This window comes from Furipterus horrens, unplaced genomic scaffold (assembly GCF_987537825.1).
Source record: "Furipterus horrens unplaced genomic scaffold, mFurHor1.1.pri manual_scaffold_9, whole genome shotgun sequence".
NCBI lineage: Eukaryota > Metazoa > Chordata > Mammalia > Chiroptera > Furipteridae > Furipterus > Furipterus horrens.
The window spans coordinates 74,433,427-75,579,405 of record NW_028327179.1 but is presented as its reverse complement, the minus strand read 5'-3'; the positions used below and the strand labels follow the sequence as shown (position 1 = coordinate 75,579,405).

General features: G+C 37.7%; 6 protein-coding genes, 2 non-coding genes and 6 pseudogenes across 17 annotated transcripts; 7 read left to right on the top strand and 7 right to left on the bottom strand.

The window, feature by feature from the left end:
* The first annotated feature begins 35,544 nt into the window (after positions 1-35,544).
* On the top strand, positions 35,545-35,769 carry LOC150001961 (Nuclear RNase P). Its single transcript, XR_016513204.1, has one exon.
* A 30,466-nt stretch (positions 35,770-66,235) lies between these two features.
* LOC150001960 (receptor-type tyrosine-protein phosphatase zeta-like) lies at positions 66,236-128,370 on the top strand (annotated as a pseudogene).
* Positions 128,371-146,271: 17,901 nt separating this feature from the next.
* AASS (aminoadipate-semialdehyde synthase) lies at positions 146,272-227,189 on the bottom strand. The gene is made up of 24 exons (XM_090287426.1): positions 227,060-227,189; positions 218,591-218,815; positions 206,863-207,039; positions 204,046-204,130; positions 200,657-200,724; positions 200,410-200,556; positions 199,459-199,537; positions 199,206-199,333; positions 197,641-197,789; positions 196,303-196,425; positions 195,560-195,671; positions 181,160-181,219; positions 180,905-180,972; positions 178,150-178,271; positions 177,841-177,967; positions 174,365-174,475; positions 174,164-174,272; positions 172,717-172,857; positions 167,028-167,195; positions 159,615-159,710; positions 149,239-149,354; positions 148,500-148,588; positions 147,802-147,978; positions 146,272-146,390 (listed from the first exon to the last, which is right to left on the bottom strand). The coding sequence occupies exons 2-24, from the start codon at positions 218,798-218,800 to the stop codon at positions 146,272-146,274; spliced, it is 2,781 nt and encodes a 926-aa protein (XP_090143552.1). The 5' UTR covers positions 218,801-218,815; positions 227,060-227,189.
* Positions 227,190-287,693: 60,504 nt separating this feature from the next.
* Positions 287,694-288,725, bottom strand: LOC150001958 (FMR1-interacting protein NUFIP1 pseudogene; annotated as a pseudogene).
* Positions 288,726-363,057: 74,332 nt separating this feature from the next.
* FEZF1 (FEZ family zinc finger 1) lies at positions 363,058-365,324 on the bottom strand. The gene is made up of 4 exons (XM_090286894.1): positions 364,524-365,324; positions 364,240-364,374; positions 363,858-363,990; positions 363,058-363,419 (listed from the first exon to the last, which is right to left on the bottom strand). Exons 1-4 carry the CDS (start codon positions 365,322-365,324, stop codon positions 363,058-363,060), a joined length of 1,431 nt encoding a protein of 476 aa, XP_090143020.1.
* A 14,971-nt stretch (positions 365,325-380,295) lies between these two features.
* On the bottom strand, positions 380,296-1,069,689 carry CADPS2 (calcium dependent secretion activator 2). 10 transcript variants are annotated; one of them, XM_090287416.1, is made up of 30 exons: positions 1,069,155-1,069,687; positions 891,094-891,207; positions 825,805-826,137; positions 790,482-790,562; positions 781,359-781,595; positions 774,831-774,952; positions 717,333-717,444; positions 681,845-681,984; positions 631,608-631,674; positions 581,369-581,477; positions 579,843-580,043; positions 552,696-552,832; positions 550,355-550,542; positions 527,770-527,871; positions 516,326-516,389; positions 512,785-512,908; positions 510,688-510,708; positions 487,704-487,807; positions 466,176-466,332; positions 452,246-452,387; positions 452,001-452,120; positions 443,117-443,272; positions 441,595-441,742; positions 440,873-440,887; positions 435,265-435,339; positions 424,870-424,953; positions 424,734-424,766; positions 406,701-406,808; positions 386,176-386,280; positions 380,296-380,623 (listed from the first exon to the last, which is right to left on the bottom strand). In XM_090287416.1, the coding sequence occupies exons 1-30, from the start codon at positions 1,069,488-1,069,490 to the stop codon at positions 380,450-380,452; spliced, it is 3,909 nt and encodes a 1,302-aa protein (XP_090143542.1). In that variant the 5' UTR covers positions 1,069,491-1,069,687; the 3' UTR covers positions 380,296-380,449. The 10 variants fall into 10 exon arrangements, with proteins under 10 accessions (XP_090143542.1, XP_090143546.1, XP_090143545.1 ...); XM_090287420.1 differs by lacking the exon at positions 386,176-386,280 and having other exon boundaries at positions 1,069,155-1,069,689; XM_090287419.1 differs by lacking the exon at positions 424,734-424,766 and having other exon boundaries at positions 1,069,155-1,069,688.
* On the top strand, positions 394,774-394,905 carry LOC150001956 (thymosin beta-4-like). Its single transcript, XM_090286779.1, has one exon. It carries the CDS (start codon positions 394,774-394,776, stop codon positions 394,903-394,905), a length of 132 nt encoding a protein of 43 aa, XP_090142905.1.
* LOC150001955 (T-complex protein 1 subunit beta pseudogene) lies at positions 469,928-471,098 on the top strand (annotated as a pseudogene).
* On the bottom strand, positions 473,303-474,328 carry LOC150001954 (glutaredoxin-3 pseudogene; annotated as a pseudogene).
* On the top strand, positions 561,111-566,135 carry LOC150001953 (X-linked retinitis pigmentosa GTPase regulator pseudogene; annotated as a pseudogene).
* RNF133 (ring finger protein 133) lies at positions 849,415-850,530 on the bottom strand. The gene has a single exon (XM_090287758.1). It carries the CDS (start codon positions 850,528-850,530, stop codon positions 849,415-849,417), a length of 1,116 nt encoding a protein of 371 aa, XP_090143884.1.
* Positions 853,158-854,069, bottom strand: RNF148 (ring finger protein 148). Its single transcript, XM_090286778.1, has one exon. It carries the CDS (start codon positions 854,067-854,069, stop codon positions 853,158-853,160), a length of 912 nt encoding a protein of 303 aa, XP_090142904.1.
* LOC150001950 (U6 spliceosomal RNA) lies at positions 936,285-936,391 on the top strand. The gene has a single exon (XR_016513250.1). It is a non-coding gene; the product is annotated as a U6 spliceosomal RNA (small nuclear RNA).
* LOC150001949 (transcription factor BTF3 pseudogene) lies at positions 1,029,368-1,030,311 on the top strand (annotated as a pseudogene).
* Positions 1,069,690-1,145,979: the final 76,290 nt, after the last annotated feature.

Sequence of the window (1,145,979 nt, the reverse complement as noted above, 5' to 3'; positions counted from 1 at the left end):
GTGTACCAGCTGTCAGCCCACTTTCCTGCACCCCCTCCACCACCAGTACCTCCTCATCTCCTTATCCAGCTTTAATGTTCCAGGTTTCGTTTCCTGACATATTTCTTATTGGTTTATTGCCTGTCTCCTCTATTAGTATGTGAACTTCATGAAAAAATGACTTTTGATTCCTTTTCTAACATATATATTCCCACACGTAGAAAAGTACCTGGCACATTAAAGGCACTCAATGCATTTTAGGTGAATGAGTGATGAATGAATGAATTATGAATGGGTTGATTTTTAGCTAGAGCAAAAATACTCTCTTTAATAGTTCTGGGAAACCTGACACTCTAGGTAATGTGCCTCAACATAGAACAAATATCAATTTTGACAGAATATGTCTATTCTTAGTTTTTTTCTGTAACACCTTTTAAAATTAGCCCAGTTGAAAAAGAGGTGTTCTATACAGACTTTATCTCTAATTATCTCTAATTTTAAATCATAAAGAGCAGTTTTGCAACCTCATGAAAGTATTAAGGATGAATCTAGTCCATCTACTTACTTAAATGCCCTGGAACAATAAATTTTATTATTGTTCCACCATTATAGTCCTGAGAATTTATGGCAGCTGATTCATACAAAATGAATACACTTAATATATACATATAAGTCTTACTAAACTTTCATATTTCTGGTTTGAAAACCCCTAATTTCTCAGCATTTCAAATGACTTAGACCATTTATCTAATATATAAAAGTTGGAAAATAAGTTCTCTTTGTAAGCAGGTACATTTTTAAAGATTTCCTTAGAATTGAATTTCACTCACAAGTAGCACATAGAATCAGAAATGCTAAGCATATATTGAATTAATATTAATTTTTTGGAGAAAGTAGAAAAACTTACTCATTTGTCATAATAAGCAAAACACACTTGTTATAAAACTATGATTGAATATTAACTACTGACTTTCTAATTACAAGTTCTGGTGCATTGAAGGTCTCTCTCATTAGTACAATATTGGCAAGTGAGTAGGTGGTATTAAATGTTAAGACATGTAAATGAAACACATTATACCAGTCTTAAGAGTTTAGACATCCTTAGCATTAAATTAGAGTTAACATGTTTTTTAAAAAATAGGTCAACAAGTTTCTTTGAAGTTTAAAAAAATAAGATTTGGAAGTAGAGGTAAGAAAAACAGTGGGTTTGACATGAAAACTTATTATTATATACATGACAGTGACTTCTGCTCAGACTGTCAGCTGTGGTACATTCTAAGCAGGCCACAAGAGACACAGCCTGACCTTTGAAAATCTTCCCAGGTGTGCTAATTTGCAATACCTTCCTCTGCAACTTCAGGCCTGCTGATCACATGTCTTAGATTTCTTATTACCTTGCTTCAATCCTCAGAATGTTGCCTCAGTTTTAAATTATACCATAAAGAAATAAACTAACACAAGTAATTTTTCCTTTCTATTAACTTGTTGAATGAAGTGAGATATTGAAAACTGTAGTGTTAATGTTCCTATGAAAAATATTAAATAAGTCTTTTATAGTACTTTTAGTTCAAGTGTTTTAATGGACTCGGGAAGTTACAACCACACTTTGTGGGCTTTTTAGAGAGTAAATGAAAAATATCCCATATTTTGTCTATACAGTCTCTCCAATTCTAAGTTCATGATGATACACAAATGATTCAAAGAACCACTTAGAGAAAAAAATGAAATGCTTACAAAATAATTAAAGCCAATGAGGAAAAAAGAGAGAACTGGGCTCATCACTGTGTGTTCACAGAATCTACCGACATGCCTCTTAGGTGCCTTCCTGTAGCAGACTGTATTTTCCAAAAATAGCCCAACAACAAGTGACCCCCAGGTGACTCTAACACTCATCCCTTTGAGAAGTGGGACCATGTCCCTCCCCTTAAATCTGGGTGGACTTTTAACAACAGCGAAAGTGATGTTATGTGACTTCTGCGGCTAAATCATAAAAGGCAATAATGTTCAGCTTCTGCCTGATTCTCTTAGGAGAGTCACTCTTAAAACAGGGCCACCATGCTGCGACAAGACCCACACACAGGAAGACTCATGTAGAAAGAAACCAAAGCCCTTGTCCACTGCCCCCGTTGAGCTTCCAGTTGAGACATAGAACCAACTTGCCACCTATGTGAGCAAATCATCTTGATATGTATGAATGGATCCCTGAGCTGCTACCCAACACAGCCCAAGTGAGACTGTGCAGTAGAGATAAACTGTTCTCGCTGAGCCACGTCCAAAATGCACATTAATAAGAAAAAATGACTTGTTTTAAGCCACTACATTTTGTGGTACTTTGTTACACAGTAATAGCAACTAGGACACATACGTCAAAGCTTTGAAAACTGTATTTTCCAGAGATATGGATGTGAATTATGTGCTACAAAATACAGGGTGCCATAAAGTCTAGAAATATAGATGATATTATTTTAACATGAATTTTAATATTGTAATAAACCATAAGTATTTGCTTATACTTCCTGAATTGCTGGCCACTTTGTAGATACCCTCACAAAGGATTTAGAAGACAAGGCCAAATACATTTGTGGAATATGGGAGTGAGAGAAAAGGAAGCATCAAGTATTATGTAGAGAAATGTAGTGTTTGCCATTTCCTGAGATAGGCAATCAGGTGGAAGAACTAGATTGGAAAGAGGCCCTAGAGTGACCCTCTTGGGAAACACTAGTTTATACTATAAACTCTTAAATCTACATTGAGTTCAAGAAGTCTGGATGATATCCAGTGTCCAGAGGTAATTGCATAGACAATCTGAAGCTCACCTAAGAATGTTTGTGATTCATTAGATATAGACAATGTTTAAAGCTATTGGGTAGGATGTGTGCACCCAGAGAGAACATACACAGAGAGGGAAAATAGAAGCCAGGAAAGAACCCTGGAGAATATTGTCATTTAACATATGAACAGATAAATAAGAGGCTGAAACAGATTATCTTCCTTCATTAAGCATCTTACACACTGAACCATTTGCACAATTTCAGCTAATGTTAAATATCAAATTTTGTAGGCCAGAACTTAAATAGAACCACACTTTGTACCAGAAAAAATATTTACATTTTTAACATTATTAGAGTACTTGAACAATCCATGCTGCTGCAAGTTGCTCTGCCCTCATCTTTTCTTAAAAAAATAAAATTTATTATTGTTTTTCAATTACAGTTATCCCATTTTCCCCCATTGCTCTCCCCCCACCCAGCCCACCCCTTTTCCCACAGCCATATCCACCCCCGTTGTCCATGTCCATGAGTCATTTATACACGTTATTTGACTAATCCCTTCCCTTACTTATCCCCCTTCTCTCCCTCCCCCCTCTCCCCTGACAACTGTTATTCTGTTCCTTGTTCAATTTAGTTCATTTGTTTGTGTTGTTCGTTAGTCTCCTGTATTTGGTGATATCATATGGTATTTTTCTTTCTTTGCCTGGCTTATTTCACTAAGCATAATTCTCTTTAGTTCCATCCATGTTGTTGCAAATGGCAGGAGTTCCTTCTTTCTTTCTGCTGCATAGTATTCCATTGTGTAAATGTACCACAGTTTTTTGATCCACTCATCTACAGATGGGCATTTAGGCTGTTTCCAGCACTTAGCTATTGTAAACAGCGCTGCTATGAACATAGGGGTGCATAGGTTCTTTTGAATTGGGGTTTCAGGATTTTTCGGGTATAATCCTAGCAGTGGAATCGCTAGTTCAAAAAGCAGTTCCATTTTTAGTTTTTTGAGGGAATTCCATACTGTTTTCCATAGTGGCTGCCCCAGTCTGCATTCCCAACAGTGCAGTAGGGTTCCCGTTTCTCCACATCCTCTCCAGCACTTGTTTGTTGATTTGTTGATGATGGCCATTCTGACTGGTGTAAAGTGGTATCTCATTGTGGTTTTTATTTGCATCTCCCTGATGGTTAGTGATGTTGAGCATTCTTTCATGTGTCCATGGACCCTCTGTGTATCCTCCTTGGAGAAGTGTTTGTTCAGGTCTTTTGACCATTTTTTAACTGGGCTGTCTGTCTCCTGGATGTTGAGATATGTAAGTTCTTTATATGTTTTGGAGATCAATCCCTTGTCTGAGGTATCATTGTCAAATATATTTTCCCATATGGTTGGTTTCCTTTTCATCTTTCTAATGTTTTCTTTAGCTGAGTAGAAACTCTTTAGTTTGATGTAGTCCTAATTTGCTTAGTTTTTCCTTTATTTCCCTTGCCTTAAGAGATGTATCAGTGAAAATATTGCTACGTGGAATATCTGAAATTTTTCTGCCTATATTTTCCTCTAGGACTTTTATGGTGTCACAGCTTACATTTAAGTCTTTGATCCCTCTTGAGTTTATTCTGGTGTATGGTGTAAGTTGGTGGTCTAGTTTCATTTTTTTGCACATCGCTGTCCAGTTCTCCCAGCACCATTTGTTGAAGAGGCTCTTCTCACTCCATTTTATGCTCCTTCCCTCTTTGTCAAATATTAGTTGACCATATAGTCCTGGGTTTATTTCTGGGTTTTCTATTCTGTTCCATTGATCTATATGTCTGTTCTTATGCCAGTACCAGACTATTTTGATCACAGTGGCTTTGTGATATAGTTTGATGTCTGGTATTGTGATTCCTTCTGCTGTGTTCTTCTGTCTCAAGATTGCTTTTGCTATTTGGGGTCTTTTTTGATTCCATATAAGTTTGTGAAGTATTTGTTCTAGGTCTGTGAAATATGTCATTGGTATTTTAATAGGGATTGCATTGAATCTGTAAATTGCTTTGGATAGTATGGCCATTTTGATGATGTTGATTCTTCCCATCCAGGAACATGGTATTTGCTTCCATTTATTTGTATCTTCCTTAATTTCTTTCTTCAGTGTTACGTAGTTTTCCAAGTATAGGTCTTTTATCTCTTGAGTTAAGTTTATTCCTAAGTACTTTATTTTTCTTGTTGCTATAGTAAATGGGATAATTTTTTTAGTTTCTATCTCTGATATTTTATTGTTGGCATACAGAAATGCCTTAGATTTCTGTATATTTACTTTGTACCTGCTATTTTGCCAAAATCGCTTATTATGTCGAGCAGTTTTTTAGTGGAGTCTGTAGGGTTTTCTATCTATACTATCATGTCAACTGCAAATAATGACAGTTTTATTTCCTCTTTCCCAATTTGGATGCCTTTTATTTCTCTTTCTTGTCTGATTACTGTGGCTAGAACTTCCAACACCATGTTGAATAGGAGTGGAGATAGTGGATATCCTTGTCTTGTTCCTGATCTCAGGGGGAATGCTCTCAGTTTTTGTCCATTGAGGATGGTGTTGGCCTCAGGTTTCTTGTATATGGCCTTTATTATGTTGAGGTATGCTCCCTCTATTCCCATTTTGCTGAATGTTTTCATCATAAATGGGTATTATATTTTATCAGATGCTTTTTATGCATCTATTGATAGAATCATGTGATTTTTGTCTTTCATTTTGTTTAGATGGTGTAGTATATTTATTGATTTGTGAATATTAAACCATCCTTTCAACCATGGGATGAATCCCACTTGATCGTGGTGTATGATCTTTTTAAGGTGTTGCTGGATCTGATTTGCCAATATTTTGTTGAGGATTTTAGCATCTATGTTCATCAGTGATATTGGCCTGTAGTTTTCTTTCTTTGCTGTGTCTTGACCTGGTTTTTGAATTAGGGTAACACTGGCTTCATAGAAGGAGTTGGGATTTTTCCTTCTTCTTGGATTTTTTGGAATAGTTTGAGAAGGGTAGGAGTTAGTTCTTCCCTAAATATTTTGTAAAATTCGCCCATGAAGCCATCTGGTCCAGGGCTTTTGTGTCCTGGGAGATTTTTGATTACTGTTTCAAATTTATTCTTAGTATTGGTCTGTTCAGACTTTCTGCTTCTTCTTGATTTGGTTTTGGAAGATTATGTTTCTAGAAATTTCTTCATTTCAACTAGGTTGTCAAATTTCTTGCCATACTATGGTTTGTAGTAATTTCTTACAATCCTTTGTATTTCTGTGATATCAGTCGTGATTTCTCCTCTTTCATTTCTGATTTTGTTTATTTGGGTCCTCTCCCTTTTTTTCTTGATGAGCCTGGCTAAAGGCTTGTCAATTTTGTTTATTTTTCCATAGAATCAGCTCCTCCTTTTGTTGATCTTTTGAGTTGTTTATTTAGTCCCTATGTCATTGAATTATGCTCTGATCTTGATGATTTCCTTCCTTCTACTTGCCCTGGGCTTTGTTTGTTGTTGTTGTTCTAGTTCTTATAGCTATAGGTTAGCTTTTTTATTTGAGATTCTTCTATCTTTTTCAGGTAGGCCTGCATTGCTATGAACTTTCCTCTCAGGACTGCTTTCGCTGTGTCCCATAGGTTTTAAGCTGTTGTGTGTCATCATCATTAGTTTCTAGAAACTTCTTGATCTCTTCCTTGATGTCATTGTTAACCCATTCATTATTTAATATCATGTTATTCATTCTCCATGAGTTTGGATGTCTTTGGGTTTTTTCCTTGAGGTTAATTTCTAGTTTCAAGGCATTGTGGTCGAGTAGATGCTTGATATGATTTCAATTTTCTTGAATTCATTGAGGCTTGTTTTGTGTCCTATCATGTGGTCTATCTTTGAAAGTGTCCCATGTAAATTTGAAAAGAACGTATATTTTGCTTCTTTGGAGTGAAAAGTTCTATATATATATCGCTTAAGTCTATTTGGTTTAGTGTGTTGTTCAATGCCTCAATATCCTTGGTGTTTCTTTTCTTTGAAGATTTGTCTATTGTTGATAATGGAGTCTTAAAGTCCCCTACTCTGAGTGTGTTGCTGTTGATATCCTTCTTATAGTCTTTTAGTATTTTCCTTATGTATTTGGGTGCTCCTATGTTGGATGTATATATATTTACCAGGGTTACATCTTCTTGATGGATTGTTCCCTTAAGTATTATGAAATGTCCTTCTTTGTCTCTTTTTATGGCCCTTGTTATGAAATCCATTTTGTCTGATATGAGTATTGCTACTGCAGCTTTTTTTTTTCTTTTTTCGTGTCTGTTTGCTTGGAATACTTTTTTCCATCCTTTCACTTTCAGTCTGTGTAAATCTTTTATTTTGATGTGAGTTTCTTGTAGACAGCATATATGTGGGTCATGTTTTCATATCTATTCCACTACCCTATGTCTTTTAATTGGAGCACTTAATCCATTTACATTTAAGGTTATCATTGACAGGTATTTATTCATTTTTCTTTGTACCTGTGTTCCTCACCCTCTTTCTTTTTCTTCTTTTTCTTAAAGCATTCCCTTTAGCATCTCTTGTAATGCTGGTTTGGTGAAGATGTATTATTTTAGTCTTCCTTTGCCTGAGAAACTCCTTATTTCACTTTCCATTTTGAATGAGAGCCTTGCTGAGTAGAGTAGTCTTGGTTGTAGGCCTTTGTTTTTCATCGCTTGAAATATTTTTGACTATTCCCTTCTGGCTTGTAGTGTTTCTGTTGAGAAATCAGTTGGTAGCCTTCTTGGAGCTCCCTTGTATGTTATTTGCTGTTTTTCTCTTGCTGCTTTTAGGATTCTCATTTTGTCTTTGAATGTTGCCATTTTAATTATGATATGCATTGGAATGGGCCTATTTGGTTCACCTTCATTGGGACTCTCTGTGCTTCCTGGACTTGCATGACTTTTTCTCTCACCAGGTTGGTAAATTTTCTATCTTTACTTTTCCTATCAGGTTTTCTATCCCTTGCTCCTCCTCTTCTCCTTCTTGTATCCCTGCAATTCTAATGTTGTTTAGTCTCATGTTGTCCTGTAGTTCACTTAAACCCTCTTCATTGTTTTTATCTTTTTTCATTTTGTTGTATTGTCTGGAAACTTTTTTCTACATTGTCCTCTAACTCACTTCATTTAGCCTGCTTTTGATTGATTCTACTGTGTTCTTCAGCTCAGAAATTGTATTCTTCATTTCTTCCTGGTTCTTATTAATAGTTTCTATGTCTTTTTTTATGCTGGTGTAGTTCTCCATAAGTTCCTTGTAGCTTCCTAACAATTCTTTGTAGATTTGTTTAAGTTCCTTGTAATTTCCCTGGAGTTTGCTGTACTTTTCTTCGAGATTGTCAAGGTCATTGAGCTTCTTTATCACCATTCTTTTGAATTCCATGTCTGATAGTGGCTATGTCTATTCCATCTATCTCCTTTTCTGGGGATTCTTCTTTTCCTTTCATTGCGAGGTTGTTTCTCTGTGTCCCCGTGTTAGATGCTTCTTCTTTGTTTTTGTTTATTAGAATTGTCTGCTTTGATTTCCCACCTTTGTGATATGAGATTCTTTATAGGAGACCTAGGGGATTCAGTGGTGCAGTCTCTTTGATTTCCTGAGCCTAACGCTCTTGGGATGCCCTTTATGCTGTTTGTGTATGCTGTCTGGTTGTATTTCAGTTACTCTTTGGTGGATTCTTTTCTCTGGCTAGTTGATTGAGGGTCACTCTGCCCACCTTGTCTTGAGTTCTTTTGTGGAGATCCTGTTAAAACATAGGCACGCAAGCCAGACAAGAAACCCACACCCTCAAAAATATCCCCCAGTCACAATCCCACTATTGGCAGCAAATGAGCCAGTATTAATATAAGTGTAGAGAGGTTAAGACTATTATACTATAGGAGAAACAGATAAGGGTTGTTTTAAATGACAGAAAGATAATTTTTGAGAGGGAAGATGGCAGAATAATAATAGTAGCAAGTAAGGCCAAGGCGATGTGAGACAGTAAGTAATATTTACATTGTATGTTAAAAAAGAGAGGTAAGAATGCAGAATAAAGTAGGAAAGTGGAAGTGTATAGTATTAGATTTAAATAGCAGTTATATGCTATATGTTTAGTGTGAAAGGGAGGCTCAACAAAACAAACAAACAAACAAACATTAAAGAAGGATGGGAGTGAAAGAAGGTAGGAAACAGATTAAAGAAAGAGTTTTTTTAAAAGAAAGGAAGAAAAAAACAAAATGAAATAAAAAGGAAGAGAAAAAAAGAGAAGAAAACAAAAGGGAATGGAAAAAATGGGGAAGAAAAAAGGGGAAAAAGAAAAGAAAAAACAAAGAAAGAGTTTTTACTCAGTTCAACCTTGTATGCAATCTTCTTTTTCTGGATCCACACCTGGTCAAAATTCCATGAGTTTCAAATCTTTTCTGGCTGGCTGGCTGTGAGGAGATCTGACTGGTTTCTGTGGCTGCTCTTCTCTCTCTTGTGGGCCTGCTGCAACTTTCTGCTGTGAGCCTCACTGAGTTGGATCTCTCCCCACTTGTCCTGCAGCACCCTTCAGCAATCCTCAGGCTTCTGTAGCAACATTGTTCTGCTGCCAAGCCAGTGTGCATGTCCCTAGTCCCCGCCCAGCCTTGGGTCCTGCCTTCGCTCCTCCTCCCAAGAAGTCTCTGTGCTCCAAGCCGGAGGACCTGGCTGTGTCCGTCCCTGGCTGGCAGCATCTCACTGTTCACCTGTGTGCACTGCTCGCCTGCCTGAGGTCCCCACTGAGTCTGTGTTTCTGCCGCAGCTCTCCTGTATGGGCCCCTCTCCCCAGCTTAGTTCTGCTCCTTTTTGTTTAGTGGTGCCATGATGCATGCGCCCGGGGTGCAGGGTTGCCAGCCCAGATTTGCCATCCCCAGGGGGTCCCCACCTAGACTCACTTCATACAGCTTCCCACAGTCCAGGCCGCTTGCTGTCCTCCCCAACCTCTGGCTGTTTCAAGGAAACCTTCCTATTGTTTACCTCCAGGACTCTGCTGGTCCCGGCGCCTATGGCAAGCAGCAGTTTCCAAGCAGATCCTGGCCAATGAGCCTGTCCGAAGCTGCCCCTTTGGGGTGCAGTGCAGCAGTAGTGCTGAGCTGGGGGGCCCAGCAACTCCCCTTGAGAATGTGGATGAGCCTTCTGCCCTTTTCCACTCCACTCCCACACTCCCTTCCCTGCTCACACTATCTGAAATCTACACTCACTCACTCCTCTCCGTGTTTGTACTCCAAGCTCTTCCACAATGGGAGCAAGTCGACAACACTGCTGCCTACTCCGCTGCCATGTTCGGACTGCCCTCATCTTTCATTGATCTTCTTCATGTTTATAACACACATTTCACTATCCTTTCTCTACCAAACTCCTGTTTGATTTCTACTTCCTTTTATTTTCTAAACTTAAGAATAAATCTCCTTTATCAATAGTTTGCCACTAAGGCAGGCATGTATTTTCTTCACTGGGGCTATCAGGTTTCTGATCAGGTGTGGGGGCTTGTTTCACCCTGTGCCAGCTTCACTGAGATCCTGGCTCAAAGACATGACCCCAGGTTGTTGAAGCCAATGGCTGGGCTGCTGCTTTAGTTGTATCTGGCAACAGCCCACAATCATCATCAATCAAGCAAGGATGAGAGCACTGTTAGTGCAGTTTCATCAGGCTCTCAGGCTGGGGGCAAGATTTATGAATGAACTGCAGGGTTTATGATTTTTTTCCCCAGTGACATGGTACACATTACCAATAATCACAATACTGGAAAACACTAGAAACCTTCTATTTTCCTATACAAACAACTTAAACTGGTGGGACAGAATCTGTTAACCTTCCAAGTTAAGACTCTTAACCCTGTGTTTTGTAATTCTTGCTAATTAATGAAAATTAAAAAATGAGTGTTAGGGCTAAAAGAACATTGGAAATAAGAAGTTACAAGCTTAGCTGTCAGTGCCTAACAAGTATCACTCCAAAACAGGAAGTTTTTCTCATTGTATCCTTCCCAGTGGAACTTGGGTCTCATAAATATACTTCCAATGCAAACAATCAACAATTGTCAATCATTGTAAAGAAAGCTAATCTACACAATACATAAGAATAAGATTAGCTACTTTTCATCACTGTGCAAATTGTGCACTGTATCTAAGGTTGAGTTGAACACATCAAAAACACTGAATATTTATTATGACATATTAAATATAATTAATATTTATTATGTCAATTTTTCATCAGACGGTAGTAAAGTGTGCTGTTCTAAAAACACATATTTGATGAAAATTTTTGATAGATCAAAGTGTCCTGAGGTAAAAGTGCCTTTCTCTAATTCTATAAAAAACATCAAATGAGCTTGTGATGACCCTACTAAACCATGTAAGAAAGGTATTATAAATCAGAGTGCTTCCTAAATTTTATGAAGTATTTTGAGTCCTTAAATCGTGATCAAACCTCAATATTAACTTTTGTCTCCTTAGGCAAGTCATTTAACTTTCTAAGACACATTTTCTCTTCTGTAAGAAGAGACCTGGCTAAACTATTATTTTGCTTCTTTCTACTCTACGACCATTTTAAGATTCTTGTTGTGAAGCAGACACATCTATGGTTAATTTGAGCAGCATGAATGTCTGAGTCCTCCAAAGATATCTAAAATATTGGAAAGAATTATCAAAGCTAAAATATTACTAACTTTAACATAAACTTCAGGAAAAGGTGTAAAGATGGTATTACTAAAGAGAAAATGCTGACATTTTCAAACATCTACTAGGTATCAGGATTTTCTCTACATTATCTCATTATAACTATCCTGTGAGTTACCATTATTTTTGTTTTATGTATAAGAAAATGGCTAATATATTTCATAACCAATCAAAGTGTTTCTCAAAGGCCAAGGGTCAACTATCTCAAGGATCCAGGGCAAGAAAGGCTAGACAAAAGGAGCTATAAAGATCTGGACGGTGAGAACATTAGGTCTACCAAAACGGCTAAACCAAGGTTCACTAACTATGGCTCCAAAGCCAAGTCTGCCCATCACCTGTTTTTGTAAAAAAAAGTTTCAAGAGAACACAGTCATGTCCACTTATGTACCGTCTATGGCTGCTTTCACACTACAAAGGCAGAAATGAGCAGTTGTGACTACCTTTGTCCTTCAAAGCCTAAAATATGTATTTACTATCAAAGTTTCCTGACCGCTTAATAGGTTTCTATGTTTATAACTATAACTTATTCATTCAGTTCCAAATCCTACCACCACCATCTTTATTTTTGAAATTTCTGCTGGAAAACTTGTTACTGACAGCCAATGTAGAGTTTGATTATAACTGTCTTTACTCAAGCTTATTGATGTTTTCTTTTCTACTACTGACATTAGACCAGTTCTTTGATTGTATCCTCTTTACCATTGTTATCATAAGAACCAAACCAATTAGTTATATCAAGATCTCAACAGGTTCCTACCAGCACCCAAGGTACTAGTTTCCTGGTTCCCATTCCATCAAGGCACTCTTCAAGCTTGGGAGTGAAATCAAGTTCTACAAATGAAATAATGTACGTGGTCTTTTCTATCTGGTTTCTTTTACTTAGCATAATGTTTTCAAGGTTCATTCATGTAGCATGTAGCATTTTTCTTTTTTTATTGCCAAATAGTATTCCATTGTATAAATATGTACATTTTACTAATGCATTTATTAGTTGACTGACCTTTGAGTTGTTTTTATTTTTTGGCTATTATGAATAATGCTGCTACAAACACTTGTTTATAAGTTTTTGCATGGACATATGTTTTCATTTCTCTTGGGTATATACCTAAGAGTGGAGTTGCTGGGTCGATATGGTAACTATGTTTAGTCTTTTTGCTAAACTGTTTCCCCAAACAGCTGTACCATTTTACATTCCCACCAGCAGTTTATGAAGGTTCCAATTTTTCTACATTCTCACCAGCACTGTTATTATTTTTTAATTATAACTGTCCTGATAAGTATAAAGTGGTATCACATTGTAAGTTTGATTTGCATTTCTCTGACAACTAATGATGTTGAGCATAGTTTTGTGTGCTTACTGGACTTTTGTTTATCTTCTTTGGAGAACTGTCAATTCAGATCCTTTGTTCATTTCTTTACATTGGGATCTTTCCCTTTTTATTAGGTTATAGTAGTTCTTATGCATTCTAAATAAAAGTTTCTCCCTTACCTGATATTTAATTTACAAAATTTTGCTCTCATCCTGTGGATTGTCTTTTTTTCTTTTCTGATGGTATCCTTGAAAGCACAAAAGTTTTTAATTCTGATAATGTCCAATTTATCTATTTATTTTGGTTTGTTTTTTGTGCTTTTGGTGTCATTTATTGAAGAGACCATTGCCATAAAACCAAGGTCATAAAGATTTACACCTATAATTTTTCCTAAAATTTTTATGTTTGCTTTTATACTTAGGCTTTGGTTCACTTTGACTTAATATTTATATGTGCTGTATGGTAAGGGTCTAACTTCATTTCTTTCTATGCACATACTCAGTTGTTCCAGCACCATTTGGTGTAAAGACTATGTTCCTCTAGAAAACTGTCTTATCACCCTTTTCAAAAAAAAACTGACCATAAATGTGAGGGTTATTTCTGATCTCTCAATCTATTCCTACGAGTTTGGATGTGATCCTTCCTCTCTAATTACTTGGAATAATTTGAAAAAGATAGGTGTTAACTTTTAAATATTTGACAGAATTCACCTGGAGGAAGCCATCTGGTTCTGGACTTTGTTTTTGAAGAATTTTAAATTATTGATTCAATTTCATTACTTGTAATTGGTCTATTCAGATTTTCTATTTCTTCATGATTCAGTCTTGGAAGTGTGTATGTTTTTTAAAATGTATCTATTGCTTCTAGGTTTTCAATTTGTTGGCATATAATTGTTTGTAGTAATCTCATATGATTTTTTATATTTCAATGGTGTTGAGGAAACAGTTTCTATATAAAAAGATGAAACTCCATCTGCTGAATATAGAAAAATATATTCTTTTTAGGAAAACAGTTGGGCACTAAATTAACGAATAGCACAATAATTGCCTCTTTTATATACATGTAAAACATACATGATAGAATTATTAAAGTTCTCTGGTAATTAGTGGCATATTCTGTTCCAAGTAGAGATGTATATATTTCAAAAACACCATTATAGTGACTTAAAACATATGTTTTATATTTTAAAATAGCACTGTAGCAAACATGTTTGTTGCACAAACATTCATAGCTGTTTTGTCAAGGAAGATTAAAAATAAAAGGTAATTCTCAATGAAGTTTTGATTGTGCTCTGTGTTGTATAGATAATTCGCTCCTATATTGGTCTATAGCTCTCCTTTGAAAAGGGTCCCATCAGGCCTTTAGCTTGAATTTCATCTGAAAGAAAATAAATTTGTAGTTGCCATTTTAAAGGTGTTATTAAAGGTTAATCTCTACAGCAAGAATTGCCATACAGCAGTAAAATCGGTGTCAATGAAATGTGGTAGCCTGAACATTTTTTAAATAGCTGCTTAAATAACCCCTGCTAAATTCTTATTTAATCAATACTCTGCAAAGAAAAGGGGTTAATTTTAGATTAAAAACACAGCTGGCATTAGGGATAGGGTCAGAATTTTTACATGTAATTGCATTAACTCTCGCCAAGACAATCAGAGAATAAAGTATATTAAGAAAGTAAAATCCAACTGGTCTGCTTTGTTTGCTGATGTCATTTTATTTAAAGCCCATCTGGTGATTTGGGCACAGACATCTGCTAGGATGGCTGAAACAATAAGGCTGGACATGTCCCTTAAAGGCCATTATGATCTCATCACACATCACATTGCCACTCTGGTTCCTTAGGCACTAAGAATGTGATTTAACTTCATATTCATTGATGCGTAGACATGTTTTCTCATTACTTAACATAGATATGCTTTGATGTTTTCTACTCTCCTCACACTTTGACAAGGACGAAATGGGGTATTATACTCAGAGGTAATGCTTGTGTGCACATATATGTGATCTTAAAGGAAGAGCAGTTGAAATTTAAATTCACTTTGACCAAAATATTTATTTAGTACTGATAACATACTGAAACATGAAGATTAATAAAGCATGGTCTCAGAAAAGAATGTCTTGCAGCAAAAACAAAAATAAAATAAAACGTGATTTCTATTTCTGAAGATCTGGAAGTGAACGCCCTCTGCTATTTCGGTGCTACTGTGAATGAACGCAGGTCCAGCTCCCACCGCTTTGAAAGCCAGTACCCAAGAGGCAGGTGCTGATGTAAACGAAAGTGGTTTATTCAGATGCTGGCCACCTGGAAGATGAGGGACTCTTGTCCCAAAGTCCATCTCAGCACCTCAGGCATTCTGGCTGGTTTATATACAGGAACCATGGGGAGAGGAAACTAAGGAATTTCTGTCAATGTGCAGTTTCTCAGCTCTGCTCTTGGGTGGTTTCAACGTTATCCCCTGCACGCGTCATCAGGCCGTTTCATCGCTCCCTCGCAGTTTCACTGCTGATATCTAGGAACAGGATGTGCAGGCAGCATTTCTGCTGGTCCCGACCTGAATTGCTGATGCTTGACCAATTTCTTGTGATCAGGGTCATTCCTTGGTTAAGCAGGAGCTGCAACTGCTTGTTGATGTCTATAAAATACTTATAGGGAAGCTTTAAATACGTGAATCTTGCATGAGTTAGTACAAACTATTCTATAATTACCACCTGATTAGTATGTTATGTTTACTTCAAGCACTGTTATATTACTCTCAAAATATAAAAAAAAAAAACAAAGAAAGGAAGGGAGTTAAGAAGGCTCTTATGTTTTGGACATAATTCCTTTTACCTCTGAGCTTTCTGGTTGCCTGAAAAACAAATTGTCCTAACTTCACCTTGTGCTTTTTCTGCCCCACACCTGCCTTAAGCCCAGATTTCTTTTAGATCTGGTATTTTCTGTTAGGTGTGCTTATGTTACTGAGATATTGTTGCTCTTACCCCTTTTAGTGGACAGAGAAAAAAATACACAAACACAGACATAATTTAATCATAAGTTAATGCCAATATTTCCAATTAAAATTTAACATTGCAGATTTTTCTTAACTTTATTATTTTATATTTACATCTATTTTCTTCAGCAGTGAAAATTTTAATTTCTTATCAAATGAGTGCACATTGTTTACTTTATCCCAAAATATACATACAATAATTTTGGAATCACAATGCTAATGTTACAGTTAACAATAAACCTATTAGTAGGAAGAGGGTATAGTGATCATTTCACAATATATAAAAACATCAAGTAATTATATTGTACACTTAAAGTTACTATAATGTTGTATGTCAATGATATCTAAATTAAAAACTATTAAATAAAGTTTAATGTTTCTTTGACTTTCTTTTCTTTAGAAAGGATCTTATAAGGAATATTTAGAATGCTTTGTATAAAGGTTATTTGCATTACTTATTTGTGTGATTACATTGTCAATGTGATATCCAGTTGGATTCATTTTTTTTTGTTTCCATTACATTTTATTTTTGCTTTTAAATCCTTTTGATTTGCTTTAATTTTTCAACTAACTTAAACATTTATGAGTTTCAAAGATTAAAACTATGTGAAGGGAGTTGCAAGATGGTGGCAGAGTAGGAGGACCTTTCTCACATCTATTTTCAGAACCGAACTAGAAATGAAACTAAATAGGGGCACAGTCACCCAGGATTACTAATCAAAGACTACCTAAAGAGGGACTTTTAACCAAGGATGGGCAGAAACCACTTCAAGACTGATAAGAAGGGTGGGGTCATGAAAGGGGCTGGCTCTGCTCCCACAAGTGGCAGGCAGAGGTACAAAGGGATCACATGCCTCTGGGAGCTTCTCCTTGAAAGAAATGAAGCCTGAACCCCAGACTCAGCTCCCCACCATGGAGGCCAGGGCCAAACTCAGCCACCCATGTAGCATCCAGCAGTGAAAGGTAGCAAGATTTCTATTGGCCAGGGAGAGATGGAGCCCTCTGGAGACAAAGCTACTTTTTTTTAAAGAGCCATAGCACAAGTTTTTCATTTGCAGCAACTAACCTGAGGCTCCATTGAGGGGAGGGTGGTTCAAACTGGAGCCACCAGAGGAGAATCTGGAATGGGAAACACTGGAGAGAGACATGGTTGAGTAGCTGCCAAGATCCCTGTGCAGGCTCAACCCCTGATATCACAGAGGCCACTTTTCTTGAAAAGGTAAGCCCCTTCCAGGGAAAATCAGCCTGGGATAAAACAAATAGTGCTCACCTCGCCTCCTGAAAACCTGCTTGCCCTATCCTCTGAAATCCTGCTTGCTCCACCCTGCATCTTAAATCCTGCTGAGGAGACAGCAACATAGGCAGACTTGGGGGATGTCAGAAGCAGGCTTTGGTGTGTGAACATTCCCTAGTCTTTCCCAGAAACCAGACTGCCACTTCTGCTTGATTGGAGAGCCAACAGAAACACTGAATGTAGACACTCCCTCCTGCTTTCCAGCAGACCCAAACTCTGGGCTCTGGGGGCCCATGTCAGCTTATTAGGAGCTCCACACTGCTAAATTCAGAGAAATTATCTGGAACAGACCCAGATGTGTGGTTGGGGACAGGGAAACACACCCACCATCTTCCCTGAAGTCTGAACAGCATGTCACCCTCATGGAAGATCCAAGGGTTCCATTCTTTTAATTCCACCAGAAGCCATTCAGTGTCCAAGTCAGGCACCCAGCTGGCAAGCAGAGGCAGGTAGAGGTGGGCCTTGTGGTGTCTTGGGACATTTGCTGATCCAAACGTGGGCCCTGTACTAAAAAAGGCTTCCTTGGAGTGCAGCTTGGCCCCATCCATTTGCAGTCAAGCTTGGCAGAAGCAGGCACAAGCTGTGGATTACTTGTTGCTTCAAACAGGGTACAGAGGGACAGACATGGACAGCATCTGACATTGGTTTACAGCAGTTTCAGACAATGTTGGAGTAGAATCCAAAAGGAGATCACAAAAGTCAGGCACTAAATTCTGCAGAGGTGAATTCCACATTGTTCTCCATTATTTTTGTTATTTTTATTTCTTATAGTTTTCTTATTTTTCTTCTATTTTTATTTTTTGTTCTCTCTACTTTTTCATATTTTCTATTTTCCTTCTTACTTTTCTTACTCTATTTTTTCATCTTTCTTTTTATTTACTCTTTTATCCTTCATTTCTATTTCTTGCCTTATCATTTCTCTTCCTTCTTTACTCTCATAATACTTTTCCTTTTCTTTTGTATTCTTGTATTTTTTTTACTATTATTTTTCTCTTTGCTCTTTTCTTATTCTTTTTTCTCTTGCTGTTGTTCTTGCTAAGTTGTTGTTCAGAGCACAGAGAATCCAGATCAAGACAAACCCAAAGAGACCACATCAAGCAAGACACATCATAATTAAACTGGCAAAGCTTAAAAACAAAGAGAAAATCTTAAAGGCAGCAAGAGAGAAACACTTAGTTACCTACAAAAACAAAAATAAAAAAGCTTCCATAATGCTGTAAGCTGATTTTTCAACAGAAACACTTCAGGCCAGAAAAGATTGGCATAATGTATTCAAAGCAATGAAAAGAAGGGATCTGCAACCAAGACTGCTCTGATCAGAAAGGCAAAATAGTTTCACTTCCTAGTCTTTACTCTTAATGCACAGGCCAACGTGGCTAAGTTTCTTCTTCTCCTGATAGCCATTTGGGAGATGTGGAGGTGAAAAGAGAAACAACCTTATTTCTTAGTAGGGGAACCAGGACAAGAAATCATAGAAATATAAGGATGGATGGAATAGATTCCATTAAATGTTATAAAGAAATAGCTAGATGCCTGAAGAGGAAAAAAAAATCTGGTTTTGTTTATATCTTGGAAAGCTTCTTGAAAGATATAGCTGTTCAGACATTTTTTAAGGAGGGTATGAACTTGGTAGGGGTGGGAAGGTGGAGGGAGCATTCCAGCTGGAAGTCACGGGGATAGTAGAGCTACAGAGGTGGTAAAGTAAAGGCTGGGAGTGGAGAGTTATGATAGTTTTATGGTTCTCACATATGGTTAATGGAAGGTATCTAGGAAGAAAAATGGAAAGTTTAGGTGAAGGTCATATTGTGGAGTTTTAAATGTGATAATAAGATATACTTATTTTACAGTCATCAAGGAGTCATTGATCATCTCCAAGAGAATAAATTAATCAGAGTGATGTCTCAGCTGTAGTGCAATTCAAGGTACACTGGAAGGGAGGGTTGGACAAGAAACTTTCTAATTAACTCTGTTTTAAAGCTTGCTACCTGATGTATTGCATCCTCTTGTGGCCAAGGCATGCATCACAAGCAAAATTAACATGATCACAGCAAGCTATATCACACCAGTGCTAAAGGCAATTAAAGAGTTAAGTTTCAGTCATTTTCAACAAAGTAGCTCCATGGCATTATTTTTACTTTATATCCAACTTTCCTTTTCTACTCTTTTTAGCTTTTGGGTGTAGTGTAGAAGATGCTGGCATCATTGTCATTGGTGGACTGCGACTGGACCCTGGTCTTGATCATATGCTGGCAATGGACACAGTAGATAAAGCAAAAGAAGTGGGAGCCACAGTGAGCCCCACAAACACCCAAAGGTTCACTTAGGAAAACATTTGAAGATCCAGGTTTCTGTGTTCTGAAATACGCTTCCTATCGTTTTGATTAAAGGTGTTGTTTATTCTAGGTCATAACTTGAGCAGAAATTTCTGCATAGTAAAACCATGTCTAAGTCTTAGCAATGAAGTTTTAGAGAAATAAATGTTATTATAATATTTTGGTTGAATAAAATATTTTGACTGCTTTAATAATTCTATAACAAAGTTAAGACTTTTAAAAGTAGAAAAAATATTTACAATATCATTCATCTGTTGGTACATGAACTGTCTTTTATACATGAAAATAAACATTTGGAAAGGTAAATATGATAAATAAGATTAAGTATTTTAGGGTTTATGTTTGTATTATATTTAATGAAGTATAGATTCAAATGAATTGCAATTATATATTAATTATATGTCATATATTGACAAATATACACAAATTGCATATTATAATGTATGTAATCAAATTATAATCCAACATACAATTTGAATATAAAAGTCAGGAAGAAATGACCAATCAGAATTGAATTGATCCTTAGATTTTTTTTAAGTATATTTTATTGATTATGTTGTTACAGTAGTTCCAATTTTTTCCACTTTACTCCCCTCCACCCAGTATCTCCCTCTCCCAGCATCCCCCCCCAAGTCCATACCCATGGTTCATAAAAAATAACTATCCCTCCCTCTCAGATACTAAGACCCTTTGTAATCTTGTAAAGGACAATGGGCGAAGGTCTCAAGCTCCTCTAGCTGCTTCAAGCTGGACATGGTCGTCGTCCTACCTACCCTTGGGTCCAGAAATCCCTAATAATAGTGGGGGTATGGAGGGGAGGGTGGCCTTCCCACATGGGGAAGGATTGTGCAGACTCCAGGTCAGTTGGCTGTCTCCGGACAACGGCATGCTTGGTTTAGCAGGCTGGCATCCTTGTTGTGTTCTGGGGGCAACAGATTTGGCAAAAAGGGTTAAAAAGCATCTTTCAGTACATAACTACTAGGTGACAAAAGGCAGGGATTAATTTTTCAATGTTCCACATTAGGAGAAAAAAAAAAAAAAAAGGGCCTCTTTGGAGGAAGGTGTGCTAGGCACATCTCGCCTGTCCAAAACCCTTTTGCCCATTATATTTAGTTTGGGCTGAGGGAAATAGTTTATGTTTCCCCCCTCTCAGACCTCTGGACCCTTTCTGTCCAAGCCATTAGGATAGAAAAGAGAATTCAGTTTTAAAGTGAAGCCCACAGACCACCCCATTCTTCACCAACCCAGGCATTTAGTTCAGCCAAACTGTTGAGTGTCAGGAGGCAGCGCTGCAGAGAGGATTAAGTGAGGCTTATGCGTACAGACAATCACTCAGGTAATGCGGTCATAGGCTTATGCCCTTTGAAAACAGAAAACACATGTTAATTTATGTAACATAACCAACAAACAAGTCTCTAAATCTGTAAGACTGTCTTATTGGGAAGACATCCAGTTGCAAGGCACTTGACATTCTACTTGCCTGCAACTTGAATCTCTTTGGTGATATCACAGATATGGTTTAATTTTCAAGTGAAACCATTTTTTAAGTGAGAAGAAACTTTTAAGACGGTTAGCTGCCCTACTTTACAGTCTGCCACTGATCACTGTGATTTTCCTTGAATAATGATTTTTCTCCCTAAGATTACTCTCCTTGTCTTTAAAGGGACTACATTAAGTCCATTTTTAATTTATCCTGTTCGTTTGCATAAACATAACAAGAGCAGCAAATGATCACTTATGATCTTTAGTTCTGTTTTGCTGGAACTTACCCAAGGAACATTTAGGGTGGCCCTCAGTCTGCTCTTCAGGGCACAGAAGCTGGGCCACATACCTGGCATTCATCCTTGCCTGTACACACCTGTCCTTTCCAAGTCTTTCTGGTTTTCCATTGTGCCTTAAGGTCCCTTCTAGCCATCTTTCAGGAAAACAACCTTCGTTCCTTCCCTGGAGAGATTGCTGTGGACCGCACAACCAACCATGGCAGCAGGCCTTTTAGTTCGCGGGCTTTTATTACCTTTGAAAGTCATTCCCAGTTCCTTAGGGCTTTTTGGTAACAACCTGAGCCCAAGCATGTCTCCTTTAGGCTTGACATTCCAGTCAAAGGCTTGGTCAGAAAAAGGAACCTCTATTAACAACTGGTCTTATTAGTTCTATGCAAAGAAACTTAAGTCATTACTTACTTGTTTAGAATGCCAAACTCTGGAGAGATCAAATAGGGAGAAAAATATACAACGTGAAGGAAAATCTTTGTCCTAATATTCACTGAACTGGCATTTCCATTCTTCATATTTTCATTTTCCCCCACTAAAAAAAATTTTTTGTTTGTTTTTCCATTACAGTTGTCTCACTTTTTTTTTCCCCTCTTGCTTCCCTGTATCGTGTCCCTCCCTTCCCCCACATTCAGTCCCCACTCAGTTGCCCATGTCTGTGGGTCATTTATACATGTTCTTTGATTTGACACTTCCCCTTCTTACCCTCTTTTCTCCCTCCCACCTCCCCCCTTGTTACTGTTAGTCTACTCCTTGTTTACATACCTCTGGTTCAATTTTGCTCATTTGTTTGTGTTGTTCATTAGTTTCCTGTAATAGGTGACAGCATAACGTATTTTTCTTTCGTTGCCTGGCTTATTTCGCTAAGCATAATTCTCTCTAGTTCCATCCATGTTGTTGCAAATGGTAGAAGTTCCTTCTTTCTTTCTGCTACATAGAACTCCATTGTGTAAATGTACCACAGTTTTTTGATCCACTCATCTACAGATGGGCATTTAGGTTGTTTCCAGCACTTGGCTATTGTAAATAGTGCTGCTATGAACATTGGAGTGCATAGGTTCTTTTGAATTGGTGTTTCAGGATTTTTCGGATATAATCCCAGTAATGGAATTGCTGGTTCAAAAGGCAGTTCCATTTTTAGTTTTTTGAGGAAATTCCAAACTGTTTTCCATAGTGGCTGCAACAGTCTGCATTCCCACCAGCAATGCACCAGGGTTCCCGTTTCTCCGCATCCTCTCCAGCACAAGTTGTTTGTTGATTTGTTGATTATGGCCATTCTGACTGGTGTGAGGTGGTATCTCATTGTGGTTTTTATTTGCATCTCTCTGATGGCTAGTGATGTTGAGCATACTTTCATATGTCTATGGGCGCCCTCTGTATGTCTTCTTTGGATAAGCGTTTGTTCAGGTCCTTTGCCCATTTTTTAATTGGGTTGTCTGTCTTCTTGGTGTTGAGTCATATGAGTTCTTTATATATTTTGGAGATCAATCCCTTGTCTGAGATGTCATTGGCGAATATATTTTCCGATATGGTTGGTTTCCTTTTCATCTTGCTGATGTTTTCTTTAGCTGAGCAGAAACTTTTTAGTTTGATGTAGTCCCATTTGTTTATTCTTTCCTTTATTTCCCTTGCCTTAGGAGATATATCAGTGAAAATGTTGCTATGTGGGTTATCTGAAATTTTCCTGCCTATTTTTCCCTCTAGGACTTTTATGGTATCACGGCTTACATTTAAGTCTTTGATTCATTTTGAGTTTATTCTGGTGTATGGTGTAAGTTGGTGGTCTAGTTTCATTTTTTTGCATGTCCCTGTCCAGTTCTCCCAACACCATTTGTTAAAGAGGCTCTTTTCACTCCATTTGATGTTCTTTCCCCCTTTGTCAAATATTAGTTAACCATATGAACCTGGGTTTATTTCTGGGCTCTCTATTCTGTTCCATTGATCTATATGTCTGTTTTTATGCCAGTACCAGACTGTTTTGATTACCGTGGCCTTGTAGTATAATTTGATATCAGGTATTGTGATTCCTCCTACTGTGTTCTTCCTCAAAATTGCTGTGGCTATTCGGGCTCTTTTTTGGTTCCATATAAATTTTTGAAGTATTTGTTCTAGGTCTGTGAAATATGTTGCTGGTATTTTAATAGGGATTGCATTGAATCTATAAATTGCTTTGGGTAGTATGGACATTTTAATGATGTTGATTCTTCCATGAGCATGGTATATGCTTCCATTTATTTGTATCTTCTTTAATTTCTTTGTTCAGTGTTATGTAGTTTTCTGAGTACAGGTCTTTTACCTCCTTGGTTAAGTTTATTCCTAGGTATTTTATTTTTCTTGTTGCTATGGTAAATTGAATTTTTCTTTCAGTTTCTATCTCTGAGTTTTTATTGTTGGTGTATAAAAATGCCTTTGATTTCTTAATATTGACTTTGTATCCTGCTATTTTGCCGAATTCACTTATTATGTCGAGTAGTCTTTTTGTGGAGTCTATAGGGTTTTCTATGTACACTATCATGTCATCTGCAAATAATGATAGTTTTACTTCCTCTTTTCCAATTTGGATGCCTTTTATTTCATTTTCTTGTCTGATTGCTGTGGCTAGAACTTCCAAGACTATGTTGAATAGGAGTGGGGAGAGCAGACATCCTTGTCTTGTTCCTGATCTCAGGGGGAATGCTCTCAGTTTTTGCCCATTGAGTATGATGTTGGCTTCAGGTTTCTCATATATGGCCTTTATTATGTTGAGGTATGCTCCCTCTATTCCCATTTTGCTGAGAGTTTTTATCATAAATGGGTGTTGTACTTTATCAAATGCTTTTTCTGCATCTATTGATATTATCATGTGGTGTTTGTCTTTCATTTTGTTTATGTGGTGTATTACGTTTATTGATTTGCGAATGTTAAACCATCCTTGCATCCCTGGGATGAATCCTACTTGATCGTGGTGTATGATCTTTCTAATGTGTTGCTGGATCCGGTTTGCCAATATTTTGTTGAGGATTTTAGCATCTATGTTCATCAACGATATTGGCCTATAGTTTTCTTTCTTTGTTGTGTCTTGACCTGGTTTTGGAATTAGGGTTATACTGGCTTCATAGAATGAGTTTGGCAGTCTTCCCTCTTCTTGTATCTTTTGGAATAGTCTGAGAAGGATAGGAGTTAGTTCTTTCCTAAATGTTTTGTAGAATTCACTTGTGAAGCCATCTGGTCCAGGACTTTTGTGTGCTTGGAGTTTTTTTATTACTGCTTCAATTTCACTAGCTGTTATTGGTCTATTCAGACTTTCTGCTTCTTCTTGATTCAGTTTGGGAAGACTATAGGTTTCCAGGAATTTGTCCATTTCCTCTAGGTTGTCAAATTTCTTGCCATACAGTTATTGGTAATAATTTCTTATAATCCTTTGTATTTCTGTGGTATCAGTTGTGATTTCTCCTCTTTCGTTTCTGATTTTATTTATTTGGGTCCTCTCTCTTTTTTTCTTGATGAGCCTGGTTAAAGACTTGTCAATTTTATTTTTTCAAAACACCAGCTCCTACTTTTGTTGATCTTTTGAATTGTTAGTTTAGACTCTATGTCATTTAATTCTGCTCTGATCTTGATGATTTCCTTCCTTCTACTTGATCTGGGCTTTGCTTGTTGTTCTTCCTCTAGATCTTGTAGCTGTAGGGTTAAATTTTTTATTAGATATTCCTCTAGCTTTTTTAGGTAGGCCTGTATTGCTATGAACTTTCCTCTTAGGACTGCTTTCGCTGTATCCCATAGGTTTTGGGTTGTTGTGTGTTCATTATCATTAGTTTCCAGAAACTTTTTGATTTCTTCCTTGATGTCATTGTTAACCCATTCATTATTTAATAGCATGTTATTCATTCTCCATGAGTTTGAATGTTTTTGAGTTTTTTCCTTGAGGTTGATTTCCAATTTTAAGCCATTGTGATCTGAGAAGATGCTTGACATAATTTCAATTTTCTTGAATTTGTTAAGGCTTGTTTTGTGTACTACCATGTGGTCTATCTTTGAAAATGTTCCATGTGCACTTGAGAAGTATGTATATTTTGCTTCTTTGGGGTGAAAACTTCTATATATATTGACTAAGTCCATTTGATCTAGAGTGTTGTTCAGTGCCTCAATATCTTTGGTGTTTCTTTGCTTCAAAGATCTGTCCATTGTTGACAATGGGGTGTTAAAGTCCCCTACTATGAGTGTTTTGCTGTCTATATCTCTCTTGGAGTCTTTCAAAATTTTCCTTATATATTTGGGTGCTCCTAAGTTAGGTGCATATATATTTATAAGGGTTATATCTTCTTGATGGATTTTTCCCTTAAGTATTATGAAATGCCCTTCTTTGTCTCTTTTTATGGACTTTGCTGTGAAATCTGTTTTGTCTGGTATAAGTATGGCTACCCCGGCTTTTTTTTCATGCCCATTTGCTTGAAATACTTTTTTCCATCCCTTTACTTTCAGTCTGTGTAGATCTTTTGTTCTAAGGTGGGTCTCTTGTAGACAGCATATATGTGGGTCATTCTTTCTAATCCATTTAGCTACCCTATTTCTTTTAATTGGAGCGTTTAATCCATTTACATTTAAGGTTATTACCGATAAGTACTTATTCATTGTCATTTTTCCCCTTTGTACTCGTGTTCTTCTCTGTCTCTCTCTGTTTCTTTATCTTCTTAAAGCAGACCCTTTAGCATCTCTCGCATTGCTGGTTTGGTGGAGATGTATTCTTTTAGCCTTCTTTTGTCTTGGAACCTCCTTATTTCACCCTCCATTTTGAATGAGAGCTTTCCTGGGTATAGTATTCTAGGTTGTAGGCCTTTGTTTTTCATTGCTTGGAATATTTTTTGCCATTCCCTTCTGGCTTGTAGTGTTTCTGCTGAGAAATCTGATGATAGCCTTATTGGAGTACCCTTGTATGTTATTAGTTGTTTTTCTCTTGCTTCTTTTAGGATCCTCTCTTTGTCTTTGAATGTTGCCATTTTAATTATGATGTGTCTTGAGGTGGGCCTGTTGGGGTTCATCTTCATTGGGACCCTCTGTGCTTCCAGGACTTGCGTGACTCTTTCTCTCGTCATGTTAGGGAAGTTTTCTGTCATTAGTTTTTCAAAGAGGTTTTCTATCCCTTGCTCTTCTTCTTCTCCTTCTGGAATTCCTATGATACGGATATTATTACGTTTCATGTTGTCCTACAGCTGTCTTAGAACCTCTTCAGTCTTGTTCAGTCTTTTTTCATTTTGTTGCATTGTCTGGGAGTTTTCGTGTAGGTTGTCCTCCAGCTCGCTGATCCGATCTTCTGCTTCCTCTAGCCTGCTTTTAATTCCTTCTACTGTGTTCTTCAATTCAGAGATCGTATTCTTCATTTCCTCCTGGCTCTTATTGATAGCTTCTATGTCCTTTTTCATGCTCACGTAATTTTCTGTGAGTTCCTTGTAGTTTTTCTGGAGTTCTTTGTAGTTTCTGCTGAGCTCATTCAGCTTCTCCATAATCCATGTTTTGAATTCCATATCTGATAGTTCGCTCCCCTCTATTTCATTTAGCACTCTTTCTGGGGATTCTACCTTTCCTTTTGATGGGAGGTTGTTTCTCTGTCTCCCCATTTTTTTGACTCCTATTGTTTGTTGGTGCTTCTTAGAATGATCTGCACTTCCTGGATCCGCCTCTGGTGGTGTCCAATCCTGTACCAGTCTGGCCCTAGGCAGCCTGTTGGAGACTTCCAGGGATCTACTGCTGTTGTCTGTCTTCTTTGATTGTTAATCTACTCAATCTGTGATTAGCTGTCAGGCTTAAGGACTGTGGGTGTGGCAGCTTAATTCCTGTAGGCGGGGCTTTTGCTTCCCCTCAGGCTGCTGCCACTTGGAGAGGAATGGTCTACCCGCAGTAATGGGGATGAGTCAGCACTGGGACCCAGTCGGCTGCTCCTCCAGTTCTCCCCTCAAAACCACCATGCCAAACTCTCCCCAAGTGTCTCCAGTCCTCTCTGCCTTCCCTCTGCTTGAGCCCAGGGTAAGTGGTGGCCAAAATATTTTCGTATGTGATCCACTTAAGAGCTCTTTTTCTCCTGCTGTTTCTCTCCGGCTAGCAAGAAACCCTGTGGCTTTTCGCTTTTCACAGCTGATACTATTTTACTTTCCACTCTGTTGCTGTAGGCTGGGAAGCCCAGCTGGGGGTTTAGACCCTGCCCTTCTCAGGGGGAATCCCCAGCTGCTGAGCTGTTTCTCAGTCCCTTCGGCTGCCACCCATGTGAGCCCAGCCAGCCCTTCCGCGTCTCCGCACTCCCTACCGGTCAAGTTTTGATGTATCGGCCTTTTCTGTCTCTCCGTGGTTATAAGACTTCTTTCCAGCTAGTGTTCCGTTGGTTATTCCAGATGACTTCTCCAAAATTAAGTTGTAAATCCAGACTGGTCCTGGGAGGAGGTTAGTGTAGCTTCCATTTACTCCTTCGCCATCTTGGATCTCCGATCCTTAGATTTTTAACTGAACAAAATGGTAGCTGAAATCTCTAGGAGTTTATTTTTAAAATTAGTGTACATAAAATATAAATGTGATTTAATCAAATAGTGTTTGCCTTTAAGGACATATTTTTGGAAGCCTTAGAAAGGAAAAACTTTTGCAAGTTTACCCCATGCCTGTCATTATACTCAATTAATTACTTAGATACATTATTCTCCCTGACTTATTGTTCATTCTCCCTAATGTATTAATTATTTTACAGATTGAATCTTACATTTCCTACTGTGGTAGGCTTCCAGCCTCTGAACATTCAGATAGTCCTCTGAGATACAAGTTTATCTGGAGTCCAGTGGGAATTCTGATGAACATAATGCAGCCGGCCACCTACCTGCTCAATGGAAAGGTGAAGGATTCTCATCAAAGCTCTAAATACAAACCTGCAGTAACTGCCTGAGACTCTTTCTCCCTGATATGGAGGCCCTCTAATACTGGTTACATGGCTTGTGCTCCATCCTCATCTCTTTTGACATTTCCCAGTGTGTATTTTCTGTTCCACTTAGTCTCCTCACCTTTCCCAGCATGGCCTGTGCTCATTCTTCCTCTTCTTGCAAGTTGTTCCCACATTTGGAAAACTCACTTCTCAACTCCTCTGCATGGGTAAATACTGGCCTTCTTGTGGCAAGCAATTTCTGAGTCCCTACTGTGTGCTGGCCTTGGGGCAAGATTCCAAAGGTTGTCATCTGAAGGAAGTTCCTGACCTCAGAGAATTCATAGCCAGAAGGTGAGTGGCTCTTGGAGTGGAGAGTTTTGTGGGTCAGGAAAAGGATCTAACTTTTCCTCTGCTGTGGTGCACCAGAATGTAAGTGGTCCCTGAGTTTAGTATTATTTTCAGCATTTTAGAATAAGGAAACTGTGGCTTAAAGAGAATGTTAAGATCATCCAGATGGAGTTCAAACTAAGGTCTAACTAACTCCAGAGCCTTTCCTGCTCCTTTCACTGATTTGCCTCATGGCAGGAAAGACAGACCCTGGAATGGTAACTGCTATCCAGCAGGGCAGTTCCACAGTGCACTGAAGTACCACATGGTACAGATGAAAGGACAGGTGATGTGATCTTGGTGAGAGGGTGGAGAGAACAAAATTAGCAGAGAAAAGGAGATGTGATCGACCTTGAGAGAAAGAAGCTGCCAGCTGGGCAGCTGCGCTGCCACTCGTGACTGTGCTAAGCAGTGATTTTATTTGATTCTCACAATAACCCTATCAGGTTTGTAAGGCATAAAACAGGCATAAGCTTAGCTTATAGCCACAGTTAAAGAGATTGCAAAAGGCACAGCCAGTATTCAAGTCACATCAGACTGCCCTCATAACTAATTCTCTTAACCTAAGGAGAGTCTCATACTTGGGAACAAATGTAACTAGACTGAGGGCTTCTCTTTACATTTTGTGACCTAGGCTCCTCCTTTCCCTCCTCTGAGTCCTGGCCCTGCAAGGAGAGAGGAGTTATGTGATCAGATGTGTGTCTTAGAAAATTATTCTGGCAGGACTATTATAAATTCTCAGTGTATCTGTGAATCTAAATGTATTTTGTGTACAAAGGAGAAAGTGAATATTTCTTTAGAAATGAGGTGAATGTTACCAGCTGTGGTCTTCTGAGTCTGCAGTGGAGCATGGCTCACAGTCTTGCTGCACATTGGAATCACTGAGGCAATTTATGAAATCCTAATGCCTGGGCCCTGCTCACAGAGTCCTGATTCACCTGAGTCGTGGGATCTTAAAAACTCCTGAAGTGATTCTAATGTGCAGCTGATTTAGTGACCAGAAGACCACAGCTGCACTGAAGACTCTACTTAACACTTCTGGTCAAGAACGTGGCATAGGTATACACCCTGCTTCTCCCTCCACAGTTAAGAAGGAATACAACTACCTCAAAACCGGAGACAACCAGGAGTTCCAGAAAATTGAGCTGCATGGAAGTCCAACAAACAAAGATATAAAGAAGTACTCATCTATACAGGAATGAGGGGCAGAACTGGGCTGGAAAGGACATTGTGTGGTGGCAGCAGCAGGCCAGCAGAAAGTCCAGTCACATGTTTAAAAAAGTAGGGATTGACACCAGCACTAGACCAGACTGCACAGCTTACAGTTCCAATGCCAGGGAAAATAAAGCCTCATTGCTTCTGACTGTGAAAACCAGTACGGTTTGGGGTTAAGGAAGAAACTGCCAGTCTCTCAGCAGAGTCCACTTGTTTAGTGGCCTTCATGGTACTAGAACACCCACAGACCCACCCACTCTGGGACCACAATCAGGGCAACAGCTAGAGGGGTGCCAGTCCCATATGGAAGTGGGAGAAATGCCTAGAAAAGCAGTCTGAGCAAGTGGCATGGTACCCTCTCAGACCTCCCCCCTGCCACATACAGCACCACAACGTGGTGAAACAGGTCGCCCTGTACTGACAAATACCTAAGACTCCACTTCTTACAACGTAACAAGTAAGACAGCTCTACCTAAGACACAGAAGCAAACAAACACAGGAGCCTGTCAAGATGAGGAGACAGAGAAGTATAGCCCAAAATAAGAAACAGATCAATGTCCCAGTGACAAAACTAAGCGGCAAGGAGATAGCCAACCTAACAGATCAGGAGATAGACAACCTAACAGATGCAGAGTTCAAAACACTCATGATAAAGATGCTCACAGAGTTGACAGATATGCTTAAGTATGGCAAATGCATAAGGGGAGAAGTGAAGGCTATGCTAAATGAAACAAAGGAAAATCCACACAAAACCAGTGGGAAGGGAAGAAAACTGGGGTTCAAATCAATGATTTGGAACATAAGGAAGAAATAAACATTCAACCAGTACCGAAGGAGGAAACAAAAATTGAAAAAAACAAGGAAGGACTTAGAAACCTCTGGGGCAACTTTAAACATGCCAACATCTGAATCATAGCAGTGCCAGAAGGAGGAGAAGAAGAGCAAGAAATTGAAAGTTTATGTGAAAAAATAATGAAGGAAAACTTCCCAAATTTGGTGAAGGAAATAGACATACAAATGCAGGAAGCACGGAGAGTCCCAAACACATCATAATTAAAACCCCAAAGGTTCAAGATAAAGAGAGAACCTTAAAAGCAGCAAGAGAAAAGAAGAGGGTAACCTACAAAGGGATGCCTATAAGACTATCAGCTGATTTCTCAAAAGAAACTTTGCAGACACGAAGGGATTGGCAATGAGTATTCAAAATGATGAAAAGCAAGAACCTACAACCAAGACTACTCTAACCAACAAAGCTATCATTTAGAATGGAAGGGCAGATAAAGTGCTTCCCAGGCAAGGTAAAGCTGAAGGAGTTCATCAGCACCAAGCCATTATTATATGAAATGTTAAAGAAACTTATTTAAGAAAAAGAGGATCAAAACTATGAACATTAAAATGACAAAAAACTGAGTACTATCAACAGAATCTAAAAAATAAAATATTAAATAAAACAGAATAAGTATATAATCATGGGTGTGGGGATTATTTGGAGGGTTATTGGCTGGGATGGTGAAGGGGAACAAATGGTGTAGGGATTAAGAAGCATAATTGGTTGGTACAAAATAGAGAGGGGAGAGTTAAGACTTATAGAGGAAAGGGTGGAGCCAAATAACTTATCTGCACGACCCATGAACACGAACTAAGGAGGGATGGGATTGTTGGAGGGAAGCAGGGTACTGCACAGAAGGGAAAAGAAATCGGGACAACTGTAATAAAGTAATCGATAAAATATACTAAAAAACCCAACCCCACTTAACAAACAAGGCATTTAAATTTGATGCTGGAAAGATACACTCATATGTTTCAGGATATGAAACAGGACCCCTGAGTTCTGGCCCAAGTGGTGGCATCCTTCACAATGTCACCAAAAGCCTGGCAATTATAAAGGTCCCCTGGTGTCAGTCTCCTGATGCATAATGTGAGCACCAGTGTTGTTCCATCTGGTTCTCCAGTTCTATGGAGCATGAAGGTCTGGGCAGGAAGCTCAGTCTGATGTGCTACCAAGGACACAGCTTTATCTGCCACAGCCTGTCTCCTGGTGTCACTTTCGCTTCTGCAGTCCTAGAAAAAACACTGGCCTAACATGTAAATGCAGCAAAAATTGGTGCTTCATTTGGGCAAAATGCTTACATTCAGGGGGCCATAAAAATGACAAAAATGATAACAATGAAAGGGTCAGCAGAGAACAAGGATTTGATGTCCATTGGCCTGGCTTTGTGCTCTAGCTCTGCCCTCTCTGGCTGGGGACCACTAGAACATCCGTTTCATCTCTGAGCTTTGGGCTTTGTGTCTGAAAATAAACATAATGACACCAGATTGCGGGATTCATGCCATGGGGCTCCAAGAGGTCACACAGACTAGAGTCTGCCTAACAGCGGTTGTCAGGCATGTCATAAGTCCCTAAAAAAATTGATGGTGAAGAGAGCTCAGGAGAAGCAAGAGGTTCTTTTCAGGCAGCAGAGATTGTATTTGTTGAAGTTTTTCTCTTTCATCCTAAACTCCTTTTATAAAAAAGTGCTTCTTTGCATCACCCTGACTCTGTGGAGGACACCAAGTAAAACCTGCTTTTCTTTGCATTTTATGATCCTTTTTTTCAAGGTCCTGCTCAAGTTTCCTCTTGTCAGTGCATCTTTCCCTGACCACTCCTGCCCCCATTCACTAGTCTTTTGTCTGAACTCCCATACCTTGTCTGTGTCTATGAATTTTCTGGATGCTGTATTATTCACTCAGTAATCCAAGTGCATCAGTCTGTCTTTCAACACTGAAGTCTCTCTTGTGTTCTTGTCCCTCCATCCCCTCTGGGGCCCCAGAACAGGCCTTACATAATTCACAGAATCATAAAGAGGAAGCCAGTTGAATTTTTAAACTTTTCCAGTGACTTTGACTTAGGCAGTGGCCTATGAATTAGGCCCTGACTCCTTGTTCTACATCCTTGTAGTGATTTCCAGCCCCTGGTCCTATTTCTATCTTCTAATTCTGTTTCTAATGTCACTTGATTTCCTTCCACATCTCTGGAGACAGTGGTTGCGACTTCTCTTAGTTCTGTCCCCTTCGTGAGTGATGGGACACTTTACTATTATGGTGGCACCTGGGAATGATGTGGCAGGGCTTCATCATCACCTCTGTCAGCTTTTTCCTTTGAGGTACTGCCCACTAAACAAACATTCTGTGTCAGGACTGTGCTTACTCTGCCAACACAGCTTGAAGATAGGTTTTCTAGCCTCAAGTTTGCCTGAGACTCAAGTTTACCTTGATGACCACACCCAGCCCCTACTTTGTAGGAAGTATAATTTCTGTAGATGTTGTTCTAAAGTTGTTTGTGAACTAAAAGAAATGTTTTTGAAAAAAATAAACAAACAAAGAGCTGCCTCTGCTCTCCATTGCCTACAATCATGCTTAATATAATTTTCAGACATAAAACTGGCACAATCATGTATACTGTACCCTGTCAATTTTGACCTCTCTGAAAATATTGATCAGAAATAAACACAATTAAGAGCAGAGATATGGTATAAAAGAAAAACATGAATATTGAAGTCAGAGAGGCCTGGGTTAAAACGCGCATCTAGGTGACTCAGCCTCAGTTTTTATCTTGGAAAATGGGTTATCAAGTGGGTTAAAAGTAATGTTAATAAGGCACCTAGAGGCACAGAGTGGGCCCTGAGTGAGTGTCTACATATTTCCTGTGTTAGTTTCTTGTTAGTTAACAATCAAGCTTATCATCAGTTCTCATTGGTTGGGAGATGTGTGCATCTGTATGTGTGCGTGTGTGTAACAGAGTTGGACTTAGAGCATCGTGCAATAGCAATGAGTAATGAGATACTGTTTCTGCTGAGAATGGGTCTTGCATGTGAGCATTGCTGAGGCAGAAAAAATGACTATTCTCTGCCAAATTGATAAATTTGTCTTCATTCGAGTCATTAATAAAATATTAAATAAGACAAGGCTTATTAATGAACCCTATGATATGCCACTAGAAATAAAACACTGAGTTGATATCAAATGGTAATGATTACCCAGTAATTTTTCCTTCAAGGTGCTTCAGCAGCTTTCAGTCTTTAAAGGAATCATTACTGTTCAGCTTAAATTTCCATGTTTTTTTTACAAGGATCTCATGGTAGACTTAGGAACCAGTTGATTTATTTCTGAATAATAAATTGCTAGAGTATAGCAGTCTTTTTTGAATTTTATTTTTAAATTTTGCTAATTTTCAAAGTAAACAAAATTTAGAATCATCATAGGTTATAGAAATAAGTGTGGAGACACTTAAGGTTAACAGGCTTCTTAATAGATTTTTCTTAAAAATTAGAATGCTGATAGAAGAAATTTGTTTTACAGACAAAGTGCAGAAAAAATCCTTCTGGAAATGGTTACTGTGCAGTCCAGAGGAATTTAAAAGGAACATTAAATAAAAAACATTCCTCCCTCCCTTTAAATTCTCACTCTTGGCATTTCATATGGCACATGTCTATTTGCAAAGTGAACCTTTTTAATGGAAGTACTCCATGAGGCCTGACTCTATAATCAGAATAGGTTGTTTCTTTCTGGAGCTTCAGCCATAGAATGACACATAATTTTATTTTTTTTAGCCTTACTCATGGACATGCTTATTAATTTTAAAGAGAGGGGAAAGAAAGGAAAGGGTGAGGGAGAAGAACATTGATGCGAGAGGAAAGTATCTATTGGTTGCCTCTCATAAGTGCCACAACCATTGACCATTTTCATATGTGACCAGACTGGGGATGAACCTAAAACCTAGGCAGGTGCCCTGACCAGGAATCAAACATGCAACCTTTCAGCTGGTCGACTCTCCAACCAACTGAGCTACACCAACAAGGGCAAGACATACGTTTCCGTTTTGGCTCTAACAACAAGGTAAAAGCAGAACCTATCTACAAATAAACTCTGGGAATCATTAAGTTTTAGATGGGGGCTCCTTTGGGTGAATTTCTCAGACTCTACCTGTAGGTACATTGATGGTGTCCTCATGCAGGGTTGTTATGTGCAGCTTTACACGTGTAACCAAAAATTGTTTCCTGTGGTGTAAGCAGGACAAAATCCAATCCCACCAGCAACCACACCTCCTCCCCGGGAATCTCAGCCCTGACTTTATCATTCCAGGATGTTTTCCATTATCTCGAGGATGATCACAAATCTCACCAACTAAAAGAAAAACTTAGGCTTTAATCAAAATTAAAGAACAATTGCTGCACTGCATTTTGAGTCTGTGCTAAGAGTAGGGATGTGGGTAAGAAGATCATGGAGATACTAAAAGAGCTTGTTAGAAATATTGGACAAATATGTGCAAAAAATGAAACTAGACCACTTTATTACACCATATATAAGGATAAACTCAAAATGGATTAAATACTTAAATGTTAGGCTCAAAACCATAAAAATCCTAGAAGAAAACATAGGCAGTAAAATTTCAGGCATTATATTATAGCAATATTCTTCCTGATATCTCTCCCTGGGCAAAAGAAACAAATGAGACCACATCAAACTAAAAAGCTTCAGCACTACAAAGAAAATCATCAACAAAATGTAAAGACAACTCACTGAATGGGAGAACATATTCACCAGTACATATGATAGGGGTTAATATCCAAAATTTATAAAGAACTTGTAGAACTCAACACCAAAAAAAGCAAGTAATCTAATTAAAAATTGGGCAAAGGACCTGAATAGACCCTTCTCTAAAGATGACATACAGATGACCAATAGACATCTGAAAGACACTCAATGTCACTAATTATCAGAGAACTGCAAATTAAAACCACAATGAAATACCACCTCACACCTGTCAGAAAGCTACCATAAGTAAATCAAAAAACAACAAAATGTTGAAAAAGATGTGGAGAAGGGGAATCCTCATGCACTGTTGGGTGGGAGGGGATGCAGATTGGTGTAACCACTGTGGAAAGCAGCATGGAGTTACCTTGAAAAATTAAAAATAGAGCTCATCAATGGGGCTACAAGCTGAGTGCATCTTGTCATTCTACTACATGTCCCTCGGGAAGGTCTGAGAAAAGGGCCAACAGCGGCTCCCGTAGGGCTCTCCCTGAGCTGTGGAGAGGTGAGTTCCAAGAAAATATGAAAAATGGAACTCCCTAATGCCCCAGCAATTCCACCTCCAAGAATTTATCTGAAGAAACTCAAAACACTAATTCAAAAAAATATATGCACCCCTATGTTAATTTTAGTGGGGTTTTTTAATTTATTTTTTGGATTTTCAATTACAGTTGTCCCATTTTTCCCCATTTCTCTCCCTCACCCAGTCCACCTCTTCTCCCACAATCATATCCCCCCCCCATTGTCCATGTCCACGAGTCATTTACACACGTTCTTTGATTAAACCCTTCCCTTACTTATCCCCCTTCTCTCCTCCCCTCTCCCCCCTATTGACTGCTATTCTGCTCTTTGTCCTATTTAGATCATTTGTTTGTGTTGTTCTTTAGTTTCTTATATTAGGTGATATCATATGGTATTCTTCTTTCTTTGCCTGGCTTATTTCACTAAGCATAATTCTCTTTAGTTCCATCCATGTTGTCGAAAGTGGCAGGAGTTCCTTCCTTCTTTCTGCTACATAGTATTCCATTGTGTAAATGTACCACAGTTTTTTGATTCACTCATTTACAGATGGGCACTTAGGCTTTTTCCAGCACTTAGCTATTGTAAATAGTGCTGCTATGAACATAGGGGTGCAAAAGTTCTTTTGAATTAGTGTTTTAGGATTTTTCGGGTATAGTCCTAGCAGTGGAATCTGGTTCAAAAGGCAGTTCCATTTTTAGTTTTTTGAGGTAATTCCATACTCTTCTCCATAGTGGCTGCACCAGTCTGCATTCCCACCAACAGTGCAGTAGGGTTCCCATTTCTCCACATCCTCGCCAGCACTTGTTGTTTGTTGATTTGTTGATGATTGCCATTCTGACAGGTGTAAAGTGGTATTTCATTGTGGTTTTTATTTGCATCTCCCTGATGGCTAATGACGTTGAGAATTTTTTCATGTGTCTATGGACCTTCTGCATGTACTCTCCAGAGAAGTGTTTGCTCAGGTCCTTTGCCCATTTTTTAATTGAGTTGTTTGTTTTCTTGATGTTGAGTCATATAAGCTCTTTATATATTTTGGAGATCAGTACTCTGTTTGTGATACCATTGTCAAATATGTTTTCCCATATGGTTAGTTTCCTTTTCATCTTGCTGAGGTTTTCTTTTGCTGAGCAGAAACTCTTTAGTTTGATGTAGTCCCATTTGTTTATTTTTTCTTTTATTTCTCTTGCCTTAGGAGATGTATCCGTCAAGATACTGTTATGTGAGATATCTGAAATTTTCCTGCCTGTTTTCCTCTAGAACTTTTATGGTGTCACGGCTTACATTTAAGTCTTTGATCTATCTTGAGTTTATTCTCCTGTGTGGTGTAAGTTGGTGGTCTAGTTTCATTTTTTTGCAAGTCCCTGTCCAGTTCTTCCAGCACCATTTGTTGAAGAGCCTCTTTACACTCCATTTTATGTTCCTTCCTCCTTTATCAAATATTAGTTGACCATAGAGGTCTGGGTTTATTTTTGAACTCTCTATTCTGTTCCACTGATCTGTATGTTTGTCCGTATGCCGGAACCAGACTGTTTTGATCACAGTGGCTTTGTAGTATTGTTTGATATCTGGTGTTGTGATTCCTCCTGCTGTGTTCTTCTGTCTCAAGATTGCTTTGGCTATTCGGAGTCTTTTTTGATTCCGTATGAATTTTTGAAGTATTTGTTCTAGGTCTGTGAAATATGTCATTGGTATTTTAATAGGGATTGCATTGAATCTGTACATTGCTTTGGGTAGTATGGTCATTTTGATGATGTTGATTCTTCCCATCAAAGAACATGGTATTTGCTTCCATTTATTTGTATCTTTCTTAATTTGTTTCTTCAATGTTACATAATTTTCAGAGTACAGGTCTTTTATCTCTTTGGTTATGTTTACTCCTAGGTACTTTATTTTTCTTGTTGCTATAGTAAATGGTATTTTCTTTTTTGTCCCTGTCTTTGATATTTTATTGTTGGTATACAGCAATGCCTTAGATTTCTGTATATTTATTTTGTACCCTGCTATTTTGCCAAATTCATTTATTATATCGAGTAGTATTTTAGTGGAGTTTATAGGGTTTTCTAGGTATACTATCATGTCATCTGCTAATAATGATAGTTTTACTTCTTCGTTCCCAATTTGGATGCTTTTTATTTCTTTTTCTTGTCTGATTGCGGTGGCTAGGACTTTCAACACTATGTTGAATAGAAGTGGAGAGAATGGACAGCCTTGTCTAGTCCCTGATTTCAGGGGGAATGCTTTCAGTTTATGTCATTGGCTTCAGACTTCTCATATATAGCCTTAATTATGTTAAGGTATGCTCCCTTTATTCCCATTTTGCTGAGTGTTTTCATCATAAATGGGTGTTCTACTTTAGCAAATGCTTTTTCAACACCTGTTAATATGATCATGTGATTTTTGTCTTTCATTTTGTTTAGGTGATTTATTATATTTATTGATTTGTGAATATTAAACCATCCTTGCATCCCTGGGATGAATCCCACTTGATCGTGGTGTATGATCTTTTTGATGTATTGCTGGATCCTGTTTGACAATATTTTATTGAGGATTTTAGCATCTATGTTCATCAGTGATATTGGCCTGTAATTTTCTTTCTTTGTTGTGTCTTGACCTGGTTTTGAAATTAGGGTAATACTGGCTTCATTGAAAGAGTTTGAGATTTTTCCTTCCTTTTGGATTTTTTGGAATAGTTTGAGAAGGGTAGGAGTTAGTTCTTCCATAAATGTTTTGTAAAATTTGCCTGTGAAGCCATCCGGTCCAGGGCTTTTGTGTCCTGGGAGATTTTTTATTACTGTTTCAATTTCCTTCTTTGTTATTGGTCTGTTGAGACTTTCTACTTCTTCTTGATTCAGTTTTGGAAGGTTATATGTTTCTAGAAATTTGTCCATTTCTTCTAGGTTGTCAACTTTCTTGCCATACAGTTGTTTGTAGCAATTTCTTACTATCGTTTGTATTTCTGTGGTATCATTTGTGATTTCTCCTCTTTCATTTCTGATTTTGTTTATTTAGGTCTTCTCTCTATTTTTCTGGATGAGTCTGGCTAGAGGCTTGTCGATTTTTTTTTTTTTTTATGAAGAACCAGCTCCTAGTTTCATTGATCTTTTGGATTGTTTGTTTAGTCTCTATGTCATTTAATTCTGCTCTGATCTTGATGATTTTCTTCCTTCTTTTTGCCCTAGGTTTTGTTTTTTGTTGTTGTTCTAGTTCTTGTAGCTTTAGGGTTATATTTTTTATTTGAGATTTTTCTATTCTTTTCAGATATGCCTGTATTGTTATGAACTTCCCTCTTAGGACTGCTTTTGCTGTGTCCCATAGGTTTTGGGCTGTTGTGTGTTCATTGTCATTAGTTTCTAGAAATTTCTTGATTTCTTTTTTAATGTCATTGTTAACCCATTCATTATTTAATAGCATGTTATTCATTCTTCATGAGTTTGGGTGTCTTCAATTTTTTTTCTCCGAGGTTGATTTTTAGTTTCAAGGCATCGTAGTCTGAAAAGATGCTTGATATGATTTCAATTTTCTTGAATTTGTTGAGGCTTGTTTTGTGTCCTATCATGTGGTCTATCTTTGAAAATGTCCCATGTGCCTTTGAAAAGACTGTGTATTTTGCTTCTTTGGGGTAGAAATTTTTATATATATCAGTTAAGTCCATGTGGTTTAGTGTGTGGTTCAATGCTTGCATATCCTTGGTGTTTCTTTGCTTCGATGATCTGTTTATTGTTGGTAATGGAGTGTTGAAGTCCCCTACTATGAGTGTCTTGTTGTTAATGTCCTTCTTGTGGTCTTCTAGTATTTGCTTTATGTATTTGAGTGCTTCTATGTTGGGTGCATATATGTTTATCAGTGTTATATCTTCTTGATGGATTGTTCCTTTAAATATTATAAAATGTTTTTCTTTGTCTCTTTTTATTGCCCTTGCTTTGAAATCTGTTTTGTCTGATATGATGACTGCTATCCTGGATTTTTTCTCAGGTCCGTTTGCTTGGAATATTTTTTTATATCCCTTTACTTTCAGTCTATGTAAATCTTTTGTTTTGAGGTGTGTTTCTTGTAGACAGCAAATATGTGGGTCCTGTTTTCTTATTCATTCCGTTACCCTATGTCTTTTAATTGGAGCATTTAATGCATTTACATTTCAGGTTATTATTGATGTGTATGTATTTATTTTCCTTTGTACCTCTGTTCCTCTCCTCTTTTTTTTTTTTTTTTCTTATTTTTTCTTAGAACATTCCCTTTAGCATCTCTTGCAATGCTGGTTTGGTGAATATGTATTCTTTTAGTCTTCCTTTGTCTGAGAAACTCCTTATTTCCCCTTCTATTTTGAATGAGAGCCTTGCTGGGTAGAGTATTCCTGGTTGTAGGCCTTTTTTTTTCATTGCTTGAAATATTTGTGACCATTCCCTTCTGGCTTGTAGTGTTTGTATTGAGAAATTGGTCAATAGTCTTATCGGAACTCCCTTGTATGTTATTTGCTGTTTTTCTCTTGCTGCTTTTAGGAGTCTCTCCTTGTCTTGGAATGTTGCCGTTTTAATTATGATGTGCCTCGGAGTGGGATTTTTGGGGTTTCTCTTCATTGGAACTCTCTGTGCTTCCTGAACTTGTATAACTTTTTCTCTCATTAGGTTGGGAAAATTTTCTGTCACTATTTCTCCTATCAGCTTTTCTATTCCTTGTGCTTCTGATCCCTCTTTAATTTCCATTATTCTGATATTGTTTTCCCTTATGCTATCCTGTAATTCTCTTATTTCTTCTTTGTACTTTTTCAGTCTTTTTTTATTTTGCTGTATTGTCTGAGAATTTTTCTCTACATTATCTTCTAACTCACTAATCCGATCCTCTGCTTCATTTAGTCTGCTTTTGACCAATTCTACTGTGTTTTTCAGTTGAGAGATTGAATTCTTCATTTCTTCCTGGATCTTGTTAATAGTTTCTGTCTTATTTTTTATGCCGGTGTAGTTCTCTGTAAGTTCCCTTTAATTTTCTTGCAGCTGTTGGTAACTTCCTTGGAGGTTGTCATAGTTGTTTTTAAGGATGTCAAGTGTATTGAGCTTCTTCACCACCATTGTTTTGAATTCCGTGTCTGACATTTGGGCTATGTCTCTTCCATCTACCTCTCTTTCTGGGGCTTCCTCTTTTTTTTTTTCATTGAGAAGTTATTTCTGCATCTCACCATGTTGGATTCTTCTTGTTTGTTTTTATTTTTTGGGTTTGTCTGCTTTGACTTCCCACCTTTGTGGTATGAGATTCTTTATAGGAGATCTGGGGGTTTCAGTGGTGCAGTCTCTTTGATCTCCTGAGCCTGACGTTCCTGGGTTACCCTTTATGTCGTTTGTTTATGCTGTCTGGTTATATTTCAGATGCTCTTTGGTAGGATCTTCCTTCTGGCTAGTTGATTGAGAGCCACTCTATGCACTTTGTCTTGAGTTCTTTTGTGGAGATGCTGTTAAAGACATAAACACACAGCCCAGGCAGGAAACCCACACCCTCAAAAATATCCCCCACAATCTATTCCACTATATTCAGCCAATGAGCCAGTATTAATATAAATGTAGAGAGAGATTAGAGCTTTTATACTATAGGAATAATAGATAAGAGTTGTTTTTAGGGAGGAAAATATGGTTTTGAGAGAATGGATGATAGATTAATAATATTTGAGACTATGCAAGATAGTAGGTAATATTTACATTGTATGTTAATAACAATAGAAGAAAAGGAGGGAAGAATGCAGAATATAGTAAGAAAGTGGGATTGTATAGTATTGGATTTATGTAGTAGTTATATTCTATTTATTTAGAGTGAAAGGAAGGCTAAACTAAACAAACAAATAAACAACAATTAAAGAGAAAGGATGAGAGGGAGAGATTGTATGAAACAGATTAGAGATATAGTTGTTGTTGTTTTTCTTTCTCCTTCTTTCCCTTTAAGGAAGAAAAAAAAAGGAATGCTTTTACTCAGTTCAGCCTTTGTTTATCGTCTTCTTTTTCTACGTCCACAGCTGGTCTATTGAGGCGGGTCAGAGGTTCCTGTTTCTTGCAGCAGCGGTGTGCACCCGCGGTGGCCAGCACGACGCATTCCTTTGGCACCTGTTGGAGCTAGCCAAGGTGCCTTTGCGTGCACGCTCCTGCATGCACATGGTGGCCTGAGAGCTAGTCTCAATCCTGCCAAGCCACGTTCTGGGAGTTGGTCTCTCACCTCTTAGGGCGGGGCCCCAGACACTTGTGCACAGTGAAAGTGAGCATCTGTTAGTCGCCGTCGCCCTCTCCCACTGTTCCTGCACCCGCCTGGGCGGGCATGAGCAGAGCCTGAGCAAGTGGTCTGTGCTCCGGCCTGGTGCCCACTGGAGCTGGCCAGGGGTGTCTGCGCACAATCTTCTCTGTGTCCAGTGGGCTCTCCCTGCACCCATTGGGGCACTGATCTTATGTCTGTTGGGGTGTGTCTGAGGGGCACCTGGATTTGCTGCCCCACACACCTTGGCCAGTGAATGAGGGCACTTCCCTATGCGCACCCTAGTGACCCAAGGGGAGCGTTGGGAAGTGGACGAGTGCATCTCTGCGCCTGCGCTCCTCAAGAATGTCCTACCACCCCAAAACTTTCCACCCTTCTCCGCAGTCCTCAAGAGAAAAATATTTTAAAAAATTGTGTTCTCACTTGCACAGCAGTACGCTGTCTCCTGTCCTTCAGCGCCAATGCCACCTGGTCGAGTCCTGTCTCTGCCAGCGGGCAGAGATCCGCTCTCCTCCCAACTCCTCTCTGGGGAAGCCTGTGGTCGCCAAAAAGCCTTTTTGTACTTCCAGCCACGGCTCAGGCAGCCACCCCAGTCAGGGATCCTGTCTCATCCCTTTTTCTCCGCTATCCTCACTAAGCAGGTTGTTCCCAGATAGTTTTTCTCTAATCCAGCAGTGCCAAGGCTCGACTCCTGCCAGTGCCCAGCTGCTCACTGAGATGTTCTCTCTGCAATTAGCCCAAACTACAGACGGGTCTCGGGAGCCTGAAAGCGCAGCCTCCCCTCACTCCTCCGCCATCTTCCAGATCATTTCAGTGTTATTTACAATAACCAGGAGTTGGTAGCAGCCCAAGAGTCTATCAGCATATGAGTGGGTAAAACAGCTGTGGTACATTTTCACAATGGAATACTACTCAGCATAAAAAAGAAGGAATCTTACACTTTTGACAGCATTATGGTCCTGAAATGCATTATGCTAAGTAAAATAAGCCGGGCAAAGAAAGTCAAGTAATATATGATTTTACTCATATGTGGAATCTAATGAACAAAATCAAATAACAGTAAGATAGAGGCTGATGCATAGATACAGAGAACAGACTGACAAGCTGAAGTGAGGGTGAGCTGGGAGTGAAGACTGGAGAGAGTAAAAAAAAAGAGAGAGAGAAGGAAAGAACTTATGGACACAGATACCAGTATGGTATTTGCCAAGGGGAGAAGGTGGGGAAGGTGAAGGTGGGTAAGGGGAGATAAATGGTGATTGATAGAGACTTGACTTAGGTGATGAACACACAGTATAATGTACATAAAATGTGCTGTAGAGATGTGCACCTGAAACCTGTATAAGTTTGTTAACCAGTGTCTCCCCAACAAATTTAATTTAAAATAATTTTTAAATAAAAAATAAAATAAAGCATGGGGTTATAACAACCTTGTAAATTGTCATATTAGTGGAACAGCTTGAGTATAAAATATTGGTTATGGTAGTTTTGGTAAAAAAAAATTTCAAATCCTCTATTTCTTTCTTTTAAAACTTTGATTTCTTTATTATGCAAATAACACAGACAAACCTAAGGGGAAAACAGTGTTGTAGCCCCAGTGTGCCTTTTCAATGTTCCTCAGGCTGTGAACATTGTAGGGGGCATCTCCTCTCTTGATGTGGTTACTCCCATGGATTACTACCCTGGATTAAATTTGGAAGGCTATCCTAACAGAGACAGTACCAAATATGCTGAGGTTTATGGCCTTCAGTTTGCTTACACTTTGGTTCAGGAGACACTGAGGCAGATATAAGATAAATGGCTGTATTTTAGAAGAAGCATGTTACCTGTTTTGATATAAGTGAGGTATTCACATAATTTATATTAGTAATCAAAATAATTAAGATAATAGGCCAGGTTGGAGTCTATTTCCTCAGGAGCCTTGACTGGGAGACATTAGGAGATGACTCAGGATGGCTGGAGCAAAAGAGAATTTTGGACTCATTAGCAGTCAGGGGCAGGCAGAGGAAATAGCTACAAGTGTAATGAGTTTTTGAGGGGGTCAAGTGACCTCACTGGGACTTGGTGCTCCTTCATTTCCCAGCTCTTCCTTCAAATAGTGTCTGCAATCCCAGGCTCCCATGGTGGCAGGATGGTCATATCATCTCCAGCCACTTAGATTCCAATCCAGTGAGAATGAAAAAGTGCATCTTTTTCATAGCTAAAAATGTAGTTTTTATCTGCCTATCAGCTTTGCCCTTTGCTTCCTGTCTCTAATGCTGAAGATGTAGTCAGCATCACTTTCCCAAAAGCAAAATCTTTTTTACCACAAAATGAGTTGCAGATTCTAGAGGTATAAATACAAATGTCAACTACACATATATTAATCATGAAAGAGTAGTTACAAGTATAACCAGATCGAGGTAATCAGTGAAATAGTCTCCTAGGGTGTTTATAGCAAATTAATACAAACTGTGTGGCTTAAAATAACAGAAATTTATTTTTTCACCTCTCAGGAGGTCAGAAGACTGAAATCAAAGTGTGGACAGGGTTGGCTCCTTCTGAAGGCTTTCAGGGAGAAACTGTCCCACACCTGTGAGGCTTTCCCTGCCCTGTTATTTCAAAGACAAACTCTGTCATCCAGGGTATTTCTTTCCCCTTCCCCTTCCCTGCATGAGGTGCACACCAGGAATCAGGCAGCACATGGGGTATTGCACCTGTGTATAAGAGGAAATAACCTGAGGAGGTTAATGCAAGAGCAGGGGTTATTTCTGCAGTGCCAGCACATAAAGACTGGCTTCTGGTTTGCCACTTTCTCCATGCCAAACACCTGTTTATTCTTAAAGACATGACAGCCACTATGTTTCTTACTCTTGAGAGCTTCTGTTGCATTTGTTGGCACTTAGCATTCACTCACAGTATTTTTAGATAGATTTTATGTTTATATTTTTTGTTTCCTGAAATAGATTTTAAACCTCTGAAGGGCCTGTCCTTTCATGAATATGATGGCCACACTGCCCAGGATTTAACTGAGATACCTGTGATAATCAACTGAGGAACCATGGATGTTTCACAAGCTTGTAGGCACAACAGCAAATCTAGTTGAAGCCAAACAAGCCCCAATTCTGGCATATTTTTTAATTCTGTTTCTTCAATTTTTTTCTAAGAATATAAATAGTAACTTTCAGGGGCAGGCATGCAAGAATTAGCATGTTTTATTAGCTTTATGTATAGTCTTTGACAAACTTGTAGACCCAAAACAAAGGATTTTAAAAGATTTAAAAACTAAACCAAGTACTCAAGTGTATACCTGAGAGCCAGCCAATAGAACTCTGAGGAATGGAAGATGTCACAGTGTTTGTATCCTTGAGGGCTGTTGTCCTGAGCAAGGTCAGCAACCCTTTCATAACCTGACTATTCTTTCCAGTATTAGAGATGAGAAACTATCATCCAAGTGTGACAAGGATGCCTTGGCTACTCTCCTCTACTTGGCTGTCAAGCTGGTTGTTCTTGCAGACTCAGCTTGAGATCACCTTCCCATGGGGCCTTCTTAACTCCTTCTCCTTGACTCCCCTCCCCCACATCTATGTGTTTCCCATTCTTTGAGCTCCCATAGCTCTGTGTTTACCTCTGTCATCTTCTACTTCAGTGTAGTCAGCAATGGTCATGTAGCTTTGCTCACTATGTACTGGATAATTTTGTGGGTTTTTTTGTTTGACTTACCTGATTTTCTCCTGGTCTGCAGTTTCCTCATGGATGAGGACTACATTTTTCAACTACGTGCACAAGTCTGACACATGGCAGCAATTTTCTAAATGCTTAAAATGAATGACTACATACAATAAATTTATTTCTTGAGCTCACCATAAAAATATATTTCTGATATTAAGAAATAGCTTGGAGACTTATGGCCAAGATGGAGGTATAGGTAGACATGCTGCATCTTCCTCACAACTAACAAGGAATTTACAACTACTTCAAAACTAAAAAAAAAAACCCAGAAGATCCAGAAGATCAAACTACATAAAAGTTCAACAAACAAAAAAATAAAAAAGAAATATTCAGTCAGACCATAGGAGGGGCAGAGCTGGGACAGAGAGAATGAGGTGTGGGGCTGTGGCAGCAGCTGCGGGGGCGGTGATTGGAGGCAGCAGCAGGTGGTGTGGCTGGCATCAGCTGCACAGGGACTGTAGCTGCAGTGAAAAGCACAGTCATATATTTTAAACCTGAGAAGCAATCCCACCCACAAAACAAACTGTTTCCAGCCCCAGACCAAACTGCACAGCTCACGGTTCCAGCACTAGGGAAAATAGAACTGCATTGCTTCTGACTATGAAAACCAGTGGGCGGTTGGGGCGCAGGAAGAAACTGCTGGTCTCTCAATGGAGGCAGCTTCTTTAGTATGGGAAGGGGGAGAAGTGCCTGGAAAAGGCACAAGTGCGAAGCAAGCAGCACTGTTTCCTCTCAGACCCCTCCCCCACATACTGCACCACAATGTGGTGAAATGAGTCACCAGTACTAATGAATGCCTAAGGCTCCACCTATTACAATGTAACAGGTGCAACAGTTCTACCTAAGTCAGAAAGGCAAACACAGAAAGCTGTCAAGATGAGGAGACAGAGAAGTATAACCCAAGGGGGGGGTGCAGATCAAATTTCCAGTGGGAGAACTGAGTGATGAGGAGATACCCAGCTTAACAGATGCACAGTTTAAAGCACTGGTGATAACGATGCTCACACACTTGACAAAAAAGATTAAGCATGACAGGGAAAAAATGAAGGCTATACCAAGTGAAATGAAGGAAAATCCACATGAAGCTAGTGGTGAAGGAAAGGAAACCAAAATTAAAATCAATGAATTGGAATATAAGGAAGAAATAAACAATCAACCAATACAGAAGGAGGAAACAAGAATTGAAAACAATCAGGAGAGGCATAGGAACCTCTGGGACAACTTTAAAAATGCCAACATCCAAATCACTGGGGTGCCAGAAGAAGAAGAGGGAGAGCGAGAAATTGAAAAATAATGAAGGAAAACTTTCTTAATTTGGCAAAGGAAATAGAAATACAAGTCCAGGAAGCACAGAGTCCCAAACAAGCTAGACCCAAAAAGGACCACACCAAGACACATCACAATTAAATTGCCAAAAGTTAAAGATAAAGAGGGAATGTTAAAAGCAGCAAGAGAATAGCAGAGAATTACCTACAAAGGGGTTCCTATAAGGCTATCAGTTGATTTCTCAAAAGAAACTTTGCAGGCAAAAAGGGACTGGCAACAAGTATTCAATGTGATGAAAAGCAAGGACCCACAACCAAGATTACTCTGTTCAGCAAAGCTATCACTTACAATAGAAGGAAAGATTAAGTGCTTCCAAGACAAGGTAAAGCTAAAGGAGTTCATCATCACCAAGCCCTTATTATATAAAATGTCAAAAGGACTTACTTAAGAAAAAGAAAATCAAAATTATGAACATTAAAATGACAACAAACTCACAACTATCAAAACTGAATCTAAAAAATAAAAACAAAATTCAACTAAGCAAACCAGAATAGGAACAGAATCATAGGTATCGGGATCACTTGGAGGGTTATCAGCTGGGAGGGGGAGGCAGCAAAATGGGGAAATGGTGCAGGGATTAGAAAGCATAATCAGTTGGTACAAAATAGATGGGGGGAAGTTAAGAATAATGTAGGAAAGAACTTAATATTCACAAGCCATGGTCATGAACTATAGGGGGTGGGATTGCTGGAGGGAAAGGGGGTACTGAGTGAAGGAGAGCAAAGGAAAATAAAATTGGGACTACTGTAACAACGTAATCAATAAAATATACTTAAAAACAAAAAGGAAAAGAAAAGCAGGGACCTACAACCAAGACTATTCTATCCAGAAAAGCTACCATTTAGAATTGAAGGGCAGATAAAGTGCCTCCCAGACAAGGTAAAGCTGAAGGAGTACTTCATCACCAAACCATTATTATATGAAATATTAAAGGGTTTTTTTAAGAAAAAAAGATCAAAACTATGAACAATAAAATGACAACAAAATCATGACTATCAACAACAGAATCTAAAAATAAAAACAAAAACAAACTAAGCAGACAACCAGAGTGGGAATAGAATCATAGGTATGGGGAGTATGTGGAGGGGTGTCAACTGGAAGAGGGAAGGAGGGAGAGGAGGAAAAATGGTGTGGGAATTAGGAAGCATAGTAGGAGGGTACAGAATAGACAGGAGAATGTTAAGTATAGTACAAGAAAGGATAAAGTAAAAGAACTTATATGCATGACCCAAGGACATGGACTGAGGGGTGGGATTGCTGGAGGGAGGGGGGTGCTGGGTGGAGGGGAGCAAAGGGAAAAGACATTGGGACAACTGTAACACCATTATCAATAAAATACACAAAGAAAAAGAAATAGCTTGGAGATGTCTCAGTTTTTGATGTGTTGGAGGAAGGGATCTCTGGTTCTTATTAGATTCTAGAAGGAAACTGGGGTTATTCTCTTTTTGTTCTCCCTCTTTGAAGTAAACTCACATTGGATTAGAGCAAATAAATATGAATTTTTAATTTGTAGCCTTTTAACAATTTGAATAATACAACCTTTCAGAAATGTGAAAATCACTAGTTGACCCACACTGAATGGTGAGCTATCCAAAGGCTACAGAAATTTTTATGTGTTAATAACTTTAATGCTTCCTAAAATAATTTAACATTTCTCTTCTTCCTCCTGTTGCTTCTCCTCTTCTCTTTCCCTCTCTCTCTCTGTCCCTGTGTGTCTCTTGGTTTATCTCTCTCTGTAACTGCAGCAGATACACATCTTATTTTGGCATCCCCTCCCAGCGATTTGCTCACAGGAGAACACACCCTTTTGGTCTTCAATCTCTACATCATCATTCAGAATCTATTCACCCAGTTGCTTGTTCTCTTTCAGCTTACTGTAATGATGGGTAATTGGGTGAGGACATGGCGATAAAGGACACACACTCACTTTCTTTTCTTACAGTCCAGCAGCTGAACAAACAATTACAAATTGTGTCAAGTCCCATAATAGACACATGTACAAAATGCTACAGGAATACAGAGAAAATGGGAATGCTCATTCACATAGGGGGCTCTGTGGGTATGCTAGGCTGGATCTTACGGGAAAAGTAAACATTTCCTCAGTGAGGAATGATGGCTCTCACACTCTGGGCACAGGACAGAGTGCTCAGAGGCCCAGGTCTCTGGGAGAGCACAGCATGTTTGCGGAATGGTGAGTGGTGGAGATGACAATTAGTGAGTCAGGCTGGGGAACATTGGGAATATAATGGGCCAAGGACTTCAGACTTGTCCTATAGATAATGAAGAACACAGGAGTTTTATCAGAGTCATCAAATTTTAGAAAAATATGTCCAATCTACCTGTTTTCCCTGCTTTAAAATAGTGGTTCTTAGTCATTAGAATGGATTACATGCTTTGGGGGGCTTTTCTTACAAGCTCCTGATCCCATATGAGAAAGTGCAACTGTGCTCTTGAATGCTCTCTGCTGAACTGAAAACCTATGATGAAAAGAAAATTTCCCATTACGCTGCCAGAAAATACCAGTCAAACCCAGAAATCAAAGTAAAGACCCAAGTTTTTTATGTAAACTAGTGGAATTGTTGTGACACTATTAGTTTTGTTTTGAACTTGAAGGAGGTTTTATCCACACAAGAATGCAAATAAGTCTTTCAACCTGTTTTCTAAACAACTTATAAAGATAGATCTCTCTTTCAAAAAAAAAAGCAAAATTTTTTTCTTTGAAATGAAAATTTTAATATAGTGCTTAATAATTCTCCTTCCAGGGATATGCTGAAGCTTTAAATGGATTTGTGAAATTGGGTCTTATAAACAGAGATGTATTTCCTGCCCTTTGACCTGAGGCCAAGCCTCTAACCTGGGTGAGTGACTCCAGAATTATATGTTGTCTGCTGTTCTGCAGAAATGCCTTCTGACACGGTCAGGTTTGAATTTTGGTTTGGACCAGCAGAAGAACCCTTTCTGCGGCTTACACACAGGAAGACGTATTCTAGTCCCAATTCCCCTTTCCCTTTGCTGTGTGGGAGGATGGAGAGAATGCAGAATCTGGATACTCAGACCTATTTCCTCAGCAACTTCTACCATTCAATGGCTCCCTCAGCCCCAGGAATGGACTTGCTCTCTGCACTGAGCTCTGTGCTCTGCCACTGGCATAAGTGGTGACCCAGTGAGAGGAGTTAAGTCTGGGCCTCCTGAAACTAACACAGGAGGGCTGCTGGTGATATCACAGAACTGGATTCCTAGCCTGTAAATCCTATGAGTTCTTTCATTTGGCCATTTTTAACCGAGTAATTTGAGTTTTCAGTTTCAGAGTTTATCCCCATATCTGTGTTGTATTAATGTCCTAGAGGCTTAAGGTTGGAAGGGACTTTGGAGTCTTTGAGCTAAATGTAAAGTAGAGCTCCCATTATCTGCTTAGAAATTAAGTTGCTACTAGCTGGTCATCCAACTTAAATTAATGTGTCCACATTCCAACAGTAGTGCTGAAATATATCATCAGGAAAAAGGAATTAATATTGCTAATCTGACTAAGTCTCCCCAAAGAAACTTTGGTATTCTTGCTAGTCAGTTGCTTTTAAATTTAGTGTTTTGTGAATCTGGGAGCCTTTTCAATTAAGTTTTACCTTCCATAAATGTACTTGTTGGACAGAAGTGAATAAGTATCTAAAAAGTGAATCTGGGGGTGAGGCAGCTGTATTCGAAAGGTTAATAAATGTGTTCTTGGAGCTGGTCCCAGTAACTTGGTAGCTATATCTTAAATAAAGGTTGGAATATATTTTTTTATGATCAGATTGAAAATATATTAGGTTTTATAGGTCAGGCAGTGTCTGTTAGCCTACTCAAGTCATCTGTAGAAAATATATCAACAAATGAGCAAATGCAGAAGTTCTAATAAAATTTTTATTTGCAAAACTAGGTGGTAAGCTGAATATGACCTCTGAACCAGAGCATAACTTTTTCTTTGGAAGCCTGTTCTGTCTAGAAAGTAGAAAAAACTTATGACTACTGTTTAAGTTTCTTCCTTTGAGAATTTATTATCTCCAAGGTCTTTCTCATCTCTGGAACCTACAAAAGAACTCTGGTTGCTACTAGAACCACAGCAATCAGCCCCTTCCACTTTATCCTAGCCAAAGTGGACTGCTGGTGGGTGAGGGAGGATGGGTGAAGAAGTGGTGGAGAGTATACACATAAAGCTCCTACAACACAGAGGTGCCTTCAGGCATTGTTAAACCTCTCACAGCTGTGGTGAATGAACAAGTTCATTCTGTTTTCTTAAATTTCCAATTTTCTGGGACCAATTCTTTTATAATTTAAAAGATCCAGTCATACATCAATGAAGGGCAATCTTTTGGCAAAATCACAGACTACAAACAGAAGTACAGGATGATCTTCTCACTATATTCTAAAGTATATATCATCTTCCCATTATATCCTGTATTTCAGTATCTAAAATACAAGATTTAGCTACAGGTTTATAACCTATTATTAAGCTGTTGATTATCAATAAACAAAAGAAGTATTTTAAAAATATATTCATAATTAAAATATAAGCCAAAGCTCTCTTAAAAATTACCAATAGGAAGAAGAGCAAGGGATAGAAAACCTCTTTGAAAAACTAATGACAGAAAACTTCCCTAACATGACGAGAGAAAGAGTCACGCAAGTCCAAGAAGCACAGAGGGTTCCAATGAAGATGAATCCTAACAGGCCCATCTCAAGACACACCATAATTAAAATGGCAACATTCAAAGACAAAGAGAGAATCCTAAAAGCAGCAAGAGAGAAACAACTAATAACATACAAGGGAGCTCCAATAAGGCTATCATCAGATTTCTCAGCAGAAACACTACAAGCCAGAAGGGAATGACAAAAAATATTCCAAGCAATGAAAAATAAAGGCCTACAACCTAGAATACTCTACCCAGCAAAGCTCTCATTCAAAATGGAGGGTGAAATAAGGAGGTTCCAAGACAAAAGAAGGCTAAAAGAACACATCTCCACCAAACCAGCAATGCAAGAGATGCTAAGGGGTCTGCTTTAAGAAGATAAAGAAACAGAGAGAGACAGAGAAGAAAACGAGTACAGAGGGGGAAAATGACAATGAATAAGTACTTATTGGTAATAACCTTAAATGTAAATGGATTAAACGCTCCAATTAAAAGACATAGGGTAGTTGAATGGATTAGAAAGAATGACCCACATAAATGCTGTCTACAAGAGACCCACCTTAGAACAAAAGATTTATACAGACTGAAAGTAAAGAAATGGAAAAAAGTATTTCAAGCAAATGGATATAAAAAAAAGCTGGGGTAGCAATACTTATATCAGACAAAACTGATTTCACAGCAAAGTCCATAAAAAGAGACAAAGAAGGACATTTCATAATACTTAAGGGAAAAATCCATCAAGAAGATATAACCCTTATAAATATATCTGCACCCAACTTAGGAGCACCCAAATATATAAGGAAAATTTTGAAAGACTCCAAGAAAGATATAGACAGCAACACACTCATAATAGGGGACTTTAACACCCCATTGTCAACAGTGGACAGATCTTCGAAGCAAAGAAACACCAAAGATATTGAGGCACTGAACAACACTCTATATCAAATGGACTTAGTCAATATATATAGAAGTTTTCACCCCAAAGAAGCTAAATATACATTCTTCTCAAATGCACATGGAATATTTTCAAAGATAGACCACATGGTAGTACACAAAACAAGCCTTAACAAATTCAAGAAAATTGAAATTATATCAAGCATCTTCTCAGATCACAATGGCTTAAAATTGGAAATAAACCTCAAGGAAAAAACTCAAAAACATTCAAACTCATGGAGAATAAATAACATGCTATTAAATAATGAATGGCTTAATAATAACATCAAGGAAGAAATCAAAAAGTTTCTGGAAACTAATGATAATGAACACACAACAACCCAAAACCTATGGAGTACAGCATAAGCAGTCCTGAGAGGAAAGTTCATAGCAATACAGGCCTACCTAAAAAAGCTAGAAGAATCTCTAATAAAAAATTTAACCCTACAGCTACAGAACTAGAAGAATAACAACAAGCAAAGCCCAGATCAAGTAGAAGGAAGGAAATCATCAAGATCAGAGCAAAATTAAATGACATAGAGACTAAACTAACAATTCAAAAAATCAACAAAAGTAGGAGCTGGTTCTTTGAAAAGATAAAATTGACAAATCTTTAACCAGGCTCATCTAGAAAAAAAGAGAGAGGACCCAAATAAATAAAATCAGAAACGAAAGAGGAGAAATCACAACTGATACAACAGAAATACAAAGGATTGTAAGAAGTTATTACGAACAACTGTATGGCAAGAAATTTGACAACCTAGAGGAAATGAACAAATTCCTGGAAACCTATAGTCTTCCCAAACTGAATCAAGAAGAAGCAGAAAGTCTGAATAGACCAATAACAACTAATGAAATTGAAGCAGTAATCAAAAAACTCCCAGCACACAAAAGCCCTGGACCGGATGGCTTCACAAGTGAATTCTACAAAACATTTAGGAAAGAACTAACTCCTATCCTCCTCAGACTATTCCTAAAGATACAAGAAGAAGGAAGACTCCCAAACTCGTTCTAAGAAGCCAGTATAACCCTAATTCCAAAACCAGGTCAAGACACAACAAAGAAAGAAAACTACAGGCCAATATCACTGAGGAACATAGATGCTAAAATCCTCAACAAAATATTGGCAAACTGGATCCAGCAACACATTAGAAAGATCATACACCACGATCAAGTGGGATTCATCCCAGGGATGCAAGGATGGTTTAATATTCGCAAATCAATAAACATAATACACCACATAAACAAAATGAAAGACAAAAACCACATGATCATATCGATAGATGCAGAAAAAGCATTTGATAAAGTACAACACCAATTTATGATAAAAACTTTCAGCAAAATGGGAATAGAGGGAGCATACCTCAACATAATAAAGGCCATATACGAGAAACCTGAAGCCAACATCATACTCAATGGGCAAAGACTGAGAGCATTCCCCTTGAGATCGGAAACAAGACAAAGATGTCCACGCTCTCCACTCCTATTCAACATAGTCTTGGAAGTTCTAGCCACAGCAATCAGACAAGAAAGAGAAATAAAAGGCATCCAAATTGGAAAAGAGGAAGCAAAGCTGTCATTATTTGCAGATGACATGATAGTGTACATAGAAAACCCTATAGACTTCACAAAAAAACTACTCGACCTAATGAGTGAATTTGGCAAAATAGCAGGATACAAAGTAAATATACAGAAATCAAAGGCATTTTTATACACCAACAATAAAAACTCAGAGATAGAAACTGAAAGAAAAATTCAATTTACCATAGCAACAAGAAAAATAAAATACCTAGGAATAAACTTAACCAAGGAGGTAAAAGACCTGTACTCAGAAAACTACATAACACTGAACAAAGAAATTGAAGAAGATACAAATAAATGGAAGCATATACCATGCTCATGGATGGGAAGAATCAACAACATTAAAATGTCCATACTACCCAAAGCAATTTATAGATTCAATGCAATCCTTATTAAAATACCAGCAACATATTTCACAGACCTAGAACAAATACTTCAAAAATTTATATGGAAACAAAAAAGAGCCCGAATAGCCACAGCAATTTTGAGGAAGAACACAGTAGGAGGAATCACAACACCTGATATCAAATTATACTACAAGGCCACGGTAATCAAAACAGCCTAGTACTGGCATAAGAACAGACATATAGATCAATAGAACAAAATTGAGAGCCCAGAAATAAACCCAGGTTCATATGGTCAACTAATATTTGACAAAGGGGGAAAGAACATCAAATGGAGTGAAAAGAGCCTCTTCAACAAATGGTGTCGGGAGAACTGAACAGGGACATGCAAAAAAATGAAACTAGACCACCAACTTACACCATAAACCAGAATAAACGCAAAATGGATCAAATACTTAAATGTAAGCCATGATACCATAAAAGTCCTAGGGGGAAAAATAGGCAGGGAAATTTCAGATATCCCACGTAGCAACATTTTCACTGATATATCTCCTAAGGCAAGGGAAATAAAGGAAAGAATAAACAAATGGGACTACATCAAACTAAAAATTTCTGCTCAGCTAAAGAAAACATCAGCAAGATGAAAAGGAAACCAACCATATGGGAAAATATATTCGCCAATGACATCTCAGACAAGGGATTGATCTCCAAAATATATACAGAACTCATACGACTCAACACCAAGAAGACAGACAACCCAATTAAAAAATGGGCAAAGGACCTGAACAAACACTTCTCCAGAGAGGACATACAGAGGGCACATAGACCTATGAAAGAATGCTCAACATCACTAGCCATCAGAGAGATGCAAATAAAAACCACAATGAGATATCACCTCACACCAGTCAGAATGGCCATCATCAACAAATCAACAAACAACTTGTGCTGGAGAGGCTGCAGAGAAATGGGAACCCTGGTGCATTGCTGGTAGGAATGCAGACTGGTTCAGCCACTATGGAAAAGAGTTTGGAATTTCCTCAAAAAACTAAAAATGGAACTGCCTTTTAAACCACAATTCCATTGCTAGGATTATATCTGAAAAATCATGAAACACCAATTCAAAAGAAACTATGCACCCCTATGTTCATAGCAGCCCTATTTACAATAGCCAAGTGCTGGAAACAACATAAATGCCCATCTGTAGATAAGTGGATCAAAAAACTGTGGTACATTTACAAAATGGAGTACTATGTAGCAGAAAGAAAGAAGGAACTTCTACCATTTGCAACAACATGGATGGAACTAGAAAGAATTTTGCTTAGTGAAATAAGCCAGGCAATGGAAGAAAAATACCTTATGCTGTCACCTATTACAGGAAACTAATGAACAACACAAACAAATGAGCAAAATTGAACCAGAGCTATGTAAACAAGAAGTAGACTAACAGTAACAAGGGGGGAGGGGGGAGGGAAAGAAGGGGGTAAGAAGGGGAAGTGTCAGTCAAAGAACATGTATAAATGACCCACGGACATGGGCAACTGATTGGGGACTGTATGTGGGGGAAGAGAGGGGCAGTGTGCAGGGAAGCAAGATGGGGAAAAAAGTGAGACAAGAGTAATGGAAAAACAAACAAAAAAATTTTTTTTAGTGGGGGAAAAATGAAAATGTTAAGAATGGAAATGCCAGTTCAGTGAATACAAGGACAAAGATTTTCCTTCATGTTGTATATTTTTCTCCCTATCTGATCCCTCCAGAGTTTAGCATTCTAAACAAGTAAGTAATGACATAACTTTCTTTGCATAGAACTAATAAGACCAGTTGTTAATAGAGGTTCTTTTTTTTTCTTTTTTTTTTGACCAAGTCTTTGACTGGAATGTCAAGCCTAAAGGAGACATGCTTGGGCTCAGGTTGTTACCAAAAAGCCCTAAGGAACTGGGAATGACTTTCAAAGGTAATAAAAGCCTGCAAGATAAAAGGCCTGGTACCATGGTTGGTTGTGCGGTCCACAGCAATCTTTCCAGGGAAGGAACGAAGGTTGTTTTCCTTAAAGATGGCTAGAAGGAACCTTAAGGCACAATGAAAAACCAGAAAGACTTGGAAAGGACAGGTGTGTACAGGCAAGGATGAATGCCAGATATGCGGCCCAGCTTCTGTGCCCTGAAGAGCAGTCTGAGGGTCACCCTCAATGTTCCTTGGGTAACTTCCAGCAAAGCAGAACTAAAGATCATAAGTGATCATTTGCTGCTCTTGTTGTGTTTATGCAGATGAACAGGATAAATTAAAAATAGACTTAATGTAGTCCCTTCAAAGACAAGGAGGGTAATCTTAGGGAGAAAAATCATTATTCAAGGAAAATCACAATGATCAGTGGTAGACTATAAAGTAGTGCAGCTAACCACCTTAAAAGTTTCTTTTCATTTAAAATATGGTTTCACTTGAAAATTAAACCATGTCTGTGATATCATCAAAGATATTCAAGTTGCAGGCAAGTAGAATGTCAAGTGCCTTGCAACTAGATGTCTTCCCAATAAGAGTCTTACAGATTTAGAGATTTGTTCGTGGGTTATGTTACATAAATTAACATGTGTTTTCTGTTTTCAAAGGGCATAAGCCTATGACCGCATTACCTGAATGATTATCTGTATATATAAACCTCACTTAATCCTGTCTGCAGCGCTGCCTCCTGAGACTCAATGGTTTGGCTGAACTAAATGGCTGGGTTGGTGAAGTATGGGGTGGTCTGTGGGCTTCACTTTAAAACTGGTTTCTCTTTTCTATCCTAATGGCTTGGACAGAAAGGACCCAGAGGTCTGAGAGGGGGGAAACCTAAACTATTTCCCTCATCCCAAACTAAGTATAATTGGCAAAGGGGTTTTGGACAGGTGAGATGTGCCTAGCACACCTTCCTCCAAAGAAGCCCTTTTTTTCTATTTTTTTCCCCTAATGTGGAACATTGAAAAATTAATCCCTGCCTTTTGTCATCTAGTAGTTATGGATTGAATGATGTCTTTTAACCCTTTTTGCCAAATCTGTTGCCCCCAGAACACAACAAGGATGCCAGCCTGTTAAACCAAGCATGCCGTTGTCCGGAGATCATCAACTGACCTGGAGTCTGCACGATCCTTCCCCATTTGAGAAGCCCACCCTCCCCTCCACAACTGCACTATTATTAGGGATTTCTGGACCCCAGGGTAGGTAGGACAACACCTATGTCCAGCTTGAAGCAGCTAGAGGAGCTTGAGACCTTCGCCCATTGTCCTCTACAAGATTACAAAGGGTCTTAATATCTGAGAGGGAGGGATAGTTATCTTTTACAAACCATGGGTATGGACTTGGGGGGGGGATTGCTGGGGGAGGGAGATACTGGCTGGAGGGGAGTAAAGGGGAGAAAATTGGAACTATTGTAACAATATAATCAATAAAATACATTAAAAAATAAATAAATAAAATAAAACAGAAAAGAAATTACCAATAGGATCTTACAGACCTATAAGTAAGAAATCAAAGCAATAAAAACCTGATGACAAACATAGCTTTATTTTTAGACTCCTGCTTTATGTTAACGCTGATTCTTAAAATATGAAGCCATCTGTGATTTCTACTATTAAATTGAAATAAACATTTACATTGGGCCAAAGAAGTTTGTACAATTTAGTCAGTAGTGTTTGGAATATTTTTCAGCTAATAACTTTAAACTTTTTCTCAGACAATTTTTACTTGTGCATGCATAAAACTTGAATGTATTTTAAGATAGTTTCATTTTAGGGGAAGAGAACAGTTCACTTTAAATCATTTCCACAGTTTAAACTTGGGATTATCTTTTTGAGGACAAAATCTACTAATGATTTTGTTCAGAATCACAATTTTTTTGGTTTTTTAAAGTATATTTTATTGATTATGTTATTATATTAATCCCAATTTTCCCCTTTACCCCCTCTTCCTGATAGCCCCCTTCCCTCCAACAATCTCCCCCTTAGTTCATGTCCATGGGTGATAAGTATAAGTTCTTTGGCTTCTCCATTTCCTACACTATTTTTAACAGCACCCTGTGTATTTTCTACTTACAAATTATGCTTCTTAATCCCTGTACCTTTTCTCCCACTCTCACCATTCCCTTTCCCAAATGGTAACCATCCAAATGATCTCCATATCTATGATTCTTTCCCTGTCCTAGTTGTTTCCTTAGTTTGTTTTTGTTTTTGGTTTTTAGATTCAGTTATTCATAGTTGTCAGTTTGTTGTGATTTTAATGTTCATAGTTTTTAAGTATGTTTTATTGATTATGTTCTTAAAAGAGTCCCAATTTTTTAATCTTTGCTCCCCTTCACCCAGCACCTCCTTCCCTCCAGCAATCCCACCCCCTTTAGTTCATGTTCATAGGTTGTGCATATAAGTTCTTTGGCTTCATCCTTTCCTATAATATTCTTAACTTCCCCCTATTTTGTACAAATCAATTATGCTTCTTAATCCCTGCACCATATCCCAATTTCTCCCCCTCCCAGCTGTTAACCCTCCGAAGGATCCCCATACCTATGATCCTGTTCCTATTCTGGTGTTCTTAGTTAGATTTTGCTTTTATTTTTTAGATTCAATTCTTGATAGTCGTGTTTGTTGTCATTTTAGTGTTCATAGTTTTGATCTTCTTTTTCTTAAGTAAGTCCCTTTGACATTTTACATAATAATGGCTTGGTGATGATGAACTCCTTTAGCTTAACTTTGTCTGGGAAGTACTTTATCTGCCTTTCCAATCTAAATGATAGCTTTGCTGGATAGAGTAATCTTGGTTGTGGGTCCTTGTTTTTCATCACCTTGAATACTTCTTGCCACTCTCTTCTTAACTGCAAAGTTTCTTTTGAGAAGTCAGCTGATAGTCTTATAGGCATCCCTTTGTAGGTTACTCTCTGCTTTTCTCTTGCTGCTTTTAAGGTTCCCTCTTTATCTTGAACCTTTGGCAATTTAATTATGATGTGTCTTGGTGTGGTCCTTTTTGGGTCTAGCTTGTTTGGGACTCTCTGTGCTTCCTGGACTTGTATGTCTATTTCCTTCACCAAATTTGGGAAGTTTTCCTTCATTCTTTTTTCACATAAACTTTCAATTTCTTGCTCTTCCTCCTCTCCTTCTGGCACCCCCATGGTTTAGATTTTGGCACATTTAAAGTTGACGCAGAGGTTCCTGAGCATCTCCTCATTTTTTAAATTCTTGTTTCCTCATTCTGTATTGGTTGACTGTTTTTTTCTTCCTTATGTTCCAAAATCACTGATTTGAACTCTGGTTTCCTTCCCTTCACCATTGGTTTTTGTGTGGCTTTTCCTTTGTTTCAATTAGCATAGCCTTCATTCCTCCCTTATGTATTTTTCATACTCAAGCATATCTGTCAAGCCTGTGAGCATCTTTATCAAAGTGTTTTGAACTCAGCATCTGTTAGGTTGGCTATCTCCTCATTGCTTAGTTCTCCCACTGGAACCTTGATCCGTTCCCTCTTTTGGGCCATACTTCTCTGTCTCCTCATTTTGACAGGCTCCTGTGTATGTTGGCCTCTGTGTCTTAGGTAAGTTGTCACTCTGTTACATAGTAAGGGGTGGAGCCTTAGGGCTATCCCTAAGCCTTAGGGCTTGTCAGTACAGGGCTACCTGTTTCACCAGGCTGTGGCGCTGTGTGGGGGGAGGGGTCTGAGAGGGAACAATGCCACCTGCTCAGCACTAGCCCCTCTTCCAGGCACCTCTCCTACCTCTGTATGGAACTGGCACTCCTCTAGCTGTTGCCCTGGCCATCATTCCCAGAGTGGGTAGGTCTGCGGATATTCTAGGACCATGGGGGCCCTTCAAATAAGTGGACTTTGCTAAAAAACTGGCTGTTTCTTCCTCCGTCCCAACCCTAATTGGTTTGCACAGTTAGAAGCAATGAGGCTCTTATTTTCCCTGGTGCTGGGACCATGAGCTGTGCAGCCAGGTCTGGGGCTGGGAACGCTCCCCAGGTATCCCTCCTGACTTTACAAAAAGTGTGACTGTGTTTTCCACTGGCCTGCCACTGCTGTTGCCACCACACCCTGTCCTCTCCACCCCTGCTCCAGCTGTCCTACCTGTCTGGATGAGTATTTCTTATTTATATATTTGTTTGTTGGACTTCCATGCAGCTTGATTTTCTGGAACTTCTGGTTGTCTCTAGTTTTGAGGTAGTTGTATTCCTTCTTAGCTGTGGAGGAAGATGCAGCATGTCTGTCTATGCCACCATCTCGGCCGGAAGTCCCAGGATCACTTTTAAGTTTACAAGAGGGACTTGGAAATCATTACAAGCAAAATTGAAGAATCATGTTCCTACTTTCTGTGAGTAGCTCTCATATATTTTGAGATGATTTTATGGTCTTCTGACATCTAGTGGACATTAGTAGAAGTATCAATAAATACAGTAAAGATGTAGTCTGTACCTAAATTATTATTATTTTTTAATTATTTATTTATTTGTTTGTTTGTTTGTTTTATTTTTAGAGAGAGGGGAAAAGAGAAAGAGGGGGGAGAGAAAATCAGTGTGGTTGCCTCTCACTGGCGCCCCCAGCTGGGGACCTGATGTGCAACCTAGTAATGTGCCCTGACTGGTAATCGAACCAGCAACACTTGGCTCGCAGAACGACAGTCAATCCACTGAGCCACAGCAGCCAGGGCCTGTACCTAAATTATTATAGAATACATTTTCTTTCTCTGAATTCATAGGGGTTCTTTTTAACTATGAAAAAATCATCTACTTATTCTCAAAGGAATTCCCAAACTTAATTCCTTAATAAACAAAAAATAACATTGTAGATTTACAATGATAAATCCTGTCTCTCATTCATATGTTATATATGCTTTTATTTATGCAATGTATACATATTTATATGTGTATGACTCATTCATATACTACTGCTAGCATAGCATACATTTGCTAAAATCGCTAATACTAAATACTGTATGTAAAATTTATTTTAATTCATAAGCCAATTGTTAGTTTGGGGTGCCCTCGTGTGCTTATGAAATACTACAGTTTAGTGTAGAGATAAAGATTTTTGGTGATATCCTGATACTGTTGAGGCATATTTTTATTGGATCTTGAAATCGTTTTTGTAGCAGGGACAGTTGGGTGACCTATGAATGATCTTATTCAGTGGCTTTGTAACTTTGATATCCCCTGTAAAAAAAAAAAAAAAACCAGATTCTATGAGCATATTAATTAATCTTTGGTTTTAGTGACCTTTCTCTCCTTCTCTTTTGCAAACTTATCCAGCCTATGAAGAGATACACTTTTACTTTGCTTCATTTGCACAATATCATAAAATTTTACAATTTTATCTTAACAATTAGTCCAAACTATCACATTCTGAATGTATTTAAGTATCAAAGTACTTTCAGTTAGGACTAAGTTTTTGGCACCATCCCCAGCATAGTCTTGAATTCTATTTTAAGTCCCTGAAAGATTTTCAAAATATCACTTTTTTCAGATGAAACAAACCAATCTTCTAATTCTCTGAAATTAACCACTTAATCAATTTATTATGCTAAAGTGGGATTTTGGTCAGCATATCTGAAAACTACTGAAATGATAGTTCTACTTCTTCTCCTATGGTTTTCTCTGGTTGGTAATTTTAAATTATTTCAAGGAGTTTTCATAAACAGATGGTCCAGTAGTAGACCATCTTTTAGAATTAAAGTTCTCCTCATCCTGAGCTAAGTAAATTTTTCAGGTACCTAATAAGAGAGATAAAGGCACCAGAAACTTGTAGATGTCCTTTGTTCATTTATTTCTAAAAATAAATTAATGCCAAATATTAAAGACAGCGATCTAGTTAATCTAGAAATAAAAAGCTATGGTGGTTATGCTTATAATTTGTTAAGATCTATTCAGAGAAACAATAATATAAGAGAACATACAATTAATCCAATAGCAGTAGTAAAACAAAACAGACAACTGAAAATGGCACAGATTACTTCATCAGAGGTGAGACCAATTGACAGAGCCCTTTTCTGAATGGAAAGGTAGGACTTGAACTGATAAAGACAAGCAGGAAGGAGGAAGTATTTCACCTACAGGAAATGACATAAACAAAATCTCCACAGTTGGCAAGTGTAACCTTTTACATTCTATTGAAATAAAATACAGCAATTTTCATAGAATATATTTGAGGATGTTCTTTAGATCATCTTCAAAGAGAATTGCCTGACTTCGAAAGACAAAATATCTCTAGCATAATCAATGCTTTACAATTTTTTTTTAAATGAAAGTTGTGTTCCTGACCATTGTGGCTCTGTTGGTTGGGCATTGTACTGAAAACCAAAAGGTCACCAGTTCAATTCCTGGTCAGGGCACATGCCTGGGTTGCAGGTTTGGTCCCTAGTCAGAGTGTGTACAAAAGGCAATAGATTGATGTTTCTCTCTCACATCAATGTTTTCCTCCCTCTTTTTCTACCTCACTTTCCCTCTCTCTAAAATAATAAAATATTTAAATGGAAGTTGTGACGGATAACAGATGTGACACAGATCAAAACCACAGTGGAAGAAAGATTTAAAATAACTCCTTAGGAAATTATAGAAAAAAGTATCTATTGAAATATGTTTGATTTCAGATATGTATAGAATAATCATAGAGCATAAATGATATATTCTTCTTGAAATGTTGACAAAAGGCAATATTGACCTCATGGAGATTTGCAGGATTTGATGGGTAGGAATAATAAATAACCCATCACCTTCACCAGAATCTGAGAGGTATCTGAACTTCATAAAGTCTAAAATCTGCTAGAAAAGAAATAGAAGGTGTGTGTTTATTCACATGTATATAGTATTTTCCCAGATTTAACAAAAGAAAAGGTGTGTAGAGTTATGTTTTAAGAAAAGTTTAATAGAAATTATAAAATTTATCATACCTTATGGCAAAAGAATAATAAAATGACTTTGTGTGAAAATATAAGCAAAGAGAAAGGAAAGCAACATTGTTGTGGTATTTGTTAGAAATTGCTAGATCATATAGAGAATATAGATGATATATTTTGGGAACTTTAGTTGTAAAGGGAGGAGGGAGTGGAATAATAATTAGAAGCTAAATTAGAGATTTTTATTTATGTTCCTTTTAAATAGGAGAGATTTACTTCATTTAAGCTATAAATGATCTACTTGAGAAAACAAAATTGAAAACACAAAATAGAGGGAAATACTCAGTTGTATTCAATTCTGCAAAAGATAACAGAGAATGAATTTAAAGCAAAGGGTAGCAACTGGATGAGAAGGTGGAGTTGGTTGGTTTCTCTTTTTGAAGTTTTAATGTTAAGAAATGTTTTGTTTGTGTGTGTCTGTGTGTTTTGTTTCTTTGTTTGTTTGTTCAGTTTTTGGTCTGGTGGCTTCTCCTTTCTCTGTAAACAGTAAGGTCACCTGCTGAGAATTGGGGGAGAGGAGAGGAAAGTGAAGGTTTGAATAGGGCATTAAAAAGTTTGAAAGTTTCTTGGTAGAGGGTGAGAGTATGAAGTGATATCAGAAAACTAGGCACAAACCCAGATTAGCAAAGATTTGCAAAAATGAGGAAGAGTTCCTAAAGTCCATATTGCTAAGCTTAATATTGAGCCTCAGCAACATTTTCTATAGGATTATAAAACAAATTTATAAGAAATTCTTAGTATAAGAAGGATATCTGTCACCAACACATTTTCCTTGAGAGCAAGTCAAGGCAATCTATTTTTCTTTCTTTCTTTCTTTCTTTCTTTCTTTCTTTCTTTCTTTCTTTCTTTCTTTCTTTCTTTCTTTTTTTAAATAAGTTTTGGGGGCTCATTGGTTAAGTGAGCATATTATTCAGAAAATAATTTGGTGAAATCACTTGTGTTGTCCTTATGAACAAGGTATAAAAATGTGAATGTAAAATTTCATGAAGAAATATAGACCACTAGTGAGGAAATTTGTCTGGGCAAACTTTGAGAATATTCACTTTTAGCATCAGTACAATCTAGATCATTAAAGCAGACACACTTCTCAGAGTTGTTACATATGCTTTAAAAAATACTTAAAACTTAATAAAATTATTAATCTCTGGGTGATGATGCAGTCACTAAGCTTGAAAAATTGTTTCATACACAGCAGCTTTTTCCAGCGTAAGAGACATGATCATAAACACATATAGTTTGAGATTCAGATCATTCCTACTGATACTGGTCAAGGTGCACTGACTAATTTGTACTCAGCCACATTTTTCTTCTTTTTAGGGACATGGACTTAAAAGATATAAGAGATGACAATGCTGACAAACTGACAAATCACATCCCATATGGACTAAAAATATCATATCTTGAGACCGTTGGTCATTTAATTTTCTAAATAGGTGCTGAAATGTATTGCATAATCAACAGTTATAAAGAGGGGGGCAAAACAAAACAAGAGAGTATGGATCTTGGTTTACTACTGACCTGGGTATTCTTTGACCATTACAGTGGCTAAGTGTTCATGAAAGACTAGGTCACCTGAATATTATTTCTAAAATAAACAAATATTAAATAACTAGTAGTAGAAACATATTTTGACAAGTTGTCTGTAAAATGTCTGGGTAAGTCTTAAGTGGAAAATATTTAAAACAAAATTCAAAACAAAAATAAAAAACTCTTTCTCTCAGGATGGCTTAAAATTTGTGGTTTATTCCAAAGATACACTCATATACAGTGATATATGCTGGATATGCAAATACTTTGGTTTTTGAAATCGTTCCTTCATTGTCATTTTATATTATAAGAAGATAATTGCTACTTAGCTTGTTGCCAGATGAACTGAGCAGAGAAACATAAAAACAAGAAAACAAATACTATGTTAAATAACACACCAAGTAAATAAATACAACTACAATGTGTCTTCCTTTCAAAGCTGTGGTATCTCTTAATTCAATTACTTCATTTTATAGCATTAAAATAAAGGCAGGCATAAAATGGATGTATTCATTAAGTTTAATTACACTGTACAGGGTTGATGGTAAAGGTTATAGAATAGAGGCATGACTTCTATGGAATGATGCTTTATGAAGATTAACAGTATAATGCAGTATAAGATATTATCAAGATTTAGTTTTTCTCTTATTTTCTTATGTTCCATTAAATCTTATTTGCTTTTCAAAGGAGGAAGAAGAGGGAAAAGACATTGAAGAAGACACTATTGTGAATCCTGGTAGAGACAGTGCCACAAACCAAATAAGGAGAAAGTGTTACAGCAGATTCAGAGAGAATAAACCAGTCAGAGACAGTGGATAATGAAAGCAAAGGGTTTATTGCCAGCGGCCGGGCTGAGACCAAGTCTCCAAAATGGCACCAACCCTGAAGGGGGTTTAGGGCAGGGTTTATATAGGGTCTTTTCCTTTGGCAAGAAAACGACTCCAGCAGAAAGTAGGGGTGGGGAAGCTGCAGGTAGGTATGTATGTGACATCTGGCAGCAACAGGGACAAGGTTTATAGGGTTATCTTCAGTCATAGTTGGCTGCTTAGCCAGATTCTTTGCAGGACAGACAGCTCTGCAAAAAGGCCAGATTCTCTGCAAGAGAAAAGCCTCAAAGAGGCAATTACTTTAATGCTAGCAGCTGACACTGGCAAATTTTTACAGGCCTTAGGCAATGGGGCTCTTAGGGGATGACTGGAAATCCTTAAAAGGAGTGGCTGAAGTCCCTACATAATGAACCCCAGATTTTCACCACAACAAACTACAGTCACATAGGGACACAATACAACTAGGCAAAGACTAACCAATCCCCAGCAAGAGAAAGTTAATTTTACATATATGAGGGCACAGCCCAATATTGGATCAGGTCAAAAGGACTTTCTCCAGACTAGTCTCACCAAGATACACAGTGATGGACCTGAGAAGACAACTGAGTCCTCTTCTCCAGGGCCCACAGGTGTCACATGGTCACTCAGTCACAGATATGGAAAGGCCACCTTATACTTCCTCCCAACTGAAGTAACACCTCATGCTTTTACTCCATCCTCTGGACAGCGTTGTTCGGTCCTCACTGTGGATATGATACACTCACAGATGAATCAGCCAGTACACAGCAGTGAGCCACCTCTTCAAGCTTCCTCCAGTAGTGAAGTCTTTCCTCTAGTCACCCCTTTGTTACTTGACAGTCAGATCCTCAACACTTCCACTGCCACTTCAAGTAGTGATTCAGCCTTGCATGCTATGCCTGTACTTCCCAGTGTCGATGTGCCATTTGAATCCATCCTGTCTTCCTATGATGGCACAACTCTTCTTCCATTTTCCTCTGCATCCTTCAGTAGCAAATTTTTGACCATCTGTATACAGTTTCTCAAATCCTTCCACAAGTTACTTCTGCTGTGGAGAGTGATAAGGTATCCCTGCATGCTTCTCTGCCAGAGACTGGGGATGATTTACAGCAAGACCAGCCTTGCTCAATATCCTGATGTGGTGTCACATGAGACCACGACTCATGCTGCTTCAGAGACATTGGAATTTGGTGGTAGTGAAGCTGGTGTCTTTCATAAAGCGCTTATGTTTTCTCAAGTTGAGCCATCCGGCAGTGATGTCATGGTGCATGCTCATTCTTCAGGGTCTGCACCTTCTTATGCATTATCTAGTAATGCGGGCTCCCAACACTTTTTCACTGTTTCTTACAGTTCTGCAATATGTGTGCATGATTCTATCCATGTATCTCATCAGGGTTCCTTATTTAGCAGCACTGGCCACACACCGATGCCTCGGTCTTCCTTAATAACCTCAACCACCTCATTGCTGCAGCCAGACCTTGGGCCCTCGGGTGATGGGGAGTGGTCTGAAACCTCCTCCGATAGTGACTTTTTTTTACCTGACAGAGGTGGTCTGACAGCCCTTAATATTTCTTCACCTGTTTCTGTAGCTGAATTTACAAGTCCCACATCTGTGCTGGGTGATGATAATAGGCCGCTTTCCCAAAGTGACATAACAGATGGAAATCAGACTGAACTGCACATTTCTTCTTTCAGTGAGATGGGTTACCATTCTGAAAGCACAGCCGTGCCTGATCTGTACAATAATGTAAATGGGTTGAATCCATCTTTACAAGAATCCCATTTCCATTTCTAAGGCAAAGGATATTTCTCCAAGCTCTCTTGCTTATATTGCCACTAAGGTTTTTGATCATGAGATTAATGAAGTTCTAAAAAATAACTTTTCAGTTCAACCTACACATGCTCTAACTTGATCATCTGGTGATATTTCTCTTCCACCTGTGCTTAATGCAAACTCAGAGCCAGCATCCTCTGACGGTGCTTCTAGTGAAATATTGTTTCCAACTCAACTCTTATCTTACAAGAACTCAGCTTCTTTTAACACTGAACTATTATTGCTGCAACCTTCCTTTCAGACCTCTGATGTTGACACACTGCTTAAAACTGCTCTTCTGGCTGTGTCTAATGATTCAATATTGGTTGGAACCCCCAAGGTTGATCAAATCAGTCCTACAGTATTGCATCCTATGGTAGCAGATTCTTTTTTTTTTTTTAATGTGTTTTATTGATTATAATATTAGATTTGTGCCAATTTCCCTTCCCTCTGCTCCCCTCCACCCGGTGGCCCCCCTCCCTCCAGTTGTCCCCCCCTTTTAGATCATGTCTATTAGTTGTGCATACAGTTCTTCTCAACCTCTCTCTGTCTATTCCATTCCCTCCTACCATGATCCTTAATTCCTATATCATCTCCCTCCCTCTCCCCATTCCCCCTCCCTGTTGACCTCCCCCCAATATGTTCCCCGTATCTATAGTTCTTTTTCCAGTCTCGTTGCCTGTTTAGTTTGCCTTTGTTTCAATTCCCTAGCTTCTGTTGTTTCTTGTGATGCAGTTTTCATTTTAGATTTCATTGTCTTGATCCTCCTTTTTCTAAACCAGTCCCTTTAACATCTCATATAACAGTGGTTTGGATCTAATGAACTCTTTCAGTTTTATTTTGTCCTGGAAACACTTTCTCTGTCCTTCTATTCTGAATGACAATTTCGCTGGATAGAGTATTCGTGGTTGTAGGTTTTGGATTTTCATTACTTTGAATATTTCTTGCCAGTCCCTTCTTGCCTGCAGGGTCTCCCTTGAGACGTCAGCTGATAGTCTAATTGGGACCCCTTTGTACATGATTCTTTTCTTCTCTCTTACTGCTTTTAAGATTCTCTCTTTATCTTTAATTTTTGACATTTTGATTATAATGTGTCTTGGAGTGGTTCTCCCTGGGTCCAGTTTTTTTGGAACTCTCTGTGCTTCCTGGACCTGTAAGTCCACTTCCTTCCCCAAGTCTGGGAAGTTCTCCTTTATTATATTTTCACTCAATTTTTCAAGTTCTAGTTCATCTTCCTCGCTCTCTGGCAAACCAATGATTCTTATGTTGGGCCTTTTATAGCTGTCCCAGAGGTTTCTGGTCCTATCATCGTTGCTTCCCATTTCCTCTCGCTGCATTGTTTGACTGCTTGTTCCTTCTCCATATTCCGGTTTGTTGAAATGAACTCTGGATTTTATTTCCTCACCATCTGTCTCATATGTGGTTTTGTTCCTTTCGTTATGAGTGTTTTTCGCTTCTTTCTCATCTTTTTCCAAATCTTTTGTGAATTCTGTAAGCCACCTGATAACAATGGCCCAGAACTGATCATCTGACAGGTTTCTTATCTGTTCATCTGTCAGGTTCTCCATCTGTTGCCTGGTGAGCTGTGCCACCGGGATTTCTATAGTTGTCTGCCTCATTTTGACAGATGCGTTTTGTTTTCTTGGGCTGGCTGTAGGGGGCAGTGCCTGTGTACTCGTCACAACCCAGCGACCGGCGCCTGTCCGCGACCTATTTCGCAGCCCTGTGGCGCTTTCTTTGGGGGCGGGGGTCCAAGATGGATTCACACAGTTATTCCGCTAGGAGACCGGGATCCGTCCTCCTGCCCCCATGGGCCTCACTGTTCAAGGTGATGTGGTGGCTGCTTTCCCCAGCGTTGGGTTCGTGAGCTGCCGGGGGTTTGACTGCAGCCGGGGTTGTTCTCCCCGCCGCTGTCCCAGGTGCGACCGCAAACAGCTCCGCCCCCTTTCTCTCGTCCTACCTGCCCAAAGAGCGCCGCTGGTTTATAACTTCATATGTTGGGCTTCCGTGTAGTTTTATTTTCTGGAATTTCTAGTTATCCTTTGTTTTGAAGTAGTTGTATTCCTCTCTAGTTGTAGAGGGAGACCTAGCGCATCCGTCTAAGCCTCCATCTTGGCCGGAAGTCCTATGGTAGCAGATTCTGTTTCAAGTGAAAACATGCTGCACTCTACATCTGTGCCAGTTTTTTTAAGTATATTTTATTGATTATGTTGTTAGAGTAGTCCCAATTTTATTTCCCTTTGCTCCCCTCTACCCAGTACCCCTTTCCCTTCAGCAATCCCTTCCCCCTTAGTTCATGTTCATGGGTTGTGCATATTAAGTTCTTCGGCTTCACCTTTTCCTATATTATTCTTAATTTCCCCCTGTCTATTTTGTACCAACCAGTTATGCTTCTTAATCCCTGCACCATTGTCCCATTTCTCCCCCTTCCTCCTCCCAGCTGATAACCCTCAAATTATCTCTATACCTTTAATTCTGTTCCTATTCTGGCTTGTTTAGTTGGACTTTGTTTTTATTATTTTGATTCAGTTGTTGATAGTTGTGAGTTTGTTGTCACTTTAACATTCATAATTTTGATTTTCTTTTTCTTAAGTAAGTCCCTTGTACATTTTATATAATAATGGTTTGCTGATGATGAACTTCTTTAGCTTTACCTTGTCTGGGAAGCATTTTATCTGTCCTTCTATTTTAAATGATAGCTTTGCTGGATAGAGTAATCTTGGTTGTAGGCCCTTGCTTTTCATCACATTGAATACTTCTTGCCAGTCTCTTCTTGTCTGCAAAGATTCTTTTGAGAAACCATCTGATAGTCTTATAGGCACCTCTTTGTATGTAACTCTCTTTTCTCTTGCTGCTTTTAGGATTCTCTTTATCTTTCACCTTTGGCATTTTAGTTATGACGTGTCTTGGTGTGGTCTTCTTTGGGTCTAGCTTGTTTGGGACTCTCTGTCCTTCCTGGGTTTGTATGTCTATTTTATTCACCAAATTTGGGGAGTTTTTTCCTTCATTATTCTCTCACATAAACTTTCAATTTCTTGTTCTTCCTCTTTTCCTTCTGACACCCATATTATTTGGAGGTTGGCATCTTTAAAATTGTCTCAGAGGTTCCTATGCCTCTCCTCATTTTTTTAAATTCTCATTTCCTCATTCTGTACTGGTTGACTGTTTTTCTCTTCCTTATGTTCCAAATCATTTATTTGAATCCCAGTTTCCTTCCCTTCACCATTGGTTTTGTGTGGATTTTTCTTCGTTTCATTTAGCATAGTCTTCACTTCTTCCCTTATGCATTTGCCATACTTAAGCATATCATTCAAGCCTGTGAGCATCTTTAGCACCAGTGTTTTGAACTCTTTGTCTGTTAGGTTGGCTATCTTCTTGTCTGTGAGGTTGACTATCTCCTCATCACTTAGTTCTCCCAATGGAACCTTGATCTGTTCCTCCTTTTAGGCCATACTTCTCTCTCTCCTCATCTTAACAGGTTCCTGTGTTTACTTCCCTCTGTGTCTTAGGTAAACCTCTCACACCTGTTACATTGTAAGGGGTGGAGCCTTAAGTATTCATCAGTACAGGGTAACCAATTTTACCAGATTGTGGTACTGTATGCAGGGGAGTGGTCTGAGAGGGAACAATGCCACTTTCTGAGCACTTGTTCCTTTTCTAGGCACTTCTCCCACTTCTGTATGGGACTGGTACCCTTCTAGCTGTTGCTCTGGCTGTGGTTCCCAGAGTGGGTGGGTCTGTGGATATTCTAGGACTTTGGGGGCGCTTTAAACAAGTGGACTCTGCTGAGAGACCGGCAGTTTCTTCCTCCACCCCAACTGCCTCTGATTTACACAGTCGGAAGCAAGGAGGCTTTATTTCCCCCGGCGCTAGGACCATGAGCTGTGCAGTCTGGTCTGGTGCTGGGAGTGTTCCCCAGGTGTCCCTCCTGACTTTTTAAAATGTGTGACTGTGCTTCCCCCTGGCCTGCCACTGCCGCCACTGCTACCACTGCAACCACTACTGATGTCATTAACACTGGACTACATCTTCTCTACCGTAGCTCCACCCTTCCTCCATGTCTGGATGCGTATTTCTTCTTTAAGTCATTTTCCTTTTGGACTTCCATGCAGTATAATTTTCTGGAACTTCTGGTTGTCTTTAGTTTTGAGGTAGTTGTATTCCTTCTAAGGTGTGGAGGGAGACATAGCGTGTCTGTCTAGGCCTCCATTTGGCTGAAAGTCTTATACCAGTTTTTAATGTATCACCTGCTTCTAATATGCCTGCTACATTACTTCAAGGTTTAACTATATCTTATGCAAATAAGAAATATTTGTAACCAGTCTTGCTGAAAAGCAAAAGTTTCTACAATACTCTTGTCTGTGTCTATGAGTTTCAATTTTCTATCTGACATATGAATGAAATTATATGCTTCTTAGCTTTTTCTGACTGATTTTCCTTAGCACAGTGTTCTAAAGGTCCATTCATATTAGTACAAATGGCAGTATTTCATCTTTTTTTGTGACTGAGTAGTTGTATATAAGTTATATATATGTTGTGTGGTGAACACACAGTGCAATATACAGAATGTGTATTATGGGGATATATATTTGAAACCTATGTAACCTTATTAACCAATCTGACCCCAATAAACTTAAATAAAAAATTTAAAAATAGTTTACAGCAAGTGGTGACTTCATTGTGCAGCAATGGTACATTTTTCCAAACTGCCGGTTTGGAGGTTAACCATGCCTTTCCTCTGAAAGGAAGGCAGGCATTTTCTACTCCTGTTTACAGATGGACCTCCAAATACACCTATAAATGAGTTTGTGTGCTCTGATGAAGTTTTTACTTCCACCAAGCATTTCATTACTGAGGGGGTACTGGCTGGTATTTCAACAGTTGTTTCTGATACACTTGTAACTGCTGATCACTCTGTTCTTTCAGGAAATGTGTATGATTCCAATACAGCTATTCCTTCCAACAAAGATGGCTCTGTTACCACAACCAAACAACTTCTGAGCTGACTCATGTTGTCAGATCTGATGTTGAGTTAATGGGTGGTGGTGATGATGGTGATACTGATGATTATACTGATGAAGGTGACAGAGATATAGATGGCTTATCCATAAATAAGTGTATATCATGCTCCTCCTATAGAGAACCCTGGGAAAACAGTCTGTGGATGAGAATAACCCAATCTCATATTCACTATCTGAGAAATCTGAAGAAGAATATAAAGTCACAGGTGTGACCTCAGAAAGTCAGACTGATATGGAGAAAAGTCCTAATAAATCACCATTAACCAGTGTGCTCCCCCAAAAGCACAATGATGGAAACCAGGACAATGACATTCAGACTGGTGATGTCCTGCTTGCTTTCACCCCAGAATCTAAAGCATGGGCAGTTCTTACAAGTGATGAAGAGAGTGGATTAGGGCAAAGTACCTCAGATAGCCTTAATGATAATGAGACTTCCACAGATTTCAGTTTTCCAGATGTTAATGAAAGAGATGTTGATGGGGCCCTGGAAGCAGGTGACTCATAAATAACTCTTGGATCCCCGCAGTCCTCAACACCAACTGTCACTAGCAGGCACTCAGAAGTGTTCAGCATTTCAGAGGCAGGTTAGTTATGGATCAAAGAGATAGGCTGAGGTGTGCTGGTCTTCTCCCCCTGCCCCCCCAAAAAACAGGAAAATCATGGAAAGATAGGAATTTGGTAAAATGGCATATGAATTTTAAAATCAAAACATCAAAATTAATTTACAGCTTTTAAAGTATTATTTTACCCATTATTTCTAATAAATATGCAATATGCTTTTATTCTTTATTGAAGTATTGTTGGCATACCATATTATGTTAGTTTCATGTGCATTACATAGTGATTTGACATTAATATACCTTACAGTGTGATCACCACCACAAGTCTATTAACCATCTCTCACCATGCAAAGTTATTACAATATTACTGACTTTATTTCTTGTAAGTACACTGCATCCTGTATCTTATTTATTTTATAAATGGAGGGCTGTCCCTTGTACTCCCTTCATCTTTCTCACCCATCTCTCCAGTCTACACCCCTCTGAAAGCCATCAATTTGCTTTCTGAATTTATGAGTCTGTTTCTGTTTTGTTTGTTTCAGTTTTTAATTTTCTGCCAGAGACAAAGTGCTTTTTATTTATTGTCAATTTAGCATATGCTACAAGATGTCTATTATATGTAGGGGCAATTATGTGCACATAATATATATTTAATACATTGCTTTTTAAATGATAGATTGAAGTGTACTATTTTTAGATGATTTTAATTTTCATATTTATTCATGCTCTAAAAAAAGTTGTAAAGCAATTCTATTGACTCGTAAACTGAATTATACATTCTGAGAGTAATATGATATAAGTTTCTCTCTCTGTTTGCCCCAAGAAAAGGATTATACAATTTGCATACCCACATTAGTTTATGCAGCTTTAAAAAGTTCTATTGCTAAGTTTTTAGAATGAATGGTAAGATTAAAAAAAACAAACAAACTAGATTTTCAATTGTCATCGAATACAAGTTTATTTTTTACCTTAGGGGCAGGGCAAGGAGTAGGTTACCTGACCTAGTTTGAGGGTGTGGGTTTTTTTTGTTTATTTGATTTTTCATTTCATCACTTGTTACCTCAAAGACATTCAGAGTCAGTGATACTTTTATTCTGCTGCAGTCTTTAAGGAATTAAAACAAAAGACAAGAGCCTCCAAGATTTAAATCATGCTTAATTTCCTATTTTATTCTCTAATGGTTCATGTTTTAAAATCTATGTGTATCCTGTTTCTTGGATAAAACTTTACCAAGGGTAAAAAAAAAAAAAAAACCTAAAATTTAAATGGCAAGCTCTATACATCACAGTGGATTTATTCTCAAACTGACAATGTTTAGGTTTTAAGCAAATAAAATACCAGTTAATGTGACACTCAAAGAAAAAAAAAACCCAACTAGATTTTAACTTTTAAAATATTCTTTGAATATTTTAATTCTGCCTAAAGAGGGCAGTGTAAACTAACAAAACACAATGTACTTTGTGCTTGCTGTTATACACCTTCCTAAGGATGTTAAATAATGGGCATTAATATGCAGTGTATGTGTAGGTGTTTTCTGACAAGATGTAAAGCACTAGAACATTTTCCATAGAAATGCATTTCATTTATTAATATATTTTATGCAAATTAGTTTATTGGCCAGAAGTTTCTTAGAGCAGATTACTGACAGCATATATAATACAGATGTTTGCTTTAAGTGTCAACGAGAAGAAAAGGGGAATTCATTATCATTAAGCATATGAAATACAAACTAATTTAATTAAATTGATCATGATAGGTTTATAATTTGATTTATGAAACTTTAAGGCATTTTAACATTATCAATGAACATATGTAAATCATAACAGTAAGTTAAAAGACAAGCTAAAGTAACATCTTGCACTATTATTGCAGAAAAAGAGAAATTTGTAATCCAGAACATAGACATCAATCTCATTAGGATATTTTCTCTCTTTCATTATTTTTATCCCTTGAATTAATTGTGTATTTTCCTTTCAGTACAGCAGCAATTAAAAGTTTGTACATTTTGGTAGAGAAGTTGTCCTAAGTATTCTGACTTGATACTATTTAATATTGCATTTAGTTTAAAACTTAAAATATATGTGAGAATGAATAATAAACCTATAGGTTACCATATTCACTGGTATTGCCATATACATGAGGTCTGTCTAGACAGAATCCATCAATGTAATATGAAAAATAGAGACTTTTATTGAAAAAGATACAAGATATAGGAAACATTGTACAAATGACAATGATTCCTCAGTCCCCTTCAAAGTAGTCACCTTGGGACCTCACATAGTTCTCCCAATTTCCATGAACAAGATTGCCATATTTTTCTGAATCTCACCTGTGGTCTGAAATCTCTTCCCTTTTAAAGGTGGGGTGATTTTGGTTTTGGGACAAGCCAGAAGTCTCAGGACACTCAATCTGGGAGTAAACTGGGTGATTTTATGTTTTGCCAAAAAACTTCTACATGAGATGTGATGCATGAGCAGGCACATTGTCATGATGAAGTTGTCAAATACCAGTTGCCCATAGCTGTGGCCTTCTGAATCACCCAAATAGTTTCCATGGAGGAATGTTCAAGCTTAGCGCAAAATTTGATGGAGATTAGTTGTTCTATTCACTCAGTCATCTGAATGCGATGGCCACACAGTATACATGTTCACTCAGTGGCATATACCTCCCCCATTGACTAGTACAGTGAAGCTGTTATTGTTCACACATGTGCATTCCAGTCCACTCTTCTTGACTGCCAGGTTACATGGATGTCACACAAACCATTCATTATATTACCAATGGCTGGACTTTTCCCAGACAAACCTTGTATATTATTATGTGGCTTCAATTATGGTGCTTTTTAAATTTTTTTATTAAGTTTATTTTAAAGTAAAATATCAGGAATCCATCTATTTTTCTATCTTACAGGTAGTGATATTATTGAAATATTCTTGTTAAATTATGCTTTTATGGAAAGACTAAATATAGGAAAATGCCAAGCTTAGATTTATTGACTAAAATTTTGCAATTTCTCTTCAGTATATTGTATTAGATTAATTTCATAATTAAGAGTATGTCTTCCCACTGATGAGGAGGAAACAATAAGAATATAAGCTCCAACGTCATCAAGTAACTTAATTAATTAAGTAAATAAGGTAAAACAAGATTAGAGAAAATTCTGACCTGTTTTTAAATCTGTATTGGTTTTAAAAAAATATGTGATATGTCTTATTCAATAACTGAATATGTCTTTTATCAAATGCATATAGACTAATTCTGAAACTTATTTGATTATCTATTTTTAAATGTAGAATGACTTACAAGACATGTTCTCAAAATAATATAAGTAAGCCAAATATTAGTATCTGCAATTTATGGTGGTCTAAATTGAGACCCAAGATACTAGATTAGTTGGTCCAGGTCAATTAGGGAGCATATACAAAACTGAGACTGAAGGCATGGGTTATTGGTGTCTGTGTCTTAGGACTAGACTTTCAAGATTGTAGACATCAAAATATATATTATATTTTATAAATTCTTCATTCAAAATGCAGGAGTTATACTATTTTATTCTGAAAATGTACTTTAAAATATTAACCTTCTTTATTTTCTAATAGTCTATTCATAGATTCTTATTATTTAATACATGCATACTATTGAATCATATCAAAATAAATATTTTAGGACTTCCAGCCAAAATGGAGGCCTGGAGAGACACGTTGCATCTCTCTCCACAACTAAGAAGAAATACAACTACCTCAAAACTAGAAACAACCAGAATTTGCAGAAAACCAAACTACATGGAAGTCCAACAAACAAATATATAAAAAAGAAATACTCATCCAGACAGGTAGGAGGAGAGGAGCTAGGGAAGTGAGGATGTGGTGTGGTGGCAGCAGCAGTGGCAGCAGCAGGTCAGTGGAAAACGCAGTCAGACATTTTAAAAAGTTGAGAGGGATACCTGGGGAGCATTCCCAGCCCCAGACCAGACTGCAGCCCATAGTCCCAGTGCTGGGAAAAATAAAGCCTCATTGCTTCTAACTGTGCAAACCAGTGGGGTTGGGGCAGAGGAAGAAAATGCCAGTCTTTCAACAGAGTCCACTTGACTAAAGGGCCCTCAAGATCCGAGAATGTACTCAGACCCACCCACTCTGAGAACCATGGCCAGAGCAAAAGCTAGAGAGGAACCAGTCCCATACAGAAATGGGGGAAGTGCCTGGAAAGGGGGTGAGTGCTGAGTGAGCGGCATTGTACTCTCTCAGACCACTCCCCCACATACAGTGCCACAACGTGGTGAAACAGGTCACCCCGTAGTGATGAATAACTAAGGCTCCGCTCCTTACAACATAACAAGTGAGATAGTGCTACTGAAAACACAGAGGCAAACAAACACAGGAGCCTGTCAAGATAAGGAGAGAGAGAGCAGTATGGCCCAATAGCAGGAAAAGATCAAGGTTCCCGTGGGAGAACTAAACAACGAGGAGATAGCCAACCTAACAGATAAATAGTTCAAAACACTGGTGATAAAGATGCTCAAAGGCTTGACAGATTGCTTGAGTACGGCAAATGCATAAGGGAAGAAATGGAGGCTATGCTAAATAAAATGAAGAAAAATTCACACAAAACCAATGGTGAAGGGAAGGAAACCAGGATTCAAATCAATGATTTGGAACATAAGGAAGAAAAAACAGTCAATCAGTACAGAATAAGAAAAAAAGAATTTAATAAAATGTGGAGAAGCATAGGAACCTCTGGGACAACTTTAAACATGCCAACATCTAAATCATAGGGGTGCCAGAAAGAGAAGAGGAAGAGCAAGAAATTGAAAGGTTATGTGAAAAAAGAATGAAGGAAAACTTCCTAAATTTTGTGAAGGAAATAGACATACAAGTCCAGGAAGCACAGAGAATCCCAAACAAACTAGACCCAAAGAAAATCACACCAAGACACATCATCATTAAAATGCCAAAGGTGAAAGATAAAGAGAGAATTCTAGAAGCATCAAGAGAAAAGCAGAGATTAACCTATAAAGGGGTGCCTATAAGACTATCAGATGGTTTGTCAAAAGAAACTTTGCAGAAAAAAAGGGGCTGGCAAGAAGTATTCAAGGTGATGAAAAGCAAGGACCTACACCAAGACTACTTTATCCAACAAAGCTATCATTTAGAATGGAAGGACAGATGAAGTGCTTCCTAGACAAGGTAAAGATAAAAGAGTTCATCATTACCAAGCCATTATTATATGAAATGTTAAAGGGACTTATTTAAGAGTTTCAAAGATGGTGGTGAAGTAGGTATCATTGTTATCTGCTCGTTACCATCAAGGAAGGACTTCGGGTGCAAACACGGAGAGGAGTGAGTGAATGAGTTCGGATTTCAGACTGCATGAACAGGGAAGGGAGTGTAGGAGCAACGTGAAGGAGGGTAGAAAGTTCAGCCACTCACTCAAGGCTGAGTCGCTGGGCCTCCAGGACTGGCACATCTGTCATACTGCACCCAAGGGCGGTAGCTGCTGACCAGCCTGTTAGCCAGGAGCTGCTTGGAGGCTTCCCTCTGCCAAGTGTGCACCAACCAGCGAAGTCTCTCAGGGAGTCAGTGAGAGAGTTTGGCTGAAAAGGCCAGAAGCATGGGAGGACAGTGAACAACCTGGACTGGGAGAAACTGTATGAACTGGGTCTAGGTGGGGACCTCCTTGGCTGCAACTCAGGACTGAAAGCTCTGTGCTCTGGGCACATGCAGCACTGGTACCACAGCCCTACTAAACAAAGGGGCGGTTTTGAGGAAAGGAGAGGGGCCCACATAGGAAAGCTGCAGTGGAACTGCAGACTCCAAGGGGGCCTCTAGGGCAGCAGGTGAAGCATACCCCAGCGCTTTGAGCAACCGTGCCAGGGCCCTACCAAACAAAGGGGCAGTTTTGAGGCAAGGAGAGGGCCCATACGGGAAAGCTGTGGTGGATCTGCAGACTTGGTGGGAACCCCAGGCCGGCAGGTGGAGCACTCAGGTGTATAGGCAGGTACGTGAGCAGATGCTGTAACTCAGGAACAGAGACATGACTGGAAGCAGAGCAGAGATTACTGGCATGCGCATGCTGGCTCAACAGCAGAAAAACATTGCTAGACAAGCCTGAGGAGGGCTGAGGGTGCTGCAGGAGCAGACAACTAAACGCAGCTCACAGCAGAGCGGCGGCAGGCCCACGAGTAAGAGACTAGCAAACCCAGAATCCAGCTGGATCTCCCCACAGCCAGCCAACCAATCAGAAAAGATTTGAAACCCATTGAATTTTGACCAGGGTGGATCCAGAAAAAAGGAGACAGTGCCTAAAAGTTGAGCTGAGTAAAAGCTCTTTCTTTCTTTTTTTCCCCCTCTCTTTTCCCTCCCCTTCCTTTTTTTTTTAATTTTTCTTTCCTCCCTTCCCCTTCTTTTCTTTCTCTCTCTCTTTCATTTCTTTCTCTCTCTTTCTTTCTCTCTTTTTATTTTAATTTTTCCCCTCTTTTCCTTGCCTTTCCTTTCATTTTTTCTTCCCTTCCTCTTCTTTTCTTTCTCTCTCTCTGTCTTTATTTCCATTAAAAAATTATTTTTAACTCTTTCTTTAATCTGTTTCTTACCTCCTATCCCTCATATCCTTCTGCTTTAATTTTTGATTGTTTGTCTCTTCGTTTGTCGGTTTTGTTTATCTTCCCTCTCACACTAAACATACAGCATATAACTGCTATATAAACCTAATACTATACACTTCCACTTTCTCAGTTCATTCTGCATTCTTCCCTTCCTTTTTAAAAATACAATGTAAATATTACTTGCTGTCTCACATAGCCTTGACCCTACTTGTTACTATTATTATTCTATCACCTTCCCTCTCAAAAGTCATCTTTCTTTCATTTAAAACAACTCCTATCTGTTTCTCCTATAATATAGGAGTCTTAATCTCTCTACATTTATATTAATACTGGCTCTTTTGCTGCCGATAGTGGGATTGTGGTTGGGGGATATTTGGAGGGTGCGGGTTTCTTGCCTGGGTTGTGTGCTTATGTTTTAACAGCATCTCCACAAAAGAACTCAAGACATGGTGACTCTAAATTAACTAGCCAGAGGAAAGGATCCACCAAATAATAACTGAAATACAACCATAGAGCTTAAACAAAAGGCATAAAATACAACACAAGAGCATTGGGCTTAGAAGATCAAAGAGACTATGCCACTGAATCCCCGAGGTCTCCTATAAAGAATCTCAAATCACAAAAATGGAAAATCAAAGCAGACAAATCTAATAAACAAAAACAAACAAGAAGAATTCAACATGGGGAGACACAGAAACAACATCCTAATGAAAGGAAAACAGGAATGCCCAGAAAGAGAGATAGATGGAATAGAACATAAGCCAACTATCAGACATGGAATTCAAAAAAATGATTATAAAGAAGCTCAATGACCTTGACAACCTCAAAGAAAACTACAACAAACTAGGAAAATTACCAACAACTCCAAGGAAACTACAAAGAATTAGAGTGAAGCTACAAGGAACTTACAGAGAACTACACCAGCATAAAAAAGACATAGAAACTATTAATTAGAACCAGAAATAAATTAAGAATATAATCTCTGAATTAAAGAACACAGTAGAATCAATCAAAAGCAGGCTAAATGAAGCAGAAGATTGGATCAGTGAGTTAGAGGACAATGTAGAAAAAAACTCCAAGATAATACAACAAAATGAAAATATTGGAAAATAATGAAGAGAGTTTAAGAGAACTGCAGGACAACATGAGACTAAACAACATTACATCATAGGGATACAAGAAGAGGAGAAAAAAGGGATAGAAAACCTGATTGAAAAAGTAATGGCAGAAAATTTCCCAACCTGGTGAGAGAAAAAGTCGTGCAAATCCAGGAAACAGAGAGGGTCCCAATGAAGATGAACCCAAAAAGGCCCACTCCAAGTCACATCATACTTAAAATGGAAACATTCAAAGACAAAGCAAGAATCCTAAAAGAAACAAGAGAAAAACAGCAAATAACAAACAAGGGAGCTCCGATAAGGCTATCAAAGACTTCTCAGTAGAAACACTACAAGCCAGAAGGGAATGGCAAAAAGTATTTCAAACACTGAAAAACAAAGGCCTGCAACCAAGACTACTCTACCCAGCAAGGTTCTCATTCAAAATGGAAGGTGAAGAAAGGAGTTTCTCACACAAAGGAAGATTAAAAGAATACATCTCCACCAAACCAGCATTGCAAGAGATGCTACAGGGAATGCTTTAAGAAAAAGAAGAAAAAAAGAGGAGAGGAACACAGATACAAATGAAAATGAATAAATTCTTGTCAATAATAACCTTAAATGTAAATGGATTAAATACTCCAATTAAAAGACATAAGGTAGTGGAATGGATATGAAAACATGACCAACATATATGCTGCCTACAAGAAACACACCTCAAAACAAAAGATTTACAAAGACTGAAAGTTAAGGGATGAAAGAAGGTATATCAAGCAAATGGACATGAAAAAAAATTCTGGGTAGCAATACTTATATCAGACAACAGATTTCACAGAAAAGGCCATAAAAAGAGACAAAGAAGGACATTACATAATACTAAAGGGAAAAATCCACCAACAAGATATAACCCTTATAAAAATATATGCACCCAACATAGGAGCACCCAAATATGTAAGAACAATTTTGAAAGACTTCAGGAAGGATATAGACAACAACACACACAAACTTCTAGCCATCGTTCAGGAAAGCAACCTACATTCCTTCCCTGGAAAGATTGCCATAGACCACACATCCAACCTAGATACCAGGCCTTTTTTCTCGTGGGCTTTTATTACCTTCTAAGGTCATCTTTAGTTCCACAGGGCTTTTTGGTAACAACCAGAGCCCAAGCATGTCACCTTTAGGCATGACATTCCAATCTAAGTCTTGGTCAACAGAACCTCGATTAACAACTGGTCTCATTAGTTTCATGCAAAGAACCTTATGTCATTACTTACTTCAGGGTGCCAATTTCTGGAGGAATCAGGTAGGGAGAAAAATATACAGTATGAAGGAAAATCCTTGTCCTTCTAATATTCACTAGAATTGCATTTCCATTATTTATATTTTCTTTTTTCCCCCACTAAAAATTTTTTTTGTTTGTTTATTACTTTTGTCCCACATTTTTCTTTTTCTATTGTTTCCCCGCCCCCTGCCCACCCTTTCTCCCACAGTCAGTCCCCACCCAGTTATCCTTTTCCTGGGTCATTTATACATGTTCTTTGACTAGAAACTTCCCCTTCTTTTCCTCTTCTCTCCCTCCCCCTTTGTCACTGTTAGTCTACACCTTGTTTACATACCTCTGGTTCTATTTTGCTCATTTCTTTGTGTTGTTCATTAGTCTTCTGTAATAGGTGATAGCATAAGGTATTTTTCTTTCATTGCCTGGCTTATTTCGCTAAGCATAATTCTCTCTAGTTCCATCCATGTTGTTGCAAATGGTAGAAGTTCCTTCTTTCTTTCTGTTATGTAGTACTCAATTGTGTAAATGTACCACAGTTTTTCGATCCACTCATCTACAGATGGGCACTTAGGTTGTTTCCAGCACTTGGCTATTGTAAATAGTGCTGCTATGAACAAAGGGGTGCATAGGTTCTTTTGAATTGCTGTTTCAGGATACTTTGGATATAGTCCTAGCAATGGAATTGTTGGTTCAAAAGGCAGTTTCATTTTTAGTTTTTTGAGGAAATTCCAAACTCTTTTCCATAGTGGCTGAACCAGTCTGCATTCCCACCAGCAGTGCACCAGGGATCCCTTTTCTGCACATCCTCGCCAGCACAAGTTTTTTGTGATTTGTTGATGATGGCCATTCTGACTAGTGTGAGGTGGTATCTCATTGTGGTTTTTATTTGCATCTCTCTGATGGCTAGTGATGTTGAGCATCCTTTCATATGTCTACGGACCTTCTGTATGTCCTCTTTGGAGAAGTGTTTGTTCAGGTCCTTTGCCCACTTTTAAATTGGGTTGTCTGTCTTCTTGGTGTTGAGTTGTATAAGTTTTTTATATATCTTAGAGATCGATCCCTTGTCTGAGGTATCATTGGCAAATACGTTTTCCCAAATGGTTGGTTCCCTTTTCATCTTGCTGATGTTTTCTTTTGTGAGCAGAAACTCTTTAGTTTGATGTAATCCCATTTATTTATTCTTTACTTTATTTCCCTTGCTTTAGTAGATATCTCAGTGAAAACGTTGCTACGCGGGATATCTGAAATTTTTCTGCCTATGTTTTCCTCTAGGGCTTTTATGGTGCCGTGGCTTACATTTAAGTCTTTGCTCTATTGAGAGTTTATTCTGGTATACGGTGTAAGTTGGTGGTCTAGTTTCATTTTTTTGCATGTCCCTGTCCAGTTCTCGCAACACCATTTGTTGAAGAGGCTCTTTTCACTCCATTTTATGTTCCTTCCCCCTTTTTCAAATATTAGTTGACCATATGAACCTGGGTTTATTTCTGGGCTCTCTATTCTGTTCCATTGATCTATATGTCTGTTTTTATGCCAGTACCAGATTGTTTTGATTACCATGGCCTTGTAGTATAGTTTTATATCAGATATTATGATTCATCCTACTGTGTTCTTCCTCAAGATTGCTGTGACTATTCAGGCTCTTACATTCAGCTACCCTATGTCTTTTGATTGGAGCATTTAATCCATTTACATTTAATGTTATTACCGATTGGTACTTATTCATTGTCATTTCCCTCTTTGTACTTGTGTTCCTCTCTGTCTCTCTCTGTTTATTCATCTTCTTAAAGCAGACCCTTTAGCATCTCTTGCAATGCTGGTTTGGTGAAGATGTATTCTTTTAGCCTTCTTTTGTCTAGGAAACTCCTTACTTCACCTTCCATTTTGAATGAGAGCCTTGCTGGGCAGAGTATTCTTGGTTGTAGGCCTTTGTTTTTCATTGCTTGGAATATTTTTTGCCATTCCCTCTGGCTTGTAGTGTTTCTGCTGAGAAATCTGATGATAGCATTATTGGAGCTCCCTTGTATGTTATGAGTTGTTTCTCTCTTGCTGCTTTTAGGATTCTCTGTTTGTCTTTGAATGTTGTCATTTTAATTATGATGTGTCTTGAAGTGGGCCTTTTTTGGGTCATCTTCATTGGGACACTCTGTTCTTCCTGGACTTGCATGACTTTTTCTCTCATTAAGTTAGGAAAATTTTCTGTCATTAGTTTTTCAAACAGGTTTTCTATCCCTTGCTCTTCTTCTTCTCCTTCCGGAATTCCTATGATATGGATATTATTATGTTTCATGTTGTCCTGCAGCTGTCTTAAAACCTCTCCATTCTTGTTCAGTCTTTTTTCATTTTGTTGCACTGCCTGGGAATTTTTTCTATGTTGTCCTGTAACTCACTGATCCAATCCTCTGCTTCGTTTAGCCTCCTTTTGATCGATTCTACTGTGTTCTTCAGTTCAGAAATTGTATTCTTCACTTCTTGCTGGTTATTATTGATAGTTCCTATGTCCTTTTTCATGCTGGTATAATTCTCAGTAAGTTCCTTGTAGTTTCCCTGGAGTTCCTTGTAGTTTCCCTGGAGTTCTTTGTAGTTCTCTTTGAGCTTGCTGAGCTCGTTGATCTTCTCCATAATCCATGTTTTGAATGCTATATCTGATAGTTTGCTTTCCTCTGTTCCACTTAGCACTCTTTCTGTGGATTCTTTCTTTCTTTTTGATGGGGGGTTGTTTCTCTGTCATCCCATTATTGTGACTTATTGTTTGTTGCTGCTTCTTAGATTAGATTATGCTTTTTTATCCTACATAAGTTAGGTGTCTATTTTGTCCATAACACCATGCAAACAAAGACACTTTTATAAGTAATTTTCATAGTTGCTAAGGCTTTATACAGAAGATTTTGTGCTCAGCAGAGTCCAGAGAATGCAGTACAGAATTCATAAATATTTGCTCAACAGGAACTCAATTGCTTTTTTTCCCATTGGACTTGTTAGCCCACCTTCTTATAAAAACTGATATATTTACTTAGATGACTGGTTTATACCTAATCTGATTTTCCTTGCCAAACCAATTTTTGAAGTTATAAGAATGGGGGTTAAACAAATTTAAAATAAGATTGGAAACAGGACCAAATTTTACTTTATAGTATATAGTGTTAGAATAAATTTCCAGTAAAAATGTCAGATAGTTTATAGTTATACAATTGAAATAATTACAATGAGTCTTCTAATCTGTTACTTAATATTTTAAGTTCAATATGATTTGATGTTTCATGGAAAATTTACAACCCATGAATCCTATGCAGAGTAAATAGATAAAATTACAAGTTGGCTAATATTAATTTGAACATCACCTATAAGATGTTTCTTTTTTATTTTCACAAATAAAAGTGCATTAGCACTCTGATAGTTTCGTGTATATTTTATATATAACTATCAAATGTTCTGATAACATCTGTCACTCTTACTTAGCCATTTTAAAATTTATCATATCTGTCTCACTCACAGCCACTTGAAGTTAAATCACTTTGAAATGTGACTTTTTATATCAGTAATACAGTAGGGCTATCATTTGCTAAATCACCAAATGCCATTGTTAATGCATTCTTCAAGGTTTGTATGAAGTATCCAAATTTTGTAAACAAAATGCTTTCACTAGCCAATCTGGAAACATTTTAGGTCTTCCTGGAAACTGAAGCTTGTGGAAAGGTTTAAAGGTCATACTGACAAGAATTCTAATGGTAATATGGCACTTAAAAGTGTTTTCAAGTTTATATATTTAAACATTTTCTTATCCTGCTTTTTCAGGAGAAACTATAACCTCGGATATTATGATAAATTCTCTCATTTGTCTAATTTACCAAACTTATGGTGGTTTGCTATGTTTTGCACAAACCTTGAAAGAAAGTACATTGTAGCAGGAAGACAGAACAAATTAGAGGTGATAAAATCTGGGTCCCTTTCTCAGTTTAGCCTTGCATTTGTTATATGGTCTTGGCATGTCACTGATCCATCTAAGAATTTGTTTTCTCTTTTGATCATTTGGAGGGGAAGGATCACTATATCATCATAAATATTTCAGTCAGACCTTCTTTAGAGTTTTTATATGAATACATCATGATGAATATTAATTCATATGGGAATGTGTATTTTAAAAATTAAATAACAATTACACATTTCTGGCTTTCTATTCTAAATGCTTACTATGATTAAAAGGTGTAAATTAAATAATAAAATTAACATTGATTGATAGGACCTGTGTTTATAAGTTTAAAAGTCATCACATTTTTCCTTCATGGCTGAGTGATAATTAGCAGGTGACATAGTTATCAACACTTGACACATAGATGTGAAGACATTCATTGCTTATATAGAACAGATGAACTATAGATATTGAATCTTTTCCTACATTAAATAATATGCCTTGATATTATTTTCCAGATGAAAATGAGCCAGGTTGTAAGTTTTTAAGATGCAAAATTACTTTAATAAGGAAGCTTTTCAAAAGTTGTTTTTAAAAAAGACAAATATTTTAGAGCTTTTTTAGTAGTTATAATCTAAACAAGTACCAAAGGTATATTCAACAAAATAGCATTCCATCAAAAGCTTTAAAAAAAGAACTGTCCAGAGTCACATTGTTTTGGCTGGGGGTACTGCATGGGGAAGAAGAGCATTTCAAATTCTCTCTTTATCTTAAATTTAAATTTGTGGGCCATTGAGTGGAGCTACCAGCCCAGAATATCAGCCTTCCAGCAGATACCATGCTGCCTTTTAAGTAGAAAGTCACTTCCCAGGTGAGGCTGTTCTCTATAGCATACCTAAACAATATAGGGATGGCCTTTATCCAGAATTTGTCCTTTGATTTTTGGTATGATTTATCAGGTTCTTTTGTCACTAGTTAATGCAAGTAACATTATTGGACTACTCATTTTTTAAGCCAAAGACTATTTTATTATATAGCTGAAACAAGTAGATTTGGTATTTACCCAGATAATAAATACAGTGAACGTGTTAGACTTATAGTAATGTATTTTAGTTTACCTTTTTTATTTTCAGATGCTGCCTTCTTCCTATTCTCTTAGACACATCCTCTTTCTATTTATCCATCCACTCATCCATCCATACATTAATCTTTCTCTAGCTCTATATTCCACCTCTCCCTCCCAAATATATTGATTTTAAGTTATTTCATTTGAGACTCAGGTAGACAAGAGAGTCTAGAATGCAGCTGTGCAAAACTTTTGGTTGTTAGGTTTACTTGCTTCTGAAAATCCATCTCACCATTCAACATTTAACACCTATTATACTCCTGTTGGGTCTACATAAATCAAAAGACATGGTCCCATCTTCTCCAAAAAATGTAATAGGCACAAAACAAATATATTGCAAAATAATGACCCTAACCACTAATTAATAAAAATGTATAAAATAAAATACTGGAAAATAATATCCAGTAAAGTGAAGGTTACCTTGGATTGGTTAAGGATATTTTTCTTTCCTTAAAAAATTTTTTTTCTTTTCATTTATTAAAATTTTATTGTTGCTCAGTTACAGTTGCACCCATTTTTCCCCATTGCTTCCCCCTGTTCTGCCCAGACACCCTTGTTCCACAGTCAATCCCACCCTTTATTCATGTTCATGGGTCGTTTATGCTTGTTCTTTGACAAGAATCTTCCCCTTCTTTCTTCCATTATCCCCCACCCCTCCCCTCTAGTCATTGTCAGTTTGTTCCTTATTTCTATGCCTCTGGTTCTCTTTTGCTCATCTGTTTGTTTTGTTCATTAGTTTTCACTTATAGGTGAGATTGTATGGTATTTGTCTTTTTCTGCTTGGCATATTTCACTTAGTATAATACTTTACAGTTGCATCCATGCTGTCACAAAGGTAGAAATTCCTTCTTTCTTTCTGCTGCACAGTATTCCGTTGTGTAAATGTACCACAGTTTTTTGATTCATTCATCCACTGATGGGCACTTAGGCTGTTTCCAGCACTTGGCTATTGTAAATAACACTGCTATGAACATTGGGGTGCATAGGTTCTTTTGAACCAGTGTTTTGGGATTCTTAGGGTATAATCCCAGCACTGGGATCACTGGTTCAAAAGGCAGTTCCATTTTTAGGTTTTTGAGGAAATTCCATACCATTTTCCACAGTGGCTGTACCAGTCTTTATTCCCACCAACAGTGCGCTATGGTTCCCTTCACTCCACATCCACATAACACTTCTTGTTTGTTGACTCATTAATGGTGGCCATTCTGACCCGTGTGAGGTGGTACCTCATTGTGGTTTTAAGTTGCATCTCTTGATGGCTAGTGATGTTGAGTCCATACTACCCTAAGCAATCTATAGATTCAATGCAATCCCTATTAAAATACCAATGACATATTTCACTGATCTAGAAAAAATATTTCAAAAATTTATATGAAACAATAAATGACCCTTAATAGACAGCAATTATTAGAAAGAAGAACAAAGTAGGGGGATCACAATACTTGATATCAAGCTATATTACAAGGCAAATATAATCAAAACAGTCTGGTACTGGCATAAGAACAGACAGACAGATCAATGAAACAGAATAGAAAGCACAGAAATAAACCAAAGTCTCTCTGGTCCATTAATTTTTGACAAAAGGTTCAGGAGCATAAAATGGAGTAAAAATAGTCTCTTCAATAAAAAGCATTGGGAGATCTGGACAAATACATGCAAAAAAATGAAACTAGGCCACCAACTTATGCCATACACCAGAATAAACTGAAGATGGATAAAAGACTTAAATATATATCATGACACTATAAAAGTCCTAGAGGAAAACATAAGCAGTAAAATTTCAGATATCCCAAGCAGCAATATTTTCACTGATCTATCTCCTAGGGCAAGGAATATAAAGGAAAGAATGAACAAGTGAGACTGCATCAAATTAAAAAGGTTCTGCACAGTTAAGCATAGTTTCAAAACAGTCTTTATAAAGGCAATTGTTAGTGTAAGTTTGTGTTGGGTGCAGTGGAAACAGAAACTGGGTGCTAGAGTCACTTAGAAAATGAGAGGCTGATTCACAGGGAAGATTCTACTGAGCTATCTTCAGGGAGGACAACGTTTGCCTGGCATTTTGGTGAGTGCGGCATTTGGTCACAAGGAGAATAATGATTAAATCAGGGAGGGGAAATACTGAGTTAGGATAGAACAAGGCATGTTTAGAGATCAACAACTTGTTAATATTATTGGAGTACAAGTGTTAAAAAAAGGGGGGGGCATGGATCATAGGTAGGTAGGTCGTACACACTGGAAGATCTTTGGTACCATAATCTAAAAATCTGTATGTACATATCCAGAGCCAGTGTGTCAAAATAATATGGAAACAGATTTTTACCTTGATACAGAAATATTTCAACAGTAAGAGGCATAACAATGAAGCAGGAAGACCTCCCCTTTGGTACCATTTGGAGGTCCTTAGAAGGGAATGAGTTTTGAATTAGTATAAGAAAAAAGTAGCAACTAAAAATGATTCATAAAGAAGTGAGCTCTTTGTTACTGAAGATATTGAAGCTGGACCTTATTTATATGTCAAAGATGTTGTTGAAGGGATCTGTTATGAGTTGTGATATCACATTAAGTCTTTACATGCATTTTATAGCTTTAAGATTCGTTGGTAAATGAATAAGTCCCCTTTACTGGCTAATAAGCTGTATTTCAGAGGAAAGAAAGAGATTTTATTCTGTGATCTTAAAAACTTGTATCAAATCCAGTGTTTCCATATCAATGTGTCAGAATATACTAAATCTGTGATTGCACAGATAAGCCAAACTTTTCCTGTAGTATTTGCTCCAATCTGCTTTCAGTTGTACTCAAATGTGGACTTTCAATAGGATGGTTTCTTTGTCCTGAGACCTGTGGCCCTTATCCTTCCGTTCCTCAGCAGTATGTTATCTCTCCGTTTTCCAGGATGTGAACCTAGTTCTGAGTTCCTTTGACACTTGATTCTACATCGACTTACTTTCCTCCTTCACCACCTGTTCTTTTTAAAAGACATTCTTTTGTTCCCTTCATTATTTATATTCTCAGAGTTTTGATTACCAAAGACTCATAGCATCCTAGCAGAAGCTAGATTTGCTATGTACATTGTTAATTTTGGATTTTTTTCTTGTGACATGAAGGTTACAAGTAAACTATATAATGTTATACAACTCCTACTGAGAGCAGTGAATTCATTGAACAAATATTTGGAGGCACCTACAGCATGCCAGTTACTGTTCTTAGCACTGAGGATTAACACTGCCGTGATTACAACAAAGGACATTCTGATGAGGAAGTACCAGCTAAAAACATACATTACATATAAACAAATACAAAAATAAGGTGTTTCATACAGTGATAAATGCCCCAAAGCAAACAAAAAGGCAAAGAATAGTGGCTTGGTGGGCTGGGCTGGTGTTTTTAGCTAGCACTGTCAGAGAAGGACTCTCAGAGGAAGTGGCATTTGAGCCAGTGCAAAACTGATGGGAAGGAGGAAGGTGGCCAGAGGGAACAGCAAGAGCCAAGGCCTTGAGATGGTACTGACAGCCCTCCTCAAATGAAAAAGAGAGGAGCCATGAGGACCAGAGCCCAGCAGGTGAGGGAAGGAGTTGTGGGAGATGAGACTGCTGAAGCAGGCAGGGGCCAGGTCATGGAGAGTCTTAGAGTCTTTGCTGAAATAATTAAATCTCGATCTCATTCCAGTGGGAAGCCATTGAGGAATTCAAGCAGAGAACTGATAACTGAAAAAACATCACAATTTAGGTATGTCATATAAAAAGAAATGTTATGTTAAAGTTCATTAGAATAAATATCTTGTACCTTGAAGCTTTTAAATGAAAAATGAGATTGGCATTTTTATTCAAACAGATATTTCTATTTAAATGTAACCACTCATGAATAATACTTCAAATAAATTAAATAACTCATGTCAAAGAGTGTCATTACAATTTAAATTATCTAAATTTTTTAGTTAAGAATGGGTTGCATTAGTTTATAGCAGCAATTGGCTCTTCTCAGTAGTCAGCACTGTGCTCTTACCAGATGTTACTCTTACTATCAGAAATGAAAATAGATTCAGGTGACATTGTAGGTCATACTTGTCATTGATTCCAAATGTACTTCTCAAAACCCTCATCAACAAGGCTAGCATCTGGTGGAAAGAAAATCACCCCTGGTTTTGGTTATATGCTCATTATTTCCTCACTTTGTTCTGTCATTAGTATGTTATCATACAGTATAAAGCTGCCTGCATTTTCACTAAAATGTTACCACTGCGAAAATTTCACTGCTACATGGTCATAGCTTGCTGCCTTTCCTAGCAGCTGAATATGCTCAGAGGGGTCTGGTCTGGGAAATATTTAATGAAAATAGCTTTGGACATGCTTTTTTTCCCACTGCGGTCCTGTCCAAGGGGGCAGGATGCTGGTACACAGCAACAGTGGAAGAGTGACTAGGGCACTGAGTTGTTCTGTCTCAGCAAAGCACTGCTTGGCACCAACTACAACGTCAAATGCCATCTCTGTTTTCAGCATGTCTGATATCTGCTCACTCTTCTGCATCTGGTACAGGTAAAGCTGAGATAAATTTGGAGACCATACATTGCTTTAATACCTTGTGTTTTATAAAATAGATACAGATTTCAACTTATGTTTGTTTCTGAAGATTTCATAATTTTCAAGCACCTCCAAAACTGTTGTATTATCTGTGGCATCTAGTAATATAAATTGCTTTCTTTCATTTCCATGAAATGCTTCTAGATGGCACACTTTTATTTGGAGGACATTATTTCCCCTCCAATAATGTCCATACCTCCAGCACCTATCTTTCCAATTCCAGGTAATAGCTTAACATGTGACCATGAGTACATGGTAGATGTTGAATGAGAAGCAAAATGTTGGAAGGTTTGTCCTTATTGGAGTACTTTGCAAATGGCTATAATATACTTTAGTAAATATTTATTTTGCCTAAAATATGTATTACAGCATGTATCAGGCACTCAGGTATATAACTGATTCTCAGAAATTTTGAACATTCTTAACTATAGACATTATGTGGAAAAATAATTATTATTATTTAGTTGTATTATATCAAAGAATATAAAATTTCATAGCAATAACATAATAGTTAAGAATAATGCTGAATTTTGGTCCTTTCAGCTACTTTAATGGAAACCTAAACAATAGAAGTGAACTAAATCAATGCAGAAGGGTTGATAAGACAAGATAACAAAAATCAGGATGAAGTTTTGTTTTTATATCATCATTTGAGTTTATGTGAGAAAGGTGTCTTATCTGTATTAGAATAAACATCAACTACTTTTTTATCAGAACGAATCTGGTTAACAATATGCAAGAATTAGCCAGTGTCATTTTCATTAAGACATTCACTGACCCTATAGTTCACACTATGACTAAGTTCAGAACCATGTATTTAATTAACATTGTGTAACATTTCAGAATGAAAGTGGTAACAACAAAGGAATTGTCTAGAAATGGTGGCCTATGGAAGAAGCATGGATAGAGGATGATATAAGGACGCGGAGAGTCACCAAATCAGGGAAAATAAAAGGAAAAATTTATCCACAGGGACAATTTACAGAAGCCTTTTTAAAATTTTTTTAGTACTACCTGTACCAAGTTCTACCTGATATTATCTTCTGAAATTTCATGATTTAAAAAATAGAAGAAAAAATAGAGAAGCACTTTCTAATTTTCAAAAGGCATAGAAATCAGAAATGTTTGGCTATTTTGCCACTTTCATCAACTCTATTATTTTTTTCCAGTCCTCACTTTGGGATATGTTTATTGCTTTTAGAGAGAGAGGGAGAGAAACATCAATGTGAGAGAGAAACATTAATTGGTTGCTTCCTGAATGTGCTGCAACCGGGAATCAAATCCACAACTTAGGTATGTGCCATGACCCTGAATCAAACCTGTAACCTTTTGGTGTATGGGACAACACTCCAAAAAACTGAGCGATCTGGCCAGAGCACAAGGTCTATATCTTTAACTGCTACTGTCTTATTTATATTTTTCTAGTTTATATTAAACTTCTGTGTATTTATTTTGGTACAGCACAATCTCTCATTAACATATTAGGAATTTTGAGGCTGACGTCTCTGTTATCTATTGCATTTTAAGTCCCTTCACTTTCAAAGATACCTCTTCTACATAATCCATCAGCATTGGTGTGCAAATTAACCATAATATTATCCAAAGTCCAGCATAAGTTATTATTAACAATATATAACATAATCCAAAATCAGGACCTTCTTCAGGAAATTCAAAATCCCTGTTCTACTTTCCAGAACAGTGACCAAGGGTATCTACTCTTTTAGCTTGCAGCTCTCAAGAGTGTACTCCTGATTACCCAAGTATGTAAATTTGCATGTCAAATCAGAGAATACAAAGATATGTTGGTCTCACTCACTTGTAGACCATTTCATTAGAAATTACCCAAATAACATAATTGTAAATGAGAAGTCATCAATTTGTGCAAAGAAGTTACTTTTACAGCATAATATCAATGGGTTTGAAGAACATATAGTAGAAGATCCAATAATTTTAACATAACAAATTATTTCTATTTTCTTATCTGCTTATAAAAGCTACTTCCAGGCAATATTCTACTGTGGGTGGGAAAGTAGAATTACACCCTTTTCTAGCATTTCTTAAGCTTAACTGGCTACTTAAATGTTAGTATTCAGGTACAAACATCTAAGAGATAGAACAGATGGATTCTATTTTAAAAAAAAATCATCCTTTGTAACTGAAGCTTAAAAATATTAAATAGCCTAGATGCTGAACATCTGTTGATGTAAATAACTGTTTCTAGTGAAATGTGTTTGATGTTTCCTTGTCAGAGAAATCACTTGTGAAATTGCACAGTGTGAACAAGTAATATATTTAATCTCAAAAAGTCTTTACAAGAATAAAAATAGAGCCAGTTGAAATAATTTGGCCTCTTCACAATTAATTAACAGATCCAATGACCTTGTTTATATAGCATATTTTCAAGTTAAAATCCTTGAAATATTAATTATCCCAAGCCCCAAAGGTTTTTGACATTATTTTTGATGAATAGTCTGCATATAAATATTCTCTATTACTTATAAAGTGAAGGAAAAGATGTTTTCAGCTGTAAAAATCTGACTAGTTAACTGTAAGACATTAAACTATACAATTATTAAAATGGAAAGTATAATATTTCCACATTTTCCCTAGAATTTACATGTGACTCCTACTCACATTAGAGAAAGCTATCCATAAAGAGGTGTAGTTCACTGATAAGAAGTGAGACTTTGGTGGTATTTATAATTTAACATTGAGAATTAACTCTTTTATATTTAGAGTATGAATGGAAAAGAGATTCCTGATCAAATTAGAATTTTTAAAATGCATATGATTGATAGTAAATATAGAGAAAATTGGAAATTGTTGCTAAATGTTTCATTGGGATTATAAGAATAATGAAATTTGAAGTTGTTTTAGAAGAAGACACCTAATAAATCTTTAGAAAAAAGAGGCACATTCATGCAAGTTGAATTATTCTTTCCAACCTCATTTATTAAATTCACTTATATGATGTTGGAGAGATTCCAAAAAAGCATTTTCCAAAGCATTTTGCAGACTTACTAGCAAGTAGTGGGTTTACTGAAGAATTTGAAGTATGATTTTACTATACCTACTTTAAGTCATATGGAAAATAGCAAATTAAAATGATTCAGCAATAGACTTTTTTGACCTAATGACATTAAAAACAATTTTACTTCTAGTGAGAATATTAGTTCCATAATCACTTATGTATTTAGGAGATGTGTTATGGCTATCATATAATTTAGAAAATTGGTTTTCTATTTTAAAAAGCCTTGTACTAGTGGAAAATTTTGGAAACATTGTTAATGCTGGTCCATAAAATATAAAATTTCAGCAGTCTTTCTTAAAAAATAATCTGCATTAATAACACTGATTCCTTTTAAGTTTCTAAATTACATAAATTACACTAAACTACTAAATTTCATGATTTTCAGCCAAAGTACACAATTAATTGTAAGTATTAGACCAGTATAAATGCAGAAGCATTTTTATGCAGGTATATTAAATATTATACAACATAAAATCCCATCTTCTTCTCAAGAAGATATGTATTTCTAAAAAAAATTTAAACTTTACAATCATTAAAAAATTCTTAGTAATATCCCTTAAAATATTATTAGATAGAGCAAGTAAATTTGCTATGAATTTATCATTGCCCAGTGAGCTATCAGTTTAGCAGATTTTTCAACATAAGGTAACTTATTGTACCAGGTGATTCTAAGTTCAGCCTTCACCGAACCCTGGAACTTATTTTTTTAAACTTATATTCATAATACTGATGAAATCCACTTCCACAGAATGAATTAACAAGTAATAAGTAGTAGGGCTGGGATTCAAACCTAGATCTTTGATTTTAAAGCTCATACCCTTTCCATTCAAGCAAGCTAGGGATCTTCAGCCTCCTACCCTCAACCCCTCCTCTCTAAGAAGTATGATGGTACTTTTCTGTCTTCTCCTTGAGTTTCCAAGTACTCTTGAACCCCCTCTTTGAAGCACTTTGAACTCTGATCCTGATGAGAGAGGGTTCTACCTTTCCATTGCAGCAGCAACTGCTCCTCAGGAGTCACATCAACCAAGGTATGTTTAAGGAAGGAGTATGCCATATATTAGAAAGCTTTAAGAAATCACAAAAATAGAAGTGAAATGTAATATGGTTTTACTAAATTAAACATAATTAATTCATTTAATCTCAAAAGAAATCTAAGTCATAGCTACAGTGAATAAGAAACAGTGTGAGATAATGCCTAAGTAAAATAGAATGATAGAAAGAATTACATGTTTAAAACATCAAATTAATTTTTGGTACCTTAAAGGAGGTTACTGGGTGGTGTGATGTCAATTCTAGAAATTATCAAGCTCACATCAAACAAAATTGTAATTGAAAGAGGGAGAATGTGTCCAGGATAGGTCTAATTTCCAAAATGTTAAAAACCAAAAGGAAAAAATAGACAATTTATAATAAAGTTGCTAATAGCCTCTGTGCAAAAGCAGATTTATAGCTTTTACAACTATGAAATCATTTTGAATATTATCAAATTATTTGTAATTATGAAATTAATAAAACTCAAACTGTGTTTTCTTAATTCTATTGCTTTTAACTCACAGTCTGATTCAAGAAAACTTTTCATTAACTTAATAATTAAGTAGTTTGTATATTAAATTGTTTTTAAATTGGGAATCAAAATGACTTGCTTATATACAAAAGGTCTCAAAATATTATTTGGAGAGATGGGCCATTTGCTGATGAATCAGATTTATATTAGGGTTATATATTTCTCAAAAATTATAAGGTTTTCAGGTTATTACTTAATACTAAATAAATCTTAATTTCAAATTAAAATACTTAGAAAATATCTCTGAAAAAATATTAGTTCACGTCAAAAGAAAGTTGCCAGAATTAATTTTTCTATGCTCATTAAAGTTTAAATTAAAAAGAGGTCTACTGGACTTCTGGTCAAGATGGAGGCATAGGTAGACATGCTGTGTCTTCCTCACAACTCAGAAGGAATTTACAACCACTGCAAAACTAAAAAAAATAAACCAGAAGATCCAGAAAATAAAACTACATGGAAGTTCAACAAACAGAAAAATAAAGAAAAAATATTCAGCCAGACAGGTAGGAGAAGTGGAGCCAGGATGGAGAGAATTAGATGCAGCACTATAGTAGCATCTGTGGGGGCAGCGCTTGGAGGCAGCAATGGCACAGGGACTGTAGCTGTAGCGGTAAGTGCAGTCATACATTTTAAACCTGGGATGAAATCCCAGCCCCAGACCAGGCTGTGTAGCTCACAGTTCCAGCACCAGGGAAAATAGAGCCACCTTGCTTCTGACTCAGAAAACCAGTGGGGATTGGGATGGTGGGAGAAACTGCTGCTAACTCAATGGAGGCAGCTTATTTAGTATGGGAAGGGAGAGCAGTGCCTGGAAAAAGGGAGAGTGAGGGGCAAGTAGCACTGTTCCCTCCAGACCCCTCCCCCACATACCACACCACAATATGGTACAATGGGTCACCAGCACTAACGAATACCTAAAGCTCTGCCCCTTACAACGTAACAGGTACAACAGCTCTATCTAAGACACAGGCAAACACAGAAAGCTGTCAAGATGAAGAGACGGATAAATATGACCCAAAAGGGGGAGAGTGCAGATCGAGGTTGCAGTGGAGAACTGAGTGACAAAGAGATAGCCAACTTAACAGACACACAGCTCAAAGCACTGGTGATAAAGATACTCACAGAATTGACAGTAAAAATTAAGCATGACAGGAAAGAAATGAAGGCTATGCTAAGTGAGATGAAGGAAAACCCATATGAAACTAGTGGTGAAGGAAAGGAAACCAGGGTTCAAATAAACAAATTGGACTGTAAGGAAGAAATAAACAGTCAACCAGTACAGAATGAAGAAACAAGAATTGAAAAAAAATGAGGAGAGGCTAGGAACCTCTGTGATAATTTTAAACGTGCTAGCGTCTGAACCATAGGAGTGCCAGAAGGAAAAGAGGCAGAGCAAGAAATTGAAAAATTTTGTGAAAAAATAATGAAGAAAAATTTCCTTAATTTGGAGAAGGAAACAGACATACAGGTCCAGGAAACACAGAGTCCCAAACAAACTAGACCCAGAGGGAGCACACCAAGACGCATCATAATTAAAATGCCAAAGGTGAAAAATAAAGAGAGAATCTTAAAAACAGCAAGAGAAAAGCAGAGAGTTACCTACAAAGGGGTGCCTATAAGACTGTGAGATGATTTCGCAAAAGAAACTTTGCAGGTAATAAGAGACTTGCAGGAAATATTCAAACTGATGAGAGGCAAGGATCTACAACCAAGACTACTCTATCCAGCAAAGCTATCATTTAGAACAGAAGTGCAGATATAGTGCTTCCCAAACAAGGTAAAGCTAGAGGAGTACATCATCACCAAGACATTATTATATGAAATGTTAAAGGGACTTATTTAAGAAAAAGATTAAAACTAAAAACATTAAAATGACCAAAAAAATTACAATTATCAACAACAGAATCTAAAAAATAAAAACAAAAGCAAACTAAGCAGACAACCAGAGTGGGAACAGAATCATAGGTAGGGGGAGCATGTGTAATGATGTCAGCTGGCAGGGGGATAGGGGGAGAAGGAGGGAAATGGTGCAGGAATTAAGAAGTATAGTAGGATGGTGCAGAATAGACAGGGGGAGTTAAGAATAATATAGAAAAGGGTGAAGCCAAAGAACTTATATGCATGATTCATGGACATGAACTAAGTGGGATGGCTGGAGGGAGAGTGGTGCTGGGTGGAGGGGAGCAAAGGGAAGAGAATTGGGACAACTGTAACAGCATAATCAATAAAACATATAAAAAAAGAAGTCTATAAATCAAATATACAGAAAGTAGTGCCATCTGAATTTTTATTTCAAAATGAACTAGAGTATATAATTTCAAAGTTTTCATAATTTGACAGCTCTAAGTTGGTTAGAAACTACCAAACAGTAAGAAGTTTATTCTTAAAGTTACTCAAAATGAACAAAAATATGTATCACCAATTCAGAGTTTCAAATAATGCTACTGTGATCAAATTACATTATATTTGGATATTAACAAATCTGACTAGTATGACAATATGTGTCATTAAGATGTGGTTTTTCTCATCTGCATTTTTAAAAATTAATATTATCCTGTCTTTTTTTAATGTTGATTTTTCCTTTTACATAATTTTTAAGTTCCAAATTGTTAGAAAATTTGAGTTGCATGCATCTGTTGAAGCATTCTGTTCTGTTAGTATTTGACAAATGTATTTATTGCATGATCATAGTATTCCATTGGAAACCTAATTTAAACACTTTTTTCCTCATTTGTCATGTGCTGTGGAATTTGCTTTTTTATTTTTATTTTTTGCTTTCATTACCTCATTAGACACTGAAAGGGTTTTACCAGGAAAGGCATTATTTTACTGTACTTTCTTTTAGGCAAGAAATAATTGTTACATACAAAATAATTTGAGAGGTGTAACTTTTTTGTTTGTTTTGTCTTATTATATTTTAAGGCACTTTGTTTGAAAGGATACGTGTTAAATGTTGTACAAACAATTTCTTTGCAGGAAGTGCAGATCTGTACTGTTGACTTAAGTATTACAGCAGACAGCTCCAATCACCCAGACAACAAGCACAAGAACCGATACATAAATATCGTTGCCTGTAAGTGTGTCCTTAAGTCAGCCCTGACTTTGTTATCACTGTCATCGCTGTGCCTTTAAACAATGTCCTGAAGCCTGAGAGCAGGCTCACAGTAGCTGTCTCAGGACCTTTGTTTCAGGGAATAAGACTTGAGTTAGATAATACATCACATTATATATCACTCTAATTTATTTTACTTTTTTAACTTATATTTTTTTAATCCTCACCTGAGGATATGCTTGTTGGTTTTAGAGAGAGAGGAAGGAAGAGAGATAGAAAGAGAGAGAAACATCAATCTGTTGCCTCCACAATCAAAACTGCAACCTAGGTATGTGCCCTGACTGGGAATCAAACCCACAACCATTTGGTGTATGGGACAATGCTCCAGCCAATTGAACCACCGGACCAGGGCTGTCACTTCAATTTAAGTATATTCTGCACTTAATGACACCTGTTTCTTTTAAATAAAACAAAGTCAAATTTTAATCCAGTCTTTTCTTTAGGTCCCATGGACTGTAGATCTTTTATTTTCGTTTATGTCATTATTTATATTCCATGGTCCTATCCAGAAGCGGATTTAATGGCGGGCGCACTGGGCGCGTGCCCCAGGCCCGGACTTCTGAAGGGCCCCGCAAAACCCCAACTTTACACTTTTATGTTCAACTATTAGTTCAAAACTTTGTGATTATTATTATATTCAAATTTTATTGAAACTAAAACATTAATAGTACATAATAGCTTTTATTTATTTAAATATATGGTTAACATCTATTCTTATTTTCCCTGTCTCTTTTTTTTAAGGGGCCCAATATTTTCTTATGCGCCCGAGGCTTCAACCGACCTTAATCCACTTCTAGTCCTATTTTCACTTGAGATCTTTTCACCATTATGTGAATTTATTAACCAAGTAATATTTTCTTTAGATTTTATTGTTTCTTTCCATCCTTTTCTTCCTCTCTTACATTTCTTCCTGAGCTCTTATAAAGGGTTAGTTGGATTCCTTCTTTCCCTTTAGTTTCTTAGCTGTGTCTCTCTTTTTTTTTCTCAATGGGCAGCTATCAGCCTGTTTTCCTTAATGCAAGTTTACCTATTTTTCTTATGAAATTACCATCTTTCTTCCATCTTTTTAAAATTGAAGTATAACTGCCATATATTGTATTAGTTTGTCATGTGTATGATATAATGATTCAATATTTGCATATAATACCTCCTGTTTACACTTATTCACTTTTATTTTCTTTTACATTCCTTCCCTTCCATCTCTTGCAATCCATCTTCATTCCCCCTGAAACGTCTACTTACATTCTATATTCTGTGTGCTCCTCTAGATTCATATTATCATGGGATTATTACCAGCTTGGTTATTTAAATTCTGGCTCCATTCTAGTTTCTGCAAGCCAATAATGCTGCACTCTCCTCCCTTTTATTATCACATTTTTCTAAATATTTGCTTAGGTGCTGCCTTCCTTTCCATAGGCCTTATCCCAATTTTTATATTTTTAGCCTTCCATTTCATGTTTGTCTTCCTCAGTTGAAGCAACTCTTCTGGCTGCTTCTTAGAGAGGGTGAAGTTGTTGTTAAACTATTCCCTCTACAAAATGAATAGAAAATACTCACAGGTAGCTAAGAAGAGGATGGGGACGGCCATTTGTTGAACGCATCCTATGTGCCTGGCAGTGTAAAGACACTATTTTGTTTAATCCCTGAAAGAACCTGGCAAGAGAGGTAATAACAGTCCAATTTTAGAAATGAAGAAAACAACCCAGAAAACTTACCCAGTAACACAAATCAAATATATTAGAATCAAAATAGAAAAATGGGTGAGCCCAGCCTCACACCCCTTCTTCCTTTTCCATACATGGTTTCTGTATATATCCCTGAACGTTTGTGAGCTGCTATTGTCACAGAAGCATTAATATCCCTGCATATCTCTTTAACTTCTCATGGTTAAATCTGTAATCACTTCTCCATCCTTGAAGAGAACAAAGTCTTCCCTTTGAAACTACTGTGTCCTCCTAGTAACACTTTCCTTTTTTGTTTTGTAGATCATCCAAATAAAATTAGTTTTCCTGTAGAACTAAAGTTAGTCCCAAACTCCTCATTTAAACATATTTTAATTAGCACAATACCCAATGTGCAAGTCACCATAGTTTTCATCCCCTGTATAGACAGGGCAGGACCCATGTCTGTTGTTGGGCAACCTTCCTCATGTCCACCTTGACGCGGTTTCTCTCTGAGGTTCTTCCCTTGGAAGAGCTGTTTGCTGCAGCCATTCACAGAAACTTCCCAGGTCCCTTCTGCTTCCTTAGTTCCACCAGCTTCATCTTCAGAGCATATATCCCACCACCCCTCCTCAGCTCTCTGAGACCCCACCACTCCTCTCTCCTGTCAGTGCTCTCCCCCATTCTCAGCCTCAGCATCCACCTGTAGACACCCAGCTAAGATGCCAAGTTCAGCTTTCAATCTCAGCAAAAACATTTACAATAGTCCCTCTCTATATCGCAGTTCACTTATCGCGGCCTCACTGTATCGCGGGATTTTTTTAGATATTATATTTAATTATTTATCGTAGATTTTTCAATATATCGCAGGATTTTGTGGGACTGTACAGTAAATACTAAAATAAATATAAGGTTCGTACTTTGTGTATTTTCACCTATCATGGGGGGTCTAGAACATAGTACCTGTGATAAGTGAGGGATCACTGTATTATCATCCAAAACCAATACATATTCGTCCTTCATGCCCCTGCTACTTTGCACCTCTCTCTTGACATCTGAACATTCCTTTTGTGTATATGTGCATTTTCACTTTCTGTGTTAGAAAACCTCTTGAAGGCAGAAGCTCTTGTTATTTTTATCCTTATCTTTGTCATCTCTGTACCACAAAAAGCCTACTAAAGTAAATTATATTTGTATTGATTAATTGTACTTGATAAACCATTATGTAAATAATATAAAGCACCTTTATGCTGAAAAATAGTCTGTGCTTTAAACAAATATTTTTTATTAGTTATGATCGTGGTAACATTAAGCTTGTACAAGTTAGTGAAAAAGATGGCAAACTGACTGAGTACATCAATATCAACTGTGTTGATATAAGCATGATTTAACAGAGCATGATTTAACTGAAGTGTTTATGGAAATTATATTAAACTAAGAATTTATTATACCACTGTGCCAAATACATACTAATACTTAATTCATGTTATATAACAGATAATAAGAAATGCAAATAAGTGGTGAAAGATCCTATGATTAAAAGATTTCAGACTGAATAACAGTCATTCTCAGTATTTATAGTCCATCAGCAATTTTCAACCAGTGTGCCACAAGAATTTTTAAAACAGCCAACACAATTAACAGTGTGAATAAATTAAAATTACACCTAGTTTTGTCAGATCGGCAAAATATATATATTTTTTGGTGTTCTGCAGAATTTTAGTAATTAGTTTATGTGTGCCATGAGGTGAAAAAGGTTGATCCCCTGGCACAATGCTGTATAGGTAGCAGGTAATGGGTAAATCCTGACTGAAAAATTTCCAAGGTGGCACTGGCTAAAACTTATTACTATTCAACAGGTTACCAATGTTTATAAGCTCGGGCATCCTTGAAGATACCCAGTTTTGTAGAACTTATTAGAACTCTCCAAGGGCTGCTGGTTTTTCACTGTAGTCAACTGAATGTTAATGGAATTGTTATTTTCCTGACAGTGACCTCTCAGTCTTGATGCCTTCAGCTTTATTCCATATGGAATGCACCAAAAAGAAGTATATAATGGGTTTGTTGTCCCTGGCTGGTTTGGCTCAGTGGATTGAGCGTCGGCCTATGAGCTAAGTGTCGCTGGTTCGATCTTCCAGTCAGGGTACATCAGAGAAGGAAAACTCTGACTTCAAAAAACCTCCGCTGCCTTGTGGCATACCTCTTCAGGGGAAAGGCTAAGGGAGTAAACCCCGACAGAAAATCCGGAGCCTGAGTCCCTAAGGCGGTTTGACGTTGTAGTCAACACCGGCAACTCCTGTGGCGCACCTGAAGCCAAGCTGTATTGACTCCGTCTTTCCCTTGGACCCTTCAGCTGCAAAGAGAGGGGGGGTCTGCTGCATGGGCAACAGCAGACCCTCCATATCACCCTGCCCAGGCTCTGTAGCTTCAGCTTCACTGGAGAGGACACTCCAGCGTCATCGCAAGATGTCGACTCAACACGGGAGGAGACAGATACTGTGTCACTCCCGAGTTGGACTGCACAGCCATTCTCGGCGGTGCAGATAGACTCTTAAGAAGCTACACCATCGTCTCTCGAGACGGACGGCTGCCGACGAATGGGTTTGTTATAGGCAACCACTTCGTGCTTCCAGAGAAGACCATATGTATGCCATATAAAACATGGGCCAGGGAATCAGAACTGGCTTTGAATCCCAGCTCTGTCACTGGCCAGCTGTGGGAGCTTGGAAAGCCACCTGACTCCTCTGAGCATCAGTTTCCTCATCTCCAAATCAGGATGATGCTTCCATTTCACATAGCTTACAGATTAGGGTCAATGTGTGTAAAGCATCTTGGCCAGCAATGGATGCAACTGAAGGATAGCTCTTAATTGTTAGCGTTGCTTAGTTCCCCCAAGGAGAAAGTAAGGCAACAACACCAGAGGTTTCCTAACTGTTGTACATAAATGAGCCCCAATGCCTGAAACATGTTTCAAAGCAGCACAATTAGGGACCAGATATTAAGCATAGTGCATAGGCTTAGATTAAATGTACTTGGGCTAAATGTGAAAAGAATTGTGCACCTTTTTTCCTACAAAAACATAGAGTTAAAGAATACTTGCTGGATTTATTTAATATTATCAAGTCTCTCCAGTTTTGCAGATTTATTTTTTATGGTTTTATTTTATAGAAAAATTGTGATGACTGTAAACTTAAGACTCAGGTGAGAAAAGTAAACAGGGGTCATTGCAAAGAGGTGTAGAGTAAGATCGATTTTAATCCAGAAGAACTGTCTTCCAGTGCTGGCTCTATAGTGACTCAATACATCTGACCACATTTTCCTCATCTGAAAGGGGATAGTTTGGACCAGACCATTTCAAGTACTTTTCACTTCTGTGATTCTGTCCCTGGTGTCATCTACAGCCAATCTGCAACTATTTAGAAAGGAAAGAAATATTTAGAAAAGTCAGAGTTCATTCCTGTCACAGTTTCAGACCTTCCCAATTTCAGGGACTATTCTTATATAATGCATTTGAACACGGAAATAGCACTTTTACTTTCCTTTTTGCAGAGAAGATGTGACCAGCCTACCAATGGTAGTGAAGAGTATGGGAACTTTCTGGTCACTCAGAAGAGTATTCAAATCCTTGCCTATTATACTATGAGGAATTTTACTCTAAGAAACACGAAGATAAAAAAGCTGAGTCCACAAATGATGGACATCCTCATTTGAGTAACATCTGTTTTGTCTTATTTTTCTTTATTTAAAATATGCTTTATCGATTATGCTGTTACTGTTGTTCCAATTTCTTTTCCCTTTGTTCCCCTCCATCCAGAGACAACACTCCCTCCAGTTATCCCCTCCCTTAGTCCATGCCCATTGGTTGTACATATAGTTCTTCTCAACATCTTCCTGTCTACTCCACTCCCTCCTACTATGCTTCTTAGTTCCTGTACCATCTCCCTCCCTTTCCTCCTCCCTGCTGACCTGCCCCCCATAATGTTCCCTATACCTATAATTCTCTTCCCACTCTTGTTGCCTACTTAGTTCACCTTTGTTTCTGTTCCTTAGCTTCTGTAGTTGGTTGTTGTGATACAGTTCTCATTTTAATGTTCATAGTTTTGATCCTCTTTCTCCTAAACAAGTCCCTTTAACATTTCATATAACAGTGGTTTGGATCTGATGAACTCCTATCAGTTTTACTTTGTCCTGGAAGCACTTTCTCTGCCCTTCTTTTCTGAATCACAGCTTCGCTGGATAGAGTAATCGTGGTTGTAGGATTTTGCTTTTCATTACTTTGAATACTTCTTGCGAGTCCCTTCTTGCCTGCAGAGTTTCTTTTGAGAAATCAGCTGAGAGTCTCACTGGGACCCCTTTGTATGTAATTCTCTTCTTCTCTCTTTCTGCTCTTAAGATTCCCTTTTTATCCTTAATTTTTGAAATTTTGATTATAATGTGTCTTGGTGTAGTTCTCCCAGGGTCCAGTTTTTTTGGAACTCTCTGTGCTTCCTGGACCTGTAAGTCTATTTCTTTCCCCAAGTTAGGGAAGTTCTGCTTCATTATTTTTTCACATAATTTTTCAATTTCTAGTTATTCTTCTTTATCTTCTGGCAACCCTATGATTCAGATGTTGGCTTGCTTATAGCTGTCCGTTAAGTTTCTGAGCCTCTCCTCATTTTCCTCACTTCTTGTTTCCTCTTTCTGCACTGGTTGACTGTTTATTCCTTCCCTATGTTTCGATTTCTTGATTTGATCCCTGGTTGTTTTTTTTCCCCTCACCACTAGTTTTGTATTTGTTTTTGTTCATTTCAGCAGGACTAGCCTTCATTCCTCCCCTGTCTTGTTTAAGATCCACTGTTAGGTCTGTAAGCAATTTTATAACCAAAGCTCTGAACTGAGCCTCAGAAAGATTATCTATCTGCTGGTCCATTAGATTAGATATTTGCTGTCTGGTCAGCTGCATCACTGGTATCTCTATCATGATCTGTGCCATCCTGACAGTTTTGTGTTTAGCTTTGCTTCCTGGGCAGGGCTGTCACACCTCCTGTGCTATAGGGGACAGAGCCCCATGCACTCGTCACAACCAGGTGACCCTTCTCACCGCGCTGTGGTGTTTTCTGTGGGGGTGGGGGTCCAAGATGGGTTCCTGCCATTCACTCTCCCCTGAGAGACCAGGAGCCTCCTCCTCTGTCCCCACCCCCTCTGGGCCTCACAGTCCAAGGCAATGGAGGTCTGCCTTCCTCAGCTTTGGAATCGCAAGCTGATGGGTCTGGTCTGCAGCCAGGGGTGCTCCCCAGGCACCTCTTGCCTCCCCTTAAATACAGGTGTCTGTGTTTACCACCACCCTGCCACCATCGCCACTGTTGCTGCTGCCAACAGAGTTTCATCTGTCCACCCCGACTTTGCTCCTCCTACCCATCTGGACAAGCATCACTTCTGTATAATTTCATACGTTGGACTTCCATTTATTTTCTGAAACTTCTGGTTATTTCTGGTTTTGCGGTAGTTGTATTTCTTCTTAGTTTTAGGGGTGAGGGAGCGTATCAGTCTAGGCCTCCATCTTGGATAGAAGTCTCTTGTTTGTGTTTGCCTCTGTGTCTTAGGTAGAGCTGTTGCTCCTGTTACATTGTGAGGGGTGGAGCCTTAGGGATTCATCAGTACAGGGCGGCCTGTTTCACCACGTTGTGGCGCTGTATGTGGGGGAGGGGTTTGAGAAGGGACAAAAGACATTATGTCTTTTGACCAGTTTAACTTTAACTAGAGAAATGATATTGTAAATCATGATAACCTCTTTTAACTTAGTATGAAAAATTCAATTAGCAAGGTTGAAAATACCTAATGTATTATATTGTATATCTTTCTCTGGTTTCAGTTCTTTTATATGATTAACATGTTACTTAAGAGATAAAACTCTTTTACCTTTTAAAGACTTACACTGTAAATAAAGGTTACTTACAATAAATGGAGAATCAACTTTTTTAAAAAAAGGGCACTCGCCCCTTTTCTAGGCACTTCTCCCACTTTCGTATGGAACTGGTGCCTTTCTAGCTATTGCCCTGGCTGTTCTTCTCAGAGTAGGTGGGTCTGTGGACATTCTAGGACCATTGGGGCTCTTTAAACAAGCGGACTCTGCTGAGAGACCAGCAGTTTCTGCCTCCATCCCAACCCCAACTGGTTTGCACTGTAAGAAGTGATGAGGCTTGATTTTCCCCAGGGCTGGGAGCAGTTTGGTGAGGAGCTGGGAACACTCCCAGGTGTCCCTCCTAACTTTTTAAAACGTGTGACTGCACTTTCTGCAAGCCTGCTGCTGCCGCTGCTGCTTCCACCTCCACACTGCATCCTCATGGCCCTGGCTCTGCCCCTTCTATCTCTCTGGATGAGTATTTCTTCTTTATGTCTTTGTTTGCTGGACTTCCATGCAGTTTGATTTTCTGGAACTTCTGGTTGTTTCTAGTTTTGAGGTAGTTGTATTCCTTCTTAGTTGTGGAAGGAGATACAGAATGTATGTCTATGCCTCCATCTTGGCCAGAAGTCTTCCTCAGTCTGCTCTTAATGCCTTCTGTAACTGAATGAGACCCATTCATATTTAGAGCATAATCTGCTTTACTCAAAGTGTACTGAGTTAAATGTCAATCACATCTATAAATATCTTGAGAGGAACATCTGATATGACTGGTGTTTGACCAAATCACAGGCCACTAATGCCTGGTCAAGTTGACACATAAAATTAACCATTAAAGTGACTGTACTTTTTTGTTTTATTGTGGACTGCCAACATCAAGCTCTGAATCCTAACTTGCAGTTTAAGAGCTCCGTGTGTGTTTGTGTGTTTATTCCTGTTACTAGCTATCTTGTCTCTTTCTGGGCTCCCAGAAAGGAAGACCTAGTGGGCATATGGTCACGCAGTACCACTACATGCAATGGCCTGACATGGCTGTGCCAGAGTACCCACTGTCTGTGCTGACCTTCATGAAAAAGGCAGCCCATGCCAAGAGCTACACAGTGGGGCCTATTGTTGTCCACTGCAGGTGAATCTCACAGATGGGTTTCTAACCCATGAGCTCGCTTGTGCTAAGAACAAGGGAAGCAGTGGAACCAAGATTTTGCCGAAATGGGAATGATTTCATGAAGTGGTTTCATGAGGAGAATGAAATTACATGCCCATTTTAATGAGTACTGATCACTAGGAAATAAGTATGACAGACTCAGAATTTGCTGAATATTTCAAAGAACCTGGTATTTTTATGATGTTTATTATCCTATTTGATTATTGTATTGGGTTTCAACCTACTAACTATGTGAAACAGGCAGAACAATGTTTGTCATTAAACAAACCTTTATTACAATATAATGGCATGGGGTAAATGGGTTTGAGATGCAATCCTGGAAAAGAAAGAAGATGGCAGCAGAGTAGGTAGCAGTGTTGTCTGCTTGCTCCCACTGTGGAAGGACTTGGAGTACAAACACGGAGTGGAGTGAGTGAGTGCAGATTTCAGATATGACAAACATGGATGGGGGCTTGAGAGCAGCGTGAAAGAGGGCAGAAAGCTCAGCCCACACCCTCTAAAAGGAGTCATTGGGCTGCCCAGCCCAGCGCCCGTGCTGCACCACACCCAAAAGGGGGAGCTGCTGACTGGGATCTGCTTGGAAACTTCCCCCTGCCACAGGTGCCCTTACCAGCAAAGTCCTGGAGGGTGTCAGGAAGAAGGTTTGGTTGAAACAGCTGGAGGCATGGGAAGACAGAGAACAGACCAGAATGTGAGAAACTGTGTGAACTGAGTCTTGGTGAGGACCCCCTGGGCTGGAAACACTGCACCCGGGGGCACTGTCATCAAGGCTCTACCAAACAAAAACACAGAATGGAGCTACAGAGAGGGGCCCAAATGGGAAAGCTGTGGCAAAACCCCAGACGTGGTAGGGACCCCGGGAAGGCAACACTGCACCTGCATGCACACACGCAACAAGGCTCCACCAAACAAAAATGTAGAACTGAGCCATGAAGAGGGTCCCATATGGGAAAGCTGAAGCGAAACCCCAGACTCAGTAGGGACCCCAGGCAGGCAACTCTGTACATGCAGGCAAGAAACAAGGCTCTGTCAAGCAGGGACACGGGCCGGTGCTGCAGCTTGGAGGCAACACAGAGACTTTTGTAGAAGAGGAACACAAACAGGACCTAAGGCTAGGCAGGGACTATAGGCATGCGCACTGGCTCGCAAGCAGAGTAGCATTGCTAGACAAGCCTAAGGAGTGCTGGAGAGTTCCACAGGACCAGTGTGGGGGGACTCAACTCAGTGTGGCTCACAGCAGAGAGCTGTGGCAGGCCCACAAGTGAGAGTATAGCAGCCTCAAAATCCAGCTAGATTTCCTCACAGACAGCCATCCAGAAAAGAAGATTTGAAACCTACAAAATTTTGACCAGGGGTGGATCCAGAGAAGGAAGACAGAGCCCAAATGTTGTACTGGGGGAAAGCTTTTTCTTTAATCTGTTTCCTACCATCTTTCCCTCATATTCTTTTTCTTTAATTTTTTTGTTTGTCTGTTTTGTTTATCCTCCCTCTCACACTAAATATATAATATATAACTGCTATATAAATTTAATACTATACACTTCCACTTTCTCACTTCATTCTGCATTTTTCCCTCCCTTTTTCAACATACAATTTAAGTATTACTTACTGTCTTACATAGCCTTGATGCTACTTGCTATTATTATCCTACTATCTTCCCTCATCTTTCTTTCAGTTAGCCAAATATTATGTTTTTCCTATATCATAATAGTCTTAACATCTTTACATCTATATTAATACTGGCTCATTTGCTGCTGATAGTGTGATTGTGGGTGGGGGATATTTTTGAGGGTGTGGGTTTCTTGCTTGGGTTGTGTATTCATGTTTTAACAGCATCTCCACAAAAGAACTCAAGACATGGTGGGCAGAGTGACTCTCAATCAACTAGCCAGAGGGAAGCTTCTACCAAAGAGTAACTGAAATACAACCAGACAGCTTAAACAAATGATATAAAGGGCATACCAAGAGCATCAAGCTCAGGAGATCAAAGAGACTGCACCACTGAATTCCAAGGTCTCCTCTACAGAACCTCATACCATGAAAGTGGGAAATGAAAGCAGACAAATCTAAGAAACAAAAACAAACAAGAAGCACCCAACATGGGGAGACACAGAAACAACCTCCCAACGAAAGGAAACAGGAGTCCCCAGAAAGAGTGCTAGATGAAACAGAGGTAACCAAACTACCAGACACAGAATTAAAAGAATGGTTATAAGGAAGCTCAATGAACTTGACAAACTTAGAAAAAACTACAACAAACTCCAGGGGAACTACAAAGAATTCCAGGGAAACTACAAAAAAACTCCAGGGAAGCTACAAGGAACTTACTGAGAATTACACCAGCATGAAAAAGGACATAGGAACTATCAATAAGAACCAGCAAGAGATGAAGAATACAATTCCTGAACTGAAGAACACAGTAGAATCAATCAAAAGTAGGCTAAACGAAGCAGATGATCAGATCAGTGAGTTACAGGACAATGTAGAAAAAAAATTCCCAAATAATACAACAAAATGAAAAAAGACTGAAAAAGAATGAAGAACATTTAAGAAAACTGCAGGACAACATGAAATAAAAAAAATACCCATATCATAGAGATACAAGAAGGAGAAAAAGAGGAACATGGGATACAAAACCTGATTGAAGAAGTAATGACAGAAAATTTTCCTAACTTGATGAGGGAAAAAGTCATGCAAGTCCAGGAAGCACAGAGGGTCCCAATGAATATGAACCCAAAAAGGCCCACTCCAAGTCACATCATAATTAAAATGGCAACATTCAAAGAATCCTAAAAGCAGCAAGAGTAAAAAAGCAAATAACATAAAGGGAGCTCCACTAATACTATGAACTGATTTATCAAATGAAACACTACAAGCCAGAAGGGAATGGCAAAAAGTATTTCAAACAATGAAAAACAAAGGCCTGCAACCAAGACTACTCTACCCAGCAAGACTCTCATTCAAAATGGAAGGTGAAATAAGGAGTTTCTCAAAGGAAGACTAAAAGAATACATCTCTACCAAACCAGCATTGCAAGAGATGCTAAAGGTAGTGCTTTAAGAAAAAGAAGAAAAAGAGAGAGGGAGAGGAACACAGGTACAAAGGGAAATGAATAGATAATAATAATTGTCAATAATAACCTGAAATGTAAATGGATTAAATGCTCCAATCAAAAGACATAGGGTAGTGGAATGGATATGAAAACATGACCAACATATATGTTGTCTACAAGAGACACACCTCAAAACAAAAGATTTACACAGACTGAAAGTGAAAGGATGGAAAAAAGTATTCCAAGCAGATGGACATGAAAAAAAGGCTGGGGTAGCAACTTTTATATCAGACAAAATAGATTTCACAGCAAAGGTCATAAAAAGAAAGAGAGAAGGGCATTTCATAACACTTAAGGGAACAATCCACCAAGGAGATATATATCACTCTGGTAAACATAAATGCACCCAACATAAGAGCACCCAAATATATAAGGAAAATCTTGGAGGACATCAAGAAGGATATCAACAGCAACACACTCATAATAGGGGACTTTAACACCCCATTATCAACAATAGACAGATCTTTGAAGCAAGGAAACACCAAGGATATTAAGGCATTGAATAACGCACTAGATCAAATGGACTTAACTGATATATAGAACTTTACACCCCCAAAGAAGCAAAATATACATTCCTTTCAAATGCACATGGGACATTTTCAAAGATAGACCACCTGGTAGGACAAAAAACAAGCCTCAACAAATTCAATATAATTGACATTATATCAAGCATCTTCTCAAACCACAATGCCTTAAAACTAGAAAACCAACCTCAAGGAAAAAACTCAAAGACATTCTAACTCATGGAGAATGAATAACATGCTATTAAATAATGAATGGGTTAACAATGACATCAAGGAGGAAATCAAGAAGTTTTGGGAAACTAATGATAATGAACACAAGACAACCAAAAACCTATGGGATGCAGTGAAAACAGTCCTAGGAAAGTTCATAGAAATATAGGCCTACCTAAGAAGGATAGAAGATCTCAAATAAAAAATCTAACCCTACAGCTACAAGAACTCAAACAACAACAACAAACAAGGCCCAGAGTGAGTAGAAGGAAGGATATTGTCAAGATCAGAACAGAATTAAATGACATAGAGACCAAACAAACAATTCAAAAGATCAACAAAAGTAGGAGCTGGTTCCTTGTGAAGATAAACAAAATTGACAAGCCTTCAATGAGGCTCATCAAGAAAAAAAGAGAGAGGACCTAAGTAAATAAAATCAGAAATGAAAGAGGAGAAATCACAACCAATACCACAGAAATACAAAGGATTGTAAGAAATTACTTTGAACACCTGTATCACAAGAAATTTGACAACCTAGATGAAATGGAGTAATTTCTGGAAACATATAACCTGCCAAAATTGAATCAAGAAGAAGCAGAAAGCCTGAACAGACCAATAACAACTAGTGAAATTGAAGCAGTAATAAAAAAAGCTCCCGGCACTCAAAAGCCCTGGACCGGATGGCATCACAAGTGAATTTCATAAAACATTTAGGAAAGAACTAACTCCTATCCTCCTCAGACTATTCCAAAAAATCAAAGAAGAGGGAAAACTCCCAAACTCATTCTATGAAGCCAGTATTACCTTAATTCCAAAACCAGGTCATGACACAAGAAAGAAAAAAAACTACAGGCCAATATCACTGATAAATATAGATGCTAAAATCCTCAACTAAATATTGGGAAACTGGATCCACATTAGAACAATCATACACCACGATCAAGTGGGATTCACCCCAGGGATGCAAATCGATAATATTCGCAAATCGATAAACGTAATACACCACATAAACAAAATGAAAGACAAAAACCACATGATCATATCAATAGATGCAGAAAAAGCATTTGATAAAGTACAACACCCATTTATGATGAAAACACTCAGCAAAATGGGTATTGAAGGAGCATACCTCAACATAATAAAGGCCATATATAAGAAACCTCAAGCCAAGATCATACTCAATGGGCAAAAACTGAAAGCATTACCCCTGAGGTCAGAAACAAGACAAGGATGTCCACTCTTTCTACTCCTATTGCAATATAGTGTTGGAAGTTCTAGCCACAGCAATCAGACAAGAAAAAGAAATAAAAGGCATCCACACTGGAAAAGAGGAAGTAAAACTCTGATTATTTGCAGATGGCATGATAATGTACATGGAAAACCATATAGACTCCATGAAATTTGGCAAAATAGTAGGGTACAAAGTCAATAGTCAGAAATCGAAGGCACTTCTGTACACCAACAATAAAATATCAGAGATAAAAACTAGAAAAAAAAATCCCATTTACCAAAGCAACAAGAAAAACAAAGTACCTAGGAATAAACTTAACCAAAGAGATAAAAGGCCTGTACTTGGAAAACTACATAACCCTGAAGAAAGAAATTAAGGAAGATACCATTAAATGAAAACATGTACCATGTTCATGGATGGGAAGAATCAACATCATTAAAATGTCCATACTACCCAAAGCAATTTATAGATTCAATGCAATCCCTATTAAAATACCCGTGACATATTTCACAGACATAGAATGAATTCTTCAAAAATTTATATGGAACCAAAAAAGACCCCAAATAGTCACAGCAATCTTGAGGAAGAACACAGTAGGAGGAATCACAATACCTGATATCAAACTATACTACAAAGCCACTGTAATCAAAACAGTCTGGTACTGGCATAAGAACAGATGTATAGATCAATGGAACAGAATAGAGAGCTCAGAAATAAACCGTGGTTTATATGGTCAACTAATATTTGACAAAGGGGGAAGAAACATAAAATGAAGTGAGAAGAACCTCTTCAACAAATGGTACTGGGAGAACTGGATAGGGACATGCAAAAAAATGAAACTAGACCACCAACTTACACAACACACCATAATAAACTCAAGATGGATCAAAGACTTGAATGTAAGACATGACACCATAAAAGTCCTAGAGGAAAAGATAGGCTGGAAAATTTCAGATATTCCACGTAGCAATAGTTTCACCAATACATCTCCTAAGGCAAGGGAAATGAAGAAAAGAATAAACAAATGGGACTACATCAAACTAAAGAGCTTCTGCTCAGCAAAAGCAAACATCAGCAAGATTAAAAAGGAACCAACAATATGGGAAAACATATTTTCCAATAAAACCTCAGACAAGGGATTGATCTCCAAAATATATAAAGAACTTACACATCTCAACACCAAAAAGACAGACAGCTCAATTCATAAATGGGCAAAGGACCTGAACAAACACTTCTGCAAGGAGGATATCCAGAGTGTCCATAGGCATATGAAAGAATGCTCAACATCACTAGCCATCAGAGAGATGAAAATAAAAACCATAATGAGATACCACTTTACACCAGTCAGAATGGCCATCATCAACAAATCAACAAACAACATCTGCTGGTGAGGATGTGGAGAAATGGGAACCCTAGTGCACTGTTGATGGGAATTTCACTATGAAAAACAGTGGAATTTTCTCAAAAAACTAAAAATGGAACTGCCTTTTTAACCAGCAATTCCACTGCTAGGATTATACCCTAAGAATCTTGAAACCCCGAATTCAAAACAACTTATGGACATCTATGTTCATAGCTGCGCTGTTTACAATAACCAAGTGCTGGAAACAGCCCAAGTGCCCACTGTAGATGAGTGGATTAAAAACTGGTACATTTACACAATGGAATACTATTTAGCAGAAAGAAAGAAGAAACTCCTGCCATTTGTGACAACATGGATGAAACTAGAGAGAATTATGCTTTGCAAAATAAGCCACGTTATGAAAGAAAAATACCATATGATATCACCTGATACAGAAGACTAATGAACAACATAAACAAATGAACTAAATTGAGCAAGAAGCAGAATAATAGTTATCACGGGGGAGGGTGGGAGGGAGATAAGAGGGATAAGTCAGGGAAGGATTTAGTAAAGGAACTAGTATAAATAACCCATGGACAACGGGGTGGGGAATGACTGTGGAAGAGGGGGTGGGTTGGGGGGGAGCAATGGGGGAAAAATGAAACAACTGTAATAGAAAAACAATAAAAATAAATTTTAAAAAAAGAAGCAATCCCTGTTTCTAAGACTTAAATAATCTATTGTAGAGTCGTTATGCAAGGTTTACATTAGAGCTGCAATTTTCAATGTACCTCAAGAATTTTTAAAACATGCAATACCTGACTGGTTAGTCAGGAGACATTGACCTCTTTTCCCTTAGATTGTCAAATTTAAAAATGACAATAGCCAACATAGCCATCCAGTGTGAATGAATCAAAATTATTCCTTTATTTTGTTGGATCAACAAAAAATATACATTTCTGGTGTGTCACATAATTTTAGTAATTAATTTATATGCCATGAGTTGAAAAGGTTGAAAATCACTGCATTAGAGAAAAATTACACAGAGTGTGAGGAATTTGACAAGTTCTTTTCAAAGGTTTTAAAATACTTTGAAATTTAAAACCCTTTCTCATTTTTGAGTTCTTTTTGATATATCTTGCTGAATGTATTAACAATTCATCACTCTCAAGTATTTTAATTCCCAAGACTGGTTTGATAAAAAATAATGATAAATCAAAGAGAGAAGAAATGTTAGAGGTTTTAGGTAATATTTTTCACTTAAAATAGAAGTAACAGTGAACATTTACTGAGTGGGGACTCCATGCCAAGCTTTATGACCATAAAAATCAAATTCATTTTGGTGTGCAGTGTTATTGTAAAGCAGTGTCGGTATTTCTGTAGAAGCAGGTATTTTCCTTTGATATATAGCTTATCAGACATATTCTAATTACCTGTCTCCGGAGTTATCATCAGACAAAGTTTAAGAGACCTCTTAAGTTTTTCCATTTGTTAGCCTGAAGATAAGCTGAGGGAAGCGGAAAGATACAAGAAAACTAGTGCTGAAGGTCAGGAATTGTTTCTGAGCAAATGGAGAACGAGCAGGGTATTGTGCAGAGCAGGTGCTTATTTTCCACTCTTACACTTTCTACTTGTCAGAGCCTCTGAAAAGAATCCCTGTCTATGAATTCTGTCCCTTCATAGAGTCTCTGAAGAAGTCAGTAGATAATGGCCCTTTATACCTCACTATCTCGCTGAAATGATGTTTACTGCTGCAAACCTTATCAAATTCTTTTTACAGTGAATGCAGAAATCTTTACAAACACTTCTACCTGGCAACACAGATCCAGGGACATTTTCTTTTCAGAGTTTGGTGAAGCTGGTGCTTTGAGTTTTCTCAGATTATTGTCTATATGCTATGCTCCGATACATAATATTTTCATTGTATAATATAAAATGCGTAATAAATATAATGATTGAAAATAAAAATCTCCAACAGAAATAGATAGTTTTGCAGTTGGACATGTAGCAAAAAAGATTTTTTTTAAAAGAAAGGTTTTGTTATTTCAAGCATTATGCTTAACAACTAAAGTGCTTACAGTTTGGAATCACTAATTATTTGTTATGAGGCTTCATTTGCTCAAGGAAAAAGTCACTTTAATTTACAAGACAGCTAGTAGTGACCTATTTTTAAATGTATTCTATGCTTGACAATAAAATAGTTTTTCCTTTGTGTTTTCTTTAGTGCTGGAGTTGGAAGAACAGGCACATATTTGGGCTAAACAGTATGTTTAAGGCTTTAAAACACATTTGTTCACAAAGAAATTATTTAGTGCAAACTGAGGTATGATAAAAGGGATTATTTTACTTATCTAAGAGTTGGAAAAGTCATTAAAATACTAAAGCTGGATAAACAAGAGTTTGTATTACCAGATGAATTAGTCTCATAGGGCTGCCACAATAAAGCACTACAAACTGGGTGGTTTAAAACAAGTATGTATTGTCTCATAGTTCTGGGGGATAGAAGTCCTAAAGCAAGGTCTTGGCAGGGTTCTCCTGCCTCTGAAACTTCTAGAGAACGATCCCTTATTATCTATCAAGCTTCTAGTGCCCTTGCATTGCTGGGATGGAGCAGCATAATTTTAGTCTCCGCCTCTGTCTTCAAACAGCTGTCTTCCCTCTGTGTCTGTGTCACTACCTCATTCTAACTAATTATACATGCAATGACTCTATTTACTAGTAAGGTCACATTCTGAGGTAATGGGGGTTAGGGCTTCAATAGATCTTCTAGTGGACACAATTCAACCCATAACAGTAATCACATATAAATCATGGATGGGCCAGCTAAACTTTATTTTTTACCAAATGGAGAATATCTTTAATATAACACAAGTGACAGAGAAGATTCAGAAAATGGGTAAGTGAATCAATCAACACTTTTATCTGCTAGTCACTAAAATGCTAAAGCTGGATAGATGAGAGTTTGTGTTACCGGGTGACTTAGACTGGTCGTCGTCGTCGGCAGCCGTCCGTCTCGAGAGACGATGGTGTAGCTTCTTAAGAGTCTATCTGCACCGCCGAGAATGGTTGTGCAGTCCGACTTGGGAGTGACACGGTATCTGTCTCCTCCCGTGTTGAATCGACATCTTGCGATGACGCTGGAGTGTCCTCTCCAGTGAAGCTGAAGCTACAGAGCCTGGGCAGGGTGATATGGAGGGTCTGCTGTTGCCCATGCAGCAGACCCCCCCTCTCTTCGCAGCTGAAGGATCCAAGGGAAAGACGGAGTCAATACAGCTTGGCTTCAGGTGCGCCGCAGGAGTTGCCGGTGTTGACTACAACGTCAAACCGCCTTAGGGACTCCGGCTCCGGATTTTCTGTCGGGGTTTACTCCCTTAGCCTTTCCCCTGAAGAGGTATGCCGCAAGGCAGCGGAGGTTTTTTGGAGTCAGAGTTTTCCTTCTCTGACTTAGTCTGGTAGAGCTGCAATAATAAAGCACTACAAACTAGGTCGTTTAAAACAACAGGTATGTATTGTCTCATAGTTATGGGAGATAAAAATCCTAAATCAAGGTGTTGGCAGGGTCCTGCTGCTTCTGAAACTGTTTTAAACTGTTACCAAAAAGCAATTGGGGTCCTGCTGCCTGCTGCCACCCTCTAGGCAAAATCCCAGAGGCAATGGTTTGGTGATAAAAGAAAGAAGTCTTTATTCAAGACATTTACAATTTTGGAACCACAGATTTACAAGCATTAGTCACTTAAACCTATCAATTAAGGTTAAACTCTTAACACCTGAGTTCTATTATGTCCCCTTGTTAGTTTTTAGTTATCTTGTTTCTATGGGATTAGTTTACAAAATAAAACAACACCAGATACAAAATGTACACAATTTTGGAAGAATGGCAGTCTTCTGCCTCAGAGCTGGTCCCCTCTAGAACACCCAAAAAATAAACCTGCCACCCTCTACCAGGCCTGCCCAATCCTAGGCTGGACCTAGAGTTCCTGCCCATCCTAAATACCATCTGTTGGGTAATGCAGGCAGCTTCAGCGCAATCATCTAGACATCTTCGAGGAAAAAGACACTGAGAGCCAGAGAGAGCCCACTAAAGAGCCAGAGCCACCCACTTTTTATTTCCATTGGCTCTGGAGGCATTCAGCTTCTCAGCCAGTCCCATCCTAGATTGCTTTACATTGCCTGGGCAAACTCCTCTATGATCCCTCATACTTCTCCTCAGTGATCTGTTTAGATTTCTTTGTATTGAAACCTCTAGAGAAAGATTCTTTATTACCTCTCAAGCTTCTGGTGCCCCATTAATTGCTGGGATGGAGTAGCATAATTTTAGTCTTCACCTCTGTCTTCAAATGGCTGTCTTCCCTCTGTGTCTATGTAAATTTTCCTCTTAATAAGGACACTAGTCACCACTTCATCCTAACTAATTACATCTGCAATGACTCTATTTACAAATAAGGTCATATTCTGAGGTAATGGGGAGTTAGGGCTTCAACATGTCTTTCGTGGGGCTTCAACCCATAAGAGTTCATTGCATATATGATGTAAGTCATGGATGGGCTAGCTAAACTATCTATTTTGTGACCAAGTGTATATTTAAAGTAACACTGGTGACAAAGATTTAGAAAATGAGTAAATGGATCAATCATTACCCATTTCTGCTATCAAAATCCTCAAGTTTGTTCTGCACACAGTGAATGAATGGATTAATTTTCATACTTTAAAAATGTGAATTATTCTCAAATTCTATCCCTTTTAAGCCCACATCTTTTATCCATCTATGAAAAAGGACAATGTCTGCATGTCTGTATTTTTTCCTGTTTAAATAAAAATGAATGTAAATTAAAAATTATGGATGCAGCTTGAAAGCAATAGGAAACATATGACTGACTGAAACCAAACCAAATGTCATTCCATGTAGGAAATGACATTCTAGTCACATAAGACCAGAGAAGGCCCTATAGGTAAAAGAGGCAATAACTATTAAAAACTGTATAAATAATTGCACTAAATTTTACCTAACTGGCTAAAAGGAAAACTGGAATGAGGAGAGAGGAAGACCCATCAGAGGTGTAAGTGACTAGAAATCCTCATGCACAATGTGGAAGTGCACCTAAGTTTGAAGGATGGGCAGAAAGACATTGCTTCCCATAACCTTTCTGCTTCCCTCCCACAAAAGTCAGTCCACCAGAAATAAAGAGGTGAGGAATGAGAAGAGCTGCGTTCTGTCTATACTGCCTCCTTTACCCCACCTGACTTCTTGCCAAGCAATCTTTTGTGGGTTTCTCCTCACTCTTTTTAAAACTCTTTTTGTCTGTCAGTGGAAGATAATGATTATATGCCTAGATACAGAGAAGGAAAACCTGAAGCAATATTCTTTACTGTGGTTGTTTTGCCAGGAACAGTATGTCTTCGTTCATGATGCATTGGTTGAGGCCATACTTAGTAAGGAAACTGAGGTGCCAGACAGTCACATTCATGCCTATGTGAATGGGCTCCTCATTCCTGGACCCACAGGCAAAACAAAGCTTGAGAAACAATTCAAGGTGAGTCCTCTTGGAAGCCTCTTGGGTGTCACTGGAGAATTGAATGTGCCTGCATCTTCACATTTGAGTCGACAAGGCCGTGTGGATGGGTTGAGAGCGTTGTTGGCACAGTGGCTAGAATTGTTCTTTATAACAGGCAATGGGGCCAAGCCACATGGTAAATTTCAAGGACAACCTTAGTTTTGAGAGGCCAGAAGAAAAGTTCTCAGAAACCCTAGACTAACCGTTGTAAATTCAGACTTGGTCTGGGATAGGAGGGCACAGAGCCTAACAGAATGAACAGACAGAACTTATAATACTGACCGTACAAGTGCTCTTTTAACTTTGAAAAACCCAGACCACTCAAGCAGGAGTGCTGTGGCTAAGGCTGTTCATACTGCTCTTTAGAAAAAATCTACCTCACTTGAAGCCCCTGAACTAGATAGGCCACATCACAACAATAGCTTCTTCAACCCTGTTTATCCCACTCACCCTGGCACAAGGCAGTAAACTAGAGAGGAGAGTGTGTTTTGTTCCATAGCACTCCTCCTGCAATGCAGCTCTCTGACTTCTAGAAATCAGTCAGCAAAGAATTCAGAGCAAATGTGACCAGGCCTGCCAGCTGGGGAGCGTTGCTTACAGAGTCAAGGCTTCCAGTGGCTGTTATTTTGCTCCACTTTATACTTGTACTAGCCTCTTATTTTTCAGGATTCCTAGAGAAACAGGGCCAATGTCTGAGGAAGGAAAGGAATATCTGGGAAGAATTAGGAAGAACTTGGAAAAACCCAGGAGAGTTAATTAACAAACCTTGAAATTTCAGTCTCTTCTCTTTCTTTCCCCAGCCTACAACATAAATGTTAGTGCTATTAATTGGCCCTGATGTTTTGCCATCCTAATCAACACACTTTGTGCTTCAGAGGAGTAAGAGCAAGACCAGAGGAGAATGCTGAACTTAGAACCTGCTGTCAGAAAAACATAAATGTTTTAATCAGCCAAGTTTACATGAGTCATAAAGGAACACTTTAAGGAAAGAAAATGTGCACACTGTAGCTCACAGAAACATATAATAAGGAAATATAAAACATTAACATTAAGTTCTTAGGAATACTTTTCCCTAAATTAAAAAACATATGTGTATTACCCATTTCAACAGGATTCCCACTTAAATATGATTTACCCCCTATACAACTACATAAGAGTATTGATGTGGCTTACATTGAATAACTCAGGATCAAAATGGAAATATCAATTATGATGTCAAAATCCAATTTAAAAGACAGATTTGACCCTTTCCTGTTAACAGCATAACCAGGGAATTGTAGGTGTGTGTGTGTGTGTGTGTGTGTGTGTGTGTGTATACACTGCCATATAAGAAAAGGTATTTATTCAAGTTAACTCATAGAAAAATTTCTTTGAAATAAATTGCACGTCCATTTATTTAAAAAATATTTATCAGACACCTAGCACATTCCAGGCTTTTGTGTTTGTTACTGATTTTAAAATTAATTGATATACAAAGTTTTTTGTTTCATATAATCCCTTTTTTAATTTTTGCCTTAACATCTCTTGCCTTTGAGGTCAAATTTATAAAATGTTCTCTATGACCAAGGTCCATAAGTTTAGTACTATGTGATTTATTGTTTCAGATATTATATTTAGGTTGTTGATCTACTTTGAATTAATTTTTGTACGTGAGGACAAACTTAATCTAGTTTCATTCTTTAGTATATGGCTTTCCAAGTTTCCCAGCACCATTTATTGAAGAGGCTTTCCTTTCTCCTGAGTGTGTTTTTGGCACCTTTGTCAAAAATTACCTGCCCATAAAAGGTGACATAAAATGGTTTGATTCTGGGTTGTTGACATACAGTGCAATATACACTTGAAACCTATAAGATCTTATTAACCAATGTCATCCTAATAATTTAATTAAAAAATTGAAAAAAAATTATATAGAAAAGAACAAAAAAACTTTCAAAGCAATACTGAAAAATAAAGAATAGAATGTGTTGTAATATATATGGAAGACTTATGTAAATATTATAAATAATAATTAAAAACAGGAAAATAAATCAGAGAAACAATGCAAATGGGGAAATTGTTATGTGATTGATATGACATGACAAATTAGTTAAGAAAAGGATGACCTAATCAATATATAATATTGGGGCAATTTCTATATGGAAACCAGTAAAATTAAGTCCCTATTATACCTCAAACATTGAACTTATTCGGGACGGACTTTTAAGTACCTCAAAGTGAAAGCAAAGTTTTATTTTAGCCTTGGCCAGTGGGGCTCAGTTCGTTGGAGCATCATCCTGTAATGGAAGGGCTGCCAGTTTGATCCTTGGTCAGGGCACATGCCCAGGTTGCAGGTTTGATCCTCTGTTAAGGCGCATACCAGAGGCAATGTGTTGGTACTTCTCTCTTACATCGATATTCCTCTCTCTCCCTCCCCCTCTCTCCCTAGAAGCAATGAAAAAATGTCCTGGGGTGAGGAGTAAATAAATAAATAAATGCAAAGTTTCATAACTATTAATTGGATGTAAATGTCTGTGTGGTTAAAGAGAACAAAGATTTTTTTAAACTTTTTTAAGAGACTATAGATTTACATTCAAGATATCAAACACCCTTACAAAAATGAAAAGGTAGTTATCAAAGAAGAAATCTAAATGACTGATGAACACTAAAATTGCACATCTCACAATAATTAAGGAAATGCAAGTCAAAACCATGATATAGCATCTTTCATCTATCAGACTCAAAACTTAAACATGGATGACTCTGAATTCTCTATAAAAACCCTCACATGTGTGCACATTCAGAAATAGAGATAGAATATTCGTTGCTACAAAGACTGGCATAGAAAATATTGGAAATAATCTGAACATTCAATAATTGAATAGATAAATAGAAAGTAGATTACTCGTGTGCTTAGGTATACTGAAAGAATGAATACAATTCAGTATGTACACACACACACAGCACGTACTTTTCTCCCAACTGTGCAAGATCTAAATAGGAGAAATGGAGAGTGCACACCCATAGAGGGAGCCCTGAGGAAGATCTTCCCCAAGCTGGCAGTCAGACTAGAGAGCTAGTGTTATCTGTTCTTGCAGCTTTCCTGTTGTAAAAGATAGATATGCCAGGGAGTTCCCTAAAACAAGGTTTAGTTTAAGGAATTCTTGACAAAAAGCCAGACATATTTTTACTCAATCTCTTACCTTGGTTAGGTGGTGTGTGTATATAAGTATGAGTGTGTATGTGTGTATGTGTGTGTGTGTGTCTGTGTTTCAGTCACTTAAATGAAATAATTTGTATTTTTCTTTGACTCCCTTCCTCAGCTCCTGAGTCAATCAAATATACAGCAGAGCGACTATTCTACAGCCCTAAATCAATGCAACAGGGAAAAGAACGAAACTTCTTCCATCATTCCTGGCAAGTTATGTTGAATCTTGAAAAAAAGAGCTTTTTTATTTTATGATGGGAGTCTTGTAATTTGACAATATTTGTACATTTTAGGACAAAAGCAATATACTCATATATACCCATATTTTTCTAATTATGCCAGGTAATGAGTTTCAAAAAAACCTCTCAAACCCTAAAGTCTCATCTAAAACTGAAAAACATGTAGTAAAATTAGCCTAAAGGTCACAGACACTCAGCCTGAGAAGTGCAGCTGTGTTTTGCAATTTGAATGTGGAGGGAGGAGGTATATAGTGCTGTGAATGTGATTGTTTACCATGAAAGTTATGTGTTGCAGTGGAAAGGTCAAGCGTTGACATTTTGTCCCTGAGTGGAAAAAGCATAGACTACATCAATGCCTCCTATATCATAGTAAGTCGGAGAAGTTGTGGGGGCACACCCCAGCTTGTTAGAAACTCTCTGTCCTGCAGAGGTTTTGGGATCACAGATGAGGAGAAATGAGTTGACCCAGACACTAATTTCCATCTGGGAAGAAGAGAGGTGCCAGTTCTCTCTAAAGGAGAAAAGCCCTGAACTCCCTTTCCTCATGCCTTTTATTGAGAAGGATATGTATAGGGGTATATAGTCACCAATTAACCTCAAATGCTTCAGTTACTATTATCTTCTAGGGATTATGGATAATAATGAAAGAAGCACAGTGATCACTTCAGGTCAAAGTCTGCTGGGCACTCAGGCACCAGAGGATCAGCAGGTGAGAGCAGAGCAAGCTTCAAAGCATAATATACATCCTTAATGCCTGATTTCCCATGGGGACCCTTAGTGCAATGATCAGGTCATGACTGCCCCCAGCTTTCCCAGTTTTCCAGTTGAGACTTACAGGCCTTTTGCAAGGCCTAGCTCACAGCGAGGCTACAGTTCCCAATACTACACAAAGCAGTCCCCTACAAGAAGTCACTGGGAAGACGGCCTGCCAGCTTATGTCACCAGAACAAAAACCTGGGTGAGCTGCCTCACAGTAGCTGTGGACATGGGCAGTAACACTAGAGGACAAAAGTCAAAGCTGATGATGCCAGGGCCACCTCACACAGTAACCACAGATAACAGCATTCCTTGATGCTTTTCTGCATGCTGGGATTGGAAAAACCTACAAATAAGTACATGCAGGAACCAAACATCATTCAGGAAAGTTGAATAGATACAAAATACACACTCACCCATCAAAGAAAGAGTGTCTGAACACCAAAGGTGCCATGTTGCCAAAGGTGTGAAATTTGGTGCTCTGCCATTGGGACTCATGGAAAGTGAAAACTAGGACTCTCCTCTAGATTGCCACCCTGTCTAGTATAGGAAACAAGGTCCACACATCATTTTGATAAGTCTGCTCCTACAGCTGAAAGCTGTGTAAATTTGGCCACACTTACCTTCTTAATCACATTTTCTACTCCATGGTACTGCTTGGAGGAATAACTGACTTAGGGAAAGAAAATGCTTAGTGCTATAACTGGCATATAGAAAGTGCCCCCAAACATTGACTAGAGTAGTCATATTATTATTTATAACAGTGTGAAAGTAAAAAGACTGCCATAAACTTATAAATGTTTCCTGAATATTTAAAGTCATATGTTAGAGTTCTAGCTATCTTCTCTTTGATTTTGTAGGGTTGTTGTCAGAGAAATTAGTTTATCATCACCCAGTATCCCATTATCCACATCATTAAGGATTTCTGGAGGATGATCTGGGACCATAATGCCCAGCTAGTAGTTATGCTTCCTGATAGTCAAAATAGGGTAAGTCCCTCAGGTCATTTTTTAGTACTTTCCTTTCAGGGGCAATACCAAGTGACAACAGGCAGAAGTCCAGTAAAGAAACAAATAATGTTTTTCAACTAATAAACTAATGTCATTGGGATTGCATCTTGACTACTATTGGGCCTGGTTTGATCATGCAATCAGGCCTGAAATTGTTGAATGATAGTTTTAAATAAGAGTAGGTTAAAATTAATTTAAATTTAAGTACTTTGTAACACCACCTAAGAAAATTAGAATCACAATCATGAATAAAGTCTGTCTATATGCTTCTGTTTTTTTTCAAGAAAACTTGGTAAGATATTTGGAGTTTCTCAGTTTAAGAAGGAATAAATTGAACTCCTAACATACAAAGAACTCTTTAATATTAGAAAATTATGGGTGATTTTGGCTTGGGGTCCAGTCAAGATGGAGGCATGGGTAAACATGCCTTGCCTCCATGCACAATTACAGCAAAATATACAGCTATACTACAAAACAAATATCACCCAGAATTGTCAGGAAATTGAGCTGTGTGAAAGTCTGACAACCAAGGATTTAAAGAAGACTCGTTCATCAGATGGGTAGGAGGGGCAGAGACATGTGGAGACAGGAATGAGTGGTCCCACATCCATGTGTATGGTGGATAAAAATCAGGAGGCATATACTTCAGGAGTGAGGGATCCCAGTACCAGTCCAGACCACCCAGCCCCAGGGTTCCAGTACCAGGAAAGTAAGTTCCCATAAATTCTAGCTGTAAAAACAAGTGGGGTTGGGGCCGCAGAAGAAACTACATCCTCTTAAAGGGCCCACAATGGACTTAGGATTTAAGCAGACCCACTCCCTCTGGGATTCAGAACCAGGGCAACAGCTGGAAGGGCACCAGTGGCATATGAAGAGGAAGTGAAGTGTAAGTGGGGAGACAGTTTTCTTCTGCACAAAACTCCAGAGGACAGGTGGTGACAATGTCCCCTCTGTGAGCCCTCCTCCATACAAGGAAACAGAGCAGTGACATGAGTTGCCCTGCCCTGGCAATTATGTAAGGCTCTGCACCACACAACTTAACAGGTGGGCTAAGACAGAGAGTCAAAGCAGCTCTACCTAATACACAGAAACAAGCACAGGGAGGCTACCAAATTGAAGGGACAAGGAAAACTCTCCAAATTTGGTGAAGGAAATAGACATGTGGGGCCAGAAAGCAGAGAGTCTCAAACGAGATGGACCCAAAAAGGACCACACCAAGACACATCATAATTAAAATGCCAAAGGTTAAAGATAAAGAGAGAATCTTCAAAGCAGTAAAAGAAAAGCAGACAATAACCTATGAAGTTCCCATAAGACTGTCAGCTGATTTCTCAAAAGAAACTTTGCAGGCTAGAAGGGATTGGCAAAAAATATTCAAAGTGTTAAAAAGTGGGGACCTACAGACAATAATGCTCTACATAGCAAAGCTATCGTTTAGAATCAAAGGGCAGATTAAGAGCTTCCCAGATAAGAAAAAATTGAAGGAGTTCGTCATCACCAAACTATTATTATATGAAATGTTAAAGGGACTTATTTAAGAAAAAGGAGATCAAAACTATAAATAATCGTCGTCGGCAGCCGTCCGTCTCGAGAGACGATGGTGTAGCTTCCTAAGAGTCTATCTGCACCGCCGAGAATGGCTGTGCAGTCCGACTCGGGAGTGACATGGTATCTGTCTCCTCCCGTGTTGAATCGACATCTTGTGATGACGCTGAAGCTACAGAGCCTGGGCAGGGTGATATGGAGGGTCTGCTGTTGCCCATGCAGCAGACCCCCCCTCTCTTCGCAGCTGAAGGGTCCAAGGGAAAGACGGAGTCGATACAGCTTGGCTTCAGGTGCGCCGCAGGAGTTGCCGGTGTTGACTACAACGTCAAACCGCCTTAGGGACTCCGGCTCCGGATTTTCTGTCGGGGTTTACTCCCTTAGCCTTTCCCCTGAAGAGGTATGCCGCAAGGCAGCGGAGGTTTTTTGGAATCAGAGTTTTCCTTCTCTGATGTACCCTGACTGGAAGATCGAACCAGCGACACTTAGCTCGCAGGCCGACGCTCAATCCACTGAGCTAAACCAGCCAGGGCTTACTATAAATAATAAAATCACAATAAATACACATCTATCAACAACTGAATCTAAAAAGCAAACTAATCAAACAAGAACAAAGACAGAATTATGGCTACAGAGTATTTTGATGGTTGCCAGATGGGAGAAGCGTTTAGGGAAACGGGCAAAGAGGTGAGGGGATTAAGAAGGTCAATAGGTATAGCCATGGGGATGTAAATTACCGTATAGGAAGCAGAGTAGCTAAAGAACTTATATGCATGACATTGATATATGGCCTTTATTATGTTGACTTTCTTCTATTCCTATTTTATTGAGTATTTCAATCATAAATGGATGTTATATCTTATCAAATACTTTTTCTGTATCTATTGACATCATATGATTTTTATCTTTTGTTTTGTTAATGTGGTATATTACAATTAATCAATTTTTATATATTGAACTATCCTTGTGTCCCTGGAATGAACCCCACTTGATCACGATGTATTATTTTTTAATGTATTGTTGTATTCAATTTGCTAGTATTTTGTTTTGGATTCTTGCACCTGTATTAATCAGAGATATAGGTCTGTAGTTTTCTTTGTATTTCCTTGCCATGTTTTGGTATCAGGGTTATGTTGGCCTTGTGAAATATGTGAGGAAGTATTTCCCCCTCTTCAATTTTCTTGTAAGCTTTTGAGAATAGGTTTTAAATCTTCTTTGAATGTTTGGTAAAATTCACTTATAAAGCCATCTGGTCCTGGACTTTTATTTTTGCGAGGTTTTTGATGGTTGTTTTAATTTCCTCACTGCTGATCAGTTTATTTAAATTTTCCAATTCATCATGATTTAGTATAGGAAGGTTATATATTTTTAGGAACTTATCCATTTTTTCTAGGTTATTAAATTTAGTCACATATAATCTTTCATAGTATTCTAGTTTAATCCTTTCTATATCTGGTGTTTGTTGTAACTTCTCTTTCATTTATGATTTTGTTTATATGGGTCTTTTCTTTTTTTGCTTTAGTGTGTCTAGCCGGGGATTTGTCAATTTTATTAACCTTTTTAAAGAACCAGTTCTTTGTTGTATTAATTTGTTGCATAGTTTTTTGTTCTCTATTTTATTTAATTCTCCTCTAATTTTTCTTCTGATTTTGGGTTGCTATTGTTCTTTTTCCCTAGGTCTTTAAGATGTCAGATTAGGTTGTTTACTTTGAATTTCTATTGTTTCTTGAAATAGGTTAATAATGATATAATCATCCCTCTTATTATTGTTTCTGCTGCATCCCAGAAGTTTTGATGTGTTGTATTGTCATGCTCATTTGTCTCTATAAAGTTTAATCTCACCTTTTATTTCCTCTTTGATCCAGTCATTTCTTTTTTTTAGTAGTTATTGTTTAACCTCCACATATCTGTGGGTTTCTTTACTTCCTTTTTGCAGTTTACTTCCAGTTTCAAGGCATTGATATCAGAGAATATCCTTGGTATAATTTCGTTCTTCTTGAATTTGTTGAGATTAGTTTTCTGACCCAACATATAATCTATCCTTGAGACTGTTTCATGTGCACTGGAGAAGAATGTGTAATCTTATGTTCTGGGATGAAATGTTGTGTCAGTGTCAATTACGTTCATTTGGGCTAATGTGTCATTTAAGGCTGAAACTCCTTTATTAATTTTCTGTTTGGACGATTTATCTTGAGCTTTCAATGAAGTATTAAGGTTCCCAAATATGATCATAGTTTGTGTTTCTCTCTTTGGTTCTATAAGTAGTTGCTTTATATATTTCACTGCTCCCTTCATTTGAGTGCATATATATTAAGAAGTGTTATGTCCTCTTCATGTAGTGTCCTCTTTATCATTATAAAATGCTCATCTTTGTCTCTTGTTATCTTCATTATCTTGAAATCTGTTTTGTCAGATATAAGTATGTCTACACCTTCCTTTTCTGTATATATTATTTGTTTGGAGAACGATTTTTTATCTGTTTGCACTAAATCTACCTTTGCCTTTGCAGCTTAGATGTGTCTCTTGAAGGAAGCATATGGTTGTGTTTTGTTTTCTTATTTAATCTGCTATTCTGTGCTTGTTTATTGGTGAATTCAGTCCATTTACATTTAGGGTGATTTTTGTTGTATGAGGATTTCCTATAGTCATTTTATCCTTTGTTTTCTGGTAGCTCTGTGTTGCCATTGGCTCTTTTCCTTTGCATTTTTGTCTGTTGTTTTTGTTAAGTGGTACTCCATATTTTTTCCTCTGATTCCTCTTTTTTTAAGCTATGTGTCTTAGCTTTGGGTTTTTTATGTGTGGTTACCATTAGTATTATAAAAAAGAAAGTTGTATATATACAGGAATATTTTTATTTTGAGTGCATCTGAACTTCATCCTCCTTTGAAAATTGAGACCTTTACCTCTTCTTTTTATGTTTTTGTTGTCAAAAATTATTTCTGTTTATGCTCTGAGTTTGTTGGTGATCTTACAGTGTTGTAGCCTTTTTTCCTCTTTGTTTTGGGTAGAATAACTCCCTTGAGTATTTCCTGCAATTGAGGTTTTCAGGTGATAAATTTCCTCAGCTTCTGAAATGTCTTTATTTCTCCTTTATATTTAAAGGATAACTTAGCTGGATATATTATTCTTGGATAGTAATTTCTCCCTTTCAGTACTTCAAATATTTGGTTCCACTCTTTTCTAGCTGTTTCTTCTGAGAAGTCCAATGATAACCTGATGGGTTTTCCTAGGTAGGACACTTCCTTCTTTTCCCTGACTGCTTTGAGAATTTTTCTTTGTCATTATTTTTTGACAGTTTAATACAGAGTGCCTTGGAGAGGACCTCTTTGGATTAAGGCAACCAGGTGTTCTGTTTGCTTCTTGGATTTCAGAATCTAGTTCCTTTTAATAAGTTTGAAAGTTTCTCATTCACTATTTATTTGAATATGCTCTTCGCTCCTTCTCCTCTCTTCTTTTTTCTATATACCTGTTATTCTTATATTGTGTTTTTTGATAAAGTCAGATAGTTATTGCAGAGCTCTTTCATTGTTTTTATGCTCAGGTCTTTCTTTCCTTCCCTCTGCATCATTTCTAGATTCCTATTTTTGAAGTCACTAATTCTCTCCTTCATCTGGTTGACTATATTTTTTATGCTCAGTAGTTCATTCTAGATCTCCTTTATTGAATACTTCATCTCCAGGATTCGTTTTATTTTTTATGTTTGAATATCTTTGGTAAAAACTTGTTTTGTTCATTGATTTGTGTTTTGAGTGCATAAATTGCCTGTCTGTGTTTTCTTGCATCCCATTGAGTATTTTCAGAAATGCTATCTTGAATTCTCTGTCATTTATATCATATATCTCCATGTGTTCCAGTTTGCTTTCTAGAGGGTTTTTATTTTCTATCTGAGCTGTCTCACTACCTTGGTTATTTATTATATTTGATGGGCTCCCTCTCTGCCTAGGCGTCTATATATTGTCACTTCACTAGCATATTTCTATGAAGCAGTCTTTCTACAGTTTTCCAGCAGGTGGCACTAAATCATAAGTTTTTTTTAGCTCTGTGAAATCCAAAAGCTGACCTTTGCAGCTGCCCTCAGTACAGCTGTATAGCTGCGATCTTGGGGGTGGGGTTTGTTTTGCCCTCTCAGTAATGGTGACTTCAGATCTCCAGTTGGTCCCACACACACACCCCAAATGGGGGTCAGTCAGTCACAGAGGGAAATAGCAATTCAGCTGTAATAATTCTCGTGTTTGCAGCTAACGTGCTCTGAAACTGACACCAAGGACAATGGGAGGCTAGTTTTGGAGTCGGAGGAGCATCAAGATTCTGTGGCTTTGTTTCTTTGTTTAGAAACTGACTGCCTGACAGTGGACAATTGTGGCAGAGTCCCTGGGCTTTGTCCTTGCCCAGGTCTCTCAACTGGCTTAGCTACAGATTGCACCACTCACTCCTGCAGGTGTGCCCACTGAGATACTCTGCTCCTCCTGGCAGAAGGAAATCCCCACTACAGCCAGCTTCCTTTCCCTTTGAGCCAAGTCCACTACAATCTCTAGGCTGGTTAATGGCTCTTCTGAGCTCTCCTCCCTTCTTGTCTGCCCTGTTTGTTCCTGTTTGCCCACCTTTAGATGCTTTAATGCACAGATTGCTCAGGCATGCCTTTATGTTGAGCATGAAATTTTTTGTTGAGTTATAGCTGATCAATTTGTTTGAATTTCAGGGAGAGAGACCAAGGGGATCTCTCAAGCCACCCTTCTACTAAAGTCACTCTGCTTTTTTTTTTTTTTTTTTTTTTTTTTAGAGAGAGAGAAAAAATACATCAGTGTGTTGTTTCACTTATTTATGCACTCATTGATTGCTTCTTGTATGTGCTCTGACCATGGATCAATCCTGAAACATTGGCATATTGAGATGACACTCTAATAGTTGAATTATTTGTCCAGGGCCTATAGTTTTAACTTTTATGGAAAACAAAAATATATTTGTTTTGAAAGATGTTTTATGAAAATAACACCTTACCCAACATTGTTTAAGTGTTTGTCCAAGGTATTACAAAAGTAAATATAAATATTGCCATCAACTTACATTTGCTGGTAGAACATCGTGCAGGTGCACGGCACATTATGGACATGGGTCCCACAGGGATGACAGAAATAAAAGAGGTTGATGGGATTGGACAGTGTATGGAACTAAGAGTCCCAAACTATATTGAGCCATACAGGGATTTCACAAAATTTTACATTTTTGAGGCCAACACTGTAATATGTACTGACACTACAGAACTAATACTATTAAATTATTTGGATCTAATTACTTAATAAGCAGAACTATTATGTACTTCTTTTGGCTCAGTGGAGCTACGAGAATGTCTCTGAGAAGCTAAGGGCACCCACATACCAAGAAATGTTGGGAAATTTCAGTTGAGAACCAAACTGGGAATTAGAAGTGGGCAGATTTGCCATTCAAGGACAAGCTAAGCTGGTTTGGAAACCAGGTAAACAGATAAAAACCAGAAGGTCATAAATTCTAAGATGAAAAAAGGTAAGAAGTCCTATATTAAGGTAAATTGTCAGGATCCATAAGCTGTGTGGAGCCCAAGTTCAGACAACAGAGAATCATGGATAACCAGCCTATCTTGATACTGGAAAAAGTCCCTTGCCTCATCCAGGAGTGTTTTATAACATTGCCTGCTGAGGAGGGCAGTAATCCCCAAGAATACCCAGCTCAGGAGCTACAGCCCAGGAAGTTTTTTTTTTTTTTTTCTAAGTGATATTTCTTTTTTTATTTTTTATTTTATTTGTAGAGAGGGGGAGCAAGAGAGAAGAAGAGAAAGAGAAACATCAACGTGAGAGAAAAACATCGACTGGTTGCCTCTTACATGCTTCCAACCGGGAACCACACCTGTAGCCTAGTCATGTACCCTGACCCGGAATTGAACAGGCGAACTTTCACTTTGCAGGATGACGCCCAACCAATGAGCAACAGAAGTCAGGGCAAAAGTTTCCTTTAAATCAGTGGTTCTCAGAGTATGCTTCCCAGACCAGCGCAGCTTAAGCAAAACCTGGGAACTTGTTAAAAATGCAAATGCGGGATTCCCACCCCAGACCTACCATAGCAGAAACTCTGATGTTGGGATTCAGCAATCCCATGCTGCAGCTCTTTAGCAATTCAGGGAGCCTCCAGTTTCCTCAAGCATTATTATATCAGGAAATTTCCACTAAGTCCTTAAAATAAAACCAAAATTAATTCGTTTCTTTTGTGAAGCTTATTTTTAAAACAATAGCCATGAAGAGGTTTGAAGCAGGATAACAAAATGTGTTACAAATCACAAAATGGACTGCCCCCACTACAATCATCCAACACAAAAAGTCAGTCATACCGAGGAGAAGCCCTGTTCCTACAGATGTACACCATTGCTCTTGTGATCACTTCACAATGTGAGCTAGATTCTTTTAAAATTTTTTCTACTATATTATGTCAAGCATTTCTTTATGTAAGTAGTTTTTATTACATTTAGAATTATTCCTTAGAACTGATTTCTATAAGTGTCATTTGGCAAGCAGATTGTATGAACATTTTTACGTCTTAATACTCTCACTTTCCACGTAACATTCCCACAGGCAATATATTGTTCCTTTCATGGATTCGGGCCTCTTCTGAAATCTCCTCTGAGGATCAGCCTGTCTGAAATAGCAACCCTTCTTCCCAAGGAAGATATTCAAAGTATTCAGCACCGCACATCACAGAGATGTGGATTGTGTCTGTGCCCTGTGTGTACCAGCTGAGTGTCAGCCCACTTTCCTGCACACCCTCCACCTCCAGTACCTCCTCATCTCCTTATCCAGCTTTAATATTCTCAGCAGCAGGTTTTGTTTCCTGACATATTTTATATTGGTTTGTTGCCTGTCTCCTCTATTAGTATGTAAGCTCCATGAGGAGATCAAATTTTGATTCTTTTTTTAACATCTGTATTCCCACACATAGAATAGTACCTGGCACATTAAAAGTACTCAGTACATTTTAGGTGAATGAATGAAGAATTAATGAATGAGTTGATTTTTACCTAGAGCAAAAATAATCACTATAATAGTCCTGGGAAACTTGAAATTCTATGTGTCATATTTCTCAATTTTGACCAAGTATTTCTATTCTTTTTTTTTTTTTCTGTAGTAACTTTGTATATTAGCCCAATTGGAAAAGGTGTACTACACAGATTTTATCTCTAATTTTAAATGATCTAGAACAATTTTGCAATCTTGTGAAGTATTAAGGATGAACTTAATCCATCTATTTAGTTAAATGCACCAGAACCATAAGTTCCATCATTGTTCCAGTATTATACTCCCTGAGAATTTATGACAGCTGCTTTTTCATATAAAATTAATGCATTTAATATATACATATTCTACTTAATATTATACCATAAAAATCTTACTTAATTTTCATATTTATGATTTGAAACCCCCCTAATTTATTAGCTTTATAATGACCTAGATCATTTATCTAATATAAAAAGCTTGGAAAATAAGGTTTATTTATAAGCAGATACACTATTAAATATTTTCTTAGAACTGAGTTGCACTCACAAGTAGCACATAGAATCAGAAATACTAAGCATTTCTTAAATTATAATTAACATTTTAGGGAAAGTGAAAAAATCTACACATTTGTCAAAATAAATAAAACATACTTTTGTTATTATAAACTTATAAATAATTGAATATTATCCACTGACTTGCTAATTGCAAGTTCTGGTACATTAGAGGTCTCCCTCATTAGTACAATATTGGCATGTGAATAGGTGATATTAAATGTTAAGGCATGTAAATGAAACGCACTACACCAGTTTTAAGAATCTGGACATCTTTGGCATTAAATTATAGTCAACAAGTTTGATCAGGATAATTATTTTTAAAAACATAAAACAAGACAAAGTGGGAGTAAGAAAAGTCAGGGGTGTAAAATTAAAATTTTTTGTTACATACACAATAACTTCTACTCAATCTGTCAGCTGTGACACATTCTAATCAGGCCACAAGAGACACACACTGACCTTTTAAAAACTTCTCAAATATGCTAACTTGCAATATTTTCCTTTGCAAATTTAGGCATGTTGTTCACACTCTTAGATCCCTTATTACCTTGCTTCAATTCTTGAGGAGTTGCCTCCATCCTGAATTTTGAACACAGAGAAATAAACTGATGCAAGTAATTTTTTCCTTGTTGCTAACTTATTTAATGAAGCTATATATTGAAAACTATAGCGTTCTCAATGAAAAATACAAAATCTCTTATACCACCTTTAGTTCAAGTATTTGAATGAACTCAGGAAGTTAAAACAATACTTTATGGGCTTTTTAGAGAGTAAATAAAAACCATCTCATATTGTGTCTATATAGTCTGTACAGTGTGACGCTCATGATAATACATAAAAGATTCAAAGCACCACCTAGAGAAAAAATAGAAAATAATTAAGGCCAATGAGAACTGGGGTCATTACTGTGTGTTTACAGAATCCACCAACATGCCTCTCTTTCTAGGGTGCCTTCCTGTGGCAGACTGTATTTTCCAAAAATAGCCCAACAACATCTTTCATCTCCCAGGTGACTCTGACACTCATCCCTTTGAGAAGTGGGATGGATGATGGTCTCTCTCCTTAAATCTGGGTGGACTTTTAACTACAGGGAAAGTGATGTTATGTGACTTCTGACACTAAATCATAAAAGGCAATAATACTCAGCTCCTGCCTAGTTCACTTGGGAGGTTCACTCTCAAACTGGGCCACCATGCTGTGACAAGACCCACACTTGAGAAGGCTCATGTGGAAAAAAACCAAAGTCCTTAAAGCCCTTGTCCACTGCCCCAGCTGAGCTTCCAGCTGAGACATAGAACCAACTTGCCACCTATGTGAGCAAGTCGTCTTGATATGAATGGATCCCTGAGTTCCCACCCAACACAGCCCAAGTGAGACTGTGCAGCAGAGATAAACTGTTTCCACTGAGCCATGCCCAAAATGCACATTAATAAGAAAAAAATGACTTGTTTTAAGTCACTATATTTTCTAGTAGTTACACATAAAGTACTAGAAGTACAAGTCTTATACTTCAAAACTTAACAGACTATATTATCCAGAATCCTTTGCAGCTAGAGATCTGGATGTGAATTATGTCCTACCAAACACAGGTTCGTAAACATTTGCTAAATCATGATAATCTAACCCAGCATATTATTACCTTACAAACTAAAATTCATACTACTTTTGAAAAATATTTAGAACAATTATCCGATCAAAATATCTTTGAAGATGTTATCAATGGAATTGATAAAATAAATCCTCTTCCATATATTAATGGGTTCATTGGAACTCATGTTGGAACAATCTCTTTATTTCTTATTCTCATTTTAGTGTTTGTTATCATGTTTCTGCACTATGAGAAAAAACAGAAAGTTAAATCGACTATCTTCTCGGTCATGCTCCATAAGACGTCTGTAAAACAAAAAGGGGATGATGTTGCAGGAACACAGATCGCTGAGTAGGGGCATTCCCATGCCCCTCCGCCCAGGTGTCCTGTGATTCAGGAGATGATAAGCTAATCTTGTCTCCGCCTGGGGCTTTAGGCTCTTCAGGCTACTGGGTCATGGAATCCTGAGGACAAAGAGGTCTGTTGAGTACTCCATCTGCCTCCTTGAAGATAAAGTCTTAAATTGGGGCTGGCCTTGATGATTAGTAGATCTGCTTTGCATCCCTGATAGGTGTTATCTAAACCAGAAGTTACCCTGGCTGTATTTTACATATTAATGATACTTTGTAAGAATGCTTTCACTTGTAAAAATTCTTTTATTGTTGGCTGGAAAGTCACACCCCCTGTTCTAGTAACTTTTGAAATCCTAATAAAAGGACGGTGTGACCTCTCGCTCTTTCGCTGATGGTCTGAGCGAGCCACAGTCCTCTGTGTGTACTGGCCATTCATCCTGCTTGCTGGAATTATCTCAGCGTCCCCGACCATATTCAACATTTCAGTCTGGAAATATAGATTATATTACTTTAATATGTATTGTAATATTATAATAAATCATCTGTATTTGCTTATACTTCCTGAAGCTGGTCACTCTGTAAATACCCTCACACAAGTTAGAAGGCAGAGGCCATCTATACTTGTCAAACGTGGGGCTGAGAGAAAGGGAAGCATCAAGGATTATATGGAGAAATAGTGTTCGCTATTTCCTGAGATGGGCAATCAGGTGGAAGAACTAGATTGGAAGAAAATCCTAGAGTGGCCCTCTTGGGAAACTAGTTTATATTATAAACTCTTAAATTTACATTGAGTTTAAAAAGTCTGGGAGATATCCAGTGTCCAGAGGTAAATTGCATAGACAATCTGAAGCTCAGGTGAGAATGTTTGGGATTCATTAGAGATATAGACAATGTTAAAAGCCACTGGGTGGGATGAGTGCACCCAGAAAGAACATATACAGAGAAAGAAAATAGAGGCCAGGGAAGAACCCTGGAGAATATCATCATTTACCAATACGAGCAGATAAATAAGAGGCTGAAACAGATTATCTTCATTAAGCATCTTACATACTGAATCATTTGCACAATTTCAGCTAATGCCAAATCTCAGATTTCATAGACCAGAACTTAAATAGAACCACACTCTGTACCAGAAAAAAAATATTTACATTTTTAACATTATTAGAGTACTTGAATAATCCATGCTGCTGCAAGTTGCTCTGTCCTCATCTTTTCTTGGTCTTCTCAGTGTTTACAGCACATATTTCAGTATCTCTTCTCTACCAGACTCCTGTTTGATTTCTGCTTCCTCTTAACTACTTTCTAAACTTAAGAATAAATCTCCTTTATCAATAGTTTGCCACTAAGACAGGCATGTATTTTCTTCATTGGGGCTATCAGGTTTCTGACAAGGTGTGGGGGCTTGTTTCACCCTGTGCCAGCTTCACCGAGATCCTGGCTTAAAGACATGACCCCTGGTTGTTGAAGTCAATGGCTGGACTGCTGTTTTAGTTGTGTCTGACAACAGCCCACAATCATCATCAATCAAGCAAGGATGAGAGCACTGTCAGGGCAGTTTCATCAGGCTCTCAGGCTGGGGGCAAGATTTATGGATGAACTCCAGGGTTTATAACTTTTTATCCAGTGATGTGGTACACATTGCCAATAAACACAATACAGGAAGATAGCAGAAATCTTTCACTTTCCTACACCAACAACTTAACTGGAGAAACAGAACCTTTAAATTTCCAAATTGGTGCTCTTAACCTTGTTTTTTTGTAATTCTTGCTCATTAACAAATATTAAAAAATGAGTATTAGAACAAGAAAATTGGAATTAGGAATTTATAAGATTAGCTGTTGGTGACTAATAAGTATTGCTCCAAAGCAGGCAGTTTTTTCTCACTGGATTCTTCCCAGTGGAATTTGGATCACAAAAATATACTTTCAACTTCCAGCCAGGATGGCAGCCTAGACTGGTGTGCTGCATCTCCCTCCATGGCTGAGAGGGAATACAGATACCTTGGGGCTGGAGACAACCAGTTCTGGAGGGTTGAGTTGCATGGGGGTCCAACAAAAAGGGATATGGAGAGGAGGTGCTCACCTGGACTGGTGGTGGGGGCAGACCTGGTGCAGGGAGGATGCAGTGTCATGGCAGCAGTGGTGGGCTGCCAGAGAGCACAGTCACACATTTTTAGGGGTCAGGAGGGACACCTGGGGAGCGCTCCCAGCACCAGACCACATCGTGCAGCTCATGGTCCCAGTGCCTGGGAAGGTGAAGCCTTGTTACTTCTGACTGTGCAGGCTGGTGGGGGCTGGGGCAGAGGCGGGGGGTGGCCGGTCTCTCAGTGGAGTCCACTTGCATGATGGGCCCCCATGGTTCTGGAATGTCAGTGGGCCCACCCACTCGGGAGGAAATGGATGGGGCAACAACTGGGGAAGTGCTAATCCCATACAGAGTGGGATGGGTGCCTGGAAAAGGGACAAGTGCTGAGCGGGTAGCATTGTTCCCTCTCAGACCCCTTCCCCACATATAGCACTGCATGTGCTGAAGTGGGTCATTACTGTACTGACAGTGCCTGGGGCTCCACACCTTGCAGTATGGCAGAAGTGACGGCTCTGCCTAGGACACAGAGGCAAACAAACACAAGAGCTTGTCAAGATGAGAAGACAGAGAAGTATGGCTCAAAAGGGGGGACAGATCAAGGTTCCAGTGGGAGAACTAAGCGATGAGGAGATAGCCAACCTAACAGACATAGAGTTCAAAACACTGATGATAAAGATGCTCACAGGCTTGACAGATATGCTTAAATATGGCAAACGCATAAGGGAAGAAGTGAAGGCTATGCTAAATTAAATGAAGGAAAATCCACACAAAACCAATGGTGAAGGTAAGGAGACTGGGGTTCAAATCAATGATTTGAAACATAAGGAGGAAAACAACAGTCAACCAGTACAGAATGAGGAAACAAGAATTGAAAAAAATGAGGAGAGGCTTAGCTCTGGAACAACATTAAACATGCCGACATCCAAACCATAGGGGTGCCAGAAGGAGAAGAGGAAGAGCAAGAAATTGAAAACTTATGTGAGAAAATAATGAAGGAAAACTCACCATATGTGGCGAATGAAATAGACATACAAGTTCAAAAAGCACAGAGAGTCCCAAAAAAGCTAGACCCAAAAAGGACCACACCAAGACACATCATAATTAAAATGCGAAAGGTTGAAGATAAAGAGAGAATCTTAAAAGTCAGCAAGAGAAAATCAGAGAGTTACCTACAAAGGGGTGTCTATAAGACTATCAGCTGACTTCTCAAAAGAAACTTTGCAGGCTAGAAGGGACGGGCAAGAGGTATTCAAAGTGGTAAAAAGCAAGGACTTACAACCAAGTTTAATCTATCCAGCAAAATTATCATTTAGAATGGAAGGGCAGAAAAAGTGCTTCCCAGACAAGGTAAAGCTAAAGGAGTTCATCATCACCAAGCCATTATTATATGAAACGTCAAAGGGACTTACTTAAGATCAAAATTATGAACATTAAAATGACAACAAACTCACAACTATCAACAACTGAATCTAAAAAAGAAGAACAAAATTCAACTAAGCAAACCAGAATAGGAACAGACTCATAAGTATGGGGATCATTTGGAGGGTTATCAGCTGAGAGAGGGAAGGGGAAGAAATGAGGAAATGGTGCAGGGATTAAGAAGCATAACTGGTAAATACAAAATAGACAGGGGAAAGTTAAGAATAATGTAAGAAAGGATGAAGCCAAAGTACGTATATGCATGACCCATGGACATGAACTAAGGAGGGTAGAATTGCTGGAGGGAGCAAAAGTGGGAAAAAAACTGAACTACTCTAACAACATAATCAATAAAACACTTAAAAAAAGAAAAAATGTACTTCCAATGCGAACAATCAACAAATATCAATCACTGTAAAGAAAGTTAATCTATAAAACATAACTTTCTAAGACACAATTTTCTCTTTTGTGGTATCAGAGTCATGGTCAAATTATTATTTTGGTCCTTTCTACTCTACGACCACTTTAAGCTTATTCTTGTGGAACAAATACATCTATGGCTCATTTGAGGAATATGGAGGTCTGAGGAGTCCTCCAAAGGTAAGCAAAATATTGAAATAAAATCTGAAATCTAAGATCTCATTAACTTTAACATAAACTTCAGAGAAAAGTGTTATTGCTGTAGTGTTTTCAAACATCTACTACATATTAGGCTTTTCTCTATATTATCTCATTAAGCTTTAAAACCATCCTGTTAGTTATCCTCATTTTATGTAGAAAAAAACAATACACTGCATAACCAATCACAGTACTTCTCATAGACCAAGGCCTACTATCTCAAGGGTCTAGGACAAATAAAACTAGGCAATAGAAGATTGCTATTATCTGAAAGAAGCCAAAAGAGATGCAAAGATCTGGAAGATGTGGACATTAAGTCTACCATAATGGTTAGATCAGGATTTACAAATTAGGACTCAAGGACCAAGTCTGCCCATCACCTATTTTTGTAAATAAGTTTTAAGGGAACACAGCCATACTCACTCAGTTATGTACTGTCATTGGCTGCTTTCATACTACAAAGGTAGAAATAAGCAGTTGACCCTTCAAAGGGCCTTTTGGCCTTTAAAGCTTAAATTACTTACTATCTAAGTTTCCTGACCCCTGATAGAGTTCTATGTTTATAATCAAAACCTATCCATTTATCCCAAGATTCTGTCAACACCATCTTTATTATTGAAATTTCTTCTGGAAAACTTGTTACTGAAAGCCAATATAGTGTTTGATTATATCTGTCTTTACTAAAGCTTACTGACATTTCCTTTCCTAGCCCTGCCTATAAACCAGCTCTTAAATCACTGTTATCATAAATCCCAACGCAGTTAATTATATCAAGATCTCAACAGGCTCCCACTTCCACCCAAGGCGATAGGTTCCTAGTTTCCATTCCATCAGGACTGTCTTCAAGAATGAGGGTGGAATCAAGTTGTATTTTCAAATTGATTATGTTAAACACAATGTTGTAGTAAATAACTGTTATAAAAGAAATGCTTTCAGTTATTAATAGATTAATGATCTCTATATATTATATGTGACTGGTAGATCTAGGCCTTAATCAACTTTGTTCCTTTCCAAAAAGCATAGATGTCTTCTCAAACGCCATGTACTCCATATATAATACTAACTTATTACAAAGTAGAATTAGTTTCACCAGCACCGATTTGTGAAAACACTCTTAGCAAAGTGGTAATAGAGAGAACATACCTCAACATACTAAAGGCCATACATGACAAACCCACAGCCAGCATCATTCTCAATGGGCAAAAACTAAGTGTTCCCTTTAAATCAGGAACAAGACAGGGATGTCCACTTTCACCACTCTTATTCTATGTAGTACTGAAGTCCTAGCCAGAGTGATCAGACAAGAAGAAGAAATTAAAGGCATCCAAATTGGAAAGGAGGAAGTAAAATGTCATTACTTGCAGATTACATGATACTGTACATAGGAAACCCTAAAGACTCCAGCAAAAAACTACTAGAACTGATCATTGCATTCACTAAAGTAGCAGGATACAAAATTAATATTCAGAAATTGGTAGCATTTTATACATCAATAGTGAACCATCATAAAGAGAAATTAAGAAAACAATCCCACTAACTATTGCAAAAAATAAATAAGGTACCTAGAAATAAATATAATCAAGAAAGTAAAAGACCTATACTCCAAAAATCATAGGCTACTGAAGAAAGAAACTGAGGAACAAATAAGTGGAAGCATATACTATATTCACGGATGGGAAGAATTAACATCATTAAAATGTTGATACTGCCCAAAGTAATTTACAGATTCAAAGCAATTCTTATTAAAATACCAATGGCACATTTCACAGAACTAAAATTGCCTCAGCAATCTTGAGAAAAAAGAACAAAATTGGAGGTATCACACTAATTGATATCAAACTATACTACAATGCCATAGTAATCAAAATTGCATGGTAATTGCATAAGAATAGGCATATAAATCAATGGAATAGAATAGAGAGCCCAGAAATAAACCCAAACCTTTACAGTCAATTAATATTTGATAAATGAGCCAAGAACATAAAATGGGGTAAAAACAGTCTATTCAATAAATGTTGTTGGGAAAATTAGACAGATGTATGCAAAAGATTAAAACTAGACCACCAACTTACACCATACATCAAAATAAACTCAAGATGGATAAAAGACTTAAATATTAGTCAGGACACCATAAAAATCCTAGAGGAAAACACAGGCAATAAAATCTGACATTTCTCATAGCAATATTTTTTGTGATAGGTCTCTTCAGGCAAAGTAAACAAAAGAAAAATAAAAAGGACTACATCAAACTAAAATTTTTGCACAACAAAAGAAACCATCAGCAAAATGAGAAGACAACCTACTGAACGGGAGAATATGCTTGCCAATGATACATCTGATAAGGGGTTAATTTCCAAAATATATAAAGAACTTATACAACTCGACATCAAGAAGACAAACAATCCAATTTAAAAATGGGCAAAGGACCTGGATAGACCTGTCTCCAAAAAGGGTATACAGATGAATAGACATATGAAAAGATGCTCAATGTCACTAATCGTCAGAGATGCAAATTAGAAACATAATGAGATATCACCTCACAACTGTCATAATGGCTATCATCAATAAATCCACAAACAAGTGCTGGTGAGGATGTGGAGAAAAGGGAACCCTTGTGCACTGTTGGTGTGGACACAGATTGGGGAAGCCACCGTGGAAAAGTGTGGAGTTTCCTCAAAAAATTAAAAATAAAACTGCCTTAAGACCCAGTGGTTCTAATTCTGGGAATATATCCAAAGAAAACTGAAACACTAATTTAAAGGAATATATACACCCCTATGTTCATTGCAGTGTTATTTATAATAGCCAAGATTTGGAAGCTGCCCAAATGTTCATCAGTGGATGAGTAGATTAAAAAAGCTGTGGTACACTTACACTGTGAAATACTACTCAGCCATAAAAAAGAAAATCTTACCTTGTATGTCAGCATCGATGGACCTGGAGAATATTATGCTAAGTAAAATAAGCCAGTCAGAGAAAGACAAATAACTTATGATTTCACTTACATGTGGAATCCAGTGAACAAAATACTCTAACAAACAAAATCAAAAAAGAAGCATAGATACATAGAAAAGACTGATAGCTGTCAGAGGGAAAGGGGGTTGTGAGGTTGGGTGAAAAAGTTGAAGGGATTAAGCAAAAATAATAATAATAACATATAGACACAGGCAACAGTATGATAATTGCAAGAGGAATAAGAGGTGGGGGGAAGTGGAACAGGGCATAGGAGGAATAAATGGGGGCTATAAGAGACTTTAATTTGGGCGGTGAGTGCAGGATTCAGTATGCAGATGATGTGTTACTGAGTTGCACACTTAAAATCAATGTCACTTCAATAAATTCAATAAGAAAAAAGAATTAGTTTCATTTATGAGGGTATGAGCACAGTCCATGAAAGTCAAATAGGTGTTTAGTTTATATACATAACTTTTTAAATTTTTATAATTAATTATATGTAATTTTTCTTCCCAAGGAGCCAAAAAAAATTTATTTGTAATTGATTCTTTTATAACAATTTAAGATTTAATTTGTATCCATACAATTCACACATTCAAAGCATACAACTCAGTGATTTTTTAGTATATACAGACATACTGCCATTATCACAATCAACTGTACACTATTTCCATAACTGCAAAAAAGGAGCCTGAACCCATAGACAGTGACTTCCGTTCACTCCCCTCATGCTTCTAGCTGTAACCGCTAATCTAGTTTCTCTGTATATATATTTGACTATTCTAGACATTTTATATAAATGAAATCATATATGTGGCCTTTTCTGTCTGGCTTGTTTCACTTAGCATAATGTTTTCAAGGTTCATCCATGTTGTAGCCTGTATTATTACCTCATTATATTTTACTGTCAAATGATATTCCATTGTTTGAATATGCCAGATTTTGTTTATGTATTTATTAGTTGACCAACATTGGGATTGTTGTCATTATTGGCTAGTACAAATATGCTATAAACATTTGTTTATAAGTTTTTGCATAAACATATGTTTTCATTTCTCTTGGGTATATACCTAAGAGTGGAGTTGCTGGGTCGATATGGTAACTATGTTTAGTCTTTTTGCTAAACTGTTTTCCCAAACAGCTGTACCATTTTATGAAGCATAAACAGCAGTTTATGAAGCTTCCAATTTTTCTACATCCTCACCGGCACTGTTATATCTTTTTTTATTATAACTATCCTGGTGAGTATGAAGTGATATCTCATGGTAAGTTTGATTCTTATTTCTCTGACAGCTAATGATGTTGATGATTTTATGTGCTTATTGGACTTTTGTTTATTTTCTTTGGAGAACTATCAATTCAGATCCTTTGTTATTTCTTCACATTGAGGTCTTTGACTTTTTATTGGGTTATAGTAGTTCTTTATACCATATGATCTCACCTATAACAGGAACCTAATGGACAAAACAAACAAATGAGCAAAATAGAGCCAGAGGCATGAAAACAAGGAATAGACTGACAGTGACCAGAGTGGTGAGGGAGAAGATGAGAAAGAAGGGGAAGGGTGTAGTATAAATGACTAGTATAAATGACCCATGAACATGGACAAGAGGTTGAGGATTGACTGTGTGTGGAGGGGGAGGCAGTGGAGTGCAATGGGGGAAAAAATTGAGATAAATGTAATAGAATAATAATTTTAAAAGACATTAATTTTAAAACTATATTTTTTAACACAAATTCCTCCCTTACCTGATACATAATTTGCAAAATTTATTTCTTATTCTGTGGATTGTCTTTTTGCTTATTTGATGGTATTCTTGGAAGCACAAAATCTTTTAATTCTGTTGATGTCCAACTTATCTATTTTTTTCCTTTTGTTGCTTGTGTTTTTGCTGTCATTTATTTAAGAAACTATTGCCATAAAACCAAGGTCATAAAGTTTTACACAATTGTTCCTAAAAGTTTATAGTGTTTGCTCGCATATTTAAGCCTTTGGTTCACTTTAATTTTTATATGTGCTGTGAGATAAAGACCCACCTTCATTCCTTCACATGTGAATATTCGTTTGTTTCAGCACCGTTTCATGAAAAGGCTATTTTCATCTAGTAAATTGAATTAGCACCCTTTTCAAAAGTCAACTGACTGTAAATCTGAGGGTTATTTCAGGAATCTCAATCTATTCCTGTGAGTTCGGAAGTGTTCCTTCCTCTCTAATTTCTTGGAATAATTTGAGAAAAATAGGTGTTAACTCTTCTTAAATTTTTAGCAGAATTCACCTGGAAAGCCAGCTGCTCCTGGACTGTATCTTCAGGAAGCTTTTAAATTACTGATTCAATTTTATTACTTGAAATCAGTCTATCAGATCTCATATTTCTTTATTATTCAGTCTTGGGTATATGGTTCTAAAAATTTAATCCAATTATTCTAGGTTTTTCAATTTGTTGGTATATAATTATAGCAGTCTCTTATGATCCTTTGTATTTCTGTGGTGTTACGGAAATATTTTCTGTCTAAAGAGATGAAACATCATCTGCTGAGTATAGGAAAATATATTCTTGTAGGAAAAAAGTTGCACAATAAATTAACGAATAGCATAATCATTATCACTTTTACATACGCATGAAAAAATACATGATAGAATTATAAAGTTCCCTGGTAATTACTGGCATAGTCTATTCCAAATATTTTCATATGAAAAAGAGATTTATCTTTCAAAACACCATTGTAGTGACTTAATCAAAACATATGCTTTATATTTTAAAATAGCACTGTAGCAAATATGTTTGTGACACAAATGTTCACAACTGTGTTGTGTAGGAAGACAAAAATAAAATATAATTCTCAAGGCTTGATTGTGCTCTGTGTTGTATAGATAATGCCTTCTGCTTTAATTCGCTCCAATATTGGTCCATAGATATTTTTTGTAAAAGGTCCCATCAGGCCTTTACCTTGAATTTCACCTGAAAGAAAATAAATTTGTAGTTGCCATTTTAAAGGTGATATTAAAGGTTAATTTCTACAGCAAGTCTTCATATAGCATTAAACTTGAGTCAATAAATTGTTGGAGGCCAAACTATTTTTACAATAGCTGTTAATGTCCCTTGCTAAATTATTAATCAATATCTGCAAAAAGTGGGTGGGGCAGTTAACTTTATATTGCAAACAAAGCTTGCCTTAGGGACAGGGTCAGAACTTTTATACTTCTCTAACTTCTATTAAGATAATTAGAGAATAAAGTATATTAAGAAAGTAAAGTAAGTCTAACTGGTCTGCTTTGTTTGCTGATGTCATTTTATTTAAAGCCCACCTGGTGTGTGGGGCACAGATATCTCCTAGGATGGCTGAAACATTAAGTCTTGACATGTCCCTTAAAGGTCATTATGACCTCATCACACATCACTTCAATAACTAAGGTACCTCAATAACTAAGGATGTGGTTTAACTTGATATTTGCTGAGGTGTAGATATCTTTTCTCATTATTTGATATTGATCTGCTTTGATGTTTTCTACTCTCCTCACACTTTCACAAGGGCCAAATGGGGTATTCTACTCAGAGGTAATGCTTATTTAAACACATATGTGATCATAAGATAAGAGTGGAGAGTTAAACTCTAAATTCATTCTGTTCAAAATATTTATTGAGTACTGATAATATACTGAGATATAAAAATTGATAAAATATGGTCTAAAAAAAACAAAGAATTTGTTCCAGGAAAAATCAAAAATAAAATAAAACATCTTCTCCATTTTTGAAGGTCTGGAAGTGAATACCCTCTGCTACTTCAGTGTTACCACCCCCAAAATATGAATAAACAAGGAAAGAAAGGGAGTTAAGATCTCTGTGGTAGGAGTTTTATGTATTATTTCATTCATTGTCACAATAACCCTATGAGTTAGAGATGACAATTCCCACTTTAAAGATGAGGGAACTCTGGCTCAGAGATGTTGAGTAGCTTTCACCTCATCACTCAGTCATCTTGTGACTGACCTGGGACACAAAGCATGTCTAATTCCAAAGCCCATGATTTTTTTTCATGATAGTGTGAGCTCCCAGACAGCCAGCACCTGGACATTCTGAGATGGTTCACTTGTATTTATATTTTTTCTTTTTTATTAAATTTATTGGGATAGCATTGGTTAATAAAATTACATAGGTTTCACGTGTACAATTCTATAAACATCATCTGTATATTGTATAGTGTGTTCAAGTCTCCTTTAATCACCATTTATCCCCGCTATTCCCTCTTCTACTTTCCCCACTCCAACAAAGATGGCTCACTTTTAGTGAATGCCAGTGTCATACTCAAGAATTGTTTTTGATGTCCAGGCACTGAATGCCTTGGAAATAACATAGAGACAAAATAACTTACCATCAAGCAACATTTTGGCTGCCATAGCAGTGGGTAACCCCACAGTTTTAGCCATGGCTGAAAAGCCATTCACATCTCCATAAACCACAAGATCAATAGTCTTATTTTCTAAATGTCCAGAAGGATGTCTGATTCCAAAGCTGTCTCTCATCACAATCATATCTTTCTCTCCAGGACCTTAAAATAAATAAAAAGATGTTTTAAAATGTCATCATTATTACATCTCCAGCATCATATTTCATCTCCTGCTGCTTCCTTTCCACTCCCACAAGTTTCTCTCCCATTTTATATGGTCCTTAGACAATGATCTATACTGCTTTTTAGTCCCTCAACAACTCAAGGAATTATAACTCTAATCATGTTCTTCAGTCCAGGTTGCTATCATGACAGCCTGGCCACAGACACGAGGCATTGCTATGAAGGCATCCACTTTTCTCTCAAAAATCCTCCTTCAGCTTTTCCTAATGAGCAAAAACTTAAGACTAAAATAATGATATTTTCCTTTCCCATATCCCAAGTTTGTTCTTACTTAATAGTTCTCTCATTCTTCCCTCTGGAAAATAAACAAGTGTTCTTTCCCTGATAGTATACTTCCCTATTCCTACTGCTTGGCTCTAGCCCTACATTCTAATTTGCTAGTTGTACTGACATCTTATGTTTTTTCCTCTGGGATGTTTCATTAATAGCTCATGACCTACCATAGGAGAGTTTCATGGCCAAATACTTGGAAAGGGCATCCACCACAGACTCTGCCTGAGGAACTTGCTCATCCCCAAGTAAGCCCAACCTGAGAAGCAAAAGAGATGGCTGCATTAGTTCAAGTCTTGTACATGTTCTCACCTGGGAAGCAGAAGGGAGCTCCTTGAATTTACTCTTGAAGGGCACAATAACAAAGTGACAGTTCAAGTTATAGGACTCTCCTCAACTGTAAAATAATAATAGCAATACTAATGTTTTAACCTGTAGAATCTTCCCCAGACTATCTGAGAAAGTACTCTCTGGAGCAAAACTGATCCAGAGCTGGATCCATACTATTGCAAAGCTTTTTATGATATTAAGTTGCACATTAGTTCTCCTACATTAAGGGCACCAGCAAAATGTGCCATAGTCATGTGAATGAGTATTTTTAAAAAGTTGGAAAAAGACTGGGTGAATGTCCCACAAGAGAAAAAATATTCCACCTTTCTTGGGAGCTGAGTAGTAAAGTGTCTTAACTATTTCCCAAGTTACAGTTGTCATTGAATTTCTCTATTTACCTGTTTCATCCCCACATGAACACGGTGCATGGTAATCTCTCTACAACATACCAACACTAGAGCAGCAATTAATCAAATACATTGTAAAGTGTTTGGTTCTATTTTGACCTCTCTTTGATGGAAAGATACTAAATAATCATTGGTCCAATATTTTGTTCTAAGTTGATTGGTGGGTGCCTACCTTTCAGCAGCCTCCAGTTGGGTACCATCCCCTCCTAGTTTCTTAAGTACAGCTTCCTTAAGCACATCATGCTTCGAGGATGGTGAAATTCCAACTAGATCACAAAGGAGTTCTTTCTGGTTAGAAAAATAAAAATAAAAATTCTATATTTCTAATAAGTTGAGAAAGTATTTTACTCAGACATTGGACTTCATATACACTTTGAATTAAATTAGAAAATTATAAATTGTAACACATACATATGCACACACATGTGTCTGCCACTTACACATCAATAAATACATGATATTCCAGAATAATATTTCAGCAATAGAAATGGGCCATAACATTAAATCAATACTAAACAGCTGGTATCATATTAACATCACATTTTCTGCCTTTGCTCTCTATCACTTTTCCACCCATTGTCCCTCACTCTCCAGCAGTCCATTTTGGCCCAGAAAAAGTGGAAGGGACTGATTTGCTGTGGTTTCTAGTAGCAACCAGAGGTACTTTTGTAGGTTCTAGAGATGAGAAAGACCTTGTAGATAATAAAATCTCAAAGGGAAAACTTAGGAGTCACATCAGAGGAATAGCAGTGTGAGAGATCCCCTCAGTCTCTCCTCTTGAAGTTTCAACAATCTGAACAGCTATAGTTCAACAAAGGATTCTCTGCTCAAGCCATAAACACATATGAGATGTCTGGTCATTAAAACATCTAAAGGTAAGCAAGTGAGAACAAAAGGGGGAGGCGAGTAGGGCAAAGGGCTAAGATATATAGACACAGTCCTGTAGTCAGGGAAGAAATCTGGTTGTGGCTAGCACTCCCTTAAGCTGGGAGAAGCAAAGAGATCTTGTTGGCACTCCCACAGCTGCAAGCAGCACAGACTGCAGCTGAGCCCAGAGACTTAGGCAAGGACACAGAATAGAAGTGCATTTGTCAGGTGGTTGGCATTCCGGACAAAGAAACAAAGCCACTAAGCCCTTCTATCCCTGTAGCCTCTCAGAGCTCGCCTTCCTTCCCCCTTAGTGTCAGGTTTTGAGCATATTATCTATAAACCTGAGAAATGGTACTATTGAATCATATTTTTTCTGTGAGCAAAGGGTGTAATCTGTGACCATTTTCAGGGTTGGGGCACAGGGGGGAACCCACAGAGGTTCAAGGTTACTATTACAAGGAGGGCAAAACAACAAGGAAGCTGACCAATTTCTCCATCCCAACCCACACACATGCATCGCAGCTACACCAGTGGCAGCATCTGGCTACAAGAATGCACTGGGATTTCACAGAGCTAAATATCTTGTGATTCAGCACCACCTACTAAAAAAGTATAGAAAGATGTTTTTGTATTAATCTGCTAGAGAAGTCCCACTTATACATAGATGCCTAGACAGAGAAGGAACCCATCGAATACCAAGAATAGCCAAGGTAATGAGGCAGCTATGAAAGATAATCTGCAGAAAACATACCTAAAAACATAGAAATATGCAATATAGATGACAGAGAATTCAATATTGCAGTTCTGAAAATACTCAACAAGATGCAAAAAAATAGAGACAGGAAATTTAATGCACTTAGTAAGCAAATTAATGAACAAAATAAGTACTTTACCAAGGAGATAGAAACTTTTAAAATAAACCAAAGGAAATTCTGAAGATGAAAAACTCAATAAAAGAGATCAAGAATGAACTAGCAAGCCCAGGAAATAGGTGGAGGAAATAATCAGTGACATCAAAGACAGAAATCTAGAAATGATGCAGAGGAAACAAGAGAAAGACCTGAGCATTAAAATAATGACAGAGCTCTACAATAACTATCTGACTCCATCAGAAAACACAATATAAGAATAATAGGCATACCAGAAAATGAAGAGAGGGAGAAGGAACAAAGAGCCTATTCAATCAAATAGATGATGAGAAATTCCAAATTTATGGAGGTAAATCTTCGAATCCAAGAAGCAAATAGAACACGTAGTTACCTAAATCGAAAGAGGCCCTCTCCAAGATACATTGTATTAAAACTGTAAAATAATTTAATGATAAAGAAAGAATTCTCAGGCAGCCAGGGAAAAGAAGAAAGTAACCTATAAAAGAAAGCTCATTATGCTATCATCTGACTTCTCGGTAGAAACTCTACAAGCCAGAGGGGAGTAGAACAAAGTATTCAAACTACTGAAAGAAAGAAATTACTATCCAAGATTAACATATTCAGCAAAATTATTCTTTAGATATGAAGGAGAAATAAAGACTTTACAAGACATACAGTAGCTGAGGGAATTTATCACCAGAAGAACTCCCCTGTGGGAAATACTTAGGCTATTCTACCTAAAACAAAGAACAAAAGGAAACGAAAATATAAGTAAGATCAACAACAAACAGCACAAAAAGGGATAATGTGTGACAACAAAAACATAAAAGAAGATGGGGTAAAAGTCTGAACTGGCAAATGAGAATGGAAATCAGATGCACTCAAAATACAAAAATACTCCCGTGTATATGCAAGTTTCTTTTTCATAAACCTAATGGCAACCACACACGAAAACCCAAAAGTGAGACACAAAGCTTTAAAAAAGAAGAAGTATGCAATACCACACCAAACAAAAACAACAGAGAGAAACACAAAGGGAAAGAATCAACTGAGGGACAGAGTTATTAGAAAACAAAATATAAAATGGCTATAGAAAATCCTCACATATCAATAATTACTCAAAATGTTAGTGGGATGAATTCACCAATAAAGAGGAACAGAGTAGCAAAATAGATCAGAAGAAAACCAAACATAATCTGCCTTCTGGAGATACATCTTAGCTGCAAAGATAAAGTTAGACTCAAAGAGAATGGGTGCAAAGTGATTCTCTAAGCATATTACATCCACAGAAAAGCAGGGGTAGCCATACTTATATCTGACAAAATAGATTTCAAGATAAAGGTAACAAGAGACAAAGATGAGCATTTTATAATAATAAAAAGGACACTACATCAAGAAGATATAACACTTCTTAATATATATGCACCCAATCAGGAAGTACCAAAATATATAAAATTACTACTAACAGAACCAAAGTGAGATAAAGATAAAGACACAATGACAGTTGGAGATCTTAATTCTCCACTGACAGGTCTAGATAGATCATCTAAGCAAAAAAATAAATAAATAAATATCAGCCTTAAATCACACATTAGACCAGATGGACCTAATTGATATTGACAGAACATTATATCCCAGAACATCACATTATACACTCTTCTTCAGTGAAAGTGAAACATTCTCAAAGATAAACCATGTGTTGGGTCACAAAAGTAGCTTCAATAAATTCAAGAAAACTGAAAACATACCATGCATATTCTTTGACCACATGCTTTGATATAAAAATCAACTGCAAAAAGAATATAAATGAGCCCACAAATATGTAGAAATTAAACAACATACTACTAAAAAATAATGGGTTAAAAAGAAATAAAAAGTGAATTCAAAAGATTTGTACAGACAAATGAGAATGACAATACAACATATGTAAACTTCTTAAATGCACAAAAGTAGTAATAAGAAGGAAGTTTATATCTTTATAAGCCTATCTCAAGAAACAAGAGAAATCCTAAGTAAACAACCCAACATTATATCTTAAAAAACTGAAAAAAAGAACAAAAGCCACCCAAAGTCAGCAGAATAAAGGAATTAATAAGATCCACTTCCAGCCAAGATGGAGGCCTAGAAAGACACGCTGCATCTCCCTCCACAACTAAGAACTACCTCAAAACAAGAAACAACCAGAAGTTCCAGAACATCAAACTGCATGGAAGTCCAGCAAACAAAGATATAAAGAAAAAATACTCATCTGGACAGGTAGGAGGGGCGGAGTCAGGGCGGAGAGGACTTGGTGTGGTGGTGGCAGCAGCAGCGGTGGCAGCAGCAGGCCAGCAGAAAGAGCAGTCACATGTTTTAAAAGTCAGGAGGGACACCTGGGGACCATTCCCAGCTCCTCACTGGCCCTCATAGCTCACGGTCCCAGCACAGGGGAAAATCAAGCCTCATTGCTTCTGACTGTGCAGACCAGTGGGTGTTGGGGTGGAGGCAGATACTGCTGGTCTCAGCAGAGTCCGCTTGTTTAAAGGGCCCCCATGGTCCCAGAATGTCCGCAGATGCACCCACTCTGGGAACGATGGCCAGGGCAGCAGCTAGAGGGACGCCAGTCTGGTGCAGAAGTGGGAGAGGTGCCTGGAAAGGGGGCGAGTGCTGGGCAGGTGGCATTGTTCCCTCTTGGACCCCTCCCCCACATACAGTGCCACAACATGGTGAAAAGATTGCTCTGTACTGATAAATCCCTAAGGCTCCGCCCCTTACAACATAACAGGAGCAACAGCTCTACCTGGGATGCAGAGGCTAACAAACATCGGAGCCTGTCAGAATGAGGAGACACAGAAGTATGGCCCAAAAGGAGAAATGGATCAAGGTTCCAGTGGGAGAACTAAGCGATGAAAAGATAGCAAACCTAACAGATGAGGAGACAGACAACCTAACAGATGCAAAATTCAAAACACTGGTGATAAAGATGCCCACAGGCTTGACAGATATGCTTGAGTACAGCAAGCGCATAAGGGAAGTGAAGGTTATGCTAAGTGAAATGAAGGAAAATCCACACAAAACCAATGGTGAAGGGAAGGAAATTTGGGTTCAAATCAATGAGTTGGAGCATAAGGAAGAAAAAAAACAGTCAACCAGTGCAGAATAAGGAAGCAAGAATTGAAAAAAAATAAGGGAAACTTCCCAAATTTTGCGAAGAAAATGGACATACAGGTCCGGGAAGCACAAAGGGTCCTGGGCCAGCTGGACCCAGAGGGGACCACACCAGGACGCATCATGACTGAGATGCCAAAGGTGAATGATAAAGACAGTCCTGGAGGCAGCAAGAGAGAGGTGGAGGGTTGCCTACAGGGGGGTGCCTATAGGACTATCAGCTGATTTCTCAGAGGACACTTTGCAGGCATGAAGGGACTGGCAAGCAGTATTCAATGTGATGAAAAGCAGCTTACAACCAAGATTACTCTATCCAGCAAAGCTATCATTTAGAATGGAAGGGCAGATGAAGTGCTTCCCAGACAAGGTGAAGCTAAAGGAGTTCATCATCAGCAAGCCATTATTATATGAAATGTCAAAGGGACTTACTTAAGAAAAAGAAGATCAAAACTATGAACACTAAAATGACAACAAACTCACAACTATCAACAACCGAATCTACAAAATAAAAACAAAATCCAACTAAGCAATCCAGAATAGGAACAGAATCATTGTTATGGGGATCATTTGGGGGGTTATAGGCTGGGAGAGGGGAGGGAGAGAAATGGGGATATCGTGCAGGGATTAAGAAGCATAATCGGTTGGTACAAAATAAACAGGGGAATGTTAAGAATAATATAGTAAAGGGTGAAGCTAAAGAACTTATATGCACGACCCATCGACATGAACTAAAGGAAATGGGATTGCTGGAGGGAAGGGGGTACTGGGCAGAGAGGAGCAAAGGGGAAAAAAATTGGAACTACAGTAACAACATTATCAATAAAATATACTTTAAAAAAGGAATTAATAAAAATTAGTGCAGAACTGAATAAACTAGAGAACAAAAAGACTATACAAAAAATTAATACAATAGTCCCTCTCTATATCGCGGTTTACTTATCATGGCCTCACTGTATTGTGGGATTTTTAAAAATATATTTAATTATTTATCGTGGATTTTTTGCTATATCACGGGATTTTGTGGTACTGTATACGTATATTGTTAAGGTTATGTAGGTTTAAGAGTGTCGAATATGTTTAAGAACATAAGTAGTGTTTATAAAAGTGTGGAAAAGGTTAATAGGGGAGTGTTAAAGATTAATAAGGGACTGGGAATGGTTTATAAGTGTGTGGGAAGGGTTTATAAAGCCTTAAAATATATGTAAATACTAATATAAATGTAAGGTTCCTACTTCGCAGATTTTCACCTATCGCGGGGGGGCTAGAACGTAATACCAGCGATAAGTGAGGGAATACTGTACAACAAAGAGCTGATTCTTTGAAAAGATTAATAAAATTTACAAACTCCTGGTTAGACTCACTAAAAAAAGGAAAGAAAGAAATATACTTATAAACAAAAACAGAAATGAAGGAGGATGTTACCACAGACATCACAAATATACAAAGGATTAAAGTAAAACACTATGAAAGACTATATGCCACTAAGTTCAATTACCTAGAAAAATTGAATAAGTTCCTAAAAATGTATAAACTCCCTAGACTGAATCATGAAGAATTGGAAAATCTAAGTAGACTAATAAACAGTGAGAAAAATGAAACCACCATCAAAAACCTCCCGAAAATAAAAGCCCAAGACCACATGCCTTCACCAGTGAATTCTACCAAATATTCAAAGAATATTTAAAACCTATCCTTCTCAAAATCTTCCAAAAAATTGAAGAAGAGGCAATACTTTCTAACACATTTTATGAGGTCAACATAACCTTAATACTAAAACTTCTCAAAGAGAGAAAGCGAGAAACTAAGAGAGAGAGAGAATGAAAGAAAAAGAAAGAAAAGAAAGGAAGGAAGGAAGGAAGGAGGGAAGAGAGAGAAAGAAAGAAAGAAAGACAGAAGGAAAGAAAGAAAGAAAGAAAGAAAGAAAGAAAGAAAGAAAGAAAGAAAGAAAGAAAGAAAGAAAGAAAGAAAGAAAGAGGAAGGAAGAAAGGAAGAAATGAAGGAAAGAAGAAAGAAAAGAAAGGAAGAAAGAAAAGAAAGAGAAAGTATGGAGGGAGGGAGGAAGGAAAAGAAAAGGAATGGAAAGAAAACTATAGTTCAATATCTCTTTTGAATATAGATGCAAAAATCCTGAAGAAAATACTAGCAAATCAAATACAATAATACATTTAAAAAATAATATACCATGATCAAGTGGGGTTCATTCCAGGGGCACAAGATGGTTCAACATACATAAACCAATCAATGTAATACACCACACTAACAAAACGAAAATTAAAATCATATGATCTTATCAATAAATACAGAAGAAGCATTTGATACATACAACATTTATTTATGATTAAAACATCCAATAAAATGGGTATAGAAGGAAAGGACCTCAACATAATAAAGGCTATATATGACTAACATTCAGCCAATATCATACTTAATGATAAAAAACTGAAAGCTTTTCTTCTAAAATCAGGAACAAGACAAGGATAACCATTCTCACCATTCTTATTCAACATAGTTCTTGGAAGTCCTAGCCAGACCAATAAAGCAAGAAAAACAAATAAAAAGCATCCAAATTGAGAAGGAAGAAGTAAAAGAGTTACTTTTAGCAGACTACATGATTCTGTATATAGAAAACCCTAAACACTCCACCAGAAAACTATTAGAAACAAACAAATAAAGTTGCAGTTTACAAAATCAATATACAAAAATCCACTGCTTTCCTATATACTAACAATGAAACTTCTGAAAAAAAATTAATTAATTTTCAACTGCAACAATAAGAATAAAATACCTAGCAATAAATTTAACAAAGGATGTGAAGGACCTATATACTATAAACTACAAAATATTATTAAAAGAGATTTAAAAAGATACAGTGACATGGGAAGATATTTTGTGTTCATGATTTGGAAGAATCAACATAGTTAAAATGGCTATATTACCCAAAACAATACACAGACTTAATGCAATCACCATCAAAATTTCAATGTCATTTTTTAAAAGAAATAGAACAGAAAAACCATCAGATTTATATGGACCCATAAATGACCCCAAAAAACCAAAGCAATCCTGAGAAAAAAATGAATGAACCTGGAAGTATTACACCACCTGACTTCAAGTTATACTACAGAGGTATGATAATCAAAACAGCATGGAACTGGCAGAAAAACAGACACACTGACCAATGGAACAAAATTGAGAGCCAAGAATAAAAGTATAGATATATGGGCAAATAATTTTTGACAAAGGAGCCAAAAACTCACAATGGAGATAAGGAAGCCTCTTCAATAAACAGTGCTGGGGAAATTGGAAAGCCACATGCAAAAGAATGAAACAAAATTACAGTTTGTCCCTGTGTATAAAAGTTAATTCAAAATGGATCCAATACCTAAATATAAGATCTGAAATAATAAATTACATAGAAAAAATAGGTACTAAACATATAGACTTTAGTTGTAGATAACATTTTATGAATTTGACCTCAGAGGCAAGGAAAGTAATGGCAAAAATAAATGAATGGGACTATATTAAACAAAAGCTTCTGTACAGCAAAAGAAATCACCAACAAAACAAAAATACAACCAACCAAATGGGAGATGATATTTGCAAACAATAGCTCCAACAAGGGGTTAATATCCAAAATAAAGAACTCATAAAACTTGACACCAAACCAATTAAAAGTGGGCAGAGGAACTGAATGAGATACCTCTCCCAAGAGGACATACAAAGAGCCAACAAATATATGAAAAAAATGTTCAACTTAGCTAGCTATTAGGGAAATGCAAATCAAAACTACAATGAGATACCACTTCACACATATTAGAATGGCTATCATCAATACAGATAATAACAAGTGTTGGAGGGGTCGTGGAGAAAAAAGGATCCTCATTCACTGCTGGTGGGAATGTAAATTGGTACAGCCAACATGGAAAGTATATGGCAGTTCCTGAAAAAATTATGAATAGAGTATCATAGAACCCAGCAATCCTTCTAAAAATCTACACAAAAAACTCAAAGACATGTATTTGCGAAGATATATGTACCCTTATGTTCATTGAAGCATTATTCACGTTGGCCAAGGCATGGAAACAACCAAAGTGTCCTCAATAGAGGATTGGATAAATAAGATATGGTACTTATATACAATGAATACTACTCAGTCATAAAAAAAATAAATAAAAGATGAATACTGCCATTTGTGACAGCATGGACAGATCTTGAAGTTATTATGCTAAGCAAAATAAGTCAGTTAGAAAAAAGCTAAGAACCATATGATTTCACTCATATGTGGGATACAAAACTGAAACTCAGGCACAAACAACAGTATGGTGTTATCAGAGGGAACAGGATAGGGGAGAGTATATGGTAAAAGGAACCAAATATATGGTGACTGAAGATGATTTGACTCTGGGTGGTGGGCACACAATGCAATATTCAAATTATGTATCGTAGAAATGTACACTTGACACATACACTTGAAACCTATATGACCCTACTTTTTTTTTTTTAATCTCAAAGGAAGAAAACAAACAGTGGTCATAGCTTTTTCTACTTTCTAAACAAGACTTTTTCCAGATTCCCCAGGAAAATGTCATGCTTGATTAAAGACAATCAAGCTGGTTCACAGGTCAAGTTCAATTTACCACCTGTCTTTGCAAATAAAAATGTTTTATTGGACCTTGTTCATTTGCTTATGTATTGTCTTTGACAGACACCAAATGGCCAATAAAGTCTAATGTGTTTTCAATCTGGCCTTTAAAAAAACAAAAGGGGTTTGCCAACCGCTATTCTAGATGGTAACTACTAAGATACTGGGACCAGCCATAAGAAGACTTATACCAACCTTCCTAATGCAGCTACCTAACCCCAAGATTCACCCTATAGATATTCACTTCTGTCTAACAAGTACATTTATGGAAGGTAAAACATGGATTGCAAAGTCTTTCAGAAAACAAAAAAACTGAATTATAAAGCAATTGACTAGCAAGTTACCAAAGTTTCTCTGGGAGACTAATTTGGATTAGCAATATTGATTTTTTTTTCCCTGTGATAAATTTCTGACAAATTATTGGGTTGTGGGCACATTAAATTAAGTTGGATGACCAGCTAGTAGCAAGTCAATTTCTAGCAGATAGTGGGAGCTCCAAGGTTCCAAAGTCCCTTTCAACCCTGAGCCTCTAGGATATTAATACAACACAGATATGGGGATAAACCCAGAAACTGAAAACTCAAATTGCTCATGGTAACAAATGGCCAAAGGAAAGAATTGATGGGATTTACATGTTAGGAATCCAGTTCTGTGATATCACCAACAGCCTTCCTATGTTATCAGCTTCAAGAGGCCCAAACTTAAGTCCTCTCGCTGGGTCACCACTTAGGACAGTGGCAGAGCCCAGAGCTCAGCATAGAGAGCAAGTCCATTCCTGGGGCTGAGGGAGCCATTAAGGGGTAGAAGTTGCTAAGAAAATAGGTCTGGGGACACAGCCTCCACATTTTCTCCACCCTCCCACACAGCAAAGGGAAAGGGGAATTGAGACTAGAATTTATCTTCCCACGCATAAGCCGCAGAATGGGTTCTTTTGCTGGTTCAAAGCAAAATTCAAACCTGACTGTGTCAGAAGACATATCTGCAGAGCAACAGACAACACATAATTCCGAAGTCACTTACCCAGGTGAGAGGCTTGGCCTCAGGTCGAAGGGCAGGAAATGCATCTCTGTTTATAAGACCCAATTTCACAAATCCATTCAAGGCCTTGGCATATCCCTGGAATGAGAATTATTAGGCAGTATATTAAAACTTTCATTTCAAAGAAAAAAAATTTTTAAGTTTTTTTTTTTGAAAGAGAGATCTATCTTTACAAGTTGTTTTGAAAACAGGCTGAAAGATTTATTTGCATTGCTTGTGTGGATAAAACCTCCTTCAAGTTCAAAACAAAATCAATAGTGTCACAAGAATTCCACTGGTTTACATCAAAGACGTTGTGAAATTTGGGTCTTTACTTTGGTTTCTGAGTTTGACTGGTATTTTCTGGCAGTGTAATGGCAAATTTCCTTTTGCATCATAGGCTTTCAGTTCAGCAGAGAGTATTCAATAGCGCAGTTGCTCTTTTGCATAATGGAAGCAGCAGCTTGTAAGAATAGTTCCCAAAAGCACTTAATCCATTCTAATGACTAAGAGCCACCATTTTAATGCGTGTACAGAGCAGAGGGGGCAAAAAGGTAAATCAGAAAGTTTTTCTTGTACAAAGGGGTCCCAATTAGACTATCAGCTGACTTCTCAAGGGAGACCCTGCAGGCAAGAAGGGACTGGCAAGAAATATTCAAAGTAATGAAAATCAAAAACCTACAACCACGAATATTTTATCCAGCAAAGTTGTCATTCAGAATAGAAGGGCACAGAAAGTGCTTCCAGGACAAAATAAAACTGAAAGAGTTCATTAGATCCAAACCACTATTATATGAGATGTTAAAGGGGCTGGTTTAGAAAAAGGAGGATCAAAACTATGAACACTAAAATGAAAACTGCATCACAAGAAACAACAACAGAACTAGGGAATTGAAACAAAGGCAAACTAAATAGGCAATGAGAGTGGAAAAAGAACTACGGTTATGGGGAGCATACTGGGGGGAGGTCAGCAGGGAAGGGGAAGGGGGAGAGGGAGGGAGATGGTATAGGAATTAAGAAACATTGTAGGAGGGAATGGAATAGACAGAAAGAGGTTGAGAAGAACTATATGCACAACCAATGGACATGGACTAAAAGGGGGGGACAAGGGGAGGGAGGGGGGCCACCGGGTGGAGGGGAGCAGAGGGAAGGGAAATTGGAACAAATGTAACACTGTAATCAATAAAACACATTTTAAAAAAAAGTTTTTCTTTAAATTTCATAACTCTGATAAAAATTAGTCACTTGTTCTTCATTGTCTATAGGACAAGGCTGAAGTCCTTGGCCCATTATATTCCCAATGTCCCTCAGCCTGACTCACTAATTGTCATCTCCACCACTCACCATTTCGCAAACATGCTGTACTCTCCCAGAGACCTGGGCCTCTGAGCACTCTGTCCTGTGCCCAGAGTGTGGGAGCCATCATTCCTCACTGAGGAAATGTTTACTTTTCCCATAAGACCCAACCTAGCATACCCACAGAGCAGCCTATGTAAATGGGCATTCCCCTTTTCTCTGTATTCCTGTAGCATTTTGTACGTGTCTCTATTATGGGACTTGACACAAAATGTAATTGTCTGTTCAGCTGCTGGACTGTAGGTACAAAAGTTTGTGTGTGTGTGTGTGTCCTTTATTGCCATGCCCTCACAAAATTACCCATCATTCCAGTAAGCTGAAAGAGGACACGCAATCGGGTGAATAGATTCTGAATGATGATGTAGAGATTGAAGACCATAAGGGTATGATCTCCTGTGAGCAAATTGGGTGAGGGGGCCAAATAAGGGGCTTTGTATCTGCTGCAATGACGAGAGAGAGAGAGAGAGAGAGAGAAAGAGAGAGAGAGAGAGAGAGAGAAAAGATGCAGCAGAAGAGAGAGAGAGAGAGAGAGAGAGAGAGAGAGAGAGAGAGAGAGAGAGAAAAGATGCAGCAGAAAGAGAAAGAAAAAAGAATGTAAAATTATTTTAAGAAGTAATAAAGTTATTAACATGTGAGTTTTCTTCACCCATAAACATGCTTTAATTTAAGCATAGTACTTTGATTTTTAAAATACAAGCTTAACAGTTGGTATTTTTACTTTATTGTTGTTCAATTACAGTTGTCCCAATTTTTTCCCCATTGCTTTCCCCTCCCTTGCCCACCTTCCACTCCCACAGTCAATCCCCAACCTGTTGTCCATGTCCATGGGTCCTTTATACTTGTTCCTTGACTAGACCCTCTGCTTCTTTCCCCCATTAATCCCCTCCCTCCACACCTCTGGTCACTGTCAGTTTGTTCCTTATATCCATGTCTCTGGTTCTATTTTGCTCGTTTGTTTGTTTCTTCATTAGGTTCCTGTATTAGGTGATATCATACACTATTTGTGTTTCACCGACTGGCTTAGTTCACTTAGTATAATATTCTCCAGTTCCATCCATGCTGTCACAAATGATAGAAGTTCCTTCTCTCTTTCTGCTGCATACTATTCCATTGTCTAAATGTACCACAGTTTACTGATGGGCATTTAGGCTATTTCCAGCACTTGACTATTGTAAATAACACTGCTATAAACATAGGGGTGCAAAGGTTCTTTTGAATTGGTGTTTTAGGATTCTTAGGGTATATTCCCAGCAGTGGGATCACTGGATCAAAAGGCAGTTCAATTTTTAGTTCTTTGAGGGAATTCCACACCGTTTTCCACAGTGGCTGCACCAGTCTGCATTCCCACCAACAGTGCACTAGGGTTCCCTTTTCTCCACATCCTTGCCAGCACTTGTTGTTTGTTGACTTGTTAATGATGGCCATTCTGATTGGTGTAAAGTGGTGGTATCTCATTGTGGTTTTAATTTGCATCTCTCTGATGGCTAGTGATGTTGAGCATCCTTTCATATGACCATAGGCCTTCTGTATGTCCTCCTTGGAGAAGTGTCTCTTCAGGTCCTTGGCCCATTTTTAAACTGGATTGTTTATCTTCCTGGTGTTGAGTCATGGGAATTCTTTATATATTTTGGAGATCAAACCCTTGTCCGAGGTATCATAGGCAAATATGTTTTTCCATATTGTTCATTCCTTTTTCATTTTGCTGATGTTTTCCTTCGATTTCTCTATATTGACTTTGTATCCCACTATTTTGTCAAATCCACTTATTAAGTCTAGTAGATTTTTGGTGGAGTCTATGGGCTTTGCTATGTACACTATCATGTAATCTGCAAACAATGAGCTTTACTTCCTCCTCTACAATTTGGATGTCTTTTATTTCTTTTTCTTGTCTGATCACTGTGGCTAGAATTTCCAATACTATGTCCAATAAAAGTGGTAAAAGCAGACACTCTTGTCTTGTTTTTGATCTTAGGGGGAAAGTTTTTAGTTTTTGTCCGTCGAGTATGATGTTGGCTGTAGGTTTCTCATATATGGCCTTTATTATATAGAGGTATGCTCTCTCTATTCCCACTTTGCTGAGTGTTTTTATCATACAAGGGTGCTGTACTCTATCAAATGTTTTTTCAGCATCTATCGATATGATTATGTGACTTTTGTCTTTCATTTTGTTTATGTGATGTATTATATTTATTGATTTGCAAATATTGTACCATCCTTACATCCCTGGGATGAATCCCACTTGATCATGGTGTATGATCTTTTAAATGCATTGCTGGGCCATGTTTGCCAATATTTTGTTGAGAATTTTAGCATCTATGTTCATCAGTGATATTGGCCTGTAGTATTCTTTGTTTGTTGTGTCTTGACCTAGTTTTTGAATTAGGATAATACCGACTTCATAGAAAGTTTGGGGATCTTCCCTCCTCTTGAATTTTTTAGAATAGTTTGAGACTAGGAGTTGGTTCTTCCCTAAATGTTTGGTAAAATTCACTTGTGAAGCCATCTGGCCCAGGGCTTTGGTGTGCCAGAAGTTTTTTGATTACTGTTTCAATTTCACTAGCTGTTATCAGTCTATTCAGGATTTCTGTTTTCTTGATTCAGTTTTGGAAGATTGTATGTTTCTAGAAATATGTCCATTTTACCCAGGTTGTCAAAATTTCTTGGCATAAAGTTGTTCATAGTAATTTCTGACAATCCTTTGTATTTCTTTGATATCAGTTGTAATTTCTTCTCTTTTATTTCTGATTTTATTTATTTGGGTCCTCTCTCTTTTTTTCTTTATGAGTCTGGTTAAAGGCTTGTCAATTTTGTTTATCTTTTCAAAGAACCAGCTCCTGGATTTATTGATTCTTTCAATTGTTCTTTTAGTCTCTATGTCATTTAATTCTGTTCCTCTTTTTTATTTTCTTCTTTCAACTCCCTCTGGGCTTTGTTGTTGTTCCTCTAGTTCTTTTAGATGTAGAGTTAGGTTGTTTTTTGAAATCTTTCTGTCTTCTTTAGGTAGGCCTGTATTTCTATGAACTTCCTTCTTAGGACTGCCTTCTCTGTGTCCCATAGGTTTTGGGCTGTTGTGTGTTCATTTTCATTTGTTTCCAGAAACTTTTTTATTTCTTCCTTAATTTCATTGTTAACCCATGCATTTTATAATAGCATGTGATTCAGTCTCCATGAATTTGAAAGAGTTTGAGGGTTTTTTTTAAATGTTGGTTTCCAGTTTTAAGCTATTGTGATACAAGAGAATGCTTGATATGATTTCAACTTTCTTGAACTTGTTGAGGCTTGTTTTGTGTTCTATCATGTGGTCTAGTTTTGAGAATGTCTCATGTGCATTTGAAAAGAATGTATATTTTGCTTCTTTAAGTCCACTTGATCTAGAGTGTTGTTCAGTGCCACAATATCCTTGTTGATCCTCTGTTTGGAAGATCTGTCCATTATGGAAACAGATGAGTTTCTGTAGTCATCGGAGAGCTCACCATTTAATGCATGGCCAACTAGTAATTTTCACATTCTGAAAGGATGTATTATTCAAACTGTTCAAAAGTTACTAATTAAACAATTCACATTTAATCCAATGTAAAGATACTTCAAAGAGGAGAAACAAAAAAGCAATACCTGCAGTTTGCTTCTAGAATCTGATGTGCTAACAATTCCTTCATCCAACATATCATATACTGAGACTTTCCTGAGCTATTTCTTAACCTCAGAAATATATTTTTATTCTAACCTCTAGAAATGAATTTATTGTATATATTCATTCATTAATAAGCACTCATAAAATTGCTGCCATGTGTCAGACTTGTGCTAGGGGCTAAGGCCACAGAGATGAAAAATGCAGTCCCATCCACACCTATGAGGAAACTGTAGGCCAGTAGAAATATCAGGTAAGTCAAACACAAAAAAATGCTCAGCATGACCACTGCTGACTACACTGCAGTAGAATATTACAGGTGCTATGACAGAGGTAAACACAGAACTATGGGAGCTCAGAGGAGGGGACATTCACATAGATGTGGAGGAGGGAAGTCAAGGAGAAGTTAAGATCCCAAGCTGAGTCTGCAAGAAAAATCAGGTGACAGGCCAGTACAGGAGAGTAGCCAAGGTGTCCTTGTCACACTGAGATAATAGTATTTCATCTCTAATATTGGAAAGAACAGTCATGTTATGAAAAGGTTGTTAACATTGCCCAGAACAATGGCCCTCATGGGTATGAACACCATTACATCTTCCATCCCTCACGGTTCTGTCAGGTGGTTCTCAGGCATACACTCAAGCACTTGATTCAATTCTTAATTCTCTTAAAATCCTGGTTCTGGGTCTACATGATTGACAAGAGACTGTACCTAAAGCTAACAAAAAATCCTAGTTCTTAAACCACAACCCTCAAAAAAGTTACTACTTATAGTCTTAGAAAAAAATTAAAGAAACATAATTAAGAAATGTGCCAGAGCTGGGGTTAGTTTGTCTTCAATTCGGATTAGATTTGCTGTTGTGCCTAAAGGCTTGTGAAACATCCATGGTTCCTCAATTGATTATCACAGACATCTCAGTGGAATCCTGGACAATGTGGACATCACATTCACAACAGGACAGGTACCTGCCTTCCAGAAGTTTAACATCTATTTCAGGAGACAAGAAATATAAACATAAAATCTACCTAAAAATGCTGGGAGTGAATGCTAAGTGCCAAAAAATGTAACAGAAGAGTAAGAAACATAGGGTTTGTCATCTCTTTATGAATAAACAGGTGTTTGATATGGAGAAAGTGGCAAACCAGAAGTCAGTCTGCATGTGCCCGCACCGTGAAAATAACCCTGCCCTTACATTAACCTTCTCAGTTATTCCCTTTCACACACACACGCACAACACCACGTGCTGCCTGATTTCTGGTGCCCACCTCATGCAGGGAAGAGGAAGGTAATCTCCTGGATGATAGAGTCGGGCTTTGAAATAACAGGGCAGGGAAAGCCTCACAGGCGTGGGACCATTTCTCCCTGAAAGCCTCCAGAAGGAGCTAACCCTGTCCACACTTTGATTTCAACCTTCTGACCTCCTAAATGGTGAGAAAATAAATTTCTATTGTTTAAAGTCACCCAGTTTGTGTTAATTTGCTATAAATAGCTTAGGATACTATTTCACTGATTGTCTTGATCTGGTCACACATGTATTGATCTGTGATTAATACATGTATAGTTGACATTTGTATTTATACCTCTAGAACCTGTAACTCGTTTTGTGGTAAAAAAGAGTTTACTTTGGGTAGAGTGATGCTGACTACATCTTCTACTTTAGGGACAGAAAGCACAGGGCAAGGCTAGTAGGTACATTTTAACCCACTGACCTCAGGGGCTAATGAGATAAAAATTACCTTTTTAACTATAAAAAAGATGCACTTTTTCATTCTCACTGGATTGGAATCTAAGTGGCTGGAGATGATATGACCATCTTGCCACCATGGGAGCCTGGGACTGCAGACACTATTTGAAGGAAGAGCTGGGAAATGAAGAGGGACCAAGTCCCAGTGAGGTCACCTGACCTTCTCCAAAACTCTTTACACCTGAAGCTAGTCCTCTGCCTGCCCCCCACTGATCATGACTCAAAAAATCCCTTTGGCTCCAGCCATCTTGAGTCATCTCCTAATGTCTCCCAGTTAAAACTCCTGAGGAAACAGACTCCAACCTGATAACCTGATCTATCATATTAATTAATTAATTAATTAATTAATTAATTTTTAGGGAGAGAGGAAGAGAGAGGGGGGAGGAGAGAAAAGGGGGGGGGGGAGACATGGATCAACTGCCTACATATGCACCCTGACCAGGGATGGAACCCACAACCTAGGAATGTGCCCTGATCAGGAATCAAACCTACAACCTTCTAGAGCATTAAGGTCATGGGGGTGGCAGGTAGAGGGTGTGGGATTTGGGAGGGGGCAAGAAACAACAACATTCCAACCAACTGAGCCACCAGGCCATGGCCTAATTATTTTGATTGCTAAGAAAAATAAAGCGTATGCATCACTTATACCAAAACACGCCACATGCTTCATCTAATACAGCCACTTACCTTATATCTCAGTGTCCCTCGCAACAAAGTGTGAGCAGACTGAATGCCATAAACCTCAGCATATTTGGTACTGTCTCTGTTAGGGTAGCCTTCCAGGTTTAATCCAGGGTAATAATCCATGGGAGTAACCGCATCAAGAAAGGAGACGCCCCCTGCAATGTTCACAACCTGAGGAACATTGAAAAGGCACACTGGGGTTACAACACTATGTTCCCCTTAGATTTGTCTGTGTTATTTGCATAATAAAGATATTAAAGTTTTAAAAGAAAACAATGGAGGATTTGAAAAAAACTTTTTTACTGAAACTACCATATTCAATATTCCATACTCAAGCTTTTCCACTAGTATGATCATTCACAAGGCCATTATGCTTCCAGGCTTTATGTTATTTTTTAACTTTTAATTTTTTATTAAATTTATTGAGGTAACAATTGCTTAATAACAGTATATAAATTTCAGATTTACAGCATTATAGTTTAATATCCATATCCTCTACTGTGGACTTACCAACAAAAGTCTAGTTTTATTCCACTACCATATATTTCACCCCTTTTATCCAATTCATCTTCCCCCCCTACCACCTTCCCCTCTTCTCTCAAACTTGAAGATCTGACTTAAACATTTGGTTTTGTACTAAGATCTTGTTTTCTCTATTTTTTCTTGCCTCTGGATAAGATGGATCTGAATCATGTCCCAGTAGAGTTTGTTGAAAACAAACAATAATCTAAAAGCAACAAATACTCATTTAAATGGCTTCTATGCTCAAAGAGCAATGGCAATATCCTCACTGTTCTTTTTCTTACTCCTATCCTCCTTCTGAACCTACATCAGGCACCAACCTTGTACTTTGATTCACACAGCTAGCATTTACTGACCAGCTACTCTGTGTGTCTGGATCCCACTCATTGCAGAGGAAATAAGAAGATGGAATGATGAATTCCTGTCTGTATGGCCCCTTTATTCGTGGAACAAACATTGTGAAAGATGACCCCTGACAAGAAAGACCATGCAGTGAACATATAGTGAAACAAAAAAGTGCAACATCCAATCTTACTGCTGGTAAGAAAAGAAGTTAAATCCCTGATTCCCAAGCTCTTTTGACTTATCAGCAATCCTCTTACCCACACCTCTCCCCTCAGCACACACTGGAAATGCAGTGAAGCATTTTTTTTTTTTAATTAAAGGATTAAGTTTTTCTTTTAGCTGGTGAAGTATATGATCATCCTTGAGATAACAGAAAGTCAGGGTTGAGATTTCCAGGGAGAAGGTGTGGTTGCTGGTGGAACTGGGTTTTTTCCTACTTGCACCATGGGAAACAATTTCTGGTCCCGTGTGAACAGCAGAGCAGCACAAGGGCGAGCAAACAAATTGATGTACCCTCAGGTAAATTCTGACGAATTCACCCTGAGAAACCTCTGGCTAAACTTAATGTTTTCAGAGTTTATTTGCAGATAGGTTCTGCATGTGCCCGGGTATGAGAAGCAAAATGGAAATGTATGTCTTCCTAGACCTGAAGCCCCAGAAGGAAACACGCTACACGAACTATAGAGTCAGGCCTCAAAGAGTCTCTCCATATAAAGGGCCCATTCTGCAGGATGCCAAACACCATCTAAAGTTCCAGGAGTGAGAATTTAAAGGAAGGGGGGAATGCTTCTCATTTAATGTTCCTATGAAATTCTGGACTGCACCGTAACCATTACCACAGAGATTGTTTCTGTACTCTTTCTTTAAAACAAATTTCTTGTATCAGGATTCTAAATTTTAAAGAAAAATCAATTAAGAAGGCACTTGTACATCTTAAGGGCTTCCTCACTTACTCATTTCTGTAACCTATGGCAATTATAAAAAAATTAAATAAAGACCAATATATTCTAGCAATTAACTAGTCAGAAATAAATCAACTGGTTTCTAAGTCTACCATGTGGTCCTTGTGAACAAAATATAGAGAGATTGAAAGCTGCTGAAGCACCTTGACCCAAAAATTGCTGGGTAATCATTACCATTTGATATCAACTCAGGCTTTTATTTCTAGTGGCATAGCATGCACTCCATTAATAAGCCCTGTCTTGTTTAATATTTTATTAATGACTTGGATGAGGACAGAAAGACAGATTTAACTATTTGGCAGAGAATAGACATTTTTTTTGACTCGACGATGCTCACATGCCAGACCCATTCACAGAAGGAACAGTAGTTTATTACTTACTGCTCTTGCAGAATACTCTAAGTCCAACCAATGAGAATTGATAAGCTTGATTTAAAATATAACAAAAACTATAACACAGGAAATATATAGTCAATCACTTACTCAGGGCCCACTGTGTGTTAGGTGCCTTATAGGCATTACCTTTAACCCACACAATAACCCGTTTTTCAGAGGTGAAAACTGAGACTGAGTCACCCAGAGGCACAAATGAACCCAGGTCCACATGACTCCAATGTCCATGTGTTTTCCTTCTATAACATATTTATACCCTTAATTATGCTTATTTCTAGATCAGCATCTGTCAATCAGTGGTACTGACTGACCAAGTATAGCATTCTAGATTGTGCCAGGTTTAGGCCTAAGAATTCCAGTACACACGGTTGCAGGGAATGGAGAGCAGTGGCAGCTCTTGGTTTTTATTTTTCTTCTTTTTTTTCAAAAACATTTGTTTTATTTTACAATGAACTTTATGGCAACATTTATAGAAATTGAATTTCCTACCAAGTAGGAGCTGGATGTGGCCCTGAAGGTAAACTTGACTTTTAGGCAAACTCGAGGATAGAAAACCTATCTTCAAGCTGTGTTTGCAGAGCAAGCATGGTCCTGACTCACTGTATTTGTTTAGTGGGCAGTACCTCGAAGGAAAAGGATGACAGAGGTGATGGTGAAGCCCTGCCACCTCATTCCCAAGTGCCAACATAATAGAAAAGCATCCCATCACTCACAAAGGAGACAGAACTAAGAGAAGACACAATCACTGTCTTCAGAGATGTGGAAGGAAATCAAGTATTATTAGAAACAGAATTAGAAGATAGAAATAGTGTCAGGGGCTAGAAATTGCTACAAGGATGTAGGACAAGGAGACATGTCCCAATTCATAGGCCATTACCTACATCACTGGAAAAGTTTAAGGCTTTAACTTTAAGGAGAAGCCAGAGGTCATCTGGCTCCCCTTTATGATTCTGTGAATTATGTAAGGCCTGCTTTACAGTCATAGGGTGGGGTGGAGGGACATGAACACAAAGAGGCATCTGGGTTGTGAGAGACTGAGGAACTTGGATTACTGAGTGAATAACATAGCATCCAGAAAATTTGTAGACACAGACAAGGTGTGGGAGTTCAGACAAAAGGCTAGTGAATGGGGGCAGGAATGATCAGGGAAAGATACATTGACAACAGGAAACTTGAGTAGGACCTTGAAAAAAGGATCATTTTAACAAAGAAAAGCAGGTTTTACTTGGTGTCCTCCACAGAGTCAGGGCGATGCAATGAAGCACTTTTTTACAAAAGGAGTTTAGGATGAAAGGGAAAAACTTTAACAAATACAATCTCTGCTGCCTGAAAAGAACCTCTTGCTTCCCCTGAGCTCACCTGATCATCAATTTCTTTAGGAACTTATGACATGCCTGACAACTGCTGTTAGGCAGACTCTAGTCTGGGTGACCTCATGGAGCCCCATGGCACAAACCCCGCAAGACTGGTGTCATTATATTTATCTTCAGACACAAAGCCCAAAGCTCAGAGATGAAACGGATGTTCTAGTGGCCCCCAGCCAGAGAGGGCAGAGCTAGAGAACAAAGCCAGGCCAACAGACATCAAATCTTCATTCTCTGGGTTGCACCCTGCTGACCCTTTCATTGTTACTGTATTTGTCATTTATATGGCCTCCTGAAAGTAAGCATTTTGCCCAAATGAAGCACCAATTTTTGCTGCATTTACATGTTAGGCTAGCATCTTTTCCAGGACTGCAGAAGCGAAAGTGACACCAGGAGACAGGCTGTGGCAGATAAAGCTGTGTCCTTGGTAGCACATCAGACTGAGCTTCCTGCCCAGACCTTCATGCTCCATAGAACTGGAGAACCAGATGGAACAACACTGGTGCTCACATCATGCATCAGGAGACTGACACCAGGGGACCTTTACAATTGCCTGGCTTTTGGTGACATTGTGAAGGATGCCACCACTTGGGCCAGAACTCAGGGGTCCTGTTTCATATCCTGAAACATGTGAGTGTATCTTTCCGGCATCAAATTTAAATGTCGTTTGTTAAGTAGAGTGTTAAGTGCAACTGTGGTCCTCTGGTCACTAAATCAGCCGCACATTAGAATCACTAAGGGAGTTTTTAAGATCCCACAACTCAGGAGAATCAGCGCTCTGTGAGCAGCACCCAGGAATCAGGATTTTGTAAATTGCCCGGGTGATTCCAATGTGCAGCAAGGCTGTGAGCCACGCTCCACTGCAGGCTCAGAAGACCACGGCTGGTAACATTCACCTTGTTTCTAAAGAAATGTTCATTTTCTCCTTTGTACATAAAATATATTTAGATTTACAGATACACTGAGAATTTATAATACTTCTGCCAGAATAATGTTCTAAGACAGACATCTGATCACATAACTCCTCTCTCCCTGCAGCACCAGGACTCAAGGCAGGGGAGGGAGGAGCCTATGTCACAAAATGTAAAGAGAAGCCCTCAGTCTAGTCACATTTATTCCCAAGTATGAGACTCCCCTTAGGCGAAAAGAATAAGCTATGAAGGCAGCCCGATGTGAGTTGAATACTGGCTGTGCCATTTGCAATCTCTTTAACTGCGGCTGTAAGCTAAGCTTCTTATGTCTGTTTTCTGCCTTATAAACTTGATAGGGTTATTGTAAGAATCAAATGAAATCACTGCTTAGCACAGTCATGAGTGGCAGCACACCTGCCTGGCTGGCAGCTTCTTATCACTCAAGGTCGAGCACATCTTCTTTTCTCTGCTAATTTTGTTCTCCCACCCTCTCACCAAGGTCAGATCACCTGTCCTCTCTTCTGTACCATGTGGTACTTCAGCACACTGTGGAACTGCCCTGCTGGATAGCAGTTACCATTCCAGGGTCTGTCTTTCCTGCCATGAGGCAAATCAGTGAAAGGAGCAGGAAAGGCTCTGGAGTTAGTTAGACCTTAGTTTGAACTCCATCTGGATGATCTTAACATTCTCTTTAAGTCACAGTTTCCTTATTCTAAAATGCTGAAAATAATACTAAACTCAGGGAGCACTAACATTCTAGTGCATGACAGCAGAGGAAAAGTTAGATCCTTTTCCTGACCCAAAAAACCCTCCATTCCAAGAGCCAAATCTCCTTCTGGCTGTGAATTCTCTGAGGTCAGGAACTTCCTTCAGGTGACAATCTTTGGAGTCTTGCCCCAAGGCCAGCACACAGTAGGGACTCAGAAATTGCTTGCCACAAGAAGGCCAGTATTTACCCATGCAGAGGAGTTGAGAAGTGAGTTTTCCAAATGTGGGAACAACTTGCAAGAAGAGGAAGAATGAGCACAGGCCATGCTGGGAAAGGTGAGGAGACTAAATGGACTGGGAAATGTCAAAAGAGATGAGGATGGAGCACAAGCCATGTAGCCGGTATTAAAGGGCCTCCATATCAGGGAGAAAGAGTCTCAGGCAGTTACTGCAGGTTTGTATCTAGAGCTTTGATGAGAATCCTTCACCTTTCCATTGAGCAGGTAGGTGGCCGGCTGCATTATGTTCATCAGAACTCCCACTGGACTCCAGCTAAACTTGTATCTCAAAGGATTGTCTGAATGTTCAGGGGCTGGAAGCCCACCACAGTAGGAAATGTAAGATTCAATCTGTAAAATAATCAATACATTAGGGAGAATGAACAATAAGTTAGGGAGAATAATGTATCTAAGTAATTAATTGAGTATAATGACAGGTATGAGGTAAACTTGCAAAAGTTTTTCCTTTCTAAGGCTTCCAAAATATGTCCTTAAAGGCAAACACTATTTGATTAAATCACATTTATATTTTATGTACACTAATTTTTAAAATAAACTCCTAGAGATTTCAGCTACCATTTTGTTCAGTTAAAAATCTAAGTATTAATCCAATTCTGCCCTGGCTGGTTTAGCTCAGTGGATTGAGCGTCGGCCTGCGAGCTAAGTGTCGCTGGTTCGATCTTCCAGTCAGGGTACATCAGAGAAGGAAAACTCTGACTCCAAAAAACCTCCGCTGCCTTGCGGCATACCTCTTCAGGGGAAAGGCTAAGGGAGTAAACCCCGACAGAAAATCCGGAGCCGGAGTCCCTAAGGCGGTTTGACGTTGTAGTCAACACCGGCAACTCCTGCGGCGCACCTGAACCCAAGCTGTATCGACTCCGTCTTTCCCTTGGACCCTTCAGCTGCGAAGAGAGGGGGTGTCTGCTGCATGGGCAACAGCAGACCCTCCATATTACCCTGCCCAGGCTCTGTAGCTTCAGCGTCATCGCAAGATGTCGATTCAACACGGGAGGAGACAGATACCATGTCACTCCCGAGTCGGACTGCACAGCCATTCTTGGCGGTGCAGATAGACTCTTAAGAAGCTACACCATCGTCTCTCGAGACGGACGGCTGCCGACGACGAATCCAATTCTGATTGGTCATTTCCTCCTAACTTTTGTATTCAAATGGTATGTTGAATTATAATTTGATTACATACATTACAATATGTCATCAATATGACATATAGTTAATATATTATAATTCATTTGAATCTATATTTCATTATGTATATTACATACATAAAATCTAAAACATTTAATCTGATTCATCCCATTTACCTATCCAAAAGTTCCTTCTCATGTGTAAAAGACACTTCATGTACCAAACAGATGAATGATATTATAAATAATTTTTTCTACTTTTAAAAGTCTAACCTTATTATAGAATCATTAAGGCAGTCAAAAATGTTTTATTCAACCAAAATATTATAGCAACATTTATTTCTCTAAAAATTGATTGCTAAGACTTGGACATGGTTTTACCATGCAGAAATTTCTGCTCAAGTAATGAGCAACATGTTTAATCAAAATGATACAAAGTTTATTTCCAAACGCAGAAACCTGGATTTTCAAATGTTTTCCTAAGTGAACCTTTGGGTGTCCATGGGGCTCACCGTGGCTCCCACTTCTTTGGCTTTATCTATTGTGTCCATTGCCAGCATATGATCAAGACCAGGGTCCAGTCCCAATTCACCGATGACAGTGATGCCAGCATCTTCCACACTACAACAGGTGAAAAGAGGAGTAAAGGAAAGTTGGATATAAAATAAAAATAATGCCATGGAGCGTCCTTTTTAAAAATGACTGAAACTTACCTCTTTTCTAATTCCTTTAGTGCTGGTGTGATGTAGCTTGCCGTGACCATATTAACTTTGCTTGTGATGCATGCCTTGGCCACAAGAGGATGCAATACATAAGGCAGCAAGCTTTAAAACAGAGAGGAGCTAATCAGAAACTTTTTTGTCCATCCCTACCTTCCAGTATGCCTTGAACTGCACTAAAGTTGAGACATCGCTCTGATTAATTTATTCTCTCAGAGACGATCAATGACTCCTTGAGGACTATAGAATAAATGCATCCTGTTATCACATTTAAAACTCTCCATGGTATGGCTTTCACCTAACCTTGCCACTTTTCTTCTTTGATACCCTTCATTAACTATATGGGGGAACCAAAGAAGCTATTGTAACTCTCCACTCCCAGCCTTTACTTTACCACCTCTGTGCCTTTACTATCCCTGTGACTTCCACATGGAATGCTCCCTCTACTCTCCCACCCCTACCCAGGTCATACCCTCTTTAAAGAAAATGTCTGAACAGTTACCCCCTTTAAGAATCTTTCCCAGATTTACCCTAAGGCAGGCTTTCTTCCTCTTCAGGCATGCAGTTATTTCTTTATAACATTTAATGAAATCTATTCCATCCATCCTTATATTTCTATGACTTCCTGTCTCAGGTCCCCTACTAAAAGACAAAGTTGCTGTTCTTTTCACCTTCACATCTCCCAATAGCTATCAGGAAAAGGAGATATTTAGCCAAGGTGGCCTAAATGTTACATGAAAGAATACAGACTAGGAAGAGCCAGAGTAGGAGATAGACTTTAATGGTATTGACTGAAAGCCTGGCAAAATGGCTAAAAGTCTATATAGTGAGCAAAAAATGAAGCTGTACTTAAAACTCAACTTTAAGTGAGTTTTCTTTTAATCTGGTTTTAGTGTTTTAATCTGGTTCTGGGACTAAACTATCACACACACAAAAATAACTTCTATGAATGTTTATATAAATTAGTATATTCATATTCTAACCAAAAAATTATAAAATATACTGTCAATCACTTAACAGTTCTACTAGCTTATTAACTATTTGATAAAGTTTTACTAGCTTATTGCCTATTTGATAAATCATTCTACATAGTAGCAATGAAAATATAAATACAAACTTATAAACACTATCACACTATATCTGTATATGTCAAAGTCATCGTGCATACTTGAAATTTTCTCTGTTTCACATAAAACAAAATCTCTTAGGCTCTTACTCCTCTTCAGATCAATAGAATAAGTGTTGTTATATATTTATTATCATGTAGAATAAAATTGTATACATATTTTGCCAGTATCAATAAAAAAGCTCTTGACCTCTGCTTTCTGGTCTTTTTAATCTAAAAGAATTATTACTAAATATGGTAACTGTTTAAAAGCCAATGAACAAAATATTTGCAAAATTTTTTGTTAAAAAAGTATTAAGAGAAAATGTACAAATGACATTATCTTAAAGTTTAAGTAGAGCTTCTCTTCGTCACTTTCCCAACATTGAAAACTTAACTGCTAAAAATGTTATCTAGATCTAATATTTTTTAAATTTGGTATTAATTGCACTAACCTAATAAAATGCTGAAAACTAGAATGATAGGACTTTGATTAATGGTGTTTTTTTAAAACAAAGTGATTAGAGTTCATAACTCATTGTGCATGTGATATAGTAACTAACCAAGGGGCCATAACTCTTGAATTGAGTTGACAGAAACCCAATTAATCCAAATACTTACAAATGCCACTTGTGAAAACATACACAAAATACAAATGCATTTTTTAAATTCAGTTAATATTTACATTAAGTCATCAAAAACTAATATTAAAAACTCAAACCATGAGCATTTGAGATATTATATAATTTTTTTATAAAATATGTATCTTACTCATTTAATTTTGGTAGCCTTTATCACTGTGTTTACATCAAAACACTGTCTCCAACTTAAATAAATTATTTAAGGAGAAATACAGGATAACAATGCTTACCAGTGTTTTCACTATTCAGCAAAAAAATTCAATTGAGAAAAATTAAATATAAAAGAGATTTTGCTAATGCTAACTTATGAAAGACCCCCAGTTTGCTAAATTTCAAAATTTGAACTTATTAATAGATTGTCTCTATTATCTTATATATTTTGCTTCAGATTTAATTCCAAATGTATTTTTAATGTTGCCCTTTATAAAAAAGGTTACATTTAGGTACCTATGTATATGCAAATTTTGTTTTAGAACATTCAGTTTTGAATCATAGTTATATTCATAATTATATTATGATAAACAAGGTCTATTGGTCATTAGTAAATTTTTGCTGAATAAAAATTAGTGTACATTAAATTTGTGTAAATTGAATAATGTTTAAGTGCCCAAAATGAGATTATGTTTTAATAAATCCAGAGAATGCAAAAGTTCCCACTTAGAATTATGTTTCATTGTATCTGTTTTTCAAGCCTGTTTTTTTAAGACATCACAGAACTTCCTCCAAAGATACCATTTAAGTCTGATCTAACTTTTGTAAAGATATCACTTAAATCTTATCTAACTATGAATTGATACAACTATGAATGAGCTCATAACCTTTTTAAATTATATTTTAAGAATAAATTACTATTCTCATCACTTTATTTCAAAATAAAGTTTAATTATAGAGTGAACCTTATGTAGCTCTATACTTAGAAGTTATATCTAAGATTTTTGGCAGAAGATTGGTTTCTACTGAAAGAGTGAAAATGGTTATAAAGCTAAAGAATTTACACAATTTCATTTAAGCTTTATAAATCCAAAGGGTAATATAGCCACCAAAAAATATGAAACATGAATATCTTATGACACAGCAATTCTACTTTTAGGTAGATATCCAACAGAAATGTGTATATATTGTCATTAAAAGGCAAATAATAAAATGGTCACAGCAGCATGATTTATAATAGCCAAATATCTAACAAACCTAAACATTTATCAACAGTCAAATGGATAATAATGGTTTATTCACACATGGAATATTACACAGAGAATGAATAAACCACAATTACAGGCACCAACACAAACAACTCTCAAAATCACAACATGAAATGAAAGAAGGCAGCCATAAATGAGAACATACTGAATAATTCTAATGGAAAAAGTTGAAATCTAGCAAAAACTAATAAGTTAGAAGCCAGGATAGCCCTTATCCTTGTGGATGCAGCTAATAATGGGGAGCATAAGGAGAAATTCTGGGGTAGATAGTCCGTTTCTGGATGTGAATGATGGTCACACGGTATGTTCACTTTGCGAAAATTCATTGAACTATACATTTATGATTTGTGCACTTTTCTTGATACACAAGTAACATTAAAGTTTGCAAGAGAAGGAAAAAGAGAGGAGAGGAGGGGAGGGGAGGAGAGGGAAGGGGAGAGGAGAGGAGGGGAGGGGAGGAGAGAAGAAGAGAAGAAAAAGAAGGAAAGAGAAACATGCAGCCAGCCTTTCTTGCTAAATACTAACCTGATGACAAGATTCTGTGTTGCCACCAAGGAGCCCAACTTCTCTTCTTGTTTACTAATGTCCAGGACAACAGGATTAATATTGTATTTCATGCCTAACTGTTCAATTTGATTCTTTATGTCAGAGCCTATTTCAAGAATAAAGAAGTCCAAATTTTAGATTTTCTTCCACTAGTCAGAAAGCAAAACACTTTAACATCTCCAAAATAATTTTTCAAAGTTTAAAAACAAAATAGTCATTTTAATTTCACATGGAAAACATGTGAAATTAGTTTTTCTCCTTCTACTTCAAAAATTAGGGCTTATTTACCTACTGTTATTTCTATATTGCTATCTCGCGACAGGTATTCCAAAACAGGCTCTGATACATAACCAGTTCCAAGGACCAAGACCTTTCTCTTGGAGGCCATTGACAGTGATTGAGCACGTTCTCTATAAAAAAACAAAAAGGTAGGGTGGGGGGAATCATTTAACCAAAACAATTTAAATAACAGGATCTTGCTGTCTCCAAGCCAAATTAAAACTTCACACTATGAAGCAATAATTTTTCCCATATTATTTGTAATAAGAACCTCAATGGGAATTCCCTAATTATTTTAGATTTAATACAATGGACAATGGACCCTGACACCTCTGAGGGATATGTCCATAGACTCTAATGGATTTGACTAGTGAGGTACAGATGCTAAACCATTGATTATCTTATAGTTAAGTAACTTAGTCTCACACTTTCTCCTTCCAGGTGACATGATTCAAAATTCTACTAGGGGTTTTATCTCAAAAACTATTTATTCCCCACAACAATCTAAGACAACACTCTGAGATTATTATTACCCATATTAAAATTTGTTGGTCATTTATCTTTTAGATCACTTGAGGACAGCTGATACCATAACTTTGAAGTCACAAATGTCAGGGGTCAAACATAGAAACCTGAGACCAGTTACCAAGCAGGAACTTAATTATTGAAAAGTTTATCCCATTAAAAATTTGAACCTTTCTGACAGCTAACTCTTTGTCTTTCCAACTAACTATTACCTCCGAGACAGAGACTAAGTCTTACTCATCTTTATAAACCCATTAATGCTCATTGTATTTTGTATTTAATATAGAAAGTATTCATCATTTTGAATCAAATTCCCAGATATAAATGTAAAAGCATGGAAACAGCCTGGTGCCAGGGACTTAAGCAGCAGGCCCTGTTGTTAGGATCTATTAGGCCAGGATATTTCTCAAACTTTAATCTTTTAATCAATTATAAGTGAATAAAAATAACTATAAATATAAAATGTCCCTGTCCTAGCCCTGACTAGGTCGCTCCGTTGGTTAAATGTCATTCCATACACCAAAATGCTGTGAGTTTGATTCCTGGTCAAGGCACATACGTAAGTTGCAGGTTCTATCCCCAGTCTGGGTGCATGAGGCAGTGTTTTTCTCTCTCACATTGATGTTTCTCTCTCTCTCTCCCTCCCTTCCTCTCTCTAAACCAGTAATAAAAATATTCTTAGGTAAGGATTAAAAAAATAAATAAATAAAATGTCCCTGTCCCCCTTTATCCCCAACATTCATATTACTGATGAGGTGAGGTCTCCTTTAACTTTCACCCTCATTCCACTCCACCTAGCAAAACCAAAATTAAAAACCTCACTAGTATTTAGTTATTGTATATCCTTCCTAATAACAATTTCTACAGTTATATAATTAAACCATATTACTTTAATATTACTCAAAATATATAATTTAAAAAATTACAGCTAGATTTTAATACAGTCTATCTCATCAGCACCTCCAGACACTCCAGGTTAATAATCACTATGCTAAGGGAACATAAGAATAAGGCAGGGTGCAAGAAAACAAGTTTCCTCTGGAAATGCAATCTCTATATCACTGTCTTAGCACAAGGTTTAACTAGGGAAGAAAGGCAGAAAATTCTAGCAATTGGAGCCAGTAGACCTGCTGCTTCATAAAATAAGGTGTGTTGTTGAACTGGTCATGTTAGATATGCCATTAGGTGTCAGCAGGTGATGACATCAGAAGATACATGAAAAACAAATACATGTGACATTTTCCTAATAATTAACTCTTCTAAAAGGTTATAAAGCTAGCTGCTTTAGAGTGAGAGATAGAGAGAGAGAGAGAGAGGACAAATTCTATACTCTCACTGTTTTCTGCCAAAATGTTTTACCAATGCATAAAAAGTAACTATCAGCAAATTAATACATATGGGGAAAGCATAACAGTAGTATACTCAATCTCTGCAGATCTCTTCATTGACTTCTTGTAGGGACAACAACTAAGAATGAAGATAAGGCAGTTTGTTTGTTTGTTTGTTTGTTTATTAGCTCTCCCTCTCTGGTTTCTCCTGAGATATCAGTGCATGGGTTATTTTGTTAGATAGGAATATACCCACGGAGCAGATATAAACACAAATCAAGTGCAATCAGCTGAAGTGGACTAAAACATTCCAAAGAAATGTCAATGTTTTCAAACTTTGAATAGAAAAATCAATTAAGCAAACAAGGACCTTAGCTTAGTACCTTTCTGTGAGAACTATTCTTGGGTAGATTTGCTGTGATACGTTTTGGCACCTTCCTCCTACTAGGAACCTCCAGTGAAAAATACCCGCTGATCAATTTATTTCTTCACTTAATCTAACCAAGAGCCCACTTTCCTAAATATGACACTAAACAAAAGAGAGTTCAAATCCTCAACTAAACACCAGACTGAAAGAACCACAGAAAAGATTTGTGTTCATTTCCCTTTGAGAAAGTAACAGAGGTGTGAAACTATGCAAAGTGCTAGAAAGAAGGGCCACCCAAAGGACAGCCTTTTGGACTTTTGTTTGTTTACACACAAGCCTACATGGGATATTAGAAAGCCCAGATGATGTTGCCACACTGCCAAGGGGTAAATAATTCACACTGGTTTCAGCCAATCACTTACTTTGGATTTTCTATATTTACAGTTTTTTTCAAAGTTTACATTTTGTGTAAGCTTAGTCTCATGAACTCATATTGAAACATTTAAAAAGTACTCATCAGATCCAAGATAAGAACAAGGCTTACCTGCTCTCTCGAAGTTTCTGGATATATTTATACTTATCAGGCAATGTACCGTTGGATGTAATCACTGCCTAAATGTATATGACACAAGACATTTCTTTAATATCCACATTTTAGTCCCACAAACATGGGCTCATACTAACAGAGAAGAGACAAAGAGATAGAGAAAGATGGGGGGAGAGAAAGGAAAGGGAGAGAGGGGAGAGCGGGTGGTAGTGAAAAATACATTTATAGAAAAACAATATTTTTATAACTTACATCTCGCACCACAGGAGAAAAATTCTGACTTTCAAGAGGTTGTGTTGCATCTGATAATATCTGAAAAGAAAATAAGATTCGTGTAAGAGATAAATAGCATTGCAAAGAAGCCTTTTTGGTGTTTGTAGTCATATTAAAATATTAATCAAAAGAAAAAAAAAGAATTTAGAAAAGTTTCTGAAGATCCATAAATCATTGGAAATAAAGTCTTCTACAAGCAGTGAAATCTGCCCCCCAAGAACATGCTGTTTCAAAACAAGTTCCAATTTTAAAAGTAAAATTTTATTACAATCGTCTTTGCTTGCCAGAAACATAAAAAAGCATATTCTTCCCCATGAGTTAGATGTGTCATATCATGCATGCTGGCAAATATTACCACAAGCTTTATAGCTACAGTCCTCAACTCTAGGGCCTTTATCCCATTCCAAAGGTTCAGGCTATTCTATTGAAGTAGAGAATGGGTCTTCCAGACAACAAGTCCCCATGTGTGCAACAGGAAAACTCCTACAGGTCAGTATTAGTTCTGTATGTAGACACATCAGCATTTCGAAAGTGTCAAGGAAAATGACTTCCCCAAGTAGACCTCAAAAAGTCATTCACACTCTTCCCATTATCTCCCAAGAATGAGTCAAATGGCAAACAACAAAAACTACATCTTTCATACTAATATCCTTCTCATTCCCCTCTTTTTCTGCAAGGTATCCATCTCTTGACTAGACTGCCAAAGGGTAAAGGTCATATAAATCAGATTGTTGCTTCTGATGGTCAGGGCATTAGAGACAATCATTTCCCCCGTTATCCATAGGTTAAAATCTAGAGCACTCACCTTACCAGATGCTGGCAGGGGGGTATTTATTCACTGTATTAAAATAAATGAAATCTACTTTCATGTATCTAAAACACAAGACACCTAGGCTATCTTTCATTTAAATCACAAATCTGATTATTTCTCCTGTGCCTATTTAAAATAACTCAGTATCTTTCTCTTGCCTTCAAGATAAAGTCTCTAGCTCCTTAGGCAGCCTACAAGACTCTCCATGGGCTGGTTCTGTAATCATGATTTAATGCTACCGATCTGATGATCAAAATTATGTATTCTGTAACAAATCAAAGGGGAAAAGTGGGACAACTGTAATAGAAAAACAATAAATAAATAATTAAAAATAATAATACACAATAGAAATTAGTATAATATTAATAATTGAGTATTTCCATTAGGACGTCAAGACCTTCTTGACCCCTGAGTATTGTCTACTACACTAAATGTCTTATCAGATATCCCTTGAAGAATTTTCATTAAAGTTTTCAGTGACCAGGGAAAAAAAAGTATATAATCAATTCTGTATTTCCAGCTCTGGCCAAGTTCTCATTATAGTTGAACAACCAATTCTGGGAATAAGGAATATGGATGCTGGCAATAAAACTGCAGATGTCTGGTTGGCATACAGTGAAAGACAACATTGGAACAGAAAGAATAAGCCTAAGCAAGAACTGCACATCACTAGAAATTCCACAGTTCCCCTTTTTCCATGATTCCCCTATATAATCTGGCCGAAAAGTCTGAAATGTTAAAATGGTTTTGAAGGAAAGGTGTCTGCCATCTTCTCAGGTCACCAGCACCTGAATAAACCTCTTATTCACCATATCTGTCCCATGAGTATTGGTTTCTGTAGCAGCAGGCAGCCAGGACTGCGGGTCATTTCCCTGGTTTCAGCTCTGCCTCTCCAACCTCAGCTCTCCCTTGTGCCTCATACCCAACACTTTAACAGTGTGGAATTGCTTATCTGTGTCATGCTTTCACATGCCTCTGGGCTACACCAGGTAGATGCCTCACATGCTAGTCCTCTACCTGGAACTCCCACACTTTATGCTCCAAGGTACAGCCTAAGAATTGCCTCCTCTGTGAAGTCTTTATTAAAATCAACCCTCAAGCACACCCTGAAGGTAGAAACTACACTTGGAATCTTACCATATACATGCTACATTAAATGGTAAATATCCAATAAAATATATTAGTGACTACATGCAATAAGTATTTAAAATTTAATGGCTGTTTTTCCAAGAAAACTAAAAAATTGTCATGAGTTCACCTAAAGAAAGGCACACATAAAAGACAAAAGTCTGCTTGATTTCTACATTGACTATTTTATTTCCCTTGCTAGAATTCACCCAACACAGAAGTGCAAGCACAAGGGTCCTGAAGCATATGGTATGCCTTGTCACTTTTAAGTACAACAGCTTTGAGAGCTCATCATTCTTTCCTAAATTAATTTCAGGCTATCTCTTCTGGTGTTAAGAGCCTTTCCAATACAGAACTAATATACACTTTTGCTTCATCAGAATCCCTAGATTAAATTAACTCCCACCTTTGCTCTCCTGTCTCCATCACACAGTGTGCCTCCCACTCCCATGTAAATAATTGAACAAATCCTATATATCTACCAAGAACCAGCTCAGATGTCACCTCTTTCATAAAACCTTTCCTAATTTTACCCAACAGGACAGAGCCTCTCCCTCCACACTCCACCTTATGGCTGAGTTGCATACTTGTCTCATCCCCTTCCTAGACCTCATGCTTCTATAAGTCAAAAGCTGTGTTTTCATTTTCTCCACCCATGTGTATGTGTTGTTCCAATAGACAATAAATATCTATCAAATTCAACTAAAACAAATATTCTATGTTGGTATAAAATAATAGTGTGTGCCCTGCAATGCTACAGAAGCAATATGGGCCTTAAGTCAAAAGGAAAATCTGGGGAAACAGAACAGTGCATATACTTTAAATACAGTTTCCATACAGTTATCACAAGAGATCAGAGACAATATATGTAATTTGTTTAGTGGTAAGCAGACACCTATATATCAAGACTATAAAATACAGATAGTCATCAATCACAAATGTTCAGTGCTTAAAGATACTGCAGTGAGAAATGCCCCCCAAGGCAACCCACCAGGCTGTTTAGAGGGCTATAGCCATGTAAATATAAACAAAAATGGTATGACACTTTAGAGGAGTGGGCTTACTCATCAGACATCTAAGCAACACAACATGACTCAGTGCTGACCAAAATCTTCAACATTTCACTTTCTGACATTCTTAACCTTGCTACGCTTCATAAAAGTCTACTAACTACTGATCTATGTAGGCACAAACACATCACCTTTTTTAATGTATACTTTCCACCTAGCAATGGTAAATTTGTTATTTTGAGACCAATACTCCCAACAGGTGAAACAGGAAAAGACTGTTTTTAGGTTCAAAGGACAGTAAAGACTTGCTGCACCATAATGCTGGAGAAGGTTACCCAGAGAAATGAGTCCTCACTCTGAGGACATCGATCCCATCAGGCACCACTTTCTGCAGTGCAGTTGCCCATGTTGATGCTGCAACTGAGAGGGATGCTGAAAGGTTGAGCAGAGAGTGACAGAGAGACTGAAAAACTGAGGTGAGTTTGTCAATGAAACAAAAAAATAACAAAAATTGGAATTTAAATTCTGCTGAAGAGGATCATAATAAGTGCCAAATTTCCATTTTAGCTCCTGAAAGACTATATTCTAAAATAAATAATAAATTGAAAACTATCAGTTCTTCAAAGTACTAAAGCCCAGCTTTGAATCACTTCCATCCCTCAAGGAATTGAGGGACTTTTCCCGTAGGCTGTTGTTCAATTCCTGCCAGAAATAAAGGAAATCTCTGGAGAAAATTGCCACAACATCCAGAGCCTCAATTCACCTCTAAAATTTTATATACACAGTATCCAGCATTCAATCAAAAATAAACAGGAATATTAACTAATAAGAATTGACCGAAAACCAAGACAAGAGTAAAACAGAACATAGATCCAAGAAGTTTACTGGAATTATCAGAACTGAGTTTAAATTTTAATTAATCTGTTAAAAAAATAAAACTTTCTCCCCAAAGCAACACTAATCCATTGTTAGAAGTCAAGATAGTAAGTACCTATAGGAAGGAAAGTAGAGCTAGTGTTGAGGGAGACACAAGGGAGTTTCTGGGTTGTTAACATTATTCTGTTTTTTACTTAGGTAGTGTTCATTGGGTAATATTTGTGATAATTTATCAGACTGTACACTTATGGATCATTTATTTACCTGTGACCCTTTAATATTTTATAGTATTATGTAATGTGAAAAATTATATTTTGTTCTTTAATAACTATTGTATTTTTAAAATGCCCTAGAAAAATGGAAGATTGCAGAGGAGTGAGGGGTGGCTGCGTTTTCTGGCTCCCAAGACCTGCCTGTAGTTTAAACTAATTGCAGACAGAACATCTCAGTGAGCAGCTGGACACTGGCAGGAGTTGAGCCTTGGCACTGCTGGGTTAGAGAAAAACCATCTGGGAACAACCTGTTTAGTGAGGATAGCGGAGGAAAAAGGGATGAGATGGGATTCCTAACTAGGGTGACTGCCCGAGCTGCAGCTGGAAGTACACAAAGGCTTTTTGGCGACCACAGGCTTCCCCAGAGAGGAGTCGGGAGGAGAGCGGATCTCTGCCTGCTGACAGAGATAGGACTTGACCAGGTGGCATTGGCGCTGAAAGACAAGAAACAGGTACTGCTGGGCAAGTGAGAACATATTTTACCTTTATATTTTTCTATTGTGAACTGCGGAGAAGGGAGAAATTTTGGGGGGTGATAGGACATTCTTGAAGAGCGCAGGCGCAGAAGTGCGCTCGCCCACTCCCCAACCTTCCCCTTGGGTCGCACAGGCACGCATAGGGAAGTGCCCTCATTCACTGACCCAGGTGCATGGGTCCACGCATCCAGGTGCCCCTCAGACACACCCTAACAGACGACCATGCGTAGACACCCCTGGCCAGCTCCAGTGGGCGCCAGGCTGGAGCACAGACCACTTGCTCAGGCTCTGCTCGTGCCCGCCCAGGCAGGTGCGGGAACGGTGGGCAGCTGCAGCGGGAATGGAGGGCAGCAACGACTCACAGACAGACGCTCACTTCCACTGTGCACAAGTGTCCGGGGCCCTGCCCCAAGAGGCGAGAGACCAACTCCTGGAGCGCGGTTCAGCAGGCCTGAGGCTAGCACTCAGGCCACCTTGTGTGGGCACAGGTGCTCACGCAAAAGCACCCCGGCCAGCTCCAACAGGCACCCACTGCTGCTGCAAGGAATAGGAAACTCTGACCCGCCTCATTTAGACCAGTTGTGGACGCAGAAAAAGAAGACGACAAACAAAGGCTGAACTGAGTAAAAACATTCCTTTAATATACTTTTTAAATTTCTATTTTAGTTTTTTATTTGTATTTTATTTTACTTTATTTTTTAATTTCTTATTTTTAATTTTAATTTTTACTTTTCTTTAAAATTTATTTTCCTTAAAAAAACTATAACTCTAATTTGTTTCATACAATCTCTCCTTCTCATCCTTCCTCTTTAATTTTTGTTTATTTGTTTGTGTGTCTAGGTTAGCCTCCCTTTCACACTAAATAAATAGAATATAACTACTAAACAAATCTAATACTATACAATCCCACTTTCTTACTATATTCTGCATCCCTCCCTCTTCTTCTATTGTTATGAACATACAATGTAAATATTACCTACTGTCTTGCACAGTCTCAACTATTATTAATCTATCATCCCCTCTCTCAAAAATCATATTTTTCCTACCTAAAAACAACTCTTATCTATTCTTCCTATAGTATAAAAGCTCTACTCTCTCTACATTTATATTAATACTGGCTCGTTCACTGCTGATAGCAGGATAGAGGGTAGGGGATATTTTTGAGCATGTAGGTCTCCTGCCTGGGCTGTGTGTTTATGTTTTAAACAGCATCTCCACAAAAGAACTCAAGACAAAGTGGATAGAGTGAATCTCAATCAACGAGCCAGAAGGAAGATCCTACCAAAGAGCATCTGAAATATAACCACACAGAATAAACAAACGACATAAAGGGTACCCCAAGAACATCAGGCTCAGAAGATCAAAGAGACTGCACCACTGAAACCCCCAGATCTCCTATAAAGAATCTCATACCACAAAAGGGGGAAGTCAAAGCAGAAAAATAAAAAAAAAACAAAAACAAACTAAAAGAATCCAAGATGGTAAGATGCAGAAACAACCTCTCAATGAAAAAAAAAAAAAGAGGAATCCACAGAAAGAGAGGTAGATGGAACAGACATAGCCCAAATGTCAGACACGGAATTCAAAACAATGATGGTGAAGAAGCTCAATATATTTGACAGCCTCAAAAACAACTATGACAGCCCCCAAGGAAGTTACCGACAGCTCCAAGAAAATTACAGGGAAATTGCAGAGAACTACACCAGCATAAAAAAGGACATAGAAACTATTAACAAGAATCAGGAAGAAATGAAGAATTTAATCTCTGAGCTGAAAAACACAGTAGAAACAATCAAAAGCAGACTAAGTGAAGCAGAGGATCAGATTACTGAGCTAGAAGATAATGTAGAGAAAAATTCCCACACAATACAACAAAATAAAAAAAGATTGAAAAAGTATGAAGGAGATGTAAGGGAATTACAGAATAGCATGAGGAAAAACAACATCAGAGTCATTAAAATTAAAGAGGAAGAAGTGGAACAAGGAACAGAAAAACTGATAGGATTTTCCCAACCTGATGAGAGAAAAAGCTATGCAAATTCAGGAAGTACAGAGAGTTCCAATAAAGAGGAACACCAAAAAACCAACTCCAAGGCACATCATAATTAAAATGGCAACATTCAAAGACAAAGAGAGAATCCTGAAAGCAGCAAGAGAAAAACAGCAAATAACGTATAAGGGAGCTCTGATAAGGCTATCGACCGATATCTCAACAGAAACACTACAAGCCAGAAGGGAATGGTCAAAAATATTTCAAGCAATGAAAAACAAAGGCTTACAACCAAGAATACTCTACCCAGCAAGGCTCTAATTCAAAATGGAAGGTGAAATCAGAACTTTCCCAGACAAAGGAAGACTAAAAGACTACATCTCCACCAAAGCAGCATTGCAAGAGATGCTAAAGGGAATGTTCTAAGAAAAAAGAAGAAATAAAGAGGAGAGGAACACAGGTACTAAGGGAAATGAATAAATACATGTCATTAATAACCTTAAATGTAAATGGATTAAATGCTCCAATTAAAAGACATAGGGTAATGGAATGGATAAAAAAAAACAGGACCCACATATTTGCTGTCTACAAGAAACACACCTCAAAACAAAAGATTTACATAGATTGAAAGTAAAGGGATATAAAAAAATATTCCAAGCAAACAGACCTGAAAAAAAAGGTGGGGTAGCAGTTCTCAAATCAGACAAAACGGATTTCAAAGCAAGGGCAATAAAAAGAGACAAAGAAGGACATTTCATAATACTTAAAGAAACAATCCATCAAGAAGAAACAACACTGATAAACATATCTGCATCCAACATAGGAGCCCCCAAATACATAAAGCAAATACTAGAAGACCACAAGGAGGATATTAACAACAACACACTTATAGTAGGGGACTTCAACACTCCATTATCATCAATAGACAGATCATCGAAGCAAAGAAACACCAAGGATATACAGGCATTGAACAACACACTAAACCACATGGACTTAACTGATATATATAGAACTTTTCACCCCAAAGAAGCAAAATATACATTCTTTTCAAAGGCACATGGGACATTTTCAAAGATAGACCACATGCTAGGACACAAAACAAGCCTCAACAAATTCAAGAAAATTGAAATCATATCAACCATCTTCTCAGTCTGCAATGCCTTGAAACTAAAAATCAACCTCAGAGAAAAAAATCAAAGACATCCAAACTCATGGAGTATGAATAACATGCTATTAAATAATGAATGCGTTAACAATGACATCAAAGAAGAAATCAAGAAATTTCTAGAAACTAATGATAATGAACACACAACAGCCCAAAACCTATGGGACACAGCAAAAAGAGTCCTAAGAGGGAAGTTCATAACAATACAGGCATATCTGAAAAGGATAGAAGAATCTCAAATAAAAAATCTAACCCTAAAGCTACTAGAACTAGAACAACAACAACAAACAAAGCATAGGGTAATAAGAAGGAAGAAAATCATCAAGACCAGAGCAGAATTAAATGATATAGAGACTAAACAAACAATCCAAAAAATCGATGAAACTAGGAGCTGGTTCTTCGAAAAAATAAACAAAATCAACAAGACTCTAGCCAGGCTCATCAAGAAAAAAAGAGAAAAGACCCAAATAAACAAAATCAGAAATGAAAGAGGAGAAATCACAAATGATACCACAGAAATACAAATGATCATAAGAAATTACTACAAGCAACTGCATGGCAAGAAATTTGACAACATAGAAGAAATGGACAAATTTCTAGAAACATATAACCTTCCAAAACTGAATCAAGAAGAAATGGAAAGTCTTAACAGACCAATAACAAAGAAGGAAATTGAAACAGTAATCAAAAATCTCCCTGCACACAAAAGCCCTGGACCAGATGGCTTCACAGGCGAATTTTACAAAATATTTAGGGAAGAACTAACTCCTACCATCCTCAAACTATTCCGAAAGATCCAAGAAGAAGGAAAAATCCCAAACTTTTTCAATGAAGCCAGTATTACCCTAATCCCAAAACCAGGTCAAGACACAACAAAGAAAGAAAACTACAGGCCAATATCACTGATGAACATAGATGCTAAAGTCCTCAACAAAATATTGGCAAACAGGATCCAGCAACACATCAAAAAGATCATACACCACGATCAAGTGGGATTCATACCAGGGATGCAAGGATGGTTCAATATTTGCAAATCAATAAATATAATAATACATCACCTAAACAGAATGAAAGACAAAAATCACATGATCATATCAATAGATGCAGAAAAAGCATTTGATAAAGTACAACACCCATTTATGATGAAAACACTCAGCAAAATGGGAATAGAGGGAGCATACCTTAACATAATTAAGGCTATATATGAGAAGCCTGAAGCCAACATCATACTCAATGGACAAAAACTGAAAGCATTCCCCCTGAAACCAGGAATTAGACAAAGCTGTCTACTTTCTCCACTCCTATTCAACAGAGTGTTGGAAGTCCTAGCCACAGCAGTCAGACGAGAAAAAGAAATAAAAGGTATCCAAATTGGGAAAGAAGAAGTCGTCGTCGGCAGCCGTCCGTCTCGAGAGACGATGGTGTAGCTTCTTAAGAGTCTATCTGCACCGCCGAGAATGGTTGTGCAGTCCGACTCGGGAGTGACACGGTATCTGTCTCCTCCCGTGTTGAATCGACATCTTGCGATGACGCTGGAGTGTCCTCTCCAGTGAAGCTGAAGCTACAGAGCCTGGGCAGGGTGATATGGAGGGTCTGCTGTTGCCCATGCAGCAGACACCCCCTCTCTTTGCAGCTGAAGGGTCCAAGGGAAAGACAGAGTCAATACAGCTTGGTTTCAGGTGCGCCGCAGGAGTTGCCGGTGTTGACTACAATGTCAAACCGCCTTAGGAACTCCGGCTCCGGATTTTCTGTCGAGGTTTACTCCCTTAGCCTTTCCCCTGAAGAGGTATGCCGCAAGGCAGCGGAGGTTTTTTGGAGTCAGAGTTTTCCTTCTCTGATGTACCCTGACTGGAAGATCGAACCAGCGACACTTAGCTCGCAGGCCGACGCTCAATCCACTGAGCCAAACCAGCCAGGGCTGAAAGAAGAAGTAAAACTATCATTATATGCAGGGGACATGATAGTATACATAGAACACCCTATAAACCCCACTAAAAGACTACTCGATATAATAAGTGAATTTGGCAAAATAGCAGGGTACAAAATAAATATACAGAAATCTAAGGCATTTCTGTATACCAACAATAAAATATCAGAGACAGAGACAAAAAAGAAAATACTATTTACTACAGCAACAAGAAAAATAAAGTACCTAGGAATAAACTTAACCAAAGAGATAAAAGACCTGTAGTCTGAAAATTACATAACATTGAAGAGAGAAATTAAGGAAGATACAAATAAATGGAAGCAAATATCATGTTCTTGGATGGGAATAATCAATATCATCAAAATGGCCATATTACCCAAAGCAATTTTCAGATTCAATACAATCTCTATTAAAACACCAATGACATATTTCACAGACCTAGAACAAATACTCAAAAAATTCATATGGAACCAAAAAAGACCCCGAATAGCAAAAGCAATCTTGAGACAGAAGAACACAGCAGGAGGAATCACAATACCAGACATCAAACAATACTACAAAGCCATTGTGATCAAAACAGTCTGGTACAGGCATAAGAACAGACATATAGATCAGTGGAACAGAATAGAGAGTCCAGAAATAAACCCAGGCCTCTATGGTCAAATAGTATCTGATAAAGGAGGAAGAACATAACATAGAGTGAGAAGAGCCTCTTTAACAAATGGTGCTGGGAGAACTGGACAGGGACGTGCAAAAAAATGAAACTAGACCACCAAATTACACCACACACGAGAATAAACTCAAGATAGATCAAAGACTTAAGTGTAAGCCATGACACCATAAAAGTCCTAGAGGAAAACATAGGCAGGAAAATTTCAGATATCCCATGTAACAATATCTTCACAGATACATCTCCTAAGGCAAGAGAAATAAAGAAAAAAATAAACAAATGGGACTACATCAAACTAAAAAGTTTCTGCTCAGCAAAAGAAAACCTCAGCAAGATGAAAAGGAAACCAACCATATGGGAAAACATATTTGCCAATGATATCACAGACAGGGGACTGATCTCCAATATATATAAAGAGCTTATACCACTCAACATCAAGAAAACAAACAACCCAATTAAAAAATGGGCAAAGGACCTGAACAAATACTTCTCCAAAGAGGACATTCAGAAGGTCCATAGACACATGAAAAAATGCTCAACATCATTAGTCATCAGAGAGATGCAAATAAAAACCACAATGAGATACCACTTTACACCAGTCAGAATGGCAATCATCAATAAATCAACAAACAAGTGCTGGCGAGGATGTGGAGAAATGGGAACCCTACTGCACTGTTGGTGGGAATGCAGACTGGTGCAGCCACTATGGAGAACAGTATGGAATTACCTCAAAAAACTAAAAATGGAACTGCCTTTTGTACCAGCGATTCCACTGCTAGGATTATACCCGAAAAATCCTAAAACCCTAATTCAAAAGAACTTATGCACCCCTATGTTCATAGCAGCACTATTTACAATAGCTAAGTGCTGGAAACAACCTAAGTGCCATCTGTATATGAGCAGATCAAAAAACTGTGGTACATTTACACAATGGAATACTATGCAGCAGAGAGAAAGAAGGAACTCCTGCCATTTGCGACAACATGGATGGAAGTAGAGAGAATTATGCTTAGGAAATCAGCCAGGCAAAGAAAGTAAAATACCATATGATATCACCTAATACAGGAAACTAAAGAACAACATAAACAAATGAACTAAATAGGACAAGGAGCAGAATAGCAGTCAATAGGGGGGCGGGGTGGCGGGAGAGAAGGGGGATAAGTAAGGGAAGGGTTAGTCAAGGAACGTGTGTAAATGACTCATGGACATGGACAACAGGGAGGGATATGATTGTGGAAGAAGGGGTGGGCTGGGTGGGGGAGAGCAATGGGGGTAAAATGGGACAACTGTAATTAAAAAACCAAAAAATAAAAAAAAATTAAAAAAAAAGAACTACAAAAAAAAAAAAAAAAGAAATACCCTTATCCCTATTCAGTTATATAAGCTACCCTCAGTCACACCCTACAAGAAGTCACTGACCTAGCTTGCTTTTCTTCTGACAGCTACATGAGATCAACTGTATTGCATGAATGGCAATTTTGAGCAAGGATGAATGGGAATGAAAATCTGTGTTCTAAAGTCCAAAACAAATAAACTTACAATGGAAATCTTGAAAAATATATATTTTTTAATCTGAAAATTGCTTGTTAACTTCAGAGTGGCAAATGTCAGAGCAGCCAAACAAAAACCCATTTCAAGAAATTTACAGTCAAATCCATCCACAAGGCCAATTGGTAGTCATTATTTTCCATAACCTGGCCTAAATAGGTAAGAATTGCACTGAAAGACATAATCTTAACATTCAAAACAATGAATTAAAACCAAAGGCTAACCAAACCTCTACTGGAGTCAAGTTGATTGAATCAATGTATTATGAATGAGGTAGTCCATTTTAGGTATGGGCACTATGTTCTAACAGACCATCCTTTCTATAGGTACAACTATAAACTCTAGACAAACTACAAACAAAACTAACTACATGAGGGCTTAAGAGAATGAAGAAAAGCAGGCAATTATGGGAAAAGTGTCAACACTTAAAAGAAATAATTAGCACAATAGTTGAGCTTCCATTCTTTTTTTTTAAAGTATATTTTATTGATTATATTGTTACAATAGTTCCAACAGTCTCCCCTTTGCTCCCCTCTGCCATTCTTTTAGCATCGCCCTGAGGGCCAGGCCGTAGGAGGAGGAAACAAACATGTAGCACACTTAGACTTTCTGATCTAAGGAAACAGGAATGGAACACAGAGCAACCACAATCTCTGCAGTGTGAGGAAAGGACATATTCGAAAAAAAGAGAAGTCCAGCTTCCTTGTAAACTCTGTTCCAACTCTCTGTATGACCCCAGAACTGAGCATGTACAGGTCAGACTATACCAGCAGCGTAGATAAAGAGGAAAGAGCTAAACTTTTATTGGTGCAACCCCCAACTCAGGTGAGACAGTTTTCACTTTGAGTCTACCCAGTTAATTGCCTGCTAAAACCGAGAAAGCAATACTTTTCAGAGAAAAATAATAGCCCAGAATCTCCACAGCACAACTATTCACATCATCCAAAATCAATTCAAAAATCATTCAACTTAAGAAAACGATAACCCGATCCATTCTCAAAAGAAAAGACAATCAAAACTTCGACCCGAAGTTGACTCAGAATTTTGGAAATGTGAGGCAGAGTCTAAAGCAGCTTTTATAAATACACTCCCGGTGACAAAAGCAAGTACCTCAACATAAATTTCAATATAGAAATCCTGAGCAGAAAAAGAGAAAAAAAAGAACCAAATGGAAAATTTAGAACTGAAAGGAGACTGTCTGAAATGTTTAAATTCACTCACTGGGTTGAAGGAAGTTACTAAGTCTGCTGGAATGACGCTAGAGGGAAGTGAATGAGTATCATCAAAAATGGTAAACATCTGGGTAAACTATTTTTTTATATACATGCCTTTGAACCACTGAGACATCTACAATACAGAATGTTAGAACTGGAGGGACCATTAAGCTTTAAATTACAACCACATCTTTTACAGGTGAAGCATCTGAGGCTCAGAGAGTGCGTGCCCTGCTCAAGGCCATAAAGCAAGTTACATTTGTGGTCTGTTTCTCATGCTAACAACTCCAGACACATTATAGATCCAGCACAGCGGCAGCAATGATTCTCGCCATAACTTCTCCATACCTTAGTTTCCTCATCTGTAAAATGGGTTGAATCATGGTACCTACTAGATAGGAGTCTCATGAGTATTTAAAAATTAAAATATATTAAGTAACTTAAATGCTACACCTCGCACATAGTGGATGCAATACAATATCATGCCAACTATAATAGTGCCTGCTGCCTGCGTTTTCTCAATCCTGTTACATCTCCCTCCTGAGGAAAAACAAAGGTTCAAAATGAAGTAATGAAAGAAAAGAAAAGCACAGACAAAGCTTTATTTATTTATGTCCCTCATTGTAGTGTGAGAGCTCCACAGTGAAACAATGGACGGAGAGGACAGCAGCCACTGATTCGTACTTTGAGACTCATGGCCAGAGGCAGACAGCCATCAGCAATAGAAACAAACCAGGTTTAGTATGAAGGCTGAAGATAAATACTGGAAGAAAAAAACATATCTTTGGCAAAATAAATAAAATTTAAATAAAGCAGTATTTCAGTAGTCAATCACCAATCACAGTGAAAAATACATGACCTCAAGAAAAGCTGTCCTTAACTAAGCATTGGTGACTAAAATCTAATAAAATTTCCTATATTTCTAATTTTTCAAATCTGTTCACCAGAGCACACTAAGAATACCCCAATATGAATAGATCTAGAGAACAGAAAGAATTGAAAACAAAGAAAATAGTATCTTTCATGTCATGGACATTCTTACTAAAATATGCATAATGAGAAACAAATGCAAATTGTAATAAAGCATGAAGACGGTTATACAACCATATTCCCCATGAGACAAGGAAGAGGAATGTATAAAATAACAGTCATTAAGTGTTTCAGGGAAGGGCTGGCATTTCATTTTACAACAGATTTCTTAATTCCAAAGACCAGAACACTGATAAGATTATGATACAGTTCTATTTAAAGCCATGGAGATGTTGTGAGTGTGAGGCTCTGGGTTTGCTTACCATTTCTTCAACATAAGGATAAAGCATGTCCCCAAAGTATTCTGTAGCTTCGATTGGAAGCTGCGCTGGCAAATTGTCAATGGAACACATCAGAATCCCAGAGCCTTCAACGCTAGAAGAAGCAACATGCTTTATTTGGATGTACAAAATGTTACTTGTAAACTCTAACTTTTCCAGATGTCTGCTCCATTATATTTGTTTCATGTCATTTGTAATATTGTATCAAAGTATGTAACAAAATAAACAAGAGTTTTCAAACAAAACTTTTCCCTTCTTGGGTAACCCATCTCCCATTCTAATATAGAATATATGGATATAAGTGTTCAAATTTGCATGTGGGCCCTGACCGTTGTGGCTCAGTTGGTTGGACATTGTCCTGCAAAGTGAAAGGTCGCCATTTCGATTCCTGGTCAGGGCACAAGCCTGGGTTGCAGGTTTGGTCCCTAGCTGGGGCGCATGGGAGAGGCAACTGAAGGATGTTTCTCTCTGACATCGGTGTTTCTCTCCCTCTCTTTCTTCTTTCCTTCCCCTCTTTCTAAAAATAAATAAATAAAGTCTTTTTAAAAAAAAATTGTATGTGGGTTTTCTACCAAATTTTTAAATATGTTTCAGCATATCTCTGGAAATTTGTATAATCTTCATAATGATGTAAAATACTTAGTATTTTAAGAGTAGTTCATAAAATTAGGTAAGTAATGTATTTTTATGTATCTCCCACCATCTGACCACTTTAGCAAACTCACCTGTCATGAATGATATGCTGATCTGCATCATACATGCAAAAGGGATGTTCTATTGTTGTACACTCGGTCATAAACTCTATAGATCCTCCTGTGTCTGCTGAAATGTCACATATTGCTACAAGTCTGCAAATAACATCAATACTTAGATCAGAACATGAACTCTGAAGTCTCCAACAAGGTTAAAAATGAAAAATGCTTGGAACAATTTTCAAGGTGGCCACCTAGGCTCTTAGCTTTTTTTTTTTCCTACTGAGTTCCTTTGGGAAACCAGAATCTTTCCACTATGAGTTCCAGGTTTCACAAGGAAGAATAGAGGGAAGAGAAGGAGGAGAAGAAGGGGGAGGAAGAGCAGGAGGAAAAGGAGGAAGGAAATAAAAGTGAAAAATTCCTTCCCCGGAAATATCATTGACAACAACCTGAACTTAACACACTTAGCCAACTCCCTCCACCCTGCTTAGTACTACATAATTTTACATGTTATTATATGGGAATCTCCAGAATTATGAATCAATGTCTCAGCCCACCATTTGAAATCCTAAAGAGAATGACTCCAATTTCCCTCCCCCATCTCAAATTACCTCTTGCTTATATAAACCCTACACTAGAGCTATATTGTCCCACTTACTGTGTCTTAAACTGTGCTCTGGTGGCTCCATATCTGTCAAGTAGCATTCCAGTCACTTGCAATTCTCTTTCTCCTCACTCCTCCCTCTTAAGGCTTTGCTGAGCCTAAGGTTCCCACTTTCTCCTCAAGTCTGGTGATATGGGTTGCTCTTAGCACTCCCTTGGCACCGAGCTGATGCCAGCTACGTGCCTGAGGGTAGGAACCATACCTACACTCTTCTGTATCCTTCAGCTCAGCAGAATGCCAGACAGACTGGGTGTCTCATAGATATTTATGGACTAATTAATTGTACATTTGATAATTATTTGAGTGTATATTGTTTTCAGTTAATGTCCTAAGTATTTGTGGCCAAGAGAAAAAGAGCCCCTCTCCTTCAGAAGATTAAGTTCAAGTGAGAGGGAGAAAATAAATAATGGTGAGTTTTAGAAAAAAGAAACAGAGGAACAGACTAGAGAGGAATGGAAACGGAGATGCCGGGGAGGATCTCACTGAGGAGATTACTTCTGAGCTGCATATGGAGCCACAGAAGTTAAGAAAGATTTCAAGTAGGAGGGAAGGTTAACTGTCAAATTCTCTCAAAAGGTCAGCTAAGATAAGGCAGACAAGTCCTCATTGACAGTCAAGCTTTGTATACATGGACCCCCTATGTGTGATTCCCTCACAGTGGGCCCTGCGGCTACAAACTGCCATCATTGCGGAAGTAACATCCTTACTTGTGTGGCAATGCAGGGCAGCCTTCCACACCAACAACTGAAGCCTTGCCTGGACCCAGGAGACTCTGAACATCTTGGCGGGTTAGTAGACGAGGGGTGTTTTGTTCCCAGTATATTCCATTAATAAGACAAGTTGTATAGGGTGCAATCTGTAAAGCAAGTTCCAAGTTCAACAACTAGGAAACAGAGTAGTTCAATGCAGTGTGCTGAGAGCTTTCAGTAAATTCAATGAGAAATGATGTAATGTTATTTCAAATTGACTTTATTTGCCAGGTCGATGGCCATCTTTTGAGTAAAGGACAATAAATAGCCACCCAGATTCAATGTAAAATTCCTCGTGAAAGAGAAATACATGAACACAAATATACTAATATACCTGCCTTCTAATGTAGTGCATAGCCAAGAAAAAGGAAGAACAGAGAATCAGGTGACCTAGCACTTTATTTGCAGCTCAGCAACCAGTACAATCAAAGTCAGGCTACCTGAACTTCTCTGGGCTGTTTTTCTTACCTACCAGATGGGGATAATATGTACCCCATCCTCAAAGAAATACTGTGAAGATTAAGTCAGGTAACATCAGTAAGCTCCATGGACAAATATGCTACAAACATGCACACACAGTAACTAGGTCATTATTATAAGTTTTAGGATGCAGTCAATCACCAATAGTTCTGTGATTGGGAGGAAAAAGAGAAAGGTTGAAAATTTACTATATTCAAACTTCAATTCTGAGACTAGTTTCATAATATTTCTTTCTCAGTTATCTTAAGAATTTCCAAGTTGGAGGTATGAGTCCTTTTCTATAACATGCTTTACATGCTAAACACTAAATCTCATGAGAGAATCTAAAAATGCTATGTTGTTCAAACATATTCAAAATTATTTAAAATATTTCTTATCATCATACATGCTTGCATTTTTTTTTTTTTTTTGCTTATTGTGTCAGTTGTTTTAAGGACTCTTACATGACCAATGACTTCAGAACACACAAACATATTATTCTTCCTATTAGATGAGACCAGTGTGCCTTCCTCAGAAGGATTTTAATTGTAAGTAACTATTTTGTACAGTGGGTGTGGGTTTGTGCTTAGACAGCTTCACTATATCACCCTGGAGGCCTGTAATCAATGGTATGCATTTCAAGACAGCTGGCTGAGGTTATGACTGCAATTCATGGCCACAGAAGGCATAGCCCTATGTTGATATCAAACTTCAAAGACACTGTATTTTACCAACAGTACAAATTAGTCCAGGGTAAAGACAGAAAACAGTCATCCACAGGAAATGTTTCAGAGCTACTGGGTACATACAGACAGGAAGCAGAAACAGGGACAGTGAAAAAAAGGGCACAGCCACAGAAACCAGCAAAACCACTCAGTAAAGGCCACTCCAAAAATCAATAAAAACCAACAGCTCCTTAGGCAAACTCATAATATCCAAGGGACTCACAAGAGTCAATATGGGGAACTGAAAACCAATGTTCACATTCAGAATTTCTCCCCTGGAAAGAGACTGGCTATAGTGTATCATGAACAACCAATCCAAAAGCTGAGTACAATACTCACATCAATGTTAAAACGACTTATGTAGCGCTCAGGATATTTGTCATATTCTACAGGATCATATACACCATCTGTTTTCCTGACAAGATGATGATGGCGACTTAACACTGTTCCATACACTTTTCTCAGGTCTTGCAGATGAGAAAGAAATTAGTAAAGTGGGTGACAAATGATAAAGATTTATGTTGATTAAGTATTATAACACAGAAACTATAAAAACAGTAAAAAATACATACAGTCATCCTCCCCTTCTTACCTCCAGTTTGGGAAACTTCTTTTAATTCATGCGGTTCCACATATTCACAGGGTAATTCATTGAAGATCTCTTGGGCTCCCTGTAAATAACACATGAATAAAAATCTAAAAATCAATAGGAAAAGAGCCAACACGATTTCCTGCAAAGATTTTAATTAATTTTTCCCACAGTTATACAGCCTCACTTGTCCTGCCCGTGACCTGGATTGCAATATCAGAGTGCAGTTGAGGCTCTTGCTCACAGCTTACAATTGGAACACCATGATTGGAAGGGGCTTTAATTTTTTTTACTTAACTTACTCAGAACAGCAACAAAGTATTTAGAAATGAGGGCACAATAAAATATTTTTACTTACTTCTTACTCCATTGTGGAAATTACTTCAAGTGGGGAAACTATATTTCCTACAAAATAATTAGATACCTATCTCACAGCATAATACAAATAATGACATCCTCTTTGTAAAATATTTTCACTGAAGATCGATTTTGCAAATACAAGTTTCTCAGTGAGGGGTAGTGGTCACAATGTGTTCCCAAAACCACCCCATAAAGAAAAAAAGTATCAATTCCAGTCTTGAATTAAGCTTCCTAACATCTGTCTTAAAAATTTACATCCTGGGGTAACTTCCAAATTTTTTAATATCTCAGTGATGGAGATAAAACCAATCGCCTTAAGAACAGAGGTTTACACCATTAAAAATGAGTAATTCCTCTAAAAAAGAAAAAAAAATTTTAAGCATCGAAACCTCTCACAGCTTAGAATCAACTAAAAGTAAGTTTGGACCATGACCACTCTTTACTATGGGAAAGGTACACAGGTAATTAAAATACCCAAAATAGAATGCCCCTTCATGGAAAAGCAGGGGTCTGAAATGCCCACAAAATGCCCACATCCTTTGGATAGTTCAGAGTTCCAGGCTGCTTTACAGAAACAAGACAAGTGGGATTTACCTTCGATACATTACCAGTCCCTGTGAACACAAATGTTAAGGGCCCTATTGACTTGGGCATCAAACCCAGAGATATTTCATAGCCAGCATCGCGGACAGCTTGCACAGCCTGACTGCTGTTCCTATAGTTATGAGCCATGCCAATGTGCTGAAAGCAAGCACACAGTTCCAGTTAGTCTACTATCTGAGACGTTTGTCTATTCTTAAAGTGTGATATGTATTTTTAAAAAATAAAATAAAAATCTCACCATAAAAGGTGTGTGATGTCCCAAAGCAAGAAGCCTTAAACCCATTCCGTGTAAAATGTTGATCATCCCTATTGAAGAATCAGACCAATAGAAAGACCATTAGTTGAGGGGAGTTGAAGCTGTTCTCTCTGCCCATCCTTCAACCTGCTCAGAGCTCTGAAGAAATATAGACCATAGCATCTCAGATTTGGAGGAGGCCCCACCATGATTTGATCCATTCCCTCACTTTACTGCCATTAAAGCACTAAACTGAGCCCTGGCTGCTGTGGCTCTGTGGATTGAGTATCGGCCTGCGACCCAAGTGTCGCTGGTTCAATTCCCAGTCAGGGCACATTACTAGGTTGCACGTCAGGTCCCCAGTTGGGGAAGCGAGTGAGAGGCAACCACCCGGTGGTGTTTCTCTTTCTCTCTTTCTCCTTTCCCCTCTCTCTAAAAAGAAAATAAGCAAACAAATAAATAAATAATTTTTTTTTTAAAAAAAGCACTAAACCAGCTTCATCCTCACCTATTTCTACCATTTTCAATCCTGCTAGAATGGAATGAGTGGTCCTTCTTATTCTCTAAGAGTAAACTCTCCACATTTTCTCCAGATCCCATCCCTTCCTGCTTCTCTAACAAATCCACTCTTAAATTATTCCTTTCACTAATCCCCCATGTTGGCTTATTCTAATCAACATTTAAACACTCTTCCATTCCTCCCATACCAAAATAAAAATTAACAAACTAAAACAGTCACCACTGACCCTTGAACCCCACCAGCAAGTTTAGTGACCTAAATAGCTAAACTTGGCAGATACTTTTCAGACCTTGACTTACTTGTCAGAAGCATTTGGCAATGTAGAGCCCCTCTTTGTTGGAACAGTCTTCCCTCTGCATCCCTGATTTGAAATTTTTCATCCTACATTTCTATAGTCACCTCTTTTCATGTCCATTCCTTTTATATTAGTGTTCTCTGCCCTTTCCTTACACATTAGTCAGCTTCAGGATTCTGTCCCGGACCTTATTCTCTTCCATTTCTGCATTGTTTGTTTGTTTGTTTGTTTTAGCCAATCTCATCCAGTCTTAAATTTCAAGTATTCTCTGTACACAGATTGCCCTAAATCTGTATCTCTTAACACAGATGTTTTATTTCAAGACCTAACCACCCATCTTATGGATTTATCAATTTAAATGCCCTGTAAAAAGAAAAAACTCAGCATGCCTATTGCAAAGACTCAGCATCCATTCTCTTCTTTCTAGGAGTAGCACTTATTCTGTACAGAACCCTATCAAATTTTCTTTACTCTTTTTTCTGAAGTCAACTTTTGAAGGGATAATTTACACATAATAAACACACCAATTTAAAGTGCATAGTTTCATAACTGTTAACAAATATATACAACCATATTAACACCAATATAATCAAGATACAGAATATTTTTATCACCTCAGTCAATCCTCCCCAAGCCTTGGCCCGACAATTACTGATCTTATTTCTGTCTGTATAAATTAGTTTCTTTTATAGTTTCATATAATGACATTATAAGTATATACTCTTTTGTGTGCCTGCTTTCACCCAGCATAATATTTTTGAGATTGATATATACTTTGTATGTATGAGTAGTTTGCTTCTTTTTATTGCTGATTTTTCCATTTTATGGCTATACCACAATTTATTTATCCATTCTTCTGCTGATAGACATTTGGATTGTTTCTATACTATTATGAATGAAGATACTATAAATAAATTTGTCCAAAAATAATTCATTTATCTTGATAAATGTCTACATGTAGAATTTATTTTGTACATTGATATTCAAGTTTTTCATTTTTTCTTGTTTTTGGTAATTTGTGTCTTTCAAGGATTTGTCTACTTTATCAACATTGTCAAATTTATTGGCCTATTCATAATATCCTTTTATCTTTTTAATGTCTGTCAGATATATAGTGGACCTCCCTTGGGTTCCTAATATTAGTAAATAATGTCTTCTCTTTTGTTTTATGAGTCTAACTAGAAGTTTATCAATTTTACTGATTTTTTTTAAAAGAAACAACTTTTGATTTTATTGATGTTTTCTATTTTTTTTTTTTCTGTTTTTATTTCATTGTTTATCACTTTTACCTTTATTATGCCCTTCCTTCTATTTGTTTTGGGTTTAATTTCTTGTTCATTTTTCTACCTTCTTCAGATGGAAGTTTAGATCATTAATTTGAGAAATTTCTTTTTTCTAATAAAAGCATTAAGTGCTATGAATTTTTTTCTAAGCACCACTTTACCAACATCCCACAAATTTTGGTATGCTGCATTTTAAATTTTTATTCAACTAAAAATATTTTCTAATTTTTGCTATGATCTCTTGAATGGGTTATTCAAAAATACATTATCTTTCAAATATTTGGAAAATTTCTAGAGTCTTCCTATTATAAATTCAGTCAATTTTATTATAGTCAGAGCACATACTGTATGATTTCAAGCCTTTAAAATTTATTAATTGTTTTGTGACCCAGCATATGGAACATTTGGACTTGCAAAGAACATGTATTCTGTAGCTGTTGGGAGGAGTGCTCAATTATGTCAGGGTGGATGGTAGTGTTTTAGTGTCCTGTATCCATACAAATTCCTGTCTACTTGTTCTGACAATTATAGACCTTCACGTATTCTAATCTGATAGTTATGACATATAGCCTTTCTCCGTGAAACAGGTTCAAAGTACTAACTAGGACAAAAATCAGGTAGAGTTAGTTGCCCCAGCCAGGTGGCTCAGTTGGTTGAAGCATCATCCCAAACACCAAAAGGCTGCAGGCTCAGTCCTCAGTCAGGACACATACCTAGACTGTGGGATCAATCTGTGGTAGGGGTATGTATGGCAGGCAACCAATTAATATTTCTCTTTCACATAGATGTTGCTCACTCTCTTGCTCTCTCTCTACCTCTCTCTCCCTTTCTCTTTCTCTCTAAAATCAATAAATGTATCCTCAGTTGAGAAGTAAAAATACTTTTATATAGTAGGGATTTTCCCCATCTTCAGCTTCTATCCTTTCTAGATTGTTCCTCTATTGCTCTGTCCCTGTACCTTTTTTCTTTTCCCTTTTTTCGACTCCCCAGACTATCATCACCAAACAGACCTCTCCTTCTACTCTTCCAAACACAACTATCTAAAAAGTCAGGGCCTAACTATAGTTGTTATACTTCTCCCTGACTTCTTTTTCTTTTTTGTAATAAATATATTTTAATGATTTACCTCCTTTTTCTAGTCTCTGATATTCATTACCCTTAGTCACACCTACCTTTTTATTTTTATTGGTGGAAATGAACACTCCCATCACCTTGCCACAGAAAAGAGAAAACATGCAGTCACTCCAAAGGCAAGTGTAGAAAGTGGGTTACATAAAAGCCCCAGCGCACCTACCTGCCACACCTGCCCACTGTCCAAATGCCACGACCCGGGTTCCTCTATGATCCACCATTTTCTCATAATCAATCAGTCGGATTTCCTGAAAAAAGAATAAAATATTTTTCAGTTGGTCAGACCAAGCTTAATTTCAGTGAGTAAAGCACATATATGATCAGATTAACATGTCACATTTTTTCCTCTTATAAAATATATCTTGACTTGCCAACTTAAGTTACCATCAGCTACCTCCTGAAATATTTAGAAAAGTCAGGTCAGAGCCAATGATAGAGTTGTGATTAGAGATGAAAGAATGGTTCTACCAGGGTGTTAAATGTGCCTTGGTGGTAGCCAATCACATAATAAAGGCATGATTTCCTTTAAATTTTAGCCCAGCACCATCTACAAATATATCTACAGCCTTGTTTATCCTCGCATCCTTTCTTCTAGTCTCAAGGAAAACAAGTCCTTTCTGAGACAAAGCCCTGTAAGCTACATAGATCCCAGCTTTTTCCCATGTCATCTAGGACCAACCTTCTTCATCTTTTTCTCCTTCCTGCATTACCCTCTCTGCACTGCTCCTTCCCCTCAGCCACACTGTACATGACATTCACCCAAGTCTCTTCAACTTTAAAAATAATAGCACCTCTCCCTCCCAAGTCCATACACATGAATCTCTCATTCTCTCCCCGTTTCCCTCTTTCTGTCTCCATCTCCTCTCTCTTTCCTCTCCTTTTGTTCTCTCCATCCCTCCCAATTAGCTTCATTTAAAAAGAAGCACAGTCTGCCTGCTTTTCACTTCCTCATCTGCATGAAAACCACTCTTCCTATTTCCTTGGGAATCTTCTCTCTCTTGAAAATGTCTCACTAATTCATGGTTAAGAGCTACTGACATGTTGTAATTATGGAATGTTTGAAACATTCATTGCATTTCTTCAAAGATCATATGATTTAATCATATTTGTGACTTTAAGAATGTTTAATATTCATCCAACTCCAAGTAATTGGTTACAAACTGCTGCCAAGAAAAAAAAAAGAAAGAAAGAAAAGGTCTACTGAGTCTGTTTTTATTAATTTTCCTGTAGTAGATGAAAATTTATATAACAAAAGAAGTTTCTAAAGTGCTTTTCAAGGATTTTATCTGCTTAAGGTGAAGGATTCTTCTTATAATATCACTTCCATTAATCACTTTTTGAATTTGTTCTTCAGAAACAGTGCAAATTAAGTACAGCCCAAGTCTAACATATTTCAAATTACTAAAAATGTGTTTTATACACCTTATAAAACACTTCCATTGCTTTTACTGTTTGTGAATTCTCCTGTTCTCTGCCTCTTTTCAGATTCTAGTCTGGTTTTTACTGCTGTGAAATCCTTACCCCAGGACTTATACCTTGAATTTCTCTACACTCACTCTCTACCCACATCCTCTCTCAAGGCATTAGATACCATTGAGTTTCTGATAACCACAAAGTGTATATCAGGAACTGCCCTCCTGAGCTACAAACTCATATCCAACAACCCACACAGCATCTCCTCTTAAATGTCTAATAAACTAATTAAACTTGACAGGCCCTAAACTCAGCTCTCAATCCTCCATCCATTTAAATCTATGGCAAATCTTTTAAATTGCTCAGGACAAAATCTCAAAACCATCTCTCTCTCTCTCTCTCTCTCTCTCTCTCTCTCTCTCTCTCTCTCTCTCTCTCTCTCTCTCTCTCTCTCTCATATTCCACATTCATTTCATTGGGGAGTCTTGTAAAACAGGACCTCTAAAATACATTCAAGACTTTCCATGCATCACAAACTCCATCATCCTCATGCAAGTCACCACCATTTGTAGCCTAGTGTCTAGACTGGTCTAGATTTACAAACTTCTTATCAGCTTTGCTCTCCTCCTCACACCTCTCAATTACCCAGAGCAGGCAGAATAAGCATTTTAGAATAGGATTTACTCTCAGCTTCCACTCAAAAACACCCTTGGTCCTTTGCATTACTCTTTTCTCGCTCTCAAGACTTTCCCAGATGAATAAAGCTTGATCATTTACCTCCTTCAAATTTCTCCTCAATGCCAACTTCACAATGAGGCTCTCCCAGATTATCCTATTTAAACAAGCATTGTCACCTCTCCCAGATCCCAGCACTTTTCTCCTTCTATATCCTATTTATCTCCATTACACATATCACCAAATGACATATGAGGTGTCATTTATTTATCATCTGCCTCATCCCGCTAGAATGTAAGCTCCCCAAAACAGGGTTATTTTATTGTCATCGCAGTGAACATTATTCAACACATTGTAAGCACTCAGTAAATATCTGTTGAAAGAAAACTCTGTATTTTAAATAGCTAATATTTTTAAATAATATTCATATCTCAAAAAATTCTTTTGTCCCTTTACAATGTTAATAAAAGTAGAAATAGTCTCCACTCCAGTTCTGGCACTGCAGAGCTATGCATCCTCCATCAAGTCAGTTTACCTCTTGGGGCTCCATCTGAAAAATTAGGGTGGTAGATTATTTGGTCCCTGAGGTTCTTTTCAGCTCAAAAATTCTACTTGCTAATATCTAACCAATTGGCTTTATAAGTAATTAATCATTTGGGAGAACACTTCTATTATTCTTTCAATAAAAAAAATAAAATGTTTGGTTTCTCATAACAAACTCCAAACTTTGCAGCAGAGGATCCTTAAGAGCAGCAGAACCATTTAAGCACTAACTCATAGATTACTTTTCCTATTGAGGTGAATAACATGACAGATTTCCTAGATGCTGAAAGAAAACTAAAACTCCACTTGATAATGAAAAGTAAAAAGGTAAGTGTTAGTCACCAATTACCTGTCTTAGAATCTCATCCAATAAGCCCATATTGGCCTCCTGAGCTTTTATTGTATGGGAGAAGAATGCATAAGTCTTCTTGGACATTAATTTATCCTCTGGGGGTCTTTTAACTCCCAAAATTAGACAAGCTTCAGAAATATCCTCCTGAAGAATACCACCAGCCTTGACATATTCCTGGGAATATAATTGTGGTTAAAAGTTATTCCCCTGATTTGTTGTATTCATATTTTCTTTAATAAATAAAAAGGATAGAAATTAAAACCACAATTTTTTGAAGGAATAAAATCATTATGATTAAGTACAAATAATAGAATAACTACACATATTCTTTGCTGGCTAAATATTAATCTAACATATATTACTTTTATGGCAAAAAAATTAGAAAATTCAGCATGTACTCTTATTTAAGAACAGTTAATAGTTTGGTCATAACCACTGGCATGTATATGATTTAAATATAATTGTGAGATAAATATTTTATTTTATTTATTTTAATTTTTATTGTTGACACTATTACAGATGTCTGCCATTTCCCCCTTTTTGACCTCCCCACACAGTCCCCACCACCTCCACCCTCCACATTGGCCTTTACCACATTGTTTTCTGTGTCCACAAGCTATGCATATATGTTCTTTGGCTAATCTCTTCCAGCTCATTCACCACCCTCCCGTCTGAGATCTGTCAGTCTGTTCGATGTGCTCATGACTCTGGGCCTACCTATTTTGTTCATCAGTTTATTTTTGTTCATTAGATTTCACATATAAGTGAGATCACATGATATTTGCTGTTCTCTGACTGGCTTATTTTGCTTAACGTAACAATTTCCAAGTCCATCCATGTTGTCACAAAAGATAAATAGTTCCTTCTTTTTGACAGCCATGTATTATATCATTGTGTAAATGTGTCATATCTTTTTAATTCTCTCATCTACTGATGGGCACTTGGGCTGTTTCCAGATATTGGCTATTATAAATAATGTTGCTATAAACATAGGGATGCATATATTCTTTCTGGTTGATGTTTTGGGATTTTTAGAATATATTCTCAGAAGTGGAATCACTGGATCAAAAGGCAGTTTCATTATAATTTTTTGAAAAAAACATCATACCGTTTTCCACAATGGCTGCACCAGTCTGCATTCCCACCAACAATGCATTAGGGTTCCCTTTTCTCCACATCCGTGCCAGTACTTCCTGTTCATTGATTCATTGATGGTAGCCATTCTGGCAGGTGTGACATAATACTTCATTGTAGTTTTAATTTGCATTTTTCTGATGATTAGTGACCTTGAGCATCTTTTTATATGTCTATGGGCCATTTGTATGTACTCTTTGGAGAAGTGTCTATTTAGGTTTTGAGCTCATTTTTAAATTGAGTTGTTTGTCTTCCTAGTATTGAGTTGTATAAGTTCTTTATATATTTTGGAAATTAACCACTTATCAGTATATCATTGGTAAATATTTTCTTCCATACAGTGGATTTCTTTTTCTTTTTTTTTTTTTTTTGATCGTTTGTTTTGTTGTGCAGAAGCTTTTTAGTTTGATGTAGTCTTTTGTTAATTTTTTCCTTTGTTTTCCTTGCCCGGGAAATACATCAGCACATATATTTCTATACGAGATATCTGAGATTTTATTGTCTATATTTTCTTCTAGGATTTTTATGGCTTTGTGACTTACATTTAAGTCTTTTGTTCATTTTGAGTTTATTTGTGTGTATGGTGTAAGTTGGTGGTTTAGTTTTATTTTTTTACATGTACCTGACCAATTTTCCTAACATTATTAATTGAAAGGACTGTGCTTACTTTATTGTATACTCTTGTCTCATTGTCAAATATTAATTGACCATATAGGCATAGGCTGATTTCTGGGTTCTCCCTTGACTGATATGCTTGTTCTTGTGCCAGTGCCAGGCTGTCATGTTTATGATGGCTTTACATATAATAGTTTGATATTCAGTATTGTGATCCCTCCAACTTTGTTCTCCTTTCTCAAGATTGCTAAGGTTATTCAGGGCCTTTTTTGGTTTCATATACATTTTTGCAATATTTGTTCTAGATCTGTGAAATATGCTATTGGTATTTTAATAGAAATTGCATTGAATCTATAGCTTGCTTTGGGTAGTATGTACATTTTTAATGAAGTTGATTTTTCCAATCCATGAATATGATATATACTTCCACTTGTTTGTATCTTTCTCTATTTCTTTCTTCAATGTCCTATAGTTTGCTGAGTACAGTTCTTTTATCACCCTGATTGTGTTTACTCCTAGGTACCTTATTTTTGTTGTTGTTAAATGGTAAATGGGATTGTTTTCTTAGTTTCTCTGAGAGTTCATTATGGGTTTATATAAGTGCTACTGACTTCTGAATATTAATTTTGTATCCTGCTACTGTCCCAAATATATTCATTAAATCTAGTACTTTTTTTGGTGAAGTCTTATGGTTTTCTATGTACAATATTATGTCATCTGAGAATAATAACAGTTTTACTTTCTTCTTTCCAATTTTGATGCCTTTTATTTCTTCTTCTCTAATAATCACTCTGGCTAAAATTTCCAGTACTACATTGAATAAAAGTGGTGAAAGTGGAACTTCCGGCCAAGATGGAAGTATAGACCGACACGCTGAGTCTCCCTCCACAACTAAGAAGGAATACAACTACCTCAAAACTAGAAACAACTTGAAGTTCCAGAAGATCAAACTTCGTGGAAGTGCAGCAAACAAAGATATAAAAAAGAAATACTCATCCAGACAGGTAGGGGGGTGAAGCTGGGGCAGAAAGGATGCAGTATGGTGGTGGCAGCAGCAGTGGCACCGGCAGGCTGGTGGAAAGCACAGTCACACATTTTAAAAAGTCAGCAGGGACACCTGGAGACCGTTCCCAGCTCCGCACTGGACCTCACAGCTCACGGTCCCAGCACCAGCGAAAATCAAGCCTCATTGCTTCTGACTGTGCAGAACAGTAGGGGTTGGGGCAGAGGAAGAAACTGCCAGTCTCTCAGCAGAGTTCACTTATTTGAAGGGCCCCCACAGTCCTAGAATCCCCGCAGACCCACCCACTCTGGGAACAACGGCCAGAGCAGCAGCTAGAGGGGCGCCAGTCTGGTGCAGAAGTGGGAGAGGTGCCTGGAAAAGGGGCAAGTGCTGGGCAGGTGGCATTGTTCCCTCTCTTGGACCCCTCCCCCGCATACAGCGCCACAACGTGGTGAAACAGGTTGCCCTGTAGTGACGAATCCCTAAGGCTCCACCCCTTACAACGTAACAGGATCGACAGCTCTACCTGGGACGCGGAGGCAAACAAACACAAGAGCCTATAAGAATGAGGATACCGAGAAGTATGTCCCAAAAGGGGGAATGAACCAGGGTTCCAGTGGGAGAACTAGGCGACAAGGAGATAGACAATCTAACAGACACAGAATTCAAAACACTGGTGATAAAGATGCTCACAGGCTTGACAGATATGCTTGTGTATGGCAGATGCATAAGGGAAGAAGTGAAGGCTAAGCTAAGTGAAATGAAGGAAAATCCACAAAAAACCAATGGTGAAGGGAAGGAAACTTGGGTTCAAATCAATGATTTGGAACATAGGGGAGAAAAAAAACAGTCAACCAGTGCAGAATGAGGAAGCAAGAATTGAAAAAAATGAGGGAAACTTCCCAAATTTTGTGAAGGAGATGGACATACCGGTCCAGGAAGCACGGAGGGTCCCAGGTGAGTTGGACCCAGAGAGGACCACACCAGGACCATCATGATTGAGATGCCAAAGGTGAAAGATAAAGACAGAGTCCTGGGGGCAGCAAGAGAGAGGCAGAGAGTTGCCTACAGGGGGTTGTGTATAGGACTATCAGCTTATTTCTCAGAGGACACTTTGCAGGAAGGAAGAGACTGGCAAGCAGTATTCAATGTGATGAAAGGCAACCTGTAACCAGGATTACTCTAACGAGCAAAGCTATCATTTGGAATGGAAGGGCAGATGAAGTGCTTCCCAGACAAGGTGAAGCTAAAGGAGTTCATCATCACCAAACCATTATTATATGAAATGTCAAAGCGACTTACTTAAGAAAAAGATCAAAACTATGAACACTAAAATGACACCAAACTCACAACTATCAACAATTGAATCTAAAAAATAGAAAGAAAATCCAACTAAGCAAACCAGAATAGGAACAGAATCATAGGTATGGGAATTATTTGGAGGGTTATCAGCTGGGAGCAGGGAGGGGGAGAATTGGGGATATCATGCAGGGATTAAGAAGCATAATCGGTTGGTACAAAATAGACAGGGGGAAGTTAAGAATAATATAGGAAAGGGTGAAGCCAAAGAACTTACATACATGACCCATGGACATGAACTAAGGGGGGGGGGTGGAACTGCTGGAGGGAAGGGGGCTACTGAGTGGAGGGGAGCAAAGGGGAAAGAAATTGAAACTACTATAACAACATAATCAAAAATATATACTTAAAAAAAAAAGAGTGGTAAAAGTGGACATCACTGCGTTATTCCTGATCTTAAGGAAAACACTTTTAGTGTTTCCCTATTGAGTAAGGTGCTGGTTGTAGATTTTTCAAGTATGGCCTTTATTATCTTGAGGTATGATTCCTCAATTCCCACTTTGCTGGGCATTTTCCTCATAAATGGGTGCTGGATTTTATCAAATGCTTTTTCTGCATTTATTAGTGTGATCGTGTAATTTTTATCCTTTATTTTGTTCATGTGATGTATCACATTTATTGATTTCCAAATATTGTACGAACTTTGCATCCCCAGAATAAATGCCACTTGACCATGGTGTATGATCTTTTTAATGTATTGTTGGATCTGATTTGCTATTTTGTTAATGGTTTTAGCATCTCTCTTCATCAGAGATATTAGACTATAATTTTCTTTCTTTGTAATGTCTTATCTGATTTTGGAATTAGGATAATGCTGGCCTCGGGGAAAAAAAGAACAACTCAGAAGTCTTCCTTACACTTGAATTTTTTGGAATAGTTTGAGAAGGAGAGGTGTTAGTTCTTCTTTGAATATTTGGTAAAATTTCCCTGTGGAGCAATCCCAGCTTGTTTGCTGGGAGTTTTTATATTACTGCTTCAATTTTATTCATGTTATTATCTATTCCTGTTTTCTCATTCTTTCTGATTGAGTTTTAGAAGATTGCATGTTTCTAGAAGTTTGTCTATTTCACCCAGGTTGTCTAATTTGTTGGCATATAATTGGTCATACTATTTTCTAACCATCATTTGTATTTCTGTGATGTCAGTTGTTACTTTGCGTCTTTACTGATTTTACTGATTTGGGTTCTCTCTTTGTTTCTTGATTAATCTTGCTTAAGTTTATGAAATATGTATTTTATACCAACAATGCATTGAAACATTAAATGCTAAATAATAATGTATTACTCAGGTGCATTTTTTAAAGAAAGACATATCTGCAATATTTACTTTTGTTTAATTAGTATTGATTACTTCCCTACTCTGTACACTGGAGTGTGTTAGAAATGAGATGATAAGATACAAAGACAGATGAGATCCTCTTGTAAAGAAGCCCATAAAACACAGTAAAAGACTAGTCAGTAGCACAGTAAATAAGGCTGAATTTAAAAAAACATGATCTGCAGACTCCAGGTGATATTATTAGCTTAATGGATACTGAGATAATTTCCATGTAAGATGATAAAGGAAGTAAGGAAATTGAAATTAATCTAAATGGCTGGGTGGAATTTGGAGAGGTGGAATGAAAAGTACAAGCAAGTATTATCAGTAAAAAGATTTGAAGGAATATACACACAAATATGGAGGCAGGAAAGTAAAGATATTTAGGGCAAAATGGGTAAATCAACTTGTAAAAGTAGACTCAATGCTATCATGATGAATATGTGCTTTATTGGATAAAAATAATCATCATCAACATTTATTAATAAATTACTACGTGCTTTGCTAAGTTTGCTGCATAAATCATCTTATTTAATTTTCATGCAACTCCCATGAGGTAGGTACTATTATTATCCCCATTTTATCAATGGGAAGCCCGAAGCTTACATACTTAACTGAGGTTGCATAGCTAGTATATGGAGGCAACAGACAGTCATTTCAAATTTTTAAATAAAGGGGTTGCATGATCCAAGCAGAATTAAAAGAGCATCAAAGGTGGAAAGTGATTAAAATGAAGATAAATCTAGTTAGGATTATACTTCAAAAGAAAGGTAAAAATGGATAGGAGAAATAGTACAAGAATCAACATATGGTTCATACCTGGTTTCTTTGAAAACAGTCTACATGCCCACTTATAGTAGATGAGTTAAATAAATCATGATTAATGGTGGAGCAATTACAATGAAGTAATTACTATACAGAGCAGAGCTCTATGAACGGACAAGGAGCATTTTCCAGGATATGTTGTTAACTAAACAAAGCAAGCTACAAAAGAATGTATATAGTATACATTGTATATAAAACTGAAGAGGAAATAAGAATACACACACACACACACACACACTTGTTTTTGCAAAAAGAAATATAAGAATGACAAGTCAGAAAAAAATGAAAATAGTAGATTATGAGGTAGATGGGAATAGATGTAGGAAGGTTAAAATGACAGCAAGACTTCTCTGCATTAAAATTTCTTTTACATAGTTTTAAATTTTTAGACTCAAATGTTTAAGGATTTTTAAAAATAAAATTAAATCAAAAGGATTTAAAAGCAAACAAAATTTAATGGAAACAAAACAAATTAATCCAACTGGATACACATTTACAATGTAAACATGAAGAAAAAATAATTCAAATAACTTTTAAGTATAGCATTCCAAATATTCCTTGTGATATCTATTCTAAAGAAAAAAAAGTCAAAGAAATATTAAATTCCACTTAATAGGTTTTTTTTTAGATATAATTGACATAAAGCATTATGTTAGTTTTGAGTGTAAACCATAATGATTCAATATTTATATACTGTATATTGTGAAATGATGATAAAACTAAGTTCTAGTTAATATTTGTCCCCACACATAGTTACAGAATTTTTTCCTTGTGACGAGCACTATCCAGGTCTACTCTCTTAACATTAACAGGTTTATTGTTAATTGTAACATTAACATTGTGATTTCAAAATTATTTTATGTATATTTTGGAGTAGAGCAAACAACATGCACTCATGTTAGAACAAATTAGAATTTTCATTGCTGGAGAAAACAAATACAAATTTTAATAGGTAAGAAAAACCTGCAATGTTAAATTTTAATTGAAACTATTGGTATTAACTCATGATAAAATTATATATAATTACGCCCTGGCTAGTGTGGCTCAGTGGATTGAATACCAGCCTGCAAACCAAAGGGACACCAGTTCAATTCCCAGTCAGGGCACATGCCTGGGTTGCGGGCCAGGTCCCCAGTTAGGGGCACATGAAAAGCAACCACACACTCATGTTTCTCTCCCTCTCTTTCTCCCTTCCTTCCCTTCTTTCTAAAAATAAGTAAATAAAATCTTTTTAAAAAAATTATATATAATTACATATATATAATTTATATGTGTGTGTCTGTGTATTTCTTTGCTCTGTCCACTAAAATAACTAAGGGCAACAATATCTCAGTAACATAAGAACATCTAAAAGCAGATACGAGACCTTGGTTTTTATAAACTAAAAGAAACTAAGGTTTCTTAATGAAATGGCTGGTTCCAGGTGTGGGGTAGAAAAGGCACAAGGTGAAGCTAAGACAATTTGTTGTTTCAGGCAACCAGAGAATTCAGAGATAAAAGGATTCATGTCTAAAGGACATAGTAGCCCCCTTAAGGGGACTCTATCTCAAATTTGGAATAATTATGTACCCATAATAATACTCAAAAGAGCAAGGGAGAAGGTAGAAACTAAGGTAAATATCTTTTGTACAAAAAATAAAAATCAGGAAATAAAAGAGTTATTTATAACAGCCAAGATTTCGAAGCAGCCCAAGTGTTCATCAGAAGATGAGTGGATGAAACGGCTATGGTACATTTACACAGTGAAATACAACTCAGCCATAGAAGAAGAAGGAGAAGGAGAAGAAGAAGGTGAAGAAGAAGGAGAAGGAGAAAGAGGAGATGAAGGAGAAGGAAAAGGAGGGGGAGGAGAAGGAGGAGGAAGAAAAAAGAAGAAGGAGGAGGAGGGGAGAAGGAGAAAGATAAGGAAAGGAGGAGGAGAAAAAGGAAAAGTTCGAAGAAGGGAGAAGAATAAGAAGGAGGAGGAGGAGGAGGAGAAGAAAATTTTACCTTTTGCAACAGCATAGATGGACTTGGAGAACATTATACTAAGTGAAATAAGCCAGTCAGAGAAAGACAATTACCATATGATTTAAACACTCATATGTGAAATCTACTGCACAAAATGAACTAACAAGCAAAATAGAGACAGACTCATAGAGTGGGCTGACAGCTCAAGGCCAGGCATTGGGGAGGGAAGTTGTGTGGAGGGATCAAGGGAAAAAAAAGAGAAAGAACTCATGGACATTGACAACAGTGTGGTGGTTGTGGGGGGAAGAGAGTGAGGGGAGATACAAGAGGGTATAGAGGGGATAAATGGTAAATGGAAAAACAACAATAAAATATTTTTTTTAAGAAAAAGAAAATTATCACTACAGAAGCCTCCATGTAAAAATTAATTCAGATAAAAATTATCAATGAATGTTAACATCATTAGTTGAAAGATCTTGAGAAACAGGAAAATCACATATCTCAACACAGAATCCCACAGGTGACTCAGTAAATACAAAGAAAGAAAGGTATTTTTGCAAGGGAGAGGCCTGATAGTAACCACCTCAGCCAAGTGATCAAGCATTCTTCATCAGGTGATGACTGATTTTTTGTGTGTCTTTGATGTGATACAATGGAAAGAACATATGTAACTTGTGAAATATTTATGTCAAAAGTATATAACCTAAATTATCATGAGGCAAAAAACTGACTAGTTACACCCAGAAGTGGAATATGCTACAAGTCACCTGGCCTGCAAAGTTCAGAAAGAGTCAATGTCATTGAAACAAATAAAAATCAAAAGGGGAGGGTGCTGTTTTTCATTAAAAGAACTAAAAAGACATAAAAGTAAACTAAAGAAACCTAATTAAGTCTCAGTTAAAATAAAAGACCATAAAAGCCATTTGGAACAATGGGGAATTTGAAATGGGCTATGTGAGATGATATGATGAAATAATTTCTTAGGTGAGAAAATTATATGATGGCTATTCAGGAAAATGATAATGAAATGCATACTGAGCATTTTGTAGTAAAATATTATGTTGTCTGCCACATACTTTCAAACAGTTCAGGAAAAAAGTGTATGTATATCTTTAAAATAAAAATAAGAGTCAAACCTATAAGATTATCATGAAGAATAAAGGGAATGATGAATGTAAAGGGCTCCACACCATGGATGGCAAGGCAAACTCTCATGAACAAACTATTTAATGAAGTATTTCCTGGAGGAAAGTTTTATGAGACAAAGACAGTAGTGTCTTACTGGCTTTGTCCCTCCACTCCCATATAAGGGTCCACCATGAAGGAAAGGAGAGAAGACTGAAGAATATCACCTGAAGCAAATTCAACCAAAAAAGGAAAATACTCAGAAAATTATAAAACTCTGAAGAAAGAAAGTGAAGAAGATACAAATAAGTGGGAGCATGTACCATGTTCATGGATAGGAATAATTAACATCATTAAAATGCCCATGGTACTCAAAGCAATCAAGAGTTCAAGATACCAATGGCCTTATTTCACAGAACTAGAACAAATATTCCAAAAATGTTTATGGAGCCACAAAACACTCTGAATAGCCATAGCTATCTTGAGAAATAGAACAAAGTTGGAAGATTCACACAACCTGATATCAAACTATACTACAAGGACATAATAATCAAAACAGCATGGTAGTAGCATAAAAAACAGACATATAGATCAATGGAATAGAGAGCCCAGATATAAAACCATGTTTTCATGGTCAGTTAATATTCAACAAATGAGGCAAGAACACACAATGAGCTAAAGATAGGCTATTCAATAAACGGTGTTTAGAAAATTGGAGCGATAACATGCAAAAGAATGAAATTAGACCACTTTCTTTTACCACACAAGAATTAACTCAGAATGGATTAAAAACTTAAATGTAAGACTCAAAACCATAAATATTATAGAAGAAAACATAGGCAATAAAATCTCGAACATTTCTTATAGCAATATTTTTTCTGATATGTCTTCGCAGGCCAGGGAAATACAGAAAAAAATAAATGGGATCACATTAAGCTAAAACGTTTCACACAACAAAGGAATCCATCAACAAAATTAAAAGACAACCCACTCAATGGAGAACATACTCACCAATAATACATCTGATAAGGGGTTAATTTCCAAAATATATAAAGAACTTATACAACTCAACATGAAGAGAACAAACAATTCAATTTAAAAATGGGCAAAGGACCTGAATAGACACTTCTCCAAAGAGGATATACAAATGGCCAATAGACATATGAAAAATGCTCAACGTCACTAATGATTAGAGAAATGCAAATTAAAGCCACAATGATATATCAACTTATATGTGTCAGAATGACTATCATCAACAAATCAACATGATGGGGGAGAGGTGTTGATGGAGATGGAAAAGGATGTAAAGAAGATAAATGGTAATGAAAAAAATACAATAAAAAATAAATAAATAAACAAAGAGAAAGAGAGTGTTGGTAAGGATGTGGAGAAGAGAGAACCGTTCTGCACTGTTGGTCGGAATGCAGACTGGTACAGCCACTGTGGAAAACACTATGGAATTTCCTCAAAAAATTAAAAATGAAACCGCCTTATGACCCAGTGATTCCACTTCTGGGACTATATCTGAAGAAACCCAAAGCACTGATTTGAAAGAATATATGCACTGCTATGTTTGTTTCAGGGTTATTTACAATAGCCAAGATTTGGAAGCAGCCCGAGTGCTGATAAAAAGTGGATAAAAAAGCTGTGGTATGTTTGCACGATAGTCTACTACTAGGCCATAAGAAAGAAGAAAATCTTATTTTTGCAACAACATGATTGGACCTGGAAACTGTTAGGCTAAGTGAATAAGCCAGTCAGAGAAAGACACATTCATAATTTTACTTAAACGTGGAATCTAATGAGCAAAATAAACTAACAAAATAGAAACAGACTCATAGATACAAAGAAAAGAACAGACTGACAGTTGTTAAAGGGGAGGGGGTCAGGGGACTGGGTGAAAAAGGTGAAGGGATTAAAAATAAAAAACTAATAGACACAGAGAACAGTATGGTGAGTATTAAGAGGGAAAGGATGGTGGGGGGACATAGAAGAGGGTACAGGGGGATAAATGGTGATGGATGGAGACTTGACTTTGAGTGGTGAACACACAGTATAATATACAGATAATGTATTATAGAATTGTACACAATGAAACCTGTATAATTTTATTAACCAATGTCACACCAATAAATTCAAGAAAATTATTTTAAAAATAAAGAGCTCAAAAATTTTTTAATTAAAAGCAATCTGTCTATCCCCCATCTGGAGAAAGCAGGGAATGGAATGAAAATAATACTTACTGGTTGAGTTCTTGGACTCAAGGATTCTAACTAGCAATCTCATTATAACCAAGGTAAAGGAATATTGCCATGTGCTATTTATGTGACATTAGCAAACATTTTCATTTACAGGTTCATTTTATTACCATATACTTAAGAAATTGGAAATATTTACCTTGTCATGAATGGCCCGCCGATTGGAAGGCTGTATTAAGACCTTGTATCCCAGGCTGGTGATCCCTTTGATGTGCCGGGGAGCCAGAGGTGCCCTCCTCTCCCAGGCGTTCACATCCTCCCGCCTCAGGGCCATCACGGGTTTGTGGTGAAGCCCTCTGGAGAGGATGAGCCCCAGCCTACCCAGTTTGGTTCTATATATGCGCAGCATCTTGAAACCTGGTGACTGTAATGACATCATAAGAGCTCAGCACAACAAAAGGCAGGTAGGCTCACATATCAGTTCTGGTGTCCTAAGAAATCTGCTGTAAAATCCAACCATCCCAGTCGATGACAGATACAAGATAGAGAAAAGGGGAGAGGAAAGCTGGATGATAAAAAGTATTCCTTTATCCATACAAACCCAAATTTCTATAAAGGAGGTTATTTATTTCCAAAACAAAAAAGTACTGAACAACTTATGGGACACTAACCCATATCTGCGAGCCAGAATAGATTTTTAAATATATGTTTTATCAAACAACTTTTCAGCACAAATATTTTAAGCAAGTTAACCTGCAATGTAAATAACTTCAGTAAGATAATTTGTGCTAATTTTGAGAGCATAAAATTTAGAATTCTTTAAACATGTACAAGATTCTTGATACTCTAGCTCCAACCTCTTTCAAGTTTCATCTCTGACCATTCCTTACAAGTGCTACTCAGAGTGTTGGGCAGCCTGTAGTCCGTCAGTGAACTGCTTTTCACTGGTCCATGATGAGATATGCACAGAAATAGAAAGTTAGCACTTAAAGACCTTTGTATCACATGATCATTTCTCTAGTAATTCATTGTTATTGGATTTTATAAAAGTATTTGTCCTGGCAGATTAGAAATTTAAGAAAACAAAACAAACAAACATGTTCCTTCACCATAGGTGTTAGAGGTTTAAGAAGCCCAGTCTTAACCACACACACTCCATCTCGACCTGAGACCCCCCCCCAGCCTCAACGACTCTTTTGTTACTTTAAACATGCTATTCCCTTCCCCCAGGGTTTCCTTTCCATAACACAGCCTCCTATTATATTAAACTGGACCTGTCTCAATCAGCTTTCTAACTTCTATTGCAGATTGCAAAATTCCCTTATTTATTGAATCATGAAGTGTTTACAAGAGGCACCCTATAAATTGTATATAAACTTTTAAAACATAAATATCAAACAGTATTCTATCCCTCTTCATATCACTAAGTATACTTGGTAGCCAAATGTCATTTCAGATGATAATTTGCTGTCTCGTTTGGATGCTAAACCTTAGTTTTTTTATGTTTAAGGTTGACATCAAAATACAGGGACTAAATGATTTCACACCTTTCAGGAATGCTCTACCGATTACTGCTAGCGTTTAGTAAAATTTGTATGGAAGACATCCCTATTGTATGAGACTGCAACCTCTAAATCAGACCCACCACGTAGGTGGGGAAGATTTATTCAAACCTGGGGACACAGAGATACTTGCCACCCGAGACAGAACATGTACAGGGCAATTCACAACACAACAGACCAAAGCCAAACTGTAAGAACTCCCTCTATGAAGGCTTTAGGAAGGAGAGAGGCATGAAGAGAAAGAAGTGTACATAGCAATTGAACACACTGAGGGTTACGGCCAAATTGATGATCAACATTTCAGTAAAAGACTTATGCATTCTATCTAATTTTTTGGTTTATTTACATAGTTTTGTTTTTAAATAGACAACATTAGGCCCCAAACCCAAGCCAAAGAAAACACTGCAGCATCCCATAGAACTTGAATCCCTATATTCTCAAATAAAACCAATTCCAAAGACATGCAATTCTTTTGAACACATAGATAAGCCCAGAAATAGTCCCATCCTCCTAGCAGAAGCTGTATTTCATATACTATAGGTGACAGAGGGACACCACATCCTTTATTCTTTGTAGCAATTCTTGGTGCTAACATGAGGGAACATGTTCAGATAATACAGCCTCCCCTCTCAGCCCAACTTGATTTATAATCACAGCCTCCCCTCCCTCAGTGACCATCCCCCTCCTCTTCCTATCTTCACTGTCTGGGCTAGGGGATTAGCTGTGGGAGGAGAGACACAGACATGTAACACACACAGATATATTTGCAAAGGCAAGCTTTCCATGGGGACTCAGAAAAGAAACAGCACGTGACCCTCTAGTGTGTATTAGGGAAGCTGCTTTCACTTTCACTTTTTGTAGGAAATTCTCAAATCATAATTCCTGTAACTTTGTTTGTAAACAAATGTAACAATAGGTACTATTGATTTAACATAATATGTCAATCATAATAAAAACAGTTTACTATTCTGGTAGGCATAACCTTACAGATGCTATTCCACCTTCTCCTTGCAGAAATCTTATTAAGTAGGTATTATTATCCCCATTTTACAGGTGAAGAAACTGAACTGGAGTCCAAGTAGAGCTGTTGCTTTTTAACATAAGCAGGATTCCTAGGTTAATATTTAATACTCGGGATTTTCTCTTCTTTGCCAAAGCCTGTAGATCCACACCATGTAGATCTGACACATATTGTTACTGCTGCCAGCTTGTTTCAGAAATTGATCAGGTCCATATGGCATTGACTTTAAAAGTAATAGTAATGATTAGTTCCTCACCCCAATCCCCAAACCCCAACCCCCCACCCCCGCCCTGGCAGGGGCTGCCTCTAACCGCCTCTTTCCCACGTGCCAACAAAAATACTGAGTTTTTGCCAAGGTCAAATCTAAGTTTCTGGGAGCTTAGGAAAAAAGATTTGATTATAGCAGGTATTACTGTATTAGTAAGTGCTTCAACCTGAAACTTGTTCTCAGCATAGAACTTTCCAGGACCACCATTCATTTCATTCTAAGGTCATCAAAAAACATCTAACAGTGAGGATTTCTTAATTGCTTTTAGGTAGGGCACTTCAGGTGTCTGGTATTTCATAGAAATGCCCAGGTGGGCAGTTCTGGATTTCTCTGTCCTGGATTTTGTGGGTTTTTCCAAAAATATCATGAAGTAAAAACAATGGATATTTCTGGCAATGTATTTAGTGAAACAAAGCAGAAAGACCCCTGGCTTACCACTGGCTCTAGTGAGGTCACTTGACAGTGCCAGGTGCTGATAAGAGCCTGTAGTATAAGCGAAGAGGACATGGAAAAGCAAGAGGAGGAGAAGAAAAAGAAAGAGCTGGGGAGAATAAGAAGGATACAGATAAAAAGGAATAAGGAGGAGAAAAAGAAGTGTCCCCTAGTCAAGAGAGGAGATTAAGATCCTTCCTCTGACAGTTGCTAACTAAAGTCTTTCCTTCAACACAGGAAGGGCTACTGTTTCAAACAGCATAAAAATTAAATTTAAAAGATTCTTCCCTACATTTTGTAAAACAAGAAGAGCACTAAGGTACACATTTTACTGACCTAGGATTGATCAGGAATTTGAAATGACTCTGAAAGTCATGGGAGTATGACAGTAAACTAATTGCACAGACATGCACAGAGACAGGACAATCAGTGGGTGGACTCTAGCAATAGAACATAGTATATGATACCACCATACCCCTCTTTCCATTCTCTCAATGGGAGGAAGATTTACAAATTTCTTTTACTTTACAAATTATCCATCTTTGCAATGTACACATGAGAATTGAGCAAAGCAAGGAGAACATGCTTATATACTCTTGGTATTTTATATCCTTGTCCAGAGAAGTCAGAAGGAAAATGGTGATCAGGGATAGGAACAATGGATAGATAGGTAGATAAATGAGAGAGAGAGCGAGTGAGAGAGAGAGAGCAGTGATAGGTAGAACTTGGCACTCCACACATATCCCACCATTTTCTTTTAGTGGCCATAAATAAACCGTGGTGATTGAGTATATCATCACCCTAAATCACAAGAAATAAACAAAGAATATTTTGTGAGGTATACATATAAAAGATTCTATCTGAGGAAATGTCATGTTCACAGGCAGAGGACCTCAGTTGTATTTGGGAAGGTCCTTTCAAATGATGAGCAGATCAGTCTTTGTACAATTACACATATTAATATAGGAGTAGCTAGTTTCTAGTAGAAATATTTTTGAATATTTAAATAAAAATATAATAAAAGCACACAATTTTCCTGGTGTAGTTATCTTCTGCCCATTGATTATAGAAGGTATTTTTATTTCTCTCAATTCAAAAAAATGTGGGAGGTACTTAAGATATGCACAGCATGATGGTATGTAGTTGTAAAAACAGAAATCCAGTTTCTGCTCACTTTCATGAGATCTGACAGGAGCAGGATGGGAAAATTTCATCTAATTAAGTGGCCCCATCAAAATCTGATAGTGAGTTATCAATTACTGATTATAACTGAATATTAGAGTCAGAATGAGCCTGAGAGATGATAATCTAAAACCCGATGATACAAATGAAGGTAATGGGCATCAGAAATAAGGGATTTTCTATGCTTTATAACAATCATTTTCCAAACTGCTATGCATGAGTCATAATAAAAACAGTCTACTATTCTGGTAGGCATAACTTTTAAATATAACTGGATTAGGTTTACATTTATCTGTTATTGTTCAGGTAGTACTTATGCCATAAAACAATGTATTTGATTTGTGCTGGTTTTCATGAGTAAGAATGGTAGGTAGGTTAATAGAACTGAGATCTATATAGAGCTTTTTATCCTTTTACCTAATATTCAAAAACTCTTTAAATCTCTTCAATCCTTCCCATACCATTAACATAATCAGAAAACTTTAAGCTCAGAAACCACCTACCTAAACCAGAACAATTTTTAAGCAAATACAAGAAGTTATGTACAAAAAGGGCCTCCTAGTTTCTGTTGTTTCCAGTGGGACATATAAAAAGGATTACAAATTTCTTATAACAAATTAAATCCAAATTTTCTATCTCTAGCCCCCTTAGTCAGATATGTACTTTTCCCTTATATTTTAAATCTTTAAAATAAGGCCGCTAGAACATAATTCAGCAACTCAAACTAAAACTATTAAATCACATGTGGATATTTCTCAATGCCATCTATTTGTACTAATCAGGCACACATCTTGATTAAATATTGAGAGACAAAGGGTAGAGTAGCACTAAGTTGAACAGAATAAGGTAATGGATGAGAAATTCGGATGATTTATACCTACCTTTCCAGTTCATTCTAAAACTGCAAGTGTATTTTAAAAACCATGGTTTCCCAGGAAATCCTGGTACTGTAGATGAGAACAGCTCCATGGCCATGAGTTTTGGCCCACACACTACATGGCATTTGCTATCCAGATCATAACAATCCTGAGGAGGCCCCAAAAAGTTACAAATTAATAGAACACCTGATGATGGCCTAGAACTCATCCAAATACCTCCCAACCCCAGAGCTTACTGAAACTAGGCTTGGGCATGCAGTAACACTGTTCTCTGTACCTGTACTTCCTGTTGCTTGTATAGGTACATCCTTCAATGCTTCCACATTAAAACCCTTGTAGTTGGCCAGAAGTGTAAAAACAAAAACAAAAACCAAGTAGACTTGGGTGGGTGGACTCTATTAGTATTAACTAATTTGGTAAGAATATTCATATGTTCTCAAGCCCATCAGCTATGCAGAGTCATCCAAAGCAATGAGACCCATGATTCTCCTAGTCTCCAGCCCACAGATTGTGTTTCACTGGGATGGAATGGAAAGTTAGCTCTGACTTGGAGGCTTATTCAAAATGTTTATCTGCTTATTTGTCTGTCTCTTTGCTAAACTGTAAATGCTTTGAGGGAATAAACTGTGTTTTATTCATCATTGTGACTGAAGCATAGGAGAACTCAAAAGTTTCAAGAAGAGTGAATGAATAAATGAGCAATTTTAAATGAACATCATAAAGACGTATGCAGCAGAGAAAACGAAATAGATGCACCAAACAGGGCCTTATAGCTCCCCTCCTCACTCCCACCCCTGCCACAACATCCACCAAAAGTGTCTATTCCCGGCCAAGATCTCACAGATCAAAAAATGTTATGAAATGTAATATAACATGGTAGAAAAATTCAGACCTGGGAGCTGAAACTACTATGTAGTTGTGGGATTCCGTCCCTTGACCTCAGTTTCCTCATCCAGACTGAAATGTAATACTAAATTCCTTTTCAGTTCTAATATTCTATTAAGCATATTAGTGCCTAGGCATCATAGATTACAAAATTATTAAAATTTTAGAACCTAAATAGGCACTCTGACTCATGAAGATCCATCTGAAGTATACTAAACAAGGAAACAGAAACACTAAAAGGACTATGGGAGACAGGACATTCACCTAGCTTCCCTGCATCAACTCTGGTAACCAGGAGCCCAGAGCTTACAACAGGAGGGGAACCTCAAAGGAACATGACTTCTCACTTGCACAGATGGCCTGGGCTCCTCAACTTCACTTACTCTGTGACTTTGTGTAACCTGCCTGGATTTTATCTGCAAAATGGAGTCAGGTGTGTTGTGAAGTTTATTTGAGCTAATACACATTGAGTGCTGAGCACTGCTTTGCACGTCGTAAGTACTCGGTAAATGTTAAGAAACAAAAAGTCTCCAAGCCTGCCCACTCCACAAAGATGAGCATAGCCGCACTACAAACAGAAAACACTGTCTTCCTCTTTGCCACACTGTGTAAGGCCTTCACAATGGCTCCATATTAATTACTTCCCTGTCTTACATCAAAAAAATAAAGGGGAGCCAGTAAGCCCTCTCTCTGACTTCACTCATTAGGCATGGGCATTCAAGATAAATAGCTTACCATTTCAATACTGTATTTCATCAGATTTAAGACACTTTTTTTTTCCCTCACATTTTAGTATCCCTGAAATAGGGATGCATCTCAAATAATGGTGTATGAGATTAATATGGTAATAATGTGGTTGGTTATTTCCCATTCAAAATGTACAGTGTTTCTGTGATTACATGAATTTCAGAAATTTGTTGTGACCTCGCCAAGGAAACCTGCCCCTATTTATAGTATTATTTCTATGAAAAGATTAGTAACGAATACTTGCAAAAGTATTAAATGGACACTGTCTACTTATGGAAAGATCACTTCCAAAATCCTGAGTCAACATCTGTTAAGGCTTAAATAAAGGAATAGCTAGTTAAGGAAGAAATTTTCCATAGTAAATGATTCAAAGTAAAGTTCTGGTGATGCTGTCCCCAATAACACATGATATTGATAACAAATACAAATTTTAGAGAGTGGAAAAGTGACTAAGGAAAGTTGGTTTAAACTTTTATCCTCCTAACTTGCTTTGCAGAAAGGCCACCAGTCATGAAGCCCTAGGTTCACTAGTCTTTATGGGGAAAAGAGGAGAAGAAGGCTACAGTGACAAGATCAAAATAAGCACACACATATAAGCATAAACACATCTACACACAGTGCTATCAGTGATTTTTTTCAATAAAATATGTGAAAGCCACTGCCTGAGTCAGCCATCTCCTTCCTGTGTAACTAAGCTACATTTGCATAATCACAGCTACATCTCCACATTCTGAAAACTGATGATCCACCCTATCAAAAAATGCTCACCTTTGTTCAGGTTACTGAACTCTCTCCCTCCCTCTCTCCAAGCCCCCACTCCATGTCCACTCCCCTAAAATCAGCGTCTGAAAATCACATATCTTCTGAAATGTCTTCTTTTAGCCCTGTGCAGTCAAGCAGAGCAGGTAACAAGCTGATTCTACCCGCGGCCACTCGCCCAGCAGTCTCTCTCACTGGCCCACACAGACCCTGCAGCATCTCAGGAGTTCAGCGCTGCTGAGATCCAAGGTACCCAACTTGCTCCCACCTTGCCTCTGTTAGAGTGCAGACAACGAGCAGCAGCTTGCTGGGCCGGGGCGGGGCGCGAGGGCTGGGGGTCTTCATGCCCGAGAGAACGGCCAGACTGAGATTATCAGGGCGAAAAGTTTGTGATCAGATTTTGGCTAAGCAGGCCACAGCTGGGAATGCCAACCAGAAAACAACCGCGAGGAGAGAAAGCGGCAGGGTGGATGGTGCCCCCCGCAATCTCCACTACCCACCCCCGCAGCCAGCCAATCTAAATAGGCATACAGTCCAAGATGTAACAGGCTGTTAGCTCTGCAGCTTCAACACCAGTCCTTTACTCCTCCGTAAGCGCACCTCCTTCCCCGCCAAAAAAAAGAAAGAAAAAGAAAGGAGGAAATCCGAATTGCATCCCTCCCCCTTTCAATTCAGAAATTTTGGAGCTGGGCCGACTGCCCTCCCTTAGGAGGGCAGGCCTGAGAGGGAGATCCAAACGCTCACCACCCTTTCTCCCTAGCTCGTCCCGGCAGCTGCAGGGTCAGAAGAGCCAGAGGGTGGCCTGCCGCGCTGGGAGCTGGAGGCAGAGCTCTGCCTAGGCTCCCGGCCCACACCCAAGTCCAGGGGGCGATCTCTGAGCACATCTCGTCGGCTGCGCCGCTTCCGCTCAGCCTCTCCGGGCACCCCTCCTCACCTTGTCCTCTGTGGCGCCTACCGGTCCCCGGCGTCTCCCAGCTCTCGGGTCTCGGGAGTGTAGGCCCCTAAGTCCCAGCAGAAACTGAGGTGCCAGCCGGGAGGTGGAGGTGTTTGCTCAACTTCTGCGGACGTCAGGCCTCCTCCTCCCACAGCCAATCAGCGGCCGCCCTGAGGGAACAACCTTCTCCTCCACCAATCGGCGGTGCTGCCAGGTGCTAGGTCATGCCCAGCCCCTGCTCCTCCCCGAAAATCCTCTGCCTTTTACATCGCTGACCTGAGTCCTTAGCTGGGGGCATCACGTCCTCCCAGGACAGTTATTGACCAAGTTCCTAACTGTCCATAGCAGAGGACATGCAGAGTCAGAGAGGGACGAAAATAGTCTGGGTCTTACACGCTAAATAGATGTGTGTATTTCCTGAGGGAAAAAAAGAGTTGAGAGCTCCTGTAAATCGCATTTAGCGACATACACTTTTTAAAGCATTTTCATAGCCTCATAGCAAGCCTATGAAGGCAGACGGCACTTCTTAGAACAGTTTTAGAGACTAGCAAACTGAGACTGAAAAAGTCAGCATATCCACATCTAATGAATATTAACAATCCAAGTGTATCTGACAAATCCCAATGTTCTTTAAAAGTCCTGACAAAGTGGCCCCAGAGGGACAGGGGAAAATGCATTTCATGAAAACTAGCCTCAGCTCAAGAGGTTAAAGGAACGCCTAGAGCTCATCTTGGTCCTTTTAGGGAGTCAATGGCCAGAGGGTAATCTTCCCTCTCCTGTTTTTATAACTTTCCCCAATACACTTTTTTCATACCTGCCACAGAGGTGTTAAACTATTAAACTCTCATGCCAATGATCTAGAGCCTAGAACATTCTTATAAACTCTATTCCCACCTTTAATTGCAGAGAAAATTAGAATCTCCTCTGGAAGTTGGAATTTTTCACTGTACCTTTAGCTTCACATATTCAAAATATATTCTGAATCACTCCTCTGAAGTCTTCTCTTCTTGCTGTGTTTTCTAGCTCTGTTCTTGCTTTACCAGCTTCCTTAATCACTACCTAGCCAGGCCTGAAACACCAAGTTTGCTTCAGTTCTTCCTCTGGCCTCTCTGCCTTAACCATGGGGTTGACTCTGTCCTTTAAAATCTCTCTACTGTCACTTTTATTCAAACCCCTTTATACATTACCTAGACCATAGTCCCTTAAGCACACAACTCTGATCTTCTCATTGGCCTGAGCAAAAACTGTCTGGGGTACTCAGTATTCCTAGTATCTTGCCCAAAGTCCTTCACACGATGTTGCTTCATGGGGTCATTATGAGGATAAAATGAAATGATATCAAAAGTGTTCTGCCAAGTGTGTAGCTAAAGAAACCAGTGATTATTTATTTTTCTCATATTGCCCACTAACCTATAATTCTTATTTACATAAATGTCCACCTCTCTGAAACTAACCCATCTTTTCGGGTTCAGTTCAAATACCATTTCATAAATGAAGACTTTCCTTAATATTTCTACCACATATGATCTTTCCCTTCTCTCTTATGTATCTGCCTCTCTTGTACTTACTATAGTCTTCATTATATAATAGTGATTTGTATTTATCTTATCTCCATCCCTTGCCTGTCATCATCATAAAAACCTTAATAAAAGCAAGCATATATACTTGTCCTTGCTCTTTCCCCCCCCCCCCTACTTCTTCTAGCACAATACTATGCATGTGGCATGTCATAGGTAAGTCAGGGTCTCAGAAGGAAATAGATTGCACAGTACAACCAGAGACAGGAAGGACATAAGTATGTACAGGGACACATACATGGTGATGCACCCAGGGACTAGCAAGAGTGAGAATGACCTGTAGGCCTTAACAGTGCCAGGGGAAGGGATGGACACCAGAATTCAGAAAGAGCTCTAGCTATGGCATAGCAGAAACAATAGGGAGTGCCACCTGACAGAGGTGGCTTTTGAATCAATCAGAAATGGAGCTGCCTAAGGATTCAGTAACTCCATCCAGAGAAGGAGGTATATAAGGCAGGGGTCAACAAACTTTTTTCTATGAAGAGCCAGAAAAGAAATATTTTAGACTTTGCAGGCTTTAAGGTATTGTGAGAAACGCTCACAATAAAAACTGGGACACAGAACTTGAGCAGTAAAGCGAGGCCTTTATTCATGAGTATGCAGAGCCGGGTGCACCCTCACAGCCAGGAGAATGTGAGCGCCAAGTAGACAAAGGAAACTGGTTTTATAGTCTTAGCTTCCCCACCCTGAAATTGCCACCCTAAAGTGATTATCTTCTCCACCCTAAAATTGCCACCCTAAAGTGATTATCTTCCTCACCCTAAAGTGAGAGCGATTAGCTTCCCTGCCCTAACGCAATTAGCTCCCCCTCCCCTCTCCTTCTTCCTCGTTTCTCCATTACTGGTTACTCCAGAGTTACAATCTAACATGTTCATCTAAATGCCCCTTCTGTGGTTTGTAGATATGCCAGTGCTGTCAGCTCCCTTCTCAGAGATCCTCTAATTACATTTGCCCTTAAGACCCTTTAATTACATTTGCCCTTTGTTACTAATGACTTTTTACTGGTTTGGGAGTCACTGTGTCCTTATTTCTAACAGTTTCTATCACAATTACCCAACTCTGCTGTTCGGAGTGTAAAAGCAGCCATAGATAGGCATGGCTGTCCAATAAAACTATTTCTAAAAAAAAAACCTGCAGGCCTGATATGGAATAATGGCCATAGTTTGCAGACAGTTGGCCTAAGAAATGAATAACCCTACTTCACTCTTCTGCCCTCCCATCTCCTGTTGGTACCTTCTACAAATCAGACACAAGTGTAAGGGATAAACAAGCCAGTGGCACTCAAACCAGTAGGAGATATAACAGATGAATCATGAAAAAGGGGCAAGGAAATAACATTCCACGACTCCTCACACATATCTCTGGAATCAAAAGGAGGAAGATTGTCATTAGCAAACACAGAGAAATGGGAAGATGTAGCTAGATAACTCTGCAAATGTGTTGGAGATAGACCTATAACTAGATTACCCTTAATTAATCACACCCTTAGTTAAGTAGTTCAGAGAAGGAAAACTCTGATTCCAAAAAACCTCCGCTGCCTTGCGGCATACCTCTTCAGGGGAAAGGCTAAGGGAGTAAACCCCGACAGAAAATCCGGAGCCGGAGTCCCTAAGGCGGTTTGACGTTGTAGTCAATACCGGCAACTCCTGCGGCGCACCTGAAGCCAAGCTGTATTGACTCCGTCTTTCCCTTGGACCCTTCAGCTGCGAAGAGAGGGGGGGTCTGCTGCATGGGCAACAGCAGACCCTCCATATCACCCTGCCCAGGCTCTGTAGCTTCAGCTTCACTGGAGAGGACACTCCAGCGTCATCGCAAGATGTCGATTCAACACGGGAGGAGACAGATACCGTGTCACTCCCGAGTCGGACTGCACAGCCATTCTTGGCGGTGCAGATAGACTCTTAAGAAGCTACACCATCGTCTCTCGAGACGGACGGCTGCCGACAAGAGTTAAGTAGTTAATTGCATTAGATTGTGAACCCAGATTAACCAGTAATGGAGAAATGGGGGAGAAGGAGAGGGGAGGGGGAGCTAATCACATTAGTATAAAACCAATTTACTTTGTCTACTTTGCACGTGCATGCCCCTGCCTGGCTGTGCACCCAACTCTGCAGACTTGTGAATAAACGCCTCGCTTCACTGCTCAAGTCCTATGTCCCGGTGTTTTATTGTGACTGTTTCTCACAATTTGGGGGTTTGTCCAGGATCCTCCACCTGTGCGTGGGAAGAGGCTCTGAGCCAAGGCAGGGAGATGTGTCCTACCCGCTTTTGGGTGGCCCGCTCGACCCAGGGGTCACCCACCTCAGTGTCTGGAAATGGACCCAAGACTATTTGTTGGAACAGCAGTAGACCGACGCAGGGAGGCAACAAAAGCAGGCACCATGGTAACAAGGCAACCTCGTACGTGAGCCAAGGGAAGAAAATTGGGTTAATTACTGCCTTGTGGGTGGGCATCCTTGGAGATCGAATGTGTATGTGTGGCTGAGACATATCTCAAGATATGAAGTGAGTGTGGAGTCCTGATCTGTGGTTCCCTTCTCCCGCGAGGGGAAGAACTGGAGATGGACAAAGTAAATCTCGGGCTGTGTGCAAGAAATCTCCAGTACAAGGGGTTGAGTATACAGGGTCTGTATACAAGAAATTTCCAGTATGGGGAAATTGAGTATACAGGATGTGAACAAGAAACTTCCAATACGGGGGGTTGAACACACAAGGCGTGGACAAGAACCTCCAATAAGGGGGTTGAGTTCATGGGCTGTAGGCAAGAAACCTCCAATATAGGGGGTTGAGCTCATGGCATCTCCGTATACAGGAAATCTCCAGTAAGTGGGGTTGAGTATATTGTGTCTGTATACAAGAAACTTCCAGTATGGGGGTTGAGTTCACAGGTTCGTGTTAAAGAAATCTCCAGTAAGGGGGGTTGAGGATGCAACCATATTCAGCCACAGCCACAGGAATCAACTGAGGATGGGAAATAAAAATTCTAAGCCTAGGGAAATTAAAGAATTAGGGAAAATGTTAGAGCATTGGGTAGAAGATCCCCGGACCTAGAATAAGAAAAAGCATAAAATGGTACAATATTGCTATCTCTTTTGGCCAAAGAAACCAAATAAGGAGCAATCTGTTTTCTGACAATTTGGGTCTGATGAAACTTGGGTTTGTCAAGCCCTGATCTTATATTTGAGTGATCAGGCATCAACTTCTAAGGAAGAGAAGGAATCTGCTGTCTGCTGGTTACAACCTACTGGCAGGTCTACATGTCTCTTCCCTGTAAAAGTAAAAGAAGATAAAGCCTGGGACTCTCTGTCCTGTCTCCTGCCGCCTTACGGCCCTGGCCAGCCAGTGGCCAACTGGGCAGAGGCACCGCAGACATACAGTACAGACAAATCAGGCCAGGGACACCTAATAGGTGCCCAACGAGTAGCCATGCCCACAACACTCATGGCACCAGTGGGAACTTACTCTAGATTAAGAAAAGAATTAGAACAATGTAAGAAAGACCAGAAGAACTTTCCAATTCCCTTCAAGCAGCTGATGTTTCCCCTTAGGGAAGTCCCCATGGGCCCAGGACAAATTGGATATGTTAATGCTCCTTTAACAAGTGCTGAAGTTAGAAATTTCAAGCACAATATGAAGCACTTGGTAGAGGACCCATTTGGATTGGCAGAATAATTAGATCAGTTCCTTGGACCCAGCATATACACGTGGATAGAATTCATGTCTGTACTAGACATCCTCTTCAGTGGGGAAGAGAGGGGAATGATCAGACTGGCTGCTATGAGGGTATGGGAAAGGGAACATCTTCCTGATCAGCAAATTGTCCCAGCTGGACAAAAGTTTCCCAACATAGACCCTGAATGGGATAATAAGAAGCCAGAGGTTATGGCTCAGATGATAGCCCTTACGAACCTCATCATCAGGAGAATCAAGGAGTCCATTCCCCAAGCACAAAATGTCTCCAAGGCATTTGAAATACATCAAAAAAGAGATGAAACTCCATCAGCATTCCTACAGAAGCTCAGGGACCAGATGAGAGTGTATTCTGTCTAAATCCAGAGAATGCTAAAGGGCAGGGGCTCTTAAAAGTCACCATTGTAACAGAAGCTGGCCAATTATTTGTAAGAAATTGCAGAAGGTAGATGAATGGGCCAGATAGAACAATTGAAAAATTCCTCAGGAAAGCTCAGAAAGTGTATGTTAGAAGAGAGGAAGAGAAGCAGGAACTTCAAAAAGCTGCAGGATATCTCTGCAAATATAGGAACTTCTAGTTGCCAGATACTGAGTTTGAGTATAGTCCTTCACAGTGTGGAAAAGAACAAGGATTGGAAGCATGTTATGGTTAAATCTAAAGAACTAAAGGGTATTTATAAAGTTTGTGAATGTTGCAGAAGGTCTGTGGAAAGTTGTAATAATAAAAAGGAAACAGTTATGGAAGTTTTAAACCTGGGTAAAGAAAACCTCAGCTGTTTGTGTTCTGATTTTATAAAAGCATATTTTCGTGTGTTGTGTTGTGGAATTCTCTGTATCTGTTTTTTTTAACCAATGAGACCTAGGAAAGGTCGTCTGTAAACCGGTTGGCGAAAATTCCTTTTGCCATCCAGGAAGGGTCATTCAGGGCTGATGAGTGCTCCAGCCTGGGCAAGTGAACATGTCTCTGCCAATGGCACATCTCTCTAGGAGGTGAGTGGATATACTGGAGAGAGAGGGCCTAGTTATCTGTGTTTTGAATTATTGCTCTGCCTATGATCTGAAAGGAAAAATTGAGGTCTCCCAGGGAAAACTGAAACTTTACATGAAAGAGAGGGAACCAGGGAAAGTGTAAGGCATGAAAATGAAAAAGGTTTGTTAGAAGTTTATAAAGGTTTTGAAAAGAAATTGTATGGTTTTAGTAATGGAAGATATAATGCATGGAAATGCAATTTTGAAGGACAAGGATTTTCCTTGATGCCTTTATATTTTTCTCCCTACCTGAACCCTCCAGTATTTGATATTCTGAAGAAGTAAGAAGTGACATGATGTTCCTTTGCATAAAACTAATAAGACTGAGGCTTTGACTGGAATGCCTTGCCTAAAGGAGGCATGCCTAGGCTCTGGTTGTTACCAGAAAGCCCTGGGGAATGGGAGATGACTTTCTAGACTAATGAAAGCCAAGGAGAAAAAAGCCTGATAACCTGGCTGGTTGTGCAGTTCGTGGCAATATTTCTAGGGAAGAAATGAAGGTTGCTTTCCTGAAAGATGGCTAGGAGGAACCTTAAGGCATGACAGAAAACCTGAGGGTCTTGTAAAAGCATGGGTTTTACAGGCAAGACCAGATGGCAGGTATGTTGCTCAACTTCTGTGCCCAGAAGAGCAGACTGAAGGTCAACCTACAAGTTCTTTGTGTGAGTTCCAGCAAAGCAGACTTAAAAGATTAAATGTGATCAATTGCTGCTCTTGTTGTGTTTATGCAAATGAACAGGCTAAATTAAAACTGGACTTAGTGCAGTCCCTTTAATGACAAGGATGGTAGTCTTAAGGAGAAAAATCATGATTTGATGAAAACAACAATGCTCAATGTAGACTATAAACTAGTGCAGCTGTCTTTAAAAGTTTATTTCATTTAGAAGTTAAAACTAGACTTGTAACATCATCAAAAATGTTCAATCTATAGGCAAGGAGGATCTGTCAAATTGCCACTGTTAAATATCTTTCCAGCAAAGGCCCTGTGACTAGATGTCTCCACAGTCTTAGTGATTTAGAGGCTGGTTTGTGGGTTATGTTTTGTGAATTAACATGTTTATTCTTACTTCTGTTTTCATATGGCATAAGCCCATAATCTCATTACCTGAGTTATTGTCTGTACATACAGGCCTCACTTAAGAAGCCCATCTGCATCACTACCTCCTGAGACTCAATGGTTTGGCTGAATGAAGTGGTTGGGCTGGTAAAGTGTGGGGCAGTCTGTGGGCTTCACTTTAAAACTGGTTTCTCTTTTTCTGTCCCATAGCTTGGACAGAAAGGGCCCAGAGGTCTAAGAAGGTGGAAATCCTAAAATATTCCCCTCAGCCCAAACTAAGCTTAGTGGACAAAATGGCTTTGAATAGGCATGACATGCCTTGCACACCTTCTGCCAAAGAAGCCAATTTTTTTCCTAATGTGGGACATTAAACATTAATCCCTGCCTGTTGTTATCTAGTGGTTATAGTTTTAATTATGCCTTTTAACACTGTTGTCAAATCTGTTGTCCCCAGAATACAACAAGGTTGCCAGTTTGTTCAGCAGTGCCAGCTCTTGGAAACTGAGCATGCTGCTGCCTTGGGACAGCCAACTGACCTGGACTTTACAATATCCTTCCCCATATGGGAAGGCCACCCTCTTCTCTCACTCCCACTCTATTAGGTATTTCTAGACCCAAGGGTAGGTAGGATGATGGCCGTGTCCAGCTTGAAGCAGCTAGAGGAGCATGAGACCTTCGCCCATTGTCTTTTATAAGATTATAAAGGGTCTTAAGTCTGAGAGAGGGAATTGTTACAGAGTAAGGTCCCCCAAAATTTGCCAAAGCCTGTGGTTTGGCGATAGGGGAAGAGGACAGCTTTCAAGATGCCTTTGTATAGCTATGGCTGGTAGCTAGTATCTTAGTTATACAAATGGCTTTAGTTCTCCCAAGGCCCCAAGGAGATGGGAGGGATTTTGACTATAAAATGGTGATGAAAAAGAGATCAACAGCCCCTGGTGGATCATTCAATCCTCACATCTGTATCAATGCTCTTGGGGTCCCTAAAAGAGTTCCAGATGAGTTCAAGGCTAAGAATCTAATAGTGGCAGGGTTTGAGTCAGTCCTCTTCTGGTGGTCAAAAATTAATAAGAATGTTGATTGGATAAACTCTATTTATTATAATCAGAAGAGATTTATTAATTATACCAGTGACGATATAGAAGGAATAACACAACAGTTAGACACCACCAGTTGAATGACCTGGGAAAATGGGATGGCACTGGATATGATGCTAGCAGAAAAAAAGAGGGGTATGTGTAATGCTCAGGGGACAGTGTTGCACTTTAATCCCCAATAATACAGCTCCTGATGGGACTATCACTAAGGCTGTACAGGGACTGACCACCCTGGCAAATGAACTAGCAAAAACTCAGGCATCGACAATGCTAAAAGAGGATGGTTAGAAAACTGGTTTGGCAATTGGAAAGGAATGATCAGGTCAGCTCTTGTCTCCCCTCCCTCATTGTAGTAGCAGGCGTCCTTACTGCTTTAGGCTGATGCATTATTCCCTCCATCAGAGGTTTAGTTCAGAGATTAATTGAGACTACACTAACTAAACAGATGCCAGTAATTTACCAACAGAATAATCTCCTCCTCCTGGAGGCTGAAGGAAATTCTTGCTATGAGGCGAAGAATTTAAAAATCCTCATAAAGCTTGAAGAGACAAATTAGAGGTTTGAGCAGTCAATTTTCCAAAAGAGACAGGGGGAATTTTAAGGGATAAAGAAGCCAGTGAGTCTCAAACCAGTAGGAGATAATTAACAGATGAATCATGGAAAAGGGGCCAGTAAATGACACTCCACAGCTCCTCACACATATCTCTGGGATCAAAAGGAGGAAGATTGTCATTAGCAAACACAGAGAAAGGGAAGATGTAGCTAGATAACTTTGCAAATAAGTTGGAGGTAGACCTATAACTAGATTACCCTTAATTAATCACACCCTTAGTTAAGTAGTTAATTAAGTTAAGTAGATTGTGAACTGGATTAACCAGTAATGGAGAAATGGGGGAGAAAGAGAGGGGAGCAGGAGCTAATCACGTTAGTATAAAACCAGTTTACTTTGTCTACTTCACGCACATACCCCTGCTTGGCTGTGCGCCTGTCTCTACAGACTCGTGAATAAACACCTCCCTTTAATGCTCAAATCCTGTGTCCTGGTGTTATATTGTGAGCGTTTCTCACACAAGGAAAGCCAGAGGATTGGTGCAGTCCTAAAAGGGACAAAGCAGGTAGAGAAGGGGGCAGAAGTGCTAGAGGGTTCTCTTAGGTTCAGTAAGAGCCTCAAAAACCCCCACCCAATAAGTTGATTAGCAGGAAGTAAAAACCACAAACAATGACTATTGAGAAGTCCAGTGAAAAGTTCCTCAAATCTTGCAAAGCACCAGTAGGAGGTAGAAAATTTTTACTCCCCTATTCTATTCTTCTCCCCAGCAACATGCCCAATACATCACCAAGTACCTTCTCCCGAACAACATACCCAACAGAACACCAAGTGCCTCATTGTTCCCACCATTGTTCGCACCGTTACCCCCAGCCTCAACCCATTGTTCCTGCCGTTACCCCCAGACCAAACCAATCACTAGGCACCCCGATACCCTGTTCCAGTCATCCTCTATCCCTCCCTTTAAAACCTTGTCAGCCTGTACGCCAGCTGCTGTTCTCTCCTTTGAGACAGCCTAGCAGGTTCCTCTTAATAAATCTTGCATCTCAGCTTCCTTGGTTTCCATTTTTACTATTTCTAACAGGTTCAAAGGAGAAAATCCAGCACAAGGGTGTTGAGTAAATGCTTGTTGAGATGAATAAGTCATATGATGAGTCACTGTGAAGTACCCTGCAAGTGGCTGAAACTCATGGGAAAGTATCAAAATTTCATTCCTGAATGAACAAAGCTGGGAAAGAACCCTGGAGCTTGGTAATGCCACCATGGGCTCCTGAGACTCAGTTTCTCTCTTGCTTTACTTTGAAATTCCACACCCTCTGACATGCTGTCACCCTGATGAAACATTACCCTGGCCAAAAATCCCTCCTCTCTGAATTCCAACCTCCATCCATATGCTGTGGTGTTCAAAAATCTTGCAAAATATGCACACAAAAAACACTGTTCCTTAAGATGGGGGATTTAAGTGTTTTCAATCATAGCCATATTTGTTTTAAGTGTAACAGTGCTCAAATTTCTTCACAATGAGAAGAGACTACAGATAACACAAAGGACAAAAATTGTATACACCCCAGGTCAGCTCCCAGTCACAGTAACCTCACATACCTTCAATATGGGAGACCGCTTCTGTTACAGAAACAGGGGTGTCCAAAAACAAACCCCAGAGTTTGTGGCTGGGGGATGGTGAAAAGAAAGCAGCTTTTAAGATACTTTTGCATGCCTGGGGCTAGTTGCTAGTGTCTTTGTTATGCAAAATGGCTTTGATACTTCCAAGGCCCAAGAAGATGGGAGGAGTCTTGAACTGTGGGATGGCATGGAAGGAGCCTACAGAGTCTGCATAGTGTTCTGTGAATGGTCAGAATAGGTTGCAAAACCCACTGCATCAGGGGACGCAGTCAGGGATATATAAGCAGCTGCAGACATTTTAGCTCTCTTGCTTGCTTTCATGTCTCCCTCCATGTGGTTTGAAGGAGGGGGCTCTCCAGGTTGCTCTCTCTCACACGCTCCCTCCATGAGGTTTGGTGAAGGGACCTTCTCCATGCAGTTTTGACTAGTTTCTCCATGCGGATTAAAGAAGCTGAGTTCTCCATGAGGTTTTGAGAGGACTCTTCGGGCTGCTTTAAGAGGCTCTCACCATGTGGTTTTGAGAAGTAGAGATCCACGTGGTTTGCAGGAAGAAGGCAGTTTACAAGGAGGCTGAGATTCCATGCGGTTCTGCATTAAAATCTGGAGGGTACCACAGCACATAAAGGACCTCCCCAATCAGATTTGAGTGATTGGCGGCTTCTGGTAAAGCTGAACTGTGCCTAGGAAGTAGGGAAATGGTGTTTCCAACTTTTCTAAGGCTGGCCTGGTTTGGTAGGGGGAGGCAGAACTATGTGTTTGTGGGTATTTTAAAGAACATAAACAGCAGAAATTTGCAAATAATCTAAATCTATTTAATTGTTAAACAAACAGTTCTTTTTCTTTTCACTAAACTCTAACACTGAGAGTTGTAATTCTGGCAGCAAGCAATCGGGCCCCTAACTAAACAGCCTGTGGGTTCTGTTTCAGTCGGAGCAGCCCAGAGGTTCTGTTACACTTCCATCCAGATGAGGTGCTGGGTTAACACTCCTGAGATTGGAAAGTTGATTCTGGGCCACTCATGCTGCCTCTCTTTCTCCCACCTTCTCTGATTTTCTCTTTTCCCTAGTTGTTCCTTCTTTATGTATTGTTTTCCTGCAAGACTATGAAGCTAGTAGTTATGCACGTGGGCATTAGAGTGAAACACACCTAGACTTAATGCCTCCTTTGCCAGTCCACTAGCAAGTCATTTTTCCCTTTAAGCCTCATTTTCCCCACCAGGAAATTGGGAGACATGAAAAATTAAGTTCCCAAAAAGAGAACTTATTCTCAATACTTGTGAGCTATTATTGGGGCTTATTATTTTATTCTGTCTTATCCTACCCTTCCATGTCTTTGTATTCAGAAGTTTCTCTCATTCTTAAATGACCTTTTGAAACAGAAAAAGCTGGTGTTGGTGTTGCCTGTCACCTACCAGACCCAATAAGCAGAGACAGGGATTGAAATCTTTATGGGCACTTTATTTAGATGGTCCATGATCTGAGAAGACAACGAGTTCGTACCCTAACAGAGTGTCTTAAATTCCACTATAAACAGGTCTTTTTTATAAGGAGAAGATAAGTGTAGGTAAGGGTTTTGGAATTCAGGGGGAAAATTAATCAGATAAAAGATGCAGCATTCTTTCATCTGTGTCCTGGGTGGCGATCCTTGTGCCCTGGGCAGTGGTCTTCGTGTGGGCGGTGGTCATCTCACCTTGGAGTATAATAGCTCAGATACCATCTTGGTTGCTTGCAGTCCTCCTGAGGCACAAAGGTAGAACTGCTTATGGATTCTTGGGAGTCATGTGGATCATACCTCTAGTTCCTAAAACAAAAGCTTTTTACATACATTGATTACTAAGCTTATTAAATGTTACCTGAAATTAAAATTTTCCAACATTTGAGTACCCTATCATTTTGCCATAGAGAAATAGGTGGACATATGGGGAAGAGGAATGAATGTGGAGTGCTCCTAAATTTGTTCTATTAATTTCTCACATGAGCAGCAATTTTTGTGATATCACCTACAATCTGCCCACTCTAATAAAATTATTCTACTTATTCTTCTTATTATAAACAGAATTTTCTCATAGCCAAAAAGTTCAAAGTCAAATGTTGTATAAAATAAGAAATAGTTTGGAAAAGTAAAGTTTCTAAATGACAATTACTGCATTGCCTAAATCTCAAATTCACTTGGAAATGAAACGTATCTCCTTTACTGTCAAGGATTTTAAAAATCTGATAACGTAAGACAAGAACAGGAACCACCCACAGATAAATTGCAATTCCTAAAAGCAGGTTCTGAGTGGAGGTAATAATATCCTGGAGTGGGAGGTACCCCCGCCCTGCTCTTAGGTGAAAGAAACAGAAAACTAATTATTGCAATTACTGGTTCACCCCCTCTACCATTAGCAGTACTTAGGGAGCCTTCCTGAATAAATTCTAAGGCCCTTGGCCTCTCAAGTGGCAACCTTTGTTAGTTTTAAATATTTCACAAAGTCCCCAAGAGTTCATGGCACCCCTGGGGAGTTAGTCATATGTGCAAGGCCTAACTCATAGGGCATGCTAACTTCCCCTTACCTCCTGCTTAGTTACTGCTCTATGTCTTCCAGGACTTAGAAATTTTCAGTTACACATAACTGTAGTTTATAAATTGAGTGAAAGTTACATGCTATAATATAAGCAAATTTGGAGAATAACGTGAGCAGATTTGGGAAATGCCAATTTCATAATATATCTCACAGACACATGATCAATCTAATATATTTAAATAAAAGGAAGAAAATCCAGTTTAAGAGCACTGATTATATTTAGCATCCATATGGAGTGTAGAAATGGGAAAGTGGAGGTCTTGGGAAGGGGCACTTTGGGAAAGGAGAGAGATATTCTGCTTGTATGAGCAATCTAACACCAAGATAAGATCTTATTGAGTCTCAGCATTCTGGCTGAAGAGTCACCATTTCCACCTAAAAGGTTTTATTTTATTTGGAGTATTATAAATAGACTTTAATTAACCTCAAATATACTTCTCTAGATTCAGACATGATTGAGTACATGAAGTAGTATAATATTTGGAGGAAGACTGTGATAGGTTGAAGATGTATATGGTAAATTCTAGAGCACTAAAATACAAGAGAGATATAGCTGATAAGACAAAAGGAAGGGGAAGTTAATTGTAAAAGAATAGTCTATCAAAAAGTAGCATAAGTGAGATACCACTTTACACCTGTCAGAATTGCCATCATCAATAAATCAACAAGTGCTGGCAAGGATGTGGAGAAATGGGAAGCCTACTGCACTGTTGGTGGGAATGCAGACTGGTGCAGCCACTATAGAAAACAGTATGGAATTTCCTCAAAAAACTAAAAATGGAACTACCTTTTGAACCAGTGATTCCACTGCTAGGATTATACCCGAAAAATCCTAAGACCCTAATTCAAAAGAACTTATGCACCCCTATGTTCATAGTAGCACTGTTTACAATAGCTAAGTGCTGGAAACAGCCTAAGTGCCCACCTGTAGATGAGTGGATCAAAAAACTGTGGTACATTTACACAATGGAAAATTATGCAGCAGAGAGAAATAAGGAACTCCTGCCATTTGCAACAACATGGATGTAAGTAGAGAGAATTATGCTTAGTGAACTAATCCAGGTAAAGAAAGAAAAATACCATATGATATCACCTAATACAGGAAACTAAGGAACAACATAAACAAATGAACTAAATAGAACAAGGAGCAGAATAACAGTCAGTAGGGGGGAGGGGGGAGGGAGAGAAGGGGGATAAGTAAGGGAAAGGTTTAGTCAAGGAATGTGTATAAATGACTCAGGGACATGGACAATGGGGAGGGATATGATTGTGGGAGGAGGGGTGGGCTGGGTAGGAGGGAGCAATGGGGAAAAATGGGACAACTATAATTGAAAAAACAAAAAATAAAATTTAAAAAAAAGTAGCAGAAAAGGAAAAAATGGAACTAAGATCAGATGGGATAAATAAAAACAAATAACAAGGTAGTAGATTTTAATCCAAACATATTGCTAAATATATTAAATGTTAATGGTAAAGCATTCCAACAAAAAGGCAGAGATTATCACATTGGATAAAAGCAAAATCTTCCCTGGCTGGTGTGGCTTAGTGGATTGAGCGCTAGCCTTCAAATCAAATGGTTGCAGGTTTAATTCCCAGCCAGGGCACGTGCCTGGGTTGTGGGCCAGGTCTCCAGTTAGGGGGTTGTGAGAGGCAACGATACATTGATGTTCTCCTCCCTCTCTTCCTCCCTCCCTTACACTCTCTATAAAAATGAATAAATAAAACCTTTTTTTAAAAAAGCAAAATCTACCAATATGCTACCTAAAAAGAAACCCACTTTAAGTATAAAAATATTGACAAAGGGGGAAGGAACATAAAATGGAGTGAGAAGAGCCTCTTCAACAAATGGTGTTGAGAGAACTGGACAGGGACATGCAAAAAAATGAAACTAAACCACCAACTTACACCATATACCAGGATAAACTCAAGATGGATCAAAGACTTAGATGTAGGCCATGACACCATAAAAGTCCTAGAGGAAAACATAGGCAGAAAAATTTCAGATATTCCATGTAGCAATATTTTCACTGGTATATCTCCTAAGGCAAGGGAAATAAAGAAAAGAATAAACAAATCGGACTACATAAAACCAAAGAGTTTCTTCTCAGAAAAAGAAAACATCAGCAAGATTAAAAGGAAACCAACCATATGGGAAAATATATTTGCCAATGATACCTCAGAAAAGGATTGATCTCTAAAATATTTAAAGAACTTATACGACTCAACACCAAGAAGACAGACAACCCAATTAAAAAATGAGCAGAGGACCTGAACAAGCACTTCTCCAAAGAGGACATACAGAGGGCCCATAGGCATATGAAAGAATGCTCCACATCACTAGCCATCAGAGAGATGCAAATAAAAGCCACAATGAGATACCACCTCACACCAGTCAGAATGGCCATCATCAATAACTCAACAAACTTGTGCTGGCAAGGGTGTGCAGAAAAGGGATCCCTGGTGCACTGCTGGTGGGAATGCAGACTGGTGCAGCCACTATGAAAAACAGTATGGAATTACCTCGACAAACTAAAAATGGAACGGCGTTTTGAACCAGCAATTCCTTTGCTAGGATGATACCTGAAGAATATTGAAACACCGATTCAAAAGAACCTATGCATCCCTATGTTCATAGCTGTGTTATTTACAATAGACAAGTGCTGGAAACAGCCTAAGTGCTCATCTGTAGATGAGTGGACCAAAAAAACTGTGGTACATTTGCACAATGCAGTACTATGTAGCAGAAAGAAAGAAAGAACTTCTACCATTTGCGACAACATGGATGGAGCTAGAGAGAATTATGCTTAGTTAAATAGGCCAGGCAATGAAATAAAAATACCATGTGCTATCACCTAATACAGGAGACTAATGAACAACACAAAAAACGACAAAATTAAACCAGAGGCATGTAAACAAGGAGTAGAATAACAGTGACAAGGGGGGAGGAGGGGGAGAGGGGAGGGGGGAGAGTATTGACTGTGGGAGAAGGGGTGGGCAGGGTGTGGGGAAGCAATGGGGAAAAAAGTGGGACAACAAATTTAGTGGGGGTAAAACTGAAAGCAAAATAAATTAATAAATGAGCCAGCAAATCCCCTTCTGCCACCTCCCAAAGAAACCTCACATGTAAGAAAGTGAACAAAAGAAAATGTAAAGTATGGAAATGCAATTTTAGTAAATATTAAAAGGACAAAGATTTTCCCTCACACTCTATATTTTTCTCCCTACCTGGTCCCTCCAGAATTTGGCATTTTGAAAGAGTAAGTATTGACATAAGGGTCTTTGCATAAAACTAACAAGACCAGTTGTTAATAGAGGTTTTGTTAACCAAGACTTTGGAATGTCAGTCCTGAAGGAGGCATGCTTGGGCTCTGGTTGTTACCAAAAAGACCTGAGGAGCTGGGATTGACTTTCAAAGATAATAAAAGCCCACAAGAAAAAAGGCCTGGTACCTTGGTTGGTTGTGCGGTTCATGGCAATATTTCCAGGGAAGGAACAAAGATTGCTTTCCTGAAAGATGGCTATAAGGAACCTTAAAGCACAATGGAAAACCTGAAGGACTTGGAAAAAGCAGATGTTTACAGGCAAGGTTGAATGGCAGGTATGTGGCTCAGCTTCTGTGCCCTGAAGGGCAGACTAAAAGTCACCCTAAAGGTTCCTGTGTAAGTTCCAGCAAAGCAGACTTAAAGATCATATGTGATCATTTACTGCTTTTGTTGTTTTTATGCAAAGGAACAGTATAAATTAAAAATGGACTTAATGCAGTCCCTTTAATGACAAGGAGTGTAATCTTAAGGAGAAAAATCACAATTCAAGGAAAACCACAATGCTCAGTGATAGACTATAAACTAGTGCAGCTAACTGTCTTTAGAATTTATTTTCATTTAAAATTTGTTTTTATTTGAAAGTTAAACTAGGTCTGTGACATCTTCAAAAATGCTTAATTTACAGGAAGAAGAATGCCAAATGCCTTGCAACCGAATGTCTTCCCAATAATGCAGTCTTGCAGATTTAGAGGCTGGTTTGTGGGTTATGTTGTGTAAATTAACATGTGTGTTCTTTTTTCATAGGGCATAAGCCTATGATCTCATTACCTGAGTGATTGTATGTATAGGCCTCACTTAATCCTGTCTGCATCGCTGCCTCCTGAGACTGAACAGTTTGACTGAATTAAGTGGTTGGATTGGTGAAGTATCGGGTGGTCTGTGGGCTTCACTTTAAAAAGTAGTTTCTCTTTTCTATCCTAATGGCTGGACAGAAAGGGCCCAAAAGTCTGAGAGGGGGAAAACCTATAATATTCCCCTCAACCCAAACTAAGTATAGTGGCCAAAGGACTTTGGACAGGTGTGACATGCCTTGCACACCTTCCTCAAAGGAGAGATAGAGATAAAGAGTTTCCCAGACAAGAAGAGGCTAAAGGGGTTCATCACCACCAAACCAGTATTACAAGAAATGCTAAAGGGTTTTCTTTACAGAGAAGGAAAAAAATTAAAAAGTGAATAATAAAATGTCAATAACTACATGCTTATCAATAATTACTTTAAATGCTAATTTATTAAATGCTCCAATCAAAAGACAAAAGGTAACTGGATGGATCAGAAAACAAGATTTATACATATGCTGCCTATAACAGACCTAATTCCAATTGAAAGACATACACAGACTAAAAAAAATTTAATGGATAAAGATATTTCATGCAAATGGAAAAAAAAAAGCAGGGATAGCAACACTTTTATATCAGACAAAACAGACTTTAAAACAAGACAAAGAAAATTTTATAATGATAAAGGGATCAATCCATCAAGAGAACACAATTTTGTAAAATTTTATGCACCCAATGTAGGAGCACCTAAATATATAAAGCAAATATTGATGAACATAAAGGGAGAGACTGACAGTAATATAATAACAATAGAAAACTTTAACATCAGTGGGTAGACCATCCAGACAGAAAAATTAACAAGGAAACAATGGCCCTAAATGACACATTAACAAGATGGATTTAATTGATATTTTTAGAACATTGTACCCCAAAGCCACTGAATATACATTATTTTCAAGCACATATGAAACATTTTCCAGGATTGAACAAATTCTAGGCAACAAAACAAGATTCAACAAATTTAAGAAGATTGAAATCATATCAAGCGTCTTCAGAAATCACAATGTTATGAAAATAGAAATTATAAGAAGACTGAAAAATACACAAACACATGGAGGCTAAATAACATGCTATTAAACAATGAGTGGGTTAACAATGAGATTAAGGAAGAAATAAAATGATACCCAGAGAAAAATAAAAATGAAAACACAATGACCCCCAGAGAATACAGCAAGAAAAGAGCTATCTGCAAGCCAAGAGGACCCTCACCAGACACTGAATCTATGGGAACCTTGATCTTAGACTTACCAGCCTCCTGAACTGTCAGAAATAAATGTCTATTGTTAAAATTAAAAAACAAACAAACCACAATGACCCCCAAAATTTATGATACACAGCCAAAGCAGTTCTAATAGGGAAATTCATAGTGATATAGGCCTATCTCACAAAACAAGAAAAATCTTAAATAAAAAATATAATCTTACACCTAAAGGAACTAGAAAAAGAAAAACAAATTTTATCATTTCTCTTTTGTAAGAAGAGAGAACAAATCTTTTGAGGTGTTTTAAGGGTTCTTCTGTAATACTTTAGTTATTTCCAGGTTAAGACTCTGTTTATAGCTTAAATTTGGGGAAGTTTGTCAAAATATATTAAAAAGTTTAGACATTTGACTAATTAGAATTATAATTTATTATGAACCAATACTTAATCATCCATTTAACCAAAGTGACAATAGAAGATTTCAAAGATAATACCTAAGTACATAACTGTTAGCAAAATTAGTTCTTACTATTGAGGAAATTCAACATATTAATTAATCAATGGCCTTATTAAGACAATATAAAACAGATAATTATTTGATAAAATGCAGAATTATTGTTTTCTAAACAGAAAACTTTTCACATTATCAGTAGCAGATTAATTGTCCTTTTAAGAGAGAGAAGACTAAACTCTAATTTTGTATCACTTTTGATATTTAAATTAACTTACTTGATTATATTTATTTTAGTTTTATTTAGTTTGACCAGTCAAAAATTTTTCTCTAAAGATTTTTTTTCATAAACCTTCTATAACTTTCCTTTTTATATTCAAATAGTTCTTCCTGTTTTTACTCTTTCTTATTTTGATGCAACTAGTTTCACTTCAGCAAAAATTAATTTCCTTTTCCTCTCCATATTTCATACTCTTTTTCTTTCACAATTTATTAATGTTCTTTAAATTTATTATATTTATCTTATTCAAATTATTTTCAAATTTATCATAAATGTACTGAGACTTACTTATAGGCTGAATTTAAAAGTTTTAAATCCGACACTTCAACTCCTTTGAGTTTGTGAATACATACTCTATACACATGACCTATTATCTGTTAAGAAATACATAAGAAACCATTTCCTTGGTGATATATCTCCCCAATGTTCTTAGGCATAATCTCAGAAATTTTATCCTGGAAGAAAAATATGAAAACCTGCAAGTGTCTTTAAAATGAGAATTGAAAAAGAATGTTTTTCATATCCTTAAATATATCATTTTCTGCCATACATATCTCCTGAGCAGGATTAGTCTCTACACACATTGTTATGGAAATATTTCCCTTCCTTCACATCTTTTTTTTTAATTGTTAATACAATTCTATTTTTCTTGTGTACCATTGTTTCCCTATTGTGAATAATTTTGTAACTTTAGTTACATACATAAGAATTCTTAACTTTTAAAACCTTATTATCTAGTAAAAATTAAGAAGTAAGCAATTGTGAACTGTCTTGTTACACCAGTATTCTTTAGATTGATACACTTATGAACACATTTAATAATTTCTATAAATATATATATATTTCATCATAACATAAAAATTTTTAATGTTGCACAAGACATGTTTACTTACAGATCCAAATGTCTTTATAATAAGAAGTAAAAAAAGAAAAAAAAAGAAAAAAGGAAATAAATCTATGTTCTGTAGTTAATATTTTATACTTGTATCTTATTTGAAAATGCTCTAAGATGTTCAACAAATATGTATTATAAACTTTAATGTTTCATGTTACCAAAGAGATTTAGAAAATTACCTTTTAAAGACACATATAATTATTGCTAGAGTTAACAGAGAAGAAACTTTTTAATCCCATTTACATATATTTAATTGACTTGCTCTTAACAATTAAGTTTAGAATTAGTTATGAAAGTTTCATCACACCAAGTTAAGTTTTTTTGCTAATAAATTTTTGCAACAGAGATAACATGAACTTATTTGACAAATAAACCCAAGTAAAATAAAAGTATTATTCAACACTGATGATTCTAAAGATATGTTTATTTAATCCAGCCAAACTCAAACCAGCTTTAATACTATGTTTTCCCAAATTACATGCTTCTAAGAAAGCATTTAGATTAGTTTTGGTTATGTTTTTTGAGATTTCTCATATAAGCTCTCATTTAAGTCAATTTAATTGAGCTTTTTAAATAAGTTCTGAAGGTAGAAAATAACACACGACACACATGAAAACACAGACAGATATAAACATAAACTACCTAGCCTTCATTTTAAAATAACTGCCATTGAACAGGTAAGATCATGTAAAGGAACAGTTAGATCCAAACTGTGTTTCTAGCAGAATAAAGTTACCTGTATAGATGGCTAAAGCTTTTCGTATTAATATTTGTGGAGAAAGCACTTAAGATTTTTATTTATCCTTGCTAGGGATCCTTAGAGCCATAGAAGCAGTTTGTGCTTTCAAAAATACCCTAGTCCCCCCACCCTTTAACTCTTTAGTCTTAGGAAATGGGAACGACCAAGATAACTGGACTTTGTGCTGTTTCTAGAGCTATACTTCTGGTTTTACAAAAAGTTATAAGACAAGAGCAATTGATTTAAAAATTTGGGCTGTAATTTAAATGACATCATAGGTTAATTTACCTGTTTGAATACATAATCCCTAATTTATTTCTTTCCCTCTAGTGATATAGTTTTATTTTAACTTGGGGGATGGGAGATGCAAAATAAAATATTTCTGTCAGGCTCTAAGTCTTCAGCTTCCAATTTTTCTAAATTTCTGATCAAAAAGTTATTAATTATTTTAAATATGTCATATTTTAGCTGGGAGAGTGAATGTTTCTGGCAATATGGAACAATTCCATGGACCCAAGCAAGCACAAAGGTTACTACTTTCTAGAACGTTTTCCTCTATTAACCAAAAGAACAGACAGCTTTCATGTCCCAGATCCCCAATAAGACACACGTGTATTTTCACAATATAATCAGGCAAAAATATGCAATCAATTAAAGTTCACATAACTTTCTCTTTTAACGTAAAGTCTATTTAAACATTCCAATATTTATAATTTTGCCAATCCTTACATTTCTATATTTTTTTAATCTAAATTGTAACCTGAGCCAGGGCTTCACCAATGGATCTTGGTATATCCCATTTTGTTTATTTGATTTGGAAGCCATTGTTTTTTAAGTGCACTTTTAAATGATCAAATCTAATTGGAACATTTCTCATGATTGCCATTGTAATTTTAGGTAGAAGTTTTGTAGGACCCTAGCTGTATATGGAGTTAAACCCACGTCTTTGTCCAGCCATATTTTGGAACTTACAAACTGACAGTTACCAAGCCAAGTACTTAGGATACAACATCTTTAGGGTTTTTTTTTAGTAATATTTCATCATTATTTTTCTTTTATTATTCTTCTTAAGCACGGGATAATTTGAGTTACAAAATCCTGATTTTTTTTTTTTTACAATATCTGGCAATATCTGAAGGCAAATAGGAAGGAATTTGAGTGGACTTAGATTATCGTTCTAATTTCTGTCCTTATCTCTTATTAGAGAAATTTCAATGACTAGCTATTATAACAATGTGAGAGCTCTGTAAGAAGAAAATATATATATTTGTTTTTTAATTTAGAATATTTTCCAATTAAAAGTATCCATCATTGTCTGGCCTTGAGGAGCAGGATCACAAACCAATACTACAAATGCAGGGATTTCAAGGAAGTGCAAAAAGATGCAACCCTTCCAAGAAATTTGTCTAAGATGTATGTGAGGGCCTATCTTTAAACAGCTGTTACAAAACACAGAGAATCATGTGTTTTCCCACTTTGAACAGAATAAGGTTTAACATTCCCTAAGCTTGGATTCACAGCTTACTTGCCTGCCCGCCAGATGCATGTGCATCATCCAGTGATGGAGATGTAGCTCCGTGTCTGTTACTCTGGGAGAAGCAGGAGAGATACACAAAACTCCTTGTGAGCTTGTCATGGCTGGGTAGAAAGCAAGGCATACCTTGGCAAGTGCATCCTCTGGTTGGTAGAAGCCAGAGAGAAAATATTCTCACTAGTCATAAGGCCCAAGTTCTCAGGACAGATAGCACGACAAAAAAAAAAAAAGACAAATCAGACAGAATCAGAGAAAAATATATCTGGGTTTTCATAGCAAATAACCAAGAGTTGCTGTCATGAAAACCAAGGCAGATTCTTTTTGTCTGGCAATCAAAAGAATATGCAAGACAGGATTGGAATCTCTGACATTTCCTTTATTGCAGACATTACAGTATTCATGCATGCACAGTACTGTGGGTGTGCGCTGGACCACCAGCCAGTCACCAACCATGCTCCCACAGCTTGCCACACAACCCCTCGCTGCTCACTGCACTCTCCCATGGGGTTTACTGCCCCTTATATATCATGCATAGACAAAGCCGGCTACTAGCCAAAATATGATATCAATGCTTATATAACAGTGAGCATGCTGCGTATGCAAATCTAATTACTATCTTTAAGTAGCCATGCCCATCCAGAGTGAGGGAACCTGAGAGACTCTATTGCCTTCACAGTTGCTAACCCAAGAAACTAAATATTTCCTCAAGCCAAATGACATTTAGAAGCAAGAAAAAGATTCTCAATGCTTTCACTTTTATCAAGTCTTATAGACAGAGTTCTGGAGGTGTGCTGACATGGTAAGAACCCTTACCTTCTGCTCTGGTTCAGATGCCCCACAATCTCCTCATCTGCAATAACCCTGTAGGTGAACACAGAGTTCCAGCCAGTGGATTATCCTGGTCACAGCACCAGCTGAGGGGAAGAAAAAATTTTCTTCTACCCTCAAGAATCTTCTGGCTGGTCTAATAATAAAATAGATATGAGAAAGATTAACAATAGAAAATAACCAATACATATCTGGAAAAGTCAAAGATTTACATACACATGATAGAAATCAGGATCTAGGTATATAAGGCATTCTGAGCTAGAGATGAGGTAATGTACCATGTGAACTTCAAAGGTTCATTGTAGAATGAAAAGAAGAGAAGATGATTATAATATAGAAGTTTTCCCTGCCATATAGTTGGGTTGAAAAGATATAATTACTGGAAGTCTGGAGTCTGAAGAACTACAACTACCTCAAAACTAGAAACAACCAGAAGTTTCAGAAAATCAAAGAGCATGGAAGTCCAGCAAACAAAGATATAAAGAAGAAATACTCATCCAGACAGGTAGGAGGGGCGAAGCCGGGGCAGAGAGGATGCAGTGTGCTTGGTGGCAACAGCGACAACAGCAGCAGCAGCAGCCTGGTGGAAAGCACGGTTATACATTTTAAAAAGTCAGGAAGGACACCTGGGGAGCGTTCCCAGCTCCTCAATAGACCACGCAGTTCCCTGTCCCAGGACTGGGGAAAATCAAGTCTCATTGCTTTTGATTGTGCAAACCAGTGGGTGTTGGGACAGAGTCAGAAACAGCTGGTCTCTCAGCAGAGTCTGCTTGTTTAAAGGACCCCCATGGTCCTAGAACATCCACAGACGCACCCACTCTGGGAACAATGGCCAGGGCAGCAGCTAGAGGGGCACCAGTCTGGTGCAGAGGTGGGAGAAGTGCTTGGAAAAGGGGTGAGTGCTGAGCAGGTGGCATTGTTCCCTCGCAGACCCCTCCCCCACATACAGTGCCACAACGTGTTGAAACAGGTCGCCCATTACTGATGAATGCTTAAGGCTCTGCCCCTTACAATGTAATAGGAGCGACAACTCTCCCTGGGACATGAAGCAAACAAACACAGGAGACTTCCGGCCAAGATGGAGGTTTAGACTGACATGCTCTGTCTCCCTCCACAACTAAGAAGGAATACAACTACTGCAAAATCAGAAATAACCACAAGTTCCAGAAAATAAATGGAAGTCCAATGTATGAAGTTATAAACAAGTGGTGCTCATCCAGACAGATAGGAGGGGCAAAGCCAGGGAGATTCAAGCTGTGCTGTCCGCAGCAGCAGTAGCAATGGAGGCAGAACAGTGGTAAGCACAGACACCCGTATTTAGGGGGAGGTGAGAAGCACCTGGGGAGCACCCCTGGCTGCAGACCAGACCCATCAGCTTGCAATTCCAAAGCTGGGGAAGGCAGACCTCCATTGCCTTGAACTGTGAGTCCCAAAGGGGTGGGGATGAAGGAGGAGGCTCCTGATCTCTCAGCAGAGAATGAATGGCAGGAATCTATCTTAGACCCCCAGCCCCACAGAAGATGCCACAGCATGGGGAGACAGGTCGCTTGGTTGTGACAAGTGTGTGGGGCTCTGCCCCCTATAGCATAGGAGGTGTGACAGCCCTGCCAAGGAAGCAAAGCTAAACACAAAACTGTCAGGATGGCACAGATCATGATAGAGATCCTGGTAACAAAGCTGACCAGACAGCAAATATCTAATCTAACGGCTCAGCAGATAGAAAATCTTTCTGAGGCTCAGTTCAGAGCTTTGGTTATAAAAATGCTTACAGACCTAACAGCAGATCTTAAACAAGATGGGGAAGGAATGAAGGCTAGTCCTGCTGAAATGAACAAAAACACATATGAAACTAGTGGTGAGGGAAAGAAAACCAGTGATCAAATCAACAAATCAGAACATAGGGAAGGAACAAACAGTCAACCAGTGCAGAAAAAGGAAATAATAAGTGAGGAAAATGAGGAGAGGCTCAGAAACTTAACGGACAGCTATAAGCTGGCCAATATCTGAATCCTAGGGCTGCCAGAAGGTGAAGAAGAATAACTAGAAGTTGAAAAATTATGTGAAAAAATAATGAAGCAGAACTTCCCTAACTTGGGGGAGGAAATAGACTTACAGGTCCAGGAAGCACAGACAGTTCCAAAAACCTGGACCCAGGGAGAACCACACCAAGACACATTATAATCAAAATTTCAAAAATTAAGGATAAAGAGAGAATCTTAAAATCAACAAGAGAGAAGAGAATCACATACAAAGGGGTCCCAGTAAGACTCTCAGCTGATTTCTCAAAAGAAACTCTGCAGGCAAGAAGGGATGGGCAAGAAATATTCAAAGTAATGAAAAGCAAAAACCTACAGCCACGATTACTCTATCCAGCAAATCTGTCATTCAGAATAGAAGGTCAGAGAAAGTGCTTCCAGGACAAAGTAAAACTGTAGGAGTTCATCAGATCCAAACCACTGTTATATGAAATGTTAAAGGGACTTGTTTAGGAGAAGGAGGATCAAAACTACGAACATTAAAATGAAAACTGTATCACAACAACCAACAGAAGCTAAGGAATTGAAATAAAGGCAGACTAAGTAGGCAATGAAAGTGGGAAAAGAATTATAGGTATGGGGAACATTTTGGGGGGAGGTCTGTGGGAAGGGCGGAAAGGGAGGGAGATGGTATAAGAATTAAGAAGCATAATAGGAGGGAGTGGAGTAAATAGGAAGATATTGAGAAGAACTACATGCACAGCCAATGGGCATGGACTAAGAGGGGGGACAACTAGAGGGAGGGGGGTCACTGTGTGGAGGGGAACAAAGGGAAAAGAAATTGGGATAACTGTAATAGCATAAACAATAAAGCATATTTTAAAAAAAGATATAATTGCTGATATTCTCTAATTATTGGCAAAGCCCCTAACTTAAGTTCTTCTAAGTAATGAAAGAAAAAAGCAGAAGTTTCTCTTGAGCCTAAAGCTAAAATTTCCCTTAGTTCAAAGCAATCCACATATCACAGAAGCACAACTTAGGATGATTTGTTCTGAACTTCCACAAAGCCAAACACATAAAACTGCATACTGTAGGATTTCATCAATATGAAATTATAAAATAGGAAATACTATAGTGACAGAAAGCAGATCAGTGTTTTCCAGGATCCCAGGGGTCAGGGAAAGCAACTGATTTCAAAGGGCAACAGGAAGCTTTTTGAGCTGCTGCAAGGGTTTTATATCTTGATTTTGATAGTGGTTACATGATTGTATGCATGTGTAAAAACTCATTGAGATATAAACTTATAATCATAAAATTTTATCATTTGTAAATTAAACTTCAATAAAAAGTATTTCAAAAAAAGTAAGAAGGTTTCCAAATTGTGGTCCAAAGGACAGACACTGTTGTTATAAGCTGAATGGTGTGTCCCCTGAAATTAATATATAAAAGCCCCAGCCACCAATGCAATGATATTTTTGGATGGGCTTTTGAGAGTTAATTAGGTTTATATTAGTTAGGAGGGTGGGAGCTGAGATGTGTTCTTATAAGAAAGAAAAAGAGAGGTCTCTTTCTCTCCCCAGAAATACATACAAAGAAAACACCAAGTGAGTACACAGTGAAAAGGAGGCTGTCTACACTCTATGAAGAGGGATTTCACCATGAATTACATCTGCCAGCGCCTTGACCTTGGAATTCCCAGCCTTCAGGACTATGATGAATAGGTTTCTATTGCCACCAAGTCTATATTTTGTTATAGTAGCCTTAGCTGACTAAGACAACCGGTATCTCAGGAAGAGTTTAATCACTATTCCAAAAACAACAGGTCTTCTGGTTGTGGAAGCTTGGGTAATGTTGTGTCATAACTTATTCTCTTAGAACTTCACAATAAACAATAGCACATTAAAGAATGTAGGAAATGTCTTGTAGTAACAAAAAATAAAAAGATACTTGTTGACTGAGTTGGGAAAATTATTCGCATCAAAACTATTAATTCCTCTTGGAACAATTTCCCTGAACAAACCAGTGTGGGAAGTTCTGGTATCCAATATTCTTTTGAGAAGTTTGTCAGCAAGTGAAATAAGATCAATAGGTCTTTCACTTGACAAGGAAAAAAAATTTTAATGAAAACTTTTTACAACAATCATTTTGTTGTTTAAATAAACATACAATAAAATTTACCCTTTTTTGAGTTCAGTTCTGTGAATTTTAACACATGTATAGATTGGTATAGTCACCACCACAATCAAGATACAAAACAGTTACATCATTCGAAAACTCCCTCAAACTCAAAATATCCTTGGTAACATCCTGCTTCCATTCCTAACCTCTGGCTATGGTGGAGGTGCCACACACACCCTAGGCTCGGTTGGAAGTTGCTCTGTACAGCAGAAACTTTGTGACCATGGCGGAACAAATTTTACCCAGGAAAATTTGTTATGTCTGGGGGAAGGAAGGTGACTGCCTCTCTAGTGGAGACCAGCAGCCAAACCTTCATCCCTTGTGCCTTTTATTGAGGAGGATACATGCGAGAGATACAAGGCTAAAATTCATAAATCGTCAATAGCCATTAGGCATTTGACAGTAACAGGTTACACATACCAGTACAGGGGTCGCAGTGACTAGTCTGTGTCAGGGTCCATAAAACATCTTGACCAGATGCAAGGTTTTATATACTCCTTGCTAGATATTGTTTATGTTACATTACAGATAAGGAAAGCAGAGAAAGTTCTAAAGCATAATGAGCATCCTTTGACCCAATTCCCATGGCAACCCTCTGAGTGGTTATCAGTCATGTTCCACACACTGCCTTATGTTGAGACTTAGAGGCAAGCACAGCCAGAAAGCTGGCGGCTTGTCATGCTCAGGCTGGGCTACAGTTCTTTAAACCACAAGGAGTGGTTACCCACGTCTGGCAACCACTAATTTATTCTGTCACTATAGTTTTTATATTTTCAAGAATGACATACAACCCTGCCCTGTGTGACTTAGTTGGCTGGGCATCGCCCCACACAGTGAAAAGGTCACTGGCTCATTTCCTGCTGAGGGCACATGCTTGTGTTGTGGGGAGGTCTCCAGTTAGGGCATGTGCAAGAGGCAACCAACCGATGTTTCTCTTACACATCACTATTTCTCTCTCTCTCTTTCTCCCTTCCTTTCCCTTTCTATAAAAATAAATAAATAAAATCTTTTTAAAATGGCATGTAAATAGAATTATACACTATGTAATCCTGAGACTAGCTTCTTTCATTTGGCATAATGTCTTTGAGAGTCATCTGAGTTGTCATGTGCATCAATAGTTCATTCCTAATAATTGTGAAGGATTCTGTGGTGTGGTTGTGCACAGTGTGCTTATCCATTCACTCCCTAAAGCACATTTGGGTTGTTTCCAACTCTTGGCAATTACAAATAGAGTTGCTATAAATATTTGTGCACAGGTTGCTGTGATTTCTTTCTAACTACTAATGTGACTGCCAGGTTTTGGGAGAGTTTAACTTGGTAAGTAACTGCCAATCTATTTTCCAGAGTAGCTCTACCATGCTTTATTATAGCCAGGAGTCCAGAAGAGTCCCAGTTATTCTGCAGCCTCACCAGCACTGGTGTGTATGTTGACTCATCTTAATTTTAGATAATCTAATAAATATATAGAAGTGGTATTAAAATTGTAGTATTAATTTGTGTTTTCCTAATAGCTAATGATGTGGATTATCTTTTCATGTGATTATTTGCTTATTGCCTTGTATATAATCTCTAGAAAATTGACTTTTCAAGTTTTTTGCACATTTTAATGGAATTGTTTGTTTTCTTTCTCTTGACTTTTGAGAGGTCTTATATATTCTGTATAGAAGTCCTTGTAAAATATTCGGAGTGCAAATATTTTCTAACTTCTTTTATTTCAGGAAGAGTATCTTTCACAGAGAAAATGCTTGTAATTTTGGTGAAGTCTAAGTTATTAATATTTTCTCTTATGGACTGTGCTTTTGATGCCTTGTCTAAGAACTCTTTGTTCAACAGTAGGTCATGAATTTTTTTTTTTTAGGCTTACTTCTAAAACTTAGTATGGTTTTAAGTTTTATGTTTAGATTTATGATCCATTTTATTGCATAAGGTTTAAATTTATGTCAAGATACATTTTTGGACACTTTTTTTTTTGCTCTGGTTGCCCAATTGCTCTGACACGATTTGTTTAAAAGGCTACCCTTTCTCCATTGAATTGCCTCTGCATCCTTGTCAAAAACAAATTAGCTACATTTGTGTAGCTGTATTTATGGACTCTCCTGTCCTACTGATTTGCATGTCTGTCTCTTTGCTATCTATCACACAATCTTGATTGCTGTAGCTTTACAATAGGTTTCAAAATCAAGTATTGTGATCCCTATAACTTTATTCTTCCTTTTCAAAATTCCTTTGGCTATGCTAGTACTTTGATCTTCATATGTAAATGTTTATATCTCAAAAAATTTCCTGTTGTAGTTTTTATCAGAATTCTAGGAGGTGAAGAATGGGAAATGTATAAACTTCCAGTTATAAAATAAATAAGTTCTGGAAATGTCATGTATAGCATGGTGACTATAGATAATAAGAGAGTGAATGATAAATTCCTGGTAGACTAGGTCATATTTATTAATCCCTTTATTCCATTAAAATATAGCATGGTGGCTAATGCATAGTAAGTACTCAAGATATGTTTGTTGAATTCATTAGAGGAACCAAATGAAGCTGGATGTTGCAGACTCTGATTGTTAAGTATTTAGAAGTTTTTGAGAGCCAGTCATTGTTAGCTGGAACGTCATTATGATAATGAGCAAACACTATAAAATCAGGGCTTTTTCGATGAAATGGGCAGCTGGGTTACCAGCACATTACTGCCTATAGCTTCCACTTCCAACACTCTATCTTTTCACCTTGAGAGCATCTATCTTCCTGGTGATTTTAACCTGAGATTTAATAAACTCTTAGAGTTTGCAGAAGAGGAAAATAGTGAGACTTCTGGCCAACATGGAGGCCTAGACAGACATGCTACATCTCCCTCTACAACTAAGAAGAAATACTACTACCTCAAAACTAGAGACAACCAGAAATTCTAGAATATCAAACTGCATGGAAGTCCAGCAAAGATATAAAGAAGAAATACTCATCCAGACAGGTGGGAGCTGTGGAGCCAGGGCAGAGAGGATGCAGTATGGTAATGGCAGTGGTGGCAGCAGCAGCGGGCCAGCAGAAAGTGCAGTCACACTTTGTAAAAAGTAGGGAGAGACAACTGGGGAACATTCCCAGCACCAGACCAGACCAAACAGCTCTCGGTTCTAGCGCTGGGGAAAATCAAGCCTCATTGCTTCTGACTGTGAAAACCAGTGGGGGTTGGGGAAGAGGAAGAAACTGCCAGTCTCTCAGCAGAGTCTGCTTGTTTAAAGGCCCCCACAGTCCTAGAACATATGCAGACTCACCCACTCTGGGAATGACAGCCAGGGCAACAGCTAGAGAGGCACCAGTCCCATGTAGAAGTGGGAAAAGTGCCTGGAAGAGGAGTGAGTGACAAGCAAGTGGCATTGTTCCCTCTCAGACCCCTCCCCCCTACATAGCACCACAACATGGTGAAATGAGTCACCCATACTGATGAATACCTAAGGCTCCGCCCCTTACAATGTAACAGGTGTGACAGCTACCTCAGACACAAATACAGAAACCTGTCAAGATGAGGAGACATAGAAATATAACCCAAGAGAGGGAATGAAGCAAGGTTCCAGTGGGAGAATTAAGTGATGAGGAGATAGCCAACCTAACAGATGAGGAGCTAGCCAACCTAACAGATGTAGAGTTCAAAACACTGGTGATAAAGATGCTTACAGGTGACAGATATGCTTAAGTATTGAAAATGCATAAGGGAAGAAGTGAAGGCTATGCTAAGTGAAATGAAGGAAAATCCACACAAAACCAATGGTGAAGAGAAGGAGACTGGGGTTCAAATCAATGATTTGGAACATGAAGAAGAAAAAAACAGTCAACCAGTACAGAATGAGGGAACAAGAATTGAAAAAAAAAATGAGGAGAGGCTTAGGAACCTCTGGGACAACTTTAAACGTGCCAACATATATATTATAGGGGTGCCAGAAGGAGAAGAGGAAGAGCAAGAAATTGAAAACTTATGTGAGAAAATAATGAAGGAAAGCTCACCATATGTGGTGAAGGAAATAGACATACAAGTCCAGAAAGCACAGAGAGTCCCAAACAATCTCGACCCAAAGATGACCACACCAAGATACAGCATAACTAAAATGCCAAAGTTCAAGAGTGTGGGGGACAGACAAGCATGGGGAGATGTGGGAAGCAGTCAGGTTTGGTTTAAAAGACTCTGACCACTGTGCGGAGCTGCCTCCCACTGGGCCCTTAGCCAGCAGGTTGTCTTCCAGGCCTGCTCTGAATCCCACCCTCCTGGGGATTTTAAAGATAGAATAGAAATACAAAGTGGCTTTTAAGGAAAAGGGAACCTGCTCTGTTTTTCTCTGTAAAGCCTCAAATCCTTGTCAGTATAATGTGAAGAATAGAATGATTAAGTAAGAGGAAGTGCTTTTGACCTTGTGTAAAATACCTGGATGTTTCAACCCTGTATTGATCTGCATTTCCCTTTCACTCCCTACCATTTGGGGGAGGGCTGCATATTTTTCTTAAGTACTTCTGCATATAGAAAGTGGATAAAAACCCTGGCTAATAAAGAAATTGGGGTGATTTTCCACTAGAGAAAAACCCCCTCCCTTCATTCCTCAGATGGAAAGTGTCTGAGTAGTTTCTTCATCCACTCTGAGGGACCCAGAGTTTCTCTCACAAGATAGAGAATCTTAAAAGCAGCAAGAGAAAAGCAGAGAGTTACCTACAAAGGGGTGCCTAAAAGACTGTTAGCTTATTTCTTAAAAGAAAATTTGCAGGCAAGAAGGACTGGCAAGAAGTATTCAAAATGATGAAAAGCAAAGACCTACAACCAACATTACTCTATCCAGCAAAGCTATCATTTAGGATGGAAGGGCAGAGAAAGTGCTTCCCAGACAAGGTAAAGCTAAAGGAGTTCATTATCGCCAAGCTGTGATTAAATAAAATGTTAAAGGGATTTATTAAAGAAAAAGAAGATCAAAACTATGAACATTAAAATGAAAACAGTTTCACAACTATCAACAACAAAATCTAAAAAATAAAAACAAAATCCAACTAACCAAACCAGTATAGGAACAGAATCATAGGTATGGAGATCATTTGGGGGATTATCAGCTAGGAGGAGGAAGGGGGAGAAATGAAGAAATGGTGCAGGGATTAAGAAGCATAATTGGTTGGTACAAAATAGGCGGGGGGAAGTTAAGAATAATATAGGAAAGAGTGAAGCCAAAGAACTTATATGCACAACTCATGGACATGAACTAAGGGGGGTGGGATTGCTGGAGGGAAGGAGGGTACTGGGTGGAGGGAAGCAAAGGGAAAAAATAGGACTATTTTAACAATATAATCAATAAAATATACTTAAAAAAAGAAGAAGAGGCAAATAGTGCCTTCTCTGTCTATCTGGGGCATTTGGGTTGTCACAATGTAAGAAAGGGTTGGAATCTGTATGTCTTAAGATATCTTAAACTGAACTTAGAAATATGTGTGTATATATTTCTCCTCAAACAGTTTTAAGTACATACTCATACAGATTTAAGAAAAGTCTAATATTTAAAAGTCAGCACTGGTCAAGAAAACCCAAATGAAAAGCTAAATAACCTCTAACTAAAAAATTGATGATATTACAAATACCATCACGATGCTGGGATAAAGAGGGAGGGGCCATAAGAGTATGTTGCCTGAGTCAATGGTAAAAAAGTTAGCATGTCAGATGGATGTATGACAGATATCCCTAGATCTGGTGGAGATGTGGTAACGAGAGGTGCAGACCTATCAGTCTAGCCTGAAAAGGACAAGATTGGCTGGGAAGCTGTATGCTTCTGGAGCGTCCATGGAATTATGGACCAGAGGATTTAAGTGGAGGAAGGGCAGATATTCAGCTCTTTCTCTTTCTCTGGGATTTGCCTGGTTGATTGTGCTGCAGTTGTCTGCATTTTCCCAAAGGATGGTATTTTTAAGTGGGAGTAGGAACTCAGGACACAGCCTAGTACTGGTCTAGCCTGGCAGAAGGTGGCAGCGTTATTTTTCCTGTGGGTGTTTTAGAGGAGATGGGCTCTGAGGCAGAAGCCTGCCATCCTTCCAAAACTGTGTAGCTTTTGAATAAAAGACTCCTTTCCTTTTTCACCAAATCTCTGCCTCTGAAATTTATGGGCAGTGGGCAGCAGGACCCTACTTGCTGTTCCATAACACAAATGCACATAAACTTCACTGACATTCTGTACAAAACAATGAAGCTATTTTGTCTTATGCAATAACAGCCTTGGAGCCTGAACAAAAGGCACAAAAATTAATTCTTCAGACACTTCTACTAACATTTCAAAGCTGAAGTCCAAATATATTGAGCATTGACACTTATATGCATTCCTGTCACCCTTAAAAACATTCCTCTGACTAGACTCTACCAAAGGAAAAAGGAAAAAAAATTAAGTGCCCGCTGCTGCCATGTTCTAACATTTCCAGTGTTTGTAATAAAAAGAATGATGAGGTCCGATGTCATGGATGAAAGGCTTAGGGAAAAAGAACATCACAGTCATTCTGGCTACTTTCTGCTGATATAGAGGCATAGTTAGAGTGTATATTACCCTCCGTGTCTGTATCTCTGACGTTTCTTGTGCTGACAGGGGTTGGTACTGAGGAGTAGACAGGAGCAGGATGGTGTGAGCTCTCTGTACCATAGCTGTATTGACAGTTCTTTTGATGAAGCTGACAAAGAGTCACAGGAGGCAAGGTCCTAGAATGAGAGCTAAAAGTAGTGTTAGCAAAGAAGGGGTAGAAGGATGGACTTGAGAAGCACAGTTAAGTCAAACCATGAATCTGATGAGCTACTTATTTTATCCCTTAATTAGGCAGCTCAATCCGTTAGCCTCTTAACCGTGTCTTGTACTATTTCAGATTGGTTAACATAAAAACAACAGTCTTCCCCCTCAAAAAGCACAGGTACCTCCTTTATGGGCAGTAAGGTGGTCTGAAGCCCTTCTTTTCTGAAGGACAACTCTGGTTGGGGAGTTTACCTGATATTTAAGTTTGGAAATAGCCTGCATCATATCCTCTAAGCTTTGTTCAAACTCTAGGGATATTCCCGATGATATTTGAGGGAAGTTCCCAGCCCTGCCACTCCTGTTGCGACTCCAGTAGTAATGCCAAGGACTGATTAGTAGTAAGGCTCACTTTAAAGGGGAAGAGGAATATCCAAGCCAGGTGGCATCACCTTAAGGGGAGGTGCTAGAAAGGGAATTGTGCAGGTCCCTGTCCAATTGGTAGGTAGACAGAGATAGGCTTATGATCCACACAGAAAGAACCAGAATGTCGAAGACATACCTGAATATGAAGGTGGTAGGCAAGTCTGAGTGTTATTGGAGATATGCCTGTATCAAGTGCTTCATAGATGTTCCAGGTACCTCTTAAAGGTACTGCCTGGGTTTTTTTTTTCCCAGACAGAGATAGTCTTTGCCCAGGTCATTCCCTGGATGGAGTCAGGTACTGAGGAATTTGCTATAAAAGGACCTTGTAGGTTAAGAGTCAGATTAGACCACTGGTGACAGTTGGCACTCACAGGAAAGCCAGGATTGGAGGTGCCAAAGGGGAATAGCATGGGAGAGAAGCTTCTGGAACAAGAGATATGGTTGGAAGTGTTAGTGAGTTTTAGTAGGGGAGGGGTGGTGAACTGGAGAGGGTGTGTAAATTTTGATGCCAGGTTCAGACAAGAAGCTGGGTGATTCTTGTGTTGCTCCTGGCATGTTATATTGATTGTGAAGTTGCACAGGAGAGCTGATGGGTGACCTACCAAGCTAGAAGATTCCGAAATGCAAATGGGTACTTGCTGGCCTTGGGTGATGGTGACCCCAGTGAATACTGGTCTTGCAATAGATAAGGACATAGAAACATAAGTCAAGAGGTTTTTCAGATATTGGTTCACTAAGGCCTCTGATCTCTGAAGAGCAGGGGCCCAGAGTGTGTCAGGTTTCCATGACTCATTGGAGAAAAGAGATCTTCACATTGTGGCTGATATAGGAACAGCGGAGTGTGCCTGTGGATTCAAGGTCATACAAACCCAATACTGAGAGCCAGAATAATTGTTAGCCTGCAAATTTCAATAAGCTGAGAGTAGGATGGAGCATAGTCTTGAGAGATCAGGAGTGAAGGTTAGGTAGGTAGATGAGAGAATGGTGAGAAAGGGGAGGAATAAAAGGAAGGTATACACTATGACTCAAAAATAAGAGAGATTACCAGTCAAATTCCCTACAGGACTTGTACAACAGCAAACATTCAAAGGCAGATTTCATGAGGGGTTGGGGTAGTAACTTCATTGACTGCCCAAAGATTCTGGACTAGATGGAAATACCCATTGGGTTTCTTAATAGCTAGAATGGGAATGTTGGCAGGAGAGTTTGCTGGCCGTAGGAGTCTGGCTTTGAGCAGGTGGTGAATGACCGGCGGTAGACCCTGTATCACTTGTGCACTGAGAGGATACTGAGACTAACTGGAGAATGAAACCCCAGGCTTGAGGGTGACCCATCTGGCTACTGCTGGGTTCTCAGTTTCCCAAACAAGGGGCTTAACATTCACACTATAATGGCACAGCTGATGAGGGGTATCCCCTGGGAAAGCTTCTTGTGCTAAAGCCAGAAGGAAAATGGAGTCAGCCTTAGCCCCTTCATCTAGATTAAGAAACAGGGATGCCCCTAGTTTGGCCAGGATGTTTCTTCCCACGAGGGAAACTGGGCATTCAGGCATAACTAGGAAAGAGTGCATGAAGGTTAAAGAACCTAATATATATGTGAAAGATTTGACAGCTAGGGTTTTAGTATGGACCCCATTAACTTAAATAACAGAGATGGGGGATGGGTGTAAAATACCCGCATTTTCAATAAGGATCAAATAGGTCGCCCCCTGGTTAGAGGCCAGAGGACAGTTGACCCTCCAATGTTCCTTCTGTCCACAAAATGGACAGGGACCCAGCAGAGGCCGCGGTTGGGGGTATTGTCATGCCCAATGACCTGTCTGCTTACACTTGAAGCACATTCCTGGCAGAGACTTAGACAAACCTGTGTTCCCTTGACCTTTCATGGGCTGACCTTTACTGACGGTAGCTAACATAAGGTATTTCTGCTGGTCCCTTTTAAATTTTTGTTGTTTTTCTCCTCCTCTGTGTTATTGAAGACTCATACTCATAAGGCAGTCCGAATTAGGTCCCTTTGGGGAGTTTTGGGTCCATACTCCAGCTTCTATAATTTTCTTCTAATATCAGGGGCAGAGCATGTAATAAAATGGGTATTAAGATAGACCTGCCTTCTCCCAAGTTGGGGTCCAAGTTTGTGTACTTGAGAATGGCCTCTGTAAGGCAGTTCATGAATGAGGCTGAGTTCTCAGAGGCCTCCTGTGTAATTTCTAGGATTTTGTCATAATTGATAGCCTTAGGGGCAGCCTATGCATTCCATCAACTAGACATGTGAGAAAATGAGACATCTTAGCCAAATCCGGTGACCCTGACTGATAGTTCCAGTGAGTATCTGCAGCTGGGACTGCAGTGGGTCCAGCTGGATTCCTGTTGGGATCCCAGACATAAAGGGTGTCCACAAATGTGGAGACAGTGGACAGAACATGATCTTTTTCTTCTGAGGTGGAAGAGGAGGTTAGGATGACATAGGCATCTTGGCACCAAAATGTCAGGTAACCTTGCTCTGAGAAATCATCTGGAGACCATTCTAGGATTAAACAATGGGTTTATTGAGGGAAAAGGAGGGAGGAGGTGGAGAAAAGAAGAAAATCCTGGACCAACTCAAGGGCCCATAGGAGCAAGAAAAATAGGGAAAAGGTGACTCCCAGTCCACCTCACGGCCTGTAGAAGCAAATGGAAAAGGGAAAGGGGACGAAAGGGTGGAGAAGGGGGGAGTAGGGGGGAGTGGAGACTCCCGGTCACCCACGGGGGCCTGTAGGAATCACCTGCTTGTGCATATGCAGGCGCCATTTCCACATTTTGCCAAACCCATATTTCAGTTAGCGTGAGTTTACCCACCAACACATTTAGCAGGTTATTTACAGCTCCCTGCTTTTCCCCTACCAGGCCAGTCAATATATGGTGCTATACCTGTCAACATTTCTTCTGGGAATGAGCAAAGTCCATTTTTATTTCCTATGGGAGAGGCTAGGTCCAGGTTAATTTGCACACAGTTCATTTGCATACATCAAAAGTCCAGGTGGGCAATCTAGCTGCTGCCATGTTCTGACATTTAATAGATTATAATACTAAAAAGTCTAACCTGTTTGAGTATGATGGAATGGGATCTTTACACAATACTTTAGTAATCTCATTTAAAATAATATTTAGGCACTATTGTCTTGCTACTGAGGTTTATTCAAGGGAGTGGTTGATCTCAGTGTGGTACTATATGGATCATTGAATGGCTGCTCTGAGAAGAAAAGTGAAACCAGAGTAAGAGTAATAATCTTGTGAATAAGGAGGTGCAAGGCTCAAGATGAAGACCAAGAACAGGCCCAGGAGGAGAAAAAGGAAACGGTTAAGAAGGAAATTTTAAGAGGTTAAGATTGTGGAGGTAGATCTATCTCAGGTGTACCTGTCAACTGTTCCTATATACCAGCTGTGAGCAGGCAGTTGTACCAGACATATGGGAAATTTCAAAGGGAACAGAACCTGCCAAAAGTAAGTGAAATTTCATCACCTTCAAGCATAATTTACTAAACTGTAGCATGTGCATAGTTTGGGGACTGGCAGTATGCCAATGAATTTCAATACAGTTAACATCCAGCACTCAGGAAGTTAAAATCTAAATCAACATCATGATGCTTAGTTTTTCAGAATGAACATATCTCCCTCTTCTGAGTTTCCATAATCATTTGACTCTCTTATGATTTTTTTGTTATCTGCTATATGCTATAGTTGGGTCTATAGAAATCAACTTCCCTTTATAAAAAAACCAGATGATCTCTTTCACATTTCTTCACACGATGGCTTGTGCAGTACCTATGGCAGAGATGGGTAGGAAGTATACTTCCCAATTCCCCTGGCACCTACACGTGGCCATGTGGTTAGTTCTTACCAATGAAATGCAAGTGGAAGGGCCTCACCTGGGGGACAAAGGCCTATAAGAAGCACATGTGTCTTCTCTGTTCTTTTTTACTTCTGTCAGCTAAATTTGCATAAGTCCCTGGGATGGTGATGTCACAAGATGGAAGGAGCTTGGCTTCCTGATTCATTGCCAACTAGAAATGCCTTCCTCAAAGAATTATTATTGTGTTACTGAGAGATAAATGCTTATCCTGTGTAAAAAATAGGATTTATGGCTCTTCTTTTTCCACAGCCACACAATCTAATACAGTTTCCTACATAAACACACTTAATATAAATTTATTACATTAAAAGTGACAGACCAACACTGGCATTCAAGTCTTTGTATAAAATCCCATAGAATATCCTATTTTGTCCATTGCAGTTGTTTAGATGGAGGGAGAAAAATGATGGAATATATGACTCGTAAATTAAGACCAATTAGAAAATATAAGGTAGGAAAAGAATCAATGCCTAACTTTCAATTAGTCATATATTTTACCATCTAATACCCATTTCTCATGGCTACAGGAACATTACCTCAATTACATTTGGTGAGTCCAGCTTTTCCACCCCTTAGTCCTGGAATTTAAGATGGTGTTCCACTTCAAGCTCCAAGGGTTTCAATGTAATTCATATCAAACCTATCAGAGTAGGTTTGGAAGTCTTTGCCAGAGAAATTAGGCAAAAATAAATAAATAAAAGACATCTGCATTGGAAAAGAAGTAAAAATGTCACTATCTGCAGATGACATTATATTATATGAAGAAAACCCTAAAGATTCCATCAAAAACTGTTAGAACTACTAAAAGAATTCAATAAAGTTGCAGAATACAAACTCAATATATAAAATTTTGTTGTATTTCTATACAACAATGGACTATAAGAAAGAGAAATTTAAAAAACAATTCCATTTACAACTACCTCAAAACAGAATAGAATACCTAGGAATAATTTTAACTAAGGAAGTGAAAGACTTGTACACTAAAAACTATTACATAAAAAATTAATGAAAGAAATTGAATGCCTGGCTGCTGTGGCTCAGTGGATTGAGCGTCGGCCTGCAAGCCAAGTGTCACTGGTTCGATTCCCAGTCAGGGCACATAACTAGGTTGCACGTCAGGTTCCCAGTTAGGGGCGCAAGTGAGAAGCAAACACACAGTGATGTTTCTCTCCCTTTCTCCTTTCCTCTCTCTCTAAAAATAAAATAAAACAAACAAATAAATAAATTATTTTAAAAAATAAATTGAAGAATAACAAGTAAATGGAAAAGTGTTTCTTGCTCATTAATTAGAAGAATTAAATTTGTTAAAATTTTCATACTACCCAAAGCAATCTACAGATTCAGTGCACTCTCTATAAAAATTCCAGTAGCATTTTTCACAGAAATAAAACAACAATCCCAAAATTAGTGTGGAACCACAAAGGACCACAAAAGACTTCAAAGAGCCAAAACAATCTTAAGAAGAAACAAAGCTGGAGGCATCATGTACTCTGATTTCAAACTTTATTACAAAGATATAGTCATTAAAACAGTATGCTATTGACATACAAACATACACATAGGTCAATGGAACAGAATAAAGAGCATAGGAATAAACTCACACATATATAGTCAATTAAAGTCCAAAAAAAAGAGTATACAGTGGGAGAAATAATAGTCTCTTCAATAAAAGGTGCTAGGAAAACTGGAAAGACACATGCAAAAAATAAAAAAGAAACTGGATGACTACCTTAAATCATACACAAAAATTTACTCAAAATGAATTAAAGACTTGAATATAAAACTGAATTCATAAAACTCCTAGAGAAAACTGTAGGTGGTATGCTCCTTGACCTAGGTCTTGGTGATGATTTTTGAAATCTGACACCAAAAACAAATACAACAAAAGCAAAAGTGAACTAATGGGACTATATCAAATTTAAAAGCTTCTGTGCAGCAAAGGAAACTCAACAAAAAGAAAAGGCAACTTACTGAATGGGAGAAAATCTTGTCAAACCATAGATCTGATAAGAGGTTAATATCCAAAACATACAAAGAACTTATACAATTCAATAACCAAAAAGATTTATTTAAAAAATGGGCAGAGTACTTAAATAGACATTTTTCCAAAGAAGACATGCAAATATCTAACAGATAAATAAAAATATGTTCAAAATTACTAATTAACAGGAAAATGCAAATTAAAGTCACAAAGGGATATCATCTCACAGCTGTCAGAATGACTATAATCTAAAAGACAAGAAATAACAAGTGTTGATGAGAATGTGGAGAAACAGGAACCCTTGTGCACTGTTGGAGGAAATGTAAATTGGTGCAGTCATAATAAAAAACAATATGGAGGTTTCTCAAAAAATTAAAAATAAAACTACCATATCATCTAGAATTCCACTTCTGGGTACTTATCTAAAGAAAATAAAAAAACTAACCCCCAAAGATATCTACAACCCCATGTTCATTGCAGCATTGTTTATAATAGTCAAAATATGGAAATAAACTAAGGGTCCATTGATGGATGAATAAAACATTATATATATATATATGTGTGTGTGTGTGTGTGTGTGTGTATATATGAATATTATTCAGCCATAAAAAATGAAATTTTGTATGATCTCACATGCAGAATATAAAAACAAAACTAAGCTCATAGATACAAAGAAGAGATTGGTGGTCACTAGAGGTGGCAACAAGAAAGTGGAGGGGAGGGAAAAATGGCTGAAGGGCATCTAAAAACACAAACTTTCAGTTGTGAAATAAGTAAGTCATAAGAATGCAATGTACAACATGGTGGGTATAGCTAATAACACTATATTGCATATTTGTAAGTTGCTAAGAAAATAAATCTTAAAAGTCATCATCACAAGAAAAAAATTTTTTTAACTGTGTAAAGGGATAGAATAATTATGGTGATCATTTCATGTATATACAAATATCAAATAATTATGCTGCACACTTTAAACTAATACAATATTATATGTCAATTATACCTCAATTAAAAAAAAGATTTTTTAATGAAGAGAGAGAAAAAGCAATATAAGAATATTAACTCTTTTATCACAGTGACTGGTTCATGAATCCAATTATTACAATTTCATCTCAATAACTATGAAGTTTGGTTCAGCTATGATAAGCATGTGACCCAGGTTTGTCCATTCTTCACGAGTTCATGGATTTATACAGAAGTTACCAAGAATAGATGTCCCTGGCCTCTTCAGGGTGACAATGTGAAGTTGGAGCTGCTACAGTCATCTCCACTCAACAAGATGAGAGCCTGTCTGACAATGACGTCAACCTGTGGAATAGAACAATGTCCAGGGATAAAAGTAGATCACATTTATCCCCTGAAGCTTAATGGATCTGAAGCTAACTACCTATGCACATTTGTTATAGCAGACAAATTCCTCTTCACTGAAGTCAACTTGGGTGGGGGTTTTCTGTCACTGTGATTATAAAACTTCTGATAGACATATCATAGAAGCTTTTGTTGTACAGGCAATATGCCCTGCACATGGGGTTGCAGCTATTCGTTGTGACAAATGCCTCTGATGGGCAGTCAAGGGCACTAGGCTGTAGAACCAGTTACTGGAAGTAGTGGTGCTTGAAAACTAAGTTCTGAATACATCTATTAAATGGCAACAAACATGACCCAATTTTGAATATCTTTTAGGTTGAGATTAAGGGCAAGATTCCTGGAGACTCTTCAGGGTAAGGCATTAGTAGTGGATCTGAAATAAATATGAAAGGAAAGGGGATGAATAGTGGCAGATATTTGCCTTCCAGGGAGGCAGTTTAGGGGAGTGTCTGAGAGGAGAAATAGAATCTCAATAGGAGGAGGATCATTGAGCTTTCATACTCTAAGGACAAGTGTGGACTGAATTGTACAGAAATATACTCAGCTCTCTCAGGGACATTCATGGGAGCCCTGGGTGAGTTGTACAACCTGCCCTGGAATCCATATCCTGCCTTTATTGGCCTGTTACCTTCTCAGGACCTCAGTTTCCTCATATGCACTGCAAGCATGATAAAAATAGAATCTATCATACACTGTCATTATGAATATTACATTAGATTGAACCCATGATCTAAGACCATGCATGCTGGTGGAGCCTCAGAGCCACTGTGTATGTTTGTGTTCTTTCTTGTGCTTTGAGCTGTCCTTCTCACCCAACCCTCTTGCTTTTCTAAAGCTCTCCATTGCCTCTGCAAACTTCTAATATCCTCAGCTATGTGCTAACGAGAGGTTTTCTGGAGCAGAGTTTAATTAAAATGTGGTGGCATACCTTCATTTTGTGCCAGCATGTGTGTGACTAATAGCTGTGGCATTCAAGCCACAGATAAATAATTGGCCATTTAGCCGTCTTCCATATATTCAGAGACACACAAACATGATCTATCATAGCTGCAGAACTCTCAATGAGCATCGTCCTGCTTCATTTGTATGTGCTCAGGAACATAATCTACTATTAAACAGAGCCAAGATCAGCACCAAAGAAATTATTCTTTCCTTGAGTCAGACTCTTCCACTGCATGATATGCATGTTATGATGTTAAAATGTTAATTATATTGTAAACTAAAGATTTACTTTATGTATCATAATCTGGATGTCTCTTCTTTCTGTGTGCCCAATAAATATACTTCTCATCAAAAAAAGAAAGAAAGAAAATGAAGGCCTGGTCTCTGTTTGGACTTTATTTCCATTCCTAATCTAACCCCTTTAAAAGTCCTTCTCTAAGTCATCAGAGGTTACTAAAATTCCTTGATAAGGGTATTTTCTCAATTTTATCCTTAACGTATATTTAAAAAACTGCATTTTTATTGCTTTATAACAAAAAAGCTGAATCAAAAACACATGTGGGCCATGCATGTGCCACTTCTCTAGTCTCCCAGCCCCAGGCTCCCCACCCCCTTGCCACCCCTGTGCTTTTCTTGTGTAGAAATTCTAAAGCTACGCCAGCTAAACATTAAATTCTACAATTTTTCTCAATAGAGAGAACCAAAAGTGGGACCAAAATAGTTCTTCAGAATCTGGAGGTAAAACCTGACCTTTGTAGTGAGACGAGTTTGAGAGCCAAGGACCAGGGGTGGGTGAGATACTAAAAACATGGTTAGAAAGAGTGAACGGGATGCTGTCTCAATTGTTTTGGAGATGGGCACTAATGAGATCAATGAAGCTTTCATGAGATCTTTGTTATAGGCCTCATTTGTTGCCTCAATTGATTTAAAGGACCTAGGAAACGATCAAAACAAGGGCTTGGATCATTCACTTTAAGTTCCTAAACATGGGCCAGGTACTACTATTCATAGCGACATTGCCAAGCCAAACACCCAAACTTGTCACCTTTCTGTTTCCTTGTCTCCTCGCCGCTCGCAAGAATAAAACCGTATGTGAGAATTAACAGTCAGTATAGTCTTGGCTCAACTTCCCCAGACTTTGCTTAATGAAGTCCCTCCAACTACCATCTCGTATTCTCAGAGATCAGTTTAAGATGATTGAGAAAGGTAAGGACAGAGGCTTGCTCATTGCAGTGTAGGGGGACGCTAGTTCATATTCCATTTATGCCTCCAATAATTCTATTTGTTTCCTTTGCATTATTTTTCTGAGATAACAAATAATTCCATAGCAACAAAGTCTGACAATAATCTGTCACCTTGATTTTCACATTTTCAAAGAGATATCCTTCCATGGCAACGAAACTAGAAGTCTCAGCAATTAATATGCAATAATGGCTATAAGGTGAACAGTTTTTCTATTCCATTTTCTTAGCAACATCATTGATTTATTCTCCTGGAAAGAAATTTAGATTGGATTAGAAGATCTTTTTTTTCCCACTTGTATAGCATGTTATGAGCAATTAAAATATGCAGTTGCTTTTGAACAACACAGGTATTTAGTGGCTTTGTTAGAGATTTATTATATTCTGATACAAATGACTTATAAATAGAATTTTATTTTAAAATTCTGTCTTGGCCATGACTTGTTAGCTCCATTGGTTAGAGTGTCACTTCAATATGCCAAGGTTTTGGGTTTGATCCCCAATCAAGGCACATGCAAGAATCAACCAACAAAATGCATAAATAAGTAGAACAACAAATTGAAGTCTTTTTCTTTCTTCCTCTTTCTTCCTCTCTCTAAAAGCAAATAAAAAAATTATAAATAATAAATAAAATTGTCCCCCTAGTTACAATTTTCAAGGGATTCTGAAAGAAGGAAGTTTGTACATAACTGAAAAAAAAAGGTATAAAATATTTTAGATATAGTAAATATTTTAAAGGCTAAATTCAAAGGACTGCTGCTGCTGTACTTTTTTTTTAAACAATGACCTTTTTTTCTATGCCCACCACACTTCATGGACAATCTCCCTAATATTACATGAGACAAGAAAACATCCTGTAATGAATTAAAATTAAGGAAAGACTGTACCCATCAGCCATGAGGAAATTGAGTTGTAGCAACTTTGAGGGTTTAAGACTCCCAATGTTCAGCATCTATGTCTTCATAAGGGCTTCACTGGAACACAGGCAGGTGCAAGGGAATCTTTGAAGTTTCAGAGCTTCAGTGAGCTCAGTGTAAGTCCTGAAAGGACAGGTGTCTGAATGTCTATTCTAAACATTTCTAGACTGGTGTGGTTGAGTATAACTTTTAAAATGATATACTTAGAGTCTTCTTATACATGAGATCATATGGTATTTGTCTTTTACTGACTTATTTCACTCAGTAAAATAGCCTCCAGTTTCCCTCATGCTGTCGCAGAAGGTAGGAGTTCCTTCTTAAAAAAATGAGACAACTGTAATAGCATAGGCAATAAAACATTAAAAAGTACATACTTACATTAATTTCATTTTTCTGGACCTTGTGATTGTAGCTTTAAAGGGACAATAAATAGCAGCCCTCTCTTCCATACCCGAATACATGCAGGAATCTGATAGAGATCAAAACATGAACTATATTATTGATAAAAACTAGAAGGAAGATGTGGCTTTGATGTTTAACCTCAATATATTTTCTAACACTTTGTCACTGTATTAAAGCTACTCTTAAGGGATAAAACAGTGAAGCCATTGTGCAGGGAGCTGAGACTGGCACCTGCCCACTTTGAGATCCTCATGACATGAAATCAACAGGCTAAAGAGGGGATGACTGTACTGCTAGGGATTGCTTGATCTTGAGTGAAAAGGGGATAATTGAGGTTGCTAGCACCTAATGAGGGAAAAGGAAACATGTGAAAAACAGGAGTTTCTCTAGGACACCTCTGAGTGCTAAGATGTCCTGGAGAAAAGTCCATGGAAGATGACAACAATCCAATTTCAGCAAATTGCCAAAGGCTCAGATCCCTCTGGAAGAAAAGCTAGGGTCATCTCACTAGGAAAGGAATCATGATTCTTGAGGTAAATGTTCGGGGCGGAGGAAATATGGAAGCGGTGTTAGAAGAAGGTAGTTATAAACAGTAGCTACAACCATAAGATCTGTTGCAAAAATGAAGATTGTAATAGTTATGAGTGGCTTTACTTATTTTTATATGAATATTTTCTTACCTCTTTTACCCCTTATTCTCTAACATAAAATGCATTAATAGTAGTTAACTTAGTATGTAAGTTACCAGGATATCAAAGGGGAGTATGAATCAGCAAGGAGAAGAATGAACATCCAAATACAAAAAAGAGATTTGTAACCTCTCCTGCAGAAAGGGTTAGCATATTTTTTGATTTTATGTGATATAGTTGTAGCAAGTATGACTCTTTTATTATCATAATTTCAGATTAAGCATAGTTTAAACGGTGTACAGATGCCAAGTTAACAGGGATTGGATTGTGGTGGCTTGTCAATTTGGTTAAGTTGAACCCCATTTTTTAGAATTCCCTTTCATCTAAGTTTCTGATTAGGGTGGAACAGAAATATACAGATATAGATATATAATTTTATCTATAGATATAGATATGTTTATATCTACCTATACCTATCTGCGTCTCTATACCTATACCTATGAATATAGAATTATATAAATATATTCATAAATATTTAAATAGCTACATGTAGATATATTTATATCTGTCTCTCTTCCTGACTTACCTGGGCTGTGGATGTCAAAATACAGTATCAGATGTGATGACAACAGTTTTACAGAGACAGCTTAACCAGCTCCCACACTTGTTCTGTGAGATCTAATCCCTACAACTCTTTTTAGATAGAGATCTAGATCTGCATCTCTAATTGAGTCCAGGCACAATATATTCAAAGATGGAACCAACATAATTTGCTAACATATTGAACTTCGAGTACGAGAAAAAAAGTGGCAAGAATGACTACAAGGTTTCTGATCTGAGAAGCTGGAAGAATGGAGGTGAAATTTACTATGAAGGTGACTGCTGAGATTGAATCTAAGAGAGAAAGTTAAGAATGTGTTTATAGTGATGTTATATTTGTTTTTTTTTATTTTGGTTTTTCATTACAGTTGTCCCCTTTTCCCCTAATTTCTCTCCCCCACCCAGCCCACCCCCTCTCCCGCAATCATATCCCTCCCCGTTGTCCATGTCCATGAGTCTTTTATGCAGGTTCTTTGACTAAATCCTTCCCTTACTTATCCCCCTTCTCTCCCTCTCCCCTCCCCCCTATTGACTGCTATTCTGCTCTTTGTTCTATTTAGTTCCTTTGTTTGTGTTGTTCTTTAGTTTCCTGTATTAGGTGATATCATATGGTATTTTTCTTTCTTTGCCTGGCTTATTTCACTAAGCATCCATGTTGTTGCAAATGGCAGGAGTTCCTTCTTTCTTTCTGCTACATAGTATTCCATTGTGTAAATGTACCACAGTTTTTTGATCCACTCATCTACAGATGGGCACTTAGGTTGTTTCCAGCACTTAGCTATTGTAAACAGTGCTGCAATGAACATAGGAGTGCATAAGTTCTTTTGAATTGGTGTTTCAAGATTCTTTGGGTATAATCCTAGTAGTGGAGTCGCTGGTTCAAAAGGCAGTTCCATTTTTAGTTTTTTGAGGTAATTCCATACTGTTCTCCATAGTGGCTGCACCAGTCTGCATTCCCACCAACAGTGCAGTAGGGTTCCCGTTTCTCCACATCCTCGCCAGCACTTGTTCCTTGTTGATTTGTTGATGATGGCCATTCTGACTGGTGTAAAATGGCATCTCATTGTGGTTTTTATTTGCATCTCTCTGATGGCTAATGATGTTGAGCATTCTTCCATATATATGCCTATGGGCCCTTAGTATATCCTCCTTGGAGAAGTGTTTATTCAGGTCCTTTGCCGATTTTTTAATCGGGCTGTCTGTCTTTTTGGTGTTGAGATGTGTAAGTTCTTTATATATTTTGGAGATCGACCCCTTGTCTGAAATGTCATTGGCAAATATGTTTTCCCATACAGTTGGTTCCCTTTTCATCTTGCTGATGTTTTCTTTTCCTGAGCAGAAACTCTTTAGTTTGATGTAGTCCCATTTGTTTATTCTTTCCTTTATCTCCCTTGCCTTAGGAGATACACTGGTGAAAGTATTGCTGTGTAGGATACCTGAAATTTTCCTGCCTCTGTTTTTCTCTAGGGCATTTATGGTGTCACAGCTTACATTTAAGTCTTTGATCCATCTTGAGTTTATTCCGGTGTATGATGTGAGTTGGTGATCTAGTTTAATTTTATTGCATGTTCCTATCCAGTTCTCCTAGCACCATTTGTTGAAGAGGCTCTTTTCACTCCATTTTATGTTTCTTCTTCCTTTGTCAAATATTAGTTGACCATATAGACCTGGGTTTATTGCTGGGCTCTCTATTCTTTTCCATTGATCTATATGACTGTTTTTATGCCAGTACCAGACTGTATTGATTACAGTGGCTTTGTAGTATAATCTTATATCAAGTATTATGATTCCTGCTACTGTATTCTTCTTTCTCAAGATTGCTATGGCTATTCAAGGTCTTTTTTTGCTCCATATAAATATTTGAAGTATTTTTTCTATGTCTATGAAATATGTCACTGGTATTTTAATACAGATTGCATTGAATCTATAAATTGCTTTGGGTAGTATGAACATTTTAATGATGTTGATTCTTCCCATCCATGAACATGGTATATGCTTCCATTAATTTGTATTTTTCTTAATTTCTTTCTTCAGCGTTATGTAGTTTTCCGAGTATAGGTCTTTTTCCTCCTTAGCTAAGTTTATTCCTAAGTACTTTATTTTTCTTGTTGCTATAGTAAACGTTTTTTTTTCTAATTTTTATCTCTGATATGTTATTGTTGGTGTACAGAAATGCCTTAGATTTCTGAATATTGACTTTGTACCCTGTTATTTTGCCAACTTCACCTATTATGTTGAACAGTTTTTAGTGGAGTCTATAGGGTTTTCTGTGTACACTATCATGTTATCTACAAATAATGCCAATTTTACTTCCTCTTTTCAAATTTGGATGCCTTTTATTTCTTTTTCTTGTCTGATTGCTGTGGCTAGAACTTCCAAGACTATGTTCAATAGGGGTGGAGAGAGTGGACATCCTTGTCTTGTTCCTGATCTCAGAGGGAATGCTTTCAGTTTTTGCCCATTGAGTATGATGCTGGTTTCAGGTTTCTTGTATATGGCCTTTATAATGTTGAGGTACACTCCCTCTATTCCCATTTTGCTGAGTGTTTTCATCATAAATGGGTGTTATACTTTAGCAAATGCTTTTTCAGCACCTATCAATATGATAATGTGATTTTTGTCTTTCATTTTGTCTATGTGGTGTATTACGTTTATTGATTTGCAAATATTAAACCATCCTTGCATCCTTGCGATGAATCCCACTTGATTGTGGTGTATGATCTTCTTAATGTGCTGCTAAGTCCGGTTTGCCAATATTTTGTTGAGGATTTTAGCATCTATATTTATCAGGAATATTGGCCTGTTGTTTTGTTTCTTTGTTGTGTCTTGACCTGGCTTTGGAATTAGAGTAATACTGGCTTCATAGAAAGAGTTTAGAAGTCCTCCCTCTTCTCTGATTTTTTGGAATAGTTTGAGAAGGATTTTGTGTTTTGTTTTTAGATTCAGTTATTGATAGTTATGAGTTTGTTGTCATTTTAATGTTCATAGTTTGATCTATTTTTTTGTATAATAAGGGCTTGGTGATGATAAACTCCTTCAGCTTTACCTTGTCTGGGAAGCACTTCATCTGCCCTTCCATTCTAAATGATAGCTTTGCTGGATAGAGTAATCTTGATTGTAAGTCCTTGCTTTTCAACAGTTTGAATACTTCTTGCCAGCCCCTTCTTGTCCGCAAAGTTTCTTTTGAGAAATCACTTGATAGTCTTATATGCACCCCTTTGTAGGTAACTCTCTGCTTTTCTCTTGCTGCTTTTAAGATTCTCTCTTTATTCTGAACCTTTGGCATTTTAATTATGATGTGTCTTGGCATGGTCCTCTTTGGGTCCAGCTTGTTTGGGATTCTGTGCTTCTTGGACTTGTAGGTCTATTTCCTTTGCCAAATTTGGGGAGTTTTTCTTCATTATTTTTCCACATAAGCCTTCAATTTCTTGCTTTTCCTTTTCTCTTTCTGGCACCCCTATGATTCAAATGTTGGCACATTTAAAGTTGTCCCAGAGGTCTCTAAGCCTTGCCTCATTTTTTTAAATCCTTATTTCCTCATTTTGTACTTTTTTTCTTCCTTATGTTCCAAATCATTGATTTGAACCCCTGTTTCCTTCCCTTCATCATTGGTTTTGTGTGAATTTTCCTTCGTTTCATTTAGCATAGCCTTCACTTCTTCCCTTATGTGTTTGCCATACTCAAGCATATCTGTCAAGCCTTTGAGCATCTTTATCATTAGTCTTTTTAATTCTGTGTCTGTTAGGTTGGCTATCTCCTCATCTGTTAGGCTGGCTATGTCCTTGTCATTTAGTTTTCCCACTGGAACCTTGATCCATTCCTTCTTTTGGGCCACATTTCTCTGTCTCCTCATCTTGACAGGCTCCTGTGTTTGCCTCTGTGTCTTAGGTAGAGCTGTTGCACCTGTTATGTTGTAAGAGGCAGAACCTTAGGTATTCATCAGTACAGGGCAACCCGTTTCACCATGTTGTGACTCTGTATGTGAAGGAGGGGTCTGAGAAAGAAAAATGCCTCTTGCTCAGCTATTGCTCCTTTCCAGACACTTCTCCAGCTTCTTGTATGGGACTGGCACCCCTCTAGCTGTTGCCCTGGCCATTATTCCCAGAGTGGGTGGGTCTGCGGACATCCTAGGACCACAGGGGCCCTTTAAACAGTGGACTCTGCTGAGAGACCAACAGTCTTCCTCCATCCCAATGCCCACTGGTTTTCACCATCAGAAGCATTGAGGCTTTATTTTCTCGAGCACTGGAACTGTGAGTTGAGTGGTCTGGTGTTAGGAGTGCTCCCCAGATGTCCCGCCCTACTTTTTAAAATGTGTGACTGTGCTTTCCACTGGCCTGCCGCTGCCACCACCACTGCTGTCACACTGCATCCTCTCCACCCCGGCTCAACCCCTCCTATCCATCTGGATGAGTATTTCTTCTTTATATCTTTGTTTGTTGGACTTCCACGCAGCTCAGTTTTCTGGAACTTCCGGTTGTCTCTAGTTTTGAGATAGTTGTATTCCTTCTTTGTTGTGGAGGCAGATACAGTGTGTCTATCTAGGCCTCCATCTTGGCTGGAAGTCTCCAATACTTACTATTTTTAGTTATAATTATGTCAGTTATAATTAAAATTGCATTCACTGATATTTAAATATATTGTCATGTGTCAATACCCTCACAATTTTGAATTTTTAATAGTTCTAAACCTGATAAATGTAAAAAATGTGTTATGAGTTATTTCAACCTCATTTTAATACTAGGAAATAATTTTAAATCTTTCACAGGCAATGATTGGAGCTTTAATTTTCTTCACTCTCTATTTCTCAGCATGCTGGAAAGTGTATTATTCTATTGGCTATTAAGTTTTGGAATTTTGTTCACACTGTTCTCAATAAGTGTTGCCAAGGAGCACAGATGGAAATCAGAAGTATAAATGTTTCTTATCCAAATATCACTGCTAACTCCATCTCTGATGGCTGGTCATATTAAAGACTAAAGTAAATTGTTATAATGTGACCTTTAAGTAGCATAATTCTTTTTATTAAAAAAAAACATTATTTACTCAAATGGCAGCTGGAAAGCCAGAGCTCATTGCTACATATAACATGTTCTGATACAGGCAATTTTCAGACATAAAAAAATTAATAAAAATGGACTAGATATTAGAATGACCAATGAAAGGGTATGACTGAAACAGAAAATTAAATAAAGTATAAAGACATAATTAAATGTCACTGACAGTTACATTGTCATCATATCATCAGATTTTCTGAAAGCCTTGTTTTTACAATTAAGTGCTGAAAGCTGGTTGGATGAAGATGATCACCATTGACTGAAAGTGGATACAAGAAAAATTCAATAAGTTTAAAATTATTCTTCTAAGTCAACCAGTTTATTAGTCCAACCTGTGTTAAAACTAAAATTTTTAAAAATTAGAGTTAATGATTATCTTTTATTAAAACTTCAGATGGAAAATGCAAAAAATTAACAAGATTTAAAGTTAAGTAACACTCAAAAAATACATTCTAGTTACTGTGAGACAGAATTTTAAAAGCTCCTGTCAGGACTCGGACCAATGTGGCTCAGTTAGTTGAGCATTGTCCCACAAAGTGAAAGGTCACCAGTTCACATCCCAATCAGAGCACATGCCTGGGTTGCGGGTTTGGTCCCCTCATTCCATCCCCAGTCAGGGTGTCTCCAAGAGGCAATCAATTGATATTTCCCTCTTGCACCAATGTTTCTCTTTCTCTCTTTCTCCCTCTCTTCTCCTCTCTCTAAAAATAAATTAATACAATCTTCTTTAAAAGTCTCCTGTCAGGAACACCAGGGCATTATAATTAAAATAATGAATTTCATGAGGTGTCAAAAAGGAAAATTTATCATGAGACCTGTGTCCTACAGCAAGTATTCAAGAACATGGACTACACCTGTCAGTTCTAAATATTAATCAGGACTCCTGATTGTGACATAATTCTTACTGAAAGCAGCTTAAAGAATAAAACAAATCAAAATATATGGGCTTATATAACAATTATTTTCATTAGAAATTAATGTTTACTTAATCCCGGAGCAGCTTTTCCATTCTTTCCTCCTTTACCATGTAAAATATGATGTTACTTCATTATTATTTACCAGAATTTTCTATAAACATATGAACTGATTGCACATCACTATGGCATATTTTAAGTAAACTTAATAATAATAAAAGTTGTGTTAAGCAACTGCATTGGTTAAGGGGGACAAAAAAAATATCTAGAGTAATTGACCCAGCTAAGTCTCTTGCCCAACCTAAACTTATCACAGTGATGAGGTTAGGATATTCTGATTGGCTGTGTTAAAATCAAGTGCCAGAATCATGTGCCTGACCAGATGAAGGGGGAGGAAGGGTGCTAAACAGACCTAAAAACATGTTCAACTTTAAAAAATTAATATTTATTGGGTATTTAAAATGTGCCAGGCACTATAATGATAATGAATATAATTACTATATATAATTACATAAAATATAACAATATATAATAAAATATAGTATTTATATAAATTATTAAAATATAATATTTATGATTATGTTTTAGATTTAACCATAAGAGTTTAGGCAGCTTAACCATAAAAGCTGTTTGAGATCAAACTGAGGCCAGGTTTCGGTCCTTAATAAAACTATAACAAGCTGGTTAGTTTGGGCAGATCGGATTTTATTTGGGATTTTTAACAATTTTCACAAATCGGATTTGGCAAGTCTAAAATATAATTTTAAATATGTATAAACCTATAACATTATATATTATGATGCAAGATTAAAATATAGTAAAGAATTTAATAAGTATATAATTATTTACATATACTTATATTAAAGCTATAATTTTAATTAATATAGTTAGTAAGCATTGTAACTATAAGGTTGATTCTTATCTTTACAACACCCCTAAGAATTAGGTGTTATTCTTGTATCTAATAGACATAACACTGAGGACTCAAGATGTTAACATCCCAATGTCTCACTGCTAATGAGTGGAAATACAAGGATGTGAATCTAAGCAGTCCAAGTCTCTCTTGACTGTTAATACTCTTCTGCAAAGTCACAGCCTTCTTTATCTTCTGGTGTTTCCTTATTTAATAGACACTCCCAACAGTCTTAAAATATTTGTCTTTCACCTTTTCCTATGAAATATCTGAATAATTTTAATAGTCTGACCCTATTGGTTCAGGATATCGTGGAGAGGAAAGGTGCAATTTACATGAATGAAGAAACTAAAACACTAAGATGTCTAGTAAAAATTGGACTCTTCTTTCCTTCAAGCAGAGACCACCAGCATGGAGTTGAGAGCTCCCAAGGGCATGGAGGACAGGCTCAGAGGAGCCTCCCAAAAGCAAATCCCAGTTAGGCATGGGACAGTCACTGGCAAGATGGTGGACTCAGTTTTCACTTTCTGATACAATTACTTGCCCAGTACATTCATTCTGGAGCTAAGATGAGTAAGTACTTACACCCTTGTTTGCACTGACATCAGTACTTTTACTCAGGTTCTGCAAGGCATATAAGTGTAGTCTTTTTTTTAAGTTATCTGAGCTCCCGAAACTCATGACTACCACTGAAAATGAAGACAGATACTGATAACAGCTTGTATTTTGTGAATCAAAGAAGAAAAGCTGAGAGCTTCACAAATAGCACAAGGGAAGGATAAATACCACCAGATGTTCCTTTTTCTAGGTCTTGGATCAGCACACTGATAAAATAATAGTCTCTAAAATAATATATGAAGAAATTATACAAAATTCTTACCAAAAGTTTCCTTCATTTCCTTTATTAACTTATTTTGAATTGGAATTTCAGATAGAGTAGTATGTTTATTTTTTAAGAGCTTATATAGAAGTATAAATATTGTCTAAGGCATATGCCTTGTAAAATGACAAATGACTTCCCCAGAAGTGTTTGCAAATTAAATTAATATTGGAAGTGAAGTTCCTTATCAAAAGAGTCCCACACAATCTAGGTTTCCTTACCTGCTGAGAGTGCTAATTTATATTTTCTTAACTGAAAAACTATGAGAAGATCTTTCTTAAGACTGGGTTTCCTATTTATTAATTTCTTTCATTGATTCTAAAAATATTTTAACAACTGTGCATTATGGTTTTGGTATTTTCAAGATATTTAATGTAATATCAGACAATATGTTTCATGGTACAAAGAGAATCCCTTTTCAGAGTTAAGTTACTCCCTGTGTAAGGCATCAAAAGACAAAAGTAGCAAGTACTTATTGAAGCCTAAAAAGCCCAGTGATTGAATGGAATTCTTTGGTGGACAACAGATACAGAGAATTATTATTATTTTTCCAAGGATTTTATTTGTAAAGCAATTTGAGTGAACTTGTTCAAGTAAAATATTTAGTACTGATAGTGGTTGTTTATGACTCTTTCCTGATTTTACAAGAGCTCAGGAACTCAGGAAAAAAATATAACAGCTCTACACTGCTGTCAAATGTAATTTACATTATAAAGTAAAGACACTCAAATCAAATGACTTATCTGTGTATCCATGCCTTAGACTCCAAACTGCAAACTGCTTCTGTTCTAAAAATTAACTTGTAGCTTTAAGTATTGTTAGGGTAGGATAGCCTAGCTATACCACTAGTTGTGTGATCTAGAGCAAAAAAAGTTACTTTCTCTGAGTTCAATTCTTTGTATACAAAATGGAACTAATTTCTAATTTACAGGGTTATCATGAAGCCTTAATAAGATAATGAATACAAAATGTTTAGTATACTTTCTAGCAAAAAGTACATGTTGAATAGGATATAGCTCACAAAGGCCAATTTGAGTCATTAAAAAAATTGAAAACAAATTTTAAATGTGTTAATATCAAACTCTGGAATCAAGAATGTGCAGGTTATTTTTTCAAGTAAGATTACTGAAGTATGAATACATAGCAAAGTATACAAATAATAAGTGTATTGCTCAATAAATGTTTAAAATATAAATAGACCTAAGTAGACAAATTGAGAAATATAACATTAACAGTATTTAAAAAGCCCACTTCTCTATTCTTTCCCCCAGTCACTACTCCATTCTCAAAGGTAATCATTTATTCTGACTCCTAACACCATAGATTCATTTTACCTTTCTATAAATAAAATATGCCATATGTATTCTGTGCCTGGCTTCTTGCCCTACAAAATTATATCTTGAGATTAATGTGTTTATGTGTGTTGTCACAGTATCTCATTTTTATTGTTTTATGACAAAAATATATCACAATTTATTTTTCATTCTACTTTTGATGGGATTTTGGTACAGTTACAGGATAATGCTACTATAAAGATTTCTAACGAAGTGATGATACAGGATAATGCTCTCAGATTCTCTGCACATGCTTTTTAGTGCATATGTGTATACATTTTCATTGGGTGTAATTTCTGTTGTTAAGTGGAACCATTGGGTCATAGGGTAAACATGTTTATTGTCAGTTCCAGATCAGGAAAAAAATAAGCAAAGGACAACAAGGATAGGTATTTTAATATTAAAAAAATAGACATGAAGACAACAATAAACTTCATTTGTAATTTTTACAGTTGACTTTATTTTATAATTATATTTTATTGATTATGCTATTAGAGTTGTCCCAATTTTCTCCCTTTGCCTCCCTCACCCACCCACCTCCAATCCTCAGGCAATCCTCACACCATTTTTCATGATCATGGGTCATGTGTATATGTTTTTTGGATACTCCACTTCCTATACTGTACTTTACATCCCCATGACTATTTTGTAACTACCAATTCCTACTTCTAAATCCCCTCACCTCTTCACCCATTCCCCCACATCCCTATCCTATCTGGCAACCATCGAAATGGTATAACTATCCATGCTTAGACCATCTTCTTGTTTGCTTAGTTTGATTTAAGATTTAATCATTAATAGATATGTATTTATTGCTATATTATTGTTCATAATTTTGATCATGTTTTTCTTAAATAAGTCCCTTCAACATTTTATATAATAATGGTTTGGTGATAATGAACTCCTTTAATTTTTTCTTGTCTGGGAAGCACTTTATCTGCCCTTCAATTCTAAAACATAGCTTTGCTGGGTAGAGCAATCTTGCCTGTAGGTCCCTGTTTTTCCTAACTTTGAATATTTCTTGCCAATCACTTCTAGACTGCAAAATTTCTTTTAAGAAATCAGCTGACAGTCTTATGGGAACTCCCCTGTAGGTAACTAACTTCTTTTCTCTTGCTGCTCTTAAGATTCTCTCTTTATCTTTAACCTTTGGCATTTTAATTATGATGTCTATGCTTCCTGGACTTGTGTGTCTATTTCTTTCACCAAATTATGGAAATTTTCTTCCATTATTTTTTTCAAACAGATTTCCAACTTCTTGCTCTTTCCCTTCTCCTTCTGGCACACCTATGATGCCAGTGTTGAAATGCTTGACATGTCCTAGAGACTTCTTATAATATCCTCATTTTTTTGGATTCTGTTTTTTTTTCTTGTTGTTTTGATTGGTTGTTTTTTGCTTCCTTATGTCCCAAGTCATTGATTTGATTCTCAGCTTTATTCACTCTACTGTTGTTTCTCTGTAAATTGTTATTTATTTCAATTAGTGTATCCTTCATTTCTGACTGTATCTTTTTTTATGCTGTTGAGGTTCTCACTAAGTTCCTTGACCATTATTATACCCAGTGTTTTGAACTCTGCATTTGATAGATTAGCTATCTCTATTTTGCTTAGTTTTTAGTTATTTTTCTTGTGTTTTGATCTGTTCTTTCATTTGGGTCATGTTTTTTTTCTCCTCATTTTTCCAGCCTTCCTGTGTTTGTTTCTATGTATTGGGTAGGGCTGCTATGACTCCCTGTCTTGATAGGGTGGCCTAATGTAGTAGGTGTCCTGTAGGGTCCAATGGTACAGCCTTCCCTATCACCCAGGCTGGGTACTCAAAGTGCACACTCTGTGTGGGCTTATTATATCTTCCTCTTGCAGTTGAGATTTGATTGCTTTAGCAGGTCAATGAGAGAGATTTACCTGGGCAAGTCAGCTACAAGGACTGGCTGTGACCACTGACCACCAACCTCTGCCCTCTGTGGAAGATCAGTTGTGCAGGGGCAGGGTGGTAGTACTTTGATGTGGTCTATAGTTGTTCACTGGGTGCGCAGGCTCTGGAGTTTCCTGTGTGGATCAGGTTAATGTCAGCCCCCACCTGTATTCTGCCCAAGGCCACTCTGCATGAGCTATAAAGCAATCTGCCGGTAGCTGCTACTTGTACTGGGCTTGGAGGTTTCCAAGTGAAGCCAAGCTGTGAACCTAAGCTTGCTGCTGCTAGTGCTGCGCCTAGGGCCACTTTCCAAAAGGTACAGGGGCTGGGGGCTCATGGAGGCCAGCTGTTTCTTGTTTGAGAGGATTTAGGAAGTTGTGATCCATGAGCCAAGACTAGCCATTCATATGGAAAAGTCACTGTTAACAGCTTTGGTGGACCCATAAGTTAGGTGTGATGGAGCCTCAGGGGATCTCCAGGGAAGGGCAAACAGTGTTATCCAGGTTTATGGAGTCTCTGATATGACATGCAACTGCTGGCTTTATGGTTCTGTGGCTCTGTGAGGGGAGGGTTCAGAAAAGGGACAATGGCTTCTGTCTCCCTTTCTGTCTAGGAGAAAGCTGTCTCCCAGCTCTCACCTTAATGCCAGACCCTTGAGTTCCTCCCTCTGCCTCTGGTGCCTTTCAGACTGCTACCCCAGTGGTGGAGTTCAGAGGAAGTAAGTCTGAGTAAGTCTGTGTGTGGGTTCTTTAAGAGGAACTGCTTAGGACTCCAGAAGTTTCTTCCACCAACTCAATCCCCACTGGTTTTTGAGACAAAAGTTATAAAGACTTATCTTCCTGGCATTGGAACCCTGAGCTGAGGGGCCTGGTATTGGGCTGGGACTTCTCACTCCCAAGATACCCCTCACAAGTTTTTATACATCACAAGTGAGTCTGGTACCTGCCTGTTCCATGTCTCCACATATCTATGTCTTCGACCAGGATGGATGTGCTTTCTTTAGTTCTGTAGTTTTCAGACTTCCATCAACTTGATTTCTGATGGTTCTGAGTGATGGTTGTTCTATAGTTCAATTGTAATTTTGATATGGTTGTGCAAGGAGGTGACCCATTTTTACCAACATCTCTATCTTGACTGGAAGGCTCGTAATTTTTTAAAGATCACTATATAAAGGTAAAAGGTTCTGTTTAGTCAAAGTGGATTCAACTTTTAACTTTGTATGCAAATAAATAGATATTATGGGTTTATGCACTATAAAAATTATTATTATTAAAATGTTTATACTATCTGAAACAATCTGCAGAGTTACTGTAATTTCTTTCAAAATGTCACTGGTATTTTTCACAAGAATAGGAAAAAACAATCCAAAATTTCTGTGGTACCACAAAACAATTAAAATAGCTAAAGCAACCTTGAGAAATGAGAAAAAAAGCTAGAAGTATCACACTTTCTAATTTCAAACTGTATTGAAAGCTATAATAATCAAAACAGTATGGTACTGGCATAAAGAAAACATACAAGTGACCAACAGGTACATAAATAGGTTCTCAACATCACTAATGCAACTCAAAATCATAATAAGCTATCACCTCACACTTGCTAGAATACTCGTCGTCATCGGCAGCCGTCCGTCTCGAGAGACGATGGTGTAGCTTCTTAAGAGTCTATCTGCACCGCCGAGAATGGCTGTGCAGTCCGACTCGGGAGTGACACGGTATCTGTCTCTTCCCGTGTTGAATCGACATCTTGCGATGATGCTGGAGTGTCCTCTCCAGTGAAGCTGAAGCTACAGAGCCTGGGCAGGGTGATATGGAGGGTCTGCTGTTGCCCATGCAGCAGACCCCCCCTCTCTTCGCAGCTGAAGGATCCAAGGGAAAGACGGAGTCAATACAGCTTGGCTTCAGGTGCGCCGCAGGAGTTGCCGGTGTTGACTACAACGTCAAACCGCCTTAGGGACTCCGGCTCCGGATTTTCTGTTGGGGTTTACTCCCTTAGCCTTTCCCCTGAAGAGGTATGCCGCAAGGCAGCGGAGGTTTTTTGGAGTCAGAGTTTTCCTTCTCTGATGTGCCCTGACTGGAAGATCGAACCAGCGACACTTAGCTCGCAGGCCGACGCTCAATCCACTGAGCCAAACCAGCCAGGGTAGTATAATCGTCGGCAGCCGTCCGTCTCGAGAGACGATGGTGTAGCTTCTTAAGAGTCTATCTGCACCGCCAAGAATGGCTGTGCAGTCCGACTCGGGAGTGACACGGTATCTGTCTCTTCCCGTGTTGAATCGACATCTTGCGATGACGCTGGAGTGTCCTCTCCAGTGAAGCTGAAGCTACAGAGCCTGGGCAGGGTGATATGGAGGGTCTGCTGTTGCCCATGCAGCAGACACCCCCTCTCTTCGCAGCTGAAGGATCCAAGGGAAAGACGGAGTCAATACAGCTTGGCTTCAGGTGCGCCGCAGGAGTTGCCGGTGTTGACTACAACGTCAAACCGCCTTAGGGACTCCGGCTCCGGATTTTCTGTCGGGGTTTACTCCCTTAGCCTTTCCCCTGAAGAGGTATGCCGCAAGGCAGCGGAGGTTTTTTGGAACCAGAGTTTTCCTTCTCTGATGTGCCCTGACTGGAAGATCGAACCAGCGACACTTAGCTCGCAGGCCGACGCTCAATCCACTGAGCCAAACCAGCCAGGGTAGTATAATACTACTACCTAAATTATACACTGCATTGTAATTTTACCAGGTTTTCCATTAATGTCCTTTTTCTATTCCAGAATCCAATCCCTCATATCACATTGCATTCTGTCCTCATGACTCCTCATCCGTGTCTTCTCCAGTCTATGAAAATTTCTCAGTATTTATTGTAGAATATGCCTTAGCTTGGCTCTGTCTGGTGTTTTCTGATGATGAAGCTAAGACGATAGATTTTAGGTAGCACATCAGGGGGTCCATGATATCAACATGGCATTACTGGTGATGTTAACTTTGATCATGTGGTGATCTGCCTGGTTTCTCTACTGTTAAGTTACTATTTTTCTTTTATTATTCTATTTCTTGAAATGAGTCACTAAGTCCAGCCACCATTCAACGGGATGGGAATTAAGCTCCACCTCCAGAATCAGTATTTACCAAAACACTCAGAGGGTCTGCATTTGCCTTAGGTGGACACAAGTGATTGCCTGATCCAATAGCTGCTCTCTGTTCAGTTCGGTCATTTTTCCATTTGTGATGTTTGGCTGGACTTCTGATCTTTGCCACCTGTGAATGTCTGGACATTCCCCTCATCTTACCATATTGTGTTGTTGTTAATACTGCACCTCTCTTTTCCTTTTCAAGTTTTAACTTTTTCTTTCTTTCAATATTGGCCGGAGTTGGGTAGTTTTTTCTTCTTTCTTCCCTCCATCTTGCAATCTCCTCTGGAGTGTCTAACTTGATCTTCTTCATACCTGGAGCATGCATATTTCTCCAATGGAATTGGACAATCTTTTCATGTGCACTGAAAGAGCAATCCACTTCAGGACATTTCGTATGTTCAGACATGTGTTTATCATACTTTTCTTGATTTTTAAAACCACGATCACATGTATCACAAAAACAGCAAAAAACTGGTTCTTTTCTTTTCTTTTTTTTATGTTTTCTACTGGGAGGGAAGTTGAAGTCAGTATACTTTGCATCATATGTTTGTGGAAAATAAGAATGTTTAGCCGGAGCGTCGTGGGACTTCTGATGCCAAGGGAAACTACCGGGAGACGGTCTCCAGGGCCACGATGTCGAAGCCCGGAAATCCCAGGAAGGCTGGCCACTGACTTGAGGCTGAGAGCCAAGGCGGGACTGGGTGTCGAAGAGGGGCTGGGCCCCTGGAAGAATCTGGGTGTCGAAGTCGGGAGGCGCCTCGCGGAGCACCTGGGTCTCTACGGGGGGCTGTGCCTCGGGGGCAGGCTGTGACCCTCCAGCGGGCGGCGACGCCGAAGGCTTGGCACGCTGGGCTCCCTCCCCGGCGGGCGGCATGGCCAAGTCAGCTGGTGGTTTCGTGAGTCCCGCGGGGTGGTTTGAAGCTCCCGATCTGATCCCCACGTTGGGGCCTCTGAGCGACACAGCCGCGCTGCCGCGCAACTGGATGCTCTGGGCCATGTTGCCGCCGCCGCCGCCACTTGCTAGAATAACTATTGTAAAAAAGACAAAGAGATAACAAACGCTAGCAAAGGTGTCAATAACATGGAACCCTCATGCACTGTTTGTTGGTGGGAATGTAAACTTGTGCAGCCGCTATTGAAAAATGGTATGGAGGTTCTTCAAAAAAGTTTTAAAAGAACTAACTAGCTTATGATCCAGCAATTCCACCTCTTAGTATATATCCAAAAGACAGAAAACCATTTTCTCAAATAAATATCTGTATTCCCATGTTCATCGCAACATTTTTCACAACAGCCAAAGTATGGAAATAATTTAAGTATTCGTCAGTGGATGAATTGATCAAGAAATGTAATACAACCTTGACTGGTGTGGCTCAGTGGGTTGGGTATCATCCTGCAAACCCAAACCAAAAGGTCGCCAGTTCAATTCCCCATCAGGACATATGCCTGGGTTGCTGGCCAGGTCCACAGGTGCGAGAGGGGCAACCAATTGATGTTTCTCACACACATCAATGTTTCTCTCCCTCTCTTTCTCCCTCCCTTCCTCTCTTTCTAAAAATAAATACATTTCTGAAAAATATTTTTTAAAAAGAAAATGTGATATATGTATATATGTGTGTGTGCAAGTCTATATATATGTAATATGTGTATATTTTTATAATATATATGTTATATATTATATAAATATATATGATTTACATAATATATACACACATATATTATATAAATATATATGATATTGGGTTGGCTAATAAGTTCATTTGGTTTTTTTCTGTAAGATGGCTCTAGTCATCCTTAGTTGTCTTTAATTTCATTCAAAACAATTTTGGTAAATTGTTGTGACAGCTGTCATATCAGCATGCATTTTTTAAAAACTTATCAAAATTGGTGAATTTTTGTGTAGCCATTTTAATACTGAAGATGAAAGAAAATATGCAATATTTTCAGCATATTATGCTTTATTATTTCAAGAAAGGTAAAAATGCAACTGAAACAAAAAAGTTCTGTATAATGTGTATGTAGAAGTTGCTATGAATGATCAAACATGTCAAAAAAGGTTTGCAAAGTTTCATGCTAGAAATTTCTCATTGGATGATGCTCCACAATCAGGTAGACCAGTTGAAGTTGATAGTGATAAAACCGAGACATTAATTGAGAACAATTAACATTATACTCTGTGGGAGATAGCCAAAACGCTCAAAACATCCAAATCAATAAAGTTTTTGGTGAAAATGAAAAATATCTCTTATTTCATGGAAAAAACTAAATGGACTTTTTGGCCAACCAATATATATCATGGAATTTTATTCAATCTTAAATAGAAAGGAAGTCCTTTCATTTGTGACAACATGGATGAACCTGGAGGGCATTATGCTAAGTGCAGTAGCCAAAGAGAGACAAGTACTGCATGGTATCACTTGTACCTGGAGTTTTAGGGAAAAAAAGTCATACATGCAAAACAGAGAGTAGAAAAATAGTTACCAGGGAGTTGGGGGGATGAGAAGTAGATGAAGGAAATAAGAAGAGGTTGATAAAAGTATACAAACTTTCAGTTATAAGATGAATAAGGACTACGGATCTAATGTATAACATGGTGACTGTAGTTGATAACACTTTTATATAATTGAAATTGGCTGAAAGAGTAGAACTTCAATGTTCTCACACAGAAAAAGGTAATTATATGAGGTGATAAACATGTTAATTAACTCAATGAGAGAATCCTTTCACAGTGTGTATGTATATCAAATCATCAAGTTTTACACTTTAAATATCTTAAAATTTTATTTGTCAATTATATATCAATAAAGCTGAAAAATAGTCTATGTTTTGCATAAAAATAATTAGGCTCACATTTATTAAGTACTATATGCCCAGAGTGAGATTAACATAAACAACACATTTAATCCTAAAAATAATCTTCTGAGGTTGATTAACTCTGCTTTATAGATTAAATAGCTTATTCAAAGTCACATAACTGGTCATGGGAGGAGACAGGGTTTCAATCCAGGTTTCCTAGCTCTTGAACCTGATTGCCTAGCAACCCTATGCTGTCTTTTCAGTCCAATAAAAGGAATATTTAAAATATGTATTTTATATGCTGAGAACATTTTTCAGGAAAAATGCACTAGAAACAATCAAAATAGTAGATTAGATACCTTTAAGGAGAGTACCTAGGGATTAACAAGGTTTTCCCTTTTTATTTTATTCTCTCTATTTATGTTGTTGTTTATTTATTGGGGGGAGAGATAAAGATTGCCCTTCATGTAATATTAGGTGCAGACAAATAATATATGTAAGTTCCAAACATACAAGGTGGAGCAAAAGTAGGTTTACAGTTGTGAGTACATAAAATACAGAGTTTATTCTTGTCTCATTTATTAATCATTATATTATTTAACATAAGAAAAACTGTAAACCTACTTTTGCCTCACCCTATATTTTGAGGCATAACAATAAAATGAATCTCTGCGAGTCACTCATCTTAAAACATTACCAATACATGTAGAGCTCTATTGTAACTTTCTCTTCATGTCAATGTAGTATTTTAACTTTTAAGTAAAAAGTTCACCTGGAGGTATTGGGGTTGTATAACTATATCATTTTTTCTTCTTTACACATTTCTAAATAAATTTTAAGGAACCAAAAGATAAGGTGGGGAGGCAGATTAAATATTACATTCTCAAAAATGTAGTACTGTGAGTCCCAGTTACATGCAGAGACATGAGCACATTAAGGCTGTAATGCCCTTGGTTAAACCCACATGTACCTCACTTTAGGCAGTGTGAGTCACACTTGAAATATCTATTATAAGTTTATATAACAGGTTATTTTAAAATCTCTCAAAAGGTAAGTAAATTATATGGGGAAAAATTATTTTAGTCAAGTATTTTGCTTAAAAATAATAACTGAATGAAAAAAATTACCTATGGATACTTATTGCTATTAATAATAACATGAGACCTTATCTCTGCAGGTACTCTACTCTTTGACTTTGCCAACATCCCTTTTGGTAAATAAGTAAGTAAGTAAGTAAATAAATAAATAAATAAATAAATAAATAAATAAATAAAAAAAAAAGAAGAAGAAACAGAAAAAGAAAAGAAAAAAAGCACCTGAAAACCTTGGAAGTCAATGATTTTTCCTACATCATACTGGGATGAACAAACACATATTGTTCAACTGCTCCATAATAAAGTTAAGGACCTTTAATAATGTCAGTGCATTGACAACATTGTCAAAGATTCATTCTAATTATGAACACATAGGCATAAAATGCTGTGTCATTGGTGCTTTTAGATGTTCTTTTAAAGACCTTTAAAAACCTAGTACTGTGTGACATCTTCAGTGCTTAATGGAGAAGTTTCAATTCTTGAAAAAGTTATTTACATGAACTAATGTTTTTATTAGCAAATTGAGTCATGACAAAAATTTTTAAGTAAGTTCAAGTTTCTTAGAACTACATTTTATATAATACAATCTTTTCAAGTGATGATTTATTCCTTCCACTGCAAACTGTTGAAATGACAATTCAGGAAATAGGATGGGAATATGCTATTTGAAGCACTAAGGTCTGTCCAGAAAGTACCGAGCCATGGACTATGAAAATGAGACATTTATTGAAGAAAATATAAGAAACATTGTACATAGAACAATGATACCTCAGTTCCCTTCAAAGTATGCACCTTGACCTTACTAGTTCTCCCAGCATCTCTTCCACTGTTCAAAACACTCTGCAAAATCCTTTATTGGAGTCACCATCAGCTACCCCACTGTATTTTCCTGAATCTCATTGATGGTCTGAAATCTCTTCCCTTTCAAAGGTGATTTTAGTTTTGGGAAAAGCCAGAAGTTGCAGGGCACCAAGTCTGGGCTGTAGCAGGGCTGAGTCACCTGGGTAATTTGATGTTTCACAAAAAAACTCTGCACGAGATGTGATGCATGAGCCGGCACATTGTCCTGATGAAGCTGCCAATCACTAGTTGCCCATAGCTGTGCTCATTTTAATGATATTGCACTCTCAACCATTGAAGAACATTGAGGTAGTACTCCTTATTGCTTGGCCTGGAGGGGCTTAATTACGATGAACAACACCTTCCCAATCCAAAAACAGTTAACGTGGTCTTGATCTTGCTGCAACTTTGCTGCAACTTTGGGCATGGAGAACCAGGTGACTTCCATTGGGAAGACAGGGCCTTTGTTTCCAGATCATAGCTGTAGCCCCATGATTCAGCTCTAATTATCATCTTCTTGAGAAAATTTGGTTCATTGGTAGCAATTTGAATCAAGTCATGAGCAACTGCAGTACAATGTTTCTTCTCCTCTGGTAGCAGAAGCTGCAGAATGAATTTTGCCATGACACATTTCATGCCAAGATCCTGCATCAATATCTCAGACACTGTAGTTTTTGGAATCTTCAGATCAGCTTCTAGTTCTCACACTGTCAGTTGCTGATCTTTGTTGATTGCAGCCAGTTCACAGTCAACATTCTCAGGTGTTCTGCTTTTTGCAGGCTTTCCAGAATGTGGATCACTTTCAATAGGTACTTGACCATCTTTGAAGCATTTGTACCACACTTTTATTTGCACTGCACTCATTGCATCATCCCCAAAAGCCTTCTGAATCTGAATAGTTTCCATGGAGGAATGTTCAAGCTTAACACAAAACTTGTTGCAGATTCGTTGCTCTACTTGCTCAGTCATTTTGAATGCAATGGCCACACAGTACACATGCTTCCTCAATGGCATCTATCACCCTCACTGACTAGTACAGTGAAGTCATCATTGTTCACACATAAGCATTCCAGTCTACTCTCCTTGGCTGTCAGATTACATTAATGTCATGCATACCATTCTCATTATATTAACAATGGCTGGAAGTTTTCCTGACAGACCTCATATACACATACACAAAACTATAATCAAGCATAATCTTGGAACTGCTGACACAGAGATGACTTCAGCAAAAGAATCGTAAAAGAATGACCCAATACTAGCCATAGTTTCTAGAATAATCTCTAAGTTGTTACATTCATATTTTAGAAAACTACATTTTAAATACATATAGGAGCCACTTGACATAATTTATTCCTCCATTTCCAAATAAAGTAGCTATTGTTATTATTATTATTTGAATACAATTTATCAAGTGTACAGTATGAGCTAAGAATCCACTAGGTACATTTTCTTTAATCCATACAGTAGTCCTGCCATCCTCTGATGAGAAAATGAAAGGTCAGAGAAATTAAGTGACCTGCCCGAGGTCGCACTGCTGGAATGTGGTGGCACTGGCCTCCAAGCCTGAGTGAGCACCTTAAAGATCTCTGTGATGATCTATGCATCCTGCCAAATTTCTGATATGTAAACCTTAGTTTCTCCTCTGGGTTGAAAATCAGGCTAAATTCTACTTTTTATAACAATTTTTGGCATTTTTTCAAAATGGAGCAGCATTTTGATTTCTTACCATCATGCTCTTCAGCAGTCTTCTTTCCATCTCTTCATACAATATTTTTAATCCACTATTTACACACCTTTATGATAAAACCAAAATGCATTAGAAATGTCCAAGAAAATAGGATAAGAAACTGAGACATTCAGCAATTTGAAAAGTGGTAGAAAAAAACTCATCTGTGGCCTAGGCCAGTTTTATACCTATGTTCAGATAATGGCTCATGAACAAAATTTTTTGAAATTTTACTTTTCATAAATGCTACCTTGTGTCACAGATTGGAAGCTGACTCTGAGACTGTGATTGGCCTGCAGAAGTTTTATAAAAAAGCATTCTTAACATCTCCACTTGTGAAAAGAAGTTGGGCTGGGATGCAGTCTCAGTGCAGCCTCATCTGACCCCACGGGGAACTTTGGAGTTGGGATGGCCCTTCAGAGTGGTCCAAGTGAGGGCAAAGGGGCTGGGAAATTCCACCCCTGTGATGATCAGCCATTTGGGGCAAGCTGCCCTAGAAGGAGGCCAGATCCTGGGAGAAGCTGTTTTCCTCAGCTGAAGACACACCCAAGGAGGTTTGACAGCTACAGACCCTCTTCTGGCAGGGCTCCCAGCAGCTGAAAGGGGTCCATGCAGCACCTCATTATGTTCATCACATGTGATGGGTTGAATTGGATATGGCCCCCAAATTTATACATTGGAGTCCTAATCCCTAGCACCCGAGAATGGCTTTTTTTGACAATGGGGTCATTGTGGATATAATTAACTAAGATGAAGGCATACTGGAGTAGATGGGCCTGGTGTCCTTGTCCTCCTGTCAAGGGGGAATTAGGAGACAGAAGCGCACAGGGGAACCAGATTTCACCAAAGACCTGCCACCCATATACAGCTTTGTGATTCAACCCTGAGTCAAACCTGTACACAGAGATAGGCTGTGGAAGTCTCAGGGAGTTTTTCCAGACCCCTTCCAGTATCTTTTTAGCTAAAATTCAGGACAGCTGCTTATCTTGACTCTCAGAGTGGTTTATCGTTCAGGAGAGAGAAAAGCTGCCTGTGATGAATGTCTCCCAGGGCAGGAAGGCTCTGACCTGCCTCCCCGCCATTTGTTTCACTAATTCAGATAACATTAATGTTATGTTAGCCAAACCTTCAAGAAGACAGACCTTGGAGGGTTGTATACTTGTATGTGATGGAACCAATATCCAAACAAATATAAACAATGAGATAAACCCAAATGAGGAAATAAATCAAACACAAATGTAATGCCAATAAGCTTATTAACAGTAAGTTAGGTATAATGAGAAATACATAATTAAAAAATGACCCATGGGTTTTCGCTGACCATGAGCTCACTCTGACTCACCTGTAAAGAGACTGAGCAGGAGCGAATGAGATAGCAGGCTTGATTAATGAAGTCCAGATGCAAAGCAGAGGTCACAATCTTGCTCCACTTCATGCTGGTCAGACCACATCTAGGATGTCCAATTTAATTCAGATACCACTTCCTCAGGACCCGTGCCAAACTAGAGAATTCTCAGAAGAAAATTACCAGGATGATAATGACCTTACATCATTTCACATTGGAAAAATCTGAAGAAACTGTGAGAATTCACCAGAAGAAACAGAAAAGAAAGGTCAAAAGCCCACCCTGGGAAAGGGACTGGATGTGTTGTGAATGATCCTGAGACAGAGGGAAAACCAGTGCAGTTATTTACTTAAAATCCAAGAGGAACTTAGCAACTGTCACAGCTACGCAGAGAGACACAGGAACCCAGAGTAAGGAGGCCTCTCTGACATCACAGGTTTCAGCAGGCTCCTAACCCTCGCAGGGCATGCTAGTGAAAAGGTCCGCGCAGCACTGACCCGCATGGCTCAGTGGGTTGGGCATCATCTGCAAAGTGAAAGGTTGCTGGTTGGATTTCTGGTCAGGGCACACAACTGGGTTGCAGGTTCGTCCTGGTGGGGGCATGTATGAGAGACAACCAATTGATGTGTCTCTCCCTCTCTTTCTCCCTCCCTTTCCCTCTCTCTAAAAATAAATAAATAAATAAAATCTTTAAAGAGAGAAAAGATCTGTGCACTAGGTAGAGCAAGCATATATATGCCCTCTGTGAATCTAAATTCTGCGATTCACCCATTCCTGGCCAAAACCTCTGCTTGGCACCTCAGTGCACACTTGCTACCCATTCATCAGCCCCCTTTCACTTAATCTTTTGTTCTTTTATCTTCAAGGCCAACTATAAGGTCATAGAATCTTGGACTTTAAAGGCACCTCGGAGGCATTCTGAGGCCATTGTTTCCTTGGCAGAATATTCTGTATATTACAGTCCTGAGGGACAGGCGTTCATCGCCTGCTTTCTGAGTTCCCCTCTGACACATTCCCCACAGCCCTCCTCCTAGGATATTCCCATGGCCTTAGCCCTCTCGCCTCACACCTGCATGTGCTGCTTTGTAACAAGTTAGTGAAGTGACCAAGAACTTAGACTTCCTGGCATCTAATCCTGTCACTTATAAGTTGTGTGACTTTGAGCAAGTTGTAAGCCTCTGTTTTGTCATAGAGAAAACAGAGGTTATAATAACATGTAAATTATAGTGTTACTGTCTAATTTAAATATGTTAATATGTGTAAACACTTAGTGTAGCACTGGCAGATAAGTGTTTAGTAAACATTAGCAAGTATTATCTTTTTCTTTTTTTTTTTTTTTTTGGATTTTCAATTACAGTTGTCCCATTTTTCCCCCATTTCTCTCCCCCACCCAGCCCACCTCTTCTCCCACAATCATATCCCTCCCTGTTGTCTATGTCTATGAGTCATTTATACACATTCTTTGACTAAACCCTTCCCTTACTTATCCCCCTTCTCTCCCGCCCCCCTCCCCCCTATTGACTGCTATTCTGCTCTTTGTCCTATTTAGTTCGTTCGTTTGTGTTGTTCTTTAGTTTCCTGGATTAGGTGATATCATATGGTATTTTTCTTTCTTTTCTGGTTTGTTTCACTAAGCATAATTGTCTCTACTTACATCCATGTTGTTGCAAATGGCAAAAGTTCCTTCTTTCTTTCTGCTACATAGTATTTCATTGTATAAATGTACCACAGTTTTTTGATCCACCCATCTACAGATGGGCATTTAGGCTGTTTCCAGCACTTAGCCATTGTAAACAGTGCTGCTATGAACATAGGGGTGCATAAATTCGTTTGAATTAGTGTTTTAGAATTTTTTGGGTATAGTCCTAGCAGTAGAATCGCTGGTTCAAAAGGCAGTTCCATTTTTAGTTTTTTGAGATATTTCCATAGTGTTTTCCATAGTGGCTGCACCAGTCTGCATTCCACCAACAGTGCAGTAGGGTTCCCATTTCTCCACATCCTCACCAGCACTTGTTGTTTGTTGATTTGTTGATGATGGCCATTCTGACAGGTGTAAAGTGGTATCTCATTGTGGTTTTTATTTGCATCTCTCTGATGGCTAGTGATGTTGAGCATTTTTTCATGTGTCTATGGACCTTCTGTATGTCTTCTTCAGAGAAGTGTTTGTTCAGTTTCTTTGCCCACTTTTTAATTGGGTTCTTTGTTTTCTTGATGTTGAGTCATATAAGCTCTTCATATATTTTGAAAATCAGTCCCCCATCTGTGATGTCATTGGCAAATATGTTTTCCCATATGGTTGGTTTCCTTTTCATCTTGCTGAGGTTTTCTTTTGCTGAGTAGAAACTCTTCAGTTTGATGTAGTCCCATTTGTTTATTTTTTCCTTTATTTCTCTTGCCTTAGTAGATGTATCCCTGAAGATATCTGAAATTTTCCTGCCTATGTTTTCCTCTAGGACTTTTATGGTGTCATGGCTTACATTTAAGTCTTTGATCCATCTTGAGTTTATTCTCGTGTGTGGTGTAAATTGGTGGTCTAGTTTCATTTTTTTGCAAGTCCCTGTCCAGTTCTCTCAGCACCATTTGTTAAAGAGGCTCTTCTCACTCTATGTTATGTTCTTCCTCCTTTATCAGATACTATTTGACCATAGAGGCCTGGGTTTATTTGTGGACTCTCTATTCTGTTCCACTGAACTATGTCTGTTCTTATGCCAATACCAGACTGTTCTGTAGTATTGTTTGATATCTGGTGTTGTGATTTCTCCTGCTGTGTTCTTCTGTCTCAAGATTGCTTTTGCTATTTGGGGTCTTTTTTGGTTCCATATGAATATTTGGAGTATTTGTTCTAGGTCAGTGAAATATGTCATTGGTATTTTTTTTTTAATTTATTTTACTGGTTTATTTTATTTTATTTTTTTAATGTGTTTTATTGATTATAATGTTACATTTGTCCCAATTTCCCTTCCCTCTTCTCCCCTCCACCTAGTGGCCCCCCTCCCTCCAGTTGTCCCCCCCTTTTAGACCATGTCCATTAGTTGTGCATATAGTTCTTCTCAACCTCTGTCTATTCCATTCCCTCCTACCATGCTCCTTAATTCCTATATCATCTCCCTCCCTCTCCTTCTTCCCCCTCCCTGCTGACCTCCCCCCAATATGCTCCCCATACCTATAGTTCATTTTCCACTCTCGTTGCCTGTTTAGTTTGCCTTTGTTTCAATTCCCTAGCTTCTGTTATTGTTCCCTGTGATGCAGTTTTCATTTTAGTGTTCATAGTTTTGATCCTCCTTTTTCTAAACCAGTCCCTTTAACATCTCATATAACAGTGGTTTGGATCTAATGAACCCTTTCAGTTTTATTTTGTCCTGGAAACACTTTCTCTGCCCTTCTATTCTGAATGACAATTTTGCTGGATAGAGTATTCGTGGTTGTAGGTTTTTGATTTTCATTACTTTGAATATTTCTTGCCAGTCCCTTCTTGCCTGCAGGGTCTCCCTTGAGAAGTCAGCTGATAGTCTAATTGGGACCCCTTTGTACATGATTCTTTTCTTCTCTCTTGCTGCTCTTAAGATTCTCTCTTTATCTTTAACTTTTAATATTTTGATTATAATGTGTCTTGGAGTGGTTCTCCCTGGGTCCAGTTTTTTTGGAACTCTCTGTGCTTCCTGGACCTGTAAGTCTATTTCCTTCCCCAAGTTTGAGAAGTTCTGCTTTATTATATTTTCACTTAATTTTTCAATTTCTAGTTCATCATCTTCACCCTCTGGCAAACCAGTGATTCTTATGTTGGGCCTTTTATAGCTGTCCGAGAAGTTTCTGATCCTCTTATCATTTTCCTTGCTTCCCGTTTTTTCTCTCTGCACTGGTTGACTGTTCCTTCTCTGTGTTCTGGTTTGTTGATTTGAACTCTGGATTTTATTTCCTCACCATCTGTCTCGTATGTGGTTTTGTTCCTTTCAGTATGAGTGTTTTTCGATTCTTTCTCATCTTTTTCCAGATCTTTTGTTAATTCTGTAAGCCACCTGATAACGATCGCCCTGAACTGAACCTCTGACAGGTTTCTTATTTGTTCATCTGTCAGATTCTTCATCTGTTGCCTGGTGAGCTGCGCCACCGGGATTTCTATAGTTGTCTGCCTCATTTTGACAGATGCATTTTGTTTTCTTGGGCCGGCTATAGGGGGCAGTGCCTGTGTACTCGTCACAACCCAGCGACAGGCGCCGATCCGCAACCTTCCTCGCGGCGCTTTGTCATCACTGCCCAGCGACCAGTGGCAATCCGCAACCTATTTTGCAGCGCTGTGGTGCTTTGTGTGGGGGTGGGGGTCCAAGATGGATTCACACAGTTATTCCGCTAGGAAACCGGGATCTGTCCTCCTGCGCCCTGGGCCTCATTGTTCGAGGTGATGTGGTGGCTGCTTCTCCCAGTGCTGGGGTCGCGAGCCGCTGGGGTTTGACTGCAGCCAGGATTGTCCTCCCTGCCGCTGGGATTGTTCTCCCTGCTGCTGGGATTGTTCTCCCTGCCACTGTCCCTGGTGCGACCGCAAACAGCACCACCCACTTTCGCTCTTCCTACCTGCCCAAAGAGCACCACTGGTTTATAACTTCATATGTTGGGCTTCCGTGTAGTTTTATTTTCTGGAATTTCTAGTTATCTTTTGTTTTGAAGTAGTTGTATTCCTCTCTAGTTGTCGAGGGAGGCCGAGCATGTCCGTCTAAGCTTCCATTTTGGCCGGAAGTCTGTCATTGGCATTTTAATAGGGATTGCGTTGAATCTGTAAATCCCTTTGGGTAGTATGGCCATTTTGATGATGTTGATTCTTCCCATCCAAGAACATGATATTTGCTTCCATTTATTTGTATCTTCCTTAATTTCTTTCTTCAATGTTACATAATTTTCGGAGTACTGGTCTTTTATCTCTTTGGTTAAGTTCACTCCTAGGTACTTTATTTTTCTTGTTGCTATAGCAAATGGTATTTTCTTTTTTGTCTCTGTCTCTGATATTTTATTGTTAGTGTACAGAAATGCCTAAAATTTCTGTATATTTATTTTGTACTCTGCTATTATGCCAAATTCACTTATTATATCGAGTAGTCTTTTAGTGGAGTTTATAGGGTTTTCTAGGTATACTATCATGTCATCTGCATGTAATGATAGTTTTACTTCTTATTTTTCAATTTGGATACCTTTTACTTCTTTTTCTTGTCTGATTGCTGTGGCTAGGACTTCCAACACTCTGTTGAATAGGAGTGGAGAGACTGGACAGCCTTGTCTTGTTCCTGATTTCAGGGGGAATGCTTTCAGTTTTTGTCCATTGAGTATGATGTTGGCTTCAGGCTTCTCATATATAGCCTTAATTATGTTAAGGTATGCTCCCTCCATTCCCATTTTGCTGAGTGTTTTCATCATAAATGGGTGTTGTACTTTATCAAATGCTTTTTCTGCATCTATTGATATGATCATGTGATTTTTGTCTTTCATTTTGTTTAGGTGATGTATTATATTTATTGATTTGTGAATATTAAACCATCCTTGCATCCCTGGGATGAATCCGACTTGATCATGGTGTATGATCTTTTTGATGTATTGCTGGATCCTGTTTGCCAATATTTTGTTGAGGACTTTAGCATCTATGTTCATCAGTGATACTGGCCTGTAGTTTTCTTTCTTTGTTGTGTCTTGACCTGGTTTTGGAATTAGGGTAATACTGGCTTCATAGAAAGAGTTTGGGATTTTTCCCTCTTCTTGGATTTTTTGGAATAGTTTGAGGAGGGTAGGAGTTAGTTCTTCCCTAAATGTTTTGTAAAATTCACCTGTGTAACCATCCGGTCCAGGGCTTTTGTATGCAGGGAGATTTTTGATTATTTTTTCAATTTTCTTCTTTGTTATTGGTCTGTTGAGACTTTCTACTTCTTCTTGATTCAGTTTTGGAAGGTTATATGTTTCTAGAAATTTGCCCATTTCTTCTAGGTTGCCAAATTTCTTACCATACAGTTGTTTGTAGTAATTTCTTACTATGGTTTGTATTTCTGTGGTATCATTTGTGATTTCTCCTCTTTCATTTCTGATTTTGTTTATTTGGGTCTTCTCTCTTTCTTGATGAGCCGGGCTAGAGGCTTGTCGATTTTATTTTTTTGAAGAACCAGGTCCTAGTTTCATTGATCTTTTGGATTGTTTGTTTAGTCTCTATGTCATTTAATTCTGCTCTGATCTTGATGATTTCCTTCCTTCTTCTTGCCCTAGGCTTTATTTGTTGTTGTTGTTCAAGTTCTTGTAGCTTTAGGGTTAGATTTTTTATCTGAGATTCTTCTATCCTTTTCAGATATGCCTATATTGCTATGAACTTCCCTCTTAGGATTGCTTCTGCTGTGTCCCATAGGTTTTGGGCTGTTGTGTGGTCATTATCAATAGTTTCTAGAAATTTCTTGATTTTTTCTTTGACGTCATTGTTAACCCATTCATTATTTAATAGCATGTTATTCATTCTCCATGAGTTTGGCTGTATTTGATTTTTTTTCTCTGAGGTTGATTTTTAGTTTCAAGGCATTGTGGTCTGAAAAGACGCTTGATATGATTTCAATTTTCTTGAATTTGTTGAGGCTTGTTTTATGTCCTATCATGTGGTCTATCTTTGAAAATGTCCCATGTGCATTTGAAAAGAATGTATATTTTGCTTCTTTGGGGTGAAAAGTTCTATATATATCACTTAAGTCCATGTGGTTTAGTGTGTTGTTCAATGCCTATATATTCTTGGTGTTTCTTTGCTTCGATGATCTGTCTATTGATGATAATGGAGTGTTGAAGTTCCCTACTATAAGTGTGTTGTTGTTAATATCCTCCTTGTGGTCTTCTAGTATTTGCTTTATGTATTTGGGGGCTCCTATGTTGGATGCATATATGTTTATCAGTGTTATATCTTTTTGATGGATTGTCCCTTAAAGTATTACGAAATGTCCTTCTTTGTCTCTTTTTATTGCCCTTGCTTTGAAATCCATTTTGTCTGATATGAGGATTGCTACCCCAGATCTTTTTTCAGGTCAATTTGCTTGGAATACTTTTTTATAGCCCTTTACTTTCAGTCTATGTAAATCTTTTGTTTTGAGGTGTGTTTCTTGTAGACAGCAAATATGTGGGTCCTGTTTTCTTATCCATTCCGTTACCCTATGTCTTTTAATTGGAGCATTTAATCCATTTACATTTAAGGTTATTATTGATGTGTATTTATTCATTTCCATTTGTACCTCTGTTCCTCTCCTCTTTTTTTATTTATTTTTTTCTTCTTTTTTCTTAGAACATTCCCTTTAGCATCTCTTGCAATGCTGCTTTGGTGGAGATGTATTCTGTTAGTCTTCCTTTGTCTGGGAAAGTTCTTATTTCACCTTCCATTTTGAATGAGAGTCTTGCTGGGTAGAGTATTCTTGGTTGTAGGCCTTTGTTTTTCATTGCTTGAAATATTTTTGACCATTCCCTTCTGGCTTGTAGTGTTTCTGTTGAGAAATCAGTGGGTAGCCTTATTGGAGCTCCCTTGTATGTTATTTGCTGTTTTTCTCTTGCTGCTTTCAGGATTCTCTCTTTGTCTTTCAATGTTGCCATTTTAATTATGATATGCCTTGGAGTCGGTTTTTTGGGGTTCCTCTTCATTGGAACTCTCTGTACTTCCTGAATTTGCATAGCTTTTTCTCTCATCAGGCTGGGAAAATTTTCTGTCATTATTTCTCCTATCAGTTTTTCTATTCCTTGTTCCACTTCTGCCTCTTTAATTCCAATGACTCTGATGTTGTTTTCCTCATGCTATTCTGTAATTCCCTTACATCTTCTTAGTACTTTTTCAATCTTTTTTTATTTTGTTGTATTGTGTGGGAATTTTTCTCTACATTATCTTCTTGCTCAGTAATCTGATCCTCTGCTTCGCTTAGTCTGCTTTTGATTGTTTCTACTGTGTTTTTCAGCTCAGAGATTGAATACTTCATTTCTTCCTGATTCTTGTTAATAGTTTCTATGTCCTTTTTTATGCTGGTGTAGTTCTCTGCAAGTTCCCTGTAATTTTTTTGGAGCTGTTGGTAACTTCCTTGGAGGTTGTCATAGTTGTTTTTAAGGTTGTCGAGTATATCGAGCTTCTTCACCACCATTGTTTTAAATTCCGTGTCTGACTTTTGGGCTGTGTCTATTTCATCTACCTCTCTTTCTGGGGATTCCTCTTTTCTTTTCATTGAGAGGTTATTTCTGCATCTTACCATGTTGGATTCTTCTTGTTTGTTTTTATTTTTTGGGTTTGTCTGCTTTGACTTCCCACCTTTGTGGAATGAGATTCTTTATAAGAGATCTGGGGGTTTCAGTGGTGCAGTCTCTTTGATCTTCTGAGCCTGACATTCTTGGGTTACCCTTTATGTCATTTGTTTATGCTGTCTTGTTATATTTCAGGTTCTCTTTGGTAGGATCTTCCTTCTGGCTAGTTGATTGAGAATAACTCTATCCACTTTGTCTTGAGTTCTTTTGTGGAGATGCTGTTAACGACATAAACACACAGCCCAGGCAGGAGACCCACACCCTCAAAAATATCTCCCACCCTCTATCCCACTATATTCAGCCAACGAGCCAGTATTAATATAAATGTAGAGAGATTAGGGCTTTTATACTATAGAAATAATAGATAAGAGTTGTTTTTAGAGAGGAAAAATATGATTTTTGAGAGAGGGGATGATAGATTAATACTAGTCAAGACTATGCAAGGCAGTAGGTAATATTTACATTGTATGTTAATAACACACCCTGGCTGGTTTGGCTCAGTGGATTGAGCGTCGGCCTGCGAGCTAAGTGTCGCTGGTTCGATCTTCCAGTCAGGGCACATCAGAGAAGGAAAACTCTGACTCCAAAACACCTCCGCTGCCTTGCGGCATACCTCTCCAGGGGAAAGGCTAAGGGAGTAAACCCCGACAGAAAATCCGGAGCCGGAGTCCCTAAGGCGGTTTGACGTTGTAGTCAACACCGGCAACTCCTGCGGTGCACCTGAAGCCAAGCTGTATTGACTCCGTCTTTCCCTTGGACCCTTCAGCTGCGAAGAGAGGGGGGGTCTGCTGCATAGGCAACACCAGACCCTCCATATCACCCTGCCCAGGCTCTGTAGCTTCAGCTTCACTGGAGAGGACACTCCAGCGTCATCACAAGATGTCAATTCAACACGGGAGGAGACAGATACCGTGTCACTCCCGAGTCGGACTGCACGACCATTCTCGGTGGTGCAGATAGACTCTTAAGAAGCTACACCATCGTCTCTCGAGACGGACGGCTGCCGACGACGACGACGATGTTAATAACAATAGAAGAAAAAAGGGAAGAATGCAGAATATAGTAAGATAGTGAGATTGTATAGTATTGGATTTATATAGTAGTTATATTCTATTTATTTAGAGTGAAAGGGAGGCTAAAGTAGACACACAAACAAACAACAATTAAAGAGAAAGGATGAGAATGAGAGATTGTATGAAACAGATTAGATATATAGTTTTAGTTTTTTGTTTGTTTTTTTCTTCTTTCTCCTTCCCTCCCTTTAAGGAAGAAAAAAAAAAAAAAAAGGAATGTTTTTACTCAGTTCAGCCTTTGTGTGTTGTCTTCTTTTTCTATGTCCACAGCTGGTCTAATGAGGTGGGTCAGAGGTTCCTGTTCTTTGCAGCAGCGGTGTGCGCCCACGGTGGCCGGCATGGTGAGTTCCTTTGGCGCCTGTTGGAGCTAGCCAAGGTGTCTTTGCGCGTTTACAAGGTGGTCCGAGAGCCCGCCTCGGGCCTGCCAAGCCACGTCCCGGGAGTTGGTCTCTTGCCTCTTAGGGCAGGGTCCTGGAAACTTGTGCACAGTGGAAGTGAGCGTCTGTGAGTCGCCACCTGCTGTTCCCGCGCCACAGCCACCCGCTCTTCCCGCACCCCCTGGCTGAGTACGAGCAGAGCCTGAGCAAGTGGTCTGTGCTCCAGCCTGGGGCTCACTGGAGCTGGCCAGGGGTGTCTAAGTACAGTCCTGTGCATGTCCAGTGGGCCCTCCCTGCACTTGTTGGGGCACTGATCCCACGTCTGTTGGGGCGTGTCCGAGGGGCACCCAGCCCTGCGGCCCCATGCACCTGGGCCGGTGAATGAGGGCACTTCCCTATGCGCACGCTAGCGACCCAAGGGGAGCGTTGAGGAGTGGACGAGCGTGCCTCTGTGCCTGTGCTCCTCAACAATGTCCTACCACCCCAAACTTTCCACCCTTCTCCGCAGTCCTCAAGAGAAAAATATAAAGGTAAATTATGTTCTCATTTGTACAGCAGTACGCTGTCTCCTGTCCTTCAGCGCCAATGCCACCTGGTCGAGTCCTGTCTCTGTCAGCGGGCAGCGATCCGCTCTCCTCCCGACTCCTCTCTGGGGAAGCCTGTGGTCACCAAAAAGCCTTTGTATATTGCCAGCTGTAGCTCGGGCAGCCACCCCAGTCAGGGATCCCGTCTCATCCCTTTTCCCTCCGCTATCCTCACTAAACGGGTTATTCCCAGATAGTTTTTCTCTAATCCAGCAGTGCCAAGGCTCGACTCCTGCCAGTGTCCAGCTGCTCACTGAGATGTTCTGTCTGCAATTAGTCCAAACTACAGATGGGTCTCAGGAGCCTGAAAGCGCAGCCTCCACTCACTCCTCCGCCATCTTTCTCCCAGCAAGTATTATCTTACAGACGCTTTTTCTTCTCTATCCTGGGTCTCTAATCTCTATAACTTCTACCTGCTTTTAAACTTCGTTCTTTCTCTCAACAATATACACATTCAGAGTCTTAACAAGGTGCTGCTGTGAGTGGGTGTGAGGCTGGGAAGGAGACTCACAATATACAATTGCTCTGCTGTGTTTTAAATACAGTATTCCTCACTTATCTCAGGTATTATGTACTAGACCTCCCCACTGCAATAGGTGAAAATTTGCAAAGTATGAACCTTACATTTATTTTAGTATTTATATATATATTAAGGCTTTATAAACAATTCTCAGTCCCTTATCAACCTTTCCCACTCCCTTATTAACCTTTTCCACACTTTTATAAACACTACTTATGTTCTTAAACATATTCTACACTCTTAAACCTACATAACTTTAACAACATACATATACAGCACTGCAAAATCCGTCAATATAGCAAAAAATTCACAATAAATAATTAAATATAATATTTTTTAAAATCCTGCGATACAGTGAGGCTGCAATAAGTGAACTGCAATATAGAAAGGGACTACTGTAATACAAGTAAAGACAGTTACCAAAGGCCCACTTCTTGAACTAAATCATGTCATAATGCTGGTAAATAACATTCTATGAAAGAATTATGATGAGAAACAGGTACGGCCTCTCCCCCTGCCAGTGTCACCTTTCCACTCATGCTGCTGATGACAACATGCCTCCAGTGGTTTAATCTCTCCAAAACCTTAACAACCACATGCACGTGGCCCACAAACCCCCAAGTTAATTCACTAGCTTTGCGAGTCTTCACAATCTTTTTTTATCTCCACCATTATCCTGTCATCCCAGAAAGACCTAAAATGTGGGAGAGGAAGAGCTTGCCCTATTTTCCTGTTACCGTTCTGATCACAAGTTTACTAGGAATAAATAAGGTTTCTTAACAAGAAAATGGAGATAACAACAGTAACTATGTTATTGCCATCAGAAACTAAAAGTCCCCATGCTGCTAACACCTCCCTCTCCTGGAGGCCCTGCATAGCAGTCTTGGTGGCTGTGGTTCAGCTTCTCCAGCCCTTCTCTGGGCTCACCTCAACTTGCTCTAGGTGACTACTGTACCGTTTCCTTCAAGCCCCCATATGGGTGCTTGGTTCCTTGGATTACTAGAAACTCACCACTTCTCTCTGAGCCTTAATAAAGATTCTTTCTTTGCTGGGCTACCATAGGCCCTGTCCTATGCCCCCCATACTTTCCCATTCTAAGTATTTGGGCAGGGAGGGTAGATGGGGAAAAAAGAGTGTTGCTAGGCATCACCAGTAAACTTTGGCAATAATTTTGATGTCTTTTTTCCAACCAATTCACATACCACACCACCATCACCATAACTAAATACTTTTTTTCCAATTCATATCACATTTTGAGCTGGCATGCCACAGCTGAACTTGTAGATTACAACTTGTCAAATATAGCATAGTCTAATTCTACTTTTAATCAGCCTCTGGCTTGGTGATCAGGCCATCTCCCTCTATTCCCTCAGTAGAGAGAGTGACTCTGAGGTAGAGGCCAAAATAATCTTTTGTTACAATTCACTTTGGTTCATTGAGACAACATTAGGAGTGATAGCACTGACCTTCCTGATTACCTACAAAATCTAAGCCCATCGAGAATTAGAATAAACCTAATCTTTGGATGGTACCTGATTCCATGAAGCACAGACAATTCTTTTCCACACAGGACTCAGTTCTGAAGGCAGTTAGAAGCTACTTTTCATGTGACCTATTGTAGATTCTCTCTGGTTTATTTTACTTTATTTTATTTTATATTATGATGAAAGAGAGAGAGAGAGATTTGTTGTTCCATTTATTTAAACAATTCATTGGTTGATTCTTGTATGTGCCTTGACAGGGGATCCAACCCACAACCCTGACTTATCAGGACAACCAACTGAGCTACCTGGCCAAGGCTGTAGATTCTCTTTAAACAATTTAAATGAAGTTTCCAATACAAATTCAACAATACTACACCTAATCTTAATTGATAGTTCTATGTATTTAAAACTTTTAAATATTAAGTAATCAATTAATTCAAACTCCAAAAAGCAGACCTTTAATAGCATTTCAATAATAGGAAAACATAGCAGACCTCAAATATCTCACAATTAAGAAAGTGTGATATGGAAAAAAAATTGTGCGTGTGTGTGTGTGTGAATGTGTGTGTGTATATTCAGTAAGAGGGACCATGAAGTTTATTATATGTTAACTAAAAATAAAAAACAATTAAACACAAAATCAAGGATGGAATTCAACTTGAAATCCAAAATACTAAATTCTGATCACCTTCCAGCAAATGCTTTATGTATCCTAAAATACAGCCATCACTCTTTTCTTTTATAATTTCCATTAAACAGAAAACAGAATGAAAGGGGAAATGTTTAAATTTGTAATAAAACTTGAAATGTTGTAAATATATTTTTCTTTAAAACTGAGGGAAAAGTTAAGTCAAACGAAAATTTTTTGAAAAATGGAGACAGTCATTTTCAAAGTATCAGAGACAAATACTTAAATATCTTAATGATAAACTTTATAATAATACAAGGACAAATACTGGTTTGGCTCAATATTTTGTTAATGGACTTTTTTGATGAGGTAAACAGATTGGTTTGTTGTAAAGGAAATATAGCTTAGATGTTCTAAATGTTTCCACTTTTTACTAGAACTACTTCTGAACACCTTTTGAATGGTCTATTTGCTACTTCTGGCACCATGGTACCAGAAGGGAAGCAATACGATGCCTGGTCCCTAGCATTTTTCATACAGTGTGGAAACTGGCATCTAAAACAACTATTTGCTCTGCTAAACGTAATGACAGCTTTACTTCTGCAGTTCAATTAGGTAAGTCACAGTGCTCAATATAAATTCTCCCTCGGCTAGATCTAATTGGTAATAATTAAATTTCACCAGTAGGTCTATTCCACATTATTTTAAAATGTATCATCCCAACTTAACCACAGGTAATAGATGCTGTTCTGTAAAGGACTCTCAAAGGTAAGGTGACTTTGCAATTACACGACAGCATGAAATTTTCATCTGTCTGCCCTTCTGTATTCAACACCCCTAGTCTTTGGGTTTCAGCCAGCTAACAAAAGACAATATAATGCTACCTTTCTTATTAAATTATGCCATTGACAGTGTGATAATCCATGTGTGAGAGGAAGGCTGACAAAGTGAGTGAGCAGCATTCTCTTCACAGCAAGCCCATGAAGAACATCATTTGAATTCTGGCAAAAGACACTCCCTAAGAGCATCCTTGGTTGTAGTTCTGCATCTGCCATATACAGATTGTGTCCGCAAAACATCTGCCTGATTGGTATGTGCTTCTACTCCATGTTGCTGGCTTCTTGGAGGCAGGAAATTCAGTGTGTATTTCTCTGAGGTCCCTAGGGAACTGGTGATCTTCCCTGAACAGTAGGTAATCAATAAGGACTTGTTAGGCTAATTTGTTTGCCACTCCTGTTTGCCAACAGTTCACAGCAACTCCACATTGCTTGATACTGTGCTTCAATGAAGCCCTTATGAGCCCTTATAACAGTGCCACATGGAAAAGTTAGGGAACAAGAGATTCTAATACCTGGATTTTGGTTCCAATTTGCTGCTAACTTCAATGTTATGGGAGATGCTCTAAAAGCAAATCCCTTCATTGGAACTTCAGGCTCCCTGATACCCTCCCGCAGAGAATCCTTAATGTCACCTTTCTAGTGAGCTCTTTCCTAACTATCATAGTTAAAATTATAACCACTACCAGCTCCAGTCCAGAAACCCACTCCCCTATTTTTGCTTTATTTTTCTTCATACCACTGAATGCCATCTCACACATTAAATTATTTATTGATGGCCTCCCCTCACTAGAATGTAATCTCAATTAGGGAAGGGACTTTGTCTCTTTTAACAAGAGTATCTTCAACACTTGGGAAAATGCATGGGTGATTTTAGATACTCAACGAACATGGTGAATGAGAAATATATCATTGCATTCCACTCATGAGGAGAAAATAGAATTAATAGATTGGGACTGGACCAGAGTCCATTGCTCTAAGATTTATAGACTCCTTTCTCAGAAAATAGGCTATGTATTACAACTAAGGAAAAAACATATAATATTTACAAATTTCCTATTACTAGCACATCTTTGCTCAGAAGTTATGCAAACATACTCTTTGAATTTCTCCTGAGTAGTAGGAAGAAATTTTCCTTCTATCTTCCTGTTTGTTTAATAAAAATTTTCAAGAGAAATTGAGTGATTGCTAGATTCCAGGTTACATAAAGCATTTGCTGGAATTTGACACTCCAGAGGAAGTTAACCAAAAGGGGTGAGACTCTCTTTTTTAGGAGTTAGCACTTCAGTACAGCAGAGACTCAGTTTGAAGGTTCAAGAGCATCTGCTTGTAGTCCATCCCCAATCCTGAGAGCACTATGCTATCTAAGGCTCAGATAATTGAAGAATCTCACCTTCAGGCAAAGGACAGACAGCAGCAGTGAAACATCTCAGTACTGCTTAGTATTCTATTTGACAGGGAATAACTGGATTGAAAAGCTTTTTACAATGTTCCTCTCTTGGTGTTCTGCAATTTTTCATTTTATTGTATTGTTAAGTTAGAGAATACATCACTAGCCATCAGAGAGATGCAAACAAAAACCACAATGAGATGCCACCACACACCAGTCAGAATGGTGATCATCAACAAATCAACAAATAACAAGTGCTAGCAAGAATGTGGAGAAAAGGGAACCCTAGTGCACCGTTGGTGGGAATGCAGACTGGTGTAGCCGCTATGGAAAACAATATGGAATTACCTCAAAAAACTAAAAATGGAACTGCCTTTTGAACCAGCAATTCCATTGCTAGGATTATACCTGAAGAAACCTCAAACTCCAATTCGAAAGAACTTATGCACCCCTATGTTCATAACTGTGTTATTTACAATAAACAAGTGTTGGAAACAGCCTAAATGCCCATCTGTAGATGAGTAGATAAAAAAAAACTGTAATACATTTACACAATGGAATACTATGCAGCAGAAAGAAAAAAGGAACCCCTACCATTTGTGACAACATGAATGGAGCTAGAGAGAATTATGCTTAGCGAAATAAGCCAGGCAATGAAAGACAAATACCATGTGATATCACCTAATACAAGAAACTAATGAACAACACAAACAAATGAGCAAAATTGAACCAGAGGCATGTAAACAAGGAGTAGACTAACAGTGACAAGGGGGGAGAGGGGAGGGAGAGAAGTGGGTAAGAAGGGGAAGGGTCTAGTCAAGGAACTCGTATAAATAACCCATGGACTTGGACAACAGGGTGTGGATTGACTGTGGGAGAAAGAGTGGTATGGGGGGAGCAATGGGGGGAAAGTGGGACAACTGTAAGAGAAAAACAATAAATAAATTAAAAGTTTAAAAATAAAAAATAAATAAAATAATAAGTTAGAGAATAATTTAATCTAGAAAGGAAGTTCTGTGACAAAGAGTTGTACTACTCTGGCAAATCTACATGATAATAATTCTTCTAATTCTTCCCCAAAGGGTCCTAAGGCCAGTTATTTGGGAAACTGAACACTGGGGAGAGGGAATGTAAGCTTGATTTTTGTTGTTATTATTGCTCTTTCGCTTTGTCTTATCTTGTTTTAGGATTCTTGGACAAATAGTCTGAACTGAAATGGATACCCAGGGACATGAAATGTCATTAGATCCCAACTGTTAGAGTAGAAGCAGATGGGAACCTAGTAGTAAGTCCTGTTCTGGCCTAGATTTTACTCATGGTAAGTTCACTGGATTTACTTGGTTTGTGAACCCATCCAATAGTTATTTCTCAGTCCCTGAATGAACATACATAGTACTGGGCAGAATGAACACATTGATTCCTTGACATGTAAGGTAAGAGCAGTTGCAGTGAAAGCCTTAAATCTTCCCTTATTGTACCTGAGATTGTCAATAAAATGCAAGAGATTTCCACTTCCAGTTAAAATATAGAACGTGACAAGAGACTGTTGCTCCAACCCTATTGCCAACAAGCTGAAAAAGCTAAAAAGCTAAAAAACTAATTCATGGCTTTATAATTAACCAGGGATTGATGACATGAGGAAACTAAAATAAACTAAAAAACAGGGAGAAACAAGATGGCGGAGGAGTAAGTGGAAGCTACACTAACTTCCTCCCAGAACTAGTCTGGATTTACAACGTAATTTTGGAGAAATCATCTGGAATAACCAACCAAACACCACCTGGAGAGAAGTCTTATAACCACGGAGAGACAGAAAAGGCCGCTACATCACAACGTGATCGGTAGGGAGTGCGAAGACGTGGAAGGGGCTGGCTGGCGTCACATGGGTAGCAGCTGAAGGGACTGAGAAACAGCTCAGCAGCCGGGGATTCCCCCTGAGAAGGGCAAGGTCTAACCCCCCAGCTGAGCTTCCCAGCCTACAGCAACAGAGTGGAAAGTAAAATAGTATCCAGCTGAGAAAAGCGAAAAGCCACAGGGTTTCTTGCTAGCTGGAGAGAAACAGCTGGAGAAAAAGAGCTCTTAAGCAGATCACATATGAAAATATTCTGCCCCCACTTACCCTGGGCACAAGCAGAGGGAAGACAGAGAGGACAGGAAATGCTTGGGGAGAGTTTGGTGTGGTGGTTTTGAGGGGAGAGCTGGGGAAGCGGCTGGCCGGGTCCCAGTGCTGACTCATCCCCAGTGCCGCAGGCAGACCATTCCCGGCCAAGTGGCATCAGCCTGAGGGGAAGCAAAAGCCCTGGCTACAGGAATTAAGCTGCCACACCCACGGTCCTTAAGCCTGATGGCTACTCACAGATTGAATAGATTAACAACTAAAGAAGTCAGACAAAGGCAGTAGATCCCTGGAAGTCTCCAACAGGCTGCCTAGGCCCAGACTGGTACAGGATCTGACGCCACCAGGGGCAGATCCAGGAAGTGCAGATCATTCTAAGAAGCACCAACAAACAATAGGAGTCACAAAAATGGGGAGACAGAGAAACAACCCCCCATCGAAAGGAAAGGTAGAGTCCCCAGAAAGAGTGCTAAATGAAATAGAGGGGAGCAAACTATCAGATATGGAATGGAAAGCATGGATTACGGAGAAGCTCAATGAGCTCAGCGGAAACTACAAAGAACTCCAGAAAAACTACAGTGAACTCCAGAAGAACTATAAGGAACTTACTGAGAATTATACCAGCATCAAAAAGGACATGGAAGTTATCAATAAGAGCCAGGAGGAAATGAAAAACACGATCTCTGAATTGAAGAACACAGTAGAAGGAATTAAAAACAGGCTAGAGGAAGCAGAAGATCAGATCAGCGAGCAGGAGGACAATGTAGACAAAAACTCACAGACAGTGCAACGAAACGAAAAAAGACTGAACAAGACTGAAGAGGCTCTAAGACAGCTGCAGGACAACATGAAACGTAATAATATCCGTATCATAGGAATTCCAGAAGGAGAAGAAGAAGAGCAAGGAATAGAAAACCTCTTTGAAAAACTAATGACAGAAAACTTCCCTAACATGAAGAGAGAAAGAATCATGAAAGTCCAGGAAGCACAGAGGGTCCCAATGAAGATGAACCCCAACAGGCCCACTTCAAGACACATCATAATTAAAATGCCAACATTCAAAGAAAACGAGAGAATCCTAAAAGCAGCAAGAGAGAAACAACTAATAACATACAAGGGAGCTCCAATAAGGCTATCATCAGATTTCTCAGCAGAAACACTACAAGCCAGAAGGGAATGGCAAAATATATTCCAAGTAATGAAAAACAAAGGCCTACAACCAAGAATACTCTACCCAGCAAGGCTCTCATTCAAAATGGAAGGTGAAATAAGGAGTTTCCAAGACAAAAGAAGGTTAAAAGAATACATCTCCACCAAACCAGCATTGCAAGAGATGCTAAAGGGTCTGCTTTAAGAAGATGAAGAAACAGAGAGAGACAGAGAGGAACACGAGTACAAAGGGGGAAAATGACAATGAATAAGTACTGAAAGAAAGAAGGAACTTCTACCATTTGCAACAACATGATTGGAACTAGAGAGAATTATGCTTAGCGAAATAAGCCAGGCAACAAAAGAAAATTACCTTATGCTATCACCTGTTACAGGAAACTAATGAACAACACAAACAAATGAGCAAAATTGAACCAGAGGTATGTAAACAAGGAATAAACTAACAGTAACAAAGGGGGAGATGGGAGGGAGAGAAGTGGTAAGAAGGGGAAGGGTCTAGTCAAAGAACATGTATAAATGACCCATGGACATGGACAACTGGGTGGAGACTGAATGTGGAAGAAGGGGGGGCAGGGTGCAGAGAAGCAAGAGGTGGAAAGAAGTGAGACAACTGTAATGGAAAAACAAACAAACAGAAAAATTTTTAGTGGGGGGAAAAATAAAAATATAAAGAATAGAAATGCAAGTTCAGTGAATATTAGAAGGACAAGGATTTTCCTTCACACTGTATATATTTTCTCCCTATCTGATCCCTCCAGAATTTGGCATTCTAAAGAAGTAATGACCTAAGTTTCTTTGCATAAAACTAATAAGACCAGTTGTTAATAACGATTTTTTTGACTAAGACTTTGAATGGAATGTCATGCCTAAAGGAGACATGATTGGGCTTTGGTTGTTACCAAAAAGCCCTGAGCAACTGGGGCTGACTTTCAAAGGTAATAAAAGTACACGAGATAAAAGGCCTGGTACCTTGGATAGATGAGCGGTTCATAGCAATCTTTCCAGGGAAGGAATGAAGGTTGTGTTCTTGAAAGATGTCTAGAAGGGACCTTAAGGCACAATGGAAAACCAGGAGGACCTGGAAAAGACAGGTGTTTACAGGCAAGGCTGAATGCCAGGTATGTGGCTCAGCTTCTGTGTCCTGAAGGGCAGACTGAAGGTCATCCTAAATCCCTAAATGTTCCTTGCGTAAGTTCCAGCAAAGCAAAACTAAAGATCATAAGTGATCATTGGCTGCTCTTGTTGTGTTTATGCAAATGAACAGGATAAATTAAAAATGAACTTAATGCAGTCCCTTTAATGACAAGGAGGGTAATCTTAGGGAGAAAAATCACGATTCAAGGAAGATCACAATGCCCAGTGGTAGACTATAAAGTAGTGCAGCTAACCATCTTTAAAGTTTCTTTTCATTTAAAATTTGTTTTCATTTGAAAGTTAAGCTATGTCTGTGGCATTATTAAAGATGTTTAATTTACAGGCAAGAAGAATGTCAAATGCCTTGCAACTGGATGTCTTTCCAATAAGACAGTCCTACAGATTTAGAGACTTGTATGTGGGTTATGTTACATATATTAACATATGTTTTCTGTTTTCAAAGGGCATAAGCCTACGATCTCATTACCTGAGTGATTGTACGTATAGGCCTCACTTAATCCTGTCTGCATTGCTGCCTCCTGAGACTCAATGGTTTGGCTGAACTAAGTGGCTGGGTTGGTGAAGAACGGGGTGGTCTGTGGGCTTCACTTTAAAACTGGTTTCTCTTTTCTATCCTAATGGCTTGGACAGAAAGAGCCCAGAGGTCTGAGAGGGGGGAAACCTAAAATATTTCCCTCAGTCCAAACTAAGTATAATGGGCAAAAGGGTTTTGGACAGGTGAGATGTACCTGGCATACCTTCCTCCAAAGAAGCCCTTCTTTTCCCTAATGTGGGACATTGAAAAATTAATACCTGTCTTTTGTCATCTAGTGGTTACGGATTGAATGATATCCTTTAACCCTGTTGCCCCCAGAATACAAGGATGCCAGCCTGTTAAACCAAGCATGCCGTTGTCCAGAGACAGCCAACCAACCTGGAGTCTGCATGATCCTTCCCCTTGTGGGAAGGCCACCCTCCCCTCCACACCTCCACTCTTATTAGGGATTTTTTGACCCAAGGGTAGGTAGGTCGACGACCATGTCCAGCTTGAAGCAGCTAGAGGAGCTCGAGACCTTCGTCCATTGTCCTTTATAAGATTGTAAAGGGTCTTAAGTCTGAGAGGGAGGGATTGTTATTTTTTATTGTTAAAATATTTAACTAATTAATTAATTATTTTAAAAAAAAGAAGAAGAATATATGAAAGGGTGAGGCAGGAAAGCTTGTATGTACGACCCATGGGCATGGACTTGGGGAGGGGATTGTTGGGGAAGGGGGGTGCTGGGCAGAGGGGAGCAAAGGGGAAAAATTAAATTGGAACTATTGTAACAATATAATCAATAAAATATACTTTAAAAAAATAAAATAAATAAAATAAAATAAAAAAATAAAATAAAATAAAATAAAAAACAGAAAGTGATGATGTGCTTCCATCCCTGGCAGAACAGTGGGAAAAGGAGGACTGCACACTTGACAATGGAAAGGGGAAACCAACCAAACTTTTTTGTAATCACTTACAAATATGTGAATATGTTTATCAATTTGAGAGAAAGAGAGAGAGAGACATAGAGAGAGAGAGACATCAATGTAAGAGAAAAACATTCATCAGTTGCCGCCCTTATGCACCTGGACTGGGGACCAAACCTGCAACCTAGGTATATGCTCTGTCGAGCAATCCACCCTTTCCCCTGCAACCTTTTGGTGAATGAAATGACACTCCAACCAACTTACCCACGCTGCCAGGGCCCAACGAAACTTTTTTTTTTAATATGTTATTGTTATTCTATTACAGTCGCCCCAATTTTTCCCTTTGCCCTCCTCCACCTGGCCCAAATCCACTCCCACAGTCATTCCTCACTCTATTGTCCATGTCCAAGGGTCATTCATATACATTCCTTGACTCGTCTCTTCCCCTTCTTTTCACCATTTTTCCTCTCCCCTCCCCTCTGGTCACTGTCAGTCTGATCCTGGTTTTCATGCCTCTGGCCTGCAGAAGCAGCACATGTTGCTTGGAATCCTCTGGAGCCCCAGGGAAGAGTGAGTCTGCACCTACCCAATTCTAACATTTTCCCACAGATTTTCAGTGAGTGAATAGAGAGATATATACCAAGATTGGTGACAGTGCAGGAGAGTCAAGAGAAACAGCCCTGACGTGCTCTCCAACAATCCTAAAATCTAGCAACTGGGCTGTGAAGCACAAATATCACCAGAAACTGGGCAAAGATCAGGTAGTAAGTAGTGCTGATATGAAAGTCCTGAAGTTACAAAAATAAAAAAAAAGAAGTAAATTGAATTTAACTAAAGCTGCAACGAAGTCCAGATTCAGTTCATTTATATATTAGATTGTCTTAGTGTCCCATGCTAGTGGCCTGCCAGAAGCAGGTTCATCACATTATTTAATTCAGTCTCTACAATTCTCTTATACATAAAGTCTGGCCATAGAATCAAACAATGTAAGGCATAAGAAGAAGCAAGAAAATGTGATCCATGGCCAAGAAAAGAAAACTCTGAGTAGGTGCACATTAAGAGTTATTTCAGATTATAAAATATCCCATAACTCTAAGATAGTGACTTTAAAGTAATTATAATAATTGTTAAAAAGAGATAGTAGAAAGTGAGCAAAACAGAACCAGACACATGGAAACAAGGAACAGACTGACAATGACTAGAGGGGTTGAGGGAAGGGGATAAGTAGAGAAAAAGGGAAAGGGTCTAGTCAAGGAACATGTATAAATGACCCATGGACATAGACAACAGGGTGGGGATTGACTGTGGGAGTGGGGGTATGGGTGGGGCAGTAAAAAGCAATGGGAGGAAATTAGGACCACTGTAATAGAACAATGATAAGAAATAATAAAAAGATAAAAGAAGAGATAGTAGAAAAGACAGACTATATGCTCAAATAGATGAGAATTTTAAAAGAGACATGGAAAATATAAACAAAGTTAAATGAAATTGCTAGAAATTAAAAATACAATGTTAGAATAAAGAATTCAAGCAATAGGAGACTTCCGGCCAAGATGGAGGTGTAGACAGACACGCTGTGTCTCCCTTCACAACTGAGGAGTGCAACTACCTCAAAACTAGAAACAGCCGGGAGTTCCAGAAAAAATCAAACTGCATGGAGGTCCAGCAAACAAAGATGGAAAGAAGAAATACTCATCTGGACAGGTAGGAGGGGCAGAGCCAGGGTGGAGAGAACGTGATGTAGTGGCGGCAGGAGCAGTGGCAGTGGCAGGCCAGCAGAGAGCACAGTCACACGTTTTGGGGGGTCAGGAGGGACACCTGGGGAGTGACCCCAGCTCCTCATCAGACCTCGTTGCTCGCAGTCCCAGCACTGGGGAAAGTCGAGCCTCATTGCTTCTGACTGTGCAGGACAGTGGGCATTGGGGTGCAGGTGAAGACTGCCGGTTTCAGCAGAGTTCATGTGTTTGGAGGGCCCCCACGATCCTGGAGCGTCCATGGACCCAAGCACTCTGGGGGCGACGACCAGGGCGGCAGCTGGAGGGGCGTTGGTCCGGTGTGGAGGTAGGAGAGGTGCCTGTATGGGGGGGCGAGTGCTGGGCAGACGGCATTGTTCCCTATAGGACCCCTCCCCCACATACAGCGCCACAACGTGGTGAAACAGGTCGCCCTGTACTGATGAATCCCTAAGGCTCCACCCCTTACAACATAAGAGGAGCGACAGCTCTATCTGCTACGCAGAGACAAACAAACACAGGAGCCTCTCAAGTGAGGAGACAGAGAAGTATGGCCCAAAAGGGGGAACGGATCAAGGTTCCAATGGGTGAACTAAGCGATGTGGAGATAGACAACCAACAGATGCAGAATTCAAAACACTAGTGATAAAGATGCTCACAGGCTTGACAGACATGCATGAGTATGACAGATGCATAAGAAAAGAAGTGAAGACTATGCTAAGTGAAATGAAGGAAAACCCACACAAAACCAATGGTGAAGGAAAGAAAACTTGGGTTCAAATCAATGATTTGGAACATAAGGAAGAAAAAACAGTCAACCAGTGCAGAATAAGGAAGCAAGAATTTTAAAAAATGAGAGAAACTTCCCAAATTTTGTGAAGGAGATGGATGTACAGGTCCAGGAAGCACAGAGGGTCCCCAGAGAGCTGGACCCAGAAGGGGACCACAACAGGACACATCATGACTGAGATGCCAAAGCTGAAAGATAAAGACAGAGTCCTGGAGGCAGCAAGAGAGAGATGGAGAGTTGCCTACAGGGGGATGCCTATAGGACTATCAGCTGATTTCTCAGAGGACACTCAGGAAGGGACAGGCAAGCAGTATTCAATGCGATGAAAAGCAACCTACAACCAAGATTACTCTATCCAGCAAAGCTTTCATTTGGAATGGAAGGGCAGATGAAGTGCTTCCCAGACAAGGTGAAGCTAAAGGAGTTCATCATCACCAAGCCATTATTATATGAAATGTCAAAGGGACTTACTTAAGAAAAAGAAGATCAAAACTATGAACACTAAAATGACAACAAACTCACAACTATCAACAACTGAATCTAAAAAATAAAAACAAAATCCAATTAAGCAAACCAGAATAGGAACAGAATCATAGATATGGGGATCATTTGGAGGGTTATCAGCTGGGAGTGGGAAGGGGGAGAAATGGGGAAATGGTGCAAGGACTAAGAAGCATAATTAATTGGTACAAAATAGACAGAGGGGTGTTAAGAATAATATAGGAAAAGGTGAAGCCAAAGAATTTATATGCACTACCCATGGACATGACCTAAGAGGGGTGGGATTGCTGGAGGGAAGGGTGGTACTGGGCAAAAGGGAGCAAAAGGGAAAAGGATTGAAATTACAGTAACAACATAATCAATAAAATATACTTTAAAAATGTTAAAAAAAAAGAATTCAAGCAATAATCTTAACACACTGGATAGATACTACAGAGGAAAAATAAGTAAACTTGAAGAAAAGTCATCAAAAATCATTCAAAATAAAATGTAACAAGAAATAACAGTCAAAAATGAAACAGAACATCTTAAATTTCTAGAATAATATCCAGGAGTCTAATAGACATATAAGTGGGATGCCAGAAGGAAATGAATAAGAAAATAGAACAGAAGAAATATACAAAGAGATAAGAGCAACTTTTTCCCAATAATGATAAAAATACATCAATACAAGGATCCAAGAGAAGTAGCATACAAAACACACACTAACAACATAGTCAAACAATGAAGCCAAAGGTAAAGAGAAAAATCTAAAAATGCAGTCAAAAGAGAAAAGCACAATTTATACAGAGGAAAACTGATACAGATTATGGCTTACTTGTCATCAGAAGCAATAAAAGAACTAGTGGAAAAGACTAAAAGAGAATGGAAAAATATATATTTTTAAATTTTATTTACTTATTTTTAAAGAGAGGAGAATGGAGGGAGAAAGAGAAGGAGAGAAACATCAGTGTGTGGTTGCCTCTCGTGTGCCCTCAAACTGGGGACCTGGCCTGCAACCCAAGCATGTGCTCTGACTGGGAATCGAACAAGATAACCTTTGGTTCATAAGCCAAAGCTCAATCTACTGAGCCACACCAGACATGGCTGGAAAAAATATATTAAGATGCTAAAAGAAAAAAAAAACCATTGCCAACCTAGAATCTCATATCCAGTGATACCATCTTTTGAAAATAAAGATGAAATAGAGATATTCGCATTAGTGGCAACCCGAGAAATTTTGTCTCTAGATGACCTGTATAAGCAACACTAGAAGTTTTTCAGGCAAATGGATGACTGCATATAAAGAAAGACAAAAAGCACACAAAAAATTATGTATATATATTTAAATTTAAAAGACTATTGATTATGAAAAACAATAACATGGGTAATGTGAGGTTTGTAGAATATATAGACTCAAAAGTATTTCTTATTCTTACGAATATGAAAACCAAGGTCAGGAGAAGGACTAAAAGTTCTTGTATTGTTTAACAATTATTACGCTTGTCACAGGTAAATAGAATATTATTGGATGATACATTGTGATGAGATGCATATCATAATCTTTACAGAAAACACAAAAACAAATGCAAAGATATAGCCAAAATGACAATTGAGATAAAATAGGGTACTGTACTGAAAATTGCTCGCTTCATTAAAAATAAGTCAACACATACCCCATTCATGAATTAGAAGACTCAGTGTTGTATTTCATGTATCTCCAAATGCTGTGTAATACCAGTCAAAGTTTAAAGCAATTTACAAGCTGATTCTAAAATTTATATGAAAATGCAAATAACCTAGAATATTTAAATCAATATTTAAAAATGACAGAATAAAAGACTTACATTGCCTGATTTAATGACTTTACAGCAACAATAAGAGAATGTGACTGGCCTAAGCAAAGATAAATAGATCAATGGAACAGGATAAACAGTCCAGAATAGATCAACACACATATGCTCAATTCTATGGCAAAAGGAGAGACTTTTTAACAAATAATTCTGAAACTTGATAAACATATGGAAAAATAAACCTCTACCTACATACAACCATACAAAAATTAAGTTAAGATAGATCATAGACTTAAATGTGAAAGCAAGATCCATAAAGCCTTTAGCAGAAAATTTAGGTATACAAAGTCTGTCCAGAAGGTATCCAGCCATTTAATATGAAAAACAGACATTTATTGAGGAGGATAAAAGATATAAGAAACACTGTACATAAGACAATAACATCTCAGTCCCTTTCAAAGTAGGCACCTTTGGACTTCACAGAGTTCTCCCAATCAGCATCAGTTGCCCCATCGTATTTTCCTGAATTTCATCAACAGTCTGAGATCTCTTCCCTTTCAAAGGTGATTGTAGTTTGGGAAATGGCCAGAAGTCATAGGGCACCAAATCTGGGCTGTAGTGGGGTTGAGTCACCTGGGTGATTTGATGTTTTGCCAAAAAACTCTGCAAGAGATGTGATCCATGAGTAGGTGTGTTGTTAGGAAGAAGCTGCCAATCACCAGTTGCCCATGGCTGTGGCCTTCTGAATCATCTGAATAGTTTCTATGGACAAATGTTCAGTTTGACGTGGATTTGTTGCTCTACTCGTGCAGTCATTTTCAATGCGACAGCCACGCAGTACACATGCTCACTGAACAGCATCTACCATTCCCACTGACTAGTAGAGTGAACTCATCATTGTTCACGCATGCACATTCCAGTCCACTCTCTTTGGCTTCCAAGTTATGTCAATGTCATGCAAACCATCCTTGTTATGTTAACAATGGCTGGACTTTCTCCAGACAGACCTTGTATATCTTCATGACTTAGAGGTAGGAAGAGATTTCTTAAATCAAAACAGTAAGTGTTAACCATAAAGAAAAAACATGATAATTTAAGTGTTATTAAAAGAAAATTTTTCTGCTCATCAGAGGCACCTTAAAGAGTAAATAGTCAATACACAGACTGGGGAAAGCATTCACAATATATTCTTAAGAAAAAACTCATAGCTGCAGGATATATTTTTAAACTACCACAAACCATTAACAAAAAGAAAACAAAAACCATTTTTTAAAATGGGCAAAAGGCTTGAGTAGACACTTAGTAAGAGAAGATAAAGGTATAGCCAACATCATATGAAAAGATGTTCAAAATCATTAAACACTGGGGAAATAAATTAAAACCACAGTGAGATACCATTTCACACCTCTTAGTGTGGCTAAAGTCAAAACAGTACACCAGTACCAAATGTTGATGAGGATGTAGAACAATTAATACCCTCATCTACATATTGCCAGTGGGAATGAAATATTAGTATAACCTCTTTGAAGAATTTTTTGTGATACAATAATTTAACTCCTAAAAATTTACTCAAGATAAATGAAAACATATGTCCACAAAAAAAAAAAAAAAATGCACATCAATGTTAAAAGCAACTTCACTCATAATAGTCAAGATTTGGAAAAAATTCAAGTGTCTATCAACAGGAGAACAGATAAACAAGTTATGATACATTTATTTATGGGAATATTACTCAGTAGTAAAAGGAACAAACGATGGACACTAGAACAATGTGGGTGAATCTCAAAGCATTATGGTGAGAGAAAGAAGTCAAAACATAAAATTCATACTGTAGAATTCCATTTATATGGAATTCTAGAAAAGGTGAAAGAAATGCATAGTCAGAAAGTAGATCAGTGTTTCCTGGGGTCACAGTTGTGGGGGCAGAATAAACTTGAAAAGGGCACGTGAAAACTGTTGGAGACAGAAGTGTTCTATATCTCAATTGTGGTAAGTTCCACCATTGTATACAACTATCAAAATTCAGTGAACTATACACTTAAGATCTGTGCTATTTATTTTATTTGAATTATACTTCAATGAAAGCCAACCAAACAAGTCATTGATTAATTAAATATGTATTGTTCTTGAGAAATTGGCAGAGATTTGTAACACCCTTTAAAAACTAGGTTGCAGGAGTGGTGGTCTCCAGCATATTTCTATTGAATTCACCTCTGTGCTCCAAACAATAATGATGAATTCTGAAGAATGCCATTAAATGCCTTCGAACTCAGTCCAATTATAGCCCAATTGCAGTTGTGGTGTCAGATATAAAATATTTGCTAGAGCAGATTAACAGCATTTCAGATACATAATATGTATTTGTCTGAGAAATGCATTCTTTTTTTCAGCCCTTTCAAGGAAGATCAGAAACAATTCGCATCCATGTAAGATGGACAACAGTGTACATTTCTGGTCTTTCCTGATCTCTGCCATGATATAGTCCAAAGAGGCCTAGACCATCTGGACATTCAGTGTGACCTAATACTGGACCACTATACTAACAACATCATGATTATTGGACCAGATGAGCCAAAGTGGCAAATATGTTGGAGGCTTTGGTAAAGCACCTGTGTTCCAGAGGACTTGAGATACACCTTAGGAAGACTCAGAAGTTCACCATATCAGTCAAGTTGTTTAGGATTTCAATGGTCTGAGATATGCCAGGATTATCTCACACCAGGCACTGGAGACAGCACATTTTACACTTGCATATACTGCTCCAACCCATTTACTGAGTGAGGGACATGGAAGGTAGACAGCTTCCAGAGAAGTAAAGGTCTCTGTGGCAGGTTTAGGTGAGAGTATGATCACCCCTGCTACTTGGGTCATATAACCCAGCAGACCCTATGGTACTAGAGGAATCTGTGAAAGGAAGAAGATGCTGTGTGAATCATATGGCAAGTTCCTGTAGGAGAATCATAGCGTTGGACACTTATGGTTCTAGAGTGTGCTCGTGGCTTATGCAGGAGAGAATCGGCTACAGTAAAAACAGACGTGGTACATTGGAAATCAGTCATGAGCAAGAGGGCACAGGCAAGGAACCCAGATGCCTACACCAGGAATATTATGATGATGACCCCCCTCAGTTCATACCTACAGTGAGTTCCACTCTAGGCCCAGAGGTGAAAAATGGCCAAGCAAGCTCACATATGGGTTGGCTTAGTATGCATGTACAAGCTAGAAATTGGCTGCTGTTGCATTATATCCTAATTCAGGGGGAGGAGAGGTGTATGAAAGGCAACAGTGACAGGAAAATCCTCTCCAAAGGCAACCTTGGATGTGGGTGGCCCTGGGGAATGGGTATCCCAATGCCCAGCCCCCTCGCCTCAGTTCAGGACAACTCTGGGGGGGGGGGGTGAGGCCTCTGTGACTACTGCATCCAAGTCCAGCTTCTCCATCTTCCCATTCCTGCTTCAATCATATCCTTGTAGATGTTATTCCCAAGAGCACATCTCAATCTCCATCGTCTGTTAACCAGGAAACCCAACCTGCAGTAACGAATAAAAATAATCAATGTAATAAATAAGGATAAAAAGTTCTACAGTTTAGAAAGTTAGTGAGAGGCAGGGAAGAATGTTAGTTCTGCTTAGAAATTGAAGTTATCCACTTCAGTACTTGTTTTCTTCTCTTATTTCCGAGAATGGAGACATAATCTTGAACTCTCTTCCAGACCTGGTGACAGTTCGAGTAGGGCTGCCACTCCATTATCTGACAGTAGAGGGCGCGTTATCCCAGACCATGTAGGAACAAATTACTTTCTCTTTTTCTTCAGGAAAGGGAGGGTAGCTCCGGAAGGGCCAATGCTTGCTGGTTAAATTTAGAGTTTCTTTAGAGATCTACTTAGGTGTATACAACTGTATTTAAAGGGAAAGAGGTAATTAATGTCCAATATTGGGGGGAAAGACATATAACGGTATAAGAACAGCCAGGCTTGGAATATGTTACTCAAATGGCAAACATTTCTTTCCTCATTTTCGTTTGTCATTTTTTTACTAGACCGCAGGTGAACAGAACTACATTAATCATAATCCTCTATTCATAACAGGTTTTCATCATTTATACATAAAAGCTCTTTATTTGCTGTTCATTTGTTGGTTTGTTTTAATAATATAACAAACAATCTGAAAACACCACCCAACAGAAAACTAAAATGATGATAATGACTTCCATCCACATGAGGTGCTTGCCCATCCTACCTTGACACACAAGTTTGTTGTTGCCTTGCTTTCCTTTTGATATAATTTTATTACACTTACATGTATTTTTTAATAGCATATAGCTCTCAGCTGTTTCTAAATTTATAAAAAGGGTAACTTGATCTACCTTTACTGTGTTATATTTCACAATATAAAAGGATTATTTAAAAGTATCATGCAGGATGTACTCTCTGGGGACTTTTCACTTAAAATTATATTCCTAAAATACATTTATTTGTTTTGTTTGTTGACTTTTTCTATTTTAAAGATAATGTGTTAACTCTGAGTAACACAAAATTATCATCCATTTCTTGAAAGTTATCTTCAACCATTAGCCTTTTTTCCCTATCTCTTTAAAAATATTTTCAATTTTTTTTCTTTATTTACTTTCTCTTTTTCCACAATATACCCATTTCCTTTGCTCAGTATCTTGTATATGTCTTGATTTTTCTTTTCCAACATAGTTTCAAAGATCCCTGGAATCTCTTGTTTAGCCTCAGGATGAGGAAAGCTTGTTTTTCAAGAAAACCAGAACAGAGTAATTCAAAATGCCTTTAATATAATGCCATATTTGAATAGCCCTGTGCCTACACAAAAACCTTGTCTTGTGGGTCCCTTGCGCCCACCTGAGACCTTACAGCAGTTGAACTGTTTGTAAAGATTCATTTGGTTGGGCATAAAGAAATCTCCTGTAGTATTGAAAATACATCCCTCAGAGAATAAAAGACAAGGCTGTTGGGCATAATGAAAATCAAGTATTAATGCTACACCATCCAGGCACTTCACACACCTGGAACAACAGCAGGATGCTTTGGAGAGACAATGGCAGAAAATGAATCTCATGTGTATTCCAGATGGTTCTGAAGGAACACAGATGAAAAGCATTCTGTCCCCACCCCCTTTTCAAAGCAACTCCAATTAAAAGTTCCACCTAATCTCAGCTAACTACTAAAAGTTAAGTGGTTGAATAAACCCCTGACATGTGACAGATTATCCTTATCCTACCAACTTCTATGTGAATGTGAAGTCTGCCTACAGAAAAAAATTACCAACACTTCAGCTATACTGACTTATTCTTGGTGGATGAAATGACCAACAGAACACATAGATCTTCAGAGATGTGAATACAGATAGGAGGTTAACACAAATGAGCTTGAGCTCCACAGTGCTGGTGAGGCCAGGCCAGGAGAAAACATAAATCCTAGCACTGAGCAGTGGCAGCAGATGGTGCTGCCAGATTCCTGTAGGTGTGGAAAGAACACAGCTCTACCATTCACAACAGCTTTTAAAAGAGCAAACATTTTCTATTCATTCTATAGAAAAGTATGTTTGTGAGACTAGAAAATTGTGTGGATGCAAATTCTCCAACCTAGTAATCATCTCTGATCCATTTCAATAAGCAAAGGTTTAGGAGGATTATTCATGTATGAATCATTTTCACTGCTTTTTACTTGCAGAATAGATTGGAACTGTATGAATAAGAGACCTTCAACTCCTATTAATGTTTTTGAATGCAATTGAGGCTTTCCAGAAATTAAAAGCCAAACATTGGTAAATCAATAAAAGAAAACATTATTTTATTTCACCTTGGGCTCAGCCACCCACTCCATCCTTGGAAATGTTTCTTTTGAGCTGACCCAGCTAGAAGGTAGACAGCAGTGAGAAGGTGAGGATAGGCATTGCAGCTGACAGGAGCTGCCTGAGCAAAAATGAAACTTAATGGAGAGGAAAAAAACAAAGTCATTCCCTTACCTGTGTAGAAGGGATTATGTGGGGAAGTGGTGGTAGAGGAAGAGGCATTTTATGGAGGAATTTGAGGTTAGGATAATTGGAAGCCACAGAGTCCACTGGGTTGAGTGTGTTGTGCATGTGTGCATGCGTGTGTGTGTGTGTGTGTGTGTGTGTGTGTGTGTGTGTGTGTAGGGGATGGGTGCTGACCAATGACCTAAGCTAAGAAGGTATAGCCAGTAAGTGGCTGTAGATCATTCATTAATGTACCACAACTGAAACTGAAAGACTGGTATCCAACCAACCACAACTAAAATATTAGCTCAGCTACTTGCTAACAGCCACCTTGGGCAATTTACTTACCTTGTCTAAGGCAAAATTACCTTCTCTCTAAAATGGGTTTAATATTAACAATTCCTAATTCATGACATGGTTGAGAGGATTAAATAAAACTATCTGTATAAAGCACTACACACATTGTAAGATGAAGTAAAAATATTAACACTGATGTTATCATCATTATTATAATTATTATTTCAGGAAAATTAATTCTCTATATGAGATGCATAGAAATACACATACACTATTGCACATGGCTATGATAAAAAGAACCCAATATCAGTAATAATACAAAGCAACTAGGACATAAGTTGTTTTCATTTTGAATAGCCTTAAAAAGTTACCTTACCTGGAATAAGCCATTACCTCCTTAAATTGCAAAGAATTAAGCACAGGTGAACTTCAATTTAAGTTTTTTTGTAAATTTTCTGTGAAAAAAAAAATTGGCCCAAGTCTAAAGAAAAGTACTAAGTCACACGTTAAAGGCAAGTTCCTGCAGGGAACATACAGTAATGACTGTCTTAGCCGGTTCCCTCAGGGAGGAGCAGAGAGCTACAGATTGTAGCAGATGGAGATTATGTTTTCTTTGTTTGGCTCTATGGGTCTGAAGCACAAGAACACGATGGAGTTACTCAATGACAGAATTAGGCAATTCTAGACTTACCTAAGGCCTCTAGTTTTCTTTCTATTGAAGGAATGAGGAAATTCAAGGGAACAGCCATGCTTATTTTCTAAATAAGCTACTTAAAAGTCAAGATTCATGTTACCTATTTAAGTGGGTGACTGTGTGAGGCAGAGAAAAGCTTACTGACATAAGGATAAGGTAACTGAGATCGGATCCCAGCTTCTTATTTCAGGAGAGATAGACTGTGCACTGCCTCATTTACAGACAAGGGAAAGGTTTGAATTAGATGCAAAGGTTTCTTTCAGGTCTCAAATTCTGATTCTATATTAGCCACATTTTATATAACAGTGTCTCCTAACTCCTCCAAACTGGATATTATCTTCTCTTCTATTAAAAATTTGTAGAATTTTTCTCTTTTAGAACACTAGCTATGCTTCACCTTGAATTAAAGTTGAGTATGTGTCTACCTCTTTATTTCCCTCTAACTATAATGTGTTAATTCATATTTATATGATGCAACAATGTATAGAAAGAGTTGTATATTACAACCAAGTGAGATTTATCCCAAGTATCCAAGGCTGATTCAACATTCAAAAACCAATTAATGTAATCCACCAGACCCACAGCCTAAAGAAGAAAAATCCTATGATCATATCAATTAATGCAGAAAAAGAATTTGACAATATCCCAAACCCATTAGTGACAAATACTCAGCAAACTAAGAATAGAAGAGAACTTCCTGAATTTGATTAATAACATCTTTAAAAAAAATCCACAGCTAATGTCAAGCTTACTGGTGAGAAAGTGGATGCTTTCCTCATAAGATGGGAAGTAAGGCAAGGATGTTCCCTCTTACTATTCCTATTCCATAGTGTACTAGAAGTCCTAGTTAATGCACTAAGACAAGAAAAATAAATAAAAAGGAATACAAATTGATATTTTAAAAAACTATCTTTAATGACAGATGTCATGGTTGTTTATAGAGAAGTCCCCTAAGAATCCAAAAAAAAAAAAAAACCTTCTAAAACTAATAAGCTAGTATAGCAAGGTTGCAAGATAAAAGGGCAATGTGCAAAAAGAAAATTGTTTTTTTATACACCAGTAATGAACATTATAATCTGGATGTTTTTTAATGCTATTTACAGTAACAAAAAAAGTGCTTATTTTGGTATAAATCTAACATGATATATACAGAATCTATATGTGGAAAACTATAGAACACTGATGAAATAAATGGAGAGAGATAGTATATAGGTGTGTCCATGGATTTAAAACCGGTAAAGGGAAAAGGGGGTTGAATAGGTGAGGCACAGGAGATTTTGGTAGAGGGCAAAATGATTCTGTATGGTACTATAATGGTAGATATATGATATTATGCACTTGTCAAAACCCATTTAACTTTATAGCACAAGGAGTAAACTTTAATGTGTGTAAATTTAAAAAACTCACCTTGGAAGTCTTGGAATCACAGGAAGGAAGGAAGACCAGGATTAGAGAATCAAACTCTATTACAAATGTATGAAGCAACTTCACTTAATGGGACAAGAAATAAGTTGTTGACCCAAGTAACATTGGAAATAAGTGATCACTGTAAGGTAAAGGGAACTATATACAATTACTCTACTCTCTCTGATAAAGCTTTTTCCCACAAGTCTAAAGATTAACAATTCAGAAACCACTAAACATGAACAAATAAATAGATGGATAGTGGATGGTGAGAACCAGATTTCTCACTGTTGAAATGGGAGGTTACAGATAAGAAAGAGGGCAGAGCAAGAATGAACCATATGGTACATGACTTAATTACAAGACATCATTATGAACTCCTATTTAGATTAATAGAAATACATGCAGAAATACTTTTAAGTATGTGTGGGTATAACAGTTAGTACACACACACACATATATCTCTCCTTGCTCTGACAGCTGAGAGGGCCTGGAAACAATGAAAGAACAGTAGCAAATAACATACTTGGTACCCAAATCTTCACTTCTAATATCATGCTCCAATAAAAGAAATCAAGGATCCTTGGGAAAATGGTTGATTCTAGGACTAGTGCAGGATATATACAAGATGAGCCTGGAACATGTTGTAGTGCCAGTCTGTAAGGAAACACTCACACACACACACACACACACACACACTGATGATAATAAGGATATGTCAAAGGGACAGAGGAAACATCTCTCAATGGCTAAATCTGGAACAATTTGAGCAAAAAGATAAAGTAGTATTGTATTATAACCCAAGTACAAAATAAACATTCATGAGTATATACTGATATAAATAGTTGATTAATAAATAAAGGAGTGAAGAAAAGACAAATATCCCATGCAGAAGAAATCCAAATAATTTGTGTAGGTAGTCTGCCATCAAGAAGGCAGAACTCCACAGCTGAGGTTGGAACCAGGCATATTAGGGGCATATATTCACTCACTTGTGTGGTTTTCCTCAGCAGCATTTTAAAAACATTTGTGTAGCAAGAGAGACATAGATATATAAATTAATTCAAGACTGAGGTTTGAGGTGAGGGTGCAGTAGAAATAAAAGGAGGTTAGGATGCTCAAAATCCCAGCAAGCAAGGGGCTGACATGTGTGGTGAAGTGTAGGCTAACTAAGGAAGGAGGTGAGGCCGTGAGAATGGCAATGACCTGAATGACAAATAAGGGTGAAGAGGTCTTGGAGAAATGTACTGAAGAGAGATGAGCAATGGAACTGATGAATGGCTTGCAAGATGGCAGTGACTTTGTGTAAGAGCAAAGTTGACCAGGGTAACTTGTATTTTGAATGTGGCGGGTAATTGTGGGGTGAGAGCAGGAATGAATTGTCTTAAGTCTGAACTTCTAAGCAGACTCTGCTGGAAGCCTTGAAGGGTGTCAGTCACTGTATTCTCCCCACCAAGAAGCTTGCCACTGCTGTTTAGTGTCACAGATGAAAGGATGGTGAGAAATTACCTGGCTGCTTTTGAGAGGCTGTAATTGAAGACTGTCTATTTCCATCCACCTATGAGAAGCTGGTATTTCTTACAAGCACCAGTGATGCTCTTCATTAATGATGAGTCTTAGTATTTTTTATTCATCTTTATTAAAGTTTGACAAATAAAAGTGTATACATTTAGTTCGTACAATGTGATACTTTAATAAGCATATATATTGTGTAATGATTACCACAATCAAGCTAATTAACATACCATCATCTCATATAATTACCCTGTTCTACCCAGTTATAAATTTGGAAGGAATATTTCTAGCTCATATAGTTACCCTGTGTAGTAAGAACACTGTAGAGATATACTCTTTTAGCAAATTTCAATTATACAGTACATTATTATTAATTATGACCATCATGTTGTACATTATGTCTCCAGAAGTTATTCATTTTATAACAGTTTGTACCCTCTGACCATTTCCCCTTTAGTACCACCCAGTAGTCCCTGGCAAGCACCATTCCCCTCTCTGTTACTATGAGTCTGATTTGTTTTAAGTTCTACATATGAGGTCTGCCCGGAAAAAGTCCAGCCATTGTTAATATATTGAGAATGGTTTGCACATCAGTGTAACCTGGCTGCCAAGAAGAGTATACTGGAATGTGCATGTGTGAACAATGACATCTTCACTGTATTAGTCAGTGGGGGCAGTAAATGCCACTGAGTGACCCTGTGTACCATGCGGTCATCACATTCAAAATGACTGAGTGAGCTGAGCAATGAATCTGCATCAAATTTTGTGTGAAGCTTGAACAGTCTGCTGCAGAAACTATTCAGATGATTCAGAAAGCTTTTGGGGACAATACAATCAGTACAACACAAATAAAAGTGTGGCATAAATGCTTCAAAGATGGTAGAGAAGAAGACATGACAAAGTCTCAGCAAGACCATGTTAACTGTGTTTTATGTTTGGGAAGGTGTTGTTCAACACGCGTAAGCCCCTCCTGGCCAAACAATTAGTAAGGAGCACGACCTCAATGTTCTTCATCAGTTGAGAGATATAATACTATGGAAACTGCTGCAGCTATAGGCAACTGGTGATTGGCAGCTTCATCATGACCATGCACCCGCTCATGCATCACATCTCATGCAGTTTTATTTTGTGGATAACCAAATCACCCAGGTGATTCTGCCCCCCTACAGCCCAGATTTGGTGCTCTGTGACTTCTGGCTTTTCCAAAACTAAAATAACCTTTGAAAGGGAAGAGATTTCAAACCATTGATGAGATTCAGGAAAATATGAAGGGACTGCTGATGGTGGTTCCAACAAAAAATTTGCAGAGTCTTTTGAACAGTGGAAGACATGCTGGGAGAACTCTATGAGGTCCCAAGGTATTTACTTTGAAGGGGACTGAGGTATCATTTTCCTATGTACAATGTTTCTTGTATTTTGTCTCTTCTTCAATAAATGTCTCTATTTTCATGGTTGGGTACTTTCTGGACAGACCTTGTCTAGCTAATAAGATGCATTTTATGTCTTTATGTGTCTGGCTTATTTCACTTAGCATAATTGTCCTGCAGTTTCATTTATACTATAGTAAATGACAGGATTTTAGTTTTTAGGCTGAATAATTTCTTTGTGTGTGCACATGTGTGCCATCTTCTTTATTCATTCATTTACTGGCAGGCACATAGGTTGTTTCCATATCTTGGCTGGTGTGAATAATGCTGTGAGGGACATGGGATGAAGATTTCATTTCCTTTGGATCTATGCCCAGAAGTGGGATTGCTGGATCCTATGGTAGTTCTATTTTTAATTATTTTAAGAACCTCCATACTGTTTTCCACAGTGGCTGCACCAATTTTCATTGCCACCAACAGTGCACAAGGGTTTCTTTTTCTCCACATCCTCACCAGTACTTATTCATATCTTGTGCAAGTCTTATACTTTCAAGAATGAGGTGCATCCAAGCCCCAAAGAAGACAAAGGCTGTTGTAGCACACACAAGAAACCATGTACCCCTGAAGAAATCAGCAGTGCCCAGCTAAATATGGTACAATTCAAGCTACACCTTCTGAACATTCTCAGTCTATACTTCCACAGTCCTGGTTCCTTTGCTCCTTGGGAATGTGAGATCCTTTGATGAGAGCTTTATACCAGATTCTTTATTGGATGAGTGGGTGATGGATGGATGGGTGGATGAATGGATGAATGTAGATAAATATTACCTATTCTTTAAGGGCCCTCTGCAATGATGGTCTCCCTAATTTTCCTAAATAAAAAGCAACCTCTCCTTTACTTGTAAGTCTTAGAGACAGAACTTCTGTCTTATTTATTCACAGCAGTACCTCCAGCCTTTGGTAGACACTCGGTAATATTTATTGAATGAATTAAGCCTTTAAGTATACTTTTATCACAGAATATAGTATAGCATGTATTTTGTTATAATTTTTTTTCTAGAAATAAATATTAAGCAGTAATTTCTATGAAATCAAAACTCCTACTTGGCCCTAAGTATTATCTCCTTCAGTTCTTACCACAGAAGTAAATGTTCAACAAATATATGTTGAATGAAGAAATTAAGAATGAAACAGTTGTCTAACTTTTCCCCCAAAACAATAGAAGCAGTAGATAAATGACCTGTAGTATATTGCTCTAGAATTTTCTGGCATTCTTTAGGGGCCTGATCCCTTCCAGTTATAAATTTGGAATATTTCTATGCACTTTAGACCATAGCAGTAAACACTATTAAGTAAGAACTAAGAAGATTTGAAAGCCCATCATTAAGAGGGGTGTGCATTGAAAGAGGGTTTGAGATCAGTGTTAATCATAAGGAAGACTAGTTAAGGAGCACAGTCCAAAGGGGAAGTCAATGCTAACTAGACTCATAATAGGGGAGTTTCAAATCATTGATTTTTCTACCACAACCACTGATCCGGAATGTCAAAAATGATGAAATATTTAGTCAAGGAATGTCTACCTATACTGAGGTATTTTAATTAAATTGATTCTATTGACATTTGTTAATTGGGTAACAAGGCTAATGCTAAACAAAATATTACCCTTGAATAACTTCCTCAAAATTTCTCAATTCTGTTACCTGTCCTTTTGTTCAATTCACTGTGGCACTTTAGCATGATGGCATATTACTGCTTCCTCTGCTCTGGACCTGAAGCCGAATGCCAGCAGGCGACCTCCTAATGCTATTGAACAAGTGGGTTTGGACAGCAGCCAATCAAGAAACAGAAGGCAAAAAGCCTGGAGCAAGAACTGGTAGAACTCAGGAGAGGCTGGAGCTTAGTGAAAGAGGAGAAGCAGAAGCCAGAGACTCCAACAGAAACCAAGAGAACAGCAAACCCTAAAGTCATGCCAACAGGCAGAAAGAAGAAGACTGAGAGTAACTGGGTTTGCAGGAAACTGGGTGCAGTTAGGCAGATAGAGTGGCAGCAGCACAAAACGAACCTTGACAGGGAAGAATGTGCAGCCCCTGACTTGATTCCTCACTAACCCAGAAGAGAACCCACCCTAAATAAGACTGGCTGAGTGAACTGTAGCAAAACATTGCAGCTCACAACTGGCTGGAGAGGGAAGCCTGAGCTACGAGTCCCACCCTCTGGCAGAAGCAAGCCTTAGATACTTAGGCAAGACTAGCGAGTGGCCAGCACCAGCAAAAAGCTGCAAGTTCTATTGAAAGTGAGACTTCAAAAGATGGACAAGGGACATGAGCAGACAATGACAAGAATGTATAAGTGGCCAATAAACATGCAAAATCTATTCAAGATCATTATCAATAAAAGAAAAGCACATTTAAACACTTCTTATTCTGTCATTTTAGTTCCAATTTTTATGAGTATGATACTTCATGCTGGAAAGGGTGCAAGAAAATTTACACACGATGCTGGTGAGACTATGAGTGGAAATATTTCTAAGAAGCAGTTCAGTTATATCATATATATATAACATATATTATTGTTTACATTGTCGGCAGCCGTCCGTCTCGAGAGACGATGGTGTAGCTTCTTAAGAGTCTATCTGCACCGCCGAGAATGGCTGTGCAGTCCGACTCAGGAGTGACACGGTATTGTTTACATATATGTATTAATATTTACATAGCACATAGAATGAATTTATTCACTCATTAATTCCACAATTTCTGTTGTATACCCTGTGATGGGTACTACAATAGACCCTATCCCATTAATCTTGCCACCCAAAGCTTATAGTATAGTAGAGAAAAGAGAAGTTAATCAAATAACCACAGAAATATATCATTACATAAGTGCTATGAACAAAAATTATAAGAAGCAATGATATCATAGAGGAGTTGCTGATGTAGTCCTAACAAGTCAAGAAAAACTTCTCTCTTCAACAAATTGTATTTAATCTGAGATTCAAAATGTCAAATTTAAGGAGGTCAAGGTAGAGAGTTTCTGAAGGGAGGACTGATTATTAAATCAAAACCAACAGCAATAGCCTGGAGGTGAGCAAAGGCACAGCGTGTTATTATGTTTGTCTTCATGAGAAAGGATGTGGCAGAAAGATTTACACATAGTTATTCCACCATGGAAAAATGCCTTAAGAACAAAAAATTGTTTTTGGACTTCTAGAATGTAGGCATTCAGAGGTCCTGATTCCTAGCAAAACAACAATTTAACTGGCAAAAATTATGTAGATTTAGCCCTGGCTGGTGTGGCTCAGTGGATTAAGTGCCAGCCTGCAAACCAAAGGGTCGCCAGTTTGATTCCCAATCAGGGCACATGCCTGGGTTGCGAGCCAGGTCCCCCAGTTGTGGGCGTGCAAGAGGCAACTGATCAATGTGTCTCTCCTCTTTCTCCCTGCCCTTCCCATCTCTCTAAAAATAAATAAAATCTTTTAAAAAATTATATAGATTTAAACATCTTATTAAATTATTTTAATATATTATGTATAATTATTTAGTCTTAGGAAATTGTTCTTAAGGGTATATGGCAAATGGAAAATCATTCAAGAAAGATCAACTAAATTCTGGTAATGATAGTGAAAGTCTGTGGCACTTGAACTCTGGCCCATTGCCTTATCACCCAACCCTCTGAAGCTCTTCCTTTAGACCCTGGATGCTTTACTACAGGCAGGGGCAGTAAAGGAGACTGGGCCTACCTCTCCCTCCTACTCCCAGCTTAAGGTTCTAGTCCCTATGTCCCAGAAGGTGCAAGTTGCCTGCATTTGTCATCCTCTTTTTGCAAACTCATGTTGCAGAAAATCCACTCCAGGGTCCCAGAGGATCCACCCTTCCCCATGCACCTCTCACTCACTGGGGAGAAGTTCACCCCAGGTACAGAAGGGCAGATATTACTGGGGCTGTGGAGAGTAGGGAGAAAAGGAGTGACCACTAATGGGAGGGGGGGGGCTTTCTTTTTCTGGGCACAGAAATATTGTAAACCTTGTCAATTTACATTTAAAAATTAGATTGTGTACTTTAAGTATGCGTTTTGTAGAATATGTAAATTATACCTCAACAAATTTGTGTAAAAATTCTTCTTTTTACTTTTACTGACCTTTTTTTTTTATGCTTTATTGGTTTTAAAACAAGTTAAATAGTCTCTCAAACCCATCAAGTTCATGTCCAAACTCCAGGGTCATGTTGAGTGATAGGTGCTGTGCAAAAAAAGATTTATTTTCTCTTCCTTATACTGTAATAACTTGTTACAACTTGAGGATGAACATAACCCTACTAACAATCCAGTCAATTTACTGTCTTACTTAGTTATTTTTTAGAACTAGTTTAGCTTGGAAAGTTCTCCAATGACCAAAGTTACATCACTCAACATTATATATTACAGGATAACCTGAATTGGTTTATTTTTGTTTGTTTGTTTCGTTCTTGTTTTGCTTTTACTTTGTTTTATTTTGTTTATAGTTGAGATGAGCATTTGGTTACAGTTGCTTCGAAACATTTCCAGGTTAAACGCATTGCAGCCCTACCCTATAATGTAGAAAATTAGATTTTGATGACTAATTGTAGATAAGGGCAAAGCCAGAATTCCATCTTGCAGGAGTGCTGGTGTATATAAAGGTGTCCCTCAGACTTCCTCTATGCTGCTGTCATGACCCAGTCTATTCCTGCACATTATCTAACCTGATTCCTCAATTTTCATAATAGAATTTTAATTCTACCTCTTGATTTTTAAAATACTGTGCATTGATTTAATTAGCAATATATATTACAGGTTATGCTACATTAACTTAATGATGTTCAAAGTTTTTTAAATCTCTATTAGGGGAAACACAATATTCATGAAAAAAGTTCTGAAATACAGTCTAACTATACCTGTAGAATCTCTACTTAAAATAAAAATAAAACCAAGTATTGCATTCCTGAATCACACTACTAAGCCCCTTATTTATCATTTTTATTAAGTTGTACTTTGATATTTTGCCCATAGCCCAGGCTGAGCAAAACTATATGAAACAATTTTTAAGAGTTGGGTGTTTAAAATAAGAAAAATTTTTGAAGATGAAATTTACTACATCCTCTTGAGGCAGAATAGTAAGAAGCTAGAAAATTTCCTAGGCAAGTGAAATGGGGAAATTGAGACAAGAAAATTACACAAGGCAAGTTTGAGCAATTTACAGTCAGCTGGTGAATCACACAAGATCTTATCTCCCCTAACCAAAGGCACTTGAGAGTGAATGGTTTATACCTCGCCTCCCTAACCAAAGAACACATAGCTCAAATCTCCCTGGCCTGGGAGGTAAAGAACAGAGACCCAATTAATGCCATTTGTGTCAGCTAAGCCCAAGGACAGATGAAGTCAGGGGAACAAATAACAAAAAAAAAAAAAAAAAATTAAGAAGTCAGGGAAAAATAACAACAACAACAAAAAAAAAAACAAGAGTGAAACAGACTCAAGATAAAAGTAAAACAGTAAAGCAGACCAAAGAATAATCCCAACCACTCCCCATGCTCATTTTGACACATCAGCATATTAAAAAATATACCTGGAAAGCTGATGAATATTCTGCTGAAACCCTCCCCTAAGATTGTCATCCACAGAAAAACTATTAAAAGCCCTCAAAGACTCAATGCAGCAGGCTCATTCTAGAGCAAGCCTATGCCCCTTGTTGGGCATAAACTTTTCATTTCCTCCTAAATTCTCAGAGTCCCAAGGAGACTTGTAACCAGGAGAGCATCAGGCAGCAGCAGCTCTTCCAGGCTTAACCCCTGATCCTGTCTCCAGGGTCTGTCCCACTTTTTCTCTGACTTCTCAGTGAGCTGACAGAAGTCCCACCTTGGCTCACTCCTTTCCTATTACGTTTCTAGGGAGCCAAAACTGAGCACTGCCCAGGTTCTCCAGGTACTTCTTCTACCTTAAGTCCTTCTATTGTTTCACTATCCCAGCCTCCATAAAAATGCTCTCAAAATCACCTGGACTCCAGCTGTGAAATCTTTTCTACATGAAGTCAAAAACCCACACACTACAGGCTGGTGTGAGACAGACCCACTCTCGGTTGGTGCCTGGCCAATAAACTCTTGGTGTCTTCTTTAGAAAGACCTACCATGGAGAGGTCCACATGTCTCACCACCGGTATAGTTTTACTTCTCCCCAGTAAGTCTTCCTCTAGATGCTATCAATCACACGAGTGATCATTTCTCCCTTTCCACATTTGCTTTCCAAAAGCAGAAAATAAAATTTATGCCTCAGTGCCAATAAACCAATAAGATCTGGCAGCACAGTTCTATGTACTAAACCTAACTCAGGTTTGATTTTATATTTCCTGCCATCATTTTCTTACCTGTGAACTTTAAATTTTGTTTTATTATACTTATTTATGTCTTTTAATAATCTCTTTTAAATACTTCCTGGAACAAAGAAAATAATGTTTAAGGCCCCTAAAGAAACCTTTCTTAGAATGTGTTTTCTGCTAAATCAAATGAAATTCAGAGAGCATTTGATAGCCACTAAAATATATATATATATGTATATATATATACACACACACACACACATATATATATATTTTAATCACAAGGGTCCTTCTTTAAATGCCCCTCTCCAACCCAAACAACTAGCCTATATGGGATGCTGCTGCAGGTCAAGAAAGATCTTTTGTAACTCATTTTTTAAAGCTTTTTAATCAGCCTTGAATCTATAAACATGAACACTGTTCTCTGAGGGGCCAGAATCTCTGCCCAGAATGCTTGGTTCTGAAATATGAGCCCTCAGAACCATGGCTGTGATGGAACCAAGTGTCACTGGCAATGGTGCCTGTGCAGTAGCCTAGGCAGCATCTTGGCTACTCTCTCCCTCTCTTTGTTTCTGTCCCAGTTCAGCTCAAAGCTCTTTGATCCAAATGGTGAGAAGTTGGCTCAGGGAGCCACATGATCTCCAGTCAATAAATTCCAGCCACTCTGGAATTCTGGGAAGCCCCAGTGTTTGATTCAGGAAGTAAATACTAGAAAGCTGATGTAGCAAGTGACTTCAGTCTTGAGATACACTCTGTCAAAGTGGGGGAAAAACGGAGAAAGGGCTAAGTTTGTTTTTTGTCAAAATGTTACTCAACAGCAAGTTGGGGTCCTGCTGCCTGCAATCACCCTCCAGGCAAAATCCCAGAGGCAAAGGTTTGGTGATAAAGGAAAGGAGTCTTTTTCAAAAGCTTCACAGTTTTGGAATAACAGCTTTCCACAAGAATTAGTCACTTAGGCCATCAGTCACTTAGGCCTATCAATTAAGGCTCAAATCTAACACCTAGGTTTTCCTATCATTCCCCCTGTTAGTTTTTAGTTATCTTACTACTATAGGGTTAGATTACAAAATAAAACAGCATAAGGTACAAAAGTTACACAATTCTGGAAGAACGGCAGGCTTCTGCCTCAGAGCTCATCCCCTCTAGGACACCCAAAGAATAAACTTGCCACCCCCTGCCATGCCAGCCCAATCCTAGCCTGTTCCTGGAGTTCCTTCCCAAAGAAAATGCCATCCATTGGGAAATGCAAGCAGCTGCAGCACTGTCATTCAGGCATCCTTGAGGAAGAAGAGAGCCAGCAAGTGAGCCCAAATACCCTTCTTTTATTTCAAATCTTCTTACCCTTAATTCCACTGGCTCTGGAGGCATTTTTAGTTTTTTGAGGGAGTTCCATACTGCTTTCAACAGTGGCTGCACCAATCTGTATTTCAACTAACAGTGCAAAAAAAGGTTCCCCTTTCTCCACACCCTCACCAGCACTTGCTGCCTGTTGATTTATTGACAATAGCCATTCTGACAGGTGTGAGGTGACATCTCATTGTGGTTTTAATTTGCATTTCTCTGATGATTAGTTTAAGCACCTTTTCATATGTCTATGGGCCATCTGTATATCCTCTTCGGAGAAATGTCTATTCGGGTCCTTTGCCCATTTTTTAGTTGGGTTATTTGGGGGGTTTTGTTTTTGTTTTTGGTGTTGACTTTTGTAAGTTCTTTATAAATTTTGGATATTGACCCCTTATCAGATGTATCAGTGAATATTTTCTCCCATTCTGTGGGTTGTCTTTTGATTTTGTTGATGATTTCCTTTGCTATGCAAACCTTCTTAGTTTGATGTATTTTTTTATTTTTTCTTTTGTTTCCCTTGCCTGGGGACATATTCAATAAAATATTGCTATAAGCAGTATCCAAGTCTTAGCTGCCTATATCTTCTTCTATGATTTTTATGGTTTCAGCTCTAACATTTAAGGTTTTGATCCATTTTGAATTTATTCTCGTGTATGGTATAAGAAGATGGTCTAGCTTCATTTTTCTGCATGTATCTGTCCAATTTTCCAAAACCATTTATTGAATAAACTATCTGTAGCCCATTATATGTACTTGTTAGCTCTGTTGAATATTAATTGACTGTAAAGGTGTGGATTTATTTCTAGGCTCTTTATTCAGTTCCATTTATCTATGTGTCCGTTTTTATGCCAATACCATGCTGTTTTGATTACTATGGCCTTGTAGTATAGTTTAATATTAGGTAGTGTAATTCCTCCAACTTTTTTCTTTTTTCTCAGGATTGCTGTTGTTGTCTGAGGCCTTTTGTGGTTCCATATACATTTTGAAAAATTTGTTCTAGTTCTGTTAAATATGTCATTGGAATCTTGATAGGAATTACATTGAATCTATAGATTGCTTTGAATAGTATGGACTTTTTAATGATATTAATTCTTCCTATCCACGAACACAGTCAGTGTATTCTTCCACTTATTTGCATGTTCTTTTATTTCTTTCTTTTGTATCTTATAATTTTCTGAGTACAAGTTTTTTACATCCTTGGTTAGGTTTATTCCTAGGTATTTTATTCTTTTTGTTGGAATTGTGGGTGAGATTGTTGTCTTAATTTCCCTTTCTGTTTGTTTATTATTGGCATATTAACATGCAACTAATTTCTGAATATTCATTTTGTATCCTGCTATTTTGATGAATTCATTTATCAGTTCTAGTTGTTTCTTGGTGGAATCTTTAGGTTCTCTATGTACAGTACAGTATTATATCATCTGCAAATAATGACAGTTTTACTTATTCCTTTCCTATTTTGATGTCTTATTTCCTCTTCTTGTCTGATTGCTGTGGCTAGGACTTCCAGTACTATGTTGAATAAAAGAGGTAAAAATGGCCATCCCTGTCTTATTCCCAATCTTAAGGGAAACACTTGTAGTTTTTGTCCTTTGAGTATGATGCTGGTGGTGGGTTTGTCATATATGGCCTTTATTATGTTTAGGTATCTCCCCTCTGTTCCTACTTTGCTGAAAGTTTTTATCATAAATTGGTGCTGAATTTTGTCAAATGCTTTTATGCATTTATTCATATGATTATATGTTTTTTATCCCTCATTTCGTTTATGTGGTGAACCACATTTATTGATTTGTGAGTGTTGTACCAATCTCACATTCCTGAAATAATTCCCACTTGATCATAGTGTATGATCTTTCTGATGCATTGTTGTATTTGATTTTCTAGAATTTGTTGAGGATTTTAGTGTTTACATTCATTAGGGATATTAGCCTATAATTTTTTTCTTTATATGGTTTTGGAATTAGGACAATGCTGGCCTCATAAAATGACTATGAGAGCCTTTCCTCACCTTGAATTTTATGGAACAGTTTGAGAAGGAGAGGTGTTAGTTCTTTACAGAATGCTTGGTAAAATTTAGCTGTGAAGCTAAATGGCTTTTGTTTGTTGGGATTTTTTTTTTTTTATTCCTGCTTCAATTTCACTAGGTGTAGTATGTCTATTCAGATTTTCTGATTCATCCTGATTTAGTTTTGGAAGATTGTATGTTTCTAGGTTTTTATCTATTTCATCCAGGTTGTCCAGTTTGTTGGCATATATTTGTTCATAATATTTTCTTACAATCCTTTGCATTTTTTCGGTGCCAGTTGTTAAGTCTCCTCTCTCATTTCTGATTTTTTTAATTTAGGTTCTTCTCTTTCTCTTTTCTTTTTTTTTTTCCTTGATGGGTCTGATTAAAAGCTTGCCAATTTTGTTTATCTTTTCAAAGAACCAACTCTTGGGTTCATTGATCTTTTGTGTTGTTGTTGTTGTTTTGTTTAGACTCTATTTCTTTTATTTCTGCTCTAATCTTTATTATTTTCTTCCTTCTACTCACTTTGGGCTTTGTTTGTTGTTTTTTTTCAAGTTCCTTTAAGTGTGAAGTTAGCTTGTTTACTTGAGCTTTTTGTTGTTTTTTGAACTAAGCCTGTAATGTTATGTATTTTCCTCTTAGAATTGCTTTCCCAGTATCCCACAGGTTTTGGACTGTTGTGTCCTCATTTTCATTTGTTTCAAGGTATCTTTTGATTTCTTCCTTTATCTCATTTTTGTTGGCCCATTCATTGTTTAATAATATGTTATTTAGCTTCAATGTCTTTGCATGATTTTCAGTGTTTGTCTTGTGATAGATTTCTGGTTTCATAGCATTATGATCAGAGAAGATGCTTGATATGATTTCAACCTTTTAAAATTTATTGAAACTTGTTTTGTATCTTAACATGTGGTCTATTGTAGAAAATGTTCCATGTGAATTTGAAAAGTATTTATAATTCTGCTGCTTTGGGATGAAATGTTCTAAAGATAGCAATTAAATCCATTTTATTAGTATGTCGTTTAAGGCCACTAATTCCTTGTTAATTTTCTGTCTGGATGATCTATCCATTGAAGTCAGTTGGGTGTTAAAATCCCCAACTATGACTATATTTCTGTCGATTTCTCCTTTTATGTCCATCAAAATTTGCTTCACATATTTAGGTGCTCTTGTGTTAGGTACATAAATGTTTACTAGGGTTATATTCTGTTGTTGGATTGTTCCCTTTATCATTACATAGTGTCCTTCTTTCTTGCTTCTATAGTCTTGGTTTCAAAGTCTATTTTGTTGGATGTAAGCACTGCTACCCCAGCTTTTTTTCTTTTTTCTTTATATGATATATCTTTTTCCAACCCTTTACTTTTAGTCTGTGTGTATCTTTTGATCCGAGGTGTGTCTCTTGGAGGCAGCATATATATGGGTCTTGTTCTTATCCATTCCACTATCTTATGTCTTTTGGTTGGAACACTTAAGCTATTTACATTTAAGGTGATTATTGATAGATACATATGTAGTGTTATAATATTTTATTGTTATTTTCCTCTGTTTTGTTTGTTTGTTTCTCTGTTTCTTCTTCTTCTTCTTCTTCTTAAAGCAAGCCCTTTAACATTTGTTGCAATTTGGGTTTGGTGTTAGCAAACTCCTTTAGCTTTTTGTTGTCTGGAAAGTTTCTTATTTTTCCTTTGATTTTAAATGATAGCCTTGCTGGGTAAAGTAGTCTTGGCTGTAGATCCTTGCCTTTCATCACCTTGAATATTTTAGACACTTTCTTCTGGCCTAAAATGTTTCTGTTGAGAAATCAGATGACAGTGTAATTGGTGTTCCCTTATATATAACTACCTGCTTTTCCCTTGTGGCTTTTAGGATTCCCTCCTTGTCTTTAAGCCTTGTCATTTTAACTACAATGTTTCTTGATGTAGGCTTCTTTGGTTCCAACTTGTTTGGGACTCTCTGAGCTTCCTGGGTGTGTGTGTGTCTTTTTCCTTCATTAGACTAAGGAAGTTTTCAGTCTTTGTTTCTTCAAATAAGTTCTTGATCCTGTGCTCACTCTCTTCTCCTTCTCGTATTCCCATGATGCAGATGTTGTTATGCTTCATGTTGTTTAAAATGTTTCTTAAACTTTCCTCATTTTTTAAAAAATTATTTTTTCTTTTCACTGCTCTGCCTGTGTGTGTTTTTTCTACCTTGTCTTTCAAACCACTTATTCGAAACTCAGCTTCATTTAACCTACTGTTTATTCTGTCTATTCTTTCCAGTGTATTATATGTTTCAGATATTGCATTCTTTATTTATGACTGGTCCATTTTTATGGTTTCCATGTCTTTTTGCATGCTGTTGAGTATCCTTATAATCATTACTCTAAATTCTCTATCTGGTAAATTGCTTACCTCCATTTCATCTAGGTCTTCTTCTGCAGAATTCTCTTAATTCTTTCATTTGGTGTCTGATTCTTTGTCTTCCCATTTTGGCTGCTTCTTTGTATTTTCTGCATTAGTTGTTAAACTAATCAATGATATAGCCTCAATCTGTCATCAGCAGCTTGCTTAAGCACCACAAGGTGGGACAGAGTAATTCCTGCTGGTGGAGTAATTGCTTCCCCTCAGGTTGATGCCATTTGGAGAGGAGTGCTCTGCCTAAGAAAGATGGATTCTTCAGTGGGTGGAATGACTCAGCACAGGAATCCTGGCAGCTGTTCCTTCACTTCTCTCCCCAGAGCCACCAACCCCAGACTCTCCTCAAGCATCTCTGTCCACTCTGCTCTCCCTCTGCTGGAACCCAGGATAAGTGGCTGCAAATGGAATTTTTTGTGTTGTCCTTTTAAGAGGCTCTCTGCTTCTCTGTTGTCTCTCTCAGGCAGACAGAAACCATGCTGCTTTTCATAACTGGATGTTATCTGGGTTCCTTTCCAGCTTTGGTGTTGCAGGCTAGGAAGCCCAGTTTGGGGTTTAGACCCCACCCTTCTCAGGGGGAACCTCTTGGCCACTGAAATATCCCTCCAAAACTTCAGTTGCTACTTGTGGGAGCTTAGACAGCCCTCTCATGCCTCTTCGCACTCCCTACTAGTCTCGTTGTGGTGATGTGGTTTCTTCTGTCTGTCCCTGATTATAGGGCTTTTCTCTAGCTAGTGTTCAGTTGGTTATTCAGAATGATTTCTCTACAATTTAGTTGTAATTCCAGATTGGTCCTGGGGGGAGCTTAGTGTAGCTTCCACTTACTTGTCTGCTATCTTGGATCCTGTTCCCAATTAAGTCTTATAACCCAAGTGTCATTCTCCAAAACCAACTTATCTTTGGCTCAAACCAAACAGGTAAATGTTATAGGAAAAATTACATTTATATCTTTTATGTGTTTGACACTAATATTTGAAATTCCTCCAAATATCTAACAGAACCAAATAAGGCTTTTGGAATTAAGAAAAAGTATTTGTCTTTTGACAAAGTCTGGATTGTATGATTTGATTCACCATGGATTCTGAAGGTCAACTCTAAGATTCAAAGCAGGATGACAATCCTTTTGTTCCAGAATTATATCTTCCTCTCTTTCCTAATATGTAAATCTCTTACTGAAAGAGACTGGCTTATAGGCAAGGAAGATACAGAAAGGAGTAAAAATACTCACATTAAAATCACTTCCTAGAGAGAAGATGGTGGAGGAGTGAGGGGAAGCTGCGCTTTCTGGCTCCCGAGATTCGTCTGTAGTTTGGACTAGTTGCAGACAGAACATCTCAGTGAGCATCTGGACACCAGCAGGAGTTGAGCCTTGGCACTGCTGGATTAGAGAAAACCATCTGGGAACAACCTGTTTGGTGAGGATAGTGGAGGAAAAAGGGACCAGACAAGATTTGTGACTGAGGTGGCTCCCCGAGCTGCAGCTGGAAGTACACAAAGGCTTTGTGGCTACCACAGGCTTCCCCAGAAAGGCACCAGGAGGAGAGAGGATCTCTGCCCACTGGCAGAGCCAGGAGTGGGCCAAGTGGCATCTGACGCTGAAAGACAAGAAACAGCATACTGCTGTGCATGTGAGAATGTGTTTTCCTTTATATTTTTCTCTTGTGTACTGCAGAGAGGGGAGGAAAGGTCAGGGATGATAGGATATTCTTGAGGAACACAGGCGCAGAAGTGAGCTCACCCACTCCCCAACCATCCCGATGCGGGTGCATCACGCGGGTACACACAGGGAAGTGCCCTCATTCACAGGCCCAGGTTCACGGTGGCTGCGCATCCAGGTGCCCCTCGGACACACCCCAGCAGACATAGAATCAGTACCCCAAAAGGCGCAGAAAGGACCCGCTGGACACGCAGAAGATCGTGTGCAGACAGCCTTGGCCAGCTCCAGTGGATGCCAGGCCAGAGCGCAGACCACTTGTGCGGGCTCTGCTTGTGCCCACCAAGGTGGGTGCAGGAACGGCAGGCAGCTGCGGCATGGGACCGGCGGGTGGCAGCCACTCACAGACACTCACTTCCACTGTGCACAAGTGTACAGGGCCCTGCCCCAAGGGGCGAGAGACCAACTCCTGGGGCGCGGCTTGGCAAGCTGAGGCTAGCACACAGGTTACCTTGCACGCGCACATGTGCGCGCATGGACAAGCACCCTAGCCGGCTCCAACAGGTGCCAAAGGAACGCATGGGCCACCTCGGGCGCACACCGCTGCTGCAAGGATCAGAAATCTCTGGCCCGCCTCATTAGAGCAGCTGTGGATCCAGAAAAAGAAGACAACACACAAAGGCTGAACTGAGTAAAAACTTTCCTTTGGTATTTTTTAAAATTTTAATTTTTATTTTAATTTTTTTATTTGCATTTTATTTAATTTATTTTTTTTAATTTCTTATTTTTAATTATAATTTTAATTTTTACTTTTATTTATTCTTTATTTTTTTAACTATCTCTTTAATTTGTTTCATATCATCTCTCCTTCTCACCCTTCCTCTTTAATTTTTGTTTATTTGTTTGTCTAGTTTAGCCTCCCTTTCACACTAAATAAATAGAATATAACTACTATATAAATCTAATACTGTACAATTCCACTTTCTTACTATATTCTGCATTATTCCCTCCTTTTCTATTATTATTATTAACATGCAATGTAAATATTACCTACTATCTTGCATAGTCTCGACACTACTTGCTACTATTATTAATCTATTGTCCTCTCTCAAAAATCAAATTTTTCTTCCCTAAAAACAACTCTTATCTATTCTTCCTATAGTATAAAAGCCCTAATCTCTCTACATTTATATTAATACTGGCTCATTTGCTGATGATAGCGGGATAGAGGGTGGGGGATGTTTTGAGGGTGTGGGTTTCCTGCTTGAGCTGTGTGTTTATGTTTTTAACAGCATCTCCACAAAAGAGCTCAAGACAAAGCAGACAGAGTGACGCTCAATCAACTAGCCAGAGGGAATATCCTACCAAAGAGCATCAGAAATATAACCAGAGAGCATAAACAAATGAGATAAAGGGTATCCCAAGAACACCCGGCTCAGGAGATCAAAGAGACTGCACCACTGAAACACTCAGATCTCCTATAAAGAATCTCATTCCACAAAGGTGGGAAGTCAAAGCAGACAAATCCAAAAAACAAAAACAAACAAGAAGAATCCAACATGGTAAGACGCAGAAACAACCCCTCGATGAAAAGAAAAGAGGAATCCCAAGAAAGAAAGGTAGATGGAATAGACATAGCCCAAATGTGAGACATGGAATTCAAAACAATGGTGGTGAAGAAGCTCAATATACTCAACAACTTCAAAAACAACTACAACAACCTCCAAGGAAGTTACCAGCAGCTCCAAGAAAATTACAGGGAACTTACGGAGAACTACACCAGCATAAAAAAGGACATAGAAACTATTAACAAGAACCAGGAAGAAATGAAGAATACAATCTCTGAAATGAAAAACATAGTAGAATCAAAAGCAGGCTAAATGAAGCAGAGGATCAGATCAGTGAGTTAGAGGACAACATAGAAAAAAATTTCCAGACAATACAACAAAATAAAAAAAGATTGAAAAAAATATGAATAAGATGTAATGGAATTACAGGATAGCATGGAAAAAATAATATTAGGATCATTGGAATAAAAGAGTGAGAAGAAGAGGAACTAAGAATAGAAAAGCTGATAGGAGAAGTAATGACAGATAATTTTTCCAAACTGATGAGAGAAAAAGTTAACCAAGTTCAAGAAGTACAGAAGAAGAAACTCAAAAAAACCCACTCCAAGGCACATCATAATTAAAATGACAACATTCAAAGACAAAGAGAGAATCCTAAAAGCAGCAAGAGAAAAACAGCAAATAACATACAAGGGAGCTCCGATAAAGCTATCGACTGATTTCTCAACAGAAACACTACAAGCCAGAAGGGAATGGTCAAAAATATTTCAAGCAATGAAAAACAAAGGCCTACAACCAAGAATACTATACCCAGCAAAGCTCTCATTCAAAATGAAAGGGGAAATAAGTAGTTTCCCACACAAAGAAAGACTAAAAGAATACATCTCCACCAAACCAGCATTGCAAGAGATGCTAAAGGGAATGTTTTAAGAAAAAGAAGAAGAAAAGAGGAGAGGGACAGAGGTACAAAGGGAAATGAATAAATACATGTCAATAATAACCTTAAATGCAAATAGATTAAATGCTCCAATTAAAAGACATAGGGTAACGGAATGGATAAGAAAACAGGACCCACATATTTGCTGTCTACAAGAAACACACCTCAAAACAATAGATTTACACAGACTGAAAGTAAAGGGATGTAAAAAAGTATTCCAAGCAAATGGACATGAAAAAAAGCTGGGGTAGCAGTACTCATATCAGACAAAATGGATTTCAAAGCAAGGGCAATAAAAAGAGATAAAGAAGGACATTTCATAATACTTAAGAGAAGAATCCATCAAGAATATATAACACTGATAAACATACATGCACCCAACATAGGAGCACCCAAATACATAAAGAAAATACTAGAAGACCACAAGAAGGATATTAACAGTAACATACTCATAGTAAGGGACTTTAACACTCCATTATCAACACTAGACAGATCTTCAAAGCAAAGAAACACCAAGGATATACAGGCGTTGAACAACACACTAAACCACATGGACTTAACTGATATATATATAGAACTTTTCATCCCAAAGAAGCAAAATATACATTCTTTTCATATGCACATGGGACATTTTCAAAGATAGACCACATGATAGGACACAAAACTAGCCTCAACAAATTTAAGAAAATTGAAATTATATCAAGCATCTTTTCAGACCACAATGCCTTGAAACTAAAAATCAACCTCAGAGAAAAAAAAATCAAATAAATCCAAACTCATAGAGAATGAATAACATTCTATTAAATAATGAATGGGTTAACAATGACATCAAAGAAGAAATCAAGAAATTTCTAGAACCTAATTATAATGAACACACAATAACCCAAAACCTATGGGACACAGCAAAAGCAGTCCTAAGAGGGAACTTCATAGCAATACAGGCATATCTGAAAAGGATAGAAAAATCTCAAATAAGAAATCTAACCCTAAAGTTACAAGAACTAGAACAACAACAAACAAAGCCTAGGGCAAAAAGAAGGAAGAAAATCATCAAGATCAGAGCAGAATTAAATGACATGGAGACCAAACAAACAATTCGAATGATCAGCGAAACTAGGAGCTGGTTCTTTGAAAAAATAAACAAAATCGACAAGCCTCTAGCCAGGCTCATCAAGAAAAAAAGAGAGAAGACCCAAATAAACAAAATCAGAAAGAAAAAAGGAGAAATCACGACTAATACCACAGAAATACAAACAATAGTAAGAAATTACTACAAACAACTATATGGCAAGAAATTTGACAACCTAGAAGAAATGGACAAATTTCTAGAAACATATAACCTTCCAGAACTGAATCAAGAAGAAGTAGAAAGTCTCAACAGACCAATAACAAAGAAGGAAATTGAAACAATAATCAAAAACCTCCCTGCACACAAAAGCCCTGGAAAGGATGGTTACACAGGCGAATTTTACAAAACATTTAGGGAATAACTAACTCCCACCCTCCTCAAACTATTCCAAAAAATCCAAGAAGAGGAAAAAATCCCAAACTCTTTCTATGAAGCCAGTATTACCCTAATCCCAAAACCAGGTCAAGACACAACAAAGAAAGAATACTACAGACCAATATCACTGATGAACATAGATGCTAAAATCCTCAACAAAATATTTGTAAACAGGATCCAGCAACACATCAAAAAGATCATACACCACGATCAAGTGGGATTCATGCCAGGGGTGCAAGGCTGGTTTAATATTCACAAATCAATAAATATAATACATCACCTAAACAGAATGAAAGACAAAAATCACACGATCATATCTATAGATGCAGAAAAAGCATTTGATAAAGTACAACACCCATTTATGATGAAAACACTCAGCAAAATGGGAATAGAGGTAGCATACCTTAACATAATTAAGGCTATATATGAGAAGCCTGAAGCCAACATCATACTCAATTGACAAAACCTGAAAGTATTCCCCCTGAAATCAGGAACAAGACAAGGCTGTCCAGTCTCTCCACTCCTATTCAACATTGTGTTGGAAGTCCTAGCCACAGGAATCAGACAAGAAAAAGAAATAAAAGGCATTCAAATTGGAAAAGAGGAAGTAAAATTGTCATTATTTGCATATGACATAATAGTGTACATAGAAAACCCTATGAACCCCACTAAAAGACTACTTGATATAGTAAATGAATTTTGCATAATAGCAGGGTACAAAATAAATGTACAGAAATCTAAGGCATTTTTGTACACCACCAATAAAATATCAGAGACAGAGACAAAAAAGAAAATACCATTTACTATAGCAATAAGAAAAATAAAGTACCTAGGAGTAAACTTAACCAAAGAGATAAAAGACCTGTACTCTGAAAATTACGTAACATTGAAGAAAGAAATTAAGGAAGATACAAATAAATGGAAGCAAATACCATGTTCTTGGATGGGAAGAATCAGCATCATCAAAATGGCCATACTATCCAAAGCAATTTACAGATTCAATGCAATCCCTATTAAAATACCAATGACATATTTCACTGACCTAGAACAAATACACCAAAAATTCATATGGAACCAAAAAAGACCCCGAATAGCAAAAACAATCTTGAGACAGAAGAACACAGCAGGAGGAATCACAATACCAGACATCAAACAATACTACAAAGCCACTGTGATCAAAACAGTCTGGTACTGGCATAAGAACAGACATATAGATCAATGTAACAGAATAGAGTCCAGAAATAAATTCAAAAATATACAGTCAACTAATCTTTGATAAAGGAGGAAGGAACATAAAATGGACTGAGAAGAGCCTCTTTAACAAATGGTGCTGGGAGAACTGGACAGGGACTTGCAAAAAAATGAAACTAGACCACCAACTTACACCATACACGAGAATAAACTCAAGATGGATCAAAGACTTAAATGTAAGCCATGACACCATAAAAGTCCTAGAGGAAAACATAGGCAGGAAAATTTCAGATATCCCACATAACAATATTTTCATGAATACACCTCCTAAGGCAAGAGAAATAAAGGAAAAAATAAACAAATGGGACTACATCAACCTAAATAGTTTCTGCTCAGCAAAAGATATCATCAGCAAGATGAAAAGGAAACCAACCATATGGGAAAACATATTTGCTAATGACACCTCAGACAGGAGACTGAGCTCCAAAATATATAAAGAGCTTATATGACTCAACATCAAGAAAACAGACAACCCACTTAAAAAATGGGGAAAGGACCTGAACAAACACTTCTCTGAAGAGGACATACAGAAGGTCCATAGACACATGAAAAAATGCTCAACATCACTAGCCATCAGAGATGCAAATAAAAAACATAATGAGATACCACTTTACACCAGTCAGAATGGCCATCATTAACAAATCAACAAGTATGTGCTGGTGAGGATGTGGAGAAACAGGAACCCTACTGCACTGTTGTTGGGAATGCAGACTGGTGCAGCCACTATGGAAAACAGTGGAATTACCTCAAAAAACTATAAATGGAACTGCCTTTTGAACCAGTGATTCTACTGCTAAAATTATACCGAAAAATTCTAAAACACTAATTCAAAAAGAACTTATGCACCCCTATGTTCATTGCAGCACTATTTACAATAGCTAAGTGCTGGAAACAACCTAAGTGCCATCTGTAGATGAGTGGATCAAAAAACTGTGGTACATTTACACATAGGAATACTATGCAGCAGAAAGAAAGAAGGTACTCCTGCCATTTGCGACAACATAGATGGAACTAGAGAGAATTATGCTTAGTGAAATAAGCCAGGCAATGAAAGAAAAATACCATATGATATCACCTAATACAGGAAACTAAAGAACAACATAAACAAACGAACTAAATAGGACAAGGAGCAGAATAGCATTTAATCGGGGGGAGAGAGGGAGGGAGAGAACACGGATAAGTAAGGGAAGGGTTTCACCAAGGAACGGTATAAATGACTCATGGACATGGACAGCGGGGAGGGATATAATTGTGAGAGAAGGTGTCGGCTGGGTGTGTGTGGGGGGAGCAATGGAGGAAAAATGGGACAACTGTAATTGAAAAACCAAGAAATAAAATTTTTAAAAAAAATTACTTCCTCAGGAAAGTTTTCCAAAAGTCACTTCACCAACTCCAAGATTCATTAGATCTTTCTTTGATAGATTTTCACATTATGCTTTTTATACTTGTTATTGCTGGATTATTTATTTAGGATTACATATATTATGACTGAGATTTATCAAAGCATGCACAATGTGTCCCTTTACTTTATTACTATTTCCACAGCATTCAGTGCAAGATTTGTCTCATGGTAGACACACAATAAATTTTGATTGAATTAGTGTTTGTAATATTTTCAAAATTTTGCTCTCAAACTTCCATCACATAATTCTTATAGGTTCTGGGATAATACCTGAAATAGCCCTTACATATAAAATTTTATTTCTCATATTATATTTTAAATGTACTCTATAAAATATTTATGCTTAATGAAACAATAACATATATGCATGCGTGTGTGTGTGTAATCTCCACTGTGTAAATACGTATGAAAATGAACCTTGTATTATCCAGTGTCATGCCACATTTTCTGTCAATTTGTGTGAGATTGAGGATTGTCCTGACTTCTGGTCTAATTCTCATACTACTTTTTCATCATACTATTTTTCTTGCTTTTTAACTTTATTGTTTACACTATTACAGATGTCCGCATTTATTCTTCCTTTGCCCACCTCCACCCAGCCTTGACCCCCTACCCCCCATATTCCCTAAGGCAACCACAACACTGTTGTGTTCATGGGTTATGCATATATGTTTTTTGGCTAATCCCTTCACCTTCTTTCACAGAGCCCCCTCCCCACCTTCCCTCTGACAGCTGTCAACCTGCTCCATGTATTCATGCCTGTTTGTATTTTACGCATCGGTTTATTTTGTTCATTAGATTCCACATATAAGCAAGACCATAGGGTATTTGTATTTCACTGACTGGTTTATTTTACTTAGAATAATAATATCCAGACTACTTTTATAACTTTTTATATATCACATTAAATATATTGATTATATAAATGACAAGCTTAAACTGTCTCAAAGTTCAAAAATACCCAGCCAACCAAATCACATGATTGTAGGGAACCGCTACTCGTAGTTTAAGGAATTGTAGCTCCGGCCTGAGCGTGACCTGCCATCGGCATTCCAGCTGTGCTTGTCTTTAAGTCTCAACATAAGGCTGCATGGGAGACATAACTTAAAGCCACTCAGAGGGTTTCCGTGGGAATTGGATTTAAAGAATGCTTATCATGCTTTAGAACTTTCTCTGCTTATCTTTTAATATAACATAAACAATCTCTAGCAAGAAATGTATGAAATCTTGCACCTAATGCCAGTGTGGCGTCAAGATGTTTGATAGACCCTGACACAGACTGATCACTGTACCCTCTGTACTAGTACATGTAATCTGTTACTGTCAACTGTAATCCTAATGCATCCAAACTATTGATGATTCATGAATCTTGACCTTGTATCTCTCGTATGTATCCTCCTCATTAAAAGGCATGAGGGAAGAAGGTCTAATCGCTGTTCTCCACTAGAGAGGCAGCCACCTTCCTTCCCCCAGACATAATGAAATGTCCTGGATAAAAGTTTGTTCCACCATGGTCATGAAGCTTCTGCTGGACAGAGCAACTTCCATCTGAGCCTAGGGTGTGTGAGGCATCTCCACCATACATGATATCCCATTTTCTACTTTTATCAGTAGAGACTGTATAACTTCCATGATCATGTGAAAATAGGACCAGTTTTTTAAATCCAAAAGTTCTTCTTCATAGTTAATTAAACTGTAAGTTTTATGAGTGTAATTTTATCTCCAGTTACAGGGATATTTAAAAAAAGCCAGCCCTCGTTGATTAATAATCATTTTCAAAGTTGGGTTATTCCTGGTTCTGATTTTGGCTCTGAAAAGTCCTGTTCCTTTAGTGTCTAAGGACATTTATTGTCATATTTTGCTGCTTCCAATATTATTCTGAGATAAGGTAGGTTAAGGTGTCCTGGGTTTGGAATCAGAAGACTAGACTATTTTGCTTCTGCCTTTTGCTACCTGGTGAGCAAGTCTCTTCAATTCTGAAGTCCTCAAAAGCCTCACCTTTAAAATGACACTGGTTAAACTTGGTCTTCCTAACTCATAACGTTTTGTAGAGAATAAAATGAAATATTATATGTAAAAGCTGTAAAAATGTAAGACAACAACAAAAGTTACATTAAGCATTATTTAAATATTTTCTTCCTGCATCTACTTTGCTTCAACCCTTCCGATTAGCAGTTGCACTCATGATAATTATCTGGTAAATTTCAACAGTTACTGAGCATCTGCCAAGTGGTATACATTGAGTAGCAATTAAACAAGATATGAAAAGTTAAAAATGAAGAGCTAAATGTCTTTCAAAAAATTAAGACTTAAAACAGAATTAAAAATTGTATACTTTTTGTACAGACAAGAAGTTCATAACCATCTAGTTGCCTGCCTTATCACAAACCCCTACTGGGGAACAGCACCTGTGCAGATCCCCCTGCATACAGTTTCTATGGTCTGCACCAAATGCTTTAGAAAAAAACTTACCTTAAACTTTCAGTGCCAACAATAATGGAACAATGGGTATCACAGATACCCTCCCTCTGTAAATAATTATAAAATTAGCCAAAATGAATGAAGCAACTGTTTCATGCATTAAACAACAAACTGCAGAATTGTAGTCCCTGAGAGAAGGGAAATCTATAAGGTAAACTCCACTGCCTGAGGCACTTCACAAAATAAGACACCAGAAAGTGAGTCCAGCAAGCAACCATAACTGGGTGGAGAAAACAAATACCAGAGTGTGGGCCTGCTAAAGTGGTTGTCAACTGTAGCACAGGGTAAGAGAGAGGAATGAACTGTACAGAGAAGGGAGCTCCAGAAACATGCATGGGGTCCCATCGAGTCCTTGGCCAAACACTAAGCTCTACTTGCATAGGGAGAAATTCCATAATTACTGCAAAACTCTGAGCTAAACAGAGAGTTTAGATTTTTCCCAATTCTGGGAGATGTTGGACCAACAAGAGTGGAGAGAAACTGCTGAATGCCCAAGCACTCAGCTGAGACTTCAGAAAAACTACACCTTACTATGGCTATGACGAACTACTTTAACAAAACCAAAACCCAAGCTCCAACATGATCAAGCTGGCCTACCAGCAAATTACCTGCCTGCTTTAGAAAAAAAAAAAAAAGACATCACTTTTTAAAAGGTACAAAATTCTAGACTCTAAGCAATATAGTACTGATATTATATGTCTGGCATACAATAAAAAAATTAATAGACATACAAAGAAACAAGAAAATGTGATCTATAATCTGGAAAACAAATAAACAATAGAAACATATCCCAATTTGATAGAGATGTTAGCATTAGCAGGCTAGAACTTTAAAACAACTATTATAAAAGTGTTTGAAATTCAAAGGAAAATATTGGATATAATGCATAAATAGATGAGGACTCTTAGCTGAAAAGGATCCTATAAAAGAAGAAGAATAGATGTTCTAGAAATAAAAAATAAAATATCTAAGGTAATAATTTCACTAATTAGGCTTAACAGCATATTGAACACCACAGAAGAAAAAAAAAATGATACTCTGAGTGGACCACAAATCTGTACCCAAATGAATAGGTCAGATGAAAAGACAAGCTGACCCCATCAGAACTTGTCTGAGGAATTAGAACCTCTAACTCAGACTTTCTCAATCTTGACACTTGAGCCAGGTAATTCTTTGCTGTAGGGGACCATTCTACAGATTTTCAGATATTTAGCAGCATCCAGTTGTGACAACCAGCATGTCTCCAGACACTGCTAAATGCCCTTGGAGGAAAAAATTGTCCCCCAATTGAAACCCATCACTCTAAATGAATAAAGAGAAATTGATCATTGGATTTCAGGCTATGCCAATGATTACTTTTGTTATAGGAACACATAGCACCCTGTTCACACTTATAGATAACTTATAATCATTGCTGAGTTCAATTTTCCCTACTAGAATGTAATTCCAGGAAACTAAAATAATATGACTCTTATTCCCTATTGCATGCCCAGCATCTAAGCTGGTGCCTTGCACTTCAAATGAATCAGTGAAATAATGAATATTGAGTTTCAGTTCTGGTTTTCTTGGGACTCAGAGGGACTACATAATGCTGAGGTAGTTTCTCTTTTATGTATTGTGTTTCAATCAACCCCTGCATATATATGCTTTTTTCTCACTACCTGAAATAGTCTAATCAATATAAATTTTCTACTGTCATTGACGCTCAACTTTCTCTGCTTCTCAGGAGAGGAACAGATTCGCTGGTTCTCTGTCTTTACATAGTAAACAGACAATTATTAAAAAGAATCTTATGTTCCTTAAAAGTCTATCTTTCCACTTCAAATCCTTCTACATATCTTAATTTCATTTTTAAACATTTCTACATTATGATGATATTAGTCCTGGAATCAGACTAAAAAGAACAATATAAAAAATACAATTAATACTTTAAGGTGCTATGATTATGAGTGTTGTGAAATGACACAACTTACTGTAAAAGATTGTTTAAAACTTTTTATGTGAAAATTTAAATTTAATCAAAAGTATTTAGGACGTATAATATCATCTTGTTCACCATTAGCCAGCTTCAGTGATTATCAATTCATGGCCAATCTCATTGATCTGTATCTATACACACTTTCTTCTCCTATGTTATTTTTAAGCAAATCCCAGACACCTTACCATTTCACCCTTAAATAATTGAAGACGTATTCTAAAAGAACTACTTTTTTTAAACAAGACCACAATACTTTTCACACCTTAAAAAGTAAATATATTTCCTTAATTTAATCACCCAGTCAGTATTCAAATCTCCAAGACTCAGAGGCCATAAATAACATTTGTTTTTATAGTTTTATTTGATTAGGTTGGCATGAAATAAGATTCACACATAGCAATTGGTCATTCTGTTTTGAAAATCTCTTTTGACTGATAGATTTTCTTGTTCTCCCTATCCCAGTATCCTCTGCCTCCTTCCCCACTCCAATCCTTCCCTTCCACCCCTTCTCCCCCTCTTATTTCTTCTCACCCTCTCCCTCTTCTGCTCTCCCTCTTTCCTTTACTATTATTTGTTAAAGAAACTCGGTCATTTGTACTGTAGAGGTTTGTTCCAAACTTTGGTTTTTGTTGAAAATTTTTAAATGCAAATCTTACTCAGAGATTTGTGTAAACAATTTACATCTGTGGAATGTTTCACCTATTCCGGATTTTGCTCACATTTAATTGACAAATTACATTTCTATTGTGGATTATCAAAAGACATGTTACTGTGATTAGAGGGTTCTGCTTTGGCCTGAACTTTACATTTCTCACATAAACACAAAAAAACTGTTTTATTGTATTAGAAAGAACAGAGTTAAATCAAACGAATGTATTCCTTTTGTGAGATATTTCTAGCTCCAGTTAGGAACTGATTTGTGATGCTTTCTCTCACTCTCACACCTTTTTATCCATGAGCAACATTTGTTTGCTCGATAGCAAAATATTAGCCCTGGAGACTCATACTGACAGAATTTTACTTCACCTTTATTTAGTAACTTAACCTCCATAAAACCAAAAGCAAAATGATCTCATTTGACACTCATATCACCTCAAAGTTGACCAGAAAATGTACATAGTCATTTGTGATAACTTTGTGCTCATTCAAGTGCATGATGGACTTTGACTTTTCCTTAAAGTTTATTATGAGGAACACGTCACAATACAAGCAAAATATCCCATAATAACAGAGGTAGATTGTTTTACCAAGGACATTTAACTACCAGACTTCCTCTTCTTCTCAATCTTCTGGAGTGAGATGACATATGCTGACTTAAACTGGTAATTGTTTCATCACTAAGAACACATAAGTGACCAGCGTGTTGATTAATATTGCTTTAGTTGTTTTTAATTAGTCTGCACTGGAGTTGGAATAGACACATATGCCTTGACTTCTAGAAACAATCAAATTCATAATAAGGTATCTTCTACTTCCAAATATGGTTAATTTTGGTTTTAAATTAACTTAATGAAAACATATAATTTCTAGTGTGAAAGGAATGCATGGTTTTGACCAAATCATTACACAAAAATGATGTTTTATCTGGTTCAAACTTTTTTTGGAACCAGTCAATAACTTCATATTTTTACCCATTAAAATTTAGATTTGTCTTTAATTTTCATGGTTGAATCTTGCACAGTAACTTGTTCTCAAACTAAAATTTTGAAAGTCTGAACAAACTATATCTTTTGGGAAGAAGTTATTGGAAACCAAGGTTAGGGTTGTGTGTTAAAATAAAATCAGCAGGGCCGTGGCTAGTATGGCTCAGCTGGTTGGAGCATTGTCCTGTAACCCAAAGGTTCTGATTGATTCCCCGTCAGGGCACAAGCCAAGGTGCAGGCTTGATCCCCTTTTGGGGCACTGTGGAGGGGGCCAGTTGCATGCAGGAGGCAGCCCATCAGTGTTTCACTCTCACATCGACCTTTCTGTCTCTCACATTCCCTCTCTCTCAAATGAAAATAAAGTAAACCTTTAAAAATAAATAAATAAAAGCAGAAGGAACAAACTATTTACATTATTTATTCTGTTCAAAAACTGAACAAAACATAAGAACCCAGATCGGTATATTTCTAAAATTGGTCCCTGCACCTTCTCCCAGGCCAACTTCCTCTGTACCAAAAGTGAATTGCAACAGAGAGAGTTAAAGATGAGCCATTTATTTCTACAGATAATCCTAACACTGGCCACTCTACCTCACTAAACATGAATTTGCTGACCTACTCTGGTAAAAAGAAGGTAGACCAATATGCTATTTGTACTTTTAGGGTACATGTTTCTCGAACAAAAACAAACATTTATGTAAGCATACACAGATACAGACACAGATTAGATAGTAAAGAGGAAAAAATCATCTTTTAATATTCGTTAGAGGGGAGAGAATTCTAAGGTCTTCCATCGACTATTAGCTAAGTAGCCCTCTTCATCCATTTTTACCACCTCTAACTTAATCTCTGAAGTCATACTATCTGTAAGGATATTCTGTTTAGAAAGCTCTAACCCCTTTGTCATAAATCTAAGTTTATTGATAATTTTCCTTCTGACAAGTAGTCTCTTGAGTGTTAAGTTTATCGAATTTCCTTTTGGCTTCTTCTACTTAATCACCACCACTTCAGCTACACACACAGACACAACAATTTCCTGTAGCATGCCTTTTCTGTAACTGTTGCACCATCCCAACTTAATCCTGCACAAAGTCATTCCAGATTACAATTACAGATTCTCATTCTCCCTCTCCTCCTCCTTCTCCTACTGACCAGTTCTATCCTTCCATAGAATATTTCTTTTTTCACTGTTAGTAAAAGCACACTGTCATGTGTTAGAAGTTGGGAATATATAGGTTCTTCCTAACTGGAAGTATTTTATGGCTTAGTAATTTTCCTCAACAATGTTCATTATGTTTTCCACCGGTAAAATCGTGTCACTTTGAAAGTCTGGAAGAATTATATATTGGGGTTTTAAGAAGTTCAAACAATATATTATTGAGAATAAGTTCAACAAACCAAGGCCATTTTCTGCCCCTTATAATGACCCCTAACCTCATTCTATTTACTCAACGAGAATAAATGCTTTCAGGACCAATTAAACCACCTCCAAAATGTCGTTACCCACAAACTAGGTGACATGTTCCTCTTTGGTGTGGGCGGCAGTGTGGGAATGTGGCCAGTGCCTGGGACAAGATTTTCCTGTCGATTGCAACATTCAGGGAGAGATGGCACTTCTGCCAGCTGCTCAGATTCAAAATCCACCCGACAATGGAATTCCAAACTATCCGCATCTTTCCGAAGTCAAATCTAACACAAATCAGGTCAGGTGTAGGGAAGTTAGGAAAACAAAGTAGGTATTTGATCTAATAATTGGTGGGCTGGGACTTAAAAGCCCTAGGGCCCCGGGGCGAGTGGGTGATGAAGGGCTATGGAAGACATGAGTCCTGAGGCAACGGCAGGTAAGTCTAGCTTCTGAAGCCTGCACGTGGAATCAGAACCTCCCAGTTTCCAGGAGCCTGCGGTCTAACTCCCGGCGGGGTGTCTCAGGCACCCCCACCCTGTAAGGGGCTCCGGTGGGACTTGAGTTGGATGTCCCGCGGGGCCGACTCAACCATTCGCCCGAGGTCGCTCCCCAACCCCCCGGGGACTGGCTGTCACCCCATTGCCTCTGGGGCCTCCAAGGAGCCCCTCAGACCATTGGCTGTAGGCACTGGCAGCCATCTATCCTTCTCCGCCTTAAAATGCGGATTCTAGTTGCCAAGGAAATTGTCACCTCGCCCATGAGGTGCCCCAGCCCATCTCTGTCTTTCGTCCCTTGGGTCGCAGCCTGTTGCTGCATTTCCCTGAGCACCACAAAGAATACAAAAATGAGTCGGAACTGCACATTTAAACTCGTTCCTGGAACTTCTCTTGCACATTCTGGGCGCAGAGAGGAAATCCTTGGGCTCTGCGGTGCCTGCGCTTGCGGTGCGGATCCACTGTGGATTTCCGCTGCGTTGGGGCCTGACGGGAGCGCTAGGCAGAGGGAGAGGCAGAGACACATGCACCCGGGCTAGCGGGGCAGCCTGGATTGCGGGTGGCTGAGGCAGGTACCCCTGCCGGCTCCCCTCAACCTTTCTCCCCGGATGTGGTCCCAATGCAGAGGGGTGGTTGTGCTGGGCTGTAAGCTTATCTGGCAGCTTCCACTGAACAGCTAATAGTATAACAACCAGTCTTTGAGAAATCTGAATTAATTACCCCTTTTAATTAAAGTCTTTAGCAGTTGTTTCACTGTTTTGGCAAGAAAACAGGAGAGACTTGCAGTTAGAAAACATGAGAGCCCAAGCTCACAGCAGAGCTGCTGATTAACACTTGAAGCATTTCAAGGAGCTGGCACCCGCCACAATTTGGTTTTCATCCATGTTTCCTCCTTGAATGGAAGTATATTCATCTATAAACACATATACACACCTAAAAACACAGAGGCTCTCTTTGCCAGGTGTGCACAAATCAGTATGTCCCTTCATGATGCAAACAACAGATACTTGTCTAAGTGGTATAATTTTAATGCTCATGGGAATGTATATTACACACATCTCCCAGATAGGGTGTCCCCATCTCACCCGCACTACAAACATGTCAGATGGCCCAGGACAAACACATGAGTCTGTTACAAAACTCCACATCTTCTATCTCTGAACTTTATAAAATGTCATTACTTGACCAAATTACAACTGTTTGGAGAGACTCTTACTTGCTCATGGTGAAGTTTTCAGATCAAACATTAGGTGTTACTAATACAGAGTTGAACTTTTTTAAAAAAGAGGAAGGATGAGAAGGTCAGTCAGTGATCTCTAGCTGAATAATATGAACAGAGCCCTGAAGCTGTTGATTAAATAAGCACATTCTGAGTATTTATTTCCAACAGTCAATGAATCAATTTTCACGTGCAAGAATCAAAACCAAAATTCAAATACATCCATAACGAACCACACTTATCTGAATCATATGTGTGTGCTCAGTGTGGAACGTGCCTTTATAGGTACACTCATCTATGCGTGTATATATAACATACACAGAGTTTTGTAACTTCGGTGAAAGAGGAAATGATTATAAACAATCGGCAGGCATCTTGATACCACAGAATCAACACAATGGAAATATATACAATAATAAAATGAAAATGGTGCAGCATTCCTGGGTAGGATAATACAGATTTCAATAAATACAGCAAAATATTTGTTTAAAACGAAACAAAACACCATCTCTCCGCCCGAGATGAAACGTCTTTCTAAATTAAAAAAAAAAAAGTCAGAAAAACAAAACCCCCAATTTCATAATCGTTGGTGCCTATATATTAGAATATAATACACAAAAACATTTAGCAGGTGCATGCAAGAGGCAAAAGGCTGGAGAATGCAGAGGCTTCCTTCCAGTGGGCGCCAAAGTGTGAGGCCCAACAGGTCCTGGGTTCTGCAGAACAGCTTGGATCTGGAGGTCCAGCTCTGTTCTACCGAAGCTTCAGTTGTAGGGACCCCGGCTGGGGCTGGGAAAGGACTTTGGCCTTGATCACTGGTGACTCGGATGAAGTCCATGCTGCAGAGGTCCAGGGGCTGGCAGCTGGGACGGCAGAGGCTGCAGCATCGCAGCGGACGTAGGCTCCTGTAGAGCGGGCTGCTGATCTGTGCCCTGCTCCCAGACAGCCGGGCGGGCCGCCCCTACACTGCTGTCGTGCAGCTTGCGGACGTGCTTCTTGAGGTCAAAGTTCCTGCAAAAGCCCTTGCCACATGTAGGGCAGGTGAAGGGCTTCTTGTCGTTGTGGGTGTGCATGTGAAAGGTGAGGTTGTAAACCTGGTGGAAAGCCTTGTTGCAGATATTGCACTTGAACTGCTTCTCCCCGCTATGCGTCAGCTTGTGGTTTTTGTAATTCCCTGAAAAAGACGAATGACAGGGATGCGGATGTGAGAGGAGAGCTGGAAAAGGAAGGAATGGACGGTCTAAGGACAACGAGGAAAACGGGAATGCTGCCAGAGCTCCGACAGAGAGCCGGTGCATGGCTGTGTTCCGTGCCTTCACCTCTCTTCCCTCGTTTATTTATGAACACGAACAACCAGGCCCTTCCCTCCACATTTTAATATATATTCATTAATCCAATTATCTAAAATGAGAACAAGTGGTTAAGTAAAATACCGCATCGGTATATGCACCCTGCCTTTCTCTAATACTAAACAGACTTGCGGGGAGGAGTTTGGAAGGTAACACATGCGCCAGTATACTAGCTGCACTTTAAAAATCATTTTCTAAAATAAACTGAAACGATTAGGGTTTTCGGTAAGACTACTGCGAAAGACGTCTCCCTGGTTCAGTACCTTTTTGATGAAATCCTTTGCCACAGAATTCACATATAAATGGTTTGTAGCCTGCGTGTATTCGGGTATGAGTGTTTAAAGTGGAACTTCTATTAAATGCTTTGCCACATTGGTTACATTTATGAGGTTTCTCCTAAGTGAAGGGAAGAAAAGCAAAGAGGTTATAGTATTTTGTTATTAAGTGGAATCCTGCAAACTCAAAAACACAGTAATGCTCTCTCTCCTGCTTTTAAGCAGAACAAAGACAAACAATACATGGCATTTCACCGTGTCCAGCTAGCACATTTTAAACAAACCTTACACACAAAAAATTAAGTTTATTGGCTATTTTCTACAAACCGTTCCGAAGTAAACCAGGTGAAATTGAGACAGACGAACACACCTGGGTGTGAATGATCTTGTGCCTGCACAGAGTGCTGGCTTGCCGGAAACCCTTTCCACACACTTTGCAAACGAAGGGTCTGGCTCCTGTGTGCACCGGCATGTGACGGGTTAAGTTATAGTGCGCGTTAAAGACCTTAAAGTTAAATACAAGTAGGACAGGTTAGCCCAACACAGACTTTGAAATCAAATCAAATAATTACAAAATAAAATTTAAAAGAAAGGCAGGGAAGAAAGGGAGAGAGGGAGGAAGGGAGACCTCCCTCCTTCCTTTATAGTACTTGCCTTTCCACACACTTCGCAAGTGAAAACTTTGGGTTTGGTGTTAGGAGAGCCTCGGCTGAAGTCAGAGGTTTTGAACGCGATTTTTTCCGACAGAAGCTGAGCGCTTTCTTTCATGTAATGCTGAAGCTGAGTCGGGGACAAGTCTTTGAAAGCTACTCCAGTGGGACACTTCTCCACCGCCGGAACCAGCAATTTATTCCTTTCCGCTAAATACGTTTTTGGCTGCGGGTGCAAAGGGGAACTGAGGAAGTAGGAGGCCACAGGGTGGATGTTAACGCCGGCCGCCGGGTGGCACGGGCCGTCACCTCGATTCAGGTAGCACAAGGCTCCCATGGCGTGGAAGGAGGAATGGTTGACCACACGCGGCCTTACCAGCTTGTACTGCTGCAGTGGCAGCGAGTCGCGGACCAGGTCGCCCTTAAGACTCAGTGCGCAGTTAAGCAGGTCGCTGCAGCTGAACGCGGGCGCTGCAGGCGCTGCTGCGGACGCCGCCGGAGTCTCCACACTTGCTTTCCGTGGCTCCGAGCCCGTCATTCCAGTTTTGGGGCTCGTGTCGTATGCCACAGGCACGAAGGGAATCATGCAGGGGATCGACGAGTTCAAATGCAGAGAGTGCTTGGAGTCCCCCTTGGGCGCGGCTCCCTGAAGGAAGTGGGGGACTGGCAGGGCCTTGGGCTCGGGAGTGCGCGCCATGATTCGTTCGATGGAAAAAGCCAAGGGTTTGGAGGTGCTCATCATGTTGCCCCGGGCTGGAGCCGTCGCTAACATTTTGGCAGTTGCGTTGTGGCAGCTACTGTCCATGTCTGAGTCGCCAGCGTTCGTCAGCCGGGGCCGGGCTGCGCTGTCGTTGCCTTGTTCCCTGCTTGTCACAGACCTGCGGAGAGGGGGACGGGCACCATCACCAGCAGTAGCCTCCTCCTCCTTCTCCCCAGCATCACTAGCCGAACCTGCGTGCCCAGCCCAATGGACTCCTGCCAGCCCATCTTAGAGTTCTTGGCGCACCAATGACTAGGGGACAATCACTACTTATTTCTATCAATAGAAAGTGTTGTGTCAATAACGCAGCCAAGATCTCGCCAATCGTTAACTTCCAAGAGGAGAAGGTAAACTAGATAATTGCTCAATTCGCTTCCGACAGTCAACAGGAAAACTTTTTTTCCCTCTGCAGTCGGTGACTACTTTTCATTGGTGAGTGAGGTTCCCCCGCCCAGAAGAGGCGGGCGCGCTCTCCGCTGCGCCGCACGCCGTGCGCCGTCTCCTCCTTGCACTCGTTCCAGGGCTCACACTTCGCTCCCCTGCACGCCCACCGCAACCCCCGCTCTTTTGCTTTTTTCTCTGGCTTTTTAATTCTCAATCTGCTTAACCAAGCTTTAAACGCCAAGCAAATCTGGGATCAATTTTCTCGTTTAGCTCTAAGTGACATCATCTAAAATCATTGTGCAAGGTCTAAATAAGGAAACGGAGTCTAATTTAAGGGCAAATGCCGGGCTATATTTATCAAATACCAGGCTTCAGAAAACGGCGGCCCGAAAGCCTCCGGCAGCGAAATCCCAGCTTTCCCCGTGTGGTTCAGCCGGGCTGAAGCAGGTCCCGGGTCCGAGCCGTGCCGCCTCCTCCGCAGCCCTCGTTCTTCCTCTAGGGCCAGGGGCTAGTGCTTCCGGCATCCCGCAGGCCCTGCGGCCTGAATGGAGTCTGGGCCGTTTGGAAGACGCCAGCAGGTAACTGGCCTCCCTAAATGGCCCAGAGAAGTTTGTGGTTTTGTAAATACGATGCCTTGACACACGCTCCATCCATAAAGTTGAGGAGGAGTTGCAAGGAGCAAGCGGTGTCTCACAACAGGAAACCTCGATTAGGGCCGGAACCCAGCCCTGCAACACACAAACACACGCGCGCGCTGTTATGCGTTTCCATTGAGAGCCCGGAAAGAGTATTTCTTTTGAGTCTGCGCTCACTAGAGCTCTCTCGGAGCATTTTAGATTCTGACTGTAGAGCGGAGAAGGGAAACAATTTATTGGTTTCCTCCCCCAAACTCCCAGTTGCTGGTGTCACTACGCCTTCTCAAAGCAGCACAGGCCGCTGCTAAACTGCGTGTGCACCGCCCAGCGGCGAGCTCCGAGACCTGCTGGCTTGCGAGTTCTGGCCACAGCAGCGCTTGCGCCTCCCAGGGTTTGCGGAGACCTTGATCCTGCAACCCAGCGCATCCAGGAAGCCTCCGAGTGTGGCGACCCTGCCAAAACTTACAGGGCTAAGCGGTACAGCGGTAGAATGTAAGGAGTGTTTCTGGAAGACTCCAGTGACCACGACTCCAACTGCGCGGGTTCTCGCCGCCTACGCGGGCGCGGCCTGGAGCGCGCTGGCAGCAACAGAGCGCGCCCTCCTTGTCCCTCCCCTTTGCAAGCCGGCGATTGTGCGGAGGTTAGCCTTGAGGTCAGGTGTGCTAGGGCTGGGCGTGCACTGGGGGCTGCAAAGGGAGAACTCAGCGGCCGCGAACCCGCGACCGAAGGCGGAGTAGGAGAGGATCGCACAGATGACAGCAAGGGCCTAGAGTCCTGCACGCTCCTGTGAGTGGTGGTCTGCAACAGCCCAGGGTGCTATCTACCTGGTGAGTTACCCTCCGAGTGGGTGTGTGTAGAACTGGAGGCGTCGGGCGCCAGACAGCTGGCCAAATGGGTGTGGGCGTCTGTGGAAAGGCTCTGTAATGGGACACTGGATGTAAGCCGACTAGAACCCCTGGGATTGTTGAGCCCCTGAGCAATTCCCCCCGCCCCCCAAAAATGCTAAGTCTGAGGAAATTGCGCTCAGAATAGTTCCTCTTCCCTACCTCATTGCCCAGCACTTGCTAGGGACCACTCACTTTGGCTTTTCTTGAGGGCCGGCCTCGCCTGGGTCCAGCGAGCTCAGGGGGTGGACACGAAGACAGCCTGCGCTCGAACTGCGCCTGATGCTCAAGACCGAAGCAGAGCAGCTAGCTGGATGGCAGGGAAACCCAATTGCGGAGGAAAAGCCTGGGGAGAGTCTTGCGTCCTATTGGAAGGTGAAGGCAGCCAAAGGGCCAGGTGAGGGGTACGACCGGCCTTAAAACTAGGCCTAGAAGTGTCTCGTGTCAGGTCTTGGGATGGCTTCGGGCTGTTTGGACAGAAGCAGCGGTAGAGAACTGCAGAAAGTGACAAGCTCAGCACGAGGGCCCTGTCTGGAAATAGGCGCCACACCTCCTGCGCAACTTCGGAGCAATTCCTGGTTCTGCAACAGTCACCCAGTGTGCGCCCAGACTGGACACGTCCGTTCCATTTGCTGTTGCGTCGGAAGAACCTGTCTTCTGTTCTCCCCAGCTCAGACAAAGAGCGCCGAACAGCTTTGCTAGGGGAAGGGGGCAGATCGTCCCACGACAGATGGGTCGCAGTTAAGACTTTAATTGCAGCCTTTGGGGAAGGGTCAGGTTTCCCTTCCTACCTGCCAATTCCCAACATCGTAAAATTTCCCTCCTATTGCACTTCTGGAACATAGGCCCAGGTTTAAAGGAAAAAGCAAAGAAGCACGAAACAGCACGGCTCTGGAAGGCTTTGGAGCAACCAGCTGATTTGTACAACTCACCGCTTCCTTAGCGTAACCTGCCTAGTTGACTGAATGCCACCAGTTTGTTTTACGTTTGTCGCTGATCCTTCCCTCTCCCCTTTCCCTCCTCCCCTACTCTCTTTTTAACGGCAAAGTGCCTTGATTTGACCTCGGTAAATTTCTCCTTTTCCAAAAAAGGAAAGTTATTGCCTAAGGGTTATACATATTTTGTATAGTTAATATTCCAGCAGTTTGTTTTTTCGCTAGTCTTTTCGGGATTTGCCTTTTTGACAAGTGTCTGAAGGTATAGTGCCATTTGAGTAACAAATATCACAAAGTAGCAATTATGCCCTCCCTTTAAAACATAGACCTGAGCTTCCTAATCCTAAAGACGGAAGAGGTGCTTTATAAATCCAGGTCTTGATATTCCAAGATTTGTGAATGAGTATTTTCGATTCAAAACCTAACCTAATGCAGGTGTTAACTTTTTTTAAAGAGATCTCTATTAAGTAAAGATTGTCTTAAACAATAAGCAAAATGTAATTTAAGAAAGACCTCCATCTTATTGTCAGTCTTCGGGTGTTTTTTTCTCCCAAACGCACTTAAAAAATTACAACAACAAAACTCACCGTAAAAGCAGAGCATATCTGAAAATTTTAGAAGCTTCTAAAACTGTTCAGCATTTAAAAAGTGTTTATTAAAAATGCAAGGGAGCCTTGTTTGCTTTGTTAATGGCAAAAAAGAAACTCAATTATAGCTTCTTTGGATTTTCTTGAAGAAGAAAATCCTTTTATGGTCAGAGCTGATGATTAAGGGTGCCTTCCCTATCCAACTAGGGAAAGACACTATTTATTTGCCTTCCATAACCACTTAAGTCCATGTGGTAGGCGAGTTTTAAGTATGTGCTTTTTTTGTCCTGCATGTGATGTTTCGAGGGAAGCAGAGCAGTCCTTGATATGAAGAGACCAGATAACAAATTCCCAGTTAAGATCTTCTGAGAAACTAAGAAAAAAGCTGTACTCCTCTAAGCCAGTTTAAAGTTCTCTTTTTACTAGGGCATCTAATTTTGATTTCAGTGCTTCTTAAACTACGTACTTTATATTAATCAACAACTTGAATAAATTCCACAGACTTTTCATTGGCATCCAGTAAATGTAATTTCTGATCATGATTATTGCAATCTAATTTCATAGGACAAATAAGCCATACTCTTTAATCTCTTCTTTCTTAATAAGTCATGAAGTACTGTTGAATATTTAAAAATAAAAAGTGAATTGGGAAATGTTATAATTTATCAAATTTTCTGCCAAGTGCATTAACTCATTCCCTTAACGTTTTCAAAATTTTCATGCCTTTCCAACATCCATGAACCCCACCTCTTCATCACAAGCAACACTCTGCTTTCTCTTTGCTTTCTATGAGCTACTTGGAGCTACTAGAGGGAGAAAAGATTATTACTTGGAGGAATCCCCCTCTCCAGGCATTCAGAATCATCCACACTCTTTCCTGTTTAATAAATAACACCAAAAGCAATGTATCTTCTTCCTTCTAAAGGAGAAAAAAAATTCCTAAATTCTTCTATAGCTTTTCTCAATTGTTATCTCTGACTAGTCTTCTGTTATTTCTTGTGGTGTGTGAAGGAGGCAGGGTGATGGAATAGGATACAAATAGGAAGAGCCTTCAAGGTTCAAGGAAAGAGTCTTGAGTATTAATGAATACACAGTGAGAACTAACTTTCCAGAACTTAACACCTCGACCAGGTATTCAGATTTAAGGCTACATATGTGCTAGCGTGCTTTTAGTTAGTTTGGTAGCAAATAAAGAATTCTTGCTAATTTTGGATAGCATGTGAAAGATAGTATTATAGGCCAGGAGTATGGGAGGGACCCAGTTAACTCACAGTCCTCCTTTCTTTGGGGGAGGAGGGGTGGGTTACTATAACTTTTATATTAAGATTTCCTTTTAAACCTAGTGAAATTTTTATTCTCCGAACAACATTTACATGTTAAATCAGTTCATAAATGTAAATGAAGAGCCCCAAGGGTGAAAATTGTTCCTGAGTGGCAGGCCTTACCAAAAGGGATCGCCTGCCTGGGTTTGTTTCTGCCATTCCACTAATGCTGGGATTTTTTTCACCATTCCTGCAGGTCTGTTGGTGTGTTCCCTCCAGACTGCCAGGTTCCGAATCAGGGCCTCGGGCTTGATGGAAAAGAAGTTTAGAAACAAGCAACCTAATTTCTCCAACTTATTCGAGGAGCTGCCTAGACCTCAAGAAACAAAAACCAACAGTTTTTCTTGCAATTGACGGTGTTATTGAAACCTAGGAAGAGGACAATTTGAAGACAATCCCCCCCACCGACCACCACCACCAATATGCTCCCTTGGGCTACACTGATAGCTGGTTAGTACAGTTGGCTGATTAGCGTTCTGCAGCAGTTCCCAGATAATTAAAAAACTGATTTGTTGGTCAAAATAAAAACTATATTCAGTACACAGCGCGCCTCTTTCCTTGATTCTGCCCACGAGGTTTAGAACAGTTTTAATGTTATTTTCAAACTTTCTCCTTTATTTCTTATGAAATAGAAGTCAATTATAGAGATTCAAATAATGAGCAAAGAATGAGCTTTAAAAGAATGGAGAAACAATAGAAGTAAATTAAAACCCTTTAGGAGAAATGTCTGGGAGCCGTTTATAAATTCAGTTACCCCCGGGAAGGGCGGTTGGTCACTCCCGCCCGGGAGGGCCGGGTGCGGACCGCTGCCCTCGGCCGCCGGGGCCTCCATACATCCGCGGCGTCGGGGGCCTGGCCCTGGCTTTCGAGAGGAACCGCAGGGAGGCAGGAGTTGAGGAGTCCCCTCGCCCCCTCACTCCTGAGGCCGTGGCCCGACCAGATCCATTTAATGGAAGCCCGAAGTGAAACAGAAAAGCTGACAATCTCCTGGCCGTGCTCTCCACCTATTGACTCTTGCTCTGGAGTCCCAAATAATTTAAATGACTTCGGCAAGGCTGAGGGCGACCGGACTCAGGGAGACTGCCCGGAGAGACCTGAGGCGGGGAATGCAGCGTCTGGGAGAGGGCTGGGGGCTGAGGCGCACCTCTGCAGCTGGCCCCCAGCGCTCGCTGCACCCTGCTGGTCCGGCCCGGCTCTCGTGCCCAGGCGAGGCCTCTGGGTGCGGGGCCCGCCAGTGCTGTGGGGGCGCCGACCGGGTCGGTCTGACCTGTGGCCTCCGGGCTGTGCGAGCCCCACCGCCTGCACTGCGCTCCTCCCTCTCCCGCCCTCCACCCCCGCCGCCCAGTGCCCCACTAGCGCATCCAGCAGCGGCCTCCTCTTGCCTCCCCCACCTCTGCCCCGCCGCCCGCCGCCCCCCGCCACGGCCCAGGTTGGGAGCGGGGGAAACTCCAGAGTTTCGGGAGGGGTGCGAGGATCGGGTTTAAAGACCAAGGAACAGATGGCCGAGAACTCTTATTTGAAAAGTTTTTGAACAGAACATTCGCTAATAAACTTGCCGTGACTACTCAGTGTATAATAGAAGGGTCATTTAATCGAGATGGCAGGTGAAAGAAAACAGGCCTGACGCTGTGGCACGCCCAAGAAGGAACTAGAGCATCTTTTTATTAGTTTTGCCTGTCATTTTGTGTGTCCCGGAAAACACTTTCTTAAGCCGATTTTAAACGAGGGAGGGGGGCGGGGGCACCTCGGAGTATCTCCTCCAAAAACCTTTAATGTCCGTTGCAGGTACTGTGTTTTTTGTGCGCCCCTCCCCGACCCCGCGAATTCTCCCATGCCCTTGGTGTTTCCTGATAGTCTCGGGGGAAGCAAGAGAATTTTCTAACTAAATTCTTCTGTTTAAGACAGTTTCCTTCCACCTTCCCCTCTTGACCCAGCCTCCAAATTGTTCTTTCATTCCAGTCCCTAATCTCCCTGTCAAGCACTTCTTTTCCTCTCAAAGAGGAGATGGGTTTGCTGACCACAGAGTACAATAACCCCACGGCCTAGCCGGCTGGTTCCAAGGTCCTGAAGGGCAGATGACGCTCAGCCACCGGCCAGCTCCCCCTGCCTTTTTCTTTTTCTTTCTCTCTCTCTCTCTCTCTCTCTCTCTCTCTCTCTCTCTCTCTCTCTCTCTCTCTCTCTCTCTCTCTCTCTCTCTCTCTCTCTCTCTCTCTTTCTTTCTTTTTTTTTTTTTGGCGGGAGTGGACACCCCCCTGAGGTTTCCCCTTACTCTCTCCCTCAGGCCTTCTCAGACCGGATCCTAAAAGGCACTTCACAGGTTTCAAGAGTTGAGCCTTAACATCACGCTGAGAAAATGCCAAGAAGAAGTATGATCCCACGTTAAGGAATCTTAGTAACTTTTACAATGTTAACTGATTGCTTTCTTAGGTTTGAATTCATCTGTAAGTCGTTTTAAAATTTTCTTCCCACTGCCTCCTCTTTATTTAAATTCAGTTAATTATTTAAATTCCAGGACGGTGGGGCCCGCCCTTACAGTCTTCTTTAGACTCCAAGAGAAAGAGGTTCCTGGAAACACCGCGAAGAGTTAAGTGCCCCTCGTCTGTGGTCTGTGTTGATGCTGGCAACCGAGAAGAGCAGCCCGAAGCCCAAGGTGACCTCCAGGGGCAAACTCGGCCCACAGGGCCGAGAGAGCGGCCTTGCATCCCTCATGGGCTGCAGGGTCGAGGTTGGGGAGGGAAGCTGGTCCTGGGTAAAAGGTGGTGGAAAAGACAAGGCTGTGAATCATTCAAAGACTGAATGGGGTCTGTTCTGCTGCAAGTGGAGGGGGGGAAACCCTCCTCTACCTAACCCTGTGATTCACAGCTTCTCAGAAATTTACATAATACAAGGGCGTAGATGTAAACCTAAAGGACAAAAATAATAATTCAACAGAACATATTCCATTTTCGCACCATGGGCCTGGATATGTTCCCAGTGCTGGCACGTCAGCTGATTTCCAGAGCTTTTTACTCATAACAGAGAATAACTGAACTTTGACACCACTATTGAAAGAAGGGACAGAGAGGGGGAAAAAGGAAGAGACAGAAATTGGCTTTAATCACACCGATTTCGATTTCTTACTAATGGCAAAGGAGTTTTAAAAATTAAGAGGATAAGCTGTGTTCAAAAGGTGGTGAGCACGATAATAATTGGGGTCCCTCACTTTCCAAAGGCTCTCTTGTTCCCCATTATTGGGCTGACATCAACGTTTTATTTGAAAAGCAAAGCCATACCCTTTGATATTTATACGATATTCCAATTTGTTATTTCCCCGAATAAGTGAAAGACATCTCTATCAACTGGGCTCTAACTGATCACCTCAAACATAAGGTGGAAGAGTGAAACTTGGCAGCTACAAAATACACGTGACTACCGTTGCTGCCTTTATGATTAGACCCCCACCCACCCAACTCAGATGCCACTAGTAAATTCAAGTTCTGGAAAATTCTGGACCCCTACTTGCAGTGTTTTCTTAAGGATTCCCTGTAGAACACGGGGCAAGGGGATATTCAGGGACAGGGTTTGTGGGTTCCCCCTGTCTCCTTATTTTCGCCACGAGGTTCCACAGCTGTGCAGTTACCCTTTGGTCTTGAGCTGTGCCTCTGCCAAGTGCTGGCTCCAGCTGTGTGGGGCAGTGGTCACTGGAGATTGGAGGCCAAAGGCTTTTCTTCTCTTCCCCCTGCCTTCTGCATCTTCCTATTTATCATTCAGGCTTCCCCTTTCTCTGCAAAACCCATGGGCAAAATTGACTATTTTCTCTAACATTCAATCCAATCCATCAGTACTTTGCAGTTGTTATTTTACATTAATTTTTAGAGCTCTTAAGTAAATCCATATGGGCAAAAACTTAAGAGGAGAAAACCTCTGTTTTTTTCAACTATGTAGTGAATTCAGGCCCCATTTGACCACCAACTGCTGCCCATAAAGTGTAAAATACAATCCTCTTTCTTTCTCCCTCTCTCTGACCATCCTTTTAAAGCTGAATTCTTCAACTATCTGTTCCAATTAAAACAAACTTACCTTCTTTTGAAGGAAGTTCTTCCTAAGTACTCCTACCATTTATTTGTCCCAGACATTTAGATGGCTGGAATAAACGAAGCCAATTTTCGCATGTATCCTCCTAGCCAGGGTATTTCAGCTTGGTGAAGGCCACACAGCTAGTGGGCTCCTTGTTAACCATGAAGGATGGTGGCAGTTCCCCATTGCCTTGAATAGTTTATCTGTAAAATGGGACTAAGCCAAGCACACCTCATTTTTGGGAGGCTTTGAGATTGAAGAGATTTTAAAATAAAACTACTTTTCATACAAAAAGCTATCACCTTGTTAAAAAGTGAAGCTATAAACTTTCCCAAAATATTTTTCAGACAACTCTACGTAAAAATGAACATTCTCAGTGATTTGATTTCTAGTAATCTACAATGAAATGTTAAAATACACATAAAAAAGCACATTTGCTAACTTATTTTTTTTACAATCTCCAAGCAACCTTGGGGGTCTGCTCTCCTAGATTCAGCCCTGAGTTCCCCAGGGGACACCTTCTTCTGTAGATTTATGAATTAACCTTTCATAAAAGACTTTCAAAAATCCCAATTTGATTAAAGCAGATTTCATGTCCTTGGAAGCAGTTAATCATTTAAAAAATTAACCAATTTTCTTATATACTATCCTAATGATATGAAAAAAAAACTGGGCAGTTTGAATGAATGGCAATGAACGAGCTTCTTCAGTACAGCAACTTTGCACTGTTTCAAAAAGTTATTACCCAGCTTTGTTATGTGTGGATGTGTGTGTGTGGGGTGGTGGTGGTGCAGTTAGGACCTACCAAAAGCCCTCTCTTGCCACAATCTGCTACTGCCCTGGGCTTTTTTATGTTTCATTTTTCACTTTCCACTTTTTGAAATCCAGTTCTGTTTGGTTCTGACATTTTACCATGTAATCCCCTTTTCATGAATCTTTTCTACCTCTCTACCAACATTTCTTCCCAAAGCAACAATTAGTTTGGCTTCCCTGACATTTTAAGGAAATGCCCTAAACAACAAACGTAAGCATTTTAAGTTGTTTGTTTGTTTGTATCTTTCTTTCTGCCAATCACACCCCAGAAAGGTATTACATGTTGGGTATCAGGGAACAGGTAGTGTTAAAAGGCAAACAAGATTTGATTTAAAGCAGAAGGGGAAGAAATTTGACATACTACTTTCAATGTGTGTAGGGGCTTCATAAACAACCCTGTCCCAGGGCCAGAGAAAGAGTGACTAATCTGCCTGATGGTTCTTGAGTTTGAATCAACTCTTCACTTCCTCTCTGATCAGAGAACCACTGATTCTAGGGATGGACAGTGTGAAAGGAGAATGTGGACAAGTCTAGAATATGTTTATCTGTCGATTTATTTATTTATTTATTTATTTATTGTCCACAAATAAGCACACCCAAACAACCACCGGAGATTAAAGACCTTTTAGTATTCCACAATAGGAGGCAGGGGTGAAACTGTGTTCCCTGAATCTGGAACTCAGAAGCTGCAGGGGCAGATTACCTTAAAATAATAATCGAAATGGTATCATACCCCTTGGCAAAACATCAGTTTCTTCCTCCCCAAGGCTACCAGGTGCCTGGTCCCAGCATCACCAGGGAGAGCTTTCCCTCAACACAGACATGCTGGGTTGTGACCCAGGGGCACACCCTCGGCTTCACGCTGGGCTTTCATGTTACTGGCATTGTCCACGCAGCCTAGGAGTGCTGCCAGTTCAGCATCCCCGGGCAGAATTTGGTGCTAGCTGTCTCCCTAATAGTTTTGGCTCAGCTCTCCCAGCTGAGGCCACCTTGGGGCGCGCTGGGGCGTCTTGCGGCCTCCTCTGCCGCTCTCTCGGTTCTGCTTCGCATTTTCCAAGGGCTAACTGTATGTGCACCGACGCCATTCTAGGCCTCTTTAAATTTTGTAAAACATTAATGAACAATGATTAGCCCCTGAAATTCTCTTGAATTCAACCTACTGCGCATAGTCCCTGGCCTGGGATTCCTGCCTTGTGGTCTGGAACTTCCCGGATCATACCCATTTCATTTCAGAGCTCCTGACCAACATCATCCTCGCGGGGGCCAGATGATACATCTCCAGCTCTTTCCCACCCAGCTTCAGCTCCAGGGGCTGCTGCTCTACCAAAGCGAGCCCTTCTGAAGGAGTCGCTTGCCCCTCCCCGCCTCCTCCTCTCCTCCCACTACGCTGGCCAGGCCCTTTGTATATAACCAGGGAACCGGACAATTCCAGCCAGTCCACGAACACGCCAGGGGCGGGGCTGAAGGTCCACGGAGCTGACTGTGATCTAGAAGAAGAACGGCCGGTGAGACTGGTGGAGCATGTGCTAGAGACAGGCCTCCCACGATTTCTTCTGAATCCAGCCCTACATTAAGAAACAATTAATAATGGCCACAGCTTATTACATGCCTCTAATCCTTGCAACCACCTTTCTTATTGAGAGAGGTCAAGTAACTTGCTCAAAGTCACAGAGCTCACATGCAGGGAAGAGGTAGCTGTCAGGATTCAACCCCAGGCTTTTCTGGATTCAAGGGCCCTGCTTGTTATGGCGGTTTCTGAATAGTTCTTTAAATCAGGGGTCTTCTTCATTTGGGAAAGAAACTTCGAATTCTTCTTCGCTCATTTCTTCTCTCAGCAGTATCTGCTCACACGCCAGTGCCTACTTCTCCCTTTAAACAATCGCATGTTGTGCAGGGATACAAGCCGCAGTGGCTGTCCATCCTGACTTCAGGAGCCCAGGCTCAGAGCTGTACCTGTTCTGCTCCCTTAAGTGTCTTTCTTCAACACCACAGAAAGAGAGGCTTAAGGCAGCTCTGAACTCCAGGTTGCAGCCAGCGCTGGGGGAAAGCCTGACCCTGAGCTCCCACCCAGCCGCACGCTTCGGGAGGTCGCTACTGCGGCGTCCCATCTCCTCTCGGCCTCTGCGCGGGCGCCCAGACCCCTGAGCACAAATGTCTACCATAAAGTTCTGGGGCCAACTGAACCTGGGGTGGGGGGCCTTCCCCGAAAGCAGACTCACTCCTCGCCGTCTGCCTGCACTAGACCCGGGCAGGAGGTGGGAGGACGACTCAGTGTAGACACTGGATGAACACTGTCCTCCCGAGCCCCTACAAGCCAGGCTTCCAAATTCCGCACAACAGCGTCAAGGGGTGACCGTGCGGTTGCTGCGAAGGGAGCGACGCCCAGCGCGTGGGGCCGACTAGGCTGCTCTCCTGGTGAGTAGATGTCCGGACGTCAGCTACGTGTGAACATCTCCGGAACATTGATCTATCACCTCCCTTAAGGGACCCGGACCGGGAAAATGACATTTTCTGTTTCGGAAGTAAGAAACAAAAGCTGCCAGGATCTTGCTCTACTCGCCCAACTCGGATCCATCAACCTAACGGGTGGCGGAAGGAGCGCGGGAGTCCGGTTTTGCGTCCTGGGACGCAGGAATACCGATAGTGCCCGTGAATCCAGCGCCCCGGCCTGGGGCCCCGCGGGTTTTCGCAAGTTGCGCGCCCCTCTCGGGAAGCAGAGCGCGGCCGCAGGAAGGGGTTTCCTGGCTGTCTGAGCGGCTATGGCCCTGTGACCTCTTTTCCATTCAACAATAACTTTCAGGGCTCAAGCACCCTCTCACCCCAGGTTGCCGCAGGCGAAGGAAGGAGGTTCCAGGCCTGGCTAAGAACCTAGGGGGCGGAGTTGGGAGCCCAGAGACACTGCGCGGGCATTTATTGCAAAAGTAGCAGGAAATCCTTTCTCCAGAGCGAAGGACAATGAGCAAGAACTAAAGGGAATTCAAGTGGAAAAATCTGTGAATGCAAGAACAACCCGCAGCTGGAGCTGAGAGGTTTACATTAAGCTCTGCGTGGTTCTTTTCCTTTGCGGGAAAGGGCATTATCATGATTTTTCTCCAAGTGTTTGGAGAAATTTTCCTTCTAGAAGTGTATTTTAACAAATCATTTGCGGCTGGACATTAAACTGTATTAGTTATTTTCTCCAGCAACACTCGCCAAACTGCAAAGAATGTACTTTTTTGCCTTTTCTCAAGGTCACTTAGGAGGGTAAAGCTATTTCTTTTGGATTAAAAAGGATTTTCATTTAAAAAAATCTTTCACTGGAAGACTTGTTAGGTTTCAAGTTAAATTTCTTTAAAAAAAATTTTTTTAAAAGGATAACAACGCTTGGCTTCCTCTAATAGATGCTTGGGCAGTCACCCTAATAGTTACACCAACGAACAATTATTAAGTCATTTCAAGCAATCTGCAATTATGTTAAAAAGCATTTTTGGGCAAAAACCCAAAAGCAACTTTTCAGTCTTTTTCAGAGTTACTTTATAAATTTCTTTTTACACGCCTTTTATTTGGCTTAAAGGATAGTCATTAGTCCTCATAAAACTGGCGAGCATCTCCACTACCTGTCTTTGCTGCTATCCTTCCTGTGGGAGCCAGAGGAGGTTGGTGTGGAAACTGAGCTTTTAGAAATCTGGGTACAGAGGGAAGGAGCAAAGAATACCCAAATCTAGGGAGAAGGTATAAGATACTGACAAGCCAAAATGGCCATTAGGCAGGTTAAATAGGTCAGGCCAGTAGCAAGACGCCCCCTGCAGGCCCAAGTACTTTCCACTGAAATACATTCCTTCCCCTTTATTTCTTAAATTTATCAGCTAGATATACATACACATACACATGGTTAAGAGGGGGCCACCAGTCATTCATACTTTTGGACAAAATGGGTCAATCACTGAGATGAGTAGCCTCAAGGAAATAGACACTTTATTTAAAGGAAAAACAAGGGTAATTACTAAGCATTTGAGCTGTGCAGCAAGCAGCAAGTTTGGGGAGTTTAGGAGAGCATGATTGCACACCTGAGGGCTTGAAGAAAGGATGGAGCTGAGCCTGAGGGTGGAGAAGAGGCAAGAAGAGCATTCCAAGACACACTTCCTTTCAAAAATAGAGTGCACAAGTTAGTCTCTAACCCAGGGAAGGGGAAGAGATCTCCTTTCATGTTGATCTTGTATAACAGGCTTTCTTACCCTGAAAACCCAGAAATTAAACCAAAACAATATTATAAAATAACTGTGGATTAAATATTTCCGTGGGATAGTCTGAGTACCTAGTAACCACTTATAACATGAATGGGGGAATTAATTTAAAGACCCAAGAAGCTGTTTCACTTTCAAAGTTTCAGAACTTAAATTTACATAAAATCAGGGATAACTCCACTTAGTTTGTATTAACTTACTTCATATAAACATTACTTATGAGTGAGTGCAGTAGCACAACATGTCAACATATGTTAGAAAAATTATGGAAATAAAACTTCAGAGAGAAATTATAAAGCATAATAATATTATTTATCTTTCAAAATTACTGCAAGAAAACACTTTGGGGGAAGAAAAATGTTAATATGTCAATTGCTAGTTAACATTACTAGCATTCCTATTAATTGCTAATGTTAACTAATAATACACACTATATGAGTACACAGTCAACATTACCTTTGCTATGGAAATATGCTGTGATAGTACCTAAGTCTTTTAATAAATGTGTTTGCCTACTAGGTGCAAAGCAGTGTTAATATCTTACTCATTTGTGAATGAGACAGAAAAAAAAAAAAAGCAAGAAACAAAACAGAGCCAAATTGTTGGGATGCTTGTAATACTGCCAACATTTTTTTTGGCTCCATTTAATCTATACAAGTCTAATACAGAAGTGGTTAGGACTAAATGGATTTTTATTGTCTGAAAACCTACAAGTAGGAGAATAAAGTATGTTGATGGCAGCACACTCACTAACCCACACTTGGTGATTTTTATTTACACTTGAAGAAACGTTTAGAATGGAACAAGACACAAGTGCATTGAATACGCTAGTCTATATTTGGCTTTGGCAGTCCTGTAAGCCCAGGAATATACCTGCAGACCAATTCTGAGTACTAAGAACCAAGGTTAAAGTTTTCACACACATCACATTGACAAATTAAGTACAAAACAAATCTTGTGCACATTTTAACAAGGGTACAGTAGAGCTGAGAGAGTAATCAGACGTGACTTCTCACCATGCTGTATTATGAGAAATACATAAGCCATACACAGGACACCACTTTGATGTGATTACAGAAAAAGTCAGCTCTTAAAAAAATAGTTCATGTTCCAGGCACCAACAGAGCCAAGCTCATTTTAGGTCAAGCTTTAAAAAACAAACAAACAACAAACAAGCAAAACTTGGCACTTCCCCCTTTATTTCTGCTTCCAGGATTACTTGTTAAAATGTGGAGTGAAATACGAGCATTTTTATTTGGACAATGTAATTACAAGGACAAGGTACAAAATAAACAATGTTAAGGTCTTCCTTCCTCTGAAGAGGAACGTCCTCAGGCCTCTTCTTCTTCATCACTGTCTTTCATTGTAATGCCCTGAAGTCCTCCTCCTTCAGAAACAGAAGCTGTAGCCTCCTCTACTGTTAGCCGTCTGTGCACAGTGTCATAGGTCTTACTGTTCAGTGTGCCTTCCAACACACCCTGCAACCGGAAGTCCCGATAGGTTTTCTGGAGGAGGAAGAGAGAAATTGCTTAGGTGATTTATGGATTATATGTATGCAGGTATATATGGATGTCAGTTGGCATTTCAGAAATGGTCTTGGGCAATCCACTAATGGCTTCAGATTGTCAATCATCTTGTTGCTGTATTTCTGGGGAGAAAATGAAATGAGAGACATTGGGGAGTGCTATTCAAACCAGAGTCACTCTGAATAGATCAAAATGTAACTATCAGATGACAGACGAGCTTTTCTCCAAAACATTGGTAATTATACAGAATATACTATTTGGATAACGTGTAACAAAGATAAAAATGACATGTACTTATGTATATTTTTAATGTGAAAAAAATTCTTAGTTTTCCAATTGAGGAGCCTTTCCTCTAATACTTAAAAATAGATTATATTTTATAACATGAATTAGCTTTTTGGAGGAGGTGTGTGGAGGGAGATTACTACTATTATCAGTAATAGTAGTGAATTATAAAATTTATAAAATTTATTTATATGTAGTACTGGGTAAAATTTTGTGTACACCTAAATGTCTATATGAATTCTGCCCTTTCTTTTTGAAATTCCCTTGGAATGTGATTTGTCAAACTTGGATATAAAGCTTTCATAAATGGGCTAATAAAACACAAATTTACATTTTATATGAAATAGTAAATTATAATTTGGTATGTTATATGTCAAAAATAGAATATATACCATATTATTGTTAGAACAGTGATTAAAGAACAAGTGAAGATTTTCATTCTGTAGAGGCACTTCTAAGGCCATTTTTGAAGCTAAATATCTTTAAATTTATTTTTACTGTCCTATATTTGCTTTAGAATATTAAGCAGTCAGAGTTCATTGAACTGGTCCAAAAGACATCTGAATGTGCACTGGTTGCTAGTAACCATCTTTTTTTTTTTGGTTTGCACTTAATAGATGAAAACAGTCAAATAAGACTGATCGCCCAATATTACAACTCCAATATCTGGAAGTTAACAGTAAATGATGCTTGATTTCACTCAACACATTAGAAGGAAAATATCATAATATTCTAATGGTAGAGCTAAAAGAGCTTACTCACACAAGGTAGGAAGTGCTGATGGGTGACATCTTAATCCCCTTGATACATACCTGGCCTACAAACCACCTTCTGGGAAGGAACTGAACCATTACAAGGTAGCAGGCCGATTGGTATTTTCCTATTTTATCTTCCTGTCTTCTTGCATCTGACTTCTGCCCTACAATATCACACCAAGTTTCAGAAGTGATGTGTCAAAAGTAAATATGGAGAATGAATAATTTTATCTTTGGATATTGCAGTTATAAATAGAATTCATATTTGAAAGCCCACCAATGTTAAAAAAAAAAAAAAAAGAACTGTGGGGAACACTGTATAGTATCTGAAGTAAGTATATTAACAGCAAGTAAAATTTAGATGCAGAGATTGGTTTTCTTCTTAAGTAATCAAAACTATTTTCATTTAGATTCTATTTGAAGACACATGCAACCCAGCACCCTCCTATTCTCTTTCTAAGATGGTAGGATTATTCTTACTAAGGTAATACTATATCAAAAATTTTGGTAGTTTTTATTAGAACCTGTGAAGTAACTCTAAAAGGTAAGTTTTGTCTAGAGAATGTGGTAACAGATATACATGGTATTATAATCACAGAGATCTCTGTTCGAGCCTATAAATATCTAATAGTTAAAAATAAGTCAAGTGCACAAAATACTCATCTACAGATGACCTATCTGATATAAAGTATTATTGTTCCACTAACAGTTATATAGCTAGTTTATGAGTCCTATTTTTTATTTTATTGGAATGACTTTCCTTCAACTTATCTTAATTATCAATATGTTGGCAAAGACAGATTTGTATTATGGACATGCAGTCCTGAAGGCTAACTTATATTTAATTAACACTCTGCTTTCCTATTTTATCAGCAAGCAATAAGCATTTAGGAGCAGGTACCCTTGCAATCTCCCTGTCTGTCTTTTTAAGAGTTCATAAAATGTTACTGACACTTGGACATCCTACGGCTACCAGCAAAGGTCTGCTTGGCTTTATTTAAGGTAGGTGTTTGCCACAGGGTGCTATTCACTTGTCCTTTTCTCCCAGTAAAAGGGTCAGCTGACTTATGTTAACTGCTTTTAAATGTCATATGGCCACTAGGGAGAACACAAATCCACCATTTTGATTACTTGAAGATTTTACTTTCCCCTTCCCAGTAAGTCATTCTGATGTTAAAATTTTACAAATAGTTTTAGTCCTAAATATCTTGTAAAAATATATATATTTTAAATTTATTGACGTTAGAGAGAGGGGAAAGGGGAGGGAAGGAGAGAGGGGGGAGAGGGAAAGAGGGAGGGGGAAGGAAAGAGAGAGAGAGAGAGAGAGAGAGAGAGAGAGAGAGAGAGAGAGAGAGAGAGATGTTTTTCCATTTATTGATACATTCATTGGTTGATTCTTGCATGTGCCTTGACTGAGGATCACACCAGCAACCTTGGCATATAGGGATGATGCTCTAACCAACTAAGCTACTCAGCCACAGCTATTCTGTGAAAATTTTACTAGAATTTGTTCTTTCTTAGTGAGCAACATGAATAAGCCAATTAATATTGTCTAAGTATCTTTGTGGGACGAAGTTGGCTATCATTTAACTCTAGATGGTGGCTTGGTGTTCATGGGCATAGAAGAATGAAAACATTTGAGTAGTAAGGTCAGGGTAAAGTAACTTGGCTCCTGGGAAGAATGCACTACTCTGCTGTAACATGCAGGCCATGTCTAAGTGATTTGGATGGAAGAAAGCCTAGTCAGGGGCCTTCACAATTCTATACATGTGCTACTTAACAGCTCCTTAAATTCACTGGAAAATGATCAGTGCCAACATAACCATATGTTTGAAGAATGATGAATCTATGTATGAAACTGCTTGAAGTCTGTTTATATTCAATGTAGAAAAAAACAATTAGAAAACTAAATTATTAATTCATCCTGATTTTATATTGTGAAAATAATTATTTTTAATTATTAAATTAAGCCCTATGACTTGATTAAATAATGTCAGCCCAGGAAAGCATTGGCTGAGTTCGCTTTTGAAAAACAAAACATGAAAAGTCAAACATATTCAGGAAATTTAATTTCATATTTCAGTCTTGACTATTGGTAGCTATAATGAAGACTATATTAAAATGAAGATAAATGGATTGGCTTAGAGTACAATGGAAGTGCCACCATAAAAATCATAAAATTATTAATTGTTGCTTTCTACTAAAATATTCACTGATGCTTGATTTTTAACTTTAATGATGTGTGAATATTAGAAAAGGAATACTTTTGAAAGAAACAAATAATGGATTAATAAAAAATGAAGATTTTAATTCTAAAAACAAAGTAAAAATCTTAATCTATCAACTAATACCTGTAGGTTGAATATGTAATTTCTGAGATCTGGAACACAGTAGACATCAGCTTGAAAATATGGCTGACTGTAAGGGTAACCAGCTGATCAAAAGTACAGACAGCAACCTTAACATATACATATTTCCATTTTTATTATTTTTAAGTATATTTTATTGATTATATTGTTACAATAGTTCCAATTTTTTCCCCTTTGCTCCCCTCCACCCAGCACCCCCCATCCCCCAGCAATCCCATCCCAAGTCCATGCCCATGGGTCGTACATACAAGCTCTCCCGCTTCACCCTTTCATATATTCTTGTTCTTTTTTTTAAATAAATAAATGATTAATTATTTTAACAATAAAAAATAACAATCCCTTCCTCTCAGACTTAAGACCCTTTATAATCTTATAAAAGACAATGGGCGAAGGTCTCGAGCTCCTCTAGCTGCTTCAAGCTGGACATGGTTGTCGTCCTACCTACCCTTGGGTCCAGAAATCCCTAATAAGAGTGGGGGTGTGGAGGGGAGGGTGGCCTTCCCACATGGGGAAGGATTGTGCAGACTCCAGGTCAGCTGGCATATACATATTTTTAGAAGGTAAATACAGATTATCCTGATTCTCTTTTATGAAAGACAAACTTCATTTGAAAGCTCTCCAAGTCACATTTATAGAAACAAGGAAGAAACAATAAAGAAATTAAGGCAAATATGAACACATCTTTGGAGTGCTTTCAGTTTCTTTGTAAAATAAATAACCTGGTAAGAAGTGTTCTGGTTCAAAGGTATTATGTGCATTAAAATGTAATGTGTTTGACAGCATTTAAAAGTAGTGGGTGGCTATCATTTTATTTGTTATTTATAACTAAGCTTGATTGTTATTTCTGTGCCATTACAGATCTGGTTCTACTCTCCAGATCTGCCCACTTCTTGCTTTGGGACAGACCTTTCCTATTTGTGGGTCTTTCTAATCTGTGATAACCTGTGTGTATATGGCACAAAGGGATTTGTATTCTAATTAGAATGCAGAAACCAAGGGAATGACATAAAATACTTTAATGTGGCAAAAACTTCCTTTAATGATACAACAGTGGTTCTTAAACTTTAATAACTGTCAGAATCATCTGGAGGACTTATTAATTTACAGATTGCTGGGCCACACTCTCAGTTTCTGATTCAGTAGGTCTGAGGTTAGACAACTTGTCAGCATGCCTAACAAGTTCCTAGGTGATGCTGATAATGCTAGGTCAGAAATAAAACTGAGAATCAATGTGTATATATGTGTGTGCGTGTGCACATATGGATATACATAAATATATGTGCATATATGCACATGCATATATAGGCATATCTAATAATTATATATATACACACACACCGGTTTGATAAATTGTACTAAAAGGAAGCATAAGTCATCTGTTTAAAGGAACAGCTGATTCTCAGTAGCTTAGAGTTTTGTTTTCAGCCATCAGGTAGGATTTGTCACAATTTTAAGACAAAGTTATACTTGGGGTAAATTTTGTTTCCACTAGAATTTACAAAGCATGAAAAATTATGTTGAATAAATATATTGTTTTAGAGCTTCTACTAACTAAATATAACAAGTACATTGTTAGCTTGTCTCTTCGAGAGCAAAAGTCAAAATGGCCTTGCTGAACTGATACAACATCTGTTAGTTTTGGATGATCCCATCACTGAAACTGATTGTCTCTTACATACAGGAAGGGGCATGCTTCCAAAAGAATTCAGGTATGTATTACTTTTGTATCAATATGTAACAAAATAATGGAGACTCTTCTTATCGTACTGAAAAATTCAATTCAAAAGCCTTCCAAATGATATATGATCCTAGTCAATATGGAGGAAATGTATTATGAGAAAACATTTCTAGACTTAAAAAAATATTCAGGTAAATATGCTAGGGGCTTTATGTATATTATCTTAAAATGTGACTTTAATTTGTTAAAGCAAAAAAGATGTTTATATTTATTTAATAATCTAACTGGAATGGAAATAAACAGCAGCACATCATTGCTAAAAGTAATGTTTAAGAAGTATTTACATCCACTCAGTTATATCAAATACAATTTTTGTGTGTGTCAATATCTTGCCATTCCTCTATAGCTTGCTGAACAATTCACATCTAAACATATTTTGTTTACCTTCACAATCTTGATGAGCGTCTTCAGTTGGTAAATATGAAGCTGAAGGTCTAATCTATCAGCCAACCATACACAGATGACTTTCATGGAATTGCTGTACCATTGCTGGAAAGAAGGATGGGGGCAGAGGGGAGAAGAAAAAAGAAAAAAAAAACCTCTACAGTATTCGTTTAACAGATTTGGTAATGAGGGGGTAATGAAACATTCGAAATGACCATAGATCAGCACTTGAAGTCAATAATGCTATAATCTCCTGTTAACAGAATTGTATGTTTTGCTAAAAATTCCACTGAGTTGACCTAGCCTGTTCTTTCTATGAATTAACATTACTCTTCAGCTGTAACATATTCATGGGAAACAGTGTTTTTGCACTTGCTGCCTAGTGGCCTGCTTTGTAATTTGTAGGTTACAATGGGTACTAAATACATGTTATGGGACTGAATAGACTTCCAAGCAGCAGGAAAAAAGAAAAAAAACAGGTATATTATTTTCAAAGGAAAATTTGCCATCAGCCTGTATGTGACATAAAAATCTGAGAGTAGGTATGTTATGCCATAAACATGTAGTCAGTGGCTAGAAATAACATTTTTAAATGAGTGGTGGCAAAAATATCCACAGCCTCAATCACATATGTATCCACTATCGATTGTTAAGTATTTGCCAAAATCTTTTAAAAATCTCATAAGTAATTTGAGATCTTTGGCAGCATCACCAAGGTGGCTTCTTGTGTCTTAGAAGAATCACTAAACAGATGTCAGATGACCAAATTATGAAAGGAAAGGATCTGTTTCATCTGACAAGTATTTTTGGATGGTTCATTTTTCTTTGTTTATTACAACTCTTAAGGGGAAAACTGAAATTCTTCTTTAATGTAATTTCTTCTTCACACATAATGTTTGTGAGTATAGCAAAAGGAGGAATTTTGTTTCCATTTTCAAAAAAAGGCAATCTGCCATTAGTGGTGATATTTTAAGAGATTCAATGACCACTTTGTGCCAGAACTTGATATAGGTGATTCTGTAAGAATAATCATGCTACTCATTCAGATAACCATGAGAAATATCCAAGTCTATTAAGCATTTAGTAAATGACAAGAGTTTTTGAAAGAGATGAAAATTTCTACCTTGTTTGTATAAACATAGTGACACTACAGATTATATGTGTGTGCATATGACTTTAGGTATTTGAACATAAAAAATATCAAATATTTTTCTTCACATAATAAAACAGTAAGTTCAACTTCTAAGAGAAATCTCAAGGGATACAAATAAATCTGAGATTCATCTGGACTTGTATTAACATTATTCTAATAAAATTTAGTATAAGAAATGATATTTTAAGAATAAGTTAAAAATGAATTAGTTTCATATTCATCAACTTATTTCTATTTGTTACTGCACTGAACATGCATATATAAAATAAATAAAATGAACTGATTTACTACATACTATGATATCAAATGAATGAATGAGCATTTCAAGTTTTAAAAAGGTGAGATAGATTATGATTTTTTAAAAAGTTATTCATGTACCCAATTTTGCTCTTTCCTAATCATTACATTCATAATTTTTAGGACATGTAGAAGTATCAGAAGTAAATTTTATAAAATGAGGTAAATTCCTAAACTCTTAAAAAAAAAAAACTGCTAATGAATTCAGTACTTCAGCTGACATATTAAATCTCAAAATCTTTTATAGATAACCACTTTACTTCTGATGTCATTTAAATTCTATACTTCTTTATTTCAGATTACATATAGCCTCAACTTCTTGAGTTCTATTTTAATGTAGGTAAACACTCACAGGTATTGGTGGTACTGAATATGAGTATACTGAAATAACACCCTCACTCCTACACTACTCTCCACATAATCTGAAAGCTAAAATGTAGTCATGATGGTTATGACTCTTAAATAATAGTCCTTCTGCAGGGGATAATAAATTTTTCTTTTTTATTGAGGGGAACAAAATATGATAAATTGTATGAGGCCTAACATAACATACTAGTTAATAAGTCTGACTGTAAAGTTACTATAAAAATAAAAAATTGTATGAATTTGAAGGAAATGAAAGTACTTTCTTAAAATTACTCCATATGTATTTTTGTCTTTAAAAAATCCTTACATAATTTAAAATTAATTTGACTTCATTTTTTATTATAGATGAATAATGCTTATGATTAAGTGATAATAAAAAAGACATCTAAAGTAACACACACATTTATTAATGTGGTAATTTCTTTTATACAAAATTCCAAAATCATAATTTTAGAGAAAAATGATTCTTAAATAAAATGATCCAAAGGTAACTAAAAGAAAAAAAAAAAACAGGGAAAAAAGAGAACTACTGCTTAAGCTACTTCACTATCATCTTACTTTAAAAGCAAACAAATTATTCTATAAGAAAAATTCTATAAGAAAAGTTATTGTAAGGGGGAGAAAATTGGAACTGTTGTAACAATATAATCAATAAAAAACATTAAAAAAAAAAAAAGAAAAGTTATTGTATCTGAGAAGAATGCATATTTTTTGGTTCCTATGTCATACACAGCATTTGGAAAAACTTCAGCTGCATTGAGCAAATGAAGAGAAAGCAGTAGCTTAACTCAGAGTTTATGTTGCTACTAAGAGTAAGCTAACAAAAATACCCCCCGCTAGAACTGCCTCTTTTTTGTATATAGTGAAACACACATGCTCATACACCAAACAAACAAGCAAACAAACAAAACCACCAACCAAATCTCTGGCACTTTTCTATTCCTGGAGCTGGAACTGATACATTTCTGTTCTGGATGCTGAAGTATGGTTAAATCCCATTTTTTCATCTTGAGTTAAAAAGTGAAAGATAACTTAGCTTCAGTCCCTCATTCCTGTCCACCCCCGACCCCCACCAAACCAAACCAACCTCCCAAAACAAAGGCAAAAAGATACATTTGAAAGGATGAGTGTGCAGTAAAATCTAAATGTTAGAAAATGTCCTTTCATTTTGGAAAAGTTAATTTTATAAAAGAACTTAGTTGACAATTCACTTTTCCATTCAGGGGCTGACAAGGAAGGGGCTCTGTGGTTGGCACCGGAGTCAGGGGTGTAGCATTATTGCTTTATTCGTTGCTTTGGAATAAAGCAGTAAATGCATATTCTACTTTTTTTTTTTCTTATGCCAACCCATGACAGCAGCCTACAACTTTAACAAAAAATTGTTTTGTTTTGTTTTTCTTTTTGTGGTCCATTCAGCTCCTGTAAGGGCATGTATTACTTCATTTTCTTGAGATATCTCTTTTAAAGCAAAAATAAAAGGAAAGGCTCAGGTTGACTCTGTGAGACCCCTGTATTTATTCACACTTATTGTGCATGACTGTAGACTGGTAAATCATATTAGCAGCGCGTCTCCCCATCAAGCTGCTACTTGCTTTCCAGCCCTGGGAAGGTTCAACAAATCAACAGGAGCACGGAAAACAGGACATCAGTCTAATCTAGTGTTTAAGGTGAAGTTTTCAAACCCAATCTAAGAAGATCTTTAGAGTAAGCAACAAGCTGAAGGGCTCAGAAGGTGGTATCGACAATGAAAGAGTGGTGAAATATTGAGAAGCGCAGCACTTGTGCATTTTTAATAACAAGAGGGTCAACAAGGACACAGCTCCCTCAGTGCCAGGAGTTGCCACTGACTATGGAAATTGCCACACCAGGGCTATAAACGCTTGCAGTTCATCAGCTTTCTTAAACACCCTGAACCCCCTCAGCGGACCTTTAGTCTTGAATTAACAAACCAAAGCAGTGAAACAGGGTGCAGTCTGAATGGCTGGCATTGATCCCCAACTGTGTCAGCACTGCTACAGGCACTGAAAAACTCTCTCCATTGTCAATAGAAATTGACAAACCTCCTCTCCTAAATAGTGCAGCTGAGCCGGGCGGGATCCTTGCAGCTGTAAAGGGCTCTGCTCTTGGGGCCAGGGAGCACTAACAATGGAACAAGCATGAGCTCTTTGTCAGCCCCAGACTCCGCAATTTTCTAACAAGGATTAAAGTTGTTTCTCTGCAGTGCTTGTGAAAAGAGATTTAGCAACATACCGTGCTTTCTTCATGCAAGTTAAAAAGAAGTAGTTAAGGAATTTCATTATTCTGTTAACTAATGGAAATACAAAACAAATATATTAAGTATGCACAAGTTCATTTTTTGCTAACATATAACATTTTGAGGATGATTCAATGAAATATAATGCATATTGCTTGGAAACAAGCACTTCGCATTTATTTTGGAAGTTTTATTTTTAAAAAGTCCAGCTGCTTGCCACCTGGAATGAGGTCTCAATACATACTAATGCACAATACCTTTAGACCCTCTGTGGCTGATATTCCTAAATCTGAATCACAAGACCACATAGGGTTTATATTTTGTGGCTGCTTCAAGCAAATGATTTCTGTCAGAATGTGGCTTCTGATGATGATGGCAAGGTAAAAATAGCTGCTTTGCTAGGGAACAAATCTGTGACATATTTTCTGCTTAAATGTTTAGCTTTTTATTTATTATGAATTGGTACAACTAGAGAATATATTTTCACTGTTCTCCAGCTATGTTCATCTCAATAGGTGAACAACAGAAAAAAAAGGCACCATTTTTAGTGCACTAAGATATAGAATGGCTAAATTTCCCTGGTATGTATTGTATTTTTTCATTTATTTCAATAGAGTCTGTCTATTTTACAAGAACTAGGCCCCTGTGTTGAAATACCATCCAGAAAATTTCACCTTAAAAAATATGTACCTTTTTAATGTTAAGTTGAATTGAATTTAAAAAATCATACTTTTGAAATGTTGAACATTTTGATAAGTTCGATCAATATAATTCATTCTTTAGGGTCATTTGATAGCTTAAGAGAGCAACAACATACTTAGAAATGTTAATACCCAATACTTTCACCAGTATATTAAAAAAATAAATAGAGATGCTTCATTATACACTGAGTGTTCCTTTTGTCAACAGCACATCTGCTCAATATAACTAAAATTTTGGCCACTCACTTTCCATTTCTAAACATTAAAATGCAAATGTCACCTTAGTGGTAAATTTGATACAATACAGTATTCTCTCACTTATCGTGGGTATTACATTCCAGATCCCCCTGCGAAGCAGGAACCTTACATTTATTCTATACCCTTAAACCTATGTAACTTTAACAACATACGTATACAGTACTGCAAAATTCTGTGATATAGCAAAAAATCTGCGATAAATAATTAAATATAATATTTTTAAAAATCCCGCGATACAGTGAGGCCGCGATAAGTGAACAGCGATATAGTGAGGGACTACTGTAATACCAACATTTGCTCCTTCTGTTCAGGGCATTCCACTAAAATGATCACATTTAGTTTTACAAAACCTCTCAAAACACAAGCATTTTGAAAGTTTTAAGTGTGAATTTTTGGTGGGTTTGGAACAGGAGTAAGGGCTACATTGAAGGAAAATTAAAATCAGTTTATTATGGTTAAAAATACAGGGAGTGCTCAACCCAACCTACACTTAGCAACTTTCCAGGGAGACCCAGAGCCAGTTGTGGAGAGAGGGCAAACTGGCATCTCCCATGGCAGCTGAGGGTGGGCTGTGAACACAGCTGAGGAGAACATCAACATGGGAGCTGAGAGGCCAGTAGCTTGGCTCCCCTTCCTGCTCCTCTCTGCCTGGGTGAGCCTGCCACTCACTTTCTCTATGCCTCAGCTTGCTCATCTGTAATATGAATGATAGATGTTGTGAATCTAGCTTTAAAATTATAAGCTTTGGATAAGCCCCAGAAATGCTATGAGGTTACATTTGACTGTCAGAGTAAAGGGCATGATTAGAAACAATAGTCTGTGATTCTTGTAAAAATGAACTAAAGGAAAAAGCCAAATTGTCATACTTTTTCTTTTCATGCGTGGCTTAAATATAGCTTTATTCTTCCCAAAACTGCAAGTCTAGAGTTCCAGAACTATCACCTGTTGTTTTGTTTGTTTTTAACTCACTTATTTTAGTCTTTTAACAAAGTACTGACATATAAAAATTAAACAAATTGTAATGAGGAATGAATAAGATTTATGAAGAACGGTAAGATAGTTATTCTTATTACTATCATCTTCATGAATTCTGATTATAAAGGTATCTGATATATTTTTCTTAATCTTCTATGAATAATTCAAGTGCATCAGTTAAAATTTCATTTAATTCTTACAACAATCTTGATGGGTGGCTATTATTATCCCCATTTTGCACATGGAAACTGAAGTTATAGGTAGAAAATTGAATTTAGACTAAGCAATTTACCCAAGTATATATAACAAGTGTAAGTGGCAGGATTAAGATTTTTATCTTATATCTAAAGTCTAGAGTCTGGGCTTATGACTGCAAGGTTATTCCATTTCTTTCTAGAAAACAGTCTGTTCTGCCAATAAAATCTCTAATTCTTTTAAGGGTAGTTTGATGCTTCTAGCAGACAACTAGGAAAACAACTCTACCGTTCCTGGTGGTTCCTGCTAGTCCTTCTACCATAGAATTGTGAAGTAATACAGGAGACACTTATTGTTTCAAAGAAGTCCACTACATTTCCTTGCAACTCAATGCAATCCATATTTCCAACGATATTTGTAAACCCAATAATGTAATGTGCAATGTAAACAAATTCTTTCAAGAACCACCCTTCCTGTTAGGACAACTTACTAAATGGCTCTTATGCTAGGCTTCTCCCACATGCCTCCTGAAGATGTTTTAAAGTGCTATACACCCAAATGCTTAGGAACACCAGAAAGGAGGTGGGTTGTTTTTTTTTTTTTTACTGTAACAAAACATGGCGATGTAGACTAAGATCCTTCGTTCATTCATAAAGGGGAACTTGATCTATACTTGCAGCTTTCTTATTCTTTTTTTAAAACACAGAACAGAGAACAGAGAAGTATTTGTTCCTTTTCTTCTTCTTTGTCAAATAATCTCATACTCAGGGTGATCTGCATAAAAAACAAACAAACAAACAAACAAAAAAACCCCTCTACCAGGAAGTCTGTAAAGGAGAGTTCATGAACCCTATGATTCTGTTAAGAAAAGGAAAATGTAAGAAGAGCTACCATGGGAGGTTTGGCATACAGTAGATACCCAATAAATGCTTGTTAAATGCTGAAAAACTTTCCTACTCTTGAAGTTCAATATATATTTTTTCACATTTTCCCATTTTAAAAATGTCTCAATGTAATAACCAAAATATTTCTAGATGAATTAGATCCTTTTCAGTTACAAAACAGGGGAAGCTACAGAACAGGGTAAATTCCATAATTTAGGAATCACATGAGTTCTTTTCCACTAACTACTATGTCATTAATCTAAACTTCCTTCTGCACACTATATAGAGGATTAAAATCAATACCGTTCTTTGGTATTCATTATCATCAAGGAGGAAGTACTTCATTTAATTTGTGCTTCTTTTCCTGATGCTAAAAAGACTAGTGATTATAAAGTGAAAATTTTCAGATAATCATTTGTTATCAAATGATGGGATGCGCACTAGTTTGATGAATCTTTGAACTAAAATGAATGCAAGGGTCAGTCCAGTTATACTAGTGTATGTATGAGTTTGGGGCACAGATATAGTCTATGAATAGTTCATCTGGGCACTATGACCTTTACATATGGTTGAATGACTCATTTTGAATACTACAGATAAAATTTTGATCAGTATTGCCTTTAAATCAATAACGCAGGCTACCTGTGTAAAAATACAATAGACTCCAGGAACTGCGACTGAATGGTACAAATTTGTCTTGTGATAAAACCTAGGTCTGAGAATTAACTATTAGCAGGTCTTTCTGCTTCAGTCTTACAGAAAATGGGGAACAATCATTCCAAAATTAGTTTTCGAGAGCACTGTAAGGACTGGAGTAAATAGCTCCCTTTCTGTCTCCTACTCAGAGCACTCCTGCAGGAACCGCTTTCAGCGAACGAAATGACCTGCTGCTCTGCTAGATGCTGGGCTCTCTGCATCTATGGTTTCTTGGCCTGTCCCTCTAGCTCGACTTGTATGCCCAAGTACGTTTCCTGGCCAGATTCACGTCAACCTTTAAGTCTCAGTTCAACCATTATGTCTGCTGCGAAGCCAATAGTATCTCTAACTAGGTCAACTTAAATGCTCCTGAATTTTCTGCTCCTAGAATGCTGTACTGCGGTCTATAAAAACATTGCACAATGTGCTATATGTCTGCCTCAGTGGTTTGTGAGGATCCACACGGCAGCTACAAGTCTTATTTTTATTGATACCTCCAGCCCTTAGCAGAACGTCAGGCACAGGGCATGCACTGTATATTTGTTGAAGGACTGAATGCTTTTAAATATTTGGAAATATAAAGTGCTAAGTATGCAACAGTGATAGGGCAGCTTTTCAATAGTAAAAGGATAGAAGAATATCAGAGCCAGAATAATTGTGGACTTAATTCATGTTTCATTTATAGATGTTAACACTGTAGAAATCACCAAAAAGTGAACAACTGATTTTGGCTAAAGGTGACAATCTACTCCACGGCAGTCACCAAGCAGATTGGACTCCTCTCTCATTTTCACATCCTAGTCTGCTTCCTCCGCAACCATGTCTGACAAACCTGATGTGGCTGAGACTGAGAAATTCAATAAGTCAAAATTGGAGGAGACAGAAATGCAAGAGAAAAATCCACTGCCTTCCAAAGAAATGACTGAGCAGAAGCAAGCAGGTGAATCGTAATAAGGCCCACAGTGTCAACATGCACTGTGCATTCCACAAGCATCACCTTCTTATTTTACTTCTTTTAGCTGTTTAACTTTGTAACTTGTGAAGAAGTTGGATGAGTTTAAGTGACTGTGCTGCCCCTTTTCACATGAGAGCACTACTGACAAGAAAGGTTGCACCTGCCTCTCCCATCTGCCTGTCAGTCTGGCAGGGAAAAGAAAGAACTTACATGTTGGTAAAGAAAGAAGCTGGGTGGGAGGACAGTAAAATCTAGAGTAAAAACCAAGCTGGTCCAAGTGTCCTGCAGACTGTAAAATGCCATTTAATCAGAGTGCCTTTTTTTGTTGCTAAAATGATTTTAGTTATTGGAATGCACAATTTAAGTTTTCAATTTTTAAGTATATTTTATTATGTTGTTACAGTAGTTCCAATATTTTCCCCTTTGCTCCCCTCTGCCCAATACCCCCTTTCCCTCCAGCAATCCCACCCCCCTTAGTTCATGTCCATGGGTAGTGCATATAAATTCTTTGGCTTCACCCTTTCCTATATTATTCTTAACTCCTCCCTGTCTATTTTGTACAAACTGATTATGCTTCTTAGTCCCTGCATCATATCCCCATTTCTCCCCCTTCCCCCTCTCAGCTGATAACCCTCCAAATGATCCCCATACCTATGATTCTGTTCCTATTCTGGTTTGCTTAGTTGGATTTTGTTTGTATTTTTTAGATTCAGTTGTTGATAGTTGTGAGTTTGTTGTCATTTTAGGTTCATAGTTTTGATCTTCTTTTTCTTAAGTAAGTCCCTTTGACATTTCATATAATAATGGCTTGCTGATGATGAACTCCTTTAGCTTCACCTTGTCTGGGAAGCACTTCATCTGCCCTTCCATTCCAAATGATAGCTTTGCTGGATAGAGTAATGCTGGTTTCAGGTTTTCTTTCACCACATTGAATGCTGCTTGCCAGTCCCTTCCTGCCTGCGAAGTGTCCTCTGAGAAATCAGCTGATAGTCCTATAGGCACTCCCCTGTAGGCAACTCTCTGTCTCTCTCTTGCTGTCCCCAGGACTCTGTCTTTATTTTTCATCTTTGGCATCTCAATCATGATGGTCCTGGTGTGGTCCCCTCTGGGTCCATCTCACCCAGGACCCTCCGTGCTTCCTGGACCTGTATGTCTATTTCCTTCACAAAATTTTGGAAGTTTTCCTCCTTTTTCTCAATTCTTGCTTCCTCATTTTGCACTGGTGGACTGATTTTTTCTTCCTTATGTTACAAATCATTGATCTGAACCCTGGTTTCCTTCCCTTCACCATTGGTTTTTATGTGGATTTTCCTTCATTTCACTTAGCATAGCCTTCACTTCTTCTCTTATGCGTCTGCCATGCTCAGCATATCTGTCAAGCCTGTGCACATATTTATCACCAGTGTTTGAACTCTGTGTCTGTTAGGTTATCTATCTCCTCATCTGTTAGGTTGGCTATCTCCTTGTCGCTTAGTTCTCCCACTGGAACCTTGATCCATTCCTCCTTTTGGGCCATACTTCTCTGTCTCCTCATTCTGACAGGCTCCTATGTTTCCCTCTGCGTCCCAGGTAGAGCTGTCACTCCTGTTATGTTGTAAGGGGCAGAGCCTTAGGGATTTATCAGTACAGGGCGACCTGTTTCACCATGTTGTGGTGCTGTATATGGGGTAGGGGTCCGAGAGGGAACAATGCCACCTCCCCAGCACTCGCCCCTTTTCCAGGCACCTCTCTCACTTCCTCACCGGATTGGCGCTCCTCTAGCTGCTGCCCTGGCCATCATTCCCAGAGTGGGTAGGTCTATGGACATTCTAGGACTGTGGGGGCCCTTTAAACAAGCAGACTCTGCCGAGAGACCAGCAGTTTCTGCCTCTGCCCCAACCCCCACTGGTCTGCACAGTCAGAAGCAATGAGGCTTGATTTTCCCCGGTGCTCGGACGGTGTGCTTCGAGGTCCAGTGAGGAGCTGGGAGCGCTCCCCAGGTGTCCCTCTTGACTTTAAAATGTGTGACTACACTTTCTGCCAGCCTGCCACTGCTGCCGCCACCACATTGCGTCCTCTCTGCCCCGGCTCCACCACTCCTACCTGTCTGGATGAGTATTTCTTCTTTATATCTTTTTTTGTTGGACTTCCATGCGGTTTGGTTTTCTGCAACTTCTGGTTGTTTCTAGTTTTGAGGTAGTGGTATTCCTTCTTAGTTGTGGAGGGAGACACAGCATGTCTGTCTACACCTCCATCTTGGCCGGAAGTCTCTGTCTCCTCTTTCTGATGGGCTCCTGTGTTTGTTTCCCTCCATGTCCCAGGTAGAGCTGTCGCCGGAATGCACAGTTTTTAAGATATGCAAATAAAAAGATTTAAAGCCTGAAAAAATAAAGGTGACAGTCCAATTTCATTTAGGTGATGAATTAAATAAAGGAGAAAGTACTGCACGCTAATAACCCCCATGCCTGCACACATGAGTGTGGCTATCTATACACTTTTATACAGCAATATGATGACACTACATGCTCCAATGTTCATGTGCTCAGCTCTTGGACTGACCCCCAGAGTCTGTTACACAGGCCGGGTGCCGCCTCTCCAGCAGATGCTCAGTGTACTGGCAGCTATTCCTGGGAGTTATCTGAGGCTCTTGGGCATACCTGGCTGTGCTCCCTGTGCATATTGTCCTTTAACTGACATGTCCTAGGTGTCTTCTATACATGTTGGCTTATGAGCTGTTCTGTAAAAATGGCAGAAAGATATCATTGTGGTGGCATTGTTGACTTCAGCCCGAGGGAACACTCCACCTCTCCTGGGAGCTGGTGTGTGACTGGCTTTGAGCAAAGAACCCATCAAGGATGGAGAGGGGAGGGTGTGCCCTTCACTCATCTCACAGTCCTGGCACTTGTCATTGCAAACACTGGAGCTAGGTACAAACTTTGTGTTAGCCCTGACTTCTGGCAAGTTTCCAACCATTCAGTTGCAACACAGAGAAATAAACTTACACATTTCATAGGTAATGACTATTATCTATTTTGAAAGGGTACTGAATCTTAGTTCTCCATAGTATAGGCATTTGAAAAAAAAAAAAGGTGTTTACACCTACTTTCTAGAAGAAAAATTTTAATGTATAAAATTAACAACTTAAAAAAAACCCATCTAGTCACAAGAATATAAGCTCCCTTGGGGCAGGGCTTTTGTCTGTCTTGTTTCACTTGCATCCTCTGCCTCTAGCACAGTATGTGGATTTTAGAAAATGTCTAATAAATGCTGGTTGGATGAGTAAATGATTAATAAATGGCATTTTAATTTCCTATTCTAATTAGAATCCTACTGAGTCATTTTGACAGTGATACCCAATTATGGTGGACAAAACCAATGCCTAACCTTTTAATCCCAACACCCACCACCATTTTTACACACAGTAAGTGGAAGGTGAATTAGATTTGTTTTCTAGGCCTTATGCATTCAAAACATCAACTGAATGCATGTTCTACATTAATAAACATATCCATTGTAAATGTATAAGATAGGCAGTAACTAAGGCAAAAGTCAACAAACACAGTTGTGGACAATACATGGAACCACATTTATGAGGCAGACTAACAGTCTGGGACAGTTATATATTTGAATGCATAAATGGTGATATGGCTGGAAAGAATCTTGTTCAGCCACATTCATAGACTGCATCCTATTCTTGACTCTAAACCCTACACATGACAGAGAACACTTTGAAAAGTTTCAAAGAACAGCCACAAAGATGATTAAAGGGCTAGAAAGGGGGTCTATGAAGAGAAGTTAAACAAATAGGGATTATTTGTCCTGGAGTAGACAAGTGTGACAGGTGGCTTAATAACAGTCTTCATATATAGGAAAGATTATTCCTGAGAGGATGCTGGCTACCTGTTTTTTGTTCTCTGCTGAGAAGAAAAGGGGAAATGATTTAAAAACAGCATGAAGAACTTAGGCAAGGCAGGGGTTAGAACTTTATTTCAAATGAAATATTTTGCCTAGATTAAGACAGCAACATTTAGATGGTCACTAATCTAGGGCTGAACTGGGATCAAGACACTGAGGGCTCTGTCTCAAGTTTAGGTGTTTATAAATATTTTGAAGATTGTTATTTCACAGTTTCCTTTCCTTGACAAACATACTGAATAATGGTTTTACCACAGTAGCCACTTCATTACACAGATTTTTCTTTTTTAGTTAACTTTAGTCAATAGTGGCAATCTGGCTGCCACTGTGGTGCCCACTTGTGAATGGTGGTGATGGTGCTGCAGGATGAGCTTGCAGGATGGAAGAGGGCGGCTGATGGGAGGATTTCAAAAAGTCCCAACAGAAAATAGCCTTAAGGCCATGTGTCATTTGCTTATGAAGTTAGAGTTGAGGAGAAGGAGAGTAGTAGTTATCAGTTCTTTGAAAACATCATGCTGGTCAGCTGATAGAGATGCTGGTCTCAGGGGAGACCTGGGCATTTCCATTAGGTCTCTGTGGCCAGTTGCAGTGCAAGCATGCAGAGTCACCACAGAAAAACCAGGCTCGGCATGGAGAAGCCAGAATTTCCAGACCATCTTAAATGCAATAGTGGCATGAAATCAATACTAAATAACTTCTGAAATGCTCAATTTGTTTCTTATAATCATTTAAACTATCTTTTCTAACATCAGTAGAGACAATATTTAATTTCTTCGATGACTATTAAATCCTTGTTATTGGACAGGTGATTGAATGTGAATGCACACCTAATGCATTTGGTATTTGGGAAAATATCTGGACAAAAATAAAAGTTTTGTCATCTTCCATTTATCAGAGACAATTTTACCATTGCTATTGCTAAGAGAATTTAGGTGACCAACAATACTTTCTTTCCTATTCAAGAAGGAAGCTTAGATCAGTTTGAATGTGAGATTTAAAAAAATAATCCTGAGCACCATTAAAGGTGAGTTAAGGCTCTGGTAAAAATCTAAAGAGCAGCAGTAAATCTGAGCACTGCTCAGCTTTTGAATTGCTTTTCTTCTTCTCAGTTCTTTTAAATGGTGTTCTATGGCAGGAACATTTTTCTTAATTAGTCACAGCTAATTAGTGTTCTGGCATAGACAAGTAATCAGAAATGTCAGAGCTGCAAGGCTACATCTCCCTAATCCTTTGATAATAATTTAGCCTCCTGGGAGGGCCCCAAGCTGCGGTAAGTAGTGACTGACAATAAGGCAAAATTAGGTGGGCAGCAGACCATTAGGATAGAAAAATAAAAAGCACTACCCAGTCCTGCTGAGCACCATCAGGCAACTGACTGCACTGCCAGATGAGGTGCCTGTTTAAGCCTGTGTTGTTAATTAGCTGATTCTACTAGACCTGCCACATATGTCCAGGTGCCTCATGCAAAGATGTGTATTTCTGGGAACATGCCAAATGACAATTGTGTGCCATGATCACATTTCAAGAATATTAGTAAGAAGTCCACATATTTCTTGAAGATTCTTTTGAATATCAAAGAAATAAGATCAACAAGCTACAATGCATTTTCTTGTTGAGCTTCTTTTAGGCAATTAGGTATGCTTATCTCAAGTTTCTCAGGTTTTAATTCACCCACAGCTCAGATTAAAATGAGGGCCTCTGGCTGCTCTGAGTGGTGTCTGGGCTTGCCAAAGTTCTTTTGGCACTCACCATACATCAGAATAGATCCCTTTTTTATAAATTCTTACACTTACAAATAATAACTTAACATTAAAATAAGGATTATTAACGAAAATGAATCAGACAGCTGTAATCTGAGAGCAGAGGTGTAAAAGGAAAATGAACTTTGAGGGGAAGTAATAGCTAAGGAGCAGGCTCTGTATGGCATTTACTGAGGCAGACAAGACCATATGTACGAAAGGTGTGACTGAGACTAAATTAAAAGAGGTCAAACAACTGCAATTCGAGTCCAAATCCTAAGGGTAAAATAAAGCAGGAATATATACAATTAAAAAACAATTACAACAGAAAACAATGTGTTAAAGCAGCTCAACAACAGTGTTAAAACATCTGAGATGTGAAGTGAATGAAATGCTGTTCCTAGAACACAGATATCAGATAGTCAAACTTTTTATCTATCTTTAGTACACAATGAAGCGCCAGGGTACACAACAGAATGTGTTTACAAGTAAGTGATCTCAAATAGCCTCAAGTACACCTTTGGAACTTATATCATCCATAATTCTATTGCTAGAAAAGAAAAATGATACTTATCGCATGCAAGTGATATTAATGTGCAATTTTGAGTGTTGATGGGAAAACCATGATTGGACATAATGGGCCCACAGTTCACATTTCATATTTGAATTCTTTTTATATAGAGACAAAACCAAAAGGAAAATACTCTGTAGTGGGAATATATACTAATTTATGCAGTCTACATAAAAACTTCCAGTCATTTGAGAGTCAAAGATTATTAAAAAGAGGAAAACCACTATTTTTAAGTCAACGTTCAAGTATAAGAGAATAGATCTATAATATCATAGAATTTATGAACTGCAAGAAGGCAAAGAGGTCGTTAACCTCAATGGGATCCAGCCTTTCTTCCTAGTAAAGAGGCTAATTATAGTCACAGAAATTCATTAAAAGAAAATTACTGAAAAAGTAGATGGTCAGTTTGAAACACATCCACTGAGGGTTTTATAGAAAGTGTTTTACCCAGCAAACATTCTTACCCATGCTCTGTTGACTTCAACTATTCCTGGAAAATCAACATGACAATAAACTGAATCTTTAAATAACTTAAGAATTGTAATCTTAGAATGAATAAATTCTCAAGTCAAAACATTTGGGCATTGGTGTGAAACACTAAACTCAAAAATTCTGAGCACCTCATCTTTTCTTATTTAGAAGTTCAGAGACAAACATGGGCATAGAAGCACAAAATTAGTTTTTTGAGAAGCACATTTACCTGTAATATATTTGTTCCCTTGAACTCACTTATGTAGTTGACCACTGAACTCACTTATTTAGTTGAGGTCAATTTTACTTAAAATGTTGAATTTAAATTTTCTTTACTGAAAAAATTCTTTTCAAGGAAAGTCTTGAGAAATTAATCTGTATAAAACACTATTTGGATGAATGTAACTCTTAACTATCATTTAAATAATTATTTTTAATTATACAAGACACTGTAACAGTATTTTTTTAAAATACTGTTGCGATGATACTTCACAACAATTAAATATTTAATCAGTTTATAACGCAAGAGAATGTTTAATCTGCATGATTTGCCAATTAAATACTGCACCCTGATGTGTCTTCAGCAATATGAGAGCTAAGACGAAATTGTTTCAAAGGGACTCAAGGTGGGAAATGACTAATAAATGTACAAAGGTTTAGAGGGGCAGGTTTGGTGCACTTCAGTCAAACCCTCAGTTTTGTAATATTCTGGGGCATTAGGAAATGACTGCAGGGGTGCTCTTGTGGCAATTACTATAGATGTTAATTTTGTCTTGTAAAATAGTATCACCACTTTCCAACCACAGATCCAAAGCTCTCAAGGAACATTACCAGCACCTCTCCTGACACTCGGGCGCCTGGGGCTGACACTGGGTGTCCTGAAACCTGAGTGTGGGAAGAAACACTACAGTAGGCATTAAGAACGGAATTTAAGAATTAGAAAACCTTTGCCATACTTTTATATTGGGATTAGACAAGTTGTAGATGGTTTTGTTATGATAAAAATTTTTAAAAGACTGCTGACAATGACATTTTATATGAGAAGAAAAAGGACACGGGGCTAGGAGAGATGGCCTATAAAGCAGAGAAGCCTTATGGTGAATCCATGATCTCTTAGTATAGGAAAACTTCCTTTAAGATTCCTCTTACCCAGATAAGATGCATTTTTGTTAAACTGCAAAAGTAAATTTAATCTGTAGATTTTAAGCTTAGCATGTTTACCAATGACTACTAGAGAGACACAGACACTCTCTGTTAAAAGTATTTTTGTCACTCAGAAAATTTACCATGAAAACAGAACATATGAGTTTCAAACATTTTTTTCAAATTTGGGGTTCAGAACTATGGTGGTAGATACACAGAATGTCACACAGCATGGATATTCATTTATATAGAACCTCTTTTCTACCTTCCTATTCACTCACTGAGCTTGCTATTGCTTCTTGTGTGGGACATCCTTCTTTCATCTGTTCATCACAGAAAAACTTAAGAATTGCTACTCTGTTGTGTAAGACTCAGCATGGAACCAACTGGTAATCTTAGTCATTGCAAAAATTAGACTAGTTTAATTCATAGTTTAATTCAGGTGGTTTAAAATCCGGAAAAGTTTTCAGAAGCCATCTGGAGTTCTAGGCCAATATTTTTCAGTTTATGTGTACTAACTATACTGAGCCTTACACAGGTGACATTAGCTTCTTAAAACCCACTCAGACAATTAATGGCAGAACTGTGGCTGAAACTCAGGTGTTTGGATTTCTGGTGTAAGCCCTATTTCTACAACACTGCTTTATCATTTAAATTTTGTAAGTATGAATTATGGTAGAAATAGCATGGACTTTGAACCTAGAGAGATGCAATTTCAAATCTGGTTCAACATTTAAGTTACTCATCTTCTCTGAATGGGAGACTCTTTAAACTGAAAATGAGGATAAAATGGGGATGACGGCACTAGCCTAGAAGGCTAGAAATGACACAGGTAAAGCACGTAGCATACGCACATGGAGGTACCCCAGAAATTAGAGTGGTAATAGCTAAGGCTATTACTACACGTTTTTAAAATTTGTAATTTGAAGATTAGGGATGTATTGAGTTGTCCAAAAATTTCGTTGAGTGTTTTCTGTATGATGGCTCTAGTAGTGCTTAGTTGTCTTTTACTTAATTCAAAACAATTTTGTTAGGCTGGATTGTGACAGCTGTCATATCAGTGTGCATTTAAAAAATTGGTGAATTTTTGTGCAGCCATTTTAATGTTGAAACTGGAAGAAAACACACTACACTTTCAGCATATTATGTTTTATTATTTCAAGAAAGTTAAAAACGCAACTGAAACACAAAAAAATAAAAAAGATCCATGCAGTGTATGGAGAAGGTGCTGTGACTGATCAAATGTGGCAAGAGTGATTTTTGAAATTTCTTGGTGCTATTGACATTTGGCCAAATAGTTCTTTGCTGTGGGGCTGTCTTACACATTGGAAGATGTTTAGCAGCACCCCTGGCCTCTACCCACTAGAAGCCATTAGAGGGAGATAGCCGACATACTCAAAATATCCAAATCAATAGTTATTGGTGAAAATGAAAAATGCATTTTTTATTTTATGGAAAAAACTGAATGGACTTTTTGGCTAACCCAATACCTTAAATGAAGCTGGTTCCTTCTATTTACCGCAGAGGTCTGCCATAATTTATTTATTCTTTTTGAAGTTATTTTTGTTGCAAGCAAAAGTGTTTGTAAGTTTAACAACTTATGGAGTGAAGTAGGAGGTCTTGATATTTGTTCTATTATTAACTTTTTTGACCTTCAAAGGATACTTATAGTTTTAATATTTCAAGATTTGACCTGTGTGTGCATGCATATGCACACACACGCATGATTTTCTCTGCATCTTAAGTTAGGATTAATTTCCTTATGTACTCAGAATGCACTTTAATTAGAATAGCAAAAGTTTGTTGTGATGCCTGAATAAAATCATTCTCTTCAATCTTTTATCTGTAATAAATTAAGGTGCTAACAGTATTTATAGGGTCTTTATTTTCAACTGTTTCTTGACACCTAACAATATTATTTTAAGCTCCATCCAAGTGGATTTCCAATAATTATATAATGTCTCTCAGTAATGATCTGTTGCTTAAGATATGCGTTCTATATTACCTTTCAACACAGACTTGATGACCTCTCATTTACTAACTGTAACTGAGGCAAATTCAGTCTTGGCTAATTAGGGGCTCTTAGTACCCCCTCATACATGTTATTCTTGATGACATATCAACAGAATTAGTCTACTCTTTAAAAAAATTACAGTAATAAAAGTGTAAAATTTTAAACTATTAGAATGTTTAAGGACATTATAACTATTTTACAAATAACAAGTCCAATGTTCTACTGGGGATATGCAAAATCACAAAACTTTCACAACCAGACAGAATGGTTTCTTGTCAAAGGTTCCTTTTAGAAGCAAATCCACAGCCATGTCAGATGTTTGGGCATTGAAAGGAAACTATATATAACCAGGACAATTAAACTAGCACATCATTTTAGTATTGGCTTCCTTGTACCCACTTTAGTTAGCTTCATTTGTTATTGTTACCACACAAAAATCTTCAAAAGAAGTTTGGTGAATAAAGTGGAATTGAAGTGGTGACTATCTTTATAGAGAAAAAAAATTCTACCTCTGTTATGAATGGATAGCAAGCTTTGCAATAAATAGGTCACCAAGACAAAACATTGAAAATGTTAAGAAAGCACACACACATATTTACAATGACCTATTTCCAGAACGACTCTACCTTCCTTCACCACAGAATACATACTTTAGCTATACTAAAAAGAAACTTAATGGGAATAACATCAATTCAACTTTCCTTTTCTGTTCAACATTTTTGAAAGTTACCACATAAGCAAAAAAAGTAAGAGAAATTAGAAGTGAAACATACATTTGTAAATTCAAAGCAATACCAAATGGAAGCAGAAGTTGCTAATATGGTTTCAGTATTTTGTAAAAGAGCCAGCTGGATGAAGGATAATTCTTCTACCCCTGCAGGGCATCAAAGCTTTTAGGAAATCATTCTTTTCACACATATTAACACTTAGCTTATTAAAAACAGATGATACTTTTATTGTAAAACAGCCTGAGTAGAGGCTAGTTTATATTTCTATATAAAATGTAAGACTTATTTTGACCACCCAATCTGACAGAGAACACTGACATGACAGACCATAGTAGAGATGACGTAGCAGGACCTTCCATAACTGTCACAGCTGAAGTGTCACCATGAAGCCTGTGAATTGTTGTTATGAAAACATTTGCAGTAACTTGCATAATTAAATGAAACTGCCAGAAAAGCATTTCTAAAATGCAGAGATGTACATAAATAAATACAGTTGAAAGCAAATATTAATTTCAGAATTAGCCTTGTGGTGAGTTATGCAGTTATGTCACAAGCAAAGTATCATTTCCCTGAACTGACTGTTAATAATTACAAATGAATGACAGGTTTGTTAATAATTACAAATGAATGACAGTGCTCTTAGTCTCCTTTACAGACACTCAAGAAATGATTTGATGATGATGGTTCTAAATCACAATCCCCCACTTCTAGGAGTTGCTTTGCCTAAATGAAGACCTTCATACTGACAAAACTGCAATATTATATCTGTTAGCACACATCAGTACTATGTATCAAGATCAAAACTTCAATAACAGCAGAGTGGCATATATTTGGTTTTACTGCAGCTTCTTTCTTTGTTTAACCGAAGAATATTTAACTTACTTAAAAAACTTTTCCAGTAGGGGCCACATCTGTTACAATCTGATTGTGTTTATGGGATGCTGCAGAGGTAAGTGAAATGACGCTGTACACAGTTGTAAACTGATTACCATCTTGCTTGTTAAAATTAACCTTAGAAGGTTTTTGAGACTCATTCTAACAGTGACAATTTTCACGTACGAAAATAAGCCAATTAAGATTTCTGTCAGCAAAGAAATAAAGCTATCAACTGTAATAGCTGCATAGAAGAAAAAGGATCAAAAAAGAAGTCTCCTTTGCAAACACATAAAAATGCAACTTTCTCCTTCAAAGTATCTATAATGCCAGCATACCTTGCAGAGTAGTTACTTACATCAAACAACTTTTCTATATACATTTCTTCATTGACCTTGTCTCGAAGAATGTCCTGATTTTGCCGAACAAACATAATGTAGGTATCTGCCAGGTCCATCCCTGGTTTCTGTTGTGAGGGAAAATCATGGGGATAAAATAATATCAGATCTTCATTGTAAACATAGTTAATCACAACTCTGGAAAATCATTCACTGTACCATTTCAAAAACTGCACTGGAAAAATATGCTCAAGCCCAAATTAACAGTGAGCTCTTTCAGGCAATTCAATAATTAAAGCAAATACAAGTTTATCATTGATGTCTATAATTTGAGGTCAAAGTTATACATCATTATTAAAACGATTAGAAATATGCAGTTGTATATGAGATAGCTTTTATTTAAATGGCTATCTTGGAGGGTTAATATACCAAGTAGTACATGAGCGAATTTTTCAAAAAATTCCCAAGTGCAATAATCATTTCCTAATTGCAAGTACAATTTGATTTCCATTGTCTCTAGCAGGTTTATTCATATATATATACACATCAGAGAAGGAAAACTCTGACTCCAAAAAACCTCCGCTGCCTTGCGGCATACCTCTTCAGGGGAAAGGCTAAGGGAGTAAACCCTGACAGAAAATCCGGAGCCGGAGTCCCTAAGGCGGTTTGACGTTGTATTCAACACCGGCAACCCCTGCGGCGCCCCTGAAGCCAAGCTGTATTGACTCCGTCTTTCCCTTGGACCCTTCAGCTGCGAAGAGAGGGGGGGTCTGCTGCATGGGCAACAGCAGACCCTCCATATCACCCTGCCCAGGCTCTGTAGCTTCAGCTTCACTGGAGAGGACACTCCAGCGTCATCGCAAGATGTCGATTTAACACGGTAGGAGACAGATACCGTGTCACCCCCGAGTTGGACTGCACAGCCATTCTCGGCGGTGCAGATAGACTCTTAAGAAGCTACACCATCGTCTCTCGAGACGGACGGCTGCCGACCGACCGATATATATATATATATATATATATATATATATATATATATATATATATATAAAACAAATATGTTAGTTTTCCGTGGTTGCCTTCTTCAACCAGTATGGGTGCTCAAGGAATACAAAATACATTTTTTACTAACCTGAACAAAACATTATTAGGAAGTTATTGGACAAAAAAACTTTAATGTATTACAAAATGAAACATAGGCAAAATGTTATAACTTACCCATTACTCCTATTCATTTACATTCATTAATACTATCTCAAGGATTTATTTTATTTTAGAAATGCAATAAGAGTACCAATGAAGAGCCAAATTGTGGATTAGATAACTTTCCAAAGTTATCCAACATTTGGTGTCCTCTAATGTTAGAGGAGATAGGGTAGTTAACATAATTCTTCCTTGCTATAAAATCAGTACTAGGAAGGGACAAAACCTGAATGGCTCCTAAGGAGTTTTCCTTCTAGACTTATCTTCAGTTCTTTCTTGAGTTTTATATAGCTGAACTGGTTAATAAAAATGTTTATTTGTATGATCTATACCTGGGGTTGAGACATAATCTACATTTACTTATTTATTCAATTAGAATATAGCATCAATAATAACTATATTTTAGAACTGATTCCAAATAAGTTAGTCTTGCATCATTTCACATCCACAGAGTACACTTATCACTTCTATCAACAGACTTATTTTTCAAAAGCAAGTATTGCAAGGAAAGTAGGTGAAAGAGGACATGGATGATTTAACTATTAAGTATTATTTAATAAGTACTTAACTATTAAACATTAATAGTTAAATGATCCATTTCCTCTGGAAGAACAATTGAAGGTATACAGCTCAGTGAGGTTAGGACAGCAATGCCTTCTCCTTAGACGAAGGGAAGTTCTTACCACATTTTGGGGTGGTATATATTATATACAATGATAAAACTTCCCATCTCTTAACCAGTGTGCATTATAGGCAATGAACATATCTTATTAATAAAAATTTGATTTTTGGTAACAAAATTACATCTCAGTAATGAACATCACAGAAAGTTTTTACTGCTCTTATATTTAGCCTAAAGGGAAATATATATATCACATAAATTCAAAGATCCTTTCAAACATAACCCTGATGTAACAAAATTAGTTATCAGTTACAATTTGAAACAACTATATAAATATATTCACTGGTCTTTCATTTAAGAGCTTCTATTGACAATGTAGGTAATATGTTCCAAACACAATGGAGGCAACTTACCAAATTCATTCCTTTTCTATTTTTCTGCATAATTCTCATAAGTAATGTCTGAAAGTTTAAATAACTACAAGGATAATCAAGAGAAACCTAGGTTGCTTTTTTCTATGGGTGTGGGGTGTTTGTACATTAGCTTTTCCAGTGAAGAGGCAGGGTGATTTGTACAAAGATTACTAACTACTGTGAAATACACGAGGACAACTAATCCACAGTGTTTCTCTCAAAACATCAAAAATGAGAAAATTTAGAAAACATACCACCACAGAATGAAAATGACATGAGAGCAATTTTCTATGCACAATAAGAAGTTAGCTCAGTGTGTGAGTTGCAGTCAGGTGCCTGGAAACAAAATGCTGTGATATATATAATACCAAGGCAGTTGGGCACAGCCCCACCAAAACTGCAGTTAAAAAACAGACAAATGAAAGGCTTGCTTTCTCCACCATTTCTCCCCACCCCAAAGCCATTTTTATTTCTGCCTTTCAAAGGAAGAGTAGTACACTTAGAAGCTTCATCTAGTCAATCACCTGACCCATCAGACTCACTGGAAACTAACTGATAGCCAGGAGGTCTGGAGAATAATGACTTTAAAGACTTGCTATAGACTCAGGGTTTTTTTTCTCCTTGATCACTTTCAAGATAACATTAGACCTCATGAAACATTGTCCAGAAAGAGTTTATCTTCTATCATCTAAAACTAACAAACATTTTACAGTTTAAGCCTAAAAGAAAACTAAATGCTGCTCTCTTTGGCAGACCCACGGGATATAATACAAAAATCACTAAGCTGAGAAATTCTACAACTTTCTAAGGAAATAAGAATTTCTAGTTAAAGGTGTGAGGTAAAGCTCATTTAAAGATTATTTAAAGAAATTAAGTGCTTCTGTCATTTTCATTTTTTTCTTTTTGAAATTACATTTTCTCTCTTTTTGGCAAATTAAGATCCTCTTGCCTGGATAACAAAACCTAGAATTCTTACATTCCTCATTAGCATTATTTCTTCCTTTATCTTTGGGCTGTTTACCTATTCTTGAAACTTTGACATATGGGAATTTCACACCTACTGAATGTATTTTCATGTGGCTTGTGGCATGAGACTATAATCATTAAAAGAATATACACAAGTAACTGCAACAGCTGCTGACATTACCAATTAGAATTGTAGTTCTTTAAAAACATTTTTTCCTTCCTTTGGTGCATGAAGGGTAATTATCTCTGATAAATTGCTGAAAAAGATGTAATTTTCCTTTTAAACAGTTTCTACTTACGGTACAAATGTGTTTGGATAGAAGACATTATCGCTGGTTCAGCACTCCTTTGTGCAAAGACTGTTTTATGGCAGTAAAATTTACATACTTTGAAAGTCACTGCATCTAATTCCATAATTACATGTTATCTTATTAAGAAATGCAGTTGAGTTCAAAAAAAGCAAAAACAACTCAACATGTTCTGTTAAGTTTTGGGTGTAAATGAAAAGAACATGCATGACTGTATTGCAGGGACAATATCACTACAAATTCTGGTACAAGTGAGTGCCCACCAAACTTACCCACCAATTTTATCAAAGGAGCAGCCCGTTAAACTTCAACAGCTATGGATCTGGATGAGTTTGTATAAAAAATTTTATATTCTAGAGAGCTATATTTAGAAATCTTTTCTATATTGCTAATTAAATTATAGTTCTCCTAATGAATATGAGAAGATAAAAATTAAAAACCACACAGCAAGCATGCTATGTATTAAATACCACTTAGAGTAAATGCTTTTTTTTCATGCTTGCATTTGAACCTCTGAAAGCCTCAGTTCCACTAAGCATTTACTTTCCTATCTAATAAACACTAGGGTAGTAATTTCTAAATCAAATAGGAGTTCCTAAATTACTTCTAATTCACATCATAAAACAACAGAATCTGGGTAACAAAGTTGTTATAAAAGGACACACAAACACACACACACACAAACAAAAAAAAAAACAACAACTAGAAAAATTCCCCATAAGCATAAAGAAATCAATACATATAGAAGGAAACAAAGTATGGTAAGATGAGTTTCTTGGACATCAGCTGCATAGGGAACAGAATACACCAGTGAATGAATGAGTTTAAGTAAGGGTGCAGACTCAAGCAATTTTTTTCAAGCGTTAATCACTACTTAACCTAGTGAGATGAACATGCTGTTTAAAAAAAAAAAGAGAAAAAATCCTTGTTAATTATATGCTGTAAATACTCTTACTTCCTGCTGCTACACCTAATATCACAGGTGCAAGTCTCCGCTTTTCCATTGATGGGTAGGTAGGTGCAATGCTGCCAGTCATTTCTCAAAGCAACAGATTTAGATACAGAAGAAGCCGCTTAACCTTCCACTGGAGGTTAACAATACATTATGCAAACACTGTCATTGTGTCTATTTAACAAGGAGACAATTTTTAAAAATATACTATTCTAGTCTCAAACAATAACTAGAAGCTACGGTATAATTGACTTAATTTAAAAATGCATTTCTTATAACCTAGAAAAGCTTGCCTTAAAGAAACAATCAAGAGTGAGACTGATACTCGAATTTATGATGATCTTCCTGCTTCATAAATGAAATACCTGCACCTGGTCACTATTACCATTTGGAAAAAATTAATCTTGCAAGATTTAAAACAATGGCATGTCTTCTCAATTTGAAATTGTCATAGGAACAATTTATATCTCAGTCTAACATTTCAGATTCCGAAACACTCTGTAATTGATCATCATAAAACATAGGACATAATGCTACAAATACATAACTTATTCCAGATATTGCTAAAAAAATGTTTTTTCTTTTGCTATTTAATATATCCTTTATTCCTTTAACATTTATGCAACAATTTCTATATTTTTATACATGAGTAAAGATGTTCTTCAAATTAAACTTTTCTAAAGTGTTTGGAGCAGTTTAAATAAATTATATGTTCTCAAATACTTTAAAATAATAGAAGGTTTTGAGTACAGATAGGAGAATTATGTTGTAAAAAAATATTTTTAATGTTTTCTACAAAGTTAAAAATTATATTGTATTCACACAGAAAAGCAAAAGGAAATACACAGAACTGAAGCCTTTAACTAGATTTATGCCAACTAAAATATTACATAAGCCGAGGAAGAGAAATGATTCATAAAAAAAAGCAGGGGAGAGGTGAAGAAATGTAAACAATAAGAAATTTGCAAAGATATAAAGTTTTCAAGGTTATTAATAGTAGTTTATCTCTTTTTTAAACAATGGGTGAAAAAATTTTCATTGTTCCCTTGAAAAATTCCAAACTATTATTTCAAGCAGTGAAGCAGCCACAGAATCACCTCTCTCTTTGTTAAGTTTAACAGCATTCAAAATTCCTTTAATTAACACTATTATTTTATTTTGTTTCCAAATTGGAAAGAAAATTCTGAATTAAAGATACTGGTATCCAGATCCTTTTGGAAACATTTTTTAGACTTGGAGCATGTAACGTGTATTTTAAATGTGTCCATTTCATTCAGTCTCGTGTTTTCCAGGGAGAGAGGTTCCGTTACCCCAGCGTTCTTGCTCTGGATGAGTGTCTTCTGTCTGCTCTCTATGAGGCTAGTCTAAAAAGCAGATCCCTCCCATCATGCCATCTATGAGCGCATCTGAAATCAGTGTGCTGTAATTAATGCTCCTGTGACTTAGGTAGTTGTGTTGAATTCGTTCTTAACACGTTGTGTACTGGGGAATTTAAATGCCTTTTAGGAATGACGAGAATTCTTGCCACCCGTATGCAATGTGTTAATATTCACAGGAATACTTTGCACAGTTTCTTCTCAGTAGTGACATAGTTTAAGCATTTGTAGATCTAAGTATTAGTATGTTTAAACATTTTTGTTGTATCACTTGGGGAAATCCTTCCAAATAGGAAGTTATTTTAAATATTAAAAGGAACACTGAATGATAGCTTAAGATATTTGCTTCCAACACTTAAGGAAAAGAGGCAGGTTGATTTTCAACTGAGATTTAGGGGTTCAATTTTAATTTTACTGTCCCTTGCCCATTTGAGACTGTGAGCATCTAGTATCTCTTGCTATTTCTGATCTATAACCAGGATCACGAACTAACACCTCAGAGTTTAGAGAAATAACTGCTAATATAGGAGTATCAGGCAAGGAATGCACTAATATGTGTATCACATACTAGCTTTATTTTCATGAGTAATGGTTATAATGATGACGAAGATATTAAATCTACCAGTTTATAATAATATTGACTAACCTTTCTCTCATCTATTTATAGTTGTTATGATGTCAACTACAAAAACTGAAATGAGGATTTGAAATGAAATTGCAACGCTGTGGGTATTATTTCATTTGGCTTTTAAAATTTTTACTACTTGAGATTGATTTATTCAGTCCTAATTTGGAACCTTTCAGATTTTGGCTTCAGGGATACCTGAGAATGCTAGAAGGTCAGGGTCCAGAGGTAGTCTGTGGGTCTACCTTATATGAGAGAGATGAGCCAAACACGCAAAAAACAAAGGAATAAAGATGAGGGAAGCAAACTGCTCATCTAGGAAGCACAAGACACAACCTCCTCTGGTCCTATAATGGTGAGACTTAGTCTGGTCCTGGTGTGCATCACTCTCTCTCCAGGTATGTATTCCCAGGGGGCAGGTGCTTTGTTCCCCATGTTCTGCCTGGCTCTCATTCTGATGTAAGACACTGAGTATTTGAGTGGCCTTATCTAAGTAATAAACAATATCAGAAGCAAGAAAGCAAAGGAAAGAGGAAAAACATTATTGTAATGAACGGATCAACCATACCTTTAAAAGTCACATTAATATATACAAGGTGCTTAATATTCTAAAATAAAAGGAAAATGAATTAAAAAAACAATTTAATATTAAGGAAAGAAGCACGATTTTTCTTTTGGAAAATACTCATGTCAGAAGCAGGGAAACTCCAGAGAAATGCATGGGAGCAGGAAGTACCATTCCAGGAAGGAGAAATACCGACCCCGTTTATTACAATAGTGCTTTACATTTACAAAGTGCCTTCAGAACAGGGATTATACTATTATCCTCATGGCCCAGGAGGGAAAATGGAAGCCCACTGGGGCAGGTGGGACTTGAACAGAGATCCTGGATTCCACATCAAATCAGTACAGTACAGAGTTGAATTCAAGCCACATCTTGGGGATTTGGGAGATTAGAAGTCTTTGGCAAGTGTCATTAGGAAGACAGAACATGTAAGGGAATTATTAATGAAGACAAGAGAAAAAGAAGTTATCTCCATCTTCTCAGGACAGACGACCAGCATCAGGCACTAGTACTGTGAGGCCACTCAGTGGGAGTTTCTCCTTTGCTTCCTCACTCCTTGTCCTTGGTTTTTCTTGGTCTCAGTAATCCTTGCCATGTCCTCCAGGTCTCTTTAGCTATGTCACCTCATTGTCTAGCACAGAGGTCATATGCAATGTGTGTGGTGTTGTTAAGCCAATTTTCAATAGGTATTTTATATACGTATACACACGAACATACACACCCCCAAATGTCCCATAATTAATATGACCTATGGAACAAAGTTCCTGAATCAGTTAGAAAGGACCTTAAATGCCATCTGGCTGTATTCTTACATGATGCAGGAATCTTCAGTACCACATCTAGCAAATAGTGGTGTAGCTTCTATTATAATATATCTTTGTATACAATTTATTTTTTAAATTTTTCCCTTACACTAATTTCAGTTCTGCCTCTCACTAGATTTTAGTCACTGTTCCTAGTTCTATCCTCTTGATTGAGTGAAATGATAAATTTTTAGAATTTGGACACTAAATTTTATTATAATTGATAATAATAATAATATGTGATAACATAATTTATTGAGCCCAAATTTCATTGCAGAGATGCTAAAAAGTGCTTAACATATTTACAACAAGCCTAGAAGAGGTATAATTATATATTCATTTCATAGATAAAAAACAGGTGTCCATGCAGCTATATGCATATGTCCAAAGTCATCAAATTGCATATATTAAATATGGATGGTTTTTAATATATCAATTACACCTCAATAAAGCTGTTAAAAAAGCAACCTGTTAGGGTTTTCTGGACCCAAGGGTAGGTAGGACGACGACCATGTCCAGCTTGAAGCAGCTAGAGGAGCTTGAGACCTTCGCCCATTGTCCTTTACAAGATTACAAAGGGTCCTAATATTTGAGAGGGGGGGGATAGTTAATTTTTACGAACCAGGGGTATGGACTTGGGGGGGATTGCTGGGGGAGGGGGGTGCTGGGGGGAGGGGAACAAGGGGGAGAAAATTGGAACTGTTGTAACAATATAATCAATAAAAAACATTAAAAAAAAAAAAAAAAAAAAAAAGCAACCTGTTACCCAAGGTTATACAGATACTAAGTACAGTGACAGAGCAAGAATTCAAACGCAGGCAGCCTGGCTTTTAGTCTGGGTGTGTAGCTTCTCTGCTGTGCTGCCTTGTCGGATTTTTTTGTTGTTGTTGTCATCTGTTTTTAGCAGCTACCCCACATTACTGTGTCTTGTGATTTTTCACACAACTTTTTAACATACACTGCTAGCAGCTATGTCTCCCCTATTTTATGAGTAGGTAATATTTTTTGGGGGTGGGGGTTAGTTCTAATATAATTCCTTAACCGTACTGAATATTTGGTTTTGGCCTAGTGTTCCTGTCTGTGAAGCTAACCTGAATGACTTCATTTGTCTATGTGATATATCACACTTATTGATTTGTGAATATAGTACCAACCTTGCACCCCTGGAATAAGTTCTATTTGATCATGCTGTATGATCTCTTAATGTATTGCTGGATCTAATTCGCTAATATTTTGTTGAGGATTTTAGCATCTATGTTTATCAGGGACATTTGCCTATAATTTTCTTTGTAGTGTCTTTACCTGGTTTTGAAATTAGCATAAAGTTGGCCTTGTTAAAAGAGTTGGAAGTTTTCCCACCTCTTGAATTTTTTGGAATAGTTTAAGAAGGACAGGTGTTAGTCCTTCTTTGAATGTTTGGTAAAATTTGCCTGTGAAACCATCTGGTCTGGGACTTTTGTTTGCCGTGAGTTCTTTTGATTACTGCTTCAATTTCATTAGTTGTAATTGGTCTATTCAGGTTTTCTGATTCTTCCTGATTTAGTTTTAGGGTATTATGTGGTCTAGGAATTTGTCCATTTCACCCAGGTTGTCCAATTTCTTGGCATATAGCTGTCCATAGTGTTTTCTTACAGTACTTGTACTTCTGTGGTGTCAGTTGTTATTTCTCCTCTTTCATTTCTGACTTTATTTACTTGGGCCCTCTCATTTTTTTTCCTTGATGAGTCTGGTTAAAGATTCATCAATCTTCTTTGTCTTTTCAAAGAATCAGCTCTTGGTTTCATTGATCTTTTTATTTATTTATTGGTGCCTCCCAGATGCACCCCAACTGGGGATCAAACCTGCAACCTATGCATGTGCTGTGACTGGGAATTGAACTGGTAACCTTTTGGTGTACAGGATCATGCTCCAACCAATTGAGCAACACCAGCCAGGGCTATGATTGTTTTAAACTCTGGATTTGGTATCTTGGCCCCTTCCATTTCATTTAATTCTTTTTCTGCAGATTTCTCTTGTTCTTTCACTTGGGGCATATTTCTCTGTGTATTAGGTAGATCTGCTATGATTTCCAAACTTGTTATGATGGCTTTATGATGTAGGTGTCTTGTTGGGCTCAATGGCACGATCTTCCACATTATCTGAGCTTGGTGCTCTAAGACTGTTTCTTGCAGGTTATGTGCACCCTCCTGTTGTACCTAAGTCTTGTATGCTGTTGGCCCTTCTATGGGTGGAGTTAACCATTCAGGTGGCTGGCTATACAAATAAACCTCAATCACTGAGTAAGAGTCACTGTGCAGGGGCTTCCCCACTATATGGAGTTGTTCCACAGAGGGTCTGGTGCCTACTGGACTTTTCTCTTGTGTGCATCACTTGTGTGTCTCATTGGGTCAAGCTCTGGTGTGGTTTGAAGCCCACCACTGGTTGTATTGGTTCTGGGTCCACTTGGGCCAGGTTCAGGAACAGGTCAATGTCAGATGCTATGTGTACCTGTTGGGCTACCACAGTATTTGTGGCCTGGGTATGCATGGGAGGGGCCCATTTGTGTACAAGGGTCAGCTTTCTCCAGCTTAGGGCTATGGGCAGATATATAAATGGTCCAAGGGTCCCAGGGGTCCATCTCGTCTGCACCTGTCAGCCACTCTGCCTCCTTCTGAGGTTGCCTAGCCTTCCTCCAGAACCTTCCGAAAAAAGACTGCAGAGTAAGCTCAGACCAACCATAGACCATAGACCCTTCCATAGGTCATGAGCTCAGTAGGGTGGGGCAACCAGGGTCATGAGGATGGGGTTAGTGGTGCCCCTACTTGGGGGCCACGTGGTCGGCACTCAATGAGAGGAAAGTAGCCCCTACTCCAGAGCTATACAACAGCCTCTTCCAGAGTCTCCAACTCTAGGTCCCCCAGGAGGAATACGCTGCAGATTCAGGTTGGGTGCAATAAGCTGTCTCTGCAGAAGCAAGGTCAGCAGGGTGGAGCCACCAGGACTCAGAACAGAACAAAAGAGTCTCCCATTGAGCGTGCTAACTGAGCCTTCAGGAGCGGGCCAAGCACTTAGTCCTGGTCCCGGAGAATAGCCTCTGAGGGATGTACACTCTGAATTTCCCAGCTCCCAGCAGCACTATCTTCCCTGAACGGAGCTGAGCTTAGCAGTGCGGGGCCACTGGGGATGGTGCCAGCAAACCTGTAGGAGGTGGCAAGGCACTCTTTCCCTTTCCTGGGCAAAAGCCTCTGACATACAATGGAGGTTCCAGCTCTGAGCAGCTCTCATAGCCAGTCCCTCTGCGCCCACCCTGTGGGACTTAGCTCAGAGAAGGTCAAGGTCCCCAGCTGCTGTTAAGGCAGGTCAAATGAGTCTCCAGTTGAGGGAATACCATATGCTGAGCTTGCAGAGGAGACAAGAATGGTCCCACAAATCAGCTCCCACAGATATGAGTCCTGGACAAAAGCCTCTCTGGAAGATGTGCTCCAGAAGTCCCAGCTCTGTGAGGTGCTCTGATCCCCCTGCAGCACTGAACTCAGCAGGGCAGGCCACGTATATCAACCCAGGATGGGGCAGGGGCAATTTTGCACTCAAGGTGGGGAAGAATGGTTCCCTTTCCAAATCCATGTAGTTCAATCATTATCTGAGTCTCCACCAAGAGCTTCTCCAGAAAAAGAGCCCCCCAAAGGTCCCTGCTGGGTGCAGCCAGCAGACCCCACTGCAGGGCCTGAGAACAGCAGAATAATGTTACCAACAGTAAGAGGACTGGAGAGTGAACTTTACAGGCTGGTGCTGTAACAACAGGAGTGCTTGACCCTGGGAGGTGCTGTCTGGGTATCCAGCAGACACTTTTCTTTCCCAGGCAGACTAACTCCCTACTGATTTTCGCCACCAGAGTCTATATGGGCTCCTCTTCCCATCTCTGTTGCTCTGGGTTCGGGATCCCTGTGTGAAGCTCAGACCCCACATTCCTGGTGTGAGAGTTTTGCAGCCAAGATATCCCTCTGGCAGTCTGAGAGGGGGGGAAACCTAAAATATTTCCCTCAGCCCAAACTAAGTATAATGGGCAAAAGGGTTTTGAACAGGTGAGATGTGCCTGGCACACCTTCCTCCAAAGAAGCCCTTTTTCCCCCTAATGTTGGACATTGAAAAATTAATACCTGCCTTTTGTCATCTAGTGGTTATGGACCGAATGATGTCTTTTAACCTTGTTGCCAAATTTGTTGCCCCCAGAATACAACAAGGATGCCAGCCTATTAAACCAAGCACGCCGTTGTCCGGGACAGCCAACTGACCTGGAGTCTGCACGATCCTTCCCCATGTGGGAAGGCCACCCTCCGGTCTACACCCCCACTCTTAGTAGGGATTTCTAGACCCAAGGGTAGATAGGACGACGACCATGTCAAGCTTGAAGCAGCTAGAGGAGCTTGAGACCTTCGCCCATTGTCCTTTATAAGATTATAAAGGGTCTTAAGTCTGAGAGGGAGGGATTGTTATTTTTTATTTTTTCAAAAATTAATTATTTTTTTTTAAAAAAGACTAATATAGGAAAGGGTGAAGCCAGAGACCTTGTATGTACGACCCATGGGCATGGACTGGTGGGGGGGAGATTGCTGGGGGTGGGTGGCGCTGGATGGAGGGGAGCAAGGGGGAAAAGATTGGAACTATTGTGACAATATAATTAATAAAACATACTTAAAAAAAAAGAAAACACATGCCAGCTTTAGAATTTAAAAAAAAAAAAAGATATCCCTCTGGCATCTTTGCCACCGCACATAGGTGTGGGGTCCAGCTCTTTCTGTGTCTCCATCCTTCTCACTGGTCCCTATGTGGCTTCTTCTGTAAATCCTTGGTTATAACATTTCAGTTCAGCTAGCTTTCCATTGATTATTCAGGGTGATTGCTCCATGATTCAGCTGTAAATCCGGTCTGGTGTCAGGAGCAGGTGAGTGTAGCTTTTACCCACTCCTCAACCATCTTAGAATCTCCCTGATTTTCAATTTTTGCCTACAATCAAGTTTATCTTTGTGCCATAAAGATAAGTTTTGACAAATACATAGTGTCATGTATTTACCATTACAGTATCACATGGAATAGTGCCACTGCTCTAAAAGTTCCACCCTCCATGACCTTGAATTTATGACAACCACTAATCTATTTGTAATCTTTACAGCTTAACCTTTACTAGACTGTGATATAAATGGAATCATAAGTGTGCAGCATTTTCTGGCTTCTTTCACTTAGCAATATGCCTTTAAGAGTCATCCATGTCTTTGTGTGGCATGGTAGCTAATTTTCTCTCTCTGCTGAATTAGTATTCCAAGTTTATGAATGTACCATTTCTTACTTATCCATTCACCTACGAAAGAAAATTTTGGTTGTTTCTATTTTTGGTGATTATTAATGAACATTTGTGTGCAGGTTTGGTGTGGACACGTTTTAAAATCAGTTGGATAAATACCTAAGAGTGCAAGTGGTGAATTTCACAGTAAGACTGTTTAGCTGTGTAAGAAACACCAGTCTTTCAAACTGCCTATATCATTTTGCATTTCCATCATCAATAATTGAGAGACCCTGTTGTTCTGCATCCTTGTCAACATTTTACTATTGTCAGTTTTTAAAATTTTGACTATATTAATAAGTGTGTAGTGGTATGTCATCTATTTATTTAATGCTCACCTGAGGGCATTTTTTATTGCTTTTAGAGAAAAAGGAAGGGTGAGAGGGTGGGGTGGGGAGAGAGAGAAACAGACAGACAGACATCAACTACTTGGTTGTCTTCTTGTACATGCCCCGACCGGGGATAAAATCTACAACCTGGGTATATGTCCTGACCAGAATCAAATCCACGACCTTTCAGTCCACAGGACAATGCTCCAACCACCTGAGCTGCACTGGTCAGAGTGGGAATCTCAGTTTTCATTTGTCTTTCCCTAATGACAAATGATATTGAGCATCTTTTCATGTGCTTGTTACCTCTGTTTCCTTATTGCAGTATCCATTCCAATGTTTTGCCCATTTTTTAATGGCTTGTTCGCTTTCTTATTGTTGAGTAGTAACAAGCCTTTGTACATTTTAGATACAAGTTCTTTATTGAATATGTGTCTGTGGCTAGTCTTTTTATGCTCTTAACAGTGCAGAGCAGTCAATTATTAAGTCCAACGTATGATTTTTTCTTTCGTGTATGTTTTTGGTGTTGTATCTAAAAAATCATCACCAAATACAAGGCCACATATTATTTCTATTATATTTTCTTCTAGAAATGTTATAGTTTACACATTTCAGGTTTTTGACAGTTGCAAGTTAATTTTTGTGAAAGGCGAGCCAGTGTTCCATTTCTCATAAGGTTCTCCTGAAAACACTGCTTCAGAGAGGCTTATTTTCTGGTGTTTTAGCATAAAAAACATTAAGTGTCAACAGCACTTCATAGCTTTTGAAGTTAATATTCAGAGATATCGATATTATAGGTGTAATGACTAGATTCGAGGGAGAAACTCCTTTCTTAGTAATCTGCCATAGCCAGACAACCCCTATGGTTTGTAAGCTCTGCTAGGGTTGGGGGAGCTGGCCAATTTGATTTAACAGTGACAGTGGTAAAATGGAATTCATCTAGAGTGAATGTCATGATAAAGGGTACTATTGCTATAGCTGTTTTCATGATGTGTCTGTCTCTCTCTCTTTCATCCCTAGATACTGAACAACTTGTGAGCAGGAAATGTATATTTTCATCATGTACACATAGGGCCTAACACTTAGTACATGCTCAATAAATGTTTAATTAATGAATTCAATGAAGAAGTTGAGGATGTTTACTGTATGAAATAAGAATTCCTCGGGCATTATATCCCTTTGAATAGACACCCTATCTCTTGGGCAGAGGAGGGATGATAATTATCATTAAATATTTGAAGGGCTATCACACAGAAGGGGGATTAGAACCAAGACTGAAGTCACAGGGCTACAGAATTTCAACTCATTATATATAAGAGGAGGCTGCCTTATGATGAGCCTGCAATCACTAAAAAGTGTTTGTGAGGGATATTAGGGGAGGAGGTTTCTGCATTGAGGAAGAGAATGAATGAACCACTTTCTGTATCTTCCAATTCTGAATTTCTATGGGGTCTGATAGATGTAGTACAGTGTCAAACTAAGAACTTCAAAATCCCTAAGAAGAGGAATAATTATCGTGTGCCATTCCATTTGTAATTCAAAATAAAAGTAAAACTATTATAAAGTATGTTAGGAATTCCAATGAAGTTCATGTGTTCTTGTGATGACTCATCTCTTTTTAATAAATATCAACTGTTCTCCTTAATTCTCCCCTTCTCTCTTTTGTGCCACTTCTTTGCAGGAACCTACACATGTGATTATGTCTGATTACTTGCCCAATAGTGATTTACTGATTCCTGGTACAAGACAAGGAGTACACTAAGACTTCTTTGGGAACCACTCATAAAATAAAAAGCTCTGTTCCAAAGAAACTCCATGAAAAGGCAAGAAAGTGAATGGCCTGCTCATTTAAACTGTTCATTTATAATACCTATAGCAGCAATAAATCTGGGGACTATATAGTTGTTCACACTATGAAATGTGGTTACGTGCTTTAAAAAGCAGCCACCTGCAACTTTTACACAAAGCTTGCCAGTACTCAAACCGCTGACATTTATAAAGACAATCCAGAGATGTGACACTGCTCAAGTGTCTTAACTAAAGATGAGATTACTTATATTCCATCTAATTTAGAATTTAAGTTTTTTCATTTGTGCTCTAACTCTTTGAAAACAGATAAATATACCAACATATATGATTACACAGAACATTTTAGGCCTTGATCATATATGTGATAATAGAACTTAAGGCAAAAACTAATTTTCTTATGATTATCAACTTAAAAATGCTGCACTAACTTGTTGACTGCATTTAGCATGTGAATTCTTTTATTGTAGCTAAATAAGTTTCATAACGTCCTCTCATGGTATTTTAATCTTTTAACAAATTTACAGGTTACCATTACTTCCCAATAATTCTTTGAAAAACTAAATGTTAAAATAAGTGAATACTGATTTATATAACACTTCTGTATTTTGAAAATTAGTCCTTTCATTTAACTGGTTCATCTTTCTTGTTACCTTAATCCCTATAAGAAACCTATTATGGACTTCCAGACAAGATGGAGGCTTAGACTGACATGCTCGGTCTCCCTCTACAACTAAAAAGGAATACAACTACCTCAAAACAAAAGATAACTAGAAATTCCAGAAAATAAAACTACATGGAAGCCCAACATATGAAGTTATAAACCAGCGGTGCTCGTCCGGACAGGTAGGAGGAGAGAGAAAATGCGGTGCTGTCCGTGGTAGCAGCAAGGATAGCGGCAGGACTGCGAGAAATGTCAGGGGAACAATCCCGGCTGTAGTCACTCTGGGCAGGTCGCGATCTCAACGCTGGGGAAGGCAGCCCTCCCATTGCCTTGGATGGTGAGGCCCGGAGGGCTGGGGGACAGATTTCAGTCTCTCAGCGGAGAGTAACGGCAGGAATCCATCTTGGACCCCCGCCCCCATACAAAGTGCCACAGCACTGTGAAAAAGGTTGCTGATCACTGCCGTTGCTGGGTAGTGATGAGTGTACAGGGCCCCGCCCCCATAGCCTGCCCAGGAAGCAAAGCTAAACACAAATCTGTTGGAATGAAGCAGACAACGATTGAAATCCTGGTGACGCAGCTCACCAGGCAACAGATGCGAAACCTGCAGACGAACAAATAAAAAACCTTTCTGAGGCTCAGTTTAGAGCTATAGTTATAAGGTGGCTTACAGAATTAACAGATTTGGAACAAGACACGGAAGGACTGAAAGCTACTCATACTGAAACGAATGAAAACACATACGAGACAAGTGGTGAGGAAATAAAATCCAGAGATCAAATCAACAAACTGGAATACAGGGAAGGAACACACAGTCAACAAGTGCAGACAGAGGAAACAAAAAGTAAGGAAAGTGAGGAGAGGATCAGAAACCTCTGGGACAGCTATAAACGAACGAACATTTGAATAGTTGGATTGCCAGAGGGCCAAGAAGAAAAACTAGAAATTGAAAACTTATGTGAAAAAATAATGAAGCAGAACTTCCCAAACTTGGGGAAGGAAATAGACTTACAGGTCCAGGAAGCACAGAGAGTTCCAGAAAAACTGGACCCAGGGAGAACCACTCCAAGACACATTATGATCAAAACATCAAAAATTAAAGATAAAGAGAGAATCTTAAAAGCAGCAAGAGAGAAGAAAAGAATCATGTACAAAGGGGTCCCAATTAGACTATCAGCTGATTTCTCAAAGGAGACCCTACAGGCAAGAAGGGACTGGCAAGAAATATTCAAAGTAATGAAAACAAAAAACCTATAGCCACAAATACTCTATCCAGCGAAACTGTCTTTCAGAATAGAAGGACAGAGAAAGTGCTTCCAGGACAAAGTAAAACTGAAGGAGTTCATTAGATTCAAACTACTATTATATGAAATGTTAAAGGGACTGGTTTAGAAGAAGGAGGATCAAAACTATGAACATTAAAATGAAAACTGCATCACAAGCACCAACAACAGAAGCTAGGGAATCAAAACAAAGGCAAACTAAATAGGCAACGAGAATGGGGAAAGAATTATAGGTATGGGGAACATATTGTGGGGAAGTCAGCAGGGAGGGGGAAGGGGAAAGGGAGGGAGATGGTACAGGAATTAAGAAGCATAGTAGGAAGGAATGGAATAGACAGAAAGAGGTTGAGAAGAACTGTATGCACAAACAATGGACATGGACTAAAAGGGGGGGACAACAGGAGGGAAGAAGGCCACTGGGTGGAGGGGAGCAGGAGGAAAATAAATTGGGACAACTGTAACAGCATCATCAATAAAACATGTTTTTTTAAAAAAGAAACCTATTATGGCTTTTATATGAAGGGATGGGAGAGTGTGCATTTTTTCTATGAATAGCATGAGGCATTTTTCTTCCCCCTCCCAGTGCGTTCTAACTACTTCTGCAATTGGGCTGACAGGTTCTCATGATGAACTGACCTCAGTGAGAGCTTCCAAATTACAACAGGAAAGTACACTGAAAAACCCTGCCACGCCTTGTTATGAGGAAAATAAACTGGTCTATGGAGGAATGGCATTGGTTTGAAGATTTGAAATAAACCTGTAGTGAACCATAATCATTAAAAAATTATGTATAACTTTAAAAAGCAAATAAAAATACTTACTGGAACATCAACATATTTTGCAGCTGCTTTCACCTTAAGTGGAAAAGAGATAATTATAAGAATTATTTTTTCACTGTTAGTAAATACTATGACAACAGTCAAAAGATAGCCAAAAACAACTCATTCAAATACTTACAGTGAATGACAGAATGGATGAAAAGAAAGTGCCTTCGTCATATCTTGACAGCTTAGACAACACCCCTTCCAACACTGAAACAAACTATAAACAGTTTATAGTGAGTATTTAGAAAATGACTGTGCATACAAACTAGTATGAGGGCAAACAGTTCCTGAACCAACTTATGCCAGGGCACAGAATCCAAACGTATAAACTGACAGCTGAGGGGCTGACTTGAAATGTTCCTGCTTTCATTGTGAATATAAACTCCTTCCCAATTTCTGGAAATAACACAGACATTTTTAAATACAGGAGAATAATATGTCATAGGAGTCTGGTCATTATATGTGAACTAACTTAAATCATTAGTAAATAACTTTAAATTCCTGAGCCTATACCTTTTTTTTTACTTTAAAAATAAACAATTTTATTGTTTTCAAAAGTATCATGCAGAGCAGATAGTTACAATAAAAATACTAATATTTATATGTATACTTTTAATGGAGAAAACCAACATATTTTCTTAAACATTTATCACCCAGCTGTTTTCTTCTTTTCCTTATTGTTTTTAATTGAATTTATTGGGGTGACACTGGTTAACAAAATTATACAGCTTTCAGGTGCCCAATTCTACAACATATCACTTGTACACTGTATTGTGTGTATGTTTACCACTTCAAGTCAAGCCTGAGATTATGCTTTTGAAGCAATTTTCAGATTCAATATAGATGTTTAGAAGTTCTCATTACAATAAAAAAAATGTAACTATGTTCGAAGATAAATGTTAACTAGACTTACTGTGCTCATTTCACAATATATACAAATATCAAATCATTATATTATACACTTTAAACTAATATAATAAGTCAGTTATGCCTTAATAAAAAACATATAGATAATTAGAAGTAATGATGGTCAAGCATAATCAAATTCCTTCTATCACATATCACTTGGCCATTCCCTAACCTTTTCTATTTACAGAAGATGTTGAATACTTTAAAAAGAACAGATAATTCCATGTAACATCTGGGTTCTTGTAACACTAAAATAAAGTCTGACATTACTTAATAAGCATTTACCAAGCAGTTTTAATCGGATGTATAAGGATGCCTGCTTTCTAAAGCTTACAAAGAAGTTGGGAGCTACTACAGATACACACACTATGGGGTACAACAGAAAGAAAACTAGACTGAGGATATACATATATCCTGATCCTGTCACTGACTACTATGTGAGCTCAGGCCAACCACTGCCTCAATCGGTTTCTCCATCAGTTAAAGTGTGTGTGTGTGTGTGTGTGTGTGTGTGTGTGTGTGTGTGTGTGTGTGTGTGTGTGTGTGTGTGTGTGTGTGTGTGTGTGTGTGTTGTGTGGGGCATACAGAATTAAAATTAGTTTCAGAAGTGATTTACATTTCCAAAATTTTATATTTCTATGAAAGTTAAGACACATACACTGTAACACATAAAATGTGGAGAATTTTATTTCATGGAGTGGAAATGTTAAGATCTGGCATGAAGATAAAGAAGATATATTAATAAGGATTCCTGCCCTACATCTTTCCTCTTTAGAACTAAAATAATATGCACTATTGACAAATTATGCACTCCCAAAGGGAAAACACTAACAAGGTTTTTTAAATACGAAAAGGGAAATTAACAAAGGCTGGTTCTTGTTCACATAGCAGCTTCTTGAACAAAGTGATAATAGTTCCAGGGACACAGTTTATTGGTCTCTGGTGACTAGAGAACTCGCTGAGAGTGCACAGGAGATCATCCTTTCTCTATGGCTGGTCAATTACTGCAAAACAGTTTAAGCAAAAGAAACAAAAACTTCCCTATAGGTTTCTCCATCACTTCATTTGAGACATGATGTAAGAACACAAACAAAATCATGCAAACTGCTGACTAAATTTTTATTTTTAAAGAATGAGAAATATGTATGACTGGTTAGTTATCCTTAGGGATACGAACAGAAAAAAACATAAAATTACAAATTGCTCACAACTAAAAGTCAATTTAGCACCTTCTTCCAGCCCATTAAAATTTCTTAACAATCACAGCTGGCTAACTCAACTCGATGTGCTTTGCAAAGAGCCAGAAGACCAATACTCCAGGGCTATGTCAGACCAGGGGAAGGGAATTCCAAACTTAACAGCGCTCTGTGGAAAATGCCTCATCTCCTGTAACTCAAATCCTAAGAGCCAGTGTGTGCTGGGTGATCTCATCTGCCACGAAGAATGCGACAATTGCTATGGTTACCAGACAACCTGAACCTTGAAGGCTCTGGTGCAGCACCTGGTTCTTGGTGCTTTCAAAAGTGAGTATATGTTTACACATGTAAGTGATGCTGAGGGACAAGGTAGGGTAGAGGCAAGAACCCTGAGGGTAGATCTAGATGATCTGAATGCAACTTGAAGCTCTGGCTATGAGACAATACTGTAGACATTTAACTTTAGTGTATTTATCAGTAAAATGGAAAAATAACAGCTGTCCTCTCTGTTACAAGAATCGTGTAAATATCAGCGGAGATGATTTTTGTGAAAGGACTGTGAAAATGGCAAACTTCTAAAGAAATATAAAGAATTAACACTACTTTTATGATTAGCTCAATCACTTCACTATCCATTATATAAGTCTAAAAACCTAAATATGTTAAGTCACAAATTAATGGGGGGCAGCTTTTGGATTGTTTAGTGATAAGGAGTAATCATGAGTTTGGTTATCAGTGAATGGGTCCAATTCAATTAAATGATACCTATGAAGGCAGAACAGAGTTGAGGGTATAAGTCAGAAGACCTGCATTGGAATCCTACCTGTTTCAAGGGCATTTGGCTGATGCTAGAGGAGGCGAGGAGGCTTTGAACCCAGGTGGTCTGGCTCCAAAGCCCATGTTCTTTACCACTTACTACAGAGTTGTAAGCATTAAGTGAGATGATGTAAGTAATGTGCCCAGCATGTAATAAGTGCTCAATAAATGTTACTTTGTTGTAATTATTTTTATTGAACACCTAATATGGAACATAAAAAAAAAATATGAGTCTCACTCCTTCCCTCCAGGAACATACAAACTAGTGGGAGAGACATACATACAGTTGTTCATGACACAAGGCAGAAAGTGTTAAGGGCCAGTGTAGATGGGCAAACAATGAAATTGAAACTGGAGGAAGGAAAAAATGACTTCTACTGGAGGAGACCAGGCAAGCTTCATTTACAAGGTGACACAGGAGCTGAGCCACAAGGAAGGAGACACAGAGTGAATAAAATAAGACTTGGGGAAACCCACTGGCACATGAATTAAGGGCAGAGCTTTCATCACTATGGCACCCCAGCAGCCAGTCTGGCTTGTCTTCTCTTCAGAGTATAAAGGAGCCTTGGGTACATCCTGTGACCAGCCACATTCATGTCACAGCATACTTTGTTTCCATTTAAACAACAGTGGAGAGCCTGTTCTCAGCTTCCTCCTACCCCAAATTGTCCCTGGGGAGGCACAATACAGCAGGGACTCAAGGCTCACATGGCAGTGAACAACCGCACCCCTGGGATCACCAAGGTGAGCCACGCCGTTCCTACAGGAAGATTAGTCTTTGTAAGATTTGTGTTGAAGTATGTGTGGCAGAAGAGCTACCTTAAAAACTAAACTCCAGCCCTAGTCAGTGTGGCTTGGTTGGAGCCTCAAACTGTAAACCGAAAGGTCATGGGTTTGATAACCAGTTAGAGCACATACCTAGGCTGCCGGTTCGATTCCTGGGCAGGGCACATGCTTAGGTTGTGAATTCAGTCCCTGGTTGGGGCATGTGCGAGAGGCAACAGATTGATGTTTCTCTCTCACATCCATGTTTCTCTCCCTCTCTCCCCTCCCTTCTCCTCACTCGAAAGTCAATAAGTATGTCCTCGGGAGAGGATAAAAAATAAAATAAAATAAAACAAATTCCATTAACATCGAGTGATTAATAATAATATATTTTCCATCAAGATTTTAATTGCACAAAACAGCAAGATTCCAAAGAAATCCAGTTAAATGCTGGGTTCAGTTGCTGTGTCTTTAACTGCTTCCTGTGAACTTCTCTGTATAGTCCAGGGAGTATGTAAATACTTATGGGTCTGCGTTGTACACTCTGTTCTCCTGAGGGTGTCTGGTTAGCATGAAACACTGTAATCTCTTTGCTTCCCTGCTTTTCATTGTGGATGCCATTTACTGGGTTTGTTTGAATAATATTTAACACCTAAACTGTTTGGGTAATTACCAACTTTGCCTCACCATGCGTACTCTCAAAGAAATTAGAGATGAAAGTGCTTTGAAATGGCTGATAGAATGAAACATGAAGTATGCCACAAGGTGCGCTTATATAAATTTTCAGTTGAATTTTAACAAGGTATAAGATTTATTTTCCTATGTGTATGGAAAGTAGAAAAAAAGTCTAAGAAGTGATGAGATGATTCCTTCTATAGCTTGGTGGGTTCAAAATACAGTAAACAAGGGATATCTGCATCATTTATACTACAAGTTATAAAATCTTCCACTGAAAAGAGATTCACCCATAAATAAGATGGATTTTTTTTTTGTGGGGTGTTTTACTTTTAGTGGGGCTGGACATATCTATTAGCAGATGTTTTATATTTGTTTGGTAAGATCAGGACTAATTAGTATTATTAGAAATCCACATGGAACCAGAATACCATGGACTGGAAGAAAACAGGTTTCTTTCCTTGTTTATAATAATAATGTTATGATACAATGCAATTGTCTTTCCCTCTTTTCTCCAACTGTGAATCCAATTCCTCTTTGAACCTTTGTTCCATTAACTCCTAAAATGTCTTTTCAGATTATCCATGTCTGTATTAATGGATAGTATCTGACAGCACAGATTTATTCACAGCATACCTTGTTCTAGAAAGTACCTAAGACAACTTTCAAAATATCACACCTAGCCGAGATGTTGGTGAATTCTCCACACTTCTCTCATTGTTCCTTTTCCCCTTGTTCCACAAATAGTGACTTATCTTATTTTGTATTTCTTCTTTCCTAATGGCTCCTAATAATGTGTTATTCTTTTTAAGTACATAGTTGGAGTTCATACAGTAGTCCCTCGCTACATCACGCTTCACTTATCGCGGCCTCACTGTATTGCGAGATTTTAAAAAATATTATATTTAATTATTTATTGCAGATTTTTTGCTTATTGCAGGATTTTGTGGTACTGTATACGCATGTTGTTAAAGTTACATATGTTTAAGAGTGTAGAATATGTTTAAGAACATAAGTAGTGTTTATAAAAGTGTGGAAAAGGTTAATAAGGGAGTGGGAAAGGTTAATAAGGGCCTGGGAACGGTTTATAAGTGTGTGGGATGCATTTATAAAGCCTTAAAATATATGTAAGTACTAAAAAAAATGTAAGGTTCGTACTTTGTGGATTTTCACCTATTGCGGGGGCGTCTAGAACATAATACCTGCAATAAGTGAGGGAATACTGTAGTTGTCTTCTGAGTATATGGACTTGATACCAACAGTAAATTTAATCAAATTAATCTCATCAGGTTGAGTTGGAAAGATTTTTAATAACATCATCTAGACAGTCAGGTTGAATTTGTCCTCTGTCCATATAATTCTTAAAAGAAATTCAGGGAGAAATATTCTAGATTATCATAAAGAACACGTATGTATGTGTGTGTATATATTTATACCTATACAACTATATATTTATATCTCAGTGACAAAGTGTATGTTCTTTCTTTAATTTTTTTGAAATAATCGAGGAATTAGGAAGTTGAATATATTGCTGTGATATTTCAATTCATACCCAGAGTTTACTGAACCCCATCATCAGAGTGCATGATGAGAATAGTCATTTTCTCATTCTTTCCTCCTTTGATCACTTCCCTCAACCAGGTCTTTCTCACAGTCCTCCCAGTTTCTGCTCAGCATCCTGTTACACACAATCAATTCTATTCTCATCATGTTACACATAATGAATTCTACTCTGATCTGCCCCGCCTGTTTACCTACGCAAGCTGGTCGCATAGCATGTATGCCCATGTGCACCAAATACTAAAGCAGGGACACACCGGCTGATCAGTACAACACGGACAGGAGGGGGTATGAGGAAACTGGGAATGAAGCTCTTGTCTTTCCCTCTCTGGTCTTGCTGAGTTCTGTGTGGTAGCAAGGAAAGATTACAGGCTTAGGGCCCCCAAGTGTCAAATCCTGGCTTGGTGGCTCTCTACTGTATGGCTTTGGACCCTATTCTTCCTCTGTGAACAATGGGACTGGACCCTGGGGTGGACTCGTGTGCTCAGGCCTGATTTGAGAGATGAGGCCACGCAGGTAGGGCTCCAGGCCCCGTCTTCTCTTCAATCACAACAGCTTTGCTCCAGTCAGTGTTGTATTTTAGGGTGCTACCTAAGCTATAATTGAAAACATTAAATGTATCTTGTAAACATAAAAGTATGCAATGATAAGTCTTATAACCATTGCAAAAATGTTTGAAAATCCGTGCTAGATGACCTCGGGCTTCCAACTCTAGCATCCTGTGCTATGGGACTGTAGAGTCTGAGGAGAAAGGCTGCAGATTCCCAGAAGCCTCCACACAGAAATGGATACTCCTGCTTTAGACTGAGAATAAGTGGTAGATCTATTTTTTCATCTCCTCCTACGTTTCAATGAGGAAACTGAGCTGTTCAAGGAGACCAAGAGAGTAACATGAAGAAATAGGGAGAGTCCAGCTTCTTGATTATCCCATATGTTGTCTAATTTAATTAATTTTAAGAGGATGGCAAAATATTTGCCATTTATTCTTTGGCAAAATTTAATGTTGCTATCATCATTTTTTTCTTGGTAAAAATTACCTAAGTCTTTTTCTGGCTAGAGGTATCTTTGTTTATTTTCCCCTTTCTTTAAGGTGGCTTTTTATTTTTTCTATTTAATTTCTTTTTTTAAGTATATTTTATTGATTATGTTGTTACAGTAGTCCCAATATTTCCCTCCTTTGCTCCAGTATCCCCCTCCCCCCAGCAATCTAACTCCTCTTAGTTCATGTCCATGGGTCATGCATGTAAGTTCTTTGGCTTCACCCTTTCCTATATTACTCTTAACTTCCCCCTATTTTTTACCAACCAATTATGCTTCTTAATCCCTGCACCATTTTCCCATTTCTCCCCATTCCCCCTCCCAGATGATAATGCTTCAAATGATCCCTATACTTATGATTCTATTCCTATTCTGGTTTGCTTAGTTGGATTTTGTTTTTATTTTTTAGACTCAGTTGTTGATAGTTGTGAGTTTCTTGTCATTTTAGTGTTCATAGTTTTGATCTTCTTTTTCTTAAATAAGTCACTTTAACATTTCATGTAATAGCTTTGTGATAATGAACTCCTTTAGTTTTACCTTGTCTGAGAAGCACTTTCTCTGCCTTTCCATTCTAAAGGATAGCTTTGCTGGATAGAGTAATCTTGGTTGTAGGTCTTTGCTTTTCATCACATTGAATACTTCTTGCCAGGCCCTTCTTGCCTGCAAATTTTGTTTGAGAAATCAGCTGATAGTCTTATAGGCATCCCTTTGTAGGTAACTCTCTGCTTTTCTCTTGCTGCTTTTAAGATTCTCTCTTTATCTTGAATCCTTGGCATTTTAATAATGATGTGTCTTGGTGTGGTCCTCTTTGGGTCTAGCTTGTTTGGAACTCTCTGTCTTCCTGGACTTGTATGTCTATTTCCTTCACCAAATTTGGGAAGTTTTTTCATTATTTTTTCACATAAGCTTTCAATTTCTAGCTTTTCCTCTTCTCCTTCTGGTACCCCTATGATTCAGATGCTGGCACGTTTAAACTTGTCCCAGAGGTTCCTAAGCCTTTCCTCATTTTTTTTCAAGTCTTGTTTCCTCATTCTGTACTGGTTGACTGTTTTTCCTCTTCCTTATATTCCAAATCATTGACTTGAACCCAGATTTCCTTCCCTTCACCACTGGTTTTGTGTGGATTTTCATTTCATTTAGCATTGCCTTCACTTCATCCCTTATGTATTTGCCATACTTAAGCATATCTGTCAAGCCCATGAGCATCTTTATCAGCAGTGTTTTGAATTCTGCATCTGTTAGGTTGGCCATCTCCTCGTCTGTTAGGTTGGCTATCTCCTCGTCTGTTAGGGTGACTATCACTGTGTCACTTAGTTCTCCCACTGAAACCTTGATCCGTTCCTCCTTTTGGGCCATACTTCTCTGTCTCTTCATCTTGACAGGTTCCTGTGTTTGTTTGCCTCTGTGTCTTAGGTAGAGCTGTTGCTCCTATTATGATTTAAGGGGTGGAGCCTTAGGTATTCATCAGTATAGGGTGACCTGTTTCACCATGTTATGGCACTGTATGTAGGGGAGGGATCAGAGAGTAAACAAAGCCGCTTGCTCAGCACTTGCCCCTTTTTCAGGCACTTCTTCCACTTTCGTATGGGATGGGACTGACACCTCTCTAGCTGTTGTCCTGGCCATCGTTCCTAGAGTGGGTGGGTCTGTGGATGTTCTAGGACTGTGGGGGCCCTTTAAACAAGGGGACCCTGCTGAGAGACCAGCAGTTTCTTCCTCCTCCCCAATCTCTACTGGTTTGCATAGTCAGAAGCAATGAGGCTTGATTTTCCCTGATGCTGGGACTGTGAGATGCGCGGTCTGGTCAGGAATTGGGAACACTACCCAGGTGTCCCTCCCCACTTTTTAAAACATGTGACTGTGCTTTCTGCCAGCCTGCTGCTGCTGCCACTGCCACCACCACCACCACCACACCGTGTCCTCTCTACTCGAGCTCCGCCCCTCCTACCTGTCTGGATGAGTATTTCTGCTTTATATCTTTGTTTGTTGGACTTCCATGCAGATTGATTTCCTGGAACTTCTGGATGTCTCTAGTTTCGAGGTAGTTGTAGTCCTTCTTAGTTGTGGAGGGAGACCCAGCGTGTCTAAGCCTCCATCTTGGCCAGAATTCCTCTCCTATTTAATTGCTTTACCTCTTCTATAGGGGATCCAGTTACGGATTGTGGATGAGAATAGCAGTAGCTGTTACAGAATCATAGTACATATGCCTGAGATCAGTAGCCACTGATACAGAACCGTTTCCAATGGTGGGACTCTTATTTTGATCCCATATACCTCCTCTGAACTCCAGACCCAAGTATCTGAATGTCTCCTTGGCATGTCCTCCTCCAGGTATCTCAGAGGCAGCCTGTCTCAGCATGTCCAATTCTGACACCATGGTCTTTCCCTAAAAATGTGCTCCTCTTCCAGGACACTCTAGATCAGGTAACAGCATCAACATCCATCCTGTGCTTTAAGCCATACACTGAGGAGTAATTTTTAATGTTTCTCTTTCTTTCCTCACTACCAACCCCCTGTGCTAGTCTGTTCGGGCTGCTATAAGCCACCATAGACTGGGTGGCTTATAAACAACAAACATTTATTTCTCAGGGTCTGGAGGTTGGGAAATCCACAGTCAAGGTGATGGCAGATTTTGTGTCTGGTGCAGACCCACTTCCTGGTTTGCTGATGATGTCTTTGGATGTGTTTTTACATAACAGAAGGGGTAGGAAGCTCTGTGGGGTGTTTTTTACCAGGACTCTAATCCCATGCATGGTAGCTCCACCTCATGACCTAATCACCTCCCAAAGCTTCCACCTTCTAATACCATTACTTTGGAGACTATTAGGTTTCCACATATGAATTGGGGGTGGGGGATATAGATATTCAGTCTATAGCATCTCTGCCCACTGTATAGCTTAAACATCTTTGGATTAGTCTACCAGAGACCAAGGTAACAGCCAGTACCCCTTCTCCAGTATGTTTGCTGCAGGCAATCAAATACATCTTCTTACAATGCAAATATGATTGATTTCCTACCCTACCCCCTGCCTCTCTAATCCTTCAGTGACTTCCGCTTGCTCTTTGGGCTTTCAACCATAATTCCACACTTCCTCTCAGGGATAGAACTGGAAATCTTCATCATATAGTTAAAGCCAGAAGTGTGAAAGTCACAGAAATCTGTGGAATGAGTTAAAAAGAAAACTAAAGATGGAAACCCAAGGAATACCACAAGAAACAGGCTACATTCAAGGAATGATAACTACACAAGTCAGCCCTGGACATATGACAAATTAGTATGAGAAGATGAATATGAAGTGAAGTATTATTGGAAAATAGAGTTGTTCTTAAAAAAATAACAGTGGCAAGTAAAACCAAAATTAATTATAAACAAAACATCAAAAGTTGTTGACAAAGAGTGTTCATAATTTGCTTGTAATTTTCTTCAAATTTGAACTTTGATTGCACCTGTTTTGTAAACTACTATTTCTCAATTAGGTATTTAGGAATATAAGACAGATATTTCTAAAGATTCTGAGTTTAAAATAATTTTAAAATTTGATTTAAAAGGTGAACAAATAATACATTACCTTTGAAACTAGCAGTGAAATAATTTCTTTTACAGAGTCATCAATCAAATCATCTATTTTTGAATGGTACTGTTGCTAGATATTAAAAGACAAAGATGTGTTAGTTAATGTGGACACAAAACATTTATCATAAGTCATAAATGCATTAAAGCTACTAGTTATGACATATCAGATTTACTTAAAATGATCATTTTGAGCATTAGAAGAACAAAACCTTGAAAATGATCTACTCAATCAATACTTTCTACATTGTTGTTTGAAAATTTTCCCATGTGCACTGTTGAGTTAAGCAGCTAATGGGGTTATTATATAGAAGAATTGAGTTTTTATTCTTATTCAGGCAGAGGAATGTGAAGGATACTTTTTGTCTTCTCCTCTATAATTGAGGTGGCCGTGTATTTTTCTAAAGAGTTGGTTTAGCTGGAGAAGCAAAAAGACTAGAAAAAGATTTAATTAATACAGGATTTCATGTCTGACAACTCTCATTCATAAGTTATTTTAAATGTTCTCTAGAAATAAAATGAGCTCCCAATTGTTCACTCTAAAAGGACATTTTTTGTCAGTGCAGGGAGCAGCATTTTATACAATTCTTACAATATGCTTAAATGAGGGTAAAATTAAAATTTCATCAACAAGGGTGAATAGATGGTAACAAATTAATTGTCCATAAAAGGTATAATGAAACAGCACTCCCTATCATTTTATTACTGCTTCCTCATGAAAAAGAAGCCTTTGAGTAAATGGGGGGAAAAAAAAGGATGTATTTAAAATAAACCAGACAGATCCCCCCCCGTCCCTTTCTTTAAAGAATATTAGAGAATTCCATTCTTAAATTAGCAGGAGCTTTGGCTTCTGTGCCGTGCGAAGGCATATTCATTTAAACAGTAATTCTTCCTTTAGAAGCATTTATATGACAGCCAATTGTCCCCAATAGCCACTTCACAGAAAATGTGACTTGTAAAGACTAACCCTATCTTGATGGTTCAAGGCTTCTTGGAACAGCTAACATAATACACAGAGTAAAAGTACTCAGATCACTATAAACATTAGACCAACTTAACAGTTGCTGGTTGAATAGTTCCCTGAGATGTAAGTTTTTGAAAGCTGTTTTTTCTTCTGAAAACATGTCTCAAAGTTTCCATACAGAACAAAACATCAACTGATCTGCTTTGCAATACACAAAAATGATTCTGACAGTCACAAGTGGTCATATACCTGCATACATGTAAAAGAAAGGAAGGATAATTGTGGAACCATGTGAATTATTTTCTTTCTTTCTGTGTGAGTGTGTTGACCAGTGGTATAAAATTAACAGACATATATAAATATGCAACTTCCTGGGCATGTATTTTACCCAGTAAAGTGAAGTACTCAATGTCTGTCTCTCTTAAAGCCTTACTGATTCCCAAACCTGTGCTCAGCAGAGGACACATGGAACAAATGACACTTTTGCTTTTAGAAAGCTTGAATAGAAGCACAGGGGGAGAAAATAAAGAAAAAGGATAAGCAAAGCTGGTTTGTCATTGAAAAGCCCACTTCCTCAGCCCCTGCAGCTGAAGCCCCTCAGCTGACTGGGAGGGGAAGGAGTTGATGCAAATAAGCTGTCCCTGGTCTCCCTCTCTGTCACTCTCTTGATACCCTCCTCCCTATAAATTTGTGTCTGCACAGCAAGGGGAAAGCAAATACCAGACTGAGGCTTTCTCTGGAGTAGAATAGGAAAGGGAGATAGCAGATGGGCTTCCATCCCCTGATATCTCTCGTATGTGGAAAGTGCAATAGAACAGGCTGGGATGGAGGCACCCAGACCTCCAGACAGTTCTGTATTCTTAAGGATGCCTTATTCTCATTGTTTATCCCTATTTGTCATAAATTTCATTTACTCAGAAGTAATCAAATGTCATTAGAAGGCTATTGGATATAAAGGAGTAGAACTGCTACATGTTAAACCATTAGGTAGGACCAATTTTGGCAATTCTTAAAATTAAAAGATGAGCCATAAAAGAGGTCCCTCTTTACTCAAAGGCAGGGAAAGCCACAGACCCTGGGAGCCATAAAATTCTCCTAAAACACATACTTTTAGACTGCAATTTTGATATCTGATCTAGCCAAAAGCAGAAAGGCAGGAGGTGGGGGCAGGGCAGTGGACAGCAATGAAGGAAAAATTGAACAACTGTTAATAGAACAACAATAAAAAAATTTAAAAAATAAAAAGAAAAAATGAAAGGGAGAAAGGGACAGGGGGAGAGGGAGAGAAAGTTAAAAAGAAAAGAAGAAAAGTATACATCTTAAATGTGTTACTTAAAGGGCAAACTAAAATAGGACAAGGTTTGTTACATTTGCCTAATATAATGTTTTGTTATTGTAAATTTATCTGATTAACTCTGACCGAAACTAATATTAAATGTGAATGCTGTTGGGAACTTTCAGAATCTGCCCTAGCTGCACAGTTGGTGCAGGTGGTCTGGGAGCATTGTGCGTGGGAATGGGGAGGTGGCCTCAATTTTCATATTTTATGTACACATTCTGTGAAGAGAAAAATCCACATATGCCACATATGGATAACATAAAATTAGCTAGAAAAAGTTATTCATCAGGGGATCCAGCCAAACACGAACACACACAAAAAGATCACAAATAGGTAAAGAACAGCATATACCTGCAGAGATATTTACATTACCAAAGCTAAAATTGATAAATTTTTCATTTAGATTGACAGACCAAATTTTTGATAAAATTCTGTAAAGTTTTTATGTGCAACAATAGAAAAACTATACAATTCTTAGATAGTTCAAGTTCGATCAACAATCCTACATACCAGGGTTTGGTGGGTTCCAGACCATTCTTAGACTAATTCTCTCCACATCTACCCTCAAAAGTAAACTGTTGGTGCCTTGATTTCCCAGTAGATGACTCTGAACTTAGATTAAAAACAAGCATTGAGGAATTCTTCATGGAGCCCAAGGAATTCAGAGATCAGGCATAGGTCTGAAACCCTGGCTCTCCATCACTCGACCCTCTGGTAAATACCTTCATTTTTACTGGACTGTTCTCATGTAAACACACAAGAAATGAAGATTAATCAAATGCCAATGTAATCCAGCATTCTTAAGACTTTGGTACTTCTCTTGGGATGAATTTTACATATATTGGATTGCTAGTTCTGGAAATGGGAGTATTTTACTGTAATTGAGAATGAATACCTGACAAGCACCCCCCGTACCCCCAGCCCCTGCCAGCGGTGCCATTAACGCACTTTCATCCTCAGTGGATGGGCCATGGGACACAGTGGCTCTGAGGGCAGATGACTGCGTAAGGCCCATGAAGTCATTTGCATTTCTGCAGGGATGGGTAATAAGGATTTCTAAACACTGGTGGTTCTGTGATCTCAACACCTGTCCCTGAGGGACTGGCCTGAGATTGCTGACTCATTACACACACCTGTCACATGAGCTGATCATTCACTCACTAATCACTCCATTAAACAGTTCTGGGCTGTGGCTGAGCATGTTTGCATCATTCTGTGCCATGTAAGGGCACAGAATAATAACTCAGGAGCACAGAAGGAGCTGCCTTGTAGGTAATGAGCCAGGAAGGTTTTATCCCTTGACAATGACAATATAACGATTTATTGGAGATATGCAGAGGTAATTCCCTTATAATTTAGAAGCCATTTCTGCTAGGTTTATCGATTTAATATACTTGTATATATTTTACAATGTTTCAAATTGTGTAATCAACTAGTATTTTCAACAAGTTTATTTGTTGCTTACTACAGAATGGGGCTCACTAGCTCACCTATGCATATGATGTATTTACTAATTTGCAAGAATTCTGTAACTTATCTCAAGCACATACAGAGCGGGAAAGCCTGTGTAATTATGTGGCTATATTTACTGGAGATTAAAAGCAAAGTATAAGATCCTTCTTTTGCATTGAAATTCTTCTTTACCACTTTTCATGGTTGCTAATGGATTTTACACCTGCACGTTTTGAACTACATTAATTGTGTGAAAGTTGTGGGGGATTGATTGTCTCTGGTGAGAAGGTACAGGTGTACACATAATGAACAGTAGCAGATTACTCTTCAAAAACCATCCACCTATTAATGTAAAGAATCATTTGACAATACACTGATGTTTTGTCATTTGTGTATTGCCTGTTTCTTTTTAAAGACTAGAGTTGCTTCTGACAGGGAGGATTTTTAAGGCAGTGACAACAAATCAGTGTGTTTATTCCATAAATATTTACTAAGTGCCTATTGTGTGTTAGGTACTTCAGTGTACACTAAACTAAGAAGAAATGAATACATTCAGTATTAGTGGGAAGAGGCAAAATGATTCTATAAACCTGGTGAAGGATGGAGTTATTTTAAAGAAACTTAAGACAATATTCTCAAGCAGACAATCAATGGCTTACATCTGGGTACTGAAAAACATGAAGAGGTGAAGATGATCCATTGGTATCCAAATCAGCTGCCTTTTTATCCAGATAATTAGAGATAGTAAATCATGTTGTAAATGATCAGATAACAATTAATGAACACTCTACGAATTTCACATATCAGTGACTTAATATGTAAGATCCTATGCTATAGTGTTAGAAATACATCCTTCTCCGCTGAATTGCCCAAAGAAGGGAATATGTGTATATACACATAAATTATGGTCAAATAGCTAATGTCTATATCTGGGTTAAATAAGTATGAAATTCACAAATGGTGGGCCTTCTCAGCCTTTTTCACAGTTATCTAAAACCTTTTGCTTAGATGAAAATTGTTAGCCCAGTAAAGAGTTCAAAAAGTTTGACTCCTACGTGTCAGCTGTAAAACTTGTAAGATTTAATATATGCATACAGCACAAAAACATTTTGACTTATAAACGTATATATAATCTGGTCAAATCTGTATGCATAAAGGTTTTCAAACCATGTTTCTCTGAGGTTCTGTGTGGTACCTGGAAGAAAGCTTGTGTGGAGGAGGAGAAAGGCTCCTGACACTTGCCTGCCTCTTTCTTCCCTGACTGATGCTTACGTCCCAGGCTACGAGTGGGAGGAAGGACTATTTAACATTGGTGGTCATGTATGTCACTGAAATCCATGACTGGGTCCTTCTGTCTGAAGTGACCTTGTGAGTGGCTTTCTGGTCCTTGAATTTAGAGATTGCCCTGATGATGCTATATCTCCTTTAAAGCTCCACACTCTAAATTTTTCTAGTATTAAAGTATATACAAGACAAATGTATTTTGAAAATGTTAATAATCATTCTGCTTCTGAATTTACTTAGAACTTGGTTTAAATGCAAGTAAATTCATTTGGTTTTATGTAGTTTTATCTTTAAAATATCTAAGTTTGTAGATTCTGCAGCCTAACAGGGAAGAAACATTACCCTTGACATTACTTATGGTGTAAGTAATAGCTACATATGCTTTCATGTGCTTTTGGGCTATTGCTACATTATAGGAAGCCGTTAGCATTTTACTCACACACAGAAACCAAAACCCTGAAAATAGAACTAATTATATTATTTTAATTTGAAAAGGTGAAAATAAAAAATGTACACTTATGAAAATAATAATTCAAATGAGAATGTGGTTATAAAAATGAAACTTACCCATTGATTACCAAACTGGATCATGTCATGGGAAAAAAAAAGACGATGATGGAGAACATAGGGAACAGCAAAGAAATGATGAAAAAGTAATTACAATGGAGAAAAAAAAGCAACAAAATGTCAACTTAAACAGATAACCTAAGAAAAGAAGATCTATTTTCACCCAATCACAACTCTCAAAAAACATAAATCATGGGGTAAAATAATCTATTTCTGAATGTAGATACAAACAAAATATAAAATTGAAACAATGCGATATTTATTGAAAAGAATAAAACCTAATTTTCAATCATATGTCAACTTGCTCTTTAAAAATAGAAACTTTTGTGTAAATAAAATATTTCATATGCTGTTTTCTGTGGCTTGTCTTTTGGATGCAAACTCTGGATATGCTAGATTTGTATAAACAAAGCAGGTAGCTTTCTTATTTGCTTGTGGAAAGCAAGCTTTATGTAAATACACAACACCTAAGCTGCTAAAAGGTATATCAGAAATTCAATGGCCACTTGTAAGATTTTAGGCAGTCTTCATATAAAAAAGAAGAAACTGACAGAAGCAAAGGATAAAGGGCATTCCATAATATAGTGAAGAAAAGACCAAACACTTGCATTGGAGAACTTGGTTTTTTGTAATCTAATCAAGTGAATGACTTCTGGAAACAGCATCGTCCCTTGCCAAGGCACCTGTGCTGCATTTCTGTTTGTGACACTCCATCCACTTACCTCTTGTCCTCCGTCCAGGGCACAGAGTTTGGTGCTTTGCTTTTTGGCATCAACTAACACATTAAACATGGTACACACAGAAGCTGGAATGCGCAAGTCAGTGGTTTTGTTTGCCTTTTGCAGCTTGAGTTCAAATGCTGTTCTTGTTCTAGTCGTTAAAACATGAATTCAGAATAAGAAATTCTGACATACATCTCACCTGTTTTGTAAAAATGAAATCGCACTACAAGATGCTAATTTAAAACATGCAAATAAGGGTGGCAGTGCTTGGGAGCTGGGGGTAGGATGCTCTTCCTCTCAGGTGTCTCATGAAAGATCAGGATGTGCTATTTTCCACTAAACAGAGCTTTTTCAGTCACTCAGACAATCTTTCTACCCAAATGAAGCTATTTGCTATGTCTCGTGCATCACTTTTAATGGAAAAATCTTCTAGTTTCATTTAACCGCCTGGATTAATATTCAACAGAAAAATCACTTGCTTCTCTGTGTGAAAGCATAACAAATCCTCCACGGGAGGATTTATTACCAAATCAAAAGTAAGTGCAAGTCTGGAAAACTCTAAAACATCATAATTAATGTAAAACACAAAGTGTGCAACTCTTTTACATCACTTAGTGTCTCTCTCAAATACCTGAAGTTGCAAATATGTTTTTGAAAGAAATCACATCACAGGCTATTTGGAATTGGTCTTGATAAGTACTGATTCAATACATCAGAATCACAGCCGATGAAAATGATTAACAAAAAAACAACATTAAATAATCTCATCCATGGCCTTGCCTTGGAAGGCCATCATTATTCTAATGACTGGATTTTCTAGCTTTAAATAATTCAGGATTATTCACTGCTCCAACCAGTGTTTGTTATTCCACTATGCTGTCCCACATTGTTCTTGTACATATCATGAACATGGGCAATGAAAAAACTGTGCCTAGCTAATTAGGAGGCAATATTAATTTTGTAAGAACAATTAAAAAATGGAAGCACATTTGGAAGAATCCAAAGCTACATAACTTATTTTTGGTAAGTTTTGAAGAATTAGAGTGGGTGCTTGAAACTCATCTGATGGGTTAAGAGAATACAAAAAAATATAACAAGTGCTAGCACTGATAATTAAAATTTACCGTGCCATTTCACAGCGTGCAGACACAATACATAATGCTTAACACAATACAAAGTACTTAACAGACCTATTCCGTATGTCTTGGGTAGTATTGCCTTGGGAATTTAAAGCACAGTATTCCCAGAGAAGAAACAAGAAACAGAACAGAAATGATTAATGTATATGGGTGCTACTGATGAGGGCAATGGTTAGGAGACCCCCCCCCCTAAAATGATAAGGCCAAGTTTATGAATGACATGGGTCCCCAGAGTTTAGGTCAGAGAACCTAATGTTCATTAAATTTTGGAACAATAGTACATACTGAAATCTTTCTTGTGACAATTATATAACAAGTACATGGTGACAAGTGGTCTTTTGGGTGCTGGCATGTTAAGCAGAAACTTGAAAATACATGTCTACCTTTTGACACAGGCCTCTATCATATCACTGGCCATTAGTTTAAGTCTTTGCTCTAAGTGGTGGGCAAATTCTTGTTCTGGCCAATGTAGATCAAAGACAAACATTTGCAGTGCATCAAGTTTCCAAAAAAGGTCTTCGGATGTTGCTGACCCATTGCTAGAAAAAAAGGAAAAATGAAGAACATTGTGAACTTCCACTATTAGCTCTTCAAATCAATACACTGTTTCCCTTCCCACCCATTTTTGTATGAATTGCCGTTAGTGAAGCAATATCACACAAACTCTCTAGTGACCAATATTTTCTTTGTTCTACCTTCTAATGCTTCCTTTTTATGTCTTAACGAATAAGACAAGGCACGGAGAACAAAACAGAAATAAATATACTATAGTAAGTTTCCATAAAAAGGCATGAAATGGATAAGAATACTTTACTAAAGAAATCAAACGGTGTACATAAGAAGAAATATTTCAAATGTGTGTTTTTTTTTTTACTAGTCTCTAGGATAAAGATCAAATATATAAATATTTCTTTCTAGAAATACAGGAAAGTGTGTTTTCTGCAAGTAAATCCATATGACAGCAAGTATTAGCTTTACTCTTCTATTCATGGATATGGCCTCTGTCATGAGAGATAGTTACTGTCTGTCCAGAGGTATATGGCATACAATGCCCTCAAACCACTCAATTACAGATAAAGGTAAACAGGAACTGAAAATGAAATAACAGGTTGGGTAGGGAAGTAAATCTTGCTTCTATTTTGAAATGTTTTGTGTCTTTTCTAGCTCATAATTAAACCTAACAGTACAAGGTATGGTCTAACACAGAAATGACCTCCATGGTGCTCTGAAGTTGGAGCAAAATCATGTACGTATTTCAGGTACTTACATCTATCACACTGTGGAGCCAAGATCTATTAGGCATTCACTACTATGGTAAAATTAAATATCACCCCATGAATGAAGGTAATTTGTACCAGAGTATATATAATATTGGGGCAAAGGATAATACTATTACTTTCCATTATGTACATATATAGCCTAGTAGCGAAACAGATGTTTTTAAAGTATTCCTACATTAAAACATAGAAACTGGATTGTAAAAGAGAACAAAAGAAAAAAAAAGCTGCTGTATGATTCATTTCTCCTCAGCTTTCCAATAATTACTTAACATATATTAACCTAAATTTTATATTTTTATATAAATTTATATAGTTTATAAAAGAAACTTAAAAAAACAAAACATCACATGGGAATGGTGGAAAACTTCTATAAAAAATAAAATTATTTTAAATAGCCACATTATTTAGATAACTGTATCTTCATTAGCTAGCTTAAAAAAAATCACCTCCTGCTCTGGCTAATTAAAAGCTTATTTCTGCTTCCCTGCTCCCACCCCTCATGCCTCAGCATCTTAGCTCCATCACCTACCCCCTTTGCTTTTGTCTTCCTATTCTGCAAGTGACTCCTCATGATTCTTTGTCTAACCAGAATGTCCTCAGAATTAAAAGTCTCAAGGGACCAATCACCGCAAAGCACTGAAGTGACCCATAGCACTTTATTCACTAAATACCTCTTAACCTTAATAGTTAGTACCCAAAAGAACCAGAACAATACCACGCTGATATTGTTGTGAAAAATATTTGGAAAAATTTACTTTTTTTGCCATATATATAATAAAAATAAGAGAAAAAATGACCAAGGAAAACCCATCTTTATACCCACAGTGTAATATTTGATATATTAGAGGACCTATGTTTTAAGAGTAATTCAATGTAATTGGCAACGAAGTAAATCTACAATTTTTACTTAGGAGAAAAATAAGGAGCTATCTGAAACGTATACATTCTTTAACATATTGCAAAACAGCAACATCAAAAGTCATAATCAAAACAAAATCGCAAAGAATAAAGGTAGAATTCTATTAAAAATGGACTTTCTTATAATATGTAACAATTAAATCTTTGTAGAGAATATGGATATGTGTTTCTTCTGTTTGTTAATGCTATGGTATGTTTCTGAAAAATAAGTGTGTTTAATTGGAAATGTAATTAAGAAGTGTCATTATAATTAGATAGATGAAGAAATGTAAATAGGTTTGCACTCAAGGGGGTGTATATAACCTGCCATTTTTTTCAGAACTTTTTCATTCTAAAATTATGTCTAATGAGTGACTTATTCCTAAAAGTATTATTAACAGATTAAATAAGCTCAGTGGATTGAGCGCCGGCCTGCGAGCTAAGTGTCGCTGGTTCGATCTTCCAGTCAGGGTACATCAGAGAAGGAAAACTCTGACTCCAAAAAACCTCCGCTGCCTTGCGGCATACCTCTTCAGGGGAAAGGCTAAGGGAGTAAACCCCGACAGAAAATCCGGAGCCGGAGTCCCTAAGGCGGTTTGACGTTGTAGTCAACACCGGCAACTCCTGCGGCGCACCTGAACCCAAGCTGTATCGACTCCGTCTTTCCCTTGGACCCTTCAGCTGAGAAGAGAGGGGGGGTCTGCTGCATGGGCAACAGCAGACCCTCCATATTACCCTGCCCAGGCTCTGTAGCTTCAGCGTCATCACAAGATGTCGATTCAACACGGGAGGAGACAGATACCATGTCACTCCCGAGTCGGACTGCACAGCCATTCTCGGTGGTGCAGATAGACTCTTAAGAAGCTACACCATTGTCTCTCGAGACGGACGGCTGCCGACGACGAATTCAGAAGTGAATAATAGATTCAGATAATTCCATAAAAAAGCCAGCAAGAAATTTATCTTACTGTTATTTATTTTTAGAACTAAAAAACCCAGAGTGAAGATATATAGGGAAAGATGAGGGGAGCACACCTTAAGCTGATTTATATACATTAGTATATAAAGCAACCTCAAACCCATGGTTACTTTGATATTCATAATCTTCATTTAATCATTAGCTGTACTTTTAATTCTTTACACATGTGATATGGAAATGCTTTTGCTATTTAATGTTTTAGAAAATTTAAAAAACTAATTGCAATGACATCATAACATTACAAATAACTGCCATTTTGACAAAGAGCCCAATGCTGATCATCTTGGTAAGTAAAGATAACACAAGGGAACAATTTTTAACGTAATTCCTGTTGAGTTTGATTTTTCAGTTGTTTTAGACTTAAATAGGCATGCTGATTTCAAAACTGCAGTTAGTTTTCTTCTATAACGTCGTTTTTCTCTACAGCTTATCTTTTTATATATATTTTATATATGCTTTATTGATTATGCTATTACAGTTGTTTCAACTTTTCCCTTTGTTCTCCTCCACCCAGTTGTCCTCCTCCTTAGTCCATGCCCATTGGTTGTGCAGATAGTTTCTTCTCAACATCTTCCAATCTATTCCACTCCCTCCTACTATGTTTCTTAATTCCTGTACCACCCCCCTCCCTTTCCCCGCTCCTCCCTGCTGACCTCCCCCCATAATATCCTCCATACCTACAATTCTTTTCCCACTCTTGTTGCCTACCTAGTTTGCCTTTGTTTCAGTTCCCTACCTTCTGTGCTGGTTGGTGTGATACGGTTTTCATTTTAATGTTCATAGTTTTGATCTTCTTTCTCCTAAACAAATCCCTTTAACATTTCATATAACAGTGGTTTGGATCTGATGAACTCCTTCAGTTTCACTTTGTCCTGGAAGCACTTTCTCTGCCCTTTTATTCCGAATGACAGCTTTGCTGGATAGAGTAATCGTGGTTGTAGGTTTCTGCTTTTCATTACTTTGAATATCTCTTGCCAGTCCCTTCTTGCCTGCAGAGTTTCTTTTGAGAAATACGCTGATAGTCTTATTGGGATCCCTTTGTACGTAATTCTCTTCTTCTCACTTGCTGCTTTTAAGATTCTCTCTTTATCCTTAATTTTTGATATTTTGATTACAATGTGTCTTGGTGTGGTTCTCCCTGGGTCCAGTTTTCTTGGAACTCTCTGTGCTTCCTGGACCTGTAAGTCTATTTTCTGCCACAAGTTAGGGAATTTCTGCCCCAAGTTAGGGAAGTTCTGTTTCATTATTTTTTCACATAATTTTTCAATTTCTAGTTCTTCTTTACCTTCTGGCAACCCTATGATTTGGATGTGGCCTGCTTATAGCTGTCCCATAGTTTTCTGAGCCTCTCCTCATTTTCCTAACTTTTTGTTTCCTCTTTCTGCACTGGTTGACTGTTTGCTCCTTCCCTATGTTCTGATTTGTTGCTTTGATTCCTGGTTTTCTTTCCCTCACCAATAGTTTTCTTTGTGTTTTTGTTCATTTTAGCAGGACTAGCCTTCATTTCTTTCCCGTCTTTTTTGAGACCTGCTGTTAGGTCTGTATGCTTTTTTATAGCCAAAGCTCTGAACTGTGCCTCAGAAAGATTTCCTGTCTGCTGCTTCATTAGATTAGATATTTGCTGTCTGGTCAGCTGCGTCACCGGGATCTCTATCATGATCTGTATCATCCTGACAGTTTTGTGTTTACCTTTGCTTCCTGGGAAGGGCTGTCACACTTCCTATAATATAGAGGCGGAGCACTATGCACTCGTCACTACTGGGCGAGCCTTCTCACCACAGTGGCATTGTCTGTGGGGGTGGGGGTCCAAGATGGATTCTTGCTGTTCACTCTCTGCTGAGAGACCGGGAGCCTCCTCCTCCATCCCCACTCCCTTTGGGCCTCACAGTCCAAGGCAATGGGGATCTGCCTTCCGTGGCATTGGAATCGTAAGCTGATGGGTCTGGTCTGCAGCCAGGGGTGCTCACCAGGCGCTTCTCGCCTCCCCTTAAATATGGGTGTCTGTGTTTACTGCCATCCTGCCACCATCACCGCTGTTGCTGCCTCCAGCACAGTTTGACCTCTCTGCCCCAGCTTCGCCCCTCCTACCTGTCCAGATGAGCACCACTTCTTTATAACTTCATACGTTGGACTTCCATTTATTTTCTGGAACTTCTAGTTATTTCTGGTTTTGCGGTAGTTGTATTCCTTCTTAGTTGTGGAGGGGGATGGAGCATGTCAGTCTAGGCCTCCATCTTAGCTGGAAGTCTCTACAGCTTATTTTATGCAACCACTCTAGGCTGGATCAAGCCTGGATGAGGAAAGCACTAGTGCTCTCCTATTGGCTGAGAGCAAACCTCCCTCAAGTGGGGAGGTGTGGGGGATGACCTTTGAGACCAGTGACAGGATCATACTTGTCTAGGCTATTCAGTTACACATGAGACAGTGTGGTGAGAGGTTGTATGCCGCTCTATATAGTGAATCGTATTCCGAAGTGTAGTCCGAGTTCTTGTCTGAATACAAGGAGTTAGCAGAATTTATTTTTTTATTTACTTATGTACTTATTTCCTTTCCTTCAGATCATGTCTGCCTCTGCTATTTCTCATCATAAGTGCCTAAACAACCCTGATTCATTTTGTTATATCTGTGGCAGTTTCATCACTCCCAGTCAAAGGACAGACCTCAGTGCATTTGTCAGGCAAGCCTATTTTGCATATCTTAAAGTAAAACTTGGTGATCAAGATAAGTCTTAGGCCCCTCACAAGGTGTGCAAGCAGTGTGTCAAGAGTTTACAGATGTGGATGAAGGGAACACATGATAAATTGCCATTTGGTATGCCTATGGTTTAGCGAGAGCTCAGAGATCGTTCAAGTGACTGTTACTTTTGTATAGTGAAAACGTCAGGATATAACAAGGAAAATAAATGTAAAATAGAGTATCCTAGTCTACCTTCAGCTATATGCCCAGTGTCTCATTCAGCTGAAATCCCAGTGCCAATTTTCACTGAACTACCCTCTTTCAAAAAACAGGAGTATGGTGAAGAACTAAGTGACCGCAATGATGAAGATCTTGAAATTGAAGATGACTCAGTTTATAAGGGATTTGATCACCATGAGTTGAAGGATTTGGCACGAGATTTGGGACTACCAAAAAGGCTTTAGAACTACTAGCATCCAGACTTCATGAGAAAAACTTGCTTGAAAAAGGAGTGAAGGCATCCTACTTTTCGATCAAGAGAAAGTGCATTTCTGCAGTACTTTCGAAGTGATGGTGGCTTTGTATATTGCCATAACATACATAGTTTAATGGAGGAACTGGGAATTCCAATCTATAACGCAAATGAATGGCGACTGTTCATCGATAGCTCAAAATGGAGCTTAAAGTATGTCCTCCTCCACAATGCAATTTACTTGGTGCAGTCCCAATTGGCCATTCAGTTTGTTTTGTGAAGAATATGAAGACATAAAGAGAGTCATTGATCTGTTGCAGTATCACAAGCACAATTGGATCATCTGTGTTGACCTTCAAATGGTCTGCTTCCTTCTTGAGCAGCAGTGTGGATACACCAAGTATCTCTGTTTTCTGTGTATGTGGGACAGCAGAGCTCATGAGAAGCATTGGGTGGAGTTGAACTGGCCTCCATGATCTGACCTCAAGCCTGGTGTTCCAAACATTCTACATGAGCCACTTATTGACAGAAAAAATATCATATTCCCACCTCTGCACATAAAACTGGGTCTCATAAAGCAAATTGTTAAAACTTTGCCAACTGAAGGAGACTGTTTCAAGTATCCCATTTTGGCATTTCCTAGCCTGTCGTTTGAAAAGATAAAATACCTTAATATGTATGTTTGGTAGCAGAACTTTACTAGTTGTACACAATTTGACTTACAGTTACAATATATAGTCTTTATGTGAATAAAATAACTAAATAAACAGTATATTCAGGTAATTTTTTCTTTATTTTCCTTTGCATGTACAATTTGTATGATTTTGGGGACAAAGGGAGGGTATTCTGTACCTTAAAAAGTTGACTTGATAGAGAAAAACCGGGGTCATTTTTGGATTCAGATGCCAAAAGTTAGTCAAAAACAAGTGTCAGATCTAACTCAATGAAAATAGTATTCCCCAGAGTAATGGTCATTAACTTTAAAACATATTTTTTGTTTCCCTAGAATGATGAAAGTATAAGCACTTAATTTACAAAGCCACAGTTTGTCATGATTCCTGTCCTGAGACACAAGGCAATTTCAAAGGGGGCTCTCAGCAATGAGATGAGGGTTCGTACATATCTCAAATTTAATAAAATAGCGATGATAAAAATTCCTTAAATTTCACAAGGTAATGCCCACAATAATGTTCTTGGTTAAAGTCAAGATTCTTAAACAAAGGATGAATAAAGATAAAAAGAAGTTAAATTATTAAACAGTATAAAGAAGTACAAAAAAATCATAAACTTAGGAAGATTCCTTACACTTCCTGGTAATTCCTGAGCACACACAGACACCACTTGACACTCTACAATGACCTAAGACATTTGCTTATAAGAGTAAGATTCACATGTAACCTAATATCCTAATAAATATTATGAGTACAGTGCAGAAATACTGCCAAACTATTTTGCAAGTTGTTCTCTTTGTTGGTCATTATTTCTGTTTTTTTCTCTTTGATTCCAGACTAGATGAGAATAGGTTTGACAGGCAATAATAGGGCAGGTAGAAAGGATATAAACAAGTTCTCAAACAGTCTATTTTCTGGAAGCAGAATAATGATAAATGAGGGCTCTGAAGTCATGTAAATATTACCTATGTCACTTCCTGACTGAAACATTGGGCTAATTTGTCTCTTAACTTCTTTTTGACTTAATTTCCTTAATTGTAAAACAGGGATAATGACATCTCACAAGGCTGTTATAGGGTTTAGATGTCATAAATGACTCATGGGCGTGGGCAACAGAGAGGAGATTAAGTGTAGCAAAGTGTGGTGGGCTGGGTGAAGGGGGGCAGAAGGGAAAAATCGGCACAACTGTAATAGAATTAACAATAATTTGGCACTGTATCTGGAACATAATAAATTCTCAATAAATTGTAGCTATTTTTCTCCTAATTATTATTCTTTCTAGCTGTAGTCATATATCTTGGGCCAAGTATGGGCTAAGGCTATTATTTGGTTCATTTGATTGCTGTGAAGTTCATATTTTTGAAAACTATACCATTAAGAATAATAATGATGATGATTAATGATAGTAATAATAATTGTCATAATAATAATCATGATGTAAAATAATATTAGTTATCATTTATTGAGAACCTAAGGATGTGTCAAGTACTTTTCATGACTTTTTAAAAAATCCTCACAAGACAAGAATGTCTTAAAATTAGGTGTCATATCCCCTTTAGAACTGAGGCTAAGAAAGACTTAAAACTAATAAACTAGGATCTAGATCTTGGACTGATTGATTTGAAAGCCCTTGTCCTTTTCACTTTAATGACTTATTACTGAATCTGCAGTAGGGATACTCATCACAATATGGAATTAATAAAAATGGTTTTTAATGATACAAAGATCATTTAAAATTAACAAGGCATATCAACTGATGCATGAAAGGACAGAAAAAGACCTTGCTGGTGTAGCGGAATAAAGGACAACCCCTTCTCTGCGAACAGCAAAACTGTTCTTTAAAGGTGAAACTAAGATAAAAATAGAAAAAGTTTATATTCATGAAACTGTTCTTACAATGGTTTTCTACACACACAAGAGAAGTCAATTGGGCAGTAACAAAGCTAGAGCCAGCTAAGGATCCAGACCTACTGCTTACCACACCGATTGTCTGAAACCGGAGAACTCTGGTTATGTCACTTAGCCAGTCTACAACCTGGGTCACCAAATGACCCTTGCCCCACATATTACATATGAGCTACATCAAACCAGTGAGTATTTTTAAAAACTATATCATTTATCATCCATGTGCTAAGCTTAGCTTAATAGCTTAAAAACTAAAACAAAACCAAAACAGAGTACCCCTGAACCAACAATGATAAGTGCCATGCAGTCTAAACACATCTGCACAGAACACAGCCCAGGCCATGCAGTAGCTAACACAACATCAGGAAATAAGTGAGGAATACACACGTGGACTCATATATAGAAGCCATCCATGAAGGAGTAGAAAGGCTAGGAATCTGTGGAAGATTAAGAGGCAGACTTGGAACTTTTGGAAGAGCTACATTGGGAAGACTGTTGGCGATATTCCTGTAGAGAAACAAACAACGTGGGAAGGGACCACCGTAAGCAATAACTACAGATGGCCAAGTGTACAGTCATAAGGTCAGGACAGAAGGGGCAGATACTACATGAGTACTAGGCAATATACCTACTTGACAGGCTGCCATGTCTCTTGCTCAAAACCTCTGTGAATTGACTGGGCAATGGAGGACTCCATGAGATCGACGTAGCGAACAACCAAGGGCACAAAGATTTCTTGCAAGTGTTTGTGAAATTTTCCATTACATAGAAGTGCTGAAATAGTCAAGCAGAAACAGTGTTTGTCAGAGGGATAATATCAGGCATTTGGAAAATATGGGCAAAAAACTTTTCCTGAAAAGAATCTGACACAGAAAAACTGATAAATTATAGATGATAATGGATCTTGCTCCTCATATTGAATATCATGTTATGAAAACTGATAAAGAAGTACAACTGACCTTTTATATATGGTTCTCAAACACACAAGTAGATTATATTTCTAGAAAATGTTCCTGGAAAGTGGTATATTTTTACTTCCTAAGAGGTTTAACACATGAGGCATAGGATCACTTTCTAGAGATTCAAAGAAGCTGCTGGATTCCCTGAAGGTCTGGACACGTGTAAATATAGAAATTAAACAGAGTTACAATCCCTGTGCTACGCTGTGTATCACTGAAAATCTAAACCTATTCAACTCTAAGAGCTAAGCTTGATTGCTTATAAGGGAAATATTTGTTAAATTCACTTTTTAGTTATCTGTGGATTTTCTTTTCAGGAATCTGATTTTCCACATGTGTCCTTAAAAATAGTCATCAGATTACATCACACGCATTTCACAGTTGTCCATTTGTCTTTAATGAGTTGTGGTATGAGACTTCCTGCCTAAAGTAGTAGTAAAAATCTTGGCATCTGTGCATGGCGCACCTCCTCCCACCAGAAGATGAATGCCCACTATGCACGTACTTTCCTTAGAACACAGGTCAGTGCCGTAGACTAAATGTTTTTGTCCCCACCTCCCCGCCCTGCCAAATTCTTTTGTTGAAATCTTAACACCCAAAGTGATGGTATTAGAAGATGAGGACTTTAGAGGATGATTAGGCCATGAGGGCAGAACCTTCAAAAAATGTAAAGGAGATCCTGGAAAGATCCCTCGACCCTTTCACAATGTGAGGATGTAGCATGAAGATGGCTGTCTATGAAGCGGGGTCAAATCTACCAGATGCCAAATCTACCTGTACCATGATCATGGACTTCCCAGCCTCCAGAATTATGAGAGATAAATTTCTGTTGTTTATAAGCCACTCAGACTATGGTATTCTGTTATAGCAGTCCAAATGGTCTAGGAGAATAAGTATGGTGCCTACATTGCTCTATGAAAGAACAGAGAATTTGTAGGAAAATACTACATAATGCTAAGTAATATTCAATAAAGAACTTGTAATTTTTAGATGGCACATATTTTTCAAGAGAACATATTCTAAATGCAGTTGTGATTTTTTAAAACAACGCTCAAGTGAGAACAATGTTCATTTAAAAATGTTCTCTGTGGTTGTAAAAGGTATTTTTTTAAGAGGTGGCATTTTAACTGCAGCTAAACAACAAGGTAGTCATCCATGGAAGATTTGGAGGGAAGGTTTCCTGGTAGAGGGAAGAGGTAGCACAGAAGTTTTAGGGAGGAATAAGCTTTAACAGAACAAAGAAGCCAAGTGTGGCAGGAGTAGAAGGAGGGAGAGGGAAGATCAGTCCAAGGTGATGTCTAGGTGGTAGGATATGATGGAGTACGGGTTGTATTGGGTACAATGGGATGCATTATTGTTTTTATTATTGCTTAGTAGAGGAGTGACATGATAAAATCTCTCTGGCTCTTGTGTGAAAAATACAGTAGTTGGCCAAGGGTGGAAGCAGAGAAGGTGGTCAGTGCTCAGCTCTTTACTGCAATAGACCAGGCAGAAGATAATGATGATGATGAAGATGAAGGTGATGGTGGTGGTGACTGCGATGCCCTGAATTAGAGTGTAGAGGTGAAAGATGAGAAAAGTCCTTCAGTAATCTCATTCGCTTTTATGGATTTGAATAGCTATATATTCAGTATTGTCTTATAAAATACTCAACTCAGCTAAAAATGCCAATATCATAAAAAAAAATCTTCTTCAGGGCAATGATTCCCTGAAAGCCTAAATAGTTTTCTCCAATTTCGGTAAAATAGGTGACACTAGGGTAGAATAAATACGAACATTCCTACTATGTATTACTTTAATTAAGAGATTCTGAAATTTATGAGAGGCTAGAAAATTATAGATACATGAAAGTGGAGTAGGAAGTAATTTTAAATATAGAAAGAAATACGACAATGATATTTTTCTATCTCTAGTAGGTATGGTTTAGTGTTTTGTTTTTTTTTGCTAAATATATTTTCTGTCTTATCTATATGCTAAAATATTTCCCATTAAAGTGGTAATAATAATTATATATAACGGTAAATGTCTTATTTAAAAGGATAATGTTGTCTTAATGATGTTTTCATTAGCACACTGAAAGAAGCTTTACTTATTCCTGGAGATTCAATCAAAGAGCTAGAAGGTACTATAGATCATGTAATTCAGTTCCTTTTACTAAATGTCACAAAATAAGAATGCTGAACATTAAGGCTGAAACAGTCTCAAACCATCTAAATAACTGTGGTGAGAAAATTAAAAAATACACCCAAATTCGAATTTAGTAAATCTCTGCTTTACAACCCTCCTCTTCTTTTCCCTCCTCCTGCTTGTCACAGCATTTTTAGAGTACTGAGTGTGGCTCTAAGTGTTTCATATGCATTCACTCATTGAATCATTACAACTCTGCGAGAGAAGTGCTATGGAACTATAATTTTTTTCAATCTTATCAATAAGGAAACTGAGGCACAGAGAATTTAGGACACTTGCCCAAGTCATTTAGTTATTAGACAGTAGGACAAGGACTTCATACCAGAGTCTCCTCTTGACTTCCACAGACTTAAAATATCATCATCCTCAATTTGTTACCATAAACTATTATGTCTTTTCATCCATTCATATATCTGTCCAACTTACCATCATCACATCAACATTTTTGAAGACCTAGAAATGTTAATACAGTAGATTGTTTTAGGTAAAAAAAATATCTTGCAAAAGAGCAACACATTATACCATATCTTAGATGGATTATGTTTTACAAGAGTTAGAATTCTGAAAAACTATTACAATATGAAAAAGTCAAGAGGTTGAGCAAAACTATTATGTTCAATGAATTGAAAAATGAATTAATGCTGTGAAAATATTCATTGTGCTTATAATACACATTGAGAGAAGGACAATTTTACATTGCTATAAAGCTAGGTTGTATACCTAAACCTTAATTTATATGGCCTACTAATAAAAAATATAAAAAAATCTTCTGCTGTACATCTTGATAGGTACTGTTAAGCACTGCCATTATTTTTTTACTACTCCCAGACCAAAACACATGCTTATGTAACAGATTATTATAACTACAAATTAGTTCAAATGATACTTCATAATACATTGAGAGATTATCTATTATCTTAGTTAAAATAAAGAACACAAGGAAAATCATACTCAATGTTGTTATTAAATGTTATAAAGATTCTAAGATTAAGTAGCAGTTGACTCAAACGTATTTCTAGCAGCACTTTTTTTTTTTTTTCACTTGAGCACTGAATCTATTATCCTGTTAAATAAATCTGCTTCTCTTCTTGTATGTATTCCCATTAAGAGAGGGAAAATGGAGATTATTCATTTTATCACTACCCCAGCTACTTGGAAGTTGTTCCATAGGACTTCACTTCACTTCCTACATCCAATTAGCAATCAGGCATGTGTATTTTATATCCTGATTATCTTTCTAACACTTCCCCTTCCCCTCTTCATCACCACCTCTGTTGCTCTAGGCCCAGCATTCTTATCTCTTGCCCTGAATAATGCAATAATCTTCTAACTGGTCTTTAGGCTCTGAATTTTCCCTCTGCCAAATAATCTTCTTAAAATCTCAGGCAGAGTGGTGGCTAAAATATAAAACTAATAATTTCCCTGCTAAAGATTATATAATACTTTAATGGATCATCATGACAAACTCCTAAAGCCTTAACATGGGTTGAAAGCCACCCATGACTTGTCTTAAAGTGACCTCTCTGGCTCATTTCTGTTGCCTGATCCCCCTATTTCCTGAGGTCCAACCATAATAATTTTCATGGTTCAGTTCAAGTATACTTTTTCTCCTCCAAACTTTTCTTGAAAGGCTATCCCCTTACCTAATTACTAGTTTCCCAGTTTACTCTTAACCCTGTACAGGCTTCCACTGTGGTCCATGTGTTATACTTCTGCACTTGCTTGCATATCTCTTTCTCCCTACGTGAGTGAGTACAGGGTCCTTCAAGCAGGGACCACGTTTGTATTCTTGGTATCTAGTAAAGTCCCTGGCTCAGAGCAAGTGGTCAAATGCTTGGTGAATAAATGACTACTTGGATACAATATTAAGATTACCACATTATTATTCAGGAGACTGTTTCAGAACCTATTGATGTTTGTGTATCTTTTCATAATTTTATATAAAATATATAGTATTAAAAATGTTATGAGAAGTCCTATTTTTGACACATATGTCCAAATTCAGGCTGCTAAAAATTCCACTGAATATGAATGTTGGCTATTTTATGTCTCTTTAGGCAGCAAAGCGAGAACTTTCTCTGATTGGTCTTGACACTTGGTAGCAAACTATTATAGCCTCCAAAATTAGGGGAAAAAATAAAGATTCCATATATTTCTTAAGACCTGTGACAAATGTTGAATTCTGGCCAAAGGTCTGCTCAGGTTTCAGCACTTCTTTTTATATTTAAAAAATGAAGTTATAAACCAACATTTCAAAGTTCTAGAAAAATGGCAGTTAGCATTATTTCTTTGGTAACTAGATTCAGGAAAGGGGAGAGGGAAAAGAGGTGGAGATGAAGACAGTGAGAGGGAGAAAAAGAGAGAGATAAAGAAGAAATGAAAAGAGACACACATTGAGGGAGAAAGAAAAGAGAAAATTCAGTTTCAAATGGCAAGCCCACAGAAATACACACCACAGTGTGCTTCTGTGTGTAAACGTATGCTCCTTTCTCAGTTGCCCATATGCCAGTTTGCATTCCACTCCTATCAGCATTCCACACTGTCAAAAGACCTCTTAATATGTAGCCCCAGGCACCAGAATGAATGCTTCTATCTTCTCCATATGGTTTAACAAGGATAGGTTACGATTTGGGGTTGCCACCTGTCCAAATCAAGCCTTAAAAGGCATGCTCTCAATGTGACCTCATCTAAGAATGCTTCTGACATTATACCTGAGGTGTGAAAGCAGAAAGGACTGCTCACAAGGAGTCCTGAATAGTGCTTCCAAGAACATAAGTGGAGGATCAGCATTTACTTTGTTGATAAAAATGATCTCTTTTTCCCCCCAAAAGATTCTGTTTCCAAATATCACCTTGTCAGAAAATAATGAAGCATCAATGGCATCAAGCCCAATGGTACAATTAGAAATGGCAAAAAAAAAAAAAAAAGAAAAGAAAAAAAAAAGGGCTTAAATAAATGGTAAAGTAGAGATGCAGATGTGCCCAATTACTTTGAACATCCCAATAATTAATAAACTAGTGTTGATTATTTATATAGCAAAAAGAGTGTTACATTACAAAAGCACCTGTCATAGGCTTCTAACAGTAAGATTCCAACAGAAAATTTAAACCACGATCCAATTAATATCAATTACTGAGACAATTATTACTGGGTGAATGAAGGATAAGCAGATAAGGAGTTCACGTATTTAAGGGTAAAAATATGTTGTTGGCTCCTGAGCCCATATAGACCATTTTACATTGTGCCGCCCCCTTCCCATTAACATTAGTGGATTACTAGGAAGAATGATTTTCCCCTCTAAAATTCGAATTGGGCATTTTGGAAGGAAACAAGTAATTCTTGATCAGTCAAACCAATCACAATAAAACAACAGACTTTGCCATAAAATAATTATTCAAGGGACTATGAATTATATCAACTGTGAACAGCACAAGCACAATGGGCTAAGATACAAAATTAATAGTTCACTCTTCATGCTGACAAATGCATATTAAAAGGGTCTCAATCACAGGAAATATGAATACAGGCTTCAGGAGAAAAGTCAGGAGGACAGCAGCCCAGAAGAGCTTTTGTAAATGGAAACAAACACACACACAAACATGTGTGCACAGAACCAAACCAAAAAAAAACCTCTTGAGATCTAGGAACAGCACTCACTTGAGAGAATCTGGCACTTTAAGTAAGCATTCAATAAATGTCTGTTTATTGAATAAGTCTCAGTAAAAATCTATCCCCTAAAGGAAACTCTGAAAGCATCCCATTGAAGTTTAAGTAGAATAAGAAACTCGTTAGATTATATTCTCCTTTTAATTAAAAATTGATAAGTATTTTTATAAGTTTGGTAATATTTAGTTATACCTTTACTAGCATAATCTCCTAACACTGCACTAAACTCTTCCTTTCCCCTTAAGGCACTTGTCAAAAAATAATGATCCATCCACTGAAAGTAACAAGGAATGAGAGCATTGGTGTTATAATGTTTATATTTGGGCAACAAAACCCAGTGTGAGTTCCTGATGCTGATGGGGCCTTTAGTAGTTACAGATGTTCCTGCAAATCTACAGTGAAGGACACATAGGCATTTAGAGCAGATTATTGTCTTTAAGGCACTAAATTCTAAAAAATTATACCAAGCAGATTAAAATCTAAAAAGATCTACATGGAATAGAGAAACTAGAGCAGTACTGTGGGATTCAATTGAAAAAAAGAAACAGCTAGTGATTCCTTGCTTTTATATTTCTTTTACTATACTGGCCAGTAAAACAAATTCTAACATGTAATTTTGAATTCAATCAGCTCTGGGGACTGGAGTTAAATATATTTTCACATTTTGAGGTTATTTCATCATTTGTAAAAGTACTTACCTATAAAATTAATCTGGCACGCAGCCCTGCTGTAATACAGAAGTTATATCTTTCCTGCATTGCTCATAGCATGTGTATCTACAGATTTATCTATAAATACTAATTCATGAATTTCAGATGCACAGCTTATTTAAGCACTTGAGGTAGAATAACACGCAGATGTCAGCCATCCATATTTCAAAGCTTGAAGATTAACCTAATATATAATATGGTGACCTAACAGTTCTTCATTTGAAAGAAATCTGAAAAATCATCTCTAATACAGCCTAAGTGTGAGAATGACCCAGCGGGATTTCCACCTTTTCATTTCTTAATGAGTTTTTTGATAATGAGAGGTGACTTTGCCAGTCACTCTGGGCTCTATTATGGCTAATTTGACTTCACTTCACTCTCTTTGTTAATTATTAACACTAGCCTTTTTATCCTCATGAGACATTCTGATTTTTCTTTTTTCGATTTTTCTGAGTCCATCTTTATGAAGGTGAGGGTCTTGGAGAACAGGTTTTCACTTAGTGTAGAGCTCGAATGTTTATTATTCATTTAGGCAGAGATGCTGTGACATTGATTATATAAGCATGGGTGTTCTTCGAGACGGCTTTAATGTGCTAGCAATGTGAAAAGGCTGTTAATTAAAGAAGAAGCACCATAGTATTTTTCACTTGGGTATCAGTTCCCAATAGAATGGTCATCTGCCACTTGCTAGCATATCCACAGATTAAAAGGTGACTAGCTCCAAAGGTTTGCCTCTCAGTAATGCTGAAAGAAATGACTTGTGCCATTTGCAGATGGCTTTCATTTGCCAGAAGTGGTCATTTGCCATATCTGTACCAACAGGACAATTGGGAAACATAGCATGCAAGGGTAGAATCTATTTGTACTAGCCTTAGAGTCATTAAGTATTATACCATATTAATTGCTTCACTGTGAAAACATTTGTTTCCCCTCAGTTTTAATACATCTCTTTTTCAAAATTATTTCCTTGGATAACATTCAAAGGGATTGCCCATCTAAAATGATCTCTCTAGATGGTGGTTGGGGGGCAGGGAGTGGATGAGGGTGTACAGAGACAGGGGGAAGAGGCACAGGGGACAGCAGTATGTATTGGGCAGAAATGAGGAGCCCATGTTGTTTTCATCATCGGTGCTGCTCTGGGAATCAGTGGGTGAGTCTGCGCAGGGCGGGAGATCAGGGGCAGTTACTAAAATAATGGTGCAGCTGGGACTCTTCCCTTGAGGAAAACCACACTTTAGTTCGAAGGGTTCTTAAGGCTAAGGCTTTCCCTAATCATGCCCAACTGTAGAAAAGACACTTGCCCAGACAGTCTTTTTCCCTCTTAAAACAGAAACTGAATTTTCTTGAATCTCTTTCCCCAGTAATTAGTTCAGTTCCCAATTCTCATGACGGATGTTTCATGACATACACACTAAGAGGATATGTACTTTATCTGGCCTTTTCGGTACTCTTTAACCAACTCCTGTCCTCCGTCCTCACAACTCAAGACCCTATAAACATTATCTCAAGAAATCTCCTATTTTCCTTAAAAAGATCATATTATTTTACAAACGCCCCTAGAAACTGCCTTTATTACTGTAGAAGGAGACAGAACGGGAGACCAAAGGATCAGGCTCCATTCTGTCTCTGTCCCTGATGGCATGTCAGCAAGCCCCAGACCAGGCATATGCCTCTTGGGGCTCCTGTTTCCTCAGCTGGAAGACAGAGGCTTGTCTAAGACCCTTTCCCCTCTCACCTACTTGGGAATATAAAAGCATAAAGATTTTAATTAAAAAAAAAGACAGACTTCTGGCTAAGATGGAGGCCTAAACAGACATGCTGTATCTTCCTCCACAACTAAGAAGGGATACAACTACCTCAAAACTTGAGACAACCAGAAGTTCCAGAAAACCAAGCTGCATGGAAGTCCAACAAACAAAGATATAAAGAAGAAATTTACTCATACAGACAGGGAGAAAGGGTGTAGCAGGGTCAGAGGATGTGGTATGGTGGTGGCAGCAGTGGTAGTAGCAGTGGCAGGCTGGTGGAAAGCAGAGTCTGCTTGTTTAAAAGGACCCCACAGTCCCAGAACATCTGCAGACCCACCCACTCTGGGAACGATAGTGAGGAAAATAGCTAGAGAGGCAGCAGTCTCACACAGAAGTGGGAAAAGTGTCTGGGAAAGGGTTAAGTGCTGAGCAAGCGGCATTGTTCCCTCTCAGACCCCTCCTCCCCACATACAGCGCCACAATGTAGTGAAACAGGTCACCCTGTGCTGAAGAATATGTAAGGCCCCGCCTCTTACAACGTAACAAGAGCGACAGCTCTACCTAAGACATAGAGGCAAACAAACACAGGGGCCTGTCAAGATGAGGAGACAGAGAAGTATGGCACAAAAGAGGGAATGGATAAAGGTTACAGTGGGAGGACTAAGTGACGAGGAGATAGCCAACCTAACAGATGAAGAGTTCAAAACACTGGTGATAAAAATGCTCACAGGCTTGACAGATATGCTTGAGTATGGCAAACGCATAAGGGAAGAAGTGAAGGCTATGCTAAATGAAATGAAGAAAAATCCACACAAAACCAATGGTGAAGGGAAGGAAACCAGGGTTCAAATCAACGATTTGGAGCATAAAGAAGAAAAAACAGTCGACCAGTACAGAATGAGGAAACAAAAATTGAAAATAATGAGGAGAGGCCTAGGACTTCTGGGACAACTTCTGAATCATAGGAGTGCCGGAAGGTGAAGAGGAAGAGCAAGTAATTGAAAGCTTATGTGAAAAAATAGTGAAGGAAAACTTCCCAAATTTGGCGAAGGAAATAAACATACAAGTCCAGGAAGCACAGAGAGTTCCAAACAAACGACTCAAATATGACCACATTAAGCACATCATAATTAAAATGCCAAAGGTGAAAGATAAAGAGAGAATCCTAAAAGCAGCAAGAGAAAAGCAGAGAGTTACCTACAAAGGGGTGCCTATAAGACTATCAGCTGATTTCTCAAAAGATACTTTGCAGGCAAGAAGGTGCTGGCAAGAAGTATTCAAAGTGATGAAAAGTAAGGACCTACAACCAGAATTACTCTATCCAGCAAAGCTATCCTTTAGAATGGAAGGACAGAGAAAGTGCTTCCCAGACAAGGTAAAGCTAAAGGAGTTCATCATCACCAAGCCATTATTATATCAAATGTTAAAGGGACTTACTTAAGAAAAAGAATATCAAAACTATGAACATTAAAATGACAAGAAACTCACAACTATCAACAACTGAATCTAAAAAATAAAAACAAAATCCAACTAAGCAAACCAGAACAGGAACAGAATCATAGGTATGGGGATCATTTGGAGGGTTATCCGCTCAGAGGGTGAAGGAGGAGAAATGGGGAAATGGTGCAGCGATTAAGAAGCATAATTGGTTGGTACAAATTAGACAGGGGGAGTTAAGAATAATATAGGAAAGGGTGAAACCGAAGAACTTAAATGTATGGCCCATGGACATGAACTAAGGAGGGTGGAATTGCTAGGGGAAGGGAGGTACTGGGCAGAGGGGAGCAAAGGGAAAAAAATCAGGACAACTGTAACAACATAATCAATAAAATACACTTAAAAAAATAAAAATGACAAACAGCCAGTGGAACATCTAAATTAGTCATTAAAAAACAAAAACAAGTCAGCTATAAAGTTTTTAAGGCACAAATAAAGTACAAATTCTAACTAATACTTTAAGCAGTTGGAGACATGTAAATAATTTTATTTTGGAAATGCAAAATAAAGTATGTGACATAATTAATAATGAATCACAATCATTGGAAAATCTTTACATAATCAGTGGTATGCCATGTGTGAGGTAACAGTAAGCACTTAATTACCAAATTGTCTCTGGTTCCAACACTGGACATTTCAGAGCAATCTGTTCTTGTTGCCCCTAGCTGGTTAAAGTTATAACTAGTTAGAATTTGGACCATAACTCTAATGGGGTCAGTATCATAAAAACTGTCATCCCATGGAAGTGATGTAAGGATCTTTCTTTCAATGAGGGTTAAAAGGATACAAGTTTTATATTTTCCCAGTGGCTTTCCAGAAGCACAATTTGGGGGCAGTACAAGTTAACATTTAACATTTGAATTGAATTCACTAAATTACTGTCTAAATATTTCAGGAATTTAATAAAATAAACACATAATAATTAACATTATTATCAAAGGTGATATTAATAGCAAAAAAAAATATGTTGTACTAACTCGTGAGATATTACTTAGTAATTCTGGCTTTGCATATCTTGTGAGTTTTGGAAGAAAGTCATTGCATTCTATACCCCCAGTCCACATTGTATTCCCATTACCAAAAGGAAATTATGGCACTGGGGAACTTCTCTATTTACCTCACTACACGGAAGGGCTGTTTTTCTTTGAAATAATCAATGTTTTCTATAATCTGTTAATCACTGCAAAATTAAAGCCAAGATCTAGGCTTAAGCCTGAAATAGATAACTCAAAAGATATCAGTAATAAATACTTTTGTGTTTTGTTGGAGTAATGTATATCAAAATAACATAAAATAATACTTTATGCAAATGTAATAATTGTCAATGTTATTAGAAGTGGTTTAAAACAGGAGAGGAATATGTACTGTTTTGAATTAAATATTTGCAAGCATGGCTGAATATCAAGTTTCTCTTATTTGCCTTTTAGTGTTCTTTTTGCTATGATTCTCACAAATTTACACTTGCAATGTAACAGCTCTTTTAAAAAAATAAGCATTAAAAAATGTCAACTCATTGGACTTTCAGGAGAGATTTCCCAAGAAAAGTTCTAAGAAATCTACAACATGATTTTTTTTCCCATAAATTCTAATATGTTGGATTAAATGATTTATCATCATTTTTACTAACAGTTTGACAACATTAATGGATATTTCATTTTTTAATAAACTCCAAAATAAATGTAAATATGATCAATTCTTGTCTTTTCATGCAAATGGAGAAAGCAATGTTAGATATAATCCCACATTAATTTATTCCCATCTAGGGACTTAATGCATGACATATGTATTTATTTTTGGCAATAAGTTTATTGTTATACATTTTCCTTAAGTTAATATTAAGTCTGTCCTGTGATTTCTGAGCAGAAAATGAATGATGGTAAGAGACTGGTGATAAAGAAGGTCATTCCAAGTCTGCTGGCTGTCAGGAGGGAACCAAATTGGAACGTACAAACTGGATGAGGATAATTTGCAGAATGAATTATTTACATATAAATAATTGACTGTGGGTTTAGCAACTTCTGAGAGCAGACCTTGTGGTTGAATCTGAAGGAGGAATTGTAGCTTACTTTTTTGATTTTTGAATAGGATTTTTTGGAAATGAAATATGATAGGAGAATGAATAAGGTGGTTGAAAGAATCAAGACTGAAGTTTTAACAGATAATATATATAATATTTACTTAGCATCTATTATATATGAGCTATTATTTAATTGTCACTGTCAATGACACTGTAGGCACTATTATTTTCCTTGTTTTATAGATGAAGAATCTACAACTTACAGAGGTTAAGCTATTGTCAAAGGTCAAGCAGCAAGTCAAGACAGATGTGAATCTGTCAAAGCCCTTATTATTAATTACTATAACATGATGCCTCTCTTACTATAACAGGCATTCTTAACCTGGTGTCCTAAATTTGGATGTCTGTGGGGAGTCCAATACTACACACAATTTTATATCTATGTGAACTTTTCCCCAGTAAAACAGTTGTAGTTTTATCAGAGACTGGTAAAGATGAACAACCAAAGAAAGGTAAGGAATAATGAGCGATGAACAAAGCCAATAGAGTAATTTTTTAAAAACAAAAATAATATAAAAACTTATATTTAAATTTAAACTTAGAAGTATATAGTAGTGGTATCCTGGAAAGAGAGTAGCAAACGGATATTGTTTGGAAAGTTTACAATGCACCGACAAGGTGACTAAGCACCTTGGAGAGCTGAAGCAGCTGCAGGCCTCAGGAAGACAGGCAGAAGAAAGGCACCTCTCACTGGCGTCGGGGTTGCGCAGGTCACATGTGAGCACTGTGTTCTTGTCTACACCACTCCAGAGCAATATCAGAAAATGGAGCGAGGTCTATTTAGGAAAAGGTGACAAGAATGATAATGAGCATGAAAACCCTATCATGTGAGGAAGAGATGAATGGCCTGGGAATAATGGCTTAGAGAAGAAAATGCAACAGAAGGCAGCTGTTACACTGATCAAATAGAACAAGGCAGAACCAGAGTTTAGGAGGTGGCAGCGCTCAACCTAGTCTCTAATGGGAAGGATTTTATAGAATATGTAATGAGTGACCTCGTGATTACTACAAGTGTTGAAGCAAGCCTCTTAATAGCTACCGAATGAGGGTTTAAAGAATCATTATACTAAAGGAACAGGAGTCTGTGTGTTAAGAAATGCCTCCCTAAAATTCTGATGAAAAACTAGGTTTATACTGTTTCCTAGAAGACCATGTACAAAAATAATTGTAAAAGTTATATTGTTTTGGAAAAAAATTTCTCAACAGAGAACCTATGCCATCTCTTTGACTTCTAAATACTAAGAGAGCAAACTAAACCATATGCAATATTACACTAGCATCTTCAGAATCCCTTTCAGAAAATAATATTACCATAATGCATACTAAGCCTTAACATAGCATGATTTCTAGAATAATGATAAATTTCTATGGTTTCTTTCAGAGATCTGAGTATCCTCAAGTGCTTTAGAAATGTTAACTGTTAAAAAGTTTTTGATTTACAAGATGCAGTGAGAAGGGTGTCTATGTTATCAGTCCTCAATGAAGGCAGGAGGGTAGGAATAAGTGGAACTCCAGGGGCCATTGGGGCAAGGTGGTAGTGTCGCTGGTTTCCAAGATCCTGGCTTGATATACTCAGGGAGGAAGGGAAAACATTAATGTTACCTATGTTGACTCTCGCTGTGTGGTTGCAGGAGTTCTGTAAATACACATTCACACACACAAAGTTTTCTCTCTCACCCCTCCCCATTTCATAGACTAAAGCAAATGCAAGTGCTTACTGTCATTTCTGAGGAAATTATTAAGCAGTTGGAAAAGAGGAAAACTATCCCAGGAGTCTTGTGGCTGAGCCTCCAGTGCAGTATCCATATCCACTGTGAATAAAGCCCAGAACTTCTCTGCATGCTCTGCCAATAAATCTGGCCACCAAGCAAATGCCTGTTAAAGGACAAAGAAATAATGTAAAAATAGATTACTTGTTAGAAACTTATACAAATACTGTGCCCCTTGAACACACATCATTAAAAGTGCAGTTGTAGCAGAATATTGTAGAGTATGAAACCAAAAGCTTAATACTTTTCACATAAAAAATATTGGAAGTAACACTAAAACATTTGTAGTAGTTATATTAAAATTATGAGATATAAGAATTGTTCTTATTGTTTTATATATTTTCAACTGTTCTAAATTAAACATGTATTTTTTAAATAATGCAATGGCAAGCCCCTGGCTGCTGTGGCTCAGTGGATTAAGCATCAACCTGCAAACCAAATGTCACTGGTTTGATTCACAGTCAGGGCACATGCCTAGGTTGCATGCCAACAGGTCCCCAATTGGGGGCGAGTGAGAAGCAACCACACATTGATGTTTCTCTTCCTCTCCTTCTCCTTTCCCCTCTCTCTAAAAAACATAAAATAAAATAATAAAAATATTAAAAATAAAATAAAATAAAGCAATGGCAGCCATCACACTTCTTAAAAACATTTCATTTTATTTATTTATTTTTAGAGAGAGGGGAAAGGAGGGAGAAACATCGGGACAGAAATCGATGTGTGACAGAAACATCCATGAGCTGCCTCTCACACTGCCCCAACTGGGGACATGGCCTACAACCCAAGCATGTGCTCTGACCAAGAATCGAAATGGCAACCTTTTGGTTTGTGGGAGGATGGCCAACCCACTGAGCCACACCAGTTAGGGTGGCCAGTGTACATTTCTTTCCCTTCCTTTTTTTTTTTTTTTTTTAGTTTTTTTCATTTTTAAAATTTTATTGTTGTTCAATTAGTTGTCCCAATTTTTCCCTCATTAGTCTCCCCTGCCCCCTCTTTTTAAATATGCTTTAATGATTATGCTGTTACAGTTGTCCCAATTTCTTTTCCCTCTTCTCCCCTCCATCCAGTGACTCCCTCCCTCCAGTTGTCTCCCCCCCTTAGTCCATGCCCATTGGTTGTGCATATAATTCTTCTCAACATCTTCCTGTCTACTCCACTCCCTCCTACTATGCTTCTTAATACCTGTACCATCTCCCATCATTTCCCATCTTGCCCCACCCTGCTGAGGTATGTTCCCCATACCTATAATTCTTTTCCCACTCCCGTTGCCTTTGTTTTGGTTCCCTAGCTTCTGTTGTTGGTTGTTGTGATACAGTTTTCATTTTAATGTTCATAGTTTTGATCCTCTTTCTCCTAAACAAATCCCTTTAACATATCATATAACAGTGGTTTGGATCTGATGAACTCCTTCAGTTTTACTTTGTCCTGGAAGCACTTTCTCTGACCTTCTATTCTGAATGACAGTTTCGCTGGATAGAGTATCTGTGGCTGTAGGTTTCTGTATTCATTACTTTGAATATTTCTTGCCAGTCCCTCCTTGTCTGCAGAGTTTCTTTTGAGAAATCAGCTGATAGTCTTATTGGGACCCCTTTGTACATAATTCTCTTCTTCTCTCTTTCTGCTTTTAAGATTCTCTTTATCCTTAATTTTTGACATTTTGATTATAATCTGTCTTGGTGTGGTTCTCCCTGGGTCCAGTTTTTTTGGAACTCTCTGTGCTTCCTGGACCTGTAAGTCTATTTCCTTCCCCAAGTTAGGAAAGTTCTGCTTCATTATTTTTTCACATAATTTTTCAATTTCTAGTTATTCTTCTTCACTTTCTGGCAACCCTGTGATTCAGATGTTGGCCCACTTATAGCTGTCCCATAGTTTTCTAAGCCTCTCCTCATTTTCCTCACTTTCTGTTTCCTCTTTCTGCACTGATTAACTGTTCCTTCCCTAAGATTCGATTTTTTATAAATCTAAGGTCTATCCCTGACCAGTATGACTCAGTTAGTTGGGTGTTGTCCCATAAAGCTAAAGGTCACCAGTCTGAGTCCCGGTCAGGGCAGATGCCTAGATTGCAGGTTTTGTCCCCATTTGGGGCATGTGTATGAGAGGCAACCTATCAATGTTTCTCTTTCATATCAATGTTTCTCTCTTTCTACCATCCTATCTCTCTAAAAATAAATAAAAGTTAAAAAATCTAAGGTCAAAAGCTAAAGAACACTTTCATCGAGATTTCCTGACTCTCCAATGTGACTTAGGTTCTCCTAAATAGTCTCTCTGATGCCCACGTACTTCACATGTCTTAGCATAGCATATATGACTACATTTATGAATATTTTAATGTCTGCCTTTTAAATTAGATTTTATACTGTCATTTTCTAATGCCTTTTAGAATAACTTTAAACATTTTGTGCTGTTTAGATGGGTAAAAGTATTTACTTTCTAAAAAGTTCTTGAAAATAATGTGGCCTGATTATGGACCACAGCACCAAGCCTGCCTGCCCATGAAGACCAGCAGCAGCCCAGCCAATCTATGGACACTGGCAGCAGTCCCACCTGTCCATGGTCTCTTCCAGAGGCCCTCCCAGAAACTATGCCTGGGCTGACTGGTGAAGGGTTTGCCCTGCAGAAACAAGTTTATAAAGAATATAAGAGGTGACTGCTTCTTCTAATGTACAGACACCAATGGAAGACTACAACGATCATGAAGGATCAACGAAACTTGACACCAACAAAGGAACAAAATAAAATTTCAGTAACCAACCCCAGAGAAATGGAGATCTATGAACTAACTGCCTGAAAGAGTTAAAAAAATCAGTTTAAGCTCAGTGAGCTACAAGAGAACACAGACTGAGAACAAAATGGTATCAGAAAAACAATACATGAAGAAAATGAGAAGTCTGACAGAAACCAGAGAAAACCACCAAATATTATTGAGCTGAGGAATACAGTGTCCAAAAAATTCAACAGGGATCTTCAACAGCAGATTAAACAAGAAGATGAAGAATCAATGAACTTGAAAACAAGTAATTTGAAGTTATCCAGTTATAGTAACAAAAGGGAAAGAGAATAAAAAAGTGAAGAAAGCCTATGGAACTTATGGGACATGTCTAAGAAAACAAATGATATCTATTATGGCAGTCCCAGAAAGAGAAGAGAAAGAGAAAGGGGCAGAGAGCTTATTTAAAGAAATGGTGGCTTAAAATCCCCAAATCTGGATAGGAAAATGGATATCCAGACTCATGAAGCCCAAAGGACATCAAATGGCTGGGCCTGAAGAGGTCTGCACTGAGACACATCATAATTAAATCATTAAAAATCAAAGGCAAAGAGAATTTTGAAAGCAGCAGAGAAAAGTGACTGATCATATACAAGGGACCCCTTCGCCAAAAAGGCTATGAGCAGATTTCTCAGCAGAAATCTTGGAGGCTTGCAAGTAGTGGTAAGATACATACAAAATGCTGCCCTGACTGGTGGATCAGTTGGTTGGGTGTCATCCTGCAAAGTGAAAGGTCACTAGTTTGATTCCCATTCCTGGTGAGGGCACATGGATGTTTCTCTCCCTCTGTTTATCTCTCCCTTCCCCTCTCTCAAAAATAAATTTAAAAAATATTTTTAAAAAAGATATATACAAAATGCTAAAAAAATTTCCAACTTAGAATACTATCCTTTAAAACTGAAAAAAAAAAACAAAAACTGTTCTTTAAGATTCAATGAACATTGTAGGAACAACATTATCTTCGAAACTTTTTACTCATCACAAAGATCACTTTACTAAGTGAGCTGTAGAAGCTGTTCTCAGATTGAAAGACTCTGGTCATCTGGAGGCAATTCACATAATCAAAAAGCTAGGATGAAGTCTGGAAGACTCCTGTAGATGAAAGCTTTCTGTTGGATAAAAACTTGGGAGTAAATCAAAAGCAAATTGAAAATGCTAAAATTCTTATTGCAAATACTGGTATGGATACAGACAAAATAAAGATATTTGGGTCCTGTGTAAGAGTCTATTCTACAGCAAAGGTTGATGAACTAGAACATGCAGAAAAGGAAAAAATGAAGGAAAAAGTCGAACATATTCTTAAGCATGATAAATTGCTTTATTAACTGGCAATTAATTTATAATGATCCCAAACAACCCTTTGGTGCTGTGGTGTTACAGCTACTGGACATGTTAATTTTGCAGGTATGAAATGCCTGGCTCTTGTCACAGGTGGTAAAATGGACTCTACCTTTGACCACCCAGAACCAGTGAAGCTTGGAAGTTGCAAGCTTACTGAAAAAGTTATGATTGGAGAAGACAAGCTTCTTCACTTTTCTGGGAGAGCCTTTGGAGAGGCTTATACTACTGTTCTTCATGGTACCACTCAACAAATTTTAGGTGAGGCAGAAAGATCTTTGCATGATGCTCTTTGTGTTTTTGACCAAACTGTGAAGGATTCTACAACAGTTTATGGAGAAGGATGTTCGGAGATGCTGATGGCTCATGCTGTGACACAGCTTGCCACTAAAACACCAGGTGAAGAAGCTGTTGCAATAGGGTCTTATGCTAAAGCACTGAGAATATTGCCAACTGTAACAGCTGACAATGCAGGCTATGACTACAGATCTGGTGGCACAGTTTGGAACCGCTTGTAGTGAAGGCAATACAACTGCTGGACTGGATATGAAGGAAGGTAGTATTGGTGATATGGCAATCCTGGCATAACAGAAAGTTTCCAAGTGAAGTGACAAGTTCTTATAAGTGCAGCTGAAGCAGCGGAGATGATTCTACACAGGGTCAACATTATCAAAGCAGCACCACAGAAATGTGTTCCTGTCACCATCTCTGTGAAGCATTCCGATACGCTGTTATGCTCTGGACCAGTTCATAGCAACGTTGTTTGAAAGGCTTTAACTTCTTAAAGAAGACCATGGAATCAAAGTTTATTTGTGGTTCTTATATCCTGAAGTTTGGACATTTAGCTGATGCTTTACTTCAAATTGGGTCTAATTTATTTGCTGCTCATTTTCCATAGAATTCAGTTCATTTAAATGTCCATTTTTCATATTGTGCATCAAAATAAAAATGTGAACAATTAAAAAAATAAAAATAAAAGTGAAGGAAAGATGAACTCTTTCCCAGACAAGCAAAAACTAAACAAGTGTGTCACCACTAGATCTGCCTTACAAAAAGTGCTAAAGGGAATCCTTCAAACAGAAAAAAAAATGAACTGAATATACACAGAAACATAAATGTATATGAAAGTATAAATCTCATTGGTAAAGGTAAATAGATAAAACAAATAAATGATAATACAATATTGTAATAGTGGTGTATACATAATTTTTAACCATAATGTAAAATCTAAAAATGTATTAATAACTGCTGACAAAAATTTGTTCACAGGTAATCAGTACAGAAGAAATAAATTCTCCCATCAATAACATAATGTGTGGGGGGATAAAAGGGTAAGGTTTTTGTATGTGATTCAGTTGAAGCTGTTATCAGTTTAAAAAGTACTGTTCAAAGCTTTGGAGTCCTGTTGAGAAGTAAGTCCTTATCTATCAATAATACTTACTTTAAATGGAAATCAATTAAACTCCCCAATCAAAAGAAAAAGACTGAGTAGATAAAACAAGATACAACCATATGTTGCGCATGAGAGATCCACTTTAGATTTTAGGACACACATAGGTTGAGAGTGGGGGGATGGAAAAAAATATTCCATGCAAATAGTAACTAAGAGAGAGCAGGAATAGCTCTACTTACATCAAACAAAGTAGTAAAAAAATTGCCACAAGAGATAAAAGTTCATTACATAATGATAAAAGGGTCAATGTCTGCTGCAAACATTAATAGATCTAAAGGGAGAAATGTATAGAAGACTTCAATATTTCACTTTTAATAATAGATGATCCAGGCAAAAAAAATTAATAAGGAAATAGGAGACTTCGACAACACTACAGTTCAAACAGACCTAATAGATATACACAGAATATTTCACCCATCAGCAGCACACAATACATTCTTCTCAAGTACACACAGAACATTTTCCAGGATAGATTACATGCTAAATCACAAAAAACGGTCTTAACAAATTTAAAATTGTATTCTTTCCAACTATCTTTTCCAACAATGGAGTAAAATTAAAACTCAGTAACAAAAGGAAAACAGAAAAATTCACAAACGTATGGAGATTAAATATGACACTCTTGAATGACCATTGGGTCAAAGAAGAAGCCAAAAAGGAAATAGGAAATATGTTGAGACAAGCAAAGATAAAAAAAAAAACACCAAAATTTATGGGATGCAGTAAAAGCAATACTAATAAGATTTTAGAGCAATAAACATCAATAATAAAAAAAGATTCCAATAAAAAAAATAATGTTACAGTTCAAATAACTAAAATGAAGAACAAATAAGTCTGAAGTTAAGGAAAAAAGAAAAAGATTGAAGCATAAATAAATAACAAAAAATAAAATCTCGATGAAACTAAGAGTTGGTTTTTTAAAAGGTAAACAACAGCAATAAAACTTTAATTAGACTAACAGAAAAAGAGAGAAGATTCCAATGAAATCGTAAGTGAAAGAGGAGACATTACAACTGATGCCACAGAAATAAAGGCCATAAATACTATTATGAATAATTATACATAAAAAATTGGACAACCTAGAAGAAATGAATAAATTCCTCAAAACAAACTATCAAGATTAAATCAAGAAGAAACAAAACTTTAAGAGACTGTAATACAAATAAGGTATTTGAATTAGTAATAAAAATACCTCCCAACAAGCACAGCCCAGGACCAGACAATATGAATGCTTCCAATCCATGAACATCAGATATCATTGCATTGATTTGTGACTGCTTTACTTACTTTCATCAGTGTTCTATACTTTAAAAAAAAATTAATTCGAAGATGTATATCACATCCTGTATTCGGTGGGAAAAAAAGTAACATCCATTTCTTTAGCACTGCCTTGTGGAATATACAGAGGGAAGCTGGGGAAGAGGCCTTTCATCCTGCTCCTCCATGGCTGAAGACTGGCTGATTAGCTGCTCCACTGTAATTATTTCCTGCACTAATTAGTGCCACGTTTAACATGTATTAATTTTCTCCTTTCAAAGTAAGAAGCAATTCACCATTTTCTTTGAGTTCCTTAACAATGTCTAGGCCTCAAATGAGCTCCTCTTTCACACACAGCTGAGGGTATGTTGACCATCTGGAGAATGTTTTCTTTTCTTTTTTTTTTTTTTTTTTGCCCACGCGCATCTTGGAGAATGTTTTCAATCCTTCATGAACTTCTTCATCCTCCAATATAACAAATGTCTCATATTCAACACCAGTACTATTTAGTATTTTCAGAATTTGTTTGCCGAATCCAAATTTAGCTTCCTGTTTGTTTCCTTTCATAAAGAGCATTGCATAAGCTTTATTTGTCAGTACTCAGCCTTTTCTCTAATCTGGGAGCTTTGGGGAAAATTGTGTTTAGTTTTTAAGATGCTTCCAGCTCCTTAACTATGTCAAGTCTTCATATGAGCTTGCCAGAAACATAGAGCGGGGGATAGGTGAGCCAATTGGAATAGGTTTTGAGGTCCTGATGAACTTTTTCATCTGAGAAGGTATAAAAACTGCTACACTAAATATTGTGTTGTTAAGAATTTCCACCACCTTCTTGCTGAGACCACAGTGCAGCGCCTGCAAATTCTCTGTCATAAACAGCATGCAGAGGGCAGCATGAGGTAATTTCATCAGGGAAGGTTGAAGTGCTCACTACCACTGGGTCGGAAGTAACCCACAGATGCATGTTGCTGAACTTTTTTGGTTAACTTTGGGGCACCATCTAATTGGTCACTTTTCTGAGAATTCTTGAAAAACAAAGGTGGGATCAGAAATAATTTCATATTTTTTAGGTATTTCAGAAACAGCTCCAGCTCCACTTCCCAACTTTACAAATGAAACTTGGGGTGCTCTTTGGCTAACTCTGTCATCACGTTGCTCATTTGATCATACTATGGAGCCCTTAGTGCCCAAAAGTGGACCACAAGGATGGATGGCTCTGAGGTGCAGCAGCTCCTCAAACTGCTGGGCTGAACAGTCCTCTACTTCTGGCACTGCCACCCCTGGCACCATCACCTCCTTGGTTAGGTTTATCCCTAAGGTTTTATTGGGTTGGCCACATTTTTCATTTTCATCCATAACTTTATTGATTTCGATATTTTGAGTATGTTGGCTATCTCCCATGTGGTATTATGCTGATTATTCTCAATTAATGTCTCAACTTGATTGCTATCAACTTCAAATTTTCTACCCAAACATGGAGCATTGTCCAGTAATAAGTCTCCAGCGTGAAACTTAGCAAACCACTTTGACATGTTCTATCAGTCACAGCACCTTCTCCATACACTGCACAAATCTTTGTGTTTCAGTTGCATTTTTACCTTTCTTGATATTATAAAGTTGGAAAATGTTGAGTATTTTCTTCCATTTTCAATATAAAAATCACTACACAAAAATTCACCGACTTTTAAAGTTTTTTAAAAAGCACGCATATATAACTTATTATAATACAATATAACAAAATTGTTTTGAATGAAGTTAAAGACATCTAAGAACTACTAGAGCCATCTTCTTGGCTGGCCCAATATTCTTTTTGATGCTATTGTAAATGAGATTGTTTAATTTCTTTTTCAGGTAGTTTGTTGTCAGTGTATAAATATTTAACTGATTTTGCAAGTTGATTTTACACCTTGTACCTTTGCTGCATTTGTTCATTAGTTCCAATAGTATTTTAAAGTATATTTTATTAAGACTGTTGCAGTTGTCCCATTTTTTCTCCTTTTGGCCCCTCCACCCTGTATTCCCTTCCCTTCAGCAATCCCCCACCCCCCTTAGTTCATATCGATGGGTCATGCATGTAAGTTCTTTGGCTTCTCCCTTTCCTATATTATTCTTAATTTCCCACTGTCTATTTTGTACCAACCAATTATGCTTCTTAATCCCTCCACCATTTCCCCATTTCTCCCCCTCCCAGCTGATAACCCTCCAAATAATCCCCATACCTATGATTCTGTTCCTATCTGGTTTGCTTAGTTGAATTTTGTTTTTATTTTTTAAATTCAGTTGTTGATAGATGTGAGTTTGTTGTCATTTTAATGTTCATAGTTTTGATCTTTTTCTTAAATAAGTCCCTTTAACATTTCATGTAATAATGGCTTGGTGATGATGAACTGCTTTAGCTTTACCTTGTCTGGGAAGCACATTATCTGCCCTTCCATTCCAAATGATAGCCTTGCTGGATAGAGTAATCTAGGTTGTAGGTCTTTGCTTTTCATCACTTTGAATACTTCTTGCCAGCCCCTTTTTTCTTGTCTGCGAAGTTTCTTTTGAGAAATCAGCTGGTAGTTATGGGAACTCCTTTGTAGGTAATTCTCTTTTCTCTTAAGCGTCTCTCTTTATCTTTCACTTTTGGCATTTTAATTATGATGTGTCTTGGTATGATCCTTTTTGTATCCAACTTGTTTGGGACTCTCTGTGCTTCCTAGACTTCTATGTCTATTTCCTTCACCAAATTAGGAAAGCTTTCTTTCATTATTTTTCAAATAAGTTTTCAATTTCTTTCTCCTCCTCTTTTCCTTCTGGCACCCTATGATTCTGATGATGGTATGTTTAAAGTTGTCCCAGAGGTTCCTAGGCCTCTTTTTTTTTTGTCATTGTTTTTGTTTATTGTTGTTGTTGTTTTGCATTCTTGTTTCTTCCTTCTGTTCTGGTTGAATGTTTATTTCTTCCTTTTATTCCAAATCATTGATCTGAATCCTAGTTTTATTCTCTTCACTTTTGGTTCCCTGTAAATTTTTCTTCACTTCATTTTCTGTAACCTTCATTTATTCCTTTATTTATTCCTTTATTTATTTATTTATTTGCCATACTCCATTAGTTCCTTGAGCATTCTGATCACTAGTGTTTTGAACTCTGCACCTGATAGGTTAGCTATTTTCGTTTTGTTTAGTTCTTTTTCTGGGGTTTTGTTCTGGTCTTTCATTTGGGCCATATTTCTTTGCCTCCTCTATTTGACAGCCTCCCTGTGTTTGTTTCTGTGTATTAGGTAGAGCTGTTTTTACTCCCTGTCTTAGCTGTGTGGCCTATGTAGAAAAGGCACTAGTAAATTGTGTGAGGTGAAGCCTTGCCAGGGTGGGGCCACCAGCTTAACTGTTTTGTGGCTGTTTTTGGTAGGGGGCTTGAAGAGGGCACAATGCTACTGCTTGATTTCTGGTGATTTGCCCACACTTGCACCATTTTCAGTCTATTCACCCACTTCCCATATGCGATTGGCACCCTTCCATTTGCTGCCCTGGGGTTTGTGTACATTATAAGACCATGAGGGCCTTTTAAGAGGTAAAAATCTGGCAATGTCTTCCTCCGCCCTAATCCCCACTGGTTTTTGTAGCCAGGAGTATATGAGACCAGTTTGCATGGCAATAGCGAATGTAGCTCTGCCCTGGTTCAGAAAAACCAACAGGTGTGAGGCAGCACACAGGAACCAAGTCTGCAGACTGGCTTTCCTGTGGGAACCAGGCCTGTATTGTATCTAGACTGCTTAATAGCTTGCTTTCGCTAAAACTCTCTCACCCAGAGCTGAAAACAACAGATGTTTTGTGTATAACCTTGAAATAACTTCTTAAGATCTATTCTGAGCTGTTTCAAGGACAGGATGTGGACACCTCACCCACCCTTATCGTCCTCTTGCATACATAACATTCTCTTCTTTGTTATTTGTAAGCAACAACCATTTAAAGCAACTTTAGCATGATAATTTATGACTCTCTTGGATGTAATCTGCTGAGAAAAGAATAAAAGCCTGTCCAGACAAGGGTCAAGGCCTCTCTCACCTAGAGAGTGGCCGCTCAGTTCCTTTTCTCCAAAGGATCCATAGAGTTTGTGTGAATTTGTTTGCCCTCATCTACTGCTGGCCAGAGTCCATGACAAGAGGCAATGGGGGTTTATCTTCCTGGTGCTGGAACCTGGATCTGTGTGGTCTGACCTGGGGCTGGGATCACTTGCTCCCAGGGCATCCCCCCTGATTTTTATCTACCACACATGAGTGTGGGACCATCCACTCTGCCGCTGCACCTCTGCTTGTCCAAGCCAACTGCCTCTCTGGCCTGTCTCTACTACTCCACCCTTCCTATCCTTCTGGATGAATGTGGCTTCTTTAAATCCTTGGCTGTCGAACTTCCATATAGCTCAATTTTCTGGTGGTTCTGGTTGTTATTTGCTTTTAAGTTCTGGTTGTAATTCTTCCTATGGCTGTGTGAGGTGTCAAAGCATGTCTACCTACACCTCCATTTTGACTGGAAGTCCCCACTAGTTCTAATAGTTTTTTATAGTTTCTTATTGTTTTCTACATACAAGAGCACATTATTTGCAGAGGTAATTTTACTTCTACATTTCCAATATGGATGCACTTTATTTCTTTTTCTTGCCTGATTGCTCTGGCAAGGATTTCCAGTACTGTGCTGGAAAAAAAATGGTAAAAGTAGGCATATTTGTTAAATTCTGGATCTATATGTGAATTTTTCAGTTTTTCATGATTGAGTATGATGTTAACTGTGGGCTTTTAATATATAATCTTTACTGTGTCAAGCTAAGTACCTTCTATAAGTAATTTATTGAGCATTTTTATCAATAAAGTGTGTTAAATTTTATTAAATGGTTTTTCTGCATCTACTGAGATGATCAGGTGATCTTAAATCTTCTTTTCTTAATTTAGTGTATCAGCTTGATTGATTTCTGTATGTTGAATCATCTTTGCATCCCAGGGATAAGTCCCACCAATTGGATTTATGATCCTTTGAAAATGTTGTTGAAATCAATGTGCTAATAATTTGTTGAGGATTTATGCATCCAGACTCATAAGGAATATTGGCTTGTTGTTTTCACTTCATGTAGTGCCTTTGTCTGGTTTTGATATCATGATGATGCAGTCTTCATAATGAGTTTTAAAGTGTCCTCGCTTCCCATTTTCTAGAAGAGTTTAAGAAGGATTGTTCCTGAGTTTTTTCTTGTTGGTAGGATATTGATTACTGATTCAGATTTCTTATTTATTTTAGTCTGTTCAAGTGTTCCATTTCTTCTTGATTCAATCTTGATAGCTTGCATGTTTCTGGGAATTTATACATTGCTAAAATGTCCATATGACCTTAAATGATCTACAGAGTCAATATAATCTCTTTCAAAATACAACTGGAATTTTTTCACAGAAACAGAAAACACAATCCTAAAATTCAGTGGAACCACAAAAGACCCCAGATAGTCAAAACAATCTTGACAAATAACAAAGCTGTTCTTGATTTCAAAATATATTACTAAGCTATGGTAATTAAAATAATATACTATTAACATAAAAAAAGACACACCAATGACACAGAATAGAGCCCAGAAATAAACCCAATGACTACATGGACAACTAATCTTTGACAAGGGTGCTAAAAAAACACAATGTGGAAAGGGTAGTCTCTGTAATGGATGGTGCTGATAAAACTAAGTATCCACATGCAAAATAATGAAATTGAACTCTTACCTTACATCATACACAAAAATAAACTCAAAATAGATTAAAGACATAGGGAAAAAAGGCTTATTGACATTGGCCTTGGGATAATTTCTTGGATATGACAGCAAAAGCACAGGTAACAAAAGAGAAAATAAACAGGACCAAATCAAACTAAAAGCCTCTGCACAGCAAAGTGAAAAGGCAACCCATGGAATGGGAGAAAAATATTTACACAAAATATATCTTATAAAGGGTTAATATCCAAAATATATATACAAAATTCCTACAGGTCAATAGTAAAAAGCAAACAAATAATAACAAAAAAACATAAAACATGATTAAAAGATCAGCCAAAAAAACAAACAAACAAACAAAAAACCAAACAAACAAACCTGAACAAACATTTCTCCAAAGAAGACTGACAAATAGCTAACAGGAATATGAAAAGGTTCTCAACATCAATAATAATTTGATTTTCAAATGCAAATCAAAACCCAAGTGAGTTATCACTTCACACCTGTTAGAGTGGCTATTATAAGAGAAACAAAAGAGAAGTTTATTGAGGATGTAGATGAAAAGAGAACAGTTGTACACTGTTTGAGGGAATATAAATTTGTCAGACCTGATGGACATTATGCTAAGTGAAATCAACCAGTCACGGAAGGACAAATACTACATGATCAAATCTTTATGAGGAATGTAAAACAGTCAAATCATAAAAGCAGGGCATAGAAAGGTGTCTTTCAGAAAGTAGAATAGTTGGGGGGAGTATGAAACAGGGAAGTTATTAGTGAAAAGGTACAAAGTTTTGACTATACAAGGTGACCAAGTCCTAGAGATCTGATGTACAGTGTAGTGCTTATAGTTACAATACTGTACTCAAATTTTTGCTTCAAGGGCACATTTTGTGTTGTGCTCTTATCACATTCACACACACAAAAATAATGTGGACTTCTCTGGTTACAGTAATCTCAGCTTTGTTTTAATTTGCATTTCTCTAATTATAAATAAGTTTAAATGTTTTTCATATGCTGAAGGGTCCTCTTTATTCTGTTTTTAGTGAATTGTTTTTAGGTCTTTTACCTTTTTAAAATTTAGCTTTTGGTTATAACTTTTCAATCAACTAACTATAAAACATTCACACTTCTGTGATAAGAGATATTTTTGTTACTCTCCCAATTAAAATTAATCACCTTAAAGAGGACTCATCATACTATAGCCAGAGAACTTTCTAAGGCTTTCCCCAACTGTGACTAAGGTGCTCAGTCCTTACCAGGAAGCTAAGGCTGCATTGGGGTGAGGCCGTTGCTTCATCTGGTCATTGGTCCAGGCAGCAGTCGCCCAGTGCCCACCCACACCATGGACTCCATCTGGGAGCTCATCCATATTTACTGGGGCCTTATCCTGCAGGAGGATGAGGTGATGGTGTTGGAGGACAAGATCAATGTAGAGCAGCTTGTGTAAATGTTGAACTTTTATGGCTTGGCCTGTTTGCAAAGACTCTGGCCAATGTCAACATTGGGAGGCCCTTCTGCAGTGCAGTGGCTGGTGGACTTGCCCCAGCAGCTGGTGCTCCTGCCCGCCCCCCCCCCCCCCGCCACTGCTACCTCAGCTGAGGAGAAGAAACAGAGGCAAAGCAAGAAGACTCTGAGGAGTCTCATGATGACATGGGCTTTGACCTTTTGAATTATGCCTCTTTTGTAACACATTCAATAAAAAGCTAAACTTAGCAAAAAAGAAAGACTTTCTAAGAACATGTGAGATTCATGGTTGCAAAACTTCGTTAAATTTCTTCAAATGTAAATTAGATTTAAACCACAAAAGAGTAAAACCACAAAACAAAAACCAAATGTGGATTATAAAATATTGGCACTTTGAGTATTCTTTAAAAACATATAACAATAATAATGTTCAATATGTTAATAAAACAATTCACCATGGAACTAAAGGAAGAGTGCAATACACATAAAAGACTTGAGAGTTAGGGACATTTTAAAGCCTGGTCCTATGTTTATAACTTAAACTGTTGGAAAGGATATGCTCTATTTAAATTGAGTTATTGCTCTTTGAAAATATTATCTCTGACTACTTTTTATTTAAATATCTACCAAATGGGTATATGAAAAACAATAGGAAAGTAAAAAATAAAACAGCATACACAATTTCATTACAGATAGCTGTCCAGTCTTTCAAACCTGCTGTGTGCCACAAAGCAGGAATCTGAGAGCCTTCGCTCTGGGCAGAGCAGGAGAGAGATTAGTAAAGACACAGTTCTGCAGAGAGAGACATATATGAAGTCTCACTTCCAGCTCACAACCAATACCTCTGCAAAAGGTTCTGATTAGGTCAGGATTGTCTCAAGACTGAGAAAAATGTCCAGAGCTCTTTTAAAAGTTAACTTTGAAGACAGTACCATGGTGGGAAATGAAATCACAGGGAACATAACTTTCTTTTAAAAAGTAGCATCACGGTGGCAAGATTTTTTCATCAACTCGAAATTTTCACAACGCTTTGTAGAAATATCTATTTATGCCTCATATTGTATTCCTGATAATGTTATCCCCTGCAAAAGTAAATCAATCTGTGATAAATGCTTATTGTTTTTAATGATGATTAGAGAAAGCTTTGAAAAACCACTGTCTTTCAAAATAAAACTCAAGACTCACAGGCGGCTGAGAACACAAGGTCAAAAATTCTACCCCTATTTCCTCTTAATTTTTGCCATCACCCTGGGTGGCAGTCACTCCCACCCCACCCCCCCGGGTTGGCAGAAAGAAGAGAGGTTGTCTACTTTCCTCCCTAGACTCCAGCTTTGTGAGACATGCCTGAGGCTCCATAACCTCAGTCTCCAACAGGAAGGAGAAAACCCTTCTCAGGAATGTACCCATCTGTAGGGCACCAATCTAAAACCATGATCGTCCGGGTGATAGTTTTCTTGGCTTTAATGCTAAGCCACTAATTTGGGTAAATGGGGTGGCAGAGGCAGAATGATTCATTTGATTAAGAGGGAAACACCAAACAAAAGTTGATTGTAATCCTTTAACCATACCATTTCTACCAAATTTCTAACAATAAATTACTATTGTATAGTGAAACATATACGAGGCAGGCTAGGCTGACAATACTTTGAAAGCCATGTTTATTGAATGTGGTTGAAAACACTGGCAGGTAAGAATGAACCCTGAAATGGAGCAGAGTACTGAGCTTTGGAACTTAGTGATGTGACTTGAGTAACCATGGGCAAGTCAGTCCCCTGGGTGGACTTTCATTTCCTCGTCTGCAAATTTGACAGTAACAGTGCTTGCCCCTGAGTTGTGAAAATTCAATGACTATGAAAATCTCTTGCTGTATAAAAGAAAAAAAAAAACAACCAAAAAAACATAAAATTAAACATTATCAGTAATTACAGAACTGAGATGAAATTCATACACATCTTATAATGTCAGTTTAGATATTAAAAAAAATGATAATGTTCAACATGAATTAAATAGTTTCTGTGTATCAAGTACCGTTCTAAAGGCTTTTTATATGTTATCTTAATCCTCCACAAAACCCTTTCAGACAGATGGTATAAAGTTCCTTATTTTATGTTATCAAACTCAAGTTAAATAACTTGCTCAAAGTCAGACAGTTTATAGGTAACAGGTCAACCAGCATGCAGATACCAGGCTTTTACAGATACAGTTTCTTCTTACATACAGCGTGGGGCAAAAATTGGTTTAGAGTTGTTCATAGGGAAAAATAACACAATAATTAAATAATAAGAATAAACTTTTTCTCATACTCACAACTGTAAACCGACTTTTGCCCCCCCCCCCCCTTATGTGGATGGCCTGTATGTGTGTACAATCTATCTATCCACCTACATACCATCTACCTACCTCCATTTTGCACCTCAGACCACTGGTAATGTCCTCTGATTTTTTCATGTCAGAGCCTTTAATATGGTATAATATCTTTGTACCTTTCTTCATGTCTGTGAGATCTGAGGTTTTTGATTACTTTTACTGTCAAAATATAATTAAATTGATAATTTACAACAAAAAGGAGGATGCCTACATAAACAAACAAAAACAGTGAATCTGATTTTGAAATGTATTATGTGCTTATTTTAAGCCCTGGCTGGTTTGGCTCAGTGGATTGAGCGCCGGCCTGTGAGCTAAGTGTCGCTGGTTCGATCTTCCAGTCAGGGCACATCAGAGAAGGAAAACTCTGACTCCAAAAAACCTCAGCTGCCTTGCGGCATACCTCTTCAGGGGAAAGGCTAAGGGAGTAAACCCCGACAGAAAATCCGGAGCCGGAGTCCCTAAGGCGGTTTGACGTTGTAGTCAACACCGGCAACTCCTGCGGCGCACCTGAAGCCAAGCTGTATTGACTCCGTCTTTCCCTTGGACCCTTCAGCTGCGAAGAGAGGGGGGGTCTGCTGCATGGGCAACAGCAGACCCTCCATATCACCCTGCCCAGGCTCTGTAGCTTCAGCTTCACTGGAGAGGACACTCCAGCGTCATCGCAAGATGTCGATTTAACACGGGAGGAGACAGATACCGTGTCACTCCCGAGTCGGACTGCACAGCCATTCTCGGCGGTGCAGATAGACTCTTAAGAAGCTACACCATCGTCTCTCGAGACGGACGGCTGCCGACGATGTGCTTATTTTTTCCCCAAGAAAAAATCAGTTTGCAATCTTGTAGATGATCCTGCAAACTCTAGAGACAGCTTAGTGTCTAGGGTATACCCCTGTTCCCCCACCGCCCCACACACAGAGCAACATGATGCTGAGGGGCCAGAGTCTAGAAATATTTATGCCACTTTGAAGAGCCTGTAGAATGGGCTAGAACCTTTAGGGTAACAACTGAACTACTGTCAAACTAATCAAACACTTTTTTACGACTCTTTTGATTAATCAAAATCTCTCCCTAATTGGGTTCATACCTGAATATAAATATTGAAATAACTAAGTGAGATGATAAACTAAAAGTACTTCAAAAACAGTGTAAAGTACTACACTTATTACTATTGATTCACAAATTAGTAAATGACTAACAAACATTTCTGGTGTGGTATTTCTGCTTGTGCAATTTCATTTGACAGTCATTGCTGCAAATGGAATCTCACCTCTGTAACTTAGGCATCTGAAACTTGCTGGTCACCTCCTTCCCAAATGAGGCACATATGTTGGACCGGAAGCTAATCTAACCCCAAGCCTAAATCCACCCTTAAAAAAATGTTGGTTTCTCTCACTGGCTATCTGATAAATATTATAAAATTACAATTAATTCAACTGTTGAGATTATTCTAAGTTATTAGTAGGCAATAAATCCACATTGTCCATGAACAATCATTAAGATGTTCCTTAGATGTACATGATAATGAAGAGGAATAAGGACACAAAGAAGCAAAAACAAATGGGAAAAACCTCTTTGGGTCAGAATCCATCCAGAACCACGATCTGGTTCAGATATGAAGTTCATGGGGGTGAGCACAGGTGATGTGCATGTCCACAGTGAACTTTTTTCTCCGTCCTGCTCTGTAGCTGGAGCCGCCTGTGGCACAGTCAGCTGATGTGCAGCATGAGTCACTGTTTGCAGGGAACTGTTAGCTCTCTAGCTGCACATACCAAAGTACTGCCAAATCCTGCTTGCCTACAGCATCACCAATGTGGTAGACTATATTATACTTAGAATATTGTAGGGACTACAAATCAATTATCCTGCTGGATAATAAGCAACAACTTGAACTGTGCTCCCTGAGCAGTACACCTCCTTAGGCAGAGTCCTGGGACAGGCAAGAGAGCAAGGAGAGGACAAGAATGACCAAGTGGAAAAGGCCACCTCCAGGCTCCAACCGCAATCATCTCCTCTACATTTACATCTCTGCTTTGATGCCCAGTGTCCACCCTGGACAGGACAACCTTCTGACCACTCTATTTAAACCAAGAAACAACAGCATGGTTCACTGGAAAAGTACTCACATCTGGAGTCTGCCCTGTGTCTTTACCCAGTCACTAACCAGCTGTGCACTTCTGGCAAGCTGTGCAACCTCTCTGGGTCTCAACTTCTCTGGGTCTCAGTTTACTTACCAGTAAAATGGTACATGTGGAGGGAGTGGGCAGGTGAGAACCCAAAACTCTCCGATTGGCATGTGGGACTTCACAGTGTTGGGAAAGTAAGCAGCCTTTGGATGGAGAGTTGTCAGATCAGTTTGCCTCAATTTCTGGTCATACACAGTCTAGTCACCAAAATGCGGAGACAGCCTTAAAGATTTTCTGGAAAGGAGCTGAAGCTATTTTTCTAAAGAGAAATTTGGAAGACAAGCCCGAGAAGAGAGGCCAAGGGGCCTTTAGAGAGAACGGAGGACTGTCTTACAAGTAACTTACTTTCCAAATCTGAAGGACATGAAAGCTGCTCCACTGAGGAACTGCTGAAGGGCAGAAACAACATCTTAGCCCTGTAAGTAAACTGCCACTGGGGGAAGAAGGGAACTGAAACCAAAAGCTGACACATTAGCCACTTGAAGTTGTCTCTGAGCTGAAACATGAACCTCCACCAAGGGAGCTGAGCTAGGAGCTCTTTCATGGGGCAAAGAACCTCTAGCTTGAACATCCAGCAAAATAAATATCAGTGTAGAGTGCAGTCCACCAATTCACACTGCAAGTGACTTCGGAACCAGACCAATTCACTCTTCAATATTGTTTAGAGAAAAAGATGGATCTTCCGGTTAAAAAAAGAAAAAGGCAAAAACAAACAAACAAACAAAAAAAACAACCAACCCCAAAACAAAAACAAAAAACAAAGAAACAAACAAACAAAAAAAACCAACGCCCAAATAAAACCCAAACATTAAAATCCTCTCAGCTGGCCTTTATTTAGATGGCCAGCAGTAAATTATTCATTCAATTTTTAATAAGACAATAGTCACAGAAACACTGCAATAAAAATTAGCCTATTCAAAGAAATAGTCTTTAATTCCAAAGAGAGGAACTAAGTTGGCTTTAAAATGAAATATGATCAAAGTGAAGTCTATCTCATATTCACTAAAAGTTATTTTCCCTATGCTAGAAAAATAGTGGAAGCAATTTTACATACCTCTCTTCCCTAAGGGATTCCAAGAATTTGGAAGCATTGTGGAATGGAAAAACACCATAGTGTTACAAAGCATTTTAAAAACAGATTATTATAATAGTTCTATATTTCAGTATATAGAAGTGATATTTATGAGTTATGATTATCTCTGTTTAATAAAGTCAACTCAGTTTTTGTGGATTACAAAATAACAATATTTACATTTTTATTGTGTTTGGATACATTATATTTTAACAAATACTTAATGATTGTGTGGAGTATATAAAATTATTATTAATTACATTTAAAATAAAAGATTATACCTAATTAATAAAACAAACAAATGAGCAAAATAGGACCAGAAGCATGTAAACAAGGAGCAGACTGACAGTGATGAGAGTGGAGGGGGGAAGGAGAGAAGGGGGAAAAGAACAGACAGTGTCTACTTAAGGAACTAGTATAAATGACATGGACATGGACAATGGGGTGCGGATTGACTGTGGGAGTTGGGGAGCGGGGCAGGAGAGAGCAATGGAAAAAATTGGGACAACTAATAGAATACCAATAAAAAAAGAAATTAAAAAATAAAAGATTGTTATTATTTTTATTAGTGCAGGAAAATTAAATGCGATTTTTGTGACATGTATGAGAATATTAGATCTACCTGTTTAGGTGAAATATACTCCAGTTGGATACCCAATTATAATCTTTTAAAATTTAAAAACGTCTAACACTCTGATAATAATGTCTTTTAACAAAAGACAAAGACAACACACACATATATTTTATCATAGAACTATTTTCATTGTATCATAGCAGTAGTACTGGCCTAGAAAAGATCCTCCTGGGAATTCATTTCAAATTATTGAAGCAGCTGTTTCTTCAGTTTAAAATAAAATATCTATAACAAGTTCACACATGACAGATGCAAGGTAAAAACTACATTCCACAGTGTGAGCTGAAAGCAGATGTTTTGAATGATCATATTTATAACCAGATATAATAATCTTGGTTACCGACAATAATGTTTCATGAGTACTCTTTTCCAAGAATTTGCTTCAAATATACTTCATGTAGTTTCTTATTTTGTGAAAAACTAGGCTTCATTAAATATAAATACTCTATAAATTCTTATGTATTTGGTTTTCTTTAATTCTCGCTCATTTCATCTGCTTCCTCAAGAATTAGGGCACTGAAATTTAATGTATTTATTCCACATATTTCCCCCACCCAATTCCAAGTCAGAAAACTCTTTAAAAAAAAACAAACAAAGAACTCATGACTATTAGGAAGAGTGAGACCTTTAAGTCTTAGAAGAAGCAGTTTGTCTGATGAATGACCACTCCATATTTTCAGTGAATACTAATATATAATTAGAACATTTAAAAAGTATAAACAATGCAGGTTTAGTGAAAACCAAAAAAAAAGTTTGATAGTAAGAGCAAAAGTCTAGAGCTATGAATATCTTCCGTTAGATATTATTATCTTATAATCAGTTTATCACTAGTTTTCCTTTTGCATACTGACTGACATTTCTAAACTAAAGCAATCATGGGCTGTGGGAAACGCAAGTGATCTGGCATCATGGGGCAGGGTTTGGGTTCCAACTTTGCTTCTTACTAGTTGTACATCATCAGCAGATCGCATAGACTCTCTCCCATGTTCCCCACAGAAGAGCTGTTGTCAGGAATAGTTATGAAATTATTACACATATACCATTCCTTTGTATGATACAGGATTTGTTTTTACAGGCCATGTATGTATGTTTCCAGTTTTCTAAGGGAAATGGCTAGGTGTGTATCTAAGTTCATGGGAAGGCCACTTCTTCAGTATTGTTCCCACTATGACAAAGCATCACGTGTTTCATTATAAAGCAGTTAAAACAAGCCATCACCTCTGCATGATGCTCTTCATTTTGCTGTAAGACTTCTATGCAGAGCTCTGCTAGATGAAGAACTTCTTCCAGCTTTCTAGCAGGAGTTGCCTGGCTCATGGTCTCTATATCAAAAACAAATCATAATAATATTACCTTAAAATAAAAAGGCAAACATATTCCAAGATGTAATGATGAGAAAGGGTATTAAAATAAAATGAGAAAGCTTATTTTTGAGAAATAAGAGATACAATAAATACAAACAAATACTTTCTTTAAAAAAGAAAAACAGTTTACCAGATTGCAGAAAATATTTCACCCACAAAGCAACCACAGGGAACGACAAGTGCTTTGCCATTTAATATATAAGAACTAACAGATGCTGAGCACATTAGATGCTCAACTTCTGCAACAAACAAGTTATAATTCTCCTCAAGGTCAGAAACACAAAGAGAGCAGATACCATGGTCTTTCCTTTCTCTCTCTATTGTATTATCAATACAATACCATTCTCACCAAATTGAGTCATTCCTGGCATTAGTAAAACCCATACTTTTTTGTTGCTATTTAAATTCCCAGCCTGACATGTCTATAGTTCATGCTGATCTTAAATTCAAGAAGTACAAAGTCATTTAAAACAATGCTGACAGCCTGCAATTAACTGATTTCCTCCCTCCTTCCCTGCCCACCATGACTCCACCCCACCCCCTCCTCCAAACGAGGAGGAGTGGGACATTTCTTAAAGCTGAGGGTTCTTTCAGCATTAAGACAAACTGGTATATAAAGACCAGACCACATTAAGATTAAGTGCAGCTACCTGAAATTCAGTACCATTGAAGGCGGTACAACCAACTGGTAGAAATTAGAGGTGCACTGTGTAATGGAACTGTTTCAAAATAGAATTTGAAGATCAAGTTTCCAATAAGGTCATTAAAGATAAACATTGTCTTAGATTCATGGACACTCTCTTTGCCCCAGGATGGAGGTTGCAAAGAAGGGAAATAAAATTTTCAGAAAAAGAGCTTTCTCTGTGGAACCTAAGGAGTCATTTTTTTTTCTGCAATAGATCTTTTCCCTCAACTTCTCCCTAAAACTTCAGCCTTAAATTTGTAAGAGACTTTTCCCTTGCTCTTCATTTGTTCCCAAGGGGCATACAATGATGCCGTCAAACACTGCTTATAGTTGGTGCTTGTTCATTAAATATTTACTATAAGTTTAGTCTGGTTCACAGTGTAATGCACATGGGGTTACCATCCCCAAACTCTGGTACACATCCTACTAAATTCTCCTGCAGAAGGAAAGCCACTGACAGGGATCAAACAGCACTGTGATTTTTCAGGAAAATGAGACTGCAGAATACCACATCCTTGAGTGCACCTGCAATGTTCTTAGCTTTGGGAAGTAAGAGAAAGTATAAGATGTGTCCCAATGCTAAACCACTCAGATTCCAAAAGTCACTACTGAAAGGATCCTTAGACATCAGCTATCCAGTCTTCCACCCATGTCATGAACCCTTCAACATCCTCGAACAAGGATGAAGTCAAGGGAACTCATAAGTATGCACCACAGTCTACTCCACTTGGGGCAGCTCCATGTATCAGTCTGGTGAGGAAGACAATACCTTTAAGGAGAGTTTGAAAACAATGTAAAGCAAACATAAAAGGTGATGCCGAAATGTGAGAGTGCTGGGAGAGCGTGAATTTAGGGGCTATGAGTGGGAAGGTAAGCAGGACCCAAAACAAATCCTAAAGAAGTAGCAGATGACCAGGGTAAGGAGAGGGCTTTCTGGAAATGTTTGTAGGACAGAGATGTAATGCATTTCAGAAGAAGGTGATAAGGGCTGTGGTTACAAATGTTACCATTTACTGAGAGCCAAGTAACATGTCAGGCACAGCACCTCGAACTTCCCATGTTATCACACTGATTTTTTTTTAACATCTTTATTTTTTATCCATAAAACTCGGGAAACAAGCTTGGAGAGAGAAAAATGCGTCAGCCAATAAGTGGGGAAGGTGAGACCTGAAATTATCTGGGCTCTTATCATCTCTGCCTGGCTAGAGCACCCACGTGCTGGGAATGATGATGGGGTGGAGCCTGAGGTCAGACTGTGGCAGGCTTTAAGTAAGACAAGAAGGACTGGATAACCATATCCTACAGCAGTGAACTTGGGGCAAATGTTTCTCAGCAGGGCTTCAGAATAAACTGATTTTAGGAGAATGTATTTGGTGGTTGTATAGAACATGAAAGGCTGGGTGAAGTTGTGAGACATGAATCTGGAGGGTCACATCTAGTCCTATGGAGAGCTGGGGGAGGATGGTAGTGGGAACAGAAAAGAGGAGGAAGTGCAAGGATGCCTTGAAGAAAGAATTGGCAAGCCCTTGAGAGTGATTAGAAATTGTAGGCCAGAGAAAAGAATGGCCCTGAGGTGTGAAGGGCTGCATGGTGCAGAGGATGATGATGCATGGTGGATGAAACTGGGAAACAGGTCTTCAATGTGCCATCCCATATATTATTTTAGGACTAACTACATCAGAGAAGGAAAACTCTGACTCCAAAAAACCTCCGCTGCCTTGCGGCATACCTCTTCAGGGGAAAGGCTAAGGGAGTAAACCCCGACAGAAAATCCGGAGCCGGAGTCCCTAAGGCGGTTTGACGTTGTAGTCAACACCGGCAACTCCTGCGGCGCACCTGAACCCAAGCTGTATCGACTCCGTCTTTCCCTTGGACCCTTCAGCTGCGAAGAGAGGGGGCGTCTGCTGCATGGGCAACAGCAGACCCTCCATATTACCCTGCCCAGGCTCTGTAGCTTCAGCGTCATCGCAAGATGTCGATTCAACACGGGAGGAGACAGATACCATGTCACTCCCGAGTCGGACTGCACAGCCATTCTCGGCAGTGCAGATAGACTCTTAAGAAGCTACACCATCGTCTCTCGAGACGGACGGCTGCCGACGACCACATACGATTAGTAATTGTAAAATCTGCAGGCACGGAGAGTTAGGATATGTGGCTCTCCTGCCTGGAAAACTGGTCATTATCCAAGACTCAACCTTAACACTACCTTAAGTGTGAGACCTCAAAGTTCTGGGGCTGAATACTTTGCTCTTCATTCTGAGTTCTCTATTGTAGACTCAGAAATTGGAACTCATTATCTTGTGCTTTCAACATCTTAAATAGGCTTTGAACCATGAAGGGCACTTAAGGAATGTTTACTGAGAGTGCAGTAGTATAATTTTTGGGAAAGATATGTTAAAAATAAAATCAATACCCAGATCATATATTTCATTTCACTTTGTGTTAGACTGCAGATAGCTCTTCTGTCACTAGTTGGCCAAGGGTAGACTACACAGCAAGTCCTCTACTGAAATGCAGCTTTAGTTTGAGAACGCCGCTCAAGTAACCGATGAATGCTGTATTCTCAAATTACTAAAGACTATTTTTGGAAAAGAATTTTCAAAATAATTTTTAATTCTCAGGAGCATTGTACTTATCTTCCTGAGTTTCCTCATTGTTAGATTGAGGATGTTGAATTAAGTTAACGATTCTTAACCCAGAGGATTAGGAATAGGTTTTAGGGTATCTTTAAACCCCTTAAATTTATATGCTAATTTTCATGATAGATAGATTATAACTGTCAGATTCTCAAAGTGGACTATTAAGCAAACAAATGCTAAGAAACACTGAACCATACAATATCTAATATTCCTTCTAAGAGAGTCTATGATTTCTATAAATTCAATATATTGGATTATGTATATTATTTCAATATACTTCTATATATTTATATCATGTACTTTTCATAAGGAAAGGCAACAAGATTTAATTGTGTTTATCACAGAACAGAAACTTATTTCTGCTATATACTCTAGTATATTATTCACTGAATCCTACAATCATTCTATAAATTAGGAAATTCTGACCCTATATCCAGATTAGGAAACAGACTATTAGGTTAGAGAAGGTATCCAAGGTCATACAGATGCTAACTGAGATGAGATTCAAATCTTACCTCTGATATCATGCAGATATCAGTAATACAATGACTTGAATTCCTTTTCATTTTCAAATTTCTGAATTGGAGTAACACACACTGAATATATATACATAGATCCATATATGTTCACAATTATATTCATATATATTCACACATATATTCATATATATTCACAAATATTATAAATATTATGGCCTGTCTAGAAAAAGTCCAGCCTCTGTTAATATAATGAGATAGGTTTGCATGACATCAATGTAACCTTGCAGCTCAAGGAGAGTGGACTGGAATGCGCATGCATGAACAATGACAACTTCACTGTACTAGTAAGTAGGGTTGGTAGATGCCAGAGTGAGCACGCTGAACTGTGTGGTTGTTGCATTCAAAATCACTGAGCAAGTAGAGCAACTATCTGCATCAAATTATTTTATGTTAAGCTTGAACATTCCTCTGCAGAAACTATTTGGGTGATTCAGAAGGCCGCTGCTATGGGTAACTGGTGAGTGGCAGCTTCATCATGAGAACACACATGCTCATGCATCACACCTTGTGTAGAGTTTTTTGCTGAAACATCAAATCACCCAGGTGACTAAACCCCCAACAACCAAGATTTGGCACCTTGCAGTTTATGGCTTTTCCCAAAACTAAAATCATCTTTGAAAGTGAAGAGACTGTAGACTGATAATGAAATTCAGGAATATATGATGGGACAGCTGATGGTAATTGGGAGAACTGTGTGAGGTCCCAAGGTGCCTACTTTGAAAGAGACTGAGGCGTCATTGTCCTGTGTACAATGTTGCTTTTATCTTGTATCTTCTTCAATAAATGTGTCTGTTTTTCATATAACATAACTGGTTACTTTCTGGACAGACTCTCTCTCTCTATATATATATACATATATATATGTGTGTGTGTGTGTGTGTGTGCGCGCGTGCATGTGTAAAATACATTTATATATTCTCAAATATATATATATGTATATATATACACACACATTCTGAAATAGCTGAAAGTCTGAGGAGTTTATAAAGTCATCATATCCTTAGCCACAAATATGCAATAATGGAAAAGAATTGTAGAAATCTCAAAACTTAGTTCTGTTTACATGTGATTATGTCAAAACCAGCTTTTACATTTGATGCTATCTTAGGGAAAATCTCTGAGTGTGCTCTGTATCCTACTAAAAGAGTCAAAACATTTTATTCTTGCTAGATGAAACGTACTGAGAGGATTAAAACTTTGCACTTGAACATAATGGCCACTCTAATACTTTAAATAAACAGCATTTTTATCAAGTACACCACGTATGCCATCTTGGGGTATCACTCATTTGACTACAGCCAAGCAGTTTAATGCATTTTATAGTCAGAACTCTATTAGATAACAAGGTTATCAATAGTTCCATTAAAATTCTGAACACTGTGAATATTTGTGAATTCCTCCTTAAAATGTTCACTTCCACTCTTTTTGTAACATTTCTACAGCATTACAGATGTCTCTATATTCTTCTAGCTTCAATTTGCTGATCGTTGTAATACATTTCAAACAGTGAAACTTGATAGAAATATGCCAAAAGTAGCAAGGCTTCTTGATGAATTACAATGCATAGCTCTTGACTATGATCTGTCTTCATTTTGGAACATTTTTACTCTTCTATGAAAACACTCATTGGCCCCTCAAATCAATGCCTTTTACTTATACGTCTATATTTAGGAAGAGCACTCTCTGATGAAAAGGTAGGGAGGTGGGAAGATGTTAAGAAGACACTTGACTGTTTTGCTTTAATTCTGCCTCAGAGAGGGTGCATTCTTCCAGTACATTATCCTTAGCCTCCTCCATTAGTGCCATTTCCCATCAGAGTCCCTAGTGGTGGACACACAATGATACTCTTGATGAATGTTATAAGGGGGTATGGGGAGAAGACCAGCAAGATCACCCAATTCCCCTTTCTCCATATAGTATATGTGAAAATTTATAATCTATTTGACCTTAACTTTTAACATGCCAGTCGTGTCTGTACTTGCAGCTAAACAAGAAACAGGATTCAAGATGGTGTGGGTTAAAGGACATGAAAATAAACCTATCACAGCACTGCTTTGTCTTCTTTTTCTTGCATGTATGTTGTCATGACCAGCTAGGGTGTGTTGAAAAATAATTCTTGCATATGCACTCAGATCTCTTGTTTGATTCGTCAACATCCTAAGATTGTGTGGCCCCAAATTTGATTCAACAAGCATGCAATGTACTGTACCAATAACTGAGGGGATACAATGATGAACAAGGTAATGCATCTGCCTTCAAAAAATCTATGTATATTTTTCTCTAACCAAATTTTAAGTTAGATGATTGCTGCATATCATTCATTTTTTGGTCAATATGAGAAAGTTTTGTAATAAATCTCTGATAGTGAATTGAATGCACTCTGCATGCAAGAACAAGGTTATTAGTTTGCAAGAGATGGAATAAAAATACATTGCTAGGATTGCTTTACATTTCTCATGTATAACAGATAGAGTCTTCAGAATGAAATTATTGTTTTAGTGGGTGTTTGAGTTCAGAGACTTTAAATTAGAGAACTCTAGCAGCAGTCGGACACTGAAGTCTCCCATCTTTTCCCTCCTCTTATATGAAGAAAAAGAACTCACTCTTCTGTTGCTTCTCCCTCCTTCTAAAGAACATAAATCAGATGAGAAGAAAGCTCTGAAGTTCAGGAGGTGAGAAACTGGAAGGCTTAAGAAGGGACTATAGGGAAAACTGAAGGTTCTGGGAAGAAAGGAAAAGAAAAAAGGAGGGGAGGAAGTGGATAAATGGGAAAGGACTTAAAGGACTGGTTTGGAAGCAGTAGGGAGACTAGAAACAGGGCTGTGTTCACCTGTGACACTCCCTGGAGACTCCAGTAGTGAGGCTTTGCCTTGCAAGGTTTAAAAGAATAAGAAGTTGGGCCAAGGGTACATCTGATTTCTTCTACCTGGAACTCCCAGATTCTGGGAAAGACTGTCAGCATTCCCTCTGTGGACTGCTGGTTGGCAAACTTATCTATCCTCAATTTGGTTGAGAAATGCTGAAATGGATCCCTCCATTTCCTGTGCCCCCAACCCCACCAAAATAGTTAGTGACTGCTCCCTCCATCTTCCTCACCCTCCATAAATAGGAGGAAACACCACCTCACACACACACACTGCTATGGGCACATAAACAATATGTTATAATTAGAGAGATCGGAAAAGGTTCCATCTGAGTCTCCATGTGAGGTTCCTTCCTCACATGGAGGCTCATCAGCCCCTTTAGGATTGGCTGGCTGGCTCAGGGAATTTCTACTGGCTCTTATAGCCTGAACCTTAATTCTTGTCTGGTGTCAATATTCTCCCTCTTTGCATGATTCTGATTGATGACCCAGTTGGAAGGTCTACATTTTTACTGAAATTTTCAGACCTTTCCTCCTGCTCCAGGCAGCAACCTGGCATAAGTAACATAGAGCCAGAGCCTAGCACAACTAGGCTCCTGGGAGTCCTTGTCCTGGCCAGATCTCAATAGTCACGGGTCTTCTCACCCCTAGAGGGAAGGAGTGTTAGAAGATCAAATACTTTCTTTCCCATTACACAAAACCCCACCCCTTCCAAACTTATCTATCACTTTTTTTAGAGCATGTGAATAGATTAGATTATTCTGGGGAAACTCTCTTGACTTCGTCCCCTGGAAGGAACTTTCTGGCTACTAAGACTGTCTCCGAATCTAGAGGAGAGGTGGTGTCTAAAGCTCAATCCCACTTCTCCAACTCTTTAGAGTCAACCTGACTTACACTTACTTAACCAATATCTGACTCCCCAAGACCTGGCACTGTCAGCTAATGCAAGAGAATGATGTCTCATCGACTCCTTGTTTGGCTGACTGCACCCTAAATGCTATTATGGTTCTATGAGTGCTGGAATACACAGGGGTAGGCCAAAATAGCTTTACAGTTGTAATACAAATAAAAAATTCAGTAGTTAATAAATAGTAATACAAGAATAAACTCTGCTTTGTGTACTCGCAACTGTAAAACTACTTTGCCCACTGCTGTACATTGCTGTAATCAATGAATGGAGTATGGTATCTTCAGTATAGATTGTGGTTCTCTACTTCAGCATAAACCAGAATCACCTGGGGAGCCTGGTAAACACAGAGAATTTGGCATTACTCCCACAGTTTTAGATTCAGTAGGTCCTTTCTGTGGGACCTAAGAATTCACATTTCTAACAACTTCCCAGGAAATGCTGAAGATGCTGGTCTGGCGAATGCACTGTGAGAGCTACTAGTGTTTATGAAAAAACTAAGTTTAAAACAAAGGTGGCCTGTTTAAACTTTAGAGCATTTCCTCTTTTAACTGAAATCAAGCTACATCTTTCTATAAACTTTACTTTAGAAAAAAAAAATGACTATTTTTCCCTGTAACATGTCTCACCTTCTGTAACATTTTCCAGATAGGATAGCATACATATTTTGACAATCCTCATATGAATGGAAATAACTAATCTAGAATATTATGGACTCCCTATAGCTGTTTAAATTTATGAGAAAAGTAATGCCACAGGTGTTTGAAAACAATAGGTCTGTGGCCTCCTAATGCCAATGCTCCCTTTGGGGCCAACTCGTTTAAAGACCCTGTCATTTAAAGCAACAGTTCCAACTAATACTGCCTTAGAATTAACCATACTAATAATAGGGTACTTTGGAATAATTGTCTTGTGGTCACAATTTCACATTAACTACTTTACCTGGATTATCTTTCACATCAGTAAATTCATTTTTAAGCCAATGGTCAGCTGTGGAACAAATGACAATTGGTCACTGGAGTATAGGTCAACGGCAGCCAGATTGGATCCAAATTGAGCAATGTCCATAAACGAGCAGTAAGTGGGGATCCATGAGTGACAGGTCATAAAAATTCAGATACACATGGGAAGTAAATGGCAGTGATGCTTTGTGAGTCTTTCTTTAGGAGGCAATTTTCCTAAGAGCTTAAAACAAGGTATGATGGCGATGGAATTACAGACAAAAGATTACTAGGACACACACACACACACACACACACACACAATTTAATATTTGGTTTAACATCTGTCACAGGCTTTTATATTTATGTGATTTGTAAGAGTGGATAAACACAGACATATTGGTTTGAGTTTTGTTAAAGCTGTTCTTTTAACTATTGAGATGCTGGCCCTCCTTAAGTTTGTGAAGTGGGGAAGATCTAAGATCTCAGAGGAAAAAGAAATATTTTCATAGTGTTTCTGACTATAAGAACCATGAAGATCTGAAAGAGAAGAAAGTTTGTTTGCTATCATGCTTTGGTTAGCTCTGGCCAGAACTATATTGTAAGAGTCTAATGAGAGCATAAAAATTTTCCAGGTAACTTTGCTAACTGATTGCATAACAGGAGCTTTTCTAAAGATTGGTGGTTAGCCATAATTTCTCTCACATACAGATATACATTCAGCAGCTGAAACTGATAGTCTCTTCCTTGATTTTACTGTATCGTACCCATTTCTCTTCAATATAATCCAGATTCATAAATTAAAAACCATCAGAATAATCTCAGTTTTGGTAACTGCTATACCAACACTAAATTATCACATCATTCAGGTCTATAATATATTAAATTTCATGCCCGGTCCTTCATGCATCATACATCCTCCTGCTATGCCTTAAACTCCTTTTATCTTTCTTTTTCGATTACAGTTTAGAGTCAACGTTATTTTGTATTCATTTCAACATAGTAGTTAGACAATCATATACTTTACAAAGTGTTCCCCTCATATTTCGTGTACCCATCTGATACCATACGTCGTCATTACAGTATTAGTGACTGTATCCTCTATACTGTACTTTATATCCCTGTGATTATTTTGTAACTATCAATCTGTACTTCTCAATCCTTTGGCCTTTTTCACCAAGCCTACCAATCCCACTTCAGTCTGCCCTTGAACCATGGAGGTCAGGCAAGGCAGGATCCAGTGAAATGGTGGGTGAAGATGGGCCCTGTGGAGTGGGCCTGGGAGGCAAGCTGCAGGAGAAGGAAAGAAAAGCTTCCTGAACACAGCAACCACAGTAAGAAAGATATTATTTGAAAAGACTTAGAGCCTGGGGTGCTAAGAAATTTAGCCAAAGATCTTAATGTCTGTTTGTATGTGTTTCCTTTGACACATAATATCTATTAGGGGGAACTTCCAACCAAGATGGAGGCCTAGACAGACATGCTGCATCTCCCTCCACAATTAAGAAGGAATACAACTACCTCAAAACTAGAGACAACCAGAAGTTCCAGAAAACTGAGCTGCAAACAAACAAAGATATAAAGAAGAAATACTCATCCAGACAGGTATGAGGGGTGGAGCCAGGGAGAGAGGATGCGGTATGGTGGCGGCAGCAGTGGAGAGCGCAGTCACACATTTTAAAAAGTTGGGAGGGACACCTGGGGAGTTTCCCAGCAACAGACCAGACCACGTAGCTCATGATTCCAGCACCAGGAAAAATAAAGCCTCATTGCTTCTGACTGCAAACCAGTGGAGGAAGAAACTGCCAGTCTCTCAGCAGAGTCCACCTGTTTAAAGGGCCACCACAGTCCTAAAACATCCACAGACCCACCCACTCTGGGAACAATGGCCAGGGCAACAACCAGAAAGGCACCAGTTCCATAAAAAGTGAAAGAAGGACTTCCAGCCAAGATGGAGGCCTAGACCGACACGCTGTGTCTCCCTCCACAACTAAGAAGGAATACAAATACCTCAAAACTAGAGACAACCAGAAGTTCCAGAAAATCAAGCTGCATGGAAGCCTGGCAAACAAAGATATAAAGAAGAAATACTCATCCAGACAGGCAGGAAGGGCGGAGAGGATGCAGTGTGGTGGCAGCAGCAGTGGCAGCAGTGGCAGCAGTGGCGGCAGCAGCAGCAGCAGCAGCAGGAGCAGGCCGGTGGAAAGCGTAGTCACACATTTTGAAAAGGCAGGAGGGACACCTGGGGAGAGTTCCCAGCTCCTCACTGGACCTCGAAGCTCAAGGTCCCAGCACCAGGGAAAATCAAGCCTCATTGCTTCTGACTGTGCAGACCAGTGGGTGTTGGGGTGGAGGCAGAAATTGCCTGTCCCAGCAGAATCCGCTTGTTTAAAGGGCCCCCATGGTCCTAGAACATACACAGACCCACCGACTCTGGGAATGACGGCCAGGGCAGCAGCTAGAAGGGCAACAGTCCAGTGCGAAAGTGGGAGAAGTGCCTGGAAAAGGGGCGAGTGCTGGGCAGGCGGCATTGTTCCCTCTCGGACCCCTCCCCCACATACAGTGCCACAACATGGTGAAACAGGTCGCCCATTATTGACGAATACCTAAGGCTCCGCCCCTTACAACGTAAAAGGAACAACAGCTCTACCTGGGACACAGGGGCAAACAAACACAGGAGCCTGTCAAGATGAGGAGACAGAGAAGTATAGCCCAAAAGGGGGAACAGATCAAGGTTCCAGTGGGAGAACTAAGCAATGAGAGAGCCAACCTAACAGATGCAGAGTTCAAAGACTGGTAATAAAGATGCTCATAGGCTTGACAGATATGCTTAAGTATGGCATATGCATAGGGGAATAAGTGAAGGCTGTGCTAAATGAAACGAAAGAAAATCCACACAAAACCAATAGTGAAGGAAAGGAAACTGGGGTTCAAATCAATGACTTGAAACATAAAGAAGAAAAAAAACAGTCAACCAGTACAGAATGAGGAAACAAGAATTGAAAAAAATGAGGAGAGGCTTAGAAGCCTCTGAGAAAGCTTTAAACGTGCCAACATCTAAACCATAGGGGTGCCAGAAGGGGAAGAGGAAGAGCAAGAAATTGAAAGCTTATGTGAGAAAATAATGAAGGAAAACTCCCCAATTTGGTGAAGGAAATTGACATACAAGTCCAGGAAGCACAGAGAGTCCCAAACAAGCTGGACCCAAAAAGGGCCACATCAAGACATATCATAATTAAAATGCCAAAGGTGAAAGATAAAGAGAGAATCCTAAAAGCAGCAAGAGAAAAGCAGAGAGTTACCTACAAAGGGGTGCCTATAAGACTATCAGCTGATTTCTCAAAAGACACTTTGCAGGCAAGAAGAGGCTGGCAAGAAGTATTCAAGGTGGTGAAAAGCAAGGATTTACAACCGAGATTACTCTATCCAGCAAAGCTGTCATTTAGAATGGAAGGACAGATAAAGTGCTTCCCAGACAAGGTAAAGCTAAAGGAGTTCATCATAACCAAGCTATTATTATATAAAATATAATAAGTCAAAGGGACTTACTTAAGAAAAAGAAGATCAAAACTATGAACACTAAAATGACAACAAACTCACAACTATCAACAACTGAATCTAAAAAATAAAAAACAAAATCCAACTAAGCAAACTAGAATAGGAACAGAATCAGAGGTGTGGGGATCATTTGGAGGGTTATCAGCTTGGATGGGGAAAACAGAGAAATGGGAAAATGGTGCATGGATTAAGAAGCATAATTGGTTGGTACAAAATAGACAGAAGGAAGTTAAAAATAATATAGAAAAGGGTGAAGCCAAAGAACTTATATGTGTGACCCATGGCTATGAACTAAGGAGGGTGGGATTGCCGAAAGGAAGGGGGTTTCTGGGCAGAGGGGAGCAAAGATTAAAAAATTGGGACTCTTGTAAGAACATAATCAATAAAATATACTTAAAAATATCTATTAGGGCAGCCTACTCATGCATCAGTAGTAATAATATATTTGGTGCTAAGGTTTGGAGAATGTCTCCTAAATTGACAAGTATAAAGACTAAGTGTAGAGGAAGTGTTGGGCTCAATAACATCTTAAATATGTCTACAGTTTTAACATCCTGTGTCCGCCAGCCACTGTGAATGCATATGTATGCTTCAGGGATATTTTATAGGCTTCCCTCTTTACATTAAAAAAATCTGGCATTACAATGCTTTGATTAGACCTTTTAAGTTAGTGCTTGAAGCTATATGGCCACTTAGCTATATGACCCACAGTAATGAACCCTTTCTAATTTCCAAAACTGTCTAGGCTTTGAGTACTTACAAATCCTGTTGAGAAATAGAGGTAGAAATCTATCACTTTGCATTACTCTGTTTTGGTCCAGTTGGAAAACACTTCTTAATACATCTAAACTATTTGGATTAACAATGTGTTGCAGGGGCCACACTGCTTATGTCACTGGGTTTACCTGTTGACACATGTTAATAAGTAAATGAGAGGGTCATCCATCAGTTGGTTTCAAACTCTGGGGTTGAAGAATGATAAATTCTACAAAATAGCTCATAAAAGGGAGAAAGCTTGCTATTTCAAGATTGCAAATTACATTTCATATAATAGCAAAAAATAAATAAACCCCAGATACATGACACACTGTCAAGTGAGCTAAGTGAACTCTTGAGACCTTTTAGGCAACAGATATTGAACACTTGTAATGAGATTTCCATGCATCTTCAGAAGAATGAGATAAGATTCTACCAAGAGCTGTTCAGAGTATTACAGATCACGGCCAAGGGAATGATTCTCAGTAAGCGGCACAGTGAAGGATACGCAACATAAAATGTTCTGTTTGCTCAGGAGGTGCTTATGTTCTAAGAATTTTTATAGAAGGCAAATATTCATTAAAGAGAAGCTTTAGAAGAACATAAATTTTTTTCCAGATCCTGTGGGATCTGGGGTATGTTCAATTAAGTACTCCTGGTGTACTTCCCTGTGCAGTTAACACAGATTTTATGAATCATCTTTCTGTCAAATCTGTGCATCAAAATATGATTCATGGAGTTGTCACACATCACTGCAGAGTATGTGAAGGATTTTTTTCAAGCATAAATGGTTGTTTGAAAATTCTATGTAGAAAATAAACTAACTAAAATAGATCATGTTATGTTTTCTAGGACAGTTAAAACAATTTTGTTTCAACTGAAATAGATATTAAGTGAACTTGGAAAATCATCAAGGAAGCAAAAAGATAAAATATTAATTGGGAAGAGGTAAAATAAAGAGAAGTGTTCAATTATAGTGGTAAATATTTCCTCCATTACACTGAGTTCTCTTATTTTGTCTGGAGACATGTTTCTAGCAGAGAGAAATTCAGTTTATTTTTATCCAGATGGCTGATCTCTCTAACAATACCTCCATTACAACCCAACCTTTCCGCACTGTTTCTTGGTCTCACTTTACTAGATGAAGGACATCAAGCTCCCATATACACAACAGGTCCTTGAATAATGTCATTCCATTCCATGTTGTTTTGTTATGTTGATGAAATTAGTCCTTGTTTATATCAAATAGCCTGTGGTAAAACTGGTTTCACTGTATGTTGTTTGGCTTATTGTTGCAGAACCTATTGAGAATATTGAGAATTTACTTTACACGAGTCTGTCTCTACTTCTATTCTGTGTATCTGCCTTATTGTGGGCCTTGGTGGTAGTCTAATTTGTCTTGGTATCTGGCAAGACAAGTCCCCACACACTGTTCTTTTCTTTCTTCTTTTAAAGTTGCCCTAGTTATTCTTTACCCTTTATTCTTCCATTTAAATTTTAAAGTAAATTTATCTAGTTCTTTTAAAAAAGTGAAATTCTAATGGACATTGCAGTGAATTTATAGATTAACTTGAGAGTTTATTATGCTATCACGTCATCCCTCTTACAGCCTGCACTGCCACTTCAATTACTCTCTATGACCTTTATTTTAGTTTCAAATTTTTCTTTATAGAGGTCTAGGAAGTTTACATGCTTTTGGTGAAGTTAATTCCTGGATACCTTAGAGTTTGGTTGTTCCTATGAAAGGTACCTTATTTTTGTTTCTATTTTCTAGCTCCTTCATTGATGGTGTGGAGCAGCAGTTCTTAGTGTTGTCCACAGACCACTGGGGATCTCCAGGACCTTTAGAGGATCTATGAGGTCAAAACTATCTTCATAATAATACTAAGATGTCTTGCCTTTTTAATTCTGTCCTTCAGCTGTAGTCATTCTGTATCCTATCTTTTCTACAATTGTGTTATTTTCATATTCAATATTTCCACTTGGTTTTTAATGACTTATTCTTATATTATATTGGAGCATCTTCCTGTATTCCCTCGAGACTATTTATTATGCTCAATTTAAATACTTGTTCTGTAAGTTCTAAATGGTAGATATCATTTAGTTTATTGTCTTTTATGAGAAGTCTAGTTATTTTGGCTCATGACTGCTTGGGGGTGCTGCAGACAGGGTGATGTACAGGCCTTTGCCTGTACAGGTCCTTGTGGGACTTGGGTGAGAGAGAAGGTTAAGGTCTTGAGCAGAGTGTTCCAGGCAATACAGAACCAATACAATAATTTCCTTTTCCTATTCATCAATTAGGCAAATCCTACTGACAGGGAGTCACCATTAACCTGTTAGATACAAAGCAGCAGCATTTGGCCAGTGGTCTCCGTAGGCTGCGTTTCATGAAGCTAAGGGGTTTGAATGCGAGTGAAGGAGTAACTGCCTGAGGGTGCCTTAGCCCGCTCCTGTTTCCAACACCTCACTGCAACCACATCTTGATAATGCTACCAAAACTGGCCACTGGGCAAAGGTAAGGATTGATTATTCAAAGGCAAAGCAAAGCAAAGAATTTAAAGATTTCCTCCCTTCCACTCTCCCTTTGACCAGCCATAATGCAGGCTGGTCTAACTCCCACCAGAAAGGTGAGTGATATTGGAAACCCAATGTCTTAGGACAAAGAACTGAACATAAATGAAATGTAGTTGAGTGTATACAGTTGGCCCTCTGTATCTGAGGTTCCACATCTATGGATTCAACCAACTGGGGATAGAAAATGTTCAGAGAAAACTGTTACATTGCTGCTGATTGTCGGCAGCCGTCTGTCTCGAGAGACGATGGTGTAGATTCTTAAGAGTCTATCTGCACCGCCGAGAATGGCTGTGCAGTCCAACTCGGGAGTGACACGGTATCTGTCTCCTCCCGTGTTGAATCGACATCTTGCGATGACGCTGGAGTGTCCTCTCCAGTGAAGCTGAAGCTACAGAGCCTGGGCAGGGTGATATGGAGGGTCTGCTGTTGCCCATGCAGCAGACCCCCCCTCTCTTCGCAGCTGAAGGGTCCAAGGGAAAGACGGAGTCAATACAGCTTGGCTTCAGGTGCGCCGCAGGAGTTGCCGGTGTTGACTACAACGTCAAACTGCCTTAGGGACTCCGGCTCCGGATTTTCTGTCGGGGTTTACTCCCTTAGCCTTTCCCTGAAGAGGTATGCCACAAGGCAGCGGAGGTTTTTTGGAGTCAGAGTTTTCCTTCTCTGATGTGCCCTGACTGGAAGATCAAACCAGCGACACTTAGCTCGCAGGCCGACGCTCAATCCACTGAGCCAAACCAGCCAGGGGCATTGCTGCTGATACATATTACATAAATTATAGGCTTACAATGGTTGTGTCTGTACTGAACATATACAGACTTTTTGTGTGTTTATTTCCTAAATAACAGTATAAAATCTTTTATATAGCATTCACATTGTATTAGGTAGTATAAGTAATCTAGAGGTGATTTAAAGCATAATTCAGGATTACTTAGGTTATATGCAAATACAATGCCATTTTACAAATGGAACTTGAATATCCATGGATTTCTGTATCCACAAGGGATCCTGGAAGCAATCCCCTTTGGATACTAATGGACAGCTATACATTGGTCTTTGGATGGTGTTCAGAAAGAGATGTATAGTTCAGGTTAAGGTGTTTTTTAAAAAGACAACATGGCTACAGATGGAAGGGAAATATATAGAAAGAAGACAGATAAAAGCCACAGAAAAAAGAAGAGATATATGGGAGAGTAAAATCTATCCAGGAAGAGGTGGATAGAACTGGGGTTAATATCACAGGTGGAAGAGACAGTCTTAAAGAGGAAGCTACCTCGTATCTCCAGATGCTGGAGAATAGGAGATATGGGTAACTATGGAGCCAATAAGTTTTAGGTACAGAGCTAGAAAGCTGTGTACTATGAGCACTATGCTCACAACGTTCAAAGGAAGTGCCGGCCCTCAAACACCATAAGTTAGGTGTTGTTTCAACTTAAGATCCAGTTCCTATGATAGCCGGTTCAGAAAAGAGAACATTGTTCAAGATTGAATCAAGTTTTCATTTTTCTATATGGAATGAGCTGTGACCATCCCTGACTGAAATTGCCCTTATCTATTATAACTCAGATTACAAAAATAAATTAAATTAAAATAAGGAGCGAGACTGTGGGTCAAGGACAGGTGCTTCTTGCTTAGGTCACTGAACACCTCGGCAGAGGCTGACAAATGGTCCAGGCTGGCAGGTTCACTTCCAGCATAAGGATGGAAAACCCAAAGCAGAGCACAGTATGACAGGACTGCCAGAAGTTGCTTCACAAGGACCAATGCTTTCTCAGAATTCAGTTCAGATAAAGCAGGAAGGATGCTGAAGGAATGCAGACTCAGAGCCAATTCTAGAGGGAGAGAGCTCAGTGTCCTTAAACATCTTCATGGTTTGTCTGGAGTTGACAGAATGCCTGTCTTTGATCACAGAGGCCCCAAGAGTGTCACAAGCATTACCATCACATTGCCACGGGTGTACAAGGGTGTGCCTCATGTCCTCACTTGACTTTTCACTGAGTTAGTTACCTGAATGTGTAAAGAGTGACTGAGACACTGCACAACACACTTCCTCTGTTATACGCTAATGGAAGGCACACACAGAGCTTTAAAGCACTGTCAGACATAAGCAAATAGTGTCTTCATTTGCCTCTTCTAGTTGATGATCCTTGTAATTCCTGTTTATTATGTCCCCCAAACATCTTTTGATATATAGGAATAATCTGTCAACATTGTCATGAGCTAACTTATTGGTGTGAATGCAAATTATGTATTGTTTGGTTGTTGTCTTGAATGGCTAGTGAGGTGATGGGAGAAAAGCAAGCAAATAAACAGACTAGAAATCATCCTTCATTCCAGATCAGAGGTGAAAAAGGCTACAGTGATTCATAATTCTTACATAGGGAACATGGTATTAATACTTTGTGGTGTGTAAATTATACAAATTAAGCTAATGGCGTGGCAGGGAAGCAGTGTTAAAGCCATCTAATTCAAAATGTTGATAAGAATAGTTTAAAATTAACATTTCAATTGTATCTTATATGATGGAAATCAAAGTAATTTATTGCCAACAGAAAAAAGTATCAGCCTTCGCTTGTGTGGCTCAGTGGATTGAACACTGGTCTGAGAACCAAAGAGTCACAGGTTTGATTCAGGGCACATGGCTGGGTTGCAGGCCAGGTCCCCAGTTGGGGGTGTGCAAGAGGCAACCAGAGATTAATGTTTCTCTCCCTCTTTCTCCCTCCCTTCTCTCGTCCTTAAAAATAAATTAAATCTTAAAAAAGGAAAAGAAAAAGTATCTTCTTACATAATTTAAATAGTTCATTGACTGTCAGAAAAATACTCAGAGCTTTTCTTTACATAAAGTACAAAAATAAATTTTAACTTGGTTTCTATCTGGATGATCACAGACACTAAACCAGAATAGCTCAAGTGATGAGTTTTCACTATGGATAAACACACTACTTTACAAACTAAATTTTTTTACAGATTTATATGATTTTCTCAAATATTCCAGTGAAAAAGTCAAGTCATTCTTCGTTTCAGAGTCAGATACTGCATCAATCAATTTGTCCCTAAATCATTGGGTGACTCAGAAACAGAAATGGACTCCTTCTAAACACACATCCTTAAGCGAACAGATTTTATTTATTTATTATTCATCGCTACACTGACAATGAAGTGCTAAATTAAAATGCCACCCAGATGGCAAACACATCCTAATGATGTAAGGACTGCCTCAGTGCAACTTCTCTCAAAGAGAGCCAGCAGCCAGCAGCCCTCTGGGAAACCATCTCCATTCTGTCCAACTGAGACTGAAGACGAGAGCACTGGGGGTTACACTGGGGAGCCCGGCAACCACAAGGCCCAGGCAGAGCCTTACTGCACAAAGACCTTGCTTGCTCATTCCACACTACCTTTTGTATCAAATACTGAATATGCACCAGGCACTTCCCTGTTCCGTATTCAAAATAAACCTACTGAGAACTAAGTCAATGCAAAAGATCTCAGGTCAAGGCAAGTTCTAAGTTGCGGTTCTCACCTCTTTTATCCTAAGTCACTATATGATACATAGTTTTTGGGAGAAAGATGGGGCTGTTATTAGATGTATTATGGTTGCTGTTGTCTAGAAGACATTCCTCAGATTGAAGAACAAATTGTTTCTTCTTTAAAAATAATAGCAAAACTGGCATGTGATTAAAAAGTCAATTAGGAAAATGAAGTCTCAGTATCATTTTGAATCTCAGATTATAAATGAAAAGGATCGTACTATTACATAAATAGCATCGTTAATGATTATGTTAAATCAAAAAAGAAAACTTTGAGAAAATAGTGTAAATCTCAAACATTTATTAAAATTAAAAAAAAAAGCTTCCTAGAAATTCTATGTTCTAAAAATAAACTCTCTGTTCTCATAAAACACATGCAACTAGTTCCCCCAAAAAGAAAAAAGGCATTTAGACAAAGTTAACTTGTTTTATTTCATCTATTTCAAAGTTGTAAAATTCATTTATTTTACAAATTTAAGCTGCCAATAGAGAATTTGAAGAATTCCCAAGGATGAAAGAGAATAACGACTCAAAACTGAGCATGATGTTATAGGAACTGAAACAGGTTAAATTACTAGATATTGTTAATACAATTGTGATCTATAACTCTGCCCCTTGCCCTTACCCCAACAACAACATGAAATCCTGGTTTCATTTTTTCCATATTTTCCATCTTGTTATTTTTAAGTGGTTAGTTTTCCTCTATATTTTTAATTATTCAGTGATTGGTTTGAATGACCTTTTGCAAGCCAGCTTGCCAGTTTACAGATGTTCTCTCTGCTATAAATAGCATGATCACTTTTTGTGCCATGTATTCAATTCATGGATTCAACAAATATTTATTGGATACTGAATGTGCACCAGGCACTTTTCTTGGCACTGGAGATGTAGCAACTAATAAAATCCAAATGCCCTGCTCTTGTGGGGCTAACTTTCTAGGACAACAGTTGGATGAATGAATTACCGGTATATCATATGTTAAATCATAAGTGATATAGAGAAAAATAGAGCAGGAAAGAGGGAGAGATGCTCTGAGTTGGAGGGAGGTTGCACATTTTAATCTTTCAACCACTGACACTGAAGGTGTGTGGGGAAAATAAAAGATCCAGATTCTGGAGCCCAGCTTAGCCTTACATGAGGAACCTGTGCTGTCCAATTCAGCAGGCACTAGCCACACACGGCAAATGAGTACTCGCAAAGGGACTACTCTTAACTGAGCTGGGCTGTGAGAGTCAAATACACACCGAATTTCAAAGACAGTGTATGAAAAAAGTAAACTATTTCAATCATCTTGTATATTGAATATATTTTACGATGACAGTATTTGGGATACATTGAGTTAAATAAACTATATTGTTAAAATTAATTTCACCTGTTTCTTTTTACCTCTTTACTGTGACAACCAGAAAATTTTAAGTTACATATATGGCTTCTGTCAATTTCTGTGGAGAGCACCATTCCATACTCTTTTTAACTCGTTTGAACTGAGTGCATATTTAACTATACAAGCTTACCAAGAAAGGGGACAGAAGAAGAAATAGAAAAATAAGAAGGTAGCTCTGTTATTGTAACTTTTAGACAGTGGTTCTAATCTTCCACTAACCAGCTATGTGGCTAGAGCCCAGCTGGTAGCTAGTTACCTCTCTACTTCAGATTCCTGAAAAGGTAATAATAATAATGGTATTTATTGTACAAAGTTGTAAGAAATAAGTAAATACATGTAAGTGTGCATAAAGGTTGATTATTAAATATAATTATTTTGGAAAAAAATGACTTTTGTGATGTGGCCATTTAGTATAAAAATGCCATTGCTTCCAATCAGACAGGCTTAAAGGCAGGGCAGCCGGAGAAGAGCGTGAAGCGGGCTCTGGGGTCTGGGAGACATGGGTGTGAATCTCAGGTATGTTGAATTTTAACAAGAGAACAACCTTGTGCAAGTTGCTAACTTTTTCTGAAGTCTCAGTAAAATCTTTTGTAAAATATCTATTTTGAAGAGTTAAAAAACTACTGCAGCAATGTAAATAAAAACACTGGGGCAATAGGCAGTCAATAGATGACAAAAATTATGATAAATCTTGGACAGAATTTTACTCTTCTCTACAAGCTAACAATGGATAATGATTATAATGTTCAACAGAGTGCTGTTTGAAAGTCTTAACAAGCATTTGTGCTCCTACACATGTAACTGATATTCTCATTTTTAAAAATACACCAAAAACATTTCTAAATAACCCTGTTAACTTGCAACCAAATGCAACTACAGGAATATAACCACATTTCTTAAAAACCTTCCTTCTGTTACTTGAGAACATCCTTCAATTGAGATTAGCTTTCCCCTCCATCCACTTAAATTACTGAGACTACACTGATTTTTTTTCTCTTCTCTAGGTAAGCATTTAATTTTTAAAAGGTGTTTTTCCTAGAGTCAGGCTGTGCAGTTGGGCAGTGGTGTGAGTGTTAAATACCTGTGAAGTGAGGTACGCAGGGACAGCAAGTTTCCTTTTGGGGGGCTTCTTTAATAGGAACAGGGCTTCAGTCTCATCCTTCATGAAGATGCACTACGACCCCTTCATATTTCATAGGGGAAGGAGAGGGGCCTCTGTGGACAGGGATCAGGACACCTGACTCTGGTCCCAGCTGGCCTGCTAATTTACTCTCTGGCAGTGGGAGAGCTTGCTAACAACCCGGGACTTCTGTGCAAACTATAAAACAAGAAATTCTGTGAGGGGGAAAATGCTATAAGAGGTTGTGAAAAAGTTTGTTAAAGAGCATGGGACTGTTTCTATCACAATGGGCTGTCATAAAAGGGACTAGCAAGTCTCAGATGCTTTCTAATTTATTTTTTCTAAAGTGTACTTTAGTGATCACTGTAGGTGAGTTCTTCCCCTTTTACCTGGCTCTGAGTGTTTTGTTACTACTTCTAGGGTCAAATACTGGAAAAGAATTGAAAAATGTAGTGAAAGAAACAAAAGCCCATAATGGAAGACTTCAGTTAGAAACAACCCAAGCAAACTTGTTTATAACAATGCATCCAAACTTTGACCAAGATAAGCAAACTAGGACCAGAAAGGTTCATTACTTGTCTCCTCCTCCACTGTTTTCAGATGAAATTAACTAACCTCTTGTCTCTCCAATGTACTAAGTACCTGCTTTGTGTCAGTGGCGCAGTCCTAGGTGCTAGGAATACAACAGGAACCTTGGACTACAAGTTCAGTAAAGTCTCTGCCCTCAAGGAGCTGAAGAGATAGGCAGCATAAACAGATAATTATGGCAGTGGCATGTGTAATTAAAATAATTACAACTGTGATAAGTGACACTAGAAAAAAGCAACAAAACCTTTCAAAATTGAGAGACCAAGAGAACTCTTTCCCAGAAATTTCTTGATTTGGGATTTCATAAGCTCATTCCTATGATCAACAACTTTCAAAGTTAAGTGCTGCTTATTTTTTATTTAATAGCATTTATGCTTTTTACTTTCATGTTATTTTTAAGGAGTAATAAAGGAAAGATGGTTTCTCTTTTTCTAGTTGTAAGAGCCCTTCAAATACTGGTGACAGCTTCCAAATAAGATTAGTGTCCATGCTTAAAACATAATGCATAACATTAATACAGCCTCAGGTATTTCACTTTAAATTCATATCAAAAAAGTACTGAACCTTTACAGAGATAGATGTCCTATATTTTTCCTACAAAACATTAGCAATAGTTCTTATACAATCAAAATATTTTCAATCTCTTAGTTAAAGTGATCTAATAGGAGCCCTGAAAAGAAAAGAGCTGTTCATAATATCAAAACACAACAGCACCACATTAGGAGTAATGGCACATGCATGCACAAACATCAATTACCTGTTTCCTTTTCTGCTGTGCCTAAAACATAAGAAAAGACAATTTAGGAGAAAAGCAAACTCTACCCATGTTGTTCGCATAATACCAAAGGCCAATCAAGCCAAGAACTTAAATTTGACTTAATTCTTGGTCTGATCCTCAGCATAAAACAAAAACTCTTTATTTTTTAAGATACAAAACAGGGGGAGGGAGATAATATTGTAAAAAGCATGGAAGTTTTTCTCAGCTAATAAGCATGCATTTTTTTTTTTAATGAGACTGCACAGTAGTCCTGACTAGATTTCTCGATTCTATTGTTTAGAATATTCTCACTCTAGACTAGAGATAAGGGAGGGTGACTCCAGAAAGGGAAAAGGAGGAGAGTTTCCGGCTCACTGACCACTGGGTCTCATTAGAGGTTTTTCTCTAACGCAGGCTTGTTTTAATGCATGACCTAGAAGAATAACGCCTTTCTGGTCACCAGTGTTGCCATGTCTGTTTATCTAGCTGATTAATGAAAAAAAGCCCATGTTCGTGTATAAATAACAGTCTCCATTTGTCCATATTACAAGGTAGTCTATGACTAAGAATTAAATACAGAGATAAACAAAAAATGTGAAAATGTGTGTGTGAGCATATATATATATATATATGTGTGTGTGTGTGTGTGTGTATATATATGGTCTGCATATATTTTAAGTATTCTTGTATAAGAGGTACAGGTCAAAAAGTTAACTAAAATAGACAGTTAAGAACAAAAAGATTATCATAGCTTTTTTGGATAGGGTTCCATAATATTTAGATAAAGCAATCTGTTTTTATTCAGGCTGTCCACAAACATTTTTCTCTTTACCAGATTTGAAAGGTTTTAATATGTCTATTTTTATATCAATTCTTTCAGTCCATGTATACAACACCCACTATTCCCAAAACATGAAAACTGTCTGAATGAGTGTTCAAAATGTGAAAACCAATCTGTTTATCTTCCACTTTCCCCAAATTATCTAATATTCATTGCTTGTGCTTTAACACAACATGAGATCATAATTAATGATGTTAAACTGGTAACTAAGGAGGAGCCATGTGGTTACTCTCATGATATAATATTGGTTGCTATAGTGATGGGATGGCTTTTTGTTAATTACTCAGGAGGATGGTTATCACATGCTTGTTACAAAGCTTGATCAGATTTGGAGACAAAAAAGGATATAACACAGTCAATTATAATAATCTTTTTCATTGTCCTGGTTTTGATGAAACTATCATAAAAGCAACTAATTAAAAATTTACCAACAATTTTATATCAAAAGTTACTAAAATTTATTAATGGATGATTTGTTTTTTATTTTTAGAGATCAACATTTAACATTGAAAACTTTTCTCCTCAAGTTAATCCTACATGTATTGCACAAGATAGTTTTATAATTTAAGCAAAAATTTAAGGTCCTTTTTTTACTTTTAATTATATCAATTGAAGGATTTTTGAATAAAAACTGATTGGGTGACTTTGCCAAAATTTTCAATCTACTTATTTCTAAACATCTTAAATCTCAGTATGCTTAATGAATAAAACCCAAAGAAATAGAAAAAAGATGTACACTTTTCTCAAGAGATCTAATCTTCCAAATGCATCAATATATTGCAAACAATTATAAGTTGCAAGGAATTCTATCAGTTTATTTTAACCCTCATGATAATCAACATGCTTCCTCCTTCTTCGAGTGACACTGCAGACGAGAAAATAAAATTACGTAATACTACACTGTTCCTGAAAAGGAAATAATACACTGTCCATAGTTTAAATGTTAGACATACTTACAGTAATGTCAAAAATACAATGCATGAAAACACCTTTTGGCTTCTTGCAAACTCAAAATAAGAACAAAGGACAACTTAAGCACGATTCCTGGGTCTTTCATTCAAGCAGAGTCCCAGGAGGCATATTAAAGCAATGAATAGGAAAAAGCTCTTCAGTTCACCAGCTGAGATTTTAATGAGACATTTCCCTTTGCCATTGTACAGGTTTGTTCAGGAAAGGAAAGGGATTCTCACAGAAAATTCAGTTAATAGGCATTGTTGGCTCTCACTGCCACTTTGGCAATTGCTTACTGTACTAACCTTCTATTTTGGCATATTCTGTAAGTCTAGTGTAATTGACCAAGGCAGCTTTCTCCAGACATTTTCTAACCACTTTTTTCACCTCTTCTGCTGGTACAGGAGTGGCAATGTCTTTCATTAAAACCTAGAGAGAGAGAGGGGAAGGGGGCGGGGATTGAGAGATTGTATAAAATACTAAAAACAAGTTACACATATTGTTCTAGACCTGACTGTTAGTAGGAGGGGTCCGAGGTAACATCGGGAGAAGTAATGAGATGGCATTTCACAACTGTGAAGTAATCCTCCAGTCTTGGCTCCCCCTGTCTAACCCTCACTTGTGCCCATCAAAACCTCCCAGAGGCCAAGCCACCATTCAGTGTGACTGTCACTTCCTCCAGGGACCTATGACACCATTAGAGCAGCTCTTTCAGATCAGGATTACTGTCCTTGGGACAAGTAATGAACAAAGTTTGTCTTCCACATCTCTAATTTAAAAGCTTTAAATATTTTGAGCAACATAGATGAGAACAATAACAAAACTTCATTAAGAATAAGCATCTTTTTTTTGGTGCTCTATAAAAATCAAGACCACTACTTTCACTAATTAAACTTTAGTTACTATGATCTCCCAAGGAGGGAGAAAACTTCTTTCTCAGTGAAATGTAGTATTGAATGTTAAAATATATAAAAACTTTCTGAATGTAGGAAAAATAACATTATTTTCTGTTGGATTCCTAAATTGTGTTTTTGGATTTTTCCTTTAAAAATATTACTACTGGCAAGAGGAAAATACAATTATAGCCAAAATTCAAAATACAATGCATTTAAGTACTCATTTAATGACTCTGATAATTTTCCTTAAAACTTTCCTGGTGATAAAATGGTTCCCAATAAGTTCTGATTACTTTATTTTTCCATATAGTTAATGGGTTTTTTTCTTGCTTTACTTACATTCGAATTATTAAGTATATAGCACATTGTTATTGTAGAGAAGAAAGTACTTTAGTGTTACTATCCTATTAGTCTTTTATCTTGAAAGAAATAGGGAAAAAATATGAAAATACACATTTTCTGCTTTTTTATTTCATTCTCTTTCAATCAGCCTTGTCATTAAGGATCTTATAATCTCAAATTTGTTCAATCATTCTACCATTGGTGATCCTTGACAGCATATTTTAATTTTGTTAGGCAAAATTCCTTCTGAATAAAGCAAACTTCCTCATTCAAAAGCTTCTTCCCCATCAACTTCACTTATTCTTCATATTCTCATATTAGAAATCTTTAACACAGACATAGATTTGTACTTTAATTTGAACTCTTTATTGCCAGAAAAATCCTCCTACTTATAATAAAATATATACAAGCACTACTATTTTTAATGTGATTATTACTAAAATTTGAATTTAAGATTAATTTTGTACCACATGCAGAATTATAAACTTTACTATTAAGCCTTACCAGGGTAACACTGTTTCAAATAGAAATAGCTGTTAAAAGTAGAATGTGTATATCTGTTACAGAGGTGAGTCCAGGGTGGAAATATTTCTTATTATCTAGGAGCTGGACTCAATTTAGAGGGGGGAACTGAAGCCTCTTTCCTGGCAAGTGCAGAAAAAGCACTGATGAGTGCAAAAAGGGAGACACAACCTGTTTCATGCTTCCTCCCCTTGTTCTTTCAAGGTATCCTAAGTATCAAGAATTCACCTGTAGCCCTGGCTGTTGTGGCCCAGTGGATTAAGTGCTGGCCTGTGAACCCAAAGGTTGCTGGTTCTAGTCCCAGTCAGGGCACATGCCTGGGTTGTGGGGGCCTCTTGAGAGGCAACAGGCATTTCTGGCACATTGATGCTTCTCTCCCTCTCTTTCTCCCTCCCTTCCACTCTTTCTAAAAGTAAAAAAAAAAATAAAAATTCAGCTCTAGATTTTATTTTATTTTTCTAAGATGTCAGTAAGTACAAAGACATGAAAATGAAGATATGACTTTTACCATTTCTCTCTCAATTCAGCAAGAGACCTGATTAGTGACTATAACTGGAATAAAGGTCACTGTTCATCCTGCCCATCAGGGTAGGGCTGGCAGGCATCTCTGCTCCCACTACCTCTTCCCTGCGGGAGGTGGGGAGGGGTGAAGGGAGCTCCTCTATGGAAACCAGTTCACAGAGGGGCTGCATGAGGTACCCAATATGGGATGTGGTTCCCAAAAGTAAAGCTTTCTTTCAGGATTTTATCATATCCATGACACCTTAATGAATAGGATAAAATATATACTTTGAAAAGCTTGGGTTGCATTCAGCTTTTAATATTATAAAAATCCTAATAAAACATAATTCCTACAATAATATTTCTATCACGCATTGCATAGTAATCAAGGATAAGACATGGGTATGTAGATAAAACCAATCTGTAAGTGAAAGATTCATTTTAACCACTAGTTCTAGCCCTCATCTCCCAAGTCCTTAAGTCGCTGAAAATGTCTTTCCTTTTTGCTTTTCACAGAGGTACTAATAAACAATGCAATATCTACAATTCTTTGGGCAGGAAAATGGACAGGAACAAGTGCTTGAAGTCAATACATCACAACCTGACTAACTGAAATGTGGGCTACAGATGATCCCCAGACATTGTCTAGGAGTTGTCCATACTACTTGTTAGCTTCCAATGAGCATATGAATAGTTTTATAGACAGATGAAAATCTACCACAAAAACAGAAATGGAGAACACATTTTCATTAATGAACAATTTTTCTTTTAAATATTTTATTGTTATGCTATTATAGTTGTCCCAATTTTCCCCCTTTATCCCCCTCCACCCAGCCCACCCCCATTCCCACAGTCAATCCCCACACTGTTGTCCATGCCCATGGATCATGCCTATGTGTTCTTTGTCTAGTCCCTTCACCTTCTCTCAACCAGCCCCTGCCTCCTCCCTCCCCTCTTACAGCTGTCAGTCTGTTCCATGCTTCTATGCCTCTGATTCCATTTTGCTCCATTAATGAACAATTTTTTTTTGGCATGGATATGAAACCTCATTTGCTATTATTTTTTGAGGGGAAATGAATTTATACAATTCATGAATTCATTTAGAGCAACACACAGATTGAATTGAAATAAATTCTGGGTGAATTTAGATGAAAAGGAATGATATGTTTGTGAATATTAAATGATAAGCTCTCATAGGTACGAGGACTATGACAGGGAGAAGTACAAATAAGTCAGAGGGGGATAATAAAAAACAACTGTGAAGTCTGAAAGATAGTTATACTTAACTGAAAAAAAAGGTTATTTCACGAGGGGAGAAAAAGGTGGGAAAAAAAAAGATTAACTAGCAAAAAGATGCCATCAACTCAGCAAATGATGGCAATGTAAGCTTCAGAAAGGTTTTGGGGAGGAAGAAGCAGAATACGGACATTTTGAATGTAGCAAGAAAATGTGAGAAACTGATGAAATGCAGCCTCTCAGAGGACCACACACTCATGAGGAACATGACTGTCTGCCTAGTTCAACAGCTAAAATACACAGCAATTGGCAACATGAATAGTATTTATAAAGTAATGTTTAAACGTACCCTTTCAAGTAAGGAAAGTGTAGCTTTTAGAGCACCTTCAGGTCGTCCAAAGGGAAAACAGTATCTTCAAAAACAAAAGGAGTAACAAAAGGTCAAACATTTCATATCCAAACTGCAAAATAATTCCCTTTTCTATTACTTGACATGAGCTGAGAACAAGAAAAGTGGTTAAAATAGGATCAGCCCACCTTGGAAAATTTTAATGTTGAAGTCTCCCTAGTCTCATGATTTAAATGTCTTAAGAAGACAATAGGGTACAAACTGTTATGAAAAAGGTCCTAAAGTTTTGACGATACAGGTACAGAAAGAATACAGTAATCAAAGGAGAACTACTAGGTCTCTATGAGTAAAGATACTTAAAATGTATTCTCTACTAATTTTGTTCCCCCCTTTCCTGACATTTCCCTGTCTTAAGGGGGTGTCTAACTCTCCAACCTCCTCACACAAAACACATAAACCTGAAGCTGTTTTGCCAGCAGAGTCGTTTATTGGGAGTATTTCCAGGCCCGTGCATTCCTACCACACCAGCCACTGAAGGGCAGGTCAGAGGCTGGGAGCTTGAGGGGGCTCCTCAGAAGTTAGTGCCACAGTGTGGTGACAAGTTTGTTGCTCTTTACAATGGGTCCCTCTTAAGGTCACTTTCCACTTAAAGAGTACAGGATGTCAGGGCTACTTGATCTTGCTGAAAATTCCTTGCTTTGCTGAACCCTCCCTGACCACTGCTGCCACCCCAAGATCAAGTGCTACAGGTAACTGGGCTGTCCTCAGGCTGTTGTTGCCTTGCTCAGACTTAGAACTCTCCAAACCAGTAATTTGAAAATAAGTTTACTTATTTCCATGTTTTTGGGTTTTGTTTTTATTTTTGCCATTATTCAGGGACTTTAGTAGACAAATTATCTAAGATGTGATTAACAATCAATTTGTTTTCATGCTGTTATGTGTACAAGTTGCCCTAAGAAAGCACTTGTATCTTAAGTTCAATTTGTTTTACAGGACCAAATTTTAATGAAAAAGAAAAAAGAGTGATTTATCACAAAGCAGTAGTTGAATATAAACACTGAGTTTTTGTTTCATGTAACCTTCATTTTTCTCAGATAAATGCAAATAAGTGTCATATAAATCCAGTCACTCAAATTTTTCTTCATAAAACTGTTCATTTCTTGTTAAAAGTTTCCTTCACTTAATCTTGCCTCTTTGCAGCCCCTTAGCCCCTCCCACACAAAAAAGCCACAACAAATTTATTTTGATAGTTTTTCCTGTGCAGTAGTGCTTCTGAGAGCATTAGCAAATTAGCAAAGTAGCTTTAATGATTTTGTATACCATAAACCTTAATCCACATTTAAATAAAACACAAATCGGTTTCGTGTTGTCCTGTCCTCTTGCTTAAATCTTTTCAGTGCATTTGCATAATCCACTCATTGTCTTGCCTATTGTTTATTTCCATTAACCTGTGGGTGATGCATTTTATGAATGGAATGTTACTGATCCCCAGATTACATTTAGCATTTCAGGGCTCTGAGGTCCCACTGGGCATGTTCTGAATTAGCATTAGCTGCCCACGATGTGTAAATAATTCAACACATTTACAAAGTACAAGTAATCCTGAATCAATAAAGTACAGAAAATACACAGAAGCTTAATTAATCTTTACAAAACAAGTTTTAAAAGAAGGGAATCATTTTGTTCTGCCTTTCAGGATAAATATTTTGGGTTTTTACTGCTTTAGCAGCTCTATAATAGCAACACAAAGTGGAAAATAGTCAATTATCAAATAAAATTCAACAAGTTTAATCCCTAACTGGAATGAATTGAAATCCTCCTTATTCCCACTTTAGTAAGTTAATTACACAGATAAATCAGCCTGCATAGACCTGTCCTATGATTAAGATATTTCTTTTACTTAACCACTTTTAGACATAGCATTTATTTTCATCAGTTACATATGCACATAGTCTAAGGGGAAATTTCTTCTAAAAGGCTTTTTATGAAAAACAAAATTCCTTAGGTCAGTTCTACCTCACTCACTCGGTATTTCAGTTTTAGATATTACTCTAACATCCCACTATGGAAGAGAAGCACTAACATTTTTTAAAAACAGCTTTAAAGATGTGACATACAATAAATTGCACATGTTTCAAGTATTCAGTGGATGCTATGACATATGTCTTTGAAACCGCCAGTACAGTCAAGATAATGTATATATTCACAACCCCCAAACATTTCCTCCTCAAACCTGGGGCCCAGCAACTCTTAAGTTACTTACTATCAGTTGAGTTAGTATTTTCTATAATGAAGAGGAATCATATAGTATGTACAGGTATCCCCCATATAACACAGTACTTCTATAACACGGTTAGAGAATTGGGGAATCCCTCCCCCTGTATAACATGGTACTTCTGTAACACGATTTCACTCTAACACGGTTAGAGAATTGGGGGAAAACTCCTATATAACACTAAATTAGGGAAATCCCCATACAATATAGAATGTGATAAAACTTTTAAGAGCAAAAGATAACTCATTTAAAATTTTTCATTCAAGTGCGTACGTTGTGTCAGTTTACTCTAAGAAGCATAAAGGCCTAGACTTAGCCAAACAGTTAAAGTCATAGTTCTTAAATGAAGATCTTTGCACTGAAAGGAGCACAAAGTTTAAGAGAGAACTTCAAAAGTGCTTAGCACTGTATAACGAAATTTATAAAGATCTCTCAGCTAAAAGCAAGCAATCTAAAATAACAGATTTTTGGCAAAAAGTAGAGCACAGAAATCAAGATAATGCTGAAGAAAATTCAGAGGATGAGGATATCTTCTCAAAAAGAAAATGCATTCAAATAATGGAGCTTAGTAGTGATGATGAAGAAAAGTTGCTTAATTCATATTAATATGCAATACTTTTGAGGAAAATTGCTTTAAGAAAGCTGTTTCTCTTAATTATAAAAATATAATAGTATATATTTTTAATTTTTGTAACCTAACCCCCCTTTTTGTACTAGTTTTTTGTTTTGTATAACACGGATTTGCATAACATGGCATTTGTTAGGAACCTAACAACCGTGTTATATGGGGGTTACCTGTACGTTTTTGGGTCTTACTTCTCTCGTGTAGCATATTTTGATATTCATTCATGCTATTGTATATATGAATAGTTCACTTTTTATTCCAATACATTGTTTGTTCATTTGTTGATGGTCATCTAGCTTAGCTTGCCTTCCTATGCTGGCAATTATTAGTAATGCTGGTATGACATTCATGTAAGTCTTTGTATGGACATATGCTTTCATTTCTCTTGGGGTAATACTGAGGAGGGGAATGGCTGGGTTTCATGTTGTTTAAATTTTTAAAAGCCTTAAAAGCCTGCAAACTACTTTGCAAAGTGGTTTTACCATTTTAATCCCTATCAACTGTGTATGCGGAGTTCCAGTTTCATATACATGCCAACACTTTTTCAGTGTTTTAATTTTAGCTATACTAACAGGTATGTAGGAACACCTCACTGTCATTTCAATTTCTATTTCCCTAAAGAATAATGAGGTTGAGCATCTTTTCATAATTCTTTTTACCATCATATATCTTTGGAAAAATATCTAAAAACAATATTTTTTCACTGAGTTGTTTCATTTCTTATTAAAATTTAAGAGTTATTTATATATCTGGGTAGAAGTCTTTTGTGGGATACGTAACACATGCAAATATTTTCTCACATTCTGAGATTTCTTTCTTTATTCTCTTAAAAATGTCTTCGGAAGATCAAAAGTTCTTAATGTTGATGAAGTTCAAGGTAACATTTTACTATTTATGAATCATGATTTTTGGTGTTCTAGTTAAGAATTTTTGCTTAGTCCAAGGACAGAGAGATTTCTGTTTTCTAGGTCTATCCATTTTGAGTTAACTATTGTATCAGGTGTGAGGTATAGATCCAGTTTAATATTTTGCATTTGGATATCCAATAGCTCCAGCACTGTTTGTTGAAAAAAGTATACTTTGCCAACTGCCTTTATTCATGTGTTGAAAATCAACTGACCATATGTGTGTGAGTCTATTTCTAGACTCTCCATACCACACTATCTTGATTATTGTATCTTTATAAGTCTTGAAATCAGGTAGTGTTACTATTCCAATGTTATTCCTTTAAAAGTTATTTTGGCTATAAGTTCTTTGCATTTCCATACGGATTTTAGAATTAGTTTGGCAATTTCTACAAAATCTTTTTGGGATTTTGATTGAGATAGCATTGCCTCTATAGATCAATTCAGGTTTTCCCTGATTTCTTTCAGCAAGATTGTATATTTCAGTGTACAGGTTTTGCACATCTTCTGTTGGACTGAATCCTACTTATTTAATAATTTTCATTGTTATTGTAAATGGTATTGTTTTTAAATTATAACTTGTTTGTTGCTATCATACATAAATAAATTGACAGTTATACAGTTAGGCTCCTACAACTTTTCTAAACTTATTAATTAGAGCAGCATTGTATTTTTTTGTAGTTTCCACAGAATTTTCTACATGGATGATCATATCATATGTTTTAATAAAAAATAAAGACAGTTTTACTTTTTCCCAATCTAAACATCTTTCTTTTTCCTGTCTCATTGCACTGGCTAGACCATCATCAATACGGTTTTGACAGGAGTGACCACAGACATCCTTGCCTTGTTTCTTATCTTAGTTGGAAAACATTGGGTCTTAAGTATGATGTTATAAGTTTTCCATATAAGCCCTTAATAAGTTGAACATACGACAAATAGTAAATAATTCTTTTAACACCATTATTTATTAATTTTTATCTTCTGTGTCATTATCACTTTGTTGGTTGGTTTTATTCTTCTCATTGGTCATATTTTACTATTTCTTTTTACACCTGGAAATTTTTGACTGGTTGCTAAACAGTGATATTTTACCTTTTTGATGGCTGAATACTTTTGTATTCCTTTAACTATTTCTGAACTTTGTTTTGGAATGCTTTTAAATTACTTGAAAACCGTTTGTTTCATTCAAACCTTGCTTTTAATCCTCATTAGGAGAGACAGTGACAGTGTTTATCTTAGGGGTTAGTTTTTTTTCCACTACTAGGCAAAATGCGGTGAGTACTCTACCTGATGCCCATGAATTAGAAGGTTTCCATTCTGGGTAGGAAAAAGTGGAACTAGCCTTGTGTTAGCTTTGAGAATTTTCCCCTGTAATCCTTTCACATAGTTCTTTTGCCTGACTTGGGATAGTTTCCTCACATGCACGGGGAAAAGCTTCCGGGGGACTTGGAGCAGATGCCTGCAGGGTCTCTCTGCTCTCTCTCATCTTTAGAACTCCAAGCTGCACACTGGCTCCCTTGGCCTCCCTAGACTCCCAGTCCTGCCTCCTCAAGTCAGGATGTCCACTGGGATCCACTGAGGTTCCTCCTCTCTGCGCCCTGACCTGGAAACACTCTCATCGCAGCAGGCAGGGGCAGTTAAAGGACTTATTTCATTTATTTACCACCTCTCAGAAATTATGTTATTCATTGCTTATGTTTAATGTCTTAAAAAGCATTTTTTCCACGTATTTTGTCCTTTAAAATTTTTTTTTTTGTTTCTGGTAGAAAGGCAAATATGTAAATATTCCCTTTTACTTCATCTCAGACATATAAGTACTTTTGTTTTTTAAGGTCACTTTCCCCTACCTTAAACATAATTCCTGTCTTCCCCATTCTTCTAAAATGGTCACATCATTTTGGGGGACTTAGATCTAAATTCAATATCTACATTATATTAATTATGTAAATGTCCTAGATAACTGAGACACAGTTTTTAGTATGATTACTTTTTATGTCCTGCCCACTATTTTGTTTATTCCTGTCTTTGTTTTTAACATCCTGTTTTATATACTTAATCTAATACAACTCCAAACTCTAATACAATCTAATTAATACAACTCCACACTTTGTTTATCTCAGTGATTTGCCAATTTGATCTACTTGAAGAATTTTCTGACCTGTTGCAATGAATACGGGCTGCTCTGTAAGTTCAATGGCCATCAAGCTCCCTTCTCTCTCAGGCTGATTTCCTGATGCAAAGATCTAAACTCCACCTTTTTCTTTGTTTTCTCCTTTGTCTTGGTAAATTGCATTCTCCAGAATGGGAACATGGGAATCACATTTTTTGAGGTCCTGCATATCTGAAAATATCATTCTATCATTATCCTTAATCAAGACTTTTGCTGGAACAAAATCCTGGACTGAAAGTGATCTTTCCTCAGAATTATGAAGTCACTGATGAACTGCTTTCTGGGGCATATATTATTATTGCTCCTCATGTCAAAATGAAAGCTGCAGAAGGAAACGATCTTTTTTGTTGCTGTTGTTAACTGTCTGACACGTAGTAGGACTTAATAAATATTTCTAGAATAAATTAACGTTGAGAAGTCATTCTGATTCTTGATTCTTTGTATTTTGGGATCTTCTCTTTTATCACCAAGAATCTGAAAATTCATGAAAATGTAGGCTGATGAGTAAATAGTTTAATTAATTATGCTGGGTATTTCATGTTTCAATCTGAACACTTATGTCTTTTAATTCTGGAAAATATTTTAATGATTTTATTCAAGGTTTTCTACCTTCAGACTTAATTGCTTTTGGAATTCCTATTATTTATGATGATAACATTCCTAAGCAGATCTTTAATTTTTCTTATCTTTGTACTTGTATTTTTCTATCTGCCACCCTACTTTTTGCAAGGTTTCATTCAACTAATCTTTCAAAAGTGTGTACATATTTGTGTGTCATTTGCATATAATTTCTAAGAGCTCTTATTTGTTCCAAGTTTTTTTCCTTTTTTAAAAAATTTTTGCCATGTACTGTTTTTGTTTTATAGATATTCTATCTTCTCAAACCTCTCCAAGGATATCAGTAATTCATTTCTACCACCCTTACCTCCCCATTTTCTTCTTCCCATATAATCTTTTTTTCCTCCAAGTTGCTTTTTTATATAGTATTTACTTGTTTGGGGCTCTGTCTTCCATAGTAAATACTTTCCTCAAATGTCTGATGACTTTGGCTGTTTGAACATTTTCAAAAGTGTGGTATTAAAAAGCTGAATGGAAGCATGATGCACCTAGCTGGGTACATGCAAATCATTTTTGCCAAAGAGGAATCTGGCTGGCTGTTTCAGTGGAAGTCTCTATTGTCCAAAATCTTAGATCTTTTCTCTTGGGCTAGAGTGCCAGGGTAAGACAATCCCCTGGGAATGTCTAAACCTGCCTGGAAGACACAAACCTGCCTGACAGTCTGTTGGGAGTCAAGGGTATGAGGGGCAGGAGAAGGCTGTGATTCTTGGATTTCAGAGTAAGTGTTTATTTAATCTCCATGTGTCTGCATATAATCCTAACTCCAACTGTGCCTGATGTTTCCTGCCCTCCTCCACCCCAATCCAGGTCTTCTCTAATGTTACCCTCCCCAGGGATCAAATCCACAATGCTCTGGGTAGAGGGCTGGAGGGTGGGGGTGGGGCAAACACATAACAGCCTGAGGTAGAAAAGAGATGGGGGGGTGTCTAAGTGAGTTTTAAGCACATTTATGATAAATCATTCTTCACTTTTAATCTCTAAAAGAGCTTGATATGGGCAATTCCTAAACATTTTGGTGATTGTATGACATAAATCAGATGTCTTCTCTGTTTCCCCCTCTGCCAGTTTAGGACTCAGGATTTCCTGGGTGGCTAATCAGATGCCATTTATCCATTTGATTTCTGAAAATTTTTTTCCTCTCTTTAGTTGTTCATGTAGGTCTGTCTTCTGAAAAATAGTGTTCTGTTATTTTATTTAGGTTCTATTTAATTTAGTTTATTTAGGTTCTATTTAATTTACTTTACCTTATTATTTTATCTGTGTTTTTGAAATGTATTTCTGTAATACAGCTGGACCTAAATAAATACATTTATATATGAGTTATTAATAGTACTGTGATTACTTCTTTATCCTGAGTTGATAAATAATCTATATTTTTTTCTAAGTTTTAACCTAAGAGACTAAAGTAGATGATTTGATAGAATCCTTATGAAAATACTCATGGACAATTTTTAAATATTTGTAAATTTGCCTATGTGGACACCTAAAATTTCTTCTCTTATATTTTAGTCCCATTTTTGTTAAACAATATCCTATGGGAAAAAAAGAACTGGCAAAATTTATAAAAACACTACAAACATCAAAAGGGAATATAAAAGCTCAAAATGTCTAGACCAATTCCTTTCAATTCTTGTCCTCAGTGCATAAAGGAAATAAAAGCTAAAAAGGATTATACAGCCATCTTTACAGAAATTATTAAAAGAGGATATGCATTTAAGAGAAACAACAAAACTGAGAGAGAGGGAATTAATACAATAACTAATGTGGATAATTGTCTTTCCCTGCTTCCCCTGTAGTTGCTGGGCAGCAGTGAGAGTGACTGAACTCCCCTGGTGGGTGGCTCTGATTAGCCTAATTAGACTGACTGAGGTATCTAGTGCATGGGTGTCCGCTGGCCACCCTTGGCCACTGGGTTTGGTTCGGAATGGCTCATGATCTGCGCAGGGCAAATGAGATGTGAGGGGTAGTTTGCTAGGATCTTCTACCAAAACTTCATGATCTTAAGAGAGCATCACAGAAAGAGATGGTCTCCACTACATCCTTTGAAAATGGGCATGTACAGATGTGAGGCCAAGGAAGACTTTCTGGGGAAAAAGCCATCCCATGGAAGAGGATAGTTATATGAGAATCACCAGAAAAAAGAGCTTTGGCTACTGAATTCAGCCTGTGCTGAAGCTCCCCCTACCTGAAACCAACAGGTAAGTGAGTATTTACATTTATTTGTTTAAACCCATTTGAGGTAGGAGATCTGCTGTTAAATCTGTAAGCATTTTTCTAACCAAAGCTCTGAACTGTGCCTCAGAAAGACTTCTTGTTGCTTGCAGATGAAAGCATTGCTACAAATAACATAATATGGAATTGAATGACAAGCTCTATCTCAATGTCAAAAATTAGATAACTATGTGTGACTGAAAGACACATACAACAAATTTAAGGATCTCTATACAACCTAAGAGACAACTGCAAATACAGAAACATTCTCTGCAAATGCAAAAGCCTTACTCATACATCAATTTTTTATTAAAAAAGATCAGCAGATTGAACAATAATAAAATTTTAAAAATGAAAAAAAGATCAGAGAATTCAGTTTTACCCTGGAAGCTGAATTCTACTATGCTCTCAAGAATAGTGTTTCCTAATGTGAGTCTATTAGTCTTTTAAGCAAAACAGTTGTCCAATGTGAGACGGTCCCATGCACTGCATTCCTAAACCCAGCTCTAAATAACTGTCCCCGTGCCTGGTTATTGTGACAATGAAAATCCTCCCTCATTTGCTTACCTTAAGGTGCTGATACCAGCCCCAGTTTAAATCACTAATGTAGGGGAACAGATGCACAGTATATCCTTTGAGATTTTCTTCCTTCAAGATCATTTAAAAATCACAGAGTTTAAGCTTTTCATATGACACATATGGAAACTGAGGCCCAGAGCAGCTAGGCTCACACCATTCAAGTAATTAAATAACAGTATTTTCAAACTGTTAAAGGGAAATATTAACAGAGTTTATTTTTTTCAGTAAGTTCACAGAGAATGATTCCAAATCACATAGCTTCAATATGACAGGCATGCTGTAAGACTCAATATGTAGACATGGCGATATTTTATAGGATCTAATGATAAGATAGGAAAGGAAATGTATTGGCATATATCTATTTTTAACCATTAGGTTCTGTTGAGCTAAAGATAATCAGGGAAAAAGAGATATAAAGGGAGACCCCCCCCAAATTGGAATTATCTTCTGGAGGCTAAGCCACTTGTAGTACAGGCTTCCCCAACTAGGTGAATGTTCTAGGAACCCTTCTTTATCAGTGTACCAGCTGGTGATGTTGTGAGAAGCTGCGCTCAGCTTCAGAATTTTTTTGAAAACTCTTTCAATGCATTTGCCCATTTCATGATGGGTGATTTATGAGCATACCTGCCCACACCACACTGAGGGTTCAGCAGTTTTTGACCAAAAATAGCATGAGCCCTATGTCCCACCCTTCCTATTCACCCGATCTCACACCGAGAACTTTTTTTTTGTTTGTTTCCCCAATGAAAAAAGTCTTCAAAGGGAAACATTTTGTTGATGTAGAGGAGGTAAAACAAAAAACATCAGAAGCACTAAAAGGCATCAAAATCAATGAGTTTAAAAATTGTTTTGAGCAGTGGAAAAAAATCTCAATAGGTGTACAGCATCAAATGGAGAATACTTTGGAGGTGACTGAAGTTTAAAATGTAAGAATAAATACACAATTTTATAATAAATAAATAACTTATTTGGGTCCCCTCTTGTATTATCAAGATATTTATCTTTCACTTGGCAAATGTTGGTATCAACAGTTAATTTCCTAAGCAAGGAACAGTGCTGGGCACTGTGGTCCTTGTTCTCACAGAATGTAGATTTAAAAAAATAAATAATGACTTCAGAAATGTATATTATGCTCTGGTTAGATGGCTCAGTTGGTTGGAGCATTATTTGGACACCAAAAGGTTGAAGGTTTGATTCCCAGTCAGGGCACAAGCCTAGGTTGCAGGTTTGATCCTGGATCAGAGCATATATAGGAGGCAACTGATTGATGGTTCTCTCTCTCTTTTCTTCTTCTTCTTCCTCCTCCTCCTCCTCCCCCTCCCCCTCCCCCCCCCCTCCTCCTTCTCCTTCCTTCTTCTCCTTCTTCTTCTTCTTCTTCTTCTTCTTCTTCTTCTTCTTCTTCTTCTTCTTTCTTCTTCTTCTTCTTCTTCTTCTTCTTCTTCTTCTTCTTCTTCTTCTTCTTCTTCTTCTTCTTCTTCTTCTTCTTCTTCTTCTTCTCTCTCTCTCTCTCTCTCTCTCTCTCTCTCTCTCTCTTCTCTCTCTCTCTCTCTCTCTCTCTCTCTCTCTCTCTCTCTCTCTCTCTCTCCATTCTTCTCTCTCCAAATTAATAAACATATCCTCAGCTGAGGATGAAAAAAAAGGAAACATGTATCATAACCATGTGATAAGTGCAGAGTACAGATAACACTTCAGCTTTCCCACTCTGCTGGAATAACTGAGAAAGGTTCTGCAGTGAAGATGGGACTCGAGAGTCTCCTTGCCTGGTTATACAGAGAGAGGGAGGAAGGAACACCACAGAGCAAAGGCAAAGAGGTTATGCAAGGAGAAACACACAAGACAAGCAAGAGATGCAGTGGAGCAGATATTATAGGGAAAGGGGCCTATGTAAGTGATCAGTGAACCTGGATGGCAGGCTGAGAAACAGACTATAGACTGGTGAATGTAGAGAGGCTAATATTAATGGTTGAGTAGTTGCAGAAAGACATTTGCAGGGGAGCAGAAGGTTTGAGTGAAGTAATAAAGCAAATACTTGTATTAATTAATGAAGAGAGTATATACCTGAAATGGCTTATCTGGTTTTCTAAAAGGAAAGACAGCCTTTCTTTTATCTCCTCAAATTTCTCTTTTTCCTCCACTGAAACTGTTCCGATTCCATCAGGCCTGAAAAACAATCAGAATCAGTAATTGACATTTATAGAACATTTACTTTTATATATTTTATATCTTTATCTATAGGTATATATTTCCCTGAAAAGTCCAGATAATTAAGGAAACTGTGTATAGGTCTACAGTATACATATTACTGTGTCTACAGAGAAAATTTATTGGAGATATTTGTAGATTTTTGCTTCATATTTTGACCTGGAATAAATGAAATGGAATTATTCTCTTTTAGACAGGCTTCAAGGTAAAGGAATACAATAAATATTTCCAGATCTAAAGAAAAGAATGACTAGTCCTTGAGAATGGCAGTGAAAAGTGTTTATAGTGGTACCAAATATTTGCCCCATTATATAAATATCCCCTGAATGGAAATACTTTAAAAAATACTGAATGCAAGCTAAAATGTCATAACTGCTTCTCTTCCAAATTAAGCCAATGTAAAATAGGAGACTTAATTTTAATTGTTGAAAGAAATGTAGACCTTTTGGTCTGGATACAAGTAGTGGTTTACTGTTCCAATTTTTTTTGTTTAAAACTGTGGGTATTTAAATAAAAATAAATATTTGAATAAAAACATAAAGAAAAGATCAACTATGTTTCAAGATTTTTGTGCTGAATGAATTATCCCTATGGAATCAATGTGAGTTTTCATTAGGACTTTTAAAAGTAGCTATAAAGATGAAACATAAATCTTCTTTTACTAAGATTAGGACATAAAATATAATATATATCTAATAGCAGGGATTTAGAACTTATTCTGAATCAATTTAAGTATATAGCGGTATAGCAATCATGTAAAATTCTGAAAATATAAATTTTAATTGTTTTTGTTAATACTGAGGAAAAGGTACAATAATCTCATATTCATTTCAAAATCTATATATCTCAACAAAATATCTTTTTGCACTTGATAATACCAATAATTTCTTCTGCTATTAGCGCATTTTTCTAAAATATATACATATACATACATATATATATCCTCACCCAAGGACATTTTTTTCATTGCTTTGAGAGAGAGAGGGAAAAAGAGAAAAACATCGGTGTTAGAGAAAAGCATCAATTGGTTGCCTCCTGTTTGCACCCAAACCAGGGATCAAACTCACAACCCTTTGGTTACAGGATGATGCTTCAACCAACTAAGATATACTGGCCAGGGCTAAAGATTATGTTTTAATGCATTTCCTTCCAACTTACTAATTTTTAATGGTTTTGTGTAATATAAATAGAAACAAGTATGAAAAACAAAAAGAATACAAAAAAATTCGAATGCTTAAAGTAACTTCCCACAAGATTTTTTATTTGGTATTCCCACTGTTTTTTAAAATAAATGTGTGTGTGTGTGTGTGTGTGTGTGTGTATGTGTACATCTATGATGCTTATAAATGAGTCGATTAGGATAAAAGCAATTAAATGTTACAGTTATACCTGTATCTCATTGACATAAAGACCTTTTATTTATATCAAAGCATCGTTTAAGTCTGAAGTTTTTCCCAATATAGAGTAAATAATTTACTTCAGAAACTCATACACTGCTAGAATTTATGCTTTGAAAATATTTCTTACAATTATACTTTGCTCCTAAATAGGGAAAGACCAATAATTTAACTACATAAACAATAATACATCACATTTTTTTCCATCAGAATTCATTTGAATATTAACTACAGAAAAACTAGTGGCAAAACACTGATCTTCCTAATATTTTAGGAAGAAAAAAGTCTTATCTATAAATTATAAAACAACAAACTATGAGCCAATTCCAATGTTTTATAACAACTTAATAATGGATTTTTTCACATATTACTTCAGAGCCAATTCTCATTGAGTAAATGATAACACAAACCCAGACTGTGACCTATGAATGAATGTGTATTAACAATGACCACAAAAGTTCAACTGGAGAGTTCTATATAAGTCATCAATTTTGGGATTTGGGCATTCTGACAAAAGCTATAACTGCATTATACTATACAATAGATAGCAATAAAAACTCATATCACGAAGTTGCAGGTGGTTATTTCACTAAATACACCCATGCAAACTTGATGAAAAAGAGCAAAGAACTCATTCTGTTAACTGACACATTCTTTGGCTTTGCTCTCTGACTGATGCCACATGGTTATATTTGAGGGAGTTTTACTGTTTGCTTCAACTGTCCCCACAGAGATCCAGGAAGTCATCCTGTCATATTAAACTTCCCTGGGCCCATTGCCTGCCTATGGAATGGAGCCAGTGGTTAGGCAATGAAGAACAAGAAAGGTTAAGTCAGGTGAACATTACTTACATCAACCCTCCCTAAGATAAAGACTATTATACACACTGAAGGGCCGTCATTTTACTGAGTGCATTACTAAATTAGGTACACAACTGACAGGTTAAATACAACATTTAATATTTTGGAATTGCTCTTATTCACATGTTCTTAATTTAGTGTAGCTGTAAGACTATGTACTGAATATTAGGTATATGAAGTGACATTCTGTATGTAAGCTATTATGAGTAAGTGTCAACTTTACTGCAGTCAAGCTTAAAGGTAACAGCTCTTTCTAAAATTAGTCTTCCTAATGAATGCAAATACTTCCTGTGTCATCAATATCTTCCTGCCACGGTCATTATTAAAACAAACATAGCAATGATCAATTACAAAATTCTATATATGTGCCTGCTACTGTGCTAGCTGTTTTATATGTGGAACAACATGGGATGCTCATAGCAATTCTTTCTCTAGTCTCCAAGGAAGGATGCTGCTAGGGTTTGAGAAGGTTAGGATACCTTCTAAAGGTCATACAGCTGGTAAGTGCTAAAGCATAAATTCTTAAAAAATATTTTATTTTATTTTATTTTTAGAGAGAAGGGAAGGAAGTGAGAAAGAGATGGAGAGAAACATCGATGTGTGGTTGCCTCTACCACAAGCCCAACTGGGGACCTAGCCAACAACCCAGGCATGTGCCCTGACTAGGAATTGAATTGGTGACCCTTTGGTTCACAAGCCAGTGTTCAATCCACCGAGCCACACCAACCATGGTAGATTTTTGCATTCCAAAGCCAGTGCTCTTAATGCCCATGCCCTATTCTCTTTACCTCATTTTTCACAGAAAATAATAAAGAGCAATTTTAAAAAACCCTATTAGAAAATGGAAGCTTTATCTGAGAAGTAATAATAGTGGAGTTATTTTAAATCCATGTACTTCAGACATTTTCTATGTTACTTGTATTATAAGAAAGAGAACTTAAAAAAGTCAATACAATTTAAAATATTACCTACCATTGAATAGATGAGTCAATAAAAAAATACTCTAAGGAGAGGCACAGAGATGTAGAAAGGTGCAGAGAGGTGGAGCAGGGGGTCCCACATCTACGTGTGGTAGATAAAAGTCAGAAGGGATGCCTCGGGAGCCAGGGATCCCAGCCCCAGACCAGATGACCCAGCCCAGGGTTCCAGCACAAGGAGGATAAGTCCCCATAACGTCTAGGTATAAAAGCTAGTGGGGGTTGAGGTGGTGGAAGAAACTGCGGGACTCTCAGGAGTCTTCTCTTAAAGGGTCCATAATGGATTTAGGACTTAACACAAACTCACCCACCCTAGGATTCAGCACCAGGGAAACTGCAGAAAAAGCACCAGTGGCATATAGGGATAAATTGAAGTGACTGCAAACAGGGTGAGTGCTGGGAGACAGCTTCTTCCTGAGTAAAACTCCAGAGGCCACTCAGAGGCACTGTCCCCTCTTTGAACCCCCCCCCCCACACAGCCCCAGAGGGGTGACAAGGATTGCCCTGCTCGGGTGATTACCTAAGGCTCTGCCCCATACAACTTACAGGTGCACTTTTCCTACAATAGGCCACACCACTAAGACAGGGAGTAAAAGCAGCTCTACTTAATACACAGAAACAAACACAGGGAGGCTGCCAAAATTAGGAGACCAAGAAATATGGACCAAATAAAAGAACAGGACAAAATTTCAGAAAAACAACTAAATGAAATGGAGATAAAAAACCTACCAGATGCAGAATTCGAAATATTGGTTATCAGGATGCTCAAGGAACTCATTGGGTACTTCAACAGCATAAAGAAGACACAGGCAGAAATGAAGATTACATTAAGTGAAATAAAGAGGGGATGAAGTTGAGAATCAAATCAATGATTTGGAACAGAAGGAAGAAAAAAGGCATTCAACCATAACAGGAAGAAGAAAAACAATAAAAAAAAATGAGAATAGGTTAAGAATCCTCTGGGACCTCTTCAAACACACCAACATCTGATACATAGGAGTGCCAGAAAGAGAAGAGGAGGAGTAAGAAATTGAAAGCTTATTTGAAAAAATTATGAAAGAAAACTTCCCTAATTTGGTGAAGGAAATAGACATACAAGTCCAGGAAGCAAAGAGAGTCTCAAACAGGATGAACCCAAAGAGGATTACACCAACAACATCATAATTAAAATGCCAAAGGTTCAAGATAAAGAGAGAATCTTAAAAGCAGCAAGAGGAAAGCAGAATGTTTACCTACAAAGAAGATCCCATAACACTATAAGCTGGGACTTCTGGCCAAGATGGAGGCATAGACAGATATACTGCATCTCCCTCCATAACTAAGAAGGAATATAACTACCTCAAAACTAAAAACATCTAGAAGTTCCAGAAAATCAAACTGCATGGAAGTCCAATAAACAAAGATATAAAGAAGAAATACGCATCCAGACAGATAGGAGAGGCCGAGCTGGGGTGGAGAGGACGCGGTGTGGTGGTGGCAGCAGCAGCAGCAGTGGCAGGCTGGTGGAAAGCACGGTTACATGTTTTAAAAAGTTCTCAGCTTCTCACCGGACCTCGCAGCTCAGGATCCCAGTACTAGGGAAAACCAAGCCTCATTGCTTCTGACTGCAGACCAGTGGGGGTTGGGGCGGAGGCAGAAACTGCCCGTTTCTCAGCATAGTCTGATTGTTTAAAGGGCCCCCACCTTACTAGAACATCTGCAGACCCATCCACTCCGGGAACGACAGCCAAAGCAACACCTAGAGAGGTAGCAGTCCCATACGGAAGTGGGAGAAGTGCCTGGAAAAGGTGCAAGTGCTGGACAAGTGGCATTGTTCCCTCTCAGACCCCACACCCACATACAGTGACACAACGTGGTAAAACAGGTTGCCCTGTACTGACGAACCCATAAGGCTCCGCCCTTTACAACGTAACAGGAGCGACAGCTCTACCTAAGACACAGAGGCAAACAAACACAGGAGCCTGTCAAGATGAGGAGACAGAGAAGTATGGCCCAAAAGAGGGAATTGATCAAGATTCCAGTGGGAAAACTAAGTGACAAGGAGATAGCCAACCTAACAGATGTAGAGTTCCAAACACTGGTGATAAAGATGCTGACAGGCTTGAAAAATATGTTTGAATATGGCAAACACGTAAGAGAAGAAGTGAAGGCTATGCTAAATGAAATCAAGGAAAATCCGCACAAAACCAATGGTGAAGGGAAGAAAACCGGGGTTCAAATCAATTATTTGGAACATCAGAAAGAAAAAAGTCAACCAGTACAGAATGAGGAAATTAGAATTGAAATAAATGAGAAGAGGCTTGGGAACCTCTGGGACAACTTTAAACGTGCCAACGTCTGAATCATAGGGGTGCCAGAAGGAGAAGAGGAAGAGCAAGAAATTGAAAACTTATGTGAAAAGATAATGGAGGAAAACTTCCTGAATTTGGTGAAGGAAATAGACATACAAGTCCAGGAAGCATGGAGAGTCCTGGGCTAGCTGGACCAAGAGGGGACCCCACGAAGACACATAATGATTAAAAAGCCAAAGGTGAAAGATAAAGAGGGAATCCTAAAAGCAGCAAGAGAGAAGTGGAGAGTTGCCTACAAAGGGGTGCCTATAAGACTACCAGCTGATTTCTCAAAAGATAGTTTGCAGGCCAGAAGGGACTGCAAAAGCAAGGACCTACAACCAAGATTACTCTATTCAGCAAAGCTATCATTTAGAATGGAAGGGCCGATGAAGTGCCACTCAGACAAGGTAAAGGTAAAAGAGTTCATCATCACCAAGCCATTATTATATGAAATGTCAAAGAGACTTACTTAAGAAAAAGAAGAGCAAAACTATGAATATTAAAATGACAGCAAACTTACAACTATCAACAACTGAATCTAAAAAATAAAAACAAAATCCTCCTTCTCAAAGTATTCCAAAAAACCCAAGAAGAGGGAAGACTCACAAACTCTTTCTATGATGCCAGTATTACCCAATTCCAAAACCAGGTCAAGACACAACAAAGAAAGAAAACTACAGGCCAATATTGCTGATGAACGTAGATGCTAAAATCCTTAACAAAATATTGGCAAACTGGATCCAGCAACACATTAAAAAGATCATACGCCACGATCAAGTGGGATTCATCCTAGGGACACAAGGATGGTTTAATATTTGCAAATCAATAAACGTAATACACCACATAAACAATGAAAGACAAAAATCACATGATCATATCAATAGATGCTGAAAAAGCATTTGATAAAGTACAGCACTCATTTATGATGAAAACACACAGCATGAGTGTTTATTGAGTAGATTCAGGGTAATAAGAGAATTAAAATAATAGCTTTATACACTCATTATAATTTCTATCAGCTGATAGATGTTGTCAAGTAAGTTACAACATGGAACTTCCTTCTGGTATTACATAAGCAATTGAACACCGAATTCAGTTGTGTCTATTCTAGTTATATTTCAAATATTCTTAAAAACCAGACTTTGTACAATAGAACCTTCTGCAAGAGATGTGTAAAAGTCTGATCTTACATCTGCTTATGGGTCACATTCTGTTTTAAGAGAAGCGATCACATGCATGTGTGCACACACATATAGAATATTGATTGAGAGCCAGTCATCCAAAAAAATAATTCCCACATATAATAAGACCTATACAAATCAATTTCATTAAATTCCTCCATGAACTGAAGGATTTTATAATTTGTGCTATTCATTAGCCTGACAGATTAGGCATTTTAAAATAAATGGAATCCTTTATGTATACTGGACATCTTGCCATGATTACCAATTCCTTCTGTAACAAGTGCAACATAAGCTCTAAATTGAGAAAGACTTTTTTTAACACAACTCAAAAACAAGAGGAATAAACAGTATAACTGATCCATTTTCTATGACCTCTGACGACTTCTGGGATAGTTCAAATAAGATATTAGTTTTTATGCAGTTAAAGGATGATTGGACTATAGTTCAAGAAAGATCTAAGAGGAAAAGTGTGTAAAACTGGGCTAAAGAGTCAGGCATTGGAGCATAAGGCAAATTATCAATAAGAGAATCTTTCTCAATATTCAGACATGGACTACTAATCTGGTAGCTTCACTTCCCTTAGTTGAACAGTTTATAGTTCACAAATTTTATAGTCCTTTTTTCCAGTATAATACAAAATTTCAGAGACTCATAAGTCCAATAAAAATTAATTTTATCATGTTTAATATCCGTTTTGTTTGGGTAAGTTTAAGTAAATAAGACCTACTGGCTATTAACATGTTTTCAGAAACAATGGTCATGATAAAATCAACTAAAATAAAAGTTAAACTGCCCAAGTTTTGAACAAAGATCTTGGAAGTTCATAGTGGAACTCAGAGTCTCAGAGTCTGAGCAGCTGAATAGTAAAGCCATCTGCTTACCTTCGTTTAAACAGCATGTCCCAAAATTATTTAGTCATGGGATCCTCCCACAATTTCCACTTAAAAAACATCATTTCATGCTGACAAGCATTTGTTTTATCATTTAATGAAAACTATAATGTCTCCTGTGGTTATTTTCTCAATCACTTTCACCAGCCGGACAGGTTCTAGATACTTAAGGGGTAAATGTGTCCTTGTCTTTATCATTTCTAGGAGTCTGCATATTATCCCTAAAAAGCTTGTGGGTTGAATAAATATACTAGGAGTTAACATTGTATAGAAAAGTCTGGTGCATCAATGAGATAGATTTCCTTCACTCTCCCCCATCACTCCCTCCCTCCCCACCTCATCAGGTAAATTTGTTTGTCCTGGTAGGATGGTGGTTTGTGGTAAAAGACATTTTGCAAGCCAGCAAAATGACAAAGTATATGGTGCTTTGTGTTTCTTATAGGCTTCTTTTCACCTGCGCTCTTCTATGAGGAATGCATGACATGTTAGCTTCCTCTGCTGATGAGATGGGGACACCTAGACAGTGGTATTTATGAATTGTCAATTCTGCCTGCAGCACAGCAGGTAAGAGTCACTTTATACTTTGTGTATTTCCCACCAATTCCCTTTGTGAACAGAATAAAAAAGAGAGGAAGACATAGCATGAGAATAAGAAATGATGGAACGTGAGGGAGAAAACAATAATCTCTCATTTTTGTTCCCCAACCTATAACACTGCCTATCGTTTCAAATAAAATGATATCTCATTTGGATAGTCATATATTACATAATCAGTATCCTTTACTTCCCCTGAAATTTTACATATCCAGAGAAAAAATTAATTTGTCCCCTTTATATTCACTGAGATAGAAGAAATAGTTTTTCTTTGAGAAAATACTTTTAAGACAAAATTTTAAATTAATTCTTCTTTTTCCAAACAATCCTCCCTCCTACTTCTTTCCTTATTTGGATTTTCTACTGTGTTCTACTTTCGTTGCAGGTTTGTAAAGTGTAGACATTTCTACAGAGAAAGCAATGACCTGACTCTATGAAGGTACATGATTTTTTAATGTAGTTTTTATGTTAAGATAGTACTACACCAAGATCTGACCTACAACCAAAATAACCAGCATTCTTGGACTAATCCAAATTAAAATCACTGCATCACATGACTCTACAATTCAAGAAAATATCAAATGGATTTTATAATAAAAGTTAAGAGTATTCATGTTGGTGTAGTGTTTTCAGATATCAGTATTACTCTCTGCCCCATATCCAACATTAGTATCTTTTAAAATGACCTGTTCCTTTTTTTTAATAGACATATTTTACATTTTATTTTTTTTGAAGTTTACAATAGTTTTTTTAAAGTATATTTTATTGATTATATTGTTACAATAGTTCCAATTTTATCCCCTTTAGTAAAGGACTATATACACACTATAATGTGGATGGAGAAATTCAGGAAAACACAGAGACAAAAATTAAAATTTCCAAAAAATGTCCCAACCAGAGATAACTGGTAGAACCATTTTGTAAATAAAATTCTAGTCTTCCTATAAATCTATGGATATTATTGCATATTGATTTGTAAGTTGATTCTTTTAATGAAGTGTTAAACATTTTCACATCATTTAAATATTATCATACATACTTTTCAATGGAAGTATGTTATTTCATTATAGGAATGTACCTTAATTTATTAATAGAATACTTCATTAGTAAAAAATATAGACATTTTTCCATTTTGTTTTTCCTACCATAAACACTGCTGCAATAACAACTCTTATACTATGTATTTTAACCCACCTGTAATAGTTTCCTTGGAATAAATTTCTGAAAGTATGTTGCTAGGTTAACCGGTGTCCTTCCCCTTCAAATTCATATGCTGAAGTCCTAACTGCCAATGCAACTGCATTTAAGGTAAAGCTTTTAGGAGATAATTAAGGTCAAAGGAGGCCATGAGGGTGGGACCCTACTCTGATAGGACGGTGGTCTTATATATGGAAGAAGAGTGAGATCTCGTTCTGTAAAGTGAGGACGCAGAGAGAAGGCAATCGGCTGCAAGCCAGGAAAACAGTTCTCCCCAGAACCTGACCATGCTGGCACCCTGATCTCAGACTTTCAGTCTCCAGAACTGTGAGAAAATAAATTCCTGTTGGCTAAACCACCCCTGGCTATTATGTTTTGTTATGGCAGCCTGAGCTAATCAGGACAAATAGAATAATATTTTAGGGCATTGGATACATATTGCACTTACCACTTTACTCTGACCCATAGCATATGAAATTATGAATTTCCCTGTAGTTTCATCAACTCTGTTCTTTATCATTTGTTACAATCATTTTCAATTATATATATAAAGAGTATTTCATTGTTTTAATACATTAATTTTTATAGCATAAAATGACACAATCTTGCTGGTTACATAGGGTCTTTCTGCGGGTCATAAAAATCATTGCATTTGATTAAGAATATTTAATTGTGAAGTCTACTTATGAAATGTCCCAACATGTCATCTATACAATTTGTAAACAGATGGCCAATGTCAGTCATTTGCTTACTCAAGAAATATTTATTGAGAACCTAGCCAGGTCCTGGGGTTACAATATAAGAACAACAGAAAAGATCCCTGTCTTACTAGAGTTTTTAGGAAGGAAAGGCATAAAAAAGAAAAATCAGACAGTAAGTTGTACAATTACATTTAAGAAGGGCAAAAGAATACAGACATGATGCTATTTAGATTTCAGAGAATGATTCAGTTTGGGAATGATATTTAAGCTGAGATGTGATGGATGAGCAGCAGTTAATCAGGTGGAGCCTGAAGCAGATGAGTTATAGGAGGTAATCCACAGAGATGTCTAATATTTTCAAAATGCAAATTTCATCATGTGACTACTGCTGCTAATATAGTAGACGTACTTGTTACTCTCCAACTCCCTCTTCACTATAAAACACCTAAACACTGCATAACTTATAATATGCAAACTATTAAATATTGTGCTATGTTGACAAAAATGTAAAAAATAAAATTTGCAAAGGGCAGGAAAACAAAAAATGAATCAGGAGCTGAAACCAAAGCAGGAGTGAAAGTGAGAACCAGAGCTGCATTGGAAGCAAATGTTGATACCAAGGAAGCTTTTCAGCTTTGCTCAAGGGAATCAACCACAGGATCAAAGACCTAATTAATGTACATGGGCTGCTGAACCTCAGATGCCTGTAAAACACGGGACCCTTGCACAGGCTATACTATCAGTGAAAGGATGGTCTGGAAAGAATCAATAATCTTGCAAAGTGGAGCCAATAAGGAAACCTGTCCGTTTCCACTACATCTATAGACTGGGTGAAAAAGAGTCTTTCCGGAGAATATGCATCATAGGCCTGACCTCATTACATTGGGTACAACTTGAACAGTCAAGGAATCTTCAAGATGGGAAAACAAAGTAGCTCCATTTACACTCCTATCACCAAGCAAGAGCAAATCTTCTTTAGAGGAAAACACTAAAATACAAGAACACAAAAAAAGCTAGAAGTATGACTAAACATATATAAAACAAATACCAAAAGAATAACATTAATAACTAAATAAACTTTAGTGCAAATCTATTATTAATTATAGAGGGTCACTAAGTAACAATAATTTCTGTTCAGAAATTCTAGCAGAAGCAGAAGGAAGAAACTACTATAATAGGGCAGCTTTCACCCAACTTGGTCAGAATCCCACAGATCAAACAGGCGAACAATTAAGAAGAGTTTAGAGGATCTGAACCACACAACTCCTGCTTGCCTTACCAAGCTACAGAATATACTTATTTTTTCAAGTAACATGGAACATTTACAATATTTGACAAGTAGTTGGCCATGAGGAAAGACCCAGCAAGTTATGAAGAATCAGTATCACACAGATTACGTTCTATGAACAGAATGAAATTATGTTAGTTATCAGTTCTCAAAGTGAAAGAAAGCCAGAAAAGCTTCATTTTCTTAGTAATTTTAAAATATATTTATAAATAGCCCTGTATCTAAAGAGAAATTAAAATAAAAAGTATTTCTTAAGAGTGAATTTTAATCAAATACTACATACCAAATTTACATATATAGTAAAGACAGTAATTAGTGGGAAACTTATAACCTTAAATGCTTACGTTACAAAAGAAGAAAAGCTAACTAGTTACATCTAAGTTAGGAAGTTAGCAAAAAATAACCCAAGGAAGTAGAAGAAAGGAATAATCAAATTAAATATTTAACGAAATGGTTGACTATAAGAAGGGGTACAAAGGGAAACTTTTAGGGTGATGGAACTTTTCAGAATGACACTAGGGCGGTCAATCTATGACTCTGTGTTTATCAAAACCCACAGAACTCTGTAAGAACCAGACTGCACAGAACGTGAGGGTTATGAATACAAACTTAAAGGAAGGAACATGTATCAATCAGGATGTTGAGAGATCTCAGGACGTAATGAATGTTGTGGCAAGTGACACTAATTGTAGTGTCTGAGAATCTCACTAAAGAATGAGGGAGAAAAGAAAGTGTCCCACTAAACTTTGGAAAACAGTGTCTCGAGAGGAAACTGTAAGGCTAATAACTAAAAGACCTATACATAAACACTGAACTCTAAGTAAAGAGACTGTGAGAGGCGGAAGCCATGCTTCTCTCTATGGAAGAGAAAAGTTACAGATAAGCAAGAAAGGAAGGCTAACATGAGTTTTGTGGTCTGGACTAGGGTTGGAAACATCAGGATGAACTCATAGGTTAGTATACATGCATATATCACCTAGCTCTGTCCAGTAAAAGGGCCTGGAACCCAGTAGCAGTAAGCATATCCATCATCCTGATCTTGGTTTCTAAATACCATTCTCTAATTAAAGGAATTAGGGCTCCCTGAAGAAATGGCTGATTCTAGGTTTGAGGCAAAGAAAATATAAAATAAGATTGGAGCATGTTTTAGTACAAGAAAGAAAAGTGCTAAAGAAAACCCCAAAAGGCATGGGCACATCACATGCAGTTGGTCTATAAGAGCTACCAATGGCCCAAGCTAAAACAATTTGAGGAAAAAAGTAAATAAAGTAGTATTGGATTATAGCCCAAGTATTGTATAATTACATGTAAGTCCATATTCATACAAATGGTTGATCAAATAAGTAGGGGAAAAGAAACAAATCTTCCTTGTAGAATTCCAAAGAATGTACATTTAGTTATGTGTATTGAATATATATTTAATACATATTAAATTCCTCTTTTCCCTTGAGTGTGAGTTGTACTTAGTAACTTTCTTCCTAATAGTATGAAGAAAGCAAAATAATATCTTTACAGTGTAGAAACCTGGCAAACACTACCTTAACCAAGTGATCATGGTAACATGACCAGTGATATCCTGTGGATATCACTACTCCTTGACAGAATGAAAAGAAAGGGTATTTCATCTCTTCAAAATCGCATAAACCCAGTGTAGGTCATGAAAATGTCAGAAAAATCCAAATTGAGAAATGTTTGACAAAACACTTGACTATTACTCCTCAAAACTGTCAAGGTCATGAAAAACAAGAAAAGGCTGAGAAACTGCCACCGATCAGAGAAAGCATGGCAACAAAGTGCAGTGTGGTATCCTGAGTTGAATCCTGGAACACACAAAAAAAGACATTAATTTAAAATGTGGACTGGTGAAATCTGAATAAGAATTTGTGATTAGTCCATAGTAATGTGCCAGTGTTTCTTTCCTAGTGTTGACAAATGTCCATGGTAATGTATGATGACAATATTTGAGGGGGGAAAAAAACACAGAAACTCTCTGTAGCAACTTTGCAGTTTTTCTGTAAACCTAAAATTACTCTAAAATAAAAATTTTATTTAAAAAAATTAATGAAATGGAAAACAAATAAACAAGGGAGTTCAACGAAGCCAAAAGAATTTTTAAGAGTTTACAAACTTTGGTAAGATAGATTGAAGACAAAAAGAGAGGGTAAATATAAATAATATTAGAATGAGAAAGGAGAGATATTTGCAGATAGAGATAAAAATATGTAAAGAGAACTTAATATCAATGCACCTGAAAACTTAGATGACATGTACTATTTCCTACAAAATTACAACCTGACAAAACTTAAGAAATAAATGAAAAGCCTGAACATTCCTTTAACTACAAAATGATCTGATGCTATAATTAAATATCTTTCCACAAATAAGTTCCCATAATCATATATTTTTTTAATCCTCACCTGGGGATATGTTTATTGACTTTAAAGAGAAAAAAAGGGGAGGAGAGAGGGGGAGAGAGAGGTGTAAGAGAAAAATTGAGGACTTCCGGCCAAGATGGAGGCTTAGATGGACACGCTAGGTCTCCCTCTTCAACTATAGAGGAATACAACTACTTCAAAACAAAGGATAACTAGAAATTCCAGAAAATAAAACTACACGGAAGTCCAACATATGAAGTTATAAACCAACGGTGCCATTTGGGCAGGTAAGAGTTAAAGTGGGCAGTGCTGTTTGCGGTTGCACCCGGAGCGGCGGGCGGCGAGGAGTCCCGGTGGCCAAGCCCCTGGCGGTGCGCAACTCCGGAGCTGGGGAGAGCGGCTACGCAAGCCCCTGGCGGTGCGCGACCCCGGCGAGGAGTCCCGGTGGCCAAGCCCCTGGCGGTGCGCGACTCCGGAGCTGGGAAGAGTGGCTACGCAAGCCCCTGGCGGTGCGCGACCCCGGCGAGGAGTCCCGGTGGCCAAGTCCCTGGCGGTGCGCGACCCCGGAGAGGAGTCCCGGTGGCCAAGTCCCTGGCGGTGCGCGACTCCGGAGCTGGGGGAGAGCGGCTACGCAAGCCCCTGGCGGTGCGCGACCCCGGCGAGGAGTCCCGGTGGCCAAGCCCCTGGCGGTGCGCGACTCCGGAGCTGGGAAGAGTGGCTACGCAAGCCCCTGGCGGTGCGCGACCCCGGCGAGGAGTCCCGGTGGCCAAGTCCCTGGCGGTGCGCGACCCCGGAGAGGAGTCCCGGTGGCCAAGTCCCTGGCGGTGCGCGACTCCGGAGCTGGGGAGAGCGGCCGCAGCATCGCCTTGAACAGTGAGGCCCAGGGGGGCGGGAGGACGGATCCCGGTCTCCTACCTGAATAACTGTGTGAATCCATCTTGGACCCCCGCCCCCAAAGAAAGCACCACAGGGCTGCGAAATAGGTCGCGGACAAGCAGGCGCCGGTCGCTAATTTGTGACGCGTACACAGGCACTGCCCCCACAGCCAGCCCAAGAAAACAAAAAGCATCTGTCAAAATGAGGCAGACAACTATAGAAATACCGGTAACACAACTCACCAGACAGCAGATAGAGAACCTGACAGATGAACAGATAAGAAACCTGTCAGAGGCTCAGTTCTGGGCCATTGTTATCAGGTGGCTTACAGAATTCACAAAAGAGCAGGAAAAAGATATGAAAGAAGCGAAAAACTTTCATAACGAAAGGAACAAAACCACATATGAGACAGAAGGTGAGGAATCCAGAGTTCATTTCAACAAACTGGAATATGGAGAAGGAACAAGCAGTCAACCAATGCAGCGAGAGGAAATAGGAAGCAACAACGAAAGGATCAGAAACCTCTGGGACAGCTATAAAAGGCCCAACATAAGAATCATTGGTTTGCCAGAGAACGAGGAAGATGAACTAGAACTTGAAAAATTGAGTGAAAATATAATAAAGGAGAACTTCCCAGACTTGGGAAAGGGAATAGACCTGCAGGTCCAGGAAGCAAGGAGAGTTCCCAAGAGACTGGACCCAGGGAGAACCACTCCAAGACACATTATAATCAAAATGTCAAAAATTAAAGATAAAGAGAGAATCTTAAAAGCAGCAAGAGAGAAGAAAAGAATTATGTACAAAGGGGTCCCAATTAGACTATCAGCTGACTTCTCAAGGGAAACCCTACAGGCAAGAAGAGACTGGCAAGAAATATTCAAAGTAATGAAAATCCAAAACCTACAACCACGAATACTCTATCCAGCGAAATTGTCATTCAGAATAGAAGGACAGAGAAAGTGTTTCCAGGACAAAATAAAACTGAAAGAGTTCATTAGATCCAAACCACTGTTATATGAGATGTTAAAGGGACTGGTTTAAAAAAAAAAACAGAAGCTAGGGAGATGAAACAAAGGCAAACTAAATAGGCAACGAGAGGGAAAGAGGAACTGTGGGTACAGGAAGCATATTGGGGGGAGGTCAACAGGGAGGGGGAATGGGGAAAGGGAGGGAGATGATATAGGAATTGGGGATCAAGGTAGGAGGGAATGGAATAGACGGAGAGAGATTGGGAGGAACTGTATGCACAAGTAATGGACATAATCTAAAAGGGGGGGACAACTGGAGGAAGGGGGGCCACCGGGTGGAGGGGAGCAGAGGGAAGGGAAATTGGCACAAATGTAATAATTTAATCAATAAAACACATTAAATCATTAAAAAAAAAAAAAAAAAAAAGAAAAATTGATCAGTTGCCTCCCATACATGCTCTGAATGGGGACTGAACCTGCAACCTTTTGGTGTATGGAACAACACTCCAACAAACTGAGAAACACAGCCAGGGGACACCCAGATGGTTTTAAAGATGAGTTTTTGATCAATTAAAAAAAACCCAAGTTATTTGACTACTATGGAGAACAAGCAGGAAAGGTACCCAAGTCATTTCATATGACTACAATAACTTGGACACCAAATCCTGATACAAAGAGGGCAAGAAAGGAAAATATCAGGCCAATTTTGAACATCAGCATAGATCTAAAAATCCCTACTTGATGGGAAACAGTAATGGTAAATGCTACAGATATTAATTATACACACACACACACACACACACACACACACACATATATATATGTATAGCTTTTTGTTTTGTTTGTTTCTAAGTCAGCATTACAGATGTACTATGCTCTTAAAAAACTTTAGTATGTTAGCAAACTAAGTGGAAATCCAACTCCAGACCCCAAATTCTTTTCTCCTCCTAACTCTAGATGCTAAGAAGCCCTGAAGTTCCCAAGTTTAAGAAGCTACACCACAGAAGTAGTTCTTGCTTCTGTTCCTTGTTAACCTGATCTTTAGTCTAAGATATAATGAAACATTCCCTTTGTCTTGTCTCTTCCTCAATGATTTACCTTCAATAGTAGGCTCTTTCATGCACTGTTTCAGAAGAATTCAGGAGTTGTTTGCTGTGAATGAATGGTATGAAGGAAAAACAGGAAACTGATTAAGTGACCTTAGTAACCAATCACCAAGCTCTCCTCTGGTGACTAGCGTATCCTGCATAATGGGGTTCTTGACTCCTGTTTTGGCTACTTCTTTGTCACTCCCAATTAGGCCCACAATGTGTTCAGTAACATGAGGGGATGGGATGAAATAGGAGAAGGGCAGATCCCAGAGCATAATCACGGCTCCTTTTACTGATCATGGACAGTAGGTGAGGTGAGGAACCTACTGAGTGCTTTCCCCATCTCATGTTTCTACTTGAGACTTGTCTAGAGGATGACACTGTCCAAGTTCACCTTTGCATTGTCTTTCTTCTACTTAACAATTCCCCAAAGCTTATTTACCTTCTATACTGTACATCAACTATCACCAACCTGACATTTAAACAGTATTTCATCATTTACAAAGTGTTAACATAATTTAAGTGACTTATTTAGGAGCCATATTTTGTAGTCAGCTTTAATATTCACAAAAAACAGACGAGAAACTGAAGCTCAGACAGGACCAATTGAGCACAATGAAACAGCGTGTAAGAAGAAGGGCCAAGACAGGAAGACAGATGGCCTGGCTCCTAGCTCACTGCTGTTTCCAACAGACCTAGTTTTTCCCCATATCATTCACTTTTGCTTTGTTTTGATCTATCTTGTTTCAAAAGGCATGACTATCTTGCTTGAGTATTGAACTCAAAGTTGGATGAGGACAGATGTTATTGCTGGAAAAGTCTGAGGCAGATCTGAGTTTGTTTTATAGCTTCTGATAGATTCAAAAAAGAATGCTCCATGCAGATATTAAAGACACTCATTGATAACCCTCCTTGAACCTTTGCATACGTAGCATGTCGAAGGAAATGTCTCAGATTTGCCACATGACAGGAGGATCACTTTGCTTTGATATTTGATGTGATCACATGACTGTATCAGAAGTGAGTCTCTATATTCAGAATTTGTATGGCATTTATACTTAATTTCTCTATGCCATATATCCAAGACTAGAATTAAGGAGTGGTAATGAAAATTCTTAATGATCCTATTTGATGTGATTATCTATGATTTTACTAAAAAATGCATCATTGTCTCCAACATTAGAGGCAGAAAGATGAAACAATTTCTGAGGTGATAGGTAAGGGGAAAGGTTATCATCTGTGAAGACAGAGGTATTGTAGTATGATTTGACTGGTGCCCATGACAGTTGCCCATCACTCTGTGATATGATCTGGAATGCACAGAAATAGGGATTATTTTATGTATTGACTAAGTCAGGTTGCACTGCTGCACCCTGTACTTGAAAGCTAGCATATCTGAGCTGGCCTGCCAGCTGTGTAGCAGCTCTGGGATGGCCCTCCTGAACCATCCAAGAGTCAGTGAATTCACTGTGAATCCTACATTACATTGAAACATAAAAGCCATTTTGTGTTGCTGCTTTAGTTTTTCCACCCTCAGTGACTCAGAAAACCAAGATGTATAACCACACATATCAACCTAGAACTTTGCCCTACAATGCATTGTCTCAGAAAGTCTCTTTTCTCCTTCCTGTCAGTCCTTAGCGGCACCATTGCTGAGTGAGTGGCTATGTTATTCACGGATGTGTGTGGCTATCATCCCGCACAAGTGTGTCTGTTTCTGTCCTTGACTCACTTTTTCTTTCTCCCTTTCTTTTTTCCCTCTTTCTCAGTCTTAGTACCAGCCAGACCTTTTCTGTTTAACTCCATTCTTTTATCCCTGAAAACACTCAGAATGCTATTCAGAGAAGATGTGTCGGCACAGAAGGAACACACCTAGAGAGCTCAATGCCGTGTAAAAGGATGTGCTTCTGGAGAAATTTCACATCCAGACAGCACTGTTGTCCTTCACTTCAGTCAGTAACAAAAGGCAATCTTTTCTCCTTTTGAATTTTTGATAGAGGTAGTTCAGGCAATGAACAAAATGACTCTCTGAATGTGTGTCTTGACAGATGTAAAAATGATCATAAAAGAGACTCTGGCAAACACTGAAAAGTCAGTCTTGACATTGACAGTATTTTTAACGAAAATCCATGTAAATATCAGATACTGTAGACATGGATAAGAGATGCTTATTTTCACAAGGACAGGTTGATAAAACATGGATATTCTCTCAGCAAAGAAATGAGTATAATTACATACACACTGAAATATTTCCATTTAGCATGCGGTATTATAGCTCTAACCACCTATTTTTCATGTTTTTCCTCCTCTCACAATTTACCTTCTTGTGGCAGGGTGACAAAGAGAAGCTTATTAGAATAGTAACTAATCAATACAGACATAGTATTTTATAATTATCCACTACCTGCATATTAGTATTTCCTATTTTACACATGAACTCTGAGTTTCAGAAAGGTTAAGTGATTTGCCTGACATGGGTTGGTTTGCAAATTCAGAGTTGAGATTTAAGTAAAGATCTTCTGCCTATTTTTATTCTTCCATTGTGACAGCATGCCATTTCTTAATGACATCTGTTTGACTCTAAAAATTACAGGAAACAACCTACCTTTCAGCTTCTTTTCAATAATTTCTATCCTAAACTGAGGTTCAAATTTCCCTAAAACCTTCACTTCTTCCTCTTTTTCCTTAAGCTACATGTGACCTAAATGTTGAATCAGAATGAATCAAATTTCTATACTAAAACACCACCCAGAGATACTTGCATGTGTTCATATTTTAACCTGGAAAATGGATTTAATGTGTACTATCAATAAATGCACGAACATATAAATATACCTTAAATTATACTTTACAGTGTACCATTATAAACAAGAGAATACTTTTACAGAATAAAAGTAACTATGGCAACCTATAGATTCAAATCAGGCTGCCTCCCAGGTGGTGGCAGTAGCTCCCAGTTGCCTCAGAACTTGTCATTAAAATGTGTTTCAAACACACATACATTTTAGGGAAGCATTAGCTGAATTTCCTATTTAATGTTTTCGATTTAATTTTACCTTTCTGCATTAATGACAAAAATAATCTGATCATACAAAATTTGTTGGGTATGTCTGTTTCATTGCATCCATCTTATCCCTTGCTTTTCAGAGTGCTGCCTAACATTGGAGGCCTACCTTTGATATTCATTGGTCAAAAGAATTAAGATGGAGCCTGGAGATAAGAGATGGTTTTAGTAAAGCAGCTCCTCATATGCTGTTAAAGATTAACCATCCTGACTGTGCCTATTCCTCTCACCATCTTCCAAGTTTGCTGAATGCAGATGATTTCATTTGAGGTAATGGAAAAAATAACCACGATCTTCAACATCCTCCTAATTTCCAAGTAAGGCTGAGTTCCATAATGAGGTTAAAGCCTGAGTAGATTCTGAGAGTAGGATTGCTTTTATTTTATTATGGGATGAGAAATGGCAACTGTGGCAACTTTAACAAATATATATTGTGCACTCACAATATGAAGGCATTGTGGTAAGGTCTACAGAAGATAATGGGTGAATAAGACTAGTTTCTGCCTTTGAGTATGGTCTAGTAGAATAGAAGCGTGTGTGTGTGTAGCATATAAGTATGCATGATAAAGTTCGTAAGAAAACTATAGATAAATGGGTCTTAGTGTTTGAACACATAAACAGAAGTCTTCTTAGAGGAGTGTTGTGATATCTGACTGTTATAAAACTTGGAAACAGAAACATTACAGGGAAAATAAACACGTTATCTGGGGTAAAGATCATGTGTAGAAGACTATTTGGACTTCAGACTGAGTAGACAGAATGAGATGACATTGGGAAAACCCTAATACTATTGCAAGTGGTCTATTTTTAACTTAATAATCAAATGAGAATCACTAAAGTTTTTTGCAAGAGAGTGTAGTAAAAGTTAAATTGAAATTTAGAAGGCAGTTGCTAGACTACCATAGGGAGAAAAAAAGCAGTAGAGAGAAGAATAAAGACAGATAAGCAAGAAACAGTGAAGGCCAGAATTAGGGTAGATCCACAGGAATAGCAGAAAGACAAATGTGCAGAGTATTATGAAGGCAAAATATTGACACTGGCAACAAATTGAGTATAGGAGGCAAAGAAAAAGCTGAGTGGACAGTGAATGGGTCATGAATGGAAGTGACAGTAGCACAAATAATGAAGCGATTCATTCATTCATCAAGAATTCACTGAACACTTACTTTGTGCCAAGAGTGTTACTTTTGCCAGGTATGGCAGTAGGAGCTGAGTGGTACAAGAACTGGTTTAGTGAGATGATGGATTTAATTTTATACAAGGAGAGTTCCAAGTCCCAGCAGAACATTAAAGCCCCCAATTGTTGACAGAGATATTCACTTTAGTAGAATAATTGGGTTGGGACTATTTGTACTGAGAGAGGTCATAGCTGAAGCTGTGGAAAAGGGTGAGATCAATGAGGTAGAATTTTCACCGAGGTAGAGAAGTTTTCAGAAAGCAGAGTAAGTTTAAGAACAGATGTGAGAAAAAACACTAGACTGTACTTGGAATCTGGAGGAAGAGGAACTAACAGTAAAGAGATGGTCAAAAATGAGTAAGAGGAGAATTGAGACAGTGCTGTCTCAGGGAAGATAAGCAGCTAAGTAGCACAGGGTCTTGGATAGTCTATAGCATCAACTTTTCAATGAGAGTCAGAAGAGTGAAGCAGAAGCAGAGGCTACTGGATTAGGTGACGAGGCAATCCATTTCAAAAAGCCTCACTGGCAAGTGAGGAGCTAGAAGCCAGACTGGTTGGAAAGAGATCAATGGAAAGTTAGTGTAACATGATAACAATATTTAAGACAATTTTATGGTTTCTGAGAGACTATTTTATGTCTTTCTTATAGGTAATGGAACAGAGACACAAATAGATTAAGAAGCTTGCCCTATTTCACACCATTAATAAGTATTAATCTGAAGCCAGGTGGTCTGACTTCAGAACGTCTCAGGCTTCGACAAGTTTGCAGGAAGAAAAGGAAACATTAAGAGAGAGAAATGCAATACTGGTTGAAGCAAGGTAAAGAGGAAATGGGTAGGGGTATTCCTTCATAAAAGGCGGCTTAGGTTCTCTGGAACAGGATTAAGACAGGGAGAATGTCATAGAGAGATTTTAAGCTCAGAGGTACACAGTTCTGGGAGACTGTATTAGGTGATTTCTTGCCCTTTTGGTAAAGCAAGACATGAGGTCACTGGAGTGCTACAAGGCGATACTTGTTCCTGAAGTGTACATGAGGGGAGCGGCTGGGAGAAGACACTACATAAACTCCATTATTTATGTTGCTTTATCAATGAAAGCCTATTCCACAGTGGAAAAGCCAGGGTCATTAGGAATACACAAACTTAACAAAACCTACGCAGACATACATATATGCCTTACAACAGAAATGCCAATGACACTTAAGCAGTGCAAACCCTGTTTCTAGGTGGTCCATAAGAACTAAAAGGCAACTTCTAATCTCAGATATTCTCTCTCTTTTCTAAGTGGCTTTAATGGCAAAAAAGGACACAGCATATTGATGTACATTTTTCCTTTGTGGGTTTTTTTGTTCTCTTTTAAGAAGTGTTTGCTATTTAAAATCTGTTACTAGGTGATAATGTCAAAGCACATTTTTCTCTCTTCCAAAGTCAACCCTATACATTTTACTGTGTGTTTGCAAGTAAAAATACCTGTTGCCATGCACATGAGAAGCGCAGAATGCAAAGCTGTAATGGAGCAGAGTTGGGTCAATGACAGCACCATTTTCTGAATGTTCCATCAGTTCTGTAAGGTAGCAGAGATGTCTGTGACAGCCTCTCACACCGTAACGGGCACAGTACTCATCTAATACAAAGACTTGGCCAGGGCTAAACCAACCCTGCAAAAGAAAAAAAAGAAAGATTTTTTCTTTCTGTCCTAAGATCTGCTTTTCTGAAGGCCTGTTAGGCATTATAAAAAGAAGCTGAATTAAAGTGTCTTTTGACATTTTTAAATAAGTAGTATGTTTCATGTTATTTTCAGAACATCTAGTGTCATCAGTTTTGGAACTGATTTGGAATACTGGCAACCTAACACCACTTTCTCTTTATAGTGTGGCAGGCATGGGAAACCTGTTCTCCACTATCATTCAAAAACTAGTCAAATTTATTCACAGTATCTAAATTGTCATTCACAAAAATGATGTTCCAAATAATTGGAATCTCTGTTTGAATCAATAAAGAAGAGAATGGTAAAGCAGACATTATAACTGAAATTGCTTAGTTATGGAAAGCATTTTACAAAGTGAACTAAAAGAAAATTTCAGCAAGTTTAGAAGTGGTAAACATGTACTACTTGAGTATTTAAATATTTCAGCTATTATTCTCATTCTATGACAAATATAACAAAGTTAATGTCTTGTTTATAAAATGTTTTGATGAATTATATGCGTTTATATGGATTAACTTAAGATAAAATAGAATAAAATTGGGGGGGAAGAGAGTTTTAAAAGGGGACAGGATAATCATGCAAGAGAAGGAAAAGAATGGTGAGGAATGTAGAAAGACAACCTGCAATAAAGAAAAGTTGGGAGAAGAGAAGACAGACCACCAGAGTATTTACTATAGTGATGATGGTACAGGCACAAGACTAGACATACTACATGCATTAAAAATTTAGAACCAACATGCATGGTTGTTATTATAATATCCATCTTACAAATATGTAAGCTAAAGTTCAGAGATATTCAGTGAATTGCTCAAGACCACACTACAAATCAGATGTTGAGCTGTGACTTACATCTTGGGTCATCCTGGCTTCAAAATCTCTTTCTAATCAGACCATGCTCACTGCCCTCTAGGGGCCATTGAAGACATGCTGTAGTGTTTTGTTCAACCTCCATATGACACATGGAGTCATCTACATAATCAAAACAGCTTTTGACAATTGAGTAACTAACTCCACCAGGTGGAATCTGAGAGCAAAGGGTCCCCTCACTGATGTTCTCTCTCTGTGTCCCTGGAGGGATGTTGGACTTGTGATGATTTGTTTTACTCTCCATGTAATTGTGAAGTTAGGGTTGGATCAGGTTTAAACTATATAATTACATGTTGAATAATAGGTACTTAATAAGGAGTCTACAAATAAATTAATAATCCAGCAGTATGATCTTGACAGCAAGTTGTTTTATTGAAATACCTCTGATGAGCTGGGAGTACATCCTTTCTGAAACCATATTTTAAAGAGAATGTAATTTTATTGCATAGAGCTACCATGTTCAGCAGCCAAGAGACTAAATGGTGATAGAAATAGGCTTATTCTGGCTGGGAAATTTTCAGAGGAATTGCTACTAACAATATAAATCCCTGGAAAGGCAGATGTAATTCCAAGGTTGTAGTTAAATGCCCACATTCTGAGGAGTCAAACAATCCTTCTAAGAGAAAATTATACTTTGTATCTCAGATTTTGGCTGCCTTCAACAAATAGCAGATAGCAGTTTAGCTGTTTGATTTAATTCATTTTTTCTTTCTATTTTAAGGAATTTAAATCATCATTTGAGGGTTAGATGAAACTGAAGCTTTCCTGCTGTGTATAGAGCCCCAGTCCTATTGTTTATCCCAATTATTCTTTCTCCTGCATTTAGGTTTTCTTTCCAGGAACAAAAAAGAGAAATGAAAAATATATCAACATTTGGTGAACAGAACTTGAACCTTAAAATGTCTGTACAGGTGTTAGTAAATTCTATCACAGAGGTTTTTTAATCTTCATTAAAGCCTCTATTTTCATTCAGCCTTCTCCAGAGGGACTGATAAGCCACAGTTCAGAGGCTGTTTGAGTCTGTTCTCCTGTCTATTGAGTGGCACAGCAGTGGTCTTCAAGTGTATAATTTTCAAAATGGGAAGCATTAGATTGGAATCCTTCATCCCTAACTCCAAAGACAGTTATTAAACAAGTCAGGAATAAAACGCTGATTCATGACAAGTATTCCTCACTTTTAAACCTCCTTAATTCTATCCCATAGGGGACTAAACAGACAGCCAAACTTGTACTCACCAAGCAAGAATAGGAATCATTCAGTCTGTGATCCAAAGTCCGCCTCTGGAGTATTCTAAAAAGGCAGTCATGGTCAAGCTTGCAAGGATTTGCAGAAATAAATTCATCCATACCATGTTTTTGAAAACGGTCTGCATCTGTAAATTCAGAAAATAATGCATAATGCATGCATTTTTCTGGTTTAATAATGGGCAAGTGCAGTTTATGAAAATCATGAAATATGATGCCAAGAATTCAGCATATAAAAACATAAATAGCAATTTTGGAGGAGCCTAAGTAAAAATGACAGGGAAAAACTTGCAAAGCATTTGCAAAGAGGAAGCTCTATTTTCTTTCAAAGCAACTTCTTAATACAGTAGTCCCTCTCTATATGGCGGTTCACTTATCGTGGCCTCATTGTATTGCAGGACTTTTAAAAATATTATATTTATTTATCGCGGATTTTTCTCTATATTGCGAGATTTTGCGGTACTGTATACCTATGTTGTTAAAGTTACGTAGGTTTAAGAGTGTAGAATATGTTTAAGAACATAAGTAGTGTTTCTAAAAGTGTGGAAAAGGTTAATAAGGGAGTGGGAAAGGTTAATAAGGGATTGGGAATGGTTTATAGTGTGTGGGAAGGGTTTATAAAGCCTTAAAATATATATAAATACTAAAATAAATGTAAGGTTCCTACTTCGCAGATTTTCACCTATCGCAGGAGGGTCTAGAATGTAATACCCATGATAAGTGAGGAAATACTGTATTCATCACAGAAATAATCTTATTTTTCAATTTTAAGAAAAGCTGAGGAATTTTAAGTACATATTGATGGAAGAAACTGACTGGAAAAGAAACCGTCTATTCATTAAAAAACTGCAACGATGGCTAGAAGCCTGCTTTCCAAATGGCAAACTAGGGCAGAAATGAACACACAAGCTTTAGCTGGATCACTTCCAGTCCTTTTCTTTTTGTATGAAGCTTTTAATGGGATCAACCTTAATGTAGAAATGGGAATGAATGCTTTCAGCTTCAAGTTTAAGAGACATGAAAAAGGGAGCATGTTTGTGCAAATATGAAGACAAAGTATAACGTCCCACATGGCACTTCAATCAAAGGCCCAAAGTCATTGTTCTTTACAGATTGCATCTTTCAACGCCTGTAGACCCTGCGGGTTTATCAAAAGGCAAGCTCTTATGATTGCTTTCATGAATGGTATGTTTTGTCAAAGTCTTCAATGTGAGCTATTTACTAAGGACAGAGATAAAGCCACATGCCACCTCGAAGAAGTGCTGGGTGTTACTACATCAGCTCTGTTAGAAATGTTGCACATATTGGTCAAGCAATCAGTTATTAAGATAAAAGTGTACTGTTCTCACAATAGTAGAGCTGAGGCTCCATTGTTCCTTAAAATTCACAGATAGATTTCATTTCTGGTCATAAAAAGAAGCAGAGTCCTAAATGTAAAATGAATGTGGTTTTTAAAACCTATATGGTGCAATCCTAAAATTGCAAAGGGAAGGAGACAAAAGGTTATTGATTAAACCCAATTATAGAGTGAGGCTCATAATAAAACTAAATATTGATCTGTGGACATGATGCTAACATAATCAGTCACATTTAGATATTTAGCCCAGATCATATTGATCTATGTCAACTTAAACTTTCAGCCATATTTGTGGATGGAAGAACTATATAATTCAAGCTGAAGGGTCTTCAGAATCACACTAAAAAAAAAGATACACAAAATAATAAAAATCTTACAATGTCAAAAGATAAATGCAGCAAGCCATTCAATGATGATGGTAGGTATGAGGTTATAATCCCTGGAGAAAGTAGCCTATGTATTCCTTTACATGTAATACTTACCTGAAATGTTAAACACATTACATGTGGTAAATCAGTATTAATTTGATGACCACTGAACTAAACTGCTTTTCCTGAACTCTGAAATACGACAATTCAACTTGTCTTGTATTTTATTCTTATGCCCAATAGTCTTTTAATATGAAGTTAAATATATGATAATGTAAAATAACATCAATTGAGTAGGAGTCAGAATATAGAAAAATGCAAGGCATGTGTAAAATCAGAAGATTATATTTTATTTTAAAGAATTTATTTTAGAATATTTATTTCTCCATTTATCTGAGTAAAAAATTATTTTACTATCACCTTTATGAAATTAAATTACTAGTTTTATAAAACATCTGCTGATTTTATTCATTTTTTTCACCAGAAAAGGTCATAATAAGAAGTTAAAAATAATACCTATTATTGGCTTTTTTGTTGAGAGCTGGATATGTAATATATTCCAGAGAAAAAACATCCACAGTTCTCTTTTAACTATAAAGGTTTGTAGAAGTAAATTTTTATTTTAAACAATAGGTATACACTCTTTAAATAAAATATACAAATTCCTGGAAAAAATGACTCTATCGTTCATTTCTATAATTAATCATATTTTCAAAAATAAATTTACTTTATGAAGAATTTTTCTCATGAAATATAACTATAAGCCATAAATTTATTAAAGTGACAAGCCTTTCTGAGTCACATACATAAACGGAAAATTACCTTTCCAACAATCACTATTAGTGATAAAAATAATATTCATGATAGTATTTAAGTCACAAATACCAATTCTATAGTGACAGGGAGAAAACAAACACATACTAAAAATGTTATTAAAACAAACAAAAACCCTACAATCTCTCCCAGTTATAATTGTATTGTAACAGAACCCCCTGGGCTGCTCTGATTGAAAAAGAACCCACGGACTGTTTAGTTAGGGGCCCGATTGCCCGCTGCCAGAATTATAACCTGCGTGGCATCCGAGGAAGCCTGGGCCACCTTTCCCCACCATCCAGAACATACTTAGGCCAAACAGTGTTACAATAATACAACAATATTTTTCTAGTCATAGGATAACAACAGTATTTATCCCAGTTTAGAAATACCCCAAGGACTAGAAAACATATATACCACCCAGGCATCCATAATTCTATTACTCCCAGGAGTTCTCCTAATCGGACAAACAAATCTAGTATCCATGATGCCATTATATCAGAAATGCTCAGAAATACTTTAGTAAACAATTTTACTTCTCTAATCCCTTCCCAGTTCTGTTTTCTTTTCACCACACAGGCGTACTTAGGTGGCCGGCGCCCTCAGAAGGTGTCTCCCAAGGGGGTCGACCTGCCACGGGCAATTATTAATGTCTCATCTGGGTCGCCAGAAATTGTAACAGAACCCCTTGGGCTGCTCCGATTGAAACAGAACCCATGAGCTGTTTAGTTAGGGGCCTGATTGCCCACTGCCAGAATTATAACTCTTAATACCAGAGTTTGGTGAAAAGAAAAAGAATTGTTTATTTACACATAGTCCTGCCTCCCCCTCCCAGACCTGGCCAGTTCTAGGAAAGTCAGAAACACTGTTTCCCTACTCCCTAGGCACAGTTCAGCTTTACCAGTAGCTGCCAATCACTCAGTTCTGATTGGGGAGGTACTTTCTGTGCTGTGGTGCCCGCCAGCTCTCAATGCAGGACTGCCTGGATTCTCAGCCTCCTTGTAAACTGCCTTCTTCCTGTGAACCGTGTGGATCTCCTCTCCTTCTCAAAGCAGCCTGGCAAGAGCTTCTTCTTTAAGCAGCCTGGAGACCCCTTCTCCAAGCCACATGGAGGGAGCCCACAAGAGCCAGAGAGTGAGGGCGTGAGGGCCAGAGAGAGAGCCTGAGAGGGAGAGCCTCCTAGAGCCAGAGCCAGCCCAAAATGTCTGTAGCTGCTTCTCTTTTCCTCCCTGACTCCTCTCTCTCCCTGCGTCCTCTCACGCAGTTGGTGTTGCAAACCGTCCTGATCATTCACAGAACCGTACGTAGGCTCGGTCTCCTTCTTCCATACCAGACCACAGTCCAAGATCCCTCCCATCTTCCTGAGTCTTGGAAGTAAAGCGGATCTTTGCAACAATGTTTCCAGCCACCAGCTCCAGGCATGCAAGGGCATCCTGAAAGCTGCTTCCTTTTCCCTATCTCCCAGCCACAAACTCTGGGGTTTGTTTTTTGGACTCCCCTGTTTCTGTAACAGTTTTCCCCCTCTCAGACTTAGACCCTTTTATAATCTTATAAGGGACAATGGGCGAAGGTCTCATGCTCCTCTAGCTGCTTCCTGCTGGACATGGCCGTCGTCCTACCTACCCTTGGGTCTAGGAATCCCTAAGAAGAGTGGGGATGTAGGGGAGGGTGGCCTTTCCACATGGGGAAAGATTTTGCAGAGTTCAGGTCAGTTGGCTGTTCCTGGGTAGCAGCATGCTCAGTTTCCAAGGGCTGACACTGCTGGACAAGTTGGCATCCTTGTCGTATTCTGAGGGCAACAGATTAAAAAGGCATCATTAAAACCATAACCACTAGATGACAAGAGGCATGGATTAATCTCTCAATGCCCTACACTAGGAAAAGAAACAGCTTCTTTGGAGCAAGGTGTGCAAGGCATGTCACACCTGCCCAAAGCCCTTTTGCTCACTTCACTTAGCTTGGGCTGAGGGGTGTATTTTAGGATTTCCCCCCTCTCAGACCTCTGGGCCCTTTCTGTCCAAGCCATTACAACAGAAAAGAGACAAGTTTTAAAGTGGAGCCCACAGACCACCCCATACTTCACCAACTCAACCACTTAGTTCAGCCAAACTGTTGAATCTCAGGAGGCGGCAAAGTAGATGGGCTTCTTAGGTGAGGCCTATATGTACAATCACTCAGGTAGAGATCATAGGCTTATGTGCTATGTAAACAGAAAAAATAAACGTTAAATTCACACAACACAATTCACAAACCAGTCTCCAAATCTGACAGACTGTCTTATTGGGAAGACATTCAGTTGCAAGGCATTTAACATTTTTCTTGCCTGTAAATAAAGCGTCCTTTATAATGTCACAGACCTGGTCTAACTTTTATATGAAAAAAAAAACTTTTAAGTGAAAATAAACTTTAGGGATAGTTAGCTGCACTAGTTTGTGGTCTACCACTGAGCATTATGATTTTCCTTGAGTCTTGATTTTTCTCCCTAAGATCACCCTCCTTGTCAGTAAAGGGACTGACTGCATTAAGTCCATTTATAATTTAGCCTGTTCATTTGCATAAACACAACAAGAGCAGTGATTGATCACATATGATCTTTAAGTCTACTTTGCTGGAACTTACTCAAGGAACCTTCATGTTGACTTTTAGTCTGCCCATCAGGGCACAGAAGCTGAGCCACACACCTGCCATTCAGCCTTGCCTGTAAACACCTGCTTTTCCAAGTCCTTCAGGTTTTCCATTGTGCCTTAAGGTTCCTTCTAGCCCTCCTTCAAGAAAGCAACCTTCGTTCCTTCCCTGGAAAGATTGCCATGAACCGCACAACCAACCTAGGTGTCAGGCCTTTTTCCTTCTGGGCTTTCCTTAGCTTCAAAAGTCAAGTCCAGTTCCTCAGGGCTTTCTGGTGACAACCAGAGCCCAAGCATGCCTCCCTCAGGCATGTCATTCCAGCCAAAGTCTTGGTAAAAACCTCTATTAACAACTGGTCTTGTTAGTTTTATGCAAAGAAACTTAATGTCATTACTTAATCCTTCAAAATTGCCAAATTCTGGAGGGATCAGGTAAGGAGAAAAATACACAGTGTGAAGGAAAATCCTTGTCCTTCTAATATTCACTTAAATTGCATTTCCATACCTTGTACTTTCTTTTGTTCACTTTCTTACTTGTGAAGTTTTAAGTTTTCCTTTCAGATTAAATGGCCAGTACCAATACAGAGAATTCCAGACCCTTCCTAGGCCTCAGAGAATTCTAGACCTTACATATGTCTCCAATGGCTAATGCCAAACCAAAGAATTCCAGACTCTTCCTAGGTCTCAGAGAATTCTAGACCTTACATAGGTCTCCAATGGCTAATGCCAATCCCAACACAGGGAATTCCAAATGACCTTTAATAGCTCCCAAGGCTAAATGCTAATACAAGGTACAGTAACCATACAATAAGACCACAAGTTGTTGAGGTTTCCTTTCCCCAGGTTTAAAAACTTTCACAACCTTATTATACATTTTTATGACTTTTTTTCCATAGACCTTTTACAACATTTCTAAACTTTCCATATATTTACCCATTTAGTTTTAACCATAACCTATTTTCCAATTCTTGTTCTTTTTTTCACACTGTAAAGGACTATACTCATAACTGGCAGCTAAAAGTTCCCTAGATTTGCAGATATCCTGCAGTTTTTTGAAGCTTAGACCTTGCAAACACCTGTAATGCAGCAATGACCTGAATGTTTAGACATATACCATTTTGCAAACAAAGCACATTACCTTAAGAGCATACCTAACCCACTATTTTGCCCACCTCAAAGATGGTGGCAGCATTACATGCAGCATCTTTAAAGATGGTGGCACCCGTAAATGCCACTCACAAGATGGTGGCAAACCCACGTGACTCTACCACCATGGTGGAGCACTCACGTGGCTTACCCAAAACGGCAGTGCACCTATGAGGTTTAGTGTCCAATTCACAACCTTTATGCGGGTTCTGGTGGGGGAGACCCACTTCTCCTCCTGCAAGGGTGGAGTCATTGGCTTTGCAGTCACAATAGAGGCCAGCACCAACTGCCGCGGTCGCCGTCACGGGAGCGGGAACTGCCACTGCCAAAGCCTGGGCCACCTGCAGAGGGGGCAGAGCCTCAGAAGCCACCACCGCCGCCACCTACGCGGCCTCCGAGGAAGCCTGGGCCACCTTTCCCCACCATCCAGAACATACTTAGGCCAAACAGTGTTACAATAATACATCAATATTTTTCTAGTCATAGGATAACAACAGTATTTATCCCAGTTTAGAAATACCCCAAGGACTAGAAAACATATACCACTCAGGCATCCATAATTCTATTACTCCCAGGAGTTCTCCTAATCGGACAAACAAATCTAGTATCCATGATGCCATTATATCAGAAATGCTCAGAAATACTTTAGCAAACAATTTTACTTCTCTAATCCCTTCCCAGTTCTGTTTTCTTTTCATCACACAGGCGTACTTAGGCGGCCAGCGCCCTCAGAAGGCGTCTCCCAAGGGGGTCGACCTGCCACGGGCAATTATTAATGTCCCATCTGGGTCGCCAGAAATTGTAACAGAACCCCTTGGGCTGCTCCGATTGAAACAGAACCCATGGGCTGTTTAGTTAGGGGCCTGATTGCCCACCGCTAGAATTATAACTCTTAATACCAGAGTTTTGTGAAAAGAAAAAGATTTACACATAGTCCTGCCTCCCCCTCCCAGACCTGGCCAGTCTTAGGAAAGTCAGAAACACTGTTTCCCTACTCCCTAGGCACAGTTCAGCTTTACCAGTAGCTGCCAACCACTCAGTTCTGATTGGGGAGGTACTTTCTGTGCTGTGGTGCCCGCCAGCTCTCAATGCAGAACCTCCTGCCTTCTTCCTGCAAACCGCATGGATCTCCTCTCCTTCTCAAAGCAGCCTGGCAAGAGCTTCTTCTTAAAGGAGCCTAGAGACCCCTGCCCCTCCAAGCCACATGGAGGGAGCCCACCAGAGCGAGAGCCAGAGACTGAGGGCCAGAGAGAGCCTGAGAGAGAGAGCCTCCTAGAGCCAGAGCCAGCCCAAAATGTCTGCAGCTCCTCTCTCTTCCTCCCTGCCTCCTCTCTCTCCCTGCATCCTCTCACGCAGTGCTTGTTGCAAACCGTCCTGACCATTCACAGAACCCTACGTAGGCTCTGTCTGCTTCTTCCATACCAGCCCACCGTCCAAGACCCCTCCCATCTTCCTGAGTCTTGGAAGTAAAGTGGATCTTTGCAACAATGTTTCCAGCCACTACCTCCAGGCATGCAAGGGCATCCTGAAAGCTGCTTCCTTTTCCCTATCTCCCAGCCACAAACTCTGGGGTTTGTTTTTGGACTCCCCTGTTTCTGTAACAGTATGAAAATAAAATATACTCTCAGGGATTATTTCATCTTCAAAACAGAGGCTGAAGACCAGACTTCTCAATTTTTTCCTTTCTATATCTGATAAGCACAATTCAAAATATTTTATGCAAAGATACTTCACCATACACCATTATACCATTAGTTTCCATGAATTTGTGAAGATATAAAAATAAATTTAAAAGGAAACAGTTTTGATCTCCCTGTGTGAGATCAAATATTTTACTTTAAAATGCTCTCATGATAGAAAACCAGCTATCAGACTCGACATCAGTCTGGCCCCGCCATGCCCTGCCACGTGCTTTAACGCTCCTCCTTTGGTTGCCCTAGGTTGCTGTTTGTTGACTTCCGGAAAATCGGTCACCTCAGATGATGAGAGCATCGTCATGGAAGACCGAGGGGCTTTCGCGCCCCGTCTTGGGCTGAGGGAGTACTGTAGGCCCAACCGAACCGCACTTGCCATCTTCCCGAGTCAGGCGCGGAGTCCCTGTATCGCCCTTGGTATGAGAGAACCTCAGGAAGGAATGCCTGATTCGGGTGCTGTGTTTACATTTGGAAAAACTAAATTTGCTGAAAATATTCCCAGTAAATTCTGGTTTAAAAATAATATACCTACATATCTTGCATATGGAGATGAATATACTGCTGTTATTACAGGAAATAATAAACTTTACATGTTTGGCAGTAACAATTGGGGCCAGTTAGGATTAGGATCAAAGTCGGCTGTTTGCAAACCAACGTGTGTCAAAGCTTTGAAACATGAAAAGGTGAAACTTGTTGCCTCTGGATGGAACCACACTCTAGTGTCAACAGAAGGAGGCAAAGTATATGCAGCTGGAGGAAATGATGAAGGACAGCTAGGACTTGGTGACATTGAAGACAGAAACACTTTTCATCTAATTGAGTTTTTTATATCCCAGTATCAGCTTAAACAACTCTCTGCCGGATCTAACACTTCAGCTGCACTGAGGATGGAAAACTTTTCATGTGGGGAGAAACTTCTGATGGGCAGATTGCCTTAAATAATCAATCTAGTGTGTATGTTCCTCATCAAGTGACTGTTGGGAAACCTATGGCCTGGATCTCTTGTGGATGTTACCATTCAGCTTTTGTAACAATGGAAGGAGAACTGTATACATTTGGAGAATATGAATGTGGGACGTTAGGTCTTCCCAAAGAGCTACTGATGAATCACAGAGTACTCCAGCTGGTACCTGGAATTCCGGAGAAAGTCATCCAAGTAGCTTGTGGTGGAGGGCATACAGTGGTACTCACAGAGAAAGCTGTGTACACCTTTGGGCTGGGAACAGTTTGGTCAGCTGGGTCTTAGGACTTCTCTGTTTGAAACGTCAGAACCCCAAATCATTGAGTCTGTTAAGGGCCAGAAAATAACTTTTGTTTCCTGTGGAGAAAGTCACACAGCTTTGGTAACAGATATAGGCCGTATGTATACTTTTGGAGATGGTCACTATGGAAAATTAGGACTTGGAACGGAGAATTTTACCAATCAGTTTGTTCCTGCTTTGTGTCCTAATTTTTTGAGATTCAGAGTTTCTTTGGTTGCCTGTGGTGGATGTCACATGATAGTTTTTGTCACTCCAAGACATATTATAGAAAAATTTCAACTTGAGGAAATGTGTGATCCTTGCATACCTGGAACAACTTCTTTGCCTGTCGGTAACCTAACCTCAGGAAACATACTGCAGAGATCTTTATCAGCACGTGTATGTGGAAGAGAGCGGGAGAAATCTCCAGATTCTCTTCAAATGACAGAAACACTGCCTCCAGTTAAAGGGACTGTTGGGCCACCTATTCGTTTTCCCCCGACTTCAGTTTCTTTATGTGCATCTATGACTAATCTGCTAGAGAACAGAATGACTGAAAAGCAGGGCCGCATGAAGTCTGTGGAACCAGAAAAATTTCAAGATAAAATGACCGCGGTGAAGGATACAGACAGTTCTTCATCAGCAGATTCAGAAAGCCTTGGAGAAACTACTGATGTCTTAAATATGGATTGCAAACTGACAGCAAATGGAAGAACCAGAAGACAAGGAAGAGACAATTGATGAACATCTTGAAGATGAGAAGAAAGTTGTGGGAGACAATAAACATGTTCCTGAAGATGGCCTGTTGCAGGAAGACAGATCTCTGGGTAGGGGCATTCTCATGCCCCTCCACCCAGGTGGCATCCCATGACTCAGGAGATGATGAGCAACTCTTGTCTCCGCCTTCAGCTTTAGGCTGTCGAGGCCACTGAGTCGTGGAATCCTGGGTAAAACAGGTTCTGTTGTGTACTCCATCTGCTTCCTTCTTAATGAAGTCTTAAAATGGAGCTGGCTTTGAGGATTAGTGTGTCTGCCTTGCTTCCTTGATAGGTGCTAGCTAAACCAGGAGTTACCCTGGCTGTATTTTACATATTAATGCTACTGTAAGAATTCTATCACTCTTGCAGACGCCGACGCCGCCCCGGATATTCCCGCATCCAGCCATGGTCAACCCCACCCCCACCGTGTTCTTCGACATCGCTGCCGACAGCGAGCCCTTGGGCCGCGTCTCCTTCGAGCTGTTTGCAGACAAAGTCCCAAAGATGGCAGAAAGCTTTCGTGTTCTGAGCACCGGGGAGAAAGGATTTGGTTATAAAGGTTCCTGCTTTCACAGAATTATTCTGGGATTTATGTGCCAGGGTGGGAACTTCACACGCCACAATGGCACAGGCGGCAAGTCCATCTACGGGGAGAAATTCGATGATGAGAATTTCATCCTGAAGCACACAGGTCCTGGCATCTTGTCCATGGCGAATGCTGGACCCAACACAAACGGTTCTCTGTTCTTCATCTGCATGGCCAAGACCGAGTGGCTGGATGGCAAGCATGTGGTCTTCGGCCAGGTGAAAGATGGCATGGGTGTTGTGACAGCCATGGAGCGCTATGGGTCCAGGAATGGCAAGACCAGCAAGATTACCATTACTGAGTTCCGGCCAAGATGGAGGCTTAGACGGACACGCTAAGTCTCCCTCTACAACTAGAGAGGAATACAACTACTTCAAAACAAAGGATAACTAGAAATTCCAGAAAATAAAACTACATGGAAGCCCAACATATGAAGTTATAAACCAGCGGTGCCATTCGGGCAGGTAAGAGTTAAAGAGGGCAAAGCTGTTTGCGGAGCGGCGGGGCGGCGAAAAATCCTGGCAGTCAAGCCCCTGGCAGTGCGCGACCCCAGCGCTGGGGAGAGCGGCCACCGCATCGCCTTGAACAGTGAGGCCCAGGGGGGCGGGAGGACGGATCCCGGTCTCCTAGCTGAATAACTGTGTGAATCCATTTTGGACCCCCGCCCCCAAAGAAAGAAAGCACCACAGGGCTGCGAAATAGGTCGCAGACAGGCGCCGGTCGCTGACTTGTGACGCCAAACGGCGCCGGTCGCTGGGTCATTACGAGTACACAGGCACTGCCCCCGACAGCCGGCCCAAGAAAACAAAACGCATCTGTCAAAATGTGGCAGACAACTATAGAAATACCGGTGACACAGCTCACCAGGCAGCAGATAGAGAACCTGACAGATGAACAGATAAGAAACCTGTCAGAGGCTCAGTTCTGGGCCATTGTTATCAGGTGGCTTACAGAATTCACAAAAGAGCAGGAAAAAGATAAGAAAGAAGCGAAAAACTTTCATAACGAAAGGAACAAAACCGCATACGAGACAGATGGTGAGGAACAAAAATCCAGAGTTCATTTCAACAAACAGGAATATGGAGAAGGAACAAGCAGTCAACCAATGCAGCGAGAGGAAATGGCAAGCAACAATGAGAGGATCAGAAACCTCTGGGACAGCTATAAAAGGCCCAACATAAGAATCATTGGTTTGCCAGAGAATGAGGAAGATAAACTAGAACTTGAAAAATTGAGTGAAAATATAATAAAGGAGAAATTCCCAGAATTGGGGAAGGGAATAGACTTGCAGGTCCAGGAAGCAAGGAGAGTTCCCAAGAGACTGGACCCAGGGAGAACCACTCCAAGACACATTATAATCAAAATGTCAAAAATTAAAGATAAAGAGAGAATCTTAAAAGCAGCAAGAGAGAAGAAAAGAATTATGTACAAAGGGGTCCCAATTAGACTATCAGCAGACTTCTCAAGGGAAACCCTACAGGCAAGAAGGGACTGGCAAGAAATATTCAAAGTAAAGAAAATCCAAAACCTACAACCACGAATACTCTATCCAGCGAAATTGTCATTCAGAATAGAAGGACAGAGAAAGTGTTTCCAGGACAAAATAAAACTGAAAGAGTTCATTAGATCCAAACCACTGTTATATGAGATGTTAAAGGGACTGGTTTAAAAAACAGAAGCTAAGGAGATGAAACAAAGGCAAACTAAACAGGCAAAGAGAGTGGAAAAGGAACTGTGGGTACGGGAAGCATATTGGGGGGAGGTCAACAGGGAGGGGGAATAGGGAAAGGGAGGGAGATGATATAGGAATTGGGGATCAAGGTAGGAGGGAATGGAATAGACGGAGAGAGGTTGGGAGGAACTGTATGCACAACTAATGGACATAATCTAAAAGGGGGGGACAACTGGAGGGAGGGGGGCCACCGGGTGGAGGGGAGCAGAGGGAAGGGAAATTGGCACAAATGTAATATTTTAATCAATAAAACACATTAAATCTGGAAAAAAAAAAAAGATTACCATTACTGACTGTGGACAACTCTAATACATTTGACGTGGGTTTTATCTTAACCACCAGACCATTCCTTCTGTAGCTCAGGAGAGCACCCCTCTACCCCTCTCTGCTTGGAAATCTTCTGTAATCTTCGTGCTCTCGCTGCAGTTCATTGGGTTCCATATTTTCCTTACCCCTTCCAAGTCTAGTTGGATTGCAGAGTTAAGTTTATGATTATGAAATAAAAACTAAACAACAACAACAAAAAGTTCTATCACTTGTAAAATTCTCCTGTTGTTGGCTGGAATGTCACACCCCCTGTTCTGGTAGCTTTTGAAATCCTAATAAAAAGAGGATGAGGCTTCCCGCTCTCCGCTGATGGTCAGAGCGAGCCACAGTCCTCCGTTCGTTACTGGCCAATAATCCTGCCTGCCGGATTTATTTCAGCGTCCGAAATCATAAGCAACACTACATGGCCACAGTGAAACCAGAGATAACTCAGTTAAAAAGGACCAAGGGAAGAATCAAGAGGAACTGGCCATTTGTGAATACAATGAAAATACAGAAGGAAATGTGGGTGAACGTGAAAAGAGGTCTTTAGAAAAACCAGGCTGTAGTGAATCCACACCTGATAAAGGCATTTTGAAAGTATTAAAGAAGACTTTCCTTTTAAAGGAAATAGTCTGAAAGCTATGCCAAATAGTAATGAGCCACTTCCAAAAATAAAATCAGTAGATCAAATAGCTCTTAAAAGCAGTGAGAAGGATCCCAAACAGAACCACATTGAGCAAACTAATTAGGATACGTCACCCCCAAATACTGAGAAAGCATCAAAATCCTGTGTAATACTTTAAATATATATTAATGTGGTCACTAAGCGTGTTGTAATTTATACTTGAAAAACATGACTTCTGAAGCAATGTTTCTGATAACAAACTTGAAGATATAAGCTAGTAATATGTTTTATTTGGTTTGAATAGTATGACCAGTGTTGATATTTATTTATGCTAATATTTTTGAGAAGCAATTTCAAAACATGTATATCTCAAACTCTCCAAGGATTGTGGCCTTAACTGTTCAGTGTTCCATAAAAAATCTATTTTTCTATGTGAAGGTTGAATTAAGATATTTCAGTTTTTACTAAACAATTTTACACATTGCAATTTCATAAGGCAATATTTACAACCTCAAGACACTGTAACAGTTTTAAGTGTATTTGCAATTATTAAAAACTGAGTCAAAACTGTTTTTAATAAGCATATTTTAATAAACTGTTTCTGGTCTGCAAAAAAAAAAAAAAAGAAAAAACCAGCTATCATTAAAATATTACCTAGTTTCTTATTTTCATAAAACAATAATTTTTATTAAAATTTCTAATGTATTGGTTTGTTTTAGAGACAGGATAAGAGAGAGAAAAAGAGAGAGAGAGAAAGAGGAAGAGAGACAAACATCAATTTTGTTGTTCCACTTATTTATACATTCATGTTTGATGATTGTATGTGACCCGACTGGCGATGGAACCCACAACCCTGGTGTATGGGGAGGATAATCTAACCAACTGAGCTATCTGGCTAGGGCCTAAAAGAATATTTTTTATAGTTTTCTGTGGGCATAACATCTACACTTAACTCTTAGGAAACAGAGATATAATCTAAATCAAATGGAAAACCTGCTTTTAGTAATTAACATAAAATTCAAGGCTTGGAGATGTGCTTTAAAAGTGAGCTATACTGGGTTATCTTCAATCAATGTTTACTATAACACAAAACTACAATGACTAGTTTTAAATGAAAAACTATTCATGGCACTAATCAAATAATCACTGATAATGACAAATTTCAGTTCAGTTTATCTTCGAAAATTATATAAGAATGTTATCAAAAGAAAACAAGATATGAGCTTTATTTTTAATTTCTTTTTAAATTTTTTATTTTTAGTTTTTCAATTACACTTGTCCCATTTTTCCCCAATTTCTCTCCCCCACCCAGCCCACCCCTTCTCCCATAAATATATCCCTCCCGTTGTCCATGTCCATGAGTCATTTACACATGTTCTTTGACTAAACCCTTCCCTTACTTATCCCCTTCTCTTTCTCCCCCCTCCCCCCTATTGACTGCTATTCTGCTCTATGTTCTATTTAGTTCTTTTCTTTGTGTTGTTCTTTAGTTTCCTGTATTAGGTGATTATCATATGGTATTTTTCTTTCTTTGCCTGGCTTATTTCACTAAGCATAATTCTCTCTAGTTCCATCCATGTTGTCGCAAATGGCAGGAGTTCCTTCTTTCTTTCTGCTACATAATATTCCATTGTGTAAACGTACCACAGTTTTTTGATCCACTCATCTACAGATGGCACTTAGGTTGTTTCCAGCACTTAGCTATTGTAAACAGTGCTGCTATGAACATAGGGGTGCATAAGTTCTTTTGAATTGGTGTTTCAAGATTCTTCGGGTATAATCCTAGTAGTGGAATCGCTGGTTCAAAAGGCAGTCCCATTTTTAATTTTTTGAGGAAATTCCATACTGTTTTCCATAGTGGCTGCACCAGTCTGCATTCCCACCAACAGTGCAGCAGGGTTCCCGTTTCTGCACATCCTCACCAGCACTTGTTGTTTGTTGATTTGTTGATGATGGCCATTCTGACTGGTGTAAAATGGTATCTCATTGTGGTTTTTATTTGCATCTCCCTGATGGCTAATAATGTTGAGCATTTTTTCATGTGTCCATGGACCTTCTGTATGTACTGTTCGGAGAAGTATTTGTTCAGGTCCTTTGCCCATTTTTTAATTGGGTTGTTTGTTTTCTTGATGTTGAGTCGTATAAGCTCTTTATATATTTTGGAGATCAGTCCCCTGTCTGTGATGTCATTGGCAAATATGTTTTCCCATATGGTTGGTTTCCTTTTCATCTTGCTGATGTTTTCTTTTGCTGAGCAGAAACTCTTTAGTTTGATGTAATCCCATTTATTTATTTTTTCCTTTATTTCTATTCCCTTAGGAGATGTATCTGTGCAGAAATTGTTATGTGAGATATCTGATATTTTCTTGCCTATGTTTTCCTCTAGGACTTTTATGGTGTCACGGCTTACATTTAAGTCTTTGATCCATCTTGAGTTTATTCTCGTGTGTGGTGTAAGTTGGTGGTCTAGTTTCATTTTTTTGCAAGTCCCTATCCAGTTCTCCCAGCACCATTTGTTAAAGAGGCTCTTGCACTCCATTTTATGTTCCTTCCTCCTTTATCAAATATTAGTTGACCACAGAGGCCAGGGTTTATTTCTGGACTCTCTATTCTGTTCCACTGATCTATATGTCTGTTCTTATGCCAGTACCAGACTGTTTTGATCACAATGGCTTTGTAGTATTGTTTGATATCTGGTGTTGTGATTCCTCCTGCTGTGTTCTTCTGTCTCAAGATTGCTTTGGCTATTCGGGGTCTTTTTCGGTTCCATATGAATTTATGGAGTATTTGTTCTAGGCCTGTGAAATATGTCATTGGTATTTTAATAGGGATTGCATTGAATCTGTAAATTGCTTTGGGTAGTATGGCCATTTTGATGATATTGATTCTTCCCATCCAAGAACATGGTATTTGCTTCCATTTATTTCTATCTTCCTTAATTTCTTTCTTCAATGTTATGTAATTTTCAGAGTACAAATCTTTTATCTCTTTGGTTAAGTTTACTCCTAGGTACTTTTATTTTTCTTGTTGCTACAGTAAATGGTATTTTCTTTTTTGTATCTGTCTCTGATATTTTATTGTTGGTGTACAGAAATGCCTTAGATTTCTGTATATTTATTTTGTACCCTGCTATTTTGCCAAATTTGCTTATTATATCGAGTAGTCTTTTAGTGGAGTTTATAGGATTTTCTAGGTATACTATCATACCATCTGCATATAATGATAATTTAACTTCTTCTTTCCCAATTTGGATGCCTTTTATTAGTTTTTCTTGTGTGATTGCTGTGGCTAGGACTTCCAACACTATGTTAAATAGGAGTGGAGAGAGTGGACAACCTTGTCTAGTTCCTGAATTCAGGGGGAATGATTTTAGTTTTTGTCCATTGAGTATGATGTTGGCCTCAGGCTTCTCATATATAGCCTTGATTACGTTAAGGTATGCTCCCTCTATTTCCATTTAGCTGAGTGTTTTCATCATAAATGGGTGTTGTACTTTACCAAATGCTTTTTCTGCATCTATTGATATGATCATGTGATTTTTGTCTTTCATCTTGTTTAGGTGATGTATTATATTTATTGATTTGCGAATATTAAACCATCCTTGCATCCCTGGGATGCGTCCCACTTGATCGTGGTGTATGATCTTTTTGATGTATTGCTGGATCCGGTTTGCCAATATTTTTTTGAGGATTTTAGCATCTATGTTCATCAGTGATATTGGCCTGTAGTTTTCTTTCTTTGTTGTATCTTGACCTGGTTTTGGGATTAGGGTAATACTGGTTTCATAGAAAGAGTTTGGGATTTTTCCCTCTTCTTGGATTTTCCGGAATAGTTTGAGGAGGATAGGAGTTAGTTCTTCCCTAAATGTTTTGTAGAATTCACCTGTGAAGCCATCCGGTCCAGGGCTTTTGTGTGCAGGGAGATTTTTGATTACTGTTTCAATTTCCTTCTTTGTTATTGGTTTGTTGAGACTTTCTACTTCTTCCTTATTCAGTTTTGGAAGGCTATATATTTCTAGAAATTTGTCGATTTCTTCTAGGTTGTCAAATTTCTTGATATACAGTGGTTTGTAGTAATTTCTTACAATCCTTTGTATTTCTGTGGTATCAGTCGTGATTTCTCCTTTTTTGTTTCTGATTTTGTTTATTTGGGTCTTCCCTCTTTTTTTCCTGATGAGCCTGGCTAAAGGCTTGTTGGTTTTGTTCATCTTTTCGAAGAACCAGCTCCTAGTTCCGTTGATCTTTTGAATTGTTTGTTTGGTTTCTATTTCATTTACTTCTGCTCTGATCTTGATGATTTCCTTCCTTCTTCTTGCCCTAGGCTTTGTTTGTTGTTGCTGTTCTAGTTCTTGTAGCTTTAGGGTTAGATTTTTTATTTGAGATTCTTCTATACTTTTCAGATATGCCTGTATTGCTATGAACTTCCCTCTTAGGACTGCTTCTGCTGTGTCCCATAGGTTTGGGGCTGTTGTGTGTTCATTATTGTTAGTTTCCATAAATTTCTTGATTTCTTCTTTGATGTCATTGTTAACCCACTCATTATTTAATAGCTTGTTATTCATTCTCCATGAGTTTGGGTGTCTTTGATTTTTTTCTCTGAGGATAATTCTAGTTTCAAGGCATTGTGGTCTGAAAAGATGCTTGATATAATTTCAATTTTCTTGAATTTGTTGAGGCTTGTTTTGTGTCCTGTCATGTGGTCTATCTTTGAAAATGTGCCATGTGCATGTGAAAAGAATGTATATTTTGCTTCTTTGGGGTGAGAAGTTCTATATATGTCAGTTAAGTCCATGTGGTTTAGTGTGTTGTTCAATGCCTGTATAACCTTGGTGTTACTTTGTTTCGAAGATCTGTCTAGTGTTGATAATGGAGTGTTAAAGGCCCCTGCTATGAGTGTGTTGCTGTTAATATTTTTCTTGTGGTCTTCTAGTATTTTCTTTATGTATTTGGGTGCTCCTATGTTGGGTGCATATATGTTTATCAGTGTTATCTTCTTGATGGAGTGTTCCCTTAATTATTATGAAATGTCCTTCTTTGTCTCTTTTTATTGCCCTTGCTTTGAAATCCGTTTTGTCTGATATGAGTACTGGTACCTCACCTTTTTTTTCATGTCCTTTTGCTCGGAATACTTTTTTATATCCCTTTACTTTGTGTAAATCTTTTATTTTGAGGTGTGTTTCTTGTAGACAGCAAATATGTGGGTCCTGTTTTCTTATCCATCCCATTACCCTCTGTTTTTTAATTGGAGCATTTAATCCATTTATGTTTAAGGTTATTATTGACATGTATTTATTCACTTCCCTCTGTACCTCTGTTCCTCTTCTCTTTTTTTCTTTTCTTTTCTTTCTTCTCTTCTTTTTTCTTAGAACACTCCCTTTAGCATCTCTTGCAATGCTGGTTTGGTGGTGATGTATTCTTTTAGTCTTCCTTTGTCTGAGAAACTCCTTATTTCACCTTCTATTTTGAATGAGAGCCTTGCTGGGTAGAGTATTCTTGGTTGTATGCCTTTGTTTTTCATTGCTTGAAATATTTTTGACCATTCCTTTCTGGCTTGTAATGTTTCTGTTGAGAAATCAGTTGATAGCCTTATCGGAGCTCCCTTGTATGTTACTTGCTGTTTTTCTCTTGCTGCTTTTAGGATTCTCTCTTTGTGTTGGAATGTTGCCATTTTAATTATGATGTGCTTTGGAGTGGGTTTTTCGGGGTTCCTCTTTATTGGAACTTTCTGTGCCTCCTGAACTTGTATAACTTTTTCTCTCATCAGGTTTGGAAAAATTTTCTGTCACTATTTCTCCTATCAGTTTTTCAATTCAATGCTCCTTTTCTTCTCCCTCTCTTATTCCGATGATTCTGATATTATTTCTTCTCATGCTATCCTGTAATCCCCTTACATCTTGTTCATATTTTTTTTCAATCTTTTTCATTTTGCTGTATTATCTGGGAGTTTTTCTCTACATTATCTTCTAACTCACTAATTCGATCCTCTGCTTCGTTTAGTCTGCTTTTGACTGATTCTACTGTGTTTTTCAGTTCAGAGATTGAATTCTTCAATTCTTCCTGGTTCTTGTTAACAGTTTCTATGTATTTTTTTATGCTGGTGTAGTTCTATGCAAGTTCCCTGTAATTTTCTTGGAGCTGCTGGTAACTTCCTTGGAGTTTGTCATAGTTGTTTTTAAGGTTGTTGAGTATATTCCACTTCTTTACCACCATTGTTTTGAATTCCATGTCTGACATTTGGGCTATGTCTATTTCATCTACCTCTCTTTTTGAGGATTCTTCTTTTCTTTTCATTGAGAAGTTATTTCTGCGTCTTACATGTTTGATTCTTCTTTTTATTTTTGGGGGATGGTTTGCTTTGACTTCCCCCTTTGTGGTGTGAGATTCTTTATACGATATCTGGAGGTTTCAGTGGTGCAGTCTCTTTGATATCCTGAGCCTGATGTTCTTGGGTTACCCTTTATGTCGTTTGTTTATGCTGTCTGGTTATATTTCAGATGCTCTTTGGTAGGATCTTCCTTCTGGATAGTTGATTGAGAGTCACTCTATCTACTTTGTCTTGAGTTCTTTTGTGGAGATGCTGTTAAAAACATAAACACACAGCCCAGGCAGGAGACTCACACCCTCAAAAATATCCCCCTCTCTCTATCCTGCTATCATCAGCCAACAAGCCAGTATTAATATAAATGTAAAGAGATTAGAGCTTTTATACTATAAGAAGAATAGATAAGAGTTGTTTTTAGGGAGGGAAAATATGATTTTTGATAGAGAGGATGATATATTAATAATAGTTGAGACTATGCAAGCCAGTAGGTAATATTTACATTGTATGTTAATAAAAATATAAGAAAAGGATGGAAAATGCAGAATATAGTAAGAATGTGAGATTGTATTGTATTGGATGTATATAGTAATTATATTCTATTTATTTAGAGTGAAAGGGGGGCTAAACTAGACACACAAACAATGATTAACGAGAAAGGATGAGAAGAACAGATTATATGAAACACATTAGAGATATAGTTTGTTTTTCTTTTCTTTTTTCTTCCCCTCCTCTTCTCCTTTTCCTTTTTTTAAGGAAGGGGGAAAAAAAAGAAAAGAAAGAAAAAGAAAAAAGAAGAAAGAAAAGCAGAAAGAAAGAAGAAAGAAAAGAAAGAAGAAAGAAAAAGAGAAAAAAAGAAAAAAAAAGGAAAAAAAGAAAAAGAAAAAAGAAAGGGAAAAAAAGAAAAGAAAGAAAAAGGAATGTTTTTACTCAGTTCAGCCTTGGTGTGTCGCCTTCTTTTTCTGCGTCTGCAGCTGGTCTAGTGTGGCGGTTCAGAGGTTCTTGATCCTTGCAGCAATGGTGTGCGCCCGCGGTGCCCAGCACTGCACGCTCCCTTGCCACCCGCTGGAGCCAGCTGAGATGCCCTTTCGCGCGTGCCCCTGCATGCGCGGGGCCGCCCGAGAGCTTGCCTGGGGCCTGCCTAGTTGTGCTGCGCTCTGGAAGCTGGTCTCTCTCTTCCCAGGGCGGGGTCCCTGACACTTGTGCACAGTGGAAGTGAGTGTCTGTGAGTCGCTGCTGCCCACTGTTCCCATGCTGCAGCTGCCTGCCTTCCCACACCCGTCTGGGTGGGCACGAGCAGAGCCTGCGCTAGTGGTCTGCGTTCTGGCCTGGGGCCCGGCGCGCACGGGAGCTGTCTAGGGGTATCTGCACACAGTCTTCTGCGTGTTCAGTGGGCCCTCCCTGTGCCCATTGGGGCACTGATCTTATGTTTGTTCGGGTGTGTCCAAAGGGCTCCTGGACTCATGGCCCCCGCACCTGGGCCAGTGAACGAGGGCACTTCCCTATGCTCGCCTGCGCAATCCAAGGGGAGGGTTGGGGAGTGAATGAGTGCGCCTCTGCGCCTGCGCTCCTCAAGAATGGCCTACCATCCCCTCTCCACCGTCCACAAGAGAAAAATATAAAGGTAAATTATGTTCTCACTTGCCCAGCAGCATGCTGTCTCTTGTCCTTTAGTGCCAATGCCACTTGGTCAAGTCCCGTCTCTGCCAGCGGGCAGAGATGCACTCTCCTCCCGACTCCTCTCTGGGGCAGCCTGTGGTCGCCAAAAAGCCTTTGTGTCCTTCCAGCTGCAGCTCGGGCAGCTATCCAAGTTAGGAATCCCATTTCGTCCCTTTTTTTTCCACTATCCTCACTAAACAGGTTGTTCCCAGATGGTTTTTCTCTAATCCAGCAGTGCCAAGGCTCGACTCCTGCCAGTGTCCAGCTGCTCACTGAGATGTTCTGTCTGCAATTAGTCCAAACTACAGATGGGTCTCGGGAGCCTGAAAGCGCAGCCTCCCCTCACTCCTCCGCCATCTTCCTCCCTTCAAGATATGAGCTTTAAACAGTGTAGTACAAAATTGACATAAATTGAGATGATTAACCTGTGGACTAACTACAGATGTGTGATGTGGTAAATGAGGATACTGGTGGAGAGTTTCCACGGTAACAGTTGGATATATGCTCAACATCTTTAGGTGGTACTATCACCAGGTGCGGTAAAAGTAGAAGAAACAAAAATCAAACTGAGGAAAATAATTATTTGCTATAAATTTAAGGAATTATAGTGGCTTGATTCAAATGGAACCTGAGAATTTAAATTTTTCATTAGGGTAATAGCTGTTAAAAGTCAATAAAAAAAGCATAAATAGTTTGACAATATCCATTAGATCATTAACACTGACTTGAAAATAGTTGGCACAGGAAACCATGTGTAGAACTATCAGCAAGCCAGAAGGACCCCCACCCCTGCCCTATGGTCAAGAACCAAATTCCTGAAAGGCATGTAAGTCAGCGTTCAAAACGTGAAACAGAAAAAAAAACAAACATTTTATTTTTTCCTCTTTCCTTTGCTACTAATTCAAAAGATGCTGCTTTAAAAATTTTTTTCTTCTCTTAGTATTATGAGAGATTAGAAATATTTTTAAAAGGGAAAGGGAAGGAAAAAGATTTATGGCAAGGGACAGAGACCAATGAAGGAGAAGAGGTGGCCATTCACTAGCATTTAGACTACTCAAGTGCCCAGACCTGGGACAAGAGTACCAAAAGGACTCAGAAGAGGGTGCTGCTAGTTAAAGGTCACCTCCTCTGCAAAACCATTCACTGAATGAGGCAGCCACATACATTTTCAAATACAGTAACTTAGTTTAAAGATGTCTGATGGTTTGGAACTTGCCTGGAGTTGCATTTACTGCTACTTGTACCTGATTATACTTTCGTTTTAGCTCAGACTCTCAGTGAGCTTGAAGATTTAGAGGAAGTTATAAGTGCATAGAGAAGCATACACCCCGTCTCTCTATAGCATCCATATAGTTGTTAATAGGAAGAGTTTAACATTAAAATCTTAAGTAGATCATCCTGGTTGGTGTGTTTTATGTATGCATTTTTAATGCTGAAACCAAAGAGAATTGGTTAATAGCTATATTAACTCGAAGTTTATTCACATCTCTATTATTGACCTAAATAATTTATTAGCTTGTTTTTGGTAAATTGATTAAAAACTGATGTATGGATTTACACATCTTGCTTTCTGCAACAACTAACATGTAATATTTTCACATGATGGCAATTTTAATCAACACATACAGAGGCCAAGTAAACCAATATTCAACGCTTGCTTAAAATAATACATTCAATGTAAAGTAAGACATACTTTACCTATGAAGTGTGAAATTTAACTTATTAGATCAATCAGGAAAATTAGCTTAAATAATTAAATCTATATTTATACTCTAAGAATAAAAATTTGGCTTAAAATTAAAAAGAAGGTAACTATTCTGTTTAATTATTGACATTAACTTATTACTGGAAGTCCACTAGCACTGTGTAGGTTTGTATCATGTAGCATACAGACTGCATTTTGCTACATACATGAGTTAAAGGAAAAAATGAAAAACAAGGTGCTTGCACATTTCTTTGATTGGAGACAGCAAAGAAGGATAGTTTAACCAAAGAATGTCTTCCAGTCAGGCAAAAGGCAGTGTTCACCTTATTTCAGAATTTTTGTATATGTTGAGAGTCAAAGAAATAGAGAGTAGAATAGATTCTTTTATCAGAGCAATCTATAAATATATGCCATTATATATATTCTAAAAATTATAGCAGGGTTGTCTTCTAATAAGTTAGATTTTATAAATTTGTCATTTTTTCTGACTACCCCAAAACATTTAGTAGGCTTAGTTTTAAAACAAACTCTTTTTTAAAGCCATAGCATAGATACTTCAAAGAAAATTCAGGAGAGAAAATGAATTAACAGCTAGTCCCACTGATTAAACTCATCCACTGTGAATATTTTAGGTATAATTATACCTATATTTTAAATTTTTTTCTTACCTGGTGAATATAATATCACACATATAATTTAGTAATTTTCCACTTAACCTTTTTGAGGGTTTTTTTTTTTTTTCATTCTATTGTACTGCCTTCATACTTCACAGTCATTACTTTTACAGTAGGTAACAGGTTGATTCTACTTTTCTATTGTGGCAATAACAGACATTTTTGTTTCATAAATAGTAACATTAATCTAAATATTCTGGGTTTATCTAGAAAGTAGGAGACTGACATTGTAAACAAGGTCAGGATAGTCCTTCATACATTGTAACAGTTCAAAATTTTTATATAGTGAAGCAAAAAAAAAATAAAAAATAAAAATCATGAAAATACTTACCCTTACCAGCTGTCAGTTAGCAAAGAAACAAAAAAATAAAGCATATTTAAGTAGGCTTGGAACATATTTATTTCTATAACTGGTCACAATAATTTTATTATCTTCTTGGCATCTACCAATGACTCTAAAAGTTGTTCTTCTAAGAGGTAAATACTAAAGGCCCAACAGCATCTCTGATATAGGTCACACTCAATATTTTCATTCATATGAGGCAGAAACACATTTTTCTTCCTTCCTTATTTTTTTTCCTTTTTAAAGGAAGATGAAACAGCAGGATCTGCTGTAATAGAAAACTAGCATTGGAATACAAGAAAGCTGTTTTTAACTGAAATAGTTTGGCTTTTTAGAACAAGTTTAGCTTTTTTAGAAGTGAATCAAGGAGAAAGAAAATTCAGTTCCAATTAGCCTTGACAAAACACTGATATCTAATAGTAGAAGGTTTAGCCACAAAGAGATTACATGACTATCTGAATCAATTGATCAGTAAATCCTTAATTCATTAACTCCTTAGTCATGGCCTTAATGTTGTAGGCCAGTGGTTCCTGACAATTTTCTTGCCTCTGTGTGCAAGATGGGTGACATCCATGAGTTCAACACACTCCTTGGGTATTTCTTGTATCTAGGATGTCAACAAAAGTGAATAAGTGAGATATTTTTACAAAAATATTTTTCAAGTAATTTTAACTCAGTAATTCTCAAATGAGGGTAATTCTTCCCCATCTTCAACCCTGCCCTCTTGAACACTTGGAAATGTTTGGATATATTTTTGGTTGTCAGACCTAGGGGGTGTGCTACTGGCATCCAGTGGGCAGATGCCAGCAATGATGCCAAATGTCTTTAAAACACGGGAGACAGGAGAGGCCTTCTCCAAACATCTGAAAAAAGAATTATCTGGCCCAAAATGTTAATAGTGCCAAGGCTGAGCAATCTTCTTTTAACTTACATGAAATAATCATTCTGCTTCTGGTCAGGATGGTATAACTTAAAACAGATTTACCCTCTATTTGAAAGATAGGAGAGTGAGTACTAAGAGACACGAAACAAGTGAGGTGAGCTTTGCAGTTAACCCAGGTTAATCCTGGGAGAAAGTTTCAAAGCTGTGGCACAGCAGCGAGCCCTCAGGAAGAGCTTGTGTTCTCTGAGAGTTGAGAAGATGGAGCTGGAAGTTCAGGGTGACAAGGTGACTGAGCCTGCCAGGGAATAATACTGTTCCTGCCTCTGCCCCTTCAGTATTCAGCTGAATACTAACCACCTCACACATGTCAGGCAACAACCTAAGGTCAGGGGAAAAAATCATCCTAAGGGATTAGAGAGGGCCTTGCCCCAAACTCACAAACAGTCTGGAACAGTACTTTTTCTGAACAGTCAGAATATAAAACCTCAAAATTCAGGGGTCATCAGTCAGTTAGAGTCCTTAAAAAGACTCTTGGTCCATAGTGGGGAAAATTAATCCTAGATTAGACACTGGATCCACCTAGCAAAACTTAAAAGCAAAATTTGAAAGGATCAAATTATTTCCAAGTTACTTAACTTAAACTATTTCTTAGAATAAAGGTCAAGAATATTTTCATGAAGAAAAAAACACCAAGGCACATCATAATCAAACTGCTCAAAACCAGCACAAAGAGAAAATCTTTAATGCAGCTAGAGGGGAAAAAAAGACATTATTTCCAAAGGAACAAACGAAAATGATAGCACATTTTTCATCAGGGGATAAAAAGCAACTTAGTAGAATAGAACAAAATCTTTAAAGTATTGAAGAAAAAATATGTTTCAAAACAATGGTAAGGACTTTCTCATATATAAAAAAAAGAATTTATCATTAACAGACATACACTACAAGAAAAGTCAAAGGGAGTCCTTCAAGAAGAAATAAAATATCTCTATGAGAAAATGAACAGTGCCAGAAGTGGTAAGTAACCATGTGGCGAAGTACAATATATAACATTTTTCCATATTATTTAAGCTTCTTTAAAAGGTAATTGTTTAAGGCAATATTACTATTAGCAATGTATTGTGAGATTTCCAACAGAGGTAGAGGTTAAATGGATGACAAGAATATTCCAGAGGCCAGGAGAGGAGAATTGAAAGTATATTGTAATGTCCACATACTATGCACGAAGTGATAGCATATGATGATGAATTTTGATATGTTTAAAGGTATGTAATTTAAACCCTAAAGCACAAAGGTGACGCAGTTTATATTCCATCTTCAATTAGTTGACTTAAATGCCTTTGTCTAAATGCCCAGATGTGATACTAAAAGGTGCCAAAGAGAAAAGGGAATAGTTACTTGATGCATAAAAAGTAGGATAATAAAATACATGTCAGGATGTTACTCCCCAAAGAAGAATCTTGAGTAAAAGGGTGCTGATTGAAAAGTCACAGTTTGGCTTAAATTTATATACAAACTGACTTATTTCAGGAGACACCAGAGAAATTTTCCAAATAAGTACAACAAGTTATAACATTTGGCCTAATGATTATAAATGTTTGAAAAGGTTTCTATCATTATTACACAATTTTTATTGATCACTTGTGAATTCAAATGAAAACATAGTTCTTAATGATTTACATTAACATACAAAAATGACATGAATAATAAGGTTTAGAAAAATAAAATTGGCTTGATGACTTATTCTTTTTTTTTAGATTTTATTTTATTTTATAACTTAATCTTTATTGTATTTTCTCTCCAACTTATTCTTTTTTTATCAACCTACAACAGAAAATGGCCCTTTATCCTTCTGGGTTGTAGAAAACAAATCTAGAAAATGATGGTTCATTTTTGTTCTCTGCAATTCTATCAATGCCAAATTAATTTTGCAATTCTTTCCTATTTCTAAAGGATACAGTTAAAATTTCCATAGGATATATAAGTTAAAATTAAAAATATTACAAAAGCTAACATAAGTTTTCTTTTGAGCGGTTTTAATAAAATTTTCTTATCTGCTCTTGTGATACCGAGATACTCCAATGCTTGGCAAATTCATGGCTGGAAACCACCAGCACCATTTACTCTAGGCCTGTGTGAAAAATTAGGTAACTGATTCTATGACTGTTAATATGAACTCTTTTTATTCAATTAGGAATCAGTTAAAGATGTAAACTATAATACTAAACAAACTTGCCTCAGATAACATTATATCTTATTAAGGTTATTAATTGATAATCAAATTATTTTTAAATAAAACTTACATAGCTGAGCATCTGCTTGAAGAATTCCTCCTTTAGGATTCAGCTTCTGGGTTTGAATTGCAGGAATGGGTTTATATGATTGACCTGTGGCCCTATACATGGCTTGAACCCACAATATTCTATCCTGTTCATCATCACTGGCAAATATAACAGTGTCTCCTTCTTTAACAGCATTAAAGAACATCTGACCACCCTGAAGGCCTGTGGAGAGAAAAAGACATCATTAAAAACTTACAACTGACAGATTTTAATCTTATTCACTAAATGGTCTCATGGAAAGAATCAATTTGTTATTAGAAGCTCAATGCTTTAAGTAGTTTTTAGTTGAGGATCAAACCCCCCAATCCAACAACTGAAGTAGAGGCAATACAAAATGGTTTAAATTTCCATATCACGTTATAAATTAAAATAATTTAGGGAAATAAACAGTTCATGACATAGTAGCATTGTGTAAGACATACAAGCCTACCCCATAAAAATGCATATCATAGTCTGGTATTTCATGCCAGAGAAGAAATTGCTTATCTGTAGACATATTCCTCATTCTATATTCAGGAGAACTATATGATGAACTTAGCTGAAAAAATACAGATAAGGCAAAAAATGGTACTATTATATGGCATTTTATCTTTTATAGAATTCTTTCACAGAGGAAATATTTTGCATTTTTAAGTGATCTAATTAGTAAATGTGATCACAGGTTCCTATTTTTAATCTCTACATATTAATTTCTTAATTTCTATTTATTCTTATATTAATACCACTTTATTAATTTCACTTATCTCCACATATTATTTTATTCACTCATTCCCTCACCAATTTTAATTACCAAGTGTCTAGTACTATACCGAGTACTAACATGGAAGGAGAGAGAGAAGCACCAGAATGTTTGTTGGGAGAAACTTGGTAGAATAAATAATAATTCATTTGCCATTTCTTTCTCTATCTCTGTATCTTATACCATTTTGCTTCCCAGGAGGGAAGTTTATATAAGCATTGATGGCATTTCTTATATAATTTTTCTATTACACTAACTTTCACATATTTCAAACTTGTACTAAGACAGCGATTTTCAATGGGTGTGCTGCATGTATTTTTAAACATGTAATGCCTATTTAGACAGGGGCACTGACCTTCCTTCCCTTAGACTGTCGAATTAAAAAATGGCAATAACCAACAGAACAATAGCCATCCAGTGTGAAGGAATCAAAATTATACCTATGTTTTTGTCAGATCAGGAAAATAATTTTTTGGTGTGCCACAGAATTTTAGTAATTAGTCTATGTGTGCCATGCGATGAAAAAGGTTGAAAGTCACTATACTAAAATAACAGAGGTGATGAATTATGGCTAAACTAAGTAGCTCTCAAAAAGATACATCTGATTTTCATAAAGGTTGTTCAGGTATACGTATAAGTGAAATATGCACACCATTTATTGAGTGGAGACTGTAGAACGGACACAGGATATTTATAAGAACTTACTCGATACAAGAATGGCTGACAAAATGATTCTTCTTAGAATTACCTGTGTGGGGATCTGTATAATCCACAGTATATCCTTCAAGCTGCATTAGTTCTTGTGGCTCAGACTTTTTTTCTCTGTAACTGCACATGGCAAAGGTGTACTGGCTAACCTGCATGAGAAAAATGTTTGCAGACTGGTTGCATTAAATTTATCTTTTAGATTTTTGTTCATCAGAAGACTCTTTGCCGAAATAAAAACTAACATTATTTTAATTTAAATACTAAATTAAATGTTAGCACTTTTCAAAACCTAGCTCCAAGATTAAACCACCTTTCATCTGTCAACTTGCAGTGTGACCTTCCTTCCATGATCCAGCATTTCCCAAATCAGTGATCCACCAGTCAAGATTCTGAGATGTTAATAGAAGCACCATAAAAAAGTATTCATGTCAGAAGGAAGTTTTGGGATCACTGGGTTAAATAAAGATAAGCAGGCTGCTTTCTCTTCAGGAGAAAGATATATTAGGAGCATTCTCAGTTATATGATAATGGAACTTCACTTTCAAGTGTACTTATTTCAAGACTTTAAAATAAAAAACATCTCAATAAAAGTTGAAAATTTACTGGCACACATCCCAAACCCACAGGAAGGTCCAGAGTGAAATAAGTTTTAGGTAGTAAGTGACTTTACATGACCAAGATCTGCTCTCTTTCCACTCTGCTGCTCTGGTGGAACTGGCTTCCTGTTCTCAAGTTTAAGTCTTGCTGAACTAGATCACAGCTGCGGACACCTCTGCAGGGAGTCACCTCCCTGACTGCTCCAGCTTGGGTTTTAGGCCATTTTTGGACCAACCTCTGCAGCCAAAGGCCTACAAAGTACCAGTATTAGCCGTTTGGGTCAAGAGCTCACATCTCTAGTAAATAATGTTAAATGCTACAATAGGCAGGCCCTTAGAAGTTCCCCTAAAATAGAGAGGGGGAGGTGCTGTTCCCAGCTGGAGAAAAGAATGTTTGGTGGATTATAAATATCTAAATTATAAAATATCCTACAACACAGGATTCCATGAAAAAGTTTGGTTATTTTGAATCCTATCCCTTTCTATTTTTAATCATGAAATGACACTAAGGAAACATAAGAACATCTCTCAATAGACAAATATTACTTAAAGATGACTCAAAAGAACTAATTATGAAAGAAAAAATGATTACACGGACTACATTAAAATTAAGAAATTCTCCTTATTAAAGGATACCATGAAGAAAGTAGAAAGGCAATGCCACAAGTTACCTAGAGGAGAGGATATTGTGTAGCATAAACTCCTGCCTGAGATTCCAGCTTGTTGGCTGGCCTCTCTGGAGAACCTGGGCTGATACCAAAAGCCTTACTACTTATTATGTTTTCCCTTTGATCCAGCAAATCTTCCAAAAACTTATTTCAAGGAAAACAATGGACAGGTGTGCAAAGGTACATATGCACTGTGTTCACTGCAGCATTGCATATAAGAAAAATCAGCAGTGTTTTAGTTGAACACATTACAGCATGACCACACAATATAATGCTACAGGGCCACTGAAAGAGATATGATAGGTTTTTTTTTGAACATGGAACTATTTCTAAGATACGTTATAAAGAGAAGGTTAAAAAATATATTTTTATATAGTGTGATTTTATGATAAACACTATACATACACATAAATAAGATATATTAAAATATTAATAGTGATTATTATTGGGTGGTAAAATTATGTTATTATAAATTAATTTTCAGTGTTTTGAGAATATAAAATCCTTTTTAATTTATAAAAAGTACAGCTCTTTCCATTTTGGGGAGAAAAGGCTTGTTTGGAAAGAGTGAGGCCAATAACTTGAGACACCTATGGTTCTTGATATTCTGAAGTTTTCCTTTTCTCTCATCTCACAAACTGTCGATGAATTTACTTTTTCAACTGCCTACGCCTAAGGCTTATAGATGAAATCCAGTGGCTCCCACAAGGGTTTGTTATTAAAAAAGGCTTAAGTTTCCTTGTGTAAAAAGGTATGATTGTGGGGTTTTTCTTGGGATGGGGGTGAGCAGTAAACAATAACATCAGATTCTATTGTTTACTCTAAAAAGAAGCTCATTCTCTTGAGGACAGTAACTTACTCCAAAGTCCCACTCTTCTTCCATAAAGTGATTTAATATAGTATTATCTTTAAAACATTATCAACTATTTCAAACATAAAGAGAAGTACAATAATGTTCTAACATGTATATATCCACAAGTCAGCTTTTTTGAATAATTTTTTGTATATTTATATGCTTTAAGTTTTTTTTAAGAACAAATACAGTTAATGCCCATATATACCTAATCAAACCCATTACCTTCTCTCTCTACCCCCAGAGGTAATTATCATGCTAAATATTTTGTGTTATTTCCATGCATGTTTTAAAACTTTTATTACATGAAAGTTCTTTTATTTAGTTCCTGAACCCAATTCGTGTGTGTGTGTGTGTGTGTGTGTGTGTGTGTGTGTGAAGTTTCTACACCAACAAGCGGCAATGTTCTGGACACCAGCTGGGTGTCCTACAATTTAAATTCTCACACTATCTACCTAAAGATAGCATCAGATTCCACAGGTTAAGGGGTAAATCTTCCTACAAGTCTGTCCCCAACCCCTTCAGACACCAGTCTCAAGCCCAAGTTGCTGCCTGTACTTCTGACTGAACAGCTACAGACTGGAGGTTCCCACAGCACCCTCCTTGTACACAAATCCAAGTAATTTGTCTGTACTTCTGACTGACTAGCTATACATTAGAAGGTTTTTGTATTTTTGTTTTCTATTTTATTTTATTTTTTAAAATTTCTTTATTGTTTTTTTCTATTACAGTTGTGCCACTTTTTTCCCCATTGCTCCCTCCCACCCCACCCACCCCTTCTCCCACAGTGTCCATGGGTCATTTATACTAATTTCTTGCCTATACCCTTCCCCTTCTTTTCCCTCTTCTCCCTTTCCTTCTCTCCCTGGTCACTTTCAGTCTGCTCCTTGTTTACTTGCCTCTGGTTTTATTCTCCTTGTTTGTGTTGATATACATCAGAAGGTTCAATGACCAACTCCCACATTGGGTTAGATTAATTGGCTAGAGCGGCTCACAGAACTCATTGAAACATTTTACTTTCTAGATTACCAGGTCATTTAAAAAGTATACAACTCATGGACAATCAGATAGAAGAGATGCATAAGACAAGGTATTAGAAAAGGGCAGGAAGCGCCCTCACCTACCCAGGTGTGCTACTCTTACTGAGCAAAGTGGGGCTTGTTCACTTGGCACCTTGGTGTAAGACCCAACAATTAGTGTTGAGAAATACAGGTCTTTATTTACCATATAAGGGGGGGGGGGGTGGCTGGGAACACTCCTGCTTAGAGCCCTGTTCTCCCATGACACTCAACACTTGCCTTGCTCCCCAAAAGGCTATAAGCTAACCCGAAGCCCAACAGTTCCCCATTCCTTATCTGTCAGCTCTCTCCTTCAGAATCTGGGATACGATGTCATCAGCCTCTGTATAATAGCCCAGAAAAGCATGTGCCGTGTTACACTGGACCATGGTGAAGTCCAGGAAAAGCACGAATCCTAACAGTGTTCTCTCCATATGTCCCAAGTTCCAAAAGTCCATTTAGAGTCCGGATCTGCAAGGCAGAGTCCTTGGTGGCTTCAGAGTCAGCTGGAGTAGACACAATCAAACCAGCAGAATGCCTGCTTTCTTACTAGCCCAGGCCGCATGAAAGGATCCTGACTGTAAACTGCATGGCTGCTTCTCACATGCTGCTCCACCATGCTCCTCTAACATGCTTCGGCCATTGTGCTTCTTCTTATGGCAAACAGGAGCCCTTCTTCCCATCAGACTTCACGTTGGACTGGGCCACCATGCTGTGTGGCCCAGCATGCCAAATGGCTACTGCCTTTTGTTTAACTTCTAACCGTGGCCTGTGACACAGTGGGTGTGGTAACCAGTCTTGACCACCTGCAGAAATCTTGCTGTGGCCCCAGGAGCTCTCCGTCATCACTCTATGGTCAAAGTTCCTCCCATCTCCCTGACACCAGGCAGTGGCTGCTCTGCCCTGTTACACCACTCTCCCCAAATCTCCACATGTTCACCAACCTGAAAGCTCTCCAAACCTCTTCCTTTTCATTTTTTTATGGAGGCTTCATTATAACACAGCCATGGCTGGTTAAATCACTGGCCACTGATGATTGATACTCTCCAGCCCCTCTCCTCTCCTCCATGGTCAGGGGGTGGGGCCGAAAGTTCCAAATATCTCTAATCACATGGTTGGTTCTCCTGACAACCAGTCTCCAACCTTAGGTGGGGCCTAGAAGTCATTCATTAACATAATAAAAGACATATTTTCACTCTCATTACTTCTGAAATTCCAAAGGTTTTAGATGCTCTGTGCTAGAATGATGATGAAAACCAAATACAAGCATACCTCCTTTTTTGTGTTTCACAGATGTGGAGGTTGTTACAAATTCAAGGCGAGACCCTCTGCCAGAATGTGATACTCATTTTATTGCAGTGGTCAGGAATTGAACCTGCAATATCTCCCAGGTATGCTTATATATATTTCTTCTTATAAACCACAGTATCACATAAGAAAATTGATAAGTAAAATCAAAGTATTTTTCATACATTATAAAAACTTTATATAAATTAAGCATATACATTCTTCTGCAACTTTTATCTCCAAAATCAACATGATGTTTAACCATTTTGATACATATTCCAGAAATGAATTGTCACCCTTTTACCCAATATCTTAGTTATAGCCTTCACTTTCCTCCACTTGCCCTTATAAACAATTCCACAATGCACAAATCTTACCAACGGTAGTGAGCTACAGAAGGACGACACTGAGGAGTGGAATCATTAGGTTGAAGAGCATGCCGTTCTACACTGTCGGTAGATACTGCTAAACTACTTTCCGATTTATGCACCCACCAGCGGTATATAAGAGCTCCCTCCTCATGTGGCACACCTTTGTTATTTGATATTTTTATTTATTTACTAAAAATATTTATTCATTTTTTTAGCAATTTTGTTGAATAGGAAATAGTATGCTGTTATAATTTACAAGTTCCATCACAGATAGGGCTGAGCATTTCCTGTATTTTTATTAGCTACTTGGGGTTTCTTTTTCTGTGGTTTCCCTGATCATTTTGCTCACTTTCTACTGTATTACTTGATCATTCATAACCTCACTTTAAACCAACTTTTCCAGAGGTTTACTTTTTTGAGTGCTTGTAAAGAGTACCTTTGCATTTTATTAATCCTCTCTTTTACTTTTTCATAATTTCTGTTACCTTTATTTAAGTTCTCCCTTTTTGGGGGGACGGATAAACTTCTTTTATGAATTTTAGTTAACCTAGTTATTAATTTTAAATTGTTATTCATTGTAGATATATACATTTAAGTTCATTCTGAGTTCACTTTAGCTTCATCTCACAATTTATATGTAGCATTTTCATTAGTTCAGGTCCAAATATTTATTTAACTCATTTCTTTTCTACCCATGAGCTATTTATAACTATGCTTTTTATTTTGGATTTCTGGTTATATTTTTCTTATTGAGTTTTAAAGTAATTCCATTGTGATCAGAATGATTCACAGTTTGGGTATTTCTGTGACCTGCTCTATTGCCTACTGCATGACCAGTTTTTAATAATAGTGTCTTGTTTGCTTAAAAAGAAGGCATCTTTGCAATTATTTTTCAATGACCATTTATGCCCATTACATCAAATTTACTAATTGTACTGTCAAATACATATTTCTAGTACTTCTTCTGATGTGTGAATTATTGAGAGGTACATTAAAATTTCCCAACAAGGCTGTCCATCTCTGAAATCTCTATACAATTCTATTAAATGTTGCTTTATACTTTTTGAAGATATATAATGTCACACACATATGCCTAGGATTTTTATATTTTTCTAGAACTGTTTTGTCTTACTGGTTAATTGTTCTATTTATATTCATGTATGGCTTTAAAAAAATTCTTAATACTATTTTTGCCTTGAAGTGTATTTTGCTGGATATTCACAGAAGTATTCAACCTCTCTTTTGGTTAGTATATACCTGGGAATGTTTTATCATTCCTTCATTCCCAATTATTCTATGTTCTACTTTAAATGTCTATAAACAATACATAACTGGATTTTTTTAAAGCCCTGAAAATCTAGTCTTTTAACAGGCAAGTAAAGATCATTTATGTTATATTTAGTGATATCTTTGAATTTATTTTAATTACTTTATTTTGCTGTTTATTCTTTTTCCCTTTCCATTAAATTTTAACAAAATCTCTACTTTCCTCTGATTGTGTAGTAACTATACATTTTGTTTTTATTATTTTAGTCATTGTTCTCTCGAATCTCATTTTATTTTTGTTTTCATCATCTCCTCCTGAATACAGGATCCTTTGACTGCTTTACTTCCACCACCAGCACTATGTTAGTTCTACCTTATTTTAGTAATAGGAAAATATTTACTAAAATATTATCTTACAGAGTCAACATTTGTGTATAGGTGCCATTTTGTTTACCCGGTTTTTAGGCTAGTAATCCTTCAGCACTTCATAATATTATTCCATTGTCAGAGGGTTATATATCCACATTGAAAAGTCTGATTGAGGAAAGTCCAATTGTGGTCCCTTGTAGTTAATTTGTCTTTTCTTTCTGGTTTCTCTTAAATATTGTCTTTATCATTGTTACCCCACAGTTTCATTGTGAAATTTCTAAAAGTTTTATGTTCATCCTGGTTACTATTTGTTGTATTTCTTGTATCTGATAATTTATGACTTTTATCAATTTTACAAGATTGTTCATTTATCTTTTCAAATGTTGACTCTGTCCCATTATTCCTTTCTTCTGTCTTTCTTCAAATTCTATCAGAGGTATCCTGGAACTTGAGATTGTTTCCTCCAAATCTTTTACCCTTCACATATAATATGTTTCTTCATTTCTCCATTCTGAGTTCTGAAAAATTTCCTCGGATTATAACTAATACTGTATCATTAACTACATTGCTAATTTTCCCTTCAGATTTGTCTAACTTACTGTTTAACCTGTTCAATAAGGTTGTAATTTAAAACTTTTAAACTTTCATTAGTTTTATGTAGTCCTGTTCCAAATTTGTCTATTCATTTTTATAGTGTTATTTGTGTTGTTGTTTTTATACTTTGAACCTCCTTATAAATTTTATCTAAAATATGATAATATGTGATAGTTCTATTGTAGAACTTGAGGATATAAATAATTGGTTATTTTTTGCACTTTAATTAGTAAGTCATATTCAGCACAGTTTTATCTGTATTTTATAAAGCCAAGATTAAGGGTTCATCTCTCCAAAATAATATTTTTATGTCAAATGCCCCAGGTATGTCACTAATCCACAAATACCTTTTATGTTAAGTTCTTAACTTGACTGTTACCTTTATCTTTCAATAAAATAAATTATAACTTCAACATCCCCTGAGTAATAGTTACAAATTCTCAAGTGTCACTCTTATTCCATATTCAGACCGTGAGGCCAAATATAAATTTATTAGCCTTAAGGCAGGTTTTTTGGTCTAGTTCACCATTTCATAGAGATCTAGCCCTTTTAAATTTTTTTATGAGACTTCCAGCCCAGATGAAAGCCTAGACAGACATGCTGGGTCTCCTTCCACAACTAAGAAGAATTACAACTACCTCAAAACTAGAAACAACCAGAAGTTCCAGAAAATCAAGCTGTATGGAAGTCCAACAAACAAAGATATAAAGAATAAATATTCATCCAGACAGGTAGGAGGGGCGGAGCTGGGGCGGAGAAGACGCAGTGTGGTGGTGGCGGCAGCAGGGGCAGGTCGGTGGAAAGTGCAGTCATACATTTTAAAAAGAGGGGAGGGACACCTGGGGAGCGTTCCAAGCTCCTTGCCAGACTGCACAGCTCACAGTCCCAGCGCCAGGGAAAATCAAGCCTCATTGATTATGACTGTGCAAACCATTGGGGGTGGGGGCAGAGGAAGAAACTGCCGGTCTCTCAGTAGTCTGCTTGTTTAAAAGGTCCCCAGAGTCTTAGAACATCCACAGACCCACCCACTCTGGGAACAACAGCCAGGGCACATCATCATTAAAATGCCAAAGGTGAAGCATCAAGAGAGAATCGTAAAAGCAGCAAGAGGAAAGCAGAGAGTTACCTCACAAAGGGGTGCCTATAAGACTATCAGCTGATTTCTCAAAAGCAACTTTGCATGCAAGAAGGGACTGGCAAGAAGCATTCGATGTGATGAAAAGCAAGGACCTACAACCAAGATTACTCTATCCAGCAAAGCTATCATTTAGAATGGAAGGGCAGATGAAGTGCTTCCCAGACAAGGTAAAGCTAAAGAAGTTCATCATCACCAAGCCATTATTATACGAAATGTTAAAGGGACTTATTTAAGAAAAAGAAGATCAAAACTATGAACGCTAAAATGACAACAAACTCACAACTATCAACAACTGAATCTAAAAAATAAAAAACAAAATCCAACTAAGCAAACCAGAATAGGAACAGAATCATAGGTATGGGGATCATTTGGAGGGTTATCAGCTGGGAGGGGGAAGGGGGTGAAATGGGGAAATGGTGCGGGGATTAAGAAGCATAATTGGCTAGTACAAAATAGTCAGGGGGCAGTTAAGAATAATATAGAAAAGGCTGAAGCCAAAGAGCTTATATGCACGACCCATGGAGATGAACTAAGGGGAGTGGGATTGCTGGGGGAAGGGAGGTACTGGGCAGAGGGGAGCAAAGGGGAAAAAATTGGGACTACTGTAACAATATTATCAGTAAAATATACTTAAAATTTTTTTATGAGACAAACTCTGATCCAAATTCCCACTTTGAGAATGCCTTATGTTACATTTTCTGTCTCCAGGGGAACAATAATTCCAGCCTCTATGTATCAACATTAATACCCTTTGAATCATATTCTGGCCCCAGGATAATTTCAACGGCAACTCATAAGCTTCATTATTTTGTCCCTGAAGGTCTTCTTTTTTTATTCCTGTTCAGCTACTCATGTAAAGCTTTTCCTTTCTTTTTCCAGCTCAGCTATGTTATATTTTATCCAGCATTTCTATATGTTTGCCATAAAAATGTCCTAGCACTACCTTTAGGACTAGTTAAGACCACCAATTTATAAACCCTGGCTACTTCTCCTTCAATTATAATTTGGTTTTTGGAGTTTCTGATTGATAGATCTAATTTTTATATATATTAGGCAGACTCTACATATCTTTCCACTTCATTTCAGGATAAAAATATCTGCAATGGCATTAGTCTATAACACCAAACATATGTTCAAATTTGCCTCATAATTAAAATGTAACTGTTCTAATCAGGTGACTATTACAAAGAAATACTTTTGTGATCAATTACTAACAAAATAGAAAATATGTTGAGCTAATAATTCATAAGTTCCCCATTTCATTCCATTTGGAAAAGTCTTTAAAAACCTGAATAAAAGAAAGTCTCCTGATGCATCACCACCTGGATAGTCTGGAAGCTGCTGGCAAAGAGATGAAGAACACAGGAGGCTCTACCTTCCTCACATGACTTGCAAAAGTTTCCAGTATTTACTAGCTGAAATATATAGCTACCACAGCATTTGATACTCTATAGAGACTATCCAACAAGAATCATCCACTTTTATTCATTTCTTCATCTGAACTCCCAAGCAGGATCCTCCCATTGTCTATTTCTTAATCTACTACAACCATACTCCTTCTTCCAAGTCTCTTATAAGCTTGTTCCTTTCACCTTTCCAACTGCATTTCCTTGTGTGTTATCTTCTTGTTTTTGACTCACTGGCTCCCAGTGTCTGGCATATAGTCCCTGCCTTTTAATTATTCCATGAAATTCAATTTATTTAAGTTTGATAAATACTCTATTCAGTGACACATGAAAATCTATTATCTTTGAAAGTACAAATCACATACGATAAGTTCTCACTTAACATTATTAGCAGGTTTTTGGAAAACAGTGGCTATTAGTAAAATGACAGATAATGAAACCAATTTTATCACAGGCTAATTGATGTAAACGGCATATTTCTGGTCACAAAAACACCACCAAACGTATAAAGACTACCAAACAATTCTAATGTTAAACACTGGAATAAATGGGAGTTATATGTATGCTTTTAAAAAATAATAAAAACAAGTAGGATAATTATTTTCCAACGTGCTGATTCCAGTTCAGGGTCGCTGTTAACCAAAGTCTCTCCCAGCAGCTCAGGGCAAAGAAATGAACCCACCGTTGATAGAACGCCCGTCCATCCCAATCCCACTCACACCCACACCTATACTCCTTTAAACTGGACCATGTAGACATGCCAATTTACATCATTTGCACTCCTTTGGAATGTGGGAGAAAACCCAAGTGCCTGGAGAAAACCCACCCAGATGTGGGGAGAATGTGCAAACTCCACACAGGCAGTGGAACCAGCAGGAATCCATTATTTTTTTCTTATCAACATTTTAATGAAATGATGTTGAATGAAATAAAGCTATTCAAGGACCTGCTGTACTTACCTTGTTAAAAAGAAACCACTAATATTTTAGTAACCTTAAATACACTCTTAAATGAATCCTCCTCCACTTGTCATATAATATTTGACATTTTAAAATGTCAAACACTCCAGTGAAAATATTCAGAAAACAATGAACATGAGGCCAAATCCATTCCTTCACCTAGAAGTCTTGAGCACCCACAATGTGATGGCCACAGTTGCAAGAGCCATGAGGGACCAGGTCGTAGTCTTTCAGGATACATCGATAACTATGATTTGATCAGTCATAACAAAGCCATCGAAATTCTAAGAAAATTCAGCAAAAACAAAATGAAACAACAAACCAAAATAATTTGGAAAACAACTAATTAGGGAGGGATTATCCATATTAAATTTTTTACCTTCTCAAAAACATGATTCATGTAAGTAGAGTGTTCTATATCTTATATATCTTTGTTTAAAGAGAAAGGTAAGTAAGGACAAAATATTGGAAGGTACTGCAAATTGAAAACTGATTATAAATAATAATAAGCTACTTTGTAATTGTAATAAAACATAATAAGAACGTGGATCTATGCCTGCTGGCAGAGCCAGGACTGGACCAGGTGGCATCTGGCACTGAAAGACAAGAAACAGCATACTGCTTGCTGTGCATGTGAGAACGTGATTTTCCTTTATATTTTTCTCTTGTGTGCTGCAGAGAGGGGAGGTGATAGAACATTTTTGAGGAGCGCAGGTGCAGTAGTGCACTCGCCCACTCCCCAACCCTCCTCATGGGTAGCGCAGGTGCGCACAGGGAAGTGCCCTCATTCACTGGCCATGGTGCACGAGGGCTGCGCGTCCAGGTGTCCGTTGGACACAACCCAACAGACATAAGGTCAGTGCCCCAACAGGCGCAGGGAGGGCCCGCTGGGCACACAGAAGACCATGCGCAGACATCCCTGGCCAACCCCAGTGGGCGCCAGACTGGAGCGTAGACCACTTGCTCGGGCTCTGCTCGTGCCCGCCTACGCAGGTGTGGGAACGGTGGGCAGCTGCAGCTTGGGAAAAGTGGGTGGCGGCGACTCACAGATGCAAACTTCCACCTTGCACAAGTGTCCGGGGCCCCGCCTCAAGGGGCGAGAGACCAACTTCCAGGGTGCAGCTACGCAGGCCTGAGGCTAGCGCACAGGCCACCTTGTGCACATACGTGTGCGCGTGCACAAGCACCACAGCGGGCTCCAACAGGCGCCAAATGAACGCTACCATCGCGGGCGCACACTGCTGCTGCAAGGAACAGAAACCTCTAGCCCGCCTCATTAGACCAGCTTTGGATCCAGATAAAAAAGATGACACACAAAGGCTGAACTGAGAAAAAATCTTTCCTTTTGTATTTTTAAAAAATTTTTATTTCTATTTTAATTTTTTTATTTGTATTTCATTTTAATTTTTTAAATTTATTTTTAATTTTTACTTTTATTAAAAAAATTTTTTTAAACAATCTGTTTCATACCATCTCTCCTTCTCATCTCTCCTCTTTAATTTTTGTTTGTTTGTCTGACTAGATTAGCCTCCCTTTAACACTAAATAAATAGAATATAACTACTATATAAATCTAATACCATACAATTCCACTTTCTTACTATACTCTGCATTCTTGCAAATTTTTCTTTTATTATTATTAACATACAATGTAAATATTACCTACTGGCATGCAGAGTCTCGACACTACTTGCTACTATTATTAATCTATCATCCCTTCTCTCAAAAATCATATTTTTCCTCATTAAAAACAACTCTTATCTATTCTTCCTATAGTATAAAAGCCCTAACCTCTCTACTTTTTATTAATACTGGCTCATTTGCTGACGATAGCAGGATAGAGGGTGGGGGATATTACTGAGGGTGTGTGTTTCCTGCCTGGGCTGTGTGTTTATGTTTTTAACAGCATCTCCACAAAAGAACTCAAGACAAAGCAGACAGAGTGACTCTCAATCAATTAGCCAGAGGGAAGATCCTACCAAAGAGCATCAGAAATATAACCAGACAGCATAAACAAACGACATAAAGGGTATCCCAAGAAAACCAGGCTCAGGAGATCAAAGAGACTGCACCACTGAAACGCCCAGATCTCCTATAAAGAATCTCATACCACAAAAGTGGGAATTCAAAGCAGAAAAATCCAAATAACAAATACAAACAAGAAGAATCCAACATGGTAAGACAAAGAAACAACCTCTCAATGAAAGGAAATAGAGGAATCCCCAGAAAGAGAGGTAGATGAAATAGATATAGCCCAAATGTCAGACACAAAATTCAAAACAATGGTGGTGAAGAAGCTCAGTATACTCGACAACCTCAAAAACAACTACGATAACCTCCAAGGAAGTTACCAACAGCTCCAAGAAACTTACAGGGAATTTGCAGAGAACTACACCAGCATAAAAAAAGACATAGAAACTATCAACAAGAACCAGGAAGAAATGAAGAATACAATCTCTGAACTGAAAAACACAGTAGAATCAATCAAAAGCAGGCTAAACGAAGCAGAGGATCAGATCAGTGAGTTAGAGGACAATGTAGAAAAACATTCCCAAACAATACAACAAAATGAAAAAAGACTGAAAAATATGAACAAGATATAAGGAAATTACAGGATAGCATGAGGAAAAATAACATAAGGATCATCGGAATAAAAGAGGGAGAAGAAGATGATTGAGGAATAGAAAAACTGATAGAAGTAATGACAGATAATTTTTCCAACGTGATGAGAGAAAAAGTTATCCAAGTTCAAGAAGCACAGAGAGTCCCAATGAAGAGGAACCCCAAAAAACTCACTCCAAGGCACATCATAATTAAAATGGCAACATTCCAAGACAAAGAGAGAATCCTAAAAGCAGCAAGAGAAAAACAGCAATTAACATACAAGGGAGCTCTCATAAGGCTATTGACCGATTTCTCAACAGAAACATTACAAGCCAGAAGGGAATGGTCAAAAATATTTCAAGCAATGAAAAACAAAGGCCTACAACCAAAAATACTCTACCAGCAAGGCTTTCATTCAAAATGGAAGGTGAAGTAAGGAGTTTCCTAGACAAAAGGAAGACTAAAAGAATACATCTCCACCAAACCAGCATTGCAAGAGATGCTAAAGGGAATGTTTTAAGAAAAAGAAGAAAAAAAGAGGAGAGGAACAGAGGTACAAAGGGAAATGAATAAATACATGTCAATAATAACCTTAAATGTAAACGGATTAAATGCTCCAATTAAAAGACATAGGGTAACGGGATGGATAAGAAAACAGGACCCACATATTTGCTGTCTACAAGAAACACACCTCAAAACAAAAGATTTACACAGACTGAAAGTAAAGGGATATAAGAAAGCACTCCAAGCAAATGAACATGAAAAAAAAAGGTGAGGTAGCAGTACTCATATCAGACAAAACGGATTTCAAAGCAAGGGCAATAAAAAGAGACAAAGAAGGGCATTTCATAATAATTAAGGGAACACTCCATCAAGAAGATATAACACTGATAAACATATATGCACCCAACATAGGAGCACTCAAATACATAAAGAAAATACTAGAAGACCACAAGAAAAATATTAACAGCAACACACTCATAGCAGGGGCTTTTAACACTCCATTATCAACACTAGATAGATCTTCAAAGTAAAGAAACACCAAGGATATACAGGCATTGAACAACACACTAAACTGGATGGACTTAACTGACATATATAGAACTTTTCACCCCAAAGAAGCAAAATATACATTCTTTTCACATGCACATGGCACATTTTCAAAGATAGACCACATGACAGGACACAAAACAAGCCTCAACAAATTCAAGAAAATTGAAATTATATCAAGCATCTTTTCAGACCACAATGCCTTGAAACTAGAATTATTCTCAGAGAAAAAAATCAAAGACACCCAAACTCATGGAGAATGAATAACAAGCTATTAAATAATGAATGAGTTACAATGACATCAAAGAAGAAATCAAGAAATTTATGGAAACTAATGATAATGAACACGCAACAGCCCCAAACCTATGGGTCACAGCAGAAGCAGTCCTAAGAGAGAAGTTCATAGCAATACAGGCATATCTGAAAAGTATAGAAGAATCTCAAATAAAAAATCTAACCCTAAAGCCACAAGAACTAGAACAACAACAACAAACAAAGCCTAGGGCAAGAAGAAGGAAGGAAATCATCAAGATCAGAGCAGAAATAAATGAAATAGAAACCAAACAAACAATTCAAAAGATCAACAGAATTAGGAGCTGGTTCTTCGAAAAGATGAACAAAACCAACAAGCCTTTAGCCAGGCTCATCAAGAAAAAAAGAGAGAAGACCCAAATAAACAAAATCAGAAACAAAAAAGGAGAAATCACGACTGATACCACAGAAATACAAAGGATTGTAAGAAATTACTACAAACAACTGTATATCAAGAAATCTGACAAACTAGAAGAAATAAGACAAATTTCTAGGAATATATAGCCTTCCAAAACTGAATAAGGAAGAAGGAGAAAGTCTCAACAGACCAATAACAAAGAAGGAAATTGAAATAGTAATCAAAAATCTCCCTGCACACAAAAGCCCTGGACCAGATGGCTTCACAGGCGAATTTTGCAAAACATTTAGGGAAGAACTAACTCCTACATTCCTCAAACTATTCCGAAAAATCCAAGAAGAGGGAAAAATCTCTAACTTTTTCTGTGAAGCCAGTATTACCCTAATTCCAAAACCAGGTCAAGACACAACAAAGAAAGAAAACTACAGACCAATATCACTGATGAACATCGATGCTAAATTCTTCAAGAAAATATTGGCAAACAGGATCCAGCAATAAATCAAAAAGATCATACACCACGATCAAGTGGGACTCATCCCAGGGATTCAAGGATGGTTTAATATTCGCAAATCAATAAATATAATACATCACCTAAACAAAATGAAAGACAAAAATCACATGATCATATCAATAGATGCAGAAAAAGCATTTGATAAAGTACAACACCCATTTATTATGAAAACACTCAGCAAAATGGGAATAGAGGTAACATACTTTAACATAATCAAGGCTATATGTGAGAAACCTGAAGCCAACATCATACTCAATGGACAAAACCTGAAAGCATTCCCCCTGAAATCAGGAACAAGACAAGGCTGTCCACTCTCTGCACTCCTATTCAACATAGTGTTTGAAGTCCTCGCCACAGCAATCAGACAAGAAAAAGAAATAAAAGGCATCCAAATTGGAAAAGAAGAAGTAAAACTGTCTTTATATGCAGATGACATGATAGCATACATAGAAAACCCTATAAACTCCACTAAAAGACTTCTCGATATAATAAGTGAATTTGGCAAAATAGTGGGGTACAAAATAAATATACAGAAATCTAAGGCATTTCTGTGCACGAACAATAAAATATCAGAGACAGAGACAAAAAAGAAAATACCATTTACTATAGCAACAAGAAAACTAAAGTACCTAAGAATAAACTTAACCAAAGAGATAAAAGACCTGTACTCTGAATATTATGTAACATTGAAGAAACAAATTAAGAAAGATACAAATAAATGGAAGTAAATACCATGTTCTTGGAGGGGAAGAATCAACAGCATCAAAATGGCCATACTACCAAAAGCAATTTACAGATTCAATGCAATCCCTTTAAAATATCAATGACATAGTTCACAGACCTAGAAAAAATACTGCAAAAATTCATATGGAACCAAAAAAGACTCCGAATAGCAAAAGCAATCTTGAGACAGAAGAACACAGCAGGAAGAATCACAATACCAGACATCAAACAATACTACAAAGCCACTGTGATCAAAACAGTCTGGTACTGACATAAGAACAGACATATAGATCAATGTAATAGAATAGAGAGCCCAGAAATTAGTCCAGGACTATGTGGTCAACTAATGCTTGATAAAGGAGGAAGAACATAAAATGGAGTGAGAAGAGCCTCTTTAACAAATGGTGCTGGGAGAGCTGGACAGGGATGTGCAAAAAAATGAAACTAGACCACCAACTTACACCACACACGAGAATAAACTCAAGGTGGATCAAAGACCTAAATGTAAGCTGTGACACTCTAAAAGTCCTAGAGGAAAACATAGGCAGGAAAATTTCAGATATCCCACATAACAATATTTTCATGAATACACCTCCTAAGGCAAGAGAAATAAAGGAAAAAATAAACAAATGGGACTACATTAAACTCAAAGAGTTTCTGCTCAGCAAAAGAAAACATCAGCAAGATGAAAAGGAAACCAACCATATGGGAAAACATATTTGCCAATGACATCACAGACAGGGGACTGATCTCCAACATATTTAGAGCTTATACGACTCAACATCAAGATAACAGACAACCCAATTTAAAAATGGGCAAAGGAAATGAACAAACACTTCTCTGAAGAGGACATACAGAAGGTCCATAGACACACAAAAAAATGCTCAACGTCACTAGCCATCAGAGAGATGCAAATAAAAACCACAATGAGATACCACTTTACACCAGTCAGAATGGCCATCATCAACAAATCAACAAACAACATGTGCTGGCGAGGGTGTGGAGAAACGGGAACCCTACTGCACTGTTGGTGGGAATGCAGACTGGTGCAGTCACTATGGAAAACAGTATGGAATTACCTCAAAAAAGTAAAAATGGAACTGCCTTTGAACCAGTCATTCCATTGCTAGGATTATACCCGAAAAATCCTAAAACCCTAATTCAAAAGAATTTATGCACCCTATGTTCATAGCAGCACTATTTACAATAGCTAAGTGCTGGAAACAGCCTAAGTGCCCATCTGTAGATGAGTGGTTCAAAAAACGGTGGTACATTCACACAATGGAATACTATGCAGCAGAAAGAAATAAGGAACTCCTGCTATTTGTGACAACATGGATGGAACTAGAGAGAATTATGCTTAGTGAAGTAAGCCAGGCAAAGAAAGAAAAATACCATACGATATCACCTAATACAGGAGACTAAGGAACAACATAAACAAATGAACTAAATAGGACAAGGAGCAGAATAGCAGTTAATAGGGGCGAGGGGGGAGGGAGAGAAGGGGGATAAGAAAGGGAAGGGTTTAGTCAAGGAATGTATATAAACGACTCATGGACATGGACAACGGGGAGGGATATCATTCTGGGAGAATGGGTCGGCTGGGTTTTGGGGAGCAATGGCGGAAAAATGGGACAACTGTAATTGAAAAACCAAAAAATAAAATTAAAAAAATAATAAAATAAATAAAAATAAAAATATTTAAAAAAGCATAAGATGTATAATTTCATTCCAACCCTTATTTACATATAAGATACATATCACATAATGGTATATATAGGATTGTATTTCTCAAAATTATAGGTTTACTTTCTAATAGTATTGTCTTAACATTCTACAAAGGTATTTATTTAATCAGTGAAACTCAACCTATTGAATAAAATATTGTGACATTTGTTAGAATTGTGGATTTAAATTTTAAGAGAATACATTTGTAAACTAGACACTATAATATCTAGAGGACTCAAATCTCACTGAATTGCAAATAGTTTAACCTAGAGCTAAGTTTCATTGAAAAGAAAACAAGATTATTCTCAGAAAGATACAGGTACTGAGGGTGGGGATTCGGGGCCCTTGAGATCATGATCCCAATTCCAGATTTCACAGATAAGGAAATTGACTCCCCAAGGTCATGCAGAAGGAAATGGTCATCTTGAGCCTAGAACACAAGTTTCTTCAATTCAAGTAGGTATTCCTTCCATTACAACACATTATTTTATCATTCATGTCCTGAAACTTAAAAATAATTGTATTCCAAAATAACAAGATAATTATCTCTTAACATGTGGCAAAGTTATTATTTAAGATGGATAAGATATACAGGTATCTGTAAGAATCTATAATCAAAGACTACTAAGACTATTAAGGGCATAGAACAGAAAGAAAAGTGAATTGACTAGCAAATAATTTAAGGTATCCTTTTATTTATTATTTTCTCACATATTCAATAAATCACCATTTTTAGTAACCGTTGATCATGTCTCTAATCAATATAGCATTATAATTCTTTGACGTGCTTAATACTTCTCTTAAATTTTACTTGTTCTGAATTTAATATTGTCATCCTATTTCTTTTTTGTGATTTTCCTTTTTTTTGTGGAGTATGTTATGATCACCATACATACGGATTTTGAGTTTTATCCCACTCTAGAAATCTGACTGCTAATAAATCTAATAGGTCCATTTCACTCACTTATAGTAAAAATTGATATATTTTGTCTTTGTTTTGCTGTCTTCTGCTACATGGTTAAAAACTTTTCTCTGCACCCTAATCTATTCTACACTAGTTAATTCTGCACTTTAAAAGTTTTCAAAAACACAGTTGACCCCATGTTTTTTCCATTAATTGAAAAACAAAATTATTTTGACTGTCTTATAACTTGAGAAACATAACCTGTTTATTGCTCCACTCATTTTCTTAGACAAAATCTGGAGTTTTATGTTTCACATTCTGTTAAAATTAATTACTTTTTTATGTCTTTAACTTACTTCAGGAATATTTTTCATGTTTACGTTTGAGTCAAAATATTTTATAATAGTAAATTAGATTTAGCTATATTTTTCTATCCTTTATCATTACTCTAATTCTTTTAGATTTTAAGTTTCATATTTTCACAGTTCTGTACTCATTCATCTCTCAAATATTAGTAGTTCCTCTTTAAATATTTTCAGGAAGGAAAGTTGTAAAATTTCTGAATCTCCACCCAAATGAGAATATCTTTCCAGTGCTTTTATTCACAATAAATTTCTTGGATCTGTACTAAGTTCTCAAGTCAAACAATTTCACATCAATTCTCAATAACCATTTGCTTCTATAGTTGAGTGCTAAAGAGATGTCTGAGGGAACATCCATATTTTTAATTAAAAATTATATTTTGGGAGAAATGTTTGGATGAAGATCTCACCAAATTTTCTGAGAGCTGAAGTCTCCATATTAACACTAATTTCCTTTAAATATCGGACAATTTACTTTTATTGTTACTTTTGTTGCTACATTTGCTGTTTATCTGCTTTCTCCTCTTCTCTTCCCATTTAGATAAGCAGGTTTTTTGGTATGTTGGATATTTGCTTTCTTTCCTTAATACTTGCCACTGTGAAGTTTCCATTCAGTTGTTTAGAGCTTCTCTCTTGTCTTCTACATTACTGATTTCAATTTACACAGTGCTCATTCTGTACATTATTCCCTAAAATGTGGACATCAATTTGTTACTGAGTTTTTTGTTTTTGGTTTTGGTTTTACTGCCTTATTTCTGTCAGATCTCTTTTTATTAACTCAGCCAACTCTCATCTCATTTTCACTAACTTTCCAAGAGTCCATATTTCTAATAAAAACGTAAGATCAATATATTTTATTTTAATATTATAGAATCTCTTCATAGGTCTCCATTAGTTCCCCCAATGCCCTTTTTATCTATCCTTGAACAGCAGTCTTCCAAGATCTGGTATTTGCCAAATGATAGGAAATCCTCATCGATGTCCCGTAGTCTCCCACTAGAGTACTGACACAATTTAACTCCTTAATCTTAAACTGGAGAGCAAGTAGAAATAAACAGCTCTCTCTAACCTAATTTTCATTTTCCAGCAAACATTTCAATAGTGAAGTGGATAGGACTTGTTCTTGTTGCAGTTATGTGGCTCTCTACATTCAGAGGCAAAACAATTATTTTGAAAGTTAGGTAGTTTGCATACAATTTTTTGCTTTCAACAAAATTATGGAAAATCTAATTTAGTTATAAAATGACAGACTATTAGAAATAATTTTTATGATATGTCATTATGTGTTTGGGGCATCTAAGTCAGGAGTTAAAAATACATTTGAGGAACTGTGTGGTAGGACTGTGAAATAAAACTTCTGTTTCTGTTGACTTATTTAGATGAGCCAGGTCTCTGTGCTTATATCTCTAAAATAATGATATGATTTCTAAAGAGAAATTATGAATGAGAAATGTGAAACCCTTTCTCATTCTAGAATAATATTCAGAGATAAATTGGGATGAGACACCATATCAACTCATTAAGATAGGCATTTCCAATAAAGTTTGTTATGTTTAAGAACTGTTCTTCAAAAAGTCAGGTATTTATGTGCTTTCATTTACCAGTTGTGGGCTACTTGTAATTGCAATTATACTTGAAAATAAAAAAAAATATTAATTCTTAAAGCCTTGTGGTTACAAGAGATTTTTTTTTTTTTTTCACTGTTATTTTTCTTCAGATGAGGGAATTTTGAGTGACTTGGTTTGTTCAAAATGGGGGACAAGGGGAAATAAATTTGGATGTTTACCATAGAAGGAGCTAATGACAAAACTATTTTTAGGAAAAGGGCTTTTTGTCCTCCCTATGTTATTCTTTATGTCTGATACCTCTGATTTCTGGTTATTTGGCTAAACAGATATTTAATCTTGCAGTTCTGAAAGCTTTAAGTTCATAGTTACAGTGTCTCCTGGGTTGGTTTCTTCTGATAACTGTGAGGGAGAATCCCTCTCCTAGTGTCTGTTGGTTTGCTGACAATTTTTGGTGTACCTTGGCTTGTAGAAGCCTCATCTCCTCCTCTGAATTAATCTCATATGGCATTATCCCTGTGTGCATGTCTGCTCTGAAATTCCCTCTTTTTTTGGAGGGACCAGCCATATTGGATTAGGGGCTGAGGTTTCTCCTATATGACTTCACCTTAATTACATCTGCAACAATATTTCCAAATAGGTCACATTCTGAGGTACTGAGGGTTATGACTTCTACATAAGAGAGTTTTATTTTTAGTCCAATTTTGTAGAAGTTTTTAAAGAAGCCTGATAGTGTGATCATGATGATTTTGAAGCATAACACTTATTTTCTAAGAATAAAATTCTGTTGGGGAAGAGTCATGTAAATAAGAATTCATGGAGAAAAAAATCAATATTCAATTTTCAATGGCTACAACTGGATATAAAATCAACAATATTTAGATTTAATTCGGCATATTTATGATTCATTTAATATTTTTATTTCTGAACTTGCATCCATTGCAAGTATTTAAATTTATGATGAAAAGTTTACAAAGGTCTATAGTTACACAAAATTACTTTAAGGTACATATTATTTTGAAGACTGATGTGAGTGCTTCTTCCTATCTGGTCTTCTAGGAAGACATATTGAGTCCTTTCTTTATTATCCTTTAGAGATATGGAAATTAGGCCTTCATTGATTATTGGCCAGAGTGGTAAAAAAAATAACATTAATTTCATGTGCATTTACAATTTTTATATCTTTCTCTGTGTTTTTATGAACATTCCCCCTTTTTCTTTTTCATTTATTCAGCAACTATTTAGGAGGCCAAAAACTGAAGATGGCCGAGGAGTAAGTAGAAGTTACAGTAACCTTCCCCCAGGACCACTCTGGAATTACAACTAAATTGTAGAGAAATCATCCTGAATAACCAATTGAGCACTAGTTGGAGAGAAGCCTTATAACCATGGACAGATGGAAGAGGTCACATCACCACAACATTACTGGTGGGGGGTGTGACAAGGCCCGAGAGGGCTTTCCTGCATGGCAGTTGAAGTTCTGGAGTGTAGGGGACCGTTCTGTGTGGTTTTGAGAATTGTAGCCCAGAAGCCGCAAGCCAGGTTCTGGTTGGGGGCCTTGTCAGACTTGACCAGAACACCGGGAAGGCAGAGGCAGACAGGATCGAAGTCTACTCAGAGGGTTCCCATGGGAACTGGATTTAAAAAATGTATATTACACTTTAGAGCTTGCTTTTCTTTTCTTATCTCTTTGTTAACTATAAACAGTGTGTAGTTAAAAATGTATGAAGCCTTGCACCTTATGTCAGCATGGCATCAGGATGTTTAGCAGACGCTGACATAGACTGGTCACTGTGTTCTTTATATTGATATCTGTAATCCGTAACTGTCAACTGTAACCCAAGCGTCCAAAAGCTTATTGATGATTCCTAAGTCTTGACCTTGTATCTCCTGAATCCCCTTCTCAATAAAAGGCACGGGAGATGGGAATTCTGCGCACTTCTCTCCTAGAGAGATTTGCCACCTCCCATTCCTCCAGACAAAATACAGTGTCCTGGATAAATTTGTTCTCTCTGCCATGATCCTGAAACCTCTGCTGGCCAGGGAGTTTCCCACCGACCTAGAGGCAGACAGCCTTACCGGAGGGACATTTCAGTGACCAGGAGGGCTCCTCCTGAGAAGGGTGGGGCCTAAACCCCAAGCTGGGCTTCCCAGCCTACAGCACTAGAGCCAGAAAGGAACCCAAATAACATTCAGCAGTGAAAGAAGCAGGGTATCTATCTATCTGCCAGGGACAGAAGGCTGGAGATGCAGAGAGCATCTTAAAAAGTCAACACACACAATTTTGTTTGCAGCCACTTACCCTCAGCTCCAGTAGAGAGAGGATAGAGTGGACTAGAGAATTGTGAGGAGAGTCTGGGGGCTGGTGGCTCTGGGGAGAGAACTGAAAGAACAGCCTCCAGTATTCCTGGGCTGAGTCATTCCCCATACTGCAGAGGCCATCTTTCTCAGGAAGAGTATTCCTTTACAAGTGACACCAGCTTAAAAGGAAGCAATAGCCCAGCCTGCATGAATTACTCTACCCCTCTGTGGAGCTTAAGCTGAGCTGATGAGTTTACCTTCAGGCTATAGCAGTGATTAGTTTAAGCTCTGAGACTTTAACTGAGTGTCACACGGGGCCAGTGCTGGTAAAGCTGGCTTTGGTGTGCAGCCTGGTTCATTCTGTACATACTCAGAGACCAGAAGAGGGAGCCACATGATGTGGATCACTGATAGCTCTAAACAGGTTTCCCAGGGCCAATCTACAGGCAGCATCTGACAAAGGTCTGCTGCAGAGAGACTTTGTAGATCTACCTAATACACAGAAAGAAATACAGATAAGCATTCAAAATGGGAAGACAATGAAGCAGATGCAAAATGGAAGAACAAGAGAATTCTCCAGAAGAACTAGCTGAAATGGAGGCAAGCAATTTATGAGTTTAGAGTAATGATTATAATGATACTCAACAGTATGAAAAAAGACATAGAAATCATTAAAAAAGGGACCAGTAATAAAGAATGCAATATTTGAAATCAATAATACACTAGGAGGAATAAACAGTAGGTTAGATGAAGCAGAGAATCAAATCAATGATTTGGAAGACAAGGTAGAAAAAAACACCCAGGAAGAGCAGCAAAAAATAAAAAGAATTTTAAAAAAATTAAGAGAGCTTAAGAAATATGTTGGACAACATGAAGTGTAATAACATCTGCATCATAGGAGTTCCAGAAGGAGAAGAGAGTGAGCAAGGGATTGAGAACCTATTTGAAGAAATAATGACTGAAAACTTCCCTAATCTGGTAAAGGAAAAAGACAGAAGCTCAGAGTCCCAAACAAGTTGGACCCAAAGAGGCCTACACCAAAACATATCAAAATTAAACTGACAAGGCTTAAAGACAAGGAGAAAACTAAAAGCTGCAAGGGAAAAGCAGGTAGTTACACACAAGGGAGCACCAATTAGGCTGTCATCTGATTTCTCAACAGAAACATTTCAGGCCAGAATGGAATGTCTGAAATATTCAAGGTGATGAAAAGCAAGGACCTACAACCACGGCTAATTTACCCAGCAAGGTTAGCATTTAAAATCGAAGGAAAAATAAGGACCTTCTTGACAAGAAAAAGCTAAAGGATTTTTTTAACACTACACAAGCACTGCAATAAATTCTGAAGGGCTTGCTTTAAGCAGAAAAAAACAAAGAAAGAAAAAAATAAAAAGAAGAAAAAATTAGTCTAACAATAAAATGGCACTAAATACATATCTATCAATAATCACCTTAAATGTAAATGGCTTAAATGCTTCAACCAAAAGACATAGGGTAGCTGAATGGATGAGAAAACAAGACCCATATATATGCTGCCTCCAAAAGACACACCTCAGATGAAAAGATACACACATACTGAAAGTAAAGGGATGGAAAAAGATATTTAATGCAAATGGAAAAAAAAAAAAAAAGCTGGGGTAGTAGTACTTGTATCCAACAAAGCAGACTTTAAAATCACGGCTATAGTAAGAGACAAAGGACACTACATAATGATAAAGGGAACAGTACAAGAGGATGTAACCCTAGTAAACATTTACACACCCAACACAAGAGTACCTAAATGTGCAAAACAAATATTAATAGATGTAGAGGAAGAGAGCAATAGAAATACAGTCATAGATAAGGATTTTAACACCCCTTTGACTTCAATGGATAGATCATCCAGACAGAAAATCAACAAGGAGAAAACGGCCTTAAATGACACATTAGATTAAATGGATTTAATTGATATCTCCAGAGCACTTCATCCCAAAGTAGCAGAATATAAATACTTTTCAAATTCACATGGAACATTTTCTAGAATAGACCACATGTTAGGACACAAAACAAGTCTCAATAAATGTAAGATGACTGAAATCATATCAAGCTTATCCTCTGACCACAATGCTATGAAACTAGAAATCCATCACAAGAACAACACTGAAAAACACGCAGAGACATAGAATCTAAATAACATGATATTAAACAATGAATGGGTCAAATTCGAGATCAAGGAAGAAATCAAAAGGTACCTTGAAACAAATGAAAACAAGGACACAACAACCCAAAATCTGTGGGACATGGGGAAAGCAAACCTAAGAGGGAAATTTATAGCATTACAGGCCTATCACACACATACACACAGAAAAAGCTCGCGTAAACAATCTAACTTCACACTTAAAGGAACCTGAGAAAGAAAAACAAAGCCCAAAGTGAGCAGAAGGAAGAAAATAAAGAAGATTAGAGCAGAAATAAATGAAATAGTCTAAAAAATGATACAAAAGATCAACGAATCCAAAAGCTGGTTCTTTGAAAAGAAAAACAAGATTTACAAACCTTTAACCGGACTCATCAAGAAAAAAAAAGAGACAAACACTTCCAGTCAAGATGGGAGATATAAATACACATGCTGCATCTCCTCACAACTAAGAAGGAATTTACAACCACTTCAAAACTAAAAAAAAAAAAAAAAAAAAGACAGAAAATCAATGAAATTGAAACTACAGGGAAGTTCAGCAAAGAAATAAAGACTAAATAATCATCCAGAAAGGCAGGAGGGGCAAAGCCAGGATGGAGAGAAAGAGGAGCGGTGCAGCAGCTCCAGGGGCAGTGCTTGGCAGTCACCACGGCTAGAGGCAGCGGGACTGGTGGAAACACGGTGGGTGGGCACAGCTAGCAGTACAGTGACTGTAGCGATGGTGAAAAACACAGTCATATAGCTTAAATCCTAGAAGCAATCCAGCCCCAAACCAAATGGATCCCAGCCCCAGACCAGACTGCGGTGCTTGTGGTTCCTGCCCTGGAGAAAATAGAGCCACATTGCTTCTGACTGTGAAAGCCAGTGGGGGTTAGGGCAGAGGAAGAAGCTACCAGTCTCGAAAAGGAGGCAGCTTGCTTAGTACGGGAAAGGGGAGAAGTGCTTGTAAAAGCAGTGGCAGCTGGTACTGTTCCCTCTCAGACTCTTCCTCCACATATAGCACCAAAATGCGGTGAAACAGTTTGCTAGCACTAATGAATACCTAAGGCTCTGCCCCCTATAATGGAACAGGTGCGGCAGCCCTACCCAAATCACAGAGGCAAACACAGAAAGCTGTCAAGATGAGGAGACAGAGAAGTATGGCTCAGAAAGGGAGGAAGAACAAGGTCCCAATGACAACTAAGCAATGAGCAGATAGCGAACCTAACAGTTGAGGAGATAGTGAACTTAAAAGATGCACAGTTTAAGGCATTGGTGATAAAGATGCTCACAGACTTGACAGAAAAGGTTAAGCAGAATGGGGAAAAAATGAAGGCTATTCTGAGTGAAATGAAGGAAAATCCACACGAAGCAAGCAGTGAAGGAAAGGAAACCAAGGTTCAAATCAACAAATAAAACATAAGGAAGAAATAAATAGTCAACCACTAAAGAAGGAGGAAATGAGAATTGAAAAAAAATTAGAAGAGGCTTAGAAACCTCTGGGATAGCTTTAAATGTGCCAACACCCAAATCATAGGGTTTCCAGAAGGTGAAGAGGGAGAGCAGGAATTTGAAAAATTATGTGAAAATATAATGAAGGAAAACTTCCCTGATTTGGGGAAGGAAATGGACATATGGGTCCAGGAAGCACAGAGAGTCCCAAAAAAACTAGACCCAGAAAGGAGGACCACACCAAGATACATCATAATCAAAATGCCAAAAGTTAAGAATAAAGAGAGATTCTTAAAGGCAACAAGAGTGAATAGGAGAATTACCTACAAGGGGGTACCTAAAAGACTGTCAGCTGATTTCTCAAAAGAAACTTTGCAGGCAAGAAGGGACTGGCAGGAAATATTCCAAGTGATGAAAAGCAAGGACCTATAACCAAGACTACTCTATCCAGCAAAACTATCATTTAGAAAGAGGAGCTATAACTGACATCAAAGAACACACAGTATTGTGAGAAAATATTATGAGAACTATATGCCAAAAACTGGACAAACTGGATGAGGATGAAATGGATAAATGTTAGAAACATACAATATTCCAAAACCAAATCAGGAAGAATCAGAGAATATGAATAGACAGATTACACCTAGTGAAATTGAAGCAGTAATAAAAAAATATCCTAACAAACAAAAGCCCTGGACTGGATGGCTTCACAGGTAAATTATATCAAACATTCCTAGAAGAACTAACACCTTTCCTTCTCAGACTGTTTTTAAAAATTCTAGAGCAGGGAAAGCTCCTGAACTCATTTTAAAAGGCCAGAATTATTTTAATTCCAAAACCAGATAAAGACAGTACAAAAAATGTTATAGGGAAATATCCCTGATGAACAGAGTCTAAAATCCCCAACGAAATATTAGCAAATCAAATACAGAAATACATCGAGAAGATCATACACTGTGATCAAATAGGATTTATTCTGGGAATACAAGGATGGCACAACATTTGCAAATCAATAAATGTGATTCACCACATAAACAAACTGAAGGATAAAAACCACATGATCATATCAATAGATGTAGAAAAAAGATTTGATAAAATCCATTACCCATTTATGGGAAAGTGGGAATAGAGGGAACATACCTAAACATAATAAAGGCCATATATGACAAACCCACTGCCAGAATCATACTGCATGGGCAAAAGCTACAAGTATTCCCCTTAGACTGGGAATAAGACAGGGATGTCTACTTTCACCTCTCTTATTCAACAGAGTACTAGAAGTCCTAGCCACAGCTATCAGACAAGAGGAAGAAATAAAAGGCATCCAAATTGGAAAGGAAGAAGTAAAACTGTCTTTATTTGCAGGTGACATATTGCACAGAGAGAACCCGAAAGACTCTATTAAGAAACTACTAGCAATGATAACGGAATTCATCAAAGTAGCATGATACAAAATTAATATCCAGAAATCAGTTGCATTTTTATATACCAAAATGAACAGAAAGGGAAATTAAGAAAACGATCCCATTACTACAGCTACAAAAAGAATAACATACCTCTGGCCAAGATAGAGGCATAGACAGACACGCTGCGTCACCCTTCAAAATGAAGAAGAGATACAACTACCTCAAAACCAGAAACAACCAGAAGTTCCAGAAAATCAATCTGCACAGAAGTCCAGCAAATAAAGATATAAAAAATAAATACTCAGCCCTGGCTGCTGTGGCTCAGTGGGCTGAGCGGCGGCCTGTGAGCCAAGTGTCGCTGGTTCAATTCCCAGTCAGGGTACATTACTAGGTTGTACGTTAGGTCCCCAGTTGGGGGCGTGAGTGAGAGGCAACCATACAGTGATGTTTCTCTCCCTCCCTTTCCTCTCTCTCTAAAAATAAAATAAACAAATAAATAAATAATTAAAAAAAAAGAAATACTCATCCAGACAGGTAGGAAGGGTGGAGCTGGGGCGGAGAGGACGCGGTGTGGTGGTGGCAGCAGCAGCGGCAGCAGCAGCAGGCCAGCGGAAAGCATAGTCACACATTTTAAAAAGTCAGGAGGGACATCCTGGGAGCTTTCCCAGCTCCTCACTGGACCTCGCAGCTCATGGTCCCAGCACCGGGGAAAGTCAAGCCTTATTGTTTCTGACTGCAGTTAGTAGGGGTTGAGGTGAAGGCAGAAACTGCCAGTCTCTCAGCAGAGTCCGCTTGTTTAAAGGGACCCCACGGTCCTAGAACGTCTGCAGACCCACCCACTCTGGGAACAATGGCCAGGACAGCAGCTAGAGGTGTGCCAGTCCGGTGCGGAAGTGGGAGAGGTGCCTGGAAAAGGGGCAAGTGCTAGGCAGGTCGCATTGTTCCTTCTCTGACACCTCCCTCACATACAGCGCCATAATATGGTGAAACAGGTCGCTCTGTACTGATGAATCCCTAAGGTTCCGCCCCTTACAACATAACAGGAGTGACAGTTCTACTTGGGATGCAGAGGCAAACAAACATAGGAGCCTGTCAGGATGAGGAGACAGAGAAGTATGGCCCAAAAGGGGGAACGGATCAAGGTTCCAGTGGGAGAACTAAGAGATGAGGAGAGAGCCAACCTAATAGATGCAGAATTCAAAACAGTAGTGATAAAGATGCTCACAGACTTGACAGATATGCTTGAGTACAGCAAACACATAAGAGAAGAAGTGAAGGCTATGCTAAGTGAAAGGGAGGAAAACCCACAAAAAACCAATGGTGAAGGGAAGGAAACTGGGGTTAAAATCAATGATTTGGTACATAAGAAAAAAATAGTCAACCAGTCCGGAATGAGGAAACAAGAATTGAAAAAAATGAGGAAAACTTCCCAAATTTTGTGAAGGAGATGGACATACAGGTCCAGGAAGCACGGAGTGTGCCAGGCAAGCTGGACCCAGAGGGGACCACACCAGGATGCATCATGATTGAGATGCCAAAGGTGAAAGATAAAAGGAGAGTCCTGGGGGCAGCAAGAGAAAGGCAGAAAGTTGCCCACAGGGGGGTGCCTATAGGACTATCAGCTGATTCTCAGAGGACACTTTGCAGGTAGGAAGGGACTGGCAAGCAGTATTCAATGTGATGAAAGGCAACCTGCAACCAGGATTACTCTATCCAGCAAAGCCATCATATGGAATGGAAGGGTAAATGAAGTGCTCCCCAGACAAGGTAAAGCTAAAGGAGTTCATCATCACCAAGCCATTATTATATGAAATGTCAGAGGGACTTACTTAAGAAAAGAAGATCAAAACTATGAACACTAAAATGACAACAAACTCACAACTATCAACAACTGAATCTAAAAAATAAAAACAAAATCCGACTAAGCAAGCCAGAACAGGAACAGAATCATAGGTATGGGGATCATTTGGAGGGTTATCAGCTGAGAGTGGGGAGGGGGAGAAATGGGGATATGGTGCAGGGATTAAGAAGCACAATCGGTTGGTACAAAATAGACAGGGGGAAGTTAGAATAATATAGGAAAGGGTGAAACCAAAGAACTTATTTGCATGATCCATGGACATGAACTAAGGGGGGTGGGATTGCTGGAGGGAAGGGGGATACTGGGTGGAGGGGAGCAAAGGGGGAAATAAAATTGGGACTACTGAAACAACATGATCAATAAAATATACTTAAAAAAATAAAATCCTTAGGAATAAACCTAACCAAGGAAGTAAAAGAGCTGTACTCAGAAAATTGTAAGACACTAAATAAAGAAATTGAAGATACAAATAAGTAGAAACACATACCATGTTCATGGCAGGAAAAATTAACATAATTAAAATATCCGTACTACCCAAAGCAATCTATAGATTCAATGCAAATCCTATCAAGATTCCAATGATGTCTTTCACAGAAGAAAAGATATTTCAAAAATTTATATGCAACCACAAAAAGCCCCACATAGCAACAGTAATCCTGAGAAAGTAAAAACAAATTTGGAGGAATCATGCTACCTAATACCAAACTATACTATAAGGCCACATTAATCAAAACAGCATGGTACTGACATAAAAACAGACATATAGATCAATGGAACAGAACAGAGAGCCCAGAAATAAACCCACACCTTTACAGCCAATTAATATTTTTGACAGAGGAAGGAAGCACATACAATGGGCTAAATATAGTTTATTCAATAAATGGCGTTGGGAAAATTGGACAGATACATGCAGATAAGTGAAACCAGACCACTTTGTCACACTGCACACAAGAATAAATTTAATATGGATCAAAGACTTAAATGTTAGACCTGAATCCATAAAAATCCTAGAGGAAAACACAGGAAACGGTCTCCAACATTTCTCATAGCAATATTTTATCATCTGTATCTCCCCAGACAAGGGAAGCAAAAGAAAAAAAATTAACAATTGGGATTGCATCAACCTAAAAAGTTGTTTGTGCACAGCAAAGGAAAACATCAACAAAGTTAAAAGACAGCCCCCAGAATGGGAGAACATATTAGCTGATACATCTGATAAGAGGTTAATATCTGAAATTTATAAAGAACTTACAAAACTCAACCACCCAAAACACTAACAAGCCAATTTAAAAATGTGCAAAGGACCTGAATAGACACTTCTCCAAAGAGGACATACAGATGACCAACAAATATATGAAAAGATGCTCAAAGTCACTAATCATCTGAAAAATGCAAATTAAAACCACAATGAGATGTCATCTCACACTTGTAAAAATGACTATTATTAATAAATCAACAAACAACAAACCCTGGCAAGGATGTAGAGAAATGGGAACCCTTTTGCACTATTTGTGGGAATGCAGATTGGTACAGACAGTATGAAAAGCAGTATGGAGATACCTCAAAAAATGAAAAACAGATCTGCCTTTTGACCCAGCAATCCCACTTCTGGAAATATATCCAAAGGAACTCAAAACACTAATTCAAAAGAATATAAGCACCCCTATGTTCATTGCAGCATTATTTACAATCACCAAGATACGGAAGCAGCCCAAGTGTCCATCAGTAGATGAGTGGATAAAACAACTATGGGACATTTACACAATGGAATACTACTCAGCCATTAAAAAAAAGTTTACCCTTTGTGACTGCATGGGTGGACCTGGAGAACATTATGCTAAGTGAAATAAGCCCAACAGAGAAAGACAAATACCATTATGATTTCACTCATACGTGGAATGTAATGAACAAACAGAACTAACAAGGAAAACAGGAACAGACTCACAGATGGAGAGCAGGATGAGAGCTAGTGGAGGAGGAGAGGGGATGGAAGGATTGAGCAAAAAGGAAAAAGGACTCATGGACATGTGTGTCAGTAGGTGACTGTGTGGGGGGAAGGGGTATAAGGGGACTAAATGTTAATGAGAAAAAAGAATAAAGTGAGTTCAAAATACACACACACACACACGCACACACACACAAACACAAACACACATAACCAGGCAAGCCAAATGAGAGGGCCCACCACAAGCAATGAATATGGAGGAATGAAAAATCAGTTAGAGATGGCGAATTATGTCTGGAGAATCCAGTTTAGTAAGAAGATGGTCAGAGAGGCAGGTTGGGGCCTGAATGATCATGTAGGAATCCATGACAGTGCCCTTGCTATCCAGGCTTCAACAAACACTTTCTGTAAAGGGCAAGATAAGAAATACTTTAAACTTTGCAGGCCACTTACAGACTCTGTTGCCTGTTCTTCTTCTTTTACAACCCTTTAAAAATACAAAAACTATTCTTATCTCTAGGGTTGTACAAAAAAATAGTAAAATGGATTTGGCCACCATGCTGTAGTTTGCTGGCCCCTGTTCTACACTAAGCACTTGAGGTCTTTCCAGCCAGAACCACCACACAAGGTTACCAGAGAGACCTGGGAGTACACAGAAGTAAATGACTAATGCTTCCTGGAGGAATCTTCTCAGAGGTGGCAGCATTTGACTTGGGTTTTGGAAGATAAGAAACAGTTTACGTGAAGAAGAGCAACTTACAGGGAGGGATGTTTCTACTGAGAGGCTGTCATTTGGTAGTCATAAGATACGGGGTATAGCTTAGCTGGTCCTGAGTTTCTTCATCTTTGGGATGGGTCCTATAATACATACCCTTCTAACTTGGGAATAAATTCAATGAAGATTAAAAAAACACCAACAAAAAACAAAAGTCCTGCTTCAAAGTATAAAGTACCTTAAACATGAGATTTTTATCTCGTGTCCTTCATCTTGCATGAGCCAAGATGACTCAGACCACTCCTGTGTGCATAGTAATTGCTCAGATTATTAGGCTTATGCTTTAGTGTTTGAAGCCTACCACTCAGCTCTCAAGAGAGAACCCAGTGAGCCAGCAACAGGTGCTGGCAGGCATCTCATTGATTAAGTGAGCCATTTGTGTATTGATCTAAAAGTGAATTTGTTCAGTTCCTTGCTTCTTAAAAGTACAAATAAGACACTTACTTGGTGTTTTTGAGGGGCAGTGTCAGGATCTGTTCCTCTCTCACCAACTACTAATCTTTTCTATCATTCCACAATGCTTGACATTCCAATCCCATAATGGAAACAGCTTCTTGGGAGTGGGGGCAAAGGAGCAGAACACCATAAACTAGCTATCAGCCAGACATATTATTTATTGCATCGGATTTCTGGAAATAATGTAATGGAGAGGTTTGGCTCTGAGTAGACTACTTGGGGTCAAAATCTGTGTGCAAATTATTTAGTCTTTCTTTCTCTTTGTTTTCTTATACATGACATGAGGATAATGACACTACCTAGGAACAGCCATTAGGATGTAACATACAACCATATGTCAGGAGCATATGGTTAGCTATCATTGTTATTTTTACTCAAGGCCAAGTGGGAACAGAGGTATGTTTTATAGCCAAAACTACAAGTTGGAAGGAAAACTGAAATGACACTAAACATAATCTAAATTATTGTTTTTTTCACATGCCATAAAAACAGTACTGTCTAATGTGAGCCAGTATTTCAGTCTAGAATGAAAGTTGCCCTTGTTCCTCTCCTTTGAGTAATAAAGGCTTGATCATAGTGGGGAAAAAACCCAAATATTTACTGAGCATCTATAGTTATATTTTATAGCCTTGAGAATACAACAATGTCCCCAGCATCAGAATCAGAAAAAAAACCAATGTTGGAGGGGGGCGGGGAATCAATCTCACAATGTGATAATAGAGAAGACTGAATTACAAATAAAAAAGACAATCCACAACAAATTTAGGTGGTGAGTTGTTTTGAGGAAAAATAAAGCACAGTAAAGAGACTCACATTGAGGAGTGTCTGTTTTTCAATAATGTAGCCAGAAAAGTGCTCCCTGAAGACACTCATTCTAAGGTATTTCAATTGGAAGTGAAGGAGGATAAACCAGGCTTAAGAATTTAATCTACCATTGCAGTAAGTCCCACTTTCATTTCCTTCTCAATTACTTTTCCTTATTCTTTACAATGTATCTTTGACAATACCTTAGGCAAGTGACTTTTACCCTTATATACTTAATTTAGATTTTCTGTGACACACAGACAATAATGCACCTCACCGAGTTTTGAGAAAATTGGAGGTAACTGACATAAGAGCACCTAGCACAATATTGCCTATTATGCAGTTTCCCAGTAAATCAAACCGAGCTGTCAGGGAACCATCCCTTCCTCACTTTATTCTTTGTGTCTTCCAAGAGTCATTTCATTTGGGATTAGAGGTGTAGTTCGTTGCTGTAACACAGTGAAGGCAACTGACCGATTTGGGAATTGAACTGCTTTTGCAGCCATATACATTTCTGTCGTGAGTGACCTGAGGACTGCCTTCTGCCATGTCTCGGCCTTCTGTCTCCAGCTTCACTTGATTCTCTCCCTTTCTCTCCACACTCTCACATTTCATCTCTTTCCATTAAGAATGCAGTGACTCTGTTGTTGAAGATACATGTTGAATGAATACATAAATGAACAAGAAACTGAGGAAGAAAGAAATAGAAATGTCTCTAACTGTAGTTTTAGATATTAGCCCCTCTATTTCTAATGCACTTGAACTTAAATATATATTTCAATGTAGGTTTTTAAAATTGTTCTCTCAAAACAAAAAATAATTAATCTTCAAAGCTCTTTACATAAATTATGTCCATGTTGTTATGAGTTAAAGAATCTACACTTGATAGGTGTAACCTACCTAAAATGCTAAAAATATGCTTACTATTTAAGGTCTAGCCTTAAAAATGAACTGTCAAATGGCTGTTTGTTACATGCAGTGTAAAATGCTTATGTCGATGTTGCTTCTTCCTTTATGCAACTTGACTACAAGGTCCAGTTGCTGTGTTATGCTTTAAGCATTGTATTTCAAGCTAGCTTTAAATTATATAATTAATTATTTACTAATACGATGGATAAAACATTAAGTACCTATTTCAAGATCTTTAGACAAACTAACTTAAAAATCCCAGAACAAAAATCCTGCAGCTTTACGGAAAACACCTACTTTCTGAAGCCATGGTGACTTAAATGAGAAAGCATTAAACACTCATTTTATTTAATTCTCCTTTTAATATTCTGTTAATTTTAATATCTCAGAAGTCACCCAACAGACCCTGAATGCACCACAGAGACCTGGGCCTAGAGTTTTAATGAAGAGTGCAGCTGGAAGAGTAACAAAACACCAATGACCAGTAAAGCTGTCACCAACAATGAGGAAATATGAGCCAGGAGACAACTAAAAAAGTGCAGTTTGGCTTTCAAATACATTGGCTTCAGAAGCAACTATTTCCATAAAATGATGCTGCATTTTATGCTTCTTTAATTCCTCTAGCATCCCCCAATAACTTTCACTTTCACTCTTCTCCCTCCCAAGGTTATGCTAAACCACATTCCTGAGGCAAAGCCTACAACAAACCTGGAGTGTAAATGAAAGTGAACCCTTCTGAATAGTGCTAACACCTTGCAGCTACTCCTTTGCCAGCCGGTATCCAGATTAAGGATAATCTGGAGAAGTTATACTCTGAAAGCGCTGTAATATCAGTTGGCATTAAAAGTTAAAATATACTTCTGAACAATAAGACGACAGAGACCAGGTGGTCACCCTACTCCCTGTGCTCCTAGCTGGAGGCAGTCTGTGGCCCCAACTCTGTCTCATCACCACCTGCCAGGGAATTAGATAGACAGGTGGTCTGACCTATTCTGATCTAGTATTTATTTTAACCACTAAGCTTACTTGTATATTACTGAACAAAGCTTATATACTATTTTGCAACTGAAAATCCTTTCAGCCAAAGAAGAGCAATGATCTACATTCAATTTCCTTAACCCAACCCACTCTTCATAACTCCATAAAGAATGGAGGACAGCAGCAGGAAATCAGGTTTTGGCATCACTACCTTTGACAAGGCACTTTAACTGAAGTTGCTGAGGTCCCATGAGGTGTCTGCATCTGGTCTGGGAAACCTCCCATTTTGTTTTCAATTGTCAACCTGTTCAACACCTGTTAATGTCCACCTGTTTAAGTGATAACTATGGGTTTTTAGAGACAAGCATTCAGGTTTGCATATTGTATTCCTACTGCAGGGATCATGTTAACAGCTGGCAGTTTAGCAACTGCCACCATCTAATTTTGGTGAAGGTGAAGGCTTAAAAATCCTTAGCTGGAAACGCTCTTCACAGAGGCCAAAGGTGCTGTTAGAGTTATTTTTTTAAACCTCAGAGCTTAACTTAATCAAGGACGATAAATATATCTTTAAGATAATGTGGATTTGAGGGGAATGTATATTTATTGCCTTAACCAAATGACATAAAAAAGGTTTAGCAATCAGTGTATATGTTAGAAAGAGAAAAGGCATTAAAAAAAAAACAAAAAACGGCCAGTGTTTTTCACATATATTCATTTATTTAACAAGTATTAAGTTTCTACTCACAGTAAATTATAAGAAAGACAGAGTCCTTAGTTTCATGGAGCATATATTCTAAAAAGGACAAAGAAATAATAAAAAATGTAAAGAAAAAAAATAATTTTGGTTAGAGATAAATGCTCTGAAAAATATCAAACAGGGCAATGTGACAGAAGTGAGTAGAGTGGTGCACTAGATTGGGAAGACAGAAAAGGCCCATCTGAGGTGAAACATGACCTGATACCTAAACTAGGGAGGTAGAATGAGCCAGCCATGGAGAAAATGAAAGCAAGGTAGCCAAACCTCAGCTGGGTTCAATAAAGACAGGGGACTTGATTCAAAGGCATATTTGCATAGAAGTCACATTTAAAAAGTAAACCTATATTATACATTAATTTGAGGTGTCTTTGGAGAGTGGGCCTGAGGAGTGGAGGTGATAAGCTCCAATTCTTTGCATGGCAATTAATCTGGGGGTAGAACATTACAAGTTCACTTGCTGCTCAGTGACAGGGAAGGAGTTATCAAAGAGGAAGCTGGGGGCCAGACCATGTGGGACCTTCTCTAGCTGACTGTCAGGGGCCATTCTAACTGTAAGGGGAAGTCGTGGAAGGGTTTGAGCAGCCAACTGGCAAAATCTGCTTCAAATAGATTATTCTGACAATGAACAGATTGTAAGGAAAATTGCAGAAAGTAGAAGCAGAGAGAAGATAGAGTCTGTGTGAAGGATGTAGGAGGAGGATGATACTGTAGGAGTTGTGTGAAGGTGATAGATAGATATAAAGACAGCAGAGAAGATGGAGAGAATTGGATTTAAGTGGCATACGGTTCTGGCTCCATATCACTGTTTTCTGATTGACATGGTGAATGAAATAGTAAGGATCAAAGATGATACCTAGGTTTCAGTTCAAGTATGCTAAAATGTATGTCAATTATATGTTCCAAAGAGAGGCTTGAGAAAAAAACCTAAATTAAATAAAAGATGATATTCATTTATTTTAGGAAGATTTACTTAAATTTTACTATGTGGCAGGCACACTACACATGTATGTGTTATAACATATATGAATACATATCACTTATATTAGCATCTTAAAATGGAGTCTTATAAAACAGTTTAAAAAATTAAGTCCAGGCCCGCAGGCAGAGACGGGACTCGACCAAGTGGCATTGGTGCTGAAGGACAGGAGACAGCGTGCTGCCGGGCAAGTGAGAACATAATTCTCCTTTATATATTTCTCTAGTGGACAGTGGAGAGGGGAGGAAAGTTTGGGGGTGGTCGGCCGTTCTTGAGGAGCGCAGGTGCAGAGGCGCACTCATCCACTCTCCAACCCTACCCTTGGGTTATGCGGGCGCGCATAGGGAAGTGCTCTCACTCACTGGCCCAGGTGCGCGGGACAGTGAGTCCAGGCGTCCCTCGGACACTCCCCAACGGACATAAGATCAGTGCCCCAACGGGCACAGGGAGGGCCCACTGAACACGCAGAGGACCATGCACAGACACCCCTAGCCAGCTCCTGTGGGCGCCGGGCCCCAGGCCGGAAAGCAGACCACTAGCTCAGGCTCTGTTCGTGCCGCCCAGACGGGTGAGGGGAGGCGGGTGGCTACCGCACGGGAACAGCGGGCGGCAGCAACTCACAGACGCTCACTTCCACGGGGCAAGGTATCAGGCCACCTGCGCGTGCAGGGGCATGCACGCATGGACACCTCAGTGCAAGCATGAAAACACCTCCGCCCGGCGACAATAGGCGCCAATCGCGGAGCAAGCTCTCAGTCTGCCCCCGTGTGCAGGGGCGCCCGCGCAAGGACACCTCAGCGCGAGCACGAAAACACCTCAGCCCAGGGACAATAGGCACCAATCGCGGGGCAAGCTCTCGGGCCAGCCCGCCCATGCAGGGGCGCGCGCGCAAGGACAAATCAGGTAGCTCCAGCGGGCAGCAAGAGAGCACGCCGCAACCATGGGCACACACCATTGCTGCAAGAAACAAGAACCTCTGAACCGCCACACTAGACCACCTGCAGACGCAGAAAAAGAAGACGACACACCAAGGCTGAACTGACATCTCCACAAAAGAACTCAAGACAAAGTGGATAGTGACTCTCAATCAACTAGCCAGAAGGAAGATCCTACCAAAGAACATCTGAAATATAACCAGACAGCATAAACAAACGACATAAAGGGTAACTCAGGAACATCAGGCTCAGGAGATCAAAGAGACTGCACCACTGAAACCCCCAGATCTCCCATAAAGAATCTCACATCACAAAGGAGGGAAGTCAAAGCAGACCATCCCTCCCCAAAAAAACAAATACATAAATAAATAAATAAAAACATGAAGAATGCAACATGGTAAGAAGCAAAAATAACCCCTCAATGAAAAGAAAAGAGGAATCCTCAGAAAGAGAGGTAGATAAAATAGACATAGCCCAAATGTCAGACATGGAATTCAAAACAATGGTGGTAAAGAAGCTCAATATACTCGACAACCTTAAAAATAACTATGACAAGCCTCCAAGGAAGTTACCAGCAGCCCCAAGAAAATTACAGGGAACTTGCAGAAAACTACAGCAGCATGAAAAAAGACATAGAAACTATTAACAAGAACCAGGAAGAATTGAAGAATTCAATCTCTGAACTGAAAAACACAGTAGAATCAGTCAAAAGCAGACTAAACGAAGCAGAGGATCGGATTAGTGAGTTAGAAGATAATGTAGAGAAAAACTCCCAGACAATACAGCAAAATGAAAAAAAATTGAAAAAATATGAACAAGATGTAAGGGAATTACAGGATAGCATGATAAGAAATAATATCAGGATCATCAGAATTACAGAGGGAGAAGAAAAGGAGCATGGAATTGAAAAACTGATAGGAGAAATAGTGAAAGAAAATTTTCAGAACCTGATGAGAGAAAAAGTTATACAAGTTCAGGAAGCACAGAAAGTTCCAATGAAGAGGAACCCCAAAAAACCCACTCCAAGGCACATCATAATTAAAATGGCAACATTTCAAGACAAAGAGTGAATCCTAAAAGCAGCAAGAGAAAAACAGCAATTAACATACAAGGGAGCTCCAATAAGGCTATCAACTGATTTCTGAACAGAAACATTACAAGCCAGAAGGGAATGGTCAAAAATATTTCAAGCAATGAAAAACAAAGGCCTACAACCAAGAATACTCTACCCAGCAAGGCTCTCATTCAAAATAGAAGGTGAAATAAGAAGTTTCTCAGAAAAAGGAAGACTAAAAGAATACATCACCACCAAACCAGCATTGTAAGAGATGCTAAAGGGAGTGTTCTAAGAAAAAAGAAGGAAAAAAAAAAAAAAAGAGAGAGGAGAGGAACAGAGGTACAAAGGGAAATGAATAAATACACGTCAATAATAACCTTAAATGTAAACGGATTAAATGCTCCAATTAAAAGACATAGGGTAACGGAATGGATAAGAAAACAGGACCCACATATTTGCTGTCTACAAGAAACACACCTCAAAACAAAAGATTTACACAGACTGAAAGTAAAGGGATATAAGAAAGCATTCCAAGCAAATGGATATGAAAAAAAAAAGGTGGGGTAGCAGTACTCATATCACACAAAACGAATTTCAAAGCAAGGGCAATAAAAAGAGACAAAGAAGGACATTTCATAATAATTAAGGGAACACTCCATCAAGAAGATATAACACTGATAAACATATATGCACCCAACATAGGAGCACCCAAATACATAAAGCAAATACTAAAAGACCACAAGAAGGATATCAACAACAACACACTCATAGTAGGGGACTTCAACACTCCATTATCAACAATAGACAGATCATCAAAGCAAAGAAACACCAAGGATATACAGGCATTGAACAACACACTAAACCACATGGACCTAACCAATATATATATAGAACTTTCCACCCCAAAGAAGCAAAATATACATTCTTTTCAGATGCACATGGGACATTTTCAAAGATAGACCACATGATAGGACACAAAACAAGCCTCAACAAATTCAAGAAAATTGAAATCATATCAAGCATCTTTTCAGATCATAATGCCTTGAAACTAGAAATCAACCTCAGAGAAAAAAATCAAAGACACCCAAACTCATGGAGATTGAATAAAATGCTATTAAATAATGAATGGATTAACAATGATATCAAAAAAGAAATCAAGAAATTTCTAGAAACTAATGATAATGAGGACACAACAGCCCAAAACCTGTGGGACACAGCAAAAGCAGTCCTGAGAGGGAAGTTCATAGCAATACAGGCATATCTGAAAAGGATAGAAGAATCTCAAACAAAAAATCTAACCATAAACCTACAAGAACTAGAACAACAACAACAAACAAAGCCTAGGGCAAGAAGAAGGAACGAAATCATCAAGATCAGAGCAGAACTAAATGACATAGAGACTAAACAAACAATCCAAAAATCAACAAAACTAGGAGCTGGTTCTTCGAAAAAATAAACAAAATCGACAAGCCTCTAGCCAGTCTAATCAAGAAAAAAAGAGAGACCCAAATAAACAAACTCAGAAATGAAAGAGGAGAAATCACGACTGATGCCACAGAAATACAAATGATAGTTAGAAATTACTACAGACAACTGTATGGCAAGAAATTTGACAATCTAGAACAAATGGACAAATTTCTAGAAACATACAACCTTCCAAAACTGAATCAAGGAGAAGTGGAAAGTCTCAACAGACCAGTAACAAAGAAGGAAATTGAAACAGTAATCAAAAATCTCCCTGCACACAAAAGCCCTGGACCAGATGGCTTCATAGGCGAATTCTACAAAACATTCAGGGAAGAACTAACTCCTATCCTCCTCAAACTGTTCTGAAAAATCCAAGAAGAGGGGAAAATCCCAAACTCTTTCTCTGAAACCAGTATTATCCTAATCGCCAAACCAAGTCAAGACACAACAAAGGAAGAAAACTACAGGCCAATATCAGTGATGAACACAGATGCTAAAATCCTCAATAAAGTATTGGCAAACAGGATCCAGCAATACATCAAAAAGATCATACATCATGATCAAGTGGGCTTCATTGCAGGGATGCAAGGAGGGTTTAATATTCGCAAATCAATAAATATAATACATCACCTAAACAAGATGAAAGACAAAAATCACATGATCATATCAATAGATGCAGAAAAAGCATTTGATAAAGTACAACACCCATTTATGATGAAAATACTCAGCAAAATGGGAATAGAGGGAGCATACTTTAACATAATTAAGGCTATATATAAGAAGCCTGAGGCCAACATCATACTCAATCGACAAAAACTAAAAGCATTCCCCCTGAATTCAGGAACTAGACAAGGTTGTCCACTCTCTCCACTCCTTTTCAACATAGTGTTGGAAGTCCTAGCCACAGCAATCAGACAAGAAAAACTAATAAAAGGCATCCAAATTGGGAAAGAAGAAGTAAAACTATCATTATATGCAGATGGTATGATAGTATACCTAGAAAATCCTATAAACTCCACTAAAAGACTACTCGATATAATAAGCAAATTTGGCAAAATAGCAGGGTACAAAATAAATATACAGAAATCTAAGGCATTTCTGTACACCAACAATAAAATATCAGAGACAGAGACAAAAAAGAAAATACCATTTACTATAGCAACAAGAAAAATAAAGTACCTAGGAGTAAACTTAACCAAAGAGATAAAAGACCTGTACTCTGAAAATTACATAACATTGAAGAAAGAAATTAAGGAAGATACAAATAAATGGAAGCAAATACCATGTTCTTGGATGGGAAGAATCAACATCATCAAAATGGCCATACTACCCAAAGCAATTTACAGATTCAGTGCAATCCCTATTAAAATACCAATGACATATTTCACAGATCTAGAACAAATACTCCTTAAATTTATATGGAACCAAAAAAGACCCCGAATAGCCAAAGCAATCTTGAGACAGAAGAACACAGCAGGAGGAATCACAACACCAGATATCAAACAATACTACAAAGCCACTGTGATCAAAACAGTCTGGTACTGGCATAAGAACAGACATATAGATCAGTGGAACAGAATAGAGTCCAGAAATATACCCAGGAATCTATGGTCAACTAATATTTGATAAAGGAGGAAGGAACATAAAATGGAGTGAGAAGATCCTCTTTAACAAATGGTGGTGGGAGAACTGGATAGGGACCTGCAAAAAAATGAAACTAGACCACCAACTTACACCACACACGAGAATAAACTCAAGATGGATCAAAGACTTAAATGTAAGACGTGACACCATAAAAGTCCTAGAGGAAAACATAGGCAAGAAAATATCAGATATCTCACATAACAATTTCTTCACGGATACATCTCCTAAAGCAAGAGAAATAAAGGAAAAAATAAACAAATGGGATTACATCAAACTAAAGAGTTTCTGCTCAGCAAAAAAAAAACATCAGCAAGATGAAAAGGAAACCAACCATATGGGAAAACATATTTGCCAATGACATCACAGACCGGGGACTGATTTCCAAAATATATAAAGAGCTTAAATGACTCAACATCAAGAAAACAAACAACCTAATTAAAAAATGGGCAAAGGACCTGAACAAACACTTCTCCGAAGAGGACATACAGAAGGTCCATAGACACATGAAAGAATGCTCAACATCATTAGCCATCAGAGAGATGCAAATAAAAACCACAATGAGATACCACTTTACACCAGTCAGAATGGCCATCATCAACAAATCAACAAACAACAAGTGCTGGAGAGGATGTGGAGAAACGGGAACCCTGCTGCACTGTTGGTGGGAATGCAGACTCCTGCAGCCACTATGGAAAACAGTATGGAATTACCTCAAAAGATTAAAAATGGAACTGCCTTTTGAACCAGCGACTCCACTACTAGGATTATACCCGAAGAATCTTGAAACACCAATTCAAAGGAACTTATGCACCCCTATGTTCATAGCAGCACTGTTTACAATAGCTAAGTGCTGGAAACAACCTAAGTGCCCATCTGTAGATGAGTGGATCAAAAAACTGTGGTACATTTACACAATGGAATACTATGTAGCAGAAAGTAAGAAGGAACTCCTGACATTTGCAACAACATGGATGGAACTAGAGAGAATTATGCTTAGTGAAATAAGCCAGGCAAAGAAAGAAAAATACCATAGGATATCACCTAGTACAGGAAACTAAAGAACAACACAAACAAAGGAACTAAATAGAACAAAAAGCTGAATAGCAGTCAATAGGGGGGAGGGGAGTGGGAGAGAAGGGGGATAAGTAAGGGAAGGGTTTAGTCAAAGAACCTGTATAAAAGACTCATGGACATGGACAACGGGGAGGGATATGATTGCGGGAGAGGGGGTGGGTTCGGTGGGGGAGAGAAATTGGGGGAAAAGGGGACAACTGTAATTGAAACCCCCCCCAAAAAAATTAAGTCCACTAAAATGTAATTCAGACTTCACAATACTGCACAATTTTCACGTATATGTCCTTTGCTCTTTCATGTATGAGTCAGACATTTCCCTGGAATCTAAACATAAAAATAACAAAAATTTTAAGAAAGCACAGGTTAAGTATAGGTAAAAGAGAGGAATTTTTGTATTGGGATCACTGACTGATGCATATGAGATTCTTCTTACCAAATCCAGCCCAGTTCTCACCTTCTCTGTTTATATAATTTTAGCACTTAAGATACAAGTGATAATTTAGATTATATTTTAGAACTATTTAAGAGTAAATGCATTAAGTTTGTTAATGTTCAAGAATAAATTCTATAAATAAACATGGCCATTATCTCCTCCCCCATGGAAAACGCAATTACCAGAAAGCAAATGTTATCTTAAAAATGAAACCTAAATAAGAAAAAAAGTTTTCCTTTGATATTTTGTTCCAAATAGCCCACAAGCAAATTTTTAATTTTCTTGCATATTGGAGATGTGCATTTAAAAATATAAACTAACATATGCAACTTGGATAGATAATGATTATTGAGTAACTATAAACAATGACTTAAAAGAAGGAAAACCAAGTTTTGGTAAATATTTAAGCACTGCTGAGTTATTAAAGCTTTATACTCTTATTTCATATTATAGGTATCCATGCCCTTTGGCTTTGCAATTTCATTTCCATAGACATGCTCCCAGATACACACAAACTTTAATATGTAAGTATTTTACACACACACACACACACACACACACACATATTCTAACATTGTTTATTTTATTTTATTTTTTAAATAATTTATTTATTCATTTTGAGAGAGAGGAGAAAGGAGAAACAGAGGGAGAGAAACATCACTGGGTGGTTGCCTCTCACTCGCGCCCCCAACTTAGGACCTGATGTGCAACCTAGTCACGTGCCCTGACTCGGAATCGAAACAGCAACACTTGGTTGGCAGGCCAACACTCAATCCACTGAGACACACCAGCCAGGCCTAACATTCTTTTTTTAAGATTTTACTTATTTATTTTTACAGAGACGGGAAGGGAGGGAAAAAGAGAGGGAGAGAAAATATCGATGTCTGAGCGATGGATCGATTAGTTGCCTCTTGCATGCCCCCAAAAGGGGGCCTGGCCCGCAACTCAAGCATGTGCCCTGACAGGGAATTGAACCAGTGACCTTGCAATTTGCAGTCTGGTGCTCAATCCACTGTGCCATACCAGCCAGGCCTCAACATTGCTTCTTTTTAGAAAGGGAACATAAATGTCAAAAGAAGGGAATTGTTACATAAATTATGTTAATCTATATTATGGAATCAATTATTCATTTAAAATAATAAACTGGATTTTTATATATTGACATGGCAATTTGTCTGTGATATAAATTTAAAGGGGAGCAAAACAATTCACAGAAGAAAATATATAGAAAATGAATCCATTAAGGATGAAAGTTAGCAATGGTTACATGGCTACTTCTGGGAAGGGGACTGGAATAAGGTGTCACTCCTGTACTGATGGAGCCTTACATTTTCTACCATAAATACTTCTAGATGGTTTAATTTTATCCTACAGTGAGCATGTTCTAGGTTTGTACATTTTAAATCAATTTAAAACATAAAGCTAGAGAGCCATTATCCCTTGACTTTCTTGATCTGACAGCAGTATATCTGTTCACGTTACCCCGAGCAAACATCAGCTGATATCCCAAGACTAAACCTAGACCATACATATGAGTTTATGCACAGTGGCATTCTCAAATACGTGGCAGCAGCCTGCTGTGGTGGATCTCCAAGTGTGCTGAATGTTTCAGACAGCAACAGGAGGGGCAGCCATTTCTTTATGTTTAAAGCAGATTTTGATGGCACATCACTAACAGTGCCTCTCATATGTTTGCAGCATGTACAGATCACTCAGTGGCATGGCAGACTGTTTACATCTTGTACCAGCTCAGCTGATAGGTAACTAACATTATGTCTTGATAGCCTGCTGTTGTTTGCAGCAACATCAAGTCATGATTCTGACATATCGACAACAAGCAGTGAACACTCTGATACAGGGTCAAACAACTTATGTCTACTTCAGTTTCCAGTGATGTCACACAGTAGGTGACCTTCATGAGGCATAGGACATTTTATGCCACCACTCACTGGCTATTTCTTTAATGTAGTAACAAAGTGATTATTCATGTCTTTGTCTATCTTCAGATCAACTGTGGTTGTAGTTGTGTGCATCCATTTTATCATGGCCTATCACAGAGGAAATGGGAACTTGATCTTTTAGAGTCCGATGGAACTGAATTGATCCCTCTACCACATACTAACTTTGGGTATAAATCTTGGTAAATTATATAACTCCTTTGTATATCAATTTTATCTGTACAATGAAGATAATAATACCCTCAGACATACCTTATTCTGAGGAATAAATAAGATAATGCATTAAAGAGAAGTGCTTTACATAAATGCACTTTCCACAATTGCTTAATAAATATTACATTAAACATAGCAATAATTGTATTAATAGATGAGTGCTTTTTAGGAATTTTTTAATTTACCACAGAATATGCAATACCTAGGGGCATACAGTTATTTCATTAGGCATGAGAAGAACACAGAAATAAATATGAAATAATTCAGTTTGATTAAATCATAAATACAAAGAGAGAATTTAAAGCTACTGAATAACAAAAATGAACTAAAATTTATTAGTATCATAAGTACTTTATACTAATGATATCCTTCAAATCTAATACTAAACTGCTGAAGCAGCACAAAAAAATAAATAAGAAACGTATGTAAGTTTAATCTTGGTAAGATTTCAAACATCTTCTTCCAAGTCATTGTTCTTTAATTCAGCATGAACCCTAATTCACCTTAATTTAAAAATGCAGCCTCTTAAAAAAACATGAAAATCTGTTTAATACTGTTAACTATACTGGCTTCAGAATCTAAATGGGGACCACAACGAATCCTATTTAGAAGCTAAATAAACACCCCACATTAATAAGTAACTTATTTTCCCGTTTTAATTCTGATCTAAATACTTATTTGAGAGTCTTTGAAAAGTCTTTTTTCACCTCAGCAGCTCCTCGAGTGTTCACTTTGAACACTGATTTTGCAGTGGGCCAAACCTGACTCTCAATCAATTTTTATGAGTACAAATTCTTGGGTTGATGGCTGATCTCCAGCCATATCACTCATGTAATACGCACTCACAAGTGGTGATGAGATTCACATTATCACCAGAGCACCATTCTGTTGATGGCAGCAGCAGACACAGCAGGGGTATACTGTCCTCTCTAGAAGAAATGACTCCTTCACCTTTCAATAATGCAGCCCACAGGTGTGGCCCTACAAGCTGTGTGCAGACAGGATGAGAGCTGCCCTCAAAAATACTAATAAAAACTATCTGGGTCCTCAAATGACTCATTCTCAGTGAATCTCCATACATATCCACCTTGATTTTAAAATATGTGCATTCAGTCTGTCTTCTCAATACATTTGGAATTAAGAGGAGGATTTAATTGTATTTAAAATTTCAAAAAGATGCTGATTACAGGTATTTATATCTCAATATATTTGGACATGAAATTCTCTGCATGACTGCATATATGTACATATACTTGTGTAAAGATATAATGCTTAAAAATGACTTCAAATTTTAAGAGGATATCTCAGGGAGAATAAATCTGAATTAATTATAGTCTGATGATTTTTTTTTCTAAATTTATCTACTTTGGTTTGAATTAAATTTTGCCTTTTAAAATGTTAAACATATTGTTACTGGGAGAACTTCCTGACTCCCCAAATACATTGTTAATGTTCCTCAAAGACATATTAATTAATGAACTCAAAGTATTCTAATTTCTTCTTTTATTTCCTAACCCTCTTGTGGAATGATAATCAAAGTATACTAGTTTGTTCTGATTCTTAGGATCATATGCTAGAAAATAAGATAAGGAGTAAATGACCACCTTGAATCATACCTGGTCAAAAGCATAAGGTGGTAATTTGACCACTCAATATTGACCTAATAAAGCATAATTTTAATATTAAAACAATATGAAAATTAGCCTGCTGTCCCTTAACCAAATCTCCAATGACTACTCTCTGATTAATTCTTATGATAAGTACAATGCAGTAATTGAGCGCTTTGGTATTTACCCAAAGAGTTGAAAACTTATGTCCACACAGAAATCTGCACATGGATGTTTTAAGCAAATTTATTCATAATTGCCAAAAGTTGGAAACAACCAAGATGTCCTTCAATTGACGAATGGATAAATTGTGATTCATCCAGGCAATAAAATATTATTCAAGGCTTAAAATAAAAGAGCTCTCAGGCCATGGAAAAACCTTAAATGCATGTTACTCAGGGAAAGAAGCCAATCTGAAAAAGCTACATACTGTATGATTCCAACAATATTACATTCTGGAAAAGGCAAAACCATGAAGAAAATAAAAAAGGCCAGTGGTTGGGGAGGAATGAAAAGGCAGAGAACAGAGGATTTTTAGGGTAGTGGAAATACTTTCTATGATATTACAATGATAGATGCATGTCATCATACATTTATCCAAACCCATACAATGTACAACACCAAGAGTAAAATGTAATGTAAACTATGATTATGATGTGTCAATATCAGTTCATCCTTGGTAACAAATGCATCACATGATTTTGATAATAGGGGAGACTGGGCATGTGTGGTCAAGAGATAGGGGAAATCTACCTTCCTCTCAATTTTGAACCTAAAGCTACTCTTAAAATATTGTTTTATAAAAAAAAAATATTTTAAAATAGTGAGTTAACTGTAAAACTCTATGCTTATTAAGAGTAACTGGGTTTATTTATGCTAATAACATAAGATACTGAGATTATGGAATTAAGTTTCAATATAAATGCATGAAGTATGACTATGAAAAAGAAGCTGCTGTTTCTATGAAAAATCAGTAGAATGCTGTAGGAAGAATTGATAAAGACAAGTCACTAACATAAACTTGTCGGATTAGATATGAGCAAGACATCTATAAATGGGGATAAAATCAAAATGTCCAGAAAGATCTGCACTCAAACTGTTTGGTAAATGTATTTCAGTTCTTGTGAAGAAATTAAAACCATAAACCAAAGAAGATGACTTATAGGTGTGGTTTTTAGAGGACATAACAATACCAAGAACTCCAAAAAGGAAGCCCAAAGCAAATGCTTGGGCTTCATGTCAAAAGGCTGTCAATGTGTGTGCACATGTGTGTCTCTCTTTGATTAAATTAATTGATCAAATACTGGTTCTAATCACATAAGACAAGGTTACATTTTATCCATTAACAAAAAAAAAAAAAACAAAAACAAGACTGGCTGTGTGCCACATAGATAAAACTATTTTGACTAAATTTTCATACTTTTCATGAAAGTTCCATGCCATTATGCCACATAATTTATTCAGCAATTAATAGATGGCTGTATTTCTAGAAGATAGCAAATAACAATTTCCCTTCCTTGGTATTTCACCATGTCATTCTGATTTAGATCATTTAAGCTTGCTTAATGACTATAAGATTTTACACGTTTTCTGCTAAGAATTCCAAGAATGAGACTTTACATATATTTCCATTGGAAATAAAATAGCTTAGGTTTATCATAGAATAAAATGACTATTACTTAGAAAGTTATTCTTTAATGTAAATTTAATTTAATGATTGTATTCTACGAGCAAATGTTATCCATGATTCAAGAAAAACAAAAGATAAATCCACAAAAGAGTTAGCCTAAACTGTATGTTCCAGTAATTTGTCTGCATTCAGAATCCTACCACAAACAAATCTACCAGTCGAGTTAAAGACATAATTATGTAAATAAGTGATATATGTGGCATATTGTATAAAAATGGGTGCTTTTATGTATTATGTTTATCTCTAAAATGTCAGAATAATGCATGGGTATCAAAGTCTTGTAATCCTGAAAATCTTTGAGATCTTTTCAGGGGATCTGTGAAGTTAAAAGTTTAAAAATAATATTCAGACACTATCTGCCTTTTTCACAGTTATTTTCTCATGAGTGTACAGTGGAGTTTTCCAGAGGCTAAACTTGATCCGATATTAAACAGCTTGAATGTAGGTGCTGATATGAAATATCAGCTGTATTCTATAAACCAGACACTAAAGAGATATAGAAAAGCATGAAAAATGCCACTCATTTCACTAAATTGTTTGGTTTGGAAAACAGCTGTTATACATAAAAATGTAATTTGTGTTAGCATGTAATGAACTTACTATTTTTATTTTAAAATGAATTAAATATTTTAATTTTTCAATTTTAATTTCTCATGCAGTGAATATTGATAGATAGAACCCACAAAAAGAAAAGTTTTGAGAACTGCTGCCTTAGAATGATTAAGAGAAAAAAAAGCTTACTAACCTGAACAAGAACAAAGTAACGTTTTTTCCATCTTTTCCAAACCTTCTGTCCAAGGGCATACAGATATCTGGTAAGAAGAACAAACAAGCAAAAGAATACATTACATGAGTGATGTTGTGGTTCTGCGTAATCATATTTCTTCCACAGGTATTTATTCTTGAGAACAGCCTGCTAAAGGCAAATGTTTAGTTCATTTGTAATCTGAGACAACATGCAGCTTCTGTCTTACAAAATGACTGAGCTTTCTCTAGGTTCTTGAAAGGCAATTGATTTATGTGGCTTATCAGTTTGTCAGTTCATACTACAAATTGAATGAAGCTGGAGTTAGAAAGAATCATCAAGGAACCAGTAGGAATTTATTCTTACACATAATTTTTAGGAGATACAAAGGCTATGAATTGAGAATAGAGTACTAAATGTTTTGGCTCTGAGTGCAGCCTGGGCAGGAGCCAGATGCAGAGCAAAACTTCCAAGGTAAAGGCAAGGTCACTGTCCAGCTGAGTGACCCAGAAATGTGGCTGCACCAACCTCAGTTTCCATTTCCTCAACTACCAAGTGAAAGAACGAGATATGCTGATTTCTATGGCCCCTGTGCTAGGCCCATAATTTGGGGGTTTACCTGATTTATGGACGCATCTTGCTGCAAATTTTCCTAACTATGAGATTCAGATAGTAATGAAGGTGACATGGTATGATTTAACAGAATTCAACCAAGGCCTTTGTTTAATTTTGCAATGCTATTAGTAACTTGCATTAAAGTGATTAAAGTAGTCACTCATTTGAAAATAGAACTTTTGTTTTTACTAAATATACAGATGTAAACTTAAGTATTGAGGAAAAAGAAGAAATTAAACATTAATCAAGTGCGTACATGACATGAAGAACTAGTTTAAAGTGACACCACAAAACTACATACATAGACCTCCTACAAAAATGGAAAACATTGTTAGATATTTAAAATATGATAAATAGAAGCTTAAATTTTAAATTAATCTTTTTCAATATCTTATCACAGTCTCTTTTAATGAAGTGAAGGTTTAATATTGTAGACACTATTCAGACTAATTTAATTTGTATACAATTTTGAGTAACAACAATAACAATAACAACAAAACAACAACCCAAAACACCCCACTACAGCTAATGGTTTACTTCAAGGCTTATAGTCTCTAGACCTCTAGTTTTTAAAACTAAAACCTTGGCTTGAATTTCTAGTTTCTGTCTCACTAAAAGAATTATTTTGTGCAAAACAAAGCAAACATACCTTTTGCCCCCTTTCACAATAAAAAAGTAAGAGGAGGTGTTGGCTATGGTGTGTTGAAATGAATGGGCACTGGTATTCATTACCAGCGCACTGCAACATAAGATCACTTTTCTGGAGACATATGTGGCAATATGTAGAAATAGTTCCAGGTTTTCACCCTGGAATTTATTAGGGAAATAATTAGCTATGCACATCAAGATGTATGCTACATGGGTACACAGAACAGTGTTATTTCTATTATTGAAAATAACAAGTGTTTAACAGTAGGTGAATTATTCAATAAATGCTGCCATATGCATAGAAAAAAATACCATGCTGTCGCTAAATTAATTTTTGATAAAACTAGCAACATAAAGAATATTTCACTATAGAATGTTATGTGAAAAGTACAGATTCAAAATTACACACATATGTAATGATTTGGAACTTGTAAAGCAAATGTATGTATAAAAAAATAAATGTTCCCAAATATTAGTAATAGTTATCTTTGAGTGGTGGGATTCAAGTTTCCTTCTTTATTCTCTGAATTTAATAAGTTTTCAGAATCAAACAAACAAAAAAACTTGGATTTATTAAAAGTCAAAAGAACAACTAGTTCCCTACACTGGAAAGCATCACCCATACTGCCCAAATCAATGATGTATTTTCTTTCACACACATCAGCTAGCTGGCATCTTTGGGAAACTTGTAGAGTATTTGTCTCTCACAATACCCTTGATACCATATCATCTGAGCTTGGGATGTAATGTGAATTCTTTTAGTTACTGACAGACATCTACCACCACTGTTCTCACCTGTTCACTCTCTCCTCCTGAGCTCCCCTTAAAGCCTTTTGCCCCACCTGTGCTCTACCCTCTAATTTCTCTTCTGTGAGTCTGGTGAAAGGTGGTCAGCTGCTCTCTTTCTGTCTTTTCCCTCTCCTGAAAAGCACACACCCAACCTCCTGTTACAGGGTTAACAGCAATGACCTCAGGAGCTGGATACTGTGGACACAGCAGATGCCCTCTATAACAGTGCACTTGCAAGATGCGCACCAAATAGCTGCCTAGGAGACAGACAGGCCTTTGGAATAACCTTTGCCTGTGACCACAGCCTGTTTCTCAGCTCCCTCAAAGTGTCTCATTTAGCATGTTGCTGGGCAACTGGGTCATACATAAGTGAAAGTGAATATTGATACACAAACCATCAACACCACAAGCAAGTCAAGGTTAAGTCTTGCTGACAGTGAAGGTACTGAATAAAGAATAATAATGTCAGCTGCAACATCATGCAAAACATGGCTCAACAAATCTGGAATGAGAATGTATGGTTTCTCTGAAGACAGAAAGCAGAGGGGTGGGGGACGCATACATGTGTATATCGGAAGATGTTCTAAGGTAGAGTAAAAGACAATTCAAGACTGGGCTTCAAGGTATTTTGGACTATTGTACTATAAGAAAGAATTCAATTGAACATAGAAGTCACAATTGACCAAACATATCTAGAAAATAACTAGTAAAAAAAGTTTTAGTCTCTACTTAAGAAAAAAATTACATTCAACAAAAGATTAACTGGATAAAGGAAATATTATAAATGCTATGCAGGAAAATATGAGTTTCCGTCTTTTAGTTTTCATATTAGCCATACAAAAGTTTTATGTAAAACAAATGGTCGGGAATATAATACATCAGAAAATGTAATTATATTGAATAAAATCACATCAAACTAAAACAATTTTTTTTTACTAGAAGAATGAGTTCTGGAATTAAATATCAAGTATCATTGTTTAGCTATTTTTCCCACTGGTATCAAAGCACATTCTTGGCATAAAAACACATTTATAATTGAGGGAATAAAGAAAAAAGATGTTCATCAATATTGTTTAAGAGCAAACTCCCAAAACCATCTAAGATTAAAAACAGTAAGGAATGATAAGGCTGTCTTAAAAGTGATGCCAAAAATGATATGGAAGAATTATTATAATGTTAAGTTTTAAAAAAGCATTCACATGAGTTTATAGTATATGCATGAAGAAAAATCCAGAAAGATGTATCAAAATAAACTTGTACGATAATTAATAATAATACAAAATATAATACAAAATAACCTGGCTGGTGAGATTAAAGATGAATTTCATATTCATTATGACTTTCTACATTTTCACAATTTCTATGTTGAGCATGTCTTCCATTTTTTAAAAGCTAAGGGTGATTTGTATAGTTCACATCAAGTAAAATTTACCCAATTTTAGGTATTCAGTTTGTTGAGTGTTGACCTAGTCATGTGACCACCACTGCAATGAACTTTCAGAACATTTCCATTCCCCAGAGCCTGCTTTATGCCCTTTCATGAACAATCTCCTACTCACACTTCCACCTCTGAAACCACTGATTTGATTTCTGACCACTCCGTTTTTTGTTTTCCAGAATCTTATAGAAGTGGAATTACACAGTTTTTAGCCTTTTGTGTCTGCCTTCTTTCACGTAGTACAAAGCTTTTGAGATTCATCAACGTTTTGGTCTATATCAGAAGTCCCTATTTATTGTTGAATATTATATTTCATTGTAAGAATTTATTTACTTCAAGGTGTTTATCTATTCACCAGTTGGTGGACATTTGGGTTGTTACTACTCTTTGCCTATCATAAATAAAGTTGCTATAAACACTGATGTACAGGGCTTTGTGTGGGCACAGGTTTTCATTTCTTCTAAGTAAATATCTAGGAGTGAACTTGTTGAGCTAAATTTTTTTTAAAAGTTCAGCTTTATAAGAAACTGCCAAACTTTTTCCAAAGTGGCTGTAAAATTTTACATTACCAGTAGCAATGTATGAGAGAGAGTACGTCCTACTTTTATAATCAGAAAAAAATTACTCTATTAAGGATTTGGAGGATGTGATCATTGTGGCTCCACAAATAATATTTCTGGTATGACTAAGTTGAAAATGAATAGACCAAAGATAAGAATTTTTGTCCCCTTATCTTGAATACTGTAGAGAACTCCTATAAGCTTTCATGGTTAAGTGGGTTTTCCAGTTTTCAAGGCTATTCTCAAGTTCTGGAATTTGGAGCAGTTTAAATCCTTTGTTGATGAGTGGCCTCATCAACTCTGGGAAGGCTGAACTGTGGAGAGTAAGGAAAAGGAAGCCAAAATCACTTAAAATTGGTTTACAATCAGATAATCCATTCATTAGAAAGCATCTGTAGAAAAATCAAAATGCATTCTCCCCTAATGTACCTTTACGACTAGCTTTGCTGTTGAATCAGTTTTTTAATTTTGTTTATTTGCTTTTTTAAAATGTTGAGTGTCAGGTTATAAATTACTTCTTTTGTAGATAAAAACCCAATAAGATTTTTTTTTATTTCAGAAAAAAATACTGAAGTTACATTTAACATACTATATTCTACTAGGTAACAGAGTCTGTTCATTACAGTCACATAAAGATGTTTGAGTTTTCTTCTTTTTTTTTTTTTGTTGTTGAACAAGATAGTTTATTGAGTATGCAACATGACAGGCTGGGGTCTTGGAGTCAGATGCCAGTCTTGAGTACTCTTAATTACTGAAAAATGAGTTGCTCTACGTAGAGAGATTGTACATCTATGTATAACAGATTTTTAAAGAATTTGTATATAATATGTTTACTTGAGTTCAAATAGTCATAAAATATAATCTGATCTTTCTTTAATGGTTTAGAAAAGACAGTGTAACATCTCAGGGTCATTATTATGACCATCAATTATAAGTCCATAATTCCATGAAAGGAGAAGATATAGCTGATATAGTGAACCCTAACTATTTGACACACAATAGCAATAACGTTAATTAAACAGGTCCTTGAAAGCTATTTACTTGTCATTTATTTCTGTTTCATAAAAATAGTTTAGAATTAAAAAAAATTTATTGGGATGGCATTCATTAGTACAATGATGTAGGTTTCAGGTGTACAGTTCTATAACACATCATCTGTATATCATGTGTTCGCCACCCAAGTAGGTCTCCATCACCATTTATTCCCCCCTTTATAATAGTTTACAATTTAAAATAGTCTATGGTGGATATATTGTCATCTGAATTCTGGAAAAGCTGGGTTTTCACTGTTTTCTGAAATTTGATTTCACCCAACAAAGACAGAGAGAACAAGAAGTGTATCTGTCATCCTGGAGAGAGAGTACCTCTCTAGTGTACTACAGATCTGTTAGTGGGTTGCTCTGTAGCTGTATTCTTCCTGAATTTATTTATTTATTCTTACCTACTGCGTCATTACTAGCTTCCTCTTGACTGTATGATTAATTTAAATAAAAAAGTTTTTTGAAGGGTATTTAAATCAGACCTGTCAAACACAGTCAAACAAGAACACGCATTTAACTGGGTTTTATGTGACAGTTTATAATGTTATTCAATAAAATAAATATTTATCACACAGCATGAGAGCAACATCCTCTAACAGGCACTATGAATCTTTTTTATCTTATTTTAAAGAGAAAAACAAGTTCTTGATTTTTTTTCTGGTGAGTCTTTCAACATCATTCATTTTCATTACCCTACAGAATTTGGTTCTAAACACATATTTCTCATCCTTGTTAAATTATTTCAGTAAGTAATAAATGGATGAAAAATGAAGGAACACATACATATAAGAAATTTTCACAGTCATGCTACATTTTCCACTAACTTATTAGAATATGGCCCTAGGGGGGAAAAATCCCCAAATCAAAGTTAAATTATATCTAATAATTACTATTTTACCTGAATAAGAGATATTCTATTGTACCTATTTCAGAGGCGCATTTTTCCATTGCTAATTTGTACTACATATAACATTTTTCCATTGAAATATTTCCAATGTATCACAATACTCATGATACTCATGTAACTATAGTATTTTAGATTTATTTTTAGATTATCATGAAAAAAAACTGCATAGATACTATTTATTTATTTATTTAAAAGACTTTATTTACTGTTAGAGAGAAGGGGAGGGAGTGAGAAAGGGAGGGAGAGAACATCAATGTGTGGTTGTTTCTTGCGTGCCCTCAGGTGGGGACCTGGGCCACAACCCAGGCATGTGCCCTGACTGGGAATCGAACCAGCGACCCTTTGATTCGCAGGCCCATGCTCCATCCACTGAGCCACAACAGCCAAAGCTCAGATACTATTTAAGTGCTTGCTTTCATCAGCACATCCAAGTTAAGTAAGGTATTAAGAAGTTGGTCCCTTTGAACAAAAAATTGCCTGCTTAACTTTAACATCTTCTCTTCTTACATAGGATTAGGTAACAAAGAAATTAGCAGCAATGCTACAAAGCTCGGATTTAACACAGAAAAGTAAAGCCTTAAAGCATTTGGGTTTATAAATCAGTATAAACATAGCAATAATTTAAGAGTATTAACTGCTCTTCTACAGTTGTTTCTAATGGAAAGTACCATTTGCTCCAAAGAAATACAGGATTCATTGCTAGGAAACAGGGCACAAAATCAACTAAATGTATATTCATGTTTCATTTGCCTGTGACTATTTCTTTAGCATTTCTAACTATTCCTAGGTCGTGCCCTATTCTCAAGTATCAAAGACATGAGAAACTGAATTTCAAGGTTTTTTGATTATATAGTTAAAAAATATGTGAATGAGTAGATAATATACTATGTTTTTAGGAAAAATGTCAAGAGAAGACGGAAAAAAAGAGAAAACAAAAGAATTTTGGTATGGCCAAACTTCAAATCAATATAGTTACTATCAACAAGACAAACAGAAAATAAATATTTTTTCATCTTCTATGTCAAGAGCTATATATGGTTATTAGAGTATCTCAATACTTACACCTAAAATTGTACAGTCTTTCTGCTATGGGGATGATCCTTAAAAAGAGTTATCTGTTAATAAGCCAACTGGAACATATACCATAATTACTTTTAAAAGTTTTCATTTGTGAAAAAAACAAAAGCAGTGTATGAAATCCATCAGAATGTGCTGACAACAGGAATAAGAACTTTTTAGATATAAGTTCATCCTTACAATTAGTCTAATAAAAGACTGAGTAAAATAGTTTGCTAAAAATAAACTTTAGCAAAACAAAAAATATCAGAAAAATTACTTTGCTTACTTTTGTTAAATTTTCAAGAGAGAGAAAAAGAAACACAGATTTGTTGTTCACTCACTTATGCACTCATTGGTTGACTCCTCTGTGTGCCCTGACATTAGGATGACACTCCACCCAAATGAACTACCTGGCCAAGGCTATAAAATTTTGAATGTTTTTTTATACAGCACCTCTTTCAATATGTTTTTTAAAAAATAGACCCACATATAACATGCTGTACTGTGTCTTACCTTAAGCCAAAAAACTCAGAATATTTTACTAATAAATTAAGCAATTTTTCTATAAATACAATATCTGCTAATATATGTATATATAATCACAGAAGTTAATAAAATTTTAAGAACTAGTTTTCTAATTAGTTTAAAAAATTGAAATTTAACTCATCTTTGTAACACAATGTATCTGAACTAAAATAATACCCTATGTTACTCTAGTAAGAAAACAGCTAATATTCTCTATGCCGTATTATAAACAGAAAATGGAAATGTGAAGTAAATGTCATTTATTCAAACACTTTAAAAGCACTTTTTAAAATCTTTCTAACTTGGAGATTGTTCAAAGAATACTTCAACACTAAAATTCTCCAAGTATATTATTAAATATTGTAGTTTAGTTTCAATTAGAGTGGTAGCATACATTTCCTACAGAAAGGAGAATATGACAATTTATTTGCACTGAGTTCATGCTGTGAGAGTTTATAATTTTACTTTATGATGAAAAATCATCATTAGTGAATATTTGAAAACATAATTGTATACAGAATACAGGAATTATTCAGTGTTTAAAAGAAAGGACTACTACTTTTGGTGGATCACTTATGAGCCAAGCTTTTTATTCAAAGAAATGGGACAATCAATCTACATGTTGAATGATAAAGCCTTTTCTTCCACAAGCCTTTATTTTTCAAGGAAAAATACAGAAAGAAAAAAATCAATATATAGAGTAGTTTAGTCATGGAAAAGGCTTTCTTAAAAAGAAACCTCAGTCAAGGTTGAAAGAGCAATTAATGCAGGCTCAAAAATCTGGGCCATTCTGATAGAGTTCGGTTAACATGTGGCAGAAGTAATCATCCACTTGTGAAAATGATTTTCGGTTCATTCTCAAACACCTTTCAGACACTCATGATCCCATTTAACTGACAACAATACAGGCTATCGGGGGGCACCACTGCATTTGATGTGAAAACCAATAGGGACCAAATGCCCTGAGGCACTTTCAGTCATCCCTGAAAGTTCTCTGCTGCTTGCATAAAAGGACTCTTCCTTTCACTACATTCTTTCTTTTATTTAACCCCATAAGATTAAGCCTTTTGGTGGGGTTGTTTTCAGCTAAGGATGAGGAAAAAGAAACGTTCAAGACAACAGTGTGCCCTGTGCATTAAGAAACCTAGAAGTAAAAACTTTCCAGTTGGCTTTTTAAACTTCCTGAATTCTTATGAGAAAGAAGACAAAGGTGGGGAGGCAAGGACAGAATCATCAACAAACAAAATTATGTAACATTTGAGAGAATTTATGAATGAAAAAAATTAAGAAATTCCTATTGTTGAGCAAGAAGTTAAAATGTGTGTGCTAAATAGACAGGGTATTTATAAAAGAAAACCAGTAAAATGTAGAGTTCTTCATTCATTTTCTGAATCACATTCTGTAGAACAGTTAATATAAAAACTGTTACCCCCTCCTTTTCCTAAATCCCATCTTCTGCTAATTTAATCTGAGTTAAATCTCAATTTAAATGAGCATTATCAGATTAAGTATAACAGTCTAAGGTATAAAAGCCATCTTTTAAAAATTGGCTTGCCACTGTACAATCTAGAAAATGAAGAGACAAACTATGAACCTAAGAAGGCCATAAAACCTCATTCTACCCCAGATAAGACATTGAGAGCTATAAGTGACCATTCTTAAAGGAGGTGTTCTAAAACCAGTGACAATGCACTGTCACCTAGAATCAAAATGGAACTGGGAAACCATATAAGTAGTTTTATGAAAAGTAGTTTTAAATAGTTAAATATAAGCCAAACAATCCAACTAAATCAAACTCTACAGAGAACTCTCTTATTAAAAAGACAGATTTTCCTACATTTAGCTTTGATAACTGATCAGTTTTCTTTTATCTCGATCAGCAGAATAAGTGCCCAAATACATATTTTGTAATGGTTCATGATCTCACCAACGCTCATATTTACAAAGTTATACAACTACATAGGATCTCATTCTAACATACTCTATCATGGAGGTCATATTTTGTAAAGCATGGTTTCATGTTTTTTTCCTCAGTTTAAATTTTCTTCAAAATACGGTAATAACTTTTTGAATCTGCAGAAGCTTCGCTGCTTTATTAAAAGTTCAAAAAATTAGTGGACTTTCCAAGCTGATTATAAAATACCTCAAAAGAGGATAAAAGGGGAAGATTTTCCTAAGAACTTGTTAGGCAACCTACTCCAACCAGGAAAACTTGCAGCATCAAGGCTATGCTCCAGCCCCTAGGAAGAGGGTCCAGGCTATGAAGATCTGAATCTCTGGGGTTCAGGCTGTTATACTTTTCAAAGGGAAGGACTGTCCTACTTAGTCCCTGCCCTGTTCCCTTGCACTTAAGTAGCTGTTTTGATGAGCTGCCCAATATCCCAGCCTGAAGACCCAGCTTTGCTCTTGTTCTTGCTAATCTTTTTCTGATACCCTGTTCTCGAATTCTGGGCATGTTAGTTGGTCACAGACATCTTTTTACTGCTCACATATGTAAACACTGCCTGTGCTGAAATCCTTAATACTTGTCTTGGCTTACTTCTGCACCAAGTACTCCTGTACACCAACACTCAGTGTTCGTATGGCTCCTCTGTTTGCATGTTGTGTGTCATACCCTATCTGCTTCACACATCTCACATTTCATCCTTTCTAACAAGTTGAATTTAGTTCCTGAATCACACATTTCCAATTTCTTCCTAGCCCTCATTTCAACTATAATTTCCTTAGAGAAACCCACCCTGATATCCTCAATAAGGTTACATTTCCTCATTGCCTGTATTTGGACAACTCTTCCAGAGCCCTGTCATGCCCTATGGCACGGCATATTGAACTAATGTCTAGTTCCACAACAAGACTCAAAGCTCTGTGAGGGCATGGACCACAGCAGGTGACTCACCACTCTCTTCTGGCACCAAGCCTTCAAAGAGCAGATATTCCATAAATGTTTTTTGGAATAACTAAATGGCTGTTTCTAGTTTTGTCATTAGGAATAATGAAAACATAATGAAGAAAGTAAACTCTAGCAAAAATGTATATACTATACATCAAGGTAAAAGAAAAAGCCTTGGATAGACTTTGGATTTTCCATAAAGTTGGTATTTTTACATTTATTTCATCAAGAGTATTCAAATGGTTTTAGCAGCAGGATGTTATCTTAATATTGAACTTAATATAAAAGAATATTTAACAGCATAAAGGAACCATGAAGTGGCTGCTATGAAAGCAGGTACAGCACAGGTAGATTTTCAGTAGTCTAGTCTGCCTACCACCCAAGTGTCTGAAAAAGCAGACTACAGGTAGTCCCTCTCTGCATCACGGTTCACTGATCGTGGACTCACTGTACCGCGGGATTTTTAAAAATATTATATTTATTTATCGTGGATTTTTCACTATATTGCGGGATTTTGTGGTACTATATATGTATGTTGTTAAAGTTACATATGTTTAAGAGTGTAGAATGTTTAAGAACATAAGTAGTGTTTATAAAAATGTGGAAAAGGTTAATAAGGGACTGGGAACGGTTTATAAGTGTGTGGGAAGGGTTTATAAAGCCTTAAAAATATATAAATACTAAAATAAATGTAAGGTTCCTATTTCGCAGATTTTCACCTATCGCGGGGGGTCTAAAACATAATATCAGCGATAAGTGAGGGAATACTGTAGCAGACTTTAGATATGACCCTTTGAATCAGTGCTGAAAACAGCCCCAAGGTCATAGTATCACAAGGGCCTTTTAAGTCAAAATGAAATAGAATATATTCTATGTCTAAAGATCGCAAGATATTATAATTCCCACTAGTACTTTTTTAACTTTCTGATATAGAAACATTGTTGGAATCTCAGAGGAGGCCCAATACTTTAATACCTCTTTTCCTTGCCTGAATTCTGAATAGACTTAAGTGGAAAGAGTTAGCACGAGGCTAAAACATTACCTTATACTGAAGAACGTTTATTTCTGTAAGAAGTAGGCTTCTTTCTGAGGTTCAGTATTATCAGATATACCTTCCCCACTCCAGTCACAGACTGCGCCTAATAGGATATGCCTGTCTTTGTGAAGACCCTGCTGCTGACGGATGTATGCAGGGAGAAGCTGTGAACAGGTACTCCCTGTGGACAACTCACCTTCAAAGGACAAACAGAGAGGAAAGGACTGATCTGTGCATGACCAGTCCCTGCTCTCAAGATAATTAATTAGATAAGTTTAAAGGGGGGAGAGGGGTAGAGAGAAGCCAGGGGTATTACTGTCATGGATGTCCTCCACATGGAAGCAAATATTAGGGGTGCAGAATAAGTGCTTTCTCAAAATAGATATGAAGGAGTAAAAGCGACCCGGTGTGGGGGGTGCATAGAAAAGGAAGGGAGGGAGAGAACAAATAAAAACAGAACAAGAACACAAATGAACAATTCTCTTGAGCCTCTTTAACTGCTTTGTGCCCAATGTGACTTTCACTTTTTTCATCTGTAAAATAGGAATAGCAATATTTGCCCTGACTATACTAGACAGTGTCCTTACAAAAATCTAGTGAAATGATGTATGTAGAAGAGTCTTTAAAACTATAAAACACGATGTCAACCAAAGCATCATCATCATCATTATTGGATTAGCAATGTAATATTTCAAAAAAATATGCTAATCTAACTTTTTTGAAGAACTCTTTGGAAAGCTTGGGGAGACTGACAATAAAAATTTTCAACATTGTCCAGTTAGAAAAAAAAAAATCTTTGAAAACATGGGGCAAGAATTTAAGTTTCACTTTTTCTAAAATAACGTGTAACTATGATATCACACAACCTATAACAACAAAGCAACTAGTTCTTCTCATTCATCAGCTAAAATTAGTATTTCTATAGAGTACACATATTATGATCCCAGCCACTGAATTCCATAGGTTCTTAAGAAATTGTTCTTTATCAACTGGCCAAAAATTCCAGACTACTACAGGAAAGTGTACTGTGGTGTTCAGTTTCTCTTTCACACACATTTATTTATTTGAAGGAGTGTGGATAACAAATTAAAGGCAATAGCAATAAGAGGACCAGGCTGGAATTCATTGGGTTAGGGTTAAAAGTTTCTCTTCCTTCTTTAACTTAAAGCTTAAGAATTCCATTTATTTCTTTATTTGCCTATTAAACTATATTCACAATGATTCTGCCCACAAATGCAAGATACAAAGAAAAATGAAACCAAGATATTCGCCAGAAAACAACCTTTGTCATTTACAAAACATTGACAGAATTTCAAGTCTCAGGTATCTTTGTCAAAATTGACCTTAATAATATCTTTGATTATTCATATGCTACTAAACATTAAAGTTTTTCTGCATTAATTTGATAAAATGTCTTGACAAGTTTTGATATGTCCAAAGTGAACTACCACTTCACCTTCTTTTAACCTATTCTTACATTTTTTTCCAAATAAAAATGTCTTGAAAATTACTTACTACTACTTAAATAGTGTCATCTTTATTACTGAATTCTCTATTTAAAGAGACAAAAATATTTTCTATTTTCAGGGAATGCTTGTGCCATCTACTGGAGAAATATATTACCACTTTTGTCAAGAACTAAAACACGGTTTCCCAAGATAATTGTGAGGTACTGCACTCTAAAATAAAACTTTGGAACAAAATCAGGCCCTTTTCTTTCTAGCATTTTAAAGCATGTGTCAGTATATGAAATTGTTACAGAAACAGGGGAGTCCAAAAACAAACCCCAGAGTTTGCGGCTGGGAGATGTTTCTGACTTTCCTAAGACTGGCTAGGTCTGGGAGGGGGAGGCAGAACTATGTGTAAATAAACAATTCTTTTTCTTTTCACCAAACTCTGGTATTCAGAGTTATAATTCTGGCGGCGGGCAATCGGGCCCCTAACTAAACAGCCCGTGGGTTCTGTTTCAATTGGAGCAGCCCAAGGGTTCTGTTACAAAATCAGCATCTTTTCTCCAATATAACATAAATAATTCAATATTCCCATCTTAATGGAATAATTTGACAGAGTTATACATTCACAGACACAAATAATGTGAAAGAGAAACACAGATGGAAGAAAAGCCCTGGCTGATGTGGCTCAGTGAATTGAGCACCAGCCTGCAAACTAGAGGGTTGCTGGTTCAATTTCCATTTAGAGCACATGCCTGGGTTGCAGGAGAGGTCCCCAGTTGGGGGCATGTGAGAGGCAACAGATTGAGGTATGTCTCGCACACCGATATTTCTCTTTCTCCTTACCTTCCCTTATCTCTAAAAATAAACAAATAAAATCTTAAAAAAACAAAGATGGAAGAAAGGAGGTAAGTTACCCTTTTTTACCTAGCTTTAAAACAAGTATAAGCAGAGGTATAAGCAGAGGTCCTTTCCTATTTAACCATACAGCTAGGGATAAATATTAGAATTGTTATGTGAATTTGCAGAATAAAAAACTTACTTAACTGCATGGAAAAGAATTAAAGCTAATCTGAAGGTATCTCCGAATTTTTTTTTTTTAATTTGAAAGAAGTCGCTGTTTATTAATGGACCATATTTCAAAAATAATCATGGTAGATACTTTACTCCACCTTCTAATAAGCCTGTTGATCCGTTCTTCCCTGCTGCCAGCATTTTCACCTTCCACAGAATGGGTGGTCATTTTTTTCATTCCATCTTATGGAAAAGGGCTCTTAGGAAGTTGTTTGCTTCTTTGGAGCATTTTCCAACAGTATAGATCTCATGACTCAGATCCTTCAGGCAGATGATGCAAATTTACCAAGAGAACTGAGCAATGTGTTATTTGTAAGGGCAATTTGCTTTTTGTTGATTTTGCCATAAACACACTTGTAGATCAATCCATTGCATTGGGTAGCCCCATGCAATATGTGGTTCCACCATCCTCATCATGTTAATTGAAGCCTTGTTGAGCTTAACAAAGGCACCACTGAAGAGCTGGCAAAGGTGTAGAAGCAGCAGCACCTTTGGGCCTTTGGGCTCACACCCATGATACCTCTGATCCTTATGACAAATGCCAATTTGGGTTTTGCAAGTACATAAAATTTCAGCTCTTGCCATCCTAGCCATTCAGATCTCAGTTCCATTCATCCACCTATATTCCTTGTGATAGTGCTTAGCTTTTTCATAAATAAGCTTCCTCTTCGCCCTTTGAAGCATCTGTTGCGCAAACTCCTTCCTCAGGCACTTGATTTTCATTTCTGCAAAATTCCTTTGCTTTTTATTAGCAATTTCTGGAATAGCAGAACCTTCTTCTTTTCTTCTGCATCATCCACGGTTCCCCCCAGAAAAGCAGTCTGAATTTTTCTTAATAAACAGTCACAATAATAAGATGAATTATAAAAAAAAGTCAGTACACGAAGACAATAACCTATAATTATATTTTTCCCAATTCTCTTCATGAAGACACCACCAAAATAACAGAAGAACTGAAGAGAAATTTGAAATGTGTTCATTTTCAATTAAAAAGGAATGTTATTTTTTCCTAGGAAAAAATCTTAGGAATCTTGCTTGAAGGCCCATATCCTAATTACATCCTTAGATGTGGCATTTGATTCTGTTTTTGGCACATACATATATCTACTTTTCAGTGGGATGCATGAATTATTAGAAAGTTGTAAATAATACTGTAACTGTAACTGACTAGCATCCAAATAATTTTCAATTTATCAGAGGTCTGTTTCCCACTTCCTTTGCTCTACAATTAGAGGAAACAGAGAAGAAAAACTTACTTCACAGACTGTAAGACATATCTTGGAGTCAGTGCTTTCCAGTGATATTTATTCCATAGTTACTTTGTGCAGGTTAGGACAGAAGATAGGCAAACCATTAATATAAGGTAGGGAGATGATAAAAAGTGAAGATATAGTAGAACAGGAGTGCTGATGAGTCAGTTTCTCAAGCAGATGACCATAAGCAAATAAATGACCCTTACTCATCAGATAAAATGAAAATCACATTTGTAAACTCTACTCTAAAAAGCAATATAGAATTGTAGAAAATAATAAGGAAATTTTCAGCAACAAAGTTTAAAATTTAAAAATATTTCTATTGAGACTCGTTTTGCTAGCATTCCCCCACAAAAACACAAAAGAGTAAAATGACTATAACATTAGACTATATCCTGTCATAGCCTACACTCTATACTGATATTCTTAAAATAACTATTCCCAATGCATTCCATCATTACTTTCCTTATAACAGGTTACATTTTTTAACATTTATTGAATTCTAGGCATTGAATTTTATACTTTACATATATTATGTAAATTAATATAACAATCCTATAAGGTAGGTATAGTTATTGCTCTAAACTACAAAAGACATAGTTTATAACTTCTGATACTTTTAATACTACCAAAATATTCACTGAATATTTATACTTTGATTTTGTTACCAGATTCACTTCAGAATTATAGTTAAAATTGTGAAGGAATGACCCCCAGCTACTTCATACATAAAACACTCATCTTCATGCAAGATTTTACCTCATATATGGAGAAGATGGTCTTGAACGTTCTTCAGAACGATCAGATGAAGACCACTCCTTGTATATTGGAGGAGATGCATCCTCAACTAGTTGTTAGTTTGGTTGTGAAAGAAAAAGTGATTATTATCCAGGAGGCCATTCTCTGGTGGTGGCTGTTAAGATAAGAGTTGTCACTGGGAGAAGAGACTAAGAGCAAGTGGGAGGGCACCCTCCTGAGATGCTGCCTAAGGCAGGTCAGCATTTTCAGTAGAGCCTTACAGACAGTAAACAAGCAGGTCAGAATCCATCAGAATGATGGCAAACTTTATTGGTGCTTTCTTACATTATTCTCTGTGATGACTTCATTTGTTCTCCCTCAGCATAAAGGTGTTAGAAGTTCTAACTACTGTAACTGATAAGAGAAACAAGGAAGGGATGTCTCAATGGAAGAGAAAGAAACCGAGGAGAGGCTGAGTCCTTGCACAGTAGAAAGGAAGGATGTGGGAGGATACCTCTAGGAAGGGATACCCACATCACAGAATATTCTCCTTCCTATCTAACACATTAGATGTTTAGGGTTCTTTCATGGTTAGCAGTGTTTCTCTTCCAGCAGTTCTAACTAACACTTAGGAACAGAGGAACAAAATTAACTACTTATTAAAAAGAAAATTAGTATAGTCTCTATATGAATGTAACACTTAAAGGATTCTGAAACTCATCTGAATTTTTCCTAACCGTAAACAAAGGCAATGACTAGTTTAATTGCCTCAAAGGATTATCCTGAGGATCAAATAACCCAATAAATATAACAGCTTTTTTTTTTAAGTGTAAAGATACTATAAAGATGTAAAGAAATACTGTTAGCAGAAATACTGTTGAAATCCAGGCCATGTCTTGACATAATCACAAAAATTTATATTTCAGAAATTCCATTACTTGGTTAATTTATCTATATAATAGAAAAAAATTACCTGAAACTTTCACTTGATTAAAAATTTGGGGGTGGGGGAAAGGAGGCTAAAGGTGACTAATCAAAACAAAAGTTGAAGAAACAAGGTAGCAGAAGAGTAAGTGGAAGCTACACTAAGCTCCTCCCAGAACTAGTCTGGATTTACAACGTAATTTTGGAGAAATCATCTGGAATAACCAACCAAACACTAGCTGGAGAGAAGTCTTATAACCACGAAGAGACAGAAAAGGCTGCTACATCACAATGTGACCGGTAGGGAGTGCGGAGACGCGGAAGGGCTGGCTGTGCTCACACGGGTGGCAGCTAAAGGGACTGAGAAACAATTCAGCAGCTGGGGGTTCCCCCTGAGAAGGGCAGGGTCTAAACACCCAGCTGAGCTTCCCAGCCTACAGCAACAGAGTGGAAAGTAAAATAGTATCCAGCTGTGAAAAGCGAAAAGCCACAGGGTTTCTTGCTAGCCGGAGAGAAACAGCTGGAGTAAAAGAGCTCTTAAGCGGATCACATACGAAAATATTTTGGCCCCCACTTACCCTGCACTCAAGCAGAGGGAAGGCAGAGAGGACTAGAGATGCTTGGGGAGAGTTTGGTATGGTGGCTTTGAGATGAGGGCTGGGGAGGTAGCCAACCGGGTCCCAGTGCTGACTCATCCCCAGTACTGCAGTCAGACCACTCCTCCCCCTCCAAGTGGCCTCAGCCTGAGGGGAAGCAAAAGCCCTGCCTACAGAAATTAAGCTGCCACACTCTCAGGTCCTTAAGCCTGGAGGCTAATCACAGACTGAATAGATTAACAACTAAAGGAGACAGACAAAGGCAGTAGATCCCTGGAAGTCTCCAACAGGCTGCCTAGGCCCAGACTGGTACAGGATCTGACGCCACCAGGGGCAGATCCAGGAAGTGCAGATCATTCTAAGAAGCACCAACAAACAATAGGAGTCACAAAAATGGGGAGACAGAGAAACCCCCCATCAAAAGGAAATGTAGAATCCCCAGAAAGAGTGCTAAATGAAATAGAGGGGAGCAAACTATCAGACATGGAATTCAAAACTTGGATTATGGAGAAGCTCCATGAGCTCAGTGGAAACTACAAAGAACTCCAGGGAAACTACAAGGAACTCCAGAAAAACTACAAGAAACTTACTGAGAATTACACCAGCATGAAAAAGGACATAGAAGCTATCAATAAGAGCCAGGAGGAAATGAAGAATACAATCTCTGAATTGAAGAACACAGTAGAAGGGATTAAGAGCAGGCTAGAGGAAGCAGATGATCGGATCAGCGAGCTGGAAGACAATGAAGATAAAAACTCCCAGACAGTGCAACAAAATGAAAAAAGACTGAACAAGACTGCAGAGGCTCTAAGACAGCTGCAGGACAACATGAAACGTAATAATATCCGTATCACAGGAATACAAGAAGGAGAAGAAGAAGAGTAAGGGATAGAAGATCTGTTTAAAAAACTAATGACAGGAAAGTTCCCTCACATGAGGAGAGAAAGAGTCACGCAAGTCCAGGAAGCACAGAGGGTCCCAATGAAGATGAACTCCAACAGGCCCACTTCAAGACACATCATAATTAAAATGGCAACATTCAAAGACAAAGAGAGAATCCCAAAAACAGCAAGAGAAAAACAACTAATAACATACAAGGGAGCTCCAATAAGGCTATCATCAGATTTCTCAGCAGAAACACTACAAGCCAGAAGGGAATGGCTAAAAATATTCCAAGCAATGAAAAACAAAGGCCTACAACCAAGAATACTCTACCCAGCAAGACTCTCATTCAAAATGGAAGGTAAAATAAGGAGTTTCCAAGACAAAAGAAGGCTAAAAGAATACATCTCCACCAAACCAGCATTGCAAGAGATGCTAAAGGGTCTGCTCTAAGGAGATGAAGAAACAGAGAGAGACAGACAGGAACATGAGTACAAAGGGGGAAAATGACAATGAATAAGTACTGAAAGAAAGAAGGAAATTCTACCATTTGCAGCAACATGGATGGAACTAGAGAGAATTATGCTTACCGAAATAAGCCAGGCAACGAAAGAAAAATACCTTATGCTATCACCTATTACGGGAAACTAATGAACAACACAAACAAATGAGCAAAATTGAACCAGAGGTATGTAAACAAGAAATAAACTAACAGTAACAAAGGGGGAGATGGGAGGGAGAGAAGGGGGTAAGAAGGGAAGGGTCTAGTCAAAGAACATGTATAAATGACCCATGGACATGGACAACTGGGTGGGGACTGAATGTGGGAGAAGGTGGGGCAGGATGCAGGGAAGCAAGAGAGGAAAAAAAGTGGGACAACTCTAATGGAAGAACAAAGTTTGTAGTGGGGGAAAAATGATAATATAAAGAATGGAAATGCAAGATCAGTGAATATTAGAAGGACAAGGATTTTCCTTCACACTGTATATTTTTCTCCCTATCTGATCCCTCCAGAGTTTGGTATTCTAAACAAGTAAGTAATGACATAACTTTCTTTGCATAAAACTAATAGGACCAGTTGTTAATAGAGATTTATTTTACTAAGACTTCGACTGGAATGTCATGCCTAAAGGAGACATGCTTGGGCTCTGCTTGTTACCAAAAAGCCCTGAGGAACTGGGGTTGACTTTCAAAGGTAATAAAAGTCCACGAGATAAAAGGTCTGGTACCGTGGTTGGATGCACGGTCCATCGCAATCTTTCCAGGGAAGAAATGAAGGTTGTTTTCCTGAAAGATGGCTAGAAGGGACCTTAAGGCATAATGGAAAACCAGAAGGACTTGGAAAAGACAGGTGTTTACAGGTAAGGCTGAACGCCAGGTATGTGGCTCAGCTTCTGTGCCCTGAAGGGCAGTCTGAAGGTCACCCTAAATGTTCCTTGCGTAAGTTCCAGCAAAGCAGAACTAAAGATCATAAGTGATCATTTTCTGCTCTTGTTGTGTTTATGCAAATGAACAGGATAAATTAAAAATGAACTTAATGCAGTCCCTTTAATGACAAGGAGGGTAATCTTAGGGAGAAAAATCAAGATTCAAGGAAAATCACAATGCTCAGTGGTAGACTATAAAGTAATGCAGCTAACCGTCTTTAAAGTTTCTTTTCATTTAAAATTTGTTTTCATTTGAAAGTTAAACTATGTCTGTGGTATTATCAAAGATATTTAATTTACAGGCAAGAAGAATGTCAAATGCCTTGCAACTGGATGTCTTTCCAATAAGACAATCCTACAGATTTAGAGACTTGTATGTGGGTTATGTTACATAAATTAACATGTGTTTTCTGTTTTCAAAGTGCATAAGCCTATGATCTCATTACCTGAGTGACTGTCTGTATGTATAGGCCTCACTTAATCCTGTCTGCATCAGCTGCCTCCTGAGACTCAATGATTTGGCTGAACTAAGTGGCTGGGCTGGTGAAGAATGGGGTGGTCTGTGGGCTTCACTTTAAAACTGGTTTCTCTTTTCTGTCCTAATGGCTTGGACAGAAAGAGTTCAGAGGTCTGAGGGGGGGAAACCTAAACTATTTCCGTCAGCCCAAACTAAGTATAATGGGCAAAAGGGTTTTGGACAGATGAGATGTACCTGGCACATCTTCCTCCAACAAAGCCCTTCTTTTCCCTAATGTGGGCATTGAAAAATTAATACCTACGTTTTGTCATCTAGTGGTTATAGATTGAATGATGTCTTTTAACCCTGTTGCCAAATCTGTTGCCCCCAGAATACAAGGATGCCAGCCTGTTAAACCAAGCATGCCATTGTCTGGGGACAGCCACCCAACATGGAGTCTGCATGATCCTTCCCCGTGTGAGAAGGCCACCCTCCCCTCCACACCCCAACTCTTATTAGGGACTTCTGGACCCAAGGGTAGGTATGACGACGACCATGTCCAGCTTGAAGCAGCTAGAAGAGCTCGAAACCTTCGCCCATTTTCCTTTATAAGATTATAAAGGGTCTTAAGTCTGAGAGTGAGGGACTGTTATTTTTTATTGTTAAAATAATTAATTATTTTTTTAAAAAGAAGAATATATTAAAGGGTGAGGCAGGAGAGCTTATATGTACGACCCATGGGCATGGACTTGGGGGGACTGTTGGGGGAGGGGGGTGCTGGGCGGAGGGGAGCAAAGGAAAAAAAATTGGAACTATTGTAACAATATAATCAATAAAATATACTTTTAAAAAAGTTGAATTTAATTCTTCTGACCTGTTTATTGTTAATGTAGGGGGGGAACCTTTTCTAAGAAATATTTTTATAACATTTCAAGCACGTTTGATAATTTTTAACCTAATAATTTTTCAAGTTATAAATTTTAAAAGTATGTCAAAATCCACTTATTCAAATTCAGTGGTTCTCAAATGTTAGCAAGCATTGAAATCTTACAGAGAGCTATGAAAATGCATATTGCTGAGCCCCACACCACAAGTTTCTGATTTAGATCAGGCCTGAGGATCTGCATTTTTAACAACATAACTTGTTAAAATGCAGAGACCACACATTAACCGCTGATTAGTCCATACCTAGTCTTAAACACAAGCAAAACTCTCAGCTATATATATTTAAAAATAAATTTTACTTAAAAGTATATAGTCAGTTAGGGTTTCCCTACAGTAATAAATACTACAAACAATTTTTCTAACTGAAGTAAAGCAAAAAGTCCACATTTTCTCTTGTACAGGGATGAGAAAAAGGAGATTTATGGTTGTTTGTATGGAATAATACAAGTAATACAATTATTAATAAATGAACAAGAATAATACAAAAATAAACTTTTGCATACTCACAACTGTACACCTACTTTTGCCAACCCCTGTATTTGATCATAGTGCCCCCAAGTGGATTGAAATATTACTGACAAGAAATGAAACAAACGATTCTCACCAGGATGTAGTTGCTGTAAATTTATCATTGTATTTGCCAGAATGCCCGACCTGGATAGACTCAGTACAGGTTAACTGAATAAACTCCAGAAAGGCCTACTGGTCTTACTCCCAGTGCTTTATTTATAAAACACCAGTGCTAGGTTGAGCAATCCCAAATCTCTTTTAGTTCTTATATTATATGCTGGTATGAGATAATCCTATTTAGAATATAGTAGAATATAAAGAAATGACTAACAGGGAAACCAATACTATTCTATGCTCTCCATTCTCACCATTACAGAGTTTCTCGAAGTTGTGACAGCACTGCAACAGTAATTCATTTGGAGGTTAGAAAAAAACGATTCGTGCTTAATGAATATAATATAAGGTGGTTAAGTGGGTTCTGGCTAAACACTTAACCTCCCACTGCAGGATCACTGGTGGTTATCTATTTGTGCCATATCCTAGAGGAATTCTTCAGGATAAATTTTTTCCTAGGTATAATCAATAATAGCTTTACACTATACTCTGTAGAAATTTGCTTGTTTTGTGGTACTATAATTCATTAAAAAACTTACCAGCTGAATATAGTTTTTACTTTGATATAGATATATGGAATCAACACATTGAGAGGCCTTACTCAATGCCACAAAAGGAATACTGTTGATATGTAAAAATTATTTAACAGAAAACACTGCTAAAGAGGCTTGGAGCTTAAAGGAGATACTGACTAAATCTTTTTCTTAATAATTTTCTTACACACATGTATGAATCTTCCTGCCTATCTCCCCTCCCATCTACTAGCATTTATATACATGCATCTTCTTCACTTTTCATCTTTCTCTAATTTCAGAAAGGGCTTTTCTATGTTAAATTGTATATTTACAGTCTCAGAGTTCTCTCATCTCTCAAATAAACAATCACATTTGGTGTAAGAGAAGGAAGGAAATTCTCAGGACAGGAACACACAATTTGGTGACACCACACAATGGTGGTGGTAAGTGCTGCAGGGGGCTAATCAACACATTTATTGCTTTGCCTTTTCCTTAGTTTCCTTAAGCACATATAAAATACTCAGAAAAGTCTCATGTTATTTCATGTCAATTAGCAAATTGCTAACATGTCATGTTAATAAAAAAAGCAATTGACCTAAGTAGAAGGGCCAATTAAATGGAGTAAGATAATTAAACGATTCTCAATATGTAATCAAAAACTATGGCTGGAAGTGTTTCACAATGTTGTCTTTTTGTTTTCAAGTATCTGCCTATCTGCAAAATTCTAATCAGTGTATCCATATGCATAAAAGACAGACCCAGTGCAGATGTTAATTTGTTGCATGATAAAAATCAGGTGTTCAATTACAAATAATGGGGTGTATGAGAGAACATCCAAGATTTCCATTTAGCTAAACACATGCATTACAACCGGCAAATGATTGCAAAGCATTCATATTGGAATTAGCTACTGATATGCACCCGAGGCACATCACATTCAACTCCTTTATTATCTTCATTATATAATATTCACATCTCCAGCCCTCTATGTTCCCTAATATGCCATTGATTTAGGAGTCTGAATATTTGGTGATCTAAATTCTATTTATTGTACCTGAATGCTTTTTTAAATGATTGATTTTTATCTAAACTCTACAGCACTTTAACATGAGAAATTTTATTTCCTAATCTTACATTTAAACAATCAAAATCATTCGCTTTTGTACAGAGGTAAATTCCTTGAACTAGGAATATTTTACATTTTAAAATATAAAGACTATTTAAACAAAGCCCTCCCAAAATGGTTTCTAAATGTTATTTTATCAAAATAACTACACAGAAGGTATTAAGAATACTCACTTGGATAAGACAGATTTGCTTTTTATATAAATTACTACAAAGACACAGGCTTAAAATGTACTTGTGAATTAAGACAGTCACGATGCCGAGCCTATATATAGTCTGATGCAATTCTGAGAGGATAAATATCAAATTGATGCTGAATTGTATGTACATCAAGACCCAAATAATTAGGAATTGCAAATTATTCATTAATTAATGGGGCCACACCTCTCAAACCTCAATGTCAGATAAACACAGAGGAGACAATGGGAAGGATCATTTTATCAAATGGCAGAGTAACAGCAGTGTACATCTATAGGACTTCATGTATATATATATGTGTGTTTAGAAGGAAAAAATAATTATTCTTATTACTTCAATGAAATCAATTTCAAATATGTACCTATGGTCCCGTACTCATTAAGAAAAAAATAAATGCTAGTTCTGAGTATGTGGCAACTAGCAAAGCCTCAAAAATTATTTGAAGGTGGAAATAGAAAGGGATAAGTTCTATAAGCTGAGATGCAAAAATGGTGGCCTTATAGGTCAAGTCTGGCCTGCAGATATGCTTTGAAAGCACAGCATTAAAATATATATATTTTGAATTTATTTTCATGTTCTCTTGATTCTCATAATACTGACTATTCCACTCTTCGTGACTTTATACTTAATCACTTCACACATTTATTTGGATTGGCTTGCCTTTGGTAGCATTTGAGTTTTGTGAACTCCTAGTGTGATCACTTGAGAAAAGTATCGTGCATTATTAGGCAGTATTGCCTAGTGGTTTAGGAACAAGTTCTGGGATCAGACAAACTGAGGTTTAAATCATGGTCACTTACTAGTTGTATGACTAGTCAAATTCCTTAACTTCTTTATGCCTCAGTAATCTCTTTGTAAATCGATAAAAAGTGATATCAATTTTATCACACAAATAATATACAGTAGTTCCTCTCTGTATTGTGGTTCACTTATCGCAGCCACACTGTATTGTGGGAAAATCCTGCAATACAGTGAGGCCGTACTATAACATATGTAAGTTATATATCACATAGAGTTGTGAGAACTAATGAAGATTAAATATATTTAAAGCAGCTAGGGACTTTAAAGCAATCACTCTGTTTTCTTTGATGTCACAGTTATAAGAAGTAATTCACTTCATCTTCTTGCTAATTAGCAGTATAATAGATGAGTACTCTGAAAGGGGGACAGTGTATCAGATAATGGACACATATCCTACTTTAAAAATTGCCTGCTGCTCTTAAGGAATCTTCCCAGTATGTTTACATGACTTGTACAGAAAGGGAACAACTACTAAAGTTATCCTATTTAGATTGACTACATACTCCTCTAGGTACTAATGAAGAATATCGCTGTACCAAATGTATGTCAGTAATGAGGACATTTACATATATTTGAAACTTCTACAAGAATTCTTGGCAAGTGGATTTTGTTTTAAGGCTAATGGTAAAATTGCAGGTTGATGGAATGAAGTATTGAGTTAAACATCAGTAAAAGTGACTCATGCACTTTGGGGCCCCTTGGAACTTTTCAAAAAATTCTACCCTTTAAGTCTTACTTTGCCAATCGTACTTGAGAATAAGGGAGGATAACAAGATATTAGAAGAAACCCTAAACTAAAGCTCACTGCTAGGGAGAGGAAGAACATCTATAACAGGACAAGGTGTCCTCATTGAAATCATCTTTGTAATTGGGTTTCTCCAAACACAAATTTAATCATAATATAATCTGCATAGAGTAAGGAAGAAGACACAAGACAATGTTAGACAGAGTATGTCTTTTGTCATGTATGAATAATCAATATAGAATATAGTTACAGATTAGTAAACAAAGCATACTCAACAAACGGAGATATTTATGGTTATTTATTTAATAGTTAATTAGATAGCTATCCTTTGTAAAATAGTGTACTAGGAATTCAATGAGGAATTAAAGGTGAAGTTGACAAAGATCATGGTCACAGGATCCCTATAAGTAGGGCAGCTAAGGCATTTTCAGACAGAATTAAAATACATAGTACAAAGCTCTATAGGATTCAAGAATAAAAATCATAATTCTATCAATTAAGCATGTTGAAAAAAATCTAAGTTACTTCTTACTTTAAATAGAAATCATATCTATTAAGATCAGTAAGTTGAAAAAATACCCAAATCCACTGCATTTTTAAACTGGAAGCTTACTAGGGGAAGAAAAGAAAAATCAACACAGGTGAGACCATTTACAGATAAGGATGAGAAGTGGTAGAGAAAAATTTCTACACAGGTAGATATATGGCAACAATCTTTTTATATAAATCGGGTGGCAGGAAAAGAAAAGGGGACCTGGAAGGCATTTTTAGTAACAGTATGAACAGCACTTTAAGATTCAGAAAACCTCAACTATTGGATCAGAAATATGGGAGGTGTGCTAATGAAGGTTAAGGGGAGGGAGGCCCAAGGAAGTCTCCCAAGTTATTACTTGGTCAGACTTGGTCACCACTTCTTAGATCAAATAATTCACTGATGGGAGTAATGAAAGTTAAAATGAATGAGGCCATTACGAGAAGCTGAATATTTAAGCCTTTCATGAACCATACATTCGACTATTTATCTAAATATATATACACAACTATTTGTCCTAGGGAGTTTACACAATTATCTGTGAATGGTAATAAAAGCAAAGAACAATAGCTAAACATGATGCTTCTGAGAGTATAGAAGCAACAGACAGGGAAAAAAATCTGAAAGAAGATTATGAAGTATAATAAATGGCAAAGAAGAACCACATTCATGCCCCTATAAAGGGAATTAAAGACAAAACTAGGTGAAAAAATTAAACTATGAATATAAATATGTTTAAAAAGCTTTTATATGAAAAATATCTTCTAAAATGGGGGGTGTCTCTTTAACTTAAGTAATAGAGTAACACAGATAAAATCAAATCAAAACCTAAGTCCCAAACTATATATTAAAAAGTCAAAATTATTGGAATATCAGAAATAGAGGGAAAAAGTGAGCTGAATTATTCAACTCAAGAAATTAGAAAAAACACAGCCTAATAAAACTAGACACACAAGAAGGAAACATAGATTTGGGCAGAAATTAATGTAACAGAAATAAAAATAAAGAAAATGAACACAACCAAGTGTTGGTCTTTTAAAACGATTAGTCATATAGACAAACCTCTTCAGGAATAAGAATTAAACAGAGAAATATATTAACATATGTGAAATGAGAAAAAAATGAAAGGAAAAAGAATGTAAAAAGGATAGCTAGACCCAATAAATGATTTCTAAATATTAAAATATTAATAACTATAACTAAGATATCTGAAAAGTATCAGATATAAAGAAAAATTTATGCAAGATGAAGTAGAAAATTAAAACAGACCAAGAAAAGACTAAAAATTTTGAAATAGCTATCAAAGACCTCCTTTTTCTGCCAATTTAATCCTCCATTTCAGATAATATTACAAATAAAATGTGTTTTAAAAAAAAAGATTTTACTTTTTTAGAACAGTTTTAAGTTCAAAGCAAAATTAAGAGCAAGATAAAGTAGTCCCCCTTTTCCATGGAGGGATGCATTCCAAGACTCCCAGAAGATGCATGAAACAGTAGAGAGTAACAAACCCTATATATACCGCACTATGTTTTTTGTTCTTATAAATATATAGCTATAATAAATGTTAACTTATAAGTTATGCACAGTAGAGATTAACAATAAAGTAGAAAAATTACAACTATAAACTGCAATCAAAGTTATATGCATGTGTTTTCTGATAACTAATGTAATAACCTAGATGATTAGTAAGTGACTAACAGCATGAATATGCTGGACAAAGGAATGATTTATGTCCAGGGAAGAATGGAGCAGGAGGTCACAAGATTTCATAATGCTTCTAAGAAGGGCTCAAAATTTAAATCCTATGATTGTTTATTTCTGGTATTTTCCATTTAAAATCTTTGGAGATTGTCTTTACAATCCCTGCCCCCATACAGGCAAACACTCCCCAATAACATTCTGCATCAGAGTGGTACCTTTGTTACAACTGATGAATCTACACTGACACATCATAATCACATTATAGTTCACTATTGGTATTATACATTAAACATGCATTTGGCCAAATGTATAGTGATACATGTCCATCATTACGGTATCATACAGAGCATCTTCACAGCCTTAAAAATCCTCTGTGCTCTGCCTAATCATCCCTCCCATCCATGCCTAGCAACTATGATTGTTTTTACTGTCTCCATAATTTTGTGTTTTGCAGACTGTCATATAGTTGGAAGCACATAGCCTTTTAAATAACTTTGGTTTCTTTCACTTAGTAGTATGCATTTAAGATTCCTCTATGTCTTTTCATGGCTTACTATTTCACTTCTTTTTTGCACTGAGTAATTCCATTTTAAAAAATGTATCGTAGTTACTTACCCATTCACCTACTGAAGGCCATCTTGGTTGCTTCCAATTTTTGGCAATTACGAATAAAGCTGCTATAAAGATCTACGTGCAAGTTTTGTATGGACATAAGCTTTCAACGTCTTTGGGTAAATATTCAATACCAAGGAGCATGAGTGTTGGATTATATAGTAAAAATGTTCAGCTTTTTAAGAAACTGCCAAACTTTCTTCCAAAGTGCCTGTATCATTTTTTATTTCCATCGGTGATTAAAGAGTTCCTGTTATTCCATATCCTTGCCACCATCTGTTGTTGTCCATGTTCCAAGATTTGGGACATTCTAATAGGTAGTCAGAATAGTTTTAAACAAACTTCAAATGACAGAAAACCCCTCTTCTATAAGTTGTTTTAGTAAAAGAAAAGGAGAAGGAAGAGAGTGAGGGGGGAGGGGAAGAAGAAAGGAAAAAAGAAAAAACAGGAAAAACATTGCTCAACTGATTTAATGACATTAATATGACTTTGATTTCCAAATTTCAAACTGGATGAGAACATTAAAAGAAAAAAATTGCTGGTCAATTTTATCTATAAACAATAATGAGAAATTTGGCAATGGAAATGACTATATGAATTAGAAAGAAGAGATCAGACAGTTTAAAAGCAAATGAAAACTTACTCAAATTCAGCAGATAAACTGAAAAGAATATTTAAATTATTTAATTTTAAATAACTTTAATAATAAAACATTGTGTTCCATGAATGCAAGGATTATTTAACACCAGAAAACCCACCAAATATAAATCAATATATTGATGATTTAATGGAGAAAAACAATATCTGTACCTTAATAGATAAGAAACAGAGAAAGCATTTAATACAATTTAAGCTTTTACTTTAATAATTTGGTAAAGCTGTATACTAAAAACATAAAGCAAATATTATGCATAATAAAATAAATTTTAGATATTGGGATGCTTAATTTTATGTGTTGACCTGACTGGGCCACAAGGTTGTCAAACATTATTTTTTGGATGTTTCTGTGAGGATGTTTTTGGATAAAATTAACATTTAAATCAGTAGACTGAGTAGCTTGTCCTTCCTAATGTGTAAGGATTCCATCCAATTAGTGAAAGCCTGCACAGAACAAAAAGCTGATTCTCCCACAAGTAAGAGAATTCTCCTGTCTGACCATTGAACAGAAACATCAGCTCTTCCTTGTCTATAGTAGCTTCTGGTCTTCACACTCACACCCCAGATTTTGGATTTGCCAGACTCTAATCAGAGCCAATTCTTTATTATAAATCTCCTAACACACACACACACACACACACGCACACACACACACACACAAAAGTGCATATGTATCCTTTTGGTTCTGTTTCTCTGGACAACCCTGACAAATACAAATTTAGTTCTAAGACTGGGAAAAGGCAACTTTGCCTGCTATCACTTCCAAATAACATAGCACTAGAGGTCCTGCACTACTGTATAAGTCAAGAAAAAAAATAAATAAAAGAGTGAAGACAGTAAATTAAGAAGGGAAAACTGTTATTATTTGCAGATGACATAATCTCCTACAGAGAGAAATACAAGAAAATAAACTGTTAGAGTAAGACAACTGGTCAAGTCAACTTACTACAATCAGTACTGTGCTTCTACTGCAAAGACAGAAGGGGAAAAATGAACTGTTCTCCACACAACAGTGTGGGAAAACTAGCTTGCTGAGAAAGTTTTAGGCTTTCCTTATACTATATTCCCAAAGGGATTTCTCTATAGGTTAAAGACCTAAAAGATAAATCTATAAACCTACAATAAAAGAACAAAATGATGAAGATTATTTCTGTGATTTAGGGGTGAAGGATACTTTTAAATCAACTCCAAAATCACAAATACACAGAATAAAATTGATAGGTTTAACTCTTATTTCTGTTCAACAAGGTTATCTGGCAGACAATAGATCATGAGTACATCTGCAATAGCTAAAACCGACAACAGATAATTATCTACATCTTCTTTGTCCAACAGAGTAGACAAATGTGGTTATTTAAACTTAAATTAATAAAACTAAATAGAATAAAAATTTTGGCCCCTAGCCACAGCCTTATTTCAAGTGCTCAAAAGTCACATGTGGTCATCATATTGTGATAAACGCTGAAACAAAATAATGGGAAAAAATCAATTCTCTAGGAATCTGAGAGAAACTTAGCAGTTTAACCTACTGTACTGTCAAGATGCATATTTTCATCATTGCAGTTATAATGGACTGCTGATCAGGAGATGGAAACTTTGTAAACCAATGAAAAGAGTATGAAAACAAAAAGGCAAAATTGGCAGAGGAGATAAATATATGAATCATAAAAGAAAATGACTAACTGTATAAAATGCATAGAAATAGACAAACTTATTAAACAAACAAACAAAAAAACCCATTGCTTTCCATTCATCAAAAAAAGAGCAAAAATTAGGTCAGCATAGCATTTTGGGGTAAGGAGATAAGGAAGCAGGATTGTAAATAGGAACAGATAATCTGGAAAGCAACTTTGGAATATTTAATGAAATTAAGTATGAGTAATTCTGATTCTTGGTTACATATAGTTGAGAAATTCTTAGGTAGGCCTACAAGTGGAAATGAGCAAGGATAATCAGTGGGACGTTGTTTATGGTGATGGCCTGAAGACACTTCAGGTGTTTGGCATTTGAGGAATACATACCTAAAATGTGATAGATACCATTGAATGTTAGATAATATCAAGAAGCAATGACCTCGAAGAATATATAACAATTCACATAAACCATGAACACTTAATGCTTGATGAAAAAAAAAGAAATTTAATATCTTTAACATTAATATATAAACTTAAAATACATAGGTACACAAACCAGTACATATTTTATAAGAATATATAACATTCAAGGATACGTTACCCAATACAGTATGGATACCTATGCAGGGAGGAACAGAATAAGAGATAGAATCGGTTAGGAAAGCATTAAAAGTAAAAAAAAGGAAAGACTGCTGATGATATGCCATGAAAAAGAGGGATATGAGTATTCAATTTTCTATGCCCAAATCCTAGAGGAACAAATAATAGTTTCAACTCCTTCCAAGTACATGTCCTTTTAAATTAATTTATTTTAACCAGAAATTATTAAAATTTAATCTATAATTTCACAGTTCATTTAATCACAACTATGTTTACAAGTTGTCAAGCAGTGTTGACAGAACTTGTAATTTATATAGTATAATGTAACTATATGTCGACACCATTATTTATTAAAGAAGTAGATTTTTCCAAAGTTGTGATGAATACCAAAACAAAATATCAATATCCAGATATATGAAAGCAAGTTAGGAATTCAACTTAGTGTTACAGCAACTTAAAAATCATACTAAGTTTTAAAATACTGTGAACTCTATTCTTTCAAGTTCAATAATCCAATAATAAAATAAAATTGTACCAAATTAAAAAAAATTTTAAATTTTATGATTGTTAACCTTTGTTAACAATAGATCATGTTAACAAAGTATGCACTTGAATTTGGAACTAAATTTATATCTCAGCTCTAACAATATTCCAACTAATTATTTCAGGATGAATATAAATGACACTTTAATTATTAATGTATCTCCTGGCAATTAAGATCCTCTTGCTTCTCTCAGCAATTAAAATGGCAAGGCATATTATTAAGGTCCCACAATTCTTCATACCTCTTCCTGACAATTACCATGAAACATTAAAGACAAGACTGTAGCTATAATCCATTCACTGAATATTTGGTAACAGGATAAATACTTTCTCCTCCTTTCCTAGCAATTTTTTATATCATGTATATTACCTATCAATCATTCATGCAATTTGTACTTTGTATCACAAAGTTCAATTTTTCATTTTTATGATTTATTACAATCAATTGGTTTTGTAGAAATTCAGGTTGTAGGGATAACTTTAATTAAAAAATAAATTTAAACCCATTTATTCATGATACGACTTTAGTGGTCAGAAAATTAAAAGTGGTTATTGATTCTAGCAGAAAATATTAGTGCTGGAAACATGAGATCTAAAATTACTGTAAATTGAATATATTAATATGACAAAGAATATGTACAAAATTATTTATACTGTTTATGGGTCAGGAATAAAGGAACTTTTATTTTTAACTTTTAAATATCTATTTTTAAAGGGTGTTATAAAACAACTTTTATGTTCTTTTAATGTTTTTTAACTCCAGCTTTTTATAATAATGTTATCACTGTAATAGGAAAACATTTCAATGTTACACAGAACACATACATACCATATATAACATAAATTTAAAACACATCATTTATCATAGTCTGAATTATCTATTGTTTATTGATAGTAAAAGAACGTACACAACCCTATGTTCAAAGCAGCGCTATTTACAATAGCCAAGTGCTGGAAACAGCCAAAGGGCCCATTAGTGGATGAATGGATTAAAAAACTGTAGTACATTTATATATTGGACTACTACGCAGCAGCAGAAAGTTAGTTCTGCCTTTTGTGACAGCATGGATAGAACAGGAGACTTTTAAGCTAATTGAAATAAGCCAGGCAGTGAAATACAAATATCATTATGACCTCACTTATAACTGGAATTTAATGAACAAAATAAACTAATGAGAAAAATAGAACCAGAGACATGGAAACATGGAATAAACTAATAGCTACAGGAGGGGAGGGGAGTGGGGGAAATGGTAGAAGGAAGGGGAAGGTATTAGTCAAAGAACATGTACGACTCACTCATTGACATGGGCAATGGATAGGGGAGTGACTGTGGACAAGACAGGTGGGCTGGGTGGAGGGGGCAAAAGACAAATAAAATTGGGACAACTGCAATAGAATAAATAAACAATAATAAAATAAAATAGGTGGTTATGTTTCAGGAAAAAAATAAAATAAAATGTATTGAGTGTTAACTGTGGTCCGAATTAACAACAGGTGATTACTTCTGGCCAAGATGGAGGCTTAGACGGACACGCTCGGTCTCCCTCTGCAACTAGAGAGGAATACAACTACTTCAAAACAAAAGATAACTAGAAATTCCAGAAAATAAAACTACACAGAAGCCCAATGTATGAAGTTATAAACCAGCGGCGCCCTTTGGGCAGATAGGAAGAGCGAAAGTGGGTGGTGCTGTTTGCGGTCGCACCAGGGACAGCGGCAGGGAGAACAATCCCGGCTGCAGTCAAACCCCGGCAGCTTGCAACCCCAACGCTGGGGAAAGCAGCCACCACATCGCCTTGAACAGTGAGGCCCAGAGGGCGGGAGGACGGATGCGGGTCTCCTAGCGGAATAATTGTGTGAATCCATCTTGGACCCCCGCCCCCACACAAAGCACCAAAGCGCGGCGAAAAAGGTTGCGGAAGGCGCCGGTCGCTGGGTTGTGACGACAAAGGGCCACAGCGCAGCGAAAAAGGTTGCGGAACGGCGCCGGTCGCTGGGTCCTGATGAGTACACAGGCACTGCCCCCTATAGCCGGCCCAAGAAAACAAAATGCATCTGTCAAAATGAGGCAGACAACTATAGAAATCCTGGTGGCGCAGCTCACAAGACAACAGATGAAGAACCTGACAGATGAACAAATAAGAAACCTGTCAGAGGCTCAGTTCAGGGCCATTGTTATCAGGTGGCTTACAGAATTAACAAAAGATCTGGAAAAAGATGAGAAAGAATCGAAAAACACTCATAATGAAAGGAACAAAACCACATATGAAACAGATAGTGAGGAAAAAAAATCCAGAGTTCATATCAACAAACCAGTACATAGAGAAGGAAGTCAACCAGTGCAGAGAGAGGAAACGGGAAGCAAGGATGAGAGGATCAGAAACCTCTGGGAAAGTTATAAAAGGCCCAACATAAGAATCATTGGTTTGCCAGAGGACGAAGAAGATGAACTAGAAATTGAAAAATTAAGTGAAAATATAATAAAGCAGAACTTCCCAAACTTGGGGAAGGAAATAGACTTACAGGTCCAGGAAGCACAGAGAGTTCCAAAAAACTGGACCCAGGGAGAACCACTCCAAGACACATTATAATCAAAATGTCAAAAGTTAAAGATAAAGAATCTTAAAAGCAGCAATAGAGAAGAAAAGAATCATGTACAAAGGGGTCCCAATTAGACTATCAGCTGACTTCTCAAGGGAGACCCTGCAGGCAAGAAGGGACTGGCAAGAAATATTCAAAGTAATGAAAAGCAAAAACCTACAACCACGAATACTCTATCCAGCGAAATTGTCATTCAGAATAGAAGGGCAGAGAAAGTGTTTCCAGGACAAAACAAAACTGAAAGAGTTCATTAGATCCAAACCACTGTTATATGAGATGTTAAAAGGACTGGTTTAGAAAAAGGAGGATAAAAACTATGAACACTAAAATGAAAACTGCATCACAAGAACCAACAACAGAAGCTAGGGAATTGAAACAAAGGCAAACTAAATAGGCAATGAGAGTGGAAAAAGAACTATAGGTATGGGGAGCATATTGGGGGGAGGTCAGCAGGGAGGGGGAAGGGGAAAGGGAGGGAGATGATATAGGAATTAAGGAGCATGGTAGGAGGGAATGGAATAGACAGAGAGAGGTTAAGAAGAACTATATGCACAACTAATGGACATGGTCTAAAAGGGGGGGACAACTGGAGGGAGGGGGGGCCACCGGGTGGAGGGGAGCAGAGGGAAGGGAAATTGGGACAAATGTAACATTATAATCAATAAAACACATTTAAAAAAAACAAAAAATAAAAAACAGGTGATTAATAATGCTCACAGCAACCTTTTGAAAAATGTGATCATCATTATTCCACTTTACAGATTAAGAACAGGGAGACTAAGCAAGTTACTCCACAATGACACAGGGATATGACTACAAGCAGCCACACTGGCTATACACTAACCACTCCAATAAAACAGTACAGCTATGATATATTTTCCTTTAGTAGTTTTAATTTGCCTTAAAATATTTAATCAATTATTCATACCTTTCACCATAAACACACCTAACATTTTCATTCTCTCAGATAGTGCTTACTAAAGTCTAATAGTTAAACCCTTGAGAGAACAATGTGTAGTTGTCAATAACTAAGTGCAAATTTTAGAAAGATTAAAGAGATCCTGTCAAATGTCTCTAATTGTGTTTTGCTTGAGGTCAAGGAAAAGACTAGCCATATTAGAATCTCTTTTCCTTCGAGTAAAAAAGGTATATTTGTGTCCAAAGCAAAAAGAGGTATTGCAGGCAATGATAACCATATTCATATTATCTGCAGTATTTGCAAATGTAACATTTTTTTTTATTGCAGCTACCTTATTCATTTTACACTGTTTTACTAATTTCAGATCCAACCCTTATTCACTTTTAAAATTTGAGGTGTAACTGACATACAACATTATACAATATTAGTTTGAGGTATATAACAATGATTTGGTATTTGTATATATTGCGAAAACAATAAACACAATAAGTCTAGTTAACATCCATCAACATAGGAACAGAATTTTTTTCTTGTGATGAGAACTTTTAAGATCTCTTTTAGCAACTTTCAAATATGCACTACAGTATTATTAACAACAGTCGCCATGCTGTACATTGCATCCCCATAGCTTATTTTATAACCGGAAGTTTGTACCTTTTGACTCTTTTCACCAGTAATTTCTTTTGTCTGGTCATCATAGCCTACCTCAGTCTGGAAACCTATCTGATCGCCAGTTTTGATCACCTTTTATTCTTCTTAAATATGTGCCGTATTTGTTTGGCTTAATAAATACTCATGAACACATAGAGTTATCCCAATCCTACCTATAGGGACAACATTTTTCAGTGAATGAGTACTGTTTTCATTCACTATGTATATCCTTGTTCATTCATTGACCAGAGTCACCAATAAAAATTATCCTCAATTACCTTGGGTAACACTTTTGTGTTTGCATATAACATCTTCAAAGAAGAGTAAAAAAGGTTTTAAAGATTGTCTATTTTTTTAAGTTTTTAAATTCTGGTATAAGGGTTTTTGGAAACAGCTTTTTAAAAAACATTATTTATTTACTTGTCTGTTTGTTTATTTTTAGAGAGAGGGGAAAGGAGAAAGAGAGGGAGAGAAACATCACTGTGTGGTTGCCTCTCACTTGTGCCCCCAACTGGGGACCTGACGTGCAACCTAGTCATGTGCCCTGACTGGGAATCGAACCAGCGACACTTGGTTCGCAGGCTGACGCTCAATCCACTGAGCCACAGCAGCCAGGAGTTGGAAACAGCTTTAAATTACCAGTTACATCAGGTTCTGTGGACCACTTATGATGTCTTTTCAACCTGGATGTGAAAGTCATGGAAGAAACAGTCAAGTGCTTGATGATCCATTACATTCTGTGTATATGATTATGTCATATTCTGCCACCTACATAGGCTACAGTTTTCTACATTCTCTAGCCTATGCTGTTAGGTTAATAGCTGCTCCATATCAGTGGCAGCAGTGATTAGCTCTACTGTACCTAATATATGTCTAGTGCTGATTAATGTCTAAGTATCACTATTTTTATAGCAAATTTCATTCTTTTATTCAAAGAGTCTGGAACATGGTAATAAATAAATAAGTGCTGAATGACTAATTTGATGAAATCAAGCATGTATTCAGTGCCTGGTCAAACAACATTGAATAGTAATCTCCAGTCTACAAGGAGTTCATTTTAGCTGGAGAGACAAACAAGAGTGTGGATAGTAATAATTCTACAATAGAGCACATTCAGGGAATTTGGGAGCATAGAATATGGATACCTGAATTAGCCTGAAGTAGAAAGAGGAGGAGTATCAGAAATTTTCATAATGACTCTTAATTTTAAAGTACATTAACAAATTCTTAATTAATATTTAATGTTATGCACTATATTTAAAGTCTATGAACAAACTAATAAAGTCAGAGTCAGGATCCCTGTCTTCGAGAGACAACAATAGATATAAGACACACACATACATCACAAAATCTAAATATCAAAAGAAGGTAGTAGGTGGTAAAAGACCAAAAGGAGGACGAGAATCTCACATACAGCTGGATGAAATGTATATTGGTACAACTATTAGTAAAACTTGAAAGAGTTTAGTATTATCTTGTAGAGATACATTTACCTTCTCATCAATTCAGCAATCAGTCTTAGATACACACTCAAGAGAAAGTGCCCATATGTACCACGAGACATATACAAACTATTCACAGTAGCATCATCTGAAATAACAAAAATCTAGAAATCACTCAAATGCCCATTTTAATAAAATGAATAAGTGACAGTATATTTATAGAAAGTCATATTGTGTGTATGAATAGAGAAACGTGGCATATAGCTTGGGCCAAGGATTATGACTAATCCAATTATGTAGATCTCATCAGCTATAGTAAGAAGAGTGGGAAAAAACTGGACAGGATTTTGTAGCAAGACAGCAGTGCACAGTATCAGGCAGCCTTTGTTCTTTAACCTACCACTCTAAAATGTAGTGTCTTAAAACAACAATCAATTATTATATCTCATCAATCTATAGTTGACTTAGCAGTTCTACTGATCTGTTCAGGGCTCTGCACGACCCACTCATAGGTCTGTGGACATTTATAAGTTGGCTAGTTGGCTTTGTTCATTTTGTCTGGGCTCACTCATGTCTGAGACAACTGGGCTGACTCAATTCTGTTCCTCTAGCCCTTACATATCCTCATGGTGAAGGCAGAGAGCACAAGTGCTTTTTCAAGCTTCTGCTTATGCCAAGTTTGCTACTGTCCCAGGGCCAAAGCAAGTTACATGGCCAAGGTAAAAGTTTGAAAGGACAACACATGTATAGAGCAAAGGGTATGGACTTTGGGATCCCATTTATTGGGTTCATTGAAACAGCCAACCTGCCATAACATGTACAAAAAAAAATCTATTTTCTAAATAAACTTATCCTCCCTCAATGCAGCAAAAGGGCGGGTCTTAATCAAAAAAGTTTACATAAGCAAGGTCCTAGGACGACAGAAGGAAAAGAGAAAGCCAGCATTTCTGGTGCCTGTGGACTACAGTGAAAAGAAAACTGAGACAAGGAAGGCGAGCTGTGAAAGCTGCAGTTTGGAGTTGAGGAGAGTGCCCAAGGTAGAGGGGTTTCTGCCTCACTTCCCACTTCCGATTCGATCGGGGAGATTCTGCTGTTAACAAAGTGGGAACTGTCCCCATGAAGTAGAGGGAAGGGGAGCCTCTTTCAATTCTTATGGTGTAAGAAGGACCTGGCAGTTCCCTCAAAACCCAGGGGCGTGCGGATAGAGGGTCTAGGCAGTTAGTGAGAGTCTGCTCAGGAGGAATATTAGATTACAGAGAAAATAAACTACCCTTCTTGGCACCGCTGCACTAGCGTGAGAAAATGTGGAACTTAATACCTGACCAGTAGGGTTTGCTTAAGAAAGAGTGGAATAAATAGGGTTGGGTTAGTAAATGCATGTTCAGGGCATATGAACTGGTTGATTTGGCTGAAGTTGGGGAGGGAGGGTTTGTTGGGTATATAGAGGAGAAAAAGTTGGACAAACTGGATGGGACCAGATTTTTGAAGAATTTAAATGCTTGGCTAAAAGAATGTGAAATCTAATCCCATAAGCAACAGGAAAGCACTCGAAGTTTTTTAGTAGTGGTATAATAACAATAGTATTCCTAAATTCCTTAATGGTTTGGAAAGGTAATATAGCAAAATAAATACAAAAGGTACTGAAACAGTTTTTCGTTTGGTTTCTTTGATAAAACAGAGATTGAACTGAAGTTGGCAGAAGGAATGAAAAGGGTTTTATCTGTGGGAAACACTAGAGAGAGATAGGGATTAACTGCTATGGGTAAAGAGGAAGTGGGTGATTAAAGACAAAATAAAGATCAATCTAAATTGGCAGAAAGGGTAAGGCTACCAAACTTCACAGAAGTGGAAATGGCTGATATTCAAATTTTCTCTGACCTTTGTTCTATTACTATATTCTTCTAATCTACTCTCAAAGGAAAAAGTTTTAAAATTCCATAGACATAGCGATATGAAATAAGCAAAGGCACTAAAATATGTATTTGTATTTTTATAAAGGCAACAAGCTTTTTTTTAATCATGAAAAGATGATGTGCTTTTCCTCTCTGAATTGAATATTAATATACAATCCTTAAGGATGTAAGTGATTCCAGGATGAATTATTAGAAATTTTAATTCTTAAAAAACACTTTGCTCTCTCTGTTCATTTCATTAATTGATGTTAAAATTGTGATTCTTTTTATAATCAGAACACACATTCATCCAGCTAAAATTCATTTGCTACCTTCCCCATTATCATTAACTTACAATGATTTTCAGGCATTTCAAATACAGTCTTGATATGGAACTGTGGCTGTGATGTTATATTGTTACCAATATCTCATTCTGCTAAACTCTAGCTATGATCATAAAAAAGAGGATTAGGAAATAGTCCTTTTGATAGTATGTTACCATTTATAAAAAGAATGCCAGAACTAAATACATTATTAGACACTGGGACTACTTCTGAAGAGATTTAATAGTTTCTGTACTTTCAGACACTATTCTACCCATCATTACTTTGCACTAACACTCTTTTTTTCTTCTGGACCCCTATTATATGCCCCTAAGCTCTCTTCCTCCTCCTCTGTCAGGGTTTCCAAATGATGCTAGCTTGCCTGCAACCTGCAACATATCTTAATCAAATTCCTCTGTTCCTACTGCCCTTCATTACTGCCATGCTTCATGCTGTTTTCTAACTTATGTAGTCTTCAGGCCTCTATTTCTTCCCCACTTTGACCCACAGCCATGCTCTGACCCGTCTTAGACCAGTCGGCCCATTCTTTTGCTTACTCCCTCAACTTCTCTTCCAGTTTGTTGGCCCATGACTTGACCTGTCTCTGATTGATGAGCAAGGTATCAGTTCCTTTCACATTCCTCTTCATTCTGCTTTGTCAGTTGCTGGGAAGAATATTTTCATTAAGTTATTTTGTGTCTAATGAAGTGGAGTAAAGTTGTTAACTAAATAAAACTGACAAAATAAATTCTGAAATAAATGTAACTATTACAAATCAAGAATCATTATAGGAGAAAGAATGTAAATGACTTATTGATTTCACAAAAACAGTATGTACAAACTTCAATCTTATTTTCTTTTTTGTCTTTAATACCTATTGGTTACATAATGCATCATTCTTATAAATGAACTCTGCAGTATACTCCTAACCACATGGAATGTTGCTAAAACTTTCTCCTACAGTTAAACACATATCACGAGAATGATATAAATATAAATGTTGACAAGCAATAGATAATATTAGAAATTTACTCTCTCCATCCTAGGCAAAAAGCCATTAAAAAAGCAAGCTTCACTGTATTTAAAGTTTTTAAACAAGAATATATTTTTTCCACAGACAGTCTTTAGATTTCTAGGAATACAGAAAATTTTAGAATAGTGAAACTTACTGCAATTCCTTTGGGGGCAATAACATTTTAAGGCATAATCCAACAAACTTACATTACAGTGTCACCAATTAGATAATGACATAACTTGAAGTTTATATCCAATCAATTCCACAATTATTTTGAATATTAAAAAAAAAAAAACCTGTCACATAAGTTCTGCATTCTGTTTTTTCTTCAGAAAATAACACATTTCTTCATTCATTCAACAGATATTTATTTAGCTTCTACTATGTGGTAGGCAATTTTCTAAAAGCTAGGTTTACAGATAGCAGTGTACAAGACAAGGTTCCTAGCCTACTGAAATTAGATTTGGTTGGAGAGCTAGTCAATAGCAAAATCACTTAATTGGAGATAAAATTTTTGTTGGTGAGACAGTCAGTAAATAATGGTCAATAAATAAATAATATCAGATACTCCTAAAAGCTTAAAAAGAATGAAGCAGAGGAGAGAAAGGCATGGCTCTGTGGAGAGTGGCAGGGTGGGCCTCTCTGCAGTAAGGATATCAGATCAGAGGCCTGACAGAAGTGAGGGCAGTGGCTGTGGGGGAAGAGCTTTCTCTAATAGTGTCAGCAACTGCCAAAGTCCTGCACTTGGAACCAGCTGAGAACAACCAAGCAGCAGCTTCAGAACCCAAATCTTAGCAACACCAATCTCTCCCAGCAGTTACTTTCATGAAACATTAACATATATAATTAGACTAATTACTCAATTACATGAATATCTTGGGTGCTGTGGTAACTACAAAATAATAGTCTTTGAGCAAGTAAGCTCTGAGTAAGCTTATCAATCCCACCTTAAATTAAGCACATATAAAACTATAATGTAAAACATACAAAAAGTAGCTGAGCTAAAATTAAAGCTAATGTACTTGGTATGTAAAAATTATTGAGACCGAAAACTTATCAAAAAGTGGAGAAATTTTAATACTAGCAAAACCTGATAGATTATTTAGAACTATGCAGGATCAAGTAATACTTGTCTAATGATTTAGATAAGAAAATTAAAACTAGCAATTGCTCTATACATACCAAAGACACCACTAGTTATTTAAAATATGCTTTGACAGCATTTGCCATTTTTGATAACGTTGGACTCTGCATTGGGTTGAAATAAAGGGAGAAGTTCTATCTTATTCTTCTCACTTGCTATGAAATAAATCTCCAGGTGTTGCTTCTCAGAACCTGAGCTTATTTTCTCTTTCATATAAATCATTCAAGTCAGTTTCTCATTCACAATTGAGAGCTCTTAAGTAATATTTTCATTTTTCTCCCTTTGGACATAGAGAAAACAAAATAAAGTTAGCAGTAAAACATACAGAGGCACAAGAAGTGAAACAAAATACTATCTCCAACACCTACATACATAATAGCTGTCAAATAAAAATGTAAACTAAAGGCAACAATTAAGCAGAGGGCCCTAATGAAAGATATAAATTTTATACTCTCAAGGAATTACTGAAGATGTGTACACTTCTATTTTCCCATCTATCCTGAACATTTTCTTCTGAATGTACTCAAATGATATGATTAGAATCAGATTTTATTATAGTTCATGGGACTATGATTTTTTAAATGCTTATTTTAATAACAATTATTACTATGATCAGGACAACCTAACTTTCTGGTTGAGAAAAATGAGGCTGTGTATGAGAAGTTAAGAAACTTGAGCAAGTTTGCATAAAAAAATGACAGGGCTTGAATTTGAACACAGGTCTATCTAACTCAAAGCCTGTATTTTTTTTTTTATCACTTTGTATCTTGCTTCCTGTTTATGAAGATGTCATTAAAGAGAATAATGTGGCTTAAAAAGCATTTAACTTTTCCCATCCTGCCCCCAAATATGAACATTTCCATCTTACTTTCCTTAAGAGAGACCTAATTTTAGGTTTAAAATAAAGAATTGAAAGAAATAGAATTCAGAGCTGTGAGAAACCTAAGTATCATTTAGTGAGCTCGATATTATGTTTTAAAGATGAAGAAACTAAGAAGGCACATGGCTCCAGACCAAGAGCAGCAACCTGCCAGCAGAGCTGGCTGGACCCAGGCCTCCCAGGTTCATGGGTGTCTGGGAAGGAGTGAGAGAGAAAGAGGTCAGAGATGGGGGATAAGATGGAATTAGTGCTTTAATTACTTTTTAAAGTGATTTTTGCTCTGTTTTATATCTTGAATGTTTATGTTTATTACTAGTACCTCGATTCAAAGATACACTTGTTATAGGGTTTTAACAATAGCTAAAAGGTACTGAGAATTACTGTGAGGAAGCCAGGATATGAAGGCAGGAAGTCTGGCCCCAGAACTCATGTTCCTAAACCACACTGCTCCTTCAAAGGCTGGATGGACAAGTCCTTCAAGGTTCATCTTAAGAAATACTCCCAAATTAATTTCCCTAATAAGCAGATTTGGGGTAAAAGAAATTTAACTATTTTTAATTTTAAAAGAAAAATCTATTTGCTTTTTAACTTTTTAGTGTGATAATTGCATTTTTTCATCATAAAAGTAGTATAATTACATCACAGAAAATATGGAAAATAGAAAAAATTTTACCCATAGTTATTCCATGTCACATGTTTAGTATACATAGTTCCTCTCTGAGTTTTTATATGCATCTGTTTTTTAACACTATCAGAATATAATAATTCTATAGTATACATTTTTCAAATTAATCTTACATAAAGCATACTGTTTCAATCAGTCTTCATACTTCCTTTCTTGCCCTGAAAAAATTCAAATAAATCTGGAAATCTGTCATCTCTCTCCAGGTTGCCCCACTTCTCCCAAAACTCTGTACAGCCTCCATCTGTATGGAAGCCTGCCATGGGGGGAAGGGAACACACTCCTGGAGAGATGGGGGAGGAAATGATTTGCTGAGTCATGAATTCCCAGGGGGCTAAGGAGCCATTCACATATAATGTCTCCTTTAACAACTGAGTAAGCCAAGGCCAAGAAAGATGCAGTGACTTACTCAAGTTAGTAACAGAACTGTGACCAAAAGACAAATTCTCGGCTCTGAAATTAGTGCTTGTTCAACATAACTATTACTGCACCAGCCTCCATCTGTGCCATAATTATTTTAAAACTTCTGGATGTGTGCAAAAGAATAAAAAGTATCACTGTGTCAGTACATAGTATAAAAATTTTATAGTAAGGCATCAGTTAAGAAAATGAAACTATTCTATAATTCTATACATAAACTGGTTATAAAATTTTATAGTATTCCTAGTTTTTACTATAATTTTTTAAAAAGTACCCCAACTTAACTAAGATAACCTATGAATATGGTCTGTGGTTTCTGAAAAAAGATAAAGAAAAAACGACCTCATGTTCCCTCTTCAATTATTTGGTCTAAAGTGCCTTTGTTTAAGGTGCTCAGATGTGGCATTTAAGGGTGTCTATAAACAAAAGAAGGCAGTTATTTGATGCACAAAAAGTAAGAGAAGAATATAACGTATGTTAAGATGTGTAACGCAGAAGATCGAGCCCAGGGATCTTAACTGTTCATTTGGATTAAGTCAAAAAATCCACAAGCAGGACTGGGTAGAATAGACATTGCCTTTATTGCTCACATTACAGGGAGCACTGAAGGTGGCAGGTCGGTGAAGCAGGACCACAACCCCCTGTGTCCAAGACTTGTTTTAAGGGGTCCCAGACTCTAGCCATGACTCTAAACTGCATTACCTCAGTGTAAAAAAAGGTCAAGAAGCAGTCACAGGACAAGAAGCTACTCCCAAAAGGTGGTAAGGAGAAAGTTACAATTCATCTCCCAAACAATACATATTCCTTCTGGCCAGGGGCCCCCTCATCATGGGAGGAGGGAGAAGGGCCATGTCCATGGACCCCACAAGATATCATTCCCCTGGAGGAAAATCTTGAGTAAAAGGGTGCTGAATGGAAAGCCACATTTAAACTTAACATTAAAGACTCATTATTACAGGAGCAATCCAGAGAAGTTTTGCAAAAGAATATGTTAAAACATCTAGTTTAATGATTATTAAAGCTGTCTGAAAATATTTCTATCATTATAACACAATTTACTAACCACTAGTAAATTGAAATGAAAAACAGTACTTATTGATTTAAGCTAGCATACAGAAAATGACCTAAATATGAAGTCATTTGGACAAAGAAGGTTGGCTATATAACTTCCCCTTTTTATCATTCTACAATGACTTCACTTCTGAAAGGTGTATATGGAAAAAGAATCAATTATGTATGAAGAATCTAGCAAATACTTTGTCAGAAGTTTTGGCAAGGAAACAAGAAGTGGGATTTCTACGAAATCAGGATAAGCCAAAATGAGGTAAATTAAAATGAGGAGTGTGAACAGACCTACCTATAGGTCAGATGTCAATACATGGTTATTTTAGTGAAGGACATATAGGAAAGTCATTCTAAGAGGTCGATTTAAAATGAGAAATTAATTTTTCCTGGGGAAAAAAAAACTTGTGCTTTCTGTAAGGCCTGGGCCCTCCATGCAAATGTCATCTTGAAAAAAAGAAAAAAAAAAAAATTTTTCCCTCCCTTGGCTATCAGACTGTCCTCTAAATTATTAGTTGCAGATCATAAACCTTAAATCATTAGTAAAATAGTGCAAGTTTATTAGAGTGCAGTCGTTCCACTTTATGAGTAAATGCTTGTTTGAATTTTAAGTACGTGACTAAAAGTTTCCGTGAACTTGACAGCCCAGCCCAGGAATGGCTGGAGGCCTCTCTTTGGAGAGCAGGGGAAAACAAAAATGTAGCCAGCTTGGTGCACATCCTGTTCTTCCTGCTGCGAGCTGAACTGTCGTCCTTCCCCTGCAGTGAGAGAAGGCTCCAGTGCCCTTTATACTTTTATGATGTAAATTAAATGGAGACTTCATATTTGACAATTTCAAAATATTTCAACTCTTCTATTTATTCAACACATGTTTAGATACCCAAGTAATAACTCTTCAGAAAAAGAAATATTTATATGACAGTGATATAACCACAATTTCATCTTACCAATTCTTAACTGTGACAAAACTCTTCTATGGTTATATATTCATGAAGTTTCATTCATTTCTGACCATAAAATAACCAATTGCCTGCAGACTACTGATCAGTCCTGGTCAAAATGCCTTCATATATTTGTGACAGCCAATTTAATTTTCTTCTTTCTCCTGCTCAATTGTACCCTTATTTGCATAACAATCATTTGTTTTATTAGTTTCATTTTATTTTGGTTTCTTTTCATTGAGAAAATATCATTTGAATTAGGAAAATGTTATTTAATAAAAACGGGGATAGTGTTTCTGAGACTTAAGTTAATACTTTTACTTAGCCACTAGGTTATGCTAAAGGATAGTACATTTGTTCAAGAACATGGCTATCTTCCAGCGACCCAAAAAAGCAGGCAAATAAATTCCAAAGCTGAATATCAAGTATTGAGTCATTTAAAATCTAGCTCGTAATTCATTTAACAGATTTATATGAATTATTTATATAATTACTTTTATGACATACCCTGAAAGAATAAATGCACTGAATATTTTTTTACCAAACATGTCTGATGGTAATGTCCAGTTTGTTTTTAAAAGAATGAAATTATCATTATGTTTATTTTATCCAAATTAAGTATATACATTTTCATTTGCATGTAGTCAATTCTATTTTTAAAAACTAATGTACACGGTGATGGACTGATTAATTATCAGAAACATGAGCTTTGAATCAGCTATTTCTGTTTCTGCTTTAAAATAAAGGTAATTTTGAAATGCAATAGTTAAGAACCAAACACCATTTATTTCACTTAGCTATTTTCACATTAAAATTATACTGTATCCCCTATAAATTGTGTTTAGAACCCTTTCAATTTCAATTTATATACACAGTTCACTCTAATTCTTACTATTTTTCCTTTAAAACTCTAAGGAGCACACTATTACCATTTTCATCATCATTATTCATTTCTCTCCTTGATTACACTCAGTGGGAGGCAGTGGGGATTCAAATACACCTAAGAAATCACAGTCTAGTTGGGAACACATATGAAAATACAGATAACATTGATAAAACATTTATGTAGCTACAACACAGCGGCCCCTTATGTGATAAATTAATAAAAGAGAATATGTGTTAAAATAGTATACATAAGATATACATATTGTCCCCATTATTAAAACAGAAAATACGTTTATAACTAAAGTCTGAAAGGATCTGAGTCTACTTCTGAAAATGCTCTGAAGATAAAATCTATAACCGTCCAATTTACTGTTTAATCTACTTGTCAACTTTATATGTAAGAGGAGTTTGCCATGTCTTAAAGATATATTAATCTTTTTTTAACTTGATTTGTCTCTTTTTCAATTATTCATTACTCATCTGTTAATTATTCATTACAAGATGAATTATTGACAGAACGCAACCCAGCACAAAAGGAAAATGCTATTAATCTACCATGTACTTCTATTAAATTATTGCTTTGGCATATGATAGAGCACCTGGGGGAAAAAAAACGGTGAGTACACTTTCTCTTCTTAAATGTAATTAAGTTCAGTAAAATCTATTTATGAAGCACCTCAGAAAAAAATGAATAGAATTATGATGATGGAGGTTAAATTATGTTTTCTCACATACAACTATACAAAAGGATGATATTAAAATATTTAAAACTTACCACACAGGCAGTCAGAAACCTGCACTGGCACTGTGGTAAATCACCTGCACTGTCCCTGCCCATAGAAATAACCTTCTATTACAGCAATGTTGAAAGCTTTTAATTCTGGTTGAGCATCATTATTATGTCTAAGACTCGTATCAAAAAATAATTTTTGAATGACTATTATAAACTATTATAATATTCTTAATTATGCTACATCACATAGATATTTTCAATTCTAAAATTAAAATCACAGATATTTCCTACTCTAGAATTTCTTCCTTTTACATACTATAAACTGCAGAGATAACTGAATGTCTGAAATGCCTGCTAGTACCTTTTAGCAATGGTAGATAACAACTGATGAAGCTGGGATCTGAATCATTCATCTGAACCTATGGTGAGATCTCGAGTTTTATAGATTAAATTCAGAGACTATGACATATTCTCTTTGGTAATCCCCTACATCTTCAGCAGATGTCAACTCCAGAGCCATTCTGGGGGTTCTGAATTAGTCTAAGGGCATTGAGATGTGATATAAACCAATTCTCCTTCAGTGCAAAGAAGTGATTTACAAAATAACCACAAATAAAAAACAAACAAAAATCAAGTCTTGAAAGGGGGCTGGATAATCTCACCTTCCCTGGATCATTCATTCTAAAGCAAGAAATTGCCCAGGATTAGAGCAGGGCTCTTTTCACAGAGGTCAACGTCTGCAGAACTTGCCATGGGCCCAACTTTATATGCAATCTTGGTTCTTGGGGGATCACCTGAAGGCTCCAGGGGTTATTTACTAAGGTGCTGGCCATGTATAAATTAAGGGCTACCTTGGCATTAAAATATGTAAGTTCCCATTTCTTCTGGTGCTATTCATTAAAATAAAGTAAGTTAAAACCAGAATAGATATAACTGCAGTGCCTGTAACATTTCATGTTCCTCTATGTCTAAATCTAGGTAGAATCATCACTATTAGTCTCTAACCACTTTGGAGCATCAGTACTCAAACTCTCTAGTCTAAAAGTTGCACCAAACTTGTCACTGACACCCAGAACTCCTGCCTATGTACATGCTCTGTCATGTCACTGGAATGCTCTTCCTCCCCACTGCCGACCTGCTGAATTAATACTTTAGATTTCATCTCAAAAGTCAGCTGTCTCATAAGATTTTCATGACTAACTCCAGCTGGAATCATGTGTTATTTCTCCCAGTTCATATTCCTCCCTTATAGAACTTATGACTCAGTGTTAGAATTATTTGTATAAAGCTTGAATCCTTGGCTAGCCAGTTCCTTTAGACCTGGCATGGTATCTCTGAGATGTGTTCTGGTTTCAGCAAACTAAGTGTTCACTACATGTCTGCAGCATAAATCAATGGTGAGCAGGTGGATGGATGAATGAAAGAAAGAATTCTAAATTTTAAATCCCAGGAATTGTAACTGCATTATGAGCTGAGTCACGGTCTTTACTCTAAATTACTATATTAAAGATGGCATATGTGGGCTACCCAAATGACTGCTTCCCTTGGTGAGACTCGCTCTGATTCTGCACACAGTGCCCACCCAAACCATGGAAGTAGTACAGCTCTTAGTCCCATCTCTACTGTTGTACATTCCTGTGGACTGCCCCCTGCTCGGAGCTTGACTTTGTTTTCCCTGCTGGTCATCCAAAGGACCTTCATCTTGTTGACTCATGAGTTAGTTCTGCCACAGTGTTGGGGATTTGGTTTCAAAGTCTGCAGAGGTACCTCTCTGTACAAGAGTGCACTTTCTTTGACTCTTATTTTTGTTACTAAATTTAGGGTAAGGCACTTAAGCAACTGCTTCTCTCCAAAGAAAAATGGTCACATTCTTTCCTAATGGCTAACACCCATATACTGGGATTTGGCTGTAGTAAATCCTAAATTGTTAATCTGAGAAACCTGGATTTTAAAAAAAATGTTTTTGTACTCACAAGTTTAGACCTGTTACCTCACCAGTAACAAGGGAAAAGCATCTTGGTAGAGATGACTGCCTCAAGGCAACTCCAGGAGACAGTCCCTGCACTTCTGTCTAATCTGCCAGCTGTTTCCTCCAGCATTGATTTAGTTTTTCAATCACTCATTGGATGAACACTCACATCTCCCCTATCAAAATTTACACAACCTCCTGGGTTATATTCAAACCATCTTTTAGATTTAATATATTCTATGTAAACTTAACTATTCCTGGGAACCTCAACTATCAATGCATTTTTAAGAATATTATTTAGATAATAATACCCTGGCTGGTTTGGCTCAGTGGATTGAGCGTCGGCCTGCGAGCTAAGTGTCGCTGGTTCGATCTTCCAGTCAGGGCACATCAGAGAAGGAAAACTCTGACTCCAAAAAACCTCCGCTGCCTTGCGGCATACCTCTTCAGGGGAAAGGCTAAGGGAGTAAACCCCGACAGAAAATCCGGAGCCGGAGTCCCGAAGGCGGTTTGACGTTGTAGTCAACACCGGCAACTCCTGCGGCGCACCTGAAGCCAAGCTGTATTGACTCCGTCTTTCCCTTGGACCCTTCAGCTGCGAAGAGAGGGGGGGTCTGCTGCACGGGCAACAGCAAACCCTCCATATCACCCTGCCCAGGCTCTGTAGCTTCAGCTTCACTGGAGAGGACACTCCAGCGTCATCACAAGATGTCGATTCAACACGGGAGGAGACAGATACCGTGTCACTCCCAAGTTGGACTGCACAGCCATTCTCGGCGGTGCAGATAGACTCTTAAGAAGCTACACCATCGTCTCTCGAGACGGACGGCTGCTGACGACGACGACTTAGATAATATCTCCATACATCACCGTTCTTTATCAACATAAGTGATGTGTAATACCAATGCAATCCAATACCAACATTGTATTAGCATGCAAATAGTTGAAGTAACTAAATAACCATATATACTTAGCTATAAAGATGTCTACAGGTTTAAAAAATCAAGTACACCTATGTCATTTTTGGGAGGTGAGGGGAACACTCCATGTGAAAGCCTTTCATTAAATTGACAAAAGTAATACACTGAAATAAAATGCAATAATTCAGCAGAAAAAGATCTTCAATTAAATACTCACCCACTATGTTTCATATGTGGTGGTTTATCCATTCTCACTGCCAATTTGATTTTTAAGTCAGAATCCTGGCTATTTTTTGGAACTATCATTCGATGCAACTCAGCTGACTTGGAGCTATTAGAAGTTGGGTATAATATCACCTGTAGGAGACAAAAAGAAAACATTTAAGTGCACAATGCAAAGCGTCTAAGGATTGGAACTGAAATCTTTGTATGTTTTCTGTCTGAAAAGAAGATGCCATACCAAAATGTGTCCAATAAACCATTTCACTCCCACCACAGCAGAGGGGTTTTCAATACAGACTCATTTACTTTTTTGACAAATATGTGTTTTCATATTATCACATTAAGTTTTTTTCCTGTGTCACTTCATAATGAATTAATAACACAATACAGTTTAATTGACAGTTGAAAAATAATAGACACCTACAATTTAAAGAATACTTAAACTCCTCAGGGCACAGAAGTTCAGAAATAAATATTCTTTGAAATTACAGAGAGCATGCTTAAATAGCAAAACCAATTATTTTAAGCAGTAAAAATATACCTCATGTCTCAATATTTCCACTGTGAAATGCTATTAAAGAAATTCAACTCAATTAGAGATGGAAAAGCCTGATCATAGGACATTTTCTTCTCTAGATCAATACCAAATAAGAAATTTTTCCCCCAACTACATGTTTTCAAAACTATAAAGATGATGTTATAAAGACTGAAACAAAGGAATTATTTCTAATAAAATTGCCAAATTACCAAGTGATTATTTCACAACACTACAGCTCCACAAAATAAACACAAGAAAAAAAGCTTACTGTTCAGATATTAGATGCCAAACAGATTGAACAATGTATTTTACCCTGTTTAGTCAGTCATGACACTATTTAGACACATACAATATTGAAGCCTTAATGGATATTTCAACATGGAAACACTATATATGAATGATAAAATAAAAATATGAAACGTAGTGCATTGTATTATAAATAATTCTTATTTTAAACCAATGTGAAAAGTAAATTTCTATGTAAATGGAAGAATTATAATATGCTCATATATGACAAAATGGTTTTAAAGCACAATATGACAAATGAATTTAACATGCACTGCCAAAAAGAAAAATCTTCATTTCCATGTATAAGTGGAAATATTCACTGAGATTTTTTTCAAGCAAGTTTCTTTTTCTCTCTAGGAAAACCAACACAGTCAAAAAAGCTTCTCAAACTATTCTCAACTTCCAAGTTGCTAAATATACTTACTATTTTGAGACTTTTCTCAAAACTATTCTAAAAGTCACAGCTAAATTGAATTTAGCATATCTGTATAAATAAGCACATAAAGGCACATCCAAGAACAGATTAAATGTCATTTGTGATGTTTTCAAAAATTGTGATTGTATTCTAGAATAGGTCCTTTTTGACTGCTAAAATAGCCAATGAAGTATTTTACAGATTCTTTCTTAATAGTAAATGAAAGTAAGTTGATAATTTTTGGCTAAAACCAGTAGATAAATGAATGTCATTATCAACTTGGAAGGTGATTCCAAAAAAGAATCAAAGACTAAGAGCTATATATCCTGTGTAGCTATAAGCTGCTACTTCCCCAGATTCTGAAAAGCTTTTGCTCTTTCTTTATACCTAAAACCACTCTTTTTAAAAAATGTACTTAGGCATGAGCTACCTGCAGATTATTCCTTTTTAATTCTCCCTTCTAGGTTTATACAAAAGTTTGATCTGTTCCAAACTCTAAAAGTCTTTTACAGGAAGGGAACATTAATATTAAAACTTTGGACAATTTCTCATTCTCTAAAATGCAAATGATGGACTGACTAAGTAAGGTCTCAAAATAACTAACTTCAGCTGATCTACAAATTAAGAATCGCCCAGGATTAAATGCCATTACTTCTGTCACAGTTCAATTCTCTGATAGGTACCATTTTTTTTTAATGTTATTTTTTGGTTTTTCAATTACAGTTGTCCCATTTTTTCCCCCATTGCTCCCCCCTATGCAGCCCACCCCTTCTTTCACAATCATATCCCGCCCCATTGTCCATGTCCATGAGTCATTTATACATGTTCCTTGACGAAACCCTTGCCTTTCTTATCCCGTTTCTCTCCCTCCCTCCTCCCCCCTTTGACTGTTATTCTGCTCCTTGTCCTATTTAGTTCATTTGTTTGTTATTCTTTAGTTTACTGTATTAGGTGATATCATATGGTATTTTTCTTTCTTCACCCGGCTTATTTCACTAAGCATAATTCTCTCTAGTTCCATCCATGTTGTTGCAAATGGCAGGAGTTCCTTCTTTCTTTCTGCTACATAGTATTCCATTGTGTAGATGTACCACAGTTTTTTGATCCACTCATCTACAGATGGGCACTTAGGCTGTTTCCAGCACTTAGCTATTGTAAAAAGTGTTGCTATGAACATAGGGGTGCATAAATTCTTTTGAATTAGGATTTTTTGGGTACAATCCTAGCAGTGGAATCCCTGGTTCAAAAGGTAGTTCCATTTTTAGTATTTTTGAGGTAATTCCATACTGTTTTCCATAGTGGCTAAACCAGTCTGCATTCCCACCAAAGATGCAGTAGGGTTCCCTTTTCTCCACATCCTTGCCAGCACTTGTTTGTTGATTTGTTGATGATGGCCATTCTGACTGGTGTAAGTGGTATCTCATTGTGGTTTTTATTTGCATCTCTCTGATGGCTAGTAATGTTGAACATTTTTTCATGTGTCTATGGACTTTCTGTATGTCCTATTCGGAGAAGTGTTTGTTCTATTCCTTTACCCATTTTTTAATTGGATTGCCTGTTTTCTTGATGTTAAGTCGTATAGGCTCTTTCTGTATTTTGGAGATCAGTCCCCTGTCTGAGATATCATGGCAAATATGTTTTCCCATATGGTTGGTTTCCTTTACATCTTGCTGATGTTTTCTTTTGCTGAGCAGAAACTATTTAGTTTGATATAGTCCCATTTGTTTATTTTTTCCTTTATTTCTCTTGCCTTAGGAGATGCATTCGTGAAAATATTGTTACATGGGATATCTGAAATTTTCCTGCCTATGTTGTCCTCTAGGACTTTTATGGTGTCACGGCTTACATTTAAGTCTTTGATCCATCTTGAGTTTATTCTCGTGTGTGGTGTAAGTTGGTGACCTAGTTTCAATATTTTGCACGTCCCTGTCCAGTTCAACCAGCACCATTTGTTGAAGAGACTCTTCTCACTCCATTTTATGTTCCTTCCTCCTTATTCAAATATTAGTTGATCGTACAGACTTGGATTTATTTCTGGACTCTCTATTCTGTTGCAATGATCTATATGTCTGTTCTTATGCCAGTAGCAAACTGTTTTGATCACAGTGGCTTTGTAGTATTGTTTGATGTCTGGTATCGTGATTCCTCCTGCTGTGTTCTTCTGTCTCAAGATTGCTTTTGCAATTCGGGGTCTTTTTTGGTTCCATATGAGTTTTTGGAGTATTTGTTCTAGGTCTGTGAAATATGTCATTGGTATTTTATAGGGATTGCTTTGAATCTGTAAATTGCTTTGATGGTCATTTTGATGATGTTGATTCTTCCCATCCAAGAACATGGTATTTGCTTCCATTTATTTGTATCTTCCTTAACTTCTTTCTTCAATGTTACGTAATTTTCAGAGTACAGGTCTTTTATCTCTTTGTTAAGTTTATTCCTAGGTACTTTATTTTTCTTGTTGCTATAATAATGGTATTTTCTTTTTTGTTTCTGTCTCTGACATTTTATTGTTGGTATACAGAAATGCTTTAGATTTCTGTATATTTATTTTGTACCCTGCTATTTTGCCAAATTCACTTATTATATCAAGTAGTCTTTTAGTGGAGTTTATAGGGTTTTCTATGTATACTATCATGTCATCTGCATACAATGATAGTTTTACTTCTTCTTTCCCAATTTGGATGCCTTTTATTTCTTTTTCTTGTTTGATTGCTGTGGCTGGGACTTCCAACACTATGTTAAATAGGAGTGGAGAGAGTGGACAGCCTTGTCTTCTTCCTGATTTAAGAGGGAATGCCTTCAGTTTTTGTCCATTGAGTATGATGTTGGCTTCAGGTTTTTCATATAAAGCTTTAATTATGTTTAGGTATGCTCCCTCTATTCCCATTTTCTGAGTGTTTTCATCATAAATGAATGTTGTACTTTATCAAATGCTTTTTCTGCATCTATTGATATGATCATGCAATTTTTGTCTTTCATTTTGTTTAGGTGATGTATTATATTTATTGATTTGCAAATATTAAACCATCCTTGAATCCCTGGGATGAGTCCCACTTGATCGTGGTGTATGATCTTTTTGATGTATTGCAGGATCCTGTTTGACAACATTTTGTTGAAGATTTTAGCATCTATGTTCATCAGTGATATTGGCCTACAGTTTTCTTTGTTGTGTCTTGACCTGGTTTTGGAATTAGGGTAATACTGGCTTCATAGAAAGAGTTTAGAAATTTTCCCTCTTCTTGTATTTTTTGGAATACTTTGAGGAGGGTAGGAGTTAGTTCTTTCCCTAAATGTTTTGTAATATCCGCCTGTGAAGCCATCTGGTCCAGGGCTTTTGTGTGCCAAGAGATTTTTTATTACTGTTTCAATTTCCTTCTATGTTATTGGTCTGTTGAGACTTTCTACTTCTGCTTGATTCAGTTTTGGAAGATTATATGTTTCTAGAAATTTGTCCATTTCTTCTAGGTTCTCAAATTTCTTGCCATACAGTTGTTTGTAGTAATTTCTTACAATCCTTTGTATTTCTGTGGTATCAGTTGTGATTTCTCCTTTTTCGTTTCTGATTTTGTTTATTTGGGTCTTATTTTTTTCTTGATGAGCCTGGCTAAGGCTTGTTGATTTTTTTTATTTTTTCCAAGAAACAGCTCCTAGTTTCGTAGATCTTTTGAATTGTTTCTTTGGTGTCTATGTCATTTAAATCTGCTATGATCTTGATGATTTCGTTCCTTCTTCTTACCCTAGGATTTGTTGGTTGTTGTTGTTCTAGTTCTTGTAGCTTTAGGGTTATATTTTTTATTTGAGATTCTTTTAACCTTTTCACATATACCTGTATTGCTATGAAGTTCCCTTTTAGGACTGCTTTTGCTGTGTCCCATAGGTTTGGGGCTGTTGCGTGTTCATTATCATTAGTTTCCAGAAATTTCTTCATTTCTTCTTTGATGTCATTGTTAACCCATTCATTATTTAATAGCATGTTATTCATTCTCCATGAGTTTGGATGTCTTTGACTTTTTTCTCTGAGGTTGATTTTTAGTTTCAAGGCATTGTGGTCTGAAAAGATGCTTGATATAATTTCATTTTTCTTGAATTTGTTGAGGCTTGTTTTGTGTCTACCATGTGGTCTATCTTTGAAAATGTCCCATATGCATTTGAAAAGACTGTATATTTTGCTTCTTTGGGGTGAAAAGTTCCATATATATCAGTTAAGTCCATGTGGTTTAGTGTGTTGTTCAATGCCTGTATATGCTTGGTGTTTCTTAGCTTTGAAGATCTGTCTATTGTTGATAATGGTGTGTTGAAGTCCCCTACTATGAGTGTGTTGCTGTTAATATTTTTCTTGTGGTCTTCTAGTATTTTCTTTATGTATTTGGGTGCTCCTTTGTTGGGTGCATATATGTTTATCAGTGTTCTATCTTCTTGAATGGATTGTTGCTTTAAGTATTATGAAATGTCCTTCTTTGTCTCTCTTTATTGCCCTTGCTTTGAAATTCGTTTTCTCTGATATGAGTACTGCTACCACACCTTTTTTTTTCATGTCCATTTGCTTGGAGTGCTTTCTTATATCCCTTTACTTTCAGTCTGTGTAAATCTTTTGTTTTGAGGTGTGTTTCTTGTAGACAGCAAATATGTGGGTCCTGTTTTCTTATCCATTCCGTTACCCTATGTATTTTCATTGGAGCATTTAATCCATTTACATTTAAGGTTATTACTGACATATATTTATTCATTTCCCTTTGTGCCTGTGTTCCTCTCCTCTTTTTTCCTTCTTTTTCTTAAAACATTTCCTTTAGCACCTCTTGCAATGCTGGTTTGGTGGAGATGTATTCTTTTAGTCTTCCTTTGTCTGGGAAATTCCTTATTTCACCTTCCATTTTGAATGAGAGCCTTGCTGGGTAGAGTATTCTTGGTTGTAGGCCTTTGTTTTTCATTGCTTGAAATATTTTTGACCATTCCCTCTGGCTTGTAGAGTTTCTACGGAGAAATCGGTCGATACCCTTATCGGAGCTGCCTTGTATGTTATTTGCTGTTTTTCTCTTGCTGCTTTTAGGTTTCTCTCTTTGTCTTTGAATGCTGCCATTTTAATTATGATGTGCCTTGGAATGGGATTTTTTGGGTTCCTCTTCATTGGGACTCTCTGTGCTTCTTGAACTTGGATAACTTTTTCTCTCATTATGTTGGGAAGATTTTCTGTCATTACTTCTCCTATCATCTTTTCTATTCCTCACTCTTCTTTTTCTCCCTCTTTTATTGCAATGATCCTGATATTATTTTTTCTCATGCTATCCTGTAATTCCCTTACATCTTGTGCGTATTTTTCAATCTTTATTCATTTTGTTGTATTGTCTGGGAATTTTTTTCTGCATTGTCCTCTAACTCACTGATCTGATCCTCTGCTTTGTTTAGCCTGCTTTTGATTGATTCTACTGTGTTTTTCAGTTCAGAGACTGTATTCTTCATTTCTTCCTGGTTCTTGTTAATAGTTTCTATATCCTTTTTTATGCTGGTGTAGTTCTCTGTAAGTTCCCTGTAATTTTCTTGGAGCTGTTGGTAACTTCCTTGGAGGTTGTCGAGTATATTGAGCTCTTCACCATCATTGTTTTGAATTCCATGTATGACATTTGGGCTATGTATATTCCATCTACCTCTCTTTCTGGGGATTCCTCTTTTCTTTTCATTGAGAGGTTGTTTCTGCGTCTTACCATTTTGGATTCCTCTTGTTTGTTTTTGTATTTTGGATTTGTCTACTTTGACTTCCCACCTTTGTGGTATGAGATTATTTATAGGCGATCTGGGGGTTTCAGTGGTGCAGTCAATTTGATCTGAGCCTGATTTTCTTGAGATACCCTTTATGTCATTTGTTTATGCTGTCTGGTTATATTTCAGATGCTCTTTGGTAGGATCTTCCCTCTAGCTAGTTGATTGAGAGTCACTCTGTCCACTTTGTCTTGAGTCTTTTTGTGGAGATGCCGTTAAAAACATAAACACACAGCCCAGGCAGGAAACCCACACCCTTAAAAATACCCCCCACCCTCTATCCTGCTATCGTCAGCAAATAACCCAGTATTAATATAAATGTAGAGAGATTAGGGCTTTTATACCATAGGAAGAATAAAGAGTTGTTTTTAAAGAGGGAAAATATAATTTTTGAGAGAGAGGATGATAGATTAATATAGTACAAGTAGTGTCGAGACTATGCAAGATAGTAGGTAATATTTACATTGTATGTTAATAATAATAAAAGAAAAAGAGGAAAGAATGCAGAATATAGTAAGAAATTAAAATTGTATAGTATTAGATTTATATAGTAGTTATATTCTATTTATTTAGTGTGAAAGGGAGGCTAAACCTGATAGACAAATAAATAAAAATAAGGAAGAAGGATGAGAAGGAGAGATGATGTGAAACAAATTAAAGAGATAGATTTTTTAATAAAAAAGTAAAAATTAAAATTAATAAATTTTAAAAATTAAAATGAAATAAATTACAAATAAAATAACTAAGTAGAAATAAAAATTTAAATATATATATATATATATATACAAAAGGAAAGTTTTTACTCAGTTCAGCCTTTGTGTGTCGTCTTCTTTTTCTGGATCCACAGCTGGACTAATGAGGTGGGCCAAAGGTTCCTGATCCTTTCAGCAGCGGTGTGTGCCCACCGTGGCCAGTGCGTTCCTTTGGCGCCAGTTGGAGCTGGCCAGGGTGCCTGTGTGCAAGGTGGCCTGCGTGCTAGCCTCAGGCCTCCGAAGCCGCGCCCCAGGAGTTGGTCTCTCGCCCCTTGAGGTGGGGCCCTGGACACTTTTGCAAGATGGAAGTGAGCATCCGTGAGTCACCGCCACCCGCTGTTCCCACACTGCAGCTGCCCACCGGTCCAGAACCCAGCTGGGCGGGCACAAGCAGAGCCCGCGCAAGTGGTCTGCGCTCCAGCCTGGCGCCCACTGGGGCTGGCCAGCAGTGTTTGCACAAGGTCTTCTGCGTGCCCAGCGGGCCCTCCCTGCGCCCATTGGGACACTGGTCTTATGTTTGTTGGGGTGTGTCCGAGGGGCACCTGGACGCGCGGCCCTGAGCACCTGGGCCAGTGAATGAGGGCACTTCTCTGTGCGCACCCGTGCGACCCAAGGGGAGGTTGGGGAGTGGGCACGCGCACTTCTGCACCTGTGCTCCTAAAGAATGTCCTATCACCCCCGACCTTTCCTCCCCTCTCCACAGTACACAAGATAAAAATATAAAGAAAATCACGTTCGCACATGCACAGCTGTACGCTGTTCTTGTGTTTCAGTGCCAGATGCCACCTGGCCTACTCCTGGCTCTGCCAGCGGGCAGAGATTCGCTCTGCTCCCAATTCCTCTCTGGGGAAGCTTGTGGTTGTCAAAAAGCCTTTGTGTACTTCCAGCCACAGCTCGGGGAGCCAACCCAGTCAGAAATCCCGTCTGGTCCCTTTTTCCTCCACTCTCCTCACCAAACAGTTCGCTCCCAGATGGTTTTCTCTAATCCAGCAGTGCCAAGGCTCAACTCCTGCCAGTGTCCAGCTGCTCACTGAGATGTTCTGTCTGCAATTAGTCCAAACTACAGACGAGTCTCGGGAGCCAGACAGCGCAGACTCCCCTTGCTCCTCCGCCATCTTCTGCCTGATAGGTACTTCTAAATGAAGTCAGTGAGAGGATTTACTGCCAGCTCTGTTCAATTAAACATGTGAGTGCTCACTATGAGGGGACACACTTAGATGGAAACTATAAATGGCTCAGATCCCTCCAAGAGCTTATATGTCTTTTTTTTAAATCAGAGATAAGAGCTCAGATAATATCTAGTAATATTGCCCTTCTCTCCCTAAGGTATGCAGCAGTTTTCTGATTTCATTCACCATCATTTGCTTGGCTTCTCTGTTCTATCACTTGTAGCCAATCCCTGTGTTAAATTGCCTCCATTTGAAATACCAGGATTTGTCTCTGTTTTTCTGGACAGACTCTTCTGACTTAATACAGTTGTGAACATTGGTACATGTAGCAAATGGAGTCTAACAGACATGAGTCATTTATATATACATAAAATCATTTTGTAGATATAAAAAATAATTTCTATTGTTTCTAAATCCGTTGTTTCAAAGAAACTGTATTGGCAAATAAACCGTGAACTTAGCCTTAAAAATGGCCTATAAAACAGCTTCCAGGTTCCCTAGTTGCACAAGCAGGAAGTGGTCATACTCCTTTACAAGATTCAGCCAGGGATGACAATGTGACGGGTGACCCAAAAACCTGGAACTTATTTATTAAAAATTGTGTGTTGATTCTTACATGTTTAAACTTTAGTCACCTTCAAAGTACTCTCCATTTGTTGTAATACATCTATCTAGATGTTTTTCTACTGATCAAAACAATTTTTGAACTTGTCAATTGTGATGCCTTTTAGTGCTCTGCCATCTTTTGTTTCACCTCTTCCACATGGCAAAATGTTTCCCTTTGAGGACTTTTTTCATCTGGGGAAACAAAAAGTCATTCAGGGGCAGATCAGGTGAATAGGGAGAGTCGAGCATGGGGTAATGCTGTTTTTGGTCAAGAACTACTGACCACTCAGCGTGGTGTGGGCAGGCGTGCTCATAAATCACCCATCATGAAATGGGAAAATATGTTGAGTCTTCAAAAAAAAAATTCACTGAAGCTGAATGCAGCCTCTCACAACAATGCCAGCTGGTGCACTGATACAGATGGGTTCCTAGAAGGGGGAAGCCTGTACTACAAGGTGCCCACCCTCCAGAAGATAATTCTGCTTATTGGGGGGTCCCTCCACCCCCGTAGGTCAAGGAAGATGCTCTCAATGTAGGTAATCCTAAGGGGCAGGGAGAATAAAGGACAAAGGATTTCTCGTCAGATGCATAATAAGAGTCTAACATTGACAGGGCAGGGTGTATTCACAGTGCTTGCCACAACAGGGTTTCATTGTTGTCAATGGACAATTATTCCTGTCAGCTTCCCACTTTATCATTATTGAAATGGGAAAGTTATCTGTGACACTCCTGACCCTGCTTCACTGCTATGTATTGGATTTGTGCTAGGGTGGGTGAAGAAGGGAGGTGGAGCAGAGGTCATGTTAACTTGAACTTTTGTGCATAGGTCAATGGGCTGCAAAGAGCCACAACTGGACCTGATGGAGATGTTGAAATTTGGACTGGATCTAAGTACAAAATAAGAATTTCAGTTCTTTCCCCTGAGTTGAAGCAAATATGTTCTATGTATAGAAGGAAGAATAACACAATTTTTGTTACCCTTGTTTATAGGAGTGAGCTATGGAAGGTCATCTAACTGCATCAGGATTCATGATACCACTAGTATAGGACTGTTGCTAGGAAGCACACAGTCAGCTGAAGACCATATGTTCTAGCTCCTCTAGCATTTAAGTGGGGGCACAGTTCTAGCTAATAGAATGTGAAGAGAACTGACAAGTGTCGCTTTAGGGAAAGATGCTTAAGATATGGATATGTCTTTGCTCATCTGTAGCCAAATGCATAGTACTCCAATGCTCTAAGAAATAAGAAACATGAAATGGAAATCTGGAGCCCTGAATCATCATGTGAAGGAAATCTATCCATCTACCAGGAATACCCACACTAATTTGTTATATAGGTGCTATTGTATAAAATTACTGAAATGATGTTATTTGTCTGTTACAGCATTTAGTATTTTAACTAGAATACTAAAAAATTTTTGCTTTATAAGTCTTTTACAAGTAAATAAGTGCTTAAAGAATTTTGTTTTATAATAAACAGTTCTACTTCAATAGGTTAGTTCATGTTCATAGAGGTGTTTCTGATGCTGATGGTACAATAATTAAAATATTTTTAGTTAATGTTTTTATCCTCACCCAAGAATATTTTTTCATTGCTTTTTAAAGAGAGAGAAGAAAGGAGAGAGAGAAACATTGATGCAAGAGAGAAACATCAATTGGTTGCCTCTAATATGCACTCAGACTGGGGATCAAACCCACAGCTTAGGTGTGAACTCTGTCTGGGAATCAAACCTACAGCTTTTTTGACTATAGAATGATGCTCCAACCAACTGAGTAATAATTAAAATATTTAACATGTAAAAATTTACTAAGGCTACTTCTCTATTCTAGCTTCTCATCTAAATTACATGTAGTTCTGCACAAAATAGCTTCTTTAGAAAAGTAGATTTGTTCTATTTATTTCTCTTAACCTTTCTATACACACTTCATCTTCTAATTTATTTTTGTCAGTAACCCTTTAAATGTCTTGCCACTTAGCATGACAACACATTTTATGATTTCTTGTCTTAAATACAAAACCAATATATCTTCTTCATAATCAAATTTCAACAGTACTTGCCATCTTTTCTAAGGTGTAATGGAAAACACAAAATGGTTTTGTAGGCTTTATTTAAAATTCTGTGAAATTTAATATATTGGGAGAAAAGACTTGAAAATGAAAAGAAAATATACATATTTCATAATATTTAGAGTAGTATGGGGTCCAGGAAGACTTTTCTTTTAAAATATAGTTGTACAAGCTGGCACCTCTCCACTGTTTTCCTTCTAATTAGATGCATTAATTAAAGACAAGCCACATGCATTTGTGTATATATCACATTAGTTGAACTTTGTAAATACATGTTTCTAAATATCTAAACTCTATTTCAATAAATACCTGAAAAACTAAAAAAAAAACAAGAAACAAAAAACTGGGGGATGGAAACCTAGAAGAACCGAGAGGGACTAGAAAAGTCCTAGGGCCAGGTATACTATTCAGTGCCTTTTCCCATCAACAGCCTAATGGAAGAAAAAAAAGACCACAGACCACAATTGTTGCACTGTATAGAGATACATATTTCGTACAATTCTAGCTCAAAATGGGTACAGAAAGGAGTCAGGACAGACTTCACATAGAGGAATTACTGTTTCATTTTGGAATCTAAAAGAACTTAAAAAATTTACAAGGCAAAAGACATGGGAAGGGACTGAGATAAATACATGAGGTTGCTGCAACTGAAACACCTTAGGAATGGCACCCTAGAAAAAGCCACACAATTTTGATGCTGACATTCTTACCATTACCTTTGGTTCTCAAGCCCTTCCTTCAGGCTAGATTGGTCAGCTCTTTCTTTGTTCCCTGGATCTTCCCTCAGTCTGTTTCCCTTGCTTGCCATGAAAAGAACTTCAACCAATACAGATGTTCATTACAGATTCTGCATGTCAATTCTCTACTTCATCAAAAGATAAAGAGAGAGAATTCCGGCCAAGATGGAGGCCTAGACAAACATGCTTAGCTGGGTCTCCCTTCACAACTAAGAAGGAATACAACTACCTCAAAACTAGAGACAACCAGAAGCTCCAGAAAATCAAGCTGCATGGAAGTACAACAAACACAGAAATAAAGAAGAAATATTCATCCAGACAGGTAGGAGGGACGGAGCTGTGGTGGAGAGGATGCGGTGTGGTTGGGGCTGCAGCTTCGGTAGTGGCAGGCTGGCGGAAAGTGCAGTTAACACATTTTAAAAAGTTGGGGGGGACACCTGGAGAGCGTTCCAAGCTGCACAGCTCACGGTTCCAGTGCTGGGGAAAATCAAGCCTCATTGCTTCTTACTGTGCAAACCAGTGGGGGTTGGGGAGGAAGAAGAAACTACTGGTTGCTCAACAGAATTCACTTGTTTAAAGGGCCCCCACAGTCATAGAACATCTTCAGACCCACACACTCTTAGAACGACAGCCAGAGCAACAGCCAGAGAGGCACCAATCCCATACAGAAGTGGGAGAAGTGCCTGGAAAAGGGAAAAGTGCTGAGCAAGGGGCATTGTTCCCTCTCAGACCCCTCCCCGATACACAGCATCACAACGTGGTGAAACAGGTCACCTTGTACTGACGAATATCTAAGGCTCTACCCCTTACAACATAACAGGAGTGACAGCTCTGCCTAAGACACAGAGTCAAACGAATACAGAAGCCTGTAAGATGAGGAGACAGAGAAATATGGCTCAAAAGAGGGAACAGACTAAGGTTCCAGTGGGAGAACTAAGTGATGAGGAGATAGCCAACCTAACAGACGCAGAGTTCAAAACACTGGTGATAGAGATGCTCACAGGCTTGACAAATATGCTTGAGTATGGCAAACGCAGAAGGGAAGAAGTGAAGGCTATGCTAAGTGAAACGATGGAAAATCCACATAAAACCAATGGTGAAGAGAAGGGACCTGGGGTTCAAATCAATGATTTGGAATGTAAGGAAGAAACAAACAGTCAACCAGTACAGAATGAGGAAACAAGAACTGAAGAAAATGAGGAGAGGCTTAGGAACCTCTGGGATAACTTTAAACATGCCAACATCCGAATCATAGGGGTACCAGAAGGAGAAGAGGGAGAGCAAAATATTGAAAGCTTATGTGAAAAAATAATGAAGGAAAACTTCCCAAATTTGGCAAAGGACATAGACATACAAGTCCAGGAAGCACAGCGTTCCAAACAAGCTAGACCCAAAGAGGTCCACACCAAGACACATCATCATTAAAATGCCAAAGATGAAAGATAAAGAATCTTAAAAGCAGCAAGAGAAAAGCAGAGAGTTACCTACAAAGGGGTGCCTATAAGACTATCAGCTGATTTCTCAGAAGAAACTTTGCTGGCAAGAGGAGACTGGTAAGAAGTATTCAGGGTGATGAAAAGCAAGGACCTACAACCAAGATTGCTCTATCCACCAAAGCTATTATTTAGAATGGAAGGGCAGATGAAGTGCTTTCCAGACAAGATAAAGCTAAAAGAGTTCATTATCACCAAGCCATTATTATATGAAATGTAAAGGGACTTATTTAAGAAAAAGATCAAAACTATGAACACTAAAATGACAAGAAACTCACAACTATCAACAACTGAATCTAAAAAATAAAAACAAAATCCAACTAAGCAAATCAGAATAGGAACAGAATCATAGGTATGGGGATCATTTGGAGGCTTATCAGCTGGGAGGTGGAAGGTGGAGAAATGGGGAAATGGTGTAGGGATTAAGAAGCATAATTGGTTGGTACAAAGTAGACAGGGGGCAGTTAAGAATAATATAGGAAAGGGTGAAGCCAAAGAACTTATATGAATGATCCATTGACACAAACTAAGGGAAGTGGGATTGCTGGAAGGAAGGGGGGTACTGGGCAGAGGGGAGCAAAAGGGAAAAAACAATTAGGACTATTGTAAAATATAATCAATAAAATATACTTTAAAAAAAGATAAAGAGAGATAAACCTATGGAACACCAACTTTTGAGGATTAGAAAAAGCAAAAAAGCTCTATAACTGAGATCAGAGGCCAAGGAGGTAGATGGAAAACCAGAAGAGCATGATGCACAACATTCAAGGCTGAGTGTGTTTCTGGGAGAAAAAGTGGCTATATGGTAATTGAGAGGTCAAGCACAGTAAGGCTAGAAGGCTATTGCTTGGCTTAACAGAGAAGTCACCAAAGATTCTCAGCAAGAAAAAGTTTAGGTGACGTCACACTATGATGGTCTGAGGAAGAAACCTCTTTGAGAAATGGGGGAAGACTTCACTTAACTCTTGAGCAAGATTAGGCAAGATGGACAAGTTCACTTCAGTTAGAAAGAAGGAATCTTGTGTGCAAAGGCAGAGGGGAGTGAGGGTCTGACCAGTTTGGTTGAAGACGTTAAGGAAATGAGAAGGTTGTACTGATGGAGGAGATCAAAAAAGAAGTCTAGGAATAGACTGTAAAAGAACATGTTTTTCTAAGGAGTTTGTGTTATCCCATAACATGCAGTCTGAAGATGCTTTTAAGCTAAGGAATACAATCAAATTTTCATACTTTTAAGTAAAAAATAGTACCCCACTATTCAGTTCTAGGAGTAATAAGATTAAATGTGTGGTCAGGTGTCCTAACATCCTAAGAGGTGAACTGGTCTGAGAAAATACATCTTTAAAATAAAGTAAGAAGAGATTGAAAACGTTACTAGCTGAAATCCTGTTTCAATTTGTGATTAAAAATCCTTTTTGCTGACAATCAGACATTCTTGAGACATAGGGTAACTCTCCAGATGAGTACAAGTATTTCTAGAAGAAACCTTGGCATTTTGGATTTGGTTTACATTTTATTATCTCTCTCATTCAACTGACAATAGATTTTATAGTTCATCAAAGATTCATGATGACTATTCCATGTGAACTTTTCGAGTACCTTTTTGAGAGCTTAGGACCTTGAGAAAGTATATATTGTAAAAGGACTTAACTGAAATTTCTTCATTTTAATAAATTTTTATTGAGCACACATTAATAACTAGCATATATTTTCTCTACTATAAGAAACCCTCCATTTTCAGTGTGTGGAGAAGATGAATCAGATGATTTTTCTAAGAAAAATCTAAATCCTTTTTAGTAACATTTTCCAGTGTTTAATACACTTGAAGTTGCTTAAATTATTTCTCCTTTGGTTTAATATCAACACTTCCTGTCCTACTTATTTGAAACAAAGAACAGCTGCTCACTTTCACTAACACAATGCTCTTTTGTATACTGAAAGATTAACATTAAGTCTTCTGTCAACTTTATTGTCTGTGAGCTAAATCCAGTTCCCTTTATTTTGAAAGCTGAGAAGAATCTTGGAATTTACAATATGAAATTGATCAAACTCCCAACCCCTTATCAAATGTGTACATGGCCTGACAGAACCACACTAAGTATATAGTACTTTTTTGATAAGAAAGGTCTTAAAAAAAAAAAAAAAAGAAACTGAGTAAAGTAAAAAGGAAAATATCTTAATTATATACTTCTTTTCTGGCATTAGAATGATAAAGACAGAGATTATAAGCTTTGTTATTTGCATGATGGAGGTTGAGGAGAGATCACGGGAAAGAAAAACCAAGGTGTATAAAATTACTCACAAATCTTTCTGACATCTCTACTTAAAAATGAACTATCATATGAAGGGGTTGTTGGAATTCATTCAGCAGAGTACACTACTAAAGGCAGAAGCTTTTCTGTGATACAGAGTCATTTATCTGTAGCTCAAAGTAATTTAAGTCAGCATCTTTAATTAAGCCATTTTTCACCAGGGTTCTCTTCATATTCTATAGTAGACACTTACCAAGCATCTGTTGCTTAACTGGTTAGTTGGTTGATGGTTAACTGGTTAGTTGGTTGATAGAGTGGATGGATGGATACTTAGAGAAATTAGAAATAAAAATGCAAATGTAGAAGTGTTACTTCACTGAAGAGAGAAAAAGCCTTATCAACTAAAGTACTGTCAAAATTTGCTAATAGAAAATGCCAGAATTTGTATGCCATTTATACTTGCCATTTCTAAAAATTCATGAAACTCTCATCTTTCCATTTCTGGACTGTGACAGGTAGAATAACTATCTCCCAAATATGCCTGTATCTGAATTTCTTGAACCTGTGAATATGTCGCTTCACATGGCAAATGGGAATTGAGATAGCAGATTAAATTAAGACTGCTAATTAGTTATCTTAAAATGGGAAGATTATCCTAGGTTGTCCAGGTGGGTCCAATCCAATCACAAGGGCTCTTAGGTATTGAAAAGAAGGGCAAAAGAATGAGTGTCACAGTGATACCTGAGAAATACTGAACCAGGCATTGCTAGCTTTGGAAATAAGAGAAAGCCATGAGCCAAGGAATACTGTCAGCCCCTAGAAGCTGGAAAAGGTAAATATATTGCATTCTCTTAGATCTTCCAGAAAGGAACACAATCCTGCCAACTCCTTAATTTTAGGCCTCTGAGATTCATTTTGGACTTCTGATATCTACAACTGTCAGATAATAAATTTGTGTTGTTTTAAGTCACTAGCTTTTAGTAATTTGTTAAAGCTCAATAAGAAACTAATACATGGACAATAGAAGCTGAGACTTCATTACAAAAGAACACTAAGTGCTGAGATTTGATCATAAAAAACACTAAATTTACCTTTTAAATTTCTGCTAAGTGTGTGATTCAAAGACATTTTTACATACAGATTTCTATCATTAGTTTTGTCTGATTACTTTAATGAGAAGTTGTGTGTGTGTGTATGATTATTTCTCTCACATTTCTGAAGCATTCTGATTATATGAAATCTTTTGAAAAAATATTTTTCTCACTAAGTTTTTATTTCACTTCATTAAAGTTTTTATTTACCTTGTCATGAATCAAAAAAAAAAAAAACTTTTTTAATGAATGAGCAATGAGGCTGATTATTTTGGTTACTACAATGAAAACAATCATGTATATATTTCTAACAAATTTCAAGTTACATGTACCCAAATGATTGAGAATTGGTTTCTCACTGTATTTTTTCGTGGCTCAATTAAAGATACTGGCCGTATTCATCTTCAAATATCAGTTTTATTGCTTGTAAGGTATCGATTTCATATTTCCTGGATGGAACATATATTCTATCACAGCTACTTTTAAAGACTTATCTAGACAGAAAAGCATCATCATTATTCTTTATTGACTGTCCTGAGCCATAAATTATGAACAGCAGTAAACTTTCTATTTCCTCATCAACACAGCTGGTATTAGCGGACACTGTATGAGTAGCTTTATCATGTTTCTTTTCACTAGTCTGGTTATACTAATGTCTGGAATTTATAAAGAACCTTTCAATTGAGTGTCTCAGAGTGCTTTGTAAAATTTAAATTCTCACAACAGCCTTAAAAATAGTAATTTCTCTTATTATGTAAATAGCTTGACACCAAAATTAAATGAATACCTAAGGAAAATTACTTCAAGATTACAATAAACACTCTCAATTTTACATCCCTTCCCTAATCCAACACATTATTCCCTTAGTTGTTTCACAAACATTACAATAACTAAATTGGAGTTGTTCTTACTGTTTGGTCAGTAAGTACCATACAAATTCTTAGAGCCAAGTCAATTCTTACTTCTGTCAATCGATAATATATGATGGTAGGATAGAAAGAAAGAAGTTACATATAGTGTCTAAATTTGAATAACTTCAACTTCATCCTGAGATTGAAGAGCAGGAAATAGTCCAATTATAGCAAAATGCTTTGGGATTGACTAATTTACAGATAAATATTGATAGTTATATTAAAAACAAAAACCAACTACCACCCTGAAGAGTGAATTTTTATTTTTCATTTGACTAAGAAATCTATGCAAGGTCTAACTATTTGCCAAAATGATATGACTCAGGGAAGTCTTCCCAATTTGCTATTCTATATGTATGCAAATTAGTCGAGTCATTTCAATAATAAAAAAGGAAGACAGAAAGCAGAGTATGAGTTGAGACATCTTGGTTGATATATTTCACATGTTCCCAAGAACTGAATGAATTAAAAGAAAATATGTTATAAAATGGAAGAGTGGTGGGGAATAAATGTCAGGGCCTGGCAGGGGAGAATAACTGATTTGTCTATGTCCTCAAGGCTATTACATCAGAGCCAAATCAAGAATCAATGTCTTCCAGAATGAGGTGTCAAGCTTTTTACTTCGTGATGCTCAACAAGCAACTAATTAGAACTAGTTAGAATCTTGTACTCCAGATACTCTTAAGTGGTTCTGGATAGCTCCAAAATGCACAGGGATTTGTTTTCCTAATGTATAACTAAAAAGAAGAGAATAGGAATGGATTTCAGAATGTTCCAACCCACTTTTTCTGTGTATTATAAAAAGGAGATTGGCTGAACACACTACAATCTCACTCTGGCTGTAAGATCCAAACCATGCATCATTCCAATTGTTTCAGTTTATCAATTCGTTAGCGAGCAAAGGCATGCAAACCAGTTACTCATTCTACTGTCTAACAACTTTGATAGGTGAAATAAAACTAATCAGCAAACTTCAGGAGATTTATTCATTAGTTCATTCATGGTTCCAACATTAATTTGACATGTATTGTGAGTCGGAAACTGTTAAACAGATGCTGCTGCTGAAATAACATGTCCTAGGCTTTAACTTTAATAGGAAATGGAGGTGTAAATAGTATAAAGTTCTTACACTGTACATGATGCTTTACTATCACTTGAAGTAGATGGTGATAAAAAAAAGCAAAACAAAACAACGCAACTGTCAATAAGACCACAAAAATAAAAGCATGAAAAATATTAATAAGTCTAAAGGAAAAAGAAAATAGAGAGCAGATAAAACAGAGAAAAGGAATTACCGAATGATAGATTTAATAATCACATTAAAATATAGTTTAAAAGTCAGACACAGGCAGATGAAATAAAAAATAAAGATCCAAGAGATCCAAGAAGGCAGAGGAATAAGTGGAAGCTACATTAATCTCATCCAGGCCCAGTCTGGACTTACAACTTAATTGTGGAGAAATCATCTGGCATAACCAACTGAACACTAGCAGGAGAGAAGTATTATAACCACAGAGAGACAGAAAAGGTTGCTTCATCACAATGTGTCCAGTAGGAACTGCAGAGATGTGAACAGGCTGGCTGGGCTCCCACGGGTGACAGCCGAAGGGACTGAAAAACAGCTCAGCAGCTGGGAGTTCCTCCTGAGAAGAGCAGGGTCTAATCCCCAGCGGGACTTCCCAGCCTGTAGCAACAGAGCGGAAAGTAAAATAGTATCATATGTGAAAAGCGAAAAGCCACAGGGTTTCTTGCTGGCCTGAGAGAAACAGCTGGAGAAAAAGAGTTCTTAAGCAGATCACATAAAAAAATATTTTGGCACCCACTTACCCTGGGCTCAAGTAGAGGGAGGGCAGAGAGGACTAGAGACAGTAGGGGAGAATTTGGGGAGTGGCTTTGAGGGGATAACTAAGGCAGCAGCTGAACGGGTCCCAGTGCTGACTCATTTCCCATACTGCAGGTAGACCATTCCCCTCCAAGTGGCATCAGTCTGGGGGGGAAGCAAAAGCTCCACCTACAGATATTAAGCTGCCCCACCCTCGGTCCTTAAGCCTGACAGCTGATCACAGATTGAATAGTTTAACAACTAAAGGAGACAAACAAAGGCAGTAAATCTCTGGTAGTCTCCAAAGGCTGCCTAGGCCCAGACTGGTACATGATCTGATGCCACCAGGGGCAGAGCCAGGAAGTGCAGATCAATCTAAAAAGCAGCAGGAAACAATAAGAATCACAAAAATGGGGAGACAGAGAAACAACCCCCCATTGAAAGGAAAGGAAGAATATCCAGAAAGACTGCTAAATGAAATAGAGGGAAGCAAACTATCAGACATGGAATTCAAAAGATGGGATTATAGGGAAGATCAATGAGATCAGTGAGCTCAAAAAAATCTACAAAAACTCCAGGGAACCTACAAGAAATTGCAGGAAAACTATAAGGAACTTACAGAGATTTACACCAGCATGAAAAAGGACATAGAAGCTATCAATAAGAGTCAGGGGAAATGAAGAACACAATTTCTGAATTGAAGAACACAGTAGAAGGAATTAAAAGCAGGCTAGAGAAAGCAGAAGATTGGATCAGCGAGCTGGAGGACAATGTAAAAAAAAACTCCCAGACAGTGCAACAAAATGAAAAAAGACTGAAAAAGAATGAAGAGGTTCTAAGACAGTTGCAGGACAACATGAAACATAATAATATCCGTATCATAGGAATACAAGAAGGAAAAGAAGAGGAGCAAGGGATAAAAGACCTGTTGGAAAAACTAATGACAGAAAACTTCCCTAACTTGATGAGAGAGTCACGCAAGTCCAGAAAGCACAGAGGGTCCCAATGAAGATGAACCCCAACAGGCCCCCTTCAAGACACATCATAATTAAAATGGAAACATTCAAAGACAAAGAGAGAATCCTAAAAGCAGCAAGAGAGAAACAGCTAATAACATACAAGGGAGCGCCAATAAGGCTATCATCAGATTTCTCAGCAGAAACACTACAAGCCAGAAAAGAATGGCAAAAAATATCCCAAGCAATGAAAAACAAAGGCCCACAATCAAGAATATTCTACCCAGCAAGGCTCTCATTCAAAATGGAAAGTGAAATAAGGAGTTTCCCAGACAAAAGAAGGCTAAAAGAATACATCCCCACCAAACCAGCATTGCAAGTGATGCTAAAGGGTCTGCTTTAAGAAGATGAAGAAACAGAAAAAAAAACAAGTACAAAGGGAGAAAAGGACAATGAATAAGCACCTATCGATAATAACATTAAATGTAAATGGACTAAATGCACCAATCAAAAGACATAGGGTAGCTGAATGGATTAGAAAGAATGACCCACATATATGTCGTCTACAAGAGACCCACCTTAGAACAAAAAATATACACAGTCTGAAAGTGAAGGGATGGAAAAAAGTATTTAAAGCAAATGGACATGAAAAAAGCTGTGGCAGCAATACTTATATCAGACAAAACAAATTTCACAGCAAAGGACATAAAAAGAGACAAAGAAAGGCATTTAATAATACTGAAGGAAATAATCCATCTAGAAAAAAATAACTCTTGTAAACATATACGCACCAACATAGGAGCACCCAATATGTAAGGAAATCTTTGAAACACTTCAGAAAGGATATAGACAGCAACACACTCATAGCAGGGGACTTTAACACCTCATTGTCAACAATGGACAGATCTTCGAAGCAAGAAACACCAAAGGTACTGAGGCATTGAACAACATTCTAGATAAAATAGACTTAGTTGATATATACAAAACTTATCGTGGCAAAGAAGCAAAATATACATTCTTTTCAAGTGCACATGGAACATTTTCAAAGATAGACCACGTGGTAGGACACAAAACAAGCCTCAACAAATTCAAGAAAATTGAAATTATATCAAGCATCTTATCAGATCACAATGGCTTAAAACTGGAAATCAACCTCAAGGAAAAAACTCAAAAACATTCAAACTCATGGAGAATGAATAACATGCTTTTAAAAAATAAATGGGTTAACAATGACATCAAGGAAGAAATCAAGAAATTTCTGGAAACAAATGATAATGAACATACAACAACCCAAAACCTATGGAAAACAGTGAAAGAAGTCCTGAGAGAAAAGTTCATAGTATTACAGGCCTATCTAAAAAGGATTGAAGAATCTGTAATAGAAAATCTAAACCTACAGCTACAAGAACTAGAGGAACAACAACAAAGCCCAGAGCTAGTAGAAGGAAGGAAATAATTAAGATCAGAGCATAATTAAATAACATAGAGACTAAACAAACAATTCAAAAGATCAACAAAAGTAGGAGCTGGTTCTTTAAAATGATAAACAAAATTGACAAGTCTTTAACCAGGTTCATCAAGAAAAAAAAGAGGATGCAAATAAATAAAATCAGAACTGAAAGAGGAAAGATCACAACTGATACCACAGAAATACAAAATATCGTAAGAAATTATTACAACCAACTGTATCACAAGAAATTTGACAACCTAGAGGAAATGGACAAATTCCTGGAAACACATAATCTTCCAAAACTGAATCAAGAAGAAGGAGAAAGCCTGAACAGACCAAAAAAAACTAGTGAAACTGAAGCAGTGATCAAAAAACTCCTGGCACACAAAAGCCCTGGACTGGATGGCCTCACATGTTTATTTTACAAAACATTTAGGAAAGAAATAACTCCTAAACTTCTCAGGTTATTGCAAAAAATTCGAGAAGAGGGAAGACTCCCAAATTAGTTCTATGAAGCCAGTATTACCCCAATTCCAAAACCAGGTCAAGACACAAGAAAGAAAGAAAACTACAGGCAAATATCTCTGATGAACATAGATGCTAAAATCCTCAACAAAATATTGGCAAACCAGATCCAGCAACACATTAGAAAGATTATACACCACAATCAAGTGGGATTCATCCCAGGGATGCAAGGATGGTTTAATGTTCGCAAATCAAAAAACGTAATACACGTCATAAACAAACTCAAAGAAAAAACCTCATGATCATATCAACAGATGAAAAAAGCATTTGATAAAGTATAACATCCATTTATGATGAAAATTCTCCGCAAAATGGGAATAGAAGGCACATACCTCAACTTGATTAAGGCCATATACGAGAAAACTGAAAGGCCAACACGATATTCAATGGGCAAAAACTGAAAGCATTCCCTTGAGGTCAGGAACAAGACAAGGATGTCTATTCTCCCCACATCTATTCAACATAGCCTTGGAAGTTCAAGCCACAGCAATCAACGAAGAAAGAGAAATAAAAGGCATCCAAATTAGAAAAGAAGAAGTAAAACTGTCATTATTTGTATATTACATGATAGTGTACATACAAAACCCTATAGACGAAAAAACTACTTGACCGAGTAAGTGAATTTGGCAAATTAGGAGGGTACAAATCAATATTGAGAAATCAAAGGCATTTCTGTACACCAACAATAAAATACCAGAGATAGAAACTAGAAAAAAATCCCATTTACTATAGCAACAAAAAAAAAATAAAGTACTTAGGAATAAACTTAACCAAGGAGGTAAAAAACCTTTACTTGGAAAACTACATAACAATAAAGAAAGAAATTAAGATACAAATAAATGGAAGCATATACCATGTTCATGGATGGGAAGAATCAACATCACTGAAATGTCCATACTACCCAAAGCAATTTATGGATTCAATGCAATCCCTATTAAAATACCAATGACATATTTCACAGACTTAGAAGAAATACTTCAAAAATTTATATGGCACCAAAAAGGATCCCAAATAGCCACAGCAATCTTGAGGCAGAAGAACAGAGTAGGAGGAATCACAATACCTGATACCAAACTACACTGCAAGGCCATGGTAATCAAAACAGTCTGGTACTGGCATAAGAACAGACATATCAATCAATGGAATAGAAGAGAGCCCAGAAATAAACTCAGGTCTATATGGTCAACTAATATTTGAAAAAGGGGGAAGGAACATCAAATGGAGTGAAAAGAGCATCTTCAACAAATGGTGCTGGGAGAACAGGACAGGAATGTGCAAAAAAAAAAAAAAAAATGAAACTAGACCACCAACTTACACCATACACCAGAAAAACACAAGATGGATCAAAGGCTTAAATGTAAGCTGTAACACCATAAAAGTCTTTGAGGAAAACATAGGCAGGAAAATTTCAGATATTCCATGTAGCAATATTTTCACCGATACATCTCCTAAAGCAAGGGAAATAAAGGAAAGAATAAACAAATGGGACTACATCAAACTAAAGAGTTTCTGCTCAGCAAGCAAAAGAAAACACCAGCAAGATGAAAAGGGAACCAACCGTATGGGTAAATATATTTGCCAATGATACCTCAGACAAGAATTTATCTCCAAAATATATAAAGAACTTATATGACTCAACAGCAAGAAGGCAGACAAACCAATTAAAAAATTGGTAAAGGACCTGAACAGACACTTCTCCAAAGAGGACATACAGAGGGTCCACAGACATGTGAGAGAATGCTCAACATCATTAGCCATCAGAGAGATGCAAATAAAAACCACAATGAGATACCACCTCACACCAGTCAGAATGGCCATCATCAACAAATCAACAAACAACATGTGCTGGCGAGGATGTAGAGAAAAGGGAAACCCGGTGCACTGCTGGTGGCAATGCAGACTGGTGCAGCCACTATGGAAAACAGTACGGAATTTCCTCAAAAAACTAAAAATGAAACTATCTTTTGAACCAGCAATTACATTGCTAAGATTACATCTGAAGAGTCTTGAAACACCAATTCAAAAGAACCTATGCACCCCTATGTTCATAGCAGCACTATTTACAATAGCCAAGTGCTGGAAACAGCCAAGTGCCCATCTGTAGATGAGTGGATCAAAAAACTGTGGTACATTTACACAATGGAGTACTATGTAGCAGAAAAAAAGAAGGAACTTCTGCCATTTGCAACAACATTGATGGAACTAGAGAGAATTATGCTTACCGAAATAAGTCAGGCAACAAAAGAAAAATACCTTATGCTACCACGTATTACAAGAGATGAATGAACAATACAAACAAACGAGCAAAATTGAACCAGAGGTATGTAAACAAGGAGTAGACTAACAGAGACAAGGGGAGAGGGAGAGAAAGGGGTAAGAAGGGGAAGGGTGTAGTCAAAGAACATGTATAAATGACCCATGGACATGGAAAACAGGGTGGGGACTTACTGTGGGAGAAGGGGTGGGCAGGGTGTGTGGAAGTAATAGGGAAATAGTGGGGCAACTATAATAGAAAAACAAAAATTTTTCGTGGGGGGAAAAAAATGAAAGCAAAATAAATTAATAAATGAGCCAGCAAATCCCCCACCCCAAATAGAAAAGAAAAAGAATAAAACAAACCCTCACATGTAGGGCAGTGAACAAAAGAAAATGTAAGGTATGGAAATGCAATTTCAGTGAATATTAGAAGGACAAGGATTTTCCTTCACAATGTATATTTTTCTCCCTACCTGATCCCTCCAGAATTTGGCATTCTGAATAAGTAATGACATAAGGTTCTTTGCATAAAACTAATAAGACCAGTTGTTAATAGAGGTTTTGTTGACCATGATTTTGACTGAAATGTCATGTCTAAAGGAGACATGCTTGGGCTCTGGTTGTTGCCAAAAGCCCTGTGGAACTGGGAGTGACTTTTGAAGGTAATAAAAGCCTCCGAGAAAAAAGGCCCAGTACCTTGGTTAGTTGTGCAGTCCATGGCTATCTTTCCAGGGAAGGAACAAAGGTTGATTTCCTGAAAGATGGCTAGAAGGGACTGTAAAGCACAATTGAAAACCCAAAGGACTTGAAAAGACAGGTGTGTATAGGCAAGACTAAAAGGTAGGTATGTGGCTTAGCTCTTATGCCCTGAATGGCAGACTGAAAATCACCCTATGATCCTTGTGTAAGTTCCAGCAAAGCAGATGTAAAGATCATATGTGATCATTTGATGTTCTTGTTGTGTTCATGGAAACAAACAGGATAAATTAAAACTGGACTTAATGCGGTTCCTTTAATGACAAGGAGGATAATCTTAAAGAGAAAAATCGCAATTCAAGGAAAATCACAATGCTCAGTGGTAGACTACAAAGTAGTGCAGCTAACTGTCTTTAAAGTTTCTTTTCATTTAAAATTTGTTTTCATTTGAAAGTTAAACTAGGTCTGTGACATCATCAAAGATGCTTAATTTACAGGCAAGAAGAATGTCAAATGCCTTGCACTGGATGTCTTTCCAATAAGAGAGTCTTACAGATAGATATAGAGACTGGTTTGTGGGTTATGTTGCGTAAATTAACATGTGTGTTTTGTTTTCATAGGGCATAAGCCTATGATCTCATTATCTAAGTGATTGTCTGGATGTATAGGCCTCACTTAATCCTGTCTGCATTGATGCCTCCTGAGACTCAACGGTTTGGCTGAACTAAGTGACTGGGTTGGTAAAGCATGGGTGGTCTGTGGGCTTCACTTTAAAACTGGCTTCTGTTTTCTATCCTAAAGGTTTGGACAGAAAGGGCCCAGAGGTCTGAGAGGGGGGAAACCTAAAATATTCCCCTCATCCCAAACTAAGTATAGTGGGCAAAAGAGTTCTGGACAGGTGTGACATGCCTTGCACACCCTCTTTCAAAGAACCTTCCCCCCCCCTAATATGAGACACTGAAAAATTAACCCCTGCCTTTTGTCATCTAGTTGTTATGGATTGCATGATGCCTTTTAACCCTGTTGCCAAATCTGTTGCCCCCAGAATACAACAAGGATGCCAGCCTGTTAAACCAAGCACTCCATTGTCTGGGGACAGCCAATGGACCTGGAGTCTGCAAGATCCTTTCCCATGTGGGAAGGCCACCCTCCCCACTACACCTTGACTCTTATTAGGGATTTATGGACCCAAGGGTAAGGAGGATGATGACCATGTCCAGCTTGAAGCAGCTAGAGGAGCATGAGACCATCGCCCATTGTCCTTTATAAGATTATAAAGTGTTTTAAGTCTGAGAGGAGGGAATTGTTATTTTTATTGTTATAAAAAATTAATTAATTAAAATAATAATAATATAGGAAAGGGTGGAGTCAAGGAACTTATATGCACGACCCGTTTACATGAACTAAGGGGGGTGGGATTGCTGGGGGAAGAGGGGTAGTGAGCATAGGGGAGCAAAGGGGAAAAAATTGAAACTATTGTAACAACATAATCAATAAAATATACTTATAAAATAACAAATAAACACTTAAGCATGTCAAAAAAAAAAAAAAGAAAAGACCCAATTATATGCTGCTTCAATAAAGATATTTTAACTATAAAGAAACAACCAAAGAGTGGAAAAAGATATATGCTAATACCATTTTAAAAACGCTGAGATGACAAAGATAAAGTAGAGTTTAAAGCATAGTATATTACCAGGGATAAGGAAGGTCATTTCATAATGACAAAGTGGTCAATTAATGAAGGAGAAATACTGGTCCTAAATATTTATGCACCTGATAAAAGATCTATATATAGCTCAAAAAACAACAATTAACTAAAAAATAGATCAAAGATATAAAGTAAAAGCCTGCAAGTATAAAATTTGTAGAAGAAAACACAGGAGAATTCCGATCTTGGGTCAGACAAAGACTACTTAGATATAGCACCTAAAGTACAAGCCAGGAAAGAAAACAATCACAAACTGGATCTCAAAACTAAAAACTTCTGCTCTTTGAAACACTGTTAGCAGAATGAAAAAACAAGCTGAAGACCAGGAAAAAAATATTTACAAATTATACATGTGATAAAGGATATTGTAAACAGTATGTTACGATGTTTCCAAACTCAGGAATAAGTAAACAAGTAACCCAATTAAAAATTGGGGGAAATGCCCTGATTGGTGTGGCTCAGTGGATTGGCTGTTGGTTTGATTCTCAGTCGAGGCACATGTCTCAGTTGCAGGCCAGGTCCCCAGTTGGGGGCATGCAAGAGGCAACCAATGGATGTTTTTCACACACTGATGTTTCTCTATATGTTTCTCCCTCCATTCCCCTCTCTCTAAAAATAAATATATACAATCTTTTTTAAAAATTGAGGAAAATATTTTAACAGATTCGTCATCAAAGATGTACAGATGACAAATAAGCATGCAAAAAGATGTCCAAAATGATTAGTACCAATTGATAGAGAAGTGCAAATCAAAACCATAATGAAATAATATAACACACTTATTAAAAATAAGGGATAAATTAGTATAGTAGATATGTCTAATATTTGTTCTATCTCTTATTCTGAGGAAACTGAAATGTCAACTTATGGGATCATGCACATGGACCCATCATGAAGGATGCCTATCTAAAACTGGTTCACCCTCTCTTAGTGGTGAGAAGTAAGAAAATGCATTCCTCCACCTCTACAGTGAAGATGGCAGTGGATTCCTCAGAGGTCTGAGGTAAACTCATGAGGAAGTGATGCAGGACATCAGCCTCTTTTTCTTCAAAGTCAGACTTAGATAATAAGAAGCCTCTTCTAACACTTCACAGCATGTTATTAATGAGCCAAATATTAATTGCCACTAGAAAAAATATGACTAAAGAATTTGGAGCATATATAAATTATTTCTGGTCTTTCACCTGCCTGTGGCCCTGCTTCTTGTCACTGACATGGCTTCTGAGAGATGACAATAAACTCTTGTCAGAAATGCTACATGAAAGGATTTAAGGAGGAAGAAGACCTTTCAGAAGAACTATATTACTTGCAAGAACTACAAAAATAAAAAGTCTACTGGGTGTGATGAGCTGAATGAGACATATATAAAATGCAAATGAATTTCTATTCTATTTTGCAGCAAATGGTATGAATTCACTGGCTAAAGTGGCAGTCATCTAGTGGTGGCTACTTCAATGAAATTAGATATTAAATTTTGCTTTAAAATTGAAGAAAAATACCTATGTTTTCACCAGCAGCTTCTCTAATGCTTATTTGATTCATAGTTAGGTGAACCAAATTCATATAACGCTGGAAACCTTTTAAATCCTCAAATATAAATTTTGTCTGTTTGAGTGAAGGTAATGCCTAATTTTTATGAATTTAACTGTACCATTATTTGTAAAAAGTTAGGATAATTACTTAACAAAATATCTGATCTATTACTTTGTATGTTGAAATTACTTGTTCTATGATGACTGCCTATATAAACAGGCTGTCAGATACATGGTTTGAACTCTGTGAGTCTGAAATAATTTATATGTATGGGGTATTCAGTAAAATATGTTGAATCTGGCTATCATTTTTAAAGTAAATGAGAATTCTCTTACAGAGAATTCAACTTAACCAGAACTACATAAACGAAAAAAAAAAAAACCCAAAAACTAAAAAGGATATAGTCCAGAAACACAAGAGGGGCATGAAAAAGAAAATTAGACTATACAGTGAATTAGAGTTTCTAAGACAGTTTTTCCCTCCTAAAGACAGATACTTGAATACTCTGCTACCTCTGTTCTCTCTTGTCAAGTTTCAGAAACAAAAAATCACACATATCCTAATAACTCTTCAGATGAATCTCCTTTGATGCTTAACACATTGTTGCCCAGTCACAAAAAAACTCATGTTTTCAAGCCCAAACATTGCTGACCGATAACAAGTTAACTCATGTTTGCACTTGCATTAGTTTATACAATTCTTATACATTAGGTATAAGTAAAAGTTTACTGAAGTTTATTTAGATTGTTTCTTTTTCATATTCAGTTACAAAAGAAATAGCTGGTGATACGAGATAGCTTTTGTATAAAATTGCCCGTCAGCAATGCTAACAAAGCAAACAGAAGAAACAACTTGATGAAAAAGGCAGATAGGCCAATTTTTACTTGCTACATAAAGATGTAACAAGCTGCTTGAAAGATAACAGTTCATTTTAATGGAATAAGCAATTCAGCAAGACTAATTTATCTTAATATTTAAAACGTATATAAAATTAACCACTACCTGCTGTTTCCATATAGTATTTACACTTGTAAAAGACACATAATGACTGTCAACTTAAGATTTATCAGGTAGGAACATCTCCAAATTAGAAATGTTTAATAGCAGTACAAATATTCAAACAGAAAAAGATGAGCAAAATACATAAAATGAAAACCTGATTTCAAGAGTATTACTACTCTCAAAATGTCCACCTAAGAAGTAAATAAACTTTTAGCCTTTTGCTACCTTGAGACATTGTTTAATGAAATTAGAAAAAAGAATATGTTCTGGCTCCCCTGCACTGTAAAACAAACAGAAACAAACAAACAAACAAACAAACAAAAAATGTTCTCTGATTTGCATGCTTCTCCCTCCTCAGGGGCAGCAGAACCAGCAGCCCCCTGTGTACACCAAAGTGGCAGCAAGGCCTTAAACTCAGAGTGTATGAACAGACAATAGGCTATTTTTCTAACAACCGTCAGAAAGAATGTCTTCATAGCAACACGTCTAAAACTAAAAAGTTATTTGGGTAGAAACTTCAAAAATTCATTTTGTATTTAAGAATACCATTTGGCAAGTTAAATACCTACACAGGAGCACAATAATTCATTCTGAAAGATTCAGGGGAAGCTTCCTTACCCACACATAAATGTCCTGTGGAATCATTATTTAGATTTTCATACGGCCATGTTATGCAAGCCTTGATTTTAAAGCTTTTTTTGGACACAATCATCTTGATTATGATAAACTATAGACTTTTGGGTACTTAACTGGTCAACTCTTTACCTGCTAGGATGTAACTATAATATAAAAAATTCCCTGTCCTGCCTCCAGGTATTCCCTTAGCACCTGGTGGAGGAGGGTTGGCCATCAATTCAGATGAAAAATCTCCATATGTCACCTCCATTTCCATAAATAAGTATTGGCATCTGCCATCTACAGACAAAATCTACATGTCAAACACTTGCCAAAGAACACAACCTTCCACTGCCTGGTGCCTATCTAAACCTGAGCTATCATTTCACAAAACTATATGCTGTGATAGATTTTTTTCTTATGAGTTACTAGTTCTAAACCCTGGCTGCACATTAGTAATCCGTGTACAGCAATTCTCAATCCTAGATGTACATCAGCATCTCCTGAGAAGTGCTTAAAATAGTCCTTCCTTGGATCACCCCAAACCAACTATAAGAATTGTGGGCTCAAACTTACACCTTTTCAAATACTCACTGAGGCGGTACTCATGTGCACAGAGAGTTGAGAAGCACTTACAGAAATAAAAAGATAATGGCAGCCAGAGAGTACACTAATAAGATTCAAATCACTGTATAGAATGATATTGTAAGAACGGAGTCGCTCAGAAGGCCATTAAGATGCGGCAAACAGGAAAAAAACTGTTTATTGGGGGAATCAGCATGCAGGGCGGGAGCCATGTCGTGGGTGGCTCTGAACTTAGCAAGCGGGGAGGGAGGGTGCTAAGCTGTGGGTAGCTCTGATTCTGAACTCCTAGGGGAGGAGGGGGTTGCTTTATAGGAGGAAGTAAAAAGGAACGAGATCGAATTTAGTGCCCGTTTGGTTATCTCGCAGCTGCAATGGGATGATCAAGGCCAAACATGGCTGGATTTGACGCACCCTGCTGTCTCCCGGCCCAAAATATCATTATCTCCCAGGCAGGTGCAGGTGGGCAGGGGGAGGGCATGGGAACTGAGGAAGTCAGATATATTAAATGGTTATGCATAAAATGACTTTAGCTTAAATAATATTTGGATCCTGCTTTAAGTCATGACATTAAATTGACCTACACTTACATCATGATTTCTAAAACACTGTTGAATTTCCTCATTTTATTAGGTGTCATATATAATAATTGTTTTAGGATACAGATTTTGGGGGTCAAGAAAACCTGAGTATAAATCCTCACTCTTGCATGTAGAGTGGTCTTAACCTCTCCAATTCTCATTTTCCTTATCTAAACATGGAATGTTACCATCAGCCGTAATGAGGATTAAATGGGATTCTGTTTGAATAGTAAGCAGTAATAAAATGATAGATAATTGGAACTTGCAATGCCAACAGAGAGTTTTTATTTCACCTCATTCAATTTACAGACAAGGGGTCAAGATCCAGAGTCTCAATGCCTGCAGATCACACTTAATAAAAAGTCAGAGGAGTGAAGCTTACTTAGCAGGTGTTGCTTCCTGTTATGTTCCCTGAACCTGCAACTGTGGTGTATCAGGACAACTCTCTAACCAACTGAGCTACCCAGCCAGGGCAAACACTGTCTTTCTTGTATGAAGGAAGCATAAGGCCTTTCTCAGAATACAAACTGATTGGAAAATATGCCCCTTATGTATACAATTTAAAAATTGTTCAAATATATATTTAGTCAGCTGAAAAATAAATTAAAAGTATCTGAAGAATTACATTATAGCATTAAACTTCAAATAGTTGCTATCAGACAGTGAAAAGGTTACAAAAGGAAATAAAGTAAAATTAATATAATAGTTCAAATGAAAAATCCTAATTCATAAATCCATCAGAACATGTGTAATCTTCAGAACTCTTCTGTTAGATGATGCTACCCATACACCTTTGTTAAATGAATAAATGCAGAAATATACAAGCACACAAGTGAATGAACAGTATGGCTTAGTTCTTTTAGATATTAACAAATACATGAAACAAGGCAACAGAAGAGGATATCTAGAATATGAGTCCAGGCTCTCTGGAGTGTGGGTAAAGATTCGTAAAATCTTCAGCAATGGAAAAAACTCAATGGTACAGAGGACATATAGAAGAGGAGGAACAGACTTCCGGCCAAGATGGAGGCTTAGACGAACACGCTCGGTCTCCTTCTACAACTAGAGAGGAATACAACTACTTCAAAACAAAAGATAACTAGAAATTCCAGAAAATAAAGCTACACGGAAGCCCAATGTATGAAGTTATAAACCAGCGGCGCCCTTTGGGCAGGTAAGAAAAGCAAAAGGGGCCGGTGCTGTTTGCGGTAGCACCAGGGACAGTGGCAGGGAGAGCAATCTCAGCTGCAGTCTAACCCCGGCAGCTTGCGACCCCAATGCTGGGAAAAGCAGCCACCGCATAACCTCGAACGGTGAGGCCCAGAGGGCGGGAGGACGGATCCCGGTCTCCTAGCGGAATAACTGCAGGAATCCATCTTGGATCCCCGCCCCCACACAAAGCGCCACAGCGCTGAGAAATAGGTTGCGGATCGCCACTGGTCGCTGGGCAGTGATGACAAAGGGCCACAGCATGGTGAAAAAGGTTGCAGATCGCCGCGGGTCGCTGGGTCCTGATGAGTACACAGACACTGCCCCCTATAGCCGGCCCAAGAAAACAAAACGCATCTGTCGAAATGAGGCAGACAACTATAGAAATCCCGGTGGTGCAGCTCACCAGGCAACAGATGAAGAACCTGACAGATGAACAAATAAGAAACCTGTCAGAGGCTCAGTTCAGGGCCATTGTTATCAGGTGGCTTACAGAATTAACAAAAGATCTGGAAAAAGATGAGAAAGAATTGAAAAACACTCATACTGAAAGGAACAAAACCACATACAAGACAGATGGTGAGGAAATAAAATCCAGAGTTCAAATCAACAAACCAGAACATAGAGAAGGAACAAACCGTCAACCAGTGCAGAGAGAGGGAACAGTAAGCAAGGATGGGAGGATCAGAAACCTCTGGGACAGCTATAAGAGATCCAACATACGGATGATAGGATTGCCAGAGGGCGAAGAAGATGAACTAGAAATTGAAAAATTAAGTGAAAATATAATAAAGCAGAACTTCCCAAACTTGGGGAAGGAAATAGACTTACAGGTCCAGGAAGCACAGAGAGTTCCAAAAAAACTGGACCCAGGGAGAACCACTCCAAGACACATTATAATCAAAATGTCAAAAGTTAAAGATAAAGAGAGAATCTTAAAAGCAGCAAGAGAGAAGAAAAGAATCATGTACAAAGGGGTCCCAATTAGACTATCAGCTGACTTCTCAAGGGAGACCCTGCAGGCAAGAAGGGACTGGCAAGAAATATTCAAAGTAATGAAAATCCAAAACCTACAACCACAAATACTTTATCCAGCGAAGCTGTCATTCAGAATAGAAGGGCAGAGAAAGTGTTTCCAGGACAAAATAAAACTGAAAGAGTTCATTAGATCCAAACCACTGTTATATGAGATGTTAAAAGGACTGGTTTAGAAAAAGGAGGATCAAAACTATGAACACTAAAATGAAAACTGCATCACAAGAAACAACAGAAGCTAGGGAATTGAAACAAAGGCAAACTAAATAGGCAATGAGAGTGGAAAAAGAACTATAGGTATGGGGAGCATATTGGGGGGAGGTCAGCAGGGAAGGGGAAGGGGGAGAGGGAGGGAGATGGTATATGAATTAAGAAACATCGTAGGAGGGAATGGAATAGACAGAGAGAGGTTGAGAAGAACTATATGCACAACCAATGGACATGGACTAAAAGGGGGGGACAAGGGGAGGGAGGGTGGCCACCGGGTGGAGGGGAGCAGAGGGAAGGGAAATTGGAACAAATGTAACACTGTAATCAATAAAACACATTAAAAAAAAAAAAAGAAGAGGAGGAACATTTGAAGTGAATAGAAATACCAACTTTGGGGGAAATTCCTGTATACACAATGATCTGAGCATCATGCAAGTTGTCCATCATCACAAGAAATTTCAAGTAAGATTTGTGAAGGTTTTATTCCATGGAAAAATATCTGTGAATAAAGTGCTCAGGATTGTGTAAGACATTCACATTACAGATGATAATTTTAGACCCTACTTACTGGAACACATCTACTTCATGAACAAGACAGAAGACTATTTTTCACACAGAGAGGTGTTAAAATCACAAATCTACCCTAATTTTAATGCTTTTACTGCAAGAAAAAGCTGAGTAAAGATATACTGGAATTAGAGGATAAATATATTCTAGGTATGAGGAGGTGAGTGTAAGAAAAAAAAAGAATTCAATGTTAAAAGATGGTTTAGGAAGACCTTCTTACAAGGAAAATGAAAGAGAGAAGAGAGATAAAATATATTTAACAGAGGTCTGTAATTAGTCTAATCATAAAAAACATAAAGAGCAGATGATGTCAAATATAAAGGGGATGCTTTTATCCCATGGACAGAAATGTTTTATGAGAATTATCTTTTACCAAGAAGTGCAAGTTGGCCTGTGGAGCACATGTTTGAGAAGAATGACTGAGTCAGTGACTACAATCTCATATGTACCCCTTCCATACCCAGTGCTTATCACGATACCATGCTATTGACGATAATGTTTAATAAAGTAGAGCTGTAAGCTGGGCTCATGGGGAATTACAAATCAATTATTTTATGTAATTTATGAACACGAAGTTCACACACTGCATACTGGTCCACTTTAACTCTGGATCAAAAGAAGTTAAAATTGTATGACTTCAGACACACAGAGGTGACCATAACTCACCCTTCCTAGTTCTTTATCTTCAAGGGCCAGCACTCCAGTGCTTTCTGTGAAGAGCTTTATCTTGACCACAGGCCGAGGATGGGTAGTGGTGAAATCTCCTTGGGTTCCCCATCTGCAAAGAAGAAACAAAAATTTTCTTTAAAATACAGCATTATTTTCTTTTCAGATAAATGCGGCTTCTTAAAAGACACACTAAGCAATACAGAATCTTTTGTGGCTCAATGAGATTTTTACATTTGCTTTTGTTTCTGACAGACAGCTCAGTCAAGGAAAATAACAATAAGCTTTATAGCTAGTAGTAATTATTCAGCTTTTCCAAAAATTAGCACACTACAGTACAAAACTAGTGTGTGATAAGAATTTAGGTTAAGGTGAAGCATTATAGATTCAGATATAAAATCTGTTATTTGATTAATTCAAATAGAAAACAACGCCATTTTTATGGATGGCTAGGGAAAATTGCTAAGGGTTTGTTTATCTAAGAGGTAGTTTCCCAGAAAATTATTTTTCATACTGAGGATTTTACCCCATTTTTCTTGAAAATTTACTAGATATTTTATTTATATTTTAAAAAGTGAATTATCTCAAGCCTGTTACAGGAATTTTTTTATACTCAATGAAGGATATGATTATTGATTTTAGAGAGAGAGGAATGGAGAGAAAGAGAGAAACAAACATCGATCAGTTGTTTCCCATGCGCGCCATGACTGGGAATCAAACCTGCAACATTTTGGTGTATGGGATGACACTTCAATCAACTGAGCCAGCCACCTGGCCAGGGCACTTTACAGGATTTTTTTTAAAGCTCCGGTAAAAGAAAAAGAAATAAGCACCATAAAAATGAGTTTTTTCCTAGTACACTCTCCTAAAAATGGAATAATTCTGCCAATATCTGGTGTTTCAAATCATCATCATAAAATAACATGTTTTCTTGGTTTATATTTTAATTAATAGCACCTCATTTTACCACACACCAATTCATTGTAGTATATTTACAAACTGACACACAGCTGATATTTTAAAATCTTATCAATAATTGTGAGAGATCACAGGCATGAGATTCAGCACATCACAAAGAAAACGCCACTGAAAAATTTATACACAAGAGGAAGAAAAGTGAGAATTAACAAAGTAAAAATTACTGTTAAATAACCAAATAAAACAATCAATATATTGTATATGTTATTAAAAAAATAATTTAGCATTGTAATGGAACTATCTAAATTTATTTTATAAACCTTATTCAGAAAGCTTGGAAAACACATAAAACTGAAAAAAGGCAAATGTAATAAAAATTTAATTGTGATGACTTCCTCTCCTATATAGCAGTTACATCACAATACGTGTACAGTAAACCCAAGGTCATTTCAATGACTAAAGAAACTAGCAGACAGATATAGTTTGATCTTTTTAAAATAGAGTTATATGCCAGAGAGAAGAAAAAGATACAATTAGGATGGAAAAGCAGCTTAATTTCTACTTTAGACTTATAGAAAGGAGTTAGCAAAGAACATTTTTGTCATTTCATAAAATTAAGACGATCTGAGATAAAGTAGACCTAAAATAGAAGAAAAAAAAAAGATTCAGAACTAAAATAAGGGAGTAGAGAAAATGTCTCAATTTAGTGTGTATAATCTTAAGCTTTGAACACAGTCAGGCAATCTGGATGACAACTCTGGACTAGATACTCATGACATATCCTTCTTGTTTGGTACCATGTGGTTATATTTGGAAAACTAACCCATGGAGACACTTCCTTATAATTGCATCTTATATATTTTATATGGATATAAATGTGTTCCAAAATATGTGTGTGTGTGTATGTGTGTGTGTGTGTGTAATTTTTCCATGAGTACTTGAGGAAACTGAAAGGGTCCTTCATTATGAGTACCATGTTGTATATACAGCTGGCCATAAGATCAATCTTATTAACTGTGCTGTTTAAAATTATTTTGTCCTTACTGATTTTTGGTATCCTTTATACAGCAAGGTAGAAGTATTACAATCTCCCACCAAGAGAAAGGTTTTGTCAATTTCCCTTTATTTATTTATTTTTTTCCAGCTTTGGTAGTATATTTGATGACGTAAAAATGTTCAATCCAACCATGTTCTTTGAGTATGAAGTTTTTATTATCTTTTCTAATCCCAAGGCCATGATTATTTTTCAATAGTTGAGCCTGTGTAAAATTAGAGAACTAACACTATGTTAGGAAGGGGAAAATTAGAGTCATATGCCAGAGTTAAAGATCAGCTTAAGGAAGTCACACAAATAACCTAATCAACATACTGCAAGTATAGGCAGTCATTTATTAGAAAACAAATAGCTAAAATTTATAGGAAGTCATTACTAATCTAGAACTTGGAGGGGAATCTAGGATATCCCCAAACCAATATGCGAATAAAGACAGGAAATAGGTGCATATCAAAGGACCCAGTAGGTAATCTACAAGAATACATCTGCCTACAAGGTCTGGAACCTCTGAGTCAGGAGCATGGGAAGCTCATGGCCTGCTCCTGTGATGAAGGCTTAAGTAACATATTTTCAGGTGGGGAAAAGCTAAGGTACAAGAATACTGGCAGGTTCTAGTTGTAACAGACTATGGTTTACTGACATTTGACAAAAATGTGCAGTTTTAAAGGGGTATAGCCCTGGCTGGTTTAGCTCAGTGGATTGAGCGTCGGCCTGCGAGCTAAGTGTCGCTGGTTCGATCTTCCAGTCAGGGCACATCAGAGAAGGAAAACTCTGACTCCAAAAAACCTCCGCTGCCTTGCGGCATACCTCTTCAGGGGAAAGGCTAAGGGAGTAAACCCCGACAGAAAATCCGGAGCCGGAGTCCCTAAGGCGGTTTGACGTTGTAGTCAACACCGGCAACTCCTGCGGCGCACCTGAACCCAAGCTGTATCGACTCCGTCTTTCCCTTGGACCCTTCAGCTGCGAAGAGAGGGGGGGTCTGCTGCATGGGCAACAGCAGACCCTCCATATTACCCTGCCCAGGCTCTGTAGCTTCAGCGTCATCGCAAGATGTCGATTCAACACGGGAGGAGACAGATACCATGTCACTCCCGAGTCGGACTGCACAGCCATTCTCGGCGATGCAGATAGACTCTTAAGAAGCTACACCATCGTCTCTCGAGACGGACGGCTGCCGATGACGATGACGATGAAAGGGGTATATAAGTATGGTGGCAGTTAACAGTTCTTGTAAATATTCCAGGCTACAAACATAAACTGACATAACCTTGACAAGTTTCTCTTGCAAAAAATAAAAGTTAAAAGATATATACAGTTAGAAAATGCTTATGGATTCTATAATGAGTGAACTGAAAACCAAAGCCCTTCACCCTCCACTCCCCCAAAAATGGCAGGGAAAGGAGGGAAGAAGATAACAGCCTATCTCCAATATTCATCAAGATATTTCCTTGTTTTATACTTAATTGGCATGTTTAAACCCTTTCAGGAATTAATACCAGTTATTATCTTCCTACTCTTTTCTCTGTATTACGTGATAAAAGAATACATTACCCTTGCTGTAAATTTTCTTTGACTCAAAATACATTGCTTTTTTCTACTTCTATGAATGTATTATTTATGAGGATTCAGACTTCCAATGTAAATCTTCAGATGAATAAAATATCTACAAAGCACCTTTATGAGGACAGCAGGACTTCCTGGCTATAAAAACACAGGATAGTTCATATACCAACTGAAATAACTGACATTAATTATGTATTTGCTATTAAATGAAGCATACTGGGAATTTATATTAGGAGCCAAAATATATGATCATATCTACCCATTCGGTAAGGCTATATCTAGGAATTTATCATAACAAAATGACCTTGAGTATTGAAAAGAGGGGTAGCAGGAATATATTCACTCTAGCATTATGTATAATAGCAAAAACAAGCAACTAATATTAGGAAAACAATTGTGTAAATAATGTGGCATATAATGGAATATTTTGTTGCTACTTATAATGATGGTTGTGAAAATGATGTAAACCCATGTGGTGAAAGCTGACGTTACAAAAAGAAGGCCAACTTGCTTGGCTGGAATCAGGTATTTGCAAGGTCTTGCCTGACTGAATAGTCTGCGACATGGAGCCTTTTGATAACCAAAGCTGGAGTGTGGGGGCTGGAGACAAAGCAGGAGCAGGGAACATCCTGACTATTAGATTAGAGCAGGAACTACTTGCAAGATATCTGAGAACACTCCGCCTACAGTTTTCCCAGCAGTTTCTCAGCAGTTTCGTTTCTTAGAAGTGTCACTTGTTAGTTTTACCTTCTGACTGCTGATGTCAGTAGCTGATGTAATGGAACATTATAAATAAACTTGGTGGACTCAGGTGGGTGTCATTGTCTCTCCATCCAAGGGCAGTAGACCACCTGATCCCCGCTTTGCATTAATCTTGTGTCTGTGTTTTTCTTTTAATCTCCACATTGCCCCCTTCTCAGGTACCTTAGGTTTTGACATCGGGCTGCGGGCGTCGCAGCACATATATGATGTAAAATTTTAAAAACGGAGAGGGCACAAAGCTGAATGTGGGCCTTTTATTCTTTAAAAAAAAAAAAAAAAGCTATTACCTTGTTATGTGCCAGTCACTATTCTAGTGTCTTACCCAGTCTCTATCCTCTTGGAACTTACATTCTAATACAAAATTATAGATAATAAATAATTGTATTATTATATACAGTAACATATATTTCTCTCCACCCTGGCCTTGTATTCTCATTGTTGCTGTTAGCAGTTCATGTTCTCTCATCATTGCTCCTTCACCCACATCACACATTATAAATAGAGCCTGCTCTATAGGCTTCATCATCCTTACTCTTAACAGCTGAATATCTCCCATAGTCTCTCAGAGTATCTAGACAACTAGATTTAAATTGCAACTTGAAAGGATTTTCAAAAATTACTAGCATATTTTTTAAAGTATGTTTAAAATCATGCATGGTAAAAAATACTTTTGTCAAAAACCATTTAAATCCCTTAACTCAGATTTCTTCTTTTGAACATATAATGCTGCCATGATTATAGAAGCTAAAAACAGCAAACAACAGGCTCAACCTGCATTCCTTATCTACGATCAGCACTAGAGAATAAGGCATATGAAACTTCAAAAAAATTATTTCATCCATCTCTATATCCTTTTATCCATCCAACTGTGTGACAGGCATTGGGAAAGAGTAGACAGTCAAAAAAACCGAGAGAGGTCCTGTACTAAATGTACTCTGACTGGTAGGGAAGACAGATATGTAATTTCATAAATATGCATAATAAATCAAATCATATAGAACTGAACAGGATTCTAAATTGCATTTCTTAATTACTTCTGAAGATGGAGTACTTTTCCTTACTAGTCATCTGCATTTGTCTTATGATTTGCTTTTTTATTACCATTGCCGATTTATCTATTAGTAGACTTCCTTTTAATCAGTGACTTTATAAATTCTTTATAGGATAAAGGACATTTACTGTTTCTGATACATATGGCAAATACTGGCAATAATGGTTATTTTCTATATAACTCTTGTTTATGGCTTTTTTAAATATATAGTTTAAAAATATTAGGTAGCCCAGTTCTATTAATATTCTGATTTTGACATCCTAAAGAGTCTCTCCTTAACTAAAATTGATATGAATATTAACCTGTATTTCTTGCACATTTCCATAGTTTAAATATTCAAGTTGTCTAAAATTTTAATAGATGGCAGTTTCATTTAATTAATCTATCCCAATCTCATCTGGTGTAGAAGTCAATGTATTTATAATATTATTATAAAAACTTGGGTTTGGTTTTGAATTTTCTGTCCTAAGGATTTATCTTCTGAGCCATGTTATACTATTTGAGTTATTGTAGAATTATTAGATCTGATAATACCAATTAGAAGAAAAAGGAAATAGATATTTTGATCTTACAATATTTCTATGAAAGAAAAAGAGAGATCTCACAATTTATTAAAATTTGTTCGTACATTCCTTGGTTAAGTTAGGTAAGTTCTACACATTTGGTGCTAAATTCGTTTCATAGTATTCTATATTTGGGGATGCTAGGTGATCTGTGTCCTTTATATTGTCTGACTATTTCTGATATACAAGAAGTTTTAAGCTCTCTTCTTTTTTGATATGATAGTTTTGCCTTATTTCCAGTCTAGTCAATGCTTGTCTAAATGTTTTCTTCACTAAATTACCATTAATTGTATTACAATGATAGAGTTATTAAAATAATAAAGCAATGACACAATTCCAAATACATCACTAATTTTGTAACAGAAAACATGAAATAAGAGGATCCAACTACAGGGGTAGAAATAAAAGTCTTTAAAGAACCACATATAATTATTAAGATTTTTCATTCTACAATTATTTTAACAAACAATCCTACTACAGATAAATTACTTCTATAATTTAGGCATTTTAAGGACTAACATAATTTAACATTCATCCAAAAAATCTGCAATAATAGTTTTGGTTCATAACTTAAATATACCAACACCAGATAGCTGGTTGCATTGATTTAGATATTCTCTTGGGAAAGTCAAAAATCTTTCCAAGCTTTCTGCAATTGATTTCATGTAAGTCGGAGGTCTCTTTCTGTGGTCCTATGAAGGATTTGCCCAAGAAAATTAATTGAATTCACCTGATTCAGGATAAACAGTCAGGATTGTTTTTGAGTTATTTTTGATTACTTGTATTTGCTGACAAAGTAGATAGGCATTCTCACAAGCTCTTTTACAGGGGCCAAGAGGGAATAAAGATTCTTGACAATGAGGTGCAAAGGCCTGATGCTACATATCCTCAAGAGTGTTAAACACTACCATCTGCAGCTATGTGCCTTCTTGGGCACTAGATGCCAGGGGAACATGCCTGGCTGACTGAGGGCACACAGCTGTGTCCCTGATCTTGCAGTGACCTTGATACAAGTAAGCATTAATATATTATAGCTACATAAAGCTGTATCCCTTCTCTGTATCTGTGGTCTACTATCAGTCATTATCTTGCTCATGATGGCCATGAATACACTAAAACTATTTAAAAAAAATGTGTCTATAAAGCATGTATAGTAATAGGACTTGTAAAATATACCAAGGAGCTACAAGTCCTCATTATTAATGCATATACATGGCTATAGTTTTATAATTGAATAATTTAAAATTGGAAATTAAGGTTAAAAAGAATTACAAAGAGCCTGATTATACATTATATAAATGAAAATTAAAACTAAGCCACTGAATGCATTTTAAAAACAATGTTAACCACTGTAGAAATGTTTTTAAAATAGCATTTTTGATTAATATGAGCAATTAAGGTTATTCATGTAAGGTTTTTTCTAGGCAGAATGCACTTTTAGAAGAGCAGCTTTTGATATTTAAAAATTTTAAGATTTCTGAGTAATTTTCTAGGGCCCAAGTATATCAGAGTTTTACCCAATACCAATGGACTTAAGCCAAAGATTAAGGGACTGTTGAAGAAAACGATCATTTTCATGAGATTGTAGATGGCTAGTGACACATCATTTATTATAATCAAAACTATAAGAAGTGAAGCAACCTATGTGAAAACACAAGTGTCTGATTCCAGTAGGATGCTGAAAATTTAGGTCTAGACTTTTGCTAAAAGACTGCAAATGAAGATATAGATTTGAGAGTTATTAAGACAGAGGTAACGTTGTAGAAGCTACTAGAATGAATGAGCTTGTGAAGAGTGACTACTGAAACTCCATGATGGTGGAATTTGTATCTTATAAGTCCAGGCCTATGTGTATACATGTATCCTTGTGTGTGTGCTTCCAAATGCATATTTATTATTTATTTTAAATAAATGGGTACTCAAAATATTCTATATTTTTATATATAACACTACATATTGATCTTCTTTATGTATCAGTACATGGATATACACAATTTTTTTAAGACTGTATGCCTGTATCATAATTTAGTCTATGACTCTTCTGTTTCTGGACCTATAGGTTGTTTTCAATTTTATTTAGTACAAGAAATGTTACAAATATATTCTTTTGCATATTCAATTGTTTTTACATAAATATTGAGAAGAACAAAAGACCAAGGATGGGATTGTAAGACAGTCCAAGATTCTAAACTGTTCTGTAATGTAAAACATTATCCTAAGTGATTGAAAAAATTGATTCATAAGAAATTTTCCTATGTAAATAAAATTTACCATAAATACCCATGTTATAATCAAAAGTTCAAATTTTAAAATTCATTGAAATATAAAATTTTAAGGTTAGAATTTCAAGATTTTTATTGCAAACAAACATGCTTCTGCTTCAATTTTAATAATCTGTAGGACATTTAAACTTCCTTTAAAAAATATTAAGTATACTATGTATTAAATATATTTTAAGTTAGATGATCAATAGTGTTTATAAAAATTGCCTTACTTATTGCCATTATTGTTCTTGACACAGTGTAAAAGAATTCAAAATTTTAATCTGTGATATCTAAATTGAATCATATAAAAGTCAATAACACACCCTAGGCAATATAGCTATGGCAATTGAATATAATTATAACATGATTTTCTAGGCCATGAGGATAACATTTATCCAACAAATTACATCATCATTTAAGACACTGAAGTGTTCTACTTTATCTTCTCAATGAAACCAAAGCAATTATTCTACATAGCTATACAGGGTGGGGCAAAAGTAGGTTTACATATATTTGTATGGAAAATAATAAAATAATAAATAATAGTACAAGAATAAACTTTGTTTCACTTACCACTGTAAGACTATGTTTCCTCCACCCAGTATACAAAAAAAATAACAACCTTAAGAAAATTAATGACACAAATATCACAACATTGTTCTAAAGAGTGTCATATAAAGTTGTGCGAAAAAAAAAGTCAAACTGATTTTTTTTTAAAGAAAATTAAAAAATTTAAACCAGTATCTGGGCCTTTGCCTACAGTAGAGTACAGTGGTAGTAAGACAGGGCTAATGAGCATAAAACCCATAGACAGTTTCAAGGCTCAAATACCAATTTCAACATGCAAAGGACCCTGGGCAAACTACTTTATCATAACTTAATACTTTCCTCATGAAAATGTTGAGGTAAAGTGAAAACAATTCATAATAACACCATAATAGCACAACACCTGTCATAGAGAAAATGCACACAGAATTCCAACTATTCCTATTATATCCATAGAATTACTGTTATAGTGTTACTGTCTAAGCAAAAATAATACCTACATGAGAAACTAATAGTATGGACATTAACGATTTAATCAATTTCATGAAATGATGACATTAAAATCCAGACAACATTAGAAACTACAAAGAGAGGCATTATCTAACACCAAAACATAGCTAAGGAGAAAAACAAGAGAGAGAGGATGACAAAGACAAAAGGACCTAGAAACAGAGTGGGAGTGAGGAGAGGAAGAGGGAGAGATGGAAAAAGAGGGTAGAGAGGGGAAAAAAAGGAAAGATTAATTAAAAAAAACAACCTGGAATAGGTAGACAGTTATCAACTGAGCATTACACTGAATCTTAATGTATTTTTGCATGTTATCTTTAACATTAAAAAAATAATTTAAAGTCTAAAATGTTGACATATGATGCATTTTTAATAGAAAAACCAGAAAATACCCTTTAAAATAACAAACTTTTATTACCCTAAGCTCTTTGGGACTATCTTTCAAAAATACCACATTAAACTTTTTATTATGAAGCAAAGACAATACAAAGTCACCTATTTCTTTAAACATGACAAAGAAAGAAGAAATCCTGGGACCATATCTTGCATTTTAAAGCAGAAAAATATTGGAAGGTCGGCAATGATCACTTTCATAATAAAGAGAAAAATCCTATGGGCTGCATCTTCGTGCTCTCTTATCATATTTTGTTTCCCTTTCCCTTGGAAGAGACAGCTCTAAAAATTGGTAAAGGCCTCAAGAATAACAGGATAGAACTATACTCTAAAGTCTGTATTTCATTTATGAAGTACACATGCTATTAAACCTCCATATCCAGAGTAGAGAAATAATATACTTGTACTTTCTCCTGGGAAAGACTAGTAAGAATGTGAGCACAAAATCAGGTGTCAAAAAAGACAGAATATACAATCCGTCATAAGCATTTTCCTTTCTTTTCCTTATAGCAGCATAGTTCAAAAACATTTGCTTGAAGCACCTAATTTTTAAATAGAGTCATTTGTCCCATCTTGTATTACAGTTCTAGTAAGACAAGACAGTAGAAAAAATAGTGCAACTTTTTATAAGATGAAAACCAAGAGTGTTAAGAACTTAAATATAGGAAGACAGGATAAATAATTGCTATATAAGATAAATTAATGTAACTAAAAACCATAAACTTTGTTATAACATAAATCCCTAGAAAGAGGTTTAAATAAAATGCAATCGTGTATAAATGAGCACAACTACACTGCATGAACCAACAATTAGTCATTCACAGAAATTTGTCAGCATATGTTCATACTGTTCTCAGACGCTCAACATTGAAGCTTATGAGAGAACATCAGCCTGGTTTGTTCCTGTTTTTTTTTTCCTAAAATAAAAGGTGAATGTGTTATATAAACTGGAAAACCCTTTCATTTAAAATACCAGGTTTCAAATTATTAGGTTCTAATTATCACTACTCATTATAGCATATTGTTATTAGTAAGTTGGAGTGTCCATCAGTTACTATCATATACTTGTTTTACCATATCTTCCAACAGTTAATCTCTAATTTGATAGAACTTAAAAGACAGGTAAATGGTCTTTGGGGACAAATATATAGGTATAAAAATATTTTGCTTTTATATTTTCTTAATTTAAATACCTTGGAATTGTCAAAGTACTATTTTAACAGGGTGCAGAGCATAAGGCCCCTGAAAATAGGAGAACTCCCACGATCCTTGATTGGGGGAAGGGGAAGTGGATGGTACATCATTTCAGATACATTGTTTAACAATGGCAAGTTAATAGCTGTGCCTTCCTTAAGGGAAGAGGGCTGCTGCCCAGGGCAAATTGTATATGTGACTGAGAACATTCAGGGACTTGTGGCATAGCCGGGATATAGCACCTGCTTGGGAGGCAGGGGGCTGATGCCCACCCTAGACACTCATTGTCACTAGAAACTTTTGCCCTCGCTAAAGATGGCAACCAAATGAAGCTAAGAGATACTGAGAAACTAGCAAAAATAACAGACACTAACATACCATAGGAAGGGCCAGATATGAGATCACACAGGAAGTTCCAGGCCGAGCACTTAAATGAGGGCAGGCTGAAAGAGAAGAGAGGTCTACCACAATGTCTGGAGTGTAAGAGATGGGGTCCCCTGGAAGATCTGAAAGTCAGGGGGAGAAGACATGTGATCTGGAGTAAGAGAGAGAAGGTCTGAAAGTCAGAAGTCCAGTTGAGTCGCCAGGGCTGGCAGTGTAGTGGGCGGGACCTGCCCAGCCACCCAGATTCAAGTCTGCTTGGAGAAGACAGAAGCAGAGCTGATGAAGCTGCAGGGACATGCCTAGACACCTATATCTGTGAGAGATGCTTGGAGTTGAACTGACCAGGAATGCTGAGCTGCAGACTTTCGTTTTTCTGAAAGATGGTACTTCTGACTGGCATATTCTGGAACTGGCCTGGTTTGGCAAAGGGAGGCATGACTTCGTGTTTTGGGATATTTTTAAAGGGAGTAGGGGGAGGGTCCAAGATGGCAGAGGAGTAAGTGGAAGCTACACTAACCTACTCCCAGGACCAGTCTGGATTTAAAACTTAATTTTGGAGAAATCATCTGGAATAATCAACTGAACACTAGCTGGAGAGAAGTCTTATAACCACGGAGAGACAGAAAAGGCCACTACATCACAACGTGACCGGTAGAGAGTGCGGAGACACTGAAGGGCTGGCTGTGCTCACACGGGTGGCAGTTGAAGGGACTGAGAAACAGCTCAGCAGCCGGGGGTTTCCTCTGAGAAGGGCAGGGTCTAAACCCCCAGCTGGGCTTCCCAGCCTACAGCAACAGAGTGGAAAATAAAATAGTATCATCTGTGAAAAGCGAAAAGCCACAGGGTTTCTTGCTAGTCAAAGAGAAATAGCGGGAGAAAAAGAGCTCTTAAGTGGATCACATATGAAAATATTTTGGCCCCTACTTACGCTGGGCACAAGCAGAGGGAAGGCAGAGAGGACTGGAGACACTTGGGGAGAGTTTGGTGCAGTGGCTTTGAGGGGAGAACTGGGGGAGTGGCCGACCGGGTCCCAGTGCTGACTCATCCCCAGTACTGCAAGCAGACAATTCCCTTCCAAATGGTGTTAGCCTGAGGGGAAGCAAAAGCCCTGCCTACAGGAATTAAGCTGCCACACCCAAGGTCCTTAAGTCTGGAGGCTAATCACAGACTGAATAGATTAACAACTAAAGGAGACAGACAAAGGCAGTAGATCCCTGGAAGTCTCCAACAGGCTGCCTAGCGCCAGACTGGTACATGATCTGACACCACCAGAGGCAGATCCAGGAAGTGCAGATCATTCTAAGAAGCACCAACAAATAATAGGAGTCACAAAAATGGGGAGACAGATAAACAACCCTCCATCAAAAGGAAATGTAGAATTCCCCAGAAAGAGTGCTAAATGAAATAGAGGGGAGCAAACTATCAGATATGGAATTCAAAACATGGATTATGGAGAAGCTCAATGAGCTCAGCGGAAACTACAAAAAACTCCAGGGGAACTACAAGGAACTCCAGAAAAACTACAAGAAACTTACTGAGAATTACACCAGCATGAAAAAGGATATAGAAGCTATCAATAAGAGCCAGGAGGAAATGAAGAATACGATCTCTGAATTGAAGAACACAGTAGAAGGAATGAAAAGCAGGCTAGAGGAAGCAGAAGATCGGATCAGCGAGCTGGAGGACTATGTAGACAAAAACTCCCAGACAGTGCAACAAAATGAAAAAAGACTGAACAAGACTGCAGAGGCTCTAAGACAGCTGCAGGACAACATGAAACGTAATAATATCTGTATCACAGGAATACAAGAAGGAGAAGAAGAAGAGTAAGGGATAGAAGATATGTTTGAAAAACTAATGACAGAAAACTTCCCTAACATGAGGAGAGAAAGAGTCACACAAGTCCAGGAAGAACAGAGGGTCCCAATGAAGATGAACCTCAATAGGACCACTTCAAGACACCTCATAATTAAAATGGAAACATTCAAAGAAAAAGAGATAATCCTAAAAGCAGCAACAGAGAAACAACTAATAACATACAAGAGAGCTCCAATAAGGCTATCATCAGATTTCTCAGCAGAAACACTACAAGCCAGAAGGGGATGGCTAAAAATATTCCAAGCAATGAAAAACAAAGGCCTACAACCAAGAATACTCTACCCAAAAAGGCTCTCATTCAAAATGGAAGGTGAAATAAGGAGTTTCCCAGACAAAAGAAGGCTAAAAGAATACATCCCCACCAAACCAGCATTGCAAGAGATGCTAAAGGGTCTGCTTTAAGAAGATGAAGAAACAGAGAGAGACTGAGAGGAACACGAGTACAAAGCGGGAAAATGACAATGAATAAGTACTTATCGGCAATAACCTTAAATGTAAATGGATTAAATGCTCCAATCAAAAGACATAGGGTAGCTGAATGGATTAGAAAGAATGACCCACATATATGCTGTCTACAAGAGACCTACTTTAGAACAAAAGATCTACACAGACTGAAAGTGAAGGGATGTAAAAAGTATTTCAAGCAAATGGACATGAAAAAAAAGCTGGGGTAGCAATACTTATATCAGACAAAACAGATTTCACACCAAAGGCCATAAAAAGAGAAAAAGAAGGACATTTCATAATACTTAAGGGAAAAATCCATCAAGAAGATATAACCTTATAAATATATAAGCACCCAACTTAGGAGCACCCAAATATGTAAGGAAAATTTTGAAAGACCCCAAGAAAGATATAGACAGCAACACACTCATAGTAGGGGACTTTAACACCCCATTGTCAACAATGGACAGATCTTTGAACCAAAGAAACACCAAAGATATTGAGGCACTGAACAACACTCTAGATCAAATGGACTTAGTCGATATATATATAGAACTTTTCACCCCCAAAAAGCAAAATATACATTCAAGTGCACATGGAACATTTTCAAAGATAGATCACATGGTAGGACACAAAACAAGCCTCAACAAATTCAAGAAAATTGAAATTATATCAAGCATCTTCTCAGATCACAATGGCTTAAAATTGGAAATCAACATCAAGGAAAAAACTCAAAAACATTCAAACTCATGGAGAATGAATAACATGCTATTAAATAATGAATGGGTTAACAATAAAATCAAGAAATAAAAAAGTTTCTGGAAACTAATGATAATAAACATACAACAATCCAAAATCTATGGGATACAGCAAAAGCAGTCCTGAGAGGAAAGTTCACAGCAATACAGGCCTACCTAAAAAAGTTAGAAGAATCTCTAATAAAAAATTTTACCCTACAGCTACAAGAACTAGAGGAAGAACAAGCAAAGCCCAGATCAAGTAGAAAGAAGGAAATCATCAAGATAAGAGCACAATTAAATAACATAGAGACTAAACTAACAATTCAAAAGATCACCATAAGTAGGAGCTGGTTCTTTGAAAAGATAAACAAAATTGACAAGCCTTTAACCAGACTCATCAAGAAAAAAAGAGAGAGGACCCAAATAAATAAAATCAGAAATGAAAGAGGAAAAATCACAACCGATACCAGAGAAATACAAAGAATTGTAAGAAATTATTACAAACAAGTGTATCGCAAGAAGTTTGACAACCTAGAGGAAATGGACAAATTCCTGGAAACATACAGTCTTCCAAAACTGAATCAAGAAAGAAAGCCTGAATAGACCAATAACAATTAGTGAAATTGAAGCATTAATCAAAAAACTTCCGGCACACAAAAGCCCTGGACTGGATGGCTTCACAGGTGAATTCTACAAAACATTTAGGAAAGGACTAACTCTTAACCTTCTAGACTATTTGAAAAGATCCAAGAAAAGGGAAGATTCCCAAACTTGTTCTATGAAGCCAGTATTACCCTAATTCCATAACCAGGTCAAGACACAACAAAGAAAGAAAACTACAGGCGAATATCTCTGATGAACACAGATGCTAAAATCCTCGACAAAATATTGGCAAACCAGATCCAGCAACACATTAGAAGGATCACACACCAAAATCAAATGGGATTCATCACAGGGATGCAATGATGGTTTAATATTCGCAAATCAATAAATGTAATACACCACATAAACAAAATGAAAGACAAAAACCACATGATCATATCAATAGATGCAGAAAAAGCATTTGATAAAGTACAACACCCATTAATGATGAAAACTCTCTGCAAAATGGGAATAGAGGGAGCATACCTCAACATAACAAAAGCCATATACGAGAAACCTGAAGCCAACATCATACTCAATGGGCAAAAACTGAGAGTACTGCCCCTTAGGTCAGGAACAAGACAAGGATGTCCACTCTCTCCACTCCTATTCAACATAATCTTGGAAGTTCTAGCCACAGGAATCTGACAAGAAAGAGAAATAAAAGGCATTCAAATTGGAAGAGAGGAAGTAAAACTGTCATTATTTGCAGATGACATGATAGTGTACATACAAAACCCTATAGACTACACAAAAAAGCTACTCGAACTAATAAGTGAATTCAGCAAAATAGCAGGGTACAAAGTCAATATTCAGAAATCAAAGGCATTTCTGTACACCAACAATAAAATCTCAGAGATAGAAACTGAAAGAAAAATCTCATTTACCATAGCAATAAGAAAAATAAACTACCTAGGAATAAACTTAACCAAGTAGATAAAAGACCTATACTCAGAAAACTACATAACACTGAAGAAAGAAATTAAGGAAGATACAAATAAATGGAAGCACATACCATGCTCATGGATGAAAAAAATCAACATCATTAAAATGTCCATACTACCCAAAGCAATTTATAGATTAAATGCAATCCCTATTAAAATACCAATGACATTTTTCACAGACCTAGAACAAATACTTCAAAAATTTATATGGAACCATAAAAGAGCCTGAATAGCAACAGCAATTTTGAGGAAGAAGAACACAGTAGGAGAAATCACAATACCTGATATCAAACTATACTAGAAAGCCACGGTAATCAAAACAGTCTGGTACTGGCATAAGAACAGACATATAGATCAACGGAACAGAATAGAGCGCCCGAAATAAACCCAGGTTTATGTGGTCAACTAATATTTGACAAAGGGGGAAGGAACATCTAATGGAGTGAGAAGATCCTCTTTAACAAATGGTGTTGGGAGAACTGGACAGGGACATGCAAAAAAATGAAACTACACCACCTTCTTACACCATACACCAGAATAAACTCAAAATGGATCAAATACTTAAATGTAAGCCGTGACTCCATAAAAGTCCTAGAGGAAAACATAGGCAGGAAAATTTCAGATATCCCACGTAGCAATATTTTCACTGATATATCTCCTAAGGCAAGGGAAATAAAGGAAAGAATAAACAAATGGGACTACATCGAAATAAAAAGTTTCTGCTCAGCCAAAGGAAACATCAGCAAGATGAAAAGAAAACCAGCCATATGGGAAAATATATTCACCAATGACATCTCAGACAAGGACTGATCTCTAAAATATATAAAGAACACATACGACTCAACACCAAGAAGACAGACAACCCAATTAAAAAATGGGCAAAGGACCTGAACAAACACTTCTCCAAGGAGGACATACAGAAGGTCCATAGGCACATGAAAGAATGCTCAACATCATTAGCCATCAGAGAGATGCAAATAAAAACCACAATGAGATACCACCTCACACCAGTCAGAATGGCCATCATCAACAAATCAACAAACAGCTTGTGCTGGAGAGGATATGGAGAAATGGGAACTCTGGTGCATTGCTGGTGGGAATGCAGACTGGTGCAGCCACTATGGAAAACAGTTTGGAATTTTCTCAAAAAACTAAAAATGGAACTATCTTTTGAATCAGCAATTTCATTGCTAGGATTATATCCGAAAAATCCTGAAACACCAATTCAAAAGAACCTATGCACCCCTATGTTCATAGCAGCACTATTTACAATAGCCAAGTGCTGGAAACAATCCAAGTGCCCGTCTGTAGATGAGTGGATAAAAAAACTGTGGTACATTTACACAATGGAGTACTATGTAGCAGAAAAAAAGAAGGAACTTCTGCCATTTGCAACAACGTTGATGGAACTAGAGAGAATTATGCTTAGTGAAATAAGCCAGGCAATGAAAGAAAAATACCTTATGCTGTCACCTATTACAGGAAACTAATGAACAACACAAACAAATGAGCAAAATTGAACCGGACATATGTAAACAAGGAGTAGACTAACAGTAACAAGGGGGGAAGCAGGAGGGAGGGAAGAGAGTAAGAAGGGGAAGGGTCTAGTCAAAGAATATGTATAAATGACCCACGAACATGGAGGACTGAGTGGGGACTAAATGTTGGAGAAGGAGGGGACAGGGTATAAGGAAGCAAGAGGGGGGAAAAAAAGTGGGACAACTGTAATGGAAAAACAAACAAAAAATTTTTAGTGGGGGGAAAATGAAAATATAAAGAATGGAAATGCCAGTTCAGTGAATATTAGAAGCACAAGGATTTTCCTTCACACCGTATATTTTTCGCACTATCTGATCGCTCCAGAGTTTGGCATTCTAAAGAAGTAAGCAATGACATAAGTTTCTTTGCATAAAACTAATAAGATCAGTTGTTGATAGAAGTTTCTTTTGACCAAGACTTTGCCTGGAATGTCATGCCTAAAGGAAACATGCTTGAGCTCTGGTTGTTACCAAAAAACCCTGAGGAACTGGGAATGACTTTCTAAGGTAATAAAAGCCCATGAGATAAAAGGCCTGGTACCGTGGTTGGTTGTGCGGCCCACAGCAATCTTTCCAGGGAAGGAATGAAGGTTTTTTTCCTAAAAGATTGCTAGAAGGGATCTTAAGGCATAATGGAAAACCAGAAGGACTTGGAAAAGACAGGTATGTACAGGCAAGGCTGAATGCCAGGTATGTGGCTCAGCTTCTGTGCCCTGTAGGGCAGACTGAAGGTCACCCTAAATGTTCCTTGCATAAGTTCCAGCAAAGCAGAACTAAAGATCATAAGTGATTATTTGCTGCTCTTGTTGTGTTTATGCAAATGAACAGGATAAATTAAAAATGGACTTAACGCAGTCCCTTTAATGACAAGGAGGGTAATCTTAGGGAGAAAAATCGTGATTCAAGGAGAATCATAATGCTCAGTGGTAGACTATAAAGTAGTGCAGTTAACCATCTTTAAAATTTCTTTTCATTTAAAATACGTTTTCACTTGAAAGTTAAACTATGCCTGTGCTATCATCAAAGATATTTAATTTACAGGCAAGAAGAATGTCAAATGCCTTGCAACTGGGTGTCTTTCCAATAAGACAGTCTTACAGATTTAGAGACTGGTTTGTTGGTTATGTTACATAAATTAACATGTGTTTTCTGTTCTCAAAGGGCATAAGCCTATGATCTCATTACCTGAGTAATTATCTGTACATATAGGCCTCACTTAATCCTGTCTTCAGCGCTGCCTCCTGAGACTCAACGATTTGGCTGAACTAAGTGGCTGGGTTGGTGAAAATGGGGTGGTCTGTGGGCTTCACTTTAAAACTAGTTCCTCTTTTCTATCCTAATGGCTTGGACCGAAAGGGCCCAGAGGTCTGAGAGGGGGGAAACCTAAACTATTTCCCTCAGGCCAAACTAAGTATAATGGGCAAAAGTGTTTTGGACAGGTGAGATGTGCCTGGCACACCTTCCTGCAAAGAAGCCCTCTTTTTTTTCCCCCTAATGTGGGACATTGAAAAATTAATCCCTGCCTTTTTTCATCTAGCAGTTATGAATTGAATGATTTCTTTTAACCGTTTTGCCAAATCTGTTGCCCCCAGAATACAACAAGGATGCCAGCCTGTTAAACCAAGCACGCCGTTGTCCGGGGACAGCCAACTGACCTGGAGTCTGCACGATCCTTCCCCAGGTGGCAATGCCACCCTCCCCTCCACATCCCGCACTCTTATTAGGGATTTCTGGACCCAAGGGTAGGTGGGACGACGACCATGTCCAACTTGAAGCAGTTAGAAGAGCTTGAGACCTTCGCCCATTGTCCTTTATAAGATTATAAAGAGTCTTAATATCTGAGAGGGAGGGATTGTTATTTTTTATTGTTAAAATAATTAATTAATCATTCATTTATTTTAAAAAAGAAGAAGAATATATGAAAGGGTGAAGCGGGAGAGTTTGTATCTACAAACCATGGGTATAGATTTGGTGGGCAATTGCTGGGGGAGGGGCGGTGCTGGGTGGAGGGGAGCAAAGGGGAAAAAATTGGAATTATTGTAACAATATAACCAATAAAATATAATTTTTAAAAAATAAAGGGAGTAGCACTTAGAGGCAGAAATTTGCCATTATTCTAAATCTGTCGTCGTCGGCAGCCGTCCGTCTCCAGAGACGATGGTGTAGCTTCTTAAGAGTCTATCTGCACTGCCGAGAATGGTTGTGCAGTCCGACTCGGGAGTGACACGGTATCTGTCTCCTCCCGTGTTGAATCGACATCTTGCGATGACGCTGGAGTGTCCTCTCCAGTGAAGCTGAAGCTACAGAGCCTGGGCAGGGTGATATGGAGGGTCTGCTGTTGCCCATGCAGCAGACCCCCCCTCTCTTCGCAGCTGAAGGGCCCAAGGGAAAGACGGAGTCAATACAGCTTGGCTTCAGGTGCGCCGCAGGAGTTGCCAGTGTTGACTACAACGTCAAACCGCCTTAGGGACTCCGGCTCCGGATTTTCTGTCGGGGTTTACTCCCTTAGCCTTTCCCCTGAAGAGGTATGCCGCAAGGCAGCGGAGGATTTTTGGAGTCAGAGTTTTCCTTCTCTGATGTGCCCTGACTGGAAGATCGAACCAGCGACACTTAGCTCGCAGGCCGACGCTCAATCCACTGAGCCAAACCAGCCAGGGGTTCTAAATCTGTATAACCTTTAAATATACAACCCCTTTCCTTTTTCACCAAACTCTTGCATTGTGAGTTATGCTTCTTGGTGGTGGGCAATCAAACACCACAACTGTTCCAGAACAGCAGTGGGGGGGGGGGTGTCTGTAACACTATGTCAGGGCATCCTATTCTTTTTTCCACTTAAGTTTTATTTATTTACTTATTTTCGGTTTTTTTTAATTGAAATTATGTGGCCTTACATTGGTTAATAAAATTATCATATATAGGTTTATGGAGCTCAATCACATAATACATCATCTGCATATTGTATTGTGTGTTTATCAACCTCAGTCAAGTCTCATGCCATCACCATTTACCCTCCCTTTACCCTCTCTTGCCTTCCCTGCCCCTCCTTTCCCTCTGGTAATCACCATACTGTTGTCTGTGTCTACGAGTTCTTTTAATCCCTTCACCTTTCCTCACCTAGCCCCCCTGTGCCTTCCCTTCTGACAGCTGAGTCTGTTTCCATTTTGTCTGTTAGTTTATTTTGTTCACTAATTCCACATATAAGTGAAGCCCTACGGTATCTGTCTTTCACTGATTGGCTTATTTCACTTAGCATAATACTCTCTAGGTCCATTCATGTTGTTGCAAAGGGTAAGATTTTCTTCCTTTAAATGGCTGAGTAAAAGAAGATCAAAACTATGAACAGTAAAATGACAAATACAACTATTGACAAATGAACTTAAAACAAAAACAAAAACAAACTAACCAAACAACTGCAATAGGAACAGATCTATAGATATGGAGGGTTGTCAGTGGGGAGGGAGGAGGTGGAGAATGGAGGAAAAGGTGCAGGGATCAAGAAGCATAACTGCTAGGTACAAAATAAACAGGGGGATGTTAAGAACAGTATAGGAAATGGAGAAGCCAAAGAACTTATATGTAGGACCCATGGACATGAACTAAGCGGGGGAGGGGATTGCAGGAACGAAGGGAGGTACCAGGCAAAGGGATGCAAAGGGGAGAAAACTAGAATAACTGTAACAGCATAATCAATAAAATATACTTAAAAAACGTCCAAGTAGTATTCCATTGTGTAAATGTGCCACAGCTTTTTATCCACACATCTACTGATGGGTTCTAGGGCTGCTTCCAGATCTTAGCTATTATAAATAGCCAGTAAAATGACTTTTTCTTTTCTTTCCTAAATTGACAGTTTCTTGGGACAATATAAAAAGGGTTTCCACTACACAGAAGGAGTTTGAGACAATAGAAGTTTCTGAATTGCACAAATATACCAGATTCTAGAAAGGGTTGAACTGCATGAAACCTTTCATGAAGAGCAAAGCACCAGGCTTTCAATGCGCATAATGCATGGAGCAGAGACAAGCAGATGCTCAAATACCCAGGCACGTCTGGTGGAGTACACTGCATAGTGGTAACACTGTCTCAAGCAGCCTCAGGACAAAGTTGTCAAGCACTGAGGTCTGGTGAACTTCACAGGCATTCACTCTTCCAGTTTCTGTGAGACCACGCCCCCAATGTTACTCAGGAAAATAAATCCCCACTTGTGAATTTCTTATGGCCAGCAACTACATAATTGTGAGCTACCTTGGAACACAAATGCAACACAGATATACTTACAAAAATTGAAGACACAAATTCAAATATTATTTTAAAAAATTGATACTCGTGATATAATGGGTATCCTGCTATGGTTTTAAGAAAACAGAAATCACAGCGGTGACCTGTTTCTCCAGCATTTATCTAGCTGGCACTTGAAGTAACCATTAAATAATGACACTTTCTGTAATTCTTGCCCTCACTTGTGCAACCTCTAGACTGCTATTTAATATGCATCTAGAATGTTCCCATCATGTGGATGAATGATGAAAATACAAAAATGAAGGAAAACTGGCTCTGGCCTCAGGAGACTCAGGCTTATGGGAAAGGGAGAAGCATGAAACGTAAACAAATCCAGTACTGAGAAAAGGTATTATACATAATGGCCTTCATTTGCAGAGTATATTGCACTACATTTCTACACTTATTATTTTTTTTAGCAATTACAGCCACATTCCTCACTGAAGCCCACTGTGGTCTGGGCATAACAGGCACATATTCAAGAGAGGAGTATGTGTAGAAAGAATATGGACTAAGGACTTGGGAGTCTAGAGGACTGGGTTTGAACACTTGTTTCTCCATTCAGTAACTGAGTTAACTTGGGTATGTTGGTTAAAGTTTCTGAGGGTCCATTTTTTTATGTAGACAAGAGACATATTAATGTCTCACCTGACATAAGTCGTAAGAATACATGAAATCAGTAAGAAGACATCTATCATAATGTCTGGGAAATTAGAAGGCATACAAAAGGACTGGAGCACCCCGTTTTCATGATTTCTGAACAGAAATGACCCATGAGCTGCTATGAAGGGAAAGAAGCCATGTGAGTGATCTTATTCTCTCTTTTCTGAGGAAAGCAGCACCAGATATATCAAATCTGACAGATGATTAGTCCTGAAACATCATAAGTTTTATCACTATTACTAATTGGTAATGCAGCTTTTCTTTATGGTTCTTTGACTTTGAGAAAGTTCATTAGTCCTGAATTAGCTCCAGGAAACACAGCTGATGCACATTCCTGCTTTTATGTACTCTTTAAACAGTAAACATAATGCACAGTTATTTTCATGTAGTCACAATATCCAATCCTGAAGTGGAAGCACTTTGAGGAATGTTGCATTAAACTCTAAGATAGCAAATAAGGCATTTGAAATTCCTGACAACTTTATTAAATATTTATAGGTTCTGTTTGGAAAGAATTCTGAAACAATAACAAAAAAAAAAATCAGTCCTTACTTATAGTACTTTGTAGCAGTACCAAGCTGGTGCTTATCTTGGTCGAGCTAAGAACTTTGTAGCATACGTGGTGTATCAGTTGCCACTATGCTGGTGGGAAGCCTCTTCTAGAGAGTCTAGAGATACATTTCACTCTCTTAAGATTCAAGACTATACCTGCACCCCCATTTGATTTGGTACTTGCAACAGGAGAATCTTGAGATTTTTTGTTTTGTTTTTCCCCCCATTCATTCATTCTGTCATTGAGTTACCATAGTTAAAAATAAAGATGTATTTGTAAAAGATCCAGTCAATAATACAATGCAAACATAGATCAGCTGACCAAAATGACCAGAGCCAACAGGCCAAACCAAATGGTAGGGATGTGGTGATATACACAGACCACTATGCGGCACTGGAAGGACCAGACAGGTAATGCAGATTGTGTATAATCCAAAAAAAGTTGGCTAAGGATGGGAGAATACAAAAATGATAAACCAGGGAAAAGTACAGGAGCTGAGGGCTAAGGTAACCTGAGAAGGAGGCTAAGAAGTCTGTAGCACTCTCTGATTCAGCTGCAGAGATGGAGCAACTAGTCATGACAACTGGCATCCCGACATGGTGGGAGTGGAAAACACTGCTGTTTCACACATGACCTGTCTTTACAAATGGTCCTTTCCCACCAAACTCCAGAGCATGAAAGCAGCTCCTTTTGATTTTCTTTAGAAAGATTCTATAACTTTGATAAGTTCTAAGACAGTCTATGTTTATAAACAAAAGCAAAGACTCAAAAGTACACTGTGGTTTCTACCACAGAAGATGGGAAAGGGTAAAAGAAAATGGAAGATAAGGGAACAAAATAATAAAATGAAGATTAAAATCCTTAACATGACTCTCAAGGTTTAGCATACCCAGCCCTTAGATATTCCTCAAGCCTCAACTCAACCCTTCGAAACCCCAGGCTACACCTATCCAGAGGCTCTTGCCTTACAGCATCACACTTGCCTGTCCCCGCATTAGCAGTATTGATGTCTCATTATCACATCATTCCTTGCTATGTCTGGTTAATACTCCTTATCTTTCTGTTGAGAACTGAAGGGTTATGTCTCCAGAATGACTTCCCTAACCATTTCCACTTACTCAACAGGACAATACTCCAAATGAGTTAGACTGTTGCGTCATCTATTTGCATAGGATCATATTCATTTTCTTCAAAGCAGTTACCCAGTTGTAATTATATTTATCTGGATGTTTAGTTGTTAATGTCCTGCCCTTTTAGACCACAGTGGCATTTGTCATAGCCATATCTGATGATAGTCATCATTTCAACCCCAGCATCAGTGCAGCATTTAGCACAGGGCAGAGCTCAATAATTATTTATAGAATAAATAAATGATATCATATACTTTATTCTAATCAGTCTAGTCCTCAAGGGACTATGAGGAGAGCGACAGTAGTAAGATGACTAAGTTTTCTTGACAGTGTATTTTATTGTTTGCTAAACAAACAGAATATGAACTAGGTCAGATCAGATTGTGCTTCTTAAATTACTGCCACATTGGACAGTTGCACAAGTCACATGTATAAGACTCTAGATCAGATTGCCATTGATATACACAAAATATGCAAAAACACATCATGTTTACTGATGAACAGTTGTCATGGCTAATGCAAACAACTCAAGGTGGGGGGACACAATGTTGGTTAAATAATAATCACCTGAATCTAAAAGCCACTTCTGTATTTTAAAATGACATTACATTTAACTAATATAATATAACAGTATTTTTAGCATATTTAAAGTGGTTCAAAAAGATTATAAAACAAGTGAATACTACATGTCGGGATGGTCATTTTTGGTCAAAAACAAGAATGTATTCTAAGTGTGCTTACCTGAGACCACTGTTCATCTCTTACCCAATCTCTCTGTCTTGGCCAACTGTGAAGAAGTGAACTTTCTTTAGGCAAAATTTGTTAATGAGTAACAGGTGTGTTTTAATAATTTACTCAAGAAATATTTTTAGAAGTTAAATTTATTGGGGTAACTGGTTAACAATGTTAGAAGTTTCAGGTGTACAAGTTTATAATACAATGCCTGCATACTTCATTGTGTGCTCACCACCAGAAGTCTAATCTCCATCTGTTACCATATATTTGACCACCTATTTGAGTGCCCTTTACTCTCTGTCCTCCCCTGAGTTCCCATTTCCCCTGGTAACCATAATTCTGTTGTCTTTATCTATGAGTTTCAATAAACTTTGTTTAATGGCTTAAATTTATTTTTGTTTCAGCTTTTTGGTGCTTGAAGAAAACTACCCTTTTGTATTTTTGCACTTGTTTACTGGGTACACTTTTCTTATCTATTGTCATGGTACCTGTGCCCTGCTTAAGTAGAGAATTAGTATAGAATATTTCATAAGAAATGCTGCACGACTGCTTAAATAGTGACCACAATTTTTTTTATGAGGTGAACCTCTGAGATCTATTCACTAAAGTCTTCCCCAAAATAAAAGTGAAATACTGAGGCAAAGGCTATATTTTTAATCTTCACACAGAGATATATTTATTGATGAGAGACAGAGAGAAAGATCGATCAGCTGTTTCCCATATGTGCCCTGACCAGGGATTGAACCTACAACAGACCACACCAGCCAGGGTGGCAAAGAGTATTTGTACTTACTGTAAAACTAAATACTAACTTAAGATTGGAAAAGAGTTTAACTCTAATTTCCCTTTTAATACCTCACAAACATTATATTAACCAATCAAGTAAATGTTTGATATGTTGAGAAGAGCCACACATTTAACTTTGGATTAGTATTCCAATTTAATCAGATTAAATACATTTGTCATGTTTTTCAGTGAGGCATGCAGAACTGGTGGCAAAGCCAGACTTGGCATCTTAATAATTTTTAGAAGGGAATACTATCATTTTAGAAGACAAAATATTAATATTATCTTAATATTATCTGAGATCTTTAATAACCAAAATCAGGTGTGTTTAAAAAATGGATGGAATATAGTTGCTGGTTTGATATTTATTTTGAAACTACAACTTTTTTTTTCTTAATTACCTACATGAATATATTTTTAGGTGTTGCTTTTGTTAATTCTTATTTACATATACAAAAGTTAGAAGAAAGCATTATGGTTGGAAAATTTTTAAGTGAAAACAAGCACAGTTCTGCATATGGTTAAAAAAATTCTACCTTTGCTAGAAAGGTTTTTTTGAAAAGTATTCTCCTACTTAAAAATTAGATTATAATGGCTTTAAGGAACATTAAAATTCCAGCTTAAGTTGAAGGAGCATTTTCTCAGAGAAACTCCATGTGATTTATAGAGAAGACTTAATATTATAACATTTTTTGTCACTGCAAAAATGTTCTGAATGTAGGAGAAAGGAATATCAGCACTGTATTATTTGCATTTTGTGAATATTTGGGCCATGGAGAGTAATTTGTACAAAGTCACTTAGCAGATTGTATTTAACTGTGTAGTGGGTAGAAATTAGGGGGACAACTGGCTCCCAAATGCTATGAAGTCCATTCAGACTTATGTTTAACTTCCTCATGCATGAGTGCTAGAAGGGTAGTCAATTTTATATGCATATCAAATGTCTGTTAATCAGCATCCTCCCTATAGATGAACTACTCTCACTGATGTTTAATTAATAGATTCAAGAGACTATTATTGTCAGTTATTTGGGGTCAAATGCTTTATCAAATGGAGGTAGGTCACTCAGCCAGACACTGGGACTGCAATGCTGAACAAGAACCAGCCTCTGCCTTTTGGGAGCTCATAGTTTTGGGGGAGCAGCAGACAAAGAGAGGCAACTACAACATACAGTGAAAATTCAGGGCACAGAGTGTATACATTGTGTTAAGGAAATTTTCTGGGGAAGATGATAGACAGGGGTGCAGGAAGGCTTCACATTGGAGAGACTTCAAGAAAAGGTAAAGGGGAGGCAGCTAAGTGCAGAATACAAAGAAGGCCAGCCGTGCTTGAGGGCAGACAGGTGTTCTCTCCAGGGATGGTACCTCTTCCTGCTAGGGGTATTTAAAAATGCATATGAACAGAGGCTATGGCACTACATAACCTGTGATGTTGGGGACAGTTATATGGATGAAAACTCCTCCCGTACAAATGCAGTAGCACTCCTGGTTGCAAATACAGTGGCTGGCAAATGTCAGAGGCAGAGTGGAGAGTTAGTGGGAGTTGGGTAAATGCAGAGCCTCTCATGCCAGACTTCTTCCTGGAGGCAAAGGCAAAAGCAAATCACTAAAAAATGTTAAGGAGGGGAATGACAGAATCAAATCTGTGTTTTAGAAAGTGGACTAAAACAGAGGCAATAATAAAGGCAAGGAGAACAAGTTGAGGCTCTTGAAGTAAAGTTAGCAAGGCCCCAAAACAAGGAGCTGGCAATGAAGACATAGGAAGGGAGGTATATTTGTTGGGCATTATAAAGGCATAATCAATAGGATTTAGATATGGGGATCAGAAAGAGAATAAAATGATAGATGCCCTAGGTTTTGGTACCTCTGTAGATAAAGGGTACCACACACTGAGATGAAATGTATTGAATTTCAGATACCTGAGAGAAGGTATCCAGACAGAAAGCTGTTGTGCAGTGTCAATCTGGAAAACTAAAAAAAGGATTCTGTCAATTGCAGAATTGCTTTTAGTAACAGCCTTCTGAACCTGAAAGCCTATTTTTGTGTATTTCATCACAGGGGTTGGCCCATTATATAAATTTCTTTAGGAATGAACAACAATACTACATAAAATAGAAACTACTTACCTATTAAAGTAACAGAATAAAGTGTATCTGTCCCCTCTCTAATAAAAGTGAATGATTATATTCTATTGTGAAATTCTTGCTCATCCATGGCATATGAATAAAATATTCCTAGGTCAGATTAATTATTTAACTTATAATATATCTTAATTTACATTCACAGTGGTGTTACAAAACTGTAGAATTTTGATGAAGTTACAATAATGTGGATCAGTTTTAAGAAAAGAATAATTATAAAATGGATGTACACTTTCTATCCAGGTCATCACGAGCTACCCGATGGAAAGAAAACAAAGCAAAACATCACATGTAGTAGCTCAGTAAAGGAATTAGCTTCTTTGTGAACAGAAAGTGCAGTCCCATGGAGTCAAAGCAACAAAGCCAAGCTCAGCTTGGTATAAACAAACTTCCTCTTTCTAAAGACCCCACCAACTGAAGGAAAACATCAAAGGTCACTAAGTTGGGTAACTTCTCTAAAAAACTAAGCCATGAAACATTCACAGATATGCCCAAGATATAATTAATAATGAAATTTTAATGTAATCACCAATCTGTCTGATTATGGGAGAAAAAGTTCCATCTACTGTAACTAAGTCTCACCACAAAAAAAAAAAAAAAAGTCCGTTAAGTCCACAAACCTGTTCTGGCCCTTCCAAAAACAGTTACTTTTGTAATTTTAATGCAACAGAAATCAGCACCCTTATGCTAAGGCACTTATATTTCTACTTCCACTTTAAGTAGGATGTGTGCTTAAGCAAGCAGCTCAAATAAATACTAAAGTCCACCAAAATCTTGCTATGGCACAAATTTGTTTGGAACTGAACTTAGAATAACGTATGTCTGTTTTGGTCCTGCTTACCAAGGGTCTCATTTACTAAAGAACTAATGAGTCTCTGCCCTACAAGTTTGTTCTGTGGCTTTCACCCAAATCCAGTATTTGCGAAGAAAGAACATGAGAATGAGGCAATCTGAACCACCACCACCCCTATGTAAAAAATATAATAAATAATAATAATGATGATGATGATGATGATGATGATAATAATTAGATGTGAACATTTTGAATTTTTAGAGGGAACCTACAGGAAAAGTTGTTTAGTGTCGATGTTAATGTTGATCTGTAGCTGTTGATTTTATTTTACCAAAAACACAAGACACTATTGAACAGTTTGTAAATGTTAAAGATGATAAATTGAGTTTTTACATCCACAAAATATGATTCATAGTAAATAAACAGGTTTACTCTCTTTCCTAGACATCTACCCTATTAAATGTGAAGTAATACAGGGTACAAAAAATGCAGAAGACTAACGTTTTGGCAGTTTGGGGGTACGGTATTCCCTCAAATTTGTTATTTTAACATATACAAATATTAAAATTTTGCCCTGACTGGTGTGGCTCAGTGGGTTGGGTGTTGTCCTGCAAAGCAAAGGGTTGCTGGTTTGATTTCTGGTCAGGGTACATGACTGGGTTGTGTGTTTGGTCCCCAGTTGAGGTGTGTACGAGAAGCTACCAATTGATGTTTCTTTCTGACATAGTTGTTTTTCTTCCCCTCTTTTTCCCTCCCTTCCCTCTCTCTAAAAATAAATATATCAAATCTTTAAAAAGTATTAAAATTTTGAAGGTTCTTATGAGAATTTGCCAAATTCAATATCATCCAAATATTACCATCTGTCAAGAAAGCTATACTATGGCAAGAAAAGGAAATTTAAACATTGGAAGAATAGTGAGAATTTCACAAACTTGCTCCAGGTAAAATTTTGGTATTTTATAAGACAAAGATTTTAAATCTTTGCCAACAAAATCCACCTTGTATTTTATGTAATAAAGAAATTTGAGCTAGGATTATAAAAATGTTACTTGTCTAAAAATTGACTAGTTCTTTATTTTAATTTCTTTTGTCAAATTTATCCTAACTGTCATGGTGTTAAGTCAATGAAGTCGTTTCCTGAGAAGAAAAACATTTTAAAATAAGTTTGTCTCCCCATCTTTCAAAAATCTCTTTAAATTATGTTACGCCAATATTTTTGTAGCAATGTTTTCAGAGGCTACAGTTTTAATTTGGAATATCTGAAAGTGCAGGGGGAAAAAATCCTGAAGCTTACATAAGACTTATTCTTTTCTTAAAACTTAAGGAAAACTACTGCCATATCTTCTAGAAAACAGGACTTCTATTCTTAAAGAGATCTCTTTAAACTTCTTAGAGACAGAATAACTGCCATCAACAATTAGTTTCTGTATTCTGAACAATTCTCAGTCTGCAAACGTTACCTGATAACTGTCAATACATTATAAAAGTTAAATGTTCACTTCCTTGTAAATAGGGAAGCTTAGGAATTATAATTTTTAAAATACAATATTAATTATAAAATAATCAACTGATAAATTAGTGACAAAAATATAATGTAAAAAGTCACTGTTATGACTATAATCATAAAAGTGTCTTAGTAGGAAGAAAAGTGTCACTTAGTTTGTTTTAGCAGAAACTTCTTAAACCAAATCCACAGACATTTAGCTAGACTCTGTAGGAGAAAGAGAAGACTCAAATAAAATCATAAATGAAAGAGGAGACATTAAATCTGATGCACAGAAGCAGAAGCATCACAGGAGGCTACTATAAACAATTATAGCCAACAAGAACAACCTAGAAGAAATAGATAAATTCCAAGAAACATACAATCTATCAAGATTGATTCATGAAGAAACAGAAAATCTGGTCAGATCTATAATTAGCAAGGAGATTGAATTACTAATAAAAAACATCCCAACAAAGAAAAGCCAGGATCAGTTGGCTTCACTGGTAAATTCTACCAAAATGTTAATGGATTAATGTTAATGCTTCTCAAACTTTTCAAAAAAAAAGAGGAGGGGACATTTTGAAAATAATTTTAAATGGCCAGCATTATTCAGATACCACAGCCAAAGACACAAGAAAAGAAACTACAGGCCAAAAATCTCTGAAGCACATAGAATCAAAATATTAGCAAAACAAATTCAACAGGATATTAAGAGGATTATATATACACCATGACCAAGTAAGATTTATTCCTGGAATGCCAGCATGGTTCAATGTACACAAATCAATGTTACATACCATATTAACAGAATAAAGGATAAAAATCACATGATCACCTCAATAGATGAAGAAAAAGCATTTGACACATTTAACACCCTTTCATGATAAAAAGTTGTCAAGAAACTAGGTATAAAAGAAATGCAATTCAAAACAATAAAGGCCACATATAACAATCCCATAGTTAACATTATACAAAATGGTGAAAAAATAAGTTTTCTTTAAAATCGAAAACAAGGGAGGGTGCCCATTCTTACCACTTTTATTCAACTTTTATTCTGGAAATCCTATTCAGAGAATTAGGCAAGAAAAGAGGTTAAGCATAGAATTTGGAAAGGAAGAAATAAAATTATCTGTTTGCAAATAGCATTAGCTTACATGCAAAAACACTAAAGATTACATATACACATATACATACAATCTATTAAAACTAATTAAAAATCCAATAACTTTGCAGGATACAAAATCAACATACAAAAAATTGGGTGCATTACTATACACTAACAAAAAACTATCCAAAGAGAAAATTACAAAAACAATTCCATTTAAAATAGCATCAAAAATTAAAATATTTAGGAATAACCTTAACTAAGGGGATGAAAGACAGAAGAAAAACTATGCACAATTAATAAAAGGAATTAAAGAAGGCACCAATAAGTGAAAAAAATATCTCATAATCATGAGTTGGAAGATTTGATGTTAAAATGTTCATACAACTGAAAGCAGCCTACTAATTCAATGCAATCCGTATCAAAATTCCAATGTCATTTAAAAAAAAAGAAATAGAGAAGAAAATCTTAAAGTTCAAATGGAACCACGGAAGACCCCAAACAGTGAACATAATCAAAGAAAGAAAAAATCTGATGGCATCACACTTTTTGATTTCAAAAAATATCACAAAGCTACCATAATTATAGCAGTATGGTACTGGCATACAAACAAATGTATAGACCAATGGAACACAATAGGGAACCAAGAAATAAAACCACACATAGAATGATGCTTAACAATGGGGCTAAGAATTCTCAATCAAGAAAGAATAGCCTCTTTAACAAACAGTAGTACTAGCAAAATGGATAATCACATGCAAAGAATGAAATGAGACCCTAATACCATACATAAGAATCTATTCAAAGTGGATTAAAGACTTAAATGTAGAACATGCATATGTAATACTCCTATAAGAAAGCATAGGGGAAAATTTTCATGACATTGGCCTACATAATTATTTCTTGGATATGACACTAAAAGCACAAACAACAAAAGCAAAGATAGCTAAGTGGGACTACATCAAACTAAAAAATGTCTGTACAGCAAAGGAAACAATCAACAGAGTGAGAAGGTAGTCTATGCACTGGGAGAAAACATTTGCCAATCATATCCGCAATAAAGCGTTAATATCCAAACTATATAAGGAACGTGTATAACTCAACAGCAAAGACTCAAATAATTGATTAGAAATTAAGCCAAAGACTTAAATAGACATTTCTCCAAAGAAGATATACAAATGGCCATTGAAAAGATATAAAAAGATGCTCATATGAGTCAATGTCATATGAAATGATGCTTAATATCAGTAACCATCAAGAAAATGCAAATCAAGCTCACAATACCTTAAAAAAAAAAAAAAGATAAGCACTGGCAAGGATGGGAATAAAAAATGGTACATTTGCTATGGAAAAAGAGTATGAAGACTTGTCAAAAAATTAAAACTAACATATAACCCAGCAATCTCACTTCTGGGTATATATCCAAAAGAATTAAAATCAGGATTTGAAAGAGATTATTAGCATTCTTATATTAATTTCAGCATTATTTACAATAGTTAAGATATGAAACAACCTAAATGTGATTCAGTGAATGAATGGTAAAAGATGTGATATATATAATGGAATATTATTTAATCTTAAAAAAAAAAAAAAAAAAAAAAGGAAATACTGCCCTATGTGACAGCATGAATAAACCTTATAAACATTAAATTAAGTAAAACTAGCTGGTCACAGAAGGACACATAGTGTATGATTCCACTATGGTTATTACAAAACAAGAGCTTTTTTTCCTATAAGGGTATATATAACCAGTCACTAAAATGAATATAAAAATTTAAATACAGTGCAAAACATTATACTGTTATTACACTATGTTTAAGTTTAAAAAGTGCTAATAAAGAAGACAGTGTTCTGATATCAACCAGGGTTCAAAACCTTCAAATTGAACTGGCCTTGGACCGTTATTCAAATTTCCTGGGCAGAGAATGCCAGAGGAAGCACCCTGTTCTCAGGTAGAGGGATGACAGAGTATAGCTTTGTGATGCCTACTCTTCTGGGATCTCCATGTCACCAGAACCATTTGAATACACTGATTTATAGAAACAGCCTTCTGTGTGCCCGTCTCACCAAGGCTCTGCAATGGGTTCCAAGATATTTTTTTAAACTCTTCTAGACTTCCCTCTAACTGGAATAATCCCAATAATATAAGGCTGCCCTGAATTTAGGATTATCCTCTTTTTTCCTGATCCACTTGTCAGCTGTAGTGGAGTCACTGGCTGCATTTCAATTCCACAGAACCAGCACAGGCACAGATCGCAATGGAGTGCCCTGCACATAATGCATTAACACGGCACCAAGATGGGAGACATTGCTGCAAAGTTACCATCAGCTACTGCAGAATGCTCTGCTACACAGCACTAGTGATCCTTGGACAGCTGCATTTTACCTTAATAGATAGAAATGTTCACTGACATCAACTGAGAAACAAAACCAATGTTAATAAACATCAGACAACCAAAGAATATGGTCCCTTCATAACTGCCACGAGGGTCTTATTCAGGTTAAAAATTATTTTTTTTTTTTATTGAAACCAACACTCAAACCTTAAAAAAAAAAACTGTTTCCAGGGTTCTTACCAAATAAATAATACATGAAAATAAAAGCCACAACCCAAAAATCTCAGGCAGGACTCAGGAGACAAAAGCTTATTTCACTTCATAAAATAATGTTCTTTCAAGTTGTCGAGAACACTTAATCCTTTATTAAATGTAAGCCCTCTCCTGAAAATTCTCTGAACTTTAAAACAGGATTCTTTTTTTTTAATACTCACCCAAGGATATGTTTTTATTGATTAGAGAGAGAGAAAAATGGGTGGGGAAGAAAAGAGAGAAGAGAAGAGAGACAGAGACAGAGAAAAAAAAAGAGAGCGTAACATCGACTGCTTGCCTCCCAAATGTACCCAGACTGAGGACTGAACCCGCAACCTAGTTTGTGTCCTGACCAGGGATTGAACTCACAATCCTTTTTTGGTGTGTGGGATGACTTGCCAACCAACTAAGTCATCTGGCCAGAGCTAAAACAGGATTTTAGGAGAAAAAGCTTTAAAGGATGTAGAAAAATAAATACGTGTATAAAAAAAATTGAAAACAAGCATACAAAGCAAAGATCAAAAGAAAAAAGAGTGAGTATATGGGAAGAGGTAAAAGCAGGAAAACATGATTGAGTGTTTCTACATACATTATGTCACAAAATAGCCTTCATATGGACACTACTGTCCCCATTTTACCAATGAGGAAACAATCAAAGATATTTATATAACAAGCCATGATAATATAACTCTTGTGTAGCAAAGCTGGAACTGATACTTTGATCTATCTTGTTCTTTTAAAGCCATGCTGTCCTGATAAAAACCCACTATAACCATACTAAAACTAAAATTTTAAAATATTAAAATTTAAAGGCACTTTTTATGACTGTATGAATTAAATAGTTTGCATTTGAAGCACAGCAGCCATCAGGTCTTCTGACCTCAGAACCTAGTCTGGCTCTGGTACATGGCATGTCCTAGAAGAGCACCCTTCAAACTTTCTCTCAAGTACTTCCTAAAGTAATTTTGAAAATATATACACCCTTCTTACACATTTTTAAGTTAACATCTAGAAATTTTAAATATAAATTGCAAAGGGTATAATTCCTGGGGTGTTGTATACATTGACATTTAACATAAAATTGTGATGTCAATCTTAAATGGATCCAATGGATTCTATCATAATCCCTTTAAAAAACTGTAAAAATCTACTTTAGCAGATATTTGACATTATTTTTTACCTTGAACTTCTACTTTGATTCCATTTCCCACTCAGAAACTTAAAATTTTATCCTACTGTAATCTATTTGAATGCTTAAACATGTTTATATTGAAGACTCTATCATAATTATCTTCACCAAATTTGTGTCTGTGTGCACAATTTTCTAGGACTATAAGATTCTATGTAAAGAAATTCTTTATATATATATATCTCCTTTTGAAATTACCTCAATAATATAAAAATCATATATAATAAATGCATAGTTAATATAATACTCAATGGTGAAAAACAAAGTGCTTTCCGTTTAAAATCAGCAATAAGGCAAGTGAGCTTACCACTTTTATTCAACATAATACTGGAAGTCCTAGCCAGAGCAATTAGGCAAGACAAAAATAAAAGGCATCCAAACCAGAAAAGAAGAAGTAAAATGGTCTCTGAAGATAAGATGATAGAAAACCTCAAAGATACCACACACAAAAAAACTGTTAAAATAAATGAATTCAGTAAAGATGCAGGACATGTAATCAACATAAAATCAATAACATTTTCACACACTAATGATGAACTACCCATAAAAGACATTAAGAAAACAACCCCACTTACAATAGCACCACAATGAAAAAATAATAATTAGGAATAAATTTAACCAAGGAGGTGAATAATCTGAACACCGAAAACTTAAGATGTTAATGAGAGGAATCTTAGAAGACACAAATAAATTGAAAAATCTCTCTTATTCATAAATTGGAAAAAAATTGTTTAAATATCTTTTCTATCAAAAGTGATGTACAAGTCAATGCAATCCCCAGCAAAATTCCAATTTCATTTTTCAAATAACTAGAAAAAAATCCTAAAATTAGTTTGGAAGCACAAAAGATCTTGAATATCTAAGGCAATACTGAGAAAGAAGAACTAAGCTGGAAGCATCACACTCACTGATTCAAACTATATTTTACAAAGCTGTGTTAATAAAAACAGTATGGTACCAGTATAAAAACAAACACATAGATCAATGAATAAAATAGAGAGCCCAAAAATAAATCCATCCACATGCAGTCAACTGATTGTTGACAAAGGCACCAAGAATATACAATAGAGAAAGGATAGGCTCTTTAACCCATGGTTGGAGAAACTGGATATCAATATGCAACAGAATGAAATTAGATCCTTTTCTTATACCATATACGAAAATCAACTCAAAATGAGTCATAGATTTAAATATAAGGCCCAAAACTATAAAAATCCTAAAATAAAGCAGGGGGGAAGCTCCCTAACATTAATGTTGGCAATAAATTTTTGAAAAAAGCCATAAGCAACAAAATCTAAAATCAACAAGTGGAACTATATCAAATTAAAAAGCTTCTGCATAGCAAAGAAAATAATCAATGAAGTGAAAAGGCATCCTTTGGAGTGGGAGACAATATTTGCCAGCCATACATGCAATAAGGGGTCAACACTCAGAATATACAAGAAACTCATACAACTCAATAGCAAAAAAATAATAAAAATTAAAAAATCCAATTTAAAAGGGGGCAAACATTTTTTAACATTTGGCACAAAACAGGAATAAATATTTTCCCCAAAGAAGACATGCAAATGGCTAAAAAGTATATGAAAAATACTCAACAACACTAATCATTAGGGAAATGCAACTCAAAAGTATGATATTACTTAACATCTGTTAGTATGGTTATTATCATAGTTAAAAGAGGAAGTATTGGCAAGGATATAAAGAAAAGAGAACCATTTTAAACTATTGATGGAAATGTAAATTTGTGTAGCCATTATGGAAAACAGTACAAATATTACTCGAAAAAATAAAAATTGAACTACCATATGATTCAGCAATCCAATTCTGGGATACACCCAAAGGTAATAAAATCACTGTCTTGAACAGTATTTTCAGTTCTGTGTTCACACTGCAGGATTATTCACAGTAGCCAAGATATGAAAAAAACCTAAGTGTTCACCATAACTAAAAAAATGTGGTATAATGCATATAATAAAACACTATGCAGCCTTCGAAAAGAAGGGAATCGATATATGTGTGTTTATTTCTAGGCTTTCAATTCTGTTTCATTGGTCTGTGTATTTGTGTCAGTGCCAATACCCCACTGTTTAGATAACTGTTCCTTCACAGTGTAATTTGAAGTCAGGGAGTGTGATACCTCCAACTTTGTTCTTTTTTCCCAAGATTGCTTTGGCTGTTCAGGGTCTTTTGTGATTCCACATAAATCTAGCGATTTTGGGTTCCATTTCTTTACAAAATGCCATTGGGATTTTAATGGGACTGCATTAACTCTGTATATTGCTTTGGGTAATATGGCCATGTTAACTATGTTGATTCTTTAAATCCATGAACACAAAGTATCTTTCCATTTCTTTGTGTCTTCTCCAATTTCTTTTAATAATGTCTTATGGTTTTCAGTGTATAGTTCCTTCACATCCTTTTGTTAAGTTTATTCCTAAGTATTTTATTCCTTTTTTGCAACTGCAAAAAGAGTTATTCTTTTTCCCCATGTACTTTTTTGAAATTTCATGGTCAATATAAAGGAATGCAATGGATTTTTGTATATTAATATTGTATCCTGCAACTTTACTATACTTGTTTATTGTTTTTAATAGTTTTTTTGTGAAGTCTTTAGGGTTGTCTATATAAAGAATCATGACATTTGCATCAAGAATAGAGTTATCATATGACATAGCAACTCTTCTTCTGGGTATCTACCCACAATATTTAAAAATATTTATTCATAAAAATATATGAACTCCTATGTTCATTGCAGCATTATCCACAGTGGCCAAGACATGGAAATAACTGAAGTTCTCTTCAATAGCTGATTGGATAAAGAAGATATGGTACATATATACAATGGAATACTACTCAGCCATAAGAAAAGATGAAATACTACCATTTGACACAACATGGATAGCTTCTGACACATGCTAAGCCAAGTAAGTCACATGGAAAAAGTCAAGAACCACATGATTTCACTCATACATGGAATATAAAACTGAAAGCAACAAGTGAACAAACAAGACAAACAAAAACTCACAGACACAGACAACAGTAATGGTGGTCACCAGAGGGAAAGGGGGTAGAGGGAGTTAGTAAAGAGTAAAGGGGGTCAAATATATGGTGACGGAAGAAGTAACTTTGGGTGCTAAACACATAATAAATACACAGATGATATATTGCAGAACTGTATCCTTGAAACCTATATTTTATTAACCAACATCACCCGAATAAATTTAATAAATGAATGAATGAATGTAATACACACACACGCAAGAAAAAAGGTTGGTCCTGTCAGTTGCAACAATGTGAATGGACCTAGAGGCCTTACACTAAATGAAATTAAGCAAACATGCATGCACACACAAAAACACACACACACACAAAATATATAGTGCCTGATCTCACTTATATAAGTAATCTAAAAAACAAACAAACAAATAAAGTCAAACTCATAATAATAGCACAAGAATGGTGGTTATCAGAAGCTTAGAGTGGGGACAAAGGGAGGATAGTTATCAAGGAGTGCAAACTTTCAGTTATAAGTTTTGAAAATATAATGGTCAGTATGGTGACTATAATTTATAACAATGTATTGTATACTTGAAATCTGCTAAGAGGGTAACTAGATCTCACATGTTCACACTATACATACATGAAAAAGGTAACTATGGTATGTGATAGATATGACAGTTTTTTAAAATTTGAATGTTTTAACCCATTAAAAATATTATCATTTCAATATGTAATTGATTTTTAAAAGATAAGAGAGTTTGACTGTGGTAATCATTTCAGAATATATACCAAAACATGTTGCACACTTTAAACATACACAATTTTTGTCACAAATAAAAGCCAAAACATAAAAAATAAAATTCCTTCTGAATTTAGTTTTATTATAATTACTAGTGTTGAATTAATCCCAAATATGACAAATGATTATTAATAGTAAATATGGAAAATAAAATAGTTGATTAAATATATATCTCTTAATGAACCAGAAAGTGCTATTTTTTCCAATTAGTTTATATAGCCACTGGTGAGTACTACCTAATTCTAGATTGAGACAGCTCAGCATCAATTTTTTTCTCTTTTTAACTTTCTCTTTTTTCTTTTTGTTTAGTTTTCAATTTTAATCTAGGTTTTTGTTTTTCTATTTTAAGCTAGAAAAATATGTAGATGGGACATTTTTATAGCAGTATCCATCAATTTGCTTCATACATTTCAATTTAAATGTCTGCGAACAATACAGTGACTGATAAGCAAAAGCATTTTTCAATCATTTAGCATTTGAAATTTTAAATCCTTCATTATCTTTGTTGAAAGCAAAGAAGTAGAAGTCATCTAGTTTACAGAAGAATTTATTACATCATTGGTAAATAAATCACTTCATTAAAGCTAATACAAACATTAGAAATTTTCCTTTTGAATGGAAATTGGAGGCTTTTCCACTCTGAGGCAAGAACCACAGTAAGACTCAAGCTGGGTGAGATTGGGCCTTTTTTTTGTACAGGCGAAGAGGGGAGACTGTGAAGAGGGGAGTTGAGAAAGTGAATTTGCATATAGCACACTCTTTACTAGAAAGAAGAGCTTCAGGAAAGAATACCTAGGAACCAGAGGAATCATATTCTATTAAACCTATTTAATCAATTCTATTAAAGTTATACTTGTGCCTATGCATCTCTTGGGAAGTTGCCTTATTTACCCACATGGTCCCCCGTCTCAGTGCAGCAAGGTTCTGGAAGTGATCCTTTAATTCCAGTGTCAAGTTAGTACACACAAACAAAAGAACATGCCATTTAAAGTGAGTATGTTTTCCAAGAAATTTCTAGAAAAACGGGAGGCTGGGGTGAAAGAACAAGAACTGGACCTCCTGCTAATATGGGCAGGTACTGGCTCAAGTGTCATACACTGAAACCTGCTTGCAGACTGATTAGAAACTAAGCACCAGTTGGTCATATTACTGTGGCTGTTGCTAGACAGGAACCAGAGGTTTAATACACAGCCCTTGTTTTCAAGGAGCTTCCACTTTGAGTTATCTGCTAAGAAAATTAAATTCAAGCAGAATGAGGATATGTGGATGATGTCATTAAACCAGCAGCTCAGGGGATGGGAAGGAGGGCAGCTACAGGATACATCACCTATGAGGGAGTGATGTGATATCAGAAGTCCCCGGCAGTACAGTACTCCTCTAAAGAAACGACTAGCGAAGTTACATGGGAGCTGGGCATTGATAAAAGGCATTTGCTAACCAAGAGAGAGGACTACGGAGAGCACCTACATACAAAGGCATTTTACACTCCCACCTTTTTCCCTCCCCTCAACCTCAGTCCCTCCCCAAAAGTGGTAAAAAGAGTATGTAAGTAGGCAAACAAGAGTGAAAAGCACAGACAACAGCCCATTCCCCTGCTATAGGTTTCTGGATGAAATGGGAGAAAAGGAAAAGGTTTTAAGAAGGTAGGTTTTTATTTAAACTGGAAGGAAAAATTTTAAAGCTGAACAGGTGATTTAATACCTGAAAATGACCAGAAAAGCTATGGTTCTTGCTAAGATGTCTTCAAAGGACACGGCAGGAGATCCTGGAGTATGACTGAGAGTGGCAGCACCAGATAAAAATGAAGTTGTTTGCTACTTACACTCTGCCCAATTGAGCCCATCCAATAAATCAGTTACATAAATCAAATGGAGCAATAATGAAAACAACTGCAAAAGGCTCTTCTGAAGAAGTCATGGATTATAAGGGAATGTTATTTACAAGCTCTAAATCTATCATAGAAATCTTGATAATCATAATTATACAAACTTTCTCTCAAACTCTCTCACTGATGTTTTCCACTAGAGCTCTTCAACTAACATCTGGGATCTTAATCCACCATATTTTCCCTTTAATTCAGATGATCTAATTATGAGGATCCCCAGATTACCTTCCTTTGATTGCAAAAAGTCTCAATGAATGTAATTTCTGTATTTGGTCAATGTTTGTCTCCTTAGGTTTTACTCTGTCATGAACCAGTAGTATCTTCTGGTGCACTTACTTATACAAGAGGAAGAATCTCATGTTTTTAAAGATAGAAATAAGAAAATGAGACTTTTGTGCAGTTTGAGAGTTTTCCCTTTGGTTTATTAAAAACAGGCACACTTTTTGATAGGTCATTTAAAAAAGTAGTTTATTTTTTCTCTAGTCTGTTAGAATAGCTGGCTAATGAATTATACTTCAAGACTAATCCTGACATTATTATATTAAAATGAAAACTAATATGCTCTTACAAAGCATGGTTAGCTTCTCTTGGCTTATATGCAGTTTATATTTAATCTCTTTCAAACACTGTTCCAGTAGCTTGTCAGGTTCTATTTGTTGCTGCAATACTCCTTCAATAGTTTGACAGATTATTACAATTCTGGCTCAGAATTTAAAGTTTCTGGAAATGGGTACTGAAGCCTGTATTTCCCATCATTTTCATGAGGTAGAAGAATGTTCTGTCCTAATATATGTAAGTATATTTCTGTATTGATGCAACTCATCATTTTTCTTATTGCTTCTTGTCTTTCTGTTTTATTGCTTTGAAGGGTGTGGCGACCAAAGATCAACTAACCTTCTATTGTCTTTTAATAAAATAGAACCATGGTATAAAAGAGATACAGAGGATGTGGCAAAAAAACACATTGCCTCCCGTGATTTTTTTTTTTTTTATTGCAGTAAGAACATTTAACAGGATATCTATCCTCTTAATAAACTTTTATGTATACAATACAGTATTGTTAACTACAGGTACAGTGTTGTATGGATCCCTAAAATTTATTCATCTTGCATAATTGAAATGTTATACCCATTGAACACAACTCCCCATTTCCTCCCTCCCCCCAGTTCCTGGTTTGTTTCTAACAACTAATTTCCTTGCTTTTATCTCATCAGTACCAAGATCTATCTTGGTCCTCCACAAGGTATTATTAGCTCTTGTGTTTTAGGGATTCAAAGGATGCTCATTATTTGTAGGGAAAGAGTTTTAAAAACCAGTACCTATCAGGAAATTTGTGATTATATGACCACAACAAATGGCCCCTCTGTGGTCCCTCTGCCTTCAGCTTGTCATTCTTCTTGCTATCCCTCCATTTCCTTTCAGGTGGTATCCTTAAGAGTATAGGCTGAAACTGAAATTATGAAATGTCTGAAAATGGTAAAAAAGCTATAGAAGTGTAGTAACAATGCTTCTGTACCTCATTCTTAAAGAACAAAACTTATCACAGTTGACTGAGAAACTATGAAACAATGACTTAAAGATCCATCAACAGAATTTTCTCCATAACTAAAAAGTAAAGTTTATTTATATTCCCTTCTCTATATTAAAAAAAACTAAAACCAAAACTTAAACAGATTACCTCACTATCAGTTTTAAAAATCAAACTTGTCTATAAACACCACCTTTATTAGACCCCAGTTTCTATATTCAAAGCTATGTACTAATCTCACATGCTGTTTCTACCTAGTTGCTGGCAGGAGATCTGAGTTACGGTAATAAAATAGGTGATGGCTAGAAATCTTGATTAAATTTGTTAGAAGTGTGGACAAAACAAGGCACTTGAATTAGTAGTATCAAACAGAAGGACGAATTTGTCTCCAACAAAGCACAAACTGTTGAAACAATAAAATTTAGAAAACATGTCCAAGGAATAATTCACCACGATGATGGAGGAGACGCATCTCTTTCCTGTTGTGCCAGATAAGTTCAAGATAAATGTAACCACACTGCTGAAAAACTACCATCTGTCAGCATTTGGAAGGTACATTTTTGAGGTAATCTGCCCCACGATATGATGATAAATACATATTTTTCAATATATTTTAAAAGTTAACTGTTTTCACGAGTTAATGCAGATAAGGTATTTTAGCCAAATTTCCTTCTGGTAAGAATAATAAAGAACAAGATGGCGGAGGAGTGAGGAGAGGCTGCGGTTTCAGGCTCCAGAGACCCATCTGCAGTTTGGGCTAATTGCAGACAGAACATCTCAGTGAGCAGCTGGACACTGGCAGGAGTCGAGCCAAGGCACTGCTGGATTAGAGAAAATCCATCTGGGAACAACCTGTTTAGTGAGGATAGCAGAGGAAAAGGGGACGAAACAGGATTCCTGACTGGGGTGGCTGCCCGAGCTGCAGCGGGAAGTACACAAAGGCTTTTTGGCGACCACAGGCTACCCGGGAGAGGAATTGGGAGGAGAGTGGATCTCTGCCCGCTGGCAGAGATGGACTCGACCAAGTGGCATTGGCGCTGAAGGACAGGAGACAGCGTGCTGCCAGGCAAGTGAGAACATAATACTCCTTTATATTTTTCTCTAGTGGACAGTGGACAGGGGAGGAAAGTTTGGGGGTGGTAGGCCATTCTTGAGGAGCACAGGCGCAGTGGTGCGCTCATCCACTCCCCAACCCTACCCTTGGGTCTCGGGGGTGCACATAGGGAAGTGCTCTCACTCACTGGCCCAGGTGCACAGGGCCGTGAGTCCAGGCGTCCCTCGTACACTCCCCAACGGACATAAGATCAGTGCCCCAACGGGCACAGCGATGGCCCACTGAACACACAGAGGACCGTGCGCAGATACCCCTAGACAGCTCCCGTGGACGCTGGGCCCGAGGCCGGAACTCAGACCACTAGCTCAGGCTCTGTTCATGCCGGCCCAGACGGGTGAGGGAAGGCAGTCGACTGTGGCTCTGGAACAGCGGGCCGCAGCGACTCACAGATGCTCACTTCCACTGAGCACAAGTGTCCCCAGCCCCACCCTAAGAGGCGGGCCCCACCCTAAGAGGCCAGAGACCAACTCCTGGAGCTCGGCTCAGCAGGACTAAGGGCACAGGCACGAGAGCTCAAAAACACCTCAGCCGGGGACAACAGGCGCCAATTGCGGGGCAAGTTCTACGGCCGCTGGCGCGCGTGCAGGGACACGAGCAGGGACACCTCTGCGCTAACGCGGAACCACCTTGGCCTGGCAACAATAGGCGCCAATCGAGGGGCAAGCTCTCAGCCGCCCCGCCCGTGCAGGGGCTCGCGCGCAAGAACAACTGGCTCCAGCAGGCAGCAAGGGAGCTTGCTGTGCCGGCAACCGCGGGCACGCACCATTGCGGCAACCGCGGGTGCACACCATTGCTGCAAGAAACAAGAACCTCTGAACCGCCACACTAGACCAGCTGTGGACGCAGAAAAAGAAGGCGACACACCAAGGCTAAAACGGACATCTCCACAAAAGAATTTGAAATAAAGTGGATAGAGTGACTCCCATCAACAACCCAGAAGGAATATCCTAACAAAAAAATCTGAAATATAACCAGACAGCATAAACAAACGATATAAAAGGTACCCCAAGAACATCAGGCTCAGAAGATCAAAGAGACTGCACCACTGAAACCCCCAGATCTACCATAAAAAATCTCATACCACAAACATGGGAAGGCAAAGCAGACAAATCCAAATAACAAAAACAAGAAGAATCTAACATGGTAAGATGCAGAAACAACCTCTCAATGAAAAGAAAAGAGGAATCCCCAGATAGAGAGGTAGATGGAATAGACATAGCTCAAATGTCAGACATGGAATTCAAAACTATGGTGGTGAAGAAGCTCAATATGCTCGAAAACCTCAAAAACAACTATGACAACCTCCAAGGAAGTTACCAACAGCTCCAAGAAAATGACAGGGAACTTGCAGAGAACTACACCACCATAAAAAAAGACATAGAAACTAACAACAAGAACCAGGAAGAAATGAAGAATGCAATCTCTGAACTGAAAAACACAGTAGAATCAGTCAAAAGCAGACTAAACGAAGCAGAGGATTGGATTGGTGAGTTAGAGGATAATGTAGGTAATAATTCTCAAATGATACAGCAAAATGAAAAAAGATTGAAAAAATATGAACAAGATGTAAGGGAATTACAGGATAGCATTAAAAAAATAATATCAGGATCATAGGAATAAGAGAAGGAGAAGAAAAGGAGCATGGAATTGAAAAACTGATAGGAGAAATAGTGACAGAAAATTTTCTGAACCTGATGAGAGAAAACGTTATGCAAGTCCAAGAAGCACTGGGAGTTCCAATAAAGAGGAACACCCCAAAACCCACTCCAAGGCACATCATAGTTAAAATGGCAACATTCCAAGACAAAGAGAGAGAGAATCCTAAAAGCAGCAAGAGAAAAACAGAAAACAACTTACAAGGGAGCTCCAATAAGGCTATCGACCGATTTCTCAACAGAAACATTACAAGCCAGAAGGGAATGGTCAAAAATATTTCAAGCAATGAAAAAAAAGGCCTACAACCAAGAATACTCTACCCAGCAAGGCTCTCATTCAAAATAGAAGGTGAAATAAGGAGTTTCTCAGACAAAGGAAGACTGAAAGAATACATCTCCACCAAAGCAGCATTGCAAGAGATGCTAAAGGGAGTGTTCTAAGAAAAAAGAAAGAAAAAAATAAAATAAAAAAGAGAGAGGAGAGGAACAGAGGTACAAAGGGAAATGAATAAATACACGTCAATAATAACCTTAAATGTAAATGGATTAAATGCTCCAATTAAAAGACATAGGGTAACGGAATGGATAAGAAAACAGGACTCACATATTTGCTGTCTACAAGAAACACACCTCAAAACAAAAGATTTACATAGAGTGAAAGTAAAGGGATATAAAAAAATATTCCAAGCAAATGGACCTGAAAAAAAAGCTGGGGTAGCAGTCCTTATATCAGACAAAACGGATTTCAAAGCAAGGGCAATAAAAAGAGACAAAGAAGGACATTTCATAATACTTAAAGGAACGATTCATCAAGAAGATATAACACTGATAAACATATATGCACCCAACATAGGAGCACCCAAATACATAAAGTAAATACTAGAAGACCACAAGAAGGATATTAACAACAACACACTCATAGTAGGGAACTTCAACACTCCATTATCAACAATAGACAGATCATCCAAGCAAAGAAACACCAAGGATATACAGGCATTGAACAACACACTAAACCACATGGACTTAACTGATATATATAGAACTTTTCACCCCAAAGAAGCAAAATATACATTCTTTTCAAAGGCACATGGGACATTTTCAAAGATAGACCACATAACAGGACACAAAACAAGCCTCAACAAATTCAAGAAAATTGAAATCATATCAAGCATCTTTTCAGACCACAATGCCTTGAAACTAAAAATCAACCTCAGGGAAAAAAATCAAAGACACCCAAACTCATGGAGAATGAATAACACTCTCTTAAATAACGAATGGGTTAACAATGACATCAAAGAGGAAATCAAGAAATTTCTAGAAACTAATGACAATGAACACACAACAGCTCAAAACCTATGGGACACAGCAAAAGCAGTCCTAAGAGGGAAGTTCATAGCAATACAGGCATATCTGAAAAGACTAGAAGAATCTCAAATAAAAAACCTAAAAATAAAGCTACAAGAACTAGAACAGCAACAACAAACAAAGCATAGGGCAAAAAGAAGAAAGGAAATCATCAAGATCAAAGCAGAATTAAACGACATAGAAACTAAACTAACAATCCAAAAAATCAACAAAACTAGGAGCTGGTTCTTTGAAAAAATAAACAAAATTGACAAGCCTCTAGCCAGGCTCATTAAAGAAAAAAAGAAAGAAGACCCAAATAAACAAAATCAGAAATGAAAGAGGAGAAATCACGACTGATACCTCAGAAATACAAACAATTATAAGAAATTACTACAAACAACTCTATGGCAAGAAATTTGACAACCTAGTAGAAATGGACAGATTTCTAGAAACATATAACCTTCCAAAACTGAATCAAGAAGAAGTAGAAAGTCTCAACAGACCAATAACAAAGAAGGAAATTGAAACAGTAATCCAAAATCTCCCTGCACACAAAAGCCCTGGACCGGATGACTTCACAGGCGAATTTTACAAAACATTTAGGGAAGAACTAACTCCTACCCTCCTCAAACTATTCCAAAAAGTCCAAGAAGAGGGAAAAATCCCAAACTCTTTCTATGAAGCCTGTATTACCCTAATCCCAAAACCAGGTCAAGACACAGCATAGAAAGAAAACTACAGGCCAATATCACTGATGAACATAGATGCTAAAATCGTCAATAAAATTTTGGCAAACAGGATCCAGCAATACATCAAAAAGATCATACACCATGATCAAGTGGGATTCATCCCAGGGATGCAAGGATGGTTTAATATTCGCAAATCATAAATATAATACATCACCTAAACAAAATGAAAGACAAAAATCACATGATCATATCTATAGATGCAGAAAAAGCATTTGATAAAGTACAACACCCATTTATGTTGAAAACACTCAGCAAAATGGGAATAGACGGAGCATACCTTAACATCATTAAGGCTATATATGAGAAGCCTGAAGCCAACATCATACTCAATGGACAAAAACTGAAAGCATTCCCCCTGAAATCAGGAACTAGACAAGGCTGTCCACTCTCCCCACTTCTATTCAACATAGTTTTGGAAGTCCTAGCCACAGCAATCAGACAAGACAAAGAAATAAAAGGTATCCAAATTGGGAAAGAAGAAGTAAAACTATCACTATTTGCAGATGACATGATAGTATACCTAGAAAACCCTATAAAATCCACTAAAAGACTACTCGATATAATAAGTGAATTTGGCAAAATAGCAGGGTACAAAATAAATATACAGAAATCTAAGGCATTTCTGTACACCAACAATAAAATATCAGAGACAGAGGCAAAAAAGAAAATACCCTTTACTATAGCAACAAGAAAAATAAAGTACCTAGGAATAAACTTAACCAAAGAGATAAAAGACCTGTACACTGAAAATTATGCAACATTAAAGAAAGAAATTAAGGAGGATACAAATAAATGGAGGCAAATACCATGTTCTTGGATGGGAAGAATCAACATCATCAAAATGGTCATACTACCCAAAGCAATTTATAAATTCAATGCAATCCCTATTAAAATACCAATGACATATTTCTCAGACCTAGAAAAAATCCTCCAAAAACTCATATGGAACCAAAAAAGACCCCGAATTGCAAAAGCAATCTTGAGACAGAAGAACACAGCAGGAGGAATCACGATACCAGACATCAAACAATACTACAAAGCCACTGTGATCAATACAGTCTGGTACTGGCATAAGAACAGACATATAGATCAGTGGAACAGAATTGAAAGCCCAGAAATAAACCCAGGTCTCTATGGTCAACTAATTTTTGATAAAGGAGGAAGGAACATAAAATGGAACGAGAAGAGCCTCTTTAACAAACGGTGCTGGGAGAACTGGACAGGGACGTGCAAAAAAATGAAACTAGACCACCAACTTACACCACACACGAGAATAAACTCAAGATGGATTAAAGACTTAAATGTGAGCCATGATACCATAAAAGTCCTAGAGGAAAACATAGGCAGGAAAATTTCAGATATCACACGTAACAATATCTTCATGGATACATCTCCTAAGGCAAGAGAAATAAAGGAAAAAATAAACAAATGGGACTACATCAAACTAAAGAGTTTCTGCTCAGCAAAAGAAAACATCAGCAAGATGAAAAGGAAACCAACCATATGGGAAAATATATTTGCCAATGATATCACAAACAGGGGACTGATCTCCAAAATATATAAAGAGCTTATATGACTCAACATCAAGAAAACAAACAACCTAATTAAAAAATGGGCAAAGGACCTACAAACACTTCTCCAAGGAGGATATACAGGGGGTCCATAGGCACATGAAAAAATGCTCAACATCATTGGCCATCAGAGAGATGCAAATAAAAACCACAATGAGATACCACTTTACACCTGTCAGAATGGCCATCATCAACAAATCAACAAACAACAAGTGCTGGCGTGGATGTGCAGAAACAGGAACCCTACTGCACTGTTGGTGGGAATGCAGACTGGTGCAGCCACTATGGAAAACAGTATGGAATTACCTCAAAAAACTAAAAATGGAACTGCCATTTGAACCAGTGATTCCACTGCTAGGATTATACCCGAAAAATCCTAAAACCCTAATTCGAAAAAACTTATGCACCCCTATGTTCATAGCAGCCCTGTTTACAATAGCTAAGTGCTGGAAACAGCCTAAGTGCCCATCTGTAGATGAGTAGATCAAAAAACTGTGGTACATCTACACAATGGAATACTATGTAGCAGAAAGAAAGAAGGAACTCCTGCCATTTGCGACAACATGGATGGAACTAGAGAATTATGCTTAGTGAAATAAGCCAGGCAAAGAAAGCAAAATACCATATGATATCACCCAATACAGGAAACTAAAGAGCAACACAAACAAACGAACTAAATAGGCAAAGACTAGAATAATAGTCAGTAGGGGGGAGGGGGGAGGGAGAGAAGGGGGATAAGTAAGGGAAGGGTCTAGTCAAGGACCGTATATGAATGACTCATGGACATGGACAACGGGGAGGGATATAATTGTGGGAGAAGGGATGGGCTGGGAGGGGGGAGCAATGGGGGAAAAATGGGACAACTGTAATTGAATAACCAAAAAATAAAATTAAAAAAAAGAATAATAAAGAATATTGGAGGCTTATTATAATATTTTCTTTCTGACTTTCAAGCATTTTAAGTCATTTTAATTGTCCACAGAGATTCCCTATTATCAGAATGTCTTTATGAGTATATTATGAGGATATTAGAAATTAAATGAAACCATCTTATGAAAACTTTTATTTATGAAAAGTCAGTTTTAACATAACCATTTCTGTAAAAATTCATTTAATTGACAAAAAGATAAAAGATTTTGTAGAAATTATGCTGTTAAAAAAGCCAGATACAGAAAACTACATATTGCATGATTTTATTTAAATAAAGTGAACCGAAAAAATAAAATTACAGAGCTAGAAAGCATGAGTACTTTCCTGTAAGTGGGAATGGAAGCCTGAATAGAATGCAAATGGGCATGAGGGAGCTTTTTGAAGTGGTATGTTTTAAAACTTAATTATGATTGTAGAGGCACAAGTGAATAAATTTACAAAAAATCACCTAAATTACGATAGAAGAATTTTATGCTACATACATTATATTGTAATAAAACTTTTCAAAAAGATTCTGCAGAAAATAATATGACAATGAGATTCTTAGGGAATGTGCATTCCCTCAAGATCTCATGAAATACTAGTAGGGTTGTGTTAGTGTCCCCCCAAAATCACATGTTGAGTCCCTAATCCTCATTGTGATAGTATTTGGAGGTGGGGTCTTTGGGGGTAATTGTGTTTGTATGAGGTCATGGGTGTGAATCCCCCATGACAGGACTGGTGTCCTGAGAAGGGATAAAAAGACACTAGATCTGTCTGTGGAACATGTGAGGACACAGCAAGGCAGCAGCTATCTGAAAAACCAGGGAGAGCGCCCTCATCGAGAACCTGCAGGTGCTGGACCCTGATCTCAGACTTCTAGCCCGCAGAACGGTAAGAAATAAATATTTGTTATTTAAGCCATCTAGTCTATGATATTTTTACTATAGCAGTCAAACTGAGAAGTGGGATACATGAAAATGTGGAAGTGGCTTTGGAACTAGATAATGGGTATAGGCTGGAAGAACTGAGGGGCATGCTAAAAAAAGCCAGTATTGCAACAATAGGACTTTCAAAGGTAATTCTGGTGAAGGATCAGAAAGAAAAGGAAAGCTATAAACCTCTCCATTTTCTTAGAGAAAACGTAAGTAATCATGTACAGAATGTTGATGAAAGTATGAACAGTAAAAGTGATTTTGATGAGGTTTCTCTTAGAAAGGAGAAACGTGTTACTGAAAATGGGAAGAAAAGCAATACATCCTTGTTATCAAGTGGCAAAAAGCCTAGCTGAATTTTGTTTGTGTTCTAGTGTTTTGTGACAGGCTGCACTTGCCAGCATCAAATTGAAGATTTAACTGAGGAAATTTCTAAGTTAAATGTTGAAGGAGTGGCTTGATTCTTCCTGAATGCTTACAGTAAAATGCAAGAAGAAATGATTAAAGACAGAATTGTTCAGCAAAAAGAAATCAGACTGTGAAGATTTTGAAAACTCTTAGCTGTCCACATTACAAAAAACTAGAGTGTGTGTTCTGAAGAGAACACTTAGGGTAAGGCAAAGCAACCCTTGATAAGGAGATTAGTATGGGCATGAACCACAGATATAATCAACCACCCCAGTGGAAGAGAAGAAAATAGAAACAAGAAGAAATGAAAAAAGGTTGTCAAACCACTTAGAACCTACAGGACTGGACCACAGATTCAGCTGTGAACACACTCTATCCTTCAAGTCAAGGGAGGTATGACCCTGGTGATTCAGACACCATCAAGGCTGCCACTCTCAGCACAAGCCCAGAGTACACAGAGTAGGGTGAGGGTTAGGGCCGTCTCCACCTCAGTTGGAAAGGGAAGGACCTCTGCCCAATAGAGCCCTGTGTTTGGGGATACCACCTTGGTTTCAACAAGCGAGATGACAGCTACCCAGAACTGCAGGGGCACAACTCTCATCTGGCAAAGCCATCAGGGCAACAGTCCACCCAACAGAGCCACAGAAGTGAGAAAACCATTTTAGTGAGTCTGGAAGGCAAAGCATGAAGCCAAAGAGAATCATTCTTGGGTTCTGGTCAAGGCGGCAGTGAAGGTAAATGCAGTATTCACATCTTCCCACAACCACATCAAAATTACAACTAAATTACAAAATAACCATCATTCAGAATCCTTTGAAATTTAGTTGAATGGAAGTTCTACAACTAAGTATATAAATAAGAAACCAGTTCAAGACTGGTAGGAGGAGCAGAGATGAAGAACAGGCTGGTCCCACGAGTGGCAGATAAAAATTGGGAGGGATATTTCAGCTGCAGAAGTCCCCCTGAGAAGTGAGTGGTCCAAGCTTCCCACCTTGTCTCTCAGCCTTGGGTTACAATGCCAGGGAGAGAAGTCCCCATTACTTCTGGCTGTAAAAACCAGCAGGATCTGTGTCCGAGTGAATCAAGAGAGGGGTGGGGATGCTGCTGGAGTCCCAGGAAGTTTCTCTTAAATGGCTCATTCACAGGCACAAACTTGGACTCACTCCTTCTGAGCTCCAGCATGGGGGCAGCAGATTGAAAGACATCAGAGACATACAGGGGGGGAATGAATTGTCTGGCTTTAGGGCAAGAGCTGGAGGTGCAGCTTCCTCCTAGATGGAAGTGCTGGCAGAGGTAATTGTTCCTTTAATGAGCAGTTCCCCCACAAGTTAGCAGCTGGGTGCCATATCTGAGTCTCCATCAACCTTGGCCGTACTTTTCACCCCACCCTGGTGATTCCTTGAGACCATTCCAACCAACTTGCTGGCCCACCAAAGCTGTTTTCAGCAGCTTTTCCACATGAATGGCTTGGTGTTGGCTCCTGCTTCACACTTTCTTAAATCTCTCCATGTGCTCTGTCCACACCTATTGCTAGGCGACGCCAGGCCTGGCACTAGTGGAACTTGGCCTTGGTTTGCTTGCTTGGGCATTTCCAAGCCCAGCACAGATAGTAGCCATCTGCAGATCACTTTCTAGCTTATGCTAGGAGGCCCGAAGCAGAAAACAGGTAACTGTTGATTCTAGTTTGCACCTTCCAGGAGGCCCCAGAGCCAGTGCACTCACTGGACAGCCTCAGATAATGTCAAAGCACCACCAAATACCTCCACAAGCAACATGCTCAAGGGGAAGACTCAGCGGACATTAGAGCCCCATTGAAGTTAAGTCCTGCTCCTTGGGGTGTGCCCCTGCACAACTGATCCTCCATAGTGGTCAAAGCCAGTCTTTGCAGCCAATCAGTCTGGGGGTAGATCCCTCCATTGACATGCCAACAGCAATCAAGGCTCAATGATAACAGGAGGGTGTACACAGGCCCATGCAAGGATTGGGGGAGGGCGCACCTGGAGTGCCCAGTTCAGGTGAACAGTGAGGCTGTGTCAATGGACCCTACAGGACACCTATTATATTAGGCCACTCTGTCAAGCCTGGGAGATGTTCCAGCTCTACCTAATACATAGGAACAAAAAAGGGAGGCTGACATAATGAGGAGACAAAGAAACATGGTCCAAATGAAAGAACAGAACAAAACTTCAAAAAAGGAACTAAACAAAATTCAACAGTATAACAAAGGACATGGAAACCATGAAAACAAACCAGTCAGAAATGAAAGATATACTAACTGAAATAAAGAATAAACTACAAGGAATCAACAATTAAAGAAGATGAAGCCAAGAGTCAAATCAGCAATTTGGAATATAAGGTAGCAAAAACCACCCTATCAGAATAGCAAAAAGAAAAAAATTTTTTAAAAATGAGAATAGCTTAAGAAACCTCTGGCACAATTTCAAGTGTACAAATATTTGAATCATAGGGATATGAGAAGGAGTACAGATAAAGCAAGACATTGAAAACCTGTTTGAAAAAATGGCAGAAAACTTCCCTAATCTGGAGACATACAAGTCCAGGAAGTACAGATAGTCCCAAACCAGATGAACCAAAAGAGGCCTACACATAATTAAAATGTCAAAGGTTAAAGACAGGGAGATCTTAAAAAAAGCAATACAAAAGCAGATAATTACCTATAAAGGAGCTCCCATAAGACTGTTGGCTGATTTCTCAAAAGAAACTTTGTAGGCCAGAAGGGAGTGGCAAAAATTTTTCAAAGTGATGAAAAGCAAGGACCTATAACCAAGATTACTCAACCCAGCAAACCTATCATTTAGAATGAAAGGACAGATAAAGAGGTCCCCTGACAAGAAAAAGCTAAAGGAGTTCATTACTACCAAAACCAGTATTATATGAAATGTTAAAAGGTCTTCTTTAAGAAGGGGAAAAAAGGACCAAAATGAAAAAAAATGAATAAAATGGCAATAAATAAAAATGAACAATTGACTCTAAAAAACAAAATAGACAAACAAGTAGAACAGAAACAAACTCATAGGTTCAGAGAATATTTTGACTGTTACCAGATGGAAGTAAGGTTGGAAGAACAGGTGAAAAAGTAGAAGGGATTAAGAAGTACAAATTGGTCATTACAAAATAGTCACAGGGATGTAAAGTACAGTATAGGTAATACAGTCAATAATCTAATAACTATGTATGGTGTCAGGTGGGTTCCAGATTTATTGGGATGATCATTTAGTAAGTTATATAATGTCTAATCACTGGGGTTTATACCTGAAGCTAATATAATACTGTATGTCAACTTTAATTGAAAAATATAAAATGATTTTTTAAAAAGAGAATTATTCTTGAACCAAAATAATCTTTAAAAAGGAGAACATAGTTGGTAAACTCAAACTCCTGATTTTAAAAATGGTAATCAAGATAATGTGATATTGGCATAAAGATATATTTATATGTATCAATGGAATAGAACTGAGAGTCCAGAAATAAACACAAGTATCTATGATTTCAAAAGGGTATCAAGAACATTTAATGGGGAAGGAAGAATTTCTTCAATAAATGATGTTGGACAACTCGGTTGTCACACACAGAAGAAAAAGGTGGACCCTTACATCAGATCATATACAAACATAAGGATACACCCTTGTGACCTTGGATTTGGCACTGGATTTTTAGATATGATACAAAAGCACAAATAACACAGAAAATCATAAACTGGACTTCATCAAAATTTTAAAACTTTGTACTTCAAAAAATGTATGAAGAAAGTGAAAAGACCTTCTATATGAAATAAAACATTTGAAAACATTATGCCAATCACAAAAGTCATATTATATGACTCCATTTTTGTGAAAATTCCAGAATAGGCAGATCTATAGAGAAAAAAAGTCAATTAACAGTTGCTTAAGGCTGGGGCTTTTTGAGGTTGATAAGTAAAGGATACAGAATTCTTTTTTTTATTTTTTAAAAGATTTCATTTATTTATTTTTAGAGGGGAAATGAGGGAGAAAGAGAGGGAGATAAGTATCAGTGTGTGGTTGCCTCTAGCATACCCGAGAATTCTCTGTAAGCAGAAAATACGTTCTAAAATTGACTACGGTTACTAAACTTTGTGAATGACTAATATATACTACAATACTTAAATAACTGATTAAAAGTTTTTATTGTTATGCTATTACAGTTATCCCAAACCTTCCCCCTTTGCCCTTCTCCAACCAGCCCACTTCCTACTCCCACAGTCAATCCCCACACTATTGTCCATGTCCATGGGTCATTCATATGTGTCCTTTGACTAGTCTCTTCCCTGTCTTTCCACCATTATTCCCTCTCTCTGCTCGTCTGGTTGCTGTAAGACTGAAATAGCTGATTTTCAAAACAAACACACACCAAACCTCTCCCCTTACTCCCTATGTCCTTCCCTCTCTCACAGCCTCCTTTTGAGATGTTTTAACCTCTTCAAAGAGCTGTTTATCCTCATTATTTTCCCTTTATTGTCACATTGTAAATCAACTCTATATGGCTGTAGGAGTAAATACTACACTCTTAAATATTTACTATGACTGAATCATAAAAATAAGTTCAGGCAGTTGAGTTAATAAATTCTGAATGCCTGCAACTAGACATTAGTGTTACAGAAACAGGGGAGTCCAAAAACAAACCCCAGAGTTTGCGGTTGGGAGATAGGGAACAGGAAGCAGTTTTCAGGATGCCTGTGCATGCCTGGAGCTAGTGGCTGGAAACTTTGTTGCACAAAGATCCCTTTTGAAACTTCCAAGGCTCAGGAAGATGGGAGGGGTCTTTGACTGTGGGATGGTATGGAAGGAGCCTACAGAGCCTGCGTAGGGTTCTGTGAATGGTCAGAACAGCTTGCAACACCCACTGTGTCAGAGGATGCAGTCAGGGATATATAAGCAGCTACGGACATTTTAGTGGGTGCGCTCCCTCCAGGTGGCTTGGAGGAGTGGGTCTCTCCGGGCTGCTTTAAGGGACGCCTCCAGGCTGCTTTAAAAAGAGGCTCTCGCCATGCAGTTTTGAGAAGGAGAGGAGATCCACGCGGTTTGCAGGAAGAAGGCAGTTTACAAGGAGGCTGAGAGTCCAGGCGGTTCTGCATTGAGAGCTGGAGGGCACCAGAGCAGAGAAAGGACCTCTCCAATCAGAATTGAGTGATTGGCAGCTACTGGTAAAGCTGAACTGTGCCTAGGAAATAGGGAAACGGTGTTTCTGACTTTCCTATGACTGGCCAGGTCTGGGAGGAGGAGGCAGAACTATGTGCAAATAAACAATTCTTTTTCTTTTCACCAAACTCTCGTATTGAGAGTTATAATTCTGGCGGCGGGCAATCGGGCCCCTAACTAAACAGCCCATGGGTTCTGTTTCAATTGGAGCAGCCCAGGAGTTCTGTTACACTAAGATATAAGATCAAACAGGACAAGATCCCTCTTCTCAAGTGAAAACACGATACAAAATAAACAGATGACATATGCATTTATCTAAACATTAAAAACTTCTGAGCCAGAGAAATACCTGCTTCCCATTGGGTTAACTGAAGGGAAGGGTTGTTCTCAGGAAGTGAGGTTTAGTTAAAATTCTCAACGCAAGGATCCAGCCAGACAAAAATAAAGAAAAGACAGCTGCAGGCAGAGGGAAAAACAGGTGGAACGATGAAAATAAGTTGATACATTTGAGCAACTTTATAAAGTCCAGGGTGGCTGAATAGTAATAGTGGACCCAGGGAAGAAAGGCACAAGGCCAGGTAGGTCGCAGAGGTAATGAGACTGGGCAGGGGCAGACTTGTAGGGGTGTATAAGGTAGGGTGAAAAGTTACAGCTTGCTTCTTCTCAGTCCCTTAATACTCTGTGCCCTTAATACTCTGTGCACATCTCTCCTCTTACACTTAAACCTCTGAATCCACCCCTTAGACTGTGTCTGCCCTAAAGAAGATGAGTTTATTGTTCATCTCCAGTGCCCACCCAGGACCTCAGCACAGGTTTTCTGAACAAACAGACCTCACTCATATATCAATGCTGTGATATGGTAAAAATTCTAAATTCTGTAAGTCCTGCAAGAGATTTTGTATAAAGTTTAAATGGAACAAAGAAAAGTTCTGTCTAAAGAGAGTACAAAGGAAGGCCAGGCAAGTTTTACTTGAATTCCTTAGGCCAGCCTGGTTATTTCTACCAGAGACTAAAGTTTCCCAAATTTAAATCAACTAAAGTGAATATCTTCTAAGCTTAATCAAATCCATTTCCAGAAGTTGAAACATAAAACTGCAAGCAAAGAACACCTTTTTCATCTCTGATTACTGCACAGGAATAATTACGGGTTCTCGAACTCAAGCCTACTCCTAAAGTATTCAAGTCATTGTGCAGAATCATGATATTTCCCTCAATTCTACCATGGAGCTATAACATATAGAAACAGAAATGCTATTAGGTTACAATTCTAATAACTGAAAAAGGATCTAGCATTATCTTTTAAATAACATATAATAATAACACATGCTATCCTTATAAATGACTTACATTTTACTGCATACTAATTAGCTTCACATTTGCATGTTGCATTTTCTGTTTGTATTACATGGGATTCTGCCACAATTCTAATTGTAATATTATTATCTGGAAAGGCACAAATTGATTCTAACAAAGTTGAGACAAAGCTAGCCAAGTACCATTTCAGACTGTCAAACCATACAACTGCAAATAAATAAAGAACGCTTCTTTGGAAAGAAAAGTAAAAAACATGTTTTTCAGCTGGCTTACTGTGGTCTTGAGGCTTCTGCCTGGTCTGTCTGCAGTTTTTCTCCTCCTTCCACTTCCATTGTGCAGTAAACAATTCGATTGGGAGCAACTGACTTCAAACCTTGCACTTCCATTATCACAATCTAAAGATAAGAAAAATTTTAAATGGTATGTCAAGTTGACAACTTTTAGCTATAGAAAGAGCAGCATAAACTACAACTGAATAGATCAACTGAAAAAATTATCTGGTAACATTAATGGAATTTTATTTTCCTAAGAATCCACATCTATTCATGTTAGGGATAATAAAAAAACATTCTGAGCAAGCCTGGTATCCGAACAAATAGCTTCTGACAGCAATTAAAGTAAGGTTAAAGTCTCTAAACACAACCCCTAGGGAATTGAGATTTAAACTCAGATTCTTAAAAAATTATGGCAACTCTTAACGAAGTAAAGCAAAATTACAAATGAAAATGCAGTGCATTTGATGAAAAGAGTGCACATTGAGTTTCACATAAAGTGTTATAATATTTATTAGTGGCAAATATTGTCACCATCAGACCAATTCACTGATATCCATATGTGACAGCATCAGAAATTTTCTGTAGTCACTTAGATTAGATGACTATTTATAAACAAAATTTCTGAAGAAAATTAAACTATTTAATTTTAATTATAAAAATAATTTATAGAAGTATTTATAAAATAATTTTCTTTATGGCTATTTCAGATAACTCAGTTGGTTAGAGCATTATTCCGATACCAACAAGGTTGCAGGTTTGATTCTCAGTCGGGGCACATATAGCTCTTTTATAACTCCTACTCTCCCTTCACCCTGTTCCACATAAAACTTCAAACACATCTGCTCATTTTGTTTTCCACTAGGTAAAACACTCATTAGAGGCTGTTGTACATTTTAAAAATCACAAACTTACAGTAACCTATCACTCATGGACCCTTCTTTTTCCATCACCATTTATCCCCCCAAACCCTCTTCCACCTCCACCCACCAACCTCTCCAAGCCCCCCCCATAATCACACTGTTGTCTGTGCCCACACTACCTAGTATTAAACTATACTACAAGACCATAGTAATCAAAACTCCACGGTATTGGCATAAAAACGGACACAGAAATCAATGGAACAGAGTAGAAAACTCAGAAATAAACTTAAGCCTTTATGGTAAATTAGTATTTAATAAAGGAGTCAAGAACATACAATGGGGTGAAGATAGTGTATTCAATAAATAATGCTGCAAACACTGGACAGATATGAGCATAAAAAAAAAAAAAAGAAAAGAATCTAGACCACCTTTCTATACCACAAACAAGCAAAAATACATAAATACATTAAAGACTTAAAAGTTAAATTTGAAACCACAAAATTCTTAGAAGAAAATAAGCAGTAAAATATTGGGCATTTCTCATAGCAATATCTTTTCTGATATATCTCCTCAGGCAAAGAAACCAAAAGAAAAAATAAACAAATGGGACTACATTAACCTAAAAAGTTTTTGCACATCAAAGGAAACCATCAACAAAATGAAAAGACAACCCACTGAGTGGGAGAACATACCTACTGACATCTGATAAGGGGTTAATATCCCAAGTTTATAAAGAACTTTAAAAACTCAGCACACACACACACACACACACAAATAACAAATAATCCAATTAAAAAATAGGCAAAGGTCTTGAATAGACAATTCTTTAAAGAAGGCATAGAAATGGCCAGTGGACATATGAAAAGATGCTCACAGTCACTAATCATCAGAGAAATGCAAATTAAAACCACAATGAGATACCACCTCACACCTGTCAGAATGGCTATCATCAATAAATCAACAAACAACAAGTGTTGGCAAGGATGTGGAGAAAGGGAATTCTCATGCACTGTGGGTGGGAATGCAGACTGGTGCAGTCACTATGGAAAGCAGTATGAAGTTACCTCAAAAAATTAAAAATGTAACTGCCTTATGACCCACTTCTGGGAATTTATTTGAAGAAATCCGAAACACTAATTTGAAAGAATATATGTACCCCTATGTTCATTGCAGCACTATTTACAATAGCCAAGATTTAGAAGCATCCCAAGTGTCCATTAGTAGATGAATGGATAAAACAGCTATGGTACATTTACACAACGTAATACTATTTGGCAGTAAAATAAATTTTACCCATTGCAAGAACATGGATGGACCTGAAAATGTTAAGTGAAATAAGCCAGTCAGAAAAAACAAGTACCATATGATTTCACTCACATGTAGAATCTAATGAATAAGCTGAACTAACATGCAAAATAGACAGACTCATAGATAGAGAGCAGGCTGACAGCTCTAGGGGAAGGTCAGAAGGGGTAGAGGGATTGAGTAAAAAAGAAAAAAAGAATTTATGCCTTTTATGTTTTTACAAAAGGCTGCCAGTCTTAAAAGATTCTTGCTGGATGTACACATAAAATATGATTGTTTGCCATAGTTTTTTCACATCAAACTTGAATTATGAAGTTCCCTAAATTCTCAAATTTTAATGTATAAAATATATTCAATGACATTTTAATATATGCACATTCATTTCCAACTTACCTCATGTTGTATTTGTATAAACAAGATAAATAGCATTCATGCTATGTAGCTACCAAAATATCTACCAAAACATCATCTATATCATTTGCTGATCATTTAAAATATTATTAAAGTCATAACACTTTTCATAGAGCTGTGATATAAATCTTAAGACTAAGGTCTCAAAGAAACAAACTAAAAAATAACCTTTCCTTTCAGCTCTGGTATAACAAAAGTGTTATGTTTATAAATACAAATGCAAATTGCTTAGTTTTGTTTTTTTCATAAAAAATATATGGGAAACTGATCACCAAAAAATAAAGCTTAAATTAAAATCATTTTATTTCCTTAGTCCTTTTGTCATTTTTTTCACATTGAAATTCATAGCAACATATGAATAAAAATAAGGACTTAACTAAAAACAGACTAAGAGAATTAATGGAGAATTAACAGATATTGTCTTTCACAGCTGCTCTAATGCTCAAGGAAGTTGGGGTAAAGTACTAAATCTTGGTTAAGGAAAATAAACAAAAAAGTTATCTATTTTTAATAAATCAAATTCGCTGTTAGTAATATTGAAACTCATTAGAACTTTATACAAATAAAATAAGCAGAAGCTGAGACAAATTAAAAGCCACTTACATACATATCAACTTACCATGACTCCAAAGACTTCTTAATTCAATGATAAAAATTTTTGATGGTCACTTAAGATGTATGAAACAAGAGAAGAGTATACCACAAAAGTCCAGACATCGTGATTGCATTGGGTCATGTTTGGGAATAGAACAATTTGCCCTGTATCTCTTTCTGTGCTGTGTTTAATAGCCAAAGTGCGAGAGAGAAGAAAGCAAGCATCTGCTTGACACTATTTCTGTCACCTCTATTACAAGGTACCATAAATAAGACCTCCTAAAACATACAACTTGTGAAACTTCATTCTGCTCCTCAAAACAATACTCCCATCTGTGCCAGGGATTTTTCCTAAGAATTGCCACGGTCAAAAGATGTACTTTCTGTTATGAATCCACACACACAAATAAAACAATACAATTCCACAGATCTAATTGCCAAAAGGAAGAAAAAATAAAGCCAGTCTCAATCATTAATGGTACAGAGACCTGAGAAGTAATTCCATGAACCACCAAATTTACGTAACTTCAGGTAACTATTTCAAACCAATTCCCAGCAAAAATTGATAGTGGAACTACAGAAAATAAAACTGATCTGTTTCATCTTTTCTTCCCTGATCTCTTTGTGACCAATATGGATAAAATAGGTAAAGCTATCCTAGAAGCAAAAAGAAGGGAAGCATATACAAAATATGAAGCTAGAAAACATACTTCTCAAGAACGTATTGCCTGGGCATGCAGCTTGTGAGAAAACTAGGCTGGGCAGTATGGTGAACAGCAAATAATCTACCTGAAGATACAGGAGGGGGCAGGAGGTCTGCTAGTCTATTATCAATAAAAACACTCTGTGTGAAAGTCAACAATATTCATGTCACTGATCCAATTCCTCCTATCGTATAGGTGAACATTTGTTTTCCTAGCCTTACTTGAATATTTAATTTTAACATGCCACTGAATGGCTTACTGTTTTGTGGATCAGATTATCTCTTGATTTATTATTCTCTGAAGTCTTCATGAACAAAGAGACCTAAAGTAATCTTGCATGGCTAACTAATGCTTTTTGATATCATTAAAGTCCCTAATTCAATAAATATTTGTTAAGTAAACTGTGTGCTAAGATCTATTTTAGGTTCTTGCAATAAACAAAAGAGAAAGAAACACAAACGAAAAGACTTCACCTTCCTGCAACTTAGAATCTAAGTAGAAAAAGTCAGATAATAATAAAGATAACAAATAACTGAGTATGTCAGGTGATAAGAGCTGTGGCAACAATCAAGCTAGGTAAGGGAATAGGGTGTGGTGGGAGAAGGGAGGAATGGGTAGCAATTAAAAAAAATTTTTGAAGTTTTTCAAACCTGCACTTATTCCTTAGATTCACACTTCAGTTCTTAAACAAGACTCCTTTCTGCACTACACCACCTCCAAGCCTGACTGATGATATGTGAAACCCTTAAACTGGATTACTTGCTTGACTTTCACAGTTTCTTAGGCTAAATGTGAGGTCTGAGGAACAAGGCTTGGAGAATGGGCTGGGAAATTATTCAGTTTAGCTTGGCTGAGGTCACAGGCCCTGGGGTAGAGAAGTACCTACTCTACTCTCTCCAGAGTCCTACAGACTCTTCTGCTCTTCATGGGGGTTTCAGTTTATTACTGGACACGCACCTTCTACATAAAATACTGTTGAGCACCAGGGAATAGATCTATATTGTGCTATGGTAGAAAAATATCTGCCTCCAATGGACATAGCAATAAAGAATATCAAAACATTTTTATAAATATGCAAGCTTTTCATATCATGTAAAATGAAGTTTTAACCTGTATTCTCTTAAGACCATTTTATTGTTAACTGAACAGCCCTGTTTAACATACTGGCAATAAAGTTCAGAATATCAATTAACCATCATAATTTTGTTTACAAAAGAAAAAAATTCATTAGAAGCTAATTATTTACAAATATTTGAAATTTTTAAACAAAATGTTTTGAACTGTTTTCAGTTCTGACTGCTTATACAGTAATGGTAAATTTAATCATTACAAAAATAATTATTAATAAATTTAAATGTCAGACTCATAGAAAAAGTTATACTGTAATTAAATAATTTTGTTTCATACAAAAACCTTAAAAATGGGAGTGGAGAGCTGGCGTTTTACATTTTAGTCAACAGGAAACCTGAGGCAGGAACTAAAAGGAAATTCACATGTAAGATATTAGGTTTTTATTTTTCCAAAGTAAATATCCTTAAGTTAAAATGCTAATAGATTGAGAAGAAACCTAGTAGATAGGAAAGCCACTTGGCAAAGTCATAAGGTCCTGAGTCTAAAGAAAATCTCATATTGCTACTATGACACCAAATTTAACCTATTAACCAACAAAGGAATAAGTGGAGGAAAAATGCAACAAAGCAGGGATTTGCTTTTTCTGCTATAAACGAAGCAAGCCAAGTGCCGGAAGATTTCAACAATGAAATTTAAAACTATACCTCCTGAAACTCCAGGGTACTATTCTTTGTCACTCAGCAAACTCAAATAGCAGTACTGGGAACCAGCGGAAAGAGAAGGTAGCAATGTAAGGAAGGAGCTACAAAAGCTTTAATGTAACTTTTGAGGGAGCTATAAAATTTAAACTTAATATTGCAAGAATGTGTGTATATTATATATAAAACCACAGACATATATGTGGATTAGTCCATAGACAGAGATTAGCAAAAAAATGTAATCATGAAGACAGGTCACTATAATAACTATCAATATCTGGTTTCCAATGATTTGTGTGAAAGGGATGAAACTCTGAAATCTTGAAGAACACAATTTTAGAAGCATGACATTTATCTTGGTTCTTAACAATATTTATTGCATCTATAATGAAACTGAATGTTCTGAAAAGAAGAATTCTCTCCTTATCATCTATCTGCATCCAATATTGTGCAGTGCAGCTGGTTTATGTGATTTGATTCTAGAACATGATCTCATAGGGGAAGTAGAATTTTTTTTAAAGGACTAACTAAAAGCTTGAAAGGCGTTCCCAAATAACAGAGTATGCAGTTATATATTTCAATCCCATTTCCACCCAAGTGTGTTTTGGTGTTTCCTTCAACAATAAACTTACACCAGCCTAAGTTGACACAACGAAGACTTGCCTCAAAATTTTTATTATTTTATTATTTAATTCTAATACTGCTCTTATGTTTAAAGGACAGTTTACACTAATTTGCATTCACAAACTGATTGCCTTGCAAATGGAGAATAATTTAACTTCTTCAATTGTTTTAAATCTGAAAGGTTACCACGAAGGTCAGCAAAAATTACATGCAGCCTCATTTATGCTGTCAGAGCGGAGCATGGTAGACAGCCACTTACCTCTAAGGTGAATGACAGCACCACGTCAGACTTCGACAACTGAATCTCATTTTCATCTCCTATGTCCAGAAACGCAGAATTCTGTGAACGTTTTAGTTTTTGCAGTTTAAATTCTGGACCACCTTTTGAAACTGGAAGACTCTCCAAATTGGCCATTAGCAAATTCACTGAAGACCGCAACTCTTCTATATACATAGTCTCCATTTCTTTTGCTACAAATTTGGGGAATTTTCTTTCCTTGAAAATAATTTTTAAAATAATGTTACACAAGTCATATTTCCAGTTTATTATAAAACATATTTTGTATATATCGATGCTTATAATTTGTGACACTAAATATAATGCATTGACTTTTTAAAAGCCTCAGGCTCTGGCAATTTTTATTATATCTAAGGTACATTATATACCCTATTGAAGATCATTATGGTACAAAATGAATGACATTTATACATTTCCACATTAACTTTTATTTTTGAAAAGGTATTTGCTTAAGGGATAAACAAACTCTGAAAACACACATGTAAGAAATTTTAGTGTACAGATGAATCTTAATTACCCACTGTTAGTTTTGAAATGTTTGGGGTATCTGGCTTGTAAGAACAATGTTCATTATACACTGCTTTGCCTTTTAAAAAACAAATAGTTTAACAATATGTTTCTTCCTTTCCACAAATGTACAGTGTTCGGAGGGTGTGCTTTTTATAAGTAAGCATTCAGATGTAAAAAACCCATAATATTAAATAGCATTACAGTCATATTTCTAAAATTAGTTAATTTCCATGTTACACAAATGTGTCAAGATCCCTTCTGGCTATAAATTCGGAATTTTAGTAAAGGCTTAGAAATATTTAAGTTTAAAGCAAAAAGCCAATTTATGATAAAGGTTCAAAGTAAAAAAGTAGCAATATCAATTTTAAAGATTCTATTTTTTCTGAATTACAGGAGCATTGCCATTCAACCTTCTATTTCTGTGATTAGATTTCTGTTTCTTCCACTCAATTAATAGCACACTCCAAATATCGGTCTTTACATAGATACTGAGTCAGGTTGCCAAATTACTCTCAGAGAAGATTATACACACTTATATCCCCACAAACAGCAAATGAGGATTCCTCACATTCTTAGCTCTGTCTTTAATCTCTGACAACCTGGCATTTAGCTCTTCCCACTTAAAAGTAGAGGGTGAGGAGCTTTAGAGTATCAAAGTGCAATGCAACATAACAACTGCTGTGCAAAACTGGCTGGGGATGGGAACAAAGCAGCCATTTTTCAAATCATAGCCTGAAGCTCCAGAAAACCAATGCCTTCACTATTGTTTCCTCTGTTATCATTCAAAATGTAACTTAAGATCCGCATCTCTGTACTATTGGACCACATCCAGCACACGCTCATGAACCTGCAGCTAGTCTCTGACTCACCCGAACCAGTTTGTTCTCGGGATAGAAAGGACAACTGGCATCACTTCTCAAATCAGTCCCAGAGTCTCAGGCCACCTGTTCTGCTTCTCCCCCCATATAACCTTCACATATTTTCTTAAAATAATTTACATATAATCAATTTTAAAATTGCATATTTATTATCACAGAGTGATTAAATATCTATATTCATAATTAACACTCCCAAGGAAGATTAAGTATCTTTTTAACATTCCTCTATTGTTTTAAGCAACATGCCAAAATAGTAAGTTTGCATCCATAGGAAAAACACTTAAGTACTCATTTATAGAATACCTTGATTTCCTTTGGAAAAAAATAATGCTTTGGAATTATTTTTCTGTACATGCATGTCCAGAAAAAAAAGCAGAATAAGCCATAAAAACTGAATTTTACATTTGTGGACCAACTTTAAAAGCTGTCATAAAAAGAATCCAAAACTCAGAAATAAGACAAAAAGCTGAGGGGGCAGGTCCTTTCAATGTCAAATGGGGGCAAAGGCCATCCAAGGATCATCGGAGGAAATGTACTTAGTTCAACTTTTTTCTGTTTAATATTGATTAAAGGTCCCAGATAGTGAAGTTACATCTTACCTTATAGAATTTTCTCTGAAAAACATGCAAATAATCTCTCTGCTGAGTAAAATAATCCAATGGTTACAGTGTAAATCCTAGTTGGAAATTAATCATTTTTATATCTCTATGAATCTTATTTTAACTTTGCCCCAAAACACCCAGTTTTCAAATGCTCTTTGGACCAGTTTTAACATTTAACTAGTTTTCTCATTAATTATGCCTTAAATTAAATCTTTATTGTATGTTCATGTTATATTTGTATGAGTCATAATTGTGCCTTTTAAAGCAAAAGGCAAATATATCGCATGTGTGAAAGTTCAGATGTGCCAATTTTTCTTCAGAATTTTAAGGAAAGATAGCATTAGCGCATGAAAAAACTCTATTCTTATTTAGCTTTAATTAAAAGCACTTCATTCACTATTATTTCTCAATGAGGAGACGGGCAGTAGTAGGTGATATCATATGGTATTTTTCTTTCTTTGCCTGGCTTATTTCACTAAGCATAATTCTCTCTACCTCCATCAATGTTGTCACAAATGGTAGGAGTTCCTTCTTTCTTTCTGCTGCATAGTATTCCATTGTGTAAATGTACCACAGTTTTTGGATCCACTCATCTACAGATGGGCACTTAAGCTGTTTCCAGCACTTGGATATTGTAAACAGCACTTCTACAAACACAGGGGTGCATAAGCTCTTTCAAACTGGGGATCCAGGATTCTCTGGCTATAATCCTAGCAATGGAATCACTGGTTCGAAAGGCAGCTCCATTTTTAGTTTTTTGAGGGAATTCCATACTGTTTTCCATAGTGGCTGCACAAGTCTGCATTCCCACCAACAGTGCACTGGGGTTCCCATTTTTCCACATTTTCCCCAGCACTTATTTTACTTGATTTGTTGATGATGGCCATTCTGACTGGTGTAAAGTGGTATCTCACTGTGGTTTTTAATTGCATCTCTCTGATGGTTAGTGATGTTGAGCATTCTTTCGTGTGTCTATAGACCCTCTGTGTATCCTCCTTGGAGAAGTGTTTGTTCAGGTATTTTGTCTATTTTTTATTTGGGTGTCTGTCTCCTTGGTGTTGAGATGTGTAAGATCTTTATGTTTTGATATCAATACCTGGTCTGAGGTATCATTGGCAAATATGTTTTCCCATAAGGTTGGTTTCCTTTTCATCTTGCTGATGTTTTCTTTTGCTGAGCAGAAACTCTTTAGTTTGATGTAGTCCCATTCGTTTATTCTTTCCGTAATTTCCCTTGCCTTAGGAGATGTATTGGTGAAAATATTGCTACGTGAGATATCTAAAATTTTCTTGTCTATGTTTTCCTCTAGGACTTTTATGGTGTGAAGGCTTACATTTAAGTCTTTGATCCATCTTGAGTTTATTCTGGTGTGTGGTGTAAGTTGGTGGTTGTTTCAGTTTTTTGTATGTCCCTATCCAGTTCTCTCAGGACCATTTGTTGAAGAGGCTCTTTTCACTCCATTTTATGTTCCTTCCCCCTTTGTCAAATATTAGTTGACCATAGAGGCCTGGGTTTATTTCTGGGCTCTCTATTCTGTTCCATTGATCTATATGTGTATTCTTATGTCAGTACCAGACTGTTTTGATCACAGTGACTTTGTAGTATAGTTTGATGCCTGGTATTGTGATTCCTCCTGCTGTGTTCTTCTGTTTCAAGATTGCTTTGGCTATTCGAGGTCTTTCTGGTTCCATATACATTTTTGAAGTATTTGTTCTAGGTCTGTGAAATATGTTATTGGTATTTTAATAGGGATTGCACTGAATCTGTAAATTGCTTTGGGTAGTATGGACATTTTAATGATGTTGATTCTTCCCATCCATGAACATGGTATTTGCTTCCATTTATTTGTATCTTCCTTAATTTCTTTCTTCAGTGTTATGTAGTTTTCCAAGTAAAGGTATTTCATCTCTTTGTTAAGTTTATTTCTAGGTACTTTATTTTTCTTGTTGCTATAGTAAACAAGATTTTTTTTCTAGTTCTATCTGATATTTTATTGTTGGTGTACAGAAATGCCTTCAATTTCTGTATATTTACTTTGTACCCTGCTATTTTGCCAAAGTCACTTATTATATCGGGTAGCTTTTAGTGGAGTCTATAGGGTTCTCTATGTATACTATAATGTCATCTGCAAATAATGACAGTTGTACTTCCTCTTTCCCAATTTGAATGCCTTTTATTTCTTTTTCTTATCTGACTGCAGTGGCTAGAACTTCCAACACTATGTTGAATAGGAGTGGAGACAGTGGACATCCTTGTCTTTGTCCTGATCTCAGAGGGAATGCTTTCAGTTTTTGTCCATTGAGTATGATGTTGGCTTCATGTTTCTTGTATATGGCCTTTATTATGTTGAGGTATACTCCCTCTATTCCAATTTTGTTGAGAGTTTTCATCATAAATGGGTGTTGTACTTTATGAAATGCTTTTTCTGCATCTATTGATATGATCATGTGATTTTTGTCTTTCACTGTGTTTAGGTGGTGTATTATATTTATTGATTTGCGAATATTAAACCATTCTTGCATCCCTGTGATCAATCCCACTTGTTTGTGGTGTATGATCTTTTTAATGTGTGGCTGGATCCTCTTTGCCAATATTTTGTTGAGGACTTTAGCATCTATGTTTATCAGCGTTATTGGCCTGCAGTTTTCTTTGTTTGTTGGGTCTTGACCTGGTTTTGGAATTAGGGTAATATTGGCTTCATAGAAAGAGTTTGGGAGTCCTCCCTCTTCTTGGATTTTTTGGAATAGTTTGAAAAGGACAGGAGTTAGTTCTTCCCTAAGTGTTTTGTAAAATTTGCCTGTGAAGCCATCTGGTCCAGGGCTTTGTTTGCTGGGAGTTTTTTGATTACTGTTTCAATTTCACTCTTTGTTATTGGTCTGTTCAGGCTTCTATTCCTTCTTGATACAGGTTTTGAAGATTATATGTTTCTAGAAATTTGTCCATTTCATCTAGGTTGTCAAGTTTCTTGCCATACAGTTGTTTATAGTAGTTTCTTACAATCCTTTGTATTTCTGTGATATCAGTCATGATTCTTCCTCTTTCGCTTCTGATTTTATTTATTTGGGTTTTCTTTTTTTTCTTGATGAGCCTGGCTAAAGGCTTGTCGATTTTGTTTATTTTTTCAAAGAACCAGCTCCTACTTTTGTTGATCTTTTGAATTGTTTGTTTAGTCTCTATGTCATTTAATTCTGCTCTGGTCTTGATGATTTCCTTCCTTCTACTCACCCTGGGCTTTGTTTGTTGTTGTTGTTCTAGTTCTTATAGCTGTAGGCTTAGATATTTTATTTGAGATTCTTCTATCCTTTTCAGGTAGGCCTGTATTGCTATGAACTTTCCTCTTAGGACTGCTTTCACTGTGTTCCACAGGCTTTGGGCTGTTGTATGTTCATTTTCATTTATTTCCAGAAATTTCCTGGTATCTTCCTTGATTTCACTGTTAACCCATTCATTATTTAATATCGTGTTATACATTCTTCATGAGTTTGGATGTCTTTGATTTTTTTTCCTTGAGGTTGATTTCTCTTTCCAAGGCATGTAGTCTAAAGAGATGCTTGGTATAATTTCAATTTTCTAAAATTTGTTGAGGCTTGTTTTGTTTCCTATCATGTGGTCTATCTTTGAAAATATCCCATGTATATTTGAAAAGAACATATATTTTGCATCTTTAGGGTGAAAAGTTCTATATATGTCAGTTAAGTGAATTTGAACTAGTGTGTTTTTCAATGCATCAATATCCTTGGTGTTTCTTTGCTTCAAAGATCTGTCTATTGTTGATAATGGAGTGTTATAGTACCCTACTATGAGTGTGTTGCTGTTGATATCCTTCTTGTAGTCTTCTAGTATTTTCCTTATATATTTGGGTGCTCCTATGTTGGGTGCATATATGTTTACCAGGGTTATACCTTCTTGATGGATTGTTCCCTTAAGTATTATGAAATGTTCTTCTTTGTCTCTTTTTTATGGCCTTTGCTGTGAAATCCATTTTGTCTGATAGAAGTATTGCTACCCCCGCTTTTTTTTTTTCCATGTTCATTTGCTTGGAGTACTTTTTTCCATCCCTTCACTTTCAGTCTGTGTAAATCTTTTGTTTTGAGGTGTGTCTCTTGTAGACAGCATATCTATGGGTCATGTTTTCATATCCATTCCGCTATGCTATGTCTTTTAATTGGAGCACTTAAGCCATTTATTTTAAGGTTATTTTTGACAAGTATTTATTCATTTCCCTTTGTACCTGTGTTCCTCTCCCTTTCTTTCTTTTTCTTCTTTTTCTTAAAGCATTCCCTTTAGCATCTCTTGCAATGCTGGTTTGGTGGAGATGTATTCTTTTAGTTTTTCTTTGTCTGAGAAACTCCTTATTTCACCTTCCATTTTGAATGAGAGCCTTGCTGGGTAGAGTAGTCTTGGTTGTAAGCCTTGTTTTTCATTGCTTGAAATATTTTTTTGCCATTCCCTTCTGGCTTATAGTATTTCTGTTGAGAAATCAGTTGATAACCTCATCGGAGGTGCCTTGTATGTTATTTACTGTTTTTCTCTTGCTGCTTTTAGGATTCTCTATTTGCTTTTGAATGTTGACATTTAGTTATGATGTGCCTTGGAATGGGCCTTTTTGGGTTCATCTTCATTGTGACCCTCTGTGCTTCCTGGACTTGCATGACTTTTTTTCTCATCAAGTTAGGAAAAATTTCTGTCATTACTTTTTTATCAGGTTTTCTATATCTTGCTCCTCCTCTTCTCCTTCTTGTATCCCTATGATTCTAATGTTGTTTAGTCTCATATTGTCCTACATTTCTGTTAAACCCTCTTCTTTCTTTTTTAATCTTTTTTCATTTTGTTGTATTGTCTGGGAATTTTTTTCTCTGGTACTGGGAGAACTTAATGGACAATTGTAAAAAAATGAAACTAGACCACCAACTTACACCATACATGAAAATAAACTCAAGATGGGTCAAAGACTTAATTGTAAGTCATGACATCATAAAAGTCCTAGAGGAAAACATAGGCAGGAAAATTTCAGATATCCCGCGTAGCAACATTTTCACTGATATATCTCCTAAGGCAAGGAAAATAAAGGAAAGAATAAACGAATGGGACTACATCAAGAGTTTCTGCTCAGCAAAAGAAAACATCATTCTGTTTTCATACGGCATAAGCCTATGATCTCATTGCCTGAGTGACTGACTGTACATATAGGCCTCACTTAATCCTGTCTGCAGCGCTGCCTCCTGAGACTCAATGGTTTGGCTGAACTAAGTGGCTGGGTTGATGAAGCATGGTGTGGTCTGTGGGCTTCACTTTAAAACTGGTTTCTCTTTTCTATCCTAATGGCTTGGACATAAAGGGCCCAGAGGTCTCAGAAGGGGAAACCTAAAATATTTCCCTCAGCCCAAACTAAGTATAGTAGGCAAAAGGGTTTTGGACAGGTGAGATGTGCCTGGCATACCTTTCTCTAAAGAAGCCCTTTTTTCCTTAATGTGGGACAATGAAAAATTAATTCCTGCCTTTTGTCATCTAGTGGTTATGGATTGAATGATGTCTTTTAACCCTGTTGCCAAATCTGTTGCCCCCAGAATACAACAAGGATGCTAGCCTGTTAAACGAAGCTACCGTTTTCCGGGGACAGCCAACTGACCTGGAGTCTGCAAGATCCTTCCCCATGTGGGAAGGCCACCCTCCCCTCCACACCCTCACTCTTACTACGGATTTCTGGACCCAAGAGTACATAGGACAACGACCATGTCGAGCTTGAAGCAGCTAGAGGAGCACGAGACCTTTGCCAATTGTCCTTTATAAGATTATAAAGAGTCTTAATATCTGAGAGGGGGGGACTGTTATTTTTTATTGTTATAAAAAATTAATTAATAAATCATCTAAAAATAAAAGAATATTATGGGAAAGGGTGAAGCCGGAGAGCTTGTATGCATGACCCATGGACATGAACTAGGGGGGGGTGTTCGATTCCTGGTGGAGGGAGGGTACTGGGCAGAGGAGAACAAAGGGGGAAAAAATTGAAACTATTGTGACAATATAATCAATATACTTAAAGAAGAGAGAGAAAGAGCTAAATAACTTTCATTAAAAAAAAAATCCTTACGCATTCATAGATACTATTTTCTTTGGAAAAGTAGGAAAAATAATACAATTGTTAAATCAGTGTAAGGTGTGTCTTCTTCTCAAGTGCTAAAAAAACTCCGATATTTTGACTTGGAAAGTGGTTATACAGTGTGGATACACATACATTGAGCTGTAAACTAAAGCTTTGTGCACTTTATTATATACATGCTATGCCCCATTTTTTAAATGAAGATAAATCCCTAAAGGAGAAGATTCTACAGACACAGAGAGGGAGAAAGGGAGAGAATCTATCCACCAAATATTCAATGTCTGTGCTTAGCAGAAGGGAAAGGACAAAAAACTTACTCTCAGAATAATCAACAGCATTATAAGATCAAGTCTAGTAGGACAAGCTAAAATCTTTGTACCACTGAAATAAATTAATGAACCCATTTACTAAAGAATGATTAAATAATGAAGTCTCATTCTCTCTAACACCTCTTAAATATTATAAAGAAACTCATGGTTTTTATTTGAAATCTATTTTTATTCATAGAAATGCAGTGATTGCACAAATAAAGTTAACTACTATGTTGTACAGAACACACTATCTGCCAGACTCTGTACTGACACTTCAAATTATATTTTTTATACACTCAATCATTTGATCAAATATTAGTTGACACTACTGTGTGCCAAGCACTGTGCTGGACATTTTCAGGTACAGTATATAATTTCACAGGAAGGAGATTTTTCTCCCTATGTTATGTTCAGGGTGATATTAAAACTCTTGTAAATCTGGCAGTTTGAGAAATTCAAGCACTGTTTTAATAATAATCTGCAAAGGTTATCTTTGAACTTAAAACATTTCACATATGCTGCATTTGGATAATATACATTCAGATATTTGGGCTTAAGAGGTATGCACGTTGTGGTGGAAATGGCAAAATTATGCTAATTTCACCTATGCAAAACTCTTTCTGCTCATAGAAATCTAGTTAAAGAAAGAAAAGTTGTGTATTATGTCAAAGTTAATCATTTACCTTTGCCATTTTGTCTGCCAGTTGCAACCGACCATCAAGTTCCCTCCTGATCTGAGCTGCTTGTTCATCTGCATTATCCAACTTCAAAAAAAGAAAAACAGAAATTACACATATGTGATTACTTAATTACAGTGACCTACAGACTAAAGCAAAACTAAATGACTCAAAACATTTTAAAATAAATTTTCTCAGCTACCCATTGAGAAGAAAACAGAGAAGATTGTTTAATTAGATTGGCAATTCAATTAAATTTTTTGGGCAATTATCATTGTGCTTTTGTTTACAAAAAAGTTAATATATCTCTAAGGTTAATAGCTTGGTTTACAAAAAAAATCTAATTATAATAATTCTTCGCCCAACCTATACACAAAAATTCTAAACCAAGAAGCCCTCATTTTCTTCGGTTATGTTAAATTGTCATTAAGTTTATTCAGCCCACCCTTCTATCTTCATAAAGGTCGGTCCTAAACAGTTCCAGAGAGATACATCTCTTGTTTTGTTCCTTCAAATTCCCAGAATGCTTTTCTGGACTGTGAGAAACTGAGTAATGTTTCACTTCTTTCTTTGTTCTTTTAAAAAATAGTCCCTTCAGTAATAACAAGTCTGTATTAGTGCCATAATATAAAAGTACTATCTGACTGATTGATATAATTTTCTATCATTTAAGTCTTCATTTATGCCTCACTCTAGTACCAACAAACTCATACTGACATGAAATCCTTCCCTTCTTTCACAGATACCACACTAGAATTCCACTACTGTTCTAAATTTCATTGAAAGCAAGAAAAGCATGCTATCATCATTTTTAAGGTATCTTCCATTTACATAGAAAATTACTTTCACTTCTCCACTGAAATAATACTTAACTTTTCCTATAACTTCCTTTAACTTTCCTCATGATTCCTTTCCCCCCAATTATTCATTCAATCCTCCTTTATTAGTTCATTATAAAAACTGTTAAGCTGAGGCAGACCTCTGAGTCATGCACATTATGGGATGCACTGGGGGCTACAGATGTGAACGAGGCAGGTATTTCTCTGAACTCATTCCTTCCCCTCTCCTATTTCTATCATTAAGAAAGCCTGAATCAGTCCAGGCCAGGTGGCACAGTTGTTTGGAGCATTGTTCCATATACCAAAAGGTTGCCGGTTCAATTCCCAGTCAGGGTGCATATCTAGGTTGTGGGTTCAATCCTTTGGGTAAATACATGAGAAAACCAATCACTGGTTTCTCTCTCACATTGATGTCTGTATCTGTCTCTCTTTCTCCACTTACCTTTCTCTCTCTCTAAATATCAATAAACATATTCCATATCCTAAGGTGAGAAATTAAAAGAAAAAAGAAATACTGCATTACACAATACAATCATAACTTATTAAAGATCTATCTAAACATTGAATGAGTGCTGAGTATAGCATTAAACACCCAGAGAGTGCTGATTAATCTGTTCGTTTGTTAAAGAACCAACGAACTGACATATTACCTTTAAAAACTTCCTTGAAAAGAAAAATATAAGTAGGAGCAAACCAGGTCAACAGGATGATGGTGTTGGAATGTATATGGAGAGTAAAGAAGGGGGAAGATGTTCCATTAGGAGGGCACCAAAAGTCTGGAGCTCAGACACAATGGTTTGGGAAACGAAATATTTCAGGGTGTGGGGAAGGGGGACTTGGGAGATAGGCCTGGAGAGAGGTATGGCTACTTCATAAGCTAATCTTCATGGCCACATTAGGTAGTATGGAGTTGGTTTTTACACCAATGAGAAGTCATTGAAAGGTTTTCCCTCTTTTGTAGGAAGATATCGTAAAAAAGAAAAGGAAGGGAATTGCATGGAGCCAAAAAGTTTGGTTCACTGTCACACAGGTTTTCAGTAGTGGGACATAGAGGAGGGGTGGGAAATCAGATCACCAGCCAAAGAAATAATAAAGCAATGCTTACATTCCCCCCACACCCCAAAAAGGTTTTAAGCAGATAATGACATGGGAAAGGAAAGATCATTGGTCTCCAGTACAAACAAGAAGTCTATTTGTTTAATTTAAAAATATGTTCCCAAGTTGATTTTAAAAGTCAAATTCATTTTAAAACAAGGTTTAAAATAGGCAAGATTTTTTAAAAAACTAAATACTCATTGTAAAGGGGTTTCTATGTCATCTCAAAAACAAATACACATATAAATTAAACGTTATCATAGGCTTGTATATATATGAAATAAACATGGTATACGTAGGATTCAGTATTATCCATGGTCTCAGGCTGATCCACTGGGGGTCTCAGAACATATTCCATGCTGGTGAGGGGGACTACTGTTATGCTATGTCATATAAATGGCATGCCTATTTACCCCGTTGTTCAAGCTCAAAACCTAGACATCACATCTCTGATCTCTTTTTCTCACAATCCACATCCAAACCAATCTAGAGTCATGCAGAGTAAAACCTAGAATCACACAGGAAGACTAGAATTCAGGTACTTGGCCAAGGCTCTTTGTACTTTTTATGGTGGTGAAGTGTTTCCCAGCCATTTCAAGTTCTTCTCATTTTGCCAATGCAGTTGCACATATTGTCATGGTGACAATATATCTTTTCTTTTTGAGCCCTTCAGAAAACTTGGTTTTGCACACCACCCCCACCCCCCAAAAAAGAGAAGAAAAAAGCCTGAATGGATGTAGAGGTGAGGCATTAGACTACAACGTTGGTGGCCCACCTGTCTCCAGTGTTAGATTGGGCTATGAGAGAAAGAGAATGGGGATATATAGACTCTGGAGTCTGTGGCAGGGGCCAGGGGCAAGTCCTCATCCTACAAGGACTTCACTGTAACTTCATTTGCTTTTACTTTAAATTCCTGATTGCAACACTTGATGTGATGATAGATTACTTACTTCACAGATGTTCTTTCTTGGCACATAATATTTTCCAAGTCTTTTAAAGATGTTCATTCAACCCTGACCATAACAGATGCCCAAATGTATTTTTATTCTCTGCAACGCCTCTAGTATCTATTACACAGAGCATAATACCACTTAATTATCAAAATATTTCACTGGTTGGACAAATATTTAGTACAGAAAATGTAGTTTTATTTTCCTCCTGTTCATTGTACAAGGATTACTGTTTCCATTCTGTCACTCAGAATTCTCTAGGCTAGAGAGTTTTAACATGGACCTTCAAGAGTCTATGAACCCACCCATTCAGGTTGTGGGAAAAAAATGGTAGAAATACACATTTTTCCTTAGGGAATTATTTAAGTTTCATAGTTTACCAAAGATTCTCAAAGGGACGCTTAACTCAAAAGAGATAAAGACCCATGATTCTAGGAGATTTTTCTGTATCAAAGCTGCTATTCATTTGTTTTAAAAGAGGCTGTAATGGCTTTCAAACAAGAGCCATGAAAAATGGCCACCTCAGACCTACACATCATCAATCCTACCCTTACAGAGGTTTGTTAAATTCTTTGGAAAGGAACAGTAAGACATAGGCTCTTAATGATATTGACTTGAATGGCCTGCGATTGCTTTATTAAATTTATTTGCTTTTTCTACACCATTTGTACAGCAAGCACTATTGCAAGCTTTTTGGTAGCAACAAAAATTGTGGCCTTCCAGAAGTTTACACTTTATACAGAAAACAGTAAAAACTGTATGTAAAACAATATAATTGCCACAAGAAAGCTACCAGTCAAGTAGTGTGGAAATTCAGTGATGGAAGAGATGTTTTTCCTGATTGATAGCATTAGGGTGGATTTGTGAAGATGAAAATATTAAAAACGGAGTTTTGGGGGTAGAGAAAATGTTGACCTGATATAGTCATCTATTAGTCTTAATTTGCAAATCTCAAACCCAAAGCTCTCCTTGGCCCACTTCTCTGTGTTCCATGGAAAGAGCCCTGAGAAAACAGAAGGTCTCGAAGATTAGCAAATCCCCCATTGCTGCAGTCCTGGGGAGGACCAAAAGCCTGTGTTGGTGGCCAACTACCTGACAGTTAAGAACATTTTAAACACGGCATAAAAATAACTTTACTAAGTTTAACCCAACAGCTTCATTTTATAAATTGTGATACCAGTCTTACAGTGCTTTAAACACTATAAACATCAAATATTTGAATTCATTAAATCTGCTCATATCTTTAAAAAAAAACTTTTAAAAAGTGCTTTTCATAGTACTGTTGAGCCTCACTGCCCTCTATGATTAATCTATTTTATAGAACCAGAATAAGTGTCATTATATTAATATTGCTGACCACTAGAAAGGAGGATTAATGGCTGTATTTTAACATAATGATGCCTTTGTACATGCTAACCCTAATCATCTGTGTCCTTCTTTGATCCATGAACAAAATCAATTCATTTTTTTTCTGATACCCCACTCTAATTACAGTGCAACTCTTTTTAGAAATGTGATAGCTTTTTCTTGTAATATTCATCTTTATTCTTTAGCATGAAAAATACAAGATTAGGATTTTCACTATTGTGAAAATGTAGTGTTTTCCCTAAGATTTTTTTCATATGCTGGTGAGTTACAAATAATCCATCATAAAAAATAACCAACAAACCTAACATCAATTCCAAAAGAACACTCTACCAAACACTTTACCATATAATTCTCTAGTTGCCCAGTTTATTTATTTGACAGTGCCAAATAGGCATGGACTTTCCAATGTAGCCTCAAAACATTGACCAAAAGCTTTAAGTATTAGCAAATTACTTTATCAATATGCCTATTCATTCTCCACCATCATCTAAATTATAAAGACAGAACATAACTCTACCCTACTGATTCTGATCATTCCTGTTCTTATCTGGGCTGGCCCCCTTCAATCTCTCAGCCCACAAGCACATATAGTTGGTCATTGGTGTTCTAGACACAGCCATTTCTCAAAACCATGTCGTAAGGGCCTCTTCTCCTGAGGTCCAACTCCCCATCTCCAATTGAAGGCAATGCATTTCCTTTTGGGCACCCCCCAAAGACCTCAAAGTACAACTGAACTGATCTTCTTTACCATTCTCTCTTCAACCTGGCTCAATTTCTACATGATTCTGATTACCCTTGATTAGGCTAAAATCTCAGAGGGAGGGAAGGATCAAGGGAGGGGAAGAGAAAGGAGAAGAGGGAATAAATGATGATAACAAATAAATAGGAGCGAGAGAAATGATACCCAAACAACTTCAGCTTAGTATTCAGGTTCTCCAATGTTTTATAGCAATCTAACTTTCTAACCTCTTGGATCACTCCATTACCCATACAAATTAGTTTTTTTATTGTTTACCAAACATGTTATACTTCCCAATGATATATTTTTTCTTGTATTTCTCCTGCCTGGGACTCCCTTCTTACATACCCTCATTGTCCAGATCAATCTCCAAATCTTCTGCGAAATACATATCCAATGGTAGGACTCACATAACTGGTGCCAATTTTAATGCAAATACAAAGAGTAATTCCTATATTTAAAAGGTTCTTGGACCCTAACTTCCCCTTCATGCTGACTAACCTTCCCTGAGGCAATCTCCCTCATAAACAAAAACACCCTTCCTCACTTTTCCTTCATCACAGAGAATTAGCTAGCAACTACAAAGTAAATAAAACTCAGTTTGTAATTTCATACAACAAAAAAGAACATAAGAAAATGAAGTTATTCCCCTACTCTGAAAAGCACATTGCCTGTATGATGCTATGTATGAATCAGGTAGCATTCTGTCCGCTGGAGAAAAAGTTTTTAAAGAATTCCCTTATATCTACCTTTTAAATTATGTATAAAAAACCTAACTCAGAAATAGCAGTTCTGCCATGATTCTCATAGATTCTTAAAAATGCATTTCCCAAACCATACTCTCTTTTCAATACTTAAAAGTAGGGAAAAGATGAATGAGTTAATTAGATATAAAATTACCCTATGTGAACTGAACTAAACTATATTAAATAATAGATCAAATGTTCAAAAGCAAGAATATAAGAAACTTAACCTCAAACATAAAAGCCCTGGGACTTCAATATCCTGGAGGGAGAATATGCCTACATATTCTCTAAAATGATGCCTATAATTTGGAAAACTTTTAGAGATCATTAAATTTTCCTTAGTATTTCATTTGGTAATAACATCTTATCTTCTGGACAAAAATAATGAACTAGTATTTTCAAGCAATTATTTACTCACTATACTCACCCCAATAGTTTAATATACATTCACAATAATGAAATAATGCTGAAATTGAGTGTTTTGCACTAAATACAATAACAAATACACTATCAGTGATATTGTTACAGAATGGGGGTGTCCAAAAACCCCCAGAGCTTGCAGCTGGGGCACGGGGAAAAGGAAGCAGCTTTTAAGATGCCTTTGCATGCCTGGGGCTAGTGTCTTTGTTATGCAAATGGCTTTGATACTTCCAAGGCCCAAGAAGATGGGTGGGGTCTTGGACCAGGGAATGGTATTGAAAAAGCTTACAGAGCCTGTAAGGTTCTGTGAATGGTCAGAACTGGCTACCACACCCACTGCGTCAGAGGTCACAGTCGGGGATTTAAAAAGCAGCTGCAGACATTTTTAGCAGGGCTCTCTCTCCATGGGGCTTTAAGAAGGACTCTCCATGCTTCTTTAAGAAGGGAGTTCTCCATGCGGATTACAGAAGCGGAGTTCTCCATGCGGATTTCAGAAGCTGAGTTCTCCATGCGGTTTTGAGAAGGTTCTCCATGCTGTTTTGAGAGGGAAACACCATGTGGCTTTGAGAAGGCAGTTTACAAGGAGGCTGAGAATCCACGCAGTTTTGCATTGAAAGCTGGCCGGCACCACAACATAGAAAGACCTCCCCAATCAGAATCGAATGATTGGTAGCTACCGGTACAGCTGAAATGTAAGTAGGGAAACAGTATCTCTCTAACTTTTCTAAAACTAGCCTGTTTTGGTAGGGGGAGGCAGAACTATGTGTTTGTGCGTGTTTTAAAGAACATAAGACTTAACAGCAGAAATCTGCAAATAATCTAAATCTATATAACTGTTAAATAAACAGTTCTTTTTCTTTTCACTAAACTCTGGTATTGAGAGTTATAATTCTGGCAACGGGCAATCGGGCCCCTAACTAAACAGCCCGTGGGTTCTGTTTCAATCAAAGCACCCCAGGGGTTCTGTTACAATATTTAGAGAACTTCTAGCTTTGTCACGACTAATAAGAGGTAAATTTATACAGTACTTACTATATGTCAGGGACTATTCTAAGTTTAAAAAATAATAATTTTAAAAATTATTAAATTTATTGAGGTAACATTGGTTAATAACATTATAAGTTTCAGTTGTACAACTTTATAATACAACATCTGGATACTCCATTGTGTGCTCATCACCCAAAGTCTAGTTTCCCATCACCATATATTTGACCCCTTTTACCCTCTTCACCCCCTCTGGTAAATACCATGATGTGGTCAGTATCTATAAGTTTGTTTTTTTCATTTTCTGCTTTTTGTTTTATATCCCATATGAGTGAAATCATATGGTTCTTGTCCTTTTCCATTTAACATATTTCACTAAGCATGATACTCTCAGGATTCATCCAAGTTGTCACAAATGGCAATGTTCTAAGTTTTATAAACATTACTGAATTTAAACCTTAGAGCAACCCTATGGAATAGGTCTTATCATTATCCCATTTTAATTATGAAAAATCTGAAGCACAGATTGGTTAAAGCAATTTCTCAGGATCAGAGTGACATAGTTAATAAGTGACAGGCTCAGGGTTTGAATTCTGCAGGTGTACTCTGGGTTCAACTTAACCACCTCACCCTCAACTTTCATTGTTTTGGTCACTCACAATCTAGGAGTGCCCATAACAGGAAACACATTAAATATTATTACTACACAATTCAAAGCATACAGATTAAATACTTATCCTATGCTCAAGTTGTTAAAATGCAATAAAAGAGACATATATAAATATTTATAAAGTAGATTTTATATAAAAAGATTTTGGGAATGATAGGGAATTGTCAATTCCATATTTAAGAAAAAAGACTAGGGGCAAGAGCCAGGAAATGTTTGTGGAAGAGATGGAGTTTCTCTTGAGTGTTGAAGGCAGAAGGGGGATTCCAAGTGAAGAGAATAATGTTGACACAAAATTAAAATCCAAGAAAATGAAGGGTGAGGATGAGATGTAAAATATTGTTACATGCCAAAGAACATGAGGCAGGCAGGTTGGGGGAGACTGTGAACACAGTTGTTAAAAGATTGGCCAAGGGGTAAAGAACTTCATTCTGTTGACAAAGAGAGGAGTCTATTCTCTTTTTTAATCAAAGTTGGGTCATGATGAGAACAAGATAACATTAATCCAGCAACAAAAATATGTAGGGTTGGAAAGAAGAAGCAGATAAGAGGTTACTTCCAAGCTCTATATGACACAGAAGAGAAGATGATGCAATGTAATGGAGGAAGCCACAGCAAGAGGTAATTATTTGGGTTGGGAAGGCAATAAAAAAGGGAGGGCTCAAAAGGCTGAACATACCTAAATGCAAGGAGTTTCAGATCCATCAATTTGCCATGGGTGCGACAGTGATGACACAGAGATATGATTAGATTACCAGGGAAGAGCAGGGAGGGGCCATAGGAGAAGGTTGTGTGAAGCAATGGCAAACAATCTAGGATGAGACTGGTTGAGAAGTTGAACACCTCTGATAAGCATGGAATTATGGGCCAGAAGATTTAAACCAAAGGAAGGCAGAGACTCTCTCTCTTGCTCTTCCTTGAGGATCTCTGGATGATCATGCTGTAGCTACCTGCATCTCCCAAAAGGTGGTATTTAAAATGGGAGCAGAAACTTTGGGCACTGCCTAGGACTGGTGTGGCCTGGCAGAGAGTGGCAGGGTTATTTTTCTTTGGTTGTTCTAGAGGGGATGGGCTCTGAGGCAGAAGTCTGCCATTCCTCCAAAATTGTGTAGCTTTTGTGTCTTATGTTGTTTTAGTTTGTAAACTAACCTTATAGAAATAAGATCATTGAAAACTAACAGGGAATGATAGGGAAACTTAAGAGTTAAAGATTTTAGCCTCACCTGAGATAAGCTTAAGTGATTAAAGCTGGAACTCAAGATAAAAAGATTTCATCCTTAATTGATCGGCTTAAGTAACTGAGCCTATCATGTGGAAAAGCTGTTATTCCAAAATTGTGTAACTTTTGAATAAAAACTTGTTTCCTTTTTCACCAAAACTCTGCCTCCAGAATTTTGACTAGAGGGTAGCAGCAGGCAGCAGGACCGCACTTGCTGTTCAGTTAACAGTGAGACAGAGTGGAAAGAGGAGCTGGTCTATATGGAAAGGGTGAAAGGCAGTGATACTTACACACAAAAAGCATAGTAAATTTTTAAATCACTTCAGTATTTCCCAGTGGATCTAATTCAGTGCAACACTCCCAATAGCATCTGATTTCTTAAACAAAACATGGTAACAAACCTACCTATATTTTCCAAACACTACTGCTCTTGGAACCATATGACATACAAAGAGGAGTCCACAAACCTCTGATGATGATTCATAGAATGAGATGTAAGCCTTATTCATCTGGAGACCTTTGTAAACAGAATCATGAAAATGCTTTGGAAACAGGAAATGACATCATTTTTAACATTTAAATTAGAGGCCTTTTTACCAGTTTGTAAGAGACAGCTAGAATCAATCACTATCCATTACACAAGTAGAACCTTACTAAGATAAAAATCAGTTGACCCTGCTCTATCTAAAGCAACTAAGGCAAAAGGAAGTTTTTTTTTTGTTTTTTGTTTTTTTCTCTAGTCTAAAGCAAAGAAGATTTAGGATATTATGATCTTGATAATCAGCTAAAAGCATTAAATATCACTGGGAACTCTTTTATGAGTATATGCCAATCTCTTTTCCTCAGCATCTTGAAATTGCTTTAAAAAAAAAAAACACTTTATAATTTTTTTTTCTTTTTTTACCATCTACCAGAAGAAACAGGCATTAAGTTTTGGGGGTCATACATTTCCAAAACCCAATAATAATAAACAATTGAGAATAAATACTGATGTTGTGAACCTGGCACATAGCAAGTACCCCATATATTTTTTTATAAAATTATTCAATGTACTATATGGAAGGAATTTATATAATGTTCTTCATTTACTGGCTGATTCCCTGAAATTTTTTCTATTAAATCTATTTTATCTTGGTTTTTCTTTTAATCCACTCCAATCAGCTTGGCTCCCTACTAGTCCACGGAGTCTTCCCTTGTCAACACAGTATTTTCCACCTTGACATATTCAAAAGTCACTTCATTGTCATCTTTCCTGACCTTTTACTGCGTGAGCTTCACACTCTTCTGAAATGATCTAATAATGTCCTGTAGTTTAAAACACTAACTTTATCTGAATGATTCCCAAATATGTATTTCTAACCCTGATCTCTCATTGGAATTTCAGACTTGTGTATCCATTTGACATTTCCACATGGAAATATAATATTTCATTTAAATGCATGTACAGAACAGAACTCTTGATTTCTCTCTCATACCACTCCCCCTGTGAAGTGTTACTCCGTGAGAAGAGGAAACATCATACATTGAGAACCTATAACACTGCCTGACCCAAGTAGGTACAGTGTTTAATAAACAACCGGAGGTGCCCCATCAAACCATGGTTAATATAAATGCTACATCAGATAAACACTGACAATGTAAATGGGAAGGAAAGCATCAAAGCATACTATCTTTTCTACAAGACAAAAGGAAAGGAATAGGTGGGTGTTACTCATAGTACTCATAGTTACTCATAGTACTAGAAGACGGTATCTTGAGATACAGACCCAAGCTGATTCCCAGTTTCTGTTTGAATTGCTGGACTTCCCTCTTGTCCCTTTGCAAGTAAGCAGGTGGTCGGTCCAGTGTTCTGACTTAAGCCAATGTTTCAAAGTGTGGGAGCAGAGTAGAATTTTGAAGCACGAAACAGGTAATGGATCCTAGGGGAGTCTGAAAACAGACTCCTACGTGAAATCCAGCAGTTCTAGTAACTTCATAGGCAACAGAGATTAAAAAACAAAAATATTAAAATAAAAAACCCAGGACCACATCGGAGCAAAGAACAGAGCCTGGAAATTACATGAAAAATTAACATGCAGGTCCTAGTCCATTTTTGTTTTAATAGTGCTGGGCCATGCCCACAGGTTAGGTAAAGCAGAGTATGAACCATATGCAGTCCATTCTTAAGACCACAGAGAAAGATTTTTTCAGAACCCCATTTATTCTTGTCATTTCAGTGCTAATAGCCCAACGTATTCTCAGTCACTTATAGACTCCAAAATTTTCCAGCGAGCACATAAGGCCCTTAACATTCAAGTGCTTTCCTAAATAACTGTTTCAACTTATCTCCTGCTACTCCAGCAATACACAGAACCAACCTTCCTAACCTTTCCATTTCAAGACTTTTCATTCTCCTTGTGCTTTTGTAAATATTATTTTCCTTCTCTGTGTTAAATTTCTATCTGTCTTCCAAAATTCAGGAATTCCTGCCTCCTTATAACCTTCATTAAACTTTCATTAAAATTCCAACAGAGGCGGGGTTGGAGGAAGGATGGCGGCAGAGTAGGTAGCGGTGTTATCTGCTCGCTCCTATCAAGGAAGGAGCGAGCGAGTGAGTGCGAATTTCAGAAGCGCGAACAGGGAAGGGAGTGTGGGAGCAGTGTGAAGGAGGGTGGAAAGTTCAGCCGCACACACGTGGCTGAGGCTCTGGGCCTCCTGGACTGGCACGTCTGCCGTACTGCACCAGAGGGGGTGCTGCTGCTGACCGGCTCATTAGCCAGGAGCTGCTTGGAGGCTGCCCCTTGCCAGGGGTGCACCGATCAGTGAAGTTTCACAGGGAGTCAGTGAGAGGGTTTGACTGAAAAGGCAGGAGGCTGGGGAGGACAGTGAACAACGCAGACTGGGAGAAACTGTATGAACTGAGTCTAGGTGGGGACCTCCTTGGCCGCAACTCAGGACTGAAAGCTTTGTGTTCTAGGCACGCAGTGCTCGTGCCAGGGGCCTACCGAACAAAGGGGAAGATTTGAGGCAAGGAGAGGGGCCCACACGGGAAAGCTGCAGTGGAACTGCAGACTGGGGGGGACCCGTAGGCCGGCAGGTAGCACATGCCCTGGCACTTTGAGCGATGGCGCCAGGGCCCTACCAAACAAAGGGACAGTTTTGAGGCAAGGAACAGGACCCATTCGGGAAAGCTGCGGTAGATCTTCAGATTCTGTGGGGGACCCCTGGCCAGCAGCTGGCGCGCGCAGGCATATAGACAGGGACTCCAGCAGATGTCATAGCTCAGGAATAGAGACACAACTTGAGGCTGAGCAGAGATTACTGGCATGCACATGCCGGCCCAACAGCAGAACATTGCTAGACAAGCCTGAGGAGGGCTGAGGGTGCTGCAGGAGCGGACAACTAAACGTGGCTCACAGCAGAGCAGCGGCAGGCCCACGAGTAAGAGACTAACAACCCCAGAATCCAGCTGGATCACCCTACAGCCAGCCAATCAATCAGAAAAGATTTGAAACCCATGGAATTTTGACCAGGGACAAATCCAGAAAAAAAGGAGACAGTGCCTAAAAGTTGAGCTGAGTAAAAACCCTTTGTTTCTTATTTTTTCCTCTCTCTTTTCCTTCCCCTTCCTTTCTTTTTTCCTTTTTCTATCTCTTTCTTCCCTTCCCCCTCTTTTCTTTCTCTCTCTTGCTCATATCTGTCTCTTTATTTATTTATTTTATTTTCCTCCCTCTTATCCTTCTCCTTTCTTTTTTTCTTCTTCCCTAACCCTTCTTTTCTCTCTCTCTTTTTCTATTTTTTGCTAATTCTTTCTCTTTTCTCCCTTCTCTCTTTTCCTTTCCCTTCCTTTTTCTTATTCCCTTTCCCTTATTTTCTTTCTTTCTTTCTTCTTTCCTTTCTATTATTTTAAATGTTTTTGCTTTTCTTTTTTCTCCCCTCTTTTCCTTCCCCTTCCTTTTTTGTTTCTCATTCCCTTCCTCTTATTTTCTCTGTTTCTTTCCTCTTTCTTTATTTCTTTTCTTTTTTAAATAATTTTTTAAATTCTTTCTTTAATCTGTTTCCTACCTTCTGTCCCTCAGATCCTTCTGCTATATTTTTTTGTTCGTCTGTCTGTTTTGTTTATCTTCCCTCTCACACTAAACATATAGCATATAACTGCTATATAAACATAATACTATACACTTCCACTTTCTTCATTCTGCATTCTGCCCCTCCTTTTTAAACATACAGTGTAAATATTACTTATTGTCTCACATAGTCTTTACCCTATTTGATAACATTATTATTCTACCATCTTCCCTCTCAAAAATCATCTTTCTTTCATTTAAAACAACTCCTGTTTCTCCTATAATATAAGAGTCTTAATCTCTCTACATTTATATTAATACTGGCTCATTTGCTGACGATAGTGGGATCGTCGTTGGGGGATATTTTGGAGGGTGTGGGTTTCTTGCCTGGGTTGTGTGCTTATGTTTTAACAGCACGTCCACAAAAGAACTCAAGGCAAGGTGGGCAGAGTGACTCTCAATCAACTAGCCAGAGGAAAGGCTCTACCACAGAGTAACAAAAATACAACCAGAAAGCTTAAACAAACGGCATAAAGGGCAACACAAGAGCATCTGTCTCAGAAGATCAAAGAGACTACACCACTGAATCCCCCAGGTCTCCTATAAAGAATCTCATATCACGAAAGTGGGAAATCAAAGCAGACAAATCTAATAAACAAAGACAAACACGAAGAATTCAACATGGGGAGGCACAGAAACAATCTCCCAATGAAAGGAAAAGAGGAATCCCCAGACAGAGATAGATGGAATAGACATAAGCCAACTATCAAACATGGGATTCAAAAGAAATGGTTATGAAGAAGTTCAATAACCTTGACAACCTCAAAGAAAACTATGACAAACTCCAGGAAATTACCAACAACTTCAAGGAAACTACAAAAAATTGCAGGGAAGCTACAAGGAACTTATGGAGAACTACACCAGCATAAAAAAGGACATAGAAACTATTAATAAGAACCAGGAAGAAATGAAGAATACAATTTCTGAATTGAAGTACAGAGTAGAATCAATCAAAAGCAGGATAAACAAAGCAGATCAGATCAGTGAGTTAGAGGATAACATAGGAAAAAATTCCCAGACAATACAACAAAATGAAAAAAGATTTAAGAAGAATGAAAAGAGTTTAAGAGAACTGCAGGAAAACATGAGACTAAACATTAGAATCATAGGGACACAAGAAGGAGAAGAGAAGGAAAAACGGATAGACACCGGATTGAAAAAGTAATGACAGAAAATTTTCCTAATCTGGTGAGAGAAAAAGTCATGCAAGTCCAGAAAGCCCAGAGGGTCCCAATGAAGATGAACCCAAAGAGGCCCACTCCAAGGCACATCATATTTAAAATGGCAACATTCAAAGACAAAGAGAGAATCCTAAAAGCAGCAAGAGAAAAACAGCAAATAACATAAAATGGAGCTCCGATAAGGCTGTCAACTGACTTCCCAATAGAAACACTACAAGCCAGAAAGAAATGGCAAAAAATATTTCAAGCAATGAAAAACAAAGGCCTACAACCAAGACTACTCAACCCAGCAAGGCTCTAATTCAAAATGAAAGTTGAATTAAGGAGTTTCTCAGACAAAGGAAGACTAAAAGAATACATCTCCACCAAACAAGCATTGCAAGAGATGCTAAAGGGAATGCTTTAAGAAAAAGAAGAAAAAGAAAGAAAGGGAGAGGAACACAGGTACAAAGGGAAATGAATAAATACCTGTCAATTATAACCTTAAATGTAAATGGATTAAATACTTCAATTAAAAGACATAGGGTAGCAGAATGGATATGAAAACATGACCCACATATATGCTGTCTACAAGAGTCCCACATCAAAACAAAAGATTTACACAGACTGAAACTGAAGGGGTGGAAAAAAGAATATCAAGCAAATGAACATGAAAAAAAAGGTGCGGTAGCAATACTTATATCAGACAAAACAGATTTCACAGCAAAGGACATAAAAAGAGACAAAGAAGGACGTTACATAATACTTAAGGGAAAAATCCATCAACAAGATATAACCCTTATATACATATATGCACCCAACACAGGAGCACCCAAATATGTAAGGACAATCTTGAAAGACTTCAGTAAGGATATAGACAAGACACTCATAGTAAGGGACTTTAACACCTCATTATCAAGAATGGACAGACCTTCAAAGCAAAGAAACACCAAAGATATTGAGGCATTGAACAACACTTTAGATCAAATGGACTTAGTGGATATATATAGAAATTTTCACCTCAAAGAAGCAAAATATACATTCTTTTCAAATGCACATGGAACATTTTCAAAGATAGGCCACATGGTAGGACACAAAATATGCCTCAACAAATTCAAAAAAATTGAAATGATATCAAGCATATTCTCAGATAACAATGTCTTTAAACTAGAAATCAACCTCAAGAAAAAAACTCAAAAACACTCAAACTCATGTAGAATAAATAACATGCTATTAAATAATGAATGGGTTAACAATGACATCAAGGAAGAAATAAAAAAGTTTCTGGAAACTAATGATAATGAACACACAACAACCCAAAACCTATGGGATACAGCGAAAGCAGTCCTGAGAGGAAAGTTTACAGCAATATAGGCCTACCTAGAAAGGATAGAAGAATCTCTAATAAAAAATCTAACCCTATACCACAAGAACTACAGGAAGAACAACAAGCAAATCCCAGAGTGAGTTGAAGGAAGAAAATCATCAAGATCAGAGCAGAATTAAATGACATAGAAACCAAACAAACAATTCAAAAGATCAACAAAAGTAGGAGCTGGTTCTTTGAAAAGATAAACAAAATTGACAAGCCTTTATCCAGGCTCCTCAAGAAAAACAGAGAGAGGACCCAAATAAATAAAATCAGAAATGAAAGAGGGGAAATCACAACTGATACCACAGAAATACAAAGGATTTTAAGAAATTACAAACAACTGTATCACAAAAAAAGTGACAACCTAGATGAAATGGACAAATTTCTGGAAACATATAATCTTCCAAAACTGAATCAAGAAGAAGAAGAAAACCTGAATAGACCAATAACAACCAGTGAAACCAAAGCAGTAATTAAAAAACTCCCGGCACACAAAAGCCTTGGACCAGATGACTTCACAGGTTTATTTCACAAAACAGTTAGGAAAGAATTAACTCCTATCCTTTTCAAACTATTCCAAAAAATCTAAGAGGAGGAAAAACTCCCAAACTCATTCTATGAAGCCAGTATTGCCCTAATTCCAAAACCAGGTCAAGACACAACAAAGAAAGAAAACTACAGGTCAACATCGCTGATAAACATAGACGCTAAAATCTTCAACAAAATATTGGCAAACCGAATTCAGCAACACATTAAAAGGATTATATACCATGATCAAGTGGGATTCATCCTAGGGATGCAAGGATGCTTTAATATTCACAAATTAATAAATGTAATACACCGCATAAACAAAATGAAAGGAAAAAACCACACGATAATATCAATAGATGCAGAAAAAGCATTTGATAAAGTACACACCCATTTATGATGGAAACACTCAGCAAAATTGGAATAAAGGGAGCATACCTCAACATAATAAAGGCCATATATGAGAAACCTGAAGCCAACATTATACCCAATGGGCAAAAACTGAAAGCATTCCCCCTTAGGTCAGGAACAGGACAAGGATGTCTCCTCTCTCCACTCCTATTCAACATAGTCTTGGAAGTTCTAGCCACAGCAATCTGACAAGAAAGAGAAATAAAAGACATCCAAATTGGAAAAGAGGAAGCAAAACTGTCATTATTTCAGATGACATGATAGTGTACATAGAAAACTCTATAGACTACATTCAAATACTACTCGGCTAAGAAGTAAATTTGGCAAAATAGCAGGGTACAAAGTCAATATTCAGAAATCAAAGGCATTTCTGTACAACAATAAAATTTCAGAGATGGAAACTAAAAGAAAAATCCCATTTACCATAGCAACAAGAAAAATAAATTACCTAGGAATTAACTTAAGGGAGGCAGTAAAAGACCTGTACTCAGAAAACTACATAACACTGAAGAAATAAATTAAGAAAAATACAAATAAATGGAAGCATATACCATGATAACGGATGGGAAGAATAAACATCACTAAAATGTCTATACTACCCCAAGCAATTTATAGACTCAGTACAATCCCTATTAAATTACCAATGACATATTTCACAGACCTAGAATAAATACTTCAAAAATTAATATGGAACCAAAAAAGAGCCCAAATATCCACAGCAATCTTGAGGAAGAAAAAGACAGTAGGAGGAATCACAATACCCGATATCAAACTATACCACAAGGCCACGGTAATCAGAACAGTCTGGTACTGGCATAAGAACAGACATATAGACCAATTGAACAGAATAGAAAGCCCAGAAACAAACCCAGGCCTATATGGTCAACTAAAATTTACAAGGGGGAAGGAACATAAAATGGAGTGAAAAGAGCATCTTCAATAAATGGTGCTGGTTGAACTGGACAGGGACATGCAAAAAAATGAAACTAGACGACCAACTTACACCACACACCAGGATAAACTCAAGATGGATCAAACACTTAAATGTAAGCCGTCACACCATAAAAGTCCTAGAGGAAAACATAGGCAGGAAAATTTCAGATATCACAGGTAACAACATTTTCACTGATACATCTCCTAAGGCAAGGGAAATAAAGGAAAGAATAAACAAATGGGACTACATCAAACTAAAGAGTTTCTGCTCAGCAAAAGAAAACACCATCAAGATGAAAAGGAAACCAACCACATGGGAAAATATATTTGCCAATGATCCCTCAGACAAGGATTGATCTCCAAAATATACAAAGAACTTATATGACTCAACACCAAGAAGACAGACAACCCAATTAAAAAATGGGCAAAGAACTGGAACGAACACTTCTCCAAAGAGGACATACAGAGGGTCCATAGACATGAAAGAATGCTCAACATCACTAGCCATCAGAGATATGCAAATGAAAACCACAATGAGACACCACCTCATACCAGTCTGAATGGCCATCATCAACAAATCAACAAACAACAAGTGCTGGCAAGGATGTGGAGAAAAGGGAAACCTGGTGCACTGCTGGTGGGAATGCAGACTGGTGCAGCCTCTTTGAAAAACAGTATGGAATTTCCTCAAAAAACTAAAAATGGAACTGCCTTTTGAACCAACAATTCTATTGCTAGGCCTATATCCGAAGAATCCTGAAACACCCATCCAAAAGAGCCTATGCACCCCTATGTTCATAGCAGCACTATTTACAATAGCCAAGTGCTGGAAACAGCCTAAGTGCCCATCTGTAGATGAGTGGATCAAAAAACTGTGGTACATTTACACAATGGAGTACGACGTAGCAAAAAGAAAGAAGGAACTTCTACCATTTGCAACAACATAAATGGAACTAGAGAGAATCATGCTTAGTGAAATAAGCCAGGCAATGAAAGAAAAATACCTTATGCTATCATCTATTACAGGAGACTAATGAACAACACAAACAAATGAGCAAAATAGAACCAAAGGTATGTAAACAAGGCATAGATTAACAATGACAAGGGGGGAGGGAAGAGGGAGAGAAGGGGGAAAGAAGGGGAAGGTTCTAGTCAAAGAACATGTATAAATGACCCATATACACTGACAAATGGGTGGGGACTGACTGTGGAAGAAAGGGTGGGGAGGGTGCAGGGAAGCAACAGGAAAAATAAAAAGTGGGACAAATATAATAGAAAAACAAACAATTTTTAGTGGGGAAAAAATATATATAAAGAATGGAAATGCAATTTTAGTGAATATTAGAAGGACAAGGATTTTCCTTCACACTGTATATTTTTCTCCCTACCTGATCTCTCCAGGATTTGGCATCCTGAAGAAGTAAGTAATGAAAGACATAAGGTTCTTTGCATGACACTAATAAGACCAGTTGTTAATAGAGGTTTTGCTGACCAAGACTTAGACTGGAATGTCATGCCTAAAGGAGACATGCTTGGGCTCTGGTTGTTACCAAGAAGCCCTGAGGAACTAAGGCTGACTTTAGAAGGTCATAAAAGCCCACGAGAAATGAGTCCTGATACCTAGGTTGGATGTGAGGTCCATGGCAATCTTTCCAGGGAAGAAATGAAGGTTCTTTTCTGAAAGATGGCTAGAAGCGACCTTAAGGCACAATGGAAAACCTGAAGGACTTGGAAAAGACAGGTTTTTACAGGCAAGGTTGAATGGCAGGTATGTTTCTCAGCTTCTGTGCCCTGAAGGGCAGACTGAAGGTCACCCTAAATGTTCCTTGTGTAAGTTCCAGCAAAGCAGAGTTAAAGATCGTAAGTGATCATTTACTACTCTTGTTGTGTTCATGCAAATGAACAGGATAAGTTAAAAATGGACCTAATGCAGTCCATTTAATGACAAGGAGGATAATCTTAGAGAGAAAAAACGTGATTTAAAAAAAATAAAATCACAATGCTCAGTGGGAGACTATAAAGTAGTACAGCTAACCATCTTTAAAATTTCTTTTCATTTAAAGTTTCCTTTCATTTGTAAGTTAAACTATGTCTGTGCCATCATCAAAGATGCTTAATCTACAGGCAAGAAGAATGTCAAATGCCTTACAACTGGATGTCTTTCCAATAAGACAGTCTTACAGATTTAGAGACTTGTTTGTGGGATATGTTACATAAATTAACATGTGTTTTCTGTTTTCAAAAGGCATAAGCCTAGGATCTCATTACCTGAGTGATTGTCTGTACATATAGGCCTCACTTAATCCTGTCTGCAGCGCTGCCTCCTTAGATCAATGGTTTGGCTGAACTAAGTGGCTGGGTTGGTGAAGAATGGGGAGTCTGTGGGCTTCACCTTAAAATTGGCTTCTCTTTTCTATCCTAATGGCTTGGAAAGAAAGGACCCAGAGGTCTGAGAGAGGGGAAACCTAAAGTATTTCCCTCAGTCCAAGCTAAGTATAGTGGACAAAAGGATTCTAGACAGGTATGACGTGCCTGGCACACCTTCCTCCAAAGAAGTCTTTCTTTTTTCCCTAATGGGGGACATTGAAAAATTAAACCCTGCCTTTTGTCATCTAGTGGTTATGGATTGAATTATGCCTTTTAACCCTGTTGCCAATTCTGTTATCCCCAGAATACAACAAGGATGCCAGCCTGTTAAACCAAGCACGCTGTTGTCCAGGGACAGCCAACCGACCTGGAGTCGGCAAGATTTTTCCCCATGTGTGAAGGCCACCCTCCCCTCCACACCCCCACTCTTATTAGGGATTTCTGGACCCAAGGGTAGGTAGGACGACGACCATGTCCAGCTTGAAGCAGCGAGAGGAGCATGAGACCATCGCCCATTGTCCTCTATAGGATTATAAAGGGTCTCAAGTCTGAGAGGGCGAAATTGTTATTTTTTATTGTTATAAAAATTAATTAAAATAATAATAATAATATATGAAAGGGAGAAACTGGAGATCTTGTATGTGTGACCCATGGGCATGGACTGGGGGTGTGGGGGGGTTTCTGCGGGAGGAGGGTGCTAGGCAGAAGGGAGCAAAAGGGGATCAAAAGGAACTATTATGAAACAATATAATCAATAAAATATACCTAAAAAAAAAAATTCCAACAGAGAACTGGGTTTCCACACTATCAAATCACCTCTTCTTCCTGGGCACACAGCTCGAATGTTTCTCAGCCCCCCTACAGTTAGATGTGACCATGGCGTTCAGTTCTCAGATGAACTGTCATCAGGCTTCAAAGCCTCACTGTGTATCTGCATCAGAATAATATAGGAATAAGTCAGAAAAAGTCAAGAACCAGATGATTTCACTCATATGTGGAGGGGTAGTAAATGGTAAAGGGGGTCAAATATATGGTGATGGGAGGAGACTCGACTTAGGTTAGTGGGCACACAATGCAATATACAAATCATGTATCGGAGAACTGTACACTTGAAGTCAATATAATCTTATTAACCAATGTCACCCCACTACATTTAATGCAAAACTTCAATGGGCCACACTGTCATGGGCTCTTTCACTTAGTCTGAGGTGGGGCCCAGGCATCCAATGGTTTTTAAAGCTCCCAGGTCATGCTAATGTGCAGCCAGGGTAGAACACTAAAGAAATCCATGCAAACCATCCTATATCAAATTAAGATACTGCCATCGAGGTGTCCCATATACATACCCCACTAATACACTGATTAACTATACTATTATATTTTGTTTATATGTCTGTCTCCCAAATACATGCAAATGCCTTGAAGGAAAGAACCACCAAATCTTGTCATTTTTGTATTTTCTTTGCTTAGCTCAGTACCTAACATTTTTACAAGACATTCAATAAGCATTTTTGAATGAAAGAAATATATGTTATCGTCGGCAGCCGTCCGTCTCGAGAGACGATGGTGTAGCTTCTTAAGAGTCTATCTGCACCGCCGAGAATGGCTGTGCAGTCCGACTCGGGAGTGACATGGTAGTATCTGTCTCCTCCCGTGTTGAATCGACATCTTGCGATGACGCTGAAGCTACAGAGCCTGGGCAGGGTAATATGGAGGGTCTGCTGTTGCCCATGCAGCAGACCCCCCCCTCTCTTCGCAGCTGAAGGATCCAAGGGAAAGACGGAGTCAATACAGCTTGGGTTCAGGTGCGCCGCAGGAGTTGCCGGTGTTGACTACAACGTCAAACCGCCTTAGGGACTCTGGCTCCGGATTTTCTGTCGGGGTTTACTCCCTTAGCCTTTCCCCTGAAGAGGTATGCCGCAAGGCAGCGGGGGTTTTTTGGAGTCAGAGTTTTCCTTCTCAAGGAATATATATATCTTGATTTAATTTTAATAGACTATTTTAACAATAATTAACAATCATGGAAAAGATATAAGCACTCATCCTTGAAAGAGTATATTCAACCTTCTTTTTTATTAATAGTTGAAAACAGGTCATAAAATAAAAATACTTTTTCCATCTACTGTTTCTACTACAAAGATGCCCGATTGCTATAGATCTGTGTTCTCTTATCATTTATAAAAGGGGGAAAGTTGGGATAACACCCAAACTTCTATAGACTACATCTGGATAAAGAAGGAAAAATCTAAAAATAAATGCAAGGCATATCTGAAGGTAGCCTATACTTGTGATCTGGTGAGATATGAGAGAAGGCAAAAACAAACTAAACAGAACAGTTTAGAAGACATTTTATTTAGGAATATTCTCATGTAGTTCCTCTACACGTAGGCCAAAGGGGAAAAAACAGAATAATATATAGTCAAATAAAGCAACATTGATAAAAACCTTTAATTTGATTTGAGAGTATATTAAAATTGTAGTTGCAAAATTCTCATTTTTAGAGAGGATATTGATTCCTATTACTAATCAGATATCCCAATTCAGTTGAATGAAATCATATTCATCTAATTTATATAATGCACTTATTTTTAAAAAGTAGACATGTATATATATATATTATGATCATTCCAATGATTAATTCTAGAACTTCAAAATTCAGATATTACAAAATCTAATCATTCTTAAAGTCTTATGTCTCTCCTTGCTATATCCTAAAACACAAAAACTGCTACTTAATATCATTTACTTCAATATTTTCTTCAAGCATTCTGAGACTGAAAATTACACATGCATGAAAAATATACTTTGCTAATTATCATTTCCATAGCTTTATTTTCCTACTTTGAAAGTGATTTTTGTTATCATATGTAATTGTCTCTGTAGCAAATACTCTTTATTTCTTACTGAAAAGGGAAAACTTAAAGGTAATGTATTTTCAATCACATGCTAATAGCTAAGAAAAAAATATCACAATGGTGAAAGACAGATCCCACTTTCCTTGGAACAATCACATTTCTCCTTCTCTCACTTCTTTTCCACACCTCATGTTTCCTGGACTTCCAAGAAAAGTGAGAAACACAGCCACTGCCTGTATTTGGTGATTTCTTTAAAACTAAACCCCAAGTGCTTAACCTCCAAAGCTAAGATTTCTAGGGATAGGAAGTCATAAACTTGAAAACTACTGTTTAACCATTTGTAAGTCGTCCTACTTACCACGTAAAATACACAGTAGTTCAGTAGTATCACTTAATTCAGTTCTTTCAGAATATAAGACATTTGAGTGGGGTCATTTAGAGAAGAAGATTTCAGTTAACGTTGCTTTGACTCTTGGGTACATGTGGGTGAATCACTTTCTTCAGTTAATGCACTGAGATTATAAAAGATTAATGAAGATTCCTCTTGGAAAAAATGGTAAGAATTTAGATAGCTGTAAAAATCAGTTACTTAATCCTCCTACAATACAAAATGGAAGAACAGGAGAATTGCAGTAGATATAGCACCCTATATTCCACTATTCAGATTCTGTTCCCACTTTCAAAGTAGGAAAACGGATCTGTGGAAATGACAATTAGCAAGGTGTATTTTTGTGTGCATGTAATTTTAATTTATTAAGTTTTTTGGAGAGAGACAGAGAAAGAGAAATATTGATTTGTTGTTCCACTTATTTATTTGTGCATTCACTGGTTGAAGTTTGCATATGTCCTGACTGGGGATGGAACCTAGAACCCTGGAGTTTTGGGGGGACACTTTAACCAACTGAGCTACCCAGTAAAGCCTTTGTGTATACAGGTATCCCCCATATAACAGTACTTCTATAACACGGTTTCGCTGTAACATAGTTAGAGAATTGGGGAACCCCCCCCGTATAACATGGTACTTCCATAACACGATTAGAAAATTGGGGAAAACTCCCATATAATATGAAATTAGGGAAATCCCCGTACAATACTGATGTGATAAAAGCTTTTAAGAGCAAAAGATAACCCATTTAAAAATTTTCATTAGAGTGTGTATATCATATCAGTTTACTCAAAAAAGTATAAAGAAAGGCCTAGACTTAGTTGAACAATTAAGAGTCATGTTTCTTAAATGAAGATCCTTGCACTGCAAGGAGCACAAAGGTTAAGAGAACTTCAAAAGTACTTAGCACTGCACAATAGAATTTATAAAGATCTCTCCGCTAAAAGCAAGCAATCTAAAATAACAGATTTTTTTTTGCAAAAAGTAGAGCATAAAAATCAAGATAATGCTGAAGAAAGTTCAGAGGATGAGGATATCTTGTCAAAAAGAAAATGCATTTGGTTAATGAAGCTTGGTAGTGATGACAAAGAAAACATTATTTAATTCATATTAATATATAATACTTTTGATGAAAATTGCTTTAATAAAGATATTTATCTTAACTATAAAAATATAACAGTATGTTTTTTTTTAATTTTTGGAATTTATCCCCCCTTTTTGTACTAGTACTTTGTTTTGTATAACATGGATTTGCGTAACACGGCATTTGTTAGGAACCTAACAACCTTGTTATACGGGGGTTTCCTGTAATTTTAAATCTCAGAATGCTTGAAGAAATATTCAAGTAAAGGCTATTAACTGGCAGCTTTTATGTTTTAAGATATAGCAAGCAAAGAGAAGCGTAAGACCTTAAAAATAATTAGATTTTATAATACCTGATTTTTGAAATTGTAGAATTAATTATTGAAATGGCCAAAATTGTTATATATTTAGGGTTATATGTCTTTACAGTTTATATCACTCTTATTTACATCTGCTAATGTCATGTCAAACTACTGCTCCGTCAAACTACTGCTCCATCTCTTCCTTATACTCCACAAGTAGCAAAAACTTCCCCAAATGCCGTAGTGTTTCAGAACTTCATGCTCTTTATGTGCTTGTCCCTCTGCCCAGAGTACTTTAGCATCTTCTCATTCTGGTGAACTTCTTCATCTACAGATCACACAGTCTTCCCCAGTACTTCCTTCTCTTCAACCACAAGAAGGTAGAGCCAGGAACTTACCACACCACTGTAGCATTTATAACAGTGATATTTTTTTAAAAATAAATATCACTCAACACAGTCTTTGGCATGCAATTCCTAATTATCTATATTCCCTACATTATTATTGAGAAAGGGTTAACAATTAGTTGATTTGAACATACTACATTAGCTTCTGTCATATTTAAAAAAATCTTTAATAAACATTTAATTTCTGTTCAAGGAAAGGTAGTTGATTTATGACTAGTACCACTAAAGTACCAGCATTTTCATTACATAATATGTGAAATAAAAATTATTAATTATTAACTTACAGCTATAAAAAACAGCTTTAACATCAACTGATTATCTAAAAGTATAATTGTGTTTACTTAACTTCACTGCATTTCCTTAAAATTATTCTGAAATTAAGCTTTCCACAGACAGACTGTTCTTCCTTCACTCCTGTTACTTTACTGTACCTCTAATATTCTGATTCAAGTAAATTATGGCTAACAAGTTCAGATTCTTGTATTATGTGGCTCATTTTAGAATGCACACTTTGAGCTCTCTTCTATCTTTTGTTACCTAATATTTCGTTTTATGAATATGGACTAATGCTGACACATGATTCTCAAGTCAAAAAATTCAAAGTATGATGGGTAGCTTTAATAGCACAGTAGCTAATCTATGACATACTTGTTTTGTTCTTATTTTTAAAATATTTTTCTGGTAAAATGCAAATAATTTTTCTTTCAACTATCCCAGATTTCACAATTTAATTGTGATATCTCCTATATTAATGTTTTAGGAGTTTTTCCTTTATGCCTTAGTTTTGATAATGCGTAAGTTCTTGGCTCTGACCAGAAGTAGTATAAACCCCTACAGTTCTTCAGAAGACAACTTCCTGTTTTCCATTCTAGATGCTAATCCTACAGCTCTGGGACAACAGATACAATCACAGGAAGCTCCTGATGGCATCAGATGGCAGCCCTGCTCCCTTCTCATTCATGTCCCTTCCTTCTCAAGTCCCCATGCAGCCCCCAGTTGGCTGGCCAGTGCTATGCTGCACATCTTAGCAAAACAACTCTGTATCCTGAACTTCTGGCCTTAAAGCAAGCAACACAGGTTTGAGATTTCCTAAGGCAGCAGTTCTCAACCTGTGGATCGCGTCCCCTCTGGGGGTCGAACGACCCTTTCACAGGGGTTGCCTAAGACCATCGGAAAACACATATATAATTACATATTGTTTTTGTGATTAATCACTATGCTTTAGTTATGGTTGGGAGTCACCACAACATGAGGAACTGTATAAAAGGGTCGCGGCATCAGGAAGGTTGAGAGCCACTGTCCTAAGGGATCAATCTGGGCAAAAACATGGGACTCGATAAGGGTAAACAAATACAGATGAATGTCACAGTTAGCAAGAGTCTCAAAGCCTTTCCCAAGACACAGGTGAAGGGGAGGACATTTCATTGATATACACCTGGAGCCATGTGCCACCAGCTCAGCTTGCTTTATACGCTTCTCTCTGTTCCCCCAAGGCCTGCTCTGCTATCCTCTCTTCTCAGCTATTCCTTTCCTATTAAGGACAGGCTGTTTTCTGGGATTTTTATCATGTTTTCCATTTTGACCTCTATTAAGGGAAAAACAAAATCTCAACTCTTGATCCATTTTCATAATTTCATTCATTTTCTGAAATTGTTATTCCAAAGTAAAGCTCTTTATTTATAGCAGGTGTGTGTGTGTGTGTGTGTGTGTGTGTGTGTGTGTGTGTGATTTCTTTTGTTTTTAAGTCAATCAAAAATACAGTAATCCTCCAGATTTTTTTCTTAAATCTCAAAATGAAAGAATGAAATTGCCATTTCAACTTAGACATGTAAAGAGGTTAGTAGCTGTCACTCCCATTCTGAAAATAAAAAGCTAGACAAACTGAAAATCAATGACTTTTCTTTGACTTGTCAGAGAACTGAGCTTGCAAGGCAAAGCACTAACCCCCATATCTGGAGAAAGCAGCAAAACAAGAGGAACATCACTTTGCAGCAGAAGTCAGTGGAGGCCATAAAGAGTAGGGCCACTTACTTGACTAGTAACTTGGCCTAATTACTAGATGCTGAGTGCAGGGTGAGAATATCCTAGGGCTGCAATCATAAGGAGACCCCCACTTTAGTGGGATTCCCTTCCAGTAACCCCATAAAATTCCCATGGTGAGGATCTAAGAATGGTCCCCATGTGGATCTGGCAGGAAGAAGGAAGGAAAAGTCATTGTTAAATCTCCTAAATTCTCTTCCCTAATAAGGGGTACAGACTGAAAGCTTGTTCCCACTGGAGGAAGATAAAGAAGGCTGCCTTCTGCAGTCCTTTGCAGCCTTCCTGGGATTCTCTGGAAAAACAAAACAAAACAAACAAACAAACAAAAATTCTCAGAGTGAACAGAAGAAAAGACTTCAAGAAAATAGACTGGGGATTCTTTAACCAGGGACATGGGTGGAGAGGGATGTGATATTCTTAGACAAGGGGCAGAAACACTTGTAAAGGTTACAACCCCAAGATGTAAGCCCACTAAAAGAGAGGGGCATTAATTCAGGTAACAGAACACAACCTATTTCCCAACACCTTACCACAACACCAACGCAGCTCTAGTACAATAACAATGAATTACAGCTCAAAGAGATGCGAGACACAGACCCTCTCTGAGAAGAAATACCTAGGAAAACCCAAATTCAAGAGAAAAGACAAAGGAAGGATACTAGAAGAATCTGAAGCTTCTCATACCTGTGGCTACAACAAACATTAAACACAGCTCAACTCCCAGTTAGATTAACAAAAACCCTCACACTAAAGGCAAAAATATACTTCAGTTCTTGTTACTTGATCCAACATATCTGGATTTCAACAAAAAAACTACAAAGCATACCAAAAGGAAAAAAAAAAAAAAGAGCCTAGAGAGAAAAAGCAAACACGGAGACCAGATTTAGATATGACAGAGATGTTGTGGTTATCAAACAAGGAATTTAAGTAACTATTATTAATATGTTATAAGGGTTCAAACAGGAAAAGTTGAAAATATTCTGAAATGCAAAGATAAAAAACTCCAAGACAAACAAAACAGAACATCCAAGAACTATAAGACAGTATCAAAACTGTAATACTAGAAGGAGAAAACAGAATGAGACAGAAGGAATATTTGATCTAGTAATGTCTGAAAACTTTCAAAAATTAATGACAGACACCAACCCAAAGATCCAGGAAGCTCAGAACACATGAAGCAAGAGAAAATATTGAAGGAAACTGGAAGAAAAAACACCTTACCTGTAGAGAATCAAGAAGCGCTATATCAGATACCTCATCAGAAACCATGCAAGCAAGAGGAGAGTAGAGTGAAATCTTTATAGAGTGTTGAAAGAGAAAAGAGCTAACTGAAAATTCTATATTCAATGAAATCATGCTCAAAACATGAAGGGGAAACAAAGACTTTCTCAGACAAACAAAAACTGAGGGAATTTATCACCAGTAGCCCTGCCATCCAAAAAATGTTAAATGAAGTTTTTCAGAGATAAAGAAAAATTATACATGCAGGAGGCCTAACATATGGTGATAGAAGATGGTCTGCCTTTTGGTGGTGGACACACAGTGCAATATACAGATTTTGTATCACAGAAATGTACACTTGAAACCAATATGATCCTATTAACCAATATCACACCCAATAAACTGAATAAAAAAAAATGAGAGAGGTCAGAAACTTAATCTACATAAAGAAAAAAATGGAGTATCAGAGAGAAAATTAATTAAGGTAAAATATAATATTTTATTTTCTTTAAATGATCTAAAGCAGTGGTTCTCAACCTTCCTAATGCCGTGACCCTTTCATACAGTTCCTTATGTTGTGGTGACCCCCAACCATTACTAAAGCATAGTGATTAATCACAAAAACAATATGTAATTATATATGTGTTTTCCAATGGCGACCTCTGTGAAAGGGTCGTTCAACCCCCAAAGGGGTCATGACCCACAGGTTGAGAACCGCTGAAAAGGTTTATAGCACATAACACTGGGTAACACAATTTTCATTGAGTTAGATACGACACTTGTTTTTGACTAACTTTTCACATCCAAGTCCAAAAATGACCCCAGTTTTTCTCTATCACATCAACTTTTTAAGGTACAGGATACCCTCCTTTTGGGCCAAAAATCATACAAAATGTACATACAAAGGAAAATAAAGAAAAAAATTACCTGATATATTATTTAGAGCTATTTTATTAATATGAAAGCTACATATTGTTACTTTAAGTCAAATTGTGCACATATAATAAAGTTCTGCTACCAAACATACATAGTAAGGTAAAAATTTACGCTTATAGCTTTTCCTGTGGACAATCTTCGTCTGATGCTCCAACAATACTCAGCCATCATATGTACATCCCATCTACCCTGGTACCTTGCCTCCATGACAGTCAAATCTTGATGGAATCATTCACTTTGCTCATCACTGACTGCACCAAGGTTTTCTGGGAAGTCAGCAAGATGGCTATGCAGAAAATGCACCTTGATGCTCATGTTGCAACCAAGTATTGTGAAGCTCTCCAAGAGTTTCTGGACAATTCTGGTGTAATTCTGTGCTTGTGTATTTCCAATAAAATCCTTGACAAAGGTTTTGAATGATAACGAAGCATTCTTTTGGAGTTCTGACATTGTTCCGATGAAATGTTCATGTTTAATGAGCGGCCGAATCTGTGGACCATCAAACACACTGGCCTTTATCTTTTCAATTGACAGGCTAGGAAATGCCAAAATGAGATACTTGAAATTCTCTTTCAGCTGCCAAAGCTTTAATAAATTGCTTCATGAGACCCAGTTTTATGTGCAGAGGAGGGAATATAATGTTCTTTCTGTCAACAAGTGGCTCCTTCCTGTAGAATGTTTGGATCACTACGTTTGAAGTCAGATCTTGGAGGCCAATTCGACTCCACCCATTGCCTCTCATGAGCTCTGTTGTCCCACATACACAGAAAACAGGGATACTTGGTTTATCCGCATTGCTGACCAAGATGGAAGCAGACCATTTTAAGGTCAACACAGATGATCCAATTGTGCTTGTGATATTACAACAGATCAATGACTCTCTTTATGTCTTCATATTCTTCACGAAAACAAACTGAATGGCCATTTGGGACTGCACCACATAAATTGCCATAGTGGAAAAGGACACACTTCAAGCTCCACTTTGAGCTATCCATAACCGGTCACCATTCAGTTGCATTCTAGATTGGAATTCCCAATTCCTCCATTAAACAGGTGTGTGATGGCAATACACAAAGCCACTGTCACTTCCAAAGTACTGCAGAAATGCACTTTCTCTTGATTAAAAGTAGGATGCCTTTGCTCCTTGTTCAAGCAACTTTTTCTCATGCAGTCTTGATGCTAGGAGTTCTGAAGCCTTTTTGGGTAGTCCCAAATCTCATGACAAATCATTCAACTCAGGCTGATCAAATCTCTTATGAACTGAGTCATCTTCAATTTCAAAATCTTTATCGTTGCTATCACTTAGTTCTTCATCATACTCCTGTTTTTCGAAAGAGGTAGTTCAATGAAAACTGGCACTGGGATTTCAGCTGAATGAGGCACTGGGCTGATGGTAGACTAGGATACTCTATTTTCCATTTATTTTTCTTGTTATACCATGACATTTTGACTATATAAAAGTAACAGTCACTTGAATGATCTCTGGGCTCTTGCCAAACCATAGGTATATCAAATGGCAATTTATCATGTGTTCCCTTTGTCCACATCTGTAAACTTTTGCATTCTGCTTGCACACCTTGTGAGGGGCCCAAGACTTATCTTGATCACCAAGTTTTACTTTAAAATATGCAAAATAGGCTTGCCTGACACATGAGCTGATGTTTGTCCTTTGGGAATGGTGAAACCACCACAGATATAACAAAATGAATCAGGGTTGTTTAGGCACTTATGATGAGAAATAGCAAAGGCAGACATGATCTGAAGGAAAGAAAATAAGTACGTATGTAAATAAAAAAAAATAAATTCTGCTAACTCCTTGTATACAGACAAGAACTCGGACTACACTTCAGAATGTGATTCACTATATAGAGCAGCACACAACCTCTCACCACATTGGTCTCATGTGTAAGTGAATAGCCTAGACAAGTATGATCCTGTCACTGGTCTCCAAGGTCATCCCCCAACCCTCCCCACTTGAGGGAGGTTTTCTCTCAGCCAACAGGAGAGCACTAGTGGTTCCCTAACCCAGGTTCGATCCAGCCTAGAATAATTGCATTAAGATAAGCTGTACAACTTCCAGTCAAGATGGAGGCATAGACAGACACGCTGTGTCTTCCTCTGCAACAAAGAAAGAATATAACTACCTCAAAACTAGAAACAACCAGAAGTTCCAGAAAATCAAACTGCATCGAAGTCCAGCAAACAAAGATATAAAGAAGAAATACTCATCCAGACAGGTAGGAGGGGCAGAGCCAGGGTGGAGAAGACATGGTGTGGTGGAGGCAGCAGCAGCAGCAGCAGGCTAGGAGAAAGTGCAGTCACATGTTTTAAGAGGTCAGGAGAGACACATGGGGAGCATTCCCAGCTCCTCACCAGACCTCGCAGCCCACTGTCCCAGAACCGGGGAATATCAAACCTCATTGCTTCTGACTGTGAAGACTGGTGGGGGTTGGGGTGGAGGTGGAAACTGCCCATCTCAGCAGAGTCCAATTGTTTAGAGTGTCCCCACAGTCCTGGGATGTCTGTGGACCCACTCACTCTGGGAATGACTGTCAGGGCAGCAGTTGGAGAGGCACTGGTCTAGTGCAGAGGTGGGAGAGGTACCTGGAAGGGAGGCGAGTACTGGGCAGGCAGCATTGTTCCCTCTTGGACCCCTCCCCCACATATAGTGCTACAACGTGGTGAAACAGGTCGCCCTGTACTAACGAATCCCTGAGGCTCTGCCCCTTACAACGTAACATGAGTGACAGCTCTACCTGGGATGAGGAGGCAAACAAACACAGGAGCCTGTCAAGATGAGGGGACAGAGAAGTATGGCCGAAAAGAGGAAACAGATCAAGGTTCCAGTGAAAGAACTAATTGACGAGGAGATAGACAACCTAACAGATGCAGAATTCAAAACAGTGGTGATAAAGATGCTCACAGGCTTGACAGATATGCTTGAGTACAGCAAACGCATAAGAGAAGTGAAGGCTATGCTAAGTGAAATGAAGAAAAATCCACACAAAACCAGTAGTGAAGGGAAGGAAACTGGGGTTCAGATCAATGATTTGGAACACAAGGAAGAAAAAACAGTCAATCAGTACAGAATGAGGAAGCAAGAATTGAAAAAAGTGAGGAAAACTTCTCAAATTTTGCAAAGGAGATGGACATACAGGTCTGGGAAGCACTGAAGGTCCCGGGCGAGCTGGACCCAGAGGGGACCACACCAGGACACATCATGACTGAGATGCCAAAGGTGAAAGATAAAGAAGAGAGAGGCAGAGAGTTGCCTACAGAGTGGTGCCTATAGGACTATTAGCTCATTTCTCAGGGGACACTTTGCAGGCAGGAAGGGACTGGCAAACAGTATTCAATATGATGAAAAGCTACTACAACCAAGATTACTCTATCCAGCAAAGCTATCATTTGGAATGGAAGGGCAGATGAAGTGCTTCCCAGACAAGGTGAAGCTAAAGGAGTTCATCATCACCAAGCCATTATTACATGAAATGTCAAAAGGACTTAAGAAAAAGAAGATCAAAACTATGAACACTAAAATGAACAACTATCAACAACTGAATCTAAAAAATAAAAACAAAATCCAACTAAGCAAACCAGAATAGGAACAAAATCATAGGTATGGGGATCATTTGGAGGGTTATCAGCTGGGAGAGGTAATCCAGGTAAGTCACTGGGAGAAATGGAAAAATGGTGCAGGGACTCAGAAGCCTAATGGGTTGGTACAAAATAGACAGGGGGAAGTTAAGAATAACATAGGAAAGGGTGAAGCCAAAGAACTTATATGCACAACACATGGACATGAACTAAGTGGTGTAGGATTGCTGGAGGGAAGGGGGGTACTGGGCAGAGGGGAGCAAAGGGGGAAAAATTGGAACTACGGTAACAACATAACCAATAAAATATACTTAAAAAAAAGATAAGCTGTACAGAAAAACTTGACATGGAAGAAGAAAACTACCTCTAGTTTTGAAATCAGCATGCCTATTTAAGTCTAAAACAGCTGAAAAATCGAACTCAACAGGAATTATGTCAAAAATTGTCCCCCTGTGTAATCAATGAAATGAATGACAAAAATGTTACAAGAGAAGGAAGGAAGGAGTCAGGAATTCTCTATATGAAACAGCTGCATTATACTTAAAGCCTTATCATATTATTTGAAGGTAGACTTATATTATTTAAAAATGTATATTGTACATTTAAAAATGTGTATTACCAACCACTAAATATGTTTTTAAAAACCAAGTATAAGTAATACATCAAAACAGGAATCATAAAATGGAATCATAAAATGTTCAATTACTGAAATTAGAGAAGGTAGAAAAAGAGGGAGGGGAGACAAAGAACAAATTCAGGGAAGTGACAATGCAAAGACTGCAACTTAATCCAGGTAAGTCACTTCAAATATGAGTAGTTGAAACAAACCCATTAAAAGATAGAGATTGTCAGGCTGGATTAAAAAAAAAGATGCAATTATATGCAGTCTACAAGAAACTCACTTTAAAAATAAGGAATCACACAGGTTAAGAGTAAATAGACGGAGAATGACACCCCATGTAAATCCTAATCAAAAGAACGCTGGAGTAGCTATCTTAGTTTAAGATAGTCTTCAGGAAAAAAAATGAGGGACTTTATATAATGATAAAGAAATTAATTCTGCAAAATGACATATTCTAAATGTGTACAAACTTAACAATCAAAATATATAAGGTATATACTAATAGAACTAAATAATAATAATAAATATGTTGTGAATTAGAAGTATGTTCCAAGTCATAGAAGACATAAAAATCAGGGAATCCACACCCTTGCTTTAGAAGTGATGTTAAAAAACAAGAAATTAATTTGAAGACATTTTGAGTTAATAAACAAACTATAGGTCCACAGATATTATATTTATGACCCATTAACATTCATTGTAAACTCTCATGCATCGACTCATTTTCTATTAGCTCTATTAGACTATTTGCTCCATTAGACTTTGGCATATGGAGAACAAATATTGTATTTTGCTCAGCTTGATTTCCCCAACATCTGGCAATGTTTTTGAATTGAGTACATACCCAATAAATATCTACTGAATTTTACTACTAAATTATGTTCATCAATATTTAACTGTACAAGTGCACTATTATTTTATTGAAAAGAAAAAGTCCCAGCTGCATTTATCTTTTAAAACAGGAGAGTTTGGTTTTATAGTCATCCTCCACTGTTATCAAACCACCACCAGGTATAATAACACAGTTAAAAACAATTACTGTGAATACACAAATTGTTCACAGGGTTAAGGTGCCATATTGCTTTACTATTAATTAACTTTGCTAATTTGTTCATTTTAAGTGATCCACAAATTAGTAATTCAAAGTAAATGATATGGATAGAATGCCAAATTAAGAGAAGTAGATCTGTAAGAGTATTAAAAATAAATGTAAATGTATGTACAGTTTAGAAATGTAACTCTTAATGAACTGATGAACTTTTAAATACCAGAATTTTATAAATTTAAATTGTATATTAGGGCATACTTAAATAATTTATACCTCTAAAATGAGCAAACAAAATGCAAATATGGAAGGAATACATTATTAAACAAATCATAGGGTCCAAAGATGAAAGACTCCGTGGAACAAATATGATTATTTTATTCAGCTTTTTCATATGTATGATTTAAATAAGAACAGAAAAGAAAATATATTATTCAATGTCATGTCTTTAAATTATGCAGTATAGCATTTATCTTCAATTCATTTCTATCTGGCTGGGTTAAAGATAAATATCTGAAACTTCAGTTATTTCCATAAAATTCAGAAGACCAGCATCATATATTTATGTAAGATTATTTTGCACTGAGGAATAACTGTTTATTATAAGTTGCCAAGCATCTTCAGGTAATAATTTCCATTTTACTAGTTGGACATGCCCCATATATACCCAACAGGCACAAATCTGATGTCCTAAAATAGGGCACATGGGAATAATTATTTACTGGATAAAATGTACTGATATTCTTCTCCCTTTATCAAATAATTTTCAAAGTTTCTTTAAAATATCACTATTTGATTTATTGAAATTCAATTTCACTCAACTTTTCAACCAAAGTGATTATGGAAAGTAAAGTACATTTCCATAGGCTTATACACACTTGATGTTCATTCTGAGTCAGGCAGGGGAATAGTAAATAATACGGACCACTTACCTGACATGCATTATAAAGGAGTTGGTGTTCTAGTTTTTTAACACCCAGAATCTGCTGAAACATTTCATAGAGCTGTTCCTTGCTCAGAATAAGTTCAGACACAGCACTTAGGGTCATTCTATTTGGCTGTTTACACAAGTCCTCTTCGCCCCTGTAAATGGCATCATATTTGGCTATCCAGGAGCTCAGTACTGTCTCTTTGCTTAAGCCATCAATTTCTGGCAAACTCCGCACACGTTTTTCTATGTTCTTTTTAAACACCTCTCTGAAGTCATTAGCAGAACATCCGCCACTCTGAACCATTCTGGCCACTCGATCACTCTTCAAAAAAACCTGGGGAAAAGAAAAAAGAACAAAAACCCATTTATAACTAAGCAGGGACACTAATACCACTTGCTTTTAGCAATCTAGCCAGAGTTGTAACACCAAACATCCTACAGTTATTGAAGTATTTTGTAATATATCATAACTAATGACCTCATGGGAGCCCCATATCTTATCTCTAAAATGTTGAAATATTTAGACGAGTGCTGAGGACCTGTAAAATGATCCGACTTGAACTACACACCACCCCCCACCTGAAGGTCAGAGACATCTCTGATAGCTGAATCCTTTAATAGTTCATTAGAAAGTTATTGGAAATATGAACCCAAATCCCTAATCTGTACTTGGGAGTTCTGGCTAGTTCTTCAGCAGAGATAAAGTCCTCTATTATTTGAGTGAGGATCTAAAGGCCAATAGGGTGATAAGTCCAGTATCTAAGTCAGACCCATCATGTATACCTGTCAGTCACAACTGATTCACACCTGGGGGGTTAGGGTATACCTGCCACCATCCCTGATTTCACCAGTCCTCCAACTTCTCACACATTTCTCATAGGTAGGAAGAATGGATGATAGAAAAGTAAAGTCTCTAAGAAACTTGTAGGCATCCACTAATACCAAGTAAAATATAAAATACAAACAATGACAACCACAAAGAGATGCTTGTAAAATGGGCAGGGGGAGATGGGTAGTAAGTAATAAGGTCATATTATGTAAGAGACATCAAATCTTTCACTAATGTCAGTCATGATTCATCAAACATCTATTCCATCATCAATATTCCTAAGTATACTCTGCTTTTATTCCTGCTTTTTCTTCCTATAATAAAAAAAATAAAATTCTTCTAGAAGAGTCTGCAGGACTACATGTATTTCATGTAGCCTCCATAAGTTATATTTGTTATTAAATTTTTGCAACAAAAATTCATGTCAACTTTTACCCTAAGAACATACTCATAATATGGACGTACTCCCAAGTTATGACCCTGCTTCTTGGATCATGGTTCCAACATGTTTGTTTGCATGTGGGCAAGCAGCACACATGTTCTGTGCAAAGTGTCCTCTCTCATCCCACAGACTGGCATATTCAGTTACCTGATGGCAAGCCTTTTCCCCACCACTTTATACCTCTCCTTTCACACAAATTGTTCTGGTTTCCTATCTTTGCTCAACAGAGCATCCTTGATGCTCAAAAATTTTGGTTGACTAATGTACTGAACCAAGGAAACATGTATAACATATACTTGCAATACTTCTTCTGTCTCTTTAGCAGCTGTGGGTCATTTACTTACTATAGGAAAGATGGTCTTATATTCTAATTTTGTAAGCCAAAACTAATTAATTTAGTGACAGGTATAAGAATAGTACTTTTAATATATCTAGATCAAGGCACATGAAATTAAGATTTTTAACAATATATTTTGTCCGAGAATGCCATTAACTACTTCAGAACACAGAGTGTCCATCTCCTTTCTCATTTCCATCTACCTGCACTATTTGCATTGGGCACTAGAATTCAAGATAAATGATGTATAGTTTTCCTAATTTCTGTGATAGCTGCATGTTAGTTAGGAACATAAGAAAGCTCAAGCAGTCAGCCAGAGTGAATGGTGCCAGTTGTCAATCTATTGCTTTTCAGCACTACCTTCCCATTGCCCTGCTTATGCTAGCTAGGACAATTATAGAGGGTGTTGGAGGGACATTGGAGGAAGAAGGATTCTTCTATCTGGTTCTCTCTTACCTAAGGCTCATGGCACCACCCGTGGGCAGCTTCTCTCCAGATCCCTGATGGTGGCTTCACACTGCACCACCCTCACTGGCAGATTCCCAGTGAGTTCTTCAGGGACATCCCTCCAGCCCCCTAGAACAGATTTCCATAAAGTTCACTTTCTTAACTTCTCTGCTATCCAGTACAACAAACCACATCTTCCCAATGAGGTCTGGATTTCAGCCTTGAAGATGGGCAGAATGTACCCTCTTTCAGATTTGTTCCTTCCTTGGCTGCTGCGCTCCCTGTATCTGCTACTGCTATAGCCTTTAGTTTTCCTTACCCATTGTAGCCAATCCCTCACTGTTTATATTACATTTTCCTTGTTCAATTACTATGTGGCTTCTAGCTCCAGATTGCACCATGGTACAGAAACACTGAAACACTACACGTAATATTATCTCTACAGGAAAATATTTGAAGGAGAAACAAACAACTTTTGAAAATGTGTAATTGTGTATAAAGCTGGAATGGCAAGATAATTTGAAAGTGCAATATAAATACCTTAAGATTAGCTTCAGAAAAACTTAATTACTTGATATTTAATGTTCTAAGGTGGCTGGCATTTCATTTTATTCCAACTTTTTCTGCCTAACATGGTCAATACTAAATTCCAATAACTAATAAAACCACATTTTTGAAGAAAGGACACCAATGAACTTAAGTATTTGGATTCTTCGTTTCCCCTGTAAAAACCATACCTAAAGACATACAAACTTAGTCCAATTACTTGGTATTTAATTGACATTTACAAGGTGTTAATAATGTGCCAAGCATTTTGCTAAGTGTTGGGGACACAAAGATAAATGATCCTATGACCCTGCTCTCAAACAGCTCATACTTCCTAAAAGAGACAATAAAATAAAATAAAATAAAAATGCAATCCAGTAAGGGCAGTAATAAAAACCTATGAAAAGGGAGGAAAAAAGTTATTAATTCTGTTGAGGAAGGTAGAGGCTGCACAGGGTTGAGATAAAATTTGATTGGACCTATGGATTGAGTGAGAAATGAGGGGAGAATAAAATAAATTTCAGGAAGATAAAAGAACAGGAGTAAACAAGCATAGGGGTATTCCACAGCATGGCCTTTTAAGGGAAGTAAAAATTTCCTATTGTAGGAGCCTTAAATATAAGGGTGAAAGCAGACCAAGAGAGATCAGACAGTAAAATGCAGTGTGTGCTATGCAAGGAATCAGAGCTCACTCTGGTGATTGGGAGACAATGATGTGGGCAACCAGGTACTGAAATGTTGAGACCCATGATTTAGACAAATAACTGGCGGTAGCATCAAAGATAGAGGACAAATGGCCAGAGCAAAGACTGGGATATCAGTTATCAGAGGAGTATAGCAGGCCAGCAGAAAATAAGGACCTAATCTATGGCAAAGGTCATGGGCTAGAGAGAGACATAGAAGCAAGAGAACATTCTGAGATCCTGGTGATTTACAGAATGCAATACGTCAAGGAAAAAAATATGATTCACAGTTTCTGTACTGGGGTACATGGATTCCACTAACCAAAAATAAAGGACTAAATAATACAGGTAGAACAATATATTTGTGTCTGTTTGTCTGATGTTTGTATATGATGGTGGGTCATGGATAATTCGATTTTGGTGGAAGTCAGCTTTGAAGACAAAATACAGTATAAATAAAAGGAGTCACAAACAAAACTCTATGAAATACCTCCATTTAAATGCTTGACAGAAGAACTGGATCCTGGGGAGGCCAATGGTGTCAGAATATCAGAAGGAAAAATATGACATATTAGCAATTAAGAAGAGAGAGAATCTTGAGAGAGAGATAGAATACCAAGTATGACAACAGAAATCAGCTAAAGTAACAAGAGAAGTAACTGGTCTTTGTCACAACTAGGTCACCTTTGGCGGAGAAGATTTAGTGGAGTGTTGAAGAATAAGAGCCAATTGTCAGGAGAAAGAAGAGGACAAGTGGAAATAAAATTAAGACAAAAATATGCCCTTTTAAAAAGCTTGAATGAGGTGAGACTTCCGCTGAAGATGGAAGCCTAGGTAAACACGGCTCACCTCCTCACACAACCACATCAAAATTATAACTAAACTATAGAACAACCATCATTCATAACTGTCAGAAATCAAGATGAATAGAAGTCCTACAACTACAGAATGAAAGAAGAAACCACACGGAGCCTAGTAGGAGAAATAGAGACCCAGAATGAGCTAGTTCCACACCCACATGTAGCAGATAAAAATTGAGACAGATACCTGAGGAGCAAGGGGTTGCAGCCCCGCACGTGGCCCCCAAGCCCAGTGTTGCAGTGTCAGAAAGATAAATCTCCACAACTTCTGGCTGTAAAAACCAGCAGGGATTGAATCTGTGGAAGACTGAAACTTCTGGAGTCCCAGACAGTTTCTCTTAAAGGGTCCAGGCACAGACTTACTCAGACTCACCCCATCTGAGTTCCAGCATGGGGACAGCAGACTGGAAGACAACAGAAACATACAAAAAAGAACTAATTGTCTGGCATCAGGGAGAGAGTTAGGGGGGCAGCTTTCTTCCAGACAGAAGTGCTGACAAGGGCCATTGTTCCTTTTATGAGCCCTCCTCCAACAAGGCCACAGAGCCAGCTCGAAAGCTACATATGTAAGACTCTATCAACCAAATCACACTGTTTTCTCCACCCTGATGATTCCCTGGGGCCCACCCAAGCTGTTTCAAGTGGCTTTTCCATTGGAATGGTTTGTCTTGGCCCATGCTTCAGATTTTCCTAAATTCTCTCTAACAAGCAGCATCTAGCTACAGTGAGCCCCATACCTCTCACTAGGTTGCCCAAGCCTGGCACTAGAAGCAGCTGGCCTTGGTTCATAGCATGGCCTCCGTTGGTCACCTCCAAGCCCAGCACAGGTAGCAGCCATTTGCAGATTGCTTTGTAGCTTATGCTGTATGACCCCGGACACAGGGAGTGGCTGACTTTGGACATGTTAACAGCAATCAGCACTCAAGGCTCAACTACAACAGAAGGGTATACACAGCCCACCTGATGGGTACACCTTGAGTACCCAGCTTGGGTGATTGAGGAGGTGGTGCCACTAGACCCTACAGAACACCTACTACATTAGGCCACATACCAAGCCTGGGAAACATATCAGCTCTACCTAATATAAAGAAACAAACACAGAGAGGCTGACAAAATAATGAGACAAAGAAACATGACCCAAATTAAAGAACAGAACAAATCTGCAGAAAAAGAACTAAACAAAATGGAGACAAGCGATACACCAGACGCAGAATTCAAAACACTGGTTATAAGGATGTTCAAGGAACTTACTGAGAACCTCAATAGCATAAAAATGGTCCAGTCAGAAGTGAAGGATACACTAATTGAAATAAATTTACAGGACATAAATGCTGAGTGAAGTCAAGAATCAAATCAGTGATTCTGAATATAAGGAAACAAAAAACAACTCATCAGAACAGCAAGAAGAAAGAAATCCAGAAAAATGAGGTAGTGGAAGAAGCCTCTGAGACAACTTCAAGTATACCAACATTTGCATCATAGGGGTGTCAGAAGGAGAAGAGAGAGAAAGATATTGGAAACCATTTTTAAAAAATGACAGAAAAATTTCCTAACTTGGTGAAGGAAATAGATATACAAGTCCACGAAGTGCAGAGAGTCCCAAACAAGGAGAACCCAAAGAGGCCCACACCAAGACATATAATTAAAATTTCAAAGGTTAAATACAAAGAGAGAATCATAAAGAGTGCAAGAGAAAAGCAATTCGTTACCTACAAGGGAGCTCCCATAAGACCTTCAGCTGATTGCTCAAAGAACTTCTGCAGGCTAGAAAGGATTGGCAAGAAATTTTCAAAGTGATGAAAAGCAAGGACCTACAACCAAGATTACTCTACCCAGCTAAGTTATCATTTAGAATTGAAGGACAGATAAAGAACTTTTTAGACTAGAAAAACCTAAAGGAGTTCATCACCACCAAACCAGTATTATATGAAATGTTGAAGGGAGAAAAAAAATATGAACAATAGAATGGCAATACATATCTACAAAAAATTAAATATAAATCACAAAAACAGAACAGAAACAGAATAATAAATACAAAGAACATTTTGATGGTTGTCAGGTAGGAGAGAGGTTCAGGGAGATGGGGGAGAAAGGTGAAGGGATTAAGAAGTACAAATGGGTAATTACAGAATAGTCACATACAGCATAGGGAATAGAGGAGCCAAACAACATAAATGCAAGACCCATGGACAATATTGTGGGGATTGCCTGAGGGATTGGGGGGGGGGTGCTGGGTGAAGGAGGGCAAAGGGAGAAAAATTGAGACAACTGTAATAACATAAATAATATATATATATTTTTTTAAGCTTGAATAAAAAAATTAAGTGAGAGAAGGCAAGAGCTGGACTGGAAAATTACACATAGGCAATAGGGAAGACTAGTCAGCAAAAAGAGGCAGTTTATGGTATAGATGACAGAAAATAATGATTTTATGTCACATCTGAGACTAGTTCGTTAGAAGTCTGTGGTGTGTTCTCTCTCTCATTACTTGCCCTGAAGAAAGAAAACTTCCATGAGGCCAAAAACCCAGTCAACTGAGGTTTGCCAGGTATGATGAGTGGGCTAAAAAGCAAATTCTTCAGTCCCAAATGATCTATGAGATGACTGCAGTGTCAACTCACAGTCTGATTAAAAGCTCTTGATGAGAAACCTTAAGCAGAAACATTCGGCTAAGCCATGTCCAGATTTCTAATCCTAAGAAACTGTAAGGTAACATATATTTGTTTTACACTGCAAATTTTGGGATAAGTTGTTACACAGAAATCGATAATACGTTCTAAATCCACATGGCTTACTCTCTTACTTTGCTTGGGTCTCAGCACCACTACCGTGTGATCCACCAACCCTTTCTAGTTGACTTGAGCTTCAGACCTGGATCTCCAACACTGACCAATAGCTCTCTCCTTACATGTCCCACTGGCACATAAACTAAATAGTTCTCAAATGGAATTCATGATTTGTCCAATTATTTTTTCCTGCCTCCTGCCTGTCTGGACACCATGCTCGAACACATCCATCACCTCCATTTTATTGTCCCCAATAGACAACTTGTCACCCAATCCTGCTGATTCTACCCACTCATATCCCTCTCAGGTTCCCACAAGAGTTCTTCATGCCCCTGACTGTGACTCAATTGCCTAATAGCAACGGCCTCTTACTTGCCCTATTGTCTCAGAAATTTCCTGGCAGCCACCCCACTGTGACCATCAGTTTTCTCAACATATTATCTTCACTGGTATCAAACTAATATTTCTTTTACAAACAAAACATGGTCATTTAAAAAACTTTTCAAAGTAATTTTTCCGGTGTTATATACATGATGAGCTTACTCTCACTAGAAATCAAATATCTTATTCCTGTATCCTTTCCCAACAACAGTTATAAAAATAAAGGCAGGTAAAGTGTAGCCACAGGCAGAGACTAGTCCTAGAGCTGGTCTCCAGGCTGGGGGTGCACAAACACCAACTTTCTGCTCTGGGCCCCAGGATTTCTGTGAAATTCTATCCAGAGTACACATAATATAGCACTATCTTGTTGTTGAAGCTGCCATGGGAGCTCAGTATTTCAACAAACCCACTGATGAGAAAATAGTCTGCCTTTCAAGAGCTCTTCACACATTATCTCCTTTTGTTCTCACAGTCACCCTCTGCCTTCTCCATTTTCATTCTCTTTTACAGATTAAATGGTTTAGGTTGAGAAGTTAAGTGACTGGCCCAAGATCATAAAATTATTTGAAGAGTAAAGAGGAATCCTTCTCTATGGAATCCAAAAGGAACATTCCTGTACTTATTCTTTTCTCCCACTCCCTCATCCCACCATACCTCACTCCCATCTGGGTTCACCCCTGGCAGCCCTCAAGTTCTGGTAGGTGATGGCCAATACTTTTGGAATTACCAATCAAGGACCTTCTTGTGAAAATGCCACCAAATTTACCACTAATTCAGATGGGGGTCAGGAACATAATATCACAAAACTATAGGAAGGAAGGCAGCCGTCCGTCTCGAGAGACGATGGTGTAGCTTCTTAAGAGTCTATCTGCACCGCCGAGAATGGCTGTGCAGTCCGACTCGGGAGTGACACGGTATCTGTCTCCTCCTGTGTTGAATCAACATCTTGTGATGACGCTGGAGTGTCCTCTCCAGTGGAGCTGAAGCTACAGAGCCTGGGCAGGGTGATATGGAGGGTCTGCTGTTGCCCATGCAGCAGACCCCCCCTCTCTTCGCAGCTGAAGGATCCAAGGGAAAGACGGAGTCAATACAGCTTGGCTTCAGGTGCGCCGCAGGAGTTGCCGGTGTTGACTACAACGTCGAACCGCCTTAGGGACTCCGGATTTTCTGTCGGGGTTTACTCCCTTAGCCTTTCCCCTGAAGAGGTATGCCGCAAGGCAGCGGAGGTTTTTTGGAATCAGAGTTTTCCTTCTCTGATGTGCCCTGACTGGAAGATCGAACCAGCGACACTTAGCTCGCAGGCCGATGCTCAATCCACTGAGCCAAACCAGCCAGGGTTCACAAAACTATAACATACTATGTATGGTATGGTTCTCCACATTTCAGTGAGTTTTAACTTGCACATGGGTCTTTAATCTGAACAGCATCAACTGTCAGCCTTTTGATTCATCAGCTCAGCTCATACATCAAAGAAGTCACTAAATATCTTAAAATTGTGGTGAACTCATGGCAAAATTGAAATGTCATGACTATAACAAGAAACTGTATATGCAAAGGATAATTCTGCTCAGTTGTCCAAATAAGAGTTCAAAATACTTATCCACAGAACCACTTATTGTTCATGCATTGCTTCTTTGATTCAAAAGGATTGCATAATGCCAGGAAGAACACTACCTGCTTGCCAAAGCATTGTAGTTATCTATGAGCTGCTTCCTGGGAAGGCTGCCAGCATGTGCTCAGCCAGAAAGACAGTGAGAAAGTACAAGAGCTCCACTCAAGAGATGCATTTTTCTCTTTAATAATGCCAAATTAAGATATTTTAATAATTCCCATAATTTATGCTATCCATGAAGAAACAATAATAGATTTTTAAACTATTTTTCAGGTGTTTTCAATTCATAAAGCTTTGCAATAGTGATGATTTTAATCTCACTAAACATCAAATAATTTCTAGTTTTCCAGTATAAACACCAATATTTCTTATCAGACCAGTTTGCATGGCCAAAGCCAGACAATATATTCCCTGTTGGCATTGTATTGTGCCCATCTCTTCATTCACCCAAGTCTCCCCCGACCTACCTATCCATTCTTCTCTTCCTTTGCTTCTGAAAAAATATTTTCTGTTCTGATAAATGGGAACACTTATTTAGCCCTCAACACTCTCCACAAGTTTCCACCCCCATACCTCATCCATTTGTTCCATAAATATTTATCAAAACATACTATGTATTAGGCACCGAGCTCAGTGCTGTGAATTTACTAGTGATGAAAATGAAATGAGTTTGATGCCCTCACAGAGCATATAGTGGAGGAAACAATGACATACACAAATGATTGTGGCTTGATGAATACTACTGAGAATTTTTGGAGCCATGAATATTTGTAACAAGCTTTTGAAACAAGTTGAGGAGGTTATAAAAGGCTTCCCTAAGGAGGTAAGTGGAGATTTGAAGACCAAGAGGAATTAGTACGGAAATGCAGGGACACTCAAGGAGTGCAGGAACACAGCTTGTCTCTCTGTGGGTTTGAAAAAAGCACCTTGGGCTGCAGTGATGACACCAGGAATACTGTGGTATGAGAAGGGGATAGAGAGAAGGAACAAGCTTTTGGTAAGCCCTGGGAAGATATCTTGCTCTTTATTCTGGGGCTTTACATATATTAACCCTACATCATATAAACTAGGTGTTATTACCTATTTTAAAGGTAAAAAACAGAAGCAGGTTGAAGTGAAGACAAATAACTTGATATCACATAAAAAATCTGAGTCTTGCTGGATCTAGAGCCCCTTTCTTCATCACCATGAAATCAAATCTGGTGATTCATCAACTTAGGGCTCAATAAACTGAGCTAGAGAGGGAAAGGCATGGATGGACTAAAGATAAACAGGAGGTAGAATGTACTGTTATTCTTTACCTTTTGTCTGAATATTCCCACAGCTTGATGCCAGTTCTGAGCCACCTTAGCCCCACTGAAGGTATTAAACACATCTCTCCTCATCTTGTAGCAACTTCTGTACAGTATCACTATATCCTTTCTCTGCTAAGTCTATGAATTTCATTAGAGTTGTGCCTTTAAAGCTTTTGAAGTATCTGGTATCATTAGATACACAAATTTTAAAGGAAATCACCACATCCTTATAATATTAATAAACTTTGGAAAGTTATTAAACCTACAGGATGGTATTTTGACCAATGTGGAAAGAAGCTTTCACAGAATCAGTGTAAAGAAATAAACATAAGCTTACAGGGTAATTTTTATAAACCTAAATTTATTCAATATTTTAATAGTAGAAATGATAAGTCCAACAAGTATCTTCTTTGTAATACATTATTATTAAAAGTAAATTGTGGGTTAATACTCATCCAGACAGGTAGGAGGGGTGGAGTCTGGGTGGAGAGTATGCAGTGTGGTGGTGGCGGCGGCAGTGGCAGGCTAGCAGAAAGTGCAGTCACATGTTTTAAAAAGTCAGAAGGGACACTTGGGGAGCGTTCCCAGCTCCTCACCGGACCTCACAGCCCACAGTTCCAGCACCGGGGAAAATCAAGCCTCATTGCTTCTGACTATGCAGACCAGTGGGGGTTGGGGTGGAGGCAGAAACTGCCAGTTTCAACAGAATCTGCTTGTTTAAAGGGCCCCTACAGTCCTAGAATGTCCGCAGACCCATCCGCTCTGGAAATGACGGCCAGGACAGCAGCTAGAGTGTTACAGCTACATAGGCAAGATTGAACACTCTGAAGCGGTGTATAAAGTAAGCAAAGGATTTTTAATGATGGCCAGGAGTTGGGCAGACCCTGAGCTGGTCTCTAACATGCTCCAACCTACAATGGAGTCTAAACACTGGGTTTTTATACTGGTGCAGTCTCTTTGTTTCTTCTTTGGTGGGAAACAGCCTTAGGAAGAGGGGGCTGGGTAGGACTGCAGGAATGTCTTGGCAGTAACAGAAACAGAAATTTGCAAGGCTATAAGGTTATCTTCGGCGGCAGCATAACTCTTCAGCCAGGAACTAACTCCCTGCAAAGCAATTTATTTTCAAAGGGCTAGACATTCTGAAAAGCACAACCTTCACATATGTTATAAACCAGACACAAGTAAATGGAAGGTGATAGAGACTGAGGTCCTTTTAGCTTGTAAATCACTAATTGCTATAACACTCCTTCTTACATTCCTTTTCCCAAGGCCTTTTAGCAAGTCCTTGCTACTTCTTACAAAGAACATTTAAAGCCCTTACATACTTACACATTGAAACTTTTTACAGGGACTGTTTGGTGCCCATACAAGAGGGGCGCCATTCTGGTGAGGAAGTGGAAGAGGTGCCTGGAAAAGGGGCTAGTGCTGGGCAGGCAGCATTGTTACCTCTTGGACCCCTCCCCTGCATACAGTGCAGTGCCACAACATGGTGAAACAGGTCGCCCTACACTGACGAATCCCTAAGGCTCCACCCCTAACAATGTAACAGGAGCGACAGCTCTACCTGGAATGTGGAGACCAACATGGGAGCCTGTCAAAATGAGGAGACAGAGAAGTATGGCTCAAAAGGGGAAACGAATCAAGGTTCCAGTGGGAGAACTAAGTGACAAGGAGCTAGCCAACCTAACAGATGAGGAGATAGACAACCTAACAGATGAAGAATTCGAAACAGTGGTGACAAAGATGCTCACAGGCTTGACAGATATGCTTGAGTACAGCAAACGCATAAGAGAAGAAGTGAAGGCTATGCTAAGTGAAATGAAGAAAAATCCACACAAAACCAGTAGTGAAGGGAAGGAAACTGGGGTTCAGATCAATGATTTGGAACATAAGGATGAAAAAAACAGTGAATCAAGTACAGAATGAGGAAGCAAGAATTGAAAAAAATGAGGAAAACTTCTCAAATTTTGCAAAGGAGATGGACATACAGGTCTGGGAAGAACGGAAGGTCCCGGGCAAGCTGGACCCAGAGGGGACCACACCAGGACAAATCATGACTGAGATGCCAAAGGTGAAAGATAAAGACAGAGTCCTGGGGGCAGCAAGAGAGAGGCAGAGAGTTGCCTACTGGGGGGTGTCTATGGAACTATCAGCTGATTTCTCACAGGATACTTTGCAGGCAGGAAGGGACTGGCAAGCAGCATTCAATGTAATGAAAAGCAACCTACAATCAAGATTACTCTATCCAGCAAAGCTATCATTTGGAATGGAAGGTCAGATGAAGTGCTTCCCAGACAATGTGAAGCTAAAGGAGTTCATCATCACCAAGCCATTATTACATGAAATGTCAAAGGGACTTACTTAAGAAAAAGAAGATCAAAACTATGAACACTAAAATGAACAACTATCAACAATGCATCTAAAAAATAAAAACAAAATCCAACTAAGCAAACCAGAATAGGAACAGAATCATAGGTATGGAGATCATTTGGAGGCTTATCAGCTGGGAGTGGGGAGGGGGAGAAATGGGGATATGGTGCAGGGATTAACAAGCATAATCACTTGGTAAAAAATAGACAGGGGGATGTTAAGAATAACATAGGAAAGGGTGAAGCCAAAGAACTTATATGCATGACCCATGGACATGAACTAAGGGGGGTGGGACTGCTGGAGGGAAGGGGGTTACTGGGCAGAGGGAAGCAAAGGGGAAAAAGTTGGAACTATTGTGACAACATAATCAATAAAATATAGTTTAAAAAAAGTAAAATGTAGGTTAATTTTTTGGTTGTAGTGGCTGATCTTTCTTGGCGAATGACTTTAAAAGAGCTAGACTTTTTATTATATTTACTGGCTGGTTTAGCTCAGTGGATTGAGCGTCGGCCTGCGAGTTAAGTGTCGCTGGTTCGATCTTCCAGTCAGGGTACATCAGAGAAGGAAAACTCTGACTCCAAAAAACCTCCGCTGCCTTGCGGCATACCTCTTCAGGGGAAAGGCTAAGGGAGTAAACCCTGACAGAAAATCCGGAGCCGGAGTCCCTAAGGCGGTTTGACGTTGTAGTCAACACCGGCAACTCCTGCGGCGCACCTGAACCCAAGCTGTATTGACTTCGTCTTTCCCTTGGATCCTTCAGCTGCGAAGAGAGGGGGGGTCTGCTGCATGGGCAACAGCTGGCCCTCCATATCACCCTGCCCAGGCTCTGTAGCTTCAGCGTCATCGCAAGATGTCGATTCAACACGGGAGGAGACAGATACCATGTCACTCCCGAGTCGGACTGCACAGCCATTCTCGGCCGTGCAGATAGACTCTTAAGAAGCTACACCATTGTCTCTCGAGACGGACGGCTGCCGACGACGACTGTATTATAAAATATATTACATATATTTATTATATAATTTTTTGATTAATGAATTCCAAAGGGTTAGAAACCAGTGATTTAACCAACTGACTCCCTTATTTATTAAATCTGAAGAAATCATGACTTAAAACTGAGAGCAAAAACATTTAATTTAAAAAGTAAATTTAAGTGATACACCTCTAGACCTTCATCTGTACACTATGAAGCAGGTGTTCTCCAAGGACCCCACCTTATAATTAATCTAAACCCCCAAAACTATCAAAGTTTTCTCATGGTTTCTGTGGTAGAAATTGAGATGAGTTTTTTTATATTCAAATAAACATAAACGTGACTTCTCAAGTATAAAACTATATTTTTAGAAAAAAAAAAACAGTCATGTTATTCCCATCATTTTATCAAAGTTAAAGTTTTTATTAAATTTTTGTCTCATAATATCAGCTAATAACAGATCCTTTAGGTCTCTTTTTATAGGTATTTTCCAACTCACTGATTATCTTAAATCTGATGGCAAATTCTTCTTAACCCTGTAACTATAGAATTTGTCAATCCACTCATTCTGAGCACAAATTTAACAGAGAAACAAAGCCCTGGCCAGGTATCTCAGTTCATTAGAGCATCATTCAGATACACCAAGGTTGTGGGTTCGATCTCTGGTCAGGGCACAACCAAGAGTCAACCAATGAATTAATAAATAAATGGAACAAGAAATCCATCTCTCGCTCCCCTTCCCCCATCTCTCCTTCCTCTCTCTAAAATAAATAAATTTTAAAAATTAAATATAAAATAGAGAAACAAGATTACTGAGCCCTAGCTGGGCTTTCAGTCTGTATGACACTGAGGCTGAGATCCTGAAAGGAAAGGAAGATCATTCGCAGTGGAAAAGGGAGCCATGGCATGGTAAATGGAAATTTCTAAAGCAAATATCTATATGCATATGAAATTTAAAAAGATGCCTCTTCTTCCAATCCATTCTCTCACCCTTTCACTATTTCATTCAATGTTTCATGGTGTGATTTTTAAAAAATAGTCTGAAAGTTCCTGGGTTGGGCTACCTTATGCTGCCTAGTCTGTGAAGGAAAGCCCCCACTCCCTTTCATGCCTTCATTGTAATGTAATAGAAAATAAAATTTGAAAACTTAGTATTTTACATTTGGAGTCTCATAGTATCTAATGTTCAATGAATCCTTAAAATGATTTATCTTTACTATATGGAATAAACTATGCTCCAACTGTCTTATAGCTTTACAATAGTCCAGCTTTAACAGTGTAATTTTGTTCACCTAACTGACACTTCTCTGCCAGTCTCCTCTCATCACCTGGGAAATGATGGGACAAAAATCAGAGGGGAATCAGACCTGTGTATTCAAGGTGTGACATCAGCTGAGAGACTCTGAAACATTCTGGGTCAGTTTCCCCACTTAAAGTGATATGAGACTGCCGTGACATCCAAAAACATAATTTTATAAAACCATTTTGTTACGAAAATGTCCAAACATATAGAAAAACTGATAAAAGTTTACAGTGGGTTGGAAATCACTGATTTAACAATTCCCATTCCTTTACTTATCAAATTTGGAGAAATCAGAACTTAAAACTGATAGCAAACAACCTTTTATTCTGATATGTACCTCCTACCTAGACTCTGCAAATAACATTTTTGTCTACTTTTTCTTTCACATATCTATCCATCCCTCTAACAATCTAAATTATTTTTGTTATGCATGTCAGAATAAGTCAAAAACATGATTTTGTTTTTACAAGATGATTCACAATGGACTGGAAAACCATAAACACTGGTCCTTTGCTGGACATACACTATGTCAAGAAACTTTTCCTTGAGAAGATGGGGAATGTATTAATATTGACAGAGGAAAAAATATTAATATTGGGAGAAAAGAAATTTCTAAAAACTAAGTCATTATATTTTCTATAATACTACACCAGATACCAGAGAATGAGCCCACTGACCCTTTCAAATTTTAGGTTTATAAAACATGAATCTGGAGGATATCACCTTGTTTACTCTTGATACGCCGAGAACCTTTACAGCAGAGAAACAAAGTTCAGAATAAAAAGGAAAAATGCAAACATTCTGTTAGTCAAACAAAACAAAAAATAAACAATGAACCCAAAATGTGACTATATTTCCCAGCTATATGATGGCTCTCAATAAATATTTGTTGTATTTTGTAGTTTCTATTTTGTAGTTATTTATTTTTCCACCAGATGGCAACTATGTGTGGAATAACAATGTTTTTGAATCTCAGGATGTGACTTTCAGGATTATGAGGGACTTCAAAGGTATAAATCCTATCATCCTTCCAAAGTTTATATTCTGCCATCACTAAAATGACATCCAAACATCATACTCCTTTAGGGAAGACAGACTGCTCCCTGAGGCAATAACCTGCCTATGGGCAGGTCCAACTGCTGAAAAGTTCTTTGCTTCCAGGTGGCAACACTCTCCCTATAACTGTCATTCTCTCATCTACTTCTAACTTATAGCAAAGGAAATTTAAATTCTTCTCAAGCTCATTTAAGTGTTTAATGGCAGTTAGCACTGTCTTCAACCATCCAAGTTAAACATCCCTCAGATGACAAGACACCCTTACTAACCTGGTGGCTCTTTCTCTCTGTGTTCTGATGTAGACCCCTCACTCCTTTCAGGTCTTTGTTCAATTGTTCATTTTCTTGGTGAAGCCTCCGGCAATCCCAGACATTCTGTTTCTCCACAGCACTTATAACTATTTAGCATTTATATATTTATTTTATAATTTCTTTCCACTAGAAAGTAAGCACTGGGAGGCCAGTGAGTTTAGATGACTTACCCCTGGATTTCCAGAGCAATGAATATTTGTTAAATGAATGAATGAATGAGATGCTTAATCATTGGATTTCACATCTGAGTAAGACCTCACTATCAATGTAAAGAAAAGGACAGTAATTAGCTCTAGTTACAGCTCAACACTGCTATGAATGCAGGAGGTGCCCCCACATGTTCCTTCAGACAGCCTCCTTAAGATGCCCAATGGCTCATCTTGCACTCATTTTCAGGTACGTTTCTATGGATGCTGAGTCTCCCTCCAGTATTTGTGAAGCTGGTTTTTTGGACCCAACCCTAGGAATTTACATGGTTTCCTTCTGAATGTCATCTATATCCCATTGTTTTAGTATGTAATTTTTAGACCTTTACTCAGAAAAAACTATCCTTTTCCAGCATGGGCCACCTAATCCAGTTGTAGACACCCTAAGCTGTTTCCACTTTTCAGGTTTTTTTCTATCCTTCTACCTTGTAAGTCATACATTGTCTAAAATCTCTTCTTTTCTCACAGCTCCCTTACTAGTGTGCACATGTACAAGTCATGCATAAACCAGAGAGCAGTGGGAGAAATGAAATATGCCTCAATGTCTCTTAACAGCTTAGTGTAATAATAGCAAGTGTTAATTGTGTAGTGCTTTAAGATTCACAATTATCTTCATTTGTACTATTTCTATCTAATTACAGCTATGTGATGCATGATGCATCCTTTCTGAAAATGAACTGATCCTCTTGAGAGAGTAGAGGTTCTTAAACTTCAATGTGCACCTGTCGGCTGGAGGACTTGTTCAAACAGATTGCTGTGTCCCTGGAGTTTCTGACTCCGTAAGTCTGCAGTGGGGCTTAACAATCTGCATTTCCAAAGAGTCCAGGTGAGGCTGCTGCGGCTACTCTGAGATGTTCTGCCTTCAGGAAAGGCTAGGAATGCAGATCATGTGACATAAAAGCATGGTGTTCTTTTCAGCAGGCAACTGAATTTTTTAAATAGACCAATTCCAGAATCAGTTCTTCCTAAATGGAAGCATCCATTTCCAAGAGCTCAAATTTCAATTTTTTGGTTCAATCAGCTACATCTTGCTCATGCTGTCACCCACCCACACTCCTTTATCTTCCCTAATTATGTTGAGTTGTCATTTCAACTACCCCCTGCCTCTAGTTGGAATTTTTCTTTCAAGGCTCAACCCTTTAAATACTTAAAACTGGACTCATTTTAATATTCTCCTTTACTTAAAAACTAATTTTTCAATCTAACTGACACGCAGTGGTTAAGACTAGGAGTTACGGAACCAGACCCAGTTCTAATATAGGCTCTGCCACATACTGGCTCTTTAACTTTGGCCGAGTTATGCAGTCTCTCTGGGTTACTGTTAGGTTTAAAAGAGATTCTACTGTTAAATGCATATAACAGCACCCTGGTATACTGTAACTATTATCACCACTAGCACCATCACTATCCCTGTCACAATCATCACCTTCACTTTGGCTGCTAAGCATTTCTGAGAAGTCAGACAGCATTGCTTAGCAGGATACTACATAATCAGGAGCTCCACAGTAGCAATAGTAAATTTTACATAATCCTTAGTCATCGCTGATGTAAAAGTAAACAGTAGGTTGTTTTGTTAATAAATCACCAAACCAGAGTACTTATAATGTATCATATCTTTTGCTAAATTGTTACATTTATCCCATTTAATTAGTATAGATCTATATTTTCATCGGTGTAGTGAACATCACTTATTACTTTGAGTTCTTCAAATTCAGCATACTCAAACTTTGAGCTCCTCTTCTAGGTTAAATTTGCTTCACCTGACTGTATTTTCTGCCTCACTGCATGGCATCAGTATCACCTACTGACTCAGGTCAGATGTCAAGGAGTCTTCCTTGACTCTTCACTTTTCTGTACCCACTGTGTGTTGCTAAACTGGAGGTGAACTGAAGATGAAGGCCATGAGTACATGCAAGTGTTAAATCATTGTTAACTGGGCATTAAAAAGTGACGAAGAAAATTCATATCAGGAAATAAAGTCACCAGAGAACATATCTCGGAGGTGACCACCTTATATTCCTCTCACCCAACTAACCGACTACTGCTTCTCTTCATATTTTTACCTCATCTCCTGGATCACTGCAATAGCTTCTGGAATGTCATCTTCATTTTCATTTTCCTTAACAAAATTCTACATGACACTCAAGACTTTATAAAACACTGTGTGCGCACTGTTCCCTCCATTAGAATGTCCTTCCCAACCCAAAAAAGTCCATTTCAAAAGTTATTTCTGTCTTTAAGAATTCTTGCTTCTCCATTCCTTCATATTCCCAGAAGCCTTAGTCGATTTCTCTTCATTAAATGTAGACCTTTATAACCTGATATTTCTCTTTCTACCTCAGTATTTTTAATAAAGTGAAAACAAGTCGATCTGAAGAAAGCATGGGTGCAATTGGGAACTTGATTCATGTAGAGGCTCTTAGGAACAGCCCTATGGCAATAGTCCTTGATTTGGTCTGCACATTGGAATTACCTGGGTAACTAAAAATGCTGATGCCTAGATCCCAACCCTGAGGTTTTGAGTGTAGCCTGGGCATTGAGCCTTTTAGAAAACTCTCTACGTGATCCTGATGTGCAAATGACAGGTTAAAGGAACATTGTGAATCCTCCCTGTTTATACCCAAGCCGTGACCTTTATTGTGAGAATAAAAATATAGGTGTGCTCTCTCCCAGGGAGAACTGGCCCTTCTTCCGGGGAGATTAGTACTTTTAACATTTAACTGTTCCTTCAGAGAGAACTGGCACTACTCCCAGAGGGGCCTGTTGTTTAGTTAAGTCACACAAGGCCCTTGGCGCACAGCCACTTTTGTCTAAAACATATTCAAGCATAACCCCCAAAGTAAGACAGTGGAATCCCACCCGAGAGAAGGATGCTGTGCTCAGACCTTTCCCAGTTGGACCCCAAATGCTGTCTCCGGGATTCCCCAGCATCTATGCTCGGGTGTTGGTGAGGTACCATCTGGTGATGTATAATTTTGATTCTTGCTTTCACTTTGCTCTTGATTAATAAAGTACTTAGTTATTCACCTTTGACTTGGGGTTTTTATTGTCTGCAAATCCAAACTTCCAAATTAAGTGGCCACGATCTCGTACATGCCCCTTAATGTAATGGTACAGCAACCTAGGCTGAGAAGTACTGCTCTATGAGGAATAGAAAATAAGTTAAGACATTAATAAAGGATTTTTAAGTAGAAGTAAAGATCTGGTAAAACTCCGTAGATATCACTCATGGTAGGCAAATATTAATGTAGAAAAGCCTAGGAGGTGAAGAATTCAGTGGTTCTTGGTACAGTAAGGATTACAATGGCTTACCATTTAACTCTAGGCTGATGCTGAACAAAATGAGATGGGCTGGGAAAGAACAGTGAATGAGGACAAAGAGCAAGTGGTGAAAATGAGAGGTATATTCAGAAAAATAATTCTGAAAAAGATGCTGTAAGTTAGGAAGTTTTTAAAAATGACAAAACCTGATGTATGGTGACAATGGTGTATTGCTGAATGGAGATGAATGTTAGAGGTGCAGAGAAATTGTGAAATCAAGGTTACTCTGGTCATCCACAGTGAGGAGGAAAATTCATGTCAGCAGCTGAAATCATAAAGGGACACTATCTTGGAGGTCTGACAAAGATGACAGCACAGTCCTGGAGGTAGGTGTTATAAATTGTGGTATAGCTGTCAAAAGGGGAGGTTTCTGTGTAGTACATTACCCTCTTCCTCTCCTAAAAAATTTATTTTGGTTTAGAAAACCAGGTTTGCATTTTAAGATAGTTCTGTGTCAGTAGCTGTAATAATCCATAATCTTGTTTTCATCACTAAGCACTAAATGCTTAAGATACAGTAAATGCAAAACCAAATAAATCCTAAAATACAAAAACCAGTGCTCAGGGCAAACATAAATAAAGGACATGGAATTTCCACTAAAATGACTTTCACAGTATCAGCGTGTGAAGCCTTCCTAACTTACTTCAGTGCATCCCAAAACTCTGATCCTTTCCCCCACTTGATTCCTGTGTGCTGCTTCAAAAACCAGTGAGTCTGTAGAGGAAGAAAGCTTAAATACTATCAGAAATGCCACACCTCTAAACTCACTACATTCTCTCAAGTACTCATATACTGAAAATACCATGGCTACCAACATCTCTCTGCAGTGCAAATGCATTATAATTATTCTACAGCAAGATACAGGTATGCTATCAGTGTAGTTAATGTCTTGTAATATGAGTAACTGCATCGATAAATTCACCTAAAACACCCAGTCAGTGGTAAGTGCTTTAGAATCATTTTCACTTTAGTAAATGTTAAACCTTATTTATCCCAGTAATAAAGAAAAAATAAAGTTTAATTTTTATAAGGAACATCAACACCCTACATAGCAGAGGGAATCAATTTTATTACCAGAGAATGCACTATATACAGAGGAGAAATGCAAGGGAAATCCATATGACACCTGTATTAGGGGCAAAATAATTCACATTATAGTCCCATATCATTATGGCAAAATATATTTGCATCACTAAGAGAAAACAGCGTAGCCCACAGACTAGGTAAAAACTACTATAATGAATAGTACCTAACATTTGACATATCAGTGCTATTTCCAGGTCCTATTTATTAAACCCAGAGTAAAAGTAATTTATTGATCTGTTTTCAACATTCTGAAGATTTAAACTGCCTTTTTTTTAGTTCTGACAAAAGAAACAGCTATGGAAAGCGCTTAGTCCATTGCTGCCACATGGTAGGCATTCAGCAATGACAATTCACTAACTTGATCTTCCCTTCTCCAGCTAACACACAGATTCTAACTACTCTTTAAAGAACATCCACTGGAAATTTTCCTATCAAGATCACAAGCATACTGTGTTAAATACTAAGTGTCCATGTCAACAAGAGTCATCTAATTATAGAAGTATGTACATGCTAATTTCTTATACATGAGGGTAAGTCAGATTTAAGGTTGACAGTGATGAACACAGTAAAGAGAAAAAGAGAAAGAAAGGAGGAAAGAAAGCAAAAATAAACCAATGAGGGTGCAGAAAAATAATAGAAAGAGAATGCCATGGCAATGCTAATGTGAAAAGTAACTGACAAATTCCTCAAGTGCTAGGTCTATCATGGAACATGTACCCCAGCTAAGAGTAAACAGAGCTGTATTGATTCTTGGGTTTGGGGGCTGCCAGAACTACCAGATGCACCCATTTTCATAATTCCAATGAATCGTTTGGGCAACCAGTGGAAGTCACTCGAGTTACCCCCATGAGCTGCTAGCCCCAGAGACACCAACAGCTTCTCTTGCTTAGGAGCTAATCCTGTGAGGAGTGGCTCTCACAGGGTCCTCAATGTCTAGTTTCTTCAATGTGACCTTTGGTTCCTCAGGAAATGACTTGACTCCCCCAGGGTAAACTCAAAAAGACACTCAAGAGAGTATTCCTGCTAAATCCTCTAGTACTGGTGCTATGCAGTTCTTTCAAAGAGCATATCTTGTGATTAACTAAGTCAAAACCTCTCTAGGGTTGGATATAAAAAAGCCTGTGTGCGCCAAGCAAGGAATCACCTCAACCTGGTCATTTGCCCACTTTTTTGCTATGACCTGATTCTCTCTGGCCTTAGATGAAGTCTCCCTCCCTCTCTTAAACAGTCTTCCTTAGTATTGCTTTTAGAAATAATTACTCCTTCTGCCTGTCTCTGAATTTCAGTATTGTTAGCACTGAGCAACTCACAAAATTCTTCTTAATAGATCTCTCTATAGGGTTGCACAAGAATTCAAGTATCATTGTCAGCCCTGGATAGGTCAAAGCTCCTCATTAAAATTATGCATGCTAAATTATAATAATGAGTTCTAGGCTAATAATTGTAATTTTCTATTTTGTCTAAGTGATTTAGGATGAAATTTTCAGGATTTGGTTCCCATTAATTTGTAATATTCTGATAAATAGCCCAGTTTTTCCAGATTAACACATAATAGTTACATTATGAAAAACATCTTTATCATTATTTAATCACTCAAACATATTAGATGCCCAGCTCGGCGTCATGCTCCTGGAAATACAGTGAACAAAACAGAATCTCAAAATGTCATAATGATAACTTCTACATTGTGATACTTATCTCCAAAATAATTAGGCATATTTTAAGTATTTTATTTTATTTTTTTAATCCTCACCTGAGAATATGTTTATTAATTTTAGAGAGAGGAAGGGAGAGACAGAGAAAAACATTTATGTGAGAGAGAAACATCAATAGGTTGCCTCCTGTATGCATCCTGACCAGGGATTGAACCCACACCCTAGTATGTGCCCTGACTAGAAATCAAACCCACAGCCTTTTGGTATAAGGATGACACTCTAACCAAGCCACCTGCCAGGGCTTAAGTATGTTATTTAATGGCAAAAGTAAATTAATTAATTAACTGGGTAGTATCATACATACAGGAAATAAATACACCGTGACTAAATATCATAGAAAGTCTTTATCATTTAAGCCTTTCTACACATTATGAACATGTAACAACTATGATAAGAAATACTGAGCACTGAAATATTTGCTGTTCACTTGAAGAGTGCTAGTATTTTACTTTTAAAATTGTTATTACTATGCATATGTAGATCACACGAAATATACTAACTGCTTAAAGAGTATTTTTTGTCAAGAGTAAGATTTTCATGCCAAAAATGTAAAAATACAGCACAATGGATGTCAAAATTATTATATTGTACTATAAATATCAAAAGATAAATTTTACTCTTCCTAGCACAAATATAATTTATGTTTTTAAAACTTAAATGATAGTTTTGGATTATAAGGAATATGTAAATATATTAACAATTTTCTTACTAAAATAGAGCCCAATATATGCACAAAGAAAATCTAGGGAAAAATGTTTGTCCTTGGTTTTAACATGCATGTGTCCATAGAAATAAACATACATCCTCACAGGAGCAACATATACTGACAAAAAGTTACATTTAGCAAATATGAAAAACAAAAAGCAAACAAACAAAAAAACCCTGCTAGGCCTCTTTTTGTTTTTCTGGTTTTAGGGCTTGACAAAGAATGTAGAAATTTACCAAAGTAACAAAAAAGCACACAAAAACCACACTTCAAACTCCTTGTCAGTATTAGAACCTGCTTTGACAAACAGGTTTAATCCACTTCCTCAAAGGTCATGCTATCAAAGTTAAGGATGAACATATACTGAGTTAAGCTGGCTGTCATTCTGAGTAGTGTGCTCCTCCACCTCTTCCATGTGGGTCACTTGATCTGACTGTCTTGTAGGAGGAAGTTCATTGTTTGTCCCCTCTTCAACAGGTGATAAAATACCAGGGCAATCATTTGAGATTAAAAATTGCAATGATTGTGTTCTATCTTCAACATTCACTTGAATCCCCAAAGCACTAAGAATGTCACATTTGCACATGGGGCATGTTCCATGAGCTAGAATCCAGGGGTCAATGCACTTCTTATGGAAAAAATGTTTACAAGTCAGAATACGAACCGTGTCATCAGGCTTGTAGAGTTCAAAGCAAACTACACAGCTATCTCCATTTGGACGTACTTCCTCATCCCCTTCTTTCAGTACCCGAAGTTGGAGCTGGCCAAAAATTATCTTGAGATCTGACTCTAATCTCCTTCTCTGAATCCTTGCTATCCAAAGTCTTCGAATATGATAAAAGATGAAATACGCTAAAGTAGCGGTTGTGGTAATCACAAAAGAGACAAAAGAGTAATTCATCGGGATGATGTGTTTTCTCCCCACCTCAACTATGACTGTAACACGAATTCCCTTCTGAATTAAATGCAAAATCTCCATGCCTTTTAAGTTAACAATCATCACTACGATGATGTCTTCAAATGCCTGATGAGACATGGGAAAAACGTGATGGCCTGTTTCTGGAAAGTTATAGATGATCACTCCACTTGCTCCCTTCTGAACAGCCACCTTAATTTTCTGTGTGAAGGAACAATCTCCCCGTTCAATAAGTGCAAGCCACGTCTCTGAGATCTTTGATCTGTTGAAACTGGTATTGGGATTACAGGCATTTTGTAGTTTTCCATCTGGTGGTACAACAACTCCTGCCACTCTCTTCAAAGTGGAGCTTCTTCCAAATACTCCAGTTTCCCCGAACTCTGACAGAGTGCGATTCCCAACATGAAATGATATGTTCATGTAAGCGGTCCAAACAGTGCTGGCTTTGCAACTGCTCTGACTAAGAAGCCAAAGAACACTGAATAATTTCACAAGCCAGGAAGATGTAGTGTTGTTTCTCTGAGTGCCAATCTGGAGTAGATTCATCTCTCTCTGCCTAGTAACCAAACGACCAATCCAACAAAAAGATCTAGCTTCTACATCTGTTGACAATCAGTTTAAAATAAGAAAATGAAAAAAGTCTTCTGGGTGAAAACAAGTTCCAGTGTTTTCCAGCATGTTTTTGTGAGAAATTCTTAAAGATGTCGCTTGAATTTTAGATGTTTTATTAGAGACACAGAGAGAAAAACTTTACATTGGAAAAAAATCCTAGTCTCACTACTGTAACCCTAGATACCACTTACTGTTGGGTAATATGATTATGACATAAAAGGCAACACAGCCAATTAGGTACGAGCTTAGAGCATCCTGTAAACTGTACTGGCTTGCAAGTTTCAAATGTTGTTATGGGTTAATTCTATGTTGTTATAAAGATGGATTCCATTCCTGAGTAACATATGTTAATGGGCACCATATTAAATTAAAAATTAAATATAAAATTCATATAACGCCTGCATTTTAAAACTTGAAAGGATATGCATATGCAAGAAAGCCACATACCTATAATTTTTCTTCAAAAGAAATATTTTCAATACAATGGCCAGTTTTAATAACATAATTAAAAATTAACACTGTGACCAAATATGTGGTAAAGAGGATGAACTCTGTAACACCATTTTTAACTTACATTTAGTCACAATGCAAGTTTTTAATTTATCATGTAAACTATTATACTAAATTTACTTAATAAAAGTTTGCTTAGAAGTTTGCTGGTTTCATTTGGATTTGATTTTTTAAAGTAGCATATCCTGGCCCTACACTTTGTGGCTCAGTTGGTTGGGTGTCACTTCATAAACCAAAAGGTGGTGGGTTCAAGTCTTAGTCAGGGCACATGCCTGGGTTGCAGGCTGGGTCCCTGGTTCATGCAAGAGAAAACAGATCGATGTTTCTCACATAAATGGTTCTCTCCCTCTCTTTCTCCCTCCCATCCCCTCTCACTAAAATTAATAAAAAATAAATAAATAAAAGTAGCATATCCTGTTAAAAATTACTTCAGCTTCACTTCCTCACTCTTAAACTGATCACACATAGGAACAACAACAGTAAAGAGAGAAACACTAATCTCATTTCTCTGCAGACCTTGATATCTGTTACTAATTTAACAGTATTTTGAGATAACGGGAAAGGGTGTAGGGGGAAAGATTACATATAGCAGTATTAGTTTAGTACAACTCATTGTAAACAAAAAATTTAGCTACTGATTTTAAAAAGAAAAGCTTCAAGGTCCCCACTTAAAATTAACCACTGAGAGCAGTGACTATTAAATGTCATAGATGCTTTTAATAAAATATTTGCCAAAATCAACTAAAATCTATGAAGACCTCACATACACACTGACAGCTCTGCCTATATTTTACCTACACTTATGTCAATGACACAATATGACCTCAAAGCCAAAGAGCGACTTGTGAACTAACACACATGAGAAGTCACTGGTGTTGCCATACACTTTCTTGGGTGTGTATCTCAGTGGTTCTCATTCACCAGCTAGGATACCAGTAAAGGACTTTGACCTTGAACTTAAATGTCTCTGACCTTTATGCACAGGATGCTAAGAGACACTTTTGGTTTGGGAGGAAGGAGAAAAGGGCTCTATGGACCCAGCACCCAGCACAAAAGTGGCATAAAAAGAATATTGACTTGAAATCTTTGGCTCATAATGATCAATTTTTTTTTTTTTAACCAAAGGCCATTAACTTGTGTAGTACATAGTGTGTGGACTCATAAGGTACAGAGCTGGACATTAATGGTTTAGTGTACTGTCCCTAAAGAGATTTCATCAAAACATAACCCAAATCTTTCAGCCTCTAACAGCTGCTATTCATTTAAAAAGAGGAAGAGGCAAAGTAAAGCAAAGGATACAATTTGGAAAGGCAACTAAAAGTTTCAGCTCTGCACTGTCTATACTATCACCACCATTTTGAGAAGGAAAGCATTTACTATTTTGTTTCTAGAAGTCAAACCTGATAACCGTAGTTGATTTGCTAAACTAAGATTTAAAGGGCTCTGACAAAGGTGATTTTTTGCAATGCTGCCCTAAATGAGACCTATAATAATTTAAAATATTAGTTACATAAAAAAAGTGTTATCATCTAAAATAATTATTTAGAACATATTACCTACCCAGTCAGTAACTTTGGAAACCAGATTCCTCAGTCATTAATAAAATTAGTTAAAAATGGAGAATTAACTCAAGATCTAGTCTTATAATAAAGTTTGTTGAGCAGATATTAGATATCAAAAATTAAACAAAAAATGGTAACAAAATATAAAAATTAATATGGAAAACTTAAAAATATGACTAGCTCTCTGTGGCATCAATGTCACAAACACTGTAATTTGAAGATAAAGACTAATTTGCTTTTAAGATATACTAATGTCCTTATATGGATAAGAAAAAAAATGTTTAACAATTAACTTATTAGAAAAACAAATTCAAACAGGTGGATATGATATGGAGTTTTATTTTTAAAACACACAAATTTCACCCTCTTTAGTACTTGGGTAGAGAAGCTGGAGTTAAATTTTCTCTCTACATGCAGTGCTAAAAGAATTAATCTAATTTTAATCTTTGAAAAGACTTGGTTACATCTTCAGAAAATTCTCTAGGTTTCTTAAGTTTTCAGAATGTCATACTTGCATATGGGGCATGTCCTATGGGCTAAAATCCAAGGGTCAATGCATGCCTTATGGAAAAAATGTTTGCAAGTTAAAATACGCACTACATCTTGGGGTTTGTATATGTCAAAGCAGACCACACAACTGTGTTCTTGTGGATCTAGCTCCTTATCCCCTTCTTTGAGCACTCGCAGTTGAAGCTGAGCAATTGCTTTCTTCACATATGACTTTATCTGTCTCCGCCTCCTGGTGGAAGAATTGGGCACTCTAGGTCTCCAGGTACAGTACAAGAAGAGGTAGGCAGCTGTGGGAGCCAGGAAGGTAAGCAGAGTCATGAGATAGTAGTTCACAGATGGCATGTGAGTACTCCCCACTTCAATGATGACTGTCACATAGACTCCTTTCTGAATCAAGTGCAAAAGTTCCATGCCTTTCAAGTTGCCTATCATCACTGCAACTGTTTTTCCCGTTCCCTTGTGAGACATGGGAAATACTTTGTTGCCCGTACCTGGATAGTTATAGATGATCACGCCATTTGCTCCCTTCTCTGCTGCCACATTGATTTTATGTGTAAAAGTACAGCCTCCTCGTTCGATGAGGGCCAACCAAGAGCCTGTCTCTTCAGGCCTGCTGAAATTGGTCATAGGATTACAAGCATTCTGATTCCATCCTTCGGGAAGTACCACAGCACCAGACACCCTTTCCAGAGGAGAATGATTCCCGAACACTCCACTCCCTCCTAATTCTGATATTATGCGATTTCCCACCTGATATGTTATATTCAGGTGAGCTGTCAAAATGGCTTTTCCTTTTAAGTCAGGAAGGGTAAGCAGAAGAAAGATGGTAAGCCTCAGCAGTCGAGATGAAACAAAACTATGAGTTGAAGGAGTAATTCTAAGTAGCCTCATACCTCCGTTTGCCTATTAACTGACAAACATGAAAAAAAAATCAATTATAAAAGAAAGTAAAGAGGGTAGCTTAATTGTTAATGGTTGATAATTAAAGTACATTAATGGAAAAGTTCTGAGTGGATCAAAGACATCTTGCTCCTTCCAGTATTTTTATTTTGGGTAGATTATCTTTCTTATACTATAAAAAAGCTGTTGTTAGTTCAATGTGATTTCAAGAAAATTATGACTTCTTAATGGGTAAATTGTGACATCAGAGGCAGTTAAGCCAATCCAAGAGTTTATATTACTGCAGTGCATACTGAAATCCTATTGGCCAAAAAGCTGCTAAGTAATGACTCATGGCATATAACAATTTGAATAAACTATAAAGCAATAAATAAATAGATGAAGATTTTGGTTAGAGTCTTCAGTTTCTTTCCCAGTTCTGCATAGATTGAAAAGCTGCCTAGCCACTTTTATACTCATTATGTTTCTATCTGTCTGGAAAAGTAGAAATCATGTATTAGGGCATATACGTGGCCAGTTGTCAGTTTTCATGTATGATATGCTCCCTAAAATGCCATTCTGTGGGAAACAGGAATAAATCATTTCTACTCTATTCCAATATTAAATGCTTACCCAGGCCTATGGACTCAACACAAGGACAATGCACTATAAGCTTATATTGTTAGCCTGATACATTGTCATCTTGCAAGGTAAATTCAACTTTATCCACTGAAATAGCTACTGAGATTGTATTCTGTGCTAGGAAAATACTCATATGGGTCCCATACCAAAGAAGAAAACAGACCTATTCCAACTTTGTAGAGCACATTATCCAGTAAGGATAGATTTTAAACAACTACACATACAAATGTACTAACTGCAAGTTGTGATAAGGGCTCTGAAGGGAAAACACAGTTTATCAAGAGCAAGAATAGATGTAATGGGGAGCTGACCTCTGGTCAGAGGCCCAGGGCATTCCTCTCTAAGAAAGTGACACTGGAAAGATAAATCAGAATTGCCCAAGCAAAGAATGAGATGAAGATTTCAGGCAGACGAAACAGCAGTTTCAGGACCCTAATATAGGAAAGAACACGGCAAGTTAAAGGACATGAATAAACATTAACTTTGGCAAAGTGAGAGAGGAGAGAGCTGTGGGTGATGAGGGAGGAAAGGCAAACAGCAATCAGTGTCCAGGGTCACAAACATTTGAGTAAGGATTTTGGATTATGTCCCAAGAGCAAGAGAAACACTGAAGGGTTCCAAGATGGGGAAGTGACATTTAAGTGTCTCAAAATGTTCACTTTTTAAGAAGTGTACTTTGCCTTATGTGGAAATGAATTAGAGGAGGAGGAGGAGAATGAAGTGGTGAGATGAGCTTAGGCAGAAGAAAAGAGTGGCTCAAACTCTTGAAATAGTGAAGATGTAGAGACACCAAAATTACAACTGAACTACAAAACAACCAGCTTTTAGAACCACCTGAAATCTAGCTGAGTAGAAGTCCTACAATGAGGGTTTTGAAGAAGCAGCCACACGGAGACTTGTAGGAGGGGCAGAGGGGCAGAACTGGCTGGTCCCACACCCACGTGTGGTGATTTAAACTCAGGCGGGATATCTTGGCTGTGGAAAACCCCCCTGAAGAACAAGGGGTCACAGTCCACACCAGACCCCCTAGCCCAGGATTTCAGCACCAGAAAGACAAGTCTTCATAACTACTGGCTGTAAAAACCAGCAGATTGTGGCTAAGTGAAATGGAAGCTTCTGTAGTCCCAGGCAATTCCTCCTAAGGGGCCAATGCACAGACTCACTCAGATTCCCACTGAGCTCCACTGCTGAGGCAGCAGCTTAAAAGGAACCAGGGACATATGGGGAGGAACTGAAGTGTCTGGGAGAGAACTGGGGTTTAGGGGGTGGAGGGGCAGCTTTCTGCAGACAAAAGTGCTGGCAGAGGCCATTGTTCCTTTTATGCCCCCCCCCCACACCCACCCACTCCACCAGAGCTAACAGCAGGGCACCATATCCAAGTCTCAATTAAGCTGGCTCACACTGTTGGCCCAACCCTGGTGATTACCTGAGACCATGCCTCACTCAATTTGTGGCCCCATCCAAACTGTTTCCAGTCGCTTTTCCATACAACTGGTCTCTCTTGCCTCATGCTTTGGGCTTTCCTAAAATCTCTCAAACAAACAGCATCTGGCTTCTGCATACCCTCTATCTCTTGCTAAATGGCCCCAGACGTGGCACTAGTGGCTGCCTGCTAAGGTTCACAGGTTGGCCTCTCCTGGGCACCTCCAAAGAGCAGCCTTCTGCAGATCACTCTGTAGCTTGTGCCAGGTGGCCCCAGGCAGGACACAGGTGGTGGCTGACTTTGCACCTCCCAGGAGTCCCCAGAGCAAGTGCACCTGGTGGACAGCTTCAGACCACACAGGACTACAACCTCATCATCTGCACAAACAACACACGCAAGGGGCAGACTTGGTGAGCACCAAAGCCCCCACTGAAGCAAGTCCTGCTCTGTAGGGATGGCTTCTGCACAGCAGCTTCTCCATTGCAGTCACAGCTGGTCCTCACAGCCAAGTTGCCTGGGGTAAATCCTTCCCAGTGACAATAACAGCAATCAAGGCTCAATCATAACAGGAAAGTGAACATAGCCCACATAGGGGCACACCTGGAGTACCTTGCACAGGTGACTGGGGAGGCTATGCCACTAGGCCCTACAGGATACCTACTATACAAGGATACTCCACCAAGTCGAGGGACATAGCAGCTCTGCCTAATACATAGAAACAACATAGAGAAGCAGTCAAATGCAGAGACAAACAGCTCCCAAATGGAAGAACAGGAGAAATCTCTGGAAAAAGAACTAAACAAAATGGGGGCAAGCAAACTATCAGAAACAGAGCTCAAAACAATGGTTATAAGGATACTCAAGGAACTTGGTGAGAATTTCAACAGCATGAAAAAGGACATAGAAACTGTAAAAAAAGAACCAGTCAGAAATGAAAGATACACTAACTGAAATGAAGACTGCTTTACAGGAAATCAACAGTAGAAGAAATGATGCTGAGAGTCAAATCATAAATTTGGAATATAAAAAAACAAAATCATTCAATCAAAATAGCAAAAAGGAAAAAAGTCAAAAATATGAAGATAGTGTAAGAAGCCTGAGACAATTTCAAGAATACTGACATTTGCATCATGGAGTGCCAGAAGGAGAAGAAAAAGAGCAAAAAAATGGAAACCTATTTGAAAAAAAGACAGAAAACTCACCTAACATGGTGAAGGAAACAGACATGTAAGTCCAAGAAGCACATAGAATCTAAAACAACACAGAACCCAAAGAAGACCACACCAAGACACACCCTAATTAAAATGCAAAATGTGAAAGACAACATGAATCTTAAAAGCAGCAAGAGTAAAGCAGGTATGGAGCTCTCATAAAACTGTCAGCTGATTTCTCAACAGAAACACTTCAGGCCAAAGGAAATGACAAGAAATATTCAAAGTGATGAAAAACAAAAACCTACAATGATTACTCTACCCAGCAAAGCTATCATTTACAATCAGTGGACAGATAAAGAGCTTCCCAGACAAGAAAAAGTTAAAGAAGCATATCACCACCAAACCAGTATTATATGAAATTTTAAAGTGTCTTCTTTAAGAAGGAGGAAAAAAGATTAAAAATATAAATAATAAAATGGCAATAAATACATATTTAATAACAATTGAATCTATAAATCAAAATAAATGCCCTTGCTGGTATAGCTAAGGTTGTTGGAGCACCTTTCCACAGACTAAAATGTCGCCAGTTCAATTTCCAGTCAGGGCATATACCTGCGTTGTGGGTTTGATCCCTAGTTGGGGTGAGTATGAGAGGGCAGCTGACCAATGTTTATGTCTCACATTGACATCTGTCTGTCTCACTCCCTACCCCCTTCCCTCCCTCTCTAAAAGCAACTTTTAAAAATGCCCTTGGGTGAGGATTAAAAAAAAATCAAAATAAATTAACAAGCATAACCAAAACAGACTCATAAATACAGAGAACACTTTGATGGTTGCCAGATGCAAGGGGGGTTGGGGAGATGGGTGAGAAAGGTGAAGAGATAAAGAAGTACAAATAGGTAGTTACAGAATAGTCATGGGGATGTAAAGTGCAGCATAGGGAATATTGTCAATAATATGGTAATAACTATATATGGTGTCAGATGGGTATGAGATTTACTGGGATGATCACTTAGTAAGTTATATTATGTCTAGTCTCTGGGGTGTATACCTGAACTAGTATAATATATCAACTGTAACTGAAAAATAAAAATTGATTGAAAAATAAACACAGATGTGGTAACTGGAAGGGTACTAGTGGGCAGAGGAAAGGATGACCACAACTACCACAATTTACTACATTACTTTAATGTTGTAAATTATAGTTTCTTCTTTACTACTTTAAAGATGTTTTAATGCTTGTTCACTTTTATTTTAAATTTTCACACTAAGTCTTTTTCAGGGAGTCAATAAATTGGCAACACTCATTCAAACATTTATTATTTACTACATAGAACATACCCTCTGCACCAGTCATGCTATAGAGCCCTGCTGGAGGGGAAGCCCTGGGGATACATAAAGAAAAAATAAACCCTGTTTCCTAGTGTGCAAATGGAAACCAACATTTCAATCAGGGGTATGTTGAGAGAATTTTGTCATTTTGACAAAAGCAGTTATAGTACTTACTGACCCATAATATTTTAGGTAATATTTGCTTTTAAAAATAAAATTGGAACCAATCAACTTGCCCCATTCATACAATTTTATCAACACATTATTCTGTTTACATCTGAACTATCTTTCCATGTAGGCTTTTCCCAGGTTCAAAGTGTGAATTTCTGGCTTATTCTGAGCACCAACAAAATGAAGCCACACTAGGAAGACAGTTCACATCATCATACTGTTAAGTAGCAGCTAGGAATGAGCAGCCAGACAAGAAATAGAGGCAGAGCCCTTGCGTTTAAAATCTAACAAAGGACTTCATACAAGAGGCTAGAAACAAATGAAGACAGGTCTAACCCATTGACCCAGCAGTCCTAATCCTGGTCCAATAAGCTTGCCAAGCATTCTGAAGAACACTAGCAAAACTTTGATAGAACAGGAGGAGGGGAGAGTCCTTGAGATTGGGCTTTTGTAAGAATCTTACTAAGATCACCAAGTCTCCCAAGGTCTAGGAGGTGGGAAGGGAGTCCTTGGAATTCTCTGTACTATTTCCACTATCTGGTAAAGAACTCCCACATATACCTATGTTTAGGTAGTCATGTCCCTCTGGGGGAAGCTAGCACCACCTTTATCCATCAATCAATATGTAACTCCCTCACCTCAACCAACCAACTATATATCCTCAGAGCAAAGAACCCTATGCCTCTTGCCAACCAAGCTCTTGCCTTTCATACCCCACCTTATGTAGGCCTGTTCTTTTCCCTGAGACCTTAGCACTAATAAACTTTCCTTGCACACTAGTAGGCTGGCTGATCTGTAATTCTTTATTGCGTCAACAAGAACCAAGTTTCTCCCATAACAATATTAGAGGCTGTTTGTTAAATCTGTGATTACTTAACATTTGAGGATGGGATTTTTAAAATAATTGAATTCTAATATTACTTTTTTAGTTTGCTAATTTTTAAGGGTAAAGAGTTTAAACAGTAACTATATTTGGGCTCAAAATATATCCCAAACCTAGAGATTCTTTATATGGTTGGAAAGACCAATTTGAAGAACTTACTAATTCATTGTATTTTTCTCACTATAAGATGAAGTAGTTAAGACAATGGTAGATAGAACTTATCTGGTCTCCTGCCTGAGTCTTAGGACAAATGTACCTATAAGAAGAAATAATCCCTTATCTCTTAACACAGTGGTTCACAAGGTGGTGGTGGGGAGGGGCAATTTTGCCTCCAAAGGGATATTTGGCTATTTCTGGAGATATTTTTGATTGTCACAATGGGAAAGTACTACTGGCATCTAGTGGGTAGAGGCTAGGGATGTTGCTAAACTTCCTAAAATGCACATGACAGCTCTATGCAATAAATAATTATCTGGCCCAAAATGTTAAAGACTAAGAAACTCTGCTCCAATGGAACAGTCAAGGGAGGGAGCAACCATCCCCAAACTCACTTTTATCCCTGATGGACATCTGGGTCTGAGCTTTCATCATGGAGTAATCTTTTATAATTTGACAAGGCATCCATCAAGGATGATGCCATCAAACCACCTGCATTTCCTGTTTTCCTTGGAATAGAAACAGTAAAGGCCTGCACAAACCACCAGATTCAAGTCCTCTCTCCTGAGGCCAAGATGTTTGAATAGAAAAGAAGGGCAGGGTGCTGGATGACAGATACTACTCTAATTGGTTCTTTAATGGCACTTATTCGATACATGGAATTCCTTTATTTTTAACAGCCATGTATTGAAGAGGTTTGCATTCTGCTGAACTTTGCAGGTAGGCTAAAGGCTGAAACATACTACTGGGGTTGATTGATCCAGTGGTTCAAAAGTCCCTGCTTCTTCCAGGTTGACACCTGGCCCCTGAACAGGTATCCCTGAATTTTCAAAAGTTCAGGTTATGCCACTTTCCTTTTATGAAAGAGCTACACAAGTACCTGTGTTCACTAACCAAAGGAAATCCAAAGAGGATTTTTCACCTTTATAAAAACGGTGAAGAAGGTAAATAACATTCAGCATTTGTTTTGCAGCCAAGCATTATAGAGGCACCGCCAGGTTCCTTCTCTGGGAACCGCAGTCAGCATGCATCACCCTGCCATAGATTTCAATGGTCTGTGAGCATCCACGCTTTATGTAGAGTTGTTTTGTGCATTCATAAGCAAGATGTGTCCTAAGGTATCAGGAAAACCTAAGAGAGCCCATAGGGTGTTATGTTTATTGTAAAATTGGAAGTAATTAAGTGTATTTGCTATGATTTAGTAGGTTATATTTTTGGTCTGAGAATGCTCAGATTTTTTTCATATAAATTAACGGTAATTGCTTCTTTGCTTTACATCATTTCAGCTTATGATAGGTTTCATAGGACCACCCTGCTTTTGGATAGCAGGGAAACCTGTATGTTGATTTTCTTCTTAGGTAGGCTCACTTCATGATCTCCCATGTAGTTACTATTGTTCCAGGTGTCAATAGGCAGAATGGCAGTCCACACCCAGAAGCACTAAGAGATTTTTCCTCTCCCATGTCTCTATATAAGAGCAAGGGAATCCCTCCCCCACCCCAAAAAACCTACCAGATTTTCAATGAGTCCCTGGCTAGCAATGCTTCACAAATTGATGACTAACAGAGTCTGGAAATCAAAGTGGACTCATCTTGATTGGCTCGGTTAATCATGATTTATCCTGGTGTGAAAAATCCCTTCCTTGAATGAGCACATGAAGAGAGGTAAGGTACTCTCCACCAAGGGAAAAAAATGGCAGCTATAGGTTCTAAATATCTGAGGTATACCCAAAGAAATGATACTTAAATAATTACTAACCACAACAAACATAATATTCATTGTACACAAGGTACTGATATGAGCCAGAACCTCTATTAACAGGGACACAACACGGTCCTGTTTTTAAGAGAGTCATCATCCAGACAGGAAAAAAGCATTATGTACAAACTAGATGCATGCATGTATCCTGGCATCTAGGTTCCAATTAAAATTTCAAAAGGGTTATAATATTCATTAAGTTAGGGGAGAAAATCAGCTGATCTCTCTCTGTTCATCAACATCTGTAAAGAATGTTCAAACTTCCAGAAATCTCTATTCTAAGAAAAATAGTGAAATACATTCAATTCACATAGCACTGCCCAGATAGCATCTCTAAGATGCCGGGAATACTGAAGAGGCTTCAATAAATTAGTCCACAAATCACAATATACAGGGCTATGATATTATTAAAGATTTTAAGGAACCCACAAAACATACTGAATTGGCTTAAAAACAACTGTATAGGATTTCTGTGAGTAATTAAATGCATCATAATGGGATTTGGCAGAAACAGAATACTTAGTCTAAGTAGTTTACTGAGAACAGAGAATAGCAAATAATAGTTTCAGAAAGTTGTATGTTTATTTTTAAAGATTTTTAAATTTGCATTTCTCTGATGATTAGTGACATTGAGCATCTTTTCATATATCTATTGTCCTCTTTGGAGAAGTGTTTATTCAGGTCCTTTGCTCATTTTTTAATTGGGTTGTTTTATTTTTTTCGGTGTTGAGTTTTGTAAGTTCTTTATAATTTTTTATTATTAATCCCTTATCAGATGTATTGGCGAATATGTTCTCCCATTCCATGGGTTGTCTTTTTATTTTGTTGATGGCTTCCTTTGCTTGCAAAAACTGTTTAGTTTCATGTAGTCCCATTTGTGTATTTTTTATTTTTTCCCCTTGCCTTAGAAAATATTTGAGTAAAAATATTGCTACAAGCAATGTCTGAGATTTTAGTGCCTATGTTTTCTTCTAGGACTTTTATGGTTTGGTGTTAATATTTAAGATCACAATGAGATATCCTCTCACACCTGTAAGAGTGGCTATTATCAATAAATCAACAAACAACAAGTGCTGGCAAGGATATGGAGAAAGGAGAACCCTATTGTTCTGTTGGGGGGAATACAGATTGGTGCAACCACTGTGGAAAGCAGTATAAGATACCTCAAAAAACTGAAAATGGATCTGCCTTTTTCTGGCAGATTTATCCAAAGAAATCCAAAACACTAATTCAAAATAACGAGAGCACCCCTATATACATTGCATTATTTACCATCACCAAGATATGGAAGCAGCTCAAGTGTCTATCAACAGATGAGTGGATAAAACAACTTTGGGACATTTACACAATGGAATATTACTTGGCCATAAAAAGGGGGGGGAATTTTACCCTTTGCAACAACATGGATGGACCTGGAGAACATTATGCTAAATGAAATAAGCCAGTGAGAGAAAGGCAAATACTATATGATTTCACTCATATATGGAATCTAATGAATAAAATGAACTAACAAGCAAAAGAGACACAGACTCATAGATTGAGAGCAGGATGACAGCTATGGGGGAGCAACTTAGGGGGTAGAGGAATCAAGCAAAAAGGAAAAAAGAGTCATAGACATGGACAATGGTGTGGTGATTGTGGAAGTGGGTGGGGGGTACAGAGGGACTAAACGGCAATAGAAAAAATACAATTCTAAATTCAAAAAAAGACTTTTTTAAGGTAAAACTAAATTTTTGTTTACATTTTTATATTTGGTAAATCTTCACAAATATTAATGTATTTCTCCTAATTTTCTCCCGTAAGTTAATTGCTAACTCCACATATTTGACATATGCAATAAAAATTTCTTTTTATATAGATATACACTTTTTACTCATAATATTTGTGCATCAAGCTAAGGTCTGAATATGTTAAAATGGGAACTTTCACTATCATTAAAACTTGGATAATTAAGTATATTAGAGAAAATAAACAGCCAAAACAGACACTTTTTCAATCACCATATCACTAACCATGACTTCTTTATTATGTAAGCCACGATTACTATTCCTCTCTATTTTCCTGCAGGCCTAACAGTGGGATTTTTGAGTCAAGTTTAAGTTGTTTAACAGCTCTAAAGCTCTAAGAAGTCTTTGTGACACTAAAGGGAAATACTCACTGACATTTCTCAAATATCTAACATAGTGCCTGGCTCAAAGTGCTTGTCTGAATCAATAATTAACACGGACAGGTTTACCACACCTGAATGAATACTTTCCACTGCTTTAGTCTGGCCTTGATAACCATCCCCAGAGTCTAGAATTGTGCAATAGCATCTAATCTCCCATCACTGTTTTTCTCACCTTGAATTTACTCTTTTCCCAGAGCAACCTATAGAAAAAGAGTAATGATGTTTACATAGGCATTCCTCTTTGCTTAAAATCTTATATGGTTCCTCTACCGAAAGAATAATATCCAAGCTTTTAGGTCTGGAGCATGAGCCATTCCACCCTGTTCCTTTTTCCTTCAATCCAGCCTAATTTTCAACTATTTTAAGTTCTAAAATTTATGCTTCTTCAATTCAAATGACTTATAGTTTCCTATGTTACTGCTTCAGTCACTATATATAAGACCTTATATAGGCTTTGTCCCTGCTACACAAAACTGCCTACAGAACTACCCTATGGTAGGTACACTGACTGTAAATTGACCCCAATAACTTCTCCCCCTGTACTGACACATCCCTCACAATGTGACTTAGCAGGTCCTTCCATTAGAAAGTGGGATTTATTTCTATGACTCTTAAATCTGGATGGCCTGGTGATGTAATTAGGTGAACAGACTGAGTAGAAGTGATGATGTGCCATTTCTGAGCTTAAGCCTCAGGAGGCCTTGCACTCTTCCCCCTACTCTCTTGGAACACCCCGCCACCCTCAAGTAAAGAATGCTAGCCTGATAGAAGAGAAAGTATTTGGGGGACAGCCCTGGTGTTCTTGTTCAGGCCACCCTAGATCAACCTACAGATAGGCAAACATGTGACAGCCCAAGATGAGAAAAGATTCTACATGATCCCAAGGTGCTCACAGACACATGACTGAGTCTAGCCAGGACCTGAGGAATCACCTCACCGATCTACATACTGCTGAGCAATAACTGATGCTGACTCTTTTTTATAGTTTATAAGAAAAATTGTCCTGATATACACTGATTCTTAGAGTGGTTTATTATCCAGAAGTTGATACAGTTCCCTCTACAAAATTATCTATCCTGTTAATCTCTTTGAGAACTGGTATTAAGATTTATTCTCTCTCTTTTTTTTTTTTTCAATACTCAGCTTCTAACATGTATCTAGCACATCACAGATTCTCAATGAAGGTTGAATTTAATTGAAAATATCACTATCTTCTGTATTCTAATTTGTACTACTCCTCATACAATAATGTATCCATTTAGTTTTAATCTTCATAAGGGCAATCATTCCTGTTAAAGCATAGAATAGTTAGAATATGCATAACAAGTTCAACCCTGAATACTTCTATAGATTTAATACTCCTGAAAGTGGATTTCTTATATCCATACCTGAATATGAAAATTAATGAGAATTTGGAATATTACAAAATCCTTTAAAATTTTAATGGTTATAAATCAAACTGCATAAGTTATACTCTCTTCTGCATTCTGAACACAAATCAAGGTCTATATAATTTTAACACTAAACAACCTTTTCTTCTCATTCAACCTAAGTTAAAAGATGAATGGTAATCAACAGAGTAGAAACATCACCACTAGTCTGGGAAGTAATGGGGGAAAACCTTACACCACAGCCTCTGCATTGGGAGGGATATAGAGAGGAGCTGATGATCCTTAAGTAAACACACAATTAATGATATAGTAGGTGATATTGTTAATTTGCTTAAAGCCTAGGACAAAACACAGTTTCATATTAACTCAGCCATTTAGACTGGATTTATCTTTTAAATAATCACCAGAACTTGTTCTTTTAACAGACGATTCTGCTCCTGCAATTAATCAAAGCCAAGGATGATGACCGAGTGTGGAGGCTGCTTTTGGGGCTCTGCCAATTCAAAGTTGTCCTAAAACTCTGAAGTAGATTCTAGACCTTCATAGGCCACAATGAGCTACTGAAAGTTTGTATAGCTTGGCCTTCCTGAGATCAATCCCACAGAGCACAGTTAACTCTGAGTGGGCTCTCAGCAGTCACAGAGAGCAGGGCACAAGCAATTCAGGAGGTTGTCCCACTTAGGTCTCACATTTTTCCAATTCATAAATCACAAAATCCTTACTCACTTTTTAGGTCATTTAATCCCTCCTGGGAGGCAGCAGCAAATAAAAAATACCAATATGAAGTCATCACACTAGCAGAAACTATACAGAAGCATCCAATTGTGTGACAGACTTGCTATGAAACCCAGTCTCTGCCACATGCTAGCCATGTGAGGTGATCCATACTGAGCCTTAGATGGGGATGTAATTAATACCTGCCTCACAGGGCCATGATGAGTATTAGATGACCGATTTCACATTCATTTGTAAATCACCAAACACACTCCTAACATGGCAGGAACTTCCCCATTCTATAAAGCCTCTTTTTTAATTTTTTCATTTTCCACTGAATGCAAGTCTTCTCATTCTTGAAGACTGATCTCAATCTCCTTTTTGCAATCTCCCCAGCCAAAACAACCTGTTTCTATAACACATTCTTTTTGTAAGTATTTGACAGTCATTTACTTTTACCATACATCATATACAGTTAGATGCTCCCATCTATGTTTTCACTTGATTGAGCATGTCTTGTGAGGAGCAGCATAGTCGTCCTCATTCTTGTAAATCCTGTGTCCTTCCCCTTATCCCTAAACTTGCACAATAAAACTTGCTCAAGGTCCCTAACAAATGCTTGAGTTCCCAAGCACTTATTCTTCAAAATATCAAGACCTATCAGAGCTATGGCAACTTCTGCTTTACACAGCCACCCATTAGAAAAAAGCAATAGAACAGCAGAGATTGACAGCTCTTCCCTAAGCTAAGAATTACTTTGACAACAGTTGTCCTGAAAAGGGCTTATTTAATATCACAGGATCAGAGGCCATCTGTCTTACATTTTCTATCTAAATTCAAGAATAAATTCTAGCCACATCTCTGTATCTGGAAAATGGAATAACTATGGAATAATATACAGTCATGAAGTCGTCGTCATCGGCAGCCATCCGTCTCGAGAGACGCTGGTGTAGCTTCTTAAGAGTCTATCTGCACCTCCAAGAATGGCTGTGCAGTCCGACTCGGGAGTGACATGGTATCTGTCTCCTCCCGTGTTGAATCGACATCTTGCGATGACGCTGAAGCTACAGAGCCTGGGCAGGGTAATATGGAGGGTCTGCTGTTGCCCATGCAGCAGACCCCCCCTCTCTTCGCAGCTGAAGGGTCCAAGGGAAAGACGGAGTCGATACAGCTTGGGTTCAGGTGCGCCGCAGGAGTTGCCGGTGTTGACTACAACATCAAACCGCCTTAGGGACTCCGGCTCCGGATTTTCTGTCGGGGTTTACTCCCTTAGCCTTTCCCCTGAAGAGGTATGCCACAAGGCAGCGGAGGTTTTTTGGAATCAGAGTTTTCCTTCTCTGATGTGCCCTGACTGGAAGATCGAACCAGCGACACTTAGCTCGCAGGCCGACGCTCAATCCACTGAGCTAAACCAGCCAGGGCATACTCATAACTGTAACACTACTTTTGCCCACCCCTGCGCGCGCGCGCACACACACACACACACACACACACACACACACACACACATATGTCCCTGTAAAATGGAGACAATAGTGGTTGCAAATTTTTAGAACTATTATGAGGATACAATGAAAAAATGTACAGTATCTAAAGCACTTAGAACATTGTTTGGCTCATATACAAACTGAAATGTTCATCTCCACCACCAGCAGCACCCTCATCATTATCTTCACATTACAGTCTTATTCACTTATTTTACTAGATAAGAATGATGCGAGGGTCTTTAAGGGACTTTCTCAATCCTGTAATTCTAAGAAAGTTTTATATTGACATAGAACATTCGGTATTTCTTTTCCACATAAAACATTACTTCTTAAAGAATGGCAATTGTATAAATGTATGTTAACATCTCCAGCTACACAGTCAATACACGATTGCCCATTAAAGCCAAAGTGTTCTGTGATTCATAAAGTGTGCATGAAAATAGTTAAAAAGCTTATTATGAACATTATTGTCATAATGGATATGCTGACTCCAACCAAAGGTCTTTTCTGTTCCTTCCCACCCACAGACCTCCCATAAAAACAAATGAGTAAAACTAAATAAAGCTTTTGATTAGCTTTCCTGGCATGATATTTTTCAGTGTGCCAAGAAAAGAATCATTTCACTAAATAATCGTTACCATTACTAATCCATGTCAAAGTACAAGAAGAACAATCATGACACCAATGACTCAAGATTTCATTTGATATTTAAGGAAAAGAGGTTATCATTATGTGAAAAAGCAAAAGTGTTTGTAAAATCCAATAAAAAACTAGTTCTGGGCAAGACCTGGAGTTTAATTACTACTGTTCTAATGTCTAATTGAGATTGTACTAAGAGAGATTATGCAGGTGGGAAAACTAAATGATTGATATTCCATATAAATCAAGAGGGAAAGGGATCCAGTTAATCTGCAAATACATGTGAATGAGAGTCTCTTTACCTCCAAGTAGATAAAGTGGACATAGTATTCATCGTTTCTATCCTCTCTACGACTTCTGAATTTTCTACTTGCCTTAAATTTTTAGCTTGAGTTTCTGCATCTCACTTCACTTACCTTTTCATTTTAAATTCTTCACTATGTTTCTTCTTTTCCTCAATATTTTTCTCACATCAATCATTTAATAAAATCAAACCAGAAGTTGGGCCACAAATGAAGCAATTATAAAAAGAATCCATGGTAAACTGAGGAAACTGAGCTACACAAAATTTGGTTTTATTATGTTTATGTCTTTAAAAAACATATATGTAAGATGGGCTGCTATGTACTGGGTAATGATTAAGAGCAAACTAGAGCAAATGGTCATATCACAAGAAAACTATATTAAATTTTGTATTCTGATACCTGAAAGAAAGCCCTAATATCCTATCAGCAGTAATACTTAAAGCAAAAGTTCTAAATAAAATTACTCTCAAGGTATTAATATATAAGCTGCCCTAGCTGGTAATTCAAGTACAGTACTTTTATAATTTGTTGACTTACAGTCATTTACAATGCTACTGCTATTAACAACAATACAAGCTTCAGTTTGAGTCTTTATTGAATGCTTGATATGTTATGTATTATTTAATATTCACAATAATGAAGTAAAGTAGATAATCCCCATTTTATAAATGAGAACCCCAAAGCCAAACAAGTAATCTGTAAAACATCATACAGCTAATTAAGCAAATGAACTAGGATTTGACCTCAATGGCTATGTGAATGTCTTGTAGTCCAACCACCACTGTTTTTTACAACTTAGGTCGAGCTGCACAATTATTTTCCATATTGGACATTGGCCAAGAGTGACCTTTCTGATTCTGAGTTAGTCCCCCCACCTTTCCTGAAATAAATATTTAAAACCATTAACTCACCAAAGGAAACATACCAACTGGGCTTTCCAACAAGCATCAGCTATGATTCTACCTGTAATATTTGGAGCACTGCTCATTTTGTCAATTACATACACACCAATTTTATTTTTTAACTCCATCCCTAAAAGTTTAATTACAGAAAATTCAATCTAATTAGTAGGGGTTTGCTTTTAACTATTTTTAGGATGCAGCATAAAAATAGAGAGAATACTATAATGGCAATGTACTCATCACCCAACTTTAATGAACCTTAACATTTTGGCTATGTATTCGGTTCCTGGGGTTGTTGTAATAAAGCACCACAAACTGAATAACTTGAAACAAAAAAATTTTTTTTCAGTTGTGGAAGCTAGAAATGGAAAAATCAAGGTGTTGGCAGAGTTGGTTGCCACCATAGGCTCTGACAATCTGTGCCTTGCTACTCCACTGCATTCCGGCAGTTCCTGGCAATCCTTGAATCCTTGGTGGCCCCTGGCTTGTAAATGCATAATTCCAATATCTGCCTCTGTCTTCATCTTCACAGGATGTTCTCCCCTGTGTTTCTGTCTCTCTTCTCCTCTTATAAATACAATATATGTCATATTACGTTAAAGACCCATCCTACTTCATGTGCCCTCACGTTAGTTGAACTAATTACATCTGCAATGATCTTATTTCCAAGTAAAATCACATCCTGAGGTTCTGGGAAGGATTTGAAGTTTAGAAGAACATTATGCAACCCAGTATACCATATTTTCTTTTTAGCTTTTTTTTTAAGTAAGTTACACTTGAAGCTCTTAATATACCAATCCCCAAACCAATAATCCCTGTAGAGTCCCTAGAGATAAAATCCTATCCTGAATGTGGTATTAATCCCATTAAAGTTTTGTGTGCATGTATTCATAAACAATATAGAAAATTATGATACTGCATGTCATAAAACTTTATATAAATACAACTATACCATACAAATCATTTTGCAACTTATCTCTTTTGCATTCTACTAGGACAGAAAATAAAATTTCAAATACTCACAAACTTCTCATTTTTAATATAGCAATAAAATTTGCCACTCAGGAGAGATTTATAATAAACTAAATGGAAAAACAAAGACTCTTTTTTGCAGTGTGAATAATCCTTCCTATGTATTCTGTACATTCATACTTTTGAACTCATAATATAACTCTGATCCCAGCTTTTTATATTAGATATTATCACTTTTTACGATTTTGAATTAATTTTCCAAATTGGCTTGTCGGAACCTAATTAAGAAGTTTTCTCCCTCTTCTAAGTTTTGTCCCACCAAACACGCAAAGATGACATATATTTAATAGCAATGCCTGAATAGTCTAGCGACTTCAAAAATGCGTATATTAAAGGTACGAACACATCAACACATCATAAATAGTTCCTGTTGATAGTTTTATTAAAACTTTAAATAAATACACTGAATGGATAAGATTGAATACACATTTTTACAATTATAAGGCACAGTGACATTAAATTGTGGCAGAACTCTTTTTCTTCCAATGAACAGTGACTACAAATGGCTTACAGACAATACTGCTTAAATTTCCCACCTGGAAGTTATCTTGGAAATGAAAAGGTAATAGTTAACTTTCACATCCAAAAGTCAATAGTAGTAAACAACTAGTTTTAAGATTAGGTAGAGTAAGCACTCTTCTGCAGAAAATCTTAATATTGTACATCATTTAGCAACTGAAATCTTTCCATCCCTTCCATCTTTTAGTTGACGAGCCTTAAATGTAAGAATGTACCCTGGAGAGAGCATAATCATATTCCCCATGTAGAAAACTTACTGAGCAGAAAATACTGAAATACTATTTAATTATCTCAGGACAACAGTAGTATATCCCACATTCTTTTAAAAAATACACATTTAAAATTTACTAAGGTAGAAACTTTGTGTAATTTATGCGACTATCATTATAGAATTAAAGCATTACATCTTAATTTGACTAGTACTCAACCATTACATCTAAATCTGACTAGTACTCAAAGAACTTTAAATCAGTATTCTCCATTATATTCTTATGTGTCTGCAAACTATTTGACATGGAAAAATCACAGGAACTGGTAACAGGCGAAAGAAGGGAGGGGAGATGAAAAGAAAGGAAGGGAGAAAAATGAGGGAGAAAAAAGGAAGGAAGCAGAAAGGAGGAAGGAAGGAAAGAGAGGAAGGAAGAAGAGGAGGGAGAGGGCAGTGAAGTTACCTAGAGCATGCAATCAGTGAACTCAGTTCTCCAGTAACCGCTGGTGTTTTGGGATATTCTCCCATTAATAACCAGTCAAGTATACATGACGGAGTTTGGTTAAATAAGGTGCTATGATTTGAATATTTGTGTTAACTCCCCAAATTCATATGTTGAAATCCTAACCCCCAGTGTGATGGTATTAGAACATGGGGCCTTTGGGAGGTACTTAAGTCATGAGGGTAGAGTCCCCATGAGTGGGATTAGCTCTCTTATCAAAGAGACCCCACAGAGCTCTGTAGCCTCTTCGGCACCTCACACCTTGTCAAGACCTACTAAGGCGGTACCATCTGTGAACCAGGAAGTAGATCCTTGCGAGCCACTACAGTGAATCTGCCAGAATAATTATCTTGAACTTCCAATCTCCAAAACTGTAAGAAATAAATTCTTGTTTGTAAGTCATTCAGTCTATTGTGCTTTGTTATAGCAGTCTAAATGAACTAAGACATAAAAGTGTAAGAGTTGAAAAAAAACTGATCGAATAGGTCAATGCATAATCGAAACATTACAGCATCACACTTAAAGGAAGAGAAAACACTATGGAACAGAGAAGCTGAAGCACTGACCACTCTCAGAGACAATGTATGGATGGTTTGGTAGAACAGTGAATAGAAACAAGGAAGTGAAAGTTTTCTCAGTCAGAGAGTCTCTGGCCAACAATTTAAGGTTATAGTGCACTCTATGCTAACTTTGCTGCATTTACCATAATAATCACTTGCCACTTACTGTTTCCATAATATAACTTTCAGGAACTGCTACCGTATGCCATTATAAGTGAACACTACTTCGAAGAGCTAAGTAAAAGAAAAGCCAAAGTATAAAACCCTCCATAATATATGGACTCATCCCCCCTTGCATATTTGCTGAAAACACAACAAGCCAGTGCTCTTCAAGTGTGGGAGGAAGCAACCCCAGTCACCACAGAATGTCACTGGGGGTGGGGGGGCAGTCTGACTATGAAGATAGTTCTGCAAAGAAGAGGGGAAATGGAGTGGGGGGGGGGAGGGAAAAGGAGGCAAAAGGGAGAGAGAGAGAGAGAGAGATGTGGCCAGCCAGACTGATCTCTGGAGCTGTGTATGGAGGGGAGCAAGCTGGAAGTCCCCAAACATAGCCCTTCCACTCTGCTCCGTAGCTTGCTCAATTCATCTGCTTTCTCTGACTACTCCAAGGAAAGAAGTGGGACTACATTCACACCATGCCTACCATCTTTGACTGCACTAGAGCATACAATGAAACCAATTTAAAAAACAAAGGAGACTGGGAAGTGAGTGGTGGTGGGAGGGGAAAAGCTGGTCTCCATTATTCTTCCCAGCTTGCATGGAACAGAGGTGAAGTATATTTACTACCTTACCTATTGAAGGCCCCTTTATATCCTTCCATAATCATCACTAGTTTAATAGCTGTCCATGCTACATCATCAGATATGCATGCAATTTTATAAGGAAAGTAGAAGATAAGCCAGGATGGGAATTAATTTCCTCTTTGTAATTTAGAAATTTTTAGAACAAATCTCAGTAGTGAAGCTAAAATCTCAGCAGTATATAAAGGATTAAATATATTCCAAAGGTGACTGAAAAAATAACAACAGTACTAAATCATTACTTACTACTTCATCATAATCATGTAGATATCTAAGGCAACTGGGGAAAGAAAATTTTCTCTTTGCAACTATTTGCTGTAATTTAAAAAATAAAAGCATGTATAAACCATTTCAAAGTGGAAAGAACTTGCTCAAAAAGGAGAATTCTTGCCATAGGAAACCACAATTTCTAAAATAATGCTTCCTGAATACTATGCTTGAGTTCAATACTTCATGATTTTCCCCTAATGCTGGAGCACTGACTATTCCAGATCTACATAATCAGTGGATACGCAAATGTTGGCTGAGTAGAAATAAAACAAATAGGAGTATCACACTGAAGATGTTGGTCAGGCCTAATGAGTAAGTCTAGGGTAAATGTTTTAAAAATAATAAATGTATGCCAGAGTGAAAACACAATAATATCATTAAATTAAGTAACTATTAGTTTTAATTTCTAAATATGATGGAATACATGCCAAACATTTGAAAACAAAATTAAATGTACATAAAACAGTATTAATACTGTTAAACATGTATATAGTTAAATAAACTTCGCACGGGGATATACCTGGGGAACATTTGGGCATCTTTTAATACACCCCTAAAAATGACCTACATCCTTGTCATGTTCCCATAAAAGTGAATCAGCGAGATTCCGACTGATAGCTAGAGGTTCACAGGATTATTGCCATACAAAACCACCCACTACTGCTGCTTTGAATGTTACTGGCTTATCCATAGGGAGTTGCCCTTTATTTTTTAGCACATCAAAACAGTCAAGTATTGGAAGTTTCATGTGGTTCAACTGAAAAGTTACCATCTGAAATGTAGTATGTGCCAGGCATTGTAGTAAATTAACATACTTAATCTTATTTAATTTTCAGTTTCATGAGAATCTCACATGATGTCAATTTCTATGTACACAGTATTAATATTTCCATTTTGAGGTAGATGCCAGCGCATTCAAGTCCACTGGGTTTGCTCAATACAAAAGGGAAAATTTGCAGAGTGACACAGTCTCAATGACACCCTGCTCCAAGCTGGCAAAGCGAGCCAGGGTGATTTTAATAATCAACTGTTTATAGATCTGTCTCTTCCAGTAGACTGTGGTCTCTTTGAGCTCAGAGACCTTGCCTTATTCGTCTTTATATTTCCAGGGCATAAAGCAGTACCTGAATAGCACTTAAATAAATGTTTAATTAGATGAATTGTTTAACTAAAAAAAATCAATTACTTAATTTAGGGTCTATATGCATTCAGTACTGTACAAGCCATGGTTTAATGCTCCAAAGGAACTTATTAGAAAGCAATATACACGACAACATAAATTATTAACTGTTGAATTTTTTTAAAAGCAGATACAGTGGGGAAAGCAATACTTCAGGTAAAAATAATAGCAGCTCACAGCACTGTGCTTACTGATTTAAATTGGTTTAATCATTAACAATCTTGGGAGGTAGGTAGGTACATTATTATCTGTTTTACAGATGAAGAAAATGAAGCACAGCTAGGTTAAGTAAATTCTGGGAATCACATAGATCAAAAGTGTTAGAGCTGAAATTCCAACCCAGGTACAAATAAAACAATTGTTTAAGCTTGTTTTTCTCCCCTGTGTTTAAACTCTACTTTCTCTGTGATGAAGTCTTCACAAATCCCCTAACTCAGATTTCTAACCATTTTTGTAGCATGAAGCTTCTGGCAGTCTGGTAAAGTCTACTGATCTCTTCTGAGGATAATGCTTTTAAAATGCATAAAATTAAGTTCATAAAATTTAAAAGGAAAGCAGTTGTACTGAAATACAGTTATGAAGATATTTTTAAAAACAAATTTGTGCTATAACAATTTATGTGCATCTTTATTAACTCATTAACAAGATGTAATGAGAGATTTAAGTGTACTATAGTTTTAGTGTAGTTTGTGAACATAAACATATTTCAAAATAGCTGCAATAGAATACATGATACAAAAATACATGTATTTCAATGGGTAATAAAGACGCAGATACTGCTAGTACTACTGGGGTTTGTTGCCTACATACATAATATCTGTCAAGGCTAAATTTCAGTTAGAGGTTACAGAAAATAAAGATGTAATTTCCCATCTGAGTTCCAGGAGTCCCTGCAATCTAGCTAGATGAAGAACCTCAGCTATAAATTATAACTCATCAAGTTTCCCTCTTAAAGCACTCATCATAGTCCTTCCTCATGTCTCTGCTAGGAATGTTGGGTATGTGCCTTAACCCTTTATAAAATATCAAGTATTTGACAGCAAGGCAGAACCCATATACATGAAGGGCACCTACAATAACATCTCATATAGAGTGGATGCTAAAAAGTTTATGGATTCAAAATATTAGGTACCTCCTAGAAGCTTAAAGTTTTTTTTTCTCTAACAACTGTCCTTCAATGCAGCAAATCTTTACCTTGCCAGCTCAAACACTTCTAAATAAAACGCTCATCACAAACCTGCATTTGAATATAAAAGGACGCTCCTCCTAATGATCCTATAGAAACAAGATTCTCCATCTTAGAGGTAAGTTCAGTGACAAAAATGAGTAATTTTTAAACTGTAAAGCAAAAGCATTAATTAGTAGGGACTATCTCTTTAGTGTGTTTAATGAGGTACTAAATGAAAACAGGTATTTCAATAAGTATTTTTAAAATAATTAATATTAAAGGTAATTAAATTACATAAGCTAAAAAAAAGATGAACTAAGCAAAAAATAATCAATGACCATCTTAGCCAGTTATAGTCTTGCATATTTTACATGTGTAATGCTTTAAGCTTTCCAAGAGCTTATTCTATCCATTTTTATCATTATGAGAGAGAAAAGCTTAAAATATACCAAGGTGAGACAAACACCCATTGGACTGTGCTAACAAGGGTGCAGGTGATTCCTCTCAAGATCTCACCCCTGAAGCCAAAGAAAAGACAAAGTCTTTAAAAATAGAAGTTTACTGATAAAAGAAATACTGAGTAAACCTGACAGAAGATAAGCAGTAGAAATACATTTAACCTGACTTAAGAGTGACATTTAAACACTCACAAAACTTGATTACCCTTTCAGGCTCATAAAAGGAGTCAGGGAAATGGGATTATTTACCCCTGGAAAGTTTTAGAAATTGAACAATGATCAAAGTAATAAAGGAAAACTTTAAACTCCCTAATTATTAGGGAGAATGTTCTGAAACAAAAAATAATCCACATAAGATGTCTTTTGCCTAATGAAGTAGAGAACTATTGTTGTTCAAGGAAATGTTACTTAACCTTGAGGTAACAAAATAATTAATTTGAAGTAAAATAAATGAAACTAAGCACTTCCTAAAGAAAGACACTTAAAAGTTAAAGAGCATATCCCTTATTAATGAAGGAGTAATCTTATCGAATGTAATCTGTGAACAAATGGGTTTACCCATCAGAAAGCTACACTACAGCAGTGCTCCTTCTCAGAGATGCTCTAAACACGAACTTGGTATTTTCCCTGGCAGAGAATATAATTCCGCTGACTCTGAATTTAATAAAAGAACTAAGAGTTTCAACTAGATAGCTTGATTGTGATAAACACTTCCAGATATGTCTAAACAATTCCTGAATAGTGGTGTCAGGCCAAAGTATAAAAAGGCTGTGGCACAGCACAAAATAAGCATCTCTGATCGGGTCAGGCACATCTTCAGCGCTCCCTCACTAATGGGTTGAGAATTAGCAAATGCCACAAGGCAAACCATGTGTGCTTCTGCTCTTTGTAGCTACCTGTCTTGGGTTTATATAATTCCAGATTACTGGTCAAACAGGAAATCTACACTGGGTTCATTCACCCACAACCCATTGTAAAGACACAATATCCTTTTATAAGAATGTAGAAATAGAAGTAGAGAGAATATTGGGTTAACGGAAGTCTAGCCCTGCCTTCTGCCATAAATTTGCTATGTGGACTTGAAAAACTACATGAACAAAGAGGAGGAAAATGCTCAGACAAGATGATTTCCTCAGATACCTTCAAGCAACAAAATTCTACAATCTGTGGTTTATCCAGTCTTCATCACAAAACAGATGCCATCAAGAATGCAGCCAACTCGACAAAAGACAGTGACAGACAGCATAAAGCAAACCACCCTAAACAGAAATAGGAATCTCAGACATGAAAACACATTTTACAGATTCTTATAGAATATGTAATTTGAAATGCCATCTTTAGAATTTAAGAAATACAATGTCAAATAAAGCAGCTAAAAAAAAAATACAATGTGATCTGCAGCACTCAATGCAAATTTAAAACCTCACTTCTCATTACTGGTTACTGGATTTCATCTATGAATGTGTTGACCTTCTTTTATACCTTGCTGCCGCAGGCTGCCAATCTTTGTTTACTTAGCAATCATCAATTCACTATAAAAAAAGACCTATTTCATGGCATTATTTCAAAGTTTAAAAGAGAATTTGACAGGTCAAACATCCTTGGAATATGAAAAGCAAATCTTTCTATTCCAAAGTAAAATGATGAAGAAATTCTCATTGAAATGTGTAAATGCAGATCTGTCCAGGTCTTTCATCCGCAGGTTACACACATAAGACTAAATAACACACAGGTTGTACATATCAATTCAAAAAAAGTGAGGCTATTACATAAAACAAGATGAAACAAATGCCTTAAAAGGCTCTCAGTTTTCACAAGCCAATCATTAAACAAATACACTTAATTTATAAATAAATTTTAAGAGTCTGATAATATCAGGGAAAGAGAATAGGCAGAAGAAAAGGAATGGTACCAAACTGGTGGTGGGAAGCTGCTGCAGATATTTCTGAGGAAGAAGATGACCGAAGTCCAGTTCTTTTGTGTTCTGGACTAGGATGTAAGACATACAGGTTTTATTGTTTGTTTGTTCATTTGTTTTTGTTCTGTTTTGTTTTTCTCCATGAATGTGTAGAAAAATTCAAAAACTACAGTCTGGAAATTTATTCTGTTACTATAGTATCAAGTCATGCTCCTTCCTGCCCCCTTTTTTGGTCTTTACATTGGGAGATGTGAGACCATGCAGGGGAAGGAAAAGGAGAAGCATAAAGAAACAAATTCAGAGGTGTATAACTGCAGGAAGCTTCAGAGATCACCTTCCCCTTTGACAGAGAAGGAAAAAGGTGCACAGCAATGACACAAATTATACCAACATTCGATTCACAGAGCTACTAATCTAGCTGGAATGAGTAAGGGGCGGGAGAAGTATGATGCAAACCACTGTCACCAGTAATTTATGAACAAGAAAATAAAATCCAAAACAATAAAACAGGATGCAGTCTCCACTTGGAATGTGAACATGTCTTCATTCTACATTTTTTACAAAAATGCAAAAGGCAAAAACAAAAAGAAAAAAAAATAATTGATGTGCAACAAAGGATTGTCTCCTTGTGTATAAAGAGCATCTATAACTCAGTACTTCAAAGATGAATATACAAAGAGAAAAGTAGAAAAAATTCATAAACAAGTAATTCACTAAAATATATGAATGATCAATATAGAAATGTTAAAATTCACTAATAATATCAAGTGTGAAGGAAAAAAACTCTCATCTTGTTTTTATAGTATAAATTGTGACTACCTTTTTTGAGGTCAATTTGGTAACCTGTATAAAGAGTTTAAACAATGTTCATTTGCTCCTATCACCCAGTGTAATACAACTTGCAGAAATTTATCAAATATGAACCAATTTAAGAAAATGCACAATCATTTCAGTGTATATTTTAATAGTTAAAAATAGAGAAACCTTAAGTGTCTAAGAGTAAAGAAAAAATTAAATAAAGTTTACATACAGGTACAGATAGATAGTCTATTATGCAGCTATTTAGAACCATGCTTATGGAAAATATTTGCTACTAAATAATGCTCATGATGGAAAATTATTTAAAAAATTAGAATGATTCCAGTTTTGTACATAAAAAAAGAGAAAAACCAATCTGTTAAAGGAGTTGTTTACAGGTGTTGGAATTATAGGTGATATTTTCTTCTTTTTAAAATAATTAAGACTTTACCTTTTAGAACAGTTTAAGGATTACAAAAACTTTTTAAACTTTTTTAAAAATTCTGTAACATAATCATATATTACTTCTATTAAAAACTGTTCCTAAAGTAATATCAAAGTAGAAAAGTTCTGAATGCCAGAGTTCAAAAATGCATTTTAAATAAAAGTATGTAGTAAAAGGGCCAAAATTAGAGTTCAATATTTTTAAATGAAAATGGCAAATTTTTCCTTTTACATAAAATGTGAAAATTAACACTAAAAACATTTTTAAAATTTTGTGAAGGAATTCTCATTTATATCATTAACAAGTAGAAATCTTAAGAGCCAATGGAAATTACAGTTAGTTTAAGATTTTTTTCAATACTTTGGTAACTTTTTAAAGATTAAACACCTCTGTTACTCTCAGCCATTCTTTGGAACCAGAATAGAATATAAAAAAATGGAACTAATAATAAAACTACACACTCTTTCTGAAAAGCTGTTAAAGCCAAACCTCCTCCCTTCCAAAAAAAAAAAGAAAGAAAAGCTCCAACATCATTTTCTATACAATAACAGAACTAGAATGTATCCCTTACACTGCAAACGACTAGTAAGCAATTATATATAGTCTTTTGGAAATCTCGAAGAGAAAGGCCATTTACTTTCCCACACACCTGTTATAAATCACAGTCATTGGTTATATATGATGTCTGCCTGAATTTTGTGAAACAGAAATAGATACTTGGAAAGTAACATGCTGTAATAAACCTATGTTTAGCCAACCACAGAATCAGCAATAGTTCCCTAAATTGAAAAACAAAAGCAAGCAAAAACATTTGGCCAGAAGTAAAAAGCAAGATATGGCCAGAAATAAAAAACAAATAAAATGTCCATTCTATATCTTCCTCCAGACAGTGAGTTACTTATGGGGGTGGCAGGAATTTGAAAACACTTTTTTTAAAGATGAAGGTACAGCAGAATCTAACAATAATTAGCAACCATAAAATTATCAACATTATAATTGCTAACTTTTACTAAGTAGCAACTTATCATTCCTTCTGTTCTTGTTCTGGTCCTTCACTACCATTTTGTCTGTCTAGTTAGGCACTTTAGATAGTTGGATCCATTTTATTTTCTAATTATTCTAACTTTATAAGGGAAAATATTGATAAAATTCCAAGAACAGATTACTTTCTTATTTTCGTTATTATTTTATAGGCCAAACTTAAGACATCCTACAAAAAGAACACAACAGGAAATATACTGTCATAAAAAATCATTATTAGCTTCCCAGTATATGCTTCTTCATAACATTTTGAATAGTATTCACAGTAAATATTTATTAAAACTGATAGATATAAACATACAAAGACACACATGCTCACACATCTAACTGGGCACCATATATACGAGGTCTTCCCCGAAAGTATCCAGTCATGTAATATGAAAAATAGACAAATTTATTGAAGAAGATACAAGAAACATTGTACATAAGACAATGACACCTCAGTCCCCTTCTAAGTAGGCACCTTGGGACCTGAAATAGTTCTCCCAACTCCCATCAATTGCCCTGTCACATCTTCCTGAATCTCACTGACGGTCTGAAATCTCTTCCACTTCAAAGGTGATTTTATTCTGTGGAAAAGCCAGAAGTCACAGGGCACCAAATATGGGTTGTAGGGTTGAGTCACCTGAGTATTTTGATGTTTCACCAAAAAATTCTGTGTGGGAAGCCCAGGTGAAAAGGGGGAGCAGAGGTGCATTTGGAAGGAGGGCTGGACCCTTGTGAGCGGTGTGGGAAGAGGTGGGCACAGGAGAAGGTTGGATTGGAGACGTCCAGGGGAGACTCTGAAAGGGTTAAATTGGAGATACATTTGAAGATCCAGGATGGCGGAGGAGGAAGTGGACGCTACTCTAACCTCCTCACAGGACCTTTCTGGACTCACAACATAATTGTGGAGAAATCATCTGGAATAACCAACTGAACACTAGCTGGAGAGAAATCCTATAACCTTGGAAAAACAGAAAAGGCCGCTTCATCACAACGTGACTGGTAGGAAGTGTGGAGATGCGAAATGGCTGGCTGGGCTACCACGGGTGGCAGTTGAAAGGACTGAGAAACAGCTCAGCAGCTGGGAGTTCCCCCTGAGAAGGACAGGGTCTAAACCCCCAGCTGTGCTTCACAGCCTACAGCATCAGAGAAGAAAGTAAAATAGTGTCCAGCTGTTTAAAGCGAAAAGCCACGGGGATTATTGCTGGCCTGAGAGAAACAGCTGGAGGACAACAGCACTTAAGTGGACCACATACGAAAATACTTTGGCATCCACTTGCCCTGGGCTCAAGGAGAGGGAGGGCAGAGAGGACTAGAGATGCTTGGGGAGAACTGGGGCATGGCTTTAAGGCGAGAACTGTGGGAGCAGCCGACTGGGTCCCAGTAATGAGTCATTCCCCATATTGCAGGCAGACCATTGCCCTCCAAGTGGCATCAGCATCAGGAAAAGCAAAAGCCCCGCCTACAAAAATTAAGCTGCCCCACCCTCAGTCTTTAAGCCTGATGGCTGATCACAGATTGAATAAATTAACAACTAATGGAGACAAAGGCAGTAGATCTCTGGTAGTCTCCAACAGGCTGCCTAGGCTCAAACTGGTACACCATCTGATGCCACCAGGGGCAGATCAACCTAAGAAGCAACAACAAACAAAAAAAATTACAAAAATGGGGAAACAGAGAAACAACCCCCTATTGAAAGGAAAGGAAGAATCCCTAGAGAGAGTGCTAAATGAAATAGATGGAAGCAAACTATCAGACGTGGAATTCAAAAGATAAATTATAGAGAAGCTCAATGAGTTCAGTGAGCTCAAAGAAAACAACAAAGAACTCCAGGAAAACTGCAAGGAACTCCAGGGAAACTACAAGGAACTTACTGAGAATTACACCGGCATGAAAAAGGACAAAGAAGCTATCAATAAGAGTCAGGAGGAAATGAAGAACACAATTTCTGAATTGAAGAACACAGCAGAAGAAATTAGAAGCAGGCAAGAGGAAGCAGAAGATCGGATCAGCAAGCTGGAGGACAATGTAGACAAAAACTCCCAGACAGTGCAACAAAATGAAAAAAGACTGAAAAAAAATGAAGAGGTTCTAAGACAGATGCAGGACAACATGAAACATAATATCCATATCATAGGAATTCCAGAAGGAGAAGAAGAGGAGCAAGGGATAGAAAACTTCTTTGAAAAACTAATGACAGAAAACTTCCCTAACTTGACAAGAGAAAGAGTCATGCAAATCCAGGAAGCACAGAGGGTCCCAATGAAGATGAACCCCAACTGGACCACTTCAAGACACATCATAATTAAAATGGAAACATTCAAAGACAAAGAAAGAATCCTAAAAGCAGCAAGAGAGAAACAGCTAATAACATACAACGGAGCTCCGATAAGGCTATCATCAGATTTCTCAGCAGAAACACCACAAGCCAGAAGGGAATGGCAAAAAAAATATTGCAAGCAATAAAAAACAAAGGCCTACAACCAAGAATACTCTACCCAGCAAGGCTCTCATTCAAAATGGAAGGTGAAATAAGGAGTTTCTCAGACAAAGGAAGACTAAAAGAATACATCTCCACCAAACAAGCATTGCAAGAATGCTAAAGGGTCTGTTTTAAAAAGATGAAGAAACAGAGAGAGACAGAGAGGAACACAATACAAAATCGGGAAAATGACAATAAATACCTATCGATAATAACATTAACTGTAAATGGATTAAATGCACCAATCAAAAGACATAGGGTAGCTGAATGGATTAGAAAGCATGACCCCCATATATGCTGCCTACAAAAGACCCACCTTAGAACAAACGATCTATACAGACTGAAAGTGAAGGGATGGAAAAAAGTATTTCAATCAAATGGACATAAAAAAAAAAAAGCTGCAGTAGCAATACTTATATCAGACAAAACAGATTTCATAGCAAAGGCCATAAAAAGAGACAAAAAAAGGAATTTCATAATACTTAAGGGAACAATCCATCAAGAAGAAATAACCCTTGTAAACATATATGCACCCAACGTAGGATAACCCAAATATGTAAGAAAAATTTTGAAAGACTTCAGGAAGGATATAGACAGCACCACATTCATAGTAGGTGACTTTAACACCTCACTGTCAACAATGGGCAGATCTTTGAAGCAAAGAAACACCAAAGATATCGAGGCACTGAACAACACTCTAGAACAAATGGACTTAAGTGGACATATATAGAACTTTTCACCCCATAGAAGCAAAATATACATTCTTTTCAAGTGCACATGGAACATTTTCAAAGATAGACCACATGGTAGGACACAAAACAAGCCTCAACAAATTCAAGAAAACTGAAATTGTATCAAGCACCTTCTCAGATCACAATGGCTTAAAACTGGAAATCAACCCAATAAAAAAAATCAAAAACATTCAAACTCATGAAGAACGAATAACATGCTATTAAATAATGAATGGGTTAACAATGACATCAAGGAAAAAATCAAGTAGTTTCTGAAAACAATTGAGAATGAACAAACAACAATCCAAAACCTCTGGGATACAGCAAAAGCAGTCCTGAGAGGAAAGTTCATAGCAATACAGACCTACCTAAAAAGGACAGAAGAATCTCTAATAAAAAATTTAACCCTAAAGCTACAAGAACTAGAACAACAACAACAAACGAAGCCCAGAGCTAGCAGAAGGAAGAAAATCATCAAGATCAGAGCAGAATTAAATGACACAGAGACTAAACAAACAATTCAAAAGATCAACAAAAGTAGGAGCTGGTTCTTTGAAAAGATAAAAAAAATCAACAAGCCTTTAACCAGGCTCATCAAGAAAAAAGAGAGGGAACCCAAATAAATAAAATCAGAAATGAAGGAGGAGAAATCACAACCGATACCACAGAAATACAAAGGATTGTAAGAAATTACTACACACAACTCTATGGCAAGAAATTTCACAACCTAGATGAAACAGACAAATTTCTGGAAACATATAATCTTCCAAAACTGAATCAAGAGGAAGCAGAAAGCCTGAACAGACCAATAACTAGTGAAATTGAACCAGTAATAAAAAAACTTCTGGCACACAAAAGACGGATCAGATGGCTTCACAGGTGAATTTCACAAAACATTTAGGAAAGAACTAACTCCTATCCTCCTCAGACTATTACAAAAAATCCAAGAAGAGGGAAAAATCCCAAACTCTTACTATGAAGCCAGTATTACCCTAATTCCAAAACCAGGTCAAGACACAACAAAGAAAGAAAACTACAGGCCAATATCACTGATGAACATAGATGCTAAAATCCTCAACAAAATATAGGTAAACAGGATCCAGCAACACATTAAAAAGATCATACACCACGATCAAGTGGGTTCATCCTAGGGATGCAAGGATGGTTTAATATTTGCAAATCAATAAATATAATACATCATGTAAACAAAATGAAAGACAAAAATCACATGATCATATCAATAGATGCAGAAAAAGCATTTGATAAAGTACAACACCCATTTATGATGAAAACACCCAGCAAAATGGGAATATAGAGAGCATACCTTAACATAATCAAGGCTATATATGAGAAATCTGAAGGCAACATCATACTCAATGGACAAAAACTGAAAGCATTTCCCCTGAGATCAGGAACAAGACAAGGATGTCCACACTCACCACTCCTATTCAACACAGTGTTGGAAGTCCTAGCCACAGCAATCAGACAAGAAAAAGAAATAAAAGGCATCCAAATTGGAAAAGTGGAAGTAAAACTATCATTATATGCAAATGACATGATAGAATACATAGAAAACCTTATAGACTCCACTAAAAAACTACTCAATATAATAAGCGAATTGGGCAAAATCGCAGGGTACAAAATAAATATACAGAAATCTAAGGCATTTCTGTACACCAACAATAAAATATCAGAGACAAGCAAAAAAGAAAATACCATTTACTATATAACAAGAAAAATAAAGTACCTAGGAATAAATTTAACAAAGAGATGAAAGACCTTTACTTGGAAAACTACATAACACTGAAGAAAGAAATTAAGGAAGATACAAATAAATGGAAGCATATACCATGTTCTTGGATGGGAAGACTCAACATCATTAAAATGGCCATACTACCCAAAGCAATTTACAGATTCAATGCAATCCCTATTAAAATACCAATGACATTTTTCACAGACCTAGAACAAATACTTCAAAAATTCATATGGAACCAAAAAAAGACCCTGAATAGGCAAAGCAGTCTTGAGACAGAAGAACACAACAGGAGGAATCACAAGCAGACATCAAACTATACTATAAAGCCACTGTGATCAAAACAGTCTGGTACTGGCATAAGAAGACACATAGATCAATGGAACAGAATGAGAGCCCAGAAATAAATCCAGGTCTATATGGTCAACTAATATTTCACAAAGGGGGAAGAAACATAAAATGAAGTGAGAAGAGCCTCTTCAACAAATGGTGCTGGGAGAACTGGATAGGGACGTGCAAAAAAATGAAACTAGACCACCAACTTACACCACACAGCAGAATAAACTCAAGATGGATCAAACACTTAAATGTAAGCCGTGACACCATCAAAGTCCCAGAGGAAAACATAGGCAGGATAATTTCAGATATCCCACGTAACAATATCTTTACTGATACATCTCCTAAGGCAAGAGAAATAAAGAAAAAAATAAACAAATGGGGACTACATCGAACTAAGGAGTTTCTGCTCAGCAAAAGAAAACATCAGCAAGATGAAAAGGAAACCAATCATATGGGAATACATATTTGCTAATGATACCTTCGACAAGGGACTGATCTCCAAAATATATAAAGAACTTATACAACTCAACATCAAGAAAACAGACAACCCAATTTAAAAATGGGCAAAGGACCTGAACAAACACTTCTGCTAATAGGATACACAGAGGGTCCATAAACACATGAAAAAATGCTCAACATAACTAGCCATCAGAGAGATGCAAATAAAAACCACAATGAGATACCACTTTACACCAGTCAGAATGGCCATCATCAACAATTCAACAAACGACAAGTGCTGGCAAGGATGTGAAGAAATAGGAACCTACTGCATTGTTGGTGGAACGCAGACTGGTGCAGCCACTATGGAAAACAGTATGGAATTACTCAAAAAACTAAAAATGGAACTGCCTTTTGAACCAACAATTCCATTGCTAGGACTATATCCAAAGTATCCTGAAACAGCAATTCAAAAGAACCTATGCACCCCTATGTTCATAGCAGCACTATTTACAATAGCTAAGTGCTGGAAACAGCCTAAGTGCCCATCTGTAGATGACTGGATCAAAAAACTGGTACATGTACACAATGGAATACTATGTAGGAGAAAGAAGGAACTCCTGCCATTTGCGACAACATGGATGGAAGTAGAGGGAATTATGCTTAGTGAAATAAGCCAGGCAATGAAAGAAAAATACCATATGCTCTCACCTTATACAGGAGACTAGTGAACAACACAAACAAAGGAACAAAATTGAACAAGGAACAGAATAACAGCTATCGGGGGCAGAGGGAAGGGAAAGAAGGGGAATAAGTAGGGGAAGGGTCTAGTCAAGGAACATGTATAAATGACACATGGACATGGACAACAGGGAGGGGTATGACTGTGGGAGAAGGGGTGGGCTGGGTGGGGGGGAGCAATGGGGGAAAATGGGGCAATTGTAATTGAAAAACAATTTAAAAAAAAATTTACTTTGAAACCACATTAAAAAAAAACAAAACAAAAGGAAGCCCTGGCTGCTTTGGCTCAGTGAATTGAGCATCAGCCTGCGAACCAAGTGTCGCTGGTTCGATTCCCAGGCAGGGTACATGACTAGGTTGCATGTCAGGTCCCCAGTTGGGGGCGCAAGTGAGAGGCAACCATACAGTGATGTTTCTCCCCCTCTCTTTCTCCTTCCCCCCTTCTCTACAAATAAATAAATTATTTGAAAGATATAAAAAAACTCGTGATATGTGCAAAAAAAAATTGATGCCAATTCATGGCTCTACTTACTCAGTCATTTTGAATGCAATTGCCAAACAGTACACATGTTCGCTCAATGGCATCTACCACCCCCACTGATTACTACATTGAAGTCATCATCGTTCATGCATGCACATTCCAGTACACTCTACTTAGCTGCCAGGTTACATCAATGTTGCACGAGTTGTTTTTGTTTTATTAACAAAGGCCCAACTTCTTCTGGACAGACCTCATAAACACCCAGAAAAATCCAACTCTGTCATGATCTATAGTTGAAAAAACTATTTACCTTTTAACATAATGCTCTATCTTGGTCAAATAATGTGGAGGAAAAGAGATATCTTAAGTCATATAGTAAGATCCCAGGTATTAAAGAAAAGAAGATCCCAGATATTAAAGAAAAGAAGATACAACCAATTTAAGAATAGCCAGATAACTCCTTTAATTTACTGTAGAAAATATAAACCTACAACCAAGATGGAAAATCTGTTCAGAAAATCATTAAGGAAATAGCATTTATAAAGTTAAAAAAATTTAATAGCAAGCAAAGACTTGGGGAAAGTTATATTCCCAGAGTATGAAGATATATTTTCATTTTAAGTGGTAATACACATTTTTAGGATTTTACACACACGCACACACACACACACACACACACACACCTTGATCTACATGTATATCCATGGTTAGAAATGGCCGTCACAGCTAAAGGCAATTAAGAAAATCACCACTGATTAACAGTTGAAACAGCTCTATATTGTGAATATGTAACAATCAAAAAAAAAGTACTTCACAAAACCTAAGAAGCCAAAAAAGATCACAGACTCACAGAATATGAGTTTAGAAAGAACATAAATCCCCAACAATGCTTCTGAAGTATCTGCCATCATTGAGGAAATACAAAGCCATGAAACTCAGTCACCTACATAAGAAATTGCATAGCAATACTGAAATAATACTTTTAGAAAAATATAATGATGGGAAGAGTAAACAAAAATATATAATTTCTACATAGAGCAGTAAATGATGCAATACTCATTCACTTAGTCAACATGTATTTGTTGAAGGCATCTGAGTGCTACACGCAAGAGATACAATGGTAACCAGTACAGAAATAGTCCTTCATGTAACATATATTTTAGAAGTTGTATGAACTAAGTCAACACTATTCTCAAATCACAGTATAAATCAAACCAACCAAGTGAAAGTTCAAAATCCAGATGCTGCTTTGCCAGGGATTCTGATTTCATAGATCTTGGGTAGAATCTAAGAATCTGTTGTTAATAAGCTTTACTGGCAAGAGAGAGGTTTTGGCTCTGCCATGTCAGCTTTGGACACACGTCACTTAACTTCATCTTTAAGATGAAACTAGAATAAAACTTTTCAACAGAATTGAAGGATAAAATTATTTTTTGAAGTGCTTCACATAGCACCTGGTGCAGTTGTAATTAAAATGGCAACTGTGAAATAACTGTGGCATACCAGAACTCACATTTAACTTAGCTGTTTAACAAGTATATAACACTAGCAAAATTATTAAACATATCTGAGTTTTACTTTCTATGTATGTGATTTGTGGGTAGTAATATTTTCACTTTATCATAAAGAGACTATTGAAGAAAAAATTAGGTATTTTTTGGTAAGCAATAGAATACTACCTAAGGCAATAATAGTAGAGACTACCACCATTGTTAGTCATAGCAAAGAATACAAAAATATCATTAAAAAGGGAAAAAACTGAGAAATAACTTTTCCCAAAAAAGCAACCTTGCGGGGAAAAATTTTGAAAAGCAACTTTTTTTTTTTTTTTACCACCAAAATGTACTCATTCGGTAGTTAATATGTGTCACCTTGGAAATAACTTCCCTAATGTTATTCAGAAATGTGGTCTTCATAAACCTATTACTAATATCAAAAATCTTAACAGCACTTTGAGACTTGCACTAAGACAAGTTGGGTATACTCTCCCAAGTAAACCCCGGCTGGAAATATTAACAAAAGCAAAGAAATTTGGTCAACTCATCTAACCACCTCTTCAATACTTATATCTCTCTTTGTAACAATCCTAGCAAGCAATCATCTAATTCCATTGGTTAGCAATCTACAGAGGTAAGAGCATCATCTGGGGAGCTTTTAAATGTGTAGATTCTGAAATTCTGACTCAGTCCAACACAGCTCCATGACGTGTATGTGCAGTGTGCCTCTCACTGTGAAGTGCATGCAGCTGGAATCTAGCCCCAGTGATGCACTCACCGGTCCTTTCTGCATATAGCCAGTGCACCAAACTCCAATGGTATTGCGTTAAAATCTTCCCCACTTTACTTGCCATCTTAGTCCTAATTTTACTCTTGGGACCACATATGACACAAGCCTAAACCTATTCCAGGCTAAACATCTCCAGTTCCTTCATGTAACCTACAAATAATATGTTTTATACCTTGATAACCATAAATTGCCCACATCTTTTTTATTTATATATCATGCCCAGAAGAGAACACAATCCTCATGTAGAATACAATGGGGATACTCTCTCCTTCATTAGACTTACAATACTTTGTTAGAGTTACAGTATTTTCTTTAACACAGCTTAAATGTACCTTTTATTAAACTCTGGCCATATCATGAGTACTTGTTTTGAATACATTCATTTTTAGATTGACACACAAGTTACAAATATAGTCCTGAGAGCTCCCATATTCCCCTCACCCAGCTACAATTTTCCTAATATTAACACTTACAATGCCACAGCATATTTACCAAAACCAAAAGTGAACTATTTTTTTAATCACCTCTTTTTACATAAATTACTTTTCTGAGCCACATATCCTCCAACTGGAACACAGACTTTCCACTTTTCTTTTGTTTTATTACATGATATAAGGAAAAGCCCTTACATTTTATCTTTTAAGATTCATTGCAAGATTTCATTTTACAAGCCTTTGACTCAAAGTTTCAGGCTTTGAGTCTTGCAAGAAGAACTGTAACATCCTATACTTCAGATTTTGAGATTCTATATTTGTTGAGATATTCTGAGTCATGGTTCACTCAGATAACATCCACTATTACCACTAGAGTCATGCCAGACACATCTATGTTAAGCAAGATGCCCATACTTCCACCCAATTCAACAGGCCAAGGCTTAGGGTAATATAAGCCTCCCTCAGGGTGCATTAAATAACTTCCGATGCATAATTAATGATTTACAAATTCAACTAATTATCTATACATCCAATTAATTTGTTTTTCATGTAAAGATATATTCCCTGTCTCAGGGAAGTTCAGACACACTGTGTCCCCACATTGTTTATTTTTACTAGTCTAATATATTTGCATGTTTTGCTTCTACATTAGACTAATCTAATACTAGTCTAAAACATTTGCATGTTTTGCTTCTTCAGCTGAAAGGTTTAGAATATCTGTGCAATGGAAGGAACCCATTTCCCCAAAACTCTGAAATGCTTAGGAAAATATAGAACTCTCTAAACCTAACATTGACTGGCAACTCACTGAAGCAGTCTAATGACAATGTGCGAAAAATGGTGCTCACAGGAAATCCTGATAAGTCACACACTAAAATCAGAAGAAATAGCAAGATGGTATTGGTAGTATTATTCCTTCAGGAAGAAAAGAGAATTTATCCTCTTGAAATTAGTTACTGGTCTTAATTATTAGGAAGCTTAGGTAAGAAAATGGCTCAAAATAGTAATTTACTATTGAAATTCCAATTAAAAAGGATAATTTAGACATGTGCTCCCAAAGATAGCTATATTCAGCTATATCCATTACTGCCAAAAAATTTTTCTAAACCATTTACTTCTGCTCAAAAGATGTGAGTAATTTCCAATTCTGTTTATCTCTCAAAACCAGGCTGTGGAATCAGAGTTTTTAAACAAAATACACTTGACAATGCTTTCAGGAAGATTGCAAACTCACAGCTTTTTTTTTTATCATTCCAGTGAGATTCTTAAAATGGGAAATCCATCTTTAAAAATCTTTAATGAAGCATCAATATGCCAAGAACAAAGCTCTTCCCACTTACCTCATAGTAACTCCTAACAGCATTGCAAAATGCTTCATCGGCTACAATCTGGGTCTCCCCATTGAGGAAGGCCTGGAACCGTTCTTTCAGTAACTGCAACTGTTGCTTGTTAAGCTATAAGAAAAAGAGAAACTTTTGCCAATCGTGAAATGTAATGATTCTAAAAAGTTATATTTGTTATATGTGTATTAGATTTGACACTTAGAATTAACTTTATGGTAAAGAAAAGTAAAAACTAAAAAGTCCTACTATTTACACTTGTAGCTCAGTTGTAAAACATTTTCAATTCACTTTCCCATACACTCTGGAATGCTGACATTGCACTGAAATCCAAATTTCTACCCTAGATGGAATTCCCATGATAATTACCCTGGTCTCTTTGCAGAGGCAGGAAAAAATTAAAACTTTGATGAGAAATTAATTTGTGCAAAATAGCCAGCTGTCCTAAACAGAGAAGGCAGAGAACAAGCAATCTTGCAGGTGAGTGGACTACCACCAGCCCTGGACAAGAGATAAGAGGTAGGAAGATCTCAAAGGACAGGGATTCTGAGAAAGAATCCTCTGGAAAGCACATCTATTGGATGCCAAAAGTTTGGGTTCCATGAATAAATATGTCTGATGGAATTGAGATGAATAAAGGAATGATAAGGAGGAGACAAATCCAAAAGAGAACAGAGGTGCAACAGGTGAGCAGTGAGTGTATCTTTAAGCACTTTGGGGGAAGAGCTGTGAACCAGGGCAACCCAATTTCCTTGCCTTCAGTCTCACTACTGTAACTATTACTGAGGGTGGATTAGACATGATCTATGACTTATCAACCATGTCTAGTTATCAACTACAACCAGCAATTTAGTTTGTAGGGCCTGGTACAAAATGAGAATGAGGAGCCCCCTTGTTAAAATATTAAGAATTTCAGGTCTGCAACAACAGGGCATTAAACAAAGCCTGGGACTCTTCTGAGCTCAGAGCCCTATGCAACTGCAGAGGTTCATGAAGCCAGCCCTGATTATAGTGGCAGAAACTTCGCTGCAGTGAGGGCATATTAGGTCATGCAGAAGCATTTTTTTAAATGCTTAACTGGAGAAAGGACAATGCAGTCTCTCAGATAAAACAACATATCACAGGACAGGAGTAATCTCTTCATTTCACTTGATCCTCACCAGACTATTAAAGAACTCAGTTCAGTTCTGGAAACTGCAGAGAGATGTGAAGCATCTAAAAATATACTGAGGATAAACTTATTAAAAGATTAGAAAAACATTTTTTAATAATTGATTTGTTTATTTATTTTTAGAAAGAGAGAAAAGGAGAAAGGGAGAGAAACATCACTTTGTGGCTGCCTCTCACTCACGCCCGCAACTGGGGACCTGACATGCAACTTAGTCATGTGTTCTGACTGGGAATCAAACCAGCTACACTTGGTTCGCAGGCCGGCGCTCAATCCACTGAGCCACACCAGCCAGGGTCTACACTGTTTTTTTAAGCCAAGTCATACCAGTATGTTTAGTTTTTCTCTCCCTTTCTCCAGGGACCCTCCAAGAAGGGCTTCAACTTGCACACCAAGTGTCCAGGAAAAATAATGGAAATGGAAATGTGTGTGGGAATAACAATTAATTGAAGGATTAACTCTCATTTGTCCCAACCTGCTCATTTGATAAATAAAAAAAAAAAAACGTCGTTTAAAAACTAGTGAATTTCTTCACTCCATTTTCTTTCATCAGACTTGATGTTCTTCAAACATTCCTCTAAATCTTTGCAATTTCTAGTTTACCAGTGTGTAACTAGCCATCGTATCAATGAGTTACTTTTTGGTGATTATGGCATGCAAAATTCCTCAGTAGGAATCGAGGAAAGGGGATTTGCGCAAACAACTGCCTTGGAAATGCCAATGTTGGCACAGCTCATAAAACATGCCAGAAGCACCTGGATAAATATCAGCCTTCAACTTTTTAATGAATAAAAATTACTGTGGTTTATTAAACACATAAAATGATAACAAATATTATAGTGATATACAAACACTCAATAATAAATACTTTATTAGTACAGTGAAGAGGTCCACATTTCCACATAAAAGAAATAGGGAGAAAAAAAGAAAATGAAATTTAAAACCCAGCACTGGGCATAGCTCTCAGAAAGCAGAATTCCTTAAATGCTGTTTGCAAGATTAAAATAAGCTACATTATACATCAACAGATAGAGAACAATGGAATATACTCAAGAAATGGATACAAATATAATTGGAAATGTACTATTACATGCCTTTATTGGCACCTAAAATCATTTGTAAAAGATGTTCTAATCAATCAATAGTTTTAGAATAACTGAGGAGCAATGCAGAAAAATTAAAGAGGAACACAGCACAGAAAATTACAGTCCAATATGAATTTAAAACTTTTCATATAAAAATATGAAACTGTAAAGTTCCTAAATAAAAAAAGGGAGAATTCCTTTAAATCCTGGTATGAGAAAGACCTTCCTAACCATGAATCAAAATCCACATCATAAATTTAATTATATAAATATTAACAATGAATTTAGCATGGCAAAAATACCAAAAGTAAAATCATTGGAAAAGACTAAACAGAAAATATATATACTTACAATTTATATCCTAAAGAGCAAATTTTCAAACTCATGCATCCTAGGTATTGGTAAGAATGTGATCAACAATCTAACAGAAAAATGGACAAACTGGATACATTCAGAGAAATGATTCAAACTATGAAAGCCTAATTTCACTCATAACCAAACACTGCAAATAAATCTACATGAGAGAGGAAGGATTATGGGAAGACAGTGAAGTAGGAAACACCAGCATGTGTCTCCAACAAAAGCACTGGCAGTATCTGTCTGATGTAACTATTTGGGTACTGTGGAGACTACTTAAGGCTTACAACTTAAAGGGGAAAGCTAGAATGGAAGTGCAATTAATTTGGGTCAACCTCAGCTCTTAGCACAGTTGCAGCTAAATTTTCATAGAGAACTAAATAAAATGACATTCAAACAATGGTAATACTATTGGTTCTATAAAAAGAATGAAAAAGTTCTATTATGTACTGATAAGATCCTAAGTTATAGAGGCAAACACAGAAATCTATCGAGTTGAGGAGACCAAGAAGGCCCGAAATAGGAGGCAGATCAAGGTTCCAGTGGGAGAACTGATTGATGAGGAGACAGCCAACTTAACACACAGTTTAAAGCACTGGTGATAAAGATGCTCATACACTTCACAGAAAAGATTAAGCATGACAGGGAAGAAACGAAGGCTATAATAAGTGAAATGAAGGAAAATTCACACAAAACTAGTGGTGAAACAAAGGAAACCAGGGTTCAAATCAATGATTTGGAACATAAGGAAGAAATAAACAGTCAACCAGTACAGAAGGAGGAAACAATAATTGAAAAAATGAGGAGAGGCTTAGAAACCTCTGGGATAGCTTTAAATGTACCAACATCCAAATCATAGGGGTGCCAGAAGGTGAAGAGTGAGAACAAGAAATTGAAAGTTTATGTGAAAAAATAATGAAGGAAAACTTCCCTAATTTAGGGGAGGAAATAGACATACAGGTCCAAGAAGCAAAGAGAGCCCCAAACAAAGTAGACCCAGGGAGGACCACACCAAGACACATCATAATTAAAATGCTAAAAGATTAAGGATAAAGAGAGAATCTTAAAAGGCAGCAAGATAAAAGAAGAAAGTTATCTGCAAAGGGGTTTCTATGAGACTGTCAACTGATTTCTCAAAAGAAACCTTGCGGGCAAGACGGGACTGGCAGGAAATATTCAAAGTGATGAGAGGCAAGGGCCTACAAACAAGATCACTCTATCCAGCAAAGCTATCATTTAGAATGGGAAGGGCAGATAAAGTGCTTCCCAGACAAGGTAAAGCTAAAGGAGTACATCATCACCAAGTCATTATTATATGAAATGTTAAAGAAACTTATTTAAGAAAAAGAGGATGAAAACTATGAACATTAAAATGACAACAAAATAATAACTATCAATAACAGAATCTTAAAAATAAGAATAAAAACAAACCAAGCAGCCAACCAGACTGGGAACAGTATCATAGGTATGGGGAGCATGTGGAGGGGTGTCAGCTGGGAGGGGGATGAGGAGAGAAGGAAGGAAATGCTGCAGGAATTAAGAAGCATAGTAAGAGGGTGCAAAATAAATGGGAATGTTAAGAATAGTACAGAAAAGGGTAAAGTCAAAGAACTTATATGCATGACCCATGGAAATGAACTAAGGGGGGTCGGTGCTGGGCAGAGGGGATCAAACGGAAAAAAATTAGGACAACTTTAACAGTATAATCAATAAAACATAAAAAAAACCTTCAAACTATCTCAGGAAAGAAAGCTAGTTATAGAAAGTATACAAAATAAGTCACCACTAGACAACAGGCAAAATCAGAACTTGTATTTGAATTTGTCCAAATGCAGACAGAAACTATGGCAGAATGGCTGTGGGAACCGGACAGATGGAAAAAATGGGTGAAACAACTTTTTCAGCCTATACCGCTTTATTTATTTTAGGTTTTAAATCACAGGACCCTTTTTATCTATGCAAGCTTTAGTTTAGATTTAAAATAAGCTACAATAGCAACTCTGCACATCTTTAAGCTCAAAACCATTATGATACATCACACATAGTTTAAATCTGATTACCCTGCAAGGAGAGTGGACAACAAAAACAATGGACTTTTTCAATTTTCCTTTTTATGTAGAAGATTTGAATTTACCCAGATTCCTTCATTAACATATCAGGGCTGATGATTTCAAAGAAAGGTCTATTTTTGAGGGGTGGGGTGGGCAGGGGCTTTAATGAGAATTTTGTTTTAACTAAAGTGGGTATTCATCAGAGGTGCTGCTCTGTCAGGGCAAATGGTCTAGAGCACGGCATAGGTGAAGGGTAAATACCAGCACCTTACAGGGAACTAAACGACAATGTCAGAAACACATCATGGACAACACACCATTGTAATTAATGCACTGATCTTTACACAATGTATACCAAAGTCTCTTAGCTCCATTTGAGCCTATTAAAACTAAAACAAACACACATCCTACTTTATTACTTCACAATGAAGCCAATTCTAATTGTGGACATCTATAAAGAACTAAAACCTACATTGCTACTTTCTGCCAAGATGGAGGTGTAGATGACATGCTGCATCTCCCTCCACAACTAGGAGGAACAGAACTACCTCAAAACTAGAGACAACCAGAAGTTCCAGAAAATAAAGCTGCATGGAAGTCCAACAAACAAAGATATAAAGAAGAAACACCCATCCAGACAGGTAGGAGGGGCAGGGCCGGGGCGGAGAGGATACGGTGTGGTGGCAGCAGCAGATGTGACAGTGACAGCGGCAGTGACAGGAGCAGCAGCAGCAGGATGGCAAAAAATACAGTCACATGTTTTAAAAAAGTCAGAGGGACACCTGGGGAGTGTTCCCAGACCCAGACCAGGCCGGGCAGCTCCCAGTCCCAGCACCGGGGAAAATAAGAGCCTCATTGTTTCTGACTGTGCAAACCAGTGGGGGTTGGGGAAGAGGAAGAAACTGCCAGTCTCTCAGCAGAATCTCCTTGTTGAAGGGCCTCCATGGTTCTAGGACCTTTGAAGACCCACCCACTCTGGGAACTACGGCCAGGGCAACAGCTAGAGAGGTACCAGGCCCATATGGAAGTGCGAGAGGTGCCTGGAAGAGGGGTGTGTGCTGAATGGGTGGCATTGTTCCCTCTCAGACCCCTCCCCCCCACACAGTGCCACAACATGGTAAAACGGGTCACCCTGTACTGATGAATACTTAAGGCTCCACACCTTACAACGTAATAGGAGCAACAGCTTACCAAGACACAGAGGCAAACACACACAGGAGCCTTTCAAGATGAGGAAACAGAGAAGTATGGCCCAAAAAAGAGAATGGATCAAGCTCCCAGCGGGAGAACTAAGCAATGAGGAAACAGCCAACCTAACAGATGAAGAATTCAAAACACTGGTGATAAAGATGCTCACAGGCTTGACAGATATGCTTGAGTATGGCAAACGCATAAGGGAAGAAGTGAAGGCTATGCTAAGTGAAATGAAGGAAAATCCACACAAAACCAATGGTGAAGGAAAGGAAACCAGAGTTCAAATCAATGATTTGGAACATAAGGAAGAAAAAAACAAATCAATCAGTACAGAATGAAAAAAAAGAATTGAAAAAAATGAAGAGAGGCTTAGGAACCTCTGGGACAACTTTAAACATGCCAATATCCAAACCATAGGGGTGCCAGAAGGAGAATAGGAAGAGCAAGAAATTGAAAGCTTATATGAAAAAATAATGAAGGAAAACTTTCCAAATTTGGCAAAGGAAAGAGATATACAAGTCCAGGGAGCGTAGAGAATCCCAATAAGCTAGACCCAAAGAGGACCACACCAATGCACATCATAATTAAAATACCAAAGGTTAAAGATAGAGAGAATCTTAAAGGCATCAAAGGAAAAGCAGAGAGTTATCTACAAAGGGGTGCCTATAAGAGTATCAGCTGATTTCTCAAAAGAAACTTTGCAGGCAAGAAGGGACTGGCAAGAAGTTTCCAAAGTGATGAAAGGCAAGGACGTACAACCAAGATTACTCTATCCAGCAAAGCTATCATTTAGAATGGAAGGGCAGATAAAGTGCTTCTCAGACAAGGTAAAGCTAAAAGAGTTCATCATCACCAAGCCATTATTATATGAAATGTTAAAGGGACTTATTTAAGAAAAAGATCAAAACTATGAACACTAAAATGACAAGAAACTCACAACTATCAACAACTGAATCTAAAAAATAAAAACAAAATCCAACTAAGCAAACAAGAACAGGAACAGAATCATAGGTATGGGGATCATTTGGAGGGTTATCAGCTGGGAGGGGAAGGGGGAGAAATGGGGAAATGGTGCAGGGATTAAGAAGCATAGTTGGTTGGTACAAAATAGACAGGGGGGAGTTAAGAATAATATAGAAAGGGGTGAAGCCAAGAAACTTACATGTATGACTCATGGACATGAACTAAAGGGGGTGGCATTGCTGGAGGGAAGGGGGGTGCTGGGAAGAGGGGAGCAAAGGGAAAAAGTGGGACTACTGTAACAACATAATCAGTAAAATATACTTAAAAAAGAATTAAAACTTATTTCCTTATGACTTCCACACAATCCTAGTTTTATGTTATCTAAGATAAAACAGACTTTTTCCATTTTCAACACAGCAGTTCAGAAACTTGAAGACAGGACTGGATTATCTGTGAGCCTTCTCTTTCCCAGATTAAATTTTGCTAGTTCTCCCAACATCCTAATGGAACTCTCCAGTTAGTTTTATTTAACTGGAAACGGTATAAGAAAGTACTTTAAAAGCTATAACATTATGCAAATAAAACTCCTTTTATAGCAACATCCTTCCTAAAATATACTGGATAGATTGATCATGATTCTGCAAGGACAGCGTGGCTGACACAGAGACAAGTGGGAGGACCACTTCCCACATTGTAAGCGCTCTATGTCTATTAATTCAAACTAAGAACAATTGAACTCTTCTTGGCAGTCACATCAACTGACTCATATCATGATTACAATCAAGAAAAATTTCTAAAACATTCTTACTTGAGCTTCACTAAGGCATGTTTCATTTCACTGAATTCATTTGATCCATTGTTCCAGTTGATTAGAATTTTTTTTTTTATTTCTAATCCCTTCACTCAGTGACCAAAGAGCTCTCCTAGCTTTGTTATATCCACTAACATAAGAACATGTTATCCATAGTCTCCATCCAGGTCATTATAAAGACTTTCATCAGTTCAGGATTAAGAAAAGCAGAAAACCTGTCATTACAAGTATTCATCCAGTTTGACACCCTCTATCAATTAACATTCTTTGGGGCATTTGATTTTATTATTACTCAACCAACATTTTAGTTTTGTCCACATATTATCTTTACATCAATACACTTACCAATGAATGATTAAACTATTTTTCAAAAATAAAGAAAAATTTAACCAGCAGAAATTATCTAGTGGAAATTTTTAAAGAGCTTTTTTTAATACATAAAACTAAATTGCAGGTGCTTAGCTAGAACATAAATATCTATGCAAATATCTAAATACAGCCAGGAGATTAGCCTAAAAAGAACATTTCAAATAATGACAGTAAAAGCTACATTTTATAAATCCTGGCTGGCAGTGATAATTGATCCATAATAACAATTGCCACAGGAAAAACACAACTTCCAGAGTTCAGTGAGATGTTTTATGTTTCTTAGGTTTTTCTTCTTTAACATGCAAATTAGATTCTAGCCTTTTCATTTTAAGTCATGATCAACTGCAGACTTATTCCAGAATCTTGATGACAGCAGGAGATCAGCTACTATGCTCCTCAGGACCCATCTACCACTGCTCAGCAGAGCCTGCCCTGACCTGTGGTCCCCATCATGTGCCTTGACACTCATGGTGGGTGCTGTATGATGCCCAGTGAGTAGAGGCAATCACAGATTCCACAGCAGAGTGGCAGGTGACTAGTGGGTACTGTATCTCCAGAATTGGAGGGTGATGTGGTGGTGTGTTCCTATATCTTAAAGAGAGGTAAAAATACTTTTTTTCCCCAAGAAGGTAAAAGGAATTACTCCAGGAACAAAGTCTCTGAAATGAACAAAAGCATTGTTTTAGTGCCTGTTAATGAAATGTAGTAAAAAATAATAACAGGGAAAGACTAAAAGAGAGGTATGATTTTCTTTCTCTCTTCCTATCAACACTTTGTCAAAAGATCTACAAGAAATCACTGGGGCCAAACGATCAGTGCCTTCTATGTTTCTGCAACAATGGACCTTCCCAAACTGCCTATCAGAACAGAATAACAGAGGCTCCCCACCACCACCACCACGACATTATTATACATTGTAAAATCCTTTGGGACGCATTGCTACTGACAGTTTTCTATCCAAATAACTTTTCTTGTCCTCTTCTATTAGCCCAGAATTTGCAACAGTGGAGATGTCCATCTGAGATTACAAATACCAGTCTCACTCGACTATGAGCATGGTCAAGTGACTAAGTTAAGGACAGTGGAATATAAGCAAAAGTATGCACGACATCCAGGAAACCATAAAAGGTAAATGAAGAAGACACTTTTTGCTTCTCTCTTTCCTCTTTTCCTACTGATTGGAATCTGACATGCTAGTTGGAACTATCAGCTTGGTCCGTGGAGATGGTAGAACAACAAGATAAACAGAGCCTGAGACTTCTCTCAAGACGGAGCAGCCACTGCAAACCTGGACTGCTATGTTTCAACTTCATTTATGCAAGAGAGAAATAAACCTTCCATGTACAGATCACTCTTTTTTGGAGTTTATTGTGTCATATGTGACTGAACCAAATCCTACATGCAAATCCCAATGAAATACCCAACCAGGGGAAAATGCCATAGTATTGGTATGATTTATTGTAACTAACTCTAAAACAAAATATTTTTTCCGTATGTTATTTTATAAGGAAAAAAATCCTTATCCAATGAACTTGCCCACTGAACAAGGAACACCAGAGACAAAGTGCCTGACATAGACTAAAAATAGTTATTTTGGCAGACTGAAATCTATTGTCCCACAGTATTGAAAGGAGGGATTAAAAAGTCCCAAATCTGCAGATACCACTTTAACATATTTTATAATAAAGGTATAGTAAATGATGAGGACATGTCAGTAAAATTCCACTGTATTGTGGACAAATGGGCCCCAGGTTACACTTACTCAGCCTAAGTGATTTACTTGATCCACATGCTCACTGACTCATTAGAATTCAAGTCTTCGCAAAACTACATGCCATTACAGGGCTGTCTTAAGGGTGGGGGGGACCAGATGCCACTGGTAATACACTAGGAATGCTAAATCCATGAATTCTGTGAATCTCCTTGTTGCCTTGGGCTGAGCATGTTTCACACATGTGTCATTAAACCTTCCTAGTCTCCTATAAGTTTTTTATGCTTATTTTATAAATAAGGAAATTAAGCTCAAAGACGTTAAGTATCTTGCCTAACTTCACATTTACTAAGACCTAAGACGAAGAAACAGAATTTGAATTAGTATCCTGATCTAAAGGCTATATTCTTTCCAATCACCACATTATTTTCTGTTTCCCTCATAGCCACGCCTTTTTTTTTCAGTAAGAGGTGTTCATCCCTGTTTGATATGTCATATTTAGCTCTAATGTATGTATTTGCTGATTATTTAAACCCCCACCAGAATAAAATCTGCTTTGAGATAAGAACTTGATTTAACTCACAACTCTAATCCCACACTAACATAATGGCTAGCATATAGAATGTGATGCACAAATACACACACATATTTTTAAGACTGAACAAGGAACAAAGAAATATCGGGTGGTTGCTATAAAACTGCTCCTCACTATAAAGAGAGAATCTTAAAAGTAGCAAGAGAGAAGAAGAGAATTATGTACAAAGGGGTCCCAATAAGACTATCAGCTGATTTCTCAAAAGGAACTCTGTAGGCAAGAAGGGACTGGCAAGAAATATTCAAAGTAATGAAAAGCTACAACCACAATTACTCTATCCAGCAAAGCTGTCATTCAGAATAGAAGGGCAGAGAAAGTGCTTCCAGGACAAAATAAGATTGAAGGAGTTCATCAGATCCAAACCACTGTTATATGAAATGTTAAAGGTACTTGTTTAGGAGAAAGAGGATCAAAACTGTGAACATTAAAATGAAAACTGGGAGAGAGAAGATGGCGGAGGAGTGAGGAGAGGCTGCGCTTTCAGGCTCCCGAGACCTGTCTGTAGTTTGGACTAATTGCAGACAGAACATCTCAGTGAGCAGCTGGACACTGGCAGGAGTCGAGCCATGGCACTGCTGGATTAGAGAAAATCCATCTGGGAACAACCTGTTTAGTGAGGATAGCGTCGGGCCGCCCCGCCCGTGCAGGGGCTCGCGAGCAAGGACACCTCAACTGGCTCCAGTGGGCAGCAAGGGAGCACGCCGTGCCGGCAACCGCGGGTCACACCATTGCTGCCAGAGACAAGAACCTCTGAACCGCCACACTAGACCAGCTGAGGACGCAGAAAAAGAAGGCGACACACCAAGGTTAAAACGGAGTAAAAACATCCCTTTTTCTTTTTTCAAATTTTTTTCTTTCTTCTTTCTTTCTTCTTTCTTCTTTCTTTTCTTTCTTTATTCTTTTCTTTCTCCTCTTTTCTTGGTTTTTTTTTTGGGGGGGTGTACCTCCCCTTCCAAAAAGAAAAACAAACTTTATCTCTAACGTGTTGCATATAACCTCTCCTTCTCATCCTTTCTCTTTAATCGCTGTTTATTTGTTTGTGTGTCTAGTTTAGCCCCCCATCACTCTAAATAATAGAATATAATTACTATATAAACCCAATACAATACAATCCAACTTTCTTACAATAGTATGTATTTTTCCATTCTTTTCTTCTATTTTTATTAACATACAATGTAAATATTACCTACTGGCTTGCACAGTCTCAACTACTATTAATCTATTACCCCCTCTATCAAAAATTATATTTTTCCTCCCCAAAAACAACTCTTATCTATTCTTCTTATAGTATAAAAGCTCTAATCTATTTACATTTATATTAATACGGGCTCGTTGGCTGACGATAGCGGGATAGAGAGTGGGGGATACTTTTTGAGGGTGTGGGTCTCCTGCCTGGGCTGTGTGTTTATGTTTTTTACAGCATATCCACGAAAGAACTCAAGACAAAGTGGATAGAGTGACTCTCTACCAACTAGCCAAAAGGAAGATCCTACCAAAGAACATCTGAAATATAACCAAACAGCATAAACAAACAATATAAAGGGTAACTCAAGAACATCAGGCTCAGGATATCAAAGAGACTGCAGCACTGAAACCCCCAGATCTCCCATAAAGAATCTCACATCACAAAGGAGGAAAGTCAAAGCAGACCACCCCCCCAAAAAAACAAATAAATAAAAACAAACAAAAAGAATCCAACATGGTAAGACGCAAAAATAAACCCTCAATGAAAAGAAAAGAGGAATCCTCAGAAAGAGAGATAGATGAAATAGACATAGCCCAAATGTCAGACATGGAATTCAAAACAATGGTGGTGAAGAAGCTCAATATACTCGACAACCTTAAAAACAACTATGACAACCTGCAAGGAAGTTACCAGCAGCTCCAAGAAAATTACAGGGAACTTGCAGAGAACTACACCACCATAAAAAAAGATAAGGAAACTGTTAACAAGAACCAGGAAGAACTGAAGAATTCAATCTCTGAACTGAAAAACACAGTAGAATCAGTCAAAAGCAGACTAAGCGAAGCAGAGGATCAGATTGGTGAGTTAAAAGATAATGTAGAGAAAAACTCCCAGACAATACAGCAAAACGAAAAAAGATTGAAAAAATATGAACAAGATATAAGGGAATTACAGGATAGCATGAGAAGAAATAATATCAGGATCATAGGAATTAGAGAGGGAGAAGAGAAGGAGCATGGAATTGAAAAACTGATAGGAGAAATAGTGACAGAAAATTTTACGAACCTGATGAGAGAAAAAGTTATACAAGTTCAGGAAGCACAGAGAGTTCCAATGAAGAAGAATCCCCAAAAACACACTCCAAGGCACATCATAATTAAAATGACAACATTTCAAGACAAAGAGAGAACTCTAAAAGCATCAAGAGAAAAACAGCAAATAACATACAAGGGAGCTCCAATAAGGCTATCAACTGATTTTTCAACGGAAACATTACAAGCCAGAAGGGAATGGTCAAAAATATTTCAAGCAATGAAAAACAAAGGCCTACAACCAAAAATACTCTACCCAGAAAGGCTCTCATTCAAAATAGAAGGTGAAATAAGGAGTTTCTCAGACAAAGGAAGACTGGAAGAATACATCTCCACCAAACCAGCATCACAAGAGATGCTAAAGGGAGTCTTCTAAGAAAAAAAGAAGAAAAGAACAAGAGAGGAGAGGAACAGAGGTACAAAGGGCAATGAATAAATACACGTCAATAATAACCTTAAATGTAAATGGATTAAATGCTCCAATTAAAAGACATAGGGTAACGGAATGGATAAGAAAACAGGACCCACATATTTGCTGTCTACAAGAAATACACCTGAAAACAAAAGATTTACACAGACTGAAAGTAAAGGGATATAAAAAAATATTCCAAGCAAACGGACCGGAAAAAAAAGCCGGGGTAGCAGTCCTCATATCAGACAAAATGGATTTCAAAGCAAGGGCAATAAAAAGAGACAAAGAAGGACATTTCATAATACTTAAAGGAACAAACCATCAAGAAGATATGGCTTTGATAAACATATATGCACCCAACATAGGAGCACCCAAATACATAAAGCAAATACTAGAAGACCACAAAAAGGATATCAACAACAACACACTCCATTATCAACAATAGACAGATCATCAAAGCAAAGAAACACCAAGGATATACAGGCATTGAACAACACACTAAACCACATGAATCTAACTGATATATATAGAACTTTCCACCCCAAAGAAGCAAAATATACATTCTTTTCAAAGGCACATGGGACATTTTCAAAGATAGACCACATGATAGGACACAAAACTAGCCTCAACAAATTCAAGAAAATTGAAATCATATGAAGCATCTTTTGAGATCACAATGCCTTGAAACTAGAAGTCAACCTCAGAGAAAAAAATCAAAGACACCCAAACTCATGGAGATTGAATAACATGCTATTAAATAATGAATGGGTTAACAATGACATCAAAGAAGAAATCAAGAAATTTCTAGAAACTAATGATAATGAGCACACAACAACCCAAAACCTGTGGGACACAGAAAAAGCAGTCCTGAGAGGGAAGTTCATAGCAATACAGGCATATCTGAAAAGGATAGAAGAATCTCAAATAAAAAACCTAACCATAAACCTACAAGAACTAGAACAACAACAACAAACAAAGCCTAGGGCAAGAAGAAGGAACAAAATCCTCAAGATAAGAGCAGAACTAAATGACATAGAGACTAAACAAACAATCCAAAAGATCAACAAAACTAGGAGCTGGTTCTTCGAAAAAATAAACAAAATTGACAAGCCTCTAGCCAGTCTAATCAAGAAGAAAAGAGAGAAGACCAAAATAAACAAAATCAGAAATGAAAGAGGAGAAATCATGACTGATACCACAGAAATACAAATGATAGTTAGAAATTACTACAGACAACTGTATGACAAGAAATTTGACAATCTAGAAAAAATGGACAAATTTCTAGAAACATACAACCTTCCAAAACTGAATCAAGAAGAAGTAGAAAGTCTCAACAGACCAATAACAAAGAAGGAAATTGAAACAGTAATCCAAAATCTCCCTGCACACAAAAGCCCTGGACCGGATGGCTTCACAGGCGAATTCTATAAAACATTCAGGGAAGAACTAACTCCTATCCTCCTCAAACTGTTCCAAAAAATCCAAGAAGAGGGGAAAATCCCAAACTCTTTCTATGAGGCCAGTATTATCCTAATCCCCAAACCAGGTCAAGACACAACAAAGAAAGAAAACTACAGGCCAATATCACTGAACATAGATGCTAAAATCCTCAATAAAATATTGGCAAACAGGATCCAGCAACACATCAAAAAGATCATACATCATGATCAAGTGGGATTCATTCCAGGGATGCAAGGATGGTTTAATATTCGCAAATCAATAAATATAATACATCACCTAAACAAAATGAAAGACAAAAATCACATGATCATATCAATAGATGCAGAAAAAACATTTGATAAAGTACAACACCCATTTATGATGAAAACACTCAGCAAAATGGAAATAGAGGGAGCATACCTTAACATAATTAAGGCTATATATGAGAAGCCTGAGGCCAACATCATACTCAATGGACAAAAACTGAAAGCATTCCCCCTGAATTCAGGAACTAGACAAGGTTGTCCACTCTCTCCACTCCTTTTCAACATAGTGTTGGAAGTCCTAGCCACAGCAATCAGACAAGAAAAAGAAATAAAAGGCATCCAAATTGGGAAAGAGGAAGTAAAACTATCACTATATGCAGATGACATGATAGTATACCTAGAAAATCCTATAAACTCCACTAAAAGACTACTAGATGTAATAAGTGAATTTGGCAAATTCACAGGGTACAAAATAAATATACAGAAATCTAAGGCATTTCTGTACACCAACAATAAAATAGCACAGAGACAAAAAAGAAAATACCATTTACTCTAGCAATAAGAAAAATAAAGTACCTAGGAGTAAACTTAACCAAAGAGATAAAAGACCTGTACTCTGAAAATTACATAACATTGAAGAAAGAAATTAAGGAAGATACAAATAAATGGAAGCAAATACCATGTTCTTGGATGGGAAGAATCTATATCATCAAAATGGCCATACTACCCAAAGCAATTTACAGATTCAATGCAATCCCTATTAAAATACCAATGACATATTTCACAGACCTAGAACAAATACTCCATAAATTCATATGGAACCAAAAAAGACCCCGAATAGCAAAAGCAATCTTGAGACAGAAGAACACAGCAGGAGGAATCACAACACCAGTTATCAAACAATACTACAAAGCCACTGTGATCAAAACAGTCTGGTACTGGCATAAGAACAGACATATAGATCAGTGGAATAGAATAGAGAGTCCAGAAATAAACCCAGGTCTCTATGGTCAACTAATATTTGATAAAGGAGGAAGGAACAGAAAATGGAGTGAGAAGAGCCTCTTTAACAAATGGTGCTGGGAGAACTGGATAGGGACCTGCAAAAAAATGAAACTAGACCACCAACTTACACCACACATGAGAATAAACTCAAGATGGATCAAAGACTTAAATGTAAGCCGTGACACCATAAAAGTCCTAGAGGAAAACATAGGCAAGAAAATATCAGATATCTCACGTAACAATTTCTTCACGGATACATCTCCTAAAGCAAGAGAAATAAAGGAAAAAATAAATAAATGGGATTACATCAAACTAAAGAGTTTCTGCTCAGCAAAAGAAAACATCAGCAAGATGAAAAGGAAACCAACCATATGGGAAAACATATTTGCCAATGACATCACAGACAGGGGACTGATTTTCAAAATATATAAAGAGCTTATAAGACTCAACATCAAGAAAACAAACAACCCAATTAAAAAAATGGGCAAAGGACCTGAACAAACACCTCTCCGAAGAGGACATACAGAAGGTCCATAGACACATCAAAAAATGCTCAACATCATTAGCCATCAGGGAGATGCAAATAAAAACCACAATGAGATACCATTTTACACCAGTCAGAATGGCCATCATCAACAAATCAACAAGCAACAAGTGCTGGCGAGGATGTGGAGAAAAGGGAACCCTACTGCACTGTTGGTGGGAATGCAGACTGGTGCAGCCACTATGGAGAACAGTATGGAATTACCTCAAAAGATTAAAAATGGAACTGCCTTTTGAACCAGCGACTCCACTACTAGGATTATACCCGAACAATCTTGAAACACCAATTTAAAAGAACTTATGCACCCCTATTTTCATTGCAGCACTGTTTACAATAGCTAAGTGCTGGAAACAACCTAAGTGCCCATCTGCAGATGAGTGGATCAAAAAAACTGTGGTACATTTACACAATGGAATACTATGTAGCAGAAAGAAAGAAGGAACTCCTGCCATTTGCGACAACATGGATGGAACTAGGGAGAATTATGCTTAGTGAAATAAGCCAGGCAAAGAAAGAAAAATACCATATGATATCACCTAATACAGGAAACTAAAGAACAACACAAACAAAGGAACTAAACAGAACAAAGAGCAGAATAGCAGTCAATAGGGGGGTGGGGGGAGGGAGAGAAGGGGGATAAGTAAGGGAAGGGTTTAGTCTAAGAACCCGTATAAATGACTCATGGACATGGACAACGGGGAGGGATATGATTGCGGGAGAGGGGGTGGGTTGGGTGGGGGAGAGAAATTGGGGGAAAAGGGGACAACTGTAATTGAAAAACCAAAAATAAAAAAATAAAATAAAATGAAAACTGTATCACAACCAACAACAGAAGCTAGGGAATAGAAACAAAGGCAAACTAAGTAGGCAACCAGAGTGGGAAACGAATTATAGGTATGGGTAACATTTTGGGGGGAAGTCAGTGGGGAGGGGGTAAGGGAGGGAGAAGGTACAGGAATTAAGAAGCATAGTAGAAGGGAGTGGAGTAGACAGGAAGATGTTGAGAAAAACTCTATGCAAAACCAATGAGCATGGACTAAGGGGGTGGGGACAACTAGAAGGAGGGGGGTCACTGGGTGGAGGGGAACAAAGGGAAAAGAAATTCGGACAATTGTAACAGCATAACCAATAAAGCATATTAAAAAAAAAACACTACTCCTTACTAAAATGGCCAAATGTACTCTCATGCTCACCTTCCCCCATAAAAAAAGTTGGTTTATCATACAATTATAAAATTCAAGATTACTTAAAGCCACCACTATGGATAAGAAAACAGCCTCTCATAGACATCTTTACCTGTTTCACTAATTAGTAAGGTTACATGTGACTACTGGAGCAGCAGAGTGAGTGATGAAGAGCACAGGCCCTGGGAGAAGACTGCTCCTGTTAGTATCCAGGATCCCCTACAATCTGTAAGGTCTTCAGGCAGGTCACTTAACCTCAGTACTTTAAGTTCCTTATCTAATCAAAGAGGACAGTAATAACACACAATGATATAATAGAAAAAAGTGCTTAACACATATTACATGTTTTATAATGGCTATTATTTTAGATATACATGATGATTTCAGCAATTGCAGAAGCTAGAGAGAAAAATGAATATTAAGATGGATGCAGATAAACAATGAACAAGAGACTGTCCAGAACTGTGCTGTCCAATGCAGTAGTCACTAACCAACATGGCTAATGATTGTTTGGAATGTGGCTGACCTGAGTTGACATGCACTCTAAGTCTAAACCATATACCACATTTCAAATACTCTATACAACAAAAAGACGTATATGAGACATCTCACTAATACCTGCATATTTTTATGTGTTTTTAAAAGTTTGGGATATACAACATAAAATAAATTACTAAAATGACTGCCATCTGTTTGTTGTCTTGTGTTTAATATGCTACCAGAAATTTTTAAATTACGTATGTGGCTCACATTATATTTCAATTGGACAACACTGTCACAGAGAAGTGTGTGTGATGGCCAAGTGTCCCTTAAAGGTACAGAGGGCCTTGTTCTCTTGAAAAACAGGGTAACCTCACAGCAGCAGGCCTCATAGTATAAACTTGCAGCAAGTCATGTGGTATGACTGATTGAAGAGAAACTGAACAAATGCCAAAATGCAATACTTGAGTATTTGCCTAGTGTTTTCCATTGTCAGAGAGTGAAATAAGTGTCATTAACCCAATGTTACTGAACAGAAAAGAGAGATTAAGCTACAGAATCAGTTAGATCATAAAATCAGGACCCTAATCTAGTCTCCTGAACCCATGCCCAAGCTTTTTACCCTATCACTACATGACCCCTTAACCCATTGGCATGTTCTTATTTGATTCTGTCTTCATTCAGCTTAGTCCTGCAAAATGCAATCAAGTTGAGTGCTGAGTAGTTATTTGATATGTCTCTCTCATATTCCTGAACATGGTAATAGGTAGGAGAGAGAAAAAATTGGCATGTCTTGTTTGTCATTAAATTCCAAAAAATTGCTTGAGGACCCTCTTATTCATTGATAGCATCTGTTTCACCTACCACTCTTAAAATGAATTGAACCTATGATAATAACCTTTAATGGTCCCCATTAATAATATAAGCTCATCAGAAGCAAATGCAAACTGCCCTGGCCAGGTGACTGAGTTGGTTTGAGTATTGTCCTGTGCATCAAAAGTTTGTGGGTTGGATCCCCAGTCGTGGTGCATATGGAAGGCAACCGATCAATGCCTCTCTCTCTCTCATCTTTCTCAAAATCAATAAACATATCTTCAGGTGAGGATCAATTTTTTAAAAGCAAATATTAGTCAAACTAATTGTGATGGCTAATTTTGTATGACAACTTGATTGTCCTAAGAAATGCCCAGATAGCTGGTAAACCATTATTTCTGGGTGTGTCTATGAAAGTTGTTTCTGGAAGAGATCAGCATTTGATTCAGTAGTCTGGTAAAGAGATCTACTCTCATCAATGTAAGGGAATATCATCCAATCCACTGGGGGCCTGAACAGAAGATAAAAAGGCTAAGGAAGGATGGATTCTCATCCCTCCCTCCTGCCTCCTTCCCTCTCTCCCTCTCTCCTTGAGCTGGGAGGTCTGCCTTCTCCTGCCCTTGGACATCAGTGCTCCTGGTTCTTGGGTCTTCATACTCAGACTAAATTATACCACCAACTGTCCTGATTCTACAGTTTGCAGAGGGAAAAATGTGGAACTTTTTGATCTCCATAACTGCATGAGCCAATTCCTACAACAAATCTTTTGTATTTATACATGTATCCTATTGGGTCTGTTTCTCTAGAGAAACCTAATACATTAATCATAAATAATAATATCAGCCTTAGCAACCTGTTGCAATGAAGTAATTCAGAAATGACCATGGTAGAGGATTCAAAAGGAAGCAAAAATCTTAGGAGCAATTCTGAGAAATTCTTACAACAGTCAAAGGTCATTCCCTCCCCCATAAGGCTTGACAGGATAGATAAAGCTTCCAAACAAGTAGACTTAAAGGTTTACTATGGATTAAAAAAATCAGGAATTTGAAGCCATCCAGCTCATGCTCTGCCATGTTTTGGTTTTGCAAAGTCAGAATAGTCTCACAAGCCATCAGACAAACTTTGTAGTCAATGCTTTTCTACAAATAATTCTACTGGACTATATCAACATAGCTCATAAAGTATCTGCCCTTTGAAACAATATGATTTCCCCTTGACCACCCTTAATAAATGTATAATTTAATGTCTAGTAAAAATAGCTAATACTAATTGACCACATAACTACATAATAAGCACATTTCTAACTTCTTATAATGATTTTACTCTCCCTATGAAGTGTGTTCCTTGTTCCAAATTGGAGAAATCTAAGACCCAAAGAAGTTAAGGAAGTGGTCTAGTTCACCTAATTTGGGGGCAATGCCAGATACATCTGACTGACATGCTCTTAGCCACTGGCTACCCTTGGGTTTCTTCTTGAAGTCCTCAAGTCACGTTCTCTGTACCCACGTTAAGACTCAGGGCCACCAGAACCTAGCAAAGTAAACCACGTGGTTTGATCAACCTGAAGAAGTATAAACCTCCCTTCCTTCCTTTTTACCTCAAGAACATCCCCATCATGCTTGGTCACATTGCTTGCAAGGGAAACAGCCCCACACTGCTGGTTATCTCTGCCTGGAATATCCTTTCATCCTTTAGAACATAACTCAGATGAAACCTCCTATTAACCTTCCATCTGTCCCCCTCCCCCAAGTAAAGCCATCCCACCCTCTCTGTGTTACTTCTGCACCTCATACATATATCTATCATTTACTTAATGTGGTTGTCTCCTTACTAGGGTGCATATTTCTTAAACAGGGATGCCAGTCATTTGTGTATTCCTCCTTCCTCACTAAATCCAATGTCTGCTGAAATGAATTCATCTACAGTGGGATAAAGTCCAGAGTGAAAGAGGGTATCACCATTTATGAATGTTTTTTCTGGGATATATCCTGTCATAACCATTGACAAAAGCAGTCATATAACTGAGTGAGGAGTACGGAAGAGTCTAAAGGAATCCCAAGATGGCTTTTGTGTTGTCCAAATAACAAGTTCATGGCCAGACTCGAATAAGTTCAGTGAGGCCTGAAGAAACAGCAAAGGATTTTTTTGTAGAGCTGCAGTATAAGTAGTTCTGTTTGCAGATGATATTGTTCTCAAGCAGGAAGAACTTTATGCCTCAGTACCAGCTGGTATTTCACAGCAGAGTTCCATATGATGAAGCCACATTTGCAAGAGACAATGATTTCATGCTCATACCAAGAATTCAGACAGACTCGGCAGCAGACCACTGTGTATTCGTCTAAAAGCTTAAACTTGCTGACTAGCTCCAAGCCACAGAGTAGCCTTTTCCCACAAGCAATAAGTGATTTCAGACAGTTGCTCTCTGTTTGCTTGGTGTTTTGTTTTTCAATTTTTTAAAAGATTTTACTTAATTTTTTTTAGAGAGAGGGAAAGGAAAGAGAGGGAGAGAAACATTGATGTGAGAGAGAAACATAGATTGACTGCCTCCTGCACGCACCCAATTGGTGACCTGGCCTTCAACCAAGGCCTTGGAATAGAACCAGTGACCCTTCAGTTCGCAGACCAGTGCTCAGTCCACTGAACCACACCAGCCAGGGTGTGACAGTTGATTTTGAAAGAAGAAAAAGTAATATAAATTTGTTTTCCCCAGAAATGTTTGAAGTCTCTACTTTCTTTCTAAGGTACATATAACATGGATAAGAAATGACTATCTATAAGGATGGAGAAGAAGAGGAAGATAACAAACTTTTAGCTCCTTATCTTTGCTGACCCATCTTTCTGAAGTAGAATTTAATAAAATAAACATAAAGGTCTACCTCACTCTTTTAAATTTGTTAGAGAGCATTTGACTGAAAATTGCAGAAACTCTATCTAAAACTGGCCTGTGAAACAATAAAGGGGGTTGTCATCACATGTCTGAAGAACTCCCTAGGTAAGAGGGTTGCAGTGTCTTTAATTCAGCCACTTTAGGAAGTTGTGCAAGAACCAGGCATTTTCCATCATTCTATACCCAGGTGCTGGCTATCCTCAGATTTACTGCTGCCAAGGAAATCCACATTAACTCTACACAAAGTATCCTCACAGAACAATAACCAAAGACTGAAGAAAATATTTTTATTCTGAAAAAAGGATCAAGTAAGGAGAACACTTTCCCAGAAATGGCACAACCTCCAGCAGCTTTTCCTTCACACATCACTGTCCAGAAATGAGTCACATGTCCATTCCTCAAAATATCACTGAGGCAAGGGAAAGGGAATATCATGACTGACCAATCAAGTCACCCTTGGGACTCAAGGACTACAACCTCTCCTGGGCCCTGATATCTGACTAAAACTGAGGGTCTGTTAAGGAAGCTAGAGAATGGCTACCATGCAGGCAGCTACTGTAGCACTCCTGTTCAGTCCTCAGCTTCCCAATAACAAGGCCTGAACTGGAAAACTTTATAGAAAAGATCAAGACTAATGTCTTGTAATACCTAACAATATTTTTCTAACAAATAACAACATTCTAGCCTGTACCTAAAACAGAAATCTTAGCTGCAACAATTTTAAAATAATTTATTTCAAATAAATATCTCATTGATTATTGCATAGATTTCCATGTACTTAGACAAAAATATGCAAGGATTACATCACTCCCTCAACAATGAAAATTATTTCATATTTATTTCCTTCTTTAACCTTCCAAAGTTAGCCTGAAAAAATACTATGCTACCTCTAAGACATCACAGAAAACATATTTATATTAGCAAATTCAAGGATTTGGGAAGATTAAATGGATAAAAGACCTCTTCATGATTAACATTAAAATAACTGAACACCTAGACTAGAGGGACATAAATATTTGCTTTCGACTTTTGGATTCTAAAAGCAATTTTGAATTCATATACAGAATACTGCTGATAAGTAAAAGCAAATGTTTAGGTAGCACGTTTGCTTAGCAAGTGAGGTCAAAAATGAATATATAACAATTTTCCCCATGAGGGAAAAGCAAATGGGAGTCTATTCTATCAGTTAGTTTTCATGACATTAAAGTTAGCTTTCCAATAATTAACAAACCGCCCCCCTCCCAAACAAACAAAAAAGTTATTTTAAAACAAACCCTGTTCCCAGGGCTAGTTTAGTTGAGTGCTACATACCATCCCCCCTTATGCACCAGTGGGCTTCCAGGCAGGGAAGCCAAATTAAATGCTACAGGCTGTCACATTAGATTTGAATTTCAGATTAAAAAATAGGTAATTTTTGGTATCAAATTTATCATTATCTATCTCAAATTTTAATATAAGTATGTCCCATAAAATATTTTGGACATACTTATACTAAAAAATATTCATTACTTAACTAAAATTAACGTGTAACTGAACATCCCATATTTTATTTTTATTTTATCTTCTGACCTAGTCTCTAAGTCTTTGATACTATCTACCTTTTGTTCTTTGGATTGTCTCTTGTGTTTTTCTCCTTAGTTATTGTTGTCTCTTAGGATTTGATAAAGTGTCATGGTTCCAGTCACCTCTAACTCAAGCTTTTCAGTGCTGTGTGAAAAGGAAGCTCAAAAGAAATTTCCACAGCAGACTTCAACTTGCTGTGCAAGACTAAAACCAAACAGACAAAATGTCACTAAAAGGCAAGTATGATCATTTTTACAGAATTAAAAAACAGTGAGTTTCCTATACGTGACTAATAGCAATCTTTAAAAAGCCTTTTAAACATGACGATAATGAAAGCCCTGGCTGCTGTGGCTCAGTGGATTGAGCGTCAGCCTGCGAGCCAAGTGTCACAGGTTCGATTCCCAGTCAGGGTACATTACTAGGTTGCACATCAGGTCCCCAGTTGGGGGCACGAGTGAGAGGCAACCATACAGTAAATAAATAAATAAATAAATAAATAAATAAATAAATAAAAACATGGCGATAATGAAAACCTAACCTATACCATTTCCAGATTCTGAAAAGAGTGACCAAGAAAGGTACTCAGTTTTAAAATTCCTGAGGATTTGATATTCAGCTAGGTCAGAGATTTGCTGAGCCTAGTATTCACTAGTTAAGAAGCCTCCCCAACTAGGGAGGCATGAGTCAATGGATTAACATTTATTTACACAGTATAACACTTAGCTATCACTCCAAAATCTGGATGTTTACCAACCTAAGATGTAAAGATACCCATGATACAGAATAGGACTAAACCATTTTTAAAATTAAATATTTTTTATTTGCAGTTTTATCGTATTTCCTTTACATTATTATTTAGTCCCCTTATAACCCCTTACCCCACAATCACCACATTGTTGTCCATGTCCATGAGTTCTTTTTCCTTTTTGTTCAATCCTTCCCCCTTACCCTCCCCTCTGATTAGCTGCCATCCTGCTGTCTATGAGTCTGTCTCTTTTTTGCTTGTTAGTTCAGTTTGTTTATTAGACTCCACACATGAGTGAAATCATATAGTACTTCTCTTTCTCTGACTGGCTTATTTCACTTAGCAAAATGTTCTCCAGTTCTACTCATACTGTCACAAATGGTGGAACGTTTTTTTTAAGGATGAGTAATATTCCATTGTGTAAATGTCCCATAGTTATTTTATCCACTCATCTACTGATGGATACTTGGGCTTCTTCCATAGCTTGGTGATTATAAATAACTCTGCAATGAACATAGTGGTGCTTACGTTCTTTCGAATTAGTGTTTTGGGTTCCTTCGGCTATATTCCCAGAAGAGGGATAGTCGGGTTGAAAGGCAGATACATTTTTAATTTTTTGAAGTATCCGCATACTGCTTTCCACAGTGGCTGCACCAATCTGCATTTCCACATCCTGGTCAGCATTTGTTTGTTGATTTATTGATGATAGTCATTCTGACAGGTGTGAGATGACATCTCATTGTGGTTTTAATTTGCATTTCTCTGAAGATTAGTGATATTGAGCATCTTTTCATATATCTATTGGCCCTCTGTATGTCCTGTTTGGAGAATTGTCTATTCAGGTCCTTTGCCCATTTTTTGATTTTTTTTTTTTTTTTTTTTTTTTTGGTGTTGACTTTTGTAAGTTCTTTATAAATTTTGGATATTAACCCTTTGTCAGATGTGCCAGTAAATATGTTCTCCCATTCTGTGGGTTGTCTTTTTATTTTGTTGATGTTTTCCTTTGCTGTACAAAAGCTTTTTAGTTTGATGTATTTTTGGTGCTGAGTTTTGTAAGTTCTTTATAAGTTTTATATATTAACCCCTTATCAGATGTATTGGTGACTATGTTCTCCCATTCTGTGGGTTGTATTTTTATTTTGTTGATGTTTTCCTTTGCTATGGAAGAACTTTTAGGTTTGATGGTTTAAAACTAGGCTTTTACTCATTACAAAGAACTATGAGCAGATTTATCTTGTCATTAGCATAATTATGAATCATATTTTAAGATATAGGCACTTCTTAAGTCTTACATCTTATCTGCTTGGCAAACAACTTAAAATGCTTACATATAAAACAAACTTCTAATTAGAATTAGTGATAAAGGACATTATTTCCAAGGTATGGGCAATTAAAATAAGGAACCCCTGAGGCTCATCTGTCTGCTCCACTGAGGGGAAGACGAAGCATTGTGTGGTAAAAGTAAAAACACATTCACCTTCACCTATGTTCAAGACAATTAGTGCTCACATACAATCTAACCTTAACCTGACCAAGCCTTATAGAAGGTGGTGACTTCATACCAAACCTACATACAAGAAAAGCTTTTACAAAAAAACTATTTTACTGGCCATATCCTATGAAATCAAAGCAATTCAAATAAGCATGGAAATTCTATGGCCAAAGAGAAAAAAAAACAACAAAAAAATAAACCTCCAAATTCAGCATAAACCTTAGGAATGGGGAGTCACTGATTGCACAGTGCCACTTACTGGTGACCAGATTTCCCATACTCCACCACGTAATATAAGGTCTAATGAGAATACCTCTACTATACTAAATGTTTATAAAAATAAAGGCTGTTAAACAGTAAAATGCTGTGTAAGTCAGGCATATGCACTTTGGACCTAAAACTCTGTATGTTGGTAAAAGGGGGTCTCTGCCTCTACTTCACCTGCTATCCTCTGCTGTCCACCTACTGAGAGACAGAGCCAAGCCAACTTGGAAAGTCTTTACTTACTCTTCCTTACTATTTAGAAGGATTAGCAGCTGCATTTTATAGCAGAAAACTTAAATTTATAAAACAAATAGCCAAAAACACTCAAAATGGATTCAAGCTACTAAAAACTGAAAGATAATCTAAGGTGTGAGTATATGAAACAGAAAACAAACCTGAAAACGTTTTCATCCTGGAAGACATTATTCTAATGTTAGTTTCTTTTAGACAATTTCTTCCACAAAAACTCTATTAATAAACGCAACTTAGCCTAAAAACATATCTGTTTACATTGCTAAATTACAGAACCACCCAAAATTATTTTTGTAGAAAGAATAGCACACTCTATACTTTCTGAAAGAGCTTTCTGAAATCCTCAGTATTACAAATTCCCAAAATGTATGTGGCTATCACTGTGAAACCTGACCATAAAGTGAGGTAGATAAATAATTATAACTTCAATATAGAGATTAAATATATTAACAATAACAAATATAATTAAGCACCAAAATCATTATTGCAAAGAATTACATGAAGCAGCTAAAATGAAAAATCATTTGGTACATTTTACACAATTCAAAGGCTTCCACATGATAGTTTTGTGCTTTGCTGTATCTTCCTAAATATCAGTCACACACTGTACCTTCGCCTACCAAAATGCCTGGCATTCTAACAGTGACAAACTCTTTGCGGTATAGCATTGTTTCTAGGGCTCCTCCTTTGTTAAAATCCCTGCAGTAAGTTAATATGTAAACCCATCAGTCCTTTAAAATGCTTAGCGGCTTAACATTAGGTCACTTAACTGACAGCCTGCTCCTAAAAGAACAGGACACATCAAATATAAATTTTCCTTAATAACTAGGGATTTAGTGAAGCAAAAGAAAAAGAGGAGGAGAAAGAAGAAGAGAAGGGAGACAGGGCAGGCAGAAGGCTGGGGGAAGGAAGGAAGGAAGAGGAGGGAGGACAAATGAGAGCATCATAGGATGCTGAGAACAGAACTTCTGCTCTTCCAAGGGAGCTACCAGGGGAGCAAGTGTGCCCAATGGATATTCTGGCAGATCGAGTCATTCAGCAGTCCTCAAACAAGACATTACTTGTCACTGAAATCAATTGGTGCCTATAAAATCAGTTTCTTAATAATACATCTCATAAGCATGTTTTTGAAATAAAAATAGGAAAAGGGTGTAGTTTATGTTACGCACATATAAAGCCCAAATTCATTCTCACATTACTCACTGTTTAAGCCTAAAGCCTTACACATAACTTCTGTATTACAATGATACATGGCCCTACAGGCCTCTAAATTCATGCAAACAGGAATCTTTGGATCATTAACTGTCTCAAATTTTATTTAGAAAGGTTGTGTTACTGTTTAATGTTTCCTCAAATATTCAGTAACTCAGTTCAACAAGTATTTATTGAGAACTAACTACACGCCAACTACAGCAACAGCAAAGGAGGAGACAAAAATGCAACAAGCCTATGCTCAAATAAGAGTTTAGTGATATTTTAGGAAAAATACATCTTCATTTTCCAGTACTTGGTAAAATAAACTATGATACTTTGAAAGGAATATAGAGGGTCACTGCACAGTACAATGTTCAAATACAGTTAAGATTGAAGAGAGCGTATTTTTTTCTTCCTATAATCTTGCTTTGTAAAACAGTATGCTTTAGTCAACAATGGCTTTCAAAAAATATATGACTAATGTAAAGAATATGCAATTTTATGCACATGATGTGTGCATGTATTAGATTGGCCAAAAAGTCCGTTATGTTTTTTCTGTAAAATAAAAGACATTTATCATTTTCACCAATGACTTTATTGATTTGGATATTTTGAGTACATCGGCTAACTCCCACTATTGGCTTCTAATTGGTAGAGGCCAGGGGTGCTGCTAAACATCTTCCAATGCATAGGACAGCCCCACAGCAAAGAATTATTTGAACAAAATGTTAATACTAATAAGAAACATCTCAAACCACTTTTGACATGTTCAATCAGGCACAGAACCTTCTTCATACACTACACAAATCTCTACTTTGCATTTCAGCTGTGTTTTTACCTTTCTTGAAATAATAAAGCATACCAAAAATTTTGCATATTTTCTTCCATCTTCAATATTAAAATAGCTGTACAAAAAGTCACCAATTTTGATAAGTTTATTTTAATGTATGCTGCTATGACAGCTGTCATAATATAATCTAATAAAATTGTTCTGAATGAAGTTAAAAACAACTAAGCACTACTAGAGTCATCATACAGAAATAACAAATTTTTTGGCCAACCCAATACTTATGGACATACACACATACTCCCCCATCCATCCACTGAGGGACGACATGTTACAGAGTAGAGATTCCCAACCAGGATGCTGCAAGTCACCAAAAAGAAAATTTTAAGCTTTTAAAACTACTGTTCAAAAATCATATTTGAACATTACTTAAGTGTCTCCCTTCATAAAGTTTCTTAACTGCTTAGTTATCATTTTGACAAATAAGACATCATGCAGAGCACTGCCCACCAAGTGGCTACACAGTTCTACACAGAATCACATCTCAGATCCAGGTCTAAATCAGTCGGTAGGGTTAGTTTAGTCACAAAGTTTATAATTTAAACGTTTTGTTTAGCACACACATGTAAAATATTTGATTCTTATTTCATTTAATTTGCTTTCATTCTTCACAATTTTTCTTACTAATGTACAAGGCAGTACTAGTTATTTTTACTACTACCACTAATATTACTATCTTTGCTATTGATATAATTAGCTTCTTATACTAGTATTCCTCAATTGAATTTAACTGACTGTATGAACTTTATCAACTATTTATGAATTTACTATTATTTATGCTTTATTAGTGAACCAAAGTCTGACTTTTAAAGGAATTTGATAAGTAAGAAAATGTTTGCTTCTAAAAATAATACAATTAAACGGAGTAAGGGCCTTTAGAGTTTCAAATTATATTTTTAAAAAATATTTTATCTTATAATTGTAATAACTATATTATGTGAATTTATAAATTTTGTTGAAATACTTCAGTATTTCCTAATGCTATTTTTTTAATTTTTGAATACTCTGTGTTAAAACTTTTTTAAGCAAAGAGGCAATTTAATTTTTTTAGACCAAAAGTCTAAATTCATAATCACACAGCCTCCTTCAGCACTTTATATTTAAGTAGGTTTAATATTTACAGATCTCTTTCCCTATTTGGGAAAAAAAAATTTAAATCTAGAACGTCTTCAGATAACAGTCACAAATAAAACATTTTTTATAATTAGGCAGTATGATGAAGATTATACCAAATCTGGATTTGAATACACCAACAACTCTTATTTTTTGCAGCTAAATGTCTTATTTCATGTAAATATTATCAAGTTAAGCAGAAGTATCAAGCAAAACATGCTGAAATCTTCCAATAATGCATCCATGTTAAATATAAAAAGGTGTGAATTTTAAAATCTTGGAAATTTTATGAGCTCGATTACAAGAGTATTATACTGAACTCAAGAACTAAAGGTCATGCAATTAAGATACCTCACATAAACTGCAAGTCACTTATTTTATCAGTTACATATTATCAACATTTTATTTTATACGGAGTCAGTGAAGCTAAAGGTACTATCGTCATCTAGATGTTAGATGACAACACTAATCAAAAGATTAAATCAAAAGAATTTCCATTATATTAAGGAATATCAAGCTGTTAAAAATGGTATTAAAATTTTTTTTAAATTTTAAAGTCATTCTTGAAGGAACACTATTTGTTTTGTGGAAAGATACCAAAACAAACTACTGAGGATGAAATATGCTCTGTGGCAGAAAAACATGAAACAAGGTATCTTACAAACAAGGCCTTTGTTTACGATCTGCACTGACAGAAATATGCAAAGTCTTCAATATCAAGAGTATATCCAGAAAACACTACAATTCAATGAACACACAGTATTCTTCCAAAGAAGCTTTCTTTTTCTTTTCCATTTTTATTTTTCTATTGTATTTTTTGATTATCTTATGACACTTGTCTTAATTTTCCCCCTTTCTCCCCTACACCCAGCACCCCACACTCCCTCCAGTGATCTCCACACCATTGTTCATGTCCATGGGTCATGCATATACGTTCTTGGCTCCATTTCCTATAATGTACTTTACATCCCCATGGCCATTCTGTTAACTACCTATTTGTACTTCTTAATCCCCTCACCTCTTCACCCATTCCCCCAAACTCCTATCCTATCTGGCAACCATCAAAATGCTCTCCATATCTATGATTCTGTCTCTTCTTGTTTGCTTAGTTTGATTTTTATAATCAATTCTTGACAGTTATATATTTATTGCCATTTTATTGTCATAGTTTTGATCTTTTCTTAAATAAGTCGTCGTCGGCAGCCGTCCGTCTCGAGAGACGATGGTGTAGCTTCTTAAGAGTCTATCTGCACCGCCGAGAATGGCTGCGCAGTCCGACTCGGAGTGACACGGTATCTGTCTCCTCCCGTGTTGAATCGACATCTTACGATGACGCTGGAGTGTCCTCTCCAGTGAAGCTGAAGCTACAGAGCCTGGGCAGGGTGATATGGAGGGTCTGCTGTTGCCCAAGCAGCAGACCCCCCCTCTCTTCGCAGCTGAAGGGTCCAAGGGAAAGACGGAGTCCATACAGCTTGGCTTCAGGTGCGCCGCAGGAGTTGCCGGTGTTGACTACAACGTCAAACCGCCTTAGGGACTCCGGCTCCGGATTTTCTGTCGGGGTTTACTCCCTTAGCCTTTCCCCTGAAGAGGTATGCCGCAAGGCAGCGGAGGTTTTTTGGAGTCAGAGTTTTCCTTCTCTGTCTTAAATAAGTACCTATAACATTTCATATAATAATGGTTTGGTGATGATGAACTCCTTTAGTTTTTTCTTGTCTGGGAAGCTCTTTATTTGCCCTTTGTTCCTAAATGGTACCTTTTGCTGTGCAGAGCAATCTTGGCTGTGGGTCTTTGAATATTTAATGACTTTGAATATTTCATGCCAGTCACTTCTAGCCTGCAAAGCTCCTTTTGAGAAATCAATTGAGCCTGATAGAGACTCCCCTGTAGGTACCTAACTGCTTTCATCTTGCTGGTTTTTAGCATTCTCTCTTCCATCTTTAACCTTTGGCATTTTAATTATGATGTGTCTTGGAGTGGGCCTCTTTGCATCCATCTTGTTTGGGACTCTGTGCTTCCTGGACTTGCATATCTATTTCCTTCACCAAATTAGGGAGGTTTTCTTTCATTATTTTTTCAAATAGACTTGCAATTTCTTGCTCTTTCTCTTCTATTTCTAACACCCCTATGATACAAATGTTAGAATGCTTGAAGTTGTCCCACGGGCTGCTTATACTATCCTCATTTTTTGGATTATTTTTTCTTGTTGTTCTGATTGGTTTTTTGCTTCCTTATGTTCCAAATCACTGATTTCATTCTTGGCTTCATGCACTCTGCTGCTTCCCTATAAATTGTTCTTTATTTCAATTAGTGTAGCCTTCATTTCTGACCGGATCTTTTTCATACTGTTGAGGTCTTCACTAAGTTCCTTGAGTATCTTTGTAGTCAGTGTTTTGAACTCTGCATCTGAGAAATTGCTTATCTCCACTTTGTTAAGTTCTTTTTCAGGAGTTTTGATCTATTCTCTCATCAGGGTTATATTTCTTTACTCATTTTGGTAGCTTCCCTGTATTTGTTTCTATGTATTAGGTAGAGCTGTTATGAGTCCCTGTCTTGGTATCGTGGCCTAATGTAGTAGGTGACCTGTAGGGTCCAGTGGCACAGCCTCCCTTATCACCCAAGATGATTATTCAAGGTGTGCCCTTCATGTGGGCTGAGTACACCCTCCTTGTGTAGTCGAGCCTTGGTTGCTGTTGGCAGGTCAATGGGAGGGATTTACACAGGCCAGTCATTTGGAAGGATTCACTGTGACCACTGACCACCAATCTCCACCCTCCATGGTGGAACAGTTGTGCAGGGGCAGGATGGTGGTGCTCCAACATGACCTGTAGCTGTCCATTGAATACACAGGTCTGAGGATTTCCTGGGTGGTACAGGCCAATGTCAGCCCCCACCTGTTTTGCACAGGGCCACCCTGCCTGAGATAGTTACTACTTGTACCGTACTTGTAAATCCCAGGTGAAGCCAAGCTGTGAATCAAGGCTGGCTACTACTAGTGCCATGTCATGCCTTAGCAAGAGGTAAGGGGGCTAAGGGCTCACAGAGGCCAGCTGTTGCTCATTTGAAAGGATTTAGGAAGTTGTGAGGCCTGAGCCAAGACCAGCCATTCACATAGAAAAGCTAATGTTAACACTGTAAGTTGGGTGAGATGGAGCCTCAGGGTATTTCCAGGGCAGGCCATACAATGTTAGACAGGTTGAGGGAGTCTCAGATATGGCACCTGCCTGCCAGCTCTGTGGCTGTGCCCACCTTTCTGTCTGGGAAAAAGCTGTCCCCTAGCTCTCGACTTGATGCCAGCAACTTCAATTCCTCTCTGTTTGCCACTGGTGCCTTTCAAGCTGCTAACCCAGTGCTGGAGCTCACAGGCAGTGAGTCTGAGTAAGTTTATGTGTGGGTTCTTTAAGGAGAACTGCTTGGGTCTCCAAAAGTTTCCTCCACCAACACAATCTCTGCTGGGTTTTGCAGCCAGAAGTTATGGGGAATTATTTCTTGACAATGCTACCCTGAGCTGTGGGTCCTCGTGTCGGGCTGGGATTCCTTTTTCTTGAGATATCCATCCCGAATTTTTATCCATCACATATGTGCAACCAGCGCATTCCACATCACTGCTCCTCCTATCAGTCTTGGATGGATGTGATTTCTTTGATTCTGTAGCTGTCAGACTTCCCCTAAACTCAATTTCTGCCAGTTCTGAGTGATGGTTTTTCTATAATTGTAATTTTTTAAAGTATATTTTATTGACTATGTTGTTACAGTAGTCTCAATTTTTTTCCCCTTTGCTCCCCTCTGTCCAGTACCCTCCTTCCCTCAGCAACCCCACTCCCCTTAGTTCATGTCCAAGGGTCGTTCAAATAAGTTCTTTCGCTTCACTCTTCCCTATATTATCTCTAAATTCTCCCTGTATATTCTGCGCCAACCAATTATGCTTCTTAATGCCTGCACCATTGCCCTTTTTCTCCCCCTTTCCTCTCCCAGCTGATAATCGTCCAAATGATCCCCATACCCATAATTCTGTTCCTATTCTGGTTTGCTTAGTTGGATTTTGTTTCCATTTCTTAGATTCAGTTGTTGATAGTTGTGAGTTTGTTGTCATTTTGACGTTCATAGTTTTTATTTTATTTTTCTTAAGTAAGTCCCTTTAACATTTCATATAATAAGGGCTTGGTGATGGTGAACTCCTGCAGCCTTGTCTGGGAAGCACTTTAATCTGCCCTTCTATTCTAAATGATAGCTTTGCTGAATAGAGTAATTGTGGTTGTAGGTCTTTGCTTTTCATCACTTCAAATACTTCTTACCAGTTCCTTCTTGCCTGCAAATTTCTTTTGAAAAATCAGCTCACAGTCTTATAGGAAACCCACTGTAGGTAACTCAGCTTTTCTCTTCCTTAAGACTCTCTATCTTTAACCTTTGGCATTTTGATGATGATGATGTGTCTTGGTGTGGTCCTCTTTGGGTCTAGCTTGTTTGGGACTGTCCATGCTTCCTGGACTTGTATGTCTATGTCCTTTGATAAATTTGGAAAGTTCTCCATCATTATTTTTTCACATGAGTTTTCAATTTCTTGCTCTTCACCCTCTCCTTCTGGCACTCCTGTGATTTGGATCTTGGCACGCTTAAAGTTGTCCCAGAGGTTCCTAAGCCTCTCCCCATTTTTTTCAATTCTTGCTTCCTCATTCTGTACTGGTTGACTTTTTCTTCCTTATGTTCCAAATCATTGATTTGACCCCTGGTTTCCTTCCCTTCACCATTGGTTTTATATGGATTTTCCTTTGTTTCACTTAGCATAGCCTTCAGTTATTCCCTTATGTGTCTGTCATACTCAAGCATATCTGTCAAGCCTGTAAGCATCTTTATCACCAGTGTTTTGAATTCTTCATCTGTTAGGTTGGCTAGCTTGTCACTTAGTTCTCCCACCAGAACCTTAATCCATTCCCTCTTTTGGGCCATACTTCTCTGTCTCCTCATCTTGACAGGCTTCTGTGTTTGTTTGCCTCTGTGTCTTAGGTAGAGCTGTTGCACCTGTTATGTTATAAGGGCAGAGCCTTAGGTATTCATCAGCACAGGGTGACCCATTTCACCATATTGTGGTGCTGTATGTGAGGGAGGGGTCTGAGAGGAAACAATGATGCTTGCTCAGCACTTACCCCTTTTTCCAGGCACTTCTCCCACTTCCATATGGGACTGGCACCTCTCGAGCTGTTGCCCTGGCTATCGTTCCCAGAGTAGGTGGGTCTGCAGATGTTCTAGGACCATGGGAGCCCTTTAAACAAGCAGACTCTGCTGAGAGACTGGCAGTTTCTTCCTCCGCCCCAACCCCCAATGGTTTGCATAGTCAGAAGCTATGAGGCTTGATTTTCCCCAGCACTGGGACCATGAGCTATGAGGTTGTCAGGAGCTAGGAATGCTCCCCAGGTGTCCCTCCCCACTTTTTAAGACTGGCCTGCCACTGCTACTGCCATCTGTTAATAAAAGAAAGGGGAAATGTTAGGTTTAAGGAATAAATGTACCCTTAATATAATTGAATTTTCAAATACTTTGATGTTTTTCCATGTCAAAATCACATATTGTAAAGTCACAAATTCTTTCTTCAAACCCTATACTGATGGCCCAAACCCCTTCAGTTTGTACTCCATAATGCAGTATAGATAGCACTGTCATGTCACACTACTCCAGGGGGGCATCTTTCATACAGCCTAGATGTAAATTGTACATCCTAGAATTGTACTAAAAGGCAACCCTCTATTATATTTATGACTATTTTCAATGTGTTCCAGTACACAGGTGGGAAAGCTCTGAAACATGGCCAAAGGGTAGCTATCAGCTTCTGTTAACATAAGTTTGAAAAATATGCCTAAGTGTGCTGTACCGCAATAAATTTAGCATCACTGACCTCTATGTGGCAACACAGGAAAGGGATGTTTATGCTCCTGGCTAAGGTTCACTTAACTCAGAATTCTGGTTTCTGGTCTACATGTTTTGTAGTAATTTATGTTACAATATCAGGCATTCCACACATACGTGTCCTGAAAAATTGGTTAAACTTCGAACAAAGTACTGAACAATCCTTTTATAGTAACACTGTTGTTTAAATATTCAATCTCTAGATGAATGTTTTAAGGATAACTGACAAGCAACTATCACATATGTGTAGATTAGGAGAAATTTTAAAAATATAATTTTATTACTTTAAGATAAAAAAAAAAATACCCACACAGGTAGTCATTACCCAGTGATACTGCTTATGCAGAACAGGATCCATTTTAAAATGAAAACAAAGTTATAAAAGGCTTATCAAGGCAAGGTCCTGTTAGCCTGGTCATCTCCTGGGTATATTCACATAGTTCAGAGAGAAAAAAATTAAGATCAGCAGAAGTATGAGATAACCACACAAGTATAGATACAATTTCCCAAAATAATTTTATTTCCCTATTTAAATGCTAAATTTAAGTTTTAAAAAACTCCACTTGATAAAATGACATAAGAAGTTAATATTTACCTTATAGAGAAGCATCAAATATATCATTAGAAGCAAATGGAACCCAAAAAATTTAAGTTTGCTTTCCTTTTTTTCTTTGTTAATAACTTCCTTGCAGTTTTTAGATCTATTCTGGCTTATAATTTCAGTTGTTTGTGTATATGTATTACCATCCTATGCCCATGAAATTAGGAGTTCCTTTTGGTTGAAAACTTCCAGGCCTCATTTTATTTTTAATTTCTCTAAAGATTCTCAAATAAATTTCTCACTCTTTCTGGAGTTATGTATTCATCCTCAGCAGGAGAAATAAAAGATCAGGCTGGAAATAAAGCAAATTTTTCAGAGGATGAAGTAAAATACAAAAAAAAACCCCACAAAACCTTTGTAATCATTCACACTAAGACTCTTCCCTTTTCATATGCATTCTTATGACCACAGATGTGAAGCAGAGAAAACACAATCTTGCATCTTACAATGAAAAGCACAATGATTTTGTTAAATAATATTTTTGTGATGAATGTATTCAAAATGCTGAAATTGAGAGCCTGATTTAGGTATAGACAACATAAATTTTACTACCTATGCCTCCTGAAAGAACTTCCTACTCAAAATATACAAAGTTGTTGCCAGTTACTATACAGGCATACCATATCCAGCCAGCTTTATCATCCTTAAAAGAGTATATGAAATCAGACAACCAGGGACATGGGCAAAATCTTGTTAAATCCAAAGGAAGATGTGATTTGCATATGTTTCCTGACCTTACCCTAAGCAGTCCTCAAAGTTGATGCTAAGCCACCTTTCAAAATTAGAAAGAATTGAGTTCATTCAATTAATTTTGTTTTCTATCATGAAAACGTTTGGGATTAAAAAGCAAACAATCAATGTTTCTTAAACCAATTTTTATCAACATATTTCAGGGGTAGGGGTGGGGGAATCACCAAGAAAAAAAATGATGACTGAGGTTAATACATTCGACGAGGGTATTTGTTTAGAAGGGAGAATTTTTCTTAATACAGACTAAAAATAGTGGCTCAGAATTTTCTCATTTCCGGAAAAAAAAAACCTACGAAGAGTTTAAAGGAAAAAAGAGGTCAAAGAATCCAGTACTTTCAGAGCAGAAAACCAAAGTCAATGAAGTTGAAGAAGAAAAAGAAAATTCATTATTTTCCCACTAAACAAATTATCACAGTCTGTAATCTTAGGAGGCATCCCCAAGAGCAAGGTACAGCTTTTCTTATTTGGGTTTGGTTCCTATCTGAAAATGAGGATCCAGTGATGTAATAAAATTATGGCTCTGACCATTATTTTATTACAGATGCAGACAAAAGATAGCTTGAAAGGCAAAAATCGGAGAAGAAACTGAAAAACCATTTTAATAAAGTTATATCTCTAATTTTTTAAAAGTAGCAATAGAAAAAAATTACTACCTTGGGTACATAAATTATGCAAAACACATTGTAAATAAAGAAATATGGTAGGGGTAGTTCTCTGAATTCTCAGAAATCATTTGGGTTTTCATTAGAAAAGGGCTTTTGATACTTCTGAAAATTCTGTAGAAGAGCTTAATTTCATTAGACTACGCAGTCATTAAACTGTTTTATAGAGGATCTTAATAATTGTAATGCATTAACTGAGTGTCATACAGAAATGAGTTTGTAGAAATGCAGAATTCCTTCTTGCCTGGACCTTTGCTTTAATCCAATTGTCACCATTTCTGAAGAAAACTACTTATCTTTGAAATTTAGTTCTAATATTACTTTGTCTAATTCTATTCAAATTACACAGCAAACATTTAAAGCCCGTAGCAAAGAAAAAAATCAAAATCTAAATAAGAATTTCTTAAGTGAGCATGTAAAACAAGCTCATATAAATATCAAACTAATTCAGAATTTCAGTCATTAGTTTTGACTTGTGCATATATGAGGTCTGTCTGTAAAAAGTCCAGCCATTGTTAATATAATGAGAACACTTTGTTTGCACAACATCGACGTAACCTGACAGCCAAGGAGAGTGGACTTCAATGCTCATGCGTGAACAATGACAACTACACTGTACTAGTCAGTGGGAGTAGTAGATGCCATTGAGTGAGCATATATATATTGTGTGGTCATCGCATTCAAAACGACTGAGTGAAGAGCAACAAATCTGCATCAAATTTTGAATTACGCTCAAACATTCCTCTGAGGAAACTATCTGGATGATTCAGAAGGCCACTGCTATGGGCAACTGGTGATTGGCAGCTTCATCAGAGCATGCACCTTCTCATGCATCATGTCTCATGCAGTAGTGAGCAGAACATCAAAACACCCAGGTGACTCAGGACCCCCCTATAGCCCCGATTTGGTGCCTTGAGACTTCTGGATTTTCCCAAAACTCAAATCATCTTTGAAGGGAAAGATATTGCAGACCATCAATGAGATTCAGGAAAATACAACAGGGCAGCTGGTGGTGACTGGGAGAACTGTGTGAGGCCCCAAGGTGCCTACTCTGAAGGGAACACAGGTGTTTGTCTTATGTACAATGTTTCTTGTATCTTGTATCTTCAATAAATGTCTCTTTCATAGTACAAGGCTGGATACCTTCTGGACAGGTCTCATGAGTATATATATAACAATTATGTGTATACAGGCACATGTTTAAAATAAATAATTTATATAGAGAATATAATAGAACCAATATGTATATGCAGGCATATATAGTAGTATATACACAAGGACTGTCTACTTGCCCAGTCATTTTGAATGCAATGGCCACACAGTACACATGCTCACTCAACAGCATCTACTGCCCCAACTGACTAGTACAGTCATTGTTCATGCACGCACATTCCAGTCCACTCTCCTTGGCTGCCAGGTAACATCAATATCACGCAAACCATTTTTGTTATGTTAACAAGGGCTGGACTTTTTCTAGACTATAGATATATATATGTGTGTATATAATTAGTAGGCAACTTGTATGACTAACTTATCAGCTGGGTATGTAAAATTTATTATTAAGCACTGTGTAATTAAGCAAACAAATCATTAGCTTTAGGAAAAACTAAAGGAAGGAAATATAATCATATTCTACAATAATCCTCAGTTATGAATATATGTATATGCATATTGTCAGGAATAAGGAAATCCCCCTCTACCATTCTTGAGCTCGTATGACTGGACTAATAAAAAAACTGACACAAGACCACATTTAGAGTAGAAAAACAATTTAATATGAATGCACAAGAGATCATAGATATTGTTCCTGAAATGATGAGCCAGCCAGCTTTTTATACTTTGTAGACAAAGAAACAATAAATTTGTGAAGAAATGAAAGGACAAATGAACTTTAGTTTGGGGTACTTATTAGTGAGGACTCTAAACAAAATTTGGGCTCAGGTAGTAAATTAGTAAAGGACAAATGAGGTTTGTTTATGTAAGCTTTTCATCCCTGGATTCCTAACTATAGCCATTAGGTATCTCTCATAGCTCTTTCTGGAGCAAGAAGGGCACCTTTCATCAGGGAGATTTATTTCCTGCAATAAAGGAGACATAGGATTGCCAATGTGCCCACCTTGAACCAACTGCTTGTCAAGTAACTTTAATTGAGAGTAATCAATATGCTGCTATGGGTTATTTGGGGGCAGCCTGGCCTGGGCCCTGGCAATATATTTAGATAATATATAGTTACATATAGATATATTCAAATAAGGACTGTCAAAGAGTGAGAAAGCCTCTAATATGAAAGAAAAATCAAAATAGAAAAAGGTAACTTGGAAGCAACAGATTATGTGGAGAAACAGCAACAAACCCGTCCTTTAATATAGCTGAGGAATAAAAGAAACAACATGAAACAAGAATATAAAGCTATAAAAATATTCAAAGAACAAAAAATGTTCTTCAAAACTAAAAATAGGATAGTCGTAATAAAATACTGCATAGAGGGCTTGGAAGATAAAGTTCAAGAAATCCCTCAGAAAGTAGAGAGAAAAAGAAAGTGATGTGGACACAAAAAAAGGAAACAAAAAATCAATTAGTGAACTAACTAGTCAGTCCGATACCTGGCTAATTGGAAAACTAGAGAATGAGCAGAGAAAACTGAAAAGCAAATCAACAATAATTCAAGAAAATCTCCCAGAAAAGCACTTGAACTTCCAGATTAAGAAGGTAAATTCTCAGCACAGAGGGCAAAACTGACATGAATCAAAGTGCATCATTGTAATAAAAACATGAGAAATAAGAATGGCTTCACACTCTTCACCAGAAATTAAGACAACAGAGCAGAGGCTCTAAAAACTTAAAATTCTTTCCTCAAACTATCAGTTGGGTGGGTGAGTAAAAAGACAGTTTTCCAAATCCAAGGATTTAGAAAATATTCCTCACATGAACCACCACCTCTCAGGGTATTATTGGAGGACGTGCTTCATCAAAATGAGATGCCTTATCAAAAAAATAGAAGGATGAGGTCATAGAAAACAAGCTTCAACCTAGAAGCAAGGGGAAGGGAAGTCCCCAAATGATAACAGGGAGCTCAGGATGAGAGATATGTATCAGCCAGGGGGGCAATCCTGTTCAGACTGGAGCCGTAGGACTCAAAAAACAGGTTTGTTAAGGGCTGTCATCACAGTGCACTTGGCTGTTATACCTTCTTTTTAACCTGAAGCAGCAGCAGCAGTAGTAGTAGTAGTAGTAGTTATTAGAGAATGTGTTCCACTAAAACAAGGAAAAACCCAAGAAGGAGAAAAATTGTAAATCTAGGCAACAGGGAAAATGACTCAAAAAAGGCAAAGGGAATACCCAGGATAAGGGAGTAAAGGGAAGTTTCAGGAAGACCTAGAGGGCAGCCTGCAGAGTAATCCATCTAGATAGATGAAAACACACACACACACGCACACACACACACACTCTCTCTCTCTCTCTCTCTCTCTCTCTCTCTCTCAGAAAAGTTGTGTTCCTGCACATGACCAACTTTTGTGGACAGCTGTGTTCAGGGGCTTTTTGATTGTGTAGAAAATTTTGCAATTGCTACAGTGAAAACTAAACAAAGGAATAAACAAGTCACCATATATTTCAGGAAAAATAAAAGGTAATCATATTGCATAACAATTCCCAATTGAAAATAATATTTGCATATTCATAAAATATAAATAATGAATAGTGATGTGAGAAAACAATACAACTTTATGGGAGTAATAAAAGGGGGGATGGGACATAAAGGGCATAGTGGGAAAACAGCACCAAATCCTAAACAAAGGATGACAGGAAATTAGTAGAGAATGGTTAAAACTGATCAACCCAATTACATCAGTATATGAACATTATTTGGAAATATGGGCATGTATAATGATCAGAAGAAACAGGAAAGAGCAAAAATGATTGCCTTATTCTTTGCAGAGAGATATATGTAGAAATAACATTTTAAGTAACATATCCATATCTAAAAATTATTATCACATACAGTGAAAATGTAAACTCCATCCTTGAGTGTAAGGGTTTTTATTCAGTGTTTCTGGCATAAAGCAGTTGCTCTATAATGCTCATTAATGAATAAATGAATGGCCCCAGCAAAGTTAATATGATAAGCCCAAAGCTGTTCTATTTATGACAATATTGACATGGAAGATACACATTAAGAGTTTAAGGTGCTTTGAAATGATTACAGCAGAAAAAGCAGTCATTTTCCATATATCACTTTATATGATAGGCGACTTAAAGGTAGTCAAATAAATAAGTATATATTTGGTTATTTCACCATTATTTCTAAAAATGTATATACTCGACTTCGATAAAAACTTTAAGATCTACTCATTCAAGCACATAACTCCTAACCAGCTCTGCCCTGCTCCTCTAGACCTTTCTACTTGGAGTTCCCTCAGCCTGGTAGGCCTCCCCGGCCAAGCCCTACCTCACTTGTGCTTCCCTCAAGCTGCTTCTTTCCAGCTCCTTCTAAAACTCAGTTCAGATATCTGATTCTCCAGGATACCTTCTCTGATCCCTAAGGCTAGAGACCCTTCTAGACTATGTGTTCCTATATTACCGTATTCATATCTCTATCACAGCATATAACACAAGGTTTCCCAGTTTGTCTCTCTTCCACTAGAAAATGAGATCTTGACAAGAGTGACTGTAACCTATTTATAACTGTATCCTTGGCAACCAGCATATACTTGGGTAATCATAGACACAAACACCTTATTAACAAACAAGTTTGTTCATTAACTTAAGTAATATTTATTCAGCACCTACTACATACCAGGAATTTTCTATGAATTAAGAATAAAGCTGTAAAGGGAATACAATATTCCCTCTGTATATGGCAGTTCACTTATCGCAGCCTCACTGTATCGCAGGATTTTTTAAATATTATATTCAATTATTTATCGCGGATTTTTCGCTATATCGTGGGATTTTGCTGTACTGTATATGTAGGTTGTTAAAATTACGTAAATTTAAGAGTGTAGAATAAATGTAAGGGTCCTACTTCGCAGGGTGGGGGGTGTCTAGAAGGTAATACCCACGATAAGTGAGGGAATACTGTAAAGGGTCTGCCTTTGTGACACTTACATTCTACATGAAGAGTCAAACACAGAAACAAATACACATATATTTCAATATACATAGAATACAATATAAGGTGGTGCTGAGAGTTAAAAATAAAATAAAGCAGGATAAAGAAATAAGGAGGGATAGAAAAGAGCGCTATCTTAGAGAATGGCGAGGGGGAGAACTCTTTAAGGATTAGGACTAGAGATCTAAGTGAGCGAGTAATTCCTGCAAATATCAATGGGAAAACTATTCCAGGGAGAGAACAGCCAAACACCAAGGCCCAAGTAAGGGGATATATTAGGTGCATTCAAGGCAGGCACGCCACTAACAGGTTAAATAGTTTGCATAAACTTTTGTCCTCTCTAAGCCTCATTTTCCCCATCTACAAAATCTGAAAGCAACACTTGCAGCGCAGGAGTTCTACTACCTGACTTCACTGTTTCTGTACCTCCTACCACCACTCAGTTTGGTGCAGACACTGGCTCTCAGACATACAAGGAGTCACTCCCTAACTCATTCCCTCCTGAATTTAATCCAAATATGCACAGGCTCACCTAATCCTGTGATAGATTATACCAATTGAACTGTACATGTTATGGCATGTAACAGTTCAGGCGCTCCAATGTGCTGGCCAGATCGAAACACTGAAGGCTCAGTTAGATTTTACTCTAGCAAAAAGTCACGGCTCAAGGTGCAATGACATGAAAAAGGGTCTCAATTTCTCTATGTGGAGAATTTTTAAATTCCAGTAATGTTTATATAGTTCTCCCTCCTTGTTGAAGATAACAGATTAAAACAACCACAGAGAAGTTTGGTTACCTTATTCTGCTTATTTCTGACCCATGTAAAAAACTTGATAAATTAATAAACCCTGGATGATCAAGGTGGACAGCCACCACTCAGAACAGTGCCCAGGACATGGTAAGAATCTAAGTATACATATTTGATGAATGACTGACCAGTTAGTCATTGGGAAATGCCATAAGGAATGTCCCTGATTCTCTACACCAGGAAGACTGTGGTATCAACTTTTTCTCAGCTCCAGAACCTTCAATGGCATCCACTTCACTAGCTGTATTAATAATATGTCTATTGAAATAAAGCTGTCTATAATATTTCTAAAACTAAAGTGTATGATGTAAGGAACGTGACACGTCCTCTGTGTAGAGAAATGTGTTAAATAACAATAAAAATGTTCATAGTTGAAATAGCAGCTGCCAATAATTGAGAGCCTCATATGCGCTATGCTAGTTGAAATGTAAATCAATGTGATCATCAAAACAAAACTATGTGGTCTTCCGGCCAAGATGGAGACCTAAACAGACATGCTGCATCTCCCGTCACAACTAAGAAGGAATAAAACTACCTCAAAACTGGAGACAGCCAGAAGTTCCAGAAAATTGAGCTGCATGGAAGTCCAACAAACAAAGATATAAAGAAGAAATACTCATCCAGACAAGTAGGAGGGATGAAGCCAGGGTGGAGAGGACGTGGTGCGGTGGCGGCAGCACTGATGGCAATCAATGGCAGGCTGGCGGAAAGGGCAGTCACACATTTTGAAAAGTCGAGAGGGACACCTGGGGAGCACTCCCAGCACCAGACCAGACCATGTAGCTCACAGTCCTAGCACCAGGGAAAATAAAGACCCATTGCTTCTGACTATGCAGAACAGTGGGGGCTGGGGCAGAGGAAGAAACTTCCAGTCTCTCAGCAGAGTCCACTTGTTTAAAGGGCCCCCACAGTCCTAAATCGTCTGCAGACCCACCCACTCTGGGAACCACAACCAGGGCAACAGCTAGAGAGGCGTAAGTCCCATACAGAAGTGGGAGAAGTGCCTGGAAAAGGAGAGAGTGCTCAGCAACTGTCATTGCTTCCTCTCGGACCCCTCCCCCACATACAGCACCACAAAGTGGTGAAACGGGTTGGTCTGTATTGATGAATACCTAAAGCTCTGCCCCTTACAATGTACCAGGTGCAAGAGCTCTACCTAAGATACAGAGGCAAACAAACACAGGAGTCTGTCAAGATGAAGAGACAGAGAAGTATGACCCAAAGGGGGAATGGATCAAGGTTCCAGTGGGAGAATTAAGTGACGAGGAGAGAGCCAACCTAACAGATGAGGAGATAACGAACCTAACACATAGAGTTCAAAACACTGGCGATAAGGATGCTCACAGGCTTGACAGATATGTTTGAGATGGCAAACACATAAGAGAAGAAGTGAAGGCTATGCTAAATAAAACAAAGGAAAATCCACATAAAACCAGAGGTGAAGGGAAGAAAACCAGGGTTCAAATCAATGACTTGGAACATAAGGAAAAAAATAACAGTCAATCAGTACAAAATGAGGAAACAAGAATTGAAAAACATGAGGAGAGGCTTAGGAACCTCTGGGACAACTTTAAATGTGACAGCATCCAAACCATAGGGGTGCCAGAAGGAGAAGAAGAAGAGCAAGGAATTTAAAGCTTATGTGAGAAAATAGTGCAGGAAAACTTCCCAAATTTGGTGAAGGAAAAAGACATACAAGTTCAGGAAGCACAGACAGTCCCAAACAAGCTAGACCCAAAAAGGACCACCCCAAGACACATCATAATTAAAATTCCAAAGGTTAAAGATAAAGAGAGAATCTTAAACGCATCAAGAGAAAAGCAGAGAGTTACCTACAAAAGGGTTCCTATAAGGCTGTCAGCTGTCTTCTCAAAAGAAACTTTGCAGGCAAGAAGGTGCTGTCAAAAAGTATTCAAGGTGATGAAAAGCAAGGAAGTACAACCAAGATGACTCTATCCAGCAAAGCCACCATTTAGAATGGAAGGGAAGATGAAGTGCTTCCCAGAGAAGGTAAAGCTAAAGGAGTTCATCATCACCAAGTCATTATTATATGAAACGTCAAAGGGACTTACTTAGGAAAAAGATCAAAATTATAAACATTAAAATGACAACAAACTCACAACTATCAATAACTTAATCTAAAAAATAAAAACAAAATCTAACTAAGCAAACCAGAATAGGAACAGAATCATAGGTATGGGGTCATTTGAATGGTTATCAGCTGGGAGAGGGAAGGGGAGAAAAGGGGCAATGGTGCAGGCATTAAGAAGGATAACTGGGTGCTTGCTTCGGCAGCACATATACTAAAATTGGAACAATACAGAGAAGATTAGCATGGTCCCGGCGCAAGGATGACACGCAAATTCGTGAAGCGTTCCATATTTTTAAAGGGAATATTCTAAGAAAAAAGGAAGAGAAAAAAAAAAAAGAGTAGAGGAACGGAGATACAAAAGGGAAATGAATAAATACATGTCAATAATAACCTTAAATGTAAATGGATTAAATACTCCCATTAAAAGACATAGGGTAACGGAATGGATAAGAAAACAGGACCCACATAGTTGCTGTCTACAAGAAACACACCTCAAAACAAAAGATTTACATAGACTGAAAGTAAAGGGATATAAAAAAATCTTCCAAGCAAATGGACCTGAAAAAAAAGCTGGGGTAGCAGTCCTCATATCAGACAAAACGGATTTCAAAGCAAGGGCAATAAAAAGAGACAAAGAAGGACATTTCATAATACTTAAAGGAACGATTCATCAAGAAGATATAACACTGATAAACATATATGCACCCAACATAGGAGCACCCAAATACATAAAGCAAATACTAGAAGACCACAAGAAGGATATTAACAACAACACACTCATACTAGGGGACTTCAACACTCCATTATCAACAATAGACAGATCATCCAAGCAAAGAAACACCAAGAATATACAGGCATTGTACAACACACTAAACCACATGGACTTAATTGATATATATAGAACTTTTCACCCCAAAGAAGCAAAATATACATTCTTTTCAAAGGCACATGGGACATTTTCAAAGATAGACCACATGATAGGACACAAAACAAGCCTCAACAAATTCAAGAAAATTGAAATCATATCAAGCACCTTTTCAGACCACAATGCCTTGAAACTAAAAATCAACCTCAGGGAAAATAATCAAAGACACCCAAACTCATGGAAAATGAATAACATGCTCTTAAATAACGAATGGGTTAACAATGACATCAAAGAGGAAATCAAGAAATTTCTAGAAACTAATGACAATGAACACACAACAGCCCAAAACCTATGGGACACAGCAAAAGCAGTCCTAAGAGGGAAGTTCATAGCAATACAGGCATATCTGAAAAGACTAGAAGAATCTCAAATAAAAAACCTAACCATAAAGCAACAAGAACTAGAACAGCAACAACAAACAAAGCCTAGGGCAAAAAGAAGAAAGGAAATCATCAAGATCAAAGCAGAATTAAACGACATAGAAACGAAATGAACAATCCAAAAAATCAACAAAACTAGGAGCTGGTTCATTGAAAAAATAAACAAAATTGACAAACATCTAGCCAGGTTCATTAAGAAAAAAAGAGAGAAGACCCATATAAACAAAATCAGAAATGAAAGAGGAGAAATCACGACTGATACCTCAGAAATACAAACAATTATAAGAAATTACTACAAACAACTCTATGGCAAGAAATTTGACAACCTAGTAGAAATGGACAGATTTCTAGAAACATATAACCTTCCAAAACTGAATCAAGAAGTAGAAAGTCTCAACAGACCAATAACAAAGAAGGAAATTGAAACAGTAATCCAAAATATCCCTGCACACAAAAGCCCTGGGCCAGATGGCTTCACAGGCGAATTTTACAAAACATTTAGGGAAGAACTAACTCCTACCCTCCTCAAACTATTCCAGAAAATCCAAGAAGAGGGAAAAATTCCAAACTCTTTCTATGAAGCCTGTATTACCCTAATCCCAAAACCAGGTCAGGACACAGCAAAGAAAGAAAACTACAGCCCAATATCACTGATGAACATAGATGCTAAAATCCTCAATAAAATTTTGGCAAACAGGATCCAACAATACATCAAAAAGATCATACACCATGATCAAGTGGGATTCCTCCCAGGGATGCAAGGATGGTTTAATATTTGCAAATCAATAAATATAATACATCACCTAAACAAATGAAAGACAAAAATCACATGATCATATCTATAGATGCAGAAAAAGCATTTGATAAAGTACAACACCCATTTATGTTGAAAACACTCAGCAAAATGGGAATAGAGGGAACATACTTTAACATAATCAAGGCTATATATAAGAAACCTGAAGCCAACATCATACTCAATGGACAAAACCTGAAAGCATTCCCCCTGAAATCAGGAACAAGACAAGGCTGTCCACTCTCTGCACTCCTATTCAACATAGTGTTTGAAGTCCTCGCCACAGCAATCAGACAAGAAAAAGAAATAAAAGGCATCCAAATTGGAAAAGAAGAAGTAAAACTGTCTTTATATGCAGATGACATGATAGCATACCTCGAAAACCCTATAAACTCCACTAAAAGACTACTCGATATAATAAGTGAATTTGGCAAAATAGCGGGGTACAAAATAAATATACAGAAATCTAAGGCATTTCTGTGCACCAACAATAAAATATCAGAGACAGAGACAAAAAAGAAAATACCATTTACTATAGCAACAAGAAAACTAAAGTACCTAAGAATAAACTTAACCAAAGAGATAAAAGACCTGTACACTGAAAATTATGCAACATTGAAGAAAGAAATTAAGGAAGATACAAATAAATGGAGGCAAATACCATGTTCTTGGATGGGAAGAATCGACATCATCAAAATGGCCATACTACCCAAAGCAATTTACAAATTCAATGCAATCCCTATTAAAATACCAATGACATATTTCACTGACCTAGAACAAATCCTCCAAAAATTCATATGGAACCAAAAAAGACCCCGAATAGCAAAAGCAATCTTGAAACAGAAGAACACAGCAGGAGGAATCACGATACCAGACATCAAACAATACTACAAAGCCACTGTGATCAAAAGCGTCTGGTACTGGCATAAGAACAGACATATAGATCAGTGGAACAGAATTGAAAGCCCAGAAATAAACCCAGGCCTCTACGGTCAACTAATCTTTGATAAAGGAGGAAAGAACATAAAATGGAGTGAGAAGAGCCTCTTTAACAAATGGTGCTGGGAGAACTGGACAGGGACCTGCAAAAAAATGAAACTAGACCACCAACTTACACCACACACGAGAATAAACTCAAGATGGATTAAAGACTTAAATGTGAGCCGTGATACCATAAAAGTCCTAGAGGAAAACATAGGCAGGAAAATTTCAGATATCACACGTAACAATATCTTCACCGATACATCTCCCAAGGCAAGAGAAATAAAGGAAAAAATAAACAAATGGGACTACATCAAACTAAAAAGTTTCTGCTCAGCAAAAGAAAACATCAGCAAGATGAAAAGGAAACCAACCATATGGGAAAACATATTTGCCAATGATATCATAGACAGGGGACTGGTCTCCAAAATATATAAAGAGCTTATACGACTCAACATCAAGAAAACAAACAACCCAATTAAAAAATGGGCAAAGGACCTGAACAAACACTTCTCTGAAGAGGACATACAGAAGGTCCACAGACACATGAAAAAATGCTCAACATCATTGGCCATCAGAGAGATGCAAGTAAAAACCACAATGAGATACCACCTTACACCTGTCAGAATGGCCATCATCAACAAATCAACAAACAACAAATACTGGCGAGGATGTGGAGAAACAGGAACCCTACTGCACTGTTGGTGGGAATGCAGACTGGTGCAGCCACTATGGAAAACAGTATGGAATTACCTCAAAAAACTAAAAATGGAACTGCCATTTGAACCAGTGATTTCACTGCTAGGATTATACCCTAAAAATCCTGAAACCCTAATTCAAGAGAACTTTTGCACCCCTATGTTCATAGCAGCCCTGTTTACAATAGCTAAGTGCTGGAAACAGCCTAGGTGCCCGTCTGTGGATGAGTGGATCAAAAAACTGTGGTACATCTACACAATGGAATACTATGTAGCAGAAAGAAAGAAGGAACTCCTGCCATTTGCGACAACATGGATGGAACTAGAGAGAATTATGCTTAGTGAAATAAGCCAGGCAAAGAAAGCAAAATACCATATGATATCACCCAATACAGGAAACTAAAGAGCAACACAAACAAACGAACTAAATAGGCAAAGACTAGAATAGTAGTCAGTAGGGGGGAGGGGGGAAGGGGGAGGGGGGAGGGGGGAGGGAGAGAAGGGGGATAAGTAAGGGAAGGGTCAGGTCAAGGAACGTATATGAATGACTCATGGACATGGAAACGGGGAGGGATATAATTGTGGGAGAAGGGATGGGCTGGGAGGGGGGAGCAATGGGGGAAAAATGGGACAACTGTAATTGAATAACAAAAAATAAAATTAAAAAAAAGAAAAGCATAACTGGTTGGTGAAGAATATACAGGGGGAAGTTAGAGATGATATAGGAGAGGGTGAAGCCAAAGAATTTATATGCACGACCTATGGACATCAACTAAGGGGGGATGGGATTGCTGGAGGGAAGAGAGGTACTGGGCAGAGGGGAGCAAAGGAAAAAAATTGAGACTACTGTAACAACATAACCAATAAAATATACTTTTAAAAAAACCTATGTGGTATTTTTATTATCTCTAATTTACAGTTGAGAAGACATTCTCCACTTAGGTGGTGTTTCCTCTGTCACACATTGCTGGTTGGTTGTGAACTTAGTATGCAAATTCCATGAGTGATTGACTTCTGGGCTTTACTTTTCTCTCTTGTGAAGGGCAGTAAACTAAACAAATATAGAAGGTTTTTGAAATTTTTGAACCATTGTCATAGAAGTCCAATACAGAATGACTTAGCAGATTGTAATTTAGAAATAATTCATACCGACTTAAAATGTTTTTACATCTGTGACCATTTTACTAATATACCATTTAGTTTACTCTCCTCAAACAATAATAACTGTTATGTGTCCTAAAAAACATATTTGTTGAACTATGGAGTAGAGAAACAAGAAAAGCTGTCCACTTCCTTTCAATACATAGATTCAGCTAAGAAAAACAGCCTTGAAAAGCCATCTTGCTAACACCTAAGAAAAGGTGTTATCGAGAGTGTATGTCAGTGCAAGAGGCAATAAATCCCAAACAAGTCAGGGCTATTTCAAAAGCTTTTAAAAAGACTTTGTGGACCACAGAAATGTGAGAGAATGTGTGTCAGCAGATGATGATATCCAAGCTAACGGGATAAGGAATGACAGGTAAGAACTCAGACCCTAATGACAGAGCTGAAGTTAAATCCCAGCTCTATCATTCACTAGTTACTAGGAAAGTAACTCATATTATCCATAGCTCCGTTTCTTACCTGGAAAGTGGGGATAATAGTACTGACTTCACAGGACTGACATAAGAATGAAATGAACTAAAATATCGATCGGCAGCCGTCCGTCTCGAGAGACGATGGTGTAGCTTCTTAAGAGTCTATCTGCACCACCGAGAATGGCTGTGCAGTCCAACTCGGGAGTGACACGGTATCTGTCTCCTCCCATGTTGAATCGACATCTTGCGATGACGCTGGAGTGTCCTCTCCAGTGAAGCTGAAGCTACAGAGCCTGGGCAGGGTGATATGGAGGGTCTGCTGTTGCCCATGCAGCAGACCCCCCTCTCTTCGCAGCTGAAGGGTCCAAGGGAAAGATGGAGTCAACACAGCTTGGCTTCAGGTGCGCCGCAGGAGTTGCCGGTGTTGACTACAACGTCAAACTGCCTTAGGGACTCCGGCTCCGGATTTTCTGTCGGGGTTTACTCCCTTAGCCTTTCCCCTGAAGAGGTATGCCGCAAGGCAGCGGAGGTTTTTTGGAGTCAGAGTTTTCCTTCTCTGATGTGCCCTGACTGGAAGATCGAACCAGCGACACTTAGCTCGCAGGCCGACGCTCAATCCACTGAGCCAAACCAGCCAGGAACTAAAATATATAAACTACAAAAGCCTAATATAAAAGAAAAATGTCTACTAATGGTTAATAAAAAAGTCATTAACCCCTAGACAATGTAAAAAAAATTCAGAAGAAGACTGCTTGCCTGCCAAAGCAGGTTTTCAGGGCTATCAAATGTAGATTGTTTTTAAGCAGACATTAGGAAAATTAAATAAATTTTAAAATATGCATGTCATTTTGATTTTTTTCCTAGTTAGTGAAGAGATCCTCATTTATTGAATGCTTCCTAGGTTTTAGACACTAAGCTAAAAGACATTTTTCTCATCTATTTCTCACATCTATGTGAGGAAAATGTTATTTGTCCCATTTTACAGGGGGAAAACATGGACCCAGAAGTTAAAGACACAGTCAATTATTCTGATAAATGATACAGCTGGGATTCCCAACCCAGGTCTGTAGATTCCAAAGTCTATGCTTTTAAACATTATGCTTCCCTAACCCCTTTATTTCCTGGGACACCATGGTTGTGCCAACCACAGTGCTTTTCAGGAGAGTTAACCTTCCCAGCTGGAGAGGAATTACTATATGATTATTTCTACAAGAAAAGTCAATAGTTGAGAGAGACATTCAAAATCATGCAGTTAGACCAACAAAGACTTTAATTCTATACAGCAGAGACACCCATTGTGCCTTTTTCTTATTCCCTTTGCCTTACCCCTTGACCACAGTGTGTAAATAATTTTAGTAACTGTAGATCTGACACCTACTGACATTTCAAATAATCTAAATCCAAGTACCTTTAGGAAAATATGATAAAAGGAGCTATCATTGATTGAAAAAGCTCCCAGATTTTTAGTCTATTCATAAGACTGTAGTTTAAAAGGGTGAAGAAAGTATTTAATAATAAAACTTAAATAATCTATATTGAAAAGTTAAGTTTCTAGAATCTATATCCTAATGTGATCTACTGTCTCTCGTTTGTTATTTCACTGGGGAGACAATAAGCTGGCATTTCTTTTTGTTCACAACTCTGGAAAAATAAGTGAAGATCAGGTAGCAATGGTAGTTAAAATGAATTTCTGGTCTTATATACAGCTTTTATGGTAGTCTACAGCCAGCTGTCAGTCCCAAATTAACAAATGGAAATGTGATAATTAAAGCCAAACTTGTCCCTTAATAAAGGAGGGCTTACGGCAGGCACCTTCAAGTGGCTTAATCACTGTCTTGGCTGACTGACACAAGCATATTAATCATAGAAAAACAGTTGATACTGGCAAGCTGAAATCCAGGGTTATGACCTTCATTTCCCAGTTAGCTCTAGAATGCTTGAGCTGTGAGGCTGAAGATAACATGAAGATTTAGTTATCCATATCAAAAATATACCACAACGTCATCTATAAATCTAAAGGGAATTTTTTAAAATATTCCTATTTTGTTCCAAAACTTTTAAACATTTTTAAACCAAAGGGTAAAAAAAAGAAAAGAAAAGAAAAAAATACAACTACTTAATCTTTGGTTCAGGTGAAAGAGGAATCTGAAAAGATTTTAGAAATGCCTCATTACCTTGCTCACCGGTCATTCAGGAGTGATATTCAAAACAAAATTAGTCATGGAAGACTGTGATTTGTTGTAAAGGCTGAAAACAAAATGCCTTGAAGAAAACACAAAATAATGTTTTCAATTCTGCAGAATGAAATAAAATTATACTATTCTTAAAGTTCCTACTTAGATGTGAAGAAAATCATGTTGTGGATAATTTTATAAGTAACAGTTCCTTTGGAAGCCATATGTTTAGACTTATAAGCAATATTTTTCCTTTTGTGTACAGAGTAGCTCAAAGATCCAGTGCACATAAAGTCACAAGACAGCACAGCAGATATATTTTATCCTAAAAAGAAAACCCAAATGAGGAAATGACAACCAAATTGCAAAGCACAGATCTTATAATAGAAAATGGAGATAATCCGAAATACAGCATGTGCTAAGTGCCACCATCATAAAAAGTCACAGCTGCCAAAAGTATTTGTCCCCAGATCACAGCAAGGCTGCCACTCAAACTGCACTGTCAAATGAGGTCTATGAGCAATGTGGGATACATACCACAAGAGCTTTGGAGACCCGAGAAACTGGGTGAGACAACTGCAACTAATGTGACTTTCTGAGTTTTTATTAGCACTGCCCTCAAGACAATTCAGCTTAGTTTTATGATTACTGAATAAAAAGGCACTTAGCTCCGATTCTTCTGCCAACAAATGGCTTTAAAATTCATTACTAAAAATTAGTCACAATGTCATTCTCTCCCTTTGGATGTGGTTTTGGCAGCATTTCTGTTCACTCCACATTACTAACAGGGCAGAGATAGCTATACCTTGAGAAAGCAGCATTTGCATCCACAGCTTGCAGCAGCACAATCCTGAGGACTCCTAGACAATAACTGTGCTGTTCCCTGATTCCATCTCTTTCTGTTCATTCAAAAATTCATCACCTCACAGTGCCAATTTTTTACCCTAACAAGAACCTATTCCTCCTCTAAATCATAATGGTATGTAACTTTCTGAAAACACCATTAAACCATTTGCTAAAAGTCAATATTCTCAATCATTCTCAGATCAAATAAAAACCGTTAACTTCCTAATTATAGGCTCTGAAATATTTATTAGTGGTTTAAATACCTTCATCTCTGTTTCAGGAAAAATATGGTGTAACAAAAGATGTAGGCTTCAGAGTGAGACTGTTGGATCTGAATTGGCCAACTGTTTACTGGGTGACCTAGGACAAGGGAATTAATGTCTCTAAATCTGTGTTTTCCTCCTCCGTGAAGATAGTAATAGAAATCTCAAATTGCGGCTGAGGGTTAAATTATTATGATTTTCATAATTATAATTATAGCTAACATTTATTGAGCACTTCTATGTGGCAGATATAATTAACTCCCTTACTCCACACAAACACTCATGAGGTGGAAACTAGTGTCTGCTTTACAAACAGGAAAACCAAGACAGAGAGGTTAAGGGACTGCCCAAGGACACGGGAAAACCAAGACAGAGAGGTTAAGGGACTGCCCAAGGACAGGGGCTATGACTGATGAGACAAGAACTGAAACCCAGTGGTGTCTGCAAAACTGTTAACCCTTAGGACACCACGCCTCACTGAGTAACAATGCTATTCTGTGTAAAAAGTCTATTCACAGTGTCAGCCAAAAACATACAAACAAATGCTCTCTCTCTCTCTCTCTCTCTCTCTCTCTCTCTCTCTCTCTCTCTCTCTCTCTCTCTCTCTCTCTCTCCCTCCCTCCCTCCCTCCCTCCCTCCTTCGCTTACCCCTGTCTCTGAAATTGGTCACCCTGTCCTCAGGTGAGGATGAAAATGACAAAAAAAAAAAAAAAAAAACACAGTGAGAAAAAATGCTCTCTGTGGATCAGGAAGCACACTCTCACATGACACCACATCTTCCTGTCCTTTCATTTAGGACTTCCTAGGCCTTCAGAACTGTGAGAAATAAACGTCTGTTGTTTAAGCCACCCAGTTTACAGTACTTTGTTACAGCAGCCTGACCTATGATACCCACTTCCCAAACTCACTATACATTACGCATAAAGTAGCTTTGTTTTGTCCCAGGCTCATTTACACAAAAAGAAAGGCAGTCCTCTTTCAACTCAACACCCAAATGCAGAAATGAAAAACCAAGAGCTGTAAAGAACATGGCCCAGTTTCTGCACACTGAGGACATGAGGGTGTCCACCGTGTATACAAGGGTGTCCATGGGACAGTCCTGGATGCAACCCTGACACACTGCAGTGTTAGCTGCTGCAGAGCACTCGTCCATGTGTTCAGACAGCAGGGCACCAGGGCCTTGAACAGCCAATCTCAGAGCAACACTGCAGGTCTCAGCAGAGAAAAGGAAAGAGAACCATGGAGAATTCTCAGTGCTCCATCAGCCTTTAACTCAGACCCTTCCAGATAGAGTGTGGGCAGTAAAAATTTTATCTTGTTGCATATTAGAATCCAGGGAGTTTGGGCTAATACTCATACTGAGACCAATACCTAGGGTTAATGTAATTGGTCTGGACAGGGCCTAGACATGCAGTGATTTCTCAAAACTACCCAGGAGATCCTAACCTGCAGCGGGAGTTGAGAACCACAACCTGGCCTGTTCAAGTCTGAAGAAACACTGCTTCCAGTACTTTATCCTTTGGGTGTTGAGTGTCACTAAAGGATTTATAATACAGGTATAAAAAGATTAGATTTATCTTCTAGAAAAAACAATCTGGTAGTGATGAGGAAGAAGAGGAAAAGGCAAGGGTCTACTCTAATGCAGGTTATCAGTAGTCTTCATCCATCCAGCCACTTACCTGATAGTTATTGAGCCTCCTCTATTTCGGAGACACAATGAATAAGATGAATGAGGCATACTATTTTTGCTCTCAAGAAGTTCCCAATGGAGAAAGAGATAAAAAAATTAAAATAATGTACAATAAATAGAATACAAATGTGAAGGATATAATGAAAGTAGAGAGGAAGGATGCCTAACTGTAGTGTGCACAGCCAACATATTGTAAAACGCTTCCAAGATGAACTGAATTCTGAGCCTCACAGAGAAGCTGCAAGAGTCGCCAGGCAAGCAACGTGGTGGTAGGTCATTCCAGGCTGTGAAAACTTCGTATCATGAGTCTGTAAAATTAAATGACTCAATAAGACTGGAACAAGGGCAACTGTGGAGACTTGAAGGTAAGTAGTCAAAGCCAGAAATGACTCAGCTAAATGTTCCAGCTTTACAGTGAAGGACATAGGACACCACTGACTGACTTTTAAAATTTAACTGACATGATCAAATTTGTGTTTCAAGGTGAAAAAATCTGATAGAGAAAGGATAAAAGAAAGGCAGATAGGAAGACCAGTTAGGGGGCCATTTGGTAAACCACGTGAACAAGAATGAGGACAAGCAGGGCAATGGGCTGGTAGGGGTGGGGATTCCACTAATGTAGGGGTGGAAATGGTACTGAGCTGACCCATTTGATATCGGAGACTGAAAGAAAGAATACAGTTTAGAATTTTTATGATGACAACGTGAAGCCCCTAGGAACGATGATAACAAAACAGGCAGATGTAGAGTGTGAGTAGCCCATAAAAACTCCTGAAATAATGTGATCATATTAAATATTTGGGAAAATAAAAGTAAATCAGCTTCAGTATATTAAAATAATTATCCATCAAGACTATGTCATATTTCTTCAAGAATGGTTTAAGATACAAATTTGATTAGTCACTAATAGGTCACACTCTAGGACACCATACAAGGACCTTAATATATGTTAAAAATATATTTGCCAATTTCAATATGGATTCCTGATTTTTAAAACTAAATAAGTAAATATTGGGAACATTACAATCTATATTTCAGAACAACAAAAAGAATTCTTAATGGGTGAGAATTTGATGGCAATTCCATTAAAAGCTAGAAAAAAATAAGAATGTCACTTCACTTTTAGACATTACTTTCCATCTAAAAAACCTGTACTAATTTAGTTGCTACTGGTAAATGAGGGAGTTCAGTAAATTCAATAAATACAAATGAAGAGCTTTCCTGAAAAATAAAAACAATTGTTTAATGTAATAGAAAAATCTACTGCAAGAGTAATCACAAACTAAAATATGAGAAAAAAATACAAGGTTCAAAGAGTCTACATAAAGAAAACATCTTTACTGAAAGATTTAAAGGAAGGCTTAAATAATTGGAGAAACATGCTATATTTCGGGATGGGAAGCTAGATTCTTCCAAATCCATATGCATAATTAATGCAAAACCAATAACTACAATGCACTCTTTTATAACTACACAAGATACTTAAACCTTATAAGACTATAGGAAAATTAGGGTAAAAATCTAGGTTCTTGATAAGGAAAGAGCTTCCAAGCAAAGGAAATGACAAATAATAATTTTAAATACACAAAATTTCGTATATCACACAGACCCTAAGGAAAATTAAAAATCAAACAAACTGCAAGGAAATTGCACCACATGAAATGAATGAAAGTTACCTTTATTAGAACTAGATCTCAATATAAAGAGAGAGAGAAGACATGAACAATTCATGGGTTAATGTTTCAACTTTCCCAATTACTCTAGAAATAAAAAGCACACTAAACAATAAGATTATTTTTATTAAATTAACTATGATATTTTATTTCTTTTTTTAAATTAACAACTACAATATTTTCTTTTTTTAAATTAACAACTACGATATTTTATTTCTTTTTTTAAATTAACTATTGTAGAGTTGTAATGCTCAGTGCTGGAAAGGACATGGTGATATGGAAACTATCAAACATAATCGGTGAACATGAAATGGTAGAGCATTTATGAAATGCTAGTAGGCCTCAGGCCTGAAGATTGTTTTTTCTACTTATGCAATTCCTCTTCTATAAGAAATCAATGCTAATAAAATAACTGACTCAAAAATCAATATTTATTTACTGAATGCTATTAGTGACAGTACTAAATTATCAGCACTAAGTTGCTGATAATTTAAAAATTATGACACTGTTTAAACTTTCATGCTATCATGCCAATAGAAAAGATAAGCATATAAAACTTTACTACTGTGCATTAAAAAACATGAAAGAAGAATGAACAAAGAGGATGCCTTACTCACAAAAGGAAGGAACAGAATCCAAACCAGGGATTTGGAAAAGGCTTACTGAGAGAAATGTAAGATTCATATTAACTATGCTTATATATTTATACACATCCTAAATGTTATACAGGTTGATGCAAAGTAATGTCTGACTTTTTTAAAAGAAAGTTTTAAATGGTATTTATTAAATTTGTGCCTCTTAAATTTTTGATGTCACAGTGACTAATTTATACATTATTTTTTCAGATTATTAAAGTATTGTTCATAATCATTCGCAATATCTGCATCCATGTTCATCCCATCTAAAGACCACATTAGAAATGTTTTACTCTATGAGTTTCATAAAGGTGCCAATGCAAGTACAGCACCAAAGTCTATTCTGAGCATTTATAGGATTGATGGAGTGACTGAAAGAAGTTGCAGGAGGTGATTTTCGTGTTTCCGAAATGGAGATTTCGGTTTGAAAAACGAGCCAAAAAAGGATCGTCCAAAAAAACTTGATTCCGAAGTGTTGGAAGCTGTTGTCACAGAAAACCCCACCATTACCTCTAGGGAACTTGCAGAACAATTTAACATAGCCCATACAACTGTGCTACGCCAACTGAAAAGGATTGGAAAGGTTTCAGTAGTTGGAAAATGGGTCGCACACGAACTGTCTCCAGAGAATCTGCAACAGTGTGTTGCTTGTTGTGAATCATTACTTTCGCGACACCTTCTGGCACTGTTTTTAGGTAGGCTTGTTACAGGTGCTGAGAAATGGATCCTTTACCTTAACATTAAATGCTGCCGATCATGGATCAGTTGGGGAGGAAGAAGAGTTCAACAACCAAGAGGAGGACTTCATCCGAAGAAGATCATGTTGAGTGTATGGTGGGATATAAAAGAAATTGTCCATTATGAACTGTTAGACAACAATCAAACAATTATTGCTAATCTTTACTGTGAACAACTTCATCATATGAAAGCAGATTTGAACCAAAAATGACCCTCCTTAGTCAACAAAAAGGGTGTCATTGTCCTCACACAGCTCAACTCATCAAAAATTTCTTGAAAGAGCTTGTTTGGGAAATACTGCTTTATCCTCCATATTCTCCTGACCTAGTCCTTCTGATTATCACTTGTTTTGGGGACTACAGAACCATCTTGATGGTCTTAGGTTGACATCAAGAGGTTGAAAATGAGTTGGATTCATATTTTGCTTCAAAACCTAAAGAATTTTTACAAGCGTGGCATTTATAATCTAGTTGACAGACGGAATGAGGTTCTAGAAAGCAAAGGAGGTTATGTTAACAAATAAGTATTTTCATAATCATGGGCTTTTTCATTTTTAAAACAGACCTCAAAATAGGGCATTATACAATGAACAAGTACTTTTCTGGCATTATTTTAATATCAGAAAAAGGTTGGCATACAAAATACTTGTTTTCTTAACCTTCTTTTCTGTTGTAGCAAACTACTTTTCCATGACTGTACTTCAAGATCTCAGCCCATTTTTCCTGTGAAGCTTTCCTTAAATCACCTTTTACATTTTAAAGGAATGACAGCTAGATCTTAAAGGTTTTGCTCTCTGATGTTTGACATTCACATTTTCTTTCACCTTGTTTGTTCTGCATGCCGAACAGGTTATAAACCTATCTTTGCTTAGCTCCGTCTTGTGCAAACTTTGTATAAGTCAAAAATTTTATTAATAACAGGCTATATAAAAATCACAAACAGCCAGAAAAATCAATGTAGTTCATAGACCCTGCATTAAAATCTTGCAAGCATTTTAGATTTTCAGATAGAAAGAAAATAACTTTTCAGTTTCATTTTAAATTTCAAGCACTGAATATTGTTATATGTATTAATTTCTTTAAAAAGTGGGTCTAAGTTAATGAGAGTTGTTCCTCAATAAATTTGCTAAATTTTATTCAAGTCTTTCCATAAAAATAAAAAAGTACACACTCTGGAAACCTACTAACTGACAAAAATGCCATCTCAAGCCAATTTACTTCTTTCAAAGTTAAAAAGCTATATATTTTTTCTTTTCTAAAAATGGAACATGTTAGCACAGGCTTAAATTTAGCAATAAGAACCAGAACTATTTCCAAGGAAATGTTAGTTAAGACTCCCTGGTTTCTAGACCTGAATTCTTTCTACATACATTTTCAGACCATTTTCTCTAGTGAAAGCATAAGATAGTGAATTTTCTGCCAAGTTTTCTGTAAACTTACCATAACCTTTGCTGTAGAGCATGCTATTATCAACCCTGTAATGTAATATCACATTTAAAATCCTCTTTGATTGCAAAATTATTTAGAAAAGTGTTTAATTTCTGTTAGGGTTAAAATTTTATTCCAAATTTCTAGTTTAAATGGATTTAGGTAAGCAAATAAAAGCTGAATTGTTTCTACTCTTTAATACTTACTCAACTTTTATTTGAAAGATTATCATTATATTTAATGTTTTTAACTATTTATTAGGTATTTAATTTCTATAATTTTTAAGTAATATTGTATTTGTGTATCCATAAATATTCAACATATCATCACCTGAGCTTTTTTAAGACTCATAGTCAAATTTCCTAAAATTATTTGTTTGCCTATTTTGTCTGTTAAACTTTGAAAGAACTAAGTTAAGTTATTTTGTATCATAAAAGTTTTATGACAACTATACTCATTCTCAGAATGCTGGAGCTTTTATCCAGGGGTAACATGAAAAAATATTTATCAAAATGTATAGCACAATATCTGTGAAAAGTTTGAGATTTAACTGTTTACAAGCTAATGAAGTAGCCTACCAGTGTTTATAGATGTTGGCACACGACAGGAGACTTCTGGGACAAAGATAAAAATGTTATTATTTATAACACACAAGGCAGCTTTAGCTTCATGTTCCTATGGGTTCTCCTTGCCAAGTCCCATAGGGGTGATATAAGGGGGCTCAAAGACATGCTGTACACGTAAGGGTTTGTGTCACAGCTAAAACTCCTGGAGTTTAGAAAATGCAAATTTTTAAGGAGTTGCTAGCACATAAATATATCCAAACTTTATCCCAGAGGAAGGCAATAAATTTATTACCAAGGTTAGAAAACAAACCTGCCCTCTGTGCCAGAGACAGATACTTTAATACTACATTTCTTTCTTAATAATGATTACCTTTAATTTAGCATATCTGCACCTATATTTGCTCATCACCATCAAGAATCAACATTTATAGGCCCTGGCCGGATAGCTCAATTTTCTAGAGCATTGTCCTGATATGCCAAGATTGCAGTCCGGTCTCTGGTCAGGTCACATACAAGAGTCAGCCAATGAGTGCATAAATAAGTAGAACAACAAATCGATGGTTCTTTCTCAAATCAATCAATAAATTTCTTTTTAAAAAATTAACACTATAGGTTTTAATTTCCCTTCCCTGCCAATCTCCTGAATTTCACTAAGGTTAGATCCCTGATACTTTCAACAGCACAGCTCCTGAATTTTGAAAATCCTTTCCTAACAACTGCATTAAGATTCACAGCCTTCTATGAACTTAATCATAATTTTAATCATACGTTTTACAAGCCTCAGTATTCACTGCTGATTCTTCCATTCCACTTCTATGTTCCTTATTATGATTCTTTTTTCAGTTGGGTAGTGTACTTTTTCAAGTTGAAATTTTTTTCTAGTGAAGTTGATGAGCATAGTTTTTAGATCTATAAAACAACAGGTTTTTTTTTTTTTTTTTCCCTATATGAGTTGTCTCATTTACCTACTGCGATGTAACAGCCCACCACCACAGCATCTCAGGGCACACAGCAATAAGCATTCTCATACCCACTGGGCTTCAGCTGGGATGGCTCTGCTTCAGGCTCCAGGTCAAGCAGGATGACTGTTCCATTGGTCTGTCTGGGGCTAGGCTCAAGAAACAGAAGCTACCAAAACACTTTCTTCTCAGGGTGGCCGTCAGAAGCTCTTATGGGACCACTTCAAATCTCTGCCCACATAACATGCACTAACATTACATTGGTTAAAGCAAGTCAAAATGCCAAACTTAAGTTAAGGGACAGGAAAGTAAACTCTGTTGGGACTGAGCAAGGAGGCTAGCTAGCATTTTTGAACAATAAACATTGTTACTCAGCAACACATGACTGAGTGTGCACTCACTCCTTGGTTCAAAGTGCCCCACCCACCCAGTAAATATTTCTTCTAGGTCTTCAAAATTTGAGTATCAAAGCAAGTAAAGACCACTGCAGCAAATGCCCCTTTATTTTGTGAACAGCGTTCAGTAAGAAAGCAAGGAGTCACACATTCATTGATACACGTTCAAGTGTAACAGGAAAGAGGAGAGAGAGGGGAGTGCCTCCCACCCCGAAAATGGGGGAGGGGTTAGAAGAAGCCAGGGATTGTGTATGAGCAGCAGCTGCAGGGCGATGCACAGTAGCCATGCACGGCGCTTTGGAGTAGCCTTTACAGGAAAAGCACAAGAAACGCCACTCTCTTGGATTCTTTCCTCTTTCCCCACTTAAAGAGTTCTGGGCCCCGGACCTTGGGAACCGGGTGGGCCAGGACCCTTCCCAGGGCCCTTTCCTGAACATTCCAGGGCCAGACAGGAGCGCACCAGGCTCTGGTAAGAGGGGAGTGGAGGGGGATGGGGCTGGTGAGCTCTGGGAGCATGGTTAGATAGCAAGCCCTGTTCCCACTGCCAGGAAGTTTCTGCTGCAGCAGCCATCAGCCTGGACATGCCTCCAGCAGGGACCCCGCGAGTACAGCTCCCGTCATCATTGCTGCTCTACCTGCTCCAGCCTCTGTGTGGGACAGGGCTTTGCAGACCACCAGAGGGCAGGGGCAGCACACCGCGAGCAGGCTTGGATGCAGACTCAGAAGGGTGAAAAGGGCAGTACTTTGGGCAGCTGGGAGAAGAGATTCCTGGTGCAACCTTGAACTGAGCTGGCAGATGGTGGCAGGGTGATTTTCTTTGGGACATTTTAAAGGAAACACGCTTCAAGGAGTATTATTTCAAGCTGTATACACTTTAAATAAAGGCTTCCTTTTCCTTTCCACCAGACTCTGTCTCCAGAGTTTTTACCTATGGGTGGTGTGTGGTAGGACCCCACTGGCTGTTCTGGAACAGTGCAAGGCTGTCCAGTAACAGAAGGGCCTTCATTTTCTCACCCTATATATCACCCCGTCACCCACCCACCATGCTCCAAAACCCTGCAACTCTGAAGCTATGGGTTAAAGCCTTTGTGTGAAACTCACCCAATGACTGGTTACTTTCTAAGGTAGGCACATTCCTTCCATCCCATGTATTATATATAGTCAAGAGATAGTTAGCATTAATGTACTTTTCTCCTTATCTGATCCTGTCTGCTACAGAACTTCTAGTAAGTCCTCCAAATCTCAGGCAATTGGTGGCCTCCTTCCATGTTTTCTAGTACTGTTGGCGGGTAAAAGGGGCTCTATAATAAATCTAACTAGACTAGTGACTGAAAGTAACCTCCAAGGGTGATCTGATCATGCCCCAGGCCTATAACTTCTTTAGTGAAAGGTTTGAAGCCAGCTCTCTTATTATTCTTGTGAATCTTGGTAAACACACCTTTGAAATATCAAGAACTAATACCACGGGAAGGTGTAACCACCCTCAAGAGAGCACATAAACTTAATGCTACTGCAATCCAGTCCCAGCCTTGCTTCCTTCCACCTTCACATAATTTTCCTTATGTTCCCTCTGTAACTTTAAATGCAAATAAAAGAAACTGCAAAATTGTCATTCTCCAGAGTATCTGAGATCTTGTTTCCTGGCAATTGTCATCAGTTTCGGCTCAAATAAACTCTTACAAAAATTCTCTACAGGTTTGAACAGATTTCATGTTTATAACACAAATAACATCACAATCATGATTTTCTTTTAAAAATAGTATTTTTTTCTTTTCTGCTTCACTTCACATTTGTTCTGACTTTTCTCTTGCCTGCAGGTTCTATGTAGATTTGCTCTCTTTGTTGGCTCCAGTCTAATGCTGGTTCTCTAATCAGGCTGCACACTAGATTCACCTGGGTGTTGGGGAAGTTTAAAATTCCTAATGCATAAGGCCTATTAAATCAGAAACCATGGAGGAGATACTCTGGCAACAGTATAGTATGTGGTCCCTCTTATATCGCGGTTCACTTATCGCGGGATTTTTTAAAATATTATATTTAATTATTTATCGCGGATTTTTCACTATATCACAGGATTTTGCAGTACTGTATATGTATGTTGTTAAAGTTATGTAGGTTTAAGAATGTAGAATATGTTTAAGAACATAAGTAGTGTTTATAAAAGTGTGGAATAGGTTAATAAGGGAGTGGGAAAGGTTAGTAAGGAACTGGGAATGGTTTATAAGTGTGTGGGAAGGGTTTATAAAGCCTTAAATATATATATATATATATATAAATACTAAAATAAATATAAGGTTCCTATTTCGCAGATTTTCACCTAGCACAGGGGGGTCTAGAACATAATAACCGTGATAAGTGAGGGAATACTACTGTACTTATGTAAACTCCTCAGGTAAGGCGAGCTTGAGAACCAGAGTCCTAGGAGGATTCTGCATTTCACCTATGTAAGCTCTTTAAAGAAAGGAGACTGTCAGTCCCTTGAAAAGAGCAGAGGAAACCTGTTTGCTCTCAGGACTAACTGTCCTCTCAGGCTTAGGGCATGGATGGCCAAGTCTAGCCATTCAGCTCCCTTCTGGACTTTTAGGGGGTCAGAGACATCAGCACACTTTCATACCCCTACTCCCAGGAATCTTCTGCCTTCTGAAGACCAGGGACTTTTTTCCCAGGATCTGCCTCTTTGGAGCTCTTTATCCTAACGTTCCAAAACTGTTCTTCCAACAAGGCTCCGACCATTTAGAGAAAGTTCCCATCATTCCCCTTCCCTGAAGCCCTGCTTTACACAAGATCTCCTTTCAGTCAGCTGCCTGTAGGTCTTTCTGGCTCAGAAGAGCCAGGTAACATGATTCTAGCAGAAGAAATAAACCACACCCAGATCTGCAAACTATACTCTTAGAAAGAGTCATATGGACTTTGATCTTATATATTTCTCATGTTTATAGTCAACATCTAAGTATGTTTTTTGTTCAGGTAAGTGGCAAATTAGCATTTCTGGGGAAACAGGTGAGAGGCCAGGGAGAGAAAGGTAGACCCAGAGGCGTATTAAGGTCGGCTGAGGCCCCAGGCACAGAAGAAAATATTGGGCCTCTTAAAAAGAGACAGGGAAAATAAAAAGACATGTTAATTAACCATACTTTATGCAGCATACTAATGAAACCAAACTTGGTGTCATTAGAAAAATGTGTAACGTTGGGGTTTTGCGGGGCCCCCAGAAGTCGGGGCCCAGGGCATGTGCCCAGTGCACCCACCACACCCGCCGTGCCCGCCATGCCCACTGCATCCACCATTAAGTCCACCTCTGGGTAGGCCTGCTAATAATGAACATTAGATGCCAAAAGTACATTTCAAAGAGGAGGGAAGAGGATTAGCAGTAAAACTGAGACAAAGGAGTGATCAGATAATGCCTGAAGCAAAGTAAAAATGACTTCAGATATAAGTAAATAGGCAAGTAGTACATTTAAAGATTAGTAGATTTATACAACAAGGGTGTTTAGCTAGAAGAAGGTAGATAGGAAATAACATTTTTGCATTTCTTCTAACTAGTATTTGTCAATGATGGGAACATTCTACTTGTAAGAATTTATCAAGAATTTTGATATTTATGGATTTAACAGTAAGTGTGTGATACCCAAGTAAGATAACTAGTAAGACACATATGTGGCACAACTTCTGTGGATAATTTTGCCTTCCGATTTTGAGATGTGTTTTTACTAATGCTGTGAGTCCCAGTTTTAAAACATGATTGCAAATAGTGTTGCCAAAGCTCTGTCCATTTCATAAGAATGAAATAAAGAGCAATAAAGATCACCAGATTCCAATTTTTCAATAATAGTGTTTCTCGAATTGGGATCCAAGATGGCAGAGGAGTAAGTGGAAGCTACACTAACCTACTCCCAGGACCAGTCTGGATTTAAAACTTAATTTTGGAGAAATCATCTGGAATAATCAACCGAACAGTAGCTAGAGAGAAGTCTTATAACCACGGAGAGACAGAAAAGGCCGCTACATTACAATGTGACGGGTAGTGAGTGCAGAGACCTGGAAGGGCTGGCTGGGCTCCCACGGCTGGCAGCTGAAGGGACTGAGAAAAAGCTCAGCAGCTGGGGGTTCCCCCTGAGAAGGGGAGGGTCTAAACCCCCAGCTGCGATTCCCAGCCTACAGCAACAGAGTGGAAAGTAAAATAGTATCCAGCTGTGAAAAGCCACAGGGTTTCTTGCTAGCAGGAGAGAAACAGGTGGAGGAAAAGAGCTCTTAAGCGGATCACATATGAAAATATTTTGGCCCCCACTTACCCTGGGCTCAAGCAGAGGGAAGGCAGAGAAGACTGGAAACACTTGGGGAGAGTTTGGTGTGGTGGCTCTGAGGGGAGAACTGGGGAAGCGGCCGACCGGGTCCCAGTGCTGATTCATCCCCAGTACTGCAGAAAGACCATTCCCAACCAAGTGGCATCAGCCTGAGGGGAAGCAAAAGCCCTGCCTACAGGAATTAAGTTGCCACACCCTCTGTCTTTAAACCTGAGGTCTAATCACAGATTGAACAGATTAACAACTAAAGGAGACAGACAAAGGCAGTAGATCCCTGGTAGTCTCCAACAGGCTGCCTAAGGCCAGACTGGTACATAATCTGACGTCACCAGGGGCAGATCCAGGAAGTGCAGATCATTCTAAGAAGCAACAACAAACAATAGGTCATAAAAATGGGGAGACAGAGAAACATCCCCCCATCGAAAGGAAAGGTAGAATCCCCAAAAAGAGTGCTTAATGAAATACAGGGGAGCAAACTATCAGATATGGAACTCAAAACATGGATTACGGAGAAGCTCAATAAGCTCAGCGGAAACTACAAAGAACTCCAGGGAAACTACAAGGAACTCCAGAAGAACTACAAGGAACTCACAGAGAATTACATGAGCATGAAAAGGGACATAGAAGCTATCAATAAGAGCCAGGAGGAAATAAAGAATACAATCTCTGAATTGAATAACACAGCAGAAGGAATCAAAAGCAGACTAGAGGAAGCAGAAGATCGGATCAGTGAACTGGAGGACAACATAGACAAAAACTCCCAGACAGTGCAACAAAATGAAAAAAGGCTGAACAATAATGAAGAGGTTCTAAGACAGATGTAGGACAACATGAAACGTAATAATATCCGTATCATAGGGATTCCAGAAGGAGAAGAAGAAGAGCAAGGGATAGAAAACCTCTTTGAAAAAACAAAGACAGAAAACTTCACTAACATGAGGAGAGAAAGAGTCACGCAAGTCCAGGAAGCACAGAGGGTCCCAATGAAGATGAACCCCAACAGGACCACTTCAAGACACATCATAATTAAAATGGAAACATTCAAAGAAAAAGAGATAATCCTAAAAAACAGCAAGAGAGAATCAACTAATAACATACAAGGAAGCTCCAATAAGGCTATCATCAGATTTCTCAGCAGAAACACTACAAGCGAGAAGGGAATGGCAAAAAATATTTGAAGCGATGAAAAACAAAGGCCTACAACCAAGAATACTCTACCCAGCAAGGCTCTCATTCAAAATGGAAGGTGAAATAAGGAGTTTCCCAGACAAAAGAAGGCTAAAAGAATACATCTCCACCAAACCAGCATTGCAAGAGATGCTAAAGGGTCTGCTTTAAGAAAATGAAGAAACAGAGAGAGACAGAGAGGAAAAGAAGTCCAAAGGGGAAAAGTGAAAATGGATAAGTACCTATCAGTAATAACCTTCAATGGAAATGGATTAAATGCTCCAATCAAAAGACATAGGGTAGCTGAATGAATTAGAAAGCATGACCCACATATATGCTGTCTACAAGAGACCCACCTTAGAACAAAAGATCTACACAGACTGAAAGTGAAGGGATGGAAAAAAGTATTTTAAGCAAATGGACATGAAAAAAAAGCTGGAGTAGCAATACTTATATCAGACAAAACAGATTTCCCAGAAAAGGCCATAAAAAGAGACAAAGAAGGGCACTTAATAATACTTAAGGGAAAAATCCATCAAGATATAACCCTTGTAAATATACATGCACACAACTTAGGAGCACCCAAATATGTAAGAAAATTTCTGAAAGACTTAAGAAAAGATATAGACAGCAACATACCCATAGTAGGGGACTTTAACACCCCATTGTCAACAATCGAAAGATCTTTGAAGGAAAAAAACACCGAATATATTGAGGCATTGAACAACACTCTAGATCAAATGGACTTAGTCGATATATATAGAACTTTTCACCTCAAAATATAAATTCTTTCAAGTGCACATAAACATTTTCAACAATAGACCACATGGTAGAACACAAAACAAGCCTCAACAAATTCAAGAAAATTGAAATTATATCAAGCATCTTCTCAGATCACAATGGCTTAAAATTGGAAATCAACCCCAAGAAAAAAACTCAAAAACATTCAAAGTCCTGGAGAATGAATAACATGCTATTAAATAATGAATGGGTTAACAATGACATCAAGGAAGAAATCAAAACGTTTCTGGAAACTAATGATAATGAACACACAACAACCCCAAACTTTAGGATACAGCAAAAGCAGTCCTGAGAGAAAAATTCATAGGAATACAGGCCTACCTAAAAAAGCTAGAAGATCTCTAATAAAAAATTTTACCCTACAGCTACAAGAACTAGAGGAAGAACAACAAGCAAAGCCCAGATCAAGTAGAAGGAAGGAAATCATCAAGATCAGAGCAGAGTTAAATGACATAGAGACTAAACTAACAATTCAAAAGATCAACAAAAGTAGGAGCTGGTTCTTTGAGAAGATAAACAAAATTGACAAGCCTTTAACCAGGCTCATCAAGAAAAATGAGGAGAGGACCCAAATAAATAAAATCAGAAACAAAAGAGGAGAAATCACAAACGACACCACAGAAGTACAAAGGACTGTAAGAAATATTTATGAACAACTGTATGGCAAGAAATTTGACAACCTAGAGGAAATGGACAAATTCCTGGACACATATAATCTCCAAAACTGAATCAAGAAGAAGCGAAAGCCTGAATAGACCAATAACAACTAGTGAAATTGAAGGAGTAATCAAAAAACTCTAGGCACACAAAAGCCCTGGACCGGATGGCTTCACAGGCGAATTTTACAAAACATTTAGGAAGGAACTAACTCCTATCCTTCTCAGACTTCCAAAAAATCCAAGAGGACAGAAAACTCCCAAACTCATTTTATGAAGCAAGTATTACCCTAATTCCAAAACTAGATCAAGACACAAGAAAGAAAGAATACTACAGGTCAATATTGCTGATGAACATAGATGCTAAAATCCTCAACAAAATATTGGCAAACCGGATCCAGCAACACATTAGAAATATCGTACACCACGATCAAGTGGGATTCATCCCAGGGATGCAAGGATGGATTAATATTCACAAGTCAATAAATGTAATACACCACATAAACAAAATGAAAGACAAAAATCACATGATCATATCTATAGATGCAGAAAAAGCATTTGATAAAATACAACACTCATTTATGTTGAAGAGATTCAACAAAATGGGAATAGAGGGAGCATACCTCAACATAATAAAGGCCATATATGAGAAACCTGAAGCCAACATCATACTCAATGGGCAAAAACTGAGAGCATTCCCCCTGAGGTCAGGAACAAGACAAGGATGTCCACTCTCTCCACTCCTATTCAACATAGTCTTAGAAGTTCTAGCCACAGCAACCAGACAAGAAAGAGAAATAAATGGCATCTAAATTGGAAAAGAGGAAGTAAAACTGTCATTATTTGCAGATGACATGATGGTGTACATACAAAACCCTACAGACTCCACAAAAAAACTACTCGACCTAATAAGTGAATTCGGCAAAACAGCAGGGTACAAAGTCAATATTCAGAAATCGAAGGCATTTCTGTACACCAATAATAAAATATCAGAAATAGAAACTAAAAGAAAAATCCCATTTATCATAGCAACAAGAAAAATAAAGTACTTAGGAATAAACTTAACGAAGGAGGTAAAAGACCTGTACTGAGAAAACTACATAACACTGAAGTAAGAAATTAAGGAACATACAAATAAATGGAAGCATATACCATGTTCATGGATGGGAAGAATCAACATCATTAAAATATCCATACTACCCAAAACAATTTACAGATTCAATGCAATCTCTATTAAAATACCAATGATATTTTTCACAGACCTAGAACAAGTACTTCAACAATTTATATGAAACCAAAAAAGACCCCGAATAGCCACAGCAATTTTAAGGAAGAAGAACACAGTGGGAGGAATCACAATACCTGATATCAAACTATACTACAAGGCCACAGTAATCAAAATAGTCTGGTACTGGCATAAGAAAAGACATATAGATCAATGGAACAGAATAGAGAGCCCAGAAATAAACCCAGTTCTATATGGTCAACTAATATTTGACAAAGGGGGAAGGAACATCAAATGGTTTTGGGAGAACTGGACAGAGACATGCAAAAACATGAAACTAGACCACCAACTTACACCATACATCAGAATAAACTCAAGATAAATCAAAGGCTTAAATGTAAGCAGTGGCAACATAAAAGTCCAAGAGCAAAAAAATAGGCAGGAAAATTTAAAATACCCCACGTAGCAACATTTTCACTGATATATCTCCTAAGGCAAGGGAAATAAAGGAAAGAATAAACAAATGGGACTACATCAAACTAAAAAGTTTCTGCTCATCAAAAGAAAACATCAGCGAGATGAAAAGGGAACCAACCATGTGGCAAAATATATTTGCCAATGATATCTCAGACAAGAGAGTGAGTTCCAAAATATATAAAGAACTTATATGACTCAACACCAAGAAGAAAGACAGGTCAAGTAAAATGGGCAAAGGATCTGAACAAACACTTCTCCAAAGAGGACATAGAGAGGTTCTATAGACATATGAAAAAATGCTCTACATCACTAGCCATCAGAGAGATACAAATAAAAACCACAACGAGATACCACCTCACATCAGTGAGAATGGCCATCATCAACAAATCAACAAAGAAGGTGTGCTGGCAAGGATGCAGAGAAATGAAACCCTGGTGCATTGCTGGTGGGAATGCAGACTGCTGCAGCTACTATGGAAAACAGTTTGGAATTTCCTCAGAAAAACTAAAAATGGAACTGCCTTTTGAACCAGCAATTCCATTGTAGGATTATATGTGAAAAATCCTGAAACCCCATTTCAAAAGAACCTATGCACCCCTATGTTCATAGCAGCACTATTTACAATAGCCAAGTGCTGGAAACAACCTAAGTGCCCATCTGTAGATGAGTGGATCAAAAAACTGTGGTTCATTTACACAATGGAGTACTATGTAGCAGAAAGAAAGAAGGAACTTCTATCATTTGCAACAACATGGATGGAATTAGAGAGAATTATGCTTAGCGAAATAAGCCAGGCAATAAAAGAAAAATACCTTATGCTATCACCTATTACAGGAAACTAATGAACAACACAAACAAATGAGCAAAATTGAACCAGACGTATGTAAATAAGGAATAAACTAACAGTAACAAGGTGGGAGGTAGGAGGGATAGAAGGGGGTAAAAAGGAGAAGGGACTAGACAAAGAACATGTATAAATGATCCACGAACATGGACAACTGAGTGGGGACTGAATGTGGGAGAAGGGGGGGCAGGGTGCGCGAAACAAAAGGGGAAAAGTGAGACAACTGTAATGGAAAAACAACCAAAAAAATTTTTAGTGGGGGAAAAAATGAAAATATAAAGAATGGAAACGCAAGTTCAGTGAATATTAGAAGCACAAGGAGTTTCCTTCACACTGTATATTGTTCTCCCTATCTGATCCCTCCAGAGTTTGGCATTCTAAAGAAGTAAGTAATGACATAAGGTTCTTTGCATAAAACTAATAAGACCAGTTGTTAATAGAGGGTTTTTTTTTTTGACCAAGACTTTGACTGGAATGTCATGCCTAAAGGAGACATGCTTGGGCTCTGGTTGTAACCAAAAAGCCCTGAGGAACTGGGATTGACTTTCGAAGGTAATAAAAGGCCTTGTACCGTGGTTGGTTGTGCGGTCCATGGCAATCTTTCCAGGGAAGAAATGAAGGTTGCTTTCCTGAAAGATGACTAGAAGCGACCTTAAGGCACAATGGAAAACGAGAAGGACTTGGAAAAGACAGGTGTGTACAGGCAAGGCTGAATGCCAGGTATGTGGCTCAGCTTCTGTGCCCTGAAGGGCAAACTGAAGGTCACCCTAAATGTTCCTTGTGTAAGTTCCAGCAAAGCGGAACTAAAGATCATTAAGTGATCATTTGCTACTCTTGTTGTGTTTATGCAAATGAACAGGATAAATTAAAAATGGACTTAATGCAGTCCCTTTAATGACAAGGAGGGTAATCTTAGGGAGAAAAATTGTGATTCAAGGAAAATCACAATGCTCAGTGGTAGACTATAAAGTAGTGCAGCTAACTGTTTTTAAAGTTTATTTTCATTTAAAATCTGTTTTCATTTGAAAGTTAAACTATGTCTGTGGTATCATCAAAGATGCTTAATTTACAGGCAAGAAGAATGTCAAATGCCTTGCAACTGGATGTCTTTCAAATAAGACAATCCTACAGATTTAGAGACTTGTATGTGGGTTATGTTACATAAATTAACATGTGTTTTCTGTTTTCAAAGTGCATAAGCCTATGATCTCATTACCTGAGTGATTGTCTCTATGTATAGGCCTCACTTAATCCTGTCTGCATCGCTGCCTCATGAGACTCAATGGTTTGGCTGAACTAAGTGGCTGGGTTGGTGAAGAATGGGGTGGTCTGTGGGCTTCACTTTAAAACTGGTTTCTCTTTTCTGTCCTAATGGCTTCGACAGAAAGAGCCCAGAGGTCTGAGAAGGGGGAAACCTAAACTATTTCCCTCAGCCCAAACTAAGTATAATGGGCAAAAGGGTTTTGGACAGGTGAGATGTATCTGGCACACCTTCCTCCAAAGAAGCCGTTCTTTTCCCTAATGTCGAACACTGAAAAATTAATACCTGCCTCTTGTCATCTAGTGGTTATGGACTGAGTGATGTCTTTTCACCCTGTTGCCAAATCTGTTGCCCCCAGAATACAACAAGGATGCCAGCCTGTTAAATCAAGCACACCGTAGTCTGGGGACAGCCAACCAACCTGGAATCTGTAAGACCCTTTTCCATGTTGGAAGGTCACCCTCCACTCCACACCCCACTCTTATTAGGAATTTCTGGACCCAAGGGTAGGTAGAAAGACGACCATGTCCAGCTTGAAGCAACTAGAGGAGCTCGAGACCTTCACCCGTTGTCCTTTATAAGATTATAAAGGGTCTTAAGTCTGAGAGGGGGGCGTTGTTATTTTTTATTATTTAAATAATTAATTTAAAAGAAGAATAATATATGAAAGGGTGAAGCGGGAGAGCTTGTATGTACAACCCATGGGCATGGACTTGGTGGGGGTTGCTTGGGGAGGGGGGTGTCGGGCGGAAGGGAGCAAATGGGAAATAATTGGAACTATTGTAACAATATAATCAATAGAATATACTTTCAAAAAAAAAGTGGTTCTCAAATTGGTTTTATTCACCCTTTATTCAAGAGAGCTGAAGTAAAAAGCTCACACTGGGAAACAAATGAAGTGGAAATAAGGCTACTGACGACCTCATTCTCTCAGCCCTAATAAGCTTTATTCCAACTAGAAACCAGATTCCACAAAAAGGAAGCCTTTGTGTTTTTCACAGCCACATCCCCAGTGCTAGGAAATGCAAGGCACTTTAATAGGCCTTACCTAACATTTGTTTAAGAAATGAATTCCATAAGAGTGACAGGGGAGCTCAAGAGTTAAAGATTTTAGCTTTAGTCATAGTTAATAAGCTTGAGTGAATAAGGCATGTAGAAAGCTGTTGTTCCAGGAACTGGAATACATGACTAACATGACTCCAGGTCAATAAGGAATTCAACCTTTGTGTCCCAGATTGTCTGCAAGTGACCAAGATGATATCTGAGCCATTGGGTTCTAGGTAGGGAATGTCTGTGACACAGATAAAGAACAGTTGATCAGTAGATAAAGAAATACTAGGAAAATCGCCAAGGACTACAACTCTTTATGATTAACCTCTTTCAAAACCCCTTTCCTACACCTTTCTTCTCCTTATGAAAGTGTCAGCTTGAGATGAGATGTTAAGACGGTTTTTGAGGGTACATAATCCACCATCTTCTCAGATAGCTGGCATCTGAATAAAGCACCCATAAAGATTCAATCTTTGATTCTACTTATTGGTTCTGGTAGTGACAGGTAGCACGAATGCCAACTTTTCTGGTTTCAAGAGTAGGCAGGACTATTTGAAAATCACTGTTCTTGACCCTTTTGTCTAAATATTCTCTGGGTAAGCCATCCCAGAGAGAATAAAACTTTAAGCACTAAGAACTACTCATGCTTCTACCAGCTGAGTGACTTGAGACAAGATAATTAAGCTCCCTGTATCTCATGAGGGTTTAATAAGGTTCCTCCCCATCCAGAGACAGAGAGACAGAGAGAGAGAAAAAAAGCTGAAAGATTAATCACTTATTTTTTCATGCCATTTGACAACAATATGAAGTATCATGAACTTGTGCATATTACATTCTTGGGGCATTGCAGAAGGCTCTGTAGAAACCTATTTTTATATTATAAACTTCTGGATGATGTTTTCTCTCTCTCAGTAAACTGACAGTTTGACTCTCTTCTTTGAGCCCAGACACACTGCAATACAAGGCCCAAATTCCAATCTGCCTCCATATCCATCTCCTCCAAAAGAGAATAGCTGTTCAAAGATGAAAATCACACTCTATTCATATTAGTAATTAATCGAAGTGCCTAGTCCATTGCATGGCATATTGTAGACCTCATTATGAGTGTGCAGCAGGGAAAAGGCAGTAAGTTCAAACATAAAGTAACTTAAATCTCCTGGTATTAGTAGGGAGGACAACCTTGAGGAATATCTTTAATTACTCACAAAAATTCATGTAAGTTAGGAAATGAGGCAAAACTGATCAAACATCTGATTCCTCACCCTCACTAGACACCTCCACCCACCAGCTTAAAACACTGAAAAGTTATCTGTGAAGTATTTACAAGATCCAACTAGAGAGAAGAATAGAAGGTCCCTAAGAAATAGTGCTCAAACACTAGATGACATAAATGTCCTCCTGTGAGGACATGCTATGGGAGACTGAGAAAGTAAAATTAACTCATAGAAAGTAAAGATAAGCCCAACTATTCATCAGGTGGAAATAAATATGGAAAGAGCAAGCTTCAAATAGGAAACAATGTTTTTCTCAAAGACATTCTACTACTGTAAAGTGCCATAATAACCTCCCCCTTGTTTCAGTGTCTAGTTTTCTCACTTGTGGAGAAACTTAGTTCTCTAAAATCATACACTATTAGAAATTTTTGTTGGTTGCAATCATAATAGCATTTCCCTTTTGCCTAGAGGATCTAAGTCACTTTGACAAATAGAAGTATCCCTGATTTACAATACAAGTGCAGAGCTTCCAAAAGACACTTCTGGATACAACATTGCACATCACTCTCAACTTTGTAGTTTCCAGGGAAACAGGACTATGGTCCTCTTTTCAGTGATGTCAGCCCATTTACACACTGTCTTATTTTGCTTTGAACCTATCAAAAAGCTGTTTTATTTAAATTTTACCTGAACTCCACCCTTCTCAAAAATCCTATAATAACTCAGTAATTTCCTTTCATTCACAAGAAATCCCATGAGTGGCTCCTCTGGTAAGTGGTCTCCCTCACTGCAGTCAATAAACGTGACTGTGTTGGACTACAGCTTTGTCCTTGATGGTCTTAGGCAGATTTGGCTATGATGAGACCCTCAACATGTCTTCTGGCAACTATCTTTTCCATAATTGAGTTCAGATTCAAGCTAAGCCTTATGCAATAAATCTGGCCTCCCTGGCCCCGGGAGAGGAGTTGGGAGGAGAGCAGATCTCTGCCCACTGGCAGAGACCGGACTCGACCAAGTGGCATTGGGGTTGAAGGACAGGAGACAACGTGCTGCCGGGCAAGTGAGAACATAATTCTCCTTTATTTTTTTCTCTAGTGGATGGTGGAGAGGGGAGGAAAGTTTGGGGGTGGTAGGCCACTCTTAAGGAGCGCAGGCGCAGTGGTGCGCTCATCCACCCCCCAACCCTCCCCTTGGGTCGTGGGGGCGCGCATAGGGAAGTGCCCTCATTCACTGGCCCAGGTGCGCAGGGCTGTGCGTCCAGGTGCCCCTCGGACACACGCCAACAGACATAAAATCAGTGACCCAACGGGCGCAGGGAGGGCCCACTGGACACGCAGAAGACTGTGCGCAAACGCCCCTGGCCAGCCCAGTGGGCGCTAGGCTGAAGTACCAGGCCGGAATCCGGAGCGCAGAACACTTGCCCAGGCTCTTCGCATGCCTGCTCAGGAGGTGCGGGAATGGTGGGCAGCAGGACTCACAGACACTCACTTCTACTGAGCACAAGTGTCTGCAGCCCTGCCCTAAGAGGCTAAAGACCAACGTCCAGAACACGGCGCTGCAGGCCTGAGGCTAGCCCCCCAGCCGCTTCGGTGCACACGTGCACTCTAGCCAAAAAACACCTCAAGGGCTTTCCCGGAGCGCAGCGCGGCCAGCTTCCTCAGAGCACAGCCTCGGCCAGCTTTCTAGGAGCGCGGTGCAGCAGGCCGGAGCTTAGTACCCCGTACACCTTGGGCGCGCACTGGTGCTCTAGCCAAAAAAACACCTGGAGGGCTTTCCTGGAGCTTGGCGCGGCCTGCTTTCTGGGAGCACGGCTTGGCAGGCCTGAGCTTAGTTCCCCAGCCGCCTTGGGCGCTAAACCAGTGTTCGAGCCAAAAAAACACCTGGAGGGCTTTCCTGGAGCTTGGCGCGGCCTGCTTTCTGGGAGCGCAGTGCAGCAGGCCTGAGCTTAGTTCCCCAGCTGCCTTGGGCGCGCACTGATGCTTGAGTGAAAAAAAAAAAACACCTTGCCAGCTTCCCCAAAGTGCGGCTTGGCCTGCTTTGCTGGAGCACAGCGTGGCAGACCTGAAGTGGGCTCTTGGTTGCCTTGCATTGCATCTTGCCGGCCACCTCGCGCACACCACTGCTACAAGGAATAGGAATCTCTGACCCATCACATTAGACCAGCTGTGGACGCAGAAAAAGAAGACGACACAAGGCTGAACTGACATCTCCACAAAAGAATTCTAGATAAAGTGGATAGAGTGACTCCCATCAACAAGCCAGAAGGAATATCCTAACAACAACAACAACAAAAAAAAAAATCTGAAATATAACCAGACAGCATAAACAAACGATATAAAAGGTCCCCCAAGAACATCAGGCTCAGGAGATCAAAGAGACTGCACCACTGAAACCCCCAGATCTACCATAAAGAATCTCATACCACAAACGTGGGAAGGCAAAGCAGACAAATCCAAATAACAAAAATAAACAAGAAGAATCCAACATGGTAAGACGCAGAAACAACCTCTCAATGAAAAGAAAAGAGGAATCCCCAGAAAGAGAGGTAGATGGAATAGACATAGCTCAAATGTCAGACATGGAATTCAAAACTATGGTGGTGAAGAAGCTCAATATGCTCGAAAACCTCAAAAACAACTATGACAACCTCCAAGGAAGTTACCAGCAGCTCCAAGAAAATTACAGGGATCTTGCAGAGAACTACACCAGCATAATAAAAGACATAGAAACTATCAACAAGAACCAGGAGGAAATGAAGAATGCAATCTCTGAACTGAAAAACACAGTAGAATCAGTCAAAAGCAGACTAAACGAAGCAGAGGATAGGATTAGTGAGTTAGAGGATAATGTAGGTAATAATTCTCAAATGAATACAGCAAAATGAAAAAAGATTGAAAAAATATGAACAAGATGTAAGGGAATTACAGGATAGCATTAGAAAATATAATTTAAGGATCATCGGAATACGAGAGGGGGAAGAAAAGGAGTATGGAATTGAAAATCTGATAGGAGAAATAGTGACAGAAAATTTTTCCAAACCTGATGAGAGAAAAAGCTATGCAAGTCCAAGAAGCACTGAGAGTTCCAATCAAGAGGAACCCCCAAAAACCCACTCCAAGGCACATCATAATTAAAATGACAACATTTCAAGACAAAGAGAGAATCCTAAAAGCAGCAAGAGAAAAACAGCAAATAACTTACAAGGGAGCTCCGATAAGGCTATCGACCGATTTCTCAACAAAAACATTACAAGCCAGAAGGGAATGGTCAAAAATATTTCAAGCAATGAAAAACAAAGGCCTACAACCAAGAATACTCTACCCAGCAAGGCTCTCATTCAAAATAGAAGGTGAAATAAGGAGTTTCTCAGACAAAGGAAGACTGAAAGAATACATCTCCACCAAACCAGCATTGCACGAGATGCTAAAGGGAGTGTTCTAAGAAAAAAGAAAAGAACAAGAGAGGAGAGCAACAGAGGTACAAAGGGAAATGAATAAATACTCGTCAATAATAACCTTAAATGTAAATGGATTAAATGCTCCCATTAAAAGACATAGGGTAACGGAATGGATAAGAAAACAGGACCCACATATTTGCTGTCTACAAGAAACACACCTCAAAATAAAAGATTTACATAGACTGAAAGTAAAGGGATATAAAAAAATCTTCCAAGCAAATGGACCTGAAAAAAAAGCTGGGGTAGCAGTCCTCATATCAGACAAAACGGATTTCAAAGCAAGGGCAATAAAAAGAGACAAAGAAGGACATTTCATAATACTTAAAGGAACGATTCATCAAGAAGATATAACACTGATAAACATATATGCACCCAACATAGGAGCACCCACATACATAAAGCAAATACTAGAAGACCACAAGAAGGATATTAGCAACAACACACTCATCGTAGGGGACTTCAACACTCCATTATCAACAATAGACAGATCATCTAAGCAAAGAAACACCAAGGATATACAGGCATTGAACAACACACTAAACTACATGGACTTAACTGATATATATAGAACTTTTCAACCCAAAGTAGCAAAATATACATTCTTTTCAAAGGCACATGGGACATTTTCAAAGATAGACCACATAATAGGACACAAAACAAGCCTCAACAAATTCAAGAAAATTGAAATCATATCAAGCATCTTTTCAGACGTAGAAACGAAACGAACAATCCAAAAAAAATCAACAAAACTAGGAGCTGGTTCATTGAAAAAATAAACAAAATTGACAAACATCTAGCCAGGCTCATTAAGAAAAAAGAGAGAAGACCCATATAAACAAAATCAGAAATGAAAGAGGAGAAATCACGACTGATACCTCAGAAATACAAACAATTATAAGAAATTACTACAAACAACTCTATGGCAAGAAATTTGACAACCTAGTAGAAATGGACAGATTTCTAGAAACATATAACCTTCCCAAACTGAATCAAGAAGAAGTAGAAAGTCTCAACAGACCAATAACAAAGAAGGAAATTGAAACAGTAATCCAAAATCTTCCCTGCACACAAAAGCCCTGGACCGGATGGCTTCACAGGCGAATTTTACAAAACATTTAGGGAAGAACTAACTCCTACCCTCCTCAAACTATTCCAGAAAATCCAAGAAGAGGGAAAAATTCCAAACTCTTTCTATGAAGCCTGTATTACCCTAATCCCAAAACCAGGTCAGGACACAGCAAAGAAAGAAAACTACAGCCCAATATCACTGATGAACATAGATGCTAAAATCCTCAATAAAATTTTGGCAAACAGGATCCAACAATACATCAAAAAGATCATACACCATGATCAAGTGGGATTCCTCCCAGAGATACAAGGATGGTTTAATATTCGCAAATCAATAAATATAATACATCACCTAAACAAATGAAAGACAAAAATCACATGATCATATCTATAGATGCAGAAAAAGCATTTGATAAAGCACAACACCCATTTATGTTGAAAACACTCAGCAAAATGGGAATAGAGGGAGCCTACCTTAACATCATTAAGGCTATATATGAGAAGCCTGAAGCCAACATCATACTCAATGGACAAAAACTGAAAGCATTCCCCCTGAAATCAGGAACTAGACAAGGCTGTCCACTCTCCCCACTTCTATTCAACATAGTCTTGGAAGTCCTAGCCACAGATATCAGACAAGACAAAGAAATAAAAGGCATCCAAATTGGGAAAGAAGAAGTAAAACTATCACTATTTGCAGACGACATGATAGTATACCTCGAAAACCCTATAAACTCCACTAAAAGACTACTTGATGTAATAAGTGAATTTGGCAAAATAGCAGGGTACAAAATAAATATACAGAAATCTAAGGCATTTCTGTACACCAACAATAAAATATCAGAGACAGAAGCAAAAAAGAAAATACCATTTACTATAGAAACAAGAAAAATGAAGTACCTAGGAATAAACTTAACCAAAGAGATAAAAGACCTGTACTCTGAAAATTATGCAACATTAAAGAAAGAAATTAAGGAAGATACAAATAAATGGAGGCAAATACCATGTTCTTGGATGGGAAGAATCAACATCATCAAAATGGCCATACTACCCAAAGCAATTTACAAATTCAATGCAATCCCTATTAAAATACCAATGACATATTTCACTGACCTAGAACAAATCCTCCAAAAATTCATATGGAACCAAAAAAGACCCCGAATAGCAAAAGCAATCTTGAAACAGAACACAGCAGGAGGAATCATGATACCAGACATCAAACAATACTACAAAGCCACTGTGATCAAAACAGTCTGGTACTGGCATAAGAACAGACATATAGATCAGTGGAACAGAACTGAAAGCCCAGAAATAAACCCAGGCCTCTACGGTCAACTAATCTTTGATAAAGGAGGAAAGAACATAAAATGGAGTGAGAAGAGCCTCTTTAACAAATGGTGCTGGGAGAACTGGATAGGGACCTGCAAAAAAATGAAACTAGACCACCAATTTACACCACACACGAGAATAAACTCAAGATGGATTAAAGACTTAAATGTAAGCCGTGATACCATAAAAGTCCTAGAGGAAAACATAGGCAGGAAAATTTCAGATATCACATGTAACAATATCTTCACGGATACATCTCCCAATGCAAGAGAAATAAAGGAAAAAATAAACAAATGGGACTACATCAAACTAAAAAGTTTCTGCTCAGCAAAAGAAAACATCAGCAAGATGAAAAGGAAACCAACCATATGGGAAAACATATTTGCCAATGATATCTCAGACAGGGGACTGGTCTCCAAAATATATAAAGAGCTTATACGACTCAACATCAAGAAAACAAACAACCCAATTAAAAAATGGGCAAAGGACCTGAACAAACACTTCTCTGAAGAGGACATACAGAAGGTTCATAGACACATGAAAAAATGCTCAACATCATTGGCCATCAGAGAGATGCAAGTAAAAACCACAATGAGACACCACCTTACACCTGTCAGAATGGCCATCATCAACAAATCAACAAACAACAAATGCTGGTGAGGATGTGGAGAAACAGGAACCCTACTGCACTGTTGGTGGGAATGCAGACTGGTGCAGCCACTATGGAAAACAGTATGGAATTACCTCAAAAAACTAAAAATGGAACTGCCATTTGAACCAGTGATTCCACTGCTAGGATTATACCCGAAAAATCCTGAAACCCTAATTCAAGAGAACTTATGCACCCCTATGTTCATAGCAGCCCTGTTTACAATAGCTAAGTGCTGGAAACAGCCTAGGTGCCCGTCTGTGGATGAGTGGATCAAAAAACTGTGGTACATCTACACAATGGAATACTATGTAGCAGAAAGAAAGAAGGAACTCCTGCCATTTGCGACAACATGGATGGAACTAGAGAGAATTATGCTTAGTGAAATAAGCCAGGCAAAGAAAGCAAAATACCATATGATATCACCCAATACAGGAAACTAAAGAGCAACACAAACAAACGAACTAAATAGGCAAAGACTAGAATAGTAGTCAGTAAGGGGGAGGGGGGAGGGATAGAAGGGGAATAAGTAAGGGAAGGGTCAGGTCAAGGAACGTATATGAATGACTCATGGACATGGACAACGGGGAGGGATATAATTGTGGGAGAAGGGATGGGCTGGGAGGGGGGAGCAATGGGGGAAAAATGGGACAACTGTAATTGAATAACAAAAAATAAAATTAAAAAAAAATTAATCAAAAAAGAAAAATAAATAAATAAATAAAATAAAATTGAAGAAGAAATAAGAAGCTTCTCAGACAAGAAAATGCTAAAGGAGTTTGTTACCAGTACTGCAACAAATGTTAAAGGGCTTGCTTTAAGAAGAAGATTAAAAAACAAAAACAAAAAAAAGAGGCAAATAGTTTAAAAATAAAATAGCCTATCAATAATCACCTCGAATATAAATAGCTTAAATGATCCAACCAAAAGACATCGGATGGGGTAGCTGAATGGATAAGAAAATAAGACTCATATATTTGCTGTCTCCAAGAAACCGACCTCAGAATGAAAGATACAATACACACAGACTAAAAGTAAAGGAATGGAAAAAGATATTTAAAAAAATATATAAATAAAAATAAAAAAAATCTGGCCTCCCTGAGATCACAGGGTGCTACTTCAACACTTGCGTTCAGTGAGGCTTACATGTATTTGTCCTCCCCAGGATATAAGTCCTCAACCTAGTCACTAGGATTGAGGAAATGCCAGCTTCAGCAGAACAGTTCAATTCCCCTTCAATAAACCCTACTTTCAACACTCAGCACACCCTTTTTCTTGCGGGATGCTGACCACAGAGGAGGAACCAGTGCATGCCCTCTTATCTCCAACTCTTGGCCCCAGGGTTTAAGACACTCCCTATCCATATGTACTCAGAGATGGAAAGTATCAGATGGTGGAGTCAATGCTAATGGCTTGCCTTGGTCCTCAGTTTGGCTGTACTTGACATGCTTGTGACGTAGGAGGATAAGGGGCTGAACGGAATGTCCTTACAGGTGTAGATTTCAGTATTAGGGCACCATTACAGACTGGAAGGATGCATAGTGACAGCTATAGCATCAAGTACATTCAGGGCTTAGTGTTTTTATAACCCCATTCTTATATGTCAGAAGGGAAGACTTACTGCTTTATCAGCCCATCTCCCCCAAGGCCCATACATTTCAAGGAGGGGTCAGCCACTAACTGGGTCATTTACTCAAAAGGCCCAGTAATTTAGTAGTGAGAGCTTCTGTTTAATTGACTCAACCACTTTATCTTGCTTTGGAAAGGACTTAAAAGGAAAACGGGTCTTGTAGGGTATAAATATCTGCTAAAGAATAGAAAAGATTCAGCCATTTACTGGAAGCATTACAACCTAACCCCAAACATCTTTAGTCCCCAAACCCAGAAGACATCAGTACAAATTCTGCTACTTGCCACAGCAACGAAATAATCACAACAATATGCTTTAAGAAGTTAAATTATCAAAGATAAAAAGAAATTAAATTATATCTAAAAATGTCTACAGATAAATGTGTCTATTCAACAAATGCTTTCAAAAGTGATTTGCAGATAAGACATAGAGGACAAAAGGAAAACACAGATAATTTGCATAAAAATTTAAAATTTTTGTATGAAAACACAAAACATTAAACACCGTGTTGAAAGGCCAAAATATGTATTGGGAAATATATACAATGCTAAGAGATAAGAGTGAGTTTTCTTAACATAGGGCACTGATTTGAATATGCAGTTCACAGAAAAGGAAATAAAAATAGCACTTACCCATTTCTTAGAAAAATAAACTATAGTCAAAGGTAGAATGCTTAAAAGAAATATAAGATATTGTGTACGTTCACATAAGAAGAAGAAATTATGTACTGGGCAGGTATTTTTGAAGAAAGAAACACTGGTCCCTGTAATTAAAGTTTGAATAAGATTGTGGATTACTAAAAGAACAGAAAAAAAAGCATGAGTGATTAGTTTTTCCTCAAATGAGATTTTATTAAAGATCTTATAACCTAATAAAATGCTCCTAAGTTCTCCCAACTCCAATTTAGTTTTTTAAAATATACTGTCTAGAAGTGAATTTGAAACACAGGAACTATAGGATTTTAAAACATCAAAGCATTATAAAAATCAAACTAGCTCTTCTTATGAATAAAACATCCAACGTAATGCATACAAAAATTTTTTTAAGTATCTAAATCTAGTACTTACATCCCTTAGTCATTCTTCAAATTATAGCTCATGAACACCCATACAGGTCTGAAGTTTGTTTCAAGATAGCTCTTAAAGTTACTCCAATGCATGACTAGTTCTCCCTAATTGATCTACTACTTGAAACTTCACAGGCATAAAATCCAAGGCTTCTGTAGAACCAAGCTCTCCTGAGAGCCTACCTTTATAATTTTTCCTGGTCATGAAGTCTTAATACCCAGGAATTTAGAAATATTAACTATAAGCAAGTACAAAAGGAAATGGTAGCACCTAAAATAAAAAAGCAAAGGGAAAAGATACAAATCACTTTTAATTCAGAGTTCAATATGTGCTGTGCCCACAGTGTATGCAGGCATGAATCAATTCTCCCAGCTGTATTACTTTTCTTAAAATATGTTCACCATGTTGGCCAGAACAAAATTAAATAAATTGTATAAGAGTGTGTTGATAGGGTGAGAAAAAGTACAAGTGACCAATTTGTAATGTATGAAGTTCAGATGCTAAATTTCTTACTTTAACGTCATGGTTTTACATGAGATATTATTTTTCCTCTTACATATGAAATAACATTATCTAACTTTTAGGTTTTAACTACAGAAAGAAACACTGAGTAAATAAGAGATGGGATGAGATGAGGCTCTTTTCAGAGGTATAAATATGCATAAAAATAAATTCTTAAACCTTGCTATTCTTGGTTTTTCTTTCAAGCATTCTAGTCTTCCTTGGGTTATTTTCTTGAACACTCAATGTCACCTAAATCTTCAGTTCATTCTGAAAGGGGCAAAGGATAAGAGTCAAGCATATCCTGAGGCAGACCAGCATAACAATTCAAAGCAATGCCAGGTTAAAAACTGCTTTTCAAACAATCTGGAGAAACACTACCTAGGACACAATTAACATGTACATTGTGATTTACTGACTTTATCAACATATGTATTTCATTGTATTTAATTATTCTAAGCATAGAGCAAGAAACACACACAAACACAAGGAGGCTAAACAACATGTTACTAAACAATAAATAGGTCAAAAATGAGATCAAGGAATAAATCAAGTTACCTTGAGACAAATGAAAAAGGATGAAAACATTTTCACAAAAACAGCCCATTTTGGAAGTTTTTAAATTTCAGATTAAATTTAAAAATAAAACAGAAAATGAACTCAATCTGATTATAAACCACAATCTAAAATATTTGTTTGAAATTAAAGGTATTTAAGTGTTAGAAATTAACAATCAAATGGGTTGATTAAATCACAAATAAATGTATCTTTATCTCAATGTTGCCATTAAATTAAATGATTTACATGTATCTCATTATTTCTCAAAATTATCGCTGGTAAAGAAGGCAGATTTTATATTAGTGTTTGATGACTTAAGGGAACTAAGTCAAATGGCTAAGTCAAGTCTGTAAACAACAGACTGGTTCCAGCATATCACATTTGCTTTCTTGTGTTGAATGTTAAAAAGAAATGAACCTAAAAACAAGACATGAACCTAAAAACAAGACAGACTCACTGCCTGCCAATTAAACCACAAGCTTATACCTAGCAAAATGCATTTTCAAGCACACCCTTTACTGAACAGAGATCATCATTACTCCTGTAAAAAGCTATGTCTGAAAAAAATAAAAGTTCAGAAATCATACCATTGTAAACAGTCTTTAAAGAAGCACCACCAAGATTTTCAAAGGTATTCAGTAGCCTGAAATTATGGATTTCAAGTAAATTAGATGTGATGCTTTCCAAATAGCCTATTTTTTTCATGAATTAAAGCAAAGAAACTGACCCAATTACAAGATGTTCTGTTTTAAACATGAACGGAGTGAACAAATAAAGGTAGATGGCTCACATCAGGCACAGAAACTAACAGTAAAACATCTGTTCTCTCAAGCTCAACTGCTCACTCAATAGCACCATGTTTATGTCAACTTCAAGTTCAATACACCACCATAGACAGGATTTATGCAATTCTAATAGGATTTGTGACAGACTGCATGCTTGTACAAACTAAAGTAGTCATATTGAATTGTTCAAAGTGTAGTGAGTACAAATAAAGCAATATAAAAGCAGTACCTTCAGCCATACCATTACAGGCACTAAAAGCTTCCTTAAAAGAAACATTGATTCATAGCATCAAGCATGTAAAAAGACAACTCAGGCCCTTCTTTGATTTATGATTTCACAAGTTTCCCCTCACTTTTCTTTCCACTTCCATTGTTTAATACTCCTTGGTCCATCCCTCCAACCCCTAACCTTTGAACATTATTCTTTGACAAACTCAAGACAAAAGATTCATCTTCACAATACCTCCCAAGACTATTTATAAAAGCACTCTAACTCCAGGGTATAAAGCTCTACCCAGCAAGTTTTCTCTCTCCTCCCCTAACTCCATGTAACTAGCAAGAGTAAAGAACAGGAAAGCAAAAGGTGCTATGCACCTCCTCAACACACCATTCTCCTTGCCCAAGGCTGCAGCTCACTCAGTCCCTTAATCAAGATAAAATGCTACTCTCCTTAATGAAAATCCAATATAAGCATAGACTAACTAGGTCCTTTAAGTGCAAAGTATTCACTGAAACAATGATAAATTATTTAAACTGGAACCACAGCTACCTAGAGGATAAATGTTTATAGCTTCTGTGTCTACCAACCTACATATATGTCCAATATTACCCCAAATACTGCAAAGCCAACCAAAGATTAGTCTTCACAAAGTTTACTTCTATTTCAGTCTTAATGTATATTACAGAATACCCTGACAAAACACTTAATGAGGATTTCTTACTAAAATCACTACAGGAAATTCAACCATTGCCTCCATCACAAATTTTGTAGACTCAATAAGCATTGAAACTCTGGAGAGATTTCTGTTTTATTATAAACGCTACTTCATAAAGTACTTATTCTAGGAGGGAAATAAAGAGCTACACTATGGAAGGAGTGTTTGTCAGAGGTTTCCTGAGTTCACAAAAAATACTTTTGCAAACTTGCCTGGTCTTCTGCTTGCTTTTTCTAAAACAGGGATGGTAAATGAGAAGAAGTGTCCCTTTGCAAAAAGCACTTGTTAACACAGTTCCTTTAGACAGCTTAGGTGGTGACTCAATGAAGGGTGACACATTCTATCAATGGCAAGGAAGACTAGTGCAATCATCTGTTCAGGTACAACTTATTTAGAAAAATGATCTTCTGATATGAAAATGCTGGTCATTATTTTCACACAAAATAAACAAATCTAATGGCTTTATAAGCAAAATCTTAATTCCTACCATTCAAGAATATGTGACTTTTATGTACTCAATAATGTTGTAATAACTATATGGTGTCAGATGGATATTAGACTTACTGCAATAATCACTTCATAAGGTAAATAAATGTCTAATCATTGTGATTTACACCTGAAACTAATATTTTATGTCAACTATAATAAAAACTAAATTAAAAAATATATATACAACACTCCTTTAAATACCAGCTCTGAGGTAGTGTCAATTTATCTGAAAATATTACCTATAAAATGTGGTGACAAAATAATGCAAGAAACACAAGACAGTATTATTCTTTTCTTTTTAGATTAAGAAAAACAAGAAAGCAGGGGCGTTGGAGGAGGTGGAGAAGGGTATAAGGGGGATTAGATGGTGAAGGAAGGACACTTGACTTAAGGTGGTGAACACAATACAATTTACAGATGATGTGTTGTGGAACTGTGCATCTGAAACCTGCAAAATTTTGTTAACCAATGTCACCCTAATAAATTCAATTAAAAAATTCAGTAACAAAAAAAAGAAAAAATATTTTAATGAGTATAGTTCATAAAATTAAAAATATATACAATATAAAATTAAGCTAAAAAATTTAAATGGAAGCAAATGTAAGAATATAATTTTTGTCACAGAGTCAGAACAAGGAGATTAAAATATTAGCAGTGGCACTCAAATTACTCAATATATACCTAACAATTAAAACCTTTAAATATATTCAACAGTTCACTTCTCTTATAGAGGATTTGGTTCAGTGACTCCTACTCATACTTTTTTCAGTCAGTACATTTATTAGTGTAGAAGAAAAGTCACTGAAACTCAAATCAGGGGACATAAAATTACATCTCCTGGCTCTTCCATTTATAAGCTATTAGACTTTAGAAAGGCTACCTCTGGCTTCTGTTGACAGAAGAAACACCCAAACCTATAGACAATTTTTGTAAGAGCTAAAGTGACAACATATGCTAGGAACAAGATCTCAAGTGCTCTGGAGAATAACCATTTTACAGCTGCTTTTATGCATTTGAAATTAAAAAAGGGACTCATGGAAGATTACATTGTGGGACAAAGCAAGGCAGGGATTAGATTACAGGATAGTTAACAAGACTCTATGCTCCCTTGAGGGTTAAAAACGCCTTTGGATGATATTACTTCTGGTATTTTAAAGGTGTGTTAACCTACATACACAAGAACAATGAACAGGACTGGCTTAAAACATTCCACTAAAGGAAGTATAGATGTGGGGCATGGCTATCAATCATGACCTGCCCAGTTAGAAATTTATGATCAAATCACCCAGTGAGATTACTTTCCATAGAACCCCTTTTTTCATCCATACTTGTCATCAGAAAAAAGTTTATGACTTCCAGCCAAGATGGAGGTACAGGTAGGCATGCTGCATCTCCCTCCACAACTAAGAAGGAATGCAACTCCCTCAATACTTAAGACAACCAGAACTCCCAAATAACTGAGCTTCATGGAAGTCCAACAAACAAAGATATAAATAAGAAATAGTCTTCCAGGCAGGTGTCACAGCTCTACCTAAGACACAGAGGCAAACATAGAAGCCTGTCAAGTAGAGGAGGCATAGAAGTATGACCCAAAAGAGGAAACAAATCAAGGTTCCAGCGGGAGAGCTAAGTGACAAGGAACAGAGGTGGATTAAGGTTGGTTGAGGCCCTGGGTACAGATGAAAATATTGGGCCCCTTAAATAAAAAAGAGAGAGGGAAAATAAAAATATATGTTAACCATATTTTTAAGTAAATAAAAAATATTATGTACTATTAATGTTTTATTTCCAATAAAATTTGAATATAGTCTATGTATAGTATAATTAATAATAGCATAATAATCACAGTTTTGAACTAATAATTAACATTTGTAAAAGTATAATTTTAATTAATGGTAGTATACATATAACAGAAGTAACAATCAGAAATTTGAACAAAAAAAATCAGAATTTTACTTGAAATTAAAATTATAAATGTGAAAATACTTAAATAAATTCAAAAATCATTCATAAACTATGAAAATCAAGGCACTAATGTAACAATAGGAATTAATTTATCTTAATATAATTTCAACAATAGAAATTAATTTTATTTTAATATAATTTAATATTACCTGAATATTTATTTATACACACAGAAAACTATTTTTAAAACTGTAAATGAAACAAGTACATATCCACAAACTAACTTACAGCCCTACATATTTGTATATATCATAAGTCTGCACTGCAGGAGAACCTTTGTAAGTACAAAGTAGCAGATACAATTCCATTGCTCTGATGAGCAGTAGTGCAGCCAAGCGAGGCCTATGCAGCATAGTATGTGTAGAGTATGCAGCATAGTAATGAAATAATGAAAATAAGCTAATATAAATAGACTATAAGGTTTTACTGCCGATTGTAAAATAAACTTGTATGTAATTAAAATTACTCATATGAAACCAAACCTGGTGTCATTAGAAAAAAGTATAAAGTTGGGGTTTTGCAGGGCCCTTCAGAAGTTGGGGTCCAGGGTGTGTGCCTGGTGCGCCTGCTGTGCCCACAGTTAAATCCGCCTCTGACAAGGCAAGAGCCAACCTAACCTATGAAGAGTTCAAAACACTGATAAAGATGCTCACAGACTTGACAGATGTGCTTGAGTATGGCAAAGGCATAAGGGAAGAAGTGAAGGCTAAGCTAAGTGAAATAAAGAAAAATCCACATGAAACCAGTGGTGAAGGGAAGGAAACTGGGGTTCAAATAAATTATTTGGAACATAAGGAAGAAATAAAGAGTCAACCAGTACAGAATGAAGAAACAAGAATTGAAAAAAAATGAGAAGCTTAGAAACCTCTGGGATAACTTTAAACGTGCCAGCATCTAAACCATGGGAGTACCAGAAGGAGAAGAGGAAGAGCAAGAAATTTAAAGCTTCTGTGAGAAAATAATGAAGGAAAACTTCCCAAATTTGGTGAAGGAAATAGACATACAAGTCCAGGAAGCACAGAGAGTCCCAAACAAGCTAGACCTAAAGAGGACCACACCAAGACACATTATAATCAAAATGCCAAAGGTTAAAGATAAAGAGAGAATCTTAAATGAAGCAAGCAAGAGAAAAGCAGAGTTACCTACAAAGGGGTTCCTATAAGACTATCAGCTGATTTCTCAAAAGAAATTTTGCAGGCAAGAAGGAATTGGTAAGAAGTATTCAAAGTGATGAAAAGCAAGGACCTACAACCAAAATTACTCTATTCAGCAAAGCTATCATTTAGAATAGAAGGACAGATTAAAGTGCTTCCCAGACAAGGCTGCAGGAGTTCACCATCACCAAGCCCTTATTATATGAAATGTTAAAGGGACTTATTTAAAAAAGAGGATCAAAACTATAAACATTAATAGACAACAAACTCACAACTATCAAAAGAACCTAAGAAAAATAAATACAAACTAAGCAAACAACCAGAATAGGAACAGAATTATAGGTATGGGGATCATTTTGAGGGTTATAAGCTGGAAGGCGGAGAGGGGGAGAAATGGAGAAATGGTGCAGGGATTAAGAAGCATAATAGAATCCTATAAACTCCACTAAAAGACTACTGGATATAATAAGTGAATTTGGCAAAATCACAGGGTACAAAATAAATATACAGAAATCTAAGGCATTTCTGTACACCACCAATAAAATAGCACAGACAGAGACAAAAAAGAAAATACCATTTACTATAGCAACAAGAAAAATAAAGTACCTAGGAGTAAACTTAACCAAAGAGATAAAAGACCTGTACTCTGAAAATTACATAACATTGAAGAAAGAAATTAAGGAAGATACAAATAAATGGAAGCAAATACCATGTTCTTGGATGGGAAGAATCAACATCATCAAAATGGCCATACTACCCAAAGCAATTTACAGATTCAATGCAATCCCTATTAAAATACCAATGACGTATTTCACAGACCTAGAACAAATACTCCATAAATTCATATGGAACCAAAAAAGACCCCGAATAGCAAAAGCAATCTTGAGACAGAAGAACACAGCAGGAGGAATCACAACACCAGTTATCAAACAATACTACAAAGCCACTGTGATCAAAACAGTCTGGTACTGGCATAAAACCAAACATATAGATCAGTGGAACAGAATAGAGAGTCCAGAAATAAACCCAGGCCTCTATGATCAACTAATATTTGATAAAGGAGGAAGGAACAGAAAATGGAGTGAGAAGAGCCTCTTTAACAAATGGTGCTGGGAGAACCGGATAGGGACCTGCAAAAAAATGAAACTAGACCACCAACTTACACCACACACGAGAATAAACTCAAGATGGATCAAAGACTTAAATGTATGCCATGACACCATAAAAGTCCTAGAGGAAAACATAGGCAAGAAAATATCAGATATCTCACATAACAATTTCTTCACGGATACATCTCCTAAAGCAAGAGAAATAAAAGAAAAAATAAATAAATGGGATTACATCAAACTAAAGAGTTTCTGCTCAGCAAAAGAAAACATCAGCAAGATGAAAAGGAAACCAACCATATGGGAAAACATATTTGCCAATGACATCACAGACAGGGGACTGATCTCCAAAATATATAAAGAGCTTATACGACTCAACATCAAGAAAACAAACAACCCAATTAAAAAATGGGCAAAGGACCTGAACAAACACTTCTCCGAAGAGGACATACAGAAGGTCCATAGACACATGAAAAAATGCTCAACATCATTAGCCATCAGGGAGATGCAAATAAAAACCACAATGAGATACCATTTTACACCAGTCAGAATGGCCATCATCAACAAATCAACAAGCAACAAGTGCTGGCGAGGATGTGGAGAAAAGGGAACCCTACTGCACTGTTGGTGGGAATGCAGACTGGTGCAGCCACTATGGAGAACAGTATGGAATTACCTCAAAAGATTAAAAATGGAACTGCCTTTTGAACCAGCGACTCCACTACTAGGATTATACCCGAACAATCTTGAAACACCAATTCAAAAGAACTTATGCACCCCTATGTTCATTGCAGCACTGTTTACAATAGCTAAGTGCTGAAAACAACCTAAGTGCCCATCTGCAGATGAGTGGATCAAAAAACTGTGGTACATTTACACAATGGAATACTATGTAGCAGAAAGAAGGAACTCCTGCCATTTGCAACAACATGGATGGAACTAGAGAGAATTATGCTTAGTGAAATAAGCCAGGCAAAGAAAGAAAAATACCATATGATATCACCTAATACAGGAAACTAAAGAACAACACAAACAAAGGAACTAAATAGAACAAAGAGCAGAATAGCAGTCAATAGGGGGGAGGGGAGAGGGAGAGAAGGGGGATAAGTAAGGGAAGGGTTTAGTCAAAGAACCCGTATAAATGACTCATGGACATGGACAACGGGGAGGGATATGATTGCGGGAGAGGGGGTGCGTTGGGTGGGGGAGAGAAATTGGGGGAAAAGGGGACAACTGTAATTGAAAAACTAAAAATAAATAAAATAATAAAAAAATAGAAAAGAAATAAAGGGGGAAATATCGAAAAAAAGAAAAACAATAAATAAATTAAAAAAAAAAAGAAGAAAAAAAAAGAAGTATAATAGGTAGGGACAAAACAGAGAGGGGGAAGTTAAGAATAATATACAAAAGGAAAATATATGCACGACCCATGGACATGAACAAAGGGGGGTGGGATTGCTCGAGGGAAGGGCGGTATTGGGTAGAGGGGAACAAAGGGAAAAGAAACTGACAACTGTAACAGTATAATCAATAAAATATACTTTAAAAAAGGAAAAAAGTTTGTGTAACCACTAACATTCACTTATCATGGAAAGTAAACATCATCATAGGAAAGAATGCTCTTTAAATGGCATTTACACAAAGATCATTTCACTGTCTACTGTCTAGTTCAGTACCTGGAATACGTAGTACATTCAATAAATGATTCAAGTGCATCCACAGCTATAATACTACTACTAGTTTTATTTCTACTAAAAATTTAATTCATAATACTATTAATGAGAAATATTTTAATAAATGTAGTCATATTGGAAAATTAAAAACAGCTCAGTATTCTCAAAGCAGAGTGTTCAACATAACTTGCCAAAATAGAAACTTTTACCTCACAAACACATAATATGCTTTAAAAAAATAAAAAAAATGTCACCTTTACTGTAACTGGGAAGCTCCAGAGCAGTGATTCTTAAACTTTAACATTCATATGAATCACCTGTCTTTTTTAAAATGCAGATTACAGTTCAGTAGATATAAGATGGGGCCTGAGACTTTGTGTATTTCTAATAAGATGATAACAATGCTGCCTAAACCCATTAAGGTTTATGCTGGGAATGCACAGTTGGGTACCATATAAAAAAAGATGTCCTAATGAAATCTGTTACGTTAACAGATTAAAGGATAAAAGCCATATGATCATTATTAATCAATGTCTGAAAGGATTTGATCTAGGTAATTTATCATCCCTTGCTAACAAAATGTATCAGCAAGTGAGGAACAGTATTCAAAGTTCTTCATTTAGTAAAGGGTATAGGAGGTATACCTAGCACATATTTCTAGTCAAGATGACAAAGTAGGTAAATGTTGTGCTCATCTCCTACGGTGACCATATTAAAATTACAACTAAACTACAGAAACACCTGAAATCTAGCTGAACAGAAGTCCTATAACTGAGGATATGCAAAAGAAGAGGAACCAAGACTGGTAGGAAGGGCAGAGATGCAGAATGGGCTAGTCCAACACCCACACGTGGTATATAAAAATCTGTAGACAGATGTTGGCTGTGGAAGTCCCCCTGAGAAGTGAGGGGTTTCAAAACCAAACCAGGCTCTCCAGCCCAGGGTTCCAGTGCCAGGAAAAGTCCCTTTAAAACTTTTGGCTGTAAAATCCAGAGGGGATTTTGGTTGAAACAGATGGGGGGGCTTCTGGAGTTCCAGCTATTCCTTTTTTAAAAGATTTTATTTATTTATTTTTAGAGATAAGGGAAGGGAAGGAGAAAGAGAGAGAGAGAAACATCAATGTGTGGTTGCCTTTTACGCGCCCCCAACTGGGGACCTGGCCCTCAACCCAGGCATGTTCCTTGACTGAGAATCGACTGGCGACCCTTTGGTTCACAGACCAGTGCTCAGTACACTGAACCACACTAGCCAGGGTTATTCTTCTTTTAAAAAAAAATTATTTTACGTACTGATTTTAGAGAGAGAGAGGAAGAAAGAAAAAAAAACATCAATTTGTTCTACTTTATTTATGGATTTATTAACTGATTCTTACATGTGCTCTAACAGGGGATGGGACCCACAACCTTGGCTTATTGGTATCATGCCCTAACCAACTGAGCTACCTGGCCAGGGCCCAGATGTCCCTCTTAAAGGGCACACATGGACTTGGACTCACTCACTCTGAGTCCAGCACTAGAGCAGCATCTCAAAAGTGCTGGCAGAGACCCTTGTTCCTTTGTGGACTCCTTCCCCCAATGCCTGCTTGTTCATAGGTGTGCACCATATCTGAATCTTCTTCAACGTAGATAACAACCCTGCCCTGGTGATTCCCTGAGAGCCTGCACAACCCAACTTCTGGGCCCAACCAAGCTGCTTCCAATGGCTTTTCCACACAAATGGTCCGTCTTTGCTCATGCTCTTGACTTTCCAAAAATCTCTCAAACATTCCCAAACCCCAAACAAGCAGCATCTAACCTCAGTGTGCCCCATATCACTTGCTATGTGGCCCCAAGCTGAGTACAAATGGCAGCCAGCCTAAGTTTGCAGCTCAGTCTCTCTCAGGCATATCCAAACCTAGAATAAGGGGCAACCATCTGGAAATCACTTTGAAGCCTATACCAAGTGGCCCCTGGCCGGCACAGGCAGCAGTTAACCTTGGCCTGCAGCAGAACCCCTAGAACCAAAACACCAGGTGGACAGCTGCAGACCACACCAGAATATCACCCAACCTCCTCCATAAACAACACACTCAAGGACAGACTCAACAGACACCAGAGCCTCACTAAATCAAATCCTGTTGCCTAAGGTCAGCCTCTGCACAACACTGTAGTCATGGCCTGTCCCCACAACCAATCACCCTGCGGGTCAATCCCTCCCACTGACATGCCAACAGCAATTAAGACTCAATTATAATAGGTAGGCACACACAGCCCACACAGGAACACACCTGGAACATTTGGTTCACGTGACCAGGGAACCCGTGCCACTGGACTCCACAGAACATCTACTACATAATGCCACTCCAGAAAAACCAGGAGACTTAACAGCTCTATCTCAAATACAGAAACACTGAGAGGCAGCCAAAATGAGGAGACAAAGAACCATGTGCAAAAGTAAACAATAGAATAGAACACAACTCCAAGAAAAGAACTAAACAAAATGCAGGCAAGCAATCTACCAGATGCAGAATTCAAAATACTGGTTATAAGGATGCTCAATGATCTCAGTGAGAACTTCAACAAAGATAGGGAACATAAAAATATAGATAAACATTTTTTAGAAGTCAGAAATAAAAACTACAATAACTGAAATAAAGACTACATTAGAGGGAATCAACAACAGTACATCAGATGAAGCAGAGAATCAAATAAGTGATTTGGAAGATAAGGTGGCAGAAAACACCCAATCATAACAGAAAAAAGAAAAACAAATCCAAAAGCATTTGGACTGTTTAAAGGGCCTCTCGAACATCATCAGGTGTACCAACACTCATATCAAAGGGGTACCAGAAGTAGAACAGAGAAAACAAGAAACTGAAAATCTGTTTTAAAAAATAACAACTGAAAACTTCCCTAACCTGGTGAAGGAAATAAGACATAGAAGCACAGGAAGCACAGAGAGGCCCACACCAAGACACTTCATAATTAAGATGCAAAAGGTTAAAGACAAAGGAAGAACCGTGAAAGCAGCAAGAGAAAAGTAGTTAATTACCTAAAAGGGAGCTCCCATAAAACTGCCAGCTGATTTCTTAACAAATACTTTTCAGGACAGAAGGTACTGGCACAAAATATTCAAAGTAATGAAAAGCAAGGACTGACACCAGGATTACTCTACCCAGCGAAGTTATCATTTAGAATTGAAGGACAGATAGTTTCCCAGATAAGAAAAAGCTGAAAGAGATCATCACTACCAAACCAGTATTACAATAAATATTAAAGGGATTTATTTAAGAAGGAAAAAAAATAAAATATGAATAATAAAAAGGCAATAACTACATTTCTATCAACAATTCCTTTAAAAGTAAATGAATAAAAACCCCTATCAAAAGAAACAGGGTAGCTGAATGGATAACAAAAGAAGACTCTTACGTATGCTGCCTACAAAAGACTCACTTGAGATGTAAAGATACACAGATTGGAAGAGATGGAAAAGAATATTTAATTAAAATGAAAAATTAAAAAAAAAAGAGCTTGGGTAGCAATACTTATACCAAACAAAACAGACTTTAAAACAAAGGCAAAGAAGAACCCAGCAGTTTTACTTCTGGGTATTTATCTGAAGAACTCCAAAAGATTAATTAGAAAATACATATGCACATATGTATTCATTGCATAATTATTTACAATAGCAAAGATATATGGAAGCAATCTTAGTGCCCCATCAATAGATGAATGGATAAAGAAGGGTACATATATACAGGATGCAGCAAAAGTAGGTTTACAGTTGTTTGTATGGAAAATATAATGATTAATAAATAATACAAGATTAAACGGTTTTGCATACAACTGTAAACCTACTTCTGCCCCACTCTGTACAGTAGAATATTACTTAGCCATAAAAAAGAACAAAATCTTGCCATCTGCACCAGCATAGATGAACCTGGAGGGTATTATGCTGAGTAAGATTGGATAGAAAGAGAAAGACAATTGCCCTCTGATTTCATTCATGTGTGAAATCTAAAAAAACCAAAATAAACAATAACAACAACAAAAGAACAGAAACTCATATTAGATATAGAGAATATTTTGATAGTTGCAAGATGGAAGAGATGTTGGTGGAATGGGTAAAAACAGAAAAGGGATTAAGAAGTATAAGTTGGTAGTTGCAAAATAGTCATGAGGATGTAAAGTACAGCACAGGGAATACAGACAATTATAAATGCCTAATCACTGTGTTGTACACTTGAACTATTATAATAATGTCAACTATAACTGAAAAATAAAAATTATTAAAAATGAAAAAAGTATACCCAGCACAAATCACATTTCATAATTAATGGTAAAAATATTAAATATGCTCCCATTTAGACCAGGAAAAAAGCAAGGATACCTATTATCACTGCTACTATTTATATTCTGGAGTTTTTAGTCAATGCAATGAGAAAAGAAATTGATAATCAAAATGAAATATATATATAACAGGAAAAATTTAATTGTTTTTACTGGAAATTATGTAACTGTCTACATAGAAAGGCCAAGTTAATTACACTTTTAAAAACTGGATGGAAGAAGGTGAAGGGATTAGCCAAAGAATACATATGCAAAACTCATAGATACAGACAATAGTTTGGTGACAGCCACAGAGAAGCAGAGGAGTAGGGGACGGGTGAAGGCAGGCAAAGGGAGGAAGTCGGGACATCTGTATTAGTGTCAACAATAAAGTGAAAAAAAAAAAAGGAAACCAAAAAAAGAAAAGGTTTTTGCCATTAAACTATTAGAATTAATAAGACTTTTGTGAGGATTCAAATATAAAATCAATATACAAATATTAACTGTCATAAAAAGCATCACAATATGTGCAAAATTGCTATTTTAAAAATTTTATTGAGGACATAAAAATAATCTGAATAAATGGAGTATTCTGTGTTTCTATTATGGAGGAATCTACACTGTGAATGTCAAATATCCCCCAAATGAAAAAATCATGCTCTTTAAAACTGACATAATCTATAATTTATTTTCAAAGAAGAATAAGAATTATCAGAGAGCTTTCCCTTCCTGGGAGAAACCGAGATTGTCCCTGCCACAGAGCCTTTGCACATCCCATTGCTTCTGCCTCAACTGTTCTGCACATAATTCTTTTTTGACAGTTGTCCCTGTTTCACTCCTTGGACCTCAGCCTTCTCTTACTTATCTAACATGTACACACATGCCCCTGTACAACCTAGGTGTAGGTCTATCTGAGAATACAACTTGAACTATAACCATCTTGTCTTGGTCCACCTGCTTAGTGTCTGGCACCCTAACCAGAACATAAGGTCCCAGAGATCCAAGATAATGGAGGAGTAAATGGAAGCTACACTAACCTCCTCCCAGGGCAAATCTAGAATTACAACTTAATTGTGGAGAAATCATCTGGAATAACCAACTGAACACTAGCTAGAGAGAAGTCTTATAACCACGGAGAGACAGAAAAGGGCCACTTCAACACAACGTGACCGGTAGGAAGTGCGAAGACGTGAAATGGCTGCCTGGGCTCCCATGGGTGGCAGCTGAAGGGACTGAGAAACAGCTCAGCAGCCAGGGGCTCCAACTCAGAGGGGCATAATCTAACCCCTCAGCTGGGATTCCCAGCCTACAGCAACAGAGCAGAAAGTAAAATAGCACCCAGCTGAGAAAAGCAAAAAAACACAGGGTTTTTTGCTAGCCGGAGAGAAACAGCTGGAGAAATAGAGCTCTTAAACAGATCACGTAGAAAAATATTTTGGCACCCACTTACCCTGGGCTCAAGCAGAGGGAGGGCAGAGAGGACTATAGACACTTGGGTAGAATTTGGGGTGGCGGCTTTGAGGAGAGAACTGAGGGAGCAGCTGGCTGGGTCCCAGTGCTGACTCATCCCCCATACTGTAGGCAGACTATTCCTCTTCAAGTGGCATCAGCCTGAGGGGAAGCAAAAGCCCCACCTGTAGGAATTAATCTGCCCCACCCTCCGTGCTTAAGCATGACAGCTGATCACAGATTGAAAAGATTAACAATTAAAGAAACAGACAAAGGCAGTAGATATTTGGTAGTCTCCAATAGGATGCCTAGGCACAGACTAGTATACAACTTGACGTCTCTAGGGGTAGATCCAGGAAGTGCAGACCAATCTATGCAGCAGCAAGAAACAAGAAGAGTCACAAAACTTGGGGAGATGCGGAAACAACCTTCCATTGAAAGAAAAGAAGAATACTCAGAAAGAGGACTAAAAGAAAGAGAGAAAGGCAAATTATCAGACATGGATTTCAAAACATGAATTACAGGGAAACTCAATGAGCTCAGGAAGCTCAAAGAAAACTACAAAGCACTCCAGGGAAACTACAAGAAACTTATTGAAAATTATACCAGGATGGGAAAGGACACAGAAGCTATAAATAAGAGCCAGGAGGAAATGAAGAATACAATCTCTGAATTGAAGAACACAGTAGAAGGAATTAAAAGCAGTCTAGAGGAAGCAGAAAATCAGATTAGCAAACTGGAGAACAACACAGAAAAAAATTGCCAGCCAATGAAACAAAATAAAATAGACTTAAAAAGAAGGAAGAGGTTTTAAGAGAGCTGCAACAACATGAAAAGTAATAACATCTGTATCATAGGAATACCACAAAGAGAAGAGGAGGAGCAAGGGATAGAAAACCTGCTTGAAAAAGTAATGACAGAAAACTCCCCTAACTTGATGAGAGAAAGAGTCATGCAAATCCAGGAAGCACAGAGGGTCCCAATGAAGATGAACCCCAACAGGACCACTTCAAGACACATCATAATTAAAATGGAAACATTCAAAGAAAAAGAGATAATCCTAAAAGCAGCAAGAGAGAAATAGATAATAACACACAAGGGAGCTCCAATAAGGCTATCATCAGATTTCTCAGCAGAAACACTATAAGCCAGAAGGGAATGGCAAAAAATATTCCAAACAATGAAAAACAGAAGTCTACAACCAAGAATACTCTACCTAGCAAGGCTCTCATTCAAAATGGAAGGTGAAATAAGACGTTTCCCAAACAAAAGAAGGCTAAAAGAATACATCTCCAACAAAAAAGCACTGCAAGAGATGCTAAAGGGAATGCTTTAAGAAGATGAAGAAACAGAGAGACAGAGGAACACAAGTACAAAGGGGGAAAATGACAATGAATAAGTACCTATGAACAATAACCTTAAAGGTAAATGGATTAAATGCTCCAATCAAAAGACATGGGGTAGCTGAATGGATTAGAAAGCATGACTAACATATATTCTCTCTACAAGAGACCCACCATAGAACAAAAGAGCTACACAGACTGAAAGTGAAGGGGTAGAAAAAAATATTTCAAGCAAATGGACGTAAAAAACAGCTGTGGTAGCAACACTTATCAAACAAAACAGATTTCACAGCAATCCATCCAGAAAATTTAACCTTTGTAAACATACATGCACCCAATATAGGAGCACCCAAATATGAAGGGAAAATTTTAAAAGTCTTCAGGAAGGATACAGACAGCAACACACTCATAGCAGGGGACATTAACACCCTATTGTCAACAATGGACATATCTTCAAAACAAAGAAACACCAAAGATATTGAGGCATTGAACAACACTCTATATCAAATGGACTTAGTTGATATGTAGAAAACTTTTCACCCTGAAATAAGCAAAATATACACTCCTTTCAAGTGCACATGGAACATTATCAAAGATAGACCACATGGTAGGACACAAAACAAACCTCAACAAATTCAAGAAAATTGAAATTGTATCAAGCATCTTATCAGATCACAATGGTTTGAAACTACAAATCAACCTCAAGAGAAAAACTCAATAACATTCAAACCCATGGAGAATAAATAACATGCTATTAAATAATAAATGGGTTAACAAAGACATTAAGGAAGTAATCAAGAAATTTCTGGAAACAAATGATAATGAACACACAACAACTGCGAAAGCAGTCCTGAGAGGAAAGTTCATTGCAACACAGGCCTACCTAAACTAGAGAGAAGAATCTCAAATAAAAAATCTAACCTTACAGCTACAAGAACTAGAGGAACAACAACAAACAAAGCACAGAGATGGTAGAAGGGAGAAAATCATCAAGATCAGAGCAAAGTTAAATGACATAAAGACTAAACAAAAAATTCAAAAGATTAACAAAAGTAGGAGCAGGTTCTTTGAAAAGATAAACAGAATTGACAAGCCTTTAACCAGGCTTATCAAGAAAAAGAGAGGGAAGACCCAAATAAATAAAATCATAAATGAAAAAGGAGAAGTCACAACCAATACCACAGAAATACAAAGGATTGTAAGAAATTATTACAAACAAATGTATCACAAAAAAATTGACAACCTAGAAGAAATGGACAAATTTCAGGAACATATAATCTTCCAAAACTGAATCAAAAAGGAGCAGAGAGCCTGAACAGACCTATAACAATTAGTGAAATTGAAACAGTAATGAAAAAAACTCCTGGCACATAAAAGCCCTGGACAAGATGGCTTCATAGGCAAATTTTACAAACCATTTAGGAAAGAACTAATGCCTACGCTTCTCAAACTATTTCAAAAAATCCAAGAAGAGGGAAAAATCCCAAACTCGTTCTATGAAGCCAGTATTACTCTAGTTCCAAAATCAGATAGACAAAACAAAGTAAAAAACCTACAGGCCAATATCACTGATAAACACAGATGCTAAAATCATCATCAAAATATTGGCAAACCGGATCCAGCAACACATGAGAAAGATCATACACCACGATCAAGTGGGATTCATCCCAGAGATACAAGGATGGTTTAATATTCGCAAGTCAATAAACATAATACACCACATAAACAAAATGAAAGACAAAAACCACATGATCATATCAATAGATGCAGAAAAAGCATTTGATAAAGTACAACACCCATTTATGATGAAAAGACTCAACAAAATGGGAATAGAGGGAGAATACCTCAACATAATAAAGGTCATAAATGAGAAACCTGAAGTCAACATTATACTCAATGGGCAAAAACTGAAAGCATTCCCCCTGAGGTCAGGAACAAGACAACGATGTACATTCCTTCCACTCCTATTCAACATAGTCTTAGAAGTTCTAGCCACAGCAATCAGACAAGAAAGAAAAATAAAAGGCATCCAAATTGGAAAACAGGAAGTAGAACTGTCATTATTTGCAGATAACATGATAGTATACATAGAAAACCCTACAGACTCCATGAAAAAACTACTCGACCTAATAAGTGAATTTGGCAAAATAGCAGGGTACAAAGTCAATATTCAGAAGTCGAAGGCATTTCTGTAGACCAATAAAATACCAGAGATAGAAACTAGAAAAAGAAATCCCATTTACTATAGCAACAAGAAAAATAAAGTACTTAGGAATAAACTTAGCCAAGGAGGAAAAAGACTTGTACTCAGATAACTACATAAGACTGAAGAAAGAAATTAAGGAAGATACAAATAAATGAAAGCATATAACATTTTCATGGATGGGAAGCCTCAACATCATCAAAATGGCCATACTACCCAAAGCAATTTATAGATTCAATGCAATCCCTATTAAAATACCAATGACATATTTCACAGACAGAGAACAAATACTTCAAAAATTTATATGGAACCAAAAAAGACCCCGTATAGCCAAAGCAATCTTGAGACAGAAGAACACAGTAGGAGGAATCACAATTCCTGATACCAAACTATACAACAAGGCCACTGTAATCAAAAGAGTCTGCTACAGGTGTAAGAACAAACACAGAGATCAATGGAACAGAATAGAGAGCCCAGAAATAAACCCAGTTCTATATGGTAAATTAATATTTGACAAAGGGAGAAGGAACATAAAATGCAGTGAAAAGAGCCTCTTCAACAAATGGTGTTGGCAGAACTGGACAGGGATATGCAAAAAAAATGAAACTAGACCACCAATTTACACCATACACCAGAATAAACTCAAGGTGGATCAAAGACTTAAATGTAAGCCATGACACCATAAAACTTATACAGGAAAACATAGGCAGGATAATTTCAGATATTCCATGTAGCAATATTTTCACCTATACATCTCCTAAGGCAAGGGAAATAAAGGAAAAAATAAACAAATGGGACTACATCAAACTAAAAAGTTTCTGCGCAGCAAAAGAAAACATCAGCAAGATGAAAAGGGAACCAACCGTACGGGAAAATATATTTTCCAGTGATACCTCAGACAACAGACTGAGCTCCAAAATATATAAAGAACTTATACGATTCAACACCAAGAAGATCAACAAACCCAATTCAAAAATGGGCAAAGGACCTGAACAAACACTTCTCCCGAGAGGACATGCAGAGGGTCCATAGACACATGAAAGAATGCTCAACATCACTAGCCATCAGAGAGATGCAAATAGAAACCACAATGAGATACAACCTAACACCAGTCAGAATGGCCATCATCAACAAATGAACAAACAATATATGATGGGAGTATGTGAAGAAAAGGAATCCATGGTATACTGCTGGTGGGAATGCAGACTGGTGCAGCCACTATGGAAAACAGTATGGAATTTCGTCAAAAAACTAAAAATGAACTGCCAGAGAAATAACAAGATGGCAGAAGAGTAAGTGGAAGCTACACTAACCTCCTCCCAGAACTAGTCTGGATTTACAACTTAATTTTGGACAAATCATCTGGAATAACCAACCGAACACTAGCTGGAGAGAAGTCTTATAACCACAGATGGACAGGAAAGGTCGCTACATCACAACGTGACCGGTAGGGAGTGTGGAGACGCAGAAGGGCTGGCTGGGCTCCCACAGGTGGCAGCTGAAGGGACTGAGAAACAGCTCAGCAGTTGGGGGTTCCTCCTGAGAAGGGCAGGGTCTAAAGCCCCAGCTGGGCTTCCCTGCCTACAGCAACAGAGTGGAAAGTAAAATAGTATCAGCTGTGAAAAGCGAAAACCCACAGGGTTTCTTGCTAGCCAGAAAGAAACAGCTGGAGAAAAAGAGCTCTTAAGTGTATCACAAAGAAAAATATTTTGGCCACCACTTACCCTGGGCTCGAACGGAGGGAAGGTGGAGAGGAATAGAGACGCTTGGGGAGAGTTTGGTGTGGTAGCTTTGAGGGGAGAACTGGGGAAGCAGCCGACTGGGTCCCAGTGCTGACTCATCCCCAGTACTGAGGGTAGACCATTCCCCTCCAAGTGGTGTCAACCTGAGGGGAAGCAAAAGCCCAGCCTACAGGAATTAAACTGCCACACCCACAGTCCTGACAGATAATCACAGATTGAATAGATTAACAACTACAGAAGTCAGACAAAAGCAGTAGATCCCTGGAAGTCTCCAACAGGCTGCCTAGGCCCAGACTGGTACAGGATCTGATGCCACCAGGGGCAGATCCAGGAAGTGCAGATCACTCTAAGAAGCACCAACAAAAAATAGGAGTCACAAAAATGGGGAGACAGAGAAACATCCCCCCCATCGAAAGAAAAGGCAGAATCCCCAGGAAGAGTGCTAAATGAAATAGAGGGGAGCCAACCATCAGATATCGAATTGAAAGTATGGATTATGGAGAAGCTCAATGAGCTCAGTGGAAACTACAAAGAACTCCAGGGAAACTACAAGGAACTCCAGAAAAAACTTAAAGAAACTTACTGAGAATTACACCAGCATGAAAAAGGACATAGAAGCTATCAATAAGAGCCAGGAGTAAATGAAGAATACGATCTCTGAATTGAAGAACACAATGGAAGAAATTAAAAGCAGGCTAGAGGAACCAGAATATTGGATCAGTGAACTGCAGGACAACATAGACAAAAAACTCCCAGACAGTGCAACAAAATGAAAAAAGACTGAACAAGACTGAAGAGGCTCTAAGATAGCTGCAGGACAACATGAAATGTAATAATATCTGTATCATAGGAATTCCAAAAGGAGAAGAAGAAGAGCAAGGGATAGAAAACCTCTTTGAAAAACTAATGAAAGAAAACTTCCCTAACATGAGGAGAGAAAGAGTCACGCAAGTACAGGAAGCACAAGGGTCCCAATGAAGATGAACTCCAACAGGACCACTTCAAGACACATCATAATTAAAATGGAAACATTCAAAGACAAAGAGAATCCCACAGCAGCAAGAGAGAAACAACTAATAACATAAAAGGGAGCTCCAATAAGGCTATCATCAGATTTCTCAGCAGAAACACTATAAGCCAGAAGGGAATGGCTAAAAATATTCCAAGCAATGAAAAACAAAGACCTACAACCAAGAATACTCTACCCAGCAAGATTCTCATTCAAAATGAAAGGTGAAATAAGGAGTTTCCAAGACAAAAGAAGGCTAAAAGAATACATCTCCACCAAACCAGCATTCCAAGAGAGCTAAAGGGTCTGCTTTAAGAAGATGAAGAAACAGAGAGAGACAGAGAGGAACACGAGTACAAAGGGGGAAAATGACAATAAATAAATACTGAAAGAAGGAACTTCTACCATTTGCAACAACATGGATGGAACTAGAGAAAATTATGCTTAGCGAAATAAGCCAGACAACTAAGAAAAATACCTTATGCTATCACCTATTACGAGAAACTAATGAACAACACAAACAAATGAGCAAAACTGAACCAGACGTATGTAAACAAGGAATAAACTAACAGTAACAAAGGGGGAGATGGGAGGAAGAGAAGGGGGTAAGAAGGGGAAGAGTCTAGTCAAAGAACATGTATAAATGACGCATGGACATGGACAATTGTGTGGGGAGTGAATGTGGGAGAAGGGGGGGCAGGGTGCAGGGAAGTAAGAGGGAGAAAAAGGTGGGACAACTGTAATGGAAAAACAAACAAAAAACTTTTTAGTGGGGGAAAAATAAAAATATAACGAATGTAAATGCAAGTTCAGTGAATATTAGAAAGACAAGGATTTTCCTTCACACTGTATATTTTTCTCCCTATCCGATCCCTCCAGGGTTTGGCATTCTAAACAAGTAAGTAATGACATAAATTTCTTTGCATAAAACTAATAAGACCAGTTGTTAAGAGAGATTTTTTTGACTAAGACTTTGACTGGAATGTCATGCCTAAAGGAGACATGCTTGGGCTCTGGTTGTAACCAAAAAGCCCTGAGGAACTGGGATTGACTTTCGAAGGTAATAAAAGGCCTTGTACCGTGGTTGGTTGTGCGGTCCATGGCAATCTTTCCAGGGAAGAAATGAAGGTTGCTTTCCTGAAAGATGACTAGAAGCGACCTTAAGGCACAATGGAAAACGAGAAGGACTTGGAAAAGACAGGTGTGTACAGGCAAGGCTGAATGCCAGGTATGTGGCTCAGCTTCTGTGCCCTGAAGGGCAGACTGAAGGTCACCCTAAATGTTCCTTGTGTAAGTTCCAGCAAAGCGGAACTAAAGATCATTAAGTGATCATTTGCTACTCTTGTTGTGTTTATGCAAATGAACAGGATAAATTAAAAATGGACTTAATGCAGTCCCTTTAATGACAAGGAGGGTAATCTTAGGGAGAAAAATTGTGATTCAAGGAAAATCATAATGCTCAGTGGTAGACTATAAAGTAGTGTAGCTAACCGTCTTTAAAGGTTATCTTCATTTAAAGTTTGTTTTGATTTGAAAATTAAACTATGTCTGTGGTATTATCAAAGATGTTTAATTTACAGGCAAGAAGAATGTCAAATGCCTTGCAACTGGATATCTTTCCGAAAAGACAGTTCTACAGATTTAGAGACTTGTATGTGAGTTATGTTACATAAATTAACATGTGTTTTCTGTTTTCAAAGGGCATAAGCCTGTGATCTCATTACCTGAGTGATTGTCTGTACGTATAGGCCTCACTTAATCCTGTTTGCAGCGCTGCCTCCTGAGACTCAATGGTTTGGCTGAACTAAGTGGCTGGGTTGGTGAAGAATGGGGTGGTCTGTGGGCTTCACTTTAAAACAGGTTTCTCTTTTCTGTCCTAATGGCTTGGACAGAAAGAGCCCAGAGGTCTGAGAGGGGGGAAACCTAAACTATTTCCCTTAGCCCAAACTAAGTATAATGGGCAAAAGGGTTTTGTACAGGTGAGATGTACCTGGCACACCTTCCTCCAAAGAAGCTCTTCTTTTCCCTAATGTGGAACGTTGAAAAATTAATACCTGCCTTTTGTCATCTAGTGGTTATGGATTGAATGATGTCTTTTAACGCTTTTTCCAAATCTGTTGCCTCCAGAATACAACTAGGATGCTGGCCTGTTAAATCAAGCATGCCATTGTCCAGGGACAGCCAACCGACCTGGAATCTGCATGATCCTTCCCCATGTGGGAAGGCCACCCCAGCCTCCACACCCCCACTCTTATTAGGGATTTCTGGACCCAAGGGTAGGTAGGACGATGACCATGTCCAGCTTGAAGCAGCTAGAGGAGCTGGACACCTTCACCCATTGTCCTTTATAAGATTATAAAGGGTCTTAAGTCTGAGAGGGAGGGATTGTTATTTTTTTTTGTTAAAATAATTATTTATTTAAAAAAAGAAGAGAAAGAATATATGAAAGGGTGAGGCAGGAGAGCTTGTATGTACAACCCATGGGCATGGACTTGGGTAGGGGGGATTGTTGGGAGAGGGGAGGTGCTGGGCGGAGAGGAGCAAAGGGGAAAAACTGGAACCATTGTAAAAATATAATCAATAAAATATACTTATTAAAAGAAATGGAACTCCCTTTTGAACCAGCAATTCCTTTGCTAGGATTATATTCGAAGGATCCTGAAACCCCAATTCAAAAGAAGCTATGTACCCCTATGTTCGTAGCAGCACTATTTACAATAGCTAAGTCCTGGAAACAGCTTAAGTGCCCATTATAGATGAGTGGATAAAAAAACTGGTACATTTACACAATGAAGTACTATGTAGGAGAAAGAAAGAAGGAACTTCTAACATTTGCAACAACATGGATGGAACTAGAGAGAACTATGCTTAGTGAAATAAGCCAGGCAATGAAAGAAAAATACCTTATGCTATCACCTATTACAGGAAACTAATGAACAGCACAAACAAGCAAAATTGAACCCGAGGTATGTAAACAAGGAGTAGACTAACAGTGACAAGTGGGGAGGGGGGAGGGAGAAAAGGGGGTTAAGAAGGGGAAGCGTCTAGTCAAAGAACATGTATAAATGAATCATGGACATGGAGAAGTGGGTGGGGACTGACTGTGGGAGAAGGGGTAGGCAGGGTACAGAGAAGCAATAGGGAAAAATGTGGGACAACTGTAAAGAAAAACAAAAAAAATTTTTAGTGGGGGAAAAAAAAAAGAAAAAGAAAAGAAGAACGTTAAGCTCCATCTGTGTAGGAATTGTGTCTTTCCTGTCATCTCCGGGGCCTGGCATAATGCCTGGCACACAAGGTTCCTGTTCTCAAAAATATTTTTGAGCATGTTCCTCAAAACACAGTGCCTAATTATTCACTATTATCAACCATCTAAAAGTCTAAGTTGTTGGTTAAACAGTTACACATGCATGCAGTGGAACAATATGCAACCATTAAAATGAAGTTGCTGAAGAAAGATTGAATACAGCTGTTAAAGTATATAAAAGAGAATGCAGTGCACAATCCCTTTTTGCAATCCAATTTACATATACAAAAAATAAAATCAAAATACACACAATTCTTACAATAGCTACTTCTGATAACATGTTAAATGATTTTTTGTTTAATGTTTAAATTTTACTTTTACATTTTATAAAATAACCATGAATATTTTTAAATAGGTGTGTTTATTATATGCTTGTTTGTATATTTTAAAAATATATGCATCTTCACTCTCCCAACTTCCTTATTACCTTTTCCCAATGTATATATACTCAAAAAAATTTAAATTATACCAGTAAACTCATCATACTGTTTGTAGAAATCCACTCAATCTTTTCCTTGCTGTTTAAAAAATGCAAATATTAGGAAAATAAAGTAAATATTGCCAGTATTTGCTCTGTAAAGGGTAATCATAATTCAGAAAAACTCATTTCTTTTTTTTCTCTTTTTGTTTCTTCTTTTCCAAGGTAGGACCAAGAACAACAAAATTGCTCTAAATTCTCACCCTGGTAACATTAAGAGGAGAAGCAGAGAAGAAAATGCATTTTTATTATGGACTCTCATTTCAAGATCTGAAAAAAATATCATATTGCTACCACTGTGACATAGAGCTTGTCATGTCCCACAGTGTTTTATATCAGAATCATGTATGATAATGTGACACAAATTATAAATTTCAGTAACCTTTTACCACTAGATGGTGATCTTGAGGTTTGGCAGCTCAAGCCTCTGACATCAGTGCTCTCTCTCCAATGGAATAGTTTGAGAAATAACATACTCAGTTTATCTTAAATACATAATGTTTTACATTTGTTACTGAGCATCATGCAGTTCAAACATATCTATCAAAATATTTTTTTAAATAATCAAAATGACACACTTAAGTCCTGGTTTTTCATTTCATAATATAATTTTTTTTCATAATATACATTTACACTCATATTTAACTAAGGTGAGGAGATGTATCACTTAATAAAATGAGAATTCCTATAATTAGGATTCCTAAGTTTGAATACCCACCACCAGTACTGTCTTTTTAGCCAGTCTTGAATGGAAAGAATCACCACCAGGCTTGCAGTGAAGCGTCTGCTTACAGTAACAAACAGCTACACTTCAACCAAACAAGGAAAACATGATCCTCCATAGTCCATCGTTCCCAGCCACCACAAGGCTCTTGCCTCTGTGGTCCCTGAGTGAGAATGGGACTAGACCTGAACTCTGGTTTGTTTGGAAAAGTCTAGGCCATAACTTTAATCCTGACCCTATAATTTCCCTTTGCCACCCATCACTGCCAGGGCATTGGCATAATCAGTATTTCTCTTGAACAGAAATATGGTGACTTCTTGTAAGAGCTTCTCATAAGCCAAAACAAGGCATATTTATAAATCAAGATTTTGCGACATCCTGCCAAGATGGAGGCATAGACAGACACGCTGCGCCTCCCTCCACAACTAAGAAGGAATACAACTACCTGAAAACTAGAAACAACCAGAAGTTCCAGAAAATCAAATTGCATCCAAGTCCAGCAAACAAAGGTAAAGAAGAAATACTCATCCAGAAAGGTAGTAGGGGTGGAGCCAGAGCAGAGAGGACGCGGTGTGGTGGCAGCATCAGTGGTGGCAGCATCATCAGTGGCTGCAGCAACAGGCTGGCAGAAAGTGCAGTCACACGTTTTAAAGTCAGGAGGGACACCTGGGGAGCATTCCCAGCACCTCACCAGACCTCGCAGCTCACAATCCCAGCACCAGGGAAAATCAAGCCTCATTGCTTCTGACAGTGCAGACCAGTGGGGGTTGGGGTGGAGGCAGAAACTGCCAATCTCTCAGCAGAGTTCACTTGTTTAAAGGGCCCTCATGGTCCTAGAACGTCCACAGAGCCACCCACTCTGGGAATGATGGCCAGGGTAGCAGCTAGAGGGGTGCCAGTCTGGTGCGGAAGTGGGAGAGGTGTCTGGAAAAGGGTGAGTGCTGGGCAGGTGGCATTGTTCCCTCTCAGACCCCTCCCCCACATACAGTGCCACAATGTGGTGAAACAGGTTGCCCTGTACTGATGAATCCCTAAGGCCCCACCCCTTCAACATAACAGGAGTGACAGCTCTACCTGGGATGTGTACGCAAACAAACACAGGAGCCTGTCAGAATGAGGAAACAGAGAAGTATGGCCCAAAAGGGGGAACAGATCAAGGTTCCAGTGGAAGAACTAAGCAACGAGGAGATAGCCAACCTAACAGATGAGGAGATAAGACAACCTAACAGACACAGAATTCAAAACACTGGTGATAAAGATACTCACAGGCTTGACAGATGTGCCTCAATACGGCAAACGCATAAGAGAAGAAGTGAAGGCTATGCTAAGTGAAATGGAGGAAAATCCACGCAAAACCAATGGTGAAGGGAAGGAAACTGGGATTCAAATCAATGATTTGGAACATAAGGAAGAAAAAAACAGTCAACCAGTACAGAATGAGGAAGCAAAAATTGAAAAAAAATGAGAAAGACTTCCCAAATTTTGTGAAGGAGATAGGCATACAGGTCCAGGAAGCACGGAGGGTCCCGGGTGAACTGGACCCAGATGAGACCACACCAGGACGCATCATGATTGAGATGCCAAAAGTGAAAGATAAAGAGAGAGTCCTGGGGGCAGCAGGAGAGAGGTGGAGAGTTGCCTCCAGGGGGTTGCCTATAGGACTATCAGCTGATTTCTCAGAGGACACTTTGCAGGCAGGAAGGGACTGGCAAGGAGTATTCAATGTGATGAAAGGCAACCGCAACCAGGACGACTTTATCCAGCAAAGCTATCATTTGGAATGGAAGATGTGCTTTCCAGATAAGGTGAAGTTAAAGTAGTTCATCATCACCAAACCATTATTATATAAAATGTCAAAGGGACTTACTTAAGAAAAAGAAGATCAAAACTATGAACACTAAAATGACAACAAACTCAGAACTATCAACAGCTGAATCTAAAAAATACAAACAAAATCCAACTAAGCAAACCAGAATAGGAACAGAATCATAGGTATGGGGATCATTTGGAGGGTTATCAGCAGGGAGGCGGGAAGGGAAGAAATAAGGATATGGTGCAGGAATTAAGAAGCATAATTGGTTGGTACAAAATAGATAGGGGGAAGTTAAGAATAATATAGCAAAGGGTGAAGCCAAAGAACTTATATGCATGAATCATCGACATGAACTAAGGGGGGTGGGATTGCTGGAGCAAAGGGGGGTCCTTAGCAGAGGGAAGCAAAGGGGGGAAAAATTGTAACTACTGTAACAACATAATCAGTAAAATATACCTAAAAAAAAAGATTTTGAACGTAAGTATACACAATCACTGAAGGCTATCATGTTGCAGTTTTATAACCATGGGTATACATTGTGAGTTAACAGTTATTTCTCTTTCAGTAAAATATTTTTAATATAAGGAAGCATCTGCTCTCTGAAATCTTGTGCAAATGAATGGCTGAAAATTTTAGAATTGCTGATAGTTTTGTTTAAAGGTAAGAGATCATTGAATTTACTATTTTTACAAAATAGTTATTCAATGACTATTGAGGAAATGCTAAAATTATGATATAACTAGCATGTGTGCTATTAAGGTGATGAAGCAGAAAATACTTAAACTTTTTTTAAAGCTCTGAGTTATCATTATGAATTGCAATTATCACTCTAGACTAGAATACAGAGATGCCCTTAGGACACAATGTACCATAGAGAGTCTGTTTCTCTATATTTAATGATTAGATAGACACACTTTTCAAAATCTTATATACTTTTTAAGATTTTTTTTTAAAGTTTTGCCTTGAAGTCAACTATCTTTTTCACTCTAATCACCATGCTCCCTATAGAAACTCTTAACCACATCCATTCACTATTTCTAATACCATACACTTAAAAAATTGGCAAGTTTGTTAGAATAATAGGTGAAACAATGAGTAAATTCCAGGAATTGGTAAAAAAAAAAATTCTTATCAATCACAAACTCCTGTACTTCAGTGGCAGCATTTTGTTTTATCTATTTAGGGATATATTATCCCTTTAATATTAGTGTATGTGTTTTATCTTCCTTTATCAATTACACATTCCTGGAGGGTAAAAGCCAAATGATTCCTACTTGTATTCCCATAGGTAATCCCCTACAGAGTGTACTTATTACCTGCTTTATGTTTTAGAAAGTTTATGTCCAGATGAGCATGTTCTACTAATTTTAATAGTGGAAACAAGGATCAAAACTTACTAGCTTACAAACTACATTGTAGTCCTTCCAAATGAAATCTCTTGATGTGTCACATTACCCAGTTACAATTCAAGCAATTAAACTAATAATCAGGATAGGTACCAGGAGAAGCCACAACTGAGGATCTCGGATCTGTGAGGGGCTGGTGAAAGGCGAACACTGACAGCGGTTAACATTACACACGCAGCTGTTACTAGGAAATACGTGCCCTAGAACTCACAAAAGAAACCCCTCCCCACTCCCCCCCCAAAAAAGGAACAGGAAAAGAAAAGTTACAAATACTAATGCTACACAGCCCTTCCCATATTCAAACTTGAATTGAGTGAAAAAGGAAACACTGACCTATAATACAAGCAGAGCACTCCACCCCAGCCCCATCCACCCCTGCAAACCACAAACCCTCACAGTGAGCTCATGGCCCCACCTTGGCCAAGTCGGCATTCCACCATGGCCTCCTGACATGGACAGTGCACAGCCTGGTCCTTACTCCATTTGGCCAGTGACTGCATTCCCACTGCCAAACCCTTTTTGTGCATCCATCCACTGGACTGGGCCCTCTGAACCCCAGAGACGTTCCCTGTCTGCCTGTCTCAAACTGCCTATAATCTGGAGGGGTTTCCTGTTTGCCTGGCAACTGGACCTGCCCTGGCCTGGACAACTGAGTAAGCTTCTAACATCCAGTGGGCTGCCACCATACTTGTTACTATGAGGTCTGAATTCCAGCATTGGAGAGGTGACTCCTTTTCCAACTTTGTTCCTTCCTTGGTTTATTAGTTTGTTAGGGCTGCCACACAAACACCATAGAATAGGTGGCTTAAACACCAGAACTCATTTTCTCACAGTTCTAGAGGCTGGAAGTCCAAGATCAAGGTGTGAGCAGCTTCAGTTTCTCATGAGGCCTTTCTCTTTGCTTTGCAGATGGCCTGCCTCTTGCTGTGACCTCACGTGGTCTTTCCTGTGTACATGCAACCCTGGCATGTCTCTCCCTGTGTGTCCTCATATCCTCTTCATAAAAGAATACCAGTAGGTTGGATTAGGGCCCACCCTAACAACCTCATTTTAACTTAATGACCCCTTTAAAAAAAACCCTCTCCAAATTCAGTCAAATTCTGAGGTACTGGGGGTTCCTTTTATGCCTTTGTAGTTAATTCCCTGGAATGGTTAATTTTTTATTAATTTTTTCTTATTCAAATTACTCAAGTGCAGGAGGTCCTGTGGTATCACATTAAGAACCTGGATAACAACAGCTTCACCTACTGCAAAACTGACAAGACATAACCACTTTCTCAATAACAGAGAAGACCCATGCGGATGCTCACAAGTGTTGCTTTGAGGCAAATGAAGAACCAGATGTCACAAATGTTGCTTTGAGGCAAATGAAGAATCAGATGTCACAAGTGTTGCTTTCAGGCAAATGAAAAATCAGATGTCAAACTAATTCTTAGATCTAAACTGAAGTTTTTATCATGAATGTAAAGTAAACCAAATTCAGATAGCTCTGAAGAGCGGCACACTATTCACCTGACATCTTCTGAAGCCCCAGCATTAGCCACAAAAACGCTCTACTTCAATAAAACTAAAACACTGGACAAATTTATAGGAAGCAGTATTTCAAGACCTTAGTATTGGCATTAGGGATACTCAGTCTTACTAGATTAGTTATTATTTCTATGTAAGAGGTAAGATATATATTTGATCTACATATACATATATATGAAAGTTCATGCTGATAATTCCAATTAAGCAACCTCTAGTCCTACACTTATATTCTTCTTAGTGGGAAAGGGCAGTCAAGGACATCCGGAGTACTTGGCAAGGCTGTCATCTTGTCACCAAAATGAATTTGTTTGCCTTTAATAACTCATTAAGCTCTATATTTGTTTCATGTGCTTTTCTGCATGTATAGTGTTTTATACCTAAATGGTTTTAAATAAATAAATTGCACAGTTAAAAAGAGGGCAAGGGTCTGAGACAAAAAAAGAAAACTGCTCCCTTACACCCTGGTATGAATCACCATTGTAATATATTTTAAAATATCTACAATTATGAACTATCAAGCCATGGAGAAGTCTTAATGCATATTACTAGGTGGAATTTTATATATGGAGATAAAATATCCTTGAAAAAATTGATCACACTACATTGTGCTAAGCAGTACCACTGATTAGGAAGATAATTTGCTAAACTGAGGAGACTCATCTTTTATTTAATTATCTACTCAATCATTTAAATAATTTACTGTTGCTTTTTCTTCTTCTATTTTTAAGATACCAGTATTCTTGGTTCTCAGTTAACTGGGGATTTCACGTATTTCTTTCCCTCCTATGTATTTCCTTCACAGAACTTACTAGACTGAAGTCCCAAAGGACTAAATATTCTACTTCTACCAATATCTTGCTCAGTGATTCCTGAAGCAAATAAATTCCCCATCTGTAAAATGGAAGTGATATATCCATAGAAGTTATTTATGTTGATAAAGAATTGTTCTAAAGGATTTCCTAATATATTGGTAGAAAACACTTCAAAAAACATAAGTAGCTTTTAGTTCTTCTAGTTATCGAAAGGTGTTATAACACTTTGAAATAATAAAAGTCACAAGCTAAAAAATCTGTTAGATAAATGTAGAAACAAAGAAGAAAATGAATGTACAAGAACTTTTTAGCATGTGAATTACAAGTATTAGGAATATTCACTGTGTGAAGAAGGGATGGGGGAAAGAGAGTTGTTGTTTCTATTTATGATGAAACCAATGTCTTAGTTATCTTCAGAGTTTCTCCTCAGCACTCAGCACTTGATGTTATAGTCATTCAACAAATATTTCAGTCCTACTATCCTCCAAGTATTAGAGTAGAATAGATACTAGAAACATAATCTAGTTCTTTTACTAAGACTATAGTCATTTTTAAGGTAATTATATTGTCCTACTATAAACTTACTCTGCACAGCTAAAGGTATTGTTTGTTATGCACACTGAAAACCTAATGAACATTTCCAGTTGGCTCTCACACTACTGGATGTCAATCATTCCTTGGACCTCATAAAGTTAAAAATCAAATTCTTTTGTTGTTATATCCAATAGAGAACACAGCAAGGAAAAGCTATGATAAAAGACCAAGGTCCTCATCAGTTCCCTTTCTTCTTCCTTCATTCAGATTTTTAAGCAGCATAGGCAGTAAGTTTTTTATAAATCAATGTTATTAGCTTAAAGTGTAAGCTAATTATGTCTTTATCTGCACCAATTCCCTTTTGACTCTTCCTGAAAGGTGTAAATCAATACCTACATTTATATATTTTTCTTCTCTTCCCACTCACAATTAAAAAACATACTTAAAGCAAAATCATGAAAAACAACTTTCTTTTTCTATACAAGTCCTATTTTTATATTATATGAACAGCTTGTAATAATTATATTGCTTAATTATGCTAATCTGTAATTACATTTAAGTCTTTTGCTAAAATGTTATTGTGAAATTATATAATTCATCATTTCAAACTGCTTATTAACCATAACTAGTGTTTACAGCTCTCTAGTGAAAGAACACCCAAAACCATCATAATTTGTAAATTACATTGCTTATTTAGGTTAAGAGCCTTTCAGGTTACAGAAATCCCTTTAAAAACTGAACTCTAACATCAAAAAGTTGCACTTTAATAAATTTCTGGCAATACATGGAGGCTACAAGGGGCATTCTGACAATACCACTGCATTAAAACTGTACAATTCTGAAAAACAGCCTTGTCTCAATTACTTTTCAGGGCTTTATTTGATAACACCATTTTAGTATAGCATAGAAAAAGAGAGTGGGCACTGGGAAATACTTAAGGAATAGATAGTTTTGTTTTTGTTTTTTTGTTTGGTGTTTTTGTTGTTGTTGTTGTTGTTGTTGTTTTGGTAAAATACAGATGCCCTAGCTTCCAAATTTTCAGAGCTTCCCCTTAAATTAACACAGAAAAATGAATATTTCCCATAACATTGTGAAATAGGGAGAAGTAAGGTCTGACTGAAAGTTTTAAAGGTAACATTTACTCTCTATGCTAGTTTTTATTTTAGAGTACTTTTAGATCAGTTTTAAGTTCACAACAAAATTATGGGGAAGATCGAGATTTCCTAAATACCCCATCCCTCCATAATTCAGTTTCCCTCGTTTACTTCCCCACCACAGTGGTACATTTGTTACAACTGATAAACCTACACTGGCAATCATAATCATCTAAAAGTCTATATTTGCATTATAGTTCACTCTTGGAGATGTTCATTCTATGGGTTTAACCAAATGTATAATGACATGTATCCATTATTATGGTATCACAAACAGTATTTTCACTGCCCTAAAAATTCTCTGTGCTCTGCCTAGTCACCTTTGCCCCACCCCATCAACCACTTACCTTTTTACTTTCTCTACAATTTTGCCTTTTCCAGAATGCCATATAATGAAATCATACAGAAGCTTTTTCAGATTGACTTCAGATTGGAATTTAAGGTTTATCCATGTCTTTTCATGGCTTGATAGTTCATTTCTTTTTAGTGTTGCATTATATCCCACTGTTTGGATGTACCACACTTTATTCACCCATTCACCTACTGAAGGACATATTGGTTGCTTTTGGAGACTATGAATAAAGCTGTTATAAATACTCCATATGCAAGTTTCTAGTGAACGTAAGTTTTCAACTACTTTTTAGTAAATAACAAGGAGTATGATTGCTGAATTATATGATAAGAGTTTAATTTTGTAAGAAATCACCAAACTGTCTTCCAAAGTGGCTGCACCATTTTATGTTCACATCAGCAATGAATGAGAGTTCCTGTTGCTCCACATCCTCACCAATACTTGGTGTTGTCAGTGCTCCAAGTTTTGGCTAGACTAATAGTTATATACTAGGATCTCTTGGCTGTTTTAATTTGCTTCTCCCCAGATTTTTTTAAAATTATTTTTCAACCCTCACCCAAGGATATGTTTATTGATTTGTGAGAAAGAGGGAGGGAGGGGGAGGGAGAGGGAGAGAGAGGGAGAGGGAGAGAATCCAATGTGAGATAGAAACATTGACTGGCTGCCTCCCGTTTGCACTGCAACTAGAGATCACACCCGCAACCTGGCTATGTGCCCTGACCAGGGATCGAACTCGCAACCTTTTGGTGTACAGGACAATGCTCCAGCCTACTAAGCCAGGACTTGTGTCTTCTAAAAATTACTTCATTAATATGTGTACAGAGATGTGGGAGCAAAGCTAGTCATGTTATTCCCACTTAAAAGCTGGATAAAATAAGGCTGAAGAAAACTTAAGTAAATTGCCCAAACCACTCGGCTAGCATGTGGAATCTGACTTCAAAGTCTAACTACAGCTAGCTATTTTGCCTTCCAATTGGCATCTTGCTAAGTATTTTGAAAAATAAAAGGAAAAAAAATCAAGCGACCACTCTCTGGGGTGGTAATAACAAGATTGACAAAATCCTAAAGAGAAATAGGTGATAAGGAGACTTTAAGCAAAATAATGACATGAAATCTCAACTTAGTGAAGCCAGAAAAAAAATGTAGACTTTTGAAATATCAAATGAAACACTCTAAAATAAATACCTTAATTGCACCACTATAACCATAACTGTGTCAGTAAAAATCATAAAATGTATAATATGGGCAACAGCAAACATTTCATAGGCCCAGAAAGTTAAAAATGGTATTCTCATGTTTAAATGGTTCAATAAAAAATCAAAATATATTATTCATGACATGTCAAAATTACATAAAATTATAATTTTAGTCTCCATAAATAATTATTTTTGGAACACAGCCTTGTCCGTTAATTTGTATACTGTAACTGCTTTTATACTACAAAAGAGTTGTTACTACAGAAGACACTATGGTCCACAAAGCCTAAAATATTTATGTATTATGTATGTATACATACTAATACATACATCAAATTGAATCTATTATGATTTCATTATATGGTTTTGAGAAGCCAGCATTTCACTATTATTTTCATTATAAAATAAATTACTATGAATCAAGAAAATATGATGTCAACCACCATAGAGTTGTTTTATTCTATTTGTTGTATTTCGGTTAAATAGAAATCTCCTTTTAGATACTTTTAACTCAGGGTCTGTGAACTAAACAGGCTAAGTGGGAATTAGTACTAGGTCAGTCCCACATAGCTTTTGCACAAAGCCTAGACTCGAATGAGAAAGCATGAAGGAAAAAAATTAAGCAGGCACGTTTTTTTTAACCCTTACTTGAGGACATGTTTATTGATTTTAGAGAGAGGGGACGGGAGGAAGAGAGAGAGGGAGAGAAACATGGATATGAGAGACAAACATTGTTCAGCTGCCTCCCTCACACACCCCAACCGGGGACTGAACCTGCAACCTAGGTATGTGCCCTGACTGTGAATTGAACCCACAACCCTTTGGTACATCGGCTGATGCTCCAACCAACTGAGCATTCCTAGCCAGAGTGAAGCAAGCAGATTTATAGGCGAAAGCCAAGACACAGTTAAGATATAAAGAAGGCTAAAAAGGAGACTTCTGCATACTTTGGAACATATCTATTTGGCTGGCCAAAATGTTGGTTTAATTTTTTCCATAAAATAAGACATATTTTTCATTTTCACCAACAATTTCATTGATTTGGATATTTTGAGTATGTTAGTTATCTCCTGCATGGTATAATGTTGACTGTTCTCAATTAATATCTCAATTTGATCACTATCAACTTCAATTGGTCTAATCGACCGTGAGAAATCTCCAGCACAAAACTTCACAAAGCACTTTTGACACATTCAATCAGTCACAGCACCTTCTCCATACACTGAACAAATCTTTTCAGTTGTGTTTTTACTTTTCTTGAAATAAAGCATATGCTGAAAATGTTGCGTATTTTCTTCTATCTTCAATATTAAAATGGTTACACAAAAATCCACCAATTTTGATAACTTTTAATGCACACTAATATGACAGCTGTCACAATACAATCTAACAAAATTGTTTCAATTAGGTTAAAGGTAACTAAGCACTACTAGAGCTATCTTATGGAAAAAGTACAAACAAATTTTTTGGCCAACCCAATACAATAAAGAAAGAGGTCTGAGTATGTTCTTCCTGCAACTCATTAAATTATAATCCTATGCATAAAGTATGGTTTCCTTTCTTTGGTCAAAATTGTTAATAGTCAATCTGTAAAGCTCGCCTACTAGAAAAGCACTCCTAAAGTAATCCAAAATGCTAGATAATTTGCTTCTAAAAAAATTGTGCTGAAAGTCCCAAGTAATGCTCAAGAGCTAATGAAGTTGGTCAAATGATTATGCTTTGATCTCACATCTGGAATAACTGTTAGTAGCTAATTTCACAAAGCTGTAGTCCAGAAAAGTTCATCCACAATTTGTAACAAGATAGCAAAACATTAACCTTTATTTAAAAATCAATGGAAATATGTAATTCCAGAAGTTATTCCTTGTCTTGGACACAAGCAAGAAGCGCACTAGGAAGGTAGAGACATGGAGAAGTACAACAGAAATAGACCTGAAGAAAAAACAGCCATGGTTAATAATGAAAAATACTAAGAATTAAGAGAATATTCCAGAGAATCATTAGACCTTAACTTAGGCTAACACAGAATAAATGGTATGAACGCCTGCATAATTATAAAACTTCATTATTACTTCTACACTAGCAGACATTGATAGAAAAAAAATAAAAAGTGAAATTTCCTTTTAACTCCCAGAAGACAGGTGCAATTGAATTCATGCTTAAGAATTATATAGTGTTTAAAAAAATCTTTTTTGTTTTTTTTCTCACAGGAAGTCAGTTGCTTTAATGGTTTCCTTCCTTCAAGGGACAATGTCAAAGCTGTTGAGCCCCACACTGCCCATTTTGATCATTTAGCCTACATGGAAAAATTTTCCCTAAAGAATGCAGAAAGGAATTTCTGTAAAGCAATTAACTTCTCTTCTGCCCAACAGCATGCAATAGTGCCTGAGCCTTGGCTATTTCCTGTCAGTTTAATAATAAACAACCCAGGCCTTCTTGCCCTCACATCTTGAACCCTACATGTTCCTAAAGATGTGCTAAATGCTTGTGCCAGGACATAATGACAACATAAATGATCCTTAGTGTGGGGGATACAGTCAAGAAGTTCAGATGGTCACAAGACGTGTTTCCTCTGTACAAAGCCTGTGTTCTAAAATAAGAGAGGGCCTTTGGGCTAATAGCAACTTTATAGAATTTTCAGGATGTTATAAATTTTCTTGATGCTATAATTAAAAGTAATAGGATAGCCTCTGAAAGGCTAAAAATGGCAGGGCAGATGAGATATACTCTAACCAACCAGGAGTAGAGAAGAAAGGTTTGATAAATTTTTGAAGACAAATTTATTGAGGCTGTCAGATTCTACTGACGGTATATAAAATATCACTGATTCTCTTCAGTTGCCTTCATGGAGGAATAGGCTGCAGTCTGAGGCCCACTGAGCCTTGAATGGTGACTTGTCTTTGCACTGTTTACAGAGTCTACTCTCAGAGAAGAAAACTCAACAGGCAAATGTGGGATGATGCAAATACTCTGGTGAGGCAGTCCTCCCCAGAAGTCATACCCTAGAGCTAGCTCTCTCTGGTTTCAAAAGCTTGCCATTGGCCCAAGATCCAGGAGCACTTCCCAGCAGTCCTTTGCCTCCATCTTCACCCATCCTGTGAGGTGCCAGGTAAGGGAAGAACTTACAGCAGCAACGACAGTTACAAAGACACAGGGTCAAAGAGAAATGAGAAGATGCATTGCATTCCATGTGGGAGCGTGTGTTCTCCCTTCTATAATATAATCCTCTTTTCATAAGTCTGGCCTCATTCTGTCTCCTAGAATGGAGTAACAGTATCAGGCCACAAGGGCCCATCCATAAGATTATTATATTTCTAGAAAGTCCCCATTTTCCAGAGTCAGTTTTGAGTCCTCAGGCAGTAATATTGCATTTGGTAACAGCATTGTTTCAGTAAAAATGCAACTAACTCTATGAGCAATAATCCACTAATGCTTACCAGCCACAAACCAATTCATGCTGAAGGGTGGATCACATGAAGGCTGGTTTTGAAGGTGGTTGGGGGAAAAGGAGACAGAGCCCTTGGAGACCATGTCTGGATAAAATTCCAGAACCTGCTGAAGTGGGTGGAGCCACACAGGGAAGGGAAAAGAAAGCAGTGTTTAAAAAAGTCTTAAGCATAAGTTATTGTTAGCAGAAAAAACGTTTTACCTTCTCAAATGTTAAATTTTATTTAAATCTTATTTTAAATCAAGGCATGTGCAGCAAAAAACTAAATTATCATCAAGTAAAGAAACAGCCAACCCTCATATCTCACAATAACATCTTAATTGCACAATGCCATTATATTTTAGAAAAAAAAAAAATTCCCTTGCCTCAGCTTCCCATTTTGTAAAATAAGTAAGCAAGAACCTAACTTCTAAGTTTGAGGTACTAAATGACAATGTATACAGTGTTTAACAAAATCTTATCACATAAATGATTAATCACTTTTATGATACATCCATAAGCCTCAATACTGAGAATGAAAAGGTAGTCAAATAGGTAATAAAAAAAATTTTAATTAGGTGCATACTCCGTTCCTCCCTCCCTCTCTCTCTTTCTCCCCCCAACCCTCTCTCCCTCTCTCTCTGTCTGCCTCTGATAGCTTTACTGTAAGAGTATCAACTAGATAGTGCTTCTGACTTTAATATGCATACAAATCTCCTGGAGATTTTCCTAAAATGCGAACTCTAATCCTATGGCTAGGGGTGGGGCTAGAGACTGAATTTCTAACAGGCTTTGAAGTCACTAACCCACATTGTTTGAGTAGCAGAGCTCTGTTATTAACTATGGATGGAGATTGGCTATTTTGGCTGCAAGGAACAGAGACTCCACTGAATGTTCACTTGGGAAATTTAATAAAATATGACTGGAATAGACCTCACTCTGGAGCTGGGTCTCTGAGAAAGTCTCTCTCTGCCACTTTGCACCTGCTTCCACACTCCTCTTTCTCTTCTACTGGAGGCCTCACCATCTACTCCAGTAGGTGAATATCAGACTAAGGGGGTGGGGGGTTCTGTGTCTTTTAAGAAAAGCTCTCTGGGAGTTCTGCAGTACCTTCCTCAGTGAGTAGATAGCTTCAGTTCCACTCCTGACCCTCCCAAGCCCTGTACTTGCAAAGGCAAAAGGCACTGGCAAATCTCAACTTCAAAGTACATATCTTCTCTTGCCCCCTGATCTTCAGCTAAATAAATTAGTCTTAACTTTTCTGGTTCCTTTGACACCTATCATTTAACATAAATATTAGGAACCAATAATAACAAACTTGACTATGAAAAATAAACTGAGTTTTCCATGCAATGTATCATTTAATTCTCACAGCAATCACCCAAGTTATATATTTTTACTATCCTCATATTATTGATAAGAAGACTAATTATGTAACTTCATTTAGCTAATAGGAGCTATGATTCATCTAGTTATAATGTCCATGCTCTTAATAACAATACCCTCAAACAACTCTTGCACAGGCAAGGGTGAATCTGAAATCAGGCAATGTCACCGCATTTTTTTTCTCAAACTTCACCAGGAAAAAAAAAAATTATTGAACTTTTGGAATTTTGCCACTTTGGGAAGAAGAAAGTTCATGTTTGTTCTAATTAAGGACTGTATATACTGTCATATGTTTAAGGCCCGTTTGAACTTATTTTCTCTATCTTTTGCTTGCTCTTTTTTTTCTATTATTATTCTTTTTCTTTTGTTTTTAGTAGCTCTTTACAGAACAAGATTATTAGTTCTTATTCTGTGTCCGTGACGTGTAGCAAAAATTCCCAGTTTATATGAGTGTTTTGACTTTGCTTATGATGTGTTTGGCCATGCAAATGTTTCAGTTTTCTTCTTTTAATTGTTTCTGGGCTTTCAATATTGTATAAGAATATTTTCTCCATTTCTAAGTGCCCGTACTACTTCATTTGCTTTATTTAGAATGTATTCTGAATTTGGAATTTATTCTTGTGTGTTATATGAGAAACAAATCTAATTTTATTTTCCATATGGCTACCCAGTTGTTCCAACACCAATTATTTAAAAAGTGCATTTTTTCCTCACTGATTTGGTATACCAACTTTCTCATATACTAAATTTTTGACAACAGAACAAAATAATGTAGACATAATTCAAAAAAACAAAACTGTAAGCAATCCATATACTCTTCAGTGGTTGACTTAAAAATTCAAGGTGGAGAAAAGAAAAAAAGAAAGAAAGAGAAAGAAAGAGGAAAGAAAGAAAGAAAGAAAGAAAGAAAGAAAGAAAGAAAGAAAGAAAGAAAGAAAGAAAGAAAGAAAGAAAGAAAGAAAGAAAGAAGGAAAGAAAGGAAGGAAGGAAGGAAGGAAGGAAGGAAGACATAGTAATTGGGTAAAGGGGAATGTTGTGTAGCTTTAATAGATATTAAATGTTATAAAGTCTCTAGAATTAAAAATTCTGGAAAAATTACAAGTATGTTTATGTTTATCCCACCTCTAGTTTACTCCAAAATACACTGACAAGAATACCAAATAACCCAAACACAAATACATTGTCATTATTTGTAAGAACAAATGAACTACGGTTCATCCATGCAATGCAATGAGGAAGCTCTCTCAGACCTCTAGAAGACCAGTCCATATAGTGACCTCAAGGAAAACTACTCAGTGAAAAAGCATGGTGTGGATTAAGGTTTCAATATGATTCTTGCTAAGTATGAATGGGGGTGTGGCAAAATTAAAACAGATAGAAAATATATTTCCAAAGAAACAAAAGAAGAATAAATAAAAAATAACATGGTTACCTACAGTAAAAGGGAGTGGATAATGTTGGTAACAAGATTTCTGTGACTATAACTTATTATATATAGTTTTAGCTTTGGAAACAAAGTTCTTTTTAATTTTATTTTTTAATTAATCAACTTATTAAAAAGTTTACTGAGATAAGTGCAGAATCACATGGAGGTTTAAGAAACAACAGTGAGATTCAATGTCCACTTTGTCAGTTTGCTCCAATGGTGACATTTTGCAAAATTATGTTATATTATCACAATGAGTATACTGAATTAGCATAATCCATCTAATTTAAATGTCCTCAGCTTAATTTGTATTACTATGTGTGTACATTATTGTTGTATACAATTTTACTAACCTGTCCAGTTGAAGGTTCCTCTATCCAACAAGACAGATACAAAAACCAAAAAGATTCATGCTGCCCTTTTATAACACCACTCATATCCTTCCTGACACCCCTATCCTAGTCCTTAACCCCCGGTAAACAATAATCTGTCCTTGATTTATAAAATTTTGTCATTTTAAGAATGTTATAAAGTACTTTTGCTTCTGGGAAGATTAAGTAGATATACTATTCCCTATTCCTCCCATCAAGTACAACTAAAATCCTTAGATATCATATATAAAACAAGCATAAGATCAGTAAAGAGAAAAAGGCAAACAGGCTGGAGACTGTGGAAACCAAGTAATGACACAGTGGTTGTTTCTGCCTCATATATCCCAGACTTGGAGCTGAAGGTGTAGAAAACCTAGGAACACCAAGAGGCCAAAAACAAAACAGCAGCAACAACAATGTCCCAGTAAAAGGCTCTTTTACTTAGCTAAAGGATCAGCAAACGGGCAACCTAATAAGACAGAAAAATTTAGGTAATAGCCACTCTATTCCATCAAACAGCACAGGAAAAAGAATAAACAAACTATGCCCCTTCTCCCCATCCATGCCAGTAAAGGGCAAGGGGAAGCCTAGAATTTTACTCTGGAGAGGCTTGAACAAGGTTCACAGCAGTCCTGCCTGCATGATGCCAGAAAAGGCCCAGTGGGCATGGAATAGCACCCACTGCTCTGTGTCACTGGAGGCAACATGGGAGCCTAGATTTTACCCCCACATATTAAGGCAGCAACCCTCTCCTCCCTCCCTCTGTGGTAGGGGCAGGGGAGGCCTATTGGAGACTAAGGACTTTCACCATCACCGAGTAGGAACACCTTGGTGTCCAGGGAGGGACAGAAATCTCACCCTACCCAGCCACAATGAAGCACTCCCACCCCCATGTCAGCTGATCCTGAGGGAGGAACCAGATTCCTGTCTCCACCTGACAGTAATGAGGCAGTGAGTGCCCCTTTCTCCTGCCAGAACAGCATCAACTTCAGCCAGTTGAAACACAAAGTTTAAAAAACACCCAGAGTCATTCATAACATAGTATGAAAATATCCAAGTTTAAAGAGAAAATTCAACTCATCATAACGAAGAACCAGGAAGATCTCAAACCTTTACTCAGACCTACTTAAAAGTGGAAATCTCTCAGTTCTTCTACTTCCTCACTGTTTAACAATTATAGCTTCTAGTATAAGTCATAATTAAGTAGTAAGTATTGCTATAAATGATATACAGTTGTCCCTCTCTATATTGCGATTCACTTATCACGGCCTCACTGTATCGCGGGATTTTTTAAAATATTATATTTAATTATTTATCACAGATTTTTCACTATATCGCGGGATTTTGCGGTACTGTATACGTATATTGTTAAAAGTTATTAGGTTTAACCTGACTGCTGTGGCTCAGTGGATTGAGCGTCGTCCTGTGAGCCAAGTGTCGCTGGTTTGATTCCCAGTCAGGGCACATGACTAGGCTGCACATCAGGTCCCCAGTTGGGGGTGCAAGTGAGAGGCAACCACACAGTGATGTTTCTCTCCCTCTCTTTCTCCTTTCCCCTCTCTTTATAAATAAATAATTTTTTTTAAGTCATGTAAGTTTAAGAGTGTAGAATATGTTTAAGAACATAAGTAGTATTTATTAAAGTGTGGAAAAGGTTAATAAGGGAATGGGAAAGGTTAATAAGGGACTGGGAACAGTTTATAAGTTTGTCGGAAGGGTTTATAAAGCCTTAAAATATATATAAATACTAAAATAAATGTAAGGTTTCTACTTCGCGATTTTCATCCATCATGGGGGGGGTCTAGAATGTAATATCCATGATAAGTAAGGGAATACTGTATTAGATTATCTTATACCTAATATAAAAGACTATCTCATAGCTAATGTATATTAGAATTTACTTTCTTTAATAACATAGGCCATTTTTTAAATTTTTTTAGCAAGCCCTTTTAAAAAGTTTTTTATTGATTGAGAGAGAGATATCAATTTGTTCTTCCACTGCTTCTTGTATGTACCCTAACCAGGGATCAAACCCACATCCTTGGCAATTGGGAGAATGAGGCTCTAACCAACTGAGCTACCCAGCCAGGGCCATTCTATTTTTCAAGTTTATTTAAATAATTCAGTTGTAAATAAAGATTATTAAAAACATCCAAAAGCACATAAAAGTAACATTAAATTTTAATTGATACTCAATTTGGCTCTCCTAATTGATTTACAATAAAGATTACAACACTCTGTCAGCCAAGAGATTAAATTTTTTCTCACATGTGTACAGAGCTATGCATGTACCATGCATGTCTTATTTGTGTGATACATTTATGATAACTGTATATCCACTTTCCAACTCTAATACTGAGCATCACTACTACCTTACATCAATATCTCCCACTATCACTAAATAAGTGAACACAGTTTAAAGTTGTACCAGTATAAGTACTAACAGGAATTTATTACCCTAGGCAATAGTGTAACGGAACCCCTGGGCTGCTCCGATTGAAACAGAACCCATGAGCTGTTTAGTTAGGGGTCCAATTGCCCGCCGCCAGAATTATAACTCTTAATACCAGAGTTTGGTGAAAAGAAAAAGAATTATTTACACATAGTCCTGCCTCCCCCTCCGAGACCTGGCCAGTCTTACGAAAGTCAGAAACACCGTTTCCCTACTTCCTAGGCACAGTTCAGCTTTACCAGTAGCTGCCAATCACTCAGTTCTGATTGGGGAGGGCCTTTCTGTGCTGTGGTGCCCTCCAGCTCTCAATGCAGGACCGCCTGGATTCTCAGCCTCCTTGTAAATTGCCTTCTTCCTGTAAACTGCTCGGATCTCCTCTCCTTCTCAAAGCAGCCTGGCAAGAGCTTCTTCTTTAAGCAGCCTAGAGACTCCTTCTCCAAGCCACATGGAGGGAGCCCACAAGAGCCAGAGAGTGAGGGCGTGAGGGCCAGAGAGAGCCTGAGAGAGAGAGCCTCCTAGAGCCAGAGCCAGCCCAAAATGTCCACAGCTCCTCTCTTCCTCCCTGCCTCCTCTCTCTCCCTGCATCCTCTCACGCAGTAGGTGTTGCAAACCGTCCTGACCTCTCATGCAGTGGGTGTTGCAAACCGTCCTGACCATTCACAGAACCCTACGTAGGCTCTGTCTGCTTCTTCCATACCAGACCACAGTCCAAGATCCCTCCCATTTCCTGAGTCTTAAAAGTAAAGCGGATCTTTGCAACAATGTTTCCAGCCACTAGCTCCAGGCATGCAAGGGCATCCTGAAAGCTGCTTCCTGCCCTCTATCTCCCAGCTGCAAACTCTGGGGTTTGTTTTTGGACTCCCCTGTTTCTGTAACAATAGGCTGTTAAACCATGACCTTATGTGATTGTGCATAACATTCAGCAAGGCAGTCTACAACAGCCCTGAAAAGAAAGTAAGAAATCCACAATTACCAAATTCTGGATTCGTCTTGTTACCTTGCTCCATCTCTTCTGAAACGGTGTATATACCAGAGTAGATAGTGGGCTGAAGGGAGCCAGAGTCAAAGAAATCTCCTCAAGAAATATAATGGTAAATAGCATAGATGCTCAACACAGCCCATTTAAGACAAGTGTACCTAAGGCTAACAAAGGAGTTACCCCATAATAGCCACATACCACAAATTTAGAAAGGCAAACAGTAGTAGCCTCCAACACACAATGAGTTTTGTTACTATGTAAAATATATCTGAAAATCAAAAACAAATTTTTCATTATTTTTCTGAATAAACCATTTTAAATATCAGAATAGTGAGAAGTTACTAAACATGACAAATACTGTCACACTAAACAAAGAACCAAAACATGCTTCATTAAAGAAAACTGGAGAATTCTTCCAACATATCAGCTCCAAAAGCAAGCCTATTATGATCATTATTAATATCCCTTTGAAAATTCTTAATGCTAGGATATAAAACAGACATCACAATAAATGCTGTAAATTAGGACATTATTTACAGACATTACTAATAATTACAGAAAAGATAATGGTAAGCTCTGTGAACATTAACAATATTTAGTAAAGAATCCAAGTACATAATAAAAATTGCATTCCTGTATACAAGCAACTAGCAGAAACTATCACATGTATACAAGCAACTAGCAGAAACTATCACAAGAAGCCCACAAGATCAACAAAAATTATGAAAGATTAAACTGAGCCAGAGTTTATGTCTCTAATAAAATTATGTAACATTTTTAAAGGAATAACTCAATGTAAGAAATAAACGGAGAAATAATGCATCTTCCTTTACAAAAAAACTAAATATTGCAAAAATGTCAATTTTTAAAATTCTATTTTTTCTGGAATATTAGTCACACTATCAATAAAAACTCATTGGCAGACTTCCGGCCAAGATCGAGGCTTAGATGGACATGCTCGGCCTCCCTCTAAAACTAGAGAGGAATACAACTACTTCAAAACAAAAGATAACTAGAAATTCCAGAAAATAAAACTACACGGAAGCCCAACGTATGAAGTTATAAACCAGCGGCGCTCTTTGGGCAGGTAGGAAGAGCGAAAGTGGGTGGTACTGTTTGCGGTCGCACCAGGGACAGCGGCAGGGAGAACAATCCCAGCGGCAGAGAGGACAATCCCGGCTGCAGTCAAACCCAGGCGGCTCTCGACCCCAACGCTGGGAGAAGCAGCCACCACATCGCCTCGAACAGTGAGGCCCAGGGGGCGGGAGGACGGATCCCGGTCTCCTAACGGAATAACTGTGTGAATCCATCTTGGACCCCCGCCCCCACACAAAGCACCACAGGGCTGCGAAATAGGTTGTGGATCGCCACTGGTAGCTGGGCAGTGACGACAAAGCACCTGCGAGAAAGGTTGCAGATCGGCGCTGGTCGCTGGGTTGTGACGAGTACACAGGCACTGCCCCCTATAGCCGGCCCAAGAAAACAAAACGCATCTGTCAAAATGAGGCAGACAACTATAGAAATCCCTGTGGCGCAGCTAACCAGGCAACACATGAAGAATCTGACAGATGAACAAATAAGAAACCTGTCAGAGGCTCAGTTCAGGGCCATTGTTATCAGGTGGCTTACAGAATTCACAAAAGATCTGGGAAAAGATGAGAAAGAAGCGAAAAACACTCATACTGAAAGGAACAAAACCACATACAAGACAGATGGTGAGGAAATAAAATCCAGAGTTCAAATCAACAAACCAGAACACAGAGAAGGAACAGTCAACCAGTGCAGAGAGAAAAAACGGGAAGCAAGGAAAATGATAAGAGGATCAGAAACATCTCGGACAGCTATAAAAGGCCCAACATAAGAATCACTGGTTTGCCAGAGGGTGAAGATGATGAACTAGAAATTGAAAAATTAAGTGAAAATATAATAAAGCAGAACTTCCCAAACTTGGGGAAGGAAACAGACTTACAGGTCCAGGAAGCACAGAGAGTTCCAAAAAAACTGGACCCAGGGAGAACCACTCCAAGACACATTATAATCAAAATGTCAAAAGTTAAAGATAAAGAGAGAATCTTAAAAGCAGCAAGAGAGAAGAAAAGAATCATGTACAAAGGGGTCCCAATTAGACTATCAGCTGACTTCTCAAGGGAGACCCTGCAGGCAAGAAGGGACTGGCAAGAAATATTCAAAGTAATGAAAATCCAAAACCTACAACCACGAATACTCTATCCAGTGAAATTGTCATTCAGAATAGAAGGGCAGAGAAAGTGTTTGCAGGACACAATAAAACTGAAAGAGTTCATTAGATCCAAACCACTGTTATATGAGATGTTAAAGGGACTGGTTTAGAAAAAGGAGGATCAAAACTATGAAATCTAAAATGAAAACTGCATCACAAGAACCAACAACAGAAGCTAGGGAATTAAAACAAAGGCAAACTAAAGAGGCAACGAGAGTGGAAAAAGAACTATAGGTATGGGGAGCATATTGGGGGGGAGGTCAGCAGGGAGGGGGAATGGGGAGAGGGAGGGAGATGATATAGGAATTAAGGAGCGTGGTAGGAGGGAATGGAATAGACAGAGAGAGGTTGAGAAGAACTATATGCACAACTAATGGACATGGTCTAAAAGGGGGGGACAACTGGAGGGAGGGGGGCCACCGGGTGGAGGGGAGAAGAGGGAAGGGAAATTGGGACAAATGTAACATTATAATCAATAAAACACATTAAACAAACAAAAAAAAACTCATTGACAAAATAAATCAAAACTTAATTTGGAAGAATAAAATATGTTGTCAAGTACACTAAATGGAATGGATAAGGCAGGTCAGCACTGAACCTGATAACATTTATTACAAGATAACAATCATTAACATCCTAGTACACTAACAAAAAATTAGAAAAGATTGATGTAAAAAAATTACAAGTCCCAGGAAAGATCTAACTATATGGAATTTAATATATAATAAATTAGATATCAAACCAAAGAATTGGGAAGAATTACTTGATAAATAACTAGATAATGTATGACCATAGAAAACTTTCCATTCAAATCTACACCTCATAGCATACAACATGTCATAGTTACCATAAACACATTTTAAACCAATTTACTAATCAAAATTGAGGGAGAAATGAAAACTGAGTATTTATAAGTGTTCTGTAGGGATATTAATTTCCCTCAAGATTTGTTACAGGAGATAACAGTCAAAAGAGAAAATCCAAAGATATGAATATACAAATAAATAAAAATCAGAACCTCTTGACACACAAAAGAAATAGAAAAGCCAACTTCAATTCTCAGCTCTTCCTTCTAAAACCATCCTAAGAAGGAAGAACTGAAGACCTTCAGCCTGAGTCAACTAAATTCAAATGTAAAGAGCCTAATTCCTACTAAGTATGCTATCCAGAATTTCCACTCTAAGCAAATTATGGCTAGTGACACCAGAGTCCCAAGAGGAAACAGATGGGACACTCAGAATGGGATACTATGAGAAAGGTTTATTTTAAAAAGGGTGGTTTACAAGGTGTGGGTGGAAGGGACCCACAAGGCTGGTCCCTTGGCCTGGACTAGCAGCAACAGAGTTGTTAGTCCCCAGATGAAAAGGAAGAGGTGAAGGGGCAGCTACTGAAAGTTGTTACTTCGTGGGGAGCAGTGAGCTCTGGCTAAGGAGCACAGCCTACTCCAAATAACCTTGCAAGGGAAGAGTGGGTAGAAGAAAAGGAGTAAGTAACTTTGACTTTTCATTCCTTCCCCCCTCCAACTTCTGCCAGGTTCCCATAGGCAAAATTCAACCAGAAGCCAGAGGGCAAGAATCCACACAGGTCTGAAGGATGAAAGGTGGATCTAGAGGACCAAAGAAGAGAAATTTGGTCCAAGAGCATAAGGCCATCCTCCCGATCTCTCTTCTGTTTTCAGTTCTGGTTTGCAGCTCTGTTTTTGTCAACTCAGGCCCTGCCCTGAAATCCAGTAAAGGTCCTTCACAATCTGAAGTCTTTCCCTATTCCTGCAACCATGTCAGATACTTTGAAGATTAATATTAAATAATATTCAAAATAATCACAGTATGCAAAAAATCATTAAAAGGTGCTTGCAATCTGATATATGAAAAAGAAAGTAGAGCACTTTAGGCCAAAATGGAGGCCTAGACAGACACACTGTGACTCCCTCCACAACTAAGAAGGAATACAACTACATCAAACTAGAGACAACCAGAAGTTCCAGAAAACTGAGCTGCATAGAAGTCCAACTAACAAAGATATAAAAAAGAAATACTCATCCAGATAGGTAGGAGGGGAGGAGCCGGGGCAGATGGGACCTGGTGTGGTGGCAGCGGCGCTGGCAGGCTGGTGGAAAGCACAGTCACCTGTTTTAAAAATTCAGGAGGCATACCTGGGGAGAGTTCCCAGCACCAGACCAGACCGCATAGCTCACATTTCCAGCGCCAGGGAAAATCAAGCCTCATTGCTTCTGACTGTGCAAACCAGTGGGGTTCGAGGTGCAGGAAGAAACTGCCAGTCTCTCAGCAGGGTCTGCTTGTTTAAAGAGCACACAGGTTCCTAGAACATCTGCAGACCCACCCACTCTGGAACGATGGCCAGGGCAGCAGCTAGAGAGGCGCCAGCCCCACAGGGAAGTGGGAGAAGTGCCTGGAAAAGGGGCGAATGCTGAACAAGCAGCTCTGTTCTCTCTCAGACACCTCCCGCACACACTGTGCCACAACATGGTGAAACAGGTCGCCCTGGACTGATGAATCCCTAAGGCTCCGCCCCTTACAATGTAACAGGTGCAACAACTCTACCTAAGACACAGAGGCAAACACAGGAGCCTGTCAAGATGAGGAGACAGAGAAGTATGGTCCAAAATGGGGAATGGATCAAGGTTCTATGGGAGAACTAAGCGACGAGGAGATAGCCAACTTAACAGATGCAGAGTTCAAAACACTGGTGATAAAGATGCTCACAGGCTTGACAGATATACTTAAGTACGGCAGACACATAAGGGAAGTAGTGAAGGCTATGCTAAATGAAACAAAGGAAAATCCACACAAAGCCAATGGTGAAGGGAAAGGAAGCAGGGTTCAAATCAATGATTTAGAACATAAGAAAAAAAAAGTCAACCAGTACAGAATGAGAAAACAAGAACTGAAAAAAAGTGAGGAGTGGCTTAGGAACCTCTGGGACAACTTTAAACGTGCCACCATCTGAACCATAGGGGTGCCAGAAGGAGAAGAGGAAGAGCAAGAAATTGAAAACTTATGTGAGAAAATAATGAAGGAAAACTCCCCAAATTTGATGAAAGAAATAGATATACAAGTCCTGGAAGCACAGAGAGTCTCAAACAAGTTAGACCCAAAAAGGCCCACACTAAGATACATCATCATTGAAATGTCAAAGGTGAAAGGCAAAGAGAGAATCTTAAAAGCAGCAAGAAAAAAGCAGAGAGTTACCTACAAAGGGGTGCCTATAAGACTATCAGCTGATTTCTCAAAAGAAACTTTGCAGGCAAGAAGGGACTGGCAAGAAGTAATCAAGGTGATGAAAAGTAAAGTCTTACAACCAAGATTACTCTATCCAGCAGAGTTATCATTTAGAATGGAAGGGCAGATAAAGTGCTTCCCAGACAAGGTAAAGCTAAAGGAGTTCATCATCACCAAGCCATTATTATATGAAATGTCAAAGGGACTTACTTAAGAAAAAGATGATCAAAATTATGAACATTAAAATGACAGCAAAGTCGCAACTATCAACAACTGAATCTAAAAAATAAAAACAAAATCCAACTAAGCAAACCAGAATAGAAACAGAATTATAGATATGGGGATCATTTGGAGGGGGGAGGGGGAGAAATGGGGAAATGGTGCATAACTGATTGGAACAAAACAGACAGGGGGAAGTTAAGAATAATACAGGAAAGGGTGAAGCACAACCTATGGACATGAACTAAGGGGGGTGGGATTTCTGGAGGGAAGGGGGGTACTGGGCAGAGGGGAGCAAAGGGAAAAAAATTCGGACTACTGTGACAACATAATCAATTAAATATACTTTTAAAAAATTAAAAAGAAAACAAGATGGGGAAAAGGAAGCACTTATCTACACTATCTAATAAGAGCCCAAGCAATGCCTAGTTTGAAAACAATCATGATTTTGCTCTAAAGGAAATAAGCTAGAGAGCCTGCTAAGCCTTTCAGTAACCACGGTACCAGAGAAGTGTTTTAAAAATGGAACTATAATCAGGTGCAGAAATCAAAAATACAACTATCATATATGAATGTGGAAGAAGTCACAAAGGAAAACAATGCTTTAATCTCACATGATTAAGGTATTTAGAGATTATGTTGATTTCAAAATTAACTAAAGATACCTGAGTTGGAAAAACAAGAGGCTTCATTCACAAAGCAGTGCTTTCTGTGAATACCAGATAATTTCCGTTTCTTAATGAGTGCTAGGCAAAAAACCTGTACTTATTTACAAAAATTGGGTATTTTCCTTTCCTACCAAAGAGCCCACAGAAGAAATTCCCTCAACAATATATAAAAATGGAGAGAAAAAGAAAATGACAGAACTTAATTATACATATATCTGCCACAATGGAAAAAGCTATCAAAATAAGTTTAAGAGGAATGAAAAACCAGCCCAATCATACCATTACTTTGGCCTATGAAGTATCACTCTCTACTGTCAAAATTTAAACTAAACCTTGGAATGAAGGGATATTTGATGACAAACAGATGACAAACTTGAGATGTACTTTTCATTAATGACAGTGTTGTAGCCCCAGCTCAAGGCCTGCAAAGTTGGCTGCCAGATAAGCTGACTCAAATCTAGTGAATTGCCTGCCACCTCTAAGAAAATAAAGTCCTGTTTCAAAAGAAATAGATTTTTATCGACTTCCTTTGGAATCCTCATCAACACCTCTACTTAAAACACTGACCCTTCCCAGGGCTCAGACTGACAGCCCAGACCTCAAGAGACAGTGAGTCCCACTAAAGTGCCTGGATTACAATCATCTCAAACTCAGCACTGCTCGGCCTACATTCACAATATGGAAATCCCCCACCATCCACCCAGTCAAAATGTCCACAATTTGGGATTCATTGTAAATTCCTAACCTTTTCCTCCTGCTCATTCAATCCATGATCAAGTCCCACATATCCTCCCAACACAGTATCTCTTTACCCACCTTCTCAGTTTCTACAATCTCAGTTCAGGTTGTCATGGTTTTGTTAAAACCTGCCATGACACCTTGCCTTCCTCTAACCAATCCTCCTTATATTTGCCCAGAACAGTGTTTCTAAAAGCACGCATCTGACCTTGTTCTCTTCTCTCAAAAACCCTTTACTAGATCTCACTTTACAGAATAAGGCCCCAACTCCAGCAAAAGTCTCTACATCCACTCCCCACCTATCTGCCAAATTTTATATCTGGCTAAGCAACCCTCCCCAAAGCGTGCTCCCCAACCTCTAGTTCATGTGCTTGTGCCTTCAAATATTTGGTTCAATCTGCTTTGAATTCACCCCACCTCTTATCTGCCTTCAATTCTCCACATATTGATCAACTACTTAGCTTTCAAGATGTTCCATTTTCACTTCTGTCCTAAAGTCTATCCTGAAGACACATCCTACAAAGACCTGATTTGTGTCTTCTGTAATTCTATATCTTATTACCACACCTGGAGTAGGCCATTGGCTATACATGAGCAGAGTAGGAATGATAGACCACAGCAGTGGGTTGCAGGTGCTTAGCACAGGCAAAAATCCCTTGCATGACCACTCCTTTAAGCATTAACCCCTAGAGATGACACCTAGGCTTCAGCTGTGTGTCAGCTTCAGGCCCAGAAAAGCAGCAAAACCAGACAAGAGATGCCATGGCTGACATCGGGACCAGATGCATTGTCTAATGACCCCCTGCCCTGGTGCTGACCAATCAGTGGAGATCACAACCCTGAGGATGCACACCTGAAAAGCTGGTGAATATTCAATTGAGATCCTCCCCTAAGACCTCCAGATAAAAGCCCTCAGGATGGAGGACCCAGTGCTGTTCTCTCTGTGGAGCACACAGGTGCCTTTCCCCATTCCCCTCCCCCCAGGCATGTTTTAAAAATAATCAAGCATGTTTGGAGGGACAGAAGAGAAAACACAAAGTTGCATTATGACTGCACATCAACAGAATGTTTAAAATATCACAGGAGATGGCACACGTACATAGCCAAAAATTCAGGAGTTAGAAAATATGGTGTGTTCTAGCTGTTTACCTACAGAGATTGGATGGTTAAGTTTTTTGAGACATTTATGGTAATGCAAGGTACTATATGGCAAGCACTGCATCTTACATATTCCATTTAGTTGTTATTAAAATTAAAGTGCTAAGGATGTTCAAATAGTAAGTGATAAAGGTACTATATAATCTAGTTATCAAAGTTTATTCATCTCTAAATAAAAATATCTAAAACTGATTTAACAACCCTGTGCAAGAAAAATTGCTTCATATGTTAGAAAGATTGTATACTAAATTGTAGCCCAAAGCAAAAGGTGTAAATCTTTCCAATACCAAGAAAATTATTGTAAATATTTTACAAATGCTGAGAATTTTGATGAGTATACTTCGTAAATCTCAAAAGTAAACTTCAGGTTGAGTTTAGTTGGATACAAAAGTACCTTAACATAGGAAATCTAAAGCCAAGAATGAGGTGTTTGAAATGCCACCTCAATTTTTACATAAACTATATATATATATTCATTTATTCAGCATGAAAATTATTATAGAAATGGAGGAATCGTGATATAAGCTCTGAACAGAACACTATGTTGGTAACTCTCCAAATAGCCAAAATTTGAAAGATGTGGCAGACTGGTTATTTATATCTTGGTAAGGAACAAGCAAGAGTAAATAAGCTGAACAGTCAAAAATGAGGTTTCAGGAAACAAAACAAAGATGATACTAAAGCTACTGTGATGTTAATTTTATGTGTCAGTTTCACTGGGGCTAACGGATGCCCATATAGCTGGATGTGTTTGGGAGGATGTTTCCCAAAGACATTAGTATTTAAATCAGAAGAATGAGTGGAGATTATCCTCACAAATGCCAATGGGCATCATCCAATCCAATGAGGATCCAATCCATTGAGGAAGGGCAAACTTGCTCTTTGCTTGCCCTGGGACATCCACTTCTCCTGCCTATGGACATTAGAGCTTTTGGTTCTTGAACCTTTGGACTCAGACTTAATACCATGGACCTCTCATTTCTCAGATCTCTGGCCTCAGATTGAATTGTATCACCCAGCTTTCACAGACAGCAGACTGAGGGACTTCTCAGCCTCCACAATTATGTGAGCCAATTCCTATAATAAATCTCCTCTCGTCTCAATCTACATATATTCACACACACGCACACACCCAACTGGTTCTATTTCTCTGAAGAATCCTGACCAATAGAACTGATTCCAACAAAGTCACTGAAGCTCTTGATTCCTGAGATGACCCTCAAGTTGGCATCCTCTCCCTTCTGCAGTATGCCATGTTATGCATGACCTCACAGCAATCCTTTACCAAAAGTGCTTAATGTGGCCAGTAACTGTAACTGGGGTGCTTTTTAAATGCAAATTCCTGTGCCACATGCCAGGAATGCTGACTTAGAATGCCTGGCAGTCAGACACCTTAGTCTTTAATGAATTCTACAGTTTGAGGACAGCTTCTCTAAATACCTAAATTTAAGTCTACTTCTCCATTATTTCTCATATTCATCTTTTTTTTTCTCTTTTTATGCCATCTAAAATCAAATCGGGAGCTGCCATCTTGCGTCCCCACGTGTGCGCGCTTATTTTCAGCTGGTCTGCCAAAGACCCCCCTGAGCACCAACCCTAGTCCCCCGCGCGGCCCCGTTTTCTCTCCAACAAGATGAAAGAAACTATCATGAACCAAGAGAAACTCGCCAAACTGCAGGCACAAGTGCGCATTGGGGGGAAAGGTACTGCTCGTAGGAAGAAGAAGAAGGTGGTTCACAGAACAGCTACAGCAGATGATAAAAAACTTCAGTTCTCCTTAAAGAAGTTGGGGGTAAACAACATCTCTGGCATTGAAGAGGTAAATATGTTCACAAACCAAGGAACAGTGATCCACTTTAACAACCCTAAAGTTCAGGCATCTCTGGCAGCGAACACATTCACCATTACAGGCCACGCTGAGACAAAGCAGCTGACAGAAATGCTGCCCAGCATCTTAAATAAGCTTGGTGCAGACAGTCTGACCAGTTTAAGGAGACTAGATGAAGCTCTGCCCAATCTGTGGATGGAAAAGCACCACTTGCTACAGGAGAGGATGATGATGATGAAGTTCCAGATCTTGTGGAGAATTTTGATGAGGCTTCCAAGAATGAAGCAAACCGAATTGAGTCAACTTCTGAAGGAGATAAACTTGAAGAAGTTACTGGGAGCTGCTATTTTATAATATGACTGCTTTTTCAAATTTTGTTTATGGATCTGATAAAATCTAGATCTCTAATATTTTTAAGCCCTAGCCCCTTGGACACTGCAGCTCTTTTCAGTTTTTGCTTATACACAAATCATTCTTTGCAGCAAATTAAGCTGAAGAAGCCTGGGAATAAAGTTTGAAACCAAGATTAATAAAGTTCTTTGCCTAGTATACTTTTCTTTTATTTCATTGACAGTAATTTGTACACAGAAAGCAGAGTTGTTTGTAGAAAGCTAATCATGGCATGTAATATGACAGATAATCTTTGATGGAATTTTATTATTAAAATCAAATCGGGGGGGCTGGGCAGAGGGGAGCAAAGGGGGAAAAATTGGAACTATTGTAACCATATAATCAATAAAATATACTTTAAAAAAATAAAGTCAAGTCATCTTCCATCACCATATATTTGGCCCCCTTTACCCTTTACCATGTAAAGCGCCATGTGACTGACATTATACTAAACAGAAAGGAAGACAAAACAGGCTTGGTGCTTAGCGTGTTACTAACCTCCAACCCTTTTCCCCCTGCTAACCACCATACTATTGTCCATACTATTGTCTGTGTTTATGAGTTTCGGTTTTATATCCCACATATGAATGAAATTATATGGTTCTTAAGATTTTTCTGACTGATTTATTTCGCTTAGCATAACATTTTCATAATAATCCATGTTGTCACAAACAACATTTCATTTTTTCTTATGGCTGAGTAGTATTCCATTTTGTAGAGTCCCATGTCTTCTTTAGTCAATCATCTATTCAAGGAAACTCTGGTTCCTTCGATGTCTTGGCCACCATGAACAATGCTGCAATAAACATAGGGGTGCACATATCTTTGTGAATAAATGTTTTCAAATTTTTCAGGTAGGTACTGAGAAGAGAAATTGTCAAGTCATCTGGAAACTCCATTCCAATTTTTAAAATAATTATTTTCTATTTTAATTATGTATTAATCCTCACCTGAGGATTAGTTTATTGATTTTTAAAGAGGAAAGGAGGGAGGGAGGGAGGGAGGGATGTAGATGGTGAGAGGGAGAGAGAAAAGGGGTGAGGGGGAGAGGGGGAGGGAGAGAGAGGAAAAGAAACATTGATATGAGAGAAAAACACTGATCTGTTGCCTCCTACACGTGACCCTGCAACATAGGTATGTGCCCAGACCGAGAACTGAATCTGCAACCTTTTGGTGTACAAAGCTCCAACTAATTGAGCCACCCGGCCAGGGATCTAATCCTAATTTTTTGAGGAACTGCCTTACCGTTTTTGATAGTGGCTATACAAGTTTACATTCTCACCAACAGTAAATGAGGGTTCCTTTCTTTCCACAACCACTCTAACACTTGTTATTACCTGTCCTTTTGATAACAGTCATTTTAACAGGTGTTAGGTAATATTTCATTGTACTTTTTAGTTATTTTTAATTTATTTTTAAATTACAGTTTACATTCATTTTGTCTTAGTTTCATATGTACAGCACAGGAGTTAGAAAATGATGTACTTTACAGAATGGTTCCTGCCCCTGCCTTGCTCCATATTGCTTCAAGTACTCACCTGGCCTTATACCAATTTTACCTTTTTTATTTTTTTAAATTTATTATGTATTTTTATTAAATTTATTATGGTGACATTGGTTAATAAAACCACCATACAGGTTTCAAGTATATAACTCAATAAAACATCATCTGCTTACTGCATTGTGTACTGACCTCCCCAAGTCAAGTCTCTTTCCATCCCCATTTATCAATGGGTCAAAAGGTACTTTCATTTTTAATTTTTTGAGGGACCTCAATACTGTTTCAAATATTGGCTGCACCAGTCTGCATTTTACCAAACTTTCAAAGAACTAATACCTATACTTTTCAAATGATTCCAAAAAATCCAAGAGGAGGGAAGATTTCCAAGCTCATTTTACAAGGCCAACATAATCCTAATTCCAAAACCTGGTAAAGACACTACAAAGAAATAAAATTATAGACCAATATCCCAGATGAATACAAATGCTAAAATTCTCAAAAAAAAAAAATTAGCAAACTGAACCCATCAATACATTAAAAAGGTCATAAACCATGATCAAGTAGGATTTAGTTCAGAGCTGCAAAGTCGGTACAATATTTGCAAATCAATAATGTGATATATCACATACACAAAACAAATGATATAAATCACATGATCATGTCAACAGCCGCAGAAAAAGCAATCAATAAAATCTGAACCCATTTATGATAAAACCTCTCAGTAAAGTGGGAATAGAAGGATTATATCTCAACATAATAAAGGCCATATATGGTAAACCCACAGCTAATATACTCAATGGGCAAAACTAAAAGTGTTTCCCTAAGATCAGGAACAAGACAGAGATGACTGTTTTCACCACTCTTATTCAACACAGTACTGGAAGTTATAGCCATAGCAATCAGAGAAGAAATAAAAGGCATTCAAATTGGAAATGAGGCAGTAAAACTGTCATTATGTGCAGATAAGATATTGTACATAAAAATATCTTAAAGGATCCACAAAAAAAAATTCTAGAACTGATAAGTAAATTTCATAAATTAGGATAAAAAATTAATATTCAGAAATGGGTGGCATTTTTATACACCAATAATGTACTTTCACAAAGAAAAATTATGAAAACAATCCCATTTACTATTGAAGAAAAAATGTTACCTAGGAATAAATTTAAGTACAGATATAAAAGACCTATACTCAGAAAATTATAGAATACAGAAGACAGAAATTCCAGAAGATACAAATAAGTGGAAGCACATACCAAGTTCATGGATTGGGAGAATTAACACAATTAAAACGTCTATACTATTCAAAGTAATTTACAGATTCAATACAATTCTCATTAAAACACCAATGACATATTTCACAGATCCAGAAAACAATCCAAATAGTTACATGGAACCACCAAGATCCTGAATAGCCACAGCAATCTTGAGAAAGAAAATACATGATATCAAACTACGCTACAAGGCCACTGTGATCAAAACAGCCTGGTAGTAGCATAAGAATATTCATGTAGATTTATGGAAAAGAACAGAGAGCCCAGAAATAAACCCACACCTTTATGACCAATGAATATTTGGCAGTGGAGGCAAGGACATGCAATGAAGACAGTCTCTTCAACATAGTGTTGGAAAAATAGGTCAGTTACTTGCAAAAAAAGTTACACTAGAGCACCGTGCACAAGAATAAACTCAAAATGGATCAAAGACTTCAGTGTAAGTCAAGAAACCATAAGAGTCCTAGAAGAAAACATTAAGGCAGTAAAATCTCAGACATCTTTCATAGCAATATTTTTGCCTGATTTATCTCCTCAGGCAAGGGAAACAGAAAAAAAAATTTAAAGGATACTACATCAAACTAAAAAGTTTTGCATAGCAAAATAAACCATCAATAAAATAAAAATGCATCTCACTACATAGGAGAGCACCTTTGCCAATGATACATCTGATAAGGGGTTATTTTCCAAAATATATAAAGAAATTATACAACTCAACACCACAAAATCAAACAACCCAATTTACAAATGGGCAGAGGGTCTGAACAAACACTTCTCCAAAGAGGACATTTTGATGCTAATAATCAAAAAATGCTCAATTATCAGAGAGATGCAAATTAAAACCACAATGAGATATCATCTCATGCCTGTCAGAATGGATATTATCAATTCAACAAACACAAGTGCTGGAGAGGATATGGGTAAAAGGGAACATTAATGTACTATTGGTGGGAATGCAGATCTCTGTAGTTTTGAAGTGCATTTCCCTAATAGCTAATGAAGTTGAGCATCTTTTCATATATCTGTTGGGAGAAGCGTCTGTTTAGACCCTCTGCTCATTTTTTAATTGCATGTTTGTTTGTTCAGTGTTGAGGTGTAAGAGTTCTTTTAATATTTTGGATAGTAATCCCTTGTTGTTCCCTGGCTGGTTTGGCTCAGTGGATTGAGCGTCGGCCTGCGAGCTAAGTGTCGCTGGTTCGATCTTCCAGTCAGGGCACATCAGAGAAGGAAAACTCTGATTCCAAAAAACCTCCGCTGCCTTGCGGCATACCTCTTCAGGGGAAAGGCTAAGGGAATAAACCCCGACAGAAAATCCGGAGCCGGAGTCCCTAAGACGGTTTGACGTTGTAGTCAATACCGGCAACTCCTGCGGCGCACCTGAAGCCAAGCTGTATTGACTCTGTCTTTCCCTTGGATCCTTCAGCTGCGAAGAGAGGGGGGGTCTGCTGCATGGGCAACAGCAGACCCTCCATATCGCCCTGCCCAGGCTCTGTAGCTTCAGCTTCACTGGAGAGGACACTCCAGCATCATCGCAAGATGTCGATTCAACACGGGAGGAGACAGATACCGTGTCACTCCCGAGTCGGACTGCACAACCATTCTCGGCAGTGCAGATACTCTTAAGAAGCTACACCATCATCTCTCGAGACGGACGGCTGCCAATGACGAATCCCTTGTTGAGGCTATTCTCTGGAAATATCATCTCCCATTCTTTTGGTTACTTTTTTTTAAGTATATTTTATTGCTTATGTTGTTACAGTAGTTTCAGTATTTTCCCCTTTTGCTCCCCTCTGGCCAGTATCCCCCTTACCTCCAGAAATCCCACCCCCCTTAGTTCATGTCCATGGGTCATGCATAGAAGTTCTTTGGCTTCACCCTTTCCTATATTATTATTAACTTCCCCCTATTTTGTACCAACTGATTATGCTTCTTAATCCCTGAACCATTTCCCCATTTCTCCCCCTTACCCTTCCCAGCTGATAACCCTCCAAATGATCCCCATACCTATGATTCTGTTCCTATTCTGGTTTGCTTAGTTGGATTTTGTTAGTATTTTTTAGATTCAGCTGTTGATAGTTCTCAGTCTGTTGCCATTTTAGTGTTCATAGTTTTGATCTTTTTCTTAAGTAAGTCGCTTTGACATTTTATATAATAATGGCTTAGTGATGATGAACTCCTTTAGCTTTACCTTGTCTGGGAAGCACGTCATCTGCCCTTCCATTCCAAATGATAGCTTTTTCTGGATACAGTAATCCCGGTTGCAGGTTGCTTTCATCACATTGAATACTCCTTGCCAATCCCTTCCTGGCTGCAAAGTGTCCTCTGAGAAATCAGCTGATAGTCCTATAGGCAACCCCCTGGAGGCAACTCTCCCCCTCTCTCTTGCTGCCCCCAGGACTCTGTCTTTATCTTTCACCTTTGGCATTTCAATCATGATGCATCCTGGTGTGGTCCCCTCTGGGTACAGCTTGCCTGGGACCCTCCATGCTTCCCGGACCTGTATGTCCATCTTCTTTGCAAAATTTGGGAAGTTTTCCTCCTTTTCCAATTCTTGCTTCCTCATTTTGCACTGGTTGACTGTTTTTTTCTTCCTTATGTTCCAAATCATTGATTTGAATCCCGGTTTCCTTCCCTTCACCATTGGTTTTGCGTGGATTTTCCTCCATTTCACTTAGCATAGCCTTCACTTCTTCTCTTATGCATTTACCATAATCAAGCATATCTGTCAAGCCTGTGAGCATCTTTATCAGCAGTTTTTTAAATTCTGCTTCTGTTAGGTTGTCTGTCTCCTCGTTGCTTAGTTCTCCCACTGGAAACTTGATCCGTTCCCCATTTTGGGCCATACTTCTCTGTCTCCTCATCTTGACAGGCTCCTGTGTTTGTTTGCCTCTGTGTGCCTGTTACATTGTAAGGGGTGGAGCCCTAGGGATTCATCAGTACAGGGCGACCTGTTTCACCACATTGTGGTGCTGTATGTGGGGGAGGGGTCTGAGAGGGAACAATGCCGCCTGCCCAGCACTCACCCTTTTCCAGGCACCTCTCCCACTTCCACACCAGACTGGCACCCCTCTAGCTGCTGCCCTGGCCATTGTTCCCAGAATGGTTGGATCTGCAGACATTCTAGGACTGTGAGGGCCCTTTAAACAAGCGGACTCTGCTAAGACTGGCAGTTTCTGGCTCCTCCCCAACCCCCACTGGTCTGTACAGTCAGAAGCAATGAGGCTTGATTTTCCCCAGTGCTGGGATCGAGAGCTGCTAGGTCCGGTGAGGAGTTGGGAACACTCCCCAGGTGTCTCTCCTGACTTTTTAAAAACGTGTGACTTCATTTTCTGCCAGCCCGCCACTGCCACTGCTGCTGCCACCCCCACACCGTATCCTCTCCATCCCGGTTCCACCCCTACTACCTATCTGGATGAGTATTTCTTCTTTATATCTTTGTTTGTTGGACTTCCATGCAGTTTGATTTTCTGGAACTTCTGGCCGTTTCTAGTTTTGAGGTAGTTGTATTCCTTCTTAGTTGTGGAGGGAGACGCAGTGTGTCTGTCTATGTTCCATCTTGGCCGAAAGTCACTTTTGTGTGTGTCTGTGGTGGTTTCTTTTGCTGTGAAGCTTTTTAGTTTGATATAGCCCTATTATTTTATTTTTGCCTTTACTTGTGGTTTTACTTCTGAGCTTTCAATTCTGCTTAATTGGTGTGTGTGTCTTTTTCTGCCAATGCCATACTGTTTGGATTATCACTGTTCCATAATACAATTTGAAGTCAGGTATTGTGATACCTCCAGCTTCATTCATTTTCTGAGAATTACTTTAGGTATTCTGGGTCTTTTGTGGTTCCCTGCAAATTTTTGTTGTTGTTGTTCTAGTTTTTTAATGTCATTGGGCTTTTGATGGGGATTACATTAAATCTATAATTATTTCAGGTAATATAGGCATTTTCTTCCAATCCATGAACATGCAATATCTTTCCATTTCATTGTCTTTTTCAATCTCTTTTAATAGTGCTTTATACTTTTCAGTATGTATGTCCTTCATATTCCTAGTTTATTTCTAGGTATTTTATTCTTTTTGTGCAATTGAAAAGGGAATTCTTTTTCATTTCCTTTCCTGAAGTTTCATTGTTAGTATACAAGAATGCAGTGGATTTTTGTACACTATGTATCCTGCAGCTTTACTATATTTATTGTTTCTAATAGTTTTTTGGTGGAGTCTTTAGGTTTTTCTATATAAAGAATCATGTCATCTTCAAAAAGTGACACTTCTACTTCTTCCTTCCCAATTTGGATGGTTATTATTTCTTTCTCTTGCCTGATTGCTCTGGCTAGGACTTCCTTAGAGAAAAAGTTTACAGTTTTTCACTATTGAGTATTTTAGCTGAGTGTTTTTCATACACGGCCTTTATGACATTGAGGTACTTTCCTTCTATACCTATTTTATTATTTTAATCATAAATGGATGTTGTACCTTAGCAAATGTTTTTTCTACATCTATTGATCAAATCTGATTTTATCTTATTTTGTTAATGCAATGTATTAACAGTGATCAATTTGCCGATTTGCGTACGTTGAACCATCCTTGTGTCCTTGGAATGAACCCAACTTGATTGTGATGTATTTTTTACTCTATTGTTGTATTTGACTTGCTAGTATTTTGTTTAGGATTTTTGCATCTATATTTATCAGAGATATTGGTCTGTAGTTTTCTTTTGTGTTATCTTTACCAGGTTTTGGTATCAGGGTTATGTTGGCCTCATAAAATATGTTAGCAAGTATTGCCTCTTCTTCAATTTTTTGGAAAAGTTTGAGAAAGATACGTAGCAAATCTTTTAACGTTTGGTAGAATCCACTAGTGGAGTCATCTGGTTCTGGAATTTTATTTTCTGGGAGGTTTTTGAAGGTTGTTTCAATTTCCTCACTGTTGATGGGTCTATTTAGATTTTCCAATGCGTCATGATTCAGTCTAAGAAGGTTATATATTTATAGGAACTTATCCATTTCTTCTAGGTTAATGAATTTGGTTGCATATAGTCTTTCATAATATTATAGTATTCTTTGTATTTCTGTGATGTCTGGAGTAACTTCTCTTTCATTTCTGATTTTGTTTATATGACTCTTTTCTCTTTTTTTCCTTAGTGAATATAGCCAGGGGTTTCTCAATTTTATTAATCTTCTCAAAGAACCAGCTCTTTGTTGTATATTTTTTTCTATAATTTTTTTGTTCTCTATTTCATTCAATTCTGCTCTAATTTTTATTATTTCCTTTCTTCTACTGACCTTGGGCTGCTTTTGTTCTTCTTCTAGTTCTTTAAGCTGCAATACTAGGTTGTTTACTTGAAATTTTTCTTATTTCTTGAGGTAGGCCTTATAATCTAGTTCAACACTTACTTCCTATCAGAAGTCTTCCATGAAGTTCCTTTTAACTCCGATGGGTCTTTTACTTTCTTTAGTAAGTATGTATGCAGCTCTTTATGTTTTCCCATTTTATTGTACTTACCGTTCTTATATCTTTCCACTTATTTGTTGAATAAAAAGAGACAACACCTACTAAGTCTTTGCTATACCTACTTGACTGTTGTTTTTTTAATTTAACCATTAACAATAGTCCTATAGAAGAGACACTATCCTTATGCCAATTTAATACATGGGAAAACTGAGATTTTTAAAAGTAGTTTTGCTTCAGGTCACGCTGCTAGAAATTAATAAAGTTAATAAACTCAGCTTATCAGTTATTGTCTTAACTATCAATTATTTAAACTTTAATTTCAAAATAAATTTTGTTTCAGAACATAAAGAGGGAGCAAGAAGACATGTTCCTGGCATAGAAGAGTGGTAAAGGGGTTAAAATACTAATTGATGATAATTACTGAAAACAATCTAGCAAAACTAATAAAAGACAACATTACACTTATAATAGCATAAGATAACTGTTATTGTAGAGCAACTACATAGTAATTTTCCAGAAGAGGTTTGAATCTTCTATCTAATGAGATTATTTCATTAAAATATTCTATATTTGCCTACAGCTAACCTCTTGTAGTTTTATATCTGTCCCTGATAAAAGCAATGTCCTTACTCTCAGCTCAGTGACAAGCATGACTAAGAGAGAAATCCCCCAGAGGCAGTGTTCCAGGAAAACAAGCCTTCCCTGAGAAACACAGCCCTCAGAACAGTCACTGCTGGCACTTGAGGTGAAGGGAATCTGAATCTGTCCTCAATTTATAAAGAAAGAGAAGTCTCCCCTCAAACCGGCAAACACCTATGCTACCTCATAGAAAAGAGAACAATCATCAATTTTCATCATAAATGAGCCAGGGCTAACAAAGGCTCTAATGTTTTCAAGATCAGATGCCAGAAAGTGGAGGAACTGTGATTCGAACAGGCACCATGGCCTCTAGTGCCTTTTTGCATCGCCCCACCCCCACTCCCCACATCATTTTATTTCACTAGCATTCAGCGGTCATTGCAAGTTAAAATAAATACTTCCAAGTTAGTGGACTATTTCATACTTTGCATCTATGTACAAAATGCAATGCCCTGGCTTCCCTCATGCCCAAGTTTCAGATACCGAGGCAACCAGCAGCTTCAAGCAACTCACACTACATAAACTCAGAAGCAGTGTAAGCTGGAAAAGGAAGAAACTACATCTAGGAAACCTAAAGATTTACACACAAAAGCTATTGAAGGGGGAAATTTTTCACTTCAAAATATGTCTCCTTGGATTATCTTGGACTGATTATTTTTAAGAAATAGCAGACATAGGAAAATCTCTGAAAACCAAGTAGAAGTTACCCTTCTGAAAGAGACATTTACATATGGAAAGAAAATCTCCATTGGTGAGGGTGTCTCCCTCTCTGTACCAGAAAGAGGGGATGACTGTATCTCTAGAAAATCTTATTAATAAAGAAGGCAACTGACTTAAGTCTGTGTAACCACCACAGACTCATTACTGTGCTTGGACTGATAACCTTCCATAACTGGCACTACCAATACCACATGCACAAACACACGCACCTTTTATCTTTTGCAGGAGATTGTATTTAAAGTGGGGGGGCTGAGCCATTGAGGGAGTTACTCAGTTTTCCTGGGTCTCTGCCAAGTATACAGGAAGTATACATGATATTTAACTTCTGTTTTCTACCTGCTATAAATCTATATTTTATTACAAAAGGAGTCTCATTCAAGAAACTAGAAGAAAAATTGTTTTTCCTCCCCTACACTATCTTTCTAAAGACTTCACAAGGAAAAAAAAAATTCTTCAACATACCTTGGAACAGCTTTTCAGGTTCTATTAAAGAGATGCAAAGCAACATCATGGAACCTGCTTTTGTAAATCCCAGGCAGGTTAACAGATAATTACAAAACCTTCCACCTTCTGCATAGACAGTTTTCATTTGAAGGCTAAGAATGAAATTCTATCTAAACTAGCCTCCTTATCAATCTAGAGACATATCAGAAATTCACATTTGTATCACTGACTAATAAGCATGTGAATTGCCTGCTATTTTTCATAAATACAAATCTAATGTTTCATATTTACCAAAATTTTGTAAAACTATTTACAACACATGTGGGCACATTCTACAGTTCTCCTCAATCTGTAAAACATCAACAAAACATATTTTTTCACAATACTTAATATGCTGTCAGATATCATCTAAAATTTTTAATCTGGATTTTACCAAAACTTTAAAAATCATTTTTATTGTTCAATTACAGTTGACATACAATATTATATTAGTTTCAGGTGTATACCCCAGTGATTAGACATTATATAACTAAGTAATCATCCCAATAAATCTCATACCTATTTGACACTAAATATAGCTATTAAGTATTACTGACTATATTCTCTATGCCGTACTTTACATTTCCATGACTATTCTATTACTACCAATTTGTACTTCTTAATATCATACTTTCACCTTTTTTACCCAACTCCACAGCCACTCTACTATCTGGCAACCATCAAAATGTACTCTGCACCTATGAATCTGTTTTGGTTCTGCTTGTCTGATTTTTAGATTTAATTTTTGATAGGTATGTATTTATTGCCTTTTAATTGTTCATATTTCTGATCCTTTTTTTTTCTTCTTCTATTTAAAGAAGACTAATATTTCATGTAATATTGGATTGGTAGTGATGAACTCCTTTAACTTGTCAAGAAAGCTTTTTATCTCTTTGATTCTAAATGATAGCTTTGCTGGATAGAGTAATGTTGATGTTGGTCACTGCTTTTCACACTTTGCATATTTCTTGTCAATCCCTCTGGCCTCCAAAGTTTCTGTAGAGAAATCAGCTGACAGTCTTATGGAAACTCCCTTGTAGATAACTATTTGCTTTACTCTTGCTGCTTTTAAGATTCTATTTGTTTTTAACCTTTTGCATTTTAATTATGATGTGTCTTGGTATGGGCCTCTTTGGGTTCATATTGTTTCGGACTCTCTGCTTCTTGGACTTCAATGTCTATTTCTGTCACCAGGTTAGGAAAGTTTTCTGTCATAATTATTTTAAAATAGATTTTCAATTTCTTGATCTCTTTCTTCTCCTTCTGGAACCCCAAAGATACAAATGTTGGTACATTTGAAGTTGTCCCAGAAGCTCCTTACACTAACCTTGTTTTTAAAACAATTTAATTTTTGTGTGTGTGTTCTTATTGGGTGCTTTTTGCTTCATTACATTCCAAATCACTGTTTGATTCTTGGATGCATCTACTCTATTACTAATTCCCTGTAAATTATCCTTCATTTCAATTACTAAAGCCTTAATTTCTGACTGGTTCTTTTTTATAGTTTCCATGTCCTATTTCATGCTGTTAAGTTCTAAGTTCATCTACTCTTCCCCTAGGTCTATTAAACACCCTTATAACCAGTGTTTTGAACTCTACATCTAGTAGATTGCTTGACTTCATTTTGTTTAGTTATATTTATATAGTGTTGTTCTGTCCTTTCATTTGGAATATTTTTGTCTCCTCATTTCAGCAGCCTCCCTCTGTTTGTTTCTATGTATTAGGTAGAGCTCCCACATCTTCCAGGCTTGACAGAGTAGCTGAATGCAATAGGTGTCCTGTACGGTCTAGTGGCACAGCCTCTCTAATCACCCACACTAGACACTCCAGGCATGCCCCTCTATGTGGGCTGTGTATATGTTCCTGTTGTAGTTGAGCTTTGATTGCTAATGGCAAATCAATGAAAGGGACTTACCCCCAGGGCTGATTAGCTACAAGAACTGGCTGTGAACATAGTGGAGGACCAGCTGTGCAGGGTCCAATCCATACAACAGGGATTACTTCAGCAGGGCTATGATGCCCACTGAGTCTGCCCCTTGAAGGTGTCACTTTTGGAGTGGTTTGGAGGTACTTCAATTTGGTCTGAAGCTGTCCACTGGGTGTGCTGGCTCTGGGGTCTCCCAGGAGGTGCATGCCAAGGTCAGCCACCACTTGTGTCCTGCCCAGGGCCATCTAGCATGAGCTACAAAGCCATCTACAGATGACTGCTACTCATGCTGTGCTTGGAGGTACCCAGGAAAGGCCAAGCTATAAACCAAGACCGGCTTCCACTAGTGCCAGGCCTGGGGCCATGTAGCAAGAGGTACAGGACATATGGAGGACAGGTGCTGCTTGTTTGAGAAATTATAAGAAATTCTAAAGCATGAGCCAAGACAGGTCATTCATATGGAGAAGTCACTGGAAACAGCTTGAATAGGCCCACAAATTGGTGGAAGGGGTCTCAGGGAATCTCCAGAGTGGGGTGAACAGTCAAAGCCAGGTTGATGAAGACTCAGATATGGCACCCACTTGCCTTCTCTGTGCAACGAGGGCTCATAAAAGGAACATTGGTTTCTGCCAGTACTTCTCTCTGAGAGAAAGTTGTCCCTCCAGCTTTCATACTGATGTCAGACACTTCAGTTCCTCCCCGTATGTCCCTGATGCCTTTCGAAATACTGTCCCAGTGATGGAGCTTAAAGGGAATAAGTCTGAGTAAATCCATATGGGGGACCTCTGCAGATGAGATATCCCTCCTGATTTTTATCTGCCACACGTGGGTGTGGGACTAACCTGTTCCGCATCTCCACCCCTCCTACCAGTCTTGATGTGGCTGCTTCCTTATATCTTTAGTTGTAGGACTTCTATTCAGCTAGATTTCATGTGGTTCTGAATGATGGTTGTCCTGGAATTTAGTGGTATTTTTGATGTGGATGTGGGAGGATTTTAGCACCACAAATACCTACACTATAATCTTGACCAGAAGCTCCCAAATGTTTTAAAATATATTTATAGCATAGATGAATTCTGACAGCTGGACTATTTGTACTTTGGACATTCAAAATGCCATTGCTGTAGATTGCTAGGAAGAATTCCTAGTAAAATCTCAGAATTCATGAACCCTAGAACTCCTCAATCTTTGCTCTCCCCAGATACCAATGAGGTCTTTGTCACCAACTCACAGTTCCCAAGCAAAATGAAACTTAGAAATGTCTACTCAATTTAACAAAGTTTTATTAAGCATTTATGTTTACCTCTGTTTGGTAGCAGCTGATATAAAAATCTTTTGATTGTGTCTGCCTGAAGAAGATTTCAATTCAAAGAGCTAATTAATATCAGCAGAAGCTCTAGCAATAGCTAGTGAAGACACAGTTTATTAGATCTTTCCCTTTATCTTGGCTACATTCTTATTCCGCCAAGAGCATACTGTAGCTAGTGGCTCCTTTACTGCCACCTGGGCTAGGGCTAGTTATGTTGTATGTCTACAGTGAGAGAGTTGTGCTTCTCAACTCACTCATGTCAGTTTTACTTATTATAATTATTTTTATTATTTAAATATCATGCACATTAGTTTGGATCCTCCAAGAAAAATACTAAAATAAGATCAGGCATGCACAAGACATATTGGAGTAGTGTCCCAGTCTGTCCAGGCCGCTATACACAAAACTGCCATTGACTGGGCAACTTAATAAACATTTATTTTTCACAGTTCTGGAGGCTAGAAAGTCTAAGATCAAAGCACAGACAGATTTGGTGTCTAGTGTGAGCCTACTTCCTGGTTCACACATGGTCATCTTCCTGCTGTGTCCTCCCATGACACAAAGAGATGAGAGAGCTCTCTGGGATCCCTTTATAAGGGAACTAATCCATTCATGAGGGCTTCACCCTCATGACCTAATCACCTCCCAAATTCACCTTGTGAGTTAGAATTTCAATATGTGAATTTTAGGAAGACATAAACATTTCAGTCCATGAAAAGTAGGAACAGGAAAAGAAAAGGAGCGTCCTCATACATGATGCAGGTCTGATGTCTGTGAAAGATAAGAGGCAAGGAAGGAAAACTGAACTTACAGCATGTCCAGGATAAGTTCACCTGCTAGCACAGTCCCACACTCAGAGGAATGAGTCTGTCTTACTATCACTTCTATGCCCCTGACTGGGAGAGGCCTACCTAAAACATGACTTCATAGTGAAGGTGGAAACTGGGCTATCAGTCAATTATGCTCCACAGCAGGAGTCTTGAGGGGTGCACTTTCTTAGACATTCAGCATGTAAACCAACCTGATAATAATAGCTAAGATATAGTGCGCTCTTACTGTGTAGATGGAAGTGTTTTTCTTACCTTAGTTTAATACTTATAACCATATAGTACAATTTTATCTCTATTATAGACCCCCTCAAAAAAAAAGCTAGGGCACAAGTAGTTGTCCATGAGCAAACTAGTGTCAGGACTGTAATTAGAATCTATAAGTCCTTACTTCCTAAAAAACCTGAGTGAAAAGCAGTTATTTTTTTCTATTAAAATTAAGTTAAACGCTTTGGAAAGACTCATTAAAAACAAGTTCATAAAGTATTACTGTCACCTTAAATGTAATTAAAACAATGAATAGAGATTATGAGAATGAAATCTTGAAAATCTGGGAAGATTCTCTAACCATTCATTCAACAATAGCCATTCGCTCAACAAAACTGACAAAAAATCCCTTGCCCTCATGGAGTTTACATTAATTGGGCATGCAGAGGACAGGAAATGTAGGGGTGGATAATGAATATTATATAGTATATTAGGAGGTGATCAGTTTAACAGGGAAAAATAAAAGAAAGAAAGTAGTTTGTGAACATTAAAAAAGGACAATTTAAAACAGGAAGGTCAGGAAATGGCTCATCCAATTGATGGTTAAGTAAAGGTGAAGGATGGGAGGGAAGGAAACCTGGAAGGAGAGCATTCAAGGTGTAGGAAAAACAGTATGTAAGGGGCACATGAGAACATGCCAGCACATTCCACCAACATCAAGGAGGTGAGTTTAGCTACAGAGTTTCTGCTAGAAAGAGCAATGGGGGAGTATCAGGAGATGAGGTCTAAGAGAGAAAGGGGGCAGAACATACAAGGCTTTGTGTGAGAGCACATTGTAAAGACTTCAACTGGAGTGTGGTGAGCCTCTCCGCCCCTGGCCTTTGGAGGTCTTGAAGAGAAACAAACTCATTTTTCTTATAAAGGAAATCACTCTGACTGTAGAGCACAGATTAGAGTTTGGGGTGGTAAGAATAGAAGCAGGAAAACAAATTTAGAGGCCACTGCAGAACCCTGCATGCAGAGTGCAATCTCCACTCAAAAAATTCCACAGAGATATTAAAGAAATCCCACAAATAATCTAAAAATAGAATGATGGAAGGTACATTAGGGAGGTGCCTTAGGTTGGAATAATGTATGATTACAATAGGCCCTGGCTGGTTTGGCTCAGTGGATTGAGCGTCGGCCTGCGAGCTAAGTGTCGCTGGTTCGATCTTCCAGTCAGGGTACATCAGAGAAGGAAAACTCTGATTCCAAAAAACCTCCGCTGCCTTGCGGCATACCTCTTCAGGGGAAAGGCTAAGGGAGTAAACCCCGACAGAAAATCCGGAGCCGGAGTCCCTAAGGCGGTTTGACGTTGTAGTCAACACCGGCAACTCCTGAGGCGCACCTGAAGCCAAGCTGTATTGACTCCGTCTTTCCCTTGGACCCTTCAGCTGCGAAGAGAGGGGGGGTCTGCTGCATGGGCAACAGCAGACCCTCCATATCACGCTGCCCAGGCTCTGTAGCTTCAGCTTCACTGGAGAGGACACTCCAGCGTCATCGCAAGATGTCGATTCAACACGGGAGGAGACATATACCGTGTCACTCCCGAGTCGGACTGCACAGCCATTCTCGGCGGTGCAGATAGACTCTTAAGAAGCTACACCATCGTCTCTCGAGACGGACGGCTGCCGACGACGACAATCAACAGAACTATACCTAAGGAGCCTGACCTTTGTGCCAGTCCTTTGCCTGTTTGCTCTCCCATTGGTTCCCTTACCTGCTCCTTCACCGAACTGAACTCCACAAACTTCAGTGCCTAGGTTTCCTTGACAGCTGGCTACTGGGGCTTTGGGCTGATTAGAGACTAGCAGGAGACAAGACATCATGAAGAGGAGAAAGTTCTGGGTATTTCTTTCTCCACCTCCTCTATTTCAAGTGGCATCTCCAGCAATATCTCCATCTCCTCTGTTGTTTCAGCTCCCCTTGTAGCCCCTCCACAGCTCCAGTTACCACTGGGTAACCCTGGATCCTGGGATCTGTTGTCATCAGGCAGCTTTTCTGCTACAGTTCAGCATCTACCAGGCAACCCCCCTATCCCACCCCTCTTCTGATAATACCAACTCCTCTCTTTGTCCCCAGGATGGTAGCTGCTCTCTGTAGTAACCTCTGCCTTACATAACAGATTCATATTTACTCTTTTGACTTTTCCAATACCTTTGTAATTAGTTCCCTATATTAAATTCCCACTATTAAGCCTCTTCATGATAGTTGTTTTCTGACTAGATCCTGACTACTATACTCCTACATCAAAAGATATACAAATAGATGTACAAATATTGTGTCAAATTAAAATCTGGAAAATAGGTACATGTTATTCTGTATGAACCATACTACCCATATCAACTCCTTCACAGGGAAATCAGGCTGGGTAAATAATAGGGATAAGATGGAAGGAGAGAAGGGAAAGCAAGAGAAAACAGGGGAAGTATGGTAGACGGAGAGGCAGGGAAGGTGATGGGGCATGTACTTGTGCCACTGTTTCAGTGCTTTGCAAACATCCTCATATCTAGAGCCCAAGGGAAAGGCCCCCGAGGCATGCAACATGCAACCCTGGTGCAAAACCCCATCCCAGTCCTTCTGGGGAGCCTGCTGTCACCAGTCAACACAACAAGGAACTAGGCATTCCTGGGGCACTGTCCCAGGAACTGCCAGAAATGAGGATCTTGCTTTTATCTGTCCTGTAGTCACAGCATATAATATTGAAAAAGTCAAGAGGAGAGGAGGTCCATGCACAAAAATGTCAATAGAGATAAACTTATGGTTTCTACAAAGATACCATCCACATTTGCTATAGAATGTTGCCAAACAAGGCACGCCACACCATGCTGCTTAGCTGTGCTGGAACAGGAGTGCTGCGCACCAGCAGCCTTGAGCTGACACTTAACGCTGCAGATAAGTAGTACATCAACACCGATAGAAAATGTAGCTTCAAGTACATGCAGAGAACAACAAATTCTATAGAAAAACACATAACGTGATATTGTGTTGCAAATGGTTTGGTAAAAAGGAAATGCTGAGTTGACCCTGGAGAAGACAGGTACCTCTACTGATCAAAAAACATGACTTCAGCACTATAGCTGTTAGTCATGTCCTTGAAAATCATCGCATAAATGGATATCACCATATTTGCATGAGACCTAAAAAAATTAGATATTTACTGTTATATATGAAATATAACCCATAAAACCTTGAATTACTTAAAAGCCTTTCTCCCTGGAGAGGAAGTAGTTTGTGGTGGAGTCTGAAAGCTTTTTAAAGGGTGACTTTGATCCCCATCTGCTGTAATCAGGGCAAGAGAGGAACAATGATGGGAAAAACAAGCAAGATCATCTCCTTAGTACTATTAGAAGTATTCCTTAACAGCATTCTGCCTGGAAGCTAATTCTTCCTATACCAAAATCACGGGCAGGAAGACAGAAAGGGAACAACCACTGGAAAGAGAATTAATATACACACATTTTATTTAGTCCCAACAACAATCCATTCCCCCAGATATGAAAAGGCACATATCAAGAGGGGTGTGAAAAATGTAAATATTACTATATCCCTGATAAACTGCAGACTGGACTTCAAACTCCAAACATGGATAGAGACCCCCAATGCCCAATTAACACAATAAGCACACCCAAGAGAATTCTGAGGGTAATTAAAGATGTAACAGCAACTGGACCAGAATGAAGGGATGTCATAGGGGAGTCTGGCCTTGTGGCTGGATGGTGCAGGGTGTATTCCTGATACAAAGTGACATAAGAACTAATAAATGGAATTCAGGCAATAAGAGGAGCCATGGAAACAGGACAAAAAAACCAAACAAACAAAAATTGTAATTTGAAGTACTTTCAATAAAGGTCTGTTTAAATATGAAGCAGATGCAGATTGTACCTACAACTATCTTTCAAATCCTGGCAACTTATTCTAAAATCTAAGCACATTTTCCATTGCATAAAAGTCTCCTCCACAAGCATGGCCAAGATTAAATTTATTGCCTGTCCCTTTGTTGGCCTACTTTTGGTGGCTTAACTCCCATTCCAAATCTGTTCTCCTCTGTTTTCCTCTAGTACAGAGACTGGTAGAAAAACTAATATTTCAGCCTTTCTTACAGTTATGGTTTTCCAATAAGACATAGAAAGTCCATACTACCCAAAGCAATCTACAGATTTAATAAAACTCCTTTCAAAATTCCAGTGGCATTTTTCACAAAACTATAACAAGTAATTCTAAAATTTGTATAGAACCACAAAAGACTCCAAACAGACAAAGCAATCTTGTGAAGGAAGAACAAAGCTGGAGACATCATGCTTCCTTATTTCAAAGTATACTACAAAGCTCTAGTAATCAAAAGAGTATGGTATTGGCATAAAAATAGACACAGATCAATGGAACAGAAGAGAGCCCAGAAATAAACCCACAGATCTATGGACAATTACTGTACAACAAAGGAGCCAAGAACATACAATAGGGAACGGACAGTTTCTTCAGTAAATGGTGTTAAGAATGAAACTACACTGCTATCTGACAACACATTTAAAAATTAATTCAAAATAGATTAAAGACTTGAATGTAACACTGAAACCACAAAATTTCTAGAAGAAAACACAGGCATGTAAATTCCTTGACATTGGTCTTAGCAATGTTTTTTGGACAGGTCTCCAAAGGCAAGGGAAACAAAAGCCACTAACAAATGGAACTACATCAAACTAAAAAGCCTCTGCACAGTAAATGAATCCATTAACAAAATGAAAAGGCAACCCATTGAATGGGAGAAGATAATTGTATTATGTATCTTATAAGGGGTTAATATCCAAAATAAATAAAGAACTCATAACTCAACAACATAAAAACAATCTGATTTTAAAAAGGGCAGGTCTAAATAGACATTTTTCCCAAAGAAAATATAAAAACACAGATTACCTCACATCTGTTAGAATGGGTATTATAAAAAAGACAAGAAAAATAAGTGTTGGCAAAGATGTGGAAAAAGGGAACCCTCATACACTGTTGGTGGAAATGTAAACTGGTGCAGTCATTATAGAAATTGTATAGAGATTTCTCAAAAAGTGAAGAATAGAACTACCATATGACCTGGCTATTCCATTTCTGGGTATTTATTCAAAGGATACAAGAACACCAATTCAAAATAATACAGGCACTCCTATGTTCACTGAAGCATTGTTTACCATAACCAAGATAAAGAAACAGAAACACTCTAAGTGCCCATTAATGGATCAATGGATAAAGATGATGTGGTTTCTATATACAATGACTACTATTCAGCCATAAAATAGGAAACCTTGTCATTTGCAACAACATGGATGGACCATGAGTGTATTATGCGAAGTGTAGTAAGTAAGATGAAAAAAGACAAATACTATATGATTTAACTTATAAGTGGAACTAAAACAAAATAAAACTCACAGAGAACAGTTGGGTGGTTTCAGAAGGAAAGTGGGTTAGGGAAGACAAATGGGTAAAGGGGATAAACTATTTGATGATGGATGGTAACTAAATTTGTGGTGGTGAACATTATTCACTGTATACAAATAAAAATTATAATGGTGTACACCTGAAATCTATATAATCTAGTATACCAATTTTACCACAAAAATATAGAAAGAAGTCAAGGTGGGGAGGGGTGCTCTTTTCCAGAATAAAGTCTCTCCATGACACAGAGCCCATGGCCCCTTCTCCTTTCCTTCTGCATGCTAGGTAAGTCCCTCCCCTGCAGGTAGGTAAAAACCTCATACTAGGAATGGAAGAGCAGGAAATCAGGAGGATGCTTTATGATGGCATCACTGAGTCAAAACCGCAGCTGCCATGTTATTGTAAAGTGAGAAAAACAAGCCACCTGGTTTAAGCTACTATGAGACAGGCTTTGTGTTCGAAGCCAACATAATCCTCGTTGGAATATCCCCAAATCCTTTTCATATATTGGTAATATTATCCTCATCCAACAAGTGGTGCCACCAAGATCCTAAGAATAATCTCTAAATCCTGCTCATTTACCAGTCCCTGTTTGCCTCTCATTCTGTTTCCTAACCATCTCTTACAACCCTTCTCTTGTCTCTCCATCACCTTATCTATCTTCACATTCACCATATTCACTCTTGCTCTCCTTCCCTAGACCACTGAAATGCCACCAAACTCCTCTCCCTGCCCCTACCTTCCAATCTTCTTAGGCACACACTCGTCTACTTCCAGGCTTTTGAGACACACCAACATGAATTCTTGGCTCTCAGCTTGCCTCACAAGAGCCTTCACAATCAAGGGCCCAATAATTTCTAAAAATCACATGAAAAGTGAGCATTTTAGCTAACATTTTTAAAAAGTAAAACAGGACACCACTTGTGTTCATCAAATATACAAAGATGCCTGAAAGACATCTTTCTGAAAGAGTTTTCTTTATGGAGCACAGTAAAAACTGTATGTATTTGTTTAAAAAATTAACTTTACAAAGACATTTTTAATATATTGAATGTGAAGTGAGGTATATACAGGAATGTGTATATATGTGTGTGTGTGTGTGTGTGTGTGTGTGTGTATTTGTTCTAGAAAACATTTATTCAACTATATTACAAGTCTCAAAACATGCACACTCTTTACTTTGTAATTCCCAGTCTAGAAATCCATCCCTTACCACCCATAATATATGCTTAGAGGGTCATCACTGCACAAATGTTAAATAAATTATGGTATGGAAATATGAGGAAAGAGTACACACCATCAAAAAACTATCAGAAGGGATTTTTTAAATAGAAAGAAACTCAGGATATAATGTTAAGTGGGAAAAGAAGACACAAAATTGTTTTTATAGAGTGATCAATGGGGAAAAATAATCATGGAAATAGTAATACAGAATAATTGTTCAGCACCCACTGCTGTTACCTCTGGTCAGATCATATTTTCCCCTCGATTTCTATGTATGTTTCTAGACTTTGCTACAAGCACATGTTATTTCTACATTCAGGTAATATATATAATTTTGGAGATTTGTGAGTAATAAAAACAAGATAGTAAAAACTAAAAAGTTAAAAGAAACTGAGGTTGGACTATTTATTAAGTGATGATAGTTTTCCATAACCAGATTCAACATTGCTTTGGGGAAGGTAATAGGTGCCCCAGGGGCAGGCACGCCCTTGGAATCAAGATCAATAACCTCCTTAGTTGTTTGACAGACTCTACTAGAGTTTATGAGAATTCAGAATTCCAATTATGAGGTCCTGACATTTTAAGGTTTCCTATTCAAACATTTTCTCACACAATCCTAACTCAGTTTATAAAAGTCACTATAAAAGACTATGAAAATATTCAAGTCATCTTATGTCAGGTTTTAACAGGATGCTTTAGAGGTACATGATTTGTTCTGTAATACGACTTCAGTGCTATCTAATAAAACTATTTTAAATAAGAGCTCTTATAGCAGAAACAAAGTATTTGTCATTTTCGGGGGGCGGGGGGGGGTAATACCACCACCCTGGGAGCATCTACAGTAAAGATCCAAGGGTTTGTAGACACAGAGATCTGAGTTAGAACTTCAACTCCATTTACAAACTGAATGACCTTAGGCAGACTGATTAAAATCTCTGAACAAATATCAAAACAGAAATAAGATAAACTCAAACCTCTAAGACTTAAAAATGTCATTTAATCCTATCGTTTTATTTAAAAAGCCATTACCTGTTTTATCCCTTGTTTTTTAGCCTTCATGCTCAGCACCAGCTAAACATTAATATTGCTGGCACATTATGTGTAGTTGACATTTTAGCCTATACATTTTTTGTGAAGATACCAAGATCATCCTGCTGTTAGGCATCTGAACAGCAATATGTAATTCTGAAATAAATGAAAACACTGGGGGCCTAGAGAATGAAGTCCCTGGTGAGAAGAACCCAAGTAGAAAGTGCAGTGTTAAGCTGCCTTTAATGAGACTAAAAAATACCTCATAAAAAGTTACAATGTTCTCAAGTGTCATGCAGTTGGCCTTTGGGAGGAGATAGAAACCTACTGAAACCATTACATACGGATACAGTCAGAGAGCAGGACCTGAGGGCCAGGCTCTATAAAAAGAAATTTAGTAACTCCTGACAAAAAGTAACTAATGGAATGCATGTCTCTCTATGACTCAGCACGACCTCACAAGTTGTTTTTCAGGAGTATGTACTCCTGATTCCCCTTGATTACTTCCTTTATTTGCTTGCTCCTAAAACTGCTTGTTCAATTAAACCAGATTTTGGTTAATTTAACATTTATACTATTTTACATTAAAGAACAATGTCCCAAAACTCCTATAAAATTTTACAAATTATTGACTGAACATGGGAATCATACAAATGTTGAAGAGAGCGGAATAACTAATTAGATTAATAACCTTTTAATTTTTATTACCTTAATTAACATTTATAGTAATTGTTTTGTTTTGTGGGAAGCAGCAAAAGATACACTCAGACTGAGCTGACTTTGCCAGCAATTTAGCCCAGGTTTGCTGTAGTAATTATAATTTCAGAAGCCAATAGCATACAGAATAATCTCACTTAACAAACAAAACAAATAAAAAACATACTCCAAATGACAGATTAATGACACTATTGTTCCAGGCAAGGGGAGATAAAGGAATAAAGTCCAAGTTTAATAGGAAGTGTACCTTTTGAGATGAAGAGGTACTCAGGAGAGTCAGTATCCAACCAAGATCTGATTTCCAGCTGCCAACACAAAAGAAAAAGCCCTCTGTTGCTAGAGCCTGTTGATAGAGAATTTAGATGCCAGTGCAGATAGGCAGGTTGATCTCTTCCATGGGCCCACTGCATGGCTGGCTTATTACCCCTGCTAACCAAAGAGTTGCCTTGACCACAGCAGATGCTATATGCCCCAAAGACTTCTGGAGAGTTTTTGGTTAGCAAAGTCACCTCGTCCAAACTGAAACTCTTAAACAGTCCTCACAAACTCTCAGAATTTATCAATGTCCCCTTGCTATAGTTGACTCTTCACAAGTTCATATGGCTAAGCTCCCAGACTTACCAAAGACAAGAAGCGCATAATGATGACATCCTGGCACTACTTACCTACACTCTTGTATAAAAGAAATGTGGAATGATGACATCCTGACATAATTTCACACTTATATCAAAGCACTTTTTTCCTTTGTCATAGTAGATTAAAACAACTTAAGTTATAAACAAGTGGTTTAAGATTATAATTAACATAGAACACTGGCTAATCCTGAATAAGCAAAAGTTTCTATAAAAGTCCTTTCTCCAACCAGAAGTGTCTATTTCAGCATATCAAGGTCACTATAAGATCTATGAGCCTGCCCTGGCTGGGTGCCTCAGTCAGTTAGAGCGACCCACCAGAAAGATTGCAGGTTCCATCCCTGGTCAGAGTACATATCTAGGTTGCAGGGTGAGTATTGGAGGCAATTGATCAGTGTTTCTCTCTCACATCACTGTTTCTCTCCCTTCCTCTCTCCCTAAAATCAATAAACATATCCTTGGGAAAGATTTTTTTAATTAAAATCTATGGTCCTTTTTCCAGTTAATAGCTCCATTTATACACAGGACAGTTAAAGATAAAACTATTAAGTAATATAGAAAATTAAAACATAAAAAATAGAGTATTTAATTATACACATAATATGAATACATTGTTATCATGTTCTTTGATTCTCCTAAGCAAATTTTCTATTATTCTGTGTACCTAAATAAACCCAAGAGGCAGGTGAAGAGAAAACACCTGTTTGTTAATGACAATAAATCTGGAGTATGATTTGGAAATTCATCCAAATAGAACATTTTGAGGTTTATAAGTGTGTTAATCAAGACAGTGGGATGATTTCAAGAACCTGTGTCACCCTAAAGAAATCAAACACCATTCTTTACTACCTGGCCTTCCATTTCAATTTCATTAAAAAAGTAAAAGAAAAGGAATTTCCAAGAGTTGAAAGGCATGGTCCTATGCCAGATTGAATGGAAACAAGTTCCTAGCACAAAAAAATATTTTAAAACCAAAAGGATTATTGTAGCATTTTAGAAACCCCTAAAGATCAAGCCAAGAAGATAACACCACTTGAGATAGGAAGAAAATGGATCACTTAAAAATGAAACCTGACTTCAAACTTTTCTTAGCAACATTGGAAGCTAGTAATCATGCTTTCAAAGTTTTGAGGGAGAATGATTTCAACCAAGACTTCTATGCCCAGCCAATTTCTCCATCAAAATAAAGTCTCAGACCTGCATGGATTCAGAGATTGATCACTCTTTTTACAAAGGTGCATGTGGAAATGTTCAAACAAAATGAGGGAATAGGAAAAGTGTCGCAAACTCAAAAGAACTAAAAGAATGACAACTCTCAGCAAACAGATTCAAAAGAGTTAAGAGTAAGGCTATAGGAGGGATGTATCTGGGGGGAAATGGTAAAAACAGAGAAATTAGTACTATCCTTTGGAATACTGATCCTCAAACCTAATCACATGTGACATTCCTTGCACTAAATATGCCCTTTACCCTCCTACTCAGTGTACTTAAAGGCTAATGAACCACAACAGCCAAGTATTTTTGCTCTTCAGCTTCTCTTTGGGGTTCCCTCTCAGTAAAGTATCAGCACAAAACCAGAGGGAGGCAAGAAAGAGAAAAGAGATTTACTCCCATATCTCCCTGCCTGCCATGCAGAGTTTGTCAGTGATTAGATGCTTCACCTGGAGATCTCAGAATCTGCCAGACAGCCTTCCTCCCACAGCTTTAGTTCCTGTCCAGCTCAGGCCACACCTCCCTCATTTTGCCCATGGAGGCCTTGGGGTAAGTAAGGGCTTCCCTTTCTCTGAGCAGCCAACTAGTGGATGCTTCACTGGTCCTCCCTGGTTCTCTTAAACCTGGCTGACCCTCCAGAACATGTGAATTGTCCCTTGTAGTGTGACAGCTATTTCCTATTGGGCCCTGATAAGCCACTCTTTCATTTTAAAAGGAAACAAAAATAACCCTTTTGCTATGCAGAAATAAAATTTATTAACAGGTTATATTATCTGCACAGATGTTTTCAAAAATATAAGTATATGATCCTAACTAGAATAGAAATAAACAAAATAAAATGGTGAAATAATATGTATCTTAGTATGTAAATGCTTAGGCATAGTTGGTCTAGAACATAAAATAAACTAGATGCCTACATCCTCTTATATAATAAAGGAGTCTGAATTTCAGGGAAATTAGAAAATATTTAACTATTGTCAATAGTTACTTTTGACATTTTGAAATAAGGGCTAAATCATTTTTGTACATATCTATAAAATCAAGGAGAATGTGAGAACTGAAAATGGAGGTTGGCACAAGCATCCTGCATTAATAACATGAACATCACAAGCATCACTGCTGTTGGTGACATTTTCAAAATGATTGTAATTATTATGCTAAGTAAAATAAGCCAGTCAGTGAAAGACAAATACCATATGATCTCACTTAAGAGAGGAATCTAATGACAAGGAAAACAGAACCAGAGATATGGAAACAGGGAACAGATTGACAGCTGCCAGAGGCGTGGTGGGAGGCAGGGAATGGTGGAAAGGGATTAGTCAAAGAACATCTATGAATGACTCATGGACATGGACAATGGTATGGAGACTGACTGTGGGAGTAGGGGATGGGCTGGACAGAGGAGGGCAAAGGGGAAAAATTGGGACAACTGTAATAGAATAAATAATAAAAGTATAAAAGATTTGAAAAAATAAATGAGTGTAACCGAATGCAGGTCTGGCTGCCTGCCACTTTATGAAAGCCAATACTTGAGAGGCAGGTGCTAATGTAAAGAAAAGTGGTTTTATTTTTTTATGTTTTTATATTTCTTTTTAGAGAGAGAGGAAATGAGGGAGAGAGAAAAAAAAAAAAAAACACTGTTGTGAGAAACGTCAACCAGGGCCAACCCCACAACCTAGGCATGTGCCCTGACCAGGAATCAGACCAACAACCTTTTGCTTTGTGAAACAATGCCCAACCAACAGAGCTACAGCAGTCAGGACAAAGGAAAAGTGCTAGCAATCTGGAAAATGGGGTCTCTCATCTCAAAGCCCATCTTAACATCTCAGTGCAGGTAGGGGTTTTTATAAGAAGAGAGAGCAACAAGGAGAACAAAGAGATCAGGGGGACAGAGCATGGACATGCTGGCAGTGTCTCTGGTGGTCCCAATATGGATATTTAATGTCAGCATCCTGGAAGTAAGTGGTCAGTGCCAGCCAAATTCCTATAGCTGGGCAATATGCATCACCCAAAGTCATGGTTAAGGCCGTTTCTTGTACAAGCAGGAACTGGAACTGCTGGTGCTTGCAGTATGTTTACAAAGAAATTGTCATTATGTGAGTTTTTACCAGTTTGTTAGTATATCTTAATCTATTTCATGCTAAGTCAGTAGTATAAAGGTTTTATTCCGTTACAATTCCCCACTGTCAATTCTTCCTCCATATCTATAGAGCTATTGATGTCCTCTGAATTTTCTAGGGGAATGAAAAACCTGAGCCTGTTGTCAAGCAAAATATTATGAGTTAAAAGCAGACATATTTTTTAGAGGCACCTGTTGATTAGATATACTTTTTCTGGTGTGGGAAAAACAAGTCATAAGGAGGTTTAAAACAGTAAAGACAAGCATTGTAAAGAAAAGAATGGTTAAACCTTAATTAAATTCCTCCTAATAAGGACCTGAGTCCTTGTGGTATCTATGAAAATAGCTCAAGGCTAGAGGAAGTTTTATTATCATATTTGTTCTGTTATCCCTGCGATAGAAACTGTTGTGTGGTTTTAGTCAATTTGGTGTTTAAATACAGAGTATATGGCTTCCATGTCTATTAAAAAGTTAATGAACTTGTTCCCCAAGGACAACTGTACCCAGGGGGTCCTGTGGGGGAATAACGATGGGTCAGGAGGTGTTTAGAGGAGCCCCTGGGCCTCCTCACTCATTATCTGAGTCATCACTTTATTTCACCATCTGCTATGTGTTCTTTTTTATTCATTTCTTTTTCTTATGCTCATAGCTTTCTGCCATGGTGACCTTTCATACCTGGCCTATCATCATCCTTGCTCCAATTTTGTCTAACTGCCTACTATATTTCCCCTTCAAGGAGCCTGCCTCTGAATCCCTTAAGGAAAAGGGGTCCAGGATCTTTTCTGTAACTGCTTCCTGTTGAAGAGGGATGTCATTTTTCTGCAGAGCTAAGAGATCCTTGCTCTCTGTCAGAGGGGTTATAAGGCCTGGACACAGAAGAAGGTGGTGATGGTGCCAAGAGGTGGCATTCTCTGAGTACGAGTAGGGCAGGTAGCCTGGCAGAGACAAATTGTATTTCAAATCTCAGTATTATTGGGGCAAAAGGTAGAAAAATTTAGGATACGGTTCCGTTCATAAATGAAAAAATAAAACATTAAAGATAATTAACTGAACTAGGTTAATGCCCATAAATGTATTATAGAGTCTACCGAAACACAACCCACCCACCGAAGTCACCCTCATTTTTATCAATGAGCCAAATTAAAACCATTTAATTTACTGCATTAAGTCCAGTTTCAATTTGGCCTTATTTGCTTAAACACAACAGGAATAGCAGTTGATTATACAGGTTTTCTTAAATGTGCTTTGCTGAAGTCTTAAAGAATTTTCAGATTGAACTTTAATTAAGCCCTGCAAGGCAGAGAAGTCAAGCCATCCAGCTGCCATCAGGCTTTGCCTGCAATATCTATAACTTTGGGTGAGGTTCTGTTTCATCTGTAAAAAGGGAAAAAGTTTTTCTGCTTGGAAAGTAAAGAGTCTATATTTTAAAAAATAATTATGTGTTATATTGTAACAATCATGTACTGTACTTGATTAATTAAAACCAATATTCTTTATACTAAGAAATAAAGTTTTGCTAGTTCAAAATGTTGAAGTTCTTCCGTGCCATCTCCCAGGAAAGCAATCTTCACTCCTCACCTGGAAAGACTGCCATTAACCTTATGAGTAAGCAAGGTACCAAGCCATTCCTTCAAGGGGCTTATCATTTCAAAATCAATCTTCATTCCTTAAAGCTTTTGCTTAATCCAGAGTCTAGGCATACCTCTCTCACACATGACATTCCAGTCAAAGTTTTGGTTAATAAAAATCACAATTGGAAACTATATTTATGTGTCCTGTTATGAAAAAATCAGATTCCTATTGGATTTACGCAAATAAATATATTGCCGTGGAAATATACTACTCACTAAGAGTTTCCAAATACCAGAGGGATCAGGTAGGGAGAAAAATATAAATGCCTCAATATTGATTATGAAAGTATAATTTACCAAATTGCTTTAAGAATAAAACAAGTTTCTTTAAGTCTGAAAAACAAAAAAACTAAAATTAGGAATATTTTCAATAAAAAGTTGCAAAAGCTACAATCATCTTCAGTACATTCCAAAACATATCAGAACTTTGTAGACTCTTCGGGATTTTTATATAGTTTCTAAAACATTCACTTTAATATTTAAAATGTGTATACAAATAGAACATGACTTATTTTTTTATTTAACAAAGTTTCCCATGTACTTTAAGCACATCAAATAAGCCTAATTAGTTCAAAATTTCTTCTTCATAAGGAGAAAGAATAAATCCGCATTAGAATGACCCAAAACCAATCTTAGGTCAAGAAAATGTCTCTTAAAATTTAAACCTTGGGAAGGTTGTCAAACATATTTGATCAAAAGATTATATATCATTATGAAATATTAAATTATTTACTCAAAGTGACAATAAAGGTAGCTAACATAAATAAAGGCTCGCAAAACTTTAGTCTTAGGATAAAGAATATGGGTTTTAATTAATCAAGTACCTGATTATTACAATATAACACAACTACTTTTTTTTTATGTAGAATCTTTACTTTCCAAGCATATACAGAAAAAAATTTTTCCCTTTATATAGACAAACAGAACCAAATTCTGTACTAACTTTATTTTTGATTTTTATATTCATTTAAATAATTAAATTCATTATTCAGCTTAACTATGTAATTTCCTTTCAAGATCTTACACAGGCTCTGTATGATGTACACAATCTTTCTTCAATTTACATAGTTTCTTTTAGTTTGCTTAACTCATTCAGAAATAACCAACTTTAGAACAAATTATTTTCTTCTTATTTCTCCAACCAGTGTTTTCAATACTTTATAGCTTCTATTACCAGACTATACAATTTCTTTCCAACTTAATTAGAATTCTTGATTCTTAGAAACCTTGATTTTTGGTGACAACTAAAAGTAAGTAATTAGCATTCTTTGGATTGATATTTTTATGAATACATTTCATGACTTTTAGAAACAGGTTTTTCCACATTGGCAAACATTTTCAAGAGACATACTTCAAAAAAAGTACAAGATATATTCACTGACAGAACTAAATCCAATTTCTAGCTTCTCTGAAATAAGAAGCCAAAGTAGGCAAACTCAGACCAATTAATATTCTAGTATCCTGTTATTTAAAAATATCTAAATATTTAATAATTTTCATCATTCAACTCATTTCATCATTCATCATTCAACATATGTACACATATGTCTGTCTACATAGCTATTTATATGTATAAATAGGTGAACATGAGTATAGGTATGTATGTATTTTTTTTAATGAACTTGTATTTTATTTTATGTATTTGTTTTTAGAGAGAGGGGAAAGGAGAAAGAGAGGGAGAGAAACATCAATGTCTGGTTGACTCTTACGCGCCCCCAACTGGGGACCTGGAGTGCAACCTAGGCATGTGCCCTGACTGGGAATCAAACCAGCGACACTTGGTTTGCAGGCCGACGCTCAATCCACTGAGCCACAGCAGCCAGGACTGGTGAGTATGTATTTTAGATAACTATCAATGTCTCTGAAAACTCCCCTAAAGTAGTTTCAAAAATAAAACTGGACAAATTAAAATCCTTGTCCAACACATATAGACTCTAAATAGATCAAAGGCAGTTACTTTTCACTGATTATAAGTACAGTATATACTTAGGAATCATCATACTATTAAGAATCTGGCATCAAAATTTATGAGTTAAACACAAAATAAATTAAAAATACAATTATAGTAGGGTAATTTAGCCATTGATAGGGGATGAACAAAAATAAGATAGAAATTATTACTATAATACTTATTTTTTATCAAAATTTTCATCCTAAAGTCAAAATAAATATTTATGTAAACTTAATTACATATTACCCTATCACATAATAAAAGATATGATAAAATTATCTTAAATCTAAATTATATGGTAACAGCAACAGGGAAAGAGGACTAGATTAATGAATTAGAATAGGTAACACAGAAATAGATATAAAGAGAAACATATATACACATTATACTAAGTCTGTCTGGGAAAAGTCCAGCCATTGTTAATAGAAGGAGAATAGTTTGCATGCTATCCATGTAAACTGGCAGCCAAGGAGAGTGGACTGTGATGTGCATGTGTAAACAATAATGACTTCACTGTACTAGTCAGTGGGGGCAAGTAGAGGCTGTTGAGTGAGCATGAGTACTGTGTGGCTGTCACATTCAAAATGATTGAACAAGTAGAGCAATGGATCTGCATCAAATTTTGCATTAAGTTTGAACATTCCTCAATAAAAACTATTCGGATTAGTCAGAAGGCTGCAGCTACGGGCAACTGGTGACTGGCAGCTTTATCACGACAAAGTGCCTGTTCATGCATTGCGTCTTGTGCAGTTTTTTGGCAAAACATCAAATTACTCAGGTGACTTAGTCTCCCTACAGCCCTATTTGGCATCCTGTGATTTCTGACTTTTCCCAAAACTACAATCACCTTTGAAAGGTAAGAGATTTCAAACTGTCAATGAGATTCATAAAAATACAACATGGCAGCTGATGGCAATTGGGAGAACTGTATGAGGTCCCAAGGTGCCTACCTTGAAGGGGATTGAGGCATCATTTTCCTATGTACAATGTTTTTTGTATCTTGTATCTTCAATAAATGTCTATTTTTCATATTACATGGCTGGATACATTCTGAAAAGATCTCGTATGTTAATGAACATTAGCCCACGAGAGGATTCCTGCTTTTTCTATTCTCTTCTATATTCTCAGCACATTGAATAGTGCTAAACTCTCATAATAAGGTCTCAAAATATTTAACCAATGAATTAATGAAAGAATATGAACAATTTGGCCTTATAGATTAGAAATGAGCAGAGCTTAATCAAAAATTAGGCTGCAAGAATTATTTGGCTATCTGGGGGACAAAGTCAACTCCTTGTGTCAACATTTAATTCCAGACAGGAAATTAATTGTCCAAAAGCATAAATGAGAAATAAGTTTTTAGGATAAATGGAAATATACTTAGTATAAAAATGAAAGGCAGACTATAGAAATACCCTCCACAAAGGAACACTATCCTTACCATATTGATAAAGGGTTCACATTGTTAAGTAAAACTAAAATCTCAATAAGAAAATGGGGAAGGGATATCATATATATATATATCAGAGAAGGAAAACTCTGACTCCAAAAAACCTCTGCTGCCTTGCGGCATACCTCTTTAGGGGAAAGGCTAGGGGAGTAAACCCCGACAGAAAATCCGGAGCCGGAGTCCCTAAGGCGGTTTGACGTTGTAGTCAACACCGGCAACTCCTGAGGCGCACCTGAAGCCAAGCTGTATTGACTCCGTCTTTCCCTTGGACCCTTCAGCTGCGAAGAGAGGGGGGGTCTGCTGCATGGGCAACAGCAGACCCTCCATATCACCCTGCCCAGGCTCTGTAGCTTCAGCTTCACTGGAGAGGACACTCCAGCGTCATCGCAAGATGTCGATTCAACACGAGAGGAGACAGATACCGTGTCACTCCCGAGTCGGACTGCACAGCCATTCTCGGCGGTGCAGATAGACTCTTAAGAAGCTACACCATCGTCTCTCGAGACGGACGGCTGCCGACGATATATATATATATACACACACATTTATCTTCATAAGCAATCAGAAAGCAAATTAAATATTATCTCAGCTCTCAAATTGGCTAAAATGGCCTTTAAATTATTTATACCCTTTGGCCCAGTAACATTTTCACTGTAAAAATTCATCACTAACTTGAAGGTTATAAAAATATTCAAGCCATAAAGTTTACAAAGTGATGTGATAAAGTTTCAAGAAGCAAAGTAGGGCATCAATGATGCTCTACAAAATAGAGGGCTCCCAACTTCCAACAACAACCTACTAAAGCAGTTTGAGAAAAATAGGTGCTTTCCTTACTATACACCTAATGTTAGAATTTTGGAAACAGCAAAACATATCAGAACGTTAGTACATAAGATCTTTAAATACTTTAAATTAATTCCCTTAAAACAGTTACTTGAGAATGCCTTCTAAATTTAACTTTTTGAAAAACCTATAAGCATTACTATTGCATACCTGGAAAACACTGCCCCCACTGATTATCTTGGAAGGCCTCTGTGAGATGTACTCTTCAGTCAGGCACTACTCAGTGTTGACTTCTATTCAGAGATTTCACTGAGTTTTCCCTCCCAGTTCATGTTGGACTGGAAAGCTGAACTCAGGCTTACTCTCAGCATCCTACGTTTTCTGTTGCTAATGTAGTAATCTATCTGTGGTTTTATGAATAAATTACACAATTGCTAATGTGATCTAATCACCTCCAGCAAATCACCTACTGGAAGACTTTAAAATCCTAATATGCACTGGCATCCCACTGTATTGATTCTATGAAGGTTAGATTTTTAAATTAATTTTACTTTTCAAGTATAGTTGATATTCAATATGTATATTAATTTCATGTATATAGCATAGTAGTTAGACATTTATATAACTACCAGGTGATTCCCCCCCGCATAAGTCTAGAATCCATCTGACACCATACTTGGTTATTACAACATTACTGACGATAATGTTAACTATATTCCATATGCTATACTTTACATTCGCATGGCTACTTTGTAACTGCCAATTTGTACTTCTTAATCCCATCACCTTCTGCACCCAGCTGCCACAAAGTCCCCCCTCAATTCTGGCAACCATCCATTTATTCTCTGTATCTAAGAGTCTGCATTTTAGATTAGACATATAAGGGAACTCTTATGGTATTTGTCTTTCTCTGTCTTATTATCTCAATTAACATACTATCCTCTAGGTCCATCCATGTTGCTGCAATGGTAAGATTTCATTCTTTTATATGGCCAGGTAACATTTCATTACACACCTGCATGAGGGGAGATCCCCAAAAATGGAATTAAAATATAAAAAATGTGTATTTATTCTTACATGTTTAAACTCAGTCACCTTCAAAGTACTCTCCATTTAATGCAATACACTTTTTGAGACTTTTTCCACTGCTCACAACAGTTTCTGAACTCATTAATTTTGTTGCCTTTTAGTTCTTTTGCCTTTTGTTTTTTGTTTTAACTCTTCCACACTGGCAAAATGTTTTCCTCTGAGGACTTTTTCATACAGAGAAAAAAAGTCACTCAGGGCAAAATCAGGAGAATAGGAAGGGTGGGGCATAGAAGTCATGCTGTTTTTTGTCAGGTGTGCTCATAAATCACCCATTATGAAATGAGCAAACTCACTGAAAGACTTCCAAAAAAATTCACTGAAGCCCAACACAGCCTCTCACAACGCCAGCTGGTACACTGATAGAGATGGGTTCCTAGAACACCGACCTAGTGGGGGAAGCCTGTACTTCAAGACTACAAGGGGCACACACTCCAGAAAATAATTCCCATTGGGGGGGGGGACTAATATATTCATGTATACATACACATTTATATACATGTACCATCTTCTTTATCCAGTCGTCTACTAACAGACACATAGGTTGCTTCCATATCTTCACTATTTTAAATAATGCTGCAGTGGACAAAGAGATGCATACATCTTTTGGAATTAGTGTTTTGGATTTCTTTGGATAAATATCCAGAATTATAATTGCTGGGTCATGAGGTAGTTATAATTTTTTGAAGGACCTCCATATTCTTTTCCATTTTGAGTTTCTTCTTATACATGGTGTGAGAAGGTGGTCTAGTTTCACTTTTTGCATATATCTGTCCAGTTTTCCCTATGACACTTATTGAAGGACTATTTACCCGTTTATATGTTTCCCTCTTTTCATGGATTAATTGACCACGTTTATGTATGGGTGTTTTTTTCTGGGCTATCTATGCTGTTGTACTGATCTACATGTCTGTTTTGATGCCAGATCCATGCTGTTTTGATTATTACAGCTTTGTAGTTTAAGTTGATATCAGGTAGCATGGTATCTCCTACCTTGTTCTTCTTTTTCAAGACTGCTATGGCTATTTAGGGTCTTTTGTGGTTCCTGGAATATTATAAAGATGTATGGGGATTCTTGTTCCTTATAAGAGGATCCCTATTGCCTTTACCTTTAATATGGAATATTTTTTAATTATTCAGTAATCTTAATCATTATTGCAAGTACTTTTGCCTTCCATAGGTGAAAATAAGCCATTTCCCAGTAGCTTCCCTTGAAAACGATGGTTCTCAACCTTGGTTGTGCACTGGGATCACCCGTGAAGCTTTAAGATTACCCAGAGATTGATTTAATTAGTCTGGGGTACAACCTGGATAATGGGATTTTTTTAAAGCTCCCTAAGGTGTTTCTAATGTATAGCTAAGGAGAAGAATCACAGCTTTTTTTTATTCAGAAAAGAAAGCATCCAAATCTTTAGGTAACTTAAACAGTGATCATAAAATGAAATGTTATAGATTTAAGACAATAGTTTCACAATTTATCTGTAGCTAATTTTCTTTAAAGAAAAGCAGCTCTTTCCCTGAGCTGAGGAATCACCTAAGCAGTCAAGATTTTTTTTTTAATCAGAAAGGATTATTATTTCTAAAAAGGGACAGAACTGTCCACGTTACTGTAGTGTAACTGACATTCAGACGGGAGAGTTGTAGGCAAGAACCCACTGTGAAATATTTCACCCAATACTATTTCCCCACAATGCTCTCTTCCTGATTTTTACCTATAGAGCTTTGCCATTATCTGCAATTTCACAGTATTATTTGTATACATTACTTGAATTTAGAATTAAGAAAAATTATGCAAACTAGTGGGAGTGATTATATAAAAAGGTTAATAAGGCACAGTAAGTGTGATTACTGTGACAATGCACATATTGTAGAAACACAAAGAACATGAGTATATGAAGCATATGAAAAGTTATTAGCCACCATTTTAATCTTTTTAATTTCCTCTTCAATTTTTCTAGTTTAAAGAAATAGTTGGCTTAAAAATAATAATAAAAAAAATAGTTGGCTCCTTCTCAACATCTGACTTTAACTTTATAAAAACAAAAATAATGAACAGAGCATTCACTAACCTGAAATCTACAGACTCCTGGCTAACCAAAACTATAAGCACTTTAAGTCATGAACATGTGAAAGATAGTTATAATTTTAGAATTGTAATCTCTAAAGCCACACCTATGGGAGTGAATGTACTAAACCTCTTCTGTAGTGGTCAGTATATTTGTCAGATTCTCCCTACCTTCTAACCACCAGGGACCCCTTTTACTACTTTTTCCTCCAGGGTCTCTATGTTTTCCCCAAGGTTCAACAAACAGATTGCCTTTATTAAGTAATAATTGACTTGTTTTATTGTGTTATTGTTCTCCCTTTTCAACACTGACTCCCCCTTTAACCAATGATGCAGAATCACCCAAAGTTCACCATTACTGCCATTAGTTGGCATTGTGATGGTGCAAAAGTAATCAAGGTAAATAAGCATCAAAGGCTTAAGCACTATTTCAGAGAAAAAGTTATTTTGCCATTGGTGGTTTACTTCATATTTGTATCACGTATGTTCACTTAGGTACAGAGCCTTCTCAGCGTCTGGTCCACACTACCCTCCACTGCACCCCCAGAATCTTCTGTGAAGTCATCAGTAGTCATCAGTAGTTAGAGGGCTGAACTGGCATAGGCTGACAACTGTTATTCTTCGTAGTTGAAATTTTCTAACCAAAATCAAAGAAAGACATGTTTTTGTCAACTGTGAGTTTAATACTATTAAGCATTCTCAACTCAGACAAATCCTTGACTAGCTTTGTGGACCATTTCTACCAAGTGACAAACAACAATACTGCAGTTCTTTGCAGCCGCTCACCAGCCCTAGCAGTCAGAGGGTTCTGACTGGCACGGCAAGGCTCTATCTGTGGTTAATTTTCTTCATTTATAAGAGGAGGACCCTTTCAGATCCCAACTTCTGAGTTTCTAAATTCTCGAAGTTGAAAGAAGTAGCAATATGCATTTCAATGACAAAAAAATTAGCTATGAAATCCTTTTCCAATATGTCTACTTGAAGACAGAATAAAAATATACAAGATTGTGACTTTGCAATTATCCTGTTATTTCCTCTGTATAACCCAACTGTACAATTTGATGCACAAGGCTGGCTTGTACATCAAATTCACAAAAATATAGTTAATTCCCATTTTGCTTTTTCCTAGGAGGAAATCTGACTACAAAAAATTGCCCCAGTTCCCCTTAGCAAGCAACGTGTAAAATAAATAAAGCATGAGGCCTTTTGAATAAAGGAACTACTGACATTGTGTGGGGTTTTCACCCTTAATTTAAAAATTCACTAGTTTGACAGCACTCAATGCTCTCAACATTTAGCAAAAGTTCTAAACACTCCAAATATTTTTGAACAGAACATATGCAACAGCATTGGGAATGCACCTGCTTGCCAACTCAATTTCTGGAGAAACAAACATTCTACAGGTATACCTCATTTTACTGCACTTGCCTTTATTGCGTTTCACATTTTTTCTTTTTTCTTTTTTATACACAAATTGAAGGCAAGTCCCTCCACCAGTGAAAAGATCATAATTTGCTTTATTACAGTGGTCTGGAAGGGAACCTGTAATATCTCTGAGGTATACCTGTAATTAAACAGGAGTCGTTGAGAAATTTGCCCTATTTGAAAGAGCAATGGAGAGTTCGCTTCATGAACAAAATGCAACAAGTATGTACAGTATAAATCAGCTACTAATAAGTGACATATTGCAAAAACCATTTTCAAGGATAATATTCCAAACAGGAACTGCATCTTAATGTCACTACACATTATTTTTAAGACTTTAATGTACTAAATAAGCTTAAATGCAATATGAGTGAAAAACTGGAGACTGAATGATATTCATAAACTTTTATGACCACCTATTGCAACACATATGTTAAAAATTATACTTAGTTTAAGAATGACTACTAAAAGTCACCTGACCTACAGAATTGAGATGAGTTAAGGGATGACTGCAATGCAATTCCACCAAAGCAACAGATGAGAAAGTATGGTACTCACCTAGGAGTGGATAGAAAGTTCACAAAAGTCCCCGGGGAACTCAAAACTGACCTGAGGAATGGTGTCTTCAGTCATGCCAATTGGCATGGGACTAGGACACATTCCTCTCCTCCAAAATGAGATGTGTGCACAGAGGACCACTATGTCTTTTTCAGTTCTGGCATTGAGTGACTCTGAATTACCTAGAGGGTTAGGTACTTGAAGGATCTGTGTAATTCACTGCCAGCTGTAGAGAATCATCCTATAAGCACGCCCAGAGAATGAATTATTCAGAACAGCTGCTTAGTTTAAGCCTGAATTAAGAGTATGGGTACATGGGGATAGGAAGGTGTCGGGAAGACTATATTTACTCTGAATTACAAGTTTTCAAAATTCAATTCAAAAGCTATCCGAATTTCTAAGAAATGCCTCACACACTGAAGTTAAAACTTCAGGAAACTAAAACATCTGTGCATCTAGGTATGCCTGGGGAAAATTACAATCTCTCTGGGTCTCCACATCTTGTCCCAAACCAAGCAGACTGTTATAGATTTCTGCTGAACCTTCTAGGTTAGCATTCTGTTAAAGAGGTTTTCTACACCGTTGTTGAAAACATCCAGTTAGGGCAATTTCAGTCATTACTTTTGTCTGCTACAGAACCTTAAACCTCTGAGGTCTTGTTTTAAAACTAAAGTTGGCACATATTGCACCTAAAACAAACTCCTTACCTCTTTGGGAGTAGAGGGGGAGTAGAACATTTGTTTTGAAGTGGTTATGCACCAATCCTTTGTTTTTATCATGAGTTTCTTTCATTGGGCCTGCGCTGACCAGAATTACTAACTCACAGCACCCCTACAAAGCTGCATACCTTTTGCAGTATTTAGGTTTGATGTCCTAGTTACTAAGCAGTATAGAAAACTTGTCAATTTCACTTTGTTTTTTATTCACCGAGGACCATTTCCACCTCGTCGCCCTAGTGAAGACTTCTAACCAATGGAAGTGTCCCGATTCTACTTGTTTCGTCTAAGCTACACACTCATTCAGGCCCACAGCAAAGCCCAGCTTCAGTTGGTTTAGGTGAACAGGATACGCCACTGCCGTTCGAAATAAAAGTTGACGGTTAGCTGCGCTCTAACCCGGCCAGAGCCCAGCTGCCTGCCGGGTGCACCACCGCACGGCCAGAGCTGCCCGGTCGGTCTGTGTTTCACGTATGCCAAACAGACAGGTTCTATCAAGCCAGGGGTGAACACACGTCCGCTGCAACCCCATACCCAGCGGGCTGAAACACTGTCCCCCGCCCCGCAAGGGTTCCCTTGCCCTCAACGACTAACAAAAATTACAGCGTCCTGCGCTAAACAGAGGTACAGTGAAGGTCCCCAGCGCTCTCCCGGGAGAAAACCCCAGGAAGGAACAAGCGGGAGGAGGAGCGCGGTCCTGCAACCAACTCACCTTCTGTTGCCTCCGGGCCATGTCTGTGGGCTGTTTCGCGTTGAAGGGATATGCAATGCATCTCACGACGAAGACGTAGAGCTGCAGGCGGATGCTCCGCTCCTGCTCCTCGTCCAGCTGCTGTTCGGGCTCATCTAGCCCCTCGCTGATCACAGAGGGGCTTGGGCTTCTGGGTCTGGCCGCGCCGCTGCCCGCGCGCCCCGGCGAGTCCCGCCGCCCTTCCCGAGCGGGGGCCGGTGGCGCTCGCTGGGAACCGCCAGCCGCCACTAGGACATCGCGGCTCTCCTCTTCTAGCCCCTCGTCCGACTCCTCTTCGCTGGAAGAAGGGTCCAGCATGGTGCTCGGGCCGCCCTGCCGCTCGGCTCCCACCCCCAGGTGCCTCAGCACCGGCAGCTGCGCCCGTGGGTCTGAGGGAGCCGCGCGGCTGGCAGCAGCAGCTACAGAACGAAAGGAAAACTGGCCAGGGCTTTCCGGACACGTCGAGTTAAATACAGGAGTATTTCCTACCACCAGAGCCAAAGGGGCGGGCAAGCGGCGGGATGAGGACGCGGCTGGGGAGCGGGGAGCTGCTGGGATTAAATAGGCGGAGTTACAGTTGGGGGTGAGCCAGAGCGCCTCGTGAATTAATCAGGCCAGCCCGGGGCCCGCCCACTCGGCGGTCCTTCACGCTGGACAGCCGTTGTGGAGAGCGGCAGAACGCAGATGGGGAACCTGTGGCGTCTACAACAAGCAACACGTGGAACGGAATGCTGAGGAGCCGGCGCGGGGCCGGAGAGTGCGCCTGCGCGCACTGCCGCGCTGCGGGACCCGGTGCCTTGTTGCCTCAGAGAGCAGTTTGCAAAGGCTGGAAGCAATTGAACGCGCTGGCTCTGTATGCGCGCACTAGGACTGCCGTGATCACCCAACCTCCATCCTCTTTCTTCTCGCAAGATTCATGAGGGTGAGAGATTGGCCCCCACCGCTCCCCAGGTGAGGGGAGCCGCCAGAACCTCTCTTGGACCCGAACATGATACCCAGGGTTGAACCCGAGCGCGGAAAAGTGGGGACAGAGCCGTTCAACTCCAAATAACATTGGGGAGAGACTTTGAAAACTCTTTTCGCTCTGCTCTCTGCTGTTTGACGGTGAAGTTCAAATTATAAAAGTCAGGAACGTTCTTGAGAAAAAACAAAAAAAAAGCAAAACGCTCTAGGCTTTTTTTAAAAACTGTTTTGATTCTTGAAGATGCATAAAGCAAGATAGATTTTATACTGCGAAATGGCACACTGATTCAGCTCCGGTATAGCTCAATTATTTTCTGGGTTGGAATGCCGTTGACTCAAGACAAGTAGTGTAGTGTAGACATTTATTGAGCAAATATTTGAGTGCATACCCAGGGTCCGGCACTATTAGGCATTTGCACTAGTCCACGACGGCCTGAGGCACGGAGCACTTGGTCACTGTTGATTCTGTCCTCAAGTGGGCGTCTGGTAGCTGTACCTTAAGTCTGTATTATCTGGGAAGATTTCTCACTCCCAGGGCTGCACGCACCTGGGAGTTCCTGTGATTTTGTTTCTGGTGTTCTTAATCCGGACAGAGTGGGGAAATCGGGAAAACAGGGCATTCAACGCACGGTGCAGTGTGCAGTGACCAAACTAGTAGGAAGATGATATAGCTCAGTGGAAATATCACCAAGTAATTGAAATTACTGGTTCTGAGCTTGCCTATCCTGTGGCCAAATAGCAATTTGAGCTTTTTCAAGCCACGTTCACAGTTAGGCAAACAAGAAAAAGGTTTTCCTTCTGTACTTACTGACATTCTCCCTAGATGAAGCAGAAAGGCAAAATGCATTTTTATTCCTTGTTTATTGAGGGCGTGACTGATATCCAACTGCCAGGAAATAGGAAAGCTCCAAAACTGATGTATTTAAAAACAGTATTTCATTTCTGGCAAGGTAAACAATAAATGGCAAGCTAACTCATCTGAATTACAGCATCCAGTGCTCATAGACATAGCAGTTAATAATTTACGTTTTGTGAATGTGCTTATGTAATAATGTCACCAAAGTAACCTTTTAAGACAGGTGGTGATGATGACGATTACCATTTACATGCTTTGTACCAAATACTAATTTCTTTACATATTGTACATTGTCATTTATTTTTAGCTCCATTGTACAGGTAGGGAACCTGAGACTTAGGAGAACCTTCGTTTCTTCAGAACTAACTAATGGTACAAGGACTCAATATAGTGAGTCAGTTCTAGTTCCAAATGGTGGTTTTTCTACTACAGTTTGTTTATTTATATATTAGTATGTTAAATGTATGATTTTATTAAACTGATAAATAAAATAATTTAATTTCTAGGAATATAAAAGTGTAATTGAAATATGACAGCTTTATTGCCCTTCTTGCTAAGGAGAGGTTTATTTTTAATTTTCCTTGATTAATTAGTTAATACTACTTGGAGTGATGACTTGTTACTCTCTTCCTATTAAAAATGGTTACCAAGTTTAAAATTCCTCAAGCCTTGGGGATCCCACTGTAAAACATCTCATAATTTTTAGACTAAGATATACAGAGTTTTCCCTATAAAGATGAAAATTGTTTAAGAAACTAACATATGTTGAAACTATGCTAGGTATATTTAGAACAAGATACAGTCTCTGATATTAATAAGTTTACAGGTTAAAGAATGACAAATGAGAAAAACATTTATTTAAAGAAAAACACGAAATAAATACTGGTATTGCAATCTGATTATTGTTGTATATAACCAGGAGGTAATGGTAGCACAGAGAAAAAATACTTCATTCTAGAGAGACTAAAGGAAGGCTTCCAGGATGTTTAACATATATCTTGAAGAATGATCCAGAACTTTGGGGGTAAGGGTACTTTAGACAGAAGAAACTGCATTTGCAAAGTCATGAATTTATTTGCCTCATTGTACAACTGCAAGTTAACTGCTATTGCTGAAGTGAAGGATACAAATGAAGATGTGGGAGATGAGACTAGAAAACAAGCAGAGGTAAATTCAGCATTGAGCAGAAAATCGGTGGGCAAGCATTCATGGCCTTGTATGCATGCTTTGGAGTATAAACCATATTCTGGACAAAATGGGGGTACACATAAAGGTTTAAAAGTAAGGCAAGATCTGTAACTCTTGAGTCAATCTAGAGCAATGCAAGGGCAGTGAAATCGAAGGCAAGATACCAAGAGATTACTAAGGAAATCTGGGAGAGAAGCTATGAGGGCTTGGATTTAAGACAGGGGAGAATGAAATCTTAAGAGATGAACAAAGAAATTAATAGAAAATGTATGAGAAGCTGAGGGAGACAGTCACATAATATAATTCCCAGGATAAAATAACTTGACCGTTAACAGATAAAATATGTACTTCTAGAAGATAACTAGGTTTGGAGAAACATCAAGTTTTGAGAAGCTTATAAGAGAGATCCTAATCTCTTTTGGAAATACAAATGTGTTACTCAAAGCTAGATAAGGGGATCATTGGCATATTGTTGGTAGTAAAGCTACAGATATAGATGATAATAAGGTCTAGAGATCCTTTGTTCCGAGAGAGGAGGGCAAATTATGGGTCTATAGTGAACTCTTTGTCTCTAGTATAATTAAAGGATGGATGAAACAAAAGGAACCTGAAAAAACCTATCATTAAAAATTAATTATGTCTTAATAATTTCTAATTAACATTTTCAATTTCACACATATCCTACTGTTCTTGCCAAATTTATACAAGCAATATTAACTTTTCAGGTACTTTTAACATTGGCTGATGCTTTGGGATAATTGAATAAATGATGCCCAATGTAAGATTTGATTGGTTTGTACCATTTCATAAATTCATGAAACACACTGAAATTTAGTCAATGGTTCATTGTTACTTTTGTGAAGGTGAAATAAAAACAAATTGAAGTTATACTGCTTTTTAATGAAACACGTCTAATGCTAAAAAAAGATAGATGCACAGTAATATAATAGAATATAAATGTGTTTTGGCAAAGATATTTAAGAAAACAGGTGTATGACCTGAATAGCTATAGGTGGTCCATTTTCCAGTTGAGAATTGATTTGTGTATTTGACCTGAAAGGAAGGTGTTAACTCTTTCAAGTCACAGCTAAAATCATTCTATGCTACCCACTCTAGGCTGCAGAGTATTCTGAATACATAAAAACAATAAAAGTTTGTCCTTGAGGAGATGCATATGAAACAGACAGGAGCAAAATAAAAAAAAATATGGTAATATATGCTCTTGTGGTAATACAGAAAAAAATTAACAAAATACCCCTTAAGTGTTTTAGGAGTGGGCAGTGTATTATCTGTTGTAATACAGTTATAGTTAAAATTATAACAGAAGAATCTTTTGCAGCCTAATGGAAAGACCAGTTTTGCAAATATGTACCAGAAAACTGTCACCTCACCAACCCAGCTAAATAAGAGGAGTATGCATTTACAATAAAACAACAAATTTTTGAAACGTTAAGATGAATACTTTTATTTTATGAGGCAATAATCCTCCTGGCAACCACATTTAAATCCCTTTCTTCCCTTTGCTCAGCTTTTTCTTTTTCTCCCCTCCAGTTATAATTTGAGTGCTAGCAGAGAGCTGTTCTGGGACCCCATTTTTTACTGATAATGAGAAAAGATATATGCAGATGATCAGCACTAATAGACTAGTAAATGAGTAGTCCACACTGCTACACAGGCACACAGACATATGATACAATCAAAAGGTTGTAGTGAAGATTAAAGAAAATAAGGCATGCAAAATGCTGAAAGACTGGTTAGACTAAATTCTCAGTAAATACCAAGTATTTTACTGTTATAGTATAATAATTGCTTTATTATTTAGCTCACTTTTAACCATAGAAATATATAAACAAATTGTAGATAAATTAGTAAATGGTTCTGTGCATTTATCTATTGGCTTTTACATAAATTAGTATTTCTAAATTATTTGCCTTGAAACAACCAAACCTAAGAAACTTCCAAATATGGGTTCAGGTGTTTTATTAAGATCTCAAAGATTTCATAATTTTTATAAGAAGGGTGACCCCACAATGAGACTTTTTTTCTTCTGTTCCTATTCCATCTATATGCATTAAGTAATGACTGGTTACAGTTCTGTTCTTTAATTTTCCATTTTGTGAGAAATTTGGAGGAAGTAATATAAATTTGAGTTGGTTGTGAAGTACAGGGAGGAAAGAAAGGTAGAAGCATATTGTGACCTATGTGCTCAAAGTGTGATGAGAAAAGTCTTGTGTTAATTCAAGATATATAATGTGTGTTATGATTATTGTGGTCTCCTAGCAAAGCAGGGATTTAGCCTAGAAAAGGTTGTTTGTGTTTTAAACATTAACAGAGACATAAACTATGTGAACTTTTTGTGAGATTGGATAAAACCTAGGAATGATGATCATAATGGATAAAGTAATAGTCAGAACTATTTTCCCCCTCTAGCTTTCACAGTTTTTTTTTACTTTTATCACTCTGTTATTAAATACATTTTTGGACAGTCAATAACATCTGTTGAGTGCCTATTCTATATTAAGCAGTATACTAGGGCACTATAAAGAGAAAATTGCACCGATTAACGAGAAACTGAACCAATGTCTCGCTTAGGAGATGAAAATTATACTGCTGTAAAACCTTACGCCATTTCAACAATAATGCTCTAGAAAATTAAAATAAATTGAAGTAGAATTTTTATTGGAGAAAATTATAAGGGATAGTCAACATCAAGAGGGAAAAATAAAGATATATCTATAACTCCTTACTATTATTTTGGTCTGTAGCAGTAATTAATAAACTTGTTCTCAGAAACCATTTACACTGTTAAAGTTATTAAGAACCCCAAAGACCTTTTGGTTATGTGTGTTATACTTATTAGTATTTCTAAAAATTTAGAAATAGCTATTCATTAATTCATTTAAAAGTAACAAATTTATTATATAACATAAATTACATATTTTTATGAAAAAGAACTATGTTTTCAAAATAAAATTGAGTGTTAAGAGTGACATTATTTTACAGTATGCAAATTTCTTGATTATCTGGCTTAATAGAATTCATGAAGACTCTCATATCTGCTTCTACATTCAATCTGTTGCAATACATCGTTTTGTGTGAAATAGATGAAGAAAATCCAACCACACATATATATGTAGTTGAAAATTGAAAGACTATTTTAATAGCCTTTTTATATAGTTGTAGTCTTTTTTTGATATTAGACCAAAACTCAGTAAGTGGTCATTTCTTTAAGATAAACTGCAATGTGGAATCTAAAGCCACACATTAATAAACATTTTTTTACTCAGTGATATTAAAAAATTCATTAATCTATCTCACGCCTTGACTGGACCTTTTACTGATGCATGGTTTTGTGACATCCCTCATTGGTCATTTGGAAAACACTGCTTCATTGGTAATATAGATTGTCTAAAAGCTGACACTTTTAATTTTATTATATAATATTTAAAAATTACACTTGTCAATAACCATCAATCTCATCAAAAAGTTATAAAGTACTGAAAAACTACCAAGCTTACAGTGACAGATACAAAATTTTAACTTTTTCTTGAAAGCTTGAATTTTATCACTAGCAACAACAGTGTCAGTTGTTTTCATTAAAGTGACAAGCTCACTTCACTGACTTTTGAGAAAATGTTTGCTAGATAGATCTAAATACGAATAATTATAATTTGTTTGTCAAGTTGTTCTCTCGAGAAAGGTTTTCTAGAAAGAAAGTAGTTCAGCTTACTGGTGCTTCTATACTTCATTACGCAGAAGTGTTTTATATATACTTCCCATTTCACCTCACAGTATACACAGTATATTTGTTAATGTGTACCCAAGGATTGAGATTTAACATAATTAACACTTTTACTGTTTAATCAGAAATATTCTTAAGTGAAACTGGCTTTCTCTCTCTCTCTCTCTCTCTCTCTCTCTCTCTGTGAGTGTATACCAGTGAAGAACTAAACGATTACTAGTAAGTTTTGGTGCCTTGTCGTGATTATCTTAATAAAGCTCCAGGATGAATCCACAGTTGTTCTGCACCATCTATGCAGTGTTAACACAGCCAAAAAGATATATAACATTTTAGTATTTGTATGGAAATAGTTTAAGCATCACAGGCTTCCCCCTGGTTTGAAGACCACACGTTGACAATCTTTAGTCTTCAGGGTAAGGTCTCTAATTTTACTATTGCATAACTAACACATCGTTGTTACTCAGCAAATATTCACTCTCAAATAGTCTTCTCTCTGCCTGATTTAAAGATAATGTAGGTATTACACTATGTTGAGCAAATATATCCTGTGGATCTTATTACAGTTAAAGATATAGATTGTGAAAACATTTTTATTCCTATTTTAAAGATTAGCTATCTGAACTTCTCAAAAATGTTGATGTGATATGCCCTTAAAAATCAAAGCATTGTATTAAATTAACTCACATAATCAAAAGATCATTGGGGTCCTTAATTACTTTTAACAGTATAAATGGGTCCTGAGAACAAATTTGTTAATTACTGCTATAGACCAAAGTAGTTAGTAAAGGGATATCTTTATTTTTCACACCTAATATTGTTTGACTATCCCTTACAATTTTGTCCTATAAGTTAACCAGATTTTTCTAGAGTATCAGTAAACAAAATAGTTTTAAAATAAAGATATCTCTGTATTTGATATCAGGAAAAAATTTAACATCTAATATAGTGTCTTGGATCTGAATTTAAACATCATGCTATCAATATAAATCTATTAAATTTCCCTTGATTTTCTATTAAACTATAAAATACCTAGCCACACTAAAAAGTGAACATAAAAATATGTATCTGCTATGGTTAATATTTTTCAACTTTGTTATTTTTTAGTATACATATCTAGGAATAACTTGTTTTATTAAATCAATGACAAGTTTACATTTGAAACAAAATTTCAAAATTTAGAGTCAAGAGTCTACATTATATACAAAATAATTCCTAATAGAACATTATAAGAACCTGTGAGGGTAAAGCTGAAAATTCTAAGTTGTTTTCAGTCAACATCACATTTCACTCTAAAGTAAATAACATAAAAATAAAACCTATGTCAAGAAAAGCCAATAAGAACCTCTTTATTTAAACTGATATTTTTATATAATTTAGTTGGGGACGAGGAAGAATGAGTTAAAACCAAATTGGAATGTGTGTGTTTGTGTGTGTGTATAAATATATGGAGCTTCTTCTGTACAATAAGAAGACTTTACATTTTGTAATTACACCCCTGACTTTCATTCATCAAAATTAGGACCTAAAGAAATAAATGTTAAAGAGAATACTATTTAAAATCATAGAGCATGGGAGAGCACCAGAAAGTCCAGAAGCCCTTAAAATTATATGCAAAATATATTTTCTTGATGCACATTTTTCTTAGAAGAGGTTCCAAAACTTTTATCATGGAGTTCAAGACACCAAAAAAGCAAAGAACCACTGAATCTATGTTTTAATTAGAGTAATTCTACACTATAGGAATTGGTTAAATCACATAACACCTCAGGTCTCTATGTGGTAACTAAGGTGAACTAAATATTGAAATGATGAACCATACATATGCAACTATGCCTTAATAATTACTTGAGAAGTTTTGTTCATCAAATTTTCTAAAATCTCCTTAAACCAGCTATGTTTTTTGCATTAAGTAAAAAGGGTTATTAGAAATTGTTCATTCACAAATATCTATCAATATCTGAACAAAATAGTGGGCATAAATCATTTATGAAAATATTTAAATGCTAAATAAATATATTATTAGTTATATAGTATGAGCAGATAGTTAAATGTTTATTATTATACCTAAATTTTTCAGCACTCTTTGGGAAGTGTGCTCATGGCTCATAAGAGCACTTCTACTTCTCAGTAGTTTTGTTGTTTTAAAACATTTTTTGCAAAGTGATAATCAATGATGTCCCAGTGTCATTTAGAGACTGACTAGTCTGGGCTACGTGTCTTGTTTCACAAAGTTATGTATTTGTGTTTTAATAATAGTTGTTTACTTTTCTTATTAGAATTCTTAATTTTGAAAGGAGAAAAAAGTTACAAATCTCAGTTTGTGCCTTTATTTATCAGGCCATCATAAACACACATTCATACACAAACACACATTTAATTTATTCAATATTGTATCTCTTTTTCTTGTTACATTAAAATATTCTCCTCCTACATTTTATTTTTACTTATAAATAATACTTTTCCATTCCCAAACTCAGACTTTTACATTTCCAACTTTTACAAATATAGAAATATCCATAAGATGGTGCTGTATCTTTAATTTGATCAGATACTCGAACGCTAAAATACATCTATTACAAATGTGTTTTTAAAACTAGGTCAGAGTTCAATATTTAATAAGTCTTATGCCGTAGAGGTGTCAATAAAGTGTAATCATAATCTTTAACTTATTTTTCACATCTCACACAATTGCTAAAGTATTTTGGTCCCAGATTTAGTTGTCAATTACAAGTAAAAGAAATAATTTAAATTCTTATTTCAACTGACATTTTACTGAAAAATAGCCACTTTGCTCATATTAGATGAAGTAATTGAATTATATACAGTATCAATTTCTAGTAAGGTAAGCAATAGTCTTTAAAAGTCCTTTGAAACATCCAATTTGATGAAAATTATAAATTAAATTGCAGGTGAGCACTTCCTTTCAGCAGTTGAAGAACTATGGAGAAATTATCTTAATAATTTTCTATACCTAGTAAGATAATTTACCCAGTGAGGGAAAGATAATTTATATATGCCAATTGTACAAAAGTACTTCTGGTTTAGGGTAATACAGTTAGGAGAAATAATATTTCATATCCCATGTAATTATCACTCAAATATGTATAATAAATACAGTGCTTACATTTGTTATAAAATTATTTTTTAAGATAAACAGTATTATGCCAAAGAATAGTAGAGATAACAAGAGGAGATATTTTCATGAAAGAAATTGTTTGGAGTCACAAGGGCAATAATATCTATATTGGCAAAAATATCCAAGCCAGGAATTAGGTCCCTATCACATAACAACATGAAAATCTCAAAGCATTTACTGCTATGATTTGAGGCAAATTTTGATTTATAGATTTGGTTTTCTATCTATTGCTCATAATTTTTTCTCCCTATGAACAGTGTCATCTTCTGAATGACACCATCATTACACCTTTAAAAGGTGCAATATAATGCTAAAATTTTGCAGAAAACTTTGAATAGATTAGTAGTTATTATGAAGTACTAGTAAACAGAGAATCCTAAATAGCATGACATTGCAACATATCAAAACCTAGTGAATAGTTATTTTTTGAGAACATATACATTTAGGCTAATTTTTTTTGCCAGCAAAATATCAAATGGTGTTCAAAAAATATAAACCAATACTAAGAAATATATGATTATCATATTTGTGAGGGCATTTTTACATTCTCAAAATTTTCCAGAATTTAAATTTCTTAACACATTGCATACGGGTGGTGAGAATTCTCGTAATTTCTAAAAGGCATTTAAATACCCTGGTATGCAACGTGTTAAGTTTTCTTAATATACATTTTTCTTTTTTGTAATGAAATAGAAAGTCAAAATAATATTGGGGTTTATGTAAATAAACTAATACAGCAAAACCTATATTTGTGTGATTTAGAATAAAATATTAAAATTAAAAAACTAAAGTAATGTTGACAATGATTTTTATTAAGATAATCCATTAACCTTCTATGAACTTTCTCCCATCCATTTGATCATGGTGCTGGTTATGCATGGTGAACATTTATATCAGTGGTACCTTTCCACAGACTGTTTTCTATGACAATGTTGTTCTGCATTCCATGGGGAAAGTAGTATTATGATATATAAGAAATAGCTAATTAGCATGAATTCATTTTTAAAGTAGGACTGCATCTATAGAAAAAATAATACCTTATCATGTGCTTTGGAAGAAATCAAAGAGATAATAAAAGTTTCTGTTGGTAAAGACTAAAGATAACACAGGGCAGGGGCTATGTGCAGGAAATTTTTGCATATTAGCCAAAAGTCTATGAAGAATACTAAGAAAGCAGCAACAGACAGGGTTTTACTATGGAAATCTCCACAGCTTAATTAATTCAGTGGCTATTTATTAAGAATTCACTATGAGCCAGGCACTGTGTTAGTGGAGGGGATAGAATCATAATTTCTTCCTCATGGAACATAAAGTATAGGATGAGGATAGACATTAATTCAAAGAGCACACACATAAATATATAATTACACACAAATAACTGTTACAAAGTAGAAGTGCTGGATATAGTGAGAGCATATGACAGCAAGATGCTCAAGTAGAGATCTTAAGGGTAAGCTTGAGTTAGAGTTTTTTGTAATAAATCTGGGATTTGTTTCAAAATTATCTGGAGTGGGGGTAGGCAGGTAGTTCCATAAATAAAATAAGACTAGACATGTATTGTTTATGTAAATATGTTTGATAATTTTAATAATAAATACTTAAGTATTTATACATATAGTATTTCAGTTAGAAGGTGAAATGTATTTGAAGGCCCTAAGACAAGAAGGAATTTGATTTGTTTTAAGTCCATGAATGAAAAGAGTGGCTGGAAGGCAGGAAACTGAAACAAGGCATTATAGGGCCCTGTGGACCATACTAAAGGTTTTAACCTTTATCCTAAGAGCTATGATGGGTGTTAGACATTAGAGTTACATTTACGTGTTTCATTTTTTATAATAAAAATCACTTAGTTTGCACTGTAGAGATTAGAAGACGGCAAGAATAAGTGAAGGCAGTGGAAATGGAGGAAAGGAAGTGATTGGAAAGAAACATAGTAGGTACAGTTGAAAAACCTTAATGAAAAATGGATATTAGGCGAAAATGAGAGATGTTAAGAAGGTGTCCTAATAGTTTTAGTTTGTGAAACACTGGGCTTAAGAAATTCTTAATTAAAAATGTTTGTTTTGGTTGAATTTTAAAAATAACATTTTAGTGTTGGTCTTCCTCATAACATGAAATCTTGAGCAACTGATTCCTTTTTTTTTTTTTTCTTTTTTAAAAGAAGATTTAAGTACCTAATAGAGTGCTAAATTCTTCCCATTTAGCTTCTATTTCATCTGGAGTGGGGGACCAAAAAATTAGATAAGCTTTTGTAAGTAGAGTAAAGCTTGCTTTGATACCCTGGATTCTCTCCAAGAATCCAGGATATCATTTATATTTATATTCCTGATGTTTATTTCCCTCTATTATCATGCAGAATTTCCAAGGCAAAAATTACAAATGTATGATCTTCGGACAGATGCAATAAATTTTCAAGAAATAAAAAAATTGTTAGGATAGGTACTGCAACAAATAAAATATTTGCTTTCCCTTTGTTATACCAGGGTGAGTCTATAGCTCTTAATATACTAATGACACTCATAAGTTTAATTACATTCCTAACACATATTAATGGAAAGCTGGAACTGGTTCAGGATTAAGAGTAGCTGTTGGAAGAATTTACTGCAGACAGGAGTTTCAGTTGAAACTCCCTGGAGAATATCTGTCACAGGATGAAGTACTCACTACAGTGAAGAATACTGAAGTAAAATTTATTACTTCCAGATGGTTAGTCAGTTTCATGTTGGTGATGCAATACTATTCATATGTTCCCACTTAATATTTTAACAGGAAAGTTTGGAACTGATATAACCCTCTGTCCATATCCAATTTTTTTCAGGAAATTTGGAAAAAACCTTTCAGGGTAATAATGTAGCCTATGTTGTAATATAAAGTAGAATAAGTTAGTTCATTTGTTCATTCGATTTCCTTCTTTTTTACAGCCAAGTAATATTTCATTTTGTAAATGTATCAAAGGTGGAGGAGTGTATATGGAGGGGATAAATGGTGATGGATGAACACTTGACTTGGGGTGATAAACACACAACACATATATTTTCTCCTAGGGTTTTTATGGTTTTGAGACTGCAGATGTCCCCATTCCTACCCTTTGTCCCCCTCCTCCCAACCCCCACCTCTATTCCCTCTGGCCCTCACCACATTGTTGTCTATGTCTGTGGGTTATGCAAAAAATTTGTTCTTTGGCTAATTCCTTTACCTTCTTTCTTTCAAACATCTCCCCCCTCCCCTCTAACAGCTGTCGGTCTGTTCCATGTGTCCATGACTCTGTTTCTGTTTTGTTCATCAGTTTATTCTGTTCATTAGATTCCACCTATAAGTAAGATCATATGGTATTTGTCTTTCACTGACTGGCTTATTTCACTTAGTATAATAATCTCCAGGTCTATCCATGCTGTCACAAAAACTAAGATTTCTGCAATAATGGCAACACTAAAAATAAAGAAAAGGAAGGAAGAAAGGAAAGAAGGAAAGGGAGTGGAGGAGAAGGGGAGAGAAGGGGAATGGAGAGGAGGAAGAACAAGTTAATTAACAGCTCTAATCCTTGAATCTCTCTGTGATTTGATGCAAAGAACAAACTGCCCACCTAACCTGAACCCAAACTAACCATAGCCCTGACCTGAATCCTAGGTGAAAGAAGTGCAAATGTCTTAAAGTGAGACATCCCATTTGGCTATATCTTGCTTTATTGTATACAGAGAAGGAAAAAGGATAAGGCATAGTGGAAAAGTCATCCTTCATGCATAAATCAAGTTTCTACTTGCTATATGTCTGTCAGCATCTGGTTGGCCAAAGCATATCACATTGCCAAGCCCAAGGTCTAAGTAAAGTAAAGGGACAGGGAAGTACCCTCTGTCCATCACTATGAAGTAAAATACTTAAGTAGTTAATAACAACAGTAATAATAACAAATAATGTGAAACACAGAAGCTTTGCCATGTTTATAAAGGTGAGCCAGGCATTTTACTAAGAATTTATATATTTTTACACTGGGTTTTTACAAAACCCCCATGAAGTAGTTTACATTAGGTACCAAACATACAGCTTCAGCTGGAATGGTGCTTTTGTTCATATTAGGAGAAAACCTCCTCTTCCTCAAGACACAAATAACAATCCAACAAACAACCATGGTAAAAAATACACAAGTGTGCGGAGCAACTGTAAGTGTAAATTGCACTTCTAGAGCTGTTCTAATCAACCATATGCCCTGGCCTCGAGAAAAACCACACCAATGCTCTGACTTCTTCTGACATTACCCAGCCAGCACAGAAAAGAACTGAAGTAATCAGATATGATTATTTGAACTCTTTGCAAATGAGAACCAGGTATACTAAGTAAAAGAAGATAATCTGATCTTTACTTTTCATGGCACCTCAGCTTCTACTGAGAGTCAGTGAATCTTGCTACATCTTAGAATTTTGCCATTTATCAGTTTAACCCAAATATATCCTCTTGTCTTGATATTTGAAATTAGCATTTCAACACTCTCTAGAACAATGTGAAATGAAATAACATTCTAACTGCTAATTATAATTTAGTCATTTAAATCACACAAATTTATTATACATTTTTGAAGAAGTCACATTCCATATGATGCAATACTACAAATATCATCTTTCATTAGAAGAGTCATGTTCCACATTATAATTTGCTTGATTAGCACTGAAAATGGTTAGACAAAGTAGATGATAAAGGCTATTATTAAAATTCTTACAATTGAGAAGTAATTAAAAATCAGTTGGGTTTGTTTGGAAGTGAAGATGGGAATATACATATGCTTTACTTTAAATGAGATTTACAAACTTTTATAGTGAAGCAAAAAGCCACCCAGTACCACATATGTGTAACATACAATAAAATAGAACATTTAACAAGTAGAAAACAATGTTATTAAAGGTTTAGAAAAAAACTGTAGGAAGAAAATTGAGATATTGATCTTGATCATAAGGGAGGTGCAAAATATGGAAAATTCAGAAAATAAGAGATTGTATGTGCATACACATATATGCATGTCTATATATATGTGTGTATGTATATGATATTTGTGGTTAAGGTCAAAAGTACTGTTCAAGTTGTACTTTGGAATATATATTGAGTTTTTAATACTCTCCATTTTCTGCCCTGGCTGCTGTGGCTCAGTGGATTGATCGTCGGCCTGCGAGCCAAGTGTCGCTGGTTCGATTCCCAGTCAGGGCACATGACTAGGTTGCACATCAGGTCCCCAGTTGGGGGCGTGAGTGAGAGGAAACCACACAGTGATGTTTCTCTCCCTCTCTTTCTCCTTTCCCCTCTCTCTAAAAATAAAATAAATAAACGAACAAATCAATTATTTAAAAAAAAGAATTCTCCATTTTCTTTCATTCTCTCTGCCTAATTCCCATGAAAAAGAAAAGGAGGACTTTGAAGAAAGTCTACATATGAATCCTACTTCTATTATCAAATGCCCATTTTTCTATATTTGTTATTTTCCATCCTTTATGAATGTGACAGTGATTATATTATATATTTTATGCATTTTGGAATTGAAGTTGGGATAGGCTTCGAGATGAGTACCCTACTTATCTACTACCCTTTTCCTTATAAAGCATTGAAACTAGGGATTAGATTAAAATGTAACTAGCCACTATATTCACAAATATTTTCAGTTTTTGGATGAATTTGATAAGTTTTAATAATAAAATTTAGTTCAGGGCACACCAACGAAAGCATCATAACCAAAATTCAAGTTAATCTAAAAACCATGAACTCACAAACTAAAAGGTTTTTTTAGTAAACAAACAATAATTGAAAAGGTGGAGAATAAGATAATCCAGAATCAAAATCAATTACCCCGGACTTCACATGAGTATAAATCTCAGTGATTGTATATCTTAAGCAATGTATGGATATCCAGCCTGGGTATACCTAGATTTAGTATTTCCATAGTATTGGGTTATATGTGGAATAATAATCTGGTGAAGACTAACTGCTCTGAACAAAAATGTGCCAGTATTTTAAGAGGCTGGATGACAAAATGAGCACTGAAAGAGTAAACAGCAATGAGAGCTTTTTATTAGCACTTCAGGTGAAGAAGCAGGAACCCAAGTATGCTATTGAGTTAAAAAGTCAGCTCCAGAAAAATCAACGATATCTTGAAACTTCCAAGAAAACGGGTGTTTCTTTCAGTTTCAGTGCTACCTCAGAGTATAGACACCCAACATTAATTTTAAGAACTAAAAATTTCAGAGATACATGCAATATAACCTATATAAATCATAGCATATCAAATGGGGAACTTGTTGATTTGAAAAACAAAAATGAAAGCTCTACACTGTTACATGGAGAATAGTGAACTTAATGTTAATGTTAAATTAATGTTCCTGATGTCCTCTACCTACTAAGCCTGTGTCTGAGAGATGTTAGGATGGCAACACTGCAAAATAAGGTTTTTACTCTTTATTTCTTAGTAGAATATATGTTTTTTCTACCTTGATGAATTCAGTTGGATATCCCAGAAACTTGAAAGCTCCCCACTATCTACCACTTTTCAGTCCAAAGCCAAAAGCAAGACCTGAAGAGACATCTGTTTTAACATTTAGCAGTTCTTGCTAGGGAGACAATTTTTTTCCAATCAGTGATAATATCTTTTTGCTTCTGAAGAAATTTTACATAAAAGAGTACATGTCTGAAAAAATTCACTAGGGAAGGCCTGTGGCTGCTCAGAGTCCTCATAGAATAGCATTAATTTTGACAATTCATCGGGGATTAGAGGTTGGTTCTCAGATTTACAAGCTTAGAAACTTGATAACATATTAAGAATGAACTCGTTTTTGAGGGTATACTAACAATCAAATTCATAGATACTGAAGTATATAATCAAATGCTTATTATTTTACAATGAAAATAATAGCTATACAAATTAAAATTCTTGCACCTATTTAATGCACTGGACTTTTTTATGGAAAATCGTTTATAATCAAGAATCGGAAATAAGCATGGAATCATAGTAGAGTTGGAGAAATATAATTAGAAACAAAATCTTCACCAGACTAAGAAAACCTCACCACAAAAGTAGAAGAGAAAAAAAAAATTTTATTGAATAGGCATTAAGCCACAATGTGATGTGCATGGTAGGCAATCAGCTAAAAAGATTGCAAAGACAAAAAGAAATCTCATCCTATTGTATCCGTCGGCAGCCGTCCGTCTCGAGAGATGATGGTGTAGCTTCTTAAGAGTCTATCTGCACCGCCGAGAATGGCTGTGCAGTCCGACTCGGGAGTGACACGGTATCTGTCTCCTCCCGTGTTGAATCGACATCTTGCGATGACGCTGGAGTGTCCTCTCCAGTGAAGCTGAAGCTACAGAGCCTGGGCAGGGTGATATGGAGGGTCTGCTGTTGCCCATGCAGCAGACCCCCCCTCTCTTCACAGCTGAAGGGTCCAAGGGAAAGACGGAGTCAATACAGCTTGGCTTCAGGTGCGCCGCAGGAGTTGCCGGTGTTGACTACAACGTCAAACCGCCTTCGGGACTCCGGCTCCGGATTTTCTGTCGGGGTTTACTCCCTTAGCCTTTCCCCTGAAGAGGTATGCCGCAAGGCAGCGGAGGTTTTTTGGAGTCAGAGTTTTCCTTCTCTGCATCCTATTGTATAGTCAAGCAGATACAACCCATTGCATGCATGTTCTCATGATGAACAGTAACTAGTTCTTAACTAAGAGAACTTAACAGCATTATTTGTCACACGTAGTTCATTCTCAATTCACTTGGTAATTGGGGTTACCATCTATGTCAGCTATTTGTCTTTATTGCCCCCCCTCCTCAAATAAACTTATCTTTATGACAGGAGGTAGTTTTGCAACTTGGAGTGAGATGCTCACTGAAGTTAGGCCACTATCATCCCATAGAAACTGGAAAATAGAAGTGCTGCCTTCCTTGTAATTACATTTCAAAGAGATGGTTCCTAGGTCCTTGAGAAAGACATTCCTGGGTCTTTAAATTAGCACGAGGCTTATTTAACTTTTAAGAACATACATCTTATGATCTTTCTTATACAAGAAATCTAAACAAACAACCTCCACCCCCCAAAATAGCCAAACCAAAAAACCTAGCTCATGAATACAGAAAACAGATAAATTGCTGCCTGAGGCAGGGTTAAGGGGAGGGCAAAAAGGGTGAGCAGGGTGGGCAGGGATTAAAAAGTACAAACTTCCAGTTATAAAATAAGTGCCATGGTGATATAATGTACTACATGGAAACTATATTCTCTATTGTGTATTTGAAAGTTGCTAAAGGAGTAGATCGTAAAAGTTTTCATCGCAAAAATAATTTGGAAATATGTAAGGTAATGAATGTTAACTAGACTTTTTGTGGTAATCATTTCACAATGTATACAAATGTTATATCATTGTTGTTTGTATACCTGAAAATAATATGATGTTACATATCAATTATATCTAAATTTAAGACATATACATTTCAAAGAGGAAAGAAAAAACTCACTCTTCCTAAAGTAAATACTCAGAAAATGGAAGGGGGAAAGATCTCTTATTTTTAACAGGGATAATTAAGCCTCTTATGTTTAATTTGCATTTGCCTTTAGAGGTACAATATTCCAATGTTTAATTTGGTTCAGACTGGTATTGGACAGATTCTTTTTTCCCTAGATACTTGAATTTTCAATTCCTCTCTTTGCCTTTCTCCCTCTCTCTCTCTCTCTCTCTCTCTCTCTCTCTCATTTTTACATTCACTAACACATTCTTCCTTTAAATATGCTCCCACTTCATTCAATCAGTTTACATAAATTAGCCAAGAGAGCCATTCAATCTCTTTGAGGCAAATTTGCTTATTGCTGCTTTATAGGCTGAATTCAAAGTTTGTCTCTTAAAGCAAGTTCATTTCCACTTTTTCCACGTTTTTGAGAGGCACTCGTAGCTCTACACAGAAAATCTAACATAGAGTTTACCTGGAAAAACACACCCCTAGAGCAGATACTCAGGACTATTGCTGATGGATTGAGAAACCTCATTAACTGAAAGGCTGGCATCGCTTTCATTCTAGTTCAGCTGTTTTCTGTGTAAAGCTTTGTATTGGCAATTACAAGAATGGTTTTCATTTCCCTTTGCTGTTAAAGAAAGTAGCAGAATGAAGCAATGGCATTACCAAAATAATGACTACATCTAATAGGGAAACATTTCAAGTGTCTTGTGAAGGATTATTCAACCTCTTGAGATTTACCTGAACTTGTATAACTACTTTGTTGTGAAAATTTAGAATAGAAAGAAATCTGGCCACTAAACTAAGATAGTGACCTGTTCAGCTTCTCTTTTCCTGATACTAAATCCAGATACTTTATTAGCATATTCATTGCTGTGGGTTCTATAACTGCCTTTAGCACTGTGAGAAGTACTCAAATTAATATGCGTGTAGGAAACCTTTGCTTTGATTCCCTTAGGACTTAATTCAACGCAAATTACCTTTGGAAGCAGCTTTGCTGGTCTACATGCACTGATTTAGTAAGAAACATTCACCATTTTTAAGAATAAGAAACTTTCAGTGGCAAGTCAGTTATGCTTCTTGCTTCAGAGGCATCTTCCTCCAAATAAGATAATTTATTCTGGATAGCATGGAAAACAAAGAGAAATTAATACTGTTATCATTAAGCAGCTTCTAAATTAGTAACCAAATGTGTTTCTGCAAGACATGACAATAGAACTCCTACAAAACCACTGCGAACTGCTTTTATAGATTTAGAAATAAAAGACAGTTCGCTCTTGTTTTTTTTTTTTTATGTCAAGATCTTGTGTTCTCCACCAGATAATAAATAACAAATTATAAAAAGCCATAATTCCTGAATTTCATATACTTCCCCTCATTTGCTATATACTAGACTGAGATGCAAATGTGGCAGAAGTATTTCATAGAGAAAGGTATTCCTGAAATGAAGGAAATACAAGGTATTCCCTTTTTTGGAGATCAGAGTCATGGTCTCAAAGTGAGAAAGACAATGGTCTCATAAAGACCTGAGAATGGATTCTTCTCTTCCAGTCAAGAAATCCTCCTTGAGCCCTCATCCCCTCATCATTTCCTTCTACATATATTATACTTCATGGTCACTATATATACCACTATTATATGGTTTATAAAAGAGAGTTAGGATACAGCCTATCGAATTCCGGCCAAGATGAAGGCCTAGACTGACATGCTCTGTCTCCCTCCACAACTAAGAAGGAATACATCTACTGCAAAACCAGAAATAACCAGAAGTTCCAGTAAATATAGTTACATGGAAGTCCAATGTATGAAGGTATGAAGATATAAAGAAGTGGTGCTCACCTGGATGAGTAGGAGGGGTGACGCCAGGATGGAAATGTCAAGCTGTGCTGGCAGTGGCGGCGGTGGCAATGGCGGCGGGACGGCAGTAAGCACAGCCACTCATATTTTAAAAGAGGCGAGAAATGCCTGGGGAGCACCCCTAGCTGCAGACCAAATCCATTAGCTCACGATTCCAATGCTGGGGAAGGCAGACCCCTGTTACCTTGGACTGTGAAGGCCAGAGAGGGTGGGGATGGAAGAAGAAACTCCCAGTCTCTCAGCAGAGAGTAAACAGCAAGAATCTATCTTGGACCCCCGCCCCAACACAAAACGCCACAGTGTGGTGAGAAGGGTGACCCAGTAGTAAGGAGTGCATGGGGTTCCACCCCCTATAGCATAGGAGATGTGACAGTCCTGCCCAGGAAGCAAAGGTAAACAAAACTGTCAGGATGGCAGAGATCGTGATAGATATCACAGTAACGCAGCTGACCAGGCAGCAAATATCTGATCTAATGGATCAGCAGATAGGAAATCTTTCTGAGGCCCAGTTCAGAGCTTTGGTTATACAAATGCTTACAGACCCTTCAGCAGACCTTAAACAAGATGGGGAAGGTATGAAAGCTAGTCCTGCTGAAATGAACAAAAATACATATGAAGCTAGTGATGAGGGAAAGAAAACCAGGGATCAAATCAACAAATTAGAACACAGGGAAGGAACAAACAGTCAACCAGTGCATAAAGAGGAAATGAAAAGTGAGGAAAACAAGGAGAGGCTCAGACCCATGGGACAGCTATAAGTGGATCAACATCCAAATCATAGGGTTGCCAGAAGGTGAAGAAGAAGAACTAGAAATTGAAAAATTATGTGAAAAAATAATGAAGCAGAACTTCTCTAATTTGGGGAAGGAAATAGACTTACAGGTACAGAAAGCACAGAGAGTTCCAAAAAAACTGGACCCAGGGAGAACCACACTAAGATACATATAAATCAAAATGTCAAAAATTAAGATAAAGAGAGAATCTTAAAAGCAGCAGGAGAGAAGAAGAGAATTATGTACAAAGGGGTCCCAATAAAACTATTAGCAGATTTCTCAAAAGAAACTCTGCAGGCAAGAAGGGACTGGCAAGAAATATTCAAAGTAATGAAAAGAAAAAACCTACAACCACGATTACTCTATCCAGTGAAGCTGTCATTCCGAATGGAAGGGCAGAGAAAGTGATTCTAGGACAAAGTAAAACTGAAAGAGTTCATCAGATCCAAACCACTGTTATATGAAATGTTAAAGGGACTTGTTTAGGAGAAAGAGGATCAAAACTATGAACATTAAAATGAAAACTGCATCACAAGAACCAACAACAGAAGCTAGGGATCAAAATAAAGGCAAACTAAGTAGGCAATGATAGTAAAAAAAGAATTATAGGTATAGGGAACATTTTGGGGAGAGGTCAGCTGGGAGGGGAAAGGGGGCAAAGGGAGGGAGATGGTACAGGAATTAAGAAGCATAGTAGGAGGAAGCAGAGTAGATAGGAAGATGTTGAGGAGAACTATATGCACAACACATGGGCCTGGACTAAGAAGGGGGACAACTGGAGGGAGGGGGGGTCACTGGGTGGAGGGGAACAAAGGGAAAAGAAATTGGGACCAGTGTAACAGTATAATCAATAAAGCATATTAAAAGAAAGAGTTAGTTATGGTGGGATGACTGTAATAGCATAAGCAATAAAATATTTTTAAAAGAATGTTATGGAGAACACAAAACAGACAACACATAGCAGATGTTCAGTAAAGGGTAGCTAATATTATCTTGCTATCCAAGGTTCTACAGCATCCTGTTAAGAGATCACTGAGAAATGACAATTATTGTTTGCTTGGCTCTAGTCTCCTGGACTCAAATGCAGAACTTTTGTACCTGAGGTTAGTGCAAGATGTTTTCATGATGAGTTTTAATCTAGTCCCAACACATTTTATTTTCTTGCAAAAGCATCCAAATCCTATTACAGAAGAAAAACAGTTCCATCAAAATATGTATCCATGCTTTCATATAACATGTTTCTTGTATTTGTCTTCAAGTAGTGCAGCTTTGTTTTTACTCAAAACCTAATCCCAGACAATAAGGTTATTCCCATGGCATCTATGTGAATAATTATGAGGCATTATAGATTTTTAAATGTTAATTTCTTTTTTTATTTTTAAATATGTTTTTTGATTTTAGAGAGAGGGAAAGGGAGGGAGACAGAAAAAGAGAAATAGAGGGGGAGACAGAGAGAGAGAGGGAGAGATAGCAATGTGAGAGAGAAGCACCTATTGGTTGTCTCCTGTACATGCCCAGACCAAAGATTTGAACCCACAACTTAGGAATGGGCCCTGACCAGGGAACAAACCCATAAACTTCAGGTACACAGGACAATGCTAGACTCAGTGGGCCCACCTGGCCAGGGCTATGTTTGTTCTTTAGCTGAGTAATTTGTAACAGTTGAAAAGAGTTTAAATTTCCATTTTGTTTTAGCATTTCATCCTTGAACCCATCACCTTTTTTTTAAGTCATTTATTCTCTCTTCCCACAACCACCTTTATTTTTATGATAAAAAGTCAACTTAATTTTTTAAGTTTAATAATATTTATTGTATTTTTCCCATTACCATTTATTCCCTTTATACCCCCTCCCCCCAGCAATCACCACACTGTTGTCCATATCCATAAGTTCTTTTTCCTTTTTGCTCAATCCATCAACTTTTAAAGATCATATCATTTATTTTGTAAGTACCATTGAGGTTTAAGCTAATTTCTTTGCCTCCTCATCTCAATCTCCTATTTCATTTTTATAAACTTTTATCATTGAAAAGTGTTCATTAAGCAATCAGGAATTGTATATTAACCTGCTCTAACTTGGTCAAAAGCTAAAATATAGTGCTCTTAATAAATAATGCTCAAAAATAATAAATTCATAAACAGAAGAATTGAATTAGTTATAAAGCTTATATACTTAATTCATTGAACAATGTTTTAACTGATTTGATTATATGTTCATGATAATGACTTAAAATATTATTTGTTCCAAGTATCACATTTGAATTTTAATAGAAAATATATGGAAATTAACTATTTTAATTTAATTTCTTATTAAAATTTTTATTTTGAAACAGATACCAAGTTTATCCAGGACAGACTAGTATTATATAATTCATATGCTTCTCTTCAAGCATATGTTAAAATCATCTATATTTATGCACAGAAAGATTCTGAAAAATAGGAGATTGGAATTATATTCATGAATAAGTTTGAAATGAAATTTTCATTTACAAAAATCAATTTTAAGACATTTGGCAGACATCTTGCATAAACTTTCCTTCAAGACTTTTTATCTTTAATGAAAACTATACTTACCTTATTATATGACAAATTCAAAGATTCATGCAATGTTACAGTTAAATGGAACTTTAAAAATTAGTCAGCCCAATTTTTTTATTTTGCAGTTGAAATAGAGGTTTAATGATGGAATCTAAACTCAAAGTCAAACAGCTACCTAGTTCCAGAGACAAGACTAAAACCCATTTCTTCCAAAATCAAACCCCATACTCTGGAGTAAAGACTACACTGGCAGCCTATCTTAATATTGATTCAGAGGCCTAGTAACAGTACTCCAGTTTTATTTAGGGGTCACATACAACCTCTAAAAAGCATTTTCTAGGTTCCTTTGCAGCCAAATGTAGCCATATGACTATGCTTCAGCCAATGAGATGCCAAAGATAAGTGTGTGGATTTCTAGAAAGTCTCCTTGAACAGGGTGGGGTACGCCATTCTCCCTTCTGTTCTTCCTTCTTGTTGTCTGGAATGCAGATATGATGACTGTACTTGAGCAGCCATGTAGGACCACGAGGATGAGGACCACACCTTGGTGGTAGTTAAGTAGAGAGCTTCTGTAGAATGAGCCTAGATCCTTGATAATCTTCCTGAGAATTGCTGGTGGAATATTTGTGGTGCATGAAAGAAAACAAGTCATAAATACTGACTCCAAGGATTTTTAGCCTGAGCAGTAGTTGGTAGAATGAAATTGTCATTTACTGAGGTGGGAGAGGAATAGATTTACAGGAGGACAAGTAAGATGGGTTAATTAAGTTTGGCTGCATATAACTGAAAGACTCAAAATAATGGTGGTTTAAGTAACATAGATATTTGTTTATTTTTCACATAAAAGAAGCTCCAGAGATAGGTTCCACTCTTTCTTCATAATGGACCCAAACCTGTCCGTTTCTCATCACTTTCACTGCTATCACTCTGGTCCCAGTCACTATTCTCTCTCATGTGGTTTACAGCAGTAGCCTCCTAACTAGTCTCCCTGCTTTCATTCCTACTAGCCAACCCCTCTCCCCAGTCTATTTTCCACAGAAGAGTAAGGCTTAATTTTTAAAAGAAAAATGGCCCAATGTTACTCCTTGGCTGAGAACTCTACAATGGCTACCCCTGACTCAGAGTAAGAGCAAAGTCCTATTGTAACCTACGAGGCCTGATGTGATCTGGTCCCCTCCTATGTTCATAACCCCTCTTAATACTTTAATTTTAAAAGAGTGGAAAGTTCATGCAACTAAGGAGTATTTGGGGCACTTATATATCCTCTATAATGCAAGTGTCATTGGCAGTCACTCACCAACCTCACCTGGAAATGACAATTCAGCAGGAAATTGCCTAAACTTCAAATTAAGAAGATGAAAACAAACATGAGTAAAAATGAAGTAAAATCCTCTAGAACCTAAAACAGAAAATTAAGCTTATATATTGAAAGAATTTAAAATAAAAGAGAGACATATTAAGCTCATGCAATTACTGGCAGATTATTGCAAGGGTATAAGATAACACGGGAACAATTTTTAACATAATTCATGTTGAGTTTGATTTTTTCAGCTGTTTTAGACTTACATAGGCATGCTGACTTCAAAACTGCAGTTAGTTTTCTTCTACCACGTCAAATATTTTCTCTACAACTTATCATTTTTTTAACAAGCTTTATTGATTATGCTGTTACAGTTGTCCCAATTTCTTTTCCCTTTGTTCCCCTCCACCCAGTGACCCCCCCTCCCTCCAGTTGTCCCCCTTCTTAGTCCAGGCCCATGTGTTGTGCATATAGTTCTCCTCAACATCTTCCTATCTACTCTGCTTCCTCCTACTATGCTTCTTAATTCCTGTACCATCTCCCTCCCTTTGCCCCCTTTCCCCTCCCAGCTGACCTCTCCCCAAAATGTTCCCCATACCTATAATTCTTTTCCCACTCTTGTTGCCTACGTAGTTTGCCTTTGTTTTGATTCCCTAGCTTCTGATGTTGGTTGCTGTGATACAATTTTGATTTTAATGTTCATAGTTTTGATCCTCTTTCTCCTAAACAAGTCCCTTTAACATTTCATATAACAGTGATTTGGATCTGATGAACTCTTTCAGTTTTACTTTGTCCTAGAATCACTTACTCTGCCCTTCCATTTGGAATGACAGCTTCGCTGGATAGAATAATCGTGGCTGTAGGATTTTTCTTTTCATTACTTTGAATATTTCTTGCCAGTCTCTTCTTGCCTGCAGAGTTTTTTTTGAGAAATCGCTGATAGTCTTTTTGGGACCCCTGTGAACGTAATTTTCTTCTCTCTTGCTGCATATAAGATTATCTCTTTATCCTTAACTTTTTTAAAGGTTTTAATTTAATTTTATTGTTGTTCTATTACAGTTGTTCCATTTCCCCCCTATTTCTCCCTCCGCCACCCAGCCCACCCCTTCTCCAACAGTCATTTGCTACCCAGTTGTCCATGTCCATGGATTATTTATACTAGTTCCTTTACTAGACCCTTCCCCTATTTACCCCTTCTCTCCCCCCCATAACTGTTTTTCTGTTTCTTGTTCAATTTTGTTCATTTGTTTGTGTTGTTCATTAGTCTCCTATATTAGGTGATATCATATGGTATTCTGCTTTCATTGCCTGGCTTATTTCGCTAAGCATAATTCTCTCTAGTTCCATCCATGTTGTCGCAAACAGTAGGAGTTCCTTCTTTCTTTCTGCTGCATAGTATTCCATTGTGTAAATGTACCACAGGTTTTTGATCCACTCATCTATAGATGGGCACTTAGGTTGTTTCCAGCACTTGGCTATTGTAAACAGCGCTGCTATGAACATAGGGGTGCATAATAGGTTCTTTAGAATTGAGGGTTCAGGATTCTTCGGGTATAGTCCTAGCAGTGGAATTGCTGGTTCAAAAGGCAGTTCCATTTTTAGATTTTCGAGGTAATTTCACACTGTTTTTGATAAGTGGTTGCACCACTCTGCATTCTCACCAACAGTACACTAGGCTTCCTGTTCCTCCGCATCCTCGCCAGCACTTGTTGTTTGCTAATTTGTTGATGATGGCCATTCTGACTGGTGTAAAGTGGTATCTCATTGTGGTTTTTATTTGCGTCTCTTTGATGGCTAGTGATGTTGAGAATTCTTTCATATGTCTATGGAGCCTCTGTATATCCTGCTAAGAGAAGTGTTTGTTCAGGTCCTTTGCCCATTTTTTAATTGAGCTGTTTGTCTTCTTGATGTTGATATGTGTAAGTTCTTTATATATTTTAGAGATCAATCTTTTGTCTGAGGTATCATTGGCAAATACATTTTCCCATATGGTTGGTTCCCTTTTCATCTTCCTGATGCTTTCTTTTGCCAAGCAGAAACTTTTTAGTTTGATGTAATCCCATTTCCTTATTCTTTCCTTTATTTCCCTTGCCTTAGGAGATGTATCGGTGAAAATATTGCTACATGGGATATCTGAAATTTTCATGCCTATGTTTTCCTCTAGGACTTTTATGGTGTCATGGCTTACATTTATGTCTTTGATCCACCTTGAGTTTATTCTCATGTGTGGTGTAAGTTGGTGGTCTAATTTCATATTTTTGCACATCCCTGTCCAGTTCTCCCAGCACCATTTGTTGAAGAGGCTCTTCTCACTCCATTTTATGTTCCTTCCCCCTTTGTCAAATATTACTTGACCATATAGACCTGGGTTTATTTCTTGGCTCTCTGTTCTGTTGCATTGATCTCTATGTCTGTTCTTATGCCAGTACCAGACTGTTTTGATCACAGTGGCTTTGTTTAATGTCAGGAATTGTGATTCCTCCTGCTGTGTTCTTCTGTCTCAAGATTGCTGTGCCTATTCGGGGTCTTGTTTCCATATAAATTTTTGAAGTATTTGTTCTATGTCTGTGAAATATGTCACTGGTATTTTAATAAGGATTGCATTGAATCTCTAAATTACTTTGGGTAGTATGGACATTTAAATGATGTTGATTCTTCCCATACATGAACATGGTATTTGCTTCCATTTATTTGTATCTTCCTTAATTTCTTTCTTCAGAGATATGTAGTTTTGCAAGTACAAGTCTTTTATCTCTTTGGTTAAGATTATTCCTGGTACTTTATTTTTCTTGTTGCTATAGTAAATGGGATTTTTAAAAAAATTTCTATCTCCCACATTTTATTGTTGGTGTACAGAAATGCCTTAGAGTTCTGTATATTTACTTTGTACCCTCCTATTTTGCCAAATTTACTTATTATGTCAAGTAGTTTATAGTGGAGTCTATAGGGGTTTTTATGTACTCTATCATGTCATCTGCAAATAATGATAGTTTTATTTCATCTTTTACAATTTGGATGCCTTTTATTTATTTTTTCTTGTCTGATTGCTGTGGTTAGAACCTCCAACACTATGTTGAATAAGAGTGGAGAGAGTGGACAGACATCCTTGTCTTGTTCCTGATCTCAGGGGGAATGCTTTCAGTTTTTGTCCATAGAGTATGATGTTGGATTCAGGTTTCTTGTAATAGCTATTATTATGTTGAGGTATGCTCCCATTTTTCTGAGAGTTTTCATTATAAATAAGTGTTGTACTTTATTGATTGCTTTTCCAGTATCTATGGATATGATCATGTGGTTTTTTCTTTAAGTTTGTGGTGTGTTACATTTATTAATTTGGGAATATTGAACCATCCTTGCATCTCTGGGATGAATCCCTTTTGATCATGGTGTATGATCTTTTTAATGTGTTGCTGGATCCTGTTTGCCAAAATTTTGTTGAGGATTTTAGCATCTATGTTCATCAGTGATACTGGCCTGTAGTTTTCTTTCTTTGTTGTGTCTTGACCTGGTTTTGGATTTAAGGTAATAATGGCTTCATAGAAAGAGTTTGGGATTTTTCCCTCTGTGGATTTTTTGAAATAGTTTGAGAAGGGTAGGCATTAGTTCTTCCCTAAATGTCTTGTAAAATTCACCTGTGAAGCCATCTGATCCAGGGCTTTTGTGTGCTAGGAGTTTTTTGATTACTGTTTCAATTTCCTTTTTTTTTTTTATTGGTCTGTTGAGACTTTCTACTTCTTCTTGATTCAGTTTTGGAAGTTTATATGTTTCTAGAAATTTGTCCATTTCATTTAAGTTGTCAAGTTTCTTGTCGTACAGTTGTTTGTAATAATTTCTCACAATCTTTTGTATTTCTTTTATATTGGTGGTGATTTCTTCACTTTCATTTCTGATTTTGTTTATTTGGGTCTTCTCTCTTTTTTTCTTGATGAGTCTGACTAAAAGCATGTCGATTTTGTTTATCTTTTCAAAGAACGAGCTCCTACTTTTGTTGATCTTTTGAATTGTTTGTTTAAGTCTGCTCTGATCTTGATTATTTTTTTCCTTCTACTTGCCCTGGGCTCTGTTTGTTGTTGTTGGTCTAGTTCTTGTAGCTGTAGGGTTAGATTTTATATTTGAGGTTCTTCTGTCCTTTTCAGATATGCCTGTATTGCTACAAACTTTTCTCTCAGGGCTGCTTTTGCTGTGTCTCACAGGTTTTGAGTTGTTGTGTGTTCATTATTGTTAGTTTCCAGAAACTTCTTGATTTCTTCCTTGATGTCATTGTTAACCCATTCATTATTTAATAGCATGTTATTCATTCTACATGAGTTTGAATGTTTTTGAGTTTTTTCCTTGAGGTTGACTTCTAGTTTTAAGGCATTGTGGTCTCAGAAGGTGCTTGATATAATTTCAATTTTCTTGAATTTGTTAAGGCTTGTTTTGTGTCCAACCATGTGGTCTATCTTTGAAAATGTCCCATGTGCATTCAAAAAGAATGTATATTTTGCTTCTTTGGGGTGAAAAATTCTCTATATTTCAATTAAGTCCATTCGGTTTAGTGTGTTGTTCAATGTGTCAACATCCTTGGTGTTCCTTTGCTTTTAAGATGTCTATTGTTGATAATGGGGTGTTAAAAGTCCTCTACTATGAGTGTTCTGCTGTTGATATCCTTTTTGTAGTCTTGTAGTGTTTTCCTTACATATCTGGGTGCTCCTATGTTGGGTGCATATATGTTTACTAGGGTTATATCTTCTTGATGGATTGTTCTCTTAAGTATTATGAAATGTCCTTCTTTGTCTCTTTTTATGGCCTTTGCTGTGAAATCTGTTTTGTCTGATACAAGTATTGCTATCCCAGCTTCTTTTCGTGTCTATTTGCCTGGAATACTTTTTTTCATCCCTTCACTTTCAGTCTGTGTAAATCTTTTGTTTTGAGGTGTGTCTCTTATAGGCAGCATATATGTGGGTCATGTTTTTTTAGCCATTCTGCTACTCTATGTCTTTTGACTGAAGCATTTAATCCATTTACATTTAAGGTTACTATTGACAGGTATTTATTAATTTTCCTTTGTGCTTGTGTTTTTCTCCCTCTCTCTTTTTCTTCTTTTTTTTTTTCAAAGCATTCACTTTAGCATGTCTTGCAATGCTGGTTTGGTGGAGATGTATTCTTTTAGTCTTCCTTTGTCTGGAAAACTCTTTATTTCATCTTCCATTTTGAAGGAGTCTTGCTGGGTAGAGTAGTCTTGGTTGTAGGCCTTTGTTTTTCATTCTTTGAAATATTTTTTGCCATTCCCTTCTTCTTGTAGTTTCTGTTGAGAAATTAGTTGCTAGCCTTATCGGAGCTGCCTTGTATGTTATTTGCTGTTTTTCTCTTGCTGCTTTTAGGATTCTCTCTTTGTCTTTGAATGTTGCCATTTTAATTATGATGTGTCTTGGAGTGGGTCTTTTTAGGTTCACCTTCACTGAGACCCTCTGTGCTTCCTGGACTTGCATGAATTTTCTCTCATCAAGTTAGGAAAATTTGGTCCGCGGCCCCACCCTAAGAGGCGAGAGAGCAACTCCCGGAGCTTGGCTCAGCAGGACTAAGGCCACGGGCGGCGCGCAAGCACGAAAACACCTCAGCCAGGGGACAATAGGCGCCAATCGCGGGGCAAGTTCTCGGGCTGCCCTCGCTCATGCAGGGATGTGCGAAGGGACACCTCGGCGCAAATGCGGAACCACCTCTGCCTGGCAACAATAGGCGCCAATCGTGGGGAAAGCTCTCAGCCGCCTCGCCCGTGCAGGGACGCGCGAGCAGACACCTCGGAGCAAACACAGAAACACCTCGGCCCGGCAACAATAGGCTCCAACAGCGGGGCAAACTCTGGGGCCACCCCGCCCGTGCAGGGGCTCGGGCGCAAGGACACCTCAACTGGCTCCAGCGGGCAGCAAGGGAGCGCGCCATGCCGGCAACCACGGGCGCGTGCCATTGCGGCAACCGTGGGCGCACACCAGTGCTGCAAGAAACAAGAACCTCTGAACCACCACACTAGACCAGCTGCGGACCCAGAAAAAGAAGGCAACACACCAAGGCTAAAACGGAGTAAAAACATCGCTTTCTTTTTTTCTTTCAATTTTTTTCTCCCTTTCCTCTTTCTTTCTTTCTTCTTAATTCTTTCTTTCTTAATTCTTTTCTTTCTTCTCTTTTCTTGGGTTTTATTTTGGCGGGGGCGTTTTTGGTTTTTCTTTTTTCAATTTTTTTTTCTTTCTTCTTTCTTTCTTTCTTCTATATTCTTTCTTTTCTTTCTTTCTTTCTTCTCTTTTCTTAGGTTTTTTTGGGGGGGGTGTTTTTTTTCTCCCCTTCCAAAAAGAATAACAAACTTTATCTCTAACGTGTTGCATATAACCTCTCCTTCTCATCCTTTCTCTTTAATCATTGTTTATTCGTTTGTGTGTCTAGTTTAGCCCCCCTATCACTCTAAATAATAGAATATAATTACTATATAAACCCTATACAATACAATCCAACTTTCTTACTATATTATGCATTTTTCCATTCTTTTCTTCTATTTTTATTAACATACAATGTAAATATTACCTACTGGCTTACACAGTCTCAACTATTATTAATCTATCACCCCCTCTATCAAAAATTATATTTTTCCTCCCCAAAAACAACTCTTATCTATTCTTCTTATAGTATAAAAGCTCTAATCTCTTTACATTTATATTAATACGGGCTCGTTGGCTGCCGATAGCGGGATAGAGTGGGGGATCCTCTTTGAGGGTGTGGATCTCCTGCCTGGGCTGTGTGTTTATGTTTATAACAGCATATCCACAAAAGAACTCAAGACAAAGCGGATAGAGTGACTCTCAACCAACTAGCCAGAAGGAAGATCCTATCAAAGAACATCTGAAATATAACCAAACAGCATAAACAAAGGACATAAAGGGTAACTCAAGAACATCAGGCTCAGGATATCAAAGAGACTGCACCACTGAAACTCCTAGATCTCCGATAAAGAATCTCACACCACAAAAGAGGGAAGTCAAAGCAGACTACCCCCCCAAAAAAACCCAAATAAATAAATAAAAACAAACAAAAAGAATCCAACATGGTAAGACACAAAAATAACCCCTCAATGAAGAGAAAAGAGGAATCCTCAGAAAGAGAGATAGATGAAATAGACATAACCCAAATGTCAGACATGGAATTCAAAACAATGGTGGTGAAGAAGCTCAATATACTCGACAACCTTAAAAACAACTATGACAACCTGCAAGGAAGTTACCAACAGCTCCAAGAAAATTACAGGGAACTTACAGAGAACTACACCAGCATAAAAAAAAGACATAGAAACTGTTAACAAGAACCAGGAAGAACTTAAGAATGCAATTTCTGAACTGAAAAACACAGTAGAATCAGTCAAAAGCAGACTAAACGAAGCAGAGGATCGGATTAGTGAGTTAGAAGATAATGTAGAGAAAAACTCCCAGACAATACAGCAAAATGAAAAAAGATTGAAAAAATATGAACAAGATGTAAGGGAATTACAGGATAGCATGATAAGAAACAATATCAGGATCATCGGAATTAGAGAGGGAGAAGAAAAGGAGCATGGAATTGAAAAACTGATAGGAGAAATAGTGACAGAAAATTTTCCGAACCCGATGAGAGAAAAAGTTATACAAGTTCAGGAAGCACAGAGAGTTCCAATGAAGAAGAATCCCCAAAAACCCACTCCAAGGCACATCACAGTTAAAATGGCAACATTCCAAGACAAAGAGAAAATCCTAAAAGCAGCAAGAGAAAAACAGCAAATAACATACAAGGCAGCTCCGATAAGGCTATCAACTGATTTCTCAACAGAAAGATTACAAGCCAGAAGGGAATGGTCAAAAATATTTCAAGCAATGAAAAACAAAGGCCTACAACCAAGACTACTCTATCCAGCAAGGCTCTCATTCAAAATAGAAGGTTAAATAAGGAGTTTCTTAGACAAAGGAAGACTGAAAGAATACATCTCCACCAAACCAGCATTGCAAGACATGCTAAAGTGAATGCTTTGAAAAAAAAAAGAAGAAAAAGAGAGAGGGAGAAAAACACAAGCACAAAGGAAAATTAATAAATACCTGTCAATAGTAACCTTAAATGGAATACTATGTAGCAGAAAGAAAGAAGGAACTCCTGCCATTTGCGACAACATGGATGGAACTAGAGAGAATTATGCTTAGTGAAATAAGCCAGGCAAAGAAAGAAAAATACCATATGATATCACCTAATACAGGAAACTAAAGAACAATACAAACAAAGGAACTAAATAGAACAAAGAGCAGAATAGCAGTCAATGAGGGGGGGGAGAGGGAGAGAAGAGGGATAAGTAAGGGAAGGATTTAGTCAAAGAACCCGTATAAATGACTCATGGACATGGACAACGGGGAGGGATATGATTGCGGGAGAGGGGGTGGGTTGGGTGGGGGAGAGAAGTTGGGGGAAAAGGGCACAACTGTAATTGAAAAACCAAAATTAAAAAAAAAAGTTAGGAAAATTTTCTGTTATTACTTTTTCAATCAGATTTTCTATCCCTTCCTCCTCTTCTTCTCCTTCTTGGATCCCTATGATTGCAATGTTATTTGTTTCATGTTGTCCTGCAGTTCTCTTCATTATTTTAAAGTCTTTTTTCATCTTGTTGCATTGTCTGGAAATTTTTTTCTATGTTGTCCTTTAACTTACTGATCCAATCCTCTGCTTCATTTAGCCTGCTTTTTATTGATTATACTGTGTTCTTCAGTTCAGAAATTGTATTCTTCATTTCTTCGTTGTTCTTATTGATAGTTTCTATGTCCTTTTTCATGTTGGTGTACTTTTCCGTAAGTTCCTTGTAACTTCCCTGGAGTTCTTTATAGTTTCCCTGGAGTTCTTGATTTGGATGTTAACCCGCTTATAGCTGTCCCATAGGTTTTTGAGCCTCTCCTTGATTTCCTCACTTTTCATTTCCTCTTTCTGCACTGGTTGACTGTTCCTTCTCTATGTTCCAATTTGTTGATTTGATCCCTGGTTTTCTTTCCCTCACCACTAGTTTCATATGTATTTTTGTTCATTTCAGCAGAATTAGCCTTCATTCCTTTCCCATCTTGTTTAAGATCTGCTGTTAGGTCTGTAAGCATTCATATAACCAAAGCTCTGAACTGTACCTGAGAAAGATTTCTTATCTGTTGCTTTGTTAGGTTATATATTTGCTGTCTGGTCAGCTGTGTTACTGGAATCTGTATCATGATCTGTGCCATCCTGACAATTTTGTGTTTACCTTTGTTCCCTGGGTGGGGCTGTCACACCTCCTATGCTATAGGGGGTGGAGTTCCATGCACTCATCACAACCGGTCGACCCTTCTCACCACGCTGTGGTGTTTTGTGTAGAGGTGGGGGAAGAAGATTGATTCTTGCTGTTCACTCTCCACTGAGAGACTAGGAGCCTCCTCCATCCCCACCTCCTCCAGGCCTCACAGTCCAAGGCAATGGGGGTCTGCCTTCCCTGGTGTTGGAATCACAAGCTCATGGGTCTGGTCTGCAGCTGGGGGTACTCCCGAGGTGCTTCTCACCTCCCTTTAAATATAGCTGTCTGTGCTTACCGCTCTTCCACCACCGTTGCTGCAGCTGCTGCCACCAGCACAGCTTGACCTCTCTGCTCCAACTTTGCCCCTTCTATCCATCCGGACAGGTACCACTTCTTTATAACTTTATACGTTCAACTTCCATTTATTTTCTGGAACTTCTGGTTATCTCTGGTATTGTGAAAGTTGCATTCCTTCTCAGTTGTGGAGGGAAATGGAGCTTGTTAGCCTAGGCCTCTATCTTGGCCAGAAGTCTCCTGTGTATTGTATAGCTTATCTTAATGCGACCACTCTAGCCTGGATCGTGCCTGGATTGAGGGAATAGGGAAGCACTAGTGCTCTCCTATTGGCTGAGAGCAAACCTCCCTCAAGTGGGGAGGTGTGGGGGATGACCTTTGAGACCAGTGACAGGATCATACTTGTCTAGGCTATTCAGTTACACATGAGACAGTGTGGTGAGAGGTTGTGTGCCGCTCTATACAAAGAATCATATTCTGAAGTGTAGTCCGAGTTCTTGTCGGTATACAAGGAGTTAGCAGAATTAATTCTTTTATTCACATACGTACTTATTTCCTTTCCTTCACATCATGCTTGCCTCTGCTATTTTTCATCGTAAGTGCCTAAACAACCCTGATTCATTTTGTTTTATCTGTGGCAGTTTCAGCACTCCCAAAGGACAAACATCAGTGCATTTGTCAGGCAAACCTATTTTGCATATTTTAAAGTAAAACTTGGTGGTCAAGATAAGTCTTGGGTCCCTCACAATGTGTGCAAGCTGTGTGTCGAGAGTGTATGGATGTGGATGAAGGGAACATGTGATAAATTGCCATTTGGTATACCTATGGTTTGGCGAGAGCCCAGAGATCATTCAAGTGACTGTTTCTTTTGTATAGTGAAAACATCAGGATATAACAAGAAAAATAAATGTAAAATAGAGTATACTAGTCTACCATCAGCTATATGCCCAGTGCCTTATTCAGCTGAAGTCCCAGTGCCAGTTTTCATTGAACTACACTCTTTTGAAAAACAGGAGTATGGTGACGAACTAAGTGACAGCAACAATGAAGATTTTGAAACTAAAGATGACTCAGTTCACAAGGGATTTGATCAGCATGAGTTGAATGATTTGGCACGAGATTTGGGACTATCCAAAAAGGCTTCAGATCTCCTAGCATCAAGAATGCATGAGAAAAACTTGCCTGAAAAAGGAGCGAAGGTATCCTACTTTTGATCAAGAGAGAGTGCATTTCTGCAGTACTTTCAAAGTGACAGTGGCTTTGTGTATTGCTATCATATACCTGTTTAACAAAGGAATTGGGAATTCCAATCTAGAATTCAACAGAATGATGACTATTCATTGACAGCTCAAAGCAGAGCTTGAAGTGTGTTCTCCTCCACAATGGCAATTTATTTGGTGCTGTCCCAATTGGCCATTCAGTTTGTTTTCATGAAGAATATGAAGACATAAAGTGAGTCATTGATCTGTTGTAATATCACAAGCACAATTGGATCATCTGTGTTGACCTTAGAATGGTCTGCTTCCTTCTTGGTCAGCAATGCGGATATACCAAGTAACTCTGTTTTCTGTGTATGTGGGACAGTAGAGCTTGTGAGAAGCATTGGGTGGAATTGAATTGGCCTCCAAGATCTGACCTCAAACCTGGTGATCCAAACATTCTACATGAGCCACTTGTTGACAGAAAGAACATTATATTCCCACCTCTGCACATAAAACTGGGTCTCATGAAGCAATTTGTTAAAGCCAACTGAAAAATACTGTTTCAAGTATCTCATTTTGGCATTTCCTAGCCTGTTGTTTTAAAAGATAAAATATCTTAATATGTATGTTTGGTAGCAGAACTTTACTACTTGTACACAATTTTACTTACAGTAACAAAATATAGCCTTTATGTGAATAAAATAACTCTAAATAAAGAGTCTATTCAGGTAATTTTTTCTTTGTTTTCCTTTGAATGTACATTTTATATGATTTTTGGGACCAAGGGAGGGTATCCTGTACCTTAAAAAGTTGACGTGATAGAAAAAACTGGGGTCATCTTTGGATTCAGATGCCAAAAGTAAGTCAAAAGCAAGTGTCAGATCTAACTCAACAAAAATTGTATTCCACAATGTTGATCATCATTGAATTATAAATTCTTGCTTGACATTGGATTTTCTTGAATAATTTAAAGTTCTCTGCCCATTTCTCAAGTATAAATGGGAGAGATTATATAAATGATAAAAAAAAACATTAAAAAATATTCTATAATTTCTAGTAAAAAAAAATCACTCCAAATCATTCTGATTGTCTTTTGTTACATACCATTTAATTTTGTCATGTAGGAAACAACAGAAGAATTACATGTATTAATGCTTAATATGTAAAACATATTCTGATACTACTTGAAAGAAAAAGTTTTGGGTCTGTAGTGTCCAAACTTCTGTTTTATTTCTTATAGGGATTAGAGTAGTCTAACGAAACAAACTCAGAACTTAATGAGAATGAAAAGAAGTCTGGGAGGGCCTCACAGTAGTATTGTTTTAATGAAGACAGATGAAACATAATACGGGGAATAAAATACATTTTTCAATTAAAGAGGAATCTGTGTAAGTGTATGTTCATGAGTGATATCAGCAACTTGGCTGAATAAGATGTCCCTTGTCTTATCCCATCCTTAACAACAATTTGATATTGAAAGACAAAAAAAAAAAAAAAAAAAAGTGCCTTTCTGGGAACTCTGGGATCCAGCACAAGACAAAAGACCCTGGGATGAGTCTTGCTCATCTGTGTATTGAGTAATAGGCACACAGACCTCAGTCCTGGCTATGGACTCTGCAGTGGCCAGTGAACTGGCTCCAGACCCTCGTGGCAGCTGTCTGAGAGTCCTGGGAGAATACTGTCTTAGGCAATCATCTATGGGTGAGAGAGTCCAGGTTTTCAGAGAAGTTTAATCATACTATTCTAGCAAAAAAAAAAAAAATTAAAATTAAAACAAGTCTGGGTGCATTAAAGAGGAACAATTTTGTTTTACCTGTGTTGTCGCTCCCCCAAAAGTGACACAGCTCAGTACCTATTGAGAACTTATTGGCTTGTGATTTCTCCCTTGGGGAAAAGTGAATGCACAAGAGCGAGAACCAAGTTCCCCCAGCTGTGGAAGCTGTTGCCAAGGAGGGCCATTTCTATCTCGTCCCATACAGAGTACTGAGTTATGAGCTGCATGACTGAAGAGAGGGAAGAGGTTGAGAGAGTGGCAGATAGGACTCTCAGAGGGCATTACAAGGGCATGGATCTACTAACTGCATCACAAACTCCATCAAGAACCCTGCTTATGAGACATTGGGGATGCCTTACCCATGGAACCTGCAACTGGCCCATGAGCACCCTCAGTGCTCAATAAAGAAAATGAGGCTTATATTTCACTTACTATTTGTCTGCACTGTTTGGAGAAACATATATTTAATGGGCATTTATATCACTGTGGTGTACACCAGTTGCCATTATTTTCAATAAACAGAGCTCAGAAATTAAGTTTGTTCCTAACTTTCTGATTTGACCATTGTGGACTCATTGAGTACTAATGCTTAGAACATTTGTCATAGGTGGAACACTTACTAGGTTTTGTGAAAATATAAATATGTGTAAATGGGGTCCTCTGTCTTTAAGTTATTACATAAAATAGGAGATTAAAACCGAGATTAGGAAAACCAGATCATGTGCAATGAAACCCAAGATTCAAAATAAATGCTCTTATATCCTAATGTGGAAACAGACCCTAAATTACTTAAATTTAATTAGACCTTTCCTCAATATTAATTGTAACCTCAAAATACAGGAATATCTGTGATATAAGAAACCCTTTCTTACACACCGTTTGGACATCAGTGATTCTCTCTCTGTGCTATACTGTCCTCAAGACTTTCTCTAAAATGCTTTGATTGGCGCAACTTCATTGTTTCCTTCCTGACATTATTTTGTGAAATTAGATTGAGACACACTTTTTCCCTGAAAAGCTGTATATCCACAAATATTTTCATTTACATGAAATCATTCAGAATGTGAAGTGTTTATTCCCTATTGTCATGAATGACAGAATAACAGAATATGAGTTTAAATTGAAAGAGAAGAAGAGATTTGCTTACCTATGAAAAAAGTTTTATTATTTAAACCATTCTATCTTTGAGTAGCATGGATCTCCTGTAGATAATAAGAGTTAAGAGCTACTTTCTAAGAGAAACTTACCATGTGTCAGGCACTGTTCTAAGTCCTTTATCTATGTTAGCTCCTTGACTCTGCAACAGTCTTTTTAAACGTCCCTTATTTAGACAGGGAACAGTTAAGATTAGAAACCTGGGGCGGGGGGGGGGGGAGAAAAAATATTCCATGATCTCAACCACTCCATTATTTGCACTTAGCTGTCCATTGTGCTTAGTTCTTAACTTATCCCAGATGCTTTCATGCTTAGCCTTTCTGATCTTTCCTCCAGAGACCATCTCCCCATTTTTGCTGACTGACATTACATTTTCAAATTGTAAATGCTTAATCATATAATTTTAATTAAATCTCCCATAATATTTTAGAAGCATTACCCATTTAACCCTTTCAGTGAAGTTATATGTAGAGGAGAGTTCACCTCTACTGCTTCCTAACAACGTACTTTGTAAGTTTCACATTGCTACCTAGCAGTAAAATTTCCCAGTGATATTTTATGTACCTTTCTAATCTTATTCATAAACTCTTACCTGTTAAACAAAAGTAATCAATTAAAAATATTTCAAGGAAAGCTTGGTAATGAAAATACCTATCAATATAAGAAGAGAAATAATTATGTTTAATTTCTCTATCAAAGACATGATCTGTCCTTGTTGTTCAAGGTTTTTTTTTTCCCTCTAAAATCTCACACTACATAATACTGAAGGCTTAGACTTCTGGCTGAGATGGAGGTGTAGACAGATATGCTGCATCTCCCTCCGCAACTAAGAAGAAGTACAATTACCTCAACCCTAGAAACAACCAGAAGTTCCAGAAAATCAAACTGCATGGAAGTCCAGCAAACAAATATATAAAGAAGAAATATTCATCCAGACAGGTAGGAGGGGTGGAGCGAGGGCAGAGAGGATGCAGTGTGATGGTGGCAGCATCAGGGGCAGCAGCGGCAAGCCAACAGAAAGCGCAGCCAGATGTTTCAAAAAGTCAGGAGGGATGCCTGGGGAGCCTTCCCAGCTCCTCACCAGACCTCACAGCTCATAGTCCCAACACGTGGGAAAATCAAGTCTCATTGCTTCTGACTGTGCAGACCAGTGTGGGTCCTAGAATGTCCACGGACCCACCCACTCTGGGAACAGCAGCCAGTTAGAGGGGCGCCAGTCTGGTGCGGAAGAGGGAGAGGTGCCTGGAAAAGGGGCAAGTGCTAAGTGGGCCACATTGTTCCCTCTTGGACCCCTCCCCCACATACAGCACCACAACGTGGAGAAGCAGGTCGCTCTGTACTGACGAATCCCTAAGGCTCCACCCCTTATATTATAACAGGAGTGACAGCTCTACCTGGGATGCGGAGGCAAACAAACACAGTAGCCTCTCAGAATGAGGAGACAGAGAAGTATGGCCCAAAAGGGGAAATGGATTAAGGTTCCAGTGGGAAAATTAAGTGACGAGGAGATAGCCAACCTAACAGACACAGAATTCAAAACACTAGTGATAAAGATGCCCACAGGCTTGACAGATATGCTTCAGTATGGCAAACGCATAAGAGAAGAAGTGAAGGCTATGCTAAGTGAAACAAAGGAAAATCCACACAAAACCAATGATGAAGGGAAGGAAACCAGGGTTCAAATCAATGATTTGGAAAATGAGGGAAAAAAGAACAGTCAACAAGCACAGAATGAGGAAGCAAGAATTGAAAAAAATGAGAAAGACTTCCCAAATTTTGTGAAGGAGATGGACATACAGGTCCAGGAAGCACTGAGGGTCCCGGATGAGCTGGACCCAAAGGGAACCACACCAGGACACATCATGACTGAGATGTCAAAGGTGAAAGTTAAAGACAGAGTCCTGGTGGCAGGAAGAGAGAGGTGGAGAGTTGCCTACAGGGGGATGCCTATAGAACTATCAGCTGATTTCTCAGAGGACACTTTGCAGTCAGGAAGGGACAGGCAAGCAGTATACCATGTGATGAAAAGCAACCTACAATCAAGATTACTCTATCCAGCAAGGCTATTATTTGGAATGGATGGGCAGATGAAGTGCTCCCAGACAAGGTGAAGCTAAAGAAGTTCATCCTCACCAAGTCATTATTATATGAAATGTCAAAGTGTTACAGAACCCTTGGGCTGCTCCAATTGAAAACAAACCCACGGGCTCTTTAGTTAGGGGTCCGATTGCCCGCCGCCAGAATTACAACTCTGAATATTATAGTTGAATGAAAAGAAAATTGTTTATTTAACAGTTACACATATCCTTGCCTCCCCTCTACCGAACCTAGCCAGTTTTAGGGAGGTCAGAAACACCATTTCCCTACTTCCTAGGCACAGTTCAGCTTTACCAGCAGCTGCCAATCACTCAATTCTGATTGGGGAGGTCCTTTCTGTTCTGTGGTGCCCTCCAGCTCTCAATGCAGGACCACCTGGATTCTCAGCCTCCTTGCAAACTGTTTTCTTTCTGTAAACCGTGTGGATCTCCTCTCCTTCTCCAGAGCACCTCTGCGAACACCCACCAGAGAGGGAGACAGCCCCAGAGCGTGCCCCCCCCTAAAGTATTCGCAGCTGCCTATATATCCTTGACTGCGTCCTCTGATGCAGTGGGTGTTGCCAGTAGTTCTAACCATTCACAGAACCCCACGTAGGCTCTGTGTGCTTTCCATACCATCACCTGGTTCAAGACTCCTTCCATCCACCTGAGGCCTTGGAAGCATCCAAGCAATTTTACATAATGAAAGACACCAGCCATCAGCCTCAGGCATGTGGAGGCATTCTGAAAGCTGCTTCCTTCTCCCCATCCCCCAGCCTCAAACTCCAGGGATTTTTGGACTCCTCTGTTTCTGTAACAAGAAAAAGAAGATCAAAACTATGAACACTAAAATGACAACAAACTCACAACTATCAACAACTGAATCTAAAACATTAAAACAAAATCCAACTAAGCAAATCAGAGTAGGAACAGATTCATAGGTATGGGGATCATTTGGAGGCTTATCAGCTGGGAGTGGGGAGGGGGAGAAATGGGGAAATGGTGCAGGGACTAAGAAGCATAATTGGTTGGTGCAGAATAGACAGGGGAATGTTAAGAACAATATGGGAAAGGATGAAGCCAAAGAACTTATATGCATGACCTGTGGATATAAACTGAGGGGGGTGGGATTTCTGGAGGGAATGGGGGTACTGGGCAGAGGGGAAAAAAGGAGGAAAAATTGGAACTACTGTAACAACATAATCTATAAAATATACTTTAAAAAAATACTGAAGGCTTAGGCAAGCGTAGTTAACTGAACTTAATTTCTCATTAGTAAACTAAAGATTATGGTACCCTCCCTCCCAATATGCATCCTCATTTCCTGCTATCATTTAGTTGTACTTTGCATTATTTTCCCTGCTACCATCTGCCACTGGGTTATGATCTCAAGTTTCCAACCCAGCTGGATGGAGTGTTATAATGGCCTCCATTCTAACAATGTCTCACAGTGTGGAAGTGATGGTGGTGAATTGCAGCCACTTTGCATGGAATCGTTTTCTGATACTCTTTTTTTTTTTTATTTTGACGTGATAGGTAACGTTTAAAACTGCCTTTTCTCTCCCATGAGCTCTTTTCTTAGTCTATTGGTATGTTGGCCCTATTCTGAAATATTTACACTTTTAAGAAACAATGCAAAATTACAAGTAACTTCAAGGGACTTTGGACAAATCAAAGCACACTGAATTTTCCGTATGAATAATTTCTCAAAATGTGACCCTTCACCGTTTTCATTAGAAACACCAAAGGTGCTTTTTAAAACTAGAGGTTGTGATCTCCCTCAAGATCTAGTCAATCAAAATATCTAGGTACAGTGAATTAACACACTCTAAATAAGCATTACAGGTTAATCTTACATATTCATGTTTAAGAGCTAAGTATAGTCTTCAGAGCATTTCTTTTTAAAAATGAGTGTCTAAGTTACTCTTGTTTATGCTAGGTGCAGAAAATGAAGTAGATAGAGCTATCAGGGATCAAACCATGGATAGGTGGCCTGAATAAATTAAACATAATATATACATAAGGTATGATATTTGCTATGGAGATAGGTTGGTGCAAAATTCAGCCCAATTAGGCTGTTCCATATTAAGTGGTCTCATTAATTTGAGGTTGCCTCAATAGGAGGTGGGTTCCTAGGCCTTGGTCTGAAGTATCCCAAGTGAAAATGGCCCTTTGTTTTGACTCTTCATGGAACTTGATGCAATCCCAGTCCTGGACTTAATGCACTTCTCAATGAGTATAGTTACTGAGCTGGGTTCCCTTGCTTCTTTACTTCCTAGGGCATCTTATAAATAACCCAAATGTCATCTAATTTGGCTGTCTTTTCCTTGCAACCTCTGAAGGCTTAGCAAAGAATTAATAAAAACATTCATGTGATAGTAGCTATTCAGTACCAGCAAAATGAGAGATCGTCAACAATAGAAACAAAGAAATTTTTATTTTATTATCAACATACTAGTTTCTAATGACCTGTTATGTTTATGTCTGTTCTCTGCTAATAGTAAAAGAGGAAAACTGCAAAACCAGAGTCTAATTTGTATGAAGACAGTCTTTAAAGTCAACACACATATTTCTCTTTGCATGCTTGCTGAACATTTCTTAAATCTTTTTTTTTTTTTCAGGAGGATACACGTAGGTTGGGCTCAGATGCCAATTAACTATGTGAGTCAATGAAAGTAGCACTAGTCTATAAGTTTGAAGGGTACTCCTCCTCTCCTACTCTTTCTTAAAATTCTTAAACAAGAACAAGAAAATAAGTAAATTTAATAAATAGATCCAAACTATGTTAAGTCTATGTTGAGATTTTACCTTGAAAATAGGAATAACTACCTGGAAGGAAAATGTTCAAGAAATATAAGGCTCACTTCAATTGGAAGTCTCTAAACTTTATTTAATCTCATAGTCTTCAATGGGGAAGAGAAAAGAGTATGCTTAAATCTTTCTATTTCTTTCAAAACTGAGATTGTATGATATATAATGATTTTTGTATTTAAATTTGGGATTTATGCATATAGGTCTTTTAAGGCTGCCAATGTGCAAGTACCCTTGCATGACTGTGATCGAGTGCAGCACTTTACATTTGGAATAAAAGGAAAATTAAAGTTTATGAGACAGACTAGACAAATCAAGGTGAAGCAATACATATTTTTCTACAGTCCTCAGCCATCATTTTATTCCTCCCTTCCTTACCACTAATGAGCACTCCCAGTTTTGAAAATCTATTATTTCTCATCAATCATTTATTGCCAGGCCCTGAGAGGTGATCTCTTGTGGAAAATATCCCTGATTGTGCCACCCCACCTAATAATTTTTTACTTTCCCCCATCTCCCAATATCATAATCTTAATCCAGCCTGGCTGCTGTGGCTCAGTGGATTGAGCATCGGCCTGCGAGCCAAGTGTCACTGTTTCGATTCCCAGTCAGGGCACGTGACTAGGTTGCACATCAGGTCCCCAGCTGGGAGTGAAACTGAGAGGCAACCACACAGTGATGTTTTTCTCCCTCTCTTTCTCCTTTCCCCTTTCTCTACAAACAAACAAACAAATAAATAAATTATAAAAAAAAAAGAATGAGTTGCTGCTTTAAAAAAAAGAAAAGATGCTCTTTAAAAAAAAAAACTTAATGCAGCTGTTCTTCAGAGACATACCCATTCACAGACATACACATTCTTCACGCATCCATTGGCTCTCAGCCTTGCCCCATGGCTGCATTTCTTGCTTTCTCTATCATTGTTCCAACTTTCTCTCATTACTTCCAGCCCTGCTGTATTCAACAAGCAGAGGTATGATCCTCTACCCAGTGTGTACACACCATGTATACTTTTACTTTCCCTGTTTGTTTCATCTTGATCTAATAAAACACGGCTGCAGACTTTTCCTACTTTTTCAAGTGTGTGGTTCTCTGGTGTGTGATTCTATTGTGATGTCCATTATTTTTATTTTTTTCCGGAAACCATTCAAATTTAAAAGTTACAGGAGATACCTAAATCAAAGTGCTTCTTCTCATCTTTCTTTTCTCCATATTAGTGAGTACAGTGGACTTGCCCACCATAATACAATCACATTATCTATGTTTCTCTTTTTATTTTTTTATTTTTATTTTATTTTTAACTTATTTCCCATTTATAAAAAATAGTGCACCTCGCTGCCAGCATTCATTTAATTTCTCATAAACATGCTCTTTGAGGCTGAAGCAAATATGACTGATTTTCCATTGTTTAAATAAAATACAAAAATGTTCTTGGAGTTATTTCTAAGCAAAGTTTGCCTATAATCCTAATATAAACACTGTAGCTGCAAGCGCCGCTGGCGAATATTCTCAGGGCAAATGGAAAATGGATTAAATCTATTTTTTATTTTTTAATTTGTATTGAATTTATTGGGGTGAGATTGGTTACTAAAATTGTATATGTTTCAGGCGCACAATTCTATAATACATCATCTGTTTATTGTATTGTGTGTTCAACAACCCAAGTCCACTCTCTTTCCATAACCATTAATCCCCTATTTACCCTCTTCTACCACCCAACACCCCCATTTCCCTCAGGTAATCTCCATAATGTTGTCTGTGTCTATGTGTTTTGGGGGGATATTTTGCTTAATCCCTTCACTTTTTTTCCCCAGTCCCTCAACCCCCACCCATCTGACAGCTGTCAGTCTGTTCTCTGAATCTATTAATCTGTTTTGATTTTGTTAATTAGTTTATTTTGTTCATTAAATTTCACATATAAGTAAAATCATATGGTACTTGTCTTTCTCTGATTGGTTTATTTCACTCAGCATAATATTCATCAGGTCCATCTTTGCTGTCACAAAAGGAAAGATTTCCTCTTTGTTTATAACTGAGTAGTATTCCTTTATGTAAGTGTACCACAGCTTTTATTCATTCATCTACTGATGGGCATGTGTGCTGATTACAAATCTTGGCTATTGTAAATAATGTTGCAATGAACATAGGTGTGCACATATTCTTTTGAATTTTGTTTCAGGTTTCTTAGGATATATTTGCAGAAGTGGAATTGCTGAGTCAAATGACAGTTCCATTTTTAGTTTTTTGAGATAACTCCACAGTGACTCCACCAATCTGCATTCCCACCAACAGGCCACAAGTGCTCCTTTTCTCCACATCTTTGCCAACACTTGTTTGTTGTATTGATGATAGCAATTCTGACAGGTGGGAGGTGACATCTCATTGTGGTTTTAATTTGCATTTCTCAGGTAGTGAGTGACTGAGTATCTATTTATATGAGCAATCTGTGCATCCTCTTTAGAAAAGTGTCTGTGAGGTCCTTTGCTTATTTTTTAATTAGATTGTTTGCCTGTTTTTTGGTGTTTAGCTTTATAAGTTCTTTGTAACTTTTAGATATTTACCCCTTTTCAGATGTATCAGCAAATACAATATGTTCTCCCATCCAGTGTGCTGTCTCTTTATTTATTGATGGTTTCTATTGCTGTGCAAAAACTTTTTAGGTTGATGTAGTCTCATTTGTTTATTTTTTTCTTTTGTTTGCCTTGCCCAAGGAAATATATCAGAAAGAAACATTGCTATGAGAAATGTCTGAGATTTTACTGCCTATGTTTTCTTCTAAGAATTTTATAGTTTTGAGCCTAACATTTAAGTCTTTAATCCATTTTGATTTTATTCTTGTGTATGGGGTGAGGAGATAGTCTAGTTTCTTTCTTTTTTCTTTTTGCACTATTTATGTGTTCAACTTTCTCAACACTATTTATTGAATAGACTATCTTTAGCCCAAGGTATGTTCTTGCCTCTTATATCAAATATTAATTAACTATAAAGGCTTGAGTTTATTTCTGGGCTCTCTATTCTGTTCCATTATTCTATAAGTGTTTTTATGCCAGCACCATACCATTTTGATTACTATTGCCTTGTAGTATAGTCTGATATTAGGTAGTGTGATTCCTCCAACTTTGTTCTTATTCATCAAGATTGATGTCTCTATTAGGGGTCTTTTGTGGCTTCATATAAATGTTTGGACTATTTTTTCTAGTTCTGCGATATAGAATTTGTATCTTGATAGTAATTGCATTGAATCTATAGATTGCTTTGGATAGCATAAACATTTTAATGATCTTAAGTTTTTCTATCCATGAACATGGTATATTCTTCCACTTATTTGTATCTTTAATTTCTTTGTTCAGTATACTATACTTTTCAAAGTACAAGTCTTTTACCTCCTTTGTTAAATTTATTCTTAGGTATCTTACTTTTTTGTTGTTGTTGCAATTGTAAACAGGACTGTTTCCTTAGTTTCTCTTTCTGAGAGTTCATTATTGATGTATAGAAATGCTACTGATTTCTGGGTATTTATTTTGTATCCTGCTACTTTACTGAATTTATTGATCAGTTCTACTAGTTTTTGGTGGAATCTTTAGGGATTTCTATATACAGTATCATATCATCTGCAAATAATGACAGTCTTCCTTCTTTCCAATTTGGATGCCTTTTATATTTCTTCATGTGTGATTGCTGTGGCTAGGACTTCTAGTGCTATGTTGAATAAGAGAGATGAAATCAGACATCCCTATCTTGTTTCTGATCTTTAGGGTAATGATTTTTGCCCATTGACTATGGTGTTGGCTACAGGTTTTCCTGATATGGCCTTTATTACATTGAGGTATGTTCCTTCTACAACTGCTTGACTGAGAGGTTTTTTTTTTTTTAATCATAAATGGGTGCTGGATTTTATAAAATGATTTTTCTGCATCTAATGATATGATAATGTGGTTTTTATCCTTTATTTGTTTTTCTGTGGTGTATGACATTTGATTTGTGGATATTGTAACAACCTTGCATCCTCAAAATAAATCCCACTTAATCATGATGTTTGATCTCTTTAATGTATTGTTGGGTCTGATTTGCTAATATTTTGTTGAGCGTTTTAGCATCTATGTTCATCAGGGATATTGGCTTCCAATTTTCTTTCTTTGCAGTGTCTTTATCTGGTTTTGGAATTAGGATAATGCTGGCCTCATAAAATGAGTTTGGGAGTCTTTCCTCTTGAATTTTTAATATAGTTTGAGAAGGGTGTTAATTTTTCTCTGCATGTTTGGTAAAATTCACTTGTGAAGCCATATGGTCCAGAACTTTTGTTTTTTGGGAGCTTTTGGTTATGCTTCAGGTTTATTGATTGTAATCTGTATATTCAGATTTTCTGATTCTTCCTGATTCAGTTTTGGAAGATATATTTCTAGAAATTGATCTATTTCATCTAGATTGTCCAATTTGTTGGCATATAGTTGTTCATAATATTTTTACAAGTTTTGTATTTATTTGATGTCAGTTGTTACTTCTCTTTTATTTCTGATTTTATTTATATAGATCCTCTCTCTTTTTTCTTTTTTTAAAATTGTTTTTCTATTACATTTGTCCCATTTTCCCCCATTGCTCTTCCCTACTCCACCCACACCCCCTTTCTCACAGTCAATCCTCACCCTGTTGTCCATGTCCATGGGTCATTTATACTAGTTCCTTGACTAGACCCTTTCCCTTCTTTCCCCCCTTTTCCCCCTCCCCACTTATTTTTTGTTCTTGATGTGTCTGGTTAAACATTTGTCAATCTTATCTAATTCAAATAACCAGCTCTTGGTTTCATTAATCTTTTGTATTGTTTTTTGACTATTTTATTTATGTCTGCTTTGATATTTCTTATTTTCTTTCTCCTACAAATTTTGGGCCTTGTTTGCTCTTCTTTTTCTAGTTGTTTTAAGTGTAAAGTTAGATTGTTTATTTGAGCTTCTTCTTGTTTGAGGTAGGCTTATAATTTTATGAGTTTCCCTCTTAGGACTGCTTATGCCATGTCCCATAGATTTTGGGTTGTTATGTTCTCAATTTCATTTGTTTCAAGTATCTTTTTATTCTTCTTTGATCTCACTCTTAACTCTTTGATTGTTCAGTAATATATTATTTAGACTTTATGTTCTTGTGTGATTTTCAGTGTTCTTCTTGTGATTGATTTCTAGTTTTATAACATTATGGTCAGAGAAGGTTTTTGATATAATTTTAATTTTTCTAAGTTTATTAAGATTTGTTTTATGTCCTAATGTGGTCTATTCTATATAATGTCTCATGTGTTATTGCAAAGAAGGTATATTCTGCTGCTTTGGGATGAAATGCTCCAAAGATATCAATTAAATCCATCTGATCTAGTGTGTTATTTAAGGCTACTATTTCCTTGTTGATCTTCTGTCTGGAAGATCTATTCATTAATGTCAAAGGAGGGTTAAAACCCACTATTATGACTGTATTACTGTCAATCTCTCTTTTTATCTCCATCAAGATTTGTTTATATTTTTAGGTGCTTCTATGTTGAGTGCATAAGCATTTGCAAAGCTTATATCCTCTTTTTGGAGTGCTACTTTTATCATTATGTGGTATTCTCATTGTTTCTTACTGTAGCCTTTGTTTTCAAATCAATTTTGTCAAATATAAGTATTGCTAACCAAACTTCTTTTTCCTTTCTATTTCCATAAAGTATCTTTTTCCATCCCTTTACTTTTAGTCTGTGTGTATCTTTTGTTCTGAGATGGGTCTCTTGTAGATAGCATATGTATTGGTCTTGTTTCTCATCCATTCAGCTAACCTATGTTTTTTGATTGAAGCATATAACCTATTTACATGTAGAGTAATTATTGATAGGTATATATTTATTACCACTTTATTCTTTTAACTATTTTCCTCTGTTTTGCTCTTTTTCTTTTGTTCTTAAAAAAGACCCTTTATGTTTCTTGTAATAATGCTTTGGTGGTGATGAACTCCCTTTTCTTGTCTGGGAAGCTCCTTATTTCTCCTTAAATTTTAAATGATAGCCTTGCTGGCTAAAGTAGTCTTGGTTGTAGGTCTTTGCTTTTTATCACTTTGAATATTTTATGCCAATCCCCTCAGGACCGAAATGCTTCTGTTGAGGTATCAGCTGACCATCTTATGGAATCTCCCTCATAGATAACTGTCTTTCTCTTGATGCTTTTCAGATTCTCTTCGTCTTTAACCTTTGCCATTTTAATTATGATATGTCTTTGTGTGGGCCTCTTTGCATTCATCTTGTTATGAACTCTCTGTATTTCCTGAACTCTGTGTGTGTATGTGTGTGTTTTCCTTCACCAGGTTACAGACATTTTCAATCATTATTTCTTCAAATAGATTCTCAATTCCTTGTCCTCTTTCTTCTCCTCCTGGGACCCTTATTATGCAGATGTTGTTATGCTTTATGTTGTCCGAAGGTTTCTTAAACTATCCTTATTATTTTTATATTTATTTGTTTATTTGTTTATTTCTTTATTTATTTTTGATGTCTTGATTGGATGGTTTCTGCTACCTTGTCTTTCAAATTGCAGACTCAATCCTCTGCTCCATCTAACCTGCTATTGATTCCTTCTAGTGTATTCTTCATTTCTGACTGGTTCTTTTTTATGGTTTCTATATCCTTTTTTATGCTGTTGCAGTTTGCACTAAGTTCCTTGAGCATCCTTATAATAATATTTTTGAACTGTATATCTGATAAATTGCTTGCCTACATTTCATTTAGCTCTGTTTATAGAGATTTCCCCTATTCTTTCATTTGGGATATTTTTTCATTGTTTCTCCATTTTGGTTGCTTTTTGTGTGTTTGTTTCTATGTACTAGGTAGATCTGCCATGACTCCTAGTCTTAGTAGGATGACCCTATATAACAGGTGTCCTCTGAGACCCAGTGCTGGAATCTCCTTGATTGCCTGATTTGGTTGCTCTGGGAATGTTCTTTGTGTGGGGTATGTTGGCCTTCCTGCTGTAATTGAGTCTTGATTGCTATTGGCCCATTTATGTATGGTATCAACCCTCAGGATTTCTGACTGCAAGAATCAACTCTGACCACAAAAATCAACTTTGACCACAGTGTACAAGCTGCTGTGCAGGTTCTGAACTTATGAAATGGAATTCACCTCAGTAGGAACTGGTGCCTACTGAGACTTCCCTTTGGAACTGCCACTTGTGAATCTAATTGGATCCCGCTCTGATATTTTCTGAAGCTGGCCACTGGGTGCATTCATTCTAGAGACTCTCAAGATTTTTCTGTATGAAGGGACGGCTCTTCACTGGTCAGATGTGTGAAGATAAGTGACCCCTCTCAGAGCCACACAACTCAGTTTGTCCCAGATTTTGCCAGAGCCTGATCTCAGCAGGTGGGACCTCCAGCAGTTGGGAGGACGAGGCTAGTGGATCTCCCATGATTGAGAGGCACCAGTCATTTTCACAAGAAAGTGGGGGGAATGGCCCCCTCCTCAGAACTACATAACTTAGTCACTGATACCTTCTCATCTTCCCAGACCTCTACACCCTGGCTCAGGCAGCTGATGTCTCAAGAGGATGTGAGTTCCACAGGGTGGAGTGGCAGAGAGTGCAGAGGGTGGCGCTTTTCCATTCCCCTAGGCCAATCTGTATGGGAGTTCTCTACCAAAGAAAGGTGGCATCTGCTTTGTGGAAGAGAGACTCAGCACAGGGATCCTGGTGGCTTCCCTTCAGCTCTCTCCTCAGAGCCACAAAACTCAGCCCCTGATCACACAACTCTAGTCTGCTCCACCCTCCCTCTTCGGAGCTTAGGATGAGTGGTTGCAAATGAGATTTTGTGTATTGGCCCTTTAAGAATGTGCCTGTGTGCCTAGCAGACTCTCCCTGGTGGACAGAATCCTGGCTGATTTTCACAGCCAGATGTTATGTGGGCAACTCTTCCTGGCTCTGGTGCTCTGGACTGTGGAGCCTCACTTGGGGTTGAGACTCCATGCTTCTCAGGGGAACCCCCGCAGCTGAGATAACCCTCCAGAATCTCAGTTGCCACCCGTGGGAGCAGGGCCAGCCCCCTGTCATGTCTGCATCCTTCCTACTAGTCTCCATGTGACTTTTTCTGTAAATACTTGGTTGTAATACTTTTCTTCAGCTAGTTTTCAGGTGGTTAATTGGTTGATTGCTCTATATTTTAGTTGTAATTCCAGTATGGCCCTGGGAGGAGGTGAATGTAACATCCACCTACTCTGCCACCATCTTGGATCCTTCTTTTATTTCTTTGCTTTTGAAGTTTCCTCTTTGCTTGTTTCTTCTCCATGACCCTATTAATTTAATTATGCTTTCTGAAGTATCTGTGATTTTCTTGGGGTTTCCTCTAAAAGCTTCTTATATTTTATATTTACAGACACAAAATTGGATTACATCACCCTGACATTTATATTTATTTCCAAAATTGCCATTTATATCCACCAGTAAAATTTTATTTATTCACCTTAAATTCCATTGAAAAAGCAAAACTTTCACTCTTACTGTCCATGCTTTCCACGCTGCCTACTTGTTCTCCAACTGTAAAACTTCTGGGTTTTATTCAGCTTTTTGCACACTTATACTTTTTTCCTGCTAATTTAATTTACTCTACCAATTCCTTTGTGCTCTATTCACCCATTCCTTGTCTAAGCTCTAGCTATTTCATGCTTGGACTCATTCAATAAAAACATTGATGTTTGCTGTTAATTTTTCTGAGTATTACACATACAGAGATGAACACATTATAGTCTCAATATAGATAGAACTTTAACCTTTTCTTTGTGAGAAATGATTTTATTTAAAACAATCAGCAACATCTCTGTTTAGGTGGAGATTGTAATTTGTCTTGGAGCAGCTTTTGCTTACTCTTGAAAGAATCATTTTAGTAGTCTTGGTTGTGCTTGTGTAAAATGTCATCATTTGTTGCTTTGGAGATAAGTGATAATAGCAGCTTAACGTAGTTACCCCTTCCTATTCTAGTATCCTTAGTTCAGAATAAACCATTAGAGGTGTCCCCTGGGAGCAAGAATATTGAGATGTCAACTTTGTATTTGGAGTATTCAATATTATTAGAACTTTTCTTATTAATTGTATGATTCTAATTGAGGTTTTCTGGCAGGAAAGAACATAGAAATACCAGCCATCTTGGTTTGCCTGGGGCTGAGCAGTTTCTCAGGATGCAGGATGTTCAGTGCTATAAATGAGAAAGTCTGGGACAGATCAGAATGAACTGATGACTCTGTCATATGAAGGAAGGGCAAGTCTGAACTATTGACCCAGGTCCCTTACTAAGGCCTACAAACTCAATACTCTTCAGGGGTCCAGGCAGATATTGTAAATATGTACAGCTGCTGATTATAAGATGCAAGGAAATGGTGTGATCTGTAGAGGGTACATACTAATTGTGTCAGTTTACTAGGGCTTCCTTAATAATGTACCACAGACTGGGTAGCTTAAACAACACACATTTATTGTATCACAGTTTTGGAAACTAGAAGTCTAAAATCAGGTGTCAGCAGGTTTGATTATTAAGGGTTTTTTGAGGAGATTATCTGTCCTAGGCCTCTCTCCCCAGCTTATAGATGGCCACCTTCTATGTTTCTTCACATCATCTTCCTTGAATGCATATCTCTGTGTTCAAATTTACCCTCTTTTAAGGACTCCAGTTAATTGCTTCATGGCCCAACCGAATGACCTCAACTTAATCACTTCTATAAAGACCAAATAAGGTCACATTCTAAGGTACTGTTGGTTAGGATTTTAACATATGAATATTGAGGGGACAGTCTGTTCCTTGTTTATATGCCTCTGGTTCTATTATTATAGACAATTGTGAAGGTACTTGAACTTTAGGTCAAGGGCTTTATATTTAATATGGTATGGAATAGACAAGTAAGATAATATAAAATGCTTTAGTGATAAAATAATACTAAATGTAATTTCACCTTTTCTGTATTGAGAAGTCCTTCAAATCTTTAAACAGACTGCTCTATGTCTATTGGGGTCTCTTCTCTTTTTATATAGAAATGGAATTTTTAGTGGACATGACTAACCAAGCAGGCATCTTTAAAAAAATATTATTTTTATTGATTGATTTTTAAAGAGACACAGGAAGCGGGGGAGGGAAGAGGCAAGGGGAGAGAGAGAAACGTCAATTTGCTGTTCCACTTACTTATGAATTCATTGGTTGCTTCTTATATGTGCCCTGACCTGGGGTCAAACGTGCAGCCTTGGTGTATCAGACTGATGCTCTAACCAGCTAAGCTACTCAGCCAGGGCCAGCCTTCTTTATATTTAAATGTGCACATAGGAATTAGTCTTTACCAAGATACATCACTTAAAGGGAAGGGGCTTTCCTTCTTTGGCCTCTTCCTTCCTCCTGCTACATGGGATGTAGACATGGTGCTGAGGCATCTTTGACCTGTAGCTACTCCAGGGATACAAGAGGAGCAACAAGAAAAATGGAAACCTCCTGGACTACTTGTATTCTGACCATTAAAAAGAAAGAAAGAAATTTTAATTCCTTCTGAACCTTTATAAATATTGGAAGTTGAATTTATATCATAACTAATTCAATCTGGTTTAATATGTGTAAATAACTATTCTAAAGAATGTCCCCTGTGAAGAACAATACAAAGTATACATACAGCAGCTTTAGTAGAAAATAACCTCTGATGATATTGCTTCCTTCTCTGTGTTATTTTATCTTCACCTGAGGACATGCTTATTGATTTTAGAGAGGGGAAGGGAGGGAGAGAGGGAGGAAAAGAAATATTGATGCGAGAAAGAAGCATCAATTGGTTGCCTCTTGTATGCGCCCCAACCAAGGACTGAACCCGCAACCTAGGCACGTGTCCTGACTGGGAATAGATCCTGCAACTTTTGGTTTACAGGAAGTTGCTCCAACCAACTCAGCCACATCGGCCAGGGCTGTGTGTTATCTATAGTAAAGAAAACCATAGATATACAGAATATATGTCGCATAATTTCACTGTATAGTGTTTCCAAAAGTTCACTCATTCTTGTGCTAACATCATAATATTATTTGCCATTTTCATGCCCAGTTTTAATATCATTTACTTAACATTTTATTTAAGTAAGTAGAGGGTATTTATAAAAATAAACACTAAAAAATTGAAGTATAGCATAAAACTATTGCGTGCCAAAGGCTTTGAGTCTGAGACCTGTTCTCAATTTATTTTAAGAGATCAGTTAGATTTAAAGGTATGTTTAAGACACATTAGCAAGAAATTAAGAATTTCTCTTTGATATATTCAATGAAAAATAATTCAAAAGAAAAAGATATTTATTTCTATGTGATTAAATTTTATAAAATGCCACATGAAACTTAATATCACTCAGGAGTATCCATCTTGCACTTCAGAAAATATGGCTCTTTGATCCTGTTATTGATAAATAAATAAGAGATAGTAATCATCAGAAAAGATGTTCAGTGGTTGGGTGTCAGGTGTATTACAGCATGTAATGTGGTTTCATTCTGTTCCCATGTAATCCCCTGCTCTGAAATGAGATCAGAATATAGTCAACTACCTACACTACAGGGATCATTGCTTCTTGTTATTTGTTCTCATGTTTTTGCTTTTAAATTAGTGAATCATTTTACTTTTACGTATATTTTATTGCTTATGTTCTTACAGTAGTCCCAATTTCATTCTCCCTTTGCTCTCCTCTGCCTAGTACCCCCCCTTCCCTCCAGCAATTCCACCCCCCTTAGTTCATGTTCATGGGTCGTGCATATAAGTTCTTTGGCTTTTCACCCTTTCCTATATTATTCTTAACTTCCCCTGTCTATTTTGTACCAACCAATTATGCTTCTTAATCCCTGCACCATTTCCCCCTCCCAGCTGATAACCCTCCAAATGATCCTCATACCTGTTCCTATTCTGGTTTGCTAAATTGGATTTGTTTTCATTTTTTTTAGATTCTGTTGTTGATAGTTGTGAGTTTGTAGTTTTAATGTTCATAGTTTTGAATCTTTTGATCTTCTTTTTCTTAAATAAGTCCCTTTAACATTTTATATAATAATGGCTTGGTGATGATGAACTTCTTTAGCTTTACTTTGTCTGGGAAGCACTTCATCTGCCCTTCCATTCTAAATGATAGCTTTGCTGGATAGAGTATCTCTCTTTATATTGAATCTTTGGCATTTTAATTATGATGTGTCTTAGTGTGGTCCTCTTTAAGTCTACCTTGTTTGGAACTCTCTGTGCTTCCTGGACTTGTATGTCTATTTCCTTCACCAAATTTAGGAAGTTTTCCTTCACTATTTTTTTACATAAGCTTTCAATTTCTTGCTCTTTGTCTTCTCCTTCTAGCATCCTTATGATTTGGATGTTGGCACATTTAAAATTTTCCCAGAGGTTCCTAAGCCTCTCCTCATTTTTTTCAATTCTTGTTTCCTCATTCTGAACTGGTTGACTGTTTTTCCTTCCTTATGTTCCAAATCATTGTTTTGAACCCTGGTTTCCTTTCCTTCACCATTGGTTTTGTGTGGATTTTACTTCATTTCATTTAGCATAGCCTTCACTTTTTCCCTTATGGGCTTGCCATACTTAAGCATATCTGTCAAGTCTGAACATCTTTATCATCAGTGTTTTGAACTCTATGTCTGTTAGGTTGACTCTTTCCTCATCTGATAGGTTGCCTATCTCCTCACTGCTTAATTCTCCCACTGGAACCTTGACCCATTCCCTCTTTTGGGCCATCCTTCTCTATCTCCTCATCTTGACAGGCTCCTGTGTTTATTTGCCTCTGTGTCTAAGGTAGAGCTGTTGCACCTGTATGGATGAATATTTCTTCTTTATATCTTTGTTTGTTGGACTCCCATGCAGTTTGATTTTCTGGAACTTCTGGGTATCTCTAGCTTTGAGGTAGTCGTATTCCTTCTTATTTGTGGAGAGAGATGCAGCATGTCTGTCTAGCCTTCCATCCTGGCTGTAAGTTCTGAATCGTTTTAGAAAGTAAATTTAGTATATCAATATGTGATTCCAAGAGAAAAATTATGACTTCATTGTGGTACAGCCTGAAATGAACTTAAGGAACACACTAGTTAAGCCTGAATAGGCATTTAACTTTGGACATGAAAATAATAGCATCGTTAAGAATAAAATGAAAAGGGAGTGGGCCATTTCACAAGCAAATTTAGACTTAATTTGAATGGGTTCTTATTACAGAGAAATCTTTCTAAGATTTTGAGTTTTTTGTTTGGAAATGGCAAGAAAACAATAGTGTGTTTTTTTTTAAATATGGTGCACTAATGTGCTGCCTACAAAATCGAGGCTTAACAGTGCTGCCTGTAAAAAAAAAAAAAAAAAAAAAACACAGTGTGGACGGATGTTCTAGGAGCTTCCCAATAGGGATCCTCTTATGCTCTGGCATTAAGTAAGGGTTGATAACTTATTGGTATAAATTTACCATTAACAGGAAGTTTGGCGTATTCTGAAGCATTTTTAATATCAATAGTACATCTTATATGCATTTCTGGTCATAATTAAAAGTTCTTCATTTACAAAAAGAAGTCTTTTTTTCATAATGTTTAGCAAACAAATGGGGGTTTCATTTGGTCTGATCTTCCATTCAGCACTTGATATTAGGCATCCTGTAGGCAGGAAACCTAAAAAATGTTTCTTCTTTGTTTTCATTCTAAAATTCATCTGGACTTGCTCAACACCATGATGCTTCCTTGCTTTAAAGAGTAGACTATGTGGCAGACAGCTGTGTATTCACCATAACCTAGACCTATTTTTCTTAATCCTTAAGTGTTGCTATATAGCTGAATTCTAGCTAATCAAGGGCAGAAGGGCTACACACCACTTTCAGGTCAACCCATAGGAGCAACTGTGGGATTTTCTCTGCTTTCTCTCTTCCTCTGCCAGCCAACTGGGTTTGGAGAATTCAACTGAGGTCTATGAGTTTATAGGGGAGGGTAGGACTACAATATATAAAAAGCCAATGTCCCTGAATGACTTTGTGGAGCAAAATGCCTACCCACTTACACTAATTGGACTTTATGTGTGTAAGAAATAAACTTCAGTTGTACTCATCCACTGATATTTTGAGGTTGTACCTAGATGCATCTAATCATATCTAATGCAGTCAGATATTATTAAAAGTATTATATTACAGATGATAAATTTAAAGGTGAAAGAGAACTGGGAACTATCTCAACATAGGTCCTTATGTAACATACAACCACCTTCCTGCTATAGACAGAACACATGAAGGAGAGCAATGCCTTCTCTGCATTCTGCTTCTGGACTTGAACATCAACATCTCTCCAGCCTATAATCTCAAGATTTTGAGAGAAAAGACTCTCAAAATAGTCCATCCCTGATTGGTGTGGCTCAGTTGGTTGGGTGTCATGCCACAAAGCAAAAGTTTGCCAGTTTGATTCCCTGTCAGGGCATATGTCTAGTTTGCCAGTTTAGTCCTGAGTTGGGATGCATGTGGAAAGGAAACCAATCGAAGTTTCTTTCTCACATCAATGTTTCTCTCCCTCTCTTTCCCTTTCCCTTCTCCTCTCTCCAAAAAGTAAACAAAATAATTTTTTAAGTAAAAAGTCCTTTATCTCATAGATGAAAAAATTGACACTCAGTTTAAGTAATTTGTTCAAGATTAGTCATTAAGTCAAGATGGTAGACTAAGTCATGTATTTGTAGTTCAGGTAATTCAAATGCACAGGTTGTTAAGAACATTTCTATTCTGAAGGATAATTACAGGTTAATAGTTCTTAAATTTATTTTAGTAAATATCTGTGGTAGATTAAAAATGGTCTGCAGTTCTTAGCTTCTCTCCTCCATTGAGAGTCCAAATACCCTCCCCTTAAATTGGGCAGGTTTTTGTGAATTGTTTGACCAATAGAATGTAGGAGAAGGGATTTCTAAAATTAGGTCATAAAAATCCTTGAATCTTCCACTGGGTTCTTTTGGAAGACTCTTATCGGAGCTCTGACTCTCCATTTAAGTAATTTGACTATTCTGAGCCTGTCAGCTATAATAATCATGCGTAGGACCTCTAGCCAACTGTTCCAGCTGAGCCCAGCTTTCCAACCATCCCTGCCAAGGTGCCAACCACGGAAGTGAAGCCATCTTGGACTCCCCAGATCAGCTCATTTGTCAGCTAAAAGAACCACAACTTGACCTCAGTTGATGTTACATGGAGCAGAAGAATTTCCCAGCTGAATCCTGCTTGAATTTCTGACTCAAGAAATCATGAGATGATCAAATAAATGATGTTTATTTTAAGCAGCTAAATTTTGCTGTAATTTGTTTTATACCAGTGAATAAACATACAGTGAATAAAATATTTTTTTTTACTATGCAGTGTAATGGTTAAAATGGAGCCAGTCCCCCTAGATTCAAACCTTGACTTCACCAGTAGCAAGTCATATGATCTTAAACAAATTACTGAACTTTTGTGTGTCTCAGTTGCCCAACCTGTAAAATTTGGATAAAAATAGTGTCTACCTTATAGTGGAGATTGAGTTAATATATTCTTAGAACATTACCTGGTAAATAACAAACAAAACATAAAAATTTGCTTTATTCCTTGCTCATTGCATTTTCTCACCATAATGCTCATGATACAGCCTTCCTCTGGTTGACTCAGTAGGCTGCTAATGTGTTGGTTTACCAACAATATCAACTTGATTAAATTGAAACTACTTCTCCTAGAATCACCTTTCCGGTATGATTTGAGGTTAAAGCCAGAAAAAAGAGGGACTTTTGTAGGGTTTTGATGGCAAAAATGAAGCTGCTTCCTTGACCCACTTTGTCTCCTTCGCTTTTGTATGTGTCAAACCTCTGCTTGCCTTTTTCTTATATGGACATTTGTGATTAGATGTTGCTGCACATTACCCAGGATGATCTCCCCAAGTCAACTTCCTTAACTTAAAACATATGAGAAGACCTTTTTTCCTTATCAGGTAACATTTGCAGGTTTTTGGATAAAATCCTGATATCCTTGGGTGGCCATTATTTAGCCTACTATACTTCTCACTGTAATATTCATTCTTTCCTCTGATTGACTCAGTAGGCTACTAATGTTGTGGTTTACAAACCATATCAACTTGATTAAGCTGAAACTACTTTTCCAAGAATCCCCTTTCCCTGTATGGTTCTAGGTTAGAGTAGGACAATAGATGAACATGTACAGGGTTTGAAAGGCAGGAATGAGGCAGCAGCATTTTTCTCTGAAAGTCTCTGTGGTTATGCAGTAACAGACAGACAGATGTGGTTGGGTTCTAGATTTCCCTCTCTCTTTACTGTTAGCTGAAAATGAAACAACAGGGGCAGTCTAACAATCTCAAAGTGGTAGGTAACTTTAGTCCACATTAGAAGTATAGGACTTAGAATGATGTAGATAACACTTGTATATTACTTTATGTAGATCAGATTTTAGGCGCTATCATTTTTTGAAGATATATACTAATTTAAAGATACTCATTAAAAAAAAAGATACTCAGGTAATACAGGGAAGTACAAAGAGAAAAAAAACAAACGATCACCTTTACTCACAACTCAGAAATAAACATTTTAACATTAGGTGAATATCACTCCAAACAGAAAATAAGCAACTAGCAAAAAATAATGAATTAAAAGATTAAAGTATTTATGTGGAAGTAGTTTTATATACCTGAAGAACAATCTACTAGGTTGGGCATAAAACTCATGGCTATGTATATTTTTTATTTCAGAAATTTGGAGAACATTGCTGACTTTTGTCATGAACAGTTTTTTTTCCCTTTATGTTGACTTTCTTTTCCTGTGAAGTAACTACATAACTTTCTCTTTTTTAAAAAAGCTTAATTTTTTAGAGGAGTTTTAAGTTCATAGAAAAATTAAAAGGAAGGTACAGAGATTTCCCATAACTGCCTCCAAACATAAGGAACTCTCTAAATTTTATTTTTAAAGTACAATAATTTAACTAAGGCATATTTATATAAATAATTCTACACTTGTTTTTCTTGGATTACAATGTACTCATGTGATCTGTATATTTAGATTGTCCTCATTTCAGAGAAATTATTCTTCAGACCTCTAATTACTTTCAGAAATGTAATATATGTATTACACTTTAGGCAATTATTTTAATCCCTTTTTCATCTTCTGTATTTATAGGGTTATCGCAAGCCTTTCCTTTATGAGTTTAGTAGATTTTCAGCCATGTTAACACTGTTTCTTGCTAATTCTAAACTATTGTTTAGTTTTGAAATAATGTAGTTTTTCTCAATTTGCTTCTTTAGCTGTTTATAGTTGCTTTATCACCTTCTCCTTCAGTTTATGTTTTATTGAATTCCTGTTTATAGTTTTCTTTTTTTTAAGTATATTTTATTGATTATGTTGTTACAGTAGTTCCAATTTTTTCCCCTTTACTCCCCTCCACCCAGTATCTCCCTCCCCCAGCATCCCCCCCCAAGTCCATACCCATGGTTCGTAAAAAATAACTATCCCTCCCTCTCAGATATTAAGACCCTTTGTAATCTTGTAAAGGACAATGGGCGAAGGTCTCAAGCTCCTCTAGCTGCTTCAAGCTGGACATGGTCGTCGTCCTACCTACCCTTGGGTCCAGAAATCCCTAATAATAGTGGGGGTGTGGAGGGGAGGGTGGCCTTCCCACATGGGGAAGGATTGTGCAGACTCCAGGTCAGTTGGCTGTCTCCGGACAACGGCATGCTTGGTTTAGCAGGCTGGCATCCTTGTTGTGTTCTGGGGGCAACAGATTTGGCAAAAAGGGTTAAAAAGCATCATTCAATCCATAACTACTAGGTGGCAAAAGGCAGGGATTAATTTTTCAATGTTCCACATTAGGAGAAAAAAAAAAAAGGGCTTCTTTGGAGGAAGGTGTGCTAGGCACATCTCGCCTGTCCAAAACCCTTTTGCCCATTATATTTAGTTTGGGCTGAGGGAAATAGTTTATGTTTCCCCTCTCTCAGATCTCTGGGCCCTTTCTGTCCAAGCCATTAGGATAGAAAAGAGAATTCAGTTTTAAAGTGAAGCCCACAGACCACCCCTTTCTTCACCAACCCAGCCATTTAGTTCAGCCAAACTGTTGAGTCTCAGGAGGCAACGCTGCAGAGAGGATAAAGTGAGGTTTATGCGTACAGACAATCACTCAGGTAATGCGGTCATAGGCTTATGCCCTTTGAAAACAGAAAACACGTGTTAATTTATGTAACATAACCAACAAACAAGTCTCTAAATCTGTAAGACTGTCTTATTGGGAAGACATCCAGTTGCAAGGCACTTGACATTCTACTTGCCTGCAACTTGAATCTCTTTGGTGATATCACAGATATGATTTAATTTTCAAGTGAAACCACTTTTTAAGTGAGAAGAAACTTTTAAGACGGTTAGCTGCCCTACTTTACAGTCTGCCACTGATCATTGTGATTTTCCTTGAATAATGATTTTTCTCCCTAAGATTACTCTCCTTGTCTTTAAAGGGACTACATTAAGTCCATTTTTAATTTATCCTGTTCGTTTGCATAAACATAACAAGAGCAGCAAATGATCACTTATGAACTTTAGTTCTGCTTTGCTGGAACTTACCCAAGGAACATTTAGGGTGGCCCTCAGTCTGCTCTTCAGGGCACAGAAGCTGGGCCACATACCTGGCATTCATCCTTGCCTGTACACACCTGTCCTTTCCAAGTCTTTCTGGTTTTCCATTGTGCCTTAAGGTCCCTTCTAGCCATCTTTCAGGAAAACAACCTTCGTTCCTTCCCTGGAGAGATTGCTGTGGACCGCACAACCAACCATGGCAGCAGGCCTTTTAGTTCGCGGGCTTTTATTACCTTTGAAAGTCATTCCCAGTTTCTTAGGGCTTTTTGGTAACAACCTGAGCCCAAGCATGTCTCCTTTAGGCTTGACATTCCAGTCAAAGGCTTGTTCAGAAAAAGGAACCTCTATTAACAACTGGTCTTATTAGGTCTATGCAAAGAAACTTAAGTCATTACTTACTTGTTTAGAATGCCAAACTCTGGAGAGATCAAATAGGGAGAAAAATATACAACGTGAAGGAAAATCTTTGTCCTAATATTCACTGAACTGGCATTTCCATTCTTCATATTTTCATTTTCCCCCACTAAAAAAATTTTTTTGTTTGTTTTTCCATTACAGTTGTCTCACTTTTTTTTTTTCCCCTCTTGCTTCCCTGTATCCTGCCCCTCCCTTCCCCCACATTCAGTCCCCACTCAGTTGCCCATGTCTGTGGGTCATTTATACATGTTCTTTGATTTGACACTTCCCCTTCTTACCCCCTTTTCTCCCTCCCACCTCCCCCCTTGTTACTGTTAGTCTACTCCTTGTTTACATACCTCTGGTTCAATTTTGCTCATTTGTTTGTGTTGTTCATTAGTTTCCTGTAATAGGTGACAGCATAACATATTTTTCTTTCGTTGCCTGGCTTATTTCGCTAAGCATAATTCTCTCTAGTTCCATTCATGTTGTTGCAAATGGTAGAAGTTCCTTCTTTCTTTCTGCTACATAGAACTCCATTGTGTAAATGTACCACAGTTTTCTGATCCACTCATCTACAGATGGGCATTTAGGTTGTTTCCAGCACTTGGCTATTGTAAATAGTGCTGCTATGAACATTGGAGTGCATAGGTTCTTTTGAATTGGTGTTTGAGGATTTTTCGGATATAATCCTAGCAATGGAATTGCTGGTTCAAAAGGCAGTTCCATTTTTAGTTTTTTGAGGAAATTCCAAACTGTTTTCCATAGTGGCTGCACCAGTCTGCATTCCCACCAGCAATGCACCAGGGTTCCCGTTTCTCCGCATCCTCTCGAGCACAAGTTGTTTGTTGATTTGTTGATTATGGCCATTCTGACTGGTGTGAGGTGGTATCTCATTGTGGTTTTTATTTGCATCTCTCTGATGGCTAGTGATGTTGAGCATACTTTCATATGTCTATGGGCCCTCTGTATGTCTTCTTTGGAGAAGTGTTTGTTCAGGTCCTTTGCCCATTTTTTAATTGGGTTGTCTCTGTTCTTGGTGTTGAGTCGTATGAGTTCTTTATATATTTTGGAGATCAATCCCTTGTCTGAGATGTCATTGGCGAATATATTTTCCCATATGGTTGGTTTCCTTTTCATCTTGCTGATGTTTTCTTTAGCTGAGCAGAAACTTTTTAGTTTGATGTAGTCCCATTTGTTTATTCTTTCCTTTATTTCCCTTGCCTTAGGAGATATATCAGTGAAAAAGTTGTTACGTGGGATATCTGAAATTTTCCTGCCTATTTTTTCCTCTAGGACTTTTATGGTATCACGGCTTACCTTTAAGTCTTTGATCCATTTTGAGTTTATTCTGGTGTATGGTGTAAGTTGGTGGTCTAGTTTCATTTTTTTGCATGTCCCTGTCCAGTTCTCCCAACACCATTTGTTGAAGAGGCTCTTTTCACTCCATTTGATGTTCTTTCCCCCTTTGTCAAATATTAGTTGACCATATGAACCTGGGTTTATTTCTGGGCTCTCTATTCTGTTCCATTGATCTATATGTCTGTTTTTATGCCAGTACCAGACTGTTTTGATTACCGTGGCCTTGTAGTATAGTTTGATATCAGGTATTGTAATTCCTCCTACTGTGTTCTTCCTCAAAATTGCTGTGGCTATTCGGGCTCTTTTTTGGTTCCATATAAATTTTTGAAGTATTTGTTCTAGGTCTGTGAAATATGTTGCTGGTATTTTAATAGGGATTGCATTGAATCTATAAATTGCTTTGGGTAGTATGGACATTTTAATGATGTTGATTCTTCCCATCCATGAGCATGGTATATGCTTCCATTTATTTGTATCTTCTTTAATTTCTTTCTTCAGTGTTATGTAGTTTTCTGAGTACAGGTCTTTTACCTCCTTTGTTAAGTTTATTCCTAGGTATTTTATTTTTCTTGTTGCTATGGTAAATTGAATTTTTCTTTCAGTTTCTATCTCTGAGTTTTTATTGTTGGTGTATAAAAATGCCTTTGATTTCTTAATATTGACTTTGTATCCTGCTATTTTGCCAAATTCACTTATTAGGTCAAGTAGTTTTTTTGTGGAGTCTATAGGGTTTTCTATGTACACTATCATGTCATCTGCAAATAATGACAGTTTTACTTCCTCTTTTCCAATTTGGATGCCTTTTATTTCTCTTTCTTGTCTGATTGCGGTGGCTAGAACTTCCAAGACTATGTTGAATAGGAGTGGGGAGAGTGGACATCCTTGTCTTGTTCCTGATCTCAGGGGGAATGCTCTCAGTTTTTGCCCATTGAGTATGATGTTGGCTTCAGGTTTCTCATATATGGCCTTTATTATGTTGAGGTATGCTCCCTCTATTCCCATTTTGCTGAGAGTTTTTATCATAAATGGGTGTTGTACTTTATCAAATGCTTTTTCTGCATCTATTGATATGATCATGTGGTTTTTGTCTTTCATTTTGTTTATGTGGTGTATTACGTTTATTGATTTGCGAATATTAAACCATCCTTGCATCCCTGGGATGAATCCTACTTGATCGTGGTGTATGATCTTTCTAATGTGTTGCTGGATCCGGTTTGCCAATATTTTGTTCAGGATTTTAGCATCTATGTTCATCAGCGATATTGGCCTGTAGTTTTCTTTCTTTGTTGTGTCTTGACCTGGTTTTGGAATTAGGGTTATACTGGCTTCATAGAATGAGTTTGGCAGTCTTCCCTCTTCTTGTATCTTTTGGAATAGTCTGAGAAGGATAGGAGTTAGTTCTTTCCTAAATGTTTTGTAGAATTCACTCGTGAAGCCATCCGGTCCAGGGCTTTTGTGTGCTGGGAGTTTTTTGATTACTGCTTCAATTTCACTAGCTGTTATTGGTCTATTCAGACTTTCTGCTTCTTCTTGATTCAGTTTGGGAAGACTATAGGTTTCCAGGAATTTGTCCATTTCCTCTCGGTTGTCAAATTTCTTGCCATACAGTTGTTCGTAATAATTTCTTATAATCCTTTGTATTTCTGTGGTATCAGTTGTGATTTCTCCTCTTTCGTTTCTGATTTTATTTATTTGGGTCTTCTCTCTTTTTTTCTTGATGAGCCTGGTTAAAGGTTTGTCAATTTTGTTTATTTTTTCAAAGAACCAGCTCCTACTTTTGTTGATCTTTTGAATTGTTAGTTTAGACTCTATGTCATTTAATTGTGCTCTGATCTTGATGATTTCCTTCCTTCTACTTGATCTGGGCTTTGCTTGTTGTTCTTCCTCTAGATCTTGTAGCTGTAGGGTTAAATATTTTATTAGATATTCCTCTAGCTTTTTTAGGTAGGCCTGTATTGCTATGAACTTTCCTCTTAGGACTGCTTTCGCTGTATCCCATAGGTTTTGGGTTGTTGTGTGTTCATTATCATTAGTTTCCAGAAACTTTTTGATTTCTTCCTTGATGTCATTGTTAACCCATTCATTATTTAATAGCATGTTATTCATTCTCCATGAGTTTGAATGTTTTTGAGTTTTTTCCTTGAGGTTGATTTCCAATTTTAAGCCATTGTGATCTGAGAAGATGCTTGATATAATTTCAATTTTCTTGAATTTGTTAAGGTTTGTTTTGTGTCCTACCATGTGGTCTATCTTTGAAAATGTTCCATGTGCACTTGAAAAGTATGTATATTTTGCTTCTTTGGGGTGAAAACTTCTATATATATCGACTAAGTCCATTTGATCTAGAGTGTTGTTCAGTGCCTCAATATCTTTGGTGTTTCTTTGCTTCGAAGATCTGTCCATTGTTGACAATGGGGTGTTAAAGTCCCCTACTATGAGTGTGTTGTTGTCTATATCTTTCTTGGAGTCTTTCAAAAGTTTCCTTATATATTTGGGTGCTCCTAAGTTGGGTGCATATATATTTATAAGGGTTATATCTTCTTGATGGATTTTTCCCTTAAGTATTATGAAATCCCCCTCTTTGTCTCTTTTTATGGACTTTGCTGTGAAATCTGTTTTGTCTGATATAAGTATTGCTACCCCAGCTTTTTTTTCATGTCCATTTGCTTGAAATACTTTTTTCCATCCCTTTACTTTCAGTCTGTGTAGATCTTTTGTTCTAAGGTGGGTCTCTTGTAGACAGCATATATGTGGGTCATTCTTTCTAATCCATTCAGCTACCCTATGTCTTTTAATTGGAGCCTTTAATCCATTTACATTTAAGGTTATTACCAATAAGTACTTATGCATTGTCATTTTTCCCCTTTGTATTCGTGTTCTTCTCTGTCTCTGTTTCTTTATCTTCTTAGAGCAGACCCTTTAGCATCTCTTGCATTGCTGGTTTGGTGGAGATGTATTCTTTTAGCCTTCTTTTGCCTTGGAAGCTCCTTATTTCACCCTCCATTTTGAATGAGAGCTTTGCTGGGTATAGTATTCTAGGTTGTAGGCCTTTGTTTTTCATTGCTTGGAATATTTTTAGCCATTCCCTTCTGGCTTGTAGTGTTTCTGCTGAGAAATCTGATGATAGCCTTATTGGACTACCCTTGTATGTTATTAGTTGTTTCTCTCTTGCTGCTTTTAGGATCCTCTCTTTGTCTTTGAATGTTGCCATTTTAATTATGATGTGTCTTGAGGTGGGCCTGTTGGGGTTCATCTTCATTGGGACCCTCTGTGCTTCCTGGACTTGCGTGACTCTTTCTCTCCTCATGTTAGGGAAGTTTTCTGTCATTAGTTTTTCAAAGAGGTTTTCTATCCCTTGCTCTTCTTCTTCTCCTTCTGGAATTCCTATGATACGGATATTATTACGTTTCATGTTGTCCTGCAGCTGTCTTAGAACCTCTTCAGTCTTGTTCAGTCTTTTTTCATTTTGTTGCATTGTCTGGGAGTTTTTGTGTAGGTTGTCCTCCAGCTCGCTGATCCGATCTTCTGCTTCCTCTAGCCTGCTTTTAATTCCTTCTACTGTGTTCTTCAATTCAGAGATCGTATTCTTCATTTCCTCCTGGCTCTTATTGATAGCTTCCATGTCCTTTTTCATGCTCACGTAATTTTCTGTGAGTTCCTTGTAGTTTTTCTGGAGTTCTTCGTAGTTTCTGCTGAGCTCATTCAGCTTCTCCATAATCCATGTTTTGAATTCCATATCTGATAGTTCGCTCCCCTCTATTTCATTTAGCACTCTCTCTGGGGATTCTACCTTTCCTTTTGATGGGAGGTTGTTTCTCTGTCTCCCCATTTTTTTGACTCCTATTGTTTGTTGGTGCTTCTTGGAATGATCTGCACTTCCTGGATCTGCCTCTGGTGGCGTCAGATCATGTACCAGTCTGGCCCTAGGCAGCCTGTTGGAGACTTCCAGGGATCTACTGTTGTTGTCTGTCTTCTTTGATTGTTAATCTACTCAATCTGTGATTAGCTGTCAGGCTTAAGGACTGTGGGTGTGGCAGCTTAATTACTGTAGGCAGGGCTTTTGCTTCCCCTCAGGCTGATGCCACTTGGAGGTGAATGGTCTACCCGCAGTACTGGGGGTGAGTCAGCACTGGGACGCAGTCGGCTGCTCCTCCAGTTCTCCCCTCAAAGCCACCATGCCAAACTCTCCCCAAGTGTCTCCAGTCCTCTCTGCCTCCCCTCTGCTTGAGCCCAGGGTAAGTGGTGGCCAAAATATTTTCGTATGTGATCCACTTAAGAGCTCTTTTTCTCCTGCTATTTCTCTCCGGCTAGCAAGAAACCTTGTGGCTTTTCGCTTTTCACAGCTGATACTATTTTACTTTCCACTCTGTTGCTGTAGGCTGGGAAGCCCAGCTGGGGGTTTAGACCCTGCCCTTCTTAGGGAGAATCCCCAGCTTCTGAGCTGTTTCTCAGTCCCTTCAGCTGCCACCCATGTGAGCCCAGCCAGCCCTTCCGCGTCTCCGCACTCCCTACCGGTCAAGTTGTGATGTAGCGGCCTTTTCTGTCTCTCCGTGGTTATAAGACTTCTTTCCAGCTAGTGTTCCGTTGGTTATTCCAGATGATTTCTCCAAAATTAAGTTGTAAATCCAGACTGGTACTGGGAGGAGGTTAGTGTGGCTTCCATTTACTCCTCCGCCATCTTGGATCTCGCTGTTTATAGTTTTCTATGGTCAAGGCACTTTGGAGGGCTTTCCTCTACCTTGAATAATGTTTTCTTCCATGTAGGTTTCTTCATCTGTCTTTACATGCTTATGTCTCATTTCTCTCTTCCTCCTCCTTCTTCCTGATTGCTTATTTTTTCTGTTACTGTTTTTTGCCTACTACTACCACACTTGCTAATGTTTAATGTGGGCAGTGTTATCCAGATATGTTCAATGTGTTGTTGTAAAGTGGTTGAATTCTTTTTGGCATCCTTAACACTTTAAGACTGGTTTACCTATTTCTTGAGGATTGGGGACTATATTTTATTCTCCTTTCTGAACTTTGAAATACATGTGAAAGCTGAAGCTGAATGAAGCATAGGACTTGAATGCTGAGTTCTTGTTTAATATTTTGCTAATGGCCCACTCCAGTTGCCATTGGTTCTACTTTGACTAGTTCAAGGTACATTGTATTTTCAAGAGACAAGGATTTCAGGCTTTAGATTGTTCCCATATTTTGGAATTAATCCCTGAACAATGGTAATCTTAATATATTCTGCCTCTGCTGAGCATGTAAGATTCTGAAATAAGTCTTAGTGGATTCTACTCTGGTTTTCCCCTACTGACTATTCATTTTATAGTACATTTTCCTCCACATGTGACAGTGTTAGTGAGAATTTTTAGGATTTTGTCAGTTCAGTTTTTCATTCAATAATACCTCTTGGGCATCCATAGCCATGTACAAAATCCCCAGATTTTCTATTTTTTCTTTGATTGCAACAGATTTTTCATTTGAGTTGTTATTTATTTAATTTAAATTTGAAAGTAGATCTTGCAATTCAGTTTTGCTTTGTCATCATTAAAATGACTTTGATAACACATTTAAAATACTGTGATTAATAAGAAACTGATTTAGAAGAAAAAAATGGAGACAATAAAGTGGTTCAAAACCTTGACAGTTAAACAGTTAAAATTTTTCATTTAAGAAGGAACAGAAGGTCTTTCATTACAGAAAACTCAGATACAAAAAGCAATTGTTAAAAGCCTTCTTTTAAATAAATGAATCATTTTAGTGTGCGTGAACCCTCAGAGACAGGAGGAATATGTGTGCTGAAATCACAGAGGAAATGATTTCAGATTGATACAGTGAAGAAACTTCAGAAATAAGACCATGCCTGCCCCTGGGCCTTAGTTCTTGTTTTTTTTTTTACCTTGAAACTTCATTTCCCTGTGATGTCTGTGGAATGCACAACATTATTTTTATTTCTTCATAGGAATTTTTCAGATCTTCCTATTATTATTTTCATCTCTCTCACATAAGTTCTCCCATTGTACTGTTGAACTATTAAAGTATACATAAAAGTTAAGCCAGTTACAGAAAGTCAAATACCATATGATCTTTCTTAAATCTGGAATCTAATGAACAAAATAAACTGACAAACAAACTAGAAACAAAGTCATGAATACATAGAACAGACGGACAGGTGTCAGAGGGAAGAGGGTTGAGGTCAGATGAAAGAATGTGAAGGGATTAAAAAAACATATATATATATAGTCGGCGGCGGCGGCGGCAGCTGTCCGTCTCGAGAGACGATGGTGTAGCTTCTTAAGAGTCTATCTGCACCGCCGAGAATGGCTGTGCAGTCCAACTCGGGAGTGACACGGTATCTGTCTCCTCCCGTGTTGAATCGACATCTTGCGATGACGCTGGAGTGTCCTCTCCAGTGAAGCTGAAGCTACAGAGTCTGGGCAGGGTGTTATGGAGGGTCTGCTGTTGCCCATGCAGCAGACCCCCCCTCTCTTCGCAGCTGAAGGGTCCAAGGGAAAGACGGAGTCAATACAGCTTGGCTTCAGGTGCGCCGCAGGAGTTGCCGGTGTTGACTACAACGTCAAACCGCCTTAGGGACTCCGGCTCCGGATTTTCTGTCGGGGTTTACTCCCTTAGCCTTTCCCCTGAAGAGGTATGCCGCAAGGCAGCGGAGGTTTTTTGGAGTCAGAGTTTTCCTTCTCTGAAAAATATATTATATATATATATATATATATATATATATATATATATATATATATATATATATACACACACACACACACACATATACACACATATAACTCATGGGAAGTACTCATAGTGACAGTTTGTAGTAAGTGCTTAATCAGTGTTAAGATTATTGGTGCTGTTTACACGCATTCATTTGACATTCACAGGGTGGCCCGAGTGCAGGCCCGGAGAGATTCCTCACAACAAGGACCGTTGCTATGGCCTCTGTGCTGTGTGACTGAGGAAGACAAGAGGCTGTGCAGAACGCCTCTCAATGCACAGTACTCCACACTGTAAGGCCACCATATAGTTTGTCCTTGGGATCCTGCAAACTCTTTTCTGTGCCAGCTGCCTCCTTCATTCATGAAGGTACAGATTTCTCCTGAAGCCACTTGTGACCAACCTCATCCTTTGTTCCAAGGGAAATCATCCTTGGATATATATATGTGTGTGTGTGTGTGTGTGTGTGTGTGTGTGTATATCTCACATAGACACAGACAGCAGTGTGGTGATAACCAAAGGAAAAGGGGTTGGGGGTATGTGGAGGTGGGCAAAGCAGTGGAAATGGGGACAGAAAGAAACTTTGTTTTGGGTGATGGGCGCACAATACAAATGGGTGCAGATGATTTTTGTTGAATCGTACACTTGAAAACTGTATGGTTTTGTAAACCAGTGTCACCCCAATAAAGTCAATTTAAAAAATGAAGTATATATATATATATGTATATATATATATATATATATAAAAGAAAGCACGATTTTGTAATTATGTGTAATTTTGCTTCCCACCTAAAATATATGATCCACTTTAGTGCCTAGCATAGGCTCTTGAAAAAAGAATAGCTAATCAGTAATTTTTTTAAATTTTATTTATTTTTATTATTGTTTTTTAAATATGTTTTATTGATTATACTGTTACAGTTGTCTCAATTTCCCTTCCCTCTGCTCCCCTCCACCCGGTGACCCACCTCCCTCCACTTGTCCCCCCCTTTTAGTCCATGTCCATTGGTTGTGCATATAGTTCTTCTCAGACTCTTCCTGTCTACTCCATTCCCTCCTACTATGCTTCTTAATTCCTGTACCATCTCCCTCCTTTACCCCCTTACCCGTCCCTGCTGACCTCCCCCCAATATGTTCCCCATATCTATAGTTCTTTTTCCACTCTCGTTGCCTATTTAGTTTGCCTTTGTTTCAATTCCCTAGCTTCTGTTGTTGTTTCTTGTGATGCAGTTTTCATTTTAGCGTTCATTGTTTTGATCCTCCTTTTTCTAAACCAGTCCCTTTAACATCTCATATAATAGTGGTTTGGATCTAATGAACTCCTTCAGTTTTATTTTGTCCTGGAAGCACTTTCTCTGCCCTTCTATTCTGAATGACAATTTCGCTGGACAGAGTATTCATGGTTGTAGGTTTTAGATTTTCATTACTTTGAATATTTCTTGCCAGTCCTTTCTTGCCTGCAGGGTCTCCCTTGAGAAGTCAGCTGATAGTCTAATTGGGATCCCTTTGTACATGATTCTTTTCTTCTCTCTTGCTGCTTTTATATTCTCTCTTTATCTTTCACTTTTGACATTTTGATTATAATATGTCTTGGAGTGGTTCTCCCTGGGTCCAGTTTTTCTGGAAGTCTCTGTGCTTACTGGACCTATACGTCTATTTCCTTCCCCAATTTTGGGAAGCTTTATTATATTTTCACTTAATTTTTCAATTTCTAGTTCTTCTTCTTCACCCTCTGGCAATCCTATTATTCTTACCTTCGGTCTCTTATAGCTTTTCCAGAGGTTTCTGATCCTCTCCTCATTTTCCTTGCTTCCTATTTCCTCTCTCCGCACTGGTTGACTGTTCCTTCTCTATGTTCTGGTTTGTTGATCTGAACTCTGGGTTTTATTTCCTCACCATCTATCTCATATGTAGTTTTGTTCTTTTCAGTATGAATGTTTTTCAATCCTTTCTCATCTTTTTCCAAATCTTTTGTTAATTCTGTAAGCCACCTGATAACAATGACCCTGAACTGAGCCTCTGACGGGTTTCTTTTTTCTTTTTGTTTTCTTTTCTTTTCTTTCTTTCTTTCTTTCTTTCTTTTTTTTTACCATATAGACCTGGGTTTATTTCTGGGCTCTCTATTCTGTTCCATTGATCTATATGTCTGTTCTTATGCCAGTACCAGACTGTTTTGATTACCGTGGCCTTGTAGTATAGCTTGATATCAGGTATTGTGATTCCTCCTACTGTGTTTTTCTTCCTCAAAATTGTTGTAGCTATTCGGGCTCTTTTTTGGTTCCATATAAAGTTTTGAAGTATTTGTTCTAGGTTCGTGAAAAATGTCATTGGTATTTTAATGGGGATTGCATTGAATCTATAAATTGCTTTGGGTAGTATGGACATTTTAATGATGTTGATTCTTTCCATCCATGAGCATGGTATATGCTTCCATTTATTTGTATCTTCCTTAATTTCTTTCTTCAGTGTTATGTAGTTATCTGAGTACAGGTCTTTTACCTCCTTGGTTAAGTTTATTCCTAGGTACTTTATTTTTCTTGTTGCTATGGTAAATGGGATTTTTCTTTCAGTTTCTATCTCTGAGATTATATTGTTGGTGTACAGAAATGATTTCGATTTCTGAATATTGACTTTGTACCTTGCTATTTTGCCGAATTTACTTATTAGCTCAAGTAGTTTTTTGTGGAGTTTATAGGGTTTTCTAGGTATACTATCATGTCATCTGCAAATAGTGATAGTTTTACTTCCTCTTTTCCAATTTGGATGCCTTTTATTTCTCTTTCTTGTCCGATTGCGGTGGCTAGAACTTCCAATACTATGTTGAATAGGAGTGGAGAGAGAGGATATCCTTGTCTTGTTCCTGACCTCAGGGGGAATGCTTTCAGTTTTTGCCCATTGAGTATGATGTTGGCTTCAGGTTTCTCATATATGGCCTTTATTATGTTGAGGTATGCTCCCTCTATTCCCATTTTGCTGAGAGTTTTCATCATAAATGGGTGTTGTACTTTATCAAATGCTTTCTCTGCATCTATTGATATGATCATGTGTTTTTTTTTTCTTTCATTTTGTTTATGTGGTTTATTATATTTATTGATTTGTGAATATTAAACCATCCTTGCATCCCTGGGATGAATCGCACTTGATCATGGTGTATGATCTTTCTAATGTGTTCCTAAATCCAGTTTGCCAATATTTTGTTGAGGATATTAGCATCTATGTTCATCAGCGATATTGGCCTGTAGTTTTCTTTATTTGTTGTGTCTGGATCTGGTTTTGGAATTAGGGTAATACTGGCTTCATAGACGAGTTTGGGATTTTTCCCTCTTCTTCGATCTTTTTGAATAGTCTGAGAAGGATAGGAATTAGTTCTTTCCTAAATGTTTTGTAGAATTCACCTGTGAAGCCATTCGGTCCAGGGCTTTTGTGTGCCAGGAGTTTTTTTTTATTACTGCTTCAATTTCACTAGTTGTTATTGGTCTATTCAGGCTTTCTGCTTCTTCTTGATTCAGTTTTGGAATACTATGTGTTTCCAGGAATTTGTTTATTTCCTCTAGGTTGTCAAATATCTTGCCATACAGTTGTTCGTAATAACTTCTTACAATTCTTTGTATTTCTGTGGTATCGGTTATGATTTCTCCTCTTTTCTTTCTGATTTTATTTATTTGGGTCCTTTCTCTTTCTTTCTTGATGAGCCTGGTTAAAGGATTGTCAATTTTATCTTTTCAAAAAACCAGCTCCTACTTATGTTGATCTTTTGAATTGTTAGTTTAGTCTCTATGTTATTTAATTGTGCTCTGATCTTGATGATTTCCTTCCTTCTACTTGATCTGGGCTTTGCTTGTTGTTCTTCCTCTAGTTCTTGTAGCTGTAGGGTAAAATTTTTTATTAGAGATTCTACTAACTTTTTTAGGTAGGCCTGTATTGCTATGAACTTTTCTCTCAGGACTGTGTTTGCTGTAGCCCATAGATTTTGAATTGTTGTATGTTTATTATCATTAGTTTCCAGAAACTTTTTGATTTCTTCCTTGATGTTTTTGTTAACCCATTCATTATTTAATAGCATGTTATTCATTCTCCATGAGTTTGAATGTTTTTGAGTTTTTTCCTTGAGGTTGATTTCCAATTTTAAGCCATTGTAATCTGAGAAGATGCTTGATATAATTTCAATTTTCTTGAATTTGTTGAGGCTTGTTTTGTGTCCTACCATGTGATCTATCTTTTAAAATGTTCCATGTGCACTTGAAAAGAATGCATATTTTGCTTTTGGGGGGTGAAAAGTTCTATATATATATCGACTAAGTCAATTTGATATAGAGTGTTGTTCAATGCCTCAATATCTTTGGTGTTTCTTTGGTTTGAAGATCTGTCCATTGTTGACAATGGGGTGTTAAAGTCCCCTACTATGAGTGTGTTGATGTCTATATCCTTCTTGGAGTCTTTCAAAAATTTCCTTTCATATTTGGGTGCTCCTAAGTTGGGTGCATATATATTTATAAGGGTTATATCTTCTTGATGGATTTTTCCCTTGAGTATTATGAAATGCCCTTCTTTGTCTCTTTTTATGACCTTTGCTGTGAAATCTGTTTTGTCTGATATAAGTATCACCACCCCAGCTTTTTTTCATGTCCATTTGCTTGAAATACTTTTTTCCACCCCTTCACTTTCAGTCTGTATAGAAATTTTGTTCTAAGGTGGGTCTCTTGTAGACAGCATATATGTGGGTCATTCTTTCTAATCCATTCAGCTACCCTATGTCTTTTGATTGGAGCATTTAATCCATTTACATTTAAGGTTATTACCGATAAGTACTTATTCATTGTCATTTCCCCCCTTTGTACTCCTGTTCCTCTCTGTCTCTCTCTGTTTGTTCATCTTCTTAAAGCAGACCCTTTAGCATCTCTTGCAATGCTGGTTTGGTGGAGATGTATACTTTTACGCTTCTTTTGTCTTGGAAACTCCTTATTTCACCTTCCATTTTGAATGGGAGCCTTGCTGGGTAGAGTATTCTTGGTTGTAGGCCTTTGTTTTTCATTGCTTGGAATATTTTTAGCCATTCCCTTCTGGCTTGTAGTGTTTCTGCTGAGAAATCTGATGATAGCCTTATTGGAGCTCCCTTGTATGTTATTAGTTGTTTCTCTCTTGCTGCTTTTAGGATCCTCTCTTTGTCTTTGAATGTTTCCATTTTAATTATGATGTGTCTTGAAGTGGTCCTGTTGGGGTTCATCTTCATTGGGACCCTCTGTGCTTCCTGGACTTGCATGATTCTTTCTCTCCTCATGTCAGGGAAGTTTTCTGTCATTAGTTTTTCAAAGAGGTTTTCTATCCCTTGCTCTTCTTCTTCTCCTTCTGGAATTCCTATGATATGGATATTATTATGTTTCATGTTGTCCTGAAGCTGTCTCAGAACCTCTTCAGTCTTGTTCAGTCTTTTTTCATTTTGTTGCACTGTCTGGGAGTTTTTGTCTACATTGTCCTCCAGCTCACTGATCCGATCTTCTCTTTCCTCTAGCCTGCTTTTAATTCCTCCTATTGTGTTCTTCAATTCATAGATCATTTTCTTCATTTCCTCCTGGCTCTTATTGATAGCTTCTATGTCTTTTTTCATGCTGGTGTAATTCTCAGTAAGTTCCTTGTAGTTTTTCTGGAGTTCCTTATAATTTCCCTGGAGTTCTTTGTAGTTTTTGCTGAGCTCATTCAGCTTCTCCATAATCCATGTTTTGAATTCCATATCTGATAGTTCGCTCCCCTGTATTTCATTTACCACTCTTTCTGGGGATTCTACCTTTTCTTTCGATGTGGGGTTGTTTCTCTGTCTCCACATTTTTGTTACTCCTATTGTTTGTTGGTGCTTCTTAGAATTCTGACAGGTTTTTTATTTGTTCATCTGTCAGATTCTTCATCTGTTGCCTGGTCAGCTGTGCCACCAGGATTTCTATAGTTGTCTGCCTCATTTTTACAGATGCATTTTGCTTTCTTGGGCTTGCTATAGGGGGCAGTGCCTGTGTACTCGTCACAACCCAGTGACCGATGGCAATCTCCAACCTTTTTTGCCGCGCTGTGGCCCTTTGTCGTCACTACCCAGCAACCGGTGGTGATCCGCAACCTATTTTGCGGCGCTGTGGCGCTTTGTGGTCACTACCCAGCAACCAGCAGCAGTCCAGCAACCTTTTTTTGCCGTGCTGTGGCACTTCGTCGTCATTGCCCAGCGACCGGTGGCGATCCACAACCTATTTCGCGGTGCTGTGGTGCTTTGTGTGGGGGCGGGGATCCAAGATGGATTCCTGCCGTTACTCTCCGCTGGGAGATTCAGGTCCATCCTCCCGCCCTCTGGGCCTCACTG

Coding starts and splice junctions, on each gene's coding strand:
- AASS (XM_090287426.1), bottom strand. CDS start 218,800: ATGCTGCGCATATATAGAACCAAACTGGGTAGGCTGGGGCTCATCCTC. Junction 178,272..180,904: donor CAGAAACTTCGAGAGAGCAG/GTAAGCCTTGTT, acceptor GTTTTTTTATAG/AGAACGTGCTCAATCACTGT. Junction 174,476..177,840: donor ACACAGAATCTTGTCATCAG/GTTAGTATTTAG, acceptor TCTGTTTTAAAG/CTTGCTGCCTTATGTATTGC.
- FEZF1 (XM_090286894.1), bottom strand. CDS start 365,324: ATGGACAGTAGCTGCCACAACGCAACTGCCAAAATGTTAGCGACGGCT. Junction 364,375..364,523: donor CTTGCGAAGTGTGTGGAAAG/GCAAGTACTATA, acceptor TTTAACTTTAAG/GTCTTTAACGCGCACTATAA. Junction 363,991..364,239: donor ACAAGATCATTCACACCCAG/GTGTGTTCGTCT, acceptor CCCTTCACTTAG/GAGAAACCTCATAAATGTAA.
- LOC150001956 (XM_090286779.1), top strand. CDS start 394,774: ATGTCTGACAAACCTGATGTGGCTGAGACTGAGAAATTCAATAAGTCA.
- RNF133 (XM_090287758.1), bottom strand. CDS start 850,530: ATGAATCTACTCCAGATTGGCACTCAGAGAAACAACACTACATCTTCC.
- RNF148 (XM_090286778.1), bottom strand. CDS start 854,069: ATGAGGCTACTTAGAATTACTCCTTCAACTCATAGTTTTGTTTCATCT.
- CADPS2 (XM_090287416.1), bottom strand. CDS start 1,069,490: ATGCTGGACCCTTCTTCCAGCGAAGAGGAGTCGGACGAGGGGCTAGAA. Junction 550,543..552,695: donor ATGATTCCTATTCTTGCTTG/GTGAGTACAAGT, acceptor TTTCTTTTGCAG/GGTTGGTTTAGCCCTGGCCA. Junction 386,281..406,700: donor ATATAGAAAAGTTGTTTGAT/GTAAGTAACTAC, acceptor CCTTCTTTCCAG/CAATGGTACAGCAATTCCAT.